The 967,398-nt window shown below is 42.0% G+C and overlaps 5 protein-coding genes and 1 pseudogene across 9 annotated transcripts; 1 reads left to right on the plus strand and 5 right to left on the minus strand.

Moving 5' to 3' along the window:
- Nucleotides 1-10,858: 10,858 nt before the first annotated feature.
- On the minus strand, nt 10,859-373,997 carry med12 (mediator complex subunit 12). The gene is made up of 46 exons (XM_055643638.1): nt 373,822-373,997; nt 357,410-357,514; nt 343,532-343,723; nt 342,945-343,104; nt 342,301-342,476; nt 341,009-341,119; nt 339,371-339,643; nt 338,046-338,192; nt 337,791-337,890; nt 336,637-336,773; nt 333,739-333,870; nt 331,502-331,628; nt 327,981-328,210; nt 323,166-323,270; nt 321,836-322,006; nt 319,568-319,712; nt 316,536-316,654; nt 316,006-316,149; nt 315,121-315,284; nt 313,690-313,821; nt 312,881-313,108; nt 309,802-309,946; nt 309,196-309,316; nt 306,040-306,141; nt 300,991-301,104; nt 300,163-300,326; nt 297,817-297,996; nt 297,415-297,486; nt 296,148-296,320; nt 294,254-294,415; nt 292,718-292,829; nt 290,875-290,964; nt 289,023-289,132; nt 287,546-287,681; nt 286,475-286,636; nt 285,395-285,751; nt 283,765-283,909; nt 282,347-282,549; nt 281,591-281,668; nt 278,570-278,799; nt 277,111-277,240; nt 274,365-274,616; nt 271,953-272,034; nt 256,913-266,819; nt 53,210-53,328; nt 10,859-11,124 (listed from the first exon to the last, which is right to left on the minus strand). Exons 1-44 carry the CDS (start codon nt 373,918-373,920, stop codon nt 266,782-266,784), a joined length of 6,555 nt encoding a protein of 2,184 aa, XP_055499613.1. The 5' UTR covers nt 373,921-373,997; the 3' UTR covers nt 10,859-11,124; nt 53,210-53,328; nt 256,913-266,781.
- LOC129702435 (U2 spliceosomal RNA) lies at nt 137,265-137,438 on the minus strand (annotated as a pseudogene).
- Nucleotides 373,998-377,180: 3,183 nt separating the features above from the next.
- Nucleotides 377,181-419,114, plus strand: LOC129702092 (START domain-containing protein 10-like). The gene is made up of 6 exons (XM_055643639.1): nt 377,181-377,559; nt 401,558-401,705; nt 405,126-405,229; nt 410,550-410,667; nt 415,121-415,173; nt 415,747-419,114. Exons 1-6 carry the CDS (start codon nt 377,395-377,397, stop codon nt 415,960-415,962), a joined length of 804 nt encoding a protein of 267 aa, XP_055499614.1. The 5' UTR covers nt 377,181-377,394; the 3' UTR covers nt 415,963-419,114.
- A 2,721-nt stretch (nt 419,115-421,835) lies between these two features.
- pdzd11 (PDZ domain containing 11) lies at nt 421,836-433,053 on the minus strand. 2 transcript variants are annotated; one of them, XM_055643640.1, is made up of 7 exons: nt 432,910-433,053; nt 428,384-428,527; nt 427,483-427,566; nt 426,597-426,653; nt 425,241-425,339; nt 424,066-424,126; nt 421,836-422,345 (listed from the first exon to the last, which is right to left on the minus strand). In XM_055643640.1, the coding sequence occupies exons 2-7, from the start codon at nt 428,492-428,494 to the stop codon at nt 422,311-422,313; spliced, it is 447 nt and encodes a 148-aa protein (XP_055499615.1). In that variant the 5' UTR covers nt 428,495-428,527; nt 432,910-433,053; the 3' UTR covers nt 421,836-422,310. The 2 variants fall into 2 exon arrangements, with proteins under 2 accessions (XP_055499615.1, XP_055499616.1); XM_055643641.1 differs by having other exon boundaries at nt 428,384-428,507; nt 432,910-433,020.
- A 4,086-nt stretch (nt 433,054-437,139) lies between these two features.
- LOC129702094 (chromosome-associated kinesin KIF4-like) lies at nt 437,140-488,895 on the minus strand. Its single transcript, XM_055643642.1, is given in 32 exon segments — nt 437,140-437,669; nt 437,933-438,043; nt 439,487-439,600; nt 439,948-440,109; nt 440,881-440,976; nt 441,769-441,846; nt 442,397-442,495; nt 444,257-444,427; nt 445,193-445,322; nt 449,569-449,666; nt 450,352-450,504; nt 451,689-451,799; nt 452,094-452,177; nt 452,752-452,862; nt 453,588-453,732; nt 460,755-460,858; nt 461,008-461,190; nt 461,798-461,857; nt 465,924-466,029; nt 466,641-466,699; nt 467,144-467,276; nt 469,089-469,150; nt 470,006-470,181; nt 471,329-471,448; nt 472,668-472,704; nt 472,706-472,763; nt 472,867-473,033; nt 473,382-473,471; nt 476,843-477,033; nt 478,195-478,309; nt 479,192-479,315; nt 488,856-488,895. Coding segments are annotated over 31 exon segments (3,621 nt in total). The 5' UTR covers nt 479,315; nt 488,856-488,895; the 3' UTR covers nt 437,140-437,495.
- Nucleotides 488,896-495,452: 6,557 nt separating this feature from the next.
- On the minus strand, nt 495,453-560,709 carry gdpd2 (glycerophosphodiester phosphodiesterase domain containing 2). Of its 4 annotated transcripts, XM_055643645.1 has the most exons (16): nt 543,673-543,851; nt 541,794-541,943; nt 538,221-538,324; nt 535,653-535,746; nt 530,750-530,809; nt 527,765-527,863; nt 524,437-524,530; nt 520,466-520,611; nt 519,611-519,693; nt 517,033-517,183; nt 515,428-515,652; nt 514,186-514,331; nt 512,534-512,681; nt 501,662-501,744; nt 499,404-499,426; nt 495,453-497,398 (listed from the first exon to the last, which is right to left on the minus strand). In XM_055643645.1, the coding sequence occupies exons 2-16, from the start codon at nt 541,884-541,886 to the stop codon at nt 497,358-497,360; spliced, it is 1,590 nt and encodes a 529-aa protein (XP_055499620.1). In that variant the 5' UTR covers nt 541,887-541,943; nt 543,673-543,851; the 3' UTR covers nt 495,453-497,357. The 4 variants fall into 4 exon arrangements, with proteins under 4 accessions (XP_055499620.1, XP_055499622.1, XP_055499619.1 ...); XM_055643643.1 differs by lacking the exons at nt 495,453-497,398; nt 499,404-499,426; nt 501,662-501,744 and adding exons at nt 508,651-509,098; nt 560,562-560,696 and having other exon boundaries at nt 543,673-543,793; XM_055643644.1 differs by lacking the exons at nt 495,453-497,398; nt 499,404-499,426; nt 501,662-501,744; nt 543,673-543,851 and adding exons at nt 508,648-509,098; nt 560,562-560,709.
- Nucleotides 560,710-967,398: the final 406,689 nt, after the last annotated feature.

The raw sequence follows: 967,398 nt of genomic DNA on the forward strand, positions 1-967,398 counted from the left end.
TGGAGCGTGTGACGTCATTTGAAGATGGACATAAAATGCTGGAGTAACTCAGCGGGACCGGCAGCATCTCTGGAGAGAAGCAATGGGTGATGTTTCGTGTCGAGACCCTTCTTCGGCCTGAAAAGAAGGGTCTCGACCCGAAACATCATCCATTCCTTCGCTCCAGAGATGCTGCTGGTCCTGCTGAGTTACTCCTACATTTTGTGTCTATCTTTAATTTTCTTGGCCCCACTCTGGGAGTAGAAGTGGGGGCGGATCCGGACCGCAACGGCCGTGAGCCCCAGGCCGAGTTTGACGATCGTTTGCCTGCTTCTGCTGCTGTTGGAGGTGAGACGTTGCATCGCGCCAGGGTCTTGGGCCTGTCCCACTTTGGCCGTCAGTTACGCGACAGGCCGGTGGCGTGCGAATATTCCGTTCACTACAACATTTCGGAGCCCCGCACGATATCGTGCACAACTCCATACCCCTCCTCGCTTTTCAGTGGGACTAGCCTCGCGCGGCCACACGTTGCCCGTGCGCCTCAACGCGATGTTGAGGTCGCGTAATTTGCGTGCCAAGGACACGTAAGTGGGTCAGGGCCTTTACCCAGGAATTTATTGTCTTTTTACGTATAGGGGGGTGAGAGAAGAAGCACTGGGGATGGATGAGGTGCATGCAAGATTAAGGGTAAGCAGCAGTTTGGGAAGAAAGAAGATACTTCAGAGGCATCTGCACAGAAAGTCTCATCATTGGAGTGAATATGGTGGAAACTGAGGAACTGGGAGAATGCACCTTCTTTTCTGTACAAACACATTTTTAATGGTGTGAGAAGAGGTATTTATCACCGACAAGTCCTATCCTCTGAAACTGAATTTTGGCATGTGAAGTTTCATTCCTTCAGAGGCTAACTAATGTTGATGATTTAAAAATATTTTAAAAACTTTTATTTATCATTATTACTCTCTTTCCTGATATTTCTTACAGTTTCTATCATTACTTTCTGCATTTGATTTGACATTGGATAGGCATTCCAAATGTCACGCTCATGAATAATTCTTCAATTTAATTGGTTCAGAGATATACAATTACGCAACAAAATAGATATTCTAAGTCAAATTTATAAATAAAGTCATTGCACACATGTAAAATGATGACCTGAGTGGATGTGCTTAATAATTGATTCCAATGCTGATTTACCTTTATAGTGATTGTCAGCATTCACATATTCGTACAGATATACAGTACAAAAACAGGCCCTTCACCCAGTGTTGACCAGGATGCCGATCTACACTAATTCCACTTGCTTGTGTTTGGGCTACATCCCTCTAACCCTTTCCTATCCATATACCTGTTTAAGTGTCTTTTAAATGCTGAGATTGTACCTGTTTTTACCACCTCCACTGACAGCTCGCTCCTTACACCCACCACATGTAAAACTATCTCCTTCCTCCAGACTACACTTTAACTGAGCTGCTCCCATTTGGCCACCAACTCCTCATGTTAGGAAACAAGATATGTGCCAGTGGTTCTCATGGAATATGTTGGATAATGTGTTTGCCATGATTGACTACCTGACAATGTTTGAAAGCACCATTTTGAGATTCGGTGTATATTACTCAGTTAAGTTTAGTTTAGAGAGACAGCACAGAAACATGCCCTTCAGCCCAGCGAGTCCACGCCGACCAGCGATCACCCCGTACACTAATACTATCCTACACAATAGGGACATGTTGCAACTTTACCAAAGCTAATTAACCAACAAACCTGTATGCCATTGGAATGTGGGAGGAAGCCGGAGCACCCATAGAAACCCCACGCGATCACAGGGAGAACATGGAAACTCCGCACAGGCAGCAGCCATAGTCAGGATCGAACCCAGCTCTCTGGTGCTGTAAGGCAGCAGCTTTACCGATGCGCCACCGTGCCACTCACAGTGCTGTACTCCTACAATGCTGTGGAATAACATGCCTTGGTATTTAGAGGCATGAAAGAGATTGGAATGGAGATAAATTTCCAGGAAAATGTGCAACTTGAAGGGGAACTCGCAAGCATTAGTGATTATGTATATCTGTTGCTTTGTCCTTGTTGATAGTGTGGGCTCGGAAGATCCTGTCAGAATAGTCTAAATGGGTAACTGCAAAGCATTTTTTATAGATGACATACACTGTAGCCTGTGAACTGGTGGTGGAGGAGGAATGACTGTTTAGAGTGATGGATACAATACAATCAGGAAGACTACTTTCACATGATTGTCACAAATCTTGACGGTATTTCTTCCAATATTTCATCTTTGCAGCAACCCTAGCCTCACCTTAGGAGATGTTCCTTTGTTCTCTCCATCCATCCTTCAACTTCTCTGCAGCTTGAAAAAGAACTGGGAAAAATAAATAAAACAAATTAGCTTCAAGCTGCAGAGAAGCTGAAGGAGGAATGGAGAGAACAAAAATATTACCTGATCTGCAGAATGTTTCCAACATTTTTTGTGTTTATTTCAAATTTCTTACCACGGGACTTATGCTTTGTAGATGGTGGGAAGGTTTCAGTGTCAGGAAGTGAATCACCTCAATAGGATATTCAGTTTTGAATCTGTTCTTGACGTTACAGCCTGAATGTGCATTGTCCAAATTATCTGGTGTTGACTAGTCGTTATAATGGCTCGTGCTAATCCAGCTGTTCATCAACTGCACCCATTTGCAGAAGCTGAAATTTGTAACTAGTTAATCACTTAACTCGTCCTCATTGTTTGAAAACGAGGCGTATTGCCAATGGAGTTGTGCTTCTGAACTGGGAGAGTGTGAAGAATGGTAGAACTGAGGAGAGGATGGAATCTAAAGCTTAAAGGGCAGCACAGTGGCACAGCTGGTGGAGCTGCTGCCTCATAGCACCAGTGACCTGGGTTCAATCCTGATCTCGGGTGCTGTCTGAGAGAAGTCTGCATGTCCTCCCCGTGACTACATGAGTTTTCTCTGGGTGCTGTGGTTTCCACCCACATCCCAAAGACGTGAGGGTTTGACTATCATTCAGGCATGGCTAAATGTCCATGTGATCAGATAACCATGATGTGATCCCTGTGGACATGAAAGCATTGCCAGAAGACCAATGACTTCACATGCATGATTGAAGAAAGTAGATGCAATGTCAGGTGCCATGTTCTACCTACTCTGCCACTAGTAACTGGAACACTGCAAATATGAACTCATAGCTGAGATTCATGAGTTTCCTTATTCTGACACATACTGAGGGCAGCACGGTGGCGCAGCGTTAGAGTTGCTGCCTTACAGCGCCAGAGACCTGGGTTTGATCCTAACTGCGGGTGCTGTCTGTGCGAAGTTTAAAGTATAAAAAGTATAAAGTATAAAGTATCCTTTATTGTCATTCAAAATTACCTACCTTGCAGTCATGACAGAGAATAAAATAACAGAACACACAATGAACACAGTTTAACATCCACCACAGTGTCCACCAGGCACCTCCTCACTGTGATGGAAGGCAAAAGTCTTAAAGTCCTTATCTCTTCCTTCCCTCTGCGTTGAGGCAATCTAGGCTTTCGATCTTGGGCCCCCCGCCGGGTGATGGTAAGTCCCGCAGCTGAATCCGAGCTCCACGAACGGGCCGGTTCAAACTCCGCGGCCCGGGGTGGACGAAGCTGCCACCCTCCAGTCCAGCGGACAAAGCTGTTGGTGCGGTAGCTCCGGAGAATCGGTCACCAACCTGGGACCTGTGGGCTCCCGATGTTGTTGTCCACTGGGCCCGCGGCCGAAGCCTCCGAGGCTCCGAAGTCGCCGCCGCCGCAGCTCCACCACAGCCCCGAAGTCGGTCAGCCTCGCGATGGTGAGTCCTGGCTCTGCCTCCAGAGCCTCGAGGTCGGCCCCAGTTGGAGGCCACCAGCTCTGCGATTAGGCCTCAGCGCAGATGGAGGCGGAGATACGACAAAGAAAAGGTCGCATCCCCCCCCGAAGGAAGAAACTAAAACAAGTTTACCCCCCCCCCCCCCCCCCACACACATACACAACTAAAAATAAACTAAAACATATGTCCGACAAGACAAAAGAAAACAAAAAAAAAAGAAAATGACAGACGGACTGCAGGCGAGCTGCTTGGCAGCGCCACCACTTCCGGAGCCACTTTATACGTTCTTCCTGTGACCGTATAGGGTTTCTCCCACAGTCCAAAAACGTACAGGTTTGTAGATTAATTGGCTTAAGTAAAATTGTAAATTGTCCCTAGTATGTAGGATTGTGTTAGTGTACAAAGTGGACTCGGAGGGGACTCAGTGGGCCGAAAGGCCTGCTTCCACGCTATATCTCTAAAGTTTGAAGAGTACCTTTTTCAGAAGGACATATAAGGGAGGACACTAAAAGTTGACCCAGCCTGAATCTCCCAAAACAAATAACTTCCAACAGATTCACAATTCCTCATTTACTAACCCATTCAGTCCTATCTGAAACCAACTCCGATTTGGCATTATTGTCCTCAAATTAGTCAATTACTTCAAAGAGATGAAGTCATGAAATGAATCGTTACCCAGATAAATAACAAAACGTAATAAGTGCCATTTCTGAAGTAAATACAGCCTTAGTCCGAGCTCTTAATCTGCCTTTTGCATTTGTTGGATATATCATTCGAATGAATGCCTTAATGCACTGCTATCATAAAAAATGAATTTGATTTTACTCTCCGTTCCTTCAATTGTTATTGCTTATCTTTTCATTTCTGGGGGGACCGACACATTGTACAATCTGACTCCAAGAGTCCATGCACTACGTCAAAGTGTCCTTCCTTCATGTGTGAAGGTCAGAGTGGGATTTGAAAGGATAAACATCAAGTCTGACGTGGTTCTTGTTGAAATGCTGATACTCACATGCTCATTTTATAGCAGTAGCCACCTTAGCTGGCAATGTTGGTATCAATTGTACTGATTACTCTTTTATTCACTCTGCAGTAGCAGCCATCCTCCGGACATTAAAGCTCAATTGTGAATGTCTTGGATAATGCCCTGAGGATTCTTTCCTTTCACTCTCAATGCTTTACCCCCCCCCCCCCCCCCAAACAACAGGGTAATATTGTGAGGTGACATGAAATATATGAAACTTACTTGGCATCTCTCCTGATTTTTATTTCTGTTTTTTCCTCCATTATACACTCAGATAATTATTCAAAATGGCTGAAATGTCTTATGCTTTTAATTTGTTAAGTTTTCTTTCACAGTAGGTTTTGTGGCAATGTAAAATTCCTTTCATACATATGTATTCTTTTAGTGCAGAATTTGTTTATTTTTTGTACCTAGAAATAATGATGAGTTGTTTTATCAAGCCCAGCTGGGAATAAGCATTCGGTGCTATTGGAATTCATAAAGTAGCAGAACAGTAATGTGACAAGTATTTCAAAACCCCATAGTTATGTTATATCATCTATCCATGATTTTTTGTCATTCAACATCTGCTTATTTCATTTGGAAGAGTAGTCTGGTAGAGTTGCACTCTGGATCAGTTGTGCTATCAGGTAACAGGCTACTTCAGAAGGATTGGTGAGCTTTTCCGTTGTATGTTGCAACTGCCCTACAAGCTATCTTTTTAAAGTCCGGATAAGGGCAGCACGATGGAGCAGTGGTAGAGTTGCTGCCTTACAGTCACAGAAACCCGGGTTCAATCCTGACTACAGGTGCTTGGCTGTACGGCGTTCGTACGTTCTCCCCGTGACCTGCGTGGGTTTTCTCTGTGATCTCCAATTTCCTCCCACACTCCAAAGATGTACAGGTTTGTAGGTTAATTGGCTAGGTAAAATTGTAAATTGTCCCTAGTGTGCAGGATAGCGTTAGTGTGCGGGGATCACTGGTCGGCGTTTGCTCGGTGGTCCGGGGGGCCTGTTTCCACGCTGTATCTCTAAACTAAAAAACTAAACTAAACAATGAAACAGTAAAGATATTGTGAGTAGCTAAATTTAGGAAGCAGTTGGCTGCTGGTGAGATGACAATGAACAGACCCCTCTAGTGGTGTGGAAAGAATAATTGAAGTATTTCAGCTCAGGAGTCAGTAACCATCAGGAGGCTCAGATGAGAAGATTATATAAAGGTCATGTTATCAACCTCTAAATATATTCCTGTATCGAAGCAATGCTTTATCTGAGGAATGAATTGTTCACAGTTGTAATTAGCTTCAAGACCAACACACGTGGATATGGGAATGGAAACTTGTCTGAAAAGTTCAGCCAGTACAAAATCAAATTATATTTTGGGAATTCATAGCATCAGTCACACTATAATTCAGAGTTTAAACGGCATGTACAAGAGTGGTAATAAAAAGGACTTGCAGATGCTGGTTTATACCACGGATAGACACAAAATGCAGGCATACCGCAACGTGTCAGGCAGCATCCCTGGAGAAAATGGATAGATGATGTTTCAAGTTGAGACCCTTCTTCAGACTGTAAAAGAGTAAGTTCACTGTCTCCAGACCACCGCTTCGCCCAAAGAATTTATGGTTTTGCAAATTTAGAAATAAGTATTTTAGGTAGCAGCAGCCTTACCTAAAAACTCCACAATTGATTTTCTCAACTTTATTTAGCTACTTTCTCAAGTAATTCTTGTCTTTGCCGAATAATACTTCCATAAATATCCTCTTTCATTATCTTGTCCAAGTATACAATGCAGCCAATAAACTATATATTTGATCAAGTAATCCCTTTCATTTGATGTCCAGAACTGAAGTATAGAGTGAAAATAATACTCAGGTGCGGCACGGTGGTGCAGCAGTAGTGTTGCTGCCTTATAGCGCCAGAAGACCTAAGTTTGATCCTGACTACGAGTGCTTGTCTTTATGGAGTTTGTACTTTCACCCCGTGAACTGTGTGGGTTTTCTCCGGGATCTCTGGTTTCCTCCCACACTCCAACGACATACAGGTTTGTTGGTTAATTGGCTTGGTATAATTGTAAACATTGTAAACACTAAACTAACATTAATTAATTAAGATCATTTTGAGTTATTGAATAGAATACAATCACAGAGATGTAAGTAACAATGAATGAAAAATAAATTCATAACAGGTATCAGGAAAACCTATTTACACAAAGGTGATAGGGGATTGAATAATTATGCTAAGCACACCACTAGGGGCAAAAAACAATGTACCAGGACAAATATATTAGGAGACCAAGCTTAGAGTTAAGCATTAGAGATATAATGTTTGAAATGAAAATAATGTTTGCTCTTACAGGTAGCTTTACCTTTTTGAAATGGAAATCCAGGTTTTTTTCTCTCACTGCCTGGTTTAAGTTACTAAGATCAATTAATTACATAGACTGTTGTCTATGGACTGACCAAACTTTGTTGCCTTCCACCACAGTCAAGAATGCCGTGGTGGATGTTTATGTTAAATTCTATTGCGTGTTGTGTGTTCTTTTTTCAATGGCATCGCTGCTTGGCAAATTCATTTCACTGTACCTTAGTTGCTGCATGTGACAAATACATTTGAACTTTGAACTTAGCTGAATTTAGAAACTCTGTACAGATCATGCAGTCAATCTCGGCCCCTGCTCCAGCATCACAGGCACATAGAATCAGACTGCACATAAATGCAGAAACCATATATGAATTACACATAAATTCATCAAAACCCAGAAAACAAAAAGGCAGTGCAAAAACAAGACCTTAGTACAAAACACAATTAGATAACAAGTTCATGGTATAGAAGAGGTAGTCCGTTGTGTTCATTTACTGCCCTAGGATTGGGGCTTTGGACAAAAGGACACAAAATGCTGGAGGAATTCAGCAGGTCAGGCTCTGAAGAACACGGATAGGTGATGTTTTGGGTCAAGACCCTTCTTCACACTGATGCAGTTTGGTTTCAAGAACCTGGTGGTTGTAGGAAGGCAACTGATCCTGAACCCAGTGGTGTCGGACTTCGGGCTTCTGCTCCTCTTGTCCCAATCATAGCAGTGAGAAGTGTGTATGGCCCAGATGGTGGGAGTCTTTGATGATAGATACCTTTTTCTTGAGGAAGCGCCTGGTGTAGATGCTTTTGATGGTAGGAATGGACTGGGCTGAGTCCACCACTCTCTGTAATTTCTTGTGCTTATGTGCATTGGAATTGTTGTACTAGGTGAGGATGCAACCTGTCAGGATATTTTCTGCAGTGCATCTGGGGAAGTTTGTTGGAGTGGTCAGTGACATGGCAAAAATCTGAGACATCATATAATCCATTCACAAAGATGGCTTTGATGGTTCTCCATGCCTTCTTTGCTCCGTCAGAAAGATGATTTGGACCAAATTTTAGACATGGCCATTTCCTGCCTCTGATCTGTAAATTGCTTTTTAGCGCTCTCTCATTCTCACGTACAGCAGAACTAAACCAATGCGAAAGGGGGTGAATCCAATTATCAGTTGGCAATATTTAAGTAGAATGTAATAAACCTCGGGAAAGCCAGTTTAGATCATTATCTTCTCAAGTAGGAAATGAAATTAAATACGTGAATGAAAATTGAGCAGCTGTTTATAGTGAAAGGACACACTGATGTGATGAATATGGAATCTGCCGAAAGTCTGGCTTGATTGGCCATAGACAAGGGTGGTTGGCCATACCACCAGGGGGCGCCGCACCAACAGTCTGTCTGTCTTTTTGCCATTTTTTGTTATTTTTAGTGTGGTTTAAAAGTTTGAGTTAATGCTCTCTGGTTTGTTTTAAGTGGGGGGTGGGGGAGGGGGTCAGGGGGGAAACTTATTTTAAATCTCTTACCTTGCCGGAGATGCGATTGTTTCCTGGATCGTATCTAGGGTCGCTCTGTGGCCTAACATCATATAGCTGGCGGCCTTGGTCAGGCCTGACTTTGAACCCCACCGCGAGGCCGTGGACTTACCATCGGAGCCTGCAATCCCTTGCCTGGGATCGACACTCCGACCGCGGCCTGTGGATTTCACCATCGAGGAGCTCGCAGTCTCGGGTAGAGGCCGATGTCGGGAAAGTTCCAAACGTCGCAGAAGGTTCGACTAGCCCCGACCCGGGGACAGATCGCCCGGCGCGGGGGAGCTGAGATTCCCACCCGATGCAGGAGCTTGATTGCCCCGGTGTGGAGGGCCCGACAGCCAGCTATGGGAGCCAAGATAATCCCATCACCGGAAGGCTCGAGGCCCCCCGACCACGGGAGAACCAAGAAGGGAAGAGATTAAACTTTTTTCGCCTTCCATCACAGTGAGGAATGTGGAGGAGTCACTGTGGTGGATGTTCATGTTAAAATGTTTTTTTTTGTGTTTTGGTGGTTTTTAAATGGTATGACTGTATGGCAAATGAAATTCCTCGTATGTTGCAAAACATATTTGGCTAATAAAGTATGATTATGATTAAGATTATGATGATGAATGGTGAAGATGTGGTGCTGCATGAATATTCTGGGACCAGTTTGTAAATTTTAGGAATCTATGATTTTTTTAATGCAGAATGTACTCTCTAGGGATTTAATGGGTGTGGTTGATACAACAAAAGGTAAACCTGCATCTCAGCTGCAAGATCTACAGAGGAATGTTCCTAATGTGCCAAATGGCCTTTTCCCATTTCCATACTTTCTTGTTTTCTTGTGAATCTGGTGGTTGTCAGCCCCACTGTTATTCCAGCATTGTGGTCTCAGGCTGCCAAGAATCTTGTGTTCATTAACATTCAAAGATTGTGATTATTTGTCCAGCCTCAGACAGTGCTCACACTATATCAGCATCAACGGAACAACTGAACCTAATTAGACCAGACTTCCGACACATTCCACATGTCCAGCCTCCTCCCCACTTCCTCAGCTCCAACTGCCTTCCTGCGAAAACTATGCTATTGTCCCTGACAAGGTGAATACAGGTTAATAAATTCAAATCAAATTATTATTTTTTTTAATTAATTATTTTCAATAAAAACTTAAGTTAATTTTAAGATGGCTTCATATTAAACATCAGTGACTGACAACTCTTGATTTGTGGCCAATTTTGAATGTACTTATTTACACGAACTAACTAGTCAACCAACTAACATGGAGCCCAGTAAAAACAAAGGCAAATTGCCATCTTTTCTCTTAGTGTTGTCAGTATTAATCTGGCAGTAGTCGGAAGTTGTTCAGAAATATTTGTGTGTTCTTCTGATTTTTTTAATGCACAACACATTGGTGTCCCTATTTTACAATACACAGTAAATAAATATTAAGCCTGAAAAGTCTACCATGAACAACGCCCAAGGCATCTCCTCGCAGTATTTTCCCATCACCTAAATTCTGGGGATTACACATGGTTTGCACTGAGAATGATTCCAATGTGTCTCTGGACCAAAACAACTGTAAGGCACTGGTGACATCCAGTGGTGCAGTTTTTTTTCTTCCTTAAATGAAAATCATCTGTTTGAATAATTGTAGAGCAGAATCATCTGGTCTGCAAGTGGGAGAGTTTCTGACAACAAGACCCCTTTTCACTAAATAATCACTAACTTCCTCCAGAGTGCAGAGGCAGCAAGATTGACATGCGGTTTTAAAGCGATAGACTTGGTGTGCCTTATTTTAATTAGTGAGCAGCAACAGGATATGTTTTAAACAGCAGATATATTCTATTCCTAATAGCCCCAAGCAGGACTGACATCTCCTTTGCACCATCTCCAAATTCTTCACAACCTTGACAGGATGCAATTATTCAATCAGATCTCATTTTTTTCCATTAGCGCGACCTGGTTTCTCCGGATTACAGCGATGAGCCAATGATTCAGAAATTAGACATGTGTGTGTGTGTGTGAAGACCTTGCTCCCAAACCAATGAGAAGGAGAGGAAAATAAACCGGCGGAAGAGTTTAACAAAAAGGCTCTTAGCTCGTAATTGTTTTGGCTGCGGTCCAGAGCAAAGCCTTTAATAAACAGACCGCACATCTATTCATCTAGAATTTCTTTAATTCTTTAAAAGTACCTATAATTTGAATAACTCAGTGGTTAAATGCTCTTCCCAGTCACAGAGCCCTGTGGAACTCCCAGCTTTGTTTCCTGATATGTGCTGAGTTAGCTATCCTGAGCTGTAGATTCCTGTAGACACACACACAGAGACCTGGAGTAACTCAGCGGGTCAGGCAGCATCTCTGGAGAAAAGGAATAGATGACGTTTCAGGTCGAGACCTTTCCCCGATATAAAAAAGTGCAGCTTTCTGAAATAAACAAAATAAGTCAAGCATAATATATGATTCAGAAACGTTTAATATCTAAGCTAACTAAAGATCCATGTTAGAAATATAACAGCTGAAATATTTACAAGAGTCTTGATGCTGAAACCTCTCCCATTCCTTCTCTCCAGAGATGCTGCCTGTCCCCCTGAGTTACTCCAGCATTTTGTGTCTATCTGCAGTTCCTTCCTACGCAGCTGAAATATTTAGCTGAGACATCATTATTTGGGATTTATAACTGCTGATTTGCTCCCAAAGTTGTATGAGTTTGGGAATGGCATAAAGTGGTATAAAGTCCTTGAGTTTTTTTCATGTTCGTGTTATATAAGCAGAATTTGGCTATTCAGCCCATAAAATCTACTCCGCCATTCAATCCTAGCTGATCTATCTTTTCCTCTCAACCCCATTCTCCTGCCTGCTCCCCAAAAAACCTGACACCTAATCAAGAATTTGTCAATCTCCACCTTAAAAATATCCATTGACTTGGCCTCAATAGCTATCTGTGGCAATGAATTCCACAGATTTATTACCTTCTGGCAAAAGAAATACTTCATTTCTTTTCCAAAGGTACATCCTTTTATTCTCTGGTCCAAGACTCTCCCACTTGTGGAAACATCCTCTCCACATCCACTCTATCCAGGTCTTTCACTTGACCAGGAGATGGGCACCAGTGTATAAAACTCTTGTCTTCAAAACTTCAGGGATTAAGTGATCAAGACATGTTAGCGTATAACATGCCGGTACCTTGAATTCTCCAATGATAGTAAGCACTTCCTGCTCTAAACGGTAAGATGATAAATGGTTACAATTGGCCACAATGCTCCAAACTCCCATTGATTTGTGACTGGGGCATGAGGGCTGCAAATGTTACATCTTCGTTCATGTTACATCTTTGTTTATAAGAATAAACATGGTGACTACAGGCCAGTCAGACTAATCTCAGTGGGGTGGAGGAAAGAGAACTTTTATGAAGTTAGCATCACAAACATTGCAGACTGAGGTGAAAGAGAGAAACGTGTTCTACCAGCTGAAAGGTCAAGATCAAATAATGAGGGTGATTAGCAAAAGAAGCATTTTTAACAGCCGGAACAGAATGTATTATCAGAGAAAGACGTGGAAGCAAATTCAATTGTGATATTCCAGAGTAAATCAGATAGATAAATGTACAAAAGGAAAGATTTAGCAGTGATGTTGGGAAAGGCAGGGGATTGAGACTTGCTGGATTCCCCTTGTGGAGAGCTAGTGCAGAATAAACGTGCAGAATGGTCTCCTTCCACATGATACTCTTTCAGTGGTTCTGCAATACACTGCACTCGATTCCTTTTGAACAGCTACTGCCATCTATGGACGCGTACATCACAGTGTCCTGAAAAAGGGAAAAGGGTGTCAGTTATCGTGTGTCTGCTGTGGTTGAATATCCTGGCTTTCTATGCACGTGTAGGAAAGAACTGCAGGTGCGAGACCCTTCCTCAGACTGTGTATGTCTGTGAGTGTAGGGTATTGCCAAGTGTGTGAAGGGGTGTGTAGGAGCCATTTATGTTTAAGTTACTTACTGTAAGTATATTACTAGACTAAGTAGGACCCGTTGGGTCCCATGTTCACATGGGAGGGCTGGTCCCCCAACGCAATATTGGTGGGGAGGGGGGGGGGGGGGGGGGGGCATTCTGGAGCGCTAGTATGGTTGTTGTGGGCTGAAGGGACTGTTTTCCAGAGGGCTAGTATGGACATTGTGGGCCAAATGGATTCTTGGGGTGGCAGCTTAGTCACTAAAGACTGATGTGCTGGCAGCTCACTCACGGCTGGAGGGCTGGCAGTTGACACGGCTATCCCTTGAAATTCGATTTCAAGGAGGGTGCTAGGCCACCAACTTCAAATGCAGTATCCTACCATTTCAAGCAGGGTGCAAGGCCACCAAATTCAAGTACAGTTTCCGACCACTTCAAACAGGGTGCAAGGCCACCGAATTCAAGTGCAGTTTCCGACCACTTCAAGCAGGGTGCAAGGCCACTGAATTCAAGTCCAGTTCAAGTCATGTCCAGTTTCATACACTTCATGCAGGGTGCAAGGCCAACGAATTCAAGTGCAGTTTCATACCACTTCAAGCAGGGTGCAAGGCCACCAAATTCAAGTGCAGTTTCATACCACTTCAAGCCGATAAATCCCCAGGGCCAGATAATCTGCATCCCAGAGTACTTAAGGGAGTAGCCCCAGAAATAGTGGATGCATTAGTGATAATTTTTCAAAACTCTTTAGATTCTGGAGTAGTTCCTGAGGATTGGAGGGTAGCTAATGTAACCCCACTTTTTAAAAGGGAGGGAGAGAGAAAACGGGGAATTACAGAACAGTTAGCCTAACACCGGTAGTGGGGAAACTGTTAGAATCAGTCATTAAAGATGGGATAGCAGCACATTTGGAAAGTGGTGAAATCATTGGACAAAGTCCGCATGGATTTGTGAAAGATAAATCATGTCTGACGAATCTTATAAACATTTTCGAGGATGTAACTAGTAGAGTGGATAAGGAAGAACCTGTGGATGTGTTATATCTGGACTTTCAGAAGGTTTTCAACAAGGTCCCACATAAGAGATTAGTATACAAACTTAAAGCACACGGTATTGGGGGTTCAGTATTAGAGATAGTGGATAGAGAACTGGCTGGCAGACAGGAAGCAAAGAGTAGGAATAAACGGGTCCTTTTCGCAATGGCAGGCAGTGACTAGTGCGGTACCGCAAGGCTCAGTGCTGGGACCCCAGCTATTTACAATATATATTAATGATTTGGACGAGGGAATTGAATGCAACATCTCCAAGTTTGCAGATGACATGAAGCTGGGGGGGGCAGTGTTAGCTGTGAGGAGGATGCTAGGAGGCTGCAAGGTGACTTGGATAGGCTGGGTGAGTGGGCAAATGCATGGCAGATGCAGTATAATGTGGATAAATGTGAGGTTATCCACTTTGGTGGCAAAAACAGGAAAGCAGACTATTATCTGAATGGTGGCCGATTAGGAAAAGGGGAGATGCAACGAGATGCAATGGTGTCATGGTACACCAGTCATTGAAAGTAGGCATGCAGGTGCAGCAGGCAGTGAAGAAAACAAATGGTATGTTAGCATTCATAGAAAAAGGATTTGAGTATAGGAGCAGGGAGGTTCTACTGCAGATGTACAGGGTCTTGGTGAAACCACACCTGGAGTATTGCGTACAGTTTTAGTCTCCTAATCTGATGAAAGACATTCTTGCCATAGAGGGAGTACAGAGAAGGTTCAACAGACTGATTCCTGAGATATCAGGACTTTCATATGAAGAAAGACTGGATAGACTCGGCTTGTACTCGCTAGAATTTAGAAGATTGAGGGGGGATCTTATAGAAACTTACAAAATGCTAGCTGCAGGAAGATTGTTCCCGATGTTGGGGAAGTCCAGAACAAGGGGTCACAGTTTAAGGATAAGGGGGAAATCTTTTAGGACCGAGATGAGAAAACATTTTTCACACAGTGTGGTGAATCTCTGGAATTCTCTGCCACAGAAGGTAGTTGAGACCAGTTCATTGGCTATATTTAAGAGGGAGTTAGATGTGGGCCTTGTGGCTAAAGGTGTCAGGGGGTATGGAGAGAAGGCAGGTACAGGAAACTGAGTTGGATGATCAGCCATGATCATATTGAATGGTGGTGCAGGCTCAAAGGGCCAAATGGACTACTCCTGCACCTATTTTCTATGTTTCTATGTAAGCAGGGTGCAAGACAATCAAGTTCAAGTGCAGTTTCATACCACTTCAAGCAGGGTGCAACACCACCAAATTCAAATGCAGTTTCATACCATTTCATGTAGGGTGCAAGGCCACCAAATTCAAATGCAATTTCATACCATTTCATGCAGGGTGCAAGGCCACCACATTCAAATGCAGTTTCATACCATTTCAAGCAGGGTGAAACCACCATAAAACCACACAAAACACCACATAAACACCACATAGACACCACACTCACACTTCAGTAGACATTCAGTGTGTTCAGTTGATTCACAGCTTAGACAGAGTCGTGACCTCTCCGTCCCCCATCCTGCAAAGACTGAGCCATACCCACACTTCTTGGTTTTTTAATCCTTCCGGAAGGGACGTGGCTTTCATGGCATGATTGACAGGAGAGGGATTCTCGTCATTTTTTAAATACTAATAACACTTTTAATTTTCATTCATGGGATTGACATGTGTTCAGTGTTATTCACAGCTCAGACTGAGAGACGTAACCCATCGTGCAGAGACTTACTGAGGTACTCAACACTTCTGGGTTTTATAGTCCCTTCGGAAGGGGCGTGGCCTTCAGGAGAGAGAATCTCAATATTTTTTAAACATTAATAACTTTTATTTTTCATCTATGGGAAAAATCCTCTTGTCCTGCATAGCGGAGGGGGACTCTGAGTAAGATGGCCAAAAAATCACAGTCGTAAGTGGCAGCATTTTTTCTAAAATCAATATACAGAATAACAGGAAATGGTCAAGATCAGACTTTTAGTAATATAGATAGTATTTTGTCTAGATATTTCTCACAGTATAATTTTAAATACTTGGGGGTGGCATTTTGATACATAGATGGCCGTGGATTTATGTAGATAGGCGTGACTTACATAGACTAAGCGATATGACAAGGTGTGGTCAGAGCTGACGAGAGCTAGCACCGGAGAGAAGACACAGATTTTATCAGTTCAGATAATAAGAACAGAAAGCTACAATTTGTATTAGACACTTCTTTGTATTTTCAACAACTTAAATAAAGAATCAATGAAACTGGAATAACGACTGGAAGATTTGTTTTTGTTATCGTACTGCATGTTCGATCCACTCCACCCTGCCAGCAGAGTAATGACAATGGAAACCTTTGAAATTGCCATTACAAGGTGGTCAAGAGTGTTTAATTGTCGTATGTACCAAAACAAAATGATGAAATCCGTACCTGCAACAGCTTAACAGGTTTTTAAACACAGTACTCAATAGAAAGCATAACTTTTAAAAATCTAATAACAATACTAGTGCAAAACAAAAAGCTCGAAGTGGGTAGGAAGGAACAGCAGGAGCTGGTTTAAACCGAAGATAGACACAAAAAGCTGGAGTAACTCAGCGGGACAGGCAGCATCTCTCGAGAGAAGGAGTGGGTAACCTGTCGGGTTCGAGACCCTTCTTCAGACTGGTTAGAGATAAGGGTACCAAGAGAAATAGACAAAGCCTGAAATCCCTAGTTCAAACATGACCGTTCATAGTTTGTAGTTTAGTGTGTTTTGTAGTGTTCAATAGCCTGATGGGTGATGTGAAGAAGCTGGCCCTGAACCTGGAGATGATGGTTTTTAGAATTTAGATGCTAAAATTTAGAAGATTGAGGGGGGATCTTATAGAGACTTACAAAATTCTTAAGGGGTTGGACAGGCTAGATGCATGAAGATTATTCCCGATGTTGGGGAAGTCCAAAACTAGGGGTCAGTTTAAGGATAAGAGGGAAGTCTTTTAGGACCGAGATGAGAAAATCATTTTTTACAGAGAGTGGTGAATCTGTGGAATTCTCTGCCACAGAAGGTAGTTGAGGCCAGTTCATTGGCTATATTTAAGAGGGGGTTAGATGTGGCCCTTGTGGCTAAAGGGATCAGGGGGTATGGAGAGAAGGCAGGGATGGGATACTGAGTTGGATTATCAGCCATGATCATATCAAATGGCGGTGCAGTCTCGAAGGGCCGAATGGCCTATTCCTGCACCTATTTTCTATGTTTCTATGTTTTCAGACTCTTATACTTTCTTCTGGATGACAGGAGTGCAGCCAGGATGATGTGGGTCCTTCTTGATGATGCTTGCGGCCTTTTTGAGGCAGGGCCTCCTATAGATCCCTTAGATGGTGGAGAGGTCAGTGGCCTTGATGGTCAGGGATGTGTCCACCGCTTCAGTCCAGGCCATTTGAATTGCCGATCCAGGCTGTGATGCAACCAGTCAATATACTCTCTATCGTACATCTAAGAGAGATGTTCAAGAGAATATTCATCATGAATCTCCTCAATCTTCTGAAGAAGTAGAGGTGTTGATGGGCTTTCTTTAAGATTCCATTAAAGTGCTGGGTCCAGGACAGATCTTCAGAGATATGCATGCCTGGGACCTTGAAGTTGTTGACTCATCGATGGGCAGGTTCCTGGATCCTCAATCTACCTCTTCTAAAGTAAACAATCTGCTCCTTGGTCTTATTAATGTTGAGAGCAAAGTTGTTCTGGCGCCATTCAATCAGATGATTGATTTCCCTCCTATAACTGGACTCATCATTGCCCATAATTTGTCCAACACCGGTGGTGTCATCGGCAAATTTAAAGATGGAGTTTTTACTGTATCTAGCTACAGTCACGGGTATAGAGTAAGTAGAGCAGGGGGGCTGAGCACGCAGCCTTCAGGTGCCCCCTGTGCTGATGGTTATTGAGTAGTAAACATTTATACCAGATTGTACTGATTGTGGTCTGTTGAAGAGGATGTCTAGGGTCCAGTTGCAAACGGATGCACAGAGACCCACTTTGTAAGCTTCAGTAAGTTGACATGTCCTGAGCTGGAATTATTCCCTATCCACCATTGAGCTTCTGACTGACACCCAGCAACTGAGTTTGTTGTGTCTCCTGATAGAAGTATATAAAATTATGAGAGGCAGGGACAGGGTAGATAGAGGAATTTCCCAGGGTGGAAATGTCAAAGACTAGAAGGCATGACTTTAAGATGAGAGGGGCAAAATTTAAAGTTGCGATTACGATTTACAGAGAGTGGTGCGTGAATGGAACGTGCTGCCCGGGGTGGTGGTAGAGCAGCAGATTTGATAGGCGTATCTTTTAGGTTGGCAGATGAATATGCTGGGAATGGAGGGGTAGTGAACATGTGCAGGCAGAAAATTGTAACTTGGCATCATGTGAAGCACAGACATTGTGGGCCGAAGGGCCTGTACCTGTGCTGTACTCTACTGTGTTCTATGTTCCTTTTATTCAGTTGCTCCTGGAACCCAAGCTAGAACCACGTTCAAGTTTTTAAACTCAAGGAATGAACTGTATGATGGATTGTGAAAGAAGTTAATGTCGTATCACCTAACTTGTCCAATCATGTATTATCTTCCTGTTGGTACAAGAAACAGGTGTCAATGCTAACTATCCAGCTCATTCTTGTTACACTGTTCATATATCTACCACCTTGCTTCGACTTTCATGTTTAAACTACCTGAAAACTTCCCGAATAGAGTACGTCTGATTTTAAAAACAGAATTACATTAAGATTCCAAAATGCTGGAAAATGCTGCAGAACCAACACACAGAATGTGCTTATTATGCGCAGGTGAACAAGAGGCATAGTTAGGACAAGCCAAACTTGTCAGAGACAAATGCCTGAAATAACTTTAAATATATTTATCTGAAAAATCAAGGTCTTTTGAAATTCAAAATATATTTTAAAAGACGACAGGGCTTGAGGTGATGGATAAATTAGTGCCTCTTGTCTTTGCTTTCCTACAGTGGATTCAGGTCACTTTCCTTTATTTAATCACATTTGACAACAAACTAGAGGTGTACACAGTGCAGCTTGTTTGTTTAGACATGTAGCAGATAAACTAATGGCTTTCAATAGTAAGTAAACAGCTTGCTTGACATGTGTTCCTTAGCTAAATGTGGACCAGAAGGAGCAGGAAAGAGTCAAGAGTGTTTAGTTGAAATTTGTACCGACAACAGAAGAATGAAATTCGTACTGGCTGCAACTTTACAACCCCATTGGCGTATTAACACACAAATAAATATATATTACCCAATAATATAATAAATGAATAGTCATTAATATTAGGAAATCAGGCCATAATAGTGCAACACTGAACTCCATAGTTCAAGCAAAACAAACTCCATGGTAGATCAAAGTTGCTGAGGGAGGCTTGAGCCTGGTGGTGTGAAGTGTCCAAGAGTCTGATGGTGGCTGGGAAGAAATTGTTTTTGAACCTGGAGGTCAGTTCCTGTCAGTTTCAGGTTCCTGTACCTTTTCCCCGATGGTAATAGCAAGATGAGAGCATGGCCTGGATGGTGGGGGTCTTAGATAATATTAGCTGCCTTTTGGAGGCAGTGCCATCTGTGGATCCCTTCGATGGTCAGAATATCTATACTCGCTTTGTAGGGCAGTGCCATTGCTTGGGAACAGAACACAAAATCCTGGAATATCTCAGTGGTCAGGCAGCATCTCTGGAGGGCATGGTTAGGTGACGCTTTGGGTCAGGATCCCTTTTCAGTACTGCTCCACTGCAACTACTTTGTTGTTTTTCTTTTATCTCAGGGATGATGGACTAGCATTTATAGCTTATAAAAAATTACAATGTCCACAATTAGGTATTTTTTGGAGATTGACCCAACACCCTAGCTTATGGGAGGACCTATTAGTCAACTGATAGCAGCAGGAAAGGGGCTGTTCTTGAATCCTGCTTTCAAATTTCTGTATTTTTTTTGGCTGATGAGAATGGTGAGAAAAAGGAATGACCAGAGTGAAAACAGTCCTTCAATATATTGGCCACTTTCTTGGAGATGTGTGAGGTGCGGATGCAGTTGGCGCAAGGGAAGATGGCTTGTGTGTTGGACTGGTATCAGTATTGGTTTATTAATGTCACAAGCACCAAGATAGTGGAGCTTTGCAAACTGTCCAGTCAAATCATACTAGACATGAGTACAATCATGTCATACACAAGTACAACAGGTAGTGCAAAGAGAAACTAATAGACTGCAGAATATAATATTACAGCAAGAGAACGTTACAGTTACAGTAAAAAAAATGCAAGGTCCACAAATAAGTAGGTTGGAGTGTCAGGGCTATCTATACCTAAGATTTTGGGAGGACCATTCAGTAGTTTGATATCAGCGGGAGAGAAGTTATTTCTGAATCTGGTGATACGTGCTTTCAAACCTTTGTTTCTTCGGCTTATTGAGAGGAGAGAAAAGAGGGAATCACAGGTGGTCATGGAATTGAACTGAGGAAGGCACATTTCTCCCTCATGTTTTGGATTACTGACAATTGATCACAGAGCCAGCCCTACAATTATATGGATTTTCCAGTCTCCCATTGACGGAATAGCATTCAACGCCGGCCTTGAAAATGTTTCCAACAAAACTTGAGAGCTGTATTATGTGAATTTCACAAACCCTGCATCTAAGCACATTCCCCAGGTGATTTGTAGCATTCAGCAATATTAACATCAATGAGGGAGATATGAGAACAATCAGATTGAAGAATTCTGACAGATAGCCAACCAGAAAATAAAAAGAACCTTCTGTTTTTATAACTATTTGTATCTAATGCTCATACAGCTTTAAGCATTCTAGTTTAATTTAGTTTAGAGACACAGCATGGAAATAGGCCCTTCGGCCCACCGAGTCCATGCCGACCATCAATCACCCGTGCACGCTAGTTTGATGTTATCCCACTTTCGCATCCTATACACTAGGGCCAATTCACAATTTACAACAGCCATTTAACCGGCAAATGTACAGTTCTTTGGGATGTATTGTAGGGCTGGCTCTGCGATCAATTGTCAGTAATCCAAAGCATGAGGGAGAAATGTGCATTCCTCAGTGGGAGGAGACGAGAGCACCGGAGGAAATCCACGCGGTCACAGGGAGAATGTACAAACTCTGCACAGGCGGCAGCCATAATCAGGATTGAACTCTGGTCTCTGGCACCGTGAGGCAGGAGCGTTACCGCTGCACCACTGTGATGCCCTTTATATAAGCAATGAAACAAGACTTTGTTTACAGGTGATTAATTTAGACAATGAAATATCATAAAGAAGCTTAAAAAATAAACAAAAACTAGTGTATTTATTCATATCTATGGAAACAATTACACTTAAAAAAATCTGACTGCAGATGTATAATGCTAGTTTAAGAATACCTCAGGGACAGCACAGCAATAATCACAGCTGATTTCGCCATTAAAATCTCAATCACACCTCATTCAACAAGGTGTGACATTTTTAATTGTTTTTACAGTTGCTTAAATTCTGGATTTCACCATCTCACTGCAAACATGCATCCTCCAGAAGTTGCCTTCAGTTTCATTGCTGAAATCATACCGAATATTTAGGGTGGCGCAGCGGTAGAGTTGCAGCCTTAAGAGGCTGTCCCACTTGGGCGACCTAATTGGCGAGTTTAGAAGAGTTTGAAAAAATGACATGTTGAAGTCCTCCTTCGACTATGTAGAAGACTTCCTTCGACCGCCTTTGATTAGCTACGACTAACTTCGGGAAAATTGGACACCGAATACTGGAGAGTGAGAGACGATCTCCTTCGATCTCCCTTCGACCATGATGAAGACTATCTACGACTACCTTCGACTACCTTCAATTACCCTTGATTACCTACCACTAACATGCCGACCTACTACGACCTACTAAAGTAAATTTACAAGTAAAAAAAGTATCGATTTTTTCCACGGCGACCTTTTTAATATATTGAAAAAAACGACGCGACCTAGCTGAGGCCTCGAGTACGCGGAGACCACTCTTGAGCATGAAGGAGAGTTATGAAGACCTCCTACGACCTTGTGTCGACCATGCTGTGAGTATGAGTCGAGGGCAAACTCGCCAGAACTCGCGGATTAGGTCACCCAAGTGGGACAGGCCCTTTACAGCACCAGAGACCCAGGTTGAATCCCGACTACAGGTGCAACAGCGTGGGTTTTCTCAGGGTGCTCCAGTCCCTCCCACACTACAAAGACGTACAGGTTTGTAGGTTTATGTGCTTCTGTTAATTGTAAAAATTGTCCCTAGAGTGTGGGACAGTGCTAGTGTACGGAATGATCGCTGGTCCGCATGGACTCGGTAAGCTGAAGGGCCTGTTTCTATGCTGTATCTCTCAAGTAAAGTAGAAGAATAGGAACATAGAAAATAGGTGCAGGAGTAGGTCATTCGGCCCTTCAAGCTAGCACCGCCATTCAATATGATCATGGCTGATCATCCAAAATCAATACCCCGTTCCCTGCTTTCTCCCCATAATCCCTTGATTCTGTTAACCCCCAAGAACTATATCTAACTCTCTCTTGAAAACATCCAGCAAATTGGCCTCCACTGTCTTCTGTGGCAGAGAATTCCACAGATTCACAACTTTCTGGGTGAAAACGATTGTCCACACCTCAGTACTAAATGGCCTACCCCTTATTCTTAAACTGTGACCCCTGGTTCTGGGCTCCCCCAACATCAGGAATATTCTTTCGTGCATCTAGCCTGTCCAATCCCTTAAGAATTTTATATGTTTCTACAAGATATCCTCTCATCCTTCTGAATTCCAGTGAATACAACCCCAGTCTTCACTCCACAGTCGTTTAACCAGTACTTCACTATAACACACATTCTCCAAATATTGCCATCAGATTTCCACCTAAATATGGGAAAAACTGTCAGCTCAGCATTGTACCCATCACAAATTCCTGGCCTAAACCTGCCTTGTGCCAGGAAATTACACAATTGCAAAGCCTACTCTGCAAAACCATCTGAACAAATTATTTTACATTTGATGTTAATCAAATTGTATCCTTGAATTACCCATGATAATATTGCCTGGAAATTCATCCCAGTTAGTCTGTCAAATGGACTATGTCATCAGCACGTCGTAATCTGGCTCCAAAATTCATTCTCTTGACTGCAATAGAAAATTAATTTCAGAAGCAGTTTGTATTTACAGATTGTAAAGTTTGTACAGCAGTACTGACCAGATATTAATTTTTAGACAATATCCATCACCTGCAAACTTCTGTTGCAAGGTTTGCATTTGATTAAGGCTGAAAGTCCGACTCTGGTTGCTGTTTTCTCTGAAAATACCAGCAGATGGGGGGCAGAAAGGTAAGTGGTTTGAATGATAGCACCTTGGTCATTAAAGCTGCTTTGCTGTTTTGACCCTGATCTCTCAGTATTTTCAGAGAAAACTGATGCCCAAATTCCGAAGGCTCCTTGCCCTTTAGATTTATGGCTGATCTAATTCCATCCACAGCTGTGTTTAATAAAAAGGCAATTCAAAAGGATGGGTGAATGGGTGGAAGTTAGTGTTATCTGCCGTGGTGTTAAAGGGGTAATTCAAGAGGTAATTTTGTGCCTGCTGCTAACACAGTACAGCGTGACAGCGGAGAGGTTAAGAAGCTGAGAGAGAGAGGGCAGGCATTTTGTAGGCTGCGTTTACAACTCAACAGTATGAATGTTGAATTATCTGATTTTAAGTAATTTCTACAAACACTCCCCCCCCTCCCCCCCCCCCCCTCCCCCTCCCCCCCCCCCCCCCCCCCCCTCCCCCCCCCCCCCCCCCCCTTTCCCCCCCCCCCCCCCTCCCCCCCCCCTCCCCCTCTCCCCCCCCCCCCCCCCCCCCCCCCCTCCCACCTCCCCCCTCCCCCCCGGCCCCATTCCTCCACAGTCATTTAACCAGTTCACAGTTCTCCACATTGTATCCCTCTTCAGATCACACCTACCAAAGCTGGGTAATTTTGTACACATCTTTGCAGTGAGCTACAGAATAGTTGTTTTTTTAAGCCAGAAGGGGTGTATCACCATAGGAGCGAAAGTGTATGTCCACTGGCCATTCCTGGGAAGACATCAGTCAAACAGAGCGTACATTTTCAGCTTTTTGTACAAACACGACTTCTGCCTCAGTTACTCATTTAGAACATTTAGAACATGGAACATAGAATAGCACAGCACATGAACAGGGCCTTGTGCCAAACATGGTGCCAAGACGGTCAATCATCTACCTGCACCTAACCCATATTGCTCCCTTCCCTGCATATCCATGTGCCTATCCAAAAGTCTTTTAAATGCCACTAACATATCTGCTTCAACCACCACCCCTGGTAGCGCATTCCAGGCACTCACCACCCTCTGTGTAAAGAACGTGCCCCGATTTTCAAGAGTTTAAACATCTCCCTTAAACTTTGCTCCTCTCAACTTAAAGCTATACCGTCTAGTATTTGCTCTGACAGTTTGAGGGGATTGGGTTGATGTCCTCTTCAGTGAATGATCCACTGGTGCCCAAGGAGACAAAAGTAAAACTGAGCATTCAGCACTCATGACTAACTCATTAAAGCCTATTCTATCCATTGAGGCAAAACGGCGACATGGTAGCACAGTGGTTATCTCCACTACCTCCCGGGTCCAGGCCAGGGATGTGGGTTCAATCCCGACCTCATGCTTTCTCCATACGTTTGCATGCTCTCCCCATTACCTAGTTTCCACTGGATGCTCCTGCTTTCTCCCCACATTCCTAATACCTGCTGGAAGGTTAGCTGGCTATTGTAATTCACACTACAGTGTAGATAAGTCACAAATTAAACAAATGGTCGAAACAGAGAACTGCAGATGCTGGTTTATACAAAAGATAGACACAAAGTACTGGAGTAACTCAGTGGGTCAGGCAGCATCTCTGGAGAAATAGGAGGAGTGATGGTTCTGGTCGGGACCCTTCCTCAGACTGAGATGCTGGCTGACCCGTTGAGTTACTCCAGCACTTTGTGTCTATGAATGGGAGAATAATGGGCATATGAGAGAGACTAAATTACATGGAAATATGAAAGGGTGAATGGGATTGACGGGATCACTTTAATGGGGAAAACGACAAAAAGCGTCAAGGAGAATGGGGATGAAAGGGAAAAAATAGATCAGCCAGGATTGAATGGTGGAGCAAAGTTGATGGGCCGAATGGCCTAATTCTGCTACTATATCTTATGGCCTTAAGGTCATAACTCCAGCACTTTGTGTCTTTTTTAGTAAACCAGCACCTGCAGTTCTTTATTTCTATGTTACTCTATTGGGAGCTGGCACTGGGCTGCATACTCTTACTGCTCCAAAGCATAGCAAGTATTCTGTGAATGTTCATTTGGGAATGCCTAATGTTACAAGTGTTATGAATTCTTCAAACTACAATTTCAACAGAGGCATTTGCAAGCACGGGACAAAATTGAGTTAAACTGTGTTCAAGAAATCTGATATGCTAGGAACTCCAGCACAAACTGAATAAGTAACAGAAACTACAGTCCTTTTCATGGCAGGTTCCATACATTCACCCTCCTAATAATAGCTGAACGACCACTTAAAACAAACTGAAGATTTGGGGAGTTGGTGTTTCTTGATTTTAACCTACTCAGCGGAGCAACTAACAAGAGCATATCCAAAACTAAAGACTTTGTTTTTCATAAACACATGTTGAGTCTTGGTAACTCCATCAAAGCCTTTCTACAATATTAACTCAGTAGTCTGAGTGAGAAGAATGATGTCATGTGAATATTATGTGTGAGAAAAACTAAATGCATGCAGTATTTATGAAAAGGTAAAACGTGATCAGTCTGTAGAAAATGATATGTGTGGGTGTATGAGTGAAAATGGGGTGTGTGTTGAGAATATTAATAATGTCAGTGATTGAGAGCAAGAGAGATTAGTTTAGAGATTCAGCATGGAAACAAGCCCTTCAGCCCACCGAGTCCACGCTGACACACTAACATTACTCTACAGATACTAGGGACAATTTACAATCTTACCAAGGCAATTAGCCTGCAAACCTATACGCCTTCAGAGTGTGGGAGGAAACCGGAGCACCCAGAAAAAACCCACGCAGGTCACGGGGAGAACTTACAAACTCGGTACAGACAGCACCTGCAGTAAAGATCGAACCTGGGTCTCTCACACTATAAGGCAACAACTCTACTGCTGCGCCATCATGCCGCCCCTTTAGTGAGGGAGAGGGAGAGCGAGAGAGAGAAAGAATGGGATGATTTTGTAAAGCAGAATAAATGGAAACTCTGTTTGTGAAAGAGATTAAGTAGGAGGGTGTTTTATGGGAGAGAATAAATGGTAGCGAATAAATAAAGAAGTGAATATGAGCACTGAATATGAGAATGTGAATACATTCAAGAGAAAGTAAATGGAAACCTAGTACCTGTATGTGAATGAGGGTAAATGAAAGTGTCACACTATGTTATCCTTCATGCCTTGTAAAGTCCTTTGGGACATTCTGAAGTTGTGCAAGGCACCATTTTCTGATGAATGGGATTGAATCTCTTGAATTCTGTTCACACCACATTGACCCAAGCAAATTAAGCTAATTTCATCACATTTCTCTTCAGATACAATCTCTTCAGAGAATACCCTCAATCCCTTTCTCCCAATTGCTTCCTACAACCTCTGTCACGTGTTCATTTGCCCTCTCGTCCAGGGCAGATAGGTTTTTGGAAGCCGGAGGCAGGTTACAGAAGGCTCAGCCTGCAACATGCTGTTGTGCCCAGATTATTTATGTTGATCCAATTAAGGTTCTGGTCAATGGAAGAGGAATGTTGAATGTCAGGAGATGTTGGTGAGACTACCAATTATTGATTGATTGATTGATTGATTGATTGATTGATTGATTGATTGATTGATTGATTGAGTGATTGATTATTGTCACGTGTACTTGGTACAGTGAAATCCTTTGCTTTGCGTATAGTACGCAAGTATGCAAAGAGTCGCCATATAAAGGACAGCCGACAAAGTTACAAAGGATTCAATATAGTCCCAATGGTCCCACTTCCTTCTCTCTTCTCAGCAGCAACATCGTCCACCCATTCCCTCCCCCCTGACACCGGGTCCCTCTTTGTTCTTCTGCGTCTCTTCGACGGCACACACATGTCACTTCCCACTTGTGGAAGTTGCTCATGTCTTGTTGTATGTGAGCAGAGATTGCTTCATTATCTGAAGAAGTGGAAATCTAAATCAAAATTTTAAAGCATAACTAAAATGTAGTAATCAATAATTATACAGTATGAAACAGTACATAATTTATACTTATTTGTAAAAATCTCATAATCATATTGACTTCATTGTACAATTTATGAAAATCCATTTCAAATTCTGTTGCTTTTTGAGTTTTTATTCAAAGAAATTTTGATTCACCATGTCATATTCAAAGGACGCAAAGGGTATGAAGTGCAAAAGAACTGCAAGATGGTTTAAAGTTAAGTTAGCTTAACAAAATAGTAACAACTACTGCACCAAAAGCTCATGAGGTCATATATTTGCACAAGAATTCAATGCTCACACACATTTGTAACAGCATAAAATATTGCAAAATACAAAATTTCTGAGCACACGAACTACTAAAAATTAGAGGGAACATTGGATAAGCCCTTGGTAAATGACAAATGCTTAAATTAAACCAGTTCATAATTTCCAATCCTTCAATATGCAGCAGCAACATCATAATATTAACGTGGTAAAAATGCCCCAAATTGATTTACAGAAACGATTATCAAACAATATCTGATCATATGGACATACAAAGGCAGAGTGTCCTAAGATCGCATGGTTTTCCTCAGGGTACTCTGGTTTCCTTCCTCATCCCAAAGACATGGATTTGTCAGTTAATTACCTTCTTGGGCATTTTCCCTAACGTGTCGGGAGTGAATGTGAAAGTTGAATAATATAGAAGTAGTATGGCTGGTGATCGATGGTTGATGTAGACTCGTTGGACTGAAGGGCCTGTTTCTAAGCTGTATCTTTCAATCAATCAGTCAATCAGGAGGCCAAAACCTAAGTCACCTGTTTAGAGCCTTAAATGGACAAGAAAGTGATAGAACCTTAAAAGGACAAGAAAGATTTCAGAGCAGGGAGATGTAGGGAGGGATTGTCTGAGCTTGCACTTTAAGAACCACTGCCAATGAAGGAAGCCAGTGTTTCACATAAGGCTTATGTTCACCATCGGGCTGGGATCCTCTCTGCTGAGATCAAGTAGCTGAATAAATCAATGCAAGGAATATGTGGGTTGAGTATCATGAATGATGAGCAGCTGTGAAGGAATGTTTAAATTATTTTTTGCTTGCACTTTAGGTGATCATGGTTTCTCCAGTACTTGGTGGTAACCGATGGCAAATAGTTCATGCTTGAGCAGTAAAATGTCATAGTCATAGAGTGATACAGCGTGGAAACAGGCCCTTTGGTCCAACCTGTCCACACCGGCCAACATGTATCTCTCCAAACCTGTTCTGCCTCAAAATGTGTAAAGGAAACGATGAGGGTGTATAAATGAGATAATCATGAAAATACGGCTTGTGGGGTGCAGCCATAATTATAATGGTACATTGTTGTACACAGCCCAGCTATCAAACACACTCCATGTGTTATCCACTTAATCCCCTTTCATTCTCAGGATAGGGGTGCCACTGGAAATCTTGCCCTTCATTACCAACTGTGTTTGGCCCAGAATGCTGCTGGTGGACTTTATTCTTGAATTACTGACAAGCGGTTTTATACATGTAAAAGTTTTGCTGGGACGTTTCAATGAATGATTTAGAGTCAAGCACAGCATGGGACAGACTAGGTAAGGATTGCAGATTTACCTTCCTGAAATAGAAGTTGCAATTCTTTTATTCATTTATCTCAGGTGAGTTGAACTGTGTTCAACTTCTCAGATAGCCCTGGAAGAAGCTAAACTCTTATACTCTGAATTATTACTCAGCTCCCAGGGATTACCAGCTTAATATCATAACCATAACACTATTCATATTGTATAGATTGCAATAATTCACATTGTCAATCGTTGGAATGTACAATAAGTTTACCATTCATAAATAAATTAAGTAATGTTAAAGGAAGAATAAATTCAAATTCCTTATTACCATTGAGTCTGGAGTGAGATGCTGTGAGAAGAGGTGCCTTAGAGTAAGGGAAAAGAACTGTCTCTCTATGTCTGAATTCTCACCATAGCTGTTTTGGGAAACATAAGATGCATCCTTTCAAATAATTCTGTCGAGTTTATTTTACATGTATTTCTTTTTAAATGCAGTCAGCTACGGAACTCACATTGCCTTCCGCTAACGGGCACAAGAGGAGAATGTCATGAATGTTTATTCAAAGCAGTTATCATCCTGGGGGTAGTTGGAAAGGGCAGAGATCTAATGGCCCGCTCTGTGCCCACCTCACAATAAACAGCATAAACAAACCAATGGCTTCTCACCCTCATCAGCTTTTTGTTGAACGCTGACAATGCAGCTCAGCTCTGTTTGATATGTCAAAGCCTGGTGCCTGGTCCTCATGGTATCTCATCCAGGGTGAAAATACAATAGGCACTTGTGACATTTTTTACAGAAGGAAAAAATATGCATCATAATGTATTCAAATTAAATATGCAGGAGCTTCCATTGCTGCCTCTATGCTTAGTCTTTTTTTTAAAGTTAGAACGTCACCCGAGACACAATATAGAATATTAATGAAATGAAAGAATAAGATTTTTTGTTGATTTAAATTTAAAAAGAAAATTAAATGAAAGGCTCCTTATTTTTCCTTCCTCCCTGCCTCCATTTGTTTCTTTCATTTTCTTCTTCACTCATCATTAATTCCCCTCCTGCTCTGAACATACAAGCTGGGTCCTGCACCTGTCAGTGGCTGCCGGCTTGCTTAGATACGCTGAACTTTCACAGGGGTTTTCTCACAGGAGTTCAGCTGCTCGGTGGGTGGAAGTTCTCAGATGCTTATCTGCAACAGCGGGCTGTGATGTCGATGGGAATCGGAGCTGGGGAGGGGGGATTGTTTGTGAACTCATGCCCTACCATGAGCAGAATTGAGCATTATTCAAACCCACGCTAACTTATATGACAATGAACAGGCGACAATTAACTGGCAACTGTGAAACTACATGACAAGCTGACTATACCTGAACTCCCTTAGAGCCCAACTTGTGATCAAATAGAAGTGATAAGCCAGGGGAAAATAATAAGGATTCCTGGTCCGTTTCACTGTATAGACTCTACAGTCGGGAACATGGTACTGTATATGCATGTTTTAATCACACTGTCCTTAAATGTCTCTCTAACTCTCTAGACTCCCATTTTGATTCAGTTGTCTTTATGCATCGTTTCCTGAACTTCTCACATTTGAGGATTTTGTACATCCCTTCAGAAACAGTGACAGATGATAACGAACAGGAAGCCGAGTAATTTGAAATGCTAGATCTTTCTCTTTTCTTTTGCCTTCTGTGACAAAATGCAGTTTCAGGATAAGGCTGTCACTTTCTATTTGGGAAAGGCACAGACACACAAATAATCTAATCTATTTCATGGAGCTTCATTCAAAGCCTTTTGGCGTTTGCAAACACATTATCATTTCCCGCAGTCTGTGGGTGCTGGCAATATGAGCTAAAGGTTCACTTTCAGAAGCAGTGCACAGAGCTTGATGTATGTTCACACATCTCTACGAATGCAGGACATTGAAAAGACTGCTTTAAAATCATGGAAGTTTTGTCTTTATTAATAGATGCTTAGAATCCAAAACCAAGGGAATTTGTGGTAAGCTGGATAAAACACTGATGGACACAGCTGGGTCACTGTTCAGTTCTGGGTACCTTACTTTAGTAAAAAGAAGATTTTCTTGAATGTTTTTCAAGATTGAGAGTTTTCTATTATGGACAGGGAGATAGGGAAATCTGATGGTGTTTCACTTAGTACAGAAAATGTTAAAAGCTGATTTAATAGAGTTGCGCAATGTCATAGGATGGTCAAATAGTCAGCAAAAAAAGTTTGCAAAAAGTTCAACTAAAGGCGCAGAGTTAAGTTCTCCCCACAGTGCTCCAACAGACAAAGCCAAGTCAGGATATGGATGAATCCTTTAAGAATAAATATTTAGAAGCTTGGAGGAAAGGGCAGGCGCAGATACAATGGAACAAATAGCAATTTTTAAGATGTACCATTTATGATTCTGTAATTTTAATTTAGGAAAGATATGGAGAAGTTCATGCAAAAATAATCAAAAGTGGTCTTCTAGACTAAATGGAGATGAAAGTGTTGGATTCAGTCAAAAGTGAGTTATGTGGCAAGACCAGGGAATATAAGCTCTTATTCTGGATGGATGAGCTAATGCCTTCACAGGTATCTATCTCTGCGTCTTGCAATTTGTAATCTTGCTCTGGCAGGCTGCGGGCGAGCATGAGTGAGAAGCACAAAGCTCAAAATGCTGCAATAAGGGTGCATTTTTTAGAATTGTGGTAAGGTAAGAATGGAAATGATTTAACAATCTGCGCTGTGCCTGATTTGATTTTGTTTGGTGGAGCAAAACGGGTAGAACGTATATCTGAGCTGTTTTCAATACTTATCATTTGCACTCCCAACCATTTCGAATTGGTTCGGGATTGCCTCCAGCTTGTTTCCCATAGGATACTTGTAGGTTATTAAATGAAAACAGTGAACATATAAAAATTCAACTGCTGAGGCAGCTTAAATACAGCATTCTGCACTGAAGGATTGTTGCTTGAGGGCATCCATTAACAGAGTGAAAGGTCACAAAACATCAATAATCAATTATTGGTCATGAAAGTTGGGTGGAATTCTGTGAATTCATTGCACTCAATTATCAGCTTCCAGTGTTCAGCAGGATGGGGCTGGTGGTGAAAGCAGGGGTGCTCAGGAAGCCCATGCATACCTCCTCCACAGCAATGCCCTTGTGTAGTTGAGCGGCCTGCCTGCCCTACAGGTTATGCTAGGGGACAAGTCTGTTTTGGCAGTTAATGATGGGTGACCTGTTAATTTCATCAGGCAGCCTGTTCCGGAAGGACGTTTGAAGTGTGGAACATTTGTACAAACAAGCAGGGCTGACAGCCAGGCCGAGGTTGTGTTTGAAAGCTTGAAATATGAACACTCCCTCAATTCAGCTTTCATTTTCTAATCCTTGCCTCACATGGCACACAGCTATGACCCCCGCGCGTTAACAAAAAAATCAGTGTTAAATCCATGTTCATTGGTATGAACCTTAAAAGTTGAAAGCATTGATTTAATAATTTATCATAAAATACTTTTAACATTTTAGCACCAAATGATTTATTTTTTATCACGCTCGTTCAAATAGAGATCGCCTCGCCTTTTAGCTGCACATTACTCTTTTAAGCAGTATGGGGTAGGGCCTAACTTAAATAAACATTATTAATTCAGCTGCTGGGTTTCTTGAGGTTTTGCCACATTTGTGACACAAACCGTATGAAGAATCTGTCAGTACATCAGCAACACAAATGTCAAAAGAGTTGAATGCAACTGCACTGGTCCACTTATATGTCATTTTGCCTTGAAGGTGTTTGAGTCAATAAGTTGTAATTGGAACCACTCCTTCAATTCTCAAAACATTGATTTTACGTACCCTGTTGCTGAATTACTCTGATAACCGAGGAAGGGCAGAAGTTTACAGCTCAGAGGAAAAAAACATTTAACCCACTGTAGCTCAGGGTATCCTCAGGCTCCCTCTGACTGCAGTGCAACAGCAAATTCATTTATGAGCATAAAATAGCACCTGGTGGACCCTAACAAAGCACCCACCATCCTGCATGGAGAATTGTGCTGATATGCTGCTTTCATTTGTATTTTAAGCAGTCCGAACAGCTTAGAAAGAGGTAAAAAAAAAGCAAATCAGTACATTGTCTGAGGAGGTTTTAAACTAGAGTGGGAGGGGGTGGAAGTCAGAAATTGGAAGGAGCGATGGGGAAGTAGAGGTTAAGGCCGGTAGGTCTCAAAGGAAGGACAGGCATGGAGGTGAGGGAATATGGTAATGCTATGGGCTGAAGTCTATTTATTTTAATGCAAGGAGTATTGTTGATAAAACAGCAGAACTTAGAGCCTGGTTCAGTGCTTGGGACTATGATTGTATGGACTTTGCAGAAACATAGCAATTGGGACTGGCAGCTCAGTGTTCTGGGGTTTCAATGTTTCAGATGTGGTCAAGAGGGAGTAAAAGAGCTGGAGTATTAAGACCTGATGGGATTTGACCCAGGTTACGGAGGAAGGCAAGAGAGGAGATTGCAGGAATATTGACGAGGATATTTGTGTCCCTCTCGCCAAAGGCAGGGCCCTCGAGGACTGGAGGTTAGCAAATGGTGTCCCTTTATTTAATAAGGAAAGTAGAGGGATTCCACGGAATTTTAGGCCGGTGAGCCTCACGCCAGAGGTATGGAAGTTATTGGTGAGGATTCTGCGGAGTAGGTTTTACTCCCATTTGGAAGAGAATGGGTTTATTAGGGATAATCAGCATAGTATTTGTACATGGCATATTGTATCTTACTAACTTCATTGTTCTTTTGAGGAGGAGACAAAGGTAATTGATGAGAGTAGGGCATTGATTAAGTCCTCCAAGATAGGCTGATCAGGAAGATTAAAACGCATGGAATTAACAGTGACTTGGTCTCATGGAAACAGAACTGGCCTACTGATAGAAATCAGAGGGTTGCAGTGGAAAGACAATATTCAGGCTGGAGGTCTGTGACTAGTGGAGTTTGGCAAAGAAGGCATATGGTATGCTTGTTTTCATAAGTTGGGGCATTGAGTATAAGACTTATATTAGGCCATAATTGGAGTATTGCATGCAATTCTGGTCACTCCATTACAGGAAGGATGTGGAGGCTTTGGAAAGGATGTGGAAGAGGTTTACCAGAATGATGCCTGAATTATGGGGTGGCACAGTTGTGCAGTGGTAGAGCTGTTGCCTTACAGTGCCAGAGACCTGGATGCTGTCTATATGGAGTTTGTACATTCTCCCTGTGACCTGCGTTGGTTTTCTCCGTGTGCTCCAGTTTCCTCCCATTCCAAAGACATACAGGTTTGTGGACTCATTGGCTTGGTGAAATTGTAAATTGGCCCTATGCTGTATCTCTATACTAACCTAAACCAAACTATAGAGTATTAGCTACAGGGTGAGGTTGGACAAACATGAGTTGTTATCTGTGGAATGACGGAGGTTGTGGGGGATACCTGGAGGTATATAAAACTATGAGAGGCGTAGACAGGGTAGCCAGCCAGAACCTTTTACCCAGGATGGGGAAAAAGCAAATACTAGAGAGCATAGTTTTAAGGTGAGAGGGAAAAGTTTAAAGGAGATGTGCAGGGCAACATGTTTTACACAGAGGATAGTGAATGCCTGGAACGTGCTGCCGGGGGGTGTGGTTCAGGAAGATATGATAGTGGCATTGAAGAGCCTTTTAGATCGGCATACGTGGAAAATGGAGAGATATGGAATGTGTGGAGGTAGACAATAGGTGGTCTTGGCATCATGTTCAACAGTCATTGCGAGCCAAAGGGCCTGTTCTTGTGCTAATGTTCCACATTCTAATTTTCTTTTTTCACTATCCTGGAATGATATTCTAGCAACAAATATCTCCCACAAAGACAGCTGCCTATTCTGGAGGGACATCAACTCACCTTTACGGATCTTCTATCCCAGCTGACACACTCGTCAGAAAATACTTATTCATGTAACTCTTTTCTCAAAATTATAAAAAACACTTTTTCACATCATTGAGATGGGAAATCAAGAAGCCCACCAGCATTCTCCAGAACACATGCTTCAGAGTACAACTAAAGCCATGATGAATTACTTGATCACCCCATAACTGATGGAAACATGTCCATGACTGTGAAGAAAGACCAGTACCTGATGTCAGCTATTCCAGCCTCAAGTAACAAACTCACTTGGAGGGATTAACATGGGTACCAAGGGATTTCCATTGTATGTATTATGGCGATACCAGTTCAAGTGGGTATCTATTAGCGATGCTTGTTAATAAATTAATTTGTCCTAATGTGGCAAGGCCAGTAATTATTTTCCAAAACTAATTACTCTTGAGAATCAGTGCAGGCCAATTCCCAATTTAATGTATTGGCTGGTTATAAATTCTATCAAAAGGCAACCAAGCAGTATCATGACATTAATGCATACCATGTGCAGATAAAGGATTGTGCCGCAACAGGTAAGATGCGAATTTTAATAAGGCCTAATGTATAATCCAATTTCCTAATGTATTTCTCCAGACACAGTTGAAGTGAACGTTGAAATGATAGCCAAAATGACAGAACAACACTCCTGCTTCCTTAGGAGACTGAGGAAACTCGCATGTCTCCAATGACTTCTATAAACTTCTGCAAACAAAGAGTGGGGATTAACGGGTCCCTTTCAAAATAGCAGGCAGTTACTAGTGGGGTATCGCAAGGCTTGGTGCAGGAACCGCAGCTATTTACAATATGCATCAATGATTTGGATGAAGGGATTCAAAGTAACATTGGCAAATTTGCAGATGACACAAAGCTGGGTGGCAGTGTGAACTGTGAGGAGGATGCTATGAGAATGCAGGGTGACTTGGACAGGTTGGGGGAGTGGGCAGATGCATGGCAGATGAAGTTTAATGTGGATAAATGTGAGGTTATCAACTTTGGTAGAAAAACAGGAAGGCAGATTACTGTTGGTGGGGGTCCTTGTACATCAGTCCATGAAAGTAAGCATGCAGGTACAGCAGGCAGGGTAGAAAGCAAATGGCATGTTGGCCTTATAACAAGAGGAATCAAATATAGGTGCAAAGAAGCCCTTCTGCAGTTGTACAGAGCCCTTGTGAGACCACACCTGGAGTATTGTGTGCAGTTTTGGTCACCTAATTTGAGGAAGGACATTCTTGCTAATGAGGGAGTGCAGTGTAGGTTTACAATGTTAATTTCCGGGATGGCGGGGCTGTCATATGCTGAGAGAATGGAGCAGCTGGGCTTGTATACTCTGGAGTTTAGAAGGATGAGAGGGTATCTCATTGAAACATATAAGATTGTTAAGGGTTTGGACACGCTCGAGGCAGGAAACATGTTCCCGATGTTGGGTGAGTCTAGAACTAGGGGCCACAGTTTAAGAATAAGGAGTAAGCCATTTAGAACAGAGACGAGGAAACACTTTTTCTCACAGAGAGTGGTGAGTCTTTGGAATTCTCTGCCTCAGAGGTCGAAGGAGGTGGGTTCTCTGGATGCTTTCAAGAGAGGGGTCTTAAATATAGCGCAGTCAGGGGATATGGGGAGAAGGCAGGAACGGGGTACTGATTGGGGATGATCAGTCATGATCACATTGAATGGCGGTGCTGGCTCGAAGGGCTGAATGGCCTACTCCTGCACCTATTGTCTTTTGTCTATTGTCAGATGCACCTTATCTGTTATAGTGCTGATTACTATATTCTGCACTATGTATCCTCTCTTTTGCTCTATCCTTTGTATTTGAGTTTTGACCATTGTATTGATGTATAATATTATCTGATCTGATTATTTAGATGCAAAACAAAGCTTTTCACTGTGTTTCGGCACACATAACAATAATATAATTTATTAAAAACTTAGCCCTGTGGTTGATCAAGCATGAGTCTATCGTAGGCATGCACCTCATAACACATTTCCCATTTAATCTGAAATGCCACAGTTAGAGCTCGAGTAGCAGTATTGTTAGATCAGGATAGATACAAAATACTGGAGTAACTCAGTGGGACAGATAGCATCTCTGGATGGAAGGAATGCCTGATGTATTGGGTCAAGTGCCTTCTTTAGATCGAGAGTTAGGGGAGAGGGAGACACAGAGATATGGAAGGGATAGGTGTGAAAATAAAAGATCAAAGGGGATGAGGATTAAGGAAAATATAGAATTGATTATTCTTAGCTTGGGGAAGGTGACAACGAGGCATACCAAGATAAAATTTAATCAGGAGGACAGTCAAACTAGTCAGAGAACTGGGATGGGGAAGGGATGGATAGAGAAAGCAAGGGTTACTTGAAGTTAAGAGAAGTCAATATTCACACCGTTGGGTTATAAGCTGCCCAAGCAAAACATGAGGTGCTGTTCATCCAATTGGCTTTGGGCTTCACTCTGACAGTGGGGGAGACCCATGACAGAAAGGTCAGTATGGGAATGGGAGGGGGAGGGAGTTAAAGTGTTTAGCAATCACGTTAAAGTGTTTACCAATCATGTGAAGTGTTTAGGAGATCATGTAGGTCTAGACGGACTGAGCGGAAATGTACCGGGAAATGATTGCCGAGCCTGGACTTGGTCTTGTCAATATATAGCAGATATATTTATTTGATCAGGAGGTACAGGATGTAGAAAGCAATGGTGGGAACTGGCAAGTGCATTTGAAAATGTCCAATACATTAATTGATTCAATTTTTCATGCAGTTCAAAGACAATCATGTCATTGTTAAACTGCATCAATGTCATTCCACCATTGGAATTTCTGCGCAAAATATCTTTCAGGGATATCATAATATGATCCGTTGATGTCTTGAATCAATATACGGACATGAAGTTGCACGGAAGTGCTGGCATGTTCTTGAATGCAATTAGCAAGAAATACTGACAGAGTGCTGGACCAGCTACAACTGCCTCTCAGCCAATGCTCTGTCCATGCTAACCAATCTTAACATCTCAAATGTCCATGCAGACCCACAACGTTGTTGCCCCACGTTACCACTAGATGGGGCACCTGGAGTTGCAGAACCATTTTGTGACTTTGTGCAAAGAGACACAGATCCACTACCATACCAGAAAACCATTCAGTGTATCTTTCAAATCGTAATTCCTTCGCTCATTAGAATACCTGGAATGAATACAAGATTAAACTTGCCAACGATTTACTTTGCAGTTTACTTCCATGTAAGAAATTTTCCAAAATGTCTCACAAACTGATTTAGTATTTTACAAAGAGGAAACACCAATATGAGACTCCATGACATGGTAACAAATCTATTGCCATTAATAATACACTGGGAATTTGGATTAATTTTGGGCCCATTTATTCGCAACTACATTTCTGCAGCAAATGAATAAACATACATGCGTGATGGATGAGGTGTTGTAAAGACCCGGATATCCTTTGGCTTTGGTGGCACAGTTCATTGGAAATACTTACACAAAGGGTCCTTTAAGGTTAAGTGAAATGGTTCCTCAATAATAGTTGCTGCAATAGTCTTTGAGATAATATGGGGGGAAGAATGGCTTGTTTGTACGTACCTATTAGTGTATGATTTGGATTTCTCATTTTAACTTTACAATTGGTCTATCCCTGGGATCACATTTATGTGAACAAACATTCCAAATTGGTCCTCCAAAAACCAATATCAATCTGAAAGCCATTGCAATAGTCTCTGTCTGCTGCATTGAAATGTCATCTTATACGGTTCAGCTGAGGTCTCCATTGAGGTATTCAAACCCACAACATTCCGATTCCGAGTCAGGAATACAACCAACTAGTGGATATTTGAATTCCACTTACTCATGTGCTGTGCAGCATGGAAGATTAAAATGCGTCTTACTACAGAACCTCATATGGGTGGCCAAGGTGGCGCAGAGGTACAGTTGCTGCCTTGCAGCGCCAGAGATCTCGGTTCGATCCCGGATCGATCCCTACCATGGGTACTGTCTGTATGGAGTTTGTATGTTCTCCCCATGACAGAGTGGGTTTTCTCCAAGATCTTCGGTTTCCTCCCACACTCGAAAGATGTACAGGTATGTAGGTAAATTGGCTTGGTGTATGTGTAAATTGTCCTTGTGTGTAAGATAGTGTTAATGTGCGATGATCGCAGGTCGGTGTAGACTCGGTGGGCCGAAGGGCCTGTTTCTGCGCTGTATCGCTAAACTAAAACTAAACTAGTAAATCAACCAATTTATACTGGAGAAGCATGAAATAAACTGCTGGAAGAACTCAGCAGGTCAGATCAGTCTGAAGAATGGGAATGGTCCTGACCTGAAATGTCATCTGTCCATTCCTTTCACAGATAGACAACAGACAATAGACAATAGGTGCAGGAGTAGGCCATTTGGCCCCTTGAGCCAGCACCGCCATTCAATGTGATCATGGCTGATCATACACAATCAGTTTCCTGCCTTCTCCCCATATCCCCTGACTCCACTATTTTTAAGAACACTATCTAGCTCTCTCTTGAAAACATCCAGAGAATCTGCCTCCACCACCCTCTGAGGCAGAGAATTCCACAGACACACCACTCTTTGTGAGAAAAAGTGTTTCCTCGTCTCCGTACTTACTCCTTATTCTTAAACTGTGTCCTCTGGTTCTGGACTCCCCCAACATTGGGAACATGTTTCCTGCCTCTAGTGTGTCCAAGCCCTTAACAATCTTATATGTCTCAATGATATATCCTCTCATCCTTCTAAACACCAGAGTGTACAAGCCCAGCTGCTCCATTCTCTCAGCATATGACAGTCCCGCCATCCTGGGAATTAACCTAGTAAACCTACGCTACACTCCCTCAATAGCAAGAATGTCCTTCCTCAAATTAGGGGACCAAAACTGCACCCAATACTCCAGGTGTGGTCTCACTAGGGCTCTGTTCAACTGCAGAAGGAGTACAACTCAACAGGTCAACTCAACAACTGTACAACTCAACAGGTCAGGAGATGCTGCCTGACCTGTTGAGATTCTCCAGCACTTTATTTTTTTGCGCAAGTTTCCAGCATCTGCAGTTTCTTTTGTCTATTATAGTGGAGGGGGCTTAGACATAGAGAACTGAACTGGAAGACTTTGATTGGAAATGTTAAAGAAGCCTACTTTTATAGAGTTATAGTCATACAGCCTGGGAACAGCCCTTTGGCCCAACTCACCATGCCAACCATGATACCCCATCCAAGCTGATCCCATTTGCCCAGGTTTGCCCTATATCCCTCTACATGTTCTCTATCCAAGTATCTATCCAAGTGTACTTTAAATGCCATTATAGTAGCTGCCTCGACTACCTCTACTGGCAGCACATTCCTTCTCTCCACTAAACTCTGAGTGAAAGGGTTGCCCCTTAGTTTCTTATAAAATCTTGCCCCTCTCACCTTAAATCTATGTCCTCTGGTTTTTGATCCCCATATCCTGGGTAAAACACTCTGTGCATTCACCCGATCTATTATCCTCATGATTGTATACTCACTCTATGTTCTTCTCTAGAAGAACGCCCTCAGCCTCCTGAGCTTCAAGGAATAAAGTCCTAGTCTGCCCAACCTTTCCCTATAGCTCAGGCCCTCAAGTCCTGGCAACATTCTTGTAAAATGTTAACTTTTATGCCAAGTGTACTGTGATTAAGTAGAGAATACTTAATAGGGTAACGTGGATAGACCTTCTTTCCAAACCTGGAGGAAAAGTCCATCCATGACTTGATTGCAGATAACTTTGTAATGTGTAGAATTTTGACCAAGGAGCGCTATTTTGACTAAATAACAGGGATAAGAGATATTCTCTACATTTGACCTACATTTATGTTTTATGTTCCTCGATTTGAAGACAATTTTTGGAAAGAATGGTAAGTAAAACCATTGCAAAAGATGGCTGTGGGCAGTGAGAGAGTTAAGAATTTTTCATCTCCCTGTTAGAATATCGTGTAAAAGGATTGTACAGCAGGTTATTAACATCTCAATCTTCAGAAAAACAGGATCATTCCCCTAATGAAACTGAATGTCTTGTTCCAGTGAGTTAAGCTGTAATTAGTAGTAATGATGTTTAATTACATCAATTTCCATCACTTCTGTCATGCTCTTCATTTAATTTGGGAACAGCATTAGCTTAATGGAAGACAACAGGTCAGGAATGCTCTGCTGTAGGCATCTTCCCGTGCTCGTACACGCTGCACTGTATATGCCTGACACCTCCCTGTTGAAGGAAGGAACTGCAGAAAATCCCATTTATATGCTAATATTTATTTATATATACAATGCATCTCTTTATTTAGCATGCCTTGCCTTTAAAATCTCCTGAACAAAACTGTACTTTCTCTGTCTCAAAATATACACAAATGGGTTTACCCTGCAGAATAGATCTCTACAAACCTGCGAGCTCTTTATGTGGCACTTTTGTCAGTATAATTTACACTTTTGTGTAATGCACACTTTACAATATTCTACTGTTGGGGAAGATGGGGTTCACAGTAGTATTGGAGTGGTGGGGAGGTGAAGATCACTTCCCCAGTTGGTGAAATCAGCTGGGCACGGCACTGTGCGGCAGGGCAGCATGGTGGCACAGGTGTAGAGTTGCTGCCTTACAGCACCAGCGACCCGTGTTCGATTCTGACTACTGATGCTGTATGTACGGATTTTGTATGTTCTCCGTACATACAGCCAGGTGACTGCATAGGTCTCCTCCCACATTCCAAAGAAGTACAGGTTTGTAGATTAATTGGCTTTGGTAAAAATTGTAAATTGAACCTAGTGTGTAGGATAGTGCTAATTGACTTGGTATAAAAATGTAAAATTGTTGCTAGTGTGTGTAGGGTAGTGTTATGCCCCTTTCCCACTTAGGAAACCTGAACGGAAACTTTGCACACTTTGCACCCCATCTATAGTTTCCGTGCGGTTCCCGGAGGTTTTTGTCAGTCTCCCTAATGGTCGAAAGTGGTTTCTGCTTCTTCTATGTTCCGGCGATTATTTCAAAAAATTCAAAACCGGCCGCGACTGAAACTAGGTTGCGATGCTAGTTGAAGGTGGTTGCCGGAAGTTGCAGGTAGTGGCAGGTCTTACCTTCCACTACCTGCAACCTCTGGCAACCACCTGCAAACTCCGGCAACCACCTTCAACTAGCATCGCAACCGGCTTCGACTAAAAAAATTACCGATTTTTAAAGCGGCAACCTATTTTCAGTCGCGGCCGGTTTTGAATTTTTTTAAATATTTGCCGGAACAGAGAAGAAGTAGAAAACACTTTCGACCATTAGGGAGACTGACAGAAACCTCCGGGAACCGCACGGAAACCTTGGGTAGAGCGCAAGGTCACCAGAGGTTTCCGTTCAGGTTTCCTTAGTGGGACAGGGGCACTAATGTGCAGGGATCGCAGACTCAGTGGTCCAAAGGACCTGGTTCCATGCTGTATCTCTAAACTAAACTAAAACTAGGCAGCAACTCTACCACTGCGCCTCCCCTAAACAAAATGATAAAGTAGTTAAACTTAATCTGTGAAAGACAAATAATAGAATATAATTTGTTATGTATTATTAAGAAAGACCTTTTCCATCAAATCACTATGTAATAAGAGTAATTAATTATCATTCAAATGCTGTGAAAAAACAATTTGTGATGATTTGAACGTATTAAGAATGATAAACATGATTAGAAACTTTTTACTAAAGAGACAACGGTTTAATGGAGCCCCCTTAGGGATTTATACAGTGTTAATTTGTGTTCATATGTTTCATAAGTAGCCTCTGGAAAATGTTAAGGGCCTGTCCCACTAAGGCAACCTTATTGGTGAGTTTAGGAGACTCTGCGCTCGCCACAAGCTCGCAGCATGGTCGACACATGGTCGTAGGTGGTCTCTGGTAAGTCTCCTTCATGGTCGAGAGGAGTTCCCGCAGTTTGGTCTCAGTTTGGCCTCAGTTTGGTCGTGGATAATTTTTCAACATGTTGAAAAATTTTCTACAACCAAACATTGGTCGCCTTGGAGAAAATCGATACCTTTGAAGTCATAGTGCAGTGGTAGTGGGGTCGCCATGTCATTGTAGGTAGTCGAGGTAGCCGTAGGTAATCCCCTTTGCTGACTAGGCATTTTAATTGGCTCATTGGGGAGAAAAAACATAAGCACGAGTTTTCAGAACCAAGGAAAACCGACCAGTAATATTAAATGCCCGCTAAACTTCACAGCGGTGTATCTGTGGCTTACTAAAAGTTGGCTGGCTTCTTAAAAGTGGCTCTCCCACTCTTCCACCCTTCTTCCCCCTTCTCCCCTTCCCTCCCTCCTCACCCCCCTCTTTTAAATGACTTACTGTATACTGTGCTAGCCATCTTTAACCTTCCTATCATCGCGGGTATCACCTTGGCTTTGCACCGTGTGAATTTCAAACAGCGTCCCTCGCTTTCCCTTGCCCCCGCCTTTGCGATGTGTTTGAATTTGTGTGTGTGTGTGTGTGTGAGTGTGAGTGTGTGTGTGTGTGTGTGTGTGTGTGTGTGTGTGTGTGTGTGTGTGTGTGTGTGTGTGTGTGTGTGTGTGTGTGTGTGTGTGTGTGTGTGTGTGTGTGTGTGTGTGTGTGTGTGCGTTCCATCTCGCGTTTTTTCAGGCGAGTTCCCCCGAGCATGAAGGCCGCAGACAGTTAGCTGAAAAGTCGCATAAGGCCCTTTACATTCCCATACATTCCCATTGCAAAAAAATTGTGTCATTGTCACAAGGGTAAGTCACACCAAGAAGCACCCAGTCAAATTTCTCAACCAGTGATTAATCGCAGAAAAGGTCGCAAATACATTAGCTTTAATCTCATCGCACTGAAAATAAACAGCATTTCGTGATGAATTTCAAGATAATATTTTCCACATAATGAATCATTGCACATTGATATATTTTATATGGCTCACATTTTCACAACACATCCTGTCAAGAACACAGCTATGTAGAGAAAGCAGATCTATATGTGAGAACTTGTATGTACAACAAATCGGAAAGTGAGGGTTATTTTATGTTCCCTGCCATCGCTACATAAAACACAGTTGAATACAACAGATCTCTTTATGTGGCACAGTATTCTATATAACAAAGGTGCCAATACAAAACATTGACAAGTAATGATAAAGTTACAGATCAGAAGTAATAGACTCATAGGGGCACATAGCATGGCAACAGGCCCTTCGGCCCAACTTGCACATGCCGACCAATGGAACAGGAAAGATGATTGTTCCAATATAAACCAACCTTTACTGCATTGCTACTGATCAAACAGTTTAAAAATACATCACCCTGCAAACATCTATACTGCGCGCAATAATACTTTTCACATTCGTAGATGAATTTCAGGTCAGGTTCTTGAGGAGGTTTTCAATATACAAGCTGAAAATGAGGGATAGCATGTCAAGTTTTCAAAAGCAAGTTGGAAAAATGTTTCCAGCCCTGACAAAATTCCCCACATTTGGGGAAGATTCAAATGCATTGGAAAAAATACAAATATAAAACATATTCAAAAAGGAAGAAAAAACATGAGGATAGAAGTGAAATCGAATTTAAAAATGATAGGAATAAAGAGATTTCAATCAGAGGTAAACATGTTGGAGACAACGTTTAAAGATGTTGTTGCAGAGCTCTTAGAAACACTGAAGGTAATCAGACAAATTCAACATGATTTTGTCAAAAGGAAAATATGCTTCATCAATTTGTTGGAGTTTTATTGAAGAAGGAACAAATGCTATGAATATGGATGAATCTATGGTTGTACAGTGCTTAGATTTCCAGAAGACATTTGATAAGGGACCACATCAAAGACCATTGCAAAAGATAAAACCTTATGGTATATGAAATTACACAGGAGGGGATTGGTGGACCAGCCTGGAAAAACTAGGCATAAATAGATGTCCTGTGGAAGAACTAGAGCTGAGAATAACTGATTTCAAACATGGGGCCACCCATTTAAGGCAGATGAGGTTGTTTTTATTTTCCTCAGAGCATCATACATTTTGGAAGAAGAGTCTATGAATTTTGCCTGGTAGACATGGCAATGATTGACAGGGTGCACTGTCAACTAGCTAAATCATGCAGAGTCTGTGATGGCCATTGAAAGCAATAGCAATCAAATTGAGTGTCATCATAATTTGAACTTGTTTTGGTAGTGGAGAACATATTCACCTGGGTCCCTAAACTCATTCCTTTGAATATCACTAATGGCCGTGTTTCATGGTGCGAGTCCACCCACAAGTGATCCTGAGTTTAAAACAAATCAAACTCGTGGTAATCACGTAGAATTAACGTAGCGGGAACATCGGAACTCGTAACGCTAATGGCAGGTACTCGGGAAACTTGTTAACTCGTGAAAATCTTTCAACATGATGAAAGATTTCCACGAGTCAAATTTACTCTTGAAGTAAAAATGTTTAACTTTTAAACTCGTTGTAAGAACGTGGTAGCCCGTGAGTTTACCGTAGTCTGCCGTGGGCACTCTTTAACTCAGCGGGACAGGCAGCATCTCTGGAGAGAAGGAATGGGTGACGGGATGACGTTTCCAAAATTCTGCTGCGTCTTTGTGTTACTCCAGCACTGTGTGTTCACATTTTGTCAACCAGCATCTGCCCTTTCTTGTGTATGACATTATTTGTATCCGTGGCAGTTGATTGTCGCTCCCTTCAGTTTCCCAGAGGGTCGGGACGGGACTGCAGTTGGGAGGGAAAGGTGGTGGGGGGGGGGGGGGGGGGGGGGGGGGGTAGAGTATATGAAACACCAAAAGCGGACAGCAGAGATGTCTTTGCTATACCGCTACAATAATCGGACTATTGGTACGCTGCTGTTTCCTTGACTAGGGTCATGTGAAACAACTCTTGTACATTTAATATACCGACGATGTCTGGCAGTGAATCTCACTCTCTCAAATCCGTAGAGAGACACGAAAAGCTGGAGTAACTCAGCGGGTCAGACAGCATCTCCAGAGAAATGGACTAGGCGACTGCAGACTGCAGACTGAAGAAGGGTCTCGACCCGAAATCTCGCCCATTCCTTTTCTCCAGAGATGCTGCCTGTCCCGTTGAGATACCCCAGCTTTTTGAGCTTATCTTCGGTTTAAACCAGCATACGCAGTTCCTTACTGCACCTCTCAAATCTGTGCCATTATTCAGTACTCCAATATTTGTTTTATTTTACTAATTCTGGATAAGATCGTTGGTCCTACACCTCCACCCCACCCCTGGTGCTTTAAGTGCATTTGTTTTTTCTTTTACCCCCGGGAGGGAAGAAAATCAAATCCAGGAGTTCATCTGGAGCAGTTCTCGGATATAACAGCGAATGAAGATAAATTGGTGGATTATTTAGAAATTAATCCTTAAAGAGAGCGTAACTCGTTGGATAAATGAGATCGTCACTAGGCAGCATCTCCCCCCTCCCTCACCCCCTGGGAAACTGAAGGGAGCGACAATCAACTGCCACGGATACAAATAATGTCATACACAAGAAAGGGCAGATGCTGGTTGACAAAAAGTGAACACACAGTGCTGGAGTAACACAAAGACACAGCAGAATTTTGGAAACGTCATCCCGTCACCTATTCCTTCTCTCCAGAGATGCTGCCTGTCCTGCGGAGTTAAAGAGTGCCCACGGTAGACTGACGAGTCACTACGGTAAACTCACGGGCTACCACGTTCTTACAACGAGTTTAAAAGTTTAAAATTTTTACTTCAAGAGTAAATTTGACTCGTGGAAATCTTTCATTATGTTGAAAGATTTTCACGAGTTAACAAGTTTCCCGAGTACCTGCCGTTAGCGTTACGAGTTCCGACGTCCCCGCTACGTTAATTCTACGTGATTACTACGAGTTTGATTTGTTTTAAACTCGGGATCATTCATGGGTGGACTCGCACCGTGAGACAGTGGTTTAAGTCAGTATCGTTGCCTTCTGATGTTGCTCAATAGCCAATGATGAAAGGCTATTGATTTTCGGTTGCAGAACTTGCACAGATTGTTACATCTAAAGGGCCTGTCCCACTGTACGAGGTAATTCAAGAGCTCTCCCGAGTTTAAAAAAAAACAAACTCATGGTAAGTATGTAGAATTTACGTAGCGGGTACGTCGGAGCTCAGGATGTCATTTAGCAGCTCGTAATGGTAACGGCAGATACACGGAAAAAACGGTAAGCTCGTGAAGATTTTTGAACATGTTGAAAAATGTCCACGAGAGCCCCGAAGTACCTACGAGCGGCTATTACCGTAATTCTCCGAGTTCGAATCAGGGGAAACTCGGAAGAACTCTTGAATTACCTCGTACAGTGGGACGGGCCCTTTACGCCTTACAGTTTATAGAAAAAATGCTGTAGTAATTTCTTCTGGAAAGTGGGATCTGAGACTAGTGAAAAGTTTGTAAATTTAGGTACAAGAAATGTAATGAAAGGAACAAATTTTCATGGCAATGTTTTCCACTAAATTTTGATAATTACCGGGAACTTCATGAATCAGATTAGGAATTCATGGAGTAGACATCTGAAGTAGGGTCTCCACTCGAAACGACACCTAAATGGTCGGTGGGGGCGCTGCACTGGCAGCAGCCCTGTCAGCAGCGCGTTAGTTTTTTTCAACTTTTTTTTTTTTTTTCGTATGTTTTGAAGTATGTTTTTAATGTTCCTTCGTGTGTTTTGTGTGGGGTTGGTGTGGGGGAGTGAGGGGGAAACCGTTTTGGTCGCCTCCTCCAAGGAGAGGCAACTTTTTCCAGGTCGCCTCCCCCGTGGCCTAACAGCGAGGATCGGCGCGGCCTTTCCCGGAGACGCGCCCGGGGCTCGGGGCTCCGGCGGCGGGTGCAGCGTGGACTGTCAGCACGGAGCAGGGGCTCGCTGGAGGGGAGCGCCCCGTTTCGTTGGCCCGCAGCAGACGGCAGCCTGAAGCCGCGGTCTGCACAGCTCCAGCTGGCGCGGCGTCTACAGCCCGGGATCCCTCGTGGGGGACCCGGGGGGAAGAAGAAGCTTCCACCGCCGGCCCGCGGCCGTCTTCTACCGCGAGTGCGGTATGGACTTAACATCACCCCTGGAGGGGAGCTTCGACCGCCGGCCCTGCAGACTGCGGTGCTTATGGCTGCGACGTGGAGGGAACTTTAAATCTTCGGCCGCCGGCCTATACCAACTAAAAGCTGCGGTCTCCGGTGGGGAGGAGCTGACTCTGGACTTACCTGGACTTGTACCTTGTCCTTACCATCTGGACGCCCGCAGCGACTGCTGCGGAGGGTTGAGGTCCCGACCACGGGGGGAAATGGAGGAGGACTGGCCAAATTGTGTGCCTTCCACCACAGTGATGAATGCTGTGGTGGATGTTTATGTTAAAATTTTATTGTGTTTTTGTGTGTGCTCTTTATCATTGTATCGCTGCTGACATATCATTTCACTTGCGCTTTTTGTGCAATGTGACAAATAAACCGTTGTATTGTATTGTATTGTATCCCTTCACTCCATAGATGCTGCCTCACCCGCTGTATTTCTCCAGCATTTCTGTCTACCTAGGAATTCATGGAGAGATAAAGAATGACACAAAGTGCAGGAATTATTCAATGGGTCAGCTAGTATCCCTGGAAAACATGGATAGGTGAAGTTTCGGGTCAAGACATCTTCTGTCTGATTGTGGTGGTGGGCAGTGGGGAATGAAAGCTGGAAGAAAGGCGAAGTGGAACAAAGCATGGCGTGTAATAGGTGGATATAGGTGAGAGAAATTTTGATAAGTGGATGCTTGGACAAAGGCCAGAGATGAAAAGAGAGAAGATATGAGATAAAAGGAATGACGAGCTGTGAATTGTGATGTTGGAGGAAGAATTGAAGGTGGAGGTGGAGGGTGATGGAAGAAATAGGTTTTGTGCAAACCCTGGCATTTTGCATCTTTTGTTATAGAAACCCATCACTTCATGTCTTTTTCATGTGAACCCCAGCATTTTTTTTGTGTAGCCCAGCATATGCAGTTGCCATGTTGTTTCCCATGTTTATCATCCCTACCACAGATATTCATAGTATGAAAGGGCCAACAGATTCAGGCTTCAAGATCATAAATCTCCACTGTTCAAGAATTTCCCAGCAGGGTCAGGTGCAAAGGTTAGCATCATCCTTTAAGAATCATGTTCCATCATCCTTCATTTCAATTTATTCTCCTTCTTCCAGAAATTTATCAGATGTAGGCTGATATTTATTAATAACAAAATTTCAATACAGATAGCACCTGTGGTCAGGATCGAACCAGGGTCTCTGGCTTTGTAAGGCAGCAGTTCTACCGCTACGCTGCTGTACCGCTCCTTGAGTCATTGAAGGAGTATATCACAAAATTCTTTGCTCATGAAATCCCTAACATTTATTTGAAAAGCACAAAGGCCCCATGGATTCTACGACCCTTTTGACTTGGCAGAATACTGGTATGCATCCTGTACAGTTGATGCCTTGAGAATCTATCCCATTATTGCTACAAAATTTGTAAACATAAAATGGAGTCTCGCTGAGTTACATCTATGCCTTAAATAGTTAACGTGGCCTGCTAATAATCGTGCTTCAAAACGGAAAAGACTGTTCATTTCTTAACAATGGGGTAGGAAGCATTATATGTTGCATTATAGAGTTCAATTTTCCCTGGAATCGCACTAATAGGTCACGGAGTCTTAACATTTTCCACCACACCCGGCCAAGTCTTTACCTAATAAATGGATTCTTATACTTAACTAAAATGGGGTTTTATGTTTCCATTCTACATTTTAAGAACATTTTATTATATACCTACCATTAAGGTTTGTCTTTAAAGTCTTAAAGACCTGTCCCTTTAAGCAAGGAAAGAATTTCTCTCTATGGGTCTACAGGATCATACTCTGTGTCCTTAAGCAAGTTTACCCAACATCCTGTCGTCTGGAGCCGCAAGATCCAAAGGTAAGTTATTTTAAAATAAGACCCTTATTATTTTTATACATCTGTTTTAAATTTTGATTCCTGCTTGCATTGTTGGGAAGAGGATGCAAGGATCTGTGTCCAATCAGTCGCAGTTTAGTGTGATGCCCAGACTTTGGCAACATCCATAAGGATAAATAGCCATTCTATCCCTGACTGTCTTATTGTTTTGGCTGAGTATGATGAGGGATAAAGAAGATTACCTTCTTGGTGAGGTTTGAAATCGAAAAAGATAAAAATGCATAAACTGGTTAGAAATGTTGATATTAAGGCTCTTTTCCTCAGCAGGCACTGCCAGCAAGGATTAGCCCTGAAGAAACTGTCAATGGAAATTCATACAACTGCACTGTCTGATGTCCTATAGCTTAACTTAAATGGATGAAAAGTCAAAAGATGTTCAGCTGCCTTTTACTGGAAATGCCATTTTTCAACGGGTAATTCCAGATTGGGGCATCAGACGAGGATGCATCATTTTTGAGCAACTGTACTTTTAACTTATTTGCAGAATTTGTGTAGTGGCAAGACATATTTATTGTCAATCCCTGGATTCCCTGAAGGTGATGCTTCCTCTGGAATAACTGCTCTTACAATGGCAATGTAATCATTAGGTATGGAGTGGATATCGTTCAGAATTGATGATGTAATGACAATGTTAGGTCAAGTGCAGATCCTATGTGACTTGGAGGAGAACATAGATTCAATAACATGTTCTCTGTTTTAATGCTAAATTGTGCATTCCTATAGTGACAATAACAAAAAATAAAATTGATATAAATATGTAATGTGTGTGCCGATGATGGAATAGGCTTACTAATGCATTTTATAAAGTGAAGGTCACCTATCTTTCAAGCATGAAGCCATGAAAATCTTGGTGAAGCATATCGTGCAATTGTGCTATTATTAGACCGATTACTTCAAGCCTCATTGTAACACAAAGTGTTCAACCTAATTCTAACTGCTTGATTGGAATTAAATGCACATTTCTCAGAGCTTTACCATGTCATTCTGCTTCTGCCATTTCACAATTGCTGACTCTAGTTACACGAATGTCCCCTGATACAAGCAAGACCTCCAATATCTCAATAGCAAGGTGCATGAAGCCAATGGCCATTGATGAAGCCATTCCCCCCATCCCCTGCCATGATGCCTGCAAACCCTCCTTAATGTAATAGAAACATAGAAAATAGGTGTAGGAGTAGGCCATTCGGCCCTTCGAGACTGCACCGCCATTCAATATGATCATGGCTGATCATCCAACTCAGTATCCTGTACCTGCCTTCTCTCCATACCCTCTGACCCCTTTAGCCCCAAGTGCCACATCTAACTCCCTCTTAAATATAGCCAATGAACTGGCCCTAACTACCTTCTGTGGCAGAGAATTTCACAGATTCACCACTCTCTGTGTAAAAAATTATTTTCTCATCTCGGTCCTAAAAGACTTCCCCCTTATCCTTAAACTGTGACCCCTTGTTCTGGACTTCCCCAACATCGGGAATAATCTTATACCTTGTTGTCAAAGATCATTTCCTTTAGATCCAGCATCCTATTATAACTCCAGCCAATATTTAGCTTCAGGACACAAATACTTCCTAGGAGCTAAAATTAATGTTGTAGAATGTTTTATCAGTTTAGTTTAGTTTAGTTTGGAGCTATAGTGTGGAAAGAGGCCCATTAGCCCATCGCGTCTGCACCAGCCAGCGATTCCCGTACATTAACTGTACCCTACAAACACTAGGGATAATAATTTTATATTTATACCAAGCCGATTAACCTACACAAACTTGTACGCCTTTGGAGTGTGGGAGGAATCCGAAGATCTTGGAGAAAACCCATGCAGGTCACGGAGAGAACGTACAAACTCCGTACAGAGAAGCAAGCAACCGTAGTCATGATCCAGGCCGGGACACCGGCGCGGTGAGGCAGTAGATCGGCCATTACGCCACCGTGCTGCCTAGCATATTATGACCATAATTCTCTTGTTGGGTAAGGGGAAAATTCTCCACCACAGAAGTGTCCCCATGAGCTTGAAAGCAGCTTCAGCCACTGCATTAGTTTGCTTACACACAAGCAGCTGATTTTGTATTTGAACATTAGTAAAAGGGGTGATATCAGCTCAGTCATCATTCAAACATTATGCCCCATTAATTAAAATAGTTGTACATTAAGAACCAAAGTCCAAGTTACATTGTTTAAGACATTCAACTCATCTACCAAGAGTGTGCCAACTCAGACGTTTTATGCAGAAAGGATCTCATAATTATTCAAAGTCTGGTTAACTGAATACTTTTGTTGCTTTTTTAAATCGTTTTTTAAATATTTTCTGTTCATTTTTTTTTGTAATTTCTATTTTGGCGCAGCAGCACATCAGAAATTTTCTGAGGGGAAAAAATGTACCAAATATTGTTTTCAAAACATCCCGATAACACTACTGTAATCCAAACACTTCAACAGATGTGGGTATGTAAAACAACTCCTACAATACAAGCTTTCATTCCAGTGGCTGCCAAAGTCATAGAGCTACAGGCTACAACATTTTGATTTCCTGGTGTTCTTTGGCCACTACTGGTACAGATCAGATCCAATGGGATGAACTATGCTTGCACCCGCGTTCTTAACATGAATTACACTGCTCAATGTGTGGAAGAGCAGCCAGATCCATTCACTGACCTTGCCCAGGCATTTGAGGTTATTCACTTATCATATCCTATCAATCACACAGGACCATATCAATGGTGTAATGGTTCAATGATGCTTTATTTGTGACATGCAACTGGACAGTGAAATTCTTTTGCTAACGCCACCTTTTTTGGTGCCAATATTGAAACTCCAAATTCCAGTCAGCCCGTGCGCCCGATGTACTGGAGCATCCTATTTTAGATCCTGAAGGCATTAATCATAAAGGCACTGCCCCACTTTCTCGAGTTACTCACGAACTCTTCCGAGTTACCGCTTGATTCGAACTCGGGGAATGTCGAGTAATGTCGGTAGCAGGCCCGTAGGAGTCCGTAGATGTTTTGTAGCGGCTCGTAATGCCAGCTGTAGGAACTTGGGGCATCAGGTAAGTCGGGGCATTTTTTCAACATGTTGAAAAATGTCCACGAGTTAAAAAAATAGCCCCGAGTACCTACGAACGGCTATTACCGTAATTCTCCGAGTTCGACTCTAGGGAAAAACTTGGGAGATTTCGTGAGTAACTCGGGAAAGTGGGACATGGCCTTCACTGTTACATACCTGCAGTGTTTTTGTATTATTTATTAGGAGGGTCTATTACCTCCCTTTGGATGAGGATATCTCTCCTATGTTGTACCGTTACCATCAAAGCCCACGGTGCAGCATTCGGAAAACCACAAGCCTGTTTTTCCACCCTTGAATGATTTCCAGAGATCCTATAATTCTAGAAAACTAGTGTATAGCAGTTGGGACATTATGTTACAAGACATTAGAGAGGCTGAACTTGGAGTGCTATGTCTCGTTTGGGTCAGCTGTAACAGAAAATATGCCATTAAGCTGGAATTAGTTCATATTACATTGATGAGGTTCTTGCCAGGACTCATGGTCCTGAGTTATAGGGTGTGGTGGGCAGGCTCAGATTTTATTCCTTGGTTCACCCTCTTGTGTAATAGTAGGGTAGCTTTGAAATTGCTATAGTTAGAAAATCGGGCACCTGATCCACATTGCCTCGCCACAGAGTCAACATCTCCTGAATCAACATAAGAAACAGTGTACACAAGGGAACAATGCAAGTTGTAATACAAAGCACTAGACTTTATTGAAAGAAAGGGCAAAAATCTGGAACAACACCTTTGAGATATCAGATCTGGTCTGTTCTTTTAGGTAATCAAAATATTGAAAAACTATAGTCAAAACATAAGCCCAATAAGTAATAAATGCGGTTAGTGGTTTACAGACCAAGCCTCAGTCCAATAGAATATTTATTCTCTTACCTTGTAAATTAGAAGCTCTTGTAATTTGGATAGTAGCCAAGGTATAAAGTTAAAGGATTTCTATTTGACCTCGGGCTTGTACAATTACCCAGTTACGAGCCCATCCTCCAGTACAGGATCTAAGAAAAAACATCAACATTGAAAACAAGAAGATGTTTCAGTCTCAGAAGAAAAGTAGGAATAGGAAATCACCGAGAGACCAGTAAGATTTGCAGTTTTAAAAATTGAACGTTTGAAAAAAGAAAGTCTAGATGGGCTTCGAATGACTGACAGCTGTAATTAGTCCATTTGGCTGCAGAAAGTAAAAATGTATTCATAATGGTTGGAAGTGCTGAAAGTGAAGAAGAATAACTGAAAACTTACTGAAAAGGACCACTGCTCACCTGAAGCACAGAATGCTTTGAAGATTTGGATCTGAAAGCATAACAAAAAGAGCAACATACTGTGGTTCTTCAAAATCCAACATGAAGAGGGCTTGGTTTGCATTCTCAGAGGAAAGGCATGTACATTGACTCCTGTCAGTGATGCACCCCATAATTCTGTTTGGTATAATGACTCTAAATCCAGTCTGAATATAAAATTAACTCCATTAGGGAGGATGCTGAGGCTCCCTGTTCCTACAAAGCAGACATACTAAGTTTATAGTTTCACAAGAACAGTTAGCCTTGCCGTCATCTTAAGGGCCGGTCCCACTTAGGCGTCATTTGTGCGTCATTTACACGACATCCTGAAAATTGGTTGGCGCATCGTGACGCGCACAAGATGCGCGGATGGCACGTGGTGAGGCGTGGTGGCGTATGCAATGACGCTCAGTAACACACGGCGCCTCAAGATTTTGGAATGCTCAAAATCCTCGTGCACCACCTGCTTGACGTATCCCATTCACATGCTGACGTACTGACGGCGTACGTGTAGTGCGTGGTGACGCCTGGTTACGCACGGTGACGCACGAACATAGCCAATGCTAATTTATTATGCATCACCATTGGTCAACGTCCGTAACCATGCACCGCCCGTATGCCGTCGTCGTGCCATTTGCGCGTCATTTGAGCGCCGCACACGTGAACACCCGGGTATAAAGCGCGTGCACTTTTGAAACATTTTCACTGGGAAAATCCTTGCCACGTGGATCGGATTAAGTACAAACACATTGCAAATGGCTCCCAAAAGAAGCAGGGCCCTCAAGAGCACGGCACGCATCTGTTGTACTGCTAGACGATTTTCGCGCAACAGTCGCACGACAGTCACTACCGGCCTGTCGCGTAAACGACGCGCAAATGACGCCTAAGTGGGACAGGCCCTTGAAGCTCTATTGCAATGCTTGTTGGGCATCAGCTATCCGCTCTGAGTTTTTATGCAACTAAATGAGATACCATTCACTTCATGGCCAGCTAGTGTGAGAAATCCCTAGCACAGTCTGAAGAAGGGTCTCGACACAAAGCGTCACCTATTCATTTTCTCCAGAGATGCTGCCTGACCCGCTGAGTTACTCCAGCATTTTGTATCTATCGTTGGCGCAAACCAACATCTGCAGATCCTTCCTACACGAGACATTAATCACAATCTCAGCTTAAGGGTCGTGCCATTATACACCGAACCCCACCAGGAGTGTGCGCAGTCGATCCTTAGCCGGGGGTAAAGGGGGGTTTGATGCAGCGAGACCTGGGTAAACAAAGTGCTTCTCAAACACTAGTTGCCTCATTTTGAAGGTAGGCATGCATTGGTGCCCCAACGCATTGCAGTAACCGAAAAAGCCCTACCTCCTCACACGCCAGCCCGACCCTGTTGTGGATTCTCGTGATAACTGCAAGCTTCTGATTTGAGTATAGGAGCAGGGAGGCCCAGTTCTACTGCAGTTGCCACCCGCTATAGGGGGAGCCCTCTTGGTGAAGAGTACCCTCACTTAATAAATATTGCAGTGCCAGTTTTGGTCTCCAAATCTGATCTTCTCCTGCTCCAAATTTACGGGAGTGGATGGAGCGGGCAGGTAGGATCCTGCATATGGAAGGACCATTATTGCCACCTAGAGGGAGTGTGCACTGGAGCTCGGTTCGGGGTGCCGGACATGATTGGAGGCCACAGTTCACCTCCGGCTGTGGTGTCAGGACTCGTCTTAGCTGAAGGCTTACCACCCGCAGGCTACGGTGGATAGACTTGGTTGAAGGCACGACTCACCGGCCCGGACTGGATGGAGAGTTTTAGGAGCTGGGCATCCGAGAGGGGACTTGGCCTCATATCGAAACTTACAAAATTCTTAAGGGGTGCCGACAGGCGCCCTCAGATTCAAACAGGAAGCAGGCTCGCACCCCCGTCCCGACATCCGATGGGACATTTCGGGAAATGGCCCTCAGGACAAGGGCGCCGTGATGCACAGCTCCAGAGGCCGTAAGGGCCCGTAAGGGGCTGGAAATCCTTTTGTCCTGGACATGGGGGGCCGAGATGAGGAGATTGACCGTTTTTCACACAGACCAGAGTGCTGGTTGAATCTCTGGAACTCTCTGCCACAGAGGGTAGTTGAGGCCAGTTCATTGGCTATATTTAAGAGGGAGTTAGATGTGGCCCTTGTGGCCAAGGGGATCAGAGGGTCCTGGGAAAAGGGCAGGTGCGGGATACTGAGTTGGATGATCAGCCATGATCATATTAAATGGCGGTGCAGGCTCAAAGGGCCGAATGGCCTACTCCTGCACCCTGAACCGGGAGGAATTAAAGTAAAGTGCTTCTCAAACTTCAGACTACTTGCCTCATTTTGAGACCCACGCACTACAATCTCTTCATTCCACCACCATCAACTGTTCCATCTGGATTTCAGTCAACACAATATGCCAAGCCACAAAAGCTAACCACTGGTGAAAAAAAAGCCTCTTGATCTCAATCCCTCAAGTGCAGACAATATACATCACACTACACCACTCAGAATGTGAGTGGGCGGACCAATCCTTGGGTCACTCTCGTTGGTACTCGGCAGAGCAATTCTCAAAGTCACTGGTTGGCCTACTATATGATGCAGTGCCGGATTTAAGTATAAGCTAAACAAGCTATAGCTTCGGGCCCCCATTTTTTAGGGGCCCCCCCGAATAAATTGATGGGCCTCAAGGTCTAGGGGGGCCTCCGGCCAAGGCAGAACACCTACCGTTCAACTCTGGGCGGCCCCCCTCTCTATCTCTCTCTCTCCATTTCCCCCCACTATCCGTGTCCGGGCCGCCGGGCTCCGCTCGCTCCTCATCCGCCGGCACGGCAGGCCGCCTTGCACATGCGCACAACCACGGCCAGCACATCATCGGCCGCCCTGCGCATGCGCACTGCAACGGCAACTGGTCGGCGCTGGGCACTTTCTCCCTCACTTTGAATTGTGGGAGATTTGGCCGCCATGGCTGTCCGGTCGTTGGGGGCCTCACAAGTGGAACAGCTTAGGGCCTCTCTTCATCTAAATCCAGCACTGATATGATGCACAATCTTGCCATCACTGACTGAAGGGTGGGCAGGTATGAGGCAGAAAGAAAAGGCAAATGAGTTGAGCACACCATAATTCACTTGGTCATTTCCTGGGGCTATCCAATTTAGCCTGTCATTATCAGTAAGCCATTTTTTGAAATATGTTCTGCATTAAGATTCAACAAATAGTATTACTGGATGTTGAAATAACAACTATTCTAATTGTCTTGGCTGCCTTCATTTTAAATTCACAATGACACTTGACATAAGTAATTAACTGCAGTATTAATAAAGTAACCCAAGCTATTAATTCACGTAGATAAGCAACAAAAAGATCAGTTTGGTCTCCATCCATTGGCCCACCTCAGAAGTTAAGGGAATTACTGAATGCAAACACATTTATATTTGTGTGCTCTTGTTAATTATTAGTGCATTCAAAACATTAATAGGAATATCATAAAATATCTCCATCTTGAGACTTTAGAGATACATTGCCAAAACAGGCCCTTCGGCCCAGCGAGTCCATGCTGACCTGTGATTACCCTGCACACTAGCACTGGATCTCTGGCTCTCTAAGGCAGCAACTCTACTGCTGCATCACCGTGCTGCCCTATTGATGTTACTTGTATTGATGAGTCGAAAAATTAATAACAAAAAAACATTTCAACCTCTTGAAATATTTTGACAGTTCTTCTCAGCTCCTGGCTACATGCAGAATAAGAAAGACTGCCACAGAGCGAGTCTAACAACTATTTTCTATTGTGACGCTGCCAGACAGGTTGTTCAGGCTGGCAGTTATAGTTGTTGGTGTTTATTATGATTATTTTATCAATAGATGTTATGGCTGTTGTGCCGAGGTGACGTGTGCTGTCACACTATCGGATGGTTTACAGCAGCCTCTTCTAACAGGAGCAGGATGTGGATACATGATAGCCCTTCCACTGTGCATGCCAGCCTCCATTGTCCACCAAGCTTATCCCACAAGCAAAAAGGCAATGTGTGGCCTGGTGATGAATAATGGGGATGGTGCTAGTGAATGTTGAGTTGTAATCACTGGTGGGAATAGATGCTCAAGTCAAGGGGTCAGAAGGGAACCTTTTGAGCAAAGTTAAAGGATTCAGGATGTGAAAGTGGGCAAGTGGCAGCTGAAGAAAGACAACTGGTACAGTTTGAGGTGAAGGCTGAGTTACGGATACCAGTGGAAATCCTATCTTATCAGCACTGATTTGTTTGCTAAACTGAATTCATCAATTCAACCAAGTATATGGTGTTACATTTTACATGGTGACTGGCTTGGCTATCTTTCCCCATTAGTGTTGTACGACTTACTGAGTCGACTTACCTGATGATTATCTGATGATTGAAGAGAACGTACTTCCTCCTTAATAACATATAATGTAACTTTCATACTGCACTAGTACGACATAATGACTGTCGACAAAATTGAAAAATCTAGCTATTTCCTTTGGATATGTTATAACATCATCATTAACGTCAATATATTCTACACTGACAAATATCCCGGGTGTTACTATAGCCCCGAACCTTGCCTGAAGCAGACACATAATTATAAAAGGAGGAAGCGTACAGCAATTAGAGATTTCTCCTGTGTTCCCTGTGTATAACCACCATTCAGAAGTACCATCGCCAAGTGTGATGAAATATTCTCTACTTGTCTGGATAAGTGGACAGCACAATGGCGCAACAGTAGAGTTACTGCCTTACATCGCCAGAGACTAGGGTTCAATCTTGATTACGGGTGCTGTCTGTACGGAGTTTGTACGTTCTACCTATGACCGCGTGGGTTTTCTCCGGATGCTCCAGTTTCCTCCCACACTCCAAAGACGTACAGGTTTGTAGATTAATTGGCTTCAGAAAACTCCAACCCAAAATGTTCCTAGTGTATAGGACAGCGCTAATGTATGTGGGTGATCGCTGGTTGGCATGGACTTGGTGGGCTTAAAGGCCTGTTTCCACACTGTATCTCTAAAGACTAAAGTAAAGTGTGAAGTGCAACTCTGAAAAGAATGAAAAAAATCAAACATCAGCTCATCAGCCAAGGTAAAACAGTTGATTGGATTGCATCGCTCAACAATCACACAGAACATTTGCTTCATCCACCACTGATGCAGTAAAACTGCATTGTATGTCATTTACAAATTCATTGAACCATCTCATCAACAGTATTGGAAAATCCATGACCTCCAAAAATTAGCTAGATTATTAATTCATTAAATGTATCCTCTGAAGGTTTGCTAATAAAGCACAGAGCACGTTTTTTGCTGGCTGCGTGCTCTCATCGTGACAATAAGTTAGGAACAAAAACTCTAGATGTCAGCGGCACCAGGTTAAACCTGCACAAATGAATCACTCACAACAATTCCACTATATCTTTTAAAGTAAATCTAATGTATCCCTCTTTCTCTTTTAATATCTCTCTTCTGTCTCTGTAAGGGGAAAATTGTTCTGGCCTTGCATGCTAATAACATTAAACATGTTTGGAAAGAACTCTCATCAACTGGCTAAATGATTTGTATAGCAGACTGGCACCTCTGGCAGAGCTGATGCCTCGTACTTTCAACAATCCTGGTTCAATCTTGATTTCTGGTGCTGTCTGTGCAAAGTTTGTGCATTCTTCTTGTGGCAGCATGGATTTTCTCCCACATTGCAAAATATGCAGGTTGAATGATTAATCGGGTACTGCAGATTGCCTGAGTTGTGTGCATGAGTGGTCAAATCCAGATAGAGTGTGAGGAGAGTAGAATTCGATGAGTGCCAATGTCGTTTGGTGTTTGAAATGGACAGTGAGCTAAAGGGTTGGTTATCAACTGCATGACTCTTTGAAGATAGACACAAATGCCGCAGTAACTCAGCAGGACAGGCAGCATCTCTGGAGAGAAGGAATGGGTGACGTTTCGGGTCGAGGCCCTTCTTCAGACTGCTGTCTGACTAGCTGTTCCTTCACTCCAGAGACACTGCCTGTCCCGCTGAGTGACTCCAGCATTTTGTGTCTATCTTCGATTCAAACCAGCATCTGCAGCTCTTTCCTACACAGCATGACTCTTTGACACCATTTCTCTATGATGGAATGGACACAAATGACAAAGGATATTTATTGTCACATACACCAATTGGTGCAGTGAAATTCTAGTTCCCATGCAGCGCACAAATAAGATAAACACAACACTTTAGAATTTAACATAAAACATAAAAACATCCCCCCACAGCGGAATCAACGTTTCCCACGGTGAGGGAAGGCAACAGAGTTCAGTCCTCTTCCTCTTGTTCACCCGTGGTCGGGGTCTATTGAGGCCTCCGCAGTCACTGCAACGGCGGCCCGATGTTTCAGGACCTCTCGTCAGGATGATGGAGCTCCAACGTCGGAACGGAAGAACACTCTCAGCGGCTTGGAGTTTCCGAAATGGCAGCTTCCTACCAGAGACCGCGGCTTCCGAAGTCCACAGCCTGAGCTGGGCAGAGCTCCAACACTGGCGATCCTCTGTGAAAGATCCCAGCCTCCGCGATGTTAAAGTCAGGGACGCCCGCGGCTGGGAGTTCCGCAACCACAGCTCCACGGTGTTAAAGTCGGCAGGCCCAACATTCTGGAGCCCCAAGGCGGCGATCCCGGTAAGGCATCGCCCGCTCCACGATGGTAATCCAGCGCTGCGCCGCCGCTGAAGCTCTGGCCGGTCTCCGGCAGGAAAGGCCGCGCCAATCCAGATGGTAGGCCGCGAGGGGAGGTGAAGATGCGACTCGGAGAAACGACGCATCCTTGACCAGGTAGTTAAGACGGTTTTTCCCCCCCTCACCCCCCACATAAAAAATACTAAAAGACCTCCAAAACAAAACTTTTAGACAGACTAAAAATAACAAAAAGGATGAAAGGACAGACAACTGCTGGTGAGGCTGCCACACTCAATGGCACCACCACACAAACGGAATAATGGTCTTGTAAATCAACACTAATGTGGGCCGGGGAGAAGGCCTTTCGCACCGTCAAGTCCAACAACGAGGTCCCAAATGTTAACAGAGCCTCGGGCAGTGTAGTGTAAAAACCCCGTCCCTATAATACATCCTGACACAAGACCTGGTGCTGAATTTGCCCTTCTGCCAAAGCTCTCATTCAATTTATGTCAAGCTACGACGAGCTACCGACAACTAGCGACCCATTAGGACATCCACCTGCGACCACACCTATGACAACCTACGACCACACAGGCGACAACCTACGACTACCAACGTCAACCTACTTCCACCCGTGACAAGCTACGACGAGCAACTGAAGACAACTGAAGATGATTCAGTCGCCAGTACTTACCACCGGTTGACGTAGGTAGTCGCCAAAGGAATTCGCCGAAGCCAGCACCCGGCGACAATCAACAACCTGCGTCATCCTGGCGACAACCTACGACAGCACCTACGACAGGAGAAGATAAGCTACGTCAAGCCCACAGTTGCCAAAAAGTTTTGAACATTTCAAAATCCAGAGGCGACCTGAAAAACCTTAAGATTCTTTACGCAACTTGAGGAGACTACTCACAACCAAACAGGCGTCATTCTGCGACCATGTGAAAGCAGCCTGGTCGCCTGTAGTCACTGATAAAATCGCATGTGGGACAGGGGCTTAATGCGTTTTGAGGTATTAAGATTGAAGTGTATATTCAAGCAAATCAAAAATGGTTCCTTTTTTCAAGTTAAAATAAGTTAGAACATCAGAATCAGAATCTGATTTTATTCGCCAAGTATGTTTTGCAACATACGAGGAATTTCATTGGCCAGGCCTAAGGCACAGAACAGTACAGTACAAGAACAGGCAATACGGCGCACAATGCCCGTGCCAAATATGATGCCAAGGCCATCTCTCATCTACCTGCACATAATCCATATCCTTCCATTCCCTGAACATCTAAACTAAAAACGCAACCAAAACCACATAACACAAAACTCAGTTCGCTAAAAACACAAAAGCAACTCTGAATAATTGGAAGTATCTAAGTAGAGCAAGTTTTAAATTTTAAATGAGAACTCCCTCTCTTTCTCGCCTTGAAACCCAATTGAAATTAGTTGAGTTTGTGTTTCTGTGCTAGATCTGTCTAGAGCATGTGAACTGAGTGGTGATTTCCCCACCAATATGCTTGGGAATCCCAACTGGTCCAAGGTCCATCATTGGGCTCCATGGGGAATCCCAACAGTGGAATGCAATGTATAGGAAGGAATTGCAGATGCTGGTTTATACCAAAGAACGATGCAAAATGCTGGAGTAACTTAACGGGTCAGGCAGCATCTCCGGGAAAAAGGAATAGTTGACGTTTTGGGTCAGAACCCTTCTTCACACTGGGGGGGGGGGGGGGGGGGACTGGGGGCGAGAAAAGACGAGAACAAAACGGGGCTGGCTACAGATGAATTGAGGAAGAGTGGAGTCCATAATGGCCCATTGTTGGCTGGGGAAGATGTGCTAACGACAGGGATACAAGGATGTGAACAGTGGAACTAGTAGGGAGGAGGGGGGAGAGGGGGGAAGAGGAGGGTTAGGAAGGAATGCAGGAGTTTCTTGAAATGAGAGAAATCAACGTTCATATCGCTAGGTTATAAGTTGCCGAATGGATTGCAATGACAGATTAGTCCACTCTCCTTATGTAGAATAGGTCCTGGTCTTAGAGAACGTACAGGACTTCCTTTAGTTTGCATGGAGTCGTGCCAATGGTTCTGTTGAAACTATGGGACCAACAACATTCAGCCCAATCTATGTAGCAGTACATACACATATTCCCACAAAACATAGTGAGAATGTTGTTCCCATCTATCTGATTAAAATAAGCTTGAGAAAATGTTGATTAAATTCCTCACTGCCCCAAATGGAATATTTTTATACCCACAAAGGATAATTGTATGAAAAAGAATTGAGCTGCACCTGCCAAATAAAATGCAATTAATCCAAACTCGTATATTTGGATTTTTTTTGTGTCTGGGCCATTCTATTGTTGGTTGGTACATTGTATAAAAACAGACTTGCTCTCAAACAGAAGCACATGGACTCACAGTCCGAAAGCAATCTGGAATGAGTTAAGTAAGACAGGCATGCCATACAATTTCCTTTGAGGAAACAAGACCTGGGGCTATAATTAGTGTTTCATTACGCACAATTCCTCACTGTAATCCAAACATAAATTAACCCTGTCCACTACTGCAAATAGTTCTCCATGCTAAAATATGGAAATACAAACACGAGATCAGCTTTTATCTCATCCTGGTTCTCTCTGCTTCTCTGCTGAATATCACAGGTGCTAGTCACCTTGTGGTACCTTGTGCAAGAAGCCATTTCTCGTGTTTGAGCTCGATCATTAAATTATTCAGAGTGATATTCAATTGTATTCACGCAAACTCACTTTTCAGCAGTGGAAATTGGTAACAGCAAATGACAGGAACAATGGTGAAAGTTTGGGACCTGTACCACTGCAGGGACCTACTTCGCGAGTTTAGAGTTTGCCCTCGACTCATACTCGCAGCATGGTCGACACGAGGTCCTAGGAGGTCTTTGTAACTCTCCTTCATGCTCGAGAGTAGTCCCCACGTACTCGAAGCCTCAGTTAGGTCGCGGCGTATTTTTCAACATGCTGAAAAATGCCTACGAGTAAAAAAAAGGTCGTCGTGGAAAAAATGGATATTTTTATACTCGTAGGTTTAGTCGAAGTAGGTCGTAGTAGGTAATAATGTTATTGTAGGTAATCGAGGCAATCGAAGGTAGTCGATGGTAAAGCTCGTTGAGAAAAAAATGGTAAGTAAACCGACGTAAAATGGTAAATGCCCACTAAACTTTATTAAAAGTTGTCTGGCTTCTTAAAAGTGTCTCCACTCCTTCTCCCCCTCCCCCTTCTCTCCCCTTCTCTCCCCCCTCCCTCTCCACGCTCGCTAAAGGACTGTGCCAGCCGTCTTTTACCTTCCTGTTCATCGCCGGTGTGAATTTCATACAGCACTCCCTCGCTTTCCCTGGCCCCTGCCTTTGCAATGTGCTTGTGGGCAGACGGTCGATCCAGCTCGCGGTTTCATCGCTGGTGGTTGATCCAGCTCGAGGTTTTTCACACGAGAGCCCTCGAGCTTGAAGGTCGAAGACAGTTGCTGAAAAGTCGCGTTAATGGGACAGACCCTTTACCAGCTCCAACATACGCAATTTATCGGGCACCTAATGGAACAGACTATGGATGAAAAAGTGATCAAAGCCAAATATTTTTTTAGAATAACTAGGGGTAAATATTTCTCATAGTCACAGCAACATGGAGTCATAGAGTCATACAGCATGGAACAGATCCTTTGGCCCAACTTGCCCACACCGACCAACATGTCCCGTCTACACTAGTCCCACCTGCCTGCGTTTGGCCTATATCCCTCCAAACCTGTCCTATCCATGCGCCTCAGATCCTCAAGGTGTTTTTCAAAGTTTGAAGGTCATGGTGATGTCTTAGGGCTGCAATATTAGCTTTGTACCTGTGGTAGTGCCGCACAGATAAACAAGGTAGTAAGGTCCTCTTTAGAGAAACCAAAATAACAATGCAAGATTTCAGTCCGAGGCAGCATTCCGACTCAAATTTCTATGGCTCTTTGATCAGGATGGTTATATTTGGACAAGATTGGTTCTGTCACAAAGGATGTTGTGTGGTTTGAAAGCTTTACTAGGCCGTTGCAGGGTTAAGAGAGTATATCACTAAAATCCATAGTTTACCATTTATCCCACATTTATAATACTGCGAGATCTTTTCAGTTTGCTTATTTTCCCTTAATGGCAACAAGGCATTATTAAGGAGGTTTATAAAGCAGCAAATTGTCAAAAAACGTGGAAAACATCAAATCTTAGAGTATCACGTTCTTTTAATCAAAATGACAATCTTCAAGAAATAATAATTGCCTATGCTACTTAACATGAGGAGATCTGATTGTAGCATTCAAATTATTTTTCTTTGGTGATTCTAGTGGTTAGAAGAGATATATTCTTGAGCAAGAGGGAGAGAGAGAGAGATGAAGGTATTGTGGTCAAATGCTGAACTGTTCTGACATTGTCAGCTTTACCCCTGCATAGAAGAGTTTGTCAGACTTGCCATTTCTGTTCATCCCATTCCAGCATCTCAAGTTTAATAATTCTGTGTGTGCGCATATATTTGAAGGGATTTATGCTACCGAGGAGAAGGGAAGTAGGTAAATGATATTATTTAGCCTCAAGTGCTGACTTGGCATCAATAACATTCACAGATCATTTACTGAGTGTGACACCACCCCATCAAGCATTCCAAGGCAAAAACAACATGTTAATTTAGATTTCAACACCTTCTATGAAGCCTCTGCAATTTGCCTTAATCCTATCTTCCATAATTTGGCACTTCTAAATCTCCTGCCAGCTGCCCTTAATACTTTTTGGGTGAAACGAGGCTCTTGACAATGTTATTTTCAAATTGAAGGTTGTTTTGTGATGTGGGGTATATAAAATTCATTTCTGGTTCTTAAAAACTATTTCCACAAGTAATATACAGAATATATGTTCATGTGTGTTGGCTTTAACTTCAGCACCAATGATGGAAAATGATATTAAACTTAATATGTCACCAATACATTTTTTTACAATATATCCGAGTAAAGCATTGTACCTTTAAACAAAAAAAAGTGTAGATTTGCAGGTCTTAATTTTAGCTGAAAGAGTTATATTTATATACTAAACCACGTGAGATCCGTTGGGTCCCTGTCACACGGGAGGCCTGGTCCCCCAATGCGCAACAATATTCCACCACTCACCCATAGCCCCCACGTTAGGCCCCAACGCAATATTCCACCACTCACCCATAGCCAACAACTGCGCAGGTGCTGCTCATTTCGCCTTATTCACACCAAAGATCTTATAGCAGAGCTATAATATAGCTCCTCTATAATCTTTGATTCACACACCCTCATTTTTAAACTAATAAAAAATGCAATTGCACTTGCTAGCGAGCAGAACTCAGTGTACTGTGACCTTATAAAAATGCATTTGCACTATCTAGGGCTAGCAGAACTCAGTGTACTTGGATAGCAACAATGTTGCGAGCAGGGCTACAATCCCATTGTGATGTCACAGCTGTAAGCACAGGGGAAAAGCAAGTTTTTTTTTTCCAGGTCTCTTCAGATTTTTTGGCATTTTGATTAATAACTCAAGAAATAATGCATTAGTTTTTCAGATAAGACTATTTTTGACTTAAGGGGATAAATCTCTACCGGAATATGTAAAAATGTTACCGTTAGAGCATCGTTTTTTCGAGCCGATGCGATTATACACCCACATTATACACATCTAAGATCAGAGTTTTAATAGTTACTAGACTAAGTGCCCATGTTCACACGCGAGGGCTGGTCCCCCTACGCAATATTCCACCTTTCCACCAATTCCAATATTGGTTGCCAGTGGGGGGGGTGGGCTTTCTGGAGCGCTAGTATGGGTGTTGTGGGCTGAAGGGATTGGTTTCCAGAGGGCTAGTATGAACTCCAAATTGATTTTTGGGGTGGCAGCTCAGTCACTCAAGCCTGATGTGCTGGCAGCTCACTCACGGCTGGTGGGCTGGCAGTTGACTCATGACTATTCCTTGAAATTCCATTTCAAGCAGGGTGCAAGGCCACCAAATCCAAGTGCAGTTTCTTACCACTTCAAGCAGGGTGCAAGACCACCGAATTCAAGTTAAGTTTCCGACCACTTCAAGCAGGGTGCAAGGCCACCAAATTCAAGTGCAGTTTCATACCGCTTGAAGCAGGATGCAAGCCATCAAATGCAAGTGCAGTTTCAGGCCATTTGAAGCAGGGTGCAAGGCCACCAAATTCAAGTGCAGTTTCGTACCACTTCAAGCAGGGTGCAAGGCCACCAAATACAAGTGCAGTTTTCATACCATTTCAAGCAGGGTGCAAGCACCAAATGGTGCAACACAACCATAAAAAGCCACCATAAAGTGCAGTTTCAGAAAACACCAGGCAAAATTCACCACATAACTTCACCACACCAAATCACAGTTTCAGACCACTTCAAGCAGGTTGCAATTCCACCAAATTCAAGTGTGTTTCATATCATTCAAGCAGGGTCAAACAGAGTCGTGACCTCTCCCAGGGTGAAACAACCCCATCTTGCCAGAGACTGAGCCCACACATCCACTCACAGTTCACATTCAGGTGTTCTATTCACAGCTCAGACCGTGACCTCTCCCTCCCCCACTGAGAAGGAGCGTGGCCTTCCCCTCCCACTGGCGTGATGGCGTGACAGGAGAGAGAGAGATTCTCAACATTTTTTAAACACTAATAACACTTTTATTTTTCATTGATCAGAAGAATCCTCTGCACCTGATGAGCGGAGGGGAACTGAGTAAGATGGCCAAAAATCACAGCCATAAGTGGTAGTGTTTTATCTAAAATCAATATACAGTGCAAACAGGAAGTTGTCAAGTTTAGACTTTTTGTATCATTAACCATATCAAACAAACCACCACCAACCATTTGCTGTGCTTCATTTCAAACCAACCACCACCAACCATTTTCTGTCTTTTATTTCAAACCAACCACCACCTACCATTTGTTGTGCTTTATTTCAAACCAACTCCACCAACCATGTGCTGTGCTTTATTTCAAACCAACCACCACCAATTTTCAAACCAACCACATTTTCATTTTCAAACCACATTAAGGGCACTCAAGTTCAGTAAAACCACACTCACAGTTTAGTAGACATGTGTTCGGTGTTATTCACAGCTCAGACTGAGAGACATGACCCTCTCGCTCCCCATCTTGCAGAGACTAACTGAGGCACTCAATACTTCCGGGTTTTATAGTCCCACCGGAAGGGGCGTGGCCTTCAGGAGAGAGAATCTCAATAATCTTTAAACACTAATAACTCTTTTATTTTTAATTGATGGGTAAAATTCTCTTGTCGTGCGCAGCGGAGGGGGACTCTGAGTAAGATGGCCAAAAATCACAGCCATAAATGGCTGCGTCTTTTCTAAAATCAATATACAGAACAACAGGAAGTGGTCAAGATCAGAATTTTAGTAATATAGATAGATAAGATATTCTTCAGACTTTTTTGTTGCCTGATTACCAACTCCTTTCACTTTTACATCTTTGCTCATTTAAACTCCCTTTCCTCCCACCCTTTCACAGGTTTCCCTATTAGTTCTCACTTCCCTGTATCTTGAAGCTTGACATATCTACAACTTTTCCAGTTTCTAATAATAGTTCATCAACCTGATATATTAATTCTGTTAAAAAGATACAAAATGCGGGAGTAACAGAGCAGTTCATGAAGCATACCTGAAGAACATGGATAGGTGACATTTTGGGTTGGGACCCTTCATTAATTCCGTTTCTTTCTTCACATGCACTGCCTAATCTAATCAATATTTCCAATACTTTCTGTTTTTGTTTTAGATTTAGGACGGCACGATGACACAGCGGAAGAGCTACTGCCTTACGGCGCTGGAGACCCGGGATTGATCCTGATTACAGGTGCTGTCTGTATGGAGTTTGCATGTTCTCCCTGTGACCTGCATGTGTTTTCTCCGAGATCTCCGGTTTCCTCCCAACTCCAAAGACATTCAGGTTAGAAGGTTAATTGGCTTGGTATAAATATAGAATTGTCCCTAGAAATGTAGAATTATCTCTAGTGCATGTAGGCAAGTGTTAATGTGCGGGGATTGATGGTCGACGCGGACTTGGTGGACTCGGTGGGCCGAAGAGCCTGTTTCCGTGCTGTATCTTTAAAATAAACTAAAACTAAGTTTCCTGCAAGTAAGAATTGTGGGTAGGTCCATTTGGAGCTGCAACTGCAGTGAGACTACATATATTCACCATATTTTTAAGTGACTTTGTTAATGAAATGAATTAGATAAAAGTCCGCATATCCAAGTTTACTGATAACTCAAATACAAGTAGTATTTTAAGCAAAATCCAAAGTAACTTAATAAGGTGAGAAAGTGGGATAAAGTTTGTTATCAAAAGCATAGCAGAGAATATTGTCTATACAGTGAGAAGCTACATCAGTAGAAGTTTGTACTTAAATTATTGAAATGCATTGCACAGGAAAATAAATCTATTAAGCACACAAATAAAAACCACCTTTATATCTAAATTGGGGTATAATTGGGGAAAGAAGTCAACTTCAAATGCACATCACCTTTCTTGGGCCACAACAAGGACAACTGTCTTATTGAGCACCACAGTGCAGAATATGTTTACCAGTCTGAAGAAGGGTCTCGACCCGCAACGTCACCCATTCCTTCTATCCAGAGATGCTGCCTGTCCTGTTGAGTTACTCCAGCATTTTTTGTATATCTTTGGGTTAAACCAGCATCTGCAGTTCCTTCCTACAACATTTTGTCTGCTCTACTGTGAAATCTCCTCAAGGTATGTCTACTTTGAAGATGTTCTCCTCTTATCTCCGACGAGAGTTCTGCAACATCCTCTCTCGCTACTCCCCCTCTGTGATTCCTCCTGCCTTCCAATTCTATGACCACGTTTTAAGCCAGACCACAGCCAAGTGTGTTTTCTCAGTGCTTGTCGGCGCCTCCATCTTCTACATCGGGGATTCTAACTCCGGGAGCAGACCACTCTAGACCCGAAACGTCACACATCCCTTCTATCCAGAGATGCTGCCTGGCCTGCTGTTAATCCAGCATGTTTTGTCTCTTTAAACCAGCATCTGCAGTTCCTCTTACAATGTTTACCAGAATGATACTTGGGTTGCAAGAAAATATTACATTACAAAGAAAGATTACAGAAACTGAAGCCTCATTCACAGGAGGTTAAAAGTTTTGAGCATAAACTGATTCAAGATTTTAAGTGGAATTGAAAGATTAGTTAGAGAGAAAGTAGCTGGTTGGCTAAGTAACAGAGAACAAAGGGCCTCTACCTAAAATTTGACCCAATACTTCCAGGAGTAAAGTTAACAATCACATCTACAATAAAAATACAGTATAAATCTAGAAGTCCCTTACATATTTTATCTAGGTTAGTTTAGAGATACGCAGTGGAAACAGACCTTTCAGCCAACGAGTCTGCACCGACCAGCGATCACCCGTACACTTTAGGGAGAATTTACAGATGCCGATTGACCTGCAAACCTGCATGACTTTGGAATGTGGGAGGAAACTGGAGAAAACTCACACGGTTACAGGGACGACGTGTAAAACTCCACACAGCCAAAACCCATAGTCAGGATCGAACCTGGGTCTTGGCGCTGTGAGACGGCAGCTCTACCGCCTTGCAACTTTGCCATCCTGGGAAATTAATATTAGAAAGAATTTCAATCTGATATCGATATATTTCTGTTCACCACAGTATTGAGGTATGTGGAGAAATGACAGATGTGTGCAATTAGATCACAAATCAGCCATGATCGAGTTGACTGTTAGACTTTCTTCCAGGCACTAATGGGCTAAATGTCCCGAGAAGTCTCTTACTCCATCAGCCCCATGGTAACGTCTCCGCAGATAAACTTGGCACTGGTACAGATGGAAATCCTGATGAAGTTCTGAAACCACCAGATGGCTCTATTCTAAGACGCTGTCTTACCTAATGTTCCACCCACCAATTTATATTGTGTTCTGGCGCCATCAGTATTGGCAACTGGAAAATATATCCTTCAGGTGCCATGTGTCAATGTCTAGTAATGGATTCAATTTTTTTTATGAAAGGAAATCAACAAGCCATCTGTTTGGGGTTACAAAATTTGTATTTAAAAATGTGTTCAGTCTGCATTGTATAGATTCTATGCCATATTTTCCTATCCCCAACTAAGACTTCTTTAACTATTAGGTCCTGTTCAGTCAAAATAGTAGCATGACCTGCCTTTCAAACATCCTCCAAGGAGTTACAATTTAGTGTGGTATGGTGATTAGGAAGGCAGTCACACTATTGACAGTGCCTGTAATAGATGTCATACTGAAGCAATAAAACTGTCTGGGACACTGCCTTTACCCCCGAGAGCATTAAGTTCAAACTCAACGCTGAGCGAGTGGGGGAGGGGGAACAATTGTGCCTGGAAAAAATCAAAATGTTTGGCCGACTTTTTGTTTCATGCAACCATTTCCGTGGGATTTAAGTCAAATGTGCCAGCCAGGGAAATGTTGGAGTTACAGAAATCAGTGCTCATTTTCCAGAAGGCAGCAAATATTAGGTTCATAATTAATCATTATGCCATTTAAAGCAAGTACCAATCTAGAACTGATAAAGGGAGAATGGTTACTACAATGTTCAACATGTAAAAAGCCAACTGTTGTTTATAATTCGTGTGACAGATAAGCTAAACCTGTGCAGCAGGTGGTTGTTGTTCATGCACTGACGACATCTTGTTCTCAGGGTTTCCATCGGGATCAACGATGACCCTCTTCCATGGGGACTGGAAGGTTCCTGAGTGTATTTCTTTTATCATGGGTTAACCATTACAACATGATCTTGACAGCGTGAGGTCTGGAAACCTTATCCTCTGTCATCATTGCTGTTTTCCTTTCTAATATTGTCTCCATTCCCTCAGTGTCTCTATACTTTATTTTATTTTCAATCAATCTCCTCTCTTAGAAGACTTGGGAAGTTCAGCATGTCCCCAACAACTCCCACCAACTTCTACAGATGTGCCATTTAAAGTATTTTATTGTGATGCATCGCAGCTTTATTTGGCAACAGCTCCATCGAAGGTCGCAAGAAATTGCAGAAAATTGTGGACGCAGCCCAGACCATCACACAAACCGCCCTCCCTTCCATTGACTCCATTTACACTTCATTCTGCCTCGGCAAGGCCACTAGCATAATCAAGGATGAGTTTACCCTGGTCACTCCCTCTTCCCTCCTCTCTGATCAGGCAATAGGTTTCAGAAGTGTGAAAATGTACAACTCCAGATTTAGGTACAGTTTCTTCTCAACTGTTATCAGGCAACTGAACCATCTATCAACAATGAGAGATGTCCTGAGCTCCTCATTGGAGAACTTCGGACTATCTTTAATCAGACTTTACTGGACTTTATCTTGCACTAAATGTGATTCCCTATATCATATACACTGTGGGTGGCTCGTTTGTCATCATGTGCAGTCTTTCCGCTGACTGGTTAGTATGCAACAAAAAGCTTTTCACTGACCTCAGTACATGTGACAATAAACTAAACTAAACTTAAGATTTTCCCCTCATGCCTTGAGACCAACCATGTTATGCCTTACAGGTTGTTCAAAGTACAAATGAAATGGCAAAGGCAACAAGACATTTGGAATCTCACTGAACGATGCGGCCCTTCATCAGTGAGATTTAGAAATCAGAAAAAAGACAGAATCAAGATGGTTATAGAAAGGGAAATGAGGTGCGAGGGAAATATAAAGAAATAGAAAATGTAGAAACAAGGAACTTCAGATACTGGTTTATACCAAAGATTACAGAGTTCTGGAGTAACTCAGCAGATCAGGCAGCATCCCTGGAGAACATGGATAGGTGATGTTTCGGGTCAGGACCCTTCTTGGACTGAGAAAGAGAAAGTTGGAAAGACCAACAGACCCCACCAGCTTCTGTAGAGCGAGAATCAGAATGATTACTCTTTAGCCAATAACCATATAACCATATAACAATTACAGCACAGAAACAGGCCATCTCGGCCCTACAAGTCCGTGCCGAACAACTTTTTTCCCTTAGTCCCACCTACCTACCATAACCCTCCATTCCCTTCTCATCCATATGCCTATCCAATTTATTTTTAAATGATACCAACGAATCTGCCGCCACCACTTCCACTGGAAGCTCATTCCACACCGCTACCACTCTCTGAGTAAAGAAGTTCCCCCTCATGTTACCCCTAAACTTCTGTCCCATAATTCTCAAGTCATGTCCTCTTGTTTGAATCTTCCCTATTCTCAAAGAGAAAAGCTTGTCCACATCAACTCTCTCTATCCCTCTCATCATTTTAAAGACCTCTATCAAGTCCCCCCTTAACCTTCTGCGCTCCAGAGAATAAAGACCTAACTTATTCAACCTATCTCTGTAACTTAGTTGTTGAAACCCAGGCAACATTCTAGTAAATCTCCTCTGTACTCTCTCTATTTTGTTGACATCCTTCCTATAATTGGGCGACCAAAATTGTACATCATACTCCAGATTTGGTCTCACCAATGCCTTGTACAATTTTAACATTACATCCCAGCTTCTATACTCAATGCTCTGATTTATAAAGGCTCTATATGAGATTCCACCCTCAAGGAACTATGCACGGTTATTCCCAGATCACTCTGTTCAACTGTATTCTTCAATTCCCTTTATTGGTTTCGGGTCGAGAGAAGGGTCTCAACCACGAACTTCACCTATTCCTTTTCTCCAGAAATGCTGCCTGACCCGCTGAGTTATTCCAGCTTTTTGTGTCTATCTTCGGTGCTAACCAGTATCTGCAGTTCCTTCCTACCACCTTTATTAGGATTTGAGTAGGAAGGAGAAAAGAGATGGAGCAATGACAATTAAAAACAAAATCAATTTCAAGTTAAAAATTGCAAGGCACAATTGGAACCCACAATTTCCTTTCTGGTCTGGTGAGGTTGAGTTAAATTACAATAATATATAGCTAATTAATCGTTGTAATTTTAAGGTCTGGTGCTAACGCGCATTAAGTTGCTGACCTGCATTGAGTTTAGATTCTAATTAAAGTACAAACTCAGCAATTTCTTGAAACTCACAGTAAGGTTGAGAGAAAGCGATCATTCTTGTGGGGTTGACAGTTTCGTATGAAACTTGTCCAGCAAGTTACAGTGATTTGCATTTATATCTCCCATGACACAAACTGCTGGATTATTCGCACATCAATAACGACAATAGCAAACCCTGCTGTTACTATGTGAATAGACCTGGCTAGATTTTGAGATAGAGTTTTGGAATGGCTCGGTGAAATTCAACATCACATGGCAGATTATTTTACACATTCCACACTTGGATGCAGATTTAATATTGCCAAGGACTTACTCCTCAGACCACCAAGGTTGAAGAGCACTGTTTTAAAATTCTCGGAAACAATTGTCCAAGCTCCAAAGTGACACATTGGCATGTTTTGGTGACAATTGCATTGATGCTTCATATTGTTTAGATAACACACAGAAAATAATTTACTAACCATTATTCAGAACACAGAGAACTCCATGAATCTATTTTGCGAAGTCATTTTAGGCATTTCTCAAGATATGCTCATTGCTTAATTTGCCAATTCAAAAACATATTTTGATAATGTAAACTAGTGCCAATGATTCTTCAGATTAACTTGCATTTTACTTACAGTAACGCTGAGGCATTAGTCCATTGACAGAGGATGTGGCGAGCAGCCAATTAATAATAGCAAAGGGCACACTTTGCAGTCCAACCTCTGAATATCCAATTATAAACTAGCACAGCTTATAATGGAAGAATCTCAATTGATTAGGTATTGATCCTAATGCAGAAAAATAATAGAAAGATTCAAGATGAAGTTGTACCATTACATAGATAAATAACCACATTGGAGCAACTTCAAACTATCCTGTCTGCTGGAAAAATATTTTATTGACATATTCTCTCTGCCAAATACATCTTTTAAGCAATATAAATAGAGGCCATATCATGAACAGCCAAGAACTTGATGAGTCGAAGATAGACACAAAATGCTGGAGTAACTCAGCGGGACTGGCAGCATCTCTGGATAGATGAAATGGGTGATGTTTCTGGTCGAGACCCTTTTTCACCCCTCTGCAGTTCCTTCCTGCACATCTTGTTGAGTCTCCTACTTGTGAGATAACCATTGTCAGCGTTCTGAACCTATATGTGCATAAGTAAAATGCAATGGCACAGGTGACAAGAAAATTGCAACGGTGAGGCTATGTTGCAGCAGATAATTCCACAATGGAAGTGTTTGGATAGTTGTTCATTATTGTGATTGGCCTCTTTAAACAAGACACCTTATTATAATGTGAAATAAAAGAGCTTACCTGAGTTTGCAAGGTTAGATTTCCTCTTAGAAATAAAAATAGCTGCTGAATATAGAGAATGCACTTTAGCTGGAATTACTTGCGATGGGAAACTATCAGGCTTTAATCAACTTACTGTCTCCCACCAATGACCGAGAAGCCCCTCGCTCGTAGGTGGCGGAAGTTTCCTTTTAAAGTGCAGTCAGCTTTGTTGATCTCCAACAGTAAGTTTTGTGTCATTGTACATTATCTTTGGACATAATGTTAAAAGCAAATGAATAGTTTGGACACTTCCCCCCAAATTAAAGGAGAATTATAAGTCTTGCAGTGCATTGCTTTTTAAATAAGGTGGCCTTGAACATACATAATAGATCCCAAGGTGCACAGAGTGAGCTTGTAGAATGATTTTAAGATGAGTTTTGAGGGATGGGATTTAGTTTGGTTTACACTTGGCCATGTATGGAAACTGCGTGTGGTAAGGTGGGGAAGAAGGGGAGGGTGGAGTTAGAGAACACAGCTGGATGGTGATAAGAGGACATAGGAGCCTACAGATCTATAATCTGACAAGTAAGCAGGTGATAAATTCAAACTGGCGAGTGAGGGACAATGGGCAGATGGAACCAGCTGGGGGAGAAGATGGGAAAACTAGAAGCTGCATGCAGTGTGTTTTGGTGAAAGGAAGTTGGAACCAATTGTGGAAGGAACTGTGGATTATGGCATGGAAGAGGGGTCAGCAAAAGGAGAGAGTAAGGAGCAGAGGGGGGTCAAGGAAAGAGCGTTCACGTTGCGGCCCTGTTTCCACCAATCTTTCCACCTCCACGCATAAGAAGCACAAGAAGTGCGAGACAGACACCATTGTATGCGGATGCCGAGACGTGTGTTCCGCTCCGGCTGAACAACTTGTAATCTTGTGTGTGGACTCGACAAGAAGAAGAGCAGAGGGACTGTGGGTTACCTGAAGTTGGAATATTCTATGTTCATATCACCGTCCAGCCTCTGTCTCTACCTCCAATCTCCTCTTCTCTCACCAAGCACCATCACCCCCCTTTTTGGTTTTTTTTCCCTTATCTGTCTCTGCCCATCGCCCTCCAGACTCTGCCTCCTGACTACAGCACTCTAACCTCCCCCCCCCCCCCCCCCCCCCCCCCGGCTCCATTGGCCCTTCACCACCCACTATACCTGGTTCCACCTGTCACCTGCCTATCCCTGCCCCCCCCCTCCCTCCCACTTCATTATACTAGTTATCTTCCATCTCAGTCCTGACTGACAGCCTCAACCCAAAACACCAACCATCCCTTTGGCTCCACAGATGCTGCTCGACTCACTGAGTTCCTCAAGCAATTCATTTGTTTGATTACGATTCTGGGAGCCTCTCCAGCTGCTAACATTCTTCAGGATGCTGCTCGAGATAGTTTTGCAAATAAACAATGCTGCCTGCCCTTCGACTGGCTTCTGTCTTGAACCAGATTTTCTGTGCCGTGCAGTGGCAACAAAATCTTTCAGGAGCAGCACTCCCGCTCTAAAATTGGCCATGCATTAAAAATCAGGGTCATGAAAACAAAATGCCGTGGTGGATTTGCATTCCTGTTCCACCACTAAACTACTTACAGCAAAGGAATCCAGGCCCCTCTGACTTATAGGACTGGTGAATGCAAAGGAGACCCAAAACTGCCATGAGGTTAAATGTAAATTTCCAGAAACAAATGATATATTGATGACCCAGGGCCATTGTGTTGGTTTGGTTCTTATGCTTGTCATCAATTTCAGGTACCGGTAACAATTAAGTTGCTGTAAATCCTGAACTTGTATTTTATCCACTACCATATTTATCTTAATATCCTTGTCTGAAGTTTAATATCCATCTCATGGAAGTGAAAAGGTGGGGGTGGGGGAAGTTTGGGGGGGGGGGGGGGGGGGGGGGGGGGGGGGGGGGGGGGGAGTGGTTTGGTGGCGGTGGTAGATATAATGTGGACGATAAAATTAACGATGGAGATCCTGCATTTGAACTTTGGAACAGTGAGTTCTGTTAATGGATTCATTAACTGGCAGGCTGTAAAATGTATGCTGTTAGGTCAAGTATTTATTGCAAGGCTTAAAGCTTGTGACCTGCGATGTCTATAAGTTAATGAAATCCTAGTGACCTTTTAATGCCTTTTTTGTCATATTATAATGTCTGTAACGTTTCTGAGAAATATCAAGATGGTGAGGTCAAAATGTAAGTACAAACCGTTAAATGGAAAACATTCCCCATCAGTTTCCATTATGCCAGTAATAAGCGTTGCTCCCTGTCATGGCTTGGCCTATTCTTTCCTTTCTCGTCTTGATCTTCCAAATGCATCGGTTGCTCTAATGTTCTCGTGTTTTGAACTGAGCAATCCAGGGTTAGAAAAGTCAAAATTTGGACGCTGAAATAGTGATTGATTTTGGACCACTAAATATCTGAGAGGGAAACACAACGAACAGCAGATGCTGGCATCTTGAGTAAAATACTAAGCGCAGGTGTAACTCAGCAGGCCAGGTAGCATCTGTAGAGAACATGCATAGGTGACATTTCAGGTCGGGACCCGTCTTTAGTGAATCCGAAGAAGTGGACGACTCAAAACACTGCCTATCCATATCCTCCAATGATGAAAGACAAAAAATGCTGGAGTAACTCAGCGGGGCATGCAGCATCTCGAGAGAGAAGGAATGGTTGATGTTTCTTTCTTCTCTCCAGAGATGCTGCCTGTCCCGCTGAGTTACTACAGCAATTTGTGTCCATCTTCAGTGTAAACCAGCATCTGCAGTTCCTTCCTACACATTTCCTCTAGAGATGCTGCCTGACCTGCTGAGTTACTCCAGCACTGTGTTAAATATCTGAGTAGATTTGATATGAACAAATCTCCTCTTCTCCTGCCCATGGAAGCATGTTCTCCCATATAACATTGCTGAACTTGAACGGCAAAGAAGTTCATGTGATTTTACTTTGCTTTCTTCTCGAGATAGAGGTCAGATTTATTTTTTAAGGCCGTCTTTCTTTTTAATCTAAGCGGTTATATCCAACCCGTCCAGGTTCAGTGATATATGATGAGTACGATTTTCTGATCTTCCTGCATATACAAGGTGGAATTGGAGACAGCTACTGTGACCCCATTCACAGATTTACAATGAACCCCAGTAAATGCTCTAATAGAAAGGATCTTTTAAGTGTGGTTGCTATTTCTTATCAGAAAAATTATGTATATTCTTCTCCCCAATAGAAATATTGGAAAATTCAAGTAACGTTATCTTTGACAATGTTGTTTGCACAATGAATTTTCTCCTGAATTATTGAATACATGGTTATTCCTTTGACAACGTAGTCTAATTTCCCTCACAATACATTGAGGATACAACGTTCATCTGATATGAACAATCATTCAGACAGACATCATACTAAGAGATGCCCAGTTAAATTTCCAAGGTGGTGTAAAATGCCCCAGAGATGAAATATATCACTCCATAGTAAATATATTTTCAATTAAATAAACAATAATTAAACAGCATCTCATAATATAATTTCCAGACGACAAACTAATGTAAATAATAAATAAATTGAAAGATTAAACTGGAATGGAGCAAGAAAATGTCCTGTAAAGATGGGAGTTGTTTACTGAATCATTAACTTCCCCCACAGGCAACCACGGGACATGAGGAAGCGAAGCACTTGAGACAATGAGGCTCCAGATTCTGAGCTAAAGATCACTTTGTCAGAGGTTGAAAATGATATCAAACTGGCGCCAAAAAACAAAGCCCCCTGAGTCAACAATTTACTGGCATGGATAATAAAAGCTGCAAGATCAAGAAGAGAAAAATGGCACATGAAATCACAAGCTAGGAAGACCTAGAGACTCCCCTGGACTGGCAGGAAGCCACCGCAATCCCAGTTTTCAAAAAACAAAGGAAAGAGAAGAGACACTGTGAAGTTTTGGGACATTTCACTGCTGATCACAGAGGGAAATGTCTGCCAAGGTAATGAAATAAAAGACCCTGACCACCAATAATTAGAGGCGTAGATAGGGTTCTTAGGAGGTAATAATTGTACAAATGCCATACTTATGAACAGAAATTGCACTTTAAGCCACCTAGAGCACAATTAGAGACCACCGATGTCCTTTGTTGATCAACAGAAGGCTTTCAAAAGAGTGTGCAGGAACACATTGTGGTGAGCGCTGACGCATCTGGAATAAGTAATTCAAATATCACACAAAGACTTTACAGTGTAAGTGGAAAACATCACTAATCTTTAGGGATACCTCTTAAGAACTGCAAGAATCATTATTCGGCATTTCTTAGCATTTCTATTATTTGGAAATGTCTGCAAACAAAAGACAAATTCACGAGAGCATCAAGGGCACCCTGTGGAAGAATACGTCACCTTGTAAATCCTGGCCAAATTGGAGAGGCTAGGACTTTAAAATGGGGTAAAAGCTTCAGGGCTGCTGGGAGATTTGGTCAATTTGGAATTGCTCTCTGCAGAATTGGGACAAGCTGCAGAGTGGTGCCAGTGTGTCTAGAGCCTAGATACAAGTTGCAAGAAAAGAATAAGAACATCTGCCAACCCTGTCAATTACATGCAAAATGCATATAATGGATTGGATGGCTGCAAATCAGACATCTACATAACTAAAAGTCTCATCATGACCACTTCCTGTCTGCGCTCTACATTGATTTTAGAAAAAATGCTATCATATAATGCTATGATTTTTGGCCATCTTACTCACAGTCCTCCTCCACTGAGAAGGCCTCGAGGATTTTTCCGATCGATGAAATATAAAAAGGTTATGAGTGTTTAAAAAATCTTGAGATCAGCTGATTGGTCCTCTCGTCTGTCAATCACCACGATGAAGGTAATGTCCCTTCTGGGGGGGGGGGGGGGGGGGGGGGGGGGGGGGGGGGTGGACTATAAAACCCCAGATGCTAGGACATGAGTCAGTCACTCTGGAATATCGCGAGGGAGAGTCCACAACTGTGATTCTTAGCTGTGAATCATCTGAACTGTGAGTCTGCAATGTACTTGCAATAAATTATTTGTTAGACCTTAATGATAGGTACAGTATTGGAACTGTAATTGCGCTTTGTTAAAATAGAGATTAGTTGATCAAGTGCTTGATTCACTGTTTTTTAACTGAAACTAGACTGGGGGTAAGCTTAGAATGAGCAATGTACAACCACATACAAATACCCTTTTGCGTCATGATAAGGAAAATACAAAGAGTGAAGATCAACTTCAACAGAATATTGCAAACCAAATAAAGTATGTGAATAACTAGTGTGAATGGTGATCGATGGTCAGCATTGACGTGCGGGCCAAAGGACCAGTTTGCATGCCGTATCTCTAAACTCCTAAACTAAACTAATGTAAAGAATTATAATGCAAAGAAGGGTCTCCACCCGAAACGTTACAGATTCCTTCTATCCAGAGATGCTGCCTGTCTAGCTGAGTTACTTCAGCACTTTGTGTCTATCTAAAGAGTTCTGGGATAGATATTCTGATGCTCATTTGAACATTTTGGCAACAGACACGGACACTTTGGGAGATGTTTGAAGAGTATGGAAAACCTCATAAAAGTAGAAATGTTTACCTGGAAAATGCTGAAGAAACTGATGCATCATAGTCTTTCCTTGTGGACTTCCCATTAACAGAGCAGTTACATTTTGTTGCGTTTGGGGACACACAAGTGGTTTCCATGTTTCCATGCTGTTTCCCATTCACGTGATCACGTTCCAAATTTCAGAAGTGCCATTAACAGTGTGTTCAACAGTATGTTCAACAACAATTGACACCACTGTTTAATTCCCAGTATACTTCATGTAAAAAATAAGAAGCAAACAACTCAATTGGACATGCACGATAGACACGCCATTGTCCAATTCTTGTTTTATAATTGCTTTGACACCTCAGTTCTGTAGTACCTAAAAGCATGTCAATGTCTCAAGCCCTCCATCTCGAGTTTGCAAAAGGCACAAAAGCAATGTCTAAGCAGCAGATTAGTAAGATTAAACGAGAACTTACCAGTTCGAAGTTTGATCATTATTTTATGAGGAGTACGTTGAGGGAATACGTGAAGAACCCCACCAGGACACATGCGTGTCATTCTTCAAAGCAGCGGTGTGAAATCACAGATAACTGTAATGACTAAACATAGTAAGATTAGAGAAGAAGATACCAGTTGAGTATATGATCAAGGGTGGGAGCGGAGGGCACTTATTCCCTCAACGTACTCCTCATAAAATAATGATCAAACTTCAAACTGGTAAGTTATCGTTTAATCTTACTATTTTACTTTGGAGTCACGTGAGTGACTACGTGAAGATTTTAAAGCTCTGTGATTCTATGCCTTGGAAACGAGTCCATGCATCACATCTGCCTTGGTTATGGGGAGAATAGTGTTAACATTATTAGACATCAATACGATATTGAAAAACAACGATAAATTTATTAACACCAAATTATAGCCCCTATTCATGGGGTAAAATTATATTACAGAACTTAAAATTGTTTCTGCAAATGTTCCAGGTTCAATTACTGGTTTGTTATAAAATCGTTAGAAAGTTTTCTCCGTTGACCATCCTGCTGTCTTGAGGATTTGGTCCATAGGAACATCCAACTTCATAGCTGCCGATGTAGCTGCAGCCCTGGTGGAGTGAGATTTTAAAATGTTAGTGTCTACTCCAGCCTTTATTAGGACCTGTTTTAGCCATCTTGAGATGGTCTGGACTGTCACTTTTTTGTGTGGCTGTTTGTAGCTGATTAAAAGTGCCATTTCTTTGCCTCTGATGATCTTAGTATACTCCATATATAATAGCAAGTGTGTTACAATACAGAGACGATCATCTGTCGGGTAGGCCCTGAATTCTATTTTTAGGCCTGCTGACCCCTGTCTGTTCTGTTTGACTAATTCATTGATGTGAAAAGTTAAATTTCCAGATGAAGTAGTCATGTTGTCCAGCCTTAGTTTCTGTAGCGACTGGACCCTTTGTGCCATGACCAAGGCCATCAGCATGACTGTTTTCATAGTCAGTTTCTGTAGGGACAGAGCTGTAGCTGGAGACCAGTTTCTTAACATGGTCAGTACAATGCTCACATCCCATATTTGGGAGTACCTGGTTCTTGGGGGATTAACATTAAAAATGCCCCTCATGAGTTTAGTTACCAGGGGGTGTGTCCCAACAGAATGCCGCTCTGTTCCTTGCCACAGGTATGTTGACAGAGCACTTCTGGCGCAGTTGATGGCACTATAACTGAGCCCCTCATCGTAATGGAGGCTTGCCAGGAATTCCAGAACAGACGGGATGTTCATAGATCTGTGGGTGATGTTATTGTTGTGACAGTACTTCCCATTTCTTGATGTACACCAAGTACTGTTTTTTGGTGGACTGTCTGTGGGCCGCTGAAATAATATCCACTGTTCGGTCCGTCAGTCCCAGGTGTAGTAGAGGTGCTTTCAAACTCTACAAATTAATAGGTTTGTATAATTATGACATGGGTGACTTTCCCTTGTTACGGGATGAACCAGTAAATTAGGTCTATGATGGATGGTGATGCATGGTTCTAATACCATGTCGAGTATCACCGGGAACCATGGTTGAGTAGGCCAATCGGGTACTATCAAAATACCAGACGCAGAGTCTTGCTGTATTTTCCTTAATACCCGACTGATGAGGCAGAAAGGAGGGAATGCATAAATAAACAATTTCCCCCAATGCAGCGAAAATGCATCTGTTGCCGCTGCCCCAGGGTCTGCTGATAATGATTGGATTGGAACAATGCCTAATGTTATCTTTCCACCATTTTAGTTCCTTGATGGCCTCTGTTGATAGCTTCATTGGTCTGTCAAAATGATCACCATTAATTTTGAGTGCTCGTATTTTAGCCCTCTGTAAATTTCGATAATGTAAAGGTCCGAATTGTGTGGCTGGAAACGCAGCCACTATTTTGCCAATTATTCTTGCTACCAGTCTGATGGATGGTTTAGTCATGTGTCATTATGTCAATGATTTTGCTGCAAGCCTCTGTTAAGGCTGTAACCTTTTCTTTCGGCAAAGTCACTGACATGTGAACTGAGTTAATGGTGAACCCCAGATAATCCATTGTAGTTGAAGGCGTTAATTTAGGTTTAACTAGATGGATGATAAACCCGTTTTTCAAATAATTGTTTTGTGGCTGTTACCGTTTGTTTAGCCAATTCCAAAGTTTTGCCCACAATAAGTATGTCATCTAGATATGCCATTACCATGTGTTTTTGTTTCCGCAGAAAAGCTAGGGCTGGTTTCAAAATTTTAGTGAACAGCCTGGGGCTGATGTTAGACCATTAGGTAGTGCCCTGTACTGGCAGGGCTGACCCATCCAGTTGAATTTTAAATAGCATCTGTGGTCACCTCTGATGGGTACTGTATAGTAAGCATCTTTTAAATCGATGCTTGCCATGTAGTAACCTTTGGAAATCAATTTTTTTAGTAGTAACAAAGGTTTCCATCTTGAAATGAATATATTGTACGAAAGTATTCAAATTAGTCAAATCTATGATGATGCGGCAACCACCACCTTTCTTGTTTTTGATAAAGATATTGGACACGAATTCCTGTGATTCGTGTTGGGTTTTCTCAATTACTCCTTTTTTATAAAGCCGCTGTAGTTCAGCGAGTGCTTTTGATTTTTCTTTGCCTGTAAGCATGAACATTCGGTTCGGTACATGCTGAACTGGAGGGTTATGTTTTTGTATAAATTCTATGGTATAACCCTGGATACTGCTTAAAATATAAGTGTCGGTAGTTAACTTATTCCATGCATCCAGATAGAAGTGTAATCTCCCACCAGCTTCCATGCTCCCTTCAATTCGTAAGGAACCAGACCCACCTACCTCCATGGTTACCAGTGGTAGGTTTATTACTTTTTCGGTATCCTCCGTGGACGTTGAGGCGCCAGTGTCTGGATCTGTAGTTGGGTCGGTGTTGAGGGTTTGCACATTTTCCAGGAAGGCCGGTCTGGGCCATGGCCTAAAAAAGACCGATGTTGAGTGTACCTGGCCTTCGAGCTTTCACCAGTTTGTCTTGTCCAACTGGTGGGTGCGTAGGGGTGCTGTTTCTGGCCGAAGTAGTTTTTGGACGTTGCTTTAATGAGCCCCAGGGTTTTAGCCTCTTCGTTAAGTTCTTTTACCTGTTTGGATAAGTCATCTCCAAATAGTAATATTGGTGGTTTGGAGGTTCCAGGTTTGCACAGGCCTGCAAATTTGGGGTCTAAAGCCGGTTGGATGGCACTCTTCCTAATACTATTTAAATCGTATTGGGAGTTGCAAAATAAAGCCAGTGCATCCTGGTGATCTTGTGTCATGTAATTTTCGTTGATTGTGCGGGCGAAAGCCGTAATTCCCGCTGTTAGGACTGTCGGAACTTTTTGTAGTTTCAAGTCCCTGGCTCTGATTGATGCTCCGACATGTTTCCAAATACACTGGTTGACACTGAGAACATTCAGTGATTTGCAGTTCCCTGGTGGTAAGTGTCTTGCTGTGGTGTCCAGTAATGCCTGTCCTTGTAGCTGGTTGAATGACATGTAGTCGATACTTGCAGCTATTTTAGGTTCCAGGTTTTGGCCAGTTTGGTTGGGTTGAATGAACTGGGACACCATATCCAATAGGTTTTCTTGCACCCCATGCACGCTAGGGGTATGTTCTGCACACCCCTCTTCAGGGTCAGCCCAGAATTGACCCCCCCGTACTCCCCTCTGATGAGGGAGAAACACTGTGCAGCCCTACAAGAGGTACTGCTGTAGGACTTACTAGCTGCCCACTGTGGCTAGTTTCCATCTCCCGGAGCCTGTCACTTTGGAGTATTTGCTCCAACAGCCACTCCAACTGGCTCCAATGCTCTCGGGCACTGGGCACTGGCCACTCGCGGCTGCTCCTGAAGCCGCTCCAACCGGCTCCAATGCTCTCGGGCACTGGCCGCTCGCGGCTGTTCAAAGTCGGACTCATCGGAGTCAACGACTCTGTCAGCTTTTGCTTCGCTTTACCGCCCGGCCGTGGTGTTGATTTGGCCGGTGCGGGAGCGAAGTCGGGTACAGCTGTTCCCATTACGGGAGATTGGTGTGCCGTTGGCTGCTGCTGGCTGCCCGCAACTCTGCGGTTCTCCCCCGCCAGCTTTTTCGCAACCTTCTTGTTTCTCTTGGATCTGTCCATGCCTCCACCTGTGATAAAGTAAGTGGAAAGAACGCAGAGTCTCCTTACCTGCTGTTCCCGGCTTTTAAGTTCTGCCGCTAAGGGAAACGTCGTTCCCCCTGCTGTGACTCGTTGCAATGCGTGTAGCGATATGACACGCATGCATCCTGGCGGGGTTCTTCACGTAGTCACTCACGTGACTCCGAAGTAAAATTCTATGTTAAATATGAATGATGCCACATTTCCATGAAAGAAAGCATCTTCTTCCTGAAGCAGCACAATTGTACATTCATTTTCAGCACTTGCAATGAAAATGGGACAATGGGGAGTTCCTCGTGTGAAAAGAGAGATGAGGTAGATGAGATGATGTTGAAAGCAACTAGTGGCTTGCGCACTTCAGCATATTGTGAGATAGAAGTAGAGAAATGGAGGATAAATTGTGAAGATGTCATCTAGTTGTTCCAAGATGATAGTTATCTCCAGATATCAGAGTCACAGCTGTTCACAAACATCACAATGACCATTTGGTTCATCTGCTTCCTGTGATGGCTTCCAAGTATGTGTTGTGCACAAAACTCTTCCCTAAGTAAGAAATGTTAATGATCGGCCTATTAGGTAATTTGTAATCTGCTTATCATAAAGGAGCAGTTAATATCTTATAGAAGCAAAGAAATGCAGATGCTGGTTTATACCAAAGATAAACACAACATGCTGGAGTAACTCAGCGGGTCAGGGCAATATCCCTGGGGGAAAAGAATGGGTGGCGTTTCGGGTCAGTCCAGTCAGTGTCTGAGGAAATATCCTTAGCCCAAACGCCAGACATCCTTTTTCTCCGGCGATGCTGCCTGACCCACTGAGTTACTCCAACACTTTGTGTCTGTCGTTAATATCTTATGTTGAAGATGCATGGTATGAAGAACATTGTATAGTGTACAGTGTTTGGGACAAAGGAAGACAAGGATGAGTTGTGAGAGTGATGCTGTGATTCTAAGCAGGTGAAGCAGGCAAGGGATGAGGGGGTAGACACAAAATGCTGGAGTAACTCAGCGGGTGAGGCAGCATCTCTGGACCGAGTGACGTTTCAGTCGTGACGGTGTTGCTGTTGTAGAATAATGGTCAGATTCCACATGAACAGGGATGTCTCAAATTCTGTCACTAATGTCCAAGTTGCACTCCGCAAAAGTCTCTTCATTGAGTCCAAAAGCTTGCTAAAACTATCAGCACTCTGAAATGTGTTCGAGTTTATCTCAATCTCACATCCTTCAGATCAGATGAGCTGCAGGAAAGATAACATACCTCTAATTATTTGATGAAGGGTCTCGGCCCAAAACATCACCCATTCCTTCTCTCCAGAGATGCTGCCTGGCCCGCTGAGTAACTCCAGCATTTTGTGTCTATCTCCAGTGTAAACCCTTCCTACACATCTAATTATTAGTGTTTGGTTCAATTTTTTTAATTGTTCAAATGTGTTTTTAACGATTTAGTTGATTTTTAAAAATAATGTTCCAAGACTTTTATGCTTTAATTACATAATTTTTAAGTTTATTAAATGTTCCCATATGTCAAAAACAATCAGAGATGTTAAGTAATTTTGGCTGTTGTGCGGAATGGCCCACTGGAAGATGGGATTTGGCCTTCAAACAAAGATTTTTAAATAAATGTTATCGGCAGAGATTCAAGCAGTGCTGTGTGGATGGAAGGCGAGATCCTTATGGGAGGATCACCGAAGAGCAAATGTGTCCTGCATCCTAGGGCCAGAGGCAATTACAGAGGTGGAGCGGAATGAGATCATGCAGAGATCTGAAGACAAGGCGTTTCAATCAATTCATTAACAAATTAGGAGCTGGGAAGATCGCATTTTAAATCTTAAAATTGAAATATAAGATATATATTCACCAAAAAAAAACATATATTTAAGATTTTTTGAAATAAATGATCACATATTCACATGTCACCCCTATTCTTCTGTATTAACTTTGAAATTCTCACATTTCACATCAATGACATCAATAATAACTTTGAAATCAGCACAGATCTGCAAGGTTTTTACCAACTGTGTATCTCATCTCCTTTTATCTCCCTGGATAGCTGAACCATTCGTAAAAGGAAAGGTGAAGGGGATCTAACCCCAGACAATTTACGAGCGTTATTCAAAAGGATCCTATAAGAAATGTTTCTCATCCTCCACTGTTGGATAATGGTGCCTGGACAAAGCAGCAGGGCAGGATTTTTAATGGGAGAGTGAGGTTGAAAGATCACTACTCAATGTTGCTTGATTACCTTTGTATAATCAGGCACTATTTATGCAGGCCTTTCCCTGAGGAGATTCGTTCAGTGGGCTAGAAAGCATCGGCATCACTAATGTTTTTTATTTTAAATGTATTGATTTTCTACTCTTTTAATGTGGGTCCTTGCTGGAGAGGAGTCGAAGTGGGAAAGTAATTCCTCTTGTTCGCTGTCTCTCTATCAACATGAATCAAGAGTATTAAAGTAATGATGAAAGACCAGCTAACTAAATCGTAAGTGCTGATACTACTGGGGGGACCCAGTTATACAATAGATTAGCATTAGGACTAGATGGACAAAAATTTATATTTTTTATTTCATGTTTTCATTACCCTATTCACATTGATGCAGCGCAAAAGGGCAGCACGGTGGCGCAGCAGTAGAGTTGCTGCCTTCCAGCGTTTCCAGCACCAGAGACCCGGGTTCGATCCCGATTACGGGTGCTGTCTGTACGGAATTTGTACGTTCTCCCCGTGACCTGCGTGTGTTTTCTCTGAGAACTCCGTTTTCCTCCCACACTCCAAAGACGCACAGGTTTGAAGGTTAATTGGCTCAGTATAAGTGTAAATTGTTCCCAGTGTGGGTAGGATGGTGTTAATGTGCGGGGATCGCCGGTCGGTGCGGACTCAGTGTGCCGAAGGGCCTTTCCCCTCTCTGTATCTCTAAACAAAACTAAGACAATGAAAATTTAGATACGTTTTGTAACCCAGCAGCATGGTTTGAAAACAATCTTGCCTCATCATCTTTATCTCTTCAATTACATTTTGGTTTAAAAAATTGGAAAGCATGAACAAAATTGAAAAATCTGTAGTCTAATTTACTATTAAACATTGCCACTTTGTGTGTGGCTGCAGGGTGTTATTAAAGGTGCATCAAGGGACTGGGGGGGGGGGGTGTACAGAGGGTTAGGGTACTAACTTAGGTGTTTATATTCTGTACATTTGCACCTCTGGCAGACTTAAAGGGGACCCTTGGGATAACAATGGGAGTCAGGTAATCTCCTCTTAAAAAGAAAAGTTAATTGCCGAGCCAACCTTAAAGACCCGGTGCCTCTGTTTCACTGTTGCAGCTTTGAATCAAACCACTGCCCAGCACTAAGGCCATGTTGTTCCTCATTTCACTCTGCTTCTGCCTTGTTGGTTTAATAATTCTCTATAATTTGGTTAATTAAGGTTCATACTCTGAGAAATATTTTTGCAATTTCCTATGGTCGTTTGCGGTTTTCAGATCTCCCTCTCTGAGCCTCAGGCTTGGATTATGGCATTGACGGGAGAGTTCAGAATCCTTTCCCAGTTGAAGTGTTTTCTTAACAATCACCCTCGCAGGTTAACCCTTCCCACATGGAGTCTTTTATAGGGCATGACTGCAGTGGTCCTTCCTTGAGTAGATTCTAGCTCATTTCAACATGCATTTAAAATCGTTTCACTTGTGTTAGTGAGGCAGTTAGTGAGGGATAAACTTAGGAAGCATTAACACCCGTCAATATTTTTCAAAGCTTTGTCCTTCTGCATTGTCAGATGATAATAGTAAAAATAGAAGGAGTCTTCAGCATTGCTGATTTTAATTTGTGCTAATCAGGTAACCATACAATTAGAATAAACAAGTCACATATCATAAATCAGTCGATTTAAGATTTACGCACAACACAAACATCTTTTATATATATTCCGTTACACTCACTTCCAAACATTGAAATTGTTTACTTCACTTTGAGTTTTAGCTTCCTGTTTTAAGCTTCTATTTTAATATTCTTTGATTTTTTTTCCATATCATCTCTCTATATGAGGTATTGCTTTGGGAACCCAACCTGGCTCTATATGCTCTGGCAACTTTTATCTTCTGCCTCCCTCCTTCTTCTCTATTTTACGAGCTAAGCGAACACTAAGCTTCATGCTCGTAAAAACTGTGTCTTCTGCACGATCCAAAAGTTCTGCTCCCTTTAACATCAATCCTAACTCGGCCTTTCTTCCTCGCCTGACTGGCTCGGGGTCCCTGGAGTTTATTCTACTTTGATCTTTTTAAGTACACAAGAATGCGAATAGGCCATTTAGCCCTTCAAGTCTGCATCAACATTCAACTAGATATCGGCTGATTTAAAATGCAGCTCTATTGTCCCACAAATATCTAACCTTTATCGACTGATTTCATACATAAAGCTGCAGACATCATTTGGGGAAAGAGTTCTAGACTTCCATTGGCTTTTGTTCTGATTTTCTCCCTTATAACATGGTTCTAATTTTAAGCATGTATTGTGTGTGAGACAGACTGCAGATGCTAGTTTACACCGAAGATAGACACAAAATGCTGGAGTAACTCAGCGGGTCAGGCAGCATCTCTAGAGAAAAGGATTAGGTGACATTTCAGGTTGAGACCCTTCATCATGAAGGGTATGAAGGGTCTTGACCCAAAACATCACATATTCATATTCATCACATATTCATAATAATTTATTTATCTGAAAAAGGGTCCCCAACCGAAATGTCACCTACCCAATTTCTCCAGAGATGCTGCTTGACCCGCTGAGTCACTTCAGCATTTTGTGTCTACTTTTAAGTAATTGTTCTAATTTCTTCTTTGTCCTTGATTCCACAACATATACACACGCATGCACATACAGTAACACACACACACACACACACACACACACACACACACACACACACACACACATGCACACGCACACTCACACACACACACACACATGCACGCACACTCACACACAGACCCGCCTCCACTCAAAGAAGTTGTTTATTTGTATATTGCCTATAAATGCTTTCAACATTTAAAACATCATCAATAAATTGACCACCGGTCTTCAATACAGAGCAGCTTAATTTGAAACGCAGGGTTAACACAGTCCTGTGCTTCCTCTTAGCTGGTCTCTGCCTAGTTGGGTGGTTCAGTGGTGCTGCTGTAATTAGAAGGCTTAACACGTTCAAATTCTATTTACATCCTTCACTCCAAGCTACCCATTATTCAGACCCTTCTTCAAACCCGATCCGACCCGAAACATCACCCATTCCTTCTTTCCAGAGATGCTGCCTGTCTCGCTGAGTTACTCCAGTTATTTGTGTCTATCTTCGGTTTAAATCAGTATCTGCAGTTCCTTCTTACACACTTAATACTATATGGCCCTGGACGAGATGAAAAATCTATTTGACCTCGGTAACCAAATACGTTTTTTTTAGAAAAGTATCAAAAGCATTTCCCAAATGTAGAAGTTTTATTAATATTAGAAATATAATAGTCCAACAGAATGCGTTTTAGATAAATGTTGGAGCATAAGATTTGAGGCAGACTTTGCTGTTACAATAACAAGCAGGTAATGGACCTCGTCACTAATTATGCGCAAATGTTATTGCTACCTCGCGCAAGCTGACCTACACAGTGAAACATAAAAATCATAAGATATACAGCTTCTGCATATGGTACATGAAAATGTAACTCATCATTTATCTTCCCATCTATATGTATTAAACATATGAATTTGCTGTACTAATATCAATGATAAAATTAATTTGTTTCTTTAATCCATCCTTATCTCTTTATTCAATCTTTATTTTTATCTCCTTCATTTCAAGAGTCAAGGGTGTTTTATTGTCATATGTCCCAGATAGAACAATAAAATTCTTTCTTGCAGCAGCATAACAGAATATGTACACTGTAAACAATATAATAATGAGAGAAAAAATACACACACCCACACACACATATATATATATACACACACACACATATATATATATACACACACACACACACACACATATACACACACACACACACACACACACACACACACACACACACACACACACACACATATATATATATATATATATATATATCACACACACACACACACACGCGCACACACACACACACATATATACACACACATATATATATATATACTAGACCAAGTGCAGACCCGTTGGGTCTGCTCCCCCAATGGTGTGATCCCCCAACCCAATATTCCACCATGCACCCGTCTCCTCCAATGGAACTGAAGCCGTTCTGAAAAGTAAGATTCCAGCACTGCCCTGCCTCTTTAAAAAAAAATCCCTGCCTGCTGCAGCAGTGAAAAGTTCAGTGTTCCCGGCTTGCAACTATATAGATAGATAGATAGATAGATAGATGAACCAAATGCAGGTAGGTAGGATATGGGTAAACGGGGCAACTTGGTTGCCATAAGCAAGTTCAGCCGAAGGCCCTGTTTGCTTGCAGCATAACTCCAAAACTTTAAATCCTATTGTTGATAATTTCAATTGATGAGCATGCAATACACAGCTCCATTCAGATTAGAAAGAGGGGAAAGAGTCGGGAGGGAGAGTGGAGGGGAAGGGGGAGAGAAGTGGAAGAGTGGGGAGGGAGGTGGAGAGGGGTAGCGGGAGTGATGGAAGAGGGACAGAGGGATAGGGGAAGGGGGCGGGGGGAGAGGGAAGGGGGTGGGGTAGAGAGTGAAGGGGGTGGGGGAGAGAGGGATGGGTGGGAGAGGGAGAGGGGTGAGGAGAGGGAAACATAGAAACATAAGATTCTATAAGATCACCCCTCAATCTTCTAAATTCTAGCTAGTACAAGCCGAGTTTATCCAGTCTTTCTTCATATGAAAGTCCTGCCATCCCAGGAGTCAGTCTGGTGAACCGTCTCTGTACTCCCTCTATGGCAATAATGTCTTTGGGCATTGTGACATCACACGATGACACGGTCACCAGGGGCTGGGGCTGGTGCAAAGGCATATGTAAATGGATCCATCCCGATTGGACATCTGCGAGCATTGGGCATTGTGACATCACACGACGGGAACGAATCAAAAGGCAGGAAGGGATCCGTACTGCAGGCGGACTGATTTGAGTTTTATATATTATATGATATGATATGATATGATATACACACATACATACAAAAAAACATTCGTAGTGCAATAATAACAATAATAATCTATGTAGTTCAGAGCTTATATGCGGTTGTAATGTTCAACAGCCGAATGACTATAAGGAAGCTTTTTATCCCACTTTCAAATCCACACCGGCCATCGATCACCCGTTCACCCGGAATAAGAGTTCCCGACCCAAAACATCACCTTTTCCTTTTCTCCAGAGTTGCTGTTTGACCTGCTGAGTTATTCCAGCATTTGTGTCTATCTACCCATTCACATTAATTCTATGTAATTCCACTTTCTCATCCACACCTTACCCACTGGGGACAATGTACAGAGATCGATTAACCTACAAACCTGCACGTATTTGGAATATGGGAGGAAATGAGAACACCCAGAGAAAACCCATGCGATTTCAGGTGGAATGTGCAAACACCACAAAGACAACATCTGCAGTCAAGATTGAATTGAGGTCTCTGGCACTCTGAGGCAGCTCAAGGCTCTACCGCTGAGCCCAGATTGTGGACTGTTTCATAATGTGTTCAAATAAATACTTCTTCAGAAGGTGAATTATGAATTACCCTGCATTGTTTGGGAGGACGGTTTGGGAGGACGCTTGCTGAGCTAACTTATGGGAAGTCCATTAGCAAGTACAAATATAACAAATAGCTGCAAATGCAGATAGGCAAAATTTAGCCCTTGACTTCTGGGCAGCTCTCCATAGTTTCCTGCTTGACATGTATCATTAATGCTGCTTTTGCATTCATAAAGATTGCCCTGAGCCACAGAGAAGATAAATATTAGTTAAATTCCCTTTGCCTTCACAGTTGCTCTCCCTCATTCAGAATTTTTTAAATTTCTGACTTGCTTCAACTCTTCCCTTTCTCATCTTCTTTTGCTTCCACATTTCTTCTAATTTACTGCCCAAATTTCCACTGGGGCCTGGATTTCTTTTCCCTGTTCCATTATATTTATTTTTTATTTTTCTCTTATGGAGATCATGAGGTCCAGCATTTCCCTGGAGATTTTAGAGATGTGGAAACTTTTAAGGAACCCAGGAACTATATCCTATAAGAATTCAGGAACTATAAGAGTTCCCTCAAATTTCATGTCATTTTCAATCTCTCAGAACATTCTGATCAATCCCATTGCCCCCCCCACACGCCTATTTCCCTGTAATTTAGGTCATAAGGTCACAAGTTATAGGAGCAGAATTAGGCCATTCGGATCATCAGATCCACTCCGCTATTCAATCATGGCTGATCTATCTCTGCCTCGTATTCCAATCCTCCTGATTTCTCCCCATAACCCCTGACACCTGTACTAATCAGAATCTATCTATCTATGCCTTAAAAATATCCATTGACTATTTATTCTTTCGCATCTTCCTGGGTCAGGATGATCCATAGGTGCATAGCTGCATCCAGCAGGATCTCCATGCATAAATGTGAGGAGTTGGCAGCAGAAATTTGGGAGAAGAAATGCTAGAAAACTTCAGCCAATGTAAAAATAGATGAGTACAGCATGAGAGGTCCCTGGTGTCCAAAAATGGAATTAATGTATAATTGGTATAAAGATAAGTGATCAAGGTTGAGGATCGGTGTGGACAGGATGGACAGAACAGCTTATTTCAGTGCCGCATCTCTCCATGATCCAATGATTTCTACTATCGATCCCACTGGAAAACCAAAGGAGATCCAGCCATTCCCACTATATTAATGAATTAACTCTTTTGGTAAAAAATTGGCCGTGATAACTTTAACAAATAAAAGTCAAATAATCAAATCTATCTCAAAAAAAGTAAAGGCCATCTTCATGATATATATACAATTCAAAGACTGATTGAGCTAAAATAAAGTCTCATCCCAGTTCTCCATTTTCCACCCTTTCACCCTTCAATCGCTATTTTCTGTGCACCTTTCACAAAAATGGTGTTCTAGTTTACATGGAGATTTCGAAATCCAAGAAAAACCTTTGAGGGAAACGGCAGCTACACATAAGAACTCCCTATTCAATTTCAGAAATAGCTTATGATCTATTGAATGCCTTTTGCTCTACATTCAAATCCACAGTTAGCTGTTCTTCTGCTATTTACTGCAACTCTATCATTTTGTTTGCACTAATTCGCTAAAGGGATTTGATATAAAGACACCCCATCATCTTTGTTTTGGGGTGAAAGAGAATGGCAAGCAATTCTAGGCAGCACCAGGATCACATGGCAGCCTTTCACCCAGCCCACCCACATGCTCCCAATCACAATATTTCCCCCGCTAAGTCTCCACCACAACTTACAGGTGAAACACATCTACCTATGTGAGGACACGTCTATATATACACAAAAGTCACAATAGTATTTCAATCCCAGTGATTGTTAAGATTGCATTACTTGTGATTATTATGCAATCAATTCATTCAAATTTCTAATGGAGACCAGAGGACACAGGTTTAAGGTGAAGGGGGAAAGATTTACTAAAAAATCTGAGGAGTAACCTTTTCACTGGGTGGGGGTGTATGGAATGAGCTGCCAGAAGAGGGAGTTGAGGCAGGGGCTATCCCAACGTTTAAGAAACATTTAGACAGGTTCAAGGATAGGACAGTTTTGGAGGGTTATGGGCCAAATGCGGGCAGGTGGGACTAGTGTAGCTGAGACATGTTGTCCATTTTCGGCAAGTTGGGCCAAAGGGCCTGTTTCCACTCTGTATAAAGTGGCTGTCCCATTTGGGCGACCTAATTGGCGAGTTTAGAAGAGTTTCGGAGAGTTTGAACAAATATCATGTTGAAGACCTCCTTCGACTATGTAGAAGACCTCCTTTGACCTCCTTCGACTATGTTGAAGCCTGGATTCAACTAGCTACGACTAGCTATGACTAACTTCGGGAAAATTGAAATAGTGGAGAGTGAAGACGACCTCCTTCGACCTTCCTTTGACATCCCTTTGACTATGATGAAGACTATCTACGACTACTTTCGGTTACCTTCGACTACTCTCGATTACTTACGACTAACATGCCGGCCTACTACGATCTACTACGACTAAATCTACGAGTAAAAAAGTATCGATTTTTTCCATGGCGACCTTTTTTTACTCGCGGGCATTTTTCAACGTTAAAAAATACGCCACAACCTAGCTGAGGCCTCAGGTACACGGGGACTACTCTCGAGCATGAAGGAGAGTTACAAAGACCTCCCACGACCTCGTGTGGACCATGCTGCGAGTATGAGTCGAGGGTAAACTCGCCAGAACTCACGGATTAGGTCGCCCAAGTGGGACAGGCCCCTTCACTCTTTGACTCTATGACTCTATGCTACTCAAGCAATCACTCACATGAATCAACCAGCTGTGTACAGATGCGTGAACCAAATAAAGGATATATTATTTCTTAGAAGCAATCACATATCTTTCCCCATGGACAGGCGAGGACAATATGAAGGAGCACTGGAAATGAATAAAATATAGGGTTCTCTCAGGACTAACAGAATGCATATGCACGGTCCAACAAACATTATTGTTGTGTAAGCAATCCAAACTCAATGAAAAATGAAATTTGAACTACACTGGGGAACTGGTCATATAGATGATAAAGAATGCAATTTTGTTCCTGGGATGATCCATCCACCTGATGCATTGACTGTAGAGGATTCTGGTCATAGACAGTTTATTCAGTGATGAAAACGTGTGCTTGGACATCACTTCTGGGAACTACATTTGCATGTGAGTCACCTTCACAGTCTCTGGGTAATTCTTGCAAAAGTTAGCATTCAATAAGTCTCTGAAAAAGAGACAAAGTGCTGGAGTAAATCAGCTTCTGCGGAGGATATGGATAGGCAATGTTTTGGATTGAGACACTTCTCCAGACTGATTGTAAGATTCCAGTATCTGTTTTCCAGATTTCTGCAGGACGCCGCGGCCTTCATTGCAGCTGGGGCGGACCGTCAACGGGAGGATCCTGGCAAGCACGCCCGGCGATGGAGGACCGCCCGGCGCAGAGCGCTCGCCGCAGACCAATGGCGACTCCAAACTCTTTTCATTCATGTATTTTCATAATCTGAGCTCAAACCAGTTGGGGATTTGCTGAGGTGATTAAGGGCAGTCAATATAAATTTGGTGAAGTTTTTCAAGAGCGAAATGATTCGATGGATAAAAGAAGATGTAGTACATAAACATTTTTAGAGGGTAGCTTAGAGGTGATGTTATTACAATTGAGATGCAGCAACCACTCAATGGAGGGGTTGAACATCTAGAAAACTACCCTTATCATGACTTACAATATCGGAAACACTTATTTTCCATCGTATCCCATTTTAGATGTGGGGATGCTTTCCTCCAGGAAGTTTTTCTCTCAATATAAAATCGCCTGGGGTGGGCAGTCCTTGACCAAGGGAACTCTGATGTATTGTAGTCAGAAGTGAAAAAGATTTTGTTTTAATTAATTAGAAATGGATGTAACATGCTTTGATAACATATCATTGCACAAGTATCAACCGAAGTGCTTACCTTGTCAGTTTCCAAAACAAATTTCACAAGTAGCCTCTCATTGTGAATGACAGCATGCGATCATTGGCCGTGGTAAACTAGTTCACTTCTCTGTACACATTTGATATTGATTTGCTTAATTTTGCACATAAATCAGCAAGAGTTAATTTTTATTCCTTATCTCGAACTTGGTGGAGATTTGTGAATTTCGTAAGTATGCATTTTCATTAACTATTGTAAAATGCACATCCGCTGTATACAGTATAAGGGGAATGACAATAGCATTGTTGACAACAGAAAACAAAGGTAAATTAACTCATTGGAAATAGAGAGGTGCTCCATTAGCAGCCATTATTGCATCAAACGTTTGGTCTTTGCGTAAGCAAATGTTTTAGATTTGAGCATGAAACTTAATGGCATTCAATGCTGAAATTTAATGCCATTAAACAGGGATTTTATCAAACAGTTCAGAAATTATTTAAAAAAAATCTTAACCTTTAAACATGTTGGCAACATTTTTAAAACACCCAACTTAATATGAATGAGCGAAGCACATATGGAAGGCATAACAAGAGGTGAGAGGAACAGAATGTTGTGACCTAAATAATATTTAGGGTTTCAACTGATGAAAATTGGATTAAGCTAATGGGAAAAAAGCTTTTCAAAAAAAATAAGGTACAGAAAACAAAAGTAAAAAATTACCATCAAATTTCTACAAGGATTTTCCGAGACTGGCAGATAATTAAAAAGTATTTTTGCATTATGCCATTATATGGGGCGATCTCATTGAAACATACAGAATATTGAAATGCTTGGATAAAGTGGATTTGGGGAGGATGTTTCCACTAGTGGGCGAGTGTAGGACTAGAGGTTATATCCTCAGAATTAAAATAATGTATTTTAGGAAGAAGATGAGGAGGAATTTCTTTAGGCAGAGCATGGTGAATCTGTGGAATACTGTGGAGTCAAAGTCAGTGGAGAAATTTAATGCAGAGATAGATAGATTCTTGATTAGTATGGGTGTCAGAGGTAATGGGGAGAAGTCAGGAGACTATGGTCAGGAGGGAGAGATAGATCAGCAATGATTGAATGGCGGAGTAGACAATGGGCCTAATTCTACTCCTATCACATGACCTTGTGATCTTTGCCAGAACAGAAAGAATTTTAGGAATAGAGAGAATTCAGTTATGCAGAGTGACACAAGACTCTAGTGAAACAGAGGAGCATAAGAATTGAAATAGTTGGAGGCCTTTCAAGAAGATCACTTGTTTAATAGAAACTCTTAACAGTTCAGCAAGATTGGCTGAGGCACAGGTTTGTGAATTGTTTGAAGAAAATTAAATAAATATTTTACAAGTGTAATTTTAGTTTCTGATGAGTCAAATAACCCACACTGATGAAATAGAATGATTGGCTTTCTAAAGCTGTAAACTGCAATGGTTATAAATATTTAATGGCAATGTCCCTATTAAGTGTTCTCTATAAATTTAGCAGTGCTCCCATCCCAAATCCTTCACCATTATCCACTCTGGATTATTTCATAACCTACCTGATTAAATTATTTGTGAAGAGCCTGGAGTTCCTGGAGTTTACTCTGCAATGAGAGCATTGGGGAAACACCTACTGTGTTCTTCACCCACAGCTTTTTGCCAAGAACCTTCACTCCAGTATCTCATCTGTAAAATATAGTTACCAAATGACTGGCTGAAGTGATGCTCACAAGCTTAATGCCTTCTGCATAATTATGAGGGGTTGATATTTACAAAGCAAGTACCATGTCAACAATTATATTCAATTGCCTGAGAGAAGGCCTGTCTAAATATTTTATTCATCTCCCCTAGAAAATAGAAAGGCAGCTCTTCAGTAAATCCATTTATATTCTGCTCCAACCTGTGTCTCTTTGCATTCTCTGCATCTCAATAAGAACAATTCTTTTCAAATGAAGCATTTGACCACTTAAATCAGTTTTTATCCTCTTGAGACTTTACAAAATGCTCCATTTCATGGAGATAATCGGCATGGCATTGGTTGGAACTCTGCTTTAGGTAGGATTCTGTTCTAAATATTCAATGCAAGTCGCATTATTTCCATTGTCTAAAAATTACTAGTTTTATTCAAAAGCAAAAACAATGCTGAAACAAAAATAATATTGTTGGAAAGACTCAATTAATCAGTTGGCATGTGTGGCTTCTCTTGTCAATAGTTTTATTTCTATATTATGTTCAATTCTTTTGATTCTGCATTTGTTGTCCAAAAGAAATACCTTGCTTCTGTCCACATCTGTCATACCTCTTGTCATCCTGTAAGCCTAGGTGGCACAGCTGGTCGAGGTGCTGTCTAGCAGTACCAATGACCCAACACCTATGGAAGAGATCTATAAGTGGTGCTGCCTCAAAAAGGCAGCCAGCATCATCAGGCCCACACCACACTGGCCACACTCTCATTTCACTCCTACTAGGAGAAAGAAGGTACAGAAGTCTGAAAACCGTGACTACCAGTTTCAAGAATTGCTTCTTCCCAACAACCAGCTGTTGAATACCACGCAACACTAAATCTGAACCATGGAATGTGCGGAAGATAGACACAAATTGCTGGAGTAAGTCAGTGGGTGAGGCAGCATCTCTGGAGAAAAGTAATGGGTGATGTTTCGGGTCTATTTTGTGTCTATCTTCGTATCTGGTTTCCTCTCACATCCCAAAATCCTGTGGGTTGGTAGGTTAATTGACCACTGCAAATTGCTCCTGTTATGTGTGCTGGAATCAAAAGGGTCTGTTTCTGCACTGTATCACCCTATGACTTCATGCTGACAATCTGTTCAATTTATATTCGGCTTGAACCTTGATCATTTTGCTTTGGCCACATCTCAACAAGAACAATTGTCCCTTTCAATCATATGCTCCAACAAAAACAAGTTCAGAGATTTATTTTTTAAATAACATGGCTGAAAATCATTGTTCTTACTCTTTGAAATATTCACCCAGATAAGTGCAAAATTGTGTAGTTTGGAAAGCCAAACAATGGCGGGACATGCACAGCGAATAGTAGGGTGGAGGGGTGGCAGTGGAGAGGAGCAGGGGATTGTTGTGAAACAGAAAGACCTCAGAGTACAAGTACATAGTTCCCTGCCAGCGGCAACACAGTTAGACAGGGTGGCGAGGAAGGCAGACAGAATGGGCTGCACAAGCTGAAATCTTGAGCAAAAATCAAATTACTGAACCTGAAATGTCATCTACCCATTTCCTTCTACAGATGCGGATTGACCCACTGAGGTCCTCCTGCAGTTTGTTTCTTGGTGAAGAAGCACTTTCGCATGCTTGAGGCACTGAGTACAAGAGTTAGGACATGTACATGAGACACCAATTAGTTTAGAGATACAGCACGGAAACAAGCCCCTCGGCCCACTGAGCCCACTCCGACCAGCAATCCCTTCACGCTAACACTATCCTACACACACTGGGGGCAATTTACATTTATACCAAGCCAATTAACCTACAAACCTGTACGTCTTTGGAGTGTGGGAGGAAACTGAAGATTTTGGAGAAAACCCACGCAGGTCACGAGGAGAACGTACAAACTCCGTATAGGCAAGCACCCATAGACAGGACCAAACCCAGATCTCTGGAGCTGTAAGGCAGTAGCTCTACTGCTATGCCACTGTGCTGCCCTTGGAGTTGTGTGTGCAGTTCTGGCTGCCATGCTATAGAAAGGACATGATTAAGCCAGAGAGGGTACAGAAATGATTCACAAGCATGTTGCTGAACTAGAAGGCTGGAGTTATAAGGAGAGGCTGGATAGGCTGAGATTATTTGAACTGGAGGGAAGGAGGCTGAGAGGTGATCTTATGGAGGTTTGTAAAATCATGAAGGGCACAGATAAGGTAGATGGTCACAGTCTTTCTCCCAGTGTAGAGGAGTCAAAAACTAGAGGGTCTATGTTTAAGGTGAGAGGGGGTCTAAAAGGCTTGTGACACCTTCCCGAGCTACTCACGAATTCTCCGGAGTTTTCCCCTTGATTCAAACTTGGAAAATGTTCGTAACGGGTCCATAGGAGACCGTAGATATATCGTAGCGGCTCGTTATGTCAGCCTTAGGTACACGGGGCCTTAAATGTTGCAATTTTTCTCCTCCCGACTATCTTTTTACTCGTGGACATTTGTTGTCATGCTGGAAAAAACGTCCCGACTTACCTGATGCCCGTAGTACCTACGGCTGACATAACGAGCTGCTACGATATATCTACGGACTCCTACGGACCCGTTACGAACATTCTCCGAGTTTGAATCAACGGGAAAACTCAGGAGAATCCTTGAGCAGCTCGGGCAAGTGGGACAGGCCCTTAAGGTATTGGGTAGTGGGTGTATGGAAAAAAAGCTGCCAAAGGAAGTGGTGGTGGCACCTACAATTACAAAAGACAGGTATATGGATAGGAAAGGTTCTGAGTGACCTGGGACAAATGCAGGCAAATGGGGCAAGCTCAGTTAGACATTATGGTTGGCACAGGCAAGTTGGGCTGAAGGGCCTGTTTCTGCACTGTGTAACTATGAGAAATTATCAGTCTTTTAGATGGTCAGGTTTAGTTTAGTTTAGAGATACAATGTGAAAACAGGCCCTTTGACCCACCGAGTCCATGACGACCAGCGATCCCTGTAAACATTAATACTATCCTACACATACTAAGAACAATTTTTACATTTGTGCCCAGCCAATTTGGAGTGTGGGAGGACACCAAAGATCTCAAAGAAAACCCACGCAGTCGTGGGGAGAAGTATAAACTCCATACAGACAACAATCGTAGTCGGGATCTAACCCGGATCTCTGGCGCTGTAAGGCAGCAACTGCCGCTGCGCCACAGTGCCGCCTTATGTGTCCAAAACTATTTACGTAGCTCTTCATTGTAATGGCTTTTGCAAGAAAAAGTTTCCATATATCAGAAGTGAAGGAGAAGGAATCTTAACATTGATATCACTTGTGCGATGAATGAATTACTTTTCTACCTAGTCAGACTTTTAATAATGCATGTATACATTTCAAGCCATCACTCGTCCAGCTATAAAAGTTCCCAAAATTTTCTAAGAAAGAAAATCAACAATCTAAAAATACTTCACTAAATGAAAATCCTTGATTTTTTTTTTTGGAAATCTAAAGGGGCTGTCCCACTTGGGCGACCTAATTGGCGAGTTTAGAAGAGTTTAGGAGAGTTTGAAAAAATGTAATGTTGAAGACTTCCTTCAACTATGTAGAAAACCTCCTTCGACCTCCTTTGACTATGTTGAAGACTAGCTTCGACTAGCTACGACTAGCTACGACTAACTTCTGGAAAACTGGATACCGAATTATGGAAAGTGAAGACGACCTCCTTCAATCTCCTTCTGCCTCTCTTCGACTATGATGAAGGCTATCTACAACGACCTTTGATTACCTTCGACTACCCTCGATTACCTACGACTAACATGCCGACCTACTATGACCTACTACGAACTACTACGACTAAACCTACGAGTACAAAAATTATCGATTTTTTCCATGGCGACCTTTTCTTACTTGCGGCCATTTTTCAACATGTTGAAAAATACGCCGCGACCTAGCTGAGGCCTCGAGTACACGGGGACTACTCTCGAGCATGAAGGAGAGTTGCAAAGACCTCCTACGGCCTCGTGTCGACCATGCTGCGAGTACGAGTCGAGGGCAAACTCGCCAGAACTCGCGAATTAGGTCGCCCAAGTGGGACAGTCCTTTTAGTCCCTGTGAAAGAAACTGGGTTCCTTTCACAGGGTTCCCTTGAAACCGAAAAAAATCTCAGATAAACATTTTCTTTATAATTGGCAGAGATTGCTTGGCTCAGTTTCATCTCCTGTTCAATGTAAATTACCCTCACTAAGATGTATTAATTGCATATATTTTAAATGGGAATGTAAAAGATCTAATTAATCTTTGGCATGCACCAAGGAGCTGTTTCCTCTCCCCTCCCTTTATCTTAAATGTGCACAGAATTTACATACATCGAATGTGAAAGAATTCTGAGCAAATTCCTGACACAAGCTAATTTTCGCCAAGCTTTTTTTAAAAAAAAGACACTCAGAATATTGTTAATTTGTAAAGTTCCACATATTTTCCTTTTTAATTAACTTACACTTTCCGACTGCATTTCCTCTTCTATGACAATTATGTTTCCTCTTAACTGTTCATAACTCGCTGCAAAACCAAGGGCTTGAATTTTAAGTGCCATCACCAAAGAGACACTCTCGTGCCCAAATGTCATTCTTCAACAGTGCACCGACAATATGGAAGGATTTACAATGCTCCCTGCACTTCCAGCTCTTCAGTTCCTGTCGTTAGTTACACTTATTAAAATGGGTTTCCTTTCCTTTCCATGGATGAAGATTCAGTGCAGATTGTCTGAATGATGAACAATGAGCCAAAACTGAGGGAAGTGTTCAGAAGGGGTTATCAGAAATCTAATCTGGAATAATCGGGATATATTAACAAAACAATGAGCAAATTGTTTTGTCCTGAATTAAATTAAATTATAAATGTAACTAAAAGTATATTGAAAGAAAAGAGTGATAATGGAAATATTCACAATCCTTGCTCATCATTTTAATGCTGTTCCTTATCTATCTTAATCAAAGACTCCTTGGATAAAATATGTTCCCACTGCTTTTGACATTGCAGAAAAAAGACATTCAAATGTTTCTGCTAAACTTATGAATATTATATTTTTTCAAAAATAATTTAAATGTTGAAATGTTCAGTGAATGATGAAATGCAATGCTTCATTATTCCAGTCATCAAGATCACTACCTATTCATTTAATCTTAACTCAATTCCAAGGTATCTACTTGACTTTACACAACAACCAAACAAGCCCAATAGCTTGTAATTCTGATTCAGATTCAGATTCAGATTCAGATTCAATTTTAATTGTCATTGTCAGTGTACAGTACAGAGACAACGAAATGCATTTAGCATCTCCCTTGAAGAGCGACATAGCAAACGATTTGAATAAAAAAAAATAATAAAAAAAAATAATAAGTGTCCGGGGGGGGGGGGGTGGTGATTGGCAGTCACCGAGGTACGTTGTTTAGTAGAGTGACAGCCGCCGGAAAGAAGCTGTTCCTCGACCTGCTGGTTCGGCAACGGAGAGACCTGTAGCGCCTCCCGGATGGTAGGAGGGTAAACAGTCCATGGTTGGGGTGAGAGCAGTCCTTGGCGATGCTGAGCGCCCTCCGCAGACAGCGCTTGCTTTGGACAGACTCAATGGAGGGGAGCGTGGAACCGGTGATGCGTTGGGCAATTTTCACCACCCTCTGCAATGCCTTCCGGTCGGAGACAGAGCAGTTGCCATACCATACTGTGATGCAGTTGGTAAGGATGCTCTCGATGGTGCAGCGGTAGAAGTTCACCAGGATCTGAGGAGACAGATGGACCTTCTTCAGTCTCCTCAGGAAGAAGAGACGCTGATGAGCCTTCTTGATCAGAGTAGAGGTATTGTGGGTCCAAGAGAGGTCATCGGAAATGTTGACTCCCAGGAACCTGAAGCTAGAAACACGTTCCACCTCCGTCCCGTTAATGTGGATGGGGGTGTGCGTGCCGCCTCTGGACTTCCTGAAGTCTACAATGAGCTCCTTGGTCTTCTTCGAGTTAAGGGCCAGGTTGTTGTCAGCGCACCATGCTGCTAAGTGCTGGACCTCCTCCCTGTAGGCCAGCTCATCGTTGTTGCTGATGAGGCCAATCACCGTTGTATCATCTGCATACTTGATGATGGTGTTAGTACCATGTACAGGTGTGCAGTCATAGGTGAAGAGGGAGTAGAGGAGGGGGCTCAGCACACAGCCCTGAGGAACGCCGGTGTTCAGGGTGAGGGTTGAAGAGGTGTGCTTGTCTAACCTCACAGACTGGGGTCTGTTGGTTAGAAAGTCCAGTATCCAGTTGCAGAGGGAGGGGTCGATGCCCAGGTTACCGAGTTTGGTGATCAGTTTTGATGGAATAATGGTGTTGAATGCTGAGCTGTAATCGATGAACAGCATTCTTACATAAGTGTCTCTGTTGTCAAGGTGGGAGAGGGCGGAGTGAAGTGCCGTTGAGATGGCATCCTCCGTACTCCTGTTCTTGCGGTAGGCAAACTGATAGGGATCCAGTGTGGGGGGTAGGCAGCTTTTGAGGTGTGCCAGGACCAGCCTCTCGAAGCACTTGGTGATGATGGGGGTAAGTGCAACTGGGCGGAAGTCGTTGAGGCTTGCCGCAGTGGAGTGTTTTGGCACTGGCACGAGGGAGGTGGCTTTAAGGCAAGTGGGGACAACTGCTTGGGCAAGTGACAGGTTGAAGATGTCAGTCCAGACGTCTGTCAGCTGCGCAGCACAGGCACTGAGCACGCGCCCGGGGATGCCGTCAGGGCCAGCAGCCTTACGTGCATTAGTCCTACTCAGTGCCACGTACACGTCGTAGGGGGTGAGTGTGAGGGGTTGGTGATCGTCAGGTAGCACAGCCTTGATGGCTGTCTCTAGATTGTCCCTGTCGAAGCGGCCATAGAAGTGATTAAGCTCCTCAAGGAAGGAGGGGTCGCTGGATGTGGGGGTGATGTTGGAGGGTCTGTAGTCCGTGATGGCCTGGATTCCTCCATAATTCAAGAACTAGTCTGGAAGGTTGAATATTACTCCTTGGATCACTTCTACACATTTATTCTTCACAAATAAATCGCAATATTAACCTATTTACAGAACTGCAAAACCACAAAAATGGAAGAAATTCAGGGAAGTATATTAAGGATTCTTACACTGATATTTCATTGCTTTTCTCCCGACCTTTGAGCTCTGCATAGTTCACGTTAAATGCTTGTGACCTCGTAACTTCCAAGAAAGGAAAGCATTTTAGTGAGTATTTTTACATTATAATTTGTTCTGCAGAGTAATTCCTCCATAGGGAGCGTATTAAATTAATGTTTGCATCATAAAAGAGGCTTACAGCCTGGAACAGGCATGCATTTTGATTCCCCGGCAATGGGCCCATTCTAAAATGGAGCCAGATGCATCACCTTGGTTAATGGTGATGTAGGGCCTTGTTTGAGGGACATGTTTTGAGGGTGATAATGAAGAACAGGGATCTCAGGTTTTTTGGCACTGGTCGATACTGAATTAGTCAACCTCTGCAGAGCTTGGATGCTACAATTAGTACAGTGCAAGTTGAAAATGCTGCCTTTTCATACCTCTTTACATAAGCTCACAAGTAAAGAGTAGACAGCCGAGCTTGGCTGGAGGTTGGCTGTCATTTTAAAGCCAGAACATGCGCCTCGAAGAAAAAAAGAGACTGATGTCCAGTAACTTTTGCAGAGAACTCATAATACAAAATCTGCAATTGCTTTGTGCGTGTAACATAGTGCTGGACTAGAGTGCGGGCTGAATGTCCGAGGCAGATCACAGGTGGACTTTTCAGCATGCCAAACATATTGCTACACTTCAAGAGATAAAACAGCAGATAATTGCTTCCATTGAACAAAGATCATCCTGCAACAAATGTGACACTTTAATCCCAAGATCATTTTATTTGTAAGAGCCTTATCCACACAAAGCCACCCACCAGAATGATAATGAAGAGGAATGGAAGCTTTTATCTGCAATAAAATTCAAAAAGGCATTCCACAGTCTGACAAAAATTATTAATTATTCCCTTTTTAAAATGATTGTTTTGTGATTGCATTGGAAGTTGTTAATGTTTGGGTTCAACAATTCCCATTTAGACATACTATATCATCATTAGGTACTCCTGTTGAACCACTGCCATAGAAGGTACACCACTGAAACAGGCCATTCAGCCCCACTCTGCTGTGTCAATTTAATACTTCAAGTAAATTTCACATTATCTTACTTCATCTTAGTTTAGTTTAATAATAACAATAATAATACATTTTATTTTCATTGTAAATACATACAACAAAATTTCAGGCGCACTGCCTGAGTGGAGCTCCGACGTATCAGATAAATAATAACAAATAATGAATAACAAAAACGGCAAAAAAAACATTGTCAAATCAGAATGTGCAATATTTCACAATATAGTGTTGCGGCAGTACAGAATATTGGATATGGGGGCTGTGTGTTCAGTGCAGAGTTCAGAGTGGCGGTGGAAAGCATCTTGTCCGGGAACATTACCATCTGGTTCGGGAATTGCTCTGCCAAGGACAAGAAGGCTCTGCAGAGAGTAGTGCGTTCGGCTGAACGCACTATGGGAACTTCACTCACCCCCCTGCAGGAACTATACAACAGGAGGTGCAACTCCAGAGCAAACAAAATCATGAGAGACCTCTTCCACCCCTGCAACGGACTGTTCCAGCCGCTACGGTCAGGCAAACGCCTCCGTTGCCATGCGGTGAGAACGGAGAGGTTGAGAAGGAGTTTCTTCCCAGAGGCAATTCGGACTGTAAACGCCTTTCTCACCAGGGACTAACTGTACAGAACGTTTTTCCTTCTATTATTTATTATGTAAAATAATATGTGAATAATATGTGTGTTATGATTGTGTTTATAATTTGTTTGGATGTTTTGTTGTTCCGCGAGCATTGCCACTTTCATTTCACTGCACATCTCGTATGTGTATGTGACAAATAAACTTGACTTGACTTGACTTGACTTGAGTGGTGATGGCCTTGGGGCCCACACAACTGTTGCCATACCATACCAGGATGCCATGTGTCAGAACACTCTCTATGGCGCAACGGTAGAATGACACTGGCAGCTGTTGTGGCAAGTTGACTTTCTGAGTGATCTTAGGATAAGAAGTAAAGCCGTTGTTGTGCCTGCTTTACCAGGGAGTGTGTGGTAGTTGACCACCTGAGATCTGCTGAGACTTCAAGAATTCAGAGTCTTTCCTTTGAACATCACAGAGGACACTATCAAGGTGTCCTATTTTAGTCCAACATAAACATTACAAACATTACAAGGTGCCCAGGAACCTGAAACTAGAGACTATGTCCACTCTTTCTCCGTTTCTGTGCAGTAGGGGATAGTCACACTGTTTCTTCCTGAAGCCAATGATGAGCTCTTTTGGGGTTTTTTTGTATTGTGTGCTAAGTTGTTCTCTGAGCACCAGCCTAATTTAGTTTAGTTTAGTTCAGCTAAGTTTAGTTAAGTTAAGAGAAACAGCGTGCAAACAGGCCCTTCCGCCCACCGAGTCCAGGCTGACCAACAACCACCCATTCACTAGTTCTATCCTAAACACTAGGGACAATTTACAGAAGCCAATTAATCTACAAACCTGCACATCTTTGGAGTGTGGGAGGAAACTGGAGCTCCCAAAAAAAACCCACGCAGTCACAGGGAGAATACAATACAATACCGTTTATTTGTATCACATGAAGTTCAAACAAAATTTGGTTTCTGCAGTCACACAAGAAAAGAACCAAGACACACACCAACACAATTTACACAAACATCCATCACAGTGAATCTCCTCCTCACTGTGATGGAAGGCAAAGTCTTTTCTCTCCCCTGCTCTCCATTCCTCTCTCGAAGTCAAAGTCAAAGCCCCCGGCGGGCGCTAGCAAGTCCCACGGCCACTTAAAGCCGTGCCGGGCGATGTAAGGCCCCGCTCCAGGTCACTCTCAACCCCGCAATTCGAGCTGGAGAAGTCGCCATTGCCAGTGCCCTGCAAAACGGTCTCCCACCGGGGACCTGCGAGCTCCCGGTGTCACCATCCACCGGAGTCGGAATGTATAAACTCCATACAGACAGCTCCTGAAGTCAGGATCGAACCCGGGTCATTGACGCTGTAAGGCAGCAGCTCTACTGCTGTGCCACTGTGCCGCCCTTACAAATATCCTTTTATTCTTTTGTGCACTTTCCAATCTTTCACCGAAACACTTCTATGTTAATCACTTTCACATGATTTTGGTACAGGATCCTGCAGCTCCAGAAAGCATTTAATTTCTCTGACACAGATATATTAGATGCAGTTATTTCAATAAACATGCTCTGGTGCAGCAGACTTTATGAAATATCAACATTGTTTTCCTATGGAATATTTACAGGTCAGATGCAACATAAAATATGCACATGTTCACAGATAAATACTCTGGAGTTAACACACAGAAACAGGTCATTCAACCAAACCAGCCTTGGACAGAGTTCATTCTTCATAGACTGTAAGGAGCAGTACATTTTGAAACTAAATCTAGCCAAACATTTTATGTGGATGTGTTCAAGAACATAAATGCAAAGATATAATTGACCTCATAAAAAATCATAACTAGGCTACTGTTCAGGTATTGTACATATTAGGAAGGATCTGAAAACAATGAAATCAATGCAACATAAATTCACTTCAACATCATTTGAGGTGAATGTTGCCAGGATATAAGGTGATTTGAGTAGTTAAGGCATGTTTTTGAAGACAGAAAAAAGTATATAGTGAATGTATTGAGGCCAGGGAGTCAGCTTCAATCTCATTCTGATAATCCACTATCTAATTTTCCAACAGTTTGGCCTCTGGCTTATTGGGTGATGCTTCCCACATCCCCTGAAACTCACTGAGTTCTTGCTTCCAACACTCCCTTCAAACTCACCAAGGCCCCATTTCCCACGCTCCTTGCAGTTCACCAGGGCCCCATTCCCCACATTACTTCTACATTCCCTGGGTCCCATTTCCTACAACCCCCAGATACTGACCGGGTCCCATTTCTTGCATTCCCTTTAAGCTCACAGGTGCCCAGATTCCTGCGCTCCCTTGAAACTTACCAGCTTTTATTTCCCATGTTACTTTTCAACTAACCGGTGCCCTGTTTCAACCGCTCCTTTTGAACACATCAGGGTCGAATTTCCTGTTCTGCCTTGAAATTCACCTGCGCTCTGTTTCCCACATTCCCTTGAAACTTACTTTATTTTTCAAGGTCCTTTAAGATCACAGAGGCATTGTTATCCACATTACCTTTAAATTTACACTCCTTTGAAACTCAACATGCCATGTTTCCAAAACTCTCTTCATCTCAATATAGTTTTCCTTCACACAATCACTTGAAATTCACTACTCCCCTATTTAGAGTTATAGATGCATAGAGTTGTGCAGCATGAAAATGGGCCCTTCAAATTGGTGCAGCATATTGACCATCATGCCTATCTATACTAATTCTCCTTACCTGCATTAATACCATATCCTTCTACACTGAAGATTCTGACCCGAAATGTCACCTATCCATGCTCTCCTGATATGTTGCCTGACCCGTTGAGGTACTCCAGCACTCTGTGTTTTTTTATTATAAACCAACATCTGCAGTTTCCTGTTCCTATACCTCATCTGAACCCACATTTTGATTTAGACACTAGACAATAGACAATAGAAAATAGACAATAAGTGTAGGAGTAGGCCATTCGGCCCTTTGAGCCAGCACCGGCATTCAATGTGATCATGGCCGATCATCCATAATCAGTGCTCTGTTCCTGCCTTCTCGCCATATCCCCTGACTCACTATCTTTAAGAGCTATCTTGAAAGCATCCAGGGAATTGGCCTCCACTGCTTTCTAAGGCAGAGAATTCTACAGATTCATAACCCTCTGTGCAAAAAAGTTTTACCGCATCTCCGTTCTAAATGGCTTACCCCTTATTCTTAAACTGTGGCCCCTGGTTCTGGACTCCCCCAACATCGGGAACATGTTTCCTGCCTCTAGCATGTCCAAACCCTTATATGTTTCAATAAGATCCTCTTTCACCCTTCTAAATTCCAGAGTATATAAGCCCAGCCGCTCCATTCTATCAACATATGACAGTCCCGCCATCCCGGGAATTAACCTTGTGAACCCACGCTGCACTCCCTCAATAGCAAGAATGTCCTTCCTCAAATGTGAAAACCAAAACTGCACTTTATCCAGCATTCCTCTTGCTTTTGATCATCAATTCCTTTGTCATTTAAACTCTCCTGTCTTCCCTGACCCAACTTGTACTTCCCTCCCTCATCTATCCCTGTCATTTTACTTCCTTAAAACGTACCCGTTTCAAAAGTTATTTTCAAGTTTTGGTCCAAGTTATCAGTTAGGTTTCCTGATGCTGGATGAGCACCTGGGCTTATCCAGCACTCTTTGTTTTTACATAAGAATAGAGGTATGGTGAACAAATAGAAGAAATTGACTGAGTAAATGTAAAGAGAATGAAGAGAGAGAAATAATATTTATTCAGAATGATTATAAATGGAGTGAAAGGAGATGGTGAATTGGAAATAAAGAGATTGAATAAAGCAAAAAAGAAAATCAATTGTAATCTAATGCATTGATAATTTAGTTCCACTGACTGAATATTTGCACCATTTTCCTCTCCAGGTTGGATATCCAGCAGAAAAGATTACATATCCTCTCCTTCAAATCAACTCTAAGCCATTTACCTGGGTTAAGAGTAATTCAAAAGCTCAAGCAACATACTGGCACCATTCCTGGCATTCCCAATGAAACTCCAGCAGTTCTGCCATAAGGATCCTGCAGCAGGACAACATATACTAAGCTTAATGCAAGACAAAGGCATCACCAGGAGAGTTTTGTTATAGTGGTGGAGGGCGAGGGAGCATACAGACTTGCTCCATCATTACAAAGACTCTTGCAAATTCCCCATGGACTTACTGCCTCTCCCACAGAGCAGCCCAGCAGGGAGTGGATTGGAGGGAAATAAGTCAAACCAGGTTTAGAGTTTAGTTTAGAGATGCAGCGCAGAACCAGGACCAATAGCACAATGAGTCAGTGCGAATCAGTGATCCCCGCACACTAGATTCAGATTCAGATTCAGATTCAGATTCAAACTTTATTGTCATTGTGCAGTGTACAAGTACAGAGACAACGAAATGCAGTTAGCATCTCACTAGCACTATCCTACACACTAGGGACTATTTTCAATCTTTACCAAAACAAATTAACCTGTATCTCTGGAGTGTGGGAGGAAACTGGAGCACCCGGAGAAAACCCAACAGGTCACGGGGAGAACGAACAAATTCCATACAGGTAGCACCCCTGGTCAGGATTGAACTAGCTTTGCGCTAGTGTTGCACCAACGTGCCACCCCAGGCCTCCTGCTATCACTGGCGTGGATGGAGAATGGACAGTGGTGTGTCCTGGTGTTGGTGAGAGGACAATACGAAGCAATATAATCCTCATAACCTCAAATTTCCATGCATTCTGTTCAATTGTGGAAGAAAGTCCAGTCATTCAGGTTTAAATGTCTGAAGTAGGGAATTATAAGATGATTCTAAAATCTTAAATATCGCGGTGAAGTGTCTTGTGCATATCTATCTTTCAATATTCAAAGAAAATTTAGATTTCTCAGTAATATATCATGCAGAATTTAAGTAGTGAAGTCTGTTGCATCCAGTACTGTAGTGATGATGTGCCATCTTCAGGGGGTACACTGTATCACACCCAATGGCCACATTTTAGAGAATATAAATTGTGTTCCAAATAGACAATTTACAAGCACTTGAATGGTGCAAAGACTTAAATCCCAAGATTTAACCTTTTGAACCAGAATTTGATCTCAGATAGACCCAAGAAGAGCATTTCTTCTCTGTTTGTGGCAAGCCAAACGTAACTGTAATAGTGTTAGGGATTCATACCACCAATCTGCTGGCAATTCCATTCAGATGTCCAAGAAGATTCCTGATAAAAACATAAAAACATCAGATAACTGCAGCTCAGGATGCAGCTGCTGAATGATACCCAGCCTTAGCTCGAGGGGATACTTGTGTCCTTGTGGAGAGATCTTTATTCTGAAGGATCCCAGACATGAAACATTAACTTGCTTTCCTTTCTTTCCACAGAATAACATGTTGAGTGCTTCCAACATCAGTCTCGACCAGAAACATCGGCAATTCCTTCGCTCCATAGATGCTGCCTCACCCGCTGAGTTTCTCCAGCATTTTTTGTCTAACTTCCAACATTTTCTGTTTGTTTTACCCTATATCTAACCTTATAAATGTGTTTGAATGAATAGTTGTAAGGAGATACCATGTACTTTTTGGTATAATGCACAACCCTATACATGACTTTGATGTACGATGTTGCCTGACCTGTTAAGTTACTCCAACACTCTGCGTCTATCTTCGGAATAAATAATAATGATGGTCCATCACCGATTTACCGCCATCTGGTGGTCCAGTACCTCCTTTAATCCAGACAAAATTGCAAGAACACACTTGGAATCCCCTCTGGAAGTTCCCACAAAAATGTAGCGCCTAGGCCTGGTGTGACAGCCAATCTCGACCTCATCAGAACTTCCGTGGTCGATCAATGGGTCAAAGTTGTCCACCTGGCCAGGGCTCTGGAATTCTGGCCCAGCCGGAACTGGCAGATCCGTTGCCATATCCAACTTCCGAGGCTGACTTTGCAGCCCAGAATCTCGGCCCCTTGATGGCCTAGGCGGAGCATTGCGATACCGTCAAGACAGATCATCCAGAAAGGCTCTGGAACCAAGAGTGCAGGATTTTACCTCGATTTTCAAATAACCTTCAAAAACCGTACGCCATAACAGTGTGTGAGGTCAGCAAATCTGAAAGCAGGGTTCAAACAGCAGAATGGGAGCAGCATTCATTTGCTGGTGTCCGTGATGGACAGAAAGTACTGATTGGGAGGTGGAGAGGGTAGCACGTATTATTCCACAGGAAGCATAAACAGCATTTCTAAATTTGCTGTTGTGAACAACTTAACGAGAGTAAATAACCTAAGGACATTAATCAATTTACTAGAACAGGCAAATCATCTGGCTAATGAAGTATGACACGGATAAATATGAGGTAATATATTTTAAAGGAAGCTTGCTAAAGATATTTATTATCTGTAAGGGTTTGTCGAGGCCATAAATAAAAGAAAACAAAAATCTGGAGACTATTTCTAAAGAAATAGAATCGGAAAGCAAGAAGGCTGTGCTAAACTTCGACTAAACCTTGATTAGACTTCACTTACATTACTGCATACATTTCTAGTTGCTACATTATGGGAAGAATATCAAGGCAGTGGAGAAGGTGGTAAAAAGATTTATGAGGCTGATACTGGAAATGCAAGAGTATATAGCTGTAAAGGATAAACGGACTTAATCGCTTTTCCTTCAAGAAAAGTGAACAGAGGAGTAATCTAATAGAGGTTCTGAAAAGCTACGAAAGCTATTAAAGTGAATGCAGAAAGAATGTTCCCACGTGTGAAAAAGCATAACTTGAGGCTTCAATATAGTACATTAAGCTTAAGCTCTTGGTACAGGATAGAGTAGTTTACAGATAGTATGGAGACATATTGCTGAAAATCTCAACAGCATTCAATGGCAATAATGTTTCAGATATAGCTGCAAACATGTAATATTAGAATCAGAGAGCAATAGATAAGGTCATAGATTCATAGAGCTATACAGCAAGGGAAACAAGCCCTGCGGCCCTTTCTGCCCATGCCGATCAAGTTGACCTTTTGGGCTAAACCCTTCCTATCCGTATATCTGTCCGAATGTCTTTCAAAAGTCGTAATTGTATCAGCTCCTCTCACTTCCTCGGGCAGCTCATTCCAGATACGGACTACTCTCTGAGCGAAAGAAGGATGTGTGCCAGTGAATGTTGTACATTTGTATAGCTGAGAGTGTGTGCAGCCTGACTTGCAGCACTCCATGGGGATGGCGTGAAACGATGAAGGCTATATATCAATGCAACTGATAAACATGGGTGTGGGAGGAAGGAGTGGTACATTACATGGTGTTCAAGTCACTTTTGCTGTCAGTAGCGCATGGCATTTGAAGATCGATTTACTGGATAAAGCCAAAAATTTGTGAAATAGCTGTAACTTTGTGAAAGGCTGTACTTGGCAAGTCAGTTCATCGCTTTGACCATAGAAATATTTCTGCTCTCTCCGACGTCAGAAAGATTCTCACTCCAGCCCACGTCTCCTGCTTTACACTTTCTACACGGCATGAGTTAATCTCCTAGCCTCTCTCTCCCATTAACATGAACATGCCGATGGCCAGGTTCTGCGAGGATATTTGGTAAAATGCCAACATCACAGAGGTAATTTCAGCTGCTTTGGGAATTTGCACATGTACACGTGAACACAGAAATCCCAAAGATGCTGTCAGCGCTTTGCCATTGTTCAGCTGTTTCCTCGTCGGGCTGGAAATTGGACTAATGCCTAGAAATTGCATCACATATAATACCTGCATTGTATCTGGAATAAACAGACTAAATCCAGCGTACATTTACCCTCGCAACATACTAGGCAGAATAGTGGACATTAGAAAATTGAACCAGACACTCTCATAAATTATTCACATTAGCATGTATGATATTATTCTGGTATTGAAAGACCTCATTAATCATACAATGCTTATTACTGTTCTAATTGCCAAAATTTGCAGCGTTGGGGTGCAATATGGGTCTGTCACTGAATCGTGGCAGGATAACTAGGAGCTGTTTCTACTGCAATTTAAACGACATGCTGCTGATATCAGGAGACTTGACTGAGCAGTTTCAGCACTGACTGCAGGTTGCTCAGACCCTTCCATAGTCCCCAGAATGTGCAGCAACTGTGAGGGATGTTTCATGTTTCATTTATCTGCGGTGATCACACGAAACAATCTGTTGCTGGACTTAGACACAAAATGCTGGAGTTACTCAGCGGGTCAGGCAGCATCTCTGGAGAAAAGGAATAGGTAACGTTTCAGGTTGGGACTCTGCATGAGATGGGTCTCGACCCGAAACGTCACCTATTCCTTTTCTTCACAGATGCTGCCTGACCAGCTGAGATGCTCCAGTATTTGTGTCCATCTTCAGTTTAAACCAGCTTATTTGTGTCGGAAGGAACTGCAGATGCCGAAGATAGACACAAAAAGCTGGAGTAACTCAGCCGGGCAGGCAGCAATCTCTGGAGAGAATGAATGGGACATTCTCCAGAGATGCTGCCTGTCCCGCTGAGTTACTCCAGCTTTTAGTGTCTATCTATAGTTCCTTTGTCTGTTTTTGTCTGTTCCTTCTTGTCATGGTCATTAATCACCATGGGTTTGGATCAATGACTAGGGCAGAAAACAAAGGTAAATTCTCTACTCCCACAGAGTGCAGAGCCACAACATTTTCCCTCGGCCTGATAATAAGCATATTTGCAGAGCTTGATGATCCAGACCTGTTTTCACAGCTACTGTAAGTGCAGAGGGCTGTGGCAAGGCCTTCAAACATGTTCTCGGGCCTGGACTGATCTCTTTATGAAAGTCAATATTCATTTTATTTCCCAACTGGATCTTTCAAAGCACCAATAATAATTTAGTAGGAGTAATAGCAGGAGCCTCACCTCGTTATTTGCTGTTAATCACAGTATGGGGGAGGATACAGTCTAAGGTCCTTCCACTGCTGGACATGGGGGGCAGGGTGTGGTGGAGACGCCCCTCAAAATAAGGGAAGGGATTCCATGTCATGAGTGGCAAGGGTGGGGGATAAATTTGTGAAATTTGAGAAATGTATGCAAACTGTATTGAATGTTTGTATAGCCTCCGAAAATGTCAGATGAATTCTTTGCATGGTTCATGTATTGTATATATTTATTACCTGAATAAAGTCTAGTTGAAATTTAAAAAAAATATAGAGAGGTTATTCATGCAGTGCACTCAGGCAAAGACCATAACATTTCCTTTGTTTTCAGTAAGAAAGTGGCATCTTGGGCAGTATTCCATATTCAGTATATTTCAGTAGTGGCACCTTGGGCAGTATTTCCATATTTCCTAATGACGTAGGAAGAAGCCATTGAACTCTTCGAGTCATGGAGGCATACACTGTGGAAACAGGCCTCTTGGCCCGACATGCCCGCGCCGACCAGCATGTCCCATCTACATTAGTCCCACTTGCCTGCATTTGGAACGTAGCCCTCTAAACCTGTCCTTTCCATGTACCTGGCTAATTGTTTCTTAAACGTTGCGATAGTCCCTGCCTCAGCTACCTCCTCCAGCAGCTCGTTCCATACACCTACCACACTTTGCGTGAAAAAGTTACCCCTCAGATTCCTATAAAATCTTTCCCTCTTCTCCTTAAATCTATGCCTTCTGGTTCTTGATTCCCCGACTTTGAGCAATAGACTCTGTGAATCTACCTGATCTATTCCTCTCATGATTTTATATACCTCCAGAAGATCACCCCTCATCCTCCTGCGCTCCAAGGAAATCCAGCCTACTCAACCTCTCCCTATATCTCAGACCCTCTTGACCTGGCAGCATCCTTGTAAATCTTCTCTGTACCCTTTTCAACTTAACAACATCTTTCCTATAACATGGTGTCCAGAACAGAACACAACACTCTAAATGCAGCCTCACCGACGTCTTATACAACTGCAACATGACCTCCCAGCCTTTATGCTCAATACAATGAAGGCCAATGTGCCAAAAGCCTTTTTGACCGTCCCATCTATCCGTGATGTCACCTTCAAGAAATTATGTACCTGCACTCCTAGATCCTTCTGCTCCAAAGATCCTATAGCAAGCAAGATAGTGCACTCGACGAAAAAGACATAGTAAGGCATGGGCAGATTCATGGGTAATCTTCAGCCCCATTACTGTAACCGGCTTCTGTTTCCGCACTCCTATCTTTGCTTTGGCCATGGCATCCACATCTTGTGAACAATGTGATCAAATTAATTACAGAGTGCAAGTTTAATACAAACATCGACTCAAACACAGCACATGAGCCATTTAAAAGTAGATTTTTTTTAAACTTAAAAAAAAGAAAACATTAAAAAAAGAGACTTAGCAGAATTATAATTTATTGACATATTAATAATTAACAAAAAATAACAGAATTATGAATTAACAGAATTATGGATAATGGGTCTAACACTATATCACACACATAAACTGTTCCCTCGCAACGTTGATTAGACTGCGAGAAGGATATACAAAGTCAGGTCGGGTCGGGTTTACTGAAATGGCCGACGAAAAGGCTGACGTTCCGCTCCGTAGCGTACTACACGTCAGCCCATTGGTTTTAGCAGGAGTGCACTATCTTGCTTGCTATAGGATCTTTGCTCTTCTCTACAACACTTTCCAGAGCCGTACCATTCACTGCGTAGGTCCCTCCCATGTTAGACTTTCCAAAGTGCAAGAACTCACATTTCTCTGTATCAACTATTCTTCAGCCCACCTGGCCAACCCATCAAGATCATGCTGCAATTTTTAACAAGCACTCTGCCAGCTCATTCCCCCTCTAATTTTCCCTGCAATCTGTTCTGCCCACATTCCCCTCAACACATAATTCACCTGCTGGTTAGTGGTAGGTTATAATAGCCAATTAACCAGCCAACCCACAAATCTTTAAGATCTAGGAGGAAATCAGAGTAGCTTTAGTTTACATATAGAACATGGAAATAGCCAAATGGTCCACTGAGTCCATGCTGACCATTGGTCATCTGTTCACACTCGCTCTATGTTATCCCACGTTCTCATCAACTGCCTTACACATTAGAATACTCAAAGGAAGCCTTTGTGATCACGAGGAAAATGTGCAAACTCCACACTGTTATCTCTGGAGGTTATGATTGAACTAAAGTACCTGGCACAGAGGCATCAGTTAGACTTTAGACTTTAGAGATACAGCTCAGAAACAAGCCCTTCAGCCCACTGAGTCTGCACTGATCAGCAATCACTCCGTACACTGGCACTATCCTGCACACTAGGGAGAATTTGCAATTTTACCAAAGCTAATTAACCTATAAACCTGTACGTCTTTAGAATGTGGGAGACAACCAGTGAAAGCCCGCACGGTCACAGGGAGAATGTACAAACTCTGTACAAACAGCACCTGTAGTCAGGATCAAACCCGGGTCTCTGGCGTTATAAGGCAAATGCTTGTCTGCCTTTTACGACATGGGCTTTGCCCTGTAAAGAGAGGGTTTCCACACCATCAATGGGCACCACCAAGAAATGCCCTCATGATGAAGCACAAGAAGCAGTTATCCACCAGGCCAGCACGGCCTGGAGGCAGTGATCCTGAATTGCGAGAGCTATCCCACATCCCTCCGTCCTGTCCCCAACTCCCAATCTATGACTACTGAATGCTTTTACAACGAGAGCCACAAGTGATTCCAGTGCCGAGGAAAACCCAGAGCCTGAAGGATGTGAAGCTCAGTTGATGCAGAGCGGAATAATGAGGAGCAGGAAGATGATAGAAGCTGAGGGAACAGTTCCAACAGAACACTTGATTAGTAAGGGTCAGAGGTTACGGGGAGACTGCATGAGGATGGAGTTGAGAGGGAAATATAGATCAGCCATGCTTGAATAGCGGAGTAGACTTGATGATCCGAATGGCCTAATTCTGCTCCTATAACGTATGAACATGAAAACCAGCCTAATTTCCCAGCACAGCCAAGGAAGGAGGCACTCCTTGATAGAGAGATACTTTTTTTATAAGGAGTCAGCTGCATTATTGTCCACAGGCCAGACAAAGTTACCATCTCCATCCTCAACATTGCTCACCAGCTGAGCGAGTACAAGTGACATTTAATAATCATTCACATTCTTCTGTGCAGGATCACCTGCACTAATCATAATACTGATCATAATGAATTAATTTCTAATTCAATTGTTGAAATGGCTCAGATAACTGTTTACAGCTCATCCTGACAAATCTTGCATTATTGCATCCATACTCAAATGAATAGGGATTATCACACCTGTCAGAGACAGCTGGAGGCACCTTCTGCCAGGCTCGTATTATTGGCACTAACTGGTCTCCTGACCCAGTCCAGCCCACACAGGAACTCCCACCTGGCATTTAACACGCGGATGAGAATGCTAGACCTCTTCCATTAACTCGAAGGGGTCTTCCCTGCAACATCATGCGTAGGAAACAGCTGCAGATGCTGGGTCAAATCGAAGGTAACACAAAATGCTGGTGTAACTCAGCGGGACAGGCAGCACCTCTGGAGAGAGAGAATGGGTGACATTTCAGATCGAGACCCTTCTTCAGACTGAAACGTCACCCATTCCTTCTCTCCAGAGGTGCTGCCTGTCCCGCTGCCTGTTATACTTTCAAACATTCATTCCCTTGCTCATGATTTGTTTTCGAAAAAAAATTAACCAGTGTTGGTTAAAAAAAGAATTTAAAAAAAAATAAAAAAATTGGATAGGTATTTGGACGGGAAAGGAATGGAGGGTTATGGTCTGAGTGCAGGTAGATGGGACTAGGGGGAAATAAGTGTTCGGCACAGACTTGAAGGGCCGAGATGCCTGTTTCCGTGCTGTAATTGTTATATGGTTACATGGTTTATATGTTGACATGGTAACCAGTGTAAGTTTAGAACACAAAAAAGATAGTGAAATCCAATTTCTAGGGTTCTGTATTCATATTTCATGCTCACCAAAGGATCTGCAACAAGCAAGAGGATGTGTAATTAACCTTTCTCCCCAATTTTTATGGCACCTGTTTGCAAAATGTCTGATGCCACGTTCAACTGAGAATGCTTCCATTGAAAACTCATCACACCTTTTACAGCACATTTTTTGAGATAAACCAAGGGTATCGGGCAAATATTTGGTGACTCAGAACTGCTTTGAATGGTTCTTAATTGAAAAATAATCTTTTAAATTTTATTTCAAAAATTTTCAAAATCTATTAAAGACTTTCCATTTTAAAACCATTTAAAAGATGTTTAAAACGTGTGGGAAGAAACTACAGATGCTGGTGTACACTGAAGATAGACACAAAATGCCAGAGTAACTCAGCTGATAAGGCAGCATCTCTGGAGAAAAGGAATAGGTGATGTTTTGGAAGAAAGGTCTCGGCATGAAACGTCACGTATTCCTTTTCTCCAGATCTGCCTGACCCGCGGAGTTACTCAGCATTTTGTGCCTATTACAGATGTTTAAAACTGTTTTACAGACTTTCAGCCAATTTTAAAGTTTTAATTTTGTTTATCTTCTACAATATGAAATGCTTTTCAATGTCTCACGAGCATATTAAGCATTTTAAGCTTTTTTTTTACAGTCTTTAACAGCTCCAGCCAGGCCAAAGAGCATGGTATAGCTTCACACACAATGCTGTATTCACTTTTTTGCCTTGTTTCAGCACATTTACATGGTTCCTCTACCAGTTGGAAGTCTGCACTGACATGTAAGGTCCAGCCACCAAGAATTCCTCACACAAATTCCTGGAGTAACTATTGCCAGGTTTGAATATTGCTCAGAGGTCACTGGCTAGTGTACATGCCCCATTGTTGACTGTATACCTGTATGCTGCCCCAATAATCATGCAACCATTTAATGCTGGAGCATAGAAAAACATTCCAACGTGCTCAAATGTCCGATAAAAGCTGATGATGGACCAAAATACAGAGTTGACTGTTCATGGGGACATATAAATCACCTTTGAAAGTCAGATTTCCAGCCAAAAGAAACAAAATTAGTTCTCGCAAATACATGGGAACAATACAAATAAATATTCAAATATATTCATTTGTTCCAACAATGGCACTTAAAAATAATGACCATCACGAATTGTGACTCTGGCTATAAATATGCCTATTTCACATCTTTGCAAACTTATAAACGCATAAATAGCTTATTCAGAATGTAGGAAATCGTTTTTAAAATTTAGTTTAATACGGTCATTTGTTTAAACTAGTCAAAATTCAAAGCATTGATGTTAAAAACAAAAGGCAGATCACTCTCTTCCTTGCTTGCATACATCCCCAGCTGCCAAGCATTCAGTGCCCACACAAACCTATCTAATATTTCAATTTTGCAATAAATAATATGCTTTGCCATTTACCATTTACCATGCTTTACCTTTGCTCCATGGATGCTGCTGCACCCGCTGAGTTTCTCCAGCTTTTTTGTGTCCCTTCGATTTTCCAGCATCTGCAGTTCCTTCTTAAACAAAATGCTTTACCATTTGTTGTTCTTCGCTATGTTTGATGAATTTGCAAAACAATAATTTGGTAAAACAGTGATATATATTTTTTTAATTTTGAGATGCAGTTTGTCATTTTGTGTACCCATGGTTATATTAGAAATATGGTATTGGTTTATAATTGTCACATGCACTGACATACAGTAAAACACTTTGCACACTATCTTGTCAGATCATACTATGCATGAGCACAATAACACCATTCACTAGTATCACAGGTAATGCAATGAGATAAATACCAGAGTGATGAATATAAGTGCTACAGCATTACAATGTTAGAGTTTTCAGAGAAAGTGCAGTTACAAAAATGTGCAAGGAACACAATGAGGTAGAAACGAGGAACTGCTTTGCTGGTTTACACAAAAGGACACACAATGCTGGAGTAACTCGCTGGGTCAGGCTGGGTCAATCTCTGGAGAACATAGATAGGTGACGTGTAGGAAGGAACTGCAGATACCGGTTTAAAGTGAAGAAAGACATAAAATGTTGGAGTAACTTAGCAGGACAGGCAGCATCTCTGGAGAGAAGGAATGGGTGACGTTTCAGGTCGGGACCCTTCCTCAGTCAAATCCCGACATCACCTATCCATGTTCTCCAGAGATGCTGCCTGGCCCTCTGAGTTACTCCAGTACTTTGTGTCCACAGTGAGGTTGAATGGGAGATGGGGACTGAAGACTTATCTTGTGAGAGGACAGTTCAGTAAGCAGTAGAGAAGAAGTTATTCCTGAGTTTGGTTGTACATGCTTTCAAGCCTTTCTATCTTCTTCCCAACAGGAAAGGGAAGAAGAGGGAATGGCTGGAGTATAAATGGTTCTTCGTTTGTAGTTAAATGAAGTTGATACCTTTGTGTTTTTCACTCTAACGCATTCACCAAGAAAATCTTTGGGACAGACTTCAGCTCAACTACACTTTGGAATGTCAAATCACTTAGTCTCTCACCTAACTCAGCATGGCAACATTTTTGTCTCATTTAACCAGGTAAGATCTTCAAATTGGCTGAAACTGGATATGAGCACTGGACCTTATTCACTTTAAAACATCCTTGCAATGTAGCAACCAGCATATCTTATTCAGGAATTGTTTTCTAGTGAAGTAGTGAGACTTTAATCCAATATGTAGTTCCAATATTTGCACTCCAGACCCTGAGGATCTTGTTTGCATTAGAGAGGGATTATTGTGCAATGGAATTCACTTTCATCTTTCCCCCACCAGCACAATGTCTGAGTTATAGCTTCTCAGCTTTACAAAGCTGGTATTTCACACCTTGCTCTTTGGAACTGGATCAATATATCTAGGACATGAAATCAGGTTTAAATATCTTTAGTTCATTTATTCAACAAACTACAAAGGATCTGAACGGCATTTCACTTTACAACATTTGAAAATCCTCCTGCAATTCATTATTTTAAATAACACCGGTGAATCATGGACAAACGTAATTATTCTGCACAACCAATTGCTCACAAAGAACAATGAGGTAAATAACAAGTTAATTTGTTGAAATGTCACTGGCTGTCAGAGGTATTTTAACCAGAGAAGGACTATTCTTTAGTTATTTTATTGAACATCAATGTGAACAGATAGATGGAATTTCAGTTTAACCAGCCATCTGAAAGGCAGTACCGCCTCAGTACAGAATCTTCTTATTACTACAACAAATTTCATCTTAGATTACATATTAGTCTTAGCTCAAGGTCACATTAGGTTTTCTGACCCAAAGGCAAGACATCTTCCAACTGAGTCAAGCTAACATGCAGTTTAATAAACTGGAAGGCATCCATGTATTAAAGGTTAGCTCAATGTCACCTTGTACCTTGGCAAGCCAAAATAACAGAATTCTGATTGCCTCAGTGACTCCATGGTGTTTACCAGAACATTAAGTTACATCTGCTTATTTTCTCTTCCTATGAGAAATATTATTGCTTTTCAGAAGACAGCACAGATATCCCAAAAGAATAGACCATACGGCAGATGAACCATTACAATTACTTATCTACAACATGGAATCTGGAAAAAAAAACATTCATTAACAACTATATGCAATAAATAAATAGGGTCTTTTTTTTAAATTTATTTGCTTCATTCTCCTGTGTTTTGTTGTGTTCATTGTTATTGAAGTATTGTGTGGCAATAATAACAACATTTGAGTCATAGAGCTATATAATGGAGAAACTGGCCCTTCAGCCCAACTGTTCCATGCCAAACAAAATACCCTGTCTAAGCTAATCCCATTTCCCCATGTTTGGCCCATATCTAAACGTTTCTTATTAGTGTACCAGTCAAAGTTTCTGTTAAATATTGTTATTGTATCTGCCTCAACAACTTCCTATGACAACTTGTTCCATATACGCACCACTCTCTATGTGAAAATGTTGCCCCTCAGGTTCCTATTAAATCTTTCCTCTGTCGCCTTGCCTTCTATCTAGTCCTTGAACTCCATACTCTCAAAATAAAACTCTGTGCATCATTCGATCTATTCTCTTCATGATTTTATACACCTCTATAAGATTACCACTCTTTCTCCTGCACTCCAGGAAATAAAGTGCTCAACCTGCCCCTACACCTCAGGCCCTCGAGTCCTGGCAACATAAATCTCTTTTGCACTCATTTCACCTTAATGTCTTCTTTCTTATAGAAGGGTGACCACAGAATGCAGTCTCACCAGCATCTGGTGCAACTGGAACATAACGTCCCAACGTCAGTTCTCAGAATGATGAAGACGAGCATGCCCAAAATCTTCTCCACCATGCTATCTATCTGCGATGCCTCTTGCAGAGAATTATGTACTTGTACTCTAGATCCATCTGCCCTGCAACATTACCCAGGCCCTTGCTGTTCTCTGTGAAAGTCCTGCCCTGGTTTGATTTCCCAAAATGCAACACCTCACAATTATTGCATTAAATTCCAATGACCATTCTGCAGCTCACAACCAGCTGATCACTATCCTGCTGCAATCCTTGACCACCATATTCACAACAACCTATTTTAGTGCACATTTACTTATCGTGCCTTATATATTCTGATCCAGATCATTAATATAGATGACAAACAATAATGTACCCAGTGGAGCGGCAGATTTTTATATAGTGCAAGAGATTACTCCCTCTAGCCACTAAAGTAGATGACATGGTTAAGGAGAATGTCGTAATACGCATGTGAGCTCTCCATGAGACATTCAGAGCTTCTTTACAGATAAATCTTCATAAAACACAGCCTTTTGATTAATAGTTTCTTTATTGTTGAGGAAAAGCAATAAGGTATATCCGACCTTCTTCTCAGACTCGTACACTTTAATCTCCGTCAAACTCCAGCATATCGCTTTAAACGTCAGAAAAGGCCAGAAATCCAGGAGGCATTCCAAAAAATCACAAGCATCCAGTCTGAGAAACTACCACCAAAATCTGCTTCCTACTATGAAGTTAATTATGTATTCTATTGGCTAGGTATTTCTGGAGATAGACACAAAAACCTGTAGTAACTCAGCGGGACAGGCAGCATCTCTGGAGAGAAGGAATGGATGATATTTCGGGTCGAGACCCTTCTTCAGACTCAGAGGTATTTCTGGATCCCACATGATTTAACAGCATCCCCTTTCCCATCAGAACTGCCCCCTCCATCGACTATTTTAAGTCAAGACTAAAGACTTATCTATACTACCAAGCCTTTCCTGACGTCCTCTGAGTGAGGGCTACATGTATATATGTATGTAGTTTGTTTTGTTGTGCTATTCTTATGACAAATGTGAAGCACTTTGGCCAACGAGAGTTGTTTTTTAAATGTGCTATATAAATAAGTGTGACTTGACTTGACTTGAGTAACCTTCTAGGGCAGCCTACCATGCAGAACCTTACCAAAGGCCTAGCTGAAGTATATATTCCATACCTATAATGCCCCAGAAGCCATGTGTTCATCTGCCTTACCCATCAGATCCCCAGCATTAAAATAAATGCAATGTAATCCAAACATTTTTCCACGCTCCCTGCCGAGCTCATGCCTATCTTGTTTACTGTGTTTTTAATGGATCCTGATCACCAGTCTCAGTCAGACAAGTGATATCTTCAAGTTGGCAAGTTCACTAAGTGTTGCTACTGTAATTATTCCAATCCCTTAGCTGAAATCACAGCTATCCAAAGGAAAGAGCTTCCACAGGGCAAATTCAAACCCCAATGACATGGACAGAATGACACATATTGTAGATTAACTGTATTATTCACAAAGTACCTTCAATGTGTGACTGGGTGGCAAAAATATTTTCTTATCGGGAATCTTTAGTAAAATTATGTGGATAATGCATTTGCTGGGTTTTTTTTACCTCCCAAACTGTTCCCCTACTCCTTTTACCTAAAGGTGTTAGTTCATATGGGGAGGGTGGCGCCTCAAGTGTCTGTGGCCTTTTAGCACTTTGTCCAAGTCCCTATTCTTTATATCTGAACCAAGACAATGAGCATGAAATGACCTGCTCCTTTCAGCACTCTCTATCTAGACACAAGCATGGCAGGTATGCACTTAGTGAGATAAAGGTAGGTGATGGATGAGCAGAAGGACATCAAGTATGTGGCATCAGCACTAAAAAAAGATTAACTGGTAAAGTTTTGCACGTTTTGCATGATGAGAGAAGTGTTTAATTTCTTTATATCCTATCAGCCAAAATGGGAATACTCATTAATAACTGGATTACCTCTATTTAATAACTCAGGAAATCAAATACTAGAAACAATCACTCAAATACTCAGTGTATAAATCGGAGTCTGCCAAAGAGAGTATAAATGTCAATTGATTAACGGTATTAATTGGATTAGAACTTGATTTTCTGGTCTGCACCAATTGCTGTTAAATAGTGCTACCCGGCTGGTTGGAGTCTAGTGGATGGACAAGTGTGACCTTCCAATAGACAAGACAGCGGGAGGCTTTGTGTTAACTTCAACTGCTTGGTGGAGCATGGGGGAAGTGGTTTTGTACAAATAAGAGGAAGAAGATACTCAAGGAACTGAAGATAGAAACATAGAATAATAGGTGCAGGAGTAGGCCATTCAGTACCCTGTTCCTGCTTTCTCCCCATATTCCTTGATTCCGTTTGCCCTAAGAGGTAAATCTAATTCCCTCTTGAAAACATCCAGTGAATTGGCCTCCGCTGCCTTCTGTGGCAGAGAATTCCACAGATTCACAACTCTCTCGGTGAAAAAGTTTTTTCTCATCTCAGTCCTAAATGGCCTATCACTTATTCTAAAACTGTGACCCCTGGTTCTGGACTCCCCAGATGTTAGACCTTTAGCAAAACACAAAGTGCTGAAAGAACTCAATGGGTCAGGCAGCATCTGTAGAGCCAGCACATTGTGTTTTGCTATAGAGGTGGGATAGTTATTTAGGCCCTGAAGTAAGTGCACCAAAGAACAACTAAATCGATAGACGAGATTAAGCATCACAGTTTTGAAGAGAGGATGGAGACATTGAATGGAGGGCATAGACCAAGGACGTTTTGAATGGGATATTGTTAGGATATCATCTTCTTTGTTTTTTTAGGCAACATTTTTTGCTAGTGGTGAATCGAGCAGTGATGCAATTGATGTCAGAGGCCAGTGATGCAGTTTGTGTTCTGTGGCATTTGATAACCTTGGTCAATAATTTTGGTCTTGGAGTATCTGGGAGCTTGATGTGTGTAAGAAGGAACTGCAGATGCTGGTTTAAAGCGAAGATAGACACCAAAAACTGAAGTAACTCAGCGGGACAGGCAGAATCTCTCGAGAGAAGAAATGGGTGACGTTTCGGGTGGTGACCCTTCTTCAGACTGGTTAAGGATAAGAGAAGCGAGAGATAGAGATGGTAATGTGGAGAGATAAAGCACAATGAATGAAAGATTAGCTAAAAAGTAACGATGATAAAGGAAACAGGCCACTGTAAGCTGTCTGTAGGGTGAAAAGTGAGAAGCCAGAGTGACTAGGGTGGGGGAGGGATAGAGAGAGAGGGAATGCCGGGGCTACCTGAAGTGACAGAAATCAATATTCATACCATTGGGCTGTAAGCTGCCCAAGTGAAATATGAGATGCTGTTCCTCCAATTTGTGTTTAGCCTCACTATAACAATGGAGGAGACTGAGGCCAGGTCTGTGTAGGAATGGGAAGGAGAATTAAAAGGCCCAACAATCGGGAGATCAGGTTGGTTCACGCGGGCTGAGCGAAGATGTTCCGCAAAATGATCGGAATGATTATACATGCGTTTGGTCTCGCCGATGTATAAGAGTCCACATCTTGCACAACGGATACAGTAGATGAGGTTGGAGGAGGTGCAAGTGAATCTCTGCCTGACCTGAAAGCTCTGTCGGGGTCCCTGGACAGAGTAGGTATAGTGACAGGTGTTGCATCTTCGGTGGTTGCAGGGGAAGGTACCTGGGGAGGGGGTAGTTTGGGTGGGAAGGGATGAATTAACTAGGGAGTTGCGGAGGGAATGGTCTCTGTGGCAGGTGTAAAGAGGTGGAGATGGGAAAATGACTAGGGGGTCTCTGTTGCGACGAGGGGGATGGGGAGCAAGAGCAGAGCTGCGGGGTACTGAGGACACACGAGTGAGGGCCTCGTTTATGATAGGAGAGGGGAACCCCCATTCCCTAAAGAATGAGGACATCTTGGATGTTCTAGTATGGAACATCTCATCTTGGGCGCAGATGTGGCATAGACGGAGGAAATGGGAATAGGGGATAGAGTCTTTGCAGGAAGCAGGATGGGAAGAAGTGTAGTCGAGATAGTTGTGTGAGTCAGTGGGTAGCTTGACTCCTGGCGCTGATCTGCGCAGTTCTCTTCTCCCACTGCTATCTGAGCCTGCATCTGGTGGGCTTCCTGACCCCTGCAGATACAGGAAGTCTCTCCTACCCCACACCTCATCCATCACAGCCCTTTAGTTTAGTTTAGAGATACAACACGGAAACAGGCCCTTCGGCCCACCGGATCTGTGCCAACCAGCGATCCCCGCATATTAAGACTATCCTACACACACTAAGGACAAATTTTACATTTACCAAGCCAATTAACCATCAAACCTGTATGTCTTTGGAGTGTGGGAGGAAACCTAACATCTTGGAGAAAACCTACACAGGTCATGATGAGAACGTACAAACTCCGTACAGACAGCACCCATGGTCAGGATCGAACCCCATCTCCGGCACTGCATTCGCTGTAAGGCAGCAACTCTACCGCTGTGCCACCGTGCCGCATCACTACAATGCCATTGAATCTTGGACATTACTCCCTCCTTCATTCTGCTGTTAGTTTAGTTTAGTTTAGTTTAGTTTAGTTTAGTTTAGTTTAGTTTAGTTTAGAGATACAGCATGGAAACAGGCCCTTTGGCCACCAAGTCTGTGCTGACCAGCGATCATCCCACACACTAACACTATCCTACACACTAGGGACAATTTACAATCTTCACCAATCCCAATCAACCTACAAACCTGTACGTCTTTGGAGTATGGGCTGACCTTGGGGACAAATCATGCAGTCGCGGAGAAAACATTCAAGCTCCACACCGACAGCACCCATGGTCAGGATTGAACCTGGGACTCTGGCACTGTTAGGCAGTAACTCTACCGCTGCACCACCGTGCCACCCTTGCCATGCTGTGCCGTGTTGTGCCATATTCTTCACTATTTACCAAGGCGTCAGGTCCAGTTGAGTTTACGGTCATATGTGCAAGTCCAGTGAGCTGCAGGTACAATTACCAACCTGCTTGCAAGAGCATCACAGACACATACACAGACTCAGGCAAGCACACAAAAGCCAACTGTACATAAATTGTACATAACATTTCTAAAAGAAAGACTGTATAAACAAGATAATATAAACAAGACATTAGCACAACACACAATTAGAAAACAAGTCCACCGCAGTGGAAGAGGTCGACCATAGGTTTCTACTGCTGAGGTTATGTGGGTTGTGCAACTATGTTCAGGGACATGATAGCTGTGGGGAAGTAGCTGTTCATGGTCGTAGTGGTGTGGGAAGTCAGGTTTCTGTACCTCCTACCCAACAGTAGCAGTGAGAAGAGGGCATGTCACAAAAGGCGGGTCTTTGAATAGAGGGGCTCCTGTCAGAATAATTTACATAATTTACATTTGATTAGTATGGGTGGGAGCAGGCGAAATGTGTAGGAAGGAATTGCAAATGCTGGTTTACAGCAAAGATAGACACAAAATGCAGGAGTAACTCAACGAGACAGGCAGCATCTCTGGAGAGAAGGAATGGCTGGCCCAAAATGTCACCCATTTTTTTCTACCCAGAGATGCTGCCTGGCCTGGTGAGTTACTCCAGCATTTTGTGGCCATCTTTGATTAGTATGGGTGTCAGTGGTTACGGGGAAAAAGTTCTTCTCATCTCGGTTTTAAAGGATTTCCCCCTTATCCTTAAGCTGTGACTCCTTGTCCTGGACTTCCCCAACAGCAAGCCTGTCCAACCCCTTAAATGGGGAAATTCGAGAGGAAAAGATATCCAGCCATTATTCCTGACATCCCAGATGGTGGAATAGACTTGATGGGTCCTTCCTCAGAATGGCTTACGCATTCTGTTCCTCCAACTTATGAGCATATGAATTTGATGGGCCGAATGGCTTAATTCTGTTCCTCCAACTTATGAGCATATGAATTTACGGGACGTGACAGTTAACTGCTCGTTTATTTGCGCTAACTTGTCAGACGAGGACAACAGTCAAGCAAGAGACTGTTCTACAGACTCAAAGCATGCAGCATTTTTATATCATCTTTGCTAGCATATCTGTGATAATCTAGCACTTTGTAATATTGATAATCCAGCACTTTGTAATTTTCCCCTCAAAAACACGACATACAGTTGTTCAAGTTGGTGACTTTGTGGGCCACTTGAACCGGACATGTTTATCCCTGTGCAGAAGTGGGTTACTGAATGGATTAAATGTTCGATTCCCACAGAATGTAGTGCTGCCCGTGATCACAACAAAATGGAAGAACAGCAAAAACTTAGAGTTGCAGTGCTCACGGTCGGCACAAGCAATACAATTGTTACATGTAGGAAGGAACTCCAGATGCTGGTTTAAGCCAAAGATAGACAGAAAATGCTGGAGTAACTCAGCGGGACAGGCAGTATCTCTGGAGAAGAGGAATGGGTGACATTTCAGGTCGAGACCCTACTTCAGACTGAGAGTTACCTGAAAGGGAAATGAGAGATATTGACGGTGATACAGAGAGATATAGAAGAAATGAATGAAAGATATGCAACAAAGTAACGATGATAAAGAAAACAGGTTATTGTTAGCTGTTTGCTAGGTGAGAATGAGAAGCTGATATTACTTGAGTGGGGGAGGGATGGAGGGAGAGGGATTGCAGGTTACGAAGGTTAGGAAAATCAATATTCATACCACTGTAAGCTGCCCAAGCGAAATATGAGATACTGTTCCTCCAATTTGTGTTTAACTTCACTCTGGCAATGGAGGAGGCCTAGGACAGAAAGGTCAGTGTGGGAATTGGATGGGGAATTAAAGCGTTTGGCAACCGGGAGATCAGGTCAGTCCTTTCGTTACAATGCTATGAGGCTGGAGTTTTGGCTGGAGAGGTGGTAAGATGGTTCTACATACTGGATGGAAACTTTCCTTTCTCGCTAAAAAAGATCAACCAATAAATCCAAAATCCAATTTTCTGCTCAGCTGAAGCTGGCTGTAACATTTACTGATATCCAAGAGATACGCATACAATCTATCCCATTTCCTTTAAGAAGTACCTACTTCCAACTAATGATCATTTAATTAGGCATGTGCTGCTAAGCAGAGCCATAAGTGTGTAATTCAAAGGGTTGTCTCCTGGCTTTGGGTGTAAAGTTAGAAACTTATGGAAATAATCTTACATCTAATATATTGCCTTCAGACATCACCACTCAAAGTTTCCTCAGGATGCACTTGATCACCTAGCAAATCTCAAAACTACAAAGAATACGGCAGGAAGTCAATCATTTCCTGTAGAGTTTTTGGCTGGAGATGCTGGATATTTACAAGCAATTTTCAATCTATAACAGCTTTCCCCCGTCAAAAAATTAACTTCTAACTAACTTTAGGATGTGCCTTTTTAGGTTTCTTCCCCAAAGTAGTGAATCGCATGAGGCTTAATGAAATTAGTTAAATACAGCTCCGTCTTAACATGAGCTGTAGTCCATATGCAAGGGAATCCAAAATCATGAGAAAGTCAAAAGTGAAATCGTATGACTCCCGTTTGGTTAAATATTATAAATTAAGGGCTGTATTTCTAAACTAAACTTAAACTAAAAATGGGAAATTAAAATGACCAGAATTTCTTCTCTATAGAGAGTTGAATATAGAACAACCCTTTCTTTTGAATCTAATGCTTATCTTGCGATTAAAAATAACAACATTACAAAATGTATTTATTAGTGAAGTCGCTGCACTGATCCAAGTCTTTTTCGAAAGATATTGACAAAAAAAGGAAAATACCTTCTCTGGTTCAGGAACAGAGATGCTGCTCACACTGCTCATTATTGCAGGCCTCTGCACTCTAATGACTGGATTTGATTGAATACCCCATGCAAAACAAGGCTTTTCACTATACCTTAGTGCATGTGACAATAATAGATCTGAACCTAAAACTAAACCTAAACTAACCGCGACAAAAAGAAAAAAAGGTAGAAATGTACAACAAATTCTTCAGTCTCACATAAAAAATCTATTAATATTTCGGCTAGAGTACATTCAGGAGAGTGGGGCTCTGATATTTTGAATATTTTTTAACCTTGAGTTGTTGGTCAAAATTACGTCTTCCAGTTGCAAGGAAATACTGCTTATTTACTTTTTGTTTCCTCCATGGTGGCATGGTGGCACAGCGGTAGAATTGCTGCCTTACAGACCCGGGTTCAATCCTGACTACGGGTGCTGTCTGTACGGAGTTTGTACGTTCTCCCCGTGACCTGTGTGTGTTTTCCTCAGATGCTCCGGTTTCCTCCCACACACCAAAGACGTACAGGTATGTAGGTTGATTGGCTTGGTATAAATGTAATTTGTCCCTAGCATGTGTAGGATAGCGTATGTGTGCAGCGATCGCTGGTTGGCGCGGACTCGGTGGGCCGAAGGGCCTGTTTCCGCGCTGTACCTCTAAATTAAACCGAACTAAACAGTGACCATTTCACTCATGACCTTGTCAAAAGAGCAATCAGAAACGGTGTACCTGAACGGCAACATGAGGCACGACGGGTTGCCTAATGTATCTTGTCAGCTGTGCTGTGTTAGCCAGTCATTTATACTCCCCTGCAAGCAACAGAGCAGAGCGTGAAATCAGTATTGACAATGCTCTCAATCTCACTCAGTCACAGATCGGCAAAATGGAGCCTTGCTTTTAACAAGCTAATCACGCTAACACCAGCCCATCAACCTTTGAGTTCTTTTGTACTTAACAATGTGACATATTGTTTAGTGGAGGTCAGTTGAAAGCTGTACTTCATTAAGGGGTGCCTCTGGAGGCTGAATAATTCGAAGAAGATCAATACCTTCCTATCCTCACACCAGCAATTTTCCTTCCTGGAAATGTGCTGCAATTATGCATGCTTTTTTTGAGGTTATACTAACCAGTTCAAGGTACAGTAATCACTGCACTTAGATTCACACTATTTATTTCCATTTTTCGCCCCCTGTTCCTGAAGGTTTTGAACCGTGCTGGGAATGACACAGTGAGCAGCAACCATAATAATTACTATTGTAAGACATTTATTTTAAGAAATTCAAATTAAAATTGTTAAGAATTTCAACTTTAAAATCCTTCTCGGAATGTTTAAATCCTCCTGTGGTTACACCATTCACCACTGCGGCAACAGCGCTCCACCCCAATCATTCCACCCGTTTTACAAACCTGGCTCTGGAGGGATTTTGTGTCACAGAAAGTCAGATACAACGCAAAAACTGTCCATTAGGCCCATCGCGTCTGTGCCAACCACCAACCATCAACTTTTCCACTAATCCTACCCTATTTTATTTAGCCTAGTTTAGAAATACAGTGTAGAAACAGGCCCTTCGGCCCACCGAGTCCATGCCAACCATCAATCACAACCATTCCCTCCACATTCCCATTTTGTCCTATCCCCTCTCCCCCACCCCCAATTTCTACCACATAGACACACCCGGGGCAATTTAGAGTTGTTTATTAACTTCCAATCTACATATTTTTAGGTGGAAAACTGGAGCTTCCCAAGGTAATCCAATGTGCAAACTCCACAGTCATCCCACCAGCCGTCACATACAACAAATAATCCTACGTCATTTTCGCCACCTCCAACGTGACCCCACCACTCGCCACATCTTCCCATCTCCCCCAATGTCTGCCTTCCGCAAAGACCGCTCCCTCCGCAACTCCCTTGTCAATTCTTCCCTTCCCTCCCCTTCCCTTCCCTTCCCTACCACCCCCTCCCCGGGCACTTTCCGTTGCAAACGCAAGAAATGCAACACCTGTCCCTTTACCTCCCCCCTCGACTCCATTCAAGGATCCAAGCAGTTGTTCCAGGTGCGACAGAGATTCACCTGTATCTCCTCCAACCTCATCTACTGCATCCGCTGCTCTTGATGTCAGCTCATCTACATCGGTGAGACTAAGCGGAGGTTGGGTGATCGTTTCGCCGAACACCTCCGCTCGGTCCGCAAGAACCTACCTGACATCCCGGTGGCTCAGCACTTCAACTCCCCCTCCCATTCCCAATCCGACCTCTCTGTCCTGGGTCTCCTCCATTGCCAGAGTGAGCAACGCCGGAAATTGGAGGAACAGCACCTCATATGCCACTTGGGGAGCCTGCATCCGGTGGGCATGAACATTGAATTCTCCCAATTTTGTTAGCCCTTGCTGTCTCCTCCTCCCCTCCCTTAGCCCTTGAGCTGTCTCCTCCCATCCCCCAGCCCTCGGGCTCCTCCTCCTTTTTCCTTCCTTCTCCCCGCCACCCACCTCAGTCTGAAGAAGAGTTTCGGCCCAAAACGTTACCTATTTCCTTCGCTCCATAGATGCTGCTGCACCCGCTGAGTTTCTCCAACATTTTTGTGTACCTTCGATTTTCCAGCATCTGCAGTTCCTTCTTGAACACAAGACTGAACCCTTGTTAGTGGAGCTATGAGGCTTCTTTGAGTACCAGGATTTATTTTCTTCACATCGTCATTGGCAGCCTTTAGATAGTCTCAGCTACTAGAAATTAGAACTTCCCTTATAAAACATTTGCTTCTCTACCTCTTCCTTTAAGACAATAATGTGCAGCGATTTAACCAAGCTTTAGATCATTCTTCCTTCACCTTGCTGTTTAAGATTCATTATACTTCCATGAAATGTTTTAAGCTATTTTTGTACTTTAAAAATACTGTACAAAATACAATTAGTTAGGGTTGTAAGAACAATGGTAACAGTGCGTTGTGACACCCATTAACACGCTGCTGTTAGCTGTATCGAGGCAATTTCGACTATAGCCTGAAGCCTTGTTACATCAACCCTGACAGAAGCAGTATCCTAAGATAGACACAAAATGCTGGAGTAACTCAGCGGGTCAGACAGCATCTCTGGAGAAAAGAAATAGGTGATGTTTTGGGTCGAGGCAGTATCCTCTCTACCTTGCTTGTGGATGCTTGATGAAGCATTGTGTGACATATAAAATCTCCGCAATCTTCGAAGGAGGTAGAAGCATTAATTCAGTATAGTTTAGTTTTAGTTTTGTTTTTTCTTGTCACGTGTACCAAGGTAGAGCAAAAAGCTTTTTGTTGCATGCTATCCAGTCAGCGAAGGGACTATTCATTACTGCAATTAAGCCGTCCACAGTGTACAGATACAGGATAAAAGGTATAATATTTAGCGGAAGATAAAGTCCAGCAAAGTTCGACTAAAGATAGTTTGAAGGTCCCCACTGAGATAGATGGGAGGTCAGGACCGCTCTCTAGCTGGTTGTCTGATAACAGCTGGGAAGAAGCTGTCCTTGAATCTGGAGTTGTGCTTTCTCAAACTTCTGTACCTCTTGCCTAATGGGAGAGGAGAGAAGAAGAAGTAACCGGGTGAGATTAGTCGTTGATTATGCTGGTGCCTTACCAAGGCAGCATGAAGTGTAGATGGAGTCAATGGAAGGGGCATGGGTTTGCATGTGGGTCTGGGCTACGTCCACAACACTGTGATTTCTTGCGGATTCCTGCTCTTTGTAGATGAGCTTTTCTTGTGATTGCATCAATGTACTGGGCCCAGGGTTAATCGTGAGAGATATGCAAGGCCAGGAAATAGAAGTTGCTGGCTGTCCCCACTGGCCAGCCATCAATGAAGACAGCTTCATGGACCCTGGCCTTTCCCTTCCTGAAGTCAACAATCAGCTCCTTGGTCTTGCTAACGTTAAGTGCGAGATTGTAGTTCTGTCACCATTCAATCAGATCAACAATCTCGCTCCTGTACTCCGATGTGGAGTTTGCATGTTCTCCCTGTGACCGCGTGGGCTTCCTCAGGGTGAAACATAGAAACATAGAAAATAGGTGCAGGAGTAGGCCATTCGGCCCTTCGAGCCTGCGCCAACATTAAATGTGATCATAGCTGATCATCCAGAATCAGTACCCCGTTCCTGTTTTCTCCCCATATTCCTTGATTCCGTTCGCCCCAAGAGCTATATTCAATATCATACTCCACTGCTCCGGCGCTCCGGTATACTCCCACAACTCAACGACATGCTGGTTTGTTGGTTAAAATGGTCTCAGTAAAAATTCCCCGATGGGCCGTGTCTGGCTACACTGTCATGGGTGTAGTGAGATTAGAGCAGGTTGCTTCAAGTATACAGGTGAGTCCTGAGCAACAGTTTCTTTCATCTTAATCCTCTTATTTCAAACACATCCGACTTCACATCACTTGAGTCTGGCAAACGCATTTCACCTTCAAGGTATAGTTTTTTCATTGTAATATTCCCTGTAGGCAAACAGGTCTGCTATTTTCTGCTCAGTAAACAGCAATAAGACAAATCAGTTGACAAATTCATTTGTGATTGCATTGCGGTTTGTGACTATTTTAAGGATTTTTGTAATGTTCACCCCAGCATTCAGATTAGCATCTCTTTCACCATTAATTCTCCTTTTTGTACAAAGCTGGACCATCAGACTCGCATAAGATATGCCAGGAAAAGGGTTGAATCCGTAAACTTGACATGGATTTGAGTGTGCTACATACTTAGCGACAACAGAGAGGCAGGAAGAGGCCTTCTGATCCCTGAAAGTGTCTCACGCTGTCTGGACTGAGCAGATACGAATTAATGACATTAGAGGCTGTATAATCCATGGGAGGAACATCCATTCTAGCTGTTCACTGGAACCAGCAGAAGAGAGATTAAAAGAAAAAAGCTGTGCTGAAATGTCTGATAAGGTGAGTGCTGTCTGAATGAACAAAGAACATGATAGGTCTGGATTTCTTTATCTCCAATAAGAGATGTGAAAACTCCAGCGCTGACACATCCTTGATCTACAGAGGTGAACTTGAATGTGCAGTGATGCTCTCAGCCTCCAGCACTGCCCATTCTAAAACAATAGCTGACACTGACTATTTCATCAAGCATTTACAACCAATAATGTACTATCAGTGCATGTTATTTGCTGTTTCGTTGCAGTAGAAAGTTTGAATTAAAAACAAAGAGCAGTTTGTTATTTAACATGAATTTATATTCCATCCACAGGACGACACAGTGGCACAGCGGTTGAGTTGTTGCCTTGCAGCACCAGAGACCCGGGTTCGATCCCAACTACAGGTGCTGTCTGTACAGAGTTTGTACGTTCTCCCCGTGACCACGTGGGGTTTCTCTGGAAGCTCCGGTTTCAATGAAGTACATGTTTGTAGGTTAATTGGCTTCAGTAAAAATTGTAAATTGTCCCTAGTGTGTAGTATAGTGTCAGTATATGGGAATGGCACAGACTCGGTGGGCCAAAGGGCCTTTTTCTGCGCTGTATCTCTAAACTAAACTGGCGCTGTAATGCAACAACTCTACCGCTGCGCCACCGTGCCGCCCATAGAGCACAGTTTCCAGAGGCACTGCAATACTGGCTCGATGTGTGGAGTGGACGGAGAAAGCCCCCTATTCCTTCTCTCTGTTCCAAATATTAATTTAATATATGGTTCCTAGATAAGGGACATATCAGATATTAAACTGATAGGAACAGATACTATGTGCAAGAAGGAAATGCAAATGCTAGTTTGAACCGAAGATAGACACAAAATGCTGGAGAAACTCAGCGGGACTGGCAGCATCTAGAGAGAGAAGGAATGGGTGATGTTTCGGGTCATTTATAAGCTCATTCAGTCCAATCATTCCCTCATTCCAGGAAACAATCGGGCGTAGAAGGGTCTCGATCCAAAGTGTCTCCCATTCCTTCTCTCCAGAGATGCTGCCTGTCCTGTTGAGTTTCTCCAGCATTTTGTGTCTATCTTAGGAGCAGATACTACACTTATTATAGTCTGTGCTGCACACAGTTGTATGTTGTATATCTTTATTGTCATTTCTTGAGTATTCACATACCCAGAGGAAACAAAAAAACGTTGCTCAACCAGAGTCCATTCAGTGTGCATTAGAAATAAATAGAAATAAAAATACATGTATCATGAACAAATTTAACACTCTACTAAACATTCAACAGGCGTTCCGATCGGCAGCGGCACAACAGTGGCTCTGCTGCAGTGTGTCCAGGTTGGTGGTTGGTGCGCGATACTTTGGCAGGGGGCAAAGTCCGTTTAGCAGTCTTATAGCCTGTGGGAAGAAGCTGAGGAGCATCCTGCTGGTTTTGCAGCTAATGCTCCTGTACCTCTTCCCAGATGGCAGGATGGAGAAAATGTAATGCGATGGGTGGTAGGGGTCTTTGATGATGGAGATGGCTCTGCTGATACATCTCTTCCTGTATATGTCCAGCAGGAAAGGGAGCACCAATAATCCTGCTGGCGGTCTTCACTATCCTGTCTAGTTGGTGCCGTTCGTACGCCTTGCAGCTCCCGAACCAGGAAGTGATGCCGTAGTTCAAGCTCAATCACATATACCACTGTGCCAGTTTTCAGTGGTAATCCCTCGTTGTGCGACCATGAGGTAAACATTCTTAGATGATCTATTTTAGAATCTCATACATTTTAATGAGATTGCACTTCATTCTTCTAAGCTCCAGAGAACATGAGCTCATTCAGTTCAATCATTCCCTCATTCCAGGAAACAATCAGTTTATCTTCATTGCACTCATCCCAAAGACAAGTAGATCCTTATATATACCGAATGGTTTTTCTTATGAGATGACCAATAAACCAGGAGTGATCTCACTATAATTCTACACAATTCCGGAGAGGCTTCCATGCTCCTGCATTGCACCACCCTTGTAAAGGAGGGCGGCACAGTGGTGCAGTAGTGGAGTTGCTGCCTTACAGAGGATAGGGACCCTGGTTCAATCCTGACCACAGAGTTTGAACGTTCTCCCTGTGACTTGCATGGGTTTTCCCCACATGCTCCAAAGTTTCCTCCCACATTCCAAAGACATACAGGTCAATTGGCTTGGTAAAATTGTAAATTCTCAAGTGTATGTGTAGGAAAGTGTAGGTGTGCGGGGATCGCTGGTCAGCGTGGTCTCGATGGGGTGAACGGCTCTGTGTCTCTAAACTAAACTAAAGTAAACTAAACTCAGAGCCAGTCAAGCAGTAAATAACAAACTGCTTGAAGAAATTAGCAGGTTGAGCAGCATCTGTTGGGTGTAAGGAATTATTGAGACCCTGCATCGGGTCTGAGAGTGAAGAGGGAAAATAGCTTGTGCAAAGAGAAGAGGGGGAGGGTTGAGACATTGAAGGCTAGATGCCAGGTGGACTGAGGGAGGGTAAAGGATGATGGGCAGAGGGAGAGCGATGAGGAAAGGGGTGGCATTGGGAGACAGAGGCAGGTGGATGACAGGTGGAAGCAGGCCTGTACAAAAATGGGAAAGAGATTACCTCCTGTCAGGCAGTATCTTGTTGGTGAAAATTCAGTGTTAATTCCCAAAGCCTTACAAAGTTCCCAATTGAAATCTTATCTTCTGGCGGCATTGACAACTGTTACTGATGTAGAATAATAATGTTGGTTTAAAACGATGTGAGCAAAACGGAGAGACAAAATCAATTCCTGTTATTTGTTGGTTTCTGAAGATTGTACTAAAAACAGGAATCTGCAGTATGTCCTTAAACTTGAATTTTACTTTTAACTTTCCTTGGGTTCAGCTGTCTGCACCAATTTTACAAGGGAATATATATATCTGGCCATGTGCAAATTAATTGACCCAAGAAACTTGCATGTAAGTCCTAAAGCTGGTGTATGGTGTGACTTGATGGTTGAATTGCAGTGTACATATGTGAGACATATCTTACATTGAGATCTTTTAAGTGTCATTATTATTCAGTCCAAGGTGTGCAACTTAATTCATATTATTGACGTCTATTTGGCTTTATTATAATATGACCATTTGCCTGTGTAGTATTAATAGTTAATCAGTAAAGTGCAGACTAATTTAGAATACAGAGAAGTAAGGTTGGGGCCACAGGATTTATTCTGCAATACATAGAAAGAAACATAGAAAATAGGTGCAGGAGGAGGTCATTCGCCCCTATCGAGCAAGCGCCGCCATTCATTGTGATCATGGCTGATCGTTCCCAATATAGAAACATAGACACAGACTGAGAAGATAAGGGAACGAAACCTAAGACTCTTTAGTGCCCGAAGGAATTTCAATCTTTCACGATGGGAGGCAAAACAAAAGTGTGAGTTATCTCAAATCACTCTTGCACAAGAAGCAGCAACTTCACACAAACAGCCTAAATGGTTTATGGTGAAAACAAGGAGCTGATAAAACTGGAGCATAAAAGCAGAATGTGAAATGCAGAATCATTTTGCTTTATATCTCTTCGTCAAAGTAAGTTGTGGTGCAGCCCGCCCAAGTTTATGTTAAATGGTATAAATAGCAAACAGAGTGAGGCATTCCTCTGAACCTAAATTTGGGTCTGTGTGGTGAAAGGATTGATGTTAAATCAAACTGACCATATACGCAATGGTGCATAAAACTCTTCAAGTTGATTATATTCTAATACTTTACTCTCTTGTGCCTTTTATTCCTTTTATTCATGCCATGCTAAATTACTTGTTTTTGTCTGCGGTATTCGGTATCTTCAAGCAAAGCCATAAGCACTTCAACTTTTGCTAGCTTTCTGCCTTGTTAGGTTTATTTATGCCATGGTCATTAGCTCATGGTTGACATTACAGATTCAAACAAGTCAAATGAAAGATACCAAAGGAGTGTGGGCATTGAGATTATATTGTTTTGCCCACTGGCAGTTTTTGCAACAAAAATAAAATCAAATAAGTGTGATCTTACATGCCACATGCAAGCTCTTCTCTTCCAGTACAAGCATGCCTCTTTAACCTGACAACTGCAGATCAGGGAAAAGAATAGGAGTAGCAGAGGTAAGTGAGTCAATGTGAGATGTGATGCTTCAATAAAGAACAAACTAGCCTGAAGGTAAAACACTTGTCTGTGAAATTGGACATCATGAGATGGCCGACAAGAGAGGGTTCAGCTGGAGTCCAAGGATAAAAGTTTAAAGCAGATTGATGCACAAAAACTGGATTTGCCATCAGACGAAATGAAGGTCAGTTGATCGTTAATGGAATTACACCACTAAGACATAACCTGCAGCGTCATCGACAAAAGATAGTGCAGGGCTACATTTGACCTCTTGCTGAAAATTCAGATAAATAGCTCTTTTTCATTATTTCAGATTCTCTAAAAGCATAAAATGTTTTCTTCAGTGGTATCCAGTGTAGAAACACTCACACATTACAACTATAAAAATAATCATTTAATAACGTTTTCAATTGAGAAACTATGTAACTGTATGAAACACAAAGTGTTGGATTAACTCAGTGGGTTAGGCAGCAACTGTGGAGGGAATGGTCAAACGACTTTGGGTCGGGACCCTTCTTTAGTCTGGAGACTGGACTCGAGTCTGAAGAAGGGGTCAGACCTGAAACATCGTCTGTCCATTCCTTCTACAATTGATGCTGTTACTCCAGCACTTTGTGTTTTGCTCAAGATTCTTGCATCTGCAATAATGTGTGAAACCAAGTAACTGGTTTGACTGGGGAAGGTTTATTATTCTATTGTAGAGCGAGTCATGTATTTTCCTGTTTGATGTACCTTTGTTGATGTACCTTTGATTTCTCTCATGCAGTAATGTCATGGGGCCATTTTGCCCTCATGCCCAAATGTGAGCAAAGGATGTTAGTAAAGTATATATCCTAGAGATGGAGACAAAATGCTGGGTGACCCAAAACATCACCCACTCCGTCTATCCAGAGATGCTGCCTGTCCCGTTGAGTTACTCCAGCATATCTTTGGTGTAAACCAGCATCTGCAATTCTTTCCCATACGAAATATCCTAGAGAACAGTAATCTCATTTTCTATTACAACAATAACTTGCCTTGAAGTACAAAAGTAAGTTTAAAACTTTAAAATACTCTGTGAAATATTACAGTAATATCAGAATAATAAAGACTAGGAACAGTAATTACGATGAGCGAAGGGATAGAGTTTTGAATGTGGATGGATATTTTGTAACCATGAGAGGGAAGAATGTAATAGTGGATGTTAGTGTCTTTACACAGAAAGCATTATAAGTGAAAGCTTTATTTTAAGTCGTGAAGCTTGTGAAAGTGCAATGACGTACAATATTTTTTAGTGAAGTGCCATCTCTGCTTCTTACCCTTCTCTATGATATGAATATATAAAATTATGAGAGGCATAGACAGAGCAGAGTCAGAATCTTTTTCCAAGAATGGAAATATCAAAAACTAGAAGCATAGTTTTAAGATGAGAGAGGAAAATTTTAATGGAGATGTGTGGAATGAGTTTTTTTATTCAGAGGATGTCGAGTGCCTGGAACATACGATAGTGGCATTTAAGAGACAATTAGATATGCAGGGAATGAAGGGATACGGATAATGTGCAGGCAGATAAGAGTTGGTCTTGGCATCATGTTTGGAACAAATATTATAGGACAACGGGCCTGTTCTTGATCTGTGTTGTTCTGTGTTCTATGACATATACTAACTTAGTTGTGAGTGAATTAAGACTCCATTCCAGTGCTAAGTCATTTCCATTCACATGGCAAAATAACATTGGCTTCCAGATTGGTGAAAGGAAGATCCAGAAGTGTGAGACATTCATCTTGTACATCACTGAGGTATTCATGAGGTGAGTTAGTAGGGCTTCCTTATAAGGAACTGAGATCGGAAGGAATTAGGACCGCGCTGGAAGGGACCGTACGATCAACACCAAGCGTGGTGAAGGTTGAAGGCCACCCTGGTGGATTCATCTGACTGACTGCAAACGGATCGGAGAACCAAGAAAGGACAATCGGGCTATTGGCCCTCGTTTTTGTCCTGGGGTTGGCCCGGATGGGCTGGACCCGGGGAAATAATCTGTTTCTGTCTGTGAGCTATAAATTTGCCCTCCGCGACAATATAAGTGCATGCTGGGTGTGTACGCACATCCCACCTAATGGTGGAGGAGGAATAACCCTCTTAACAGTACCCCTTAACAGTACTGAGATTCCGGCCTTACACTGCTTTCGCAATAGAAAAACAACTAGCGGGTGGGAAAAGTACGGCAAAACCGAGGACACCCCATGTTTAAAGGATATTATACGCCCCCTTTTAAACCAGGATGGAAAGTAAATAAGACCAGGGTTGGGGAAATACCACGGCTTAAATTAGGGGATCGCCCCCACAGCCCAGTTAACACCACCTGTTATTGGAGCAAAGGAGGCAACGGGGAATACTTGGGGAACAGCACCTGCACTAAGGTAGCCCGCCATGTCCAATAAATGGGATCCTGGGCATACCCATGGTTGCCTGGTAAAAGGATTTGAATATAGGAGCAGGGAGGTTCTACTGCAGTTGTACAGGGTCTTGGTGAGACCACACCTGGAGTATTGCGTACAGTTTTGGGCTCCAAATCTGAGGAAGGACATTATTGCCATAGAGGGAGTGCAGAGAAGGTTCACCAGACTGATTCCTGGGATGTCAGGACTGTCTTATGAAGAAAGACTGGATAGACTTGGTTTATACTCTCTAGAATTTAGGAGATTGAGAGGGGATCTTATGGAAACTTACAAAATTCTTAAGGGGTTGGACAGGCTAGATGCAGAAAGATTGTTCCCGATGTTGGGGAAGTCCAGGACAAGGGGTCACAGCTTAAGGATAAGGGGGAAATCCTTTAAAACCGAGATGAGAAGCACTTTTTTCACACAGAGAGTGGTGAATCTCTGGAACTCTCTGCCGCAGAGGGTAGTCGAGGCCAGTTCATTGGCTATATTTAAGAGGGAGTTAGATGTGGCCCTCGTGGCTAAGGGGATCAGAGGGTATGGAGAGAAGGCAGGTACGGGATACTGAGTTAGATGATCAGCCATGATCATACTGAATGGCGGTGCAGGCTCGAAGGGCCGAATGGCCTATTCCTGCACCTAATTTCTATGTTTCTATGTTTCTATGTATGCCACCTGGGGATGAGGAGAACTGGGAAAGGTTGATCAGCCCAAACTGCAACTGGAGGGGATGCTGTTATCTGGCCTTTGTTGTCCCTCACATGTGAGCTGTGCAACATCTAATTGGATTGTCTACTCCCGTGACGGCCAAGCAAAGTATATCTGAATCAGAGCGATTCTGGATGATGGCCTACCCATTCTACAGGACAGCTCATGCCTCCCGGGATTTGATAAATACGACCTCTGCAATAACAAAAAATTAAAATAGCGGTGCTGGCTCGAAGGGCCTAATGGCCTACTCCTGCACCTATTATCTATTGTCTATTGTCTATCTGCCTATGCACAGTCGAATACAAAGCTAGGATGTAACTTGGACGTCAGACAATTTAGACTGAGTGAAAGATGCTTTAAGTAATTTAAAAGAAACTAAATCACTTAAGGCATTACTTAAGTATTTCAGCAAAAGCATTTACTCATTGCTTCCTTCACCGCTGGGCAATGTTCTTGAGCAGCTAGTGTATTTAGAGTATTTTTAAAAATAACAGCATTGCTTCACAGAGGTTTCCTGAGGGGACATCAGCCACTTGCGTAATTCCAACACTGGAACCGTACCAGAGGTGAGACTGTGAAAATTAAAAGGCGGAGTGGACTTGATGGGCCGCATGGTTGAATTCTACGCCAAGAATTTATGAACTTATGAAAATGTGTAACTAATGCCCTCTGCTTATGAACGACCTAACTTTCTGGCATAACACCAACTTCAATAATCATATCCATGAAATCCAGCTTTAAATTTCTGGGCACTCACATCTCAGAGGACCTCACATGGTCCACCAACACTGCTGCGCTGGTCAAGAAGGCACAGCAACGACTGTTCTTCCTGAGAACATTAAAAAAGACTGGTCTGCCCCAACAGCTGCTGACAACCTTCTACCGCTGCACGACAGAGAGCATACTAACGTATGGCATCTCTCTGTGGTATCTCAGCTGCACGGAGGCGGAGAGGAGAATTCTTCAGCACGTCGTCCACAGAGCACAGAAGATTATTGGGACACCGCTACCAGCCTTGGAGGGCATCTACCACACATGGTGCCTCAGGAAGGCCTGCAGCATCCATAAAGACTCCTCACACCCTTGTAATGGACTGTTCGAACTACTTCCCTCCGGCAGACGTCACAAGGCTTTCTACGCCCGCACCTCCAGACTCAGGAACAGCTTCATTACCAGAGCTATAGCGGCTCTGAACCGGCCCTGCTGAGTGCCCCCCACCCCCATGGACTGTCTCCCTCGGATGGTCACGTCGCACAGACACATCTGCACTTTAGTCTGTTTTGACTGTTTTAACTGTTTTACTGTTCTTTTTACAACCCATGTTCTCGGGGTATCTAAATCTAAATTTTATTAGTTATTTAAGTTATGACATCGGATGGAAGCTGCATACCAAATCTCGTTGCACTTATGTGCAATGACAATAAAATATATTATTATTATTATGAAGGCAGCAATGCAAAAGGCGCAGGAAGCATCTCTTGCACAAAGCTGGAGAATTATGAGCTGTTCTACTGCTGTCTACTTTCTCTCTCATTTATGAAAATGAATGCAGAAGGAATTCATGAAGTATGTGGAAGCTCGGGAGAATCATTTGAATGGTGGAAATCACATTCTGATTAAAATAAATTCTGTCCCATTTACTGTCTCAGAAGATCAAATTCCTCGTAGACCACCAGGTGGCGCTGAGCAATGGCTGCCTCGTCAACAGTCTGTCTCGTCTTTTTCCTTCTTTGTTGTTTTTAGTCTGTTGTTAAATGTATGTTTTAGTGTATCTTTAGTTTTGTATTATGTCTGGGGGGGGGGAACTTTTTAAATCTCTTTTCTCGAAGGAGATACAACTTTTTCCTTATCGTATCTCCGTCTGCAAAGTGGCCTAACATCATGGAGCTGGCGGTCCCTTTGCCAGGGATCGGCCTCGGGATCTCCAACCGTGGGAGCCTGCGGACTTAACATCGTGGAGCTCGTGGTCCCTTGGTTAGGGACTGGCTTCGGGAGCTCCAACCACAGGAGCTTCCACCGCCCCAATCGCGGGAGCTTCGATCGCCCCGACTTGGGAGCTTCGATCTCCGGCTGCGGGAGCTTGAATCACCCCGACTGCGGATGGTTCGACTCTCCTGACCGAGGGAGTATAAGAGGAACGAAGATAAGACTTTATTGCCTTCCATCACAGTGAGGAACGTGGAGGTGCCGCTGTGGTGGATGTTTATGTTAAATTTTTATGTAGTTGCGTGTTTTGTTGCTTTTTTGGTATGACTGTATAGCAAATCAAATTGCTCGAATGATTTACATACTTATTTTATTTTCATACTTGGCTAAAAAAATCAATTACAGTTACAATAACAATTATAATTTATAGACCACTGATGCGTTTAAAACACTACCATGCTCACCATCGTTCTCCAGCATTCAGTTCAAATGCATGAGTTCATTGCAAAAGTGTTTTTGCTGCTCATTCATGCGGACATGACACAACCAGACAACAGATATGGGCCAACAAGGCAACACGAAATTGATCTCATGAGCATCAATTAGATCAGACTTTGTTCATAAATGCGGGTGCTTAGCTTACCAATGACCTACTTCGTGCATTTAAGAGGACCTAACATTCTTCCCTATTGAATGAAAAACTCCTTTCAAATTATAAATGAGGACAAGATGTGGGTAATTACGAATAACATGTTTTCTTTTGCACTTCCATTTATTTTGCTTACGAATAAGTATTTCCACGGATGGGATTCAATTTTTAATTAGGTCCATCAAGTACAATGTTGACAATGTAATGAAGGTGTCCTCTGGAAAACAAGTTAGAATTGGCATCAGATCACAAAACCAGGTTGATACTAATGCTGATGTTGTAATGCTGGCTGCTGTAAGGTAACTGAACAACTGCACATCGCTGGTTGGGGATAAGGAGTATTGTAGCACATTGTTAATGCAATGGCTACAGCAGTACTATATTATACCTGCAGTTCAGCTACGATTGATCTAAGAAATTAGTACATTCCCACCTGGTTATTATCAGCAAAACCAAGCAACCATTTCGCTGAAGACCTTTGTTTAGTCTGCCTTAGCCACGAGATCTCCCGGTTCCCAAACACTTTTAACTCCTCTTCCCATTCCCACACTGACCATTCTGTCCTGGGACTGCTCCACCGTCAGAGTGAGGCCAAATGCAAATTGGAGGAACAGCACCTCATATTTTGCTGGGGCAGCTTACAACCTAGCAGCATGAATGTTGATTTATCTAACTTCCCTTGCATCCCCTCTCTCTCTGTCCTCCCCCCCACCCTAGTCATCGTACTAGTTTCACTGTCATCCTGCTGAGTTTCACTGTTTGTATAACTCATTAACACATTTCCCACAGCCAGCAATGGACCATTATGGCCTCTGCCTTTCATTGATCATCATTGCTGGCTCTGATTGGTACCTTTTCACATCTATTATCCATTTTTCTTATGTAACTTTTCATATCTCTCGTTTCCCTCTCCCCAACTCTCAGTCCGAAGAAGAGTCTCGACCCGAAACATCACCTATTTCTTTTCTCCAGAAAAACTGCCTGACCCACTGAGTTACTCCAGCTTTTTCTGTCCATCTCTGGTCAATACTTCATTTTGATTAACATACTTAACCTGAGAACAGACTGGGTTCCAATCCATCGTTCTTATTAAGAACTATACTGGAGCACTAACATTATTACTTCCCAATTCTTTCAAATCAGTGATTAAGCTCAAGTTCTCCACAAACTCATAACAAACTTATAGACAATAGACAATAAACAATAGGTGCAGGAGTAGGCCATTTGCCCCTACGAGCCAGCACTGCCATTCACTGTGATCATGGCTGATCATCCACAATCAGTACCCCGTTCCTGCATTCTTCCCATATCCCTTGTCTCCACTATCTTTAAGAGCTTTATCTAACTCTCTCTTGAAAGCATCAGAGAATCGGCCTCCACTGCCTTCAGAGGCAGAGAATTCCGCAGATTCATAACTCTCTGGGTGAAATGGTTTTTCCTCGTCTCTGTTCTAAATGGCCTACCCCTTATTCTTAAATTGCGGCCTCTGGTTCTGGACTCCCCCAACATCGGGAACGTGTTTCCTGCCTCTGGTGTGTCCAATCATTTAATAATCTGATGTGTTTCAATAAGATTCTCTCTCATCCTTCTAAATTCCAGAGTATACAAGCCCAGTCGCTCCAGTCTTTCAACATATGACAGTCCCGCCATCCAGGGAATTAACCTTGTGAACCTACGTTGCACTCCCTCAATAGTAAGAATGTCCTTCCTCAAATTTGGAGACCAAAACTGCAAACAATACTCCAGGTATGGTCTCACCAGGGCCCTGTACAACTGCAGAAGGATCTCTTTGCTCCTATACTCAACTCCTCTTGTTATGAAGGCCAACATGCCATCAGCTTTCTTCACTGCCTGCTGTACTTGCATGCTTATTTTCAGTGACTGATGTACAAGGACACCCAGATCTCGTTGTACTTCCCCTTTTCCGAACTTGACACCAGTATAATGTACATCAATATTGGGTATAGAAGGTACTGTCATGATTCTTCTACTTTAAGCTGCACCATACCAGCTCTAGATAGACAAGGCCATTCTCTCTAACAAGTGATAACCAGATCATTTACACGCTACCCACTTCCCATGCGGTATCCCTAAAACTAACAACTAAAGTTTATAAGGATGATAATAGATTAAACCATTAGTATTCTATAGGAACATTTGTGAGTTTTGAAAGGGGGTGCTCTTCAATATAATCCCATCAAACTACCTCAAATTTTAATAATAAATTATTAATTATTTCCTCAGATGAGGTAGAAGGAACACAGCACCTCACAGCACCAGAGACCCGGGTTCGATCCTGACTTCGGGTGCTGCCTGTCTGTCTGTGAGTGGGTTTTGCATGTTCTCTCTGTGACCATGTGGATTTCCTCCAGGTGCTCCGGTTTCCTCCCACATCCCAAAGACGTGCCCGTGCAGGTTTGTACTTTAATTGGCTCTCTGTAAAAATTGCCTCCTAGTGCGTCGGGAGTGGATGAGAAAGTGTACTAACACAGAAGTAGTGTGTGAACAGGTGATCGATGGTCAGCGCAAACTCAGTGGGCTGAAGAGCCTGTTCCCACGCTGTGTCTCTAAACTAAACTAAACTAAACTAAGGAAGATAAGCCAATTGTTATAGCTTGCATGTGCTCATCTCATAGTCCAGATCTAATGTATCCATGATGGATGGAGAAAATGATGAAGATTCTTTATCCTTAGGTGTGACAAATCCTCTTTTATAGAGGGCATGGCTCAGTCTTTTTCAATCCTTCACTGTGAAATCACTCCTAGGGAGTAGATACTAACTATCAGTGCAGAAAATTATTTTTAATGAGTTTTATTGCAATGATAACTCCTCAGGGGAATAATTAATTGAAGAATGGTCTAAAGGTTCCTGAATCAGCTTTTGGGAGAGGATGAAAAAACAGCAAATCTTGCAACAAGGGGGGAGTGTGATTATTTGATGCGTTTCTCATCGACCTTCTGTCCAACCTTGCGGTGGCTAATTGTCCCTTGTTAATAGCATTTCTGACATTTATTAATTTTTCCCCCCCAAATCAAATATTATTAACGTTTAAAGCAGGTGGGTGATTCCACAGCTCACAGTCTAATTTATTGTTCTGAAATCATGTTTGCAGGTATTATAAAAAGAATACTAGCACAGTTATGGCAATGAACTTCAAAATGATGAAGAATATTACGAAGAATATTGGTACTTGGAAAAACATGATACAAAGTGCTGGAGTAACTCAATGGGTCAGGCAGCATCTCTGGGGACATGGATAGGTAATGTTTTGGGTCTGGATTAGTTTAGTTTAGACATTCAGCGCAGCAGGCCCTTCAGCTCACAGAGTCGACGTTGGGCAGCAATCCCCCTACACTAGCACTATCCTACACACTAGAGACAATTTACAATTTTTACCCAACTCAATTAACCTACAAGCCTGTATGTCTTTAGAGTGTGGGAGGAGACAGAAGCAGCCTGAGAAAACCCACACGGTCACAGGGAGAATGTACAAACTCCATACAGACAGCGCCCGTAGTCAGGATCAAACCCGGGTCTCTGGCGCTGCAAGAGCTTTGAGGCTACAACTCTACCACTGTGCCACGGTGCTGCCACCTATATCTTTAACTTATGAGAGTAAGTAAGTAAATTTTATTTATATAGCACATTTTAATCAACTCCGTACATCCATAGAAAAAATTAAAAATAAGAAAAAATGACACAACACATTATAGAATTCAACATGAATGTCACCCCCACAACAGAATCAAAAATTTCCACTGTGGGGAAAGGCATCAAAAGTCTTCTTCCTCTGCGAATCACCCGAGGTCAGGGCCTATTTGTGGCCTCTGCAGCCAGTCCGATGTTTTCAGGCCCTCTTGCCGGAAAGCTGGAACTCCGGCGTCGGGTGAACACTCCTCGGCGGCTTGGAATGTCTGGAGCAGCCGCTTCCTCCCCGGAGACTACAGCACCCGAAGTCGACAGGCCGCGCTGGCTGAAGCTCCGACTCTGGCGATCTTGGCAGATCTGGCGATCTCTGGCGATCTCGGTGTTCTAAATCCAGCGCCGCCCGCCCGTGGCTGGACGCTCCGCAGACCGCAGCTCCTTGGATGTTGGAGTCGGCGGTCACAGCACTGCGGAGCTTACCGCACGGCGACCTGGTAAGGCATCGCCCGCTCCATGATGGTGGCCCAGCGCTGTGCCACCGCCGAAGCTGTAGTCCCGGCTGGTCCGGACAGGAAACGCCGCTCCAGTCCGATGGTAGGCCGCGAGGAAGGGGCGAAGAAGCAGCTCGGAGGGAAGCCGCCTCTCCGACCAGGTAGGGAACTAAGAAATAAAGTTTCTCCTTCTCCTCCCCCACCCCCACATGAAAGAAGACCTCCAACGAACATTTTGTTTTTCAACAAGACAAAAAAATAAAAATTAAAAAGGGTGAAAGGGCGGACTGCAGGGAGAGCTGCCATACACAACGGCGCTCCACTCCTGCAGTATGCCATATGAACAGAGGACTGTTCAACAGAGGACTGATAATACTGGTGAAGATATTGTTCTTGAATCAGGTGGTAAGTGCTTTCAAACTTTTGTAACTTCTGCCCAACGAGAGAGAGGAGACGAGGGAATGACTGGGTGAAACTGGTTCTTGATTAGGTTGGCTACTTTCCCGAGGCAGCGTGAGGTGCAATTGGAGTCGATGGGGTCAACGATATTAAATCTGAATTCCCTTTCAAATCTTCTTCACCTGCTTTCCTCCTATAAAATGCTGCAAAATGTTAACTCTTTCCTCCTTCCCATCACCTTATATGGCTTAATGTCAAATGCTATTTGATCAACCTTTTGTGTTGGGCCTTGCTCATTTTCCTATTCCAAAGATGGAATGGCAATGAAAACTAGAGTCATAGAAACCGGCTCTTTGACCCAACTTGCCCACACTGACAAAGATTCCCCATCTACACTCATCCCACTTGCCCACATTCATCCCATATCCCTCTAAACATTTCCTCTCCATTTACCTGTCCAAATGTCTTTTAAATGTTATCATTGTATCTGTCTGAACTCTCTCCTCTAGCAGCTAGTTCCACATGCCCACCTCTGTGTGAAAAGTTGCCCTTCAGGTTCCTATTAAATATTTCCCTCTCACCTTAAACCCATGTCCTCTGGTTCTTGATTCCCCTACTCTGGGTAAAAGACTCTGTGCTTTCATGTAATCTATTCCACTCATGATTGTACCTGCTAATGTTGCTGGATGTAATGTGCTTTTCCTAAGGAGTAAAAATTTGAGGAAAATTTACTATGAATTTGGTGACCACTCAGTTACAGAAGCTGACCAGAGATATCATATAAGGCTTATATTACCATATATTTATCGGTAATTTTATTGAGATAGATTTCAAAACCCATGTGCACTATGCTAGATCTTTACAAAATAATTTAACATCACCCGAGGCTTGGAATTTCATATGGATTCCATCAATCTTCTATAATAACTTGGGCAATCGAGAAGAAGATTTAGCCATTTTCAACATTTCCCTCATAGTTATTGCCAAAGTTAGCGGAAAACCAACAAAATCTCCATCCCAACGTGAGAAAAATCAGTTTGTCACAGAAGTTCAGTCAGCAAATATATATATATATATAAGTATATATATATATGCAGTGTGAGAAACATCAGTGAATTCATTTATATGGTGTGAGCGCAATTATACACTTCCTTATCCAAAGAGATGTTTGATTAATGCCTTTTTAAAAGACTCAATTCAAATGCAACTTCCAAATTACTGTAGCACTTCTTTGCCAGAAGGAAGGACACACATTGTAGATGTCCTCAAGTTCCTCTCTGATGGTACGTGCCATTTCTCCGATGGACGTGGTACCAATGAGATACAGCATTAGATGTAATTCCAATTGTCACTGGTGTGTCACCTTTAGCTGAATAATGATCCATCCTTCCCAATAACACAGGAAAGACACAAGTTACTTCCCCGCACTGCCCAAAGCTTACAATAAACCTCTTTTGAAATTTAAAAAAAGACTAAATGATCGAGTCAAAAGAAGCAGCTGATTCAATGGATCTTTGCCTTGCCAACTACTATGGCAACCATCAATTTAAATTCACTTAATGGAAGCTAAAACCCATCTGCAGATGAATTCTAAGCCCACCTTCACAGAAGCGCACACTGTGAAATGTCAGTTATTGAAATGCCGAACTTCCAGTGAAATATATAATACAGTACAAAATGTAATAAGATTTGACATGAGTGAATGGGGTTTGAATAAGATTTGACATGAGTGAATGGGGTTTGAATAGTGTCTTTTCTGACGTTAGGATGTCTCAAAGTGCTTTGCATTAAATGAACCATGGAATTATTGTGTATGTAGGAAATGCACCCAGCAGGGTCCCTTGAATAATCATGCGATAATCATTAAATAACCTCGTGTTTTCATGTTGGACAAGATTTAAATATTGGTGAGAAAATGTTTCTTCAGTTCTCTACAACATAATGCCATAGGTTATTTTTACATCCATTGGAGGAGACGGACAATTCATCCCAACAGTGGAATTGAAACTTCGTATGAGCTGCACCAGTTCCACCTCACTTTAATGTCTCTTCACAAAAAGGCAGCTTCAATAACACCGCATTGCACAAGAATGTTAGTTTAGGATGTTCAACTCATGAGTAGGACATTAACCTAGTTTACAATGAAGAAAGCTACCCACTGAACCACAGATGAAAGACAAACTAACTCACCTTCCACAGTAGCAATAAGAAAATAACAAATGACAAGATTATGTTAGTTGAAAGAATAGTATTTCACTACAATAGTGCACCATTTTATGTCTTGAGGACTTAGATAGTAACAATTTAGGGTGGCACAGTGGTGCAGCGGTAACATTGCTGCCTTCCAGTGCCAAAGACCTGGGTTCGATCCTGACTATAGTGATGTCTGTATGGAGTTTTACATTCTCCCTTGACTACGTGGGTTTTCTCCGAATCCTATAAATCTTTATATCAATTTCTCCGATTAGGTTTATACGTCTACAGTGATATCAAAATGGTTCCAATTTAGTCAATATCAAGTGCTCTAAGTGTAATTGAAAGATGCATTGTTTATTGCAGTCCTTAAAACAGGGGAGCATTCCACCTTTATGCAATAACTCCAACTATTCTTGAGAACCTACGAGAAAGAGATGTAATAGACTGTGGAGAAAATTAGGAAGAGCAAAAATGATGTAGAAAAGTTTTTGCCAAATGATTTTGACCTGAAGCAACGCTTTACTGCCAAGCAGAGGCAAGTAGAGATATTACTCATTCTCTGATCTCTCATCCTTCACTCACTATAGAAATCAGTGCATCTTAGGAGGGACTGATGCAGTCAATGTTGTGCCCCGGTCTATAACAATGATGTGAAGTGCCTTCCAGTGCCTCGTTTTTTAACTTAGTTCTGGGTTCCAGTGTTCCCATATGGAATTTATATCAGTTACAATCAATTCTTCAAATGTGCTGGCTTCAATTCATTTTACATTTTATTTCCTGAAGCGCTGACTGCTCTGCTCCGATCAAAGTAAATCAGCGTCATCATTCTCTCAGTTTCCAAGGATGCTGGCAAATTCCCCGCAGCTTAGCTCCATATTTCTCTTCCAGCAACAGGTCAGCGCTGCCAGTTCAGGAAAGTCACAGACGAAAGTTGAAGCATTAACATACCCTTGATGTGTCATTGCCAATCTATCACTGGGTGGAAACGCATTGAAGATGCCATGGTCTTTACCAGTTGCTCTAAGTTGCTGCTCTGCTAACACGAGGTAAATGCACAATTCAAACACATTAAGGGAGAACTGCTGCAACCAGATTTCATTATTTATAAACTTACTCTTGTAAATTGGAACCAATGTGCAGAAAGCGGGCAGTAAAAGGTACAATTTCCTGTGAGTCATGAGGCACACATTCTGCGTTGGGTGTGTACCACAATCTACATTGGAAAGTAGCAGAGAGATGCCCAAACCAGGTTTGTAGTCCTGAGATATGAAGGGGGAGTATCCTATGCAGTTTGTGAGGCTAATATCTATTTCAGGAACACGCCCTAATTTGAAGGGAGTGCCCACCGTCACAACAGGAGTAGTTTCCAGCCACTACTCATCCTTCTCTGAGCTTTCCCTCACTTCCAGGTTCACTATTGCTCATGCGCCATCAGACAAACTTCACCCTCTTTCAACTAAAGACACAAAGTGCTGGAGTAGCTCAGCGGGTCAGGCGGCATCTCAGGAGAAAAAGGATGGGTGGCGTTTCAGGTCGGGACCCTTCTTCAGTTTCATTCTTTTTCTTCTCCATCCTTTGTCACCAGAGACGCTGCCTGACCCATTGGGTTACTCCAGCACATTGTGTTTATCTTTGGTATAAACCTGTATCTTAATAGTACTTTGTTTCTACATTTTGGTTCACCCTCTTTCATGTTGCCTCTTATAGAAGTGCCAATCATACCCTGGTGATTTCATAGGATCTATTTCTTCTTGTTCATCTTTTCTGGCATAACGATTAATATTACCCATTAACAAAGTCAGGCACAATCTGCTTTCATGACATTAGGTTTTGAAATGACACCCTCGAATTTCAGCATCTCAGCACCTAAAAACATTTGGCTCAAGATATTTCTCGCAATTATTTTATTTTGACATTCACTTTTTAAATGGAACTTTAGATAGACATGTTAAGTATTTATATGCTGGTAACCCCAGTGTAATGTCAAGGCACTAATCAATAATTTAGTTGGAATTTAACACCTAATACAAAACAGATGGAAGGGAATCATTTCCTTTTATCCAGAATAGCATGTACAGAAGCTGACAGCAACACTTACATTTTCAATCGACTACCAGACGGGAGTCAAATGCTCCTTTCAATCGAATCATATGAAACAGAAAAGGTTGCAAGAAGTCGCCCAGTCCAGCCGTATGTGTGGGTAGGAAGCGAGTTAACATTGTGAGTCAGGGACCCTTGCGTGGAAATGCTTTCCCCTTTGCCATGCAGATTACAGATCATCTGCCCCTTTACATTATGCCCTTCCCCGGGGATATTTTCTTCTGGTTCAGTGGAACTGAAACTTGGGTCAACCCACGTAAACGGAGGTAATCAACAACCAATGGTCCCAGTGCACAGAACATAGAACATGAAATAGTACAGCACAGGAATAGGCCCTTCAGCCCACAATGTCCATGCCGAACAGGGAAAGTCATCATAAGGGTTCTCCTCAGTCACCTCCTCCCAGGGGCTAAAAAGCTGCCCCTGTTTGGATTCTGTCCAAATAGAGGTAGGATGGACTTGATTTTCTGCAGTGCAACAACTCCAAGACAAGCACAGGGAGCAGCAACAAGCACTATATGTGGCCTTGTTTTTAATCTCACTGAAGTCTTTGACTTCAATTGAGAACTATGGAACTTCAACATCAACCATGGAAGAACAGAGGAAGCTATAAAAACAGATTCAATGAAAGTTGTATCAAAACATACGACTTTCAAAAGAGATTGGGACAGATATCTAAATAGGACGGGTGTACAGGGGCAGAATGCGGGAAAATGGCAGTTGCCCAGAATTTGGTCAGCATGGAGCAAGGTGGTCTTTGGGCCTGTTTCCAGGCTGCACAGCTCTATTATTCTATGACCCTGAATGTGGAACATATTCCTCAAATCTGCTACTCATAGAAATAGATCTCCATCTTATTTCTGATTTGATGGTATGCAAACCATGATCCTAAACAACGAGTTTACAACAAAGCCAATCACAGCGAACACTGCTGACAAGCAGGGTTGCGTCATTACTGTGACATTTCTTCAATCTCTCTCACAACAGTGCAGCATCTTCCCTCTGACAAAAGTTTGCACAGGAGTGCATGCCAGGCTTCAGAACTAATGGGAAACTAGACAACCTGTAGCAACTATACTTGAGAACCAAGGTTACCTGAACTTCAGTAGTCAGCATGCAGGTAGTGCAGTTTTTTGAGATTGAACTCCAAGCAGTCATTAACTTGTTCACTGAAGGAGATGAGAACATGAGCCTTACCCTCAATGTCCGCACAACTAATATCTTCCACCAAATTGACACACCACTCCCACCCCCTGCAACATTCTCCTTTGACCATAGCAGCTCATGGTGAGACCGTAGAAAATATTGGCCTCCTCTCAGATATTGAGCCATTTGAAGGGAGACATTGAGAATTGAATTCATCATTGAACTTTATTGCAACAGGGCCTTTTGTCAATTGAGTGAAAAGCTGTTAAAGATTATGACCTCAGATGCTTCGCAAAGGTCTTAGTCCAGCAGACATTCCCGTCCTTGTACACGTTCCTGAGACTTAGACTTCTTACAGTAGATACCACAGGGTGCTGGAAAGACGCCACAATGTCGTCTCGACAAAATCCTTTAAATTGACTGAAAGGATAAGCAAACCAATGTCAATGTCCTAAAAAGGAACTGGTTTATTTATACCAGCAGTGGATACAAAATGCTGGAGTAACTCAATGGGTCAAGCAGCATCTCTGGAGAAAATGAATAGGTGAAGTTTTGGGTCAGGACCCTTCTTCAGACTTCTTCAGACAATGTCAATGTCCTCTCGCAAGATATCATCACCAGCACTGTGGCTGTTGTTACACTTAGTCAGGTCTGCTGGACACCCCAATTTGTTCATACACCCAACATCAGATTCTCCAAACAGACCATCTCTCTGGAACTTTGTGCAAGAGCTGGTGGCACAGTGGCGCAGAGGTAGAGTTGCTGCCTTACAGTGCCAGATACCCGGGTTCGATCCTGGCCACAGGTGCTGTCTCCATGGAGTTTGTACGTTCTCCCCGTGACCTGAGTAGATTTTCTTCGGGTGCTCCCGTATCCTCCCATATTCCAAAGACGTACAGATTTGTAGGTTAATTGGCTTAGGTAAAATTGTAAATGGTCGCTCATGTGTGTAGGAGAGTGTTAATGTGCAGGGATTGCTGGTCAGCATGGGCTCAGTGGGCTGAATGGCCTGTTTCCATGCTGTATCTCTAAACTAAACTAAACTAAACACTACAGAACACATCTTCTCCTCTTTTCTAACCAAAATAATAGGATATGTGGCCGAAGGGATGGAGAACTGATCATTTTACTCTAAGTCTCCATCACTAAACTAAACTAAGTTAAAGAGATCACCAGGCAGATACAACAAAAGGTTTAAAGATGTGACCAAAGCCTCCTGGAGAATATGAAACAGGGAACATTCCCGATGATACTGAGAATCTCAGGTCCGTGTGGAAGCGACAGAGGTTCTCCACGTAAACAGCAGAAGGAACGCAGCATCTCACAAATCTAAGCAGGCATCTGTTACCCCATCTGTGATAGATCTGACTTCACTGACTTCATCAGTCATCAGAAAACCCAGCGGGCCAGAGTGGAAGCAAGTCATCTCTCATCCCCAGGCACTGCCAAGGAGAAAGAAAAAGCCTTGACAGCTGACTGTCAAATGTAGCAAGTCACTCAAAAAGTACAAAATAAGTCTTTCAAATGCAAGGTCAGAAGCAGCACTGGTGTTCTTTCAGATTCAAAAAAAACCTTCCCTCGCCATTTCACAACCCTCTGAAGACTTCCCTTTGCCTATTTATCTTCCTCAAGAGTCTGAAGTTCCCAGAGTCATTGCTGAATATCCTACACTCTCTGATTGGCCTAATTGTGTTTTTGTATGCAGGATATGGATATTGTTAGCAAAAGCAGCGTTTGTTCACAATTCCTTCTTCAACTTCTTGAGGAGGGGTTCTGAAGAAATGGTCCCAACCCAAAACGTCCCCTATCCATATTCTCCAGAGATGTTGCCTGACCTGCTGAGTTACTCCAGCACTTTGTGTCTGTTTTTGTAAACCAGGATCTACACTTCCTTGTTTCTATTTATTAACTGATATTATGTGGAGGTGGTGGTTGGTGGTGGTGTTGTGGATGGGGGGGGGGGGGGGGGGGGGGGATAGTGGAAGGGATGTTTGCTGGGTGGGTAAGTAGAACATACTCTGACTTCTGCTGGCTCTCAACAATGTAGAAATGATTTAGGTGCTGGAATTCCCAGCTGACCAAGTTTACTTTCAAGAGATAACATTTTAAGCCCTGTCCCATCAGCAGCCTATCTCCAGTGATGAGTTGGTTAGCTATCCACAGCCTCACTTCATAAAAATCTGAAGAAGGGTCTCGACTGGAAATGTCACCCATTCCTTCTCTCCAGAGATACTGCCTGTCCCGCTGAGTTACTCCAGCATTTTGTGTCTACCCACTTCTTAAAACCTGGAAATTGCCAAGGTTAAAGCAGGAGAAACTCAGTGGGTGAGGCAGCATCTATGGAGCGAAGGAAATAGGCAACGTTTCGGGTCGAAACCCTTCTTCAGACTGATTGTGTTGGGGGGGCAGGAAGAAGAAAGGAAGAGAGGAGCCAGTGGCCCAAGGGAGAGCTTCTTCCCGCCCCCCCCCCCCCCCCCCCCTCACATCAGTCTGATGAAGGGTTTCGACCCGAAAATTGCCTATTTCCTTCGCTCCATAGATGCTACTTCACCCGCTGAGTTTCTCCAGCATTTTTGTCTACCTTCGATTTTTCAGCATCTGCAGTTCCTTCTTAAACAAGGTTCAAGCAGTTTGTGTTGGTTTTGAGAATTTTAAAGATGTTTTATCCCCCCAGACCTAGACCCACCAAATTGCAGGAGTAAAGATCCCTTCAAGGTGTCCCAGCAAATGAAAACTACGAAGCATTTCATCTCACTCAGCCTTCCTGAAATCTAAAGACCATCAACAGATAAACTTGCTGAAAGCTAACCAGAGTTTTCTGATTACCACATCCTCGCTCCGCTCTTTTCCACCTTGGCGTGCCACGCACTCTCAGCCTCAACTCTTTACGGGGCTTTCCAGATAAATAAATGAATGACTTCCACATGTCAAACTAGCTGGGAGCAAATATTCAGATCAGGTGAGACTCATCCTCAGGATTTCATGGTGATTTGTGAAGACTGGAGTCTTGTGTGCCTCCGGCAAGCTGAGAATCAGATGCACATGTTGTTTTGAACCCACAACTTTCAGGGAACATTACATTAAAAAAAAGAATGCTACATTTATTTTTTTCCTAGCATCGAGCACTCTTATCGCCAAGCCCATCTCCCACTAGGGATGAGCTCTGTTACCCACCTCAAGTCTATAATCGTTCCTAAACTCACTACATTCTGGTGATCTTCAAGCTCACAATACTTATCACCGTAGGGGAGGGGGGGGGGGGGGGGGGGGGGGTGGATACAAAGGAGGACCTGACGTAGATACTTTGTACCTTTGTCACTGCCGTTTATGTGCCGACTATTTGCATACCTCCGGAATGCAAGCAAAGAAGTTCACTGTGCCTTCTCACATGTTGCAATTGAATATTCTATTCCATTCCAAAGTTGCAATCGCAGCAAAGACTGAAGAATTCTAAGTAAGTACATACAGGAAGGAGCTGCAAATGCTGGTTTACACTGAAGATATGCACAAAATGCTGGAGTAACTCAGTGGGTCAGGCAGCATCTCTGGCCAAAAACAAATGGGTGACGTTTTGCGTTGAGGCTGAAGAAGGGTTTCGGCCTGAATCGTCTTCTATTCCGTTTCTCCATTAAATAAGTACAATATCTATCAAATTGCTCAAAAATCTTGCTGTCAAATAGAGTACATTGGGACTTCAGTTTAGAGCATAATTTGTTAATTTCACTCCAAAACTAAGTCTGGTGTCTCAACACTGTTTATTCTTCCAGTTTCCTTCGCACTTTTTCTGCAGCTGTAACACTGTGACACTATTTCTCACACTTTTTAATTTTCCGTGTTTGCACTACCTGTTGGACTGTGTATGGCTTCATTGTACTCACGTATGTTATGATTTGACTGTATAGCGCATCATCCAAGTCAATGCATGTGGCAATAATACACAAATACCAATACCAAACCTGGCAAGGAATTGCAGATGCTGGTTACCACGGGCAACGTAGAATACAGTGCACCCGTGATGATGTGATACGTTCTAAATAGTATACCTGCACCTATCTCCACACTTCCTTTATCAATCCATCAATAACACCATTTATAAAATATATTAAGACAAAGAATTTGCAAGATTTGTCACTTCTGCTATTGAAACACCTTAGGAGTATAGTAACTAACTCTATAGAGGATCAGATTCATTCTCTAGCTGAAATATTTGTGGTGGAAACAGATGTGTTTGCGAAAAAGACAGACAGACCATTGGCGAGGCTGCCATCACTGACGACGCCACCCAGTTAATGTGCGGGGATCGCTATCAGCACGGACCCGATTAGCCGAAGGCCTGTTTCTGCGCTGTATCTATAAACTAAACTAAACTAAACTAAAGGGCAGCAGAGTTCAGCATATCTGCTGATCAAACTAGTGTTCCAGGAATTTCCAAACTATTTTGGTAAGACCATAGGACCCTAAGACATAGGAGTTGAAGTAGGCGATTCAGCCCATCACGTCTACTCTTCCATTCATTCATGGCTGATCTATTTTTCCCTCTCAACCCCATTCTCTTGCCTTTTCCATGTGACATTTGATGTCCTCCTAATTAAGAGCCTATAAATCTCTGCCTTTAAAATACCCATTCTAGGCCTCCACAGCTGTCTGTGGCAATGAATTTGACTGAAATGTTTCGCACCATCTATCCCTTGCCTCATTTTAACCAAAATTAAATTTGAATCACTGGGCCTCAGGGAGTGCAGAAACAATGCGATCTTCCTTAGTAATGTTTGTGTAATTCCCATCTTCAATTAAAAGCAGAACTTTTCATTTCTAACAATAAGGTTGCAGGGAGTGGGAAGAACTGTTTACTTGTGATTTAGATCAAATAAGCAAAGTTGTTATTGGTAAACGTTTGTTGCTGGTTGCCTGCAGGAAAGCGATTATCCAAGGCCAATAAAAGAAATAAAGGACAAATATTAATTTTCCAAAATGGTATTGTGATATTTCATTTTAATTTTAAGAGGATGGCCACAGTAGACACTGCAGACAATGACTGATGCATACATGAATTGTTCACACACCTGACTGAATAAAGTGAATCCTATTAAGGTAATTTATGTCAGGGCTGTCTCAGTGTATTGTGTCAAGGTTTTCAGATGTAATTGCTTACATTTACACTGGCATGGCAGCGTCCCTTACTGCAAGATAATTCCTTCCCATGATTTCACCCAAATGGTTTGTTGTGAATGTTGCAAAGCTCACAAGCCCACAAATTAACACCTGTCTCTCCCTCTCTCTGCCCATCGCACATTCCAGGCTGTGTGCAAGCAAGCCTGTTTAGCCTCAGTACAGCTCCTGGTGCCAAATCAAACTGGTCGCAAATGAACTTGCTCCTCTATTGAGGAATAACATTAAAAATGCAATTATTGCAATCTTAAAATATGAACTCTCTTTCTGCCACCAGACATGCTGCCTTACTTGCAGAATATTTCCAGCTTTTTCTGATATTTCTATTTCAGATTTTCAGTATCTGCCTGTTCTTTGCAGAATCTACTTCAGACTGCTTTTTGGCCTTTTTTGTTTTGGGTCTGGAGAAAGGTCCCGACCCAAAATATCACCTATCCTTTTTCTCCAGGGATGCTGTCTGATCCGCTGAGTTACTCCACATTTTGTGTCTATCTTTGGCCTAAACCAGCATCTACTGTTCTTTTTTTGTACATTTCTGCTTTGGGCCTGGTGCTCATCTGTGGGGTCATGGTCAAGGAATAGATATGAGCAGGCGTCGAGAGCTAGTGCCTAGCCTCAGCACACTAGGCTGCAGAAGGATCTTGACCCGAAACGTCACCTATCCAGAAATGCTGCCTGACTTGCTGAATTACTCCAGCACTTTGTGTCCTTGTCTATCCTTTGCTTGTTTTAATATGGGTGCATACTTCCTCTCAGCATCAGCAGATTCAATGAATTTGTGCAATAATCATTTGTCATTAGGGTGCCAGTTACTGACACAGGGGTGAGGTTGAAATATCAGCCAGAGAGTCAGGCAGTGAATGATTCAGTCAGTCAGACATTCCATGATGGAGTTGAGTTAACATCCATGCTGACCATTTCATCTCTTCCTTGTGATAGTGAGTTCCATGTTTGAAGCATCCTCTATCTAGAATAGGTAAAGAATTTCCTTTGAAATTCCCTGTTGGATTTGGCAGTGCTTATCTGATATTTATGGGTATTACCTTTTATCTCAACACAAAGATTTTGTGTACAGTGTCATGAGAGGAATAGATCGGCTTAAGTTAACCCACAGAGTCTCTTGTCCAGTGTAGGGGAATCGAGAACCAGAGGACATAAGTTTAAGTTGAGGGGGGACAGATTTAATAGGAGCCTGAGGGATAACTTTTTTACACTAAAGGTGGTGGATGTATTGACCAAGCCTCCGGAGAAGGTAGTTGAGGCAGGAACTATCATAACGTTTAAGAGACATTTAGACAGATGCATTGATATGATATGTCTAGAGGGATATAGACCAAAATAGGCAGGTGGGACACGTGTAGATGGGACATGTTGGACGGTGTGGATACGGTGGGCTGAAGGGCCTGTTTCCACACTGTATGACTCTATGTTTGTTTGTCTTTTTGCACAAAGTCCGCGAGCATTGCCACTTTTCATTTCACTGCACATCTCGTATGTGTATGTGACGAATAAACTTGACTTGACTATGACAAGGAGTAACAACGACTCACGTCTATTATACTTTCCCATAATCTGAAAGACCTCTATCGTGTTACCTTCAGTCTTCTCATTTATAGTAAACAGCCTTACCTTGGTCATACCTTCAGCATTGATATGGATCATTCATTCAGTTACAGATGCATTACATTAGATCAGTTAGTCACAGAATGGCAGAACTACACATCAGGGGATTAGCTAATCAATCACACAGAGTTTCAGTGAACCATGCTAAGACTAACTGTATCAAACTGTATCAGTACCAGATTGGCATAGAGCAATCTTTTTGCCCAAATGTGCACTGCATAGATGCTAAAGCTAACACCTAGACAAAACACACATGGATCACTATTGCTTCCTTTGTGTTTTACAGCATGAGAACCTTGAGACTTCTCAGACATAGATTACACTTTAATCTAAAATTATAGGCTCAGTAAACCATATGGGGTTTCACCATCATAAATAGTACTGCGATTGTCTCCAATATTCTATTGTGTATGAAATCATGTTTGGTTAGGAAGCAATTAGAAAGAAACTTTTCATTTCATTAATGTTCCACCATGTAATTAACAATTATCCCTCAGACTTGCTCTGCCGTTTAATAAGATAATACCAGATCTGATTGCTGATCATGGCTCCCATTCTTGACTTTCAAACAGATGTTAAGTCTATCCTTCTTAGCCACAAATAAACTTAATGTAAAAGCATGCACAGCCCTCCAGAGTAGCGGATTTCAAGTTTTCATGTTTATTTGTCACATACACATACGAGATGTGCAGTGAAATGAAAGTGGCAATGCTCGCGGCCTTTTGTGCAAAAAGACAAACAACCAAACAAACTATAAACACAATCATAACACACATATACCTTTACATAATAAATAATGGAAGTAAAAATGGTCTTTCGAGGAAAATTTGAGTTCGAGTTAACCTATATTGTGATTTTGAGGGTGTTGGACAGAGCAGATATTATGAGGATCCTGTGGGGGAAGCTGGAGCAAGGGAGTTTCCAAATCAAAGATTTGGAAGCGTCTGGGCGAAGAGGCTGGGAGAAGAAACCTTTCCTCACGCCAGTCTTAAGTGTGTGCATGCTCATGAGCCTGGGCTCCCTTGCTCCAGCTTCCCCCACAGGATCCTCACAATATCTGCTCTGTCCAACACCCTCAAAATCACAATATAGGTTAACTCTAACTCAAATGTTCCTCGAAAGACCATTCTCACCCCAGTAATCAATCTAGCAAACTCTCAGTGACTTGTGTTCAATGGAAGTACATCATTTCTTAAACGAGGAGACCAAAACAGAACCTATTTAAGTTGTGAGTTCACCCAAACCATGTACATTTGCTACAAACTTCCCTATTTTCTATTCCATCCTTCTTGCAATAAAGGTCAAAGCTCTAATTGCCTTCTTAATTGGTTGCTTCATTTAAGTCATTCACATGAATTGTTAACAGCTGAGACCCAGCATGGATTTACATGGCACCCACTAATCACAATTTGCTAACTCAAAATGACCAATTTACTGCTTTGCTATTTCATGTCAGTTAAGTAACCCTCCATCAATGCTAATATAAAATTCTCAGTACCACCAACCCCAATGTTGTGGAGTAACCTTTTATGTGGAAACTCTCTGATTGCCTTCTAGAAATCAAAATTCCCTGCATCCTTTTGTCCACCGGACTGGTTAAATCTTTAAGAATTCTACTGAATTTGTCAAACACAATTACCCTTTAATAAAACTACTTTGACGCTGCTGAATCAGAATATAAATTCAAGTGGCCTTTTACTGCTTCATAAACGGCTAAATTATCCGGCTTTCTCTCCATCTCCATTTGTGAGCAGTGTTTTATATTTTTCCAATACACTTTTCCAGATTCTAGGGCCCTTTTAAAGATCATAACCCAATGGGCATGCAAAGGTGGCACAGTGGTGCAGCAGTAGAGTCTCTGCAATACAGCACAAGAGACCTGGGTTCGATCCTGACTAAAGGAGTTGTCTGTACAGAGCCCATACGTTCTCTCCATGACCGCGTGGGTTTTCCCCGGGTGCTCTGGTTTCCTCCCACACTCCGAAGACGTACAGGTTAATTGGCTTCGGTAAAGATTGTAAATTATCTCTAGTGTGTAGTAGGATAGTGTACAGCGATCGCTGGTCAGCACAGACTCGATGGGCTGATGGGCCTGTTTCTGCGCAGTATCTTTAAAGAAAATCTCTTTAGCAATCTAGTCAGGGTGTTTGATGGCATTCAATTCAAATATTTAATCTCTGGTCATAAGTATCATTGTATGTTGCTCCCTCCATTTTGTTCCCTTCCTCTACTACTTTATTTTCTATCAATTCCGGTCCGCTTTTAACATTCTGCGAATTAAAATGTCGTTAACTTTTCACTATTTCACATTGCTAATTCCTTGTCTCAGCTTCCCCGTGATCAATGCCTACTTTATTGAAGATTGAGGGGGGATCTTATAGAAACTTACAAAATTATTAAGGGGTTGGACAGGCTAGATGCAGGAAGATTGTTTCCGATGTTGGGGAAGTCCAGGACAAGGGGTCACAGCTTAAGGATAAGGGGGAAATCCTTTAAAACCGAGATGAGAAGAACTTTTTTCACACAGAGAGTGGTGAATCTCTGGAACTCTCTGCCACAGAAGGTAGTTGAGGCCAGCTCATTGGCTATATTTAAGAGGGAGTTAGATGTGGCCCTTTGTGGCTAAAGGGATCAGGGGGTATGGAGAGAAGGCTGGTACAGGATACTGAGTTGGATGATCAGCCATGATCATATTGAATGGCGGTGCAGGCTCGAAGGGCCAAATGTCCTACTCCTGCACCTATTTTCTATGTTTCTATGTTTCTATTTAATAACTCCGTTTCTGTTTATATCCTCATCGAGATTATTACAATCAGTTTTATATTCATCGTTAATTTGCTTGCACATTCTGTTTTTCCACTCTTTACCAAAGCATTAGTTATTTTTTGTGGGCTGCCGTAAGTTTCGCAGTCCTCGTTGATTAATCGACAGTCACTCTTCTCCTCAAAAGGCGCAGTGGAGGATTGACTTCTAAATCTGCCTCCACCTCCCGGGGATCATTAATGCCTCGGTCTGTGCCAGGAAATTCTGAGTGTAATACTCGAACATGCATTCGTGCACTATAGCTCACAGCATCAATTTGCCCCTGGTTTGGGGGGTACGTTAACAATTTAACTCAGAGTGACAGCAGGAGTTACTGGATGGCAAAGATTAACATCTCACCTGTGAAGCAGACATATTTTCCTATTTAAATCAGGCTAGTAACTGCTGGACAACCCAGAGCTGAGGAAATTGTGCCCTGTACTTAGTTTCTGTTCCACTCCATGCCATGTGCAGGAATTTAACGGCCTTTTAGAGGTACATTAAACACACACATTATGTGCGTGAGTATTTACTTACACATGCTTAACGGGTTTAATAGAGAAGTGGCATATTCCTGCCGTCCTTAATACTGGAGCACTCCCTTCACTGATCATCATGTGGAGATACACAATAGGCAGAGCAGAGGAAACTTTAATCTGCAACAGGTCATGTTGTACTTGACTTGGAAGAGATTGATGACACGGTCAAGAGACATTTATCCTACACCTAATCTGCTCTTTATCTGTCTAGAGAGGGTTTGACATTGCTGAGGTGTGAAATAAATTCGACATTGAAATTATGCTCCTGAATATGTATTAAAATTCTATCAAAAAATATTAAAGCTGAGAAAATAAAAATTAAAAAAAGTGAACTGTGCCTGGCTAAAACTAAAAAGAAATTAATCCTCTCATCCCAACCTCAACACCCAATTTTCCAATGCAATATCTGAATCCACTGGTTTTTATTCCAAAATATTACAAATGGTGAATCTGTGGAATTCATTGCCACAGACAGCTGTGGAGGCCATCATTTGGTATTTCTAAAGCACAGATTGACAGATTCTTGATTAATAATGGAGTCAGGGTTATGGGGAGAAGGCACAAGAATGGGGTTCAGAGGGAAAGATTGAATAGCAGAGTAGACCTGATGGGCTTAATGGCCTAATCCTGTTCCCTGTGTATTTTGGTAGATAAAGAAATGATAGTAGTAATTAGTTTTGTTTAGAGATACAGTGCGGAAATAGGTCCACACCGATCAGCGATCCCCGCACATTAACACTATCCTACACACACTGGGGACAATTTACACATACGCCAAGCCAATTTACCTACAGACCTGTACGTCGTTAGAGTGTGGGAGGAAACTGAAGATCTCGGAGAAAACCCACGCTGGTCACGGGGAGAATGTACAAACTCTGTACAGACAGCACCCGTTGTGAATGGAGGCAAATAGTTAATCGATGATTGGGAGAGTCAAGGACTGAGGAGATAGGTTGAGCGTTGAAATCTGGGTAATGCAGGAGGCTGGAGCTTGAGGAGCAGAAATGAACCTTCATCACCAAGCAGCTTCATCAGTGAACGTAACCAATACATGATGCCAGGTACAATACAGCTGGCAGAGATTTGGATAAACTCACGCCTATGTAAGGTGGTAGGGAGGCAACTGAGGGAGTATTAGAATGGTCAGAATTAGAGACGTCAACAGAGTGGAGTGACAGATAAGCTAAGGGTTATGGGGAGAAGGCAGAAGAAAAGGGTTGAGAGGTAAAGATAAACCAGCCATGTGGCATCAGCCAAATGGCAGAGCAGATAATGGGCCAAATGGCCTAATTCTGCTCCTAGGAAATATAAACTTATGAACTTATGAAATGGTCAAGTTGCCTGATGTGTGGCAAGTAGAAATAGTTGGGCTTGGTCACACTGGAAATAGGATTTTGGAAAATCTTTAGGGTGAGAGGATGAGAAGCGAATGTTTGTCAGATACAATACCAAGGTTGCCTAAATACATGGTACACAAAAATGCTGGAGAAACTCAGCGAGTGCAGCAGCATCTATGGAGCGAAGGAAATAGGCAACATTCGGGCTGAAACACTTCTTCAGACCTTGCCTCAATACATCATGTTGATGAAAAATAGAGGGAGCACAACACACAGTTCAGCCGTCACAAATCAGCAATCAGTAGTTGGGATCGAACCCGGGTCTCCGGTGCTGCAAACGCTGTAAGGCAGAAACTGTACCGCTGCACCACTGTGGCCGCCCTCATAACTAATGAACCTGAAACTTATGAACATGAAATATTGAGGAGATAAATTAAATAAACAAAAATAGAGCAGTACTAATGACTTGATAATTAAATCCTCTGCCAGGGAATCACATTTGAGCCGAGTTATCAAACCAATGCATGAATGGAGACTGCTGACAGGCATCTTACTTGTAGGCCACAGAGTTCATCAGCTTTAGACTGAATAGAGGAAGTCAACCTTGTGGGAGGTCTGGTAAAACTAATCATTATCCAGAAGGATTCTATTTTGAAAGAGTTTACATGCCATAAATGCATGGAATTGGCAAAATGTGGCTGGAAGCTGGTGGTGCGGCGGCATTGGAAGCCTGGAGAAGAACAGTCCAAGTCGTTTCATAGCTCTGCAAGGAATCAAGACTGACAAAAATCCAAGGTCCATTGTATTGACTCTGAGAAGAAACCTGAAGAGAAAATAATGCCACAGGCAAAATAGAAAAAATAACTACTTTCCTGGGTAACAAAGCATAAAAGGGACAACACAAAATCATTGACCTTGTCTGGATTCAAAGAACTAAATTTAAATTAGAGGCTGCATTTGCAGTATTTATTTTATTATCAATACATATGAGGAAACGCTCTGAAAAAAAATTCAAAACATTATACTGAAAAATGTATATTCTGGATGCCCTTTACCAGTTAATGGCAAAAAAATAAAACACAAAAAAGAGGACTGTAATTATAGTTAAGAGAAAATGACTCATGTAAATGGACTGAGATGGGTTTGTAGCCTGAAGTGAAACAGGCCTTGCATTCTGAAGATCACCATACTTGCTTTTACTGTGTGCCTCTTCCAAACCGTCTAATTTTGTACGTGCCCAAGTTTTGAAGATGGCAGGACATCGCAATTGTTTCTGCTCCTTCATCAACTTTACAATTGCATTATCAAGGATTTCATCGTGCTTTATCCGAAGTTTAAGGGTAACATGAGGGGGAACCTCTTTACTCAGAGAGTGGTAGCTGTGTGGAATGAGCTGCCAGTGGAAGTGGTGGAGGCAGGTTTGATTTTATCATTTAAAAATTGGATTAGTATATGGACGGGAAAGGAATGGAGGGTTATGGTCTGAGTGCAGGTAGATGGGACGGGGAGAATAAGTGTTCGGCACGGACTAGAAGAGCCGAGATGGCCTGTTTCGGTGCTGTAATTGTTATATGGTTATATATGGTTATATGGTTTATCAGTTTTCCTACCGAAATAATTCATTTCATACTTTAATGTCATAAATATAATCTCCTGTGTATTTGCCAATCTTACCAATTTGTCAATGCCTAATGTGTAAATCTTCTCAATATTTAAAGCCTTTTGTATTTCATATGAAACTTTGGGATTACATTATCAAAGAACAATAGCCTCCTACATTGCTGGAAGACACCTGCGTATACTTTTGCAAGTTCACCTCCTCTTCTCATTTTCTGTTCATTAGCCAATTTGGTATTCTTGCAACCACTGGCCATTTAATACCCTGGGCTTCAAGGGACAGTGGAAATTGTTCAATTCAAAAAGTAAAGAAGCAATTTGATGGTCATTCGACATTAATTTCAAGTCAATACGAGATAGAAGATATGAAGCAAATGGTTTACTGCATTCAGCAATAGTCTTCTTACGCATAATATCAACAAACCATTAGATATACAACAAAACCCAGATTTAAGATTGTTCCACAGAAAATCTGGAGACTAATTATAAAATGAACAAAAACGAGCTCCTAGTAATCTAGAAAGACAAAATAAAGATGCAACATCCATTGCAAAAATTAATTATAAGACATTCCATCTTCATTAATCCACCTGGAAAATCACAAGAAAGATCAAGAGCTCTGAAATTGTATTAACGTCCATTTTTTTCGGCATTATTCCTATAATTTAACCCGGAGTAGAATGTACTGTGATCATTGTCGGGTTAAATAGCTTTCCTCAGGAAATTGTAGCAGAAATGTGTTGGCGTGAAGTTTTCACACATCTACCAGCACAAACAATCACAAAATGCCCACTTCTAGCCTTATCCACACAATTGATGCCCATTGATGTAACCTTCATGGAAAGATCTCGATGCAATTTGGACCACATCGCATGAGTTTTTTTAATTTGCTATTCCAGGGGATAACGCTCAGAGTGTGAGAGTTGACAACTTCAGAATTGTCCGTAGGCTACTCACACTCCATCCAATGTTCCCAGAGTGGACTTAATGTCACGGGGCCACTTCTTCCCAGCACTTGACTGCCAAAATCTCACTTAATAGAAACATAGAAACATAGAAATTAGGTGCAGGAGTAGGCCATTCGGCCCTTCGAGCCTGCACCGCCATTCAATATGATCATGGCTGATCATCCAACTCAGTATCCCGTACCTGCCTTCTCTCCCTACCCCCTGATCCCCTTAGCCACAAGGGCCACATCTAACTCCCTCTTAAATATAGCCAATGAACTGGCCTCAACTACCCTCTGTGGCAGAGAGTTCCAGAGATTCACCACTCTCTGCGTGAAAAAAGTTCTTCTCATCTCGGTTTTAAAGGATTTCCCCTTTATCCTTAAGCTGTGACCCCTTGTCCTGGACTTCCCTAAAATCGGGAACAATCTTCCTGCATCTAGCCTGTCCAACCCCTTAAGAATTTTGTACATTTCTATAAGATCCCCTCTCAATCTCCTAAATTCTAGAGAGTATAAACTAAGTCTATCCAGTCTTTCTTCATAAGACAGTCCTGACATCCCAGGAATCAGTCTAATAATGTCATAGTGCTGAGAATGTTGGCAGCAATCCAAATCTCCATGCCACTGAGCACAGGATATAAAGATACAATGGACATCGTGACAGAGAGAGAGATGTTTCTCATAATGAGCCTTCATTGTACCCATAGCAAATTAAGTGACCCATTCTACATTCCATTGTTTACCTACAGCATGAAAAACCATTAATCAGATAGAAAACCAATTGGTGTTAGTGATTCCTCACATGCCGCTTTACAGGTCGCCTACACTGAATATGTACAAAACATGATCCAATTGCTTAAATAACTTAAATAACTTACTGCCTCTGCGTTCAGTGGTCTGCAGTTCATCCTGACATTATTTACGATGGAATAACATTTATTTCTGCATTGTTGATTGAGTGGGCATTCAATATGGAACTTCTCCCTGTTAAGTTCTTTCTAGCAGGTATACTGTCCCGTCCCAATACCCCTATCCCACTCCGCACACACACACGCACGCACACACACACACAAACAACGCCCATGCACGCATACACACAGAAATCAATCTAAGTTTGCCCAACCTCTCTTCATTGCTAATACCCTAATTCCAGGCAGCATTCTGGTAAGTCACTTCTACACCATCACCAAAGTCTTGGGGGAGAGTGCAGAACCAAAGTCCAAAAAAAGTGCAACTTGACTCCCAATTGACAGAAGCCAAGCATACCATACACCTCATTTACCATTTTATCCGCGAGTGTTGGCACTCTCAAGGAGTTGTGGACTTGGACCACAAGATCCCTCTGCACATCAACGCTGTTAACGGTCATCCCATTAACTGTGCCCTTTCCCCTCATATTTGACCTCCCCAAAATGCAATACCGCACACTAACTGATCTATAGCCTGCTGTATTATTTAACAGTCTTCTTCACTGCCTGCAACTCTATCTATTTTTGAGTCTTCTGCAAACTTATCAATCAACCCATCTGCATTTTTGTCGAAATCCTTTTTACGTATCACAAACAATAGAGGTTGTGGCACTGATCCCTGTGGAGCACCATTGGTCACAGACCTCCAGCCTAGAAGGGTTTCGGCCCGAAACATTGCGATCAGTCTGAAGAAGGGTTTCGGCCCAAAACGTTGCCTATTTCCTTGCTGCTGCACCCGCTGAGTTTCTCCAGCATTTCTGTGTAGCTAGAATAAAATGTATTCTACCACATTCCGGGCCATGCTTTCTTCTCACAGCTGCCATCAGGCGGGAGACACAGAAGCCTAAGGTACAACACCACTAGGTTCAGGGTTAATTACGTTCTTACTACCATATCCTACCTCAAAGGTAGGAGTATCTCTACAAACATAGGCAACTCTTTCTCTTCCCCAGCTAGCCTTTACTGCGGGGTTCCACAAGGCTCCATCCTAGGCCCCATTCTCTTCTCCCTGTATATGCTCCCCCTAGGCCATTCAAAGACACAGCAGTTCCTTCCACTGCTACGCAGCCAATACACAGCTCTATCTCCCCCTGAAACCCAACAACCGATCAAATCTACTCATCCTTATGCACTGCCTCGAGGATATAAAGTGGTGGATGGCGCAGAACTTCCTCAAACTAAACAAGAGCAAGTCTGAGGTCATCCTACTCAGCCCCTCAGACCCCATCAAAACAATAGCAGGCAGCCTTGGAAGCCTAACCTCCTTACTCAAACCGCACGTCAAAAACTTTGCCGTGATATTTGACTCCGCATTGAAGTTTGACAAACAAGTCAATGCTGTGGTAAAGGCTAGCTTCTTCCGGCTCGGCACGCTAGCTAAAATCAAACCATTCCCCCAATTCTTTTTTTTTTTTTTTTTTTTTTTATTTTTATTATTGGAGATAGGTACATGATCTATTACATCTATTACATCATTATTACATCATTTTTAAATTGATAATATTGTCAGTTATTATTACATTGTCTCCAATACTTTTTGCATTTTTCTTCATTTTTTTTTTATAACTAGATAGGGCTAAAGGGATAGATGAAATAGAGAGAGGGAAGAAGGAAAAAGAAAACTAAAATAAAAAATAAAAAAAGGAAAAGGAGTGAAAGAGGTAGTTGAAGAAGAATGGAAAAATTTGTTAAAGTTTAAAAACATCATTCGAGATATGTTCGTACATTTCGAAGTATAGCATTTCATCCAATCTTTAGTCCGGGTGCTAGTCAGGTTCCTGTGCTGAACTATTCTGACCCTTTAAATAATCAATAAAAGGAGACCATGTTCCAACGAATAATTCCTGTTTATCCAACAGGGAAAATCTGATTCTTTCCATGTTTAAGGTCTCCGTCATTTCTATAATCCACATTTTGATTGTGGGGGCCGTAGGGCCTTTCCAAAATTTTAGGATTAATTTTTTTCCTGTTATTAAACTGTAATCGATAAAGTTTCTTTGTGTTATTCTAAGTGTTTGATTTGATTCTAATATTCCGAATATTATTAATTTTGAGTTGGGTTCCAGTTGTGTGTTGATTACTTTGGATATTATACTAAAAATATTTACCCAAAATTTTTTAATTTTTGTACAGTTTGTAAACATGTGCGATAACGTAGCTTCTAAATGTTGACATTATCACATATAGGTGAGATATGTTGAAAAATTTTATGTAATTTTGTTTTGGCGTAGTGTAACCTATGTATTACTTTAAATTGTATTAGAGAATGTCTCGCGTTTAGTGAACATTGATGTATGTGTTGTAGACTTTCTTCCCAAGTGTCTTTCGTTATTACCTGGTTTAATTCTTTTTCCCATGCTTGTCTGTGTAAGTCCGTCAAAGGAATGTCACTATCTAATAAGATATTATATATATAAGATATTAATTTTTCTGTATTAGGATGCTTATTCCAACATTCATCTAGAATCTCTGGATTTCTATTTCGAAAATTTTTAGAATTCGATTTAACATAATCTCTGAGTTGAAGATATCTGAAATAATCATTTCCTCGAAGTCCATAAATCTGTTGCAACTCCTGAAATGTCAAAAAAGAGCCTTCTTTGTAAAGGTGTCCTATATTTTTAATTCCATTATTCTTCCATTGTGTAAAACCCCCGTCTAAACATGAAGGCTTAAACAATGAGTTATTCACAATTGGAAGAAAAAGAGATAAGTTATCTAATTTTAATGTCTTTTTTAATTGTTTCCAAATTTTTATAGCACTAAATATTATAGGGTTTTCCTTATAAATTTTCTTGTTTAATTTAGACGTAGCAAATAATATCGCACCAATATCATAAGGCATACAATCTTCCCTTTCCAGTTTTAACCAGTCTGGTTGCTGGTCTATTTCTCCCAACCAGAAGTTCATATTTTTAATATTAACTGCCCAGTAATAAAACAAAAAGTTAGGTAAAACCAAGCCTCCATTATTTTTTGATTTACACAGGTGTCTTTTGCTTATCCTATGATTCTTATAATCCCAGATAAAATCATTAACAATAGAGTCCAATTTTTTAAAGAAGTTTTTTGCCAGGTATATCGGAATCGTCTGAAAAAGGTATAATATTTGCGGTAAAAAAATCATTTTTATGGCATTAATTTTACCAACCATTGAAATAGGTAATGTTTTCCAGTATTGGATATTCTTATGTAATTTATTCAATAATGGGGGGAAATTTGCTTTAAATAATGATGTATATATCTTAGTTACATAGATACCTAGATATTTAAATTTTTCATTTACTACTTTAAATGGGAATTGTTGTATTATCTGTTTATTATGTTCCCTTATTGGCATAATTTCACTTTTATTCCAATTTATTCTGTATCCTGAAAGTGCACCGAATTGGTTTATTAGTTTTAATAGGTTTGGGATACTAATTTCTGGTTTTGTGATGTAAATTAATACGTCATCTGCATATAGAGAAATTTTATTCACTGTGTCTTTACTGTTATACCCATATATTTCCGGATGCCCCCTAATTCTTTCTGCAAGTGGCTCAATTGCAAGTGCAAATAGTAATGGAGATAACGGGCATCCTTGTCTACACCCTCTAGATAGACTGAATTTAGATGACAGTCTTTGGTTGGTAAGTATTCTGGCCGTAGGATTTGTGTATAGCAGTTTTATCCATGTGCAAAATTTCTCCCCTAGCTGCATCTTTTCCATCACCGAAAATAAATAAGGCCATTCGACCTGATCAAATGCTTTTTCAGCGTCAAGTGAGATTATTGCTAAATCTTCATTAATAATTCTCTTGGTATATATAATATTAAATAATCTTCTTAGGTTATAATATGAATACCGTTTCTGAATAAAGCCTGTTTGGTCAGGGTGTATTAATTTATTCATCACTGTACTTAATCTACGTGCTAGTATTTTAGTTAGTATTTTCTGGTCTGTATTCAGAAGTGCAATTGCTCTGTATGATCCCGGATCTTCCGGATCTTTATCAGCTTTAGGAATAAGCGTTATTATAGATTCATTTAAGGTATCTGGGAGTTTCTGTTGGGTGTAGATATAATCATATAGTCTTTGCAAGCGTGGGCACAGCAAATCATGAAATTTCTTGTAAAATTCTGAACCTAGACCATCTGGCCCTACTGCCTTACCATTTTTAAGAGAGCCAATAGACTCCTCAATATCCTTTATCGTAATTTCCCTTTCTAATAATTCTCTATCCTTTGAATCTAAACCTTTTAAATTACATTTTATTAAAAAATCTGCTATTCCTTCTGATTGTGCTACAGTTTTAGTTGAATAAAGGTTATGATAGTATTGTAGAAATCTATCATTTATATCCTTGGGCATTTTTAATAATTCTCCTGTCTCTGTTCTAATTTTATGAATTATTTTTTCCCCTTCCATTTTTCGCAGCTGGCGTGCTAATAATTTTTGTGGTTTGTCTCCAAATTCAAACTGTAATTGTTTGGTTTTTTGATAAAGTTTTATTACTTGTTCTGAGTACATTTTATTTAATTTATATTTCAGTACAGCAATTTTATTATGTTTTAACGTAGATGGCGTTCTCGCGTTTTCTGTATCTAGTTGCTTAATTTCACTTTCCAGTGCTTTTTGTTTAATCCTGTTTTCTTTATTATAAAATGCTTGGGCAGAGATTAATGTACCTCGAACATACGCTTTGAACGTCTCCCACATAAGAGAAGCAGGTGTGTCAGGGTTGTCATTTACCTCAAAAAATATTTGAATTTGTTTAATAATATATTCCTGGCATGATCTTTCGTTCAAGATTTGCGGGTTAAGTCTCCAATATGTTTGTTTCTCGGACATTCCATTTAATTTAATCATGAATGTTACCGGTGCGTGATCTGAGATTATAATGTTATGATATTTTGAATTATAAGTAAATGGAATAAACGTAGAATCAACTAAAAAGTAATCTATTCTTGAGTATGTTTTGTGTACTGGTGAATAAAATGAATATTCCCGTCCGGTTGGGTTTTCTATTCTCCAGATATCCTTAATATTAGTGGTATTAATAAATGAATTTAAAAAAAACACTTGAGTTGGATGTTGATTTTTTTTGCCTTGATGATCTATCTAAGTATGGGTCTAATGTACAATTGAAGTCTCCTCCAATTATTAATTTGTATTGTGCAAATTCAGGAATTTTATTAAATGTTTTGTTAAAAAAAGTGGGGTTATCGAAGTTAGGCCCATAAACATTTAGAAGGATCACTTTTTCACCATTTAACTCTCCAACCACTATAATATATCTGCCATCCATATCCACTATTATTGAGGAGGTCGCAAAAGGAATTCCTTTACGAATTACTATTGCTACTCCTCTTGACTTGTGGGAAAAAGAAGAATGATATGATTCAGCGATCCACTTAGCTTTAAGTCTGTGTTGTGATTCCTTTTTAAGATGTGTCTCTTGAAGAAATATTATATCTGTTTTGATTTGATTTAGGTGTGCCAAAACTTTACTTCTCTTAATTGGTTCATTGATTCCCTTGACATTCCAACTACAAAATGTTATTCCCTGACCCCTTCTTGTCATGTTAGCATCTTGCATATTGCTTTTGTGGTGGTCTATAACCGAGTAGAAGGAACAACACATAGAACCTGACCCTGCTCCCAAACCTCAGATAGATGAATTTAAATTCAAATACATCATTCTTCCGATCATATCTCCTTGCCTTGGTCTTGTTTTTCCATTCAAACCTTGAGTTAAAGAAGTATTTAAAGAAAGAAAAGTGATAGGGTTGGTTAGTGTAGGGTGAAGAAAAAAGAACTACATCTACAATTAGTGTAGTTAGTGATAGCCACACTAACGTGGCTAGAATTCTAAAGACTTCCGTAGCCTTTGTAAAATGAGAAAATTCCCAGCTCCGTGCCCGAGGAAGAGGAAAGAAAAAAAAAAAAAAAAAAAAAAAGGGAAATTATATTTAACATTCAATCAACTTCTTTGGGAGTATCAAACTTATTTACCTAGTCATACTTATACCCACACAATATATATACACCTACCTACGTACACGTATATATATATATATATGTATGCATACCCACATGTATACTAGTGTCAACACGTAACCCTGCAGAAAGGTTAAAGACAGCAAAATGATTTTAAATTGAAAGATAGAGCGAAAAAAAGAAAAGGAAACCCGTCAATCATAATTATCATATAGGTTGATTTACCTCTTACATATCTTTCTATATACTATATTATGTAATTCCTTTCTTCATTTATCAAAGACTATTAGTTATTGATCATTGTTATCCATCTTATACCGTATTAACTTTTATAAGAATTAATAATGTTAATAATTTTAGTGGAAATAAGGATATTTAATAAGTATTAGTTGTTACCTATATAGTTAAATATGAATTTACATATAATAGTAATGATTAGTAACCTAAAAAGAGCTAAAACAAAAAAGAGAGAAAAGAGGGAAAAACCCTCGAAAAATCGCAGTTTTTGTCCAGTGTCCTCCATCATTTTCGATTTCCAAGTGTCTATAAAGTTCTTGAACGAATTTTAAAGGTCCTTTTAGATCTGATGGTCATCTTAGTCCTTGGCTCCTAAGGAGTGGTGTGGGTTCTTCAGTCTGTAGGCACGTTACCAACTACCTTGGCGTATAATTGTGGTTATACGACCCCATCAAAACAATAGCAGGCAGCCTTGGAAGCCTAACCTCCTTACTCAAACCGCACGTCAAAAACTTTGCCGTGATATTTGACTCCGCATTGAAGTTTGACAAACAAGTCAATGCTGTGGTAAAGGCTAGCTTCTTCCGGCTCGGCACGCTAGCTAAAATCAAACCATTCCCCCAATTCGACGACCATGAAAAGATCATCCACGCATTTATCTCCTCCTGCCTTGATTACTGCAACTCCCTATACACTGGCATCAGCAAATCATCCCTGTCCCGCCTGCAATTGGTCCAAAACGCTGCAGCATGACTTCGAACGGGTACCTGTAAAAGGGACCACATCACAACGATTCTGGCCTCTCTCCTCTGGCTCCCAGTACAGTACAGAATCAATTTCAAGCTCCTCCTATATGTATACAAAGCCCTTAACGGGCTTTCCCCCACCTATATCCAAAATCTGCTAACCCACCATTCTACCTCCAGGTCCCTCAGGTCGGCCGACTTGGGGTTACTGACCATCCCGCGGTCTAGGTTTAAGCTCAGGGGTGACCACGCTTTTGCGGTTGCAGCACCCAGACTGTGGAACAGCATCCCTCTTCTCATCAGAACTGCCCCCTCCATCGACTCCTTTAAGTCTAGACTTAAAACCTATTTCTTCTCACAAGCATTTCTAGAGGTCCTCTGAGGGAGCGCTGTATTTATGTATTTATGTATGTATTGTTAGATCTATGTACCATTGTATGTAGCATGTTAGCACCTGCACTGATGTACAGCACTTTGGTCAACGAGAGTTGTTTTTAAATGTGCTATAGAAATAAAATTGACTTGACTTGACTTGATCAGGCTCTTGAACTGACTTTCACAACCCTATTGTTACCTCAGCAGCAGAACACCATGTACCAACTATTGGAATATTGTGGACATGTTTTCTAATTGTATTTTTGCATTAATGTCATTTTAAGTATTTGTCTTCTTGCTGTCTTGGATAATTTACTTTAACATCAAGGCGTCGCCATCTTGGGTCGAGCCTGACATCGGGAAACTCCAAAAGCCGCACAAAGTTCGACTAGCCCCGCCCCGGGTACATCGCCCCGCGCAGGGGAGCTGAGATCCTCCCCCCCCGATGCAGGAGCTTGATCGCCCCGAGGAGGAGGCCTGCCGCCGGCTACGGGAATAAGATCATCCTGGAGGACAAAGAAGGGAGAGATTGAACTTTTTATCGCCTTCCATCACAGTGAGAAATGCGGAGGAGTTACTGTGGTGGATGTTCATGTTAAAATGTATTTTGTGTGTTCTGTTGCTTTTTATTGATATGACTGTATGGCAAATGAAATTCCTTGTATGTTGCATAACATACTTGGCTAATAAAGTATGATTATAAGTGTGATTATGATTATGTGCATTTTCAGTGTCTATTTGTGATGTTTTGTGCGCTGTCTGCGTTCCTGTGATACTGCTCCAAGCACAATTTGTATCTGGATCTCTGTACTTGTACATATGACAATAAGTATTTGACTTGACTAGACTTAAATAGCTCCAGAGAATGGAAAGTTATCATCTGTCTTCCACTGCCACCTAGTGGGTTGATATGCAATTAACTCCTTAAAAACTAAGGATAGAAACAAAATGCTGGAGTAACTCAACGGGTCAGGCAGTGTCTCTGGAGAAAATGGATAGGTGATGTTTCGGTTCGGGACCCTTCTTCAGACTGTAGAACTCCCATCGGAGAGAGAAAGAGAACTTCTTCAAAGTAGGCATACCTTGAGGAGATTTTGCAGTGGAGCAGACAAAATATAATATTACATTTTATCCTTAAACCTAACTTTATCCAACTACTCAATCTTACACACTGCCTGCAGTCACATCCCACACTCATAGTCAGTTTCCCTGGTACAAAAGGTTCTGTAAAACTCCTCTTGGATACATGGACAGAATAAAGTAAAAGCAAAGATATACTATTGGAAACAAAGATGCTGTGGTTGCTGGAATCTCCAGTAAAATAAAAAGTGCCAGAGGAAGATAGTGGGTCAAGCAGCATCAGTGGAGACAAACGGACAAATTACATTTCTAGTCGGCATCCTTCTTCAGTCCTGACCCAAAACGTCATCCATTCACTTCCTTACACAGATGCTCCTGACCTGCTGAGTTCCTGCAGCACATGTCTTATACTCAGTGGCGGACTGGGTCTAAAAATATTGGTTGCCAGGAGACAAAGGGGGCCCACTTCATCAGGGGCCCCCTTGATATAGGGGGCCCACTTCATCAGGGGCCCACTTGCCATCGGGCAAGCTGACACCCCGGCCAGTCCGCCACTTATACTCAAAAATCGTTGGAAATCTGAAGAAAAGGCAGAAACCACTGGAGATACTGAGAAAGTAAGCCTATATCTTAACTCATTTTCTTACTGAAAAAAAAATACTAGCTAAGAAGATAAAGGATAGCACTAGTTATTTTCATTTGTATAGCCCCTATCAGAACTTTCTTACCATAAAGTTACGTAGATACATAGACAATAGGTGCAGGAGCCAGAATCATCCACAATCTGTACCCCATTCCTGCCTTCTCCCCATACCCCTTGATTCCACTAGCCCTAAGAGCTCCATCTAATTCTCTTTTGAATGCGTCCCGTGAATCGGCCTCCACTGCCTTCAGAGGCAGAGAATTTTACAAATTTACAACTCTCTGTGTGAAAAAGTTTTACCTCATCTCTGTTCTAAATGGCCTACCACTTATTCTTAGACATAGACATAGAAACATAGAAAATAGGTGCAGGAGTAGGCCATTCGGCCCTTCGAGCCTGCACCGCCATTCGATATGATCATGGCTGATCATCCAACTCAGTATCCCTGCCTTCTCTTCATACCCCCTGATCCCTTTAGCCACAAGGGCCACATCTAGCTCCCTCTTAAATATAGCCAATTAACTGGCCTCAACTACCTTCTGTGGCAGAGAATTATACTGTGCCCCTGGTTCTGGACTCCCCCAACATTTGGACCATGTTTCCTGCACCTAGCCTGTCCAATCCCTTAAGAATTTTATATGTTTCTATTAGATCATTCTAAATTCCAGTGAATACAAGCCCAGTCACTCCATACTTTTATCATATGACTGTATGATCTCGGGAATTAACCTTGTGGACCTACGCTGCACTCGCTCAATAGCAAGAATGTCCTTCCTCAAATTAGGAGATCAAAACTGCACACAATACTCCAGGTGTCGTATCACCAGGGCCCTGTACAACTGCAGAAGGACCTCTTTGCTACTATACTCAACTCCTCTCGTTATGAAGGCCAACATGCCATTAGCTTTCTTCAATGCCTGTTGTACCAGGTTTCCTCCCACATACCAAAGACGTACAGCGTTGTAGACTAATTGGCTTGGTATAATTGTAAATTGTCCCTAATGAGTGTGGATAGCATTAATGTGCAGGAATCGCTGGTCGGTGCAGACTCGGGGGCCGAAGGGCCTGTTTCCGTGCTGTATCTCTAAACAAACTAATTACTACTATCATTTCTTTATCTACCAAAATACACAGGGAGTATTAATGAGGATTTTCATGAATGGTCCATGATCTGCCATGTTATCTCCCTGCAGATACTGTTTGGTCCATTGAGTGCTTCCAGCATTTTCTGCTCTTGCATGACTCATCAACTCCAAATAACATTGAATTTCTATTTCATTAGGCTTCTAATAATGGCACTATCCATCATTCTGGGACAGCTAAGAATACAGATAAGAGAAATCCTTAATAAGGAAGAACTTCGCTGAATCCCGGGAACCATTATCCACATATTCTTTGATGTTGTATTAATCACCCAGTGGAATTGGTATGATTTTCTTCAACATTCTTGGAATAGCCAGGGAAAATGTGGCATTGTTGGATTCTTCAGATCAGCCACTGTTTTTTTTTACTGGAAAGTGTCCAAATTCTAAGGAGGCCATTCATAATTCCAATAAAGAATTTGAAAATACACTTCTTTGTCCAGAGGGTGATTGGGATTTGGAAGCATATGGAATCCTGGAAACGTTTTGGCATTGGTTCCTTTGTGGGGAACTATTTATATACATGAGGGTAAAGGACTAGAAGGTTGAGCAAGGTAGGATTAGTTTCCAAGATGGCACCCAACCTAGGCGCCTATTTGCATGCTAACCACAAAAGCAGATCTATAAACTCAGATTACAATTGCTTCACACTCTTCAAGCTCCTCTCCTACAGCCACATTTATTTATACACCGTAAATGTAATCATGTATTGTCTTTCTGCTGACTGGACAGCACGCAACAAAAGCTTTTCATTGTACCTCGGTACACGTGACAATGAAGTATACTGAACTGAACTAACATAGGGTGAAAGGAGGCTCATATTGGGCAGAACAGATTGGCTAAACAGCAACAAATTCAGTAATAAAAAGGATCTACCAAAACCAAGGTCCGGTTTCGACCAAAGATAAACACAAAATGCTGGAGTAACTCAATGAGTCAGGCAGCATCTCTGGAGAAAATGGATAGGTGACTTGTCGGATCAGGACTGAAGAAAGATCCCAACCCGAAAGGTCACCTGTACTTTTTCTCCAGAGATGCTGCCTGACCCACTGAATAAGTACAATAGATTTAGCTTCCACCACCAACAGATTCAGCTGGTGTGCAACTTAACCTGACAGTAGAAGTGTGCAGAATTGGAAGCTGGGTCCTGGGATGATGGGTAGGAAGTGCACAAAACCGTGTCCCATGAGGAACAAGACAAGAATTGAGAAAAATTATATATTTTTAAATTTCTAGCTTAAATATACGCCATAATTAGCAACATTTTCAACAGATCCATCTTGTACACGCTCAAGACCTGACCATTAAGAGGAACAGCCCAGGGAGAACGAAATGGAGAAATGAAGAACTGCAGATGCCGGTTTACAAAAGATGACACAAAGAACTGGAGTAGCTCAATAAGTCAGGCAGCATCACAGGAGGAGATTGATAGATGACATTTCGGTCAGGACCCTTCGTCAGACCCATCAGACCAATCTGAAGAAGGGTCCCAACCTGAAACATCACCTATCCATGTTCTCCTGAGATGCTGCCTGACCCGCTGAGCTACTCCAGTACTCTATGTCTTCTTTCGAGGACGCAGTGGTGTGGATAATGTAGAGCAGTTCTCGCCGTTGCCAATGGCAAGAGCATTGTTATCCTTTGCATCCTAATGCCCCTGTCCCACTTAGGAAACCTGAACAGAAACCTCTGGAGACTTTGCCCCTGTCCCACTTAGGTTTTTTGTAAGTCTCCCTACCTGAAACCTGAACAATGTGCAAGACAAGAGGAAAGTTTGCAAACCTGTAAGTGAAAATGCGTGGGAATATTTAGTAAATATGCGAGACTTTGAATGGATTTTAAGGGGTATGCATGCAAATAATTACTGTCCCCACCAAAGTTTCCGTGCAGTTCCCGGAGGTTTTTTTTGTAAGTCTCCCTACCTGCTTCCACTACCTGCAACCTCCAGCAACCACCTGCAACCTCCGGGAACCGCACGGAAACCTTGGGTGGGGCGCAAAATCTCCAGAGGTTTCCTTTCATGTTTCCTAAGTGGGACAGGGGCATAAGACTCTTTCCATTATATGGTCTCTTTGGTTTGCTTTAGCGGCAATGTGCAAGACAAGAGGAAAGTTTGCAGACAAAGTCTGTGTGCCAAATGTAAGTGAAAATGCGTGGGAATATTTAGTAAATATGCGGCTACACCTCTATTAAAAAGGAAGAATGGATTTTAAGGGGTATGCATGCAAATAATTACTGTCTGAGGAGATGGATAGCTAAAGTATTAGCCCAAGAATTAAACAAAAGTATTTATTTGTGATGGATCAAGTATAAAGATGGCTATCCATTTGCAATTGTTCTAATTTGGAATATAGCAATTGGTGGTCATGATATGTGAATCTGTGGAATTCTCTGCCACAGAAGGCAGTGGAGGCCAATTCACTGGATGTTTTCAAGAGTTAGATTTAGCTCTTAGGACTAATGGATTTAAGAGATATGGGGAAAAAGCAGGAACGGGGTACTGGTTTTGGATGATCAGCCATGATCATATTGAATGATGGTGCTGGCTCGAAGGGCCGAATGGCCTACTCCTGCACCTAATTTCCATGTTTCTATGATCTCTCTGATGGAAAAATCAAACACACATTGATTGCAGAACAACTCCTTTCAGTCTGATGAAGGGTCGCGACCCGAATCATCACCTATTCATCATCAGAGATGCTGTCTGACCCACTGAGTTATTCCAGCATTTTGTGTCTATCTTCTGTGTAAACCAGCATTTGCAGTTACTTTTATTTTGCAAGTGACCTGAGCTTCCAGTAACCTGTCACTTTAAATCTCATTCCTTTCCCAATCTGTCTTAACTATTGTTAACCTCCTACACAATAAAGCCCAACATAAGCTTGGGGAACAGCACTTTACTGTACCTTCATCCTTGGTATGTTACAGTCTTCGGGACTCAATACTGAATGCAATTATTTTAGATAACTAGCCCTTTGTGCTTGGATCTGATTTTGACATTACTGATGCAAGCTCTGTCACAGGTAGCAATAAATCTATTTTTCTTTCTCCACAATTACTATCTAATTTTCTGAGCATTTCCATCAATATCTTTTATTTTGGATGTTTAGCGTCTGTATTTGAGTTCTAGACATATATATTTGTTCATAGCTGCCCTGCAGCCATGCCTTTTTAGCTGCTTGTTACAGACATTCTTGAATAGAATGACAAAGAGATTGAGAATCTAGAGAGTTAGCCATTCTTCCTTACATGACTACCCAAAGTCTGCTCTGAAATGTTCAGCCAGAACTATGTTTTAAGAATCTGCATCCTAGTTTATCCAAGCACTGTTGCAGCTTGCTGTACCTTATACCAAAGTTTCTACAAAACAGCTGATACTGGATGCATATGTAAATAACCAGAGATAAACATAAAATGCTGGAGTAACTCAGTGAGTCAGGCAGCATCTCTGGAGAAAAGGAATACGTGACATTTCAGGTCGAGACCCTTCATCAGGGATACAAAATGATGGAGTAACTCAGCGGGTCAGACAGCATCTCCAGAGAATAGATGACTTTTTGGGTTGAGACCCTTCTTTAATTTTAGTGATTGCCAACAAATGCCATTTCTTTAAGAACACCACTGCTTCAATGAGAATTCCATTCCAGAAGTGCAAATAATTGGCACAAAACATAAAGGGAAGATAATTAATTGTTATTCTTTAAAATATAAATAGTTTAAAATAATATGCAAACCATTCAATAATAACGAAATAAACACAAAATGCTGGAGTAACTCAGTGAATAGCGGTAGAGTTGCTGCCTCACAACGCTTGCAGTGCCGGAGACCCGGGTTCGATCCCGACTACAGGTGTTGTCTGTACGGAGTTTGTACATTCTCCCCGTGACCACGTGGGTTTACTCTGAGATCTTCGGTTTCCTCCCACACTCCAAAGACATAGTATGTTGGTTAATTGGGTTGGTGTCTGTGTAAATTGTCCCTAGTGTGTGTAGGATAGTATTAATGTGCGGGGACCGCTGGTCGGAGTGGACCTAATTCTATGCTGTATCTCTAAACTAAACCAAACTAAACTAAGCAGTTATATTAAATCTTTTAATAAGCTAACAGATGGAACAGATTCTGAAAGATGGTTATGCATTTACATTTGTGCAACCAAGCAATGTGTGGAGGAAGCTCATCAGTTGCGTGATAAGTTATTAGAGTTTTGGCAGAATGTTGTAATTGAATCGAAACATTTTACAGGCAGAACCTTTTGCCGTGTCTCGGTACGTTACACTTTTCTGACACCCTGTATTTGAAGAATGTTGTCAATGTGAAGGACCAGGAAAAGCAGCTGGTAAGCATCTCAATTTACTCTAAGCTGCTAACACCATCTGGTTTATTCACGTAAGGAACATTATGTGTTCCCCACCTCTTGAGCATTAAATCATCTAGTGTGGTATTGGACAAGAATGTCCCAGACACTGGGTTGAAAATTGCAAAAGGTACTATGTTGTCATAATAGACCCATTGTGTACAATTCTGGCCATCAAATGGTGAGAAAGAAAAGTCTGAAGAAGGGTCTCAACCTGAAACATCACTTATTCCTTTTCTCCAGAGATGCTGCCTGACCCGCTGAATTACTCCAGCATTTTGCATCTATCTTTGATGGGAAAAATAATACTCACCTGTAAAAATTAAAAAGGAAAGAAAGAAGGAATTTCTTATTATTCGTGTCTTGGAATGTTACCGATCCATTTCCTCCATAGATGCTGCCTGACCCGTTGGGTTACTATAGCACTTTGTGTTTTGCTTAAACTACACAGGGTATTTTGCAAATTTCTCATGTAACCTCACATGTAATTATTAATCATGAACACAGATGAAAGTGCCCCATTCCTGATTAAAGTGCTCCGTTAATAGTGCACTCTTGAAGGGCTGTAACATGGAAGGCTAGAAGCTGCCTATTCAAGGGACCTTCAGATACAGGTGGTTGGTGAAACAGAAGCTCAGTCCCACAAGTGGCCAACACCATTGCAATGACAAGCAGGGAAGTTGGGTTCAGTGGCATCACAGTAATGGAGATGGTAAAAAAAACGGTGTACCTCTACTCAGGGAGAGGGCACCATTTGCAACGCCCAATATGCTGCAGCCACCAGAAGCAATGTGTGGAATTTTAGGTAATAACTAGACCATAGGACCTGTTAGGCCCCTGTCACATGGGAGGCGTGGTCCTCCAATGCAACCCATTCCCCCAACACAAATTTGACCACTCACCCATAGCCCACATAGGAACCCTAGTCCCTCAACACAACCTGTTCCCCAATGCAATATTCCACCACTCACCCATTCCCAACGCAACCCGTTCCCCCAATGCAAAATTCCACCACTCACCCATAGCCCCTAACTGTGCAGGGCAGCTAATTTTTTCATCCTCCCTCATTTTAAACTTTTAAAAAAATGCAATTGCACTTGCTAGGGCTGCCAAGGAATGCAGCATTGTAGCGGGCAGGGCTACAATCCCATTGTGACATTATAGCTGGTAACTGCCAGTGCACACTGGAAGAAATCTTTCTCAACGTGGGATTTTGTAAAGTTAAAAATGTGAATAACATGTAAAATATAACCTCAATCTGAACGAAACGTGATAGAATACACCACAGGACAATAGCGAGTAAGGTGGTTCAAAAATTGTAGTGCTATAGTGTACCATTTTGGCACAGTTCAGGCCATGAAAAGCACATAAACAAATACACAAACTCACTCGCAGACAAGATGAAAGTTTTAGTAATATACTAGACCAATGGCAGGCCCGTTGGGTCTGCTCCCCCAACGCAGCCGTTCCCTACCCATAGCCGTTCCCTACCCGCAGCCCCCACGGGAGACGTGGCCCTCGAACTGAAGCCGTTCTTGAAAGGCCGAATTAAATGGCGTCTCTTGAGGTTGAAATGCGGGCGCCAGCAGCCGTTATGGTCGCTGGCCAGCAGGAGGCGACAAAATGAGTGAGTGGGGGGGGGGGAGAAGGATTTGATTAAAAACGTGTACTTAAAGGCGACGAAATGTAATGAGGAGCGGATACTTAGAAAGAAAAGCGAAATCTCCACCGAAATGGAAAAGATGTGGGAGATTGAGCGTCTGGATTCGGCGTGGCAGTGAATCAAAGGAAGAAAGTGAAAAGATCCATTCCGATTGGACATCTGCGAGCATCGGCCATTCCGATTGGACACCTGCGAGCATCGGCCATTCCGATTGGACATCTGCGAGTATTGGGAACAAATCAAAAGGCAGAAAGGCAGCCAGTCGTCCGGCACAGAGTTTTATAGATATATAGATAGATAACACTCCCAAAAGTAAATCATGGATTGCTATAAAGGAAATATTGACAAATTGCATCCATTCTGAAATAACAGCCTTAATATTGCCCGAAACATTAATACCCTGAATTAGAGGTATTACCACCTGTGATAGGAAAGTTACTTGAAAGGATTCAGAAATAAGATATACATGCACTTGTAAAGGCAGGATTTGGGTATGGGCAGTCAGCATGATTTTGGATGTGGGAGATTGTGTCTCATGAACTTGTTTGAGTTTTTTTAAAGAAGTAATCAAGAATGTTGATGAGGGCAGGGTCATAGATATAACCTATATGGACTGCAGAAAAGCCTTTGATAAGGTTATGCATGGTAGGCAGCTCTGAAAGGTAAATCAATTGAGATCCAGGGAGTGTGAGCTATCTGGACACCAAATTGGCTTCAAGATAGGAAGTAGTGGGTTGTTATGGAAGGTTATTTTTCAGACTGGAGGACTGTGACTAGAGTTATGCCTCAGGTATGGGGCTGGGCCCATTGCTGTTTGTCAACTATATTAACAATTTGGATGAGAATGGAGTTTAATTCAATGTGTGTGTTGTTGCATTTTAGGAAGTCAGATAGCGGAACCTCCAGATTGAATAGTATGAGGTGTGTTGTTGCACAGAAGGATCCAGGAGCTCAAGTATATAGTCCTATGAAAGTGGCATCACAGTTTGATAAGGTGGTGAAGAAAGTTTTTGGCAAGTTGCCTATCGTCAATCAGAAAAGTGAGTATTGACGTTGGGACGTTATGTTGCACAAAACAGTTGCACCAGATACTTTGGTGAGGCCACACTTGGAAGTATTGTGTTCAGTTTTGCCCGTATTGCTATAGGAAAAATGTAATTAAGCATGAAAGAGTGCAGAGAAGATTTACGAGAATGTTGCCAGGATTTGAGGGCCTAAGCCATAGAAAGAGGTTGGGCAGGTTAAGACTTTATTCTTTGGATTACAGAGGGTGAGGGGCGATCATTTAGCTGTGCATAAATCATGAGGGGAATACACAGGGTGACTCCACAGGTTGCTTTTTCCTGGGTAAGAGAATTGAGAGCTAGAGGGCATCGGTTTAAAATGAGAAGGGATAAATTTAATAGGATTCTAAGAGCAACTTTTCCACAGTGAGTAGTGGTTATATGAAATGAGCTGCCAGAGAAAGTAGTTCAAGCAGGTACAATAACAATGTTTGAGAGACATTTGGACAGGTTCGTGGATAGGAAAGGTTTTGTGGGATATGGGCCAAACGTGGACAAATTGGACCAGCTTAGATGGTGGGTTTTAATGAGTTGGGCAGAATGGCTTTTTTCTGTGCTGTATCCCTCTATGACTCTCGAGGGTAAAATAAAAAAGCGGGCAGGTATTTGAAACCTACTTCTCGTTTGACAGTAACTGTTCTCTTTTTATGATTGCTCGCTGAAACTAGTTTCTGGCATAACCTATGCAAGTGATCTATATGCTTTGTGACATTGATGGCAAGCTTGACTAAATAAAATTGTCAAAGTCAAAGGATTGAATGCCATAAAAAGTTAGACACTAACCTTCAGTCTAAACACAAGGTGAAATTAATGTTCACAATCTCAGCCACAAGCGCAGACTATCTTAACTGTCCACTCTCTGAATAATATGAGAGCCTCCCATCCAGCTTCCTCCATACCCTCAACACTAAGGCCACTGTGGGCTAAATCCCAAATGACATCCTCAGCAACTCCACCTCTGCACCCTTTTCTTTATTTCTCATAAGATCGTACATTTCTTTACCTTACGATGCCTTGCAAATGTTTCCACCATCCATCTGCACTGGACTGCTCAGTCCCTCACCACTTCAGTCCAATTTACTGGTATAGAATCACTGTGGGGAGATTCGATACAGACATGCATTAGGGGCACACAGAGGCTGGGTAGATGTGTCAGGGGAGAGTTACTACCATGAATTGAACATAGAAAATACCAAAAATACCTCCTCCAGATTATTAATATTCATAGTAAACAACTGAGAGCCCAGAGCTGATCCCTGGGATTTTTGCCTAGTTACATCTACTTAGCTACATACCTGACAATCATTTAGATATGTTAACTTTTAATTACATTACACATGTGAAACCACATTAAGAGAGGCTACAAACAATTGGCTTTGAATACTAATTTCCACTCCTCCTTCTAAACAAATTGGCCCAAGGTCGTGTAGAAAGGAACTGCAGATCCTGGTACATACCGAAGATAGATACAAAGTGCTGGTGTAACTTAACGGGTCTGGCAGCGTCTCTGGAGAGAAAGGATGGGTGACGTTTCTTCAGTCTGATGATGGGACACGACCCGTAACGTCACCCATCCTTTTTCTCCAGAGATGCTGCTTGACCCCCTGAGTTACTCCAGCACTTTGTGTCGACCTTTGGCCTAAGATAATGATCTTTACATGGAAACAAAGAATGAGAAAATGCCTGCACCTTTCAGAACTCTTCACGGCACTCGTCCTTGCCATAACTGATAGACAACCTTGTAACTGAGTGCAAAAACGACTGCCAAACAGCAAAGTAGAATCCAGAGCCCTTACAAATCTCCTTCTTCTTCTTTTCGTGTCTTTGAAGCTGGTTGGTTATATGACAGTTTCCCATTCCTTTACACAGTCCTTTGCATTTTTATTGAACACTGCAAGATCCTTTGGGCTGCACTGGTTGGGTAGTAGGGGGCAGACAAGGCAGTGCTGCAGTGCTCCTTGAAAATGTATTACATGAAATTACTTAGTATGAAGATATGTACGTGAATTTCTTTGGTCACTAGTTTAATAAAGTAGGCTTTAGTGGATGCTATCAAATAGTGAAAAGGGAAGTTTCATCGCAAAAATGTTAAGCACTCAGGCATACAACATAATTTCAAAGTTACAAGCCATGAAATTGGAGTTGGTTCTTTTCCGATTGCTAAACAAGCATCGAGTGTAGTGCTGTGAGAGGTTCAGGTGACCCACAAAAGGCGGAATGTTATGAAGAAAGTGGAGAATAATCGTTAGTGTGGTTTTCACCTTGAAACACATGTAAAAGCTCTAATTGTCCATTTCCTTCCAGCAACTGTTTGCATAGACCTGAATATTAGCATTCAAATGACTGGGAATTAAGATGAAGTGTGCTCTTTATTGATGTGTTGGTAGTGAGGGGAGCTAGCAGCTTCAAATTCCTGAGTGTTACCACCTCAAATGCCCTGCCCTGTGACTTGCACATAGATGTGATCACAAAGAAGATGTCCCAGTGCCTCTACTTTCTTAAAAGTTTTGGTCTATTTTTGAATACCGGGTGGCGACACCAGCAGAGGTTGCCTCGCCAACAGTCTGTCTGTCCTTTCTTCTTTTTGTTAATTTTAGTATGTGTTAAAAAGTATGTTTTAGTGTTCCTTGGTTTGTTTTATGTGGGGAGTTGGGGGAAACTTTTTTTTCAATCTCTTACCTTGACAGAGATGCAATTATTTTCCATATCGTATCTCCATCACCACTGCAGCCTAACATCGCGGCCTTTCCTGGAGACCGACCCAGCGCTCCAAGCCGCGGGAGTCTGCGGGACTTAAACATCGTGGAGCTTGCAATCCCTTTGCCGGGGATCGAAGCTCCAACCGCGGGACCTGTGGACTTTAACATTGTGAAGCCTGCGGTATCTGGTAAGGCCGATTCGGGAGCTACATGCCACGGAGAGAGTTTCAACCACCCTGATGCGGGTGTTTCGCTCACCTCGACGGGGGCTTCGATCGTCGGCTGCGGGTCTTTTGATCGCCCCGTCTGCAGATGGTTTGACTGCCCCAACCGCCGGTGAACAAAGAGGGAGAAGATTGAACATTATTGCCTTGCATCACAGTGAGGAATGTGGAATCCACTGTGATGGATGTTTATGTTAATTTGTATGTGGTTGTGTGTCTTGGTACATGTGACAATAAACTGACCTTGAACCTTGAAACCTCGATCTGGTATAGCAAGTCTTTAGACTGGACTTTAGACATTAGGGACACAGAGAGGAAACAGGCATTTTCGGCCCACTGGGTCCACACCAACCAGTGACCCCTGTACATTAACAATATCCTACACACTCGGGACAATTTCCATTTTTTTTATGACACCAATTAACCTACAAACCTGTATGTCTTTGGAAAGTGGGAGGAAGCTGGGTCACCCGGAGAAAACCCATGTGGTCACAGAGAAAACGTATAAACTCCATATAGGCAGCGCCCATAGTTAGGATCACAGCCGGGTCTCTGGAGCTGTAAGGCAGCAACTCTACCGTTGCAACTGTGCCGGCCATGTATAAGTCCTACGGCCAATACATGGGTACGCATGAGGCTGCAAAGGGTGGTGGACTCAGACCAGTCCATCAAGAGGACAGCTCTCCCCTCTCTCAAAAGCAGACGATGTACGTGAGGTGCTGTCTCAAGAAGTCGGCGTCTATCAGCAAGTATCCCCACCACCTGGACCATGCCCTCTTCTCCTTGCTAACAACAGGCCAGAGGTGCAGAAGCCTGAAGGCCCACATCTCCAGGTTCAGGAACAGCAACTTTCCTAAAACTATCAGGTTCTTGAACTAACCTGCTCAACACTAACAATTGGACACTAAGGCCCACCTTTTGCAGTACTTTGGACTTATTTTTTCAAATTATATTTTTGCACTAACGTCTTATTTGTTTGCAGTCTTACCTCTTTTTGAATTTTATGTAAAATGTATATGTATAATGTGTGCTTGCATGTTTGCCTGGGCCTACAGTAAGTGCTAGATTTTACATTGTTACCTGTACCTCACCGCACTCGTGCATGTAACAATAAACTTGAACTTGAGCCTGAATTTGAACTTCTCCATTGGCAGCCATGTTTAAAAGGTTGCCATGGCGATGAGCAAAATGGGGTGGGGGCAAGGAATCCCCCACTAGCCCAATTGACCCTTGAACCAAAGTGCTTACTAACCACTATAATGTTGTCACGTAGAGGCCCATGATCACAACATCACATAATGACGTCTATGATACAGAGATGATTGTGATCAAGCAAAAGAACGCAGAAACACAAGTCTGCCATTGGCATTGATGAAAACATCAGTACAAGAAGGATCTGTACTTCAGTTCACTTCACTGCTCGTTTTGCTGAGCATAAATAACAGTGCACAAGATAAACCCATAAGCTGCATATTTAAATTCCAGGGAAACGTCAGATGCATTCACATGGATCATGACCAGAAATGTAGAGACCAATTTCTCAACGGGCAGAATTTCAACAGCAAATAGTGGGTCGCGCACCCTCTCCCGGGGAAGATGTACAATTAGCCCATAGAAAATAGACCCTATTGTTCCAGTTTCTAGCTAATAGTTCACTTACCAAAAAGGACTGTGAAAGAAACCAACAGAGCAAAGCAGAGCTCTTAACTCAGAAGAGCATCAGTACTGCCAAAGTACATGTGTGGGAAAGGACTGCAGATGCTGGTTTAAATCGAAGATAGATACAAAATGCTGGAGTAATCGAAGATGCTGTCTGTCCCCACTGAGTTACTCTATCATTTTGTGTCTACCTGCTGAAGTACATACTTGCCCCCTCTCAAAATTAGCACAAAGCTCTTCAGTTTTCAGTTAACCTATACGAGAACAGCTATCGACCCACAAAAGAATGTTTAAATGAGTATGAAATTCATGAAACATAGAAACATAGAAAACAGATGCAGGAGAAGGCCATTCGGCCCTTCAAGCCAGCACTGCCATTCAATATGATCATGGCTGATCATTCAAAATCAGTACCCCGTTCCTGCTTTCTCCCTATATCCCTTGATTCCATTAGCCCTAGGAGCGATATCAAACTCTCTCTTGAAAACATTCAGTGACTCACTGTCTCCACTGCCTTCTGTGGCAGAGAATTCCATGGATTCACAACTCTCTGGATGAAAACATTTTTCCTCATCTTAGTACTAGATGTGCTACCCCTTATTCGTAAACTGTGACCCCCTGGTTCTGGACTCCCCCAACATCGAGAACATTTTTCCTGCATCTAGCCTGTCAAATTCCTTAAGAACGTTATATGTCTCTATAAGATGCCCTCTCATCCTTCTAAATTCCAGTGAATATAAGCCCAGTCGATCCATTCTTTCATCATATGTCAGTCATATGAAGGGAGCTGGGAGGGATGGAGGGAGGGGGGGGGGGGGGGGGGGGGGGGGGGGTGGGTGTGGGGGGGTCCTCCACCAGGAGTCATTTGATAAAGCGCTTTTGGCATAATTAAAGGAGCTCGGGCCTAGGGATTTCTGAAGCCTTTCTGAAATAATCTACCAGGGCTCTCCTGCCAGCTGCTCTGACACTATACAAATGGACTGATTTAGTTTCAGTAGGTAATACAATATAGCATAATGGAAGAACACCCATCACACTAATTTAAAAACCCATCAGGGAAATAGGAACACAGACTCTGAATGAATAATGTTTTAACTCATTCATGTACAAAACAAATGGTGTGACAACAGTTAACATTTGGGTGGTGTATAGGGAAGATTCATGATTTAATAAAAAGCAAACTAAATAAAAGATTTACAGTTTCGACTTTTTCAATGTCTGCAGATGTGCTTTCACTAATGACATCAACTTCCTTTTGATATAATGATGGCAATTTTGGACCTTGGATTTGAAGCAGTCATGATCAGCTTACATCACGTCACCATCTTTCTTTCTGTCAAACCTGTTCATTTTTTTTGCTGTCAGAGGGCCCCATTACCAAGGCCATATTTCATTCAGAAACCATTAAAAAAGGCAGAGGACATATTTTTGTGTCCCAGTTGTAAACAAGCTCTCCTCCACAATCCCAGGAGTCAAAATACTCATGTGTATTGTTATGACCTCTCCTCAGCCTTTCATTCCTCTGCTCTGAGATTCCTACAGGGCTTGATCTAATTCTGACGTGTACAGGCATAAATTGTGAATGGTTGATGCGTTTCTCCCATGTAAATGAAGGAACGAGATAACACATGCAACATTTTCCATGAAACGGGGGGGGGGGGGGTTGTCACTTTAATGATGATCTATTAATCATATATATGCCTAATAGAAATAAAAATAAATGAAAAATCAAAATCAAAGAGGAATAATGGTGATATAATTTGGAAAAACACCTATTTTTAAAACTAGGGCATATTCTGTCACACGTACCAAATTAGCAATCTCATGCAGAGAGGCCACTGGAGAGCTGGGTTTGAAGTGTAAAAATGTCACCTTGGTGCAGCAGAGGTTAGTCTTGAGGTTGGGTCTTAGATTCATTGCAGCTGCTTGATCATTTATTTTCTAAAGCTACTGGAGAAATGACAGCTCCCATCGATGTTGGTAGATCAACACCATGAGCTAAACTAAAATTAATTTGGCTAATGGACTCTATTTACTGGATGTTCTATTAAATGAACAATAAGCTTTTAGCTGCAGCAGCTGTAATTGGAAAATTGGAACGGCTTTAGCTATCAGGCACTGTTGGTACTGAGTTGGGGCCTCTCAATCAATAATTCAGACAACACATAGTGCAACCCTGCCACTTGATACACTGGCTGAGAAGCACATTACATTGGTAAAATCACTCACAGGCATTGTAGTGATCAGCTCTATCTGTTAGTCCATCTCAGTGTGAAGCTCACGTTACTAAATCAAAACCAAAGTCGTGGCATTGGACTGATTTCCAGGTTCCCAAGGGCCTACAATGAACGATTAAGCTCAGCATTGTCGCCAGACTCAGTAGCAAGGTTTTCCGTGATTAGTTAATTAAACTTGTTTTCATTTACTTTCTGTTTTTCTTCTCGTCTGACAAAATTAGTTGAGATTTTCTAATGGACACGAGTTTCGATTTGTTTTACTCATCCATTCGCAGGACGTTTACGTCAGTGGCAATGCCAGCATTTAATGTCCAACCTGCATTGCCCTAAATTAAACAAGTCAACGGCCAAATTAGCAGTTGTAGAATCACATCATGTAACACAGAATGGGAAAGAATAGCAGTCTGGTCCAATTTCATGGTTACTAAATTTGCTTTTCTTTCAAATTCGAGATTTATTTAATGACTTGAATTTAAATTCCCTTGCTGTAATCATTAATGATCCAGAACACCATCTCCTTGTCCAGCAACTTAAACACTAATCTGCTGCATCATTACTGACCTTTAAAATGGATACTTTACTGCTACTGGTCTGTGCTTTTCCTCAGTTAATCTTTACAGACACAGAATAGACCTGGAATTAGTGCTATGCTACCAATACCTACTGAGGCGGTTTCCTTGAAATGGGATGACCTCTCTTTAATATGGACCCTTGCTTTTGATGTACTCTAATTTTTGATACAAAGGTTTTGCAGTACTATGTCAAATAGTGAGTTTGCCATATAGATATTAGGTTCAAATTTAACATAGAGTGTGTTAAGTGCCATTAGAGTTTGAGTGTGTGAAGGCAGATAAAATCTCCTGGGCCTGATCAGATATATCCAAGGACATTGACGGAAACCAGCGAAGAAATTACGGGAGCCCTGGTTAAAATTTACAAGTCGTGTATGAATGCAGGAGAGGCGCCGGAAGACAGGAGGGTGGAAAATGTTGCGCATCTTTTCAAGAAGGGCTGCAGGGAAACTGCTGGGAACTGTAGGCCAGTGAGCTTAACATCTGTAGTTGGAAAGTTACCAGAGAGTATTCTGAGGGATAGAATATACAGGCATTTAGACAAACAAGGGCTGATTAGGAATAGTCCGTGGGTGGTCGTGTCTCAAATCTGATTGAGTTTTTTGAAGACGTGACCAAAAAGGTTGATGAGGGCAGCAAAGCATTCAACAAGGTTCCGCATGGTAGGCTACTCTGGAAGGTTAGATCGCTAAATGGTCCACTCACAATTTGACTTAGCACAAGGAGAGTTAGCTGAATGCATAGAAAATTGTCTTCATGGAAGGAAGCAGGGGGTGATGGTGGAAAGTTGCTTCTCGGACAGAAGGCCTGCAACTAGTGGTGTGCCTCAGGGTTTGGTGCTAGGCCCGTTACTGCTTGTCATTTATATCAATGATTTGGATGAGAACATACAGGGCAAGATTAGCAAGTTTGCAGATTATACAAAAGTGGGTGGTTTTGCAGGTAATGAAGATGATTGTGAAAGATTGCAGCAGGATCTTGATTGATTGGCCAGGTGAACTGAGGAGTGGTTGATGGAATTTAATACAGAGAAATGTGGGATGTTGCATTTTGGGACGACTAACATGGGCAGGAAATACACCGTGAATGGTAGGCCTCTGGGAGTGTTGTAGAGCAGCAGGACCTAGGAGTGCAGGTGCATAGTTCCCTGAAGGTGGAGTCACAGGTAGATGAGGTGGTCAAAAAGGCATTTGGCACATTGGCCTTCATCAGTCAGAGTATTCATTATAGAAGTTACGAGGTCATGTTGCAGTTGTATAAGATGTTGGTGAGGCTGCATTTAGATTATTGTGTTCAGTTCTGGGCACCACATTATAGAAAAGATGTTGTCAAGCTGGAAAGAGTACAAAGAAGATTTGCAAGGATGTTGCCAGTGCTAGAGGGTCTGAGCTATAGGGAGAGGGTTGAGTAGGCTGGGGCTCTAATCCTTGCAGCGCAGGAGGTTGAGGGGAGATCTTAACGAGGTGCATAAAATCATGAGAGGAATAGATCTTGTAGATGCACAGTCTCTTGCCCGGAGTAGGTGAATCGAGGACCAGAGGACAGGTTTAACATAGAAACATAGAAACATAGAAATTAGGTGCAGGAGTAGGCCATACGGCCCTTCGAGCCTGCACCGCCATTTAATATGATCATGGCTGATCATCCAACTCATTATCCCATACCTGCCTTCTCTCCATACCCTCTGATCCCCCCCGGCCACAAGGGCCACATCTAACTCCCTCTTAAATATAGCCAATGAACTGGCCTCAACTACCCTCTGTGGCAGAGAGTTCCAGAGATTCACCACTCTCTGTGTGAAAAAAGTTCTCCTCATCTCGGTTTTAAAGGATTTCCCCCTTATCCTTAAGCTGTGACCCCTTGTCCTGGACTTCCCCAACATCGGGAACAATCTTCCTGCATCTAGCCTGTCCAACCCCTTAAGAATTTTGTAAGTTTCTGTAAGATCCCCTCTCAATCTCCTAAACTCTAGAGAGTATAAACCAAGTCTATCCAGTCTTTCTTCATAAGACAGTCCTGACATCCCAGGAATCAGTCTGGTGAACCTTCTCTGCACTCCCTCTATGGCAATAATGTCCTTCCTCAGATTTGGAGACCAAAACTGCACTTAAGGTGGAGGGGAAGAGATTTTACTTCGGAGTCACGTGAGTGACTACGTGAAGAAGGCCGTCCAGGCGCACGTGCGTCATCTCGTCAGACGCATTGCGCTGCGACCACGGTAGGAGGACGGACCTCCAAGCGGTGAGTGAAAGAAAACCTGAACGTAAGTATTTTTACTTTCACTTTCAGGCTGCTTTTCTCCGGAGAGACTGCGTGCAGAGAAAGGCAAGTCTTAGTTTATGGAGAAAGGTGGGAGGAATAAGGGAAAGCACACCGCAGTAAGCACTCAAGACGACAAAATGTCTAAGAGTAGCGGGCGCCCGACTTAAAAAGTCATTAGATAAACCGAGTACTTCTAAACCGGGAGAAAAAGGTCGCGTTGAAACTCCTGCAGGGAGCAAAACCAAAAACCAAACTAATCGGCTGGTAGACTCGGACAAATCTAAAACAGAGATCGTATCAGAAAGACTTTCTCAGCTGGAATTCCTCATGGGTAAAAAGATTTATAAAGGCAAACTCCAGAAGGAGTATAAAAAAAAACGCGGGCTTAAAGAGCAACCGCATGGAACACCCAGAAGAGGTCCTGGGAAACGTTGGCCCAGATTTGAGCCAGCGACCGAAATGCCTGATGATGAAGATGAATATGTGGGCTGGCCTGACACGGAGGCAGCACCAGAAATGTCTGAAAGACAATACAGGCGTTGGTCTACAGGAGACCCAGAATATGGAGCAGCACCCAAAAGTGGGCTGCCAATATACAGCTCATTGGAAGAGCTTGATGTACCCCAAAGAGGGACAAAAAAGTGTAGGCCTATCATAGAGCCATCGCATGAAATACCTGATGATGAAAATCCAGGTGAAACCCATTATGAGGAGGAATATCCAGAATACTCTGATAACAAATCATATAAGGACCAAAGCCCACACAAAAAAGAAACGTACCAGAGCTGGCCCATAAGTTCTCTAGTCCCAGAAAAAAGGGACAACCTCTGAAAAAGGATATAGGAGAAGTATAAATACCTGCTTTCCCATCATTTGGAAGAACCAACGATGGATGAGATTGAGAACAAATATGAAATCCCACAGAATTGCGCTCTGCTAGTAATCCCATCTGTCAACAGTGAAGTGTGGAGTTATGGGCACTGCAGTATGCATTCAAGAAATGAGGTTACAGCGGGTACTAAGAATGTGGTCAAGCATTACGGCATTGCCAGAGACCTAGAAGAAGGAAATGTGACAATGTCACATCAGGATGTTATGGGAATGATATGTAATGCACAATTTGAAATAAACTGTATTTGCAAAAATGCAATAAGACCTAACATACATCCTAAGTTTGCAGGGCTCTGTAAACCATCTAATATACAATTGCCATAACGAAGGCAATATCCATACCGAAGGGTGGCTGGAACTGGTGAAGGAACAAGTCGCTCGTACCCGCATACACGATATTGGCATACAATCCCAGGACGTGGAGGACATGGTTATTCCCACAAGGGGCAAGGTACAAAAAGTGGCACCAGCAAATCCTGAGGTAGGTGGTTCTGGTTCTGAGACAAACATATCAGATGTGTCCTATTCACAAATTGGGGGGAAATTACAATTCTTCCTAAAAGAAGGGCAACAAATAACATCTGATGCTTATATACTGTGCAGTATAATGGGGTTTAGAATTGAATTCTACCAAAAATGAAAATTCCCCTACTTAACATATTCCAAGATGAATACGTGTTCTCTAAAGAAGAGATTAGAATTATTCAAGTAGAACTTGACATATTGAGTAAAAAAGGGGTAATTGAGAAAACAACTTATCAAAACCACCAGTGCATAGCTAGTATTTTCTCTATACCTAAAAAAGGATGGTGGCAGTAGAATCATTTAAACCTTACAAGTCTTAACCCTTTTGTACAGTATAAACATTTCAAAATGGAGACATTTACTAATGCTTTGCAGTTAAATTCAACAAGAGGGTATATGGCAAGCATAGATCTCCAAGATGCATATAACTCTGTGGCTGTGCAAGGTAGGATCGTAGATATTTGAAATTTATCTGGACGCATCAATTGTGGCAATTCAAGGCATTGCCTAATGAGTTAACCTCAGCCCCTAGATTGTTTACTAAACTGCTAAAACCAATCTTAGCATTGTTAAGAGCCCAAGGCCATTTGATAATGGTTTATTTGGATGACATTTTAGTTGTGGCACTGAAGCCATAACGACAGCATAAGTTTTAAAAGTCAAATTAACATTCAAAATCTGGGCTTCTTTATCTCTCCAGATAAATCTAGATTGACACCCAACAAAATAATTGATTACTTGGGGTTCACTATTAATTCAGAGCACATGATAGTGACTTACCCAAGGACTAAAGCTACAGTGAATTGAGGGTTTTAAGGAACTAATTGCAGTCAAACAACCATCAATCAGGAAAGTGACAAGCCTAATTGGCAAACTAATTGCTTCTTTCCAGCTGTTCAACTTGGCCCACTGCATTACCATCAACTGCAGTGAGCAAAGAGTTAAGACATTCCGGGTATTTGATAGACCCATGTAACTACCAAACACAGCAATTTATGATATAAAATGGTGGATTAATAATGTTGATTGATCTTACAGAAAAAAATCTGGTTGAATCACCAGCTATCAGCCTACAAACCGATGCAAGTGCACTAGAGCGGGGAGATGCTGATACCATCTCAAGCTGTGGAGATAGATCGAATGCAGAGGAAGAACCTTTGCTCGAGACACATGGCATTAATTATCTTGAATTACTAAGTGTATTTCATGGGCTTAAAGCCCTTTGCCGCAAGGTACAAAATTTGCATGTACAGGTTCAGATTGACAATACTACGGCAGTAGCATATGCCAATCATATGGGTGGAATCAAATCAGAAGCATTTGACAGATTAGCAAACAGAAATTGGCACTGGTGCATTAAGAGAGACATTTGGTTTCTGCAATTTACCTACCAGGTAAATTCAATATATTGCAGACACTAGGTCACGAAAATGTAATGGCAATACAGAATGGATGTTAGAAACATAGAAAATAGGTGCAGGAGTAGGTCATTCGGCCCTTCGTGCCTGCACCGCCATTCAATATGATCATGGCTGATCATCCAACTCAGTATACTGTTAAACCGTGACATTTTCCATATTGTGAATAAATTTGGGAAACCAGAAATTGACTTTTTTGCATCCAAATTGAACCACCAGTTACTTCAATATGTTTCGTGGGAACCAGACCTAGGTGCGACAAGGGTACATGTGTTTACGTTAAATTGGGGTGGAATGTTTATATGCATTTCCTCCCTTTTGTCTGATCAGTAGAGTCTACAGAAGATCAAACAAGATAATGCTTCAGGATTATTCGTGGTTCCAGACTGGCCACACAATCATGGTATCAACTAGTGTTTAAAAAAAAAAAAAATAAATAAAAAAAATGATGACAGAACCTATAATGCATGTCTCAAGACAAGAAAACCTATTCGTGCACCCAGTAACTGGTGATTTCATCATTTACATGATTGTATTGATTTATTGATTTGCAGATTCAAAAAAGGCCATATCTTGGAAGAGACTAACGGATCGCAGTATGTATGTAATTACAGGATCCTGGAGGGATAATACCCAGAAGCAGTATATCTCTTACATTAAGAAATGGGAGCAGTTTGTTCAACACAAAATATTTATTACCATACTGCACACGTCAGATGTTGTAGAATTCTTGTCAACATTACATTTTGATGCTAATTTAAGTATAGTGCGATCAACGCTGCAAGGAGTGCCCTCTCTGCATATTTATCGAGAACATCGGAACAACAAGTTCTAGGATCACACCCCTTGATTTGTAGATATATGAAGGGCATCTTTAATGCTAAACCTCCCAGACCGAGATATACGGAAATCTGGAATGTAAGGGATGTACTCACACTACTTAGGGATTGGAGTCCCATCTCAAATTTGTCTTTAGACAAAATCACTATGAAAGTAGTCATGTTAATGACTTTAGTCTCAGCCCAAAGAGTACAAACTTTACACAAGTTACGAGTAGACAGAATGGGAATGGCAGCAGAGGAAATTACATTCTATGTCTATGACCTGCTAAAACAGAGCAGACCAGGAGTCTCGGGGTGTAAATTGGTTTTCAGTATATCCTACAGATCAAAGACTAGGCGTAGTTACATATTTGAAACACTACATTGAGACCACCAAGCACCTTAGAGGTGTAGAATCCGCATTATTTATCAACCATAAATAACCACACAAAAAAGTGACAACACAAACAATTTCAAGATGGCTGAAGAAGGTGCTATTGGATTCAGGAATTGATACTGACAAATTTTAATCTTATTCCATGGCAACATCGGCGGCCAAGGATTTGGACGTTCCAATAGACCATATCCTCACGGCCGCAGGATGGTCAAATGAAAGGATGTTTACAAATATTACCACAAAGAGATTGCAGACCCTGGTGTAATTGGTGGTACTGTTTTGGATTCAGTATTAAATGTTCCCAATGATTAAAATGGGACATAATGTTTATCATAAAACAAACCATTAACAGATTAACAAATGTTATGGTTGCATGTTATTGACTGTTTTTCACTCATAGAGTCAATCAAAATGCAGTGATACGCTGGAACTGAATCTACGGCCTGAAATCACAGAAGCTTTAAAATCTTCACATAGTCACTCACGTGCCTCCAAAGTAAAATAGTAAGAATAAATGAGAACTTACCAGTTTGAAGTTTGATCTTTATTTTTTGAGGAGTTACATCGAGGGACTACGTGCCCTCCGCTCCAACCCTAATAAAGATCAAAGGTAAGTTACGTTTGTATCACGTAGCTTACTGTTATGCTTCGGTATATATCATCTGTGATTTTACACTGCTGCTTTGAAGTTTGACACGCGTGTGCCTGGACGGCCTTCTTCACGTAGTCCCTCGACGTACGAGGGACTAATAAAATAAAGATCAAACTTCAAACTGGTAAGTTCTAGTTTAATCTTACTATTTAATAGGAATCTGAGGGGTAACTATTTCACACAAAGGGCGGTGGATGTATGGAACAAGCCGCCAGCGGAGGTGGTTGCAGCAGGGACTATCCCAAAATTTAAGAAACAATTAGACAGGTACATGGATAGGACAGGTTTGGAGGGATATGGACTGAACCCAGGCAGGTGGGACTAAGGTAGCTGGAACATGTTGGCCAGTGTGGGCATGTTGGGCCAAAGGGCCTGTATCCACACTGTATCACTCTATGACTCTATGAGTAGATCCCTGTGATTCCTGCCACCTGGATTTATAAACAGAGCACGTCTCTTTTCATTTGTATACAGTTTGCATACGGAATTGCAAGTGGGTATTTCTGAGGAAAGATTGACAGGGCTAGACCTGAATCTGCTGGAGTTTAGAAGAGTGAGAGAGGACTTAATTGAAACACAGAAAATCCCGAGGAGTCTTGCAACAGTACAGGTAAAGAGAATGTTCATCTTGTGGGAGATTTTGCACGGACAACTAGAAAATTCATGTATAACGGAGGTTCTTGAACAGTAGCATACTAAATTGGTCCACATTCCAGACAAACTAACCATCTCCATACTCCAATCCTTTACACCAAACATGGTTTCAACTAGTACTCAGTTAACTGGTCAGAAATAATGTATACACACACCTTCCTTTTAGTGGGACCATCCCAGCATATCAACAAATTATTTGGCAAGTGATGTCAAAGAAAAACCATTGACATTTTGTGAATGCATAAAGAGAAACATTATAACCAAGGAAAGTACTAGGAGATAGTAAAAAAGATGACAAGTGTAGATGGTGCAGGTAAGATTATTAAAGAATGCTCTGATATCATCTCCACAAAAAGAGAAGGATGGTCCTCATACTGTGGTTCAGGAGATCGAGTGGGAATGGTTTAATTAAATAAATATGTAAGAATGGAAATATTAAGGTGTTTAACAACTTATAAAGGTGAGAGTTGCCAAGCACAAATGAAATAAAACTAAGGCATTACATGCAGAAAGAGAGGAACTAGCTATGGCCCTGACTATTGAGGTTTTCCATCTTTTCTTACTACATTGGTGTGAGAGGATTGACGGACCACTAATCGTGTACAATTTTTTTAAAAGCAAGTAATAAATTAAGCATAAATTAAGTCATTAAAAGGTTGCTAGTCTAACTTTTGGAGTGACTTAGAATCAATTCTAAAGGACAATATAAATCTACAATTAAAAAGACGCGGGTTATTCAGGAACAATTAGCACAGATTTGTCAAAGGATCTTTCATCTCTGACTAATGTAATTGAATGTTTTAAAGAGATAACAAGTAGGTTCAATGAAAATAGTGTGCTTGATGAGGTCCAGATGGACTTAGCAAGGCTTTTTTATCGGATCCCATGAGGCAGGCTAATCAAACAAAATAAAATCCCATGGAATCCAAAGGAGACTGCCACATTAGATCCAATGTTGACTAAGCAGCACATAAAAAGGGGCAATAATTAACAGATGTATTCATGACCAGGAGGCTAATATCAATAATGTTCCACTGGGCTCAGTGCTTTGTCTCTTACTTTTATAATAGGTTTTAATAATTTAGATTGCAATATGAAGGAGATGATAAAGAAGTTTGTAGATGATACTTAATATAGTTGAGACAGGGAAGGAATACTTTCAAATGTAGTAGGATGTACAAGGGTTGATCTATTGGGCATAAAAGTGGTGTTTTTTTATCCAGAGAAGTGTTGGATGATGCATTCAGAGAAGAAAATCAATTCAAGGGAATGAGTAATACATGGAGGAATATTTAATTGTGTGAGGGAACAGAAATATGTTAAAGATTATGTTCACAGATCCTTAAAGGTAGCAGTGAAGATAGACACAACATGCTGGAGTAACTCAATGGGATATGCAGCATCTCTGGAGAGAAGGAATGGGTGACATTTTGTGTCGTAACCCTGAGTTACTCCAGCATTTTGTGTCTATCTTCGGTGTAAACCAGCATCTGCAGCTCCTTCCTACACTTAAAGGTAGCAGTATGAGCTGATAAAATTATTAAAAGTAATAGAGGATGCATTCCTTCGTTATAAGCAGAGAATTTAAGGGCAGAAATGCTCTGTAAAGTATTGCATTCAACACCACTTATGTCATAGCTTAAATACTATGTACAGTTCCAGTCACCACTTTACAGGAAAGATGTGATTCCATTGAGGATGGCGCAAAGATGATTTAGGAGGATGTTGCCAGGAGAATAAACCTGTAGCAACAATAAAATATTGGAGAGGCTTGGATGAGAAGAGTGAATGAGAAGGACACTCGTTGCTTAGCAAGGGAGTCAAAAATACAGGGGACATGGATTTAAAAGATAAGGTAGAAGGATTAAAGATAAGGAGACAAAATTAATTTTATTCAAAGCATAATAAGATTCTGGAACTCATTGACTAAATGGTAATGGAGACACAAACGATCAGATTGGACGTGGAGCAAACAACTAGAGATTTTGGGTCGAGCTTGCAATCTAACCATATAACCATATAACAATTACAGCACGGAAACAGGCCATCTCGACCCTTCTAGTCCGTGCCGAACACATAATCTCCCCTATCCCATATACCTGCGCTCAGACCATAACCCTCCATTCCTTTCCCATCCATATAACTATCCAATTTATTTTTAAATGATAAAAACGAACCTGCCTCCACCACCTTCACTGGAAGTTCATTCCACACAGCCACCACTCTCTGCGTAAAGAAGTTCCCCCTCATGTTACCCCTAAACTTCAGTCCCTTAATTCTCAAGTCATGTCCCCTTGTTTGAATCTTCCCTACTCTCAGTGGGAAAAGCTTTTCCACGTCAACTCTGTCTATCCCTCTCATCATTTAAAAAACTTCTATCAAGTCCCCCCTTAACCTTCTGCGCTCCAAAGAATAAAGCCCTAACTTGTTCAACCTTTCTCTGTAACTTAGTTGCTGAAACACAGGCAACATTCTAGTAAATCTCCTCTGTACTCTCTCTATTTTGTTGACATCCTTCCTATAATTAGGCGACCAAGATTGTACACCATACTCCAGAATTGGCCTCACCAATGCCTTGTACAATTTAACATTACATCCCAACTTCTATACTCAGATATAATCTCAGATATATGACTTCTATAATCTGAACAAATATTTCTACAAATCAGTTACCAATCTGTTTTATGCACCTTAGCACAGAGAAGACTATAACAAAAAAAAATGCATAAAGGCTACTAATCTAAAAGAAGTATAATAAAATAGTTGTTTCAACTGGAAAGCATCTTGGCCCCAGACCTTTGTAAAGTAGGAGGTCAAAGAGGAGAGCAATTTGTGGTGGTGAAAAATGAATTTGATTGTTGGGGTAAGATAGCTTCTCCAAAGCACAAAGAGGAAGGAAAAAAGAAGTGTAGGAAGGAACTGCAGACACAAAGTGCTGGGGTAACTCAGCGGGTCAAGCAGCATCTCTGGAGAAAAAGTATGGTTGATGTTTCGAGTCAGGACCCTTCTTCAGACTGTGTAACTTCTGAAGAAGGGTTTCGGCCCGAAATGTTGCCTATTTCCTTCGCTCCATAGATGCTGCTGCACCCGCTGAGTTTCTCCAGCTTTTTTGTGTACCTTTGTTTAACTGCAGATGCTGGTTTATACCGAAGATAGACAGAAACTGCTGGAGTAGCTCAGCGGGTCAGGCAGCATCTTTGGAGAAAATTAGGTAATGCTTCAGGATGGAACCTTTCTTCAGTTCTGACCCAAAACAACACCTATTGTTTTTCTCCAGAGATGCTACCTGACCCGTTGAGTTACTCCTACAGTTTGTGTCTATATTAGTAAAAAAAAAAGATGCTTCCGATGGCCCTTAATTCAGGAGATTTTATTTGTGATTAATATTTCATTTGAATTCCACTGAGGTTTCGTACTGTCACATGTTCAGACGGTGTTCATACCTTATAAGTACACGCCAGATAATTTATTCAAAGAAGCGCCGACCTTCCTGTCAACTTGATTAGGTTGCAGAGCCCGCTGAAGGCAACTGCACTTAGCCAAGAAACAATCTGCTTGTGTGCGTGATGTGGCGGAGGAGGGATGCCGTCCACATCTGCAGATAATGGGAATTTATGGAATTTGATAGATCAGTGCACAGTGACATGTGTCAGGCTGAGTTACCAGAATATTCCATGGCTCACCAATAGATCACAAGGCATCCATTAGTGTGGAACTGTGACCTGTTGTTTCTTTGAAATAAGTATCTCATTTTACATTGTAGCTCATTACATCACCGGAATAGAAAGCTCAAAGCACTGCACGCAGCAGGTTTTTACTTAAGTGAATGATTGTTAGCTTTGTGAAGCAAGTCGCCAGAGCCAATAATATCCCACAAACCTGCATTTAGTGAATGGACAATTAATCTGGTTGGCTGGAAGGATACTGATTCAGTATACTGATAGAACTTCTACAAACAACAGCACTGTTAACAGCTTTTAGCGTGTATCTCAAATGACACAGGGGGCCTCGGCTGGATTTTCCACTGTAGAACAGCACTTGTAATAGCATAGCATTATTCTCTGAGCCAGAAATGATTGCATTGCCAAGTTGGTGCAACTGCATTGGTTTTGCACAGGGAGATCCCACATTGATGATGCAGTCTGATTTGTACACTGCGACAAAGTGCCCTTTTCTGTGTTATTATGTTCTTTTTCTTTCCCAAAGCTTCTAACTCCGCTGGGCATTGTTCCCAGACACAATAGACACAAAAAGCTGAAGTAACTCAGCGGGACAGGCAGCATCTCTGGAGAAAAGGAGGTGACGTTTCGGGTCGAGACCCTTCTTCAGACTGACCGTCAGGGGAAAGGGAAATGAGAGATATAGAAGGTCAATAAAACAAATGAATAAAAGATATGCAAAAAGCAACGAGGATCAAGGGAATGTTTATGAAAGAACTTCATATGCTGGAAAAATTAAAGGTAGACAAAACAGCTAAGTCCTTGCTTTCTCCCTCCTTCCCCTCCCCTTCACAGCTCTCCCACAGCCTACTGTCTCCGCCTCTTCCTTTATTTTTCCCGCCTCCCCCCCGAAACATCAATCTGAAGAAGGGTCTCGACCCGAAACGTCGCCTATTCCTTCGCTCCATAGCTGCCTCACCCGCTGGGTTTCTCCAGCCTTTTTGTCTACCGAGGATCAAGGAAAGATGCACTGACTCCACACTTTGCCTCTGCTAAGTATTTAACGCCCATCTAAGTCATGGTAACAATAGCAGGCTGGTTCATTCAACTCGGCATTCGTGCATTTAGCTGCAGGGATCACTTTAATTTGTTATTGTCCTCAAACTAGGGATACGAGCAAATCATTAACACTCCCACTGGAACGACTGCTGAGATTGCTTAACATTAAGGTCATTTGTCCTCCAATTTTGGACACAGACTCCATCAATAAATAACAAAATCAACTATCAGCTCATCAGCTGTAGCAGCGTAGCCAAAGAAAAGAATTTTGACAAAGACATCAGATTCTAGAGAGCATCAGATGAATGATTGCTCTTCACTGCAATGCAACCACCATGCTTGGAGAGAATGAGTGAGGAGCGTATTGAGGAAGAGGGAAAGATAAAGAAAGTGGTTGATGGAAAAATGTGAACGATAGAAAGGAAAAGGTGCGGTATGAGCATAGTCAATGGTACAGCCTGGTCACAACCCAACCTGGGATAGCAGGCAAACAAAACCCAAACCTCCCATGACAGTGAGCGGGATGATGCAGAAAGAGGAAGGATCACAGATCACAAGGTGAAGACTTAAGACGGAATGTGGCTCAATACAAAGACACTGAAAGGGAATGAAAAGCAAAGAGAGAATATGAAAATAGAGCAACGGCTAACACAAAATGGAACTCATGAGTCTTCGATAAGCATGTAAATAATTAACGAGTTGCCAGAGAGGGAATAAGGCCACATAGGTTCACAAAAAGGGGATGATTCATGGAGACAGACATTTGGCTGAAACACTAAATGAGCACTTTGCATTTCTCTTTACCATAGAAGATACTGCTGCAGTGGATACTGCAAAGGGAAAGATGCTGAATGGGCAAAGTTTGATAAGGAGAATATAATAACAGAAGCTGATTATAAAATAAACCCTTTCACCATGTCCATTTGGGATTCATCGTAAGCAAAAGTGCTAGAGGAATTCAAAATGTATAGGAAGGAACTGCAGATGCCTATTTATACTGAAGATAGGCATAAAATGCTTGAGTAATGCAGCGAGTCAGGCTGAAAAGAGTTCCGACCAGAAACGTCACCTATTCCTTTTCTTCAGAGATGCTGCCTGACCCACTGAGTTACTCCAACATTTTTTTTCTATCTTTGCTGGAGGAACTCAACGGGCCAGGCAGCATCTGGAGAAAGGGAAATAGATAGTGGTATTTCAGATCTGGGCCCTCAGAGTCTGAGATTCGTCTGAGTTTGCTGAGGAAAATAAGGATGGAAATTGGAAAGCAATTGACCATATTTTTTCAATTATACATTGATATGAGGATTGTGTCTCAGGGAATTGGATATTGCTCAGAAAGGAGATGAAGGATAAACCAAGTACTTGCACACTAGCTAGTTTAATCACAAGATGGGAAAGCTTTTGAAATTATGGGTTAATTGACCGAAACCAGCATAAATTTAAAAAGGAAATTTGCATTTACCTAACCTGAATATGTGAAGGAAGGTAAAGATAAGATTGGTGAGAAATTTTTGGTTGATGTGGCGAATAATGTGCTGATTGTTCTAGTACGTGGTACTTAATAAAACAAAATAGTTTTGTAAAGTACCACATATTAGAATAATCAGCAGGCTTGAAGCCGCTGGAATGAAAAGGACTGCGGAAATATACAAAAGAATTTGGCTGAGGCACCGGAAACAGATTGGAGGAAGACTACCAGAGATAACCTCATGGGATCAGTGTTGGTAATAATGCGTATCCTGAAATAGATTAATGACTTGGACTTGGGTTTAGAGAAAGTAATTTCAACATTTGGAACAAAACTTAGAAGAATAGTAAACAATCATAACAATGGACTTCCAGAAGATGGAGGCCTGAAATGCAGAGTGATCAACTTTGCTATCAAGAATGGAAAGAAACAGGGAGACCACATGTGGGAATATTTTTTAGGTAGCAGGGCAGAAAGAGAAATTGGTAAAAAAAAAAAAGTTGTGGAATCCTGGACTTCGTTAGCAGTGATGTGGAGACTAATGCATTTAGTTCATAATGAAGTTAATGCATTTCGTTGTCTCTGTACTGTACACTGACAATGACAATTAAAATTGAATCTGAATCTGAAACAAAATGAGGGAGGTTACCTTGAATCTTTATAAAAACAGGTCAGACACTGTTGTCCATTTCTTGTTACTGTACTTGACTGCTCCAGGCATGAGGAAACATAGAAACATAGAAAATAGGTGCAGGAGTAGGCCATTCGGCCCTTCGAGCCTGCACTGCCATTCAATATGATCATGGCTGATCATCCAACTCAGTATCCTGTCCCTGCCTTCTCTCCATACCCCCTGATCCCTTTAGCCACAAGGGCCACATCTAACTCCCTCTTAAATATAGCCAATTAACTGACCTCAACTACCTTCTGTGGCAGAGAATTCCACAGATTCACCACTCTCTGTGTGAAAAATGTTTTTCGCATCTCAACATGTAAGGTAGGAAGTGTAAAGACACTGGGATTGTTCTCCATGGTGAAGAGAAGATATGATAGAGATGCTCAAAGTTACTGGAAGGTCCAGAAAGAGTGGATGGAGTAAATCTGTTCCCACTATTAAAAACACTAGTTTAAAATTCTTGAGCGATTAGTATTTGAAGTGTGTTGCGAGTTAGTGTGATGGCAGTAGATTCAATAGAGGCAGTTTTACAAATGAAAGTGGATCAATGCTTGAAAGAATAAATTGCAAAAGTCCATTGGGAAGGTTAGAAGACTGGGATGACCTGGATTGTTCTTGCAATCCCAGTGAGTTCCCTTTCTATTGTTAACTCATCGTGGTTCTATTGGAAAGTTGGGTGAGTGCACATAGTGCATGCAGCAAGTTGTCAACATCCTTCTTGGTGAGGGTGGAGGATTCTTGGAGAATACATTGTTCTTCAATTGATTATGGGGATTTTTTGGGATCAACGAAGGAGAGAGATTGAAAGAATCAACACTGTCTGACAACTTCAGTCCGGAATTCTGCTTCCGTCCAGGGATAGGGAGATAATACAAATGGAAATGTCAAAAACGGGCAAATCTCAGCCAACATCTAAATGTTCTTCACTGGATTTTGTCAACTATAAATTTACAGAAAATAATATGGACATATCTTGAACTATTTTTTATTGCATCAGAAGGAGTTAGCAGGTTTAGGATTTGGCAGTGTTTGTTCAGATAAACACAAAAACACTTTATATGCTTCAGGGTAAAATGGTCCCAGATTAGTTCTGTGTGACTATAATCTTCTTTGGCAAGGTACAGTCCTATTCCCATTTTACATCTTCTCAGAATGTTTACAATATGACAGAATATTGTTATTCAAGTTATAAAATATACATATAACATGTTATAATGTAAGCACCATGTTTTGCTTTATATTCCCTCCTCTCATACCTCATATATTCTGCTTGAACCACCATATCATATGCCGCAACTTATACATTCTCTTTTGATGATTCGATGTAGTTGTGTTTGCCTAAACAACATATTTAGTTTGTACTCCATATGTTTCATATTTGATGGTCTTCCGTTGCAGAATCTGCTGAATAACTTCTTCCGATTAATTTGGACTCAATCCCTCTTTTTCCTCATGGAACTTCGCCTGTTTATCATTTTCATTTTCTAATATGCTTAACTATTAGAAACATAGAAAATAGATGCAGGAGTAGGCCACTCAGCCCTTTGAGCCAACACCGCCATTTAATATGATCATGGCTGATCATCCAAAATCAGTACCCCGTTCCTGTTTTTTCCCCATATTCCTTGATTCCTTTAGCCATAAGAGCTATATCTAACTCTCTCTTGAAAACATCCAGCGAATTGGCCTCCACTGCCTTCTGTGGCAGAGAATTTCACAGACTCACAACTCTCTGGGTGAAAAATGTTTTCCTCATCTCAGTCCTAAATGGCCTACCGCTTATTCTTAAACTGTGACCCCTGGTTCTGGACCCCCCCCCAACATCGGGGAATTTTTTCCTGCAGCAAACACGTCCAATCCTTTCAGAATTTTGTATATTTCTATAAGATTTCCTCATCCTTCTAAATTCTAGTGAATATAAGCCCAGTCGATCCAATCTTTCATCATATGTCAAGCTAGCCATCCCGGGAATAAACCTGGTATTCTTGCACTCTGAACAAGTTACTTTCTCACACTGCCCTATTTCAAAACATTTGTCTGACACTGAACAGTTAAGTACTTTTGAGATCTGCTAAAATGTGTTTCCCACTTGCATAATTTCCATCGATCGTCAGAAGACTTGCTCCTTCCGGCTTTCCAAAATTACATTTAGTGAACCTACACATTTTCACATACATTTGAAAATGACCAGAAGACATCTAACTGATAAGGGGCATCTACAAATAACATGAATGCAAATGAAGGTTATATAAGTTTAAAAAAAAAATAAACACACATAAATATTTCTAGAATACAAAATCAGTCAAAAACAATATTGCCAGTTTAGTTTAGTTTAGTTTAGTTTGGAGAGACAGGATAGAAACAGGCCCTTTGGCCCAATGAGTCCACACTGACCATCGATCGCTCGTTCGCACTAATTCTATGTTATCCCACTTTCCTACTCCCTACACATACATATCACTGCAAAACTCTTCCTCGATCCCATCCCCCTGCCTGGTGACTAATATTGAAAGAAGAATTGGCCAGTTCTGTCAATTTCTAAATTCTATCCATATGGATATGACTTAACATAAGTTCCTAATGTGTCAAAATATTCTTGCACTGTGATAAAACCTTCTATTAATAATAGCATCCATCTCCCATTGTCCACTCAGATTCTCTGTAAGTGGATGGAACTTTGAATATTAAACACCCTGATATCCAAATTAAAATCACATCTCTGCTCTAACTTTCAAATGAGATCCATTCATATTAATGTTCTTCTAACACTCACCATTTTGTGTTCAGTTTCTTTTTTGCCTGTATATGGAAAAGCCTGTTTAATCCATTTTTATAATTTTAATTCACTGTGATGAACAACTAGTGCAGAACATCATTAAAACAAATAAACTTTCCAAACTGGACTGAATTTGAGGAAACAATTACCTGCAAATTGGATCATTTAATACCTGGTAAGCTGAAGCTGTAGCGCAGCTATATCTGTTCTGCCACTGTGCTACCCCAATGAACTATGCTCAGAGTCAAACAGTGTGGAAACAGGCCCTTCGGCCCAACTCGTCCATGCTGACCAAGATGCCACATCTAAGACAGTCCCATTTACTGACGTTTGGCCAATATCCCTCTAAACATTTCCTATCCACGTATCTGCCTTTTAAATGCTTTTATATTACCTGCCTCAACTACCTCTTATGAATGCTATTAGTATTATAATAGTATTTATGCATACTATTGTTTGATTTGTTTGGCTTTTCACTGCAGCTCGGTGTAACAATAATAAATCTAAACTACAGCATTATTGATTCCTTGCTGCCACCTACTGCACACCAGTGGTACTTCAAGGACTTCATTATCGACTTGTGTCAGCTGTCAGAGATGTACCAGTGTCAATACACAGTGCCAGTAAAATTTAAGATAAAATCATTAGCAGACATCTGAACACACTGAATCTTTCTTCTCCCCCAAACATCTGTCTCCGAGCAATACCTGATATCTGCCGAGAGCTGACAGCTCTGCTCCTCATTCCCTTCCTGAAGAGCCCGGTCAGAATGAATAATGTTTCCAATTAGGGTTGTCACCTTCTGCAGAGTCCAAAACAGATCAGTACATGGAACGAACAAGTGTGTTCACAGCTTGAGTTTGGATGTTTGCTCTGCCTCTGATGAAAACTAATTGAAAAACCACAGTGGCTAATGGCATCGTATCACGACGAATCGAAGAGCAGGAAATGAAAATCTGTTTTAAACGTCTATTGTGCCAGGATTACACTTTAGAGACATTGGGCCACCCATCACAAAGCCCATGTTGTGCAGTGAAATAAATGTGTCAAATTGCAGAGGTTGTATCAAGAGTGGAATTATTCCTAATATTGCAGATATTAAAATCTCAAAAATGTTATGTTTTAAATCATCCTGATAAATATACCCCCCTGGGATCAAGGGAGTTTAATTATCATATGTACCGAAAAAAATTGAACAATTAAATTCTTACTTGCAGAAGCATAACAGGTCAGTAAACAGATAGTACACAGAGAAAACATAATAAAGAAAATTGTTCAATACACTTTTAAAAATAACTAGACCAATGGCAGACCCGTTGGGTCTGCTCCCCCAACGCAGCCGTTCCCTACCCGTAGCCGTTCCCTACCCGCAGCCCCCACTGGAGACGTGGTCCTCGAACTGAAGCCGTTCTTGAAAGGCCGAATTAAATGGCGTCTCTTGAGGTTGAAATGCGGGCGCCAGCAGCCGTTATGGGGGGGGGGGGGGGAGAAGGATTTGATTAAAAACGTGTACGTAAAGGCGACAAAATGTAATGAGGAGCGGATACTTAGAAAGAAAAGCGAAATCTCCACCGAAATGGAAAAGACCTGGGAGATTGAGCGTCTGGATTCGGCGTGGCAGTGAATCAAAGGAAGAAAGTAAAAGGATCCATTCCGATTGGACATCTGCGAGCATCGGCCATTCCGATTGGACATCTGCGAGCATCGGCCGTTCCGATTGGACATCTGCGAGTATTGGGCACGAATCAAAAGGCAGAAAGGCAGCCAGTCGTCAGGCACTGAGTTTTATAGATATACTAGACCAATGGCAGGCCCGTTGGGTCTGCTCCCCCAACGCAGCGGTTCCCTACCCGTAGCCGTTCCCTACCCGCAGCCCCCAGGGGAGACGTGGTCCTCGAACTGAAGCCATCCTTGAAAGGGCACATTAAATGGCGTCTCTTGAGGTTGAAATGCGGGCGCCAGCAGCCGTTATGGTCGCTGGCCAGCAGGAGGCGACAAAATGAGTGAGTGGGGGGGGGGGGCGGGGGGGGGAGAAGGATTTGATTAAAAACGTGTACTTAAAGGCGACGAAATGTAATGAGGAGCGGATACTTAGAAAGAAAAGCGAAATCTCCACCGAAATGGAAAAGATGTGGGAGATTGAGCGTCTGGATTCGGCGTGGCAGTGAATCAAAGGAAGAAAGTGAAAGGATCCATTCCGATTGGACATCTGCGAGCATCGGCCATTCCGATTGGACATCTGCGAGTATTGGGCACGAATCAAAAGGCAGAAAGGCAGCCAGTCGTCAGGCACAGAGTTTTATAGATATACTAGACCAAGTGCAGACCCGTTGGGTCTGCTCCCCCAATGGTGTGATCCCCCAACCCAATATTCCACCATGCACCCGTCTCCTCCAATGGAACTGAAGCCGTTCCCAAAAGTAAGATTCCAGCACTCCCCTGCCTCCCTCAGCAGTGGATTAAAAAAAAATCCAATGGCACCTCCCCTGCCTACTGCAGCAGTGAAAAGTTCAGAGTGTTCCTGTCTTGCAACTTTGTTTCGAAGTGTGTTGTAAGCTGACATGTAAATGGAGAAGCCAGTTAATTTTGAAATACTTGGGTGTGGAGGGGGGGGGAGAAGGATTTGATTAAAAACGTGCACTTCAACACGACGAAATGTAATGAGGAGCGGATACTTAGAAAGAAAAGCGAAATCTCTACCAAAATGGAAAAGATCTCGGAGATTGAGCGTCTGGATTGGGCGTGGCAATGAATCAAAGGAAGAAATGCAGCCGGCAGCCGTACATGCAAATGGATCCATTCCGATTGGACATCTGCGAGCATCGGCCATTCCGATTGGACATCTGCGAGTATCGGGCACGAATTGAAAGGCAGGAAGGGCGCCGGACGGCAGTCGGTCGGATGGCCCCAGAGTTTTATAGATAGATAGAAGAGATAGATAGATAGATAGATAGATAGATAGATAGATAGATAGATAGATAGATAGATAGATAGATAGATAGATAGATAGATAGATAGATAGATAGATAGATAGATAGATAGATATTAGTGCAAAAAAGCCTGAAGTCCCGACTACAACCAAGACAGTTTGTAGTTTGTAGTTTAGTTGGTGCTTGTAGTGTTTATGAGCCTGATGGTTGTTGGGAAAACACCATTCCTGAACGCGGAGGTCATGGTTTTCAGATACCTATACCTTCTTCCCAATGGCAGGAGTAAAATGAGAATGTGGCCCTTGATGATGCTGGCTGCCTTTTTCAGGCATTTGATGAGGGCAAGGATGTAGACTTCAGCAAGGCCTTTGACAAGGAGTCGCATGATAGGCTTCTTTGGAAGGCTAGATCACATGGAATCCAGGGAGAGATACAGGTGTGGATACAGAATTGGCTGAATGGTGAGAAACGGAGGCTGGTTGGGGAAGGTTGTTTTGTGGACTGAAGGCCAGTGACTAGTGGTGCGCCTCAACATTGATGCTGGGCCCATTGCTGTTTGTCATCTATATCAAGATGACCATGTTCACGGTGGCGCAGCGATAGAGTTGCTGCCTTACAGCGAATGCAGCGTCAGAGACCCGGGTTCGATCCCGACTACGGGTGCTGTCTGTACGGAGTTTGTACGTTCTCCCCGTGACCTGCCTAGGTTTTTCCCGAGATCTTCGGTTTCCTCCCACACTCCAAAGACCTACAGGTTTGTAGGTTAATTGGCTTGGTAAATGTAAAGGTTGTCCCTGGCGGGTGTGTAGGATAATGTTAATGTGCGGGGATCGCTGGTCGGCACGGACCCGGTGGGCCGAAGTGCCTATTTCCGCATTGTATCTCTAAACTAAACAACTTAATGTACAAGAGGCATAATTGGTACATTTCCAAATTACACTAAAATAGGTGGTATCATAGACGGTGAAGATAGTTACCTGTATTAAGAATTACAGTCATGTGGATGCAGCTGGGCAAATGGGCCTAAGAATGGCAAATGGAGTTTAGACAATAGACAATAGGTGCAGGAGTAGGCCATTCGGCCCTTCGAGCCAGTACCGCCATTCAATGTGATCATGGCTGATCATCCCCAATCAGTACCCCGTTCCTGCCTTCTCCCCATATCCCCCGACTCCGCTATTTTTAAGAGCCCTATCTAGCTCTCTCTTGAAAGTTTAATTGAGATAAGTGTGAGGCGTTGCATTCTGGAAAGTCAAACTAGGGCAGTGCCTTCACAGTGAACAGAATGTGGGAGAACATTACAATCTAGGAGTATAAGTACATAGTTCCCTGAAAGTGGTTGGCCTGCAGCAGTCAGGGAAATAAGTATAGAATTTAAGACATTATTTTACAAGATAATGAAGATAGCACTTGGAGTACTGTACTATGTTCAATTTTTCGACCCCATTATAGGAAACATTTCATTAAGCTGGAAAGGATACAGAGAAGATTTAAAGGATGTTCTGTCTGAAGAAAGCTCCCAACCCAAAATGTCATCTATTCATGTTTTCCAGGGATGCTGGCCCTGTCCCACTAAGTTACTCCAGAATTTTGTTTCTTTCCTTGGTAAACCAGGTGCAGTTCCTTGTTTCTGTGCTACAAGCCCCTTGGAGTGCTGGAGGCTGAGCGCTGATCTTATAGTGATACATAAAATCATAAGAGGAATAGCAGAGAGAATGCACAGTCAAGCATAGAGGAATCAAGACTTAGAGGGAAGACACAAAATGTCGGAGTAACTCAGCGGCTCAGGCAGCATGTTGGGAGAACAGGAATAGGTGACGTTTCTGGTCGAGACCCTACTTCAGATTGAGAGTCAGGGAAGAGGGAAACCAGAGGGATGAAAAGGTACAGAACAAAAGGTACAGAGCCGGCGCCGATGACCCAGGAGCCCACAATGGTCCATTGGTGGCTGTGGAGGAGGTGCTAATGAACGGATACGAACAGTGAAGCTAGCAGGATGACTAGGGTGGGGGAGGGACGGAAAGAGAGGGTATGCACGGGTTATTTGAAATTAAAGACATCAATGTTCATACCGCTGGGTTACAAACTCTCCAAGCGAAACATGAGGTGCTGTTCGTCCAATTCACTTTGGGCTTCACTCAGACCATTGTAAATGGGAGCAATCGCACAGTAAATCAGTCCAATGGCAAAGTATAGCATTAAATAATATAAAAAAACTATTTAATCAGAGCAATTTTAATTTCACAAAACTGTAGGAATCTACAAGGGATAAGGGATGTTTCAACATTGTACTGTGCCAGCTCTGTCACTGCTAGTGCTCTCACAATTTGGCAAACCAAATTCCTCGTATATGTTGCAAAACATACTTGGCTAATAAATTACGATTATGATTATTATGATCAACTCCTTGCCGTCTGAAGAAGGGTCTCGACCCAAAACGTCACTGACTCCTTCTCTCCAGAGATGCTGCCTGTCCCGCTGAGTTACTCCAGCATTTTGTGTCCATCTTCGCCTTGAACATCCTCACAGGTTCTTATTATCAGCTGCCACAGAAGTGATTACAATAAATACATACTGTAGGTATGGCAGTGTAGTGGATAAACTGCTGAATTAACTACCAGAGATCTAGGCTATTGATTAAGGGCCACAAGTTCAAATCTCACTATCCTAACAAGAGAACTGTTGCTCGTACGAGGACACTTTGACATAATTCACTCACAATCTGCAAAACAGAAGAACAGATTCTATTCAGCAGCAACTGAATATCTGGAACCTTAGTTCTAATTTGATAATGATCACACTCAGAGCCTTCTACTAATTCTTTCGCTCCACTCTCAAAACTGTCCATCTCCCCACGCCAGCTAGTTACAACTGTATGCTTCCACTAATTATGACTGTGGTTATAAGCATTTCACTTGCACTTTATGTGCAATGTGACGAATAAAACTGAATGTTGATTATTGTTGATGATTCCAAAAATGAATCCTCTTCTAACAAGAATCAGTTCAAGAGGAGAGTTTATTTATCAGAGGCACCGGATGAGAACAGGAACAATTAAATTCTTACTTGCTGCACCTTTACAAGCAGATTGTAAATCAATCACCTTCTGTCCTCAATTGTCAGTGAGGCTAAATGAAAATTGGAGGAACAGCAGCTCATATTTCACGGGCAGCTTACAGCCCAGTGGTATGAATATTGATTTCTCTCACTTCAGGTAGCCCCAGCATCCCCTCTCTCTCTATCCCTCCCCCACCCAAGTCGCACCAGCTTCTCGTTTTCACCCTACAAATAGCTAACAATGGCCTGTTTCATTTTTCATCGTTACTTTTTTGCATATCTTTCATCCATTGTTCTTTATCTGTGTCTATATCTCTCGTTTCCCTTATCCCTAACCAGTCTGAGGAAGGGTCTCGACCCAAAAACGTCACCCATTTCTTCTCTCCAGAGATGCTGCCTGTCCCACTGAGTTACTTCAGCTTTGTGTGTCCATCTTTGGTTTAAACCAGCATCTGCAGTTCCTTCTTACACACTCTTAATGAACAGATCTGAGGGTTGGGAGGCGAGCCTGGATTCATACACTGTGAAACGCGATGGAAAATCATGTGACTGAGCACTTTCCTGTGTGGCTTCAGGTTAAAATGTGCGGATCTCAAATCTCTGCATGCAATGCTCTGACAGCTCAGTAACTAATAAAGTTAGTAAAGGCAACATGTAGTTGACCGGTGGAGCCAGATCTTGGCTCGGGCCATTTTAGTCCAACAGGTAGAGTACAGCCTGAATTTCCTCTGCTTTATGTGTGTAACTGGTTGTTGTGTTGCAACACAGTCAGTGAAGAAGTTTGATACCAACAAGTTTAGTGCAAAACACAAAGTGCTGGAGTAACACGGCGGGTCAGGCAACATCGGTGGACGAAGTGGATAGTGACGTTTTGTTTCAGGACCCTTCTACAGACTGCCTGACCCACTGAGTTACTCCAGCACTTTGTTTTTTCGCTCCAGCATCTACAAAGTCTTGCATCTCCAGTTTGGTGTACAAGATGGATCAGAATTTCCTTCCTCTTTGCTGATGACCCACGCACAAAGTTCTAGTTGAGCTGATTGCCTGCTATCAATGTCTACACACTGGTAAACATCAATCTCCAAGGGAAATGGGGGGTTCAAAGCAAGCCCTGCCCATAGGATAGCTAACAAGAACGTTGGCAGCTTGCCGAAAAAACCTAACTCAACTAACAAAAAAGACACAAAGTGCTGGATTAACTCAGCGGGTCAAGCGGCACCTGTGGAGGGAAATGAACAAATGACGTGTGGAAGGTGGACAAAAGTGCTGGAGAAACTCAGCAGGTGCAGCAGCATCTATGGAGTGAAGGAAATAGGCAACGTTTCGGGCCGAAACCCTTCTTCAGACTGTGGATTCTATTCCACCCATTGTAACACCCCTGGGTCAATGGTAGTTCCTTCTTTGTCACAAGTCTAACTGGAGTTTAGAAGGATGAGGGGCTATCTTATAGAAACATATAAAATTATAAAAGGACTGGACAAGCTAGATGCAGGAAAAATGTTCCCAATGTTGGGCGAGTCCAGAACCAGGGGCCACAGTCTTAGAATAAAGAGGAGGTAATTTAAGACTGAGGTGAGAAAAAACGTTTTCACCCAGAGAGTTGTGAATTCATGGAATTCCCTGCCACAGAGGGCAGTGGAGGCCAAGTCACTGGATGGATTTAAGAGAGAGTTAGATACAGCTCTAGGGGCTAGTGGAGTCAAGAATATGGGGAGAAGGCAGGCACGGGTTATTGATAGGGGACGATCAGCCATGATCACAATGAATGGCGGTGCTGGCTCGAAGGGCCGAATGGCCTCCTCCTGCACCTATTTTCTATGTTTCTATAAGACCTTGATTTCAAGCCACATCCAGGAACTGGAGTGCGACATTAAAATTGGAATGCTAGTGTAGCGTGGAACATTATCAGGACTATTGTGTTTTAGCTTCAGAGAATAAGATGGATTGTGAATATAATTACTTTATTACATGGGTTGGTTGGATTATCAAGTGCACCAGGATACAGTGAAAAATGTTAATTTGCAAGCTCCCAAGGTCACTCACTCCGTACAAGAGTACATTGTTTAAAAATAAAGCATGCCAAATACAGTGTTACAACTACAGAGAACGAGCAGATAAAAAATAGTGCAAGAGCCACAACAAGGTAGATGGGAAGATCAATTTTATTTATTTTATTTATTTATTTACTTGTCATTCAGACCTTTCGGTCTGAACGAAATTTCGTTTCCCTGCAGTCATACATATAATAAAAATAACAAAAACACACAATCAACACAAATTTAACATCCACCACAGTGAGTTCACCAAACACCTCACTGTGATGGAAGGCAACATCTTAAAGTCTCTGTCTCTTCCCTCTCTGTTCTCCCTCTGCGCCGAGGCAATCCAGGCTCCAGATGTTGTGACCCCACTGGGTGATGGTAAGTCCCGCGGCTCAACCGTGCTCCGCGAACGGGCCGGTTCAAACTCCGCGGGTGGTCGCTGCCGCCAGCACAGCTCCGGGGCCAAGTCGGGTCGCATCTTTATTCATCTTTAGCATATGAGAGGTCCGTTCAAAAGTCTGGTATCAGTGGGGAGGAAGCTGTTCCTGATCTCATCTACTGTATCCATTGTTCAAGATGTGGACCCTTCTACATCCGTGAGGCCAAGCGTAGACTGGGCGATCGTTTCATTGAACACCTTCACTCGTTTCACCTGAACCTACCTGATCTCCCGGTGGCTAAATACTTTAATTCTCCTTCTCATTCCCACACAGACCTTTCTGTCCTCGGTCTCCTCCATTGTCAGAGTGACCCAAGTAGCACCAGCTTCTCATTTTCACCCAACAAACAGCTAACAATGGCCTGTTTCCTTTATCATCATTACTTTTTTGCATATCTTTCATTCTTTTTTTTAATCTCTCTCATTTCCCTTAACCCTAACTAGTCTGAAGAAGGGTCTCGGCCCGAAACATCACTCATTCCTTATCTCCATGGATGCTGCCTGTCCCACTGAGTTACTCCACCTTTTTGTGTTCATAAGCAGTTCCTGAATCTGGTGGTAAGTGCTTTCAAGCAATCTGCCTGCAGAGATAGGGAGAAGACAGAATGACTGGGGTGTGCGTAGTCCTTGATTATGTTTACTACTTTCTTATGTCTGCATGAAGTGTAGATGGAATCAATGATGGCGAGAGGCTGATTTGTTTGATAGATTAGACCGGGTTCCAAAACTCTCCGTCATTTCTTGTGGTCTTGGGCAGATCACTTCCCATAGCAAACCGTGAGGCAACTAGACAAGATGCTTTCTATGGTGCACCTGTAGAAATTGGGAAGAATCGTTGGAGAAGTGTCAAATTTTCTTAATCTCTTGTGGAAGTTGGCATGATGGAGTGCTTTCTCAGCCATAGCATCAGTATGCTTGGACCCGGAGAAATTGTTGGTGATATTTACACCTAGGACCTCGGATGCAAAGCACAATAGCACAAAGAGAAAGAAGGGAGTCATAGTCATAAAGTGTAGAAACAGGCCCTTCGGCCCAACTTGCCCATACTGGCCAACATGTCCCATCTGCACTAGTCCAACCTGCTTGCATTTGGCCCATATCCCTCTAAGCCTGTCCTATCCATGTACCTGTCTAAATATTTCTTAAACGTTACAATAGTCCTTGTCTCAACTACCTCCTTCGATAGCTTGTTCCATACGCCCACCACCCTTGGTGTGAAAATGGTACCCCTCAAGTTCTTATTAAATCTTTCTCCCCTCACCTCAAACCTATGGCCTCTCGTTCTTGATTCCCCTGCTGGGCACAACAGACTCTGTGCATCCACATGATCTATGCCTCTCTTTCCTCCACTATCTACTATACCACCCACCTTTGCGTCATCTGCAAACTTGAGTGCAATGGAATTCCAGACAATGAGAGTGGAATGGAAAATATATAATAATGTTCATTCTCCAAGAAGGAAAGGTATCTGGTGTGACACAATTGGTGCTGAGTGAAAGGATTGCTTTCAGAAGAGTAAAATTGCAAATGAAAGTTTTGCTGTAATTGGTAGAAGGGACTTCTGGAATTTGTCAGATTTTGATAAAACAATGTCTTCATTACTATATTTTAAACTATTACTTAGCCTTACCTGTGGTTCATGGTGAACCCACACTAGTATCTGTCAGCATTCTTGAGCTACCAGTTTATTGAAGCCTGGCAGGCTATATATTTTGCTGAAATGCTCGCAGGCTTATCCTGTGCAGCTATACTTACAATTTCTCAGATTTCCCTTCAGAGTCCAATTAGTTTAGTGGGCTGTGACTTATTGGTGTGTGTTTTTTGTGCATTTATATGTGTGGCAAGCAACAAGCCAAATCAAAATTGATCTCTTGTGTACAGATTGCTGAAGGGTCATGACCAATGTACAGAAACTGTAGCTAAAGCTAACAAGATATTGGGTTATATTAATGGACCCATTCATCATTGATCAAGGGATATTATTCCGTCACCCTACAGGATTGATTGTCAGGGCAGATACAAACAGCAGCATTGGTCTAGAAAGGCCTTCAGACAGGATTCCTAGCAGCCTGCTGAACAAATTGGACTTCGAAAGGAAATCTGAACGTTTCACCTATTCTAATCATCTCATGGACCTTGACTTGTTTACTTTACAACAAATAGATGTAGAGGCCTTTAAAATAATGAAAAGGGCTGGGAAGCATTCAGTCTGAAGAAGGGTCTTGACCCGAAACGTCACCCATTCCTTCTCTCTAGAGATGCTGCCTGTCCCGCTGAGTTACTCCAGCTTCTTGTGTCTACATTGGTAGATTAATTGAGTTTAACTTTCGGCAAGTTTAAGAAAATATAGAATAAACCCCATAAGAATAGAATGGGTCTATGGGTCCCTTTCTACACCCAAAACAGCACTGAGCCTGTGGAATTCATAGCTGGCATAAGTAGGGGTAAGTAGTTGTTTGGAAGAAGAGAAGTGTTAATGGTCCACCCATAGAACATAAAACTGTACAGAAGAGAAATAGGCCCTTCGACCCACAGTGTCCTTGTCGACCAGGGCTTTTATGATGACCTTACTTACCAGTTCAGCATACCAGCTCCGCTAAAAAGCTAACTGTCGTTATTTCATTTTCCCAGCCATGTGACATGCTATACTCATTAATGGTGCATGGAATAGCCAATGTACAACATGGACTTGACAGAGCATTCTGGAACATGTGTCTTAGATAGAATAAGTGGTAGTGTTTTATGACTGAGATAAAGAGACATTTCTTCAAACAAGTGTGGTCCATACCTGAGCACTGATTATGTTCATTCATTGGACTCATTGGGTTCAGACATTGATTAGTGTCTGGGCATTAAGGAAATCAGGGATTTGTGCTTAAAACACATTGTGCTTTCAACTGACACAATGGATTTATATTCCCAGGTAATAGGTAACAGCACCACCAAGTAGCCTGACTTCAGGTAACCAGCGCTGAGTTCAGGTAACCAGTTATGTCTTTGTTACCTGAATATAAACACAGCTAACTGATCTAGCTGATAACACCTTTAGCCAGTTACACAATTACTGGGAGACCTTTTTGCCACTTTATGTCTCTGCAATTTAAAATTACAAAGTTAGGAGTATTTAACTGTAAAACTAAAATAAACAAATACATTTTTCAATAATATCATAGAAAATTATCTGTGTTTATGTTGAAGGATAACCTTAGACGGAATTAATCTGCTTTTTTTTTTAAAACCCTGCTACAAGATCTTTAAGGGCAACTTGAGAAAGCAGACAGAACCTCTGTTTAACATCAAGAATCCAAGATCTTTAAACTAGTTTTTGAAGTTCTACAATAAATATTTTCTCAAATTCAACATCACCAATTACCATGACCATGTCCTCAATTAAGCAGTGCAGAAAAAAGATGTTTTTCTCTGTAAAACCAAATAAATCTTAACTACGCCGATGTCACACGCACATAAAAAATTCCATTATGTGAAATAATTAAATGAATGTGTAATAAAATGAGAATAAATACAGGGAGGGAGGAAGTGAGGGGAGGGATAGAGAGAGAGGGGGGGGGGGGGAAGGCGAGGATAACTTGAATCTACATTTTAAAAACATGACACCAGACACCCCCTGTCTGAGAGAGAGATTTACAGAGAAGAGTGTGTAGGGGCGAGAGAGAGAGAGAGAGAGAGACAGAGAAAGAGGAAGGGAGAGAACAAGAGAGGTAGGGGAGGGAGGAGAGCAGGAGGGAGAGGGAGAGGAGAGAGAGGTGGAGGGGGGGAGAGGGGGAGGGGGAGAGGGGGAGGGGGAATGCCTCCTGTATTTGTTCATTCACTGAGACCTGTTGCTAAAGTCGAGCGATTAGGTTAATGCCCACAGATTAACCATTCAGACAGAGCTTCAGACAATCAAAGTCTTCCATTCATTTCAAAGGATTAATATCAAATTTACTGCCCATGGGGTGAAGCTCAGCTATTTGATATATTACCATAAGATTCAATTGAACCAACATAATTGTTCAGCAATATTGAATAGAAGAACTTTGAAAATGTGTTTGGACAAAATGCAACTTAGAACGTCCTTAGTGAAAACAAGAGGGGTATTGGTGGAACTCAGTGGGTCAGGCAGCATCTGTGGAGGAAAGTGGACAGTCAATGTTTGGGTTGAAACCCTTCATGATTTAATTATGAATTTGTGACTGATTGCAAAGAAACTAACACTAATAATTGCAACACACAGCACGCAATAACAATGACATGTTTAAATAGCAGCAGGAAACAGATTTGGGGAGAAATTCAACATATGCCCACTCACGTTTGTGGTGCCAAGTTGACAGTCAAGCTTTGAATTTCACCTGACGATGTCCTGCACCCAAACTCCAATGAAATGCAACATGTCCTGCTTTAGGGCTTCTTGGACTCATACAGGAAACAGCAAGAACAGGCATTAGAAGTGAAAACATAAGTTAAAAACCAAGAAACATGAATGCATGGACAGAAATAGACAATTTGGCCCTTGCATACCTCCTCCACCATTCAATGGCTAATCATCTTCTCAATACACTTTTTCTGCTTTCTCCCCAAAATACTTATTGTCCTTTGCACCTTGATACCTAAATGCAACCTTCACTGCACCAGTTGCAGAATCGTTTAGTTTAGAGATACAGCATGGAAACCACCGAGTCCGTGCCGACCAGCAATCCCTGCACATTAACACTATCCTACACAAACTAGGGACAATTTACACTTATAACCAAGCCAATTAACCTACAAACCTGGACGTCTTTAGAGTGTGAGGAAAACAAAGATCTCTGAGAAAACCCACGCGGTCACGGATAGAACGTACAAACTCCGTACAGACAGCACCCGTAGTCAGGATCGAACCCGAGTCTCTGGCGCTACAAGCGCTGTAAGGCAGCAATTCTACCGTTGTGCCACCGTGCCGTCCTGGATGGTGAACATGAAATTCAGTTCCAAGTGGGAGGGTGTGTGTGCTACACTCCATCTGTTTGTGTGGGTGTCCTGCAGCCTGGCCAATAATCTCTGAAGGCAATATATAAAATGCATGGCTCCTTCGCTGGGTGAATGGAAAGGAGCCTGTGACAATCCTTAAACAGTCTTTTCAGCTCCATTCTTAAATAAGTGTGTGAAATCTAATACCTCATAGTAAATATTACTCAAACCAAAGTCAAGAACTCTACTCAAACTAATTTCATACACACCAGTGAATTATCAGTTGTTATTCATTTCCTTCATACAGAAACCATGCTTCAGGCATTTTCCATAGTTCAAACACATAATCCCCATTTACTCAAAGTTTTTTTTTCCAAATGACAGCACTTGTATTTTGCAGTTTGGCACATTCAATTTATCATTACATAACATTATAATACTGCAATAAATCTGTCTAATCCAGGAACAAAACATGGGGAAAGTCTTTCCTTTTAATTTATTGATTCACAGCAAGGCCAGTAGAGATTTCTCATCTAAATTGTATTTGAGAAGGTAATGATGAGCCAATTTAACTGCTGTATTCTGCATAATAAGAACGTTTTGATATCGTAGCATATGGGTGGACAATCAGAAACTTTAAACCCCAGGTGGAAATGTCAAACACTAGAGGGCACAGCTATAAGGTGTGAGGGGACATGTTTATTAGAGATGTGCAGGGCAAGTTTTTTTTTACACAGGGGCAGATGTGTTGGAAGCAGATATGATAGTGGCGGTTAAGAGGCTTTTAGATAGGCACATGGAAGTGAAGGAAATAGAGGGATATGGATCATGTAGAGGAGGACGTGATCAGTCTAACTAGGCATCAAAGGTTTAGTCATAAGGCATTTGCATGGGCCCCTGATCTGGCTGCCTTTTGGTTGGTTACGTCGAACAGTCCTTGTTCCAAACATACACCATCCCCCAACTCTTTCTCCACTTTATTGGCAACTGCATCTTCAGGACTGCTTCCTGCACCCATGCACAACTCTTTAATATCATCAACTTTACCACTAACTTACATCCTGCCCTCAAATTCAAATGGACTATCTTTCTCCCCTTTCTCAATCTCTCTGTTTCCATCACAGGGGGCAGAGTATCGACAGACATCCACTATAAACCCACTGCTTCTCACGGATAGATTGACTCCATCATCTCCCGCCCAGCCTCTTGCGAGGACACCATCCCCTACTCTCATCATCTCCATCTCCACTGCATCTGGTGCCAACGTGAGACTTTCCACTCTAGGTCATCTGAGATAACGCATTCTTCAGCTTCCACCCTGAGAAAGAAAACACTGCTCATCCTTCACTCCGGCCACTCTTGTTCAAGCTTTCTTGCTAAAGTGACATCTTCTCTCTCTCTCAACTTCCTTGCATTTCATGTGTGCCTGACTTAGGTCTCATAAACATACTTACAGTAAAACTAGGGCATTCTCAGAGTACTCGTCCCTTGTTTAGGATTCAAAGGAAGTTTTGAATGGGGAGAAGAACAAGGGAGGACCCGGCGTGGGGGACTGCCATTAAGGGGAGGGGTGGTGGGAGAGAACAAGGGTGGACCTGGTGGACTTTGGGTATGGAGGCAAAGAATTTCTCTGTGACTCGTCACATGTGACAATATTCAATTCAATTCAATTCAATCCTGAATGCAACGTGGTATAAGTTGAAGCATAGGTGGAACAGCATCAGCTGGTCACTGGGACTGCCGAGATCTAGGACCTGAGGTGAGCTGAGGACATTCCTGGGGTTGAGGCCATGTGATTGATCATTACAAAGCCTAAAGCTGATAGCACTCAGGAGTCTCGAGAGCTGAGAATGGGAATACCAAATTTTAATTAAGCAAATATCTGATGTACAAGAACTGAAGGTAATATGGAGGCATTCCTGGAATGACAAAACAAGAAACAGCAAGGATGCTGGTTTACAAAGGAGGACACAAAGTGCTGGAGTAAATCAATGGGTTAGGCAGCATCCATGGAGAACATGGATAGGTGGCGTTTCGGGTCGGGACCTTTCTTCAGATGGGTCTTCTGAGGGTCCTGAGCCGAAATGTCACCTATCCATATTCTTCAGGGATACTGTCCGACCCACTGAGTTACCCCAGCACTTTGTGCCAGCCCTGGAATGGGGATGGTGATGTTTCTGTGGCTAAGACCAAACAAATACAACATCTAGCCCCCTGCACCATTAATATTTTTATTATTAAGCAAATGTCTTCTTCCATCAATATAAAAGTAAACCTCCTAATATAGCTCACAGAGTCCTCCAATATCTCAATTGTGGCATTTGTTGCTGCTATTAGAAAGCTTGTTTATGTTGGCAGAATGCTCTCCGAATTTTCTAGTTCCGCCAAAGTAAAGAGCAAACTAGGACATGCACGGTGCATTCAGACATGAATGGGCTTTCTGATGCTACTTCATGATCTATTGGCCTTTATTTTCCCAGGACTAAATTCAATTACATTGACCTAATTGGCAATTTGAAGAGCACCTTAACTAGGTTTACTTTTAATCTACGAAGTACTAATGTTTCAAGGAACGTAATCAAGTGTGATGGCTTTTAAATGTCAGGAACTCATGACCACACTAAATGCATGATGAAGATGGAATGTTACAAAATTACTCATTGGTGCTGCCAAAATCTGTAACGAAGGCATTTAATATTTAGAATTGGAACCTTTAAAAATAATTAAATATAAGATAAATATGGTAAAATTTATAGACTGGAAACAGAGGTAGTTTGCTTTAATCTTTTCACATGATTACAGTTTAACGCATTATAGTTAAACCAGACATAATAAAGCGCTTTTATAAATATTCATCAATTTAGTATTTTAGAAATGTTCTGTAAACTGTAAACAGGAACAATTGTACAAGAATTACCCTTTTGGCATTAATTAATTAAAATGGTGTAGCTAATGATGCAGATAATTAATGTAAGCTAATGGAGAACAGCTGTCGGTTCAGGTCAGTGTATACTCTTGACTCATTACTGATGTTTAAGATGCCACGTTTCAGCTTGGAGTTAACTCCATTTACTGGAAGAAGCCATTTTCAAGAAGGGTCTCGACCAGAAACATCTCCAGAGTTACTCCAGCTTCTTGTGTCCATCTTCAATATATTGGAACCCAATAAAATACAGGGGGTGGAACAAGAGATCTCCATAAGTCTCCAGACTATTTTCATCCATTGCCTGTTATTCTGTTTCTACCCAGTCATTCATATATTTCCTTATAATGTTGAAAGAAGCCATTTCAGCCAGCAAGTCTATACTGGCCCACAGAGCACTTAAATTCCTTTATTGGAGAAACATAGAAACATAGAAATTAGGTGCAGGAGTAGGCCATTCGGCCCTTCGAGCCTGCACCGCCATTCAATATGATCATGGCTGATCATCCAATCAGTTACCTGCCTTCTCATACCCCCTGATCCCCTTAGCCACAAGGGCCACATCTAACTCCCTCTTAAATATAGCCAATGAACTGGCCTCAACTACCCTCTGTGGCAGAGAGTTCCATTCACCACTCTCTATGTGAAAAAAAAGTTCTTCTCATCTCGGTTTTAAAGGGTTTTCCCTGTTCCTTAAGCTGTGACCCCTTGTCCTGGACTTCAAGGGAAACTCTTCCTGCATCTAGCCTGTCCAACCCCTTAAGAATTTTGTAAGTTTCTATAAGATCCCCTCTCAATCTCCTAAATTCTAGAGAGTATAAACCAGTCTATCCAGTCTTTCTTCTCATAAGACAGTCCTGACATCCCAGGAATCAGTCTGGTGAACCGTCTCTGCACTCTCTCTATGGCAATAATGTCCTTCCTCAGATTTGGAGACCAAAACTGTACGCAATACTCCAGGTGTGGGTCTCACCAAGACCCTGTACAACTCCAGTAGAACCTCCCTGCTCCTATACTCAAATCCTCTTGCTATGAAAGCCAACATATTCCATTCGCTTTCTTTACTGCCTGCTGTACTGGCCACCCTTTATTTGGCTCACACGTTCATTCATTCTTAGGCTTACTCATTCATTGGTTTGTTCCTCATTCATTAGTTCACTCATTCATAGGTCCATTCACTCAGTTATTGGTTCATTTAGTCATTAACCATTCACTCATTCATTGGTTCGTTCACTCATTCATTGGTTCACTGACTCATGCAAAAGATGCCGCTGCACCCCCTGGATGACTGGCAAAGAAAACAGAGATTTGACTATATATGGGCATCAAGCTGATTCTGACAACATTCATGTTCCAGTCTATGCAGCCCCTCAATGTCAGAGAGCCAAGGCACTCAGAAGAAAATTGCCATATTTTGGCATATCTAGTGGAGCTGCTGTCTCTCAGCTTTAGAGGCAGCAACTTGGGTTCAGTCCTCTCCATGAGTGTTATCAGTGTGGAATTTGCATGTTCTTCCTGTGAACGTGTGGCTTTCCTAAGGTTGCTCTGGTTTCCTCCCATATTCCAAAGACACAATGGCTTCCAGGTTAACTGGCCACTGTATAAGATGAATACAGTGGCCAGAATTTAGAAGATTGAGGGGGGATCTTATAGAAACTTGCAAAATTCTTAAGGGGTTGGACAGGCTAGATGCAGGAAGATTGTTCCCGATGTTGGGAAGTCCATAACAAGGGGTCACAGTTTAAGGATAAATGGGGAAATCTTTTAGGACTGAGATGAGAAAAACATTTTTCACACAGAGAGTGGTGAATCTCTGGAATTCTCTGCCACATAATGTAGTTGAGGCCAGTTCATTGACTAGAGTTAAGAGGGAGTTAGATGTGGCCCTTGTGGCTAAAGGGATCAGGGGGTATGGAGAGAAAGCAGGTACGGGATACTGAGTTGGATGAACAGCCATTATCATATTGAATGGCGGTGCAGGCTCGAAGGGCCGAATGCCCTACCCCTGCACCTAATTTCTATGTTTCTATGAATAAAAGGATCTTGGTGGAAGGGAACGGAAGATGAAGAAGGGTCCCGACCTGCAAAGTCACCCATCCCTTTTCTCCAAAGATGCTGCTGCCTGCATGTCTGAGATGCAGAGTTACTCCAGCTATTTGTGTCTAATAACAGGATCTGGGTTTTGAGAGAACGATAGGAAACATTTACATGGACAATATATGAGGGAATTGGGTTGATGTGAGCCAGAATAGACTTGATGGTTGAACTCCTAACAGAATCCTGGAGATACATGGACATCTTTGAGGGATTAAAAGAGCCTGCAAATTTCCAAAGTTGTCTCGATTAAAAATGTGAGATCCAACAATTAAAATAGCAAGTGATGAAGTGAGAGGAGCCAGCTGTTACTGTCCATTGGTGGGGATGCTTGAGGCACTATGCTTTCTCCCCTCTGGTGACCTTTCAACTTAAACACTCAGAAATAGATGACAAAGTATTTAATGGTAACACACAAAGTGCTGGAGGAACACCACAGATCAGGCAGCATCTGGGGTGAGATTGGACAGGTGACGTTTCGGGTCTGGACCCTTCTTCAAACATTTGATGGTATTACACTACCCTTGGCTGCCGGTCTCTTTGGGGGCCTCCAGCACTCGGCTACTCGTCGGCCAGTGCTTCCTAGATTTACACGTCCTGTAGCAGTCTACAACAAAATGAGTGTCAAATGTCACGGCAACTGTCAGTTCACATGAAGTCCAGCTGCTTCCAGCTGAGTTGGTCTATTATATATGTGTTCTGAGATTGGATGCCGGCCCTGATGTGCTACGTGAGTTTTGATCTGCTCCCCAGCAAGTGCTCAAGTTGTGCTTACGCACAGCCATGTACCCACAAGAGTCAAGAGTGGTTAATTGTCATAGCCACCAGAAATGAAAGAATTACATTCTTAATTGCTGCAGCTTTTACAGGCACAGTAATGCAGTAACACAGCAAATACGCATATCATAAACAATCATAACATAACTTCTTAGTTAAGGACGTATCTTTAGAAAGGGGATGAGGAGGAATTTCTTTAGTCAGGGGGTGGTGAATCTGTGGAATTATTTGCCACAGAAGGCTGTGGAGGCCACGTCAATGGAGATTTTTAAGGTGGGGATTGATAGATTCTTGATTAGTAAGGGAGTCAGCGGTTTCAGGGGGAAGGTAGGGGAATGGGATTGAGAAAGAAACATAGATCAGCCATTATTGAATGGTTGATGGGCCGAATGGCCTAATTCTGCTCCCACAACTTATAAACTTACTAGGTAACCAGACCATAATAGTGCAAATTTAAACATATCGTGCAAACCTTATACACACTGTAGCTCGGTGCTGATTGGGTTGAATAGGGTTGTACAGCGTGGTTCTAGAGCCTCATACTTGGTGCTCTTAAACAAGGAAGTCATGGTTCTCAGTATCCTGTGCATTCTACCCAATTGCAACAGTGAGATGAGAGTGTGGCTAGGGTGGTGTAGGTCTTTGATGGCATTAGTTGCTTTCTTAAGGCAGGGCTTTCTGTAGATCCCTTCAATGGTGGGGAGGTCAGTACCCATAATAGACCAGGCAATATCCAAGTCTCTGCGTAGCCTCTTGGGCATTCGAGTTACCGAATCGGCAGTGACGCCACAAGCCAGTACGTTCTCCACAGTCCACCTGTGGAGGCTTGATAGAGTATTCTGCAACATGCCAAATCACCTCAAACTTCTGCACCAGTAGAGGCACTGATGAGCTTTCCTCGAATTATCTGATCTCAGTAAGGTTCAGCTCCCATTGCGACCAATGTTTTATTACCCATGCTTCTTCAATGATCAGGGTCAGTAGTGCAGATCAGCGAGCCCGTCGTCTGTCGTTATCTGCTGATGCAGGGAACGAGTTCGCCAAGATCCGTTACTCACATCTGCTTTTGCAGAAAGGTCTGAGTCGCAGCTGTGTTGGTTGTTTTATCAGGAGAGATTAAATTTCACCCAAAATTGAATTCAACAATTAAAAAAAACACACAAACGGTTCTTGGTTTCCAGAGGGCAGCCGCAGACTGAAAAATTAATCTCCCTCTGATCCTTTGTATGGTCTGCCACCTGATAGTCGAGTTAATGTGTGTGTGCACCTGAATAATGGGTTGGGTATGTGGTCAACAGATACAGCCTAGCTCCCATCCTTAATCAGAAACCAGAGCTGACAGGAGGATTAGATAGAAAGAAAATATAACACACAGAGGAAAGCTGGCTGGCTGCCAGACACCAAACAGGCAGCTGAGGATCTTTTTTTTTCTGTGCAGCTCTTTATGTATAGCCTGATTGAGCATAACAAAATATGAAATATCACATATTCTGGAAAGACTGTTTGGAACACACTGAATGTAAAGCAACCCTTCCCGGCTGAAGAGATTTCAGCCTTTCTCATCTGGCTTCAATCTTACCTACTCATTATAATTCTCACTCCTTTTTGCTTTGGGATGGCATCAAATTGACCCTTGAATCTTTTTATATGGTGTTCCAGCCAGCTGGATGGCAGAGGAAAAGTGTGGCAGGAGGGGACGGTGTGTTGAGGAAGGTATGGAGGAATATGTTCTTGATATTCAGGTAGAAAGTCACCTGTGTCAGTGACAGCAATCCCCGCATGTTAATACTATCCTACACACTAGGGAAAATTTGCAGTTATACCAAGCCAAATAGCCTACAAACCTGTACGTCTGGAGTGTGGGAGGAAACCAGAGATCCCGGAGAAAACCTACGCAGTGGAGAACGTACAAAATCCATACAGACACCGCCCGTAGTCAGGATCGAACCCAGGTTTCTGGCGTTGTAACGCCACAACTCTACTACTTCGCCACTGTGCCACCCTTGACTACAGATGACCACAAGATGACTACAGATGTGAGATAATTGGATAATTGTGGAATTGAGAGAAAAGGTTTGTAGGTTAATTGGCTTTGGTAAGTTGTAACATTTCTCCTAGTATGTAGGATAGTGTTAGTGTCCGGGGTAATCGCTGATCGGTGCTGATTCGGTAGGCCGTAGGGCCTGTTTCCGCGCTGCAGCTCTAAAGTCGACAGAGACGATAGATGTGACAATAGGGGCGTCACATGGCGCAGCGGTGGAGTTGCTGCCTTACAGCGCCAGAGACCCAGGCTCGATCATGACCACGGGTGCTGTCTGTACGGAGTTTGTACGTTCTTCCCGTGACCACGTGCCTTTTCCCCGGGACGTCCGGTTTCCTCCCACACACCAAAGACGTACAGGTTTGTAGGTTTATTGGCTTGGTATAATTGTAAATTGTCCCGAGTGTGTGTAGGATAAAGCTAGCCTGCGGTGATCGCAGGTTGACGCAGACTCCGTGGGCCAAAGGGCTTGTTTCCACACTGTATCTCTGAACTAAACTAAACTAAACAGTTATCTGAGATCAAGGTTTTATGTTGGAAAAAGGATGATGAAAGTTGATATAAAGGAGAGGAAAACAAGATACTGTCGTTGTTTTTGTGGATTCTTAATATTTTGTGAGGCACTAAATGCTCTCCCAGCCCCCCACGTCTCCCTGCAGCCCCATAAGCAGGTGAAATATCACTCAATGACCCCTTTGTTAGCTCGGCAAAAGTATTACCCACCAATACATTTCTAGATAATCCTTGCCTTCTGGCTTATATTTTGTTTGTCCCGTCAGCTTAATAAATTTCGGATCAAAGGGCCAGGAGGTGAGTCTTAAGGATTGGATCACATGGTAACGAACCTCTCTTGGGAGAACGTGGAGAAAGAGGAAAGGTGCTTTAGGAATAAAGGCCGGGGGAGGGGACGGGGAGGCAGACAAACATGCAATGGTATCTTACAAGTTAAAACACACCAAAGTGAAAGACATTAAAGTTCTGGTGCATTTCTATGCAACCAACACACAAAGAGAGTAGATTGTAAATACAATCTGATATTGCTTTTTTTTTTAAGTCACAGGCTTCAAAGTGGGTCACAAAGCAAACCAAACCCCTTCCTCTCCTAATGAGTGTCTTTCTGACCAAATAATTCTATATGATTGTATATGGAAATGTTCAGGCTGCCATTTTACATAATTTAAAATCCTCATTACTAAAATGTTCTTTTTAAGTGACATCTAACAGGTATTAAAATCGAAAATAAATGGTACACACATTCATAAACATTCAAAAAGCAATTACAATCCAACATTTCAATTGCTAAGTAGTTAGATACATCCGCAAGGTAGAATCTATAAGCAAAAGTTGAATATTCTGATCCAAACATTCCTTAAAATAAAGTTACTTGCATTTCACTCAGTTTTCGGTGACAAATGAACACTGAAAAAAACATCAAAGAAACGCTTCACTAAACCGTCTCTTTTCGCCACGTGCCTTGAAGCAATCTGTCCTTACAATCCACAAAATGGTTCTTCTACAGGCAGAGTTGAACTCAGTAAGAATTGCCAGGGGTCAGCTCAATTATACCCTTGAGTCAGAAACAATCAGCGCTGCTCCTGGAAGCCATGCTGAAGGGTGCAGTTCCTCTCTGGAGCTTAAAGAATCAGTGGACGATCAGTCGGCTTTTGAACACAACAACACATATTTCTGATCAGCAGTCGCTAATTCAGCCAGACTGGGTGTTAGGGAAAGACACACAAATAAAGTAGCAACCGAGGAATCAGGGATATCAAGCACATGGTAGACATATTGTGATTGATGCATACATTTAGTTTAGTTTAGTGTAGAGATACAGCATGGAAACAGGCCCTTCAGCCCACTGAGTCCATGCCTACCAATGACCACCCATGCGGCCAAGCTGGCCATCCGCGAGTCAAGGCGCCAGATGGTGGAGGGCTCTACCCGTGCCGGCCTCCTGCCCCTTTTCCAGGGATACGTCCATGCCCGGGTGCGTTTAAAAAGGGAATATGCCCTGTCTATGGGTACCCTGAGGGAGTTCCACGACCGCTGGGCTCCGCAGGATGTAGAATGTATGCTCAATAAGGATTGTATCATAATTGTATAATAGTTTACTATGGATATATGTTTGCATTGTATTATGGTGGTGGGCTCTGGCTTGTTTTATTGTAGTGCAAATATTATTTTTTAATAATTGAATACATTTTTTGATAAAAAAATAAAAATGACCACCCATACACTAGTTATATCCTACATACTAGGAACAATTTACATAAGCCAATTAACCTACAAGCCTGTAGGGTGCCTTCACCAAAGGAACTTCAGCAGTTCTTCTTCATATCGAGTTCACACACAAGATTAGTTGTTCAGCCAGAGCTGAACAGACCTCTCGGCATCTGCATACAACGGTGTCTGTCTTGTCACTTCTTGTGCTTCTTGTGCGTGGTGGTGGAACGATTGGTGGAAACAGGACCGCAACGTGAACGTTCTTTTCTTGACCCCACTTCAGCAGTTCAAAGATGTGATACACCACCATCTTCAAAAAGGAGCTTACTTCCATAAACCAAAGTACTGGAGTAACTCAGGAAGTCAGGTAGCATCACTAGAGGCGATAGATAACGTTTTGGTTTGGGAGCCTTCAGACTGCTCCCTTCCGTAACAACTCATACTGTATGTTCTTCATTTTATTTATAAACTAGCATTCTTGTGTCAGCACTTAACATCAGCTGGAAGACCTAACTCTGCCATTTTTCTTTGTACCTTAAATCTAACACCCTCCAATCCAGACTTCCCAGTCTGAAGAAGGGTCCCAACCCAAAACGTCATCCATGCCTGACCCGCTGAGTTACTCCAGTATGATGTGTCTACCCTTTAATCCCGGCTGCATCCTGGTCAACATCTTCTGCACCCTCTCCAAAGCATCCACATCATTTCTGTAATGGGGCAACCAAAACGAAACAAACCTAAAAAGGACAATAAAGCTTTGCAGTTCAATTCCAGAAGGAGAGAATTGAAAAGCAGAGATTTGTTATTCACCTATAGAACCTTGGCTGTACATGGAGTTCTGGTTTCAATTATATAAAACAAGTAGAAAAAGCAAAAGTTTCACGAGGATGGTACCAGAATAGAATTATTATTCTGATCACAAAAATGAACCGTGAGGGCTCATTTTTTCAACAAAATGGAAGATGGAGATTTGGTCAAGTAAGAGTGTTCAACATCATATAAGAGTTCAATTAGCATGGATCTGTGCCTTCTTGCAAAAGTAGCCAGTAATGGAGGTTATCAATTGTAAATTGACACTAATAACCCCAGAAGAGAATTCAGGTGAAGCTTTTTTTATTCCCAGAAGGTTTTCAAATGTGGAACTCACTAGTAGATAGGGCGGTTGATGTTTCCGACAATAAAGGGAAAGCTAGGAACAAGGAATTGTAGGATATGTTGCTGGGATCAATAAAGACTTGAGGTATATGAACATTGGATTTAACTCATTGAGCCATTTCTTTACTGGACCTACTTTGATTAAAAACAGGTTTTCTAATTTTGGATAAAGAAAGTTATACAAACTATTTGTTCCAGAGGTTCAGTCTTCCCAATTTTCAAAATATTTCTTTAGCATCCAGGAATAAAGAAAGTTGAACGCATTGCATGTCTGGCAGTACCATATACTCCTAACGTTGCACTGGAGAATCACTATAGATTATGTAGTTAGATGCTGGTATTAGATTAATTGCTAAAAGCTTTTCGTGCCATGTCAGAATTGCTGCCATATGTGCCAAACTAACTGAAAACATAAAGAGCATTACAGCAGGTCAGAATAATTATTACTTGTAGCTTTACATAGGCTACCAGATGAGCAACACTGACTAAGGTGCTAAGTAGCATCCAACTTTTGACATTAAGTAGCTCTTAGGGCTAACGGAATCAAGGGATATGGGGAGAAAGCAGGAACGGGGTACTGGTTTTGGATGATCAGCCATGATCATATTGATGGCGGTGCTGGCTCGAATGGCCTACTCCTGCACAAATTTTCTATGTTCCTATGTAAGTTGGTATATAATATTCATGCAGATAGTCATGCCACATGGAAGCAGGCCCTTCAGCCTAACGCCCATGTCGACCAAGATGCCCCATCTACACTAATTCCACAGCCCCGCATTTGTCCCATACCTTTCCTATCCATCTATCTGTCCAAATATCTATTAAATGTTGTTATAGAGTTATAAAAGTTAAAAATAAAAAATACACTGTATGCAAAAAGCCTCATGAAATCTAGATAACAGAAGGTTTCTGTGATCTCGCTTGTGCAAACAAAATGATGAAAGACTATGTCAGTATTCAGTAGATCCTATATTTATCCAGATGTTAATCTTCAATAATTCAAAGATGAGTTACTCCCATTTACTGGTAAATCAAAGATTCAAATAAAACCCTTTATTTGCTTAATGCTCTTTGATTCTTCTTACAATTCATATTGATGTTATTTTTAATTTAATAAACAAGGGACGCATCAATTAACGAAATATGAACAGGAAATGCACAGCTGCAAGAATTAGCAAAGACCCAGAGTAAATTGAGCACATTGACTAATGGTTTATATGTGGATTATATTTTATGTCCCACCCATACACATGCGAGCGTATGGGTAATGAGTAGGTTAATCTATGATGAGCATTTGGCAGCACTGGGCCTACATTCGGTAGAGTTTAGTAGAATGAAAGGGGGCCTAATTGAAACATGCAGAATAGTGAAAGGCTTGGATGTTAGGAGAATCTGGGACTAGATGTCAGAATTAAAGGATGTTATTTTGAGGACGGAGATGAGGAGAAATCTCTTTAGTCAAAAGGTGTTGAATCTTTGGAATTCTTTGCCGCCGAAGGCTGTGGAGGCCAAGTCAGTGTATATTTTTAAGGCAGAGATAGATTCTTGATTATTGCAGGTGTCAGAGGTTATGGGGAGAAGGCAGGAGAATTGGGTTAGGAGGGAGAGATAGATCAACCATGATTGAATGGCGGAGTAGAATTGATGGGCCCAATAGCCTGATTCTACTCCTACTCCTTATGACCACCTTATAACCTTGTGCCCTAAAATTGGGTTGATGATTATAGCCCATAAGAGACTGGATAATATCAAACATAAATGAGAGCTTTCTAAACGAGAGCGTACAGCGTACTTACAAAATGGTGAGAGATAGAAGGCTCTGGTGTTCAGAGAAAAGGGCAGCATGGTAGAGCAAGTCCCCATCTCACAGCTCCAGAGACCTGGGTCCGATCCTTACATTGGGTAGTATCTGCATGGAATGTACATGATCTTTCTGTGACTGTGTCACTTAGTTTCTTCCAGGTGTTCTGTTTCCCTCTCATATCCTGAAGGCAGGTTGGCAGGTTAATTGTCACTATAAATTGCTCCTAATGTGAGGGTGAATGGTAAAACTTGGGCACAGTTGACGAGAATGTGGGGAAAATGCAAAATTGAATGAATGTTGGATTAGTATGAATGGAGGAGCAAAATAGGTGGGCAAAGGGGCTTGTTTCCAAAATGCATCTCTCTATGATTTAGGAAGGCAAACAGAATGCTGAATTTTATCCGAGTACAATATGGAGGCATCTTGCTCCAATTATCTAGGGTCCTTGTGAGATTATATTTAGAATATTGTCAACAGGTCTGTTCTTCCTACCCTAGCAAGAGTGATATTGCAAACAAATATTCACCAAATTGAACCCTGGATGTTAGGTTTGTCACATGTGGAGAGATTAAGCCGATCAGGCATTTACGAGTTTCAAAATACACATAAAATTCTTATGGGACTTGAAAGGGTAGATGTGGAGGTGGTTGGGGTCTGCCCCTAATGTGAACCCTTGGCTGGGGTCTCTTGAGCTAGAGGTCACAGTTTAACAAGAAGGGGTCAGCCATTTAGGCCAGAGCTAAGAAATATTTTCACCAGGAAGTAGTGGATCACGTGAATTTTCCACACAAGAGGTCTGTGAAGGCTCCGACACTAAGTAAATCCATGGCGGAGAGAAATAGATATTTAGAAATCAAGGAATAGGATTTGGACAGAAAAGTGAGGCAAAAATGAAAGATCATCTGTGAATATATAGGATGTAGAAGCCGACAAGAGCCAAATGGCCTACAAATGGCCTGTCGGAAGGGAGAGTGTACGCTGGCGCGGTTTAACCTGCCGCTGCTCTCTCTTCGCATTGTGTTTTTGATTTTTTTTGTCTTTGGATCGAATTCTGTCTTTAATTTGTGTATTGGTGATGTCTTTATTATTTATTTTACTCCGATTATATGTTTTTTACTCTTGTTAAATTCTGTAAGGTGGCCTTGAGACTTTTGAAAGGCGCCCATAAACAAAATGTATTATTATTATTATTATTAACAGATCTTTCTTTTTAAATGGTTGTGTTCATGTGATCTAAGGAACCAGTATTTTGAAACGTCAGCAATTCCTGGATGAGAAATTAGAATTTTTGGTTATTTAATTTTGTGTTGATCTTCTTGCTCAGTTTTCCAAGGGGAACAGAACATGAACAATGGGAAAATCATGTAGGGATTTTGAACTGTTCTCATTTCCTTATTCAAGTGTAGAAATTTGTAAAAGAAACTTTAAGCCAGCCACCATGATCCAAAACAGAACGGTATGCAATAAAATAAACTTTTCTGAAGATTACATGGCAGCATCTTTTTTCCACACTGAGGTCTTCATGTTTTCAGGACACTCGGAGGTCTTCATGTTTCTTATATTTGTAAGAAAACTCTGGAGGGGTCCTACAGTTCAAATTCATTACAGGTCATGGGTCGAGATGGTTCAGGGTGGGTTGTAGACCTGTGTTTGAAGGTATAGATTTTGGTGATATGCACAATCTACAATATGCTTTACGTGCAGGACTTACTATTCACAGTCAGCAGCAGAATTCTCCACTGACGCACTATTTAAAAAAAAATTAATCATTTGTACATTGCTGTAAATGAATGTCCAAAGTCATTAATTTGAAGAAGGGTCCTGACCTGAAAAGTCACCTATTCTTTTTCTCCAGAGTTGCTGCCTGACCCGCTGAGTTACTCCTGCATTTTGTGTCTACCTTCGGTTCAAAAATCAACATGCAAATCATTAGGTTATTCAATTAAAACACATTAAAAAAGCAAAGAGATTTTGTCTGCTCTCTGGCATTTTCTTTGCAACGATCCTCCTAAACAAACCAGTTTCCTTAACAAAGCCACTATATGAATGACATGTTAAGAGTAGCTTCTGCAGAATCCATGAACTGGTGCAGAGAATTTTCCAAGTCCTACGCAACTATGGCAAAATGAGTAACTGCCTTGGGAAGTACGCAACTTTTTTTTTTAACCCACAAAGAAAACCTAAAGGGGCTGTCCCACTGCGGCGACCTAATTGGCGAGATAGTCTTCAGCATAGTCGAAGGAAGGTCGAAGGAAGTCGTCTTCACTCTCCACTATTCGGTGTCCAATTTTCCCAAAGCTAGTCGAAGCCAGTCTTCAACATAGTCGAAAGAGGTCTTCTACGTAGTCGAAGGAGGTCTTCTACGTAGTCGAAGGAGGTCTTCAACATGACATTTTTTCAAACTCTCCTAAACTCGCCATTTGGGTCGCCACAGTGGGACAGCCCCTTTACCCACACAAAATCTCAGCTAGAGTTGGATAAGGTTCAATGAAAACAAAAGCACAAATATTGCTTATTCTCATGGTAGTGGGTGCAGCAAGTTGAGTATAGAACTGTAGCACATCAATAAATGTGACGCTAAATGGACCTCATTTTTTTGCAAAATCAGCAAAGCAAATGTAATTAATAACTTCAATCATTGTACACTTAAGCTGGCATTAAGTGCAGGAAATTTGCTGGCAAGAGAAAGTAACTAGAAGTTACTAAAGGCCATCAGTATAAATAATGCAACACATGTAGCTGGTTCTGCCATAGTTCAACTGTTGTTTTCCAAAGAAACCTTGTGTTATAGAAATTGCGTGATAAAGATAATTGTGTCAAAGGGGATTGAGAATTTTTAACTGACGACAACAACAGTTAAGCTTCCCTCAGCATTTACAAAATTGAAAAAATATATTTTCAATAGCTATGTTCCAGTGCCTGGTGCTTCAGTAGAAGAGCTATTTATGAACAGTAATTACAACTCCATAAGATAACGGAATCAAGGAAAACGTTTTTCACGCAGTTGTGAATCTGTGGAATTCTCTGCCGCAGAAGGCAGTGGAGCCCAATTCACTGGATGTACAAGAGAGAGTTGGATTTATCTCGTAGGGATATGGGGAATGGGGTACTGATTTTGGATGATCAGCCATAATCATATTGAATGGCGATGCTGGCTCGAAGGGCCGAATGGCCTACCTCTGCACCTATTTTCTATGTTTCTAAGATAGATATGATGAAGGATAAGTATGGACCCTGGGGGAAAAGTACTAAATTGGGGAAAGACAGGTTACAGGTGTAGTAGGAAGGAGCTCGGTAGAGTAAATTGGGTGCACTTGTCATTGGGCAAGTCAACATCTGATATATGGGGGAAAAAATAAGACAACGTGCTGGAGTAACTCAGTAAGTCAGGCAGTATCATTAGAGTACTTGACATTTTGGATTGGTACCCTTCTTCAGACAGATTATGATGGAGGAGGAGAGAGGTGGGGGAGAAAGCTGAAGGAAAAATTGTGGGAGTTGTTTAAAAGCCAAATGAATAGATTTCAGGACCAGCGTATTCCTGTAAAGAGGAAGGATGAGGATGGCAAGGGAAGGAAACGTTGGATGACCAAGGAGGTTGTAAATTTGGTTAATAAGAAGAGGAAACATATATAACATTTAGAAAGATGAAAGCAGAGGATTATAAAGCAGACAGGAAAGAGATCGTTGGCCAATGGAAAGGCCAAAGTGGCCACAAAATGTCTTTGACAAATCAAATTAAGAAAACCCCTAGGCTTTTCACACTTACATTAAAAACAAGAGGGTAACCAAGGTGAAGGTGGGACTGCTCCAGGAGAAAGGAGGGAATTTATGCCAGAAGCAGAGGATGTAAACAAAGTACTAAATGAGTACCTTGCATCTACATTCATCAAGGAGAAAGATATGGAGGACATGTTATCTATAATGGGATTTAGATTGGGAGGCATTACAATGGCAAGAGAAGATTTTGTTTATGACCTTAAATGAAGGTGGAAATTTGAGAGGTTGAAATTATTTTGGAGCCAAATCTAGATGCATATATTATATGAAACAAATTTCCATAATTGATTACCTTTAAGGAGTAAAATGTTACCTCACTAACAGTTCAATATTACATGGTTTTACAGTACTTAGACAGTAATTCTTAGATACCTGCCTGATATTTCTGCTTAGACACAAAATGCTGGAGTAACTCAGCAGGACAGGCAGCATTTCTGGAGAGAAGGAATGGGTGACGTTTCGGTTCGAGACCCATCTCCAGACTGGAGTGGGCAGGACACGGATAGAATGTAGTCGGAGACAGTAAGACTAGTGGGAGAACTTCGAAAGGGTAGGGGATGGAGAGAGAGGTATAGCAAGGGCTATTTGAAGTTAGAGTTGTCAATGTTCATACCGCTGGGGTGTAAGCTACCCAAACGAAATATGAGATGCTGTTCCTCCAATTTGTGCTGGGCCTCACTCTGACAATGGAGGAGGCTCAGGACAGAAAGGTCAGATTGGGGAAGGGGAGTTAAAGTGCTGAGCAACCGGGAGATCAGGTAGGTTAAGGCGGACTGAGTGGAGGTGTTCAGCGAAACGATCGCCGAGCCTGCCCTTGGTCTTGCCAAAGTTGACACCTGGAGCAGCAGATACAATAGATGAGGTTAGAGGACGTGCCAGTGAACCTCAGCCTCACCTGAAAAGACTGTTGGGGTCCTTGGACGGAGTTGAGGGGGGAGGTAAGGGGACAGGTGTTGCATCTCCTGTGGTTGCTGGGGAAAGTACCTGGGGAGGGGGTGGTTTGGGTGGGAAGGGACGAGTTGATCAGGGAGTTAGGAGGGAACGATCTCTGCAGAAAGCAGAAAGGGGTGGAGATGGGAAAATGTGGCCAGTAGTGGGATCCCATTTGGAGGAGGCAAAAGTGTTGGAGGGTTATATGCTGTATGTGACGGCTGATGGGGTGGAAGGTGAGGAGAACAGGGACTCTATCCTTGTTGTGAATGGGGGGAGGCAGAGCAAGAGCAGAGCTGCGGGATATGGAGGAGACCCTAGTGAGAGCCTCATCTATAATGGAATAAAGGAACCCCCGTTTCCTAAAGAATGAGGACATCTCCGATAATCTAGTATGGAAAACCTAGATGCAGATGCGGCGTAGACGGAGGAATTGAGAGTAGGGGATAGAGTCTTTACAGGAAGCAGGGTGGGAAGAAGTAGTCTGGATAGATAGGGGAGTCAGTAGGTTTGTAGTAGATGTCGGTCAATAGTCTGTCTCCTGTGATGGTGACGGAGAGATACAGAAATGGTAGGGAGATGTCGGAGATGGTCCAAGTGAATTTGAGTGCAGATGGAAATTAGTTGTGAAGTTGGTGATACTCCTGCTTGATATGTACACAATCACTGTAGTAAGCAAACCTAGAAAAGAGTGTTTGTTAGATGTCAGAACACAGCATGTGTCGAATACCAGGCCGAAGCATTTGCAACCATATACTGCCAGAAATTCAGATTGCAGTTTCCTCCTGAGACCCCCCCCCCACTGGAGTCTCCAGTCAATTCCAATCATTCTAAGTGATATGAGGAAATGACTGAGAGCACAAGATGCAGCAAATGCTCTGGGAATGGACACATTCCACTGTAATCGTAACCTTCTCAGACCAAATGAAAGAGCACAATTGCATCAAAATGTAAAGCCAGCTTCCTATATGTCAATGGGATATTTTTGCTAACTCCTGTGTTCTCTTTTGGGAGATAAAGGTCAGAGCACACTGAAGCTGTGCAACAAGAGATGGACAAGAATATATTCAATTCATCGTAATAATGTTTCTTTTCATGCAGAAGTAGAATCACCTACACAAGCCTGAGGATGGAAATTAAAATTGTGGTTACCATAAAAAAGACACAATAGCCATCCCACCCCATTGTGTATTAATTGTTTATTTAGTTACCATTCTAATTACTTGCCACCTAATTAAATATTTCAACCAATTTGTGCAACATCCACAAAATATCGCAACTTTCACCCAATTTCATCCAAAATTCACCTCTTATTGGGCTGTGCAGTTAAAAAGATATTAGACTGTGTTCCACTTCCAATCCGAGCTCTTAGTTCTTCTGACCTCTGTGTCATTTCTATTTGTAGAATATCCTCAAACTAAGCCACATTCCCTGGCTGCACTTAAATCTTAGAATACCTCTGTGATGCTCACATATGATGCTCACTGCTTAGAAGGCTTTATATTTCATTTTCCCATTCCATTTGATCTTTGCAAGTTTGCTCCATGTTGCTCAAGGTATGCTCTTCTTTTGTCAGTTCTGCCCATTGCACCTGGCAGAAGGTCACGGGGAGACATCTGGCATCATTCACCGCTGCTCACGACGACATAAATCCTCTTTAGAATTCCTCACATGCTCCTCACATGTTGTGGATGTTTCTGAGGCACAGGCTGGTAGCCTTAGGTTACAATAGTTTGTTTGGAAGATCACAATGATTCCAGCTCATTACAGGTGTCACATCTCCGAGAGGAAGCAGAGGTCATGTGCAAACGTTATGCGAAAAGTTAAAGGAGTTCAAAGAGCTTCCATCAGTGCAATAAAGTATTTTAAAATATTGAAATAGTTTGACATGGAGCCGTGCATCCAGAATGACCAACTTCCTAAGGATGTCAGATTCCCGTTTTGCATATCCAGCGACTGAAGAGGTAGAGAGAGAGCAGCCCAAGGGCTTGTGTTGGAACCATTCCATTCAATTAAGTACTTTTGAAGCTACTGCTTAGTTTAGTTTAGAGATACAGTGCGGAAACAGACCCTTCGGCCCACCGAATCCACGCCGACCAGCAATCCCTGTGCATTAACGCTATCCTACACACTAGGAACAATTTACATTTATACCAAGCCAATTAACCTACAAGCCTGTACATCAAAGATCCATGCAGGTCATGGGGAGAACATACAAATTCCGTACAGACAGCACCCTTAGTCAGGATTGAACCCGAGTCTCTGGCGCTGTCAGGCAGCAACTCTACCGCTACGCTACGCCACAGTGCCATCCCCATTGACAGATGTCCTGCTGCCAGATGCCCTGGGGAGAAAAAGGCCACCATTGAAACCAGTTCAACTCAATTAACTTCATTCATCTTTTCCATCATTTGGGAACATTGGTTGTCACCAAAGATTGCTGTCGAGCTTCCTTAACTTATCTTTCCAAGAAACAATAACAGACTTCTCCAATTTAGCATGATTTTCCTCATAATATCAAAGGTTTTGTTAAACCCAGTTGAATGACCAAAGTATCTTTCCTGCAGCAGGCTTCATTTTTTAAATTTATCTAAAACCTTTATTAAATGTATTTCCTACTTGTAGGATCTGATAGTATTTGATAAAGTTCTGCATGGTAGGCAACTCTGGAAGGTTAGAGATTATGGGATTCAGGGCGAGCTAGCTGACTGGGTAGAGAACTGGCTTCACTGAAGGAAGCAACGGGTGATGGTGGAAGGCTGTTTTTCAGACTGGAGGCCAGATGGTCCCGCTCCCGAACAAGGTCAAGGCCATTCGCAAGTTTGTCAAACTCTCTACTGTGAAGGGACTCCAAGAGTTTGTCGGCATGGTCAACTTCTACCACCGCTTCATGCCGGCAACCGCCAGGATCATGCAATCGCTGTTCAAGGCCCTGGCCAACAAGCTGAAAGAGCTCGTTTGGGACAACGTGGCCACGACCGCATTCGACAAAGCCATGGAGGGGCCGGCAAAGGCAACGCTGCTGGTACATCCACGGGTCAACGCACCAACAGCTCTCACGGTCAACACATCTGGCACAGCTGTGGGTAGAGTGCAGGAACAACTGATCAATGGTAGCTGGCAGCCCCTCATCACCCGAGACCCCCCAAGCAGAAATACTGCGCTTTTGGTTGAGAGCTCCTCGCTCCCTACCGGACTATCCAGCATTTCCGCTACTTCCGCGAGGACAGGAATTTCACAGCTTTCACCGACCACAAGCCACTCATGTTTGCCTTTGCCAAAGTGTCTGATCCTTGGTCAGCCCGACAGCAGCACCACCTGACCTACAGCTCAGAATACATGACTTGCCTCCAGCACGTCGCAGGCAAGAGCAACCAGCTCGCAGGTGCGTTATCCCGCACTGCCATCAATGTCATCCACTTGTCCTTGCCGGCACCTTTCGTGGCCGACGTTACTGCCGCTTCTTCCGTGGAGGCTGGGACCGCCCGTATGGCCTGCCGAGGCACAGCCGGCACCAGATTGATTGTGGCTCCACCCTGCTGTTGAGCCTGCCACAGGACGTCCACACGTATTGTACTTCCGGTGGCGCTGGTGCCAGCAGCCTCCACCTACAGCCCGGTATCTTTTTGTTTTTTTGTTTATTTAGTTATGTAAAAGTGTATTTCTTTGTGTTTTTTTTGTGTTTTTATGTGGGGGAAGAGGGTACGGTATGGGTGATACCGTCCTTCAGCCGCTTCCTGGAGAGGATGTGACTATTATTCGAGTCGCGTCCCCCCCCCACCGCGGCCTACCTACCTGGATTGGCGCGGCCTTTCCTGCCGGGATCGACCGGAGCTCCAGCAGCGGCGGGACAGCGCTGGAACATCGCGGGGCTGGTGATGCCTTACCGGGGGTCGCCGTTTGGAGCCCGGAGTGCTGGACCTGCTGCACCAACATCACGGAGCTGCGGTTTGCAGAGCTCCCAATGCGGGCGGCGCTGACTAATCAACGCGGGGTCCTGCGACTCTGCCCAGCTCGACCTGTGGACTCAGGAGCTGCAGACTCCGGCAGCGGGAGGCGGCTGATCAGAAGGTCCGGGCCGCTGAGGAGGAGGATACTCACCGTCGGGGTTCGGCGTCGGCGTTCCACCAGCCCAGCGTGAGGGCCTGAACATCGGGCCACCCGGGGCGGCGACTGCGGGTGCTTGGAAGGCCCCGTCCACGGATGAACACGAAGGGGAGGCTGGCTGGACTATGGTGCCGTCCTCACCTGGGTGCCATTTATGTTATGTTGTGTCGTGGACTTCTGTATTTGTGCTTTTTTTTTAATTTTAATTCAATTTCAATTTTATTTTTAATATGTTTTATTATTTATAATTTCTTTGTGATTTTTTTAATGATACTGCCTGTAAGGAAAATTCATTTCGTTGTCTCAAATTGAGACAATGACAATAAATTTGAATACAATACAATGCAATACAATACACGGCCCTTCAGCCGTCGGGGGTCGGTGAAATTGTCACCCGCACGGAGCAGGTGGATGTCTTCAGGCATCTTCCGTTTTTTTCCTCCTGTTTTCTTGAAAGAAGTGGATGTTTGGAGAAAGTAAATGATCTAAATTCCCCATCATTCCTGTTCCTCACCAACCACATCCCAATCATACAGTTTGAATACATTTCCAATTTGCCTGATTATTTGATGCTATTTAATAACAGTTTTTATCCGAAAATGAACCATTCTCTGTGAACCCTTACTTTTAATACAAGGCGGGGACATTGTCAAACCAATCACAGTCAAATTTCACGCAGAGATTACAGGAAATTCGGCAAATTTGTGTGAAGTGTGTTTTTGTATCGTGTAAACTGAACTTCTGATTGAAGATTTAATTTGACTGTGGGAAAATGTTTTGCCTACTTGGTTGCTTTTAACTACAGTTTAGAGACATGTAATATGATGCTAACAAGTCTGAACAAACTACAAAGCATTTTGCAGAATTCACCTGGGGGGGTGGGGAGGGGGTCAGGGAGATCCATTCCAGTTACTTTGTACTCAGCCTCACAAAATCTGCCTTTAATCCTAACTCCCGCTTTAATAAATATTATTTCAGCCTGTATTTAGTGAGACAGTGCAACCGAGAGAATTAAACCGAGGAGAGCACTGCATCTGTCTTCACAAAAGTGGGCCATTGCAGTCATTGCAATTGAAGAGGTAGCACGTGAAATTTTGCCTACGATATACAAAGGAAGAAATTCAGTAATTCAACATATTGAAAAGTAGATAAAATGCAACCAAACTCATAAAGGGAATGAAGGAGGCAATAACAGAATTTCTGATCCTTCTCCAGAACGAGGGGTCACAGTTTAAGGATAAAGGGGAAATCTTTTAGGACCGAGATGAGGGAAACTTTTTTCACACAGAGAGTGGTGAATCTCTGGAATTCTCTGCCGCAGAAGGTAGTTGAGGCCAGTTCATTGGCTATATTTAAGAGGGAGTTAGATATGGCCCTTGTGGCTGAAGGGATCAGGGGGTATGGAGAGAAGGCAGGAACAGGATACTGAGTTGGATGATCAGCCATGATCATATTGAATGGCGGTGCAGGCTCGAAGGGCCGAATGGCCTACTCCTGCACCTATTTTCTATGTTTCTATGTTTCTCCAATCCTCCTTGGGCAAATCCAAAATATCAGAGGACTAGAACACTATGGACATGGCAACGTGATTTGAATAGGGGAGAAGATTGACTGGAAGAATTTATATCCTTATCACCGATATCTTGAAAGTGGAGGGTCATCCAGGAAATATCTGTGAGGCAATAATCATGACTATCTTCAAGATAGATGATGTCCAAATGTAGTAACTGCAGAGGGACTTACTACTGTTTTTCACAGGGAAAATCATAGTTTAGATAAATTTAAATAGACACAAAATGCTGAAGCAACTCAGTGGGTCAGGCAGCATCTCTGAAGAAAAATGATGGGTGACGTTTCAGGTTGCGATCCTTCTTCAGACTGCCATGGCATTTTTTAGTTACATTTTAGTTTAAATTTAGTTTAGTTTAGTTTAGAGATACAGCGTGGATACAGGCCCTTTGGCCCACTGAGTCCAAGTTGTTATATTCCGGACGGAAGAATGAATAACATCTTACTCGCAGGTTGCCTGGATCATGAGAGAGAGTTTTATTACCCAACATTCCCTGCTTATATTGAACACCAACTCATTAACATATTCATGAATATGTATGAATACATTAGACCGCTCTCCTTTTTTAAAGTATTAAATCTAAGTACTCAGTTACCATTTTGTTGTTGTGATACTTGATTTAAACCAGTATTTATGAAATCTTAAATGGTAAACATAATATACTTATTTTACATATCTACACATTTTCGTTTTACTTATACAGTGTTGGAACTCAGTTACTTAACTTACAAACCGTTTGCTTTGTCGCAGTTTGACATTGTGGCAGTTCAGTTGTGTGAGAACTTGCTCAAGGATTTCCAGATGATCTACCATGCCCTCAGTGAATATCAGGAGGTCATCCTGGTTGCACACACAGTGCGGAATGCCTTGTCACATTTTGTCCATGACAGACTGGAAATACATTTTGGGGAGGATTTCGCACCATAGGGCAGCTTTGTATATGAATACAAACCCTCGTATGTGTTGATTGTCAAGTACTGCTAACTTTCCTTGTCGACAATGAGTTGGGCATAAGCGTGAGACACATCCAGTTTAGTGAAGACTCTTGCTCCGTTAAGTTCTGCGTACAGATCTTGCGAGATTGGTAACGATTATTGTTCGTCAACAACGGCTTGGTTGATTGTGACTTTGTAGTCACCACATAGTCGAACAGTTTTGTCGGCCACAATTGGCGTTGCCCAGTTTGGTCTGTCTTCACTGGTATTCCATTCCGCTCTAACCTGTCGAGTTCTACCTCCACTTGTTGCTTTAGTGCATATGGTACAGATCTTTGTCGACAATACCCAGGTCTCACATCTTGCTTAACTCAAATGTGTGTAGAGTACCCCGTTATTCCCGTGTAACTGTCAGCAAAAATGTTTGCATGATTGCTTATGACTTTTTCAAGACGTGATTTGGACAAAATCAACGCTGAAAATGTTCTTCCAGTCTAACTCTATTCTACTCAGCCAATCCTTTCCAAGGATTGGTTTATCTCTGTAGCTGGCCACTATGATGGGCAGTGTTACTGACTGACCGTTATGCTGAACTTTACAGTTAATTTGTCCACAAGTCTCCAAAACTTCGCCCGAGTAGGTTCTCAGCTTGACCTTACTCTCAAACAATGGGAACTGTGGGAACTTTGTTTCGTACAGGTCTTTGCTCATGACCGAACAATCTGCTGCTGTGTCAATACATATATCGATTAACTGTTCATTAATCAATAGTTTAGTTCGAAAGTCCTTGCCTTGGCTGGTTGTAGGCTTATCAATGTTGGTTGCATAAACGGTGTACAACCTGAGTTAAACTCCCTCTGAGTTCATCTCCAAGTTGTGAACTCCTTTCTGGTGTTGTCGCTTGTTTCGCAGGTTGCTGGTTTCCTGTTTTAAGCTTGGCCCGACATGCTGAGGCAATATGGCCTTTCGTCTGGCAGTTATAGCACTTGGCCATTTTGAACGGACAAAATTGGGATGAGTGAGTACCATTGCAACGATAACAACTGGCTGAACTCGGCTCCCCGCCATACTTGGTTTAGCGCCTCCTGGTTTGGCCATAGGCACTGCCTTGTGACTGTAAACAGCCATTGCAGTCCATGGTGGACGAAACTCACAAGCATTCTTTGATGCCATCTCCATTGTGGTAGCAATCTTGCATGCTTTCTCGAATGTAAGATATGGAGCGTTCATAAGTTTGGACTAAATTTGTTCATACACTAGACCACAAACAAATCTGTTGCGTAGTGCGCGTCCGAGAAAGGTTCCAAAGTTACAGTGCAAAGTTCCGTTTTTCAAGGCAACAATGTACTCATTGATTGTCGCATTCTGCTTCTAGTTTCTAGTGCCGAATTTATAGCTTTCTGCAATTTCCCGAGGCTTTGGGTTGAAGTGCTCCTCCAACTTCTTCATTATGTCATTGAATGGCACGTCTTTTTGCCTTTATGGGGGCAAGGAGATTCAAGAGTGTGCCGTACACTTCAGGACCGATCTCCGTGAGCAGAATCACTTTCATGCGTTCGCAAACAGCCTTATTTGTTTTAATCACTATCTCTCCTTCACCACTAATCTCTATTATGTTGTTTGCCGTGAAAACCATGTTCGCTCTCTCCATATAGGAGCTGAACGGTTCTCTACTCTTGTCAAAAGTGCCAAGATTTCCGATGTAGCTCGTGGACGCTGCCATTGTGTCGTGGACGCTGCCATCCCCGATTTCCTGTCTGTTCTGGTGTAACAATTCACCTAAAACTTAGCTGTACAAGCACTTTTCAGCTTGAGGAACTCGACAAAAGAAATCTTATACAATCCCAAAGATGGCATCTTGCCACGTAGGCACAACATAGAGAGCCTGCCAAACTCTCGACGATTTGTCCAGCTGCTGTTTTAAACTACAGTCCCCTACATAGAAGGATCTGCGGCCTATCATGTCCAGCTCGCAAACAACTGTGACACAACTACGTATTTACTGTTTAAAATTTAAACAATACTGCATGTTGCAAAACAGTCCTGCACTGTATTTAAAGGATGAATTCACAAACTCTATCCCATCCTCATCGACAATTTTGTTATATTCCGGATGGCAGAATGAATAACAACTTACAACCAGGTTGCCTGGATCACAAGAGAGTTTTATTACCCAACATTCCCTGCTTATATTGAACACCAACTCAAACATATACATGAATATGTATGAATACATTACACAAGTGACCTACAAACCTGCACATCTTTAATGTGGAAGGAAACCGGGGCATCTGGAGAAAGCCCACCCGGTCACAGGGAGGATGTACAAACTACATACATACAGCACCCATACTCAGGATCGAACCTGGGTATCTGGCTCTGCAAGGCAGCAACTCTACCGCTGCACTTCTGTGCCACCCTAGCCATTGGCAAGGTCCACCTTAACTGTCTCTACCCATATAACCTCACTGGATAAAACATCAGTAATGTCACCTAGGACTACAGCCATGACCTTCTCCTTAATCAATAGAGCAACACCTCCCCCTCTGTCTCACCTGTGAACCCGGTACACTGGAATATTAAGTTAACATTCCCTTTTTTTGTAATGGCTATAACGTCCCATTCACATGCACCTATCCATGTCGTTAATCAGCCTTACCAGTGAGGCACCTTGCATTGAAATAAATGCAAAGTAAATCAACAGTCCTGACTCACACCCTGCCTATCCTTTGTACTGATCTTGCTTTCAACATCTTCCATACTGACTTCCAGCCTCTCAACTGCCTCACTCCTGCATTGGAACCCGTCCCCCTGCCAATCTAGTTTAAAATCTCCGGAGTAGCACTCAGAAACCTACTCGCCATGTTATTGGTTCTCCTCCACTTCCCTTGAAGAGGTCCCAATGGCCCAAAAATCAGAATAACTGTCCCCTGCACTAACTCCACAGCCACACATTAATCTATCTTCCTGTTCGTCTGAAGAAGGGTCTCAACCCGAAACGTCACCCATTCCTTCTCTCCTGAGATGCTGCCTGTTCCACTGAGTTACTCCAGCATTTTGTGTTTATCTTCCTGTTCTTACCTTCACTAGCACAAGCCTCTGGGAATAATCTGACGATTAGTACCCTCGAGATCCTGGTTTTTAACCACTTGCTTAGCTCACTGTATTCATTCTGTAGAACTTCGACCCTTTTCCTATCGATGTTATTTGTACCAACATGCTGGGAGAAAGAGGTGATGGGAAGAACCATAGCAAGAGCTAGTAAGTAATAGGTGGATCTTGGTAAGGAGCGGTTGATAAGACAGATGAGTCAAGTGGGGGAGAGAAGGGTGGAGATAGTAACCAATGCTGGAAGTGTGGTGTTGAAGACAAAAGGCTACAAATGGTGGAATCTGATAAGCAGGGAAGGTAGGGAGCAAAATGTAGAGTCAGAGCAACGGATGGAGAGTGGAAAGGAAAAGGGTGGGGAACACATAGAAGAGTTGGAAGAGGCGAAAGGAACGGGGTGGTGGGGCTGAGGAATGGAAAGAAAGGTGTTCATGGGCAGGGGCTGTTGGGGGAGTGGGTAGGTGAGAAGAGAGGATGGGGAATTTTTATCTAAAAATGGAAAATTCAATGTTCATTGGGTCGTAGGCTAGTCACAGTCATAGAGTGATACAGTGTGGAAACAGGCCCTTTGGCCCAACTCGCCCACTCCAGCCAACAATGTCCCAGCTACACTAGTCCCACTTGCCTACGCTTGGTTCATATCCCTCCAAGCCTGTCCTATCCATGTAACTGTCTGTCTCTTAAACAATGGGATAGTCCCAGCCTCAACCATCTCCTCTTGTTTGTTCAGCTTGTTCCAAACACCCTTTGTGTGAAAAAGTTACCCCTTGGATTCATATTAAATCTTTTCCAATACTTTTCAAAACAGAATACTAAGTATTGTTCTTCTAGTTTGCATACAGCCTCACTTTGACCGTGGAAGTAACCAACGGCAGACAGGTTTGCATGGGAATCGGAAAGGGAATTGAAGTGACCAGCCCAGCAACAGGGAGCTCCAGCTGGACTCGGCAGATAGAGCGTAAAGGGCCTGTCCCACTTGGCTGTCATTTGCGCGCCATTTACACAACCTCGTCGTCGTGTTGAGATGCACGGGTAGCTGGTGGGAGGCGCGGGACGGTCGCATGGAGAAGCGCAGAGGGGTATGGAGTTGCACGCGGTATCGCGCGGCACTCCAGGATTTTTTAGTGCACAAAATCTTCACGCACGTCCGGCGTGACGTATCGTGTACGCACGCGGACGTATTGCGGTCGCACGCTGACGTCCTGACCTCGAACGTGCAGTACTGTAGTACACCGAATCAACTATCACGAATATCTTGATTGTACATGCTTTGGATGGTGGAATGTAGGTACATTTTGAGATGGAGTTTGAAATCAGAAAGTCCCCAGAGAATAAGTTATCTCTATTGAGTCATTTGCCTGTATACATGTAGGTGACATATTGTGGTAGGCTGATCTGCAACGTTTGATGCTGATGATGATTCATTAAAAATTTGCGAATATTCAGACACTTGACACTCTTTTAGAGAGTTTAAAACAATTTGTTCAATAGGTAGCTGCACCGATAATGTAAACATAGCCCAAAGGTTATGAATTACACCATAATTCGAAAGAAAATACAGCATTATGCAATAAACAACTTTCCACTGGGTATTCAAATGAAGTCATGCGCTCCGGACGGCTGTGCTGATGCATGAAGACGCGTGTGACTGTCGCTCGTTAGTCACTACCGGCCTGTCGCATAAATGACGGCCAAGTGGGACAGGCCCTTAAGTGCTATTAGCTTTCATAATGGCTACCTAGACCTACATATTAGCTTTCAGTGTAAGACACAAAGTGCTGGAGTAACTTAGCAGGTCAGTCACCATTCTTAAAGAACATGGATAGGTGATGTTTTGGGTCAGGACCATTTCTTCAGTGATTTATGATAATGACACCCAGATACCTTTATACATTAACATTTTCCAATCTCACCATTTTAATAAAAAGCATTATTAAACTTGAGTCCCTGGAACTGAGGCAGGTGCACTAACAGCTGCACAATCAGCAATTCATACTAAAGGAATTGTTCTGAAATCTGACTGGAGTATAGCATGCACTTCAACTGAAAAATGGTGTTACAACTCAACATAGATCTCCGCTCTTCTTTTCCCACAAACTGCTCCACCCCTATCACAGCATCACCCCAATTCTTTATTTGCTTTCAACATTGTCTCTATAAGCATCCTTCAGTTCTGATTACAGGTGAATGATTACATTCAGTTTCATGATTGACAGAATTTGGCCACAGTCCATTCATGGTCTTCGTTTGCTATTCTAAATAAAAAGTTTGGAAACGCTGAATTCATCTAAATAAATTGCTATTTTAAAGCCTGCACCTCAGTCGAAAAAGTATATATCCCATAAGCCCAACAAAAATGAGAGTAAAACCTGTGACATATAATATATTCCAATAAACATACCTACAGATTCAGGGACAGTTTCTTTCCAGCTGTTATCAGGCAACTGCACCATCCTATCAACATCTAGAGTGGTCCTGAGCTACCATCTACCTCACTGGAGACCCTCTGACTATCTTTAATTGGACTTTACCTTACACGAAACATTATTACCTTTATCCTGTATATGTACACTGTGGACAGGTCGATTGTAATCATGTAGTCTTTCCGCTGACTGGATAGCACGAAACTAAAAGCTTTTCACTGTACCTCGATACTCAAAACGAACAAATTATCAACAGCTGAAGAAACAAAAATCAAACCATGATTCTTACCTGGACATTGAACAGCGAAAGACATACGTGGACATGAATAAGGCAGCAGTTAAATGCTTAATGTGCAAACAGAAACAAACAACACGGAGTCTATTTTGAAGGGAGACTGTAATGTACTGATGTGGGCACTAGAGGGAAATCTGGGAACGTGCTTTGTGCTGTGAAGCAATGATCATATTCGTATGAAACAAAGGTTATTCCAGAAATATATTCTTGAGAGCACGGAAACGGGATTTAAAAAAACTTGCAAGTACTTTAAACTTTAGAGATACAGCATGGAAACAGGCCCACCGAGTCCACGCCGACCAATCATCACCCTGTACACTAGCACTATCCTACACACTAGGGACAATTTGCAACTTACAGAAGCCAATTAACCAACGTTTTTGAAGTGCGGGAGGTCACGGGAGGACGTACAAACTTCCAGACAGCAACGCAGCCAGGATCGAACCCGGTTTCAGACGCTGTAAGGCAGCAACTCTACCCCTGTGCCGCCGTGCCGTCCTTACTTGAAAGCAAAGATAAATTAAGTCTCGACCCGAAACGTCACCCATTCCTTCTCTCCGGAGATGCCGCCTGTCCCGCTGAGTCACTCCAGCATTTTGTGTCAATCTTCTGTTTAAATTAAAACAAAATGTGAACATCTATCGAAGAAAGATGATGGAAGTACAAGACTGGGTCAGTTTGCTAGAAGAATGATGCTGAGGCTTATAGCTCTCATGCAAAATGTTATTCATGCACAACTGGCAGTGGAAGAATGGGCGAAAACGGGCAGAATTGTTCTCAATTATTCAATTTCTGCTGTCCAAAATGCAACCGCACAATAACTCAGCAGGTCAAACAGCGTCTGTGCGGGGAATACATAGGCAACGTTTCGGGTCGGGACCCCACTTCCGACTATACCTTTTCCACGACGAAGCATCAAATTTCCTCATTATAGAATGGTGTGAAATTGTACGTGAACTGCAGATCTGAACTTTATTTGCTGAAGAAAGTTGGGTCCTGTTGGGTTCATTCTGTTTATTGCATCACACACGTTTATTATTGTTACTCAACATCTCCTGCATCGAAGGGCACCGCTCTAAATATGGAGCTAAATATTTCTAGTTTTAATTGTTGTAGGAATTAGTAACAATGCAGTTTGTTTTATTTAAGTTTTCCTTCCCGTCTTTTCTCTTTTTCACAATTTACATGGTTAATCTTGAATTCATCTTTGCTTTCTTCCCTATTTTGACATTGACGTCAACGACTCTGATTTACATTCCTTCTTTGACCTGAAGCTGTTAATTTCACAACCGTTTTTGTTCTATTCAATGAGAGAAGGAGTACCTCGTCCTGTTCTCTCGCTGTAATGTCATCGTCATATTGTTAATAACTTGGCATACAAGAGCCAGATCAATGCCCTACTACATCCAATTTTGTTCCAATGTATCGTGGAAGAACTAAACAATGTAGCAAGTGACTAACATGCAAATTCCCAATCACAGATAGGCACTAAAGTGTGGTGGAACATTTAATTTTGGTTAGCAATGGGCTCCTCGATAAACAAAAACGTTAAAACAAACCTTTATGTTCAGCCCGATTTGGATTTTCAAAGAGAACATGGAGCACGACGAAGTTACCCTGGACACAAAGCAGTCCAGCACCACATTTGAATTAGCTGTTACCGAGAGACTAATTTTCATTAAATATTAAAACAATGAATTGGTTAGGGACGTTGTATTGAAAAAGTAAAAGGTTTAGAATTAAATATACATTCATCTTTACTTCGGAAATGGTAAAGATTAAAGCCAGAAACAGCATTACAAACATATTTTACTATGTAAATAGAATAAATGAACAAATACAATTTTATATTGATTTCTTCAGTGTGTTTTGACATTTTATAGGGCTTGGAGAATGGGGATGGGTTGAGAAATCACGAGGAGTGAAGGATCAGTTAGATCTTTAGATTCTGGAGTAGTTACTGAGGATTGGCGGGTAGCTAATGTAACCCCACTTTTTAAAAAGGGAGGGAGAGAGAAAACGGAGAATTACAGACCAGTTAGTCTAACATCGGTAGTGGGGAAACTGCTAGAATCAGTTATTAAAGATGGGATAGCAGCACATTTGGAAAGTGGTGAAATCATTGGACAAAGTCAGCATCGATTTATGAAAGGTAAATCATGTCTGACGAATCTTATAGAATTTTTCGAGGATGTAACTAGTAGAGTGGATAAGGGAGAACCAGTGGATGGGTTATATCTGGACTTTCAGAAGGCTTTTGACGAGGTCCCACATAAGAGATTAGTATACAAACTTAAAGCACACGGTATTGGGGGTTCAGTATTGATGTGGATAGAGAACTGACTGGCAGACAGGAAGCAAAGAGTAGGAGTAAACGGGTCCTTTTCACAATGGCAGGCAGTGATTAGTGGGGTACCGCAAGGCTCAGTGCTGGGACCCCAGCTATTTACGATATATATTAATGATTTGGAGGGAATTGAATGCAACTGCTCCAAATTTGTGGATGACACGAAGCTGGGGGGCAGTGTTAGCTGTGTGGAGGATGCTAGGAGGCTGCAAGTTGACTTGGATAGGCTGGGTGAGTGGGCAAATGCATGGCAGATGCAGTAATGTGGATAAATGTGAGCTTATCCACTTTGGTGGCAAAAACAGGAAAGCAGACTATTATCTGACTGGTGGCCAATTAGGAAAGGGGGAGATGCAACGAGACCTGGGTGTCACGGTATACCAGTCATTAAAAGTAGGCATGCAGGTGCAGCAGGCAGTGAAGAAGGCGAATGGTATGTTAGCATTCATAGCAAAAGGATTTGAGTATAGGAGCAGGGAGGTTCTACTGCAGTTGTACAGGGTCTTGGTGAGACCACACCTAGAGTATTGCGTACAGTTTTGGTCTCCTAATCTGAGGAAAGACATTCTTGCCATAGAGGGAGTACAGAGAAGGTTCACCAGACTGATTCCTGGGATGTCAGGACTTTCATGTGAAGACTGGATAGACTCGGTTTGTACTAGCTAGAATTTAGAAGATTGAGGGGGAATCTTATAGAAACTTACAAAATTCTTAAGGGGTTGGACAGGCTAGATGCAGGAAGATTGTTTCCGATGTTGGGGAAGTCCAGAACAAGGGGTCACAGTTTAAGGATAAGGGGGAAATCTTTTAGGACCGAGATGAGGAAAACATTTTTCACACAGAGAGTGGTGAATCTCTGGAATTCTCTGCCACAGAAGGTAGTTGAGGCCAGTTCATTGGCTATATTTAAGAGGGAGTTAGATGTTGCCCTTGTGGCTAAAGGGATCAGCGGCTATGGAGAAAAGGCAGGTACAGGATACTGAGTTGGATGATCAGCCATGATCATATTGAATGGCGGTGCAGGCTCGAAGGGCCGAATGGCCTACTCCTGCACCTATTTTCTATGATTCTATGTTTCTATCAGTTCTTGTACCGTTGCTAATTTTTCAAAAGCTTGTTTGACAAGTTCACAGATCCCATTTTGGTACAAGAATAAAGGATGGAAAGCCAATTTAAAAAACAAGCATTTGATGAAGGATTTAAAAAACAAACCTGCAGGATATAAATTCCTGTCTATTGTAATACCAGTAAGGGAAATGTTCTATGTTCTGTGAAGGATCTCATCTCATCTAGGTTTCAAAGTGCTATACAATTACAGGAAAATGTAACTCCATGCAGAGATAAATGGGATATGAATTACTACTAGATACAGTGCCCTCCATAATGTTTGGGACAAAGGCCCATCATTTATTTATTTCCCTCTGTACTCCACAATTTGAGATTTGTAATAGAAAGAAATAGGTGGTTAAAGTGCACATTGTCAGATTTTATTAAAGGCCATTTTTATACATTTTGGTTTCACCATGTAGAAATTACAGCTGTGTTTATACATTATCGCCCCCATTTCAGGGCACCATGATGTTTGATACACATGACTTCACGGGTGTTTGTAATTGCTCAGGTGTGTTTAATTGCCTGCTTAATGCAGGTATAAGAGAGCTCTCAGCACCTAGTCTTTCCTCCAGTCTTTCCATCACCTTTGGACACTTTTATTGCTGTTTATCAACATGAGGACCAAAGTTGTGCCAATGAAAGTCAAATAAGCCGTTATGAGACTGAGAAACAAAAATGAAACTGTTAGAGACATCAGCCAAACCTAAAGCTTACCAAAATCAACTGTCGGGAACATCATTAAGAAGAAAGAGAGCACTGGTGAGCTTACTAATCACAAAGGGACTGGAAGGTTTTTAGAAGACCTCCACCGCTGATGACGAAGAATTATCTCTATAACACCTCGCCGACAGATCAGAAACACTCTTCTGGAGTCGGGTGTGGATTTGTCAATGACCACTGTCGCAGAAGACTTCATGAACAAAAATACAGAGGCTACACTGAAAGATGCAAACCACTGGTTAGCCACAAAAATAGGATGGCCAGGTTAGTTTGCCAAGAAGTACTTATTTGAACAATCACAGTTCTGGAAAAAGGTCTTGTGGACAGATGAGACGAAGATCAGACAAAAAACTTATATCAGAGTGAGGGCAGGAGAGAAGGAACTGCCCAAGATCCAAAGCATTCACCTCATCTGTGAAACACAGTGGTGGGGGTGTTTTGGCCTGGGCATGTATGGGTGCTGAAGGTACTTGTTCACTTATCTTCAATGATGATACAATTGCTGATGGTAGTAGCATGATGAATTCTGATGTGTATAGACACATCCTATCTGCTCAAATTCAAACAAATACTTCAAAACTCATTGGCCAGCAATTCAAGCTACAGCAAGACAATGATCCCAAACATACTGCTAAAGCAACAAAGGAGTTTTTCAAAGCTAAATCATGGTCAATTCTTGAGTGGTCAAATCAATCACCCGATCTGAACCCAATTGAGCATCACTTTTATATGCTGAAGAGAAAACTGAAGGGGACTAGCCCCCAAAACAAGCATAAGCTAAAGATGGCTGCAATACAGGCCTGACAGAGCATCACCAGAGAAGACACCCAGCAACTGATGATGTCCATGAATCGCAGACTTCAAGCATGCAAAGGATATGCACCAAAATACTAAACATGACTACTTTCATTTACATGACATTGCTGTGCCCTGAAATGGGGGAACTATATATAAACACTGCTGTCATTTCTACACGGTGAAACCAAAATGTATAAAAATGGCCTTTATTAAAATCTGCCAATGTGCACTTTAACCACATGTGAATTTTTTTCTATTACAAATCTCAAATTGTGAAGTACAGAGGCAAATAAATAAATGATGGGTGTTTGGTCCAAACATGGAGGGCACTATACATGGCACCTTACATACAGTATCTGTTATAATGCTCAATGATACTAACTGAATATTGCCATAGTAAGCACCAATCGTGCCACAAATTCTATACTGGCATCATATTAAGCACTCTATTCTTCTCATACAGATATAACAGTCAAAGGATGTTTGAAATGGACTTGAGTAATTGGGACCAGGACATCCAGCTCCATAATTCTCAAGCAAAAAAGAAAATGAGGACAATTAAGTGAAGCTTTCACTTAATTGTTTTACTGTATTGTTTTCTCTGCCAATTACATCATCATGGATAAAGAGTGGTTGTTTACTGGGCTGACATTCAGAGGCCTTTACCATTTAACCACAAATGTTTGAACCGCACTTTGTCGCTGGGAAGCATATGTTAACAGAATAATTCTGACAAAAATAAACGTTACAAATTTCTTTCAGGGAAGAGAATCTGCCATAATTTCCTGGTCTGGGTTGTACCCAATAAATAAATAAATAAATACTGGCCTTGCCAAAATATCCATAAGAATATGCTTTGAAAGCCTTTCAGAATCGGACGTTGGATAAGTGAAAGGTTTGATTTAACATAGGAAGTCCCATGTAGGAAGTCCTTCGTTAAAACTACTTTGCACAAGCCTAAATACAGATTTTTTTGGATATTACCAACAGGTAGGATTCATTTCTTTGAGAAATTAATACATTAAAGCAGGGGGATACACCTAGCATCTGGGTTCAATATGGACACATACCAGGCCACTATTATCACTATTATTTACCGATAAAATAGCTTTAAACAAATCCAGCGCGAGTCCATGGTTTCTGTTATTGTCCAAGCTGTGACCTTCTGCAATGGCAGCAGGTTGCATTTCTCAATAAAAGTTGAAATACTGCCAGCAACTGCATTAAACTCCTGTTCTCCAATTGGAGTTCCAATAAATCTCAAATTAAGTTAATTAAACAACACTATTCACCGCATGGACAAGCAGCATCTCTGGATGGAAGGAATGGGTGACATTTCGGGTCGATCCAAAATGTCACCCATGCCTTCTCTCCAGGGATGCTGCCTGCCCCGCTGAGTTACTCCGGCATTTGGGGCCAATCTTTGGTTTAAACCAGCTTCTGCAGTTCCTTCCAACACTATTCACCGCATGTTCTTTAGTCCAAGAATATTCACAGCAGTTCCTGATGGGAAAAATGCGCATATTTGCTGCTACTGCTGCTCATTAGGACAAGGCGCAGCCAATGTTAAGACACCAAACATCAATGAGATGTATTTCCATTCAGCAATGCACTGTAGATCAGGAATTTACTTCCCTCAAACACAAATCATTGCAGATGTTAGAAATCCAAAGCGAAAACATCAAGTGCTTGGGATACTCAGTGCGTCTCCCTTTAGTATAAATGTTTAAGTCTTGATGAATGGGAACCGATTAAAAAAAGATTTGTGTTCTTCTACAAATGTCATTAATAATAGCCCATACTGATTTTACTCACTCAGCTCCAGAGAATACAAGCAAACATTTTTATCGGTAAACCGCCTAATCCTGGAGATGCAACATTGTGATGACCTGGGTTGACTCTGCTTGGTATACACATTGCAATGCCCTTTTTCAGTCTGAAGAAGGGTTATGGCCTGAAACGTCGCCTATTTTCTTCGCTCCATAGATGCTGCTGCACCCGCTGAGTTTCTCCAGCAATTTTGTGTACCTTCGATCTTCCAGCATCTGCATTTCCTTCTTGAACGCAATGCCCTTTTTATTGAGTTGAGAGTGGGTATTACACTATGCAATTGGTTTTCTGAACTTAGTAAAGGATGATGCACACTCCTGGGCAGTAGACAACCCACACCATAAAAAACATTTTTTTAGTGTGCATTTTTAGCTTATTTAAGCACCCTCTAAGCTGAAAAATTGAATTCTGCATGACAATTAACTTATAACAGCAGTATGAGATATTATTAATACATTTACTCTTCTGGAGTATTTCACTTTAACTGTGATGCAGGTGGAAAATCATGTATTCTGCCGCGCAGTGGAAACTACATGCTTGTTATTTTTTCTGGTGGACATACAATTTGACTACTTCAAGCCAAAATTAATTACTTTCACCACTGGATCATGGCTTTAAAATAAAGTGTTAATTAAGACAAGTGATAGAACGTTATCCACAATGTAGAATACATTTGCAACTTTTACAATTTACAAAAACCATGACACAGTAAAAGTCTTAAAAAGCTCAGACTCTATTCTGACTCATTTGCTTGTCTCCATGTTGACTGTTTGTGCTTTTTATATATAAAAACAGCACGTGTACAATTTGTTTTATACATATACCATCTTGAATTTTATCTTTACATCAGAATTTTCTGAAAAACAAAATTACCAAAAATTTACATAATTTTTAATATGTGGGTACAGTTTTACAAACCAAGATAGAAAGTTCTTTATTCTGTACAACGATTTAATTCTTTTCTACACCAGACTCTCTCGAATGCTTTTGTATGGCAGGGGATGTAATTTTACATCACTTATCATCCTGCAACAATTTCTCTACAAACAGGTATATGGGAAAGTTCCTGCCATCTTTATCTCCGCCTCCCTTTATGGATATACTAAATTTCAGTAGTTCACTTCCATGATACTTCAGATTCTTGTCCAACACACCAAGTGTTGCATTGGCACCAATGTGCTCAGCACTTTGTGCCTCTTCTACTTACAGCTTTCTAAATCATAATCTCTTAAGTAAAAATTACAGTTTAAATGTACTAAGTCTCATGCTAAAAGGAGGAACATTTGCATTGGGTGAGCACCAATTATAATCTTCAACTTTATCCTGAAACATAAACAACACCAGTGGGATGAGAAAATGCAAACTGTTTCTGCTAGATTAAGTTAGGATAATAAATTGGGATAATGAATAAGGTTTTACACAGTTATACTGGCAATAGCGGAAATCTCTCAGTATAACCCACAAGCAAAAGTGGCCAACTCTACTCAAAAATACTACAATCACTGTTCTTCTTTCATTACAACTTTTTTTTTTCCTGAACTGGTCAAATTTTGACCAATTCAAAGGAATGATTGCAGTAATTCATAAACTAATAGATGGATTTATTTAAAAAAATATCGTGCTTTCACTGGACACTCCAAATTCACAGACTGTTAGGTGTGGTAGATTTTAGCTCTGGCAAAATTAGCAGACTCAGAGATGCTGGATTAAAAAAAAAAAACTAATAAAAACAATGTAGAAAAAGATTTGTCATTATAAAGTCAGGTATGAATAGTCATTTTCTCCACACTGCAGAACTGACGTTAAATCCATAATAATTCCAACAGGTCACCTTTCAATTCAAAATATCTATCAGGAATGACGAGTGAAGATCCTCTGAAAACTTTTTTGTAATCTTCAGTGGTAAAACAAATTTAAAATATTCCTCACCTTGGAAAACGGAACCCTTTTTTGAAAATGCCAAGGCCACACATTCTGGTTTCTAACTCCATTTTCACAGTGACCCAAACTGGAAAGTGCACTTATATGAATAGGATCAGATTTGGCTATGAACTTTATGCAGCTCAGTAACCAATGCACAAGTTCACATATAAAGAATGTTTACAAAGGGAACTACCAAAATGCTGCTGGCCCTGTGAAATCATACTTCGGTGACTTCAGGCACATGGAGAAAAGGGGTACTGTATTCCTTGGATTCTTTAGCTTTAAAAGCATCAATATGAAAAATTAATGACAATAATTAAGTGTTCATATAGTGCTATTTGTATATACAAATAATATATATATATTAGTATAGAGCTAGTTCAGCTGCTGGCAGAGTTACAATTCTATCAATAACATGGCCTCAAAGACATCTCCATCATTGGCACCGAGCAGATCTGTATGCAAGTTTGGTATTTGTGCTCCAATATTCTTTAGATGCAAGGTCCAAAGGGTCTGTCCCACTTGGCGATTTTTTTGGCGACTGCCGGCGTCATATCAGTGTCGCCAAAAGATTTTGAACATTTCAAAATCCAGCGGCGACAAAAAAATGTAGCGACACTTGAAAAAAAAAACGCGCGTCTTACGTCATCACGCAGCGTCACCGCCGCATCACGCCGCGCCACCGCAGCAAATATTTCGGTTACCTGATACGTCAGTCAATGATGCCGGCAGTCGCCGAGAAAAATCGCCTAGTGGGACAGGCCCTTTTGTGTGTATCGGCTGATGTACTGTGGTTGAGCACACGTGGCCTGAGCTCAAGATGTTCTGGTGTCCTCAGTGAGGAAGATAGAGTGGAATGGAATAAGAAAGGAAGACTGGAAATATTACACCAGCATCTCTCTTTACCTTTTAATTGGTGAATTGTTATTTTCCTAACCATGAACGTACAGGCACTGGGAGCAACCTGGTAAGTGTAGGGAAATGATCAAGAGTTCAGTTTCATTTGAAACTGAAACACATCAAATGCTACAGATTCAGACACCAAAGTAATTTGCCTTTGAAGACAAAATTCATCCGGGACACTCAAATGATAAGCAGATGGCAGACTTTTTTCTTTTAGATGACTCCAACATTAAAAGTATGGGTTTGCATTCTTCTGTGGTTGTGAATCTGTTGAATAAAAACAAAGGAGTGAGCATATTTCAAACATCAAATCCCTTCGTGGATACAGGTGTCAGACTGGCAAATGAGTGAAAGAAAGAAACCTTGCTCTACGATGCCTTTCTGCAAATTTTCAGCTCAATATGATTTCATTTTCAGAGCTAAAGCACACCATTCACCTGAGAAAACCCTTGCAAATAGGTTGCATTCAAGGAACACTGAAGTACTGAGGATACTGGCAATCTAAAACTTACATGGAAAATGCAGGAAACACTTAGTAGCATCAAAACATTCAAGGATGAGACTTTGACGGCCTGCACAAATGATTTATTGGAATGATTCCAGGCTCCACGGATGAGGGAGTTATGGAGATTAAGTAGAAAATGTGAGATTTTTCTACTGGAGCAATAAATATTAAGAGAAGATTGATGTGTTTAGATAGACGAAATAGAGTGAAACGGCTCTTGTTAACAGTTGGGTTAAAGGGCAGAGGATATAAATTTAAAGTGACTGACAATAGAGCCAGGGGTCCTGTACGTAATTTTTTTTTTAAATGCAAGTTTAAAATATGGGTTTCAAAGGGGATAGAAATATAGAAGTGAAAGTATTTCAGAGCTAGGGGGAAAAGTAGAAAAAAATGAAATCAACTGGATTGCTCTATAAAGCGTCAGTATCGACCCCATCAGGCCAATCATGAGCATTCTGGGATGCACTAGGTCACTAGCAAACTGCAATCAAAGATTATGGGCTGGTGCCTACAAATTACCCGGAAAGGAAAGACACAAGTACACATCCTAAATTTAACTCATACACTACCAATTATGGATAGAAGAATAAAAGACAAAGGAAATAACCACTAAGTTTTCTTCTTAACAGTAGAATTTTTTCACCAATGTGAAACCCGTGCTCATACCAATAACAACATGGGCTTTATAATACAGACGCAGATTCCTGGAGACACAGGAGCCGGAGACACAAGAAACAGTTTTTTGCTCAATATGGCGATGCTGGTTTAGGCAGATATAATAGTGGCATTTAAGAGACTTTTGGATAGTCATATAGATGTGTGGGGAATGGGGGATATGGATTTTGTGCAGGTAAATAAGAGCTGGTCTTGGCATCATGTTTGGCAGACATTGTCATCCTCATTTACCGGCCACCTAAACCAAACCAAACCCCTCCTTCCTATCTGACTTCACTGAACTCCTCACACTTGCCTCATCCCTCTCCCCACGTCTGCTGCTACTTGGTGACTTAAATATTCACATGGACTCCCCCACCTGCAAGCTCGCATCTGAATTCGCCTTTTTACTTGACAACTTCTCTCTCACTCAGCAAGTCACCTTTCCCACCCATGACAAAGGTCACATCCTTGACCTGGTCTGCTCCACAAATCAACTGGTACTTGACCTCCATCCATGCCTCTTCCCCCTCTCTGATCATAAGCTTATACGGTTCACCATCCCTTCTCCAACTTTTCGCTGATAAAATCAGCACCATCTATCAATCTTTATCCCCTGTACCCGACTCCCCAGCATCTACTCCACCACCTACCAAGGCCCCTCCTTTCAGAAATCACCTTCCGTAATCTAAAATCCATTGATCCCCACCATCTCTCTGACCTGCTCTCAACCACGCTCCCCCTGGACTCAACCCATATCTCCCCTGATGATCTCACAAACCATCTCAACTCCACCTGTCTACCTCACTTAACACTATGCCCCACCCCTAGGCCCCCCTCAAAACAAGAACCGTAACTTTCAACACATCTTCACCCTGGTACACACCTGCACTTCGTAAACCTCGGCATTGAAGGCTGAAACAGACTGGTCGCCGACTTGAACGACTCGCAAATAAATCAGCTATAAAAACCTCTGCAACATCACAGGCTCCAAAGCCACACTCAGCAAAATCAATAACCCCACTTGAAGCTTCCCCACAAACTCCACCTCACCCTGACTACAAAAATGCTCTCATCTCCGCAACATGCAAAATCCCGCTGCCTACCTCTCCCTCCATGGATTCACCGATCCCCACCTGCCTAAACCACAGAACCCTCTTCTCCACAGTGGGCAACCTACTCAAGCCTCGAGCCAACACTCCCCCCACCTCTACTCCGGATCTCTGCAACTCATTCCTCCATTTTTTCGTTGATAAAATCAGCACCATCTATCAATCTTTATCCCCTGTACCCGACTCCCCAGCATCTACTCCGCCACCCTGGTGCGAGCCTCATCTATGGTGGCGGAGGGGAATCCCCGTTCTCTGAAGAACGAGGACATTTCCGATGCCCTGGTGTGGAACGTCTTATCCTGGGAGCAGATGCGGCGTAGGCGGAGGAATTGGGAGTAGGGGATGGAGTCTTTACAGGGGGCAGGGTGGGAAGACGTGTAGTCCAGATAGCCATGTGAGTCAGTTGGTTTGTAGTATATGTGATGGTGAGGTCAAGGAATGGTATGGAAGTGTCAGAAATGGTCCAGGTGTATTGGAGTGCCGGATGGAAGTTGGTGGTGAAGTGGATGAAGTCAGTCAGTTGTGTGTAGGTGCAGGAGGTGGCCCCAAAGCAGGCGTCAAAGTAACGGAGGTAGAGGTCGGGGATGGGGCCCTGGTACGTATTGAACAAGGATTGTTCAACGTACCCGACAAAGAGGCTGGAGTAGCTGGTGCCCATAGCTACGCCATGTGTTTGGAGGAAATGGGAGGAGTCAAACGCAAAGTTATTGAGGGTGAGGACCAACTCCGCTAGGATGGTGAGGTCAAGGAATGGTAGGGAAGTGTCGGAAATGGTCCAGGTGTATTGGAGTGCCGGATGGAAGTTGGTGGTGAAGTGGATGAAGTCTGTCAGTTGATGGTGAGGTCAAGGAATGGTAGGGAAGTGTCGGAAATGGTCCAGGTGTATTGGAGAAGAAACTGGGTGGATGAGAAGGAAGGGGATCGTTTACCTGAAATTGAAGAATTCAGAACACATACCATTTGGTTGTAGACTACACAAGGGGAATATATGGGGCTGTATTTCCAGGTTGCATACAGTGCATTCAGAAAGTATTCCGCCACTTCACTTTTTCCACATTTTGTTACATTACAGCCTTATTCTTTAAAATGGATTAAATTATTTTTTTTTATAATCAATCTGCACACAATACCTCACAATAAAAAAGCGAAAACAGGTGTTTAGAAATTTTTGCAAAGTAATTAAAAACAAATAACTGAAATATCACATTTATGTAAGTATTCAGACCCTTTACTCAGTACTTTGTTGAGGCACCTTTGGCAGCGATTACAGCCTCAAGTCTTCCTGGGTATGATGCTGCAAGCTAGGCACACCTGTATTTGGGTAATTTCTCCCATTCTTCTCTGCAGGTCCTCTCAAGCTCTGCCAGGTGGGATGGGGAGCGTTGATGCACAGCTATTTTCAGGCCCCTCCAGAGATGTTTGATCGGGTTCAAGCCCGGGCTCTGGCTGGGCCAATCAATTACATTCACAGACTTGTCAGGAAGCCACTCCTGCGTTGTCTTGGCTGTGTGCTTACAGTCGTTGTCCTGTTGGAAGGTGAACCTTCGCCCCAGTCTGAGATCCAGAAGGCTCTGGAGCAGGTTTTCATCAAGGATCTCTCTGCACTTTGCTCCATTCATCTTCCCTCAATCCTGACTAGTCTCCCAGTTCCTGCCTCTGAAAAACACCCCTACAGCATGATGCCGCCACCACCATGCTTCACCGTAGGTATGGTATTGGCTTGGTGATGAGCGGTGCCTGGTTTCCTCCAGACGTGAAGCTTGGCAATCAGGCCAAAGAGTTCAATCTTGGTTTCATAAGACCAGAGAATCTTGTTTCTCATGGTCTGAGAGTCCTTTAGGTGCCTTTTGGCAAATTCCAAGCGGGCTGTGATGTGCCTTTTACTGAGGAATGGCTTCTGTCTGGCCACTACCATAAAGGCCTGATTGGTGGTGCTGCAGATATGGTTGTCCTTCTGGAAGGTTCTCCCATCTCCACTGAGGAACTCTGTCAGAGTGACCATCGGGTTCTTGGTCACCTGACCAAGGCCCTTCTCCCCTGATTGCTCAGTTTGACCGGGCAGCCAGCTTTATGAAGGGTTCTGGTGGTTCCAAAGTACTTCGATTTAAGAATGACGGAGGCCACTGTGCTCTTCGAGACCTGCAATGCTGCAGAAATTGTTTTTTGCCCTTCACCAGATCTGTGTCTCGACACAATCCTGTCTCGGAGGTCTAGGGACAAATCCTTCATCTTCATAGCTTGGTTTTTGCTCTGACATGTACTGTCAACTGCAGGAACTTATATAGACAGGCATGTGCCTTTCCAAATCATGTCCAATCAATTTAATTTACCACTGGTGGACTCCAGTCAAGTTGTAGAAACATCTCAAGGATAATCAATGGAAACAGGATGAACCTAAGCTCAATTTTGAGTGTCATAGCAAAGGGTCTGAATACTTATAAAAATGTGATATTTCAGTTATTTATTTTTAATTACTTTGCAAAAATTTCTAAACACCTGTTTTGGCTTCTTCATTCTGGGGTATTGTGTGTAGACTGATGATAAAACATTTTTTTAGTTTAATCCATTTTAAAATAAGGCTGTACGTAACAAAATGTGAAAAAAAAAGTGAAGGGGTTTCTAAATTTCTGAATGCACTGTATGGCCTCACTCTGGCAATTGTGGAGGCAGATGACAGGAAGGTCAGTGTGAGTATGGGGAATTGAAATGGCTCGCAACCAAGTGTGAATGACTTATAATAATGTGAAAATTAGCAGGTGATAATCACCTGTTATTCACTGTTAATTTCATCACAATTTTTGCAGGTTTTGCAGACATTTCAACTTTTTTTTTGCATGCTTTCTGGATATGATTTGAGCAAAGTTCTGGGTACAAGAATAGTAAAGGATTAGAAGGATATGGCCAAATGTGGGCATATTGGACTATGTTAGATGGGGCTTCTTTGTTGGAATGGACAAGGTGGTCTGAAGGTAGACACAAAATGCTGGAGGAAGGGTCTCAACCCAAAACATCACCCATTCCTTCTCTCCAGAGATGCTGCCTGTCCTGGAGTTACTCCAGCATTTTTTGTCTACCTTCGATTTAAACCAGCATCTGCAGTCCTTTCCCAGCCAACTACATTAAGCTTACTTGATAGTTGCTGTTGTAACTGTCTGACGAGAGCTGCCGTCTGTTGTTGCTGCTGTGTTTGTTGCATTCCTTGTCGCTGGAACTGAAGATGAAAAATAATTATAACCTGCTTTTTCGCTGTACTTTCTCCTAACAGTAGAAAAGCAAACAAAGCCTTTGCTGATTACTTCAAACTTAAATTTGAAGTCTGTCTCTGAATCAATTCTGCTGCTTTCTGAGAAATGCATGGGGTTCACTGGGCTTTTTGAAATAAAACATTTCATGTGAATCTCAACAGCCAGCTGACATCCTGATCATAGGAATAATATAAATTCATTAGCATCTAGATATTCTGTAGCAGGGGTGAATGTACAGACAAGATTTTGGGATCCTGTAGATGTGCTGAAAATCAAAACAGTGCAACACTGGAAAAAATGTGCCCAAAAAAACAGAAAAAGCTACAATATACAGAGGCAGCATCTGTGGAATGAGAAGCAGGTCAAAGACTCTACATCTGTTTTTAAACAATTTGCAATCTTGGCTGAAGTGTGTTAAGAGCAACAACAGTCCGTCAGATACGGACTGCAGCCTCAGTTAGCTAAATCAGCAGAGACACGTTGCAGGCGTTCTTTCATTCAAATACAAAGATTGGTTCAGTTTTAATACTAGAATTTCCTTCCGAACCCTTCCATCAGCAAACCCTAATCCCATCACAACCACCTCTAGAACCTTTTCTTGCATACTTTGTCTTACAGAGAAAATAAATTGTCAGCAGAAAATACACATTTGGTGCAAGGTTTGGGGCATCATTTGGGCATTCTTTTTTTCTAGAATTTCTTTATGGAAATTGGGTATACCAGCAACATTTGGTATAGTGATAACTGTCTTAAAAGACCTTCGTTTTTTGTTAGTATAGTAGCATATTGAAACACATTTTTCTCCTAGAATTGACAGCTTCAGTGGAAGAGCAACATGGAGATTTTATTTTTGCCAGCATTTAATCTCTGGAAGGAAAACTTCTCCTTGAAACTGGCTTTAAAAAAAGTATAATTTTTGAAACCGGCTAATACATAAGGTAGGCCTGAATGCCCATTAATCCTGTGATCTCATCCTTCATGCATATTAACAATTTCAAGATTCTTCTATTCACTACTTAGATTTAATGCCCTCATTCAATCTTTCACCATCCTCTCATGCCTGACACTGTTTTCGAAAGTATGTTGCATTGGTTTTTAGCTGAGACAGATTACGAATTAGGTAAAGCTGTTAATTTACAGATTGTCACTATGATCTCATGAAGAGATTTCCATCCTCCAGCAAGGTCTGTCAAGAATTTTCCACATGTGCATGAACGCTGGGAATTTAAAAAAAAAATTTGCCCCCTCAAGAGACTGACTCAATAACGTTGGGGGCGGGGGCTGGTGTACAATAGCTATCGAAGATGCTCCAGGCATCACAAATGCAATGGGCCAGCTAGTCTTGTACATCAATTCTGAACCGCTTTGCATCTATAATACAGGCTGTCCCCAGGTAATGAGGGGTTCCGTTTTTACAGATGTTAATGTTTTGATTTTATCTGTGTCGGAAAATAGACCAAAATCTATTATGGTATGATGGTAATCATATCACCACAGTAATGTAATAAATAGCATCAAAAGTATATAAAACTGATAATAATCAATGACTAAAAATGGAGACAGAGGGAAAAGTAATGTTGCCATTTATAAGAATTTAATATTATGGGAGTTCATTCACATTTAAATGTGAATGAGTTCCCATAATATTAAATTCTTATAAATGGCAACATTACTATGGTTCAGAATTGATGTACAATTGAACACTCCATTTGGGTGTTCATATCCTGGTGACGGGCTTATATCTGATCTCATTTTACAGATGATCCTGTGCTCTCACTGATTTGCAATACAGAAATTTCTCTTTTAATGTTTTATATCAAGCTGCCATTGAAATTCTGAGATTAAAAATCCAATTTACCCATTTATTCAAGAGGACTCTCTCCATGTTAATATGTCTATTCCCAACCACAGCTAACAGCCAATTAGTGATCAGAGATGAAGTACACTCTGGTGATAAACTTTTGATAGAAAAGGCTGGCTTGCTAGCTAAAATCATTAGCTAAAATCAATACTATTAAGGGTCTTGCCATTAATTGTATATTTATAACTGTCAATATGTTCCTTTTGAGAATGGTCTATCTTGGCCTCCTCATATAATCACATTACATCACTCACCCATGCGCCTGATCTAGTCATTTGGATTGGTATGATTTTGGGCAGGATGTCGATACCAATAGTTGTGGTAACAGTAAATGTTAACTTACCACGTGGAACAGCTGCCCACTCATGTAGTTGAATGCTTGCATTAATGTCTGATCAAAAATGTTAAATCAAGAAAGACAAGAGAGTAACCTACCATGGTCTGCTGAGGTGGGATGGCCTGCATTCCCAGAGACTGTGGTTGGGTTTGAGCCTGCTGTTGCTGTTGGACCTGTTGTTGGACTTGTTGCTGCTGCTGTTGTTGCACTTGTTGCTGTTGGACCTGTTGTTGGACCTGTTGTTGGACTTGTTGCTGCTGCTGTTGTTGCACTTGTTGCTGTTGTTGCTGCTGTTGTTGCTGTTGTTGCTGCTGCTGTTGTTGTTGTTGTTGTTGTTGTTGTTGTTGTTGCTATAAAATTAAGAGTTTTAAAGAGAGAATATGCCATAAATTTCGTTCAGTTTAGAGATGCAGCGCAGAAACAGGCCCTTTAGCCCACCGAGTCCACTCCGACCATCGATCCCCCAACACTAATACTATCCTACACACCAGGAATAATTTATGATTTTACCGAAGCCACTTAACCTATAAACCTGTACGTCTTTGGATTGTGGGAGGAAACTGGAGATCTCAGAAAACAGACAGCCCCCATAGTCAGGATCAAACCCGGGTCCCTGGCACTGTAAGGCAGTAGCTCTACCGCAACGCCATCGTGCTGCTCAGAGCTGTACAATACTTTCACTGAGTCTCTAATCCAGTACCTAAGTATAATTCTATTTGCATAGTCGGGATGGAAATAAAGATATTATTATCTACATAATTCAATTAACTGGTTAATGGAAGAGCCGGATAAATTGGCAGATGAAATTCAACACAAGGAAAGGGAGATAACATATAAAGAGATACAATACAGTAAAACTCCGATAATTTGGTGTCTGTCAGAAATCCCAAAGACTAGGCATTTGGCTCACTTGGGCTTTTTTCCTGTGCTCACTTTACATATACCAGGGCCCTGCTTCCCACGCTCTCTTTAAACTCATTAAGTCCTTTTCACTGCGTTCCTGCTAAACACACTTTTATTTCTGATGAATTTCTTATATTATGTTTCTTTTAAACAAACAAGTCCCAGATTTCAACACTCCTAATTTCACTTTGTTTTATTTACCATGATCCCTTTAAAAACAACCGTTCACTGGAAAGTTTACTTAATAAAAAGTTACAATCTGTTCGGATATTAATAGCAGTAACTTCCCATAGTCTAAAAATATCTGCTAGTCTGGCACCTTGGTCCTGAGGTGGCAGATTATCCGATGTTTTCTATATATGGTACAAATTGAATGTATATCCAAGAACATATCTAAGGATTAATCCCTAAGCAAAAATTGTTACATTTGGCAAGATTGGTTAATAAAGCACATTGATCTGAGTCTTCATGAATAAAAGCTTGGAATAAAAAAGCCAGGAGGTTGTGGTAAATCTTTAGAAAATGCGAGTCTGATATTTGGCAGTAATGTAACCAATTCTGTTATAGTATAGTATGTTATAGTAATCTCAGATAGACATAAAATACTGGAGTAATTCAGCGAGACAGGCAGCATCTCTGGAGAGAAGGAATGGGTGACGTTTCGGGTCGAGACCCTTCTTCAGACTGATGATAATCAGTATTATCGGTATGAGATTATAGTAATCTCAGTCTTAAATGGTCAATCCTTATTCTTGAAACCGTGCCCCCTGGTGATGGAATATTCAAAGTGGTGGAAATAATTTCTTGCCGTCTATCCTATGAATCCAGTGAGGCCATATACGCGCAAGTGTGAGGTAGTGCACTTTGGATGGTTGAATGCAACGGAAAATAGACAATTAATAGCAAGACCCTTAACAGTATTAATTTACAGAAGGATCTTGGGGTCCAAGTCCATAATTCCTTGAAAGTGGCAAGCAGTAGATAAAATGGTAAAGGAGGCATATGGTATGCTTGCCATCATTGATAAGGTCATGGAGTATGAGTCAAGAAGTCAGGACTTTGGTTTGGCTACATTTCGTGTAGTTTCTACAGTTCGGGTTGCTACCTTACAAGAAGGATATGGAGACTTTGGAATGGGTACAGAGGAGATTTACTGGAATTGTGCCAGGATTAGGGGTATTAGCTACTGAAAGAGGTTGGACAGACTTGGATTGTTTTCTTTGGAATGGCGGAAGTTGAAGGGTGACCTGTTAGAAATATATACAATTATGAAAGGCTCAGATAGGGGTATACAGAGCCTTTTTTTCCAGGATGAAAATATCAATTACTAGGGCCATAGCTAAAATGTAAGAAGGGCAAAGTTAAAAGGAAATGGTTTTTTTTTTTAAACAGAGGGTGGAGAGTTACTGGAATATCACTGCCAGGGATGGTGGTGGAGGCAGATACGATAATGGTATTTAATATATTTTTGGATAGGCACATGGATATTCATTTCATGAGCCAGCACATTCTGATCCTGTTGTACACTGGTATTTGCAATTTCTCATAACTGATGTAATATATTGCTTTACCATTCTGCTGATCAAAAAGCAAAACCTAATTTCCTTCTTTCCCATTCACCTACCCGTCCTCAGACAGTCCTATTCTCCTCCTCCTCAGTTTACTTTGCTTTCTGGAATTATAACGTGGATACACCATTAAACTGCTTTTTTATCCAAGCTATGAATACAAATAGTGAATAAGCCAAGTATCAAATATTGAGCCTGCGATTCTCCACAAGCAGCAACCTACCAATTCCTATTAATTTCTACTATTTTACTTTACACCCTTAAACCAACGTAGAATACCACAGAACCATGTATTCAACTCTGTCACTCCCAGATCATATTTTTGTGGTTATAGTTTTCAAACTGCTGATGCAACCTCTTTATCCTGGCTTACCCTCAGGATTTGATGTTGTCGTAGATACTGCTGTTCCTGATTTGTCCTCATTGTTGAATGTACGTTCTGTTGGGGTATGTGACTAATTCCTGTCATCATAGGTGCTTGTTGCATGGGTTGGTGCGTTAGCCTGCGAAGAAGAATGTTTGATAAAAGCTTTCATTCATACACCATCTTTACCACAAAAAAGTCTCCTCAAGTCACTTCACAGAAAGCTAATAGACAAAATTGACAGAGCAGAAAGAATGATTTGGCCGGAGGTGAATTTTAAGAAACATAAAAAGGAATTACTATGGGTGACGGGCTGGACCTGGGGACAAAATAAAGGGCTGAAGAGCTTTAGAAGGTTTTATATGTGGACAGGTAAAGGAATGATTGCTAACCGTAGACAAAAAAGTTGGAAGACTATGGAATTTTCTCAAAATTTTGTAATCAAGTTCCTGATGATTTGATCAGTGGCAGCAATGTAGAAAAGACCCTGCTATACATAGGTGCAAGGTGTTTTAAAGCACGTGGCATGGTGCATTATGAATGCAGTGGTTAATACATGGCAATGTAAGATTTTCTAGTGACAGCAGTGGGAATTGAAAAAAAGCTCACACATGGAGCGATTTTAGACATTTTATTGATGAGAAATTGAGAAGGATGAATAAACGTATATCAAGATCATTTTCGCACACATCCCAATACCATTCTTTCAGCTGGTAAAATCAGTACAAATTATTCAATCTCTCTTGAACCCAGTTATTCCCCTTATTCTCTTGCAACTTAAAATATATTTTCATTCTACTTTTTCAAAGTTCCAATGAAAGGTCATTGACCCAAAACATTACATGTTTCTCTCCAATAATACTTCCATTTTGACAACATTTAAATTATAACCCAGGCCACAGATTATTTGTTTAAGAAATGTGGCTCATCCCAATGCAATTTGTTATTGTTAAATTATTTTGACGAAGGGAAAGAACACTCCAAGAGGATCCATTCTGGCAATAATAGAGTGCCCAATGAACGAGTGCATCGTGTAAAGTTGAAGCACTTGCAATTTTATTCAGCCAGAGAGCAGAGTGAATGATTCACACTGGCATCTGACCAAATGCCCCAGAAAAGAGTCTTTTGCCAATTTGATTACATTTATGTGAAAATTAAGAAATATTTAAAAGTTTCTGGATACACAAAAGGCATTCTCTTTCTCTTTTATGCCTTGCATCTTCCAAAATTTAAGAAGTTGCTCCATGATTTGCTCCCAAGTTGCTGATTTTGAAACAGTTAATTTGCTATCCTCCCTTTGTTTAACGTCTTTATCTTCAATACTATTTTTATTGTGCTGAAGTAGTTTTCTGCCATATGACTGGATTATACCTTGTGCAGGGTATTTGAGTCTTATGACCTGCAGGGAAAAAAAGTGTTGAAAACTAGAGCTAAATCAGACCTAGTTGATCAAGTTTTCCACATGTACCTTTGTGTGTTCTGCATGGAGTGTGCATAAGCTGGAGCTTGCTGGTGAACATAGCCACTTGGTCGCTGCTGCATCTGCCGAACCTGATCTATGAGTGTAGGATTATTGGCTGTGTGGCTGCTCTGGTATGGTTGGCTTGAATAGGCAGGAGGTATCATACTGCTGGCTTGCGACGGATGTGGCTGCATCCCCAAGTGAGAGCCATAGTTAGTGTAGCCTTGAGAAATACTCTGGAAGAGAACAGGATTACATGAATAGATGCCACCCAAATACAAAGCCACCCGTTCCATTATCTTGTTAATCATTTCAACATGCTCTAAATTTCTTGTTATCACTTCACAATCTTGCAATAAAACCAGTTATAACAAGCATTGTAAAATTGCATGATATCTAATACTTCTGAGGCATAATCACTATTATCACAAGATAAACATAGACAAATAAAGCAATTTTGCTTAGTTTGGCTTATTATTCAGAAAGGCAGTGTAGTCCATTTGCAGTGGCACCCAATATGCTCCTTAAATGATTCCAAGGGTTTTATTTCTGAGAAGATTATTGCATGTACTATGTGTAGGAAGGAACTGCAGATGCTGGATTAAATTGAAGATAGACACAAAAAGCTGAAGTAACTCAGCAGGACAGGCAGCATCTCTGGAAAGAAGGAATGGGTGACGTTTCGGGTCGAGACACTTCTATCAGTACTATTTTCTGCAGAAAGAACTGCTGGAAATAGTCTTGAATTTATCTTTTACCAGACAGAATTACAGCTGATTTATGGCTTAGTTTTAAGTTATGGCTCCAAATTTTCTGAAACACTTGTTTTAAAAATTAGTTTTCGCCTTTTTCTTTAGCAGCTAATAAGCTCAAATTTCTTCAGTCTTTCATTATTCGGCTACCTATAATACTGGGAGTCAACCCAATTTATTCGCTACATGCCATTAACACGGCTTTAAATTTTCACTAGTGCCTCACTGGGCAAACCTACACAGTTTTCAAAGATTGGCTGTACAGATTGCTTTATTGATTGGTGTTCTTTGATGATGGGATAGGTTGAGGAACAAGTGTGCAGGATCATAAATCATTTCTTACTATTTTCTGGGCACATTTGAAGAACCAAAAGCAGTTCTAGTCATCCAGTTAAAGGAAGGATGTCATTAAATTGGAACTGTTGCAGGAGTGATTCATCAGAATGTTACTTGGGCTTGTTGGTCTGAGTTATTGGCAGTGTCCACAAACCTAATTTGAGGAAGGACATCCTTGCTATTGAGGTTGTGCAGCGTAGATTCACGAGGTTAATCCCCGGGATGGCGGGACTGTCATATGAGGAAAGATTGGAAAGACTGGGCTTGTATTCACTGGAATTTAGAAGAATGAGAGGATATCTTACAGAAACGTATACAATTATAAAAGGACTGGACAAGTTAGATGCAGGAAAAATGTTTCCAATGTTGGGGGAGTCCAGAACCAGGGGCCACGGTCTAAGAAAAAAGGGGGGGTCATTTAAAACTGAGATGAGAAAAAAAATGTTTTCACCCAAGAGGTTGTGAATTTGTGAAACTCTGCCACAGAAGGCAGTAGAGGCCAATTCACTGGATGAATTTAAAAAAGAGCTAGATAGAGCTCTTAGGGCTAGTTAGGCAGGCAAGAGTTACTGATTGCGGATGATCACAATGAATGGCAGTGCAGGCTCGAAGGGCCAAATGGCCTCTTCCTGCACCTATTTTCTATGTTTCTATGAGTAGGCTGGTCAGTCTGGGACTATTTCCTTTGGAACATGGGGTAATGAGGGATGATCTTGACAAGATGTTGAGGGGAATGGATAAAGTGAACACTCATCTTTTTACCACAAGATTTTAAAAAAAACTTTTTTTTACATCGGTTGGAAGCTGCATACCAAATCTCATTGCACTGATGTGCAATGACAATAAAATATATTATTATTATTATTATTATTATTATTATTAATATTCTAAAACTATAAGGCATTGGCTTAAAGGGCAGAGATTTAAGAAGGACTTCAGGGACAACATTTCCACTCAGAGGATAGTCTGTATCTGGAGTAGGCTGACAGGGGATACTGTAGAAGCAGATACAATTATGAAATCAAATATATAGATGGGAAGAGGTAATATAGAGGGATACGGGCTAAATGCAGGAAAATGGGACAACCCCAATATGGTTGACATGGACACGGTGTGCCAATGGGCCTGTCTTCATGCAGTATGGCTCTACAACTCTGTGGTGTTTTGACACAATGAGAGCATATTTATTGTTTTGTCAGGCAAGACATTATGTATGCTATCACAAATTTCATTATATTAATTGCTATGCCAATGAAAAAAAAATCATCCATTATAGGAGTGCAGGTGCACAAACGGCAGTAAGTTTAATGGGCGCAGGGTAAACGGTGATAGGTGGGGCATCGGGATTTCCAAATGACATACTAATGGTTCATTGGTATTATTTTACTATAAATCTCATCCTTCAAATGAATTACTTGTAGTGTTGCTGTTCTTGATGGCCCTTGTCACTCCTTTGGCTACATTGGATTTTTAACATTATGATTCTCCAATAATTGTTTTCAAATGTTGCTCTTTGATGTGTCTCATTCACAAGTGGTGGCATTCCTATGCACTCAAAGACCTTGCTCTTTGTGTCATGTGGCTGAGGACTGGAAGGTGCTGCTCGTTAGTAGCAGAGGCATATTGTTCACACCATGTACTCGACTGTACCTGCAGTATATCATACCTGGATGGAGTGAATAATATGGCAATGGCGTGGGTGCTGAATTTGCTTTGAGTATGCAACTAGTGATCATCATTGGTGGGCGCAGGCATTGGCATGTTACTCACGACATAGTGATTGATTACAAGCAAATTGATTGCAAATTCAGACAGCTTTGCTATTAAATTTAACAAAATATGAACTAGAACTTGCATATATAGTTACACCTGAGATTAGGTAAAGAAGCCTTTGATGGTAATGAGTTGATTTAATATACAAAGTTTAAAAATGCCATACCTGAGCTTGTGACATTGATCCATATGACTGAGCTGGATTTGCTTGACGAACCTGCGGCCCATACATTCCACCAGAATTCTTAAGGAGAGGGAATGTGGGACAATTAAAAAGTTAGAACCTCTTGGCACAGTTAAACGTGATGTAGAACAAGATATTACAAATGAAAATTGAAGACCTTTATTAACATCTGATCTCAAAGGTATGAAATGAATCTGAACATCACAAGCTATGGCTCACTCAATATCTGCTTCATTTGGCACTTCCCTTTATTACATGGCTACGTTCAACTGTAACCATAATAGAATATTGTCCCCTATAATTGATAATATTTTAAAAGCTTTTTTAAGCACATAGAGAAAAACTTGCTACAACGAGACTGTGAAATGCAAGGAAAAAAATTTCATGAAAGACATTTTTTGAATCCATTTGGATTCACGGAGCCTGCACATCTTTACCTGTGAACTGAGATTTCTAAGGTCACATGTCAGAATTTCAACATTCAATCCCAAAATTAGTGAGGTAATATGCTTTCAAGCAGTTACTTTTTTGAGACATAAATAGAAGTTACCTATTATTGCTGTTATTTTCAGATTGAAAATCTTGATTCCATCCCTCTGTCTGCAAAGAGCTCAATTGCTTGTTGAACCTTCCACTTCTAAAGATATTACAGGATCCTAGAAGGGGTCATTCAGCCCTCTATGCCTATACCAGTCACCTGACAGTAATAACCTTCTCCCAAACCCAGCCAATACGTACCAATCTGGCATTTAAATGATGTCGGATAGTCTGCCCCTGTGGGATGGGAGGCTGCTGCTTGTATTGTGGCATTTTATACAGTGACGGATCCATCATTGCACCAATTGGGCCCATCACAGTGCTGTAGGGTGGCCGATTCTGCATTATTTTGGCAAAAGGAGGTCGCACAGATCTGTAGGGCATTGTATCTAACCTTGGTCCACCTATGTGCATAACAAACAGTGATCACAAAATACATTATTCTATACAGTTTTAATTTGCATATATGCACATAAATATGAAAAAAAAAATCAGATTTTAGATCCATATTCAAATAAAAATATGAATAATGATTCACCCCTAACAGATACAAAATATTCAAAGTCAACTCCTAAGTCTCCTTTTATGTATCATTCCATATCAAGAGATGCAAAAGTCAGTGAGTTTCTTGTTGGTGCATGTTCATATAAAATCTAACCAGGTTATCAAACTTAGCAGACAAGTAAAATTGAATGGCCCAAAATATACAGCTGCCCAGGATAGAGATGGTCAGCTTAATAGTCCTCATTGCATTTAATAGGAGAAGCTGCCTGTTCCTGCTGTCTACAATAATCATCTGTGATAAAAGATGGTTTATTACATTCTCATTATTGATCCATTCCAAAAATCCATGATCTTGTCCAATTATTGTCTAATGGGTGTCTACACAAATCCAATGAGAACCTGAAAGTGACATATTTAAGAATTGTACAACTGTGAATACCCACTTGACAAAGCGAGGTTTTACAAAATGCAAGATAGATACAAAATGCTGGAGTAGCTCCATCCCCATCATCCTGAAGAAAGGTCCTGACCCGAAACGTCACCCATTCCTTCTTTCCACAGATGCTGCCTGGCCCGTTGAGTTACTCCAGCATTTTGTGTCTATCTTCGATTTAAACCAACATCTGCAGTTCCTTCCTACTCATACAAAATGCAGATGGAGCATCATACGAGTCAAGCGATTTTCCTATAATCAGTTTTTTTCTTTTGCTTTAACTTAATTTTCTGCAAGGTATCAGTGTCACAAGCCAATCTGGTCATTGGATGGGCAAGAAAAACCTTTCCATTCCCCCACCCATTTTCCCCAAGTACTAAAAAAATAATTAAAGATTCTTGCATCAAAATCTGATTTGAATGGCCTTGAATGGCAATCAGATGATTGCATAAATGGCATTGTTTGTTATTTATTTTTTGTTTTAATGCTTTCGGCTTTATCAGCAGCAGAAAAAAACAATTACTGAAGCTTCCAAAGGGCTCTCAAGCTACTTGCACATTCTCCTACTCTTCACCAACACATAAAAACAGTGGAAAAGACATAACTAAATTAAAACATGCAAATTTTTTTTTTTTTAAATGTACATTATCGGAAGTTATTCATTCAAATCTCAATCACCTACCTGCTGGCAAAGGCTGATTTTGTGCATAAATACCAGGTGGTCCATATGGAAGTCTGTTATAAGGATTAGCCTGGTGTGGCATTATGTCATTAGGAACTCCACCACCATAAGGAGGCATTCTGTGTGCACTGGATGATAAATCCAACTGATCAAAGGTAAATAAAAATGACAAATCAGACTTTTTACATCAGTACCACAGACTATTAATTTCGAATGTTCACAAAATTTAGATGGAATACTAAAAAAGCTGACAGGAATCCAAAGTAATACATAAGTATTTGAAAGACTTTGAATAGTGAACGGCTTCGGTAGAGTGGATGTGGAGATGTTTCCACTAGTGGGAGAGTCTAGGACCAGAGGTCATAGCCTCAGAATGAAAGGGTGTTCCTTTAGGAAGATGAGAAGGAAGTTCTTTAGTCAGAAGGAGGAGAATTTGTGGAATTCATTGCCACAAAAGGCTCTGGAGGCCAAATCAATGGATATTTTTAAGGCAGAATTAGATTCTTGATTACATGGGTGTCAGGGATTATGGAGAGAAGGCAGGAGAATGGGGTTGAGGGGGGAGTTAGATCAACCATGATTAAATGGCAGCGTAAACGATGGGCTGAATGGTCATATCACTTATGAACTTATGAATTTAACTGTTCAAATTAAATCAGTACACCAGCTCACCAAATATTACTATTAATAATTATATTCAGTATCACTGCATTTTAATGCTTTATTGGTAAATTACAAATCTCAATTAAGGAAGTAAATCCCTTGAACAATGTATCAGATCCTCAGATTTTAATTTTAAAATAGAAAATATTACCGTTGTTGATATCGCAGTTAAAACATCTTACTGAATGTCCATAGTAAATAGATAATAATATGTTTTATGATAAATTAAATAACCTATCATACAATATGGCCAAAGTGCCACTGTTTATATTAACATAGAATGCTTGGCTTACTGAGGAGTGTTAAAGTAAAATATGATTCTGGACTATGGTATCTGCAGAGAGACAGCCTGTTTCAGTAACTTCCAACCAGATCCTTGACCTATTCTCATCCTTTACTTTTTAATGATATCTGTACATGTGCTTTAAATCAAAACACCCTTGAATTTAAGACATGCAAAAATAACATGCAACATAGTGAATATGTTCTTCCCCTGTGGAAATGTGAGCAACCCAAAACAAGCACCAATCACAGAAATGAAACGTGCATTAGCAAACTAACCAAAAGATAATTTTTGTGAACTACAAAACAAATAAGCATTATTAAGAATGCCATTGTACTTACAGCACTACACCGAGGTCATGGACATTGTAATCATATTCTAGTTACTATAACTTAATAAGATGAAGTGAGGGGCATGCTACTAACAATTAATCTGCAAAAGAGACAAAAGAATGACAAATGTTTGCATTCAAGTGTATTTCATACAACCTTAATCTGTAGAATGCAAAACATTAGCAAGGGTGGAAAGCACAGAATGTCTGAGTGATATGGTGAAACATGTGGAACTTTGAATAGCACAATGAAGGATATGGGCTTGGTCTGATTATGCAAGGATTATGTAAGTATATTAGACAGCATTTATTATGCATCTTCATAAATAAATCTGGAATTAATTGCTACTCACCTCTGCTTTATTTGGAACTGGCCGTTTCTTTCTAGTTGATTTTTTTTTCTTCTCTTCGGTAGTAGTAGGTTTCTCCAACTTTGGTGGTTCTGCTGTAGTTTTTTCTGGTTCTGGAACAACTGGTACTGGTGGCTCTTCTTCCTCTGGGGGAAGTGGCAGTGGTTCAAGATAATAACTGCGTGGCTTTGGTTTAAGGTGTGTGTGGTACAAAAGCAACCTGTGCTGCTCTTCAAACTTAGTCACCTTGCGGTCAACACGAACTGTCCCAAACCAGCCCCAGGAGAGGGGAGCAGAATGTTTCATACCTTCAAAAACATCCCAAGGGGAAATCTTCTGCTTAGTGGAGACTTGCAGTCCCTACAAGATGAAAATGAAAGGCATGAGCAGGGATAGTGTATTACAATTTTCAATTACTAAAATAGGAATAAAAACCTCAAAATATACCAATTTAAGTTAGCCCAGAAATTGAGATCAGCACAATAGTAAAGCAACATTAAAATTAATTTTATATTCAAACTTTTTTTTAAGATGACTTTAGAGATGATTTTCCCCCTTGCTTGAACTGTTCATTCACTTTTATATTTTCAGTATCACGCTGTTTGACGGAGTGGGGATCAAGATTGCAATTGATTGGAAATGCAGGAATTCAACGTGATCAACAACTCAATAGGTTAGATAGTTCAGAGTGAAAGCATTTTGGACCTTCTTGTGAGAGTTACAAAGTGTGGCAAGCTTGTTTGAAAAATAAAACTAATTTTAATGAGGTTGAAGATCCCTCTATAACTTTCAAGCTTTCATAAACTAAGCCAGATGTACATTATTATTATTTCCTGATCTATGCCGTATTGTTTTCATTCTTACATATGCTCTGCAGTTTGGATGCATGTCCTTAAACCAAGTTCCTCAATAGGATGATATCTTACATTGGCCTTTCAATGGTGTCACTGTAATTCCATGCGTGCAAGAATGTTTTCATTGAATTTAAATAGTTGAACATGGAAATGGTTTGATTACTCTTTAGAAAAGAAAATCATAGTTTACACACCATATGAAGCAATATCAGCACTTTCATTTACTTACCTCCTTTTTGAATATTGAGTCAAAGCCAGCAATCTTGTTCCCTTTGGTATCAATTAGAGAGCCTTGGGGTTCGCATGTGATGACATCTCTTGTCTGTTTGGGAAGTGGTAATAGCTGTCGCACCTTCTCCAAACTCTCTGATTGTCTGTCCCCAAGCTCTTTCTACAGCAATGATAAGAAATAATAATATTAGTTATACACAAGAAATACAATTTTTTCTATGTACCTGTCTATAAATTTGTAACTATTGCATGAACACTTGTAATGTTATAGAAATCTTAAATACTATAATGAAATGGTAAATTGGAATCCGATACACTAAATAGCCGCCTGATCATGAATATTGCTCACAAAGGAGCATTTTCCAAGATCTCAAATCTTTTCACCATTTAGTTAACAGACATAAAATCAAAGTCTGCAAGCCTGTGATTTTGTGTCAAACTTTTCACTGGAAATGTCTGATCAAAATTAAAATGCAAACCATCCTCAAAAATTCAAAGTGTCTAAAATATTATGATTGTCATTTTTTGCGTTATCAACCATAACTTTCTTGATCATTTCAATCTCACAGGAGCAGATAAGGCTCTTTTATTCTGAGGCATCTTTAAAAAAAAAAGTTTTATAGTGCAAGTTTCCATCCACTTTTTTTGAAGTAAATGAGAAACTAAGGTGTTAAAAAGAGGGCCAGACAAGAAACATTGTAAAACTGTCATCCATGACTGAAAACGGTCTTTTGCAGCACTGTAAGCATCTGATGATATATTGCAGTATACATAAGATAGGAAACAGTATTAAAAAGAGCTGAATATATGAAATGAAAGCAGATCTACAGTGCAGATTTAACACAGCAAAGCAGAATTTTTGAATGCTGTGCATTACACAAAGTGACAACTGGAACAGATAGATAACATACTGGAGCAAAAGAGTTTGGGAATTAATTATTCTGCTGGATGTGATGACTGGAAATGAGACGGGAAAAGTTGACTGGCTTCCTACATCAACAACTGTCAGGTGATGTGGTGTCAAGAATCTCATCAAGATGTTCCAAAACACACAAGAACTAGACATTACCCTGAGTTTCTTTACGAGGTTCATGTAAGCTCTCTTGTTCTCTTCCATGCTGCCCTGTGAGATGCTGGACATATCCGCTGCCAGAGTCCCATTGACCAGCACACTGAGCATATCCAGGACTGTAGTGAACAGCTCACTGGAAAAGAAGAATTTTATTCTCAGAAGTATTTCACAGCAAAATACAGATACATTTTAGTGGGTCTCCATGACGCATTTTGTGTTGGTTGCACAGACAACAGGGGTTAAGAATCCTAGCCATTTTTTCACCTCGGAAATTTAAAATGCTAGGAATAATTGTAGCCTCTCCATCCAACTAATTGCAACTAAGTTCATAACTAGTCACATGTATAAATATGGTACGCACCCTAGTCCATGTGAGTGACCTGAAAATTTAATTCACTGACTTCTCAATGAAGCTCAAAACCAAATTTAGAATTGTATTGATAGATATTTGGCGAAGGCAGGAGAATGGGGTTAGGAGGGAGTGATTGATCAACCATGATTGAATATACCATGAAGATTATACTAAATATACAGAGTATACTGAATGGCCTAATTCTGCTCCTATTACTTATGACCTTATTACCCTATTCCTGCCACCTACTCTCAGAATTTGGCTGTACCAATACCGAAGTATTATTCTGTTTATTGGGAGTATAGCAAAATAGAGATGCAAGTCCATCAGCTTATCTAATATAATCGGGCAGATGATAAATTTGCATAGTTTTAATGAGAGCTTGGCTGGATCTTGGCTGGCTTTTATCTCAATTAGCTCCACATTTAGCTTGGAAAGCCTCTCTCACAGGCCCATATATTGCCATGAGAAAATCTTGACATCATCTAGAAACACTACAAATATCTTGCCACGATGCCCGATTTTGTTTGGCCTTTTCTGTCTCGTTGTTCAAGAATTCATAGCATACTAATGAAAATAACCTCATACCAATATTCTGCTACAATAAGAGTATTTGTCACTGCAGAAACAGGTTCAAGGTAAAACTGTTTCATTGCTGCAAGCAAATAGTTAGAAACAGGGTACACCTGCACCTCCAGAGTAGTAGCACTATTGGTTTTAGCTCTGAAAATTAAATCATATTCTAAATTATAATATACCACAATTCAATAAAATAAAGTAGTGATCCACTGTAGCTACTGATTACAAATACAATTATTATGTTAGTTAAGAATTAAATACTTGATATTAAACTTAAATTGCCAAACTACAACAGGTGATATATTGAAATGATAAAATCCATCAGCTTGTTGAATGTTTAAACTATACCATTAGTCAAGATAGTTAAAGATATCCGCACTGGAAAAGTAAACTAACCATTTAACTTTGAGACTAATTCTTCCTCATGTCAGTTGCACATTTACTCACTGCATGACAAACCCATACATGATCCATACACAATCACATTGGGTTATGTTCACAAGAAGATATCAACACTATGCAACATGTCATTAAAATGCTTACTTGTTTGACTGCATGTCAACTGTTCCACTGCTGATTATATCCAAGAGAAGGACAGCCCACTCGGTGGTCCCCTGCGTACTACGCTGGACAGTGTCGAACATCCCACCTACCTGAGGCAAATATCAAAAAAGGGGGGGGGGGGAAAGCATAAGTCAACTTTTGATAAAAACTCAAATCTAATTACAACCAAGTCAGAAATAAAAATAGATAACAAACACGGCAGCATCCATGAAGAAAAGGACAACACAGTTACTGTTTCAGATCAATGACCAGGCCAGGGCTGTAGAAGTAGACTATGTGGACTTCAGCAAGGCTTTTGATAAGTTTCCACATGGTAGGTTGCCTCGGAGGGCATGACTCTATGGGATCCAAGGTGTGGTAGCCAACCTGATACGGAATTGGCTAAATAGTGGGATGCAGTGGTTGATGGTGGAAGGTTCCTTTTTGGACTGGAGGTTTGAGACAAGTGGTGTGTCTTAGGGTTTGGTGCTGGGCCCATTGTTGCTATTTGTCATCTATCTCAACAAATTGGTTAGAAGGTTAGAAGACGATACTAAAATAGGGTGGTTTCAAAGATTTTTGAGGAGCAGAGGAATCTAGGAGTGTGAATACATAGTTCCCTGGAAGTATCGTCACAGGTCAATAGGTTGGTGTTGGCATCTCTTGTCATGCTGACCTTAGTTAAAGCTTTAATAGGAACCTGAGGAGCAACTTCTTCACACCATTGGTGCTGGATATACAGAACGTGCTGCCACAATAAACGGTTGGTGCATGCATAATAACATATAAAATATATTTGAACGGGTACATGGAGAGGAATGGTTTATAGGGATATGGACCAAATGCAGGCATATGTCACTAACTTGGTGTTCTTGGTCAGCGTGGACAAGTTTGATAAGAACATGTCTCCATGCTGTTTGACTCCAATTAGGAACTGGAAAAGTAGTTTTAAGACTGAAGAGAGGAAATTGCATTGAATAACAACTCTTCTCTCTCCTTCCACAACTGGTGCTTCTGTATCAACGGTCCAGACCTTTGCTTCAGTAACTAAGCCATTGCACGACTGTACCCTTGACTTGTTACAATGTCTGTATTTAAGTTATCAATAGTTAATAATTTAGATTCCAGTGACACCCCAAGAACTGACTTTGCCTATTATAATTGCAAATGATAGATCATACAATATGGACTACCCTAGAGGTGAAGAGTTAAGGTGAATATCTTGAATCAATGCAGCTAACATATTAGGGTTTTTTTAATGGACTTTTTACTGGTGATGGATGTGTGGGCTTAAGGATTTTTTCTTAATTCAATATCTTGTGTGGAACCAGAATATGCTCCACTTGGAGGCAACTGTTTACAGCCCATCACACATATATATTTTTTAACGCAATTGTTTTTTTTCGTTTGGGAATTCTTAACCTTTTTATCTCTCAAAAATAAATAAAATTGCTGCACTTAAAGTCGTGTTTTAAAGTAATGTTTGACAGAAAAGACTAATAATCTTGGCTCCGAATAATAACTCAAAAATTTAAAGACATTAAGTAATATATTAGCCCATCATTATAATCAACAAACACATACATATTGTGAACTCTGCACCTGCGTTTGCCTGGCTTCTAGGCAGGTGAACAGAGAAATTAAAAAATGGGTATTTTTCAATTTAATGGCCGTCTTTCCAGTAAATTACATAAATTTTACAAATAAGGTTACACGAAACAAAAAAAAAAAGAAAATTTAGTTTTAATGGAGACAATTGCCAATTGTGCATTCAGAAGAAAATGAACGAATAAGAACGATCTTCACCCAACATAAAATACATTTAATTATTTTATGCACAATCATTCCTTACAAGATTTAAACGGAGTTTCAAGGCTTCATGCATCATCTGTTTGGCTTTGCAGTCATCTTGGTACTGATCTTCACGCCAGTTTGTTACAATCTGAATAGAGTTAATAGGACAAATTATTGAATTAATTTGGTGGTTGCCAAAAAAACAGAGCTGACAAAAAATATTAGGGAACAATAGCATTTCATTTAGCAATTACAAAACCATGAAAAGAACATTTCATTTTGCTGTTTTGCCCTCTGCAGGCAATAGTTTGAAGCACATAAAATGGCTACATGGTTGAGGTATCTGATGCTTTTTGAAATTTGGCAAAGTTTTCAAAAAAGGGAATGCTTGAAAATCACCAAGAATAACACATTCATTTTCCAAAAAAGATACAATGTGCTGCAGTAACTCAGCAGGTCTTGTAGCATATCTGGAGAAGATGGATGTGGCATTGTGTTGGGACCCTTCTTTAGACGGATTGATTGAATTGAAAAATGCAGCATGGAAATAGGCCCTTTTGCCCGCAAATCCATGCTGACCATCAGTCACCCATACAATAGTTCCATGTTATCCCACTTTCCAGTTCATACCCGACACACGAGGAGCAATTAACAGAAGCTAATCAACCCACAAATCCTCTCATCCTTAGGTCGTGGGAGGAAGCCCGGAGCACATGGAGGAAACCCACTCAATCACAGGGCAAAAGTGCAAACTCCACAAATACAGCACTCAAGGCCAGGATGATTATGGTGAGGGTGGGGAGAGAAACTTGCAAGACAGGTGGGGTAGCACAAAGCCTGGCGACTGAGAGGTGGCTATAGGTTCTCCAACACCATACAGATGTGCACAGGGATGAGTAAAATATGAGTAAAAAATATGAGTATTCATCAAAATTGGACTGTAGCCATTGAGTCAGCACTCCCCTCTGCAACTTAATCCTCGACTTCCTGACCACAATCAGTGAGGATAGGTGACAAATCATACTCTATCATGGGGTGGGAGATTGCAACCTCACGTGGTCTGCCCTGTTTCAATGAATGCAATCAACCTGGAGTGCACAATCAAATAAGATCATATAGAACAAGTTGTCCTACAACTTTAGGCTGTGCACGCCATACGCAAGAAGAAGTTACTCTATCATAATCCTCAACACTGGTGCTCCACAAGGATGTGGCCCAGACCTCTGGTCTACCTCATTAAAGACCAAATTTTCTTTAATCTGACTTTACTTAGCACCATATGTGGAATAAGTTGTCAGAGGCAGGTACAATGCTGACATTTAAAAAACACTTGGATGAACACATGTAGAGAAAAGGTTTGGATGGATACGGGTCAGGCACAGGCCAGCGGGACAAGGTTGGTTGGGCATCAGGATGGACAAATTGGGCCGAATGGCCCAATATTTCTATATTTCCAAGCCATATATTTCTATGACCAAGTTATTTTCACACGGAAGCTATGGATTTTCACATGGATCGCTGACAAATGATTTTAAGGGTAAAAAAAAGAATTCGTAACCAACTTGCTATTTGGGACTCAACAGGATGATTGTGGGTAGCAATCTTACTTCCAGAAACCAAAGAGCACATTCCAGTTTAGGGCTAAAGAACACGCTTGAATGATATTGGAATGTTTGTTATTCTGAGTGATGACAAATGAGATATTAAATCAAAATACTGCTTGCCTGCTTAAATTGATAGCTAAGTTTTCATGGAGGAGGAAGTATTGAACATTGTATATTGACATCATATGGATGAAATTTATGTCATAGAAAAAAATGAAAGACACAAGTTGTATTACTTCACTAAACATTGAAACAAATTTACAGATTCACAACCAAATAATGTTAAAAGTCAATTACCTGTTGGACCTGGCTGTAAAGAGAGGTGAGAAGTCCCTCTCTTTGTTCATCCTGCCCCTTAAGGCATGTCAAAACCAAAGAAAGAAATGGCTGCTGACTCAGCAAAGACATACTGCGAACAAAATTTAGACAAAATATATTATTGCCCACGAGTTGTCTTAAACTGCTGTAATCAGGTTAATTTAATCACACTAAACATAATAATTAAGCCCTGGTGATTCTTCTAATTACAGGCCATCGTAAAAAACCCAGACACACAGTGGACATTTTTTCTAAGTAATTTCACATGAAAAGAGTTAACTGCACTGTTTAAAAAAAGCCACTGTTTGAAAATAAAGAGAAAGGAAGTGAGGTGATAGTGATTAGGTGACAGGGTGATTGCAGGGTGAATGAAAAACAGGGCAATTGCAATGTTAAGAGACAGTAGAATATCAGAGAGAGCTCAACTCAGTGAGTATTTAAAAGCACATCTGCAATTTATAGGAGACAAATAGTTTTAAATCAGTGTTACCCCTCCAAAGAAAGAGACAAGGAAACTAATGACAAGATAGAAATTTGGAGTAACATTTAAGCACGCATTCTGATGTTGACTTTGTGTACTTAAAATATTAGCTGTAGAAACAAAGAACTACAGATGCTGGTTATCATCTGATCAAATATCAGATGCCTGGTATCCAATGTAACAGTGGAAGGGAACCCTTGGTCACACTACAAACGAAGCAATGCTAAATTAAAAGACTGGTAGGTGAAGGGCTAGTTCACCATTGTACAAATAGGTTCATGATGATAAAATATCCTTTGTTAAATGCAGATTAACCACTTCTTTTCCCTAAAAGGAACATTGAAAAAAGAGTGAACATCTGTCAAAGTCATTCTAAACAAGGAAGGATAAATATCTGTGGGGAAGCGGGCCTTTGTGGAGGAAATAGAAGTGTTGGGCATTAATTTTGCCTATCATGATATGTGTAAACGAGCGTGCATTTGGGATATCAGCAGAATTAATTTGTTGGCTGCTGCGGTGCTGCAGGTGACTTTTCAAAACATTAACTAGAATTTTGCCACATTTAATCCCGGGCGAATACATGCTAGTTAACACATTTATGTCCATTTTGCAAATCCTATCTAGAGATGTGATGTCCAGGCCAGCAGCAGTGTCCTTTTCGAAACCATCAATAGCATTTAAAACCTTGTCTGCAGAAAATATTTTCAAAGAATATATTTATTAGCACAAGATAGGGTCAGGATAAATGTATTAATATTAGCTTGATTAAATAGAATGGTGAAACGAGAATTGGAATGCTTCTTCAGACCATCTATTCCTGGAGGACAAGGTACCTCTACCTTCTGTTATGAACAGTTCTTTGGAATGTAACCCTGCTGTAACCTGGGGAAGAGCAGCATAATGGGATGGACTGGTGGCTCATTAATGCTCAGAAACATATAGTGACTGAACACCAGAATAAATTGCAATGATGGAAAATTGGAAACAATACATTGTTGTTACTGCATAATAAAAAAGCTACAATACACACTTGCCTCTTCTGTTTTTGCCGATCCCGTTCTTTTCGTGAGGACGACCCAAGATGTTGTCCTTTCTCCAGTTCCTCACCAGCAGCTTTCAACACATGGCCTTGGACAGATGTTGGCAATTTTGCGATTAACGGTGCCACCAGCCAGACTCCTGTCCGCTCTGATGAGCTGTTTGTGAAAATGAAGGTGTATTAGAACAGAAAGTACAATGCACAAATATGGTCGCAATGTCCCTAGCTTTTATCAGTGATGAGGATAAAACATCTTTGCATTAAACCAAGTCCTATTAGCTATAAGGAGTACAGATTTGGCTAATCACAGCATTTGGCAAGCTCAACTAAGCATTAAATCTCTCTTCTCCATTAGAACAATCATTTTAAGTCGAGATATCTCTGAAATACAATGAGACTATAAATTGTTGCTGTAATCTCATTGTATTTTTAACATAAGACCACATCTGGAGTATTGTGTACAGTTTTGGTCTAATTTGAGGAAGGACATCCTTGTGATTGAGGCAGTGCAGTGTAGGTTCACGAGATTGATCCTTGGGATGGCGGGACTGTCATATGAGGAAAGATTGAAAAGACAAGGCTTGTATTCACTGGAGTTTAGAAGGATGAGGGGGATCTTATAGAAACATATAAAATTATAAAAGGACTGAACAAGCTAGATGCAGGAAAAAATTTCCCAATTTTGGGCGAGTCCAGAACCAGGGGCCACAGTCTTAGAATAAAGGGGAGGCCATTTAAGGCTGAGGTGAGAAAAAACGTTTTCACCCAGAGAGTTCTGAATTTGTGGAATTCCCTGCCACAGGGGGCAGTGGAGGCAAAATCACTGGATGGATTTAAGAGAGAGTTAGATAGAGCTCTAGGGGCTAGTGGAATATGGGGAGAAGGCAGGCATGGGTTATTGATTGGGGACGATCAGCCATGATCACAATGACTGTGATCATGGCTGACAATGAATGGCGGTGCTGGCTCGAAGGGCCGAATGGCCTCCTCCTGCACCTATTTTCTATGTTTTGTATGTTTCTATAATACAGTATTACAAATTGCTTTAACTGGATATTGCATCAGTGAAATCTTGTATCAAAGGTGGCATAATAAAAAAAGTTAAAATATAATCAGAGTATCAGGTTCATTCTCTCCCCATTAGGTGTTTGATTCAAGGTCAGAGTGTTAGGTGATGGTTTGCCCAGATTCTCTATGTTGCTAATTAATCTGCCAACCAGTTGCATAGAACCCAGGCAGAGCTTTCAGCATATTAAGGGTGAAAGAGACAGAGTTAACATTGGAGGTTGAAGACTTTTCATTAGAATTATTGAAAGTTAGAAAACAAGCACATTTTAAGTTGCACAAAAGGGGGTGGGGTTTAGAGACAAAGCAAATAAATGGTGGTGACCAAGAGACAGAATAATGCAAATGATAGCAGTAAGTGCATGGTGTTTAAGGCCTATAAAGTGCAGCTGGTCAGTTTGGAGGAGATGTAAAAAGAACAAGATGAAAGTAATAGAAGGAAGAATATTTAGAAAAACAATGCTGTAATTGAGTTACAGAACACTGCAGCAATTGGAAATTTGCAATTAAAAGAGGATGTTGAAAATATCCAGCGTGTTAGACAGCATCCAAGGGATGCTGAGGGAAATCAGTTCAAATTATGGGTAATGCCCTTAGATCGGAACTGGCTAGTTCAGATACACACTAGGAAGACTGGTTATCTGAAATTGAGGAATTCAATGTTATAGCAAGAGGGTTGTAAATTCTTCATCGGATTTGAAATTCTGATGAAAATTTCCTCTTTCACGTTGATGTACTGTTTTTACACTTTCAGAATTGACAGTCTACTTCGCACTTTGTTCCAAATTTCTAGTGCTCACATTTTTACGTCGATTTCAACTCACCTCAGCAGTGGTTTCATTTTGCTGGTGTTTCCATTTGTGTTGCTGGTGCCAGAGACAGGTAACCCCGAATTCACCGTTCCATTACTGTTCAGATTAGAGGAGTTCATTTCAGCTGATTTCTGGAATACTTCAATAGTGGCCTTAGCGATGTTTTCTAACAAGGAGTTCATCTCCTGAAATAAAGGACCAAACAACAGTAATGCATGCTTTTTTAATTATTATTTAACATACTTTAGGATACACCAAGTATAAAGTTACATAAGATTTTTGTAATCTTGAACCAGCTGGGTCCCTTCAATGGGATGCTAATGTAGGTTGGAGCAAAGCCTAAGGTCTTAAATTCAGATCAAGATAAAACACACGCTGGCTGAACCCTATCATAATCTCTATTTGCAGTTTAATGGGAAACAGGCTTGGTTGGATGCATTCGCAGAAATCAATAAGTGACAGATATTTTTTGCTCCAGAGATGGTGCCTGACCCACTGAATTACTCCAGCACATTGTGTCAATCTTAGATGTCAGGTTGACTCACCAACTCCAAACAAGTTCAAACATCGTAACAAAAAATCAGTCTGGAATCACATATGAAAGTTGAGGAGCCATGCAAAACGAATTTTGTGATAAGCAATATCACAATAGGATTACCAAAAGTATTGATAAACTGTCCTATTTCTGACCTATTTGAATAAAGAATTCTTTGAAATGCATTCAAAATTTCTCTTTTGTGAGCAGAAGATTGTTTGATGAAGATTTTGTAACTTTGTGGGCGCCAGAAACATGGCTGGTGAGGTCTGCTATATGATTTTGAATGAATGATACTTTATTATACAATAGGTTGTGTGCTAAACAAAGAATTTCACTGTACCTAGAAACATGTGACATTAAAGTATCATTGAATTGAATTGAATCTTAACTGCATCTCACACAACTCAAGGAATGTACTTCTCTTATATTACACTGATATTACATACAAGTAAAATGTTACAAAGTTTCTTGTCTTTGTGTGTTTTGGGCTTTGCTTTCAATTAATATTTTGGCAGAATTGCCAGTGTTATGTTTTCCCATTCACTCATACCAGGGGGCTGATGGGCCAAAATTAGATATAAGCACTTCTAGATCTTCTAGAAGGAAGAATAATGGCATCACTTTCTTTACTAACAGACACATACACACACACAGACCCTCTCTCGGTTATTGTTGTTGATTACAGCAGGCATATATATACAGACCTAGAAGGGAGTTCAAATTATAAATGTCTTTACTTACACTGGTGACACTCTGTTTAATCATAAGCTGCAGCTCCAGTGATGACTGTCTCATTGTCCACTGATCAAGATTCTAAAAGAAATAGAAAACTGAACAACTATTCAAGATTAAGAAACACATGATCTTGAAGTACAAGTAGAGAATGTTCTTGGGATAGATGTGAGAAAGTTATGTTCTTCCGTCTGGCTCATCTTTCGACCTACATTTGTACTTTTATTCATTTTACTATTATTGTCTTATCAGTATTAAACAACAAAGCTGTCATTAGTACAACTATTTTAAAATCTATGCACACCATTGTGCTACTACAGATGCCAACTAAACTAGGACACAGCTACCTATTGCTTATTCTATTTATTTGTGGCATGTAATTCTTTGTAAAAAATGTGCATCGTTTCTCACCTGCAAGATCCGTTTGATTCTCTGACGTTGTGGGTTGTCTCCTTCCTCACTGTCCAGTTGCCGATGTGGATAGCATATCAACTGCAAGAGTCGCTGAGCCTGCTTATTTGTTAGAACTGGATCCTGCAGAGCACTGCTATCCTCACACAAACTCTTTAGGCATCGCTCTCCCACCCACTCCTACAAAGAAACATAATGCTTTATTCAAATATGTATTGTACAATGATACTACTAGCAGAGTCAGGTTGTTTCTCTTTCCGTTAACAGGTTTTATGTTAAGACCACAGCAACAATTTATATTGATATAGCGGCAATGAAATGAAACATCCCAAGATGCTTCATAGAACGGTTCTCCATCAAAACTTAACGTTGAACAGAAAACTACCTCCCTCATGTCCCGAATTGGCTTCTATTTAAAATTACCCATCATATTTATTACATTTCCTCAAATGGTAGTATTTTTCACAATCTACCCATAGGATCGGCGAAAATGGACTTTCTGTACTTTTTTCATTATTGACTTCCTTCTATCTGTTGTTCTTAGCTGTGGACATTTCCATATTAAAGAAAAACGTCACCACATGCCCAGCTTGTCATGTAAAGCTTTATTTTGCACCGTGAGTGCTGTGTTGGATTCAGGAATGTTCATCAATTCTAGTAGCAGAATCAGGCCATTTGGTCCATAAAGTCTACACTAAAATAAAATTATGACATCTATCTTTCCATCTCAACCCCATTCTCCTGCCTTCACCCCATAACCCCTGACACCCATACTAATCAAGAATCTATCCTTGTTAATCACATGTGTGTCATATGTTAATCTATGACATAAAATAGAATATATTCTGATCATATATTGGGATCGACTGTCTATAAAACCCAATTGCTCAGAATCTTCATTCTTCTCTCCCCCTCTCTGGTGCACTATCCCTCCTATTCTCAACCCACTAGCTGCCTCTATTGCAGCGTTCTCTGTCATTACCTCCTCTTGACTCTCCACACATGTTCCACTCTCACACATCCAGGTTTAGCAAGATAATGGAAACACAGGGAACTGCAGATACTGGAATCTTGAGCAAAACACAAAGTGCTGGAGGAAATCAGTGAGTCAAGCAGCATCTGTGGAGGAAATGGATAGGTGATATTTCAAGTCAGGACCATTCTTCAGACTGTAGAAGATTCCCAACCAAAAACATACTGGTCCATTCCCTCAACAGATGCTGCCTGATCTGCTGAGTTCTTCTAGCAATTTGTGTTAAGCTAGATAATCTTCACCAAATGCCTTTATTTACTTCAAAGCATTGTCAACAGAATACCCAACAAACCAGCTTTTGGCCACTCATATATCTCATCTACGTGCTTGGTGCATCACAGTGCCAAGGCACAGATAGGCTCTATCTCACCACCTGTGATGTCGGACTAATTATCAAACATCCACTTCTGATTACATTGATATTTCCTTCAACTAAACATTAGAAAACTAAAACTCTCTTTCTATGCCATAAACTTCCATGAGGCACTGATTCTAGTTTCCTGGCTCACCAATGTCTTTGACTGAACAATGCCCATTCTAACTCCAAGATAGCTTCTGACCTGTACCTTCTCCCATCATAATGACCACCTATTCCCATCACAGCTTTAGCTCACTTGCTGCTGAAACTTTCGAAATTACTCTCCAAAGTTATCCCATCAAGCTCCCCGACTCTCACCCTCCCTAACCAGTCATCCATAATTCCAATATCCCAGATATGTCACAGGACAATCCTTTGCCTCAATGAACTATATGCATTCTTGGTCCCAGAATATATAAATTTTATGATCAACATCATTTATTTCAATCACTCCATTGCTTCACCATTTCCTACCCCTTTTACCTGCTGCAGCCTCACAAGCGATTAAGATTTGTATTCCACTAATATTGCCCTTTCATCGTCATTTACTTTCTTCATCCCATCACTGGCAGCTTAAACAGGGTTTTAGGCCTGACATCTTAAAATGTCATCTTTAAACATAGATATTTCATTACAATGTCTTCATTAATAGCTTTATCTTTGACAAAGTTCTTGATCATCCACCTTCTTTCATGCAATATCTCATTTTGTCTGAAGAAATCTGGTGAAATAACTCAAGGAAATGTGCCAAATTTATGTAATTTTCAACAGCTATAAGTAAATGCTTCAACTGGGAATTAACAAAACTTATTTAAATATTATCATTGCAGTTAGGAACAAAATATAGAAAATTCTGTTCAAAGGTGTTTGCATAAAAATTAAGCAGGTTAATTTCAATGAACACGCAGAGCTGCTGTTCCCAGTTTTAATATCTTGTTCTTAAATATTTCTTTACCTGCTGACAAATATTCTTCAACACGTATTTAGCATAAGCATCTAAACTGGCTGTTTCAATAGAAACAGCCCGACTGCCAGATTTTTTCACTCCTATATCATCCTCGGGGAGCTCCTCCATTCCACCAGAATGTGAGAATCCAGACCCTTTCAATTCAGCATCACCTGAAATGACAAGAGGAAGATTTTGCATTGAGAAGTCTCCGAAATTATCATCTATAAACACATTTAGTATGATCATTATATAGTTAGCCAAATGATTCTCTCTAGGCAGAGGGTTACATTACCAAGCCACTGCTCACTTTTTTCACCACCATCAGCCTTTCCTTTCTTACTTTAAGAACACTGGTGACAATTTTCAAGATCCTGCTCTACAGGTGATGCTTTGTATATAAAAGGCAACCTAGAGTAAAATCAATGTTTCCATTGAAATAATAGGGCAGAAAATGTTCTTAAATATTATTTTCTGAAAAGCTGTTTCCTTCATTCTAAGGTTTAAGTAAAATCTGAGTCTATTTCAAGCAAGTGTTTTTTTACAAATTTTCCTCTCATTCTGCAAGAATGAAGGTAGACTGACCAATATTACAATTAAAAAAAATTAAAATCAAAGATAACCATCCTACCAATACAGCTTTTAATTTTATATACATGTTGAAAAATTAGCACCAATCCATGCAAGTCTATTCATATTTCAGTCTAGAACACCATGAACTCACCAGTGCACTAAAAGAGAATGATTTATAAAATGAGAGTGTGAGAAAACACCAAAACAAGTGAAGCCGTTCCTGCTGTAAAAAAGTAATCTGCAGAAAAAATACTCTATACATACCCAACATGAAGATAGCTTTGAGGACAGCAAACACTGCTCCAACCACAATGCTGTTCTGTGATGCTGCTAGTAGATGTCTGTCGCATGATGAACGGATCCCCACTGTTGGTTTAGCTGGGGAATAAAGAACGCTACATCAGTGTGTTTAAGAGCTAGAAGGATTTCAACTATTGTTGCAGTGATACTCTTACGTGCTCTGCTCCGCCACTCATCACTCAAATCCTTCAAAAGAATACCAATATGCACCAATAGCTCCAGTAATGACATATCACCACTATGACATTGCAGAATATGTCAGTGCAAGGGTACGCCGTTTGTCATTTTTTCCAACAGGCTTCCTGTCAACTCAGCCGGGGCTTGACCTGTGAACTGATGCGCCTGGACCAGATGGTATACCCGGTCGGGTTTTAAAAACCTGTGCGGACCAACTGGCTGGATTTAAATATTCAACCTCTCACTTCTGAGGTCTGAGGTTCCCACCTGCTTTAAAAGGGCATCAATAATACCAGTGCCCAAGAAGAGCAAGGTGACGTGCCTCAATTACTATCGACCAGTGGCACTAACGTTTGTGGTGATGAAGTGCTTTGAGAGGCTGATCATGGCGCATATCAACTTATACCACAACAAGAACCTGGATCCACTGTAGTTCGCTTACCGCCACAACAGATCAACGGTGGATGCGATCTCACTGGTTCTCCACTCCGCTCTGGATCACTTGGACAACAAAAATTCTATCGCAGTCGCTGCCTCAAAAAGGCTGCCAACATCATCAAGGACCCACACCATCCTGGCCACACACTCATCTCTCCGCTGACATCAGGTAGAAGGTACAGGAGCCTGAAATCTGCAACATCCAGGTTCAGGAACAGCTTCTTCCCCACAGCCATCAGGCTATTAAACACAACTTCAAACAAACTCTGAACTGTAACAGCCTAATGCACTTTATCTGTTCATTTTTGTGTGTGTATATATATATATATATTCTATGGTATATAGACACACTGATCTGTTCTGTATTTATGCCTACAATATTCTGTTGTGCTGCAGCAAGCAAGAAATTCATTGTCCTATCCATGAACACAACAATAAACACTCTTGACTTGACCTGTAATGCTGAGCTTTTCATAAAGCTCAGTGTCCCAGTGGAATCTTCCAGTCCTAGCATCTATTGATGGTCAGTTGCCATTGACAATCTAAAAAAAGCAAGGTTAATAAATTGGTGTATCTGACCTGCACATTAATTTATTTTAATCATCAGACTAAGCTGTTCTATGCTCAAACCTGGGTTTAAATCCGAGAGTACTATTTTTACACATGGCCTTTGTTCCGCGTGTCTTATCATCAACTGTAAACTGGAACTTGCCTGGGGCCACTTTCTGGGAGATTGATCAGCTATGACCACATTGAAATCTTCAGTCAAATATTTGATAAACACAGTGGGAATCCGATGATCGCAGTGCTAGATTGGGGCACATTTTTTGAGGCATCCTTTTTGGTGCAATGTCAGCTATACATCGCATGCTTTTCAAAAAGGGGGGTGGCATGACAGGACTACAAAAAATGTATGTGAAATAATATGCGTGCAGCGCACATCATGAGCGGGGAGCTCGAAGTATCTTGCGGTCGGGGTCCAGTTGAAGGGACCTGGAAGCTCTGGGGTTTTAGATGCTCTCTGGTGCATTCCGAGCCTTATTTTGGAGCATTTCTGCACCAAATGGATGACCAATATTTCAGAAATAATTTTAGTTGAGTCAAGAGTAATGAGTGGGTGGAATGGTATGATTGGGATCATTGTTACATACTTTCTTTAAATCAAGAATTGAAGTTGTCCTTGTTTTAATAATCAAGTTGTACTGTTGTAAAATGTTATGTAAAATGTTATAAAGGAGCATGCAAAAACTGCAAATAAGATACTGTAAGTTTTTGCAGTAAAGAAAACCCTTTTTTTTTTAGAAAATGTTTTGTGTTTTGATTTGATTGCCTGTTGCTGTTAGACTGTGTTAGTGTGTGCAGTGCATCTTTAATGATCCTCCTGACCTAAAAATCACATCACATCAATTTCACCATGGAATAGTGATGTGAATACAACATTTAGTTCGACTTCAATTTCCATCATGAAAATTGAAGTAAAACTAAATGGTGCATTTACATTACTATGATCGCTTTCAAACTAACCTATTTTACTGTCATACTATTACAACAAATTCTAGTTCCATGACATAAACAAGATCACAAATTACATTTTAAATTCTCAAATACAATGCGATGGTGAATAATTGCAGAGCTGCCAAGTTTCACCGAGCATTTCCGTATTTTGAAGGCTGAAATCAGTATTTTGTTGGGGAAATCAGTATTTCTCACATAAATGCAATAGAACGTACAAGACAGAAACCGGATTTTTGAAAATCAGTATTTTCTATGCAGCCTTATGAATTGTCAAATATCAGTATGGAATACTGAAAATCAGTACTGCTGAACTGTGAAATCAATTTTGAAATTTGAATTTATAATTCTTGATTTTGATTCAATATCATATCTTATCCTACGTACTGTGTGTGTGTGTGTGTGTGTGTGTGTGTGTGTGTGTGTGTGTGTGTGTGTGTGTGTGTGTGTGTGTGTGTGTGTGTGTGTGTGTGTGTGTGTGTGTGTCTCTCTCTCTCTCTCTCCCCCACCCCCCCCAACAGGTCCCACTTGGTCTAGTAACTATTAAAACTCTGATCGTGTTTGTGTTTGTAATCATATTTTCTCAAAAAATCTACGCGGTAATGGTAAAATGTTTGCATATTCCGCTAGAGAATATTCCCGTAGAGTCCAAAATCGCATTATCTGAAAATTTCATGCATTATTTCTCGAGTTATTAATGAAAATCTTCCGAAATCTGACAAACTTTGAAGTCTGCGCCATCTTGCCCTGAGAGTCATCACCTCTCCCACCCCGCCCCCCGCCTCTCCCCCTCTTCCTCTCCCCCCTTCTCTTCACTCCCCTCCCACTCCTCCCCTTGCCCCCTCATCTCCCCTGGCCTCCCTCCTCTCTCCCCCCCCTCCTCTTCCCCCCCCCCCCCCCCCCAGTTGCCACGCCAGCAGCGCCCCGAGAAGCAGCACCAAGGAGCCGCTCAAGCGGCAGGTTGGTGAAGGCGGATTGTGACGCCTGCACTCTGACCTCAGCTGCCGCTTCTCCCGAGCCAGCTCGGGCTTAGACAGTTTCTTCGAACACTGCGGACTCGAGCCCAAGATGATCGAGAACCTGGCCAGGGAGAAGTTTGCCGCCGACGCCACCTTGCCCTCAAGTTTCGCAGCAGATGCCCAGACAGCGAGCCATCCGGTGCAGCAGCAGCGATAGCTGCAACGGGCCACCCCAGGGGAAGAACAAGCCTCTGCCCTCTCGGTCATCGAGCGCAACGCCAGGGTCATCTAATGGCTGTACGAATGCAAGAGGGCCAAGTAGCCCAACGGCAAGGCTCCCTCTGTCCTGGTGTAGAATAAAAAAAATATTGCGCCCAAATTAATTAATTTTTTTCCCTCTGGATTTTTTTTTACTCTGGAAAAAAAGTGGGGTGCGAACGCACCCATCGCACTTCCACTTCAGACGGCCATGCATTGGATTTAATTTGACACGTTGCTTGTCGCCTTTCAAGATTTTCACAGAACAACAAACCTTGGTTTCATTCTCGCATGTCCCATTAAATTAGATTAGGTCAGCACTTCACGTACTGGGAAAGTCACCTCAGCCATTTACCATGTTTACATAAGCAGTGATTTCCCTCTGGCTTCCATTTCTCATTGCAAACACATCAGATTTACTCCACATGTATAGCAATTATATTCAATAATGATCTTTGGATGACCAGGAACCATTTTAACTTTAATTTTAAGACCAAAGAAAACAGCTTGACTGGAGTTTAAAAAAAAAAACTTAACCAGAAACGCAAACCTGGAATTTAAACCATTCCATTGTCACTTCTTCTTTTTCTTGCATATTGCATGCACAGCCTAACATTGTAGGACAACTTGTTCTATTTGATCGCATTCGTCGAAACAGGGCGGACCACGTGAAGGTTACAATCTTCCACCCCCCCCCCCCCCCATTATCACTGATACTCCCGAACCAAATCTCTTGGACTTTGTATTATTTCAAATTTCCAATAACTACAATTTTGCTTTTCAACCAGTTATTTCACCATCATTCCCTATTGGCTTAGATTGGAAATTCAATGTTAAAGACTGGGTTGTTTTGTCAATGAACTCCCACATCCTACAAGCCAAAATGACTATTTACTTCATTAGATGCCCCACAGTTTCTTCCAGTTACTAAGTCAGGATGGTGTCTCATTGATTATTGAGATTATTCAGGAGTCAAACACGTGCAGTTTGAAAGGCCGGCACTGGTCAAGGACCAGTAAGCCAGAATGTTGAAAGGAACCTGCCAGTTGCTTGAACATCAGTTTGAACATCCCAGATAGACACAAAATGCTGGAGTCCAAAGAAGAGTTCTGACCCAAAACGTCACCTATTCTTTTTCTTCAGAGATGCTGCCTGACCCTCCGAGTTACTCTAGCATTTTGTGTCTATCTTCTTTCTGACACAGTTTGAACTTCCCACTGATAATTAAAGAATTTGATACAAAGACCTAATGTCAGTACAAATTTTAATTTCAACAGTCTAATCCCAAATCAATATGAATATTGAGATGGCCTCCCCAAGCGATAAACACCCACCGACAGGAATCACGTATTCACTGGCACTGTCCAATATTTACAAACAGCTATCATGGTTACAAAACTGATTGCTCCAGTTTACAAAGTTAAAGGATAAAAGTGAAACGGTTAAAATAAAATATGTAGATTGCCTCTCCCAAATGCTTGTTCCCTCATTTAGTGCTTACAAGTTGTTTACATAGCATTGAACAGCTCCTTCTGAACCAAAAAAATGTTTTGAACCACCTACATGAAATGTGTTGAATTAAAATCTTTGTGGATAGAATATATTAATATCTTCTCACTAAACAGAAACAATGGCTCAGGCATTTTCACTGTATAAATGCATCACTTACTGCTGTCTTGGTGACAAGGGTTTAGTTGTGGTGTCCTAAACAAATGGAGGAGGATTCGGCATGTTAGGCGAGCACCTGGTTCGGAATCTTGCTCACTACATGCTGAAAGACAAATGACAAATGGAAACATGGTCACTACTTTGTAAAATGCAGCAACAAAGTATAGACTTAAATTACAATTGTCTCTCAGAATAATTTAAGAGAGAAAGACAATGCTGGAAACATTCTGAAGTTCAGCTGAAGAATGAAAGTCTGTTAATATTACATGTCAGTCAACTGCCAATGGTTAAATTACTTTATTCCATGTGAAATTCCTTTTCGTTTGATTAAATTGAATTTAATGTTTTTGATTTGGACTAGTAAACTAGGTGATAAAAAATTGTATTCACACAGTAAATTGTTATATTATGAGAATGTTCTGTACCAATTCATGGTGTACTTCTGTGATATGCATGTTAGAGAGTAATTGTGGCACTGTGGCACTAAGACAAGCTACCAGAAAATATGTGCCTATGGATCCTAGGTCTTGGTTTAACATTTCATCTGCAGAGAACAATACAGCATTCTCTTCAGTACAGCTTTGCACCATTTGCAAATTGTTTGTTTTATCTCCACCTTTACTACTGCTCATTTTAACAGCATGTATGAGTCATTTCCAAGGACGTTCTTTTATTCAACACCGCCTGCCTAAGATCACAATAATGCATAGGTTAAAAGGAAATAAATGTGTATTTACTGTGCAACTTTCATTAACCACGCTCTTATGATTCATCAGAAGTTTCGCAAGAGAAAACATTTTGCAGGATGTTGCTTAATTACAGTTACGTTTTTTCTTCTAATTTCTGCTTTTAATTAAAGTTCATAACATTTATTTGGTCTGTAAATTATATTTAACCATCCCTATGCTTTGAATCAAAATAGGACCTAGATGTAAAATCAAAAGTTGATGACAATTATGCAACCAATCAATATCTTACAATTATGCTGAAATAACCAGCCTTCAATTTGATTTAATTTGATCTACCATTAGAAATCTAGTTGTTTCAAGACTGCCAAGCTACATTCCACAAAGTGCATCATCTTAAAAAAAAATAGGGCAACATCATTCAGTACAAAGATACAGGTCACAAAACATCATTGTTCTGAAAATGACATTGCAAATTTCTTCTGGACAAAAAAAATGTTGCTAACTTGTTGAAAAATGAAGGATGAATAGAATGATGATCTTTAAGAGTAGTTCAAGTTGTGCTTCCTACAAAGGTTTGATAAAAAAGTAGACAGTAAAAGAAAGGGAAGAGATAATGCAAGCGCATTTTAGTGCCTGCAACAGGGTACATAAAATATAATGAAACTGAATCAAAAGCTTCCATAGGCATTTAAATAATGAACAGGTAGGCATTCCTTCGCAAATAATGAATATAATGAATAGAAGGAAGTAAAGGTAAAATTACAGCGACATTTGGTGTAATCATCCAAACATGCCAGAGGGCTGGAAGGTCGCGTCATTAGTCGTAAAATGAAGATGACTGCATCTTAATGATTGTAATTATCAATTACATTAAGGTTAAAATTAGTCATTTGGACAAACCTGTTTTATAGGGAGACTTGATTCAATAGAAGTGTTCAAATTCCAGAAGAGTCAAGAGAAAGTAATTGTACAGAATTGTTTAAAAGCAAGCCATGCTTAACTAGCTTCATTGAATTGTTGATAATAAGGAAGGGTTGAAGAAATTTTTGCAGTTTGAAGTATTTACGTAAGTTTCAAAGTGCCATGTAATAAGCATGTAAGAAAAAGCAAAGCTCACGTAATAAAATAGACAGGCAATGAATTCTGCTTTAGAGCTGGAGAAAGGCATGTGGTGATATTCACCAAGTCAACAATTGAATGACTATTCTTCATATATATTAGTCACCTGGTGTACAGGATATCATTTCAAAATCTATGGATGACAAAAAATTGTAAGAAAAATTGTGGTAAACTATGAGAAAATAGACAAATCGATGGAATGGGCTAGTTGAAAATTAAAGGACAGAAACATGACATACATTTTGGTAGGAAAATGTGGAAAGGTAATAAAATATCATGGGCAGAATTCTAAGTGCATACCTTTGCTCAGAAAAACCCTGAGTACATACATCTGCACAAATCTTTGCAGGTAGCAGGACCAATATAGAACATGACCAAAAAAGAATAGTGCCCTTGATTTATAAGCAAAAGTGTGATGTACAAAACCTCAATAAAAAATTGCCACATGTAGAATATTGCACCTAATTCTTATCTTCAATATATTTTGAGAATCCACCACTCCTTGAGAAGGGGCTAAAACGACTTAATGCACAAGTCCTGGGAATAATGGATTTCTAATGTTAAGGACAGACAGAAGAGTCCGAGACGGTTCTGCTTTTAAAAGAAAATGATTCAATAAAGATGGCTCAAATTGTAGAGAAAGGGTTTCTTCTCGTGGGAATCAAACAACAAACCAGCACAATGGCACATTGGTAGAGCTGCTGCTTCACAGCGCCAGAGACCCAGGTTCGATCCTGACCTCAGAAGTTTGCATGTTCTCTCTGTGACTGCGCGGGTTCTCCCTGGGTGCTCTGTTTTCCCCCCACATTCCAAGAACGTGCAGGTTGGAAGGTTAATTGATTTCTGTTAATTGCCCCAAGTGTATAGGGAGTGGATACGAAAGTGGGATAACATGGAACTAGAGTGAATGAGTAATTGATGGTCGGCATGAACTTGGTGGGCCGAAGGGCCTCTTTTCACACTGCATCTCTAAATTAAACTAAAGACAAATTTAGATGACTGTAGCATCATTTTTGGCTTTCTCATGTACAAATTGTCATGATCCAGAAAAACAACGGAATCAGATTTAATTGTTGCAAAAGGGAATTAGATAGATATTTGAGGGAGAAGACAAACAAAGGACTACAGAAAAAAAAGCTGAGGTATGGGATGGACCATTATTCCTTTTTCAATTTGTTGGTGAAGGCTTAATGGTTACATATCCTCATTCTGTTCTGTAACAATTCTATGTACATGAATAAAATAAAGCATAATGTAAAAAGGCGCATTCTTAATTCCATGCTTGAAATGAAAAGCGAAATTCAATACCGTTGCACCATAAAGAGTGGACCTGAAGTTGAGATAGTTACCTGCATTAAGGAGTGAGGGGATTGCCACACATCGAATCAAATCCTCCAACAGCAAGCATTGTCTAGCTATTAAAATAGCTATAAATGTTGCCAAAGAATCATGGAATGATAAATCGCTCACCTGCAAAAAATAGAACATTTGTAATTTAGAGACTATTAGAAGTTAAGCCATTTATTGCTAAGTGAATCAGAATGGCGGAACGGTTAACTTTCACCTCCTTAATCAGAAGGCCCAGGTCTTTCTTAGATTTATTTTTGGGATAATAACAGACAGATATGAAAGTGTATTACAACCAAACAAAACATGAAATTGGGGTTCATATTTCAATCTGTTTCATTTAAAAAATGCGCCATTTGTGAAAGTGACTATTAACCTGTCAAATTGTTAGAAAAACCCAAATGGTTCACTTATGAGTTTGCAAATTTAAACCGTTGCAAGTTTAAAATGAAGCAGCTCCAATGGACTCAATGTACTAAATTCAAGGTAGTAAAAGCATACATGCTCAGGTTGAATGTAAAAAACTGAATGTGGGTAGTTAACTGAACTAACAAATTTAACCAAATAGAACAAAACTTCAAAATCAGAATGATGGAAAAAATACTTACATCAACATTACAAAGAAGATCATTGAAGCCACAAGTTCCATTGTTGGATGAACAGCACAGTGCTTTGAGTACACCAAGCCACTCTGCACTGAGAGCCTTGCAATAGGCAGTTAGCTCCGCACACAAGATAGCAATATCATTCACACTAAATAAAAAAAGACAGGTGTACAACAATCTGCAAAGAGAATAATCAACCTAACTTCAAAGAATCAAGCATGCAGGATTATGTGTATTGTATTCATAGGACTCATGTTCATGAAGAACAATAAGTCATCCATCCTTTGTCTAAAAGTTCATAATTAATAATAAATCCCAAATAACAATAAAATGCTGGTACAAGAGGACGAGGTAGAGTTGTGATTTCAAGTGCACAATTCATCTGCCTCTGCCTCAGGATTGAATTCAGCCCAAATCATTGCTTAAAGCAGTGCTTCTTAAACTGGTGAATGGTTTCCCAAGGGTGAATTAAATTATTTTGGGGTGAATGAAACTAGAGGGGTGGAATGAAGGGTGAATGACTTAATTTATTCAGATACTAATATATTTGTTCTAAACTTAAAAAAGGCAATGCCATTAAAGTGGTTGGTAAGCTCTTATTGGTTTTAATGGCAGTGGAGTTGGAATTTTGCCATGTTTTTCTCTCTCTACCTATGGTTTTCTAATTTCAAAGTAGCAGGACATTTCCTAAATTTACTGTAATATAACCTTTTAAGGACGACCAGACGAGCTAGTGGGATCATAAATGTATAAATGGCAACCTTGGAGGAACGCCATAGGCAACTGATGAACTATAACTTTACTTTGTGTTGCCATTTTAGCTACTTTTCTGCTAAAACTAGAATTCTACATATATTTACTGTACTTCAATCTACCAGCACTTATTTGCATCAAGCACCATGAATTCTAGCTACATTTTGAGCTAGTTTTCCAAGAAAAAAACTGCAGGAATCAAAACCCAAAAGGCTAGGGTGGTGCTGAAGCCCAGTGTTTAGACATTGGAATGGAATTTTAACATTCTAATAGAATGATTTTCCAACTCCAGTGGTAATTAAACTTTTTTTTTCCACTCCTGGTTTTCTTTACATATGTTCAATAAGTTGAAAATAAACATTTAAGAAGTGAGTTAATTTATGTGTTTTCCTCATGTGACAAAATAAATTATATATAAAATTATACACAAAGGAGAATAAAGCTAAAATTAGCAAAAGACATAAGAACATTTAGTCATGGTGAAATAAATTTTGTGATTTAGACTCAAGGTCAAATTATACTGAAATAGTTTAAGAAGCACTGGCTTAAAGGACAGCACGTTGATGCAGCGGCAGTTGCTGCCTTAGTGCTTGCAGCACCAGAGACCTAGATTTGATCCTGACTTTGGGCGCTTATCTGTATGGAGTTTGTACGCTCTCCCCGTGAGTTTTCTCCAAGATCTCGGTTTCCTCCCACACTGCAAAGACCTACAGGTTTGTAGGTATAATTGGCTTGGTATAAGTGTACGTTTTCCCTAATGTGTGTCGGATAGTGTCACTGTGCGGAGATCGCTGGTCAGTGCAGACTCGGTGGGCCGAAGGGACTGTTTCCGCGCTGTATCTCTAAACTAAAAAAACTCTTTCAGCTGCATGAATGCTTATGTTAAATAAAAATGGCCTCACAATTAAACTGCATAATAGACCACAAGGATGGCTTAAAACAGGTTGAACACATCTCAAATTAAATAGACAAATTAGACATTTCTATATCGACATAATTGTTCTATTTCTGAAATGATTTACCTTGATAAGGACAGAACAGTTCCATACAATTAGAAATTCAAGCTATTTGGAAATTTGTATTTTGCGAAATCAAACTAGGGCAGAACCTTTGCAGTGAATGGTATGACCCTGAGGAGGCACAGTGGCGCAGTGGTAGAGTTGCTACCTTACAGCGCCAGAGATGTGGGTTCGATCCTGACTATGGGTGCTCTCTGTAAAGATATACAGGTTTGTAGGTTAATTGGCTTCTGTTAATTGTCCCTAGTGTGTTGGATAGTGCTAGTGTACGGGGTGATTGCTGGTTGGTATGGACTTGGTGAGCCGAAGGGCTTGTTCACACGCTGTATCTCCAAAGTATAGTCTAAAAGCAAAGGGATCGCATAGTTGCTCAAATTGGCATTTTTACAACCTAGCCTTCACAAGTCAAGGAATTGAGTATAGAAGTTGGGACATTATGCTACAGTTGGACAAGACATTGGTGAGGCTGCACTTGGGATATTGTATTCAGTTTTGGTAACCCTGCCATAAGTAAGATGCCATTAAGCTGGAAAGAATGCCGAGTAGATAAATGAAGGTGTGCCAGGTCTCGAGGACTTGAACTACACCGAGAGGTATGGCAGGCTAGGACTTTATTCCGTTAAGCGCAGGAAGCTTAACGATGACTTTGCAGAGTTGTATAAAATCACGAGGGGAATAAATAGGGTGAATGCACAGTGTCCTTTTCCCATGGTAGGGAAAGTAAGAACTAAAGTGAGAGTGGAAAGATTTAATAGAAACATTTTCACACTGAAAATGGTGGGAATGCCAAAGGAAGTAGTTGAGGCAGGTTCAATAACAGCAGTTAATGTAAACTTGGACAGGTAAATGGCTAGGGAAGGTTTAGTGGGAGATAGGCCAAATGGGATTAGCTTAGATAAGGCTTCCTGGTCGGCATGTACAAATTGGGCCATAAGGCTCAAATATGATGTTTGACTATAATTCTAAAGCTCATAATACAACATAACTTTCATTAGCAACTAAGACCCAGCCTAATGACAAACACCAAAGTAAATATGACCTGGCCAATTTACATTACGGTTGAACAAATTATTTGTTCGATCACTTGCGGCTACTTGCCAAAAATTGAATACAATATAAAGCCACATGACGGTCAAAAGCAAACACCTTTCCCTATGTACCAATCCCACTCATCGCAAACTCCATTCTCTGTAAAGCTAATGAATTAAGTTTTTCTGTAGAAGATCAATCGATTTTAAGGAGCAATTTTAGAAAGTGCTGGAGTTGACACCAAATTAGTCATCCAAGTGTAAAAACAGTCAGGCTCTTACCGATCAGGATCATGGTGTCCCACACAGACATGCATTAGTGCATTGCAAACAAAACTGTAGCGATTGGCTGGATTGTCATTCAGGATTTTTCCAAGCATGGAATAGCTAAAGTTGTGTGCAGAAGGGTTTTCAATGGCATCGATCATGAACTCGGGTTCCCAGAGCATGTTGGAATCAGAAGGATCAATATTGCTGTAGATGGTATTCTTGACTTTGGAGCAGGCATCACTAAAAATAAATTAATTGGCAGCAATTTTGAATTTAACCAAAACCCATTTCAAGATTTGTCAAAACTGGCAAGCAAATACCACAATCTAAAATTCATGCAAATAGGTGTCGCCCAAGGTCTTTATTTGACAAACATAACTATTCCTTTGCTGGTGGTGCGGCTCATCTTTGCAGCACAACAAGCTTGAATATTATACACACAATAAATAAGCATTTTTAAACCCTGAATGAATTTAATGCATTAATTCCAAAATGTTTCTCAGTACATTAAATGTGTGATAACATAAGAGTCCATCTTATAATGGATTTTATGTAATCAATTGATGCAATAGGCTCGATGGCCCACCTGTGGACTTTTCTAGTTCAATGCAGCTTAAGGCTTTAAACAGATATTAGCATGCAATAACTCCAGAAATATCTAGGAGCCAACCAATCAATGTTCAAACATGAGTTCACAGAAAATATCACCCCATCCAGACCTTGAAAATCCCTCTCCCAGTCTTTCCATCAAATTAATAACAAGCAATCTTTTGCATTAATCTTCCCACATACTTGATCTGTAATACATCCATAATTCTTACCCAAAGAGCTCGCCAAACTTGCTCTTTAAGTGGCTGCAAGAGGTGTAGAGATCATAGAGGTAGGCAAGGATACAACGCTCTGCAGAGGAGCAGTCTGCTGGGTTTACTCCATGTTTCACCACACCACACAAACTGAAAATAAAAACAAAACCACTTACAGCTCTATTTTCATGGAAACATTTTCTTTGGAGATGAAATATCCAGCAGCCCAGAAAATCTATCTATCTTTCATGCAGCAGGATGGTTAAAGACATCGTGGTGCATTTTGGCCAGTGATGATTTGGAACTTTATTTATGCGAAAATCAGAATATTTAGATTTCTGTATTGCATTTCCATTAAAACATTTAAAAATTATTTCAAAAAATGCATCAGACAGCATCTCAACTCTGATAGTGTTAATCTTCACCTGAATATGGTAATTTAGTTTCTAAGACATTCCAATCAAAACTGCAAAATGTTTTTAACTATTGTGTAAACTGATGCATAATAGTATTAAACTACCTAAACCAGGGGTCGGCAACCTGCGGCTCCGGCGCCGAATGCGGCCCGTGACCCGAAATCATCCGGCCAGCAGGCGGGGGGGGGGCGGTCCCCGTTATTGCGGAGCCGGCGAGCGCAGCCGAGTGTCAAGCTCTGGCTGTGCCGCATCCTGCGCAAAGCCGCCAGCCCTTCTGTGCCTGGGCTTCACTGTCGGGATTGGGGCTGTCAATAGGCCGGGGGCGAGTGAGTATGAGTATTTGAGCCAACGCCTTCAGGACAGAGCCAAGGCAATGCTCCGCAGGTACGCCACGTTCGTGAGCGCCCGTAACTGGGGGCCAGTGCTGCGGGTGGTGTCCTCGAAGGGGCAGGATCTATGTGAACATGTGATCTGATGCCTGCCACCGGGGCGGGATGGGGGTGGGATCCATGTGTACATGTGATAGATGTGGTCCGCCATCCGCTAACAGACATGCATCCTGGCCCCTATACAGAACAAGGTAGCCGACCCCTGACTTAAACCAACAGCAGTACATGTGTAAGTAATTTTCTGTTCTATGATGTTTTCCAATCACACTTGCACCCCTATACAAAAAATCCTGACAGCAAAATACACAGAGACTCCGAAAAGCACCTGAAGCCATATTCATATTGTCTCCTATATTCATATTTATATTCCTTAAAACTCTTTGTTCAGAGGCAATGCGAATATGTTTTCTGGGCAGTATGTTTTCTGGGCAGTTCAAGATTAACCAAGAGAATTTCATATAAATTGCATTCAACCCAACATTTACAGTGCAACATACTTCTCCCTCTACTTTTGATCCCTCCTAAGGCAAATATCCAATCCTCCAATTTGAAATGGTGTCTCTGATAAATTACCGACAAAGCATACCTTCATAAAACACTTAAAATTCTCTCAAAAATGTCCAGAAATAGTCAATAAATCTCACCCCTCAAATACTTGTGCAGTCTGATCAGGATTGAGAATAAGGCAGGAATGGTAGCGCCGCAGGACTGCCACAATGCACAGGCACAAACCTGTTGTGTAACTGCCAACTAGACTGGATGACTTCAGGAGCAACTCTGCTTCCACAACACTCAATTCGTTCAGCAACTGCAAAGAAGCGCTCAGAAGAATCAAACATAAAATATGAATAACATTCATGGTACATCATAACTAAATAACATAGCAATCCCAATAGAATGTTCAGATCTCTGGTGCAAATTGCATGACTTAATGTGCACTCCATTACTTATTCTCTTCAGCAGATGACTCTGGAGAAAAATAACTGCAGCACCTTCATTGGATATAAATATTTTTTGATAACTACCACAGCACCTCGGTTTGCAGTGCCAAGTATATTCCCTAGTGTGGAATTAAAATATACAGACCAACGTTTCTTCATCTCAATTCAAAGCTGTATAACTGATATGTTGCTATGGACCTCATAAGCTTTGAGGTACTGAAGGTGGGCTGGAGTTACTGGGGAATATCAGGTATACCAATTCCATATACTTATTCCAAGAATAACATGATCAGAACATAATCAAACTCCACTGCAATGATCTTCAGTGAAGAACAGCCTGTCAGCACTAACCAACTGTGATCATAAATGGGCAAGTGCATCAAGCAGGAGTGAACTGCTGATGCTTACAGAATTGTAAACCAGCCACATTTAGCCCCTTCCAGAGAAGAAAAACAAAGAGGCAATAAAAAAACAAGTTAATCCAGTTTCACATATAAATAAATCATTCCAGGAATGTAAAGGAAATATCTACTTTGATCATCACTATGTTAGTTCAAGCCACACGAGACAGAGGAAACAGACTAGTACCTGAATAGCAAAATCTATTAATCCACTGATATTAAGGGAATATTCCATCAGATCGAAAATAAACTGAATGTGCTGAACGAGAGGCAGATGATAGGACATTCCCAAGGCAAAACTAGTGATCTGTTCTAACACATTCCGTGATACCTGTCACAATAGAACAAACAAGAATAGTTAATGAACAAAATTATTAACATTATCTCATGGAAAGATGTAACAGGAGCTACATGGCAAAACAAATGCAACAATTAACGTGTAATTTTTTTCAAAAGTTCAAAGCCAGTGATTCAAATGCCATCTAATTATTTTTGCATCAACAGAATGGTTTTTTTTAAGATCAAGCAAACTCAGACATCATGCTTCTAATGAAGGGCACAGTACGGTTCAGTGAAGCAAGACAAGATAAAGACTGCCCGATGATATTAGTCCAGGTAATACATGATACATCTTTAATAGTTTTCTTACATCATTTTAAATTTCTCACAAATAGATGGAGCAAATCTGTCAATTCTTACAATTAATCTAACCCTCACCTGAGAGGTAACTTGGTGCTGATCAAAATGTGAAAGATGCTGAAATTTGGCAAATATATCCTCAGCTGTAGGAAATGCTTCTGGTTTATTTTTCTTTCGCTTCTGTCCTTCCTCCCCACCTATTCAAAGATTTGTTTTAAATCAACTGTTGCAACAAAAGCTTTGCACTGTAACTCGGTACACGTCACAATAAACTAAACTCAAAACTTAAACCATACATGATCATGGCAACAGAAAGATGATGAAAAGACAATACATTCTCTCAAACTAGCTCAAAACACTTACTTTTTGTTTGCTATTTTTCAATAACTTCACATTACCCAAGTACAGGTGCACAACCTTTTATCCGAAAGCCTTGGGACCAGACACTTGTCGGATTTCGGACATTTTCGGATTTCAGAATGGAAGATTTTTAGCGTAGATTAGGTAGGTAGCGCGGGCGGCTTGAAAAGTCTGGAGCTGCTGCCTCCTCCCGGGTGACCGGGAGACTCATTGCATAAATGTTAGTCAGTTAGTTTGGAGGGATTTTATGTGGTGGTGGTGGAGTCGGGGTGAAGGGGGAAACTTTAATTCTTAGTCCCCTACCTGGTCGGCGACTCCCAACCTCGCGGAGCTGGGGGCTCCGTCCGGCCGCGGGCGGCGCCGGTTGGAGCTCCAACCCCGGCAACTCTACCCCTGGCTGCGCGGCTCCAAATCCAGCGACGCTCCGCGATGTTGTGTGTCGGCGGCCACAGCGCTCCGGAGCTTGCCGCACGGCGACCCGGTAAGGCATTGCCCGCTCCCCGCTGGTTTCCCAGCGCTGCGACGCTGCCGACTCCCGACATTTGCGGAGCTGGGGCGTCCGGCCGCGGGCCGCGCTGGATTTGGAGCGCCTCGCAGCCAGGGGTAGAGTTGCCGGGGTCGGAGCTACAACTGGCACCGCCCGCAGCCCCAACGGCCACAGCGCTGCGGAGCTTACTGCACGGCGACCCGGTAAGGCATTGACCGCTCCCCGCCTCTCCGACCAGGTAGGGGACTAAGAATTAAAGTTTACCCCTTCACCCCCCTTCACATAAAAGCCCTCCAAACTAACTGACTAACATTTAAGCAATGATTTACAGATGTTTAAGCGTCTCCCGGTCTCCAGGGAGGAGGCAGCCGCTACAGTAGTACAGACCTGGGTTGACCGTGGGTCATTTTGGGTCAAGTTTGGCACCAAACGCGAGCTTTGGTGCGCAGACGACATCTGGAAAAAATGGCCGGTTTTCGGAGCTTTTCGGTTTCTGGAACACCGGATAAAAGGTTGTGCACCTGTAATACTATATCTCCCGCCACATTGTCCACTTTGATCAGATTGTATCCAGAAGCAAATTTTATGCAGCTATCCATCCTGCAAACACATTTATGTCACCTCTAATCCCAAAGAGTTGCATTTTAATTAATCACCTCATCTGTGGCAAGCAAAAAAAAAGTCTTATTTCGTGAATGAGGGGGTCAAATTGAATGGACGCAATGGAAAAAGACGAGACAAACCAGGTGGCTTTCACAATCAGACAAAAATGCCAGTGACTATAAAAGATACAGTTTAGTCATAGCAGCGAGTTATATTGTGAGGCATTGCACTTTCTATTTATGAAATTAAATAGTATGCTTTCAATGCATGCCAAATTATATTAAAATACTGTTTCTAGATAAAGTATTCACCTTATTCATTATTGAATATATAAATATTAAATGTTGAATACTGACATTTAAAATTAATTGTGAAGTCTCGGGAGGATGAGTCAACAGAGGTAAACAATCTGATTTCTACGAGCATAGCCAGATCTTTGTTTAATTAGGCACCTTAAAGGATTGATGAGATCGATATACAAACAAAAAAATACTTGGGTTAATGATGGTTTAAAAATCCCAAACCATGACAAGAGTTAAAATGGTAACTCAAATGCTATCTAATTATGTTTGCAGCAACAGAATGTTTTTTTTTTAAGATCAAGCAAACTCAGACCCCATGCTTCTAATGAAGGGCACAGTACGGTTCAATGAAGCAAGAAAAGATGAAGTCTGCCCGATGATACTCAGGAAGTCAAAAGGGACTAACCAAAGTTTTATACGATTACAACATTATTCACCTTTTATTTCTTTGTAGTACACAATATTCGTGCCTCAGCAAAGAGTTTGGCAATCAGAGAAAGGACCCTACTTGTATAAAAAGTGACTAATTTTCTACTTTTGCATAAAATCTATGCCAGCACTTCAATGAACAATCATGATTGTTGAGTGTCAGCGATCTTATTTTTCATGTGACACGAAACTGATACTAATGCTTGAATCATCTATGGATCGAAAGAATAGGCGATGTTTCGGGTCGCGACCCTTCTTCAGTCTGAAGAAGAATCTCGACTCGAAACGTCGAATATTCATTTACTCCATAGATGCCGCCTCATGCTGAGTTTCTCCAGCATTTTTGTTTCTTCGATTTTTCCAGCATCTGCAGTTCTTTTTTAAATACTAATGCTTCAATCTATGCCTTATGTGACAAATTGTTTGGCTTGTATCATACATGACCCTGAAGTTAATAAAATGACAAGGCATCACATGTGGTCATGGCGAAGCATAAATCACCACTATCATTCTTCACCTCACCATGTAATTAAAAAGTATAACATTATCAACTGAAGTGTGTGTGGGATTTCAAGTCTAAGGAATACATTTGGATCCCGAGGTTCTGGCTAATGAAGCAACTGATGTTCTCCAATGATTCCACCACATTACTGGCACACATTACTGCCCTTTGCAGATTCCATTAAGTCCATTACGAATAAAACAAATTTATTGTCTCACAAAAAGCAGGCACCTTCAAGAAGTCAAATTCATCACCCATGAGATCAAGTTGTGATATGATATACACCATACCAGGAATTAGGATCCAAAAAAAAAATCCATATGATCCTGCAAATACTGTCAAAGCTGCTTGTGATAAATGTGAATATGGATCTAAGGAATTCACACATAAAACCTGCAACACTCAGCATCTCACATGCTCTGCTTACCAGTTTCAGCAGTGCTCTTCTTGTTTAAAACCTTCAAGATGTCTTTGGTTATTTTTTTAATTACATGCCGAGCTTCATCTCGTTGTTTGCCAACACCATATAAAACCACCAAGCGCTGATTGCATTCATGACTTGCAGATTCCTCCTGTTTTCATAGATGGAAGGACAAGGGGTGAAAAAAAGAACCAGAAAAACAAATAAAATATGTTGCCAAAATATGTTTTGCTGAATCAACAACAGCCAAATGTTATACCCCATTAACAGATAATTAAATAAATATATTATAAACAATTATCTTCCCAAATATATTTACCCAAACCAGAAAATTCCCAATTAATGTTTTGGGGAGTCATACACACCATGAACCCAAGTGGTGGTGACCAAATTTGTTTTGCAAAAGGCCCTCATAGTCAACAGGATAGCAATAAGATGTTTGTATCCTTAGATATGCATTCATTTGCCCGAGATACTATTCCAAGTCGATCCCTTAAATTATGTTATGAGTTCCCACACTTAGTGGATACCTTCTATAACCTTCAATTTAATCTATCTATCAGGCATTAAAGACAGCTGACTGACAAGTCAGATTATGCACAATGTAATTTTATCAGCATTTAGAATCATTACTGTGGCTGGGAGATAAACAATATTGTTTAGTAAAGGGCTAAAAAGTCAAACGTGATAAGTACTATGCTGAAGGCTGAACAGTTAAAGAACCAGTTGTATTATATAGCATCATTAATAAGCAAAATATCTGAAGCCAAGCCATAACAACATCATACAAAAATTGACTGTCAAATCACGAGGCATTGGGGCATATTAAAAGTTTGTTCAAAAGAGATGGACTACAGTATTTTTTTAATAATGTTACAGGCAGTAAGCATTATAGGATTAAATTCCACAGCTCAGGAACTCAGCTGCTGAAGTAACAAGTGAGGTGGGAGATTGCAACCTTTACGTGGTCCACCCTGTTTCGACGAATGCAATCGACTTGGCGTGCACAAACAGAAGATCAAACAGAACAGGTTGTCCTACAACTTTAGGCTGTGCACGCCATCCGCAAGAAGAGAAGAAGTAACAAGTACCTTTGGTGGAGAAATTAAAATGGGGGATGGTGAAGAGAATTAGAAGACTTTCCCAGAGTTATAGGACTGGGGAAAATTGTAAGCAAAGAGTAATAGTCATGTGAGGTAAAGTGTGAAGACACAGGTAGGAGTTCTAAAATCAAATGCCATTGCAGATTAGCATTGAACAGATCAGATTGGAAAATATGCTTTGATCCTTCTTCTGGTATGGTGCAAGCACCTTACAGATCAAAGAGTAGAAAATTCAATCAATGTTATTAAATGGTATTTATTATGATATTGCAGTAATTGCCATCCAAGCTAAAGACAAACAAAAAATCTTCTTCATCGGTTTCAAGTGATCTGCTGGAACATACGCAGGAAAGGACACAGTAGAAAAGGATCAAGCTTGGTTATAACTATTGATTTGCCCAAGAACTTTAGCCGGTGTCTTATGAAGAATGGCTAGTTGGATCACAACTGAAATCTCATCAGAAGTAGTCGTATACAAACTTTTCCGCTCACTATTCAGCTATTCTCCAATTAGGGTCCTTGGCAAAAGCCGTCAACCAAACACAACCAGTTCTGACAAATAAAGCTGCAGCAGATGTTGGAAATGTGAAACAAAAACAAAATTTACTCCAGGTATTGCAGCAGAAAGATTAACTTGGTTTCTTTCTTCACAGATGTTAACTCACCTGATAATTTCCTTTTCAGGAGATTCTCTGCTTGGTTTTATATGGTTCTATCCACTCACAGCTCAATCCTCTAACAACAGGCATTCCTGCATCCCTAATCTATTAGAACCCCTAGCATGCCAGGTTAGATGAGACACATTAGTTTTCAAAAATGTACACAGATTATTTTCAAAGAAGGATCCAAAACTACATCCACAAAAATAGTCATTAATTTAAAATTAAACTGACGGTATAAAAATGGATGACCTGAACAGAAGCAAAACTGTATAAAATAGAATTGCAGCAAAATGTTTAGTGCTCAAACCCTCCTGGCAATAGGAGTTTCTACAGAATATTTTAGGTAAGCATACAAGTGCCCCCAATGACTGAATAAACTCTAGCAAGTTACCACAGATTCAGACATATCTGTCTATATCCTGGTCAATGGACTTTTAAACACTGTTTTACGAAAACTATAACAAATTGCTTCAAAATGTTCAACAAAAACAATTATCCTAGAACCTCACCTGAGGGATGGGGAAGTGTGTTGCATATTGTATGTGCCTGGATTGTTCATATGGTGAAGGAAACGCATCATTCATTTTTTCTTTCTGTAATAATTTCATGTCTTTTTCTGAGGCAGGTTTTTCTGGAGATGGGCTCGCTTTGGATTCACAGTGCATCGGAGGAGAAAACACCTATAAATTGATGAGATGAAAAATAATCAATTCAATGAAAACCTGAACAGATGTAGTGCACATTACACGTTAAATAATAGAATTCCAACTTCAAGAACTCTCTTTCCTTTATCTTATTCCCCTCCTCCCCACATCACACATGCCCAAATGCCTCCCAAAAGTCATCCACAATTCTTGATTCTTATTGTTTTCCGGTGACTCCTACCTATCTGTGATATTCTCACTGTCAAACAGTGATCATATTCATTGTTTAAACTCCTACATGAAGAATACGTAACTGAATCAAATAGTTCAGATTTGTGACAGCATGGAATGGAAGAAAATATTTGCAGAAGAAGAACCAAAAGAAAATATATAGATAGAAATAGGGGGAAATATTGACATTTCTAATCGGGTAGCTTTGAGCTCGGTTTCAACATCAGTATCTACCAATCTCTATCAACAGAATCAATACAAATAACACTTGAGCAGCCACAGGAGAGATCAGAAATCAAATTTCAATGCAGTATATTTATTATGTACTAAAAAGGTTTCATTAAACTGCCTGAGAATCTAGTTTTATGATTGCTGATTATTGATCCATTTGTGCAAGATTTCATGAAAGAATTGATCGATTTTCCATCAATGCAGATCTGCAGCTATATGTCACTATCACTGTAATCTCATTACTACATCTGCCTAGCAGTGAAGCACGCTCCACTGAGAATCTCACATAGTAGCTTTAACTTTATGTCCAAGTTCAAACAGTTGCACCTACTTACGTTGGAGATGGTACTGATATAGTAAAGTACACAGCACCCAAGCTCTTAATACTTTTACATCAATATAGAATAATTAATCTCTATCGCAGCGCATTTTCATAAAACCTTGATTGAGTTTGTAATTTCCATGCTGTCCTTCATCAATTCAATAATTAAATGATTATGTGTAATTAAACAATTAAACTGGCATGAATGGCAGTACATTATAAACTGAACAAATGCACCAAGAAACTACAACTCTTTTTTTCCAAACAAATAACAAAAGAAATGAATTAAACCCATAAAATCCATAATCATGCATTTCCCAAACAAGGACCGGAGGCAAGAAGAATGAAACAAGGAAAATAGTGAATAATATAAAATTACGTGGGAAAAAACTAGTAATAAAATTAACTTACAGTAAAATCAGCACTAAAGTCATTTTTAAAGTCATTCTTTTCCACATCTTCAAAAATAGCACTTGAGTTGTGATCTATGTCAATACTTTCTGGTAAGCCTGTATCCTGAAAGAAAACACATTTATAGTTAATAGCAGAATTACCCAGATGTTCTAAATCTGCAGCACACGATACTGCAAGGCATTTGCAATTACATCTGATCTGTTATTGTGCCCATTGATTCATCAATGAAAGTGTTCTGTAAATGCACCAAGCTAGGAGGCCGAATACTTTCCTTGTCTGGCCACCAACTTACATCAGCCAAAGTTCCTATAGGCACAGTCCTATTCAATTGAATTCGGCCAAACTCACTTAAGAAAAGATCTATGTGTTTATTTATAACAGGAGGGCTGCACCATGGCGCAGCAGTAGAGTTGCTGCCTTACAGCACTGGAGACCCGGGTTTGATCCAGACTATGGCACCCAGAGTTTGTATGTTCTCCCCATGCCCTTTGTGGGTTTTCTCCAAGATCTTCAGTTTCCTCCCACACTCCAAAGATGTACAGGTTTGTAGGTTAATTGGTTTGGTATAAATGTAAATTGTCCCATGTGCGTGTAGAATAGTGTTAATATGTGTGGATCGCAGGTCGGTGCAGACTCGGTGGGCAGATGAGCCTGTTTCCGCGTTGTAGCAATAAATTAAACTAAATTAAAACATTTATTTATTTTTGAACTTTAGTTTAATTAGCTTTAATATTTTAATACATGTCAATTGTCTGATGAAATTTGATTTTTATTGAAAAATGCTTCTGATCATCTACATGTCTTAGACAGTAATCTGAGGTACTGGTTGAACGCTGCAGTGAAGTACTGAGAGGTGATTCCTGACATGAAAGAAGTGATCCGCATTGGCTGCAGACTCATTATGGACATTGATTGCTGGAAGCAGTGTAGTACAACAGAGGCAGGTTGGCAACTCACAGTGCCCTCCATAATGTTTGGGATAAAGACCCATCATTATTTATTTGCCTGTGTACTCCACAATTTGAGATTTGTAATAGAAAAAAAAAAATCACACAAGATAAAGTGCACATTGTCAGATTTTAATAAAGGCCATTTTTATACATTTTGGTTTCACCATTTAAAAATTACAGCTGCTGTGTTTATACATAGTCCCCCCAATTTCAGGCACCATAATGTTTGGGACACATGGCTTCACAGGTGTTTGTAACTCAGGTGTGTTTAATTGCCTCTTTATCAACATGAGGACCAAAGTTGTGCCAATGAAAGTCAAAGTGCCATTATGAGACTGAGAAACAAGAATACAACTGTTAGACATCAGCCAAACCTTAGGCTTACCAAAATCAACTGTTTGGAACATCATTAAGAAGAAAGAGAGCACTGGTGAGTTTACTAATCTCAAAGTGACTGGCAGGCCAAGGAAGACCATCACAGCTGATGACAGAAGAATTCTCTCTATAATAAAGAAAAATTCTGTCACCTGTCCGACAGATGAGAAACACTCTTCAGGAGTCAGGTGTGGATTTGTCAATGACCACTGTCTGCAGAAGATTTCATGAACAGAAACACAGAGGTTACACTGCAAGATGCAAACCGCAGCTTAGCCACAAAAATAGGATGACAAGGTTACAGTTTGCCAAGAAGTACTTAAAAGAGCAACCACAGTTCTGGAAAAAGGTCTTGTGGACAGATGAGATGAAGATTAAATTGTATCAGAGTGATGGGAAGAGCAAAGTATGGAGGAGAGAAGGAACTGCCCAAGATCCATAGCATACCACCTCATCCGTGGGCATGTATGGCTGCTGAAGGTACTGGCTGACATAATGTCATTGATGATACAACTGCTGATGGTAGTAGCATAATGAATTCTGAGGTGTATAGCTGCATCTTATCAGCTCAAGTTCAAACAAATGCCCCCAAACCCATTCGCCAGCGGTTCATTCTACAGCAGGACAATTACAGCAGGACAATTAAGGACTTTTTCAAAGCTAAAAAATGGTCAATTTTTGAGTGGCTGTCAATCACCCAATCTGAACCCAATTGAGCATGCCTTTTATATGCTAAAGAGAAAACTGAAGGGGACTAGCCTCCAAAACAAGCAAAAGCCAAAGATGGCTGCAATACAGGCCTGGCAGAGCATCACCAGAGAAGACACCCAAAAACTGGTGATGTCCATGAATCACAAAATTCAAGCACTCATTGCATGCAAAGGATATGCAACAAAATACTAAACATGACTACTTTCATTTACATGACATTGCTGTGCCCCAAACATTGTAGTGCCCAGAAATGGGGGGACTATGTATAAACACTGCTGTAATTTCTACATGGTGAAACCAAAATGTGTAAAAAATGCCTTTATTAAAATCTGACAATGTGCACTTTAACCACATGATTTTTTTCCTATTATAAATCTCAAATTGTGGAGTACAGAGGCAAATAAATAAATGATGGGTTGGTGTCCCAAACATTATGGAGGGCACAGTATCTTCCAGTTGAAATCACCCGATTGCAGATGCTGGAATCTGAGGAGGAAAAAATAACCGTTGGAGCAGCTCCGTGAGCTGTGCAGCACCTGTGGGAGGAAAGGAATGGTCAGCATTTCAGGTTAAGACCCTGAATTAGGACTGCGAGCGAAGAGGGAAGAGAGACGGTATAAAGGGAGGAGGGGTAAAATGGACCCAGTAGATGATATTCACCACAAACAGCCAAGGAAGTTTTAAGCAGCATCATAAACCAATTACATTCCCAATGGCTATGACTTAATCGATCATGAATGATTAAGGAAAATCCTTAAATTTAGCTAGCTCCAATGATCATTTACCATCCTCCTGTTATTTTACAAAGGAACTGCATGCTGTGTTCCACAAGGCACAGCAAGTACTGGTCCAACTGAGTGCAGGCAGGGGTTAAGCCATGGGAGTAATCCATGATTCAATCTCCCTTACTGCAAATGTTACCTCATATCATACTTAAAACATAACAACTCCTCTTGGTATCATCCATTGCTGCACCAAGAAAAATAACGGGCAAAAGCAATATTAAACAAAATTAAAGAGAATGACTAAAATTGGGGCTAAGTATCAAATGTCTTAGTGACAGGAGCATTATCAACTGCACCAAGCTTAGTCACGTGAAAAGTAGGAACATTTTTTTTTTAAAAAGGTTTTTTTTTAATTTAACATTTATAAGGATCAGAATTCAAATAATAAGCATCAGTTTTACCAGGATGGGAAGGATACAATGCCTGTGATATAACAACATCTGCTACATTACAACATAATACCATAACGTTGCAATTATCTTGTTGAAAATGCAGCATTACTCTTTATGGTAGAAATACGATATTCTTTGAAGCCAGCAAGGTAATAACAAGTGAAATATTACTCAAAATTTGATTGCTGCACTAGGACTGCAGAAGCAACCCAGATCAGTACAATCACTCACATTACCAACTATTAATCATGAAAAAATATAAAGCTATTTATATGACAGACACACTGAAATAGAAAAGGCGCCTTTGGTAAGACAGGCCTACTAGGAAATAATGGGGATACCAGAAAATATATTTTACAAACGGATTATACATTCCCACTCTCCGAAACTTTGGGCCTCACTCACCCAAACCTGCTACGGACCCGAACTCTACTTCCATCTTATAAATTTCCATCTGCTCTGTTCCAGCTCCAAAATACCATTACAGTTTACCACTGTTAGGGGAAGACATTAGCACCTCAATACAGTTCAATTTTGAGTAAACTGACAGGAAGAATTCTGGAAGGAAAAATGTTTAGTCACAGGAAAGGTGCACAATCAGCCATGTGCGTATGCAGAATTTTTTTTTTTTAAATCAATTAATTGATTTTTTTTTAAATTTCTGCATACGCACATCTTTGTTTGATTGGATTTGTCTCTATTTCAAAGTTTAAAAGGTGTTTTAAAAAATGGGAAACCAGCAAATTATCAGATGACATCATATCTAGATTTATAAATTAAATTTAAGACTTAAAATTATGGCATGAAATGAAGATTGACGGAAATAAGGAATTCTTTAATTGAGATAGAGCTATGAATTAAGATCTACTTCTGTAGATACAATTGATTGTAACAGGAATGCTTGAAATAGACAAATTTGAGGTATGAGAGGTAGGTATTTAGTGAGTATACTGTGGTTAGATGGTTTACATAATCAAGTGTCAATAAAAGTGTTCAACATATTTGAAATCATTCGAGCTAATTGTTCTACATTTTTGTTTCTAAACTTGTTTTGCAAATTCAAAATCATATATTAGCTATAAAAAACTTTCAGGAGTGTTTAATAAATGGTAATCACATAAACAAACCGAACAATGTACCTACGATACATGGACAGTCTATTCAAACCACAAAAGAAAAATAAAGCTATGCATGATCATCATCTCTCCTTCAACAGGGAGGTGTCCTGCTTGATTAAATGCTGATTGCTCACTGAACAAACAGATGTATCAGTGTCTCAGAGTACTATCATGTTTCTTAGGCTTTTCTTATGCCAATCCAAACTGATATATTTTCCATCAGCCCCATTTAAGAGTTTCAAACTTCAGATATCACAATGACAAGGGACTGGTTAAATGCCACCTATTAACTTGGCATTCTCAGTCTCCACCATGATGGATACAGATATCAAACTGCGTACATGAGCAACAAAATGTTCTAATGTCCAACTGACTATTCCCAGTCAGTGACACTTTGCTCAGCACCTAGACTATGACCCAAACGAAAGCTCAGTGTTGAATATAGTGGAATTTCCAAAACTACTCCCGGTTTCTCTTTTACCTCAAGTTTCACACTATTATTTCCTTCCTGTTCTTTTCGATCCTGCTCTTCCACGGCATCATCAACAGGTGAGCGTGGTCTGGGTGCATGCTGCTCTGATGACAGATCTCCTCGGGATATCAGTGTGCACATATATACATTGTGTGAGAAAACATCATGACGAATCAGCTCACAGAACAGGAGGACCAAGTTGGCAAATTCAGCCTTCTCACTTTCACTACTTGGATCAGCTGAAAGATAATTACAGAAAGGTCAATGGCAGTCACACAAATTATTAAATTGAGTCCTAACCAAGCATTCCCAAATTACACCTTTTGAAATGTATGCGTCTTTCCGATTTATGGAGAGAAGGGGGAGAGATTGGGAGATGATACAATGGATAGACAAATTACAGAAATAACTGCGGCCACCTAATCCGCAAAGCACGAGGTGGATGGAACGCGCACACACACACACACACAATACATGCTGAAAAAATTTCCACGACCTAGCTGAGGCTGCACGTATTCGGGAACTTCCCTCGAGCCTGAAGGAGAGTTCCAGTGACCTCATAGACATCCGAAGAACGTGTCGATCATGCTGCGATTTTGAGTCGAGGGCAAATTCTTTTAAACTCGCAGATTAGGTCGCCGCAGTGGGACAGCCCCTTAACATATATGTTTGTTGTCACAGAGATGTGGTTGTTGTCACAGAGATGGGACAATTGAAAAGGCTTGGAAAAAATCTGCGTATGCAGGAATTCACAAGCACCTTTACAGAGAGTGGAAACTTCTGTAATTTCTATCTCTCTGAAAACTCTACTCTAGCAGTGGCAAAGGAGTGATTTTAAAAACGTTGGTCCCAAAATGTGTTTACATATTGTGCCAAGAAAAAAGTGCTGCCAAAACATTGAAGCTGTTGACAATTCTGTAATCTTTTGTTTAAACCAGGCTGGTCTGTGCTGAACAATTTTGAACTTGAATCACACAGAACTTCGATCTCAGACGTATTCCCAAGTCACAGGAATGGAAATAAGAGCTTTAAAAGTGCCCGTTGATTGGGGAGGCAGATCACACCTACTGCAAAGCAGTCTCAGAGTGGATATCCACATGTTATGGGATAATGTTATGAAAGTTACACAAGAGAGGCACACTTATTAAAACCAGTAAAATAGTTCCTCCACTTCTTTTCCTCGTTTCAGTCTTGTCACTAACTGAAGGTCAAACGTTGATATGAATGTACGGATGGTTGCAAGTAGATCTGAATTTTTATACCACTGGGTGGCACTGTTAGCGATGGCAGCCTCGCTAAACGTCTGTCTGTCTTTTCGCCTTTTTTGTTATTTTTGGTGTGTTTTAAAAGTATGTGTTAATGTCCTCTGGTTTGTTTTATGTGGGGGCTGGAGGAGGGGGTTGGGGGAAACTTTTTCTCAATCTCCTACCTTGCCGGAGATGCGATTGTTTTCCAGATCGTATCTCCGGTCGCTCTGCGGCCTAACATCATGGAGCTGGAGGCCTTGTTCGAGACTGACTTTGAGCTCCACTGTTGGGCCATGGACTTAACACTGGAGCCTGTGATCCCTTGCCTGGGATTTACACTCCAACTTGCCCGTGAATTACAGGGAATGCAAGGAATGGACAATTACTCGCCCGTGAATTTCACCATCGAGGAGTTCACAGTCTCGGGTAGAGACTGATGTCAGGAAGCTCCAAAGTTGCAGGAGGGTCCACTGGCCCCGACCCGGGGTCCGATCGCTTAGTGCGTGGAACTGAGATTCCCCCCCATGCGGGAGCTTCATCGCCCTGACGCGGGGGGCCCGACTGCCGGCTACGGGAGCCAAGATCATCCGGTCAACTGAAGGTTAGAGGCCCCCGACCGCGGGAGAACAAAGAAGGGAAGAGATTGAACTTTTTTTGTCGCCTTCCATCACAGTGAGGAATGTGGAGGAGTAGTTGTGGTGGATGTTTATGTTAAAATGTATTTTGTGTATCTTGTTGCTTTTTATTGGTATGACCATATGGCAAACCAAATTCTTCGTATGGTGCAAAACATACTTGGCTAATAAAGTATGATTATGATTTTTCATTCACCTTCACTCTTGATCTTAGTTATCCATATGGTTCTCCAAACTTGACAAAATATTGCTGGAGTAAAACCATAAGCAAAGTGACTATACTGCTACGACACTACCTTATGTAGGCAAATGCAGTAATTAATGCAATTAGCAATAATTCAGTCTTACGCTGTATCTTGAGTACGCAGTTAAATACGCGTCAAACAGATTGTGAGTGACAATCTAAAGTTATGCATCAATAACCACCAAATACCTTCAAAAAAACCTTGCTTCAGACTCGCTACCCTACTAAATCAGACATAATAGACTGAACCTCATCAGGTAACTCAGTAAACCACTTAATGTTCAAAATGTGTGCACAACTTCAAATCAAGCCAGCAATAAAATGTTCCTCAATGCCTTATCAACATGTCAAATTAACTATATCTCACAGCTACTCAAACAATGTCAAACGCTGGAGGGCTTAGCTTTAAGGTCGGAGGGGAAAAGGTTAAAGGAGATGAGCAGGAAAGTTTATTTTACAAAGAGCGTGGGACAGCCTGCCATGGGTAATGGTGGTAGCAGTATACGATTGTGAGGTTTCATACACTTTTAGATAGGCACAAGGATATGCAGGTAATGGACAGATTTGGATCACGCACAGGCAGAATGGATTGGTTTAATTTCACATTATGTTCAGCACAGTCATTGTGGGCCAACGGGTCTGATCCCGTGTTGTAATGTTCTATGTTCTATTTATACCTCTAGGTTCAAAAGCTGCTCAGTTTGAGATTCAGCGAACTTTTGCGCCTACGATTTAAACCAATGTTCCACTAAGGGGGCTCTTGCATCATCATACGGCGACATGGTTTCCCACTGTATTAACATTAATGAAAATTTGGCAAATACATCCAATTTAATCAAATAGTCGCAAATGAACTGAAAAATGTAAGGGGCCTGCTTCCTATTTTTCAATAAGAGGATTGAATTAAAATGTTTAATTTCCTAAAACTCCCCTCTTTGACTGTTCTGGTGAGTAGATATTTTAAATCAATCATGGATGAGACCGTCAGTATTGTGGCTATTTCTTGTATCACAGAAATATAAATGGGGCAGGAGAAGCTCATTTAACCCATTGGGTCTTATTGTTAAATGTGTCTGCGAGTTAAAGCATCTGGGTGAAAACAGAGTTAAAAGGCACAACAATAAAAGTCCAACTCTTGCCACTGGCTCAAGTTCAAACCTACATGAATGCACAGCCAAGTGTAACCATATTACATCTTACTGTTGAACAATGAGCTTCTGCTTATGCATTCTCTTTCCACTACCCAGTTCTGCTCTGCCCACACTGCACAAATATATCACCAATTTTCATAATCAAAATATAGCATGTGACATACTGTGCTGAAAATACCAGACCCCCAAGGAGCAATATTACAGTTATTTTGCAGTAAGACTGATCTTTGAGACTTGCCCTGAAAACACTTACTCAGCATAGGAGCTTGAGTATCCAAGAATTGAAGCAAAACGTCCTGGAAAACAGGGATGCTGGCACTGGTAAGAGAGCCTGAGGAGACAGATCCTTTCTCATCCACCACTTCTGATTCACCACATCTCTAGGTAATGTGCAGAAAGTGACATTTTAGATAAACAAAAATAAATATGCTAATCCACCATGCATTTTCAGACACAAACTCTCAACCAATACAGTTTTACTTCTTCTAAGCATGAACATTACTTTTCTTCCAGTTTCTGCCATCATGTAAAATGTCATATTCTCAGCCAAAGAAGACTCAACCCTAAGCAACGCTTCTTAATTCTCTAAATTCATTTAGTAATTAAACACCCTGATCAGGAAAAAGGAAAAACTTAAACTTATAAAGAACCTTATCATGCCTTCCCAATGTTCCAAAACATTTTTTTTTTTAAGTGGATAACTTATTATGCTTACAAACACTTACACTTATTTGCAGAGAGCAAAGAGCCAGAAATAATGAGTGACTAAATAATTAAAAAAAACAAAAATACTTAAAATACTCAGTATGTTGAAGAAAGAACTGCAGATGCAGGAAAAATCAAAGGTAGACCAAAATGCTGGAGAAACTCAGCTGGTGAGGCAGCATCTATGGAGCGAAGGAATAGGCGATGATTCGGGTCTGAAGAAGGGTCTCGACCCAAAACGTCGCCTACTCCTTCACTCCATAGATGCTGCCTCACCCGCTGAGTTTCTCCAGCATTTCTGTCTACCTAAAATACTCAGTAGGTCATTTAGTATCTGTGGAGATAGAAAGAGAATATTTTAAGCTACAGATCCATTACTAAAATGCTTCTTCCTGTTTATTTCATATTTCCAACCTGTTCAGTATTTTGATTTTGTATTATTGATCCAGTACATACCCTGGTTTTAGCAGTATCAAATGCTGAGGAATGCTTACCAGGACAACTAATTAGGCAAATGGTGTTGGTTGATTATTCTCACGTGTACAGAAATACGGTGAAAAACGTTGTGTTATTCAGGCAGATCATTGTAAACATGACTGCAATAATACCATATACGAGTACAGCAGGTAGAACAAAAATTGAAAGGGTGTAGTATATAGTGTTACAGCTACAGAGAAAGTACAGATTAAAAATGTGCAAGGACCATAACAAGATAGATTGGATGAATACGTCCTTCACATTTGGAAGGTCCGAAGGGGTAAAAGGTGTTCGCCTCTGGTCCTCCACTGGCAGTTCCACAAAATTGTTAATTTGCTCAACAATTTCCTAACCATCCACTTAACATCTTTATTTTATCTAACCTTGTGATATTTCTAATTCATGCATTTCTGTCATTAAATAGCTGAATGTGTTCTCCATTACTGTTAAATATCATCAGCACCTCATCTGTTCTTTCTTGGTTCACATCCACCATTCTTTATTTTCTCGGTCAGTTTTGTTCTAAGCCAAACTGCTCCCCAAGACATTTTTTTCTATACTTTCTATACCAAATGCAGTTGATAACCACTTATCATTTATTTAACAGAGCCCTATATATGTTCTTGCAAAACAACTTCCATTAAACTTCAATTTTCTGAATGACAACCTCACGTTACTCTTAAGGTTCTCAAACAATTTGTTCCTTGAACTCCAAACTCAATGCTTTCAAAAATGGCAGTTCCGATTCCTTCAGTCTGGCTCTCATTCAAGTAAAAATAATTTTGAAAATGCCCAAACTACATTTATTAGTTCTCCAGCCTTCTTCTAAACCTGGCAATCCGTCCTGATGCACCCAGCTATTTCTTTCCATTAATGCTCACTCAATTTTCATGGGGCTGTACTCCTGCAGAGGATATTCCTGCCTGGCTACATCTTGTGGACTTCCAAACATTTATCCCCATGCTGGGTTTCTATTAATATGAATTCAATGACACGATGACCATATAAAAATACCATCTGACATGATATGGCACAATGATTAACCAGAGCAGCTGAGCTGGAACACCAAAGATAAAGGTTGTGCTGCACCCAACCCCCACCCTCAACTGAGTCATAAATATCATCATTACTAAGAATTGAACACAAGCTAGCAAAACATTCCATTGATTTACAATTATAGAATGGTTATGGCACAAGGAAAGCCAAATCATTCTGGATGAATTATTTCTCACTTGATTCTACTGAAGGAAAATTGACAAAGTCATGAATTTCAATGACAAGAAGCATCCGAATGGCAAATATTCTCACCTCAGCCTCAATTTCAGCTTGCCTCTTCTCCAACAGTTTTGCCACAACCATGGCACGATGTCTACCTGAACGTTTGCAGCTCACTGCCCATTCACAAAGCAAAGTCATCACCGCATCATCATCAGGCAACATCTAAATATTGAAAATAAACATAACAAAGATATTGCAGATTTCTTCAAAATACAAAAGAAGGATTATGATACATCACATTCTATCAACTGACATCTATTATAAACCCACTGACTCTCAATTCCCCTACTCTCAATTCCTCCTTGTATGCCGTATCTGTGCCCAAGATCAGATTTTCCATTCCAGGACATTCTCATTCTTAGAGAACGGTGGTTCCCCTCTACCATCACAGACGAGGCTCCCACTAAGGTCTCCTCGAAATCCCGCAGCTCTGCTCTTGCTCCCCCTCCCCTCAGTCATAACAGGGACAGAGTCCCCCTAGTCCTCACCTTCCACCCCTTCAGCCAATGCATATAGCACATAATCCTCCGACATTTGCACCACCTCCAACGGGATCCCACCACTAGCCACATCTTCCCATCTCCACTCCTTTCCGCAGAGACCATTCCCTCCGCAACTCCCTGGTCAACTCGTCACTTCACACCCAAACCACCCCTCCTCCCCAGGTACCTTTCCCTGTAACCGCAGGAGATGCAGCATCTGTCCTTATACCTCCCCCCTCAACTCCGTCCAAGGATCCGGACAGCCTTTTCAAGTGAGGCAGAGGTTCACTTGCTTGCACGTATATCGACGACGAGACCAAGCACAGGCTCGGCAATCGTTTTGCTGAACACCTCCACTCAGTCCGCATAATCCTATCCGATCTCCCGGTTGCTGGACACTTTAACAGCCCCTCCCAATCCAACGCTGACCTTTATGTCCTGGACCTCCTCCATTGTCCCAGCGCAAATTGGAGGAACAGCACCCCATATTTTGCTTGAGCAGTTTTCACCCCAGCGGTATGAACATTGACTTCTCTAACTTCAAGTAATCCTTGCTTTCCCTCTCTCTCCATCCCTCCCCTTTCCCAGTTCTCCGACCTGTCTTACTCTCAGACTACATTTTATCTGTTTGCTTCCTTCTCCAAGCTAACAATGATCTATTCTACATTTTCCTTGATCTGCATTCCCTTTGCCCTGTTTTCGCACCTTCACACTTCCTTATCGATCTATCTATCTCCCCCCCCTAACGTCAGTCTGAAGAAGGGTCTCGACCCGAAACATCACCCATTCCTTCTTTCCAGAGATGATGCCCGAGTTACTCCAGCAGTTTGTGTCTATTATGATACATCAGTTCAGTATTTATCATCAATGTAGAAAGACACCCTTTAGGTAGTAAAATCAGGCACCATAACCTATATTAAATGGAAACACTGCCAATAAATATTACATTACATTTACATTTTTCAATTAACTGAGAAAGCTGCAGGACGAAAGAGATGTTCATGTTCGTTAAGTGGTTAAATGCAGGGCCCATCATGCCGTAAAAGGCTAACGTTCAAGTTCAATATGTACTTTACATTGCGTTACCAAATCTTCTTTATGCAAGCAATTCAAGGTTGTAGATTGTAGGCCCTGGGGAACATGAGTCTGTGACAACCAATGACTCTCCTGAGCTAAAGAAGGTCTAGGTACAATAAGAAATAGATGGGTTCAGCAAGTGGGCACAGATATGAAAATGGAGTATCACATGGGAGGACACCAAAGTACAGGGGATTTGGGTGTTGTTTGCAAAAGGGTTTACGAAGGTACACCATGTGATTAGGAAAGCTAAATTGTTGCAGAGTGTGATCTTGTTTAAGGAAGAATATAATATTTCAGAGGTTTCTCAGGATAAAAGTAGAACAGATTAGGCTTGTATCAACTTCAGTTCGGGAGAGTAAGAAGGAACTGAAACATGCATATGCTGAGGGGTCTTGAAAAGATAGATGGAAATTATGTTTCTTCTGAAAGTATGTGCGCTTTTCACCATTTGTCAGCGCAGCAACCCTAATACACATGGAAAAATTCAGCCCAGCAATGTCACTGTTTAAAACTAAGGGGTTACACAGAAGAGTTTAAATTTCTTCTCTCAGAGATCGAGTCTGTGCAACTTTCTTGTCCAAAAGAGTGGTAGCAGAATCTTTGAATAATTTTAAACAGAGTATTCAGTCTAATATATTCACAATTACTTTAAAAAGCAATTGCTCAAATTAATTTCGTAATTATCGAAGATTCTTCCTGTAATAATGGATGAAATTGGAGTCAAAATACGTTTCTATTAGAAGATTATATGCAAAAGTCTTCAAGCTTATTTCGTAATATTTCATAGCAATAATTACTGAAAATATATACATGGATTGAGCTATCAATGTTTTTATTGGTTGAGAGTTTATGGATTTAATATTATATTAGTGAAAATGGGGAATTAATCTAAGATAAGTGGAAACCACACATCTGCAATTGTTTTCCGGGTATCTTACAGTGAACTTTAAACAAATGTTAATTGATTAACGAACTGTGCTCACATCACAGCTTTTATTTTAATACATTAGACCAACTGCATGTTAACATTCCACTTGGTGTTTTTTTAGTTCCAGTTTACAAATTGCCTCCACTGAAGGTGAAACAAAGGACAATCAGCCAAGTTTTTCTCCCACTGACATTGTCAAATATCATGCAATCTTAAATATGGTCAAGAGCATGTTATTCTTTTATTATCCCTTTATTTCCAAACTGTAATAATAAGCATTCAGCTTCATGCATGAAAAAATGGACAATGAAGATGACTGGCAAGTTTGAAATCCGACCATAGAAAGGAAATGATGACGTCAAAAGGAAATGAGATATGACTCGTGCTGTTTCGTCAACTAAATGTGGCAACAAATACAGTGTATAGTGATAAACTCACCTCCTGCCCATCTTTATTCTGCCCTGATCCAAATATCCTGTTGTAAAGCGAATCCAATGAGTTGTTGAAATCAGACTTTTCAAAGCTGTGGCTGTCAAGTACTTCCAACGTATGTAATACACGACCAATCGTAAAACCTGCACAAACAGGGTCAGTGCATGAGAGATTCAAACATACTGTTTTCTAAAGAAAACACAAAATGCTGTGAATTTTAAATTCCTCAGATTCAGTACATTTGAAACAGACATCTTTGTTTAACATCCATCAATGTTATTACACATTACACAGCAATTAGTTGGATGCCAAATGAAATTAAACCTCAGGAATAAATTATTTTTCAGTTAGAGACTACTCTATAATTTGACTTCATTTCTAGTTAAGGTGAAGTACACATACACCGCTTCTCTTTCTCTATCAAGGCTCAATCCACAGCATGAACCAAAGTAAAGGAAGTCTTGAGTGCTCAGGAGAGAGAAGAAATAGACATGACCAGAAGTGTACTCATATGCAAAATGTCAGTCTTTAAAATCATATCCTTAAAGGAAGGGTGAAGATAATAGCAAATAAGGATGTACTTTATACATTGCGGTCAAAGAGATTGGTCTGGGAGGGGAGGGAATTTGACATTCTCCTTAACTTCAGACCCAAGACAATCCTGAAGGGAGAAGGGAAGGAATCTAAATTCACTTTACAAAAAAAGATCAAATATCAAACCAGAAGATTATGAATAATAAAGAATTCTTAAGGCATGTTTGCACCCAAATAGAATGGTTCTGACAAAACGTAATTGGCTTGAAACTTTACCCATGTTTCTCTATCCATTGATGCCCCTTGAACTGCTGAATATTTGCAGCCTATAATGTTTCTATTTCAGAAGTGCAGGATAAAATTCCAAGAAAAAACACTAAACTAGACAGTACAAGGACGTTACTAAGGCAGAGAGGGTTTTGAGATGTGACGCGAATGTGGATACTTGGAATTGAGATCTATCAAAAACACAGGTTCAATGGTATTTTACCGTTGCTACAAATTCTTGCATTGGAATTCCATTTAGCCAATGTTCAACAGCAAAATGTAATCCTTGTTTCGCTGCCAATTCACTTAAGGCTTGAATACAAAGACATCTTGTTAGTCCACCATAAAGTTATTATTACCTGCTGTAGTTTCTTGACACTTATCAAATGACCACCTGACCTCCACAGCTTGACCTCTTTCTTTAATCTGCTCCTCAATTTCCCGCACTTTAGCTCGAACCTGGTGATGGATTTGGCAAACAGTACAACCAAATTTCAGTATCAACTTGTCTCTGCAAAAAACTCTGAATAAATGACATTTCCCAAAGTGCTTCACAACTGCTTGACCAATTTTTATACCATTACTTTAGTACCAATGAACAGAATCTCACATACTTGTTGGGTAAATGCAGAGTTTCCCCCTGGCATGGGTAGGCTAGATGGTGCTATGGGTAAAAGATCGAGTGGGGATCCAGTCTTATTTCGGCAATCAGTCAATGAGTAATGCCATACCAATGCACTTGGACAACATAGAACAATACTCTGCAAAACAAGTAGCCAAATGTCATACAGATAATAGTAAATCATAAATCATTTTAATCATGGAACAAATACAACAATAATGTTTAGGGTTTGCATAGAATTCTCCATTTGCATTGCATTCTCCATTTTCTTCCTTCCTCTCTTTACTAGCTCGGTTAGTTTAATTGGCGCCGGGAATCTATTGCTCCCTCATCCATGTGCTCAATCCCTATGTGCAAGGTCAAATATCGAGCATCTCCAGTCCATTGTGTAGACACATTGACGAGTCTGATCGCAACCTGATTTGGCCAATGAGCCCTTTTCACTGGGGGTCACGAGGTAATGATCAGAAACGTCTCCCATTAGATTCAATACAATGATTTGGCTTACTATCATGTTGCGGCTTACTATCATGTTGCTTACTCTCCCTGTGATTTCCCCTTTGGTCGGTGGTGAATACATAATCTGTCTGCTCTGCATTGCTTGGCTTAGAATAGCAAGAAAAATAATCATAAAAAGGAAAATAAAATAAAAGAGTTTTAATGTTTCTGCAATGCTCTGGTTAAAGTATTTCCTTCATATGTTACCTCTGACTGTGTTCCAGTAGGCAACGATGGAAGTGAAATCTAATCCTGTCTTCATTAATTAAAATATCCATATATTTTCAGCAGGCAGCTGACAGAGAGGAAGTCAGGGAGTTGACAACCCTTGCTCATATCTGGCTCTGAACCAGGAAAACAAAAGCGCTCATTGAGGATGCATTGGACTTGCCCTCTACCCTCCCTGAGAACAGAAGGGCGAAGGCGCTATAGGTGCATCAAATCAGGACAAACAGACTCAGGAATAGCTGCTTCCCGAGAATTATATCTACCATAAATTCAAATCCAATCCAGCTGATATGCTTTCCTGAACTTTGGGCAAAATGCAATGTATAACATTTCATGTACTTCTTGTAAGCACATTACAACATCCAAGACTGGAATTTTTAAAAAAATTGGGGGGGTTTGTATGATATAATGGTGCATGGAAGTTTGACTTCAGGGCAGAGGCTCACTGGGTTCTATAAAGTTTCATGATAAATTGCACTTTCCTATTCGGGATTGAGCATCTTAAACCTTCTGCTTCATTGGGAAAAAGTTTAACAGTGAAGGTTACCAAATAATTGGCAAAGTTAAAGGCTGGTTCAATTGCTGACCTACCTGAAGCATGCAACTTAATCCAAACACAACAGGACGATGCTGTGGACAAATATAAAAATCCATAAACGGAGACTGCGGCTGGGTGGTCCCATTGGGTGGTGGTGTTGGTGTTGGAGGCAAAGTATTTGAAGTGGGTGCTGGAATCACATGGGACTGATGTCCTCCTGTCACAACATTACTACCACTATCACCTAGCAACATGGAGAGACGTCGGGTACAGAAGTAGGCCAGGCGTCTCGATAGGTAGGCAGATTGCACAAACTCTCCGGAGTACTAGACAGAAAATAAAAATAAGGAAATAACAAGTTTTTAATGTCCTAAAGGGCATTCTATATAGTTACTAAATCAATATCACTGCTCAGGTATTAGAGAACTTAACTGTATGCAACATTTCTACACTGATACTCCAACAGTGTTAACAGTATATGTAAAACAAAATAAAAAACTGAACTTCTGATATAAAAACAGAAAATGTTGGAAGTATTGGAAGTAAATATGGACGGGAAAGGAATGGAGGGTTATGGCGTGAGCACAGGTATATGGGACTAGGGGAGAATACGTGTTCGGTATGGACTAGAAGGGTCGAGATGGCCTGTTTCCGTGCTGTAATTGTTGTATGGTTATATGGTTATTCAGCAGGGCAGACAGCATCTGTAGCGACTGAAACCCATTTAATGTTTTAGATCAATGACCCTTCCCTAGAATTAGAACAGAGAAATCAAACGTATTTTAAGTTGCAGAGTTTTTTAAGTTGGTGGAAAGAACAAAGTGAATGCTTGGTTTTAGGTGAAAACATGCTTGTCCAAGTGACACAATTACTTTTGTCACTATTTATAAGAGAGGAATGAATAACAACTGATCTGCAAACAAGAAGATGAACAAGAAAAATGAGAGAAGAAACTATAAAATGCAGAACACAGTCACTGGAAATATTCAGCTGGTCAGGCAGCAACAACAGAAATAGAACAAAATAGAGCTAATATTACAAGTAGATGACCTGGCATCAGAACTGGGCAGTTATAATACAACAGGAAATTGTTGAGTTTGATCCCAAGAGATAGAACATTCCTAGGCAGAATATAAGGGATTGATCCTCAGGCTTACATCGGGGATTGGTAGATGCGGGAAAGATTGGTCACTGGAATCTGTAAGAGGTTAAAGCCACAGAGGTCAGAGTGGCAGTAAGATGGAGGATTAAGGCATCAGGCAACGGATAGTTTAGGATAATCCTTGCAGACTGAAGGAAGTGTTCAACAGTCAGCCAATCTGAGTTTGGTTTCCCCAATATAGAGTACTGTTAACAGTAATGTCATCAAGATTTTAATGATCATATTACAATCATTAAACAGTAAAATAAACCAAATGATAACCACTTTCTCCCCTGATTGAACAATTGGACATGACAAATTGGAAGAATCACAAATATCACATAAGTGTACTGAATTTGAAAACATTTTGGGATATACATGAATATCCAACACGATAAACCTGTAAGTTAAAAAGAGAATCTATACAGTTTTATAATGCTTTAACTGTGTACTTTTACTTTTAATCTCTGTAGTCTTTAAGATGCAATGTTAAATGATCTGAGAATTTCTCAATAAAAATGTCCTGGTGCAGCAGACATATTTTCCCTACCTGTAACATTAGTGGGAGTAGTAATTTAAGAAGTTCATCCTCCCCCGGTCGGATCTTCTCAAAGCATTCAAGAACCCAGGTGAGGAACTCATGCCTGTCCAGCATTCCATCCTATATCCAGAGCAAGGGAACCAAGAAAACACATAAATCTAAAACCAAGTATTGCAGGTGCTGAAAATATGAAATAAAATAACAAGAATCCTGGAAATATACAGGTCAGGGAGCAGGTGAGAGGGGGAAAAAAAACTATTCAAATTGATTCATCAGATAAATTGAAACTCAAGGATGGAAAAAGAAGAGGGGAAAAAGGGCAGGTCTGTGAAGATAGGAAGGTAGATTTATGTAATTAATAGGAAGTTAGATGCAATTAAATGATAACGGGTGTGATGGTGCCTGATGAAATAGGGTGATCTTCGGACTGATGATTAACAAAGACAATTTAGTGGAAGTGCAAACAGGAGAAGAAATTAATTATGAGAAATTACCAGCAAAAAAAAGATTTTAAAAAAAGAACTTGGTGAACTGGAAAAGTGAGTGTTGAGATGCACTGATTATCTGCAATTGTTAAATTCAGTGGTAAGTTTCATTTTGACATCAAATGAGGTCTTCCACAAATTTGCATTGAGTTCACTTGGAAAAGCGCAGGAGGCCAAGGGGAATCATGGTGTGATTGGAAAGGGGGCTTCTCAATTTTGAAGATAGATCACTAACTTGAAAAGCTATGAGTTTTTCTCTGGGTATTTCCAGCTGTTTTATTTATTTCAAACAGCAACAGTTTCATCTTTTTGAACCATTTAGTTTGCGTCAGTTAATCAAAAAGTATTTTAAGTAAATAGTATGCAAGTCTAAGCCCTTCTCCAAAACAGAGGCACCTAATGCAGCTTTGTAAAACAAAATTACTTTCCAGATTGAGGGAAAATAAATCTGTAGCTCGCCGTTGATTTCCCTAAATCAATACATTTTGACGCACTTCAAGATTTAGTGCAAAGTTCCAATCGGATCAGAAAAGGATGATACAGTTTCCTTTAAGAACACCACTGAAAAGGTTTATATGGTAGCTTTCAATGGCATTTTCGTTAGTGCCCAAATCACAATATTTATTGAATTGAATTATACTTTTCATGGTAGAAGCCTTTCCTTAACCGGATCACATAAAGATATAAATTTCCTGTTTTCAATAGTTTGGGCTGTATTCCACCACTGCCATTTAGAAATAAATAATATTCAACTAAAAGTACATACGCAATACTCTCACCTACTTCACTTCATACACATATGAAAATTCTTGTTACCTGAAACATGTAAAGAGCCAGTTTTTCATTATATTCCCACTGTTTCATGGCCTGCTCCACTTCAGGTACAGTGGGGGGTACTGGTGTTCCACTGTTCTGTGTAGATATTAGCCGGTAGGACTCAGCGATTTTTTGCAGCTGTTCCCAAAGGTACTTTGTGATGATCTGAGTCCATTCTGCAAAAGGAAATTGATCCCCTTAAAGATCACTCCTGCAAATCACTCCAGTTAGGCTAAAACAAATTTTAAAATCAGTAATAAAATAAACCCCAGTGTTCAGAGAATCCAGTTACTCAGAAGTTACTGAAGAAAGATTAATAGCCACATATGAGAAAGGTACCCAGTCTACTCTCAAGTCTACCAATTGGTTATTTCAGAACAGTGACATGTATTAACTTTAAATCACATTACTATCATTATCAGCACTTTTAGAACTCCAGTTTTGATCTGGAGATGGAGGTATAATTCCCAGCATTCTATTACTTAACTGCATTAACTATTCCTGCACACTAAACTTAAATAAAATGTAGGCTTAATCTTCAGCATGGTAAGCTACAAATCTGACATTAAATTGATTTAACCCTCATACTACCAAAACAACATCTATCTATATAAAATAAACCCACATTTTATTGTTAAGCTTACCTATACATGGATCTATGACATGACGTTTTTTCATCTTTGTTTCAGTTATAGCTGCATAATAGGCACATGTCATTTTTATCAGCCAGGCTGCTCTCATTACTGGCACCGAGTATTTGGCCAGATAGCCAAAGACTTCTTCCTTCTTACTAAATATAGGCACCTGAAATAGCATCAGTCAAATTTTTATTTTTTTTAAATTCCAAGACATTTATTCAGCAGAAACTGTTACAATTTAAAATATGATCCTACAAAACACTGAAAATATTAACTGGAATTTGGATGAAGCGCAGTGATTTGCTCAGACAAATATTCAATCGTGCTTTTTTTCGTGCATAAATATACTTTTTTCTGTATAATTTCATGACTTAATCTAATCCAAAAGAAAACATTTTCATTTCTGGGAAACTAAAATTGTTCTACGGCAACAGGTGTCAACCTTAACTCTTTTTAAATTCTCGAATATGTATATTACACTTCAAAACTTTGCAGTATTATTATAATGAAACAACAATCACTGAAGGATCTGTGCCTTAAAAATATCAAATATTAATGCATCTACATAAACATTTGTATTAAGAAAAATTTACCTTTTTTGCAAGTTGGGTTAGTGGTTTGGTTCCAGCCAGATCAGTAAACCAATTGTGTATTGAAGGCTGGGATCGAGCTGTGACAAGCCAGAAACTGTCCTTTTGATTCACCTGAGGCTTCCTTTTACCAGTATCTGGGAATGTGTTACATCTCAACTTCTCAGCAATTATACTGCTGAAGTACGAGCTGATCTGCAACATAGTTAAAACAGGGATTTGAGTGGGTCTTGAATCACAAGTGCACACACATTAACTACTGTGTAACAGGAACATTTGTATATAAGTGGTGGTAATGTATGAAGCCCTGAATGACAATGTGAAAAAAACATTTTTTTAAATATTTCTATATTCAATATTAGTTTATGGTGCCCTCTATCAAACCCACAATATAAACTGAAAACTCTCTTTCTCTTTAAAACCTAGTTTGCTCAGCATAATTCTCACTCTTGGTCAGAAAATTGTGCTCCAATACGAGACCTTGAGCAAATAAACTATGTTGAAACTTAAAACCTATATAAAAGGTGCACAGTATTATTAAATCTACCAAACTTTAGATTAAATGAAAATCCCAGATCTTTTCCGGCTGTTCCAATTATTGTATATCAAAAATAATAGAGCTATTGCTGCTCTGTTTGCCTGCATAACAGGTCACTGCATTTCAGGTGAAAGTAAACAAGTGGAAGTGAAACTCTTCACAATAATGTTATAAACAAACATTATATTTAAATTATTCATTGTCAAAGAACAAGCTGCTCATTTACACAATTACACATTGTGCATCAACACTCGCCTTATCTGATTGCCTTATTCCAAGGCATTTCCTAGGCATTGTGCATGATTTGCTTCTGTGAGCTTCAAAGTGAGTGTTGATGCCAATGTGGGATTCATAGAATCTGTTACGGATGCAGCAGGAGGTATCCTAATAGTACACAAGTAGATAAGGTTGGGAGAAGATAACCTCCTTCCACCTTTATACTGGGCTTGCATGTGCTTCTGAACTACAAACTCTAGGTTCCCAATACCAACCCGAGAACTCTCCTTCACTGAGGTGCAGTAGCCCAGGAGCAGTTTGACACGCTGTAGCTTTTATAAAGCGTCGTGAATTTGGGAAGCAACTTTGTGAACACAGCTTTGTGAATATCTTTAAATCTTTTCTTCTGTTAACCAGGTGATCTCTTGCCATGACAGAACTCGGACAGGAGTCAGTTACTGTATTCAGCGTAGCCCAGGTCAATTCAATGTAATTAGGACTTCAATGTTGGCGAGCAATTGGTTTCCTTATCCTGTTAATGGATTTTTGAGATTTTGCAGAGACACTGTTGATGGTATTGAACCAGTGTTTTGAAGTGCCTATTGCAAGAAGTCTATGTTACAAACATATAACGGATCACTGCTGCCTAGGTAACTATGATTTTGTACAGATTGTACTCTTCAACTTCTTAGATGGCTGTAATGGCTATTCAGAGGCACAGAAGGAGGTGCTGATTCTCATCAAATCGCGAGGATTTAACTCCTAAGATAGGGAAGGTGAATATGTGGCTCTTTATTGTCAGAGGGCAGTGACCTATATAACAGGATCCAGCTGATGGAGGACATTTAGTGTGAATACATTCCGTATAAGGACCTTGTTTCTGGAGCATAGGAAATATAGGTTGAACCATTTCCCATTCTTTTAGGACAGCGATAATGTAGTTGGAAGCTCGATGAAGCAAATGCAGTATTGCAGCAAGGAGGATTGAAAAAGGCGTCTTGAAAATGATGCAGCCTAGCCTGACCAATATTGCATCTGTTGTCAAATCACTGGTTAAGATAAAGGGGATACCATCACAAAGCAAATTCAAGATTTAGATACATTTCAGCGAGAAATGCTAGTCCCTGCATTTTTCTAGCATGTTGGATGATTTAAACAAGCCCGTGTAAAGCTTTTCAAAGAGGAAGGTGGCATGACAAGATTACAAATATTTTATGTGAAATAATGTGCGCACAGTGCACATCACGAGCGTGAAGCGCGAAGTCCCTCGCGGCCAGGGTCCAGGGCCCATTTAAGGGCCTTGGAAGCTCTGAGGTTTTAGATGCTCTCTGGCGCATTCTGAGCCTTAATTTGGATAATATTTGCACCAAATTTATGACCAATATTTCATAAATAATTTTGGTTGTCAAGAGTAATGAGTGGGTGGAATGGGATGATTGGGGTCACTGTTGTATAAATTTTTAAAAATCAAGAATTGAAGTTGTCCTTGTTTTAATAATCAAGTTGTACTGTAAGAAGTTATGTAAAATGTTATAAAGGAGCATGCACAAACTGCAAATAATACTGTAGGTTTTTGCAGTAAAGAAAACCTTTTTTTAGAAAATGTTTTGTGTGTTGATTTGATTGCCTGTTACTCCCCCCCCTCTTCATCCCGCTCTCTCTCCGCCTCTCTCTGTCTCTGCCCCCTCTCTAGACCCACCTGTGAGTTGGGAGCCTGTGTGAGTGAATAGGGCGGGGATGGGGTAAAAGGAGCAAATTAATAAAATTAATATAATTAGTGTGTGTGGGGATTGGTGTGTGTGTGTGTGTGTGTGTGTGTGTGTGTGTGTATGTGTGTGTGTGTGTGTGTGTGTGTGTGTGTGTGTGTGTGTGGGGGGAGGTGGCTAGTATGTGTGACGCCACAGGCCGCCCCACCCCCACCCCCACCACCCAGCAACTGGCGCATTGAGGGGACGGAACCAGACGGGTCCCACTTGGTCTAGTAACTATTAAAAGTCTGATCTTGGATTGTGTGTGTGTGTTTGTTTCTGTATATATAATCACATCTTCTCGAAAAAACAATGCGCCAATGGTAATATTTTTACATATTCCGGTACAGAATTTTCCCCATTTCCAAAATGCCCTTATCTGAAAATGTCATGCTTTATTTCTCGAGTTATTAATGAAAATCTTAAAAAATCTGACAAATTTTGAAGACAGCTCCGTCTTGCTTGCGCTGCGAGTGTCGTAACCCACCCCACCCTTCCCTCCTCCTTTGGTTGACATTTCAGAGGCACCTGTGTTGAAAGTCTTGTCATCATTACAAATGTAGAGATGGAGGAACTGGGAAAATGAAATTGAGTCCGTACAGATTACATGATAGGAAGTATAATGAAGATACAGTGCTTTCCATAATATTTGGGACAAAGATCCATCATTTGTTTATTTCCCTCTGTACTACACAATTTGAGTTTTGTAATTAAAAACATCACATGTGGTTAAAGTGCACATTGTCAGATTTTATTAAAGGCCAATTTTATACATTTTGGTTTCACCATGTAGAAATTACAGCTGTGCTTATACAGTGGTCGGGAGCCCCCTGACCACGTTTGAACAACGGAGGAGGATGACTGAATTTTAGAGCCTTCCCTCACAGTGGGAAACTTTGATTCCGCTGTGTGGGGATGTCTGTGTTAAAGTCTATCGTGTTCTGTGCTCTTTATTATTCATATGGCTGTATGGTGACACATTTCATTGTACCAATTGGTACGTGAAAAATAAATGTATCTTGTACATAGCGCCCCCCCCCTTATGCTTATATCTGCATTACTCCTTAATGCAGATATAAGAGAGCGCTCAGCAGCTCGTCTTTCCCCCGGTCTTTCCATCACCTTTGGAAACTTTTATTGCTATTTATCAATATGAGGACTAAAGTTGTGCCAATGAAAGTCAAAGAAGCCATTATGAGACTGAGAACCAAGAAAGAAAAGCTGTTAGACATCAGCCAAACCTTAGGCTTACCAAAATCAACTGTTTGGAACATCATTAAGAAGAAAGAGAGCACTGGTGAGATTACTAATTGCAAAGGGACTGGCAGGCCAAGGAAGACCGCCACAGCTAATGACAGAAGAATTCCCTCTATAAATAAAGAAAAATCTCAACACCTGTCCGACAGGTCAATGACCACTGTCAGCAGAAGACTTCATGAACAGAAATACAGAGGCAGCACTGAAGATGCAAACCACTGGTTAGTCGTGAAAATAGGATGGTCAGGTTACAGTTTGCCAAGAAGTTCTTAAAAGAGCAACCACAGCTCTGGAAAAAGGTCTTGTGGACAGGTGAAAATGAAGATTAACTTATATCAGAATGATAGAGGCCTGTAACAACCCCACTGACATCAGTGAACCGTCTATCAGATTGGTAGCAAGGGTAATTGGCATATAGTGTCTGCCTTTCCAGCCACACAATTTGGACCTTTGTATTACCAAAAATCTACAAAGGGCAAAATACAAACACTCAAAGTTAATACTGGTCATTTCGACAGACCAATAAGCCACCAATCAAAGCTTATGGAATTAAAATGGTGGAGGGATAACATTCAGCATTGTTCCAACCCTATCGTTATCAGCAAACCCTTAGTGGTGCTACAAACTGATGCCAGTGCGCTTGGTTGGGGTACTACCAATTTCCATCTCCATCTGTGGAGGTAGATGAAAGGCACAGGAGGCATCATTGTCACAGACACTGGGCATAAACTACCTGGAAATGTGGGGTGCGTTCTATGGCCTAAAGTCATACTGCTCTGGGATAAATCACCAGCGTGTTAGACTACAGAGTGACAATCTGACTAATACAATTTGGTAATGGTGTATCCAGAGAAATATTGGAATATCAGCTACTTACCTACCAGGTAACCCAAAATTCAGTGACAGACATCAGGTCACGCAAATTCAATAAAATAAGACTTAATCACCAGTTACCAAACTGTGTTTCTTGGGAACCAGACCCTGGGACAGCAGGGACAGATGCTTTTCACTGCATTGAGGGGGCAATTGTTTATCTATGCATTCTCTCCTTTTCTGCATCATCAGTCGGGTATTACGAAAAACACAAGACTCAGCGTCTGTTAATTGGTAGTGCCGATTGGCCTACTTAACCATGGTTCCCTATGATACTCAACACGGGGTTTAACCATGCATCACCATCCTGAAACAACCAGATTATTGGTTCATCCCGTAACAGGGGAACCCATTCATGTCAAAAACAACAAACCTATCAATTTGTAGAGTCTAAAGAAACCTCTACTGCAACTGGGACTGGCGGACCGAACATTGAACATTATCTCAGCGGGCCACAGACAGTCCACCAAAAACTATATCTGGTATACATCAGGAAATGGGAGATATATTGTCACAGAAACAACATCACCTACAGTTTGATGAACATAACGTCTGTTCTCGAATTCCTGGCAGGCCTCCATTATGATGAGGGGCTCAGTTAGTGCCATTAACTGCGCCAGAAGTGCCTTATCAACATATCTATGGCGAGGATCAGAGCGTCATTCTGTTGGGACTCACCCCGGTAACCAAACTTATGAGGGGAATTTTTAATATCTATCCCCCAAGAACCAGGTACTCTAAGTGGGATACGAGTATTGCCTTAACGTTGCTAAGGAATTGGTCTCCAGCAACAGCTCTGTCACTGCAAAGACTGACGCACTAAACAGTCAAGCTGATGGCTTTGGTCACGGCACTAAGGGTACAGTCGTACATAAGTTAAGGCTGGACTATATGACTTCTTCAACAGGAATATAACGTTTCATATTACGAATTAGTCAAACAGAACAGTCCGGGATCATCAGGCCTCAAAATAGAATTTAGGGATTACCATACAGATATCGTCTCTGTATAATAAGATAATTATTGTTATATATGGAGAACACCAAAAACATCTGAGGCTATGAGATGGCACTACTAATCAGCCACAAACAAACCCACAAAAAAGTGTCGGTTCAAACTATTTCCAGATGGCTGAAACAGGTTTTAACAACAGCTGGGGTGGATACTAACATATTCAAATCTTATTCCACCAGCGCTGCAGCTACATCGGCAGCTATGAAGTTGGATGTACCAATAAACCAAATCCTCGAGACAGCAGGATGGATCAGGGGAAAATGTTCCAACTATTCTACCACAAACCAGTAGTTAAACTGGAACTTTGCAGAGCCAATTTTAAGTTCTGTAATATAATTTCACCCCATAAATAGGGGCTATAATTTGTTGTTAACAATTTATCATGGATTTCAATGTTGGATTCATGTCTAAACATGTTAACACAATTCCTCCCACAGTCAATTAAGGCAGATGTGAGGCGTGGACTCGTTTCCACGGCATGAAATCACAGAGCTTTGAAATCTTCACGTAGTCACTCACGTGACTCCGAAGTAAAATAGTAAGATTAAACGAGAACTTACCAGTTCGACGTTTGATCGTTATTTTATGAGGAGTACGTTGAGGGAATACGTGCCCTCCCCTCCCACCCTTGATCATATACTCAACTGGTATTTTCTTCTCTAATCTTACTATGTTCAGTCATTACAGTTATCAGTGATTTCACACCGCTGCTTTGAAGAATGACACGCATGCGTCCTGGCGGGGTTCTTCATGTACTCCCTCAACGTACTCCTCATAAAATAACGATCAAACTTCGAACTGGTAAGTTCTCGTTTAATCTTACTATTTATTGACACAGGTTGATCATACGCTGAATAATCCAACCACATTTTTGTTTGGAAGTGGAAAGAACTAATAGAAATTGCATTCATTGCAATGTGTAAAAACAGTTGAGATACTGTGTTGTAATTTTGCTGCATGTCATTGTGGTGATCATGTCTTGATTGGTGAATATGTTTAGTTTGTGACTTTATTTGAAGCAGAAATAATATGTGAATGCTTCATTGAGCATAATTCCGACTGGTAACTACACACTTCGTCCGAGCATATTATCGCATGCGTCATTCAAACCGTCTTAAATGACCACCTAAACTGTCATTTGGCAACCTAAAAAGCTGCTAAGGTTGCCCAGCTGGCAACAGGGAAAAAAGTTAAGTGAGAGCCCTGTCATTGTAACAGCTGTCATTTGATGGAAAGAGAAAAATAGCAGAATGCAGAATATTGTCCCACAACATTAGCGTTAGCTGCAGAAGAAAAGGTTCAAGGTACGTAATGGGGTAGGTTCGCAATGTGATAGCTTGTAACATCGGTAATAAACTCGACCTTATGATGGGGACTGATGACAAGGAAGATCTGCCCCTGAATCTGGTGGTAGCTGCTTTCAAGTTTTTATATCTTTTGGCTGATGGGAGAAACGAGAAGAGGGTATGAAAAACATAATTGATTATGTTGCCTGTTTCCACCATCTCCTCCACCCACCCTACCCCCCCAGGCATTCACATCACTATAATCATCTGAGTGGATAGATGGAGTGCTTCCATCGTCATCCGTCTCAGCCCAACACACACAAATCTGAAATCTTTGTACGCTCATCATGTATCATCATTTTCTTTTATTGCACTATCTTCTTGATCACAATAAGACAGAAACAAAAATAAATTATTGAATTATTGAAACATGATTCCCCTAAAAAAACAAACTTGCTGCTGTAATTTTTTTACACTTTCCAAAGTCTATTCTTTGTTTATATTTTAAATGACAATCTTGAAGGGTGATAATGCATACTTTATTGATTTTGACAAAAACCCAAAGCTCAGCACACCGGATTTAGAGGAGGCCCTAGCATTTGTGTGAGGATAACTGGAGAAGACAATGTGATATGCGAGTTGGAAAGGGCCTGAGATAAGGGCTCGAAAGCTGCGTTTTATTTATTGCCAGTCTAAAATCAGCTTAAAGCTTATTATTTGAAATGCAATTACTGAAGTGTAAAGATACAGTCCCAGCATATCCTGTGTCAAAAATATTATTCACGAGGCCCTCCTTATCACAAGTGCGAAGCTGAAAGACCCTTGCCCGGGGTCCATTGCCCTATGTAAGCTCCACCTCTCTCTGGTGCATCCCTACTTTGGAGCATTTTGAGTCACCGATTGGGATCTCTCTTGTACTGTAAAATGTTATGTATAATGTTATAAAAGGAGCATGCCACCGCATCCCCCCCCTGTTACTGTCCCCTCTCTCTCATCTCAGCCAATCTCTTCAATGGAGGAGAAAATATAATTGCTCTAAAACCTACCTTTTTGCAATCCCCCCCTTTCCCTCACCCCTCCCCCCCCCTCCCTCTCCACCTCCTCTCCCCCTCTCTCCCCCTCCCCCCCCCCCCCTCTCTCTCTCTGCCTCCCCTTTCCCATCCACCCCCTCTCTCCCCTCCCTCCCCCTCACCCTCAGCGACCACAGGTTCCACACCCAGACACCCCACCCCCACCCACCCCGGCCCCGGAGAAACAGGCACTCCTGCAACGCAATATTCCACTACTTACCTGGAGTAGACACGAGGCATCAAGGTGATTGTGTGGAGTGCAAATGGAGATCTGAACCCGCCCGGGCCCACTGCGCACGAGCGGGGAGACAGCGTCATTTTGCGTCGCTACTGCGTCACCGGCTTCTCCCAACTGCGCAGGTGCGGATGGTCGCAATTTTTCCCCCAAAAAATTTCCAGCAGCCAGAATCAGAATTTCGGGTAATTTCCATCCAAGCGAAAACGCTGATTGCGCTCCAATTTTTCTTTTTCCTCAGGATTTATTTTACTCTGGGGGAAAAAAAAAACCTTGGCCGGAGGCCCCCTAGATTTTGAGGCCCTAGGCTTCAACTTATGAGGCCTGTAGGTAAATCCGGCCATGCCAAGGCCCCCCGAGATCTCGAGGCCCTAAGCTTAAGCTTGTGAAGCTTATACGTAAATCCGGCCCTGCATCAGCTTATTAAACGCTACAACCTCCAACTAAGCTCTGAACCACAAAGACTTGGGGGAAAGGGGTATTGTTTTTGTCTTTGCACTATTATAATGCATTTTTATATACTGGACATATTTATTGTTTAATATGGTGTTTACAGTACAATGTTTACGTATGTGTTGCGCTGCTGCAAATAAGAATTTAATTGTTCTGTTTCAGGACATATGACAATAAAATACCCCAAACTTTTACAATTTTTTCTGACTCCAATTTCATTAAAGGTTTCTCAATTATAACTCTCTCTCTTTACCTCTTATATTATTCAGCTAGAGTATTCATCGCACCATAGGGTGACTGCTTACTTGAGTGTAACCGTTATATGCTGCTCAATGAATCCTCTGTGAATTTAATAAACTCCGACTGGAGTCTGGCAGTCCTTCCTACTGGCAAATCCAAACTATGCTCGTCTCATCAGAATGCACAGCTTTAAATGTACTTCACATATTCAACCAGCCAACACCCTGAAAAAAAAACAAGTTTTTTCAACTTGTTCACAGACACCTTCTGACAGGCTTTTCTTTATATGTAAAATGTATAAATATTGACACTGAACGGGTTTAGTTTAATCTAATTTAGAGATACAGCGTTGGAACAGACCCTTCGGCCCACCGACCAGCGATCCCCACACATCAATATCAGTTTTATTCGTCACTTGGACAAAGTGCAAGTGAAATCATTTGCCAGCAGCGCAATGAAAAAGAACACACACAAACCCAATAACATTTTTTAACACAAACATCCACCACAGCATATATCACTGTGGTGGAAGGCACAAAAACTGGCCAGTCCTCCTCCATTTTCCCCCGTGGTCGGGACCTCAACCCTCCACAGCCGCCGCTGCAGGCGTCCAGAAGTTCAGACAAGGCAAAGTCCAGACAAAGTCCAGGTAAGTCCAGAATCGGTACTGCCCCACCGGAGACCGCGGCTTTAGGTTGGTGTAGGCCGCAGGCCGCCGGTTGAAGATTTAAAGTTCCCGCCGTGCCGCAGAAGCACAACAGACTGCAGGGCTAGGCGGTCAAAGCTCCTCTCTAGGGGTCCCCGGCGAGGGACCCCACTCCTGATGGTAAGTCCCCGCCGCGCCTGCGGTAGAAGTAGGCCATGGACCGGTGGTCGGAGCTTCTTCTCCTCCCAGGTCCCCAAGGAGGAATCCCAGGCCCAGGACGCCACGCCAGTTGGAGCTTCGCAGACCGGGGCTTCAGGCTGCCGCGGGCCAGCGAACGGAGCGCTCCCTTCCGGCGACCCCCGGCGAGGGCTCTCCCACTCCGCGCCGAGAATCCACGCTGCGCCAGCCGCTGAAGCCCCGGGTGCGTCTCCGGAAAGGCCGCCCGATCATCGATGTTAGGCCACGGGGGAGGCGACATGGAAAAAGTCGCCTCTCCATGGAGGAGGCGACTGAAACGGTTTCCCCCTTACCCCCCACACAAGACATACAGAGAGACATAAAAAACAGACATTAAAACACACACAAAAAAATAAAAAAGTTGAAAAAACCAACACGCTGCTGGCAGGGCTTCCGGCTTGCAGCGCCCCCACCGACAATATCACATTAACACTATCTTACACATATTAGGGACAATTTACTATTTTAACCAAAGCCAATTGACTTGTACGTGTTTGGAGTGTGGCAGGAAACCGGAGATCGCTGAGAAAACCCATGCAGGTCATGGGGAGAACGTATAAACTCCGTACAGACAGCACCCATAGTCAGATCGAACCCGGGTCTCTGGCACTGTAAGACAACAACTCTACTGGTGCCTCACTGTGCCACCAGTTCAGGTGAACCTGAACTAGAGCAAGTCATCCAATGACCTAATAATAGGGTAACTAGACAACTCGACATCAAATTTGATTGTCATGGGAATTGAAATAAATTTAGGAGGACAAGATACAGAGCTTGTACATGGGAACTTGCTCTCAATATTGGTTAATGTTCTTGGGTGTTTGCTTGAATGCGTTTAGTCAGATGGTGGTGAATCTGTGGAATTCTTTGCCACAGAAGGCTGTGGAGGCCAAGTCAGTGAATATTTTTAAGGCAGAGATAGCTAGATTCATGATTTGTACAGGTGTCAGTGGTTATGGGGAGAAGCCAGAAGAATGGGGTTAGGAGGGAAAGATAGATCAGCCACGATTGAATGGCGGAATAGACTTGAAGGGCCAAATGGTCTAATTCTACACCTATCACATATGACCTTGATATGGTAATTAGGTCGAGAGAACAAGTTGCAGAATCTACGTTATATTTTTTCCCCTCAAAAAGATTTGACATCAAGGTTAAGGACTACTGCAACTAGATACAGTACACAAACGTTATTTTGAGCCAAGTATTGGCACTCACATTAGAACGTTGTTTTTGAGCTCCAGATGTGCAGAATGATGAACAGCTACATTGAATAACAGTTACTCCGGAGGAGAGCAAGTGTGGCTAGTGATTCTGCTGCATGTGGACTATCCTGGAGTGGCCAATGCTGAATATTTTAGACAGTCGTGAGTAACATGACAATAGTTTGGAAAGCCAGTAGGACTGGGAATTGAAATTCTGAAACCCGATATACACAAGCGATGGGTCATCCCACTTCTGACACCATGTAAACAACTGAGTCATACAATCTTAAATCCAAGATCATCTTTAATCAGTATTCAAACTATAGCGGAACAGCAGATTGTTAGTTGTCAGAACATCATAACCGCTTCCAAGACTGAGCAGTACAGGAGGTGGGTGTTAATATAAATCATACAGTAGGGTAGGGTTGGTGATGCTATTCTATTGGTTGTCATGCATAAACCAATCTACAGGTAAAGTATTTGCATAAAATGCAAATAGATAAGTATGAAACCTAAAACAAGACAAATATTAAAGTCACAATGTGACTGTCCAAGGCTCAGCATATGACGTTTCCAGATGATTAATCTACAACATACTGAGAGCTGCCTTACCACGGTGATTCAAAAATATGGACAGTTTCCAATTTACAAACTACTTTGACACATATCCATTGACTTTATTTCAAATGTACAAGGGAATAGTAGAGAAGCAACAATTATGCAACAAAAACATTGAGTTCTGGTTAGCTCATTTTACAATTTTATTTAGCTGGAACATTAACTTGAGCTATCAAAAGTTATCTCCACCTATACACCATCTATGACCACCTATGACCACTGTGCCCCCCCCCCCCCCCCCCCCCCCCACATTTTCTCTTTCAACCCTACTCCCATCTAAAAGCCCTCCGTTTCTTCCTCGACTGAAGAACCAACCAATCCCGGTCAACCAATATTCTCCTCCGCCTAGCGGAGCTGATCCGTACCCATAACAACTTTTCGTTTGACTCCTCCCATTTCCTCCAAACCCAAGGCGTAGTTATGGGCACGTGCATGGGCCCCAGCTATGCCCGTCTCTTTGGAGGGTACGACAAACAATCCTTGGCCCTATCCCGAAACTCTACCTCTGCTACATTGATGACTACATTGGTGCCTCCTCCTGCACCCACGCAGAACTCACTGACTTCATCCATTTCACCATTAACTACCAACCGGCACTCAAATTCACCCGGACCATTTCCGACATCTCCCTACCGTTTCTAGACCTCACTATCTCCATCGCAGGTAATAGACTACTGACCAACATCTACCATAAACCCACTGAAGCCCATGGTTATCTCTGGACTACACTTCTTCCCACCCTGCTTCCTGTAAGGACTCTATCCCCTACTCCCAGTTCCTCCATCTACGCCGCATCTGCGCCCAGGATGAGGTGCTCCACACCAGGGCATCGGAGATGTCCTCATTCTTTAGGCAACAGGGGTTCCCCTCTTTGACTATAGATGAGGCTCTCACCCGATATCCCATTGCTCCGCTCTCACTCCCCACCCCCCCCCCCCCCCCCCCCCCCCCCCCCCCCCCCCCCCCCCCCCCCCCCCCCCCCACCCCCCCCCCCCCCCCAAGGACAGAGTCCCCCTTGTCCTCACCTTCCACCCTACCAGCCGTCACATACACAGATAATCCTGACATTTTCATCACCTCCAACGGGATCCCACCACTGGCGACATCTTCCCATCTCCTCCCCTTTCAGCTTTCCACAGAGACCGCTCCCTCCATAACTCCTTGGTCAATTTGTCCCTTCCCACCCAAACCACCCCCTCCCCGGTACTTTCCCTTGCAACTGCAGGAAATGCTACACTTGTCCCTTTACCTCCCCCCTCGATTCCATCCAAGCAGTCTTTCCCAGTGAGGCAGAGGTTCATCTGCACCTCTTCCAACCTCATCTATTGCATCCGCTGCTCCAGGTGTCAACTACTCTACATCAGTGAGACCAAGCACAAGCTTGGCAGTCGCTTCGCCCAACACCTCCGCACAGTTCGCATTAACCAACCTGATCTCCTGGTGGCTCAGCATTTCAACTCTCCCTCCCATTCCGAATCCGACCTTTCTGTCCTGGGTCTCCTCCATGGCTAGAGTGAGTCCCACCACAAATTGGAGGAGCAGCTCCTCATATTTTGCTTGGGTAGTTCACACCCCAGCAGTATGAACATTGACTTCTACAATTTCAGGTAGTCCTTGCTTTCCCCCTCCGCCCCCTTCCCAGCTCTCCTACAGCCTACTGTCTCTGCCTCGTCCTTTCTTCTTTCTACCCCCCCCCCCCCCCCCCCACATCAGTCTGAAGAAGGGTCTCGACCCGAAACGTTGCCTATTCCTTCGCTCCATAGATGTTGCCTCACCCAGCTTAGTTTCTCCAGCATTTTTGTCTACCTTCGATTTATCCAGCATCTGCAGTTCTTTCTTAAACAACGCATCAACCAAGACAGTTTTCGTTAGAGACCTTATTCATTCCTGGGGTCACTCTGAGACAGGACTCCGCTAATCAGCGATCTGTGTACCAAAGAAATCCTAGCAGAGATTGGATTATTTACAGCAGAAGTCAAGGGACATCGCTTCCAGCTATATTTCATGTGACATGTCTCACCAACAAATGAGTAGTTTGTGTAAAGTGATTGATACAAGCCTCCACCAAGCTGCAAACCTTCTAATCTGAAACACAGATCAGTACCAGCAGTAAACTACAAGTAGCAGGTCAGATGTCCTGACGCACTGTCAAGTTGTCCAGTCATAATTCATAGGCTTTTGTGATTCAGCCTTGATAATGAAGATGGGTGATGTTCAGGAAAGATTTTGATCAACGAGAGAATCTTACCTTGCCAGGATTGAAATTAACATTCTTTGCACTACCATGTTCATCCCCAGACACTGCAGGCTGATTGTTAAAGCCTTGTTTGACATTCAGTGCTGTCAGCTCGTCCTGAAACAAAAGGAGAACCATTAAGTCAACAGTTTAGCTACTAATACACGAGCACAAAAGATAATCTTTACTGCTATCTTAGAACTTCTTGCAAACTATAAAATTGATCTGAAGCAACTTGGTTTCCTGCATAAAATGGAAATCAATTAACGTTTAATTTCATAATTCAATACAATGTTCTTTGTAAAATTATGCAACTTCCAATGAGTGTTAGTTTACAAATGTAAAAATCCTAACAAATGCATTTGTAATTACTCACCAACACTTGTTTTCAAAATTAACCAATAGTTTTAAACCCCTCACAAGAACACCAAATTTGGCAGTTCTTATTGTCTATTTAGAGTCATTGAGTCATTACAGTGTGGAAACCGGCCCTTCGGCCCAACTCGCCCACACCGGCCAACAATGTCCCAGGTACACTGGTCCCACTTGCCTGCACTTGCTCCATTTCCCTGCAAACCTGTCCTACCTATGTACCTGTCTGTTTCTTAAACAATGGGATAGTTCCAGCCTCAACTACCTCCTCTGGCAGCATATTCCATATACCCACAACCCTTTGTGTGAAAATGGTTAACCCCTCGGAATCCTATTAAATCTTTTCCCCTTCACCTTGAACCCATGTCCTCTGGTCCTCGATTCCCCTACTCTGGGCAAAAGTCTCTGTGCATCTACCTGATCTATTCCTCTCATGATTTTGTATACCTCTATTAGATCTCCCCTCATCCTCCTATGCTCCATGGAATAGAGATCCAGCCTACTCAACCTTTCCCTATAGCTCACACCCTCTAGTCCTGGCAACATTCTTGTAATCTTTTCTGAACCATTTCAAGCTTGACAATATCTTTCCTATAACATGGTGCCCAGGACTGTACACAATATTTTAAATGTGGTCTCACCAACGTCTTATACAACCACAACATGACCTCCCAACTTCTGTGCTCAATACTCTGACTGATGAAGGCCAAAGTGCCAAAAGCTTTTTTGACCACCTTATCTACCTGCGACTCGTCCTTCAAGGAACCATGCACCTGTACTCCTAGATCCCTTTGCTCTACAACACTACCCAGAAGCCTGCCATTTACTGTGTAGGTCCTGCACTTGTTCGACGTCCCAAAATGAAACACCTCACACTTTTCTATATTAAACTCCATCAACCATTCCTCTGCCCACCTGGCCAAACGATCCAGATCCTGCTGCAATCTTTCACAACCATCTTCGCTATCTGCAAAACCACTGACTTTTGAACATGTAAAAGATTTATTGCACATGACTTTTAACCACCTGCTAAATGGTGCATTCTTCATTTAAGCTAGTCTTCAGTTGTAGCGTTTTATTTTGTTAAACCATTAAACAAAATTTCCGTATTCATTTAACATCAGTACTGTACAATTTCTAATCTTATTGTTTAAGAAAGGAAATATAGAGAGAATCCAGGGAACTATAGGTGAGCCTCACACCAGTTAGGATTTATGTCCATTTGGAAGAACAATGGACTAATTAGGGATAGCCAGCATGACTTTGTATGCATGTCTCACTAACTTGACTTGGGTTTTTTGAGGAGGTGACAAAGGAGATTGATGAAGTTAGGGTTGTGGATGTCGTACACATGGATTTTAGCAAAGCTTTTGAAATGGTCATGGTAGGCAGATCCAGAAGTTTAAGTGGATTCGGAACTGGCCTATTCATAGAAGACAGAGGGTCGTGGTGCATAGGCGTGGCAGTGAGCACACCATGGTAGTGGATTTAAGTGGTACCTCACTCATCTATTTAGCACCCATTTTTTAGCCCCTGGGGATCCCACAAGTCTACACGCAGTGGGTAGTACCCAGCACACTCCCAATCTCGTTCATTTCAGGTGACCCCTTACACACTCCCATAGTCAGACATTGGTACGTAGTTCGTCTAACCTAATGTCTCTGGGCTGAAGGTCTATAACCTGGCCATCCTATTTTTGCGGCTAACCAGTGGTATGCATCTTGCAGTGTAGCCTCTGTATTTCTGTTCATGAAGTCTTCTGCGAACAGTGGTCATTGTCAAATCCACAACTCACTCCTGAAGAGTGTTTCTGATCTGTCGGACAGGTGTTTGGGGAGTTTTGTTTATTATAGAGGGAATTCTTCTGTCATCAGCTGTGGAGGTCTTCCTTGGCCTGCCAGTCCCTTTATAATTAGTAACCAGTGCTCTCTTTCTTCTTAATGATGTTCCAAACATTTGATTTTGGTACGCCTAAGGTTTGGCTGATGTCTCTAACAGTTTTATTCTTGTTTCTCAGTCTCATAATGGCTTTTTTCACTTTCATTGGCACAACTTTGGTCCTCATGTTCATAAACAGCAATAAAAGTTTCCAAATGTGATGGAAAGACTGGAGGAAAGACGAGTTGCTGAGAGCTCTCTTATACCTGCATTAAGGGAGCAATTAAATACACCTGAGCAATTACAAACACCTGTGAAGCCATGTGTCCCAAACATTATGGTGCCCTGAAATGGGGGGGGGGGGGGGGGGGGGGGGGGGCTATGTATAAACACTGCTGTAATTTCTACATTGTGAAACCAAAATGTATAAAAACACCCTTTAATAACATCTAACAATGTGCACTTCAACCACGTATGATTTTTTTTTTCCTATTACAAATCTCAAATTTTGGAGTTCAGAGGCAAATAAATAAATGATCGGTCTTTGTCCCAAACATTATGGAGGGCACTGTGTATTAACTTACATAGTTAAACCATAGTTAAACAGCCATGCGTCTGTGCCAAAGGCCGCTGATATAATCTCCATTGCCAAGCTTTAGATTTCCTTTATCAATTTAAACTTGAGACTCAATATTACTGCTTTCGTAGCATGAACTCTTTTATGTCAATCTGACCCAAAAACACCAACATTTTTCTGCAACTTGAAACCACAAGATGTCACAATCAAAACAGTGGAGGACGTATTGTGGAAGAAATTTAGAGCCTTTCAGTTAATCTAAAAACAAGATTCTGTACAATTATTGTATTATATATGTCATTGGGGATATGAATGCAGATATCTGAGATAGGAACTCATTATTTGCCAATCATATGGCTCAGTTCTGTCAAGATAATAATTTCATATTGTAAAGGAAAGTGCTTTTACCTACAGATAGTTATACTTATATTAGTGAGGCCCGGCACACTATGTCATGGCTGGACCACTGCATTAGTACAGCTGATGCACATGCCTCATTTGGGTGTATGAGGATTTTGAGGGGCCTGTGTTTGAGTACAAGAAGCTCACTAATGCAAGATATAAGTATGCTGTTCGCTTCATCTGTAAAAATGAGCAAGCTATGAGGGCTGATTCCATGGCTAAGAAGCTGCTAAGTAACAATGCTACTGATTTTTGGAAAGAAGTGAGAGCACTTAACAGTTGCAAAACATCTCTACCTTGCACTGTAGATGGAATCTCTGGAACAGCTCATATCGCGGAGATATGGCGACAACATTATAGTACTTTATTCAACTGTGTCCAAGGTGATTTGTATAAGGTGGACAATATTGAGAGTAATGGCTCAATGGTGATTATGTCACATGAGGTGTATCATGCCATGAACAAGATGTTCAACAACAAAGCAAGTGGCTTGGATCATATTTCTGCTGAACATCTTAAGTAAGCGAGTACGAGGATAGCTCCTCTCCTTGCTAATGTTTTACTGGCTTTATGATTCATGGCTTGTTACCAGACTCAATGTTGTCTGTTCTGTTAGTGCTGGTCATTAAGGACAAAGTTGGTAAATTAGCAGCCTGAATAATTGCAGGCCCATAGCTTCAGCCAGCATATTGCCAAAAGTCTTAGAAAGCATTCTGCTGGGTTCTGTTAACTCCACAGATAACCAGTTTGGTTTTAAAGCTAAACATGGCACTGTGCATATAGGCCCTAAAGGAGATTGTAAACAAATATAGAGGCAAAAACTCTTCAATTCTTATGTGCTTTATTGATGCTTCCAAAGCCTTTGATCATGTTAATCACAGAAAGCTGTTTGTTAAAATGAGTCAAAGAGGGGACCTAAATACATTATGAGAATTCTGGCTTACTGGTATGCGCACCAGACTATGCAAATAAAATGGGGCAATAGGGTCTCAGCCCCATTTGGGGTAAGCAATGGTGTTAGACAGGGGGGGGGGGGGGATTTTGTCCCTAGTCATTTTTAATCTTTATATTGATGATCTGTCCAAACAATTGAAAGCCTGTAATACTGGGTGCATGATTGGTAATATTTTAGTGAACCATATAATGTATGCAGATGATCTTGTGGTCTTTAGTCCATCTAGCACTGGTCTCCAGCAGCACCTTACTATATGTTCTGTGTATGGTGTGGAACATTATATTAAATATAATGCTTGTAAGGGTGCTGTTATGATCTGCAGAACCAAAGAGGATAAATGCCTAAAATATACTGATTTTAAATTGTCTGACAATAATCTTAGTGTCAGTAATAAGGTAAAATATCTTGGGCATTTTATTACAGAACAAATGACAGATGAGGATATTTATAGGCAACGACGTATACTATATGTACAGGCGAATATTCTTTTGCGGAGGTTTGGTGCATGTACAGATGTTGTGAAGATGTCGCTGTTTAGAGCATATTGCACAACACCCTACACTGCGCACCTGTGGTCGAACTATGGAAAGACAAGTTTGTAGAGACTAAAGGTGTCCTACAACGATGCCATGAGAACACTGGTAAGGAAACCTTGATGGTGTAGTGCTAGAAACATGTTTGTGGCTGCGGGAGTAGTCCTAAGAAATCATATGTATAAATTCATTTGCAGGATGAATGACTCTAAAAATGTAATTATTGTGGCCTTGTCAAACATAAGGTTTAGCAATACACGCTACGAATCCTAGTTGTGGAGACACTGGTATCATTGTCTCGATGTAGGACATTGATCATTCTTTTTTATTTTGGATTTTAATTAATGTATTGTGTTTGTTTTTAATATATATAATTTATGATGCTTTTATAAGTGATATACTAAGATTTTATATGTATTTTATGATGTTTTTATATGCAATGTATTTTTATGTAATGTTGTCCCTTGTCTGGACCTTATTTGGGAAGTAGGTAACAGTGTACCTTCTGCAATAATGCACTATTTTTAAAATAGTGTAGTAGTATAAATATATTCAGGTTTACTTAACCATAATAAATGGCATGTGTGTGATTAGCTGTGGAGAGCTGTAACAGAAAGATGTGAGATTGGGGCCTTGGCCTACAATATTTAAAAATACATCAAAATGTCAACACCAAACAAAATTCTCCCTCTTCAGCCAAGTCATTTTAATTTTCCAATTCACATGTTAATCCTAATTTTACATCAAATCTGGGATATATATTTTTTAAATAAAGGAAAACATCCCTGAAAGGAGGTTTCCAACCTTCACCACTTCACATTGAGAAAAAAAGAATGCAAAAATAAACTGAACATGTAATTTATAATAATTAAGGAACAGCTTAATTTGAGCAATTTTTAAAAAACATTTACTTTGCAAAGCTGTTAAAATATTCTTTGGTGGTATGTCAGTGGAACCAAGCTCTTCTCCTGAAGATTATTTGAAATAAGAGTTTGAACAAGATGAAAGATTCCACCAATGAAATAGTATTTCAATAAATTAAATTTCAAGCCCTGTATCGAATATGAGGTACAGGGTTTTCAAATAGAAATCACTTAGACGATTACCATGCAATGATAAAACTGCCTCATCTTAACCGACAGAAATAAATCAACACATTAAAGCAAGTGGTTGAGTACTTAACGATTTTGAACAATTACCCAATAAACACGACACATGGTAACTCAGTCTTTGGTTGATGGAACAACAAATACGGGATATTTTGCCTGCAGTGCCCATTTGCTTCTTCATGTAGCATTATCCTTCATCTGATTTTAAAGTGAACACTCTGATTTTAAGACCGTGTATCTGCAGATTCCTCAAATGTTACTTGCCCAGCTCCTATTTAAATTTGAGAAATGAATTTCCAGCCCCCTTTTTCACCAGAGTATTTAGATTGCAACGTAGTGAAAAAAAATTGATTTAAATGAATGATGACAAACTTTTGTCAAAGGGATCAGCCTCTCTATTAAAACATTGCATCATCATCATAACTTCTAATAGGTTACTCCTAAAAATATATGTGTCAAGAACACTCTCAATGTTTCCAATCTCACGTCTCAACTGAAATCTGTCATGCCTGGTTATAGCTTCTGCACCTAAAAAGTTCTCCAGAGATGCTGCTTGACACGCTGAATTACTCCAGCACTTTGTATCCTCTTTAATCACACCCCTCTCACTTTAAGCCTATGCCCTCCAGTTTTTGAGTCCCACTATCCTGGGGAAAAGGTGGTGAACCTTCACCTTTGCCATGCCCCTCTTGTACGTCTCAATAAGTCATTATTCAACCTCCTATTGTTCAAAGTAAAAAGTCCCAAGCTATCCAATCTCTTGCTATCACTCTAATCGCCAAGCCCACATAATGTTCTGGTGAAGTGGTTTTGCACCCTTTCCAACTGACATCCTTTCTATAGCTGCAGGAGCAGAATTATACACAGTACTCGCATTGTGGTGTCACCAGCAACTTGTTAGCTGTATCAAAATGTTCCAAGTTTTGTACTCCACATCCTTCCCAATGAACAAAAGCATGCAAAATGTCTTCACCATACTGTCCAACTGACTTGCCACTCTTAGTGAACAATGCACCTGTACTCTCAGACTTCCAGCATTGATTTTTGTCTTCAATTTACTTTGATTTTCAGCTCCTTTTTAAATTACAGAATTTGAATTGTTTTTCTCCTTATTTTTTCTGCTTCAAGTGGTTTGCTATTTAGATCCCGAATCATCTTTTGTCAGCTTCAGTTTCACTATGCTCAATGTCCACTTCCCTGGCCACAATGAATAAATTCCCCATAAATTCCCCAGAATTCCACAACCCATATTCCATCATAACAAGTCAATTTGCATTTGAACCCTTTCCTTGCAGCCATCATCCAGACTTATTTTCTCCATTTACACATTCAAAAGCACTCACCTGCATCTACAAATTCCTCCACGATGTTTAGCTATTTACTATTAGCTATTTAGGGTCTTGACCCTAAATGTCAACCATTCCTTCTCCCCACAGATGCTGCCTGTCCCACTCTTCACATTAAATGAATTGTTCTATTATTTACTCTGTTGAAAAAAAAACCTAACTGTTGTGCTTACTGACAAAATAAGTAACTAGACATATAAAACTGGCAGTGCTTTACAGCAACTAAGAATTAAAAGAGAATAACAAAAACACAAGCAGATCATTTAGCCCCTCAAATCTCCTAATCCTTCATTGAGATGACTGCTCTCCTACTTTGTCTGATTTCCTATCCAAATCACATATTCTTCAATTCCCTTTGTACCCATAAACCTGCAAACCTCAGACTTTAATATAATCAATAACTCAATAACCATTTCCCTATGAGGCCAAGAGTACCAGAGATCCACCATTCTGCATGAAGAAATATGTTCATCTCAGACTGACAATGGCCCATGACCCCAGCTCCTAAGTATTTCAGCATCTACCTGCAAAACCTTACATGTTTATATTTGTTTCTTCTGAGCTAGAAGGAATATAAACTAATCACATCGTCATTTCTTACAGGAAATCCACTCGCCCCAGAATTTAATGTAATGGATCTACACCACAAAGTATTCATGGAAAATAAAGTCTTGGGCACAAAGAGACCAAAGTTATATAAAGTAATTCATAAATGTTTCATTTGTTTTATTTACACTACCACTCTTCCAATGAAAAATGTTCTGTCATCAGTTCATCATCAACAAAGGCTTCAGATTTTGACATACTGCTGCACAATGCAATTCCTTTCCCACCCCTGTCCTCTTTCTAACATGAATCACCAATAAATGCCTTCTCCAAATTCAACATTTCAACCAAGCTTAAGGCCGCCCCTTAACTCTCCCTGGAGTCATGTGAATAAAAGAGAAAGTTGTATCTTGAGAATGTAACATTGCAATATTCAAATAAATAATGTGCCCAAGTCTATGATTGATCATGTGCCCAACCAGTATTTGCAAGTACATTGGAAAAAATATCTTGAATATTTGGAAGGTGCCAAATACAGTCATACTACATACAGTCTGTCAATTCCCGGAATACTACCCACACTGGATCTTTATAAATACAGAGTTGGAATAGTCAGGCACATAAATTAGTGCATCAGCAGGAGATGAGCTTTGTATAAAACAGTTATGTGCAAGATATTGTGTCCATGTTAGTTAGTAAAGCAAATCCACGAGTGTTACATTTCAAACACTTCTGTATGGAGTAAATTACTTCTGCATAGCAGATTGGGGGGGACGGGGGGACGGGACGAGACGACCGGGACACATCCAAGCCAAAACTCAAAGATGGACAACTGGCATAAATGATCAGTTCTGATATAGACAAAAAGTGTAATAAAATGGAAACACAAGGAACTGCAGATGCTTTTTCACAAAAAAAAGTGCTAGAATAACTCAGCAGTTCATGCAGCATCTCGGCCGAACATGGATAGGTGACATTTCGGGTCAGTGCCCTTCTTCAGATTGCCAAAAAAAGCAAGCTACCCAAACTTGGAGCTTTCAATATTGAGTGCAGAAGATTGCTACAAGCTCAACCAGATGAGCTGTTGATTCTCATGCTTGCTCTGGGTCTCATTGCAATAGTGCAGGCAGCCAGAGACGTATTCATTAGTAGTCGATTTAAAACAAGGCTCTACTTGTCCGTTTTATTTTTATAAACATTAAAGCTTCCATTGCACCATTCAGTGTTGAAACCTGCAGGTGCACTTTTCTTCCTTAGCCATCACTAAGAAACTCCATCCAGTTCACGTCATTGCCCCATTCTGTATGATAATTTGAACATAGCCTTGTAAACCTCATATTTCAGATCACACAATACTTTATTTTTACACTATAGTTGACAATATCTAGATTTAGGGGTATCTTAGACTACTCGGAGGACAGAGTTATGATCCTTTTCAAACTGAAGCACACAAGTCACAAGTTAAAGAATGAAATCAACAAATGCTACTTCCTCTGTTCTTACAAATTGTTACTGCGATTCTAATCAGATTAACTTTCTTAATCCGAGAACAGATGTTATTGGAAGATGAATGTTTAGCTATAAATTATATTTAAATTATATTTAAAAGTATCTCTTGACGGTTACCTGAAAACATCACAGCACATGGAGACATTTGTGTATTCAGAAAGTGACTTTTCACAACATGCTCATACACCTAATGCACAAATATTCTCTCCTAAAGATTCTGAAGAATAGCAATTGGACTTAAAACCAACCTAATCTGCGTGTACTAGTTTTACAGAAGCAAAGCAGGACATAAAGTGGTGGAGTAATTCAGCAGGTCAAGCAGCATCTCTATAGAACATGGATTCTGGAGCTGATGTTTTATATGTGAAGAAGGGTTGTGATGTCACCTATCCATGTTCTCCAGAGATGCTGCTGGTCCTGCTGAGTTACTCCAGCACTTTGTGTCCTTTTGTGTATTAACCTGCATCTGCAGTTCTTTGATTCTACATAAGTGCAGGATCATATTAATCCCAAGACTACATAGAATGTTGGTAATACAGGTGCGCAACCTTTTATCCGAAAGCCTTGGGACCAGACACTTGTCGGATTTCGGACATTTCCGGATTTCAGAATGGAAGATTTTTAGCGTAGATTAGGTAGGTAGCGCGGGCTACTTGAAAAGTCTGGAGCTGCTGCCTCCTCCCCGGTGACCGGGAGAATCATTGCATAAATGTTAGTCAGTTAATTTGGAGGGATTTTATGTGGTGGTGGTGGAGTCGGGGTGAAGGGGGAAACTTTAATTCTTAGTCTCCTACCTGGTCGGCGACTCCCAACCTCGCGGACAGGTGTAGCTCCGAAACTCTATGTCTCCAGCAACGTCCCAGAACAACTCGCAGCGCTGTGGCCGCCGACACTAACATCGCGGAGCGTCGCTGGATTTGGAAGCTAGGGGGCTCCGTCCGGCCAAAAGGCGCCGGTTGGAGCTCCAAAGAACTCTACATCTTCCATATCCAGCGACGCTCCGCGATGACAGCGGGAATTGCCGCACGGCGAAACATTGCCCGGAAAGACTCCCGACATTCCGGAGTTCTAGGTTTGGAGCGCACGCAGCCAGGGGTAGAGTCAAGACTAAACCGGCGTCGCCCACAGCCCCACCGGCCACTGCACTGCGGATTACTGCACGGCGACCTCCATGGGTATTCACTCTCGATAGGTCCAGGGGACTAAGAATTAAAGTTTACATTTCACATTGAAAGCCCTCCAAACTAACTGATTAACATTTAAGCAATGATTTACAGATGTTTAAGCGTCTCCCGGTCTCCAGGGAGGAGGCAGCCGCTACAGTAGTACAGACCTGGGTTGACCGTGGGTCGTTTTGGGTCAAGTTTGGCGCCAAACGCGAGCTTTGGTGCGCAGACGACATCTGGAAAAAATGGCCGGTTTTCGGAGCTTTTCGGTTTCTGGAACACCGGATAAAAGGTTGTGCACCTGTATGTTGATCGTGACCATAGCATCGTATTACAGGTGCAAGTCTGGGTCTCCAGCAAAGAACAACTAACTAACTAACAAGTTGTTTAAGCTAGTGCATTCCAAAAGAATAAAGAAACAATCATCTTATACCATCATGACAGGAGAAAACAAAGGAAAGCAAATACCAGTTCTAGGTTACAATTCAAGACTAAGAAATTCTATTCTGACTCCATGGGTATTCACTTGGTCCAGGCTAGCCCCATTGAGAGCTTTCTAATTTGTGCTAAGGTGTTACACTGCTTTTGGCCCTTTCAGCCAGTGATCATGGCTGTCATCCACAATCAGTAACTGCCTGCCCTTTCTATCCCTTGGCAGAGAGAGCTCTATTCTACAAAATTTCAGCCAGTGGATTGTCCTCTATTCTCTGGGCAGAAAAAAATTCAAATTCTCTGGGTGAAAAAGTTTTTCTCAGTCAGTTTTAAATGGCATCCCCTTTATTCTTAGACTGTGGTCCCTGGTTCTGGACTCCCCCAATCATCGGGAACATTTTTCCTGCATCTAGCTTGTCCAGTCCTTTTATAATTGTATACGTTTCTATAAGATTCCCTTTCATCCTTCTAAATTCCAGTGAATACAAGCCCACTCTTTCCAATCTTTTCCCATATGACAGTCCCACCATCCTGGAGATTAACCTCGTGAACCTACGCTGCACTGCCTCAATAGCAAGGATGTCCTTCCTCAAATTAGGAGACTAAAACTGCACACAATACTCCAGATGCGGTCTCATCCGGGCCCTGTACAACTGTAGAAGGACCGTTTTACTCCTATACTCAAATCATCTCGTCATAAAGGCCAATATGCCATTAGCTTTGTTCACTGCCTACACTACCTGCATGTTTACTTTCATTGACTGATGTACAAGGACACCCAGGTCTCGTTGCCCTTCCCTTTTTCTTAATCGGACATCATTGAGATAATAATCTGCCTCCTTGTTCGTGCCGCCAGATAATCTACATTAAACTGCATCTGCCCATCTCACCCAACTTGTCCAAGTCACCCTGCAACCTCCGAGCATTCTATTCGCAGTTTGCAATGCCACCCAACTTTGTGTCATCTGCAAATTTGCTATTGTTACTTTTAATCCCATCATCAAATCATGAATACATATTGTAAATAGTTGCGGCCCCAGCACCGAGCCTTGCGGCATTCCACTCGCCACCACCTGCCATTCTGACAGGGACCCATTTATTCCTACTTTTTGTTACCTGTCTGAAAACCAATTCTCTATCCATGTCAATATCCTAACCCCAACACCATGTGCTCTAATTTTGCCCACTAATCTCCTGTGTGGGACCTTATCAAAGGCTTTCGGAAAGTCCAGATACACTACATCCATTGGCTCTCCTTCATCCATTTTACTTGTCACATCCTCAAAAAATTCCAGAAGATTAGTCAAGCAGGATTTCCCCTTCATAAATCCATGCTGATTTGGACCAATCCTTTTACTGCTATCCAAATGCGCCGTTATTAGTTCTTTTAATAATGGTCTCCAGCATCTTCCCCACCACCGACGTCAGGCTAACTTGTCTATAATCCCCCGTTTTCTCTCGCTCCTTTCTTAAAAAGTGGGATTACATTGGCTACCCTCAAATCCATTGGAACTGATCCTAAATCTATAGAACATTGGAAAATTATCACCAAAGCATTCACGATTTCAAGAACCACCTCCTCGAGTACCCTGACATGCAGACCATCAGGCCCTGGGGATTTATCAGCCTTCAGTCCCATCAGTCTACCCAATACTATTTCTCACCTAATGCAAATTTATTTCAGTTCCTCTGTTTCCCTAGATCCTATGTCCTCCCAGTAGATCTCGGAGATTGTGTCTTCCTTAGTGAAGTCAGAACCTGTTTGTTTTGTTCATTACCTGTTCATTTCCTTGTTCCTCAAAATAATTTCACCTGTTTCTGCCTTCAAGGGACCCACATTTGTCTTTACTAATCTTTTTCTCTTAAAATATCCTTCTTTAAATTCTTGGCCAGTTTACCCTCGTACTTCATCTTTTCGCCCCGTATTGCCCTTTTTGTTACCTTCTGTTGTCCTTTAAAAGTTTCCCAATCCTGACTTCCTGCTACTCTTTACTAGGTTATACACCTTTTTAAAATTTTATTCCATCCCTAACATCCCTTGTCAGTCACGGTGGCCTCGTAGAATCTTTCTTCCTCTTTGGAATGAAATAATCCTGCATCTTCTGGATTATGCCCAGAAATTCCTGCTATTCTATTGAATTGAATTGAATTGAATTGAATCCTTTATTTGTCATTCAGGCCTTTCGGTCTGAATGAAATGCCGTTGCTTGCAGCCATACATGTAATAATAAACAACACACAATAAACACAACTTAACATCCACCACAGTGAGTTCACCAAGCACCTCCTCACTGTGATAGAGGCAAAAGTCTTAGGGTTGCTGTCTCTTCCCTCCTCTTCTCCCTCTGCGCTGAGGCGATACCCCACCGGGCGATGGTAAGTCAGTCCCGCGGTTCAAGCTCCGCGGCCCGGGGGTGGTCGAAGCTGCCACCCTCCAGTCCTGCGGGCGCAGTTGTTGCCACGGGAGCTCCGGAAAACAGGCATCAACCTGTGACCCGCGAGCTACCGACGATGTCATCCACTGGCCCGCGGCCGTGCCCCGGATTCCACAGTCTCCATATTGCTGTTCCACAGTCATTCCTGCTAGGATCCTTTTCCAGTCGACCTTGGCCAGTTCCTCTCTCATGCCTTCATAGTCCCCTTTGTTCAACTGCAACACTGACATTTCTGATTTAACCTCCTCCCTCACAAATTGCAGATTAAAACATCATATTATGGTCACTACCTCCAAGCTCCACTGCCTCCTAACTCCTTTACCTTGAGTTCCCTTATTAAATCAGGTTCATTAGACAACACTAAATCCAGAATTGCCATCTCTCTGGTAGGCTCCAGTACAAGCTGCTCTAAGAATCCATCTCAGAGGCATGCTACAAACTCCCTTTCTTGGGGTCCTGAACCAACCTGATTTTCCCAGTCTACCTGCATATCCACCTCCAGTTTAAATTCCATTTGGAATAATTTAGAGGGCCAGGAAATCAAACCAAAAACTATTGAAATCTCCCATGTGCGCAGTGGCATTACCTTTGTTACAAGCCAATTTTAACTCCTGCTGCAACTTGCACCTGAAATCCAGGCTACTGTTTGTGGGGCCTGTAGATAACTCCCATTAGTGTCTTCTTACCTTCACAATTCCTCAATTCTATCCACAGTGAATATACATTGTCAGTCCCCAAGTCACCCCTCTTAAAGGACTGAATTTCATCCGTCAGCAAGAGCCACCCCACCTCCTCTACCCACCTGCCTGTCCTTTCTATAGGACGTATAACCCTGAATTTTCAGTTCCCAGTCCCGATCCTCCTGCAGCCATGTCTCTGTAATCCCCACAATGTCATACTGTACCTATCAATCTCCAACTGAGCCTCAAGCTCATCCACTTTACTTCTTATACTTCGTGCAGACATATAATACTTTTAATCCGAAAGGAAGTCACAAACACCCTTGAACATTGTATTTCCATGTTAATGATTACTCCTACTGAATCAATAACATCATATTCTGTTGTTATTTTTGCACCTAAATAAATATATGATCTCTGCGAGAATTCAAATTTACATCACTGAAAACATCACCCGACTGTCAACAATGAATGCCATAATTCAGGTAAGCAAGTACTACGCCTATTTACAAAATTAATAATTGCCCCTGGGCCTAAAGCTACAGATATTATGTAAGATTGAAATGTTTCTCTGAATGTTTTTTTCTTAGAAAACTATTTTCTAACAGTCGAGTTACTATTTTAATCTCACATATACATTCTAATTCAAGCTGGAAAGGGTACAGAGAAGATTTACGAGGATGTTGCCAGGACTAGAGGGTCTGAGCTATAAGGACAGGTTGAGTAGGCCAGAACTCTATTACCCAGAGCACAGGAGGATGAGGTATAATCTTATAGAGGTGTTTAAAATCACGAGGAATAGATCAGGTAGATGCACAGAGTCTTTTGCCCAGTAGGTGAACTGAGGACCAGAGGACATGGGTTTAAGCTGAAGGGGGAAAGATTTAATGGGAATCTGAGAGGTAACTTTTTCATACAAAAGTGGGTGTATGGAACAATCTGCCAGAGGAGGTAGTTGAGGCTGGGACTATCCCAACGTTTTAGAAACAGTTAGACAGGTACTTGGATACGACAGGTATGGAGGGAAAGGGACCAAAAGCAGGCAGGTACTAGTGTAGCTGGGACATGTTGGCCAGTGGGCAAATTGGGCCGAAGGGCATGTTTCCACACTGTAACACTCTATGACTCTAATTAACCTTAATTTCCATCTGAGATACTTAAAAATTTGTCATTTTTGCTTCCTGGTTTGCCGCATAATAATATTTCAATATGATTACTCAGCTGGCTTCGTGACAATCTTGTTGCTGGATTACTAATCTCAACATTAATTCCTTACGTTGAGAAAAAATTCACAGCACACACATCAATAATTTGTTACCTTAATTGGTGTTACCTTATTGCTGACAACAAAATCCAAGCCAGTATATCAGTTCTGATGAAAGATCAGTAACCCGATGTCTGATCTGTTGAGTATTTCAAGCTCTTTCTGTTTCTGCAATTTAGAGGTTGCTGCTGGCATTGGTATTGGATATGATTTAAGTAAATGGAGTAAAATAATTGTTGATAGTTAAGAAGTTACACAAGATTTGTTGCCGTTGAAAACAAAGATTAATGACTGGATACATTTCTGTGGCATTGTTAATGTCATCTCAAAAACACTTTACAGTATGAAACAACAGTGCTTTGGTTTACTAAAGCAAAACAACAATTTAAAAATGGCACACCATAACATGGACTTTTGGGAAAATTAAAAAGTAACAGGCAAAAATCAGGGATACAAGGAGGAAATGTTAGTCATTAGGTGTTGACGGAACATCCACTAATAATGAAACATTAAGATGGCAAGATTACTTATGGAGATGTGTACACAAAAACTCACAAACTAAACTGGCTCAAGGCACTGGAATAACTTCAAAGCAGGGCTTCAAAGTCAATTCACCTCATCTGGAAAGGAAATTGTGCCCATGAAGCTTAGAAAGAATCTGGGTAATGAGTGCTAGTTTTGTAAAGTTGGGGGCACAAAGCAAATGTTTATAAATTGGTGTGATTCGTGGAGGGTAAAAAGGCTCTGGTAGAGAGTGAACACAATGCGGGCATAAAAGTTTTTTTAAAAACTATCAACTTTGTAATCGATAGCAAACATTATAACTGCTATGCCTTATATTGGTGGAGTTTGTGAGGACTTCTGCGATCTTATTAATGATGATTATCCGCATTAAACACATTACTGAAGGGTCGGCTCAACAGTTAAATGGGCTGCACACCGACCCCCTTTCTCCCCCGGCGTGGGCTCGCCACTCTCTCCCACAGAGGCAGTTGGATGAGCCAGAGGACTGCTGTGGGAGAGCAGTTATGTGTACGTTTTTCTTGAAGTCTGTGGAACTGTTCTAGGCCCAAGTGCGGCCACAGACAGAGACTATTTATTGTTTACATGGACGCTGCTCTAGGCCCGGCTTCCTCACGCCGGCTTACTTACCCCGCCGGCCCGGCTGCTTGAAAGAGTGACTGGCCGTCCTCCCGGGGAATCTCTACGATTTTTCCTACCTCTTTCTGTTTGGGGTCCTGCGGGTAAACGTCTGGCGGCCCGAGCCGAGGCCTTTTCAACGGCCTGTGCTCATAACTCAATATCCCGAACGCCGCCATCTTTGGGAAACCCGGCTTCACCCAGCGAGCGGCGCCGAACGTTGACGGAAATCACCGAGTCCGATCATCGACGGAGATTACCGAAGCGGACCACCGAAGCCTTCTTCTGCCCACCCAATTCTGTGTGACATACACACAATTCCATTTGTTTGAACTATCTGTGTTAATTCACACTCTGTCCATTTTAGGCACAAAACTGGATTTCAACCAGGAAAAACATTCCCAACTAACCAGCACAACGCGTCTACTGCATTTTCTGTTTCAGTACCAATTATTACTAACTGGAAAGCAGTTGCTGATGCAGACAAGATCGCTCTATCCGTTGGAACATACACATGCAGGAACTGAATCAAAAATTCCACTCCTCTGTGATGGGTCTGCCGCTCGAAATCCCAGTAACAAATCTGAGTACAGTACTAGAATGCTCCAGAAGCAATAAGATTACTGCATCTTTTTGTACCTCTTCGAATCTCATGTCCCTGCCAAATTATACAACGCACTAGTATCACCCGATTCATCCATTAATTTATTAAATTATTGAGATTAGGTCATTTTCATTAAATCTAATTCTGGAGATTCAATTATATAACGTCCTTCCTCCAGCTGCGTGCACATTCAAAAATTAGGTTTCTTTCCCAACTTGGACGTTTTTAAACAAATAAATTAAAGTGTTCAAATAGGATTAAATGTAGAATGATTTGTTCACTGCATTATTAATATAATTTGTGGCTATGGTGGCAAATGATTCCCTCAATTTTTTAATTTTTCATTGGCAATAGGAGAGTGACAACTTGAACTTAGAATAGCAGTCAATACAATGGATTTAGAATGACCACCTCATTATTGGCTAGGTAAGCTCTACAAGTCCACATAAGATTACCACCAAATCAAACTATAGTTGCAAGTGTAGAACTAGTGCAGTAATCGCTTGACCCAGTAGATAATTATGCTTGGCACCTAATCTGGCATTTTATCCATATGCCAAATAACGTTATGCCGTGTTTTAGAGCTTCTTCTTGATCTATACAATTAATATCTACCTTCAAAATAGTGGAGAGAATGGTGTATAGCAACTTGAAATGGTTGTATTGCCATAGTCAAGCAAAAGCAAGAATTGCCAGCAGTTAGCTTAAGCAATACCCACACAGTTCAGTAAATAAATAGGTTATCTGGTCATTCACATGCCTTAAACCTCTGCCATAAAAAGCAGAATGAGGAAAACCACTGAGTCCTGGCAATTCCTGGCTCATGACAACCCAAGGAGTATTCAAAACCATGTGTTAGGAGCATACAATGAGTCCAACAGCAGTAGCAGAACCATATCAATGCCCCTCACATTGGGCACCTTCTGCTCAATCTTTAAAGAATTCTGCTATTCTACCAATTCTGTGCTATTGTTAATCCACGTGTATCTAAACCTTCGTTTTGTTATTTAATGGAAATATTCAGATGAAAGATACGGAAAACTAATTGGCAAGGCACTGACCTCGTACCTCAGAGTTTTGGTTGCAGGAAAGTTAGGTATTTACAGGTGATCTTACAGACATGGCATGACAATCACAAATCTGCACATATTAAATTCTGGACTAAAACAAGGGTAATCCTAAAAACTATCAAATAATAACTTTGATATGATAATGGTTTTCTCTGCATGTAATGTAATGCCTGGTTAATTTCCCATGGCCAGATTTCCAGGTGAAACAGTTAAGACGCTGCAACAGGGAATTCTGGCTGCTTCTTTTAAAAGACCTAAAATGGCCATCCTTGAAGCAAGTTGTGAATTTTGGGATTTTTTAATCTCCAGCTGCCATTGCTTGCTGCTGTGAATAAGCGAGTTCAGTATTCTGAAAAACACAAGGAATCATAGGATTTGTCAAAATTCATTTGAGAAAAAAAAGTGAACGGGGGTGCCAGGTAGCGGAGAGCGGGGTGTAACTGCGAGAGAGAGGGGGCAGATGCGAGTGGGAGACAGGGGGAGAGACTGGACCAGTGGAGAGACAGTGAGAGGGGGGGAGAGAGGGGGGGGGGGGGGGGGGGGGGGGGGGAAAGACATGCGTGTTTGTGTTTTGCTCATAGATGTGCTTAATTTAACATTTCGCGGGGAGTGCCGGGGTTTGCATGTTGGAGTTGGAGGAACAGGGAGTTCTTGCGGAGATGGGGTGTCCGGGACCTGCAGTGAAGCCGTGATAGCGAGTTCCTCTCTCCCCATCCCTCTTCCCATCCTTCTCCCCATCTCTCCCCATCCCTCTCCCCATCTCTCACCCCATCTGTCTCCCCATCCATCTCCCCATCCCTCTCCCCATCTCTCTCCCTGCCGCCTCGTCTTTTACCGAGGACAGGCGTTGCTCCGTAAGAAGGAACTACAGATGCTGGTTTACACTGAAGATAGTGACAATGTGCAGGAGTAACTCAGCAGGACACGCAGCATCTTTAGAGAAAAGGAATAGGTGACGTTTCGGGTCGAGATCCTTCTCCAACGATGTTGCCTGACCCACTGAGTTACTGCAGCATTTTGTGTGTATGCCTGTTGAAGACTGGTGCTCAGCTTTCGCCGGCACTGAGGGGGTTAACCGCCGGCCATTGGATAAGGCGAGAGGTGATGCTGACGGTCCCCGGCCCGTCAGGGAACGGGTTCCTCAGGAGTCGAAGCAGAGTTGAGCTGGAATTAGCGCTTCTTCTCCGCGCTGATAGTAAACTCGGGGCCGCCACTGCTCCGGGACGGTGTCCCGTCAGTCCAGGGTCACCCCGGACATCTCCGGCCACCCCGGACAGGGATGGGACACTCGGGAGGGGACGGGGACGGTAGTGAGACTCGGCTCACAAATCTGCCTCCTGGGTTTATGCAGGGGAGGGGTGCATGGTTCGCCCCTATATAATGACCCTGTATAACCCGGGAGGGCAGCCTGTGAGTGTGGCATCCATCCGGGCTGAGGGGGACCAGACCGTGATTCATTAGATTATCACTGCTGAGATTTCTGCATGGACCAGTGGAGAAGGGAGAACTAGTGTAGCTCACTCCAGTAGCAATTCAACAGCGCTTGCAGCGCAGGAGACCAGGTTTGATCCTGACTACAGATAAAACGCAGATCTGTATGTCTGCAGCAGCTCTGATGCCGAAATTTGTTATCTCCAGTGACCTATATCCTGGGCATGCGCAGTCGGAATGCCGAAATCGTCCCTTCGTGTCACAGTCTCAGGTGTCGCCTTTGATCGACGACCGAGCGGACCAGTGAAAAGGCGACGAACGTCACCTGTAGCTGCGGGACGGAGGCGGGATCTTTGTTGTCAGGTGCTCGGAGCTGAAGAGAGCGCTGGGGCGGAGTGAGGCAGGTGTCGGAGCACAAACCCACTGTCGCCGCAAGATATTAAACGTAGAACAACTGCAGAGCGATTGCCCGAGAGGCAGGAGATCGTTTGCGAAGTCGCTTGGGCGGAACTGAGTGTCGGGACCTGAGCCCAAGCTCCTCCAGTCTAATGTCTGTCGAGCGCGACACGGTGCAGATCCCCGATGACCTGGCGTTCGCCTCGTTCCGGCAGCAGTGTGAATCAACGCAAGGATGGCAACAGAAGTACAGCAAACTCGGAGTGGGAGTGTGGGTGCAGGACACATCTGAGGGGAAAGCCGTGCACCGAATGAAGGTAATGATAAGATCGGGGAATGGACAACGCCAAAAAAAGGCCTTGTGTGTTTGTGTACCATTACTGCACAACGCTCCCTTCCCCTTCTTCTCCCTCCCTCCCCCAAAAATTTGAACAGCCAGTGAATGACTTTTGAAGCGAGTTCCTCACAGTCATGGACGGAAACGTGGCAACCAATTTCCGCGCAGAAGGTTGAACAGTGAGACGGGTGACAACTTTAACCTGTTTCATCCCTGTCTGTTGAGAGTGTGCATTGACCTCTTCATACCGTGCCGTTTAAACCGGCGAAAGCAATACATTACTTTTTTTTCAAATAGTATTATCAAACAAATTGTTACTGAGCCACTTATGAAATATTGGGCTGAATGACAATTGGTTTGGAGGGGTATGTTTTATGGAATATTGTAGGGTGGAGCGGGTGAAGAGGTTTTGACAAGGAATGTTAGAAGCTGAGGGTTTGGTGGGCAGTAATAGAATGATTAAATTTGGGGAACTAGAGGGCAGATATTCTGGAGACTAGTCATAGAAACAAGTGTTTCAGTGGTCACCTATCTCTGTTCCCCAGAGATACAGCCTGACCTGCTAAGTTATTCCAAGCACTTTGTCTTTTTTGTGAACTAGCAAGTTCAATTCCTTGTTTCTATATTTCAGTCCAAGAGTCCTGTCTAACCATTAACCACCCATCCACACTATTCTTATTGTGTTCTTCTCACATTGCCATTAGCTTTCATTGGATTCTTCCACTTACCTACACATTCAGGGCAATTTACAGTGACCTACCAATCCACACTTTTGGGATAGGGAGGGAAATGGAGCATGTGGGGAAAGCCTGTAGAGTCTAAAGGAGAATGTGAAAGCTCCATCCAGACTGCATCAGATACAAGTCATCTGGAGATATGAGATAGCAGCTCTACTGGCTGTCACATCACTGAATTATTTGGGAAGTTGAGGGACTATGGAAGAAAACAAAGATGAGATTTATAAAATTGAGATATTGCTTAACATGATGTTGCATTGAATAGAGAAGGCATGTTGACTAGAAGATGACCAATAGTCTATGGGAATAGAAGCTGATGAATCATTGGTTATGACTAGACAGAAAAGCATGATTGTGATGGGATGGTCTCTCCTTGCCCGATTAGTGCAACTCCAGCGATACTTAAGTCCAGCTCCAACTAGAATTAAACAACCCATTTGATTAACTGCCAAGCCATCACCATTGACATCCATTCCTTTCAACACACACACATTACAGTCATAGTTTGCATTGTTTATAAAATAAAGTAGTTGCTAATTGATCAGCATCTTCCAAATCTATGAAATGGCTTCCAATATCAAAGGTAAGCAGAGCAGGTGCATGGAATGTATCTGGAGTATCCATTCATAGTTAAAGACAATCTAGACCATGAAGTGCATCACAGACCCTATATAATTGCAATCTGTTTCTTGAAAATTCCTGTCCAACAGCACAATCGAACTAGTTTCATAGGAAGGACTCCAATGATTCAAGGAGCAGGCTAACATTGTCTTCTCAATGCCAATTCAGGACAAGCTGCAAGTGATGACCAGCACAAATATCTAATTCAAAGGTTTCAAAGGTGTTTTATTGTCACATGTACTAATTAAGGACAGTGATATCCAAATTACCATGCAGCCATATGGAAAAAAACAAGCAACAAGACACACAACTGCATAAAAGTTAACATAAACATCCACCACAGCAGATCCCCCATCTTCATCACTGTGATGGAAGGCAAAAAAGTCCAATCTTCTTCCTCTTTATTCTCCTGCGGTCGGGGCAGTCGAACCATCAATCGGGGCGATCAAAGCTCCCGCATCCAGTGGTCGAAGCCCCCTTGCGGAGTGACCAAAACTCCCGCGTTGGGGCGATCGAAACTCCCAAGTCGGTCTCTGACCAGAGACCGCGGACTCCGTCATGTTAAGTCCGCAAGCACCCATGGTTGGAGCTCCGAGGTCGATCCCTGGCAAAGGGATCGCGGGCTCCGCAATGGTAAGACCGCAGGGGACCGCGGTGGAGCTCTCAAACTCAGTCTCTAGCAAAGATCGGCAACTCCTCAATGTTAGGCCACAGTGGACGGAGATACGATATGGAAAAAAATCGCATCTCCGTCGAGGTAAGAGATTAGAAAAAATTTCAACCCAACCACCCACCCCCCACATAAAACAAGCTAAAGAACACTAAAAACATACATTTAACACGTACAATTAAAACACAAAGAAGGAAAGGACAGATGGAAAGGACAGAGAGAGGCAGCCATTGCTGGCTTTAGCCGGTGACAACTAACTGACAAGATAGATTATTCGCAGTGATGTGATATCAGTTCCTGAAAGAAAAATTGTAAGGAGAAAAAAAAGGGATGATCTGATTGACTTTTTGAACTGTCCAATTCTGTATTTCAACATTCAAATGTTTTTAATATAATGAAAATGGGATTAGAATAGATTATTTATATGTTGAACCGGTGAACAATTATGCACAATTAGTCAGTTTTTGCACTGAAGAATAGTGCACTTAAATTTCTTTTGATTGTTAGTATCACTAATGTTGACATTTGTTTTACTGATTGGTTAACACTGACAGAAGAGAACCAACTAAACAAAAAAGAACTGCAAAAGCAGTGAAGTGTGCATGTCAGGAGATAAATTGGGAAAAGCTTGAAAATAAAATATGTAAATGGCAACTGCAACATATCGTGTAATACTTTTAAACTGATCTAAAGCCACACCGCCAATACAGTGCCTGTCAGAGGTTCACACAATGAATTTTTGTATTTCACTAAATGCAATGTAGGCAATTTTGTGTTCAAATGGTACTGTGAGGCCATGTGATATGAACAAAAATTCCATGATCTGCCAAAGTGTTCTCATACATAACATATTTCTGATACACTGTAGATTGTTGATTTGCATGAGACCAGTTCTGACATCAATTAAACCAGTTTTAGCTACCACATTAAAGTATGCAAAGATATGTCAGTATAACTAAAACGTTTATAGATTTATATATGATCTTATATAATAATATCCTATTACTATAAACTTAACAGCAACAAAATCCTAGAACGGAAAAGTACATTTTTAAAAATATTAATGATTTCACTGAAGTCTTGGGATTATAAAATGTTAAAAGTATAGTGGATTTAAGAGTACAAAAGCATAGTTGCCAAATCCAAAGATAATTAAGAATTTTCAGATCGTAGCATTGCACATAATGCTTAGAGATAGTTTGACATAGAATGACTGAAGATTCCACGATATGCAACAGGTTTTTTGTAGTTTTGTTTTTGCCAAGCTACATTATTAATGTGTTTGTTTTGCTCCTTTTTTCTGGTGAGAGTAATTCTGGAGAATTTCTAAATAACATTTTAACTGCATGTCATAATTTATGAGATCAATTTCTGTTTGCATTGTATGTTTTAAATTTTATCGGCTTTATTATAGTTACTGCTTGGGACAAAGATGTAATTCTTTTATTGCTGTGCAACAAGTATCAATAGCAATAATTAAAACGTTCTGTGCTTTGCGTAAAATGATTTTGCCTCTTTAGTTTAAAAATATAGGAAAATGTGTTAATGATACTAAAATTCTCCATTTGATTATGTACAATTTAAAACTTCATTTTAAAGAAACATATATAGGCACTGAGAGAATAGGGTAAAGATGTACAAATAGTTGGTGCTAGTAATGCATAGTGACTTAAAAATTCTCCAGCAAATATGTGGTTTGATCTAAATGAGCAAGACATAAAATAAATGTATAACCTAAAACAAAACATCAAGGCCATATAATGTTGAAGAAGTTGTTATATAGGTGTGTGGATATGCAAGGAATGGGGGAACGTGGATCTTGTGCAGGCAGATGAGATTAGTCTATCTTGGCATCATATTTGGCACAGACATTGTGGGCTGAAGGATATGTAACTGTGCTATACATTTCTATGTTCTGATGCGAATCTGACAGAAAAAAAAATCTGATTTGCCCTGGAAATAACAACAAAATGACAAAAAAAATCAATGTCTGTAAGGTTTGAATAAGATTTATCAGGACTTCCGGTGGCGCTATGGAGGGATAGGATGCACGTGTAAGTAGTTCAGGACCATGCCGATTAAACTACGTTTAAAAAAAGAACAAAACAGATCAATATTTAACGCATTTGCGGGCAAAGGGCCAGCAGACCGTAATACCACCTAAACAAAGGCCGAAAAAAAACGGAGAGGAAGGCTGCGCAGAAGCCCCAAACTCACCTGAAAAACAGTCCCTTGAAGAGACTGCAATCTAAACACCGGTCCTGCAAGCCATCGAAGCTCTGCACTGGGAACTCTCAGCAGTAAAACAGGAAATCTGTGCCAAAATTGACTCTCGGGTTGAAGAGGTAACTGCAATCCTGAGAGGGGAAATTCTATGTCTGGAAACCGACATCAACCGTAAGTTGGAAACTACCCTGGCTACTTCACTCGCCCACAGCAAGACTCCGGGAGCTGGAACTAGCGGCTACAGCAGGCTCTGATGCTACAGACAAGTTTAAAGCTGAAGTGAAGCGCATCTCCGGCTTGGTGTAAAAATTAACAAAAAATGCCTAGATCTAGAGGGGTGTTCCAAGCGTCAGAACTTGAGAAAAGTCGGAGTGAAAGAAGGTAAAAATGTCCACATATTTACAGCACAATTACTTAAAGACACACTCGCTCTGGATGAAAAGCATGTGCTTGACCGAGCACACAGAGCACTGAGAACCCGGTCAGACAGCAACGCGCCATTGTGACATCTGATCCTGCGGGTGCATCACTGTCATGTCATGTCACTTTACTTCGTAAAGTGGCCAAGAACAGGAAGGACATACCAAGGACAACAGATACAAATTTTCAGAGACTTTCCCCCTGAAGTCGTTAGACAAAGAGCACTCTTTTCCAAGACAAGAGGAAATCTGAGGGACATACCAGGAGTTCGATTCTGATTATTATACCTGGCCAAGCTCTGTGTCACACATGAAGGTGCTGAATCCTTCTTCACTGACCCGAACAAGGCATTATTGTTTGCCCAGAACATCGCCGGAGCTACCAGGGGATAAGTATTAGTCTATAGAGTCGATGTCACAGAATGGTACGGATTCGATACTTTGTGATATGGTAGAAATATTATAGACCGAAAGATAACTATTACGAGACACATGTCGGTTAAATATGCATTCAGATACTTCCTCATGTCTTCCTATAGAACTTTAATTAGAGTGGATTGCTGAGCCTCTAAAAGAACTTCACATTCTGTTCTGTTTAGTTCCTTAACGTGTGAAAGGTGCAGGACTACTTAATAATAATTCTAATAGTCAAAGTGTATTGTAAGGAAGGTTACTTGAATTCAACACCGTTGTTGTGTGGATTTTGTTAGTGATGTTTTTATATTTTGTTCCTTTTTCTTCTTCTCTTTTCTCTTTTCTTATCTTTGTAATAAATATCTTAGTATCTTGCGCTAAGGCGCACTTTTCTTGGAGATATCTCCGGTGAGCTGGGGAAAGGGGCAAGGGATCCCTCACTCAGCCTACATTTGGACGAGGTACTTTAATCACCGTGTCGGACCATTTAATTCAGCAGAGAATGCATAACATTAGCACATAACACATAACCCTTTCCTTCGCTCCATAGATGCTTCCGCACCCACTGAGTTTCTCCAGCAATTTTGTCTACATAACATTAGCTATGCAAGATGATGTAGCAAGCAAAACTGGGGGGAAAGAACTCGTGTTTTGTAGTTGGAGCGTCAGGGGCGCGAATTAACCAATAAAAAGGGGTAAAATATTAGCCCATTTAAAATCCCTTAACACTGACATAATATTCCTTCAGGAGACTTACCTCAAGAATTGAATCACACAACAGGCTGAGGTGTAGGTGGATTGGACAGTTGTATCACCCCACCCTTCCCTCTAAAACCAGGGGAACTGCAACTAATCCGTAAAGGTATTCTGTTCAAACACAAGTCCACAATAACTGATAAGGAGGATAGGTATATTATAGTATCCGGAGAAATGTACTCAACCTCATTGACTTTGGTGAACATACACGCTCCAAATTTTGATAACCCCCAATTATTTAATAAAATATTTAATTTAATCCCAGATATGTCCCAGTCCAATTTGATAATCGGGGGGATCTAAACTGTGTTTTAGACCAATACCTAGATAGATCTTAATTTCAAAGAATAATTACATCCAAGCCCAGTGAACTTCTGAATACTTATATAAACAACACAAATATAAAGGACGTGTGGAGGATTGCCAATCCTTCAGGAAGAGAATATTCTTTCTACTCGGGTGTCCATAAAGTGTACACAGGAATAGATTATTTCCTGGTTGACTCTAAACTTCTGCACCTATAACCCAAAATATCATGATATAATTATCTCAGATCATTGCCCTCTTACATTTTCTGTGAAACTGGAAGGAATGGCAAATAGGCAGCCGTGCTGGAGATTTAACCCACAAATACTCGCAGAGGCTGGGTTTTGTGACTACCTGAAGTCACAGATGGAAATCTTCTTCGAGACAAATGACACTCCTGACATCTCCCCATCTTTGCTTTGGGAACCCTTTAAAGCCTACCTTAGGCTGCATCATTTCATACCAAGCATCACAGAATAAGAGAAATAGGGCAGAACAATTGAAGTTAGAAAAACAAATGAAACAATTACTTAGAAAATGCGGCTGACCCGTCCACAAGAAAACATAACAAGATAGCTGCACTCAAATTCAAATTAAACCAGATACTTTCAGCAAGAATCAGTAGGGCATTTCAATACACCAAACAAAAACACTTTGAATTCGGCGATAAACCCCATAAACATTTAGCAAGCCAACTTCGTAAATTAGAGAATGACCATACCATACATAAAATCAAATCGGAAAAAGGTTAACTGCTCTCACTGCCCAAAGATATCAACGAAAGATTTCAACAATTTTATTGGGATCTTATAGATCAATTGCCCATTTAAATACTGACCAGAAGATTCTAGCCAAAATTCAGGCTCGTAGACTCAGCCTAGTCATTGGCAAACCTGTACACTCAGGTCAAACTGGGTTCATACCTAAACGCCACATTCTTTAATCTGAGACACCTGTTTAATATAATTTATTCACATAGAATACCGAACGAAGACCTCACAATTATCTCATTGGACGCGGAAAAAGCTTTCGACCAAGTTGACCAAATGTCTTATCTTTTCACAGCGTTGGAAAAAAAGCTCCAATTTGGCACCAAACTTGATCTCATCGGTGGCAACTTCTATCTGTACTACTAATCCGACCACCGGAGACCGGGGAACCAATCAAACATCTGTAAATCATTGCTTAAATGTTAGTAAATAGTTTACCTATATGTGAAGGGGGGGGGGGGGTGGGTAAGGCTGCGTTCTTAGTCCCCTACCTGGTCGGAGAGGCGGGGAGCGGTCATTAGCCATAGAACCTCTGTGCAGAAGTATTAGCGCTGTGGCCGCCACCCAGGCCAGCTGGGGCTGCAATACTAAACGGGCGGCGCCGGTGTAACAAAATTTCCCCGGCAACACACCCCTGGCAATGTACTCCAAATCCACATTACTAACCCCCGGCCGGACGTCCGCATCCCCAAATTTACTGTTGTGTGTCGGCAGCCACAGATCAATTCATGCTCCTTAAGGCTGGCTACAGAATTAATTGCCGCCGAATACGGGCGTCCGGCCGTGAGCAAAATTCACAGCCATGCCAATAAATTAACAAGACTCACCCGGCCCCGGCGCCGTTACTGAAAAATTGATACCTCGGGGTTTACGTTACCAGGAAATATTCCCTTCTGTTTAAAAGTCGGCGGCCATTTCCCTCCATTACTGCACAAAAGGCATTGCATACATATTCAAGGTAGGGGAAAAGAATAAAGTTTCCCCCTTCACCCCCCCTCTGCCACATAAAATCCCTCCAAATGCTGTAACAGATGATTTACAATGATTCCCCGGTCTCCGGGGAGGAGGCAGTCGCTCCAGACTTTTCAAGCCGCCCGCGCTACCTACCTAATCTACGCTAAAAATCTTCCATTCGGAAATCCGAAAATGTCGGAAATCCGACAAGTGTCTGGTCCCAATTTCTTTGGGACTAAAAAAGTGCACCTGTATCTCATTGAAGCGGAAAATGCTTTCGACCAGCTTGACCAATTGTCTTCTTTTCACTAGCGTTGGGCAAAATTCCAATTAGGCGAAAACTTCATCTCATCGGTGAAGCTGGATATACTTCGACACCAAATACTAAGGCAATCAAATACTTTCATCTAAAAATTGAATTCAGAGGGCAATCGATTGCTTGCCTTTCTCCCCCGATGCTATCGCATTAGAACCTCTTGCCGAGAGTATTAGGTCCCCAGGCATTATTAGATCCCAATATCCCTGAGTATGTCAAAGTATGAGCATAAAACCCACTATGAACAAAATGATTTTGTACACAGTATCTTTTAACATTACTAACCCCCGAACCAGTATCCGAAATTCACTATCCACTATAGATCAATTCAGCTCCTTCTCTGGCTACAGAATTAATTGGAATAAAAGCAAAATTATGCCAATAAATTAACAAGACGTCACCCGGCCCCTTTAGAATTGTTACTGAAAAATTGATACCTCGGGGTTTACGTTACAAGGGCCATTTCCCTTCTGTTTAAAACAAATTCCCTCCATTCACAAAATTTCAGCCAATGAACTTTGGCCTCAAATATTGCCCATTTCCCTCTGTGGCAGACTAAATGCTGTAAAGATGATCTTTCTCCCGCAGCTTTTATATCTATTCCAGACAATACCGATATATCTTCCCAAATCTTTCGTCAAAAAAATGGATTCCTTTGTTACTAATTTCAATTGGGACTACAAAAGGAAATTAAACGACCCTTTATCCAAAGAAAATGGAGACCCCTTGTCCTGGACTCCCTAACATCGGGCAAAATATTAAAAATCTTCCTGCATCTAGCCTTCGTCCAACAGGCAAACTGGCTAAAATTGAAAGTAAGTGCTTGCTTCTCCACAGGATCCCCTTGTCCTGTCTCCTAAATTCCCTGAGTAGAGAGATATACCCAAGTCTATCCATGATTTTCTTCGTATCTGGAAACAGTGAAGCTCAGTCTCAAATTGAGAGACATGCCTCTCCTTCTTCCTATTGCAAACAATCCCTCTTTTAAACCCTCTATTTTAAATGGTGTTTTCACCCAATGGAAGAACAAGGGAATCAACAATGTGGGAGACCTTTATCGGAAGGGGACTCTTTCCTCCTTCCAAGAGTTGCACAAGAAATACGATCTGAACACGAATAATTTTTTCAGAACATACAGGCAAGAATATTTCTCTGCAGGTCCAGACAAACTCGATGAGTGTTTGAATAGACATGCAGATACAGAGAAGTTGATATCCTACATTTACAATGTTCTTCAAAACATCAACACCCCATCATCTGAGGTTTATAGGCGTGCATGGGAGGATGAGATGGGTCAACAAATTTCCAACGATATATGGGACGAAAGCTTACAATACATCCACTATTGCTCTTTAAATGCCAGACACTGCCTCATACAGTTTAAAGTGCTGCACAGGCTATACTACTCAAAAACCAAACTGAACAAGATTTTCCTCGGTGTTTCTCCTCTTTGCGATAAATGTCAGTCTCAAGAAGCCACCTTAACCCACAGTTTTGTACAAAAATAGAAAGTTTTTGGACAGAAGTATTCAGCGTCATCTCCAAAACACTGAAAATCTCATTAGAGCCAGACCCAAAATTGATAATACTGGGAATATCAGAGGCATGTAGCAATCTAACAGTCTTTCAACGACGTTTTCTCGATTACGGTCTAATATCAGCAAAAAAACGTATACTTAAATTCTGGAAAAAAACTGCAGTCCCTTCAGTGTAGATGTAGATTACAGAAATGACGGATACACTCCATCTAGAGAGAATTAGGTTTGTCTTGAATGATAAACCGGGAACAATTTTTTAAAAATATGGTCTGCTTTTATTGAATTTCTTGAGCAACACAATGGTTGAACACTAATTTGAAACTGATCATAGGGCTGGGTGAGTGGGCACATGGGTGGGTGGGTCGACGGATATATCTCCTCTCTTTTCTTTCTTTCTTTTCTCTCTCCTCGTCATTTTAATTTAATGTTCTGTTTGGAAAATGTTAAAATCGAGGCTGTTCACAAAGTTGTAACATAGTCAAGTTTTTTGTACAATTGCTTCCAATAAAATAAATATTAAAAAAATAAAGATTTATCATTTATCTCTGGCCTGGATGATGCCCAAAAAGATCAGTTTGTGTCCTGGTGATGATCTCAAGAAATAATGTATAGCCTCCAGCTCTTTCAAATCTTTCCTCCATTACTCAACAGGATGTTTGGAACACTGACAATCATGCTCTCGAGCCTGCGGAAGATTCCAGAAAGTTTACTTTTTACATAAAACATTTTTTCTAGAGTAATTTAATAAAAACTTCACATTTACAGCTTTGTAGTAATTTTAATGGAATGTCCACTGTGCAAAACGTATTTTAAATGAATCAAATATGGAATATCAACCAACATTTATTGTGTACCTCTATTTGTCCTTGACAAGTAGCTAGTAAATCCTTAGCCATTGCAGTCCTTCTGGTGCTCATACTTCCACACTGTTGATGGTTCACAGTTCCAGGATTTGGATCTGGTGACATTGGAGGGATGATAATAAATTTCAAAGTAAGAATGGCAGAAGAAGAGAGGCTGCAGGTGCTATTCCCATCTGCTTGTCCTCTTGCAGGTAGAGGTTGTGTCACGTTGAGTGGTCCTGGCGAGATGCGAACTGAGCATCATTTGGGTTATTGATGAGTAAATATCACAAAATGTGTTCTACTTGGGCAGCAGCTTGCCTGCTTTGATTTGTCCTGCTTTTTTGTGATCCATTCAAGATGTGCCTTTTCTATGTTTTGTTGATTTTAAGAATGGCATTGTGGCTCAGCAGCATCACTACACCAATCCAAGTTTGATCCCCCTCTCCAGTGTGGAGTGTGCACATTCTTCCTCTGAATGTTGGATTTCTCTGTGTGCTCCAGTTTTCGCCCTCATCCCAAAGATGAGCTGATTGTTAGGTTAACTGGCTCCTGAAAAATATTTGTTGTGTAATGGGTGGAAGGAGAATCAGAGCAAAGTTGATGGACATCTTGGAGTGCATTAGTACAGGAAAATAAATGGGGTAATGTCATTGGTGAGTGCTTTAAAAGTTAACATAGATGTGATGGATTAAATGGCCACTTCTTGCTTTGTCTAGCGATATATTCAGTTTCACAATTTTAGAAGTGAACTCCATTGGGAGTTCCACAGTTTTGATAACTAATTAAGTGACAAAAGCAAACAGTGTAGATTTTACCAAGGGAGATATTTTACTCAATGGAAATAGAAAGGAAGATGAAGATAATTTACAATGCTTATTGGAAGTAGTGAAAGAATGTACAGAATACCACTGGTCATAGCAGGGCAGATCAACTGAATGTTAAAGTAAATTGTTTGTAGTTATAGGAAGTCAAGTTTATTCACCTTTGCACAAGTACGTTGAGGTAGAGGTTGAATGACTATCTTGCAGTAGCATCATAGGCATATAGGCTCAGGCATACACAACGTCATAAATTATAGTTACACAAATTCTGCAAGGCAGTGAAAAAAAAGTGCATTACTTCAATAGTAGACAAGAAAACAATTCTATGATTGTGCTGGAGTGTTCAATAACATTCCACTGCCAGGGTAGGATTCAGGTTGTGCAAGTCAGGATCAAGAATCTAATAGTTCTAGGAAAGTAGCTGTTCCTGATCCTGATGGTGCCTGCCACTTCAGGCTTCCATACCTCCTGCCCGTTCATAGCAGTGACAAGAGGGCACAACTCGGATGGTGAGAATCCTTGATGATAGTTGCTGCCGCCTTGAAGGGGTACCTCACGTAGATGCTTTAGATGGTGGACTGCTCAGAGTTCTCCACTCTGTGGCCTCTTGCATTCCTGTGCATTGGAATTGCTATATCAGGCCATGATGCAACCATCATGATACTTCTTAAAAATATCAGTATACTTTCTACAATGCATCTGTAGAATTTTCTAGTAATATGCCAAATCTGTTTAAACATTTAAGAAAGTCGAGGTATTCTTTGTGATTGCATCTATGCGCTGGGCCCGGGATAAGTCACTTGAATATTAACACCCCGGAATTTAAAACTGCTGATTCTTTTGCCGATCCACCAAGGAGAACTGGCATCTGGTCTCCTCCTGACTTCTCCTTTCTGAAATCAACTATTAATTCCTTGTGTTAAAAAGTTGTGTTGCAGCATCACTCAACCAGGTGTTCTATCTCACTTCTGCACGCTGACTCATCTCCACATGTAATTCAGCCAACAACGATGGTGTTGTCAGTTAATTTATAGATTGCTTTGGAGCTGTGCTTAGCCACGCAATAATGGGTATAAAGTGAGTAGAACGGAGCTAAGCATGTAGCCTTGAGGTGTACCTGTGTTGATGGTCAGTGAGGAGGAGATGTTGTCACCGACCCTTGCTGATTGAGGTCTGCCGATGACGAAGTCAAGGATCCAGTTGCAAAAGAAGCTACAGAAGCCCAGGTCGGAGCATGATCATGAGTTTGGAGCAGATGGTAGTGTTAAACGCTGAGCTGTAGTCGATGACACTCCGATGCCCTGACGCATGTGTCCCTGTTATCCACACAGTTCAGAACAGACTTGAGTTCCAGTGAGATAGCATCAGCTGATGACCTGTTGTGGTAATAGGCATGATGCGGCAGTTTATACCCAATTGTTTCTCCATATGGCATTTCTCAGATTCAGTCTCACCATCTGTAAAACAATGAAAACAGAGGCATAACTCTGGTGTTCCTGTGGTATAATCTAATGTTTTTATAATGCTGAGGATACTGCTGAATTTAACAATGCGACTGAAAATTTAATTCATGCCTTTTTTAAAAAAGTTTGCTTATTAGAAATGGTAGTAAAGAAACTCAAATCTTTATTGAAAAAGAAAAAGCCTCCAATGTTTCAGATTATAATCAGAATTTCTAAATGGAAGGTCATGCTTAACCAACCATTATGAACTGAGAGAAGACATTGACAATCTGATGTGTGTGCACATTAGCCATTCATTGGTCATGGTAGAATACAGGTGACTTCTTTGCAGGTATTTGATGTCAACAAGATGAAACGGCAGAAATCTGATACAACTGAGTTTGGAAAGGTTGAAGATAGTCATGAGGGCAATTGAGTTCTGTGAAAGGGTCTCAAACTGTTGTCTTTGTGTTACTCTAGTACTAACTTTTTAGATGAGGAAAACCGGATGAGATTTACAGAACATTATTGCAGTCTGTGTCGGAGTTTGTAATCTGATACTCATGGGAAGAAAGAAAAATAGCACATTCAGGTACAGGTGCAATGACTATTTTGCCTTTATTTTCTTATTTCATGTTGAACAACCCAAGGCACCCACTGCCCAGAGTTTACTTAGTTTGAATGAAAGAAGCTTATCATTTGTGCATCAGGGTAGAATTGCAGTGACATTTTGCTGAATATGCAGTACCATGAAGATACCAATGAGAAAAGGGCCACATGGTTGGAAAATGAACACTTATTTATTATGAAAACATGTTAAATGTTAATGTTTCAATCTGCTTCATGAAGTGTGACTTAATTAGGAGTTCAAGGAATGTTATGTAAGCTATTAATTTGGCAATTCTGCACCAATTCCTTTTTCAAGTTATACAGGTGCACAACCTTTTATCCGAAATCCCGGAAACCGAAAAGCTCCGAAAACCGGACATTTTTTCCAGGATGTCATCTGCACACCAAAGCTCGCGTTTGGCGCCAAACTTGACCCGAAACGACCCATGGTCAACCCAGGTCTGTACTACTGTAGCGGCTGCCTCCTCCCCGGAGACCGGGGAGACACTTAAACATCTGTAAATCATTGCTTAAATGTTAGTCTGTTAGTTTGGAGGGCTTTTATGTGGTGGGGGGGGGGGGGGTGAAGGGGGAAACTTTAATTCTTAGTCCCCTACCTGGTCAGAGAGGCGGGGAGTGGGCAATGCCTTTCCGGGTCGCCGTGCAGTAAGCTCGGGAGCGCTGTGGCCGCCGACTCCCAACATCGCGGAGTTGGGGCTGCGGGCGTCCGGCCGCGGGCGGCGCCGGTTGGAGCTCGGACCCCCGCGAAATCGATCCCTGGCTGCGTGGCTCCAAATCCAGCGCCGCCCGCGACCGTACGCCCGCAGCCCCATGTTGGGAGTCGGCGGCCACAGCGCTCCGGAGCTTACTGCACGGCGACCCAGTAAGGCATTGACCATATTGGCTAACATTTAAGCAATGATTTACAATGATTCCCCGGTCTCCGGGGAGGAGGCAGCCGCTCCAGACTTTCCAAGCCGCCCACGCTACCTACTAATCTACGCTAAAAATCTTCCATTCCGAAATCTGAAAAATTCCCGAAATCCGAGAAGTGTCTGGTCCCAAAGCTTTCGGATAAAAGGTTGTGCACCTGTAGTTGAATCTGCTTCTAATTCTCTTTTGTGCAATCCAGTCCAGATTGTCATATTTTCTCCTCATAGGTCAAATTCTCACCTTGCGCCTTAGACATTTCTTAAGTTTTTGACATCAATCTTATGTCACTGCCATCAACATCTTATTTTTCTGTCAAACTATTATTACGGCAGATGTCTATTCAGTGATATCAAATAATCACGAAGTTAAGGTGCCTAGATTTTCATCAGCTTTAATAATGCCTATTACCATATTCAAAGTTTTTTTTATGGGAATCCCTTGCTTTTTGCTGCTCTCCAACAAAACTCATCATCTTATTTATATCGTCAATCTTTGTTCTTCCCAAGTACATCAATGTATAGAGCTACAATAGATTTCTGATTTATTTAGTTCTCTTATTTCCAAAATATGTGCCTTTTGCAACTTTGAAATCATGTCTCATGTATTATTTAGCTGTTAATTGGCTGAAACAGTTGAGCTTTAATTTGGAACTGGGAGAAATTGTGATCTGAGGATAAAAGCAGCTAATGCATTTTACCCAGCCCCAGATGGCCACGCTGCATTAGTTTAGATTAGAGATTCAGCGTGGAAAGAGGCTCTTCGGCCTACCGTGTCCACTCTGACCCGTGATCACCCATACATTAGTTCTATCCTATGAACTAGTGACAATTTACAGAAGCCAATTAACTTTAAAAAACCTGCACATCTTTGGGAGGAAACCGGAGCAGACAGAGAAAACCCATGCAGTCACCGGGAGAACGCACAAACTCTGTGCAGATAGCACCTATAGTCAGGATCAAACCTGGGTCTCCGGTGCTGTAAGGTGACAACTCTACTGCTGCACCACTGTGCCGCCCTTTCGAATGCTAAGTTCCATATTCCATGGCATTGATGATTTTCCTATATGTGGTACCCAGAATTGTACACAGTACTGCAGAAGAAATCCAGTCTGGGATTTATAAGCATTTTGCATGGTATTTGTATATCTGCCAACCTTCACAAAGTCCAAGGTTTCATATGCGTAATTGGATTGTAGGGATAACAAAGATGGATTTAGTAATGGAAGTAAAGTAATGGAGAGGAGTAATGGAAGTAAAGCTCATTACATTTCACAACTCAAAGAATGTACCGTTGTTGGTAAATTGTATTTGGCGAGGAAATTTTAATTTGATGTTTGTGTAGCAATGTTTTGTCTTTGACAACTGCCAGAAATGTGAAAATGAGTCTGCAAATGGATTCTCTGTGCATAATGCATCATCAAAGTTTAGCCTTAATGAAATCTTCACTTTTTTTCCCTGTAAAAAAAATAATACATTCATGAAACTTTTTTGTTAATTTAATTATATTGTTTGAATATTTCCAATATTTAACATCTGCATTGAGCAAACACAATTTTTGAAGAATATCGTACTGATCAATCATAAAAAAAAAAGAAAGAAAAGATTCATAAACACGGGATAAAACAACTGTAAAAACACCCGGGGCACAAATTGCCAGTGCCAAATGTTTAATGTTCCTAAAGAACAGATCCTTTATCAGTATTTTTGAAGGATTTTATTTGTTTTGTTTTGGTGTATATACTGTAATTTTCAAGGCTTGTGATTACATTGAAGGCTTGACTTGAATACACTTTTGTTGGCAGTTCGCAAAACTCAATTTCTTTAGGCCCATTCCTGTAGAGTTGCTCTGCCATTGACCTATACTGCATGCAAATTCTGATGTTAAATTGCTGCTATATATCTTGGGTTTCTGTAATCAGTTAATTATTTACTGCAAAATAGTACTCATCTAGAAAAATTAGCAGATGTACAATGTATTTCAAGATAACACTTATTTGACTATTGAGCCTGACACACCTTGCAGTAAAATCAATAGATTTCTGTGTCTTTACTCCATATTCCCATCTTTGCATTATTTCCCTAAATTTCTTTAACAAATATCGACCACATAATTAACAAACAATTATTCGGAGTTCCAAAGTGCTATGATCCACTGCTTGGAGTTGTTTTAGAACTTCCCTTCGGAAAAACCAGTTTGTAATATTTCTAATATATATGATAATATATGTCTGAAGACCCAAAATATCACCCATTTCTTCGCTCCAGAGATGCTGCCTGTCCCACCTAGTTACCCCAGCATTTTGTGTATCTTCCAATATTTGACCCCTGTTCCTTGTCTTGGAATGACTTGCCAGCAAAAAGATTTTTCCAATCAAATCCTATTAATTTTCCTAAATATTTTTTAGAAAGTTAAGTCAAATCCCCTTAACATTCTTGATTTAAAAAAAAAAGTGAAATTCTAGATCCTGTAATTGCTTCCTGAAATACGAGGCATCATTAAATCGAAGATGCATTCCCTTATCACCAATCGCTCGTTACCGAGTACTGGCATAGAAATTAGATGCAGGAGTAGGCCATTCGGCCCTTCGAGCCTGCACTGCCATTCAATATGATCATGGCTCCAACTCAGTATCCCGTACCTGCCTTCTCTCCATACCCTCTGATCCCCTTAGCCACAAGGGCCATATCTAACTCCCTCTTAAATATAGCCAATGCACTGGCCTCGACTACCCTCTGCGGCAGAGAGTTCCAGAGATTCACCACTCTCTGTGTGAAAAAAGTTCTTCTCATCTCCTGATGAGATATGAGCATATTTTGAGCAGCAATATTATTCCGAAGAATAAGTTTAAAATACTGAATTATTTGGTCTTTGCCGAGATGGCTGGTGGCCTTGAGGCATAACAGAAAAAATAGAACAAAATTGAGGCATTTAAAATATGTAGTTTAAAAATCTGCTGTTTATCTTGTACTCTAAACTGGTCCATTTAACGTCATTGCAAATCATTCGACAAATTGGAATCTACAAACAATTGATAATAGTCTGATGAAGGAAGCTGCAATGGTTTGAAAAGGCTGGAAACGCTTTCCACCACCACAATGTTGGATACTGTAGATGGAAAAGGGTAGATAAAGGCATACCTGCAACGTTAGTTTAGTTTGGAGATACAGAATGGAAATAGACTCTGCAGCCCACCAAGTTAACGCTGACCCGTTCACACTTGTTCTTTGTTATCCCACTTTCCCACTCCCTACATACCAGGGGCAATTTACATAGAGCAATTAACCTACAAACCCGCATGACCTGGGATGTAAGAGGAGACCAGAACAACTGGAGGAAACCCACACGGCCAAAAGGGGGGAACGTGCAGACTGCGCACAGACAGCACCCGAGGTCAGGTTCAAACCCAGGTCTCTGGTGCTGTGAGGCTGTAATGCCTGTACAACTGTGCTGGGATTACTTCTAACATATTCCTTCTGATCCCTTGTACTCTAGTGCTCGGCATCTGTTTAATATGGTTTACAGTGGCACCCTTGTTTGTTTTGACAACAATCTTGAACGTGTAACTAGGATGATGGAATTAGGAGCAATATATAAATGTGGTAGTGTGGGCATTCATAGATTATAAATATAGTGATTATTTGTGGCACTAAAACACTTCAGTCTTGGATACTACCATCACTATCGATCAACTTAGCTAACTACCTACCTTGTTCAGCCAATTTCCTTATCAGTTCAATAATCTGTAGTTCCTCAAGTTTCACATTGAATAACTAGCCTCTGTAAATACATTGCCAAATACCTTCCAAAAGTCCATATAACAAATATCCATACACGTGATTAGTGCTGTGCTTTAATTTTGTTAATTAATTAAGTTCACTATGCATGCAGTTTTATCTTGATTCTTGATCCATCTTATTCATAAATCTATCTCCATTCTCTTTAATCATCGGGAAAAATGTCAAGGTATCCAATGTCGAATTATAAACCCTAATAATTTCACACCATATGCTAAGCTATTACCAACACAGCTTGTTGAATGTGAATAAATTGTGGATTTCATTTATTTTGCACATCTATGGATTCTCCTTTGGCACAGGAAATTTGTACTGCATAACAGAAACAGCATTACAAAAAAGTAAGACTAGAGGACTTTGCGGTGAGCAAAGCAATGTTTGAAGGAGATGTGTGGAGGAAGTTTATTTTAACACAGTGGGTCGTGGGTGCCTGGAACACATAACTGTCTGTGATCCTGAGTGGTATGTACTTACTAATCATTGAATTGAACTTCTGAGTAACTCTGAGCACTTTAGGCCAGTTGTTGCAACTTCATGGACTCTGGAGAGGCGGGGATTATTTGATCAATGAAGGTTATGGATGGATGCCAATTTAAACTAATCCTGTCTGGCTCCACATGTTTTGTATTTTTCTAGTATCATAATCACACAGCACGGAAACAGTCCCTTTAATCCAACTCATCCATGCTGACCGAGATAACCCATCGAAGCTCGTCCCACCTGCTTGCGTTCCCTCAAAACCATGTACCTGTCCAAGTGTCTTTTAAATGCTGTTATAATACCTTCCTTAAATACCTCCTCTTGACAGGTTGTTCCATACACCCACCACCATCTGTGAAAAGGTTGCCTTTCAGGTTTCTATTAAATCTTTCCCCTTCGTCTTAAACATATGCCCTCTGATTCTAGATTCCACTACCCGGAGTAAAAAGATTGAATTCATCCTATCTATTCCTTTCAGGATTTTATACACCTCTATCAGATTGGCTCCTCAGCCTCCTATGGTCCAGGGAATAAAGTCCCAGCTTGCCCAACCTCTCCCTATGGCTCAGGCCCTCGAGTCCTGGCAACATCCTCCTAAATTAGGAGTAGCAGTAGATGCGGTGAAGTTGTTTCCAGTCACGGAGTCTCAATAACTAGCAGACAGGACAAATAATGGGAGGCCAGAACTGAAGTGAAAATTTTACTTTGTACAGTGAATTTTTTTAAGATTTGAGAAATGTGATGCAACTGCTGGTTTATTGGAAAGAGAGCAGAGGAAGTGGGATGAATTGGAAGGATGTTTGAGTGAGTCAGCAGCAGCCAGATAAACTGAATTGCCACATTCTGTGCTGTAAGGTTATGAATCGGCCTCCATGCCACCAACATCAACTAGCCTCTGAATAAAGAGCAACTCGGGAACAATGACAAAGGGACAGGCAGCATCCCTGGGGAGAAGGAATGGGTGATGTTTTGGGTCGAGACCCTTCTTCAGTCTGAAGAAGGGTCTCAACCCGAAATGTCACCCATTCCTTCTCTCCAGAGATGCTGCCTGTCCCGTTGAGTTACTCCAGCATTTTGTGTCTATCTTCGATTTAAACCAGCATCTGCAGTTCCTTCCTACACAATTACAAAGAGGTCAGCCTCGGGGCAGCAGGCATGACATCACTTGAGTGGAACAAATATTTGAACAGTCGAAGAGCTGAAATTGCTTTGACTGGGCAGCTTGCACAGAGAACGCCACATAATCTAATTGCAACATAAAATTAGTCATACCAGCCACTTTGGCCTGACTTGTCCATGCTGACCAAGATGCCCCATCTCAGCTTGTCCCATTTGTCTGTGTTTGACCCATATCCTTCTAAGCCTTTCCTGTCCATGTACTTATCCAAGTGCATTTTAAATGTTGCTTTAATACCTTCCTCAGCTACCTCCTCTGGCAATAAGATAGACACAAAATGCTGGAGTAACTCAGCGGGACACGTAGCATCTTTGGAGAGAAGGAATGGGTGACGTTTTGAGTTTGGAGGAAGACCCTTCTTCAGAAGACCCTCGACCTGAAACATCACCCATTCCTTCTCTCTAGAGATGCTACCTGTCCTGCTGAGTTACTCTAGCTTTTTGTGTCTATCCTCGGGGAATATCCAATGTTGGTGTTGCAGCAAGGTTTGCCTTCACTTGCAGCAAGTGGTTTTAAATTATTGGTAGAGAGTTCAGTGGAAAATGTTTACATTACACTATTTTTCTTTGAGGAATCGTAAATCTTGTTACAACTAACAATGTTTTTTTAAACCTGATCTGATCAAGGTAAAATACATCTTAAAGTAAGAAGAAACAAGTAAGCATACAAGGATTAAAACACCATTAAGGAAATACTGCATGTTGGTAGGGTTTCCTATGGATGAACTATAAAACATATTCCGTTCAATCAGTTTAACAATAAAGGTTGTGTGTAGAAACAAGGACTCCTGAAGTTGGTTTACAAAGAAAAGACAAAGTGCTGGAGTAACACAGGCAGGCAGCATCTCTGGAGATAATGGATAAATTGCATGGTACTTCTCAAAGAGGGATTCAGCAATCCTTCCCATTAACATAACCAAAGCCCCCATCAAAGCCAATAAATACATCAGATTGGTGAAAGATTTCAAAAACATTTCCAAACCAAACAAATGATTCCAATTAATTGTAGAATACTGCCTTTGGTTGGGCGACTGTTTAAAGGAATGTATCAAAGATTACGGATGAAAAGAAACTTTGCAAGACTTTTTTTTAAAAAAGCTGACATCATAAGCAAATAAAATATTTAAATTCAAAAGGTAGGCATACAAGACAGAGCCACAAGTAAGGCCTCTGCAATGTAAATAAGGCAACACTTTATTTTTAACTGCAAAAGGGTGAAGAGGCTGAAAATAGAATGTGGGGAACTTAGGACTGATGGGCATTTACAGAAATAGTAGTTAGCAAGTAAAATTAAATTTCAAGCCACGTAAATAGAATAAATTAATAATGTGAAAAAAAGAACTGCAGATGCTGACCAACACCAAAGATAGACTCAAAATACAGCACGACCCGCTGAGTTCCTCCAATGTTTTTTTCTATCTTTGAATGAGTGGATACAGAAATGATGGTTCTTGGAGTTTTGTCCAGAAGCAATTAAATTATGAGCAATCCACCAGACCAGCTACGTACTGGTTAATCAGCCAGTCCCGCTAAATTACTCAAGCATTTTGTGTCTATATACTGGTTGATCAACCAGGGCAAAAAAAATCTGGTTTAGTATAGATTCAAGGATTTTACTCATGTTGGTCAACGCAAGTACAATTTTAGAATCCATACTAAACCAGAAAATGATGCCCTGGTCATTGTTCCCGTTCTTATTAAAGGGAAGAGAGTACATTCCTGCGGTGGGATTGTTCCTCCTCTTGTTCAACCAGCATCTTCAGTTGCTTCTTGCACATGTTACCTCCTCTAGCAGTTTGTTCCAGATACCCACCACCCGCTGTGTGAAAATGTTGTCCCACAGCTTCCTATTAAATCTTTCCCCTCTCACCTTAAACCTATGCCCTCTGGTTTTTACTTCCCCTATTCTGGGTAAATGATTGCATTAACCCAATCTATTCCCCTCATGATATTATACTCTATTCCCTGCGTATCCATGTGTCTAGCTAAAAGTCTCGTAAACACCGTATTGTATCTGCCTCCGCCACCACCCCTTGCAGTGAATTCCAGGCATTCACCACACTGTTTAAAAAAAAACGTAACTCCTTTAAAGATCTGACCTTTCTCCAGTCTGGAGGAGAGTCCAGACCGATACGTCACATATCCATGTTCTCCTGAGAAGCTGCCTGACCCGCTGAGTTGACCCACCATGTTGTGCTGAAAAGGCAATTCTTGTGTACCGTCTCAGTGTAATCTACTATTCTTCAGTCTTGTACACGTTTGATTGTGCCTATGTATAGTAAGATTTTTACTGAACTGTTTACAAAAAAGCACTATTGAACCATTAATTGCAGCAGTTCCTCAGAGTAGCAGAAAACAACTTGCTTACATTTTCATCTACATCAATAAACTATGTAAATGGATGCACTAAATTACAAATGTATTATTTAAAGAGATTGGCAAATGAATGTTGATGCATTCTTTATCTGAACTGCCATGATGTGTAAGTGAAACCACCTACTCCACCACCCCTCATTGCATAGGGAAAAATGGGATGCCAGTTATTAAGCAAGGTAACTGCTAGTCTCAATCCTGTTCTTCAGACTGCAGTGATAATGTGGGTTTGCACAAATGACAGTAAAATGCTGCTGTCGTGCTTGAGGCATATGGTAAAATGTAGATGGAGCCTCCAGTGAGCCCTTCAGCACAAGTTGAGCTACTGTCTGAAGCTCCATGCCAATGGGGGAGGAGCAGTTTCTCTGCAGCTGCTGTTGTTTTTATCTGCTTGCGTTTTTGTCCACGTCAGCAGCAGCTCACCATGTGTCGGAGTTTCAAGACAGGTAGTAATTTTTGAGTTTAGTCATCAACTTAATAAAAAATCCTCTCTTGTCTTTGAAACATTTGGAAATCATTAATTATCTATTCCAAATGATGTAAAGCTAAGATGTCAAATGGACTGGATTTGCAGGTGGTTAGTAAATATTAATATACGTATCAGAAATTCACAAGGAAATTGAAATGTTACATTTTTTTAATTGAAATAATAAGAAATTAAGATAGAATAATATTTTATTTTTGGTTTCTTCATCTCAACTACCATGCTGATTCCTTGCTGTGTTCGTCCTCTGGTCATTGTCTGCAATTGGGCAGTTTTCACATATGAGCCTGGACATTGCATGTGATATTATACTTGCTGGGTGTAAGTAAATCCACACTGTACATCCATGTGCATTTTCTAGGCAAAAACAGACATCAGTGTAAACACTGGCTATTTTGTTTCCTTTTCATGCTCATGACATTGAGGTCATTTGTAATGAATGGGAATGGAGAATCATGATTGAGACACAAGGAACTGCAGACATTGGAAACTTGAGCAAAACGCACAGTACTGGAGAGATTTGGTAGGTCGGGCAGTATATCTGTGCCTCTAAAGTAAACTAAAATCTGTGAAGGAATGGACAATGTTGTCTTCAGGAGAATTATGATTCATTTATTATTTGAATATGCTACTGCTTAAAGTTTGAGAACTTGATCCTATAATTGACTTGGTCAACCTTCCCTGTACCATGTTTACTGCTGGACAATAAAGGCTGAACATTATCAATGATACCTGCAATGAAAGCCTTCCCACTCCCCATACTACTGCAACCTGTGAAAGAATGCTGGACAAACTAGTAACTTTTGTGATTATATTTAAAGAAATATAATTACAATCAGGAAGTGTTTTAAAATGTACATTTTTAAAGTACTAAATTTGGCTTGGGTAACACCATTCTTTGGAATAATGAAAGTTCGTCCACAGTAATATTTTAGCTAATAAAATCTAACATCCCATGGACAAGGATTGGACCTGTTGCTTTGTGGTTCACCCAAGGCATTGTATTTACCAATGGAATCGATGGGGCAGATTTTACTTTGCTAGATTAGGTTCTTCCAGGAAGGGCAGCTGGATTTTTTTTAAGGATTATTGTTTCAGCTGAGGTTATCCCTTGGGTAAGGACAAATAACTGGAATTATTGTGTTCTGGCACCTGATGAAGTTGCAAGTGAGAAATCTGCATTCCAAGAGTCACAGCTGTGTGTGTAACCTTGCATCTATCAATCCTATGTATACAAAACACAGTTCCTCCTTGATTATTGTGAGGCATTAACAACACATTTTTTCCTTTTCAGTGTCGAATCGAAATTAAAGATGTACCTGCAGAGCTGGTGTATGATGTGCTACACGATAATGAATACCGTGAAAAGTGGGATAAGCAAGTCATTAAGACTTTTGACATTGCACGACTCACAGTGAATGCAGATATTGGGTATTATTCTTGTGAGTAAATTTAAGACTTCTGCGTTAAAGATTTCAATGAATTTGCGAATTCCAGAGATTGAATAATTGCACAGAAGAACATCGTATTGTTTTTGTGCAAGCTAGTTGCAGTTAATTATGTGATCTGTCATTGCATATCAGAGAGAAAACTCATGCCGATGATTTTGCACAATTTTCTGGAAATCAGACTTGCTTTTTGGTTTGCAGTTTGTTGCAGATTTTGTCTTTGTTTCAAAGGTCTGGGAGGTAAACCTCATTAGACCACATTAGTAGAAGAGGCCAGAGGTTTAATTGCATTCCCACTTGGGAGTGATGGTATATCTTGATGCTCCCAGACCGAGAGAAAATATTGGCAAGTTCCTCAAGGGCAACGCCAGAACAGGATTGATACCCCTTGTTGGGTGGGGGGGGGGGGGGGGGGTGGGGGGGGGGACCCCTGCTGAATCTCGCTGAAGTTTCCAGTTACAGATAACATCCTGAGCAGGGTACGGAGACAGTCCCCCTTAAACTGTGTTGCACAAGTTTTGATTGTTAAGGTAGGAATTTATATGGCCATAACAACTCCAGCCAGGTTGTGGCAATGATTTTTCTTCCTGGAATAGAATATAAACGCAGCAGGTTCCTGGGTTTTTGATGGAGGAGCCACTGTTATTTAATTACTCTTCATCTGATAGTTTTGTGTATTTTATAGACAGCATGAGCACAGCGGCTTGCGTTACTGCAACTGTGAGGTCAGCCTGCTGCAAATCTATTGCCAAGAAAAGAATGACTCATTTTAGCCACGTATCTGAAGGTCTCATCTCTGGTTGTTTTCATGTAGGTGACCTTTTTTTTACAGCTTGCATTTATATAGCAAATCATGTTTTCAAAAGTTCAATTTTGTCACACAATAAATTGCCTTTAAAATAAGTTATTTTATTAACACCGAAAGGCATTCTCTGACAGTAAAACCTCTCAAACAGTAAAGAGATGATAAAATGGTTCATCTGTTTATCTCTGGTGTGTGGCTGAAAAAGAAATGTTGTCCATAAGAAATGTTTCTTTGCACAGTGCCATGAAATCGTTAACATTCACATGAGCTTGGTTTGATTTATAGTTGTATAGTTCTCTGATATTAAAATCGTGGCCCAGTACTTTGTAGGTTGTCAGCCTCCATTATAAAGGTACATCCTGCTTTCAAAACGGCTGCCAACAAGCTAGTCTGGTACTGAATGGCCATCTCTGCGTGGTGCTCTGACGTGGCAGTCCATCCAACTCCTGCTCCCCACACCTGGAACACCTGGCTGTGAAGTGCTTCTACCTACCAAGGGAATTTACCTCCATCATCCTGACCGCGGTCTACATCCCACCCCAGGCTGATGTCCACCTGGCACTGGGGGAGACTTCATAAAGAAATGTGTGGAGGGCTGCACCCCAACAAAAACCTTCCGAGTGTTTCCTAACCAGAAGCCTTCGATGAACCATGAGATCCACATTCTTCTGAAGACCAGATCCCAGACATTCAGGTCTGGAGATACAGAGGTTTACAAGTAGTCCAGATATGACCTTGGTAAGGCCATAAAAAAAGGCTAAAAGAGACTTCTGCTGCAAGCTGGAGGATGAGACGGATGTTCGGCAGTTGTGGCGGGGCTTGCATGCCATCACCCCCTTTAATACGAAATCAGGAGGCAGCTCAAATGCCAGCAAAGCATCACTCCCTGACGAGCTCAATGCGTTTTATGCACGCTTTGATAGGGAGAACACTGATGTGCCTTCCCGAGCCCCCATTCGCCGTGATGGTGTTTCAGTCACAGTCACAGAGGCCGACGTCAGAAGATCCTTCAGGGGAGTGAACCCTCGGAAAGCGCCTGGACCTGATGGTATACCCGGGCCTGTTCTAAAAACCTGGGCGGACCAACTGCCTGGAGTTTTTACGGACATTTTCAACCTCTCGCTTCTGAGGTCTGAGGTTCCCCTCTGCTTTAAAAGGGCATCAATAATACAGGTCCCCAAGAAGGGCAAGGTGACGTGCCTCAATGACTATCGACCAGTGGCACTAACGTCTGTGGTGATGAAATGCTTTGAGAGGTTGATTATGATGCATATGAACTCCTACCACGACAAGAACACGACCCACTGCAGTTCGTTTACCGCCACAACAGATCAACGGTGGATGCAATCTCACTAGCTCTCCACCTCGCTCTGGACCACTTGGACAACAAAAACTCATATGTCAGGCTGTTATTCATTGACTACAGCTCGGCATTTAATACAATCATCCCCTCCAAGCTGGTTACCAAGCTCTCAGATCTGGGTCTCTGCGTATCCTCTGCAAATGAATCCTTGAATTCCTCATTCACAGACCACAGTCTGTCCGTATTGGTGGAAATGTGTCATCCTCGATAACAATCAGCACAGGAGCACCTAAAGGCTGCATGCTCAGCCCTCTGCTTTACTCACTCTATACTCATGACTGCGTAGCCGGATATAGTGCAAACTCCATCATCAAGTTTGCTGATGACACCACTGTTGTGGGATGAATCATTGATGGGAACGAGTCAGAGTACAGAAGTGAGATTGACCAAATGGTACCAGTAAAACCAAAGAACTGATTGTGGACTTTGGAAGGGTAGGATAGGGACCCACAATCCCTTTTATATCAACGGGACTATGGTGGAAAGGGTCAAGAACTTCAAATTCCTGGGCGTGCACATTTCCAAAGATCTTTCCTGGTCCCAGCACACTGATCCAATTATAAAGAAAGCACATCAGCGCCCTCTACTTCCTGAGAAGACTACAGAGAGTCAGTATGTCAAAGAGGACTCACTCGAACTACTACAGGTGTACAGTAGAGAACATACCGACCGGCTGCATAATGGCTTGGTTCGGCAACTTGAACGTCCAGGAGCAGAAAAGGATGCAGAAAGTTGTGACCACTGCCCAGTCCATCATCGGCTCTGACCTCCCCACCATCGAAGGGATCCATCAGTCCCTGCCTCAAAATGGCAGCCAGCATCATCAAAGACCCACACCATCCTGGCCGCACACTCATCTCCGCTGCCATCAGGTAGAAGGTACAGGAGCTTAAAATCTGGTACATCCAGGTTCATGAACAGCTTCCTCCCCACAGCTATCAGACTATTAAATTCACCAACAAACAGACACTGAACTGTAACAGCCTATTGCACTTTTATCTACTCATTTATGTGTATATTGCACTGAACTGTTCTGTATTTTTGCTTACAATATTCTGTTGTGCTGCAGCAACTAAGAATCTAATTGTCCTAACTGGGACACATGACAATAAACTCTCTTGACTTGACATGACTTGAAATGTAACACTGGAGGTTGGAATGAGGTTTGTCAGCTATTCTTTTGACGAGGGATGAAGTATAAAATGAAATGAATACTTTGTTTAAAAATAATTTGTTTTCATTACAGGGAAATGCCCAAGCCCCCTAAAAGATAGGGATGTGATTACTTTGAGGTCATGGCTTGTCACAGACAATGATTACATGATCATCAACTACTCTGTGAAACACCCTGTAAGTATGGATCTTTGCACTTTGCCTCCAACACATGTAACAAGAGAGAAAGGAAAAGGAATTGTTAGTGTATTTATTTGTGTATTTCCAGTGCTTAATGGTTGGTTGAATTAAATCGGATTTAAAGTACTTTTATGTTTGCTGATTTTAGATTTGCACTGGCAAAGGCCGTGCTTATAATTCGGTCTTCAGATTTGATGCATGTGTTAATGTACTGTGGCTGTGCTACATTTTGTGTGTAATACTGCTGAGACCCCAGCTACCAGCTACACTTGAGTTGGAAGATTTAACCCAAGTACAAATTCATGAGCATTGACTGTTGTACGTAACTGGAAATCTAACAGACAGCAAACCTGCAGTCGAGGTTATCAATGTAACGGACACATACATATTGAGTCATACATACAAGAAAGACTGGATAGACTTGGTTTATACTATCTAGAATTTAGAAGATTGAGAGGGGATCTTATAGAAACTTACAAAATTCTTAAGGGGTTTGGACAGGCTAGATGCAGGAAGATTGTTCCCGATGTTGGGGAAGTCCAGGACAAGGGGTCACAGCTTAAGGATAAAGGGGAAATCCTTTAAAAACCGAGATGAGAAGAACTTTTTTCACACAGAGAGTGGTGAATCTCTGGAACTCTCTGCCACAGAGGGTAGTTGAGGCCAGTTCATTGGCTATATTTAAGAGGGAGTTAGATGTGGCCCTTGTGGCTAAGGGGATCAGGGGGTATGGAGAGAGGGCAGGTACGGGATACTGAGTTGGATGATCAGCCATGATCATATTGAATGGCGGTGCAGGCTCGAAGGGCCGAATGGCCTACTCCTGCACCTAATTTCTATGTTTCTCTATGTTTCTATATGATACAATTTTCCCTGTATTTTTCCAATTACATCATGCAATACTCTTTTAAAAGCAGAGACCAGTGTCATTGGAGTACATCGTTCTCGAAGGGTATGTGGATTGTGGACTCCAGTTCACTGATTTGAAAGTTTACACTGCTCTCACAATCCTTTCCTCGTGACATTGGGACTTGGATTTTCTGCTTCCTGTTTATTAATGTTATTTAAGTAATGTAATTGCACTCTGTATATCTGATATGGGCTGAGCACAATCAAAGTATTTGTAATGTTGCGGTGACATTCAGTTTGCAGTAGAAACCAGGATGAAGGTAATATTTGGTGTATGGAATTTGACATAAGAGAAATCTGTTTCTTTAACAAGAGTGGAGGAACAAGTTTCCTTTCTCAATTAAACATTGTTTTCTCCCAGCAATCACGAGTAAAGATGGTTTATGGAGAGAAAATGAAATGCTAATCAAGAACCTGGTGTCATAGAATCATGCAGTCATACACCGTGGAAACAAGGCCCTGGACCCGACTTGCCCACGGCGATCAATGTGTCCCATCTACACTGGTCCCTCCTGTCTGTGTTTGGCCCATTTTCCCTATCCTATCCATGTACCTGTCTAAATGTTTGTTAAACTTTGTGATAGTACCTACCTCGGCTCATTCCATATACTCACCACCCTCTGTGTGTAAAAAAAAAAAAAGTTGCCTGTCAGGTTCCTATTAAATCTTCTCCCCCTCCCCCCTCCCCCTTAACTTAAACCTATGTCCTCCAGTTCTCGATTTCCCCAACTCTGGGCAAGACACTGTGCGTTTACACAATCTATCCTCTCATGATTTTATACACTGGTACAAGATCACCCTACATCACCCAATGCTCCAAGGAATAGAGTCCTAGTCTGCTCAACCTCTCCCTATAGCTCAAGCCCTTGAGTCCTGGCAACATCCTCGCAAATCTTCTCTGATCGAATGAAGGTTAAAAATGTTTGAGAAGGATTTTTGATAGAATTAAGGACTTAATCAGCCGTCCAAAAATTGGGAAAATGAGAGAGTGATCTCATAACAAACATCACAGCTGATTAAGCCACAGAGTATTCAAGTGTGTTTTCACCCACATCATGCCCAGGAAATCCCCTTTTGTTCCTGACTTTTTCTTGCAATGATTTTTGCCTGCTCTTGATGAAACCAGCACAAAATATAATTTAACCATAAATTGAAAAATAATGCAATTTATCAGTTGAACTGATATTTAAGAACACTGCACAGAATTCTCACCTCGTCAGCAAAGACCCATGGTAACAAGACAATAGGTGCAGGAGTAGGCCATTCGGCCCTTCGAGCCAGCACCAACATTCAATGTGATCATGGCTGATCATCCCCAATCAGTACCCCGTTCCTGCCTTCTCCCCATATCCCCGGACTCCCATATCTTTAAGAGCCCTATCTAGCTCTCTCTTGAAAGTATCCAGAGAACCAGCGTCCACTGCCCTCTGAGGCAGAGAATTCCACAGACTCACAACTCCCTGTGAGAAAAAGTGTTTCCTCGTCTCCGTTCTAAATGGTTTACCCCTTATTCTTAAACTGCGGACCCTGGTTCTGGACTCCCCCAACATCGGGAACATGTTTCCTGCCTCTAGCGTGTCCAATATATTTCAATAAGATGCCCTCTCATCCTTCTAAACTCCAGAGTACACAAGGCCAGCCGCTCCATTCTCTCAGCATATGACAGTCCCGCCATCCCGGGAATTAACCTTGTAAACCTACGCTGCATTCCCTCAATAGCAAGAAAGTCGTTCCTTAGATTAGGGGATCCAAAACTGCACACAATACTCCAGGTGTAGTCTCACTAGGGGCCTATACAACTGCAGAAGGACCTCTTTGCTCCTATACTCAACTCCTCTTGTTATGAAGGCCAACATGCCATTTGCTGCCTGCTGGGCCTGCATGCTTACTTTCATTGACTGATGAACAAGGACCCCCAGATCCCGTTGTACTTCCCCTTTTTCCAACTTGACACCTTTTGGTAGTAATCTGCCTTCCTGTTTTGCTGTTTTAACACTGTTCAATGACCACTGAAATTGGCTTTCCACTGATGGGACTTGTTTAAGCTTTTGGGAGGCATTTACATTTTTAAGTTGGTTCTTTTGACTGCAAGAGGACCAGTAGAATCATTGATCTATAAAGCACGGGAACGGTCCCTTCGGCCTAACGTGACTGTGCTGATTTGTCTACCTGTTAAAGTCCCTCTTGGTTGTACCTGGCCATTTTCCTGAAAAACAACCATCTACCACAACCTGCTTTCAAACTGGTTTTGTATTCAATTGGCTAACTTGCCCAATGTGGTGCCTGGACAAAGTCCATGTAACTAACGTCTACTGCACTGCCCTCATCAATCTTACTCACTTCTTCAAAGAAATATCAACCAAATTGATGAGACACTATTTCCCATGCTCAAAACATGCTGACTATTCCAATCTGTGTTTGTCTTCCCAAATGTATGTAGCTCATGTCTTCAATAACATCCATCACTGATGTTGAGTTCACCAGTCTGTAGTGAACAGACTGGCATTCTTTGCATCCTCCAGTCTTCTGGCACCCTACCTGTGGCCCTGATGATACAAAGATGTCTGCTAGTAGCCCCACAATGTATTTCCTAACTTCACACTTGATCTTGGCCCAATCAGGTCCTGGTGATTGATCTACCTTTATGTTTTAAGCCACTAGCACCTCCGAGAGTAATAGTTATACAGCATGAAAACTGACCATTTGGCCCAACTTGGCCATTCTGACCAAGATGCCCCACCTAAGCTTTTCTGTAATGAGGACACTCTTCAAGGCATCACTATTAATTTTCCAGAGTTCTCTAACACTCATGTCTTTCTCCATGTTGAATACAGGTGAGAAATAGCCAGTGGATAGGTTTAATTTTTTTTTTAATTGACAAAAAAATTAACTACTTTTGTCCAATCTAGCATGAAAATAGCTTTATATTTTCTAAGCCTTGTTTTACAGGCATGTTTTATTTGTGTATGTGATTATTTTTTTATTACATTGGCACACTTCACCATATATCATTCATTAATGTAGTCAAGGAACTTCTAGGACAATATTTTTATAACTAAAAGTTTGAGGAGAAATCTACAAGGAGTTGAGGGAGAAACATTTCTAAAATATCACAATTGGTATCAGAATTACTGCTTCATTCGTAGAAAGTCTATTCTTACCGTCATTAAATTCTAATGTCATGATCACTGATGTGCACAAGGACACGGGACATCAGGGACACTGGCATGACTCCCTGGAATCATTAAATATATTTGGGATGTGCTTGTGTAGATCTTTATTTTTGTTCTGTGTGCAACTCCAAAACCTATGAAATTTAAATGGACAATGTTCAGTCAGTGATAAATGGCAAAAAACATCCATGCTGTACAAGTGGCAGTAAGTAACCATCTCTAATTAGAGGGGCCATTCATAGTCCAGGTCTATGGAATTTGGTGGATCCCCCAGAAACAATATGAGGCAGGTCGACATGGACCTAAAATGAAATAGACCAGCAATATAAATACTGTAAGAACAGGACCAAGACTAAGTTTTGTTGTGGCAAGAAACCTGCTGCCCAATTTCCCCTGAAGCCTTTCCATCATGTACTAGGTGCGTGAGTAGCAATTATTTGCTCTCCAGCTCAAACAATACTAAAATGTTTATGCCATCCATGAAGTACGTGTCCACTTGATTGGCATAATATCCACCTCCCCTAAACATTCACTCCCTCAGTCATCAGTGCACATAAGCAGAACAATCTGTAAAATATATCGCAGTACCTGTACTGCCAACAGTACTGCAGTACCCAAATCTAAGACTTCCACCACCAAGGGGGAACAGGACGGTATACTCGTGGGACCATCACCACCTGGAGATTCCTTTCTTGATATGAAAATATATCACCATTCATTCATTCATTATTGCTGCATGCAAGTACTGGAATGTCTTGCCCAAAGTGTCCTCTCGAGAAGGCTTGCAACTGATCAACAAGAGGGAAAAGTCACCATTAAAGAGTTTTCACAGGCACTGAACTGGGATAAATGTCAGGATTTGGTGAAATTGCCTAAAGCACTATCACTGGGGTGTAATGTGGGGTGTACCGCTGGAAGTTGCAATCTGGTAGTTTACACCCCAGCGGCATGAACATTGACCTCTAATTTCAGGTAGTCCTTGCTCTCTCCTTCCTGTCCCCTTCTCAGCTCTCCTACAAGCCTACTGTCTCTGCCTCTTCCTTTCTTTTCACCCCCCTCCCCCCGACATCAGTCTGAAGAAGGGTCTCAACCCGAAACGTCGCCTTTTACTTCTCTCTATAGATGCTGCCTCACCCGCTGAGTTTCTCCAGCATTTTTGTCTACCATCAATTACCTGCAGTTCATTCTGACCAGAGATCAAAACCTCATCATCACTGTTCCTTCTCTCTTCACAGGATTTCCCTCCTCAGAAAGATTTAGTCAGAGCTGTGTCCATTCTAACAGGTTATCTAATCCATTCTACGGGTTCTGGAAGTTGCGATCTTGTATATATGGCTGAGGCAGATCCCAGAGGTAAGGGAGCATTTGTAACGTGTCAGTGCGCACCACTTGTTTCTTTCTCTCGCGTTATCTTTAGTTTTCCATGACTGTTTCTTTGCATACAATTCTTTAGTACTTTACGTTGTTAGTTGTGTTAGCATAGATGAATATTAGCAGCCTATTCATCTGAAGGGAGGAGGGGATTGAGCTGAATACATTTGAGTTGGATAATAAACGTTGACTTTAATTGTTACTAGACAAAGTATGGACCCGTTGGGTCCCCCTCCTCCAACGCAATATTCCACCACTCACCTATACACAAGGCGATGCTCAGTCAAAATGGCGATCCCCGCTCAGCAAGCCTCCCCCAACTGCGCAGGCATGGCTGACTGGCCCGCACTGTGCAGGTGCGGCTGCCCCGTTCAAACTTGTGCCATTGACGGTTAAACCCTCCCCCAACTGCGGATACCGGGCCCAATGTGCACATGCGGCGAGACGACGCCATTTTTAATTGGGACGTGGCTGACGCGCCCGGCACGTGTGAGAGCATTGCGCAGGTGCGACTGTCGTGTTCATCTGCACACGTGCGGATAGCGGTGCCAGCAACCCTCCGCCAACTTCGCAGGCGTGGCTGACAGGGTCGGCAAGTAGGAGCGCGGTTAACGGTAAAAAGTAAAGAAATGTTTATGAAGGGAATAACTTGGGGATCACTTTGTTAAATGGAACAAGACTTGCTACTGCACACCCTAGGTGAATGGTGAGTAAGACGCCCCAAAAATTGTAGCACTACTGTGTACCGTTTTGGCTGTTTTTCAGGAACATACAAGCATACATAAAAAGTTACACTTTTTAGTCATTTTTAAAGTTTAGTAGACCAAGTGGGTCCCGTAGGGTTCCATCCCCAACGCAATAATCCACCACTTACCCGTTCCCCCCCAAAGCAACCCGTTTCCACCACTCACGCATTCCCTCAAAGTAACCCGTTTCCCCCAATGCAATATTCCACCACTCACCCATAACCCCAACGGGAGGCCTGGTCCCGCAACGCAACCCGTTCCCCAATGTAAGATTCCAGCACTCACCCAAAGCCCCCAACTGTGCAGGTCATTTTAAACTTTAAAAAAAAAATGCAATTGCACTAAGATTTGCCACCAACAAGGCCATCTTTTGTATCCAAATCTAATCATTAAACTTTGCTGTGCTGGGTTAGGCTGGCAGATTCTTTCCCTGAAGGACATTTACTGTGAAGGACTCGGTGTTCTGGGATAGAACCATTGTAGCCGGTGGGGCATTGTGACGTCCTGACTGCCAGCGTAGATTTGAAGAAATCCAACTTTTAAATGTCACTTTAAAACTTTTTAAACCTCCAAAACTGACATATAACACTGCTTTGCAAATGGGCTCGACATTGAAATCCACACATTGAATGAAGTTGTGGCATGTACTCAATGCAGTAGAATTTCACAAACTTCAAGTTATTCCAAAGGCTTTGTGGATCATAACTACTCATATCTGGCAGTGAAATGTTAGATTTATAAGTGTAGAACCACAAAATATTAGATTCCCTGATGTATTATATTTGGCTATTACAACAAGCCAAAAAATATGCTTTGCTTGTATTCTATGAATAGTTACTGGTTATCCAGAGCTGTACACAAACTTTCATTCCAATATTCACAATAAATGTCAGTTTTTAACTTTAGTTTTGTTTAAACCCCACAAAAGATGTTTTTCTAAAATATTATCAATTATAATTACAGATTTAGACAATAGGTGCAGGAGTAGGCCATTCGGCCCTTCGAGCCAGCACCGCCATTCAATATGATCATGGCTAATCATGCCTAATCACTACCCTGTTCCTGCCTTCTCCACATATCCCCTGACTCTGCTATCTTTAAGAGCTCTATCTAGCTCTCTTGAAAGTATCCAGAGAACCGGCCTCCACCACCCTCTGAGGCAGAGAATTCCACAGACTCACAACTCTCTGTGAGAAAAAGTGTTTCCTCGTCTCTGTTCAAAATGGCTTACCCCTTATTCTTAAACTGTGGCCCCTGGTTCTGGACTCCCTTAACATCGGGAACATGTTTCCTGCCTCTAGCGTGTCCAAACCCTTCATAATATATGTTTCAATAAGATACCCTCTCATCCTTCTAAACTCCAGAGTATACAAGCCTAGCCGCTCCATTCTCTCAGCATATAACAGTCCCGCCATACCAGGAATTAACCTTGTAAACCGACGCAGCACTCCCTCAATAGCAAGAATGTTATTTACTCAAATTAGGAGACCAAAACTGTACACAATATTCCAGGTGTGGTCTCACCAGGGCCCTATATAAATGCAGAAGGACCCATACTCAACTCCTCGTTATAAAGGCCAAGCAAAATGTAATTTGCTTTCTCCACTGCCTGTTGTACCTGCATGCTTACTTTCATTGAGTGATGAACAAGGACTCCCAGATCCCATTGTACTTCCTCTTTTCCCAACGACACAATTTTCTATCCATGTCAGCACTCTACCCCCAATACAATATGCCCTAATTTTGTCCACTAGTCTCCTATGTGGGACCTTATCAAATGCTTTCTGAAAGTCCAGGTACACTACATCCACTGGCTCTCCCTTGTCCATTTTCCTAGTGACATCCTCAAAAAATTCCAGCAGATTAGTTAAGCATGATTTAATAAATCCATGATGACTCGTACTGATCCTGTTACTGAAATCCAAATTTGCTGCTATTTCATCATTTATGATTGACTCCAGCATCTTCCCCACCACCGACGTCAGGCTAACTGGTCTACAATTCCCCAATTTCTCTCTCCTGCCTTTCTTAAAAAGTGGGATAACATTAGTTACCTTCCAATCCACAGGAACTGATCCTGAATCTATAGAACATTGGGAAATGACCACCAATGCATCCACGATTGCCAGAGCCACTTCCTTAAGTACCCTGGGATGCAGACCATCAGGGCCTGGGCATTTATCAGCCTTCAGTCCCATCAGTCTATCCAACACCATTTCCTGCCTATTGTGCATTTCCACAACAAAACATGTAAAGGAGATTAACAATTTGTGGTGTGGCACTGATTTTCGAGAGGCTGGTCCTGGCACACCTCAAAAGCTGCCTACCCCCCACACTGGATCCCTATCAGTTTGCCTACCGCAAGAACAGGAGTACGGAGGATGCCATCTCAAACGGCACTTCACTCCGCCCTCTCCCACCTTGACAACAGAGACACTTATGTAAGAATGCTGTTCATCGATTACAGCTCAGCATTCAACACCATTATTCCATCAAAACTGATCACCAAACTCGGTAACCTGGGCATCGACCCCTCCCTCTGCAACTGGATACTGGACTTTCTAACCAACAGACCCCAGTCTGTGAGGTTAGACAAGCACACCTCTTCAACCCTCACCCTGAACACCGGCGTTCCTCAGGGCTGTGTGCTGAGCCCCCTCCTCTACTCCCTCTTCACCTATGACTGCACACCTGTACATGGTACTAACACCATCATCAAGTATGCAGATGATACAACGGTGATTGGCCTCATCAGCAACAACGATGAGCTGGCCTACAGGGAGGAGGTCCAGCACTTAGCAGCATGGTGCGCTGACAACAACCTGGCCCTTAACTCCAAGAAGACCAAGGAGCTCATTGTAGACTTCAGGAAGTCCAGAGGTGGCACGCACACCCCCATCCACATTAACGGGACGGAGGTGGAACGTGTTTCTAGCTTCAGGTTCCTGGGAGTCAACATCTCCGATGACCTCTCTTGGACCCACAATACCTCTACTCTGATCAAGAAGGCTCATCAGCGTCTCTTCTTCCTGAGGAGACTGAAGAAGGTCCATCTGTCTCCTCAGATCCTGGTGAACTTCTACCGCTGCACCATCGAGAGCATCCTTACCAACTGCATCACAGTATGGTATGGCAACTGCTCTGTCTCCGACCAGAAGGCACTGCAGAGGGTGGTGAAATATTGCCCAACGCATCACTGGTTCCACGCTCCCCTCCATTGAGTCTGTCCAAAGCAAGCGCTGTCTGCGGAGGGCGCTCAGCATCGCCAAGGACTGCTCTCACCCCAACCATGGACTGTTTACCCTCCTACCATCCGGGAGGCGCTACAGGTCTCTCCGTTGCCGAACCAGCAGGTCGAGGAACAGCTTCTTTCCGGCGGCTGTCACTCTACTAAACAACGTACCTCGGTGACTGACTGCCAATCACAAAAAACCCCCCCCCCCCCCCCCCCCCCCCCCCCCCCCCCGGACACTTATTATTTATTTTTTATTCAAATCGTTTGCTATGTCGCTCTTCAAGGGAGATGCTAAATGCATTTCGTTGTCTCTGTACTGTACACTGACAATGACAATTAAAATTGAATCTGAATCTGAATCTGAAAAGTGCATGACCTTTGAGCTTGGTTCTTAATTCTTAAAAGAGTTCAAAAATGATTGTGAATCCAATTAAGTTTTGATTATTTTTGTCAGGATCTCTGCCAAAGTGGGTCATCAACAAAGCTTCACAGTATCTGGCTCCTAAAGTAAGTACTGGTTACTTGGCATTGCATTCTGTAATAGAAAAGGACTGCTTTTTTAATTGTTCAAGAAGGAACTGCAGATGCTGGAAAATCGAAGGTACACAAAAATGCTGGAGAAACTCAGCGGGTGCAGCAGCATCTATGGAGCGAAGGAAATAGGTAACGTTTTGGGCCGAAACGTTACCTATTTCCTTCGTTCCATAGATGCTGCTGCACCCGCTGAGTTTCTCCAGCATTTATGTGTACCACTTTTTGTAATTGTCAGGTTTATACAATTGAATTATTTTTAAAAATGCAAGATATATGCTTACTAAGTCAGTAAAACATTGCTTTCAATTGTTGTGCAGAGTATCCTGAGGAAGCCACTGTCTGGTCTTGACGACAATTTTTTTTTAAAGTATTGAAAAGAATATTCAAAACTGGCTTCCTAGAATGTCGTATTGCTGTGGGCTTCTGATGTTAATATGCCTCATTTTTACTTTTTTTCTGAAAATATCCTTGTGAAATGCTGTGGATGATTTTTCCAATGTTAGATGCTAAATAAACTTTATAAATTTACTTCTGTGTGTATTTTAGGTTCTTAAGCGAATACACAAAGTGTCTCTCAAGTACCCAGAGTGGAAACGGAAGAACAGACCACACTTAAAACCTTGGCTCTACCCAGAACAGAATAACCTTCCGACCATGAGCCTTGACGTACTCTCAATCCAGCATGCAGAATCACTAGAAAATATTGATGAAAGTGCCTTATCTGAAGAGAATGCTAGTGATGATGAAGGCATAAAAGGCTGAAATCACATTTCATTTTTCCTAACAGTACTGCAAGCCCATGGAGTTTGCAGGAGGAGGAAAAGTTCATAATTGGCCCTTTAGTATTTAGGTGACAAATTCTTAACAATGGGTTAATCTGGTGATTTGGGCGATGGATATTATTGATTCAAGTTTACTTATACAAAGGATCTGACATTCAGACAATAAATTAGATATTTGCACTGGTGTGAGTTAAATACTATTGTGATCTTGAGTAATTGAAATAAATCAGTCACAACAATGGGGGTTATGGTCTATTGGAATGATAGCTGACTTGAGAAATCCTCCTTTAATGAAGCATCTTTGAGCTGCAGGCTTTTTAGGTCTGGTGAGTTGGGAAATAAGTAAGAATAGTTATAAAGAAATGTAATTTTTTTTTTCCCTCTCTTTTTTGTAATGTAACTTTTTTTGGAAGGACTAATTAACCCGCAGCATTCTCTCTGCGTGCAATTGTGGTCATGATGTTATCATTTTGTGCCTCAAGAGCTTGATTCTCTGAAATAACTTGATCTAGATGCTGCAGAATTGCATGCGTCTTTTTTGCTGATTCACTGGTGGTAATTGTGCATAGTTTGAATTTGACCTGCTTTCCATTGCAAGAGGTGAGAATATGAACCTTTAAATCTAGAACTTTAGTAGGGGTATTAAAAGTTACCTTTGTTTCAAAGTTGTAAAGTTATCCTTGTACAAGATTTAGAAATTTGGGTTCTGAGGCTAAAGGTGGTGGCTGGATCCATGGGGGCATTTAACTCCTTAGTGGAGTTAGTCATTCAAAAGAACTGGGCCCCGCATCAGGGCACTGTTTAACTTCTTCAGTTCCTTCTTTCTCCTAATGATGGAGGTTAAAACTTTACCATTTTCTTCTTATTTTAAATATTAGCTGCCACCATCTCTTACGAATCCTGAGAGCATGCAGCTACTTCAATAAGAGTAAGATTTGAAATTGGGGGTGAATAGTTACCATTTAAATGACCAGGTCAGGAAAGAGAACTACAACTAAGCAGGAGTAAAATGATTGAAATTAGTATGGAGAAATACATTTTGGATGTCAACCATAATGGTAATGTTTCCCATAGATAGGAACTTTATATTGTTGCTCTTCACTTCCTGTTATTGTCTCTAATGTTGAATTGTTCTTGTTTAGTGGGATTTGATGAATTTTGTATGTTAGTAAATTATTTCTGGTGTGAGGGAGCAGATGTAAAATAGGGGGGAAAGATTTTGAAAGAGGCAAGTTGGACCAAAGTATTTAACGTAGTTTCATTAGTAAAATTATTCAGCCTTCAAAAGAGATGGCATTCATGATGATTTTCATTTTGTTCATAAATTGAAAACCACCATGAGTTGACGTACTCCATGCCCTGTCCCAGAGCAAGACATTGTCAATGCTGGTTCTGTGACACGCATGAAAATTACTTATGGGATTGAGACTTGGATTATGGCCGCCATGATGGTCTGCAATAGTTCTAATCAGAATTTATGAGAATTGGAATTTAAAAGCATCCTCAAGTTCAGGAGAAAGTATTGCAGTACAAATGCTTTTAATTATTAATTTGTGAAAATAGAAATCATCTACGATAGATTAAGGAGTCTGCAATACATTTTTCTTCAACTGCTGTTAAAATCTAAAAAAAGCTGCTTCCAAAACATTTAATCAAGAAATTAAGGTAAACTCCACATTTTCTTTAGTATACTTCAAATAAATCTTCAGTATTTTTCGACTGATCAACTTTAGATGTGCATTGTGATCTTGAAGAAATAAATTATGAAATTGCAATTAGTAAATGCTTTGGTATTTTCCAAGTTAATAATGCAGTCAAGGAAAACATTTAAACTAGCATTTTGTTGTGTAAACTTTCCTACCAATCAACAGATGTCTAAATCTCCAAATAACCTTTTTGTTTTTTTAATTCTATCTCTTATTAGGACTGTGTCTGTATTTAATAGGTGTGATTTATATAGAGGTCCCCTTTTATAAAATTGTGTTCGCTACTCAATTCCATAACTCTCAAATACTTGGAGATACCTAAGATGACCTTTTGTTAAATTAGTGAGTATTTTGATTGTAAACATTTGGCCTTTGCATTTAGGGCGTTGCTTAACAGGTATCAACATTCTAGTGCTATTATGCATTTATTTAATCTGAAGTCTCTACATATTAGGAGAAAGGCTTAAAAATATTCTATTTTTGTGAAAAGATGCTTGCTGATGGTCGATATATTTTGGTCTGCAGAGATAATTGGCTCTGCAATACATTTTATTGATTGTTGCAAATGTTTTTGTAATGAAATTCAGAAAATGTAATGCCTTACTAAAGGTTGCCGTATCTGGTATTAGGTCAGTTAGTATTTAGTTGTGCCGTTGTCATTTATGTGGGTATTGTACATGAAGGATAAACCAATATCATTTAAAGTTTTACCCAAACCCTTATGTTCACCTCATTGCCAACACCAAATAATCAGTGCTAATCCATAACTAAATAATCTAGAATAAACATTATAATAATGCTACTGGCTTTTTAATATGTGTAAGGTAAAATAACACATTTTTTCAATTGGGCATTATTGAAGATTTAGTAATACTCCAGGTTTGTTACTAGTAAATTATTTCATGGTATTTTAGCATTGCTTATTCATTTACCTTTGGGTTTTCAAGTAGATGTTAGAGTGCATTGATAAAATTAAAAATATGGAAGACTGGTCTCATCTTTAGTACTGAGAGTCTCATCTGAATTGTTCAGAAAACTTCAAAATCTCTTCTGGACTTTGATTAATGAATGCACTTTTCCTCCTGCCTGTATCGCATAAAGAAAATGCTCTGTGATTTCAGCGGTGTCTCCTTGGAACATATTGGTGTTTTCTTCTGAAACATTTTACCAGATGGCTTACCTTTGTCATGCTGGAGTTAAATGGTCCATTCAATGTGAAACCATCTTGCTATTTTTGAATGGACCATTTAGCAAAGCTGAAGTTTTTGGGGGTGGGGACTGCAACCTTTCACACAGCAGAATTAATGTTGGTTCTGTATTTCATTTAAAGCATATTTTGAAACCCACAACCACCCTGTTCTTTATATTGTATGGAGAGAATTTGTCAAACACATGTTGCACTTCTACTGTAATCTTGCTTAAAATATACTGTGCCAAAAATGAACATTTGGGAATTTGTAGTGCCTGTGGTTCTTGTTGCTGCCATCAAATTAAACTGTTTCCATTTTTTTGTATTTAAGGTAGATGATTATAAATGTTAACAATATACACTTGCCATAGTGAAGTTTTAATCTTTTCCACTTTCACTTTCTCAAAGAGAAGGGATTGTTAGGATGGAAGATCCCAAACTGTTTCCATGAGCAACATGAAGTAATTTTAAGAAACAATGCGTGCAAGGTTATGATCTTTGTCTTACAGTTATGAGGTGGTGTTGAAGTTGTTCAGTTTATTCAGTGATAATACTCCCATACATTGGCATTCACCTTCTACTGTATTCTAGTGATTTTTTTTTAAGGTGTTCCTTTTCATTATTTGATCAATCCACCCTCCATAAGAAAATTCATAAATGAACCTAAGCAGAACTGTGCTTTGCTGCTGGCTTCTATGCACAGAGGACTTTTTTGTTTGTAAATGTATCTTGTATGACTGCTTTAAATGCTCATGTTCATACAGAAATTGAACAGGTGAAAGTATATTTTGATTCACCCAGGAGTTGTCATTTATTTTGCTGCACAGATTTTTTTTGTGAAGATAATATTTAACGTCAGAAACAATAGTATAAACAAAAGGACCACCTTTATTTTTAGTGGATAATGTGAAGTTTAAGCTTGTATCAAGCAGGGAAGAGTAAACCACCTCATTTAGCTTTGTTGTTCCAGGTTAGCAAGAAACAAAGTTAATCCTCCAGTAACTCCTGGATGGGAAACAAACACCACCCCAATTATGCATGTGTGCCCTATTTTTTTAAAAACTGTAATACAGGTTGCAGAAGCTCTAGATGGATGGTATCAAATACATTTTTGGGTTTCCATGTTAAATTACAGAGAACAAACAATTTTTCTCTTTGGAAATATTCCTGTGCCAAGGTCACAGACCTATTCAAAAAGTTGAAGTTGAAGGAAATTTCAAATGTGCATAATAATTCTTCACAGAAAAATGTGAAATGTCAAACAGTGAAAAGAAAAGTTGAAAAGATAGGGAGACAACTAACCATATAATTTAAAGGTTCAAAATGTAAACTTGTTCTTAAGAGATTCAAAGATTAATATTTCCTGGTAACTTCAGTAAACACTACTACAGTGAACTTTTGTCAATTTGGTCTCCAATAATTATGCAGTAAGTCAATGATTACATTTAAATCATAAGACTTAAGAACTACAGCTATGGAGCATTTTTCTAAGCTTAGATGAAGAAATATGTATATTTTTAGGAACATTTAGTCACTAAAGCTTTCTCTACTGTACATTTACTTCCTGACCTAGGAGTAAATGGAATACAGTACAGGAAGCCTTACATTTGATTAATTCATATTGTACCTAGCATTTAAATCCTCAAGTTTGGAGTACAAAGGTATTGAATATGTCACACAGCTCCTCCTAATAGTTAAAGAAGATCGACACTGCTGCAGTTAATGCCTAACGTATTGCAAAGTAGTATGGTTTTCAGTGTATGAAATGGCTTGGGGTTCCAGAGTTGTATCTTCAAATTTGGGATGTGAAATGCCCAACAGAGGAAGGAAATCAATTTTGGGGTAATTCCTGGTGTAGCAGTAGGGCACTGGTGATGATTAGGCAAAGGAAACTAATGAAATGACTTGTGGATGGTTAATCAAACCATGCAGATATATTTTTCTCCCCGTTGCCAATAGAGTCAGAGTAATTCAGAATTGAAATAGATACTATAATCACACAGTTGATCAGCACTCAAACTCCACTTTTAGGAAATTAAAGGCAATTGTGAAATCACTTAAGTGCCTCTCGGAGAGGAGACTGTGGAGGGAATTGAGTGAATGAATCAACCCCCGTGTGGTGAATCTTGAACTTTGTATTAGTTTTGTTTTGATACTAAAACCTGATTACAGCATTGTCAAATTTATACTTGAATCAAGCTATTATAAATCAGATACAGCAATTGTTTACATTGATTTCAACTCATCAAAACTACAGATTTAAATGAAACTGAATTAATTTAAGTTAATTAAAAATTCTACTCAATTATACTTTCCTCTTTCTACACTGTAACTGTTACAAGTAAAATGTAGTTATTGAACAATGGTGTGTCTCATCTCAAATTTGTGTTAAAACATCAGGGCTTTGAAGTATGGTGCTTTTCCAAGATGGACTATGTTTGAGTGTTAATACGACAAAGGGACTTTTACATCACACTTCTACTTCAATTGCAGCTGATTGAACATCAACAATGTTTCCCTCTTCTCAAAATAATTGCCTGTGCAGCATCGGCCAAAAGTGTACTGAAATCAACTTGCACCATGAATGGTTCAGCTGGATACTCAAAAATATTTGAATACAATTTGTAAATGCAGTAGTTACATTTATACAGTGCCTTATTTTACCAAACCCAAGTCCCAGGTTTTTGCTGGTAGTCTCCTGTTTCAGCAGTGGCATTTCTGAAGGTGTAACAACAGAAGCCACTCATATCTACTATTTATATAGATGGTTCCAGAACCCCTTAATTCAAATAATTTGATGCATCCAGTGTTTTCTGTTTATTAATACCATGATGAAATAAGGGCTTTTATTTATTCTATTACCTGACACAGCTGGATTACAGATTTTTTTTTTTTCTCCATCACCCCTTTCAATATGATTTGCTTTGGTGAAAAATCATGTAGTTACGATGCAAACAATTATATTGATTTAAAAAAAAAAGTTTTATTTCAAAAGCAAATTGTTGCAGCTTCTGGAACGAAGTGGAGTGAGTGGCAGCAGGAGCGGTGGCAATATTGATCTGAATCTTCAGCATTCCAGTTACTACCCAATTCTACCATTTGTTTTTATTCTAAGATTAATTATAAAAAACAAGCTAAATCCAATATCCATTATTAAAAATTAATCCAGGGTAAGTTGTATAAACATTTATGGCTACTCCTTGGTCAGGTTGGAGATCACTTTTACAAAACTAGGTACATTTTCACTTCACAAGACTGTTAGGGTTTACCCAAGTGTTAGTCTAAAGCATGACTGACTAAATAAAAAAAATATATATAATTCAATTTGCATTTCAACAAATACCTAATTTCAGAATCCCACACTAATGCAGTGATTTCTAGTTAATTGCTATGGTGCAGTGATCCTTTAGATGGCCATCAGTGGAACCTCCTTTTAATGAACTGTCCTTTCCTTCTGCCTTCGGAAGTCTGAAATACAGAGCCAAAAATAATACATATAATTTGAAAACATCCAGTAAATTGGCCTCCACTGCCTTCTGTGGTAGAGAATGCCACAGATTCAAAACTCTGGGTGAATGAGGTTTTTCCTCATAAAGTGTGCGACAAAGTAATTGTGACGTCCTTATTCAAAATACAGTCAGCAATACAAATCATTAATGTCAAGGCTGATAATTAAAACCAATGAGATAATTCGAAATATAATTGAAATAGCTTCACGCAGCAAGATGAAACTATATAGTTTCTAGAAATATGATTGCTGCTGTTGGCCCTGGTACTTTGATTTGTGAAAGCCAACAGAATACAGTTTTGCAACTTAATAAGGTGGAAGGTAACAGCAGGCAAAGACAAAAATGAATGGAAAAAGCAAAATATGAATCTGGATGTGTAAATGTAATATACTTTTCAATCTCACATATTTTTCCCCTTTCCTCCTTTCCCTGCGTTTTTTAAAAATTTCTATTATCTCACCATTTTAGGTAAATAGCTTTTTTCTAAGTCTGTTGTAAGGCCATTATTTTCCCTGGATGCTGTCTAACCTTGATACAACATTTAGTTAATATTATAATTACAATAGTTTTTTTACAGTTCCCCAGAATGAATAGGGGAAAACAAATTCAATGTGCAAGGTCATCCACCTTGTGTCTAAAGTTTGTAATAGCAACAATGAAGACTGGGATTGTAAATATTGAGTATGAATATAAAGTCTAAGAGAATATTACCCTTTACATGATGGGTATTACTGGGGGGGAATAAATTATGCCCGATTTGTATAGAATAATCAAACCCCATATGGATACTGGCCTGATATTTTGAGGTACGTTTAATATTGCTGTCAGTCCAGTAGGGATTAAGAGAGTAGCAATAACTTGGCTGTTATCTTCTTTTGTTTACCACCCCCACATGACCATAGTAAAAAGTACATTCAAATAATCAATTTCTTCACATTATGAGCCCCAGACAGGAATCTACTTGAGAGATGCAGCATGGAAACCGATCCTTTGGCCCATCGATCCACACCGACCATTGATCGCCCGTTCACACTATATTCTGTGTTATCCCACTTTCACGTCCACTCTACGGACCAGGGGCAATTTACTCAGGCCAATTACCCTACAAACGCGCACGTCTTTGGGTTATGGGAGGAGGAAATTAGAGCACCCGCAGGAAATCCACGGCATTGTGGGAAGAATGTGCAAACTCTGCAAACAGTACCCAAGGTTAGGATCGAACACGGGTCGCTGGTGCCGAGGCAGTAACTCTACCAGCTGCACCACTGTGCCACCAATAGTGAAATGACAGCCAAGCCATTTGATATTAAATTCTGATTCCTACTACATGGTAGAAATATGGAACTTTCCCACAAAAGATTGTGAATACTGGATCAGATAAAACTTAGAAAGCGGATCTTTACCCAACAATATATATGATGGGATGCAGTTCAACAGCATGTGGGATTGAGATCAGTGAAACACCGCAGGTTCAATCGTCACCAATGCTGCAGTGTGTAGTCTGCATGTTTTCCCTGTGAGTGCACAGGGGTGATTGCACTTCCCTTTGGTGCTTTATTTTCGTCCCACTTGATCACCACCAACTATGTCATGAGAAAATATGAAATCTGATCCAGTTTAAAAAAAAATTGAAGTTGAATACAAACACCTGTTCCTAAAACAATTAAGGTTCTACTTACTATATGGAAAGTAGCGAACCCGCATTATAATCTCTTTGGCAGATTTCAGGATCTCAACAGCCTGTGCAATGGAAAATTTTAATTTAGCAATGAAAAATGCTTTAAATGAGAAAAGCACATGATTATTTACATAAAGTTTTATAATGATAACATTCTGAACTAGATCCACTCAAACATTAGCATTGCTATCCAAAGACTCATTGACTCAGTGTTTACTTTCTCTTTCCCAGATGATACTTAACCTATCAGTTACCTGCATTCTTTCATTGTACTTTGTTGCTATGCCAAGTCAAATTTATTGTCTTATGCACAAGTACACTGAGGTACAGGTACAATTAAAATCTTGCTGTGCAGCATCACAAACACATACAGTAGACGAGCCAAGCATGCAACCATAAAATTATATTTTAATGACATTGTCTAATTATAAATGTAAAAACAAGGAACTACAGATGCTGATTTACACAAAAGGGTGCAAAAGACCCTTCTTTAGATTTATGGAAAAAGTCTGAAGAAGGGTCCCGATCCAAAACATCACCTATCCATGTTCTCCAGGAATGCTGAGTGATCCCAGCACTTTTTTGTCTAATTATAAATTAGTTTACTCTCTTTGTCACTCAATGGTCGCTACTTATTTTCTCTTGCATCTTACACTGGGAATTAAATGATTACCAAATAAATAAAAACATTGAAATTCAAGGTTCAGCATCTTCTAGAGCATCTTGCACATATTCTACTCGAGGACTAACCACGAAATAGGCATTTAAGTTGCCAATTATGTGAATGGCCCTTGGTCATCAACTACCATATCATATTCTGGTACCTGCTACACACTCTGAATTAGATTTAAGTTTTAAAACTAAGTCGTCATGTTTCTATTGTATGCCTTTACAATTGTTCATATTGATTAATTGATTCTAGCCACTTGCTGTTATGGATTCAATGAACGATGGTGGCACAAAGTGCTGGAGTAACTCAGCAGGTCGGGCATCCCTGGAGAACATGGATAGGTGATGTTTCAGGTTGAAAAAACTGATCGCGACCTGAAGCGCCACCTTACCATGTTCTCTAATTATGCTACCTGACCTACTGAGTTACAACAGCACTTTGTATCCTTTTGGTGTATTAACCAGCATCTGTAGTTCCTTGTTTCTACAATAAATTATGATACTTACTTTACTGTGTTCTATGTCTTGAAAGTCAATGTCATTTACAGCAAGAACCTGATCTCCCTCTTGCAAACCTGCATGATCTGCGTCAGAATCGGGAATTACCTGCAACAAAAGGTAAATCCCCAAATTTTAAGGTTCGTACTCAACACCATGATCTATTTTTAAAAAAAAACTTCCCTTTCTGTACATCAATCCTGACTGAGAGATAGGTTGTTGACATGTTACTAACTTTCTGCCAACACAGAAAATATAGAAAGATAACAGGTCCTATTAAATTAAGTGCTATCTATCTCAAGGGCCAAGGGATTTAAATTTTAATATATATTGACAAGGGCACAATTAAATTCTTACTTGCGGCGACTTGTTCTGTTAATTGTTACACGTAACAATTAAAGACCCCGACTTGAGATAGTTGCCACTTAATTTACTTAATTTACTTATTACCTTTCTAAATCTTCTGTGTTGCAAGAAATCTGGGACATATCAACAATGTTTCTCTCAGTTGTGCACATAGAAAAGGAAGATTTTTTTTTTAATGGAATGCGGTGAATTTCTGTGCATATCAAATTAATATTAAATTGCAGGAAATAATGTGGTTTTCACATTGAATGTTCTCTTTCACCAAGTACTTTCATGGCATGTGAAGGGCAGGTTAAATTTTAAATGGAAAGCCTACTCTCGCAACACTTTAAAACTCAGCTGACTATGTCACACTTGCTTGATTAGTCTGGACGAACTCAAATAGACTCTGGTCCCCATATGGTTGTCAGAAGGACTTTGCAAAGTCAGCTGAGCCATATCCAAATTCAGTATCTAGGACAAGGTCAAGTAGACCATTCTATTTTATTCCTTCATTAATTTATTGTAACTATACTGCAGTTGAATTGGTTACTAGAATACTGTAGAGGCATTTAATCATCAACCACAGGGACAAGTCAGAAATCATGTACAGGCCAGACCAGCTAAGGATGGCAGATTTACTTCTCTGAAGGTTATTAGTGAACCAGATTGAGTTTTTCACACCAATCTGGCTGTTTTCATGACTGTCATTACCAAAACTAGTTAGTGCTCTTTTGCACCTAGCCAAACATCATCTATTATCTATTGCTTATCAGGGTATTTCAGTAGAGTGACATGGACAAATTAATGACAAATGATGAATGTTGTGGCTAAGAATGATGAGTGATGTGCTGTGTTGTTACATTCACTGGGAATCAGATTTAGACTGTCCAAATTCATTTCACAACAGATTCTAGAAGGCAGATTGCAAAGCAAATGTTGTTCAACAACCTACATTCAATTTAAAACTTGAAGTAACTCACTGAGACTCATTTAAGCCTTGTAAGCCAAAACACCAACCTTTGATATGAAGATGCCAAGCTGTGAGGCCTTTCCCCCTCGGATGTTAAACCCAAGCTGCAGGAAACAGGAAGACAAGTTCCATCCGAATTACACTGTTTCTAGGAAAACATTCACTAACTCTTCATATGAAACTGCCAAATTCAAACGATAGATAACTTTCTACAATTAGTTTTATAATTGGGTGACACAGTGGCTCAGCGGTAGAGTTACTGCCTTACAGCGCCAGAGACTCGGTTTTGATCCTCACTATATGGAGTTTGTACGTTCTCCCCGTGACCGCGTGGGTTTTCACCGAACGCACTGGTTTCCCCGCACACTTCAAAGACGTACAGGTTTGTAGGTTAATTGGCTTTGGTAAAAATTGTAAATAGTCCCTAGTGTGTGCTCGTGCATGGGGATCATTAGTTGGCAGGAACTATGTGGGCTGAAGAGCCTGTTTCCGTGCTGTATCTCTAAACTAAACTGAAATTGAAGGCTAGGTGTTTACATAGCCAGAAGTCACTTTTTATTGAAGATTCCTTCAAACATGAGTAATTCGCAAACGATACAAGCAGCATTGCATTTTTTTCCTAACCTCTTATTCCTTCTGAGCCAATTTAACAAACTGGCCACTTCAAAATACATCTGCACACAGGAAAACTGCTCAAAAGTCTGAAAAAGAAACTAGAATTTCTTTGTTATGCCCTTGCTAAAACTACAACAGCACTGGAGATGGGTTAGTTTTATGGACAATTCTTGCAACCTAATTTGTAGCTCTAATTGAGACAACTTAATTTAATTTTTTCATGGAATATCATACTTAATGGATAAATTTACCATTTAATACAAAACATTGTCAATAGTAGACATCTGAGACCTGTCCTTGCCTAGGAAACTTTATTACCTGAGCCCCAGAGGGTTTCTTCAGCTGGACTGTGCGAGGCAAAAATTGGGTCAGCTCGTTGTTGTAATCGGAGTGATGTAACCTCTAATGAATTCAAAAGTTTTTTCAAAATGTTATTCCATAATACAATCATACCATATTTTTCACTTGCTGAAAAATGTAAAATCTACTCACGTTAGATTTAACATAATTTAACATGTTAACTCAAGCATACAATTAAAAGGGGCCATGACATGTCCACCTTGCCAATTTTTCACAGTACACCCTGTCAAGTTTGTGTGTTCCCAATGTCCACCCTAAGTGAAACCACACAGATGCAAGTTTGACACCTGGAATGTCAGAATCCTCAGAGATGCCCAACATGAACATCATTGCTCTGCTTTCTTAGCTTAGGAACTCAAGATACTTTGTCATTTGCATCTTCACCCTGAATGAGATATGATGGGTAGGAGGTAGCAACCTCAATGAACAAGGTGTGTTGGAAGGAACTGCAGAAGCTGGTTTACACTGAAGATAGACACAAAATGCTGGAGTAACTCAACGTGCCAGGTAGCATCTCTGCAGAAAAGGAATACATGATGTTTCGGTTCAAAATCCAGTCTGAAGTAGGATCTCGACCCGAAACGTCACCCATTCCTTTTCTCTAGAGATGCTGTGTGACTCACTGAGACTCTAGCATTTTGTGTCTATCTTCAATGAACAAGGTACCCTATAGAAAGGGGAAAAAGGAAGAGAAATGCCATTTTCACAGATTGGGTTACACCATCAAGAATGAGCCAGTTTGGTTTCAGCAAGTTTCCCCTTCACAATTAGGCCTGCAATGTTCAGTATCACACTGATAGAAACCTTTACCATGAGGTCATCAACACAGTACTATAGAGAAAATAATTTGTACAATTACCTCATGCAGTGGAATCCAGGGAGGAGGATTCTCATATGGTGGCAAAAACACAACTGGATACTGATAATCATCATAAGCACCTTTTGGCTCCACGTATACACGATTCGACATTGGTTTGCTATTTCTGAAATAATCCAGCAAAATCTGTATTACAAGGTCATAAACTAAAGCAAAATACCATGAAAATATTGTTATAAAAAATAGATATAGAGAAGGACATTCAGCCACCTTTCATTCAACCAGAAAGAACCAACAGACCATTTATTGTAGCATCGAACTGTCAGTGAATTGAAGGTTTCTGTCCTATAAGATGGTCACGTATGCGTGTCCTGTTTTTGTTTAACTTGGAATTCGTTTCTTAGATATATACTTTTAATTTTTTTCTGCATCATACATAACTAGAGACCAAAGTCCTACCAAAAATAACATCAAGTTGCACATCAGTAGGAACACATTGTAATTCTGTAGCCGTAAAGCACAAGCATTTAATGGACTTCAAATTACTAACTTATAAAATTGTACTATTTGCCAACTGCCTTTATGGAAGTGAGCATTTTCCATACAGGTCTCACTTCAATAATTTAAATAATATAAAAAAGACACTAAATTAAAATTAATGACCCACCAGTTCATAATCTTGCAGAATTGTTAGGCTATATTCATGTTTTTTTTAAACTAAACTAACCACCAGTGCGTGGTGTTTCTTCAAACAATTTTGATTTCCATTTTACAAAATGCTCACAATAGTCAGAACTGGCATTTCAATTGGCAATTGGTTATTCATGTCATCTGCCAATGTGTATGTGTACAATTAATGCAATCCAGATTTTGCTATTTTAATTACTTTGAAACTGACAGAATGGCATATTTAGGTATATACTAGACCAAGTTGAGTCGCGTCCCCTCAACGCGTGGTTGTTGTCGGGGGGGGGGGGGGGGGGCGGTCAGTGGCGTTGCATGCACACTAACCACCCCCCACACACACACTAACCACCCCCCTTGATATTATACTAATATTATTCATTCGCTCCTTTTACCCCATCCCCGCCCTATCCATTCACGCATAGCCCACAACTCGCAGGCACTTCTGGAGAGAGGGGGGTTAGAGAGAAAGGGCAGAGACAGAGAGAGGGGCAGAGACAGAGACAGAGAGAGAGGGGGAGGAGTGGGTGGGAGGGTGAGAGATGGTGGGGGAGAGAGAGGGTGGGAGGAGAGAAGGGGGAGAGATAGTGTGGGGGAGAGAGGGTGGGGGGAGAGAGGAGGGAGGGGAGGGGAGGGGGGAGAGAGGAGAGGAGGGGGGGGGGAGAGAGGGGGGGGGGAGAGAGAGAGGAGGAGGGGGGTAGAGTGCTGACATGGATAGAGAAGCAGTTGGCAGACAGGAAACAAAGAGTAGGGATCAATGGGTCCCTTTCAGAATGACAGGCAGTGACTACTGGAGTACCACAAGGCTCAATGCTGGGACCGCAACTATTTACAATATACATCAATGACTTGGATGAAGGGATTCAAAGTGACATTAGCAAATTTGCAGATGGCACAAAGCTGGGTGGCAGTGTGAACTGTGAAGGGGATGCTATGAGAATGCAGGGTGACTTGGACAGGTTGGGGGAGTGGGCAGATGCATGGCAGATGAAGTTTAATGCGGATAAATGTGAGGTTCTCCACTTTGGTAGCAAAAACAGGAAGGCAGATTACTATCTAAATGGCATCAAGTTGGGAAAATGGGAAGTACAATGGGATCTGGGGGTCCTTGTACATCAGTCTATGAAAGTAAGCATGCAGGTACAGCAGGCAGTGAAGAAAGTGAATGACACGTTGGCCTTTATAACAATAGGAATCGAATATAGGAGCAAAGAGGTCCTTCTGCCGTTGTAGAGCCCTAGTGAGACCACACCTGGAGTATTGTGTGCAGTTTTGGTCCCCTAATTTGAGGAAGGACATTCTTGCTGTTGAGGGAGTGCAGCCTCGGTTTACAAGGTTAATTCCCGGGATGGCGGGACTGTCATATGCTGAGAGAATGGAGCAGCTGGGCTTGTACACTCTGGAGTTTAGAAGGATGAGAGGTGATCTCATTGAAACATATAAGATTGTTAAGGGCTTGGACATGAGGCAGGAAACATGTTCCCGATGTTGGGGGAGTCCAGAACCAGGGGCCGCAGTTTAAGAATAAGGACTAAGCCATTTAGAACGGAGACGAGGAAACACTTTTTCTCACAGATAATGGTGAGCCTGTGGAATTCTCTGCCTCAGAGGGCAGTGGGAGCAGGTTCTTTGGATGCTTTCAAGAGAGAGCTAGATAGGGCTCTTAAAAATTGTAGAGTCAGGGGATATGGGGAGAAGGCAGGAATGGGGTACTGATTGAGGATGATCAGCCATGATCACATTGAATGGCGGTGCTGGCTCGAAGGGCCGAATGGCTTACTCCTGCACCTATTGTCAATGCTTCCATGATTTCTAAAGCCATCTCCTTGAGTACCCTGGGATGCAGACCATCAGGCCCTGGGGATGTATCATCCTTCAATCCCATCAACCCAACGGGAACAAGGAAAGAGAGTTCACGTTGCGGCCCTGTTTTCACCAATCATTCCAGAATCATGCACAAGAATCACAAGCAGCACAAGACAGACACCATTGTATGCAGATGCCGAGACGTGTGTTCAGCTCTGGTTGAACAACTTCTAATCTTGTGTGTGGACTCGATAAGAAGAAATCTACCCAACACCATTTCCTGACTAACGTGAATTTCCTTCAGTTCCTCCATCATCCAGATCCTCTATACCCTAGTACATCTGGGAGATTGTTTGTGTCTTCCTTAGTGAAAACAGAACCAAAGTGCCTGTTCATTCGTCTGCCATTTCCTTGTTCCCCATAATAAATTCACCTGTTTCTGTCTTCAATGAACCCACAATTGTCTTAACTAATCTTTTCGTTTTCACATACCTAAAGAAGCTTTTACTATCCTTCTTTATATTTTTGGGTGGCTTACCTTCGTACTTCATCTTTTCTCCCCATGTTGCCTTTTTAGTTACCTTCTGTTGTTCCAAATTAAAACATTTAAATTCATCTGAAGTATATAATTGTAATCAATATAAAGATTACAGTTGAGTGTAATTATTATAGTTGAGTGAGCTGTCTAAGTAACTAAAGGATTAGAAAGGGAAGCACACATTGCTTTCAGAAGGCTTTCAACAAGGTCCCACATAAGAGATTAGTATGCAAACTTAAAATACACGGTATTGGGGGTTCAGTATTGATGTGGATAGAGAACTGGCTGGCAGACAGGAAGCAAAGAATAGGAGTAAACGGGTTCTTTTCAGAAAGGCAGGCAGTGACTAGTGGGGTACCACAAGGCTGGGACCCCAGCTATTCACAATATACTGTATATTAATGATTTTGACAGGGGAATTGAATGCAACATCTCCAAGTTTGCGGATGACATGAAGCTGGGGGGCAGTGTTAGTTGTGAGGAGGATGCTAGGAGGCTGCAAGGTGACTTGGATAGGTTGGGTGAGTGGGCAAATGCACGGCAAATGCAGTATAATGTGGATAAATGTGAGTGGCAAAAACATGAAAGTAGACTATTATCTGAATGGTGGCAGAATAGGAAAAGGGGAGATGCAACAAGACTTGAGTGTCATAGTACACCAGTCATTGAAAGTAGGCATGCAGGTGCAGCAGGCAGTGAAGAAAGCAAATGGTATGTTAGCATTCATAGCAAAAAGATTTGAGTATAAGAGCAGGGAGGTTCTACTGCAGTTGTACAGGGTCTTGGTGAGACCACACCTGGAGTGTAGCCTACAGTTTTGGTCTCCTAATCTGAGGAAAGACATTCTTGCCATAAAGGGAGTACAGCGAAGGTTCACCAGACTGATTCCTGGGATGGCAGGACTTTCATATGAAGAAAGACTGGATGGACTCGGCTTGTACACGCTAGAATTTAGAAGAGGGGGGATCTTATAGAAACTTACAAAATTCTTAAGGGGTTGGACAGGCTAGATGCAGGAAGATGACTGCAGAAACCAAATTTCGTTTGAACCTCAATGAGGTTCAAATGACAACAAATAAATTGTATTGTATATTGTATTGTATTGTATATTGAAGGGCCGAATGGACTACTCCTGCACCTATTTTTCTATGTTTCTCTTCAATGTTACTTTAGACACAAGAACTTTCACTGACAGAAGATTTAGGTTATTTTGTCCGGTGGGATCTCTTGTCCTTCTAATGGTACTCTGCACATAGTGTAGCTTCTAGCAGCCACGGTAGTCTCGAAGGGCCGAATGGCCTAACCCTGCACCTATTGGCCATTGTAACTCCATGCATTAACAAAGCCAACAACACAACAAACCCCGCAGGAAAAGTGGAAGGAGATTTCGCGAAGAAGCAGCGACCTGTTCGTGGGCCTTGGCTTCAATAACATTGCACTCCGCAGGAGCTGAATGCAGCGGAGCCAGGTGCAGGAAAACCCCTTTGACCGTCCATGATGTGATTTAAACCCCCGGACGACCCCCCCCCCCGGACCTTACCTCGGACTCTGGTTTAAACCTGGCTCCGGGGCAACCGCTCCGCCCGTCGCCAACCGCCGCCTCCGCCCTACGCCTCACGTCAGCAGCGGTCACGACCAATCGGGTTCCCGGGCAACTGCTCCCCCCCCCCTTCCCATCCTCTCGCCGCCCTGCGTCTGACGTCAGCAACGGTCGTCGCCAATCAAGACCAAAGATGATCACGACGACCACGTGATTATAGGATGACATCAGAACGGATTGTGACGCGATGTCCTTCCCAAAGATCTTATAGCGAAGGGCTCTTGAAAATAAGTCAGGGGATATGGGGAGAAGGCAGGGACGGGGTACTGATTGGAGATGATCAGCCATGCTCACATTGAATGGCGGTGCTGGCTCGAAGGGCCAAATGGCCTACTCCTGCACCTATTGTCTATAGCCACGCACCTGCCCACTCACTCAACCTGTCCAGGTCAACCTGCAACCTCCTAACATCCTCTACACAGTTCACACTACCACCCAGCTTTGTGTCATCCGCAAACCTGCTGGTGTTGCTCCTAATTTCCTCTTCAAAATTATTAATGTATATGGTAAACAGTGAGTTGCTTGATCCAGAACCCAGACTTTCTGTCCAATGAGTAATGGTTTCAAGTCTTGTCTCTTGACCGAATTGTCAAAATGCGCCTTCATTCGCTGCTTGTTCTCTTCAAGTCGCGCAAAGTTCCTTTGCCCTTGGTATGTCTTGTTGGTGTCAAGTTCGGGGGTAGAGGTGTCCGAATCGGTCTTCCAAACATCATCTCTGCTGGTGACGGTAACTTGGAATCAATCGGTGTAGTACACAAGTTGAGTAAAGCTGCGTTGTCAAGGACTCCTTGATGGCAGATTTCACCGTTCGTACCATTCTATCAACAAGGCCATTTGAATGTGGGTACCTAGGTGAGGACGTCGTACGGGTGATTCCCCATTGCTTGCACATGAACTTGAACAGTTCTCCAACAAATTGTGGGCCGTTGTCGGAGATGATTTCCGTCGGTGCTCCTAAGAAGCCAAATGTTAACCATATTACCATAACCATATAACAATTACAGCACGGCAACAGGCTATCTCGGCCCTTCTAGTCCGTGCCGAATATTACGTCATTCCCACATATACATGTTGCTACGCGGGCAAACTAAGTAGTCCTTGTGATATAACAAAGTAGTCCTTGCAATATCCCAACACTCCCCTGCCTCAGCTTTCTTTACCTCCCCCCTCCTTCCCCCCCCCCCCCCCCCCCCCCCAACTACTACAATCAGTATGATGAAGGGTTCAGACCCAAAGTCACCTATCCATGTTCTCCAGAGATGCTGCCAAACCTGCTGAGATACTCCCACATTTCTTTATGTGGCTAAATGAGTGGTGGGAAAGAAACCGTGTATTTTGGTCCCATCATCTGCATCTGGCTTAGACCAACTAGGGCTATAAACTAGAAAATGTACTTGTAGGACTAGTGGGTAGGGTATTTGTTGAAGGACCCAAATAGATCACACAAATTAGGAACTGGAGTAGGCCATTTAGTCCCTCAACCATTTAATAAGGTTATGGTTAATCTGTTTATAATCTTGATACCACATTCCAATATATTTATGGTATCCTTTTACCAGATTGTTTATTGAGAATCTATCTCTGCCTTAAATATTAAAAATCTTTACATCTACTCCTCTTTGAGAAAGAATTGCAGACTTAATAATGCCTTTGAGAAAAAAAATTGCATCTTAACTTATTTTTAAACTATGATCCTTAATTCTATATTTTCCACGTACACCATTAAGTACCACTCGAGGTCTCATATATTTCAATTGCTTCCTCTTAAATTCAGCAGATACAAGCCTAACTTGTTCATCCTTTCCTCATAAAAAAAACATCCATTCTAGGAATCAGACAAGGAAACCTCATGTGTAGGAAAGAACTACAGATGCTGGTTTAAATCGAAGGTAGACACATGTTGGAGTAACTCAGCGGGACAGGCAGCATCTCTGCAGAGAAGGAATGGTTGATGTTTTGGGTCTGAAGAAGGGTCTGAACCCGAAATGTCTCCCATTCCTTCTCTCCAGAGATGCTGCCTGTCCTGCTGAGTTACTCCAGCATTTTGTGTTTACCAAGGAAACCTTTAAGCTCACTCTTCCAGTAGGTTAACATCCTTCCTTAAATAAGGAAAGCAATATTACATACGGTATTCCAGATAACGTAGTAATAATTGTGCTGAAATAATTATATCAGACGAAAGAGCGAATAACTACCAGAATTGGTACCTCAGGCACCACTGAAAAGAAAACTAAATATGAATTAATAGACACAGGAGAGAAAAGTAAATGATTAAACTATTAGACAGAGACAGTAGAGTATATGGACCAACTGCTCTACATCTAAAAGCAGAGCACAAGGCGAACAATTAAATAATTCCAGATGCAAATTCAACTTGATGTGACATGGTAGCTGTGATTGGTATCTGGGCAGCAAGACAGAAATGTACACTTGGTTCCCAATAAAACTAATTTGAGGAATGATGGAGGAAATTGCAGAGCAGTCTTATTGCTTAAGGATTAAACCAAGTCAATGAGAATATATAATGGGAGTTAAGCAGGCTTTGCAGACCTTTATGGATATAATTTAGAAATGAGAAAGGATCAATAATTCCAGTGGGGGTGGTACATAAAGCTGCCAATTAAAGCCATGACATCACAATGCATTAATGTAGAAACTAAGAGAGCAAAAATGAGAGGGATGGTTTAATTGGCTATTTGAAATTCCATATCGTTTGATACAAGCAGAATGATTCAGTCTGAATTTCTAGAATGTGCTTAGATTAATTTTCTGTTAGATGTGTGAATGCAAACGAGATAAAGGTAATATTAGATTTAGTAACGGGTCAGAGTTAGTAAAGAGCATAAGTGTACCTGACACTATGTGACAACACCTTTGTATCATTGCTCGATACAAGGAGAGAAGTATAAAATGCAATAACAAAGACCTGGAAAGCCAAAGGACATGTTATAGCTAATGCCACCTCTGTATCGTGTACTGGTAGATTCCTCCCAAGGATCTGTGGGCAGTTGGGGAATCACAGCAAACGATGTATTGGCTTTAGTGGAGTGCAGTGTATAATACCAGACTTGTACCTCGGCTCCAAGATTTACCACAAGGAGGCATCACAGAAGCAAGATGACCCAAGTAATTCAGTATTTTTAAGGCAGAGATTGACAAGTTCTCAACTAAAATGGGTGTCAAAGATTACCAGGAGAAGGCAGGAGAATGGGGTTGAGAGGGAAAGATAGATCAGCCATGATTGAATGGCAGAGTAGACTGATGAGTCCAATTCTGTTCCCATGACACAAGAACAGTTTAGGATTGAGCCGAGGGAAAAATGAAGATGCAAATCTTTGGAATTCGATTAGTAAATAACTGTGAATTACTCAGCCATTGCGCATATTCAAACCTCAAATTTAAAAACGTTTGGATATTAAAGGAATCAGAGGATATAGGAATTAGTCAGTCATACAACACAGCAATGTACCCAAATAGACCACCAAAGATCCATCATACAAATTTAATTTTTCAGCACTGAGCCTTAGCAAGAGAGTAGATGTAGCAAAGGATCAGCCATGACCTGACTGAATGACACAACTGGCTGGTGAGGCTGTATTGCATCTATTTATTATGTGCTAATGTTACTATTTGAGAAGATAATCTGTAGAAACCTGCCTATAAAACATTATCTATTGTGGCACCTGTGCCAGTCCAGGACTTAGCGTGTCAAAAGGATACTGCTAGTGTGCAGGGCAATTGCTGGTCAGCATGGTCTCCGTGGGCCAAATAGCCCGTTTCCACTGTACCTCTAAAATCTAAAGATCTCATCAGGTCCTGGAGGTTCATCCACCTTAATGCTCGAGAGCCCCAACACCACCACCTTAATCTCAAACTGTACTTGCATATTAGTATTCTCCATCCTGATCTCACCAACGTCTATATCCTTCTTAGTGAAAACAGATGCAAAGTACATGTTTAGTATCTCTCCTATATCCCCCGATTCCAAGTACCAACTCCCTCCTTTATCCTTGAGCAGTCCTACCTTCTTTGGTTACCCTCTTATTTATTATTATTTTTTTCTTTAAGTATAAAAAAAAGTGGGATTTTCTTTAATCCGACTCGCCAAAGCCATTTTGTGGCCCCTTTTGGGCCTTATGATCACCCACGGGATATTTGCGGGACCACGAGTTAATTCAGTCATCCTTTATTCAGTCATGATTCACAATCTTTATTCAGAAATTTAGACAATTATCTAACAGCAAGAGAAATTACAGATTAAAATAATTCTACTACATAAAAGGAATTAAATTTAAAATAAAATTTTTACTCTGGAATAGACCAACTGATAAAGTTTAACCTCATAGTCTCTCACACAGGAAAATAAGAGATCATAAAAAAACAAGGTTAGAAAGAATCAGGGTACCCTACAAGACGCCATTTAAAAAATATACAAGTCAGAGCACAGCAATTGACTTTCTTGGAATGATAGAGTTACAGAAAGCAAAGATTTTAAGAATATATTTACAGAAGGATGCACCACTTGCTCATTTATCATTTTCAGGAATTGATACACATCCAGTAAAGAAGCTGGTGGTACAGTTTGACAAAGCTTTCTTCTTCTTTTTAGCAAATGTGCTGTTCAAATCTTCGTTCTCTCTCAGTGGTTTACGAATCAGCTTCAGCTTTGTTTGCCCAAGATCAGTAATGTCAGTTGGAACCTGAAGAATTAGGAAGAGGTTTGATTATAAAATTGTCTCCCCTCCTCTACACCCAAATAATTTTATTGCAGATTCAGTATTTGTATCTCCCAACAATAGGTGGAAAATCTACAGACTTGTTTCCACCAGAGATTTTACTTCTCCCTTGAAAACATGACATTTACGATGATCATTAAAAGCACAACAGTAATAGAATGCTTAATGCACATATTTACTTTTCCAGTTACATCTGACAATTGCAGTAAATGAAGAAACACCCTTACTTTATCAGCAGGTCCAACACTGAGTGGCTCAAAGAAGCAAGACTCCGATTCAGTGGGGTCATCCAGTCTAATAGATCCGTCCAATTCATTTTCATCGAACACATCTATAGTCTATAAAAAGGGGACACAAAAGTGTCTATAAAAGGAGATTTGGAAAGCAGAGCAAAAGAGACAAGCCAGGGCTTAAAGCACAGAACATGCAAGTTAAAACTGCTCTGTTACACAGGAGATATCCACAAGCAGGGTTACAGTCCTGTTAAGTTGTTAATATGCTTAACACATCATTGTGAAGTTTTACAATGATATAACAACCATTTCTGATCCAGGATATTATGACGTACATTTCACTTAATGCTCAAGAATTCTCATACATTCGCTCCGTAGGAAGGAACACTACACAGATGAAGCTCTAGGCTTCAAAGGAAGATTTACTACCAATTCGGGCACATCCACAAGTACAAAATATTGAATAGAACATTCAATCTATGGGTACCAACATCTCCATCCAGTGATATTTTGCTTCAAAGGAAAATCTCTGCTAAAAGAGGCAAGAGGAAAAAAAAAAGAAAACAAAACAAAAAAAAAAATCCAGTGAGCAGGTAGCCATCCTGGAAGCAAAATGCAGCAGACTGAAGATTTTAGATTAGATAAGGTTACCACAGCTTGCGGTGAATCTGACCCAATGATCACCACCTCCATGCTGTCAATACGTCTACCCACATAATAGGCTAATAACGCTTATGCTAAATAATGGCTATTGGATTAAGAGGCCAGAATTTCAACCACTTTTCATACAAAGATCACACAATATGCAGATAAGAAGTCGGCTAAAGAGAATTGTAGAAAATTATTCAAAGACTGTGCAACTGCAACACTATGTCAGCAGTTGGAACATTGCAGAATTCATTTGTAGAAAGCAAAGTCACTGCAGCTGATGCAGAACTGAAATTGCTGCACTCAGTGACAAATACTTCATTTTCTACGCATGACGTCCTGATGAACTCCCAATGAGATGGAACGTCACATTATGAAAATAAAGATCCTGTTATTTGCGATAAGGAAACATTTGTGCATTTGGAAAGTTAGATGCATCTTTCATTGCTATATTATACACCAATTTAACACAGCATTTAACAGGAAACCCCAAGCCATACTCCATCTACCGAGCTCTTGCTCTCAGATTAACGATTGAGACAATAAACAAAGATCAACCAGGTCTTTGCAACTTCAGGGACACATGGGAGCAGAGAGTTTGGGGATAGAGCAAAACGCAGAGATTCTTGATTTAAGGCGGAAATGGAAAGATTCTTTATTAGAAACATAGAAAATAGGTGGAGGAGGCCGTTCGGCCCTTCGAGCCAGCACCGCCATTCATTGTGATCATGGCTGACCAAGTATTAATATGATTAGTATGGATGTCAAGGGTTATGGGAAGATGGCAGGAGAATTGGGTTAGGAGGGAGAGATAGATCATCCACGATTGAATGGCGGAGTAGACTTGATGGGCCGAATGGCCTAATTCTGCTCCTATCAAACCCAAAAGAAGATTCTTACCATATCAAGACGATTGTGGCACTGGCCGGCAACGCATTTGCAATGATCGCCACAATCAGATTTATTCTTCCTGCATTTGCATTGCCTGTTGGCACAACGACCTTTACAGGAACACTGCAGAGGGATAGAACCATAAATAAAAGGAATTAATTTAAAATGTTCCGATAATATTTTAGTAGAAAGTAGGCGTTGTAAGAGACTAAATGGTCAGTAGGCAAGGACATTGTGCATTGCTACTAATTAACAACTCGTGTATTTGCAAAGTCTGGAGATACACTTCCACAACTCTGGAGGCACTGTTTAATTCACTCTGTTTACTTTTTCTCCAGTTCCATCCAGCAAAATTTGGTATATCAAGAAAAACCCAGCCATTGTATTTTAAGGCAAGACCACTTTAAAATAATGTCTATTGATTTTTGGGCACAAACAACACTTTGGAAAATTAACTGCACTAGACATACCCCTAAACTTGCTTTCTTAATTCCTTTCACTTTTTCGGGCATCCAATCATCGTCAACGCCAGCAGAGTCTGATGCAGAGTCAGAGTCAGATAATAGTTCTTCCAGGGTTACACGTGGAGTCATCATGTTTGGCTTCGCACACGTCTTCCTCCTGTTTTTAGGCTGCAAAATGAAGCACGTGCATTAATAGAGCAACAAATTGGTAGACATTAAATTTAGTTGCTCATCTGGAAAGAACCAACCAGCATTTCAAGCCTAATACCCATGTCACCAGTTAATATCTTTATCTCCCTCACCTGAACAAAATAATGTCTTCATAATATCAGAACAAACTCAGTTTACGATCAGTGAAGTGGTTGCCAAATATAACCATATAACAATTACAGCACGGAAACAGGCCAACTCGGCCCTTCTAGTCCGTGCCGAACACTTATTCTCCCCTAGTCCCATCTACCTGCACTCAGACCATAACCCTCCATTCCTTTCTCGTCCATATACCTATCCAATTTATTTTTAAATTATAAAATCGAACCTGCCTCCACCACTTCCACTGGAAGCTCATTCCACACAGCTACCACTCTCTGAGTAAGGAAGTTCCCCCTCATGTTACCCTTAAACTTCTGTACCTTAATTCTCAAGTCATGTCCTCTTGTTTGAATCTTCCCTACTCTCAATGGGAAAAGCTTATCCACGTCAACGGTTTAGAGGAGTTTACATGTGTTTAGAGGTGTTTAGATTGTGTTGGACAGGTTATTTGATATCTGGTTTTCCTGGTCACTTTGTATCGTCAAAACTTAGATTCTTAATGAATTACAACATCTAATTCAATTTGACATCCTGTTATTTCAACTCAGCACATTACTCAAATGCAATCATTTTTCTTATTACACCCACAGCTTATTACATAAAGGACAAAATGAGAACTTTTCTCACCTTGGGGGGAACATACTCAAATGGGGAACTTGAAGGCATTTCCAATTTGCCTTTATCAACCATGTTTCCAGTTGTGTACTGAAGAAGGTTCAGTTTCTGCAAAGAGATGTGGACAATTCATTTGAGTATCAAATGTAAATTAGAGGACAATACAATCACCCAACTTTGATTCTATATTTCAAGTGGGTTCATCAGATTTTGTTTTTAAATTGTAAGGTGTCCTAAAATAGCACATAACTTTGATTAGTATACACAATAGCTATACTTCACCACTCCATATTCTCTGTATCCCACCACTGCCACACCTTACCAACCATGTTCATTGTACCGCACTTGACTTCTGCAAGGCCCCCAATGACCCATTTCTTCATCTCTTGCCACAGGTTAGCAAATTAACAATGTACAGAAGGAATTTTCAGAACTGTAATAAGAGGCAATCTAAAGAACCTTAAACATAAAGGATCTAACATTGGATCAGGAAGTTAGAAATTAGATGTTCATATATTTTGTAAACAGAAGACCCTACTATTTAATGATAAAACAGCAAAAGGAGCACAGAAAGTCAGTTAAAATAAGGCAACGATTTTCTGCAAACCAAGGACAGGCATTAGATGAAGACATTCTTAGTGGTAGAGACTTCTGAATAGAGTGAAACTGTTTAGTACAATTTACAAACTGAAATTCTTTGTTTTGCAGGATTCCGTGGCATGTGGCCAATAAACAAGCTGTACGTCCAAGAATTCCCCACAGCTGATCACACCACAAGTGACTGCAGGAGAATGTTTCAACACAGTCCAGAAATTGTCAAAATTTTCAAACTGCCACAGAATTATCTTAATCTCAGTTGTCCATACCCCTTGCTATTAACTCTTGAAATCATGTACATACTTGCTTATACAATTCATTCTCTTCAATTAGCTGTTGATTCCGTTCACACAACTCTTTCATTTTCTTTATCTCTTCATCCTATCAGATAGAAAAAGTTTAACATGGTAAAACATGTCTATTAAATCTACCATATTTCCTGCACACCGTTTCAACCCTATTCCAAAACATTTGGTTGGAGCTGTCAAAGTGCAATTGATGAGCGATTGAAGTTGGGATGGTTGAGGATATTGATCAAGAGCATGCATTCAATTAAAATTTTTTTTAAAAAGCTACAGATATTGGAAATTTGAAGTATTGTAAAAGCAGAAAGTGATAGACCAACTCAGCAGGTCAGGCAGTTCTCACTTCAACCTAGAACTTTTAACTGTTTCCTCTACCCGAAATATTGCCTGACCCACTGTGTGCACACACAGCATTTTGTATGTATTCAGCAGAACTTGAAAGGGGTTGGAGAGAAAGAGATGCGAGCGAGTGCATACAGAAGAGACAGAATTATCAGTAGAGAATATGGAGTATTGCTAGGATTTTGAATTGGATTCAAGTACCTCAATCAGATTTTAAAATGTGAAGCAGGATATACATCACTCCAAAAACATACAAGAGATAATGATGAAAAAAAAAAACTTACTTGGAATTTAAGTCTTTCCAGAAGTTGTGCCTCGTGATCATGAGGAGAAACTATTGACTTATTGGAGTTTTGAGGTAATTGACTAAGCAAATAGAAGACCTGAAAAGTAAAGGATTCATAAGATCACTATGGCAGTTTTAAATAGTTATTTATTACAAATCATTGGAAACATTCATTGTAGTGTAGATAATTGGCTCCGACTATCCAAATATAGTCATTTGAATTCTACTGGTTATGTGTAACAAGTTTTTTCCCCCTAACGTTCTTATGGATATTTCATTAAACAACAGATAACAGGAAAAGTTAAGTAGAAGCACACACACAAATATCTACCTTTTTAAATGCCTCCAATTATCTAGCAGTCACAACCTAGAGTATAGAATTCCAGAGATACACACAGAGCATAAGTTGCAACATATCTTGGTTTTAAATGACCACACTCTTTTGAATGAATGAATCTCTTTATTGTCATTGCACATGGTACAACAAAATTTAAAAGTCAATCCCACGGTGCGATTCACAAGGTTCACAACTTTTGTGACATAGTTGGAACTCTCCCACATGTGAAACATCTCAACTATCCTATCATGCTCCTTTGGGATATTATGCATGTTAATAAGATCAGCCGACATTCTTCTAAAGAATACAGGTCTAACTTTTTGTAGTCCTTCATAATCAAACATGTTCATCCCATGAAAACTTAGTGATTTGCTTTAAGACTGCCTTCATTGTTTATATATCCTTTAAATGAAAGGACCACAGCCAAGCAGTACTCCTGATGTCACCTCGCCAACACATCGTACAAATATAACAATATAATTTCCATTTCTAAACTCAAAAACCCCACCTCTCACAATAAGGAACTGATGTGCAATTTTCTTTTAACTATTTGCATCACCTGCATGTTAATCTTTTCTATTTTATGCATAAGTACAAACAGACAACCCCTGCATTCTACTCATTTGCAGTCTGTATATTTTAGGTAATAATCTTCTTTTTGATTTCTACGGAAGTGCATGACCTTGACTTTCCCCAAAATAAATTCAAATTTCCATGTTTTTGCAACCTTATTCATCCAAAATCCTGTTGCAGAATTCAAGTACCATCACGGCTTTCTCAGAGTATTTGGTGTCATCAGCAGACATGGAATTTTACTCTATGCCAGGTCATCAATGTAGACGGCAAATAATTGGGGACTAATGACTATGCAGAGAATTCCACTGGCTACCTTTTCCCAGTCTGGAAAAAGACCCATTCATTCTGCCTTTTTTCAAATTACGAGTCTTCAATCCACATTAATTTCAGTCTGATGAGCTCTTATTTTGTGCACTAGCCATGTGATGATAGATTCCAGCATCTTGCCAACAAGAGATATTAAACCAACTGGCCACTTATTTCTCAACTAATCTCCCTTCTTTGCCAAATCAAACTTGTAGATTTCCAATATTTTCAGTGAATTCAAGTTTTGAAAAAAGGTCAAGCATTGACTCTGCCACTAGCCATTTCCTTTAAACCCCTTGGACACAGGCTGTCAGATCTTTGCAACTCAGCTGCAATTAGTCCCATTAGTTTTTGAGAATATTTGTAACAATCACCTTCAGAAAATGAGCCATCTGATATCCTTGGGGAAACTAGCCTTTAAGAAATAATTTGTAGAGCAAAGATATCACAGAATAAACGCTAAATATTTATCTTGAAATGCCCAATTAAGAATCTGAAAAGTACCGATTTGTTAGCCAATATGACACAATATTCTACAATAGTACTATAGGAAGAATAAGCAGAGCCAGTTTGTCTAACTATTGTGGTTTTAGAAATGTAGCCATGCAGCATGAAAACAAACTATTTGGCACACTATACCTTCTCTTGATGTCGCTGTTCTTGTTCTAGAAGCTGTTGCTGATGTTCCGTCTCCATCTCAGTTATGCGGTTTTGTTCTTCGATTACATTCTTCTGTAACTCTGTACCATCAACTTTAGTCTGGTTCAGTGCACTTGTCGTTTGGCTATGTGATACTTTAGATGACACCAACTTCAAAATAAGAGAAACAAACACATTTTTTTCCTCTTGAGGACAAAGAATCACAAAAAAAAGTGTAGTATCAATCTTTGTGCATTTTATTCCACATGACTAAACATAACACAATGGTTGATTTTTAGAAGGGTTACCACAATAGACCATGTAAAGATTAATAAAAAAACAGCGATAAGGTAATTTTATTAACCAGCCATCTCACCTCAAGACATCATGGCATTGACATTCAACTCATTATTTTTTTCAGCATATTGTTGAATCTTACAATTTAAAGGGCAAGAGTATGAGGTATCACATACCTCATTAACATCAAGGCCATACACATCAAGAGCCAGCAGACAAAAATAGACATTTGGACAGGCAAATCGATAGGAACGATTTAGAGGGATTAAGGGCCAGACGCAGGCAGGACTACCGTAAATGGGCATCTTGGTCAGCGTGGGTAAGTTGGGCCGAAGGGCCTGTTTCCATGCTGTATGACTATGACTAAAAAAAAACAATGCTCGTAGCCGGCAGTTAAGTCAGACACCGTGGAAGGTTAGCAACAGACAATGAGGAGGCTGGTGAATGCAGTGAATTGTGAGGGAACCATATCAACACGATCTGAATGGAGTAGTTCTGCCCCATCTACACCAGGTTTGGGTGCTGACTGTACATTAAACTTTTTGATGCAGTGGTTATTACACATTCAGCCAATAATGCACAATAGTTTAATAGCAACTGAACAGTGGGTTCCGCTTGACCACATTTATAGATTCTCACCTCTTTCATGAGCCACTTTAATGCACACTTTGCTTCTACAATGGTGGCAATTGTATCCCATCGATGCTTCAGCCTTTGTTCATTGTCTGCATCCATCAGCTTTTGTTGGAGATCAGCAATTTGAGCACTCCTAAAATGAAAGAAAAACAAAAGTTAGCCTGTCAGACCAGGCTAATAAGCCAAAATTCTTATTGATTACTGGTTTGTTATCACACACGCCAATAAGAACCCACCAGATCCATTAGTGGACTTAAGGGCCTGTCCCACTTTCATGACCTAATTCACCTCTGCCGGGTTTGCCCACAACACATACTTGCAGCATGGTCGGTTACACAAAAAAGCTGGAGAAACTCAGCGGGTGCAGCAGCATCTATGGAGCGAAGGAAATAGGCAACGTTTCGGGCCGAAACCCTTCTTCAGACTGATCGGGGGCGGGGGTGGGTGGGGACAAGAAAGGGAAAAGGAGGAGTAGCCCGAAGGCTGGGGGATGGGAGGAGACAGCAGGGGGGCTGAGGGAGGGTAGGAGACAGCAAGAACAAAATTGGGAGAATTCGATGTTCATGCCCCCGGGGTGCAGACTCCCCAAACGGAATACGAGGTGCTGTTCCTCCAATTTCCGGTGCTGCTCGCTGTGGCCATGGAGGAGACCCAGGACAGAGAGGTCGGAGACGGAGTGGGAGGGGGAGTTGAAGTGCTGAGCCACCGGGAGGTCAGCTTGGTTATTGCGGACCGAGCGGAGGTGTTCGGCGAAACGATCGCCCAACCTCCGCTTGGTCTCACCAATATAGATCTGATGACATCTAGAGCAGCGGACGCAATAGATGAGGTTGGAAGAGATGCAGGTAAACCTCTGTCGCACCTGGAACGATTGCTTGGGTCCTTGAACGGAGTCGAGGGGGGAGGTAAAGGGACAAGTGTTGCATCTCTTGCGGTTGCAAGGGAAAGTGCCCGGGGAGGGGGTGGACCGAGAGGGAAGGGAAGAATTGACAAGGGAGTTATGGAGGGAGCGGTCTTTGCGGAAGGCAGATATGGGGGGAGATGGGAAGATGTGGCGAGTGGTGGGGTCACGTTGGAGGTGGCGAAACTGACGGAGGATTACTTTTTGTATGTGACGGCTGGTGGGGTGAAAGGTGAGGACTAGGGGGACTCGGCCCTTGTTGCGAGTGCGGGGATGGGGAGAGAGAGCAGTGTTGCGGGGTATGGAAGAGACCCTGGTGCGAGCCTCATTTATGGTGGAGGAGGGGAACCCCCGTTCCCTGAATAGTGAGGACATTTCAGATGTCCTGGTGTGGAGCGCCTCATCCGTGGAGCAGATGCGGCGTAGACGGAGGAATTGGGAGTAGGGGATGGAGTCCTTACAGGAAGCAGGGTGGGAAGAAGTGTAGTCCAGATAGCCATGGGAGTCAGTATGTTTATAGTGTATGTCGGTCAGAAGTCTATCACCTGCAATGGAGATAGTGAGGTCAAGGAATGGTAGGGAAGTGTCGGAAATGGTCCAGGTGTATTTGAATGCCGGATGGAAGTTAGTGGTGAAGTGGATGAAGTCAGTCAGTTGTGTGCGGGTGCAGGAGGTGGCACCAAAGCAGTCGTCGATGTAGCGGAGGTAGAGGTCGGGGATGGGGCCCTGGTATGTATTGAACAAGGATTGCTCGACGTAACCTACAAATAGGCAGGCATAGCTGGGGCCCATGCGTGTGCCCATAGCTACGCCTTGTATTTGGAGGAAATGGGAGGAGTCGAACGTGAAGTTATTGAGGGTAAGGACCAGCTCCGCTAGGCGGAGGAGAGTGTCAGTGGCTGGGTATAGGTTGCTTCTCTGGTCGAGGAAGAACCGGAGGGCTGTGAGACCATCGTGGTGGGGGATGGAGGTGTAGAGTGATTGGACGTCCATGGTGAAGATGAGGGGGTGAGGGCCTAGAGAATTGAATGCGCGGAGACGACGGAGAGTGTCTGAGGTGTCTTGAACATAGGTAGGGAGGGATTTAACCAAGGGTGATAGGATGGAGTCAAGGTATTTGGAAATGAGTTCGGTGGGGCACGAACAGGCGGAGACAATGGGTCTTCCGGGACAGTCAGGTTTGTGGATTTTAGGGAGAAGGTAAAATCGGGCTGTGCGGGGCTGGGGAACGATGAGGTTGGAGGCTCGGTCGGGTAGGGCATTGGAGTGGATGAAGTTGGTGATGGTGCTGGAGATGGTGGCCTGGTGCTCGTCAGTGGGGTCATGGTCCAGGGGTAAGTAGGAGGAGGTGTCCGATAGTTGGCGCGTGGCCTCGGCTTTGTAGAGATCGGCGCGCCAGACTACCACGGCACCTCCCTTGTCAGCGGGTTTGATAACCAAATCTGGGTTGTTGCGGAGTGAGTCGATGGCAGAACGTTCATGTGGTGAGAGATTGGAGTGAGACAGGGGCGTGGTTTCTTACCCAGACTTGCGGCATGGTCGTTACGAGGTCGTAGGTAAGCCGTAGCAGGCCGTGATGCTATTTGTTGGTACTCGTGGCATCAAGTAGGTCGAGGCGTTTTTCTAGCCTGATTAAAAATGTCCACGAGTAAAAAAGGTTGTGAATTAGGACGTGAAAGTGGGACAGGCCCGTTAATGTGCTGAGAGTAAGAGGGAAATAAGCCTGATGGAAGTGCTCCGAGATCTGCTACAGACTGATGAGCCTATGCCGCCCTCATACAATGTAAGAAAATGTAATAAGACAATACTAGTCTGCCACAGGGAGAGAAAAAAAAAAAGGAACTGAAACTCAGTCAAGATGAGAAACCAAATTCATTTCAGCTAAGACAAGGATCATCCATTAATATAACATCTTCAAATGAAAAAATGTAAACAAGCTCAATACATTCTTAGAATTATTGGTGATCACACCAACTGTTGTGCTCATCAGAGCATTCACTGCAGCCAGGTTATGAACTTTGGTCCGGTAGGCGGCGCGGCTCTGGCCAGCAGCGGCCTCTGCAGTCTGTCCGCGTTTTTATTTTTTTCTGTCTGTGTTTTAATGTAGTTTTGTTATTTTTTGTTGGGGTGTGTGTGTGGGGGGGGGGGGGGGGGGGGGGGGGGGGGGTGAAACCTTTTAAATCTCTCCCTGCACTGGAGACCCGACCTTTTTCTCGTCGGGTTTCCGTTGTCGTTGAGGCCGCAACGAGGAGCGGCCTCCAACAGGAAGAAGCCGGGGACTCTGGTGCCGACTCACCGTTGCCGTCGCAGAGCTGGCCGAGTCCGGAGCGGTTGGAGCGGTGGAGGAGCGCTGCTGCTGCTGCTGCTGCTGCCGATGCCACTGCTCAGTCGGAGGCTGCTGCTGCGGGTCTGCGGACGCCGGGAGCCCGCGGCTCCCTGGAGGGGGACCGCTTTTCGGGGCTCCTGCAACGGCGACTTCCCCCGCCCGTGTGGCGGGGTTGAAGAGCTCCTGGAGCAGGGCCTCACTACACCACCCCGCGCGGCTGGAATGGCCGTGGGACTTTGCGAGCGCACACCGGGGGCTCCAACATCAAGACCCGGTGTGCGACCTCGCACCACCCGGCGTGGCTTTAATGGCCGCGGGACAATCGCCATCGCCAGCCGGGGGCTTTGACTTTGACTCTGACATCGGGGGGGGGGGGGGGGGGGGGAGAGTGCAGTGGAGAGATAAGTTTTTTTTGGCCTTCCATCACAGCTATGTGATGGATGTTTATGTAAAATTGTAATTATGTTGTGTCTGGGGTCTATTTGTGTGTAATGTATGGCTGCAGAAACGGCATTTCGTTTGGACCTCTAGGGGTCCAAATGACAATTAAATTGACTCTCTTGACTCTTGTCGGCGCACTGAGTGATTACAATTGTTCACGTTTGAACCGAGTCCATTTAAAATGCTCAGGGTAGAAAATGTTCTGCCAAATTCTCTCTTCAGCACAAAACTCCTTTGAACAATTTACTTCTTAGCAAGAGATGGCACCACATGATAGAAATTTCATTTAACATAATCTGGCAAAGAAATGTCTCTTAACAAAATAGTTTGCTTAATTATTTATGAAGGAATGTAAACCACCGGAACAGCAAGGGGTTTTGCAGGCAACATGACAAGAAGTTGAGGGACTTTTAAATATTAAGAATTTAAAAATAGGAAAATGGAATCTTTTAAGGGTTGTAACTATGTTTATCCTCCATCTCATAATTCAAAAAAACAGCGTGTTAGATTAAAATAAACGACAAGCACAAGTCTTTACGCTGAGATTGAGTAAATCTCACTCCATAGATCAAAATTTAATCCTCTACTGTATTCCAGTTATATTAAAAATATTACAAATCTATAACAAGAAAACAGTTGAAGTCCGGCAGTGGAATAACATAATGAACAGTTCTAGCACAAGTTTTAATATATTTCTACCAATTAGAGTACCTGAGTTCTACTTCTGCTTCCACACTTTCAAGCTGCTTGTTTAAAGATGGATCTTTTTCAGTGCTTTTCATCAACTCAGTCAATGTAAAAGTTCGTCTCTACATTAAAAAAAACAGTACATTGAAGCTGGGGGAAACCCAGGAGTGAAAATTACTTGTAGGAAAACATGCCAATTATTTAGGATATACATTCCAAATGGAGAAAATTGTGCGGGAATAATGTTGAAATACAATTTAACAGAATTTGTTTTCAACATACGAATATCATAAATACTAAAAATTGGTTAGATTTACAAGACTTGTCCAAAACCTCGTGCTTTCTTTTACATTTTTTACTCAATGGGAATTTAATATTGCATTGATGAAAAATATAATTTAAAGATTTATAGCACTAACATTTATAAAATTAACCTACAATAGTAATTCTCATTTCCATGTGGATTAAATTTAAGGATCAGCAGAGATAAATTATATTCCAAAAAAAAAAATGGCAATCTTAAAAACCTTGAAGATAGAAACATAGAAAATAGGTGCAGGAGTAGGCCATTCGGCCCTTCGAGCCTGCATTGCCATTCAATATGATCATGGCTGATCATCCAACTCAGTATCCTGTATCTGCCTTCTCTCCATACCCCCTATCCCTTTAGCCACAAGGGCCACATCTAACTCCCTCTTAACAGTCACACTGTTCAGATTTGGCTACCTCCAAACGCAAGAAAATAGTTGTTTTACATCAAGTCTGGACAATCTTTCATGCTCCTTTGGCTTAATGGCCTGTACCTACCCGTAGTTTTGCTGGTGGATGGTGGGCCTCTTTCTTCTCTTGGAGAAAAACAAGCTCCTGCGCCAACATTTTCCTATCATCCAGCAGAGAGTTCAGGTGATGACGAGCCTCTTCTATACTTACAAGTACTTCGAGTTCATTGACCAGCCAATTCTACAAAAGCAGACAAAATTATTTTTTATATTACATTTTGTATGGTTGTTGAAGCCATGTGGATGCAGTGTAATGATCAGCAAACTCAGTGCTACCTTATAAAATAACAGCAGAAATTTTTGAGAGCTATAATATGATATTCTGTAATATTTGGAAATTAGTTACTTCAATATAAAACCTGGATCATTAAATCCCAATTAAAAAGTTCCAAGAAACAAATTGCTGGTGGAACTCAGGACAGGCAGCATCTGTGGAGGAATATGGACAGCCGGCATATTCGGTCAAGAGTCTTCATCTGGTCCAGATGAAGGGTTTGAAACTGAAACGCCGTTTGTCCATTTCCCTCCATGATACTGCCTGCCCTGCTATGTCACTCCAAACTCAAGGATCTACAGTGTTATCTGAAAATTTTCAAAGGCACGAGACACATGGTAATTTGAGAAGCTGCAGTAAAAGGTTGGGACAGTGGATAAGTAATCACTAACATTTTAAACAATTATTGCAGCATCAACAACAATATAGCCTCAATGGGCAAAAGCCAACAGAAAATTAGTTTACTCAAGGCAAGTCAATGGAAGATATGTAGATAAGGTTTCAGAAGTCTATGGGTCAAACAGGACCAGCCCAGTAGGCCAACATGGACAATGTGGGTCAAAGCATCTGTTCAAAAACTCTACGTGCTTGGTAGCATTACATCAACAAAAGGCTTTCCTTTTAGAAGGTGGAAAGAGTTTAGGGAAACAGAATGTTATTTAATTGATAGTTTATCTCCAATCAGTTCTATTATGAAGGCAGTATGTGCAAGGGTATTCCAATTAATTTGCTGCATGGTATATAGTCCACTAATGTATAGTTTTTACATGCAAAACAAAATCAGTGTTCAGGTGCATTTTGGTTGCACTGTATCTAAACTACTTGACATTAGCTGGAAACTATATTGTAGGCCATTAGCAATAAATGAGGTACAGGTAGTTCCTCATTTTTATAAATCATATTGGTAATAATGCAATTGATTAGGGAATGCCACTAACATTACCCTAGTAGCATTGATTATAACACAATCATAAAAACCTGCTTAAATATGTGTTGTCAAGGCATCCTTCATGTTCTGCTATAATGTGATTTACAACACAAGGTTTTTTAGGAACGCAACTATTATGATTTTGAATGCAGAGCGATTGCACCTTAACTCTAGCAGCAGTCCCTTCCATTCCACGGTTCAAATCTTTTCGTTTTTCAGTCGAGTCTTTCTGTTTCTGCAACGCATCTCGCAACCGTTTGTTTGCAGCAGCAGCCTAGGTAGACAAGTGATAACATTTATTAAGTTAATGCCATGAAAGCTTTATCGCCAAATATTGTTTGCAGAAAACGTTTTCCGAAGAGCGGATAAATTGGTAACTAAAGAACAGCTTTCAAATTGTCAATTGTGTCCCCTTTCTCTTGTACTATCAAATAATGAATATGGCAAGTAGATTCTGGGGGTCCCGTCTATCTCATGGAGCAGAAACCCATTTCTTGTTCACAGGAGACGGCTGGGAAGAAGGGATCCAAATTGTTACCGAGGACCCAAAGATGCTGCCCATACTCACTTCCTCAGTTTTGCGCCTTAAAACATTTGCTTGCTGCTTATAGTTGCGTTCTAGCTTTAATAACTCATACTGTCTTTTTCGATCCTGTAAGAGAAAGTATCTCATTAGTTTGAACACTGCTCTTCCTTTCCTACCTCAAGCCAATCCCCAACGATCCCAAATGAATATGATTCACATTAGAGGCAGAGGCCACTGAACTGTAATAATCATTTTATGCCACTACCTTTATCATTGCACAGTACATAGTGAGCGAGTAATTGCTTCTTAAAAATGGGTCAACGCAAGTGTTCAGCATTTAACCTTCTTGGATCATTAACAATTATTTCTCCAGCTGCCACATAAGCTCAACCTCATTGATCATAAAAAGAGGATGGTTGCACGTTAAAACAAACATATGCTATACATAGGATAGCAATAATTCATGAAGAACTTTACAACAAGATTACAAGCAAATTGAGGTAAAAAAAACATACATACATATACACACACACATATAATATATACACACACCCAATGTTAAATGTGCTAGAGATACAAACGTCAGCTTTCCATAACGAACAAGCATTACACCAAACACAATGGCAAAGTGCAACTTAAAAGGTTGCATTTCCATTTACTTAACTTTAAATTCCCAATTTAAGCCATCAAAAAATATTACCTTCTCCTTTAGCTGAATAACTTCCTTGTCCTTTTCTGCTTTCAATCTTCGGGTCTTCTCACCTTCCTCTTTCATATGTCGCATCAGTTGCACTCGCTGACACTTCAATGCCTGAAAGAGATCAGTGCACCTTTCAGGTCATTCATGCAAAAATCAAATTGACAGCCATCAAGGCAAAGATGAGCTGCGATAATCTTGATTTAGAATAATTGATAATTTAAAACAAACTAAACCTCTAATTCCCCCACTATAAAAATGCACAAAGTTTACAAACAGAAAGCCTAGAGTAAAGTAATCTATCCCATGCTTACTCTGGTGAAGACTTGCAGCTGGGCATGGGAAATGGGTTTGATTGTTTGGCACCCACCTCCCAGGGCCACATTTCTCATGCTACCTTTAAGCTCACCAGGAAATCTTAAGCCATTTTGTAACATCTAAGAGTTAAAAGTGGTCATAAAGCCTGCCAGTCTGGCACCAATGTCCCAGAATTTGCTGTATTCCCCCCCAAGCTAAATGGGAAGAAACTACACCTTGAGACCAAAAAGTTGATTACACTCTTAAAACTGATTGCAATGACAGTCATCACTTCTGGCGAGAATCCAAAACAATCAAAATCTGATGTATTCCTGAAACAAGTTTTTATTTATTTTTTTTTTTTTTTTAAAAGGACTAAGATCACAGTTTTGCTGAGGCAGGAACTCCAATGAGGTTAGGAGGCAGGAACTAAATGGTTAAATTGGTAGCACACAAACATAACAGCAGAAATAGTCATGATTTAAAAAATATATATTTCTCAATTTTGGTTTTGATACATTACCAAAGATAGATTTTTTTACCTGGATTTCTTGGTTCAGTTTATTAACAGTGCCTTCTGCCTTCTCCTTGATTTTCAGGATTTTTGACTGCTCTATCAGCTTCTTTTTAAGGTTTGTCATTTCAGCTTCCAACTCCTGAAGGCGTTTCCTTCGACGTTCACTAACTCTGAAAACAGATAGGAGAAAAATAAATCCATAAGGCCTGCATGGAATCATAGTTACAGTTGGCCATACTTTGCAAGAATGGCAGAATTTCTCCCCAAGAAGGACATAAAGTGAACTTTAGTAGTTATCTTTACTGTTGTGTTTTCTAAATTCCAGATTATTAAAAGTTCACTTCTTCAATTGCCATGGTCACTGGGTTACTGATCTGGTAACCATAGCCACACTTCCACTGTAATCTTCAATCCTCCAAGTAACAAAGCTATCAACCTGAAATGTTAATACTGTTTCACTACATACCACCTGCCAGCACTCTGCTTCACCTCAGATTTAATCCTCCTGACTTGGCCAGTGCCAGGATAAACAGCAACCATTAAGTGTGGAGGCTTTAATCTAACTACCTCTCTGTAAAGAACTTAATTTTACTTCGGAGTCACGTGAGTGATTCCGTGAAGATCCCAGCGCAGTGCGCATGTGCGACATAATCGCACAGCTGTGCAGAACGCGGCCAGCGGGAGTCGGCAGCTCCCGCATCCAAGGAACGTGAGGTAAGTACTTACCTTAATCGGGCCTTGTGGTTTTTTGCTCCAGGGGGAGCAAAGTAGAGAGGCAGCGGCCCCCGTTTCGACTCCAGCGAAGGAGCCGACAGTGGAGGGGGAAAGGCGCTAACGGGACCGCACACGCTGCGGACCGCTGCAAGGAGCTGCGCTGATGCCGGTCCGCTGAACAGCTGTTTGGTGAACAGCAGCGGACCGGCGGGAAGTTTAAAAACCCGACCGGCAGCCCTGCAGACTCCTGACAAGGAGAATCGCCGCCCGGGAACCGCTACAATGCCGCCTGAAAAACGGCAGGCAGCCTCTACATACAGGTAAGACAAAAATCTTCCCAATTTAACAGGTTCTACAGGAGCCAACTTCCTCCAAAACTGGAACAGGTTGGAGACAGCAAAAATAAGTATGTCTGTCTCCCCAAGCCAGAGGAGGTCATGGAGTTCACCTCCAGGGAAAAAAGGGGCACTGGCTGAATGCCAAGGGAGCTAACACTCCTACCCCAGTGCTATTGCACTAGCCATCTCCCTTGTCGAGGGATTGATGCAACAGCGGAGTTTGAGCTATGCCTCCTCCAATTTATAGCACACCCTTTTGCTCCCTCTTTTGAGGCTAGCTAAGGAGGCCAGGGCTGGGCTGGCTTAAACGCTGGGCAGGCGGACGAGAACAGCAGTATGCCAGGGGAGCAGGATCAGGAAGAGCTACTGGGTGTCGTGGGCCACTACATGGCTCCTCCACGCGACCATCTTCCCAACAAAGCCCTGCAGGAGCAGGCCTTTCTAGAGGCAAATCCGCAGGCAGCGGGGTCAGCAGACTCGCAGACAAGCAGCGAATTCTGAAGCTCCTAACAGAAGGGTCAAGATGTTACCGCCTTTGCTCGTTTTTTCCACGGATCATACTCACCTGGCAGGCGAGACGCCATGATCACCAAGGTGGTTCTCCCAGAATGAGACTATCCCGTTGCACTACCAGGGTGCTGACGCCTAAGATATTCCCAAATTTGGGATACTCGACTGAACAATGGTGCATATAGACCTGCCCGCAACCCCAAATATACGGGGCTATGCAAACCGCTGCTGCGGGAAGAGAGGCAGCTAAACCTGTGCGCCTCATGAGGGCAGGCCATGGAACGAGCAGGACATCGCATCCAACACCCAGCTGGCAGCACCCCTCGGCATCCACCAGCAATATCAAACAAGGACTGGTGAAAGCCTGGCGACCGCTTCACATTACCCCCAAAGTTCTTTTTAGACAGGGGCCCAGAGCGGAGCCGTGGGAAAATGCGCCGCCCCACCGACAGCACCAGCATACCAGCAAACTAGGCCTTCATGAAAAAACAATAAACATGGAGGTAGGTAGTCTGGTTCCTCCCAGTTTACACTAAATAAGGGTGTTCTACTAACTGCGGGGGGGGCATTTACACTTGTTGATAAAGCATGGGATGCTGTCACAAATAACTAAAATATACTCAACAGTATTAGAGGATAAAAACGAATTCAAATTGGGCATATTACCGCCAGTTCAGCAATGCGCCCAAAGGGCATTTTCTCCCTCTAAGAAAAGAGAAGTGAGAAGGTCAAGCTGAACTAGAAAGGCTCATTACTAAACGGATCATGGGAGTAAAACATGAACCATTGGAATTTGTATCGAATATATTCACCAAAACTACAAAAGATGGTGAATGTAGCATCATCATTGATCTAATATCACTAAATAAATCTGTTGAGTATATACACTTTAAGATGGAGACGGGTTTTTGTCACTGCCAGACATCTGATCTCCCAAGGATACCTATGGGGAGCATTGATATGGAAGATGCTAACTATCTTATACCCATACACTAGGATCATTATAGATACCTAAAAAATTTTACCTGGATAATGGATATCCCGGTTAGGGCAACCATGGGAGCATAGAGCATTCCCTATGGTCTAACCTCAGCCCTAAACTATTATAAATATTAAAAAATGGCCATGAAAATATTAAGAAAACAAGCATAATCATGGCATATATTGGATGATATCCTCATATTAGGGGAAACAAAGGAATTAGCTGTGGCAGCAGTTCTAGCCAAGAAACAGCTCCCTAAAGCTCTGAGGTTTATCCCACGCCCAGATAAACCAGAATTGAAGCGTTAACTACCAAGGATTATCTGGGCTTCAATAATAATTCCGTCCATATGACTGTTACTTTGCCAAGGTACTTGGGTCACTATAATCAAATCATGAATGTACCCACTGAAGCTATATCACAATTAAGGTGGTGGGCAGACATATATTTGGCATAGTTTTCAGCCCTATTATCATCACCAATCCCAACTTGGTTATTAAAAACCGATGCCAGTACTTTAGGCTGGGGAGCAACTAAACTCCATATCCAGCACAGGTAACAGATGGACCAATTCACAAACATCGTTACTACACATACCGGGCATCAACTACTTGGGATTGGTGATCGCCTATTGGGCTAAAAAGCATATGCATTTCAAATGCAGCACGTACGTATGTGGTTACGGATTGATAATACTATGGTGGTGGCTTATATCAACCATATGGGGAGCATAATAATCATTATTGTGCAACAAATTGGTCAAACAAATCTGGCAATGGTGTGTCAAAAGACATTTTAACTATCAGCTGCCTATGTCCTAGGAAGCTAGAACACAGTGGGAGACACCATGTCATGGGGTAAAATTTATGATTACATTGAATAGATGTCAAACCCAAAATATCTGCTAAAGGTATTAAGCAGTTTGAAAGCCAGATATCAATTTGGTTGCACAAGACGGAATCACCAGTAACCTATGTATGTGACTTAGGAACCAAATTAGAGGCAGCAGCGATAGATGCCTACACGCTGGAAGGGGGAATTTCTGCTTTGCCTTCCTCCCTTCTGCCTCATCAGACGGGCACTTCGCAATACAGATGGGATCTGTCTCCGAGATATTGAACGTGCCCGACCGGCCTACACAGCCATGGTTCCCAGTTCATCACGACACGGTGGGCGAGTCACCTATGGATTTCCCTAGTGGACCATGGTTGCTGACTCAACCCAGTATCAGGCACAAGCCACCCATGCCAGGGAAACATCAAACTCCTGGGTGCAGGTTTTGAATAGACCTTACCAGGGACTGGGATTATCCAAAGGAACCATTACCACCATGTCGGCATCCCTGCGAACAGTCACTAAAAGCTAACATGGGTAAAATACTGCCACGACGCAGGGACAACGAACTATTCAACCACTGACGTATTGGAGTTCCTGGAACATCTACACCATGACTAAAAGGTGAGTTACAGTGCCGTAAATACAGCATGGAGCGCCTTATCTGCTTATCTAAAACAGCATGTCAGCAGAGCATGGGATCCCATATCTCAGAGAAAGGCACCAGCCAGATCCCTCAGCTTGCTCAATCTATGTTAAAAACGCTCATGCTTATGGCTCTAGTACACGCTCACAGAGTCCAGTCACTCCATAAGACTAGACTGGATAACATGGTGATTACCCCAGACGCATCACGTTCATATTCTAGGTCTGGTAAAATCTAACTCGCAGGTATATGGGACTAGGCGAGGTTATGAGTTCGGCACGGACTAGTAGGGTCGAGATCGCCTGTGTTTTCCGTGCTGTAATCGTTATATGGCTATATGGACCAGGAACGCCCAATTCACTGGTGGGATTCCGGGCCTACCCACCAGAGTCCAGGTTGAGTGTGGTGACCCATCTACTACTATATATAGACACAACCCACAATCTTAGAGGGAGAGGAAAGCCTATGGGTCAACCACAGAAACCCCAAGACGGGGTACGAGCCAAACCACTCCAAGGTGGCTCAAACAGGTACTGAAAGCTGCCGGAATAGATAATAATACATTTTAATCCCATTCCACTAGGGCAGCATTGTATCAGCGGCTGAACGAATGGACATCCCGGTTGACCACATTCTCAATACGGCAGAATGGTCAAGGGAACGACGTTCAGAACATTTTTTATTATAAACCGTTGATAAACCTGATTTAATTGCAGGAAGAATATTACAAACTGCAATATTAATTTAAGCTCAGGGGAGCTCTTTATGTTGTTATTGTTAACAAATACCTTTCTGTTTCTTGTGAAAGCAGATCCACTGGTTGATTACGATAACACTTCCTCCCTCAAAAACTTCGGCAGTGAGTGAAATAAAAACTGTTACACGGTTTGAAATCACAGACCTTTGAAGTCTTCACGGAATCACTCACGTGACTCCGAAGTAAAATAGTAAGATTAAACGAGTACTTACCAGTATGAAGTTTGATCTGTATTTTATGAGGAGTTACGGTGAGGTATTACGTGCCTGCCGCTCCCACCCTCAATATATAGATCAAACTAATAAACTGATGTCTCATGATCTTTACTATCTTACTTCAAATATTGTGTCTATCCTGTGATTTCACACCGCTGCTTCGAAGTATGCCGCACATGCGCACTGCGCTGGGATCTTCACGTAATACCTCACCGTAACTCCTCATAAAATACAGATCAAACTTCATACTGGTAAGTACTCGTTTAATCTTACTATTAAACAACTTGCTAACCTTTGACACTGGCCAAAGGTACTCCTGCCATGTCCTCAGCTGCTGCAACCACATACCCTTACCATACCAACCTTGCCATACCAAGTTGAGAGCCTTTTCCAAAATGTGGCACCTTGACCAAATAAAAACACAGGATCCCACACAGTTGCAGCCTGGATGTTTCATGTACCATTAGAAATTAATTATTTAATCGATCTTTAAACCAAGGTTACAAACTAGCCTGGAGACAAGTGATACAGGCAAACCTAATCTAGGCATTGGTAAGCAAGTTATAGCTCTATAGGTAATCTTCTGTCACTTTGCTGATAGTGAAGGGTCAACTTGCAGGGCAGGAAATTGAAATGATCAGCTCTCGTATTTTTGGTGTATTTCGTGAATAGGACACGATTGGACAATATTCTTCTGGCATGTATGCCCAGTTCTTGCATCATAAAGGTCTTCACAAAAATTGCTTCTCGTCAAGTATTCTGCTTGTATTTTGTTGTACAATATTATTCATATATTCCAGTTAAATGGAAGGGTCAATAATGAGAAGGCGGTTTCAAAATCCATTCATACTCAAGCACTTCTATGAGTTCTTGCTTGGAAATGAAATGCTAAAACAAAATTGAAATTTTCCAATTTGTCTCCAAGATAAAATCATCTTGGCACGTTGACCTTTTACGCACGTTAGAAATACAATAAAAGGTTTGATTCTTCAAATTGACAATTTGATTCTCATTTAAGTTCCTCAAATCAAAATGTCTGTCTTAATTATCTTTATCAGAATACAAAATCCCAATGTTAACTAGGGTTACACAGAAAAGCTGGAGAAACTCAGCGGGTGCAGCAGCATCTATGGAGCGAAGGAAATAGGCAACGTTTCGGGCCGAAACCCTTCTTCAGACTGATCGGGGGTGGGGGTGGGTGGGGACAAGAAAGGGAAAAGGAGGAGTAGCCAGAAGGCTGGAGGGTGGGAGGAGATAGTAGGGGAGCTGAGGAAGGGGAGGAGACAGCAAGGACTAACAGAATTGGGAGAATTCGATGTTCATGCCCCGGGGGTGTAGAGTCCCCAAACGGAATATGAGGTGCTGTTCCTCCAATTTCCGGTGCTGCTCGCTGTGGCCATGGAGGAGACCCAGGACAGAGAGGTCGGAGGCGGAGTGGGAGGGGGAGTTGAAGTGCTGAGCCACCGGGAGGTCAGCTTGGTTCTTGCGGACCGAGCGGAGGTGTTCGGCGAAACGATCGCCCAACCTCTGCTTGGTCTCACCGATATAGATCTGCTGGCATCTAGAGCAGCGGACGCAATAGATGAGGTTGGAAGAGATGCAGGTAAACCTCTGTCGCACCTGGAACGACTGGTGCGACAGAGGTTTACCTGCGTCCGCTGCTCTAGATGCCAGCAGATCTATATCGGTGAGACCAAGCGGAGGTTGGGCGATCGTTTCGCCGAACACCTCCGCTCGGTCCGCAAGAACCAAGCTGACCTCCCGGTGGCTCAGCACTTCAACTCCCCCTCCCACTCCGCCTCCGACCTCTCTGTCCTGGGTCTCCTCCATGGCCACAGCGAGCAGCACCGGAAATTGGAGGAACAGCACCTCATATTCCGTTTGGGGACTCTACACCCCCGGGGCATGAACATCGAATTCTCCCAATTCTGTTAGTCCTTGCTGTCTCCTCCCCTTCCTCAGCTCCCCTACTATCTCCTCCCACCCTCCAGCCTTCTGGCTACTCCTCCTTTTCCCTTTCTTGTCCCGACCCACCCCCACCCCCGATCAGTCTGAAGAAGGGTTTCGGCCCGAAACGTTGCCTATTTCCTTCGCTCCATAGATGCTGCTGCACCCGCTGAGTTTCTCCAGCTTTTCTGTGTAACCTTCGATTCTCCAGCATCTGCAGTTCCCTCTTAAAACCCAATGTCAACTAACTTGGTTGCATTGGTGTCTTTCTTTGCACTGTGCAGCGCCAGCACCAACTCTTCTTTTTCCTTTTGCAGGGCAGAAACTTCACTCTCAAGCGATTTGATGCTGTCCTAGAAAAAAAAAAATCAAATACATTAATGAAACATTCATTATAAACGAGTAGGTTTATTACACAGTAATTGCACAATACTTGCAAGAACATACAATTTCAGCTAAAACGTTTGCAAAAAATACAATTCACTTTCTCATTAAAGCTTACCTGATACACGACATGAACAGGCTCCATTTCACAGTCACTCTGGGACATTTTCCGAGCGAGTTCTTCTTTAAGTGCCAGTACTTTATTCAGCTCCATCAACTCTTTAGACATTTGGCATTGCCTCAGCGCAAGACTGGCCACAAAAGGATCAGAATCCCGCTTTTCCTTTAAGACTCCATTCTCCTATTAATACAGAAGCATTTCTTAAGTTATCAAGCAGTGCTGCTGAAGGCACATTCATACAAGGTTAACACTGCAAGACTAATTTGAAGCAGTGTCACATAGAAGACTAAGCTTTGGATGTTTAAGTGCTGCAACAACAGTTGCATTGTTTATTTTCTTCTTTGTGGATAAGTTTAAGAGAAAAGATTAGTTAAAATTCCAGAACATTTTTATGCCTAAAAGCAATAGTTTAATGCAAACTTTCAAATATTTCTCCAAAAGGATAATAGAACGAGAACAGATAACACTTATGTCTGAATTAGACAAAACAGCGTCATGTAGAGGTCTACATGTTGTGCAAACACTCAGTTTAATAATTAACCGATACAGCCCCGTCGCTCATGCGCACATCAAGTTAATATTTAACTACTACTGCGCCATCGTTAGTGAGCACACACGGGTTAAACTCCAACTGTGTATCCTTTGAATTCCAACTGCCAATCCTTTGAATTCCAACCGCCTAACGGCGTGACTGGTCGGCCCAGAGCACGGCCGGTCCACACGAGCAGTCGAGCCCGACCAACGACGGTTCGATACCAAAAAGACTCAGCCCGCCACAGTCACTTACAGTCATATGTTCTTCAACATCTATTCCCTCCAGTTCAGGTGCAAGTTCTTTACATTCATTCTATACATGAAAAAAAATAATTAAAAAATCAAACAAAACGTTTAGGTAAGTTGTTTCCAATTCAGAAAGTATTCAGACCCCTTCACTTTTTCCATATTTTGTTACGTTACAGCCTTATTCTACAATGGATTCAATTTTTTTTTTAAATCATCAATCTACACAATAACCCAGAGTAAAAAGCAAAAACAGGTGTTTAGAAATGTTTGCAAAGTAATTAAAAACAAATACCGGAAATGTCACATTTACATATGCATTCAGACCCTTTACAGTACTTCGTTGAGGCATCTTCTGCAGCGATTACATCCTCAAGTCTTCTTGGGTATGACACTAGAAGCTTGGCACACCTGTATTTGGGTAAATTCTCCCATTCTTCTCTGCAGATCCTCTCAAGCTATGTCAGGTTGGATGGGGTGCATCAATGCAGAGCTATTTTCAGGTCCCTCCAGAGATGTTCAATTGGGTTCAATTCCGGGCTCTGGACGGGCCACTCACGGACATTCACAGACTTGTTACAAAGCCACTCCTGCTTTGCCTTGGCTGTGTGCTGATGATTGTTTATCCTGTTGGAAGGTGAACCTCAGCTCCAGTCTGAGGTCCAGAATGCTCTGGAGCAGGTTTTCATCAAGGATCTCTCTGTATTTTGTTCCGTTCATCTTTCCCTCGATCCTGACTAGTCTCCCAGTTCCCACCACTGAAAAAATATCTCCACAGCATGATGCTGCCACCACCATGCTTCACCGTAGGTATGGTATTGGCCTGGTGATGAGCGGTTCCTGGTTATCTCCAGACGTGAAGTTTAGCATTCAGGCCAAAGAGTTTAATTTTTGTTTCATCAGACCAGAGAATCTTGTTTCTCCGAAAGTCCTTTAGGTGCCTTTTGGCAAAGTTCAAGCGGGCTGTCATGTGCCTTTGCTGAGAAGTGGCTTCCGTCTGGCCACTATCATAAAGGCCTGATTGGTGGAGGGCTGCAGATAGTTTTCTTCTGGAAGTTTCTCTCATCTCCACAAAGAAACTGGAGCTCTGTCAGAGTGACCATCGGGTTCTCAGTCACCTCCCTGACCAAGGCCCTTCTCCCCCGATTGCTCAGATTGGCTGGGCAGCCAGCTCTATGAAGAGTCCTGGTGATTCCAATGTTCATCCATTTACGAATGACGGAGGCCACTGTGCTCTTCGGAACCTGCATTCCTGCAGAAATTGTTCTATACCCTTCCCTAGATCTGTGTCTCGACACAATCCTGTCTCGGAGGTCTACGGACAATTCCTTCATCTTCATGGCATGGCTTTTGCTCAGACATGCACTGTCAACTGTGGGGCCACATCTAGACAGGTGTGTGCCTTTCCAAATCATGTACAATCAATTTAATTTACCACTGGTGGACTCCAATCAAGTTGTAGAAACATCAATGGAAACAGGATGCACCTAAGCTCAATTTTGAGCGTCAGAGCAAACGGTCTGAATACTTATGTAAATGTGATATTTCAGTCATTTCATTTTAATTACGTTGCAAACATTTCTAAACACCTATTTTCACTTCTTCATTCTGGGGTATTGTGTGTAGGCTGATGATATATATATATATTTTTTTTTAATCCATTTTAAAATAAGGCTGTAATGTACCAAAATGTGGAAAAAGTGAAGGGGTCTGAATACTTTCTGAATGCACTGCAATTGGCTAAGATTCACCCCAGGCATATCTTATAGAAACATAGAAATTAGGTGCAGGAGTAGGCCATTCGGCCCTTCGAGCCTGCACCACCATTCAATATGATCATGGCTGATCATCCAACTCAGTATTCCGTACCTGCCTTCTCTCCATACCCTCTGATCCCCTTAGCCACAAGGGCCACATCTAACTCCCTCTTAAATATAGCCAAAGAACTGGCCTCAACTACCCTCTGTGGCAGAGAGTTCCAGAGATTCACCACTCTCTGGAACTTGCTTGTTCCATGAAATAGCAATTCCAACATACTCAATACTGCACCTCAACAGCATGATAATAACTGCTGAATTGGTTAAAATTTAGCCATTCTAAGGATTGGTCAAAAAATAAATAAATACCTGCAGATTCTGAAAAAACAAAATTAAAACATACTCTGGAAATAGTGAATAGATCATAGAGAAACAGCATTAACATTTAAGGCCAGTGATCTTTCAACAGGTTCTAAATACCCAAACACTAACCTTGCTTCGATCTCCAGAGCTGATGCCTGACCCCCAAGTCTGGCAGCACTCTGCTTTACCTCATATTTAATCCTCCTGACTTGGCCAGTGCCAAGCTAAAGGATCAACCATTAAGTGTGGAGACTTTCAGCAAAGTGCTTCTCTGCAAAGATCTTAACTAAACAAGTTACTAATGTTGAAAGCTTTTCTTTTGTAAGCTGTTGGGATTATTGCCTCCTCAAAGCTGAGAATCCTTTCTGGATATGATGCCAATCCATTTGAATGGCCAGCCACGAGATGGTTGTGTCTTTCAGTGGCAGTTGCGCAGCTTGCATTGTCGGTTTTGGTTATGGATTTCAGACACGCTGGTAATCAGGTGTGGGTGCAGGAGTTGCCTCTTAACATATGACTGTCATTTAATGCTAAAGCAATGTTTGCTGGTAGCTCATTCATTTTCCAATTACTTTCCTGCATGGCCTCAAGAATTTTTGTGCAAATTAAAACTGATCTGACAGTGTCCATGGCAGCCTCTGTGTCACTGTCTGCATTTCATGCCAGATCCTAGCTAACAAGAAGTGGCCCAAACTAAACCAAAGGAGTGTGTCCTGGTAGTCCAATGGGTACAGGGAACAAACAGATAAAGTTTTCCCACAGACACAGGCTGTACAATCATATGATGAAAGAATAGGACGACTTGGCTTGTATGCACTGAAATGTAGAAGGATGAGGGTTTTATAGAAACATATAAAATTAAGGGATTGTACACGCTAGATGCAGGAAATGTTCCAAATGTTGGGGGAGTCCAGAACCAGGGACCACATGTTAAGATTAAGGGGAAGGCCATTTAGAACTGAGATGAGGAGAAACATTTTCACCCAGAGAGTTGTGAATTTGTGGAATTCTCTGCCCCAGAAGGCGGTGGAGGCAGACTTACTGGGCACATTCCAAAGAGAGTTGGAGATCTTAGGGCGAGCAGAATCAAGGGATATCTGGAGAAGGCAGGAACGGGGTATTGATTGTGGATGATCAACCATGATCACATTGAATGACGGTGCTGGCTCGAAGGGCCGAATGGCCTACTCCTGGACCTATTTTCTACGTAACTCTGGCACATAGTGCAGAATTCTGAATAGAGGCAGATGAGGCATCATTTTGAGACATCATTTTGTTGATATTTATAATTCCGTGAATCTTTAAGGTGCCCTCAAGGTCAGGTTGGGTTACTGCTCAAGAAGAGGAGACAATCTGGAACATGTAAAAATGGTAGTCACCACCAAATGATTAAAAGAGCAGGATGACCAATTGATCTCTACAGCAGAGAAACCACAGGAGCAATTCTGTAGTTGGAGCCGACTTGAAAACAAAAGCAGCTGAATATTCTTGAAAGATAAGCACATTTCTATTCTCACAAGAATATTCCCTTTTCCTTCCCAAGAATCCCCAGGCTTATAATGCCCTGCGTCCAATATAGGCAACTTGACACCCAGAGAAGCCCTCTCCCTCCCTCCAAAGGCAAACATTGTAATGTGGCGGAACACAATGCCTAAAGTTGTGCTTAAACTAGTATCCCAATGCCCAGACTTCAAAGTTTCATGCAAGTCCACAAATTGTCAAAAAGATAGCTCTTTAATTAGCCAAAATAAACCACCAGCCAATGTTAGCTGTCAATGCTTCCATTTAAGGAATGCAAGAGAGATGTCCAAATGACCCAAAGGATGCAAATGGCCCATTCGTGCTTCCATTTCTTAAGCTAGTAACTCATTGGGTTACTTGGGGCTAAAGAAATGGCTTAAGTTTAGAAGCATTGATATTACATTAAGAAACCCGTATCATTTAAGCTTCATCGAGCAGATCGTGGCACTAGCGATTATTTCAATCTATTATTGTTTACGTCTCATAACTCACCTCCAGATCAGTAATCATTTGCTGCAGACTGCGTAGGGCATCAATTTGCTCTTTTGTTTCTTCACTGGGCGAAGTTGTAATTAGTTGGTCCAAGTCCAACTTGCACCTGTCAAAGAAATAAGCAAAGATATGGCTTTTCTTCGGTTTACTCAGAACAAACCTGCTGAACTGGGATTGGAGATGCACATACCAGTTCTATGATTTTCCTGCAATGTTTCTTTGCCATCTAAAAATTCCACATTGTTTGTTTATGCTCTAATATGACACCCATCTGTAAAGCATGAACTTTAACGATTGAGGGAGATGCAACTGAAACCGTCAGTAAGGGCACACAGAAATTATGCATAGCCATGGCTGAGTGGAGCTCGAAAATAAGACTGGGAAAAGAGAAAGTAATAAACAGACGTGACACTTCAGGAGGCAAAGCACTACACGTGGCAGTCATAATAGAGGATAATATTTGAAGGTGGGTACATTGTGGTCAGGAGTTTATGATGAATGTGCAGATTACCAACAGCTATTAAAAATAGGAACAAAAGTATCAGACCGCAAAACTTTCAAGAGGAAGGGTAGCAAGCCTGTTCATCAGAGGGACAGTTATTATTAACCAAAGACTAAATTCTCACCACAATCCTGACAATATATATATTGGCCTTTGAATTGGTGACTCAAGATTTTAAATATTGAAAGATTCCACTGAATTATACAGATACGTACGCCGCATGCTTCGAAAGTTCACTCAGCCTGTCCATCAGCTTTTCATTCACCTGCTCCACCTGAACAAAGTGACAAAAGTTCAGTTACTAATCACAAATATGCACTTAAGACAACTTAAATGTTTAGTTACCCACCTCTCCTATTCTTAACAGTAAATAAATCCACACAAACCTCCCATTTCAATTGTATCACTTTCTCTCACAAGGGACAAGTGTAGGTGGTGAGAATTATTACAACGTGTAAATGGAAAATACGAGGGGTGTCAGTTACAGCTAAAAGAGTAATTATACAAAAGGGAATCTGATGTGTTAATTACACCTACAAATAACACTAAAAAAAGAAACATATGCTTGGAGAAATTACTTTAAGGACAAGAAAGCTACACTCCATAATGTCCGTACATCACGCCACTATGTCAGTTGGGAGAAGGGTGTGGTGTTATCATGGTAAATGGGAAGAATCACACATTTGCAAAATATTCATATTGAGAAATGCTGTCTTACCACTATAACCCTTTCACACATGTGTGTTGTCTGGCCAACAGCTTCACGAAGCTCTTTGCTCAAATTTTCTACCTCCTCCCTTTGTATCCTTGCTGCTTCCATAACAGATGGTCGATTTTCAGATTCACCCACTCTAATTAAATAAATATTTCTTATTAATTTCCATAATAAGTAACAGCCACAGACAAATCCAACAGGAGCCGTTAACTGTCACAAATGACTAAACAGATTTGTTTTTTGTGTTATTATTTACAAAGTATCACATATTCTGAAGAAAATTAATTTGCCAGCAGTTGTCAAAACAATTCTTTCCAGTGAAACAGAAAGGAGCCTGAGTTACGATCACACACACAGACCCCAATATCCCTCGTACAATGTACTACTATCAAAAACTTTAATTACACAGATTAGCTGCACAAGAGTGAATAGTGGAGGATCACGATTTCTAATAGCTACTGTACGTCGTATCCTTTCGCATTCTTTACAAAATAGCACTGTTAACAGAAAAATAATGAATATTCAACATGTAAAAAGGAATTGCAAATGCTGGTTTGTACCAAAGAAAGGCAAGATGCTGGAGTAACTCAGCAGGTCAGGCAGCATCTCTGGAGAAAATTGATAAACGACATTTTGGATCAGGACCCAAAAAGGCACCCATCCATTTTCTCCCAAGATGATGCCTGACCTGCTGAGTTACTCCAGCATTGTGTCGAAAAAGAATATTAAGCATATTCATTCAATTGTCCTTTTTCTATTGCAAACCATTGTAATTGAGAATATTGAATTTCTTATTATGAAAAAGAGCCCCAATGATATTAATTCTGTTTAGTACAATGCTACCCATTTTAAACAAACTCACACCTCTCCAAATTTAGGCCAAGAGATATATATCTATCAGGCCAATCTGTTAGGCCACTTGTAGCTCAAATTAATACAACCTCATAAAATGTAAGTCTCAGGATTACAAATCTCAACCCATGTATTTAAAAACATTGCTTATTTCTGGAAAAAATGAAATGCAACTGGTGTACATTTATGCATTCACTCTTCAGCATATTTGGAATTGCATTTTTGTTCCAAATTCCAATTTGCATATTGAATTGCGCTTTACTTGGTTTTCAATAAATATAAAGAAGAAAACCCAACGTTAAACATAGAAACATAGAAATTAGGTGCAGGAGTAGGCCATTCGGCCCTTCGAGCCTGCACCGCCATTTAATATGATCATGGCTGATCATCCAACTCAGTATCCCGTACCTGCCTTCTCTCCATACCCTCTGATCCCCTTGGCCACAAGGGCCACATCTAACTCCCTCTTAAATATAGCCAATGAACTGGCCTCAACTACCCTCTGTGGCAGAGAGTTCCAGAGATTCACCACTCTCTGTGTGAAAAAAGTTCTCCTCATCTCGGTTTTAAAGGATTTCCCCCTTATCCTTAAGCTGCGACCCCCTGTCCTGGACTTCCCCAACATCGGGAACAATCTTCCTGCATCTAGCCTGTCCAACCCCTTAAGAATTTTGTAAGTTTCTATAAGATCCCCTCTCAATCTCCTAAATTCTAGAGAGTATAAACCAAGTCTATCCAGTCTTTCTTCATAAGACAGTCCTGACATCCCAGGAATCAGTCTGGTGAACCTTCTCTGCACTCCCTCTACGGCAATAATGTCCTTCCTCAGATTTGGAAACCACAGCATCTCTATTCAACCCATGTGCCAGTGATATATTTTGTGGTGTTAATTGATAGAAGATGGAATTATCTACGTGTAACTGGCCTGTTATGCCGCTGCAAGTAAGAATTTTATTGTTCCATTGTTGCCATGCATGACAATTAAAAATTTGATTCTTGAAGAGCCAAAAACAAAAACCAGTGAGCAGACCAAGTAGAAATTACCATTTAAATTAGTGAACCTATTTGGTATACAGGTTCCATATACTTGGCTTACCCAATGCTCATCTGAACTGTTCCACCATGTGCTTGAAGCAACAGCACTTGAAGTTCCTGCACCTAAACCAAGCACAGTAAGTATTAGGCCCCCCCATCTTTACATGTAAATGCCACATTCAAAACATAACCTGAAATAAAACTATAATCACACACAAGAATGTTTCATTTAATAGATGCCAAAAGAACTAAAGCCTAGTCAAATCTGTTTAGATGGATTATCTTCTCTGCAGAATGCACTATGACAGTCAAGATTATGCAAAGCCAGAAATTGCAACTCATAAAAGCAATTAACTACGAAAACAAATTGTCGTCATTACCCAATAACTTTCGCAGCCCAGAGGCACCACTGGCAGTGCAGTTGCCTTACTGCTCCACCAACCCAAGTTTGATTCCGACCTAATATTGCACCCGTGCAGTTTATATGTTCTCCAAAACTGTATGGGTTTCCCCTGGGGTGTTCCAGTTTCTTCCCACATTCCAAAGGCATGCTGGTTGCTAGTTTAATTCACTACTGTTAATCACACCCAGTGTAGACAGATGGTAGGAGTGTGAAGGGCATACGAGTGAACAAAAAGATTAAATGGGGGAAATGGTATCGACCCAAGAACCGGCATAGACTGAACTGCCAAATGGAACCATCGGTTGCAAGGAAATATGAAAATTCTGCTTATCCCAAAACCATTCACGATACAATTTTTGTATCGTTCACTTGAAAGTTGGTTTAAAATGTTATGATTTTATCTTTGTGGTTCAGTTTGCAATTGTATTATTACCTCAGCATTAAAAATCTTTATATTGACTAGCATTTGGTGCTCTGCAAGAGAAACTGCCTCTTTGTTGGAAGGATGGATATTAAACAATATCAACAGTAAACATTATCCGCACCAGTGGATATAGCCATATAATGAATTCTACCTGTTGTTTAAGGCGTTGCAGTTCAGCCGCCTGGGGATCAAAGTTAACCACAGGCTTATTCTTTATCTTCCTTGCTCTGTCAGCATAACGGAGTGTATTTAGAGTCTCCTCCAGATTTGAATCAGCAGGACTGACGCAAGCTATCATCAATGTATGGCTGTTTCCACCAAGTGAGTCTGAAAGGACAAGATAAGTCCGACGACCTCTGGTGAAAATTTCAGCTGGAACGGGCAAGAATTTCTACTTTACAGTAAAACACACATCTGAGAAAACACTAAAAAACAAAACAGAAGGACATCAAATCCCATGTTCTCTATTACAATTCTTTGCTGCAACCATTGAACCACTCTGGGTCCAGATAGGTCTAATTTTAGTAACATTGTTTGCAACAAAAGTGACCTTCCAAATGTTGCAACTAATGAAAACAATGATCTTCATATTGACTATTGACCACAAAAGTCTCCGTCCAAATTAAGCTTGTACAAACACAAATAGGACCGACAGTTTATGGGAGAGGATTAAGAGAAAAAAAAAAAAGGTTTATCATGGGTGTATTGTGTGTATGATCCCATGTTAACAAAAAGCAGACTTGTAAGTGAGAATTGATTACCTAGCCATGGTACTTTACCACTATCATCAACCTGCACAAGAAAAAGCATTTGGGAAAAAGAAAACTGGGAAATAAATACACACCAACCACCGCATGGTAATCAAAAAAGAAAAATCAATCACAAGGAGGAGCAAGTGCAATCCCTTCCGTCCTATATTTGAAATCGAAAGATCAAGGAGCGCGAATAGAAATATTCATTTGGAATAGACACAAACCAACAATAAAACTAAGCCATGACTGCCCTTCACCGCACACAGTGTCTGAGACGGACTGGCAAAATCATTAAGGACCCCTCACACCCCAACCATGGACTGTTTACCCTCCTCCCATCAGGGAGGCGGTACAGGAGCCTCAGGTCTCTCACCAGCAGGCTAAGGAACAGCTACTTCCAAAACACCATTACCCTGCTGAACTCACAGGCCCGGCGCCGGCCTCCCCTCCCCCCCCCTTCTCATCAGTATTATTTATAGTTTATATAATTTACAGTTAAGCTCTATTCACCAGAATATAGCACATGTCAATCTTTTATCTGTGTATATGTATATGCCTATGTACATAGATCAATATATCCTCATTTGTATATATTGTTTTAATCAGCATTTTACTACTTTGCACTATGATTAGATGCTAAACTGCATTTTGTTATACCTGTACTTGTATTTGTGCAATGACAATAAAGTTGAATCTAATCCAATCTAAAATCAGAATCTCACCTTGAAGCAATCGTGTTAGCTTTGAGTCACGATATGGTACAAAACCGGTGCGATTATTCTCATCCCCTAGTGCACTGATGACATTGCCAAGGCACAACAATCCACGGTTGATATTAATCCCTGTAACAAGATGATATTAGAACATCCACAGAATACACAACACAAAACCTGCAACCCCATAGGGAGCTTCTGTTCCTCGGCAACAAATGTCAATGAGAATGGTTGAGCTCGGTGATCTATCAATCCTGAGATCGAGACCTCGTCATCTGGAGATTTCACTACAAAATCTAGAGTTCCCCGGCTCAACAGCACTGAGGGAGAACCTCGTGCAGTTTAATGTGACAGCTCATCGTCATTTTGCCAAGACTGGTTAGGCATAGAAGCTTTAACGAATGGAACAAAAAGGAGGTAAAAGTAGCCCGATAAGATCATCCCCCACTTTGCTGTTTAACTTGGCCCTTCTGCTCAACTTGGCCACATCAGCCAACATGACCCAGCTACACTAGTCCCACCTGCCTGTGTATGGACCATGTCCCTCCAAACCTGCCCTATCCATGTACCTGTCTAACGGTTTCTTAAATGGTAGGATAGTCCCAGCCTCAACTACCTCCTCTGACAGCTTGTTCCCGCTGAGTTTTTCCAGCATTTTTGTATACCTTCGATTTTCCAACATCTGCAGTTCCTTCTTAAACAGCTTGTTCCATTCACCCACCATCGTTTGTGCGAAAATGTTATTCCTCAGATTCCTATTAAATCTTACCCCCATCACCTTAAACCTATGTCCTCTGGTCCTCAATTCACCTATTCTGGGCAAGAGAATCTGTGCATCTCCCTGATCTATTCCCCTCATGATCTCATACACCTCTATAAGATCACGCCTACTCCATGGAATAGTGTCCCAGCCCTACTCAACCTCTGCCTATAGCTCAGACCCTCTAATCCTCGTATATCTTCTCTGTACCCTTTTGACATCTTTCCTATAGCATGGTGCCCAGAACTGAACACAATACTCTAAATGCAGTCTCACCAACATCTTATACAACTGCAACCTGACCTCCCAACTTCTATACTCAATACTCTCACTGATAAAGGCCAATGTATCATAAGCTTTTTTGACCACCTTATTTACCTGCGACTCGACCTTCAAGGAACCATGCACCTGCACTCCTAGATCCTTCTGCTCTACAATGCTCCACAGAGCCCTACCATACACCGTGTAGGCCCTGCCCATGTTGGACTTCCCAAAATGCAACACCTCACATTTCTCTCTATATAATTCCATCAACCATTCCTCAGCCCACCTGGCCAATCGATCAATAATTTTTCAGAATAAAATTACCTTCTTTCAGGCGGTCACCTTCTGCTTTGGTTTTTTTTTTGCCGTTCTGACCCTGCCAGATCTACCAGATGGAATTTTGAACGGATATAATGGTTTCTGTGAAAAAGTGAACAGACAGTTAGTACCTTGAAGCAGGCATAATACAACACTTGCACATTTACCAGTTAGGAAATGTATTACTTAAACCAACAATATTTACCCATCACTTTTCTTTCTCTGCTCAACAGCAATGGTGAAGATGGCATGCGATCGGGATGACTGGGAGTTCATAGCTGTTGCAGCAACTGTTCTTGTAGAATTCCCTTGCTCCAGGCATCCCACCATATCCATGGCAGTGTTTACAGTCCTTTCTATTAGTCCCACAATCTGAGAGTATTAAATTAAAAAAAGTTGTACAAGAAAGGAATTTTAAAGGGTGTTCAAAAAAAAAAAAATCAAGGGAAGTTGAAAACAGGAAACATTAACGTGCCCAAACAAACGCGACTAAAAACCAGATCTGCAGATTACTCTCCAGAATATAATTGTCCTTTAGAGCATTTATATATAAAATTAAGTGCCTCTGCAGAATGTAGGCTCTTGTCCATTTTAACCAGATGGCACCAGTTCAAAATGCGGTATCAGACTAACAGATTAGCTATGTAGAATGTCAAATCACATCTTCAATATACAGAAGACACATTCTGGCAATTGTAAGGAAGGAAATGTCATGCATACCTTTATTCCATCTTTGGGATCTTCTCTAATGTGGATCTGTGATTTGTCCCGAGAAGTATCCAATAAGTCCAAAATCTCCTCATTATAAATCTTTACGACAATGATAAATGTAATTACGACTATGATAAATGTAATTTCAACATCAAGCCCTGAAAATATATCAATTTGACCCCCCCCGAAAAAAACAAAACAAAGGTATCTTCAATACTAAATTACACAAGTTTCCACAGGCAACGTAACCAGTAGAAAGGCAGTTTTCAGAGTGATAATTTCCTACAAGCAACTTATTATCTTTGCCCATTTTTCATTCAAATTGTTTGGGAAGGAAGGCTACATCACAGCCCCACAAAACTTGGTTTAATGCTACAGAAGTACAGATGCATAGTGTCTGTTGCCACATCACTCATGATCGATTGGAAAAATACACCACCCGTTGCAATTTATTCAAGTTAGGAAGCTTCTATAATGCAAGGTACAGGATGGCATCTAAAATATGGCTAAGAGTAGGAATTAACAGGCCCTTTTCAGAATGGCAGGCAGTGACTAGTGGGGTGCTGCAAGACTCAGTGCTGGGACCCTAGCTATTTATGATATATATTAAATGTTCTATAGACTCTGGATCAGTTCCTGTGGACTGGAGGATAGCTAATGTAACCCCACTTTTTAAGAAAGGAGAGAAAACGGGAAATTATAGACCAGTTAGCCCGACATCGGTAGTGGGGAAGATGCTCGAGTCGATTATTAAAGATGTACTAGCAGCACATCTGAAAGCAGCGACAGGATCGGTTAAAGTCAGCATGGATTTATCCTAATGACCTGGAAGTACTCACACCAAATCATATTCTTCTGCTGAAAACCATTCCAACACTTCCACCTGGGCTTTTTGTAAAAGAAGATTTGTATATGAGACGTAGATGGAAGCAAGTACAATATATGGCAAATCTTTTTTGGAGGAGATGGTTACAAGAGTATTTGCCTTTAATCCAAGAACGACAACGATGGCTAAGGATTAAAAGGAACTTTGTTCCAGGCGACATTGTGTTGGTGGCTGACTCTACAGCATCTAGAGGTTCTTGGTTAATGGGTAGAATACTGGAAATCATGCCTGATGTTCAGGGTTTGGTACGTATAGTGCGACTGAAAACAAAAAACAATGTTTTAATAAGACCAATAACTAAGTTGTGCTTGCTTCTAGAAGGCAAAAGCGAAGATGGAAGAGTCAAGAAAGAATTGTGATTGCAGATATATAGTGCATGCTATTTTTTCCTCATTAGTATAGTGGTTAGTATCCACGCCTAGCACGCGGGAGATCGCGGTTTGATTTCCTGACGAGGGAGCCACAGCGTTTTATTCCCTGATATTTTGATTTTGATGTATGTTAAGCCTTAATGGCCACTTTTTTGATGTTATTTGGTAATTGCCTCATTATGTATTCGGAACAATTAGGGGCCGGTATGTAGTGGCCATTTGGCCTATTTTGCATGTCATTGTGGATGGCATGTTCCTTTAAATTTTAGCCAGCCCGTTATAATGTGGGTGGGATTTTATGACGTGTCTTGGGGCGTGTTTATGCAGCTTAACTGCTTGCATGGTAGTTTAGTTGAGGATTTGTTTTGGACAGGAGGGAGAAGGTTTATCCTTCGACCATGTCAAGCAGGTCAAGCATGTCAAGCCTCATGTGAAGAAGAAGACACGAGGAGTTTTCTAGTATCTGAAGCAATGCGCTGGAGTTCGAAGAAGATTGCTGGAACAAGTCGGAAAACCTTGGATGTATCTTACTGTTTTATATCTACAATAAAGAAAATATTCATTAAAAGACTGTGTGCTGAAGCTTTATGAAAGTAGAAGCTCTGAAAGTCTCTGAGGCAGCTTGCATGCGTACTGAAGATATTCCCCTTATCCCCTCTCGTCCAATTAGTGGCTAGGGAGTTAATTTCATGAAAGATCTGAAAAATCTGCCGCTACAAATAATACTCGACTAATCTTCTGGAATGTTTTTGAGAATGTAACATGTAGAATGGATAAGGGAGAGCCATTGGATGTAGTGTATCTGGACTTTCAAAAAGCCTTTGGCAAGGTGCCACACAAGTGCATGCAAAATCAGAGCACATGGTATTGGGGGTTGGGTATTGACATGGATAGAGAACTGGCTGGCAGACAGGAAGCAAAGAGGATTTTCAGAATGTCAGGTAGTGACGTGGGGTGCCACAAGGCTCAGTGCTGGGACCCCAGTTATTTACAATATATAACAACGACTTAGACGAGAGAATTAAATGTAACATCTCCAATTTTGCGGATGACACAAAACTGGGTGGCAGTGCGAGCTTTGAGGAGGATGCTGAGGCTGCAGGGCGAGTGGGTAGATGCATAGCAGATGCAGTACAAAGTGGATAAATTAGGTTATCCCTTTGGTGGCAAGAACAAGACGGCAGATTATTACCTGAATAGTGTCAGATTAGGAAAAGGGGAGGTGCAACGAGACCCGGTGTCCTTGTACATCAGTCACTGAAAGTAAACATGCAGGTGCAGCAGGCAGTGAAGAAAGCTCATATTATGAAGGCACGTTGGCCTTCATAAGAGGATTTGAGTATAGGAGCAGAAGTCCTTCCACAGTTGTACACGGCCCTGGTGAGACCACACCTGGAGTATTGTGTGCAGTTTTGGTCTCCTAATTTGAGGAAGGACATTCTTGCTATTGAGGGAATGCAGCATAGGTTCAGCAGGTTAATTCCCGGGATGGCAGGAATGTCATATGATGAAAAAATGGAACGACTGGGTATATACCGTATTCACTGGAATTTAGAAGGATGAGAGTTGATCTCATAGAAACATATAAAATCCTTAAGGGATTGCACAAGCTAGATGCAGGAAAAATGGAGCCCATCTTAGGAGAGTCCAGAACCAGGGGTCACAATTTAAGAATAAGGGGTAGGCCATTTAAGGCTGCGATAAGGAAAAGCATTTTCACCCAGAGAGTTGTGTATCTGTGGAATTCTCTGCCACAGAAGGCAGTGGAGGCCAATTCACTGGATGTTTTCAAGAGAGAGTTAGATATAATTCTTGGGGCTAACGGAATCAAGGGATATGGGGGGAAATGTGGGAATGGGGTTCTGATTTTGGATGATCAGCCATGATCATATTGAATGGTGGTGCTGGCTCAAAGGGTTGAATGGCCTACTCCTGCATCTATTTTCCATGTTTCTATGACCAATGTACTGACGCACGGTGGCCTACTATCTTACTCTTATACGATTGTGCCTAATGCATAGGAGGATTGTGACCGAATGTAAAAAAAATTCACTTGTGTACACATGACAAGAAAGTACCATCGAAAATGTAAGCAGTGAGAATTTAAGAGGTAGTCGAGGGACGAAGAGAGGCAACAAAACTTTGAATTATGTGCTACAAGGAAAATGTTCAGAAATTGTCTTAACGAATCCACAATCTCAGCCTTCCCTCACCTCCAGATAGGAGATCTTTAATGTAAAGTCATTTTCAGAATTATCTTCGATCTTATTAAAGGGTGCGTTTATTACTCTCGGAATGACACCAACACCGGGATCTCCCTCCTGTACAGACGTGTATGTGCCACCCATTGAATAGGTCTTTCCAGAGCCAGTCTGTCCATAGGCCAGCACTGTGGCATTGTATCCTAGAGAAGTACAAGAGATTAAAAAAAAAGTCAATGTTATCATAACGGACGCAATAAGTAATCAATGTTTAAAATGATTAAAGACTTGCTTGACAGTCTGATTGTAAGTGGATATTCTTCTAAACTTTAACGAAACAAAATTGGAATTGCCAGAAATGTAGCATTCATGTGGATCCAAGAAAACCCACCAATTCAAAACTTTAATGAACACCCAACCCCCATGTAAGAGTACATATGCTTGTTGACATATTTAGCAGAACAAAGGAGCTAATCCTTTGCGACTTCAGCAAGCAGGATGGAGTACACACCCTAGTCTGCATCAATGGTGCTGAAATGCAGACGGTTGGGAGCTTCAAATTCCTAGGTGCAAAAAAGGATAACTTGATCCGGCCCAACCAAATTAGTAAGACAGTCTAGAAAGCACACCAACACTTCTATGTAGATGATTATGGAAACTTGGCAGGTCCCCAATGTATCTTACCGATTTTTATGAAGTACCATAGAAAGCATAGTATCAGGATGCATTACAGCCAGGTGTGGCAACTGCTCTGCCCAAGAGCTCAAGAAATTGCAGAGATTTATAGGATGCAGCCCAATTCATCACATAAACTAACGTCCTTCCACCTCCAAATCAACACTGCATTTCATGATGACTCAGGAAAGCAGTCAGTCATTCTCTCTTCCCCCTCGCTCTAGTTTGACAGAGTTTTCAAAAACTTGACAGCAAGTACCACCAGATTCAAGAACAGCATCTCCCCCACTTTTGGCATCTTTTGAACAGACCTTTCATACACCAAGGACATATTCCCAATCTCAGATCCAGCACTTTTTCCCTACATTTTCTTTGTAGCTCTAACAATATATTCTGCACTGAAGTATTTTTTTGCATTACCAGTTGTACGCATGCAAGGTCTGCCTGGTGTGGTATGCAATGTACAGTTTTCCTAGTGTTTCTCAGTAAGTCTGCCATAAATCGATATAAATACTGCTAACTACATTTTCACCTTATTAGAACAGGATGTCTTATAAAAAAAGTTATCAAATATGTGACAGGTGGAAGAGTCAAAAGATTTGATAAAAAGCTGCCACCAATGGTAATTAACAAGCAACATAAACAAAACTTCAAGCTTTTCATAAATACATATAGTAGGATGTCAGTACCTTTGAATATTCCCTCAATAAGGGGGCCAACAGTGACCTTAAACACTTCTTCTTGTTCAGCATATGGCTCAAAGACATGATCATAGGAAAAACACTTGTTTAAGCCCAAAATTACCTGTAATAAGGAAGAAAACAAAAGCACACAACATGATGAAAATAACAAAAGGTTCGTTCTTGCCCGTTGATGAAGCCGAGTTTTAGTTAAAAATATAAGAAGATATTAAATTGGTTTCTGGGCTAGCTTACAGCTTATATTTAGTGTCAAATTAGGCTTGCCTTAGGTTGTGGGTGTGTGTGAGATAATAAATCATATAACATTGTCTCCCAAGTGACAGGCAGAGGAGCAGCTAGAGAGATAGCTGGTCAAATCTTTGAAGTGAGATGCCATAAACCAAATGACCAATGTTTATGGGGAGGAGGCAATAAAGGAAGAGAGAAATAGCCAGTCACATCTTTGTAAACAGATGGCCTATGTTTATGAGGGACCAAGTGACAAAGAAAAACCAGGGAAGTGGAGATAAAATGGCCTATGTTTAAGAGGGACCAAGTGACAAAGAAAAACCAGGGAAGTGGAAATAAAATGATAAAGCAAATGGTCAATGTTGTTAGTATATCTTGTACCATGTAAACAAAAGGCCTTTGATGCGATGCAATCTGTGGAAACCTTTTCCTGTACCTCTGACATGATTAATGTCTGTGGAAGGTGTTAAGGGGACAAAAAAACCCTATTTAAGGCAATGTAATTCTGTTGTTCAGAGAAGGTGTCTGAGCACAGTCAAGTGTCTGTGTTGGTCACTTGACTGGAGTTCTCCCTCCCTTCCATCGGCCGATGTTAAGTAAAGTTTTGAACTGGTCTACCAAACAGTTTGTGTGGTGTCTGTTTATTAAGAAGCGAACCTGGTTTAGTAGTTAAAATAAGTAGCTTTTTCACCGTATATTCCAATCTTCTACGGAAATACAGAATCCACACAAACTGTTAAAACTACTAAATTATTACCTGTGGCTCTCCCGGCATAAATGTTAAGCACATTTGACATCCTTCCTCGATTTCTTTGCGCACGAGTGGTCGACAGCGCAAGGCCACTCGTACGGGAATTACTTTATCCTCTTCTCTTACCATTCTGCAACAGATAAGAGCGTGTCGAATTGCCAAGTGTACATTTTATCTGAAACATACTCAGATGCAAACATTGAAGTAGTTAACGGAACTAATTAGACAAGTGCCAGAGGTTTGGGGAGATAAATGTGATCAAATTTACCAATAAACAAATCAAAGTCTGACAAGAGAAAGTGCAAAAACGTAAAAAGCAGTTCAGAGGTCAAGCAACAAGATGGCAATAATTGAGAATATTTTCAAGAACAAATGTACGTACTAATTTGCATAGTCATTAAATGTGGAAAGATTTACATTTGGAAGAGGAATGAAAAATAAGATCTTCTGCTTGACACATTTTACTACCACTATCCTACTTTATAGTGTATTAAATTCAAATTACAGCACACATTAAGAGTGAATCAGCCCCATGTAGTTTTGCCCACGCTTGATATATTTTAGATAGATTGGAGCCATTGAAGGAAAGTACTGTTGATGTATTTGGATTTCCAAGACAATTTAAGATCGTCAATAAATACATATCCAATTGAGAGTACAGGATAAAATGCACAACATTTTACATTTGGAGGCGTCATCTCATATTTGATATTTGTTGAATCATAAAATGAAAGTAACAAATCAAAAATACATTGCACAAAGTATGCAATAATGTCATCTAAAGTTACTGCAGTGATGTGTTCAAAGATACTCTCCATACAGCAAAATTCAGAGAGCCATGACAACAAATGATTAACCACATTGTTGATCCTCTAATACAGATTTTTAACATTCTATGTACCCTTTAGAGAATATGCACTTGGATGATGCATTGAACATCTGTCCATGGCCACCAGAAGGTTATACTCAGGTTGCTAATTCCTCTTTGCATTTTTTGACAATCGAGTGCTCTCTCAAGCCAAGGTCTTTCACTGCTCAGATAAGTTAGGGTTACTCTGCTTTATAGGAATAGACAGCTTGCATCATTAAGTACTTCATATACAACTTGAGATAGCTGCAGGAATAGCAGCACAAAATGTATGTATTATACTCCAGTATGGGCCAATTCTGGAATATCAAAAAGCTTAAGATTTTGTAATGTAACTGGGGATATTTACTAAAGTTTATACGTCATGGAAGTACAAAATATTTCACTTTTTCCTTAACGAGGGCAGGAAATGCAGTGGGGGGTGGGATTGAAAAGAGAAAGCAAGAACAATTGGACTGATGTTCAATTATCGGTTGGCATTCATTGCAAGAGGGTTTGAGCTTTAGAGCAAGGAGGTCCTACTGCAGTTGTACAGGGCCCTGGTGAGACCACACCTGGAGTATTGGGTGCAGTTTCCTAATTTGAGGAAATACATTATTGCTATAAAGTGCAGAGTAGATTCACCAGGTTAATTCCTGGGATGGCAGGACTGACACATGATGAAAGATTAGATTAGATGTGTTTATTGTCATTCAGACCTTTCGGTCTGAACGAAATTCTGTTTCCCTGCAGTCATACATATAATTAAAAAATGACAAAAACACACAATCAACACAAATTTAACATCCACCACAGTGAGTTCACCAAACACCTCCTCACTGTGGTGGAAGGCAAAATCTTAAAGTCTCTGGCTCTTCCCTCTTTGTTCTCCCTCTGCGCCGAGGCGACGGTTCAAACCCCGCGGGTGGTCGCTGCCTCGCCACAGCTCAGAGGCCGAGTCAGGTCTCCGCTGCTGCCGCCGCCGCCGCTACAGCTTCGGTGCCGAGTCAGGTCTCCGCTGCTGCTGCTGCTGCCGCCACAGCTTCGGTGCCGGGTCAGGTCTCCGCTGCTGCTGCTGCTGCCGCCATGGCTCCAGGGCCGAGTCCGGTCTCCGCCGCTACTGCCACCGCTACAGCTCCATTGCCACCAGCTCCGCCATTAGGCCTCGGCGCAGACGGAGACGGGGGATACGACCAAAGAAAAAGTCGCATCCCCCGAAGGAAGAGGCCAAAGCATGTTTCTCCCACCCCACCCACATACATACACAACTTAATAAAACAAATTTAACTAAGACACGGCAAAGAACAAAACGAAAGAAAAAAAAACCAGACGGACTGCAGGTGGGCCGCAGCTGTTAAGCCAGCGCCGCCATCTTTACAGAGTAGGGATCCATCCTTTACAGAAAGGATGGATCGACTGGGCTTACATTCACTGGAATTTAGAAGGACGAGAGGGGACCCTATCGAAACATAAAATTCTTAAAGGATTGGACAGGCTAGATGCAGGAAATTTGTTCCCGATGTTGGGGAATCCCAGAACCAGGGGTCACAGCTAAAGAATAAAGGGTAGGCCATTTAGGACTGAGATGAGGAAATAGTTTTTCATCCAGAGTTGTGAATCTGTGAAATTATCTGCCATAGAAGGTACTGGAGGCCAATGCATGTTTAAGAGGGTTAGATTTAGCTTTTAGGGCTAAAGGAATCAAGGGATTATGGGGAAAAAACAGGAAAGGGGTACTGATTTTGGATGATCAGCCATGATCATATTGAATGGCGGTGCTAGCTTGTAGGGGCAAGTGAACTACTCCTGCACCTATTTTGTCTGTTTCTATGTCACTGTTGTTAAAGATAATTTCAGTGGTTATGGATTTTCCAAGGATTGAAAAAGGCAATTTCCAGAGTAGAATCTGCTTTAAAGCAGAGAAAAAGTTGCAAATCTTTGGAAAACATTTTGAATGAGAATTCACATATATTGAGGATTGAGACCAACAGATTTGTTGAGGTTCAAGGGAACAGATGATGCAGGGTATTTTATTTTTATTTATAAACTTTATTTCGAACAGAATAAAAAAAAATAAAAAGCAAATGTGAAAAGCAAGTTTGCCCTTCCTCAAATTAGGGGACCAAAACTGCACACAATACTCCAGGTGTGGTCTCACAGGGCTCAAAATTAACGGTTGCCCGGGTGCCAATGGCAACTTACAGTCCCGCCGGGCAACCTAAAAGCCATGCCATTTTGCCCGCCTTGGCAAGCAACCGGGACACCCACCCGCCCGCCATCCGGGTCCTGGTCTCTCTGCTCGGCACTTGGCTCTCCGCTCGGCGCTAGCTCTCGGCTCGGGTCTCTGTTCTCCGCTCATCACGGCCGTGGTTGTCGCCGGCAGCCCTGCACATGCGCAGTGCCATGGCAACTGGTCGGCGTCGGCCACTTTCTCCCTCCCTTTGCATTGTGGGAGCTCTGGCCACCATTGCTGCCCGGTCACTGCCTCACCGCGACCGCTGAAAAACAACGCAGAATCACTCCCTGGAGCTGCAGTAACTCCCTGGAGTAACTCTTGCTTCTTGGTTTCCTGGTCCTCCAAAAATATTCGAAATGGAATTTATACTGGTGGACCCCACCACCACCAAACACCATACTCTGAAAAATAACAGCCTATTGCATTTTATCTGTTTATTTATTTATTATATATATATATGTATGTATTTATCTGTTTATTTATTATATATATATATATATATACAAGCAAAAATTTCATTGCCCTATCTGGGACACATGACAATAAAACACTCTTGACTTCCTTAAGCAAAAAAGGGTTATTAGGAAAAAAAAGCTGCCTTAAATTTAGTTGCGTCTGGTTGGTACCTATGGTAGGGTGAAGACTATTCCATGCTTTAATTGTGCGGGGAAACTCCATGGAGCAGCCAGCATCTCTGGATAGAAAAAATTGGACGACGTTTCGGGTAGAAACCCTTCTTTACATTTCCTCTGGTTTTAGAGTTTTTAGTTTAATTTAAAGATACAGCGTGGAACAGGCTCTTTGGCCCAACAGATCCACGCCGACCACCGACCACCCGTACTCTAGTTCTATCCCACACATCAGCGACACAAGTCAAGAGTGTTTTATTCTCTTACGTCCCAGTTAGGACAATGAAATCTTTACTTGCAGCAGAACAGAATATGTAAACATAGTACTCTGTAAACAATGTTATAAACGAGAAAAAAAAAACTCCATACAGACAGCACCCATATTCAGGAGCAATTCCGGGTCTCTGGCAATTTTAGGCAGCAAATTTATGGCCAATATTATATGGTTATATGGTTAATGTACTGCGGGAAAAAGAAAGGAAGAGGCGGAGACAGTAGACTTTGGGAGAGCTGGGAATGGGAGGGGAAGGAGGGAGAAAGCAAGGGCTACCTGAAATTGGAGAAGCCAATGTTCATTCTGCTGGGGTGTAAACTACCCAAGTAAATTATGAGGTGCTGTTCCTCCAATTTGTGGTGGGCCTCACTCTGGCCATGGAGGAGGCCCAGGACACAACGGTCGGATTCGGAATGGAAGGGGGGGGGGGGGGGGGGGGGGGGGGGGGTAGTTGAAGTGCTGAGCCACCGCTAGATCAGGTTGGTTATTGCGAACGGAGTGGAGGAATTGTGCGAATAACCATATTTTTGTTTGGAAGTGGATAGAGATAATATGAATTGCATTAATTGCAACGTGTAAAAAGAGATGAGATACTGTATTGTAATTTTACTGCATGTCTTTGTGGTATATATCATGTCTTGAATTGTGAATACGTTTAGTTTGTTACTTTATACGAAGCAAAAAAAATATGTGAATGCTTCATTGACCATAATTCCGACTGGTAACTACGCACGCCTCATGCAAACCATCTGAAATGACCACCTAAACTGTGATTTGGCAACCTAAAAAGCTGCCGAGGTTGCCTGGCTGGCAACAGGGAAAAAAGGTTAAGCGAGAGCCCTGTCTCACTAGGGTTCTGTACAACTGCAGAAGGACCTCTTTGCTCCTATATTCGATTCCTCTTGTTATAAAGATAAACATGCCATTTGCTTTCTTCACCTGCTGTACCTACATGCTTACTTTCATAGACTGATGAACAAGGACCCCCAGATCCCGTTGTACTTCCCCTTTTCCCAACTTGACGCCATTTAGATAGTAATCTGCCTTCCTGTTTTTGCCACCAAAGTGGATAACCTCACATTTATCCGCATTAAACTTCATCTGCTATGCATCTGCCCACTCCCCCAACCTGTCCAAGTCACCCTGCGTTCTCATAGCATCCACCTCACAGTTCACACTGCCACCCAGCTTTGTCATAGAAACATAGAAATTAGGTGCAGGAGTAGGCCATTCAGCCCTTCGAGCCTGCACCGCCATTCAATATGATCATGGCTGATCATCCCTCAGTATCCCGTACCTGCCTTCTCTCCATACCCCCTGATCCCCTTAGCCACAAGGGCCACATCTAACTCCCTCTTAAATATAGCCAATGAACTGGCCTCAACTACCCTCTGTGGCAGAGAGTTCCAGAGATTCACCAATCTCTGCGTGAAAAAAGTTCTTCTCATCTCGGTTTTAAAGGATTTCCCCTTTATCCTTAAGCTGTGACCCCTTGTCCTGGACTTCCCCAACATCGGGAACAATCTTCCTGCATCTAGCCTGTCCAACCCCTTAAGAATTTTGTAAGTTTCTATAAGATCCCCTCTCAATCTTCTAAATTCTAGAGAGTGTTAAACTGAGTTCTTTCAATCTAAAGTCAACTCGACTCAAACACTTGTTGCTGTTAAAATCAATTCTTTATTCAGCTGAGACTAGTCTCTTGAACCTTCCAACACAGAGCTGATGCTCTGGGGCGGGTCCAGAGAGGAGTAACTTTGATACAAACTCATGGCATTTATATAGGTATTAGACATTTTAGATACAGAGGTTATGACAAGCTAGTAACCAATCATCTGAGTCCTTCTGGTGATTTACAACATCAGTCACATGATTCCCCTTCCCTGGCCTCATTACAGCCTTCGTTTGCCTGTGCTTTATAACTGTTTTAGGATTATTTTATTTCAACACAGCAAAACCCCAGTAGGCTCTTATGAAAGACCATTCCTCAAAATACAAGATACATATATAACACAATGATCACACAAGTCATACACACTGTCTATACCAAGAGAAAATATATTTCTATAAATCTAAACAATTTCTATAAGTCTAAAGTGTACCTTTCTATTAAGCCAATACATTTCATAATTGGTGTTATTATAATTTTACACATTTTGAAATACCATTACCTATGCCTTTAAAACATTAATTATATAAGTTTGCTGAATTACAGTTTCTAAGTTCAAAACACACATTTCCATCTCAAAGCAACTATTCTTTCACTTGCATCTTATTCTTTATCACACATTATAATTGTACACAGCCAAAGCTAACTGCAGTCTATCATCTCTCAGCCTTGAATTCTCTCAAACCTAGCAAAACAAGCCATAACTCTTTACCTTTATGTCACATTCAGAGCTCAAAAATGTACCATAGCGACAGAACAGATGGCCTAAGAAGAGGCCCCTTATTCAGCTTCCGAATCGTCAACACAAAGCCATATCAAATACAATTTTCTCCAGTGCTATAATTGCCCCAAACAATAACCTAAGCTAAGCAGGTTCTGGTTCAGGCCTCCATGTTTTGATTCATCTTTGCCTGTGTGTATGTGTCTGTTTGCACTTTATTTCGGTTCAGGAAAACTTTAAGCTTTTCTTTTGCAAATTACCTAGCTTATATAAAAGTCACTATCCAAGTGGTTCTATTTGTATAATATTTCCTCAAGAGTATAAACCAAGTCTATCCAGTCTTTCTTCATATTCCCTTGTATTGTGTTTGAATTGTATCAATCATCTGTTGTTGAATAAGATTAGCATAAGCGAACAGTTTGTTATGACTAAAGAAACAATTGGCACTTGGTAATTGGTAGAATATTTTCTTAGAATAGTATCTAACAAAAGTAAACAAAAGGTGTTTTCTGCCCAGCATAACTAACTGTCAGCTAATTGCGCTGTGAAGTCAGAGACCGGGTGAGCAGTTTAATAGTCCGCTTACTATATTGTTTTCCATAATGTTTGTGAATATGTTGTCTATTAATGTGGCACAATGAGAAGTAATTCTACTAGGTCTGGTTATTTTAGGACAAACCCATACTGTACATAGCATTGATAAATTCTTCTGTCATTTTGTGCTTTTTTTTTGGATTCAACAGGTCAATATTGTAATCCCCACAGATGAACATAATCTTTTGTAATGATTTTGTAAACATGTTTTCCATCCAATCTTTAAATACTTCAATACTGGATCCGGGAGCTCTGTATATACAGCTCACAATAACATTTTTGTTCTTTTCCATACAAATTTCTACTGTAATACATTCCAACAAATCACCAACAGCTGTTGCCATGTTCGCCACCACCTTATATTTCAGTATTTTATCCACATGCAAGTTAAAGCGTGAGATCAGCTACTATCTTATTGAATGGCAGTGCAGACTTGAGACTCCAAGCCCTACCTTTGTAATGTAAAATAATGCACTGCTACCAATAAGAATGGAAGAGCCCAGGATCTGGCATCATAAGATAAGATCATCACCATAAACTTATCCCAATGCTTGGTATATGAATGCGAGGTGTACATACATGCCTTCTTTTTTCTGACTACAAACATTAGTCAGCAAAATGCAAGTTGGTGACCCTCATATACAAGCACATTGCCAAAATAAACTTCCATAAAGATTGACTGATTTAGTTGTACAGTCTGGCTTGCATGCCAACTGAGTAATCTGAAGAAGGGTCTCAACTCGAAACATCACCCATTCCTTCTCTCCAGAGATCCAGTAGCTATTTGTGTCTATCTTCAGGGAATATCCAATGTTGGTGTTGCAGAAATGTTTACCTCCACTTACAGCAAGTGGTTTTAAATTATTGGTAGAGTTCAGAGGAAAATGTTTACATTACACTATTTTACTTTGTGGAATCGTAAATCTTGTTGCAACTAACAACGTTTTTAAAACCCAATCTGATCAAAGTAAAATACATCTTAAAGTACAGAAACAGAAGAAACAAGTCAGCATACAGGGATTAATACATCATTAAGGAAAAACTGCATGTTGGTATGGGTTTATCAAGATTTCAAGGCCAGTTTATAGTCACATGTACTAATTTGGGTACATTGAAATAAAATATGGGCAAACTAAAACATATTCAGTTCAATCAGTCTAACAATAAAGGTTGCAAGTAGAAACAAGAACATCTGAGGTTGGTTTACAAAGAAAGGACAGAAAGTGCTGGAGTAACACAGGAAGGCAGCATCTGATGCAATGGATAGGTTGCATGGTACTTCTCAAAAGAGGTTCAGTAATCCTTCCCATTAACATAACCAAAGCCCCCTCAAAGCCAATAAATATTTCAAACAAAGCCAAATCAGTGAAAGATTTCAAATATATTTCCGGGGAGAGTTAAGTTAGCAGTAGGAAACCAAACAAATTATTCCAATTAATTGTAGGATACAGGTGCACAACCTTTTATCCGAAAGCCTTGGGACCAGACACTTGTCGGATTTCGGACATTAGGGTTAGGGTTATAGGTTAGGGTTGGAAGATTTTTAGCGTAGATTAGGTAGGTAGCGCGGGCTGCTTGAAAAGTCTGGAGCAGCTGCCTCCTCCCCGGAGACTGGGGAATCATTGCATAAATGTTAGTCAGTTAGTTTGGAGGGATTTTATGTGGTGGTGGTGGAGTAGGGGTGAAGGGGGAAACTTGAATTCTTACCTGGTCGACGACTCCCAACCTCGCGGAGCTGGGGTCTCCGTCCGGCCGCGGGCGGCGCCGGTTGGAGCTCCGACCCCGGCAACTCTACCCCTGGCTGCGCGGCTCCAAATCCAGCGACGCTCCGCGAACGTTGGGTCGGCGGCCACAGCGCTCCGGAGCTTGCCGCACGGCGACCCGGTAAGGCATTGCCCGCTCCCCGCTGGTATCCCAGCGCTGCGACGCCGCCAAATCCCAACATTCGCGGAGCTGGGACGTCCGGCCGCGGGCCGCGCTGGATTTGGAGCGCCGCGCAGCCAGGGATAGGGTTGCCGGAGTCGGAGCTACAACCGGCCGGACGCCCGCTGCCCCAACGGCCACAGCGCTGCGGAGCTTACTGCACGGCGACCCGGTAAGGCATTGACCGCTCCCCGCCTCTCCGACCAGGTCGGGGACTAAGAATTAAAGTTTACCCCTTCACCCCCCCCTTCACATAAAAGCCCTCCAAACTAACTAACATTTAAGCAATGATTTACAGATGTTTAAGTGTCTCCCCGGTCTCCGGGGAGGAGGCAGCCGCTACAGTAGTACAGACCTGGGTTGATCGTGGGTCGTTTCGGGTCAAGTTTGGTGCCAAACGCGAGCTTTGGTGCGCAGACGACATCGGATAAAAGGTTGTGCACCTGTACTGCCTTTGGTTGGGCGACTATTTAAAGGAATGCACCAGAGATAACGGATGAAAAGAAACTTTGCAAGATGTGGCGATTTAAAAAAAAAAGCTGAAATCAAATGCAAGTCAAGGATTTTACTCGAGTACAATTTTAGAATCCATACTGAACCAGAAAATGATGCCCTGGTCATTGTACCCGCTCTCACTAAAGGGCAGAGCGTACATTTCAGGGGCAAGATCGTTCAGCGGGCATTCAGACGCCTTATCCTCTGCACTGCACTGCACTGCACGGACACTGAGCCGGCTAACTCACTCTTCTTGCCTTCGGTCAAGCAATTGCAAATTCCTACCTTCAAGTTGGTGTCCCTCCCGCTCCGGGTTGTTGTTGTCTTATACGATCTTTAAACGACAGATTCCATACAGCGACTCTGCAACTCCAGCCGCCCGCGCTGTTGCCGACACACATTTAAATCTTCCGCCAAGCTGGCGTGGTGACGCAGCACGCTCGTTGCGTCGGTTCATTACGTCGGTGGGGGGGTCGGTGGGGTGGGGGCGGAGGATGCCATGGAAACGGCGCTGGTCAATGGCGGCGCATGGAGAAGATGTCGGACAATGGTGAGAGTCATAGAATCAGAGTGTTGGAGTGACAGTCACAGCGCCTTGGGGTCTGCACAAGATTCTCAATCCACACCTTTTCTCCAAAGATGCTGGCTGTCCCGCTGAGTCACTCCAGCATGTTGTGTCTGTCTGCAGTCATAGAGGAGCCATTCACACAGCAGCAAACAGTGGAAACAGTAGCAAAGTTATAACATTTGGAGATTTAAAAAATCAAGTCTGCAATTTATCCCATCAGATAAAGCGTAAAAAGAAGTTTAATTTGACACCTAATTCATTTTTTAAAATCTCTTACTGTGAGAAAAGGGTTTATAACATGTTCTAACATCGGTAGTGGGGAAACTGCTAGAGTCAGTTATTAAAGATGGGATAGCAGCACATTTGGAAAGTGGTGAAATCATTGGACAAAGTCAGCATGGATTTACGAAAGGTAAATCATGTCTGACGAATCTTATAGAATTTTTCGAGGATGTAACCAGTAGTGTAGATAGGGGAGAACCAGTGGATGTGGTGTATCTGGACTTCCAAAAGGCTTTCGACAAGGTCCCACATAAGGGATTAGTATACAAACTTAAAGCACAAGGCATTGGGGGTTCAGTATTGATGTGGATAGAGAACTGGCTGGCAAACAGGAAGCAAAGAGTAGGAGTAAACGGGTCCTTTTCACAATGGCAGGCAGTGACTAGTGGGGTACCGCAAGGCTCAGTACTGGGACCCCAGCTATTTACAATATATATTAATGATCTGGATGAGGGAATTGAAGGCAATATCGCCAAGTTTGCGGATGACACTAAGCTGGGGGGCAGTGTTAGCTGTGAGGAGGATGCTAGGAGACTGCAGGGTGACTTGGATAGGCTGGGTGAGTGGGCAAATGTTTGGCAGATGCAGTATAATGTGGATAAATGTGAGGTTATCCATTTTGGTGGCAAAAACAGGAAAGCAGACTATTATCTAAATGGTGGCCGATTGGGAAAGGGGGAGATGCAGCGAGACCTGGGTGTCATGGCACACCAGTCATTGAAGGTAGGCATGCAGGTGCAGCAGGCAGTAAAGAAAGCGAATGGTATGTTAGCTTTCATTGCAAAAGGATTTGAGTATAGGAGCAGAGAGGTTCTACTGCAGTTGTACAGGGTCTTGGTGAGACCACACCTGGAGTATTGCGTACAGTTTGGTCTCCGAATCTGAGGAAGGACATTATTGCCATAGAGAGAGTGCAGAGAAGGTTCACCAGACTGATTCCTGGGATGTCAGGACTTTCATATGAAGAAAGACTGGATAGACTCAGCTTGTACTCGCTAGAATTTAGGAGATTGAGGGGGGATCTTATAGAAACCTACAAAATTCTTAAGGGATTGGACAGGCTAGATGCAGGAAGATTGTTCCCGATGTTGGGGAAGTCCAGGACAAGGGGTCACAGCTTAAGGATAAAGGGGAAATCCTTTCAAACCGAGATGAGAAGAACTTTTTTTCACGCAGAGAGTGGTAAATCTCTGGAACTCTCTGCCACAGAGGGTAGTTGAGGCCAGTTCATTGGCTATATTTAAGAGGGAGTTAGATGTGGCCCTTGTGGCTAAGGGGATCAGGGGGTATGGAGAGAAGGCAGGTACGGGATACTGAGTTGGATGATCAGCCATGATCATATTGAATGGCGGTGCAGGCTCGAAGAGCCGAATGGCCTACTCCTGCACCTAATTTCTATGTTTCTATGTAATTAGCTGACAGTTATGCTGGGCAGAAAACACCTTTTGTTTACTTTTGTTAGATACTATTCTAAGAAAATATTCTACCAATTACCAAGTGCCAATTGTTTCATTAGTCATAACAAACTGTTCGCTTATGCTAACCTTATTCAACAACAGATGATTAATACAGTTCAAACACAATACAAGGGAATCTTGATATTGCGTACAGTTTTGTTCTCCAAATCTGAGGAAGGACATTATTGCCATAGAGGGAGTGCAGACACGGTTCACCAGACTGATTCCTGGGATGTCAGGACTGTCTTATGAAGAAAGACTGGATAGACGGTTTATACTCTCTAGAATTTAGAAGATTGAGAGGGGATCTTATAGAAACTTACAAAATTCTTAAGGGGTTGGAAGGCTAGATGCAGGAAGATTGTTCCCGATGTTGGGGAAGTCCAGGACAAGGGGTCACAGCTTAAGGATAGAGGGGAAATCCTTTTGGACCAAGATGAGAAAAACATTTTTCACACAGAGAGTGGTGAATCTCTGGAACTCTCTGCCACAGAGGGTAGTTGAGGTCAGTTAGCCTGCAGACTTAACATTGTGGAACTCGTGGTCCCTGGTTAGAGACTGACTTTGGAAGCTCCAACTGCAGGAGCTTCGACCTCCCCAATCGGGGAGTTTCGATCGCCCTGACTGCCAATGGTTCAACTGCCCCAACCACGGGAGAATAAAGAGGAAGATTAGACTTTATTGCCTTCCAGTGAGGAATGTGGGCAATCCGCTGTGGTGGATGTTTATGTTAACTTTTATCTAGTTGTGTGTCTTGTTGCTTTTTTTTTAGTATGGCTGTATGGTTATTCGTGTTTCACTGTACCTTAATTGCTACACGCGACAATAAACAGACCTTTGAACCTTTATCCACATATTGCCATTTGTCCAGAATTGTTAACAAACATTGATGCTATCTTTGTCAACATCAGCATTCAAAGTCTGAAGAAGGGTCTTGACCTGAAACATCACTCATTCCTATCCAGAGATGTTGCCTGTCCCGCTGAGATACTCCAGCATTTTGTGTCCATCTTCGGTGTAAATCAGCATCCGCAGTTCCTTCCTCAGCATTTATTTTTTGGTCGAGCTGCTATGGTGAACCTCTTGCCCATATTTTCCGCTTAGATATAAATCACAGCGATGATTGCAGTATTGGTTTTAATTACAACTAACTGCTCAGTAGCGGAAATATCGTGTGCATGTTTTTGTTCATTGTGCGATTTTGGCTGAGGTCTGGTAGCACCCTTGGCTTTGAATCATGAGGTTATGGATTCAGTCCCCACTAATGCAAGAAATGAATATGTTACCTCAGTGCAGTGCAGAGCTAGTGTTGTGAGACGGTGTGGTGTGAGACGGCGGGACTCCTACCATTATCATGGTAGCCTCTTCTCTTGGTTCTTGGTCCTCCAAAATATTCCAAATGGAATTTAAACTGGAGGTGGGAAGCAAGTTGACAAGGGATTTCTTTGAGAAATTGACAGGCTGATGCAGGGTAGGATGATTTTCCTAGTTAAGGATATATCGTACAAGTAGTTCTGCTATAGCTCATGTTTCCATATCACGCAGACACAAGGAACCGCAGATGCTGGAATCTAGTGTAGAAGAACACCAAGTGCTGAGGTAACTTGGATAGGTGACGTCGGCTAAAGAAGGAGGACTTGGATAGGTGATGTTGGCTTAATAGAAACATCATCTATCCAGGTCCTCCAAAGATGCTGCCTGGCCCGCTGAGTTACTCCAACACTTGGCCTTCTACACAAGATTCCAGCATTTGCATTTCCTTGTATCTACTCTTTACATTTGTAAATCCAATGGGAAATAACTTTGTAATACCAGTTTCCAGACGTAACACCAATTAACAGTAATCGGCAGCACCCATAGGAGCATTGATATACAGAGGGATCTTGGAGTGCAAGTCGGCCGAACACACTATGGGAACTACACTCGTCCCCATTCAGGATCTATACATCAGAAGGTGCAGATCCAGAGCCAGCAACATTATGGGGGACCCCTACCACCCCAGCAACGGACTTCCAGCTGCTACGTACAGGCAAATGCCTCCGCTGTCATGCTGTGAAAACAGAGAGGATGATACAGGCCATCAGGACTGTAAACTCTTATCTCACCAGGGACTAATTTACCATACTAATTTACTGTTGTGTGTCTTTTTAAAATTGCTGGGTTTTTTTCTATTATGTAAATACTGATTCTGTTCTATTCTGTTCTGTAGTTTTTTGCACAATCCGCAGGCATTGCCACTTTCATTTCACTTGTAGGTGTATTGACAAATAAAGTTGACTTGACGTGAAGTCCAGAGCTCCCTGAAAGTGGCAACACGTGGATAGGGTGGTAAAGAAGATATTTGGCATGCTTGCCTTCATTGATCATAAAGTTCACCGGGATATTACCTGGAATTAAATATCTTACCTCTAAAGAGAGATTTGGACAAATTTTGATTGTTTTCTCTGGAGCACTGGAGTCTGCGGGATAATCCGACAGATATACATATATATGAAATTATGAGAGGCGTGGATAAGGTGGAGATGGTCAGAGTATTTGTTTCTATAGGATCAAATACTACTGGGGACAGGTTTAAAACGAGATAGGGAAAATTTGCGAGGGAATAGAGGGACATTGATCATGTGCAAACATATGGATCCGTTTAGATTGATGGCTAAAAGGCCTGTTCCTGTGGTGTATTCAGTGTTCTACATTCTTACATATGGGACTGATGTTAGAATTCATCAAATTAATTTTATTATAAACTTGGGATCACCCATAAATCCTATGCCCATGATGTAATATGTATCAATAAATTCTGCTGAGTCATATATCAACCCTATAAATTGCCCTCGGGTTAAGAGACAGTTGATCTTAGAAATTGCTTCAATGCATTTAAATTGTTTTCCAACACCATCCTAAAACCCCAAATGCTTTTTGTGAAATTCCCATAAAGATCAATATTTTCAATCGTAAGGCTTGTAGGGATTCCCTGTGGGTTTTGTTTTGTTTCTTTTCTCAGGATCTGTCAAAGCCAATTCCTAATTATCCTTGAGAAGGGGTGTTGAATGGCCTTCTTGAACTGGAACATCAAAACATAATGGCACTGTGGAGTTCTTTGTGTTATATGAGTTAAGAAAGGTTGCTCTTTGCTGGTAATGAGAATGTTGCTAGTCAATGGAGGCAGAAGCAGAAAAAGATGGACCCAGTGGCTACTATTAGTATCTGCGGCAAGAGCCGAAAAGTTAACAGAAAAGAAAAATATAAAATACCACAAATTTTAAAGACCATAAAAACATTTAGAAATACTCAGTTGTTTTACCAAAGTGACATAATTAAATATATTTATTTTCTCCATAGTGGACTTCTGTCAATGTTTTTGATGAAGATATTCCCCGAGTTGTGTAGGGGGTTTCAGGATTTACATCTAGTGAAGATGAAGGAGTGTAAGGGGTAGGCTTTTCACATTGAGGGTGAGGCCATCCAAATGAGAGGCCAGAGGAGGTGGTAGAGGCAGCTACGACTACAGCATCTAAAAGGCATTTGAAAAGGTACATGGATAAAAAAAGACGTGGAGGGTTATGGGCCTATCACAGGCAAATAAGATTAGTGTAGATAGGCATCATGAGCTGGGCGGAACTATTCTACAATTCTAAGAGTGGTGGTGTATTTCCAAGTCAGGATGATGTTCGATTTGGAGGGCTGGTGCTTGAACCCTTTGATTCTAATGAGACTTGCATGTTTAGAAGATCCTATCAATGTAGGCTAGCTGGGTAATTGCAATGAAATATATAAATGGTTGACTCTGCTACCACAGATCAATGGTTTTGAAGAGAGTGAATGTTTATGGTGGAGGATGTTGATGGTGTGTAATCAATCAAGCAGTCTACTTTGCTCTGGATGGAGTGGAGTTTTGGAATGTTGTTCTAGCTGCAGTCATGCAGGCTAGAGTATTCCATCGTAGCCTTGTCCTGTCCTCCATAGATTGATAGAGAATGTTCTGGGATCTATGGATGTGAATTTCCACCAGTTCCTGACCAGATCTTGGAGCTACAGTAGTAATGTGGCTGGTCCATTTGCATGTTTTCTCTGCAAATAAGTGAATTTCCCACATGTGCTCTTGTTTCTTCCCACATCCTCGAGACATGCTGGTTGGTAGGTTAATTGTGTGTTACTGCAGGTGGGTGTTAAAATCTAGGGGAGTTGTTGGGAATGTGAGAAGGGTAGGTTGGAAGGAAAATTAGTGGGGCCAAGGGATCGATTGGCATAAATTCACCTGGTAGCAATGTTGCAAGCAATTAAAAAGCAGGACTGGTGGAAGCAACTTTTTCTGACAGCCAGTTCCACACTGTACTTGCTGAAGGACTCACTGAAGCTTGGAGCACTCAATGCCAAGGTTCTGTGGGGGAGGGCCACAGTCTAGGATCCTACTGCTGGACATTGAGGGGTATAGTCTGGTGGGGTCACCCCTCAAACAAGGAAAGGGACATCACCCCAGGGATCCACCAGTGGCAACAGTGCTTGGTGTAAGGAGAGTTGCGAAGACTATAGAATTGACTATTGACACTGAATGTCGGAAATGATTTTTCATGGTTGTTTTGTATAGATTTTTAATTCTGAATAAAGTTTATTTTTGGAAATAAAAATAGCCTTTCTTTGAGCAATTCATATTCTTACAATGTCACTAAAACTAATCCTGATTCCCCAAACATTAGTAGTTCCACATATTATTTTTCCTTTGTGATTTTTAATGTTCATTTGTTCACATGTCAATAATTCAAAAATTAAAATCAAATATTCCAAACCACATTTACAAATAAAAGCACAGCACTTGACATCATCATTGTGCATGTCTTCCATGTCTCATTGACTATCTTAGGGAACCCTTATGGGTGCAGTGAAGGAGTTTGTAAATGGCTTTGTTTGATGATCTTGAGGAGATCTAGACATATAAGCCCTGAATTTGGACTGCTGCTTTGGCAACAATTCTTAAAACTTCACTGATCCAACTCACAATTCAAAATGTTTGAACGGTTTGAGGGACGTTGCTAAAACCCTGGTAGAATTGATACTTCTCTGGTCTCATTTAATTTCAGTTTGGTATGAAAGATACACTGTGGAAACAGACATTACTGTCCACCGTGTCTGCACTGACCAACAATCACCCGTACACTAGTTCTATGTTATCCCAGTTTGGCATCCTACACACGAGGGGCAATTTACAAAAAGCCAATTAACCTACAAACATGCAGGTCATTGGAATGTGGATGAAAACCGGTGCACCCGGAGAAAATCTTCTGTCATGTACAAACTCCATACAGAAGGCAACCATTGTCAGGATCAAACGCTGGTCTCTGGCGCTGTATGGCAGCAACTCTATCTGTGCGTCATTGTGCCATCTTTTGATAATGTGGAGGAGAAAAGATCCTCATGGCAGGCCCAAACAAGCCTGTAAGTTCAATTAGCAACTACCTAAAAATATCAACATCAATTGTGATTCATTCTTAACTTGGATTCAGTGGTGAGAGAAATGTGATATACTTCATATTTAAACAGTAATAAACAGACCAACAAATAACCACCTATAGTTACTATGATTTTTGTAAACAGATAAGGCAGGAAATGTGCATAGTAAAATGTAGTAATACCAATAAGAGAAATGTCCTATTAATTTCTTCCTCGTGTATTGAAGGAAGGATAAACATTGGGTGGTATATCAGGAATGTTACTTAGTTATTTACATATAACAGAGCAGGTGGAGTGACCTCAGTTGATCAGTACAAGCTTCTGGAGTAAATCAGACATAGAAACACTTTAGGTTTGATCAGGAAACTGGTAATTCATGTAAACCCAGGGCTAAAATTTGTGTATCCAAGCTAAGATCCACACATGTCCAGTGCCAGCACATTCATAGTCATGTTAGCTCACAGACCACGTGCTAATTGTTGCAGTGAAGGGCCCCAGCATGCAGGCTGCTAGGCAAGGCTATGTGTTGAAGACTGCAACCTATGTGTAGCCTGAAATGTTTCATGGCCAGTTCCATGGAAAATTTGTGAGGGGATGGTATACTGTAAGGCAGGAAGCTACCATTGAATTAGAGGCACATTATATCTAACATTATTTAGGAAACATTTTTTTTGAGTTGCTGTAATATTTCCAGACATTTGAGGAGATATGGACTGTTCTGGAATGAAGTATTCCCAGTCTTCTTTGTATGCTTTCAGGGAGCAAAGTTGATCCTTGGTAGGGGGAATTTGCGTGAGGGTCAGGGCTTAAGAATTGCAATTAGACAGAAACAGAACATAATTAAAACATTTAAAAAGTACATATTTTGTATTATACACTGCCCTCCTGAGACTTTGGTTCATTTCGAAACAAGATTAAAAAAAAAAAATGAGGTACAATTTTGCTTTGACCTTTTCCTTACACACTTAGAAGCCACAATCCAGTTGCTGTGACACACGCAGCTAAATATAGAGGTATAGAGTTCTCAAAACTTAATCAGAGTATTGTCTCCTCATTGTCTCCTGACATGTTAAATTCTGGATAGAGAAACAATAAAGAAATTGTTAAAACATAAATAGTAATTTGGGAGCAGCCACATACAAAGGCTCTATGATTTCACTGGAAAGAAAAGTTGGCAGAAGTCCTGGCTTAACCATGACTTGATAATGGATAAACAATCTGACAGTACATTGGTGGCATGAAAAGGATGATATATATTATTTTGTAACAATCATAACTATAATTATTGCACATCTGATGGATTAAGAACCCTGCTGCTCATTATTTATAAGCACAACTTGGGCTTAACAATCAGAAATACAAATAGCAAAACAGTGTATATAGTAGATATCGAAGAGGAATATGACAGAACATTGGAAAACAATTATGTGTATTATATAACGGGCAAATAATCATTAGTCTTGATAAAGGTGAGATAATATGTTTTGGGCAGAAAAAAAACATATTTCTTGAGCTATAGATATGTGAACAGGATAGGCCACAGTTGAAGAATAAGGAGTAAGCCATTTAGAACGGAGACGAGGAAACATTTTTTCTCACAGAGAGTGGTGAGTCTGTGGAATTCTCTGCCTCAAGAGGGCAGTGGAGGCGGGTTCTCTGGATGCTCTCAAGAGAATGCTAGATAGGGCTCTTAAAAATAGCGGAGTCAGGGGATATGGGGAGAAGGCAGGAATGAGGTACTGATTGGGGATGATCAGCCATGATCACTATGAATGGCGGTGCTGGCTCGAAGGGCCGAATGGCCTACTCCTTCAATTATTGTCTATTGATAGAGTAACAGAAGGATCTGCAATCTAGTCTGAAGTAACAAGGTAGTTTAACGAGGACAAACAAACATATAATTGGCTTAATTTTTCCAGGGTGAGGGGGAGGGGGGTTAAAAAGAGTTTCTAATCCTGTATAGAACCTTGATAAGAGAAAAATGTTTGTTTCCTAAACTCACATGTAAAAACATTGAATTTATTTATTTACTCGTCTTTATGCTATGGTCATTCTTAACGCCTTCTCTCTATTGAGGTCTGATTTTCAATTGCTCATTTGAGTTACTTTGAAGCAATTTTGTCAGCCATTCAATATTTTGTTTGATACAGAGAGGAGAAACTATTGTGGATGCTGATGTAGCCTTACCTCCAGTAAGTCAATTCTTGATCATTCTTAGAAATTAGAAAAGGAAAATGCATCCATTTGCAGACTAAAAAGAGATCAGGAATATAGAAAAAGAGAGATAGGGAAAGTCCACACAAGAGAAAGACAGAAGAGTGAAGAAACAAGAGAATAAAAACGTATTAGTGTTACCCATGAATTGTTGGGAAAGGCTTATACTTTTTGGCATGGTATATCTATTTGACAAGAGCTTATATGTCAAGTGTATGGTGTGTGACAGCAACACATTCAATTTGACCAGTTGATGTCAACTTGTTAGCGTTTAGACCAAACTGCAATAACATTAGAAACTAACTACATTATCAGATGCAGAATTTCACGAAGCCTGCAGGTTGAATTTAATCAAAGACTTTAGTTAAATTTAGCTATTGAATAATCGATACCTGGAAATGATTCCTGAAATCACCTGGAATTTAATTGAACATTTTGAACAGATTCCATGGAAAATAAGAGATTCTCGTGAATGTTATGGGAAGGAATGTACTTTTGTTTTATAGTTTGTGTAGGGAGTAATGAATACCTGCATAAAACCTGCAGGTTGAATTCTACCAAGTACCTGTACTTGGATTAGGATTAGATTCTATGATCCCCTTTTCCCAGGACTCTATGTTTGAATGAGGCAGGGATTAAAAAAATAAGGCTGCAGCACTAGTTCCATTTTGAGGCTCCTGTTCCTCTTGAATGCTGAGTGATGTATGCAGAATTTACCCTGCAGGTTAATGAATGCTAGGGATTGAGTGACTGGCTGAACGGATCTCAAGGTTGTGAATATCTAAGTGCAATAATAACATTTTGAGTTAACGCAGTTCCGAAAATAACAGAGGAGCTGTGCTAATTCACGATAACAATTCTTTTTACCTCTCAACCTTCTGTGTCTTGACCTGCAAAAAAAAAAGTTTTTTCTTCATGAATTGAATGATATCAGTTGATCTCATGAACACAATTTCCTCCACCACCAAAATATTATTAAATTAGATGATTATTACGGATAGTATTTTGTCTCACTTGAAAGTGAATGGGCAAATTAGTCAGCATGGCTTTGTCTAGGTTCCAAGACCATGCATTTCAAATTTGATAGGGTTTTGTGGGATGGTGTCAAAAGTGATTGATGAGGGTACTGCAATTGATGTTATCTACATGGATTTTAGTAAGGCATTTCACAGGGATCAGTACTGGATACATGTGATCTATATATAAATGATATGGACCAAAATATAGATGGGTTGATGAGTGTATTTGTAAAAGACACACAAGTTGGTGGAGCTGCATTCGATGAAGAAGGCTGTCAAATGTTACAGTGGGAGATAGATCATATACAGAAATAGGTGGAGAAATGGCAGGCAAAGTTTAATCTGGAAAATGCAAGGTATTGGGACATCAAAACTAAAGGAAAGTGTACAGTTGATGGCAGGATCCTTACATATTGATGTACATGGAGATCTTGAGGTTCCAAGTCAATAGCTCCCTGAAAGTAGCAACACAGGTAAAGAGAGAAACAAAGAAAGCCTATGATATGCATGCCTTAATTAGTTGGGACACTGAGTATGTTGTCATATCGTCATAAAACATTTTGGTTTGGCTGTATTTGGAATATTGTGTGTGGTTCTGGTTGCCCATTACAGTAAGGATATGGAGGTTTTGGAGAGGATGCAAAGGAGGATTACCAGAATGGATTGGAGGGCTACGAGCAGAGGTTGGACAAACTTGGATTGTTTTCTTCAGAGGTTGAGGGGAAAACTGATAGAAGTGTACACACTTATGAAAGGCATAAATAGGGTAGATAGTCAGAATCTATTTCCTAGATTGGAAAGGGGAAAGTTTAAAAGACATATGTGGGACAAGTTTTATATTACACAGAGAGATAGGTGCCTGGAATGTGCTGCCAGGGGAGAGGGGGGTTTGTTGAAGCAGAAAGGATAATGCCATTTAGAAGATTTTCGATAGACACATGAATATGCTGGGAATGGAGGGATTTGAAACGTCCAGGTAAATAAGTTTGTTTAATTTGTTGTCATGCTCGGCACATACATCATGAGATCATAAGTCTATTCCCATGCTATACTGTTCTAGACACAAAATGCTGGAGTAACTCAGCGGGACAGGCAGCATCTGTGGATGGAAAGAATGGGTGACGTTTCAGGTCGAGACTCTTCTTCAGACTATGAGTCACGGGAGAGGGAGAAACAAATAAGGAAGTATAAAGTGTGAAAACGAGACATCAAAAGAGATGTTGGAGGTCAACCTCATCTACTGTATCCACTGTTCCTGGTGTGCACTCCTATATATCGGCTAGACCAAGCGTAGGCTTGGCGATCGTTTCACTGAACACCTCCGCTCATTGCGCCTAAACCTACCTGATTTCCTGGTTTCTAAACAATTTAACTCCCCATCCCATTCCAGCACTGCCCTTTCTATCCTGGGCCTCCTCGAATGTCAGAGTGAGGCCCAGCACAAATAGGAAGAACAGCACCTCAAATTTTTGCTGGGCAGCTTACACCCCAGCAGTATGAACATTGACTTCTCTAACTTCAAGTAACCCTTGATTTTCCTCTCTCTCCATCCCTCCCTCTTTCCAGTAAAGACACAAACTCAACAGTTAATCTCTGACCAGTCTGACTGTCCCCCTGATTACATTTTATCTCTGTTTGCTTTGTTGTCACTTTCTCCTAGCTAACAATGATCTATTCTACATGTTCCTTGATCGATATCTCTTTTGATGTCTAATTTTCACACCGTACACTTCCTTATGTCTGTTCTCCCTCTCCCATGACTTTCAGTCTGATGAAGGGTCTCGACCCGAAACGTCACCCATTCCTTCTATCCAGAGATGCTACCTGTCCTGCTGAGTTACTCTGGAATTTTGTGTCTATCTTCGGTGTAAACCAGCATCTGCAGTTCCTTCCTACACTATACTGTTCTATGTTCTACATCATTTCAATTAATCTTTTTACCACACAAATCAGTAAAGTTTAGATCATAAAAATATATACTGCAGAGCAGGAATACTCTGTGGCCACGTTGGCTTGGTCTTTCATTCAATTAGATCATGTCTGGTCTAATCTTGGTCTCAGTTTCCTTGGCTTTCTAATAGATCATAAAATAATGATATCCCTTACCGTTGAAAGAAACATACGAGGAGAATCACCAGTAAAGACACAAAATCAACAGTTAACCATATTGCGAGGTAGGTTTTCGGAGACTGAAAACAAAACAGAATTAAACAGAAATTAATGAAATAAATTTAGAATTGCTACAACCAAGATTACAGAAGGGGAAGCAATTTAGAATATGGCTATTATCAATGCCTATTCTCTACAGCAGAGCAAAGATTTAGATACTGAAGAAGGGTCTCGAACGTCACCCATTCCTTCTATCCAGAGAAGATGCTTCTTGTCCCGCTGAGTTACTCCAGCATTTTGCATCTAAGATTTAGATAGTCTGCTCTCTATTCGCTGGTTAACAAAGTCATCAAATGGACTCAAGGTCAATCTGATCAAATTGTGCTGATTTTTTTGTTGCAACAGCTTCAATTTGAAACTACCAACATTAACTGATTGGCAGATTATAAATTATTTAACTTAAGTTTAAAAACAGAAAAAATAATTTTGCACATTCTTATATTGCTTGGAACTGGCAAACATTATAAAGCTATGCATCAAATTTTCAGAGGTTTCTTAATTAAGATTATAAATCAATGATTTTTAGGCACTATAGTTCTAAGACTGGTGCAAACTGGAGCTAATAAGTGAAACAAAAGGCTATATACTTGAAACATTAACTCTAGTTAACATTAATTCTTCTCAGATTCACCTTAACATGACAAGTACCTCCACAATCTTCTGGCTTAATTTAATTCTAGATCATCTCTATTTTTCTAGACATTTTGACTTGCTAAAGCTTGAATTTTGCTGCCTGCACATTAATATTTTCCCCACTGAGGTTTGGCAGGTGCGTTCACTTTCCATTCAATGAATACATTCATGTGATAAAGAATAGATCTTGTTACTGTTCCTTCTGAAAACATGAACTGGTGCAGTTTGTGTCAAGAATTTACTTAATATATGAGAAAATAATTTGATGTTGTTAAGTTAGTTTGGGCGGCATGGTGGCATAGTGGTAGAGCTACTGCCTTACAGCGCCAGAGACCAGAGTTCAATCTTGACTGCGGGTACTTGTCTGTACAGAGTTAATAGGTTCTCCCTGCGGCCTGCGTTTTATCTGAGATCTTCGGTTTCCTCCCACACTCCAAAGACGGTCTGTGGGTTAATTGGCTTGGTATAAATGTTAAATTGTCCCAAGTGTGTGTAGGGTAATGTTAATGTGCGGGGATCGCTGGTCTATGCGGACTCGGTGGGCTGAGGGTCCAGTTTCCGCGCTGTACATTTAAACTAAACTTAGATCAGCACATAAATGCTGATAGTAAAACAAACTTTGGTGCAAACTCAGAGAATTTGTACCCCAGTGTTTCATTTCTGCCATAAGCAAATAGGACATTGGTTTAATGATCTATATGTGATGGAGGAACCCCTACCATGTTCCATACATATCAAAAATATTCCATACTGACTGTACTCCACAATGAGCTGCTTCAATGATCAACGTGAACACTACCAGGGGTGAAATAAATATTGTAATTGATAATTTTGTTTACAGGTGTTTTAGAAATAAGTTATCTTCTTTGGAATTGATTACATTTTCTTGATAATTTCCCCAGAAGCATTTCCTCCTGTCCTGGAAGTCTAAGGAAGGGAGGTATGGTGGGGAGATTAGGCTTGAAATCTATCAATTGTACTTCTCACTGACAATAAAAAAACAAACATATTATGTGGTTTGAAATACCAGTATTAACTAGGTTGCATCCCACATTCCTAAATCTCAACAGGCAGAAATGTTTTGCTCTACCTTCTGCAACTCCAAAGAATGCTATTGTGCAGAAAAGATTTACGAGGATGTTACCAGGACGAGAGCCTATGGTCGAGCGAGAAGTTGGGCAGGATAAGATTTTATTCCTTGGAGTGCAGGAGGCTGAGGGATCTTATAAAGGCAACTTTTTCATTCAGAGAGTGGTGGAATTAGCTGCCAGAGGAAGTAGTTGGGACAGACACAATAAAAACATTTAATAGACTCTTGGACAGGTACATGGAGACGAACGTTTTAGACGAATATGGACCAAATCCAACAAACTATTTTCTTATTACCAATGTTTGCCATGTAATTCAAGAACAGATTGTGAGAAAAGGGTTTGTGTTTCTATGTTTCTATGAGCCAGACAGAGAGAGGAAAGACAGAGACAGAGAGAGAGAGAGAGAGAGAGAGAGAGAGAGAGAGAGAGAGAGAGAGAGAGAGAGAGAAAGAAAGAGAGAGAAAAAAAGAGAGAGAGAGAGAGAGAGAGAGAGAGAGAGCTAAAAAAAAATTAAAATAAAGAATTAAAATAAATAATAAATAAAGAAAAATGCCTCACCCTATATCCCTGATGGGGAAGGAAATGGATTAGGGCTTTGGAGGAGGAGAACGTGGGACGATTATTGGCCATGAAAGATTTGAAGGCACCATTGGTAAAAGTAGTGGGAACCACTAAGTGTCAGATAAAGATGATGTAAATTGTTACAACCGGGCCGACAAAAGACTACAAACATGGCCGCCGCTCACAAACTTACCGGCTACAGCGCCATCTTCTGGTTGGATGCCGTCATGACCGAGGGTATGCAGGCCCCTCAGCAAATGTTACCCACTTAAGGTGAACCCCAAGGAACAAAGGGGAATGAAAAGGTGGAGAGTTGAAAATGAACATGAAAAAGAAGGCATGTGGACATTATATTATGAACTATTGTGGTGGAAGTCATTCTTCTTAAAGTCAAGCAGAATTGAAGGAGGTGGTGGGATTGTCATTTATTTCCAACCCCCGATTCAGCAAACAGTTGGTCTCTGTGGTCAATGTCAATGAACAAAGCCCCTGGTTGAAAAGACTGAAATAAGTGATGAACTGACACAAGTGAGTCCTATGAGGGAACCAAGCGGGGCCAGAGAATTACATGCCAATAATACATGTCTTGGGGAACTTTTCCTCAAAGTCCTATCAGGAGTGAAATTAATCTGGAGATTATAAGGCCTAACAGGACTGGGGTCCCCAAGAGAGAGAAAGGGATTTAAGGAAGGATGTCAAGAAAGGCTAGGATGAGGTAGGTTTTTTAATTAGATGGGAAAGGCAGAGTTGAAAGTTGAGGGGGAACGTCTTTACTCAGAGAGTGGTAGCTGTGTGGAATGAGCTTCCAGTGAAGGTGGTGGAGGCAGGTTCGATATATGGTTAGATGGTATACCCTTAGAAAGTATTTGCTGATGTGGACAATTTGTTGGTTTGTTCCACAAGTGAAGAGAGAGAAATACTTCAGAATATAAGACAGCAGATGATGACCTTGGGAAAGGCAGGATATAGTTCAGACTAGATTGGGAATTTTGAAATTGTATGGTGAAATGGAAAAAGTACATGTCAAAGAAGTTAAATTAAAATGCAGACAAAGCAGCTGAAACAGCATCTGGAAGAGATGTCCAGGGTAAGTCTGAATCGATTTAGGTATGAGCACTGTAGTGTCGTTTATGTTGAATAAGGTAATTAAGAGGTTTGGTAAACCTACAGAAATCAGCTTTGACAACGGATTGTTTTCATTTGATGAAAAGAATAAATGGAACATTGAAGGTTAAAATAAATAAGATTTGTGTAATGCTCTGCCATTGGCACTGAAGAAATGTTGCATGCAAACTAACCAGCAGGTGACACAATGGAGAAGTTCCTGCAAGGGACCGAGTTTGGAACAGTTACCGATTAGAATTTAAAAAGTATATGAAACAGTTAATAATGATATACAAGTCTATTTATGAACAGGTAAAGTAAAAGCTGTCGGAGATGGACCAGGAAGAAGGACCCTTTAAACCTGAAGACAAGGTGTATGTATGAGTTTTCTAAATCACCGACCGATGTTCGTTTAGAAGGTTGAGATACCTAGTACGATTTCAATAATTACATGAGGGCTGTCCCACAGGTACGAATAGATAATAGCCCTGAGGTAATTGAACAGGAGGACAAAGAAGAGTAGAGTTTTAACAAGAACTTGTTTGACATCAGTGGTGGGAAATAATGGAAAGGATACTAAAGACAATATTATAGGAATTTGGACAAATAGGGTAGGATTAGGAAGAATTAGCATGGATTTGTGATTGTGACATTTGACTAATCATGATTTTTCTTAAAAGAGGTTATTAGGAAAATTGATGAGGTTAAAGTGGTGAACTTCAGTAAGGCCTTTGACAAAGTTCAATAAAGGAAATAAGGTTGGTTAAGAAGTGGTTAGTAAGGAATAGCAAGATGGATTAAAAGTGACTGTTGGGAAATGTCAGAGAGTAATGGTGGATGGATGTTTATCAGGTTGGAGGTCAATGACTAGAGGGGTACCTCAGGGATGTGTGTTGGGACCACTGTTGTTTGTCATGTGAATCAATAATATGGATGTTGGTGTGGTAAGATAGATTAAGAAGTATGTAGATAATACTAAGATACGTGGTGTTGTGAATAATTAAGTAGATTTTAAAAAATGTACAGAGAGATTTAAGTCATTTGGAAGACTGGGTTGAAACATGACAGATGGATTTAATGTTGATAAGTGTGAGGTGATACAACTTGGCAGGACAAATTCAAATTAGACTTACATGGTAAATGATTGTGAATTGAGGAATGAAGTTGAACAGGAGGATCTAGGAACAACTGTGTATAATTCCCTGAAGGTGGAATCTCGTGTAGAAAGGATGGTAAAGAAAGATTTTGGTGTGTTGGCCTTTATAAATCAGAGCATTGTGTATAGAAGTTGGGTTGTAATGTTAAATTGTACAAAGTATTGGTGAGGTCAATTGTGGAGTATGGTGTATAATTTTGGTAGGCATAATTATAGGAAAAAGGTTAAAATAGAGAGTACAGAGGAGATCAATTAGAATGTTGACTGGGTTTCAGCAACTAAGATACAGAGAAAGGTTGAACAAGTTAGGTTTTTATTATTTGGGAAAGATAGAAGGAATACCCACCATGGTAATGATGTTTTCTTAAGGAACTGTTTACTGGCAGTATCTCATTCTATTACAGAATTAAAAACCAAGGAGCTGTTGGCACAGAGTCCCCATCTCGACTTGCCAATCCATTCTGTGAAAGCAGAGAACTGGGATCTTGTAAAATCATGGAAGGAAGAAAAGCTGCAACCAAAGTGGACTGGACCCTACCTTGCGTTATTAATCACCGAGACAGCAGTACGAACAAAAGAAAAAGGGTGGACACACGCAAACCGATTTAAGGGTCCTGTGGAGGCCCCACCGGACAATATCAGCCCGTAGACTGTGCGTGAAGGGAAGGAACCATTGACTTTGTGCCTATTCGGATGTTGTATTATTCCCTGCGCTGGCCTTCAGAACACAGTATGACTAGCGAGAGGAGGATAGGGAGGCGAAGAATCTGCTGCTAGCACTAGAAAAGGAAGATATAGTATAATTCAAAAGATGCGTAGCAAAAAGAAAAATGGTGGATTGTGAGAAAAGGGTTTATAGGGATGGTTGAATTATACTAGAACTCTGAAAAATATAACTTAGAAAGAAATGAGCTTATCAGCAGAAGCCAGACTGCTGGTAGAATAAAGTAACAATATACAGAACAGAGAGAAATTCTAGATAAAAAGTAGCAAACAGATAACAACTTCAGCAGAAGGCCTTGGGAGTCTTTGACGTCAGGACATGGTCCGAGACATTCCTGGACTTTCTCGTGGGAATGTGGGCTTTATGTTATGATTGGACGAAACTCGATGGGGAGACATGAGGTAGTGGCCATAGTGAAGAAGGGTATAAAGATAGAAAGCATCTCCATTTTCTTTGTGCCTCTAGAGGACATCAGAGGAGAGGCACCTATTCTGCAGAATATGAAATTAATAAAAACACTTCTTTGTCTGAATTTGTCTCAAGAGCATTTGTGATTATTGAATCTCACAAGATGAAGAAACATCCAATTCATAAGGCTCTAAATTGGAGTAGAATTAAGCTATTCAGCCCATCAAGTCTGCTCCACCATTTGATCATGTCTGATCGAGTTTTCCATCTCAGCCCCATTCTCCTGCCTTCTTCTCATAACCTTTGACACCCTTAATCAAGAACTGATCAATCTCCACTTTAAAAATACCCGATGACTTGGCCTTAACCACCATCTGTGAATTCCACAGTCAGGTGCGGAAATAGCTATCAAAACATAGGGGGGCACTGTGCGCGACTGCGCACACACACACACACACACACACACACACACACACACACACACACATGTGCGAGGCTTTGGAGGCTTCAGCCGTGGTCCCTGTGGATGGTAACATCAGGAGCTGACCTAGTTGGTGACCGACTTCGAACTCCAGCAACAGCATCTTCGTCCGCCCCGAATCATGGGGCTTCAATCGGCCCGTTTGTGGGCCTTTCATCACCCGGCGGGGGCTTCAGCATCGGGAGCCTCGATCGCCTCGATGCAGCAATTTGACCGCAAGGCGATTGAAAAGTCCTGTAGCCGATTTTACCAAGGCCGGGCGATTCAAGCCCCGCTCTATGATCTTTGCTCCACCAGGACATCTCCCTCCTCCAATCATCGCGCCCTCGATCATCAGTCTCACCCCCACGGTTTTGCGGAAAGCGGAGGTTTTAATAGATTTTCTTTCACCGAATTTTAAAGTTCGGATTACAAAACATGGGGGGGGGGGGGGGGAGATTGCCCCCCACCTCTCAAAACGTGGGGGGAGGGGAGGGGAGAGATTGGCCCCCACCTCTCAAAACGGGGGGGGGGGGGGGGGGGGGGGGGGGGGGGGGGCACCCCCTGACCCCCTGGTACTTTTGCCCATGCACAGTCCAGTATCTTTGGTCACCATTTTCTGGCGAAAGATATTCCTTCTTAGCTCCATTCTAATTCTAAGGCTTCAATTCTATTACGCAACTCCCGCCCTATGCCATTTTCTTTTCTTTTTTTAATATACTCTTTCATTGGCATTCCCCAGCAAACACATTTCCATAAAACGGGTTTCAGGTATAATGCTATATGTATACATCATCCACTTATGTTTGGCTTGAATTGCCTCTTTCTGAGATTTGTACAAAACAAATATAGAAACAAGAAACAGTAAAAACTACGAACACTTAGGGAGTGATACTTTCTTTACCATATAATCAAAAATGTGTAAAAATAAAGTTCATGCATTCAGAGTTGGGCTCTCCTGTGATAACCATTTCTTTGTGAGAGCCTTTTTGTAAGCTATCATCAATATATTCAGTAAGTATTTGTCTTTTTTCCGCCAGTCTTCAGGTACGAGTCCAAAAAACATGGTCTCACTTTCCAGGGGCACATGACATTTAAAAATGTAATGCAAGGCATTATGTAACTCTCTCCACAAATCTTTAATAACAGGGCAATCCCAGAGAACACGGTAATAATCTGCCTTTAAATTTCCACATTTTCTCCAACAAACTGGAAAGTTCCCACCGTAATGGGATTTCTGAGAAGGTGTAATAAAATACTGTATCAGGCTTTTCCAACTAAACCCCCTCCAGTTTTGTGAGCTGGTACATTTCCATTGATACCTCCATATTGCTGTCCATTCTTCCCCAGATATAATTATCCCTCTTTCCTTCTCCCATTTCATTTTGATATATAAGGTTGAGTGTGATTTAAGATTCAATAACCTTTTGTACATACATGAAATGATTTTACTACCAGTATTTGAGTTATAGGCTTTCCTAAATAATCCCATCAAACCTATATTCAACTCTGTTTTATTTTTAACATTTTTATTAACGTAGTTCCGCATCTGTAAGTATCGATTGAAGTCTTGATTTTCTAACTGGAATTTTTCCTTAAGCATTTCAAAACTTAACAGTGTTCCTTCTTTCATTATGTTACAAAGAGCAGTTATGCCTTTAACTGTCCACTCTTTAAACCTACTATCTAATTTATTAGGAGTAAAATCTGTGTCATATGCGCACCATTTAAGAATTATGTCTTCCTCTAAATTATACTCTGTTATAACTGTTTTCCATATTTTAACTCAATTTTACCCAAGGATTTTCAATACCATTTATAGTCTTGTAGGTTGCTGTCAGCTATGATCGATTGTACAGGAATGACGAGTGTTCTCTCTTCAATATTTTTCCATTGAGCATCATATCATGGGTTGCACCAGCATATCATACATCTTAACTGTGCTGCCTGATACCAGTCTTTGAGAGAGGGTAGACCCCATCCCCCCCCCTTTTGTTTTGTTAACTGTAAGGTTTTGGGACGGGTCCTAGGTCTTTTACCTTGCCATATACATCTTGACAATATTTTGTCCCATTCATTAAAATTTTAATTAATCTCTATTGGTAGGGTCTGAAATAAATATAACAGTCTTGGCAATATGTTCATTTTAGATTCAATTCTCGAGCTGAGAATTAAGAAAGGAATTAGGTTCCATCAAGCTATATCCTCCTTAATTTGTTGGTGTATAGGTGAATAGTTGCATTCTGATAATTCTGTAAAATCCCTTGGTATAATGTTGCCCAAATATTTGAGATGTTCTGCTTGCCATGCCAGAGGGTACCTACTTCTGACTTCTGCTGATGGGCTGTAGTTGTATGTAAGCAGTTGTGGTTTACCTATGTTAATCTTGTATCTTGATAGTTGACCGTATTGTTCGAGTGATTGCATCAATTTAGGTAGAGAGTTTGTTTGCCCCAAATAAATCAAAATATCATCCACATAACAGGCCAATTTATGTTCTGTCCCTTGAATAATAATACCTTTTATTTCTTCATTTTGTCTTATACATTGAGTTAGTGGTTCCAAATATAATGCAAAGAGTAATGGTGACCACGCACATCCTTGTCTTGAGCCCCTTTCAAGAGAAAAACCCTTTGATAAATATCCGTTAACTTTAATTCTAGCGGTGGGCTTATTATATAGTGCCTGTATGGTTTTAACAATAGTGTCATGCAGGCCAAATCTATGTGGAACTCAATAGAGAAAGTTCCATTTCACAGAGTCGAATGCCTTTTCAGCATCCACACTTATCACTTGCTTCAATTTTATTTTTTTGAATGTCGTCCACAATATGTAGTATCCGTCGTATATTGTCCTGTTTTGACGTTGTCGAATAAACCTTGTCTGGTCATTGTGTATTAATTTAGGCAAGAACTGTTCTAACCGTTTGGCCATGATAATAAGTGAATAATTTACATTAAGAACTGATATCGGTCTAAATGACCCACACTCTGTTTTATCTTTACCTTCTTTTGGTATAGCAGAGATAATTGCCTCCCTCCAGCTCGGTGGTGTTTGTGCCTATTTTTAAACCCAGTTTATTGCCTTTACTGTACCATTCTACTGCTTTTTTTTTTTTAATTGCTGTTTTTTTTCGTTTTTCCTTCCGCCCACAATATTAAGAATATGTGATTCTGTTCCATTCTGTTTGTAGTTTGTTTGGTTGTTTGTTTGTTTTTCTTTTTGCACAAAGTCCGCGAGCTTTGCCACTTTTCATTTCACTGCACATCTCGTATGTGTATGTGACGAATAAACTTGACTTGACTTGGAGTATAATAGGTGTTAACTCATCTTTAAATTCCTTGTACCATTCTGCTGTATAACCATCACATCCTGGTGACTTGCTCAGCTTGAGCTAACTAATTGAATTTTTTAATTCACCCTCTGTTATGTCTTCCAGTCATTATCTTGTTTTGTTCTTCATTTAAGATAGGCAAATCTAAGGAATTCAAACAGGTGTCTACTTGAGTTTGGCTACCTCCTGGAACCAGAGTACAGAGTTCTGTGGAATACTTCAAAGGCTTCCTGAATTCATTTAATTTACTTTTCAATATTTTTGTTCTTGGGTTTCTGTGAACTATATTTTCAGCAATTTTTTTTTTCAGTTTCCACGCCAAGATTTAGAACCACTTTCATTGTGCCCAGGACCGGATTTAAATGAAGGCCCTAAGCTATTTTACTTGTGAGCGCCCCCCCCCGCAAATCACCATCCCCACGACTAGAGGACCATGACTGTAGATCAGTGCATGCTCCTTTAACATAGTGACCTCACCACTACTAACCACTCCCCATTATCTTCAGTATAATTGTAGCCTCCCCACCTCTATCGCTCTCTAGCTCCAGTGACAGACCACGGACAGCTAGGGCACAGTGTGTGTATTATAACAATGTTTGTAATAAACTAGTAGCGAAGACATTGTGTGTTTGACCAGTCTTTACTACCCGACAGATCCTACTGTATGTTGTCATTAAACAGTTGGTTTTAAAATACATATTGGAATCACCGCGGAGCGGGCGATGCCTTACCCGGCTCGCCGTTTGAAGCTCTGGAGTGTTGGGCCTGTGGCAAGGATGGGGGTTGGGGCCGGAGGAAGGCAGGTGAGTGGACTGAGGCGAGGCGATGTCTGGTGGGTGGTCAGGGGGGGAGTGGGGTATGAGGACTGTAGTGTGGGTGTGGAAGAGCTGGGGTCATATGATTTGAGGGGAATAGGGAAGACCAAGTGGAACATCCACTGAGATTACCAGGGTTAAGGGGCCTAGCACTAGGACCCAGCGCAGTCAAAATCCAGGGTAGTGGGAATCTGCAGCGTGGAAACTTCAGGCCAGGTGCTGAGTCCAGGCTGCAGGTAAGGCGACGGGTGCGGGCTGCTGGAGGGCGGTGGAGTGGCCAGGGTCAGCGGGCAAAGAGTAGGAGGTCCTGGTGGGCGGATGGTCGGTGAGGCAGCGAGGTGAGTAGGCCCCTCTAGATCTCGAGGCCCTAAGCTTAAGCTCGTCTAGCATACGTAAATCCAGCCCTGATTGTGCCTCTGTTTAAGGAACATAATCTTCTTCTTGATTTCTTGTGATTGTTGATTTCATTCCTAGTATTCCTAAATCCTTATGTCATTTTCATCAGTTTAAAGATTTCACTTACCAGATGCCAAATGGGTACAGCCATCTCGTTAAAGATATGACATGCATTGGTTGTGACAGACTTTACTTTGGCACACCATAGTGTCGAGAACACCCAACGTTCATTGACAACATAAACGTTTGTGCTGATATTTGCTGTTGCATATTTCCTGAAAGTACAATTTGCACAAAACAAGGCATTAGCCAAATACTTTCAACAAAATGTCAAATTATCCTGAACAAGATGGTTAGATCCTCTGTTCAACATTTGACTTTCATTAGAACAACCATTTTTATTATCTGCAGTCATCTGGTGCACAGCCTTGGAAGCACAAAAGTTACTTGCACTATATCTGGAACTTCAAATTTATTTAAGAATGTAAAATCTGCTGCAGTTGTCCTGATCTAATATTTATAAATACTTCCATCAAACCTCAAATTTTCCATTGGCAACTTTCTACAAGACAATGTCAACATCCAATCCTAATGTACGAATACTGGAAAAACTAAGTCTGATGATTGGCCGCACTGACTAAACTCCGAGAAATCCATAACATACCATTCTATCCTATCATTGAAGTTCCTCTAGAAAATGTTGAGGATGAAATTAGGGAGACTTACTTGTAAGTACTTGTGGGACTTAAGTCAGCACTAGTATTATTTCAGATTTGTTTATTGCCACAAATTGCAAGGTGCAATGAAATCTCTTGTTCACAAGAAGCTCACAGAGTAAGGAGTATACACGTTTAGTCATGTTAAATGCAGAATTTAATCAGTTTATTTATTCATGTGTGTATATATTTATATCATGGTATATATGGACACATTTATCTGTTTTGTACTAAATGCCTACTATTTTCTGTGTGCTTATGCAAAGCAAGAATTTCATTGTCCTATACAGGGACACATGACAATAAACTCACTTGAACTTGAAATAAATGTGTGCATTGCGTTTATGTGCCTGTTAATCTGCTGCAAGTAAGAATTTTATTGATCCATTGTCGGTACGTATGCCAATTATACTTAAAGCAGCAGAATGATACAAATGGCACGAATTGTACAAAATTGTTCCTTTGCAGAGAATGATCCTTAAAACTACATAATCTATTGTGAAGCAGATATGTGAAATTTAGAGAGGATTTAATCTGTTCAGAATAAATGCCTAAATTATGCACCTAGAAGCTGAGGTTCGGAGTAGGGAACTTGATTTAAAAAAAATTTAAATTTTAAAAGTGCAATTCAGTACAAAGAACTTAATTGATGCACGGTGGCACAGCGGTAGAGTTGCTGCCTTACAGCGAATGCAGCACCGGAGACCAGGGTCCCGACTACGGGTGCTGTCTGTACGGAGTTTGTACGTTCTCCCCGAGACCTGCGTGGGTTTTGTCCGAGATCTTCGGTTTCCTCCCACACTCCAAAGACGAACAAGTTTGTAAGTTAATTGGCTTGGTAAATGTAAACATTGCCCCTAGTGGGTGTAGGAAAGTATTAATATTTGGGGATCACTGGTCGGCGCAGACCTGGTGGGCCGAAGGGCCAGTTTCTGTGCTGTATCTCTAAACTAAAAAAACAAATTCACAAAATAGTGCATCTTGGTGCTATCAGTCACCTTTACAGAGTTTTCAGTTTGGTTCACATTCCTGGTTGTATTGTGATATTTCAAAAATAACTCACCTAATCTCTGCTTCACTGATGTTGCTATAACGAATATTAATTATATGAATTTTGTCTTGCTGCAATTTTTCTGGGTCAAGTTTTTCTCCCAGAACCTGCTGGAATCCAGGCGGGGTGCTATTCTTATGGTTGGGCAGCCATAGGATCTACAAGGTATCAAGTATACAAAGCATATAGAGAAAGGAGCATATTTGAGATTTTTACTGTTATATATGGGCAGAAGATGAGTTGAAGCAACACAGAGCCTACCATTATTATTGAGGTGGAAATACATAGATTTGACAATAGGATAGATATATTGACAAATCTCATAATTAAACAATAATATGTTCAATGATGATAATATAGATTATTTATTCTACATAATATCTTGCATGCACTGATGCATTTTCCTGCTTTTCAGTGTGGTCTGGCAAAATTTGAGAACTCAATATTTTTTTAACTGTATAACTCAATGAAAAGAAAGTTGCCTATCATACAGGTACACCCGTTTCCAATTGCTATTTTATTATAATTGTGTCAAAATTCTGTGCAAATCCACGTGCAGATATTCTATCTCAAAGCTAATCAGTCTTGTTTCCCAAGACTTGAAAACAAGTATTCCCAACTGATTCACAATGATTCTGCAGAGGGGATGAGAAAAAGATAGAATCTAATCATCTGACACTCTCCCTATTAATTCTATGTGTCGAAAATCACACTGTAGAGTTGCCAAATCTATCACGGTGAATTCGTTATTTCTTCCCTTAAAATGTGAGGAAATGATAATTGCAGTATTTATGTGTCTAGCCCAGCCAAGTCCTCTGCTAAGTAAAAGGAATAAAAATCATATCATTTTATAATGGCAAGAAATACCTCAGAACTAGAACATGACCACCTACAGTGTCTCTAGACTGATGCAAATGCAAGAATAGAATAGCCTGTTTGATACACTAACCCAGGAACCTCCCTGTCAGTGGATATGAATTGCTATTACATGCTCTCTACAATTCTCCATTCTTACCTAATTATCATCATAAACAGGTGTAAATGTTCAGTTAAAATTGCTTTACATCTGGGAGTAATTCCTTGTAAGATGAATTAGTCTTTATAGCAATATAGTAAGACATAAATTTAAACATAATCTCATTCGGGTCAACTTGTTGTAGAGAGCAATGATATAGCTTTAGTGATCTATCGCAATGAAGATTTTCTGAATTTAACTTGACAGGCCCATTTGAAATTGAAACACTATTTCCTTACCTGATTGTGATCAATTGTGGAATTCAAGATGGTTTCTATAACAGCATTGTGCGAAGTGTTGTAGTATGGATGAGATCTGTTACTTGGAGTGCGCAAGTCAAAAATTACATATTTCTTTGTTTTTTTTGCAAGTTTCAGCACCTCAGCCAGGGAAGAAACTTTCTGTTGCTCAGCAATTTGTTGTGTTTCCTTTGGTAGTGACTGAACCGTGTTGTAAGGTTTTTTCTGTCAAGTAATATAGTCGACGAAGCATATGGTTAGGCCAACCCACAGAAATATGTTATTATTTACCACACATAACCTTCATATTCCATTTGTTGAGTGCCTACCTTAAAAATTTACGTAGGTTTTTAACTGAAAATTACAGTATCAATTTTAAAGTTCCTCATACAATGGGAATATTTCTCAATTGCTATTAAGGTTCTTTATTTAATTTTGGTGATAGGTTCATTAAATTGAGAAAAGTAACTATTGAGTGATAAACATTTATTGAGCACAAACTTTTCTGTCACCATTGAACTCTCCAAAGCAAGTATATTGTAGGTTAGATGTAAATTATAACTCTCTGAATGGTATCCCATCCAGTGATGTTAGATATAGATTGGCTAAATGCAGCAGCTCTATTCATTTTCTCAATATACCTTAGTCCCTGTATCAGAAATGGCAACCACGCGTATTTCCTATATGGCACTTCTATTTAATTCGAAAAAGTGTGGTACCTTTGACTGCCAATCACCACCCCCCCCCCCCCCCCCCCCGGACACTTATTATTATTTATTCAAATCATTTGCTATGTCGCTCTTCCAGGGAGATGCTAAATGCATTTGTTGTCTCTTACATTACATTAATTTTCTGTTTGGGATTCTAGTGTACTAAGAACTGGACTGAAGCTCCAGAGTTCATTTCATAAAAGATATAAATATTTCCTCTGAGTTAGAAGGATGTGGGTTCAAGTCTCACTTCAGAAACTTGCGCACAATTGTCTAGACTGATATGTCATTACACTACCGGTGGAATACTAAACTGTTAGAGGAGATGACTTTTAGATGTCCATCATTATTTAATTGCTTAAGAAGGAACTGCAGATGTTGAAAAATCGAAGGTAGACAAAAATGCTGGAGAAACTCAGCGGGTGAGGCAGCATTTATGGAGCGAAGGAAATAGGCAACGTTTCGACCCGAAACGTTGCCTATTTCCTTCGCTCCATAGATGCTGCCTCACCCGCTGAGTTTCTCCAGCATTATTTTATTGCTGTTTGTGAAAATTTGATGTGTAAATTGATTGTCACGTTACATACATTTCAAAAACACCTAATTGCTATAAATCAGTTTGAGTTATTCTGACAGATTCATGAAAGGCACCAAATAAGTAAAAGTTCTTCTATTATTTTGACCAGCTAAGGAAGAGACTATAATATAATCCTATCAGTTTTACCTGGAGTTGAAGTTAGGATTTTCATGCTGGTGGAAAGCTCTCTCCTAAAATTATTTACTTCTCACGTATGCTTTGAATTCATTGGTTGTTTTTCCCCGTATGGGCCAGAGCATTTCCCTGTACTTTGGTGTTAGAGACGAAAATAAGTTAAAAAAACTACTGCATCATCACCTTCAGAAACCATTCCCCAGCATTGAGCTGTTGAATCTCTGCCCATGTAAAACTTGAGGATTCATCGTTAACTCTTTTTGGAAACTTCTCCTTTATGTCTGTTGTCCTTTCAAATGTGTTGTCATGCATTAGAAATGGCACTCCATCAAAACTAGGCAAAAAAGGGAAATGTAAAACCTCATCAGTTTAGTTTTACATTCAATGGCTGATTTATACAATTCCTCATGTTATCCAGCAGATACATTCTACTTAACTTATGTAATTCCATTTATGCCACTAATGTAGCATTCTCTGTAGTCGAAACCCAGGAAAACTTATTATTGCCCAGAAATCTAAGTGCTTAAGTATAGTAATACTTGTACTGAACAGTAAACAAAAAAGAATTTCACTGTACTTTGGTACAAGTGAAAAATAAAATACTATACCATACCAGATTTCCCTGAACTAGCAAATGTGGAAAGTAGGCTGTTTGGGTACAATTCACTTGCCTGGATGATTACACCCTCCTATAATCCTTCAAGGGAATCAATGAGATTCATGATTGTACTTTCCTTTGTCCTGGCTGGTCATTATATACAAAGACATAGAAAATAGTTGCAGGAGGAGGCCATTTGGCCCTTGGAGTCAGCACCGCCATTCATTGTGATCATGGCTGATCATCCACAATCAATAACCCGTGCCTGCCTCCCCATATCCCTTGATTCCGCCAACCCCAAGAACTCTATCTAACTCTCTTTTAAATTCATCCAGTGAATTGACCTCTACTGACTTCTGTGGCAGAGAATTCCACGAATTCACAACTCTGGTTGAAAAAAAAAATTCTCATCTCAGTTTTAAATGGCCTCCTCTTTATTCTTAGACTGTGGCCTCTGGTTCTGGACATTGGGAACATTTTTCCTGTATCTAGCTTGTCCAGTCCTTTTATAATTTTATATGTTTCTATAAGATTCCCTCTCATCCTTCTAAATTCCAGTGAATACAAGCCCAGTCTTTTCAATCTTTTCTCATACAACAGTCCCACCAACCCGGGGATTAACCTTGTGAACCTACGCTGCACTGCCTCAATAGCAAGGATGTCCTTCCTCAAATTAGGAGTAAAACTGCACACAGTACTTCAAATGTGGTCACACCAGGGCCCCGTATAACTGCAGAAGGACCTCTTTACTCCTATACTCAAATCCTTTCGTTATGAAGGCCAACATGCCATTAGCTTTCTTCACTGCCTTGTTTATGGCATTGCTTGTCTGCTTGCACAAACCCCAGGTTCCCTCTCAGGGCCTTGCACTTTGAAAGGGAGAAGTAGAAACAAGGAACTGCAGATGCTAGATTACAAAAGACACAGAGTGCTGGAGTAGTTTAGCAGGCCAGGCAGCATCTCAGAACATGGATAAGTGACGTTTTGGGTCGGGACGCTTCTTCAGTCTGAAATGTTGCCTGCAGCCTGTGCACTTAAAAAAGGGGTTCTTGCAACTATAAATTGCTCGTAAAAAGACCATGGAAAGTCTGTAGCAGCAGTAACTGTAATGAGTGACAAGTGTTTTTACTTCTCTACTGTATGTATGACACAACTTCCTGTCTTCATCCCTCACTCTTAATCCTACTTACCGTGACTCTTCCCTACTGAATCTTCCCTCAGCCTCTTACTTGATCATCATCCCAACCTGATTCTGCTCCACATCCCCAGGCTCTGACAGAGCATCTGACCACCAGCACTCTCTCCTAGATTTGACCTCAGTTTCGTTCTCTCCGTGAGCTGCGTGGGTTTTCTCCAAGATCTTCGTTTTCTTCCCACACTCCAAAGACGTACAGGTTTGTAGGATAATTGGCTTGGTATAAATGTAAATTGTCCCTAGTGTGTGTAGGATAGTGTTAATGTGCAGGGATCGTTAGTCGGTGCGGACTCGGTGGGCCGAAGGGCTGTTTCCGCGCTGTATCTCTAAACTAATCTACATTTGAAATAACAGTCCCCCCCCCCCCCCCCCCGCAAGTAGGTTTTTTTCTGATCACTCATTCTAACTTGCTTGCCCTTTGTAATTCTTTCAAGAAAGTGAAATTTCATCCAAACTGATCATCATAATACAATTTACAAATTTCTTGTGCCAAAAGCCTGCTGCTGAACTATGATGGATAAGATTTGGCCTTGGAATAAAACACTCTCAGATCCCAACAATGCGCACCTTTGACCTCCAGGCATTGTTAAAAAATCTGGAATATGCTATATTTTTTCCCATGTTGTATGGCAGTGAGATGGTTGGCAGCTGATTGGAAAGGAGGTGAGCAGTGTCTTTACATGTCACTTGAGTGCATCTGTCATTAATATAGCTGGAGGCAGCCCTGATGCTACCTGACCTTGTACTGATGAGGGTGGACACAAAATGCTGGAACAACTCAGTGGGTCAGGCAGCATCTCTGGGGAGAAGGAATGGATGACGTTTCGGGTCAAGACCCTTTTTCAGACATGTACTGATTGTACTGATGAGGTTGGATTGATTGCGCAGGAGATGCAATAAAAAAATTAAATGGCTGAGGTAACTCCAAGATATTCACAGGTTAAAACTAAACACTGTTTGTCACATACCTAATCTGCACATCAGTTTCAAATGTAGATGCATTACATTCCACAGTCTTCTCGAAAGACATCAGGGTGTTCTCTGGAGCCAACTGAAAGATGCACAACAGTGTCCATATGAGATACCTTATATCGACTGATAATGCCAATGTCAGATACAACACGAGTCAGATGATGCTCACGCTACACTATTCCACTTTACCTACATTTTGCTTTAAGCATTCTCAGTTCATGTACACGAATGAATGGAAAATCAATCTCTCCCTGTGATAACTGTCAAACAAAGCACGAATTAAGGGTAAAGCTCTCAAATCAGATAGCCCAATATACAATATGCAATGTAAAGCTTACTCAAAGTAACCTCTTACCATAGCACGGTACATTCTCATATATTTTGACCATATGGTGTAAGATCATGAACAGATCTTAACTCTTTTTACACAGTAAACACAGAAGGTTTGAGGTGTAAATAACTTTTTAGACTTTGGACTTTACTTTAGAGATACAGCACGGAAACAGACCCTTCGGTCCACCAAGTCTACGCCGACCAGCGATCACCCCGTACACTAGCACTCTCGTATGCACCTGAAATAATTTACAATTTTATCGAAGCCAATTAACCTACAAACTTGTACATCATTGAAGTATGGGAGGAAATCCGAGCACCTGGAGAAAACCCACAAGGGAAAATGTACAAACTCAGTATAGACAGCACCAGTAGTCAGGATCAAACCCGGGTCTCTGGTGCTGCGGCAGCAGCTCTAATGCTGCACCACTGTGCTGCCCAAAACTGGGTAACTTAACCACTGTTATATTCCTCTGCTTCTAAGGTTAATGCAAAAAAAAAAAAAGTCAGATACTTACCATGGGTGCTCCACGATGCCCCATCAAAGCTGGTTTTGGCCCCAGGTATTCATTTTCAATAATGCAAGGAGAGGAGATTGCGAGAGGAATGAGATAGAGAAATATCACCACCCCAAGATAGAATATGGACAAGACAATCTGAAAAACTAAAAGTACAAATTAAAACTGGTGATATAACTTCCATGCTCAAAACACTGGCTTTGTAACAGCAAACAGACATCTGTTCAAATATGTACAGAAAGATGTGAGGGAAGTTTAATGGCCAGAAAAGCTGGACACCATTGCTTCAGCTGAACTTAACCAGAATATTTTTGGATTCCCTGTGTAAACTGCAGGCCAGTAGCTGTGACCAAGTAAGTCTGTAGCGAGCTTGCAGCTGGGAAATAGATCAAAAAGTGCAAAGGAAAGGTTCATAGCTTGCAGTTGCACATCAAGGAGGTAAAGTACACCAGATGGTTGACTGAGATTTAGAGAGTGCACTTGGAACACCTGACGGTGTTGAAGTGGTCAGGGGCAGTACATGGGTGAATACTCCGACTCATAAGTGGTAATGGAAAGATATTTATCTCCCATCCAACCTGCCACCCCTTTAGCTGTCATATTTCCAACCCCCTAATTTTAATTTTAAGCCCTAGAACAGAACAAGGGGTCACAGTTTAAGGATAAGAGGGAAGTCTTTTAGGACCGAGGTGAGAAAATCATTTTTTACACAGAGAGTGGTAAATCTGTGGAATTCTCTGCCACAGAATGTAGTTGAGGCCAGTTCATTGGCTATATTTAAGAGGGAGTTAGATGTGGCCCTTGTGGCTAAAGGGATCAGGGGTTATGGAGAGAAGGCAGGTATGGGATACTGAGTTGGATGATCAGCCATGATCATATTGAATGGCGGTGCAGGCCGAATGGCCTACTCCTGCACCTATTTTCTATGTTTCTAACAGTGAGCAAATCAGCGGTCCAATTCTAAAATATTGAACTTTGCCCATCTCTCCATCATCACCCAGCGGGTGTAACATGTTCCCTCTACTGATTTCATAAGAAAAATCTACTTGACCATTGCAGGGGCTTTTCCTTCTCTGACAGGTATATGACATCAAAACCATTAAAGATCTTTGGTATTATAATTCCATTCCCATCAGAATTCTGGAATTATTGAGATAATGTTTGAAGTTTCCTTCACTGCAGTGGCTGCAGAACGTCCTTTGAGTCTGTGGGTGAAAAGTTCAAGATCCAAGCCACACAACCCCACCAAGTGGGAGCTAGAATATGTTATTATGAAACAGTATATTTTTAGAATATGTTCTTAAAAAAATCTTTCATAAAAAGGGCGGCACGGTGGCGCAGAGGTACAGCTGCTGCCTTACAGCGCCAGAGACCTGCGTTCAATCCTGGCAAGGGGTGCTGTTTGTAGAGTTTATAGGTTCTCCCTGTGACCACGTGGGTATTCTCCTGGTGCTCTGGTTTCTTCCCAAATAGCAAAGACATGCAGGTTTATAGGTTAATTGGCTTCTGTAAATTGTCCCTAGTGTGTAGAATAGAACTAGTGTTTCACCACAGACTTGTTGGGCTGAAGGGCTTGTTTCCATATTGTATCTCTAAAAATAAAAATAAAACTAAAAAAAGCCATTCAGCAGCATAATTGTGGGGATAATGGTTCACTGCTATCTGTGTGATGATACAATATTTAAATTCGTGAATCAGTAAGGATGCATTCCAGCTCCACTCAAGGCAATATTGCAAGCAGAGAATTCAATGCAAACGTTAAATATTTCATTGACGTTCTACAGGGCTACTAATGTTGTAAATAGCTCGTTCTAAGCTCCCCCTCAGTCTAGTTTCAGTCATTAAAATACTGAATCAAGCACTTGAACAACTAAACGTCGAATAATACTTGTTTGAGGCGTACCAGGGCCCCATCCCCGAACTCTACCTCCGCTACATCGACAACTGCATTGGTGCTACCTCCTGCACCCACACACAACTCACTGACTTCATCCATTTCACCACTAACTTCCATCCGGCACTCAAATACACCTGGACCATTTCTGACATTTCCCTACCATTTCTTGACCTCACTATCTCCATCGCAGGTGATAGACTTCTGACCGACATCCACTATAAACCCACTAACTCCCATGGCTATCTGGACTACACTTCTTCCCACCCTGCATCCTGTAAGAACTCCATCCCCTACTCCTCCATCTATGCCGCATCTGCTCCCAGGATGAGATGTTCCACACCATGGCATCGGAGATATCCTCGTTCTTCAGGGAACAGGGGTTCCCCTCATCTACCATAGATTAGGCTCTCACCAGGGTTTCTTCGATACCCCGTGATACTGCTCTCTCTCCCCATCCCCCCCACTTGTAACAAGGGCACTCCATAGATGCTGCCTCACCCGCTGAGTTTCTCCAGCATTTTTGTCTACCTTGAACAACTAAACTTTATTTTGGATAACACAACACAAATTCCCCTATACAATACCTAACCACCACGGGTTTGTTCCTTGCATCTACTTGGCCAAGCCCTCCTAGCCTTGTGCAAGCAGAGACACTCCAAAAGGTCATGCAGTCCCAAGCGTTCTTCCAGAAGATCGACATCGGACCTCGTGGGAGCTACCTTTTATAGGTCCCCGAACCTTAAGGGGCCGAACCACATGGGGGTAGTTTCGAAACAGTCCAATAACAAATATCGATTAACACAGTACATGTTAGACAGTTCCCTTACCCAATAATACAGTAACTAATACAATGTATCTGACAAAGTTTCTAGATGGAAGTTAACAAAGATGAATTATGCAACATGTGGCGAGGTATTCAAGCAACCCAGACAAGGCTCAACACTTAACCCAATCAACATCTAGCAAAGTAAAGCTAGATTATTTGACCCAATCCGTTTCATGCAATTTACACCTAATTGTAAGAATCTGCAGATGTCCCATTCTTTCCCTGCAGCTCTTATCTAGGCCACAGACAAACTGGCACCATTCAGCAGCTTGTCCCAGTTCTGCAAAAGGCACATTTAACTTGACCAAAACGGCCTAGCAGCACACAAGCCTTTACTCAATTTTAATGTCCTGGCTGCTCCAATTTGGCCAGAATTAACAATGTCTGGTAAGTGCAGGTGATCCCCCTCCCCCATCTTTTACTTGAAAATTTGCATTGGATTCATAGAAACATAGAAATTAGGTGCAGGAGTAGGCCATTCGGCCCTTCGAGCCTGCACCGCCATTCAATATGATCATGGCTGATCATCCAACTCAGTATCCCGTACCTGCCTTCTCTCCATACCCTCTGATCCCCTTGGCCACAAGGGCCACATCTAACTCCCTCTTAAATATAGCCAATGAACTGGCCTCAACTACCCTCTGTGGCAGAGAGTTCCAGAGATTCACCACTCTCTGTGTGAAAAAAGTTCTCCTCATCTCGGTTTTAAAGGATTTCCCCCTTATCCTTAAGCTGTGACCCCTTGTCCTGGAATTCCCCAACATCGGGAACAATCTTCCTGCATCTAGCCTGTCCAACCCCTTAAGAATTTTGTAAGTTTCTATAAGATCCCCTCTCAATCTCCTAAATTCTAGAGAGTATAAACCAAGTCTATCCAGTCTTTCTTCATAAGACAGTCCTGACATCCCAGGAATCAGTCTGGTGCGATTCTACAGTCTTTGGTGCGATTCAAATAAGAAAAGGCACTTCAAAAGTAAAACCCATGATTAAGGCAGCAGAAACAATTTCAACCGCTGTTTCTCTAAGAAATCTAAATATTAGGACTTTTTAAAAGAAGAGTACAATGCAGTAATCACAATATCCACTTGAATTTCTTTTGAGCATTTCCAAAATGGTAAAGCACCCAAAGTTCGAATAAACCCACAGTACTCGAACCATCAGAGGAACATTGGTGGCAGATCTAATCTTTGAGAATTTTAGAATTTTGACTCGTATTTGCCTTGTTCTGTAAAGTAATGTATTACTCACCTCTTTTTTTAGATTGCAAAATGTGTTCAACAATGAACCAAGCCACAATAGTCACACCAGCAACTGCACCAATGTGGAAGAAAGGGGCTGTTACCTGCACAAACAGAAAGTATTTTCTATTAATTCCAAACTAAAATCCTTAATTCGAAGTGAAAACAAATAAATTTTGTTTCCATGGCCTTTTCCACATAACCTTCAGTCTTAAGGGCCTATGGCGTCATTTACGTGACAGGCCGGCAGTGACTGACGGCCGACAATCACGCGAAACTCGTCTAGCAGTACGCCAGTCGCACGCCAAATGCTCTTGAGGGCCCTGCTTCTTTGGGGAGCCATTTGCGATGTTGTTTGTACTTAGTCCGATCTCTGTGGCAAGGATTTTCCCAGTGATAAATGTTCAAAACTACGGGCGCTTTATACCCGGGTAGTCACATGGTGCGGCGCTCAAATGATGCGTAAATGACATGCCGACGGCGTACGGGCGGCGCATGGTTACGGACGTTGACGCATAATAAATTAGCGCAATAGGCAATGTCCGTGCGTCACCGTGCGTAACCATGCATCACCACGCGCTACACGTACGCCATCAGTACATCAGCGTACGCCATCAGTACGTCAGCGTGCGCAAGGGATAGGTCACGCAGTTGGCGCCCAAGGATTTTGAGCATCCCAAAATCCTGGGGCGCCGTGAGTAACCGTGCTCCACTGCACAGGCCACCACGCCTCACCACGCACCATGCGCACGTCACGCCATCTAATTTTTAGGATGTCGCGTAAATGACGCGCAAATGACGCCCAAGTGGGACAGGCCCTTTACAGTATAATGAGCCACAACCCAAAGTCTGTGCAATCGGGAGCAAAGAGCATTTATGAACTTGCAATTTGCAGCTAATTGGGAAAGATTCACACGGTAAAGTGGGAGTGTTTTTGAATGAAAAAGGGTGTGTAGACTAGTTTAAACTTATTTCTGTGTATAATTGGTCTAGAAATACTAGATGTCAATTCACCATATGCTTTTCTTGTGATCCCTTCTTCTAGTTTGATTGGCACATGTAACATTTTGTCATCTTGTCCAGCATATGTGATTAAGAATTTTAAAATCCTTGGGATTGCACTCTTTTCGTTGCTGAAGCAGTTCAGCTTTGAACACTAACAGGAAAGTGGACTCAAAAGTTCATGGTGGGTCATTGGAGACAAGGAGCTGGACGGTGCAGTAGGAAGCTACATTAAAAGATGATGGCTCTACTCAGACACAGAACCAATTCAATAATAAAAGACACATAGTGCTGGAGTTAGTGTCCTGACCCAAAACTTAGAGTATCTATGTCATCCAGAGATGTTCAATGACCCGCCGAGTTACTCCAGCACTTTGGGGTTTTTATGTAAATCAGCATCTGCAATTCCTCGTGTCTCCAATAATACCAGCACAGCTGATAGAAGAGATAGTCAATTTAAAATGTAGAAACAAGGAATTGCAGGTACACAATAATGCTGGAGAAACTCAGCGGGTGCAGCAGCATCTATGGAGCGAAGGAAATAGGCGACGTTTCGGGCCGAAACCCTTCTTCAGACTGATGGGGGGGGGGGGGGGGGGGGGGGGGAAGGAAGTAAAAAGGGAGGAGGAGCCCGAGGGCAGGGGGGGGGATGGGAGGAGACAGCTCGAGGGTTAAGGAAGGGGAGGAGACTGCAAGGGCTAGCAAAACTGGGAGAATTCAATGTTCATGCCAACCGGACGCAAGCAACCCAGGTGGAATATGAGGTGCTGTTCCTCCAATTTCCGGTGTTGCTCACTCTGGCAATGGAGGAGACCCAGAACAGAGAGGTCGGATTGGGAATGGGAGGGGGAGTTGAAGTGCTGAGCCACTGGGAGTTCAGGTAGGTTATTGCGGACTGAGCGGAGGTGTTTACACAAAAAGGACAGAAAGTGCTGGAGTAACTCAATGGGTCAGCCAGCATCTTTGGAAAACATGGAAAGGTGATGTTTTGGTTCGGGACCATTCTTCAGACAGAATCTACAAAAAAAAGATACAAAGTGCTGGAGTAACTCAGCGGGTCAGTCAGCAATTTCTGAATTCTCATCAAAGGTAAAATGAGTAGGGTTATTGGTGTGATGAAAAATGATCATTCATTCGATCGTGGCTTCCGCAAAGGGAAGCACATCCACCGGCGTGACAGAGCTGGGCCGGGTGGGGGGGGGGGTCGGGAACACCAGACGATCGGGCCTCCCTGGAAAGGAGGTCATCCCCTGTGATGGGTAGAGAGGAGAGGAGAGAGAGGGAGGAAGGACAGGGGGAGAAGTGAGAAGAGGGGAGCCGGACGAGTGAGTGGGCTGCGAAATGCGGAGGGAGACAGAAGCGACTTCTGACTCTCTGGAAACTCACAGCTGGAATGAGCGGGCAGGCGGGGGAGGGGAGGGGCGGGACTTCACGAGCTGCGCCGACAGTGAGGAGAAGCTTCATCGCATGAGGCGCCTCTGAGCTCGAGATCCTCAGAACAAAGATCCTGTAGCGGAGCAGAGCTGTAGAATCTTTGCTGTAGAACCATCTCGATTTTTCTGCGCCTTTTGAAGAACGGGCGGGGAGGTGGACTAACCTCATGGAAAACTGCACATGCGCATTGACAGCTGCTGCATTAATCCAGACCGGTGGGGGGGGGGGGGTCACATGGAAAGGCATTGTGAGGTCAGCAGCTGGGCAATCTTAATTTTTTTTTTTTAAATGGCAGTTTGGTGATTAATTTTAGTAAATATCTTGGGAAATAATGGACCAAATTTATAGAGGATTGGATTTTTGAAATCATAAGGAAAATTTCTACCAGAAGATGTAAACATTTCACTGTTATTGTAACGTCAGCAGCTGGGCAGCAGTCAGATTGTAAAAAAAAAAAGGTCCGATTGATCAACAATTTTAATTAAAAAGTCACGAAAATAATATACCAAATGTACAGAGGAGTGGATTTCGAAAATCTCTACTGAAATATGGAAATTTTTTCCAGTTTCGGCGTCTGGTTTTCGAGGAGATACGTTTCACATGCAAACTGACACACACACACCCACCCACCCACAGTTTTAATAGATATATGATAGTTTTGTTACATATTAGGATGAAAAGAAACTTCCATTTAGTTGCATGCCCAATATTTTACCCAAAATCAATTTCGACCCAAGTCCATGGCGCCAATGGGAAACTGCAAAATTTGAGGGAATTACTTGCACAAACCTGTCAGGGCTCAACTACTGTGGCTCCAAAGAAGAAATTAAAAACAGCATTTGCATGATGACCACTTTCAAAGAAAAATTAGTTACATCAGTTAAATTATTGAGAAAACTCACTTGAATAGACAAGTGTATAGCATCCCATTCTTCCTTCCATTGTATTCTAATGACGATCATCAAAACCAAGATAAGAAAGATGCAAACCAACATAGCAACCTGGAGAGGAAGGAAAATATAACATTGTGTCATAATTGATTTGGAAAAAGACTTACATGATTTTATCTTCCCCGTTTTTCACATTGCTGTTTTTCTCTCCTTGGTAAGATTTTATCCAATTCCCTGCCAGCTTTTCCTTTAAGTTATGTAGGTCTTTTCTTCAACCACTCAATTGACCATAATTCATCTCCAGTCTTCCATTCCTGTGCCTGCCACTATTGACCTTTACATTCCGCTCACCACATGATGCCTGGTCTCAACTTTATTTTACAAATACTTTACAATTTGTAATGCAGTAAATCCTTCATGGATTCCAATGATGACTTGTGTAATAGTTACTATGTTGTTTCTCAGATAGTTCTGACTATTGGTGAACTAGGGCTCATTAGCTGTCAACATCAGCTAAAAACTCAAGGATCCCAATTGTTGACTACCTTAACATGATACAATAAACGTCCAAGAGGTTCTAACTGGAAGTGTGATATGTGCCTTGTTGAATATCTGGCTGCAAATATTACGTGCTGAAAGCTGTAAGAACCTGCGACATAACACAATTACAACAATCTTGTGATCATCACAAATGAAATTCTTGCTTTTTATGCAGCTTTCATGAATAGCATTAATGTAACCTGCAAAACTATTTAAATGATTTTGTGAAATATTTTTTAGATCCCTGCCTCTCAACTGATGGCTTCACATTCACTTACGGAACCAACCAACTGGTGTCCCAGATCTCTGCTTGCATTTAGAGTTTTCACCCAGGACCCATAAAATAGCAGTATTTTTCAAGTCAAGATGATTTGAGATTTAAAGATCACTTTATAGTTGGTAAAACACTTAAGCAATACTAGTATTCTCTTGCTATGTGTTCGACATCATGGTTTTCTCAATTGATGAGCTGATGTTATTAATTTTCTACATTGTACACACTACACTCACATTGATTGCATGCAACAGCAATGGTTAATAGGAAAGGTAGTCAAGATATTGTCCTTCTTTGTCCTGAATGACGTCAAGCTTCTTTAGTATGTTGAAGTTGTGTTTCTAGAGGCATTTAGAGAATATACTCTTGCAACACTTGGTTTGTGCCTTATGGGTAACAGAAGGGGTTTGCCATGTCAACATTTATGTTCACATTCCAGGATACCCAGCCACCAATGAGTTTTGCAGCTATGTCCCTGGTTACTATCCAGTTAATGGTAACCCCCAGTACATAAGCAATGATAATGCGATTAAATATACATGTCTGCTCATAAGGCACATCATGCAGGCACAAATCCTGCACCCGCTGAGTTTCTCCAGCATTTTTGTGTACCCATGCAGGCACAAATTGCCTTTTGTCTGACTCTTTCTTCAGTTAATGAAGACCCCATGAACTGAAAAGCAATTGACCCTGCCCTCACAGCAAATCCAGGGTGAATCTTTCATCATTACCTATTCCTTGCTCTTTCTCTGCCTATCTTCTCTTCCTGCTCCTAATGTTGTGGGTTTGTGGTCAGAGACAATGTCCACATAACTGGAGAAAACACCATGCAATGACAAATGAGAGACCTTCAGTATTCATACCAGGTCTAAATAAAATCTACTCTGAATTCCTCAGATAAGATAATTATCACAAGGTGCCTACTGACTCATAAAGATCATGCGAACCATAAAGAACCTTTCAAATAGTCCAGGCGTGGGTGTGGTGTGTGTAGAGGTAAGAGTTGGGGAACACTAGTAGGTTGGTATTTTGCCAGGAAGATGCTCTTGCTGCTTGAGTTCACACGTTGCAAATTTGCCAGGACTTTGTCAATTCATTAAGGGCCTACCCCACAAGCATGCGACTCCATGCGGCAAGCGCGACCTAACGTGGTCGCTTGAGCCGTACGGCCTCGCGGGGCCGGTCCCACTTTGATCGCCGGAGCCGTATGGAGTTGTGCGGAGCTGGTCCCAACATCGCGCGGGGCTCTGAAAAACTGACCGTGTTCAAAAATTTCGCGCGGCAACGGCCTGCCGGCCAGCAGCCTCCTCGACGCCGTACGCACCGCCTCGACGGGCATACGCAGCGTCTTGACGCCGTATGTCATGTGCGAACTTCGCTCGAACTTCATGTCACTCACTCGACCTCCGCGAGGCCCCCGCTTCCGGTTTGGTCGCGCTCGCCGCTTGCAGGCGCGTGCTGGTGGGACCGGTCCTGTACGGGGATCACTCGACCTCCGCGCGGCCCCCGCTTCCGGTTTGGTCGCGCTTGCCGTATGCAGGTAACATGCTCGTGTGACAGGCCCTTTACTGCATGAGTATTTACATGAGCAACGCCTCTCTACGCACTTCTGATATGTAAACGAAATACACATGGAACCATGCAATTTAACTTGATGGAACACAAAGTGCACTTGAAATTCAATTTCCAACAATTTATCCGTCCCCACAATTCTTTCCACATTTAGTCTGACAGACTGCATTCCATTCATTTCACAGTTCCATTTCAACATTCTATGCCTTGTCTCCCCACATTCCGGTTGACAATTTAACTTTTCCTTCTCATCATTTTATGCTGTTGCTCACTCCTATCTATTCTTAATCTTTTTCTCAGCTGCTCTATCATTTCTGGCTCCTGCTTCTCTATATTCATCAGCACCTTTTTGTACCCATCCAATTGCATTAAATGCATCAGGCCACTGGCAGCTAGATTCCTTGATTTTGCAAAACCACAGTGAGAAACTAAAGTGTTCAGTCCCAAGAAGAGATACAGGAGCTCAAGTGCAATGTAAGGGAAGTCAATAATGGTTATAATTTTTGTCCATTGACTTCAAGACAAAACGTTGACTGTTTGCATAAAATCCAGACAGTTGCCATGAGTTTTGCATTACTTTGTTAATGTTACCTTGATCTTGTTACATTTACCTTGTTAATCCAGTGCAAATAAAGTGGTTCACGCAAAACAAAGTGACACACTGCAAGTATCTGAAACAACAGTACAAAAATAATTAATAAGAACACTGCTTGCATGGTGGTTGAACAGTATCAGTGCTACAGTAATTGGGGAAGTCCTCAGTCAAAATCACAAATGAAGTATTATGATAATCATCGATGCCCAATTTTAAAAACTGGTTTCAAAATAATTAAAATCATAGATTAAGATTGCATTGTTCAGTACAATGTGTTATCTGTTCACTTCTGTCCCCAAGTCAGAACATCAAACTTTTGTTTCCACACTAAGGAGTACTTCAGTAATTACTAATGTATATCATCTATATTGAACTATCCAATATTATACACCTTGCATATCCTGTTGTTATTTAAAAACATGTTCAGAATTGATGCCAGGCTCCATATTTGTGATATTCCAGAGTTCTATTTAATATGTGCTGTTAAATTATATGAACATAAATATATAGAATTTCACAAGCTGGAATTAAATTGTAGAATTTGAATGGTTTCTATAAAGAATAATGAATTTGGGGGGAATGAATTACAGCTTAGAGTGTAATCGAGTGGGTCAGATGGTTTACAAGAATGTAAATCCATGTCTGAGGCAATGAATATGTTTTAGTACAGCTATAGTGGGACAGTTTATTTACTTCCAACTACATGGGTTTTGGTACAATAAAAGTGTGACAAGTTTTAACCCTCTTAAATGTGACATGTTATTATCCGTACCATGCAAGATCGATGACGAAGTGTTTCTATGATTTTTCTGCAGTTCCCTGAATGGATTTCACATTATTTCATCTGGAATTTAAATTAGAATACCAGAAAAATGAGAACCAAAGCAAGGTCACCCAAAGAACAAACAAGGATTTCCTCAGTGGTTTGGACAGGGTAGAATGTGTTAGAGGTGTATCCAAAAGGGTTTCTTGAAATAGTATGTGGATAGACCAAATATAGGAAGAACCATATTTTGACCTTGTATTGAGAAACGAATTCGGCCAGTGACTGGCATTTCAGTGGGAGAGAATTTTTGGGGAATAGTGATCACAACTCCATGAATTTTAGGACAGTTATGAATAACAGTAAGTCTGGACCTTGGGCGAAAGTAATACATTGAGGTACAGAAAAGAACAATATTATTAGACAGAAGCTTGGATAGTAAATTGGGAACAGATGTTATTAGGTAAATCCATATTTGACATGTGGGAGTTGTTTAACAACCAGCTTAAAGTTCAGAATTGGCATGTTCCAATAAGGAGTAGTGGCAAGGATGGTAAGGCAAAGGGACCTTGGATGCCAAGACAGGTTGAAATTTGATCAAATTTCATGATATGGTGTTCCAGAACATTAAGATGCATGTAATATATGGTGACTTGGTAGTTTGAATTCAGAACTTACCCACAGGAGGCATAGGGTAGTGGTAGAATGGTGTCATTATAGATGGAGATTTGTGACCATTGTTGTTCCACAGAGATTAGAGCTGGTACCTTTTGTTTATGCTGACATAAATGACTTGGACGAAAATGTACATGGGTTGATAATTAAGTTTGCAAACAACGCAATAAGAGTTGCAGTCAATGAAGAAGGCTGTAAAAGGATAAAGCAGGATATAGATCATTTACAGGTATGAGTGGAGAAATGGCAGATGGAGGGCAATATGAGCAACTATGTGGTTTCACTTTGGGAAGTCAAATGTAAGGAGAAAATATTTAGTTAATGGCAGGACCCTAAACAACATTGACGTGTCGAAGGATCTTGGAGTCCAAATCCATAGCTCTCTGAAAATAGCAACACCAGAAAATAGAGTAGCATTTGAGTACAAGACTCAGGAAATGACATTAGAACTTTGGTTATTCTGCATTTGGAGTATTGTTTAGTTTAGTTTAGTGATACAGTGCGGAAACAGGCCCTTCGACCCACCGAGTCCGCACCAACCAGCACATTAACTTTATCCTACACACTCTAGGGACAATTTACATTTATACTAAGCCAAATAACCAAAAAACTTCTATGTCTTTGGAGTGTGGGAGGAAACCGAGATCTCGGAGAAAACCCACGTGGTCACGGGGAAAATGTACAAATTCAGCATCCGTAAAAAAAGACAGCGCCCATAGTCGGATCTCCGGTACTGCAAGCACTGTAAGGCAGCAACTCTACTGCTTTGCCACTGTGCTGCCCAAATTGTGTGCCATCCTGGTTCCTCCAAGGATATGGAGGCTTTAGAGAAGGTGCAGAAGAGGTTCACCAGGATGCTGCCAGGATTAGAGGGTATTAGCTATAAGGAGGTTGGACAAACTGGGATTGTTTTCTCTGGAGGGTCAGAGAGTGAGAGGAAACATAATAGAAGTTTATAAATTTGTGAGAGAGAGAGAGAGCCAGAATCCTTTTCCCAGGATGAAAATGTTATAGAAGGCACAGCTTTAAGGTGATAAGAGGTGTGTAGGGTAAGGTTTTTAGGTGGTGGGTGCCTGGAACGCACTGCCAGGGGTGGTGGTAAAGGCAGATATGACAGTGGTGTTTGAGAAGCTGTTAGATAGGCATATGGATATGCACAGATCAGAGGGATATGGATCATATGTAGGCCGGTGAGATTAGTTTATCTTGGCATCATATTCGGCACAGACATTGTGGGCAGAAGGGCCAGTCCCTGTGCTCTATTTTCCTGCTATCCCAATTTTTTTTTTTTTAAAAGACAAAATGGATAAATGGTTAATTAGCATGATACTTATTCTTGGAAAAATGTTTAAAGAGCAAATGGTATCACATTTGGAAAAGTATAATCTAATCAGGCAGAATCCGCCTTGGGTTCGTGAAGGGGAAATCACGTCTGCCAATTTATTAAACCTTCTAAGAGGAAATGTTGACAGGATTGAATAGACCAGAACCAGTTGTCTTATTGTATTTGGACTTCCAGAAGTCATTTGACAAGGTCTCTCACGAAGGACTAAATAAGAGCTATGGTATTGGGCATAATATATTAGCAGGAATAGAGATTGTCTAAAAGGCTGGAAGCAGTGAGTTAACCGTGGGGCTAATTTTCAGGAGATGTCACAGGGAACAATGCCAGTGTTGCAGCTGTTATATATATGTTAGTGATTAAATTATACTTCTGTGAGTGAAGGTAGTCAAATGTGTGGATGACACAATAGGTGAGTAGGTATATAAATGAGAATGTAAAACAATCCATTTTGGAAGGAGAAACGATTATTTAAATGGTCAAGTCAAGTCAAGTCAGATTTATTTATATAGCACATTTAAAAGAAACTCTCGTTGGCCAAAGTGCTTTACATTTGTTATATGAATAGTATAAACAAACAAACTACATACATATATACATATAGCCCTCGCTCAGTGGACGTCAGGAAAGGCTTGGGAGTATAGATAAGTTTTTAGTCTCAAAGGAGTCGATGGAGGGGGCAGTTCTGATAGGAAGGGGGATGCTGTTCCACAGTCTAGGAGCTGCAACCTCAAAGGCACGGTCGCCCCTAAGCTTATGCCTAGACAGCGGGATATTCAACAGCCCCAAGTCGGCCGATCTGAGGGACCTGGAGGTGGAGTGGTGGGTGAGAAGACTTTTAATGTAGGAGGGGGCAAGCCCATTGAGGGCTTTGTAGACATAGAGGAGGGTCTTGAAATGTATACAGAACCGCACAGGGAGCCAGTGGAGAGAGGCCAGGATCGGGGTGATGTGGTCCCTTTTTCGGGTGCCCGTCAGGAATCTCGCTGCGGCGTTTTGGACCAGTTGCAGGCGGGACAGGGAAGATTGGCTGATGCCAGTGTAGAGGGAGTTGCATTAATCTAGGCGGGAGGAGATAAATGTGTGGATGATCTTTTCGAGGTCATCAAAGTGGAGGAATTGTTTTATTTTAGCTATCGTCCGAAGCTGGAAGAAGCTAGCTTTTACCACGGCATTGACTTGTTTGTCAAATTTCAGTGCTGAGTCAAATATTACTCCAAGGTTTTTGACGTGAGGTTTGAGTAGTGGGGTAAGGCTTCCAAGGCGGCCTGCTATCATTTTGATTGAGTCCGAAGGGCCGAGAAGGATGACCTCAGACTTACTCTCATTTAGTTGGAGGAGGTTCTGGGCCATCCAACACTTTATATCCTCGAGGCAGTGGGTAAGGTTAAACAGATTTGATTGGTTTTTGGGCTTCAGGGGGGAGATAAGAGTTGTGTATCGTCTGCGTAGCAATGGAAGGAAATGCCGTGCCTTTCAATGACTTGGCCTAAGGGGAGCATATACAGGGAGAAGAGAATGGGGCCAAGGATGGAACCTTGTGGAACCCCACAGCAGAGATTAGCTGGGGAGGAGAAAGAGTTGCTGGGGAGGAGAAATGGTGAAATACTGAAAACTGCAACACATAGATCTTTGCGCATAAAGCACTGAATGTTGGCGCTCACATGCAGCAGACATTAGGAAAGGCCAATTGAATGTTGTCCTTGTTTTAATGGTCTTGGAGTATAAAACCAAAGTAGACTTACTGCAGGTGTACAAGTGGTATGGAGACCCCCTCTAGAGTAGAGTGAACTTTTGATCCCCTTTCTTTAAGAAAAATTGTTACATCAATTGAGGCACCTCAGAAAAAGTTCTTTAGCAAGAGCCCAGGTCTGGATGAATTGTCCTCTAAGGAAGGTTGAACAGTTGGGATTCTAGTCATTGGAATTCAGAAGAATGAGAGGCAATCATATTGAAACATAAGATTCTTGGTGGGCTAGCCAGGATACATGCTGAGAGAATGCTTCCTGGGAGAGTCGAGAATCAGAGCATGAACTCACAAAAGTCTCATTAAATGTCTCATTAAAAGAGTGTCCATTAAATTTCATTGCATATGCCAATAATTCACAAAACCACCCCTTGATTTATCAGTAAACTTACCATGAGCAGAAACAAATAGCTAAAGATGGTGGCTGCCAAAAACAATAGAATTACTGACCAATCTAACCATCGGTGGATAAATCCAAAGAAATGTCTATAAAGTAAAAGCACAATGTTATTTTTCATGTAATATTCTTTCATGTATGACATGCACATTGTACCTGGTAAATTGCAGCCTATTTTTTCGTGAATGCTTTTCAATTGTCTCTCTATCAGATAATATTCTGATGTTTTCCAATAATCTACCATTCCAATGCTCTTTTTTGCTTCTCGCATTTATTTTAAATTATTCCAAATTAAAACCATGGGGCTGTTTTGCAGAAGACCTCTTTGTCTCCAACAGTTGCAGAGATTTGAAATTCATTCGGTAAGGCTATAATAGGTAAATTACAAACTCGGGGGGGAAATATTCTCTGGCAAATGCCCAATTATTCTTTGTAATATAACTGAGGTTGAACTTTATGTGTAGGAAGGAACTGCAGATACTGGTTTACACCGAAGATAGACACAAAAAGCTGGAGTAACTCAGCGGGTCAAGTAGCCTCTCTGGAGAAAAGGAATAGGTGACGTTTCAGGTTGAGACTGAACTTTATGGTGTTAGACCAGGGGATCGCAATGTAGCAGTATAATAAATTGTTCAAAGCGACATCAAGAAGGCCTCTTTAAAATAAATGCGAGAACCAAAAAAGAATATTGGAATGGTAGATTATTGGAAAACATCAGAATGTTATCTCATAGAGAAACAATTGAAAATAATTTTTATTAAGCTGCAAATTGTATCTCTCAAAGAGCTGTCGAAACTATGTTAATTGGTTGGATTGTGTTCGATCTGGTCCGGCAGACTTGTTCACTTGCTTTACACCCCATCACTCCCTGCGCGGTTCCTTAGCCGCACATACCTTTGACAACTCTGCTGTACTGTTTGACCTTGACATCTGGCTTTGCAGTCATTCCAGGTATTCGGGTGGGGCGTGTGTAGCAACTAAGCCTCTGGCAACGGATCCTGATGCCCCAACCTTAGAACCCCCATTTGATGTTTTGGGAGCCTGCTACACTTAAAAGGGTTTTTACTATTTAAAATATATTCTGATAATCAAAGACTTTTAAAAAAACAATTCAAACATATTTAAATAATTCGATTAAATAACCATTATTTAAATCAAAATTAAAATCCAAATTCTGCTAGGTTTGTTAAGATCAAAGACAATTTAAAAATAAAGAAAACTTTATTCTAGACGATGGTGTGGGTATGCCAATAATGGTTTTGTAGTGGGTGGCGGTAAATAAAAACAATTTGTGGAACCAACTGCACACAGTTAATCATGAAACTTGATTAAACAATAGCGGTCTGTAGACCATCAAAAGTCAACCTCCTGTTCCTTTGAGAAACTAAAGATTGGTACAAAGCCAAAGACAGGGTGTGATAGGCTTCAAATGGACCAGGACTTAGGCAAATAAAACTCTGAGCTGGATATGCTTCTCATGGAAATACTGAAAAGAAGATGGTGCTCTGTTCCATTATTTTTTTCTGTAACCAGGGACAGCCAACAAAATCACAAAAGGACACACAATGCTGGAGTAATTCAGCAGGTCAGGCAGCACCTCTGGAGAACATGAATAGGTGACCTTTCGGGTCAAGACTTTTCTTCAGAAAAGTCACCTGTCCGTTCACCAGAGATGTTGCCCGACCTGCTGAGTTACTCCAGCAGTCCTTTTGTGTATTAACCAGCATCTGCAGCTCTTGCCAGTTCTGAAAAGCATAGCAAGCAGCAAAACATCCTCCAGTTCAATCAGAAATTCAGCAGCAACCTTAGTTGAGATTTGTATTGAAATGAAATAAGTTTCAAGGGAGAATAGCTGCATTCAGCATATTACTGTATATTGGTAAATGAGGAGATGCTGGCTCTTCTTATTAGTTCCTTTAACAGAGCAGGGAGCACAGACTCATAGGTCAGGGATACAGGGATATACTAGGAAAGCATCGTTATGCAAAGAGTGATTAGGATTTGGCACACTTGTTGCATGGGAAAAGCAGTAATCAATCAATATGAAATTGGAGAAATCGTATGGCAAACAATTTGTTGGGCAGTAGGGAAAATAAATTGACAGGATTTCTCTATTGACAGTTGGCATAGACTCAAGGGGATAAACAGCTTTCTTTTGTACCATTATAGGTAATTATTGCTTTTTTAACTCTAGTTATGTCAATTTATTATTAATAAATTTGGCAATCCAAATCCTAAGTTATGATCTGAGAAGTGTTATTCTGGACATAAACAAACATTATAATATAAAGCCATGCGATGGTGAGGCAAATCACAGTGATAAATATTTTGATTAATCTTAGCATCACCATAATTATTCAGATGATGGCATTCATAGAATTCCGCTTCTTTGAGAAAGAGTAGTCTGAAGGATGGATTATGATGCTGAGCAGTAGAAAAGAGTTTGAGTTAAAGTCAGCAGGTGTGTCCCAGAATGGCTGGGTAGACAAAAAAGGCTGGAGAAACTCAGCAGGTGTGGCGGCATCTATGGAGAGAAGAGATGCTGGAATAATTTCACACTTACTCATTTAAATTGCTGTAGTCATTGAGCAGAGCCCACCAGCAATAAAACCAGAAAATACTGAGTGCGAAGCCACAAGACAGGACAATAAACCAGATAGACTCTCTCTGCAATGACAGAATAAGGACAATTAGAAAACAATATATAAACAATCCTTTATATGTAGAACGATACAATAAAACGTTATTTATCCCAGAATGGAAATTGGTCTGCCAACAGTCATAACACACAAGATACACGAGACATAAAATTAAAATGATGAGTGGAAGGATTGGGGATGTGCAAAGATTGTATGTGGGGGGGAGGGGGTCAGTCTACTCCACGGCAGAAGGGGGGAGGAGTTGTACAGTTTGAAAGCCACAGGGAAGAAGGATCTCCTGTGTCGTTCTGTACTGCACCTTGGTGGAACCAGTCTGTTGCTGAAGGTGCTCCTTAGGTTGACCAGTGTGTCTTGGAGGGGGTGAGCTGTATTGACACATATGACAAGAGTTTAGATATTCAATTGCACATGGAAACATGCATTTTGTCCATGTCCTGTTGTTTTTCCTACACTGTACAAGAATGTAATGCTTACAGGGTGAAAATAACAGTATTTTCCCCATTAATGCAGGTTATTTTCAATGAACTTCATGAGTACCACACCAGCTGGGAGTAACCATGTCTGCACCCCTCAAATGGGTGAACACTGAATCTAATGAGCCTGTCCCACTTAGGCGACTGCAGGAGACTATGCAGTCGCCACATGGTCGCCACATGTTCGCGGGTGGTTGCCGGGGAGTCGCCTTCATGGTCGTGAGGAGTTCCCGCATTCTGGGAACGTTGCGGCCTCATTATGGTCGCCATGAATTTTTCAATATGTTGAAAAATTAGCGGTGACTAGAATGAAGCCGCCATGGAGAGTAGCGAGAATTCTCGAGCCGTAGGTGGGTCGCTAGGAGGTCCTAATGGGTTTCCAGGAGGTCGAAGGTTCTCGGAAGTTTTTGTAAGTTGTGGTCGGCGCTGACCGGTGAATTTCGTTGGCTCATTGGGGAAAAAAAAACGTAAGCAGTAGTTTTCAGAACAAAGGATAACCGACCTTGTTAAATGTCCGCAGACCTTCACAGCCGTGTATCCCTGGCTTCTTAAAAGTTTTCTCCACTCCTTCTCCCCCCTTCCCCCCCCACCCTTTTTTTTTTTTTTTTTTTTAAAGGACCTACCATACACTGTGCAAGCCACTTAATTACAGTGCCAACCTGAAAAATCGCCTAAGTGGGACACGCCCATAACCATTGCAGGACAATGTTGCAGTTTGTGGAGTGAGCTACTTTTCTTCTTGTAAAAGATGGCTAATCAAAAGCCCATGTATCAAAGTACTAGAAAAACCTTAAGCCCAAATGTGCCTGATGAAAGCATAGATCTTCACAGATGCTCAAATAATTCTGACAGAAATGGACATGTTCATGGTGAACTGCAGATTTGCACGTCTCAAAACACAACAAATGTCTATATAATTATTCCTGTGCAACATGCCCTAAAGCAGGCTTAAGAAATCATAGAGGAATATTCAGCTTACCTGTGTGAGGCATTAAAATCTCACTAGTAGGGCGTGAGAAAAATATACAGTAGGCGAGGCCCTGAGCTATAGGGAGAGGTTGGACAGGTTAGGGCTGTATTCCCAGTAGAGTAGGAGGTAATTTGATGGAGGTATATAAGATCATGAGGGGATCAGACAGGGTAGATGCACAGTCTTTTACTCAGAATAGGGGAATCAAGAACCAGCGGATTCTTCAGTGCACTCCATAATGTTTGGGACGAAGACCCATCATTTATTTATTTGAAGGTACACAAAATTGCTGGAGAAACTCAGCGGGTGCAGCAGCATTTATTTATTTGCCTCTGTATTCCACAATTTGAGATTTGCAATAGAAAAAAAAAATAAAAATCACATGTGGTTAAAGTACACATTGAGCATAAGAATCAGAATGTCACGATACAGCTCTAGGAGACTTTGGTCAGGCCACATTTAGAGTATTGCTTGCCGTTCTGGTTCCCTTATAACAGGAAGGATGTGGAATCTTTGGAGGAGGTTCCAAAGTGGTTTACCAGAATGCTGCCTTTTAAAAGATATTTGAAATGTAGATATATAAATATGAAGGGTTTACCGGAATCTGGGCCAAATGCAGGCAATTGGGACTAACCCCATATGCCAGTGTGGTCGGCACGGACAAGGTGGCTGATCAGCTGTGACTGTGGTCGGAAGTAGGACCTGTTTCTGTTCTGTATAACTATGACTTTATATTACATCATGGGGTACTCTTCAAAGTGAAAGATATCTCTGCATGCTAATTAATTAAGGGAAGCTTAATTTTTTCAAGTTACTCATAAGCTACTGACTTACATCCTGCTGAGCAGTGGGAATTTTTATACAGCTATTCATTCCATCAATTAATTAAATTCTCTTAATTCATAAAAGTGAGTAACACTAATCTCAACCCATTTTGTTTCTGGTCGCAATGGCTGCACATGAGGGCATACTTTTAAGGTGTGAGGGGCAGTGTTTAAAGGGAATGTGCAGGGTGAGTTTTTTTTACACAAAGGGTGGTGGATGACTGGAACACAATGCCAGGGATGGAGACAGAAATGATGGTGGCATTTAAGAGGCTTTTAGATAGGCACATGGATATGCAGTCTGGAGGGGGTATGGTTCATATGTAGGCAGATGTGTTTAGTTTACCTTGGCATTATGTTCAACAAAGACATTGTGGGCTGAATGGCCTGTTCCTGTGCTCTACCTTGTGATGTTCTGTTCTAACATATAGGATATGCATAATCTAATTTATTGGTAGGACAGGATTGAGGGACTAAGTAGCGTGCTCCAGTTTCCATATTATGTAACAGCTGTTGAGCGGTTTCAATATTTGAAGAGCAATACAAATGCAAGCACAAGGAAAATGACCTAAAACAGCAACAGCAAATGTAGCTTCAAAATTCTGTAAATAGGAAGGCAACAGTTGGACATGTTATAAAGAAGCTTCTGCACAGCCTAACATATGCTTTATGAAGAATAAAGCAGTGATACACACTTGTTATTGAATGAATACTAGGCTGAAACATGCTTTCTTTAGAAAGAATAGCCGTTGAGCCAAATGCAACCGCAAGAATGAGATCATAGTGCACTCTAAAGGTCCTGTCCCACATGGGCGTCATTTGCACGTCACGCAGATGGCGCGCGAAGATTTTGTGAATCCCAAAATCCTGAGGCGCAGCGCGCGATCGAGCGTCACTACCTACGTCACCACGCGCGCGTCGTGACACGTAAATGATGTTGCGTAAATGACCCAAGTGGGACAGGCCCTTTACTGACTCAATGCTGAGAGCAGGGTTCTGAAGCTCCACTTTTTTCTTAATAACATCTGTTGGCTTTTTCAGTTTCATCTCTTTCCAAACCAAAATTTCATATTAAAATCATAAAATGTTTAGCATCTGTTAACCAGACAATGAATATGCTCAGTGAAGAACTCTGCTAATTTCTATCTCAGTCCTTTGTTAGCAAAGAGTTCTTATCTCACAAATTAATAATCAAGGTCAGAATTGTACCTTTTTGTTGGATTTTGATTGCTTTTTCTTCCATTGGCAACCATAAATGTCAGTAATAGTGGTTAAACAATATTTCTTCAACATACGCGACATCTGTCTATCCGCTTTTAAATACAATGTCTCCAGTCCTCGGGCATTAACTTTATTATCCTGGGGGAAGAAAATGGTAAATAAATAAATTAACATGTTATAATAAAATATTTTGTTCCATTAGATCAGAGGAATTATTATATCTCATTCACTGTTGCATTTTAGAAAATTAAATGGGGCAGAAGTGCTGACAACTGACGTTTTGGGAGTTAATTTCAACCAGAATAAATATCAGTTTGGAAGGTAGGCCAAGGAATGGTAATTTAACTCTGACAACTATGAGGTGTTGCAATTCGGTATGTCAAACCACGGCAGGACTTGCAAAGTAAATGGCAGAGCCCTGGAGAGTGTTGCAAAACAGAGAGATCTGGGAGTTAATGATGACTTATGTGGACAGTGTGGTGAAGAAGGCACTGAACACATTTGCCTTCATTGGGAAAGGATTTGGAGTACAAAGTTGAGCCATCATGATGAAGCTTTGCAAGTTGTTGATAAGACAACACTTGTAGTAGTGTGCTGTTCTGAACAGCTAGTTATGGGAAGGATACAATAAAATTGGAAAGGATGCAACAAAAATTACCAGGATGTTACCTGGACTTGCGGCTTTAGGTTATAGGGAGAGATTGGATAGGCTGGGACTTTTTTTCTTTGGAGCATGGAGGCTGAGGTGTTGGCCTTATTGAGGTGTAAGAGATCATGAACGGCATGGATAAGCTGACACGCAGATATATGGATAGGAAGGGTTTACCAGGATATGAGCCAAATTATTTTTTATCATTTAAAAATAAATTGGATAGTTATATGGACGGGAAAGGAATGGAGGGTTATGGTCTGAGCGCAGGTATATGGGACTTGGGGAGAATACGTGTTCGGCACGGACTAGAAGGGTCGAGATGGCCTGTTTCCGTGCTGTAATTGTTATATGGCAATTGGGATTAGCCCCATATGCAATTTGTTTGGCATAGACAAGATGGGCCGAAGGGCCTTATTCCACATTGTGCAGCTCTATGACTTTGTTATGGCAAGTAGGACCTATTTCTGTTCTCTATAACTCCATGACTTTATATCACATCATTGGATTCCCTGTACAGATATCTCTGCATGCTAATTAAGTGAAGCTTAATTTTTGTTTCCAAGTTACTCATAAGCTATTAACTTTCCTCCTGCTGGGCTTGTATTGTTATTCATTCCATCAATTAATTCAATTTTCTTAATTCATAAATGTGAGTAACTCTAGTCTCAACTTACTTTGTTTCTGGTTGCATATATTGAATTGATATTCAAAAATAGAAAGTACTGTTTTACTCATTCCAGGGCTGTGCCATGTTTTGTAAGTTCCATCAAAAGGGGTGTTAAAGTGAGGCATGCATTCAGCGTTGCTGTGCTTTTCAGAGATATTAATTTGCAACCATCATGTATATAAAAGTGTCTCGACCCGAAACATCACCCATTCCTTCTCTCCAGAGATGCTGCCTGTCCCCCTGAGATACTCCAGCATTTTTGTGTCTAGCTTCGGTTTAAACCAGCATCTGCAGTTCCTTCTTACATAGAACCTGAACCTGATACGCTGATTAGTTTAGTTTAATTTAGAGATACTCTAAACAAAACATATGCTAATTAGTTTAGTTTAGTTTAGATTAATTACTGCACTCAATGTATCTGTGCAAGGAAAAGCTTCTCTATTTTCACAGGTCAGACAAAATAGGGTAACTCCTTTGGTGTAATACATTAAACAATTACTTCTTACTCTTTGTTATCAAAGAAAATTAATTTGCATTTATATACTCACTGTGCTGTTATGAAGAAATCAAACTGCAGATGTGCAGCTTTCTCTTTTGATCTGAGCTGCAATCCAATGTGCTGCTGCTTTGTTGGAATTTACTCCAGTAAACTTTTCTGCTGACTGTAGCCTATATAGCATTGGGGACATGTCTTATGTTGAAAGCAGTCTCCACAAATTTTGCTCTTGCTCCCCCCCTCCCCCACTCCCTCTTCCACTCCATCTCCATCCTCCCACACACACCTTGGGTGGGGCACCTTTACATACAGATATTTTGCAGTTCCAGTTTTACCAGGATTGAGATGGGTAATACATGAACGTTGAAATGGTGTTACGCACATCATGTTTGCACTTGAGCAAACCGGGCACATGTTTTCCAGTTTGTCATACATCAAAGCCAGTAGTTTAAATTATTTCAACATAGTTTTTCACATGCAAACCCCAGAAGCTCTTAGGTTGTGCAATATTATTATGGGAATGAGGAAGACAGATTATTCATACAAAATGTTACAAAAACTGGTTTAAGCATTGGTTGAGTGTTTTTTGGCCGTGTCTGGTTGAATTATACATATTACACAGACCACAGCTTCGATCCCTCAGCTCTATAGAGTTATCTGATGTATATTATGGGGATTTTAGGGAAACTTCATTTTGCTTTAATGGGGTGTCGGGGGTGGTTTGAAGATTTATTGAAGATGGTATTGCCTAGCATTTTATAGCACGAATGACACTAGCCTCTTCTCAGCCCATGCCTGAATGGTATATCTATCTTGCATAAGTTTTATTTGTTGTGGAGTTGCAAATGGATGGAAAATCATGCAATCTTAAGTAACCATCTCCTTATCCGATTTATCATTGCAGGATGATTATTGATGAAGCAGCTGAAAACAACTAGGATACTGTCCTGAGGAACTCCTGTACCGATGTTTTGGGGCTGCTTGGAAATAGGCCTTTCGGCCCAATTTGCTCACACCGATCAACACTAAACCCACCTACCTGCGTCCGTCCCATATCCCTCTAAACCTGTATTAATCATGTACCTGTCTAAATGTTTCTTAAACATTGCCATAGTAACTGCCTCAACTCCCTCTTCTGCCAGCTCATTCCATATACCCACCTCTCTGTGTAAAAACGTTGCCCCTCAGGTTCCTGGTAAATCTTTCCTTAAACTCTGTGCTTTTGAGACACATATAATCATAGAACCTTTGGCCACAAGGGTGTCTGAAGAAGGGTCTGGACCTGAAACGTCGCCTATTTCCTTCGCTCCTTAGATACTGCCTCACCCGCTGAGATTTTCCAGCATTTTTGTCTACCTTTGGCCACAAAGTCTGTGCCAACCATCAAGCACCTTCCAGCACTGATGCTAATTTATTTTCCCCCTCATCCTATCCCCCCCCCCCCCCCTCCCCTCAAAGATCTACTATCTAGTTTGCACATCAGAGATATAATTTTCGATTGAAAACAAGCTATTTGCAGTTCTGGTTCATTAATTGTAAATAGGCTGTTGGGAGAGAAAAAAGTTAAGTAGGAAGACAGATACAGCACGGAAACAGGGCCTTCGGCCCACCCCGACCAGCGACCCCCGCACATTAACACGACCCCACAACAACACTCTAGGCGACAAGTTACACGTGCACCGTCAATTTACCTACAGATCTGTACGTCTTTGTAGTGTGGGAGAAAACCCATGCGGTTACGGGGGAGGGGCGAAGGTACAAACTACGTGCAGACAAGCGCCCGTAGTCGGGATCGAACCCGCGTCTCCAGCGCAAGTAAGCGGGTAAAGGCAGCAACTCTACCGCTGCGCCGCCCTAATCCTCACTGGTAAACACTATAACCCATGTCGAAAACATTAAAGAATGTCAAAACAGACGCTGGGTTACAAAAGAAGACACGAAGTGCTGCAGTAACTCGATGGATCAGGCAGCATCACTGGAGGATGAGGCTCGGTGACGTTACGGGCTGATGGTCGGGGCCCTTCGCTTACACTTGTTTAATGCATTTGGTAAAATTGAACGCATCCTCAACAATTCACTAATACTTGAGCAGTTTTTAATAAAGCTGCAAATATTCAGGTGGCAAATATGGAAGAGCGTCGATAACAGTAAATTATTTTTATATAGAAAAAAAAGGCACAAAGTGCTGGAATAATTCAGCGGGTCTGGCAGCTTCTCTGGAGAAGATGGATAGATGCCTTGTCAGGTAAGGACTGTTCTTACTTCAGATCCATTAGTATCTTTGCTTGAGACTGATTGGGGCGGAGGGGAGGGGAGGACAAAGCCAGTCTCATTATAGTTGGATACAGATAAGGGGGTGGGGGTTGATAAGCAGATGATTGGACATGGGCCAGAGATGAAAAGCCAGAAGGGGTGACACAAAAGGACTGAATAGTTGCAAATTGTGAGGGGAGAGAAAGGAATGTAGATGGAGGGGAAGGGAGAGAATTAGGTTCACAGTGGAGAGAGGGTGGGAAAAGAAGTGGGGAGGATGCCTTGGACGCATCAATAAAACATAAAAATACAGATGAATTCAGGCTCGAGTACCTGAACACAATCTCTTTAAGAGCATAGTTCCATGCTTTCTTTTGAACCCAAACTGATTGTCATTAGTAAGGACATACATTTCTAGCTTTGTCAATAGTATTCTCTCCAGTACTTTAGATAAGATACTGGCTAATGCAATAGGTCGGTAATTATCAATACTGTTGAGCCTACCAGCCTTATCTTTAATCACAGGCACTAACATTACAGACATAATATCATTTGGCAAGACACCATGAACCAAACAACCATTAAAGCACATGGAAAGCAAGGGGCAGAGCTTATAGCTGGCATATTTTAGATGTTCTGCAGTAATGCAGTCCATACCACATGTTAATGGCATCATAGACATCAACTGCCCCAACTACCATATCTACAGAGAGATTAATATGTTCATGATTGATTCTAACTGGGTCACTTTTAACACAGTTAAAAAGGTTACAGTAGTGCTCACGCCAACTCTCAGCTATTTTTTCTGGGCTACTAACACCTTCAGACGGTAGGGGTGTTTTGCTGTTATTCATTAGCCACTGTTGTGCCGCTGCCGGTTGGAACGGCTGTTGAATGTTTATTAGAGGGTTAAATTTGTTCATGACATGTATTTTTTAATTTTAATTCCTATTTATTTTGTAATGGAAACTGAATGGACACTGGTTGAGCAACGTTTTTTTGTTTCCTCTGGGTATGCGAATACTCAGGAAATGACAATAAAGATTTACAATTACAATTACAATTACAATTACAATTACAATTATTCCTCCACTGTATATGGGCGGCACCATGGCGCAGCGGTAGAGTTGCTGCCTTACAGCGCCAGAGACCCAGGTTCGATCCTGACTATTATCCTGTCTGTATGGAGTTTGTAGTTCTACCCGTGACCTGTGTGGGCTTTCTCCAGGGGGTCCCGATTCCTCCTACACTCCAAAGATGTACAGGTTTGTAGGTTAATTGGCTTGGTATAATTGTAAATTGTTCCTAGTGTGAAGGATAGTGTTAACTTGGTTAATTTCGTTTGGACCTCCAGGGGTCCATCGCTTTGATTCTAATGTACAGGGATCGCTTGTCAGCGCGGACCCAGTGGGCTGAAGGGCCTTCCATGCTGTATCTTTAAACTAAAAATGTGCCCAAGAACCACTTCTCTTTTCCAGTTGTATGCCCGCCCCCTCCTCCTCCCGCTGCCCCAGCCCCTGCCCCATAGTTTTAACAAGGGTCCCAACCTGAAACATTACCTATCCATGTTCTCCATGAAGGCAAGCATACCATACACCTTCTTTATCACCCTATCTACTTGTGCTGCTACATTAAGTGAGCAATGAATTTGGACTCCATGATCCTTCTGCTATCAATGTTTTTAAGGGCATGCTATTAATTGTATACTTTCCCCTTGCATTCAAACTCCCAAAGTGCAACACCTCACAATTGCTTGGGTTAAACTCCACCTGTCATTTATTTGCCCATTTCTGCAGATGACTCTATCTTCTGACAACTTCAAGTTCAAGTTTAAGGGAGTTTATTGTCATGTGTCCCAGTATAGGACAATGAAATTCTTGCTTTGCTTCAGCACACAGAACATAGTAGGCATTTACTACAAAACAGATATGTGTGGCCATACACCATGATATAAATATATACACACATGAATAAATAAACTGATAAAGTGCAAATAACAGAAAATGGTTATTAATAATCAGAGTTTTGTCCGAGCCAGGTTTAATAGCCTGATGGCTGTGGGGAAGTAGCTATTCCTGAACCTGGTTGTTGCAGTCTTCAGGCTCCTGTACCTTCTACTTGAAGGTAGCAGGGAGATGAGTGTGTGGCCAGGATGGTGTGAGTCTTTGATGATACTGCCAGCCTTTTTGAGGCAGTGACTGCGATAAATCCCCTCGATGGAAGGAAGGTCAGAGCCGATGATGGACTGTGCAGTGTTTACTACTTTTTGTAGTCTTTTCCTCTCCAGGGAGCTCAAATTGCCGAACCAAGCCACGATGCAACCGGTCAGCATGCTTTCTACTATGCACCTGTAGAAGTTAGAGAGAGTCTTCGTTGACAAACCGACTCTCCGTAATCTTCTCAGGAAGTAGAGGCACTGATGAGCTTTCTTGATAATTGCATGTGTTCTCGGACCAGGAAAGATTTTCAGAGATGTGCACACACAGGAATTTGAAGCTCTTGACTTTCCTCACTGTCTGCAACCCCTCCAATTTTGGTGTTGTTAGCAAACTTACTCACCAACGTATCTACGTTTGCATCCAAAGTAGACAAAAAATGTTGGAGAAACTCAGCGGGTGAGGCAGCATCTATGGAGAAAAGGAGTAGGCGACGTTTCGGGTCGAGGTCTGAACAAGGGTCTTGACCTGAAACGTCACCAACTGCTTTTCTCCATAGATGCTGCCTCGCCCGCTGAGTTTCTCCAGCATTTTTTGTCTACTTTCGATTTTTGTCTCCGTTTCCAGCATCTGCAGTTCCTTCTTTTACATTTATATCCAGGTAATTTATATATATATATCAAACAGCAGAGGTCCCAGCACAGATCTCTGTGGAATTCCAGTGGTCACAGTCCTCCAGCCAGAATATCTACTTTCTAGTACAAACATCTGTCTTCTATGAATAAGCCAGTTCTGAATCCATACGACCAAGTATATCTTAATCTTCTGGGTCAGCCTACCATGAGGGACCTGATCAAAAACTTTACTAAAATCCATGTGTCCAACATCTATTGCCCTGCCTTCATCAATCTGCTTTGTCACCTCCCGAAAAAACTCAGTAACATTATACAATAACTGGATTTGCCCATCCGTGAGGAGGCTCTCTTTTCATTTAATTTTCCTTATTTACTCAAAATATGCTTTCCGTGTGGATTCCCTGCAAATGTTCAAAAGCTAAATGAGCAGTTTTACTGAGGATAGACACAAAATGCTGGAGTAACTCAGTGGGCCAGGTAGCATCTCTGGAGAGAAAGAATGGGTGACGTTTCGGATCGAGACCCTTCTTCAGAATTACTATGTTTTAGTGAGGAGGTTGATATTAGTACAGGTGCACAACCTTTTATCCGGAGTTCCGGAAACCGAAAAGCTCCGAAAACCGGACATTTTTTCCAGGATGTCGTCTGCACACCAAAGCTCGCGTTTGGCGGCAAACTTGACCCGAAACGACCCACGGTACTACTACTGTAGCGGCTGCCTCCTCCCCGGAGACCGGGGAGGCACTTAAACATCTGTAAATCATGGCTTAAAGGTTAGTCAGTTAGTTTGGAGGGCTTTTATGTGAGAGGGGGGGGTGAAGGGGGAAACTTTAATTCTTAGTCCCCTACCTGGTCGGAGAGGCGGGGAGCGGCCAATGCCTTACCGGGTCGCCGTGCAGTAAGCTCCGGAGCGCTGTGGCCACCGACTCCCAACATCGCGGTGCTGGGGCTGCGGGCGTCCGGCCGCGGGCGGTGCCAGTTGGAGATCCGACTCCGGCAACTCAACCCCTGGCTGTGCGGTGCTCCAAATCCAGCGCCGCCCGCGGCCGGACGCCCGCAGCCTCAGCTCCGCGATGTTGGGAGTCGGCGGCCACAGCGCTCCGGAGCTTACTGCACGGCGACCCGGTAAGGCATTGCCCGCTCCCTGCCTCTCCGACCATAATTCATGCTGTGAATTATGGCCTACATCTGTTTCTGAAATTGCCACCACACCATTTGATGCAGACTATTGAGATAACAAGGAGTGGTGAGGCTGGATTTAAAAGGCATATACATGAGTGGTTTTGCAAACCTGAGGAAAGTGTATGATAGGATTTACTGGTGCCATTTTGCACATTTAAACTCATCATTTTGTATTTCTTATGAGCATGCTGTGAGTATCTAGTCTGTACACTGACCAGAAATGTTCAAAATCGTCTCCTTCGTTATGTTTCCCATTTCATCTGCTCACAGTCTGCCACTTCCTTAGCAAATCACAAATCTTTTGTTTAATAATCTCTCAATATTTCCGCTTGTTACTGAGATCTCCTTCCACTCCACTGTTACTTCCTGCTGATTATGATTTATCTACTTCACTGCTTTTCCTACAGTTTTGTTTAATTTTAACACAACCTCCTGTGTTTGTATTTGACACGATCATTCAATGGATATTTTTTTTACTCGTCTACTCAGGGGAAAAAAATGATCATGGGTAGAAAGGTATCAGAGTAAACGGAAAATATTTTCACGTACTGGATGCCAATAAAGGTACCTATTTGTCAAGCAAAAATCAAACTGCTGGAGGAATTTGGCAGGTGAGACATTCTCTATGGAGATAAAGATATAATCGACCTTCGGGTCGAGATCCGGCAAAAGGACTGCATTCCTTTCACTTCACAGATGTTGTTCGACCTGCTGAGTTCCTCTAGCAGTTTGATTTTTGCTGCAGATTACAGCATCTATGGTCTCTTAAGCCTACACATTTTAACTGCATCTGCAGTAAGTTTATTTATGAGTTGGTAGCCTTTGGGTTTGGCAAATGTCAAACAGAAACAAGAGCAGACAGATTTCTATGCTCTGAAGATAACATTGCTACATCTTTGATTCTTTTATGGTTTTGCCTCACGAATCTGCCCTCAAGCTTACAGCTCACACTTTATCTCTTGATGGTTTTAAGACTACACCCAAATCCTGTCTTACCTTTCTAAGATGTTTGTGGCTTCCTTTTTATTCTTTGCATTTTTATTTTTTATTTCTAGCATTCAGCATTGATGCTTTTATTTTCACTTTGCCGCTGCTTCATACTTGGCCTGGAGTACTGTAATTCTCAATGTTTTAACCTTAGCCAGGTAAGCGATTGAAAATCCATTCGTGTCCAATGCTTTTGTGTTTGGGAAGAAAAGAGCACTGGAATTTTCAAAATGTTCTCATGATCGCGGTGTGTGTGTGTGTGTGTGTGTGTGTGTGTGTGTGTGTGTGTGTGTGTGTGTGTGTGTGTGTGTGTGTGTGTGTGTGTGTGTGTGTGTGTGTGTGTGTGTGTGTGTGTGTGTGTGTGTGTGTGTGTGTGTGTTCTGCACTGTCATTAATTTATATCAAAACCTTCACCTCCACTCTCCTGCTTACTCCCATAGTAATTGACTCCTCTTATCCAACAGATATATCTCCGCTCTAAAGATATTCAATTATTCAGAATCCACAGTCCCACATGTTTTAATAAGACCTCTCTATTTTTTGTTTTCAACTCCAGTGAGTATGGTTGCAATCTGCTAAACAGTTTCTCACAGGGCAGATCTAATGAACCGTCTCAGAATTGTTTCCATTGCAAGTAAATCCCTAGTTAAATAAGAAGACTATAGTTGCATGAGTACTTGAGATATAGTTTCATCATTGCACTACGGATTTGTAGTTGTTCCCGTTATGTTTATCCTATCCCCTGTTGTAATAAACCAGTTTCAAAGAAATGCACATACTGAAAATCTAAAATACAATGCCAGAAACATTCAGTGGATCAGGCAGCTTCTGTGCAAAAGTAATTATTTCATGCGCTGTACCGTGATGCTATTGTGCCATGTGCATGTAAAAGGATACCCAGATTTCTCTCCAATGCAATCTCTCTCTCTCTTTAAACAATATTCCATGATATCTATTCTTCCTACCATTAACCCAGATTACATTCCACCCAACAAATTGTTTGCCTAATCACCTAATATATGGATATCACTTTGCAAATGCTTCATGCCCTCCCCACAGCCTGCCATTCCACCCATCTTTGTTCCATCTGCAAATCAATACAGTTGGCTGTCCACCTAAATTATGAGCATAGATTTTAACTATTGGAGGCCTCAGCACAGATCCATGTGATATCAGCTGTATCTTGCTAGTCTGAATATTGCCATTTAACTGAATCAGTTTTCTGTTCTTTAGCCGTTCTTCTATCTACTCTAAAACTTTACCTCCAATACCATGTGTTCATATCATGTGATTTAATTTAGCCCTTGTTGAAAATCTAAATACACCAAATTGACTGGTTCCCCTTTATTCATCTATTGGTTACATCTTCAACAAGCTCCAATGGCTTGATAAAACATGAAATCGAGCCATGTTGACTCCTCTTCGTTGAATTACTATTTTCTAAAATCTCCGCCTCTGAAATCCTTGCCATAAAACATTAACTCTTTTTTTTTCTCTCCATCGATGCTGCTTGAGCAACTGGGTATATTTAGCAATCCCCATTTCATATTGGTTTCCAAGCATCTCCAGTTTGCTGCCATTTTATCTTTGGTGAAGCTGTTCAGTTTATTCTGACCCAATGTCTGCCAGCTTCCTAACTGCAAGAAGATTTGAGTATAGATGCAGGGAGGTTCTACTGCAGTGGTACAGGATCTTGGTGAGACCACACCTGGAGTATTGCGTACAGTTTTGGTCTCCTAATCTGAGGAAGGACATTCTTGCCATAGAGGGAGTACAGAGAAGGTTGACTGTACAGACTGATTCCTGGGATGTCAGGGCTTTCATATGAAGAAAGACTGGATAGACTCAGCTTGTACTCGCTAGAATTTAGAAGATTGAGGGGGGATCTTATGGAAACTTACAAAATTCTTAAGGGGTTGGACAGGCTAGATGCAGGAAGATTGTTCCCGATGTTGGGGAAGTCCAGAACAAGGGGTCACAGTTTAAGGATAAAGGGGAAATCTTTTAGGACTGGGAATGTTTTACACAGAGAGTGGTGAATCTCTGGAATTCTCTGCCACAGAATGTAGTTGAGACCAGTTCATTGGTTATATTTAAAAGGGAGTTAGATGTGGCCCTTGTGGCTAAAGGGATCAGGGGATATGGAGAGAAAGCAGGTATAGGATACTGAGTTGGATGATCAGCCATGATCATATTGAATGGCGGTGCAGGCTCGAAGGGCCGAATGGCCTACTCCTGCACTTATTTTCTATGTTTCTTTGTAAGAGAAGGCTATCGAAGTATATAAAATCATGGACGACGTGGATAAGGTAGATGATCACACTCTTTTCCCCAGGAAGAGGAGTCCAGAATGTGGCCCCTTCGATTTAAACTGAGAGTGCAAAACATTTGAGGAGGATCTAAGGGTTAAGTTTTCACACAGTGGTGGTGGGTTTTGAAACAAGCTTGAAGTGGTAGAGGTGGGAACAATTAAAATATTTAAAATGCATTTAGACAGATACATATGCCTATTTCCTTCGCTCCACATAGATAGTATTGGTTAGTGGGATATGGGTCAATGCAGGCAAATAGGACCATCTCAGGTAGGCAACTTGATCGGCATAGATGAGTTGGGTTGTAAGCATGTTTCCTTGCTGTATAACTCTTTGACTAAATATTGCAATGTGTGCAGCTCAGAGGTTCCTGGAGGATCCTGACAAGTGTCCAATGATGCTCGTCATTCCCGCCCTCCAGCAAACATTGCACTACACTCGCCTCTACAGCTCAAATGAAAGATCCTGTTGTCACTCTATATGTGAGCTAATATTGTCAGCTTTAAAGACAGCCATCTACTCCCCGTTCCCGCACACATATTTCACAACTACTTTTACAACTTATGCTGTGCCTGATTGTAATTGAGATGCCTTAATTGGTTCTATGTTCTAAATTCCAGTCAATACAAAACAAATACCACTTATCAGCAATTTAGATCAATCATATGCATCTATCACTGGTGTTTCTAAAGGATTTTAAAGAAATGGATCATATTACACACTGGAATTTTAAAATTATATAAAGGTGTTTTTTTTTCATTGCCCTGTGATATTTTTGTGACCATCTCATGCTAATCTTTGAACTATTCTCTTTTCTGCTCTATTTGCCTTGTTATTATAATAAAAACACACATTGTTGAACCAGGCTCTATTGGGCAGGGTGAAATTATTCTAGAAGTTGAATTTTATTCCATGAAAGAATGATTTATAAGGTGAGCCCAGAGTCTGCAATAGAATTTTCAGTTATGAGGAGAAACTAGGTCCGGTCTATTTTCCTTGGGGTGGAGGAGATGAGGAGGGACTTGATAGAGAAGGGAGCTGATAGCATATTTATGAGGGGGGAATGATAGGAGTAAGCTTTCCCCCATAGCAGATCTGTCTGTAGCCAGAGGACATGGGTTTAGGGTGAGGGGTAAGAGATTTACCATGTGGGAATCCAAGGATAGGTTTTTTTCCAGCCAGATGGTGGTTAGAATCCGGAACACTCTGCTGAAGACGGTGATACACTCATAACATTTTAAAAGTATATATGAGCAGTTGAATTGCCAAAGCCTAGGATATATGGTCATGGGATTGTAAATGGATCTTTCCTGGTCTGAGAACACTGATGCAATTATTAAGAAAGCTCATCAGCGCCTCTACTTCCTGAGAAGATTACGGAGAGTCAGTTTGTCAAGGAGGACTCTCTCTAACTTCTACAGGTGCACAGTAGAGAGCATGCTGACCGGTTGCATCGTGGCTTGGTTCGGCAACTTGAGCGTCCTGGAGAGGAAAAGACTACAAAAAGTAGTAAACACTGCCCAGTCCATCATCGGCTCTGATGACCGGTCAGAGCCGATGATGGACTGGGCAGTGTTTACTACTTTTTGTAATCTTTTCCTCTCCAGGACGCTCAAGTTGCCGAACCAAGCCACGATGCAACCGGTCAGCATGCTCTCTACTGTGCACCTGTAGAAGTTAGAGAGAGTCCTCCTTGACAAACTGACTCTCCGTAACCTTCCATCGAGGGGATTTATCGCAGTCGCTGCTTCAACAAGGCTGGCAGTATCATCAAAAACCCACACCATCCTGGCCACACACTCATCTCCCTGCTACCTTCAGGTAGAAAGTACAGGAGCCTGAAGACTGCAACAACCAGGTTCAGGAATAGCTACTTCCCCACAGCCATCAGGTTATTAAACCTGGCTCAGACAAAACTCTGAACATTAATAGCCCATTATCTGTTATTTTCACTTTATCAGTTTATTTCTTCATGTGTGTGTATATATTTATATAATGGTATATGGACACACTGATCTGTTCTGTAGTCATGCCTACTATGTTCTGTTGTGCTGAAGAAAAGCAAGAATGTCATTGTCATGTCAGGGACACATGACAATAAACTCTCTTCAATCTTGAAATGGAATAGATATGTGATGGACATAACTTTTTTTGTTAGGCTCCATCAAGATCAAGGACAATTTGCTTCCATTTCAGTTCTCTTGAGTTCTGAAGTGACTGATAAGTCCTCTGACTCTACTATAGATCCAGCAGGGATCACTAGTAGGGATCGGACGTTGGGTAGTTTGGGATGTGGTGCACTCCCTGTGCCCTCTGGGCTTCTGCATGCTCCTGATGGTAGGACCCGTGGTTCTCTATGGCTACATGTGTGGGTTGGTGGACTATGAACGTGCTGGGTTTGAGGTCTTGATCGTCAAACACTCCTTTCCTTAGACTGGCCAAAGACCGAAGGTGTTGCTGAATTTCATAATTCATGTTTGCCTTCACTGAGATGGATAGTTTTAAATTACGGAGAATATGGAGGAAATCTGACTGTTTTGGACGGCAATATTATATCTTGCACTAAATAATGTACCCTTGAAGAGGCTTTCTCACGGGGCGACTTGGCGCAAGAGGTAACCAGAGTTGAACATCGTGGAAACCTCGTACGATAACCGTACGGCATTCGTGGACCACCGTGGCGCTAACGGCAGGTACTCGTGTAACTTGTTGACTCGGGAGAAAATTCAAGCAAGCTTGAATTTCTCCAAGAGTGACTTGTACACTTGTGGTTGAACATTGAAACATTATATGGACATAGTGGCCAGTGCGATATCCGTAATAACTGTTGCGTTTACCGTGGGAACTCCTGCGAACGGTGAACCCGGAAGCTGGACAGACGGGACAGAAGGGGAGTAAAAAAGGTGGTCTCAATATCGCCAATGGAACATGTGTCCATCGAGGACGTCCCACCTCATTGTCATTGTTGGAGAATCTTTTTCACTGGAACACTTGCAGAGATGGCTCCCAGAAAAGCTCAAAGAAAGGGGGTAAAGCATGTCAGAAAGATTTTTGCCACGCAGGAGAATGAGGAGGAGGCAGCAAGAGAGACAGGTGGAGAGGCAACAGGAGATGCCACAGATAACACTGCCTGTGGGCTCCTTGGAGTAGGGAGAGGGTGAGCAAGGTGGATTTCAGATTGCCTCCCCAGTAGCTGTTGTAGGAATAGCCTCAACAGACGCATATATAAAGGGAAGATGGCAGAAGGTAAGGCCATATAACTTCACCAGGGAACAAGAGGGTGAACTTGTAGAATGGTACCAATTCAACAAAATTCTTTATGATAAATCCAGAGAGGATTACAGAAACAGGGAGAAAAAACGGAACCTGCTGGAGACGAAGGCTGCAGAGTATCCCAGGTGCTCATGTGAGTATATATAATGATATATTAGTACATCAACAGGAAAACCATTTAATGTTATCCATGATTTAAAAACGTACATTGCTATTGAAGTAAAAGTGTTGTTTTTGCAGTTAACTTAAACTTCTCTTATAAGTGTGTCTGTGCCCTGCAGCTGCAAAGTAAAAAAGTCGCAGACAGCTTTTACACACTCTGTGTTTGAAGTTGGAATCATGAATCATATTGTCCAAATAGAGGTCTCCGTTGAAAGATGGGCTTCATCCAGTGAGACTTCCTCTTAATTCTCTTTTTAATTAATCTCACCCTTCTGCCTTCACGCAAGCGTCGTCTATTCACATAGAGGGCTGCTGCATACAGCGCATCAATGAAAAACACCACCATCCTGTACTCGAAACTACTTAGTACAGGCTTGTCTCCAAATGAGCCAATTCAACCAAGGGAGGATATTTATAGTGTGTGAAAAAAAAAGTGACATCATTTGTGCCACGTGATGATTTAACAACACTTCACAGTTCACAATGTTTATTCACGATTTAACGGGAAAGCTCGGGAGACGGACAAGTCACTCGCACAAATAACAGAAATGCCGAGTACCCGTGGGAACTCTTTATCACCGTTATATCGTGTGATATCGTGCTAGACCACGACCACTTCACTCTGGTTACATCTTGCGTCAAGTCGCCCCGTGAGAAAGCTTCACACCGTGGACGGCTTTTCACTGTTCATCGGTATACGAGGCACTCAACTAAACCAAAGTAAATTAAACTAAAGTAAACTAAACTAGTAATACATACAATCGCAGATGAGATGCAGCATTGTGGCAAGTGCTAAGACGATGACACAACCTTCCTGACACCAGCTTGCATTGACATTGAGTCTGCTGTGGACCTTGTGGACCTGTTTGTTAAGATATTTGCTTATTCTAAACCAAAATCCAAATGATCAGCTATTTTAATGCTGCATTTAATTTGTAGTCTGAATCGGTACACTCATTAATGTAACATTTTTATTACGAGTAAAAATAAATTTGCGTTTACTGGATTGTAAGTGTGAAGATTGAATATTCATTGCCAATATTGATGTATGGCACAACTTTAAGTTCTAGAGCATTGAAATATCATTCATTTTTGTATGAACAATATTAGAAGCTTATGGACCCTGATTCTCTATCCAACTGCTAGTATTAACCAAGGAGAGGTAATGTGAAATCTGAAGGTTCAGTCAATCAATGGGGAACATGGTGTTCCCTACTGTGGAGAATTTTCAATAGGTCCTGGCCTCACACAATCCAGTTTATAACTCTCAAGTTGACATAAAAAATTGTCCTGCATGTAACGTATATGTTTTTTTTTAGTTTAGAGATACAACGTGGAAACATGCCCTTCGGACCACTGTGTCCGCACCAACCAGCACACGGATCCCCGCACACTAACACTATCCCACACACACACACTAGGGACAATTTACATGTATACCAAGCCAATTAACCTACAAACCTGTACTTCTTTGTAGTAAGGGAGGAAACCGAAGATTTCAGAGCAAACTCACGCAGGTCACGGGGAGAAAGTACAAACTCCATACAGACAGCATCCGTAGTCGGGATCGAACCCGTGTCTCTGGTGCTTCAAGGCAGTAGCTCCACCGTTATGCCACCGTGCCACCCTTTAAGATATTTTTCCCCTCTCTTCCCTTCGCCCCACTTGGGTTACCCAATTGTCCCTCCATCCACATCCATTCCTGTCTTCACAATTTGTTCCTTACACTTTTTGTCTTTTCTTTTTGGACCTTTGTTCAACCATCTGCCAATCAACTCCCCACCCCTTTCATCTGTATCCACCTATCACTCGCCAGGCTTTGTTCACCTCTCTTCCAGCTTTGTCAACACAGCTCCCCACACCACAATCGGTCTGAAGAAAGGACCTGAAATATTACCTATCCATGTTCTCCAGCGACCTTGACCCTGTGAGTTACTCCAGCACTAGGTGTCCTTTTTTACCAATACACATTAAATAGTGAGATGAAGCAGTGACTGAGCTAGTTAATATCGTGTTATATTTTACCGATTAAATGTCATGATATCACAGACAATGACAAATCCGTGAAGTGGTGGCAGTAATGGCTGTTGCTGCCAATCAGCTGTCAGATTTTCAACAACACAAGGAATGAAACATTATTCCTCATGCCACAACTAATTATTTTCCTATCACCTTAAATCAGCATCATTTGACTTTCTGTCATTTGAAACAGTTTTTCCTTACATACTTTATCAAAATCATTTGCAATTTAGATTACCTCGATCAAATTTCCTCCATACATTTGTTTAGTTTAGAGATACAGCATGGAAGCAGGCTCTTCAACCCACCGATTCCTTGAGGGCCAGTGAGCACCCATACACCAGTTCTATCCTACACACTAGGGACAATTTACAGAAAGCAATTTGTCTACAAACTTTGGAATGTGGGAAGAAACCAGAGAAAACCTACATGGTCACAGGGAGAATGTACAGACTTCATACAGATAGCACCCGTAGTCAGGATCAAATCCGGGTCTCTGGCGCTGTAAGGCAGCAATTCTACCGCTGTGGCACTTTGCCGTCTACACTTTTCTTTGAGGGGTTAAATTTAGTTCATCAGTCCCTTCAAATGAACCAAAGCCCTGCATCCTTGTACCAGTGTTTTAATTTATTCTGCAGTCTCTTTGGGCTTTGACTTTATTATGGTGCTCAGAATTCAATGTATTGCTCCTGCTGAGCTATGCTTTTATCAATGGGCCTATTGATAAAGCCAAGCATCCCAAACAGAATTCTTTTTCTTGGCTTCTCAACTTTTCTTGTCACCCTCAAAAGATTTGTGTATTAATCTTGTGCCAATTTTATATTAAGTGATACAACTAATGTCATTTCAGTCCCACGATATTGATTGCGTGACGTCTATTATTTGGCACTTCTGAAAGCAACATGATAATAAATGACAACAGCCTAATGTTTCTGCTCCTTTATTAAAACAAATAACTCAGTTGTGTTAGTTTAACATGATCTGCATTTAACAAATCTGTGCTGATTTCCATTCATGAGTACAAACCTTTCCAAGTGCCATCTAAATGTATTCTGGTTATAGTTTATCGAAGTAACTTGTTACGTGCACATCTAATTTAGCACGGAGCAACAATAAACGTATGTGATGGGAATATTAGTGTTATGATGTTGCTGCTGCACTTTCCTCTCCTCAGTGGAATGCAGCTGCAGTCCTGCCTAATCAAAGCTTTTGCTTCACATATTGCCATGAACTCAACTTGAAACTGCCACATATTAGGCACTCAAATTGCCATGAACTCTTGAAAGTGCCACACTTGCGAGTGCCGATGTGCACTGTAATCATTAATTATTTTCCTAATTTCCTAACCCTTAGAATTCCAGATCATGACCAAGTCTGCATGGATTTCTTCCACTGCTGCTGAATCTAGTTGTGTTGGGTCAGTTGATTTGATTTGGGTTGCAAATACTGGAAAACTCATGCCTATATCTTAACGTCCAACGTTTCTACATTCTGCTCTGTAACAAGCTCAGAAGTGCACAGTGCAATGTGATTCATCACAAGCAGTTCTATTGTGAAAATGATAATCAGATAAAATGATAAGCTTGTTCGGTGGGCAGCCGATCTATGACATTAGCATTACACTACAGTGGCAAGTTTAAATTGTATTCATTCTAATCCAAAGAGATCGCAACAGTTGACAGCATTTGTAATACCAACGAGCTGTTGAGTACTAAAGACAACTGGATCTTTTTTATTTCCTATTGTGTGTTCTGCATTTATAGGAACTTGCACTGAAACATGCAAAGAACTTTCATTATCAGCGTACATAGTACATTTTTGGCACTAATAACAACCTGCGGTCTTCAAGGGCTATGAATCTGCCAGTTATCAGGATTTCATGTGAGGTTTATAGGAATCGAAACAGATATGAAAAGGTTGTTACAAATAATAACACAAGATTCAAATATAAAATATACATACCGTGGTAAAGAGGATTAGCTAGATAAATTCTTTCGGTCTCAAGGTTCACAGCTTGCCTGATTGCTCACAACTTTAACAAAACTTTAAAATCAGTTCTTAAGATCCGCCCTCCTTTCTTTTGTGCTTGGAATGGATTGAAGTTTGAAAATAATTTATGCACTTGTGAATCATTGCCAGGCTGACTGTGACATGTCTGCATTAACCGCTTCAATGCCCAAATCCTGAAACTGGCTGCTTCTGTGAAAAGATTAATGTGGGCAGCAAGTCTCTTGATAAAAAGCTACCCATAGCTTAAGGTGTGGATATCTGAAAGTAAGCATTTGTGGGGGTTAAACTGATTCAATAAATTAATGAGATTGAAAAATAGTACTGGCACAGTGATTATTGATTGTGAGACTGTTGCTGGGTTAGGGAACTGGGCTTGATTGATAGCCAGATAGTAGGCAAGAATGGCTTCAATTCAAAGGCGTGACTTTTTGTTGAGTTTATTCTCCACAGAGCAGAGGCGAAGAAACAGAAATTTGATGGATGTCGTATTCATAGAGTTGTACAGCACAAAATGCCCTTCATCCCAACCTAGCCATGACAATCTTTTTGCCCATCTACAACAATCCTATTTGTCTGCTTTAAAACTATATGCTTCTTTGCCTTGTTTATTTAAGGACCATTCAAATGTTTCTTAAACATGGTAATTTTATCCAATTGCTATTACCTCCTGTGACAGTGAATTCCAGTGATCAACCATTCTGTATAGAAAAAAAAAACCTTACCCTTAGATCCCCTTTAAACCTCCAACCTCTTACCCTAAACTGATATTTTCACGTTTTTGATACTATTACCAAGGAAATAAAATGACTACAGTATCTGTCTCTCATAATCTTATATCTTTCTATCAGGTCACCCTCTTGGGAAAATAAGCCTATCCAATAACGCATTATCCAGCTACATCCTGATGAATCTTCTCTGCAGTTTGCCCAGCACAATTGTACTCATCCTTTAATGTGCACACACACAATCCAAGCGTATCTCGCTGTAGCCCAAGGCAAGCCTCTTGTCTATCAACTACCATCAACTTTTATGTCATCTGCAGATTTACTGCTCATATTTCCTACATTTGCATCCAAGTCATTAATAAATATCACAAACAGAAAAATCCTAGCACTGATCTCTTCTGTGCACCACTACTCACAGGCATTTGATCAGAAAAACACTACCCTCTGGTTCTTAAAACCAATCTAATTTTGGAACTAATTAGCCAGCTTACTTTAGATTGCATATGCATTGACGTTGTGTGAGGACCAGTGGCCTGGGGAGGGAAACCAATCAGGACTGGGCCCATGAGCTAAACGTGTTTTTGAATAGATTTGATGGTGGAGCCTCTGTTCACCCTCCTCCTTGGTCCTTGACAGTCCCTCTCAATTCCCCTTCCTCTGCTCTTTCTTTGCCGAGCCTGACCATCAAGGATGAGCAGGTGAGGAAGGAGCTGAGCAGACTCCGCCCAGGTAAAGCTATAGGTCCTGATGGTGTCAGCCAGTTGACTCAAGGCATATGCCAGCCAGTTGTGCGGAGTGCTACAGCATATCTTCAGCCTGAGCCTGGAGAGGGTTCCTGTGATGTGGAAGACATCCTGCCTGGTTCCTGTACCAAAGAGGATGTGCCCCAGCTCCTCCAATGACTACAGACCAGTGGCGCTGACTTTGCACATCATGAAGTCCCTGGAGAGGCTGGTGCTCACTCACCTACGACCCCTGGTTAAAACATAGAAAATAGGTGCAGGAGTAGGCCATTCGGCCCTTCGAGTCAGCACCGCCATTCATTGTGATCATGGCTGATCGTCCCCAACCTGCGCCTGCCTTCTCCCCATATCCCTTGATTCCACTAGCCCCTAGAGCTCTATCTAACTCCCTCTTAAATCCATCCAGTGATTTGGGCCTCCACTGCCCTCTGTGGCAGGGAATTCCATAAATTCACAACTCTCTGGGTGAAAAGGTTTTTTCTCACCTCAGTCTTAAATGGCCTCCCTTTTATACTAAGACTGTGGCCCCTGGTTCTGGACTCGCCCAACATTAGGAAAAATTTTCCTGCATTTAGCTTGTCCAGTCCTTTTATAATTTTATATGTTTCTATAAGACCCCCCTCATCCTTCTAAACTCCAGTGAATACAAGCCTAGTCTTTTCAATCTTTCCTCATATGACAGTCCCGCCATCCCATGGATCAATCTCGTGAACCTACGCTGCACTGTCTCAATCACAAGGATGTCCTTCCCCAAATTAGGAGACCCAAACTGTACACAATACTCCAGATGTGGTCTTACCAGAGCCCTATACAACTGCAGAAGAACCTCTCTACTCCTATACTGAAATCCTCTTGTTATGAAGGCCAACATTCCATTAGCTTTCTTCACTGCCTGCTGTACCTGCACGCCAACTTTCAGTGACCAGTGTACACGGACACCCAGGTTTCGCTGTACTTCCCTCTGACCTAAACTAACCCCTTTGAGATAATAATCTGCCCCCTTGTTTTTGCCACCAAAGTGGATAACCTCACATTTATCTATATTATACTGCATCTGCCACGCATCTGCCCACTCACTCAACCTGTCCAGGTCACCCTGCAACCTCCTAATGTCCTCTTCACAGTTCACACTGCCACCCAACTTTGTGTCATCTGCAAACTTGCTAGTGTTGTTCCTAATTCCCTCTTCCAAATCCTTAATATATATGGTAAACAGTTGCGGCCCCAACACCGAGCCTTGCGGCACTACACTCGCAGTGGAAACTTACCTGGACCCACTGCAATTCGCTTACCAAACAAAGATGGGGGTTGAGGACGCTATCATCCACCCCTCCATCGTTCCTATGCTCACCTGGATAAGCCAGGAAACATTGTGAGAGTCATGTTTTTGATCTCCAGTGCTTTTAACACCATCCGGCCTGCACTGCTAGGGAGCAAACTAACGAAGATGCAGGTGGATGCCCCACAGGTGTTTTGGATCACCAACTACCTGACTGGACGACCACAATATGTCAGGCTACAGAACTGTGTCGTGGACATGGTGTTGAGCAACAAAGGTACCCCACAAGGTCGGTACTCTCTCCCTTCCTGTTTACCATCTACACCTCGGACTTCAGATATAGCCCTGCCTCCTGCAGAAGTTTTTGATGACTCTGTATTTGTGGGTTGCATCAGTGAGTGGAGGGAAGCTGAATACAGAGGTGTAGTCAACGACTTTGTTGAGTGGTGTGGGCTGAATCACCTGCAGCTCAACACCGACAAGACTAAAGAATTGGTGTTGGACTTTAGGAGGAGAGGAACACCCCTGTGTCCATCAATGGTATGGATGTGCAGTTTACCAGGGAGTACAAATATCTGGGAGTGTACCTGGACAGTAAACTGGACTAGTCCAGGAACGCTGAGCCCCTGTACAAGAAGGGACAGAGCCGGCTGTACTTTTTGAGAAGGCTCCGCTCCTTCAACGTCTGCAGTAAGATGCTGCAGATGTTCTACCAAACGGTGGTAGCCAGTGCCATCTTTGCTGCCGTGTGCTGGGGCAGCAGGGCGAAGGCTGTGGATGCCAATAGGATCAACAAACTCATCCGGAAGCCTGGCTCTGTCCTGGGGGCGGAGTTGGATTCTTGGGAGTTGTCTTGGAGGGGAGGATGCTCCTCAAACTGCGGAGCATCCTGGACAATACAGCTCACCCCCTCCAATGCACACTGGTCAACCCGAAGTGTATCTTCAGCTACAGACTGGTCCCACCAAGATGCAGGACGGAACGCCACAGGAGATCCTTCTTCCGTGTGGCTATCAAACTTTACAACTCCTCCCCCTTTTGTCGTGGGGTAGACTGAGACCGACTGATCCCACCTCCCCCCCCCCCCCCAACCTCATCAATCTTTGCACATCCCCAAAGCCTTACCACTCGTCACTTTATTTTCATGTTTCATGTATTTTGTGTTAATTATGACTTGACAAATTAATTTCCCTCCTGGGATAAATAAATTTCTATCGTATCATATCGTACCCAAGTTTACCACGCAGGCCCTTGAGAAGTGTATTACTGAAGTCCTTTTGGACCTCATCTACACCCCACCTTTATTACTCTCCTTTTACCTCCTCAAAAAACATTTAAGTTAATGAGACAGATTTTCTCCAGCACAGCCATGCCAGAAATCCTTACTCTGTTCTTGTCTTTCTAGCTGTACACAAATCCAGCCCCTTAGGATTATCTCTAATAATTTGTCTACTACTGATGTAAGGCTCATCTGGCTTATCCCTGCTGCCCTTCGTAACAGGTGATTGGTAACTCAACAGGTCAGGCAGCTTCTGTGGAGCACATGAAAAGTGACGTTTTGAATCGTGCCCCAAAACGTCACTGATCTATGTTCTCCAGAGGTGTTGGCTGATCTGCTGTAAACACCAGCACTTTGTGTTCTTTTAGATTGCATCCTGTATCCTCATTTGCTGAGGGAATTGGAGGTACGGAATACAGAATGGTTTACCTTAATCTTTCAACGTTCACTTACACGTGAATATGTGCGGCAGCTATTTCATACATAGCCAAGTCCTACAAACAGCAATGGAATGAATGGTCTACTAATCTGCTTTTGCAATGAAGCTTGAAGGAGAACTATTCAGTAGATCAATTACCTGCAGTTCTGAATCACCAAGGTGTGATTTGAAACTGTCTGTTTTCTAGTAAACAAATCAGTATTCCTGCTCTACCCAGGCAATTCCTGACAAATCCCCTCTGAGTCAGAATGCCTGATTATCCTTCATTCTCCGCTGTCTTTGCTGTCTCCCCTGCTGCTCCCCTCCCCACTCCCACACAATCCTGCTGTCAACTATCCTCTCTCCTTGACAAGCCCATTGTGTCCATGCTCCTTCTCATTTTTCCACACTTGCTGTCTCCACCACTTGGTTCTTGATTCTTGGTTTCTTGGTCTTCCAAAATATTCCAAATGGAATTTAAACTGGAGGTGGTACCTCATGGCGGTATCCCATCTCTCCCCTCTCTCCCCTCTCTCTCCCCCCCTCTCTCCTCCCACCCCCATCCCTCCCCTCCCTCCTACCCTACTTGGCACTCTTCCTTTCCTCCCCACTCCTAACTCCATTCTTCTTTGACACTCTTCTCTCCTTCCCTTTCCTCTCTCTCTTTCTCTTTTTCCTTTTCAAAAACTTTATTCGGCAGTCATTTGATACAGCACATCAAAACATAATCAGAAATTACACTGTAACAAATAATCATTGTAGTACAACAATGCATTCATTGTTTGCAATACTCTCAACCCCACGCGGTGACCAGCGCCCACGGAAGGCCTCCAAGGTCCCCGTGGACACCGCGTGTTCCCTCTCCAGGGACACACGTGCATGGACGTAGGCCCGAAAGAGGGGCAGGCAGCCGACTCTAGCCTGACCATCGACTGCTTGTGCTCCCTCTCTCTCTCCTCTTTTCTCTGCCAATTCTTCCTCTCGTCTCTGCCACTCCCTCCTCTTCTTTGCCACTTCTCCCTACCTCACTACATCACTCCACCCTCTTTCCCTCTTTGCCGCCAACCTCCGATGAATTTGCTGCCTCTGCTGCTACTCCCCCCCCACCCCCCCCAAAATCCATTCTCTTCTCTGCCGCTCCTGTCTTACTCCTTCCCTTATTCTCTGCCACTCATCCCTCCATCTCTCCATCACTTTTATCTCCCTCGCTCACTTCTTCTCTAGTCACACTTTGTCTTCTGCAACCTTCTCAACTGGCTGGAGTGCCAGAAATTCTGGCAGGGGCTGTCGTGATGTGATGAGCTGTGCAATTTTTGGAAAGACTCCCAGTAACAATTCCAGAGACATTTTCTGTTAATATTTACTAAATGCATAAAGTAAAGGACACCTCATATTTGATCTTCATTTAAACTTTTGCAATGGGCTGCATTGATTGATTCCATATCATTGAACTTGCAATATTTTAAAATCTTCCAAACAATGAAAATTCATAATTTATTTGAGATCTTTCACGGTCCCTTTGAAATTATTGTTCATTTTAAATCATTTTTCTCAGATACAAGTTTAATGATAAGAACTGCACACTTTAAAATGTGGGTCATACTGTAGATCATAGGTTTATAGTATTAGAATCTACAGATGTGCTTTCATTTCAATTAAATCTTGTCAGGATGTTAACATTGTACCTTCCTTTCAAAGCAATAGACCACTGGCTTATCAACTGATAATTTGTCCATTCCAAAATAATCAGCTAACCTAAAAGTAATCTGTCAAAATTGCATCAGAAAAGCAATTTTCTAAAAACAAATTGAATCAATGGATAGCAAGATGCAATTAAAAAAAATGAAAATCTAGATACAACCAACTACTCTGGTGTGTGAGTGTGGTGTGTGACATTTGATTATAATTCCAATTCAATAATACATCTTTACACTGAAAATGAATTTAAATATATATATTATACAATTTGTTGAAGGAGCTTGCTCAATCTGTGGTTATGCAAATGCATAATTAATAAAATTATACATTTGTGCAAGGACACATAAAAGTCTGTCCACGAGGTTAACCCAGATAAATTAGATCCTCTATTTCCAATATAATGATGATGGGACACTCATGTTAATCAATTTGAAGGTTATTAGTGAGAATGAAACAATTATCGTTTCAAATTATCATGAAGTACTTTCAGCTGAAGTATAACAATATTAGATGCAAAATAAGCTTTATTCATTTCATTCTCCACAAAATACTTTGACCCTAACTGCTGAAGTACATTCCTTAATTTGCACTCTGGACACCCCCTGTCCCTTTCCAGTAACATCCTCAGTTTTATGCAATTCTTCTGCATGACAATTGGGAATCATTTGGTGTGAAAAAAATGCTTGGGAATTTTTAGAGTTCAAAATACTGCTCATTAGGTTGGGAAGAGTGAGCAGGGGTGACAATGATTTAAAACTGATATCATATCCATCAGTTCTGTGTACAAAACACACTAGTGACCCGTTCCAAAGAATGGTGTTTTTCAAAAGGCAGATAAATGTTAATAAATGGAAGAGAAAACATCAGACCTGATATTTAAGAAAGACCTTGAAGGTTCTCAATGATTTTCAGTCATTACCACTCCTCGAGTATCTTTGGTCATTACGCTCAACTTTTATGATTCATTCAGTATTGCATGCTAACAGCATAAATGTTTCAACATGTTGTGTGCAAACATTGTAACAGATTCATTGCACATGTACTAACAACTGAAACATTTTGTGCTATACAAGTCTAGTAAATCTGGCACAAGCTGCAAAAGTAATATGTTCAAGAAGGAACTGCAGATGCTGGAAAATCGAAGGTAGACAAAATTGATGGAGAACCTCCTCCGCTCGGTCCGCATTAACCAACCTGATCTCCCTGTGGCTCAGAACCAACTCCCCCTTCCATTCCGAATCCAACCTTTCTGTCCTGGGCCTCCTCCATTGCCAGAGTGAGCACCACCGGAAACTGGAGGAGCAGCACCTCAAATTCCGGCGACTAGAATGAAGCTGCCATGGAGAGTAGCAAGAATTCTCGTGCCGTAGGTGGGTCGCCAGGAGGTCCTAGTAGGTCGCCAGGAGGTCGAAGGTTCTTGGAGGTTCTCGTAGATTGTAGCCAGTGCTGACCAGTGAATTTCATTGGCTCAGTGGGAAAAAAAAAAGATAAGCAGGAGTTTTCAGAACCAAGGATAACCGACCGGTAATGTTAAATGTCCGCCGAGCTTCACAGCCATGTATCTCTGGCTTCCTAAAGGTTGTCACCACTCCTTCTCCCCCCTCTCTCTCTCCCCCCCCCCCTTTAAGTGCATTTAGCATTTAAAAAAATTGGTGCTAATTAATCCATTTACTTTTGCTCAAATGCCTGCAAAATTTGTAGATTCTTAAAGGGCATTTCAATTTGTTTCAGAATTAAGCTATTTGATAATCTGGCAGATATCAAAAGAAAATGAAACCAACAGGGGCTGCAACTGGACTACTGTTCACACTTCATCTTGGAAAATACATTATTCTCAAATAATATATTTGCATGCATGGTCAGAAAGCTTGCTCCAGTTTAGGATGTGGTTTAAAAATGCCAGGCTCCATTTCTAAGAATCCTATAACAAAATTGGCAGTTGCCTAAAAGATCACTGCCTGCAATCATATTGTAGCAATTAAGGAAGCCTTTATTACAGTCAAAGTACCCAGAATTAGAGCCATCTTTCTAACTGATTCAAAATCAGACAATTCCCTGAGAAACGTAACTGCCCTCCAATTACCCGAGGATCTGTGTTTAACTTCACAAGAGTGTTAAAAACATAACATAAGTAAATGATCCTGTTTGAGGCAACGAGGCAGAGGACAATCTTGAGGCTTAGGTTAAAAAAACGGAAAAGAACAGAATTTTGATCTGGCTATGAACGGCAAAATTAAACTAAACTCACCCATATTTCCACGATCATCTTATTTAGCTGTAGTGAGTGGAGGGAATACCTAACCTCTGTTGCCATAGACACCTATTATCCAGACAAATGGGGTCAAGGAAAGAGCGTTCACGTTTTCACCAATCTTTCTACCACCACGCACAAGACAGACACCGTTGTATGCAGTTGCCGAGATGTTTCAGCTCTGGTTGAACTATTTCTAATCTTGTGTGTGGACACGATAAGAAGAAGAAGATCCAGACAAATTTCCAGCATTTGACAGACATTAGGAAGTGTTATAATTGTGTGAGTTAGGTGAATGCTGTTGGATTGCATTGCAGCTTGGTTTGGGAACAGCTCTGACCAAGATTGCAAGAAATTCCAGTGTTGTAGATGTAGCCCAGTCCATCACTGCGGCTAAACTTCCCACCATTAAATGCGGGGGCTACCATTGACTCCACAATTAAAAAGGCACAACAGAGGATGTAATAATAATAATAATAAGAATAAATTTAATTTTTATAGCGCTTTTCTAAGACTCAAAGTCGCTTTACAATAGTAACAGACAATAGCAAACGGCGAAGCGGCGAACAAACAGCGCCAGCATCCTCTCCGTGCAGCACATAAAGAAAGAATACAGACATAACAAAAATACTAAAGACATTTAAACATAAAAACATCCCCCTACAATGGTTCCCATTATGAGGGAAAGCACAAAGTCCAGTCCCCATCCCCAGTTCACCAATAGTCGGGCCTATTGAGGCGTTCACAGTTGCCTCCACGGAGGCCCGATGTTCCAGGCCGTTCTCGCTGGGAGATGGTGCTCCGGCGTCGGGAGAATCCTCACAGCGGCATGAGAACCCTGGAACGGCCGCTTCCGTACTGGAGACCGCGGCTTCTGAAGCCAACAAGGCCGTGCCGGATGGAGCTCCACAACTGGTGATCTCGTCGGGAGATCCCAGGCTCCAGGTGTAAAGTTCAGCGCTGCCACCCGCAGCTGGCCGCTCCACATACCCGCAGCTCCGCGATGTTTTTTATTGCCGGTCCCAGCATACCGGAGCTCCAGCGCGGCGACCCGGGCAAGGCATCGCCCGCTCCGCGATAGCGCTCCAGCGCTGTGCCGCCGCCGAAGCCGTGGTACTGGGCGGTCCCTGACAGGAAACGCCGCTCCAGGCCCGCTGGTAGGCCGCGAGGACGGGTCGAAACTGCAGCCCGGAGAAAAGCTGCCTCTCCGACCAGGTAGGGACCCTGAAGGATAGTTTCCCCCTTCACCCCCCCCCCCCCCCACATAAAAAAGTTTAGACCTCCAAACAAAACACTAACTAATTAAAAAATTTTTAAAAAGATGAAGAGACAGACAGCTGCTGGCTGGGCAGCCATGCACAGGTCAGCGCCCCCAACCTATGTACTTCCTGCGACAGCTGAAGAACAGGGCTGCTCGAGCCGACCTGAAAAGTGGTATTAAAAAGGCCAAGGCGGATCACAAGAGGAGCATAGAGTCCCACTTGTCCAGCAATAATACACGGGAGGTATGGCGGGGCATACAAGACATTACCAACTACAGAGGCTGTGCCACAAAGTCAGAAGACCTGAGTGCGCCGCTGGCAGAAAAGCTAAATTGCTTCTTCTCCCGCTTTGAGACATCACAACAGCAGCACTCACCTGCTACAGCCCTGTTCCCACCCTCACCTGGCTTCTGTACTACCCCACTCACTGTCGGGGAACACAATGTCAGACGGGTGCTCCTGGCAGTGAACCCCAAGAAGGCTACCGGCCCAGATGGAGTCCCTGGTAAGGTGCTCAAAGCGTGCGCCCACCAGCTCACTGCCATCTTCACCAGAATTTTCAATCTCTCCCTGGCCCAGGCAGTTATTCCGTCCTGCCTAAAATCAGCCACAATCGTCCCTGTGCCGAAGAAGTCTCCCATCACCAGCCTTAATGACTACCGTCCTGTTGCCCTCACTCCGGTAATCACGAAGTGCTTCGAGAGATTGGTCCTCCAGCACATCAAGGACTATCTACCACCAGACTTCGACCCCCACCAATTCGCTTATCGCCAAAACAGATCCACAGAAGACGCCATCACCGTAGCTCTCCACTCTGTGCTGAGCCATCTGGAGCAGGGGCAGAGCTACGTCCGGATGCTCTTTGTGGATTTTAGTTCAGCCTTTAACACAATCATCCCGGACATCCTCATTGGTAAACTGGTCACTCTCGGCCTCCCCACTGTCACATGTGCCTGGATTAAGGATTTCCTCACAAACCGGCCCCAGACTGTGAGACTTGGCCCCCACCTCTCCTCCACTCGCAGGTTGAGTACCGGTTCCCCACAGGGCTGTGTGCTAAGCCCCCTCTTATACTGTCTCTACACCTACGACTGTAGTCCGGCCCACAACAACAACCGCATCGTCAAATTTGCTGACGACACTACTGTGGTCGGACTTATTTCAAAGGGAGACGAGGCAGCCTACAGAGAGGAAGTCCTGAAGTTGACAACCTGGTGCTCAGAAAACAATCTGGCTCTGAACACCAGGAAAACAAAAGAGCTCATTGTCGACTTCAGGAGGCACAGCACCGACTTAGCCCCCCTACACATCAACGGCGAGTGTGTGGAGAGGGTCAACACCTTCCGGTTTCTCGGCGTCCATATCGCGGCTGACATCTCCTGGACGGACAAGACGACAGCGGTCATCAAGAAGGCTCAGCAGCGGCTGCACTTCCTGAGGGTCCTCAGGAAGCACAACCTAGACTCTAACCTGCTGCTGACCTTCTACCGCTCGTCCATCGAGAGCCTGCTGACATACTGCATTACAGCATGGTATGGCAGCTGCACCATGGCAGACAGGGAGAGGCTTCAGAGGGTAACCAGGACAGCGCAGAGGATCATTGGTTGCCCTCTCCCCTCCCTGATGGACATCTACACCTCCCGCTGCCTTAGCAGGGCAAAGAAGATCACCAAAGACAGCTCCCATCCTGCGTTTGGACTGTTCGACCTGCTGCCCTCTGGAAGGCGCTATAGGTGCATCAAATCCAGGACAAACAGACTCAGGAATAGCTGCTTCCCGAGAATTATATCTACCATGAATTCAAATCCACACATTCACTGACTACACCGCCCAACACGGACTTCCATCTGTATATATGTATATATGTATGTAGCGCCGTAGAATTTGTGCACCTATTCCCCCCCCATCTCCCTTCTGTTTTGTTTTCTGTTTCTTGTTTTTTGTGTAAAATTGTATGTATGCACTGAGTACGAGCAGCTTTCAGTTTCACTGTACATGTATAGTGACAATAAATGGCATATCTAATCTATGTACTTCCTGCGACAGCTGAAGAAGCACAATCTGCTGCAGGCAATGATGATCCAATTCTATACGGCCATCGTAGAGTCTGTCCTCGCCTTCTCCATCATGGTCTGGTTTGGCTCAGCCACCAAGCACGACATCCGGAGGCTGCAGCTAATCGTCCGATCAGCAGAGAAGATTATTGGCTGCAACCTTCCCTCCATTGATGAACTGTACACCGCAAAGGCCAGGATGCAAGCGGGTAAGATCATCTCTGACCCCTCTCACCCTGGCTCTTTGAATCACTACCCTCTGGAAGGCGACTCCGGACTGTCAAAGCTGCCACAGCCAGATATAAAAACAGCATTTTTCCACGAGTAGTTGCTCTACTCAATAACCAAAAATCTGTAGCCTCCTTTTGCTCTGGTATATTATTTAATTCACATGTTTAATCAATAATGTTTTATTATTAGTTGTAGTGGGGTCGCCATGTAGTTAGGGTAGTCGAGGTAGTCGTAGGTAGTTTTAGTTAATCGCCTATGCTGACCGGGCATTTTCGTTGGCTCATTGGGGGAAAAAAAAATGTAAGCACGAGTTTTCAGAACCAAGGATAACCGACCGGTAATGTTAAATGTCCGCCGAACTTCACAGCTGTGTATCTCTGGCTTCTTAATTGTCTCCACTCCTTCTCCCCCTCTTCTCACCCACTTCTCCCCCCTTCACCCCTCCCTCCCTCCCCCCTCTTTTAAAGGACTTACCGTACACTGTGCTAGCCAGCTTAACCTTCCTGTTCATCGCGGTGTGTGTCTGTATCACCTTGGCTTTGCAACGTGTGAATTTCAGACAGCGCTCCCCCACTTTCCCTGGCCCCCGCCTTTGCGGTGTGTGTATGTGTGTTCCACTCTGACAGTCGCCGTTCCAGTTCCCAGTTTTTCAGGCGAGTGCTGTGAACTTGACAGTCCGCTGAAAAATCGCCGAAGTGGGACAGGCCCTTTACAGGGTTTACAGGGTTATCGTTGGTCGGAGTGATCTCAGGGAGCTGAAGGGCCTGTTTCCCAGCTGTATCTTTGAAGTCTGAAGTGAACAGAGAAGGATTAGAACATGGAGAGCTGGGCCATGCGGCTGAATGCCACCTCACCTCTTGAGGCATGTCCTCATACGACTCATGGGGTGGTATCAACCACCAGTGGAAGGAGCATCTATGACAGCTCAGGACCAAATTAACGCGACTTAGCCCTCCTCTTTGGATTAAAGCAGATAACTGCAACAAGCTGAAGTCAACATTAAAAATGGATATCTTTGAACATGTTCTGGGGGTGAACAAGTAGCAGCTCTGGATTTGATGAGCAAGTAAGAAATACGTTTAGCCCTTTATCTGAAGTCCTTATACAATATATACACAGGACCTTATCAAGTGCTTAATCCATGATCATTTGGGATGATACAAAAGGAGATGTGGATTTTAGAATTTAGAGATATAGTGCAGAAACAGGCTCTTTGGCCCACCGAGCCTGCACCGACCAGCGCTTACCCTGTACACTAGTACTATCCCACACACTCAGTATACTTTACAATTTTACTGAAGCCAATTAACCTACAAATCTGTATGTCTTTGGAGTGTGGAGGGAAATCAGAGCACCCGGAAAAAACCTACGCAGTCACAGGGAGAATGTACAAACTCGGTACAGACCGCACCTGTAGTCAGGATTGAACCCAAGTCTTTGGTGTTGTAAAGGGCCTGTCCCACTTCCCCGAGATAGTCACGAATTCTCCCGAGTTTTCCCCTTGATTCAAACTCGGGGAATGTCCGTAGGAGGCCATAGGAGTCCGTAGATATTTTGTAGCGGCTCGTAATGCCAGCCGTAGGTACTCGGGGCATCAGGTAAGTCGGGATGTTTTTGCAGCATGTTGAAAAATGTCCACGTGAAAAAAAAAAAAAATAGCCCCGAGTACCTACGGCTGGCATCTCCGAGTTTGAATCAAGGGGGAAAATCGGGAGAATTCGTGAGTAACTCGGGAAAGTGGGACAGGTCCTTAAGGCGGCAACTCTACCGCTGCACCACTGTGCTACCTCGAAGATATAAGGGAGGCTTCATAATGGAAGAGATGGTGATTTAATCACAGCACCAATTCTTCAGGAGATGCAGAAATGTTTGTAATGAAACTAGTTGGATCAGCAAGTGGAGTTTAATCTTTTTTGAAGGAGAGTAAGAAACAAGACTCACACATATCCCACTCATAATTAGAAGCAGCAAGGCGATACAAAAGGTGCCCCTTGCAGAGATTGCTTTGTGACAAATCTGGACAAAATTCCTAGAAATGTGGGGCAAGCAGGTTTTATAATCTATGTTCTACCACAGATCAATGGCTACAAAGTAAGAACATTGGAGGCTGCTGAAGCTTTAATTGGTGCTTCAAGTTATGAGCTTGCTTGATCAATAACTTTCTTTTGAGTCTTAAAAGCAAGCAGAAGCCTCCACGTGGCGCATCCCAGGCAATGCTGATGACAGAAACTGTACCACAGTGACTGAAGTAGCCAATTCTACAACCACCGACCGTCAACCGTCACTGACCGACCGGAAAGACGTGATATAGAAGATGGCCGGACACGAGGAAGAAGTCTTTAAAGTTTTGTAGTAATTTTCAAAATATGAGTATATGATTTATGTTTCAACATTTTGTACTTGTTCATTTTTTGCACTTAATGTTGATGCTTCTTTTAGTGCAAGAACATAAAACAGTATGGTACAGGTACATGCCATTCAGCCCACAATGTTCTGTTCCGGGCATGATGCCAAGTTAAACTAATCTCGTCTGACTGCACATGATCCAAATCCATAATTTCCCTGCAAATCCATATGCTTACTTAAAAGCCTATTAAATGCAACTATCATGTCTGCCTCCACCACCATCCCTGGCAGCACGTTGTAGGCACCAACCATCCATCCCCTGTAAAAAAATTGCTCTGCACATCCCCATTAAACTTTGTTCCTCTCACTTTAAAGCTATGCCTTCTGGACTTTTACATTTCCACCCTGGGGAAAATGGTTCTGACTGTTTACCTTGCCCTAGGCCTTCAACATTCTGAATACTTCAATCAAGTCTCACCTCACCTACTTACACTACAGAGAAAACAATCCAAGTTTGTCCAATCTCGCCTAATGGATCATATCCTCGGGGCAGCATTCTGGTAAACCTCTCCTGCCAAAGTCCCCATTATTTCCCTGTAATGCGGTGACCAGAACTGCACACAGTATTCCAAATGAAGTTTAAACATAATTCTATAAAGCTGCAACACGATTTCCTGACTTAAGAATGAGACAATCATTCGATATCATGGCAGCGAGTCTATAGCAAAGTATCTGGGAAGATACAGGTACATGAACAGACCCAGTGGTAATACAAATGAACCAGTTGTATCAACATGAAAAGTTAACTGGTAATAACGAAGGAAATCAGGTGATGAAGGCATGGCATGTTAATGATATGGTGATTCACACTTAAATCAAAGTTCAACTTTGCTAACCTGGACAATCAGAAACCAGCTTGCAAAAGTATAGGGGGGAATGAAACAAGTGTAGTTTGAAAGATACATTTTTTTGCCTTCCATCACAGCGAGGAGGAGATGCGCTGTGATGGATGTCTGTGTAAATTGTGTTGTGTCCTGGGTCTTTTTCTTTTTGGATGTATGACTGCAGAAACAACATTTCATTTGGACCTCAACGAGGTTCAAATGACAAATAAAATTGTATTGTATTGTATTAGAAGACGATCAATTCACATAACAGTTCCCAACCAAGATGTGGTAAAACATTGAACCGCTGCTCATTCAGAAAGCTATGCCAGGAAAGTGAACAACTTAATCAGGGGGTTTCCGATGAAGTATAACAAAACGAGAGGAGCAAAGTTTAAAAGAGATGTTCAGAGCAGGGTATTTTTTTACACAGAGCATAGTGGGAGCCTGAAATACACAGCGCAGGGTGGTGGTGGAGGCATATCCGATATAGTGGCTTTTAAGAGGCTTTTAGATAGGCACATGGGTATGCAGGGAACAGAGGGGAAAAGAACATGTGTAAGAAGAATTTAGTTTAACCTGGCATCATGTTTGTCATGGACAGTGTGGCCCAGGGGCCTGTCCTGCACTATCCTGTTCTCTACAACTAATGCCAAGTGGGGCAGAGGCAGGAACATTAGATGAAAATTAGAGAATGCATTACATACCTGTGTTTCTGATCAGCATTTAGTCCTCAATCTGCACATAAAATTACATATGTATGAGATCTGCATTTAGTTAAACTAACATTGAAAGGGTCGGACATCTGTACTGTAGTGATTCTTGAGTAGCATTCAATATGTAAACATTTAAAACTTGACTTTCTATTGCATGAGGAATCAATTATAATAACATGCTCTTTGATCGGTTTATACTAGTGCAAATGTTCAGCCACAAATAGGCTGTAGGCTGGAGGAAATGCCAAGGAAAGTGAGAAATAGGAACATTGACTTTAACAAGTCTGGATTTAACCATGTAAGTCTTTGTGCTGTGTAGGAAGGAATGCATATGCTGGTTTAGATACGAAACACTGGAGTAACTCAGCAGGACAGGCAGCATCTCTGGAGAGGAGGAATGTGTCATGTTTCATGATGAGACTGAAGAAGGGTCGTGACCCAAAACATCACCTATTCCTTCTCCCCAGAGATGCTTCATGAGTTACTCCAGCATTTTGTACCCATCTTAAGTCTTTGTTCTGCTTATATTACTCCTTAGATCATTGCTGGTGTGAAACTCATTCATTTGCCTTTAAAAATGCGGTGAACCCACAATTTTCCATCAAAAACTTGGTAACAGAAACCATTCATTAGAATGATTCATTCCTTAATCACTGTTAACTCATGAATGCACAATAAAGTGTAACTTTGTTGTTACTCTTGACCTATTGATACTGAGAAAAATGTGAGGGTGATACATGATTGTATAATTCAAACCAAATTATTGTGTACTCAAGTGCAGGTTTGTCAGCAGGATTTCTAACCTGTGGTGAAAGGATGGTGGATAATATGAACTTTAGTTGGTGAAAACGAAGGGAAAGCTGGGGTAGAGCAAAAACAAGTAGGAGAGTTGTCCTGAAAAGAATGCCCCAGAACTACGAGGGCACTGTCATCTAGGAAGTGATGACTTCAAGCCACTTGAAAATAATGGCATATTGATCATCAAGACAGCTGTTGGTCACATAGAAACATAGAAAATAGGTGCAGGAGTAGGCCATTCGAGCCTGCACCGCCATTCAATATGATCATGACTGATCATCCAACTCAGTATCCAGTACCTGCCTTCTCTCCATACCCCCTGATCCTTTTAGCCACAAGGACCACATCTAACTCCCTCTTAAATATAGCCAATGAACTGGCCTCAACTACCTTCTGTGGCAGAGAATTCCAGAGATTCACCACTCTCTGTGTGAAAAAAGTTTTCCTCATCTCGGTCCTAAAAGATTTCCCCCTTATCCTTAAACTGTGACCCCTTGTTCTGGACTTCCCCAACATCGGGAACAATCTTCCTGCATCTAGCCTGTCCAACCCCTTAAGAATTTTGTAAGTTTCTATAAGATCCCCCCTCAATCTTCTAAATTCTAGCGAGTACAAACCGAGTCTATCCAGTCTTTCTTCATATGAAAGTCCTGACATCCCAGGAATCAGTCTGGTGAACCTTCTCTGTACTCCCACTATGGCAAGAATGTCTTTCCTCAGATTAGGAGACCAAAACTGTACGCAATACTCCAGGTGTGGTCTCACCAAGACCCTGTACAACTGCAGTAGAACCTCCCTGCTCCTATACTCAAATCCTTTTGCTATGAATGCTAACATACCATTCGCCTTCTTCACTGCCTGCTGCACCTGCATGCCTACTTTTAACGACTGGTGTACCATGACACCCAGGTCTCGTTGCATCTCCCCCTTTCCTAATCGGCCACCATTCAGATACTAATCTACTTTCCTGTTTTTGCCACCAAAGTGGATAACCTCACATTTATCCACATTATACTGCATTTGCCATGCATTTGCCCACTCACCCAGCCTATCCAAGTCACCTTGCAGCCTCCTAGCATCCACCTCACAGCTAACACTGCCCCCCAGCTTTGTGTCATCCGCAAACTTGGAGATGTTGCATTCAATTCCCTCGTCCAAATCATTAATATATATATCGTAAATAGCTGGGGTCCCAGAACTGAGCCTTGCGGTACCCCACTAGTCACTGCCTGCCATTGTGAAAAGGGCCCGTTTACTCCTACTCTTTGCTTCCTGTCTTCTGCCAACCAGTTATCTATCCACATCAATACTGAACCCCCAATACCGTGTGCTTTAAGTTTGTATACTAATCTCTTATGTGGGACCTTGTCGAAAGCCTTCTGAAAGTCCAGATATAACAATCAATACATCATCAACAAAATCAATGCATTTGGGAAGGGGTGACGTCATCGGGTTTAGTTTACAGATACAACATGGAAACAGACCCTTCGGCTCACCAAGTCCATGCTGACCGCCAATCACCTGTTCACACTGGTTCTATGTCACCCCGCTTTCCCCATCCCCTCCCTACCCACTAGAGGGCAATTTACAGAGGCCAATTAACCTATAAACCCTCACATCTTTGGGATGTGGAGGAAACTGGAGCATCCAGAGGAAGTCCACGCGGTCACAGTGAGAGCGTGCAAACTCCACACAAACAGCTCCCAAGGTCAGGATCAAACCTGCTGCGCCACTGAGGCAGCAGTTCTATCAGTCCTCAATGATGCACATCGTAGGATTGTTGGAATGGGCATGAGTATGGGGGAAAGGAATGGGGGTTGCTGAGCTTGCAACCAAAGAGAGATGTCATCAGTTTATAATGACATTGTTTTGTGATCTTGGGAAAGAAGCCACATAATCAAGGACATTCGCCCCCAGATCATTCTCTCTCTTCCCCTCGGCTGTTAGGTAGAAGTTACAAAAGCTTGAAAGCACGTGCTACCATGGTGCCTTGAAAAAGCAGCCAACATAATGAAAGCCTTCTCCCACCACAGTCAACCCTTCTTCTCCCTGCTCCTGTTCGGCACTGCCAGATTTAGGAACAGCTTCTTTCCCTCCTTTATCAGGCATCTGAACAGTCTGTCCATAAGCCAGGGTATTGTTCGATACACCTCTACCTATTGCACTTGAGTTTGAACTGATTGTATCTGCATATGGCATATCTGATCTGTTTTGATAGCATGCAAAACAAAACTTTTCACTGTACCATTGTACTGTGACAATCATAAGCCTAAACCTAAATTCAGAATCAGTTTCTTCCCCCCTGTTCGGACACTTGAATGTCCCTCTCGTTTGATAGGGATTATGTTCCTAATCTTTCAGACTACCTCGTATTGGGTCCAGATCTTTTTTGTTCTCTGTTTTTTATTTGTAGTTGTCACGTTATATTTGGCACACTATTTGTTTTCTCTTTTGCTCTCTCTGATGTACTTGTGTGTAGTATGATTTTTGTGGATAAATCAATAAAATAACGTTTTGTTCCTTAGTTCACTGACAATAATAAAGTAGTATCAATACCAATACCTTTTTGCTGGAGTGTTGGCCGATTCATTCACCTCTCTAGATGCATTTAACAGAACAAAATCATGGGTACAGCAAAGGTTAGGGATGAGAAGATACCGTGTTGGTAGCTTTGTCTACTTTCAGAGTTCAAAAGAGAACAATTCCAACAATTTTGAAAGAGACAGAAGTAAAATACGTTGAATTTTAATGGAACTTTTGAAAATTCAGTCGAACTTTTAGTTGCCACTCTCTCTTTTACTCTAAATTAGTAAAACGTTTTTTCAGTTTGGAGGGTAATGGGGAGTTTCCAGCAACAGAGGCTTTCCAAAGTCAATTTGATTTCCAAGTAACAATATTAGTATTGGTATTAGATATTTTTGACTTAAATTAGTCCACAAGTATAAACTAAATAGAAAATTCTGCAGTCACACATTAAACGCAATGAACGAATAAATTCATAGAATAACATTTTTCTTTTCCTGAAAATCAAATAAAAACTGCAAATGGTGGAAACCAGAAAGAGAAACTGTTGGGAACACTCCGTATGTTTACTTTTGATGCAGGGTCTTTAACATGGAACATTAACTCTTGTTCTTTTCAAAGATTGTCTGACCTGCATTTCTATTTGCTGCCCTTTATGCAAGATGTATTACTCGTGGAAGTAAGTTGTTTTTAACAGTTAAACTGTCAAAAAAGAATCAAGGAAGTACTATTGTAATTACCAAACTAAAATTAGCCCAGAGTTGGGAAAACCAACCGTATAAATTGCAACTGCCATTGTCTGTTTTGCTGTGGAGAAGAAAGCCTTTTGGGAGGCCTGGATATACACGATTTCGATAACAGAATGAATGGTTTGGCAACGTATCAGGATAGAGTTCCCAAAAAGGAAATCCTGTATGTTTAAATACCACAGAGGCCATTCGACATGCAGAAAGGCTTTCAATAAATCGTTTTGAAAATTCTGCATGCACACGGCTTACACAAACACAGGCCTAGAACAGTTTGAATTCTGGTTTGGTATTAGTTAAAGAGCCCCAACCTTTTCTGATTAGCTATGGGAATGTCTAGAAGATCCATTGGCATCAAGGTAGGTCCTCTTTTCAGTGGGTTCCCTTCTGTTCACTACTAGCTCTCCACTGACCTTATAGAGTCAGAGGGTGATACAGCCTGGAAGCTGGCCCTTCGGCCCAACCTGTCCATGCCACCTAACATGCCAATCTAAGGTAGTCCCATTTGGCCACGTTAAGCTCAATAGAGACATAGTCAGTCGTGCCTAGGTCTAAGATAACCACTTTCCCAACTGATTCCTGAAACTCCAATTACTCTTGACCTCTCAGTCACTTCAAGCTTGAAGGCAATTTTGAATAAAAATGGTTTGGCTTGAGATTGACTCACATTCACTTCCATATCTGATGCCAATGGAATCAATTTTCCAACCTAAATGTCCAACCATCCTATTTCCATAACTCAGCTTGCCTGATGTATTGGATAGGATGTCTCTCATCCTCAATGATAGTTAAATCCAAATAATATAAAATGTTAAAAATAAGATAGAAATGAATACTCTGGTTTGATGTTTGTCAAAACAGATTATCAGTAATAAACCAGAGGATCACGAAATGATACAAAGTGCTGGGATTACTCAACTGGTCAGGCAACATCCCTGGAGAACATGGAAAGGTAGTATTTCGGGTTAGGACCCATGTTTCTACATTGATCATTGAATTATGTTAATTTATTTCTCAAAATGTAAATCCTGCATAGTTAATTACTGGATTTAAGATTTTTGTTAGGAAATAATCACCTGCTAAATTTTTAAACTCGAAAGCAAATGACTTAGTAATTTCAAAAGGCAAAATTTAAAAAAAGTGTCATTTTAAGCTTGAGGGCAATTTGGAATAAATTGATGAGGTGAAAATATGTTTCAAAAAGTGCATGTTAAACCAGAGCTCATGAACTTTCACATGTGATAAAATTGAGCTTTGATATTTATCCACCATGAGGCCTTTAATCCATTATCTCCCAGAATTGCCGATCTAACAATGAAAGCCAATTGAGTTGTGGATCACAGAATGAGTGCCTATGAAAAATGGAGGTGTGGAAAGAGCATGGTTGAAGGTGGAGGTTGGGGGCTAGCGGTGTAGATTGGAAAAGGGATTTGTCTGAAGTAGATTTTTACTCGTATCATTTTTATATAAAATGATTTTCAAGTTTGAGGTGAATGAGAAGTTAAAGAGAAACTGGAAACATAGAAACATTTTGCAGGAGTAGGCCATTCGGCCCTTCGAACCGCCATTTATGACATGGCTGTTTCAGTACCTGCCTTCTCTCCATACCCCCTGATCCCCTTAGAACAAGTTAAAAATATAGCCAATGAAAACTGGAAGAGTTCCAGTTGTATATCAGTTGGCCAAGTGACCGTGGGTCTTAAGACAAAGGTAGTGAGGTGAAGGATTAGTAATGAACAATAAGCAAATGGATCCTTCAGCCATTCTGTTGGTGATCCAGTGAAGGTTGGACACCATCAACTAATACTAAAGCAGGCCTCAAGCCACATGTAAAATGCGTTTTGCTATGTAAGACCTATGACATGTGTAGGCCTCGTGTAGAACTATTAGAACATGCAATACAAGGCACCGTGCATGTTCAGTTGTCCCTGCGTAACATGCAGGTAACACTCAAGAAGTTCGAAACATTACCAGAAATAAAATGATGAAATTTAATTACATAGTGCACATTGATTTTGTTTTTAAAACAGGGTCCGCAACCCTTGAATGGGTGAGGAAATGTTAATATAATGAGTTGCCCTTTGTGCTTCCTTATTATATGCAAGTGCAGAGATCGAAGAACTTGGCCTTATTGGGTTGCATGGGTGAATCAGTCAAAGGCTAATTGTGGTTGATGCAGACTCATTGGGCTGAAGAGTCTGTTTCTGTGCTGTATCTCCCTTGCCCCATGACTTATTTGGTTAAAGTGATCACCTGAAAAAAGCTTCAAAGACACCAATGCTATGTACCAAACCATTGAACCAAGCTGTGGAAATTCTAGACCAAAGAAAACTGGAATTTCTCGCAAAAAGAAGGACAAAAAGTGCTGGAATAACAGCAGGCCAGGCAGCATCTCTGGAGCAAAAAAGGACACAAAGGACTGGAGTAATGCCCCTGTCCCACTTAGGAAACCTCAACGGAAACCTCTGGATTTGTGCCCCACCCAAGGTTTTCGTGCAGTTCCTGGAGGTTTTTGTCAGTCTCCCTACCTGCTTCCACTACCTGCAACCTCCGGCAACCACCTGCAACCTCCGGCAACCGCACAGAAACCTTGGATGGGGCACAAAGTCTCCAGAGGTTTCCTAAGTGGGACAGGGGCATAACTCAGCAGATTAGGCAGGATCTTTGGAGAACATGGATAGGTAACATCTCAGGGCGGGACCATTGGAATTCGGGTGCTGCACCTGATGCTCACAAAAATAAGAATAGAAATTCCAAAACCATCCAAAATAAGAATAGAACATTCTACCTATTCTCCAGAGGACAATGGGGCCAATTTGGATCCCATCCATTTAAAATCAAACAGCTGAACAAAAGTAGTAACAAGGAACTGAAGCTGCTAGTTTACCAAGGAAAGACGCAAAAGATTTTGTAGTGGAGCAGTCAAAATGTAGTAACAAAGAAGAACTGCAGAAGCTGGTTTTGCAAAGAAAGACACAATATGTAGTAACATGGAATTGCAGAAACACGCATCTGTTCATCTTTGTTACCACATTTTGACTACTCCACTGAAATCTCTTTTGTGTCTTTCTCAGCAGCAGGAAAGAGCTGTCAGTGGAAAAGGTTAATTTCTCTGCAGGCTCATCCAGGCTGGTAGCATTTCTGGAAGAGGAGCTCGAGTCTGATATTACATAAATCAGTTCTATTACATTGCTTTTAACATTTAATAACTCGCACAAACTTTTGTATGGATCCAAAATTGAATAGGGCATGTAAAACTGTAACTATTATCTTTAATATGTTTCATCAAATTAGCAGCTCTGTTTTACTGGACACGGGGGGAGCCATTCAGAAAAATAGACCCAGTGCGTCATTATTTAACAAATAATGAGCATGCAAAATAGAAGTTCTGAAGAGAGACTATCAGATTTTTTCCTGAAAAGCTGCCTGACCTGCTGAGAAAATCCAGCTATTTGTGTCTATCTGATTCTAAGAAATGATTTGTTTTTATACAAAATAATTGATTTCTGATAGATATTGTTGCGAGCATAAGTTTATATGTTTATGTGATAGGAGCAGAATTAGGCCATTTGGCCCATCAAGTCCACTCTGCCATTCAATCATGGCTAATCTATCTTTCCCTCTTAACCCCATTCTGCTGCCTTCTCGCGATAACCGTTGACACCCGTACTAATCAAGAATCTATTTATCTCTGCCTTAAAAATATCAATTGACGGCCTCCACAGCCTTCTGTGGCAATGAATTCCACAGATTTACCACCCTCTGACTAAACATTGAAACATATAAAATAGGTGCAGGAGTAGGCCATTCGGCCCTTTGAGCCTGCACCGCCATTCAATATGATCATGGCTGATCATCCAACTCAGTATCCTGTACCTGCCTTTTCTCCATACCCCCTGATCCCTTTAGCCACAAGGGCCACATCTAACTCCCTCTTAAATACAGCCAATGAACTGGCCTCAACTACCTTCTGTGACAGAGAATTCCTTAGAGATTCACCACTCTCTGTGTGAAAAATGTTTTTCTCATCTCAGCCCTAAAAGATTTCCCCCTTATCCTTAAACTGTGACCCCTTGTTCTGGAAATTCTTCCTCATCTTCTTAGAGGAAAATCCTTTAATTCTGAGGCTATGACCTCTGGTCCTAGTGTAAGAGTTAATACGCTAGCCGCCATTTAATTTAGCTTATATTAGTTTATTTTAGTATAACCTCCATTTTAATTTAAAGATGTTAGCATATAGTAAAACAGGCTCTTGCAGTCATCCAGCAGAAAGGCCTTGCAGTAGCTGAGAGAACATAGATAAGAGCTGTTCTCGTCCTTGTGATACTCCATTCTAATGCTAACATCCTGTACTCTGTGTGTTATCAAACAATAGCGTCTTATTTACTATGGCAGGTGCCTGCCTCCCGACTCACTCCCTTGCCTCCCTAATAGGCCTTTTTCACGGGGCGACGACGCAAGATATAGCCAGAGTGAAGTGGTCGTGGTCTAGCACGATATCACACGATATAACGGGGGGTGGGGGGGGGGTAGACAAAGAGTTCCCACGGTACTCGGCATTTCTGTTATTTGTGCGAGTGACTTGTCCGTCTCCCGAGCTTCCCCGTTAAATCTTGAATGACATTGTAAACTGTCAAGTGTAATTAAATCATCACGTGGCACAAATGATGTCACTTTTTTTTTCACACACTATAAATATCCTCCCTTGGTTGAATTGGTATATACACACACAAAGCAGAGTTTTACTGTGTATGTGGGAGACACAGATGGAGTGAGCACAGTTACTGAGGCAGTCTCTCAGCCTGTGTGAGAGGGAGGGAGGGACAGAGAGAGAGGCACACACAAGGTGGATGTGAAATCTCACCTGCCTGTTTCAGTGACAGGCACCCGCCGCCAGTAAATGAAGACACCCCCATCTGTCTCCCCCTCCTCTCCCTCGATTCCCCCACCTTTCCCTCCCAACTCCAGTCCCGTCCCAACCCCCTGGGAAACTGAAGGGAGCAACAATTAACTGCTGCCTGCCCGCTGAGTTAAAGAGTTCCCACGATGAGACGATGTTAGTTGCGCCCAAGTTTAAATTTCCAACGTGTGTTTCAGAGTAAATCAAAAACTGTCTGAATCAGCAAGTTAGACACAAAATGCTGGAGTAACTCAGCGGGCCAAGCAGCATCTCTGGAGAAAAGGAATAGATTCAATTTTTGGTAGGGACCCTTCTTCGGGATGATTGTAGGGGGGAACTGGAAGCAAGAAAAGATGGGACAAATCAGGGCCAACAACAGATGACCTCAGCAGGGTATTTTGAAGAAGGGTCCCGACCCGAAATGTCGCCTAACCCTTTCCTCCAGAGATGCTGCCTGACCCACTGAATCACTCCAACACTTTATGTCTATATTTGGTTCCCTGATAGGCTAATTGTTGGCTAGGGATAGTGTGATCCCAAGAGGGAACCAGCTTGGACTGGTTAACCGACAATTACTGCATTGGGGAGGGGGGGGGGGGGGGGGGGGGGGGAGGGGGCAGGAGGGGGTGGGCGGGGGAGAGAGAGAGAGTGTAAGTTACCTAAAATTAAATAATTCAATGTTCATAGTGAACACGGACACAAAATGTTGGTGTAACTCAGCAGGTAAGTCAGATCTGGGAAGAAAAACATAAAAAGCTGGAGTAAGTCAGCGTGTCAGGCAGCATCTCTGGAGAAAAAGTATAGGTGGCGATTCGAATCGGAACCCTTCTTCAGACATCCTAATCGGAATTGAGTCTGAAGATGTGTCTCGTCCCGAAACATCACCTATTTTTCTCCAGAGATGCTGCTTGACTCGCTGAGTTACTCCAGCTTTTTGTGTCTGTCTTCGTTTTAAACCAGCATGTGCAGTTCACTCCTTTACACGGGTCTCTGGAGAACATTGATTGGTAGCGTTCCGGACCCTGCTTCGGAAAGGCATCGATCGCTGGTTGGCGAGGACTCCGAGCTGTATCTCTCAAAGAAGTACATGTGAAAAATTTCTCACGGACCATAAAAATGCGGGACCTTTCAGTAAAGTCCCTTTTAAAGATTATAGTTATTTTCTTGAATCTCATTAACATAACTCATGAATAAGTTGATGTCCATATGCGGATGCAAATCTTTATTTTTTTAATTCAATCCCACAGAAGACAATTTTTACTCACCTTCTGTCCCCTCTGTCCAGCTTCCGGGTTCACCGTTCGCAGGAGTTCCCACGGTACACGCAAGAGTCAGTACGGATATCGCACTGGCCACTACGTGCATATAATGTTGCAATGTTCAACCACAAGTGTACAAGTCACTCTTGGAGAAATTCAAGCTTGTTTGAATTTTCTCCCGAGTCACCAAGTTACACGAGTACCTGCCGTTAGCGCCACGGTGGTCCACGAATGCCGTACGGTTATCGCAAGAGGTTCCCACGATGTTCAACTCTGGTTAACTCTTGCGTCAAGTCGCCCCGTGAAAAAGGGGTTTAACCCAACTAAGGAACTTCATTATGTATCTTGTAAACTGTGTTCATGTTATGGAAAATTACTAACCATGTGCTTCAGACTGATTTTACCATATATAAACGCGTGTACTTTTTGTATCGAGAGAGAGAGAGAGAGAGAGAGAGAGAGAGAGAGAGAGAGAGGACAGCTGCAGCTGCTTGTGTGAACTTTAAGTGAACGCAGGTGACCACATTCTCTCTATCACCCGGGTGATTCTAGTAAAGACTCTTTGAATGAGACTTGTCTCTTTTGAATTATTTTGCATTATCAGTTCAGTGGACTTTCACAATAGACTCTCCCACTAGTGGAAATATCCTCTCCACATCCACTCTATCCAGGCCTTTCACTATTTGTTAAGTTTCAATGAGGTCTCCCTCATCCTTCTAAACTCCAACGAGTAGAGGCATGCATGAGTATAACTAGGGAGAGGAGACTATCTTAATCCAGGCATGAGCCCTCCGTGTTGCTCTCTGAACTCTGTGCAGGTTCCAGGACAACAGGCCTTTGTTCTCTTCATTACCACTTCCAGATCTGCACACATTCGAGTCTGTAGAGTTCTTCCTTCTGCATATCTTTCAATGCTCACAATAATGCAGCAAATAATTTTATTGTGCCCAACATTTTTACCTGAATATCCTCGGACTGAATATTGTCACTTGAGCAGCCACATCCACTATTCCTGTTCATCTGATCCATTATCTTTGGTCAAATATCCCAGCAGGTTTTGCTAAGTTAGTTCACAGTATTTTAACAGTGCAGAGAAAACTGTTGCTTACACGTTTGCATCTTTAAATACATGTAACATGTGAAATTAGGGATTCTACACACTCAAGCCATCCTCCTCAAACATGATTAACAGAACATAGGAATATTAGTGGTAGTTGCTAATGTTTAAACGGTTTCCAAAACATATCTGTACCCAACAGCTGTATCTAACAGTACCAACGCCAATCTAAAAATCACTACTTTGAATAGATTAGCTATAAACCTACTAACCTTTACCAGGCGGTGCATGCATTCCTTCCTCGGGTATACCTACAAAAGATCTCTTCTGCAACAGTGGAAATTTTGGTTCAAGTCTTTATTTTGTCATAGAGAGAAATCAATTGTAAAATGAGAATGCCAGTGATAGACACGGTGCCTGAATTATGTAGGCAGCTATAATTGTCCAGACATTTGCAAACAGTTACAATGAGCTAGATATGTTTATTTAGACTAAATCTCCATGGAGAGTACTCAAGCTGCAGCCTTGAAAGGTGCAAATTAGTTTAGCAGCTAAAAAACACATTCATATCCTAGATTATATATAAAGAATGTCATAGCATATGTAAAACACTGCACATGTCAGTGTTTTACATATTTCTACATGGGTGTACCAATCATTATTCTAGATGTGCAGATGTTACTACTAAAGCAACATAATGTAATTGATAGGGGTGGGAGATTGCTGTTTCAACGAATGCAATCAACCTGGCATGCACAATCAAGTAAGATCAAATAGAACAAGTTGTTCTACAACTTTAGGCTGGGCACGCCATACGCAAGAAGAAGCTGTAATTGATAGACAAGGCCTAGAGAAGTCACAAGGTGTTGGAGCAACTCAGTAGGTCAGCCAGCTTTTCTGGAGAATATGGAGAGGTGACATTTTGGGTTGCGACACTTCTTCAAACTGGATATGGTTTACTCATTTGTACCTTTATATAAAAGAGCTGGATATGGTTTTAAAATGATCGGTGTGCTATTTTCCTCCAGGTTAAATTAATTAACCGTATTTCTCCCAATTCAATGAGCAAAATACAATTCAATCAAACATCCAACCTACTTAGATTCAGATTCAGATTCAGATTCAGATTCAGATTCAATTTTAATTGTCGTTGTCAGTGTACAGTACAGAGACAACGAAATGCATTTAGCATCTCCCTGGAAAAGCGACATAGCAAATGATTTGAATAAATAATAATGTGTCCGGGGGGGGGGGGTGGTGATTGGCAGTCACCGAGGTACGTTGTTGAGTAGAGTGACAGCCGCTGGGAAGAAGCTGTTCCTCGACCCGTTGGTTCGACAACGGAGAGACCTGTAGCGCCTCCCGGATGGTAGGAGGGTAAACAGTCCATGGTTGGGGTGAGAGCAGTCCTTGGCGATGCTGAGCGCCCTCCGCAGACAGCGCTTGCTTTGGACAGACTCAATGGAGGGGAGCGAGGAACCGGTGATGCGTTGGGCAATTTTCACCACCCTCTGCAATGCCTTCCGGTCAGAGACAGAGCAGTTGCCATACCATACTGTGATGCAGTTGGTAAGGATGCTCTCGATGGTGCAGCGGTAGAAGTTCACCAGGATCTGAGGAGACAGATGGACCTTCTTCAGTCTCCTCAGGAAGAAGAGACGCTGATGAGCCTTCTTGATCAGAGTGGAGGTATTGTGGGTCCAAGAGAGGTCATCGGAGATGTTGACTCCCAGGAACCTGAAGCTAGAAACACAGAATCAGATGGCTCGTGTTTAAGAAGGAACTGCAGATGCTAGAAAATCGAAGGTAGACAAAAATGCTGGAGAAACTCAGTGGGTGAGGCAGCCTCTATGGAGCGAAGGAAATCAGATGGCTCATTCAGTTTGCTATCTATGGGTACTTTTCACTTCAGTCAGGATTAGTTACATTTCCCTTTCTTTAAACAATTGTATTAAGTCAAGTATTTAAGTCAAGTATTTACTTATTGTCATTGCACAATTGCGGTGAAGTACAGGTGCGATGAAAATCCTGCTTGCAGCAGTATCACAGACAACACGCTACACGTAAATTACATGGAAATTGTCCAACACAGTAAAAAGAAAAAAGACAGTGCACAAAAGAAAGACATTAGTGCAAAAACACAATTAGAAAACAAGTCCATGGTAGTGCAAGAGGTGTTCTGTCATGGTCTGTTGCTGAGGTAGGATTAAATTATGTGCAGGTCAGTCTATGAACCTAAGGTAGGCATAAAATGCTGGAGAAATTAGCGGGACAGGCAGCATCTCTGGATAGAAGGAATGGATGCCTCACCTGAAAAGACTGTCGGGCAGGGCCGGCCTTAGGAGGTGCGGGGCCCAATTGGGAACAATTTTCATAGAAATATAAATATATAATTATAAAAGTCATATTCAGGCACGTGCCGTGAATAATTACACAGGGTAGGCAGTCAGGCGGCATTTAAAAAATCTTAAACCGCGCTTGTGCAGATTGATGTCCTCTCCGTAAAAATAAAAGATAAAAATAAAGAAAGTAACAATTCAATTTGCCCAAGGCTTCACAATCGGGAGAAGTGCATCCTCAGGTTCATCATCGGAGAAGCCGAGTCGTTCCTCGACAAGTCCTACAGCAAGATTGTTACACTTAATGTACTGGATGAGAGAAGGTGGGTGACGGTGAGAAAGGGGAGTAAACATGGAATGCAAAGGTCCCCGGGTGTTGTACCTCTTGTGAACAGGTTCACACACTTAGAAGCTGTCGGGACAGAAGACGCTAACGCACTGAGCGGCACACTGTAGCGGACTGGCTTGCGAAGCAAAAAGTGCTGTTAAGCCAAAACCAAAGAGGCCGACGTCAGGCAACATCATGGTAGTTGGAGACACCATTGTGAGAGATACGGACGGGGATTTCTGGGGCAACAGACGGGATTCGAGGATGGTGTGCTGCCTCCCTGGTGCCAGGATCCAGGATGTCACGGACAGAGTTCAGAAAATCCTCAAGGGCGAAGGTGAACAGCCTGAAGTGGTAGTGCATGTTGGCACTGTCAGAAGGGAGAGTGTATGCTGGCGCGGTTTAGCTGCCGCTGCTCTCTCTTCAGATTGTGTTTTTGATTTTTTTGTCTTTGGATCGAATTCTGTCTTTAATTTGTGTATTGATGATGTCTTTACTATTTATTTTACTCCGATTATATGTTTTTTACTCTTGTTAAATTCTGTAAGGTGCCCTTGAGACTTTTGAAAGGCGCCCACAAATAAAATGTATTATTATTATTAATCTCATCTGCCTGAACATGATCCATATCCCTCCATTCCCTGTGCATATATGTGCCTGTCTAAAAGCATCTTAAACACCACCTCCATATCTGCCTCCACCACCGTGTTCCAGGCACTCACCACACATTGTGTAAAAAAAGCTTGGCTTGTACATTCTGTTTAAACCTTGCCCCTATCACTTTAAAGCTGCGCCCTCACGCCTTTAGCATTTCTATCCTAAGAACTCTCGTGTTCCAGAGAAAACAATCCAAGTCTGCTTTACCTCTATTTATAGCTCATACCCCCAAATCCAGGCAGCATTCTGGTAAACCTCCCTGCACCATCTCCAAAGCCTCCACATTCTTCCTCTAATGGGGTGACCAAAACTACAAGCAATACTCCAAATGCAGCTAAATGCCTCAAACACTGCAGTGAGAAATTTCTGAAGTGATGTCCTGGGGTTGGAATGATGAGTTTCCAAGAACCACAATCTACCTTCCTTCAGCTTTTTTTGATCTTTCCATGCTTTTACAAACCGACAATAGACAATAGGTGCAGGAGTAGGCCATTCGGCCCTTCGAGCCAGCACCACCATTCAATGTGATCATGGCTGATCATCCCACCAGGACATGCTTGGCCAATTTTCCACATCATTGGTTAGTTCAAGTTCAAGCGAGTTTATTGTCATGTGTCCCTGTATAGGACAATGACATTTTTGCTTTGCTTCAGCACACAGAACATAGTAGGCATTTACTACAAAACAGATAAGTGTTCATATACCATAATATAAATATATACACACATGAATAAATAAAAATAGATATCAGTGTGGCAACTGTACTGGAACAACTTGGCTGAAATGGTCCCGACTTACATTCTGTTGGTCCTCTTTACAACTGTAGCTGAAAAATAAAGTTTGCTCATTCACTCCTGGAAAAAGTTCTCAAGAGAACTTCTGCTTTTCCTTACAACAGCAAACAAAAAAGGATCTTCTCAGGTTTTTGGTCTTGGCACCACTTCCAAATGAAATCTGATGAAATTATCTTCATCAATAGTAAAATCTGCTTTTATCCACATGATCATACAACTTCCATTCATGTGACAAATCACTATGGCAAACAAGCTTTAATTAAGCTGTTTAACACATTAAGCATTACAAAATAGAGAGCAGTCCTGAACTACTATCTACCTCATTGAAGACCCTCGGACGAGCTATGATCGGACTTTGCTGGCTTTATATTGCATTAAACGTTATTCACAATATTATCTTCATCATGCATTTGTACACTGTGGATGGCTTGGTTGTAATCATGTATTGTCTTTCCGCTACATGCAACAAAAGCTTTTCACTGTACCTTGATGCGCGTGACAATAAACTAAACTCAAAACTCACAAATGGGTTTTTAATAATGTTAGTTCCACAAATCACAAGTTGATAAATTAAGGAGAATGTATAATATCACCATTCCAAACTGATTGTAATGTTTGTAGCCTTCTGCATCATAATACATTCACTCGGTTCTTCAGGCCAAATATGCAAATTCATCTACTTTGTCTCAGCGTTCACATGCTGACATTAGCCATTGTTTTAAATAGTGTAAATATTCAAAAAGAGAATAGCACTAAATTGTATTCAATTATGAGTGATGCATAATATATGCATTTATTTTTGTGCAGTTGAAAGCACAAAATATGTGCTTGATCATTAACTGTTGTTTGGCAAGTAACTCTTCTTACTTGAAAGGAAAATATATTTTCTATACAAGGTCCAAATCTTTTCCTTCAAAGACCATTCATTTTTCTTCCCTTATGGATGAGCTAATCTTGATATCTTTATCAGCAATTTGAATGATCTTATTCAACCCTGTGTAGTGACTTAAATATAAATTATCACTGAGAAAACGGTGAACTGCTAAAACACACACGTCTTGTTTATTCCACTCCTTTCGACAATGTGATGTTTTTCACACATGATGTGCATATCACACATTTGCATTGACTACAGGAGTAACAAATTATAAAAGAGACACAGTCACAGAAAATGCTGGAAATATTCAGCAGATCTGGCAACATGGGTGAGAGATACAGATAACAATTCAGAATAATGACTTTTTATCAGAACCAAGAAACATTGGAAATAGACGTATTTTACGGTGTAAGGAACTGGCCAGTCGCCTGCTTGTGTAACCTAAACTTTGAATATAGCACATAGAACAGTACAGCACAGAAACAAACCCTTTGGCCACAATGTTTATGCCGAACATGGTTTAATTTAGTTGAGTTTATTGTCACACGTACGAAGGTACAGTGAAAAGATTTTCATAGCGTGACATCCAGTCAGTGGAAAGGCTATACATGATTACAGTCAAGCCGTTACACAGTGTACAGATACAAGATAAAGGGAATAACATTTAGTGCAAGATAAAGTCCAGTAAAGTCTGAATAAAGATGGTATGAGGGCCCCCAATGATAGAATCACTCTCTAGTAGGTGATAGAATGGTTCAGTTGCCTGATAACAGCTGGGAATCTGTTCAGACTTGAAGACTTCTTCACACTTGAAGACTTCTCCATTCTAGATCGCAGCATCCCCAATTTTTTTGTATCTACATTTCTATGTCTCTCCCTGTTTTACACCAAGGATTCTAGATCATTGCCAAAATCCTTGGGGCATGTTCTGTAGCATTTTGAGCCATTGTGAGAAAAGTCTTCAATATCACACTACTTTCAGAAACTTCGTCAGCCACAACAATTTATTTTTCTTTTGAAGATTAGCAAAATTTGCCCTCCCTACTGATGCATACCATAAATGAACAGTGTATGGAGTGCTGGTTGCTCACAGTTATCATGGAAATCAGCAGGGGGAGCAAATTAAACATCTTCCTTATATTGGAATCATATATCTAATCCTCATCTAATAAAACTCTATCATTCCCAGTAATGAAAGTTGTAATTGACTCTACATCTATAAAATGTGCAGAGAAGATTCTAGGTGCTTTCTGATTTCACTCCTGAATGGCTTAATTCTAATTTTAATATAATGCATCCTTCTTTCTGATAACCATCATCAAAGAAAATAATTTCTTATATCTACTCATTCAAATCAATTTACCATTATAAGGCAATAATTATATTACTCCTTAATCTTCTAAACTCAAGGGAATACAAAGCCTGTCCGTGCAACTGAGATAATGTAATCCCTTAAGCATTGGATTAATTATGCACAAATCCGCAATACACATCCTTCGGAGGCCTGAAGTTCACAGTTCAAACCTGAATGCAGTAGTTCAGATGGGTGTACATTACAGTAAGCTTTTTTAAGAACTTTATAACCTCTGAATTCGTTTTTGTACGATCATAGTATTTGTACACGTATCCTACAGCTTTCTAAGAGATGTTAGTTTCTTACCATTTAGAGAATACTGGACTAAGTGGGACCCATTGGGTCCAGCAACACACGGGAGGGCTGGTCCCCCAACGCAATATTCCACCTCTCCACCAATCCCAATATTGGTGGCCAGTGGGAGAGAAGGGGGGGGGCTTTCTGGAGCGCTGGTATGGGTGTTGTGGGCTGAAGGGACTGGTTTCCAGAGGGCTAGTATGGACATTGTGGGCCGAATGGATTCTTGGGCTGGTGGCTCTGTCACTCAAGCCTGTTGTGCTGGCAGCTCACTCATTCACGGCTGGTGGGCTGGCAGTTGACTCGCGGTTATTCCTTGAAATTCCATTTCAAGCAGGGTGCAAGGCCACCAAATTCAAGTGCAGTTTCATACCATTTCAAGCAGGATGCAAGGCCACTAAAGACAGCGAGTCGTGACCTCTCACTCCCCCCTCTTGCAGAGACTGAGCCATGCCTACGCTTCCAGGTTTTATAGTCACACCCCCCTCCCACCAGATGGGGCGTGGCCTTCATGCATGATTGACAGGAGCGAGAATCTCAACATTTTTTAAACATTAATAACTCTTTTATTTTTCATCGATGGGAAAAATCCTCGGCACCTGATGAGCGGAGGGGGGCTCCGAGTAAGATGGCCAAAAATCACAGCCGTACGTGGTAGCGTTTTTTCTAAAATCAATATAAAACGCAAATAGGAAGTGGTCAAGATTAGACCTTTAATTATATAGAAGGCAAGGCAACTTTAATTAGTCAAGGCCACTTTAATTAGGCAAGGCCATTTTAATTGGGCAAGGCCACTTTAATTAGGCAGCAAGGGCCAACTTTAATTAGGCAGGGCAACTTTAATTAGGCAGGGCAACTTTAATTAGGCAGGGCAACTTTAGCATTTTTAAACCTAAGGCAAGGCAACTTTAATTAGGCAAGGCAACTTTTGATTTGGCAAGGCAACTTTTGATTAGGCAACACAGCTTTAGCAAGGCAACTTTAATTAGGCAACACAGCTTTAACATTTGCAAACCAAAATACACTTTTGCATTTTCAAACTACATTTTCAAACCACATTAAAGGCACCGACGGGTCAGTAAAACCACTCACAGTTTAGTAGACACGTGTTCAATGTTATTCACAGCTCAGACTGAGAATTGCGACCTCTGACTTTCCCCCATCTTACAGAGAACTGAAGCACCTCCACACTTCTGGGTTTTATAGTCCCTCCAGGAGAGAGAATTTCAACATTTTTTAAACATTAATAAGTCTTTTATTTTTCATCGATGGGAAAAATCCTCTTGTCCTGACAAGCGGAGGGGGACTCTGAGTAAGATGGCCAAAAATCACAGCCGTAAGTGGCAGCGTTTTTTCTAAAATCAATATGCAGTGCAACAGGAAGTGGTCAAGGTGAGACTTTTAGCAATATAGATAGATGTCTTTCCTAAAGTCTAAGAGAATGACATCCCGCTTCCCACAAGTAATTACTTGGACGACAGTTTGGTCCGTTCATTTTACAACCCCATGACCTTTGACATCTTCCTTACCCCCTTGTAAGAACATTCTTTACAGCTGACAGTAAGGACAATAACCCAGTCAGTACTGACAGGACTGACAGTAACAGTATAGCAGTCAGTAACACCTGAGCATGGTCCCCATTCAATTAGACCATGGCTGATCTGGTAGAAAGAATGTGGAGGCTTTAGTGAAGTTACAGAAGAGGTTGACCAGAATGCCACCTGAATTCGATTATATTAGCTATAAGTAGAGGTTGGATAAACTTGAATTGTTTTCCAGTATTGTCATATTGAATTGAATTGTTTTCTCTGGGGCTTTGGAGGTTGAGTGGAATGATAGAAGTATGAGAGGTATGGATAGGGTTGGTAGTCAGAGCTTTTATCCCACTTTAGGAATGTCAAATACTAATGGGCATAACTGTAAGGTGAGAGGAGCTAACTTTAAAGATATGCATGGCACATTTTATTTTACACAGAGAATGGTGGGTGACTGGAAGGTGCTGTCAGGGTTGGTGGTAGAGGCAGACATGATAGGCTTTTAGATAGGTACATAGAGATGCAGGGGATGGAGGGATATGGATCACATGCAGGCAGAAGAGATTAGTTTAACTTTGCATCATGTTTGGCATGGACCTAGTGGGCCAATGGGCCTGCTCCTGTGCTGTACGTTCTATGTTCTATGATCTGCTCTTGCTCACAGCATTATCATGGTGGCTTCCCAATAATCTTTGATTCCTCTATTGACTAAATATCTTTCTCAACCTTGAATAACATTTCACTGATTCACAATATTTCGAGAGAAGAAATTCCCATCACCATCTTAAATAATCAACCCTTTATTCATAAATTATTCAAAACTATGCATTATGTATAAACTATGAAAAATATTCATACAGTATCCACTCAATCAAATCTCCCCAGAATCTTATAGGCTTCAGTAAGATCTCATTCAATAAAGTACAATTTTATAAATCATTTGTCATAAAATTATCCATTAATCTTAAACAACCCAAAAAGTATCTTCCAAGCTACACCCAAAACAAATGTTTCCCTTCTTAAAAGGATACCAAGACTCCAGGTGTGATTTGTCAAAAAGCCTTTGACAGCTACAGCAGGGATTTTATATTTTGGTGATGCAAGAAACTGCAGAAACTGGTTTACAAAAAAAGACACAAAGTGCTGGAGTGATGTTTAGGGTTGAGACTGGTCTGAAGAAGAATCCCAACCCAAAATGTCACCTATCCATGTTCTTCAGAGATTCTGCCTGACCCACAGAGTTACTCCAGCATCTTGTGGGGGTTTTTTTATGTACCATGATGCTGACTCTCCCTCCTTAAAAAGATCCATTAACTTGGCCTCCAAAACTGTCTGTGGCAATTAATTCCACAGATTCACCACCCTCTGACTAAAGAAATTCCTTCTCTTCTCCCTTCTAAAGGCATGTCCTTTTTTTCTGAGGCTCTGGCCTCTGGGCCGAGACTCTCCTACTACTCGAAATATCCTTTCTCCATTCACCCTATCCAGGCCTTTTACTATACAATAAGTTTCAATGAGGTCTTCTCATCCTTCTAAACTCCAGCGAGTACAGGCCCAGTACCTTCAAACGCTCATCATATGTTAACCCAATCATTCCAGGGATCATTCTTGTAAACCTTAGTATTCCTAACACTGTTCCTCACCCCTTCGCCTTGGTGAATACAGAAGTAAAGTATTTATATAGTACCTCGCCCACATTCTCTGACTCCAAGCATAAATTCCCTCCTTATTCCTTGAGCGGTCCTATCTTCTCCTTGGTTTTCATTTTATTTTTAATGTACCTATTAAAAAGCCTTGGGATTTTCTTTAATCTGTCTCGCCAAAGAGATTTCATGGCTCCTGTTGGTCTTTCTAATTGCCCACGAGTTCTTTCCTGCTTGCTTTAGAATCCTCAAAAGCAGAGAGTCCAAGTCCTGTAATAAAGAAAATAAAATGCATTGTGAAACATAGTGTACCTGCTAGAACCAGCAGACAGAATGGAGTTCAATGTCAATTAGTCTCATGCCCTGACATGACTTTCAATCTGATGGCAGTAAAACAACTTTGCATTACCAACATGCTCATACCTTTGTTCTCTGTAGGTTAATCCACCCGTCTGTGCCTTTAGAGAATCATTCATTCATGCCACGTAAGATGATTGCATGCTTTTGCAGCTTCAGTTGTCCTGTCAGCAACTTCTGGGAAGAGAAGAACATGTCAGGGCATCTCAGAGGTACAGTAATTCTACACAATTAGAGATGCATGATATGTGGAAGCAGAGATAGTGTGAAAGAGTTAAAATCAGAGCGTGGGAGAGAAAGAGAGCGGGAGAGATTAATAAGAAACGTTGATAATTCATTAGTCCCAGCCTTCAACATATTCCTTTTGTATCTAAATTGATATCAATTTGATATCAACTCCCAATCTTTCCTTTGATGGTGTCGGCACAGTGGCACAGCGGTAGAGAGCTGCCTTACAGCGCTTACAGTGCCAGAGAAGATTCGATCCTGACTACGGGTGCTGTCTGTACAGAGTTTGTAATTTTTCCCTGTGACCGTATGGGCTTTCTCCGAGCTCTTCGGTTTCTTCTCACATTCCAAAGACATACAGGTTTGTAGGTTAATTGGCTTGGTATAAATATAAAAAATATCGCAGTGTGGCAATAGACAATAGGTGCAAGAGTAGGCAGTTTGCCCCTTTGAGCCAGCACCGCCATTCAATGAGATCATGGCTGATCATCCCCAATCAGTACCCCGTTCCTGCCTTCTCCCCATATCCCCTGACTCCGCTATTTTTAGGAGCCCTATCTAGCTCTCTCTTGAAAGCATCCAGAGAACCGGCCTCCACCGCCCTCTGAGGCAGAGAATTCCACAGACTCACCACTCTTTGTGAGAAAAAGTGTTTCCTCGTCTCCGTTCTAAATGGCTTACTCCTTATTCTTAAACTGCGGCCCCTGGTTCTGGACTCCCCCAACCTCGGGAACTTGTTTCCTGTCTCTAGTGTGTCCAAACCCTTAACAATCTTACATGTTTCTTATATGTGTGTGTAGGATAGTGTTAATGTGTGGGGATTGCTGGTCTGTGCAGACCCGGTGGGCTCTATCTCTAAAATTAAAAGTAAAACTAATCTTTATATGCATAGTTGACAATAAAGTCTGTTTTTGAAAGGCAGCTGTATGATGTTCATACATTGCAAAGTAGATGAATAAAAGAGTTGACATTCATAAAGAGTTGACGATATGAGTTCCAGAAACCAACCACAGTGTTTGTACACTGTTTGTACGACTTCTCTAATTTCAGGTAGTCCCTACTTTCCCCTCCCCTTCTCAGCTCTCTTTCAGTCCACTGGCTCCACCTTTTCCTTTCTTCTTCCCGCTCCCCCCTCCCCACCCTCACATCAATCTGAAGAAGGGTTTCAACCCGAAATGTTGCCTTTTTCCTTCGCTCCATAGATGCTGCCTCACCTGCTGAGTTTCTCCAGCATTTTTGTCTACCTGCAGTGTTTGTACAAACCTAGATTGATTATAATAATGTAGACTTGTTCAGTATTGTAACATACTGCAAATTTTACTTGCCCATGTAGCCTTCCATGCCAGAAATACAGAGAATATAGTAGACCATGTTGGGAAAGATGAGACAAGGAACGGAGTTAACTAGAAGCCACGTCCAGCCAGAATGCTCCAAGCCAGAAAACACTGATGAGCATCAGAATAAGGGGTCATAGAAACATAGAAATTAGGTGCAGGAGTAGGCCATTCGGCCCTTCGAGCCTGCACCGCCATTCAATATGATCATGGCTGTTCATCCAACTCAGTATCCCGTACCTGCCTTCTCTCCATACCCTCTGATCCCCTTGGCCACAAGGGCCACATCTAACTCCCTCTTAAATATAGCCAATGAACTGGCCTCAACTACCCTCTGTGGCAGAGAGTTCCAGAGATTCACCACTCTCTGTGTGCAAAAAGTTCTCCTCATCTCGGTTTTAAAGGATTTCCGTCTTATCCTTAAGCTGTGACCCCTTGTCCTGGACTTCCCCAACATCGGGAACAATCTTCCTGCATCTAGCCTGTCCAACCCCTTAAGAATTTTGTAAGTTTCTATAAGATCCCCTCTCAATCTCCTAAATTCTAGAGAGTATAAACCAAGTCTATCCAGTCTTTCTTCATAAGATAGTCCTGACATCCCAGGAATCAGTCTGGTGAACCTTCTCTGCACTCCCTCTATGGCAATAATGTCCTTCCTCAGATTTGGAGACCAAAACTGCACGCAATACTCCAGGTGTGGTCTCACCAAGACCCTGTACAACTGCAGTAGAACCTCCCTGCTCCTATACTCAAATCCTCTTGCTATGAAAGCCAACATACCATTCGCTTTCTTTACTGCCTGCTGCACCTGCATGCCTACCTTCAATGACTGGTGTACCATGACACCCAGGTCTCGCTGCATCTCCCCCTTTCCCAATTGGCCACCATTTAGATAATAGTCTGCTTTCCCGTTTTTGCCACCAAAATGGATAACCTCACATTTATCCACATTATACTGCATCTGCCAAACATTTGCCCACTCACCCAGCCTATCCAAGTCACCTTGCAGTCTCCTAGCATCCTCCTCACACCTAACACTGCCCCCCAGCTTAGTGTCATCCGCAAACTTGGAGATATTGCCTTCAATTCCCTCATCCAGATCATTAATATATATTGTAAATAGCTGGGGTCCCAGTACTGAGCCTTGCGGTACCCCACTAGTCACTGCCTGCCATTGTGAAAAGGACCCGTTTACTCCTACTCTTTGCTTCCTGTTTGCCAGCCAGTTCTCTATCCACATCAATACTGAACCCCCAATGCCGTGTGCTTTAAGTTTGTATACTAATCTCTTATGTGGGACCTTGTCGAAAGCCTTCTGGAAGTCCAGATACACCACATCCACTGGTTCTCCCCTATCCACGCTACTAGTTACATCCTCGAAAAATTCTATAAGATTCGTCAGACATGATTTACTTTTCGTAAATCCATGCTGATTTTGTCCAATGATTTCACCACTTTCCAAATGTGCTGCTATCCCATCTTTAATAACTGACTCTAGCAGTTTCCCCACTACCGATGCTAGACTAACTGGTCTGTAATTCCCCGTTTTCTCTCTCCCTCCCTTCTTAAAAAGTGGGGTTACGTTTGCTACCCGCCAATCCTCTGGAACTACTCCAGAATCTAAAGAGTTTTGAAAGATTATTACTAATGCATCCACTATTTCTGGAGCTACTTCCTTAAGTACTCTGGGATGCAGCCTATCTGGCCCTGGGGATTTATCGGCCTTTAATCCATTCAATTTACCCAACACCACTTCCCGACTAACCTGGATTTCACTCAATTCCTCCAACTCCTTTGACCCGCGGGCCCCTGCTATTTCCGGCAGATTATTTATGTCTTCCTTAGTGAAGACGGAACCAAAGTAGTTATTCAATTGGTCTGCCATATCCTGGTTCCCTATGATCAACTCACCTGTTTCTGGCCTACATTTGTTTTAACTGTTTGGGTCAATATACTATGAATTGGTGTAAAGCATATTAGATTGTAGAGAACAATCATTGATAGGGAGTCACAAGCAGCCTGCTGGAGGAACTCAGTGCATTGGGAGCATCTGTGGTGGAAAGGGAATTGTCAATGTTTCGGGTTGAAACACTGCGTCAGTCTTGATGCAAGATTTCTACCGGAAGTGTCGACAATTACTTCCCCCCTCACAGATGTTTGCCACAAAGGTGCTCTAGATTCCAGCACCTTTAGTCACCTATATGTCCATTGATTGGGAGCAGATTATATATGAATGGATCAGGCATTAGGAGTGCAATACAATTCTGGCACTACTGTAACATAGACTGTAACATAGACATGCACAAAGGGCCCTTTGTCTCAAAGTTGCATTTGGGACTGTGGCAGCTTACATAAGTTATCTGAACACTATCATTGCCTTCTTCTTTCTGCGTATGGTGTGCATAGCCTAAAGTTGTAGGACAACTTGTTCTATTTGATCTTATTTGATTGTGCACGCCGGGTTGATTGCATTCGTCGAAACAGGACAGACCATGTGAAGGTTGCAATCTTCCACCCCACTATCATTGCCGAAAATAGTCAGTCACAACTAATGGATTGTCAATATTTCTTTCATCGAATCCACATTTTCATTAAACAAAATGCATTTTAATTTTGGGAAGACTGTCCCACCAGAACTTCCTTACATATATATTTGTATTGAGATTGAATACAGGCTCATTGTACTTACTGCTCTAGTACGCAATGATACTTCAACGACAACAAATGTCAAGTAATAAGAATATGATAATATTTATGTCTAACATTCCATCCAATTGACATGAGCAATAATAGTGTGGTGCACGAATTTATGGAGCATATTGGAGATATTTTTCTAGATCAGCAAGTTAAGGAAACAAGATGGTTCAGATCAAATCTTATTCTCATTGACCTCCCCAAATGTTGACAGGTTAACCACATGAATCTCCTAGATTTACGAGGATATTTCCAGAACTCAGGGTATGAGCTGAGGTAAGAAGGTTTGCAGGCTAGGATTTACTTTCTTGGAGCACAGGAAAATGAGTGCTGATTTTATAGAGGTGTATAAAATCACGAGGGGAATTGATACAGTGAATGCAGTGTCTTTGCCTCACCACCACCTCAGCTACCTCCTCTATTATCTCAGAAATAGTCAGTCTGAGCAGAAAGGTCTTGCTCACTAAGTAATTGAAGTTAGACACAAAATGTGGAGTGAGTGAGGCAGCATCTATGGAGAGAAGGAATGGGCGAGGCTTCAGGTCAAGACTCTTCTTCAGATGAAGGGTCTCATCCCGAAACATCACCCATTCCTTCTCTGCAGAGATGCTGCCTGTCCCGCTGAGTTACTCCAGCATTTTGTGTCTACCTTCCAAGATACATATTGTCCTCCAAATCTGGTACAATATATATCTCTAACTTCAATCACTTCACGATGCACTTCTGTGCCTTCATCTATTCCCAACACTTGAATTTCTTTTCCAAGTCTCTCAGCTTCTCTACACCTCTTTCCTCTTCTTAAAATCAACCTAATTTGTTCTAGCATTTGTACTTTTTTCCACAGTGCCAAGTTTTGTCAAACACTCCTGCTGGTTTCCTTGCATGTTTAATTACACAACTCTCAGAAGTTCTAACAGTCTTTTCTAATCCACTTTGAATGGGTTTATAGGAATTTCATGAGAGTGGAAACACAAGGATAGAGTGGATGCAGAGAGGATGTTTCCACTAGTGGGAGAGTCCAGAACCAGAGGTCATAGCCTCAGAATTAAAGGACGTTCCTTTAGGAAGGAGATGAGGAGGAATTTCTTTAGTTAGAGGGTGGTGAATCTGTGGAATTCATTGCCACAAAAGGCTGTGGAGGCCATGTCAGTGGAGATAGATAGATTCCTGATTAGTACGGGTGTTCAGGTGTTATGGGGAGAAGGCAGGAGAATGGAGTTAGGAGGGAGAGATAGATCAGCCATGATTGAATGGCAGAGGAGACTTGATGGGCCAAATGGCCTATTTCTGCTATCACTTATGCACATATGAAGGAACTGCAGATACTGGAATCTTGCATAGAACACAAAGTGCTGGAGTAACGCAATAATTCAAACAACATCTCTGGAGGACATGGTTTGGTGATGTTTTGGGCTGAAGAAGGGTATTGACCTGAAACATTGCCTATCCATGTCCTTCAGAGATGCTGCCTAACCTGCTGAGTAACTCCAGCACCTTGTGTACCACAATTCATGCCGGTGTTGGTGCAGCTGAAATTTGAATCTTGGAGCAGGATTCTGGCAATAAATTCAAATAAAATCTGAATAACGAACACATTTGAGTTTTATTATATTTAGCCTCTTATTTTAAATTGATTTTACTTCCATCAAACTCCTACCTGAATTCGGATGAGACGATTTTAGAAATGGACTTTGGATTATGTACAGATCATTTATAATAAATCATGTTATATGTCTGTCCCAGTCATGCTGTGGTTCCAATCCATTTCTTTCCTTTAAAATAATTCAACCCATTATCTAGGTTGGTATTGCAGCATACTGCTGCGAGAGTGCTCTGTCTCTTGGATGGGGTGTTAAATTAAGACCACCTATGAAAGATTTGTCTTCGCTATGTGAAGAAGTGTGACAGAGATTAGGTTACATTATTTTCACAATAATCAAGACATTTATCTAATTTTTCATGGACATTGTAAAATTGTGTCTGCTTTGTTCCCAAGCTACATTTGGAAATCTCTTCATTAATGTTGGTACTTTGTGATGTATTAAGACTGAAATATCTGATACAACTGTAGACTCTTTATTTAATACTATAAGACATAGAATAATAGCATCATAGAATCATACTGAGGCCTAACTTACCCATGCCAACCAACATGCCCCATCTGCACTAGTCCCACCTTCCGGATTTTGGCCCATAAACTTATTCTATCCTAAGTGTTTCTTAAAAGTTGTTCGGCACGGACTTGTAGGGCCGAGATGGCCTGTTTCCGTGCTGTAATTGTTATATGGTTATATGGTTATATGGTTGCAATAGTACCTGCCTCAACTACCTCTTCCGGCATTTCATTCCATACACCCATCACTCTTTGTGTAAAAAAAAGTTACCCCTCAGGTTCCTATTAAATCATTTCCCCCTACATCCTCTCATTCTCAATTCCCTATTCTCGAAAAGGAATCTGTGCATATAGGATCAGAATTAGGCCATTCAGTCCATCTATGTGAAAGTCTGATAATCTTAAACTGTTAAAATAATTCAAAAGAAGTCTCAGTCATAAATCTTTACTAGAATCACCTAAGGGGGAGAGAAACCCAGGCACCTTGCGTGTAATACTAGCTCATCCAAGCGCCTGCTAACGTTCCCTCAAGGAATACAAAGAAGTACAAGCTCTATTTATACCTAATAGAACAGCTTAAGATACATGTAGTATTTTTTCATAGACGCAAAAAAAATTCATGTTGCAAAGAGACATAATAGTCCCACAAGAGTCCCTTTAATTGTGTTAAGGAGTACTACCTGGGAGTTATTAGGGAGTATCAGGGAGTTGCAGAAACAAGAAGGTTCTATTGTTAGATAAGAAAGTATCAGAATGTCTAACCTCAGAGAAACACATTGTTAACAGTGTTTCTCTAGCATAGTGAAGGTCATGTAATGTCTGCGGTAAGGCCCTGTTGTGACTAGCACAATGAATACACATCCGCCATCTTGTAAGAAAGATTTAATCTACAACGAACTGAAACTTCTAGAAGGTCACTTGACCTCAGCCATGAGGCACAAGCCCCTTCTGGGAGACTATTTCTTGCTACTGGGAGACTGGCTCCTCTGTCTAGGTTTCTCACATCTGGCTACAGGTGGCCTATCCCCGGCTACACAGGGCTCTATCCACGTCTATAGGGCTCTATCCTGGGCTACAGGGCTCTATCCTGGACTTCCCGTCTCTATCATGAACTTACTCTCCACCTGGTTTCAGAGACTTGCTCCATCTAGGAGGTGGACGTCCCCTTCAAAAAGATGACTTTTTTTCTCTTTCGATTCCTGTTGCTGGCATGATCTTCAATTTACCTTTCAAAGCAATGTTTTTACTCTATTGTTTCCTGCATAATTACTCAGCTCCTGAAGAAATTTTGGCAAATTATTTGTACTTCTAGGCTACTTAACATTTACTTCTATGCATTTGTCCCTCAGTGTCTTTAAACTGTTGCTCGTAGCTTTTCAGTATTTATATTCATGGCGTTTTCAGCTCGGTGTTTCTCAATTCGCCACTTTGCTTCATCATATATTCGTTCTTCTTTAATCCTGCCACCATCTGAATCAGACTCTTCAGAATCGGAGCTAATTTCTTTGGTCAGTTTTGATTTCGCATTCTTTACTATTTCAGATTATTTTCCCACTTTCTGTGATGATGTCCTAGTTTCATCAAAACTCCTTTCTTCATCTTCAACCTCACTCTCCTCACTTGCATCATCATCCTCACTCTCTTCATCATCCTCGTCATTTTCCTCTTCATTTTCCCCTACTTCAGCATCTACAGTGCATTCATTCCTTTAACGTCGGTAATTGGAGTGACTGTTGTTTCAGATTATTTTTTAGAAGTAAGTTCACCTGCATCTTTTTGGACTTTAGTTTCCAGCTCGGTTTCCTTTTTCTGTCCGTCAATATCATCCTTTTCTTTCTGCTTTCGAAGTTTAACTTTTTTCTTCCTCACGTTTTTTAACGTTCTCTTTCTTTCTTTTCTGCTTTTTTTTTTGAGCAGCTGTTTTTAGTTTAAATGTGGTGTCTCCCGCATCTTCCTCATCGTTTTCACCTTTCTTGATTTTACTTTTTTGATTTTTTGTTTTCCTTCTTGTTTTGAGGAAACTCTTCAGGTTCTTCATCACTATCATCGAGTGAATCTTTTTGATTCCTTTCAACAACCTCACTTTCTGAAATTCTCACCTTTTGCAAAAGTTCTTCCTAGAAGTCTGTTCAGCTAATTCATCGTCGTCTGAGTCGTCAGATTTCTGCTTCTGACCTGGCTTTTGGTGATCCCATCTCTTCATGTTCGACTTCATCATCATCAAAACTAGATTTTTGGCCTTTCAAAGGCTTTTTCTTCTTCTCTTTTTTATTTACTGGGTCCGGTTCATTATTGTTTTCTTCCTTTTTTTGCTGAAGATTTAGCTGCATCTTTATGATCCTTTTCCCCATTCCCCATATGCCCCATGACATATCTTCAAGTTCCTTCAGAATATCATCTTCCTCAAATTCTTTCTTTTTCTTCTTCTGCAGTCTGTGAAGCCTGCTAGTCTACTAAATTAATACTTAAAATGTCAGCTATAGCTAGAATAAAATGGCTGCTACTGCATTAACTCTTGCACCTCTCTGTAATTCAATCATAGCTGACCTATTTTCCCTCTCAACCCCATTCTCCTCCCTTCTCCTAGTTACCATTGATGCCCTTCCTAATCAAGAACTTAGCAATCTCCTCCTTAAATGTACCCAATGTCCTGGCCTCCACATGGCAATTTCAGAAAATTATTCACCCAACCTATCTCAGTGGCAGTTAATTCCTTTATGACTTTGAGTTGGACTGAACATCTTACACAATGAAAGTGGGTAATGCATGTAACCTCATTGTAGCCATGATTCCTTTATCATGTCTTTGCATGGACTTCTTCCATTGTTTGAAAAAGTACCTTTGACCTGTGTGTGATTTGGTTTGGACACATTGTTTGTTACTATTTCATAACTCGTACACAGTTGGAGTTTGACTGTGCAGTTAACCCCATTTCACCAAGTGGAATTGTCAAGTTGTAAACGTCCGAAAATATAGTTGTAATCATCAATATAATAAGTAAAGTGATAAGTTAAAGAAGGGGCAGCAATGGATCAATGAATTTATGCAGCTGCAGACATCACAAATTAATAACTTTATGGAACAATACGCTTTAGTGAATGAATTAATTAGGAGTAGCTGGCATCAGCAATAGAATGAAACGATAGAAATACCAACAAATTAATACAAAAATTAAATAACAGATGCACTAACAGCAGAAAATTAATGAAGCACCAGACACCAGCGAATTAGTAAATTCATAGATCAATGAGCAGTGCAATAGCTCAGTAGCAGGCACTCGTAATTAATAATCCTTATCATTATTATTGCAACTTCATGGCTTGGTGCCCATTGACTGAAATTTGCTGGTTCACTATCGCTTTACGTTTCAAAGTGTTTTAAGTTGCTCAGTATGTTTTGCAGCTCAGGGTAAATGAAGGAATGGTTTGAAAGTGTTTTAATATGAGAATTAAGAAAACGTATTGAATTGCAAAAAAAACGATACACAAAGTTTAGATAGCTGTAAGGGATTCTTGTTTAAGACTGTAGTGATAATTTACCCATGAGGGAGAAGTGAGACATTAGAATAGACTTAAAAGTGAACTAAGGATCAGAATTTTGCAAAATGGGGTCATCAAGGCCTCAGGAAAAGCTTTGATGCCGCGATGGTTTCCAGTTCCCCCCCGCAGAATTTTGTTCAAAAAAGTACACTTTGATCACAATAACCAACAGTAAATGGGGCAGCTGGTTAAATGTAATTCAAGGTTCAAATCAAATCCTGATAAACAAGATTAATAAAGATGATGTGGAGTCTATCAACTATTGTGGGAAGATTACTACTGTAATGTGGTGAGAAATGTTATGACTGGGAAAATAATGTTATGTGAATAGAAGGCCGATGCAATACAAACATTAAATAGTGAATAGATAAATAGTGGGTTGGAAGTAGAACATGATGAGGAATTGGATTTACTCATCTACAAAACGAAGGACACTAGAGAATAAATTGTAGATGGGAATCTGTCTAGGGGATTTTAAAGATTTTATAAATAGATTAACAGATGTACCTATGGCCTCTGAATAATACAGAAATATTCTTTGCTCCTTCTTGCTCAGCAATTGTTGATTTATACTTTAATATGTTGCTTATAGTAGTTAAAAGGAAATTTATGTGTAAACTGTATCCAGTGCAGAGGCGGGAAATTGATGATGTGTGATTAATCTATGCCCAGGATTCAAGGGAAACAAACAGCCCTTCAGGCAATATGCAGAGCTTAGCATTTATTGAATACTTTCACTATATTATTTTAATCCAGCTATATCTAATGTTAAGAAATGTTATTTTTATCATGGTGTTTAAATTATTGAATGAATGACTATTTCCCCCCCCAATGATTAAAAAACAGAATGTGATCTTAATATGTCTTCCGCACAATCTACAACCTCCCCTAACAATGCCTTGAATCACTTCACCATCTGACGTGTTTTACATGTTAACGCATCAGCAAGAGACTGGCTTACTTAGGGATGCCACCTTGAGCTGATCTGTAATCACTCAGAGGTAGGAGAGACTGTCTACGGACTGAGCTGAGGATAATAACATTAATCGTGGAGAGTATGGAATTTGTGCAGTCCTAACTTTGAAGCACTTTAGTGGTAGGCGACTAAATATCATAAGCGGATATTAGGAGAAATTAGAAAATGTATGCTTGGCCTTTAAATGCAATAATAGTGTTTTTAGTGTGATGACAATGGCTCTCATGTTCAGTTTCTCTCAGACTGCGTTCAGTTCAAGACCTTGCATACTAACCCATTTTGTCGGACCATGTTGGAAAATGCAACAGAAATCATGTCCGCATGGTTTGGAAGGATCACCCTCCAGACCAAAGGCATCAGTGAGCAAATTGTTCAATCATTTAGTAATTTCAGGGCACAAATTAGTTATATACTTCTACATGTACTAGACAGTATGGCAAAAAAAAAAGCATGATAATTCATGAATTTACAGCTTCTTAATATATCAACTTTGCATTATGATACAGCGTGTAAACTGAATTCCATCCAACTTTTAAAGATATTCAATAACTTTTATAATTCACCACAATGTCAGACCTCACGCATGATGGTAAAATCAAGTAATATGACTGGCCGAGACACTGGATTGGACTGCTAAACAAAAAATGAGTTTAGAAGAAATAAATTACTTTCTCAGGTTTCTTTTAAAATGTTAATTGAATTTTCCTCTTCTATAAAATGCCAATATATCACAACAATGGATCTGTGGAGCCCTTGCTACCTGACTCGTGTAACTATGCTTCAGGCGTGACTGTGAAAATGCATCATCATACAGCAAATGAGGCTTTACCCAAGAGAAATAGTACTAACTCTGAACTTGTGCCCAGCCTGACCCTTGTCGTGGCAGAAGTTCCACTGGAGTAAATTGGTGGTTTGCAGAAGTTGAGATATAGTTTCTGCTCTGTAGACCAGGAACACTAAAAGCAATTGTAGATAAACAGGGATCAGCCCAATTATTAGAAGATTTGAATCAGGCTTGGGATTTTTGTTTGGGGTTTGCATCAGCTTGTCTTCCTAGACTGCCCCCTTGGGTAGACAATGTCTCTAATTCTGTAGGTTTTAATGAAGGTGATAAGTGCAAACTGGGAGGCCAGGTAGGGCATAAGTTGCTAGATGGGCAGCCAAATGGATAGATTGTTTACTCCTTCTGCTGCATGCTCTTTATGAAGAGACTTGAACATCAAAAGTCAAAATAAGTGTTTAATTTTCAAAGACACCAACAACAGATCCCGTAAATGCAAAGCACACAGATTAATATAATGTTCTAAAAAGTTTCGAGAAATTAATAATTATAATACTAGTGCAAAAAATTATAATATTTGTGCAATCAAAGACACAGTCCATAGTAATTCATAATTGCTGAGGTTAGTGTCCTGTAGCGTTCAAGGACCTGATGGTTGTTGAGCAGGAGCTGTTCTTGAACCTGGTTGGAACAGTTTTCAGGCTCCTGTACCTTCTTCCCGATGGTAGGAACAGAATTATTGCGTGGTCAGGTGATGTGGGCCTTTCATGATATTGACCACCTTTTTGAGGCAGTGCCTCTTAGAGATCCCTTCCCAAAGATCTCATCAGTTTACATTAAAGAAGCTTGGCGCAACTGTTTTTCCTTCTCTTAATAATGTTTAGAAGTAAGAAGCCTTGTGATCTTTTTTTTGCCCCTCACTAACTAGAGAACAGAGATCAAGACGCTGTTCTGCCACCATCACTGTGAACATCGAACTCAGTGCAGGCGCCTAACTTTGACCTTCAAATCAGGGACCTTGTCTAGGAGACTCAGTTTTACGTGATATTAATGCACAGTACATAGCAGCAGCTTCTATTTATATTACACTTTAATATATTAAAGTGCCAATGCATTTTTGAAGCTGCATCAAACTAAAGTGGTGCCAAGTCAAAGATGGAAATATTAGAGTGCATGAATTTATCCCCTTTTTCCTTTGCCGTATTTTTATCCTAATGCAGTAAAGAATCATCAAAATTCATAATTATATTAATTCAATTTAATAAATATAATGTCGGAAATATTGCAATGATGAGGTCATGCTAAAATTATAAGGAACACTTGTTTCACCTTTAGAGATACGGTGCAGAAACAGTCCCTTCGGCCCAGTGAGTCTGCGCAGACCAGCGATCATCACGTACACTAACCGACACACGAGGGACAATTTTACAACTTGCCAAAACCAATTAACCTACAAACCTACACATCTTTGGAGTGTGGGAGGAATGGAGCACCCAGAGAAAACCCACATGGTCACAGGGAGGACGTATTAATGCTGTACAGACAGCATCCATAGACAGGATTGAATGCGGTTCTTTGATGCAGTAAGGTAGCAACACTACCACAGCACCACCGTGCCACCCTCTTGGGCAGTGTCTAGAACATTGTACCTGGAAAGATTGTTCAGGTTCCTAGAGAGTGGGCAATTTATGAAACATGTGTGGAAATGCATTTGGAAAGGGATTCCAAGATCCAGACCCAGTGGCGATGAATCATTGGCTTTATAGTTTTACATAAGGATGATGTGTGACTTGGAAAGGATCCTATAGGAGTTCCAATATTGTTCTGATCATCTTGCTGGCTTTGTCCTTCTTCATGGTAGAATTCCACCATGATAAACCAGTCATTGAAAGTAGGCATGCAGGTACAGCAGGCAGTGAAGAAAGCGAATGGTATGTTAGCATTCATAGCAAAAGGATTTGAGTATAGGAGCAGGGAGGTTCTACTGCAGTTGTACAGGGTCTTGGTGAGACCACACCTGGAGTATTGCGTACAGTTTTGGTCTCCTAATCTGAGGAAGGACATTATTGCCATAGAGCGAGTACAGAGAAGGTTCATCAGACTGATTCCTGGGATGTCAGGACTTTCATATAAAGAAAGACTGGATAGACTCGGCTTGGACTCGCTAGAATTTAGAAGATTGAGGGGGGATCTTATAGAAACTTACACAATTCTTAAGGGGTTGGACAGGCTAGATGCAGGAAGATTGGTCCCGATGTTGGGGAAGTCCAGGACAAGGGGGTCACAGCTTAAGGATAGAGGGGAAATCCTTTAGGACCAAGATGAAAAAAACATTTTTCACACAGAGAGTGGTGAATCTCTGGAACTCTCTGCCACAGAAGGTAGTTGAGGCCAGTTCATTGGCTATATTTAAGAGGGAGTTAGATGTGGCCCTTGTGGCTAAAGGGATCAGGGGGTATGGAGAGAAGGCAGGTACGGGATACTGAGTTGGATGATCAGCCATGATCATATTGAATGGCGGTGCAGGCTCGAAGGGCCGAATGGCCTACTCCTGCACCTATTTTCTATGTGTTTCTATACCATTGAAGCAGCCAGGGTGAGTAACTGCAGTGCATTTTGTCGAGGATAGACAATGCAGCCACACTGCACAGATGATGGTGGAAATAAATGTACAGGATGATGTGTGCGGCGGTTTGTTGTGAACGATGTTGAGCTTCTTGAGTGTTATCGGTGGTGTATTTATTGAGGCTAGTGAAGAGTATTCAATCACTGTTCCTGACATGAGCGTTTTAGATGGTGGTTATGCTCAATGGTGTCAGAAGACGAGTCACTCCCAGCCGCAATTTCCAGTTCAATTTCTTGTCCAATGTGCCCTCAGGCTGTTGATGGTGAGGGATGTGGGTGATGAAATTGCCTTTGAATAGGTGGACACTTGGTTGTTGGATCTGAGCTTCCGGTGTTACTAACCACTGATCTGCCATGCCTGAAACTTGTCAAGGTGCTGCCCAGTGCAGATGCAGTCTGCTTCATTTTCTGATGAGAGTGGAATTACATTTTGTGCAATCGTCAACAAATATTCATCATTTCTGATCTAATGATGGAGGGAAAGTCACCGATAATCCAACTGAAGATGGTTGGACCTGTGATACTGCACTGAAGAATTCCTGCAGCATGTACCGAGTCTACAATTGTTGATTTCTAAAAGCTGCAACTACTGTTTATTCCTCTGTTCAAAGTATGACCCCAGTCATTGGAGAGTTTTCCTCTGGTGGACTACTAACTTTGCCTTTATAATGGCGCCTTGATGCCATGCTTGGTCCAATGCTGCCTTCATAAAGTCATAAGGAATAGTGGTAGAATTAGGCCATTCGGCCCATCTGGTGTACTCCGCCATTCAATTATGGCTGATCTATCTCTTCCTCCTAACTCCATTCTCCTGCCTTCTCCCCATAACCTCTAACACCCGTGCTAATCAAGAATCTATCTATCTCTGCCTTAAAAATATCCACTGACTTGGCCTCTGCAGCCTTCTGTGGCAAAGAATTCCACAGATTCAATACCCTCTGACTATAGAAATTTCTCCTCATCTCCTTCCTAAAAGAACGTACTTTAATTCTGAGGCTATGACCTGTAGTCCTGGGCTCTCCCACTAATGGAAATTTGATGTCAAGGGTAGTCATTATCTTCTCACTTACAAAGTTCAGCTCTTTGGACCATGTTTATGCAAAGGCGCTATATAGTCAGGAGCATGGTCATTCTGAAAAGATCTAAACTGAGCATGGTAATTACAGTATGTTTTCTGCACAGCTCCAAAACATGTTGAGAACAATTTCCATCACTTTGTTAATGATTGATAGAAAACCTATTGACGATAATTAACTGTATTGGATCAGTCCTGCTTTTTGTGAACGACATATAACTAGCAACTTTTCCGCATTGTTGGATGGATGCCCGTGTTATAGTTGTACAGGAATAGCTGGGCTAGAGATGTAGCTAGCTCTGTAATGCAAGTCTTCCATTACAAAACACGATCAAAAACAAGGCGGTACGATGATGCAGCGGTAGACCCGGGTTTGATCCTGACTACAGTGCATTCAGAAAGTATTCAGACCCCTTCACTTTTTCCACATTTTGTTACGTTACAGCCTTATTTTAAAATGGATTAATTTTTTTTTTTTAATCATCAATCTACACACAATACCCCAGAATGAAGAAGCGAAAGCAGGTGTTTAGAAATGTTTGTAAATTAATTAAAAATAAATAAATGAAATATCACATTTATAGAAGTATTTGGATCCTTTGCTATGACACACAAAATTGAGCAAAATTGGCCGTAGACCTCCTGGACAGGATTGTGTCGAGACACAAATCTGGGGAAGGGTATAAAACATTTTCTGCAACATTGTAGGTCCCAAAGACCTCCATCATTCTTAAATGGAATAATTTTGGAACCATCAGGACTCTTCATAGAGCTGGCCGCCTGGCCAAACTGAGCAATCAGGGGAGAAGGGCCTTAGTCAGGGAGGTGACCAAGAACCTGATGGTCACTCTGACTCCAGAGTTCCTCTGTGGAGATGGGAGAACTTTCCATAAGGATAACTATATCTGCAGCACTCCACCAATCAGACCTTTATGGTAGAGTGGCCAGAGGAAAGCCACTCCTCAGTAAAAGACACATGATAGCCCGCTTGGAGTATGCCAAAAGGCACCTAAAGGACTCTCAGACCATGAGAAACAAGATTCTCCTGTCTGATGAAACCAAGATTGAACTTTTTGGCCTGAATGCCAAGCGTTATGTCTGGAGGAAACCAGGCATTGCTCATCACCTGGCCAATACCAGACCTACGGTGAAGCATGGTGGTGATTTTCAGCGGCAGGAAACTGGGGACTAGACAGGATAGAGGGAAAGAGGAACAGAGCTAAGTACGGAGAGATCCTTGATGAAATCCCGCTCCAGAGCGTCTGGACCTCAGACTAGGGCGGAGGTTTATCTTCCAATAGGTCAATGCACAGCTTGGCACACAGCCAAGTTAACGCAGGAGTGGCTTTATGACAAGTCTGTGAATGTCCTTGATTGGCCCAGCCAGAGCCCGAACAGAACCCGATTGAACATCTCTGGAGGGACCTGAAAATAGCTGTACATCGACGCTCCCCATCCAACCTGACAGAGCTTGAGAGGATCTGCAGAGAAGAATGGGAGAAATTACCCAAATACAGGTGTACCAAGCTTGTAGCATCATACCCAAGAAGACTTGAGGCTATAATCACTGCCAAAGGTGCCTCAACAAAGTACTGGGTAAAGGGTTTGAATACTTATGTAAATGTGATATTTCAGTTATTTCTTTTTAATTACTTTGCTAAAATTTCAAAACACCTGTTTTCATTTTTTTTATTATGGGGTATTGTGTGTATATTGATGATGACATTTAAAAAAAAATCAATTTTAGAATAATGCTGTAACGTAACAAATTGTGGAAAAAGTGAAGGGGTCTGAATACTTTCTGAATGCACTGTATGAGTGCTATCTGTATCAAGTTTGTGCGTTCTCCCTGTGACTGCGTTGGTTTTCTGCTTGAGCTCTGGTTTCTTCCCACACTCTCCTAAGACGTTAATTGGCTTTGGTAAAATTGTGAATTTTCCCTAGTGGGTAGGATACTGTTCGTGTGCGGGGATCGCTGGTCGGCGCTGACTCGGTGGATCGAAGTATCTGTTCTTTGCGCTGTATCTCCTAACTAAACTAAAGTATAAATGGGGTACTTAAAAGGTGAAGACAGAAAAAAACTGGGAACATCCAATGTGCCAGGAAAGACAAGCGGAATTAAATACCCTTCATCAGATCTGGAAAAGTGAGAAACAAGCTATTTTAATGTTGCAGCGAGGTGGAGGGAGGGAAGAATAGGATGAGAGAATATCTCTGATCGAGTGAGGGAGGATTGCCATGGCAACACTCTGTCTTTGTAGCTGTCTGGCTGACGGATTAATGAGGGTGGTTAGAGGGAGAGAAAGCAAACAAAGTGACATGTTAAAGGTGTGAAACGCAGGTCAGAGCTGTTGCAGAGATCTGAAATTAAAGGGAGGCGAGCACTGGAAATATCCAGCAGATCAGAAACTTCTGTGGATAGAGAAAACAAAACCCGATTTAATCTTGCTGATGCATAACCTTTTGGCGAGTCGAGACTGTGAGTTAATTCAACGGGTTTTATTTTGAACGGTAAAACAATGAATAAACGCGAGTCGATAAGACAGCCAACAAAACGATGTTGCATCCACAAGTGTGGCGCTCGAATGAATGAACAGGGTGTCATCGAGGTAGATGAACACGAACAGCAGACCCCTTTTAACCCAAAAGGCATACGCAGCCACTCGAACAACCCGAATGGGATGATCGTCACGGTCTTGGGAACGCCGTCCGGATGAATGGGAATCTGATTTTAGCCCCGGACAAGGTCGGCTTTAGAGAAGAAAGCGGCACCCTCGAGGTGGGCAGAAAAGTCTTGGATGTGGGGCACCGGGTAGCAGTCATGGCGTTCTGATGCCGATAGTCCCCACGTGGTCTACACCCCCCAGATGCTTTGGGGATCATGTGTAGCGGGGATGCCCACGGGCTGTCCGAGCGCTGGACGATGCCCATGTCCTCCATGAGCTGGAACTCCTCCTAGGTGATGCGCAGCTTGTCCGGTGGAAGACGGCGCGCCTAGGCGTGTACCGCAGGGCCCACGGTGGGGATGTGATGGACGATCCCCTGCTTGGGGGCTGCCGCTTTGAAACAGGGAGTGAGGATCTAAGGGAATTTGGTGAGGAGGGAGGCATAGAGGCCATCAACCTCGGCAACAGTGCTGAGCTGCGCGCTGGGTGGGGGCGGGGGCGGGGGCCACGTGGCCGAGGGCCGATTTCGGAATCATGCGCCCGCCCCGTACATCAACTAAGAGGGAGAAAGCCCGCAGGAAGTTGGCACCCAGGAGCGGCCAGCCACGATGAGCATCCACTCGTACGGGTGGGAGTCGAATAGAGAGCGCGTGCCATATGTGCGGATGGTGCTCCTAATAACGGCCGTGAGCACTGGGTCCCGTTTACCAGCACGGGTGTCGCGTCTGGTCGGCGGGAGGATGCTAACGATAAGTGTGGCGCTCGAATGAATGAACTCAGCAAAAGCGCGCGAATAATGCTCCCCGTGCCCACGTGACAGGGGCAGCCAATCCAAGGGTTTGACTACCCCAAGGCACCAGCAGGTGCCGCTACAACCTAAGAGTAGAATTGGCCAGCCCTGGTACAGACTGTGAAAATGACAGCTAAACTTGTTGCATTTTATTGTCCCAAAGCTGCACCCTGCCCAGGAAAATGAGGATTTGTTCCCAGCATTTCTGAGTAACCACAGGGACAGAATTCATACCACTGAATTTTCCAATTTCAGGAGGTTTGCCTCCCACATTTATTCTCCTGACCATATATTCTTCTTCTCTCTTTGTTCACCACTCCCACCTGGTTATCATCCTCTTGCCCTCTGCTTCAACCAGTCTCTAACCACATCTTTTCCCACCACAATATACTGACAATTTTTGTCTTCCCTCTCAATCCTGATACAGGGTATTAATCCAATGCGTCGACTTACGTCTTTTGCCTCCACAGATGTTGCTTGACCCATTGAGTTCTTACAGTATTCTGACTCTAGGATTGAACTAATTTAGTATATTTTAAAGATACAGTGTGGAAATAGGTCCTTTGGCCCACCAAGTCCCGCCAACCAGCGATCTCTGTAAACTAGCACTATCCTACACACGCTAGGGACAATTTAACAATTTTTACCGAAGCCAGTTAACCTACAAACCTGTACGTCTTTGGAATGTGGGAGGAAACCGGAGCTATTGGAGAAAATCCATGCGGAGAATGTACAAACTCCGTGTAGACAGCACCCGTGGTCAGGATTGAACCTGGGTCTCTGGCGCTGTAAGACAGCAACTCTACCGCAGAGCCACCGTGCTGCCCCTAATTTGTGATGTTTCTCCATCCAGATTCTCTGGATTGACATATAAAGAATGCATTTACTCCTCATCTAATAGTTGCATTGAAGAAGAAACATTTAAGGGGCACAGTCACTATCTAATGTTGCTGGTCATTTAATGCACTACTTTTGTTTACCTGGCACCATCTGCACAATGACTATGCTTGTCTGACTGCAGACAAATTCAGGCTATTAGGTGTTGGATGATGTGAGTGCAATACTGCAACCTGTCAAACTATGTGAAGGAAATGTTCAGTCTGTGCAACACATACAGCATTCTTACAATGTAGGTGCTTTATTGGAACTTACATGTCTGGTCTATGATTGTGCAGTTATCAGAAGGTTGGCCTAGTAACATGGTCATCACTGGTAATTCAGGATTAATCGCAGTATCCTGTAGTTTCACATTGGCACATTTGATCAGGAAAATTGTTTTTATCATCACCTGGGAGATAATATTCTCTCGTAGTAAGTTTGCGCAATTTTTTATAGCCATTAAAGTAGTACATTTTGGAACTAAAACGGAAAATGTTGGGAAAACCCAGCAGGTCAGGCAACAACTGTGGGAAGAGAAAAAGGGTTAACATTTCAGGTCCAACACACTTCCTCAGAACTGAAAAGGAGACAAGAGAAGCCAGGTAAACCGCAGGGTGGATGGGTGATGTCCCCGACAGGGTAAAAGCAGGGTGGCAGAGGAGATAAGCTGTAAATAGGGTTACTTGGTCAACGAGTGAATGGGTGATGGTTACACACAAAAGCTGGAGAAACTCAGCGGGTGCAGCAGCATCTATGGAGCGAAGGAAATAGGCAACGTTTCGGGCCGAAACCCTTCTTCAGACTGATCGGGGGCGGGGGTGGGTGGGGACAAGAAAGGGAAAAGGAGGAGTAGCCAGAAGGCTGGGGGATGGGAGGAGACAGCAGGGGGGCTGAGGAAGGGGAGGAGACAGCAAGGACTAACAGAATTGGGAGAATTCGATGTTCATGCCCCCGGGGTGCAGACTCCCCAAACGGAATATGAGGTGCTGTTCCTCCAATTTCCGGTGCTGCTCGCTGTGGCCATGGAGGAGACCCAGGACAGAGAGGTCGGAGGCGGAGTGGGAGGGGGAGTTGAAGTGCTGAGCCACCGGGAGGTCAGCTTGGTTATTGCGGACCGAGCGGAGGTGTTCGGCGAAACGATCGCCCAACCTCCGCTTGGTCTCACCGATATAGATCTGCTGACATCTAGAGCAGCGGACGCAATAGATGAGGTTGGAAGAGATGCAGGTAAACCTCTGTCGCACCTGGAACGATTGCTTGGGTCCTTGAACGGAGTCTAGGGGGGAGGTAAAGGGACAAGTGTTGCATCTCTTGCGGTTGCAAGGGAAAGTGCCCGGGGAGGGGGTGGACCGAGAGGGAAGGGAAGAATTGACAAGGGAGGTATGGAGGGAGCGGTCTTTGCGGAAGGCAGATATGGGGGGAGATGGGAAGATGTGGCGAGTAGTGGGGTCACGTTGGAGGTGGCGAAACTGACGGAGGATTACTTTTTGTATGTGACGGCTGGTGGGGTGAGAGGTGAGGACTAGGGGGACTCGGCCCTTGTTGCGAGTGCGGGGATGGGGAGAGAGAGCAGTGTTGCGGGGTATGGAAGAGACCCTGGTGCGAGCCTCATTTATGGTGGAGGAGGGGAACCCCCGTTCCCTGAATAGTGAGGACATTTCAGATGTCCTGGTGTGGAACGCCTCATCCGTGGAGCAGATGCGGCGTAGACGGAGGAATTGGGAGTAGGGGATGGAGTCCTTACAGGAAGCAGGGTGGGAAGAAGTGTAGTCCAGATAGCCATGGGAGTCAGTGGGTTTATAGTGTATGTCGGTTAGAAGTCTATCACCTGCAATGGAGATAGTGAGGTCAAGGAATGGTAGGGAAGTGTCGGAAATGGTCCAGGTGTATTTGAGTGCCGGATGGAAGTTAGTGGTGAAGTGGATGAAGTCAGTCAGTTGTGTGCGGGTGCAGGAGGTGGCACCAAAGCAGTCGTCGAGTGAATGGGTGAAGTTGGAGGATGAGAATACAGTCAAAGGAACGTGAACAAAATAAAGTGGGAGTTATGAAATTCAGAGCTAGTAGGTTAGGTTGGGCATGTTCTCCAATCCCAGAGAAAGAGAGAGAACAAAAATAAACTGAGACAATATTATGGACGATGTCTGACCCCGACCAAGAAATCAAGTTACTTGAAATTGTAGACTTCAAGATTGAACAGGGTGGGAGTGAAATGAGGAGTTAATGTAGCAGGGAACGGAGAGCTCAGGATTACCCTGCAGACTGAATACAGGTGATCGCCCAATCTGTGTTTAGTTTCTCCATTGCAGACGAGACCACATTGTGAACACCTTGGTCTCCCCTCTATCTCAGACATTTCTCTTCTTTGCAATTGTTAAGCCTTTCCCCCCCCCCCCCGTCCACATAAGCTGGCTGATGATCTGCAGAGTAATTCCAGTATTTTCCATTTTCCTTTCACATTTTCATTGTTCTTGTTGGACAATTTTGTATATAAGCTTACCACATTATGTGCCAAAATATTGGATTTTTACCATTTTTAGTCGTGTTAAAATATTGCAAGTAGTGCTCCGGCCAAACGGGATCTCCAGAAAACTTACTGCAAAACCATGTAGAAATATGCCTGCTCCAACATGAGCATTGCTTCCATCTAAAAGATGTATTGAATTAAGACATTTGCAGGTTCTGACTAGCATCAATGTGATAGTAATGAGGTATAGCACTTAGAAGAAGATTCTCACCCATTATCATGGATGCCATGCATCAGAAATATACAGAGCACCACAAAGGAAAGGGAGGTTGTGGAGATAACGGTCTTCACAAATGTGCACCTTTGTCTCCCTTTTCCAGGGTTAGCCACCTTCCCTCAGCAACCTGCCACACCTATGATGTATAGTGGTGCTACCTGCCGGAATGGTCATGGACTAAGCAAAACATTGTTTCCTTTTTTTTTTACAATTTCCAAAAAAATTCTCTTTAATTTTTTAGCACAAACTTTGGAATTGTATGAGCAGCGTCCAGTGAGTTATGGAGCTGCCCTAGCCAGGACTTGTGATATCAGCAGCATCTCTTTAAACTGGAATAAAGCAAGAACACAATGCAACGTGCAACTGGTTCACCTGAGGTTAACAGTCATTGTGTGGAGCTTAGTTTAGTTTAGAGATACAGCATGGAAACAGGCCCTTTGGCACATTTAGTCCGCACCGACCAGCGATCCCTGCACATTAACACTACCCTACACATGCTAGGGACAATTTACATTGAAACCAAGTCAATGAACATACAAACCTGTACGTGTTTGGAATGTGGGAGGAAACCGAAGATCTTGGAGAAACCCCAGAAGGTCATGGGGAGAACGTACAAACCCGTTGCCAGGTTCAAACCTGGGTCTCTGGCACTACAAAGCAGTAGCTTTACCGCTACGCCACCGTGCCACTCCAGTTGCGAAGGTGTGAAGTGAAACTTGCAGTTTGTGATGATTAATGTTATTGGGTGTGCATCTGATTGCAGGGGAATGTCAGACATTGTAACTTGGATCAAGATCAGAATTGGCCAGCTTTACGATTAATGAGATTCCGCCCACAAAGAATTGCAGACATGATCTATTCTGAAAATTGTTTTTATATTGTATTGTACTATAAAAATAACTACATGTTATTGCTACATGTTCCAATTTCTTGGCCATAGTTCTTGGTGCATGTAAATATTTGCTCTGCTGGTTCAAGGAAACTAAAGGCAAAAGTTATCAACTTGGGCTACTGTCAAAATTAAATTGGTGCAGTTATGATTTCGAAAAGTCCATTCTCTTTCAAGTGATGAAATTGGAGGAAATCCTTTACAGTTGATGTGATGTGATTCAGACCGGAAATAATGTATGAAATCCTAATGCTCATGTTCAAAGGAATCTGGGAATGGTTAATTGGCTTTTATTGTGAGCAAATTTGAGTTTGATAAATAGGTTTTGGAGCCACTTTTGGTCCTTCGTGTGACATTTCTATGTACAGATTTAATCTTCTTAAAGTGCCTGCTGGTTACTTCTCTCCATGAGAGGAGCCATTTTGGAAAGAAAATATAATTCTTCTGGAGCCTGATATTTGGGAACACCTTATGGCAATAATGCAGAGTTGGAATGATGATTATTTTGTGCCCCCTGTGTACCATGGAGCAAATGCTATATTGATCAATGTCTCCTTACAAAGACTCTTCATTAAAATCCATATCTCAATGCAGCTATTTACAATCTCATGAAAAACATACAAATCATGCAATAATTTAATAATATAAATACAGGGTATGGTGCACTGGCTAGGTTATTGGATGCAATGACTTTAACATCTCATGCAATGCAGAGGATAGAAACTATGTTTATTGAAAACTTTGATTGCAGAAATAAATTTTAGGCATGTAATACTTTTCAAGATTGAGTTCTATATCCATCAAGATTGTCATCATGCTTCTCAATTATTCAACTCTCTGGGAATTGTTTCCCTTTGAGCTTATTTATAGGTCATTTTGATTTTCTTCTGATGAAAATTAGGCAGTCCAAAAGTGTTTTGTTGTGCATCAAATCTGCCCTACATTTGATCCAGAATGCATGGTGCTGACTTTACAGGAGTAATTTTCTTAAAATTGGAGATCCCATGGAGGAAACAATAGTAGGAATTGGCAATACTACAAACCCTCATCCCTCCCACCCTAACCCATGCTACATTTCAACATTAAATTGATCAGCAATTCCAACACATCTGTAGGAAGAGTTAAAAAAAAATTCGATCTCAGAGGATGGTGGGTACATGGAATGAGCTGCCACAGGAGGTAGTTGAGCCACATACTATGAGAAAATTTAAGGGGCACTTGGACAGGCACATGGATAGGAAAGGTTGAAAGGAATACAGGCAAAATGCGAGCAAATGGGACTAACTTAGATGGAGCATCTTGGTCGAATGGACGAATTGGGCCAAAAGGCCTCTGTGCTGTGTGACTCTATCACTCACGAAAATTATTAGAATAATCCCAGCTGCAGCATTCCTCCATTGATGAATGACAATGTCATACTTAGTTTTGAATGTCTGTGGGCATAGATTCGTTATTCCATAACTGAGTACTCCAGAACAACAGTTAATTTTCTTATTGCAGGTATTCTTTACCACAAGCCGCACACAAAATATAAAATCCTGCAAAATGTTCAGTTTAAGAGAAAGGATCTGGAATAGAGATTGGTGGAGCTGATCTTTGATTTTTCTTCCTGATAGCAACCTCGTGGTAATGAGATTTTCCCTGGCGGTCTGTGGTTAATTCACACAAGATAAGCTGGTGATTCTTCAAGACGATCGATGTTCAGTCTTTTCTTATTCTGGTTGGGAAATAATGCAGTGCAGCACACAGAGGAAGTTAATGAGACAGTCTGCTGTTCTGCCAGATGGTGGAGTGATTGAGAGATGCATAAAATCTGACAGCAGATCAAAGGCATTGCAGAAAACAAATGTGAATCAGCGATACAAAGATAGCACTGTACTGTGTGTATCATTTATCTATGTAGAGGCGGCTGCTTCCCATTATTGGATGGGCATTTTCTGAGGTGATATGTCTTGTAATTAATTGTAACTCATTTTAATTTCCTCCCCATCTTTCCTGGTGGTGCAGCCTCTTGCTAAGGTGCAAGTCAGTGGAAATAGTTGTTTCCTTGTAGCTCATCGCCATGCCTTAATGTAGTCAGCTATCTTGGGGTTGTATTGTGCTATATACACATCTCTAGCTGCACTCACTTCATCAAAGGCGAGGCCGGCAATTGATTTTTCTTCTTCATTTCCCAGCAGTGGGACAATTAGGCCAGTTTCCTTGCAGTGATCGTAACTGACAATGACTGTTCCATTGTAAAACTGGAATAGAACTTGGGATTTTGTCACCTCTTCTTAAATTTAAAAGTAAGCAATGCCATTCTTCACCTGGCTTCTATTCTTTAAGGCAATCGCTCTGGTCGTTAGGTCTGAACATTACATTAGACGACTACCAAATAGATTAGAAGGAGTAGTTCTGGCTCGAAGCAGTGTTGGCTCGTAGGGCCAAATGGCCTCCTCCTGCACCTAGTTTCTATGTTTCTATGAGTGTATACATTTTCTAAGATTGATACCTTGTGTAGATGGGGCATGTCTAGTATAGTTAGGCCAAAGGGCCTGCTGCCATGCTGCATGAATCTATGACTCTATGACCTATTCCATAATTTATGCAAAATTAAATTTGGAGTTGATTAATTCTTAAGTCCGATACTCTATTAATCCACTAGTCCAGCCCATCCTTTTATTTTATGGACCTGGCAAGTGAAAGAATTGTGTGCCATAATGGATTAACACATTGATTGGTCTTGTAATTGAGGGAAACAAATTCAAACTGAGCCGGAGTTGAATGAAGGGTCTCTCGTTATAATTGTGGTAATTGTTCCATGTGGAATTAATCAGAATATAGTCCTAATGCTGACAAAGTGAGGCCTTGTACATGGGCAACATTGTCAGCATCAACGTGGTGGGCAAAAGGGCCAATTTCTATGGTGTAAGATTCTATGGTTCTCTGACTAGTTTTATGTTCACAGAGAAAGGCTCCCTTATTTCTATGAAAAGCCAAGCAGCCAGCTGGGACTTTGAGGTGAACTCAAGACTTGTACAGTATCTTTTGGCAGAATAGATGGAAATTTACCGAACAACTAATTTATGTTTGAACTGATCAGTGATCAATTAAAGAGAAGCAATGCATACTTTACTTGTGATTTACAGTGCTATATTTAACCTTTGTGTCCTGGGTGAAATAATATAAAAGGCACTTTGGCCTCCATTAAGCATTGGTGGAAACATTGTGAGTAAAAGTCAAACACTTTTCATTCACACCATTTACCTTGAATTGACTGACAGTATGATTGCTTGGTAAAATGTACTGTAAGTACTAGAATTGTCAATGTCAGTGAGACTATGGTTGACATTCTTATTACTGACTCTGTCAGTGTGTAATAGCAGACATTACACTGAAAAGGCAGGGTAATGAGGTTAAAGAATAGGGCTGTATAAATAGAGAGACCAGTGAGCCATTTCCTTGGATAGTTGATCCCAGGATGGATAGAGTCATATGAAATCTTGATTAACCTTTTGTTCAGTGATGTGATAATATGGTTCCCAGGAACACAACTCAAGCATTGGAAAGAGATTATTCAGTAGATCATCAACAGACTCTGGGGATTTTTTTTCCCATCATCAGAGACATTTATACCTGTGTGTAGGTTTGTTAAACGTTTGGGAATAACTCCAAGGAAAGGAAAGCAAGGCTGATTTTACTAAGCACTTATGGGCCAGATGTACAAAAGCATAAACAATGAATGAAGTACCCATTGCCCAGATGCAACATGGATTTGTGTAGGAAAGAAGTGCAGATGCTGTTTAAATCGAAGGTAGGCACAAAATGCTGGAGTAACTCAGCGGGTCAGGCAGCATCTCTGGAGACAAGGAACAGATGACGTTTCAGGTCGAGACCCATTTTGTTTGTTCAGTATCCCTGAGCACTCTCCAGGAAGGTCTGAATCAACAAAAACCCAAGACGGTGAAAATAATAGTCTTTCAGTGGATTTGATGCCTCTTATGTCCTTTGCCCATTGCCAGCTTTACAAAGTTGAACATAACAGGCCAAAAATAGTTACTGGAAATAACAATTCCCCAGTCTCCACTACATTGACTCCTCTGTGCTTAATATCCTGAATGATAGAAATCATGGGGGAAATTTGGTAGGAAGGCAAGAAAGATTAACTTTTTGAGATTTTTGCTTTTCCTTCCTGAATGTGGAGGACCAAGTCTCTCAGATCCAAGTCCAATATCATGACTAATGTGGCCAACATGTAGGATTGTCTGGCTGTCTCCCAGAACGGAAGATGGATCACTTTGTGTTTCCGCTGCTGCCGGTAATTTTGGAGAAAGATCCAACATAATTGCACTTGATTGCATGTTTTTATTGAGTGAAGTTGCTAGTATGATCTCCTTACATCCTGCTCCTGATCTCACACCTGCTTCCTGAGTGCTTGCGATTCGATGGATGTATCTGCTTGACTTCTATTGACAGGCTCCCAGTAAGTCTGTGCTTTCAATTTTTAGATAAAATCTCAAATTTTCTAGCAATTGATCTTAACCAAAAGCTGTAACTGAGTTGCAATTATTATGTGATTTGTCATTTAATTATTTTCTTATCAAGATTGAAATAATACATTCATTCTGCACTTTCTAGTAGATTAAAGAAATACATTCTGAAGGCGCGATAGCAAGCAGCTACACTCAGATTGTTTTAGCATTAAAATTGCAGGATGTAGGACTTAGATTATTTTGAATTAGCATTATTATTTTTCTCAAGTAGAACAATGACCGTAGTAAAAGATGTAAGGAATTTCTCCCTGTAACACTCCTATGGATCTTATCTTGATAATGATAATAATGTTTTTGCTTCAGACATTTCAAGCATCAATGAAGGAAATGGCCTTCAACAAAAATAGCATGAAATCCCAGTGATAATGTCTTGACAGTAGAACAGAAGCAAGGGACAGCAGCATGGAGACGAGAGGTAGCAAAGAGCATGGCAGGCATTGTACAAATAAATATACCTAAAACCATTTCTGCTTCTAGCTATGTTGGAAGGAACTGTAGATGCTGGTTTATATCAAAGATAGACACAAAATGCTGGAGTGACTCAACGGGTCAGGCAACATCTCTGGAGAAAAGGTATAGGTGACGTCTTGGGTAAGATCACTTCTTCAGTCTGAAGAAGGGTTTAGTCCTGAATTGCCACCTGTTCCATTTTTCCAGAGATGCTGCCTGACCCGCTGAGTTACTTCAGCATTTTGTGCCTATCCTCTGCTAGCTGTATACTAGTGACATAATGGGGTGGTTGGAGATAATCTGGCGCTACAAGCCATCAGCAACGGGAGGAAGGATGATTGGGTGGGAGAAAATAAAAACAAGATACTTTGGAGCTATGTATAAGATTAAATTAATGATCAGGTGAGTATGATTACCTTCAACTAACAACCCAGTTGGGCCAATGGGCAGAATAAAGAAAGGATTTAACATTTTACATAGGTCCCTGGTATCACTTGTCAAATGGTATTGCACTTAGATGCAGTGATTAGACAATTACATAGCAAAGCCAAGATGCTTTTAATGCAAAATGTTGCATACCCAGAAAGACAGAAATAAGCATATTTGCACACAGCAGAAAGAGCTACGGGAGTTAACAATTAATAATCTCTATACTAGAGTTATATTTAGCTAAGAATAATGTTCAATGCTAGAGTTATATTTAACAATGAATAATGTTCTGTGCTAGAGTTCTATTTAACGATGAATAATGCTCTATTCTAGGGTTGTATTTTCTGGAATTAAGTCTATTAAAGGATGATTGACCAAAGTATTTAAAGTGTTTTTTTTTAATTTGATGTGTTAGATAGATAAATTATTTCTGTTATTGGTATCTAGGATGAAGAGACATTGTTGAAAATTTTGAGCCAGAGACTGTGGGGTGGGGGGTTAGGGGCTGATTTTGGCTGGATTGAAGTGGTGGCTGGACCACCAGTTGCCGGAAAATCGGTGGTATATCTGTATTTTTATTTCAATATGTAATATCGCTACAAAAAACGAATTTATAATTAGTCGGCAGTGTTCTCAGATTATGAATGGAAGTGCTGAAGCTGTTAGTGGTACTTCAGATTAAAGATGAACCATAGATGAAATAATTGTTCTCAGTTTTCGTAAAGCCGGCAATTTAATAATATTGTTCAAGAAGGAACTGCAGATGCTGGAAGATCGAAGGTACACAAAATTGCTGGAGAAACTCAGCGGGTGCAGCAGCATCTATGGAGCGAAGAAAATAGGCGACGTTTCGGGCCGAAACCCTTCTTCAGATAATATTCTTTAATAATATTAACCACATCAGCAAGGAAGCAGCTACGAAACACAGATAAATATATAGAGATTAATCTTTCTAATCTTTCTGGGACTGTGGCTCAATAGAGAACAATTGCTGTTTAGGTATATGAATCAAATCTGTCAGTGAGAGGCAGTCAGAAGTATGTGTTATAAACTGGGGCGATGGCAGGTCAGTATTAGGGGGAAGTAGATTGTAAGCAAAGGCTGTAGGTTTAATTGAAGTAAGGTTTGCAAAGGGAACTATATCTGAGCTGTGCTGAAAACAGTTATAGATCATAATTCAGTTTCAATTGGTCACATTTGGGATTTGTGCTTCAGGGTATAATAAAAAGACTTTGAGACCTTGAATAGTACTGAATGGAAGTAAGTGATTGTGAAAGTCAGAAGACAATCTATCCTTGTTTTATTCTGCTACCAATATTGTACATGACAGATACTTACCTTTATTAAACATGGATGGATTTTGAAAGCATCTCTGATAATAGTTTGTTAAATGACTTGCAATGATATAGAGGCACAAAATAACATAGACCAGAAACAGGACATTTGGCCTATCAAGAAGGTTTGTTACAACAAGAACAATAGGGAGAGGTTGAGTAGGCTGGGTCTCTATTCCATGTAGTGTAGGAGGATGAGGGGAGATCTTATAGAGGTATACAAAATCATGAGAGGGATAGATCGGGTAGATGCACAGAGTCTTTTGCCCAGAGTCGGGGAATCGAGGACCAGAGGACATAGGTTCAAGGTGAAGGGGAAAAGATTTAATAGGAATCTGAGGTGTAACTTTTTCACACAAACGATGGTGGGTGTATGGAACAAGCTGCCAGAGGAGGTAGTTGAGGCTGGGACTAGTTTAAGTTCAAGTTCAAGTGAGTTTATTGTCATGTGTCCCTGTATAGGACAATGAAATTCTTGCTTTGCTTAAGCACACAGAAAATAGTAGGCATTTATTACAAAACAGATAAATGTGTCCATATACCATGATATAAATATATACACACATGAATAAATAAACTGGTAAAGTGCAAATAACAGAAGTGGTTGTTAATAATCAGAGTTTTGTCCGAGCCAGGTTTAATAGCCTGATGGCTGAGGGGAAGTAACTATTCCTGAACCTGGTTGTTGCAGTCTTCAGGCTCCTGTACCTTCTACCTGAAGGTAGCAGGGAGATCAGTGTGTGGCCAGGATGGTGTGGGTCTTTAATGATACTGCCAGCCTTTTTGAGGCAGTGACTGCGATAAATCCCCTCGATGGAAGGAAGGTCAGAGCCGATGATGGACTGGGCAGTGTTTACTACTTTTTGTAGTCTTTTCCTCTCCAGGGGGCTCAAATTGCCAAACCAAACCACGATGCAACCGGTCAGCATGCTCTCGACTGTGCACCTGTAGAAGTTGGAGAGAGTCTTCCTTGACAATCTGACTTCGTAATCTTCTCAGGAAGTAGAGGCGCTGATGAGCTTTCTTGATAATTGTGTTAGTGTCCTCGGACCAGGAAAGATCTTCAGAGATGTGCACGCCCAGGAATTTGAAGTTCTTGACCCTTTCAACCATCGACCCATTGATATAAATGGGGCTGTGGGTCCCCCTCCTACTCCTTCCAAAGTCCACAATCAGTTCCTTGGTTTTGATGGTGTTGAGGGCCAGGTTATTGCGCTGGCACCATATGGACAGTTGCTCGATCTCTCTTCTGTACTCTGACTCATCCCCATCAGTGATACGCCCCACAATAGTGGTGTCATCAGCGAACTTGATGATGGAGTTCGCACTGTGGTTCCCTACGCAGTCATGGGTATAGAGTGAGTACAGCAGAGGGCTGAGCACGCAGCCTTGAGGTGCTCCCGTGCTGATTGTTATCGAGGCTGACACATTTCCACCAATACGAACAGACTGTGGTCTGTGGACGAGGAAGTCTACCCCATCATTTAAGAAACAATTAGACAGGTACATGGATAGGACAGGTTCGGAGGGATATGGACTAAGCGCAGGCAAGTGGGACTACTGGCACACTGTTGGCCGGTGTGGGCGAGTTGGGCCGAAGGGCCTGTCTCCACTCTGTATCACCCTATGACTCTATCTCGACCTGAAATGTCACCCATTCCTTCTATCCAGAGATGCTGCCTGTCCTGCTGAGTTACTCCAGCATTTTGTTTCTATCTTTGGCCGAACGCATCCATGCCGACCAAGATGCTCTATCTAAGCTATTTGCCTGTGTTAGGCCCATATCCCTCTATAACCTTCCTACATACCTGTCAAAATGTCTTTGAAATATCGTTCTTGAACCTGCCTCAATTAGACAACACGAGTAAAGACGTTGGGAGGTCATGTTGCAGTTGTGAGACCTTATTTAGAGTATTGTGTTCAGTTCTGGGCATCATGTTATAGGAAAGATGTTGTCAAGCTGGAAAAGGTATAGAGAAGATTTACGAGGATGTTGCCAGGACTCGAGGGAGAGGTTGAGTAGGCTGGGACTCTATTCCCTGGAGCACAGGAGGATGGGTTCTAGTGTTGGTGTGCTTTCTTGGTCATTGCTTCAATATGGCTGGGCCAGGACAATTTAATTTGGTTTAGTTTAGCTTAATTTAGAGATACAGCACATAAACAGGCCCTTGGGCCCACTGAGTCCACACTGACAAGCCATCCCCACACATTAACACTATCCTACACACCCTAGGAACAACTTTACATTTGTACCAAGCCGATTAACCTACAAACCTGTACGTCTTTGGAGTGTGGGAGGAAACAGTAGATCTCAGAGAAAACCCATGCAGGTTACAGAGAGAAGGTACAAATTCCGTACAGACAAGCACCCGTAGTCAGGAACAAACCCGGTCTCTGGCATTATAAGGCAATGTGGAACTTTCCTCCACATGGGCATTAACCAGTGGATTAGGACCTTAGCTGTAAGGACAAGGAAGATATTAAGTTGAAAAGTAAGTTGTGCTGTTGATGCTGAGGAACAAGGAAAGGTGGGGACTGCAATGCCTTTTTGTTGCTGAAGCCGATGGGTTGCAGTACTTTGTCTGAACAGACTTTCCAACATCTGTATGAATTCTTCCAAAAATTGTATCTGTTCAAAACCTAACTATGAAATTAAAATTGCTGGAGCACATCACTGGAGAATTGTTGGAGAAACAGTTTGTAACTTCTACAATTCATTTATGTCATAAAATTAATGTTCATCCAAGTGAAATCTCACAGCACCTGCCTCACTTGCTGTCTCAGAAAAACTAGCAAATCATCTGTCGTTCATATGCCTCTTAATATGACTCATTGTCAGTCATTCCAAAGGACTTGAGAAGGTCTGGCTGCATAATTGCACTAATTGCAGTACGGTGGCGCAACGATAGAGTTGCTGCCTAACAGCGCTTGCAGCGCGGCATACCCAGGTTAAATCCTGACTACGGGTGCTATCTGTATGGAGTTTGTACATTCTCCCCGTGACCTGTGTGGGTTTTCCCTGAGATCTTCGGTTTCGTCCCACATTCTAAAGACATATAGGTTTGTAGGTTCATTTGCTTGGTGTATGTGTAAATTGTCCCTATTATGTGTAGGGTAATGTTCATGTGTGGGGATCGCTGGTCGGCGTGGACTCGGTGGGTCGAACGGCCTGTTTCCGTGCTAGAAGTCTAAAATAAACCTCAATGCCTCCAAGCAATGTGTCCAAGGTGCATTGCTAACTCAATGGATGTTGTTTGAATTGGTGGCAGGGAACAGGTACTGTGCCCTTATGAGTGAGAGCAGGTGCTGAATTCACTATTGCATCAGAGTACATTACATTGCCTGCATTTAACACCGGCGTTTTAATATGGAAGCTGCTTCAGAAATCTTCACTAAAGTGTTCACAGTCAAAGCACAAATAAAAACAACACAGGAAGGAGCATCAAAACTTTGACCAAAGCATTGGTTTTAGGGAGGACCAAACAAGAAAAAGAAAGAGGTGGAGATGTCAAAGTGCATCGAAGGGGCAGAAGGTGCAACTAGGAATCCGAAGATTGAAAATATCCAATGGTTGGGCAAAGGGAATGGAGATTATATGAAACATGGATTCAGAGGTAGAAACACTGAGGAATATTATTCAGATACTGATGATGGAGACATTTTGTTTCAGTTACATATATTTGTTAAGTCATTACACTGCTTTTGCATTGATCCACTGCTGATGAATATTGTTGCATAAGCACTGGCAGCCTCCAAAATTCCTTTCTTCTGAGTCCTTTCTATTATCTTCAGGATATTTTACTCGATAAACCGCACAGGTGTTATCTCTTCCTGTACTGCTTTCATATGTACATTTCAGATTCTCTTGATTTTGTGCATGTCTCTGTGGATCTGACCACTGGGTTCAAGATCAGTTTCTTTGCAGCAAACATCAAGCTCTTGAACATTGCATAGGCCTAACCACTACCTCAGTAACTCTGATATTTGGACTTCTATGGACTTTGTTTTTGGTTGCACAATGGACTTCAGTTTTGCACTATTATGGTTATCTAGTATTATTGATTATTAATTTATTGATTATTGTTTATTTATTTGTAAGATTATGTTAATGGACCTGCTAAGCTGCAGCAAGTAAGAATGTCATTGTTCCATTGCTTCTTTGTTGAATGAAGTAACAACATACCAGCACATGTGACAATTAAAAACTTTGTGGACAATGGTGACCTGCCACACGCAGAAGTAGCTGCCAAAAATTCCAAACTGAGATGGCAATCTCTTAATACACAGATATGGAGACAAGGAAAAGAACAGAATCAAACTCACAATAGGCACAGCTGGTGGAGCTGCTGCCTCACAGTGCCAGAGAACCACGTGATCCTGACCTCAGGTACTGTCCATGTGGCATTTGCACATTTTCCCTGTGACCATGTGGGTTTCCATCGGGTGCTCTGGTTTCCATCCACTTCCTAAAGATGTGGAGGTTTGAACGATCAATTGGCCTCTGTAAATTGCTGCATGTGTTTAGGGAGGGATGCAAAAATGGGATAACATGGAATTAGCATGAACAGGCGATTGGTGGTTGGCGTGGACTTGGTGGGCCAAAAGGCCTGTTTCCATGCTGTATCTTTGAATCAATCAATCAAAAACCTTTGTCTTAATTGAGAAAAGATGACTATCTGTGCACACCAACTGGCTGGAGTATTCAAGGACATCTTCAATCTCTCATTTCTGTGGTCAGATTTTCCACCTGCTTCATAAGGGCATCTATTGTACCCAAGAAAGGCACCATGTCCTTCCTCAATGACTACCATCTGATAGCACGCACATCCACCAAAATGAAGTTGTGGAGTGAATCAACTCCCACCTCAGAAATGAACTGCATTTGCTTCAATTTGCCTATCGCCACAATAAATTCACAGCAGATACTCTCCCACACGTTCCATTCAGCTCTGGAACATGTGGATATCAGGAACATATACCCAGGCTGCTGTTCATCGACTACAACTCAGCGTTCAAAATTACCATCCCCTCCAAACTCATCACCAAGCTCCAAGAGGGCTTCTGTACCTCATTTTGCAACTAGATCCTTGAGTTCCTTATCAACAGACCTCAATCAGTTTGGATCATTAACAGCACCTCCTCCTCATTGACCATCAATGCTGAGACCCTTGCTCTACACTCTACACTTAACTGTGTGGCTAAGCACAGCTCCAATGCCAACTATAAACTTGCTGATAACACAACTGGTGGTGATGAATGGGCAACAGTAGAGAACATCTGGCCGAATATTGCTACAACAACTCGATGCCAACAAAGTCAAGGAACTGATTGTTGGCACGTGGTTGCCTGACTTCCCCTTTTTGAAGATAGACCCAAAATGCTGGAGCAACTCAGCGGGACAGGCACCATCTCTGAAGAGAAGGAATGGGTGATGTTTTGGTTCGAAGACCCTTCTTCAGGTTCCTTCTCTCCAGAGATGCTGCCTGACCCACTGAATTCCTCCAGCATTTTGTGTCTATCTTTCGTGTAAACCAGCATCTGCAGTTCCATCCTACACAGTCCCCCATATGAAGTCAGTTTTTATGGATGGGTAGGTCATGGAGAGAGATAACAGCTTCATATTCCTGTGTATTAATATCTTAGCTGACCTATGCTGGGCCCAGCCTATGGATGCGATTACAAAGAAGGCGCTTCAATACCACTACTTTCCTAAACGTTTAAAGAGATGCCCTATGTCTCTGCATACTGGGACAAGCTTTATCAGACGTACTGCAGGAGGTATCCTCACTGTTGTGTCATGGCCTGGTATGGGAGTTCCAATGCACACAAATACAAGATTTGACATACCCCTATCCATCACAGGAACAGCCCTCCCCGGCATCGAAAGCATCTATATGAGGTGCTCCCTTAAGCATCTCTCATCAAAGACTCCCACCATCTGGGCCATGCCCTCTTCTCACTACTACCATTGGGCAGGAGATACAGAGGCCTGGAGTCTAGTCACACACCAGCAGGTTCAGAAACAACCACTTTCCTATAACTATCAGGTATCTGCACCAATCTACACAACTCCAATTCCACATCAACACCTGAACAGCCCAGCCCACTTTTTCTTGCATGATTTTGCAATGGTCTTTCTTCTAATTATGTTTTTGCACTGACTTTTTTTGCACAGTTTTCTTTGTGTAATTTGTGTATTATTTTGTTTAAAATAGTTGTTGTGTGCCCATATTCCTGTGATACTGCTGCAAGCAAGACCTTTCATTGTACCTGTACCTCACTTTACTTGTGCATGTAATATGCTTGAACAAAAATGACACATTTTCATCGTATATCAAAAACCTTCGAAAGAAGTCTTAACTCAGTGCTATATATGATCCATGATTGATTTTATCTGCAGTGAATCACATGAGTGATCATTTCTGGGTGAAGTTGTGCCAGCCAGGAATTGGGCTGTCACTTCCAGTTGCAATCGCTATTAATGTGCCTGACGTTTACCTAGGATCAGGTGTGACACCCGATGACATTCATGTAACACAGAATACTGTCTGCAATCACAGAAAATGCAGTTGAAAGCTTCACTTAACAACCATCCTAATTTGGTCAGGAGGACTCGGAGCAGGTCTTGTTTATCAAGTAGTACAAGTACCTAATTCGCGGAAAGTGGCGTCAGAGGTAGATTGGGCGAAGAAGGCTTTTGACACGTTGGCCTTCGCTCTGGGAACTGAGTACTGAAGTTGGACAATATGTCACATTCACTTTAGAAGACATACAATTTAGAGGATGCACTTGAAGTATTGTGTTCAGTTTTGGTGACACTCTTATGGGAAAGATGTCTTTAAGCTGGAAAGTGTGCAGAGAAGGTTTACAAGGATGTTGCCAGGACTCCGTGGCCTGAGCCAGTGGGAGAGACTTGGACAGGTTCAGACTTTATTCCTTTGAGCACAGGAGGCCGAGCCGCGATATTGTTGAAGTGTATAAAATCACGTGGGGAATAGATTGTGTGGATGTGCAGAGACTTTTCCCAGGGTAGTGGAATCAAGAAGTGGAATGCATAAGTTTAAGGTGAGAGGGGAATGTTTTAATAGGAACCCGAAGGGCAAATATTTCACTTAGAGGGTGGTTGATACCTAGAATGAGTTGCCAGAGGAGGCAGATACAATAGCAATATTTAAAAGACATTTAGACAGGTACATGGATAAAAACAGTTAAGAGGGATGAGGACCAAACAAGGACAAATTGGATAAGCTTTGATGGAGCATCTTGGTCAGTATGGATGAGTTGTGCCAAATGCCCTGTTTCCATGTTATGTAACTCTAAATTTACAGGCAAAATTTACTGCTGGCTTCAGGAGACTTGACTAGGCAGCTTTTGATCTTACTGCAGACTGCTCAAACATATCTCAAAGTCCACAGAGCATGTTCAAATTAACCACGAGCTTCTCCAACATTTAGCTACAGAGGTATTTATTCTGTGAGCATCAGAGTGGTGGACAATGATACCAGCAGCTCCTCTGTAATTAGCAACCTTGGGCCAAGTGTTGCTGACCACATGTACAGCCTCAGTTACCTTGGAGCAGGAGTCAAAGACCTCCAGTAGAGCCTAATCCCACAGAGTTTATGGACATCATACCTGTTTGTCTCTCGTAGTAATGTCAAAGTATGAAACTCTAGGACCACCTTCAGCCATCGCTGTCAAGACCATTAGTGATACAGATATAGGCGTGGTGGGTGCCATGTGCAGGCAGGGAGATGTCCTGTTTCGGCGTGGGCTGTTCTCTGTTTTAAAATGCATCTTGTTCAGCACGGACATTTGTTCATGGGCGGGAATAAGTTCTCTGTAAACTACCGGCACGGTGGCATAGCAAGAGTTGCTGCCTCGCCAAAGATCCTGGATCCCGATACAGGTGCTGTCTATACAGGTACACACGATAGTCTCCGAGATCTTCCTTTCCCCACACATAGGTTTTGGCTCCTTAGTGTATGTAGGATTTTAATGTGCTGCCTACAGACTGCCCAAGGGCAAAGCAAACAAAAACCTGCCACATCGGCACACGACCGATTTCGACTCAACAAGAAAATATTTCATCTCCTTTAATTGCAGTGAGAAGAAAATGTCATTGAGTGCTGGCATTTGCCAGCTTTGCTATTTTTTATTGATCGCAGTAATGTGTCCATTAATTTAATGTCTGATCTTTTCATCTACAGAAAAAAACGATGTTTCTTAAATGTGAAGCTGATTTTAGTTCATGAAAATAATTTCTTGATGGTGAATACCATGGTTAGTGACAGCTCCAAACCTCCTTCATGCTGAAGCAAACCACATTACCAGACTTTTTTTGACAGCCAGCACTGGCCTGAGGGATAGACAATGGGGTACATGGTTTACCTCCCACTCCTGTGGCTTTTCAAGCATGTTTGAACGGCAAGTAAAGGTACAACCACAGGGATGCAAATACCTGGATAATGATGGAAAATGCCGTTGGCTGTAGGTGAAATCTATTGTCTGCAACCTTCCATAAACGGCCAGCCCTGGACGCCCAACAGCTACAGGGATTTGATCAGTGTGTGCTGTACAAACCTGTAGACTTGTAAACAAGTAAAAATAAAGATGTTGTCAAACGTGAAAGGATTCAGAGAGGATTTACCAGGATGTTGCCAGGACCTGAGGGACAGAGCTATAGGGAGAGGTTGAGCAGGCGTAAGGGCCTGTCCCACTTGGCTGTCATTCGCTTGCCATTTACGTGACCGGGTAGTGTGTGGATAGCGCGTGGGTAGCGCGGGACGGGCGCATGGAGTGGCGTGGAGGAGTGTGGACTTCGTCCTGAACAAAATCTTTGTGCGCCACCGGCCTGTCGCGTAACTGACGGCCAAAGTGGGACAGGCACAAGACTCTGGCGTGGTGCAACGTCTAACTCCCAACAGCAACAGAAGCAGGCAAACGATCGCCGAACTCGGCCTGGGGCTCATGGCCGTTGCAGACCAGATCCGCCCTCCCAGAGCGGGGCCAAGACAATTGGAGATAGACCCAAAATACAGGAGTAACTCAACGGGACCGGCAGCATCTCTGAAGAGAAGCAATGGGTGACGTTTCGTGTCAAGACCCTTCTTCAGAATGAAGAAGAGTCTCGACCCGAAACATCATCGATTCCTTCTCTCTAGAGATGCTGCCGGTCCCGCTAGTTACTCCTGCATTTTGTGTCCATCTTCAAATGATGTCACTCGCTCCGGACGGCTGCGCAGACGCATGATGATGCCCGCGACCGCCGCGCGTCAGTCACTACCGGCCTGTCGCGTAAATGATGGCCCAAGTGGGACAGGCCTTTAAGAATTTATTCCTTGGAGCGCAGGAGGGTGAGGGGTGATCTTATAGAGGTGTACAGAATCATGACAGGAATAGATCAGGTAAACGCACAGAGTCTCTTGCCCAGAGTCGGGGAATCAAGAACCACCCAACCACCCAAGCTTTAATGTGAGGGGAGAAAGATTTAATGGGAACCTTAAGGATGACTTTTTTTACACAGGATGGTGGGTGTATGGAACGAGCTGCTGGAGGAGGTAGTTGAGGCAGGCACTATTGCAACGTTTAGCAACATTTAGCCAGGTGCATGGATAGGATGGGAAAGGACAAGATAAGATAGGATAGGATAGGAGGGATATGGGCCAAAAGCAGGCAGGTGGGACTAGTGTAGACGGAGCTGGTTGATCGGCATTAGAAACAGAAAACATAGAAAATAGGTGCAGGAGGAGGCCATTCTGCCCTTCGAGCCAGCACCGCCATTCATTGTGATCTTGAATGATATAGAAACATCAGTCCATTCTGTATGACACCATGACATGCAAATTGCAGAGAGCAGTCAGTGCCAGCAGTGGAGCATTATGTTGACCCACTGTCTGAGATCCATGAGAGAGCCCAGAAGGCCTGCAAAAGGAAGACAATGAAGGCCAACTTTGAGGACAAGCTTCCCTGGCATCACCAGTTTCATTTCTCAGGTGAGTAGTGGAGAACGATATTAAATCAACTGGCAGTAAAATAACTCACTGATGGAGAGAGTATTCTCTGAGACAGCTCGTAAAGTAATAATCCCTACCTCAAACCAAATGACTGCACTCTATTGGAAGCAGAACTTTAGCTCCTCCTCCCATTCCCACACTGGCCTTTCAGTGCTGACCTCCTCCACGGGCAGAGTGAGCCCCCACACAAATTGGAGGTACAGCAACTAAGGTTTCACTTGGGCAGCTTACAATCCAGTGGTATTGAACTACAACTAATCCTTGTTTTCCCTCTCTCCATCCAAGATACAAGACACAACATACATTTATTTGTCACATGTGCCAGTTGGCACAGTGAAATGTGATCACCATACTACCATACAATAAAAATAAAGAACACAACACACGATAGAGTTCAACATAAAACATCCCCACACAACAGAATCAAAGATTCCCACTGTGAGGGAAGGCACCAAAGTCAGTCATCTTCCTCTAATGTTCCTGATGTTCACCCGTGGTCGGGGCCTCCGGAGCCCTCCGCAGTCGCCGCTACGGGCAGCCCGTCGCTCAGGCCCGCTCGCCGGGATGTTGGAACTTCGATGTCGGAAGGGGAGGCCAACCTCAACGGCTTGGACCTCCAAAATGGCCGCCGCTTCCCATCGTAGTCCGCGGCTCCCGATGTCCCCAGTCCGCGCCGGGCGGAGATTCACGCTGGCGGTCCTCGGCAAAGGGCCCCAGGGACTCCGCGATGTCGGTCAGCTAACACGAACCACAGCTTCGTGATGTCGTTGCTGCAGGCCCAACGTTATGGAGCTGCAAACGGCGATCCAGGTAGGTATCGCCCGCTCTGCGGTGAATCCAGCGCCGCGCCGCCGCTGCCGAAGCTCTGGTCTCTGGTACCCGGTCTCTGGTAGGAGATAAGGTCATAAGTTATAGGAGTAGATAGACATAAAAAAGCTGGAGTAACTCAGCTGGAGAGAAGGAATAGGTGACGTTTCAGGTCGAGACCCTTCTTCAGATAGGAGTAGAACTAGAACATTCGGCCCACCAAATCTACTCCACCATTCAAACATGGCTGATCTATCTCTCTCTCCTAACCCCATTCTCCTGCCTTTTCCCCATAACCTTTGACACCTATACTAATCAAAAATCTATCTATCTCTGCCTTAAAAATATCCACTGACTTGGCCTCCACAGCTTTCTGTGACAAAGAATTCCACAGATTCACCGCCTTCTGACTGAAGAAATTTCTCGTCATCTCTTTCCTAAAAGAACTTGACCAGCCATGATCACATTGAATGGCGGTGCTTGCTCGAAGGGCCGAATGGCCTATTCCTGCACCTATTGTCTATTGTCCTTTAATTCTGGGGCTATGACCTCTAGCCCTAGACTCTCCCACTAGTGGAAACAACTGTTTGGGTATGACACTCAATTGTTAGGACCAGCATGATACAATAATCGGCCAGGACTGTTCAGATGATGCCACCTTGCTACTTGCACTGATTTTAGAATATCATTGAATGAATCTTTGACCCAATTACTTAATACAATACAATACAATACAATTTATTTGTCATTTGGACCCCTTGAGGTCCAAACGAAATGTCGTTTCTGCAGCCATACATTACAAAACAAATAGACCCAAGACACAACACAGTTACACAAACATCCATCACATCGCTGTGATGGAAGGCAAAAAAACTTATCTCTCCACTGCACTCTCCCCCCCGATGTCAGAGTCAGAGTCAAAGTCAAAGCCCCCGGCTGGCGATGGCGATTGTCCCGCGGCCATTAAAGCCACGCCGGGTGATGCAAGGTCGCACACCGGGTCTAGTTGTTAGAGCCCCCGGCGTGCGCTCGCAAAGTCCCGCGGCCATTCCAAGCCGCGCGGGGCGATGCTGTAAGGCCCCGCTCAGGTGCTCTTCAACCCCGCAACTCGGGGTTCGGGAAGCCCCGAAAAGCGGTCTCCCAGCAGGGACCCGCGGGCTCCCGGTGCCGCCGTCCGCCAGACCCGCAGTTGCAGCCTCCGAATCTCCGAAGGTCGGGTGGCAGCAGCGTTCCACCACCGCTCCACCCGCTCCGGACTCGGCCAGCCCCGTGACGGTGAGTAGTCGGCAGCTCCGCAGCTGGAACCCCAGGTCGTTCCTGTTGGAGGCCGCTCCACGTTGCAGCCCCAACGACACGGAGACCCGACAAAGAAAAGGTCGGGTCTCCCGTGCAGGGGAAAGATTTTAAAGTTACCCCCTCCCCCCACACGCCCACACACATACCCCAACAAAAAAAATAACAAAACTACATAAAAACGAGACAAAAAATAATAAAAACACAGACGGACTGCAGAGGCCGCTGCTGACGAGAGTCGTGCCGCCCACCGATTAAGTGGTTTGCTGCAACATATCTCTATTACAAGATGAGTGGAAAATTGATCTAAAATCTCTGACCTCGTAAAAAATGCACTATTTTCAGGTGAAAACTGCGTCTAAGAACTTAAACACTTGGGATAGATTTTTCTCGTTGATGGTGGCTATTCATTATTGTAGCCGATACAGTTGAAAGTAATGATATATTGATCAGATTGGCATGCAATGGTAGTGAAATGATAAGGCAAACAATTTCAAGGTAATCAAGCCTACACACGCTGGAATGAGAAATCTTAATCAGGTTTCAAGAAAAAATCATTTTAAACAATTGCACTAATTAGTCATTTCTTGGTACACAATGGGGAAAAATTGATGGAGCCTCAGTGGATGAAGCAGTATGTTTCACTCAGCCGACAGCAAATAGATGTGATAGTTTTTGACCAATACTTAGAGGTCTGTCCATAAGTATTGGTCAAAGTACCGCCCAATTTTTCAGGCGACTGCCGGCAACTATCAAGTCGTAGCAGGTCGCTGACAAACCGGCAACTGGAACGGCGACTGGAATGGAGACTGTCAGAGTGGAACACATGCACACATCGCTTCCTTCACCAGCCAGTTATGCAGGCGGGGGACAGGGCAAGCGGGGGGAGCGCTGTCTGAGTGAAATTCACACGGTGCAAAGCCAATGTAATACAGACACACACCACGATGAACAGGGTCACTTAAGTCCTTTAAAAGAGGGGGGGAGAGGTGGGAGACGGGGTGGAGAGAAGGAGTGGAGACAACTTTTAAGAAGCCAGAGATACACAGCTGTTCCGGTGGGCGGCGCGACTCTTGTCAGCAGCGGCCTCTGCAGCCCGTCCGCATTTTATTATTTTCTGTCTATGTTTTTATGTAGTTTTTGTTATTTTTTTTGTTGGGGTGTGTGTGTGGGGGGTGTGGGGTGGGAGGGAGTGGGGGGTGGGAGGGGGGGGGGAAACTTTTAAATCTCTCCCTGCACGGGAGACCCGACCTTTTCTCGTCGGGTCTACGTTATCATTGGGGCTGCAATGAGGAGCGGCCTCCAACAGGAAGAGACCGGGGACTCTGGTGCCGACGACTCACCTCACCGTCGCGGAGCTGGCCGAGTCCGGAGCGGGTGGAGCGGTGGAGGAGCGCTGCTGCTGCTGCTGCTGCCCCCGACCGGAGAGTCGGAGGCTTCAACTGCAGGTCTGTGGACGGCGGCACCGGGAGCCCGCGGGTCCCTGGAGGTAGACCGCTTTTCAGGGCTCTCGCAACGGCGACTTCTCCCGCCCGAGTTGCGGGGTCGAAGAGCTCCTGGAGCGGGGCCTAACATCACCGCCCCGCGCGGCTTGGAATGGCCGCGGGACTCTGCGAGCGCACGCCGGGGGCTCTAACACCAAGACCCGGTGTGCGACCTCGCACCACCCGGCGTGGCTTTAATGGCCGCGGGACAATTGCCATCGCCAGCCGGGGGCTTTGACTTTGACTCTGACATCGGGGGGGGGGGGGGAGAGTGCAGTGGAGAGATAAGTTTATTTGGCCTTCCATCACAGCGATGTGATGGATGTTTATGTAAATTATGTTGTGTCTTGGGTCTATTTGTTTGTAATGCATGGCTGCAGAAACGGCATTTCGTTTGGACCTCAGGGGTCCAAATGACAATTAAATGTATCTTGTATCTTGCGTTAACATTACCGGTTGGTTATCCTTGGTTCTGAAAACTACTGTTTATGTTTTTTTTCCAAATGAGCCAATGAAATTCACCGGTCAGCACTGGCGAAAACCTACGGCAGCCTGGTGACCCACTACCACTGCATCCACGTCATGAGAATTCTCATTCGTCTCCATGGCTTAAAAATTCTGGTCGCCGTTAATTTTTCAACATGTTGAAAAACAGCGGCGACCAGAATGAAGCCGCGACGAGTTACGAGAATGCGGGAACTACTCACCACCATGCAGGCGACAACCCGGCAACCTCTGGCGAACATGTGGCGACCTTGTGGCAACCTCATAGTCTCCTGTAGTCGCCTAAAAAGTTGCATAAGTGGGACAGGCCCATTAGTATATATCAAGCAGAAATGCCAACAGCTGCCTCACCAACCAACCTGCATCCTGATGGTGGAAGAAGACCTCTAATTACATCAGGATGAGGCAATATATAAACAGAAAAATATGGTGTAGACAGGCGGCACAGATGCAATTATTAAGAAAGCTCATCAGTGACTCTACTTCCTGAGAAGATTACAGAGAGTCGGTTTGCCAAGGAGGACTCTCTCTAACTTCTACAGGTGCACAGTATAGAGCATGCTGACCGGTTGCATCATGGCTTGGTTCGGCAACTTGAGCGCCCTGGAACGGAAAAGACTACAAAAAGTAGTAAACACTGCCCAGTCCATCATCGGCTCTGATCTCCCTACCATCTAGGGGATTTATCACAGTCGCTGCCTCAAAAAGGCTGGCAGCATCATCAAGGACCCACACCATCCTGGCCACACACTCATCTCCCCGCTACCTTCAGGTAGAAGGTGCAGGAGCCTGAAGACTGCAACATCCAGGTTCAGGAATAGCTACTTCCCCACAGCCATAAGACTATTAAACACAACTGAAACAAATCTCTGAACACTAATAGACCATTATCTGTTTATTTGTGCTTTATCTGCTTATTTATTGATGTGTGTATATATTTATATAATGGTGTGTGGACACACTGATATGTTCTGTATTCGTGCCTACTATATTCCGTTGTGTTGATGCAAAGCGAGAATTTCATTGTCCTATCTGGGACATATGACAATAAACTCTCTTGACTCTTGACTCAGAGACCCCGGTTCGATCCTGACTGTCGTAATAGAGTTTATACGTTCTTCCTGTGACCTGTGTGGGTTTTCCCGGGAAGCTCCGGTTTCAAAGAAACATAGAAACATAGAAAATAGGTGCAGGAGTAGGCCATTCGGCCCTTCGGCCCTTCGAGCCATTCAATATGATCATGGCTGATCATCCAACTCAGTATCCTGTACCAGCCTTCTCTCCATATCCCCTGATCCCTTTAGCCACAAGGGCCATATCTAACTCCCTCTTAAATATAGCTCCTTCCGCTTAAATATAGTTTCCTCCCGCACTCCAAAAATGTGCAGGTAAGTAGGTTAATTGTCTTGGTAAAAATAGTAAATTGTCCCTAGTGTGTGTAGGATAGTGTTAGTGTGCGGGGATCACTTGTGAATGTGGACTTGGTGGGCTGAGGGGCCTGTTTTCGCGTTGTATCTCTAAACTAAACTTTTGTCTATGTCTCCACTCAGCTGCCAGATGGAGTTATGTTACAGAATAATTGCAGACCATTTGTGGAGAAGTGTGCTTGACCTGGAAAGTGGAGGTCATGGTCTCCTGGTGCCTCACAACTTCCTTGAGAATTCATTGAAATGGATTCTTCCATACTGTATGTCATGAACTGCATTAAACCAAAGAGGTTTGATGATGTGATAACTATGTATTGCGCATCTTCATCAGCCTTGTCATGTTAGCATTTCAGTCATGGTCCTCTTCCAGATCTCCTGGGATAGCACTAGATTCCATATTCCTCATGCCAACCTGTAGCCTACTCTGCCTTCAACTCACCGATGTTACATACATTATTTATCCCTTATGCTGCCACTTTCTGAGGAACTACTGTGGAGTGCCATGGTGCAGTAATGCACTTTGATCATCCCCTCTGCCTCCCTCTCTCCACCTCTTTCTTGTTCCTCCATCTTCTTGTGCTACTTGTGCTAAGTATCCTGGTGTATGGAGGGAGGAAAAATACGTTTTTCCTCTACCCTGAAATGGCAACACAGCACTTAAAATGGTGGCCCACAACACCAAAAGATGAAGCAGATGCTCAAAGTGCATATGTATCCGTAGATTAAATAAGAGGGAGGTAGCAATCACCAATATTGAGTGTTATTGACCGATTTTGTACAGTTACTGCTCATGTTATTTGGCCGTAATTCCTCCTATTCTGTTTCCTGAAGGATTTTATTCTTTCTCCCAGCATTTTATACTGTCTATATTGCACCTATTTCGGTTAACGTCAGTTTTGACATCAGTGCTTCAGATGCGTGTTTCTTCATCCTAGGCAGAAGATCTTTCCCTCAGGGATACTCTAGTTTGCTCCCCTGTTTTTGATATTATGCCCTACCCTTCCCACATCAACTACTTGTATGTCCCCTTTTATCTCTTTCATTCCCACTCTCACGCATACCAACTTTTCCAGCAGTTATATTTATTGTTGAAAGGCCTAACACAGACTAGTTGGTAGACTAGTTCTGTTCAATATGCAAGTTTAATTCTCTCCTCTGCTCCCACTACGAATTCTCTGTTCTTGGCTAGTTAGATTGTTGCAGTGAGATTCAATATGAGCTCAAGGATCCAAAACCCCATTTGTTTATAAAGTTGAGTAGAAGAAAGGAAATAAGTCTTTAAAAGTTATTTTTATTCTGTTTAATGTTTTGAATTATCTGCAGGGATTTTATGTATTCTTATTCTCTTAATAAAATTTAAAGAGATATATATATACATATATATAATTATTTGCAAACATTTTTAATTCCAGGGGCATTCAGCGAGATTTAGAAAAACCTTAGTTTAGTTTAGTTTAGTTTAGAGATACAGCGCGGAAACAGGCCCCTTTGGCCCACCGGGTCCGTGCAACTGCACATTAACACTATCCGATACCCACAAGGAACATTTTTTAAAAAACATTTACCAAGCCAACTAACCTATAAACCTGTACATCTTTGGAGTGTGGGAGGAAACCGAGCATCTCGGAGAAAACCCACGCAGGTCAGAGGGAGAACGTACAAACTCTGTACAGACAGCACCCGTATTCAGGATCTAACCTGTGTCTCCGTCGTTGCATTCGCTGTAAGGCAGCAACTCTATCGCTGTGCCACCGTGCCATCCCTGGCGACTGAACAAGGACCCTTATAGTTTTGACAGCGGGTAAATCTAGGTGTGGATGTTCACTTGAAAACCTTATCAAAGGTCTTCGGGAGAATACCTGGGATGAGTGTTCTACAGTCGGCAGTTGAATGCCTGGTTGATGAAGCCCCAGTAGATTAAATCCAACAAAGTCGGCCATGTATAGCCAGAACAGATACATTTGGGAATGAGATGACCATATGGGTACCGTGTCAGCAATACCTGGCACATTGAATTATTTAATTTCAAGGCATGGTTAAAATGTTCCTATCTTTTTATTTTTTATTTCCATGCACCATTGACATTGAACCATGATATCTGTCCTCTCCACTCTCTATCAGTCATGTTCTTTATTCTTCCCTTTTCTCTGCTATGCACATACCTTAAAAATGTTCAATCTCCATTATGCATCTAATTATGTCAGAGACCTCAATAACATTCATGGTCATTTCTATTTGTGTGTGTGACTATTGATATTTTTACTGTTTGCTTATTAGTTTTAATATCCCCCGAGTGGCTGTGATGATTAAAAGTGTTTCAGTTATATGCATCTGTGCATACCTGAGGCAAGAGCAGATAGATTCTGTGCGTATCTGCCATTTATTTGTTTTAATTTTATGTTTCCACGGTGTACCTTTTCTTTATTATCTTCAATCATTCATTTACTCCGAAATGCAGTTGAACTATTTCAGCTTCCATTGTTAAATTGATTCAGAACCAAATAATTTGGAAGTGTATGGATGTGAATTTTGGGCTGGCAGGGTATAAGGTTGATTTGCAACCCATTCATTTAAGTGAGGATTTCCATTTGGATGAGTCAATACCTGACTGTCAGAGTGTGTTTATATCTGAGACTCATAATACGCATTGTGATTAGACTCAGTGAAGTCCATGAAATAAATTTTAGAAAGCCAAATTTAGATTCCGCTGAACTGCCTTTGACCAAGGTCAGAATAATATAAGCTGTTGTCATTATTTATGTATCCATGAATCTTGTTGGTGACATAACTCACCAACACACCTTCTTTGATAGTGGGTGGGTCTTGGTTAGAGACAATCCAAGGTTACTGTGAATAGTTGAAGCATGCAGTAAAAAAAGACCAAGTTAATTAAAATGCATTGATTTGCATTGGACACTCTTCTCAATGTCCTCAGTCACTGAATCAGTGTATCAGTTGCTTTAAAAAACCCATATATCTGAAAATTTAAAGCAAGCCTGTAAATATCAAAAGCACTCAGCAGTTCAATCAACAGAAGCTAATATTTCAAACATAAATAATTTACTGGGACAAACTTGCACCATTTTTGTTGGAGGCTTGAAAAATGGGCAGGTTACCCAGAGCTGATGATGTGGCATTAATTATTTCGAGCCTTGTGCCTCATTACTATTGCTGTCATTTCAACTTATGCTTTTACTTGACGGCTTACCTTAAAGATTGGCAGGGGAAACAGCATAATTTAATAGCAAGGAAAACAGCATAATCCCATAATTTAAACAAAGTTTGCACTTCATGAATGGAAAGTTTACTTTTTACTCTGCTAGCGCGAACTAGATTTCAAAATAAATGTTGAAAAAATGTCTATCTACCTCAGGGATGGGATTAAGAAAAAAAGTTGTGCTTCGGGTAACCAGGAGGAGAGATTACATTTTTCTTTGCAAATGGAAACAGACTGATCTGAGTAATATCGCAAGAACTGGGGTCAGAGATTGTTGAACGAGACAATGTCAGGCGAAAGATCCCAAGGAAAAGGCATCTGTGCTGGAAAAAAATCCAATGGGCTGGAGTTTGTGACAGTAAGAACCGTAAAGCTGTCAATACAGGTTGTGATTACTATCTAAAACTAACATGAGTTGCAGGCATGTGGAGGTGCACTTGTTCTCAGTGAGGCACTGATCCTTTATATGGTATTATGTTGTAATTTTACTGAGTGGAATTAAACAGAATCAGGGATTAGATGCAGGCATAAATAAATTGCAGCAAATAAAATTAAAATATTGTCTTGTTCAGTCAGAAAAACTGATTAAAAAAAAAAGTTACCATAATTATTTGTTGATTAATTTCTCTGTCCTGGAATTAAAAATATTTTTACAAGCATAGGGTCTCGTTTGCTCAGAACATTTAAAAATCGCAATGTTTTCCTAGATCATTTTATTTTTTATAGCTTTATTAAGGCTATAGCTATATTAAGGATCTCGCTTTGCTTCACTGTCTGTAGAGTGATTTAAACACAATTTATTTCACTTGCTCGTTTGTACACTGTGAAAACTGTGAGTGGTTTGTAGCCAATGTATTTATGTAGCCAGTCCTGTTTACTTCCTGGTCAGTGGGTGGCACAGTACCTCAGCAAATAGTAGTTATTTAGCCGCCGAACCCGTAGAGAGTGCGGCCCTGTCGTTTCAGAGCGTACACCACATACCTCAGCAAATAGTGCTGGAGAAACAACTCCGGCACTCACCACCCTCTGTGTAAAAGACTTGCCCCGCACATCTCCTTTAAACTTTGCCCCTCTCACCTTAAAGCTAAGGTTATTATTATGGTTATTATTACTATAATTTGCTATTATTAGAGTCTGCCTGTTTTCCCTATAATTCTGTGGGTTTACAGTCATAGAGTCACACACACACCTTTTGCCCAACTTGTCCATGCCGACCAAAATGCCCCATCTATGCTAGCTCCACCTGCCCATGTTGGGTCCATATCCATCCAAACATTTCTTACCCATGTACCTGTCAATGTTTCCCCATGGCTGCTCCATTTTCATGTCACATCTCAAAAACATACTAGTTGGTAAGTCAATTGGTCTCTCTAAATTACATAGAGTGTTAATGGATGGAAGGAAAAACAGGGTGGAATTGATAGGTGGGCATATGAGGAAGAATAAATGGGGAATTGAGATTGCTCTTTGAGCCAGCATGGACTCAGTGGCTTGGATGGCCTCATTTTATGCCATTAGAGTAGGTATGTTACAATACTTACCTTCAGTGACTCTGCAGTTCTGCCACTGGCTGTGCGCGCGACTTTGGCGCCTTTGAGGGGGGCGGGATTAAAATGCCGTTTTCTCCTGCCTGTCCGAGATATATTTTCTCGGGCTGCTAGCTGATGCTGAAAAATTGTTCCGACTTGCGTTCTCGGAAGTTTAAAAAAAAATCGCGGGACAATTTAATCGCTGGAGTAAAATAAAAAAGCGACTTCTAACGCCGTCAACGCCATTAACGGGACGGATCTCACGTAGAGGACAAAACATAAGGTAAGTCATCTATTTAACATATAAACTTGCTTCTTAGGATGACTTTAATCAAAATTTAATTGGCGAAAATGTGATTATGGCCACATACGAACCGGCAATGTTTTTCCTGCCGATATGGGGTTCAAATTCACCGCAAACTGCAACATTCCAATCGATTGCGTTCCACAAAAACCCACTCGCAAGATCATTAAAATGGCCATTAATTTACGGGAATTAAACATTAAATTCCTTCCATTTGGCCTATAAATTCATGACAATGAGATTTAAAAATCATGTCATATTGTGAATTCTTGTGTGAATGTTATTTGGACACTTAGGCTATTTAAAAATGTTAATCTTTTCTTAAGAAATGGATAGATGTTTAGATCTAGTAATTGAATTTTGTAATTAGCTACAATTAGGTAGCTAATTATATGCTTTAATTTCAGGTCATCCAAGTAATATTGTTTCATATTTGTTTCGGAATGCTTCAACCTATAATAACTGTCAATTTATTTTAGTTCTCTTAATTTTTAAGAAAAATTATGGGCTTTTGACTGTCCTCGATCACAGCTTTTGTGTTAAGTCAATGGAAAAGCAATAGGGAACAAGATGCTAATTTCCGAGTATGAAAATGGCTATAACTTTTTTAATACAGGTGCACAACCTTTTATCCAACAGCCTTGGGACCAGACACTTTTCGTAATTCGGAATTTGTCGGCCTTCGGGATGGAAATTTTTTAGCGTAGAGTTTAATGGCTGGCTCAGTGGTAGAGTGCTCGGCTCATATCCGCAAGGCCGCGAGTTTGCGCCTTGATCCCGGCAGTTCCTCGGTCGCGAGTTTGAGTCTTCAATGTAGTTTTTTCTTGCAGAAAAAATGTCTGTATGAAATGCAGTGTGTTGAATGAATTCCTGAATTTGTAAATGTGACCGCAGCATTGAATCACCTCTCGCACTCATGTCACCCTAGCGGGGCAACATGCCCTTAGGCGGCCTAAGGCGACATTTTCACACTCTTATATCCGTGTGCAGCAGAGGCGCCAAACGTGAGCTTTGGTGTGCAGACGACATCCTGGAAAAAATGTCCGGTTTCTTCCAGGTAGGCGATATACCCTCCCGGGCAATATACCCTCCACTTCTCTTTTATGAAGGGGATTTAGTTCCCCTTTCTTCCAGGACCGACCGGAGGTTCCGCTGTGGGCCACCCTCGGTGAACGCTCACTCAACTGTGTCTTGGGATTCCTACTCTCCCGCGCAATGTACCCTCACCTTCTCTTTCGTCGAGGACCGACTGGAGGTTCCGCTGTCACCTCTGCGGGCCGCCCTCGGTGAACGTCCTGTCTCCCTGTCCCTGGGATAGCAGGGGGCGATCAAACAGCGCAATACCCCCCTCCCCTTCCAACTCCAGAGGAATCCGCTCCCCGATGGTCCGCTACGGCGACAAGTGGCAGTTCGCCCACAGCCCGAGCTGCGCGACCCCAAGAACAAGACGTACCTTGCACACCATCAGCTTCTGCCCCTACGGGGAGCGTGTTCCTCTGGAGTTGGAGCGGGGCTGGGCTGGAGTTGCTGATCTGGGATCTCCGTGCTTGCAGTGGGCCTGGGGGTCGGTGTCCTGATGAGGGGGCACAGCTCGGGCTGTGGGCGAACTGCCACTTGTAGCCGTAGCGGCCCATCGGGGAGCGGCTTCTGGTGGTCCTGCTGTCTCCCGCTAGTTTGCAGTTTTCCTCTGGAGTTGGAACGGGGCTGGGCTGCTGCTGGCTGTGGGTCTCTGGGATCTCCGTGCTTGTAGTGGGCCTGGGGGTCGGTGTCCCGTTGGTCCTGACGTCTCCGGTGACTGGCATTGTATGCTGGCATCGCCGACGTGAAGACAGTGCAAAGCCCCCACGCCGGTGCAATGGGCGGGGAGCTGGAGAGGGGAGGGAAGGGGTCACACACATGGCCGGGAAGCAGAGGGGTGTAGGTGGGGTGAAACGGAAGGGAGCGACAATCTGCTGCTCCCTGCCCGCTGAGTTAAAAAGTTCCCACGCAAGACTCACGATACACTGTGTATCGTGAGTCTACCGTGGGAACTTTTTAACTCAGCGGGCAGACAGCAGCATATTGTCAATTATTAACCCTCCCGCGCAATATACCCTCACCTTCTCTTTTATGAATGGGGATTTAGTTCCCCTTTCTTCGAGGACCGACCGGAGGTTACGCTGTCACCTCTGCAGGCCGCCCTCGGTGAACGTTTTCAAGGACCTTTCTTCAAGGACTGAAAAAATGTCTGCTATTCGGAGGTTTTTGTTATTTGGATCTTCGGATAAAAGGTTGTGCACCTGTACTGAAGATATGAAAATGAGTTAGGTGTCAAATTAAACTTATTTTTATGCTTTATCTGATGGGATAAATTGCAGACTTGATTTTTTATATCTCAAAATTTTGTAACATTGCTAAGAGAAATATACAAGAAAAATAGAAAAAATATATATTGGCTTCATCATAGAGGTAGTGGGGTGCTTGGTGATAGTTGAATCTGTGCTGTTGAATGTCAAGGGTGGATGATTAGACAGTTTCCTATGGAAATAGACAGTGTTGGCAGATGTATGCTGTAAAAGTTATCTTCCATTGATCAGCCATCGCCTGAATGTTTGCTGGGACTTTATGCTTGCAGGCATAAACTGCTATCATTAAAATAACTTGAAAATGGCTTTGAACAACATGCAATCAGCAGTGAAAATTCCCATTTCAAATTTGAGAAGAAGATGTGGAGTGTCAGCAGGTTTGATATATTACCGTCTATCCTTTCTTCCAAGTCATTAATATTAGTTATAAATAGCTGAAAGCCCAGTTATGATCTTGTGGGAACTCAATAATAGCAACCAGTCCATTGGAAATGACCTATTTATTTCTACTCCACTTTGACCTCCATTCATTTTTATCAGTTCTTATTTTCTGAATCATCCCTTTGTGAATAGCTTTGTATAATCTACTTACCGTATACTATGTCCATTTGATCTTACTATTTACTTTGCTAGATATATATGCAAAAAAAATATTAGATCTGTCAATTTTTCTTTACATCTATCAGGTTAAAACTTTCCATTGTCCTGTGATTACATCTCAAATAATAGATCCTGGTGTTTCACAACAATGGACACAGGGCTAACTAATCTATAGTCCTCTTCCCTTGCCCCTTAACACATAGTGTTAAATTTTTTTTTTTAATCTGCTGGTCTAATCCAGAAGTTGGGAAATTTTAGATGCTCACAGTACATTATCCAATATTTCTGCAGAGACCTCGTTGGAACCCCAACATTAGTTTCAAATATCCAATGGGCATGTCAGTTTTTAATCTTCTTAATTTCACTGGTTCTTTATCTTTGCCAAAATTATTTATTTCAACTTACTTATTCTTACTAGATTGTCGATTCCCTACTATTTCTAGTATATTTATTCTAGCAAGTGTGAAGAGAGATACAAAATATTTGCTTCATGTCCCAGCCATTTCTTTCTACTCTGTTATATTCTTTCACGAAATAATCCATCTTTAACTTTTGCTACTCTTTTTACCATTTTGCACATCTATAGAAACTTAAAAAACTCATTGTTTATGAATTTTTGGTCACTCATTGATAGTACATAAATATTTTACTGGACGATACATTCATTTCAAAATATTCCTTCCTATATTTGCCATTATTTGTTTACTAAGAAAACTTTTGATCTCATTTCTAAATGCATCCCGGTGGACAGGTTTCTCTATTTGTTCAAAGCAGTTTACAATTTGTCATAGTCGAACCCACAGTGTTACTCTGTCACATTGTGATTATGTTTCCTTAGGGAATCCTTTACTATTAGATTGCAACTTAACTGTCTCATTACACAAGATCTAAAATAGACTCAATTCCTGTTGGTTTCATGATGTATTGTTCCACGAAACAGTAACAAACTAATTCTAAGAACTCATTCTCCAAGGCATGTCTGTAAATTACCTTGAACTTCACATCCCAGCTGCAGTAATTGAGAAAGGACAGATTGGGTGTTGTAAGCTGAAGGGACTGGTTTCCAGAGGGCTAGTATGGACATTGTGGGCCGAATGGATTCTTGGGTTGGCATCTCAGTCAATCAAACCTGTTGTGCTAGCAGCTCACTCACTCACGGCTGGTGGGCTGGCAGTTGACTCACGGCTATTCCTTGAAATTCAATTTCAAGCAGGGTGCAAGGCCACCAAATTCAAGTGCAGTTTTATACCATTTCAAGCAAGGTGCAAGGCCATAAACGACAGCGAGTCGTGACCTCTCCCTCCTCCATCTTGCAGAGACTGAGCCAGGCCTACACTTCTGGGTTTTATAGTCCCTCCCCCTCCCACCAGAAGAGGCGTGACCTTCATCGTGTGATTGACACGAGAGAGAATCTCAACATTTTTTAAACACTAGTAACTCTTATTTTCATCAATGGTAAAAATCCTCGGCACCTGATGGCGGATGGGGACTGAGTAAGATGGCCAAAAAGATCACAGCCATATGTAGTAGCATTTTTTTCTAAAATCAGTATAAAGCGCAAACAGGAAGTGGTCAAGATTAGGCTTATTTATATAGAAGGCAAGAAAACTTTAATTAGGCAAGGCAACTATAATTAAGCAAGGCAACTTTAATTAGGCAAGGAAACTTTAATTAGGCAAGGCAACTTTAATTAGGCAAGGCAACTTTAATTAGGCAATACAGCTTTAGCATTTCCAAACCAAAGGCAACACAGCTTTAGCATTTCCAAACTATATTTTCAAACCACATTAAGGACACTGACAGGTCAGTAAAACCACTCACAGTTTAGTAATGTGTTCAGTGTTATTCACAGCTCAGACTGAGAGACGTGACCCTCTCGCTTCCCCCATCTTGCAGAGACTGACTGAGGCACTCAACACTTCTGGGTTTTATAGGAAGGGGCGAGGCCTTCAGGAGAGAGAATCTCAACATTTTTTAAACACTAATAACTCTTTTAATTTTCATCGATGGGAAAAATCCTCTTGCCCTGCGCAGCGGAGATGGACTCTGAGTGAGATGGCCAAAACTCACAGACGTAAGTGGCAGCGTTTTTTCTAAAATCGATATACAGAACAACAGGAAGTAGTCAAGATCAGACTTTTAGTAATATAGATATAATAATCTATGTATTACTAAAACTCTCATCTTGACCACTTCCTATCTGCATTGTAATTAAATTTGCGCAAAAATGATCCCCCAGAACGCTACAATTTTCGCCACCTTATTCACCATTCTCCTCTGCTGTAAATAAGTGTTGTTCTGATCGGTGAAATAGTTAAAAAGTTATGAAGGATTTCAAGGTTCCCCCTCTCCCACACCCACCCCCCCCCACAGCCCCCCCCCCCCACACCCCCCCATCCTCCCCACGCCACCCTCCCCCACACCTCTGATCAAGAAGGCTCATCAGCGTCTCTTCTTCCTGAGGAGACTGAAGAAGGTCCATCTGTCTCCTCAGATCCTGGTGAACTTCTACCGCTGCACCCATCGAGAGCATCCTTACCAACTGCATCACAGTATGGTATGGCAACTGCTCTGTCTGTCTCCGACCGGAAGGCATTGCAGAGGGTGGTGAAAATTGCCCAACGCATCACCGGTTCCACGCTCCCCTCCATTGAGTCTGTCCAAAGCAAGCGCTGTCTGCGGAGGGCGCTCAGCATTGCCAAGGACTGCTCTCACCCCAACCATGGACTGTTTACCCTCCTACCATCCGGGAGGCGCTACAGGTCTCTCCGTTGCCGAACCAGCAGGTCGAGGAATAGCTTCTTTCCGGCGGCTGTCACTCTACTAAACAACGTACCTCGGTGACTGCCAATCACCCCCCCCCCCCGGACACTTATATATATATATTATATATATATATATATATATATATATATATATATATTTTTATTCAAATCGTTTTCTATGTCGCTCTTCAAGGGAGATGCTAAATGCATTTCGTTGTCTCTGTACTGTACACTGACAATGACAATTAAAATTGAATCTGAATCTGACCAGCCCCCTCCCCCACACGCCCCCTCTCCCACACTCTCCTCTCCCACTGATAGGTAGATTTTTCACACAAAAGAATAGTTGGTATCTGGGGGGAACTGCCAGAGAAGGTGCTAGAGGTGAGAACTGAAGCGGCATCTGAATAGGTACTGAAGGACCAAGGCTGGAGGTAGGTAGTGCAGGTAGGTCAGATTAGTATTAATAGGAATGATGGATGGCATGGGCACAGATGCTGTAGATCTGCGTCTATGCTGTACAATTCTATAATCTATATCTTTATGAAAGCAGGTGCCAAATGATCACTGTGCTAATAAGGTACACCTCTTATGTTGATTTTGATTAGAACTTCAGGAATAATTGGTGATGAGTGTCTGTAATATGTTACTAAAGTGTCTAATAAGTGGTTCAATGTGCTTTGGCAGCCATCTTCACAGCTCTAACAACAATGAATGTGAAATTATGGCTATCCCTTCCATTAGTTGCTAATTATGAGAATTTATAGATACTGAACCAGAAACATTCAGGCATAACAGTAAAGTGGTGATTAGATGCTAGAGTTATGAAGCAGTGTTATGTGAGCTCTTAGATCTCAATTGCACGGGAGGCATGAGAGATACACCAGAACATTGCAACATTTCTGAGGGACATTGAGTGAAGGCATGGCACACAGATTGAGTGCAGTACCAGGGAGGTCTAGCAGAGTCGGCATATTCTGGACATGCAGCCTGTACCAAAGAAGTTTAGGTTTATTATTGTCATGCGCAAGGAGCTACAGAGAAAAGCTATGTTTTGCATGATATCCAATTAAATCAGATAATACTAAACATATACACAATCAAACTGAGAACTATATTCTGCACTCTGTGTCTTTCCCTTTGCATTAGCTAATGTAAATACTAAACTGCTTTACCTTGATTGTATTTATCTATTGTATTATCTCATTTGATTTGATAGCATAAAAAAAAGCTTTTTATTGTTCCTCTGAGCCCGTGACAATAATAAATTGAAACTTAAACAGCGTTGGTGACTTTTGCATATACAGCATATGGTTTTTTTTTTAATGAAACCAAACATACATGTTGAAAACCCTTGGTTTGTCAATTGCTGTAAGTAAAAATGTTTGCCGTTGAAAATCTTTGACTCGTTAATTCCCTAAGATGTATTAGGTGCCTAATATCCAAGGAAAATATCTTGTTACCAACAGTTTAGCAACAAAGGACAATAGAGACATAATTGGAATGAATATAATACTTTGACATTCGTGTTATTTCATTAACTACATGTCAAAAAAATAATTTTATCTATAGAAAAATCTTTAAGATCCATGCATTTGATAATCATTGATGCATTTGTTAACCATTGCCGAGTAGCATGATAAGATTTGGTTTAATTTAGATTTTATTTATTATGATAATAAAAATGAACTCCTTCAGTGCAATTCCTAACCTCAACACGCTCACTATTATGGCTTGGCTTTTCGAAGAATTTCATGCTACTACAGTCGAAGTTTGCAACACTTAAATGCCAACATTTAAAGATTGTTTCTAGCCCATTAGTTGTTCCTAGTTACCAAATGTGTCATGCACAGATCCAATCACTCGATTGGAATACTGCCTGCAAAGCTCTCAGGAAAACCCATTACATAAAGCCATAGAGAGTCTTAGAGTCTTACAGTATAGAAACAGCCCTTCAAATTTGCCCACACCGCCCAACATGTCCTATCTACACAAGTCCCAATTGCAAGCATTAGCCCACATCTCTCTAAACCTGTCCTATCCATGTACCTGTCTAATTGCTTCTTAAACTTTGCGATAGTCCCAGCCTAAACTACTTCCTCCTGCAGCTCGTTCCATACACCCACCACACTTTGTGTGAAACCAATCTTCATTGTCCCTCATGTGTACTCATAGGATAAGAAAAATCAAGAACTCTGCTGCAAGATTTTCTGATGTATGAACCTTCATATTCAAAGATACAAGTAAAAAATTACCATTAAACACCAACTATATTTGAATCTCAGGTATTCTGCATATAAACCTTTGGAAGGTCTCACTCAAACTACCATCTATAATTTCCCAAAAGTACCGTTCCTAGAAAGTAAGATTCTACTTCCAACCACTCACTTTGCTGTTATATATTTCTTTTGTGCTTTCATGTGTGATTAACAGAAACATGACCAGAATGGGTTATAAATCAGCTATGTCAAAATGCAAGGCATTTCACTCTGCACTTTAGAGTCATACAATCATAGAGTCATAGAGTGATACAGTTTGGAAACAGGCCCTTTGGCCCAACTTGCCCACACCGGCCAACATGTCCCAGCTACACTAGTCCTACCTGCCTGCGCTTCGTCCATATCCCTCCAAATCTGGCCTATCCATGTATCTGTCTAACTGTTTCTTAAACGTTGGGATAGTCCCAGCCTCAACTACCTCATCTGGCAGCTTGTTACATACATCCACCAACCTTTGTGTTAAAAAGTTACCTCAGATTCCTATTAAATTTGAATTAGTTTTTATACAGAAAATGAAGCTTTGCCATTATTTTTGGGAAGAGCAGAAACTATAAACCAGCATCAACCACTATTTGGTTGATGTTGCTTTATAGTTTCTGATTGTTTTGATTCTCCCAGATGATGCCAAGTAGAAACAGTGAACAAGGTCAGTTGAACAGGCATTCCTACATCCTTTGATATTCTGGACATTTATATGAATAGCCTTTAAAATATAAATTTCTTGCACTTTAATGTTTGATTTGTATCACTGTTTCACTGAATTCAATGCAAAGGAAATGAGTAAAATACTTAGTAGATAGTCTTGTAACTATTTCACATTAGAGGTCCAAGATGGATTCCCACCTCCATCTGATTTAACTGAGTTTAAAACACATTTCTCAACTGTCTCTTGCCTCAACCCTTCTAGGACTGGTTCCGTTGACATTTTTAGATGATTACCAATGAGACAGTGAAAATAGATGCACCTGAATTAAGAATGGTTTGTTGTGTAACTAAGATTTTTCCTGCGGAGCAAATGTTTCTGATTGTAATTGCATTAATGGCCCATTCTTTGGAAAGTGAACCAAAATGCCACACACGTGACCAGCTGTTATCACAAAGTAATTACAGAATTCTAGTAAGAGATTAATTTAATTCATTGCTATTTTCCTACCTACAGAACTATAATGCGTGTCTGCAAAAGATATGAACATTCTAGCTTTTTAAAATTCACAGTTTGTAAAATGCTTCTGTATGATGTCACACACATAATCGATCATATTTGACCTCTGACCCTAAACAAACATTGTCAGCATAACATATAAATATTTCACTTGATAAACTAAAAAAAATGAGTCGTATATACAGTGCAAAATAATAGACGATTAGGAAAAGGGGGAGATGCAACAAGATGCAACGAGATGCAACGAGACCTGGGTGTGATGGTACACCAGTCATTGAAAGTAGGCATGCAGGTGCAGCAGGCAGTGAAGAAAGCGAATGGTATGTTAGCATTCATAGCAAAAGGATTTGAGTATAGGAGGAGGGAGGTTCTACTGCAGTTGTACAGGGTCTTGGTGAGAGCACACCTGGAGTATTGCGTACAGTTTTGGTTTCCTAATCTGAGGAAATGCATTCGTGCCATAGAGGGAGTACAGAGAAGGTTCACCAGACTGATTCCTGGGATGTCAGGACTTTCATATGAAGAAAGACTGGATATTTAGAAGATTGAGGGGGGATCTTATAGAAACTTACAAAATGTTTAAGGGGTTGGACAGGCTAGATGCAGGAAGATTGTTGGGGAAGTCCAGAACAAGGGGTCACAGTTTAAGGATAAGGGGGAAATCTTTTAGGACCAAGATGAGAAAAACATTTTTCACACAGAGAGCGGTGAATCTCTGGAATTCTCTGCCACAGAAGGTAGTTGAGGCTAGTTCATTGGCTATATTTAAGAGGGAGTTAGATGTGGCCCTTGTGGCTAAAGGGATCAGGGGGTAAGGAGAGAAGGCAGGTACAGGATACTGAGTTGGATGATCAGCCATGATCATATTGAATGGCGGTGCAGGCTCGAAGGGCCGAATGGCCTACTCCTGCACCTATTTTCTATGTTTCTATGTTTCTAATGCTTTCAGAGTTAGAAGAGATTTATTCCCCAATTTTTCATCCTTTTGGTCACACACGTGACTAAGAATGGGCCTAAATTGCCTTTCTTTCAGCAAGGTATCACATTTGTATATCAGCATTAAATGGGTATTTATTCAACAGGCTTTGAGAATTATTTAATGTAAAATTGCTCACAATTTATGTATATTTGACGTTAAGAATTAGTCAGAATAGGTGTGTTTGTAGTTGCTGTTTGTTCAGATTGAGAAGGATAATTTTCTTTCTGTATGAACATTGCATGTTAATATTGACATCAGAGTGACCTTACTGCTCAGGGCTGTATCCCTGTGAATATTTGGTTTGCAGAATCACGTTAACCTGAGGGAAACCTTAGGCTCATTTTTGCTTCTCTATGATATGAAATAAACAGTAAACATCTTAAGCGAATGACAAATATTTAGAGGTCAAAGATATAGTCGAAGCTCTGAGATCTCACATTGAAATCTTCTGTTCATATTAATTATTCTCATGAATTGTTAATGAAATTATATCCTAGTTAAATGTCATTACTCCAACATAATGAATAAAATGCAGCTGTGCTAATATCAGTGATTAAAATGTGAAGTAATGCAACTTTTGCTCAACAACCAAACACTTATCCTTTAATGCTGATGTTGTATTAAATTATGGTTCTAAATTTCTCATTAACCAGTCAGTGTCCACACCCGGGCCTTTGGTCAAATTGAGTGACAGTCAAAAGATGGAAATATCAGTAATTAATGATCAATAGTAATGATCCATTGATCATTAGAAGGGCATAAACTCAGCAGATTTAGCTCTAGATTGTCAGCACATTTTTAGGAGATCATTTTGCACCTAATTAACAATTTTTCCCCTTTAAAAGTATGTGAGGGTGTAAATTGTTTAGTATTGGAAAATGGCACTTTGGTCAGGTCGACTGGAGATGGTTGTTAGCTGTGTTCTAGGTTGTAATTCACACCAGTGGTATGAATACTGATTTCTCTAACTTCAAGTAACCCTTGCATCCCCCCACTCTCCATCCATCCCCCACACAAATCATACCAGCTTCAAAGTCGGCTGGTTGACTCGATTTTACCCAGCGCACAGCTAACTATGGCCTGTTTTCTTTATCATCGTTACTTTTTTGCAAATCATTAATTCATTTGCTCTATATCTCTCCACATCGCCGTCTAAATCTCTAATTTTCCTTTTCCCTGACTCTCAGTCTGAAGAAGGGTCTCAACTCTAAATGTCATCTAATCCGTCTCTCCAGAGATGCTGTCTGATCCACTGAGATCCAGCCTTTTGTGTCTATCTTTGGTTTCAACCGGTTCCTTCCTACATCTCATTTGCATGCATCTATCCTTCACACACTGTAAATTTCTGCAGAAAATATTTCATCCTTACTTAGAGAAGTTTCTGTAGTTCGGCCCTCTCCTCTCCTTAAAACTCTGCGTTCCTGATAAAATGATATTGTTTTCTACAGAATGGTTTGGTTGCTCTGAACCTTTAACCCCACCTTATGTTTGATTCAGTAATGTAAACAAATACAATAATTTTAAGGCACTGTCTTCTTTTGACATTCTCCCCCAAGTCTGATATATAGTGTTCCCCTTTTGTGTATTTGTCGGGGATGAAAGAGAAGAGGTCTTGAAAAACAGCAACTTTTAATGGGCATCGTAAATTTCATCACATCAGGAAGACAGGTGAAGTGGCTGGTTCAATTCTGAAGCTACTGAAAAATGTCTTCCTTATTTGAAGAAAAGTATTCAAACAGATGGATACTTATTGGTGCAAGTTTTGAACTTTAGGTTTTTATTTGGAAAGTTATACCACAAAAAAAACATATTCATAAGCAGGTGAGGATCATAAGCCAACATTGGTGAAGACCTGCACACTCTCACAGAACCATCCAAGGTCTACGAAGTCAGAACATCCTCCTGAAATTATGTAGAGTTTACGGATTAGCACCGTAGTATGGTAAAATATCTGCATTACCCTACAAGGAGATTGGTAAACCGCCATGTGAAGCTACTCACTAGCCAGCATCATCTCCATTCTAGATGGCCAAAGCATCATCATATCCTACACAATTTACACCCTCACATACTTTTAGAAAGGGAAATAAGTTATTCTATTGCCACTCAGAAATAATTACTGCACTTATTTGTTGGAATATTGCAGCTGGAATATTCTAAGGGGCAATAAAAGTCTTCAAATCGGTCACTGTGCTGTGCCATCTTGCATACCAAATACACAAAGTCTTCCCTTTACCTTGTTTTGAACAATGTTTTTTTTTTTTTAACATCCTTGATACAAGGGTGAACATAAGTTGTTCTAATATTGCGATGTTTGTTGTTACATCATATGTTAGCGAGCCACGGAAACTGCACAGATAACTTGTGCAGACATAAACACGAATGCTCATGGTGTCAAGGTACAGGCACAAAAAGCTGGAGTAACTCAGCGGGACATCCAGCATCTCTGGAGAGAAGGAATGGGTGATGTTTCGGGTCGAGACCCTTCTTCAGTCTGAGTTACCCCAGCTTTTTTGTGTCTATCTTCAATTTAAACCAGCATCTGCAGTTCCATCCCACACAAGTCAAGATACAGTATCATCAGTGAGCCGCCTCAGTTCTAGACTTGCCGTGCCATTTTGAGGCTGTGTGATGCATGAGATTACTTTTTCTTAAATAGGTACTATGTGATTCAATCCCTCAAAAGCATGTCAAAAGTTCCCTATGCATGATGGTATTCAGTCAGCCAATGATAAAACAAGAACATTCATTATTTAGACATCAAATTAGAAATGTTAAAGGGTTTTAATAGCAGAGAACAAGTGGATGATATTGAGAAAGCACATGAGCCTCCTCCCTGGTAAGAACAGTTCATGATAATACTGATAAAATCAAAAAGTGTGCAAAATGCTACCAAGATAAACTATGCCAGAAGCATAATCATAGAAAGTATGGACCAACTTGACTGCATCGAACATCTAAAGAGGAAAAGATGATACCAGGATTTAAATGCACCAAAATATTATTTAACTGGGAAAGCTACAGGAGATTTCAAGTTTAAGCCCTTTCTGGTGCACCACTCATTGATACCTAGGGGTTTAAAATGCAATTCTGTATATTTTTTTACAATGAAATAAGGAGGCCCAGATACATATGTGGCTCAATTTTCCAAGAACGTTTTATTTGGATGTTGCCTTGCAATATTGAAGCAATACTGCACCAATAAAAATGTAAACGTCAACATTTTGCTTCATTCAGGTAATGCTCAGGTGATGCTATTAACCTCATTGACATAGAAAATGCTGAGCAATAAACAAAATACTGGAGGAACTCAGTGGATCAGGCAGCATTCCTGAAACGTCGGTTGGGACATTTCTTCAGATTTCTCCAGAAAGTGTAAAAATCAGTTTCTTCCCAAAACAATTGTAATGCTTAACCTCCAGGAATCAGTGGGGAATAGTAACATTCTGCAGTTATTATTTATATTGTACACTTCGCCAGCTTCTTAAGGAAACAAATGATGAAGATTAGTCAACAAACAGATAATCTTGGCCAACAATATCCTAAATTGAATCAATTTACAATTTTCAAGAGATGAAAAATATCCAAAGGAACTTAAAGGGCCTGTCCCACGAGCATGCGACCTGCATGCGGCAAGTGCGACCAAACCGGAAGCGGGGGCCGCGCGGAGGTTGAGTGATCCCCGTACAGGGCCGGTCCCACCAGCATGCGACTGCATGTGGCGAGCGCGACCATATCAGCAGCAGTTCGAGCGAAGTCTGCGGGAAGTTCGCGCGTGACGTACGGCGTCGAGATGTTGCGTATGCCCGTCGAGGCGGTGCGTACGGCGTCGAGGCGGTGTATACGGCGTCGAGGCGACTGCGGGCCGGCAGGCCGTTGCCGCGCCAATTTTTGCACACGGTCAGTTTTTCTGAGCCAGCTCCGCACAACTCCATACGGCTCAGACGATCGAAGTGGGACCGGCCCCGCGAGGCCGCACGGCTCAAGCGACCACGTTAGGTCGCGCTTGCCGCTTGGAGTCGCATGCTGGTGGGACAGGCCCTTAAATCCAGGATATGCTTTAATTTTAATAGGAAAGCTGGATTTCAATTTGTTCACGTATAGTCACTTTTAAAAACTAAGTGGTAAAATCAATGCGAGGAATTACCTTAGTTAATGATTAATTTGGCATTACAGCCTTATTACGATTAATAAAGGGCCAAGATGAATGAACAACAGAGCCATTCATTTTCATTAAGCTGAGGAGAACCATGACCTCCAAATTGCATTCATGTAATCTGATATCTCAAATTACTCATATAATTACATGAAGCAAATAATATTCACTCCCTTCATAATTAGACTTTACTTTAGACTTTAGAAATACAGCGCAGAAACAAGCCCAACCAGAATGCATACTCTTCCCTGCGTACTCTTTGTGCTTCTTCCAAATATTTTCAATGTGTAATGTAAGAAGATGATTTTCTTGTCTCTGCTTGACATTCCAGAAACCTTCATGATATCCAACCCCCTGAGAACTCCCATGTTTACTCCAAATTGTATACCACAGTGCTGTCATCTCTGGCAGCATTATCACGCTGCCTAGAGGTAGTAGAAACAAGGAACAGCAGATGCCTGTATACACAAAAAGGCACAAAGTGCTGGTATAACTCAGCAGTTCATGCAGCACCTCTGGAGGACATTTTCGGTTGGGATCCAAAGATGATTTAGGGTCTGAAAAGGGGTCCCGACCAGAAACATCACCTATCCATGTTCTTCAAAACTGCTGCTTGAACCTCTGTGTTACTCCAGCACTTTGTATTTTGTAATGGAGGAGTCTAGGATATGAATTTATAATTTTGTGACTATGTGAATGCATCAGATTGCTGCTTGAAGTGCCCACGACAGCTTTCCTAATTTTAAAATATTGTAATGTTTGATTGAGGAGGGTTTTATAGTGTTAATTGGGTTGGTAGTTCCATTTGCTATGTTTGATACCAAGGCCAATACTAGGAGCCTTCTCCAGTTAATTGTTTTTTGTGGTAGTTAAACAGAACTGAGGTGATTAGAAACATAGAAACATAAAAAATATGTGCAGGAGGAGGCCATTCGGCCCTTCGAGCCAGCACCGGCATTCATTGGGATCATAGCTGATGTCCCCAATCAATAACCCATGCCTGCCTTTTCCCCATGAAATCCCTTGATTTCACTAGCCACTAGAGCTCTATCTAACTCTCTCTTAAATCCATCCAGTGACTTGGCCTCCATGCCCTCTGTGGCAGGGAATTCCACAAATTCACGACTCTCTGGGTGAAAAAGGTTGTTCTCACCTCAGTCTTAAATGGCCTCCCCTTTATTCTAAGACTGTGGCCCCTGGTTCTGGACTTACCCAACATTGGGAACATTTTTCCTGCATTTTGCTTGTCCAGTCCGTTTATAATTTCATGATGGCGGCGAGGCATCGTGGCGCTGGGGCCTCGCGGTGGCAGTGGGTTGAGCTGGGGTCGCCGTTTCTTCTCCATGCTAGCAATGGGCTTGGGGCTGCTGGTGTCTTTGTTCCGGGCCTGTAGGTTGGTCCGGCAAGAGTTGAGCTGGGGTTGCCATTTCTTCTCCACGCAAGCTGTGGGCCTGGGGCCGCTGGTGTCGTCGGTCCGGGCCTGTCGGTTGGCCCGGCGGGAGTTGAGCTGGGGCTGCTGCTTCTTCCCCGCGCTGGCTGTGATCCCAGCTCAAAAAGGAAGCCAACACCACCCGCTCCCTCCCACTCTACCCCCACCACCCGGGTTATTCACACCCTCCCTCCCTCACCCCAGCTTCTTCCCTACAGTCAATCAAGCAAGAATTTCATTGTCCTATTTGGGACATATGACAATAAAACACTCTTGACTCTTGATCCCTGTCCCCTCCTTCCGCACCCCTCTCCCACCGCCACCCCCCCTCCCCCCCCCCCCCCCCCCCCCCCCCCCCCCCCGTAGCCCCCCGCTCCCTGCAACATGGAAACGATTGATTGCCTCCATAAATTCCATCATTTTTTAAGAACTCTTTACCTCTGAGGTATCTTTAATGCATCAAGGAAGAGCCTTACTGCCATTTTGTCAAGATGAGAATTAGGGAAGATCAATAAATGTCGATCTTACTGGCATTGCTCACATTTTGTAATTGAATAAACGAAAACTGCAAAGGTTAATTTGTGAGTAGGGGCGACACAAACAAGGATTATGATCCCTAAAGTTGAAAGGTTTGATGGTGTTTAAATCAATGTTTTCATGATATTGGGGAACTGATATAATAAGGGAGAATTATTTCCACTTAAAGGGGAATCCTACCCGACAAGTCTCAGTCTAAAAGGCAATCCATGTCGATAAATTGTTAATTTTAAATATTAGATAGATGGCTATTTTGTTAATCAGAGCTATCGAGGATGTGCCTTGGGTCACAAATCAGCCATGACCTTATTGAATAATAGAATAGAACTGAAGGATTAAATGACCAAGTCTTGATTTTAAACAGGGAAAAATGGTGGAAAGAAATATTGTTTTGTGTGGTTCAAAAATAAAGCAACATTAATAATCTAACCTTGTCTAAAATGACTATGTGCGTCCTTTATATATAGAGAACTAGTGAATGAGGGAAAGACTGGGAAAGTGATGGAAATCCCATTGAAGCATGGCCGAGCAATGATATGCATTAGTTTGGAGATGTTGGACCTTCCGGAGGAGTGACGTTGTCTCCTGCATCACCCCACCCATAAGGTATGATCCAGTAGGTACATTCAATGGCAAATTAATTATCCGAATGGAGCTCTAAGAATATTATGTGATCATTATACAGTACAAGAAATATATAAATCGATGCTGACATCAAGTCAATATGGGTGAATTTTAATTGCCATGTGGTTGCATGCTATGTTGCATTCTGATATATCTAATTATTATTTGGTGGCTGGAAGGTCTGCTGTCAGCTCATGTCCAAAGGCCAGATTTGCCAGGACTTCACTGATAGCCGAGTCTGCCACCTGTTGTTGCCCAAGGCTTCCGCCTGGACATTTGTGAGATGGCGGGAGGGCTGTCTCCAGTTCTCTGTTTCTTTGCTGTGACTTGTAAAGGTCAGGGTGGTGATGAGTGTACCTGGAGTGAGGTGCTTGAGTACAGATTAGAGAGATAAACATATCAGCGATGGATGAATATGCGACTGCACTAATATTTCTTTCTGTGCTTTGGCCATTAAACCTCTTTCTGAATGAATCCATCAACTTGGCACCAAGACAATATTTAATTCTCCCATGTACTGAACATGGAACAATGAAATTCTTACTTGCTGCAGCTTCAGGCCTGCAAAAGCAACAAAACACAGGTAAACATTTAATAATCAATAATTCAATAAATGATTAATTACAATATAAGATTACCATATAGTGCACAACCAAAGTTCATAATGCACCCAAAGACACAGTCCATACGCAATCAAAGTTGCTTAGGTTAGTGTTGTGCCGAGTTTAAGAGTCTGATAGTTGCTGGGAAGAAGCTGTTCGTGAACCATGTTTCTCTTCATGGCCATTTGCAGCTCTTTTCTTTTCTTTTGTCTGCATTACCCTGACCTTTACAAATCACAGCAAAGAAACAGAGAACTGGAGACAGCCCTCACGCCTTTCTGGAGGGTCCCTTTCAGTTCTGTTGATATTATTTCATTATGTTCTATAGTTTAGATTAGATTAGATTAGATTAGATATTACTTTATTAATCCTCTTATTCAGGGGAAATTCAGATGTCCTTGCAGCACACTAATAAAAATACAACATAGCATTCAAGAAGTTTAACATTAAAACATAAAAACATCCCCCCACAGTGGTTCCCACTGTGGGGGAAGGCACAAAGTCCAGTCCCCATCCTCTTGTCCACCCAGAGTCGGGCCTATTGAGGCCTCCACAGTCGCCGTGATGGGGCCCGATGTTCCCGGCCGTTCTCGCCGGGTGATGGTACTCCGGCGTCGGGAGAACCGTCAGTGGCTTGGGGTGCCAGGAACGGCCGCCTTCTTACCGGAGAGCGCGGCTTCCAAGCCAACAGACCGCGCTGGATGGAGCTTCAGATACTGGCGATCTCGGCGAGAGATCCCAGGCTCCTGGATGTAAAGTTCAGCGTCGCAGCTGGCCGCTCCACAGAACCGCGGCTCCACGATGTTTTTATCGGCAGTCCCAGCATACTGGAGTTCCAGCGCGGCGACCCAGGCAAGGCATCGCCCACTCCGTGATAGCGCTCCAGCGCTGTGCCACCGCCAAAGCCGAGGTTCTGGCCAGGTCCCCTCAGGAAACGTCGCTCCAGGACCCGCTGGTAGGCCGCGAGGACAGGTCGAAGGTGCTGCTCGGAGGAAGGCAGCCTCTCCGACCAGGTAAGGACTTGAAAAAGCAGTTTCCCCCTTCCCCCCCACCACCCCCCACACATAAAAAGATTAGAGCCCCCGACTACACACTTTAACGTACTAAAAATAATAAAAAATAAGTGAAAAAAACGGACAGCTGCAGGACTGGCAGCCGTTCAGGACAGCGCCCCCACTCGAATAGTTGTTATGTTGTTATATGTTGTAATAGTTCTTATGATATGTATGAGTGTGAATATAATTTTAAGAACTTAGGGTGCCACATGACTTTTACACATTGTTGTACCAGACACTGACGTTAATGTAGAGTTGGCTATCTTCATTTAAAGATGTTTTTTGAATAACTCCACCTCTTTTAGTTGACTAGTGGAAATCCAGAAATCAGTTAGTAATGCAGTGGCTGAGGCAATAGGTTACCGGCAGATATGCTTGCCTTTCCTGTTCGTTATTCAACACCAACAGTGCATGGCAAAACGTTATAAAAGGCCCATGTCTTCCAATTCTTCTGGAAAATGGCCTGCCGTATGTCAAGCATTCCCGGCAATCATATACCCCTTCCTGTAGCCTTCAGTTTCCCATTTCCAACCTTCAGTTGCTGGCCTTGATTTGTTCTCTTCATACCTTCCATGCATAATTGTTTGTACCTTTTCATACCGCTACTTTCCCGCTCCCCGACTCTTAATTTTGAAGAAGGGTTTTGACGTGAAATATCACCTATTCCTGTTCTCTAGTGATGCTGCCTGACCTGTTGAGTTACTCCAGCATTTTGTGTCTATCATCAGTTTACCTTGTCTTCCTCTTGTACCATCTCAGAGGCAGAAACGTCAACTAACTGTACATTCCATCTACTTTTCGTGTATTTTCTGAGATAAATCGTCCTTTTGATTAAACTTTTATCCTCTTCACCTTGACTAGGCATGAGCTTCCTTTTTTTATTTCCTAAAGTATTTTTCTCCCTGGTTTTATCTGACTCATTGTTGAACATCTGGGGAATTTTTCTAAGCATATATTTCTAATTAACATACATAAAATAAGAGTAAGTTTCCAAATAACTCCAAAATGTTGTTGCTAAGTGCACTGGAAATTTTTCTTTAAAGTTATGTCTTGATAAAAAATTTTAGGAACTCGCAGATGTGCTGATGTTAGAATAGGATCTAATAAAACAGAATGTGATGTGATCAGCCACTTTAAAAATTCTTCAAGGGAGAGATTTTCTAATTCCATTTTCAGCTGATCTTTTTATTTTCAGCTAGTTTCAGTTCATGGTCTATTTCGTTTTCTTTTCTGGTGTCAATTCCATTCAATGAATCTAGAGGTTAGTTTAACTCACACACTTGGCATATTTTGCATTAAAAAAAATGCTGGCACTTCTCTAAAGACATTTCCTTTTGCAAAATATTTCTGCTTCTCTTTCCTTCACTCAAATGAAGTTTTGCCTTGGAGCCTTCTCTCCGAATCCTGTTCTGAGATCAACCAAAAATGGAAGTGTGGCAGTGGGGGTTGTAAGTGTCCAGCAGAAGAAAGTTTTTTAATTATAAAAGCATTTTATTGGGATGCATACAGCATAGTTTGGGCACAGCTCCTTCCAAGACCACATGAAATTGCAGAAATGTGTGGACATAGCCCAGACCATCATGCAAACCAACTTCCCTTCCATTGACTCCAGTTACACTTCGTGCTCTGTCAGCAAGGCCACTAGCATGATCAAGGACCAGTCTCACCCTGGTCTCTCCCTCATCTCTCCTATTCCATCAGGCAAGTGGTACAGAAATGTGAAAATGCATACCTCCAGAATCAGGGATAGCTTCTTCCCACCAGTTATCAGGCAACTGAATCATCCTTTCACCAACTAGGGAATGGTCCTGACCTCCCATTTGCCTCGTTGGAGACCTTCAAATTATCTTTAGTCAGAGTTTACCGAACTTTATTTTGCACTAAACGTCATAGCGTATATCCTGTACATTATGATTGTAATCATGTGTAGTCTTTTAGCTTACTAGATAGCGTGCAACAAAAAGCGTTTCACTGTACCTTCACATGACAATAATAAACTAAACTAAACTAAGGGACAAATTAATTAAGTGGGTAATCTCCATTTTATTAATTCTCTTGAGGAACCAAAGACTCTATCAAGTTGCAAGAATATATATTGAGTTAGGAATTTCAGGACTGAATGATGCTTCCAGATGCCTATTAGCAAATCTAGTATTAAGATGGGTATTAAAAATGAGTGTGATCCAAAATAAAGCAAAGATATGAAAGTCCCCAGTTACCCGTTACTGAAACCTTCACTCCACCTTGCATATGAAGGTACAACATTTGAGATCCCTTTTACAATTAATTTGTTGATAAAAAATAAACCCAACAGCTCTGAGGAGAAGCACTCTGGTTCATTATTGTAATTCCCCATAGGTGGATTGCAAAAAATAAATCACATATCTGTCTGTCAAACATGAGAAGGCTCAGCAATGTAAAGGAGTAGACTACCAACCTTGCCCACCTGTGACCTTATCTTGCATTAAGACAGAAAGTTATTAGTTTTTGGGAGGAGATCCCTCGGTGACTCCTTAGATGAAAGTTAATTACAATCTCCAGATGCTCATTTTCAGAATAGCTGAAACCCCTGTGAGCAATGATATCCATCGCATGCTGAAAATATAGCAAGCTGGAGCAGTTCACCAATTGAGCTTTAAATAGCTACATAAATTCATTGGTGTCGCTACCAGTTTGAAGTTGATTTGTGTGCCAACTGATGCATTTCTTCCTGCTACAAATTGCCACTTCTCTCCGTCAAAACTTTGCTGTCGGTGAAACTTGTGCACAAACAAACAACGCGTGCTACCATCTCCTAAAGCACTGAAGTAAAATTGTGTTTAATTTGGTTTAATTTACTTTAGAAATTCAGCTTGGAAAGAGGCCCTTCGGCCCACCGAGTCCGTGCTGACCAGCGATCCCCGTACACTAGCACTATCCTATACAAGAGGGACAAATGCCAATTTTTCCCCAAGCCAAATTAACCAAACCTGTACGTCTTTGGAGTGTGGGAGGAAACCAGAGCACCCAGGGGAAACCCCAAGCGGTCACAAGGAAAACGTATAAACACCGTGCTGACAGCACCCGTAGTCAGGATCGAACCTGTGGCTGTGTAAGGCAGCAACTCTACCGCTGCCCATCGTGCCACTTGGTGCTTCTTCAAATTCTGCTTCACTTTTATCTGTGTTAAGCTAAATCTAATCAATACAGAAATGCATTTATCACACCTTTGAAACCTAGTTAGAGATTGCAGAATGAAAAATTTGGTTTTGATTCGTGCCTGTATACAAACAAGGAGATAATGAAGTGTTTGGTGCCAATAAGTTACACAGACAAGGTGTGTCAAATCATGCATTCACTGTTGTCAGATAAACAGTTAATAATGTAAGAATGAGTGGTGGATATTAATTTAAAAAATGAACCCATCCGTAGCTTAGACAATGCCACCATACCAGCTTTCATTATCTGGGGATAATGCTTCATATATTTTCATACAGATTCTGCCGTCAAGTACAATAAAAAACAAAATTATTTCTTAAGTGATGCTAACTGAATTCTTCTATTTCCTTATTTTGCTGTAACTTCGCTTCACAAGCTGGAGGTAAGGTCTGGTTTCTGTGATAGTATCACTGCAGAGTAGTTCATATTGCAGGGACTAGATGGCACTGTGGCCTGTGTGGACTATTCTTCCTTTCTCACCAGCTAGTTTGGTCAATGGGAAGTCTATCCCTTAAAGTCATTGTGGCTTCAAGTTCAAGTTCAAGTGAGTTTATTGTCATGTGTCCAAGTTCAAGTGAGTTTATTGTCATGTGTCCCTGATAGGACAATGACATTCTTGCTTTGCTTCAGCACAACAAAACATAGTAGGCATTGACTACAAAACAGATCAGTGTGATCATATATCATTGTATAAATATATACACACATGAAAAAATAAACTGATAAAGTGCAAATAATAGATAATGGGCTATTAATGTTCAGCGTTTTGTCCGAGCCAGGTGTAATAGCCTGATGGCTGTGGGGAAGTAGCTATTCCTGAACCTGGTCGTTGCAGTCTTCAGGTAGCAGGGAGATGAGTGTGTGGCCAGGATGGTGTGGGTCTTTGATGATACTGCCAGCCTTTTTGAGGCAGCAACTGTGATAGATCCCCTCGATGGAAGGGAGGTCAGAGCCGATGATGGACTGGGCAGTGTTTACTACTTTTTGTAGTCTTTTCCTCTCCAGGGCGCTCAAGTTGCCGAACCAAACCACGATGCAACCGGTCAGCATGCTCTCTACTGTGCACCTGTAGAAGTTAGAGAGAGTCCTCCTTGACAAACTGACTCTCCGTAATCTTCTCAGGAAGTAGAGGCGCTTTCTTAATAATTGCATCAGTGTTCTCAGACCAGGAAAGATCTTCAGAGATGTGCACGCCCAGGAATTTGAAGCTCTTGACCCTGTCAACCATCAACCCGTTGATATAAATGGGACTGTGGGTCCCCATCCTACTCCTTCCAAAGTCCCCAATCAGTTCCTTGGTTTTGCTGGTGTTGAGGGCCAGGTTATTGTGCTGGCACCATATGGACAGTTGCTCGATCTCTCTTCTATACTCTGACTCATCCCCATCAGTGATACGTCCCACAACAGTGGTGTCGTCAGCAAACTTGATGATGGAGTTCACACTATGACCGGCTACACAGTTATGAGTATAGAGTGAGTACAGCAGGGGGCTGAGCACGCAGCCTTGAGGTGCTCCCGTGCTGATTGTTATCGAGTCTGACACATTTCCACCAATACGAACAGACTGTGGTCTGAGAATGAGGAAGTCGAGTATCCAATTTCAGTGGGATGCGCAGAGACCCAGTTCTGCGAGTTTGGTAACCAGCTTGGAGGAGATGATTGTATTAAATGCCGAGCTGTAATCAATGAATAACAGCCTGACATATGAGTTTTTGTTGTCCAATTGGTCCAGAGCGTAGTGGAGGGCCAGCGAGATTGCATCCACCGTTGATCAGTTGAGGTGGTAAGCGAACTGCAGTGGGTCGAGGTTCTTGTCAAGGTAGGAGTTGATTTGCTCTATGATCAACCTCCCAAAGCACCATCACCGCAGGCGTTAGTGCCACAGGTCGACAGTCATTGAGGCACATCACCTTACACTTCTTGGGCACTGGTATAATTGATGCCCTTTTGAAGCAGGTGGGAACCTCAGACCTCAGAAGTGAGAGGTTGAAAATGTCCCTAAAAACTCCAGCCAGTTGGTCCGCACAGGTTTTTAGAACACGACCGGGTATACCATCAGGTCCAGGCGCTTTTCGAAGGTTCACCCCTCTGAAGGATTTCCTGACGTCGGCCTCTGTGGCTGAAATACCATCACAGCAAATGGGGACTCGGGAAGGCACATCAATATTCTCCCTGTCAAAGCGGGCGTAAAACGCATTGAGTTCGTCAGGGAGTGATGTTTTGCCGACATTCGAACTGCCTCCTGATTTCACCTTGTAGGAGGTGATTGCATTCAGGCCCCGCCACAGCTGCCGAAAATCTGTCTCATCCTCCAGTTTGGAGCAGAAGTCCCTTTTGGCCTTTTTGATGACCTTACCAAGGTCGTATCTGGACTTCATGTAGACCACTGTATCATCAGACATGAATGCCCGGTGTCTGGTCTTCAAAAGAGTGCGGATCTCAAAGTTCATCCAAGGTTTCTGATAGGGAAACACTTGTAAGGTCTTTGTAGGGATGCAGTCCTGCACACATTTCTTAATATAACCATATAACCATATAACAATTACAGCACGGAAACAGGCCATCTCGACCCTTCTAGTCCGTGCCGAACACATAATCTCCCCTAGTCCCATATACCTGCGCTCAGACCATAACCCTCCATTCCCTTCCCATCCATATAACTATCCAATTTATTTTTAAATTATAAAAACGAACCTGCCTCCACCACCTTCACTGGAAGCTCATTCCACACAGCTACCACTCTCTGAGTAAGATGTTCCCCTGTTATCAAACTTCAGTCCCTGAATTCTCATGGTGTCCCCTGGTTTGAATCTTCAAAAAAGCTTTTCCACGTCAACTCTGTCTATCCCTCCCATCATTTTAAAAACCTATCAAGTCCCCCCTTAACTTCTGCGCTCCAAAGAAAAAGCCCTAACTTGTTCAACCTCGTCGGGTAACTTAGTTGCTGAAACCCAGGCAACATTTTAGTAAAATGATGAATGAGGTCTGTAACGACTGTGGCGTATTCACCCAAGTCCGTTGCTTCCGTAGCTGGTTCTGATCCCGACGCTATCAGGTAACTCTTTTAAGTTTCTTATCTAGGTGTATGAATTTATTTTGTCCACCTTATTTGTAGCCGTTTATTTGCATCGATTTTCTCAGAGTACTGGCAATCTGCTGCCCCATTGACAGACTTTAGGGAAGGAAGACGGAGGAAACTGGAGCACGTGGAAGAAACTCACATGAGGTTTTGTGAATGGCATGGGGGGAGTGGTAGGGGGATATGTGTTTGCAGATTGGGACCAAGTGATGCTGGGAATGGTTGTGAGTCAGGCATCAAGATTCAAGGACCCAGCTTCTGGAGGGAAGGAATTCATCGGTCTGAGCATGTCTCGATTCCATGTAATGTTGCATTTGGATACATATATCTTATGCAGGCATCCCCTCCAGTGTAACGTTAATAAAACATGTCTGCTCTGGAAGAGACAAACTTTAATTAACTGTCAATCTTGAAGCAATATGGTACAATTTACAGTGTGGGTTTTAGAAAATCGTGGAAGATTGAACCCTGACTAGAAGTATCTTGTCAATTTTTTAACACGGTGTGAAATACCACGATAAATGCCAGTTACTATTTTGTCACTTACAGATCAAGATTGGGTCCAGTTGCATTGAAGAAGCATCGTGGCAGCATCTAATTTCAAGGTCTTTTTTTCCCTTTCCCTTTGCCAGCTTTACTGCTACTGTGCAGTTCAGTGACTGCCTGCAAGTGGTGAGTGGACATGGCACTTCTCGAGGCTTGCCTCTGCCTTTAGCAGGGGGACAACGGTCTGAGCCAGCGGGTTGATCAGCAGCATCACCTGTCCCACCACAACCTCACAAAGTAATCTGTAGTCCTACACTCAACAAATCTCACAGCTTGCCTGGACCTCCAACTATTTATGCACTGCAGGTGCATCTCATTCATTATCACTCCTATTGGTGAGTCAGTCCCAATGCAAGACTTTGGCTTGAAACGTCAACCATTCTTTCCCCCTGCCACCGCTCACAGATGCCACTTGACCTACTAAGTTCCTCCAGCAAATTGTTTCTTGTACTAGTTACTAGTTCTTCAGGAACAGACTGGTGTTATGCATTCATTTTTTCAAGGTCTCCATGTTGCAAGGCTGGCAAATATTCCCCATATCTAATTGCTTTTGATAAGGTGACAGTGAACTGCCTTCTTGAAGTCTTTCTGGTTAAAGTACTTCTTCAGTGTTGCTGATAAGGAGTCTCAGGATTTAGATATAGTGATGATGGAGAACAGTAATATATTTCCACCTCAGTTTGGTATGTGACTTGGAGGGCATCCTGCAGGTGGTGATGTTTGCATGCACCTGTAAACATGAACGGCCACAAATCCTGCAATCTGCAGCATAGGATGTGTCGTGGATGACAGTGTGCTTATTCCGAGTCCTCCTTCCCATATCGACCAAACACACAAAGCACTGGAGGAACTCGGCAGCACTGGAAGGCGACTCCGAACTGTCAGAGCTGCCACAGCCAGACATAAAAACAGTTTTTTTTTCCCATGAGCAGTAGCTCTCCTCAATAACCAAAAATCTGTAGCATCCTTTTGCTCTGGTATTTTATTTAATTCACATGTTTAATCAACATGTTTTATTATTAATGTTTAATGTTTTATGTGTCATTCCTAAATGTGACTGTATGTCGTTGTCACTTGCGGGCGGAGCACCAAGGCAAATTCTTTGTATGTGAATACTTGGCCAATAAACTTATTCATCCATTCATTCATTCATTTCTGAAGGGAATGGACAGACGATATTTTGGGTCAGGACCTTTCCTCAGTGATCTATTAGGTGCATTCACCGTGCTCCATAGCTCTGCCATTGCACTATTTTCTCAGGTGACCTGGATATTCCAGCAACCCAGGTCCTAGGTTCTAAACAAGAAAGACACAGATGAAGTACCATTTCAAGTCATTCGATCTGACACTTGCAGTCGTGCAGACTGCTTATGCTTTAGCTCAATTTCAAGGAGACCTCTCTGAACAAGTGTCAGGCTGATCAGATTTGATCTTGTCAACTAAATTATTTTCCTGATTCTCTCCTGAAGCCTCCCATAGTAATGGTCCCCACCCACGCTTTTGTTCATGACCTTCAACTGACCCCCACCAACTCTCATTCCGCTACCTGACATGCCCGTCTCAATCACCACTACTCCACTACTACTACTACACAAAATGCTGGAGTAACTCAGCGAGACAGGACGCATCTCAGGAGAGAAGGAATGGGTGGCGTTTCAGGTTGAGACCCTTCTTGAGGTCTGAAGAAGGGTCTCGACCTGAAACGCCACCCATTCCTTCTCTCCAGAGATGCTGCCTGTCCCACGGAGTTACTCCAGCATTTTGTGTCTTCGATGTGAACCATCATCTGCAGTTCCACCGAAGATACCCGAAGAGAGAAGGTGGGTGACGATGAGGAAGGGAAGGAAGCTTGGAGTACAGGAGACCCTGGGGGATGAACCTCTTGAAAACAGGTTCACCCTCTTGGAAGCTGGGACACCCGGGTCAGAAGGCACTGCCATTATGAACGGGGACAGGTCTGTGAGTCAAAACATGGTGCTGAAGCAAAACTGAAGAAACAAATGTCAGGCAGAGCCGGGGGAAAGGGGGGGTGGGGGGAGAGAGGGGAAAGAGTGGGGAGGGAGGGGTAGGGGGAGAGGTGGAAGAGGGACAGAGAGGTAGGAGGAAGGGGGGTGGAGGGAGAGAGGGAAGGGGGTGGGGTAGATAGGAGGGTAGGGGAGAGAGGGATGGGGGTGGGAGGAAGAGGGGGAGAGGGGGGAGGAGAGGGAGATGGAGAGAGGGGAGGAGGGGGGAGATGGGGTACCACCATGAGGTACCACCTCCAGTTTAAATTCCATTTGGAATATTTTGAAACCAAGTAGGGGTGGGTTTAAACTCCATCATGAAAGGTACAGTCAGGGGTTTCTGCTGCAACAGGCGGGATTCAAGGATGGTATGTTGCCTCCCTGGTGCCAGGATCCAGGATGTCACGGACCGATTGCAGGGCATCCACAAGGGTGAAGGTGAGCAGCCGGAGGTGGTAGTGCATGAGTGCACAAATGATGTTGGGAAGAAGTGGAAAGACATTCTGCAGCGTGACTTCAGAGAACTCGGAAGAAGACTGGAAAGCAGGATGGTTATCTCCGGTTTGCTTCCAGTTCCTCGTGCTGGTGAGAACAGGAACAGGGAGATAGGGGATCTGAATGTGTGGCTGAGGAGCTGGTGTGGGAGGCAGGGATTTAGATTCTTAGACCACCGGGATCTGTTTTGGGGTAAGAGTGAATTGTACACAAGGGACGGGTTGTACCTTAACAGGCGGGGGACCAGCATTCTGGCAGGCAGGTTTGGCACTGCTACACGGGTGGGTTTAAACTAAATAGTGGGGAGGGGGGGAGAGACAAACTGGAGATATAAGAATGGAGTTAAATGGAAAGAGAGTATAAGAAAAGCTAAGAAATACACCAGAATTAACAGGGCAGAAAGCTCAGGCAATAGGTGAGTAGGGCCAAGTGAAGTAGGAATCGATATGAAAGGTGAGGGGACTAACAGATTAAAAATATTATATATGAATGCACAAAGTATAAGAAATAAAGTGGATGAGCTTGAGGCTCAGTTAGAAATTGGCAAGTATGAGTTGTGGGAATTACAGAGACATGGCTGCAAGAGGACTAGGGCTGGGGACTGAATATTCAAGAGTGTACGTCCTATCGAAAAGACAGACAGGGTGGCATGACAGTGGAACAACAATGGCAGGTATTTCTGGGAATAATACAGAAGGTGCAGGATCAGTTCATTCCAAAGAGGAAGAAAGATTCTAAGGGGAGTAAGAGGTGACTGTGGCTGACAAGGGAAGTCAGGGACAGTATAAAAATAAAAGAGAAGTATAACATAGCAAGGATGAGTGGGAAGCCAGATTGGGAAACTTTTAAAGAGCAACAGAAGATAACTAAATAGGTAATATGGGAAGAAAAGATGAGGTACGAAGGTAAGCTAGCCAAGAATATAAAGGAGGATAGTAAAAGCTTCTTTAGATATGTGGAAAGGAAAATATATTTAAGAGCAAAGTTGGACTCTTGAAGACAGAAAGAGGTGAATTTATTGAGGTGAATGGGGAACAAGGAAATGGCAGACGAGTTGAACAGGTACTTTGGATCTGTCTTCACTAAGGAGACACAAACAATCTCCCAGATGTACTAATGGCCAGGGGACCTAGGGTGACGGAGGAACTGAAGGTAATTCACATTAGGCAGGAAATGTTGGGTAGACTAATGGGACTAAAGGCTGATAAAATCCCAGGGCCAGATGGTCTGCATCCCAGGGTACTTAAGGAAGTGGCTCTAGAAGTTGTGGATGCATGGGTGGTAATTTCCCAATGTTCTATAGATTCAGGATCAGTTCCTGTGGATTGGAGGGGAGCTATGTCATCCCACTTTTTAAGAAAGGCGGGAGAGAGAAAACGGGGAAATATAGACCAGTTAGCCTGACATCGTTGTTGGGGAAGATGCTGGAGTCAATTATAAAAGATGACATAGCAGCACATTTGGATAGCAGTAACAGGATCGGTCCGAGTCAGCATGAATTTCCGAAGGGGAAATCATACTTGACTAATCTTCTGGAATTTTTTCAGGATGTAACTAGGAAAATAGACAAGGGAGAGCCAGTGGATGTAGTGTACCTGGACTTGCATTTGACGAAATCTCTAAACTAGAGACAAAAGCATTTGATAAGGTAAACATAGGAGATTCGTAGGCAAAATTAGAGTGACTAGTGGGGTACCGCAAGGCTCGGTGCTGGGACCGCAGCTATTTACAATATACATTAATGATTTAGATGAAGGGATTAAAAGTAACATTAGCAAATGTGCAGATGGCACAAAGCTGGGTGGCAGTGTGAACTGTGAGGAGGATGCTATGAGGATGCAGGTGAGTGGGCAGATGCATGGCAGATGCAGTTTCATGTGGACAAATGTGAGGTTAACCACTTTGGTGGTAAAAATAGGAAGGCAGATTATTATCTGAATGGTGTCAAGTTGGGAAAAGGGGCAGTAAAACAAGATCTGGGGGTCTTTGTTCATCAGTCACTGAAAGCAAGCATGCTGGTTCAGCAGGTAGTAAAGAAAGCGAATGGCATATTGGCCTTCATAACAAGAGGAATTGAGTATAGGAGCAAAGATGCCCTACTGCAGTTGTACAGGGCCCAAGCGAGACCACACCTCAAGTTCAAGTTCAGGTTCAAGTGAGTTTATTGTCATGTGTCCCGGATAGGATAATGAAATTCTTGCTTTGCTTGAGCACAACAGAATATAGTAGGCATTGACTACAAAACAGATCAGTGTGTCCATATATCATTATATAAATATATACACACATGAATAAATAAACTGGAGTATTGTGTGCAGTTGTTATCCCCTAATTTGAGGAAGGACATTCTTGCTATTGAGGGAGTGCAGGGTAGGTTCACGAGGTTAATTTGCAGGATGGCGGGATTGTCATATGTTGATAGAATGGAGCGGCTGGGCTTGTATACTCTGGAATTTAGAAGGATGAGAGGGAATCTTCTTGAAACATGTGAAATTATTAAGTGATTGGACACGCTAGACGCAGGAAACATGTTACGGATGTTGGGCGAGTCCAGAACCAGGGGCCTTAGAACAAAGATGAGGAAAATCTTTTTCACCCAGAGAGTTGTGAATCTGTGGAATTCTCTGCCACAGAACGCAGTGGAAGCCAATTCTCTGGATGCTTTCAAGAGAGAGTTAGATAGAGCTGTTAAAGATAGCAGAGTCAGGGGATATAGTGAGAAGGCAGGAACGGGGTACTGATTGTAGATGATCAGCCATGATCACATTAAATGGCAGTGCTGGCTCGAGGGGCCGACTGGTCTACTCCTGCACCTATTGTCTATTGTTCCAACTTACACATTTCAACTACTCCATTCCCACTGCCAAATACAACGCCTGATTGTACCCACACTATCAAGCCCCACCCCGTGCAGATTGCACCCTTGGGATCAGAGCAGCATCCAAGGGAAGGGGTGCAGTCACGTAACGTACTGAGATCTTCCAGTTAACGTGAATGATGGTTCATGTTCTATCTGCCTCATTCTTGTCCACTCTCCTGTATTCTCTTCAGAGCTCATCTTTCTTGCTGGCTTTATGTCATCAGAAAGGTCTATAATTTTGACTGCAATAAAATAAGCTATGCATGATTTGTTAGCCCAGGACTCATTGTTGTGGCATCCCAGACACCTGAAAACCTGAAAACCAGTAACCATGCTAACCTGAAAATGACCTGTTTATACCTAGCCATGTAGCAATGTTACAAAATTTTGAGATTTAAAAAATCAAGTCTGTAATTTATCCCATCAGATAAAGCATAACAAGAAGTTTAATTTGACACCTAATTCACTTTCATATCTCAAGTATTTAAAAAGTTATGGCCATTTTCATACTCGGAGATTAGCATCTTGTTCCCTATTGATTTTCTATGGACAACAAAAAAGCTGTGATCGCGTGCTTTCAAAAGGCCATAACCTTCTTAAAAATTAAGAGAACTGAATGAAATTTTCAGTTATCGTAGATTGAACCATTCTGAAACAAACATAAAATAATCTAACTTGGATGACCTGAAATTAAAGCATATAATTAGTTAGTTACCCAAGTGTAGCAAATTTCAAACTTCAATTACTAGATCTAAACATCTATCCATTTCTTAATAAATGATTAACGTTTTTAAATAGCCCAAGTGTCCAAATAATATTCATAAATAATTCGCAATAAAACATGATTTTAAATCTCATTTACATTAATTTATAGGCCAAATGGAAGGAATTTAGTGTTCAATTGCTGTAAATTAAAGTCCATTTTAAATCAGCTTTCCAGTGGGTTCCTGTGAACGCGCTGGTTTAGAACGTTTACATTGCAGTGGATTTGTGCCTCAAATGCCCAGAAAAACACTGCGGGATATAAAGAGCCCAAAATGAGCTACTCGCTATAGAAAACTTTATATACAGGGTTCTTAAGAAGCCCCTTTTAATGTAAAAATAAGGTACATACCTTTAATTGTTTGCTTTATAAAACCCTGGGGCTGCGAGAGGTCGCGGGTTTAGAGAGTGATTTTTAAACTACTATAACTATTATACAAGGCCATAAAAACTAATAATACCTTTTGCGACGGGGTCTTTCAGCGATTTTTCGTTAATGATTTACTAGGCTGAACATTTTCGATTGCAACAGCCTAGTGAAAATCGCGTTTTAAACCCGCCCCCTCAAAACAGCGCCAAAATCACACACACGGGCTGGGACAGATTCTCAGCCACGCTTCAGGTAGGTTTTGTAACATACCTAAGCCATGTACCTTAAATCCACTCACTACCCATCCTCACACCATGACCTCTTATTTTATGTGACAACCTTCTCTGTGACAACCTATCAATTGTTTTTTGAAAATCTATCCATTACCACTTAGCCCTTCCTCCTTACCTTCATAACTGATATCATCCTTAACAAATTGATAGATTCATCAGACACAGCTTTTCTTTTGTTAAATCATGTTGTCTCTGCCTAATTTAATGATGATTTTCTCTTACCTCCCTTATAATAATGGGTTCAAATAATTGGTTGATACATGGTCTGACCAATTGATCTATACTCATCCTTTATTCTTTAATTCTTTTTCTGTCATAGTAATTGTGTTGAAGGACCTCTGACCCAAAACATTTATAGCCCTGTCCCACGGTACGAGTTCATTCCAAGAGCTCTCCCGAGTTTGCCCTGATTCGAATTCGGAGATTTACGGTAATGGCCACACATTGGTTCTCGGGGCTCTCGTGGACATTTTTCAACATGTTGAAAAATCATCATGAGTCTTCCCGTGCTTACCTGCCGTTAGCGAGTTTTCCAGAGTACCTGCCGTTAGCGGTATGAGCCGCTAAGTGACGTCCCCGAGCTCCGGCGTACCCGCTACGTTCATTCTCCGTGCTTACCACGAGTTTGATTATTTTTTAAACTCGGGAGAGCTTTTGGAATGAACTCGTACCATGGGACAGGGCTTTAACTCTGCTTCCTTTTCATCAGATGTTGCCTGACCTGATGAATATATCCATCAACACACAGTGCTGAAGGAACTCAGTGGGTTAGGCAGCATCTATGGAGGGAATGGACAGTTCATGTTTCGAGACGGGATCCATCTTCAGGCTGGAGATCAGGCTGTAGAAGTGTCCCGACACGAAACGTTGTCTGCCCATTTCCTCCATAGATGCTGCCTGACCCGCAGAGTTCCCCCAGTGCTTTGTGTTTTATTCAAGATTCCAGCACCTGCAGTTTCTTGAATATTTCAAGCATATTATTTTTGTTTTTGTTTTCGAGCATCATTCCACCATTTTGTTGTGATTTTCACTAATTTCACTGAGTATTTTTAACTGCTGTTAAAGAGTAGATGGGGGGTGGGATTGAGAGAATATCCAATGGTAGTTGGGTTGGAGCATGCAGGATGTTTGCAGGATGTTTTGGCCTGGCGGAAGCACCCCTACACTCCTTGACATTTCCTTCTTGGATTCATCCTTTTCACTGCTCTAACCTGTCAGGTTTACTGAGGTCTGGGATACTATGTTAAAACTGAAAGCAGGTGGATTCAATATTGCCCAATGCCAGCCCGGTTTATTTAGGTATTTAACCTTTGATGAATTCAACCTATCTAAATTTGTCAAATAAGAACCAGTCTTATATTCCAGTATCTACCAGTTGAACCATTTCATCACAGAATGTGGTGACAGGGTGGTGGAGTGGTAGTGTAGCGGCCTTGCAGCCTGAGACCCGGGTTCCATCCTCACGGTGGGTGCTTGTCTGTATGGAATTTGTACGTTGTTCCCGTGACCTGACTGGCTTTTCCCAGGGAGCTCCGGTTTCCTTCCACACTCCAAAGATGTACAGGTTTACAGGTTTGTAGACTAATTTGCCTGTTAAATTGTAAATTGTCTGTAGTGTGTGTAGGATAGTGTGAGTGTGCAAGGAATACTGGTCAGGGGCGGTCTTGGTGGGTCGAAGGGCCTGTTTCCGCACTGTATCTCTAAGCTAAACTAAACTAAACATGCTATGTGGCAAAAATAAATCACCTTGTCAGGGCTCAAGGACAATTCAATTGGTTTGAATACGAAAAGAAACGGTATTTACATGATGCTGCTGTTAAAGTGCGATTTCTTGCTTGCTAGAACTGCCCCCCAAAATTTACTGTGTGATCTTATGCACTGCTTTCATATTGCAGCATTTGACAATATGCAAATCTGGGGGTCAGATTGAACTCAAATTGCTTTCCATGCGCCTCATTTAAATAGCATATTTATTCAAATTAGGGCCCACATTGAATTTCATAATTCCACTTCTCGTTCTCATCTCAGCAGAGCACCATATATGTTCATTCTGCTTAATGGCCTGGCTTTCATTCCGAGTTCTACTTATAACAATTAAGCTACCTCCTTTTAGCATAAAACCAACCTGCAGATATTGGAAATTGTGACATAAAAAGAAAACATTGGTAAGACTCAACAAGTCAGTCACCCTCTGTGGAGTGCGAAACAAAGTCAATGAATCAGGTTTTTGTTTCTGTTAGCGTTGAAATGTACGTTTTGGCAGGAATTTGCATAGGTTTCCTCCCACACACTAAAGACGTACAGGTCTGTAGGTTAATTGGCTTCGGTATAATTGTAAATTGTCCCTAGTGTGTGTAGAATGGTGTTAATGTGCAGGGATTGTTGGTCGGCGCGGACCCGGTGGGCCAAAGAGCCGGTTTCCGAGCAGGAACTCTAAACTAAACTAAATTAAACTAAACTAAACTAATTACTCCTTTACCTTAAATATCTTATAAACTTCTGCTATGTTCCCTAGACCCAGCCTTTTCGGAAGTGTGTTAATTTTACAAAGTCACGCAGCGTTTTACCCACATTATGGCTCACATTGCACTTAACTCAGTTGTGAAAATGGCAGTGCTTAAATGTTCTCATGGTGTTCCACATATGCTGCACGGCGATTCTGTCTCACTTGAATCCTACAATTCATGCATTTACCAGCGTAAGCCGCTGCATATGTGTATTAAACAATAGATAGTGGGAATAATACACAGCCATTTGATGTTGTACAATGCACACAATACACACTGGGAAATAGTAAACAACTCCCCACCATCATTCTTTCTCTCGCCTGGTTATTTTTGCAATTTTCAGAAGAACACAGTGATAGGATCAGGGTTTGGCTCAAATGAATCAAATGATGTGAAAGCGATTGCACACGAAGATTTAAGAATGTTTTCTGAAGACAAGTGTGCACGACTATAAACGGTAGGAAGGGACGTCTGAATGCACTGTCACAGGTATGAAAATTTGCAACAAACTGCTCTGCCCGCACAAGAAGAATAAAAGTAGGTGTATTAAGCTGCTGCATATTGGGTTAAATCAGCACGACATCCCTTCAAGGTTCAGCAATAATTTTAGTTGAAAATGGAAAAGCCAGAGTTGGTAAATTGCATTTAGAATAGATAAGTCATTGTGAATCTTAGATGGTTAAAAGCCTATGAAAACATTATTGGGAAATGTACAGCATTTATCCCCTCCAGCTATTTGGAAGTAATTTAGGAACTCATTATAAATACCCCTGTTGGAAATGTCAGGAAGGGAGGAGAGTGTGCTTTCTTGCATGAATAATGAGCAAGGACATGCTGCTCCAGCCTAGGGCAGCTAGTGCTGAAAGTAAGTACATGTATCTCACAAAGCAAAAGTCAAGCTTCACAATGGTTTTGTACTAATGCCAGGTCACCCTATAGTTCGTAGTTCATTGTATTAAAACAAGACCTCAGTGACATCAATTTGACCGTCACACAATCTACCTGTTTGTTCTGTTCTAGTCGTTTCCATCCCTGCATAAAATAGTTAACCAGCGCTATTTTTGAAACTGCACATAAGGATTCCAGTATTAAAATTTAAAGGTATTTGTGAACTTCTCTTCTTTGTCAAGACATTCTATCATTCTGCTTCAGGATGATTGGGAAGGGATACCGTGCTGGTTTTGATATGTCCATCATTGATGCAAAAGGTTTTCCAGTGGGAAATGCAATTATCTTTTCTTTCCGAAAATGGAAAGGATAGGAAATGAATTATGCAAACCAATTTAGCCTGCACTTAGAGAAAATCTCACTCTCGGATGATATGGCTCCACGCATGTGTACAAATAGAAGTTCATTTAGCTGGAAGTGATTGTGAAACTAGATATTTAGAAACAGGAATTTCAAATAAACAGTTACTGCAGACAATATGGCTTACTATCAAAGTACTTCAATTATGTCCATCAGATAGGTATCCAAAGCAGTAACTGGTACTCCATCTTTTCCAGTCCCTATTTCTGCATCATCTCCCCAATCACATTCCGATTAATATTTGTCCTGCCCTCTTACATCTTTCAAAATGAACGTGGAGATTATTATCTTTGAGTTGAGTTTAGTTTATTGTCACCTGTACCAAGGTAGGTGAAGATGGACCTGCAAAATCAATTAGCTTCAACCGATTGGTGAGTAGACAGATGTCACCTCCAATCGCCATGTAGTTTATTTCATTGTATTTCTCCATTTCAAGCTGCAAATTTTAGGTCTTAACTTTTTACTTTTTTTCCACATACTGTGGGTTTTTCTATGAGCATTTCTAATCCCAATCCACTATTCTCTTTCAATCTTGCTGTCTCTGTTTCTTTACCTTACTGTGTTCATGCCCATTTGGCTGGTAACTTCCAACATCTGAGATTCTGAAATATACTATCATCGGAGTCACCTGTGGTGTTACCTCACTCTGTGGAATATTTCTTTCAGATTAGGTTGCATTCCTTGTAATTTTGTGTTCAGTTTTCAGGTGCGAATGACGGATGCACTCAGGTTGTTCGTGGATATAGATCATTAAACTGTTTTGGAGCAGTGTGAACAGCAGTCATCTGATGTAATTGCCTCATTCCTCTACCTTAACATTTTTGTTATTTGCTTCTGTTGTTCTGAAAAATTGGCATACCGTGCATTTTCTTCAGCTTGATTTGCATGCAGGTGGGTTAACAGTAAGACTGGATTTTGACAAGCCCTACTGGCTCCACATTAATGAATCTGTTCACAGAATAACCATCGCCAGCTTCCAAACACAGTCAGCAGTTTGATATTTAAAATTAGCCTTGAGGACAATGCGAGGATAACATTTGAATCTATTTTCAACTGGGGCTGAGCATTGTGACTTCCAAGTAAACTATTTGATTCTAGCTTGATGTAGCATGAATTATTTTTTACAAACTCCAGTTTTACATTTTTTTAAGTCTTTAAAATGTTAGTTGTCACACCTTTATGGAGACAATGTGGAGGATGTCTTGCTTAGGTATGAATAAGGTGACTTAGAGAAAAGACCACCATATCTTAACCCAGCAAGCTCAGGAGGCAAACAGGGATTTCACTGTGGTATCTGCAACCTACTATGCGTAAACAGATGTTCAGCTGAAGGCTTATTTTCTTTGAAAAAAACAGCAAATTAGGCCAAAATGAAAACTGAACATTATTATTATTATTGTATTTGGGTATGACTATCGATGCCATTACATTGTTAATGTTGCCCTATTTTTACTCTTAGACAAATACACCATGGAAAGAGTCCCTTCGGCCCACTGAATCCATGCCGACCATTAATCACCTGTTCATACAAGCTCTATGTTGATGTATTCAGGAGAGAGTTAGATTTAGCTCAGGGCTAACAGAATCAAGGGATGTGGGGAGAAAGCAGGAACGGTTTACTGATTTTGGACAATCAGCCATGATCATATTGAATGGCAGTGCTGGCTCGAAGAGCCAAATGGCCTATTCCTGCATTTATTTTCTATGTTTCTATGTTTATCCCACTTTCTCATCCACTCCTTACACACATTAGACGCAATTTACAGAGGCCAATTACCCTATAAACTTACATGTTTTAGGGATATGGGAGGAAATCGGAAAACATTGAGGAAACCCACATTGTCATAAGGAAAACGTGGAAACTCCACATAGTCAGCACCCGAGGTCAGGATACGATACGATAGAACTTTATTTATCCCAGGAGGGAAATTGATCTGCCACAAGTCATAAATCACAAAATACATGACACATGAAATTAAAGTGACGAGTGAAAGGATTGGGGATGTGCAAAGATTGTGTGTGGTGGGGGGGTGGTCAGTCTACCCCACTTCAGAAGGGGGAGTTGTGCAGTTTGATAGCCACAGAAGAAGGATCCTTGCGGTGTCCTCTACAGCATCTTGGTGGAACCAGTCTGTTACTGAAGGTCCTCCTCATGTTGACCAATGTATCATGGAGGGGTTGAGCTGTATTGTCCAAGATGCTCCACAGTTTGAAGAGCAACCTCCCCTCCAAGACCACCTCCCATGAATCCAACTCCGCCCAAGGATGGAGCCAGCCTTCCTGATAAGTTTGTTAATCTATTAGCATCCGCGGCCTTCGCCCTGTTGCCCCAGCACATGACAGCGAAGAATATGGCACTGGCTACCACCAATTAATAGAACATCTGCAGCATCTCACTGCAGACGTTGAGGAGCTGAACCTTCTCAAAATGTACAGCCGGCTCTGTCCCTTCTGGAACAGAGTTTCAGCGTTCCTGGACCAGTCCAGTTTACTTTCCAGGTACACTCCAAGATATTTGTACTCCCTGGTAAACTGCAAATCCACACCATCGATGGAGACAGGGGTGTCCCTCTCCTCCTAAGGTCCACCACTAACTCCTTAATCTTGTCGGTGTTGAGCTACAGGTGAGTCAGCCCACACCACTCCACAAAGTCATTGAATACATCTCTGTATTCAGATTCCCTCCCCTCACTCGCGGATTGGTCCCAGGTCTCTAGCGCAGTGAGGCAGCAGCTCAGACAATGATAGAAACTGTGCCACTCCATTTTGTTTTCTTGTTCTCAGAATGTGGCCTGAACTGACAATTACGTAAAGGTGGCACTGAATCACTAATTACTTGAATCATTACAGAGCAATGTATAGTAAAATATGCTTGCCTATCATGTCAATCATGATAATGTTTGACATGTACAGCAAATTCCTGATGTGGTGGTATTCCCACAACATCAAATCAATGATTCTCCACCAGATATTGTTTATTCAGTGCTCTTCTATGAAAGTAGTAAGGAAACAATAAATAATGTTTGTGTGGTACTTCAATGCCCACCAAGAGTGGCTGAGCAGCACCACTGCTGATGTCCTGAAAAAACCTGGCTGTGTCCTGAAAAAACATAACATTTGTGGTAAGTGTTTAGGAAAGAACTGCAGATGCTGGTTTAAACGGAAGATAGACACAATATGCTGGAGTAACTCGGCGGGACAGGCAGCATCTCTAGATAGAAGGAATGGGTGATGTTTCGGGTCTGAAGCAGGGTCTTGACCCGAAACGTCACCCATTCCTTCTCTCCAGAGATGCTGCCTGCCCCGCTGAATTACTCCAGCATTTTGTGTCTAGACTCTGTGTACTGCCTCAGTGTACTACTGCAATATGATCGTATTGTATCTGAGATGCTTATCTAAGATGTATCTAAATGCTTATTACGTATAACTTATACTGAACTTTAGACAAAAATTAATTTCACGGTACCTCGGTACATGTGACAAATAAAGCCATTGGTTCAATTAGTAGTGCAGAAGCACTGGAGTAACAGGAAACATGCTTAAAAATGAGGTGCCAACCTGAATCCCACTGTAACAATACAGCTGCAACAGTACTCAAGAAAAACTCAGGACAAAGAATCATTACTCTAAACACTTATTTGCTCCACAACCATTACACTGTGACTGCAGTTGGGTGTCAGCTAAAATATGCACTGCAGTTGCTTGCTTAAGCTACCCTTACAATACATCCAACCCATACACTGCATCACTGCGGCAGTGGTAGAGTTTCTGCCTTATAGGGCTTACAGCGCCAGAGACTCAGGTTCGATCCCGACTACAGGTGCTGTCGATACGAAGACCGCATGGATTTTTTTCCGAGATATTTTGTTTCCTCCCACACTTCAAAGACACACAGGTTTGTGGATTGATTGGTTTGGTATAAATGTAAATTGTAGCTAATGTGTGTGGAGTAGTGTTAAGCGCAATGGGCTGAAGGGCCTGTTTCCACGTGGTATCTCTAAACTAAACTAAACCAAGAAGGGCAAGAGTTGTAGGTGCATGGAAATTCCACCACAATCAAATTACCCTCCAAATTACACACCATCCTGACTTGGAAATACATCATTGTTTCTTCAGCATCATTGAACCTTAATCCTGAAACTTCTTACCCAAGAGTATTGTGGGGGTATATTCAAAGGACCGTAGCTTTTTTAAAGAATATGGCACACCATTACTTGTCCAGGGCAATTAAGAATTGGCAATAAATGCTGGCACTTTCCTTGTGACCATTTGTGTTTTCTCCAAGATCTTCGGTTTCCTCCAGAACTCCAAAGACGTACAGGTTTGTAGGTTAATTGGCTTGGTGTATCCTAGTGTGCATAGGATAGTGTGCATAGGATAGGGGATCGCTGGTCGGCGCCAACAGTGGGCCGAAGGACCTGTTTCCGTGCTATATCTCTGAACAGTCTTTATGTAGCATATGTAAGGTTGTAAAATGTCAAAGATGTCTCATAGGTGCAGCTTGCTAACAAATGTCATTAAAGGCATATAAATTGTTATAGTGGAGTCTAATAATTGACTGACTGAAGCCATGGTAGGTCCATTGGAGACAGCGATGTTTAACATAATGCCCAGGGTACCAGTATGGATAACTGTGTGCTTCCCATCTTTTTTCAATAATCCGTTTTGTTGTACCATGTAATATTTATGCAAGACAGGATTAAGTTTCTTGAATCTTTTACCTCCTGCCTGAATGCCAAATTTCAAAGAAATCAAGTACGGCGATCTATTGAACATCTTGACTGCCAGGAATTGCACTGACTTTCAGAGACTGAATATCTTGAGAATCAAAAGTAAAATAGATTTTCTATATAGATTTTTTTCTCTCTCATCAACCAGTCTTGGCAGATTCATATTAGCTGTAATACACTGCATCTTTCAGAGGAGCTAATCAGAGGATTGATTTGGCCTGAGATGTCGGTGTACTTGTTAAACTCATAGTGTCTGGTTAATTTTAATGTGAGAAGCCATTCTTGCACAGAGGTCTTGTGGTAACTTTCTAATTTCTGTGCAAGGTTGGCAAGAGTAGGCTCCAAGCACATTTTAGACAATCCATTCTTCCAGGAATCCTCAGGGATGAAAAGAGTAGGTTAATGACAAGAATGTCCTCTTGACTTATTTGTGGCACTGTGGCGCAACGGTAGAGTTGCTGTCTTACAGTGCCAAACACCCAGTTCAATCCTGGCTATGATCCTGACTATGGGTGCTATCTGTATGGAATTTGTACGTTCTCCCAGTATGTTCTCCCAGTGGTTTTCTCCAGGTGCTCCGGTTTCCGGAGGGGGGATCTTATAGAAACTTACAAAATTCTTAAGGGGTTGGACAGGCTAAATGCAGGAAGATTGTTCCCGATGTTGGGGAAGTCCAGAACAAGGGGTCACAGTTTAAGGATAAGGGGGAATTCTTTTAGGACCGAGATGAGAAAAACATTTTTCACACAGAGAGTGGTGAATCTCTGGAATTCTCTGCCATAGAAGGTAGTTGAGGCCAGTTCATTGGCTATATTTAAGAGGTAGTTAGATGTGGCCCTTGTGGCTAAAGGGATCAGAGGGTATGGAGAGAAGGCAGGTACAGGATACTGAGTTGGATGATCAGCCATGATCATATTGAATGGCGGTGCAGGCTTGAAGGGCTGAATGGCCTACTCCTGCACCTATTTTATATGTTTCTATGTTTTTATGTTTCCCCCCCACACTCCATAGGTTTGTAGGTTAATTGGCTTTGCTAAGTAGTAAAATTGTCCTTAGTGTGTGCAGGTTAATGTACGGAGTAATTGCTGGTCGACGCGTAAATCTGTGGGACGAAGGGCTCATAACCAAGTCTCCTTGGTGTTATCGCTGGACCTTTTCACTTCTCGGGCTGCACAATATTAGTCACAAAACAACTCATAGGTAGGACATTCTCTGTTTGCCATTTTAAGATATCATTGATTAATGTTCTGTTTCAACACTACTATTTATCCTCTTCCTATTCTTTCAAAATAATATAATTTCCGTTACCCAATGTGAACATAAACAATAATATCGATGAATAAGTGTAAGTGCAATTAGACAATTTCTACCAATACTGTTTCAATTGACGTGAATAAAAAAGGGCTAAAAGCTAATTGAAAGACAAATAGCAACCATGTGAATAATTGGCAATGCATGTTAAAGGCCAGTGAAAAAGGAAAGGTGCTATAATTGTGCTGCAGAAATACAAATTAAATGTGAATCTTGAGTCCTTGCAGCCTGTCAATTTGTAAGATGGACAGACCTGAGATATTTCTCCAGGATATCTACAGGAGAGATTAATGCTGTGGAATCCTGCATCTTACTCAAAGCAGGTGGAATTTTGCTATTTTTTAACCTTTTCCAAGGTTTAAGGGCATTATTGATAATGCTCATACACAAAACATAATCAATACCCAGGAGTAATATTGTCTGAATGCCCGAGTCCCTGAATATCTTTACTGCCAGGAATCACTTTGACATTCAGGAACTAGACACTGGATACCAATCTAAAGATGGTGCGAAGGAAATAGGCAACGTTTCGGATCGAAACCCTTCTTCGACCTGAAACATTGCCTATTTCCTTCGCTCCATAGATGCTGCCTCACCTGCTGAGTTTCTCCAGCATTTTTGTCTACCTTCGATCCGCATCCGCAGTTCTTTCTTAAACACTACCAATCTACATACCGTTTTATATTGGTAATATATGTAAAACTTTCATTCTGAGGAAATCAAATCTATAAAAACATAAGGGTGATCCCAGGCAGTGGAGATAAATAGATCAGAAGGTACAAGAAAGATCCAACAAAGCACATGACAGAATCATGGATGACACTGAGCAATCACCATTGGAAATGCTGAAGCAAGGTTTCAGTTATTTGGGTCCTGAGACCGTCAGCCTAATGAAAGAATGAAAAGTTGCTAAATTGTTTGTGCCACATGTTGCACAATACCTCCATGACCTAATGTGTCATTGTGTCATTGGATGCAGAGTAGAAGCAGGGCGTGCAGGATGATGAAAACACGCAACAATAATGGGCCTGTCCCACTCGGCGATTTTTTAGGCAACTGCCGGCGACTGTCAAAGTCGTAGCAGGTCGCTGAAAAACTGGCGACAACCTACGACAGCACCTACGTCAGGAGAAGTCAAGCTAGGCTCCTTGGCGTCAAACCCACTGTGGCCGAAAATTTTTCAACATGTTGAAAATTTAACGGCGACCAGAAAGACGCTATGACTTTTTGCGTAACTGACGAGACTACTCCCGGTGACCACCGGCGAACATGTGGCGACAAACTAGTCGCCTGTTGTTGCCTTAAAAATTGCCTAAGTGTGACAGGCCCATAACACCAAGGATAATTCACCAAGGAGAAGGACAAGAAGGACAGTGAGATCAGTGTGGGGAATGCTCATTTTCTGGGGCAGCATGACATCAAGAAGGAGGTGGTGGTGGGGCTTGAAGAATGTTATGGTGGATAAATCCCCAGGGTCAGATGGGATGGGTCCTGGGGTCTTGCTAAATATTTTTTCTTCTTCTCTAACCCCAGGAGAAGTCCTGGAAGACTGCAGAATAGCCAATGTTGTTCCTTTGCTTAATAAGGGAAACCAAGGTAATCTAGGATTTTAGAGGCCTGTGGTAGGGTAGCTATTGGAGAAGATTCTTCAGGGCCGTATTTACTCGCAATTGTAAATCCTGTGGTAGAAGGTTGTTCTTCTGGCTGGAGGTCCGTGATCAGTGGAGTTCAACAGGGATCTGTGCTGGGACCCCTGTTTGTGATACATACTATACTTCAACCGACTATATCACTGTCTGCTTCTCCACCAATTTTCATAGCGGTTCGAACATTTTAGCTTGCATGTAAATGTTAAGGACCTGTCCCACTTAGGCAACTTTTTAGGTGAGTGCAGGAGACTCTGCGCTCACCACATGGTCGCCCCATGTTCGCTGATGGTCTCTGGTGAGTCTCCTTCATGGTCGCGAGGAGTTCCCACATTCTGTGAGCAAGTCGCAGCCCCAATATGGTCGCCGCAAATTTATCGACACGTTGAAAATTGGTCGCCAAGGAGAAAATTGATAATCCTGTAGTGGTAGGTACAGTTGCAGTGGGTTCGCCATGTAGTTATGGGTATTAGAGGCAGTTGTAGGTAGTTTTAGTTCATCGCCTTTGCTGACCGTCATTTTCATTGGCTCATTGGGGGAAAAACTAAGCACGAGTTTTCAGAACCAAGGATAACCTACCGGTAATGTTAAATGCCCGCCAAACTTGGCTTTGCACCGTGTGAAATTTACACAGCGCTCCTCCCATTTTCCCTGGCCCCCGCCATTGCGATGTGTTTGTGTGTGTGTGTTCCACACTGACAGCCGCCGTTCCAGTTCCTGGTTTTTCCGGTGACTGCCAGGAACTTGACAGTCGCCGGCAGTCTGCTGAAAAATCGCTTAAGTGGGACAGGCCCTTTAATGGGTTGGCTAGTAAGGTTGCAGATGATACTAACATTGGTGGTGTTGTGGGCAGTGAAGAAAATTGTCCAAGTATACAGCAAACAAAAAATATTCAGAAATGGGTGTCGAAATGACAGATGGAATCAAATCTGACCAAGAGTGGGATGTTGCAGTGTTGCAGTGTGGGAGGTTGAATGTAAGGGGAAAGTATACAGTTAATGGCAAGACCATTAACAACATTGATGTGCTGAGGGATAGGAATGGAAAGAAGGCATATGGCATCTTTGCCTTCATCTGTTGGGGCATTGAGCATAAGATTCAGGAATACATGTTGCAGCTTTATTGGATTTTGGTTATGCTGCATTTTGAGTGTTGTGTGCAGTTCTGGTCACCCCTTTACAGGAAGGATGTGGAGGCTTTGCAGAGCATGCAGAAGAGATTTACCGGAATGCTGCCTGGATTAGAGGATATTAGTTAGAAGAAGAGGTTGGACAAAGCTGGCTTGTTTTCTCGAGAGGGCTGGAGGCTGAGGGGAGACCTGACAGAAGTATATAATATTATGAGAGGTCTAGATAGCGTAGACAGATTTTTTTACCCAGAGGCTTTTAGAGGCTTTTTGATATATACATCAATAGGCAGCGGGTAGCGGGATTTGGATCATGTGGAGGCAGAGGAGATTAGTTTAACTTGGCATGATACTCAGCGTGGAGATTATATATCAAAGGACCATGTGCTATCTTCTAGCAGTCCAACTGCTGTGGACTAGAAAATATCAGAAACCCCAACGTGTTCAAGGCATTAATTGAGCTTTACAACTCCATTCTGCCAGAATTTCTATTACTAACCGTAACTTCAGTTACTAACTGTAATTAAGAGCAAAATGCAAACTGCTTGAGGAACTCAGCAGGTCAGGCAACATCTGTGCCTAATGCTCCACCAGCAGATTTCTTTTTGTTCCAGATTCCAGCGCAGCAGTCTCTTGCGTTTTCAGCAAAACTAATCCAGCCTCATGCTGATGAACGTATCACTTTTTATTGATCAGTGGCATCGCCAAGTAGGTGCATCACCCCAGATATTATCTTTGCCAGAGAAAATATGGAAGGCATACTTCACATGTGGTCCTTGGTGAGAACTCATAGTTTAACAGAATTAATTTGATCAAAACCCTTTAATATCTGTAACTACAATCAACTTTCTAAACTGTTCTGCCTGGCTGTGAAGGAAATCACATTGACATGTGTGGTTTCTGGCTATTGCAGATTAACATAGGGTTTTCTATAATATTTGCTAATACTATATGTAGTGTCAGCAAGTAGTCAGTAGTTTTCAAGTAAGCTGTATATATATTTTTTGAAATTGCAACCAACTAATTTTCAGATTCAGATTCAACTTTAATTGTCATTGTCAGTACAGAGACAACGAAATGCAGAAAAAAATGTATTATCACCTGTGCTACTGCTTCACCATGTAACTATTGTGGATGCACCTTACAAATGCATCCATCAATTTGTATTGAAGATAGGCACAAAATGCTGGAGTAACTCAGCGGGACAGGCAGCATCTCTGGAGAGAAGGAATGGGTGACATTTCGGGCCGAGACCCTTCTTCGGTCTGAGCCTCAGAGAGTGTAGGCTCAATCTGAAGAAGGGTCTCGACCCGAAATGACACCTATTCCTTTTCTCCAGAGATGCTGCCTGAGCCCCTGAGTTACTCCAGCATTTTGTGCCTATCTTCGCTTTCTACCAGCATCTTTCCTGCACATCAATTTGTCTTCGCAGTTTCTCAGGAGAATCTTTGGCATGGGAATGCTGGCTTTTTGAAATTTAGAATGAATAAATGCCATCATATTTATTTTGGATTCATAAAGTAGGCCTTCGACTGATGGAGCTATCATTTCTTAAAGGTATGAATTGCACCACAACAGCCAAAGGTTCTACAAATGTACTCATCCTGTGGAATCCAATACTCACCAAATGCTTCACTAGAGAAACTCATGTTAAAATATTTGTTTCGTTGTCATGATGCACTTCTTGTTCTCAATGACAATTACTTCACCTTTGAAGAGAAGAAAAGAGATGTGACAACAAAACAATGCACAACTTATCCATCCATAAAAACACTCAAACTGTGGAGCATCCTGGACAATACAGCTCACCCCCTCCATGACACACTGGTCAACTTGAGGAGCACCTTCAGCAACAGACTGGTTTCACCAACATGCATTACAGTGTACCACAGGAGATCCTTTTCCCCTGTGGCTATCAAACTACTCCTCGTGGCAGAGACTGACTGACTCCCCACACCCCCCCCTCCCCAATCCTTGCACACCCCCAATCCTTTCCACTTGTCACTTTAATTTTGTGTATCCTGTGTTTTATGACCGTTGGCAGATCAACGGTTCTCCTGGGATAAATAAAGTTCTTTCGTATCATATCTAGTAGCTTCAGAAATAAAAATAAATACAGCTAGAACTTAGATTGCGGCTATTGTTGATGAATGAAGAGATTGGCAAAGATTAATGATGAATGGCAGGGTGTTGGTGGCTGCAGATTTCGTGGAGCAATGGGTATGTTTCCGTGCTGTATCTCTCTGTGATTCCGTTGTCACATTTAGATCTGGCACTAATCAGGATCCTCAGAAATAATCACAAAATTAGTAAAACGAAATATATGTTATTAACCATTACATTGTTTACACCCAGGAAAAAAAGCTTCAAAATAGTATTTACATTAATAATGTTAGTCCTTACAGGCACATTCCTTATGGCAGCAGCAATACATATGGTTGCCAAGGTGAAAAGGAAGGTTGGAGAGGTGAAGGAGAGAATTTCCAGATCCATAGAGATGGGGTGATGAAAAAGACAGATGCTACAAAGTGGTCCTGTATATTAGAAGGGCAATGAGACCAGCTTCCATTACTAGAGCCAGGCAGGAGTGGCGAAGGCTGTCTTCTCCAGGAGTGAAAATCCACGTTGACTGTAAGAAATGTTGTAAATGCACGGGATTTGTTGTGGGGAGTCCTCACTGGTGAAAACATAACTTTGTTATTAGCATGCATGCACACAGAAAGACCGACACACACAACCTCAATCCATTCATCAATTATGCCCCTGTCCCACTTCAGAAACCTGAACAGAAACCTCTGGAGACTTTGTGCCCCACCTAAGGTTTCCGTGTAGTTCCCGGAGATTTACCTGCTTCCACTACCTGCAACCTCCGGGAACCGCACGGAAACGTTGGGTGGGGCGCAAAGTCTCCAGAGGTTTCCTTTCAGGTTTCCTAAGTGGGACAAGGGCATTACCTTCTCCTACGCAAATCCCTACCTTCAGCCTGTACTCCCAACCCTCAATTAACTTTGTTTAGAGATAAAGCTTCTAAATTTAGAAGATTGAAAAAGTGAATAAAAGGCTATGGGAAATATTTAAATGGTGAGGAATAGGGACACACACGCACACACTTTCCAGAGGGGAGAGAGCTTGTGCTTCTCCGGCCATGAGAAGCCAAGCTTAATAGGCAGAGGAACCACAGAGGTGCAACCATTTTTGAGCAAAGGTTTGTATGAAGTCTGCAGGTAAGCTTGTAAGCAACATTTCCTTCAGATTTACATATTCTCTTTAATTTGGTCTGCAGCAAATTCTTATGTGTGCTAATGCATCACCCTCTAAATATTGTGGATGCAGCTTGCAAATACAACAATTTGCTGACTTTTCGTTGCAGATTATCTGAAGAGGTCTTCTGTTGTCAACGCCCCAGAACTACATAATTTGAGCAGGAAGAGCTGGAAGGAAGATTGAAGTGAAAGGAAAAGGAAGAATAGGTTAGGGTAATGAACCACCGAGTACTTGTGCCTGACACCCTATAGCACCACCTTGGAGACTGACATGGCATGATAATTGGTTGGAGTAATCACATGGAGATACAGAACGTCAGGCACTAGTGGCTACACCCTCACAACAGACACATGGGCGTTTCCATGACAATGCAGATGTAGGTACATACTGAGATGTTTAGATTGTCAGGCCTGCCTAACAAATGCAGGAGGTAATATGGAGCATGGGGAAATCTGCCTTTATGCACTCACAGAGGGTTTGTATGTGGATGCAGATGTGAGACCTAGTGATATAGCAGTATGTGCTGCTGCAGAACTTCAGCAACTCATGTTCAACCCTGGTTGCTGTTTGTGTAGAGTTTGCATGTTCTCCTGCTGTCCATATAGGTTTCCTTCAAAAGGCAAGACAAGGAAACGGGTTACTCAACCCATTAAAGCTTCCTGCTATCTTCATTCAATCTTCTGCCCATCGGAAACCAGCACCACTGTGTCGCTAATGTTTTCAATGATTTAATAATAATAATAATTAATTCCTTCAATCTCAATCTATCAGTGTAATTTAATGGAAATGTTCTCTGTATGCACTCCATCAAAACTTTTCATTATTTTAAATTCAATTCAATTCAATTCAACTTTAATGTCATTGCACAAATACGAGTATGGGTACAACGAAATGCAGTTTAGCGTCAGTCCGTAGTATAGTGCAATATAGAAATAAAAATGAAAATACAGAATAATCAAAGATAATCGAACAATGTGGACGGAGAGACTGGAGAAGTCTATCGGTGGGACTCCGAGTTCAGCAATGTGATGGTATTATTGTAGAAACTGTTCCTCATCCTACTGGTACGAGACCTGAGGCTCCTGTACCGCCTCTATTAGACCTCTATTAGATCACTTCTTGTGATTTTTAAAAATCCTTTCCTGATATTTTGAGTTTCTGGTGTTGATCTTCACTGCACCCCCCTACTGCCTCAATATTGTTTTTGAAAAATGGCAACCGGCACTGTCTTCTATCTTCTCATATTTTCTTATAAAGTAGAAGCAAGGGTCAAGAGATATAGTCGAGTCAGAGAGTCATAGAGTGATACAGTGTAGAAACAGGCCCTTCGGCCCAACTTGCCCACACCGGCCAACATGTCCCAGCTAAACTGGTCCCACCTTCCTGTGCTTGGTCAATATCCCTCCAAACTTGTCCTAATAGAGTCAAGAACGTTTCATTTTCATATGTTCCAAAACGGGACAATAAAATTCTGCAAAACAGTTCTGCAAACACAGAGCTCAAAAGATAATATAATAAGCAAACAAAAAGAAGTTCAATAAAAAAAAACTGTTATTAGTGCAAAACAAAACACAAACCCCAAGTCCCTAATGCAACCAAGGCAGTATGCGAAGTTTGAAAGTCTTGTACCCCGACTTTTCATTTTCATTTTCATTTTCTGAACATTCATTAGTTTATTATGGGGCACCTTATCGAAGATTATAAGACCACAAGACATAAGGGGATGTCCCACTGTGGCGACCTAATCTGCCCTCGACTCAAACTCGCAGCATGGTCAATACGTGGTCCCAGGAGGTCCTATGAGGTCACTGGAACTCTCCTTCTCTGCTCGAAGCTGGGAACCTCCCACATACTCGCAGATTTCCATATTCTCAATTTGGTCGAGGAAAATATTTTGTCAGCAGAATCACCCTCTAAATATTTGGATGGTATGTTGAAAAATTTGCTGACCGCGTTGCATTGGTCTTTTGAAACTCATGTCCCAGTGCAAATACCACCTGGACTTGGTCAATATGCCTCCAAACTTGAGACTAATAGAGTCAAGAACGTTTCATTGTCAGCGGGGTACCTTTGAGCAGTTTGGAGGCAGATCAAGAGGATAATAGGTTAGGGTAATGAACCACCGAGTTTTGTTCCCTGCATGCCCACCCCTAAAAAATTGGAGTTTTCACAGGAGATACAGTTCAGGCAGTGAAACACCATGACAATGTAAAAACATGGTCAGCATGGTTCTTTTGAACTCGTAGTGCATTGGAGTGGGGTCGCTATATAGTTATAGGCAGTCAAGGGCAGCCATAGGCAATCTCCTTCGCTCACCGGGCCTTTTAATTGGCTCATTGGAGTTTTCAGGACCAAGGAAAACCGACTGGTAATGTAAAATGCCCGCTAACTTTGTTCTGGCTTCTTAAAAGTGTCTCCACGCCTTCTCCCCCCCTTCTCTCCCCTTCTCTCCCATTTTACCTTCCTGTTCATCGTGGGTGTGAATTTCAGACAGCACTCCCCCGCTTTCCCTGGCTCCCGCCTTTGCGATGTGTGTGTGTGTGTGCAGTTCGTCGATCCAGCTCGCGGTTTCATCGCTGACGGTCAATCCAGCTCAAGGTTTTCCAGGCGAGTGCCCTCGAGCTTGAAGGTCGAAGACAGTCGCTGAAAGGTCGCATCAGAGGGACAGGCCCTATAGGAGCAGAATAAGGCCATTCAGCCATTGAGTCAACTCCACAATTCAATCATGGCTGATCTATTTTTCGCTCCCAACCTCATTCTTTGCCTTAAAAATACCCAATGTCTTGGCCTGCACAACCATCTATAGCAATGAATTCCACACATTCACCACACTCTGGCTAAAGATATTCCTCCTCATCTCCATTTTGAAGCTACATCCTTTTATCTGGAAGCTGTGCCCTCTGGTTCTATACTCTCCCATTACTGCAAACACCTTTTCCACATCCTTTCTATCTATGTCTTTGCTAGTTTAGATAAATTACTTCTACTATATTACCATAACCTACTCTTTCATTTTGGAAAAATATCAGCTAGGTTAGACAAGCAATTTATGGTGATGATTCATTCTTGTACTTCTTATTTCTAGGTGTTCTTCTGATCTGTGATTTAGTATGGATTATGTTATTTTCCAGATGTCTGGTCTAAAGTTCCCTGGGCAAAAACATATAAGTATCAGACATTTTGGATCAACAAAATGTTAAGAAATGTATAAAATATTGTAAAATGAAATACACAGAAGCAATTTAAAAGCCAGTGTATCCCTGAAGCATTCTCTGTTTTTATTCCAAATAGACGAACAAGAGGAAAGGAAGAAATGAAGCAGATCCTGTTGAATTTGTTCTCTTCATTTGAATATTTTTGCATCAAATCTGGATCCTTAATGAGGCTAATGCTGGAAATTGATGCAAGCACTTCAATTCAATATATGCAAAAGGTACATATCTGCCCAGAAGAAAAGTCACCTGACTTGCTCTCTGAATTCAATGCTCCTCACGCACCTGCTGTTTTGCTGTAATGGACCTCAAAATTAACCCTATACCGTTAAGTAGATAAGCAAGAATTTGCAATATAAGATTGTAAACCATCTTGATTGAGTTGAAGTACCAAGATGAATTGTGATTTGATGCAGCAGCATTGAAAAACAATCAATTTGGTCACTGTCACTAAAACCAAGGCTACATTGTAAGCTATATTTAGTCTGCAGACTTCTCATAACGGAGGCCACTGAGTGACAAACGTGCATTGGTCACCAAGAGCAAAAGGAGAGACTAAATATAGGCAAATGCTATTGAAAAAACAATTTGTTCAGTCTGAATATAACTGAAGTGATGTAACATCCATCACTCTTATTGCTTGTTCTAAATGGTCTGTGTTAGAAGCGGTGACTACACACATTAAGCTTCTGGCACTTCCATTTTTAATCCAGGTCTATATAGAGAAATTGGAGATTCTTTATCCAGCAATGACTGCATTCCAGAAAATATCAAGTAAATTCAGGATTATATATCATGTTTTACGCTGATTGATGCTGGGTCTTATCATTTAACAGGACGTTGTATGGAGGGGAGATCTAAAATAGGATACCATTAAGAGGGATAGCACAATAAAGATCTATATTTGGGATCAAGGCTTAACTTTCTTATGGATTCTTACCTGAGCGGAGTTTGAAGACAATAAAATCAAACACAAGGCAAAAAGGTGTCCTAGGTGTGCAATACTATATGAAGGGCCAAATATCCTAATTCTCAAGATACAAGATACAAGATACATTTATTTGTCACAGTGAAATGAGATTACCATACAGCCATACAATAAAAATTAAAGAACACAATACATTATAGAGTTCAACATAAAATATCCCCACACAGCAGAATCAAAGTTTCCCACTGTGAGGGCAGGCACCAAAGTCAGTCCCTTCCTCTAATGTTCCAGATGTTCACCCATGGTCGGGGCCTCCCCGAGCCCTCTGCAGTCGCCGTTACGTGCGGCCTGATGTTCATGATGTAATGTCAGGGGCTGGGGGACCTCCTCATGTCACAGTCTGCCCTCTCCTCATTCTCATCCACTTCACCTCCCAGTACTTTTCCACCGGTCCCTCCTTCTCCTCACCTGCCTGCCTGCCACTCCCCTCTCATCAGCCCAGCTCTCCTCACCTGTTGCACTCAGTTGCCTCTGATCACCAATTATATAGACTCTCCTCACCATTCACAAAGTGCCAGATTGTTCTCAGCGTTCATGCAAGACTCTCCAGCGATTTCCCGACTGTCTACACAGATTCGAACCTGCCTGCCCCTGACCATTCCGTCCTTTTGTCTGTCCCTCGCTGGTTTGTTTGCATCGTGTGTTGGATCTCCTGGTTACCGGACCTTCCGCTACCCCGACTACGTCTCCTGCCTGCCCCTCTTCGGAACCCTTGCTCAATCCTGAGCCTCTGTGTGAGTACGGTGTACCCATTCCTGTGTTACTACTCTGTGCTGCTATTGGATCCAAGCTATACCCGTTACACCTCAGTGGCTTGGACATCAGAGTTGGCCACCTCCTACTGCAGTCCGCGGCTCCCAAAGTCCGCAGGCCGCGCCGGGCGGAGATTCAACACTGGCGGCCCTCAGCAAAGGGCCCCAGGACTCCGCGTTGTTGTTCAGCGTCGGCCATGCTGGAAGCTCTACGAACCACAACTCCACGATGTTGGAGCAGCAGCCCAACTCTCCGGAGCTCCAAACGGCGATCCAGGTAGGCATCGCCCGCTCCGCGGTGAATCCAGCGCTGCGCCGCCGCTGTTGTAGCTCTGGTCCGGTTCCCGGTCCCCGGCAGGAAAGGCCGCTCCAATCCAGGTGGTAGGCCGCGAGGTGGGAGGCGAGGAAGCGACTCGGAGAAATAGCCGCCAGGAAGCGACTGGGAAACAGTTTCCCCCTTACCCTGCCCCCCTCCCCCACATAGAAAAACTAAAGATTCTACTCCTATTCCTCATGACCTTATTATAACTAATCTTGTAGGCTTCTAGCCTTTGACACCTGTACTGTGGATTTTGAAAAGCAGCTTGTGAATTTAGCTGGTACTTAGTGACTATCTTACAAAGAGGCAGCTAAAATGTCTTCGGTGAAAGGAATAGATTGGTAAGTTCTGTAGGATTGATGGCTTCCCCTGTCTACGTATGTCTACAGCTTGCTGTCAACTGTATTAACAACAGCAATCCACAATTCCAGACCAGAAGATATAATAAAAGAGAAGAGATCTGTATTGTGTAGTGACCCAACCCTGTGATCTCCTGTAGTTCACCCACTTTTTTCCTAACCTCCACAAATGAAGATCATACCTCTGACTATATATTACCGCAAGGGCACCACCGTGGCACAGCAGTAGAGTTGCTGCCGTACAGTGCAGGTGAGCCAGGTTCGATCCTGACTATGGGTGCTGTCTGTATGGAGTTTGTACGTTCTCCACTTGACCTATGTGTGTTTACCCGGGTGCTCCGGTTTCCTCCCACACTCCAAAGTTATACAGGTTTGTAGGCTAATTTGCTTAGTAAAATTGTAAATTGTCCCTTTTGTGTGTAGGACAGCATTAGTGTGCAGGGATAGTGATCAACGCAGAATCGATGGGCCGAAGGGCCTGTTTCCGCGCTGTATCTCTGAACTAAACTAAAGCAAGCTCCTGATATCTATCCCCTCTCACCTCTGACTTCAGTGAGTCCGATTCTGGTCTCTCTGATCATCATTGACATTCCATTTCAGGTCACAGACACCACTGTTCCCTCTGCACTTTTAAACATCTATCACGAGGATCCAATGCTCCCTCTCCAATCACATATGTTCTGACATACCCAGTTTAGATGTAGCTCAAATTTGATAGCGCCACCAGCAATCCTGCTAACTACACACCTAAATAACATATAAAGTACTTAGAATGCCATTGCAATTTTATTATTCTTCTGCAGAACCACTGCCAGGTGGAGTCCGTAGAGTTTGACCTCATCAGCATCTTTAACAGCATCACTGGTAATTACCATGAAAACAGAAAATCAAGTCCTTTGATTAAAGTGCTGGGGGAACTCAGCAGGCCAGCATCTTAGGAGGAAGATGGACAGACCATGTTTCAGGTTAGGATTCTTCGTCAGTCTCTTCTGTCTTTACAAGCTTGTACACGTGCCTCCCACCTTTACTTGCATCTGCGCACTTTAATTTAAATGTGATTAAAGGATTACTTTTTTCTGGAACGTTAATAAACAGCACCTTTTGAAATATAAACTCTCTGTAGTGTTTTATGATATGACCTACAACCAGCTGAAGTAGAAGAATGTGGGAAAATCTGCCTATGGTATCACCAGAATATGATTTAATGTAAAGGCTTGCTCAGGCAGTAGAGTCTTTAGGATAAAATGGGGAGGGAGCAGGTATTAGGATAAAAACAACTGTAGTAACTTGAACTTACCTTTGACCCAATTGCTGTCAAAAATTGTCCGTATTCCTCCACCCCGTAGAATTTCATCTAGTGATTTCCAATGAATTCAATTCAGGTGGTAGCAATATTCATACCAGAGCAACTAAGCTTGTGTAAAAACAATGGAATTAATTGCTATGTTCACTAGGTTGTGGAGGAGAGGAAAAACTGGCCCTTCTTCCTGCCACTGATAGTTATTATTGCAAGTCGAAATGGACCAATAGCTTGTGAACATTAGCACATGCCTGCTAGAGAAAGTATCTCATTTATTCCAGAAATAACAACACACAGTGCTGGAGCAACTCGGGTCAGGCAGCATCTCTGAAGAACATTGATAGGTGACGTTTAGGATCAGGACTGACTCAAACGTCACCCATCCGTGTTCTCCAGAGATGCTGGCTGACCCGCACTGTGTCATTTTTTTTGGAAACCAGCATTTGCAGTTTCTTGTATCTACTGCAGAAAGAAAGCTGTTAGGTCAACAACTTAATGTTAAAATACAAGAAGGACAGATTAGCAGGTGTTCAAAGGGGGTACATGGAAGCAGTCTCGTTTCTCAGATCATTGTTGTAAGGGCAGGGAAGGAAAGTACTGGAGGAGTAATTAATTCGAGGTTAATTGAAGTTGAAAGATTCCAGACCTGTTCCTCTGTCACTAGACAATAGACAAAAGATGCAGGAGTAAGCCATTCGGCCCTTTGAGCCAGCACTGCCATTCACTGTGATCATGGCTGATCATCCACATTTAGTACCCTGTTCCTGCCTTCTTACCATATCCCCTGACTCCGCTATCTTTAAGAGCTGTATCTAACTTTCTCTTGAAAGTATCCAGAGAATTGGCTTCCACTGCCTTCTGAGGCAGAGAATTCCACAGATGCACAACTCCCTGGGTGAAAAAGCTTTTCCTCATCTCCGTTCTAAATGGCCTATCCCTTATTCTTAAACTGTGGCCCCTAGTTCTGGACACCCCCAACATCGGGAACATGTTTCCTGCCTCTAGCGTGTCCAATTCCTTAATAATCTTATGTTTCAATAAGATCCCCTCCCATCCTTCTAAATTCCAGAGTATACAAGCCAAACCACTGTATTCTATCAACATATGACAGTCCCGCCATCCCGGGAATTAACCTTGTGAACCTACGCTGCACTTCCTCAATAGCAAGAATGTCCTTCCTCAAATTTGGAGACCAAAACTGCACACAATACTTCAGTTGTGGTCTCACTAGGGCCCTGTACAACTGCAGAAGAACCTATTTGCTCCTATACTCAACTCCTCTTTTTATGAAGGCCAACATGCCTTTAGCTTTCTTCACTGCCTATAATACCTGCATGCTTACTTTCAGTGACTGATGAACAAGGACCCCTAGATCTCTTTGTACTTCACCTTTTCCCAACTTGACATCATTCAGATAATTATCTGCCTTCCTGTTTTTGCCACCAAAGTGGATGACCTCACATTTATCCACATTAAACTGCATCTGCCATGCATCTTCCCACTCACCCAACCTGTCCAAGTCACCCTGCATCCTCATAGCATCCTCCTCACAGTTCACACTGCCCCCCAGCTTTGTGTCAACTGCAAATTTGCTAATGTTACTTTTAATCCCTTCATCTAAATCATCAATGTATATTGTAAATAGCAGCAGTCCCAGCACAGAGCCTGTGGTACCCCGCTAGCCACTGCCTGCCATTCTGAAAGGGACACATTAATCCCTACTTTTTGTTTCCTGTTTGCCAACCAATTTTCTATCTATGTCAGTACCCTACTCCCAACACTATGTGCTCTAATTTTGCCCACTAATCTCCTTTGTAGGACCTTATCAAAGGCTTTCTGAAAATCCAGAAACACTACACCCACTGGCTCTCCCTTGTCCATTTTCCTAGTTACATCCTCAAACAATTCCAGAAGATTAGTCAAGCATGATTTCCCCTTCAGAAATCCATGCTGACTCGGACCGATCCTGTTACTGCTATCCAAATGTGCTGCTATGTCATATTTTATAATTGACTCCAGCATCTTCCCCACCACCGATGTCGGGCTAACTGGTCTATAATTCCCCGTTTTCTCTCTCCTGACTTTCTTAAAAATTGGGATAACATAGCTCCCCTCCAATCCACAGGATCTGGTCCTGAATCTGTGGCAGGGGCTACGGATTGTAACCAACTACCGGAGCACCCCTCCCTCATCCGCAAGTGCCGGCACCTCCCTAGCTGATGACCTGAACTCCTTTTACGCTCGTTTCGAGAGGGGCAACACCACTCCAGGTCTGCCGACTATCGACAATACCGCCAGCGGGCTGGCTACCGAAGCTGAAGGGAGGAATGTGCACACATTCTCGCTGTCCGAGCACGACGTGAGGAGGGCACTGACACGGGTGAACACGAGAAAAGCTGCAGGCCCCGATGGCATCTCGGGGCGAGTACTCAAGTCCTGTGCTACGCAGCTAGCTCCAGTGCTCACTATATTATTCAACCTCTCCCTGGACAAGTCCGTGGTCCCTGCCTGCTTCAAAAAATCCATCATTGTACCGGTACCAAAAAATGCCTCCCCAGCCTGTCTGAATGACTACCGTCCGGTGGCCCTTACCTCGGTAGTCATGAAATGCTTTGAGAGGCTGGTGAAGAAACACATCTGCGCCTTCCTCCCTCGGAACATGGACCCGTTGCAGTTCGCATACCGTCCGAACAGATCCACGGACGATGCGGTCTCCCAGGTCTTGCACACCGCTCTCTCCCATCTGGACAGCCAGAAGGGGGGCTACGTGAGGATGCTGTTCATAGACTACAGTTCAGCCTTCAACACGATGGTCCCCACCAGACTGGCCGGGAAGCTAATGGAATTGGGGCTCAACACCTCCCTGTGTGCCTGGGTCCTGGACTTTCTCACCGCCAGGCCCCAGGTAGTCAAGATGGGAGGGAATACATCGAAGTCCCTCACCCTGAGCACAGGATCGCCCCAGGGTTGTGTCCTCAGCCCCCTATTGTACTCCCTGTACACACATGACTATGTGGCTAGGTTCAGCTCCAACTCATTAATTAAGTTTGCTGATGACACTGTGGTGGTGGGCCTGATCTCAGACAACGATGAGAAGGCCTACCGGGAGGAGGTGGCTGGTCTAGCACTCTGGTGCCAGGATAACAGCCTCCTCTTGAACATCAAAAAAAGAAGGAGCTGATCATGGACTTTAGGAGGGCACATCATCCGAGGACGTACACTCCATTGACGATAAATGGGGATCCTGTGGATAGGGTGAACTGTTTTAAATATCTGGGAGTCCACATCTCCGAGGATATGACATGGGCATCACACGCCTCAGCACTCGTGAGTAAGGCAAGGCAGCACCTTTACCACCTCAGGCAATTGAGGAAATTCAGAGTGTCTCTGAGGATCCTCTAGTGCTTCTACGCAGGGGCGGTGGAAAGCATCTTGTCCGGGAACATTACCATCTGGTTTGGGAATTGCTCTGCCACGGACAAGAAGGCTCTGCAGAGAGTAGTGCGTTCGGCCGAACACACTATGGGAATTTCACTTGCCCCCCTGCAGGAACTATACATCAGGAGGTGCAACTCCAGAGCCAACAATATCATGAGAGACCCCTTCCACCCCTGCAACGGATTGTTCCAGCTGCTACGGTCAGGCAAACGCCTCCGTTGCCATGCGGTGAGAATGGAGAGGTTGAGAAGGAGTTTCTTCCCAGAGGCCATTCGGACGGTAAACACCTATCTCACCAGGGACTAACTCTACTGAACATTTCTCCTTCCATTATTTATTATGTAAAAGAATATGTGTGTTATGATTGTGTTTATAGTTTGTTTGGTTGTTTGTCTTTTGCACAAAAGTCCGCGAGCATTGCCACTTTCATTTCACTGCACATCTCGTATGTGTATGTGACAAATAAACTTGACTTGACTTGACTTGACTTGACTATAGAACATTGGAAAATGATCACCATTGCGTCCACAATTTCTGTAGCCACTTCCTTAAGTACCCTGGGATGCAGACCATCAGGCCTTGGGGATTTATCAGCCTTCAGTCCCATCAGTCTACCCTATATACTCTTATTTGAAAGGCAAAATGGAGAAGTCCTCTAACATAAAAACAGTAGTACAATACTGAAATAATTGTTTCCTTAAATATTTTTACTTATGAGCCATTCCATCATGCTTTTTGGTTAGAAGATAATTTGTTCTATGAAGCCATGCTTAAAGGAAGCAAAGGGTAGAGTATTGTTAAGGGCTTGGACACGCTAGAGGCAGGAAACATGTTCCCGATGTTGGAGGAGTCCAGAACCAGGGGCCACAGTTTAAGAATAAGGAGTAAACCATTTAGAACGGAGATGAGGAAACACTTTTTCTCACAGAGAGTGGTGAGTCTGTGGAATTCGCAGAGCCTCAGAGGGCAGTGGAGGCAGGTTCTCTGGATGCTTTCAAGAGAGAGCTAGATGGGGCTCTTAAAAATATTGGAGTCAGGGGATATGGGGAGAAGGCAGGAATGGGGTACTGATTGGGGATGATCAGCCATGATCACATTGAATGGCGGTGCTGGCTCGAAGGGCCGAATGGCCTACTCCTGCACCTATTGTCTATTGGTATCTGCTTGCTGCGGACCACTCTCTGACCTGTGCTATCTTTAAACCTGCGCTAAGAGCATAGGTTAAATAAATGTACCACATCATTTCCTTGCTATATTACCAATAAAATGATTAAAGCAAATAATGACATCAAATTAATTCTTACATGGGCGGCAGACTGAGATCGCACCTTGCTGCCTCATAGCTCCAGTGACTTGGGTTCGATCGTGACCTCTGTTGCAGTCTGGGTGGAGTTTGCCCATTCTGCCTGTGACTGTGTGGGTGCTCTGGCTTCCTCTCACATCCCAAAGACGTATTGGTCGGTACATTAATCAGCCACTGTAAATATCCTTTGGTTTGTAGGTGAGAGGTAGAAACTGAAGGTAATTTATGGGAATACAGGGAGAAAAAAAAAATGTAATGTTGAATGTAAATGAGCGATTGATGTTCGACTCAGACTTGGTGGGCAGAACAGCCTGTTTCCTTGTTACAAAAAATGTTCATCATTTAATTCTAATTGTAAGTAAATTGAGAAGTAAATCACTCGGATAAGGAAGAGAAAGGTTGATGCCAGGAATAGTAAGAGTATAGCAAGCAGCATTATTTTGAGTCTGCAACAGCTAAATTAGGGAATATGGGCCTGTCCCACTTAGGCGATCTATCAGCGGACTGCGGGCGGACTGTCAAGTTGCCGGCAGTTGCCTGAAAAACCGGCAACTGGAACGGCGACTGTCAGAGTGGAACACACACACAAACACATTGTTTCCTTCACCAGCCCGTTATGCAGGCAGGGGACAGGGCAAGCGGGGGGAGCGCTGTCTAAAAAATTCACACAGCGCAAAGCCAAGGTGAAACAGACACACACCGGGATGAACAGGAAGGTTGGCGCTGTAAAAAGATGGCTAAAGCACAGTGTACGGTACATCCTTTAGAAGAGGGGGGAGAAGGGGGGAGAAGGAGTGGAGACAACGTTTTAGAAGAGCTGTGAAGCTCGGCGGACATTTAACATTACCTTCGGTTATCCTTGGTTCTGAAAACTACTGCTTACATTTATTGTTCACAATGAGCCAATGAAATTCACCGGTCAGCACCGGCCACAACCGACGAGAACCTCCGAGAACATTCGATCTCCTGACAACCCGCTAGGACCTCCTGGCGACCCACCTCGCTACTCTCGCTACTCTCCATGGCGGCTTCATTCTAGTCGGTGCAAATTTTTCAACATGTTGAAAAATTCACGGCGACCATAATGAGGCCGCAACTAGTTCCCAGTATGCAGGGAACTCCTCACGACCATGAAGGCGACTCCACGGCAACCACACGTGAACATGTGGCGACCATGTGGAGACTGCATAGTCTCCTGCAGTCGCCTAAAAAGTCGCCTAAGTGGGACGGGCCCATTAGTATTCTGTCTAACCTGGCCTTGACTTAAAATTATATTATTGAATGGCCATTGCTTGTTTTTACATGTGAAGCTATGAAAGAAATTGAATTATTTATTTTGGTTTCATCCTATCTCATGCGTATATCATAAATACATGATGTAAGACCTTACAAAGAACTGTGAGAATTTGTTAAATAGAGAATATAGGGCAAACAAACCTTAGTTTTAGTTTTTGTTTAATGATACAATGCGGAAACAGGCCCTTCCATCCATCGAGTCCGCACCGATCAGCGATCCCCGCCCATTAACACTATCCTACATGCACTTGGGACAATTTACATTTATACCAAGCCAATTAACTGACAGACACATACTTCTTTGGAGTGTGGGAGGAAACCAAAGATCTTGGAGAAAACCCACGTGGTCACGGGGAGAATGTACAAACTACGTACAGACAGAACCCTTAGTTGGGATCGAATCTGGGTCTCTGGCGCTGTAAGGTAGCAACTCTACTGCTGCGCCAATGTGCCAGTCTTGCAGCCGCAGAATTGACGAAACAACAGAAGACATTCCAAATATTAAAAAGCACCACTTTCCAAAATACCTCTTACAAGAACTGACCAAGTGAAAGGAACTACAGGTGTACATAATAGTCAAAGACAGTCAAATCCTTTATTAGATTTATCTTCACAACAACTTGTTCATGTACTCTTGTGACTCAAAAAATGAATAATTTATTTTAACCCACAGCTTCTAGTCAATTTAAATGTATAATTGATCCACAATTCTCTTTGACGAAAGCACGTTGTTGGCTCACAAGCCGAGATAAATTAATCCCTAATAATCACTGCAGGCACATTGATTAAGCTGAGTTCGAATTTCATATGAAATTTCTAGAAACTCTTATTTATTGTACCAAATGAATGAGCAGCTGGCTTGGATGTTTAGTGCAGGCTCGAAGGGCCGAATGGCCTCCTCCTGCACCTATTTTCTATGTTTCTATGTTCTATGTATGAGGCCAGGATAGATGCACAGTTATACACTTTGAATGGATAAAGAAAATGTCATATTCATTGTCCATTGATACCTTTCTTGAGCCTCATGGCATCCAACACTCCACCCATCAGTTCCATTTATTCCCGTCCATTCCAACTTTGTTTTACTGTCAGGGATACAGCACGGAAACAGGCCTTTCAGCCCAACGAGTCCACACCAACCATCGATCATCCATTCACACTAATTCTATGTTATTCCACTTTCTCATCCGCTCCCTACACATTAGGGGGTAATTTACAGACGCTTACAAACTCGTATGTCTTTGGGATGTGAGAGAAAGGCGGAGCACCTGGAGGTAATCCACATGGACACAGAGAGAACATGCAAACTCCACAGAGAGAGCACCCGAAGTCAGGATTGAAGCTGGGTCTCTGGTACCATGAGGCAGCAGCTTTACCAGCTGCGTCACTATGTTGTCCTTAATTTCATTTCCACCCATCCATACCCTTCCATCTTTATCAGAACAAATTATTTTAGAGTCATATACATTTGGGTGCACAAAAACATACAAGTTTGTCAGTTAATTAGTTTTGATATGTTGTAAAATTGTCCCTAGTGTGTAGGATAGTATTAGTGTACGCCCTAATTGCTATTTGGCATGGACTCAGTGGGCTGAAGGGCCTGCTTCCGTGTTGCATGTCTAAAGTCTAAAGTTAAGGAAATTTGTCAGGCTTTTATTCCCAAAAGCATAGAATTTGAGATGATCATTACGTTACTATGTGCGAATTGGGAACTATGTTTTCCAGCACAACAAATGTCATCACACTTCGTAAATACTTAATTCGCGATGCAGAGCATTGGGGCTTACTAAGGCCCTGTTTAAAATCATTTTAAAAATGCAAGTAAAACTTTTTAATTTTATTTGGATAGTAAAGGGTTGTCAAAGATTGTGCAACAGTGTCCAAGCAAGGGTTAGAATCTTTACAAAAGGATGAGGATTAACAAGAGAATGTGGTGAGACCTAAACAAATATTAACACAAAGGGGAGGATTGGAAATGCTAGAGGGAAATTCTCTCATAAATTCAGTGACCTCTTTCTGTGCTCCAAGACTCATTGCTCAAGATGCATGGGCCTCTCACAGGGTATTAACAATGAGAATGAGCCGCGTTAACACCATTAATCAGCGTGCACGGCGTACAACCACTCAATTCATATTTTACAATGTGACTGGTTTTCCCATTGAAATCAATCAAGATACTGAAAGGAAGGTAGTGGCAGTCCCACCGCATCCAGATTTTTTTTGGAGTGACTAGTTAAAGCCGCTGGCATTGAAATCAACTGGAACATGACATGCATGCTCAAGTGGTTAGGATCTGCCAAATGATCTGCCTTTTCCATTTTTAACCTATAACTCCTGATTCAGCTAGACATATAGGTCTCCAATCAAATTAATTGCAAACAAAGCAGTTGAAGTGACTTTTTACTTTGCGCACAGAACACTCTTAAGTTATTCATTTATTTAGAATTTGGTTGGAGGCTCCCTAAGGTTGGGGATGGAATATATATTCTCTGTTTTCTCTCAACATTTGCATTGTGCTTAATTTGATAAGTCAGTAGAAATTGGGACTTTCATCTAATTTGTCAGAGCTATTTGCCAGCACAGGAGTTTTGAATTATTTTGGTTCCCTTTGATTTGGCTCGACCAGCTTTGGTTGACTAGATAATTTCAGTGAGTGGATGATAATCGCAACTAAACCCTTTTGGGTCCCAAGTCAAGTCGAGCTTACTGTCATATGCACAAGTATTGTGAGATACAGAGGTACAAGGGAAAGCTTGCTTGCAACATCATCGTTGGTACATAGACTGAGCCAACACACAAAACATAGAATATATATAAATTACACATAAATTAGACAATGAAAGGAAAAAAAGCTGAGCAAAAACAAGACTTTAGCACAAAAACACAATTAGAAAACACATTGCAGGAAAAGTGTTCCCAATGTTGGGGTGTCAAGAACAAGAGGCCACAGTCTAAGAATAAGGGGAGCCATTTAAAACTGAGATGAGAAAAAACTATTTCACCCAGAGAGTTGTGGATTTGTGGAATTCTCTGCCACAGAACGCAGTAGAGGCCAATTCACTGGATGAATTTAAAAGAGAGTTAGATTGAGCTCTCGGGGCTAGCAGAATCAAGGGATATGGGGAGAAAGGGTTACTGATTGTGGCACGGGTTACTGATGGTGGATGATCAGCCATGATCACAATGAATGGCGGTGCTGACTCGAAGGGCCAAATGGTCTCCTCCTGCACCTATTTTCTATGTTTAAATCAAATCCATGGTGGTGAAAGAAGTGGTCAGTCGTGTTCTGTTGTTGAGGTAGGGTTAGGGTTGGGCAGGTCTGTTGAAGGAAAGTAGCTTAGTTTTACTTTAGTTTAGAGATACAGTGCAGAAGCAGGCCCTTTGGGCCACCGGGTGTACACCGACCAGCGATCCCCACACATAAACACCATCCTGCACACACGGGAGACAATTTACATTTATACCAAGCCAATTAACCTACAAACCTGCATGTCTTTGGAGTGTGGGAGGAAACCGAAGATCTCGGAGAAAACCCATGCAGGTCATTGGGAGAACGTACAGACAGCACCCGTAGTTGGGATCGACCCCGGGTTTCTGGCACTGTAAGTACTGTAAGGCAGCAACTCTACCGCTGCGCCACCGTGTGGAACTTCAAATTTCTGTACCTCCTATTTGATGGTGGCAGTGAGAAGAGGCCATAGCCCTGATGATGAGGACCCTTGAAGATAGATGATGCCTTCTAGAGCCAGGGCTTCATGTAGATACTTCCAATGGTGGGGAGGTGATGGACCAAGAAGTTACATAGAAACATAGAAACATAGAAAATATGTGCAGGAGTAGGCCATTCAGCCCTTCGAGCCTGCACCGCCATTCAATATGATGATGGCTGATCATCCAACTCAGTATCCTGTACCTGCCTTCTCTACATACCCCCTGATCCCTTTAGCTACAAGGGCTACATCTAACTCCCTCTTAAATATAGCCAATGAACTGGCCTCAACTACCTTCTGTGGCAGAGAGTTCTAGAGACTCACCACTCTCTGTGTGAAAAATATTTTTCTCATCTCGGTCCTAAAGGATTTCCCCTTTATCCTTAAACTGTGACCCCTTGTCCTGGACTTCCCCAACATCGGGAACAATCTTCCTGCCTGTCCAACCCCCTAAGAATTTTGTAAGTTTCTATAAGATCCCCCCACCCCAATCTTCTAAATTCTAGCGAGTACAAGCCGAGTCTATCCAGTCTTTCTTCACATGAAAGTCCTGGCATCCCAGAGACAGTTTCCACCATTCTCTGCATCTTGCATCATATTGCGTTCGTATATATTGGAATTGCCATATCAGGCCTTGATGCTACCTGTCAGAATACTTTCCACAGTGGATCTGTAGACATTTGTTACAGTATTCCATGGCATGTCAAATTTCTTTAAACTTCAAAGAAAGTACCGGCCGGCACTGGCACTGGCACTGGCACTGGCACTGGCACTGGCACTGGCACTGGCACTGGCACTGGCACTGGCACTGGCACTGGCACTGGCACTGGCACTGGCACTGGCACTGGCACTGGCACTGGCACTGGCACTGGCACTGGCACAGGCACTGGCACTGGCACTGGCACTGGCACTGGCACTGGCACTGGCACTGGCACTGGCACTGGCACGCCTTCTTCAAGATTGCATTTATTTGTTGAGCCCAGGACAGGTCATCTGAGAAATTACCGTCCAGGAATTTTGAAGCTACCAACTCATCATTGCCGACCCGCCATTGAAAACTGGCACATGGGCTTCGGACTTGCCTTTTCCAAAGTCAATGATTGATTCCTCAGTTTTGCTGACATTGAGCGAGAGCACCACTCCTCCAGGTGTTTTATCTCTCCTCTGTATCCTGACTCATCATCACCTTCCGTGATTTGGCCAACAGTGGTATCATTGGTGAATCTATATTCATCATTATAGATATCATCATTAACTATATACGTCACAGGTGTTTCAATGTATTTTTATACATCATGAGGGAGGAGAGGATATAACAACCAACAATGTATATTATTTAACAAATTTTAAAAATCCATCCTATTATTTAAAGAAGAAAATTCTCCCATAATCTTGGCCAACATTGATAACTATCTCATTGCAGGTTGGAGAACTTTGCTATGGCCAAATTCACATTTTTATTTGTTGAAAGCTTCCTTCTTCTTCTTAGTTAATTCCTTAGGTTTGAAGATGACTTGATTCCACTTTGGTTTTGAAGTGGCTAAAGTGGCAAATGAGCAAATTGCAGATCTTTCCACAGATGAGGCAGGAGGTGGATGATAAGAGGGTTAGTGAATTGGTATTGTCTTTCCATCGTTTCCACATGGTTCTCAAACGATCAATATCATCCAATGTGCCTGGTAATCTCCCTCCAGAGCTGGGATTAATGTTTGTATGAGGAGCCTGGTGTTGGGGATGGCCACTCCAGCTCAATCAACTGAAAATACCTCATGCGATGTTGCTGGGGATGTTGGCATTAATTTGCTTACCCTTTATTTTGAGGATTTTGTGAAGATGGTAGTTTCAAGTACCTTAAAATGCTGTTGTAAGATTACAGCTGCCTGGTAGATTATGAGATTTACACCTGGGCTGTGGCCCTGATCTTCATATCTGTTTTTCCTCAGTCAACTTGCAGCTGTGCAGGTGTATTAAAGCATTATCAATGTCTTTCTTCACTAAGAGGTTGCTCCCAAGACACGAGAAGTGGTCCATGTTTTCCATGGCATCATCATGAACCTAAGTTAAAGGAGGGTAGTTGGTGCAATAAGGGCTTTCAGTAAAGGATCTTGTTCTTGCTGGTGCTGAATATAATCCCTGTCATCTCACATGTTTTGGTGAATGATTTGATGACGCCTTGGTGTTCGACAACATTGATTGCATTGCAATCGTACTTCATTGCTGTTAAAGATTCTTTGGGATGTCCTGCGGTATGAAAGGCAAACTTAATCTTTAAAATATGTTGGAAGGAACTGCAGATGTCCGTTTGCAAGATAGTAACAAAATGATGGAGTAACTCAGCATCTCTGGAGAAAAGGAATAGATGACGTTTTGGGTTGAGAAGCAGGATCTTGACCCGAAACGTCTCCATTTCCTTTTCTCCAGAGATGCTGACTGACCCGTTGAGTTACTCCAGCATTTTGTGTCTATTTTAATCTTTAAAATATTGGGCAGGCTTGTCTAAAGGTGGAAAATGTTACTTGCTGTGGTTTTTCACATTTCAGGCATTAGCCATCCCATGAATCACTCAATATGATTTCAAAATGAGTGGCACAGGAAGCATGCTGGTGTAGAATGGACAAGGGTAGACATCTTAAAAGACAGCACACATCTGCTCTCTTCGTTTGTGCTAAAAGTATTTGTGCCTTCAACCTCATCCTAGCTTATGTGCCATTCAAGCCCTTACAAGCTTTTCTTCACAATGTGAATGACAGTGGCAATCACATTTGATTTAATTTGAAATATCCATTATATATCCATGTATAGTCTCCGAAAATGTTGGATGAATTTTTTTCGCATGGTTCATGAATTGTATGTATTATCAATTGAATAAAGTCAATTTTGAAATAAAATTAAAAAAAAAAAATTGCCAGAGAAATAAATGACCAAATGTGAAAATGTTTTGATGCATTAGCAACTTTTTTTAGCAGAGAAATATGTTTTAGGAAAAATACTTGGTTTAAGTAATTATTTTCATATGTATCTTTGTCACACTTTCCCCATGTTCCTTTGATCTTTCAGTTCCTTCTGCAATCCACCCACCATATCCCCCATGGGCTCATTTATATACACGCACCTGTCAACCACCAACAGTGAATAAGCAACCAAGTTTCCTGAAGTTAAAATCCATTATTTGGATTTCAGAAAAAAAGGTGTGTGGGAACAATCTGAATCATATGCAAGCTCTGCATTTAAGAAATTGTACTACTTCAAAATAGTTTTCCAAACTATTTTTTCTCTTTTTGTTTCTGAGGTTCATTGGCTATTTAATGGCAGATGAGCTAATGATTTTAGCATCCCAAGATCATGTCCTCCTTATCGTAGCATCATAGAAGCAAATGTGAAGCAAATTTCCTGTGTGTATTCCATTTTAAACCATTAATTTTATTATGCAGGAAGAAATCGAGCAGATTGGCAGAAAGAAAGATTAAATGTGTCAGGGAATGCAGCTTGTTAAATATTTAAATGATATTAGTCCAGCGATATGGATAGGAAAGCTCTGGAGAAATATGTGCCAGGTGCAAACAAGTGGGACTAGCTTGGCTAGTCAATTTGGTTGGCATGGACAAGTTGGACCAGAGGGTTCGTTTCCATGCTGTACAGTTTTATCATTGCCAATAATGAATAGGACCAAATGAAAACTTCCTTCACTGTATTACTGTAAGCTCCACAAGGGGCAAAGCACCAAAGAAAACTTGTTCTATTTAAATATAATAAATACCAGGCATTAAACAATGCCCCATTCATTCACAGCATCAACATTTCCTGGGGTAACAAGTCATGTTACTTCAGCTCTGCTTTTAATACAATCATTCCGCAGCAGCTGGTGGAGAAGTTGGAGCTATTGGGGGTTGATGCTGGCACATGCAACTGGGTCCTGAACTTTCTGTCGCAACGGCAGCAGACAGTCAGGGTGGGCAGTAGGACATCAAAAACCATAGCCGTGAGCACTGGCTCACCCCAAGGCTGTGTCCTAAGCCCCCTGCTGTTTAGTCTGCTGACACACGACTGTACTGCTAGACTGAACAACAACTTCATCAACAAGTTCGCTGATGACACAACAGTGGTGGGTCTCATCAGTGACAATGATGAATCGGCGTACAGGATGGAGGTGGAGCTGCTCACAGGTTGGTGCAAATCCCACAACCTCATTCTTAACGTGGGAAAAACTAAGGAGATGGTGGTTGACTTCAGGAGGGCGGGGAAACAACACCATACACCTCTGCACATCGACGGAGCTGATGTGGAAAGGGTCAGCAGCGTGAAGTTCCTAGGACTACATCTGTCTGATGACCTGACGTCCACGGCCAACACCACAGCACTGGTCAAGAGAGCCCAGCAGCGACTACACCCTCTCCGAAGACTACGTAAAGCAGGTCTCCCCACTACACACCTACGGACTTTTTATAGGGGGACTGTCGAGAGCACATTGACCTACGGCATCACTTCCTGGTTCGGGAGCTGCAAGGCGTACGAACGGCACCAACTAGACAGGATTGTGAAGACCGCCAGCAGGATTATTGGTGCTCCACTCCCTTTCCTGCTGGACATATACAGGAAGAGATGTATCAGCAGAGCCATCTCCATCATCAAAGACCCCTACCACCCATCGCATGACATTTTCTCCATCCTGCCATCTGGGAAGAGGTACAGGAGCATTAGCTGCAAAACCAGCAGGATGCTCCTCAGCTTCTTCCCACAGGCTATAAGACTGCTAAACGGACTTTGCCCCCTGCCAAAGTATCGCGCACCAACCCCCAACCTGGACACACTGCAGCAGAGCCACTGTTGTGCCGCTGCCGATCGGAACGCCTGTTGAATGTTTAGTAGAGTGTTAAATTTGTTCATGATACATGTATTTTCATTTCTATTTATTTCTAATGCACACTGAATGGACACTGGTTGAGCAACATTTTTTTGTTTCCTCTGGGTATGTGAATACTCAGGAAATGACAATAAAGATATACAATACAATACAATACAATACAATACATGTCTTCCTATCTATTATTCTAATATTATTTTCTGCATGTCCTCAGTGCAATGATTCTGGGAGATGGTTGATTTCTTATGTTGCACAGTCAGACTGTGGCTCTGAAATATCTTTTTACCTGGTCACAAGTCCTTGGCACAAAGCTATCACTGGCTACCGTACATCATGTGAAGAATAATTATCTGGCAGATGTTCTTATTGTTCCTATGTGTTCTCTCTCTTATTGGAAACGTACCTTGTTGTCTTTGGATTACATGAACAGTAAAAATTCTATTGAGGTGGAATGAAAGTCTTGGTGAGATACCCAGTAAAGCAATTTGTGAGAGAAATAAAACAGTGAAACAAATCTTCTTATTCTCCAATGCCATATGAAAAGCTATTAATAAAAAGGTTGCATAAATGTTTCCTGGTGGTTTAGCTACACGTTGAGTAAGGCTCCTGCCAGGTGTTCAGAAACTGATGCAGTGATTAATATTTATAAATCTGACCAAAGTGATTCAGAAAACGGACATTATACAATTCATAGAGATGGATATGATGGGAATTCTTGATATGTATGGATAATCTATATTGTTGGGAGTTAGTAAGTTGATATGTGGAAATATTGTACATGAAAGGTGATGAAATTCCCATGGTGATTAACGGCAAAAATGATCAAAGAAAGATTGGTGTTGTTACTGAAAAGAGAGAAGGCAAATGATCAAAGAGGAAGATATTAGCATTGCTATAAAAGAGGGAAAGGAGATACATAGTGGGGGAACATTAGACGTTAGGATCTTGGCAATGGAAGACATGACGTCTGCTGAGGATATGGTTAAATCATAGGAATTGAATTGAAAAGTACAACAATCTCAGTGTTAATATAACAGGGAAGGTTTCCAATGTAAGAATGGGCAAAACTATAGAGGGAATTGAAAATAAATATGAGAATTTGTAAGAAAATAAGAAGTAGGATTTGGAGTAGGCTATTTTAGCCATTTAATTCTACTCCATCGTGAAACAAAATCTTGGCTGATCATCCACCTCAATTATATTGTTTTGCCTTGCATCCTTTGATTATTTAACACCCAATAATATCTATCTCTGTTTGGATTGAAATCAATAACTCTTCCAGGACTGAAAATTTGAATGTTCTTGCTTGTTCTTTGAATAAAGAAATAGTCCTAATTTCAGTCCTGAATGGACAACCCCCTATTTTTAGAAGCTTTCTCCTATCTCCCTCCATCTCCTGTGCCCCTTAAGAATTTTGTATTTCAATAAGATCATTGCCCAAACGCAGGCTGGTGGTACAAGTGTAGATGGGGCATGTAGATCGGCATGGCTAAGTTGGGCCGAAGAGCCTGTTCTCATGACTTTCATGACTTTCAAACTCTATGACTATCTCTGTCTTTCTAGAGAATGGTAGCCTAACCAATTTTTTTTCACATGTCACAGGAAAGAGTCTGGTGAATCTATTTACTGCACTCTCTTAATGTATCTTGTTTTAGGCAAGGACAACATTTTAAACCACCCTCTAAAATAAAGTTGTGCTCTACAGGAAACCAATATTGTATATGCCCTCAAGCATGGAGGGTGATGGACAAATAAAGGGCCTGTCCCACGAGCATACGACTCCATGCGGCAAGCGCGACCTAAAGGGCCGGTCCTACCAGCATGTGCCTGCATGCGGCAAGCGCGACCAAACAAGAAGTGGGAGCCACGCAGAGGTCGAGTGAGCGACATGGCGTCGAGCCGGCTGCGGGCCGGCAGGCCGTTGCCGCGCGGAATTTTTAAACACGGTCAGTTTTTCGAAGCCTCGTGCGATGTCGGGACCAACTCCATATGGCTCCAGCGATCGAAGTGGGACCGGCCCCGCGAGGCCATACGGCTCAAGCGACCACGTTAGGTCACTGCATGGAGTCGCATGCTCTTGGGACTGGCCCTTAAGACATTTTCTAACTTAGAATATGGCAAAGAAAATTAGGGAACGTTGAAAGAGTTGGGCATTGGAATATTCAAGCTTGGAGATAGGAAAAGTGTGGATGAAAAGCTCATGAGCACTTTAGATGAGACAGGGTAGCATTATGCAATGTTAAAGATCTAAGAACTGGTCATCTTGGATATAGCATTACAATATAGCAACAGATATAACATGGTTTGAAACTCATTTGGGAGACAAACTTGATACTAAGGGAATAAAATTTGCAACGTCAAATAGAGATGGTGGCTTCATTTTTGCAAATGTTTAGCTGGAGAAAATGTTAGCTCATGTGCAACAGTTGATATCGGACAAGTAATCAAACAATTGGGACATGGAGGGGGTTAGGAGATGGTGGAGAGGAATAGTTGGGCCTTGTCTACAAATAAAACTTGCAGTTGGTTTTCAGTTGATACTGATGGGAAGAGAGAGGGCTGAAGGACAAAATAAGTTGTCCAAGGGAGCGGGTGTGAGTTATGATCAGATGAGATTACTGAGGATGTAACAAGAAATAGGTGAAGAACTGGAGAAGGTTGCAAGGACATAGTTAGAGCAAATGTAGGTTGTGTACTAGAATTGTAGAACAATTCCTGGGATTCACAAAAAATCTTAGAATATGCGTTAAACAAATTTGTTACATGTCTAATGATGCTATTATATCATAGACATATGACATTTACATATTTATATAAAATATTCCATATTACACTCCTTTATGAAAAATTGCTTCTCAAACACTGGCTTAATTCCATTAATTGGCTTTCTCAGATATTTGGACTTTCTTAATTGTGTTTGAGCCCATGGAAACTTAGTTTTTTTTAAAAAGATGATCACTATTGACTTATATTTCCGAATTATCAGTAGATTGTACATGCACTGCTTGAATATTCTTCACTATGATCTGATATCTCTGTTCCTCAGTACAGGCACACCCCAAGGCTGTGTTCTTTCACCCTGGCTATTCTCCTTTTACACAAACCAGCTCACATCCCACCACAGCTCAGTCAACCTGTACAAGTACGCGGACGACTCAACCATCATTGGATTCATCACCAACAACCAAGAAACTGAATACCGTGCACAGGTCAACCAAGCAGTGACCTGGTGCACAGACCATGATCTCTTACTCAACTCATCAAAAACAAAAGAACTCATCATCGACCCAAGACGCCAGCCATCCCCTAAAACTCCTGTGCTCATTAAAGGTGAATCCATCTCCATCACTGACACATTCAAACTCCTTGGAACCCACTTCAGCAACAACCTCAAATGGAGGACAAACGCAGACCACATCTATGGAAAAGCCCAGCAAAGACTTTTCCATCTCCGACAGCTCAGGAAGTTCAGAGCAAGGTCTCATCTCATGCTCCGCTTCTATACAGCCATCATCGAAAGCATCCTCACTTCATCCATCACAGTCTGGTTCGGCAGTCTCGACTCACTCTCCCGGAAGAAATTACAGCGCATCATCAACAGAGCATCTAAAATTATTGGCTTACCCCTACCATCCCTTGAATCACTTTACCACAAACGGACATTACACAGAGCCCGCAAGATCATCTCTGATCCTACTCACCCTGCACACTATGCCTTTCAGCTACTGCCCTCTGGGAGGCGTTACAGGACAATTGCCTCAAAAACAAACCGCTTTAAAAACAGTTTCATTCCCACTGCAATTAACATTTTAAACTCTGTACGGTGAGGAATAAGAATAAGCATGGCCCTTATGTATTATGTAATGCGTCTGTTTGTATGTATATCTATGCTATATGTTTAATGTTTGATGAAATGTTGGAACCTGTACCGAGCTGTACTGATAACAAATTCCACCAGCCTGGCTGTGTGGTCATTAAAATACAATACAATACAATACAATATATCTCAGTGCAATCATTTAATCAACATCGACCCTTCTGACCTTTCCACCAACTTGAACAATCATTTACTACTTCAGATTTATACTCTCTTACCTCTAACCAGAATAAGAAGTTAGCTGAACAATAATTTGCAGTTGGATTTGAACAGCCTTGTAAAAACTTTCTCTTTAAGGCTTCTTCATGAGGGCGTTCTTATTTTTATTTCTTCTCGGGTCCAAGGATGGTTTACTTTCTATTTTTATAGCATCGGGGATGGAAAAAGAGACAAATGCAAGAACTGTCGAGTCTCTACAGGGCAGGTTGTGGCCAATGGGGCAGTGGGATTTGTGACGCGACTGCACTTTTCTCCAATTATGCAGGGCTTTACTATGCAATATGCTCCCAATAATTAGCCTCAAGAAAATTAACAGGTATGAAGGAAATTAATAGAGCTGGGGTCCATTATCTGACGGCAGTTCTTCAGATATAATTCAAGTTTAGACTGGTACATGGATAGGAAAGGTTTAGAGGGATATTGGCCAAAAATGGTCGTGGGACTAGTGAAAATGGGACAGCTTGGTTGGCATTGGCAATTGGACCGAAGGCCCTATTTCCATGGTGTATGAGTTTATAACTATAAGTCCATATTGTTTTCTTTCCTGTATGTTCTACTGCTATTCATGATTCCACAAGTACAAATCCATTTAGAATGAGTGTCAACAAGAACTAGAATGTTGGATGTTGAGAATCAATGTGGCTCCCTTGTCTTGGCAACATCTATGTTTGTTGGAATATCTTTGGAAGGTTATTCTGCACTCTTGACAGTCTATATATAGCCCGAATTTGTTCCACTAATACCTGATTGATGTTCTCTCCACAGCCCTCCGACTATGAGCTACTCATATATATTTGTGTCTTGTGATGGATGAAATTCTGCCATTTTTCATTGCTCTTTCCATTCAGATTGTGAGTTTGCAAGACAGGCCAAATATAAGACATTGCATTCTTATCAATTTGGATTGAATCCACTTATCATTTAAGATACACACACACACACACACGCACGCACGCACACACACACACACACACACACACACACACACACACACACACACACACACACACACACACACACGCACACACGCGCACACGCACACACACACACGCACACACACACACACGCACATACACTCATACACACACACACACACACACACTCTGTCTGTGTAAATACCTTAAATTCAACAATTTATTCACTGACAGTGTATTTCTGGAGCGCTGGTATGGGTGTTGTGGGTCGAAGTGACCGGTTTCCAGAGGGCTAGTATGGACATTGTGGGCCGAATGGATTCTTGGGCTGGCAGCTCAATCACTCAGGCCTGGTGGGCTGGCAGCTCAGTCACTCAGGCCTGGTGGGCTGACTGCTCAGTCACTCAGGCTCACTCAGGCTTGGTGGGCTGGCAGCTCAGTCACTCAGGCCTGGTGGGCTGGCAGCTCAGAAACTGCCAGAAATTCTGCCCAAAACAGGTGAGAGACTCTGTGAGAGAGAAGGGGGAGAGGGAGGAGAATCAATTTTAGATATTTTTCATCTTTTTCTGCAGATCACAGTAATGAAGGAAGAAAGTCTATCCTGGCCTAGATCTCACAGGGAGCAAATAAAGGGAGGGAGAAAAATACTGGGGTGAGGTTTAATACTTGCAGGGGGAATACTTACTGATGGGCCAAAGGGACTCCTCCTGGGCTAGTACAGGCTTGATGGGCCACAGTCTGTCCGTATTGGTGGAAAAAGTGTCAGTCTCGATAACAATCAGCACGGGAGCACCTCAAGGCTGTGTGCTCAGCCCCCTGCTGTACTCACTCTATACTCATGACTGCGTAGCCAGATACAGTGCGAACTCCATTATCAAGTTCGCTGACGACACCACTGTTGTGGGACGTATCACTGATGGGGATAAGTCAGAGTATAGAAGAGAGATCGAGCAACTGTTCATATGGTGCCAGCGCAATAACCTGGCCCTCAACACCAGTAAAACCAAGGAACTGATTGTGGACTTTGGAAGGAATAGGAGGGGGATCCACAGCCCCATTTATATCAACGGGTCGATAGTTGAAAGAGTCAAGAGCTTCAAATTCTCTGAAGGTCTTTCCTGGTCCGGGAACACTAATGCAATTAGTAAGAAAGCTCATCAGCGCCTCTACTTCCTGAGAAGATTACGAAGAGTCGGTTTGTCAAGGAGGACTCTCTCTAACTTCTACAGGTGCACAGTATAGAGCATGCTGACGGGTTGCATTGTAGCTTGGTTCGGCAACTTGAGCACCCTTGAGAGGAAAAGACTACAAAAAGTAGTAAACACTGCCCAGTCCATCATCGGCTCTGACCTTCCTTCCATCGAGGGGATTTATCGCAGTCGCTGCCTCAAAAAGGCTGGCAGTATCATCAAAGACCCACACCGTCCAGACCACACACTCATCTCCCTACTACCTACAGGAAGAAGGTACAGGGGCCTGAACACTGCAACAACCAGGTTCAGGAATAGCTACTTCCCCACAGCCATCAGGCTATTAAATCTGGCTCGGACAAAACTCTGATTATTAATAACCATTATCTGTTATTTGCACGTTATCAGTTTATTTATTCATGTGTGTATATATTTATATTATTGTATATGGACACACTGATCTGTTTTGTAGTCAATGCCTACTATGTTCTGTGTGCTGAAGCAAAGCAAGAATTTAATTGTCCTATCAGGGACACATGACAATAAACTCACTTGAACACTTGGACTTGAAGGGGCTCGTTTAAAAAAAATCAGAATGGAATCTCAGTGAAAGGCACTTTTTCTGGACTTTTCCTGGCCTGGCATGGACCTTTTGGCCCAAAATGCTCCTCCTGGACTAATACAGGCATTTTGGGTAAAAGGGACTGGTTTCTCGGCTAGTAGGGGCCTTGTGGGCCGAAATTAGTGGTTTCAGGCAGGCCAAACAACTCGTTTCATTTCATTTTCATCTAATTTCAAGCACAGGGCAGGCTAAACAGCTCAGTGCATTTTCATTTAATTTCCATTGGCATTGCAGTTTCAAGCACAGGGCAGGCCGAACAGCTCATTGCATTTTCATTTCACTTCCATTGCCATTACAGTTTCAAGTACAGGGCAAACCAAACAGCTCATTGCAGTTTCAAGCACAGGGCAGGCCTAGCCAAACAGCTGATTGCATTTTCAATTCACTTCCATTGCCATTGCAGTTTCAAGCACAGGGCAGGCCAAGCCAAACAGCTGATTGCATTTTACTTCACTTCAGATTCAGATTCAGATTCAGAAAACTTTATTGTCTGTCGTAACAGAAAATCTTCTTTGACGTGGCTCAACATACAGACAGGACAATGTACTGATAAGCAGTCATACAACACAGATTTCTGCGAGCACACACAGTGTGTATCGATCTTAAAAGCAAATATAAAGATTAAAAACTGTAAAAATAGACAAGATAAAAGTTGTGGATACGTGTAAAGTGACAATGCGTCAGGGTTAATTTGTCCATTGTTCATTTTTTATTTAAGCTGTTTATGGCAATGGGTATGAGTGAGTTTTTGTGGATGTTTTTCTTGGATAGGGGGATTTTATATCGGCGGCCTGATGGCAGAAGTTGGAAAGACTTGTGCAGGGGGTGGGTGAGATCCTGTGTAATGAGATTGGCTTTCCTTTTAACTGCCTGGGTGTGGAGTACTGATAATTGATTTTGAGTTTTGCCAGTTATTTTGCTTGCCTGATTGATGATCCGGGAAAGCTTTGATTTGTCTTTGACACAGGTGAGGGTGAACCAGGATGTGATGTTAAAGGTGAGTACAGATTCTATAAGTGATTTATAGACAGCTGTTAAAATGTCCTGTCGGACATCAAATCTCCTGAGTTTCCTCAGCAGGAACAGGCGTTGCTGTGCCTTCTTGTACACAGAGTCTGTGTGCTGGGAGAAGGACAGGCGGGTGTCAATCTCTGTGCCCAGGTATCTAAAGGCCTCTACCTGCTCAACTGTCTGCCCATTCAGCCTCAGAGGTTCAAAGAGAGGTTGGGGGGAAGATGTTCGTCTCCCCCCACAATACAGCTCCTTGGTCTTGGAGATGTTAAGCTCCAGAGAGCTCACTTCCATTGCCATTGCTGTTTAAGCACAGGGCAGACCGAGTCAAACAGGTCATTGCATTCTCACTTCACTTCCAATGCCATTGCAGTTTCAAGCACAGGGCAGGCCAAATCAAACAGCTAATTGCATTTTTACTTCATTTCCATTGCCATTGCAGTTTCAAGCACAGGGCAGGCCAAGCCAAACAGCTCATTGCATTTTCACTTCCATTGCCAGTGCAGTTTTAAGCACTGGGCAGGCCAAGCCAAATAGCTCATTGCATTTTCACTTCCGTTGCCATTGCAGTTTTAAGCACAGGGCAGGCCAAGCCAAACAGCTCATTCTATTTTCACTTCATTTCCATTGCCATTGCAGTTTCAAGCACAGGGCAGGCCAAGCCAAGCAGCTCCTTGCATTTTCACTTCAATTCCTTTGCCATTGCAGTTTCAAGCACAGGGCAGGCCAAGCCAAATCACTCATTGCATTTTCACTTCACTTCCATTGCCATTGCAGTTTCAAGCACAGGGCAGGCCAAGCCAAACGGTTCATTGCATTTTCACTTCATTTCCATTGCCATTGCAGTTCATGCACAGGGCAGGCCAAACAACTCATTTCATTTTAATTAAGGGCTAACAAATCATTTATTGCAAGTACATTGCAGACTCACAGTTCAGTTGATTCACAGCCTAGAATGAGAGTCGTGGCCTCTCTCTCGCGATCTTGCAGTGTGACTGAGTCATGTTCAGGCATCCGGGGTTTTATGGTCCTGCCCCCCTGGAAGGGGTGTTACCTTCATCGCGGTGGTTGACAGGCGAGAGGATCGCCAGATCTTTTAAACACTCATAACATTTTTCTTTTTCATCGATGGGAAAAATCTTCGGGGCCTGCTCAGAGGAGGACTGTGAGTAAGATGGCCAAAAATCGTAGTGATATATGGTAGCGTTTTTTTTTTTCTAAAATCAATATACAGAGCAGACAGGAAGTGGTCAAGATGAGACTTTTAATTATACATAGATGGTGAACTTTGAAGGCAATTTTTATTTTCCACTTTTGAAGTCCCATGGCCATTTATTTTGATTTGCAATCCTCTGCAGATGCTTTAAAGAATGTCTTTAAAATGTGTTTTTCATTCCACACTGATACAGTACATGTTCGTTTTTTTACAAAGTTTTCATTACCAGGTATTGTGTACCATATTGGGAAGTAGTCTGTGAATCACTACTCTACAGCCAATAAAACCCACAGCGTATTTTCCTACACTCTGATTGAATGGTCCCTTGAATAATGAAATATTTTTGAACATAGAAACATAGAAACATAGAAATTAGGTGCAGGAGTAGGCCATTCGGCCCTTCGAGCCTGCACCGCCATTCAATATGATCATGGCTGATCATCCAACTCAGTATCCCGTACCTGCCTTCTCTCCATACCCCCTGATCCCCTTAGCCACAAGGGCCACATCTAACTCCCTCTTAAATATAGCCAATGAATTGGCCTCAACTACCCTCTGTGGCAGAGAGTTCCAGAGATTCACCACTCTGTGTGAAAAAAGTTCTTCTCATCTCGGTTTTAAAGGATTTCCCCCTTATCCTTAAGCTGTGACCCCTTGTCCTGGACTTCCCCAACATCGGGAACAATCTTCCTGCATCTAACATCTTTTGTTCTTCTCCTTCTATCGTTTCCTCTATCGCTAAGAACCACTATAAGCTAATCCATACCTCTGAGCTCTCTGTCACCTCCAATGTTAAGCCACAACCAAACACATTTTCTGTCTCTTTATATTTTCAGCATTTCAAAAGAATTGGTTGTTCCATGGCACTTTTGTCAACTCTTCCATTGAACCGAGAACCCACACCCCTTTCTGCAGTACCCTTTAATGGGTGCTCAGTAGATGCAAAGCCTGTGCATTCACAAAGCCCCTTTTACCATACAATGTACCTTATACCTCCGATAGCCTCCTTAACTCAAGCAGGAGCAAGAGAGCCAATTTGTATGTGTATGCTTGTCATTTATGTATAGGAGTCCACAGTGGAACTTTGGTGTTCATTGACCATTGATGTTCAGTGATCAATTTCCTGATAAATCTTTTTTCCAGGTAATTGTTGCTAATAATGCAGCTGTCCTGAACATTAGTCAAGAGTCAAGAGTCAAAAGTGTTTTATTGTCATATATCCCGGATGGGACAATGACATTTTTACTTGCTGCAGAATATGTGAATATGTAAACATAGTACATAACGGGGGAAGAGTAAAGAAAAAGAAAAAGTTTGATAAATAACAAATATAGTGTAATAACTATATAGTCTTTTGCAGTTCAGAGCTCAGTGCTTATTCATTGTTGTGTTTAATAGCCTGATGGCTGTAGGGAAGAAGCTGTTCTTGAAGGTACACAAAAACGCTGGAGAAACTCAGCGGGTGCAGCAGCATCTATGGAGTGAAGGAGATAGGCAACGTTTTGGTCTGAAACGTTGCCTATCTCCTTCGCTCCATAGATGCTGCTGCACCCGTTGAGTTTCTCCAGCATTTTTGTGTACCTTCAATTTTCCAGCATCTGCAGTTCCTTCTTAAACAAGCTGTTCCTGAACCTGGATGTTACAGTTTTCAACCTCCTGTATCTTCATCCTGATGGCAATGGTGAGATGAGTGTGTGGCCAGGATGCTGTGGGTCCTTGATGATTTTGGCTGCCTTTGAGGCAGCGATTACGATAGATCCCTTCGACGGTGGGGCGGTCAAAGCTGGTGATGGACTGGGTAGTGGTCCCAAATTTTTCTAGTCTTTCTCGCTCCTGAACGTTCAAACAAGATTGGACAATTGTCTGGCTGAATACCTCTGTTCAGTTAGCAAGCGCACAAGCTTTTTGTTGTTTGTATTTTATTTCAATGCCCCATTCTCACACTGATCACTCTGATGCCTACCTCCTGCACTGTTTGCATTTCAATGGATGTTTGTGAAGCTGAATAACACCTTTTGATTGAGCACTTCCAGATTCAACATGGATTCCAACACCAGACCATAGACTTTAACTATTCAGTGATGTTATGGTTATACCCAGAGTCTGAGACCCATTGATTTCGATGGGGATTATAGGGAAACAAATTAAGGAGTGAAGGGGGAAAATATATTTTTTATCATATTTTTTCTTTAGCTAAAGGATTTTAATTACTTCCAAGCGCTATTTGTTTTAATTAATCTCATTATTTGTTTATCAATTTATGTCAAGTCAAGTCAAGAGAGCTTATTGTCATGTGTCCCCGATAGGACAATGAAATTCTTGCTTGCTGCAGCACAACAGAATATTGTAGGCTTAAATACAGAACAGATCAGTGTGTCCATATACCATAGAATATACTAGACTAAGTGGAACTCGTTGGGTCCCAGCATCACACGGAAGGGCTGGTCCTCCAACGCAATGTTCCACCTCTCCACCAATTCTAACATGGGTGGCCAGGGGGGGGGGGGGCTTTCTGGAGCACTAATATGGGTGTTGTGTGCTGAAGGGACTGGTTTCCAGAGGGCTAGTATAGACATTATGGGCTGAATGGATTCTTGGGCTGGCGGCTCAGTCACTTATGCCTGTTGTGCTGGCAGCTCACTCACTCACGGCTGGTGGCCTGGCAGTTGACTCATGGCTATTCCTTGAAATTCCATTTCAAGCAGGGTGCAAGACCACTAAAGACAGCGAGTCATGATCTCTCCCTCCTCCATCTTGCAGAGACTGAGCCATGCAACACAGCTTTAGCACTTCCAAGCCAAAGGCAACACAGCTTTAGCATTTCCAAACCAAAGACTACTCAACTTTAGCATTTCCAAACTATATTTTCCAACCACATTAAGGGCATTGACAGGTCAGTAAAACCACTCAGAGTTTAGTAGACATGTGTTCAGTGTTATTCACAGCTCAGACTGAGAGACGTGACCCTCTCGCTCCCCCATCTTGCAGAGATTGACTGAGGCACTCAACACTTCCGGGTTTTATAGTCCCTCTGGAAGGGACATGGCCTTCAGGAGAGAGAATCTCACCATTTTTTAAACACTAATAACTCTTTCATTTTTCATCGATGGGAAAAATTGCAGATTTCAGGCGCCTGTACCTTCTACCTGATGGCAGCAGAGAGATGAGTGTTCGCCCCAGCGCAGAGGGAGAAGAGGAGGGAAGAGACTGCAGACCTAAGACTTTTGCCTCCATCACAGTGAGGAGATGCTGGGTGGACTCACTGTGGTGGATGTTAATATGTGTTTATTGTTGTTTTATTGTATTGTATTATATGTATGACTGCTGCAATTTCGTTCAGACTTCGGTCTGAATGACAATAAAAGGCTATCTATCTATCTATCTAAAGGCTATCTATATCTATCTATCTATCTATCTATCTATCTATCTATCTATCTATCTATCTATCTATCTATCTATCTATCTATCTATCTATCTATCTATCTATCTATCTATCTATAATCAATCTTCATAATTGGTAAGTGATCAGTCTTCATAATTGGTAAATGGGCATATATGCCAGGGACATATAGCAGTATATAAATACTGTGGTGATTTTTAACAGCTTTGACTGGTGACAAATATCCCCCCAAGCTAGCCTTACTGTCAAAGCCTGCTAGCAGTGTTCTGGGGGAAGGACCACTGTGTTACATTGCATGAGGCCTGGTCACTAACAGCCACTAGCAGAACTCTTTGCCTGATATTGACCTTCATATCTGGCCTGACTAAATGCAGGCATACAAGGATTGTAGGTGGCTATTCCCAGCGATGATCCAAAAGCAGCAAGATTCAGCCCAAAAGCTTTGAGTCTTGAAGAAAGGAGAACATTCTGAAATGTCAGCAGTTTCTGAGCAGTTTTACCAGGGGTTCTGCCTGACATTATTTTCAGCACTTTCAGTCAAAATTTTAGATTTCCAGCATCAGCAATATTTTGGCTTTGTTACACATTTATATGTTAGTTTCCAACAATATAATTTCAGCTACTCTGCCCGAATGAACATAATGCCAAGAACAGAACATTTATTGGTGGATAATTCTACTACTTAAGTGACGTTGTCTTTTTACATTACATTGTTTAGGGGCCTTATAATGACATTATCAAACCATGAGTAATGTTTGCCGGACAGCATGTTAGGAAAATAACTTTAGCTCTGGTATTGGTTAAATGGCCGTTAGAATGATTCGATGGTGGATATAAATGGATTGGATACTCTCTAGCTTCTATGTGTAAATAGCCATATAATAGACGTCTCTCAACTGTAAGACAGCTCCTCCAGGGTTACTAATAATGCCATTGAACTGTTTACAGTGAAAACGCCCAAGGCATTCTTCAAATAGATTGTCTCTTTTCCTCATTCTCACAGCCTCTGTCGGTCCTATTCTGCCTGAACTTTACATGTGAATTCCCTCGGGTGATCACTGATCATTCTTTATAGGAGAAAACTTGGGGACAAAATGTACTCTGGAACTGAACAGAGTGCACCAGATTTATATCATCAGTGTCTGTTCTAGATATTGACTGGCTCAGCATTGTTTTTGTTTTCACCTTGTTGGCTGGTACTGCTATCCAAAGCCAACATTAATTCTCAGTTAGATTTTGCTTTTCACAGCACTTATTTTATTCTTGTCTGTTGTTTTTTTAAGCAGAAGTTAGTTATAGAGTCATCATCATTCAGCACGGAGAGAAAAGCCTTTTGGCCCAACTCATCCATGCCGACCAAAATGCTCCATCTAAACCATTCCCAATAGTCGTGCGCGTACCTGTCCAAAATACTTTTAAATGTTACTAGACCACGGGGGACCTGCAGGGGGGGGGGGGGGGGTGGAGGGGCGGGGGGGGAAGGGAGGAGGGGGGGAGGGGGAGGGAGGGAGGAGGGAGGGAGGGAGAGAGAGAGGGAGAGGGAGAGAGGAGGGAGAGGGGGTGGGAGGGGGGGGGGGGGGGGGGGGGGGGGGAGGGGGGGGGGGGGGGGGGGGGGGGGGGGGGGAGAGAGGGGGAGATGGAGAGAGAGGGGGGGGGGGGGGGGGGGGGAGGGGGGGGGGGGGGAGGGGGAGAGGGAGGGAGAAGGGGAGAGGGGGAGAGGGGAGAGGGGGGAGAGAGGGAATGAGGGGGAGTGGGGGAAAGAGAGAGGGGGGAGGGGGGAGGGGGAGAGGAGGGAGAGGGAGGAGAGGAGAGAGAGAGGAGGAGGGAGGCGGCGAGAGGGGAGAGAGAGAGAGGAGAGAGAGGCGTACTTGAACTCGGCTAGCGGGCGGCGCGGGACACTGAGCGGGCAGGGCTGACTGTGAGCAAGCGGCGGGCCTCGGTAGCGCTCAGGACCTCGCGAGCCCTCGGAAGCCCAAACAAATTACTGTGTGTTCAGCGGCTTCAATCCAAAGCCCTGGGGGGGAAGGTCGGCTAGGCTGCAGGCGGGACGAGGCGGGGCGGGGCGGACTGCTGGCCGAGTGCGAGTCGACTGCGAGCGGGCGGCGAATAAATGACTGCGAGTCGGGGTGGTGGGGGATGTAACTCGCAGTGCGTGGAAAGAAATGCCCAGCAGGCTGCGCGTTGAAAACACTGCGCAGCGGGCCGCGAGGAGCAGAGCCATTGTGACGTCATCAAGTTCAAGTTCAAGTTCAAGTTCAAGTGAGTTTATTATCATGTGTCCCTGTATAGGACAATGAAATTCTTGCTTTGCTTAAGCACACAGAAAATAGTAGGCATTTACTACAAAACAGATAAATGTGTCCATATACCATGATATAAATATATACACACATGAATAAATAAACTGGTAAAGTGCAAATAACAGAAAGTGGTTATTAATAATCAGAGTTTTGTCCGAGCCAGGTTTAATAACCTGATGGCTGTGGGGAAGTAGCTATTCCTGAACCTGGTTGTTGCAGTCTTCAGGCTCCTGTACCTTCTACCTGAAGGTAGCAGGGAGATGAGTGTGTGGCCAGGATGGTGTGGGTCTTTGATGATACTGCCAGCCTTTTTGAGGCAGCGACTGCGATAAATCCCCTCGATGGAAGGAAGGTCGGAGCCGATGATGGACTGGGCAGTGTTTACTACTTTTTGTAGTCTTTTCCTCTCCAGGACGCTCAAATTGCTGAACCAAGCCACGATGCAACCGGTCAGCATGCTCTCGACTGTGCACCTGTAGAAGTTAGAGAGAGTCTTCCTTGACAAACCGACTCTCCGTAATCTTCTCAGGAAGTAGAGGCGCTGATGAGCTTTTTTGATAATTGCGTTAGTGTTCTCGGACCAGGAAAGATCTTCAGAGATGTGCACGCCCAGGAATTTGAAGTTCTTGACCCTTTCAACCATCGACCCGTTGATATAAATGGGGCTGTGGGTCCCCCTCCTACTCCTTCCAAAGTCCCCAATCAGTTCCTTGGTTTTGCTGGTGTTGAGGGCCAGGTTATTGCGCTGGTACCATATGGACAGTTGCTCGATCTCTCTTCTGTATTCTGACTCATCCCCATCAGTGATACGCCCCACAATAGTGGTGTCGTCAGCGAACTTGATAATGGAGTTCGCACTGTGGTTTGCTACGCAGTCATGAGTATAGAGTGAGTACAGCAGGGGGCTGAGCACGCAGCCTTGAGGTGCTCCTGTGCTGATTGTTATCGAGGCTGACACATTTCCACCAATACGAACAGATTGTGGTCTGTGGATGAGGAAGTCGAGGATCCAGTTGCAGAGGGATGCGCAGAGACCCAGTTCTGCGAGTTTGGTAACCAGTTTGGAGGGGATGATTGTATTAAATGCCGAGCTATAATCAATGAATAACAGCCTGACATATGAGTTTTTATTGTCCAAGTGGTCCAGTGCGGAGTGGAGGGCCAGCGAGATCGCATCCACCGTTGATCTGTTGTGGCGGTAAGCGAACTGCAGTGGGCCCAGATTTTTGTCGAGGTAGGAGTTGATTTGCTCCATGATCAACCTCTCAAAGCACTTCATCACCACTGGCGTTAGTGCCACTGGTCGATAGTCATTGAGGCACGTCACCTTACTCTTCTTGGGCACCGGGTATAATTGATACCCTTTTAAAGCAGGTGGGGACCTCAGACCTCAGAAGTGAGAGGTTGAAAATGTCTGTAAAAACTCCCGCCAGTTGGTCCGCACAGGTTTTTAGAACACGACCGGGTATACCATCAGGACCAGGTGCTTTTCGGGGGTTCACCCCTCTGAAGGATTTCCACCCATCAGCTTGTTAACTTTTTAAAAAAATCATTTTTGGGATCAATTTTAATAAAGAACTCAAGAAATAATGAATCAAATTTTCAGATGAGGCGATTTTTGAGATCATGAGGTAAAACTCAATCGGAATATGTAAACATTTCCCGTTAGCACGTCGTGTTTTCGACGAGATGTGAATCACAGACAAACAAGACACACACACACATAAATACATCCACATCCAAGATCAGAGTTTTATCATTATTTACATTATTGTACCTGCCTCAACTACTTTCTCTGGCAGCTTGTTCATTATACCTACCACCTTCTGTATTAAAATGTTGTCCCTCAGGTTCATATTAAATCTTTTCACTCTCACCTTAAACCTTGATTCTTGATTCCTCTACCCTGGGAAAGTAAAGCCTGTGCATTTACTCTATCCATTCCCCTCATGTTTTTATATATCACTATTAGGTCCCCACTTAGCCTCTTGCTCTCCAAGGAATAAAGTCCTACCTGCTCAACCTCTTCCTAAAGCTCAGTCCCTCAACTTCTGGCAACATCCTTGAAAAACTTCTCTGCACCATTTCCATCATCATGGCATCTTTCCTAAAGTAAGATGACCTAAATGGAGCACAATGCTTCCAAATGCAGCCTCATCAACATCTTGTGCAACTGAAACTTAACGTCCCAACTTCTATCCTATGCTCAATTCCCTGAGTGATGGAGGTCAATATGCCAAAAGCCTTCTTCACCACTCGATCTACCTGTGACGCCCCTTTCAGGGAACTATATACTTGGACTGATTATTAATGGATATTCACCATTTTCATGCTGAACACAATATGCAAGTCAAAAAAGAATAAGATATTTATTAAAATGTAATCAAATATTTAAGAAGCGTCCTCCATAACATTCCAGCTGCTCAAGACATGATTGTGAGAGCTATTTGCTCAGCCTTTAGTGGGGTTTAGTAAAGCTCAATGTGAAAAAATAGTCTGAAAAGTAGATTTAAAAAAAATCCCATTTCATTCTCTAAGTTATTACTGACTTTTGTTATTATTTGTCTGGGCAATTTATGAAAATGTAATTTTCATGCATGGAAGTATTATTTTGGGAGAATTGAAAAGATTATTTACTGTTTACTGTTCACTGCAGAGCTGACCCCAACTGAACTACTTTAAATATTTAGGCTGAAGAAGAACCATAATAACAAGAATGCCAAAAAGGAGCATTTTACAGGCAAGGTAATGGAAGCTGAAATGATGGAGAGGAGGCAGTAACTTGTTTCTCATAAATCATTCCTATGAGGAGGATGGGAAGGAGGAGGATGGGAATAATAATGGTTGATAATTTGTTTTTCATACGCGTTTTGCAGTTATAATACAGAAGGAGGCCATTTGCCACACCATGCTGGCTTGAAGTAAAAAAATATCTCTGCAGAATACATGTAAGTGTATAATCATAGGTACTATCGCAATGTTTAGCAGCATTTGAGAAACATTTTGAGAACCTTAATCGAAAACCATAGGACATAGGTTTAAGGTGAGGAGGGGAAAGATTTAATCGGAACCTGCAGGGTAACTCTTTCACACAAAAGGTGGTGGGTGTATGGAACCCACTGCCAGAGGAGGTAGTCGAGGCAGGTATTAGAGCAACATTTAAGAAACAGTTAGACAGGTACATAGATAGTGTAGGTTTGGTGGTTTATGGGCTAAATGCAAGTAGGTGGGACTAGTGTTCATGGGATATGTTGGTCGGTGTCGGAAAGTTGGGCCGAAGGGCCTGTTTCCACACTGTATGACTTTAAACTGCAACTCTATGACTCAATTTAGACAGGTACATGAAGAGGGTAAGTTTCCAGGGATATTGGTCAAATGCAAGCAGGTGGGACAAAGGTGGATGGGACATGTTGGTCAGTGTGGGTAAGCTGGGCTGAAGGGCTTGTTTCAACACTGTATGACTCCATGTCCAAGACTCCACATCAATTCTGATTCATCACTTAATTAGCTGAGCTATTGTCTCTCGTGTGTAAATTAATACATATCACATTCATATTGACTCTGTTACATATCAACTTTGTTATGTATGTGACCACATCACATACATATCGACTCTGTTAAGCAAAGGTGAACAGAAGGATAATTCCCAGGAATAGCAACAAAGTGTTTGAGGTTGCAAGGGAGGATCAGCGTTCAGTGTGTGCATTGAACACAGGTTGGCAGTGAGTATTTAGAGTAGTGTCACAGCCTGCGATGAATGGTGGTTTCTGTATGAATAACCCTTCATCTGGCGTTGGGTCTTTCACAGTGAGCGCCATGTGGGCGGCACGGTGGCGCAGCAGTAGAACTGCTGCCTTACAGCGCTTGCAGCACCGGAGACCCGGGTTCGATCCTGACCATGGGTACTGTCTGTATGGAGTTTGTGCGTTCTCCCCGTGACCTGTGTGGGTTTTCTCCGAGATCTTTGGTTTCCTCCCACACTCCAAAGACGTACAGGTTTGTAGGTTAATTGGCTTGGCATAATTGTAAATTGTCCCTAGTATGTGTAGGATAGTGTTAGCGTGCCGGGATCGCTGGTCGTCGTGGACTCGGTGGGCCGAAGGGACTGTTTCCACTCTGTATCTCTAAACTAAACTAAACTTGAGTCTTTCCAGCATTTTCTAATTTTTTCACCTGTGAAAAATCTGGGCTTATATTTGACATGAAAATCCAATTTTTATTGTGATTGACAAGCATGTACGCATTCTACCTGCTTTTATGTTGTGTTGTGTATCTGGGGTTCTGGGGTTCATTGCCAAATCTGCAAGTAACACAAAACCTGGAATTGTAATTAAACAAAGAGGAATAGATTACAAGTGTCGATAGGCTGATGTAAAGAGGCAGGTACATCATAGTTGAAATTTAAGTACAAATAGGTGTGAAGTGATACGTTTAGTTGGGAGAATGAGAGATGATATTTATTGAATATTAAAGAAGGTAGTTTTGCGTAAAAATACAGGGCAGGTTAATAAAGCATTTATTATAACAAAGCTGGGGTGAGAGATTGCAACCTTCACGTCACCCGCCCTCTTTCAATAAATGCAATCAACCTTGCGTGCACAATCAAATAATATCAAATAGAACACGTCCTACAACTTTAGGAGGAGGAGAAGGAGGAGAAGGAAAAGGAGAAGGAGAAGGAGCAGCAATTATTATAACATATAACATATGACTTCCAGGCAAACTAGTTGATTTTTTCTTGTCACACGTGCTAAGCCAGTATTGCACTAAAATATCCTCCGTGACGAATACATGTAAGTGTATAAATTATTCCAATGGATTCCACAGATTACAATCGTCAAATTTCATGCAAATATCATTTATTACTGGCATCAGATGTGCTTGATTGAGTTTGTCAGTATTTACCTTTGGTGCTTTGGGAACATAAATCACAAAATGTATGCTTGCCTGTCTCAGCCTCTCTCATTTGAATATATAGTAATAAGTTTAATCATGAAGAGACCCCTGGATTACAGAAAGACCTTAAGTCTAATTAGTAATCACATCAATGCAAAAATAAACAGTTCTGCTGCAATTTGGTATTCAGAAGACTTTTTGCACAACAAAGTGTTTATTCAATAAATAGCATGCAGATTGCTCCCTCTGCCGAAGTGCATGTCACCTATTTCAGTCCATATTTTTATCCTCACTTCTTCACCCACTTCGCAAACTATCCTATCGCTATTATATTCTCCAAACTCTGCTGCAGAATTCTCTGACCCTGACTTCCCTGCAGATATTGAAACGCCAGACTACTCAATGGTGGAGATTAAAGCAAGATCTATAAGCATGAGTAGCAGCTTATTTATTGGGTTTTTATTTATTCATGTGTGTGTATATATTTATATTATTGTATATGGACACACTGATCTGCTTTGTAGTAAATGCCTACTATGTTCTGTGTGCTGAAGCAAAGCAAGAATTCCATTGTCCTATCAGGGTCACAAGACAATAAACTCACTTGACTTGACTTGACTTGGTAGACTTTTCCTTTTCCTTTCATGATCATTGGGTCATGCCATATGGCCAGTTACTGTTGGGTTGTACTTGTACCCCTCTTTTCCATTTATAATATAATGGATGTCTTATCCTTTGCTTTTTGGAAAAAAGGAGAAAGAATAATGTATTTGTGCCAGTTTGTGAAGTATCGTTGCAAGTATCTATTGATATCCTCAAACTAATTTATTAAGTCATTTGTAACCTACTTGAGAACAGTAATTGTAAAACCTTCAGTTTGAAAAGAAATCCATTACTGAATGGATCATTTAAACAGATCTACAGGCCACTTCTGCAGAAACAAAGAACTGCAGAGGCTAGTGTATAAAACAAGACGCAAAATGCTGGATAAACTCAGCAGGTTAGTTAACATACCTGTAGAACATGGATAGGTGGTGTTTCAGGTCAGAACCCTTCTTCATACTTGAAGTACTTCATACTTAATAAGTAGATTTTAATACTTGAAATTGAAAAGGTGCCCTGACCTGAAACACGACCTATCCATGTTCTCCATGGATGTTGCCTGACCCGCTGAGTTTCTCCAGCACTTTGTGTCTTATTTCTACAGGCCACTCCTACCAGAGGAATTCCTTTGTTGATGGCTGTCAAGGTTACAATCACCCTTAATTTCTCTGTCTCTAGGTTATTCAAGTTCAAGTTCAAATTTATTTGTCACATGCACCATAAGGTGCAGTGAAATGTAATTTACCATGCAGCGTTACAATTAAAAAAGAACATTACGCACAGCATAATTCAACACAGGCATCCACCACAGCATTCCTCACTGTGGTGGCAAGCAATATAGTTCTGACAGTCCTCCTTCTCCTCCTCCCTTGTCCACCCGCGGTCGGGGCCCTGACCCTCCTTAGTCACCGCTACGGACGGCCCGATGTTCATGCCCTCTGGTCAGGATGGTCGGAACGCCGATGTCAGGCCAGGTCGAGCACAGCCCACGGCGCGGAGCTCACAATCGGCCACCTCCTTACCGGAGACCGTGGCTTTCAGATGTTGTAGGCCGCAGGCTGGCGGCCGGAGCTCATCTCCGACAACCCCCGGCGAGGAATCACCCGCTCCATGATGGTAAAGTAAAGTCCGCTCCACACCTGCCACCTTCCAAAGTGTGAGAAGTGTGTCTCATGAACTCAGATTGATTCCAATGCATACTGAAACACAATCTACCTCGGATCAGAAAGATATTAATGATTTCAGTCATATTTTACAAGGATATATTATCCTGAGAGTCCTGGAAAAGGAAGAATCACATAGAGGAGCAGTTTAAATGATTGAAGGGGACATTCTTTTCATTCTTCCTCACATTCAGTTACCCCAGCAATCTTGGTGTCATCTGCAAATTTACTAACCAACCCATCCACATTTACGTCCGTCATTTACTGTATATATATATATCGCAAACAACAGAGGTCTCAGCACAGATCCCCATGGAATTCCTATGGCCACAGACCAATAGCCACAATATTGCCCCTCCACCACAACCCTCTGTCGTTCATATGTAAGCCTGTTCAGAATCCATACGACCAAGTCACTGTTAATCCCATGCATCTCAATCTTCTAGATCTGCTTATCATGGGGGACTTTATCAAATGTCTTACTAAAATCCATGTAGGCATCATCCACTGCCCTACCATCATTGGTCATTTTTGTCATCTTCTCAAAAACCTTGATCAAGTTAGTAAGACATGACCTTTCATGTTCAAAGCCATGCTGACGAAGCCAAATTAAAGTAAACCCTATCCCTAAGAACCCTCTCCAATAGCTTCCCTACCACCGACGTTCAGCTCAGATTATTTTGGCTTCCTTTCTTAAACACAGGAACAATACTATCTGCTCTCCGGTCCTCTAGGACTTTGCCAGTGGCTAGAGAAGGTGCAAGATGTTCGTTAACATTCCTGCAATCTTCGCTCTTGCCTCTTTCAATATCCTGGGATCAATTCTATCAGGTCCTGAGGATTTATTCACTGTAATGCTCTTTGAGAAACCCAACATCTCCTCTTTCTTAATCTTAAACTGCCCTTGCACATTAGTATTGGGGGGAAAATGCTGAGGCGGAAAGTGGTGCTACTCTAGGCTACAGGATGAAGCTGACCTGCTGCTGACTCATGTGTTGCCATCCCGTCAACCTCCTCCAGTTTCCACACTGCCAGACAATTAAAACCTATCCCCCTTATTGCCATTTTAAATTATGATTGCTATTTAACGTTGTCTGCGGAGGGCGCTCAGCATCGCCAAGGACTGCTCTCACCCCAACCATGGACTGTTTACCCTCCTACCATCTGGGAGGCGCTACAGGTCTCTCCGTTGCTGAACCAGCAGGTCGAGGAACAGCTTCTTCCCGGCGGCTGTCACTCTACTCAACAACGTACCTCGGTGACTGCCAATCACCACCCCCCCCCCCCCCCCCCCCCCCGGACACTCATTATTATTTATTCAAATCATTTGCTATGTCGCTCTTCCAGGGAGATGCTAAATGCATTTCGTTGTCTCTGTACTGTACACTGACAATGACAATTAAAATTGAATCTGAATCTGAATCTGAATCTGAATCTGAATCTAACGCAAATGGTTTCAAATGCCTGTATTTTGTGTTGCAATAAAATCAAACAGTGGGATGGAAAGGTCTTTGATTATATTAAATTAACTATAGTTAAGAGTGATTTAATGATCTGCCTGATGTAGATGCCATATTTAATTTTCACTAAAAGTCCACTAAAAGTCTGCAGGAAATTCATATCAGGAAATTCATGTTACCTTTGGGAAGTCTCATATGTTAATTTTTTACTAAAGAGGTCTGTAACACTCCCAAAACTACTGCCTGGACATTATCCCGAGGAAATGCTTGGTAAGGCAATTGTATCCATTTGCTGATGCGGACAAGAGCTTGGTCACTGGGGCAGAAAGAAGCACAAAAGCATCAACGAATCTGATAATTCTGAAAGGCTGCAGAATGATTGATGGGGATGATCAAATAGATCAATCAAATAATAGGAAATGTATTCCCAGATTGAAGATGATGGTCGGGACACTTTGAGAAGTAATTGAGTAATAGGCATTGAAAGACTAAGAGAATTGCTAAGAATTAACATTTTCAAGCTATTATTTATTCCATTGCATATTAATCCCTACCTGGTAGGTATGGGGAGAGCGGTTGCAGCTCCTAGACTGTGGAACAGCATCCCTCTTCCCATCAGAACTGCCACCTCCATCGACTACTTTAAGTTGAGACTTAAAACTCATCTTTACTCTCAAGCCTTTCTTGACGTCCTCTGAGTGAGGGTTATATGTATGTATTTATGTATGTACTTAATCTATGAACTAATGTTGTATAACGTTAGTACCTCCATCAATGTAAAGCACTTTGGCCAACGAGAGTTGTTTTTTAAATGTGCTATAGAAATAAAAGTGCTTGACTTGACTTGCAGGTGATAATGGGATATAGGAAGTTTAATTCTGTAACTGTATTTAACTATTTGACACTTGCTTCATTATGGTTATGTTGTAAATTTGTCTCTAAATTAAGGATGCATAGATATAATAAGGATGAAAGTTAATATCAAGAATTATTTTCATACCTGAACCGTCCCCAAAGCCCCTTTCAGCACTAAGAAGTGGAGAGGACAAGGGATTATGCCATAAACAGGGTGTGAAGGAAACATTTTAAACAAATTTGAAAGAACATAAAATGTAAAAGGAAGTTTTGGAAGAGGACATTCTTCAGCACATTGGCGTTGTTGGTAAAAGTTCCATTAGCGTCATAGTGTCATACAGCACAGAAACAGGCCATTCAACCCAACTTGCCCATGCCGACAAAAATGCCCCCAACTACACTTGTCCCACCTGCCTGTGTTTGGCCCATATCCCTAGTAGCTGCCTCAACTACCTCCTATGGCAGCTCATTTCATATATCCACCACCCTCTGTAAGAATTAGTAGCAGCAGGGCCAGCCTTAAGCCGATTGGACTGATTGCTCCTAATTGGGGCCCGCGCCTAATTTTCAGTATTTCGTACGGAAATACGAATTCGCGTTGTTAAATACAGATTAAAAAAAAACAATGCCTTGTTAAATATGGATTTTTTTTTTAAACAAACATGGATAAAAACCGCTGCACCAACCATCAGACAAAAACGATTTGTTAACTACCACCGTAAACACTTGTTAACAGCCAGTAGTTAACACGTAGTTATACAATGTGTCATCAATGCATCAATCCACATTCCTCAGTAAATGTAATTGTGTTTTGACCAAGTATTAATGACGCCGCATTCCTTTGAATAAAATTCACGTGACTCCTGTGATAGATCAAGAATGATCTTGCCGTACTGAGGGATAGCCAAATCTATCCATCATTGCTAGCAGCTGATGGGAAGTGGCTATAAAGTGGGAGGTGGCTGTAAAAGGACAGCGCCGCTGGGGGGGGGGGCAGAGTTCCTTTCACAGCGTGTGGGGAGTGGCCAGGGGTAAAGTTGAGAAGGAGGTGGTCAGGGATTATGCTAGCATCCAGCTCAAGAGCAGGTCAGCGGGCGATGGATAATAGGACGCCGGGCATTCAGACGGAGAGCACTGCCAGAGGTGAGCGCGCCGGCAGAAGGTGCTGAGGTCCTGTCACTTGTAGCCATGCCCGGAACGCCGCGGCAGCGCTGAGTGAGTGGGTTACTGGCATGATCCCCAACCCCCTCCTTCTCAACGCTCCAGCCCTCCCCGCAACTTTACCCGCTGTGAAAGGAACTCTCCCCCCAATTGGTCCTTTGAACTAGTATTGTCATTCAATAAAGATCACAACTGATTCAACTTGTCCTGGTGTGCTCCCGTTTTCCCACCATCTCTCCACCTGCCGTCAATCTCCACCTCCCGCTCATTCAGTAATTCAGTATTTCAGAAAGAAGGAGATTTGGATCCTTGGGGCAAATTGAATTGTTACTTTCTTTATTTATATTTTTTATTTTTACGGAGAGGAGAACAATCTGCGCAAGCGCGGTTTAAGATTTTTTAAAAGCCGACTGACTGCCTATCCTGAGTAATTACTCACGGCACGTGCCTGAATATGACTCATTTATAATCATATATTTATATTTCTATGAAAATTGTTCCCAATTGGGCCCTGCACCTCCTAAGGCCGGCCCTGAGTAGCAGAATGGGGGGAAAGGAACATTATACATAGAGACTAGAATAGTGTACTATCCATGGGGATAGAAAAAAATCAAATATTGAGGTTCTCAATAGATTTTGATAGCAGAATGAAGATTTTGAAACCAATGTGGGACAATATGCCACTTCACGTCTTCAAGGACAGGGCAATAAATGTGCTGTTTAAGAAAGAACTGCAGATGCTGGAAAAAAATTGATGCTGCCTCACCCGCTGAGTTTCTACAGCATTTTTGTCTACCTGCAATAAATGCGCTGATTTATGACTGGCCAGGGCTCCACCCCGCTGCTGGGCTGGGTGGGCAGCCAGCGCCCAGGGACCTTCGGGGTCCGCGCTGGTGAGGACGTCTTCGGGCAGCTGCCCCAGGTAGGCCCGCACTATCGAGTGGCTTGGCCTTGATCTGCGGCTTGCGGGGTAATAGGCGGGCCTGCTCTCTCCCCTGCTCCCGGGGCTGTCGGGCGGGCGTCGGTGATGCTGGGGGCGGTGCGGCTGCTACACCCGCAGCTCCTGCAGCAGCTGGTGGGGGAGCAGCGGCTAGTCGCGGCCTTCAGCTCCAGTGGGCAGCAGCTGGTGGGGGAACGGCAGCAGCCGCGGCCTCTCAGCTCCGGTGGTCGGCTCCGGGCAGGTCAAGCGGGAGAGATTGGCACCCGTCAAGCAACGCCCGGACTGCGCCCATTGACCTGGGCGGCCTGCGGCATACCGTACTGTTAGGCCGGGTTGGCGGCAGCGTCGTTGAGCTGGGCTGGGCTGTAGGCTGCAGACATCAGGTGTGTCGCGAGAAATCCAAAATCCTAATTTGGATAGTCGGGGTCACCAATGTAGCGGCACCAAACGTGGTGAATAAACAGTTGCTTTTTTCAGGTGTTACATGCAAGTTTGGTCTACTAACATCATTGTCATTGCTGCTGTAGCTGAGCGAGCGTGTTGTCTCGAGTTCAGCTACCTGTCGACTGGGGTGATCTCAAGGTGACATATGCTTATGTAGCAGGGCACTCTCCTTAACCCATGACATCACGTGACAGCCCTCGTATCCACTGACGAGAGTTCAACCATAAGTGGTCTGTCTATCAGCTGACGCCACAATATAAACCATTGACTTTATTGTGTATGCACAAAGTGAATAATGAGACTCCGACATAGATAAATATGACCAATTCTTAAGGAGTTGGTCTCCTTTCATCGACGTTTTGGAATCATGTGATGCAGCGGTACCGTAAAGATTGCTGATTTCAGTTCATGCCGTGGAATGATCTGCATCTCCGAATAAAGATTTGAAAATTTCTCTTTTGAGGGGCCTTCTCGCCTATTTCTACTTTCCACTTTTTCTTTTTTTTATATACACACTTCACGTTTTTCTATTCTCTACCATCTATTTTTCCTCTTTTGCCCCTTTCTATTGTTTTCTTTTTCTTGTCTTGCTTACTTCCTTCTCAAAACATAAAACTAGAGGTTGTACATAGAATGGATTACGGTATGACATAGTTGGCACCTAAAATTAGGTTCCACTGTACTGTTTTGTACTGTATTAACTTCTAATAAAATAAACAAAAAAAACCCAAAAAAAAACAAAACAAAAAAAACCAAAGTGAATTATTCTGTGAGTTTGATAGTTGCTTTCAGTTTATTTTTGCCATTATATTGAATTTTATTTCTGTCCAGTGTCTGGGAAGGGAGTCTTTCAACATCCACAGGGAAGTGTAGAGAGTGATGTGTGGAATTCAACATCAGTTACTATCTGATCAAATGGTTTGGGAGAGAAATGGTTCATTGGTAATGAGCTTCTTGTAGCTGCTAAACGGATAATTTCAATTTTACTGATATTCAGCTGAAGAAAATTTGAACTCACAGAGGACTGATGTTTAATACTATCTCTGTTACAGTGAGAGGAAATAAGCTTCTATCAGTGTTTTCTGTCTGTTTCTTAGATAGGTTACTGAATCATCCAATTTTTCGGATGGTGATCAATCTACCATGCATTAAAATATTTTAAAAACTTAAAATATGAGTCAAGAAATAACTTCAAGTGATAACAGTTGATGAATGCTGACAATATTTCAATTATTTTACTTAAATTTAAAATAAATTAATTATTAGGTTGAAACAGAAACAATAGCATCCATTAAAATAAAACTAATGTACATGATTTGGAGGAATAAATAGGGTGACTCGGTGGCGCAGCAATAGAGTTGCTGCCTTACTGTAGGGCCAGGTTGGCGGCAGCGTCGTTGACCTGGGCTGGGCTGTAGGCTGCAGACATCTGGTCTCCCGAGGGTGCGTTTGTTGGGAGAAATCCAGCGCCAGAGACCCGGGTTTATCCTGACTACGGGTGTTTTCCTGTATGGAGTTTTACGTTCTCCCTGTGACCTGTGTGGTTTTCTATGGATGCTCTGGTTTCCTCCCACACTCCAACATACAGGTTTTTAGTCTAATTGGCTTTACAAAATTGTACATTTTCCCTAATGTGTATGTAGAATAGTGTTAGTGTGCAGGGATTGCTGCTCAGCATGGAATCGGTGGGCCGAAGGGCCTATTTCCACTCTGTTTCTCTCAACTAAAGTAAAAAACTTAATAAATGAAGTTTGACTTTGTTATCCTTGGTGAACCTTACTGATTCCAATTTGTGGCTTACAATCTATTACACTCATCGATAATTGTTATACAGCTCATTTGCCCATAATGTTGATTTCTCCAATATAAATAGTACCGACTTCATTCTCTATTGCTGCACAGAAATAAAATTTGACAGAGTTACTGAAACAGATTGTTTTCATTTGCAGATTATACCTTACTAATCATACACAAAAAGGGCAATAGTTAGCATCATATACACATATGCTTGCAGATATAAGCAACATATGGGAATTATAGTGCATTTATCTTCATTTATTAAAGGTTCATTACATTATGAGTGATGACAAGAATGCAAATTGAAATGGAAAAAAAAGATTAATACCAGGGAAATTTCCTCCTACCTTAAACAAAAGTAGCACAAAATAAGCACTCACAAGAATGAATAGTTAGGCACAGCCCAAAACATGCCCAAGAGATATATGAAACTCGAGAGCTGTATTTCATCATCTTAGGTAGTCCCTCTGGGTTGGGGCTGATTTACTGTGGGCTGTGAGGGGCTGCAGAGTCCAACGTGGGATCTGCATGATCTCAACCCGAAATGTCACCTATTTCTTTTCTCCAGAGATGCTGCATGACCCGCTGAGTTACTCCAGTTCTTTGTGTCTATCACTGAGATCTGCAGACTGTGGTGGGCGGGAAGTGCTTGATTTGCCAGGGTGGGTGAGGAGGTTGGGATATTTTCCAATTCTTCTCTTGGTTGCACAAGGCCTCCACATGACCTCTTGTACTGTGTTAATGATGCCCAATATAAGCTTAAATAACACCACCCCATCTTGAGCCTTCCAGATTCAGTATCAAATTCAAAAATTGGAGGTAACTCATTTTCTCTCATTTGTGATATTTCTGATATAACTGAGTCCTCTGCTGGGCATTTCCAACAACTCTGACCTGCATTTCACAGCTTTCTTTGTGTTTTCTCTCCCTCTAATTCCTCTCATTAACCGAAAAATCAGATGCTTCATCAGTTAACCAGGCCTCAACCAGTCACAGATCTTCCCCTTACAATATCCATCCCTCCCCCACCCTCTCTGTAGTTTAAGTTATTTTCTCTCACATGTTTGAGGCCATTAAGTTGAAGCGCTGGAAAATTATTTCTAGCCGGAAAATTGCTACGGAAAATAAGGGATCAAGTTTTTCATGAGGTGCTATGAAGCTTGGAAGTGTTTACAATGGTATCCAATGCAAGTTAAACCCATTTTCAATGTTACCACACTGTTTATTTTCTACACCATCAGCATAAACTTCTAAGGCTAACATGTGACGTTAGTATTCCCCCAGCAATGGATAACTCCCTTCTTTTTCAAAATAATGCTGTAAGGAAATGGATGTTGAATTAATTCATATGGCAATTCAAACCATAGGCACAACTTTCTTGCAACAGTCTGCAGCTGCACAGAGTGGTGGGGAAGAAGTGGAGGACGCCAACGGCTAAGGTTGGCCAGGCCGACTCTACAAAGTCACCAGGGTCATCGTGCCTTTATGGTCACCTTAAGAACTCTGCACTTCTAACAACTTGGACATGAAAATAGCACCAAACCTGGTGACTCTTGTACAGTATTCTGTCTCAGTGTACTATTCTATACATTTGTACTGAATCTAAGATGTGCTTATGTCGATACATGTGACAATAAAGTACCATTGAACTATAAAGTAACATGGAACCATTGGATTGCATGCTCAAGTCTCTTACAAGAGGGTTGAATTCATGACCTGCTGATTAAAAACTGAGAGTTAGTCAGTAAGGCACCTTGTTTGAAGCTATTTGACTTGATTGGGCTTTTTGTTACGGTACATTTGATCATCAGTACATTAATTGCTTATCTTTACCGTTGCTGGCATAATACCACCCTCCTCATATCTGGTTGAAGATAAATGGTTTACCAACGGTCTGGCTGTCTTTTCGTCTTTTTTGTTATTTTTAGTGTGTTTTTAAAAGTTTGTGTTAATGTTTTATGTGGGGGTGGTGGAGTGGGGGAATCTTTTTTCAATCTCTTACCTTGCTGGAGATGCGATTGTTTTCCAGCTCGTATCCCTGGTAGCTCTGTGGCCTAACATCATGGAGAGGGTGGCCTTGCTCGAAACCGACTTTGAGCCCCACCGCGGGGCCGTGGACTTGCCATCGGAGCCTGCAATCCCTTGCCTGGGATCGACGCTCCAACCATGGCCTGCGGATTTCACCATCGAGACGCTCACAGTCTCGGGTAGATACTGACGTCGGGAAGCTCCAAAGTTGCAAGTGGTTCAACTAGCCCCGACCTGGGGTCTGATCGTTCGGCACGGGGAGCTGAGATCCCCCTTATGCGGGAGCTTGATTGCCCTGATGGGGAGGGCCCGACCGCCAGCTAGGGGAGCCAAGATCGTCCCATCAACAGAAGGCGCGAGGCCCCCGACTGTGGGAGAACAAATAAGTGAAGCATTGTGGGACGACAGATGGCGCAATGGGCTAAGTGTTCGGCTGGCGACCGGAAGGTAGCCGGTTCGAATCCCGCTTGGAGTGCATACTGTCGTTGTGTCCTTGGGGCAAGACACTTCACCCACCTTTGCCTGTGTGTAAATGTAATGTAATTATGTGAAGCACTTTGGGGTCAATGCAAGTTGACTAAAAATGTGCTATATAAATAAGATTATTATTATTATTATTATTAAGTAATTCTTTTGTGCGTTCCATCACAGTGAGGAATGTGAACGAGTCACTGTGGTGGACATTTATGTTAAAATGTTTTTTTTGTGTCTTATTACTTTTAATTGGTATGACTATGGCAAATCAAATTCCTCGTATGTTGCAAAACATATTTGGCTAATAAAGTATGATTATGATAATTATGATTATAATGAACTGAACATTTACACAGGGAAGAAACATTAAGGACATTATTTTAAGTAAGAAAAAGCCATTGTGTGAATATATACTGCAAATGGGATACTGTAAAACACTTTCATTCCTCTTAAATGTAACTTGACTTCAGCTGAATCTACAACAACATTGTGATGTTGCACTAGTAAACACAAGAGGTTTGTGTCATGGTGTCATGTCAACAGTCTAGCCCCGTAACATCAGCAAAATGCTAGAGCTAGTTGTTGACCTTAGGAATTAAGGGGGTGAACACAGACCTGTCCTCCACAATGGAGTTGTACGTTATCACAGTGCAGGAGATCGTGTGGAGGCCTCCTGGCAATATAGCTCAAGCTCCCCACCCCAATGTAGGCATGCACATGTCCAGCAACCTCACCATGTCCCTTCAAACTGATGCAATGATCAAGAAAGCACATCCTTGTATTTAGTTTCAGTTGTCTGCATGTCCACAAGGAATCTCTCAAATTTCTACAAATGAGCTTTAAAGGTAATCTAATAGGGTTCATGTCAGCCTGTTATGGCATCTGTACTTGACTGTCTGAACTTGTGGAGTGCGATGGACACAGCCTAGTCAATTGATTAGTACGTGTGTCAGGGGTTATGGGGCTGAGAGGGAAAGATAGATCTGCCATGATTGAATGGCGGAGTGGATATGATGAGCCAAATGGCCTAATTCTGCTCCTATCACTTATGAACATGAATTCCTTCCATCCAGTCTATTTTTGTTGTGTGTTGCATCAGGAAGACTGGGAGTATTGTTAAGGATGCCAGCACTGTGGGCACTCCCTTTTCTCTCTTCTACCTTCCAGGAGTAGATACAGAAACTTGAAAGCACAAACATCCACACTGAAAAACAGCTTCTTTCTCACTGCTATCCGACTCCTCAATCATTCATCTCTTTTACATCCCATTCCTGGAGGTACCGCAAAATACTCTCATTTTTAATTCTACCTCATTCGGTTATTCCATTATTGTACTTTAATATTATTGTGCATGACTCAGTCATTGCACTGCAATCATGCACCATTCTGCTATTTTGCTCTTGCCGTGGTTACTGTTGTATTGATCATTTTATATGTACACTGCTCATTTTCTGAGTCCCATGCAAACAAGGAATTCCACAGCACCATGGTGTATATGGCAATAAACATATCTGTATGTGTATCTGGATCTGGGTCATTATTTAAGTGAACTCCTTTATTGGGAGTGGGATGAAAAAAGTTACAGTGGAACTAGAGGAGGGAGAGGGGAGGAAGCGAGGAGAGAGGATGAATAGAGGAGTTAAATAGGAGGGAGAGAGGAGGGGGAGAGATGGGAGAGAGGAGGGGGATGAGGGGGTAGAGAAGAGGGGAGAGGTGAGGAGAGAGGAGGAAGAGAGGGGACATGGAGATGGGGGAGAGGGGGGAAGTAAGGGAGAGAGGGAGAGTGGAGGGGGAGAGGGAAAAGGGAGAGGGAGAGAGGAAGAGAGAGCATTAACCTTGATGGCAGTGTGATCCGAAAATGAAAATGAATTATGTTGCTTACGTTGATTCAATGCTTCCTTCTTCACTTTCACAATCTCCGCTGTTGTTGTTGGCTTGAGTCGTTCATCTCAGTGCTGGGAGTTTTCGCATGGCAGCCAAAGAACAAAAGTGCTCAAAGTTTCTTTGACGAAGTGCAACCTCCCGACTTACTCCTGGGAACCTCTGGCCCAAAGTGGAGAAGGAACATTCTGCATGGTATCGGAGGTGGCAGGAAGGGAGGAAGAGTGGGGAGGTTTACTCCACTTCACAAACTACCCACCAGCCACTCAGCCACCCCCTCCACTCCTGCGAAAGAACCTGCAACTCCCATCTTGGCCTCATTGGCCACCATGTGGCCAACTTGCAAAATGTACAGCGTGGAAGTAGTTGACTTGAGGGGACATCTAAGAAGAGGTTTTCATTCCAAAAGCTTTTCACAATGTTCTCCACTAAGACCGTACTCATGCCCACTATGTTTCGCGTCATGAAAGATGATCTTCACAAAATTAACTTGCGATATTGCTCTGAACAGAGTGATCACTGCAATAAGCATTTTCTGTATAGGGCATGCCAAGATAGATTGGACCATTGCTATGGTGGTGAGATTGGAAGCTGAATTACTTTCACAATCAGATGATTAACCAGACACTGACAACAATTTACCTGGGCCACTGATAATTAATCTTATATAACATGCAATTTATAAAAACAAAGTTTTACAATATTAAGATCATTTTGAGAAAATAGCTAGAGATATTTAACTGATCAGCAATAACACTGGATAAAGAGGAACTTAGGCAAAAACTAAGATGAGAGATGTTTTCAGAATGTCTCCTAGGAACTCTAACATGTCCTCTGCTAAGGGCCTGTCCCACCAGCATGCGATTGCATGCGTCTAGCGCGACCAAACGCGGTCACTTGAGGCGTACGGCCTCACGGGGCCGGTCCCAATTCGAACCGCGGAGGCGTATGGAGTTTGCGGGGCTGGACCCGACATCATACTAACCAATCAGCTGGGCAGGAGGCGGGCTGACTGAATTTGGACGTCGCACGGCGTCGGGCGGTGACGTCATCGCGCAACGCCACGTGCTAGGCGTACGAGGTCAAGACGCTGCGTACGACGTCAAGATGCTGCGTACGATGTCAAGACGCTGTGTACGCCTGTCGAGGCGCTGCGTACGGCCTCAATGCCGCTGCGGGCCGACAGGCCATTGTCGCGCGGGATTTTCGGACCGTCCAAGATTTTTGGAGCCCCGCCCGATGTCTGTACCAGCCCCGCACAACTCCATACGCCTCCGCCGATCAAAGTGGGACTGGCCACGCGAGGCCGTACGCCTCAAGAGACCACGTTTGGTCGCGCTAGACACTTGCTATCGCATGCTGGTGGGACAGGCTCTTTAGTTGTTAAGGGATGTGCTGTTGGTTTCCAGCATTTTCGGTTTTTTATTTAATATTTACAGCCTCTTATTTTATATTTCTTTAACTTTTCTGACAACTTTCTAATTGACCAAAGACTTTACGAAGATAGATACTCAGAGAGAACCTGTTAATGCAGGCTATAAATTCAATGATGAAAGTAGGGAGCAGATGATGGAGATTCTACAACCTGGAGCCTCTCTATATACTTTCTTTATTAGCAATTCAGTTTAGAGGATGTCCACCCACACACAGAGCCATTTGGCTAGGATTTGCACAGGATGGTATTGTTAACAAAATCAAATATTATGGAGTGCAGCCACCAACGTGATATTGGATTATTTTCCCCCCATCCCTCTAACATCCCTTTGCTGTCAGCAAATGCCATTACATTTTCAAAAGACTCAATGTAATTTAACTTCTCACCTTGCAGTTTTTCATTCACTTCCTTCTCCTTGTTTAGTTTACTTTAGTTTGGAGATACAGCGCGGAAGCAGGGCCTTTCGGCCCACCGAGTCTGCACCGACCAGTGATCCCCACACATGAACACTGTCCTACACACACCTACACACACGAAGGACATTTTTTACATTTATCAAGCCAATTAACCTACATACTTGTACTTCTTTGCAATTTGGGAGGAAACTGAAGATCTCGGAGAAAACCCACGCGGTCACGGGGAGAACGTACAAACTCCGTACAGACAGCACCCGTAGTGAAGATCGAACCCGGGTCTCCGGTGCTGCAAGTGCTGAAAGGAAGCAACTCTACTGCTGTGCTACCATGCTGTCCAAGTTCAGTATCCACCATGATTTGTAATCACACTGTCAGATGCCTCCACGGGGAAATATGAGTGGTTTTTGGCTGAGGTCGCCGAGAGATGGTGTTGTTGCTGATTTTATTGCTGTTGCCCTTACTTCCTCTGTGCATTATGCCGAATTCAAAGCTGTGGTAAACATTAAGCATGAATTGACTAATGAGCTCCGGTCTAAAAGTTCCTGTCTTGACCAAAAATTAAACATTGTGAATGAGGAATATTACTGTCCCAGAGGGTTTACTATATTTCTGACATTATCTGTTCTTATTCAGAATATACTTAATATCCCTAAATAACATTTGCAATAATATGCTCTGAAAATGCCTCTTTTAAATACCTTTCATTAGGATGTTGAATTTAATGGAAAAGCGTCAGAAATATTTTCATTAATATTGCACTTCATGACCTTAAGGTGACCTCTCTTATAATTTTCGAAATGCAGCACAGGCAGTATTTGAGCTAAGCAAGAGCATTAGACAAGTAAAGCAATGGTGCTGATGTTTGTTTGGGGATTAATATTGACTATGATACTGTAAGAACTCTATATCCTTCAAATGAATATAATAGGATGTTTTTACATCTGCCTGAGAGATCCGTTGCATGGGAGTGTCTATCTAGATTTAGTACTCTCAGTTCCAGTGGGATTTAAGCTCATATTCTTCTGAGATAAGAGAGCTACCGCTAAGTTTAGGATGCTCTGCTGCATTCATTTGTCTTAAGCTGCAGAGCATAATATTTATAATTGCAGCGATGGTTTAATGGAATATCATTGTAGAGTTTACTGGTTTTACATTGTCCAAGGACATGGAACAACATAAACACATGTACCAAATTAATGTCTGTGAAGGATGAGGGCACTGGGAGAGTAATTCCATTTGATTTTCTCAATGAAGGTACTCTAGTATCAGTGACTCTGAATGGTTTGATTGCCACTTCTTTGTATTATAGTGTGATTAGTAGGATGGGAATCTTGTATAACGATTGGAATTTGGCATCTGGAGACCTATCCTGTCAGTGAGCTGTTGTTTTCACAACTGTTAGGAAAGAGAATTACTCCAGAAAAGTACTACTCCAAAAAAAATTAAACAAATATTTTCCAAATATCTCTCCTATCTGTGAAAAATGTCAATGCCTAGAAGCTAACGTAACTCATACCTTTGTACAGGATACTGAGTTGGGTGATCAGCCATGATCATATTGAATCGAAGGGCTGAATGGCCTACTCCTGCACCTATTTTCTATGTTTCTATGTTTCTATGTAAACTGCATAAAAATTAAACATTTTTGGATGGATATTTTTTAAATTATTGTTAACATTGCCCCCTGCCAAGTATCGCGCACAAACCCCCACACTGCAGCAGAGCCACTGTTGTGCCGCTGCCGGTCGGAACGCCTGTTGAATGTTTAGTAGAGCGTTAAATTTGTTCATGATACATGTATTTTTTTTATTTTTTTATTTCTATTTATTTTTCATGCACACTGAATGGACACTGGTTGAGCAACGTTTTTTTGTTTCCTCTGGGTATGCGAATACTCAGGAAATGACAATAAAGATATACAATACAATACAATACAATACAACATTCAATTGGATCCTGATCCAAAATTAATAATATCAGGAATATCAGAACAAAGTATAAAACTTACAATAAATCAAAGACATTTTCTTCATTATAGTATACCCAACAGCCCCCACAATTAAAATGTGGATTACGGAAATGTCTGAGACCTTACACTTGGAAAAAAATTAGACTTATCTTAATTGACAAATCAGAACTATTTGCTAGAATATGGTCTCCATTTATAGATTTTCTAAAAAGGTAAATTGGTTCAACACTTCCGTGAAATGAAACTTGAGTCCAGGACTGGATGAATAATTAAACCTTATAATCTACGGACCTATCTCCAAAATTGTGTTATTGGTCATTCCCTTTGTTTTTACCCTTCCCTCTCTATTAGTTTATAGTTTCTTTTTTTTCTCTTATTTCTTTTTTTCTCTACAGCTCTACCTTACAAAACATTTTAATAAAAAATAGAAGCTTTGTCTATATATGTAATTGGTAAACAAATCGTGTTTTGCTATTATATGTATATGCTTCTAATAAAAATATATTTTTTAAAAAGGAAAGAGAATTCGCCTGCTGTCAAACCTTCAAAATTCCACTTTGGTTTGAAAGTGTGTAAAATTGTACCAAACTTAAATAGTTTGGAATTTAGCATAGCCTGGTCATTTAATTATAAAGTATTGTAAACAAATGCTATATTTGCATGCAAACATAAAATGATTGTGTATTATTTTCATGCATGCTAGAATAATATATCTTATTCTTTCGATTGTTTAAACCCCTTCCTCAGTCTCATCCAATAGGGGCAGATTTATTTTCAGATTGAGAATACTGGTCATTTTATGTGTGTCAGCAGATTCTATGAATACAAGTCATTCTCTTCATGATAAACATCATGATTAGTCTCTAGTCATCAAATTACAGAGGTGTCCTCTCCAGATTGGGAGCCACTGTGGAATAAAGTTGAAATCCAATCATAAGTTTCAAGGTTCAAGATTCAATTTAATTGTCACATACACCAATTAAGGGACAGTGGAATTTGAGTTACCATAATATAGTCTCAGCAACAGCAATTTATTTTTATAGTGGTCTTGATCCATTGAAACATCCTAAAGAGCCTTGCAGAATTGTTGCCAAACGATTGGCACTCTGACACAAACAAAGATGTTGGAGTGATGACTAAAGAAGTCCTGGATGTTGGTGAGATCACATTGTATGTAATTCTGGTCACCCTGTCATTAAACTGAGAGGATGCAGAAAATATTCACCAGGACATCACTAGGACTCGACTTGCTTGAGTTACAAGGAGAGGCTAGATAGGCTGGGACTGTTTCCCCTAGAACGTATGAGGCTGATGGGTTACCTTACAGAAGTATATCGAAAATCATGAGAAGCAGAGATGAGCCGAATGGTTCATAATCATTTTCCAAGGATTCGGCAGTCCAGAGTGTATAGAGTGCATATTTTTAAAGTGAGAAAGACTTAAAGGAGACCTGAGGGACAATTTCTTCATGCAAAAAAGTTTGCATAATGAACAAACTTCCAGAAGAAGCTGCAGGCATGGGTATAATGAGAACATTTAGAGAGTTACATTGATGGGAAAGATTTGGAAGAACATGGGCCAAATTAAGGTAACAGGGCTTGCTGAGTTATAAAACATTGTCAACATGGACGTGTTGGGCTGAAAGGCCTGTGTCCAGGTTGCATTACTTTATGACTATGATTCTATGACTCTTTTGCCTCTAGGTATACAAGAAAAGAGATGGTCGGTGTTTGAGACGGGATGCAAATTAGGGTACAGGCCAGAACTTGCTCTCAGCCTCTTAACTGCGTTCTTGTTTTACTGCAGTCCATCAGTGGCATCACTAACTTGCCTTGTAAGCAACTCAGTGAATAAAACAGACCAGCCACATGGTTTGTATCCAAGTTAAAAAACTGAGTGAACATTAGCAGAGTCTTAACTGCAGGACTATGGATCCAGACAAGGGAAGCAGGATCAATTGAAAGTTTGCATGATGACTGAATGACTCACATTTCTGCTGTAGGTTGGTAGAAACAAAGAACTGCAGATGTTGGTTAATATACAATGGGACTCAAAATGCCAGATTATAACTCAACTGGTCAGGCAGCATCTCTGATGAACATGGATAGGTGACGTTTCAGGTCAAGACTCTTCTTCAGGTTGATCAGTCAGAGTCTGAAGAAGTATCTTGACCCATAGTGTCACCCACCCAGTATGCTGCCTGACCAGCTGATCACTATTACCCCAGAACTTTGTGTCCTGTAGGTTTCCACTTCTACCTCTTGCTATGCTTTAAATTTGAATTCTATGTGTTAAAATGTTTTGAACTTAATTTATTGCATGCGTTCAATGTACCCCAGCTTTTATTGCTCATCTATAATTATTTTTCTATAATTGTGGTGAGTTTCATTTTGAACTGCTATTGGCCTTGTGGTGTAGCTATTCCTGTAGGAGTATGTACATATGAAAGAATAGTGATCATTTATCCACATCAAGATGTTGTGTGACCTTGAAGGGAACTTTGAGGTGTTGGGCTTCCCATGTGTACAGTTGTCTATTTTGCCTTTCTAGGCATTACTGACGTCTGGGCTGAGAGGTAGTGTAAAAATAACTGTGGTAGGTTGGCTCATAAGGTCATAAGGAATAGGAGCAGAATTAGGCTATTCGGCCCATCAAGTCTACTCCGCCATTCAATCATTGCTGATCTACCTCTCTCACCTAACCTCATTCTCCTGCCTTCTCCCCATTACCTCTGCCACCTGTATGGCTCAATGCATTCACATAGTTCATTTAGCAGCTGGAAGGGATTGATTGTGATAGATAAGGTGACGTTCAAACATGCCACTTTCTCCCTGATGGAATATGAATTTCTTGTGTGAAATGCTGCTGTGTTCTAAGGGTAGAGAGTTCCATCACGATGCTGACATCTACACTGTAAATGGTGGATAGGCTCTGAGGAGTTGACTGTCTTATAAAGTACCCACATTTTGAGCAGCTCTTGCATTAGGGTATATTAGTGAAGGGAGCAGTTCAGTTTCTAGTCAGTGGTGATTTTGATGATACGTTAGTAATGTAATGGGACCCTGAAAGGATATTGTTGACCGTCTTATTGATTTGCCTAGCACCTGGCATTTATGTGCCATAAATGTCAGTTCAAACCTGAATGTTGTCTATGTTAACTATGTTCGTATGGAACCCTTCATGATCTGAGCGATTGTGAATGGAACTGCAAGATATGCAATCATCCGCGAACATTCCCAATCATACACAATGGCAGGAAGGCCATTGTTCTGTTAGCTAAGAATAGATGGGTCCAGGATTCTGCCCTGAAGTATGTCTGCAGCAACATCCTGGTAGTATGATGGGTGGATCCATAATCATCCAATCTCCTTCATATTTACTGCAATTATACCTTGTACCTACAGTGATCCCTATTGATTTCAATTTTGCTCGAGCTCCTTGATAGCAAGTGCACGTCATAAAGCCAACATTAGATTTCAAAGAAGGATCCCAACCCAAAACGTCATCTGTCCTTTCCCTCCATAGATGCTGCCGGAGCTGTTAAGTTATTCCAGCGCTTTCCTTTTTGCTGAAGATTCTGGCATCCACTGTTTCTTGTGTCAAAAGATGATGTGGTCACTTGTGTTCAACCTGCGGAACACAACCAGTTTGTCACCTCTACTTGAACCAGATGGTGCTAGTGGTAGCAATGTTGATCAAGAACAGGCAGGTTGTTAGTGAGCATAATTGGATAACAATGGTGGCAGCATCTTCCATCACATCATTGATGAATGCATGTCCGTTGATGTGGAGGTAATTTCCCATTTTGGATTTGTCTTGCTTATTGTGGAAAGGGCATTTGGACAGCTTTCCACTTTATTGGGTAGATGGCAATATTCTAGCTGTACTGGAAGGGAATGGCTAGACGCAGTTCTGGAGCATTTCCTTGGTAGTACAGCCAGAATATTGTTAGCACCTGCTGTTTTTATTCAATTAACGTTTTGGTACATTGAATTAATTGGGAAGACCAGCAGCAATTGCCTTTGTTAATTGCCCATGGCTGTGATCTACCTTCAAGAATCATTGCTGTCAAAATGGTGAATATACTCCTTCACTGCTATTGGATAGGGAGCTAGTGGGGGGTTGTTGTTGTGGGTGGGGGTGTGGAGGGGGGGTTGTGGGGTTGGGGGATTTTGTAGGCGGGGGGGCGGTAGGTGGGGGGTGGGGATGTGTGGGGGGGGGGTGTGTGTGTATGGGCGCGGGTGTGTGTATGGGCGCGGTGTGTGTGTGTGTGGGTGGGGGGGGGGCTTGTGGGGGGATGGGTGTATGGGTTGGGGGGTTTGTGTGGGGGGGAGAAAGGGGTGGGTGAGCGGGGGGTAGTTAGTTGTGTGGGGGAGAGGGGTGTGTGGGCGGGGAGGTGAACTCAGAGATAAGAAGGGGGAAGAGCCATGGGGAGAGGGGGGCATCACGGAGGAGGGGGAGGGGGAGGAGCCAGCGAGGGGGACCAGAGGGGAAGTAGCTGGAATTGGCGGTGCGATAGAGACTCACAGCGTGAGCTGGTCGCTGTTCGTTCTCCTCCGCTGGGATCAGAGTCACCGCTTTTCATTTGGGCTGCTTGCGGCTGGGCTGCTTCCGGCCACTTCTGGTCCCTCCGAAAATTGTGTTCGGATGGAAACCTCCGCCGGCCATCCTCCACTCCAAGAAAGACGCGATGGCGCAGGAAGGGGCGGACCGTCCCGGGGAGTGGCAGGGGAACAGACTAATCTGTGCGGCGCTGACTGCCAGGAGAAGAGATCGATCTGCGCAGTGCGGTTTTTAAGATTTTTACACCTCGCTAACTTTTACGACATTCAACCGATCAGAACGAAATTTGGTGTACTTGCAGAGCAGGAAAAACAGAGAGTGAACTGGCGAAAAATTGTAGCACTATCGCAAACCGTTTTTGCGCAAATAGAAAGACAGATAGATAGACAGATAGATAGATAGATAGATAGATAGATAGATGATAGATAGATGTCAGGTTTGTAACTATACTTCAGAGATGGGCTAGTCACAGAGGAATTAAATATATGAACTTCCATGGAATTTAATCAAATGGCATGCTAACACTTTTGTGGTTAGTAATCAGTGGAATTTGAGTGAGTTACCAGTGTTAGTTTGTGGAATCTAAGTTAACATAAATTGCTCCTAAATATACAGCATGGTGGCACAGCGGCAGAGTTGCTGTCTTATAGCGCCAGAGACCTGTGTTTGATCCTGACTATGGCTGCTTGCCTGTACGGAGTTTGTACATTCTCCCTATGACCTATGTGGATTTTCTCCAGGTGCTCCGGTTTCCTCCCACATTTGAAGACTTACAGGTTTCTAGGCGAATTGGCTTGGAATTATTGTAAATTGTCCCTAGTGTGTGTAGGATAGTGCAAGTGTGCAGAGATCACTGGCCGGCACAGGCTCAGTGGGCCGAATAGCCTGTTTCCGCACTGTATCTCTGAACTAACATATATTTTGTTGTCCTCTTCCTCTCCACTTTCTCTTCCCAGAATTTCTTTATACCTTTGTCAATTTATAGTTGACCTGCTGTTTTTTGAATGGTTCTGTGTCCACAAGCGAAGGTTTAGAACTACAAGAAAGCTGGCGGTACCAAGATAAAATCAATAATCATCCTGCAAGTCACATGATCGCACAGTAGTCACGTGATCAGAATTTCAAGAGATAATGAGGCACGGTGGCGCAGCAGTAGAGTTGCTGCCTTACAGCACTTGCAGCGCCGGAGACCCAGGTTCAATCCCGACTGCGGGTGCTGTCTGTATGGAGTTTGTATGTTCTCCCCGTGACTTGCGTTGGTTTCCTCCCGCACTCCAAAGATGTACATTGTAGGTAAATAAGTAAATTGGCTTAGTAAATGTAAAAATTGTCCCGAGTGTGTGTAGGACAGTGTTCATATGCGGGGATCGCTGGTCAGCTCGGACATGGTGGGCCGAAGGGCCTGTTTCCGCGCTGTATCTCTAAGCTAAACTAAAACTAAATGTTCACAAATGCATTAAAGTTAATTTGGCAATCCCTGGTGTAAATTACACTATTTAACCCCATTTAAATTGATGTAAGTTTGCATCTGGTTCAAATGGAAAATCTTTTTGCTCAGCCAAAGGCTCACATGAGAATCTCAATGGACATCATCAGCACTAAATCTGAATGACAGGTAAATGCTTAATTATGATTACACTACTTTTCAGTATAAGCTTTCAACAATTGAGCATCTGGAAAATGGTGCACAGATCACCTAAGAACAGCTGGTAGTTTCAGCATGTCCCATACATTCATATTTTATATTGAGTAACACAACTTCAATTCACTTGGCACCACTGAAGAAGGGTTCCGACCCGAAACGTCACAAATTCCTTCTCTCCAGAGATGCTGCTTGTCCCACTGAGTTACTCCAGCATTTTGTGTCTACCTTTGATTTAAATCAGCGTCTGCAGTTCTTTCCTTCACATCATAGTATGTTGTGATACCAGTCATAGGCAGGAATATAATGTGAAACCTTCCATTCTTACACCTTTGATTTAATGTATTTTTTCTGCTTATGGATATACTAATCTACTCACGATGCATGGATGCATCTTTGATTACACTGACTTACCTGCTAAGGGGCCATAGTTTTTTGATTTCTCTCATGAGGTTTAATGTGGGGAGCTGAGGTAAAGTCAGGCCTCGCCAAGCTACAAAAAAGCTAAAAGGAAGAAAAATTGTGCTTTTATTTGAAAAATGCCTTTGAAAATACCCAATGAACAATCTTTCCAAAATTCAGAAGGAGATTGATAAAGTTTACCGATACAATTTGTTCACTGCAAAAAAACAGAGAACACGAGAGCTGAGTGTGTAGGAAGGAACTGCAGATGCTGGTTTAAAAGATGGAAAGAAGATAAAACGTTATTGCCTTTCATCACAGTGGGGAATGTGGAGAGCTGCTGTGGTGGATGTTTATGTCACATTTTTGCCATAATTTCACTGGAGAGAAGGAATGGGTGGCGTTTTGGCTCGAGACTCTTCAGAAACAGTCTTCAGGTCTGAAGAATGGTCTTAACATGAAACATCACCCATTCCTTCTCTCCAGAGATGCAGCCTGTTCCGCTGAGTTACTCCAGCATTTTGTGTCTATCTTTGGTGTGACAGTTGTCTCCTTTCATCGGCTTTGGGTATTGCACGTTTAGAAGAGACTCTTTATATAATATCTATATTACTAAATCTCTGATCTTGACCGCTTTTGGCCTATTGTGCTGTGATTTCCGACAGAACGGCGCCACCTATGGCCGTCATTTTTGGCCACCTCGCCCAGAGCCCCCCTCCGCCTTATGGGTGCGGAGGACTTTTCCCATCGATGACAAATCAGAGAGATATTAATGTTTAAAATAAATTCACCATTCTCTCTGCTGCCCCTGCTGGAGGGAGGGGAGGGACTATAAAACCAGGAAGTGGTGTGCCACTCACTCTCTGCAAGATGGATGAAGCCTAGGGTCACGTCTCTCTGATCTCTGAATAACACTGAACAAATGTCTACACAACTGTGAGTACCCTTAATGTGGTTTGAAAATGAAAGTATGGTTTGTTTGAAGTAAAAAGGCACTGCCTGCAAATGGTTGTTTGGATGCTTTGGCTTGAAGTTGAAAGGCACTACTTACTGCAAATGGTGGCATGATGTTGAAAGGCACTACTTACTGCAAATTGTGGCTTGGGTGCCTTGGGTTGAAGTTGAAATGCACTATTTACTGCAAATGGTGGCTTGGGAACTTTGGTTTAAAGTTCAAAATGCATTACTTACTGCAAATGGTGGTTTGGGAGTTTTGGCTTGAAGTTAAAAAAAATCACCATTCTCTCTGCTGCACCTGCTGGAGGGAGGGGGAGGGACTATAAAACCAGGAAGTGGTGTGCCTCACTCACTCTCTGCAAGATGGATGAAGCCAAGGGTCACGTCTCTCTGAGCTCTGAATGACACTGAACAAATGTCTACACAACTGTGAGTACCCTTAATGTGGTTTGAAAATGAAAATATGTTTTTTTTAAGTAAAAAGGCGCTGCCAGCAAATGGTTGTTTTGGGTGCTTTGGCTTGAAGTTGAAAGGCACTACTTACTGCAAATGGTGGCTTGGATGCTTTGTCTTGAGGTTGAAAGGCATTATTTACTGCAAATGGTGGCTTGGGTGCTTTGCTTGAAATTGAAAGGAACTACTTACTGCAAATGGTGGCTTGGGTGCTTTGGCTTGAAGTTGAAAGGCACTTCTTACTGTAATTTGTGGCTTGGGTGCTTTGGCTTGAGGTTGAAAGGCACTACTTACTGCAAATGATGGCATGATGTTGAAAGGCACTACTTACTGCAAATGGTGGCTAGGGTGCTTTGGCTTGAAGTTGAAAGGCACTACTTACTGCACGTGGTGGCTTGGGTGCTTTGGCTTGAAATTGAAATGCACTATTTACTGCAAATGGTGGCTTGGAAGCTTTGGTTTAAAGTTGAAAGGAACTACTTATTGCAAATGGTGGCTTGAGTGATTTGGCTTGAAGTTAAAAGGCACTACTGCAAATGCACTTACTTCCTGTTTGCACTGTATATTGATTTTAGATAAACGCTACAATTACGGCTGTGATTTTTGGCCATCTTACTCAGTCCCCCCCCCTCTGCTGAGCAGGTGCAGAGAATTCGTCCCATCAATGAAAAATAAAAGTGTTATTAGTTTTTTTTAAACGTTGAGAATCTCTCCTGTCAATCACGCCCTGAAAGCCACACCTTTTCCAGTGGGAGGGGGAGGGGTTATAAAACCTGGGAGTGTGGGTGTGGCTCAGTCTCTGCATGATGGGGGGGAGAGAGAGGTCATGACTGTCTGAGCTGTAAATCAACTGAACACACTGAATGTCTACTGAACTGTGAGTTTGGTGTTTTGTGTGGTTTTATGGTGGTTTCAACCTGCATGAAATGGTATGAAGCTGCATTTGAATTTGATGGCCTTGGACCCTGCTTGAAGTGGAATAAAACTGCACTGAATTTGGTGGCCTTGCACCCTGCTGAAAGTGGTATGAAACTGCACTTGTATTTGGTGGCCTTGGATCCAGCTTGAAGTGGCATGAAACTGCACTTGAATTCGGTGGCCTTGCACCCTGCTTGAAATGGTTGGAACATGGATTTGAATTTGGTGGACTTGCACCCTACTTGAAATGGAATTTCAAGGAATAGTCTTTAGTCAACTGCCAGCCCACCAGCCGTGAGTGAGCTGCCAGCAGATCAGGCTTCAGGGACTGAGCTGCCACCCCAAGAACCCATACCAGCGCTCCAGAAAGCCCCCCCACTGGCCACCAATATTGGGATTGGTGGAGAGGTGGAATATTGCGTCGGGGGACCAGCCCTCCCGTGTGAACATGGGACCCAACGGGTCCCACTTAGTCTAGTATGTTCATAAAATTGCGTTTGAAAATCAAGAATAAGTCTATCCATAACAACTGCTTCAAAACCACAATGCAGGCTGCATTCTCGGGATGAAAGATGTTTGATGTAACCCGACATCGTGTGCACCCATGTCGAGGTGTTGTCTCTCATAAACGCACTGGCAGTGAGTGGGAATGGACCGTCTTTCCGACCGTGGTGCGAGGAGTGGCGAGATCCCTTGGAAAAGCCATGTGCCGGTGGAAATGAGCAAAGCCAGGCGTTGCGGTCCCCGCCTGCCAGCAGGCGCAGATAGGATTTCTCGTTCACAATCAGCCTCACAATGTAATTTTGTTCAAATGATGTGAGAGAGAGAGAGAGGAGGGGGATGGGAGAGAGGGAGAGAGAAAGAGAGGAGGGGTGGGAGAGAGAGAAAGGGGGGAGAGAGACAGGAGGGGAGAGAGAAGGGGGAGAGAGAGAGAGGGGGGGAGAGAAAAGGAGGGAGAGAGGGAGGGGCGAGAGAAAGAGAGAGGGGGGGAGAGAGAGAGAGGAGAGGGGGGGAGAGAGAGAGGAGGAGAGAGAGAAAAGGGGGAAGAGAGAAGGGGGAGACGGGAGTGTGGGGGTCCTTTTCCCACACAAGCCATAGGTGACTGGGCAATCTGAACCCAAGCATCAAGTTGTAAGGGGCCGGAGGTGCGCATCCCTCGGGACAGCCCCCACTCTCCCACGGCCACCCTCCGCAGGCTGTGGGTCGGGTGGAGCGTAGGTGTGGGACAATGTTCATCCCTCCACGGTGATGTGATGGACGCGGGGGTCTGGGCCAATCGCTGACAAGTCCCGCCCCCCCGGCAACGTCATGTCTGTTATTGGACTTTTCTGTTGAGCGGCAGTCGGTCCTTTGGCTTGTAGGCGCCGCCGCCTTTCATGTAGGTGGTGTTTCGACAGAGTGGCCATTCGGTGAGTTTGCTTTTAGGCGACACAGCTTTTCGGTCAGTTGGCTTTTAGGCATCCCATCCTTTCGGTTAGTTGCCGTTTCGTCTTCGTACTCTTTCGCTTTTTTGGCGTTTCGGCCTCATTTCCATTCGGTTCTTTGGCTTCGACTTCGTCAGCAGTGTATAATTCTAACCATGTGGAGTACCTCAGATTTGGTATATAAAAAAAGTAGCCATCATGCCATTATACTCGGCAATAAATCAATGTAACATCACAAATGTAGGTGCTAAAACAGTCAGCTTTTACATCAGTGAATGGGGTTTCTCATCCCAAAGGTTCTTAAAAGGATTGCTGGCTGCTCTTATAGGAATTGTCATTGAACGCCTGAAAGCATCAGGAACTGAAACTCTTGCTGCAGGTATTACATTAAAATATCAACAGCGGTCTGAGCTATTCAACATGCAGCCTATGCTGGTATTGATCGATTGGAAGGTTTATTTTAAGGTGTTTGCGCTATGTTTCCTTGCCCTATTTATTCTATTTTATTCTCCATCGATTTAAGCTACTCTTAACTGTTTACATAACCTCAGATTTTAGTCACTATCTCTAGGCGTACATTCCCATCTCTCTTCTTTTGAAAAACAAACATCCTGCTCCATCACCTAAATGATAACTACATATTCACACACTCATTTTTTATAGCTTTTATTTGGTGCATTCAAGCACAATGTATCATTTGTTCATGCAGATGGGTACAGAGAGAGATTTACACTTTAGACTTAGTGATACAGCGCGGAAGCTGATCATTCAGCCCATTGAGTCCACGCCGACCATCGATCACCCCGAATATTAGCACTCGCTGACACACTAGAGACAATTTGCAATTTTGCTGAAGCCATTTAACCTATAAACCTGTATGTCTTTGGAGTGTGTGAGAACATTGGAGAAAACCCATGTGGTCACAGGGAGAATATACAAACTCCATGCAGACAGCACCTGTGGTCAGGACCGAACCCGGGTCTCTGGCGCTGTAAGGCATCAGCTTTACCGCTACGCCACAGTACCGCCACAAAGGGTTATTTAGTGTTACTATTGTCACCTGTGCCAATATACAATAAAATACTTTACTTTGCTTGCTATCTGTTCAGAGCAATTTAAGGGAAGATGAGTAAAGAGGTCATGGATAGAAACATAGAAAATAGGTGCAGGAGTAGGCCATTCGGCCCTTCGAGCCTGCACCGCCATTCAATATGATCATGGCTGATCATCCAAATCAATATTCCATACCTGCCTTCTCTCCATACCCCCTGATCCCTTTAGCCACAAGGGCCACGTCTAACTCCCTCTTAAATCTAGCCAATGAACTGGCCTCAACTACCTTCTGTGGCAGATTCACCACTCTCTGTGTAAAAAATGATTTTCTCATCTCGGTCCTAAAAGACTTCCCTCTTATCCTTAAACGGTGTCCCCTTGTTCTGGACTTCAGAAAAAAAATTGACAAAAAATATTCATAGAAACATAGAAACATAGAAATTAGGTGCAGGAGTAGGCCATTCGGCCCTTTGAGCCTGCAACGCCATTCAATATGATCATGGCTGATCATCCAACTCAGTATCCCGTACCTGCCTTCTCTCCATACCCCCTGATCCCCTTAGCCACAAGGGCCACATCTAACTCCCTCTTAAATATAGCCAATGAACTGGCCTCAACTACCCTCTGTGGCAGAGAGTTCCAGAGATTCACCACTCTCTGCGTGAAAAAAAATGTTCTTCTCATCTCGGTTTTAAAAGATTTCCCCTTTATCCTTAAGCTGTGACCCCCTGTCCTGGACTTCCCTAACATCGGGAACAATCTACCTGCATCTAGCCTGTCCAACCCCTTAAGAATTTTGTAAGTTTCTATAAGATCCCCCCCTCAATCTTCTAAATTCTAGCGAGTACAAGCCGAGTCTATCCAATCTTTCTTCATATGAAAGTCCTGCCATCCCAGGAATCAGTCTGGTGAACCTTCTCTGCACTCCCTCTACGGCGAATGTCTTTCCACAGATTAGGAGACCAAAACTGTACGCAATACTCCAGGTGTGGTCTCACCAAGACCCTGTACAACTGCAGTAGAGCCTCCCTGCTCCTAGACTCAAATCCTTCTACTAAGAATGCTAACATACCACTGACATTATCCGCTGACATTTATTGCAAACCCACTAATTCCCACAGCTACTTAGATCACACCTTCACCCTCCACCGTCTGAAGAAGGGTTTCGGCCTGAAACGTTGCCTAGTTCCTTCGCTCCATAGATGCTGCTGCACCCGCTGAGTTTCTCCAGCTTTTTTGTACACCTCCACCCATCTGTCCCTTGCAAAGAAGCCATTCCTTTATCTCAGTTTCTCGGCTTCTGTTGCATCTGCTCTCAAGGTGAGAACTTCTAATCCAGGGCATCTTGGGATATAGGGCCACCTCCATGGATTGATGGTGCCCTCGCTTCTCTTCTATTTCCCACACATCTGCTCACCCCAGCGCACCCCAGACAGTGTGGGGATACATTCCTCTTGGTCCCCTTCACCCACCAAGCTAGGTATCCAGCAAATCATTCTTTCACATTTACGCCAGCTGCAACATGTCCCTACTACCTGCCATATCTTGCCCTCGCCAACTCTATCTGCTTTCCACAGGGACTGCTCTCTCCTTACTCTTCACTTCCCTTCTCCTGCAACCAAAGCAAATGCAACATTTGTCCTTGTATCTCTACGCTCACTGCCACGCAGGGACCCAAACAGCCCTTCTAGGTGAGGCAGAGATTCACATCTGCCTCCTTGAATTTTGTCTGTATCGATGAGACTAGGTTTAATCTAGGTGACTGTTTTTCCTTGTGCTCTGTACACCATGGCCACCTGGAATTCCCAGTTGCTACCCATTTCAATTCACCTCTCCATTCCCACCTGACCTGTGACCTGCCCAACCCACTTTCCAACTAGTTTATTATTTTCTGAAGTGTATCGAGGTACAGTGAAAGACATTTGGTGTGTGCTTACCAGTCAGCGGGAAGATTGTACATGATTACATTTGAGCCATCCACAATGTACAGATGCATGATAAGGAGAAGCAGGTTTAGATCAACGGCAGTAAATTCCGATTATAGATAGTCTGAGGTTCTCCAAGGAGGTTGATGGTAGTTCACGACCACTTTCTAGTTGTTGATAGGCCGGTTCAGTTGCCAGATAACAGGTGGGAAGAAACTGTCCATGAATCTGGAGGTATGCTTTTGTTTCTCTCGCCTGATGGGAGAGGGAAGAAGAGGGAGTGACTGGGGTGAGACTTGTCCTTGATTATGCTGGTGGCCTTGCTGAGGCAGCATGAAGTGTAAATGGAGTCAATGGAAGGGAGGCATTTTTACAATATTATCCTGGTACAAGTCAATGCATGGACTGTTTCTTTTCAGGCAAGACTTCTGTCCCAAGCTGTGGCAGTAAATTGGGCGATGCAGACGGATATAGTTCGGGACACATATTTCTTCCTCATCTCCTTCCTCCTCAACATAACTTGGCAAAAGATAAGAAGCAGTTACAGCTGGTTTTCATAAGGAGTGGGTGATGGGAGCAATGACTGGAAAACCCCGATGGAAGAAGTGGACTTGATGATCTACATGTTTTTCATGCTCTGCCAAGCTCCAAAGGAGTATCCCAATCAATGTTTACAAAAGGAAAATAGAACAAATTGAAATAAAATGCAATCTAACGGTTTTGATTATTGAGTTTCACTTAGAGGGAAATACAGATACGGCACAATTTTCAGTAATGTAATGATATACACTCTGTCGCTTCTAAATGCACCCAGGTTGAGCTCCTGATAATTAATCTGCTATCCATCAGCAGATGCATGGCAGTGGGAGCTCTCAATTTTCCAAAATGCCCAAGTTGCTTAGACAAGAGGGTAAAATATGAAGCAATCTTCTTTGACAGTAGCGTCGTTCTGACAGCAAGTCCTTTTAAATCCGCTCTGAGCACTAATAAAACCCATTCAACAGCTGCAAGGCAGCAAACCACAGCAGCACCTGTCACTGATAGCAGATGCAAAATGAGGAACACTGGATACACAGGGAGAGGTGACAGATTTGGGCCCATTAATCTGAAGGATTGTAACCTTGCACAGTCTCCCAGTGATTGCCGCTAGCGTCTGAACTGGAAGTGAGATTGCTTGGTAACATCGTTAGCTTTGGTCATGGAAATTTTGCTTTTACTGAATCGTTGCTGATGATTTCATATTCTTTAAAAAGAAATACTTTTTTTCAGTCTGTCCCTTGAAATACAGTTATTTAAGACGTTCTATTTGCAAAATTAAGGATTATTTATTTTTGGGAAAGGAGTAAAATCCATTACTCTATTTTCAAATGTGTCATTATCCATTTCACAATCCTGTACAACGCCCTAGTTAAATGGCATCCCGAACGCTGAACATATTTTTAATTTTGAGGACGAACACTGTAGATGTTCTGAAATATGTTTGGATTTTAGGTGGGTTAGCAAACAAAGACAAATTGTGAAAAAAGGAAATTGTGAAATTTGTCAAAAGCTGGGAAAGGAAACTGAGAAGGTTGATGAAGATTAGCTCCTCTGCAGTTTGGTGATTCTGAATAGGATTCATAGCTTAAACAGCAAAGATCTTTCATGAACTAAGTCAGGAAGTACTTTCACCCACGTAGCTGGTATAAATTTGGAATTTTCTTCTGAAAATGACGCGATGCTGGTTCTATTGTGGATTTTTGCTGTCCAATGTTATTATGGGATATGGGCCTAAAAGTCACAAATCAGTCACAATATCATTGAATAGTTTGAGAAGCTAAAAGATGCTGTAATTATTGGAATCCATTGTAATTAGGGGAGAGGTTGTATGTAGTTTTATATTTCCAGATGCAGACATGATTGCTTTCAAAAGTAACTAGCAATGACAACACAGAGAGGCTTTGGTCCCTGAATTGTGATAATTTGGCAGAAGCAACTACGTTATCCCAGCTACATAATCTTCACGTTAGGATTACTGAGGAGGATAAAAAAGAGGATTTGTGCACAAATAATCCACAAATAGTCAAACAACATAAAATGTGGATGGGTCCTCCCAAAGGCCACTTCCCTTGGAATTTAATGATGATCAGGTCATATAAGGGCTTTAGTGAATAAATGTGTATACATGTTTTGCCAGTGAAGTAATATTAGATCTTTACAAATTACTGATATAGATCGACAATCGTCATTTTTAATTTTCAGTTTTACGATTAGATATTTCTTGTATCAAGCCAAAAGTTCAAGGAGGGTATTATTTGGATAATTGTGATCTAGAAGACATCTTCCTTGATCAACACTATCTATATTTATGATCAATGATATTAACTTCTTGAAATAGAGGACCAATCTCTCATCAATCCAATCATATCCATTATAGAGCAGCATTTTATCTTTGCCCATATGTCAAAACCAATCATTATTATCATATTGACTAAGTTAACACCAAATAATTGCTCCTTGCCTGAATGGTTCTGTGCTTCATAAGTAACAAAGGGTGGCAGTAGAGAGTTCTGCAGCTGTATGGTGTTGTGACCTAGGTTTGATGCTGACCTTGCCTGCTGGCTGTATGGCGTTTGCACATTCTTTCCTTAATTGCACAGGTTTGCCCCAGGTTCTCAGTTCCCTTCCTCATCCCAAATATATGCCAATAGGGCCATAGAGTCATAGAGTGAAGCAGTGTGGAAACGGGCCCTTCGGTCCAACTTGCCCACACCGACCAACATGTCCCAGTTACACTAGTCCGTCCCACCTGCCTGGGCTTGGTTCATATCACTCCAAACTTGTCCTATCCATGTAATAGATTAAATGGTTACTGTAAATTGTCCCTGGTGTGGGTGGATGGCAGAAGAGTTGAAAATCATGCAAAGGAGAATAGGTTGCAGAGAAATTAGTAGACAGAGAGAATGAAATAGCTTATAATGCTCTGAAGGTTGCCAGGGACTTAATGGGCCAAATGGCTTCTTTCTTTCTTGTAAAAAAATAAATATATGAATTGAAAGTGAAATCAAATTTCATATTCACTTTCACTCCAGCAATGTCCAAGGTAGGCAGATCATGTGTAAACTTATTATTTTCAAAAATTATAAAAATGGCAAATTATGTCATTCTTTCTCCATTTCCAATGATTCCAACAAATGAAATGTAGGGCTGCATTGACTGTTCAAACTAGGTTTTTCTATATCCATGTGTAGGAAGGAACTGCAGATGCTGGTTTAAACCAAAGATAGACACAAAACGCTGGAGTAACTCAGTGGGACAGGCAGCATCTCTGGAGAGAAGGTACGGGTGATGTTTAGGGTCAAGGTTGGTCTCATAGAAACATTAAAACATGGAAAATAGTTGCAGGAGTAGGCCATTCGGCCCTTCGAGCCAACACTGCCATTCAATATGATCATGGCTGATCATTAAAAATCAGTACCCCATTCCTACGTTTTCCCCATATCACTTGAGTCCGTTAGCCCTAAGAGCTAAATCTAACTCTCTCTTGAAAACTTCCAGTGAATTGGCCTCCACTACCCCTGTGGCAGAGAATTCCACAGACTCACAACTCTCTGGGTGAAAACATCTCGACCCAAAACATCTCGACCCATTTCTTCTCTCCAGAGATGCTGCCTGTCCTGCTGAGTTACTCCAGCTTTTTGTGTCCATCACAGTTTAAGTTGTGGGATGCAGCTGCTAGAGGTTGTTGCTGAATCTTATTGTCTTTGACAGGCAACATTGACTCCCATTTACTGAAAACTTTCTTAAAACAAAACAGCTTTCTGCACACATACTTTTATGTAATGTGTTGAGCTTTTATAGGAAACAAACACCAGGAACTGGGTGCTGATGTAATTCATTCTGCCAGCTGGCTCCTTCGTCTCTGTTTCAAGCACTGGGACACATTTATATAACCTGTTGTAATCGTACTGTTATCAATCTCCTTCAGTCGATGACTGTCAACATAAAAATAGCTTCTTCCACAGAGCCTCACATGTTGTAACTGCTGAATAGAGTGTATTACTTTTACCCAATCTTTGAACAGATTTAACGGTGCCATTATAAGAATAGGTGACAACAATGACTGAATATTAACCACCATAAGCACAGGAGTATTTCCTGATTTCTTATTGTGAGGCTTGGTGGTTCCTTAGAGCTGTAGATAAATATGGTTTATGGAGAATGAGTTGAATTTCAGGGATTTAATTTTATATGATTGCATAAACAAGATGACCATGACTGGTACTTCGGGTTCCCTTTTTCAAATCAATGACTATAAACTCAGAAATGATGGAGAAACCTATTTGTGGCAAATAATTTTGCAGGAAGGAAGAAGTCCACTTTGCACTCATCCATTAGTTTAGTGATGCAGCATGGAAACAGGCTCTCTATCCCATCAAGTCCACATCGACCACTCTTTTCCACTTCAGACATTATCCAGAGAACAATGATTTAAATTAAAATGAACTTTAAAAATGTGTGTGTCCCAAAAATTAACCAAGAGTGCATGGAAAAGTAGTAACAATGTTTACAGACTTTGTGTGATTTGGGAAGGGCCAAGAATTAAAGAAGAACCTCGTTCAAATAAATTGATTGATTGGAAGATACAACATAGAAGCAGGCACTTTGGCCCACCAAGTCCACGCTGACTATAGATTATCCAATCACACAGTTCTATGTTTTTGTTATGTGGGAGGAAACTGATAATAAATTCTATAATATATCAGAGTTCTCTTCTAAAGGCAAATATTCTGTATTGGGCATAATCAGGAAATTGCATACAAAATGTGCTGAAGATTGTGCCAGTTTTCTTATGGTTGGTGTTTAAGAAGGAACTGCAGATGCTGGAAAATCGAAGGTACACCAAAAATGCTGGAGAAACTTAGCGGGTGCAGCAGCATCTATGGAGCGAAGGAAATAGGCAACGTTTCAGGCCGAAACCCTTCTTCAGACTGATGCACCCGCTGAGTTTCTCCAGCATTTTTGTGTACCTTCTTATGGTTGGTGTCTTCTGAAATTAATCTGCATAATTGTAAATGGAAAATCTTCCATGAACTGTCGCACCTGGACAGTGAGATAGAATGTGATTATCCTCATGGTAAAATGTTCCTGGCGTATTTAAGATGGATAACCTCTAGTCTTATTCACGCAATTCGAATTGGGATTTACACTAAACCAGACCTTTAAAATTGGAACTTGATGTTTTTGATATGGAAATATAATACTTCATAACTTACCTCCATGTGCCCATGTGCTAAAAAAAGTTGTTCAGCTTTGAACAGCCTTCCTGCCTCAGTCAATAGAATCTCAACTTGTGACTTGGGCAAAACAAGATGTTTGGATGGACCTGAATTGTTCAAAGTGAATCTTGAACCAATGTAAAGAATGAGCATTTGGACCTTTTGACATCGATGATACGTTTTATTCATTGGTTTTGTTTTTTATTCCCCCAGTTTGGTTAAAGAGGAGAAAACTAGGACAAAAAAAACCCATTCTATTCAACATAATTTTCGAAGCAATTAAGATTCAGATATTTGTTCTTTCTGCTGATAGTTACCATACTGAAGTTGCCCTTGAGTCTGTCCAAAGCAAGCGCTGTCTGCGGAGGGCGCTCAGCATCGCCAAGGACTGCTCTCACCCCGAACCATGGACTGTTTACCCTCCTACCATCCGGGAGGCGCTACAGGTCTCTCCGTTGCCGAACCAGCAGGTCGAGGAACAGCTTCTTTCCGGCGGCTGTCACTCTACTAAACAACGTACCTCGGTGACTGCCAATCACCCCCCCCCCGGACACTTATTATTTTTTTTTATTCAAATCGTTTGCTATGTCGCTCTTCAAGGGAGATGCTAAATGCATTTCGTTGTCTCTGTACTGTACACTGACAATGACAATTAAAATTGAATCTGAGAAGTCATGTTGTGGGAACGAGAACCTCTAATTGTCATGAATCTGTACTAGAAGTTATGAGAACAAGATGGCGAAGACTATTTTTCGGCACAGTCAAAGAGACACGATTATCCATATTAAGCATTTAATGGGTTTGGAGATCATCAATGGAATCAACAAGAGCTATGAAGTAAATAAAAGCTGAACTGTGCAGATTTAATCAAATATGCAGGACACCTATGATGGTTTTATTGATTACTAAACTAAGTGGGACCTGTTGGGTCCCAGTCACACGGGAGACCTGGTCCCCCAACGCAACCCATTTCCCAACGCAATATTCCACCTCTCACCCGTTCCCCCAATGCAACCCGTTCCCCCAACACAATATTCAACCACTCACCCATAGCCCCTAACTGTGCAGGCGCAGCTCATTTCCCTCATCCCCGAGCACTCCCCACCCCCTCCTCCTCATGTGTGTGATGGGAGGGGGGAATTAAGTGGGAGGGGAGGAGGGGTGTGTGTGGATGGGGAGGTGTGGGAGGGGGCGAGGGTGGTGTGGACGGGGAGGGTGTGGGGGGGGGCGAGGGTGGTGTGAGGGGAGGGTGGGTGTATATGGGTGGGAGGGTGTGGGATGGGGGGAGAAGGGATGTGGGAGGGATGTGTGTGGGGGATGGGTTGGGGGGGAGGTTGTGGGGGCAGGGCAGTGTGGGCGTGGGGTTGTATGGACAGCTGGGTGTGGGGGGTGAATGTGTGTGGGCGGGGGGGGGTGTGTGGGCAGGGGGGCTGTGTGGGGGGAGGGGTGTGTGAGGGGAGAGGGGTGTGTGGGCGGAGGAGTGAGCTTGGAGAAAAGAGCCATGGGAGAGAGGGGGGCATCACGGGAAGGGGGGGGAGGAGCCAGCAAGGGGGGCCAGAGGGGTAGTGGATGGAATTTGCGGTGCAAAGGGGACTCACAGCGGGCACTGGTCATTCTCCTCCGCCGGGATCAGAGTCTCCGCTTTCCGTTTGGCGACATAGGCGACATCTCCAACTCCGGGTTGGGCTGGGTCTCGGACTCTGGGCTGGGTCTCGGACTCTGGGCTGGGTCTCGGACTCTGGGCTGGGTCTCGGACTCTGGGCTGGACTGGGCCTCTGACTGGGCTGGGCTTGGTCGGGTTTCCGTGGCTGGGCTGCTGCTTGGGGCTGGGTTGGGCTGCTTCGGGTCCCACCGAAGGTTTGGTTAGAAACCTCCGCCGGCCCTCCTCAGCTCCAGTAAAGAGGCGATGGTGCAGGAAGGGGCGGTCCATCCTGGGGTGTGACAGGGGAAGAGACTAATCCGCGCGGTGCTGACTGGCAGGAGAAGAGATCGACCTGCGCATGTGCGATATTTAAGATTTTTAAACCTCGCTAATTTTTACGACATTCAACCGATCGGAATAAAACTTGGTGGACTCACAGCACAGGGGAACGGTGAGCGAACTGGCAAAAAAAAAATCGTAGTGCTATCGTGAACTGTTTTTGGGCAAATAGAAAGAACGCCAAACCGGAAGATAACATGATCAGAGTTTTAGTTATGTATAGATGGATAGATAGATAATAATCCTCAATGTTCCAACATTAGTTCTTAATGTAGTTTTAATGTTTACATTAGGAACTGTCAGTATTTTTTCTTGCTAATGCAAAAGGTTTGCACTATAAAGTTGCAAAGCGTTTCATTGATATAATGATTTATGGAAGTTAAGATTACGTTCACTTACACATCAATCACGGGGATGTAAAAGTGTGTCAATTAAACCCACATTTCTTTGATATGAAGAGAAATACGATTCTATGGACCAGCTAATTTCCAGTTAGCTTATAACTTCCAGGTCCTCTCGGGTCATTTTACTTGAACATTGTATGCGGACCTCTCTGTTCATCCATGACTTCCAGTTGGGGAACACACGTATGGTCCTCTTTGCGACACAGCTTTCTACACATTTGCTGATGAAATCTGAGACAGCTGTGGCATAATCATCTAGGTTAGCTGCCAAATCGTTGCATGTGGACCAGTCCACTGACTCCAAGCAGTTGCAAAGTATCTCATCCGTTTCTTCAGAGCAGCTAGCACGACTGTCAGTACCAGATCATGCCTGTTCAGTTTTTGTTGGTAAAGAGGGAATAGAAGCACAGTCAGGTGGCCAGATTACTCAATGTACGTACTGGGAATGGAGCTGTATGCACCTTTTGATGGTTGTATAGCAGTGGTCATGGATGTCTGGGTGTTTGCTCTTGAATGTTGGCCTGATTGAAGTCCACGGCTATTATGAACAAGGCTTCAGGCTATTGGTGATGGCATGTAGATTCTCAAGTTCAAGCTTAGCATCTTTCTGAGGCAGGAAATAAACTTTTCTCAGGATAGAAACATAGAAAATAGGTGCAGGAGGAGGCCATTCTGCCCTTCGTGCCAGCACCGCCATTCATTGTGATCATGGCTGATCATCCCCAATCAATAACCCGTGCCTGCCTTCTCCCCATATCCCTTGATTCCACTAGCCCCTAGAGCTCTATCTAACTCTCTCTTAAATCCATCCAGTGATTTGGCCTCCACTGCCCTCTGTGGCAGGGAATTCCACAAATTCACAACTCTCTGGGTGAAAAAGTTTTTTCTCGCCTCAGTCTTAAACGGCCTCCCCTTTATTCTAAGACTGTGAGCGCTGGTTCTGGACTCACCCAGTATTGGGAAACATTTTCCTGCATTTAGCTTGTCCAGTCCTTTTATAATTTTATATATTTCTATAAGATATCCCATCATCCTTCTAAACTCCAGTGAATACAAGCCTAGTCTTTTCAATCTTTCCTCATATGACAGTTCCGCTATCCCAGGGATCAATTTTGTGAACCTACGCTGCACTGCCTCAATTACAAGGATGTCCTTCCTCAAATTAGGAGACCAAAACTGTACACAATACTCCAGATGTGGTCTTACCAGAGCCCTATGCAACTGCAGAAGAACCTCTCTACTCCTATACTGAAATGAAGGCCAATATTCCATTAGCTTTCTTCACTGCCTGCTGCACCTGCACGCCGACTTTCAGTGACCGGTGTACAAGGACACCCAGGTCTCGCTGTACCTCCCCCTTACCTAACCTAACCCCATTGAGATAATAATCTGCCCCATTGTTTTTCCCACCAAAGTGGATAACCTCACATTTATCTATATTATACTGCATCTGCCACGCATCTGCCCACTCACTCAACCTGTTCAGGTCACCTTGCAACCTCCTAACATCCTCTTCACAGTTCACACTGCCACCCAGCTTTGTGTCATTTGCAAACTCGCTAGTGTTGCTCCTAATTCCCTCTTCCAAATCATTAATATATATGGTAAATAGTTGTGGCCCCGAGCCTTACGGCACTCCACTAGCCACTGCCTGCCATTCTGAAAAGGACCCGTTCACTCCTACTCTTTGCTTCCTGTCTGCCAACCAATTTTCTATCCATGTCAACACCCTACCGCCAATAACATGTGCTCTAATTTTAGTCACCAGTCTCCCGTGCGAGACCTTATCAAAGGCTTTCTGAAAGTCTAGATACACTACATCCACTGGCACCCATTCATCCATTTTACTTGCCACATCCTAAAAAAATTCCAGAAGATTAGGCAAGCATGATTTCCCTTTCATAAATCCATGTTGACTTGGACTAATCCTTTTAGTGCTATCTAAATGCCCCATTATTACCTTTTTAATAATTGACTCCAGCATCTTTCCCACCACCGAAGTCAGGCTAACTGGTCTGTAATTCCCCGTTTTCTCTCTCGCTCCTTTCTTGAAAAGTGGGATAACATTAGTCAAGTCAAGTCAAGTTTATTTGTCACATACACATACGAGATGTGCAGTGAAATGAAAGTGGCAATGCTCGCGGAACAACAAAACAACCAAACAAATTATAAACACAATCATAACACACATATTATTTTACATAATAAATAATAGAAGGAAAAACGTTCTGTACAGTTAGTCCCTGGTGAGAAAGGCGTTTACAGTCCGAATTGCCTCTGGGAAGAAACTCCTTCTCAACCTCTCCGTTCTCACTGCATGGCAACGGAGGCGTTTGCCTGACCGTAGCGGCTGGAACAGTCCGTTGCAGGGGTGGAAGAGGTCTCTCATGATTTTGTTTGCTCTGGAGTTGCACCTCCTGTTGTATAGTTCCTGCAGGGGGGTGAGTGAAGTTCCCATAGTGCGTTCGGCTGAACGCACTACTCTCTGCAGAGCCTTCTTGTCCTTGGCAGAGCAATTCCCGAACCAGATGGTAATGTTCCCGGACAAGATGCTTTCCACCACCGCTGCGTAGAAGCACTGGAGGATCCTCGGAGACACTCTGAATTTCCTCAATTGCCTGAGGTGGTAAAGGCGCTGCCTTGCCTTACTCACCAGTGCTGAGGCGTGTGATGACCATGTCATATCCTCAGAGATGTGGACTCCCAGATATTTAAAACAGTTCAGCCTATCCACAGGATCCCCAGTTATACTCAATGGAGTGTACGTCCTCGGATGATGTGCCCTCCTAAAGTCCATGATCAGCTCCTTCGTTTTTTTGATGTTCAAGAGGAGGCTGTTCTCCTGGCACCAGAGTGCTAGATCAGCCACCTCCTCCCGGTAGGCCTTCTCGTTGTTGTCTGACATCAGGCCCACCACCACAGTGTCATCAGCAAACTTAATTATTGAATTGGAGCTGAACCTAGCCACACAGTCATGTGTGTACAGGGAGTACAATAGGGGGCTGAGGACGCAACCCTGGGGCGATCCTGTGCTCAGGGTGAGGGACTTCGATGTATTCCCTCCCATCTTGACTACCTGGGGCCTGGCGGTGAGAAAGTCCAGGACCCAGGCACACAGGGAGGTGTTGAGCCCCAATTCCAGTAGCTTCCCGGCCAGTCTGGTGGGGACTATCGTGTTGAAGGCTGAACTGTAGTCTATGAACAGCATCCTCACGTAGCCCCCCTTCTGGCTGTCCAGATGGGAGAGAGCGGTGTGCAAGACCTGGGAGACCGCATCGTCCGTGGACCTGTTCGGACGGTATGCAAACTGCAACGGGTCCATGTTCCGAGGGAGGAAGGCGCAGATGTGATTCTTCACCAGCCTCTCAAAGCATTTCATGACTACCGAGGTAAGGGCCACCGGACGGTAGTCATTCAGGCAGGCTGGGGAGGCATTTTTTGGTACCGGTACAATGATGGATTTTTTGAAGCAAGCAGGGACCACGGACTTGTCCAGGGAGAGGTTGAATAATGTAGTGAGCACTGGAGCTAGCTGCGTAGCACAGGACTTGAGTACTCGCCCCGAGATGCCATCGGGGCCTGCAGCTTTTCTTGTGTTCACCCGTGTCAGTGCCCTCCTCACGTCGTGCTCGGACAGCGAGAATGTGTGCATATTCCTCCCTTCAGCTTCGGTAGCCAGCCCGCTGTCGGTATTGTCGATAGTCGGCAGATCAGGAGTGGTGTTGCCCCTCTCGAAACGAGCGTAGAAGGAGTTCAGGTCGTCAGCTAGGGAGGTGCCGGCACATGCGGATGAGGGAGCGGTGCTTCGGTAGTTGGTTACAATCCGTAGCCCCTGCCACAGGCTTCTGGTGTCCTGCTGCTCCATCTGTAACTCCATCTTGTCCCTGTACCTTCTCTTTGCGTCCTTCACCACCCTTCGCATTCGGTAGGACTCTGCCTTGTAGACGTCCATGTTTCCTGATGCCAAGCCCGAGTTGTAGGCAGCGGTACGAGCATTCAAGGCCACACGAACAGATCTGTCTACCCAGGGTTTTTGGTTCGGGAAGGTGCTTACCCTTACCGTGGGGACGATGTTGTCGGTTATTGTTGCGATGAAGTCCATGACTGCTTCCGCGAACTCACTGACGTCACTGGAACTTGCTTCGAACATATTCCAGTCGACATCACTCAGTGCATCTTGCAGCATGGCCTCTGACTGGTCGGACCACCGCTTTACGTCCCTCGTCTCTACCGCTTCCCGAACTATCCTCTGTTTATACTCCGGCAACAGGAAAATAGCAGCGTGGTCAGATTTTCCTAGGGGAGGGAGTGAAACGGCCTTGTAGCCTTTCCTGAACGGTGTGTAGCAGTGGTCCAAAGTTCTCTCCCCCCTGGTGGCACACGTGATGTGTTGGAAGAAGTTCGGCATGACCTTCTTGAGATTTGATTTATTAAAATCTCCAGCCACCACCATAGCCGCTTCCGGGTACTTGTTTTGATGTCGACATAGCACATCGTGTAGGGCCGATAGTGCCACGTCGGTGTCCGCCTGCGGTGGAATGTAGACGGCTGTGACAATCACTGAGCCGAACTCCCGGGGAAGGTAGAATGGGCGGCATGAGATTGTCAGGTGCTCCAGGTCCGGCGAGCAGGAACGGGAAAGCATCTTGATATTTCCAGGGTTGCACCAGTTGTTATTGGTCATGAAGCAGACTCCTCCACCCTTGGATTTCCCAGATGCTTCTGTTCTGTCAGCACGGTGGACAGTGAAGGACTCGGTTGGGCAGATTACCTGATCCGGAATCAGTGAGGTCAGCCATGTTTCAGTCAGGCAGAGGATGTTGCAGTTCCTTATGTCCCGCTGGAATCTAATCCTCGCCCTGAGGTCATCCAGCTTGTTTTCCAGGGACTGGACATTCGCCAGAAGAATGCTGGGCAGAGGGGGACGAAAGGCTTGGGCTCGCAGCCTATTCCGAATCCCCCCCCGCTTCCCTCGATGTTTTCTCCGGGTTTTCCTTGCAGCCGAGCTCCCTTTGTTGTTGCAGCAGCTTCTGCTGATCTCTGCTGGCCATGCTGGATCAGTGAGTAAAGAGTTTAAAAAGTCTCCGTTTGCCCTGGAGTTTAGATTTAAGAGGGTTTCCCTGTCATACTTTGTTAGTACTAGGGAGTTAGAACTTAGAAATAAGTTAAAAATAGCTATCCTCCAATCCACAGGAACTGATCCTGAATCTATTGAACATTGGAAAATGATCACCAATGCGTCCACTATTTCTAGAGCCACCTCCCTGAGGACCCTGGGATGCAGACCATCAGGCCCAGGGGATTTATCATCCTTCAGTCCCATTAGCCTAGCCAATACTATTTCTCGCCTAATGAAAATTTATTTCAGTTCAGGCTAAATGGTCTGTAATTTCCCCGTTTTCTCTCTTGCTCCAATATGAATTCCTGCAGCAGGTAGCAGGGATGACAATTCACGGTAAGGTATTCCAGTTTAAGTGTAAGCGCAATAATTTTAAGAATAATTTTTTGTTCGTGATTTTGTTGTGCAACTTCATTGATAAGTGGCTCGAAAGGTTAATGCATTCACACAATAGCTATTACAGGTCCTATTGGAAGGTTAGTGATGTAAATGCTGTCATAATCTAATGTATTGATGTACAGTTGTCTAGGAAGCCACGTTTAGATATCATTTTGAAAGATATTATTGATTGTAGTCTTTAGACTTGGATATCGAGCCAATAGTAATTCTCAAATGGAACCTTGCAGGTAATTGAAAGGATTACATAGTTTAGTGCCCTTGAAGAAGAAGCTTATAAAGTATCGATTCCTGTGTAGGAAGGAACTGCAGATGTTGGTTTACACCAAAGATGAACACAAAATGCTGAAGTAACTCAGCGGGTCAGGCAGCATCTCTCGAGATTCCTGTGTTCAAATGGGACAAGAGGTTTCTACAGATAAATTTTACAATCCCATGGAGTTTTAATGTATAGAAAACAGGTAGTTATCTCCTTGTCAACAAATAGACTGCAAAAAGTTGTGAACACTGCCCAGTCCATCACCAACTCTGGCCTTCCCACCATCGAAGGGATTAATCGGAATCGCTGCCTCAAAAAGGGAGCCAGCATCATGAGAGACACACACCATCCTGGCCACACACTCATTTCACCCCTTTCATCGGGAAAAAGGTACAGGATCCTGAAAACTGTAACGTCCAGGTTCGGGAACAGCTTCTCCCCTGCAGCCATCACGCTATTAAACACTACAACCTCAAAGCTCTGATCTACAATAGACTATTATTATTATTATTATTATTATTATTATTATTATACTACTATTGTTTGTTTATTTTGTGTACGTATGTGTGCATGTGTCTGAATGTGTGTGTGTGTATATATATATTATATATATTACTAAAAGTCTGATCTGATCCTGTTGTTCTGTATATTGATTTTAGAAAAAAACGCTGCCACTTACGGCTGTGATTTTTGGCCATCCCCCTCCGCTGTGCAGGACAAGAGGATTTTTCCCATCGATCAAAAATAAAAGAGTTATTAGTATTTTAAAAATGTTGAGATTCTCTCACCTGAATGCCACGCCCCTTCCGGAGGGACTATAAAACCTGGAATTGTTGAGTGCCTCAGTCAGTCTCTGCAAGATGGGGGAGCAAAAGGGTCATGTCTCTCAGTCTGACACACTGAATAACAATGAACACATATCTACTAAACTGTGAGTGCCCTTAATGTGATTTGAAAATGTAATTTGAAATTTGACAATGCCTCGGTGTTGCCTCGGCTTTGAAAGTACCTCATTGGAAAGTGGTTGGTGTTGCCTCTGCTTTGAAAGTGCCTCATTGGAAAGTGGTTGGTGTTGCCTCCTATATTATTAAAAGTCTAATCTTGACCGCCTCCTGTTTGCGCTGTATATTGATTTTAGAAAAAAACGCTTTCCATGTACGGCTGTGATTTTTGGCTATCTTACTCAGAGTCCCCTTTCGCTCATCAGGTGCTGAGGACCCATCAATAAAAATAAAAGAGTTATTAGTGTTTTAAAAATGTTGAGATTCTCTCTCCTGTCAGTTACGCCATGAAGGGCACACCCCTTTTGGTGGGAGGGGGAGGGACTATAAAACCTGGAAATGTGGGCCTGGCTCAGTCTCTGCAAGATGGGGGAGGGAGAGGTTACTGTCTTTAGTGGCCTTGCACCCTGCTTGAAGTGGCATGACTATTCTGTCCCCTTGCATGTGTGGCTGTACACGAAGTGACAGATAGCTAAACAGGTGTACTTGGCACTGAAAGGGTTAAGTGATGACTTAGATGTGGAAATAAAGTTGAATTTCATTTATTTGTTTGTCTTCATCAACTTGCTTTTTACAATGCTTCCATAACTCTTTATTGTGAAACTGAAATTAAAGACAGAAGAAAACTTCCTTAAACCATGTAAAAGATGAAGTAAATACACAAATAGCTACTTAACATTACACAATATGCATCAATAGTCATCCCTAAACAAGAAACATGAAATGTAAACTTACAACAAAGCTTCTCCAAGGCTCAACACGGGCAGATGGCAATGGATTTAACAGAGAGGGCTTCAGAGCACATTGCTGTCCTGGTCCCAATACAAAATGGCCTGTCTCATCCATGAGTCCAATCATGTGATCACAAGCAACGAATGGAGAACAAGAGTGAATTTAGGTGGCCGCAATCTTTTAAGCAACCACTAGGAGAGGCTAAAATACACTTTGCTTACATGTAACATCACAATGACACTGCACTTGAATTATGTGGCATTGCACCCTGCTTGAAGTGGCATGAAAGTGCACTTTAATTTGGTGGCATTGCACCCTGCTTTAAGTGGTATGAAACTACACTTGAATTTGGTGGCCTTGCACCCTGCTTGAAATGAAATTTCAAGGAATAGCCGTGAGTCAATTGCCAGCTCACCAGGCATGAGTGAGTAAGCTGCCAGCACAACAGGCTTGAGTGACTGAGCCGCAAGCCCAAGAATTCCCCCCCCCCCACACTGGCCACCATTATTGGAATTGTTGGAGAGGTGGAAGATTGCGTTGGGGGACCAGTGCTCCCGTGTGAACATGGGACCCAATGGGTCCCACTTAGTCTAATATATTACTAAAAGTCTGATCTTGACCACTTCCTGTTGTTCTGTATATTGATTTTAGAAAAAATGCTGCCGCTTGCGGCTGTGATTTTTGGCCATCTTACTAAGAGTCCCCCTTCGCTGCGCAGGACAAGAGGATTTTTCCGATTGATAAAAAATAAAAGAGTTATTAGTGTTTAAAAAATGTTGAGATTCTCTCTCCTGAAGGCCATGCCCCTTCCGGAGGGACTATAAAACCCGTAAGTGTTGAGTGCCTCAGTCAGTCTCTGCAAAATGGGGGAGCAAGAGGGTAAGTCTGAGCTGTGAATAGCACTGAACACATGTCTACTAAACTGTGAGTGTGGTTTTACTGACCTTGAGTGCCCTTAATGTGGTTTGAAAATGAAAATGTGATTGCTTTGAAAAAGCACAGCAAATGTATTGTGGTGGTTGGTTTGAAATAAAGCACAGCAAATGGTTGGTGGTTACACAAAAAAGCTGGAGAAACTCAGCGGGTGCAGCAGCATCTATGGAGCGAAGGAAATAGGCAACGTTTCGGGCCGAAACCCTTCTTCTTTCCTTCTTAAACAAATGGTTGGTGGTGGTTGGTATGAAATAAAGCACAGCAAATGGTAGGTGGTGTTTGGTTTGAAATGGCAAATGATTAAAAGTCTAAACTTGAAAACTTCCTGTTTGCACCGTATATTGATTTTAGATAAAATGCTACCACTTACGGCAGTGTGCTTTGCCATCTAACTCGGTATCCCTCCGCTCATCGGGTGCAGAGGATTCTTCCCATCAATGAAAAATAAAAGTGTTATTTGTGTTTAAAAAATGGTGAGAATCTCTCTCCTGTCAATCACGCCATGAAGGCCACGCTCCTTCCGATGGGAGGGGGGAGGGACTATAAAACCTGGAAGTGTGGGCATGGCTCAGTCTCTGCAAGATGGGGGAGGGAGAGGTCACGACTGTCTGAGCTGCGAATTAACTGAACGCACTGAACTGTGACTGTGGTGTTTACGTGGAGTTTTGTGGTGTTTTGTGTGGTTTTATGGTGGTTTCACCCTGCTTGAAATGGTATGAAACTGCATTTGAATATGGTGGCCTTGCACCCTGCTTGAAGTGGTGTGAAACTGCACTTGAATTTGGTGGCCCTGCACCCTGCTTGAAATGGTAGGAAACTGCATTTGAATTTGGTGACCTTGCACCCTGCTTGAAATGGAATTTCAAGGAATAGTCATGAGTCAACTGCCAGCCCACCAGCCGTGAGTGAGCTGCCAGCACATCAGGCTTGAGTGACTGAGCTGCCACCGCAAGAATCCATTTGGCCCACAATGTCCATACTAGCCCTCTGGAAACCAGTCCCTTCAGCCCACAACACCAATACTAGCGCTCCAGAAAGTGCGCCCCCTCCCACCCCTCCACTGGCCACCAATATTGGAATTGGTGGAGAGGTGGATTATTGTGTTGGGGGACCAGCCCTCCTGTGTGAACATGTGACCCAACGGGTCCCACTTAGTCTAGTGTATATATATATATATGTATATGTATATGTATATGTATATATATATATAAACAAAAGAACAAAAAGTTCAGTGTGTATATATACACACATTCACACACACACACACACATATATATATATATATATATACACACACACTCATATATATATATATGTGTACATATATATATATATACATGTGTATATATGTGACCCAACGGGTCGCACTTAGTCTAGTATATATATATATGTGTATATATATATATATACTAGACTAAGTGGGACCCGTTGGGTCACATGTTCATGTATATATATATATATGTGTGTGTGTGTACTTGGGAATATGTGTATATATACACACTGAACTTTTTGTTCTTTTGTTTATTATATTGATTACAATTTACTATGTTTACATATTCTGTTATGCTGCAGCAAGTAAGAATTTCATTGTGCTGTCTAGTACATATGACAATTAAACACTCTTGACTCTCTCTCTTGATATAGCAACAAGAATTTAATGAAGGATTAAATGGTTAAGACACCTGGATACACAAAGCAATAGACCATATGCAGTACTGTTGCACAGGTGCCATTGAAATAAATTGGTGCAACAGTTATTTACCTCTCTTACTTTCAAATTATAAATCCTGTGAGAAAGGTATATGTTATTGAACAACTGAGGCTCCCCCATAAAAGCTTGGTGGCATCATTCCATACACATAGTAAGAAAGAGCAGCCGGAAATCATTAAGGATCTGAGATTTTGAGTCAGAGTACCAGTTCTTTTGTAGAAGGGAACTGCAGAGGCTGGTTTAATACAAAGATAGGCACAAAAATCTGGAGTAACTCAGCAGGCCAGGCAGCATCTCTGGAGAGAAGGAACGGGTGATGGTTCAGGTCGAGTCTTGACCCGACCTGAGTCTTGACCTGAGTTACTCCAGCGTTTGTATCTATCCACTTGTGTTTATTCATGAGTTGGATCCGATGTTTAGCAAAGCCAATTGAATTTATAAAGTCTGCCTGAAATTGTCCAACCCAAAATGTTGTCCATTCTCTCCACGGATGCTGCCCACCTGCTGAGTTCCTGCAGAACTTTGTGCTTTGCTCAAGATTCTGTCATCTGCAGTCCCTTGTGTCTCTATAAAGTATATTCTCCGCATGAAAGTCATTAATTGACCTACAGTATCTCAGCTCTACTTTGATATCCGGAATCTAGAACTTTCAGGATCGTAAACGCCAAAGCATTAGCATTATGTCCGAGCATTATGTTAATCGATGCAATACAATCCACAGACTCTTTCATTTTTGGAAAACCTATCACCCTGCAGAATCCTTAATCTCGTAGAAGAAATGACACAAACTGCTGGGGGAACTCAGCAGTTCAAACAGCATCAAGCATCTCTGAAGAGAATGGATTGGTGTTGTTTTGGGTCGGGATCCTTCTTCCGACTTCAGAGGAGAAGCAGGACAAAGGCCTGGTAGGCAATAGGGTGCTACACGTGAGGAAGATTTTTGATAGGCAGATAGTTAGACAAAGGCTAGAGAAGAAATGACAGAAGGTGGGAGACAAAAGGATTTAAGAATTGCAAATTGTGAAGCTAGAGGAAGGAATGTAGGTGGAAGGGAAGGGAAGTGGATGTATGTGGTAGGAAAGGGAGAGGGGATAGAGGTGGGAGGGGAGGGAGAGGGGACCCCAGATATCTTCATGTTTGAAAGCTACAACTATCGTGAGTGGAGTGGTCTGAATGGGCAGAGCTTCAATCTTCTCTTTGATGATTCAATGTATGAATAACATTGATCACCTACACTGATGCTGGAATGACCCGGAACTATAAGAGGATAGTACCATCGAGCATTTCACTTACACTTACAGTGCTGTTATATTTCAAGAAACTAATCTGAGGCCAGGTTTAGGAATCCAGCATAGACCACGGAATGCATTTTTTGTAAACATAATCTTTTTGGGCATTGCTTCTCCAGAGGTTCTTAGTTTGTTGTATCTGGATAATTCCTTAGCCTTAGTCTTTGTTCTTTATTTTATGTTACTTTCAGCTGCACCTTTACCTCCTCCATAGTAGCTAATCTGAAACATATCCACGGGTGGTATGATGCTTTTAAACGCCCCAGGGAAGTTCCATTTATAAAACACTATACGTACTATCCCCCAACACAATATTCCACCACTCACCAATAGCCCCCAACTGAACATGTGCAGCTCATTTCCTCTCATCCCTAGCACTCTCTCCCCCTCCTCTTCACCCTCCCTCTTCTTTCCCCTCTCCTCCTCCCCTCCCCTGATCCCTCCATCACCTATCTCTCCCTCTCCTTTTCCCTACCCTCAGTCACTCCCTCCCTCCCTCACTCCTCTTCCCTCCCTACTCCCCTCCTCTCCCTCTATCCCCTCTCTTCCTCCACTCTCTCTCCCCAGGATCTTTAGGTTGTCACTCCTCTCCCTTCTTGCGTGCCCCATAGGAGCATTAGCAGTCTGCGTGGATCCTCGGCTAGGCCCGGAAGCACCAGCAGCTACGGCCACGTGGGCGGGGGGAGGCGGGGGGGGGGGGGGGGGGGGGGGGGGGGGAAGAGTTCAAAGAAAAGACGGAGAGGAGCCATGGGCGAGAGAGGGGGGTATCATGAGGGAGGGGGGCAGGAGCCAGCGTAGGGGACCAGAGGGGATGGGGCAGAGCTGTGGGGCGTTGTGATGGCGGTGCATTTGCGACTCACAGCGGGCGCTGGATGCTCTCCTCCGCCGTTATCAGATTATCCGTTTGGCAACTTCTCCCACACTGCACCGCGCTGGAGACCAATTGGAGACCTCCGCCGGCCATCCTCAGCTACAGTAAAGACTCGATGGAGCAGGAAGGGGTGGACCGTCCCACGGAGTGACAGGAGAAAAGACGGCGCTGACTGGCAGGAGAGGAGATCGATCTGCGCACAAGCGTTTTTTATGGTTTTTAAGCCTTGCTAACTTTTACAATATACCACCCATCGAAAAGAAACCTGTTCCACTCATGGCACAGTAGAACGGTGAGTGAGCTGGTAAAAAAATCATAGTGCTATCGCATACCGTTTATGTGCAAATAGAAAAAATGCACAAACTGGAAGAGCATAAGATCAGAGTTTTAGTAATGTATAGATAGATAGATATTAAACCTCTAATTTCTAGCCACCTCCTCATTTCATTAGGATCTAGAACTTAGTTCTCAGCCAAGTCTCAGAATGAATCCCACCTGTAATTTAAAGCAGATAAACAAACTAATAATAATTTAGAGCATTTGAGTCTATCATCTAAATTTGGTTTCACTCAGAATTGTAGGTCTATCTATACCAATTTGACTCTACTTCCAACTTTAAGATTCAAGATTCAAGAAATTTATTGCCATGTCAACAAGTTGATAGGAATGTGTCTTGGTTCGCTCTCAGACCGATACAATACAGTACAATACACCCACCACATATGCCACAATAAATAATACAGACAATACCGTACGAAGGACAATATATACAGGAAGGACAGTACCCAGCAGCGTCACATTAAGCGTAAGTGCAAGTGCAAAAGAAAGTGCAAAGTGATTAGTGCAAATTCAAATATCTGATGGCTTGGAGGTAGGTGCTGTCTCTGAAGCGAGATGTTTTACTTTTAATGCTTCTATATCTCCTTCCTGATGGGAGGAGATTAAAGAGGTAATGTGCCGGGTGAAAGTGATCTGCTATGATTTTTTTGGCCTTTCTGGTGAGTCTTGTTGAGTAAAGTGATGTCACTGAGGGAAGTCTGCTGCAACCGATGATCTTAGAAGCTCGGCGCACTATTCTCTCCAGCCGAATCTTATCCTGCGAGGTTGTGTGACCATACCAGACAAGCATAGAGAATGTGAGTATGCTTTCTATGGTAGACCTATAGAAGTGGGTCATGGCTGGTCGACCGACCCTGAATTTTTTAAGCTGCCGCAGGAAGTAGAGTCGCTGGTGGCACTTACTGATTGTGAGGCTGGTGTTGAGCTCCCATGATAGGGATTGATGTATGGTGGTCCCGAGGAACTTAAAGGAGGTGACCCTCTCAACCACCTCTCCATTGATGAAGTAGGTTTAGAGTAGGTTAATAAGAAATGTGAAAGATTTTATTTTCTCGACACCCTGACTTCACTTGCAGTCGACAATGCTGCCTTCTGCATCATCCTCCTCACAGAAGTGTGGATAATGTTACCGTCCATGTCTATCATTTCTGTTCACCAATATTTGGAGAGATTGAAATCAGAAAATTGAGATTGATACATTTTGACCATGATCTGGAATAATGAAATAAATTACAATTATACCTCCCCATTGGACTGCAATCTTGTCGTGGTCGGGGAGCTTGTGTGTATCAGTGTCTCACGAGTGGGCCAAGAATGGAAGAATATTAGATAAGGTGTAACAGTACCGAGACCAACTCAGTCCCTTTTAAGTGGCATCCATGTACGTGAATAAGTACGCATATTCAACCAATGTGACACGACATAAAATGAATCGGTTTTTTATCCACTGTGCAATATGCAAATAACTGATGTTCAAACTAAGAAACACAGAAGCTATGCAATACTGCACAGGAGTAAATTGTGCGTTTAAATCCGTTCCACTGTTTTTCTAATGCTATTGATGAGCTGTATTTGTTGTCCTGTATTTGCATATTGATATGTAGGGGATTGAACTCTTCCTATTTCATACTTATTTGTTTTCCCTACAGCAGTGTTTTCCCTATGAATGCAGTGGAAAGGTTGATGGGTTCTGAAGGACGGATGATGGACAGTGATTCAATATACTCAGGCAAAAAGTGCTCTGAGATTATGAGTCATGTTCTTGTGATGGATACAAATTTATACCCTTATACACGATTGGATGTCCAAGGGTACCTTCTCACATTTACACTAATCACACTTCTGTCTGTTTGCATCAAGTGACAGTTCAATCTGTCATTCACTTAATAGACAAATACTTCATGTTACACTGACCGAGTGGTATAGTTTAAGTGCTGACAATAAGTTCTGCATGAGATCAGGCACCAGTAAAATAACGTTTTATATTAATGCTCTAGTTCCCTTAGTGCTGTGTATAAATTTTAATATAGGATCACAATTTATTGATACTCTTCTAATTTTTTTTAATACCCTACCCTATTTCAGTTTTAAATTTGGTTTTCTGCTCAAACCTGTGGACTCGTCATTCTTGAGATAGAGATGTTGCCAGCACTAAGTTACTGCAGCATTTTGTGTCTACGGATTAATAAACAGTTCCTTCCTACTCGACTCATTATTCCTATTGGTAGTTGCTTTGTTTTCTCTTTGCGTTAGGATTCTTTTGCTTCTTCATCACAGTTGATGTCTCCTTTACAAATTAAACAGTCCATGCCTACATGCATGGAGATGTAGGCAATCTTCACACGTGCCAATAGCAGTCACACTACAGAAGCACCTGGCCATGATAATGTCCAGCAAAACCGCCCACCTCTGACATTCATTGACATCACCATCACTGAGAACTCCACCATCAATATTTTGTGGATCACCATTGACAGGAAACTCAGCTGAAACAGCTACATAAACACCATTGCTGCAAGAGCATTCACTGTGGAAATGCTTCATGTCCTGGCACCCCGATGCAATTCCACATTTAACAATGCACAAGTAGGTACTGTGATGCAAAACTCAGCATTTGCCTGGACAAGTCTTTAACAAGTCACAAGAAGCTCAACAACTATTCAGATTGAGACACCCCACTGAACTGGCAACACATCATCCATCAATAGCCATAAACATTAATTCCCTTCACCATTGACTACAATGTGTACCATCTACAAAATGCACTGCAGTCGGTCACCAACCTACTTGAGCAAATTCTGCCAAACAAACAACTTCTACACTGAGCAGCTCAAAGGCAACAGCTACAGAGGACACAATCAGTTGCAGGTTTCCAGTTACAATCCACTCTAAACTCTGGAAGTTAGCAAAACAGAGTATCTTCATAAGAGGACTACAATGGTTCAAGAAGATGATTTATCACCTATTCCCAAAGACAAGCAATGATGGGCAATAATTAATGGCCTTGTCAGTCACACCCAGATCACAAAAATAAATTTGCAAAAGAATGGGTAATAAGACTAACTGTCATGTCAAACAATATAAACAATTATTGAGCCAGGATAAATAGGAATAGTTGCTGACAGCTAGTCTGAGCTGAAGAGGATGAGAAAGGTGCAGTCTCACATCCTAATAGTCACAGCCAAGGAGAAAGTAAACCAAGGCTTTAAAATATCTAATAGCAAAAGGAAGATTACATCTCACTTCAGAAAGCTTTCGATTTAGGTAGAAAGTGTAATTTGTTGTACATATACATGAAATGGGCTCAAAGTAATAGCTACAGCACTTCCCCAGACAGTAACCTTTATGCGACGAGCCTTGCTACATATTACTTTGACTAGTTCAGTGATATCACCAGTGACTGAGCTGGTAGAGCTCAGTAGGTTATAACTTCCAGACAGTGCTTGGAGAAAACTAACATGAGGGAACAAAATACTTGATTTCACTTTCACTTTAATCAACGTCACAGAAAGATTTAACCATGACAGCATTGTCACCGCATTGTTCTTATTGAGACCAACTTCCTTCATCATATTGAGTATACTTTCCATTGTCGCCATGAGTATGATAACAACTCAGAATTGGGCACAGATGAAGCTCGGTGAAGCACATGATCAGCAACAGAGTTATGTTATGGCAAGCAGTAAAGAGGGTACTCCAAAAACATTCTCATCCTCAACAATAGCGCAAACCTTACTAAGTGCAAGCAACATCAATCAGAAATACAAATTGGGCAAATCTTCCTTGACCTTTTTCCGTGGACCCTACATTTCAATTTTATTCACCCAGGTATTTAAAAGGCAAGTGAGCCCTTTACACATAGCCAAACTATGTGAACTATCGTACTACCACAGAACTCATACAAATACCATTAGTTCTATCCAGCTGTTACAATATGTGTCTAACAATGGGAAAGTTGTGGGGTATATTCTGTTTCAAAAATTAACATGACAGATTAAATACATCCAAGCTTGTCTGAAGAAGGGTCTGTCAGGAAATGTCACCTATCCCTTTTCTCCAGATATGCTGCCTGGCCCACTGAGTTACTCCAGCCCTTTGTGTCTATCTTTGGTATGCACCAGGATTTACAGTTCTTTGGTTCTACAAGTGTGTTACCTACCACACTTGCAGCCTCCTTGTACTTATCAGCCCCCACTTTCCAATAATCTGTCCGTTGCTCAATCTGGGCTTTGTCAGAACTAGATGATTGAAGACCTCATTAACGCATTGGTCTAATCATGGTCCTGATTTGGACATGTGTTGGATTTCATTAATTGTCAATGGATATTCCTACCTACAGAATTATGAAAGGGAATTAGGAGTGCAAAAAGAGGACCTGAAATGGATCCTGCAGGCAAGGGAAAGGAAAATTATAACTGATGCCAGTAAGAGTAAAAGAGTAAAAGAGTATTAGGAATGGAAAGGTCTTTAAAGATAAGCATGGTTGTCTTTGTGTAGAGATGAGGAAGGAAAGATATCAAATGAATATTTTTCGTCAATTTTTACCCAGGAGAAGATCTTGGGAACTGAAGCAGAGGACTTGTGAGGTCTTACATCATATATAAATTGCCGAAGAGTCAGTAGTAACGGTTTTAAAGTGCATCAAGGTAGATAAATACCCAGGACCTGGTCAAGCACACCCTTGACTGGATGGAAGTGAAAGCCCATGATGGACCGGGCTAAGTTCATCACTCTCTGCAGGCTCAGGCAGTCAAGAGCATGCTTATCCGGCTAAGAATATTTTTTACAGCACATCTGTAGAAGTTTGAGAGAATCGTTGTGGACATGATCAATTTTTTTAAGATGCCAAAGAGAATGAATATGTTGATGCACTTTCTTGATCACTTCTATAGCAGCTCCATTGATGAAGATAGGGCTGTGTTCATTCAAGGACATGAAGTGCTAGAGTAACTCAACAGGTTATATGGTTAGGCAGCTTCTCTGGAGAACATGGATTGGTGAAGTTTTGGGTCGAGACCCTACTCCACTCACTTGCTTTCTTAAATCAACAACCAACTCTTTCTTCATGCTCCCATTTAGAGATTGTCTCACACTATGACACTTGTCTAGATTGTCTGACACTATGACTCAAGCTTCTTGTGACATCATCAACAAATTTAAAGATCGTGTTGGTGTTATACTTTGCCACACGGTCCTGAGTTTTCAGGGTGTAGAGTAAGGGACCGAGCACACAAACTGAGGGGCAACAGCGATGAGGGTCAGGGTGGAGGAAATGTTATGACCGTTTCCAACAGAATGAGGTCTGCCAGACAAGATGTCCAGAGGCCAGTTGCAGATGGAGGTCGCAAGGCTAAGTTTAGGGATGAGCTTACTTGGTATTATGGTCTTCATGGCTGAGCTGTAGTCAATTAGTAGCATCCTGTCATAGGTTTACTTATTTTGAAAGTGCTGACCCAGTGCTGATTGAGGTGCAAGGGCGATAGTGTCTTCCATAGAGTAGGCAAATTGCAGGGATTTTAGATCCTGACCAGGTAAATAGGGGAGAGAAAATGGGGCAGTTTTGATATATATTGTTCTATATATCAATTTTTTGCTGTCTGTTTCCGCAGGAATTTACACTCAGTGTGAGTAATTTATTCCCCAGTAAATGCTGATCTAAATGTATCAAACTTTCAAGGCTGAGAAAGAATGCACCAAGGTGAAATTGGCTGCCTGAAATGGTATTCAATTCCAGCCAAAAGCATCGGTCCCAAACCACATCCATCTTCCTAACCTACAGGAGCATTTCTGTAACATATTACTCACACTGACAAGGTCAGCTTACTTCCACTAGATTCATTGAACATACTCGGTGGATGATGTCTGACGTTTTGTACAGTGTATTTCTCAGAGAGCCACTCTATTCATTTCTTCTTAAATGTCCACATGTCTGTCTGTACAGTGATACCATTCTGCACAACCCTCTGTGCCAGCAGAAATGTAACAGAGTCACCAAAAGCGTTTTCAACAAAGCAACCTCAACACCCCTCCCCAAAACGAATGATGTGGTTGTGCATAGATTTGAGGCGCCACTGTCATAGCCTGACGTAGCTAGTCGCGTCAACCTCCGCTGATGGTCGCCAGCTGTCGTAGGTTGTCGCCAGTATGGTCGTAGCTTGTCGTTGGTATGGTTGTACATTAACCATATAACCATATAACAATTACAGCACGGAAACAGGCCATCCCGACCCTTCTAGTCCGTGCCGAACACATAATCTCCCCTAGTCCCATATACCTGCGCTCAGACCATAACCCTCCATTCCCTTCCCATCCATATAACTATCCAATTTATTTTTAAATGATAAAAACGAACCTGCCTCCACCACCTTCACTGGAAGCTCATTCCACACAGCTACCACTCTCTGAGTAAAGAAGTTCCCCCTCATGTTACCCCTAAACTTCAGTCCCTTCATTCTCATGTCATGTCCCCTTGTTTGAATCTTCCCTACTCTCAGTGGGAAAAGCTTTTCCACGTCAACTCTGTCTATCCCTCTCATCATTTTAAAAACCTCTATCAAGTCCCCCCTTAACCTTCTGCGCTCCAAAGAATAAAGCCCTAACTTGTTCAACCTCTCTCTGTAACTTAGTTGCTGAAACCCAGGCAACATTCTAGTAAATCTCCTCTGTACTCTCTCTATTTTGTTGACATAGTAATTGACATTGTCGTAGATAGACATTGTCGTAGATTGTCGCCGATATAGGCGTAGATGGACCATTCATCAGCATCGCGACTAGCTGTTAGAAACATTGAAACATAGAAAATAGGTGCAGGAGTAGGCCATTCAACCCTTCGAGCCTGCACCGCCATTCAGTATGATCATGGCTGATCATCCAACTCAGTATCCCGTACCAGCCTTCTCTCCATACCCCCTGATCCCTTTAGCCACAAGGGCCACATCTAACTCCCTCTTAAATATAGCCAATGAACTGGCCTCAACTACATTTTGTGGCAGAGAGTTCCAGAGATTCACCACTCTCTGTGTGAAAAATGTTTTTCTCATCTCGGTCCTAAAGGATTCCCCCCTTATCCTTAAGCTGTAACCCCTTGTCCTGGACCCCCACCCCAACATTGGGAACAATCTTCCTTCATCTAGCCTGTCCAAACCCTTATGAATTTTGTAAGTTTCTATAAGATCCCCCCTCAATCTCCTGAATGCCAGCGAGTACAAGTCGAGTCTATCCAGTCTTTCCTCATATGAAAGTCCTGACATCCCAGGAATCAGTCTGGTGAACCTTCTCTGCACTTCCTCTATGGCAAGAATGTCCTTCCTCAGATTTGGAGACCAAAACTCAACGCAATACTCCAGGTGTGGTCTCACCAAGACACTGTACAACTGCAGTAGAACCTCCCTGCTCCTATACTCAAATCCTTTTGCAATGAATGCTAACATTTGTAGCTGTTGTAGCTTGACTTCTGTGGACCTCTGTGGACTTGGGTTTTTCCAATGCCTGTGGCTACTTGTCGTACCTGTCGCCAGTTGACGTAGGTAGTCGCCAATGGAATTCACCAAAGTCAGCACCGGCGACTGCCTACAACAGCACCTACGTCAGGAGAAGTCAAGCTACGCTCATTGGCGCCAAATCCACTGTTACCGAATGTCAGCAAAAAGTTTTGAACATTTAAAAAATCCAGCGGCGAAAAGCAAGACGCTAGGACTCTTTGGGCGACTGAGGAGACTACTCACGACCAAACAAGTGACACCCCGGCAACCATGTGGTGACAGGCTAGTCACCTATAATCGCCTAGAAAATCGCCTAGGTGGGACAGGCCCTCCAGGCTACTCTGTCAGCACTGTGGCACAAGTTGGCAAAGGCATTAGGCATAGAGAAAAAAACTCCCCAGGCAAGATTTCTACCAGGTCACAGCAACTTGACATGGAAACACATTGCTGACCATTCATTGTTACAGGAGTTAAATCTTGGACATTCAAAGCCAAACATTTTACACCCAACTGTTTTGTGAAAATATTTTTACCAGAAGAACTGTAGTGGTTGCAGAAAGCCTCACTGTCATCCTCAAAGGGCATTTAGAAATGAGAAATTTACCAGTAATGGTCACAGCCCAAAAACTAGATTATTAAAATTAGCTTGGGCCTTTCTTGAATCCTCAAAGGAAATTATAACTACACTGAGATGGAAAGAGCCTCACACTCTTGAAGGCCGCACTGTGCAGAGTTTTCAGAGAACATTTTGAATGACAGTGAACCTCTCATGTGCCCTAAGGCAAATATGTATTTATTTAAATACAGAGATCAAAATTGCATGCAGTACTGCTGGCGAGGCCTCGACATATCCTATAAAATTATAGCAAGGTTTCCTTGCATCTATTTTCCAACCTGCTTTGATTAAATGCCTACAAACAATTTGCCTACATAGTTACAAGCTGTGAATGCAAGTTAACATTGTGTAAACCATAATTTGAATGAATGAATGAATGAATAAATTTATTGGCTAAATATTCACATACATGGAATTTGCCCTGGTGCTCCGCTCACAAGTGACAACATGACATACAGTGACAGTTAAGAATGATACATAAAACATTAAACATTAATAATAAAACATTATTGATTAAACATGTGAATTAAATAAACTACCAGAGCAAAAGGAGGCTACAGATTTTTGGTTATTGAGTAGAGCTACTACTCGTGGAAAAAAAGCTGTTTTTATGTCTGGCTGTGACAGTCCGACAGCTTTGACAGTCCGGAGTCGCCTTCCAGAGGGAAGTGATTCAAAGAGTTTGTGGCCAGGGTGAGAGGGGTCATAGATGATCTTACCCGCTTGCTTCCTGGCCTTTGCAGTGTACAGTTTGCCAATGGAGGGAAGGTTGCAGCCAATAACCTTCTCAGCTGATTGGAAGATTCGCTGCAGCTTCCGGGTGTCGTGCATGGTGGCTGAGCCAAGTAAAGACCATCATTTATGAGTTTCTTATCTATTGGAAATCTTGCTCCCATTTTTCCATGGGTCGGAGGAAGGGTCTTAACTCGAAACGTCACCTATTCCTTTTTTCCAGAGATGCTGCCTGACCCGCTGTGTAACTCCAGTCTTATGTGTCTATCATTGGTGTAAACTAGCATCTGCAGTTCGTTCCTAAACACCTTTCCATAGGTTTATCCTATCTGCCACATTCTTGTCTACGTGCGAAACCTCCTCATATTGCTTTGCAACTCTTCTTCCTCCATTTGCTTAACATCATAAGATCATAAGTGATAGGAGTAGAATTTGGCCATTCAAGTCTACTCTGCCGATCAATCATGGCTGATCTATCTCTCCCTCCTAACCCCATTCTCCTGCCTTCTCCCCATAACCTCGGACCCCATACATTGGATTATTAGTGAACTTAGCACAATGCACTTGGACTTTTCATCGATATCATTAAATTTCATTATAATTAGCTGAGGCACCAGTACATATTCTTGTTGTGCCCCTCATGTAGAGGTCTGCCAAAATGAAAATGACTCATTTATTTCCAATCTGTTTTTCATTTCTTAACCAATTCTGCTGCTAATATTATTGACACTATCAATAACCTGCTTTTTTGTAACAGACTTTTCTGCTGCTAATTCTGCTGTTAATTTTGTCAACGATAAAAAATAACTTCTGTTTTTTTGTAACCAACTTTTGTGTGGTAACATTAAATGTCTTTTGATGATCCATATAAACTGTATTCTTTCATTCTCTCACTGGTGACAACCTCAGAAGATTTTGTTATTTCGTAAAACTTTATTAACTCTGCCTAATGATGTTAAGCATTTGCAAGTATCTCACAACTACATTGTTACTAATGGTTTATCACATTTTCCCTGCAACTGATGGATGTCAGGCTGACTAATATATGGTTCCCTCTTTGCTCACTTCCTCATTTTTATTCAACAGTAGTATTACATTTGTTACCTTTCAATCTACTGGGTATACTAGAGCTGAGGAAATGTTGAAAGATCACCTCTAATACATCCATTAGGTTTTACAATCCTAGAAGCAAGTTATCATATTTGTTAGCTTTCATTCCCAATTCCTCAAGTACTTCCCATTAATATTAATAGCTTAGGGTTCCCACTTTCATTAGATATACGGTTTCCTATTATGGCTAGCAATTTTCTTATGAAACCTAAAGTTAAGATTGAAACAAAATATTGTTTTTATACCTCTGCCACTCTTTGTTTCCCATTATAATTTCCTCCACCTCAGCGTACGATATGATACGATATGATAGAACTTTATTTATCGCAGGAGGGAAAGTGATCTGCCAATAGTCATAAAACACACGATACATGAAATTAATGCGATGAGTGGATAGAATTGTAGATGTACAAAGATTGGGGGGGGGAAGGGAGTCAGTCTACCCCACGCCAGAAGGGGTAGAACAGTTTAATAGTTGATGGTGTGATATCCTGTGGCGTGCTGTACTGCATATTGGTGGAACCAGTCTGTTGCTGAAGGTGCTTCTCAGGTTGATCAGTATGTCATGGAAGGGGGTGAGCTGAATTGTCCAGGATGCTCTGCAGTTTGAGGAGCATCTTGCCCTCCAAGACCACCTGGCATGAAACCAACTCTGCCCCCAAAGGGCCAACATTCAACTTTGCTTCTTTCTTCTCTTTTTCCTGAGTACAGAATCTTTTAAAATATTATTTGCGAGTTTACACAACAATACACAATACAATTTATTTGTCACTTGAACCTCATAGAGGCCCAAATGAAATGTTGTTTCTGCAGTCATACACACAAGAAAAAAAGACCCAAGACACAACACAATTTACACAGACATCCATCACAGCTCATCTCCTCCTCGCTGTGATGGAAGGCAAAAAAACTTATCTCTCCCCTGCACTTCCCATTCCCCTCCCGATGTCAGAGTCAAAGCCCCCGGCGGGCGATGGCAATTGTCCTGCGGCCATTAATGCCGTGCCGGGTGATGCAAGGCCCTGCTCCGGGTCTTGTTGTTGGAGCCCCCGGCGGGCGCTAGCAAAGTCCCGCAGCCGTTGAAGCCGCGCCGGGCAGTGATGTAAGGCCCCGCTCCAGGCACTCCTCGACCCCGCGACTCGGGCGGGTGAAGTCGCCGCTGCGGAAGCCCCGAAAAGCGGTCTCCCAGCAGGGACCCGAGGGCTCCCGGTGTCACTGTCCACCGGACCTGTGGTAAGCCTCCGAATCCCCGGGGGTCGGGTCACAGCAGTGCGCCACCACCGCTCCACCCGCTCCGAACTCGGCCAGTTCTACGATGGTGAGTAGGTCCGCAGCTCCGTGACTGGAGCCCTAGGTCATTCCTGCTGGAGGCCGCTCCACGTTGCAGCCCCAATGACAACGGAGACCCGACAGGGAAAAGGTCGGGTTCTCCGTGCAGGGGAAAGATTTTAAAAGTTTCCCCCCCAACCACACACACACACACCCCCACACACACACACACACACACACACACACCCCCCCCCCCCACACACACACACCAAAACACAAAAAAAAACACACACAAAACTACATTAAAAAAAAAGCTACATTACAAAAAAAAATAACAAAAAGACAGACGGACTGCAGAGGCCGCTGCGACGTGAGTCGCGCCGCCCAACGGAACCCTCAGTTTCTATGCCCCCCTCTTTTTCTTTAATCATTTGTTATCAATGATTATTGGTTCCTAAAGCTCTCCTTATCCAGCAGCTTACTACTCTATGCAGCAAAGTCATAAGCCTTTTTTAAATAAAGCACTATCCTTAATATCTTTAGTTAGGCACCAATGGATTACTTCTTCTATTGAGTTTTTATTCCCCATTGTAATGATATTTGTTTAGAATTATGAAATGTTTTTTTAAGTGTTTGCCATTGTTTGATTACTGAAAAATACCTTTTCCAAATTTGCAGTGGTGATAAGGGACCTGTAAACTATTTCCCCTGTGGTTTTGTTTTAAGTGAATCAAAGATTAGCGGTGCTGAGGTAAAGGATTAGCCATGATCTTACAGAATGGTGTGACAAGCATGAGGGCCTCTGCATCCATGCCTTATTTCTGTGGTTTGAGTGACTTATCCTCAATGTTATTGATTCAGCTTCCTGTTCTTCTGAGCCAAGATCATTTATTATTATTGCCCTTGGGTCATCCTTCAATTACAGCTCTTTCTTTTCCACGTTTTGTACATTTAGTTACAGCAGCTTTAATTTTCAATATTGTCACATTGTTTTGTAGTGGTTCACTCTTGCTTTATTACCGTTATACTCTGTCTCTTCCTGTCAGACATTACTTTTAGCCTAATTGCTATTTTGATGTATGAACTCGACCTTTCTCTCAAAAACAATAACTCTCCCTTCAGCTGGATCTTGCCAAGTTCCCCTGATGTTTTTAGTTTAAAGTCTTATTTCCATCCCCACGAGTCCAATTTGCTATTACACTTCCCCATAGGTTTAATGGATCCCTATTGAATGATCTCTCACTGGTAAAGTTGCCTGCTTGTTCAAAACCTCCATATTCCCCTCCATTCCCCAGCACTTCTGCAATCCTGTTCTGTTCAATCCTACAACAAGTTAGATGTGGTCCAGGCACCAATCCTAAGATTATTATGACTTTTGAGATTCAGTTTCAACAATGTTCCTGCAGTTAATCCATCAGTACATCACTCTATCTGATTGGGTTGTATGTGGTTTAAAGATCTGTAACTTCTCCTCCCACTCTAACATTTTCTTCACCTAAGGTTTCATAATCCTGGCACCACACCAACCAAATAATATATCTACTAGATTTTGCTCTTTTTATGAAATAGTTTTTTCTACTTTTCTAATAATTTAGTAAAGTGTTAGTAAATTAAAGTTTAATCTAAGTTGAAATTACCACCGTAGCTCGGTGAGAAAAAGAAAGGAATGCTCAGCAACTAAATTCCTACCCTCCAGTCTGTGAAGTCAGCATTGGAATTTCTTTGGATTTCCACTTCTTTTGTGTTTCTCTCGCTGCTCCTTTTAAACCATTGGGGCCTCTCTTTAAAACCTCAGGGCTAATCTCTTGGTTTCTCCCTCTAACGTAACACTTGAGACTCTGCTTTGCCGCTTTGAACAAGCATTGCACCTGAGATGGTGCTTCAAAAGTACTTCACTGGCTGCAAAGCGCTTTCAGAAGTTCTGACATTAAGAAGATATTACCTTTCATCCACAGCTGAGAAGTTCAAACAAGGCATTCTTGGGTAGATGTAAAATATCCCTTGGCAATGTTTGAAATAAACATGGAATTCTGTTTCTGACATGGTTCATATTGATTCTTCGGCCAATATCACTAAATAGATTATTAGCCTATTTTGCTCTTTAGTGGGTTCCCGCTGTACCTGAATTGGCTGCATTACAAAGGTAATAATCATGCTACATTCATGCAAATCTTTCTTTTGTTGTGCATTAGCTAAAGCCCTGTCAGAATGTGTATTGGGCAGACGATGAATGCATTTTTACCTAGAGCAGCCAAACATGCCCCTGTTGTAATTTGCTGAGGCATGTAGCCAAGAGCCTCTGTGGAAACCTGGATTTCCTGGGGGACCACGTTTACCATTCTTATGGCACTAGAAGCTCCTGCTGCCGATGTATGCAAATAGAACTTGGAATCTGTTCCCAGGACATCCAATACAGCTAAACGATAAAACCTAGACACCCCCTGACCATCCAGTACCTTGCAGCTCTATGGAGTTTCAAATGAAAAATTCTGTAGGTTGTCTTCATTCACTCTATAACTGCAAAGCTTCAACTTTTAAGACCACCCTTGCATACGGCACCACAACAGACCTCTTTGGCCTAAAAGAGTATTGGCATTGAATAAAGAAGTCAACGTCAATGTGATGTAGTTGAGAAGCCTCCTGTCCTCCTGTAATCATACACATTAAAAAAAACTAGTAATTTTTAAATGCTGGAGAAACTCAGCGGGTGCAGCAGCATCTATGGAGCGAAGGAGATGGGTAACGTTTCGGGCCGAAACCCTTCTCAGACCCTTCTGTATTTATATGCACAAGATAGTTTATGTTTTATCACATCCAAACAACAACTTGCTATTCAGTCTTAGCTGTGTTCTTCACTCTTGCCCAACCATGCCTTCCTATCTCATGCCTTTCTACTATCATGTACTAAGATTATACAGCAAAAATGATAACATATCTAGGTTATGCAACAGGTTCATTTATTGTAGCCCTTGATACTTTGTAGTTGGTGTTGGAGAGTGAACCTAGTGTTACATTGATGAAGAAGAAGGGTGGTCTTCTTCACTGGCCACGTTACATACAGATCAATGGTTCTTTTTTTTCACGTATCAAGGGACAGTGAAATCCTCATTTTGCACTTCGTCCAGTAAATTATTACCATACATAAGTACTACCCCAGATTAAACACAGAGTGTATAGAAATAGCCCACTGAGACCAAATGCAAGAGTCGCCAGGTTTTGGCGCCCGGTTCTTCTTCCTGACCCTTTGTTCTTGCGTCTGCCGTCGCTAACTCGCTCCACCCACCTCTCTGGTCCTTGGGTTTGGGCATGGCGGCTTCTCTCTCCAAGCGGCTTTCTGATTGCACAGACGGTGATCCAGATATGCTGCCAAGGTTTGGTTGCAGTCCAACAATCCCTCCTGCTGCGGATACTACACACTGAGTACGAGGCGTTGAAGTCCTGGAATATGCAGCGTTCTAGGAAAGAGCGCGTATGATCCATTAACATCTGTTGCTGTTCCACTGTTCCTTTGTGTATTGATGCCATCCTGCTGCTGTTGAGGAAAAAGAAAGCAGGTTTCATGGGTGCAAATAAAGGAGTATTCAAAGGATGGAGTGTCTGCTGCCGCCTGTGGTCCCCAGGGCCTGTGTTGTTTTTACACCCACTTTATATTTCTTAGGCTCTAATAGCAATGTGTAAAACACCTCCTGATCTTGGCATTTTGCTTCTGAAAGAGAGAGCGATGCGTTTGAGTGTCTTGTCTTCGAGGGTTGGAGGTAGTTATCCCTGATGTCTGTCACATACTTTTTCCTGCTATTTGATGTGAGACTGTTACAAGGGAACAGGTTCAAGGATCTGATTTATAGAACAGAAAAAGGCTCACTCGTCTGTTCATTTGCAAATCAGTTTTATCGGCAAGAGAGGAAAAAACAATACTTCTCTCGGTATGAGCGGGGTTCAGTTTTACAGCAGCACATCGCTCTCTCTCTCTCTCTCTCTCTCTCTCTCTCTCTCTCTCTCTCTCTCTCTCTCTCTCATCGTGACGCAGCCCATCAGCAAACCCCTCTCGTACATGAACACATCAGATTTATTGGCAAGAGAGAGAACAAGAAGAAGATTTGTCTTGGTATGCACGGGGTCCGTTTTACAGCAAAACCTGGATTTAAAAATTCTCTTTTTTTGAAAGAATTCCTCCATGGTCAATATCAACTCCTCCTGCACTACAATTCCATGAGTGAGTTCCTGATTTTTGACAATTCACCGCAAGTGGCTAGTGTCTTCAGCTGCCATTGCCCTAGGCTCTTATTAAATTCCCTCCCGAAATCTCTTCACTGATCAATGTTGCTTTCTTGCCTTAAGGTATTTTGTAAAAATCTATTTCTCTGACCACATAGTTGGTCGTCTGCCCAAAAATAACTTTGTGTGGCTCAGTGACAAATTTTGTTTGAAAAGGCACCTGTGAAAGAGTCCTCAGACATTTTGGCATGCAAAATAACTATATTAATCAAGGAGCCAGTGGCTATCAAGGGGGAAAAAACTGCAATGGTTTGAGTCATAATTCATACAAAGGAGTGATAAAACAACAGATGCAAGAAATCTGAAATAAAAACAGAAAATACAAAGTTCAGTTTACCGTAACAGAAACATGCTGCCCCTCTACTCTTGCTATCTTACTTTAAAAAAAACCCCACTTGTCAGCCATCAAACAAATGCAACCAATCAATCTCTGCAATTCTTAAAGGGCCTGTCCCACTTACGTGTCCTTGGCACGCAAATTACGCGACCTCGTGGTCGCATTGAGGCATACGGGCATCGTATGGCCATGTGGGGCCGGTCCCACTTAGAAGCGAGGAGGGGTCACCAATTCCTTTTCTCCAGTGATGCTGTCTGATCCGCTGCGTTATTCCAGCTTTTTGTGTCTATCTTCGGTTTTAACCAGCATCTACAGTTCCTTCCTACACATTAAAACTAATATAATTGGGGGAGGTGGTTGGGGGGGTTCCTACAATATAGTAGTGTTAATTTCCTTCCTCTTTTTGAAGCTTTCATTGGACGATCTCCCAAGAATATCCTCTCTAGGCCTCGTAGTTTCATCCACCCTGATCAAAAAGGCAACCCACACCCTATCCCACTGGGTGGTGCCAGCAATAGCTGCCTCGCCAGCAGTCTGTCTGTCCTTTCCTTCTTTGTATCTGTTTTGTTTGTATTAAAGGGCCTGTCCCACTTGCATGCGATTGCATGCGTTTGGCGCGACCAAACGTGGTCGCTTGAGGCATACGGGCACCGTATGGCCGAACGGGGCCAGTCCCACTTAGAAGCGCGTAGCTATGCGGGGCTGGTCCCTACATCGCGTGGGGCTCCGAAAATCTGACAGTGTCAGAAATCTTCACGCGCCAACTGGCACGCAGGCGCATTGTCATACACAGCGTCTTGATGGCGTATGCAACGTCTTGATGGCGTACGCCTAGCGCGTGGTGTTGCACAATGACGTCACCGCCCAGCGTGGCGTTGCGTGATGACGTCACCGCCCGACGCCGTGCGACGCCCAAATTCAGTCGGCCCGCCTCCTGCCCAGCTGATTGTTAAGTATGATGCAAATGATGTCACGCGCGAACTTATTGCAAACTTAGCGTGTACTTAGCGCGAACTTAGCGTGAACTCCTTTTCTGTTTGGTCGCGCCAAAGCATGCAATCGCATGCAAGTGGGACAGGCTTTTAAGATTTTAGTGTTCTTTAGCTTGTTTTATGTGGAGGGGGGGGGGATGGGGGGGGGGGGGGCGGAGTTGGGGGGGGGGAATCTCTTACTCTTACCTCGATGGAGATGCGATTTTTTTCCATATCGTATCTCCGTCTGCACTGCGACCTAACATCGAGAAGTTGGTGGCTTTTGCGGAAGCTCCAACACGGGAGCCTGTGGGACAACATCATGGAGCCTGCGATCCCTATCGGGGGTCGTCTTTGTGGCTCCAACCATGGGAGCCTGCGGGACTTTAACATCGTGGAGCCTGCCGTCTCTAGTCAGACACCGACATCGGGGACTCCAAGCCGCAGGCGTTTCAACCACCTGTGCGGGAGTTTCTATCGTCCCGATGAGGAAGTTTCGATCGCCCCGTCGCGGGATTTTCAACCGCTCCGACAAAGTTCGATCACTTCGACGCGGGAGTTTCGAACGCCTCAACGCCGGAGTTTCAATCGCTCTGACGCGGGTTTCAATCGCCCCAACAGGGGAGTTTCGATAGCCCCGACATGGGGGCTTTGACTGCGCCCACTGTAGGAGAATAAAGATGAAGAAGATTGTGCTTTATTGCGTTCCATCACAGTGAGGAACGTGGAGAATCCGCTGTGGGAGGATGTTAATGTTAACCTTTTTGTAGAGTATGTCTTGTTGCTTTTTTTTTAGTATAGCTGTATGGTAATTCAAATTTCAGTGTACCTTAATTGGTACATGTGACAATAAACTGACCTTGAAACCTTGAAATTCCTTTCTCATCTGCACGGCTATTACTCCTCAACATTTATACCCAGGAACATTGAGCTGCCCATCCTGCCCTTCTCTCTGCCATTTTTCTGTTATGGATATCCCGACCGCTTGCACCAATCCACGCCCCAAGATCATCCACCTTACTTGCTATGACACTGCTTTGTAATGAATGCAATTATCGATCTTCTCTCGCTCCCTGCCATGCGCCTGCCTGTCCTCTCTGCTAATCTTGCTCTCTTTGAGTGCAGTACTTGCCCCCAACCTCAGCCCTGCCCCCTTTCTGCCCAATGAGCCTCCACCATGAAGGTCCCAGAGCAGAAAGGAAGCAGATGAGAAGTTGAGAGAAAATACTGCTGTTCATAAGAACATAAGTGATAGGAGCAGAACTAGGTCATTTGACCCATCAAGGGGGGGGGGATTTCTGGAGCGCTAGCATGGGTGTTGTGTGCCGAAGAGACTGTTTTCCGGAGGGCTAGTATGGACATTGTGGGCCGACTGGATTCTCAGAGTGGCAGCTCAGTCACTCAGACCTGGCAGCTCAGTAACTCAAGCCTGGCAGGCTGGCAGCTCAGACACTGCTAGAAACTCTGCCGAAAACAGGTGAAAGACTGTGATTCAGATTCAGATTCAGATTCAATTTTAATTGTCATTGTCAGTGTACAGTACAGAGACAACGAAATGCATTTAGCATCTCCCTTGAAGAGCGACATAGCAAACGATTTGAATAAAAAATAAATAATAAGTGTCCGGGGGGGGGGGGGGGGATTGGCAGTCACCGAGGTACGTTGTTTAGTAGAGTGACAGCCGCCGGAAAGAAGCTGTTCCTCGACCTGCTGGTTCGGCAACGGAGAGACCTGTAGCGCCTCCCGGATGGTAGGAGGGTAAACAGTCCATGGTTGGGGTGAGAGCAGTCCTTGGCGATGCTGAGCGCCCTCCGCAGACAGCGCTTGCTTTGGACAGACTCAATGGAGGGGAGCGTGGAACCGGTGATGCGTTGGGCAATTTTCACCACCCTCTGCAGTGCCTTCCGGTCGGAGACAGAGCAGTTGCCATACCATACTGTGATGCAGTTGGTAAGGATGCTCTCGATGGTGCAGCGGTAGAAGTTCACCAGGATCTGAGGAGACAGATGGACCTTCTTCAGTCTCCTCAGGAAGAAGAGACGCTGATGAGCCTTCTTGATCAGAGTAGAGGTATTGTGGGTCCAAGAGAGGTCATCGGAGATGTTGACTCCCAGGAACCTGAAGCTAGAAACACGTTCCACCTCCGTCCCGTTAATGTGGATGGGGGTGTGCGTGCCACCTCTGGACTTCCTGAAGTCTACAATGAGCTCCTTGGTCTTCTTGGAGTTAAGGGCCAGGTTGTTGTCAGCGCACCATGCTGCTAAGTGCTGGACCTCCTCCCTGTAGGCCAGCTCATCGTTGTTGCTGATGAGGCCAATCACCGTTGTATCATCTGCATACTTGATGATGGTGTTAGTACCATGTACAGGTGTGCAGTCATAGGTGAAGAGGGAGTAGAGGAGGGGGCTCAGCACACAGCCCTGAGGAACGCCGGTGTTCAGGGTGAGGGTTGAAGAGGTGTGCTTGTCTAACCTCACAGACTGGGGTCTGTTGGTTAGAAAGTCCAGTATCCAGTTGCAGAGGGAGGGGTCGATGCCCAGGTTACCGAGTTTGGTGATCAGTTTTGATGGAATAATGGTGTTGAATGCTGAGCTGTAATCGATGAACAGCATTCTTACATAAGTGTCTCTGTTGTCAAGGTGGGAGAGGGCGGAGTGAAGTGCCGTTGAGATGGCATCCTCCGTACTCCTGTTCTTGCGGTAGGCAAACTGATAGGGATCCAGTGTGGGGGGTAGGCAGCTTTTGAGGTGTGCCAGGACCAGCCTCTCGAAGCACTTGGTGATGATGGGGGTAAGTGCAACTGGGCGGAAGTCGTTGAGGCTTGCCGCAGTGGAGTGTTTTGGCACTGGCACGATGGAGGTGGCTTTAAGGCAAGTGGGGACAACTGCTTGGGCAAGTGACAGGTTGAAGATGTCAGTCCAGACGTCTGTCAGCTGCGCAGCACAGGCACTGAGCACGCGCCCGGGGATGCCGTCAGGGCCAGCAGCCTTACGTGCATTAGTCCTACTCAGTGCCACGTACACGTCGTAGGGGGTGAGTGTGAGGGGTTGGTGATCGGCAGGTAGCACAGCCTTGATGGCTGTCTCTAGATTGTCCCTGTCGAAGCGGCCATAGAAGTGGTTAAGCTCCTCAAGGAAGGAGGCGTCGCTGGATGTGGGGGTGATGTTGGAGGGTCTGTAGTCCGTGATGGCCTGGATGCCTTGCCACATGCGTCGGGGGTCGGGGGTGGAGGCCAATGCGTCGGGGGTGGAGAGAAGGGGGAGAGGGTGGACTATCAATTTGACATTTTCATTTTTTTTTACATTTGCAAAAGGCACACAGTTGCAAAAGGCACAGTTTAAAAAAAACATAAAGAGCACTCACAGGCCAGTATTCTCAGTGTTCCGTAGATTTCCAGCTCAGACTGAGAGTCGTGCCCCTCTCCCTCCCCCATCTTGCAGAGACTGAACCATGCCCACACTTCCGGGTTTTATAGGCCTCCCCCTCCCACCGGAAGGGGCGTGGCCTTCATGGCATGAGTGACAGGAGAGAGAATCTCAACATTTTTTAAACATTAATAAGTCTTTTATTTTTCATCGATGGGAAAAATCCTCTGGCCCTGACACCTGGAGGGGGACTCTGAGTAAGGTGGCCAAAAATCACTGCCGTAGGTGGTCGCGTTTTTTCTAAAATCAATATACAGTGCAAACAGGAAGTGGTCAAGTTTAGACTTTTAATTATATAGATGTTGGCAGGCTGTTGCATTTCTGATGCAAAAACTGTGTTAGCTACAAACAGTTCTCAGGAAAGGAACCCTGTTGTAACCTGGGGCGGACCTGTAGTTGACCTAACTTCTCCTTGAACAAAATTCCTGACATCCTAAGATTCAGTCTGATGAATCTTTGCTGCACTCCCACTGTGGTGTGTGTGTGTTTTCTCTGGTAAGGAGACAGTGGCTGCACACAACCTTCCCGAAATGATATTACCAAGGCCCTGTATAATCGTAGCAAAGCATTCTTGCTTCTTCACTGAAAACATCTTACAAAAATGGTCAACTTACCATCTGTCGTCTCAACGGTTTGCTACAAGCACTTGTTTATTTTCAGTGGCTAATGCACGCAATCCCCACGGTCCTTTCATATGCATAATTTCCAATTTATCGACATTTAAATATTACCCTGCCTTTCTATTTTACGTACATTTATCCATATTATTACTATAGTATTGCAGCTGGTAGTGCTGCTGCCTTACAGTGCCAGAGACCCAGGTTCAATCCCAAGCTTGGGTGCTGGGAGTGTAGAATTTGAACATCCTCCCTTTGACCACATGGGTTTCCTCTGGATGCTCTGATCTCCTCTCACATCCCAAAGACCCGTGAGTCTGTAGGTTAATTTGGCCTTTGTAAATTGCCCTAAGTCTGTAGGGAACAGATATGAAAATGGGATAACATAGAACTTGGGCAAATAAGTGATTGATGATGGGTGTGGACTCGATGGGCTGAAGCGTCTGTTTCCATGCTGTAACTTTCAATCAATGTGCCATGCATTCATTAAATCACCTTGAAGCTCGTTTGTGTTTTGCTCACAGCTCAAAGTCACAGCGCCAGAGACCCACGTTCAATCCTGACCTTGCGTGTTATGTTCCAGGACAAGGGGTCACAGCTTAAGGATAAAGGGGAAATCCTTTAAAACCGTGATGAGAAGAACTTTTTTCACACAGAGAGTGGTGAATCTCTGGAATTCTCTGCCACAGAGGGTAGTTGAGGCCAGTTTATTGGCTATACTTAAGAGGGAGTTAGATGTGGCCCTTGTGGGTAAGGGGATTAGGGGGTATGGAGAGAAGGCAGGTACGGGATACTGAGTTGGATGATCAGCCATGATCATATTGAATGGCGGTGCAGGCTCGAAGGGCCGAATGGCCTACTCCTGCACCTAATTTCTATGTTTCTATGTGTGTGGAATTTGAACATTCCCCCTGTGGCCACGTGGGCTTCCTCCAGGTTTGTGATAATAACAAACTGCTGCCTGATCACTGATTTCCTCCAGCAGTTTGTTTGTGGAGGGAAATGGACAAACAGTGGTCCAGGTCATAGAAACATAGAAACATAGAAATTAGGTACAGGAGTAGACCATTCGGCCCTTCGAGCCTGCACCGCCATTCAATATGATCATGGCTGATCATCCAACTCAGTATCCCGTACCTGCCTTCTCTCCATACCCTCTGATCCCTTTAGCCACAAGGGCCACATCTAACTCCCTCTTAAATATAGCCAATGAACTGGCCTCAACTACCCTCTGCGGCAGAGAGTTCCAGAGATTCACCACTCTCTGTGTGAAAAAAGTTCTTCTCATCTCGGTTTTAAAGGATTTCCCCCTTATCCTTAAGCTGTGACGCTTCTTTGGATTGCTCAAGATTCCAGCATCTGCAGTCTTTTATGTCTCTTGTGCCTCCTTAGAAAATTACATTTTATTCCCTCGTTCAGATCATTGATGTATATTATGAACAGCTGGAGCCCAAGCACAGGTCCCTACAGAACCATTGCTTCTCTCTGCCAACTACCTCAAGGTTCATGGATTCAAATGAAAACTCTTTGCATTTAATTCCCAACTCAGCAACTTCATGTAGATTCAACGGAACTAACACATCCATAGTAAGCACATCCTTGTTAACAACTGACTCCTTTAGATGATATTCATGACCTTAGCTAATCTATGATGCAGCCCAAGGAGATACAAGTGAGGGAAATCATTTTATTGTTAAATGTATATAATTTAAACTTTGTAACATTAACGCACTTAATGATCGAAGTGAATTAATGGGTTAATCATGTTATTAATCATTAAACCTTTGAAAGAAATCCTGAGGCAAAGCATATTTATTCCCACGTAAATGCAAGGGACCAGCATAGGCTAATTGTCTAATTAAAAGCAATCTTTCTACAGCCTGACTGCTTTGAGCAAAGTTACATCCATCCTTTGTCTTGAGCTTCTCTTATGTGCTTTTAACATTACTTTATTCAATGTGAATTGAATTATGTTTGATTGTACCTTTGCCCAAACACTTTAATTTCTACAAATGGGTTACAGACTGAACGGAATTTAATGAAGGTTTCAAGTGGATGACGTGTTGGAATAATTAATGTTGGGACTGATTGGTGATGTGGGTTAACCTTTACATGTAAACCCCAGCCCAAAGAGACCCAGTCAACCTGTAATCATTTGTTCTCACCTTTAGCAGCATTTTTCAACACAATGAACTTCCTTTAGATTAATAAAAGTCTAATTCATGTGTCTCGCACTTTTTCTCTAACCTGTGGATAGTGTTTGGAATACTTTGTTCCAGACCCACTGAACCTCACCCTGAATATTTGTCCATTTTTTTAAGCTGGAGTAGACAAATATGAGATGTATGGCCACCTTTTCTCCTGTACATTTTGACCATTTTATGGTTAACGAGTTTACCAACCAGTTCACTTTATCTCGACTGTAGTTAGTCTCCACTGTAGTTAAACATCTTGTGGCCTTGGTCTGTGCTAGCACTATTGTTCTATTTTGCTACTAAGATTCGATTCTCCTCCCACTGTGCTTGCTTTTGCTGTTGAACACTGAGCCTTTTCTAAGACCTACAACTTGATAAAACAAACAAACAAGAGACCTGTGACTACTCGTGTGCCTCAGAGATTGGTGCTGGGCCCAATGTCATCTATATCAGCCATTTGGATGAAAATGTATAAGGCATGATTATTAAGTTTGCCGATGACACAAAAATAGGTGGTATCATAGAAAGTGTGGATTGTAACCAAGAATTACAGCAGGAACTTGATTTACATGGTAAATGGGCTGAGGAGTTTAATTCAGATAAATGTGGGGTGTTGCATTTTAGGAAGTCTTCAAAATGAAAATTAGGACCCTGCACAGGGTAGGGGCATCATGAAATATAGGCCATCGGATTAGGGTGAGAGGGAAAGATTTAATGGGAACTTGAGGGGCAATTGTTTCACAGAGTGTGGTGGGTATATGGAACAAGCTGCCAGAGAAGGTAGTTGAGGCAGCTACAATAACTGCATTAAAAACCCCAATTCTACAGGTACATTGATAAGAAAGCTTTTGAGTGATCTGGGCCTATCGCGGATAAACGGGCTTACATGGGATATCTTAGTTGTTGACATGGAAGAGTTGATTGAAGAGCCTGCTGCTACTCTGTATGGCTCTACAATTCTCTATGACTCTATACAGAATTGTGAGGCAATGCAGTGAATTGCAGCTTGTATCTGCAGCCTTCAATGTGTCTACAATGCTCATTACCTGAAATTTATTTTCATACTTTGCAGTTATCTCTGAGGGATGAGACAGAATAGACTCTATCAGGCTTGCCTCTGGCCGATGGGACCAAATTGTTAGATCTGCTGCTGCCTCTCATACTGCCAATATAGGTCAGTCTGCACTGACCTTCAGAGCTGAGAGCAGAGCCCCTGTGTTAAAACACAGCCGGTAATTACTGGAGTGCACGGAGCATGGAACCCTCTGACAGCAAGCCCATGTCACCCAGCTCACATATCAGGAGAACTGTCATCGATGATCCCGGGTCACACCTCTACATTTCCCCATCACAGAATACAAGCGTTTAATATTCAGGCAAATGCTGCAAGAACATACTTCTGCTTATAATTTCCTCAATGTAATTTTTTATCACTGTTGAATCTTTAAAATAAAAGTGTTACATCTATGCCACTGACTCGTAGGGGCAGATAAGCACAGGTTTCCAAGATAAGAATATGTGCATATCAGTTGGTAAAAGCTCGGGTGTACAACTGAAATAAAATGGAAGCAGCTATCGGCGTTTCAGGCATGGCGTTTCAGTTGTGCTGCTGTGCTTGCACTCCCCAGAGAGAACGGGAAAAGAAGCGTGGAAATTGAGAATAATGATATGTAGAAATAGCCCCATAATAGTGGAGGTTTCAGGTAGGTGGTGAATATTTTGGGAAGTAATTGCAGCTCAATAATTTTGTGGCACATATAATGCAGGAGATTTTCCAAAAATATTTCGCTCTGATAACTATCCCAAACTCTTCCCAAAATTGGCAGTGATTAAAAGGCAAAGTCTGATAGATCAAATAAAACATTGTCTCTGTTAATGTACCGAATTACATGTCGCTAATTGTTATTGCAACAGACTGCAATCCACTGCTTGTTTAACATATCAAATCAGACTGCATTACCCGCTAATGTATCAAAATCAAATGTATTACCTGTTAATTGGTTGGAGCGAAATAGAGAGCCCATTATGTTATCAGACTGCATTGGCATTACTCTTGATATTGCATACTGTAATGTATTTATCATGAATTTGGCACACAATTGTCACTAAGACTATTAGTTGAGCTAATGACATTGCAGGCAGATCCTCACTGATTTTACGATGAAACTGCACTGTGCTGTAGCAACTTTTGGGGGCCAATACATCTTAAGTATACTGCATTAAGATGTATAATGCAGCTCTATGCAATTCTTGTTAACGTATTTGACATTAATGTAGTACCTGAGCTCAAATGGACTACAATAAGCTCCATTTTACATTATTGTAAAATGCTGTTGGGATACAATGTAGTATATTTAATATAACAAAATGTATTCAGTGCCTGCCAACGGAATACATATGATGCAGTTCTTGTTAAAGAAACACACCACTATATGATATCCACTGAATGTATTCTGATGTGATATCAGTTGTAACATATTACCTGTTTGTTTCATTTTTCTCAGACTGTGGACTGGCAAGGCTGTCTAATTCCCTTGAGGAGTGAGTCATCTTCGGAATTGCCTCAGCCAACATGGTGAAAGCCCTCCCAAAATACCAATAGCTCAGAAGTACCAGGAATTTAACCCAGCAATAATGTTGGAATAGCACAAATGTGCCAGTAGTGCACTTTAAACGTAATACATAGTAATGCTATTGTAACATATCACATCAAAGAAATAGGATTTATACAGTGGTTAACATGGCTTCAGCATATAGCAAAACAAATTATAGCGAGGAAATGATTCATAAGGAAAGTAAATATTTTTTATGTTAGTAATCTCTGTGTGTAATCTGTAAAAAAGGTCATCCAGACAAAACATTTCAGAAATAATTGGGGTATCCGTGTTGCTGGGATAAAAACTGAAAATGTTGAAATTCGCAGCAGATCAGGCAGCATCCGTGGAATGAGGAATAGTTAATGTTTCTGGTTAAAGACCCTTCTCAAATCAAATTACGGAGGGGGGGGGGGGGGGGGGGGGTTGATAGGACCCTGGTAGAGTGAAGTAAGGTTTGTCATATTAACACTTTACAAAGTTTGTTAGGTTAATGAAGGAAGTAAGAAAGAGAGAAATAAAACAAAGGAATGTGTAAAAGCTGTGAAATGCAGATCACATCTGTTCCAGAGAACTGAAATCAACCCCTTGTCCTAACACTAAGAATGGAGAGAGAGAAAAGAGGAATTATATAACCTTTCAGCAGAACTGGCCAAACATATACAAACACAGATAGTGAGCTACCAGAAATGATTGAGTCTAAAGGGCTGAATGGACTCAGATGAACTGTGCGCCATGTCTGAAGTTTATGTTGTGAGCCTTATTGTAAGTGCAGTTGATCACAAACACATGGATCAGAGTGGGAGTGGGATGAAAATCGAAAGTGATAGGCAACTGGAAGCTCTGGGTTGCTCCTGCAGCCAGAACAAAGGTAGTCAGATTGGGTGCACGAGATACTGCAAATGCAGGATTCTGGAGCGAAAAACAAAAAGGGCTGCTGGAGGAACGCAGTGGGTAAGGCGGCATCTATAGAGGATACGTCCATCGATGTTATGGGTCAAGGCCCTTCATCTGGACTGAGCTGCAGCATTTCTCCAGCAGTTCTCCTTGTCTTGTGTAGATTGGGTGCCCACTTTGCTTTGTTATCATCTCTTTAATTGCCTCATTCATTTATCAACCACATATCATCTAAATAGTGCATCACTATGGAAACCCTAGCTTCATCCCATCAAATATATTTTGTTTCACCTATCCATACCTCCCATACCCTCTCTACAATCTTAAACTAACTTGATTTCTTTCTGTGTAAGAAAAAGCTGCAGATGCTGGTTTAAATGGAATGTAGACACAAAATGCTGGAGTAACTCAGCGGGACAGGCAGTATCTCTGGAGAGAAGGAGTGGGTAACGTTTCGGGTCGAGACCATTCTCCAGACTGAAGGGACTCAGCTGCCTGTCCCGCTGAGTTACTGCAGCATTTTGTGTCTACCTTTGATTTCTTGTTGGCCAGCTTCAATGTGATCCCACCTCTCGGCACCTCCCACCCCGCAGAGACCTCTCTCTCCATAACTCCTTAGGTCACTCATCCCTCTCCAGCCACCACACCCCCACCCCAGGCATCTTCCCCTGCAACAGCAACAGATGCAACACCTGTCCCTACTCCTCCTCCCTCACCTACATTCAGAGACCCTAACAGCCTTTCCAAGTGGAGACAGAGGTTTACTTACCAATAACAGTTGGCTGCAAAGTGGTGCAGCGGTAAAGTGCTACCTCACAGCACCAGATACTTGTGTTCAATCCTGACTGCGGGCGGTGGTGGACTGGGTCTAAAAATATTGGTTACCAGGAGACAAAGGGGCCCACCCACAACTACAATGCTATAATTTAACAGGGGCCCACTTGCCATCACTTGCTATCACTTCATCAGGGGCCCACTTGCCATCGGGCAAGCTGACACCATGGCCAGTCCGTCACTGACTGCGGGTGCTATCTGTATGGAGTTTCTACATTCTCTCTGTGACCACGTGGGTTTTCTCGGAGTGCCCCAGTTTCCTCCTACACTCCAAAGACGTATAGGTTTATGGATTAATTGGCTTTGGTAAGTTGTAAAGTTGTCCCTAGTGTGTAGGATACAGTTGATGTATGGGATGATCTCTGGTTGGTGTGGACTCAGTAGGCCGAAGGGCCTATTTTCATGCTGTATCTCTAAAGTCTGAAGTCTAAACATGTGTGTAAGTGTGTAAAGGGGAAAGGTGGGGACGCGGGGATATCTCTGAAAGGGTAAAATCAAGATGATCATGGGGATAAGCTCCAAACAAGGTCATCTGGTCAATGAGTGTATAGGAGTAGTAAATGAACTAGAGCATAGATGAAAAAACATAGACAAAATATGTAGGAGTTATGAAGCGTAGAGCAGGAAAGCATGCCCAGCAGGCCAGGCACTGCATGTCCCTCATTCTCAGAGGGATAACAAAGAGAAAATATGTCATAAAAAAACCCAACTTGAGCCAATATCACAGATGGGTGACTGGTACAAACAGAAAAAAACAAGTTACCGGAAATTATAAAATTCAATATTGACCTGAAACATTTTATGGATGTTGCCTGATCTGCTGACATTCTGTTTTTATATGAGTCTGGCATTGTTGTGGCGGCTGCAGACCTGGCCTGGAAGTGGCCGGGGAGGCGGTGCCGAATGGGTTTGGCATCGGCAGCTGTCCACTTTGACTGAGATCCGTTATAAAGAACTCCATAATACCAAGGGTTTACTGTAAATATTGACCCGAGGAAATAGTCTTGTTCTGTCAGGTAGTGAGTGTAATTATCATTTCTATCCTACTAACAACTCACATTTACATTCCTTAAATGTATTTTTCAGGATCAAAGCATTGCTGGCAAATTCAGAAATAACTGCCTATCCCTAATCTGCCCACGAGCCACCTTCTTGAGAAGCTGCAATCCTTCACATGATGAAAGTGTCACTGTGCTGTTAGATGAAGAGTTGAAGAATATGCATCCAGGAATGTTGATACATTACCATGTTTGGGCTTGTGGAACGTGCAGACGGAGGTGCCCCTACTACCTGCTACCCATGTCCTCTTCACGATAGAGGTCACTAATTTGGGAGTGAATGAATACATTTTGTCCATGGTGCACTATGCAGCGGTATAAAAGGGAATGAATGTTCAAAGGTGGTTTACAGGGTGCCAATTAAGCCGAACCCTGTCAACTATAAGGAATTCTTGCTTGAGTGTAAAGAAATACATATTGTATACATGAATGCTAATCTACATAATTTATACTGCAAATCCTAGCTGCTTCTGCGGCAACAGGATTCACATTCTCATCACCATCTGGGAAGATAATTTCCTTTGAAGTCACTTCATTTTTTCGGTGACGATATCATTCAATTTTTTTATCCTCAAGAAAAGTAGGCTGGCAAATTAGAGACGGTATAGGGATTAAATATGTTGATAATAGCATGTACGGTTACATTTGGCTGCATACATATGGACTAGGCATGCTTTTCTTCAGGTTAATACAATGCAAAAGGTGGATAATGCAATAGGATTCTTTATTCAATTAATATTCTCAATTAAATAGTCTCTTCCTATCCTCTGCTTTACTAGACATAGCCCCGATATCTCAAACGTATTACTGGAAAGACATTGATTTTAATTTGTTACTCTTGTTTGTCACACAATAGCCCATGTTCATTTGTTGATTTTGTAGAAAACGGCAAATTTGAGTGGAGTAAAATTATTGCGCATCTCTCACTAGTTTTCTACATTAGCATATTACCTACATAAAACTGTAACCACTGCTCCACTGATGAAACTCACATTTGACATCTTTGACTGAGTCATAAGAAATATTGACACAACAGCCCTTATGTTACCAGTACTTCTGTCATGCCCAGTTTATTCTGATACTTCTGTGAACTGATCAATTTCTTTAACAGGGCAGAACTAACAAGATGAATGTTCAAGTCATTTCCAATAATTTTTTCCACATGTTTGGTTCTAGTTTCTTAAATGCAATATTCTGCTCTCGGGTCAACAGCAGGTCACCCTTGACCTCCCATGTGTGTCCATTATTCACAGTGGACTAAACCAATGGGACAGCTGACATTCTGATTGCAAAGACTCAAGAACCAGGTGTATGTATGTTTATATGAGTGCCAGTAAAAAAAATTCTGCAAAGATAATTTCTTATTGTGATGTGGATCAATGACTCAGAACTTGAGATATTCTGAAGTTGGCAAGGGATGCATTCTGTTACACAGTGGTTGAAAGTTGCCACCAATATGTGGCCAACTGCTAAAACACCCATATAAAAAAAAGAAATTTGTGTGCAGTTTAAACAGTGTGGTTCATATTGCTGATTATTCTGCAAGATGAGGGTTTCTCAGTGGTCTGAAATTGCCTGGTGATTTGCCTGTGCTTATTGTTGAACTACATTTGATATTCGAGGGGATTACTTTTGCTGAGCTCCACTCCTTCAAATCCTGGATGATTTCATTACCCCTGTCCCTCTTAGGTTCTGAGAGTTTTCCATATGCTCATTCAATCCCTCTCACGCTCACAACCAGATCACTGACATTAGATTATTTAAATTACATTTGTCTCTTTATTCCTGATAGACCTCTTTCACTCTAAATTAAGTTTAAGCAGGGTGCATTCACCAGAAAATCAAATAGACCGTTTATATGCTAGTAAGAGGTTAGAAATTATTTGCATCATCTACCAGGCACAAGTCAGGAAAATAAAACTCCACAAAATCCAATGCAAATGAACCTGCTTGAATATAGGTTTAGGTTTAGGTTTATTATTGTCACGTGTACCATGGTACGGTAAAACGCTTTATTTTTGAACACTATCCAAACAGATCAGATATACATACAATCAAGTTATACTCAAGTATAATAGAGCAAAAGGAAGATACAATTCCTCAATCAATTACTGTAACCTTTGTTTCCTTCACTACTATCATATAGTTGCTGAAATGTGTACCATCTATTCATCTACGCTTCTCTGACTGCACCTCTAAATCAATGACCTCGATCACCAAGAAAGACAAGGGTTTGGATCACATGGGGACACCACCATATGTTGCTATCCAAGTCATCACCATCCTGATTTGGAAGTATACCACTACTCCATCATCGTCAATGGGTCTTCCGTGCATCAGCACTATAGAATCACATCACCAGAAGGACTGCAGCAGATTGAAATGGTGGCCCATTAACAAACTTCTCAAGGATAATTAGGCATAAGCAATAAATGCTAGCCTTGTCAAAGATGCCCAAATCCCAAATAAATAATACATGAATAAAGTTCACGATTAACTTGAACAGTCTTTGAGCAGCAGCCTCCACAAAGAGGCCAGGTTAACCTGGGAAGCTGAAGATGAAGAAAGTAGAGTTCCATCTTTGAGATATCTCCATATGCATTGCTAGGCAACCTTTTGCTATAAGGAATCGGCTCAAATTCTATGAGACCTTTTATTTCTACTCTTCTAGGACTTATAGAGAGAAACTCAATGGCTCGCCAAGCTTTCCTCCACCCTCAATGTAGAATGCTGGGGCCCACTCTCCCAGATGTCCACAGTGGCCTCCTGCAGCATACTCTCTTGCTTCTGCCAACCTGGCAGGCAATGGGTTTGACCACGTTCAATCAAGATCTGAACACATTGAAAGAAACCCATCAATTACATTTTCATTGCAGCTTAGTACGTGATTTTGCAACTCATGATGGTACCCCATCTCAATACGTGAATCTCTCTCCAAGTTAAAGTTAAGGCCCTGTTTCTCAGCCAGCAGCTTATCCAACATTTACCCTGAAGACATCAAAACTCATTATTCCACATCCTGAAATAAATGGGCACAGTAATCGGGAGTGGATGGAAGAGTAGGCATTCTGATCTAGTCCCATTTGTACAATCAGCAAATGTTAAATTACCCCCGTCAATCTTAGCTTCTGACAGTTTCCCACAAACTCATTCAATCTCTCTCGCACTCACAACCAGATCACTGACATTAGATTATTTTAATTAAATCTGCCTCTTTATTCCTTATAGACCTCTTTCACTCCAAATTAAGTTTAAGCAGGGTGTAGAAGCAAAGCTTGCCTCTGCCATCTGCAGCAAGCTGCCGTTACCATAGCAACAGAGAGAAAGGAATGATCAAATCTCCAAAAATGAGGGTGGATGGCGAGTGTGAGGGAAAATCAATAATTTGATGTTAGCCTAGCTTGCACTTACCTGACAATCTTAGTTTTGTTGTAGGCTTGAAACACATTCCATTAATAGATTTTAAATACCGCCCCAACCTTACACTGATGATGGAGTTTTCATAATGTTTGCTTCCTTTGATTTTATTTCTCTGTCAGTAATATCACATAATGAGAAGGAATTTTCCTTAATGTGTCTCTGTGTAAATGAGTAATAGTGAACAGCTGAGATATCCAATTAAGTGTATGTTATGAGTAGGTGCAATTTCTGCATGATTTTTCTTTGTTATGATGTGGATGATATTGTTATTTTCTTTCTTTCCTCTCCCTTATTAAGGGTGTGATGGACCTTTCACTTGAACTATTTTGTAATGATGTAATTCTCAAGAAGGTATGAGTACAGAGTACCAGAAATATCCCCATTTACAACAATAAATAAACAATGTATAGACTCATAGTCATACAGCGTGGAAACAGGCTCTTTGGCCCAACTTGCCCACACCGACCAACATGTCACATCTACACTGGTCCCACCTGCCTGCTTTTGGCCTATAACCCTCTAAACCTGTCCTATCCATGTACCTGTCTAAATACTGCAATACCATCTGCCTCGACTACCTCCTCCAGCAGCTCATTTCATACACCCACCATCCTCTGTGTGAAGAAGGGCATGTCTGACCCAGGTTTGCAAGTTTGAACCTGAGTTTGAGGTGGTGATTTTACCTACGTTTGTTTCATGTTCATTGCAGGCAATTCCTTGACAGTCTACTTAATATGCATAGCTTAACTTCTTTACATTGAAGGCTATATCTGTTTCTATATCTATAGTGCCTGCGAGAGCTTGGTGAGGGGCCTTGCATTGACCATTACTTTCTAAAAGGTAGGCCAAATCTGTCGAGTGAGGCCCAGTGGCAGGTTAACCACCACAGTCCACAGGGTATCAGCACCCCAGGCCAAGCTCAACCAAGTACTGTCCCACCAACGGACACGAGTCCAGAGCCCAACCAACGGTAGAGAGGAAGATGGCAGGAAAAAAACCCAATGGAGCAGTCACTGACTGTGGCTGAAGAGAAAAGATGCTGTCTAGGCTACCACATGATCATCTAGAGGCTAACCATAAGACACACACCCAGGTCTGATCATCCTGCGGTGGGCCTGCCTCGACTGAGGGTGTCTTGTGATAAAAGGCCGAAACACCCAGTGACTTTGAGGTACACAACTGAAGACGTGTCTGATTGGTAGCAAAAATCACCTAGTGGTCATCCCCAAGAATACCAAATGTCAATTGTAGTGAAAAACCTTAGGGATTGTAACATCCAGTCCTACTAATCAATATAATGGCAATCTGACAAACCTTCTTTTGATTGGCGCGGCTGAAGTTGTAAACATGTGTTCTTACGTTTTTCTCATTTTTTTCCAAGGTCACTCCACTTGCAATAATTAAGTCTCAAAGGGCTAGTGTCAGTCACATTGTAACTTGTTCAAGGCACAAGAAATGATATAGTGCCAAGTGGGATGTGCCTTTCATTAAAATGGTGATGAACCCCGAGACCACAGTTTATATATTAATCCCATTTCTAGCCCATGTGGGTGATTTCCTTCAGTTAAGGCTTCTTTTCTGCAAAATACATGATGCTAGTTCCCTGGTAAACATAGAGTATCAGTCGTTTGCTTCAAAAAAGTATACATTGCAAATTGGCTCAAGCCAGTGGATGGTATAAAATGATCAGAATGCAGAATGTTGATGTGTTTCAAAACTATATTCCCAAGCTTGCAGCCTGTCTGCTTTTCTAGATATTCCATGGCGTCTATGCTTCCACTGGTGTTCTGCTGTTACCATTTCTCTACCATAACATCCTGCACAAAATCCTCCAAATCCCTGGTGGGATCAGTTAATGAATATCAGTGTCTTATTCCAAGCCAACATCTCCAGCCTTGAGATCCTAATTACAATCAGTCAACTCCATCTTGCTGGCCACCAACTGTAGCAGATTTCTAAAACTCCATCCAAGAAGCGTTCAGAAGGGTCCCAACCCGTTACATCACCTATCGTTCAAAGATCATCACAAAGCTTCTTTCATAAAACTGCACCATCCTCATTGACACCTGGGTGTCCCTGCCCCATGAGTGATTAAAGTGGAAAGGAGCATTCAGATGCATAAATTCATAAGTTACAGGAGCAGAATTGAGCCGATCGGCCCATCTAGTCTACTCTGCCATTCAATCATAGCTGATCTATCTTTCCCCCCCAACCCCATTCTACTGCCTTCTCCCCATAACACCTGACACCTGTCCTATTCTGATTAGCATTGAGAACCTTGATTCCATGCTCCCGAGGGCACAGGAACCCAGTGATCAGCAGAAAGAGTGCACCACCTTCCAAATTGAACAGCCTCCCTGTGTAGTTGAGGCCAGTTCATTGGCTATATTTAAGAGGGTGTTAGATGTGGCCCTTGTGGCTGAAGGGATCAGGGGGTATGGAGAGAAGGCAGGTACGGGATACTGAGTTGGATGATCAGCCATGATCATATTGAATGGCGGTGTAGGCTCGAAGGGCCGAATGGCCTACTCCTGCACCTAATTTCTATGTTTCTATTTTGTCTCTCTTCTTTTTTTTTGCCTTATAACATTGACATTGGAATAATAATTGCAAGAAGGCCAGAATTTTGGGAAGGTACCACTTGAAACCACCGGGGGAAAGGCCTGAAAAGGACCCTCCATCATGTACCTATTTAAATGTGAAGTTATTGTGATCTGGTGACTTGGACTTTGCAAAACATCACATCTAGTAGCATAACCCTGGCAGAAAAAAAGTTACTTCTGAGTGGCTGCTGAGGGAATAGATGATTATGATGGCACAATTTGGGGAAGTAGTTGTTAGATTGATGGCTGTAATAACATTGGATCTGCTTCTATCTACTGTCAATCATAGTGTTATTTGCTACATCTTGATACAATGCACATTTGGTGCATGAGAGGGAGTTTACAAGAGTCTGTGGCTGGTGGAATGGAGGAGGTTTTGCACAATCAAGCCAGCTATCGGAACGGTAGATGTTTATTGACCATCCGTTTTATCTTCGCCTTCTGAGGTTGACATTAATGACCACATTGTTTCCAAGGCTCCAGCTGCAACTCCCCACTCAATTGGCACAGAACAAATTGCATGCCCCACCTCCCCCCACTGCCATTAGCACTCGGGGTGGACATGCTTGGCAGCTATTGCATGCTGGGAGGGAAAGTGTGTGTGTGTCTGCGGATGTCACCGTGTTCAATTGAGTAAATCGGAAATTTCCCAAATGTGCTCATTTACAACGTGCAGCATTTCATTTCAGGGAGCTGAAGTTCATCTTCAGTGTTCTGGATGAAGCAGTCGCTCTTAAATCACTCGGCTAATTAATACATTGTCTAAATGGCTCATTAACGGAATATTTCTAACTTGCATGAACTGATATGAAATATTAGCACTTACTGATGTTAAGAATCTCATAATGCTGTTACTGTAGAAATGTATATAATTGATGTAATATATATGTATTTCAAATGCGTATGGTCGATAATTGTTCTCTTCCAAACCAGCAGGTGTCATGGTGATCCTGAAGGTTATCTTGTGGCGATCCAACATTGTTTGACAGATACCACGTTGATCGAGTTTGGTGACAGTTGCGTGAACTCAGCAGACGTGAAGAAAATGAATAAACTTCCTAAAGGTTGACACTCCACCTTTTTTTTGTATGTTGAGACATAACATTCTGGCAATGAGGAAAATCGTTCCCAAATGATATATGGCCTTAGAGCAATTATTTTCCAAAGACATGGGGAGGAGGAAGGGAAGCCTGCTTTTAAAAAAAGATAATAAAGAAAGGGAAATGGCCACAACAACAGGCCCGATTGTAGCATTTTATTGTCAAAGATACTCATGCGAAGAATGGTGTGAGAAATGGTTTCATTTCTTTGTGGCAACAGGATCAGTGATGAATGTAAACAGAGGTCCATCTTAATTAACATGACGAGTGCCCTAGATATATTAAAAATGAATAATCCTGTAAATGCAATAACATAGTATAATATAGGAGAATCATAATACAATAAAATATTATCTATAATACTTGATACCCATAACAGTGCAGAAACAAGAGTCTGTAGTGCAACCAAAGACACAGTCCATAGAAGATCATAGTTGCTGAGGTTAATGTTATGTAGTCAGCAAGATCCTGCAAAGGTTTAATTCACGATTAAGGAATCCTAAGAAAATAGTGACTGAGTTAGTCGCCAAAAGAGGAAGTTGGTATGTGTCAATGATTATGGCAAGACAATCACTCAGTTCCCAAGGTATAGTTTTGTTTGTGGAATCAATAATTCCCAGATTCAGGGGTGGTTGTTATCAGAGAGGAATCTGTCCTTTGAGATGCACTGTAAGTTCCCCAAGCACCAGAATTGGCAAGTAAAAACACCAAAACACACATGAGAAACCAGCTGTTTGATATAATGGAGTGCATGTGGGATAAGTGGTAAAACACATAAAGAAAGCCAATGCTATAATTGTGAAGAGAAACGCATACAGTTTGATTGCTGGTTTAGGTGAGGACAACGTCACATATCTGGTTTGACAAGCCACATTGGCACAGCTTGTGGGAATGAGTTTTGTTGAGCAAACTGAATGAAAGTAAGAAAATTGAGCAAGGTGCCCAAAATCTCCAATGTTTCCACTATACCTGCAACATAAAGGAAGCAAGAGGACTGTAATGCAGTGGGGAATACCACAATTGTTAATAAAAATGAGCTGATTTGACAAATGTAGGATCATTGATTATTGTAATGGAAGTAAATGACAGAGATGTGACATCTGGCCTTGATACTGGGTGCTCTGTGAGAGTGATGAGCCAGACTAAATATGCAGATGGCCAGAAGACGCCACAAAGGCACAGCTAAAGCTGAATATCTATTTAGGTGAAAGCATTGAAGTCGTTGGAGCTGCTGACATGACAGTGTAATACTGAAGATTAAAACCTCCCCTCTAAGAGGTGTTGCAAGCTCCAGGTTAAACATGTTGAGAAGCATCTGGCTGATGGAAGTTCCCCTGGATAGGAGGGATGTGCACCATATTAATGCAGATGAGGTTGGAACATTGCAGCAAGTGCTAGAGAGGTATAAAGATGTGATCAATGAACTGGGCAAGCTGAAATTCATGTTGATCCCAATGCTCCACTTTGATTCTCGAGCCAAGGTCAGCTTCTTATACAATGAATCCAGAAGTGGCAGGTTGCTTAGAAGGATTATTATTGATGTTGTAAAGTAATCTGAATGGGGAGTACCCATTGTGTCAGAGGTAAGACGCTTTCAAGATGGCGCCCAACCCAGTTTGTGTGCTAGCCACAGAAGCAAATCTATAATCACATATTACAATCGCTCCACACTTTTAAATCTCTACTCCTACAGCAACATTTCTTACTTTATCTATGATCTTCTATACCTCCTCTTATCATATATCTATATACTGTAAATGGCTCGATTGTAATTGTGTAGTGTCTTTCCGTTGACTGGTTAGCGTACAACAAAAGTATTTCACTGCACCTCGGTACACGGGACAATAAACTAAACTAAATGCCTGGTGCATTCACCAGAATTTGTGGTGATTACAAATGGACTGTGAGTCCAGTCTCTTCCTTGAATAGAATATTTCTTTGCACTTTTGACTGGAGGACAGATCAGACATGTCATACACATCAACAGACTGCATTGAGAGATCAACTTAAAAATACTTGACTGTCACCACACACAAAATCTTGTCTATTCAGACTGTCTATTCACATATAACTGACTACCCTTTGAAAATTTGTCTGCATCTGCTGTCTTCCTGAGAACCATGGAGAGTTTGCTGTGGGGCATTGCCAGGCGATCGTAAACAGATGATATTTTGGTTGCAGAACTCTCGAGAGATGGATTATTTGGCCAGATTTGATGTTATCAAACAGCAAAAGTCGATTGGAGTAGGTGATACACAAGCAAATGAACTTCCAGAAGGTGGGATGCTTTTGAAGGTGTGATAGTGGGTTCAAGGTACATATGTTCCTGTTAGACTGGAGGAACTCTGGATGATGAGAGTCATTGAGTCTCTGGTCAGGCATAGGACTGGTATAGGTGGCAGGGGTCAAATGCATCCCTGCAGGAATTTAGGGGATTGGGAAGTATAGCTTAGAATGAAATTAGTAAAGCTAAAAGACGGCATGAGATACAGTAGCTCTGCAGATAAGGGTAGATTTTAATAGTATATTAATGGAAAATGGGTAACCAGAGTGGGGTCCCTCAGAAACCAAAACGTCATCTCTGTGAGTAGCTACAAGAGATGGGCAAGGGCCTCAATGAATATTTCTCCTGTATATACCACAGAAAAACTCATGAAGACTAGGAAACATGGAAAGGTTAATGGTGATGTCTTGAGGCTAGTCTTTATACAGTCTAAGAAGTGCTAGATTGACTAAAACATAAGAAGGTGGTAGTTACATTTCTCAGGCTTGATCAGGTTTCTCCAGGGACACTGTGGGAAGCTAGAGAAAAAAAGTCCAAGAACTTTAGATGAGATGTATGAATTATTGTTGGACACGGGGGAGGTGCTGGAAGATTGGAGATGACTAATCTTATGCCTCTATTTAAGAAGGACTGCAAATAAAAAAACTGAGGACCATAGACCCTGTCAGTGTGTCATCTGTGTTATGCAAGCTACTGGAGGGGATTCTGAGGGAAAAATGCATATGCATTAGAAAAGACAGGGGTTGATGAGGAATAATCAGCATAGTTTTGTTTGTGGGAGATCATATCTCACAAATTTGGTTTAGTTTTGTTTAAAGAAGAAACTAAGAAAGTTGATCAGGGCAGGGTAGTAGATGTAGTTTATATGGACCAGCAAAGCATTTGATAAGGTTCTGCCTTGCAGGCTGCTCTGGAAGGTTCGATTACAATACAATACAATACAATCAGTTTTATTCATTACATTGCACATAAAGTGCAAGTGAAATGAATTTGTCAGCAGCGGTACAATGATAAAGAACACACAATACACAATAAAAATTTAACACAAACATCCACCACAGCATTCATCACTGTGGTGGAAGGCACAAAATTTGGCCAGTCCTCCACCATTTCCCGTCCCCGTGGTCAGGACCGGAGTCCACAGTCAGTCCAGGATCGGCTCTTCCTCACCGGAGACCGCGGCTTTAGGTTGGTGTAGGCCGCAGGCCGGCGGTCGAGATTTAAAGTCCCCGCCGCAGCCAGATGCACCGCAGACTGCAGGGCCAGCGGTAGAAGTTCCCCTCCAGGGGTGATGTTAAGTCCACGCCGGGTCCGCGGTAGAAGTTGGCCGCGGGCCGGCGGTGAAAGCTCCGTCTTCTCCCGGGTCCCCCACGAGGGATCCCGGGCAGCGGACGCCGCGCCAGCTGAAACTCTGCAGACCGCGGCTTCAGGCTTCAAGCTGCCGGCTGCCGCGGGCCAGCGAAACAGAGCGCTCCCCTCCAGCGAGCCCCAGCGAGGGCTCGCCCGCTCCATGCCGAGAGTCCACGCTGCGCCCGCCGCTGAAGCCTAGGGCACATCTCTGGGAAAGGCCGCCCGATCCTCGTTGTTAGGCCACGGGGGAGGCGACCTGGAAAAAGTCGCCTCTCCATGGAGGAGGCGACCAAAACGGTTTCCCCCTCCCCTCCCCCCCCCCCCCCCCCCCCCCACACCCCCCCCCCCCACACAATACACACACAAAAGAAACACAAAAAGCACACTTTAAAACATACTAAAAAAACAAAAAAGTTGAAAAAAACGGACACGCTACTGACAGGGCGCCGGCTTGCAGCGCCCCCACCGACCTCTTTGCATGGGATTCAGGGAGAGTTCGCTAAGTGCATACATAATTGTTTTGACGGTATGAAACAGGATAGTGGTGGAAGGTTGTTTTTTGGAATGAAGGCCTGTGATTAGTGGTATGCCTCAGGGATCAATGCAAAGTTCATTGCTGTTTGCGATCTATCCCAATGATTTAGATGAGAATGTATAAAGTATGTTTGCAGTTGGCACAAAAATAGGTGGTATCTTAGAAAGTGAAGATGATTTCAAGAATCACAGCAGGCTCTTGATCAGCTGAGCAAGTGGTCCGTGGACTAGCACATCGAATTTAATTCAGAAAAGTATGGGGTGATGCATTTATCGAAGTCAAACCAGTACAGAACCTTCATAGTGAATGTTAGGGTTCTGGGGAACGTTGTAGACCTGGGGGACCTTGAGTATATTGTTAGTTGAAAGTGGAATCCCAGGTAGATAAGGTGATGAAGATGGATTTTGGCAAATATGCCTTCATCGGTCAGAGAATTGTGTAAAGTAGTTGGAACATGATGTTACAGTTGTTACAAGACGATGGTCAGGCCACACTTGGAGTATTGTGTTTAGTTTTGGTTAACCCCCTAAAGGAAGGATCCCATTAAGGTGGAGAGAGTGCAGAGAAGATTTAGGAGGACATGTCATAACCCGAGAGCCTGAGCTGTAAGGAAAGGTTGGGCAGACTAGGAGTTTAATCCTTGGAACGCAAGGCTGTAGGGTGATTTTATAGAGGTGTATAAAATCATGAGGGGAATAGATAGGGTGAATGCATAGTCTTTTTTCCCAGGGCAGGATATTTAAAAACTAGAGGGCATAGGGTTAACGTGAGAGGGAAAATATTTTATAGGAACCTTAGAGGCAACCTGTTCACAGAGAGAGAGCGGTGGGGTGTATGAATAGAGCTGCCAGATGAAGTAGTTGGGGCATGTACAATCGGACAGGCACGTGGTTACGAAAGGTTTAGAAGGATATTGGCCACGCACGGCCAAGTGTAATTAACTTGGACAGGGCATCTTGGTCTGTGTGGGTGAGTTGGGCCAGGGTCTGGTTTTGTGCTGTATGACTCTATGACTTGCAGAATCTAAAGTGTTGAGCAGGTTGGAGTGGACTGGCCTGTGATCAATGAGGTCAGTGTGCTTTCTTTGAGAATGTATAGTACTTTTGTCACTAAAGGAATACATGCCTTTTGGAAAAAGGTAATTGCCATTACCATTGCTTGCAGCCTAATTAACGTAACTGAACAGAAAGCATTTCTGGGATTGATGAAGTGTTATAATGTCCAAATATAGTTCCATTGCCCCAATTGCTTTAAAAGGATGTATAATGTAAAGGGGCTGAGGCTTTTGCACATTTGAAGAATAACTTGAAATTATGTGTTAGTCCATCATTTAATCAAAATTTGGGCAGCATAGTGGCGTAGCTGGTAGAGCTGCTATCTCACAGCGTCAGGGTCCTGGGTTTGACCCTGACCTTGTGTGGAGTTTGCATGTTCTCCCTGTGACCACGTGGGTTTCCTCTGAGTACTCCGGTTTCTTCCCACATTTCAAAGATGTGTGGATTTGTAGGTTAATTGGCCTCTATAAATTACCCCAAGTGTGTAGGAAGTGGATGTGAAAGTGGGATAACATAGTGTAAGCGGATCAATGGCCAGCGTGGGCTTGGTGGGCCGAAGGGCCTTTTTGCATGCTGTATCTCTCTCTCTCTCTATCTCTCTCTGATCTGGTGTTGGTGCTGTATTTTTCCATCAAATGGAATATGGTTCTCCAAGCTGACAGGTTGATGTTCAGAACTTTGACAGCAGCAGAAACCCTTTGCTCAGCGGGGAAAAGAAAGTTTAGTCATTGTGTTTGGAGTGCAGCAGTTCAGTGAGTATATTTATGGACATCACTTCACCATTTACACGGATCACAAACCCTTGATTTCCCTCTCCTATGAATTGAAGCCAGGCCCACAAAAGGTTTCCTTGTGAGTTCAAAGATGAGTTTTGACCCTGGGAGCATTGAATATACTATTGTTTGCAAAGCTGGGAAATACCATGGAAACGCCAATGCTCTCTGTCGTATTCTGGTACCAGAGATGACTGCTGATGAAGGAATACAGGGCTAAATGCTGGTGATGAATCATCTGGACACTTTGCCTGTGACTACTGTGCAAATCAGACAGTGGGCAGTAAAAGACCGTGTCCAGCCTCAAGTGGAGTGCAGGAGGTCAGGCACTCTCCCAGAGAGAGAAGATCTCTGAAGTATTTGAATGAATTTGCTGAATCATTTTGTATTAGCCCGGGCGGGGGAGGTAGTGGGTGGGGATGGGGATAGAATATAATTTATGTAGAATTGGATTGTTCTCCTCCAACCAGCTGGTGTCATGATGCTCCGGGGGACTTGTCTTACTCTGTTCTCTTTAGCAGATGACATTGTTTGCTGATGTAATAATCTCTGTAAGAATTGTGCTTCCAAACATATGCATTCAGCAGGCTTGTAAAACAAATTAACTTCCTTAAGGTCAAAGCCTCCCCTCCCCCACCCCCCTTTTCGAATGCTGTAGAAGTAATGATGGGTAATTTAATGCTAACTAAATTGGATACTGATTAATGTGAATCCTATCTGCTGTATATTTGACAAAAAATTAATAAAGTTTTTGAAAACCTGCTGCTTAATAAACCGATACTGCATAGTGGCTTTGTAAAGCAAATTAATTCCCAGATTATTGCTTTTTAGAGCATAACCAATAACATATTAATCTTTGTGCACGGAATGTGCTATACAGCTGGCTCGTAATATATTGAGGTCAGAAAGTAAAACAGTCGGCATTTTCTATAGCTAGTAGGGTTAGAATTTTCTCAATGTGACTTATACCACAAACTATTTTACAGAGTGGCATCTGACAGCATGGACGTCAGCTGAGTTATATACATATTTCCTAGGTGTTACCATTAACCTACCCATATGTGTAAAATGGAGGTGGCAGCCAAACCTCCAATAAACTTTACAAATAGTGAGGGACTTTGTACTTCCAAGGCACACAGTAGACATGCAGACAAGAATTGGTCCACTCTGACATTCTGTATGCACTCAAGATGTTAAGAGATAAAAGTATAATACACCACATCAGTGAAATTTGTGTTTCAGGTCTACCTGCTATGGTTTGGTTATGAGTCTTGTTGTAACTGCACCCTTATAAAGGAGTGGGTATTTAAATTATTCTATCCTCATGTAAGGCCTTCCCTAAATGTTACTTATTTGCATAAATGTTTGATTGCCTCCTCCTCATGCTCCCCATTTCTGTCTAATTATGCTTCTCTGAGGTTCCCTGAAATGTTCTTCTTTATAAATATTGCTTAATAAATGAATGTTGTTGCTATCAAGGGCAGAAGCAAAACATTGTCAGGTGGTATTGGAAGTGTTTTGGCAATGCTGACATTTGTTATCCACCCCTGGTAATCCTTGAGTTTGTTGATGTTCCATGCAAAACCCACCCTAGTTACATCAACTTTACCTCAACGAGGGATTTTTTAACTTAATTTCCTGTTATAATGAAGTTTCCATTCCCATTCATTTACAGAATGTATGTATTCCAATAATTTCACGAAACAGACCTATGTAGATTGATTTTTACCTCGTACCATTACCTCTATCCCTGTCTATTGTCCTATTTTTTTAAATATGCTTTTCTCGTTATTCTGCTTGGGTCCTACATTCACTATGTTTCTTTCATTTCTCCTTTTGCGTAATTTATCCTCCTAACATCAGGAGGCCTCCAAGCATTAACATTTAGCCTTAACATTTCAGCACTGGTTTCTTCTGAGTGCTCAAGTTTTGTTTTGTTCTTTGCTTGGCATCCTCCATAGACACTATCGCTCACCAATCTGCCCACTTGCTATAAAAATGTTACATATCAAAACATATGATATTCTGAAGGGGATCCTTGTGCATAAATGCCAAGTGGATGTGTCAACAGTCAGGGAGTCCAGAGTAAAGGGTGGTTTATGTAGGATGTGACTCCTACCCCTGAGAGGTGGAAATGTAGTTATTAAACATTCAAGTGAAGACTGAAAGACGTTTAAACTACAAGGGACTTAAGGAGAAGGGGAGAGAGGAGGAAAATGGTATTGAGGCAAAGATCATAGAGGAGCTGCTGCCTCACAGTGCTAAGGACCTGGTTCATTCTGGATACAGGTGTTTTCAATGTGGAGTTTTCATATTCTCTCTGTGATCATGTGGGCTTCCTATAGATGCTCTATTTTCTTCCCACATCCCAAAGACATAAGGATACATAGGTTAATTGGCCAGTGTAAATTGGATCTAGACTGTAGGAGACTGGTGGAATCTAGAGGGGGTTGATGAGAATATGGGGAGCAAGAGATAATGTTAATGTGGGATCAGTGTAGATGGTTGATCAGTTGAAGGGCTAGCTTTCATGCTGCATCTTTCTATGATACAATGACTCTAATATGGACTTGATTACAGTCTAACTTCAAATGAAGCTTGGATTTAGAGAACACAAAATGTTGGAACAACTCAGCGGGTCAGACAGCATTTCTGGAGAACATGAATAGGTGAGGTTTCGGGTTAAGACCCTTCTTCAGACTGGATTTATAGATAATTGTTTTGCCATAACAGGAATGTCACTCTTATTCTGACTTATTTAGAACATCGAACATCCCCTTTAAACTTTACTCCTCTTACTTTAAAGCTATGCCTTCTAGTATTTGAAATCGTTTTTTCCCCACTGTCCTCTAAATTTCATCAAAACGTCTCTCTGAAATATCTTCACTGCCTTTCCCCTTCGTCCCTGTGTCTCATCCATATTCACACATATTTCATGATCTTGCAACATCAAGTAGCATTGTCATTCTTTATAACTTGTGCATAGAAATGACCAGCTCCAGAATTTTCCCGGGTTCATTATGTTGACCCAGCAGCAATGAAGAATAACAGTACCTGTCCAAATCACAATGGTGGCTGATTAGGACTGATTAGTTGCAACTGATGTTGACCCCAACTCTTTTCCCCTCTTATCCATCGAGATGAAGGTGGTCATAGATTTGGAGCTTTTGTGACTTGTAACATACTCTATTATCTCTTTAACTACCTTGTCATTTACATGTCTGGCCCTCTCCATCTTGAACACATTCAATATCTCCGCTTCCATGGTACCCTGTCGATTGTTCATGCCAGTTGGACTTTAATAAGAATTTGTTATAACAATCTCATTGAGCAAAGGGAGGGTTAGCCCTTTTTTCCCTCATCGTCACAAATAAATCTTGAACTAACAATTGATTATTAACCTACAGGTTGAACATTTGTGACCCAGATTGAGCAGAGAAATGCCAGCAGCGTTGGGATTCCAGAGAATGCACAGGTGGAACAGCAACACTTACTTTGGTTACTCACCATTGTTTTCCTGCCTGCGTCCCATCATTGAACACATCATGTTCAGTCTGGGAACCTCCTCACTTTGCACAAGCCTAGTCTCTCAGTGTGGATCTGATGCTAGGTATGCATCTGCATTTACTTCAGCTGCAGGACACAGCTCTGAGGAACTTTTTGGTGAGTGTTATGCAGATTTTTATTTTAAAACATGTCAGGTTTTATTGACTTTTTTGCATTCAGAAATGCTGAAACTATTAACAACTGCAAGCCAATAATGTTTCCTGATTTATAATGCAGGGAATTATGACATAGCTTAGTGTGATTGTTTGAAATCTTTTTGACCTTTCACATCCCAAAGACTAAAAATCTGTTTATGTCAAAATAATACCAGGTACATTCACTGCTTTAATATTAAAATTAAAATTAAAATATTAAAACAATACACATTTTCTACCCACCTACAGCAACATTGTACCTGACCTTATTTTGTTGGGCACCAGGTTCGCTGAACACAAAAAATATCAATATTTCAAGCTGTTGGAATTTTATAATTTCACATTATTCATCACTTCCCATCCATTTCTACCCACTTCTCTCCCCCTACCCCTCTCCCGCAAAAAGCACCCAGCCAAAGGTTTCTTGTTGTCAACACGCAGATGGACAGAAAATGCTGGAGTAACTCAGCAGGTCCGGCAGCATCTCTGGAGAACATGGATAGGTGACGATTTGAGTTGAGAACCTTCTGTGAAATTTTGGGTTGAGACCATTTGAACTCACAGGCGTTCTGTTATGAACATAGTCCATCAAGTTGACAATAGATTAATTGAAAGACTAAGAATTAGGGATCACTGAATAATGGCATTTATCAAACTAAAACTGAAACATTTTACTTCAGTAGAGCTCCAGTAAATACATAGGCCAATATGCATTTCCTTTGCAAACTGATAGACCTCCATAAAAAGCGCATGTTGAAAAATTCCACAGGGCAGGACAGTTCCCTGAATAAACCACATCTCATGAACCAAGACCTTGAGAGAATGGGGCATGATGACATGTAAAACTTCTCAAACAATTCAGCAAATTTTGACATTTTAGGAATTTAATTTGGAAACAGTTAATGATAATGATTTTTTCTTTGTGGCGAGTCAGTGAGACAAGAAAAACAAGATTGACCAACATTGGCGCCACAGAGGTAGTTGGAATAAAGTCCAATGTCTAGAGCAACTGCCCCTCTCTATGCTACGGTAATTCCTAACAACAGCACTGGCACCATATTCCTAAACAGCATAATTGTTGTGTCTTCTCAAGAGAGTTTTTTCTGATTTTCTAAGTTTGAGAATATAGGAAGAAAGGGCAGAAGATTTTTTCTTGTTTAGTTCTCCCCACACTTTCAATGTTTGAGTAGCTGGTTCATCTGCTGAGGCTCCAACTAATAATATTGTTCCGTATATAGGATTCAAATATATTTGTTTTCTTGGTGAATGCTTAAAATGTGACCCTTTAGAAATGACAAAGTGGGCATTGAATTGGTTGGGATGTGGTGTTGGACATCTGATTGACAACAAATAGAATTTACTGTTCTTTCACTTGCAGCTGATTTGGGGTGTTTATCTCAATATGAGAAATAAGTTGCAGACATCACGTAATCAGTCAATTATTGAAAGATAAAAATCTGAATAGTTTGGAACAGTCTCAGTGTTTCCAACTGGCATTCGTCATGTGAAGCCAGTTGTAGGCAGATTTTGTTGATTACAAGTTGTGCTATGCATTTATTTTGTAGAAGGTTGTGATATCTGGTGAAGGAACAGTTGCATATTCAACGGTTAATTTGGAATATTGTGCGTCTGGCATCCACATGGAAGGAATTCAAGATGTAGAAATAAGGAATTGCAGATGGTGTTTCATGCTAAAAATTGACATAAAATAACTCAAGCAGCATCTCTGGAGAAAAAGGATGGGTGACATTTCGGGTCGGGGCCCATCTGAAGTAACATCACCCATCTTTTTTCTCCAGATATGCTGCCTGACCTGCAGAGTTACTCCAGCACTTTGTGTCTATCCTTGAAAGGAATTCAAAGTGATTCACTTGACCTCCTACCTACCTGGCTCATTTTGTTATGTTGCTGACTCAAGATTCGACTGGAAACAATGACTCTGTGGGCTGGATGTGGCCTGCTCATATTCATGTTATATACCAATAATATACATGGTTACTATGTTCTCTGTTCATCAATGCTTTTCTAAGTTGTGTCTTTTTGTTAATGTATTGTGCTATTTTTGAGTGACCTGTGGTGGCCAATTTAAGACTCATTTGTTTAATAATGCTACAGCAAAATGCAGACAATACATTTTAACTTGGGTTAGTGGTGGCGCTGTTGCATTTGACTGAGTGTAGTAGGTTTAAATAAAGCTATAGGATTGTTGTAGGCACTATTTATGTGATTAGATTAAAGTTGTTGACCCATTTGCATTATTTGAAGAAATGCTTGGGTTTTCCTATATCCTGATTAATATATGTTCTTCAATGAGCATTACTAAAGCCTGCCTACCTGGTCACTTGTTAGTTACACTTAGACGGCTTATGACCATGTCCCACTGTGCGAGTTCATTCAAGAGTTCTCTCGAGTTTGCCCTGATTCGAACTCGGAGATTTATGGTAATGGCCGCTCGTAGGTACTCGGGGCTCTTGTGGACATTTTTCAACATGTTGAAAAATCTTCACGAGTCTTCACGAGCTTACCGCGTTTCCCGAGTACCTGCCTTTAGCGTTATGAACCGTTAAGAGACGTCCCGAGCTCCGACGTACCCGCTCCGTACATTCTACATGCTTCCACGAGTTTGAGTTTTTTTTAAACTCGGGTGAGCTCTTGAATGAGCTCGTACAGTGGGACAGGGCCATTAGGAAATTTGGCAGATCCCCTACCACTCTCAGCAATTTTTACAGATGCACCATAGAAAGCATTTTCAAGAGTTCAAGAGACATTTATTATCACATGCACCAATTGGTAGAGTGAGATTTGAATTACCATACAGCCATATAAATCAGGATGCATCACAGCTTGGTTTGGGAACAGCTCCACCCAAGACCGCAAGAAATTGCAGCAAATTGTGGACGTAGCCCAGACCATCACACAAACCAACCCTTTCTATTGACTCCATTTATACCTCACGCTGCCTGGGCAAGGCCAGCAGCATAATCCAGGATGAGTCGCACCCTGGCCATTCCCTCTTCTCCCCTCGCCCATCAGGCAAAAAGGTATAGAAGTGTGAAAACACACACCTCCAGATTAAGGGACAGTTTCTTCCCAGCTGTAATCAGGAAACTGAATCATCCTACCACAACCAGAGTGCAGTGCTGAACTACTATCTTCTTCACTGGTGACCCTTGGACTATCCTTGATTGGACTTTGCTGGCCTTATCTTCCACTAACAATTATGTATCTAGACACTGTAAATGGCTCGGTTGTAATCATGTATTGTCTTTCTGCTGACTGGATAGCACGCAACAAAAGTTTTTCACTCTACCTCGGTAGATGTGACAATAAACTAAACTGTACAACTGTACATTACAATAGTGATTAGTTTTCCAAATTACTTCATTGGCTTCACTTACATTTCCCGTTGTTATGAAAATATACTATTTAAATTCAAGCCCGTTTCATCTATGTATGCCACATCCTAATCTTAATACGAATGACAACCTGCCTCTGAATGGGAGTGCTGTTGGGATCTGTGGCAGGTTAGAGGAGGTACAGTAGATTTGTTTTTGCTGTGCAAATACCAGTTACTAACAAAATATGAAGACAACAACTACCTCCATATTTAGCAGCACTTAAATATTGAATATGAATATAATTAGTAGTCAGACTTAATTGATTAGATAAATGACAATTCACGACTACATGCGATTCAACATTAACTGTTGATTATAAATTTGTAATCACAATCAGCATCTGAGATTGATGAAAGATTAGACTGCTTGAATGATGCATATAATCTTTGATAATTACTAGATTAAAGTGGGAAGAGCAAACCCAGTTCAGCTGAGGTTGTTACTCTTTGAGGCCCCCTAAAGATCAAGATAAAACTAAACCTCCTGGCCTTCTCCTCACTTAGGCCACCAGCTGGCATTGTTTCAGAATGGCTATGGGTGCGTCATGTCCGAGGAACCAATTTACACTTCAAACTTAAGACAAAGTTAAGCGCTGTAGTAACTCAGTGGGTCAGGCAGCATCTCTGGGGAACATGGATGGTTGCTGTGTCAGGTTGGAAACATTCTTCAGACGGAAGCATATTCTCCAGGGATGCTGCCTGATCTGTTGAGTTACTCCAGCTCTTTGTATTATTTTATGTAAACCAGCATCTGCAGTTCCTTGTTCTTACACTTCAAAGATGTTCGTCTCCTGCTCTTAAGCAAACACACCTTTCTAGTGTGAAGTATGTGAAACCATGCGAAATGAGTGCAGGAATACGCCATACAGTCCTTTAAATTGATTCTGCTGTTCAATATTATCAAGGTAGACTTTTCACAATTCCACCTTCTTTGAACATTTCCGACTCTCAAAATGTATTTAGAAATAGATAAATAAAAAACATGCCATTGGGTCACAGACCAAGTCAGTGTTTATGCCCTTTTCAAGCATTCTCCTTTTCTCCCTCATCGCTATCTACCAACGTAACCCTCTATTCCCTCCTGCCTTGTATGCTTGTCCATTTCCCCCTAAATGTACCACATCGTTCACTTCATAGCTCTTGATTGAAAATGCTTCTTCTGAGTTCTCCATTGGAATTCTTGGTGATTTTCTATGTTGACGCTCACTAATTCTTCTGCACTAGCAGAAATATTCCCTCTCAATCCACTCTACAAAAACCTTTCTCATGTATTAAAACGTTTACTCTGGACCACAGATGCTTCAGGATAGAAAATTCCTGGGTTTCTCAGTCCAATGAATTAAGGAATTTCTCTCCATTTCAATTTGGTTTTAAATATAACTGCAGCCTCCAGTTCTTAACACCAGTTGGTATTTACTCTGTTAAACCTCTCATCCTTTTCTCCATGGAATATACTCAGGTTTTTTTTTAAAAGGGTAATGTTCCCACTTCTCCCCAATCCCCATACCAGTAACAGTTAGGCGGCACAGTGGCACAGCGTTAGATTTGCTGCCTTACAGTGCCAGAGACCCGGGTTCGATCCTAACTATGGGTGCTGTCTGTATGGAGTTTGCACATTTTCCCTGTGACTGCGGGGATTTTGCTGGGTGCTCTGGTTTCATCCCACACTCCAAAGAGGTACAGGTCTGTAGGTTAATTGGCTCCAGTAAAAATTGTAAAATTGTCCCCAGTGATTAGGGTAATGCTAGTGTGTTACTGGTCGACACAGACTCGGTGGGCCGAAGGGCCTGTTTCCATGCTCTATCTCTAAAGTCTAAATTCTGAACAGTTATTAAAATGTCCTTTCTCAACTATATATATTAAAACTATGGGGACTCAATAATTCATCCCACCAAGGGCCAATAACTTTGCAGTAAGACAGCTTAACCCCATTTGACAGCTTAACCCCTTTTGCCAACCTTTTTGTGAAACAGGCCAACATCATTTTCCTTGGGTTACTGCCTGCATGTTAATATTCATGCTTTGTTAATATAGACAATCGATGCCATTGCACATTAAAGTTTCCCAATGCCTTGTCACTTAAAAATATGTTGTTTTTCTATTTTCTGCAAATGTAGACAAGTTTAATTTTCACAATATATTTTTATAGTTTGCATTATTTCCAGAACTTACATGATTTTATCTCATGAGCTGAGTGGATGCCTTGTCTTTCATTGCTAGGATGAACTTGGTTTTTTGACAAATCTGAATGATGAGCTGCAGAAATGTCTTGATCTGAGCTCTGTCACAGATAGAGATACCCAGGCAGGATGTGCTAACTGAATTGAGAAAGACAATACCTCCACTGACTCTGGGCCCTGGCTACTCAAAGTGGAAGACATTCATGTTGAGAATCCATGATTTGAGAGTATATAGAAGTTCTGCGTACATGATGGGAGGAACACACCACCTTTCAAATGACTGATCTGCCCCCCACACACCCTGCAAAGTACCTCTGGTCCCCACAGTTTACACATCCTACATTGGCCTTATCAGTCATCTCATAACCCACAACAATTGATGAGTGCGGGTGTCGGGGGTAATGGAGAGAATGCGGGAGAATATGGTTGAGAGGGGAGGATAGATCAGCCATGATTGAATTGCGGAGTAAACTTGAGGGCCAAATGGCCTAATTCTGCTCCTATCACTTATGAACCTATGAACAACGTAATGAAAGCAAGTAGTCTTCAGACCCAAGGGAATGTCAACCAAGCACACACAGAGATGCCATCTGATATACAAAGTGTCTTCCCCAGTGAATAAATTCATGTTCAATGTTGGCAGCAATGATTGAACTAGCTTGCGCATGTTATATTTCCCTTCATAATAGAGAAACGTGCACATTTAAATGACACGCTTGTACATGAACCGAGACTCAAGGTTTACTGACAAAAACATAATCTAAGCTGTCAACATAATGTAATTCATCACTGAGGGACAAATGAAAGTATCGTAGAGCTCTTCTGATATCAATCTGGTCACATCTCGGATGTTCTAGTATGGAACACCAGATCTCGGGCACAGGTGCGGCGTAGAGGGACGAATTGGGAGTAGGGACGTGCACATGTTTCTCATTTTCACCCTACAAACAGCCTCAATGGCCCGTTTCCTTTATCATCCGAGATGTGCTCATTCTTTAAGGAGCGGGGCTTCCTCTCTCTCATCATAGATGAGGCCCTCACTCGTGTTTCATCAGTACTGCACAGCTCTGCACTTGCACCCTCTCCCCCTAGTCGCCACAGAGACCCCTAGTCCTTACCTTCCACCCCATCAGCCGTCGCATACAACACATAATCCTCCGAAATTTCCACAACCTCCAATGCGATCCCACCACTAGCCACATTTTCCCATCTCCACCCCTTTCTGCCTTCCGCAGAGACCGTTCCCTCCGCAACTCCCTGATTAACTCATCCCTTCCCACCCAAACCACCCCCTCCCTAGATACCTTTGCCTGCAACCGCAGAAGATGCAACACCTGTCGCTATACCTCCTCCCCTGACTCTGTCCAGGGATCCTTTCAGGTTAGGCGGAGGTTCACTTGGACCTCCTCCAACCTCATCTACTGTATCCGTTGTTCAAGCTGTGGACTCTTATACATTGGCGAGACCAAACGCAGACTAGGCAATCATTTTGCAGAACACCTTCGCTTAGCCTACTTGAACCAACCTGATCTCCCGGTTGCTGGACATTATAATTCTCCTTCGCATTCCTACTCCTACACAAGAAAGGGCAGATGCTGATTGACAAAAAGTGAACACACAGTGCTGGAGTAACACAAAGACACAGCTGAATTTTGGAAACGTCATCCCGTCACCCATTCCTTCTCTCCAGAGATGCTGCCTGTCCCGCTGAGTTAAAGAGTGCCCACGGTAGACTCACGAGTCACTACGGTAAACACACGGGCTAGAACGTTCTTACAGTGAGTTTAAAAGTTAAACATTTTTACTTCAAGAGTAAATTTGACTCGTGGAAATCTTTCATCGTGTTGAAAGATTTTCACGAGTTAGCAAGTTTCCCGACTACCTGCCGTTAGCGTTACGAGTTCCGACGTTCCCGCTACGTTCATTCCATGTGACTGGGATTTTACCGTACACTGTGCTAGCCGTCTTAACCTTCCTGTTCATCGCAGTATGTGGCTGTATCACCTTGGCTTTGCACCATGTGAATTTCAGAGAGCGCTCCCCTACTTTCCCTGGCCCCCGCCCTTGCGATGTGTTTGTGTGTGTGTGTGTTCCACTCTGACAATCGCCGTTCCAGTTCCTATTTTTTCAGTGAGTGCCGCGAACTTGACAGTCGGCGGTAGTCCGCAGAAAAATCACCCAAGTGGGACAGGCCCGTTACGCCATCTTTTTTGTGTCTATCTTCGGTTTAAACCATCATCTGCAGTTCCTTCTTACACCTTTGTCCGCCTTAATGAGTTGTTTCTGGGCAACTGCCTTTTTTAAAGCTTGTTTTCTATTGTTTATCTTGTCTATCTTTTGTTTCTGTAAGTCTTGATAGTTTAGTTAGTGTAAAGGAGTTAAGTCTGACACACTGTAACTTTACTGAGTCCTTAATAAAGGCACATGTCAAACACGTCCCAGTACTGACTGCATCTAGTCTTCAGGCATACTGGAACCAAGGGAGGAGCAAGGGGAAGATATCACAGTTATACTGAGATGACTGGGCATGGTTAGTGGTATTGAGGTAGCTACATTATAGGTTGCATGCATAAACCATCTACATCCTTTCCCTTAGAAATCTAAAATTGAAGTTATAACAGTGGCAGTGTGATTATACAACACATGCAAATTTAAACAAAATCACCGTAGCGGACAGTAGGTTTGACAACCCGACCCGAGCGTGTGCGTATAGCACCATCACCCTCCCCACCAGATAGAAGAGGAGGCGGAGCAGTAGCAGCCGGGAAGGAGAAAGTCTGCGGAGTCCCAACCGGGAATGCGGGAGGTGACCCAACCGGGAATGCGGAAGGTGACCCAACCGGCACAGGTGATCCAGGAGGAGGAGACGGGGGAGAAGGAGGAGAAGGAGCAGGGGAGGAGATCATCTGCCCGAAAGCAGGAAGCGCAGAGGGAGAACGCGGCAAGCGAACTGACCGGGGCATGCAGGGAGCTGTGGGGTAATTAGTAATGACAGGCTCGAAACGCAACGGAGGCACGTAGGGATCCGCAGGAGGAGGCTGAGGCTCGTTAACGGCCAACAGGTGCTGGCGGCTCCAGCGGTAGACAGTTCCATCAAAGTCCACCAGGTAAGATCTCGGGGAATGGTCCACACCAACAACGGTTGCGAGTCGGGAGAATCCGGTGGCTGTCTGCATGCGGATGACCTGGCCAGGCAGTAGTGGTGAGAGCGGGCGGCAGGACTTGTCGTGAGAGCGGCGCTGTACCTCATGCTTGTGAGCAATCCGTTGCTGGACGGCGGCAGGCTGGAGGACCTTGGGCACCAGGGATTGTTGGGCGATCGGCATCGGTGGGCGAAGCATGCGGGACATCAGATGCTGGGCAGGGGATCGCATGGTAGGTTCCCGTGGGAATGTTCCTCCAGCTCCCAGACAAGTTTTAAACAACCTTCAACAAGTTGATAACGAATTTGGTTCCCAGTCTTCTGTCGACACTGCCCTCGACTCTGAGCCCAGTATTTCCATGGGAGATGCCAGTGTTTATTCTCTCTTTCATAATCAATCTCGCCTCCCCGATCCTTCTGTGCTTGTCACTGTCAACAACAAATCCTTCACTGCTAAGCTGGACATGGGGGCGAAAGTGAATGTTATGTCAACATCCCTGTTCAGGAAGATAAGGAATAATGAGCTGTTAACTGCTGATCGCTCCATATTGCGTGCTTATGGGGGAGAGGAGCTAAAACCTGTGGGGAGGGCCACCTTCCACTGTGTGCTGAAGAAATCTTCGCGTGACCTGTCGTTTTTCATTTTTGACTGTGACTATGTGACTCTGTTGAGCAATCAGGCGTGTCAGGATCTCGGGCTGGTGTCCTTTGACTGTACTGTCCATGAAGTGCGGGTGATGCTGAATCCATTCTCCGAGTACCCTGACCTATTCGATGATGATCTGGATAAGCTGCCCCTTGTATACAAGATCGCAACTGACCCGTCGGTTGTACCAGCGGTCTGTGCTCCACACAGGGTGCCGTTTGCCATGAAGGGCAAGGTCGAAGCCATGCTGAAGAACATGGTTGACATGGGAGTGCTTGAAGCTGTCAGCGAACCCACCGAGTGGGTCTCCACCATGGTCGCCACCATGAAGAAGGGTATGAGCGAGATACGGGTGTGCATCAACCCCAAAGGCTTAAATCTGGCAATAAGGCGTCCTCATTACCCCATGAGGACTGTAGAAGATGTTGCTGCCCAGGTCGGTCAGGCCACGGTGTTCTCTGTCCTTGATGCCAGGAGCTCATTCTGGCAAATACCTCTAGACAAACACGTCCCAGTACTGACTGCATCTAGTCTTCAGGTGTACTGGAACCAAGTGAGGAGCAAGGGGAAGATATCACAGTTATACTGAGATGACTGGGCGTGTTAGTAGTATTGAGGTAGCTACATTATAGATTACATGCATAAACCATCTACAGTTAGCATTAACCATTTCCTTTCCTTTGATTCAGTCTGACGAATCACTCCATTCTAAGGATATACAAGGCAATATACAGTTCATTGACCACAGACAGAGGACCGAGGATTGTCTGGCTCGACCGCCAAGGACCGATGATGGAGAACCCGTTGGTAGACTCGCTCACCGCAGACTCCAAACTCGGCCCTGAGCCACAGGTGGCGGCAGGACCTATGCCGCTGAGAGCAAGGAGGGACCCGCAAGCCAGGCGTAGCATTGAGAGTGAGGTGGAGCATCAAGAGCGTGTGAGGGGAGAGCTGGGAGAGCGAGGAGGGGACCTACACCAGCGAGATCTACTTGGTGGGGGGGGGGCCACTGAAAATCATGGGGGGACTACGCAGTTGTAGCATGGGACCCATACACAAATAAAAACATTTCTTCCATCGAACGTGTCCAAAGACAGGCAGCTCGATTTGTTACTAACACCTATGAGAGAGAAGCGAGTGTCACCAAACTTCTGAATTCTCTGGGGTGGAACCCTCTCCGAGACAGACGTGCAGCTCACCGTCTGACCTGTTTTTACAAAATGTTAAATGGTCAGCTCGACATAGATCACAAGACCTACACCAAACCCAAACCAATTAGGAGCAGACGAGGGCATTTGATCCAATTTGTGATCCCAGCTATAAAGACAGATGTGTACAGCAATTCGTTCTTCCCCCGCACAATTAAAGCCATGAATAATCTCCACCCTACTATAGTTACCCAACCAGATGCAACTAAATTTAAAGTAGCTCTTTCTTCAGAATAACCCTTTCAGGCTTAAGTCCTCCCTCCACCACCTCCAGTTTAAATTCCATTTGGAATATTTTGGAGGACCAAGAAACCAAGAACCAAGAACCAAGAACCAAGACCTGGCAGGGGGCTGCTGAGCATGAAGGGGCACTTGACGTGCAGCAGCAGGCCAGGATTACCGCTGCGAGCGGTCGATATACTTTTTTCCCCATGTACTGGTTCAAAAGTTTTTAAAAATGTTTTAAACTTTTTTCTGCTGTTATTGCAGCATGCAAGTATATGTTCATATGCAGCCAAACCTCCACATACATTCCCTGAAGAGTAATGTATCTGTAGGTTAAAGATTACAGCAACAGCGCTCTGAGACCCAGGGTGGAGCTTTAGGTGGTTTTTTGTATGGAATGCTTTCCTCCCCGTAATAACTCTCATTCTCTTGGCCTCCAGGATGCTCCAGGGGGAATTTGTTGATCTTGGCATTCAAGGATGCTATGCCCAGAAGCTTCAGAGAGGTCATCGATGTAAAGTCTTTATCCAATGTAAAAATACTCTGCTTTCTTTCCGTTGAGCAGAACAAATCATGGTGAGCAGAAACGATAATTGGCTTCTTGTAATTTCAGGGAGTAATGTTCTGCTCCATTGGCATTTCAGAACCAAGTAGGAATGAGTACATAGCACATAAACCTCCTCCCATGAGACACCAAATTCCTAGCCAGGCTTGTATTGAAAATAGAGTACATTCCCAAGAGCTTGCAACCAACCAAGCCATGCTGTTGGGAGGCTGATCTGTACAAGACTAAACTTCTGACCTTTTTGTCCAAAAGGAACATGTTTTACTTCACAAAATTAAAGAACAACACCGTGAGATGCATTGGAGGCAGCTGGAAGCTTCTATTCGGCAACAAGGAGGTTCTTATGATAGAAGCACATTTTAAATCTGACTGTACTTGAATTATACGTTACTGATAATGAACTACTTAAGATAATTAAGTACCCAGTCTGAAGAAGCTTTGGAATGATAGCATTTAGCAAGAAATGTCATTGAATTACTATTGTGGAAAATCTCTTTGTGAGTAAGAAGCAGGCAGCATTTTCTTGCTGTTTTCTGCACATCAAACTTACTGGGATGAACAATTTGGACAAGGCTGGATGATTGCCATTGCCATATCAACAACCCACTACAGACTCCATCATTTTCCTTTCTATAACTTCAAGCTGAAAATTATCTGCAATGTATTTTACACGTCTACATAACAGAACTATATACCAGTCTTTTAACGAGTCATAAAAACGTGTCGTTTTATGCAAAACAAAAAAGAATTACAAACTTGTCAGTATGTCATACAAATAACAGAATGGATTGCACTTTGCTGCCAAAATGTTAAGCCATGTGCACAGTATAAGTGATGTATAGTTGAGAAACTAATAAACTAACCATTGTCTATTCTGTATGACAACATTTCTTTTTACAATTATCAATGGGTGCACACAACTCAGTGCAATAGTGAAGCATTGTATGTTATTGTGCAGCATGGTCTTCAAATATATGTAATTCACTGGTAATGAATGGTGATGAATGCCAACATGAAATGTAATTCTCTGCCATGTTAGCATCATGTTTGCAAGACCTGGATTAATATTTCAGGTCAAAGACCTTTCACTGGTTTTTAAATTTTACTTCTGTTTCACCCTGTACATACGCAAGATAAGTATGTTCAACTTGGCTTCCGCTTTCTGAGCCCCACTCCCTCATCTTTACTATGGACGCTCAGTCACTCTACACCTCCATCCCCCAACAAAAGTCCTTAAAGCCCTCCGTTTCTTCCTTGACCGCAGAACCATCCAATTTCCCTCAACTAACACTCTACTCCACCTGGTGGAGCTGGTCCTCACCCTCAACACATTCTCCTTAGACTACTCCAATTTCCTCCATGTCCAAGGTGTAGCTATGGGCACCCGCATGGGTCCCAGCTATGCTGCCTCCCTTGTAGGACCGTTGAACAATCCCCGTTCCAGGCGTACACTGGCCCTATCCCTGAACTCTATCTCCATTAATTGATGACTGCATCGGTGCTATCTCTTGCACCCATGCAGAACTCATGGACTTCATCCACTTCGCCAATTTTCATCCTGCACTCAAATTTACTTGAACCATCTCCGACAGCTCCCTCCCCTTTCTTGATCTCACAGTCTTCATTATAAGAAATAGACTATTGACTAACCCACTGACTCCCGCAACTATCTCGACTATACTTGCTAACTTGCTTCCTGCAAAGACTCTATCCCCATCTTCCAATTCTACCGCCTACGCTGCAGCTGTGCCGCTTCGACAGGGACAATCTAGAGACAGCCATCAAGGCTGTGCTACCTGCCGATCACCAACCCCTCACACTCACCCCCTACGACGTGTACGTGGCACTGAGTAGGACTAATGCACGTAAGGCTGCTGGCCCTGACGGCATCCCCGGGCGCGTGCTCAGTGCCTGTGCTGCGCAGCTGACAGACGTCTGGACTGACATCTTCAACCTGTCACTTGCCCAAGCAGTTGTCCCCACTTGCCTTAAAGCCACCTCCATCGTGCCAGTGCCAAAACACTCCACTGCGGCAAGCCTCAACGACTTCCGCCCAGTTGCACTTACCCCCATCATCACCAAGTGCTTCGAGAGGCTGGTCCTGGCACACCTCAAAAGCTGCCTACCCCCCACACTGGATCCCTATCAGTTTGCCTACCGCAAGAACAGGAGTACGGAGGATGCCATCTCAACGGCACTTCACTCCGCCCTCTCCCACCTTCACAACAGAGACACTTACGTAAGAATGCTGTTCATCGATTACAGCTCAGCATTCAACACCATTATTCCATCAAAACTGATCACCAAACTCGGTAACCTGGGCATCGACCCCTCCCTCTGCAACTGGATACTGGACTTTCTAACCAGCAGACCCCAGTCTGTGAGGTTAGACAAGCACACCTCTTCAACCCTCACCCTGAACACCGGCGTTCCTCAGGGCTGTGTGCTGAGCCCCCTCCTCTACTCACTCTTCACCTATGACTGCACACCTGTACATGGTACTAACGCCATCATCAAGTATGCAGATGATACAACAGTGATTGGCCTCATCAGCAACAACGATGAGCTGGCCTACAGGGAGGAGGTCCAGCACTTAGCAGCATGGTGCGCTGACAACAACATGGCCCTTAACTCCAAGAAGACCAAGGAGCTCATTGTAGACTTCAGGAAGTCCAGAGGCGGCACGCACACCCCCATCCACATTAACGGGACGGAGGTGGAACGTGTTTCTAGCTTCAGGTTCCTGGGAGTCAACATCTCCGATGACCCTCTCTTGGACCCACAATACCTCTACTCTGATCAAGAAGGCTCATCAGCGTCTCTTCTTCCAGAGGAGACTGAAGAAGGTCCATCTGTCTCCTCAGATCCTGGTGAACTTCTACCGCTGCACCATCGAGAGCATCCTTACCAACTGCATCACAGTATGGTATGGCAACTGCTCTGTCTCCGGCCGGAAGGCATTGCAGAAGGTGGTGAAAATTGCCCAACGCATCACCGGTTCCACGCTCCCCTCCATTGAGTCTGTCCAAAGCAAGCGCTGTCTGCGGAGGGCGCTCAGCATCGCCAAGGACTGCTCTCACCCCAACCATGGACTGTTTACCCTCCTACCATCCGGGAGGCGCTACAGGTCTCTCCGTTGCCGAACCAGCAGGTCGAGGAACAGCTTCTTCCCGGCGGCTGTCACTCTACTCAACAACGTACCTCGGTGACTGCCAATCACCACCCCACCCCCCGGACACTTATTATTTTTTTATTCAAATCGTTTGCTATGTCGCTCTTCAAGGGAGATGCTAAATGCATTTCGTTGTCTCTGTACTGTACACTGACAATGACAATTAAAATTGAATCTGAATCTGAATCTGAGATGAGGTGTTCCAAAGTAGAACATTCGAGATGTACTCATTCTTTTGGGAACAGGGATTTCCCTCTCCCACCATAGATGAGGCCATCGTATCTCCTCAGTACCTTGTGTTCTGCCCATGCTCCCCCTCTCCGAGTCACAACAGAGACAGAATCCCTTCTCGTTCTTACCTTGCACCCTATCAGCCGTGCATAAAACTTATAATCCTATGAAATTTCCACCACCTCCAACGGGATCCCACCACTAGCCACATATTTACCTCTTTTCACCCTGCACAGAGACCATTCCCTCTGCAACTCCCTGGCCCAACAACTCATGGCATTGTCATTTCATTTCCAATTTTGCATTGCAGTTTCAAGCACGGGCAGGGCAGACCAAACAACTCATGGCATTGTCATTAATCTCTAACAAATCATTTCTTGCAAGCACATTGCAGACTCACAGTTCAGTTGACTCACGGCGTAGTATCACAGTTCTGGACTCTCTCTCACGGTTTTCCAGAGTGACTGACTCACGTCCAGGCATCTGGGGTTTTATAGCCTGGAAGGGTCGATATCTTCATCATGGTGATTGACAGGCAAGAGGACCAATCAGCTGATCTCAAGATTTTTTAAACACTCATAACTTTTTTATTTTTAATCGATCGGAAAAATCCTCGGGGCTGCCTCAACGGAGGAGGACTGTGAGTAATCTTAGCGATATAGCGTAGTATCTTTTCTAAAATCAATATACAGCACAGACAGGAAGTGGTCAATATGAGACTTTTAGTTATATAGATGATGCAATAACAGTTATCGATGAAGAAACTGGAGATGATTGGCCTTGAGGTATTGCTCTGAGGATTTCTTGATGGCTATATTGCGTTTAAGGTAATTAAAGCACCAACAAACCTAACCATTCTTGTGCAAATTATTATTTAAACGGAGAATTTTCATTTCATTCTCATTTTGACTAAAGCTTCTTGACATCAAGGCAGTCATTATCATTTTGTCTTGCACTTACATTTTTTTGTCTATGTGGTGCAGTTATTAACTGAATTGGATGCATTATACTTTTGAGCAATTTTCCACTTAGTTTGGGCAAATGCTTGTATTGTAGCTGTACTGAAATGGCTTGTTTAGAGACAAGTTAATGTTGCTGTGTTTGACGAACATTATAACAAAGGTATTATCAGGTCCCACAGCCTTGACCTTTTCCAACCACCAGCTATTTTCTGATATTGCATTAACATAGAACAGTACATCACAGGAACAGACTCTTCTGCCCACAATGCCAGTACCAAATGTAATGCCAAGTTAAATTAATCTCTGCCTGCACGTACCCCAACACTCCCTGCATATTTATTTGCCTACTTAAAAGCCTTTTTAATGCTACTATCGTATCTGCCTCCACCACCACCCCTGGCAGTAGACGGAATTAAATTGGCTGAACACTGAAAATAAAAAAAACAGTGCAGATGCTGGAAATCTGTAGGTCGGGGAATATGGAAAGAGAAATAGAACCAAGACAAATACCCTTTGTCAGAACTGGGAAAGAAAGAAAATAATAATTGGTACGAACTTACAGTGAGCTCTGTATGAACAAAAGGGTGAGACTCAAATTGCCTTGGGGATGAATTTGTCAATGGTTTCATGAGTGCAGTTAAGGCAGTTTGAGAAAGGCAAACCTTGCTGGCATTTATTTCAGTTTTGTGTTTAGGCACCAGCTTTTTTCACCATTGTTGCAAGTAAGTATTTGCCACTTAAGAGTGTACCAATATTCACAATTAGTTGTAACAGGCTTGCAGAATTTTAAACTAATCAAATAGCACGCACATAATCCCCAATGATATATATTTGTCATGTTGGCGTTTCAGGTTTAGATATGTCTGCTGGTATTTTTCTGCAGTCTACCTTGAACCCTAATGCAAAGATGGATTTTGAATCACAAAATAAATTGTTTTAACAATACAATGCCATTCCCATTGTCGTATTGCAGTTTCTCCCCTCTCCTCTCCTCTTCCATTGCTTTGCTGGTTCAAAATCGTTGTATCAGTAGTGCAAAGACATTGGGAAATATCCATAGTACCAGGATCCATTTTTGATAATCCATGCAATTTATTCTGCTGCAGAAAATAGAATGAGTAACTCCTCCCTCAGCTCCTGGAATTACCTCAGATGCCTTGTAAAACATAATATTTGAATAATTGGTTTCTGACTCACAGGGACCATAAATATTTATAAATATAAATTTAACTTTTCTGCCTTAAGTGGTAGGAAGAGAAGACAACATTTCAGAATTCTCGATTTAAATTCGTAAATTCTTGAATTTTTCTAGCCTGTTTTTGATTGATGTATGTTATTATAAGCTGCTTTTTAGTGCCTGACAATTGATTCCTGAAGTTTTGGGCAGATTCTGATCTGCCTGTGAAAGCACATGGGAAGAAATTGGATGGTGCTGGAAGCTCCAAGCTTGGATCACAATGTAGAATTAACACACACTTCTGGGCCCCATGATGGATGCATGCAAAATTAATGTTCCTGCTCCATTATCATGAAATCAGCATCCAGTCAGTTCTATGTTCCTGATTATATTAGCACATATCCAGGGACATACTTGCAAGCAGCCAGCACAAGTGGAATGGAGCCAATGGGCTTTGATTGAAACCACGTATTTTAGTTTAGTTTAAATTAGTTTTGTTTGGAGATACAGTGTAGAAATAGGACCTTCGGTACACCGAGTCCACGCTGAGCAGCTATCCCCATATAAGCACCTCAATGTTAAGAGACAAAGCCTAGAACCACCACTGGAAACTATTTTGGTGATTTTTGAAGCTTTTGAAATCAGGTCACTGCACATGCAAACTAAAATATCTCAATTTTGAGCTGTGGGGTCAGGCAGTGTTATTGAAGAGGTGCAGGAAAGTAGACAAGGTTCACTAATTAGTTCACTAATTTGGGGGCAAAGAACATATACATAGACATAGACCAGTACAGTACAGGAGCAAGCCCTTTGGCACACAATGTCAGTGCTGAACCTGATGCCAAGACCAACTCTTATCTGCCTGCATATAATCCATAACCCTCCATTCCTTGCATATCCTGTGCAAAAGTCTCTTAAATGCCACTATTATTTGCCTCCACCACCGCCCCTGGCGACACTTTCCAAGCACCTTTCCCTTTTGTGAAAAAAAAACTTATTCTGCACATCTCCTTTAAACTTTGCCCCTCTCAGCTTAAAAAAGCAACGCAGGATAATATGCAGCAGTGGAAGAATTGTAATGAATGTCACAGCAAGTGCGTGACGCAGTGCTACCAAAGGCTTTATGCCCTCAACGTCATCAAGGTCAGTGACTACATGTCTCCAGTGAATCTGAAAAGTTCACAGTTAATTATGGGAAATTCGGGGTGCAGACGCAAGTGCAAGAACATCATAATCATAATCATAATCATATTTTCTTAGCCAAGTACGAGAAATTAATTTTGCCATACAGTCATAAAAATGAAAAGCAACTGAACACAAAATACATTTTAACATAAATATCCACCACAGTGAATCCTCCACATAGTCAATGGAAGGCGAAATAAAAGTTCAATCTCTTCCCTTCTTTGTTCTCCCGAGGTTGCGGGCCTCGAGCCTTCTGTTGACGGGGCGATCTTGGCTCCCATAGCCGGCAGTCGGGCCCTTGCGTCGGGGCGATCAAACTCCTGCATCGAGGGGGAATCTCAGCTACCCTGCGCCGGGTGATCTGACCCTGGATCGGGGCTGGTCGAAACCTTCTTCGTTGTTTGGAGCTTCCCGACATCGGCCTCTACCCGAGACTGCGAACTCCTCGATGGTGAAATCCGCAGGCCACGGTTGGAGCGTCGATCCAAGGCAAAGGATCGGCTCTGATGGTAAGTCCACGTCCCCACGATGGGTCTCCAAGTCAGTCCCGAGCAAGGCCGCCAGTTCCATGATGATAGGCCACAGAGTGACCGGAGATACGACCCGGAAAACAATCGCATCTCCGGCAAGGTAAGAGGTTGAAAAAAAGTTCCCCCCGACCCACTCCTCCACCCTCCACATAAAACAACCCAGAGAACATTGACACATTAACCTTGTTAACCTTGAAAACACACTAAAAATAACAAAAAGAGACGAAAGGACAGACACACTGTTGGTGAGGCTGCCATCGTGCGGCGGCACCCCCTGCTGGAACATAAGGTAGCATCAGCAAAATTTGATGCAAATAAGAAGGCACACCCAGTAACTGATGACACAGAAAATAGTATGAAATGCCAGTTCAATCCAGGACAATGTACCCTGTAAACCTTGATAGTTTTGACAAAAACAAATTCATTGAATGGACGGAAAGGTATTTTTGAGTGAAATAAAAGGTGAAAGCACAGATGAATAGAACAAGGTCATATGTAATTCCAAGAAGGTGATCCTATTTGTGGAAGTAGTTCTAGGTTCTCTTTACAACAATGAAAAGTACACCAGACAATAAATGGTCCATTTAGCAAAGTAATAGTAAAGCTTTAAAACGATTCCAACTCATTGCCTTCAGAGGTTATGTGAAGATATAAGCTTGATGCCAGTAATCAGAGGTCAGGAAAAAATGGTTAGCATTTATGTAGTCATTTTAACCATATTGCATATTTTCTTAAAATATTATAACATTCTTATAAGAGAGGCTCAGGATCTTAGCATGAACCTCATGAAGTGAAGGATACAGAGTGTAGATCATAATAAAAATATATTTCATATAACTATTATAACATTTATAAATCCAATTTAAGTTAATGCTCTTGGAGAAAGGGAATCTATCTCTGCAATCTCTGTCAAATTTGGGGGCAGAGGATTGTTAGAGATTTAAATGGTAAAAATCAAACCCTATAAGTCTGCACAAATGATTCTGTGTAATGGACATTCTTGAAATGCCAAACTAGTTTCCAAACATGACAGTAGATTGCTGAGATATTTAGTGATGTTTAGTAGATTGCTGAGATCTTTTATTGCCCAAATGAACTGAATACATAGCAGGAGGAAGATAGCTGGTCTGATGAAAGCTGCTAAGTTGAGACAACAGGTTGGATATCTTTTCTCGCTGTGTCTGCCACTCAGTGCGGTCTCATAATTTGTAACTATTATATTGATCCACCCTTGGCTTTCATAGAAAAATATTGATTGAAAGTTCAAAATGAGTTACATAGCTGCATATCAGTACTCCACATGAACCGAAATGTTTCTTCTTTTGAGCTGTTGGCAAATCCAGGTTCAGGAACAGGCTCTTCCCCACGGCCATTTGGCTATTAAACTCATCCATCAAACAAACAGGAAAGGAGGCCATTTCAGTTCATCGTCTGTGCCAATTCTCAGAGCAATCGGGTTTCCCCGATTTTTTTTCCTTTAATGCATTCGCATAATTTCCCCTTAATTCCTCCATCCATTTATACACATGGAAAAACCCATATTGTCACAGGGAGAAGATACAAAGTCTACATAGACACAACCAGAGGTCAGGGTGGAAGTCAGTTACCCAGAGGTCTGAGGCGGCAGATCTACGCACTGGACCACAATGCCACCAGTAATTAGTAGGGAAAGTGAGAACTGATGGAACATATCCAGACTAAGTTGCTAACCATCCTGAACGTAACATTCAGGCTTGCATGAGAGACAGCTACTTCAATATAAATGGCCTCTAAAAACATGAATGATAATTCAGCCAGCGCTGAATGTTAATGCAATTACGGTATATGAACCAAAACAGGACCGCTGCCAGGGACAAAAAATGAGAAAACTTGCAATGGGAATTATTTGTGCGTCAGTTCAGAGCAGCAAGGTACTTCAATTTTAGGAATTAAGAGCTTATAGCTTCTTTATGTAGGACTAAACAAACCAAAGTAGTAGCTGTCGAGTCATGTCCCAATGGAACAGAAGCAATTATAGAAGAAAACATTTGAAAGTATCTGGACAAGCACTTGAATTGCCTTGGCACAGGCTACATGTTAAATGCTGGAAGATGGGATTAATATAGATGGGTGCCCAATGGTCAGCATGGACACAGTGAGCTGAATGGGCTACTTCCTTACTACAGAAATGTACAGAAGGGTGGTTCAGAATACATTGAATGTATGAATAGTTGTAGATCTCTAATTGCATATGGTACATTATTGGTGATATATTGAAGTAAATGTGGTTTCAGTTAACAGAAACACCAGTAATCAGGACAACACTATGAATGCTGATGTGATCCCTCACAACTCCATTATACGAAAGTATATGTGAACATAGTCAGTTGCATATGCACAAAAACAATGTCTTCAAATACATATTATACTGCGCACCATTTACATGTGGGTGTTTATATAAGTTTATAAGAGAGGCTCAGGATCTTAGCATGAACCTCATGAAGTGAAGGATACAGAGTGTAGATCATAATAAAAATATATTTCATATAACTATTATAACATTTATAAATCCAATTTAAGTTTAGTTCATGCTCTTGGGGAAAGGGAATCTATCTCTGCAATCTCTGCCAAATGTGGGGGCAGAGGGTTGTTAGAGATGGAAAATGTGACAATCAAACCCTATAAGTCTGCACAAATGATTCTGTGTAATGGACATTCTTGAAATGCAACTAGTTTCCAAATATGACAGTAGATTGCTGAGATATTTAGTGATGTTTAGTAGATTGCTGAGATCTTTTATTGCCCAAATGAACTGAATACATAGCAGGAGGAAGATAGCTGGTCTGATGAAAGCTGGTAAGTTGAGACAACAGGTTGGATATCTTTTCTAGCTGTGCGTGCCACACAGTGCGGTCTCATAATTTGTAACTATTGCATTGATCCACTCTTGGCCTTCATAGAAAAATATCGATTGAAAGTTCATAATGAGTTACATAGCTGCATATCAGTACTCCATATGGACCGAAATGTTTCTTCTTTTGAGCTGCTGGCAAATCCAGGTTCAGGAACAGCTTCTGCCCCACGGCCATTAGGCTATTACACTCGCCGTCAAACAAACTGAACTATAACAGCCTATTGCACTTTATCTGTTTATTTATGTGTATATATATGGTCTATGCTGTATAGACACACTGAACTGTTCTGTATTTATGCTGCAAGAATGTAGTTGTCCTTTCTAGGACACATGACAATAAACTGTCTTGACTTGACTTGAAATGTTAAAGAGACTTGAAATATTAAAGAAACTTGATGAAGTAACCCCTTGCAAGTTAATGCAACTGCAGACATAATTTGAAAATTTATTGAAGCGATTGATATTTCAGTCATTATTGCTAAAAAGATTTTTTGTAATGTTCTTAAATTGGGAAATAGGGGGAAAAAACTGAATTACAGTTCCAATTTGGTGAGCAAATAATTTCTTAGGGAATTACCTAAAAATATCGCTACTATGTAAAAGAATGTGCTAATTTTATTGAACCAAGAAAATTGACCAGTAACCAATATCAAAACTGCTTAATTCACAAAGTGCATCATTTTCCACCTTATGTCTGTGTGCACACTAAGTGTGAAGAGAATACGTGCAGTGCATCACATGCCTCAGCATCAACTCTCAGTTCTATTTGTACAACCCACGATTGTTTAAGCCATTTATAGCAAAGCAAGTCTTCACAACATGCAAGACCTGTCTCAACATTACAAAGTGGACTTGCTGATCATGTCCCAGTGTGGACTGGCTGCAACTGAGTCACTTCAACAATTTATCCCTTGTCTTAATCTTCCACAGGCTTCACCAACACATACGCATCACAGCCTGAACCCCTCTTAATAGATCCCAACTCCACACCTGCAGCAGTCTTAAACATTATTTTAGTTACAGTGTGGAAACAGGCCCTTCGACCCACTGAGTTCGTGCCGACCAGCGAACACCCAATACACTAGCACTATCCGACATACTAAGGACAATTTTACAATTTACAGAAGCCAATTAACCTACAAACCAGGACATCTTTGAAATGTGGGAGAAAACTGAAGCAGCCGGAGAGAATCCACGCGATCACACGGAGAACGTACAAACTCCGAACAGACAGCACCTGTAGTCAGGATCAAACCCTGTACTGTACGGCACTGAAGGGCAGCAACTCTACCGCTGTGCTACTGTGCCACTGTGCCACTGTGCTGCCCACAGTCCATCATAACAACGCTTACCCAAAACCCATGAGCCTGCATCTTGACCAACCTAATATCCTCTGCTTGTTCCATAATGTCAGTGTGCATGGTGGAAAGGCCTGTGGGTGTGTTATCTACACAGCCATTTTAATATGTATAATGTTTTGGATTTATGCACAGCCCTTCAGAAAAAAACTTTTTTTTGGCTTCTTCATGCATATTTCAGGCACCAAAGAATTCCCAGGCCAATATACCTTGATGGGATAAATGAATTGAAGGTGCACCAGTGCCTAATGATCCTGACTTTGAAAACGAATCACGTAAATATAGCTACAGGAGTATTTTTTAAATTCAAAGATAAATTGTAGAATTCGCACCACTTCAAGGTCATCCAAAGCTGGTGTTCTAAATTGCAGCGTTCCATTCATTCATCACCCCAGGAACTATTGAGCTATAATGGGTTTTGGCTAAGCAATGCCTTGATTTTAAAATGTCTCGATCTATTGATAGTCATAGAAATTGAGACATGTGGCGTTCTATGTTTTTGTGCAGTATACAGTATGATCTAGTTTCAACACAGGAGGAAATGACATTGGAAGTAATAGTCTTCATTCAAGATGCAGTGCAATGTGCAAATAATTGTGGAATTCATCGCTACAGAAGGCTGTTGAGACTACGACAATGGATATTTTTAGGCAGAGATGGATTATTGATTAGTACAGGTGTATGGGGAGAAGGCAAGAGAATGGGGTTAAGAGGTGAAGATAGATCAGCTGTGATTGAATGGCAGAGTAGACTTGATGGGCTGAAAATCCTAATTCTACTCCTATCACATATGAACTTATGAAGTCCATAATATTTGTTCCCGTCCTTTATGCATTTGACATGTTCCATCTGGTTGGGCAAAATTATTTACCAGGGACGTGCAATTTTCAAATGTGCAGAGAACAGAAAAAAAAACCCTTGTGTGTGTAAGGGCTGTTCAGCAGCACACAATGTTTAGAGGCTTGTTCACCACCATATTTCACAGCAGAAGGGCAGGTAATTTTTTATTGGCCAGCTACAAATGGACATCAGGCACCTTTCTTTAAATTTTCGATCTAGTCTTTAATTCAATGTATTATTCAATGTATTTAATAAAATGATCCTCCCAATTTTTCTCTCCCAGAAGTCTCTCTGCTCCTCCCCATTTGGAGGGCTTTTGATGCTTGGCTCCACCAATTCCTGACATCCTATAATTCACCCATACATGGGTTTTCTAACAGCGCACACTTGTAACATCTATTTCTTTGCATTTCAAGTTTTTACAGCGCAGCTCTGACTTCGGGGCAGAAAATAAGCCACGGTCTGCAGGAAGAAAATGGAAGTTTGTGATGCAGGGAGGACAGGCATGTTTGAAGACTGTTATTTAATGGTTCTACAGATAGCTGCACTCTATGAACATTGAAATGCTGACAATACAGTATGTCCACATAGTACAACAGTACCGTCTTGCCCACCTTCTCTTCAATCTCTTGTTAAAATGTGTCAGGAACTGAGAGAGCTTGGATTGAAAACTGACAAAATAATGAACATCATCAGCAGGACAATCAATGGCACACAATTGATCGCTGTGAAGTTGCACCTGGGTCTTTCAACGGTCCATAATAACATGAGTATGCTGTCAGCCTCTCCACCAGCTAATGGCAAAGGTAAACAACAAAGTAAAGGAAGAGAAAATGACAAAGGAGGCAGATTGAATATTTAGTTGGAATTTTCAATATGTGAAATGGTAGGCTAACAATTACTAATTCAGATATGAGTCAAAGAGCATGCCAATTTAAATTCACGTGAAATAAATAAAATACTATCAGGGAAAATAATTGTGTTTCATCCAATGTTACCCATAACGGGTTAACTGCGCCTCTGAAAAGATCTATTACTTTCCAGCAAAAACTAAAATGATTACATGCCATAATCATTAAAAAACACAAAACTGCACAATAATGTAGTCTGCAGGAATAAGCACAGGAATATGAATTTGTGTTTCCTGATGGAGCTCTATCCCACTGTTACACACGAACAGAATTAAATGTGTACAAAATCTATAATTTTGAAGAAAAAGGCATAGAGAAATTTGGATGGATGTATACCCTTTTTTTGAATTTGACAGGTACAATAGATTTTTTTTTAAACTAGGAAGATTGCTTGGCTTTATTTATAAATTATTTATAAATTAGACCAAGTGGGACCCGTTGGGTCCCTGTCACATGAGAAGCCTGGTACCCCAATGCTATTCCTTTTTTTAAAAATTCCAGGCAGCATGGAGGGAGGGTGCATTTTTAAAAAATATTTTAAAGTCACAGTACATTGAATTTTGAATAAGACAAATTGAGCCCCCTGCGCAGTTGGGGGCTATGGGTGAGTGGTGGAATATTGTATTGGGGAATGGGTTGCATTGGGGGAACCACTTGGTTTAAAAAAAGGAATAGCAACAGCACTTTCTATTGCTGGTATCCATGCTGCCAGGAATTAAAAACAGGGATAGCAACAGCACTTTCTAGTGTGCCGCGATTGCAACAATGTAGCATTGTGAAGTCATAGCTGAAGATATAGCTGGAGAGTGAAGAAATTGTTCTCAAATATTGACTTTTTATGTTTAAAAAAATATATATATATTTCCTGTGAAATATAACATCAATGTGTACAAAACTTTATACAAATGACCACGGGACCAAGGTGAGTAAGGTGGTGCAAAAATGTTTGCACTATTGTGTACCGTTTTGGCATAGTTCCTTGAGATCACATGCATGCAGACAGACGCCTAAACAAGATGAGTGTTTTAGTAATATATAGATAAATAGATAGATTAAGGTATGGGGCACAAAAGGATAGTTGGACTCAAAAGTATACTAAGAAACAAGCCAGGAGCCAAAAGATGCCTGGTGCTTTGGAGCAGTCCAATGATCTATTGGGTGTGCAGTTTTACACTTGGGGTTAGGGTTGCTAACAGGAGCATAACAATTACTGTCTGAAAAAGGATCTTGACCTGAAACGTCACCGACACTTGTTCTCCAGATATACTGCCTGATCCATTAAGTTACTCCAGCACTGTGTCCTTTTGTGCAGTACTAAACGTTATTCCCTTTATCCTATATCTGTACACAATGGAGGGCTTGATGGTAATCATGTTTTGTCTTTCTGCTGACTGGTTAGCACGCGCCATAAAGCTTCTCACTGTGTATCTGTACATGTGACAATAAACTAAACTAAACTAAACCAAACACTGAACTACACTGAACTAACTTAAACAAATCAGCATCTGCAGTTCTTTGTTTCTATTGCCCAATGTTACTTTGACCTAGGCCACCATTTTCCCTCAGAGGTTGCTTAGAGCAGGACTAGAAATCATGAGGACAGCCCCTGCTCCAAAAATAGGAGCTGCTGGTGAAGTTATCCAACAGTTAGAAGCAGATTTCATACAATGTTATTAAAGATCAGACTTCCACTGCTATCCCACTATGTCAGGGTAGGTCCACAGGGGCCATCTAATGTCAACCCAAGAGTATGCTTACCCAATGCCAGATCCTCAGCACCCACCCAAATATACACCAGACCAGGTACCCAGCAATAAGGGCCAGTCTCGAGAGTTTCTGTGTCAACGCCGCTCAGAATTGTGTTAAAATGTGATCATTTCTCATTCTTCCCAACCCGTTGCAATCGCAGGCCCATGCTACTGAATCCTCTCATAATGGAACCACCCCTCCAATATATGGGGCAGCACAGCAGCTTAGCAATAGAGTTGCTGCCTTACAGCACCAGAGACCCAGGTTCGCTCCTGACTATGGGTGCTGTCTGTATGGAGTTTGTACATTCTCCTCGTGACCTGCATGGGTTTTTCCTGGGTGCTCCGGTTTCCTCCCACGTTCTAAAGACCTACAGGTTAGTAGGTTACTTGGCTTTGGGAAGTTGTAAATGTTGTCCCCGGTGTGTGTACGTTAGTGTATGAGGTGATTGCTGGTCGGCACGGAGTCGGTGGGCCAAAGGGCCTGTTTCCCTGCTGCATCTTTAAACTCTAAACCATCCCTTCGCCATTCACATCAATCAAATTTTGCTGCACCAAATTCAAAATAAAGATATTCTTTCACATGCATAGAGTTTTACATTCTACACGGTGCTCCAAGTGTGGTCTGTCGAAACCTCTGCACAATGACAGAGTATAAATTGAGTATAAATTTCTTCACATTTGTATTCCTTCTCCCTTCCAATAAAGACCAACATATTATTTGCCTGCCAAAACATCAACAGCTCATATTTGTGAACCTCCTAGCCTGATAACAAATGTCCACGAGTAAAAAAAAGGTTGGCATGGAAAAAATCGATACTTTTTACTCGTAGGTAGGTCGTAGGTAGGTCATGATGCTAGTCATAGGTAGTCATAGGTGGTTAGAGGCAGTCGAAGGTAATAACTCTGGGGTGAAAAAAAAGGTCAGTAGAAAAAAAAGGTTATTTTAACAGCAGAACGTCACCTCCATTACTCAGAGGTATGTTCATTCATGGCTGGGGAGTTTTTTGGAGAGGAGACTTGTATTTTAGAAATGGCACTAAAAAGGCAGCAGTGCAGGGGAAGGGCACAACCCTAAAAAAAAAATGGTATTGCAGGTGTTGCCCACCCAGGAGGAGGAGTGGCAGGAGGTGATGTCACAGGAGGTGATGTCACAGGAGGTGATAGTGCAGGAGGTAGCCCTGCATGAGAGACCCCTGGAGGAGGAGACCAGGGTGGTAGTATGTCCCAACCACCACCCCATCCTTCTCTGCCTCATTCGAAGGCAGCAAAGCAGCCCTTTCCCCCGTGTCATAGAAACATAGAAATTAGGTGCAGGAGTAGGCCATTCGGCCCTTCTAGCCTGCACCGCCATTCAATATGATCATGGCTGATCATCCAACTCAGTATCCCGTACCTGCCTTCTCTCCATACCCTCTGATCCCCTTGGCCACAAGGGCCACATCTAACTCCCTCTTAAATATAGCCATGAACTGGCCTCAACTACCCTCTGTGGCAGAGAGTTCCAGAGATTCACCACTCTCTGTGTGAAAAAAGTTCTCCTCATCTCAGTTTTAAAGGATTTCCCCCTTATCCTTAAGCTGTGACCCCTTGTCCTGGACTTCCCCAACATCGGGAACAATCTTCCTGCATCTAGCCTGTCCAACCCCTTAAGAATTTTGTAAGTGACACAGCATCAGAGGCAGATACCCCATTGGTGGTGAGGGAGTGCTGGGGGAAGGTTATGCCCTACACCTTCACCAGGCAGCAGGATGGGGACCTTGAGGAATGGTTCCAGCAGAATGCCATCCTGTACAAAAAAGAAAATGAGGGGTACAGGGACAGGGCCAAGAATAGCATGCTTGCCATCCACTGCCCCACATGTGTGCTTAAAGTTCCATCTTTTGTCAAAACCCAGCGCCGCTCTCTTCCGGTCATCTGGTGTACTGGGACAGTCCATCACATCATCTCCATTCACCCATTGAGACCTCTTCTGGTGCTTCCTCTTCACTCTTGCTCATCCCCTTCTGCCATTCTGAAGTAAAAGGGCTACTGCAAACAGCAGTAAAGGGCCTGTTCCACTTTCATGACCTAATTCACGACCTTTTTTACTCGTGGACATTTTTCAGCATGCTAGAAAATACGCCCCGACCTACTTGATGCCACGAGTACCTACGGCTAGCATCATGGCCTGCTACGACCTACCTACGACCTCCTATGACCTCCTACGACCTCGTGACGACCATGCTGCGAGTATGAGTCGAGGGCAAACTCGGCAGAGGTCATGGATTAGGTCGTGAAAGTGGGACAGGCCCGTTTAAACGTTCATGGTCGAACCCAATCTTCAACATAGTCAAAGGAGGTTAAAGGAGGCCTTCGTCACAGTCATGGGAGGTCTTCAACATAGTCGTAGGAGGTCGTGCACATAGTCATGGAAGGTCATAGGAAGTCATAGGTTACCGCGACCTTGATTTTTTTTTAGGTCGTTTAAGGTTGGTCAGAGGTCGCGATTTAGGTCGTGAAAGTGGGACAGGGGCTTCACAGAAGCTCTTGAAAGCTTTGGGTTTTTTATATTTATATATTTTCCTTGTGTTATTTTTGGTGCTTCCCTATTTCCTAGTCATTGTTTATTGATTTCTAAAGTTATTCTAATCCTCAAGTTTACCTTTCTTGGCAAAATTACAAATCTTATGTCTAATGCCTGTAGAACGTAGAGCCACAAGGAAATGCAGATGCTGATTTACTAAAAATGACACAAGGTGTTGGAGTAACTCAGCAGGTCAGGCAGCATCTCTAGAGAACATGGATAGGTGACCTTTTAGGTCCGAGCCCTTCTTTAGACTGATTGTGGTGGGGGAGGGGAGAAAGCTCGAAGAGAGGTGGGGGCAGGCCAAAGCCTGCCAAGTGATAGGTGGATAAAAGTTGGGGGTTCTTTTGATAGGTAGATGGTTGGATGAAAGTCAAAGATGAGACGAAAAGTGTGAGATAAGGATCGGAGAAGGACGAATTGTGAAGCGAGAGAAAGGAATATAGGTGGAAGGGGCCTGGGGGAGGGGGAACTGGTGAAATTGGTGCAATTCCAGGTAGAGGACAAGGAGAGGGGGAGGGGGGGGTTGTTACTGTTAGTTACCTGAAATAATAGAATTCAGTGTTATGTTGCTACCCGCTTGAATGGTATGAACATTGAATTGTCCAATTTCAGGGTGAGGTTTGTTTATATTTCCCATTACAAATATCCCCTCAGATGTTTTCATCGTTGTCTACCAATCTTCTAATGTTGTGTAGGGAGAATTTGGATTTGGTGATGATGAAGCATGTTGTGTGGCTTGGAGGGCAACACATGTCCTCCTTGAATGTAGAACTTGCTGTGTTGGAGTGGTTTCATTGAAAAACTACAAAGCACTTTTTTAGATGATGTACAGCAATGGTGGTGGAATAAATGCTTGGAGTTGGGGATGTGAAGACATCAAATAGGCTGCTTTATCAAAGATGGTTTTGAACTTTCCAAGTTCTGTGGGGAGTGAACTTTTTTTTTTTGAAGTACATTCAATCAACTCCCTCTCCCCCTCCCCACCTACACTTGTGTGATTAATAGTTATGAATTCAATTTGTTGCTTTCTAAAACTTCTGTTAGGCGGTGAGTGAAGTATTGTCTACAGTTTTGGTTGGCTCATTAGAAGTAGGACGTGAAGGCTTTGGAGAGGTAGCAGAAGAGGTTTGCCAGGATGCTGCCTGGATTAGAGGGTATTTGCTACAGTATGAGGCGAGTTTGGACAAACTTGGATTGTTTTCACAGACAAAGTTGGAGATTGCAGAGAAATCTGATAGAAGTTTATAAAAAATTGAGGAGGTATGGACTGGGTGGACAGTAAGAACCTTTTCCCAGAGTAGGAATGATGAACACTGGAGGGCGTATGCTTGGGGTCAGAGAGGAAAGTTTAAAAGAGATGTGGAGGGTAAGTTCTTTACACAAAAGGTGGTGGGTACCTGGAACGGGCTTCCATTTACAAATAAGGTGGCTGAAGCAGATAGAATGGTGGTGATTGAGAGGCTTTTAGATAGTCCCATAAGTATGTAGACACTGGAGGGATATGATCACATGCAGGTAGAGGGATTAGATTTATTTGACATTATGTTCAGTGCAGACATAATGAGCCATATGGTCTGTTCCTGTGCTGCACTGTTCGATGTACTACTGAAGTTTGAGGTACAGATGAAAGGGGGCAGAGAGGAATAGTGACAATTATACTACAGGTGCACAACCTTTTATCCGAAAGCCTTGGGACCAGACACTTGTCGGATTTCGGACATTTTCGGATTTCCGAATGGAAGATTTTTAGCGTAGATTAGGTAGGTAGCGCGGGCAGCTTGAAAAGTCTGGAGCAGCTGCCTCCTCCCTGGAGACTGGGAGAATCATTGCATAAATGTTAGTCAGTTAGTTTGGAGGGATTTTATGTGGTGGTGGTGGAGTAGGGGTGAAGGGGGAAACTTTAATTCTTAGTCCCCTACCTGGTCGGCGACTCCCAACCTTGCGGAGCTGGGGGCTCCGTCCGGCCGCGGGCGGTGCCGGTTGGAGCTCCGACCCCGGCAACTCTACCCCTGGCTGTGCGGCTCCAAATCCAGCGATGCTCCGCGAATGTTGGGAGTCGGCGGCCACAGCGCTCCGGAGCTTGCTGCACGGTGACCCGGTAAGGCATTGCCCGCTCCCCGCTGGTGTCCCAGCGCTGCGACGCCGCTGACTCCCAACATTCGCGGAGCTGGGGCGTCTGGCCGCGGGCCGCGCTGGATTTGGAGCGCCTCGCAGCCAGGGGTAGAGTTGCTGGGGTTGGAGCTACAACCGGCGCCGCCCGCAGCCCCACCGGCCACAGCGCTGCGGAGCTTACTGCACGGCGACCCGGTAAGGCATTGACCGCTCCCCGCCTCTCCGACCAGGTAGGGGACTAAGAATTAAAGTTTACCCCTTCACCCCCCCTTCACATAAAAGCCCTCCAAACTAACTGACTAACATTTAAGCAATGATTTACAGATGTTTAAGCGTCTCCCGGTCTTCGGGGAGGAGGCAGCCGCTACAGTAGTACAGACCTGGGTTTACCGTGGGTCGTTTTGGGTCAAGTTTGGCGCCAAACGCGAGCTTTGGTGCGCAGACGACATCTGGAAAAAATGGCCGGTTTTCGGAGTTTTTCGGTTTCCGGAACACCGGATAAAAGGTTGTGCACCTGTACAAATCTGGGACTGCTGTTGTGCAGAAAAAGCAAAATACAGAGACCAGAGATTAACAGAGGCTTTTCAATTCAGTCAGTTGCAATGATTGGGAATACATTTCAGAAAAAATGGTGATGGATGAAAATTAAATAATAACTTCCAAAATAGAATTGGATACATTCTTGTACGTGGACATTTATAAAGTTATGAGGAATGAATGGTGAAATTAGAGTAATTTAGTATCTCTTTAAAAGTGCCAGATCATGCACAGTATGGCCTTCTGACTGTTAAGTGGGTTATTAAAATGAATTGATAGAAATTGGAAAAGTATAGAAAATAATTAAATAAATACAAAGTTATGAACATAAAGGAAAATTAGATAAAACTTTATCATGCACTTACTTAGAAAACTAGCAAAAACAGAACGATATTGTCAAAAATATTGCTTCCATAAATTGAATTTGGTGGCCTGGAATCTGTTTGAAATGCTATGAAATTGAATGTGTTGGCCTGCACTCTGCTTGAAATGCTATGAAATTGAATGTATTGGACTGCACTCTGCTTGAAATGCTATGAAATTGAATTTGGTGGCCTGCACTCTGCTTGAAATACTATGAAATTGAATTTGGTGGCCTGCACTCTGCTTGAAATGCTAAAAAGTTAATTTAGTGGCCTGCACTCTGCTTGAAATGCTAAAAAGTTAATTTGGTGGCCTGCACTGTGCTTAAAGTGCTATGAAATTGAATTTGGTGGCCTGCTTGAAATGGAATTTCAAAGAATAGCCATGAGTGAACTGACAGCCCACCAGCCCTGAGTGACTGTTCTGCCAGCCCACCAGCCCTGAGTAACTGAGCTGCCAGCCCACCAGCCCTGAGTGACTGAGCTGCCAGCCCACCAGCCCTGAGTGACTGAGCTGCCAGCCTACCAGGCCTGAGTGACTGGGCTGCCAGCCCACCAGTCCTGAGTGACTGAGCTGCAAGCCTACTAGGCCTGAGTGACTGAGCTGCCAGCCCAATAATCCATTTGGCCCACAATGTCCATACTAGCCCCCTGGAAACCAGTCCCTTCGGCCCACAACACCCATACTAGTGCTCCAGGACCCCGATGGGTACCCCCCCCCCCCCCCACCAATGTTGGAATTGCTTTAGAGGTGGAATATTGCGTTGGAGGACCAGCCCTCCCATGTGAACATGGGACCCAACGGGTCCCATTTAGTCTAGTCTACTTTAAACTTCTCCTCTCTGACCTTAATCTTATCCCCTTGAGTCTTTCTCATTTATAACTCTGAAAAAGATTTTGACCATCTATCTTAGCTATGTACATCACAATTTAACCCTTCAATCTCCGAAGCTCCAGTAAAAAACACTGCAAGTTTATTCAGCAAGGGGTCATAGTTTACACAGAGAGTAGTGAATCTCTGGAATTCTGTGCCACAGAATGTAGTTGAGGCCAGTTCATTGGCTATATTTAAGAGGGAGTTAGATGTTGCCCTTGTGGCTAAAGGGATCACGGGGTATGGAGAGAAGGCAGGTACAGGATACTGAGTTGGATGATGAGCCATGATCATATTGAATGGCGGTGCAGGCTCGAAGGGCTGAATGGCCTACTCCTGCACCTATTTTCTATGTTTCTATGTTTCTGTTCCTATCACTTATGAATTTATGAAGCTTACCATATGCCTTCTTTGTCACTCTATCTACTTGTGTTGCTACTTTCGGGAAGCTATGTACTGTATTTGGACCCCAATATCCCACTGTACACCAATGATGTTAAGGATCTTGCGTTAACAACTTTAAGGTCCTCACACTCACTCAGATTATGTTCCATCTGCTATTTCTATATGCATATCCGTAACTGTTCTGCAATATCCATTAACTGCCTTATTCATTGTTCACAATTCCATTAACATAGTAACCAAACCATCTAAATTTCCGTCCTTCCAGCACTGATCCAAGCAGAACGCCACTGGTCACGGACCTCCAGTCAGAATAATACCATTGCACCACTATCTTCTGCCTTCCATGTGTAAGCCCGTTCTGAATCCAAACCACCAAGTCATCATGGATCCCATGCATCATAATCTTCTGGATCAGCTCATTATGAGGAATCTTGTCAAAGTCCACGTAGACAACATTCATGGCCCTATTCTCATCAATCGGTTTCATTATCTCCTCAAAAGATTCTATCTGTTTTGGTAGATATGACCTGCTCTGACAAAGCCATGGTGACTGTCCTTAATTAGCCCATTCTCTTCCAAATGCAAGTACATCCTATCCTTCAGAATCCTCTCAAATAGCTTGATGTGAGTCTCAACAGCCTGGATTATCTCAGTTTCCTTTCTTAAACAAATGAACAATACTATAATAATATATAATAATCTTATTTATATAGCACATTTTTAGTCAACTTGCATTGACCCCAAAGTGCTTCACATAATTACATTACATTTACACACAGGCAAAGGTGGGTGAAGTGTCTTGCCCCAAGGACACAACGACAGTATGCACTCCAAGCGGGACACTTAGCCCATTGCGCCATACTAGCCACTGTCTGGTCCTCCAAGGCCTCACCTATGGTTGGAGAGGATACAAATATCTTCATCAAGGCCCCCCGCAATCTTTTCTCTTGCCTTTCTCAGTAAGCTGAGGTAGATCCCGTCAGACACTGGAGATTTATACAATTTTCCATTTTTCAAAAGACTCACCACCATCTCCTTCTTAATTTCAAACTGCCCTAACTGTCATTTGCTGCACTATGCTCCCGTCCTTCTCCTTGCTTTCTCTCTTCAGCCAAATAATAAATTAATTTTAAAATTCCAGACATTCCCGTTTCTTTGCTAATTAGGAAAAATACAAAAAACTGGCAACATTTAGTAGAGTAATGGGCCTGTCCCACTTAGGCGACTCTTTAGGCGACTGCCAGGGACTAGTTTTAATGGAATTCGCCTACGACACCTGGCGACAACCTACAACAATGCCTACAACAATCTACTACAACCTACAACAGTAAAAATTGATGCCACTGTCGCCGAAAATTTTTCAACATGTCGAATATTTTGTAGCAGTTGCCTGCAGGTGCACAAAAAATCGCCTAAGTTGGACAGGCCCATTAGGAATATGAATGGAATCTTTGTGAAATTGACAGACAGGTTTTGAATTATTCTATATGCTTTTCTTCTTTTATGATGGAAGAAACGAGTTTTCATTTGAAATGTTATGATCACCAAATCCAATCCTCACATTGCTGCTTCCTCCACAGCATCTTGAAATTACCATGAATGGAAATTATGGAGCCAAGACTGATGTGTTTGGTTTAAATCCCTTGCTATTTGGTTCGCTAAACTTTAGACAAATATGAATTCTGAATGAGGTCTTATTTCCCTAGTTGTCCAATTTGTGCATGGTTTGTACCGCTGTCTTTTCCAGCTTCCTTGAAACACCTAATTTCAGTACCTTTCTTTCACTGCACAATATTTATACTATTCTACTGCTCTCCTACCTTATAAATCTCTAAAATCTATCCCTTCTGTAATTTGGGTTCATGGTGCAAGTTGCTTATTACATGATGATTGCTTTGTCGAGTTCTTCATTGAGGTTGGGGGTGAGGGTGCTCTTATGTGCCTAATATTTACTTATGCCATAGCATAATCTATGTTGTTTAGTTTGGCGATATAGCGCGGAAACAGACCCTTCGGCCCAACGAGTCAGCGCCAACATGCGATCCCCGCATATTAACACTCTCCTACACACACTAGGGACAATTTACAATTTTACCGAGCCAATTAACCTACAAACCTGTACGTCTTTGGAGTGTGGGGGGAAACCGGAGATCCCAGAGAAAACTCACGCAGGTCACAGGGAGAACGTACAAACTCCATGCAGACAGCACCCATAGTCAGGATCAAATTCAGTTCTCTAGCGCTGTAAGTCAGCAAATCTACCACTGTGCCACCATGCTGCCCTGTGTACAATAGTAGTATCTTTGAAATGATTCCTCGATGTTGTCCTGAATAATTCAAGTAAACCATTGCTTACCCATGTTGCTTTTTCAATTGCCGAGACAAATCAATGGATTGGTTGATATTTACATTTCAAGAGGAAACAACATCAGAGCTTAACTCATTACCATTTAAAACAATGATTGCCTCAGTATCTTATTAAAACATTTTCTAACTAATCTTCTCTGCCACTTGAACCTATTGGAAATCAATTGAGACATTCAGTGCCGCAAAGGCACTTCAGGGCTGCAAAGTTGGGCAGTGACATCGCAAACAGTAATGGGCCTGTCCCACATGGTGATTTTTTAGGCAACTGCCAACCACTGTCATAGTTGTAGCAGGTCGCCGAAATACCAGCAGCAACCTACGTCATCCTGGCGACAAACTACGACAGCACCTACGTCAGGAAAAGTCAAGCTACGCTCATTGGCGTCAAACCCAGCGTTACCAAAAAGGTTTCAACATGTTGAAAATTTAGCGGCAACCCGAAAGACGCTACGACTTTTTGCGCAACCGAGGAGACTACTTCCGGCGACCACCGGCGAACATGCGACGACAAACTAGTCGCCTATAGTTGCCTAAAAAAAATCATCTAAGTGGGACAGGCCCATCAGAAACCAAGAAATTACTGTGTAGTGATGTGCTTACACAGTTTGAAAAAAAATCATCCTCTAAGATTTTGCAGTTATTTGTGTATTCTACGAAATGCCTTGGTTGCACTAGAGACTTTGGGCTTTCTGTTGTTTTTGCACTATATTGAGTTTTTAACTTATTGAACTAGGCTTTTTTTTCCTGTTTGTTCATTATATTTTCCATTGAGTACTTGTTTACAAACTTCCTGCAACACGGAAGAATTTCTGAAGAAGGATCTCAACCTGAAATGTCACCTATTCCTTTTCTCTAGAGGTGCTATCTGACCCATAGAAACATAAAAACATAGAAACATAGAAAATAGGTGCAGGAGGAGGCCATTCGGCCCTTTGAGCCAGCACCTCCATTCATTGTGATCATGGCTGATCATCCCCTATCAATAACCTGTGCTTGCCTTCTCCCCATATCCCTTGACTCCACTAGCCCCTAGAGCTCTACCTAACTCTCTCTTAAATCCATCCAGTGACTTGGCCTCCACTGCCCTCTGTGGCAGGGAATTCCATAAATTCACAACTCTCTGGGTGAAAACGTTTTTTCTCACCTCAGTCTTACACCTGCTGAGTTACTTCAGCTTTTTGTGTCTATCTTCGGTTTAAACCAGCATCTGCAGTTTCTTCGTACAGAATTTCTTTGTTCTGTTTTGGTACATATGATGTTAAAACAACCTTGAGTTACTTGGCTCTTGACTCTTGATTTGTATTTAAAGAGGAATCTCCCTGTCATCACTTTCTTATAGTTTACATTTGTATCCTGTCCTTCACTGTCAGATGTTACAGCTTTACATTTTGAATATATCTAAAATAACTTCCCATGCTTCTTCTTTCACCTTCCTTCAAGCTAGATTATTCAGACTGTTAAAGTGGAAATTCTATTTGTAAGCTGGGACATGCAGTAATGAAAGTGATTGCACTGGTAAAGTGCTGATTATGATGCCTTTAAAAATGTATCAGCTAAAGGAAATATAACCGTTGTGAACCAGCAGTTGCAAAGTCTTGCACTACATTGATTTTTTTAAGATGATCAAAAAAGAGTCCTTGTGGATTTGTAAAGGGAACATATGCCTAACAAAGGCACGATTAGCTTTTTTCAAGAGTTGACTCGAACAGTGAATGTTATGTGCGTGCATTTGTGAAAACGTCTCATAAAACACTTAAAAGAGACTAATAGCCTATCTTAAAATTCTCAGCATTCACTTGATTAACAAATCAGGTGAATAACAAGGAAGAGAACATAGGGATAATGAGCATATAAACAAATTAACAGGATGTGACAAGTAATCTGCATTGAGTCCTCAATGTATTAATGACTTTGGCATTAGATAGAGAGCCACAAATAAAAGTCTACCAGTCACACAAGGGTAGGAAGCAATGGTGTCAGATTGAAATATTAAATTATAAAGCGAATCTAATAGATAAATTAACTTCATGAAATTTCGTCCCTTCATGTAAATCATTGATATAAATTGTAAAAGGTTGAGCACTCAACATCAATCCTTGAAGCATAATATGTGTTCTGTCATGCCAACCAGAAAAAGACCCATTTATGCCTACTTGTCTCCTTCCTTGGCAATCCCTCAGAATCAACAGTGACTTATTTCTACTCCAGAACAATGGCGCAGCTCACAGCACCAGAGGTTTAATCCTTTACTGGGGCAGTGTCTGTGTGGAGTTCGCATGTTCTCCCTGTGATTGTGTCGGTTTCCTCCGGGTGCTCCAGTTACCTCTTGTATCCCAAAGATGTGCAGGTTTGTAGGTTAACTGGCGTTCTGCAAATTGCCCCTGGTGTGTAGGGAGTGGGTGATAAATTGGGATAACATGTGTAAAGGAAACTAGACATTGTCCATAGTCCTTTAGCTAGATCTTTATTTAAACACTAATAACACACGTTCCAGTACTAACCACATCTGGTCTACACACGTACTGGAACCTAACAGGGAGGGAACATGCAGAGACTACAGTTATACTATAGAATGTGGGAGGGACAATATGCTAATGAGGTAGTTACATATATGGTTGCATGCATAACCATCTACATCCCTTCCCTTAAGATAAATAGCAGCAGCAGGCAATTATACAGACCTGCACATAATAACAATAATAGTCAGAGAACATCTTAAACTAAGCATAATCACCATACCGATCAGGAGCCCGCACAACTCTGCCAGAGCGGGTCCGTACACCACCCTCACTCCCCTCTCCCAAAGGCAAAGGCAGCGAAGATCGGGGGGACGGAATAGGCAGCAATGCAGGTCGGGGACTAGAGACCGGCGAGGCCAAAACCGAACTAGGAGGGGAGGACGAAAAAGAAGAACCGACAGGAGAGGACCTTGGGGAAAGAACAGGAGAGCCGAGATCAGGTTTCACAGGAGCAGGTTGGGTAGGCGCTGGAATGACAGCAGGGGCACATGGGATAGCCCGAGGAGGAGGAACAGGTAAAGGAGTGGATGTGGACGGGAAAGAAACCGGTGGAGGAGGCTCACGGACAGCACGCAAATGCTGGCGACTGCGACGATATACAGTACCCTCGTAATCCACCAAATAGGAGCGAGGGGAGTCAGCCAACCCTACAACAGTAGCAAGTTTGGAAAAACCAGTAGAAGTCTGCATGCGAACCACCTGGCCCGCGGAGAGGGGAGGTAGAGGACGACAAGACTTGTCATGAGACCGACGCTGGATCTCATGGCGATGAGAGATGCGGCGGTGGACCGCCTCAGGGGAACGAACCACAGGAGTCAGGGATTGTTGAGAAATGGGCATAGGAGGACGGAGAACGCGAGACATGAGCCGTTGTGCAGGAGAACCTAAAACCCCATCGCGAGAACAAGGGAGGGAACATGCAGAGACTACAGTTATACTATAGAATGTGGGAGGGACAATATGCTAATGAGGTAGTTACATATATGGTTGCATGCATAACCATCTACAACATGGAACTAGTGAGATGGTAGCATGGACTTTGTGGGCTGAAGGGCCTGTTTCCATGCTGAATCTCTAAAGTAAACTACATTTGTAGGCTCTGAGATGATCAGAATGGAAACACCAGACTCTTCCAAGAAGTATTTCCAAGACATTTTTAAATATTTCTCCTCTCGCAATAAATTGATGTCCTTCTAGTTTGTGACTCCCCCATCCTGAGACCATGATCCTCATGATTTTCTAAAGTTCTATGAGGTGAGTCCCCGGTCTTCTATATTACAGGGAAAACAGTCCCGGCCTATTCAGCCACTCCTCATAATTACGCCCTCTAATTCTGGTAAGATCTTTGTAAATATTTTCTGCATCCTTTTCAGCTAAATGAGATCCTTTCTAAAGCTTGGCGACCAGAATGTGTATGATATTCCAAGTGTGGTCTTGCCAATGACTTGTACAGTTGCAACATGATGTCCCAACTTCTGTACTCAAGGTCATGACCAACCTGATCAAGTGCCTTCTTCACCACCTTGTCCAACTATGTATATCACTACTTTCAGGGAACTATGTATCTGTACCCCTCTTTCTCTCTAGTCTACAATGCTTTCGAGGGCATTACTAAAATTTAACTTACCAAAATGCAGCTCCTCACACTTACCTATTCCATCTGCCATTCATTGACCCATCTCCAAGGTTCATTTAGATTCTGCTGTAATTTTAGAATACCTTCTTCACTGACCTCTACACTAACAATTTTTGTGTCATCCGCAAAATTACTAACCGCATTAACTACTGTCATCCAAATTGTTAATAGAGATGGCAAATAACTGGACCAGCATGACCCCTGTGGCACTTTACCGGTCAGACCTTCAATCTGAATAACAACCATGGACTATTCATTCCATCAAGCCTCTGACTCCTACCACCAAGTAAATTTTGCATACATTTGGCTAGCTAACCCTAGATCCTGCGTGATCTAATCTTCCAGACTAGTCTACCATGCAGATCCTTGTCAAAGTCCTTGCTAAAGTCCATGCAGACAACATCTACCACGTGCCCTAATCAATTCTCATCATCACCTCTTTACAAACCTCAATTGTGATTCCCCACATGCAAATCCATGCTACTATCCCTAATCAATATTTGCCTTTTCCAGATTTTCACCCTGGGAAAAAAATACAATGGAATGAATATCTATCCTACCTATGCCCCTCATCATTTTCTCTACTCAATACAATACAATACAATTTATTTGTCATTTGAACCCCATTGAGGTTCAAACGAAATGTTGTTTCTGCAGTCATACACACAAAAAAGAGCCAAGACACAACACAATTTACACAAACATCCATCACAGCGCATCTCCTCCTCGCTGTGATGGAAGGCAAAGACTTATCTCTCCCCTGCACTTCCCATTCCCCTCCCGATGTCAGAGTCAAAGTCAAAGCCCCCGGCGGGCGATGGTAATTGCCCCGCGGCCATTAACGCCGTGCTGGGTGATGCAAGGCCACGCTCCGGGTCTTGTTGTTGGAGCCCCCGGCGGGCGCTAGCAAAGTCCCGCAGCCATTCCAAGCCGCGTGGGGCGATGATGTAAGGCCCCGCTCCAGGTACTCTTCAACCCCGCAACTCGGGCGGGAGAAGTCGCCATTGCGGAAGCCCCGAAAAGCGGTCTCCTAGCAGGGACATGCGGGCTCCCGATGTCACTGTCCACCAGACCTGCGGTAAGCCTCCGAATACCCGGGGTCGGGTCGCAACAGCTCTCCACCACAGCTCCTCCCGCTCCGAACTCAGACAGCTCCGCGATGGTGAGTAACCATATAACCATATAACCATATAACAATTACAGCACGGAAACAAGCCATCTCGGCCCTACAAGTCCGTGCCGAACAACTTTTTTTTCCCTTAGTCCCACCTGCCTGCACTCATACCATAACCCTCCATTCCCTTCTCATCCATATGCCTATCCAATTTATTTTTAAATGATACCAACGAACCTGCGTCCACCACTTCCACTGGAAGCTCATTCCACACCACTACCACTCTCTGAGCAAAGAAGTTCCCCCTCATGTTACCCCTAAACTTCTGTCCCTTAATTCTGAAGTCATGTCCTCTTGTTTGAATCTTCCCTATTCTCAAAGGGAAAAGCTTTTCCACATCAACTCTGTCTATCCCTCTCATCATTTTAAAGACCTCTATCAAGTCCCCCCTTAACCTTCTGCGCTCCAGAGAATAAAGACCTAACTTATTCAACCTATCTCTGTAACTTAGTTGTTGAAACCCAGGCAACATTCTAGTAAATCTCCTCTGTACTCTCTCTATTTTGTTGACATCCTTCCAATAATTGGGCGACCAAAATTGTACTCCATACTCCAGATTTGGTCTCACCAATGCCTTGTACAATTTTAACATTACATCCCAGCTTCTATACTCAATGCTCTGATTTATAAAGGCTAGCATACCAAAAGCTTTCTTTACCACCCTATCTATATGAGATTCCACCTTCAAGGAACTATGCACGGTTATTCCCAGATCCCTCTGTTCAACTCTATTCTTCAATTCCCTACCATTTACCATGTACGTCCTATTTTGATTTGACACAAAAAAAATAATAAAAACTACATTCAACGAGACAAAAAATAATAAAAAGACGGACCGACTGCAGAGGCCGCTGCGACATGAGTCGCGCCGCCCACTCTTAATGGTTTGCCTCTCATCCACTGATGCTGCAGGGAAAACAATCCAAGTTTGACCCTAACATTCTCCTTTTAACTAATACTTTCTAATCCATCCAGGTGAACCACCATTTACTTTCTCCAAAATCTCCACATACTTCTTGAAATGTGGCAGCCAGAACTCCAGACAATACTCCAGACATGGCTTAACCCAATGTACATAGCTTGGGCAGCTCACAACCCAGTGGTATGAATATTGATTTATCTAACTTCAAGTAACCCTTGCATTCCCTCTCTCTCCATCCCTCCCCCACGCAGGTTGCACCAGCTTCAAAGTCAATTTGTTGAGTCTCATTGTCTGTACTTGTCTCACCTAGCACACAGCTAACAGTGGTCCGTTTCCTTTACCATCGGTACTTTTTTTGCATACCTTTCATTCATTTGTTCTACATCTCGCTACTTCACCGTCTATATCTCTCATTTTCCTTTTCCCTAACTCACAGTCTGAAGAAGGGTCTTGACCCGAAACGTCACCTATTCCTTTTCTCCAGAAATGCTGTCTGACCTGCTGAGTTACTCCAGCTTTTTGTGTCTATGGCTGGACCGAAGTTTTATACAGCTACAACTTGACTTGCCAACTGCTGTATCCCAGCTCCCCGATCAATGAAGGCAAACATGCCATATGTCTTCTTAATCACTTTATCTAACTCTATTGCCACTTTCTTGGATCTGTGGACTTGCAGAACAAAATCCATCTGTACATCAAGACTCCGAAAGTTCCTGCCATTTACTGTTCATTTTCCTCTTACAGATAACCTCCCAAAGTGCAACATCTCATGCTTGGCTGCATTAAACTCCAACTGCCTTTCCTCTGCCCATAATCCAAACTGATCGGTATCTTGCTGTATCCTTTGACATATTCTACATTTTCCACAAGTTTGGTAATTTTTGTGTCCACTGCAAACTTACTAATCAGTCTCACCTACATTTTCATTCAATCATTTATATATATATATATATATCATAAACAGCAGAGATCCTGGTACTGATTGCTATGGAACACCACTTGTCACAGACGTCCAGTCGGAAAAACATCCCTCCGCCTTCTTTGTCTTCTGTGACCAAGTCAATTTTGAATCCAATCAAACAAGTTATTGTGGTACCCATGTGGACTTCATCTTGTGAATCAGTCAAAGGTAGCACCTAGCTACTGCAGATTAGATGAAGAGAGCAGATGGGAACATGCACAATACCTGATACCTGCAGCTCTCAATGAATTGATAGAGAAGACAAGGATGGAATCTTATATTTTCCATTATGCAATCTTAAAATCTTTTTATTCTTTCATGGGATATCTACTGCAACTGGCAAACTCAAATTTTAATGCATAGTAAAAGAATTTCTAAATGAAAGTAATATTCCCTTCTGAAAAGTCAATGACTCACTCTTGGCTGACAACAATTTCCAAGCCTTTCTGTAATAGGTGCCACTTGTGGAGATCTTTTGTGCGAGAATATGGGCAGGGCAGAACTTTCATTGGCTTTCTGGGTCATCTCCTGTTCTTTAGACTGAGTCACTTGCACATTGCAAGCTAATTAATGCACATTCTCATGCCAAAGAAAAGCACAAGATGCTGGAGTAACTGAGGGGGTCAGGATGTATCACTGGAGAACATGGACAGGTGACCTTTGTTTTAGGTAGCTTACAGCTTACATGAGCAATGAATTATTCAATTTGAAGTAACTAACCCACACCAGCTCTCTTCCCCCTCCCCTGCCCACCCCTCCCCCCCCTCCCGTTTCACCATTCATAAGGTGAATGCACACGTTTTTTTTCCCCTGGGTGGGGGAATTGAGGACTCGAGGCCATAGCTTCAAGGTGTAGGTATGTTGCAAAGCCTACCTGAAGCGTCGCTGAAAATCTGTCGCTGCGGGTGTGCGCGATTTTGGCGCCGTTTAGAGGGGGGCGGGTTTAAAACGCGATTTTCTCTAGGCTGTTCAAATCGAAGATGTTCAGCCTAGTTAATTATTAACGAAAAATCGCTGGAAGACCCCGTCGCAAAAGCTATTATTAGTTTTAAAGGCCTCGTATAATAGTTATAGTAGTTTAAAAATCAATCTCTAAACCCGCGACCACCGGCAGCTGTCAGGGTCGCATAGAACAAATAACAGAAGATAGGCTGCTTATTTTTACATTAAAAAGGGCTTCTTAAGATCCCTTTATACAAAGTTTAATATTGCGAGTAGCTCATTTTGAGCCCATTATATTCCGCAGTATTTTTCTGGGCATTTGAGGCACAAATCTACCGCAATGTGAATGTTCTAAACCAGCGCGTTCACAGGAACCCACTAGAAAGCTTTAAAATGGACTTTAATTTACAGCAATTGAACACTAAATTCCTTCCATTTGGCCTATAAATTAATGTAAATGAGATTTAAAAATCATGTTTTATTGTGAATTATTTATGAATATTATTTGGACACTTAGGCTATTTTAAAATGTTAATCATTTATTAAGAAATGGATAGATGTTTAGATCTAGTAATTGAAGTTTGAAATTAGCTACACTTGGGTAACTAACTAATTATATGCTTTAATTTCAGGTCATCCAAGTAAGATTATTTTATATTTGTTTCAGAATGGTTTAATCTACGATAACTGAAAATTTCATTCAGTTCTCTTAATTTTTAAGAAGGTTATGGGCTTTTGACTGCACACGATCACAGCGTTTTTTGTTATGTCCATAGAAAATCAATAGGGAACAAGATGCTAATTTCCGAGTATGAAAATGGCCATAACTTTTTAAATACTTGAGATATGAAAGTGAAGTAGGTGTCAAATTAAACTTATTTTATGCTTTATCTGATGGGATAAATTACAGACTTGATTTTTTAAATCTCAAAATGTTCTAACATTGCTACAAGGTGAGTGGGGAAATATTTTAGGGGAACCTGAGGGGCAACGTTTTCAAAGGAAGTAATTGAAGCAGGTCCTATAACAACATTGAAAAGGTATTTAGACAGGTACATGGACAGGAAAGGTTTAGAGGAATATGGATCAGTCTCAGTCAAATAGCTTGGTTGGGGCACATAGATCGCCAAGGAGAAGTTGGGCTGAAGTGACTGTTTCCATGCTGCATGATTCTATATTGGATTCTCGCACATGAATGCTATCCTCCACACACTAGGGGCAATTTACACTTATACCAAGCAAATTAACCTACAAACCTGTACGTCGGAGGAAACTGGTCTCGGAGAAAACCCAAACAGTCATAGGGAGAACGTATAAACTCTGTACAGACAGCACCCTGTAGCATCTGGAAATTTCAGCTGTGTAAAAACTGCTCCAGTTCCTATGCTTCACCCTGTATAAACAGACAAGTCAAGAAGATGTGCAAAGTGCACCTTCAGGGATTAAGTGGGAAGAGCAATGTTGAAATCCTACGGTACTTTCACAGAGTGAAGCAGAGCCAGGTCTTTAACTTCTAAAGGGACCAGGGGGTACCCAAACCCTGGAGCTAATGAGAATAAAGTCAGAGAGACTGAAGACTGATAGGTAGCTTTGCTCTGAAGTACTGAAGAAACATTCATGCAGAGGAAAAAAGGTGGTTTTGATTCTGTAAATAGTAAGCTATTGTAAAAGCTTTGCCAATGCTTTTAAATCACATCCAATCAGACAAAGAGCAGCAGCTGGCGGATGCTGTCTTGTAATGAGGGTTCTTTTTTAGCGCTGTGAGCTGTTTGATTTATCTCATCATCTCATGCTGTGGCTTCCAAACATCACAGTAAGACGAGGCCCAGCAAGGATCGCTTCTCCTTCCTGATAATCACAATATGGTGCTATCTGTGAAGTTTTTTGTTCTCAGGCAATAATCCACCTTAATGCTCTATTGATTTTTGGACTTCAGATGAATGATTTTTAGAGTCTGTGACATCTATTTCCTTGTGCTATAATTTCAAACAAAAATATTGTTTTTCGTGGGCAAGTTGTAACGTGGGAGGGGGGGTGAGAGGAGACAAACTGAAAATATAAGGATGGAGTTAAAGGGAAAGAGAGTCTAAGAAAAGTTAAGAAAGACAAGAGAATGTCAGGAAGGAATAGGAGAGTATGGCCAAGTAAAATAGGAATCGATGTGAAAGGTGAGGGGAGTAATAGGTTAAAAGTATTATATGTGAATCCACAAAGTATAAGGAATAAAGTGGATGAGGTTGAAGCTCAGTTATAAATTGGCAAGTATGATGTTGTGGGAATTACAGAGACATGGCTGCAAGAAGACCAGGACTGGGAACTGAATAATCACTGCCTGTCCTATAGAAAAGACAGACAGGTGGGCAGAGGGTACACAAAAAAGCTGGAGAAACTCAGCGGGTGCAACAGCATCTATGGAGCGAAGGAAATAGGCAACGTTTCGGGCCGAAACCCAGAGGGGGTGGGGTAACTCTATTTGTGAGGAATGAAATTCAGTCCCTTGTGAGGGGTGACATAGAATCAGGAGATGTAGAGTCAGTTTGAATAGAACTGAGGAATTGTAAGGATAAAAATACACTAATAGGTTATCTACAGGCCCCCAAACTGTAGCCTGGATATAGGGTGCAAGAGTTAAAATTGGTATGTCGCAAAGATAATGCTACGGTTGTTATGGGAGATTTCAACATGGTTGGTAGACTGGGAAAATCAGGTTGCTACTGGACCCCAAGAAAGGGAGTTTGTGGAGTGCCTCCGAGATGGTTTCTTAGAGCAGCTTTTACTGGAGCTTACCAGGGAGAAGGCAATTCTGGATTTAGTGTTGTGTAATGAACCGGATTTGATAAGGGAACTTGAGGTAAAGGAGCTATTAGGAGGTGGTGACCATAATATGATGTTTTAATAGAAAGATTAAACGAAAACTTACTGTTTGAAGTTTGATCTTGATTTTATGAGGTGGGAGTGAGAGACTATGTGAAGAACCCGCCAGCCCGCATGTACATCAATCTTCAGAGCCACTGTATGAGACCCCAGACCAATTAAAGCAGAATCAATCTATAGAAAGATTAATAACCCTTGACTTACCAAATGAAATTTATGAGATTCAGGGTTGGGAGTGGAGGGCAATGTTTCAACGTTGAAAAATGCCTGCGAGTAAAAAAAGGTCGCCATGGAAAAAATTAATACTTTTTTTACTCGTAGGTTTAGTCGAAGTAGGTCGGCATGTTATTCGTAGGTAATCGAGGGTAATCGAGGGTAATCGAAGGAAGTCAAAGGTAGTTGTAGCTAGTCTTCAACATAGTCGAAGGGAGGTCGAAGGGAGGTTGTAGGAGATCGAAGGAGGTCAGCTTTACTCTCCACTTTTCGGTGTACAATTTTCCCGAAGCTAGTAGAAGCTAGTCGAGGCTAGTCTTCTACATAGTCGAAGGAGGTCGAAGGAGGTCGAAGGAGATCTTCTACATAGTCGAAGGAGGTCTTCAGATGACATTTTTTCAAACTCTCCTAAACTTTTCTAAACTTGCCAATTAGGTCGCCGCAGTGGGACAGCCCCTTTACTCCAGCTTTTTGTGCCTAACTTTATGTAATGGCTATGCTTGATGTAGCTTATGAACAGAATAAATGGAAGTTTTTCTGGCAATCCACATTTAGTTCCCATGGGATTTGAACTTACAAACCAGTAGTTAGTCAATGATCACTCAATTATTTGGGTTACTGAGCTGATCACAGTTTCCATTTTGCATTTGTGGGATTAAAGGAGCAGAAAAAAAGTTATTTTTAAGTATGAACACATAGGTCTCAACATTGAGTCACAGGATTCATGATTTTTCAGACACCATATAATAATTTCAGGAAAAAATAATTAAATGTTCTAATCTTCCATTATTGCAGGTTGAACCAAATACAAGCTTTGATCAGTTGCTTCCTTGAGCCAACATAATTGACATAAATCTAAATGCTGCACCTTGTTGACAGTTCCAAGTGAAACCAAATAGAGTAAAAAAAAGTCACAAAGTTACACAGTGTGGAAACAGGGCCTTCGGCCTAACTTGCCCACACTGCCCCATCTACGCTAGCCCCACCTGTCCGCATTTGGCCCACATCACTCAAAACCTGTCCTATCCATGTACCTGCCTAAATGTTTCTTAAACATTGCGATATCACCTGCCTCATCTACCTCCTCCAGCAACTCGTTCCTTACACCCACCACCCTTTGTGTGAAAAATCATTGATACCTAATTAACAATCAACAAGAGCCAGCAACTGGAAGGTGAATCTTAACAGCAGCAACATACCCTTGCACTCCACTTTTTGAGATCTAGAAGTATTAAAAAAATGATTGGAGGGTTATTTGCTTCGTCCCACAGGACTGAAACTGTAGTCAGGCATCGAGCTTGGGTAAAAGCTGAGCTCATGTTACCATAAATGTTGCTTTCCAATGATTCTGTGCTTCTGGCATGATCTGTTGTGGAAAGGGAAAGCAGAAAAAAGATTTTGCATCAAAATAACCTAGATGGGGAGTAACAGAAAGGAGAGTTTATAATCCCCCAAATCTTTGAAGATACATATATAGGGCAGGTTTATACATGGATAGGACAGATTTAGAGGGATATGGGCCAAACACAGGCAGGTGGGACTATAGTAGATGTGACATGTTGGTCGGTATGGGCTAGTTGTGTTGATGGGCCTGTTCCCACACTGTATGACTCTAGGACTCTATGAACCCTCCTTCGAATTATCTGAGCAACCATGCATTCAAGCACTCGAGAAGTAATTTGTGTCAGCAGGGAATTGTGTCCAGTGAACCGAGTGAAATAGGACTGCTCTGGCTGTGTGAGTCACTGACTTCCTGAAATTATTAAACTACAGTTTAGTCCAAATAAAGGCAATGACATACAACAAATACCATCGCAGTTTGCTGTTTACCGTTGAAGCAGAAAGTCACAGATGCTTTAAGGACGGATAACTCATTTCCTTCTCTTTCATCAGGAGCCACCAGTAATTAGTATTGGGACCCATTTTCAGATTGCAACATCTAGCCATGAGCTGCAATGCTTTGAGCCAGCTTCACGATGGAGCATTGTGAGAGCAACATCGCAGTGACTGTAGTGAGTGCAGGAAAGCTGCTACTTCAGATGGGAATAGCAGATTCATACTCCATTGAGAAACAGATCTTCCCTTCAGAAAGATTATCCAGCTATCTGGGCAATTGGTGAATGAATGAATGCATGATTGATTGAACGAAAGAATGAATGAATGATTGAAAGAATTAATGAATGAAAGAATGAAATAATGAAATAATGAATGTATGAAATAATAAATGAATGAATGAATGTAAGAATGAATGCATGATTGATTGAACGAAAGAATTAATGAATGAAAGAATGAAATAATGAAATAATGAATGTATGAAATAATAAATGAATGAATGAATGTAAGAATGAATGAATATATGATTGAATAAATGAATGGATGGATGAATGAATGAATGGATGAATGAATGAATGAATGAATGAAGATAGTTAGATTGCTGAATCACTATCATAGTCTCAAAACCTCCCAGCAATGGTGGAATCCTGAGTCTTCTCACAGTGAGGTGGCCCGATGGCAAGCTCAGTGAAGATCGCAGGTTGCATTCCTTCCAGTGCAGCACCCACACATTGAGTCGATATGATCCACTCCAGAATGAATGCTGAGATCTCAGCCGTTAGGTGCTTAACCATTCTTGCGTTTGTGACTACACTCATGGATCCCGTTTCACTACTGGTTCTATGAAAGTTCTGTGCAATGGATATCCTCTTGCTCACCTTGTGTGGACCAGACAGTGCTCTCTCTTACTGCTGCAGGAATAAATAAATGCCCTGAGAGTCTGGACTGAGTAGCCATTGTGTTTGTGTGTGTGATATGCAACCCCTGGAAATGATCATGCAGCCAATTGCCCAAACACTTCCACATGCATATTTAACTACTGAGACTACTGGTGCAGAAATGTGAGTCACTTTGACCACTGTGGAACTGACATAGCCTCCTGACTATTCTGCCGTCCATTCATTTCTTATAACTCATCACACGCAGATCCCAGAACTCAACTCATTCTGACTGTAACAAAATGCCAAGAACTGCCCTGATTGATGTGAAGTCTTCTTTATTCTTCTCTGATTCTAACGGCTCTGCTCGAGCCCTGAGCAGGTGATTTCTCATTTTGAAATGAGAAAGGCACATTGAATAGATAAAGGGATAAGGGCAGTGGTCAAAGGAGCAATCTGGGAGCTAAATGTTAGAAGAGAGAGTGAGAGTAGTGGAGATGGGATGCGGAAAGATGAGTTAGTGATCTGCATGCCATCATCCTCAATAATCTCCTGTCCAAAACTTGCCACAGTCCTATGGCACATGAACCCCTACTGTCACCCCACAACTAGGCACAATATGGCTGCAGTGGAGGTCGATTGTGCACAAATTTGATTCCTAAAGGGGAAGAGTATTAGCAAACATGTTTTTCTCTAAGTCCATGAGATGGTACGGTTCAAATAGCTGTAAACATGTGTAAAAGAATGAATGCTGAAATGGTAGTAAGAGTGTGAGGAAGATTATTGTTTAGTTAGCTGAGGAATTGTTTGCTGTTTCCATGGATATTTATACGTGTGAGGGCCATAGACTTCCCATGCTACTCATAGAGTCATAGTGATACAGTGTGGAAACAGCATTGGCCCAACATGCCCACACTGACCTACAATATCCCAGCTACCCTAGTCACACTTGCCTGCATTTAGTCCATATCAATCCAAACCTGTCCTATCCATATACCTGTCCAACTGTTTCTTAAACAATGGGATAGTCCCAGCCTCAACTACCTCCTCTGGCAGCTTGTTCCATACACCCACCACCCTCTGTCTGAAAAAGGTACCCCTCGGATTCCTATTAAATCTTTTCCCCTTCACCATGAACCTATGTCCTCTGGTCCCCGATTCCCCTACTCTGGGTAAAAGAGTACCTACCTGATCTATTCCTCTCATGATTTTGTATACCTCTAGAAGACCTCACCTCATCCGCCTATGCTCCATGGAATAGAGACCCAGCCTACTCAACCTCTACCTATAGCTCACACCCTCTAGTCCTGGCAACATCCACGTAAATTCTTTCTGAACCCTTTCAAGATGACAATATCTTTCCTATAACATGGTGCCCAGAACTGAACACAATATTCTAAATGCGGTCTCACCCATGTCTTATACAACTGCAGCATGACCTCCCAACTTCTAGACTAATTTCTTGGGCCAGTTAAATTTCTGCAGACAAATAGCTCTTTGGCTACCTCCTCTGCCCAATACTTTCACTTCTATCCTGCCGTTTTTCTGTGCCATCCAACTTGCTCGATATCCTCAATTGTGGACACAGCCCAGACCATCAACTCCCTTCAGATGAGCCAATAGATAATAGACAATAGGTGCAGGAGTAGGCCATTCGACCCTTCGAGCCAGCACTGTCATTCAATGTGATCATGGCTGATCATCCACAATCAGTACCTCACGCCTGCTTTCTCCCCATATCCCCTGACCCCACTATCCTTAAGAGCTCTATCTCTTGAAAACATACAGAGAACCGGCTTCCATCGCCTTCTGAGGCAGAGAATTTACACTTCCCATTGCCTTGGCCACCAGCATAATCAAGGATGAGTCACACCCTGTTCACAGCCTCTTCTCCCCTGTCTCATCAGGCAAGAGGTACAGAAGTGTGAAAATGCACATCTCCAGATTCAAAGACAATTTCAACCAGCTGTTATCAGGCAACAGAATCATCCTATCAACAACTAGAGTGGTCATAAGCTACTATCTCCCTTCATTGGAGATCATCAGACTATCTCTAATCAGACTTTACAGGACTTTCATATAGTGATACGGTGTGAAAACAGGCCCTTAGGCCCAACTTGCCCACACTGGCCAACATGTCCCAGCTACACTAGTCCCACCTGCCAGCATCTGGTCCATATCCCTCCAAACCTGTCCTATCCATGCACCTGTCTAACTGCTTTTTAAATGTTGGGTTAGTCCCTGCCTCAACTATCTCCTCTGGCAGCTTGTTCCATACACCCACTACCCTTTGTGTGAAAAAGTTACCCCTCAGATTCCTATTAAATCTTTCCCTCTTCACCTTAAACCTATGTTTAGCAATGTTACAAAATTTTGAGATTTTAAAAATCAAGTCTGCAATTTATCCCATCAGATAAAACATAACAATAAGTTTAATTTGACACCAAATTCACTTTCATATCTCAAGTATTAAAAATGTTATGGCCATTTTCATACTCGGAAATTAGCATCTTGTTCCCTATTGATTTTCAATGGACATTACAAAAAAGCTGTGATCTTGGATAATCAAAGGCCCATTTCTTAAGGAAAGATTAACATTTTTAAATAGCCTAAGTGTCCAAAGATTATTCACAAATAATTCACAATATAACATGATTTTAATATCTAATTTACATTAATTTATAGGCCAAATGGAAGGAATTTAGTGTTCAATTGCTGTAAATAAATGCCCATTTAAATCGGCTTTCTAGTGGGTTCATGTGACCGCGCGCTGGTTTAGAATGTTGACATAGCGCTGGATTAGTGCCCTCAAATGCCGAGAAAAATACTGCGGGATATAAAAAGCCCAAAATGAACTACTCGCTATAGATAACTTGATATATAGGGTTATATATATGCCCCATTTAATGTAAAAATAAGGTACATACCTTTAATTGTTTGCTTTATAAAACCCTGGGGCTGCGAGATGTTGCGGAATCAGAGAGTAATTTTAAACTATTATAACTATATTATCGAGGCCTATAAAACTAATAATACCTTTTGCGACCGGGTCTTGCAGCGATTTTTCGTTAATGATTTACTAGGCTGAACATCTGCGATTAGTACAGCCTAGTAAAAATCGCGTTTTAAACCCGCCCCCTCCAAACAGCGCCAAAATCGCGGACCTGGCTGAGGGCAGAGTCCCAATGGCGATTCAGGTAGGTTTTGTAACATACCTACTATGTTCCCTGGTCCTACTCTGGGCAAGAGACTGTGCATCTACCCAATATATTCCTCTCGTGATCTTATACACCTCTATAAGATCACCCCTCATCCTCCTGCACTCCAAGGAATAGAGTCCCAGCCTACTCAACCTCTGCCGTTAGCTTAGACTCCTTAGTCCTGACAACAACCTCGTAAAACCCTTTATCTTGCACTAAACGTTATTCCCTTTATCACGTATCTATCTGTACACTGTGGATGGCTCAATTATTATCATATAAAGTCTTTCTGTTGACTGGGTAGCATGCAACAAAAGCATTTCACTGTACTTCAGTACATGTGACAATAAACCAAACTAATCTAAACTAAATTTGCAGCCCGATTTCAAGGCGTACGTCAGTGAATGAGGGTGTCAGCCCTTGTGTTGCGATCACTCTGTGTGCCCGCCTGGCTGCTCAATAACTTCCAACAATGGATGGATTCAGTTCTGAAAACACCTTTTGTGAGGTGCAAGCACAGCCTCCATAGGACAGTAATATTCTTGAAATTATTCACTCTAAACACGCGCTGAAAGCACTGTGATTGGCATTTTCAATGTTCCTAAAGTTTGCACATTTATACACCAAAATGACAAGTTAATGAAACCAGGAGCTGGTACTGTACCATTTCAGTGCAACGTGAATTTCTAGCCTTTCGTGTCTCACTAAATGCAGCTAATCCCTATCACATTCTAAAAGTTATTGGGTTTTGTCCATGAAGATAAGAACCTCAATAAGAAAATTGTGAAGAGCAATTTATCAGTCTGGTGATGCCCGTCAGGTGGCAGCTTATTAAACGTATTAAATGTATGTCCCCTTTATCATACACTAATCATTACTTGGGAGACGGAAAGAAGGTAGAAGCAATGATAGGAACATCAATAAGAAGTATTTGTGGTGCGGCAATTTGTCAGTCTGTTTGCCTGCAGCTTGTTGTGGCGTAGCATGATTAGAGCACCTTGTGTATAATAATCTAATTAGATCTCAGGAAATTCATAATGAATGATGTGACTGCTCGCGTTGCTCTTTGAGGCTGATGAAGCTTTTATTGCATGGCAGGTTACAATTCACGACAATCCATTCGCATTAATAAAGGTCACCTTAGGCTTTCCTCCTCTCTGCACAACAAGCACCCAGCACTTCAAATATAAAACAAATCTCAATGGCTTTCTACTTTAGAGATGAGAGAGGCTGTGACAGTGTGGATGCCCCATCATTGTACCTCAACTAAACTGCATGGAACGCTCTCTGGGGAAGAACACAATGTTAATTATCACTGTGAACCTGAGTCTCACAATTAATTCATACTCCTCTGGAGATACATGGATAGACATAGAGAGTTAAGTGGAGCAACTATATAATTCCTAACCAGCAGGTGTACAAGAATGACTACAGTGTGTGGATTTCCCTGATAATGGTCATAATTACTCCCTGTGATCCTTCTCTATAAGAAGATATCTGAGCTTGTTTGGCAAGAAGATCCAAGCATTAATTACTTATATGTAAGACATTCTTGGACCGGAAACTCCATCATGCCTGTGGGGAACAGAAGCAGGTCTACCCACAAGTAAAGACCGAGGCCCTAACATCAAGAACAGATAGATGATGAGTGGAAATAATGCATGAGTTCTGCAACTCACTGAGACCATCACAACCAGCTGCCATCACAACAAGTTCCAGTGGCTGAAGTGGTGCTCCCAAAATTGCAGTTTGGACTCTGTCATAGAATCATGGAGTCATACAGTGCAGAATCAGGCCCTTCGGCCCAATGTGCCTAGCCCGACCAACATGCACCGTCTACACTGGTCCCACCTGCCTGCGTTTGGCACATATCCTTCCAAACCTATCCTATCATGTACCTGTCTAAATGGTTCTTAAATGTTGTGATAATATCTGCCTCAGCAGCTCATTCCATTCACCCATCACCCTTTGTCCACTGAAGATGAATGCAGAGAACAATACAGGGAGCAGCACCAAACACTTTATAAAAGCCTTTAGCTCTGTGAATCAAAAAAGATTTTGGAGTATCCTTCTCAAATTGTCTTCCTCATCTTGATCATAAATCCGCTGTAAGATAGTTGCATGGTTGCAACGATAGAGTTGCTGCCTTACAGCGCCAGAGACCTGGGTTCGAACCTCACTACGGGTACTGTCTGTCTGGTGTTTGTTAACAATAATCCACTCTACATTTTTCTTGATCTCTGTCTTCTTAGATCTTTCATTTTCATACTTTCCCTTTCATATCTCTATGTCTCCCTCTCCCCTGACTCTCAGTCTGAAGAAGGGTCTCGAACCGAAATGTAACCCATTCCTTTTATCCAGAGATGGGGCCTGTCCCGCTGAGTTACTCCAGCATTGTGTGTCTACCTTTGGTGTTTGTATGTTCTCCACGTCACCATATGGGTTTTTCCCCGGGTGCTCTGCTTTCCTCCCACACTCCAAAGATGTACAAGTTTGAAGGTTAATTTGGCCACAAGCGAGGCACGTGTAGGCATAACTGATAAAGATCTTCAAGCTAAAGGATTTGGGGACTATTTTATATCTTTTGAGCATGGAGAAGTAAAAGCATTATTATCTGACAACATCAAATGCATGTGAGGTACTTTGTAATGATTCATGTCTCAATGTTATGCCACCGTTTACTAAATACCACTTCATGATCATCATAACATTTTACGTGGAAAGCTGGAAAAGAAAGCATTGCATATTTAGTGGGTTTTAACATGTTTTTTCAGAAATATCTTATAGTGTTTTACATCCACTGAATTATTTTAAAGTGCAGTGCTTGGTGTTATTGTTCCACAAAACGCCATGCAAACAGCATTGCCCTGAATAACCAGAAAGGAAAGTAATATAGAAATTATTTCATCTTCAGGTCTCGAAGATGAGTTTGATCCACCAGTATACAGTATACAATATACAGTAAATCCTACTTTATTCTGGTAAATTGGGGATTGCTAAAATACTGATTTTCAGAAGGAAGTTAATGATATGATTACAGCAAAAAAAGCTGTAGCGGCTTGGATAGAAAGTGAGTTGATAAACAAACGAGAGTAGAGGAACATTTCTGAGACAAAAGAGATGATGATATCACATGTGGGAATGTGCTGGGTTTATTTTAATGTCTGTACATTTAAATGATCTAGAACAAAACCTGGTAATGCTGGAGATATTTAGGAAACCAATTTGCTTGTGTGATTCAAATAGTCACTGCACTTTCATAGTGTCCTGCTAAATCATGCATGTTGCCAAGTTATGTAGCAAGACCAACCTCAAGGACATATGTCAGCAATCATAAGGCAGACAATTCACATGGCAAGGCATCGTATTTGCCTCCACCATCACCCTTGGCTGCATATTTCAGTCACCCACCAATCTCTGTGTAAAAACTTGCCCTGCAAACCTCTTCTGCACTCACTCTAAAACCTTCACATCCTCCTTGGAATGGGTCAACCAGAACTGCAAACAACACTCCCGCCTAATTAAAGTTTTATAAAGTTGCAACTTGACTTCCTGACCATAATATGCAACGCCCCAACCAATGAAGACAAGAATATCATATGTCTTTTTTTCCACTCTAGCTACCTGTGTTGCTACCATTGGAGAGCTATGGATTTGAATCCCAAGATCCTTCTGTACATCAACGCCGTTAAGGGTGTTGCCATTAATTTTATATTTTCCCCTTAAAGCAGAGCATATTTTCAGTTTTGGACTTAAAGTGAGTTGATTAGGTGATTAAGATTCAAAGCAAAATGACAATCATTATCTAGAATCAGGTGTCATAGAAGAACTAGGTTCCTCAATAGAACATTTCTGCTTGATCTTTTGACTGTTCCATGAATTTGGCTTCATTGAGCCCAGACTGTTCCACGAATGCCCTCCTGATAAAGTAAGGTGGCCCTACTATTTAAATAGGATCTCTAGGATTTGGAAACACAAGCGACTGCAGATGCTAGAATCTTATGCAAAAACAAACAAAGTGTTGGAGGAAGTTAACAGATCAAGCAGCATCAGTGAAGGGAAATGGACATATTTGTTCACACTGATAGAGCAGAGGGGAGAAAGCTGGTATCGAGTGTGAAGAGATGCAGCAAAACTTGGCAAATGACAGCTGTATTTGAAATGTGATCACAGGCAAGAACAGTCAAATGAAATTTCCATCCGCTTACTCGAGACGAGTCGCACCCCAGCCATTCACGCTTCTCCCCTCTCCCATCATCCAAAAGGTATCAAAGTGTGAAAACTTCTCCAGATTTAGGGACAGTTTCTTCCCATCTGTTAAGAGACAACTGAACCATCCCACCAACAACTACGGAGCAGTGATGAGCTACTGTCTACCTCATTGGAGACCCTCAGATTATCTTTGATCGGACTTTATCTTTCACAAAACGTTATTCACCTTAATCCCTTTATCATATACCTGTACACTGTGGATGGCTCGATTGTAATCATGTATTGTCTTTCACTGACCAATTGGCGCACAACAAAATCTTTTCACTGTATCTTGTTACATGTGACAATAAATTAAACTCAAACTCAGACTGAAACTATGATTATTTTTTCTGGTCCCCTCCCACAGATTTTTTTTGGACTTGCTCAGTGTCCTCCCTTAATTGAGTGTGGGAGGCAATGTGCAAGGAGAAGAATTGTGGATGTCACAGGCGAATTCCCCCTCCAGCAGTGCTGATCAGAATCAGTGATCTGTGAAAGTTACTTAGTCAAGGGTTTGCACTCGTAAGAGGAGCCACTCCTGAAGAATCGGCCAGGCTGCCTGGTGCTGATTGAACAGTTCTGATCAAAGCAACATTGACTTATGTTTTTCAGTCAATCATAACCGAGCCATTCTCCCCTTCAAGTATTAAATATAAGGAAAGCAATCATCCCTGGCCACGCATTACAGCGCTGGCAATGCAGATACATTCATTTCCATGAGATTAAAGTCAAATATTTCATTCTAGAAATAACACTTCTATACTACAGCAAAGTATGAATCACTTTACAAGGCCCGTTAGTGAGAATCAATTCAGAACAAATGAATGGCTTGAAATCTGCAAATATCTGTGAATGTTTCAGTGTCACTCTTCTGATAAATCATTAGTCTTTCAAGGCTTTGTGCTTTCACAGTTCCACTGGGACTGGTGATTATTTCAATATTATATAATTCTCTGAGCTGCTTGGTCGTTCACAGTATGAGGTACTAACATAACCACACTGAATGCCATGCGTAATGGATGAAGGCCTCATGAAGTGGTGCTCAAGAGACCTTAAAATCCTAATCTCACTCTCCAGTGTTCTCTCTCTTGAGACAAGAACATTATCCCACTCAAAGGTTACTCTCTTTCCTAAGCCCCATCAGTATAATTGGAGGTTCCAACATAACAGGCCTGGAAATAGTGGTGTGGAGAGGATGTTTCCACTTGTGGGAGAGTCTAGGACCAGATCATAATAACAGAACCTTTTAGAAGGGAGATGAGGAGAAATTGGAGAGGAGAGGGTGGTGAATCTGTGGAATTCATTGGCACAGACGGCTGTGTAGACAAGTCAGTGAATATTTTTAAGGTGGCGATTGACATATTCGTGATTAGTAAGAGTGCCAGGGGTTATGGGGAGAAGGCAGAATGGGGTTGAAAGGGAAAGATACATTACCCATGATTGAGTGGCAGTGTAGACTTCATGGGCTGAATGGCCTAATTCTGTTCCTATAATTTATGAACATGAATTTATTACCCAATTTCATTGCTATTTTTAGTGTGACGATTTATATCCAATCCAAGGCTATTTTCCAGCTTTGAGCTACTTGCATCACTTTAAAATACAGCGCGGAAACACACCCAACAGCCCAACCTGTCTATTCCAACCAAGATGCCATATGTATGTTAATCCCATTTTCCTGCGTTTGACCCATATCCCTCTAAACCTTTTTTTATCTTTTATCTGTCTAAGTATCGCTTAAATGTTGTTATTGTACCTGTCTCAACCTATCTATTCACCTCATGATTTTATATTCAACTAGACGAAGTGGGACCCGTTGGGTCCCATCCCCTCAACGCGTGGTTGCGGGTGGGGGGGGGATGGCCTGCGGCGTAACACACACATTAACCACCCCCACACACACACACACACACACACACTCACCACTCCCCTTGATATTATATTAATATTATTCAGTCGCTCCTTTTACCCCATCCACTCATGCATAGCCCCCAACTCGCAGGCACGGCTAGAGTGGGAGAGGGAGGGGGGTAGAGAGAGAGGGTAGAGAGAGAGGGCAGAGACAGAGAGGGCAGAGGGCAGGGACAGAGATGGGCAGAGGGCAGAGAGGGCAGAGGGCAGGGACAGAGATGGCAGAGGGCAGAGAGGGCAGAGGGCAGAGACAGAGAGGGCAGAGGCCAGAGATAGAGAGGGCAGTGACATAGAGGGCAAAGGGCAGAGACAGAGAGGGCAGAGGGCAGAGACAGAGAGGCAGAGACAGAAGCAGAGAGAGGGCAGTGACAGAGACAGAGAGAGGGCAGCGACAGAGGCAGAGAGAGGGCAGTGATAGAGAGGCAGAGACAGAAGGGCAGAGAGAGGGCACAGATGGAGGGGGCACCACCACCACTCACCCATAGGTACCAATACTCACCACTCCCTAGAGAGGGAGGAGGCAGAGAGGGAGGACCCGAGGACCCGACCGAGGACCCGACCCTAGGACCGGACCCGAGCCAAGGTGACGTCACTCGCAGCTCGTGGAAGAACGGCGCGCGGAGCAGACCCATTGTCACGTCATCAGCGAAAGGCAGTCGATTTTAAATTCAAAGTTTTGTCATATTTAAAAAAAAAATCAGTAATAAGTGATTATATACACACACACACATACACACACACACATGTATACACACACACACACACACACACACACACACACACACACACACACACACACACACACACACACACCCACACACACACACACACACACACACACCGCACACAAGTGGCAGTTCGCCCCACACACCGCACGCACACATGCACACGCAGCTCGGGCTTGTGGGCGAACTGCACTTGTCACACGCATCGAGCGGCTTCTAATTCCTAATAGTTATATGATATAATAGTAAGATTAAACGAGAACTTACCAGTTTGATCTGTATTTTATGAGGAGTTACGATGAAGGATTACGTGAAGAGCCCGCTCAGCACGCATGTGCGTCATACTTCAAGCAGCGGTGTGGAATCACAGATAGACAGTTATTGAAGTAAACATAGTAAAGATAAGGAGACATCAGTTTATGAATTTGACCCATATTATTGAGGGTGGGAGCAGAGGGCACGTAATCCCTCATCGTAACTCCTCATAAAATACAGATCAAACTTCAAACTGGTAAGTTCTCGTTTAATCTTACTATTTTACTTCGGAGTCACGTGAGTGATTCCGTGAAGATTTCAAAGCTCTGTGATTTCAAACCGTGTAACAGTTATTACTACATCACTGCCGAAGTCTTTGAGGGAGGAAGTGTGTTATCGTAATCAACCAATGAATCTGTTTGTAGAAAAACACAATGGTATTTTTTAACAATAACAACAAAGAAATTAAATTGTTCCCCTGGCCTTAAATTAAAGATTTGCAGTCTGTAAAATCTTTCCTGCAAATAAAACAGGTTTTGCCAACGGCTTATTATAAAATTTCTGAACGGTCTTACCCCCCACCATCCTGCTGTAGCCAGGATGTGGTTTTTAGGCACGTCCATTCGTTTAGCCGTCGACGTGGATGCTGCCCTGGTGGAATGAACTTTGTACATGTTAGTTTTTATCCCAGCAGCTTTTAGCACCTGCTTGAGCCATCTCGAAATGGCTCATCACCCGACCATCAGGTTTTTTATGACTGACCCACAAGGCTTTTCATCTCCCTTGAATATTTTGGTTGTGTCTATGTAGGATAATAGGGTCATGGCACATAACTGTGTTTCTGGCGGGTAAGCCCGGAATTCCACGACTGGATTAGGTGTTCCTGGTCTGCTCTGTTTGATCATTCCCTGGATAACGACAGAGATCTGGCCTGGAGCTGTGAGCATGGTGTCCAGTCGCAATAGGTGTAGTGACTGGACCCTCTGTGCAGCTACAAGTGCCATCAACATGAGTGTTTTGAGCATAGATGGTTTCAGGTTGAGGGATCTGGCTGGTGGGCATCCCCTGAGGTATGTCAGGACCACACTGACATCCCATATATGGGTGTACCTTGGTCTAGGGGTTAGAGTTGTAAATACCCTTCATTAGTTTGACTACCAGCTGGTGGGACCCCATGGCCTGTTGTCCTGGAGCTCGTTTTAAATAGACAGGCAGGGCAATTCTAGCTGTGTTGATGGCTTTGTAGCTGAAGTCCTTCATCGTGGTGAAGGTGCGACAGGGATTCAAGTCCGTTGGTAACTAGCGGTTGAGTAGGTGGTCCCTGTATCCAAGCAGTACTTCTCCCATTTTTTGATGCTGGACAAGTGCTGTTTTTTAGTGGATGTTCAGAGGGATGCTGACATGGTGTCGACGGTTTGTTATGATAATCCCAGTCCCAGAAGTGGTTTGTGCAGCATCTGCAACCCAGGAGTTTGATTTTCTCATGGCATGGGTGGCTTGTGCCCAATACTGGGTGTTAATAACTCTGGGTCACTGGGGAATACCATCGGAGTTCCAACAACCATGTCATGGAGTATTGGGAAACATGGCTGTGTAGGCCAGTCGGGTACTATCAAAATACCTGAAGCAGAGTCCATTTGTACTGTGCGTAGCCCCCGACTGATGAGGCAGAAGGGAGGAAATTAATAGAAGAAAAGTTTCCCCAATCCAGCGCGAACGCATCTACCGCTGCTGCCTCAGGGTCTGGTTCCCAAGCGTCATACATAGGTACCTGGTGATTTAGTCTAGATGCAAATAAATCGATATCTAGCGTGCCATATTGCTTGATAACTTTTGTGAAAAATATATATTTTTGGGGTTTTAACATCCATTCGATGTTGTCATTAAATTTACGTGATCTGGTGTCTGCCACTGTATTTAGCTTACCTGGTAGGTAAGTTACTGATAGCCAAATATGTCTTTGGACACACCATTGCCAAATTGTATTGACCAACTTGTCGCATGATACCGATTTTATGCCGCCCATATGGTTAATGTAGGCCACCACCGTAGTATTATCTATTTATAACCGTACATGCAAGTGATGCATATTTATGCATATGCTTTTAAACCATAAAAAGTCACCCAAACATCTCTAGATAATTAATGCCCAGTGTAAGTGGTAACGATGATTCTGGGTTAGTCCATCTACTACTTGTGCTGGATATAGAGTTAGGTGCTCCCCAGTCTTGAGCACTGGCATCTGTTTGGATAACTGACGTAGGGTTAGTGATGATAATAGGCTGAACCTATGTCAAACGTTTTTTGCCCACCACTGTAGTTCTGATATTACTTCAGTGGGTAACTTCATGAAACGACCATAATGACCTGTATGTCGTTTTTGGTACAAAGGTCCGAATTATGTAGCTGGAAATGCTGCTACCATTATCCCAATTACTCTGTTACTTGTCGAGTAGTTGGTAGTTTGTTGACCATTAAATTGTTGTACGATTGTGCCAATTCAACTATGTGTCTCTTGGCAATGTTACAGTCACGTAGACTGAATTAATTGTGAAGCCCAAGTAGTCCATGATAGAGGATGGCTTCAACTTAGATTTATCTGGATGTAAGACAACCCCAGGGTTTCGAATAACTGTTTGATAGCTGAACAGCTAACATAGTCAAATTCATGGTCTTGCCTACCATTTAGGATATCATCAAGATATGCCATGACAATATGTTTTTGTCTTCTGAATATTGCCAGAGCTGGTTTTAGTGTCTGGGTGACACTCTTGGGCTGATGTGAGCCCATTGGGTAACTCTTTAAACTGCTATAGCTGCCCCATCCAGTTAAATTTCAGGTATCTGCGATGATCCTTGTGAATGGTACTAAATGGTAAACATCTTTAAGATGAATGCTTGCCATGAAGTATCCTTTGGAATTTAGTTGTTTGGCAGTAACAACCGGTTCCATTTTGAAATGTATATACTTAACAAACATATTTAGTGAAGTTAAGCCAATGATGATGGGACATCCGCCATCTTTTTAGGGTTTAGTGAATATATTTAATACGAATTGCAAGGGTTCAGGTTTCCCCATGACACCCTTTGTAATTAGTCTCACCAGTTCAGCTTGTCCCTCTTGTTTCTTTAACGGAGAGAGGAAAAATACCCTTGGGGTGAATGTTGACCTGGTGGCAATTTTTCTAGTATGAATTGTATTCACTAATGCCATTGAGTATATACTGATCACTCGTGATAGACTCCCATGTGTTGGTATACTCTATATACTGGTAGGAACCAGACCCACCTACCTCCATGGTTATGGGTATTTTTCTGTTTCCTGCGGGTCCAACGGGTGTTGCACGTCGTCTGACGTGGCGGTGACGTTGGGGGGTGGCACATTTTCCATGGGGTTCGCTCTGGGCCCTGGCCTAAATAAGACTTTCGGTGATAGATGCGGACCCCGAGCTTTCATCAGTCCGATATGATAGACGTTGACTGATGGATGCGATAGGGTGCTGCTGCGTAGGAATTACTGTTTTTGGTTACTCGTCCCGGCCCTGCCTTCATGAGCCGAAAGTTTTGTAAAACCTCTTGCATGTCCTTCATATGCTTTGTGATGTTTTGCCACAGAGCAGTGGGTCTGGCTCAGTGGCTGGGGTCTTATGACTTGTTTACGAAGGTTGTGGTCATCTCCGTATTTGTCCATGGAACGAGGAAAAAACGATGTGATTGCTGTCGCCAGGCTTTTAACGCCTCCTGCACATGGGGTTTCCACGTAGCTGTCCACCACACACCACACCTAGCAGCTCTTCCTGTTCCTGCACCCCTTGCATACTCCCGAGATCTTCAGCCATTGCCCCTGTTCTTGACCAGCCCAGTCCTGGTCACCAAAGCTATCCTCTGGAAAGGAGGAAGCAATGGACAGTGCACAAGGCACTGTGGAGGGAGAGCCTGACCCCCCCTGCGAGAGCGCCCCTCCTGGGGTGCACCTCGCTGGAGCTCCTGCTCCAAGAGCCGCTCCATGCGGCTCAGGCGGCTGTCTCTCCCCCGCCTGGGTGGAGAGACGTCCCCGTCCGATAAGTCGGAGCCACCGGCCGGAACGCCTCTTCCTTGGCTTTTACATCCAGCCCGCTGCTCAGGCGCTAGCGGGGCTGGGCTCGGTCGCGGTGTCGGGGTAGCGGACCGCCCGGTAAGCGGTCCTACCGCCTTGTTGCTGCCCCCGCGAGATGAAACGCTCCCCCGTGGAGTCGAGCGGGGGCAGGTCTGTGCAGGCGGCTGTCTTTCCTCCCGTGCGCGTGGAAAGACGTCCCATCCGATAAGTCGGAGCCACCGGCCGGACGCCTCCGTGGCGTTACTTCCAGCCCGCTGCTTAGGCACTAGCGGGGCTGGGCTCGGTGCGGTGTCGGGATAGCGGAGTGCCGGGTAAGCGGTCCTACCGCCTTGTTGCTGTCCCCGCGATGGAAATGCTGAAAGTCGCTCCTCCGTGGAGTCGAGCGGGGGACAGGTCTGTTCTGTTGCTGCCCCCCCCAGATGGACGCTCCTCCGTGGAGTCGAGCGGGGGACAGGTCTGTTCCGTTGCTGCCCCCGCGATCGAAATGCTCCTCCGTGGAGTCGAGCGGGGACAGGTTTGTTGCAGAGCCTTTCTTCTCTGCCGGACAGCAGAAGGCTCCCTGTGAAGGAAACTGACGTCAGCTTACCTGACGGTCCGTTCTTTCACCTCCATAGCGGGAGAGCCCGACTCCCGCCTGCCGCTGTTGCTCTGCTGGACATAATGCCGCGCATGCGTGCTGAACGGGTTCTTCACGGAATCACTCACGTGACTCCGAAGTAAAATTCCTTAGCCTCCTGCGTTCCAAGGAATAGCTTTAGCTTGCCCACCCTCTCACTATTGTTCAGACTCTCGAGTTGTGGCAACGTCTTTGTAAATATTTTCTAGGCTTTGGTTTAAGTTTATTAGTGACACATGTTCTGAGGTACAGTGAAAAACTTGGTTTTGCATGTTATACAAACAATCAGTAATACCATATACTTTATGCAGCAAAATCAAACTTGTGTAAAATTGATGGAGCATAGGGGACGGTACAGAGTGCAGAATATAGTACTCATTGTAGCGCATTGCAGCTCATTAGTTCAATAGACAAAGTCCAATGTCATCAAGGGGGTAACGGTGAATTGGACAGTACCCTAGCTTATGGAAGGACCATTCTGAAGCCTGGGAACACAGGTGACGAAGCTGTTCATGAGTTTGGTGCTGGTGTATTCCTGCATTCTTATATTCCTCCTGGGATTCACTTGTACCTGAACATGCCTCCCTCTTATTCCTGATCAAGCCCCAAACATTCATTGTCATCCCAGGTTGCATATTCTTGCCAGTCTTGCCATTCGCTCATGCAGGAACATGGAGACATTGAACTCTCTCCATTTCATTATTAAAACGCTCCCACTTACTGGACGTCACATTATCCCACAAATAACTTATTTAAATTAAATTTTACAAATTGACACAGAGTGCTGGAGTAACTCAATGGACCAGGCAGCTTCTCTGGAGAACATGGATACTGTAGGTGATGTTTCAGGTTGAAACTCTTCTTCAGTCTGAAGAAGGGTCCCGACCTGAAACGTCATCTACCCCTGCTCTCCAGAGTTGCTGTCTGACCTGCTGATCTACTCCAGCACTTTGTGTCCTTTTGTGTATTAACCAGCACCTGCAGTTCCTTGTTTGTAACTTTTACAAGTCCCTGTCTTATACTGACAAAATTAGCCTTCCTCCAATTTAATTGCGGACTGGTTTTGTTCTTTTCCTTAATTATTTAAAGACGAATAAAAACAATGGTCACTGGTTGCAAAGTTCTTCCCCACTGACCCCTCAGTCACTTGGTGGCCTGTTTCACAAGTGTAGGTCCAGCCTGAACACTCCCCGCCCCCCACCCTCTCCTCTCCCCACTCCTCATATTTAGACTGCATGAGGAACACTTACTGAATACACTCAACAAATTACACCCTAGCTAATTCTTTATGGCAATCCCAGTTTGTTTTAGGAAAGTTAAAATCCTCAACGATTATTCTTGCAACTCTCAGCAATCTATCTGAATATTTATTCCTCTGCTTCCCATTGACAAATTGGGGTCTTATAGTGTAATTTTAAAAGTGATCATCCCTTTCCTATTTCGCAGCTCCACCTTATAGCCTCACTGGGTTATACCACAGTAATTTAATGTCATATTATCGCTGTGATGTTCTCCTCAATCAAAAATGCTTGTCTTTTTACCTCACCTCTATTCTCCCTGTAGCACCTGTACCCTGGAACATTAAGCTTCTAGTTCTATCCCTCTCTTGGCCCTGTTTCTGTAATGGTTACTATCGCACATAACTATCCACAGCATGCATTCATTCACCTTGCCTGTCAGGCCTCCAATATTGAAATAAATGTAATTAATACATTTTTAACAGTCCTTCCGCAGCTCCCTGTCATGCTGTCTTGATCACTGAACTTGCTATTGTTGACCTTTGCATCAACCTATAACTCATTACTGTCTTGGACCACCCCCCACCCCAAACTCTCTCAACTTCACTCTCACTCCTGATTGAGACAACACACCCTCCCCCCTCCACCCCAAACCCAGCCAACCTCGTTGAAATCTTCCCTGCTTTTATCAAACACGATTTCTAAAATTTTGAATTTGAAACGATGTGCTGATTGCCTTGTGGGGTACAACTTGTGAGGAATGCGGGAATGGAAAGGAGCAGATCGGCCTGCGAGGAGTCTATATAAATTCTCCTTCTGTTCTCTGATTTAAATCAATTATTGTGCAATAGATAACATAAAGTCTCTGGATTTAAATAACATATTTTCTCTTCACTACCATGACAACAGTGAATAACACATGTCATTGTATCTAGCTTTGCTTTGATGTCAGTGTAGCAATGTTTTTTTTGCTTGACTACAATATGCCTGCGCATCAATGCCTGGTTAAAATAAGTAGACTTTTAAATCCACTTACAGTATCTGTCACCCCCCCCCCCCCCCCCCCCCCCCCCCCCCCCCCCCCCCCCAGTTGCCATATGGAAAAGTCGGGGCACATTGGAGAATTCAAGGCATTTTATAATTACATCTGAGTTTATCTATGATCATCTGTGCTAACTATTTCCACATTTCATGGACTGGCCCTTGGATGCAGTAGAACAGCAATTTGAAAATGGATTGGCATCATAACCTCAGTTACAGAAAATACTTTTTGGCTCATTAAAGTGAAGAATATTAGTGTGCCAAATAAAATCCTTTCTCGTGTATCATTGGAGATGGGACTTTGCACTGCATCTACACCGCTCTGTATCCAACCAGGGGTTGATTTATGAAACAGTGCGTTCAAATTCTGTTAAAAAATATTCAGGTCTTTTGCATTGTCTATCTTCTGAATAAATGTTACTTTTCTCATAAGAATAGAATGTTATGAAAGGGAGATATTGAAGAGCAAAACCATAGTAAGAGTATGAGGAATACAGTCATGTTCCCCATCAAAATGCAGGAAAATTCCCCTATAATTACTTAGGGGCAGGATGAGAGTTAAGAAAGGCTTGAGGATTTCAGGCAATGAATGGTTTGCCACTGATTTTGAAAAATTATATCAATACTTTATTTGTAAAGTGTAGACTGGGAAATTGTTTTGGAGAGATTCTGTCCACTAATTATACCGCACTGCCATAGAACCTCTTTTCACACAGGTAAATTGATAAAGGGCGGCACGGGGTCACAGTGCTAGAGTTGCTGCCTTACCGCAGCAGAGACCCGGGTTCAATCCTGTCTACGGGTGCTATCTGCTCGGAGTTTGTACGTTCTCGCTGCGACTGCATGATTTTTCTCTGAGTGCTGCAGTTTTCTTCCATACTGCAAAGACTTACGGGATTGTAGGTTAATTGGCTTCTGTAAATTGTAAATTATCCCTAGCCTGTAGGATTGTGCTAGTGTATGGTATGGTCACTAGTCAGTGTTGACTTGGTGGGCCGATGGGCCCGTTTCCACACTGTATCGCTACAAAAAAAATCACACTTCAAGCAAATGCATTTCGTTGTCTCTGTACTGTACACTGACAATGACAATAAATTGAATCATTTCATTTTTTTTTTTCATTTCAAAATAACATTGACAGTGAGAGTGTAATGCCCAAGAATGTTCTGCTTAATATCAACTTTCAGAATCAGATTGAATCGATAGATGGAGGAAGAGGGAATTGCACAAGCAGAAAAACATTGTACATGGAGACATGGGAACTGCAGATGCAGGTTTGCAGAAAAAAACCCACAAAGTGCAGCAGTAATTCAGTGTGTCAGGCAGCATCTCTAGAGAACATGGACAGGTGATGTTTCGAGCCAGGACCCTTCTTCAGATTTATTGTGGTGGGTGAATAGTTACAGATAAATTGATTGCAGATAAATGTGGTGGATGACTGACTGTAGATAAAGGATGAGAACAGAGCTGTAACTCTGTGACATGGAGAAAAACATCGAAAGGGAAAAAATGAACTGTCTTTTCCTTGTTAAGCTTCTGTTTGTTGGGACGCTGTGTTGAGATTAGTAGGACTGAAAATTGGTATTTGGAATCAACATGTGTGGTCATGATGGTACACAAAAAAGCTGGAGAAACTCAGCGGGTGCAGCAGCATCTATGGAGCGAAGGAAATAGGCAACATTTCGGGCCGAAACCCTTCTTCATGTGTGGTCATGATGCCTGTGGACTGGAGGAAGAGTATGGCATTTACAGCAAATCATTCCCTAACTGAAGTGTGATTGTAATACAACATACCAATTGACATGCACATTGAATTGTCTTTCAATCCAATGATGAAGAGATGATCAAGCATGATTTCCGATTGGGTGGTCGGACTTTGATTTCACGAGTGAACACTGCCCAGCAATAGATCAAAGATGGACACAAAAAGCTGGAGTAACTCAGCGGGACAGGCAGCATCTCTGGACAGAAGGGATGGGTGATGTTATGGCCAGCAATAGATCGTTGCTTTTCATCCTCCAAACATTGTTTACCTTAGATTAGATTAGATTAGATAGCCTTTATTGTCATTCAGACCGAAGTCTGAACGAAATTGTAGCAGTCATACATATAATACAATAAAAACAACAATAAACACATATTAACATCCACCACAGTGAGTCCACCCAGCATCTCCTCACTGTGATGGAGGCAAAAGTCTTAGGTCTGCAGTCTCTTCCCTCCTCTTCTCCCTCTGTGCTGAGGCGATACCCCCAGGCGATGTTATAAATCAGTCCAGCGGCTCAAACACCCCGGCCCGGGGTGGTTGAAGCTGCCGCCCACCCAGTCCTGCAGACGCAGCCGTTGGCCCACGGCCGAACCCCAGGACTCAGGCCACCACCGCCAGAACACCGTCCCAGCCATCCTCACGTGAGTACTGCGCCGTCTTCAGCCTCGGGCTGGGCCGCCCCGACTTCAGCCTCGGGCTGGGCCGCCCCGACATGGGCGTCGCTTCTTCCCCAGACTCTCACCTTTCGCTGCTGAATTTTTAATCCACATGCTTATTATTTCATGTGAGAAACAGAAATGTCTAGCACTATTTCTTTCAAGAATTGAACTTTTTAAACGTTAATTTTACCTGCAGTAAATCAATCCGACATTGATTTTGAGGTGAAACGGTGCTAATTGTGAAAATGGTTCAGGTATTTCTTTGCTTGAATCACGTTCATTTATTTGTTATTTTGCCAGTGTCAGACATGCATCAAATTACTTCACTTTTCACACAACGCCCAACTTAAATTGGGGCTCAGGGCCCCATGCTGTGACGTGACCCATTGCAAAACAGTATCACTCAGACTGGGAGCAGACTGCACCAGTTTGTTGCCCTGCTTGCGAAAGGAGGCATTCCGCTGACACTTGGAGCTAGCTTCAGAAATAACAAGGGCTGTTCAAACACCTTCAAAGCCCACTGAAAGCACTTAAACAGATAGAGTGCTTTCATCCAGCATACAACCATGCCATCAACCTATTATTACGAAGGTCAGTTCACGCCTGTTTTAAAAGGATATCAATAATACTGTGTTCAAGATCCCAAGAAGGGAGTAAGGTGACATGCCACAATGACTACTACCCAGTGACACTAACATCCGTGGTGATGAAGTGCTTTGACAGGTTGCTAACTCCTGCCTGGGTAAGACCTGGATACACTACAATTTGCCTTTTGTCACAATAGGGGATGTGATCTCACTGGTTCTCCACTCTGCACTGGACCACTTCAACAATGCGAACATATACTTATATCAGGTTATTGTTCATCACCTAACACTTGACGGTCAACAGCATCAGCCCCTCCAAACTTATCATTAAACTCAGAGAACTGGGTCTCTGCTCACCTCTGTGTAATTGGTTCCTCAACTTCATCATCAGCAGACCACAACCAATGCAAATCTATCAACTAACAAGCTCTTTAATACTGCATGGCATCAACTCAACCATAGCAACTATGACCTTCCATGGACTGTGTCTTTGGTTGCACTACAGATTTTTGTATTAGCACTAATATAGCTGCCTAATATTACGTTTATTAATTTATGATATTATTGATTGTTATATATTCATCTGTGTTTTATTACATTTACAAACCTATTAAGTTGCGGTAAGTAAGAATTTCATTATTCCATTGCCAGTACAAGTGACTCTTGACTCTTTGCTTGATAATCATTCAATAGGAATCTCAACTGTGACACCACTGGTACACTCCACTAGAGGCATCATCATGCCCATGGCTGACACTCAGGGTTAGCTGATCATCTCAACATCAGAGGTAAAGACATGCCCATCTACCAAGAAACTATTCCCAGAGAATCTTCAGGGACACCACATCCTGCATCCATCCCATGAACAATGGTATTCACAGGTGTGTGGTCAAAGTCAAAGCCAAAAGTCAAAGTAGCCTTTATTGTCATTCAGACCTTTCGGTCTGAATGAAGTTTTGTTGCCTTGCAGTCATACATATAATAAAAATGACAAAAACACACAATAAACACAAATTTAACATCCACCACAGTGAGTTCACCAGGCACAAGGGTCCTTGTCCCTTCCCTCCTTGTTCTCCCTCTGCTCCGAGGCGATCCAGGCTTCGGATGTTGTGACACTGCCGGGTGATGGTAAGTAAGTAAGTCCTGCGGCTGAATCCAAGTGCCGCGAATGGGCCGGTTCAAACTCCGTGGCCCGGGGTGATCAAAGCTGCCGCCCTCCAGTCCAGCGGACGAAGCTGTTGTTGCGGGTGCAACATAGCCGGAAGAAGTCAGGGCCAGATCTACTGTTGCCACTGCTGGCCAACACTACTTCCTCGGCCGCTTCCAGTCCGTGTGTTCTGCCGTCGCAAACACCACGACCCTTACCTGCACTCCGGCCATCTGTGGCTGCGACCATTGACCATTGACTCCACCGATCCTGGCCTCTTCCCAGGCCGCCAGCAAGCCAAGGGCCATGAACTCACCTGGATTCCAGGCCCAGTTCCAGACCGAGAATCTGAAGAAGGGTCTGAAACCAAAACGTCATCTATCCATGTTCGCCAATGGTGCTGCCTGACCTGCTGAGTTACACTCCAGCACTTTGAGTCCTTTTGTGTACTTACCAGCATCTGCATTTGTTTGTTTCTACCAGTTACACAATGTTAATCCCTTACTTGATTATGGTGGACAATTGGCATTAACAAACAAAATTCCACCCCCCCATGGTCCATTATAATGAGTGTTTGCTGTACTCTGCCAAGAAAGCCTAGAGAATGCGTGAAATTCCTTAACATCCATCTGCACCTGCACACATCAATTAATGATCTTAATATATACATGGCTTGCTGTATCATATCTATATTCCCACTGGGTATACATTTCCTGAAATAACTCTGCATTAAATGTATGTTCCTCAGATCAGTTCCACTTTCACATTAGTTGGAAGCTTGAGCCATTTAAACTCCTGTTCAACATCAATGGCAGCTACTCAGCACTTTTGCCGCAGCAGCCAAGAGTAGTGGAAACGCCAACATCTTGTTTAAATTGGCATAAAATAGCTAGAGAAACTAATTGAGAGGCTGTTATTTCAAGCCAAGGTTGTTGGCACTCATACAGCAATGCAAAATCCTCTCTTGGAAGTCTGACTGAGTTTCATTTTAAGTTATTGTGCCAACTTACCATTTCAAGGTTCCGTACTGATGGAGTTTTACACAGCTAACAATTGGGACAGATCAAAGTAGTCTCATCCTTTGCTGCAAGGGTGTCATTATTTTAATGAATGTTCTCCCACTTATTCATGTCACTTTCAACCCTCACATTACAGGTATTCCTAGCAAAGGGGCAATGTGGGGAAGCTTCATTTCCACAATGCAACCCCCTTTGTCTTTCACAAACTCTCATAGGTATCTCTCCCTCAGAGTAGTCACGATAAGTACTTTGAAGGCAGAAGAAGCTGGGGAGAACCATGGGATAGTAATCAATTATATATTGAAGGTCATACACAAATATTGTCAGAATAACACAACAGCTTTGACATCAGTCAGCTTATATTCTGAATATGTTCAGTTGCAAAGAGGTTATTATTTTTAATGGGAAAGCATTGCTCCAAGTCTATCAATGTCTAATAATGCCAGCAGCTGCTCTATCCCTGTGTCTTATCTCTCCATTCTGAAATATTAATTTAATTTTAGTTTGAGAGATGCAACGTGGAAACAGGCGCTTTGGCCCACCGAGTCTGCGCTAACCAGTGATCCCCATGCACTAGTTTTATCCGACACACTAGGAACGATTTACAGAAGACAAGTAACCTACAAACCTGCACAGCTTTGGAATGTGGGAGGAAACCAGAGCACCTGGAGAAAACCCATGCAATGGCAGGGACAATGTGCAAACTATGGCCCGTGTCCCACTTAGGAAACCTGAACGGAAACCTCTGGAGACTTTGCGCCCCACCCAAGATTTCCGTGTGGTTCTCGGAGGTTTTTGTCTTTTTGTCAGTCTCCCTACCTGCCTCCACTACCTGCAACCTCCAGCAACCACCTGCAACCTCCGGGAACCGCACGGAAACCTTGGGTGGGGCGCAAAGTCTCCAGAGGTGTCCGTTCAGGTTTCCTAAGTGGGACAGGGGCAGAAGTGGGACAGGGGCATTAGTACAGATAGCACCTGTAGTCAGGATTGAACCTGGGTCTCCTGCGTTGTAAGGCAGCAACTCTACCACTGTGCCACTATGCCGACCCAGATGTCAATACCCTGAATGAGAAACTATTTGAATAATACTAAACCTTGCCTGTGATGAGGTGACATAATGAAATACATAAATATATTACTATTTGCCTCCAATACCTTTCCTGTTTAGGTTTCCATGTACGAGTGAAACTTGAATTGTTACCTCTTTGGCAGTGGCCATCTGTTACATTTCATCTTGAATGTGTACAAATATCCCTGATAATCCTTGAAAACATCTCGCCCACTGATGGAACAGTTTCCGACTACTGCTCACAAACTACTAGATCAGTCTGAGATGGCTGATGGAGCATGCCACCTGAGAAGCTATAGGGGGAAGTGAATTGGTGCTGTCCTGATGGGGGGGAATCAATGTGCTGAACATAGGCACCAGAAGGCTTGACTGGGTAATGGGTATACAATGATACAGATATCATTGGCACATGGGCCACACCATCATTGTAACCTCTGTACAGTTTGTTACCCAGTACTGACCTGGGTAACAAACCGCAGTCAGTTACCTGGTCCTTAGTCTCTTCATTCTTCTCCTCCTAGTCAGCTTGCTGTGCATTTGCAACAATTCTGTCCATGCTGTGTGAGTAAGCATGGCGGTGTACACACCCCAATCAACATCAATGGTTCCGAAGGAAATGTTTGTACACTTCAGGTTCCTTAGGGTTAATAATCTGTCATTAACTAACTACATTGATGTGATAGCCAAGAAGGCACACCAATGTCTCTACCCCTTGATGAGACTGAGGAAATTCAGCATTTCTTCAATGATTCTTACAAATGCCTACAGATGCACCAAGGAAAGCTGACTGGAGGGTTGCATCGCAGCATGGTTTGGGAAATAGCTGTGCCCACGACCGTAATTAATTTCAGAGAGTTGTAGAAGTAGCCCAGTCCATTGCACAGACCAGTTTCTGGTCTGGTTCTGTGGAAATGATGTACAACAATGCTGAGAACCATATTCTGCAGTCTGTATCTTCCTCTTTGCTCTATCTGTTGTACTCGAATTGACTTGATTGTATTTATGTATAGTATATCCGATCTGATTGGATAGCAAGCAAAGCAAAGGTTTTCTCTGTACCTCGGGTCAAGTGACAATAATAAACCTAAACCTATAGGTGATATGTCTGTGGTCCTGCAGGAGAACAACCTGTTCACATGTCCTGTCGGAGAGCAAGCCATTGCTGTGCAGCATCTTTCAGTTGCAGAGATGTTGCTCACATGTAGTATCCCTTTTATCCTGAAAAACCAAAATCTCTTCATGGGCTCATCCCTGGATCCACTGTCTTCTCCTGAATAGCATCTTGTAGTGAATAGCATCATCACCATCACCATCATCCCCACTCTCCTTCTACCAATACTCTTTTCTTATCCTCATATATCAGCTCAAAATCCCAATGCCTTCCCTGTTGGGTTTCCAGGTGTTTTGATGAAAGGGTTGTTAGGATAACATGGGTCCACTTAGAACTGGGCACTGAGCATCTTGTGATGAAACAACACCAAACATGTTACTGCCGACCTTGTCTCTGGACCAATTCAAAAGCAGTAATCACAAAAAATATAAATGCTGCTCCCTCACAATTGCAGTGTACTGCATTACACTCAATAAGGTTTATTTATTGTTTAAGAAGGAACTGCAGATGCTGGAAAATCGAAGGTACACAAAAATGTTGGAGAAACTCAGCGGGTGCAGCAGCATCTATGGAGCGAAGGAGATAGGCAACGTTGCCCGAAACATTGCGTATTTCCTTCGCTCCATAGATGCTGCTGCACCTGCCGAGTTTCCCCAGCATTTTTGTGTTCTTAAGGTTTATTTATTTATTTAATTCTTTATTTAGGTAAATTGATGTTTTTAGCACATTGCTTATGACATGCTGGAAGTATACCCAATTAAAATCAAATGGAATAGCTCTGGCTTCTTGTTTCCCACATACTGTTAAGCTACTCATAGTGATCAAGGTTAATGGGCATCATTCAATGAAGCAGGAATGGACAAGAGAGGCTCTTTTACGAGCCAACGAGAAATGCCAGAGCAACTGAGGTGAAGATTGCTAAAATAAAAAGTAAATTCTGTTTTCTGTGTACTTGAGAGAGAGAAGTTTGCAGAACTTAGGAAGGTTGTCAAGAGAAAAGTCCTTTTGATTGCTTGTTGTTAAAATGTTCCATTGCAATGCATTCTGACACTTCAGCCTTATTTGTTGGAGCTTCAGAGGACATTTATAGCTTTGCAGTGTTTTTCAAAAACTTTGTACGGTTGTTGCCATGACCCGAGGGCCTGAGTAACAAGGAGCAATTAGGCAGGCTCAGACTTTATTCCTTGGAGCACAGGAGTCAGAGGAGTGATCTTATAAAGGTGTAGAAGAAAAGATAGGGTGGATACAGTCATTTCCTAAGGTAAGGGAATCAAGAACTAGAGGGCATAGGTTTAAGGTGAGAGGGGAAAGATTTAGTAGGGATCTGAGGGACAACTTTTTCACTCAACAAGTGGTGAATGTGTGGAATGAACTGCCAAAGGAGGTAGTTGAGGCAGGCAGAATAACAAAATTTAAAAGACATTTGGACAGGTACACATGGACAGAAAAGGTTTAGACAGATACAGGGCAAATACAAGCAAATGGGATGAGTGCCCAAATGAGATGGGGCATTTTGGTCAGGAAGGAAGAGTTAGGCAGAAGGGCCTATTTCCATGCTGTATGACTATGGCTACATTTCGCTTACCTGGTGAATGCAGTCCAAGGTCGCTGTGCAGATTTCCTGTGGAAATTGAAAGCAACAAACACACAATCTGTTCTTTCCAGGTGATATGTTTTAAACTGCATATTTCATGCATTCACAAAAATTGGTTGCTGAGCCAGAGAGCTGAAGGTAAGGGAAGGCCAGAAGCCTTCTCCAGATAAGATTACTTTTGAACTTCCTTGGAAAGGGATGGTATAAATGATGGCATATTTCTCAGATCACATCACAATCCTTGCTCAAGATGTTACAGTTTCCACGGTAGCTTTGTTTCGAAAGGCAAACTTTGACACAGCTGTCCATTCACCATGATATTCCAACCTATCAGGATCAGGACTCACACTCCATGCAGGTGCTGCTCTCTGCCACACTGGGGAATACAATGGAGTCAGCAACTGCAAGAAGACAAGTTCAAGTTCAAGTTCAAGTGAGTTTATTGTCATGTGTCCCTGTATAGGACAATGAAATTCTTGCTTTGCTTCAGCATACAGAAAATAGTAGGCATTTACTACAAAACAGATAAATGTGTCCATATACCATGATATAAATATATACACACATGAATAAATAAACTGATAAAGTGCAAATAGCAGAAAGTGGTTATTAATAAACAGAGTTTTGTCCGAGCCAGGTTTAATAGCCTGATGGCTGTGGGGAAGTAGCTATTCCTGAACCTGGTTGTTGCAGTCTTCAGTCTCCTGTACCTTCTACCTGAAGGTAGCAGGGAGCTAAGTGTGTGGCCAGGATGGTGTGGGTCTTTGATGATACTGCCAGCCTTTTTGAGGCAGCGACTGCGATAAATCCCCTCGATGGAAGGAAGGTCAGAGCCAATGATGGACTGGGCAGTGTTTACTACTTTTTGTAGTCTTTTCCTCTCCAGGGCACTCAAGTTGCCGAACCAAGCCAATATGCAACCGGTCAGCATGCTCTCTACTGTGCACCTGGAGAAGTTAGAGAGAGTCTTCCTTGACAAACCGACTCTCCGTAATCTTCTCAGGAAGTAGAGGCGCTAATGAGCTTTTTTGATAATTGCGTTAGTGTTCTCAGACTGGTAGAGCACAGAGGAGAAAAAGACCCATGTTATGGATCATAAACGAAGGCTTGTCAAGAATTTTTAACAATAATTCATGGTGGAATAAGCACTTTGTATTTTGTGTATTGAGGAGCTTAGGTGGAGAGATGGTTTTTACTGTCCTTTTACTTTACTTTGCCTATCCACACTGGTTGTAGCAGGCTTGTCTCCATTGCCTCAGAATAGACTTCTACCTCTCTCTTTGTACTGTAGTTACTAGGGTTGACAATGACCGTAACAGTGTGCAGGGATGCCTGAGAAGAATATAACTGCTGTTCCTCTGTTAACATTTATATCAGCAGGCGATAAATATGAAGTATATTTTCCTGCACCGACGAGAAAGAAAATCCATTTTGGTTCTTGGAAAGTTGGAGCTGTTACAGTAGGAACTGGCAGCCCATGTGATTGACATAGAGATTAATTAGTATACTTACCACCATCAATGAGTGGAGGCACTTCCTGCTTGCAACCATTAGGATATCAAAGCTCTTCCTGGTGATGCTTGGATTTTGTTGGATTTTTAATTCCAGATTTCTTTTGAGTTTTAATGCTACATTAAGGTGGATTGCATTTGAAAGTTCGGTTTAGTTTAGTTTAGTTTAGAGATACAGCACATCAAGTCAACAGCGACCAATGATCCTCACACACTAACACTGGGAACTACACACACTAGGAAACATTTTCAAGTTTACCAAAGTGGGGGAGGAAACTGGAGCTCCCGGAGAAAATCCACACATGTCACGAGGTGAACGTCCAAACTCTGTACAGTCAGCACCCGGGTCTCTGGCGCTGTAAGGCTGCAACTCTATCGTTGCCACTGTGCCGTCCTTAAAAACAAAAGACTGAAAATTAATCACTCCATCCAGATTAAGGAACTCTTAAGAAAACCATGAGGATTTGTTTTCCTTAATCTGGATGGAGTGATTGTTCACTGTTTTAATAGAAGAGGCGAATGAGTGTGAAGAAAGGAAATACATAACAGATTTAAGAAAGTCTGTGAAGATCTCAAGCTGAGAGATTGTACCTAAAATCTCCCAGCTACTGCAAGTAGCTGCGATTATTTACTCAAGCAATTGTGCCAGTTCTTATCCAAGTCACCCTGCATTTTTCATTGTGGCCTCATTTCAGGCAACAATGACTGTCTTTACAATATTACTCAAAGTGCTGTACAGTTATGCTTTTCATGCTGAAATCCCCAACTGGAAATCTCAGTGACAAGATTATGGTAATTATGCTCCACTTAGCTGAGTTCATAGGATCATACAGTGTCAACGAGAGGTCAGCAAATTAACATGGAGGTGACTATCAAGTGGCACTTCAAATGTATCTGATGCCACTTTTTGTACAAAGGTTTTGGATCACATTTCATATAAATATTTAGCTTTGAAAGTACTTATGCCAACATTTTTGATGGAAATCCTTATATCAACTTCAGTACTGGCAATATTCTACCTCAACATTTTTGCCAGTGCCGTCTGTTGATGGATAACCCAAAATGTTTCCGAATTTCCTTTTTCCAGTAACTCTTCTCCCTTAAGAACTCCAAAACAAGCCTTAATTTCATAGGAAATGAAATTGATTCTCATAATATGCTCAGTTTTCACACCATGCTATAGTTTCATTCAAGTAGCATAAAATAGGATGCGGTGTCAAACATGAATTAAAACTTTCCATTTCATGCTGTGCAAATTTGCATTGAGGTTTTAAATAAAATTGAAGAACAAACCAAGAATATTTCATTCTAATTTAATGGTTACCTTATAAATTGCATGGTTGACTTCAGATTTCCCATAATTTTATTACTTTTAATTTTAATAACCACAGAAATTTTATAAAAGTTTCAAGATACTATTTTGCAAAATTATTTTTTGTTACTTCATCAATCATGGTAAATCAGCAGAGATGAATTAATTTTGTAAAAATATTACACTTCTTGGAAATAATTCAAATGAGCATCACTGCTGTAGGTCCACAAGTTCTAACAATTATTATTGTTGCTATCTAATGGGTCAGTAATTATAAATGAGAATTGAGATACAGATATGCAGCTGGTAGAGCTGCTGCCTCACAGTGCCAGGGATCCGGGTTCAATCCTGACCTCAGGTGTTGTCTGTTGTCAGAAAACCTGATGAGAAGACTGGACATCACAGGTGAAGAGACTAAGATTCGATTGCGTACCATGAATAAAGATAGAGAGAGCAGGAGTCATTACATTACAAGTATGGAGATATCCAGTCTGGATGAAGATAATTTTATACCAATATCTGAAGTGTTTACACATGGAACCATGCCTGTTGGCTGTCAAATATACCCAGACATGAAGACTAGAAACAATGGCCTTACCTGAAGGATGTCAAAATGTCTAAAATAAATTCTAGTGTTGACCGACTTATCAAAACGAATGCTTTGAAAGCATTGGAAACTTTACAGGTTGTGAGGAGCCAAGGTGATGGACTGTATGGTGTGAAAACCCTACTTGGGTGGGTTAGCTATGGCTCCTTGAGAAGGAATAATGAAAATGGGAGCCAGAAGAACTATCCTGCCATTGCTGTTAATCAAATATCCCCTGATAATTTAGTAAAGGTGGTGATGAAGCAATACAATCATGACTTCAATGAAGGTACCAATAAGGAACCTGAAGAAATGTCTAGAGATGAGTTAAAGTTTGTGGATGTTATGAACCGCTCAGTAAAAATTGATGGACACTATTGGCTGGACTTACCTTTCAAACAAGAAAGTGTTAATCTGCCAAATAATCGTTGTATGGCAGAGCAACGCACCCAGAATTTGAAATGCAAGTTTGGCAAGAATACTAGATTTCATGAAGTAATAACCACTTTGAAAAATAATTTCTACATGGATGATGGGCTTATAATCCATGTCTACTGAGCAGGAAGCAATTCAAATGGAAAACCTCTGACTTCCCTTTGCAATAAGGGAGGATTCACAATTTTCAAGTGGATTAAAGGGGAGGTCATTAAGGCTGAGGTGAGAAAAAGCTTTTTCACCCAGAGAATTGTGAATTTATGGAATTCCCTGCCACAGAGGGCAGTGGAGGCCAAATCACTGGATGGGTTTAAGAGAGAGTTAGATAGAGCTCTAGGGGCTAGTGGAGTCAAGGATATAAGGAGAAGGCAGGCACGGGTTATTGATACGGGACGATCAGCCATGATCACAATGAATGGCGCTGCTGGCTCGAAGGGCCAAATGGCCTCCTCCTGCATCTATTTTCTTTGTTTCTATGATCAGCAACAATTGTGAAAGCATTTCACCAGATAATAGAGCCAAAGAAACCAAAGTGTTGGATTTGGACAAAGACAATTTGCCATTGGAAAGAGCATTGGGAGTTACTAATGTTGCACAATTGAAATATGTTAACACAAAAGAAAATCCTGCGGATGAAGTTTCTAGAGAACTGTCAGCGAACCGCTTCTTAAGCGATAAGAGATGGATCAATAGACAATAGACAATAGACAATAGGTGCAGGAGTAGGCCATTCAGCCCTTCGAGCCAGCACCGCCATTCAATGTGATCATGACTGATCAACCCCAATCAATACCCTGTTCCTGCCTTCTCCCCATATCCCCTGACGCCGCTATTTTTAGCCCTATCTAGCTCTCTCTTGAAAGCATCCAGAGAACCTGCCTCCACCGCCCTCTGAGGCAGAGAATTCCACAGACTCACCACTCTCTGTGAGAAAAAGTGTTTCCTCGTCTCCGTTCTAAATGGCTTACTCCTTATTCTTAAACTGTGGCCCCTGGTTCTGGACTGCCCCAACATCGGGAACATGTTTCCTGCCTCTAGCGTGTCCAAGCTCTTAACAATCTTATGATCAATGATCAACGATCAATGAACTAGAGTCTCTCTGTAAGCCAGACAGAGAATGGCCAAAGCTTGAGCTGGGATTTGAAATATCTGCTAATGATCTGGAAATTAAGTCAAACCTAACAGTGAACGTTATTACTAAAAATTCTGTTATTCTCTCGAAGGATTTTCACGCTTCAACATTACTGTTACACCACATCCATGAGTTGATCGGACATGGAGGAAGAAGTTTCAAGTTGGCAAAGCTTTGGACTTTTATGTTTTGGACTATATACTGGGTATCATGCCTGATGTTAAGGGTTTAGTGTGCACGGTATGACTTTAAACTAAAAACAGTATTTTAATAAGACCAATGATCAAGTTATTCTTGCTTCTAGAAGGCAAATGTGTAGATGGAAGAGTCGATGAAGAATACCGAATGCAGATATATAATGCATGCTATTTTTTTGCTTTTGATATATGTTAAGCCTTCATGGCTACTTTTTTGATGTTTATTATTAATTGCCTCGTTATATACTCAGAGCAATTAGGGGCCAGTATGTAGTGGCCATTGGGCTTATTTTGTGTCGTTAATTATGGCATTTGTCTTTAAATTTTAGTCTGCCCGTAATTATATGGATGGGATTTATTACGTAGTCAAGGGCGTGTTTGGTGCTGGGTTTCTTGCGCAGAAGCTCAGTTTTAGTTTAGCTTGGAGTTAGATGGCCTAAGGAACGCCCTTCGACCATGTAGAGCTTTGCTGAGACACAAGGAGTTTTCTAACGTTTAAAGCGATATGCTATATCATCTATAGTAGAATTTTTCCAAACCAGGATGTCGGAGATGTCCTCATTCTTCAGGGAACGGGGGTTCCCCTCTTCTACTATAGATGAGGCTCTCACCAGGGTCTCTTCTATACCCCGTAACTCTGCTCTTACTCCCCATCGCCCCACTCGTAACAAGGGCAGAGTCCCCCTTGTCCTCACCTTCCACCCTACCAGCCGACACATACAACAAATAATCCTCCGGCATTTTTGCCACCTCCAACGGGATCCCACCACTGGCCACATCTTCCCATCTCCTCCCCTGTCTGCTTTCCGCAGAGACCGCTCCCTCCGTAACTCCCTGGTCAATTTGTCCCTTCTCACCCAAACCACCTTGCAACCGCAGGAAATGCTACACTTATCGCTTTACCTCCTCCCTTGACTTCATTCAAGGACCCAAGCAGTCTTTCCAGGTGCGGCAGAGGTTCACCTGCACCTCCTCCAACCTCATCTATTGCATTTACTGCTCTAGGTGTCAGCTGCTCTACATCGGTAAGACCAAGCGCAGGCTTGGCGATCGCTTTGCCCAACACCTCCGCACGGTTCGCAATAACCAACCTGATCTCCCGGTGACTCAGCACTTCAACTCCCCCTCCCATTCCAAATCCGACTTTTCTGTCCTGGGCCTCCTCCATGGCCAGAGTGAGGCCCACAGTAAATTTGAGGAGCAGCACCTCATATTTTGCTTGGGCAGTTTACACCCCAGTGGTATGAACATTGACCTCCAATTTCAGGCACTCCCTGCTTTCTCCTCCCCTTCCCAGCTCTCCCTCAGCCCACTGTCTCAGCCTTTTCCTTATTTCGTCCCCCTACCCTCACATCAGTTTGAAAAGAGGTCTCGACCCAAAACGTCGCCAATTTCCTTCGTTGTTCATACTATGTCTTCATTAATGAAAAGTCTGTAGTTACCTGGCCAGTGCATTTTTCAAGGCAATATGATGTAGCTGCAAATTTGAAGGGGATATGAATAGAATAGATGTTTTTTTTGGGAATGCAATAAATTGGGAATAGGGACAAAGTTATTATGTTGGCTGATAAAGTAAGATAGCTTGTTGTTTACAGAACAATGGCACCAGTAATGGGACAGAAAAATGCTGTAGCCAGCATATGTACTGTACCTGACCCAGGTTGGCATCATGATAGGAACAGGAAAAATGAATTATACTGAATGGAATAGACAGGCAGAATTGATAATAACCTGAAGGCAAGAAATACAAAAGGATGAGTTTAAAGAATAGAGTACAAAAAAAAATGATAAGAACCCTGGGAACAGAAAAACTGTTTTGCGAAGTTACAATAAAATACTTGATAAAAATAAAATAGGAATAATAAAAAATAAGAGTTTATTTAATTGTCTAGATGGCAATTTATAAAAGAAAGCAAGGGAATTGTGAGAAGATAGAAGCATTAGATATCAAAAATTTGTTTCAGACAAAACAGACTTTTCTTTTAAATACTGGAGGCAATAATGTTTTTTTTGGAAGGGCAGGGGAGGAAAGAAGAATAGTGGGCGGTTACATTAATCAGACAATGTACTGGCAGCAGCAAGGAAGAAAATAACTAGGCAATGGAAGTAGAATACAAATTGGGTGAGATAAATGATAGGAAAGGATCTGCACATATTAGGCATTCAGTGCAGAGCACCATGAATCTAAAAGAAATGCAAGAAGAATGATTTACTCATTAATACAAAATTAAGCAAAATCATAACCATTCCACCATCTACGTGCTTTGCATCACAAAACAACTACGGTAGGGCAGGACATAAAATGGAAGATTGTAGCAGGAAGACTGATATCTGGCAATAACCATCAACTGGTTCCATGGCATAAACTCCAGCGCTTGGCCCCTACTCCCAGATTCATCGCTGCTTATGGTGCCCCCCTAACTTGTACTAACGTGTTCTGGAAGGAAATGCCCTATTCACTGGCCTGAAGCTTCCCGGACCATATGCATAATATGTGTGGTGATAGATATAGTAAAGGCACCACCGCCTCCTCCTTCTCCCCCGGTGTCGCTGGCATACTCAACTTTGGAAGCAACAGCAGGTGAGAGGGGAGGGATCCCTACAGTAACTGAGGAGGCCACACTGAAACACAAAGTGCTCGAGTAACTCAGTCGACTGAATAAGTCTGAGGAAGGGTCCTGGTGTCATCTATCCATGTTCTCCAGAGATCCTGACCTGTTGAATTACTCCATCATTCTGTGTCCTTTTGGTGGGAGAAGAAGAGCTCACTGGTGCACCTTGCAAATCAGGAGTTGTGTTGGAAGCTGGGGCTTGAAATAACCAGGAAGATGGGGCAAGCTGGGGATGGGTTGGCAGGTCCTTCCGCTATATCCGACATCTGTTATAAGGGGGCCATTAAAACAATGGTTGGGAGCGAAGATTGAGATGAATTCTTTCACGACGGAGGGACACTACCAGAAAGAGCGCTAGTCACTTGCCATGCCATCTGTGGCCGCTCAGGGAATTTCAACTGAGCTCTTGGAATTTTGTCTGGATTATAGAGGTGGTAAATCAACGGATAATCGGTGGTCAATTGTACTCCATGTAAAATACATTTAGAAGGGTATTGGTAAAGAAAGGCATTGACGGATGTGGACCTAATGTAGCCATGGTCTGTATTGGCCAACGGGACCCATTTCTGTGCTGCGTGGTTCAAAGATTCCATGATTCTATGGCTACAAAAGAAAGAGCAGGAATGAAGGAATTTGTGGATCATGGAAAATAGAGGTCATGCCCAGAACAGATATATCTGGGACAAATGCTATCTATCATGTACATACATTGAATACAGGGATTAAGGGGGTGATTTGAATCTTTTTATTAGGTATAAAAAAGAGAAAGACAACCCAGAAATACGTGAGAATATACAGTGTGAGCCTGCAGAGTGGATTAATTATTGGATAATGATGTTCAGGATAGTAGAGGGTGGTGTGGTTTATTTTGGAAATAAACTAAGCAGTAAAAAGAAACATTATTGAGTGAAAGGATAGTCAATAACGAGTGAAGTAGAAGACACATGGCAGATAAGATTTAATGAAGGTAACTATGAAACAAAATATTTTTGTGGAAAGAATGACAATATGCAATATAATATAAAAGAGAGCAGGGAAAGAGTGATGTATATGTTTATGTCTTTGAAGACTGAGAAAGTAATTAAATATACAATACGATATTCCAGGCTCTATAATTAGCAGCCACAGTGCAATAGCTATGTTGAACCTCCATAAAATACTGACTAGATAATAACCAGTGTGTTTTATCCAATTCGAGTCACTTTACATTAAGAAAGATGTGAAGATCCAGAAAATATTAGGTAGTAAAGTCCGAGAACTGCAACAAATCAATGCCGTGGATAGACTGGAGAAGCAAAACATTGGGAAAATGTTTGAGAGATGATTTATATGGAGGTATTTGAATCGTGAGAATCTAGATAAAAACAAATAAACAGAAACTATTTCCATTGATAGAAGTACTGAGAACCAAAAAGACATATAAGAGGACTGCTGAAAGAATCAACCTGACCTGAGGTACTACAACTTGATCATTTGTGATCTGGAATTCGTCATCTGAAAGAATGCTGGCAATATATTTAAAGGAGAATTAGATATATACTAAAGCAAGAAAAATATGAGTCTATGAGGGAAGAGGGGCAAAATCGAACTGAAATACATTAGTGTTGCAGTGAGCAGCGCATGCTTCTTGGGGCAAACAGTGATTAACTTCATGGTATTGGAGCTCTCAACTATCTATTGTCAACATAGGAAGAATACAAATTGGGACATTTATTCATTTCACTTATGACGTTTTAAATAATTTGATTTCAATGTCTCTCTACCATGTGACCAGATCTATAGAAATAATGTTTAGGTTCCTATTCATTGCAGTTTTACGTGCAATTTAATATACAGTTCTATTGCCTTCAATAGACTAAAGAACAATGTTTATACAATGTGACTGTCAAGTCATTCAGTTAGCCCCACCACCTAAGACAAATTTCGGTCCATGAAATCCAGACATATCATAAAAAGATAAGAATTTGCCCATTGAAAGACCAGACTGCTCAATCCCTGAGATTGGCTGGTGGAGCTCAACCTTCATAGCTTTTCTCCAGAGATGCGGCCTGACCCGTTGACCTATTCTAATATTTTGTGTCTAACTTCAGTATGTCTATCTTCAGAGCAGTGATTTATTTTGAGATTTGGTCTATTCCTCTGTCCAACAGATCTTACCACTGATTTTTATTTTACTGGAGAGAGGATGGAATCTGCTGCAGTAGATGGTGCTAACCATTAGCCGAGCTGATGTTTAAAAGATAAGGGATCCTGCTGATAGATGAATGCTGGAAGCAGTAATCTATCATCGGAGCAAGCCACTGCCCCAATGGCTCTTGCTGCACAAGCATTGGAACCATGCCAAGGCCCCTTCTTAATAACCTGTCAAATTCTGTTAAATTCCAGAGACATCCCTATGTTGATTTATATATTTGTGAGCAATATCTATGTGCACCCCTTTTTAAGCAGGCACAGACTTACAGATTTATCAGTAGCTTCGCTTTGAGACTCCTAAGGATGGTAATGGATTTCTGTGCTTGTCACCCACAACTCAAAAATATAAAATTCCCAGGCAGATCAATGTATCCCCAGAATCACTTTGCCGAGAGAATTCATTGTACCGAGAGAAATTAATTAAGGCAGAAAAATCATTGCACTCAGGCATCCAGCCAAATCATTTGCATCCACAGAAATAACTGCATCTAGACAAACCACTGTACCAACAAAATCACTGTACAGATATAAATCACTATAACCTCTGAAAATGCTGTAGGATCTCAAATCTATACCCATGCAGTAGCAGACTATATCAATGCAGCAAACAACACTCAAATAAATCAGTCTTTGTTGAATCAATATATTCAAGCCTCATTCACATATTAGTGGTAATAGTTTGTTATGGTTATAATTAAACAGGGGTTAGGTTAACTGCAAATGCACCAACCCCCTCCGAGCCTCATTTGTAAATATGAGTAGAATCTGGAGAGGACCTTATGGGAATGTTGGGAGAATAACACATATAGTGTAGGATTAGTGTAATTGGTGTTTGATGCTCTGCCAAAAGGGCTGCTTAAGTGCTGTTTGAATATGACTCTAAGAATCCACCCATGACAATAACTTTAAATGGGTTCATGACATAGGGAGTAGATGTGAGGCCATTACTCTGTATGGAGGCTTTGGAGAAACCAGAAGTCAGGGTCATTCAGTCTTCCCTACTAATTTAAATGATTCTTGTTAAAAAAAAAATGCATGGGGAATTGTCCTTTTATCTTCCCATTCTACAAAGGGTATTCAATGGGAGATATATATTTATGGGTGGAAATTATCAGCATGTAAGTGGTACCAACGGAGAGAGAACCAAAGGTGATATTTGGGGTTAGTAACCTATCACCAGACCACCTCCTTCAGATCCTTTTGTTACTTTACTTGCTCCATTCCAATCCTATTTTGTCAAGCAATATGATTTCCTATTGTCATTATTTCTCCTGTGTTCTGCACAAATTCAGACCTTCCTCTCATTCTTTACTTTCATCTTCCAATTCCCTACCATTGCACTTGCTTAAATCATACTAAACTGTGGAGGAAGGAACTGCAGATGCTTGTTTAAATTGAAGAAGTGTCTTGACGCGAAACGTCACCTATTCCTTTTCTCCAGAAATGTAGCCGGACCCGCTGAGTTACTCCAGCTTTTTGTGTCTATCTTGCTTAAATCATGTTGTGTCAATACTGTTAAGTCCTGTGAGTATTTCCTCTTATCAAATTTACAGAACAGTGAGAGGGGAAAGATTTAATAGGAACCTGAGGGGCAACTTTTGCACACCGAGGGTGGTGGGTATATGAATGAGCTGCCAGAGGAAGAAGTTAGGCAGGTACAAGACATTGAAAAGACATTTGCATGGGATATGTTTAGAGAGACAAGACACAAAAACCTGGAGTAACTCAGCGGGACAGGCAGCATCTCTGGAGTGAAGGAATGGGTGACGTTTCGGGTTGAGACCCTTCTTCAGACTAGTTTGGGATAAGGGAAACGAGAGATATAGACGATGATGTGGCGAGAAAACGAAAAATTAATGAAAGATATGCAAAAATGTAATGATGATAAAGGACACAGGCTATTGTTAGCTGTTTGTTGGGTGAAAACAAGAAGCTGGTGTGAATTGGGTGGGGGAGGGACAGAGAGAGAGGGAATGCCAGGTTTACAGTACTTGAAGTTAGAGAAATCAATATTCATACCACTGCCCGAGCGAAATGTGAGATACTGTTACTCCAATTTGTGTTTAGCCTCACTCGGACAAGCGAGGAGACCTAGGACAGAAAGGTCTTTGTGGGAATGGGAAGGAGAATTAAAGTGTTTAGCAACTGGGAGATCAGGTAGGTTCAGGCGGGTTGAGCAAAGGAGTTCAGCGAAATGATCGCCCAGTCTACGTTTGGTCTCACCGATAAGAGTCCACATCTTGAACAACGGATCCATTAGATGAGATTGGAGGAGATGCAAGTGAGCCTCTGCCTAATCTGAAATGACTGCCAAAGTCCCTGGACATAGTCGAGGGAGGAGGTATAGGGACAGGTGTGCATCTTCTGCGGTTACAGGGGAAGGTATCTGGGAAGGGGGTGGTTTGGGTGGGAAGAGACGAGTTAACCAGGGAGACATGGTCCAAATGTAGACACATGGAACTAGCTTAAATGGGGCATCTTGCTCAGCATGGACAAGTTGGGCCGAAGGACCTGTTTGCGTGCCATATGACTCTATATCTCTATCTGCAGTATTTTGCTTGTGCAATAATATTAAATAGACTTGACACTCTAATATACTCTTGCGTTTGGCCAAAGGCTTACCCATGACTACAATGATGGATCCATCAGGAAATAAGCGTTCTCACAATTTATTGAACAGCACAAGTGAACAAAGTAAACCAGTTTAAAAAGTAGGCAAGTTAATTAAAAAAACCAGAACAATATCAATGTGCTATGTACGAGGAAGAACTAAGTTGGTGACAGAAACCAATTACAGTGATGGATTCTTCTAAACCTTCCTCTTACTCTGTGTCTTTTAGAAACTTATTAACAATTCATGGACAGATGACACAGGGAATTATTCACTGAGAAAGATCTCTCTGTTAATGCACAATGGACTGTTGTTCCAAGCTGCAGCCAGTCTATGTCTATGTGTTCTGGTCAGATTAAAATTAATTGGTTCAGTTCTGCCAATGACTCAACAGGTGAATGTGTTCCATGGTTTAACACTGAGTCAAATAATAAGGGATGTTCTAGGTTTAAATCCAAGATTTTGTCGATCATGCTTGCATGTCAGTGGAGGTGCGACAAAGGCCTTGAGTGGTGTATAATCATCCAGGGTTCACGTCAAATTTGTGCTTCGTACAAAAATATACACGAATAATATTGGCAGCTGAAGGTAATTGGCAAGAAATGGGAACAGTTAGCAGCACTAGATTTTCTGGAACGTTTGAGCCAAGTTTGCCCAAGGGCTCCAATTTGCCGCCATGTAGAATTGTGGAATAAAGAGAGCTCAAACCATGTTGATGTAAGCATTAGCACAGGCACAGAGCAGACAGATCATAATTCAGAAGACACCAGTTGGAAGAAGAGTCTCGACCCAAAACGGCACCTATCTGTATTCTCCAGAGATGCTACCTGACCTGCACTCCAGCACTTTGTGTCCTTTTGCAGATCATAATTTAATTTGTTACCACACCAGTTTGACATCAGCACTGCAATTTAGGAACACAGTTAGCAATGAGGACAATGTGATTTAAGGCATTATCCACAATGTTCTTTCTTTTGGTTGTTGCAAGCAATCGTGGATTTTGGGCACTTTCTATTTGCTTTAATTTCCAAAAGATTGCATGGAATGTCATCAGATGCTGAAGAAGTCTTCTGACTTCAAAATTATTGCATAAATCTATTGTTTCTGGATATGAATGTATTAGGAGGCACGGGATAAAAAATGTGTGAAGTCCTCTCAGAGAAATATCCAACCAGGATCGGGAGCAGGACGCCCTCTTAAGCATCAATGAATGACTGGGTGAAGTGTATTGGTGCTTTATTAAGGACTTTCTTGCTGAAATCCCATGTCTTATTCAGCTTTCATGATTTCAGAGCAAGGACCTCAAAGTGACTATGGGAGTGAACTTTCATATGTTTGGTTCCTTCATGCTGGAGCTGGAAGTTTTGTTGTTGTTGATCTATCCTTGTCTTTTAAGATCAAGGCATCACTGGTTAGTTTGCAGTGCTTAACAAGTTGCACGATCAGCTAATCTAACATTTGAACTGTCAATGGCACATTGAATTGGAGATGCCTTGTTGGCTGCATGATTAACACTGGATAGGCTGAGTTGTGGGATTTGTGATGTTTGGGCTTCTGCTCTGTATTGGCAAGTCCTTTGCACGTAAATCATAGCTCCACAATGGGTTCAGCATTGGCAAGACTGTCCCTTGCTTCTGGGACATTGTTCAAAACCAAAAACGGAGCAATTAAAACTTTTTTTCTTGGTTACCTTAATGAGTTTCCATTGTTAGGCTTATTATAAAAGATTATTGTTTTGCCTGCCTCAGAAATTCTGGTGGCATGGGCTGCCACCTTATTTATGACCTTATCATAAGAAGGTGTTGCTTCGGGTACAGGCATGCATCACAATCTCATTACCTGGGACATTAACCTTCATCACTTTCCTCAGAATGTAGTTCAGCTTTATAGCTGAAGTCTGTACACCATCCTAGTTTCACATACACAACATGAAGGGCTTATCAGACATTCAGTTTCAATGTTATTCCCACACACTTGCATGTCTTATTTTTTACTACAATGATACAGAAGATTGATTAGGCCTAATGCTGTCCTCTGTGTGAGCAATCCCATTTGTGCTGTTCTGTGATCCATATTCTAAGATGTTCTAAGGTCATTCGCGCTGGGACTCACATTCCCATGTCCAAACACAGTACCAGGTTTGATGCTATTTGGTCTGAGAGGAGAAATTATAAAATCACCTCATTCCAAATAAATGATTCAAAATGCTGGAGTAACTCAGCAGGACAGGCAGCGTCTCTGTATAGAAGGAATGGGTGACGTTTTGTGTCGAGATCCTTCTTCAGATTGTTGATTGAAGATGTTGGTGAATGTATTCAGTCCGTCTTTTCAATCAAGCAACTGTGTGGTGTCATTTATAGTCAATAATGGAGATGTTCCTGATTATTTGCCTTTTCAAAGTCCTCAGAACACAATAGAGTTCTGAGGACTCCAAAAGGAACTGGAAAATGCCTGCAGGAGCTTTTGTTTGCCATCTACTTTTGTGTAATAGAGGCTAACTTAATTTCATCCCGTTGCCAGAGATTAGCATGCAGAGAACATATGCACCTTCAACGAAACATCGCAAAAGAAGTAGTCTTTTTAATCCTCGAGCATGTCCCATCATTCATTGATATTATTGTAATCTAATTCCATATGTCTTCCTTTGTTCCATTTTCCTTGACACAATTTGTGAACAAAAATCTATCACTCACAGATTTAAAATTAATAATCGATTGAATGTCAATGGCCATTCACAAAATTAATTTCTAATTCTCCCTGAATGTTGAAGTGTTTCTAAAATCACTCTTTAAAGGCAAGATTATATTTTCAGGCAATGCTTCCCAATTCTAGGCTCCCCTACCAATCAATATCATTCTATCAACACCCATTATTATCATTGATATTTAGTCTTATTTTCACACTAATTTGTGCAACTGTACTTTACAATTTCATCTCTGGAGTCCAGGTATCACTTTGGTAAATCCACGCTGCATTCCATCTAAGACAAATACATCCTTCCCAGAACTACTCACAGTGCTTCAGATGTGATCTTGCAAGGTATTGAACTCCCATAATGATACTTCCACTTCTTATGCTTCGGTCCTCTGCATATACTGTAGATCTCAATATCCCATTGGTTTTTTTGATGATGAAGCATTACAAACATTGCAGACTTTATGTCTTTCTATGATATTTTAATGATATCATATGAAGAGTATTTTTAACTATGTTAGGAGTCAGCAAAATATAAAAGACTTCATATGCCCTTTCAAGAATTTCATGAGTTTCTTTAAGAGGCTTTCTCGTATATGGTAAAGGTTTTAAATCATTATTTTACATCCATCTTCACTTCTGGGGAGGATAATGGATTATCAATAATGCTACTTCTAAATGAATGCAAATATGGGCCTGACTAGAATTAATAACAGTTTGGGCTGCTGGCTTTGACAGCATTCGCTCCAGATTTGCCAGATAACTGGGAACTGTGCCTGTGTGTGAATATTTTCCCATATATTCAATAGGTCTACAGCAGCTCGCAGACTGGAAGAAGCGCAGTGCGGCAGCAATATCTTCGAGATGATGAAGATACATGGCAAACCTCAGATCTGGGTGGAACGTGGTGCCAAGGTTGCAGTCTAGTTAGCCTGAGGCAGTGGAATTCTACAGTAGCTGTGGAATTCTACAGTAACACTATCCAAAAGTGTCTGGCTCCTAAAATAGTGAAGCATTGCAAACATTGTTATCCATTGCAAACATTGATATCCATAATTCTGTAATTATCTATTGGCTGGCTTGTTTATTTTTACATTAGATCAATTTATGTCTGTTCTTTTGACAAGTATTTTCTTTAATTATGTAAAAGTAGCATTGTCTGAAATTGATTTGGCCACTAGCAATCTGTTTCACCATGTGCCCTCCGTGTAACACCTCAAACATAAATGGATTCTATTTGCATTAGACACTGTAATAGAAGCTCCAAATGATACTTGTTAGAAATTCAACAACATGCATTTACCTATGTTGGGAAAGCAAGGAGAAGTTTAGAGGGAGGGCCACTGGCATAATCAGGAATAGGCCGCAAGGGGGTCTTATATTTTACTGTATGTGATGCCTGGAACATTTTTAAAAGAACTGGCCTTGCATGTATGATTGAAGTTCATTCCCTCCAGCATCTCTTTGGTGAAGAATGGAGATCCCAGACATAACAATGGGGAACAAATTCTAAGAAAGAAGCAATGATAGTTAGGGAGGAGGTGGAAGGTTAGGGTGAGTAGTGGGTGAAGTAATCAGTTGCAAGTGGGGTGACTGGAGATGATTGTTGGTGCCAGGCATGGGCTAATAGAGACTGAACGTGGCAAACAGGAGATTGGAGGAGCACAAGGAGACTAGTTTTTGAAACTGAAATGGAAATATTCTTATATCCTGTGTAAAAGATCAGGAGACGATCAATAACAAGAAGGATGTTGAAGAGGGTTTAGGAGGCCCAGGTGGAGTAGAAGAAGTGCTCATTAGAGAAGATAGGTTGGAGCAGGTGCAAAAACCTACAGGTTATAAATGCAATGACAGGGATTGGGGATTAATAGTGGTGATGTATTTGAGGGAAATGTTTTTTGAATAAGATTATATAACAGGAACAAAATTTAAAGAAGATCAACCAGCAAATCTCATCCTCAGCCTAGGGAAAGTATGTGTATGTTAACTCACACTGGGAAATCTCAACCCTTGGGCCATTCATAAATCACATACGTAAAGGCAAAAATTGTGCAGATGATACTGATACAGCACTATGTTTGCCAATCAACCTATCTGAATTACACGCGCTGAGAAGCAGATTCCATTTTAAAGAAGGTAGACAAGAATGCTGGATAAAACTCAGCGGGTGCAGCAGCATCTATGGAGCGAAGGAAATAGGCAACGTTTTGGGCTGAAACCCTTCTTCAGATTTTTCAGCATCTGCAGTTCCTTCTTTTCCATTTTAAAGAGTTATTTTATGCAAGCATTATGTACCAGGTTATATGCAAAGATTGAGTTTTAGCTACAATTTTTTTTGTATGGTACATGATGCATGACAATTTCTAGGCCATTCTACTCTTGTTCTGTGCTAATAATTCACCATTGACCCGATTTCATTATCCTTGAAATTCAGTGCTAGGATTAACATTCCACTGGTTTTGCTGATGTTGAATATAGTCAGTCTGCTGGAGCTTTCGCCCACATGTTCAGGGAAATGGGGTAGATAACCAGCTTGTGAACTTATACTATCTTACTTGTTGTTTTGGCATGAGTTTTTGGGCTGAGTTTGAACGTTGAGCAGCATTTTGATATAATTTTAATTTAAAATATGGGCGTCTGTATACACAGTTCCATAATCACCTTTGAAAACTGCCATGAGATAGCAACATGGGGTTAGGTTAGGTAAGGGGGAGGTGCAGCGAGACCTGGGCATCCTTGTACACTGAAAGTTGGCTTACAGGTACAGCAGGCAGTGAAGAAAGCTAATGGCTTTCAGTATATGAGTAAAGAGGTTCTTCTGCAGTTGTATAGGGCTCTGGCGAGACCACATCTGGGGTATTTTGTACAGTTTTGGTCTCCTAATTTGAGGAAGGACATCCTTGTGATTGAGGTAGTGCAGCATAGGTTCATGAGATTGATCCCTGGGATGGCGGGACTGTCATATGAGGAAAGATTGAAAAGACTAGGCTTATATTCACTGGAGTTTAGAAGGATGAGGGGGATCTTATAGAAACATATAAAATTATAAAAGCTCTGGACAAGCTAGATGCAGGAAAAATGGTCCCAATGTTGGGCGAGTCCAGAACCATTGGCCACAGTCTTAGAATAAAGGGGAGGTAATTTAAGTCTGAGGTGAGAAAAAACTTTTTCACCCAGAGAGTTATGAATTTATGGAATTCCCTGCCACAGAGGTGAGTGGAGGCCAAATCACTGGAGGTATTTAAGAGAGAGTTAGATAGAGCTCATGGGGCTAATGGAGTCAAGGGATTTGGGGAGAAGGCATGCACAGGTTATTGATAGGGGACGATCAGCCATGATCACAATGAATGGTGGTGCTGGCTCGAAGGGCCGAATGGCCTCCTCCTACACCTATTTTCTATGTTTCTTTGTTTCTATGTTTCTATGGCCAGAAGCAGTTTTAGAGATACAGCGCAGAAACAGGCCCTTCGGCCCACCTAGTCCACACCAACCAGCGATCCGCATACACCAGCATCATCCCACACACGCTAGGGACAATTTAACAAAGCCAATTAATCTACGTCTTTGGAATTTGGAAACCAGAGCTCCCGGAGAAAACCCACTAGATTTTCACTTGACACTGTGACTCCTCATTCATGTTCCAGAGCCAGGAAAAATAGACTCAACTAAAAATTAAAAAGTAGCAGATGCTGGAAATTTGAAATAAAATATACAATGTTGGAAACACAAAACGGGTCAGGCAGCATCCATGAAAAGAGAAATAGTTAATGTTTCATACAGCCTGGAGTTCTGATGAAGGATGTTCAACCTGAAATGTTAAACTCTGCTTCATTTTCCATGGATGCTACCTGACCTGCTGGGTGTTTGCAGCATTTTCTAGTTTTATTTGATATTGTTCAAGAAAATGTTACATTAAACTTGCCATTGTCTCTCCATATTTGATATAAAGCATATTCTATATTGTCTGAGTTGCTTCCTGATAATATCAAGGAAAAAATTAAACGTTCCCTAATTTTTGTTTAATTGAGGCTGGGAGAGAGTTAATGCTTTACCTGATGATATTGTGCCTCCTCCTAGGAATCTGTTGAATATCTGTGAGACGGAAACCTTAGGCTTGTGCTCACAGCCTCGTTCGGACTCTAGAAACTTGGCAACCGACGGTTTGCTGCAGAGCCAGTAATGGTGGGATCACATCAAATTAAAGCAGGTCAAAGCAGTCGTGCCTTTCTTTAAATTCTAGGTCACATGCTCTGCAGTCTAGCAATCCGTCAATTTCATAAAGCAAAGCTGAGAATTGGAGCATTTTGGCTGACTCCCAGAGTGGGCTATTCAAGGTTCAGGTCCCGATGTTTTACAAAATTAGCATTCAGCAGGAAGCCAACTTCTTCATTAAAGTACTTTTTGTTGGACCAAAGCTTTTTACCTGGGGATTATGAAATTACACAGATTACTCAGCAATTCACCTTAGCTGAGGAAAAGCATGCTCCCTGACCTTGTCATTTATCCCTCACTTTTATTTGCAGCTGGTTACTGTTGATTGTCATGCAGGAGGATGACAGTTGGGTCAACATTCTCAATGCAAGAGAAACAATTGAATGAATCATGTAGTGAAGGACACATTTTCCTCTACATCTAACCTCCGTTCCACTTGAACTGAGAATATTCATGGAGATAGTGCAGTCAGTGGGAATCACAAGTTTCTTCTTTGCTGAATCTATGAATCTGATTAACCCACAATGGTGAGTAGAGTTTCCAGCTCTGTTCAGTACAACAGGTCCCAATCAGGCATTCTTGAAACCCAGAGCCCGTGGATGAAAGAAGTGCTTGGTAGCTGGAGGGTCAGATGTAAGCTCCTTTAATGATCAATTGGCAACAAAGAACCTAAAGTATTGGCCAGAATTTGTTGGTTATCAGATACAACGGAGGTTGGTAACAGGGACCATCAATCACGCTCCAGCTCTGGGCTACATTTGTATTTCTGGATTATTCAGTATGTGTTTCACCTGTATCAGTGTGTGCTGATTTTTTTTCAATAAATGAATGCTCCTGTTTTCCACTGGCAGATCTGCTCAGATAATTGGCTTTTAACTGGAATTGGACAAAACCTTGGGTTTCCTGAGGGCAAGCAGACGTCCAGTTAAGTGCTACTCTCAGGAAACATTTGCTTATGCCTTTGGATTCCTTCGTCAGATTTCCCAGTGCCTAGACTGGAAAACTTGGCTCAAGTCCAGTCTACCTATTAAAATCTATGGGATGAAGCAGCTGTAGGATAATGGTTAGCACAAGTTGATTTCTTTTTTACTTAATTTAAATACATTTACCATATAACCATATAACAATTACAGCAAGGAAACAGGCCATCTCGGCCCTTCTAGTCCGTGCCGAACACTTATTCTCACCTAGTCCCATCTACCTGCACTCAGACCATAACCCTCCATTCCTTTCCCGGCCATATACCTATCCAATTTATTTTTAAATGATAAAATCTAACCTGCCTCCACAACTTCCACTGGAAGCTCATTCCACACAGCTACCACTCTCTGAGTAAAGAAGTTCCCCCTCATGTTACCCCTAAATTTTGTCCCTTAATTCTCAAATCATGTCCTCTTGTTTGAAACTTCCCTACTCTCAATGGAAAAAGCTGATCCACGTCAACTCTGTCTACCCCTCTCATAATTTTAAAGACCTCTATCAACTCCCCCTTAACCTTCTGCGCTCCAGAGAATAAAGACCTAACTTATTCAACCTATCTCTGTAACTTAGTTGTTGAAATGCAGGCAACATTCTAGTAAATCTCCTCTGTAGTCTCTCTATTTTGTTGACATCTTTCCTATAATTTGGCAACCAAAATTGTACACCATACTCCAGAATTGGCCTCACCAATGCCTTGTACAATTTTAACATTACATCCCAACTTCTATATTCAATGCTCTGATTTATAAAGGCCAGCACACCAAAAGCTTTCTTCACCACCCTATCTACATGAGATTCCACCTTCAGGGAACTATGCACAGTTATTCCTAGATCCCTCTGTTCAACTGCATTCCTCAATTCACTACCATTTACCATGTACGTCCTATTTTGATTTGTCCTGCCAAGATGTAGCACCTCACACTTATCAGCATTAAACTCCATCTGGCATCTTTCGCCCACTCTTCCAAATGGCCTAAATCTCTCTGTAGACTTTGAAAATCGACTTCATTATCCACATCACCACCTATCTTAGTATCATCTGCATACTTACTAATCCATGTTACCACACCATCATCCAGATCATTGATGTATATGACAAGCAACAGTGGACCCAACACAGATCCCTGAGGCACCCCACTAGTCACCAGCCTCCAACCTGACAAACAGTTATCCACCATTACTTTCTGGTATCTCCCATTCAGCCACTGTTCAATCCATCTTGCTACACCACTATTAATACCCAACAATTGAACCTTCTTAACCAACCTTCCATGTGGAACCTTGTCAAAGGCCTTACTGAAGTCCATATAGACAACATCCACCGCTTTATCCTCATCACTTTCCCTAGTAACCTCTTCAAAAAATTCAAGAAGATTAGTCAAACATGACCTTCCAGGCACAAATCCATGTTGACTGTTCCTAATCAGACCCTGTTTATCCAGATGCTTATATATATTATCTCTAAGTATCCTTTCCATTAATTTGCCCACCCACATCAAAATAACAGGTCTATAATTGCTAGGTTTACTCTTAGAACCCTTTTCGAACAATGGAACAACATGCGCAGTACGCCAATCCTCCGACACCATTCCCGTTTCTAATGACATTTGAAATATTTCTGCCATAGCCTCTGCTGTTTCTACACTAACTTCCCTCAATGTCCTAGGGAATATCCTGTCAGGACCTGGAGACATATCCACTTTTATATTTTTCAAAATTGTCAGTACTCCCTCTTCTTCGATCCTCATAGTTTCCATAGCTACTCTACTTGTTTCCCTTACCTCACATAATTCAATATCCTTCTCCTTGGTGAATACCAAAGAAAAGAAAGTGTTCAATGTCTCCCCCATCTCTTTTGGCTCTGCAGATAACTGTCCACTCTGACTCTCAAATGGACCAATTTTATCCCTCGTTATCCTTTTGCTATTAATATAGCTGTAGAAACCCTTTGGATTTATTCACCATACTTGCCAAAGCAACCTCATATCTTCTTTGAGCTTTTCTAATTTCTTTCTTAAGATTCTTTTTACATTCTTTATAGACATAGAACATAGAACATAGAAATTAGGTGCAGGAGTAGGCCATTCGGCCCTTCGAGCCTGCACCGCCATTTAATATGATCATGGCTGATCATCCAACTCAGTATCCCGTACCTGCCTTTTCTCCATACCCTCTGATCCCCTTGGCCACAAGGGCCACATCTAACTCCCTCTTAAATATAGCCAATGAACTGGCCTCAACTACCCTCTGTGGCAGAGAGTTCCAGAGATTCACCACTCTCTGTGTGAAAAAAGTTCTCCTCATCTCGGTTTTAAAGGATTTCCCCCTTATCCTTAAGCTGTGACCCCTTGTCCTGGACTTCCCCAACATCGGAAACAATCTTCCTGCATCTAGCCTGTCCAACCCCTTAAGAATTTTGTAAGTTTCTATAAGATCCCCTCTCAATCTCCTAAACTCTAGAGAGTATAAACCAAGTCTATCCAGTCTTTCTTCATAAGACAGTCCTGACATCCCAGGAATCAGTCTGGTGAACCTTCTCTGCACTCCCTCTATGGCAATAATGTCCTTCCTCAGATTTGGAGACCAAAACACCACGCAATCCTCCGGGTGTGGTCTCACCAAGACCCTATACAACTGCAGTAGAACCTCCCTGCTCCTATACTCAAATCCTCTTGCTATGAAAGCCAACATGCCATTCGCTTTCTTTACTGCCTGCTGCACCTGCATGCCTACCTTCAATGACTGGTGTACCATGACACCCAGGTCTCGCTGCATCTCCCCCTTTCCCAATCGGCCACCGTTTAGATAATAATCTGCTTTCCCGTTTTTGCCACCAAAATGGATAACCTCACATTTATCCACATTAAACTGCATCTGCCAAACATTTGCCCACTCACCCAGCCTATCCAAGTCACCTTGCAGTCTCCTAGCATCCTCCTCACACCTAACACTGCCCCCCAGCTTAGTGTCATCCGCAAACTTGGAGATATTGCCTTCAATTCCCTCATCCAGATCATTAATATATATTGTAAATAGCTGGGGTCCCAGTACTGAGCCTTGCGGTACCCCACTAGTCACTGCCTGCCATTGTGAAAAGGACCCGTTTACTCCTACTCTTTGCTTCCTGTTTGCCAGCCAGTTCTCTATCCACATCAATACTGAACCCCCAATGCCATGTGCTTTAAGTTTGTATACTAATCTCTTATGTGGGACCTTGTCGAAAGCCTTCTGGAAGTCCAGATACACCACATCCACTGGTTCTCCCCTATCCACGCTACTAGTTACATCCTCGAAAAATTCTATAAGATTCGTCAGACATGATTTACCTTTCGTAAATCCATGCTGACTTTGTCCAATGATTTCACCACTTTCTAAATGTGCTGCTATCCCATCTTTAATAACTGACTCTAGCAGTTTCCCCACTACCGATGTTAGGCTAACTGGTCTGTAATTCCCCGTTTTCTCTCTCCCTCCCTTCTTAAAAAGTGGGGTTACGTTTGCTACCCGCCAATCCTCTGGAACTACTCCAGAATCTAAGGAGTTTTGAAAGATTATTACTAATGCATCCACTATTTCTGGAGCTACTTCCTTAAGTACTCTGGGATGCAGCCTATCTGGCCTTGGGGATTTATCGGCCTTTAATCCATTCAATTTACCCAACACCACTTCCCGACTAACCTGGATTTCACTCAATTCCTCCACCTCCTTTGACCCGCGGGCCCCTGCTATTTCCGGCAGATCATTTATGTCTTCCTTAGTGAAGACGGAACCAAAGTAGTTATTCAATTGGTCCGCCATATCCTGGTTCCCCATGATCAACTCACCTGTTTCTGACTGCAAGGGACCTACATTTGTTTTAACTAATCTCTTTCTTTTCACATATCTATAAAAACTTTTGCAGTCAGATTTTATGTTCACTGCCAGTTTTCTTTCATAATCCATTTTTCCTTTTCTAATTAAGCCCTGCGTCCTCCTCTGCTGGTCTCTGAATTTCTCCCAGTCCTCCTGTATGCTGCTTTTTCTGGCTAGTTTGTACGCATCATCCTTTGCTTTGATACTATCCCTGATTTCCCTTGTTAACCATGGATGCACTACCTTCCCTGATTTATTCTTTATACTCCTCAAGCACCTCATTTATTCCATGCTGCCTATAATTATTGTAGATCTCTCTCTTTTTCCGAACCAACTGTCCAATTTCCCTTGAAAACCATGGCTCTTTCCAATTATTACTCTTTCCTTTCAACTGAACAGGGACATAAAGATTCTGTACTCTTAAAATTTCACCTTTAAATGTCCTCCATTTCTCTACTACATCCTTCCCATAAAACAAAATGTCCCAATTCACTTCTTTTAAATCCTTACGCATCTCCTCAAAGTTAGCCTTTCTCCAATCAAAAATCTCAAACCTTGGTCCAGTTCTGACCTTCTCCATAATTATATCGAAATTAATGGTATTGTGATCACTGGACCCAAAGTGCTCCCCAACACATACCTCCGCCACCTGACCTGTCTCATTTCCTAACAAGAGGCCCAGCACTGCCCCTTTTCTAGTAGGTACCTTTATGTATTGCTGCAAAAAACTATCTTGCACACATTTTACAAACTCCAACCCATCCAGCCCTTTTAAAGAATGTGTTTCCCAGTCTATGTGTGGAAAATTGACATCTCCCACAATCACTACCTTGTGCTTACTACTAATATCTGCTATCTCCTTACATATTTGCTCTTCCAACTCTCGCCCCCCATTAGGCAGTCTATAATATACCCCTAAAGGTGTTGCTACACCTTTCCCACGTCTCAGTTCCACCCAAATAGCCTCCCTAGACCACCCTGGGGACAGAGCCTTCTCCAGGGCAGCTCCCAGGCTCTGGAACTCCCTCCCCCAACTGATCCGCAATTCTGTGTCCCTCACCATCTTCCAGTCCCGCCTCAAGACCCATCTCTTCACCTCTGCCTATCTTTAGCCCCACGTCCCCCTCCCTTTTCATCTGTGCATTAATTGCCTCATATTGTGTTTTGTATTGAATTATGTCTTTACTTTGTGAGATTGTTACTTTTGCAGTCCTTCTACTTAACTCTCGTCCTAACTCCCTAAATTCTCCTTTCAGGACCTCTTCTCTTTTTCTACTATGTCATTGGTACCTATATGTACCATGACCTCAGGCTCCTCTCCCTCAAATGTCAGGGTATCTTGGACACGTTCAGACACATCCCAGACCCTGACACCAGGAAGCAACCTACCATCCGGGTCTCCTGACTGCGTCCACAGAATCGCCTATCTGACCCCCTAACTATAGAGTCCCCTATTACTATTGCCCTCCTCTTCTTTTCCCTACCCTTCTGAGCAACAGGGCCGGTCTCTGTGCCGGAGGCCCGGCCGCTATCGGTACCCCCAGGTAGGCTGTCCCCTCCAACAGTATTCAAACAGGAGTAATTATTTCCAAGGTGTACAGCCACCGGGGTACTCTCTAGTCCCTGCCTCTGACCCTTGCCCCTCCTAACCGCGACCCACTTGTCATTTAATTGTTAATTGTCTTCAAGTGGCTTTTCGAGTTGTGATTTTTATAATTTGTTGTAATTTTTTATTTCTTAACAGCATTTTGTGTTTATAATGCCTGAATGCAAGTGGAGTCTCCAATGTGGCAATCCAGGATTAGGCTGTGTCTGTTAGCTCAGATGGGCTGTGTTATGCTGGAAGACTGTCTAGGGGGCTTGTTGCAAGACTGAATATTCCCCAAGGGCAGAGAATTGGTGAGCTTGGTGATCAGCACTAATTCCCCCCTGCCCAATATTCTCATTAAGATGTGCATCAAAATGACATGCTAGGCTGATTTTCGACTCACTATTTGAGCAGTAATTTGGCAAATCATATTGCCCATTCATTGATAAAGTCATTCCTGAATATCATTTCTTGGGGTTAAGGTCATGTCATAAGGAATTGGAGTAGAATTAGGCCATTTGACCCTCAAGCCTACTCTGCCATTCAATCATGGCTGATCTATCTCTCTCTCCGAACCCCATTCTCCTGCCTTCTCCCCATAACCCCTGACAGCTGTACTAATCAAGAATCTATCTATCTCCGCCTTAAAAATATCCACTGACTTGACCTCACTCTTTATTTTATATTTTAATGCAAAGTCCAATGTTGATTTTATTAATTGGGTCAGATGATGCAGGTGTTCATCTTTCAGTGAAATAATTTCATGTCAACCCATTTTGCACCAAATGCTTGCTTCACCCAAACTCGGAGAGTTTGAGGAAGCACTCTTGTGAAAGGTAAAAGTAACAAATAACAAGAAGTTAGTTCAATTACTTCCTTTCATAAAAGCAGATAGAAGGTAACGCAAGTCAAATCAGAAAACTAACGCTGAGGCTTGCTTGCGATAACAAGTTATTATACATTCTAACCTCCTTCAGTGTAAATGTAATTATAATACAATTTCTTTAATTAATTTTTTGATTATCTTAAAATTGCACTCTCTCATTTTTACTTCACCAGGCAATGGAAAGTATAAAATGTATCCTATTATAACATTCCATAATCTTGAAGACCTCTATCAGTCTTCTCAGCTCTGGTGAATGTGGAGCTCTGCTTTTCCACACTTCTTTTGCCAATGGATATTTTTAAGGCAGAAATTGTTGATCAGTACGGGGATCAGGGGTTATGGAGAGGAGGCAGGAGAATGCGACTGAGAGAGAAAGATAGATCAGCCATGATTGAATGGCGGAGTAGATTTGATGGGCCAAATGGCTTAATTCGGCACCTACAACACAAACTTATGGATCAAAAACCGATGGGAACAGCCATAAAGCGAGGCAATTTTGTAGCTTTTAAACATAGTGTAATAGCTATTGTCTTATTTTTCTTCTCCCTTCCATTGGACAATTTAAAAATCAAGTAAATTGGATATGAAAGATCTTGCCCGTGTATGACAACCAAAATGAGATTTGAATCTTAATCTTCTCACTTATAAAACCATCTTTTTACTGTTTTGTAATCAATTTACTATCTGTTCTACTACTTACTACATAACTCCACATGTAAGAACCTTAATCATGAATCTACTACTGTCTCCCCAAGTAATTTTGGAAACACAAAGCTACTGCAGATACTGCAGTGTCCGAATTATAGATCATTTGTTGTTTTGTTAGTAGTATTCCTGTCTTTGAGTCAGGAATTTATGTCTATGCCCCATGTTTAGATCCTTGAGCATAAAGCTCTAGGCTGACACTTCTGGCATTATTTATTTCTCAACAACATCATTGTAATAAATTATCCAATAATTATTACATTGCAGTTACGAAACAACATGTCCACAACCTGGTTGTAGAAAAAGCCTACATTGTTGCAGCAACTAACATTTTTAATATACATTATTGGCTATATAATTCTTTGAGATAACTCAAGATGATGAAAGGCACCATATGTGAAGCTCTTTTTTTAACCCTGTCACTTTCTCTTGTAAATGTCGTATTTCCAGTTTCTGTGCTTTTCTGAGTACTTATTTGAATAAAGATTCCATTCCTTTTCCAGGGCGAAATTGTTTAGTTAATTATCTTATAGTCCCTGGATATGTCCTAACATCTTTACTAAAATGTAAGAAACTCATTCACTTCTCTGCATGCTTTTGGCCTGTAATATATGCAATATATCATCATTTTCTTAACGTTTTTTGATGTGGAAACTATTGAACTTGGTTTATACCTTTGAAATTTGATAACAATAACAATAATTTGCCCTTCAGTATTCAATGCCTTTATAACCCAAATATAACATTAGTAACAGTGAACTACCAGTATTCATTTCCATCAGTCAGTGCAACTGGCAGCAACTCTGGGATTTCCATGCATGTGTGGTTTAACACAAAGTTGATTTGGCCTCCCTTTATGGACTGCAGTCATGATATCTTCATTGTTGCAATGAATAGAAAATTAATTCAGCAGTTTGAACTTAGGCTAATTGGTCATTCCTTATGAAAGTGGCTCGTTGGAAAACCACCTCTGATAAGGGGTGATAATCTTCTTATGAGACGTAGAAATTATTAATAGCATTGAGAATGAATCAGCGGAAATCAAAAAACAGATTTTGAATGATTTGTTAATTTGACAATACTCTTTAAAATCTCAATGGTTAGATTTCTAGAAAATTTTAAAGGTCTTTTAGAGTTTAAAAAATATATTTTGAGGGCATTTATATACCGCTTTTCTTCTGGCCATGCCAGTCTGAGTCTGGGGTCAAGGAAAGAGCATTCACATCGTGGCCCTGTTTCCACCAAACTTTCAACCACCATGCACAAGAAGCACAAGTATCGCAAGACGCCATTGTATGCAAATTCCAAGAAGTGGGTTCAGCACTGGCTGAACAATTTCTAATCTTGTGATGTGGACTCGATAAGAAGAAGCCTGAGTCTGGGTTGTGTCTCATCCTTAATAGACCATAGAATAGTACAGGACCGGAACAGGCCCTTTGGCTCACCATGTTGGTGCCGAACATAATGCATGGCCTAATATCCTCTTCCTGCAGATGATTCCTTCATCATTTTTTTCCCTGGATTTGGGGGCTGTTCCAGTTTGACTACATAAAGTCACTTCCAGATCATAGAATGATGCTGAGGAGAAACAGTGAGAAAACAGCCGCACATTATCCAAACTCTCTGGGAGGATTATTGGAGCATTTTGAACATTTCTTAATTAAGGTCAGCAAAACACACTATCACCTTGCCGCTGACCCCAAAATCTGCACCTATATATTTTGTGATCTCATCCTATAATGTCATAACAAACACAATAATCTTACTGGTAAATTGATTATTTAATATTCCCATCATCTTTGTGCCATATCCTCTTTTTATTATGTGTGTCCCTTGGTGACCATCTTGTTGTGATTTTATTGGTTCTTTAAGTATTGTTATTCTTTTTTTATATTCCTATATGGTTTAGCTTTACTGTTTCCTTTAGCCTCCACAATTTCCTCCATGACTTTGTTTTCATATTCCCATTTGTTTTGTTTTCATTTGTTGTCTTTGATTTTGGTGTAAACTTTCATTTTTAATATTGAATGGAAAGGTAGATAAATTTTTGAAGGTTTGCAGAATTGAGAATGAGGGGAAATGACACAGAGGAATGGAGAATCGGGTAAATCAACTATGATCATATTGACTGGCATTCAGCCTTAAGCGGTCAGGCGGATGACTCGTGCATCATTTATCATGTGTCCTTTTTATTTTACTCTTTTTTCCATCCACTATGTGTTTTTCCTGGCTAATTTGTTCCTGTTTCTTAGTAAAGTATTGCATTCTGTTGATCATCATTTTAAATTATTATTGCTCTTCTATTCCAATGTTTGACATATTTCCCGATTACATCTCTGTTCTCATCTAATTGTTCAAGCTGAGATTGTATAGTCACTGGGAGCATTGTCAGCCCCTATAGTCTCTGAGAATATCAGGTTTCACCAGGACAAAATTGAATACATCTGTCTCTATCTTAAATTAATATTTTTGCCAGTTGCACTTATGATACAACATATTACTTGCTGACTCCCAAACTCCGCACTGTAAACGCTTAATAGTATTCTGCTCCTTCTATGTCACATCCAAAATAAACTATTCCCCGGTCATGCTTTTGTCCTTTAAGTGAACTATTTTCATACCTTTTTATACAAATACCCCTATCATTAACTCAGCTCTATAATTTTCAGATCATTCCACAGTCTTGTTTCATCCTGTCTGACTCAACATCTCATGTCAGACGTTCCCTTATTGTATTTCTGGTATCTCTGTTATCATTTATCATTGATAGTAAAGCTTTAACCTCATGCCTTGCATTCAGAAACTTCTTCCTTAGACCAATTATTATTGACAACTTTGTACTTCCTATTTAAAATCAATTTGTTTGACCCATTCTTTGTCACCTCACTCAGATCAAGCAAATCATTTCTTAACATTTCACTGCACTGAAGTTGATATGCCATCCAAATTGTCTTTGCTGCTTCTAATGTAAAAATAATTTGATTGCTGCCTTGCAAGAAAAAGGATCAAAACGTAGTATTTTCTGATTGAATCTGAAAAATGCAGAAACATCCAGCAGAATTGATTCTCAGTAACCTCTGAATGAATTATGGAGACGTTTTTCATAGAGAAGGAGAGATAGTAACATTCTCTTTGCCCTCAGAGAAATCCTGAGAAATAATGAAACTCCAAGTCAAACAAAGAGCTTATAATAACTGCACAGAGGCAATGATGGAGTGGATATGAGACTACAATGGAATTTATTAGAATCAAATTTAAGATGTGTTTGAAGTTGGCATTAGATCACTCAATGGACAGTCCAATGAGGAGCAGAAGAAAGCCACTGAGCTACTCAAGCTTGCCCCGTTACTTAACAAGATTATGGTGAATTTAATTTAACGTCGATTCCGCATTTCTACCTCCTTATGAAAACGTCTCACCCCTTTGTTTATCAAGTACAAGGGGTCACAGTTTAAGGATAAGGGGGAAATCTTTTAGGACCGAGATGAGGAAAACATTTTTCACACAGAGAGTGGTGAATCTCTGGAATTCTCTGCCACAGAAGGTAGTTGAGGCCAGTTCATTGGCTATATTTAAGATGGAGTTAGATGTGGCCCTTGTGGCTAAAGGGATCAGGGGGTATGGAGAGAAGGCAGGTACAGGATACGGAGTTGGATGAACAGCCATGATCATATTGAATGGCGGTGCAGGCTCGAAGGGCCGAATGGCCTACTCCTGCACCTATTTTCTATGTTTCTATGTATGTAACTATCAATGTATACCTTATTAGTATTCAAAGACTCTGCTTCCAATTTGCGTTCAGAAAGTGAGCTCCAAAAGCTCATGACTTCTGAAGACGAGAAAAAAACTGCTTCAAAAGTATACAGAGTGCCGGAGTAACTCAGCGGGTCAGGCAGCATTTCTGGAAACATTGATAGGTGGTGACTATCCATGTTTTCCAGAGATGCTGCCTACACTCTGAATTGCCCCAACGCTCTTTTAGTTTAGTATTATTTAGTTTAGACTTTACTTTAGACTTAGGAACATAGAACATAGGAAAATAAGTGCGGGATTCAGCTATTCAATATGATCATGGCTGATCATCTAAAATCAGTACCTCGTTCCTGTTTTTTTCCCCATATCCCTTGATTCCTTTAGCCATAAGAGCTAAATCTAACTCTCGCTTGAAAACATCCATTGAATTAGACTTTAGGGATGCAGCATGGAAACAAGGCCTTTGGACCACCGAGTCCGCGTTGAGCAGCGATCACCCCATACACTAGTACTGGCCTGCATACTATGGACAATTTACAGAAGCCAATTAACCTACCAGCCTACGTCTTTGGAGTGTTGGTGAAAACCGGAGCATCTGGAGAACACCAACACACTCACAGGGAGAACATATAAACTCCGTACATTCAGCAGTTGAGGTCAGAATTGAACCCAGGTCTCTGGTGCTGTAATGCAGCAACTCTGCCACTGTGCCAATGTTCCGCCCCACTTTGTGTCCTTTTATGTAAACCAGCACCTGCTGTTCCTTCATACTATATATTTTAAAAAATGCTTCATCTCTGTCTTGTGTGAAGTACTGATCACCCTATTATAGATAGGATGTAGATCTTTGGAGCAGGTGCAGATGATCTTTGCCAAAATGCTGCCTGGATTAGGAGATATTAGCTATAAGGAGAGTTGGGACGAATGCGGATCATTTTCTCTGGAACGTTGAAGGTTGCGGAAAAACCTGATAGATATAAAATTATGAGAAGCACAGATAGATAATAATAATAATACATTTTATTTATGGGCGCCTTTCAAGAGTCTCAAGGACACCTTACAAAAATTTAGCAACTAGAGGAAAAACATGTAAGCGGAATGAAATAAATATTAGAGACATGACTAGTACACAAATTAAAGACAGAATTCAATTCAAAACACAATATGAGGCAATTCAAGCACAGATGTAAAGGGAGGGGGACGTGGGGCTAAGGATAGCAGAGGTGAAGAGATGGACACTCAGAACCTTTTTTCCCAGGATGGAAATGTCAAAGAAAAGTGGGCCCTAGCTTTAGCGTGATAAAGGCAAAATATAAAGGAGGTGTGTGGGTTATGTTTCATTCACAGAGTGTTGTGCCTGGAACACGCTGTCAGGGTAGCAGTGGAGGCAGATATTATAGTGATGTTTAATGAGGCTTTTAAATAGGATATGCAGGGAATGGAATGATATGAATCATATGCAGGCAGATGAGATTAGTTAACCTTGGTATCATGTCCGGCAGAAACATCGTTGTCCAAAGGGCCTCTTCCTGAGCTGTATGTTCTATGTATAAATAGGCGGCTCCTTATTTTCAGTAAAAGGTGAATGAAACTCCATTTGAAAAAGTAAAGTTAGCTGTGTTCATCGCAAATGTAACAGGTGCAATTTGTGATCGGTGCTGATTTGGCCAGCTTTCAGTAGTGCTGCTGCAGTTAATTTTAATACTGACATGTTTGTTTGACTAAAGAGAACATTTCATCCAGATATCTGTCATGTTTCAGAACAACTGGCAGTTGAGACATATACTTTTTTTCACAATGGTGACAGTAAAATATTTCTCCTCTAAATTTAGAGTGGAGAAGGTCATGGAAGCTAAGGAAGTAAGGGACATGATGAGCGATGTATTGGAACTCATCCACATTACAACAAACGAGGTTCTGGTGGTCCTGGAGTATATTTAGATGGATAAATCCCCAGGGCATCATCAAATATAACCAAGAACATTGTGGGAAGTTAGGAAGAAATTGCCGTGGCCCTGGCAGGGGCATTTGTGCATCTTTAGCTATGGGGCAGGTACTGGAGCACTGGACGGTGTCTAACTTTCGCTAACCTTGTGCCTTTATTTAAAAAGTGCTGCAAGGACAACTAGTAATGACAGGCCGGTGAGCCTGACATCAGTGTGGGAAAGTTATTGAAGAGCTTTTGAGAGATAGGATTTACCGGTGCTTGAAAGGCAAGGATTGATAAGAGATAGATGGCATGGCTTTGTGCATGGGAAACTATGTCTCACAAGTTTCATTGAGTTTTTTGAGAGGTGATTAAAGGGATTGACAAGGCCAGGGCAGTAGACATTTTCTTTATGGACTTCAATAAAGTGTTTGACAACATTAGGCCAGTCTGGAAGGTTAGATTACAGGGTGAACAAAAAGTATATTTCTCAACTGACTATTGGATAGACACTTGGCTTAGTGGAAGGGGTCAGAGGGGAGAGTTGTTCTTTGGAATGGAAAGATGTGACCAGTGGTGTCCACTGAGATGAGTGCTGGGTCCATTATTAATTGTTATTCATATTAACGATTTGGATGACAATGTAGTTAACATGGTTGGTAAATTTGTGGAAGACACCAAAATTGGTGGCGCTGTGAAAAATGGTATCTACCATTACAATAAGAGCTAGATAAACTGGAAAAGCGGGACAAGTAATGGCAGATGGAATGAGGGATGAGGGATTGCATGTTTGTAAGTTAAACTAGAGCAGGACTTACACAGTAAATTCTACGGGCTCGGAGAGTTTAGTTTAGTTTAATTTACCATTGTCAAGTGTAACAAGGTATAATGAAAAACATTTTGTTGCATGCTATCCAGTCAGTGAAAAGACTATACATGATTACACTCAAGCCGTCCACAGTATACAGGTACAGGATAAAGGATATAATGTAGAACAGAGGGATCTAGAAGATCAGGTGTTTTGTTCCTTGAAAGTGGCAACAGAGGTAGATAGGATGGTGAGGATGGTAAAAAAAAAAAAAGGCTGATGCACCGATGACATTTCAGGACAGGGACTCTTCTTCAAACTGAATGTCCACTTTAGGCACTTTGTCTTCATCATGTAGGGCATTGTGTACTGGATTTGGGAAGTCAACTTAAAACTGTACAAATTGTTGATGAGACCACATTGGGTGTATTGCACTGATTTCTGGTCACCCTGTTATGGGACCTCTGTCACAAAGCTGGAAAAAGGTGCAGAAAAGATTCACGAGTATGTTATCAGGCAAGGGGGGGCTTGAGTTAGAAGGAGAGCTCGGATAGGCTGGGACTCTTTTCTCTAGAGAATAGGAGTGACTTTATAAAAAATACATACAATCACGAGGGGCCTGGATAAAGTGGAGGGTTATCATTTTTTTCACCACAGTAGAGGAATCTAAAACTAGAAGGTGTAGATTTAAGGTGAGAGGGGAAATATTAAAAAGGGACCTGTGGGTCAACATTTCACACAGAGGGCAATGGGTATATGGAACAAGCAGACTGAGAAAGCTGCAGAGGCATTGTAGAGGCAATGACAATGTTTAAAATACAGTTGGACAGGTACATGAATAGAAATGGTTTAGTGGTATATAGTGGAACAAGCTCAGATAGATGTCTTGGTTGGCATGGAAGCATTAGGGCAGAGGGCCTGTTTCCATACCCTTTGACTCAATAACTCTAAAAAGAATTTTGATTGATTGAGAAAAAATATTAAACATAATATGTAATTTCCAACATTCTTTGGATGAATTAGGGAGAGGCTTTCTACAGATGCAGAAGGAATTGTTGGAGAGTCAGAGTCAACAGCTTCACAAGAAGATAAAGAGATCTTTGAGTTAATGTAGCATCTGGAAGATATCACCATTGGCAGTCACTGGTAGTAGAGTATGGTTGTCCTCCTGCTGGGTCCTTTCTGTGCATCTTGAGATGGCTGAACAGACTGATCCTTGAGCCATAGACTTTATAGCAGGGATGTGCAGGTGATTTGTCCGTCCAGTGGATGCCTATGTGTGGGGAGATTGATTTGGGGAGATTGGTGCACAAACAGCCACCACATGGTCCTTGATGGAGACAGACGTGGATCTTGTGGCATGGACTCTACGATAGTTGGGACTTTCTTTGTGCTGCAGTCTTCTAATGCCCTCTCAGCCACTGTAGTCCTCCACCTACTGGCCAGTCACCATCCTCCGCCTGTTTCACCATTGAGGTTTTATTCATGGGCTGTGCATTGTCAGGGAAGCTCCCCCTCGATCTGCCCACCACGGTGACCCTGCCAGAAGCTTAGCTCCAGTTGGTTTTATATTCTCAGGATCTGTGACACATGCTAGCTTCTCCACCACGCCCCCCCCCCCCCCCGGTGGCGACCCTTGAACAGCACTTCGACTCAAACTGCAAACCTTCATAGATGCAGCACTGTCTCAATACGGTTTTAGTGCACCAGAGAATTCGAACATAATAAAAGATCTATTGGAAAGAGAAAAAAAAAATGGATTCATGTAGGTTGTGAAACAGGCCCCTCTCCCTTGCCATCTTCACTCAATCCTTGTCCAACTACATCACCTATCTTTAGCTAGTTTCCCCAGTGATTCATTACACTCAACATCTGCACCCACCCTCCTCCCCACATTGAACCTTGCCTGATGCTCTCCTGTTTATCTCCCTCCTAACGTCCACTATAAATATGTTATTCCTTGCCCGAATCTCCCTGCCAATGCCACATTGAGTTCCTCCTCCACTGTCCCTCATTCTTGCACAACAATCCCCATCAAATACTTGCCTGATGGCCCTCAAACACCACAGAACTGGTCATTCACTTTAAAATTCCATCATCATTGTCAACTTTATACTTGACACCTATCCGGGATTATTTGCCTGACCACTTTCCGACTGGTCTTCTGCCTAACTGTCCACCCCACAATCCTTCCCCCATCCCAACAATTAATCACCCGCCAGGTCACCCTTACAATTGCCTTCCACACCAATCCTTCACTACCAGACTGATTCCTGGGCTGTCAGGACTTTCATATGAAGAAAGACTGGATAGACTTGGTTTGTACTCGCTAGAATTTAGAAGATTGAGGGGGGATCTTATAGAAACTTACAAAATTCTTAAGGGGTTGGACAGGCTAGATGCAGGAAGATTGTTCCCGATGTTGGGGAAGTCCAGGACAAGGGGTCACAGTTTAATGATAAAGGGGAAATCCTTTAGGACCGAGATGAGAAAAGCATTTTTCACACAGAGAGTGGTAAATCTCTGGAACTCTGCCACAGAAGGTGGTTGAGGTCAGTTCATTGGCTATATTTAAGAGGAAGTTAGATGTGACCCTTGTGGCTAAAGGGATCAGGGGGTATGGATAGAAGGCAGGTACAGGATACTAAGTTGGATCATCAGCCATGATCATATTGAATGGCGGTGCTGGCTTGAAGGACCGAATGGCCTACTCCCGCACCTATTTTCTATGTTTCTACATCACTGGCAGCCAGATCAATCCGAAGAAGGGTCCCGACTTGAATTGTCACTCATCCATGTTTGCCAGGGATGCTGGTACACCCGCTGAGTTACTCCAGCACTTTGTTCCTTATTTTTTGTAAATCAGCATCTGCAGTTCCTTGTTTCTACAGCTCGCTAGAACTGCACATGTGGCTTTTACCTCACCATTGAATTTCAATGGCAAATTCCAAGGGAAAATGTTTCACTTGCCCTACAGTTAATACTTCTAAATTTAATCTCTACTCTAGTATTAATAACCCTGCATATACTTTATAGCCTGCCATTGCTAATCTGAAAATGCCTACAACACTCTGAGCATATTTAATATTGTTTCTACTGCAACGTGAGCACCTTTTATTAGTAATAGTGGATTCAGTTCCGCATGCATTTGATAATTAAAGGAATACGTCGGGCATTTACTATAATAAGCCAAGGGTACGACCTGGTGAAACTTAATCCTTTTAGTTTCTGTGATTTAGGTGCATTAATGAGCTATGAAATTATATTTAATTTACAAATGGAAATTAGATTCTCACACAATAATTTTTCCTGAAGTAACTGAGAAACTGTGTAGTCTCGAGTTATGAGCTTGCAATACCCATCTGCTGTTCTTGTGCATTCTTGTGTATTACATATAGAATGCAATTTTCACCTAAGGCATTGGCCTAATTTCAGCAAGGTTTCCATTATACCCCACAACTGAGTTGAGTTTTTGAGAATAGTGAGTTTCTTATTACCGCAAGTATGAAAACATTTTAATACTCTGTACTAATTAGAAGTAATTTACATATGCTAAGTAGTTTAATTTTTATCACCTAATTCCCTATTATTGTTAAGTTGTACAATTTAGTTTCCCATTCACAGAAGCTATTCTGTGTGATGGTAAATAATTATAGTAATATGACCTAATTTAAATATATGGTCTTTTGGAGGAAAGGCTGTTTCCTTGTTTACTAGTCACACATTTTTATTTTTGAACATTGTCCTGACTGCCGTGATTATTTGTAGCCGTGTTTGTACAAAATTTATTGTTGCATTAATCAAGCCAACATGTCAATTAACTTTTCCATTACCGAAATTACAGCTACATTCATAATTTAATGGGCTCTTAAAAAGTCCTAGTGCATTGTTGCACATTATTAATGTAACTGACCTGATACAATTGGGCTCGTGAGTGGTTGTTTACTTTCAACTTTTATCTGTCCATTCTGGCATCATTGTGAAAGTTTCCTAATACCAATGTTGTCAAGCTGGAAAGGGTACAGAGAAGATTTACGACGATGTTGCCAGGACTAGAAGGTCTGAGCTATAAGCAGAGGCTGAGTAGGCTGGGTCTCTATTCCTTGGAGCACAGGAGGATGTTATAGAGGTGTATAAGATCATGAAAGGGATAGATCGGCTAGATGCACAGAGTCTCTTGCCCAGAGTAGGTGAATCGAGGTCTAGAGGACATAGGTTTAAGGTGAAGGGGAAAAGATTAAATAGGAAACTTAGGGGTGATGTTTTCACACAAAGGGTGGTGAATGTATGGAACAAGCTGCCAGAGGAGGTAGTTGAGATTGGGACTATCCCAACATTTAAGAAACAGTTAGACAGGTACAGGGATAGGACAGTTTGGAGGGATATGGACCAAATGCTGGCAGGTGGGACTAGTCTAGCTGGGATATGTTGGCCGGTGTGGGCAAGTTGGGCTGAAGGGCATGTTTCCAGACTGCACCACTCTATGATTCTAATTGCTTTGAACTCTTTAGTGGGGTTAGTTCCCACACAAACCATTGTACCATCAAGGGCTTATTGCATAATAGTGGGATATTTTTGAAGCATCTTTCTCGGATATTAAACAGGCTCCTCAGAAAATATATTTAAGCTGTAAGAAGTAGCCACAGGGGCAAACCAACATGGGCTTTGTACTCCTGGGAAGCTGATTAAACTCAGTAGAGGCTGTGACAACATTTGTTATTGGTAATTATACTCTTTCATCTACTATATACATAGCGCTGTCTGCTTCATTGATCATTAATCTTGCTCCTAGGCACAGTTTAAGATAAAACTGTAAATACAAATTGATGTCTAATACCATCATCTATATTAGTGGACTTCAACAACCTTTTTCAGAACCCTGTAACAATGTAGAGAAAGTTACATTAACACACTAACTTTTTTAATTTACATGGATAAAAGACCATTAAATTGGCAGTAGTAATGAGTTATTGGCCACTTTGTCCAAGGTCCTAGCAAGCAAAAGAAAGCAGTATGTACATGTCCACAGACAGCACTTCAAGGAGCACGATTGAAAGTATTATGGCTTGGAAACTTCCAAGTAAAATCGTAAACAATGCATGAATGAATGAACAAGTTTATTGGCCGAGTATGTACACATACAAGGAATTTGCCTTGGTGCTCCGCTTGCAAGTAACAACACAAAAAACATGCATATAAACATTGCTACAATAAAAAAATACTGGAAAATGTTTAGCAGGTTAGGCAGCAACTCTGGAGAGAGAAGCAGATTTGATGTTTGAGTCAATGACCACTCACCAGGTAGGATTTGAAGATGTTAGAAATAATCATAATTTGAACAAAAAAAAGACAGGAATGTGGAAGCCTCTGGGTGGTGTTTGCAGGGAGTAGTGGGGCAAGTATATGGAGTGGTTGAATAGAGTTTGAGGAACAAGGGGGCCAGTGGGGTAGCTTTGCAAAAGTGCAATGTGAAAGTGACAGTAAGGATAGTGCAAGGCAAAAGTAACAGGTCATAACTATCTTTTGTAAATGATGAGTTTCATAGTTATACAAAGAGCAGCATGATAAAACAGGTAGAGGGAACCAATGGAATCTGAAAAAGAGAGGGTTTCAGAGACTCCTGGATGTAGCGGATTAAAGCAAACAGATCCCAGAGGTCCAGATTCTCCTTGCCATTTTGAAAATCAATGAAATAGATCACATTTTCTGCCAGTTGAACATGTTGCCTGCAGCTCCCATCCAAAGGGACTTGCTTTCCCTGGATTATAGAGGGTCACACACATTGCCCTTCAAACCTGTGAAACTGAAAGGTGTTTGTGCGGTGAATAGACTTTGAGTGGAATGGCTTGAGGCAATGCCTGCAGTCTGGACAGTCTTTGACAGTTCACCACTTTCAAAGGGTTTTGTATGATTATTCATTGTGTTTGATAGGAATATCTTTAAAAAAAAAGTTTAATAGATTTAAATAATTGAAAATAAAATAATTATTTAAAAAAAGGTTTAATATTGTAGAAAATGTTAACTTGTAAGCACTTCTCAACAAAAAACAAATAATTCCTGGGTGTGGATAATTCCGAAGATCTTTCCTGGACCCAGCACACTGATGCAATTATAAAGCGCCTCTACTTCCTGAGAAGATTATGGAGATTCGGTATGTCACAGAGGATTCTCTTGAACATCTACATGTGCACAGTAGAGAGCATACTGAGTGGTCACATCGTGGCTTGGTTCGGCAACTTGAACGTCCAGGAGTGGATAAAACTGCAAAAAGTTGTGACCACTGCCCAGTCCATCACCGGCTCTGACCTCCCCACCATCAAAGAGATCTATCGAAGTCGCTGCCTCAAAAAGGCAGCTAACATCATCAAAGACCCACACCATCCTGGCCACACACTCATTTCACCATTGACATCGGGGAAAAAGGTACAGGAGCCTGAAAACTGTAATGTCCAGGTTCAGGAACAGCTTCCTCCCAACAGCCATCAGGCTATTTAACACAACGACAACAAATAAGCTCTGAACTACAACAGACTATTATTATTATTATTGCACTATATTTGTTTATTTATTGAGTGTATATATACACACTGAACAATATATACACACTGAATTTTTTTTCTCCCATTATGTACTGTATTTACATATTCTGTCGTGCAGCAGCAAGTAAGAATTTCATTGCCCTATCTGGGACATATGACAATAAAACACTCTTGACTCTTGATAATTAAAGTGTGATGGAATAATTTAACTGCTCTTAACTTTATCCGCAATATAAGCAACCTAATTGAAATGACTGGCGATACAGTGTATGCAAGTTATAAGCAAGTTCTCCTTAGAAGAAATCTCCTTTCAAAATATCAATGCACATCCACTGGGCTCAATGATGAATGTAGCAGTGGAACAAAAGGTCAAATGTGCCTACAACTGATCTTCAAGTAGACACAATGTGCCTCATTATTATATTGGCTTCATTGGTGCCAAGTCACATCTTCTGCAATCAAGCAGTAACTTTGATTCTTAACTGTGTTTGCGAACATTTGATTTATTTTCTGGAAGTATCTCTGGTTCCTCCTGTTGGATTGACATAACTCACACAAAGTGATTAGGATCCAAAGTCTTTTATTAGCAATTCAGCATAGGTAACTTCATCTTAACATGCAGCTCAAGACCAAGAGAGAAAAGGGAAAAGTGCTTCCAATTAAACCTGTGGGCGGAGCCACAGTATGACTCATAGTATGAGTGACACTGATCTACAGCTTCCCTCTTAAAGAATTAAATGTAAATGCAAAACTATTGACTAAATAAAGCAGACATAGTAAATGCTAATAAGTTGGAGGAAGGTCAAACTTAGCCCGGGTACTTTACCGTGGGCTTACAAACAGGACCAGCAGGTGTGCGATATAAACCATTCCCATTCTTCGCCACCGGGGACAGAATCGGGGTATAATTGGAGGCGGAGGTTTTCTGAGAGCAGAGGCCATGGTAAAACATATACTGGACAAAAAAAACTAAAATAAATGCATTAGAATTAGGCAAGGAGTGAGTCCGAGTTTTCTGACACCATGTTGGATTGACATAACTCACACAAAGTGATTAGGATCCAAAGTCTTTTATTAGCAATTCAGCATAGGTAACTTCATCTTAACATGCCGCTCAAGACCAAGAGAGAAAGGCAAAAGAGATTTCTATTAAACCTGTGGGCAGAGACACAGTGTGACATAGTATGAGTGACACTGATCTACACCTCCATAACACATTTCAATGTTCAGTTCCTACTTTGCTGTAGCGCTTGCACTGACATTAATTTCCCCCTTCCAGCTGGCCAAGATTTTCAAATGTTTTTAAACTCATCTGTCTAGAAATTGAATGACACCTGGCAAATCTACTGCACATATAGCCTGAGGCATCGTCTGTGAGTAAACGAGCTTTGCATGGCATTGTGCACTGAAAGCCTTTCCTTCAGCAGTCCCATCTATGTGGAGTTTGTATGGAAGTCAAGTGAGGGAGAGGAGGGAACAATGGGCAGTTTCAGGCTGGAGTTTGGGAGGAGATCAGTGATATTGTGTGTCTGAGGCATTGACTCACTCTAGAATTGGGTTCTGGGTTTTCGGTGTGTTTTGGGACAGAGGCTGGAGTTCAAAAGATGGTCAAGAGAAATTGGAGGATCTTGGTTTAGGTTGAAAATGTTAACACTTTACCAAGTTTCAGGGATGGACAGGGTGAGTCAGACATGTGATTGTAATGGAGGTGGGAGGTTTGGAGGGGGGGGGGGGGGTGCTAGGAGGTGGATTTCATGTGATTGGGGATCAGCGAGATTATTTGGACTCAAGATTAGAAGTGAGCGAGTATGTGTTGGTCAGACATATTTGGGCTGGGGCCATGGTTGGTGGGGAAGTCAGACAAATCACCATGGTCTGTGGAGGTGGCTGGATTGAGGATCAGAGGTCAGGGATGACTGTATTGATCAGGCATGATCAGGAATTGTGGAAGAGTGAAGGATGGGCAATGGTTGAATGTTAGATAGGGCGCTGTGGTTTCAGGAATGGCTCTGTTGGTTAGGAAGGGATGTGCCAGTTGGACAAACCATTGGGGGTTGTGAGTGTTGATTGAGGGGCAGGAGGGTGTATGTCAGCTGGATGCTGGTCCTTGTGCAGATGCAAAGGATCAAGATGTGTGCTGCGAGTCATAATTGTCATTACACCTCACAGCCTCCATTCACGGCTCCACAACCCTTGCACAAACCACCCTGATCATAGTTACTGATCAAATTGTGAATAAATTCAAACATTTAGCGCACAAAAATGTCGTAGAACTTTTAAGTTTGTTTAACTTTCACAAAGTTGATTTCAGAAGTGACATTGTTACTGTTTCTTTATACAGCAGGGTTACTGTTTATACAGCAGGGTTACAACTGGTGGCCTGACCAGGGATCAGCACCAATGTAAAGATCAACCGAGAAACCGTGCTTTTCCTAAGATATTCACCTTCACAGAATTTTCTCACCTGCTTGCTGGTGTGTTTAACAAACAGACACCTTTGCTGTGGAAGCACAGGTGCTACTTTTATGTGATTTATTATCTCAGTTTTATGAGATTGACATAACTATGTTTTCATATATACCCCATGTACAGTATTCTTTGACATTAGTATAGCTTAGAAATACAGCATGGAAACGGGCCCTTCAGCCCACCGAGTCCGTGCCAACCAGTGTTTCCTTACACTAACACTATCCTGCACACTATGGACAATTTATAAATTTTTACCAAAGCCAATTAACCTACAAACCCATACGTCCTTGGAGTGTGAGAGGAAACCAGAGCACCCGGGAAAAACCCACATGGTCACAGGGAGAACGTACAAATTCTGTACAGACAGCACCCATGGTCAAGATTGAACCCGGGGTTCTGTCGTTGTAAGGCAGCAAATCCACTGCTGCACCACCATGTCGTCCTAGCTGATGGGTTGATCAGTAACCTAGCCCAATTCTAGCAGCAAAAACATGCAAAACAAGGGTCAACAATGCTGGTCATGTATGCTTCTTTTGGATGTGTCAAATTTTGGTAGCATTCCATGCCGTCATATGACTGGTTGCCTAGATGAGCTTGAAGTATGACAAATGCCTGTTGCTTAGAAATACTCTTAAATTAAACGACTCTTGATAATTCCACAGCAGCTTCAAACAAGAATTAACCAATGATTCAAACTGAACAATGTAAACGACTTTAGTAAATTCAATGTGCCAATTCAATGTGCAAAAAAAGTGAAGTTTACCAGATGCTATGCCCCAACGGGATAGTCAGCAGTGATCTTGAAGTCTAATCTGATGAATAGGCAGTATTTTTGTTACAAGAATTTGCATTGAGTTCTGACAGCGTCTTGCCCACATTAGGGTTGCAGCTCACCAATAGCATCTTTGGTTAAATATACCTTGCATCCATTTTACACTTAAGGAAGTGGAGGAATGTGCAGTACTGTGAAAACAGACAGGGTTGTAGTGATAGTTTGAAATGAAAATTGAAAATCAAAGATGGAATTTTGGGAGTGGTTGAGCAAGTCAATAACTGGTGAAATGTTGTGGAAAATGGAGGGCCAACTAATAGATGAGCCTACTAAGATTTTGAAAATCATTTTGTCATTTATTTTCCCCTCAAGTGTTTGGAGAAGAAAATAGGCTCACAAGGCAAAGCAATGCAAGGAGGTGATCAAGGTCATTTAATGTACGATTGAGTGGCGGAGACTAACAATCATATGTGAGATGTCAAAGTCAAAGCGATGATTGTGATTTTGTGGAGGTGAGTTTAGTTGGAAAATAAGTTAATGGGGTTTGGAGGGCAGTGAACTCAAAAGAAAGAGAGAGCATGATGAGTTGAGATGGTGATTGAAAACACCAAATATGAGACAGCACCTGGAATAGAGACTGAGGGAAGAAAATAGTCATTTTTTCTTAGTACAACACTTTTATAATAGTTGGTTGGCCAGAAGAGAATAAAGATTTCCCCACATGACATCAACACACAAATTCAAGTGCAGAAATGTTCACACTCTGGTCTAAAATGTAGCATCACTAGCTCTTTTTTCCTCTTAAACGATGCAATTTAGAAGACAAACAGTCACACTGCAGAGAATCTGAATAAAATCTGAGACATGGTATGAACTGAAATACAACCTCACACTAGAACGTTAATTGTTTTGCCATCCAGGTCAATGCTAGCCACTCTTGGTTTCCTGTCCTTAAAATAATTCCAGGCTGCTGCTAATCTCTGCCACATCAAAGTTTACTTTATTTTAGACTTTGGAGATACAGCACGGAAACAGGCTGTTCCACCCACCAAGTCTGTGCCAACCAGCAATCCCCGTACACCTAACACTATCCTATACAGTACCGAAGCCAGTCAACCTACAAACCAGTACGTCTCTGGAGTGTGGGAGTAAACCCGAATTCCCGGGGAAAACCGGGAACCGGGAACACAGGGAGAACATGCAAACTCCGTACAGACGTGCCCGTAGTCAGGCTCAAACCTGGGTCTCAGGCACTGTAAGGCTGCAACTCTACCGCTGCAAACTGTTCTTTGTTTTCTTCTGTATTTGGGAGTATACCCAATCTCCGCACTGAAGCAAAGGCTATCTACATCTTCCTGCAGCCCATTAAAGACAGAGCAGGCTTCCACTCAGAGACTAAAGATATCTTAACAGGGACTTTCCTAGCAACAGGAAGCACTAAGCTGAGCCATAATATAGGTTTATTATCAAATAATTGGCATAAAGTGATTTCTAGGCCAAGCAATACTAGCTGATAGATAAGAGGAATCCACAGAATCATCATCAGCTGGGTTGAATGGAACAGGAAACAGTTTGGCACAACCAGTCTTCCTATTTGCAGTAGATGAAAAGGCTGGCGAAGGTTTCTTCAATGTGCCCTTTGAAGAATGCCAGCAGAGACACGGAGGAAATTGTAGGCTTAGTGAAGAGAAAGTCGTAGGCTTATCGAAGAGAATGACAATGCCAGAATATCAGCAGGAGAGTGTAAAGATTGCAGAGTAATAAAGTTAGCATTTGTTCCTAAATTAGCATAGGAACAAATGCAGGCAGAGTATCTGAGAATGAAGATATAAAGGGATGCATAATTATAGAGGAGGAGGTTTGTGAGCGGTAAGGAACAATAAATGGACATATTATGGGAAAGTAAAAATTGAAACAAAGGATCAGGGCTCATGTGGCAGCAAAAATGAGCACCTGAATAGAGACAGGGATAAATAGTTGCATAGGCCTGGTTAAATAGAAATTATTAGGAATGCGTCCTTTGTGGCAATGGAACCTACAAACTTGCCATTGCAGCACAGAATGGGGCTCCACTGGAGCAGGCGGCTGTTCGGAGCATCTTACGGGCAATGCCTGTACAGATTAATGCTCCGAAAGGGAGTCAGCCAGAGGCCTGTGGGAGCAACACCTGGTTCAGGGTTGCGTCATGATAATTTCCGCTCAGTAGAAGGGGATTGTTGGAGATTCTTTCATAAGAGGCTCCAACTATCTGGATATTGATAAAGCAGGCGAATCTCTGATTTAATGGGGATATGCTTCTTTTTAATCATGTGAACAAACTATGCTCCGTGTACCAGAGGCATTAACAGGCGGCTCCAGCCATATGCTTGTGACAACACCTGGTCCAGGGTTGCAATATTCCTCCCACTCGGATGAAGGGAGTGTCGGAGATGGTGTCACAAAATAAGCTCCGTGTTACAGAGGCATGCACAGGCAGTTCGAGTTATACTCCTGTGGCAACACCTGGTTCAAGGTTGCAGTATTTCTCCCACGCGTCGAGGGGAGTGTCGGAGATCAGTATGGAGCTGACTCCGAACATGAGAATGTGCCTGAATCCCATGCTTTAATGCATGATGTATGAGAGTCCTAAAGATCTATGTTTCCTAAATGTCTGCTGTTTCGAGGCACTCAAATGTTTGCAGAGGCCAGAGCCAATACAGGCATTATTATTGTCACATATAAGAAGTATATTAAATACTTTAATGGTGGTTTTTCAAAATATATTTTGAAGAGTTACACTAGTCATGGACAATGGTGTCTCACAGAGGAAGGAAGCTCTCAGAACTTGGCTTGGAAGGTTCCTACTGCTTTGAACAAATGACACTTTCCCATACATCAAGTAAATTGATAAAGTCACTTAACTGCTGTCATAGAGCATGCTTCTTTGCAGAGAGATATGTTAAATGTATGTAATTATCCATCTTTTACTTTTACTGCTCGGACTTTCCTCTCTCCATTATACTCGCCATTGAATTGCAGTTCCACAAACATTGTACGTTCCCATATAAATGTTTCTTAGAGTAATAGAGTCATAGTCATTTAGCAAAGACATAGATCTGTCAGCCCACTGTACATGCCAACCATTAAGCTCCCATTTACTATAATCCTGCAGTAATAACACTTTATTCTTTCCCTCTCCTCAACAAATTCTGCATCTCAACTACATACTACTGGCAATTTTTAATGGTCAATTAACGAACCAACGTGCATTATTTTCTCTGCTAAGATTCTAGACATTCTTGTTTTTAACTGGGGCGCTGTCCAACGGATTATTTTAGGAGCCAGTATAAAAATGAAGTCACGATCATAAGGCAGCCTACTGGATGCACTCAGGGTATCTGATTGGCTTGGGGCTCTAATCAATTGCACAGATTGCATGCTATTAAAATGACTGCTTAGTAGAAAGGGCAAACTATGACTAATTTATTCTTCTCTGAACAAAAACAACTGTGATATTCCTTCAAGCATCTGTTTCAAACCATACAAATGAGAATCAAGATTGTGAATTTCCTAGTGCATGTGGTTGCACAATTCATTTTATCATGGTGCCCAAGACCCTACAGTAAAATTCCTTCTTACAAGTCTAAAGATGGCTAAGAAACCAGCTTTGAGCAGGAAACGTCATCTGACTGGGTTAATATAAAAGAAATTACTGCACATCAGAAATCATTATCACTTTTCTTTACTTTATACTATGGAAAAGTGACAAAACATACAGAAATATTCCACGATGCAGAAATGAACAAATTCATGGCAGAAACGCCATTGCAAGCATTTCAGAAATGTTTCTAAAAGTCAAGTCTTTCGTGATCAGGTGCTGTTCACTGTTTGGAAACTCTTTGATGAGCTACTTGCGATAATTACAGCTATGAACATCTTAAATGGGTTTGTGTGAGATTCTCAAACTCCAATGAGGGATAGAAACAAATTTTGTTTAATTTGTATATGCAAATTACATTTAATTAATTCCAGTCAAATTATGCAAGTTACAGTGTAAATCTTCTCAGAATTGAAAAAAAGAAATAATCACGCACCTTGGAAACTCTGCTTAATCTGTTGAAAGGTAGAACTATTAATGAAGATAATGGCTAATTAAGCTTGATTTATTTCTACAATTATGAACTAGTTGTTGGTATAATGGAAAGGAGCTACCAAAGGGAACAACAAAACAACTTTCATGAATATCAGGGAAGTGACAAAAATAAAGTCTTTATGTTTATAATTTATCATGGTATTGTAAAATTGGCAGGTTTACTCACATTAAACTACCCAATTATTTTCATGAAATAGCAACATTATATTGATGTTGTTTCTGGCGACATGTAATGAGGGACAAAGCCATTAAATTCATGCAGAAGCAGATTGTGGGTTTTGTTTCTAGGTTGGTCTAATAGACATTGGCAACACAAACCTTGTAAATGCAGATCTCATCAAAATTATGTGATTGAACTCAAAGAAAGTTCTGGGACGATTATTGTTCAAGTTGGACACATAGAGTGGTCTTATGTTGTATCTTCCCACAAACATCTTCAGCTGCTTCATCGGTGACCCGTGGGGAATAAGACCTGGATAATATTCAGACTTACATTAAGAAGGGTCAGAAAACATTCATAGCCCACTTGTGCCAGACCCTAACTATCTGAGAAAGTCTAACAAATGTCCTCTACACACTTAACAGCATTGCCAATATTAATAACCAAAAACTTAACTTGATTTACCGCAGACAATAGAAAATCAGTGGTTGCTTCCTCTCTATGCTCTGTATTGAACCTGCAGAGCAAACACGGTGATTGAAGACTCCCTATTAGTCTGGAGACTGGAGCAACAACATTACAAAGTTTAAAAAAAAAACAATAGAAGGAAGGTTAGACAGCATATGAGGATAAACCAAATAAAGTTCATGTTTTGTTAATAATATTTCAGAACTAGGAAATATTAAAAATCGAACATGTTTTAAATGGCAGAGATAGGGGAAAAGATGGAGAATGAAGTATAGGTTGGTAATCCAAGCAAGACCAAACACCAACAAAAGACTTCAGTGTCATAGAGTCATATAACATTGAAGAAGGCCCTTCACGTCAAGGCTAACCAAAGTGCGCCATCTAAGCCAGTCCCATTTACCTACATTTGGACTATATCACTCTAAACCATTCCAACGAGTGATAATGTTGCCCCTCAGGCTTCTCTTAGATCTTTTCCCTCACTTTAAACCTATGTCCTCTGTTTGTTGCTTCTTCTAGCTTAGGTAAAAGACTGTGCATTCACTCTATCAATTCTCATTATCATTGTATACACCTCTATAAGATCACTCCTCGGCCTCCTGCACTCCAAGAACTAAAGTCCTTGTTTGCCTAATCTCTCCATGTAGCTCAAGCCATCAAGACCTCACAACATCCTCATAAATCTTCTCTGCACTCTTTCCAGCTTAATGACAGTGGCAGTATTTCAGGCTGAGAGGGTGGTGAAGGCTTGTTCATTGCAGATGATCCATATGAAGAGAATGTAATTAGATGAGTATGGAGAAAAAATAAGATTTTGGAAAAGTGATGTTCAAAACACTGGAATTCGGAATTAAAAATGAGAATGCGGGAAATACACAGTAGGTCAATGCAGCATCAGGACTGGACTGTCAATAACAGAAATGTCCAAGAAGGAGTGGGGTGGAAAATGAAAGTGAAAATCAACTGGAGCTGAGTATTATCCTTGCTGAGCCAATGTATAGTTGATTTTACTTCGGAGTCACGTGAGTGACTTCGTGAAGAACCCGCTTCCAACGCATGCGTGTCATTACGCTACACGCATTGCAACTCGTCATTGTCGGGAGGAAGGACGTTCCTCCCAAATGGCAGGGTTTCGAACCTGCAACAGTAAGGTAAGTGAACATCGTTTCCATATTTACCTTTTTTCTACAGAAGGCTGTTGAAAGCTGGCGGGAGAGAAGTCTGCAAGCAGCAGGCAGCCAGCAACGGCCGGTGGCACGACAGTCTCCCTTAGCGGGAGTTCGTGCGACTTCAGCTCCGGGAAGAGAACGCTGACAAGGGAGTACTCCGGAGCCGACACTCCGACAACTCAGACAACAGCCCCAAAGGCCGACGCTACATGGGCCTGGGGCTGCGGAACAGGTAAGAAATTTCCTTACCTTTCTTCTTGTTTGCAGGAAGGCTGCTGAGCTGCCGCTGTACAGCAGCAGTCAGCCAGCAACGGAAGTCGGCACCACTGTCTCCCATAACGGGAGCGAGTGCCAACTTCACCCCATACGGGGGGGGGGGGGGGGGGGGGGGAAACAGAGGCAATAACCTACACAACAGTAGGTTGTATTAGTGCTCTGCCCCCTTTTTAAAAATTAGGGGACAATATGAGATTGCGCTCCAGCCGTGGCTAAGCCAGGTGGGGTAAGCGCAACAGGGGACAACAGCTGCGACCGGAGTCGGCTCCCATAATAAGAATAGCTGTGCCCAACTTTCGCTCCCGACTCGCTCCCGCAACGGGCGGGAGAGGGAGCAAAAAACAAAAATTGTTTCCCCACACTGCGTCTGTACAGGAGGGGAAGCTGGACAAAGGACTGTCCATAGTGCTACTAGTAAAGCTGGCTGGGGGAGACAGAGGCAGCCGGCAGTAGCAGCCACCATAGGCACGTTTAACTCCCGTTATAAGGAGAGCAGTGCTGACCTGGTCCCGCACCAGCCAGAACACTACGGCCGGGCGGGAGACCATTCAAATAGAGCCGTTGATTTGACCAGTCAATAACGACAGCAGACGGGTGGAACGACGCTCACCCCTAGCAACAACTTGGACCTGCAGGTAAGAGCTGCGTTTTTTTTGTTGCATTTCTATGGTGATTGCAGGTGCAGAAACAACGGGCTGCGACAAAGCTGGTGGGCTAGATGGAATCAGCTGTGCCAGATGTCCTCCACACTGGCCATATCCACTCCACGGAAGGAAGGGCAAAGCTGGAGAAGGAGGACCGTGGAGCAGCGGGCAGCCAGCAGCAGCCAGCGGCACTTGGATCACCCGTAGTGGGATCAGCTGTGCCCGATGTCGGCCCCGCACTGGCCAGATCCATGCGGCCGAGCGGTAAGGCTAGACACAAAACAAACAAGGTCGTGGACTCAGAGGGGTCCGACTTTGCATAACCGCCGGCGGCCAGCGGCCGAGAGCGCTGGAGCGGGAAGAAGCGGTGTATGGAGCCTTGCTCCAACGTCATAAACCCACAGCAGTACCTCTTTGAGGGCTGCACAATGCTTCTACCCCATCAGAGGGGAGCACTGCGGGTCAGTTCTGGGCTGACCTGCAAGAGGGGTCCGCAGAACAAAAGACAAGTGGGCAGGAGGTAAGCCCCACATGGGTACCCCGTGCGGGACCCCTAGAGATCTCTAACTCTATAAAAAAGAGTAGGCAGGACCCTGATGGGCCAGAGCCTGGTAATACAGCGTCCCATGATCCTAACACAGCAGGGACTCTGCTGGACATGGTGGCTGATTACTTTAACCAAGTCAAACAGGGGTAGACTTGGATCCAGGATGGCAATAGTATTACTATATGTCTGGCCACAAACTCCAACAAGAAATATTTACAGAGACTGGCCAGACATCTGCCACCTGGCAACGGTGAGGCATTACAGGTGCCCAGTGTAAACCAATGCATTTGGCAGCATATGGGGACGAACATCAGGAACCAGGACCTCAAGATCCAGAAAACCTTAAAGGGATTGACGGAAGGGATCACAGCATACACCCGCACCCTGGACTAAACAGAGGTAACCAAAGACCATCAAGACGCACTAGCTCTGTTTTAGTAATATGCAATATGAGCTGAACTACATGTGGAAGGCTGCCATTCAGCCAGCACTGGACCCCTAAAATGCTACCATTTGCAAACAAAGAACCGTGGGTGGACGAAGCCAAGACACTGGGGCTCATCAAGGCCAGCGCAAGGGCCTATTTTGGAGCACGATACCAGCCACATGCAAGGCCATAAAAATGTGGCTCATACCAGTGGCAGTGCCAGAAATCAATATAACCCGCAGTAGCCTTTTTTTAGGGTATGGCCAGGGACGGCCACCCTGGAAGATGCGGAAGCCTCAACCTCCCACACAACCCCGAACAAGAGATATCAAACCAGAACCCCCTTTTCAAAAAACCAAGGAAATAACACAACCACCGGTAACCATGGAGGTAGGTGGGTGTGGTTTCTTCTGTTAAAAAGGGACCCACGATGGTGGGGGAGGGGAGGTTGCAACACTACAGTTATGTATGGTATAAAATCACTACAGATTCATATAATCTCAGCAGTATTCAGGGTTATCTGATAGAATTTACTCATCCCAATAACCCCAGTACAACATACACCAGAATGGCATTTTGTCCTTACATAACCCAAACAATCTAATGCCCACATGGTGCTACAAAAATTGTACACAAAAGGTGTGATTGAGCATACTTTTCATGGAACATTAGAATTTGTATCGAACATATTTATTAAAAATAAAATAGATGGGGGTTGCAGGATTATCATTGACCTTTCAACCCTAAACACATTCGTTCAAGATGTTCATTTTAAGATGGATACTCTTATTACTGATAAAGACGGTGTCAGCTGGGTTTTTCTATATGGCAGGCATTGACTCAAAAGAGGGGGAACTTTGGCAATATAGAGCTTACCAAAGGGGCAAACATCAGCCCCAATATTATTTACTAAAATTCTAAAACCAGCTTGGCATTGTTATGTAAACAAAGCCATAGGGTGATGTATTTCCCCCGTTCTGCCCCATCAATGGGGTACTAGGGAAAAAATTCAACTAGACTCAGCATCTGGGATTCTCATAGTACCCGACTGGCCTACTCAATCATGGTATTCGGTCATACAGGGGATGGTGTTAGAACCATGTTCCCTCATGAACAGAGCCAAATTTATTAATTCATCCAGTGACTGGGGGCAGTCATCCATGCCATAAGTCTATGGATTTGTTGATTTGTAGAGTCTGAAAGACCCACTACACGGCATGGGGCTGTCAGACAGGACGATGAATCTCATCTCATCTGCACTAAGACTGTCAACACGGAAGCAGTACCTTGGACACATCAAGAAATGGGGCATATACTGCTTGGACAACAACCTCGACCAAAAGGCCAAGAACATTCTGGCCGTATTGGAATTTTAACTAGCCTCCATTATGATAATCGTTGGAGCTACAGTGCCATCAATAGTGCCAGAAGTGCACTCTCCAATTACCTATCACAAGGAACGGAGCGGCACACGGTGGGAACGCACCCCCTGGTAACAAAACTCATGAGGGGCATATTCAATTGTAATCCCCCTAAAACCAGGTACTCCAAAATCTGGGACGTGGGTGTCGTTCTAAACATGCTGAGGAGCTGGTAGCCCATAACAGCATTGTCACTTCAGTAACGGACCATGAAGATGGTTATGCTCATGGCGTTAGTTACCGCACAACGAGTCCAGCCATTAAGCAAACTGAGCCTGGACTCCCTGATCATCTCACCCGAGAAACTGGTGTTTGTCATACAGGATTTAATAAAAGAAAACAGACCAGGTTCATCTGGTCAAGTGTTTGAATTTATGGTATACCCATATGACGAACGACTGTGTATAGCAAGACACATCCAACTATACATAGAATATACTAAGAGCATTCGAGGTCAGAGAATGGCGTTGTTAATCTCTTACAAGAAACCGCACGAAAGGGTCACGACCCAAACTATATCAAGGTGGCTCAAATATGTCCTAAAGATGGCAGGAATAGACACTAATGTTTTTAACTCTCATTCCACCAGGGCTGCAGCAACATCCGCAGCAAAAATTCTAGAGGTACCCACAGACCAAATCCTCAGAATGGCAGGATGGTCATCCAAAAGGTTTTTCCAAAGGTTTTATAATAAACCAGTTATTTTTTGGAGCCATCATCGTGTTCAGAAACCATTTTACGTTCAACAATATAATTTGCCCGAAAGGTTACAGGGCTATGATTGTCAATTAAAAAAAATTATATATTTTTTCGTTATACCACACAACTCTTTGTATAAGTGTGTTTTAAAATTACTAATGATGCTCTCTCCCAATACCCAAGGCAGTTGTGAAGCATGGACTCGTTCCACGGCATGAGGTCACAGAGCTTTGAAATCTTCACGAAGTCACTCACGTGACTCCGAAGTAAAATAGTAAGATTAAACGAGAACTTACCAGTTTGAAGTTTGATCTGTATTTTATGAGGAGGAACGTTGAGGGAATACGTGCCCTCCGCTCCCACCCTCTTATGATCATATCAAAAACTGGTATCTCTTTGATAATCTTACTATGTTAGGTCATTATAGGTTTCTGTGACCTCACACCGCTGCTTTGAAGAATGACACGCATGCGTTGGAAGCGGGTTCTTCACGTATTCCCTCAACGTTCCTCCTCATAAAATGCAGATCAAATTTCAAACTGGTAAGTTCTCGTTTAATCTTACTATTTCATTGATGTGGAAGAAACTGAATTTGAGCATTATGTGCAGCACATTAAGTTGGAAGAATTACATCAAGCTCTTGAGTGCCACATAACACTGCCCCCAGAATCTATGAATTTCCATGGAATGTGCTTTTGGACTATGGACTTCAATTTTTGCACTATGGTGCCTAGTATAATGGTTATTACATTATTTTATTATTGATAACTATATAAGTATCTGTAGCATATTACATTTAATTATTATATTATGTTTTTCTGGGCCTGTTAACCAGCTGCAAGTAATAATTTCATTGTTCTGTTGCTGGTACATATGACAAATAAAAATGATTGACTCTTGACTCTCGAATCACAACTTTATTTGGAAATAGCATTTGGGTTTCATAATGGTGAGGTGCAGGAGGTAAACACACAGGTGGTGCATCTTCTCTATTTGCGTTGAAAGGCAGCACAAGTAAAAGGAATGGGAGTTGATAGAGATGGAGGAGTACAAAATGGGATCACAAAGAGAATTGCCCCTTCAGAAAGCTGAAAGGGACAGGGAGGGGATAATATGTTTGATGGTTGCTTCTCATTGAAGAACATGCAAATTATGGAGGATAGATCATTAATGTGGAGGCTGGGGAGGTGAAAGGTGAGGACAAGGGAACCCTATCCTATTTTGGTTGGAAGAAGAGGGGGTGAGGACAGAAGTCCATGAAGTGACATAAACATGGATGAGAATCGTTTTTATTATAATGAAGGGAAATCATTGTCAAGAAAAAAGAAAGACAATGCAGAAACACTGTTGTGGAATATATACTCTTTGGAACAAATGCAACAGAGCTGGAGGAACAGGCTATATGGAATGGAGTCCCAACAGAAAGCAGGAGTGTACTATAATTTAGAATAGAGAAACTGTAATTAGAAATGCTGCATTCCAAGCCACCCTCTCAACTACCAGCACACATGACTGGAGTATATATCTTCTCCAAAATGTACATCGGAAAATCACCCAAGTTTTTTCAACAGCATTTCCGTAACCCACAGCTACTTCGCTCTAGAAAGATTAAACCATCAGTTCCATAGGAATACCACTACCTCCAAGTTGTCATCCAAATCATACACCATCCAATCTTTCATCAGAGCTGGCTCCTTCTCCCTAACAATAGTAAAGGAGTACCCTGATCAAATGGACTGTAAAAGTTCAATAAAACAGCTTGTTACCAACTTTATCAAGGGCAATTAGGAATGTGCAATAAATGCTGATCTCAATTATGCCCACATCTTGTGCACAAATAAAAGTAGAATAACTAAGCATAATGTTCAGGAGCTAACACGCTCACAAAATAAGTCCCATTAGACTCATTTTAAGAAACTGCATTGCAGCTATCAATCAGACAAGCCAATATGCACCCACTCAGGTCAAACAATTTGTTGGAAGATACATATACAATTAAGGTATTTTAACATGAGTTCAACAATCCTCATATACTTCAATCTCAATTATATTTCATTTTCCTCTCAATGAAATGGGAATGTTTGTCCATTTACTAATGTTCTTCATCAGTTCATCAGTTCACCAAAGGTAACAAGTAAACATGCAATCAGAGAAAACATATTTTGCTCTTCAATCTTTGTTAAGTTTCTTGAAAATATTTTTTTGTTGACTGCTTGCTAACTTTGGCTGGAGAACACAATACTGCCTTTGAAATTGGAATGCTTAAGTCTCATTGTTGTACAACCCAATTTAATGGAGAAAAACAATTTTAAACAGCAAACAGGAATTTTCGATACGATATGATAGAACTTCATTCATCCCTGGAGGGAATTGGTCTGCCAACAGTCACAACACACAACAAGGTACACGAAAACTTGAAATTAAATTTAAATTAAAAGTGGAAAAAAAAAAGAAAAAGACAAGCGACTATTGGCTGGCTGCCGGGCGCAGAGCACCTTAACCGGAACGAACAAACAAACAAACAAACAAATGCAGGCTTATCCCCTGGGCAGAGGATTCTACAACTAGAGGGCCTACCCCCCCCCCCCCCCACCCACACCACCACTGACCGGGTCCCCCTTTGTTCTCTCACTGGCCCTCACGGTGGTCCCACCATGCTGGTTCTTCCATTGTTCTTCACGGCGGTCCCCCCCCCACGCCGGATCTACATTGTCTTTCCCTTCCCCCTCACACTCATTGACAGGCAATCACGGGTCGATCGTGAGGCCCCACCGACGCAGAGGCTCCAAACACATGACTTTCATTTAACCTTCTCCACGGGTCAATCTCCCAACTCTATTCCACCATAACTACACTCACCCCAATTCCATGATCACAACCACTTATTTACCAATTCCCATCTGATTGAAGCTTGCATATTTTTCAATTTTTTAACACCACCTTTGACTGATGTCTGTAATGCTTCATCCCTTCATTCTTCTGCAGCCTATTCCTACTCCTACCTATCGTCCACTCCATGGCCCTGTCCACCCCATAATCTCACTTCTCCTCTGTATGACCCTCTGGATATCGCCAATATCATGCAATCACATTGCACCAGCCAAAGGCAAGCCTTGGCCATGCACAGTATTGAATTACTGAGCCACAAGTCCCCAAACAAGATGGTTTTGGTCCTGCCACATTGCAACTGTTTACTGCATCTTTCACTGATGGAATTCCACTGATGGAATTTTAGGCCATCTGTTTCATGCAAATCCATTCACAAATTTCTTGTGAAATACAAAAAATATCCAGTGAGCAAGACAAAGAAAGTAAAAAGTTCAACAATAAAGTAATTCATTGTCAATGAACGAGAAAAGGAAAGAAATAGAAACAGATTAGAATTGATCAAGAAAGATAGTATTGCTCAGTACTAGAAATCACCTTGAAATCTTGATTAACATCTTAATTATTAGTACAATTTATTTAATTACATTAACATTTATAATAAAAGGCTTGAATCTGCAAAATAAATGTGTGCAATCTATATCTTTCAGAGTCTAAGGTGTATAGATTATTGTAACCATTCAACTTCCCCCTATTACAGTTTGTTAGACCTTGGAAGTATGTAAAGAAACTATTTTCTATAACTTTACAGACAACCAGATAATCAGGACATATTTTTTAATTAGAGAGAGGGACAAGGAGAGCAGAGGATGTGCAGCTCTCTGATAATAAGTCATAATTTAGGAGACATGCAGCAGTGCACACCTCCACACATATCGTCTCAACTTCCAATGTCATGGCTAGGTGAGAGAGGAGCAGATGAAATTGCAAAATACAAACATACTGTAATTCAACTGCTCAGGAAAGATTTTTCTGGAACTGACATCAAAAAATGTTAGGTTCTGATTGTCATGTGAGTCACACACAGGTGTTTCAAGACTTGAGTGATTCGCTTCTTCATCTGTAAACCCTTCACCATACCTGCTGGGTTGTTGAGTCTGCTCCTTCTCTTCCAGATGTGAATGTGGCTACGTCATCTGCCATCACCAAACGAAAAGGCTGTTATTTTTTAATTGATGTGGAGCAGGAGAAGCTGTTGGATTTCTATTTCCTTGTCTCCAATTCCTGGTAATTGCAGATGAGGGAGGTAGCTTGAGAAAAATCTAAATTAAACTGAAGGTGATGGACAAATGAATTTAAAAAGGTGGAAAAAAACTCAGCAGGTCAGGTAACATCTGTAGAATTAATGTTTTAGGTCTGTGAACCTTTGACAGAACTGGGGAAGAAAGATATAGATTAGTTTTCAATAGGAGAGAATGTGATGGTTTTACACTTTGCAGGCATGAAGTCTGTGGAAGTGTGGCCAGTTGCTGGCATGCCACATAGTCTGATTAAATGGTGATTTTTTTTTTTAACAAACTTTGGACTTCTGTTTCTGTGCTGTAAATCAATGGCTTGAAAGTTGGGATGACTGAATTCCCAGGTGAAAACTTCAGGAGAAACAAATGCTTGTAAGATTTGATTGTTCAAGTAATGGAAT

This window comes from Leucoraja erinacea, chromosome 12 (genome assembly GCF_028641065.1).
Source record: "Leucoraja erinacea ecotype New England chromosome 12, Leri_hhj_1, whole genome shotgun sequence".
Lineage (NCBI taxonomy): Eukaryota > Metazoa > Chordata > Chondrichthyes > Rajiformes > Rajidae > Leucoraja > Leucoraja erinaceus.

What these genes read in the sequence shown, in the direction of transcription:
- med12 (XM_055643638.1), bottom strand. Translation starts at nt 373,920, where the DNA reads ATGGCGGCGTTCGGGATATTGAGTTATGAGCACAGGCCGTTGAAAAGG. An exon ending in GAATCAAACGGATCTTGCAG is followed by an intron (nt 297,487 to 297,816) that starts GTGAGAAACGAT and finishes TATTTCTTTTAG; the next exon opens with AATCTTGATCAGTGGACAAT. An exon ending in ATCATTTAAATGCCAGATTG is followed by an intron (nt 281,669 to 282,346) that starts GTACGTATTGGC and finishes CCTCTCCTTAAG; the next exon opens with AATTCTGGTGGAATGTATGG.
- LOC129702092 (XM_055643639.1), top strand. Translation starts at nt 377,395, where the DNA reads ATGTCTGTCGAGCGCGACACGGTGCAGATCCCCGATGACCTGGCGTTC. An exon ending in AAGCCGTGCACCGAATGAAG is followed by an intron (nt 377,560 to 401,557) that starts GTAATGATAAGA and finishes TTTCCTTTTCAG; the next exon opens with TGTCGAATCGAAATTAAAGA. An exon ending in ACTACTCTGTGAAACACCCT is followed by an intron (nt 405,230 to 410,549) that starts GTAAGTATGGAT and finishes CTCTCTTCACAG; the next exon opens with GATTTCCCTCCTCAGAAAGA.
- pdzd11 (XM_055643640.1), bottom strand. Translation starts at nt 428,494, where the DNA reads ATGTCGAATCGTGTATACGTGGAGCCAAAAGGTGCTTATGATGATTAT. An exon ending in CCTGGATTCCACTGCATGAG is followed by an intron (nt 427,567 to 428,383) that starts GTAATTGTACAA and finishes TGAATTCATTAG; the next exon opens with AGGTTACATCACTCCGATTA. An exon ending in AAGACATAGAACACAGTAAA is followed by an intron (nt 424,127 to 425,240) that starts GTAAGTATCATA and finishes TCCATTGCACAG; the next exon opens with GCTGTTGAGATCCTGAAATC.
- gdpd2 (XM_055643644.1), bottom strand. Translation starts at nt 541,886, where the DNA reads ATGTCGCGTATGTTGAAGAAATATTGTTTAACCACTATTACTGACATT. An exon ending in GACTACAGCAATTTAAATGA is followed by an intron (nt 535,747 to 538,220) that starts GTAAGTGTGAAA and finishes TTTACTTTATAG; the next exon opens with ACATTTCTTTGGATTTATCC. An exon ending in GAAACTGATGTGCAGATTAG is followed by an intron (nt 517,184 to 519,610) that starts GTATGTGACAAA and finishes TTTTTTGCCTAG; the next exon opens with TTTTGATGGAGTGCCATTTC.